General features: G+C 37.0%; 21 protein-coding genes, 3 long non-coding RNA genes and 1 other non-coding gene across 51 annotated transcripts; 11 read left to right on the top strand and 14 right to left on the bottom strand.

Annotated features, from left to right (window-relative positions):
* Nucleotides 1-877: 877 nt before the first annotated feature.
* On the bottom strand, nt 878-19,451 carry LOC117996729 (spatacsin). 3 transcript variants are annotated; one of them, XM_069509558.1, is made up of 16 exons: nt 19,203-19,451; nt 18,940-19,124; nt 14,930-15,100; nt 13,821-14,064; nt 11,177-13,050; nt 10,714-10,884; nt 10,326-10,517; nt 9,070-9,352; nt 7,810-8,742; nt 7,391-7,548; nt 6,297-6,458; nt 5,007-5,543; nt 4,248-4,445; nt 2,705-3,222; nt 1,542-1,688; nt 878-1,206 (listed from the first exon to the last, which is right to left on the bottom strand). In XM_069509558.1, exons 2-16 carry the CDS (start codon nt 19,114-19,116, stop codon nt 1,134-1,136), a joined length of 5,838 nt encoding a protein of 1,945 aa, XP_069365659.1. In that variant the 5' UTR covers nt 19,117-19,124; nt 19,203-19,451; the 3' UTR covers nt 878-1,133. The 3 variants fall into 3 exon arrangements, with proteins under 3 accessions (XP_069365659.1, XP_034840760.1, XP_069365660.1); XM_034984869.2 differs by having other exon boundaries at nt 19,236-19,451; XM_069509559.1 differs by having other exon boundaries at nt 19,248-19,451.
* A 1,224-nt stretch (nt 19,452-20,675) lies between these two features.
* Nucleotides 20,676-22,085, top strand: IFT20 (intraflagellar transport 20). Its single transcript, XM_034984877.2, has 3 exons — nt 20,676-20,814; nt 21,151-21,305; nt 21,393-22,085. Exons 1-3 carry the CDS (start codon nt 20,691-20,693, stop codon nt 21,507-21,509), a joined length of 396 nt encoding a protein of 131 aa, XP_034840768.1. The 5' UTR covers nt 20,676-20,690; the 3' UTR covers nt 21,510-22,085.
* A 2,690-nt stretch (nt 22,086-24,775) lies between these two features.
* Nucleotides 24,776-34,988, bottom strand: LOC117996272 (protein phosphatase 1G). The gene is made up of 10 exons (XM_034984315.2): nt 34,765-34,988; nt 34,145-34,379; nt 33,451-33,542; nt 33,081-33,204; nt 32,002-32,186; nt 30,573-30,816; nt 28,927-29,142; nt 28,284-28,418; nt 26,547-26,956; nt 24,776-25,460 (listed from the first exon to the last, which is right to left on the bottom strand). The coding sequence occupies exons 1-10, from the start codon at nt 34,873-34,875 to the stop codon at nt 25,224-25,226; spliced, it is 1,989 nt and encodes a 662-aa protein (XP_034840206.1). The 5' UTR covers nt 34,876-34,988; the 3' UTR covers nt 24,776-25,223.
* Nucleotides 34,989-36,126: 1,138 nt separating this feature from the next.
* On the top strand, nt 36,127-40,011 carry LOC117996273 (BTB/POZ domain-containing adapter for CUL3-mediated RhoA degradation protein 3). The gene is made up of 3 exons (XM_034984317.2): nt 36,127-36,506; nt 36,595-36,854; nt 37,364-40,011. The coding sequence occupies exons 1-3, from the start codon at nt 36,341-36,343 to the stop codon at nt 37,814-37,816; spliced, it is 879 nt and encodes a 292-aa protein (XP_034840208.1). The 5' UTR covers nt 36,127-36,340; the 3' UTR covers nt 37,817-40,011.
* A 446-nt stretch (nt 40,012-40,457) lies between these two features.
* LOC117996421 (INO80 complex subunit B) lies at nt 40,458-42,204 on the bottom strand. Its single transcript, XM_034984480.2, has 3 exons — nt 41,994-42,204; nt 41,564-41,913; nt 40,458-41,008 (listed from the first exon to the last, which is right to left on the bottom strand). The coding sequence occupies exons 1-3, from the start codon at nt 42,043-42,045 to the stop codon at nt 40,463-40,465; spliced, it is 948 nt and encodes a 315-aa protein (XP_034840371.1). The 5' UTR covers nt 42,046-42,204; the 3' UTR covers nt 40,458-40,462.
* Nucleotides 42,205-92,930: 50,726 nt separating this feature from the next.
* Hs3st-A (Heparan sulfate 3-O sulfotransferase-A) lies at nt 92,931-147,887 on the top strand. The gene is made up of 9 exons (XM_034984552.2): nt 92,931-93,071; nt 120,216-120,244; nt 121,365-121,605; nt 122,154-122,322; nt 139,702-139,845; nt 140,361-140,576; nt 142,171-142,388; nt 142,890-143,047; nt 144,094-147,887. Exons 3-9 carry the CDS (start codon nt 121,508-121,510, stop codon nt 144,297-144,299), a joined length of 1,209 nt encoding a protein of 402 aa, XP_034840443.1. The 5' UTR covers nt 92,931-93,071; nt 120,216-120,244; nt 121,365-121,507; the 3' UTR covers nt 144,300-147,887.
* Nucleotides 147,888-191,423: 43,536 nt separating this feature from the next.
* Nucleotides 191,424-196,459, bottom strand: LOC138404727 (uncharacterized). Its single transcript, XM_069509520.1, has 4 exons — nt 196,014-196,459; nt 194,428-194,557; nt 193,834-193,935; nt 191,424-192,022 (listed from the first exon to the last, which is right to left on the bottom strand). Exons 1-4 carry the CDS (start codon nt 196,413-196,415, stop codon nt 191,577-191,579), a joined length of 1,080 nt encoding a protein of 359 aa, XP_069365621.1. The 5' UTR covers nt 196,416-196,459; the 3' UTR covers nt 191,424-191,576.
* Nucleotides 196,460-197,079: 620 nt separating this feature from the next.
* Nucleotides 197,080-201,041, top strand: LOC117996346 (uncharacterized). Its single transcript, XM_069509519.1, has 2 exons — nt 197,080-197,778; nt 200,490-201,041. The coding sequence occupies exons 1-2, from the start codon at nt 197,193-197,195 to the stop codon at nt 200,861-200,863; spliced, it is 960 nt and encodes a 319-aa protein (XP_069365620.1). The 5' UTR covers nt 197,080-197,192; the 3' UTR covers nt 200,864-201,041.
* A 90-nt stretch (nt 201,042-201,131) lies between these two features.
* Nucleotides 201,132-212,092, top strand: LOC117996342 (NCK-interacting protein with SH3 domain). The gene is made up of 10 exons (XM_034984395.2): nt 201,132-202,703; nt 203,544-203,728; nt 204,170-204,488; nt 204,796-205,007; nt 205,652-205,885; nt 206,171-206,293; nt 207,556-207,739; nt 208,131-208,352; nt 208,905-209,077; nt 209,360-212,092. Exons 1-10 carry the CDS (start codon nt 202,679-202,681, stop codon nt 209,549-209,551), a joined length of 1,869 nt encoding a protein of 622 aa, XP_034840286.1. The 5' UTR covers nt 201,132-202,678; the 3' UTR covers nt 209,552-212,092.
* A 4,855-nt stretch (nt 212,093-216,947) lies between these two features.
* LOC117996344 (plasma membrane ascorbate-dependent reductase CYBRD1-like) lies at nt 216,948-300,582 on the bottom strand. 9 transcript variants are annotated; one of them, XM_069509658.1, is made up of 7 exons: nt 300,543-300,582; nt 280,487-280,921; nt 225,692-225,927; nt 224,637-224,839; nt 223,184-223,353; nt 222,729-222,752; nt 216,948-218,586 (listed from the first exon to the last, which is right to left on the bottom strand). In XM_069509658.1, exons 2-7 carry the CDS (start codon nt 280,642-280,644, stop codon nt 218,439-218,441), a joined length of 939 nt encoding a protein of 312 aa, XP_069365759.1. In that variant the 5' UTR covers nt 280,645-280,921; nt 300,543-300,582; the 3' UTR covers nt 216,948-218,438. The 9 variants fall into 9 exon arrangements, with proteins under 9 accessions (XP_069365759.1, XP_069365758.1, XP_069365757.1 ...); XM_069509657.1 differs by having other exon boundaries at nt 300,516-300,575; XM_069509656.1 differs by having other exon boundaries at nt 300,327-300,573.
* A 1,627-nt stretch (nt 300,583-302,209) lies between these two features.
* On the bottom strand, nt 302,210-308,098 carry LOC117996341 (uncharacterized). Its single transcript, XM_034984394.2, has 6 exons — nt 307,847-308,098; nt 307,069-307,269; nt 305,710-305,897; nt 303,920-305,269; nt 302,970-303,142; nt 302,210-302,807 (listed from the first exon to the last, which is right to left on the bottom strand). The coding sequence occupies exons 1-6, from the start codon at nt 307,944-307,946 to the stop codon at nt 302,267-302,269; spliced, it is 2,553 nt and encodes an 850-aa protein (XP_034840285.1). The 5' UTR covers nt 307,947-308,098; the 3' UTR covers nt 302,210-302,266.
* An 803-nt stretch (nt 308,099-308,901) lies between these two features.
* On the top strand, nt 308,902-311,463 carry LOC117996345 (coenzyme Q-binding protein COQ10, mitochondrial). Its single transcript, XM_034984404.2, has 3 exons — nt 308,902-309,210; nt 309,295-309,420; nt 309,976-311,463. The coding sequence occupies exons 1-3, from the start codon at nt 309,146-309,148 to the stop codon at nt 310,439-310,441; spliced, it is 657 nt and encodes a 218-aa protein (XP_034840295.1). The 5' UTR covers nt 308,902-309,145; the 3' UTR covers nt 310,442-311,463.
* A 443-nt stretch (nt 311,464-311,906) lies between these two features.
* Nucleotides 311,907-316,443, bottom strand: LOC117996347 (peptidyl-prolyl cis-trans isomerase H). 2 transcript variants are annotated; one of them, XM_034984406.2, is made up of 3 exons: nt 316,099-316,443; nt 313,342-313,518; nt 311,907-312,894 (listed from the first exon to the last, which is right to left on the bottom strand). In XM_034984406.2, exons 1-3 carry the CDS (start codon nt 316,180-316,182, stop codon nt 312,601-312,603), a joined length of 555 nt encoding a protein of 184 aa, XP_034840297.1. In that variant the 5' UTR covers nt 316,183-316,443; the 3' UTR covers nt 311,907-312,600. The 2 variants fall into 2 exon arrangements, with proteins under 2 accessions (XP_034840297.1, XP_069364605.1); XM_069508504.1 differs by lacking the exon at nt 316,099-316,443 and adding an exon at nt 313,705-314,073.
* On the bottom strand, nt 314,293-316,101 carry LOC138404467 (uncharacterized). The gene has a single exon (XM_069508475.1). It carries the CDS (start codon nt 316,013-316,015, stop codon nt 314,567-314,569), a length of 1,449 nt encoding a protein of 482 aa, XP_069364576.1. The 5' UTR covers nt 316,016-316,101; the 3' UTR covers nt 314,293-314,566.
* Nucleotides 316,444-319,836: 3,393 nt separating the features above from the next.
* On the bottom strand, nt 319,837-410,558 carry Sarm (sterile alpha and armadillo motif). Of its 9 annotated transcripts, XM_034984389.2 has the most exons (13): nt 410,009-410,558; nt 408,913-409,130; nt 361,493-361,549; nt 332,298-332,453; nt 327,902-328,062; nt 327,144-327,588; nt 325,763-326,008; nt 324,127-325,448; nt 323,692-323,927; nt 323,297-323,583; nt 322,747-322,913; nt 321,816-322,007; nt 319,837-321,467 (listed from the first exon to the last, which is right to left on the bottom strand). In XM_034984389.2, exons 1-12 carry the CDS (start codon nt 410,541-410,543, stop codon nt 321,848-321,850), a joined length of 3,990 nt encoding a protein of 1,329 aa, XP_034840280.2. In that variant the 5' UTR covers nt 410,544-410,558; the 3' UTR covers nt 319,837-321,467; nt 321,816-321,847. The 9 variants fall into 9 exon arrangements, with proteins under 9 accessions (XP_034840280.2, XP_069365684.1, XP_069365685.1 ...); XM_069509583.1 differs by lacking the exon at nt 361,493-361,549; XM_069509584.1 differs by lacking the exons at nt 408,913-409,130; nt 410,009-410,558 and adding an exon at nt 377,519-377,680.
* LOC138404747 (uncharacterized) lies at nt 343,624-345,543 on the top strand. The gene is made up of 3 exons (XR_011238550.1): nt 343,624-344,421; nt 344,620-344,748; nt 345,097-345,543. It is a non-coding gene; the product is annotated as an uncharacterized lncRNA (long non-coding RNA).
* On the bottom strand, nt 347,410-349,408 carry LOC138404755 (uncharacterized). The gene is made up of 2 exons (XR_011238557.1): nt 348,307-349,408; nt 347,410-347,965 (listed from the first exon to the last, which is right to left on the bottom strand). It is a non-coding gene; the product is annotated as an uncharacterized lncRNA (long non-coding RNA).
* LOC117996646 (putative fatty acyl-CoA reductase CG5065) lies at nt 406,793-430,265 on the top strand. Of its 3 annotated transcripts, none has more exons than XM_069509641.1 (9): nt 406,793-406,910; nt 421,209-421,411; nt 421,822-421,944; nt 425,398-425,583; nt 426,429-426,624; nt 426,963-427,161; nt 427,985-428,224; nt 428,525-428,782; nt 429,352-430,265. In XM_069509641.1, the coding sequence occupies exons 2-9, from the start codon at nt 421,220-421,222 to the stop codon at nt 429,509-429,511; spliced, it is 1,554 nt and encodes a 517-aa protein (XP_069365742.1). In that variant the 5' UTR covers nt 406,793-406,910; nt 421,209-421,219; the 3' UTR covers nt 429,512-430,265. The 3 variants fall into 3 exon arrangements, with proteins under 3 accessions (XP_069365742.1, XP_034840658.1, XP_069365741.1); XM_034984767.2 differs by lacking the exon at nt 406,793-406,910 and adding an exon at nt 416,671-416,755; XM_069509640.1 differs by lacking the exon at nt 406,793-406,910 and adding an exon at nt 416,851-416,984.
* A 1,910-nt stretch (nt 430,266-432,175) lies between these two features.
* LOC117996648 (macrophage mannose receptor 1-like) lies at nt 432,176-443,899 on the bottom strand. Of its 2 annotated transcripts, XM_034984770.2 has the most exons (6): nt 443,741-443,899; nt 442,972-443,235; nt 439,319-439,513; nt 437,298-437,546; nt 434,900-435,080; nt 432,176-432,372 (listed from the first exon to the last, which is right to left on the bottom strand). In XM_034984770.2, the coding sequence occupies exons 1-6, from the start codon at nt 443,799-443,801 to the stop codon at nt 432,366-432,368; spliced, it is 957 nt and encodes a 318-aa protein (XP_034840661.1). In that variant the 5' UTR covers nt 443,802-443,899; the 3' UTR covers nt 432,176-432,365. The 2 variants fall into 2 exon arrangements, with proteins under 2 accessions (XP_034840661.1, XP_034840660.1); XM_034984769.2 differs by lacking the exon at nt 432,176-432,372 and having other exon boundaries at nt 432,437-435,080.
* A 4,470-nt stretch (nt 443,900-448,369) lies between these two features.
* LOC138404750 (uncharacterized) lies at nt 448,370-454,994 on the bottom strand. Its single transcript, XR_011238553.1, has 2 exons — nt 453,254-454,994; nt 448,370-452,605 (listed from the first exon to the last, which is right to left on the bottom strand). It is a non-coding gene; the product is annotated as an uncharacterized lncRNA (long non-coding RNA).
* Nucleotides 454,995-455,000: 6 nt separating this feature from the next.
* Nucleotides 455,001-770,697, bottom strand: EcR (Ecdysone receptor). Of its 5 annotated transcripts, XM_034984765.2 has the most exons (10): nt 770,612-770,697; nt 736,814-736,872; nt 663,124-663,168; nt 620,276-620,545; nt 465,413-465,583; nt 463,064-463,356; nt 461,445-461,624; nt 460,333-460,494; nt 459,120-459,342; nt 455,001-458,711 (listed from the first exon to the last, which is right to left on the bottom strand). In XM_034984765.2, the coding sequence occupies exons 4-10, from the start codon at nt 620,490-620,492 to the stop codon at nt 458,413-458,415; spliced, it is 1,545 nt and encodes a 514-aa protein (XP_034840656.1). In that variant the 5' UTR covers nt 620,493-620,545; nt 663,124-663,168; nt 736,814-736,872; nt 770,612-770,697; the 3' UTR covers nt 455,001-458,412. The 5 variants fall into 5 exon arrangements, with proteins under 5 accessions (XP_034840656.1, XP_069365739.1, XP_034840655.1 ...); XM_069509638.1 differs by lacking the exons at nt 736,814-736,872; nt 770,612-770,697 and adding an exon at nt 702,737-703,209 and having other exon boundaries at nt 461,445-461,609; XM_034984764.2 differs by lacking the exons at nt 736,814-736,872; nt 770,612-770,697 and adding an exon at nt 702,737-703,203.
* LOC117996427 (uncharacterized) lies at nt 627,368-629,275 on the top strand. Its single transcript, XM_034984487.1, has one exon. It carries the CDS (start codon nt 627,368-627,370, stop codon nt 629,273-629,275), a length of 1,908 nt encoding a protein of 635 aa, XP_034840378.1.
* A 28,399-nt stretch (nt 770,698-799,096) lies between the features above and the next one.
* On the top strand, nt 799,097-799,169 carry TRNAR-CCU (transfer RNA arginine (anticodon CCU)). Its single transcript has one exon. It is a non-coding gene; the product is annotated as a tRNA-Arg (tRNA).
* Nucleotides 799,170-838,650: 39,481 nt separating this feature from the next.
* On the top strand, nt 838,651-882,181 carry Ptr (patched domain-containing protein). Its single transcript, XM_034984186.2, has 11 exons — nt 838,651-839,092; nt 869,046-869,322; nt 870,363-870,580; nt 872,149-872,327; nt 874,412-874,755; nt 875,238-875,438; nt 875,964-876,101; nt 876,623-876,936; nt 877,773-877,985; nt 878,407-878,616; nt 878,711-882,181. Exons 2-11 carry the CDS (start codon nt 869,046-869,048, stop codon nt 879,800-879,802), a joined length of 3,186 nt encoding a protein of 1,061 aa, XP_034840077.1. The 5' UTR covers nt 838,651-839,092; the 3' UTR covers nt 879,803-882,181.
* Nucleotides 882,182-882,606: 425 nt separating this feature from the next.
* Nucleotides 882,607-917,864, bottom strand: LOC117996426 (telomere-associated protein RIF1-like). Its single transcript, XM_034984485.2, has 12 exons — nt 917,736-917,864; nt 915,091-915,343; nt 899,949-900,188; nt 899,111-899,364; nt 897,590-898,364; nt 896,455-896,624; nt 895,702-895,918; nt 895,085-895,265; nt 893,192-893,412; nt 888,452-892,600; nt 887,584-888,381; nt 882,607-886,292 (listed from the first exon to the last, which is right to left on the bottom strand). The coding sequence occupies exons 2-12, from the start codon at nt 915,325-915,327 to the stop codon at nt 886,074-886,076; spliced, it is 7,461 nt and encodes a 2,486-aa protein (XP_034840376.1). The 5' UTR covers nt 915,328-915,343; nt 917,736-917,864; the 3' UTR covers nt 882,607-886,073.
* Nucleotides 917,865-919,131: the final 1,267 nt, after the last annotated feature.

The following is a 919,131-nucleotide window of genomic DNA, read 5'->3' as shown; positions in this document are numbered from 1 at the left end:
GGAAAAGCGCGGATGACTCAATACGTTTGAGAGACAATACAGTAAAATATTTTTTTTTCCAAAATAGAAAAAGGTAAAAATCTCTTTTCACCTCCTAAAATTTGTGCAAATATTTTTCGCATGACAGGTATGCAATTTTATGTTACTTCAATGAACATTGAGTATTAGAAGGACTGAGGTTCTTTTCACTTGTACCCTAAATTAGGGCTTTATATTCTGTCACATTATGTACTAGATATAACCAATATCTTGTGTTGGGTTTATGTTAATTTATAATAAAATATATTTTAAAATAAGGTCGTTTTATTTATAAACTTTTTAGTAAGACTACAGGTCAATTACCCATGTCAGTCGCCCATTTTCGCGCTAGTCACGCTTCAATGGCGCTTATCCTATCCGTGGAAAGAAGTAAGTATATTAGAGCTCTCTCTGCTACGTAATCCCATACAAATGATAGAGGCAAAAATCTTAGTGGGCGCTAACCATTTTGAGGCACCAACCAATCACAAATGTGTTTTCAAAGAACATTCGAAAGTCAATTCAAAAATGTTTTCAAAAACATTCAATATTTAATTGGAGAACAGTTTCGTTTGTGATTGGTTGGTGACTCAAAATGGTTAGCACCCACTGAGATTTTTGCCTCTATCATTTATATGGGGTTACATAACAGAGAGAGCGCTCGCTATACCTGCTAACTTTTTCCACGGATAGGGTACCTATAGTTTTTGCAGTGGACCGCTCGATCGGTCTGTGTAGGTTTTTCAACGATCAACTAATCGAGCTTGCTGTGTATGGCCACTCTACATTGTTGAAGGACTGCTTTATATACTCAGGGCGATATCGATTTATCGAGATTGGTCTTTAATAATACAAAACGTAGATAATAGAAGTTTTATTTATAAACTACAAAGCTATAAAAATATGTTTCTCTCAGTCAATACAGAATATCACAGCTATACACTTAACTTATTTATAATATATTAGACATGAATATCATCATAAATGTCGTCAATTTTACTAAAGCTTATAAATAAAGAGTATGAATACGTTAAAATTCTAACTTTGGAATATAAACTCTATTTATATGATATTTAGAGTGAGATCTTATAAACGTTAGCGTTTTTGGCCCAATATCATCTAATCAGGGTACACAATTCTGTCATAGCCGCCTGAGATATGGGGGTTCTCTTCTTTTCGGATTTATACCTGAAAAGTACAAAACTATAAAGTTTTGGTCAAACTGACGAATGCGGCACAGAAATTAGCACGAAGTAGATATAATCTGGCATTAAACAGTCGCTTCAATACTGAGTGAACATACGTATCACAAATTTCGTCACTGGCAGTAAGCGAAAACGTGGCCGAGTGGTCAAGGCATCGGGCGCGAACCCAGAAGATGCAGGTTCGATTCCTGCCGGTTACGCAATTTTTGATATGTATTTAAAATTATTTAACAAAGTGATCCTATAAGGGTTCCTTTTTTCTCTGGGGATATACAGAACCCTAAATACTACGATTTAAAAGTGAAATTAAAGTCGTACCTGTTTATAAAGTCGTGTACTATGTCGGGTCGATAAGTCGCCATATCGCGCAGGTAAGCCTGATCGTTTGTCAGTGCACGTCGGTAAGCCAGCTCACGCCACACGGAGTTCCCGCTGCTCGATAGAAGTACCAGTCCCTCCATGAAGCTAGAGAAAATTTGATTTGGTTTTAACATTGCTATGAGTTTACTGGGAATCATCAAGCTTTTTTTTTCTATCCATACTAATATTATAAATGCGAAAGTGTGTCTGTCTGTCTGCTAGCTTTTCACGGCTCAACCGTTCAACCGATTTTGACGAAATTTGGTACAGAGGTAGCTTGCAATTCGGGGAAGGACATAGGCTACTTTTTATCCCGGAAAATTTAAGAGTTCGCATAAGATTTTTAAAAACCTAAATCCACGCGTACGCGAAGTCGCGGGCATCAGCTAGTTTTTAATATTAGCCAAGTTTATTATGCTGATTAATATATTCCTCTTTCCCCTCCAACTTAGCGTAAAGCTTGTGCTAGGAGTAGGTACGAAAATAGTGCAACAGGTGGAGTTTGAATCGGCGACCTTTCGAATTTCAGTCCGATCCTTTAACGTTGAGCTATCGAGGCTCTTAAGTCTAACCTAAAGGATTAACGAAGAAGACAGATTTTACAGATTTTTCAAAAACAAATTTTCAATAAATTTTTAACTAGCTGTTGCCCACGACTTCGTTTCCTGGATAAAAAGTAGCCTATATCACTCTCCAGGCCTTTAACTATAATCACCCAAAAAATTATGTCAATCTGTTGCTCCATTGTGATGTGATTCGAAGCCAATGGGCACTGGGCAGTGATCATTGATCAAATAGTGTAAACAACTAGATGATGCCCGCGACTTCATCCGCGTGGATTTAGGTTTTCAAAAATCCCGTGGGAGCTTTAATTTTCCGGGATAAAAAGTTAGCCTATGTCCTTCCCCAGGATGCAAGTTATCTCTGTACCAAATTTCGTCAAAATCGGTCGATAGGATGGGCCGTGAAAAGCTAGCACAGAGACAGACAGACAGACACACATTGATTATTAGTGTTCCAAAAAAGGTACTTTATATTTAGAAACTTTTTGAAAGGCTTTTTTTACATGCATAACAGCTATTTTAATACTGATACCCATGAAATTTAAGTTACATACATACCTTAAATATTCTGAAACAAGGCTGTACGTCTGTTCAGTGCTTCTATTAAGAATGAGTCGCGTCGGCGATGCGTTCAGAAGAGATATTTGCAGCGCTATCTTTTGCGCGAGGTTGGCCATTTCTCCCGCAAATCCCGTACAACCCCCTTGAAGGTAAAGCTCACAAGCATCATTGCAATGATTCAATGCCGTATCGAGAAGGGATCTCGTGGGAACATTATCATGGATCATGAGCCAAGCGGGCTGAGATTGTCTACGAGAAGTTTTGGACACATCACTGGCCATTTTCTCCAAATCATCTATCAGATCATTGGCCTGTTTCTTCTTAACGTGCGCAGCTTCCGAGTACATGTTGAAGTGTAGCGCAACCATTATGTATGTGTCCGTGTCGCCTGGACAGTGCGTCTTTAGGAAGTCGAGCAAGCCGTGCTTGAACTCAGCGATCTTGTCCTGCTGCTGGCCCAGCATGTAGTCGAACTGGCCGAGGAGGAATTCAAATTGGTGGTTTTCGCGTAATGCCTGAAAAATTTCAAACTTTTATAATATCTCAAAATATAATGCATTCATCATGATCAACCCATCGCCGGCTCACTACAGAGCAGAGTGAGAAGGGTTTTGGCCATAGTCTACCACGCTGGCCAAGTGCGGATTGGCAGACTTCACACACCTTTGAGAACATTATGGAGAACTCTCAGGCATGCAGGTTTCCTCACGATGTTTTCCTTCACCGTTAAAGCAAGTGATATTTTAATTACTTAAAAACGCACATAACTCCGAAAAGTTAGAGGTGCGTGCCCGGGATCGAACCCCCGACCTCCGATTGGAAGGCGGACGTCCTAACCACTAGGCTACCACAGCTTCTTATAATGCATTGCCAGATTAAATTAGAATAATTTGCGGTATTCAGGAGTAAAATATTTCGTTACGACCACAATGGGCCATCATCACCAACCCATCGTCAGCCCACTACAAAGCACGGTCTCCTTACAGAATGTGAAGGGTTTTAGCCATAGTCCACCACGCTGTCCAAGTGCGGATTGGCAGACTTCACACACCAGAACTCTCAGACATGCAGGTTTCCTCACGACGTTTTCTATTGTGTTCTTATAATGCATCCATACTTCCATACTAATATTATAAATGCGAAAGTGTGTCCGTCTGTCTGCTAGTTTTTCACGGCCCAACAGTTTGGGTACCGAGTTAGCTTACATTTCGGGGAAGGACATACTTTTTATACCGGAAAATTAAACAGTTCCCACGGGATTTTCAAAAATCTAAATCCACGCGAATGAAGTCGCGGTCATCATCTAGTATTACACAAGTGTAAAAACTGTGCACTTGTATTTAATTGGATGCCCAAAATTCCCTATAATCTAGAATAGGGCACTAGGCGCTAACAAATAATACGTCCAATTAAAAATGAGCATTGAGCCACATCTTTCAACTAATGCCCTAGTCGAAATAGCTCAATGCTCATTTTGTAGCAGTGTTTTTATGCCTGCACTCCATTATGACACATATCTATGAGATATACTCGTATGTACCTGTAAGATATAAGCGCACTCCGTGTAGCGCGCGAGGCCCGTGAGCAGCCGCACCATGAGGCGCCACGAGCGTGCGGCCAACAGCCGCGCGGACAGCGCCTGCGCGGAACGCAGCACCACCGCAATGCCTTCCGTGTCGCACGCGCACGAAAAACACTCGTGCGCGAGAACTAACAACTCGATGGAGATTATGTTCACCTAAAGTAAGAGTTTATTAAAATAAGAAACACATGTGTCTACAGAACACACAGGGTAGACGTGAAACCTCAGTAAACTAAATTTCGGGAATATGCAGAGTATCAGGAGGAGGGTGATTGTAGGGTTTATTTAAGTGTCATACGTACACGAAAACCACTCTTGAGCGGAAACTAACAACACGGTCGAGATTGTGTTAACCCAAAATATGATTCACCATTTGTGTCAGTTTTAAAATACATAACGTCAGTGAAGTTCTAACAATGCGAAAAATTTCGTGAACACATTTTAATTTTTTTTTGTGATGTAACCACAAATTCACGGTTTTCGAATTTATTCCTTTACTTGTGCTATAAAACCTACCTATCTACCAAATTTCATGATTCTAGGGCAACGGGAACTACCCTATAGGTTTTCTTGACAGACACAACGGACAGACAGACAACAAAGTGATCCTATAAGGGTTCCTTTTTTCCTTTTGAGGTACGGGCCCCTAAAAATCAATCTATGTAAGTAATACAGATGAGAAGATTAGCATAGCAAGCAATTCTAAATTATATTCACCTGTTTCGTCGATAATTTGGCACCCTTGGTGATCTTCCGAATATTCGACTTGACTTCGTATCTAATATGAACATTGCTTCGAGAAATCACGTCGAACAAGTTTCTCCTAGAGTCACGTGACATCTTGTTACCAGCGTTATAGACCGTGGAAACTGAGTACACCGATTCCGTTTCTGCAGACATAAGCGTGCCTTCTTCGGTCATGATCGATTCTACTTCATCGCCTTCCACGTTTTGATACTCTTCGTCGATCAAAGTTTCTACATCGAGACAGCTATCGTCCAAACTATTTTCAGGAATCTTCAAAGCTCCCGTTGCTTTATAAATCTTTTGGAAAGCCATTAAATGGTCAAGAATCAATCGACCGATTTGACTGCAAGCGTCTGGCCGCATGTTTAAAAACATTTCGACATCTGAATCGAGGATGTAGCCCCACAGAGTGTACTGAAAGTGTTCTTTTTGTCTGAATGTGGAAGTTTTCAGTAGGTGTGGAGATATTATCGCAGCTACCATCTCCCGGCACAAGTATTCTGCAATCTTTAAATCAACAGCAGTTAAAAAAGAGCATTCCAGACTTGAAAGTATTTTAAGTTATTAGGTCACGATTTTCTCTAAAATTAGAGCTTTTTTCTTTGGCGCTACCGGTCTCCGGTCGATATAACTATAGTATTATCTTATATCAGTACTCTTATTATAAATGCGAAAGTGTGTTTGTTTGTTGGTTTGTCACTCAATCACGTCGCAACGAAGCAACGGATTGACGTGATTTTTTGCACGGGTATAGTCAAAGACCTGGAGAGTTACATAGGCTACTTTTATCCCGGAAAACCAAAAAGTTCCCGTGGGATTGTTAAAAACCTAAATCCACGCGGACGAAGTCACGGGCGACAGCTAGTCCCATAATAATTTCGAAACTAAATTCAATGATCTCCTTACTAAGTAATTTATTATTATTGGGAATTCGACTCATACTCATTCAAAATTCATGTATCACTTTCAGTCACAATTTTTGTCATCCTAAATTTTCTTCAAGTTAAGTTAAGTATCTCGAGTGAAGTAATAATAAAATTTTGTAGGGGGATAAACGTACTTTGAAATGATTGTACAGTACGCGGCCAAAAGTAATGTACATCGGCCTTTAGAATGACATTTCAGCGTTGTCTCTGTCACTCATTCCTATATGAAGTTGTGTCGGTCTCAACGACAGGGACAACGCTTTACAAATCCGCTATCTCCTTCTAAAGGTCGATGTACATTACTTTCGGCCGCGTACTGTAACTACATACTTACTTGTTTAGACAGTATGTTGAAAGTGCGGAAGACGAGATTCGCCAACGACATTCGAGCTCTGCCACTGACCAAGTTTATGAAGTCCAAGGGACGGCTTTGGTACTTCAGCACTGATGCATAATCCCAGCCGATTTGTAGTGCGATTCGGAAGTAGCTTGCTATCTACAATCACCCAGATAATTATAAAGCCTCAATAGCTCAACCGGTAAAGGAGTGGACTGAAAACCGAAAGGTCGACGGTTCAAACCCCGCCCGTTGCACTATTGTCGTACCTACTCTTAGCACAAGCCTGACGCTTAGTTAGAGAGGAAAGGGGAATATTAGTCATTTAACATGGCTAATATTCTTAAAAAAAAATTACAGAATTAAGTGATTTCAATAATCCTTTTAAATTGGGTTTTGGAAGGGATGGTTTTAATTTTAAGCAATAGGACGTGATGGACAAGCGCTGCTCTGGTGATATAGAGGAAAGATAGGAGATGAGTTTACCCGATAGAATGAGGCGTTTATTAAATTTTAGCGCTGTGCAAGCAAAATTGAACTTTATAACGAAGTAACAAGAGTCGCTATTTATAAAACTTTTTTGCGGATTGATCCTTCTGTACCTGGGAGGTACTATCAGTAGTCTGTGATGATGTTAAGAAAGCAAACCAGTCAAGTGCGAGTCGGACACGCACACGTAGGATTCCGTACCATCGCACAAGATATATATAACACTTTTATGTGCAACACTGCAAGTTAAAGACGGACATGGTCTTTAACTTGCAGCTATTTAAGTAAACTAATTTATTTGTTCATGAACACATTTTTTTTGATGTAACTACAAATCCATGGTTTTCGGATTTTTTCCTTTACTTGTGCTATAAGACCTACCTGCCTGCCTGCCAACCTAAATTTCGTGATTCTAGGTCAACGATAAGTAAGTACCTACCCTGTATATAGGTTTTAATTTAATTTCCTTTTCTTGACAAACACGACAGATAGTCAGACAACGAAGTGATTTCATAGAGACTCTTTTTCTTTTGAGGTACGGAACCCTAAAAAAAGGAAATCAACGCAAACAGACATACTGAGAAGTGGCTGCCTCAAATTACCTGTTTAGCGACGGAGAGGCCACTACGGACAGCAAGAGCTTCCAACGCAGACAGGCGGTCCGCTTCCTCGCGCGCCGCCAGGTGAGGCACGCTATCACCATCTTGTCTTTCTTGTATCACGACCAACTCTTCGAAACTAGTTTCGGACGCCTCTGAAACTGTCAACGAACACGATTTACCATTTCAGACATTCGTAAAGAAACGGTTGATTAGAAACGGGTAAAAGGAAAACCTCACTGACTTACTAACTGATCTATCTATCGACGCACACCTCAAACTACTGGACTGATCGGGCTACAATTTGGTATGCAGACAGTTGTTTCTGCGCTTTTTTTTCGCTTTTTATGGTTATGTGACTTTTACCGTAAAGAACAAGCTGAAAATTTTGTAAAAAACAAAATCCATTTAACGTAGCTTACCAGTCAACTTGTTTTGAAGTGTAGGCGAGGATATCACCAATCGCAGTTCCTGTGGCAACTCGTACGGCGAACTAGTACCCTCGGCCAATCGTAGACATGTCCTAATAATTTGCACGGGACACACGGGAGACCCATATCGGTATTCCTCGGGCGGTTTATACAACGCGGCCAACCGGAAGCCTTCCACGAGTAATTTCAACTCTAACAACTCACTGACAGCTCTTTTCCAGCGTTCTACGTCTTCGAGGTATTCCAACAGTTCGACGTTCTCTATATTCACCACATCCGATTCCACCTCGATCTCGTGTAAGGTCAACGAGAAAGGTTTTTCTTCGTGTACCAAATCAACTTTTTGGGAATACGTGAGATCTTTCTGGCCTTTGAGAACAAAGCTAACTGTACCCTGATAGTCTTTGAATGCAATGTTTACTTTACAACGTAAATACGCGTCCCACATTTCATGTTCAATTTCTTCCCTCTTCTCACCATATACACGGTTTTCTTCAAACCAACTCATAATCACTCTGTAGGCATAGAACTTTTGTTCGAAGTCTTCAACATAAACGGCAACTCTCGAGAGAAACTCAATCGCCCTGTTAAAAGTAACGCCAGCTTCCTTAAAGGCCTCACTACACTGAGCTATGATATATGTTATATCTTCATTATAAACAACCAAGTCATCTTCAATTATGCCTGTCAGTCTTGTGCACTTTTTATCCCATTCGGCTATCAAAATTTCGTCAACTGGTAATGCTGCTAGTTTAGCAATTTGCAAAGCTACATCGTAACTACCTTCGCGAGTGTAAATTTCTACGCGTTCTAGAAAATAGGCTGGCGCATCATCTCCCAGCATCCTTGAAATATTCATCACAGATGATGTCTCCATTGTTATTTTAAAAATTTCATATAACATTGTGAAATCTGGCGATTGCACTAAAATAAAAAGATAAATATACCTATAGGTGCGCCACAGGTCGAGATGGCAATCGGGGAGGGAACGCCACGCACAGCCCCGCACTAACCCAGTGCGGGCGAGCGCGGGTGACGTGCGGATGAGCGGGGCGTCCCCCCGCCTCATACCGCGGTCCGCGATTGTTATTTCGATTTGTCGCGGACCATACACAATTCATATTTAGGTTACATAATCCTCGAAAATCTAGGGTTTTAGTGGAGTTCTAATAACAAAATGCAATATCACGTAAAACAAAGAACTTTAGTATATGTCTTGCTTTAAATTACCAGCAGTGTAAACGTACTTACCAATAAGATCTTTACCGAAGCGGGCTTCAGCTAAGCATTTCAAGAATTCCTTTTGATGATAAGGCATGTCAAAATTGTGCATAAGTGTTATGTTAACTAGAGCCACGGCTATTCTCTGCAGGGAGTCTTTGGACAGGTCAGACGGCAGACCGCTCGCGTCCACGCTGTACCGACGTTGGCATATTTGGAGGAAACTGGTCAAGTACTTGTTAGTCTCCGAATCAAAGGTTAGACGTCGTATACAGCGATAGAGAAACGATGTCAAAATCGCTAAGGGGCTTTCCTGTATGAAAAACAATGATATTATGAAGTATAATTTAGAGAAACTGGCGCGGTATCATTACGTGTGAAAAATTTTCTATGCACGGATTAAGAGTTCAATCCCGATTAATATTAGAAATATCTGATACTAGCTTCTACCCGCGACTTAATCTGCATTGAAGAGACAGAAGAATTTTAGTAGAATCCTTTGTTTTTCCCATTTTTAAGCTTTGTACTAAATTAAAGTGGTCCAAAAAATTCAATGGAAAATTAACAAATCAAAAGACACATTCGGATTTGTAAAAAAATAGATGACGCCCGCGACCTTGCCTGGATTTAGTAGTTGGTATTTAAATATACAGTGGGAATTCTTTGGTTTTCCGAGACAGGAAATACTATACGGCGTTCACAGAATGCAAGTTATCTCTGTTCGAATTTCATCAAAATCGGTTGAACAGATGGGCGGTAAAAAGGTAACAGACAAACAAACACACTTTCGCATTTATGATATTAGTTGGATATAGTCATAGTATGTGAGTATGAACTCACATACTTTGACTTTGACAATCTAATAGAAATTGAACATTCGAATAAGAATTGAACAATAGAAAAGCAATCTATTTTTCGATTGATCAATTGTTAAATAACGCATGGGTCTGCGAGAAAAGAATCGGAAATAGAATCGATTTGCGCAATTAATTTAGATTTGCGATTGTTTCGTTTCAGACCGTGCGCTCCGCGTTCGTAGACTTCACAATCGAAAAACTTATTACAATTGAAGATCGATATTTATTCGACTGTTTTTTAGTGAAGACAAATAGATTGTACAATTGTTCGATTCATTCGATTGTTTTTTTGTAACAATCGCCTATCGCTAGTTCACACCATAGCATGTCGAGGCGCGCTCTGATTGGTCAACGTTGCGCCAAACTACGTTGCAACTTGCAACACACCACGACACAGTAGGTAGGTATTGTGTTTGCGTCATATTTTACCGGCATAAATATCAGCATGGACTCATGGAGAGTGGTAATGTAGCCTTCGACGAGACATATTTCAGCAACTTTTTGGAACAACTGAGCCGGCACGTTCTGCGCAATCACCGTTTGCAGAGCCTCTCGACTGCGCTCGTTTGGCTCCAAGGACGATAATATCCAGTGAGCCCAGAGCATGTCTACTGCATTTGGCTAAAAATAAGAACTTTAATTGTTACAAAAAAAGATTATACAGTAAACATACACTATTATTACATGAAGCCATATACTATAGAGGGTTTTAACTATGTACATAATATTACCTCTTGCATATTCGATTAGATATTAGTGATTTTTGCTGGTATTAGGTATAGTGCCAAAGTGCTCGGCGGGAAGTCTAAGATCTTACTTCGTAACAGCTAGCGAGGAGCACCAGCAAGGGCTCCCGGTACAGGTCAGCGGCCCGCAGCAAGGCGGCCGGGGGGTCCTCCGGCCCGTGGCAGGCCGCGGCGACCTCCCACAGCTCCCGGCCCATGTAGGTGCTCGGCGGGAAGTCAAACACCACACTCTGAGTTGGGCTCTGAAATGTGAAAATCCTCGCAATAATCTCGATTTAGTTTTTTAGTAATCCTCGCAATAATCTCGATTTAGTTTTTTAGTAAACATATATTAAAAAGTAAACAAACACATATATAACTTAGGCATAAAATTTGTTGAATTATCTAGTATATAGTATAGAGTTAGATATAGTTAAAATCAGACTCCCACGGAAAAACAGAAATTCTAGGACTAAGATAGAAGGTAAGTATAAAGATATAAAGTACAAGCCGTCGTAATTCATCGCTTTTGGAATCTTACACATGTACACTTACTGTTTCAACTGAATTAAGCCTTGTGAGTCTCCTTTGTCCATTACTGGAATTGGATTTTTGTTCTTTATCGTCTTCTGCACTTTTGTGAACCATTATGTATTTTAAATGTTCAGCGTATGATGTCTTTTCAAAGTCCTGCGATAATTGTAACATTTGGGTCAAAGGATATCTAAACACATCGCCGAATAACAAGAAGTTGAACCAAGAACCGTTTCGTACAAATTCCCTTAGCTGCATTTCTGGTAATTGTAAATTGTGCAACATCGCAAACTTAACCATTGTTTGAGATTCGTATAATACTAAAGACATATCATGCTTTCCACTTGCTTCTTGAATTTCTCTCAATTTACAAGACGTTATTTCTTCCAAATATTTGAGAATAGTTTTAGCAGTTTCGTCATTGTTCTGGATCAATTTTATCATGAACTCATTAATTATTTTATTAGCTTCGTTCTCAGGAAATCCTTTACGGTGCACGAGATGGTATTTTATCATCTTAGTAGCCGATACGTGAACTCTGCATCTGGTGGGATTGCATCCGATCATCGCAACAAAAGAAATGGCGCAAGCAGTCAATGCAGTATCAAACCAATTTTGAAGTGCTAAAGCGTGTGCTTCGCAACAAGCACTTTTAATACTCTTTTCTTGTAGTCGATTGTATATTTGGTACTGCTGAGACACGAAAGCTTGGCTGGCATTGCAAGGACGATATTGCTTTAAATAATACGTATGATTTAATTTTGCATCATATCCATACCTTTTCATAAGTTTTTCATTGGCAAAATCTGGCATATCTACTGTTCTCTGAGTGAGTGCTTTTAGACCATGTACATCTACTTCATTCGATATAAGGCTTCCTAAACTGCGGCGATCTGTTTTATCAGGTAGCTGATTGTTGCTGTTTATATTTATTATTTGGAATTCAAATATCTTGGAAACGTCTAGACCCCGATATCCAGAAAGCAATTGATAGACGTTCACATCCCTACACTCATACATTTCGTTTTCACTGGCATGTTTTTTGTAAACATTATACAAATGTGGATGTTTATGTTTGTAGCCTTTATTTGGCAACTTAAAGTCTTTAAACTCCAAAAACTGTTCCTTTGAAAATATATCAAACAAATTCAGGTTATCTTCCAATAAAATCATACCTAACACCAAATGGGGATTAGCAGAAATATAGTTTTCGATATCATCCTTCGCTATTTGTTGACAGGTTTTATACACTGGCACCACATGGCTCTGCCTATCAGAAGTTTGTTCAATACTTTTGAATAACAGCCACAATTCGATGCAATCCTTAGCCTCCTGTTCCACCTCTGATAAATCTATATCTAGTATGTGACCCTCAATACAAATGGTCAAAACTTTATAAAGTTTATTTTTTACAAAGTATTTCGCCAATTCTAAATAGAATTCTTGCATACTCATTGTGGCACAGGATTCGGAAAAAATATCATCGATTAATTTCAAATTTTGAGTTCTCGCTAGCCTTGCAATTATTTGGTATAAATCCTTTTTTTCATTCTCTACAATTATACCGTAAGAAGCCAAAGTGTCGTATATACACATTTTCGTATATTCAAAACAAGTGGTGTTAGAAATGATTTCTATCATTTCTGTTGAAATAGGCCACTTGCGAAATATTTCGTCTAAGGCATCAAGCACTTCATTAGTGAAGCCTTTGGTGTCAACATGCAAGAGTTTTTGTACAAAATTGTCATTATTAAAAAAATTGTAGCGTGCGTTCATGTCCCGCACCACTTCAGACATCTGGACGTTGATCCAACGAACAAGAATCATAGATTTGTTGTGATCTACCAAATAGTTCCACATGTTGAGAGGTGTAGAAAAATCCAGCAGAGAAAATTCTGTAACAATGATAACATTATGAACGCCATTAGTGCATGAAATCAATTTGTAGGCATGTGTTAGAAGAAATAACTGAAATAATAACTGTGAAATAACCGATTAAAGCTCAAAAGATTACACCATACAAGGGCCAGAACTTGCATCAGAACTATAGTTTTATGTCAAATATTAATTAATTCATAGAATGACAGGGCACAATCTTATTGGTTATAGTTCAGCCATGCATGATGCAGCAATATAATTGGAAATAGGTGGTTTAGAGAAAATTAGAATGGAAAAAATATATTTATTTATTGCAAGATTCGTATTCGTTTTCGTAAAAATACGATTCGAAGTGGCCGTCATACAGAACGTGCATACGACTTCCAACGCTTGTGCACTCATCTGGTTCGTATTTTGACGGAACCGTATAAAACGAAGCAAATTAGTGCACAAGCGTACTTAAATTTTTATGATGACCACTACGAATAGTATTTTTACGAAAATTAACACGAACGAGTGCACAAACGCCTTTACGCTTGAAAACGATCATCTCTATATATGTATAAAAATGAATCGCTAAATGTGTTGCTGATCGCAAATCTCGAGAACAGCTGAACCGATTTTGCTAATTTTTTTTTTAATAATATTCCTTGAAGTACGAGGATGGTTCTTACGGAGAGAAAAATTTTAATCGACTGTTAGGCAGTACGAAGTTCGGCGGGGCAGCTAGTGCTTAATAAAAAGCAATGATGAGCTCTATGTTACAATTACAATTTGTGTAACTCACCAAATGTGTCAAAGAATAATGCAGTTGCAATCTTGCATTTCCAATCAGGGGGATATTTTTCTATATTCTCGATTGTCAGTGCCTTAATTTCACTTTCATTTACAAATACTCTGTTGCTTCCAATACCAAACACTTTGTTTTGTTTGAAGGTACCATCAACTTCAAACGACTTTTCCAGATAGCGAAGTAAATTCCAATGCCTTTTGAAATTTTCCCACCTATTCAAATTTTCACTTTTCATATCCTTAGAAATAAGGAAAAAATATCTTTTATTGACACACAATAATTATGAAACAAAAAATGAACCTTGGTGTTACCTACACTTAAAAATTTAATTTAAATGTGTCATGACTTTAATAATAGCAATAGAGTTACCTACTGATCTTATTATTCTATCTATCTATCTCTATTACAGACAGTAGATTTACTAAGTTTTCCCTAGGTTTTGCCTTTATTTGCCTAAATTTAGACCTAGTTCTATCCCAGTTTTCAGTGGATAAATTTTGTTTATTTAACATTACTGCATTTAACTATAACTATAGTATGCGACAGGTCGAGATGGCAATCAGGGTCTGAGACGGGGGAAAACCTCGCACACCCGCACGTCATCCGCGCTCGCCCGCACTGGGTTAGCGCGGGGGGTGTGCGGTGCGTTCCCTCCCTGATTGCCATCTCGACCTGTCAAGTATTGTTTGTCACAGCCCAGTTCTTCTTCTTCATTCTGGGCTGGTTTCCGCACTTAAACGTTTCCGTCTGTTGTGCGTTATACACAACAGACCAGTTTATCGAAATCTTTTTACCAACTGATCAGCTGCAGGGCTAGAAGTAAATTTTGTGTTCTCATAGCATAGATGATGTCCAGCCTTTGAAGATTGAAAACAATTACATATATCCACACTAAACCTGGTGAAAGTGTGTCTATCTGTCTGCCCTCTTTTTATGGCTTCTGTGTTTAATGATTTTGACAAAATTTGGTAGACAGCATTCCAGCGAGGGACAGACATAATCTACTTTTTGTCCTGTAAATCAAAGAGTTCCCACAGGATTTTTCAAAACCACATGGACAAAGTCACAGGCAACCTTTATAATATAAATAATTGAATGAATACCTTGGACAGTTTTTGCAAGTTTTCCACAATGAAATCTCTATATTCAATTTCTGGTGATGTCTCTGCAAGAACCATTAAATGTTCTTCTGAATTTATATTGCATTTATTTAAAATGTGAAGAACTTTATATATTTGCTTTCGCATTAGCAGCTGGACTGTCCATGCTTTGACCTGAAAAAAGCATAATTTTAAGCTAGCTCTCCACAAGTACAAGCATGCTTCATCCTAATGCTAATCCTACTAATACTATAAATGTGAAAGTGTGGATGTTTGGATGTTTGTTACTCAATCACGCAAAAACGGCTGAACGGATTTGGATGAAATTTGGAATGGAGAAAGATTATACCCTGGATTAAAACATAGGCTACTTTTCATCCCGGAAAATTAAAGAGTTTCCGCGGGATTTTGAAAAATGTAAATCCACGCAGACGAAGTCGCGGGTATCAGCTAGTAGTTCTTATTTTTAATAGTAGAGACTAGAGACGGATTATAGTATAATCTAACTAAGATCTATAAATACACATATAAAAGGATAAGCTGACTGACTGACTGATCTATCAACACACAGCTCAAACTACTGGACAGATCGGGCTGAAATTTGGCATGCAGATAGCTTTTATGATATAGACATCCGCTAAGAAAGGATTTTTGAAAATTCAACCCCGAAGAGGATAAAATAGGGGTTTGAAGTTTGTGTAGTACACGCAGACCAAGTCACGTGCACATGCTAGTTTTAATATAAACCTGATATTATTGAGCTTTTTTTGACAAGTGATATCAATTATAACTACTCAAAAATAACAGGCTCAAATATCTGTTATTGAGATATGTAGTGGCCGTATGGTAATAATTAAATGCGGCAACGGTGAAAGATGTTTATTGAGAGCCGGCTTATGATCTACTCTCCCTTATGGACTAACAATAACAATAAATAAATCTTACATACTATTGTTTAAATCTTATTGCTTAACTACCTAACCTACATAATTTTGCATCACCTCTCTTTCAATCCGATGTGCAGGCAACCTACTTCGATATATTGAGGAGTTGCATTTTTATGTTACAGCTAATATGAACATGCTACGTTTAAACTGTCAATTCGTACATATTACAACTCCCCTGAAAATGTATGCGGTTACCCCTCCCCTTAAAAGAAAAAAATGTTAGACGCTACATCGAATCAGAAGAAAAGATGATGACAATCACAAAAATAAAATCTAATGCTAAATAAAATTAAATTATGTAAGGAAACATTTTTTTTAGTTACTTCCTGTGCTTAAAGTGCAATTTATCTTATCTCTCACTTCGTATGGGCATACTTTCAACCTTACTTATAAATAGAAAAATCGTAATCTATTAAGTGCAGTCAAGGATTTAACTTTTACAAAAGTTTCGAAAAAATCCCATCATATGTAATAAAATAATCTCAAAATAGCATCATAGGTATTAGATATGTATAAGCTGAGGTATCGATTTCACAAATCGACTTCAAAAGATTCTATAACCTATCAAATAGTCGTCATCATAAGTATACAGCTGTCGTTTTAGCATCGTCGTAAGACCTATTATTAAGTAAACATCTCAGGTATTTATATTTCCTGGACAGTCAAAATAAATCTCTCCTAGTCTTCATCTTCCTTTCAAGTTACTTCTTCACATAATACAAATAAATAAACAAATAAACAAATCAACAAACGCGGCGCGTACTCTCTCCTAATAAATATTTAACATAACATGCTTGCAAGCATTTTTCATAAGACTTATAGTCTTCATCAAACTTATTTCTTTCAATAAGTATTTCAATAAACATTCAACTTTTCATAAAAATTCTAGGTCTTTCACTAACACCAGCGCGGTAGATAATGATCAAGAGTCTAGACAAATATATTATAGTTGAATGAGGAGGTACTAAATATGCGCAAAACATCGCGTCCAAATAAATAAATAATAATCATCTTCCTACGTCAGTATGTCTCAATCCCAAAATAAATATTGTATATTTTATACCTATAGCACTTCTACAGCCGAAGGGTGATCAAGCCTTTGGTTTGCAGAGTCCTAATTTGTCAAAGCCGGGTATAGTCTTACATCGTCAAAACTTGCACGAAACTAGACGAAAAACGTCTGTAGGGGAAAAAATTCTCCTTATTTCATATTCATTTCCTTGTATTTGCAAATTGCATCTCGAGCAAAACCATTGTCTCGTATAACAATACAAAATGTTCGGGTACGCGTGTGTCGTTGACCACGCGATGACACCGTTATAATTCTCTGAATTATTATATTTCGATTTTAACACCGAATATTTACGAAAGAAGTAAGTACCTACTTATTCATTTATTAATTATCTATTATTATTTTAAACTATCCTACACACTATATAAAATCTTACAAATGAAGCACGAAGGGAACTTATGAGTAGATAGTGGAGCAAGTATTATTTATTATTTAAAAAAATTACTAATATTCTCCTATCCTATACGTACAAAATTAAATTATCTACCCAAAAAAAAATTACAATACCTACACATTCTACCTATTTGCCCATTACGAGAGATAAATTGCACTTACTTTAACTGTTAGCGACACATTTTATTAATCAATTTCGTGACCGCCGTGTAATCGCCGTCGTCGTCAGGGGTGATTTCGCTCATCAGGTCCGGAGGTCTGGAGTCTGCGCCTCTTCTTTCTTCTTGGTGGGCCGGGAAAACCCTGGACTCCTCGAACTGGGCCGGGAATACCCTGGACACCTCTTAGTTGTGGCCGGGATAACCCTGGACGCACGATGATGCTGGGCCGATCAATGAAGCTTGAGATGTCTTCTGTTCATTATGGATTCATTTTTTTTGGCTTATTTCTTAAAATTAGTGTTTCTTGATTTTTAATACAGGACGTGGAATTAGTTTCTTCTTTTTGTTCTAGCTGAGTCTTGAATATTCTTTTGAAAATTGTGTAGTCTTCTTCTAGATCGGTGCCCAGCCGGTGCACGCACTTAGATTAGGCATGCACCGACTGGCAAGGGTCGCCATGAGATATGTTGTGGCCGTATGGTAATAATTAAATGCGGCAACGGTGAAAGATGTTTATTGAGAGCCGGCTTATGATCTACTCTCCCTTATGGACTAACAATAACAATAAATAAATCTTACATACTATTGTTTAAATCTTATTGCTTAACTACCTAACCTACATAATTTTGCATCACCTCTCTTTCAATCCGATGTGCAGGCAACCTACTTCGATATATTGAGGAGTTGCATTTTTATGTTACAGCTAATATGAACATGCTACGTTTAAACTGTCAATTCGTACATATTACATTATCGCCAATGGCGACTTTTTCAAGTGATACAGCCACGAATTGAAGGTGTAATAGTATTGCTACAAAAAGTCAGTACATTTCTAAAGGCATCACTAGATACCGATAGAGGTCCACTGCTAGACATAGGTTCCTTGTAGGGACTTCTACATGCCAGACTCTTGTGCCACCTGAATGCAGTGGCTCCCTGCAACTTGTTTGATGTACTGTGGACTCAATTAACACAAATAGTACATAAGATGATGATCCACCAGATCAACCCATCTACTACTGAGCACAGGTCTCCTCTCAGAATGAGAAGGGCCATATTCCGCCATGCTGATCCAGTGCAGATTGGCAGAATTCGCATACATTTGAGAACATCATGGAGAACTCTCCTCTTAGCAAGTGATATTTAATCCCTTAAAACGCAAATAACAAAAAAAATTAGGTGTACATGCCCAGCAGTGGCGTGCACAGTGTTCAAAGCCAGGGTAGGCATTAGTTAGGTAGGAACCTGTTTACATGCAGGTCATAATGAAAAATATGCATTGAGCTATTACAACTGGGGTAAGCAGTGCATTTATGCCTCTATGACCTGCACGCCACTGATGCCCAGGATCTAATCCCCAACCTCTAGAATAATAGGCCGACGTCTTAATCACTAGGCTGTCACTGCTGTTTTTGTTTACTAATTAGGTAATGTATCTACCTCTGCCATAAACCAATCTTGTGCTGTAGATTCACTCCAAGAGTTTTTGCTCATTAGATATTTGATTGCAAGATTGATATGAGTTCCCTTTGCGGCAGCCTCTCGAACCATATCCCTCGGCGATTTCTCCTCCCAACAGTTCCAGATAATCTTCTCATTTTGACTCAGCCCTTCCATTGTTTTCACTAAAATTCACAACACATATTCACATGCATTTTATAATAATGCTTAAACATACAGAGCTCATTAATGTGATGCAATACCTAGATGGTAAACAATGCGTATTATATACCAACCAAGCTATTTACATTTACTAGAATCTTGAGCAAACAATAGGTAGGTACAATATAATCCTATTTACACAGATTTCACGATTACTTTATAGTTTTATTATTTTCATTGGAGAAATACAGTCATACATAATTATTTAGATATTCAAATTAATAATTTTTGCACAGTAACATTATTAGTATTTATAAAAAAAATAACAAATTTTTATTTATTTTGTGACATCATAAATACCTAAACAACAATTTTTGACATTGACGTATCTAGACGGGTAATAATGTTCTATTGTTCTATAGATCCGTATCTATGGTGTCTAATACCTACGGTGCGACAAGATTTTCTTGGCGCGTGGCAAAAATCGGTAGGTACAGTACGATTCAAACATAAATGCGCCCCTAAAGTTTGCGCACCACACACATTTTGGGTGTCCGGGGAAGCGGGGAGGGTAACAGGGCACGTGTCGCAACTTCACGCAGACGCATTTAAGTATGAATCGTACCTACTGTACTAACGCCCCCTTTGTTCTTGGATGAATGGCACAGAGTACATTGAATATAGATGAATGGCTTTGTATGGGCTTTGTTCTCCAACAGCGCCTCCCTTGTCAATGTCATTGAAATGCCAAGAGAGCATTCATCACAGACCAATAACATATTCATCATTCATCCAAGCAAGAGAGCCTTGTTTGTCGCGCTGTGTCCCGCAAATTGCTAATGCGCGTGGCCGCCATTTTAGTGACGTCAGCCCTAGACTGAAGTGTCGAGCAACCAGTCATCATGATCAACACATCGCCAGCTCACCTCTCAGAGTGAGAAGGGTCTTAGCCATAGTCTACCACGCTGACCAAGTGTGGATTGGCAGACTTCACACACCTTTGAGAACATTATGGAGAAATCTCATGCATGCAGGTTTCCTCACGATGTTTTCCTCCACCGTTAAGTGATATTTTAATTACTTAAAAACGCACAGAACTCCGAAAAGTTAGAAGTGCGTGCCCGGGATCGAACCCCCGACCTCCGATTGGAAGACGGACGTCCTAACCGCTAGACTACTGTACCTACTCATAGATTAAAGGCTCCCCCACACAGCCGCGTTATTATCGGTCGATAATATCGCATGCGTTATTGCGATATCTGTTTTCAGTACATTTTGTATTAGGATGGTCATTTAGTTACACACTGCTGCGATATTAACGCCGCAATGGAAGTAATATATTCTTTGCTTACCTGTTGCCAGGCAACAGTTTACAAACTTGCTCTTGCCTACATTAACAGCAAAACAAATAAGACAAATAAATTGAAAAATTATATTTGGTAATTTATCAGGTTGTATTATTTTTAACCGAAGAATACTTAAGTAGATCCGAAAGTTTAAAATAAAATAGAATACATAGGTAAAATAGAATACACACCTATATAGGTAGAAGATTAATTTTTGACGGTAGGTTCAAGTTTCTACACATCATGGCTGAAGAACTACAGAAGTCTCACCTATACTACGATGAAATTAACAAAATAAGAGTTATTGAAAACACAGTTCTCAAAGAAACAGAAGATTTAAAGGAAACTAGCAAAGAATATGAGACAAGTAGGTAAAGTTTGTAATATTTTAGACTAGTTGACCGGAAATCGAACCTGTTACTAATAAGGAAAAAATTTTAAGTCTACTTTTGACTACACTACTAGGTACGCGATAGGTCGAAATGGCAATCGGGGTGTATGCGGCTAGGGGACCCGCGCTATCCCGCACCGGGTTAGCGCGTCCCCACCCCGATTGCCATCTCCACTTGTCGCGTAATATAGGTACGCTATTAGTTTGCTGCTGCTGAGGAGTTTGTTTTCTATCACCGAAACTATTCCTCAGATCTTCACTAAAACACGAGGTCAACCGAGGTATATTATTAATTAACAAATAACTTTTCAGAAGTACAAGACTTCGGGAAAATAATTACGACTTTGTTGGATATGTTAAAAGAATTGGGAGATAATGTAGAAAAGCAGAAAATGGCTGCTATAGGTGCAACTAATCTCGTCAAATCTATAGCAAAAGACAGAGAAAGTGAACAAGCAAAACTGCAAGTAAGGATTAAATAACATTATCAACAAAAATAAAATCAAAGTGGTGTCATTTAATCTCGGTTTTCTAAAATATATTTTTTATTTCAGGCTGAAATAAGCGATAAGTCTATAGCTTTAGAACAGTTAGACAGTGAATACGATGCTCTCCAAATTTTAGAAGCCACTCAAATCGAAACTATTGAATATTTGACACAGCTAAGATAAAATTTTATAACAGACAGTAATTTTATTGCTCTGATGAGAGTTGCGACAGAAGGGGCGATCGGAGTCCCACAATTTGTATTAGGTTTAAAATGAAAACATGCACAACTACAGTACGCGACAGGTCGAGGTGGCAATCGGGGTGGCGTCTCACCACAATTGCAATGTCGACCTTTCGCGTACTATAGTCGCTCTGGCGTAATTTGCTCGACGCGATTTTTATCGATCAACGCGCCAGATCGCCTTACAAGTTGCAACACAGCACAATACAGTGTCTGCACCTTTACTCAAATATATAAATAATGCACTGCAATGCAATTTGATGATTATTTTGTTGTTATTTTATGAAGGTAATATTTATAAAAAATCATACAATAACATTATAGTCTGTAAAAATTTATTTTTTTAATCAATTCACACATGAAACAATTTATAACGGGAATCTGCTAAAATAAAATAAACAAGTTTCTTCCCAGGTAAATCTATATTATTTTTATGGAAAAAAAATACTTGTGAAATTATTTTACTTTGCCACATTTTATCATGTGATTACAAAAATACTACTACTTATGTGACTAAGGGATAACGTACATAAAAAAACTAAAGAATTAAGGGGCTGCTGTCCAACTGAGGTGCACGGTCACGCTGGGTCAGTTTCCCTTTGTATGAAAATGATAACGTCTACTGCAATCCACGTACACGCTACGCACGAATACGTGGTTGGTGGTCATTGCTACACGCGTGGCCTGCAGAATTGTCGTCCACACATCTCATCGCTTGAACGTACACGCTATGCACGTGGTACTCGTGTACCACGTGCATAGCGTGTGCCCGTGTCCATTCTACAGGCGTACAAGGCAGTGGTCCGACCGCCGACGATGAACGAGAAACGAGTAGAACTAGAAACTATAAACGAGTGTGTAGTTTCGATACTTTTGTCGCCGGGCTATAAGCGAGTGTGCAAGCGCGAAGAGCGATTACTCGCGTCATTCGCCCGCGGTCACTCAGTCCAGTGCAAACCTGCGCGCGCGTTAACGTGTTCAAGCGAGCGAGCATCTCTGAACGAATATTGCTGAGCGAGTTTATTTTTGAAAGCTCGTCGCTCAGCGACAAAACGAGTAAAGCGAGTCGTCGCCGGCAGTGTGAACAGTCAGAGAGCAACTTTCGATATATGCATCTCTTTCGTTTACACGGAATGTTCATTTATTGTGCGTTTTTTGAGAAAAAGCGCGGATAGTTGGTCGTTTTCTCGCCGGCGGCGCGGCGGTCGGACCACTGCTTAGCAGAACTGTGTTGCCGTAAGTCAATCATTGTTTATCGTCGTGGAAACGTACCCACGCTGCCTAACAAACGGACCCACGCAGCTAAAATCCGCCGCGTGCCCGAGCATTGCGGAGCAGTGGGACAGGCCTTCAACTATGTTTTATATCAATTCCCTTGATTCGAAAAAAAGATTTAAATTTTCATTGTAGGAACAGAAATACACCTTGACAACGTCACAATTATTGTTTCATCAAATACCAAAAACAATATAATCTAATACATGTATTTTAAAAAATGAAAATGGAGAGCTGAAAAATCATTAGGGCACTCTTGCTGTTCGAGATATAAATTGTACATTAATTAGATTTCACGTACTCAGCCTCTAAAATGGGCTTATACAAGCATGCTGGAACATGTACAACATCAGTTATTTTTGTGCTGATACGAAGCGCCCCACCGAGCGTACCGGGAATTAAAATTGACACTGTGTCAAATGGTCTTCGTTTTGACACTATGTTGACCGATGTCTCATCACATCACTAATATTTAGTTTCAAGTAAGCTTACGTGATGCTGCTATCAGCGCCAAAATGGCGAAAATCAAGTTGATTCAAACCAGCAATCGTAAGTCCAGCGTACTTGTATTCGTACAGCTTAGTGTACTTTGAGGGAATGAATAGCAAGTAGATACATATTTTTGTTTGAAGTAAAAATTTAAACGCTTTACAACACACATCTGCATAGTGGAGTGAACTGAGGGGCAGTATTTCTTATATGACTTCACTCCACTCCACTCTGTAGGTATGTCAACCGTACCCAAAAAACAGAAATAAAAAATTAGCAATAGTCCTTTCTTAACTTACAAAAGAACCTTAACACTAATACCATAAGCTTATAACTATTGTTACTTACCTACTATCGAGTCAGTTCTATAATAATTTATTAATGCAGCTAATCTTAGCTTAGTCTATTGCTGACTGTTTACTTTTGTAAGAAACAATTATTGTGTAACCAAATTGTTTGACGTGAAAATTGAATCCTAGAATAATGCTGAAGATTAATTATGTAAGAATGCTGAAGAATCTATAAATGAATTTAACAAAAAGTAATAGATAATATTAAACTATAAACACAATTAATTGATGCAGTGTTTCATCATAATTATGGAATGCATCAAAATAATTTGGCAGCTAATATGTCAGCCAACAGGAAGTGATTGTGATCGTCACAGTGTTTAGCTATCAAACTTTTTAAGGCCTCTGAAATAATATGTTAGTACTGTACTGTACGACATAAATTCAAACACGAAGCGAAGATTTCGCAAAACATGAAACAAAAAAAAAGTGAAAAAGACAAAAAAAAACATGTTAATATGAACGAGGAAAAAAATGTCACCTATATTCGTGAATGAACGTTGATCGCAGATAACATATAGAATATATTTATTAAATATAACGCTGATATTGGTTTGCAAGAGCGCAGTCACACGAGTAGATATATAGACCAGAGGGGAAGCTTCATACTAGCGGCTGGCTGTAGGTTCACTCACTCTAGCGCAGCTCACGCACACCACGACGTGCCACGGACGCTCCGTTTGCCGCCAAACTGGGCGCACGGAGCGTCCGTGGCACGTCGTGGTGTGCGCGAGCTAGTGTGAAGCTTCCCCTCTGGTCTATAATATCTACTCGTGTGGCGGAGTCTTCTGACACAGAAGTAGTTCTTCTGCTCCTAAAATAAGGATCCCAACCTCTTTGTGTTACGGTAGCCGCCAATAAATATTGTACATCAACCTTTAGAATAAGATTTCAGCATTATAGAGCGTTGCTCTGTCACTCATACCTATGTGACGTTTTGTCGGTCTTAACGACAGAGACGACGAATTACAAAATCGCTCTCTACCTAAAGGTCGATACTGTTGATACCGCGTAACGTAAACTTAAGTTTTTTTTATAGCACGCGCAGTACAATTTGCATGCGGCGCAAACATTACATTATTCAGTACTAGAAATGTATTGTATAACAAGGCAGTATCTAGCTGGCCACAAGTGGTTTTTAATAAAAAAGCAATATCCTGCCACTAGTGAAGTTTTAACACAAACTGATAAGGTTCAATGAGGAAGTTTCCAGGCAACGTTCGAGAAAATTTTCATAGATGGCGCTGAAAACTTCCACTACAAAAGATGAAAAATAATACCTATATCTACATCATCTATGCTTTAAATTTTTAAATGTCTCTGTCGTTGAGACCGACAAAACGTCTCATCGGATAGGCATGAGTGACAGAGACAACAACTGTAAATGACTACTTGTGACCATCTATAATATAATCATGTAATCTGCGATCAGCTACACAGAATCTGGGTAAAACCTATGATAGTGTTTTCTCATTAGAATGTCTCTACCATTGTACAATACTTGTCTGTAGAACACTGTCCGTATAAAACATAATCATGGTCTAAACACTTGAAGTTACGTCCGAACTCGATAATGCGTCGTCAATTTTTTGCTTCTTTGACTCTTGCTGCTCCTCACTGGGTTCTTCCTCGGCAGCGCGTTTTTTCGTGCCCTCAGTATTGGTATACTGGCCAATGTCAGCGATAACGCCGTCTTTGAAGCGCACAATGATTGCAGTCATGTTATCACAGCCTGTGCCATCTCCCATTGTACTGGGTGCCAAGCAGTGGTCAAACATCTAAAAATAATGTTTTAACATCAAATCAACAAATTATATAATGAATGAGAATGACAGCTACAATGTCACGCTCGCAATCATCTCTGATTGGTTAACGCTCGCTCACTATTGGCTACAGTGCATTGTTGCAACAAGAATCGCACAAATTCAGCCAATCAAAACAATTGAGATTGTAATAAATGATTGATGCAGGTTTTAGACAATCGCCCTTCAGTGTTAAAATGGCGCGTGAGGAGTAATTTTTTACGGACCAACTATGTAGTTTTGTTACACATAATGTATTTTACTCGAACAAAATGTTTCATTATTGTATGTAGATTCTAGGAAAAAAATAACAAATAAATGTAAATATATAAAAGGACTATAAAAGGAGATATATATAATGAAGTTACTGACTGATCTATTAACGCACAGCTCAAACTACTAGACGGATCAGGCTGAAATTTGTTATGCAGATAGCAGATGCCTACGTCATCTCCGCTAAGAAAGGATTTTTGAAAATTCAACCCCTAAGGGGGTGAAATAGGGGTTTGAAATTTGTGTAGTCCACACAGTAGGACGAAGTCGCGAGCATAAGCTAGTCGATACTATTACTAATATTATAAATGCAAAAGTATGTTTGTCTGTCTGTTTGCTAGCTTTTCACGGCTCAACAAATCAACCGATTTGTATGAAATTTGGTATTCAGTTAGCTTATATCCAGGGGATAGGCTACTTCTTATCCCGGAAAATCAAAATGTTCCCACGGGATTTTTAAAAACCAAAATCCACGCGAGGCTGACATACATAAATGTAAAAGTCTGTTAATAAAAGATTTAAAAAAAATATCGCCGCCGGCTCACTACCGAGCATGGATCTCTTCTCAGAAAGAGAGAAGAGTCTATGTAACATTGTAATATGATTCCTAGCTAATGCCTTGAGTTAATCTGTGGGGAACTCTTTGATTTTCGCGACAAAAAGTAGCCAATGTCACTCTTCAGGTCCATGCAAAAAATCACGTCAGCCCGTTGTTCCGTTGCAGAGTGAATGAAGGACAAACAAACACTTTCGCATTTATATGTTCAGTGTTATAAAATAGAGACAAACCTCTTCACAGATCTGCGATAGCCTCTCCCTTCCTTCGGCCAGTCTCGGCAAGATGAAGTCGCAAACATCTTGACTAGACATGAAATTCCAAATGCCATCGCAAGCTAGCACCATGAACTGATCCTTCTCAGGTTCTATCGTGAGGGTGGTCACGTCTGGAAGTGCTGTGATCATCTGCTCTTTAGCGTCCAGGTCTTTGTTTTGCTTGTACGAATGGTCTCCTATGGCTCGTGATAGATTTAGTCCTCCGTTGATTCGGCCGTCGTTTGACACCTTGCCTCCTGCTTTCGTGATCCTTTCGAGTTCGGCCGTGTCTTCTGGTTTGTGGTCAACTGACATGTCGATCGCTTTGCCCTCTCGGCATATTATGCAGCGGGAGTCGCCGGCGTTCGCTACATACAGTTCCTTTCCTTTTAAATAAATTTAACTTTTAGATAGTTATATGAGAATGATAGAAACCAATAAGGGGTGGATGTTTTTAAAAACGGGCAGTCTTGTTTTGATCTCTCGATACAGATTAGTATATCGACGATCGCAAACAAAATTATTTGCTATTCGGCTACGGAACCCTAAAAAGGGTAAAGTATCCACAAAAACTATTTTTAATGGGTAAAACTATGAGTATAATTTGTAGATGTAATACACTGTGTGTAAATACTATTTTTTTTAACATACTTTTAAAAAGTTTTTAGCAGTGAACGTGCATTACAGTAGGGGCAGGTTGTGCGCAGGTCTGATCCGAATTGGAAAAAAATACAAATTAGCAAATTATTTTGTACAGAATTCTGACACAGTATCTAACTGAGTTTACTTAAAAGGTAAACAAGTATAGTTAGTGGTAGAAAATAATGTTTATCGACTTTTAGAAAGAGATAGCGGATTTGTAGAGCAGTGTCTGTCGTTGAGACCGACAAAACATCATATACGAATGAGTGACGGAGACAACGCTCTCCAAAGCCGAAATGTCATTCTAAAGGCCAATGTACATTATTTTCTGCTGCATACTGTGCTTCTCGCTGAAATTCATAAGAGGCCCACTAAACGCGGCCCATACAACCTCGTTACCGCGAACTTGAAATCATGATACAAGTAAAAAATCGAACTCCAGAAGGTCTAAAGCGCCGGGCCAATCGCGTCGCTTACGCGTTTCTCTGAGGTTTCTGCAATTTGTTCATCTTTTAAGCAAACTAAGGAATAACGGACGATACAGCTATTTAGATGATTATTTTTATTTCTTTCTAAAAATATTAAAGGAATTAGGTTTTTTAAAAATCCCGTGGGAACTCTTTCATTTTCCGGGATAAAAAGTAGGCTATGTCACTCTCCAGGTCTTTATCTATAGACATGCAAAAAATCACGTTAATCCGTTACACCGTTGCGACGTGATTGAAGGGAAACCAACAAACCAATAAACCAACAAACAAACACACTTTCGCATTTATAATAAGGGTACCGACTAGTCGCGGGCATGATGTCCGCGACTAGTCAGTCGTCCGCGTGGATTTAGGTTTTTAAAAAATCCGGTGGAAACTCTTTGATTTTCGGGGATAAAAAGTAACCATGTCCTTCCCCGGGATGCAAGCTAACTCTGTACCAAATTTCATCAAAATAGATTGAACGGATGGGCCGTAAAAAGCTAGCAGACAGACAGACACACTTTCGCATTTATAATATTAGTATGGATTTCGATTGGACAAGCGCATAATGGCCTAAAATTAATCCCAATGAAAGATGTACCTTTGAGCAATGCCACCACAGCAGTGCAGCCGCTGTCATTGCCAGGCTCCTCCGCCATATTGATGTCTTCTTCTCCATCTTCATCGCTGGATTCCGCTTCGTATTCCTCTTCTTCGTCTTCATCTTCCGCGTCACCTAAACAACAGCGGATCCTTTAATAGTGCTCTCTCGTTATCACATGATAGAGTTTGCGAGCATGCTATTGCTATCAACATTTATGGACACGACACACTCAAGAGCGAGATGGACGATGTTTTACAACGCAAATCAATGTTTGGCAATCCTTAACTCCATTTTAATTTTCTCCCTCAGAGGAATCAACCTCCCCACTCTTCGTGTCATTAAAGTCACTTTCCTCATTGCCATCAGGTGAATGCTGCTCAGGCCAATTACGCACTGCAACCGATCCAAATCCGTAAAAATATGTTCCGAAGTAGTCATAGATGATGTCATTTATAAGGTAGCTTACACACTAGCCCTCTGTCATCCAAGTTCTCCCCGTCATATGTGAGAATATATTGGACGTGCCTCAAATCGGACATATGATTGCGTAACCGCTCAGTGTTACTGTTATTTGAAACTTGACTTTAAAAGTAACTGAGCCTGAGACTAAATGCTACAGTTATCTTAAATAATAACTCACCATCCTCAGAAGAATCCTCAACTCCATTAACATTTTCTCCCTCAGAGGAATCCACTTCCCCACCTTCGAACGTCTCGTCATTGGAGTCACTTTCCTCGTCGTCATCGGGCGAATGTTGCCTCAGCGTCTCATACACGGCAGCGGCGGCGCGCCTGAGACTCGACTTCTTTGGTCTATCAGGCATTATTTTGGAACTCGAGACAGGCGATGCTTTATCTATAAATGCGAAAGTATGTTTGTTTGTTGGTTTGTCCTTCAATCACGTCGCAACGATGCAACGGATTGACGTGATTTTTTGCATGGGTATAGATAAAGACCTGGAGAGTGACAAAGGCTACTTTTTATCCCGGAAAATCAAAGAGTTCCCACGGGATTTTTGAAAACCTAATTCCACGCGGACAAAGTCGCGGGGCATCAGCTAGTTTTTAATATTCTGAGAGTAAATACATATAGAAGCTGTGTTAGCCTAGTGGTTAGGACGTCCACCTTCCAATCGGAGGTCGGATGTTCGATTCCGGGCACGCACCTCTAACTTTTCGGAGTTATGTGCGTTTTTAAGTAATTAAAATATCACTTGCTTTAACGGTGAAGGAAAACATCGTGAGGAAACCTGCATGCCTGAGAGTTCTCCATAATGTTCTCAAAGGGGTGTGAAGTCTGCCAATCCGCACTTGGCCAGCGTGGTAGACTATGGCCAAAAGCCTTCTCACTCTGAGAGGAGACCCGTGCTCTGTAGTGAGCCGGCGATGGGTTGATCATGATGATGATGAAATACATACCTACTTGCAAAACTGTAGGACACAAAGCAGGCTTTACTTAGCGAAAGTCTGTGATATAATATAAGGAACTACATAAAAGTTTAATCACTATCCATATTATAAATGCGAAAGTGTGCTTAATTGTTGGTTTGTCCTTCAATCACGTCGCAACGGAACAACTGATCGTAGTAATTTTTTTGCATGGGTATAGTTTAAGACCTGGAAAGGGACACAGGCTACTTTTTATCCCCAAAAATCAAAGAGTTCCCACGTGATTTTAAAAAACCTAAATCCACGCGTACGAAGTCGCGGGCATCAGCTAGTTTGCTAGAATCACAAAACAGACAAATCTGTATGGTGATGGCCTTGCTTGGTGGCTGGCTTTTCCTGCATGTTGAGCAGTAGGAGGGCAGGCAGTACATGCTGCACGTTGCACCATACAGATTTGTCTGTTTTGGTTGGTACAAATGTACCTTGAATGTTTGCAAAACTGACAATTTTAAATACTAACAACTAGTTTATGCTCGTGACTCCTTCCGCGTGGACTACATCAATTTCAACCCCCAATTTTACCCCCTTAGGGGTTGAATTTTCAAAAATCCTTTCTTAGCGGATGTCTACATCATCGTCGTCGCCGATCTGCCCAGTAGTTTGGGCTGTGTGTTGATAGATCAGTCAGTCAGTCAGTCAGCTTTTCCTTTTATATATTCAGATAAATGGAATTTCAAAATGGCCAGTAAAAGCTGTAATACAAGAAACTGTATGAAGGTGCTCACAATCTTCTCACTATTTTAATATGAACTGCCTAATTTCAAATTTAAAAAATAAAAAAGAAACAGCAAAAATAATGTTCAATTTTATAAAAACTTCAAGTCATTTAAATATTACCTTTGGTTGATTCAGATTTAGGTGTAGTGGAACCATTTGAGGAGCTTATATTATTTTCTCCGTCAACCTTTGAATTTGTCACTTCTCCATTGCACACTTCAGAGGTGGTGGATCCGTTCCCTGATGCCTTGGAAGCAACACTCTGTTCTGGTTGGTTACAATTTTCCCCAGAACTGTCTGGAGTGTTAGCCACCTTGTCAACCTCCATTGTGACAGATTTGTTCTTGTCATCAGTAGTAGATACCTAGGATTAAAATATAAATCCATACATGTTTTATCATTGGCACCGATTCCTTTGTCTTACTCTAAACTAAATTTAGAGTATCTGCATCCTTTTCTTTTTAACAATGCTAAAAAAGGAACGGAACATGACTTTCACATTTAAAGACTCTAAATTTTAGTGCACAATACAAATTTAAACAGTAGGTTCGCGACTGCGTGCTAAAATCACGGGTTTTACCATCTAAAAATTAAATTTAGAAATGTCAAACTGCTTCTGTTCTTTTCATATTACAATAGTAAGAAGAGGGTGCGAATACTCTAAAATTAGGTTGTGCTTAGAATCGGTGCCAATGACTGACTAAAATATAACTTTTAGTATGGATTTAGGAATAGTCAATTAGAAGTTCTTTCTTTTCCCTAATAAATAAATATAGGACACTAGATAATGCCCGCGACTTCGTCCGCGTGGATTTAGGTTTTCAAAAATCCCATAGCAACCCTTTTGATTTTCTGGGATAAAAAGTAGCCTATGTCCTTCCCCGGGATTCAAGCTAACTCTGTACCAAATTTTGTCAAATTCGGTTGGACGGATGGGCTGTGAAAGGCTAGCAGACAGGCAGGCAGACAGACACACTTTCGTATTAATAATATTAGTATGGATATCATTGGTCGTTCGTTAAAAAAATTTAAAAGAAATATCATTATATTATTACGTAGCATCTCACATAATTTTTATCTCTGAAAATCAAAGAGTACCCCACTGGATTCATAAAAAATCATATTTCACTTGGACAAAGTTGCAGGCATCTGTTTGGTACAGCCATAGCTTGGCATCCCACATATGAATATACTACTACATATGAATATATTAAGGCTACTTTTTATCCCAACAAATTGAAGAGTTCTCTTGGGATTTTTAAAAATCTAAAGCCATGTGGACTATGTCGCTGGCATCATCTCTATAATATAAAAATGAATCACTAAATGTGTTGGTCATCGCAAATCTCGAGAACAGCTAAACCGATTTCGCTAATTCTTTTTTTATAATATTCCTTGAAGTACGAGGATGGTTCTTACGGAGAGAAAAATTAAAAAATTATTATTTATTATTATAATTATTAAGTATTAAAAAAAATAAAAAAATAAAGAATCGTCTGTTAGGCGGTACGAAGCTCGCTGGGGCAGCTATTCTATTAATAAATAATACCTCTCCATTCACTTCCTTGTCTTCTTCATTCAAATTAGTCGAGGATACACCAGAGTCCTCTTCAGTCTTACACCCTTCCTCCACTAAAGACGAGCCGTTCTTGCTGGACGTTGCCTCGTCTTCAACTTGCTCTGAACTTGAACCGGCCACATCTCTTCCTGAACTGGAACTGGATGCACCAGCACCTGAAAACCAAGTACAAGTGAAACATACAATAGACATCAGAAATCTAAATCTGCAAATCTATTGCATGTCTCAGTGGATATATTTTGTACACTCTCTGTCCAATATAAGAGTGATCACGCAGTCTTCCGCTCTTACTATTCGAATCCGTGGAAATACGGATATAAAAATATCTACAATACGCGGCAGAAAGTAAGTACATAGACCTTTAGAAAGAGGTTTAAGCTTTGCAGAGCGTTGTCTCTGTGACTCATACCTATGTGACTTTTGTCAGTCTCAACAACAGAGACAAAACTCTACAAAATCACTACCTCTTTCTAAAGGTACTTACATTATTTTCTGTCGCGTACTGTACGTCATAACTCATATGTCATAAGCTAAAATAGTTTTACGACTACTTTGGAACATATTTTCACGGACTCGGATCTTATGAGTGCGTAACCGCCTTAAGCCTTTGCCCTAACTGACATTCGTTCGACGACAACCTCGGTTACTCGCATTCCCGAATCCTGAGTCACTCAGTGAGCAATGGAGAGAACTATGCTTGGAGTTTCTCTATTTCTTTAATTCAGAAATGAGGAGATCCATTGGTGAACCAGAGTAACCAACAAAGCTCAATGGGTTGCAAAGCTGAAGGGCAAGGCGCATAGCTCGAAAAACCGATAGACCTTGTGGTCCCAAGGTGCTAGAATGGCGACCTCGCACTGGAAAGCGCAGCGTTTAACGACCCCCTACTAGGCGGACAGGCAACATCAAACAAGTTGCAGGGTTGCTGTACTCAGGCGGCGCAGGACCATGGCATATTGAAGTCCCTACAAGAGACCTATGCCTATGCAAAGGACATCTATCAATTGATAATGATGATGACGATGATGATCATATGTTGCTAATCTTACCTGAGCCACCAGGCTCTTCTCCATGTTTCTTAGCGCGCAAACAAGGAGACATTGGAGTAGCAGTATCACCAAGCCTAGTGCGATGGAGAGCGCTCAACTTGTTTTCATATTTTGCCAAAACTTCCTATAAAAAACATACTATTTGAGTCTATAAAACAATAGTCTCGATTTTAAGTGTATTTTTAATTTTCGGCGAAAACTTTACATAGTGGCATTACCAGTTTATGGTAAGTTTTGTTATCTTGCATAATTACATAATTTACTGATTATTATTATTTGTTGATTGTTTTTTATTAGACTTCAAATACTCTAATTTTCAGTTTTCTACATAAGAAACAGAAAAATAAATGTATAATATTGAAAATATAACCTGTAGTGGAAGTCTTGCATCTTTATAGAGGTTACTAATGTTTTCGTCTTCAGATTCTTCATTATCACTCGGCCCTGGGGGGTTTATTTCACCTATACAGACAATTATAATTTCTCATCAATAAAATTAATCAATATGTATCACATCACACTAATATCATAAAGGTGAAAGTTTGTATATGTGTGTGTATGTTTGTTACTCTTTCTCACAAAAACTATTGGATGGATTTGGCTGAAATTTGAAATGGATGCTTTTACTCTGACTTAACACATACTTAGGCTACTTTTTATCCCAGATAATCAAAGTTCCAGTGGAATTAAAAACCTATGTATGCATGCAGACAAAGTCGCAGGTTAACATCTAGTGTTTCATAAAAGGACCCATTAGCTTAAAAAATGGTCAAGTGCTAGTCAGACTCAAATACAAGGGGATCCATACCATCATACAAAATTGTTCTTCTTAATTTACAAGGCAGCCATTTTGAAACTTTTACTATTTGTTGTTATATTAGCAATAGAAATACACACTGTAAATTTCAACTCGCTACCTATTATGGTTCAAGAGTACAGCCCACTGATAGACAGACAGATAAATGGATGGACATAGTGGAGGCTTAGTGACAGTCCCGTTGGTACCCTTTAGGTATGGCACCTTAAAAAGTATACATAATAAAATGTGTAAAGTTATACTGCACCTGCTAATTCCTTTAATATGTCCATAACCTCTTTACTGGCAATGGTAGTGTCAAATCCAAGAAAGGCATCCTTCAAGGCTTGAATCATATCTCCACCTTTGTATGCCTCAGTGTTTTTGATAAAGTTGGGCAAATTTTGTGAGCAATATGTAGCTACCTCTGCACCGCCATGACCGTCGTACACCGCAAACAGTGATGTATGCTCATCAAAGTCCAAGATAGTGTTATGTGAATCCTAAAAGAAATACATTTAAACTGTATTTAACCTATAGGTACATTTAAAAAAAACCGTAACGTAAGATAGCTTAAGGTAGGAAAGGTGCTTCTGCCTTTTACACAAAGTCGTCTTTGTGTTAAAGGCAGAAGCACCTTTTAAATAACAATAGTTTTAATTTTAGTTAGGTACTGATTCTTGCATGCCTGGTTTCAAACAAACCAGTGGTTTGTACTTTGTAAGGTGATTGTGGTAAGACCATTAGACAACACTGTACGTGAACACACAATATCGGCGACCCTTCATTAGTCTAGGAATGTAATTATATTTAAGGCAATAATAATTAATCAGCATCGAAAAAAAGGTAACGTTAAATTGTATGATTAGCAACGAAACACCATCGTACCTCTTGATTGACACGCCAACCCTGCATGGAGCTCGCACCGCATTCAAGTTTATCGTTAAATTCGTCACTAGACATTTTTTCAGTAACGGGTTCTGATAAATATGCACCCATTTTAAGGATTTAGTGCATTAAATTATGATTAGAAAATGACTGACGCGCGAAATTCTCTAAAAAAAATCGTGCAGGCGGCAAGCCTCCGAAACTAAAGCCAATTTTTTTAGTTTACGAAAAAAAAAATTGACAGACTTTTTCTTGGTCAAAGTTTCTCTATGGATATGGTCTTGTTTTTTTTATAAACTGGTTTTATAGCTCTGGATTCTAGCCTTTTTGAGCCTGATATGGTCTTGGTATATGTCTGTGGCTCAGACTAAGGATCAAGGTGAACTTGTGGAACTTCAGTGACAACTGTAGTCAGAAAGGCACAAAACAATATAAGTCCCGCAAATTGCTATTGCGCTGGAACCATTTCTCATTAACATCGAAATGACGTCATGTTGACATACCATTAGCTCGAAACTTCTGTCTAGTGCTGACGTCACTAAAATGGCGGCCACGCGCATTAGCAATTTGCGGGACTTTTAAAAAGCTTAGGCTCGTTATATTCGCAATAAATTAACTAGTTACTATCACAGAGGTTTGTTAGGCAGCTGTGCCCAACAAAAAAAGCTAAACTATGACGAACACAAAAAAATGTGTTTTTGTCTTTATCACTGTTCAGAGCTTTTCCTAAGGCGTTTCCATACCTACACTTAGCTTGTTTTAACATGGTATTATTTTTATTATTTTGATGCCAAGTCCACCTTGATCCTTTGTCTGAGATACCAGAGAATATTAAATGCATTTTTTCTTATTAGATCGTGACAAAATGATTATGTTTTGTCCTTATCACCGTGACTACTTTTTTTGTTTCTCAAGAAGTATTTTGTACATGAAATCTAGATAAACAACGTGAAGTGAGGTTATGTTGACTCAAGTATTTTAAGGAAACAACTGATATTTTGTTTTGTTGTTTTTTGTTTTTGAGGTGCAGTGGTGGGTTGCAGTATACTAGGTTACAATAGCCGAAGCGAACGTAAAATAGAAGGAATAACATTTCACAAGTAACTTGCTGCTTGCATTTCACAAGTAACTGCTTGAGCGAGAGAGACTGAGGGGGCCACGTTAGTTGCCTCTCTGTAGGTATGTTATATCTGTGCAATTTGCACTAGATACGTGAACTACAAGGCCCAGTGGCCAGAGCTGTAGAAACAGGTTTAAAATAAGTCATTATCTATGACAACTCATAATCACAGAGTACCTACATCACAGACCAATAACATATAGGATACATTATATCATATAGGTATGTTATTGGTCTGTGCATTATATATACTGCTCATAATGAAATAATGAAATATTCATGAAATTCTGAATTTTCCGAGCTATATTTTCTTTTTGAGAATATTATAAATTAAATGAAATTAATGAAGACAGTATGATCACGATATAATAAGTAAAATCAAGTTTATAAAATCCGCTACTCTTTCAAAGTGTTCGTTCAAATATCGAGCTTGGAGGAGCTTGATGATATTCTAAAATGTCGGGCGATCACAAAACATTGATAAAAGGAAGTCCGTCGCAGTACGTGAAATTAAATGTGGGTGGCACTTTATTTTATACCACCATTGGTACACTAACGAAAAGTGATAACATGTTACGGACCATGTTTAGTGGCAGAATGGAAGTCCTCACTGATTCTGAAGGTATTTTTCGTTCGCTAAAGAAATGTCTACTTGTACTTGTTTTAAATATTGAATTTGCATGCTTAACATAGATCTAAAATGGTTTTAGGTTGGATTTTAATTGATCGCTGTGGAAAACATTTTGGCACAATTCTGAATTATCTTCGAGATGGTACAGTCGCTTTGCCAGATAGTTATCGCGAAATTATGGAACTACTGGCTGAAGCTAAATACTTCTTAATCGAAGAGTTAACAGATTCTTGCCAGCAAGCATTGAGTAAGAAGGAGAGAGAAGCAGAACCGATTTGTAGAGTTCCACTTATCACTTCACAGAAGGAGGAGCAACTTTTGATTATGTCCACATCTAAGGTTTGTTTATTTTATTTTTGTAAAAAGCAATAAAAATAATTTAACTATATTTTAAAGTCATGTCCAAGTTAAAGAGTTCATCGTAAGGAGACATACTATGTTGCATATGCACACATTGAATTCGTGTATTTTAATAGCTGTTAAAAATAGCGATAGAAAATAGAACAAAGTAGATTTTAGTTTACAGTGAGGCTTGTCAGAAGGAAATGAATGCCAACTCATTATTAATAAATGCGAAAGTGTGATTGTCTGTTGGTTTGTCCTTCAATTACGTCTCGAAGGAGCAACGGATCGACGTGATTTTTGCATTGGTATAGTTTAAGCCCTGGAGAATGACATAGCCTACTTTTTATCCTGGAAAGGCAAAAAGTTCCCATAGGATTTTTAAAAACCTAAATCCATGCATACAAAGTAGCGGGCATCTGTTAGTTTTTAAATAGTAAAATTATGTGAATTTATGTGTGTGTGCCATGATAAAATAAAACTAATGAAACTATAATTTTTTTCAGCCTGTGGTGAAATTACTCATCAACCGACATAATAACAAGTATTCCTACACAAGTACATCAGACGATAATTTGCTTAAAAACATTGAACTTTTTGACAAACTTTCGCTAAGGTTCAGTGGGCGTGTCCTCTTCATAAAAGATGTCATTGGCTCCAATGAAATCTGTTGTTGGTCATTTTTTGGCCACGGTAAGAAATGTGCAGAAGTATGTTGTACATCAATTGTTTATGCTACTGATAAGAAGCATACTAAAGTAGAATTTCCTGAAGCTAGGATATATGAAGAGACTTTGGGAATCTTGCTATATGAAAGTCGTAATGGGCCTGATCAGGATTTAATACAGGCTACTTCGTCCAGGGGTGCTGTTGGCGGCCTTTCTTGCACTAGTGATGAGGAGGAGGAGCGCTCGGGTTTGGCCCGACTAAGATCAAATAAGCAGAATAATCAATCTTAGCGGTTACAGTCAGGCTTGGCCCGCCTACGGAGCTCCAAACGTACAAACGTTTGATACCAAGCCGGTTATATCCTGCCATTATTATGCTGGCTGCCATGCCTTGGTATTTAAGACTTGACTAAACTATTAACTTTTCTGTGAGGCTCGGCTCGGCTATCTGTGAGCTCCTACACTAGTGATGACAAAGTGAAGCATTTACTCAAAGAAGTTGCTGAATTGGACAATATATTTGTGTCTACAATTATTATTATCTATTGTACTTAGTGAATATGGGAAAGTATGCCATTTTTAATGCAAAACATTCCACATTAATTAATAATATGTAACATGATATTTTTTTTATTATGTTTATGTTAAATTAAGCTCAAAATTATAGTACAAGTATGTGTCCATTACTCATATTGTGTGCAGTTCATGGCAGAATAATATACCTTTTGTACATTTTAAAAGTTTTGCATTAAAACTGACAGTTGCAAAATAGTATGTGATACACATAGATCCACAATGCAGAAAATGTCACATACCTAATTTCAAGTCCATGATTTTATTTCTAAGTAGATTTTATAGCAGTATTGTAAATGTAATTTGAAATTTTACAATAGATTCTTTTTCATTTTCTATCTCACAGTATTTTCTATTCTATAAGTCTCAGTTATTGTAATATTAAATTGATGAAATGTTTCATCAATTGAATAGCAATATCTCCTCCCTTTCACAAAGAAAATGTATTGTAGTTAAATAATAAGAATGTGGAATCTTTAATATATAGAAATTAGGTACAAGCTTTGCAGTACACTCATAGTATAATTATACATCTAAAAGTTATCACACTACATAACAGCTCAAGTAATTTGCCAAATTAATGTTGATTGTAGCTTCAGAGAATAGGAAAATAGTAAAACTCATAATATAAGCATACATAATCATATTTGTAACTAGGCGAAATGAATTTGTGGTAGATAAGTATATATACAAATTATTGATGAAAATACTCTCATACTCACAGTTTGCAACCGAAAGTAATGTACATCAACCTTTAGAAGGAAATAGCAGATATGTAGAGCATTGTCCCTGTCTTTGAGACCGACAAAACCTGATATAGGTATGAGTGACAGAGACAATGCTCTACAAAGCCGAAATGTCATTCCAAAGGCCAATGTACATTACTTTCCGCCACGTACTGTATACTTAAACAAGTCATTTAAAAATACAGAAGGTTCATATTTTTATTTTTTATCCAAAATATTAATTGTATTTTTCATTAACTTTTCAGTAAGTATAACAATAGTACTTGAGCATAAATAGCTTTGATAGGACAGGGAAAAAAGTATTGAGTACTTTTTCCTTTTACTTTTTCATTCCACGGCAAGTCTTCTTTTTGTATCAATGACTGTTCTTGGTATGCAGATTTTCATAATATGAAGTATTGCTACAATTTAATCATAAATATTTGGATGTTGAATGACTTGAAAGTGATCTATGATATATGTAATGTAGAATCAACTATAGTAATTGTTATGTAATGCCAATTAAATAAGTCAGAAATATTCTGTCTAGTCTGATATTTATTGTTCCATTTCTTTTTGTATGATTTTATGCCAGAATTTGGTGTTTGTATAGTCATCATAAGACAATACTGAGATCAATCTAGCTTTTTAATATTATTGTATATTATTATATTATTGTATATTCATGAGTAATGTGGTTTATTTAGTTTGATATTATCTATATTTATTAAAGGGAAAGGCTGCCCGACTGATCTATTAACGCACAGCTCTAACCACTGGACGGATCAGGCTGAAATTTGGCATATATAGATATTATGACGTAGGCCTCCACTAAGGATTTTTGAAAATTTTAACCCCTGAGGGGGTTTGAAATTTGTGTAGTCCACACAGTCGTACGAAGTCGCGGGAGTAAGCTAGTTATACGTAATATAGTTAGCTTTATTACTTTTATTGCAACTCTAATATAATTTATGCTGTTGCTTATTTAAGAAACTAAAGTCTGCTCTCTAGTCACTAGTAAGATCAGTTCAGAGTATTATTTAAGCAACGCTACACTACACTATATTAATCATGATGACTATACACACCCAAATAGTATCTATGCATTATGAGTTGGGTCTCGCAGGGATTAATTTTGAGGCTATTTATTTGTTATTTTCATCAAATAAAAGTAAATTATGGCTAAAACATGATTAGTTTATTTTCCTTATGATAATTATGTACAGTACATTCATTAATTCTTTATTTCAAGACAGATCAATATCTATGCATGTGTAGAATAAAAAAAAAATATTTGTGTAAACTCTCCCTTATCTCCCTCTCATTGTAGAGAAGATCCATTGTCAGTAGTGAGATGATGTAAAACTTACCATTTATAAAATATATTCTCTAACTCTTACAAAAATATATGCTCACTGTTTAGCTGTCCAATTTGTTTATTTTGTACCATCACATCCTATAATATAAGTTAGAGAAGCTTACGAAAATGAATCTTAAAAGAGCTGTACAGAAGTATACCAATGCAAATTATTATTATTTCTTAGAAATATTCATTTTCTCTTTTCTGTTGATAATTTCTTCATTGAAAATGGTGTCATTCTATGGTATAGGGGTGATATGTAAGGAAATGAACATTCATTTAATGAACATTTATTAAACACATATTTTTCTTATAACATTCTAAGCTACACAGAGGTACACCAGTTTTAGAACAATTGTATTTTTTGATATTGTTACATCCATTTATGCCACATGTGATTGGTTTTGGAGGTTCTAACGGAGGTTTTGTTTCTAATGGAAATGGGATACCCAATGGTAAAGACAGTGATATTTCATTGTTACTATTTTTATACACTATCATTGGTTCTTGTTTTCTGACTGGTTTTCCCTTTTGAGAATTTTTAAGATTCTTTGACTCTTGTTTCTTGAGAAGACGGTCCATTGTTTTCTTTTTATCTTTTTCCCTCTTTTCGTCAGCTAATTGTTTTCGTTTTTGAGACTTTATTGCAGCTTTTTGAATAGCTTCTGCTGTCATGACTTTTTCCTTATAACCTGATGGTAATGCAAGCAGCACCTCTCCTCCTGGACTTAGTTCTTTATCTGTGCCTCTTTCATACATAGCTCTTTGTCTAGCAGTCATCATTTTGGGATCTTTGGGTTTGATTTTCTTTAACTCCTCATCAACCTGAAACATTTTAAAAATACAATTATATCCAGCTAAATTCTTACTTTTTATCTTTGATAAAAATATTTTCAGATTTAGATTATACCTACTGCTATACTCTAGAATATTTTTTTAACAACTAATATTTTTTTAGGATTCTGTAACTCAAAAGGAAAAAAGGAACCCATATAGGATTTTTTATGAAGGTAATAACTCAAAATTGAGTGAGGTTTAAACTACAGAACAGTTAAGTACCTTCCAGGTACTGAAGGATCATACCACAAAGATGTTTAAATAGCAACTCTTGCCTTAATGACTTAGGACACAATAAAATGCAATTCAGCTTGCAGCCTGAAATTTAATAAACACCTCTTTCTATGCATAAACTTTTATATCTTTTTCTCTTATAAGAGTTACATTAGTGCTGTCAAAGGGATGTGCCACATGTATTTCTGGGATCTGACTGGAACTCAGGTTCAAATCAGTGTTCTATAGAGTTAATCAATCTATGAGGAAAAACCTAGATAAAAAAGGGTTTTATAAAGTTAATTTTAATTAAAAAATATTTAGACATACCTCTTCAAGTTTTCCAGACTTAATAGCATCAAGCCAGCGTTCCTCTTCACTGGAAGTACCACTGTCACGACCTTTAACTTTTTTCTTCTTAGGAGGAACTTTTGGAGGAGTGCTTGATGTTGACCCAGGCATTGATTTGCGAGAATCTGACGACGACTTTGCTTGGGCCTTCAGAAGTTCTGCCGCTGAAGTACTAGGCATATCCTTCTTCGACTTCATTTTGTAAGACTTTTCTATAATGTCTTCGTAAGCCACATCGATCGATGTATCGCTGTCGTAGATATTGTCGATCTTTCGCTTCTTGTGTTTTTTATGTTTGTGCCGTTTGTGCTTCTTTTGTGGTGATGTGTCTAAGATAATTTGAAATATCAATAATTTTTCTTACATTTAATAGGTAACATACAAAATGTAACAAAATAAATATTTTTACCGATTACTATTTCATCCTCTGTAGAACTTGGTTCACGCTGCCGTCGCACCATTATTCAAATTATTACAAACACAGAAGACGAAGAGCTAATCTATAGGAATTTTCAGAGTGGGACGCCAAACTGATACGGAATTAATTATTGTAATAATGTTTTTGTTTTGAAGGCAAAATTTTTGTTGCGAATGTTGGCTTGATGACTTTGACAATGACATTTTTTTTTACTGGTTTTACGGCTCTGCTCTGGGTTCTAGCAGGTATAGTGTATCATCTATGGTTCTAGCCCAAAGATCACTACAATACGTTTCCAGCGCGGCGGCTCGATTATGTGTATTTCATTAATGCCGGCTCCAGAAAGGCGCTCGGCCAATACCTACTTCAACTGTTCGTCTAGCCTTCCACATGTGGAGAGATAGTTCGTAGTTCGTACATGTTTGTCCGATGTTGGCTCGTGTTGATAAAGTATATTAACTATCATTTTAGCATCAAATTAAGACACTTTTCAAAAAGTGTAAAATAGCCTATTAGGTATGGTTCCAGTAGGTCCTACTTCTTACAAATTACAATCTTTATTATAATTACAACTCGCCCTACAATGATTCCATCTTAGAGTCGAGCTAGAATCCAGAGCCAGCTGTCAAAAACCGGCCAAGTGCGAGTCAGGCTCGCGCACCGAGGTTTACGTTTACGTAGGTACTGGTCGTATTTTTTCGACATTTTGAACGATAAATCAAAAACTATAAAGTATAAAAATAAATAAAAATCTTTTTTAGAATGAAATGTTATTCCTTCTGTTTTACATTCACTTCGGCCTTTTCGGCTAAGTATTAGGTATAGAGTAACTACCTATACATGTAACATACTACGTTCCATTGCGTATGATGCTGGCAGATTGCTAGTTTTTGCTCTAGTTTTTATGTCAGGGCCCAGGTTTGGCTACCATCTGGTTAGTAGGTATAGATAGATAGTACGCAGCTATCAAATACGGTTTGTTTGCATTTCATCGGCATTACTTTTGATTTCATTACTAATTTTAACATTCAGTATCTGTTCCACGCATTTGTTGGTCATCGTTCTACTTTTTTTTATTGTATCTTTCATTATAATGAAACCTAGTGTACCTACCTAGTGTAACACTAAGTAATATAACTATTTACCTACACATAATTCGCCAATTCCAGTGTGGTGAACTATGGCCTAAACTCGTCTTACTCTGAGAGAAGCCGGCGGCGATGGATGGTTAGTTTGTTAGTTGTTAATGATGAAGTAGGCACGTACTTATCCAAGTATTTTGTAGTAGGTATTGTTTCCTTACCGTGCCCACCGAGCCACGCTAACGTGCAATGAATGGCACGCCTTACTTTTGTGAAACTAGCGACTAGCGAACATTTCCACCGCACTACCAATCGCACACGGTCGTGTTCAGAATAATGATTTCATTATTTAAGCCCTCCTTCTAGCACCGACGTTGTCGCTTCAGCTATCTCTAATGCAATTAAACGGGCATTTTTTTCTTAACGAACCTATTGATTGTTTGCAAGACAAAGACCAATCAGGGCATGTTTTGCTACAAAACTTAGACTGGTGTGATTTTTTTCAACAGAAGGGATACTATATCTAAGCATTTCTTTGCTATCCCGATTGCCATCTCGACCTGTCGCGAACTATAGGTACGAGTTTGTACCTACCTGATAATATTCTTTCTACACAAATTGTTCCCGGATCTAAATTAATCGTTTTTAAACTTTTCATTAAAAATTATTTGACATCTCATGATTCAAAATAATTAAAAGTTACATCCGTGGAATTTAAAATACCTAATATTTTTCAAGATGTGAAAACCCTCATAATACCGGTAGGTGCTATGATATCTAAAAGTTACTGACTGACTTACTGATCTATCAACGCACAGCTGAAAGCACTGGACGGATCGGGCTGTTTGGCATGCATGTAGCGATTATGACGTAGACATCCACTAAGAATGGATTTTTGTAAATTCATGAAATTGTGTAGTTCACGCGGACGAGGTCGCGGGAATAAACTAAAGTGTTATAAGTCATAACGATAATAACCTCCATACTGTTTACATTTATTAACTAATGGCAAAATACTTAGGTACCTACTTATTAGTGAAAGCATTTAAAGAGAGGAGTTATTAATGTAGATAGGAAAATATTAGGTACTGTAGGTATTAGGTACCTAGTTTTCCGGCAAAAGAGTTACGCCTATCTCTATATATAAAAATGAATCGCTTTCGCTAATTCTTTTTTCATAATATTCCTTGAAGTACGGGGATGGTTCTTACAGAGAGAAAAATTAAATAAAAAATCCTGAAAAAGAATCGACTGTTAGGCGGTGCGAAGTTCGCCGGGGCAGCTAGTTTTATACCTATTTATTTTTTAAAAAGTTTACATGCGAAAAAAGGCAAAAAAAAATCCGTAAAATAGTTGTGAAGGAAGGAAAATATGGCAATAAGCAAGTTAAACTTCGCTTACCTACTGTGTTTTGTGGAGCTTAATGGACGTGATTATGATTTTGAAACAAACACGCGATGAGTCTACGCGGTTATTTATTGCTACGGAAGAATTTTCCGTAAACTTTGGTCCCTTGAAAATTACCACGTTCTTTTGAAGGTCTCCACGAAAAATTAACAAGGTTTTGTATACCAACAACTTGTTTAAACATACTGATCCTAATATGTTCGGCGTGTGACTTTACATCATTTGTTAAAATAATAGAATGTAACTAATAACCGTTGATAGCTCTGCACTCAAAATTATAGACAACACGGGACACACAATCTAGCTAGGGAAGTCCAATTTTGAGAAAGGGGTAAGCCGCCGAATCCAATTTTACTGGACAACTTTCGGGAAGCTTCGAGATGTCTTCTCGTCTAAAATTTCTCGGTGCTTGAAGACACTTGTCCTTTTGTTTTCATTATCCTACGGAGCTATAGTTCTTAAATTGCTATGTACAAAAATGGGATCGGTCATTCTTATTATAAAGTTGTCCTACATTATCTGTGTATAAGTGGCATGTCACACAGAAAAAGACTAGGTATGTAGAGCTTTGTGAAGATGTTGCTGGTGTACCTACATAATAAAATAAAATAAAGACTGACCAAAGTCTTCGAACAGTGCGTATTGCCAGTAGTGACTTTTATGGATCTGGAGACATGCTCGCTAACTATACAGCTCAGAGTCACACAGCGGATAATGGATTGAGCTTATGCTTGGAGTTTCTTGGAGAACCAGAGTAGAACCGACATAACTCAACGGTTCGTAAAGCTGAAAGGGACACAGTTCCAAAACCCATAGACGTTGGGGTCCTAATGTACCAGAATAGTTACTTCGCACCGAAAGCGCCGCGTTCCAAGACCCTCCCATTAGGTTGACCGACGACACCAAACGAAATATAGGGACCCGCTGGATTCAGGGGTCGCAAGACCGTGACATGTGGAAGTCCCTACAAGTGACCTATGTCCAGCTGTGGATTACTATCGGGTTATTGATGATGCCTCTATGACTCTTGACACCACTGGTTTCATAAAGGGACATCCACACGTAACGATGTTGTGCCATAGATGGACGGATAGATCCTGTGACTTCATAGGTGGGATATACAATACGATAAGTCCCATTCATATCCTCTTTATCAGACCGATAGGCAACATTGCCACTCACAAACCACGGTCTATCCACTATTCGTAATTATCCGCACTATTTCAGTTAACATAGATCAGTTAATGTTCAGTGTCAATCAACGCGACCTCTTAATTAGATTGAGCCGCAGCACCGTCATTTACCAACCAATCACACTCCATGCCCTGTTTGTAATTACTAAATAGAAATGCTTCAATTAATTTACTTTCACGCTAGTTAGGAAGGTGCTTGTCCTTGGTCGATGTGCAACTTATTACTTTCCTACTATTGGCCAGCGACCAATTTCACTTAAATAATCCATACACATACTTAACCATATTTACTAATATTATAAATAAATACAGGAGTGTGTTCATCTGTCTGTCTGTCTGCTAGCTTTTCACGGCTCATCCGTTCAACCGATTTTGACGTTTGGTACAGAGATAGTTTGCATCCCGGGGATGGACAGTACAGGGTACTTTTTGTTCCGGAAAATCAAAGTTCCCCAAAAACCTAAATCTACGTGGATGAAGTCACGGGCATCATCTAGTAAATAATAAAACCATGGATTAATTAACTTACAGTTAAAGCAGTTGTGTTATTTAACGATCACTATTTACCTACAGTTACCTCAATTATTGTGTTAATCATACCGAGCTCTGACACTGTTGTTTGTTACAGATTCCAGATAATTTCAGTCTAATATGTTGCATTTCCTGTCCTTTTGTTAATTTACTATCAATATTATATTTGCAACATAATACCTAATTTGCTTCATAAGTAGGTAAGTAGTTAAAGCAATTGAAATTCGCAACCTCATTAAAATTTTATAGACCGAGCCGTAGCACCATCGTAGCACTATCAGTTACTTCCATCGTAGTTCTCATTTTACCCGACTAGGTACTCACTACGGCAAAGCCAAAAGGAAGGGTTATGATTTTGGCAGTCTCTGTGAGGCTGCATGGTCAGTGGCGTGCAGCTCATATAGGCATAAACGCACTGCTTACCCACGTTGTAGTAAATCAATGCTTATTTATCATTATAACCTGCCGGAAAATAAATTCATACCAAAATGCATACCCTGGCTTGAAATCCTGTGCACGCCACTGTGCATGGTTATATTTTATTAATTTACTAGCTGCCCCGGCGCGGCGAACTTCGTACCGCCTAACACTCGATTCTTTTTCAAGACTTTAAAAAAAAATCTCTCCGTAAGAAACATCCTCGTACTTCAAGGAATATTATAAAAAAAGAATTAGCGAAATCGGTTCAGCTGTTCTCGAGATTTCCGATCAGCAACACATTCAGCGATTCATTTTTATATGTAGGTATATAGAGAAGATAGACTAACGCTTGGCTGCAATCAGACCTGCTGGCTGAAGTGATGATGCAGTCTAAGGTGGAGCGTGCTCGCCTCAAAGATACCTATTCACTCTTGACGTGAAGGTATATTAGTACGCGACAGGCCGAGATGGCAACCGGGGTGGGGACTCCCCGCACAGCCCCCGCGCTAACCCGGTGCGGGATAGCGCGGGTGATGTTCGGGTGTGCGGGGCTTCCCCCGCCTTATACCCCGATTGCCATCTCGACCTGTCGCGTACTTTAGATATTAACTTAGGTATTGAAAGTAACTCACTTGATGATGATAGCGTTATAGTATTATTATCTAAGCAACAAATTCTTGTCGTTGCTTAGCTCCGTTGCTATACGTGTAAAAAGATAAACCAACAAACAGTTCCTTTCATATCTGCCCAGTTAGTTGCTTTTAACAGGCGAACGAAAAGAGTGCGAATAAGACAATAGTACGACACGACCACGGCAGGTCAACGACAAGCGTACGACAATAGTAAGTACGACACGACTACGACAAGAGTACCTATTATAATTATTCGATTAAATCCTCGATTTTATTGTATTTTGGGAAGATTCGATTAAATAAATAATTTATTTTGGCGAACAAAGCAAATTTTTTTATACGATTTCCTGGACTGGATCCGATGCTAACCCGGATCGGGAAATACCCCGATGCGAGCTGGCATCCTGCAAACGAATAACGAACTACAGAGCTTCTAAGTAAATACAAACCGATCACTGTCAACTTGCTCTGTACGGCTCCTGAATAAGCCAACAGCGCCTCATTAATTCATTATCTGGTAGGTACTAGGTATTGTTTGTTACCTAAAGCTAATAAGTTACACTTTTGCCTTTACAGCTAAAGGCAAAAGTGTAACTTATTCGCTTCCACGCTATATAAAATTTACGAAGCAGTTCAATTCAAATCGGGGTACCAGCCAGGTAACATCCCCGTTTGCCTGAGTATTGCGGGACCCACTCCAGGTATAAGACTGGTGTAGGAGTGGGGGGAAAATCGACCCGCTCCTGTCAAGTCAGAGCGGGCTAGTTTGTCACACGACGGTGCGTGTGGCGTGGTTGGTGGTGAATGCTTCATATCTCTGGCTGTCCCAGCAGTATCTCGCCTATCCAGTTTGGTAACGGGCGAGGATGGAGTTGCCGGACCCTTGTCGTCGTCCTCAGCGTGTGATGGAACTTCGTGAGGTTTTTATTCGGCAGGAGTCCGACATACACACAGTGCTCCCCGTGGCAGGTGGTCTCCATGCATTTCCCCACAAAAAAACTCTCCATTTAGTTGTGTTGGGATCACGCAAACGACAGCTAGGACGTTGTAGCTTGAAAGTGAGCCAACTAGTTTGCTGTATGTGTAAATAGCTAAATTAATGAATCTTATTATCACAACGACAAAAATGTACTGCAAAAGTTATAGTCAGCATATCGCACCTTTTGTACACTGTGGTTTGGAAGAGGACTAAATTGTAAATTAAAACTAGGTTAAATTAAATTATTACTTATATTATGTTTAGATTGTTTGACTACCTGTAAAGTTATTATCGACGAAACACCAGTGAGAGTTATAAAACTGAAGTCACGAAATAAAAACAACACACGTTCACTAACTAATCACTCTCCCGAATAAATGACTCGATGTTGAAAAATACTAAGTCGATAATTGAGTTAACTTTTCCTTTGTGATGTTCTGACAAACAACATCTATAAGTTATACCATTTCTAAAACTAGAAATAAAGTTCTGTTCGCTGTAAATGTTTTCAGTTCGTTCAAAATGTTTCTGCGATAACAAATAGAGTAAACAAACGAAGCATTATTAATTTTTGCTTTTTGTAAAATCTAACAGCATTTTTGCATGCCATTCAATTTTGAGTTATTGTCTTGCAACCAACAGATTTATGATCGAGAGACTAAAGTTTCATATAAATTGTTTTCTGAGCATATTATATAGCTTTTTATTAATTCTTCTTTTTGTCCGTTGGTGTGATCAACTAAAATATTCGTACGATAACATTCAGAAAATAAAAACAACATCAAAAACATCATCAACATTGCCCATCGCCGCGGCCGTCTCACTACTGAGGACGGGTCTCTTCGAATAAGGGGCTTTGCCATAACCACGCAGGCCAAGTGCGGATTGGTAGCCTTCACACACCTTTTGAGAACATTATGGAGAACTTTCAGGCAAGCAGGTTTCCTCACGATGTTTTCCTTTACTGTTAAAGCAAGTGATATTTAATTGCTTAAAACACACATAACTCTTAAAAGTCAGAAGTGCATGCCGATATCGAACCCCCGATCCTCCAAATAAGAAGCCGACATCTTAACCTAACTATCACCGATCACAGTAGGTATATACCCACCACGGGCCACGGGGAGGTATATTGAAAGTCATCATTGAAAGTAGAAAAGAAGATACTGTGACTGTTAGAGGACCCTCCACTAGGTGGACAGCACATCAAACGAGTTGCAGGGAGCTGCTAGAATCAGGCGGTGGAAGACCGTGGAGTGTGGAAGTGCTTACAAGAGACCTATGTCCATTGTCCAGCAATGGACGTCTATAACAGTTGATAATGACGATGATGACGATGATTGAAAGTAGAGAATATTTCTGATGTACCTTTTGATCATCTCTTACCTCTCTTACTATCTAGATGAAATGCTAGTGTATGGGGAGTAAATCCTAATTATAATTATAATTATAATCCTAGTTCTACTATTTCTACTAATATTATAAATGTGAAAGTGTGGATGTTTGGATGTTGGGATGTTTGAATGTTTGGATGTTTGGATGTTTGGAATTTGTATGTTTGGATATTTGGATGTTTGTTACTCAATCACGCAAAAACTCCTAGACGGATTTGGCTGAAATTTGGAATAGAGATAGATGTTACCCTGGATTAAAACATAGGCTACTTTTTATCCTGGAAAATCAAAAAGTTCCCGCGGGATTTTAAAAAACGCAAAACTACACGGACGAAGTCGCGGGCATCAGCTAGTATTAAATATTCGTCGTCACAATTATGTCACGACGTGCTCATTTGTATTTCGCAGTCCTAGTTGTCGTATAACATTTATCCTTGGTCGCATCTGCAACACCTACCTCCATTTCACAGCAAAGTACGTGACCAGCGTTACCCTACCTACTTTATATGCGGAACTGCACTGCATGTACCGATAGCCAACATTTTCCTACAGGACTGAATTCTTTAGCAATATGATTGCATATTTCTGCGTCATGAAAATATTCTGTCTTCAAACTCTACCACTTAAGTACTTATAATAAAAATGTCGTAATCGTTAATTTCTGAATTTTTCTAGCATTTATTCAGTAAACTTTCTTTCCTCAGAGACACTGTAAAATCTGAATATAGTTAAAGTATTATTAAGTTTGAATTCAGCGTTTACCCTATTTTTTATCTTTAGTTTACCCAATTTTTTATCTAACGTTTTGTAATTACTTAAAACGCACATAACTCCTAAGAGTTAGAGATGCGTGTCCGGGATCGAACCTCGGACCCTCCGATTAGGAGACCCGCGACGAACTCTCCTAACGCTCCTCACTCCTAACTCCTAAGCCTCTAAGCTAGGCTATTACAGCTTTTTTAAGTTTTTAACCTTCTTGAATCATAAGTCGTATGTTCTACTAGTTTGTAACATTTCGGTATTGTAAAGCTTCAAGCGTCAACCCATTTTTCGTTCACCTTGTGTCGGCACAGCGGTGATCTTTTATCAAATTGAAGAGCCCTTAGCAATGACCTCAATACTCCAAGCGTTGCTTTCACCTGCTCTGAAGTCAAGGGTAGGAAATCCTGTACTTTGTTGCTGAATATAATTTAAAAGAAGTAAGAAAGTTAAGTGGAACAAGTAATAAAGCTAAGACGTTTCACGCAAAGTTCACAAAATTCAAAAAGAAGGCATTAATCTATTTCTTTTGTTCAGTTTTACAAAGACAATCAAGGTCAAGTAAGTACTGTAATCGGGCTGATTATCTCCCTTCAGTCTCCAGTCCTAACTCCTAATACTTGCTACGCCTAGTCTACGCCGCCGCTAAGCAATCGAAGCGGCCTCGTAGGCTTTTTTTAACCGACTTCAAAAAAGGAGGAGGTTCTCAATTCGTCGGAATCTTTTTTTTTTATATTAGTGAAACGTGGCGATAACTTTGAAGAAGTTAACCTTTAGTGGCATTTTACACGCATTCTTGTTGGAGATATGCAGCGATTGTTTTTTTTTTTTTTTTGATATATCAAAGCTATCTGCAATCAGTCATTGGATGGACTTTTATCAGATTTTTATGAGTGCATTCAAGGTTGAGAGAAGGTCACTTCATCAAGAAACTCTTCTCATAATGCTTTCGCTGGCTTTAGTGTGTACTTGACAGTTCTTCTACTGTGACTCTTTTCAGCCTACTAACTCTGCTGCATGTGGTAAGTGACACTGCCAGACTATTTGCATGGACTTCAAGCCTGGCCTTGTGTTTCTTTGCATTAATATTTATTTCTTCTTTAATTGTGGGCATTGCAAGATATTCGTGTATTTCTGTTGTTTTGGTAAACCACGGGGCATTGAGTATTGTGCGAAAGACTGAATTTTGATATCGCTGTAGTATTTCTATGTTAGAGTTGCTGGCTGTGCCCCACAACTCTAAACCATATGTCCATACAGGGTTTAGGAAGCTCTTGTATATGAGTACTTTGTTATTGAGTGATAGTCTAGAGTGTCTGCCAAGTAACCACATTAGCGATCTAGTGCGAATACGCAGCTCTTCTCTCTTTTTTTTAATATGCGTTTGCCATGTTTGCCTTCTATTAAGATGCATACCAAGGTACTTGGCAACATTACCATGTGGCAGAGTCTCGTTACCAAGTTTCACCTGTGGGCAATCTTCGGGTCCAAGCGCAAAGGTTACGTGGCTTGATTTGGATGCACTAGCTTTGATTCTCCACTTTCGCATCCACTTATCAATATTATCCAAGTGGCTCTGTAATCTCTGGGATGCTACTTTTGGATTTGAGTGACTACTCAGTGCCGCTGTATCGTCTGCAAACGTCGCGGTAAGGATACTTGGTGTTTCGGGTAGGTCGGCCGTGTATAGGGTGTAAAGGATCGGCCCTAGCACTGATCCCTGTGGAACACCAGCTTTGATATCGTGGAACTGGGAACAGTTATCTCCCACTACGACCTGGAATATCCTGTCTTGCAAATACGACTTCATCTGCTGAAGTCGTATTTGCATAAATTATGTATAAATGTTGTGAGGAAAGTTAATCTTTACTTTGTATAAAAGGCCTTTGTGCCAAACTCTGTCAAAGGCCTGCTGAACATCCAAAAATGCGGCTGAGCAATATTCTTTTTTTTCTAGGGACTGCCTTACTTTGTTAACTACTCTATGGATTTGTTCTACGGTTGAGTGACCTTGTCTGAAGCCAAATTGGTGATCTGGTATAAGAGCTTATTTTGTAATAACAGCTTTCATGCGACATAGAAGAAGTTTTTCAAAGAGCTTTGATATGACAGGTAGTAGGCTGATGGGTCTATATGATGAGACAATAAAGGGGTCTTTCCCAGGTTTTGGTATCATAATTATATGAGAAACTTTCCATACTTGTGGGAAATATGATGTCCTAAGTATACAGTTGAAAAGTGTTGTGAGAAAGACAATGGCTTTCTTTGGAAGCTACTTAAGGACTTCTCCAGTTATAAGGTCAAATCCTGGAGCTTTCCTGTTTTCAAGGTGTTTTATTGCTCGTGAGACTTCGGCTGGGGTAAAACACTTTATAGGAAGACTAAGTTGGAGATCGCTATTCAGGTAATCATCAATTTCATTCTCATTATTGTAAGTTTCATCCCTTGTGTTCGGAGTAAAAATTGTATCGAGAAATTGTGCATACACTTCTGCCTTATGAGAGTCAATTTTTGCCCATGTGTTATCATCCAGTTTCAGCGGGTGTGATTGAATCTGCGGGCCAGTAGTCGACTTAATAGCCTTCCATAAGGAATGCTCGTTATTGCCTGTCGGAGACATATTTTGTAATCTGTTTTGAAGGGTTTCATCTTCTACTTCTCTCAGATATGCCTTTAGGTCATGAATGGCTTTATTAAGTAGCGATTTGTCCTTTGCTCTTCGTTGCGTTTGCCATATTCTTCTTAGGCGTCTTTTCTCCATCACTTTTTCTTTAGTCAAAAAAGGTACATTTTGGAACGCAAGTTCTTTGGCTGTTTCTTGGGGTGTACTTAACCAGCAAGCTTTTTGCACCAAGTTTGTGAAATTGATCGTTGCTATTTCAATTTCACCCTCTGTCTTAAGAGAAGCGTTTAGGTTAATGTGTTCAGTAATAAATTCGCTAAATGCATACCAGTCAGTTCTTTTATTGTATAGATGTCGTTTAGGGTTGTTATCAATTATAGTAGTGCTGATAGTAGCGATAATAGGCGAGTGATCATCTGAAGTATCGTAACAACTTTCTATCTTTAGATAGTGTTCTGTAAAACCTTTATAGAGAAAGAAATCTAGAAGGTCTGGCCTTCTGTTCGGATCTGCAGGAAAGTATGTTGGCTCTCCTGTACTGAGCACTTTAGTGTTGTTTTTATCCATTGCATTTTTTAATTCCCTACCCCTGGTTAAAGTAAGTCTAGAACCCCAGCACTCATTTTTCGCATTCCAATCGCCGCATGCTAAGAATCTTAGGCCCAGAGATTTGATAAATTTGGTAAAGGTAGCTTCATCTATCTTATGCTTTGGAGGGCAGTATACAGCAGTCACATTAAATATACCAATTTTATCGTGTACACATATTGTTGTTGCTTGTATATATTCTGTGCAGAATGATGGTGCAAGATTGTGCTTGATGTTCTTTCTTACAAGTATTGCAGTGCCTCCGTGACTTGTACCGTCGGGGTGATTAGTCACATACACGCAAAATTCTTGAAGCGAAAAGGCTGTTGCATCTGTTAAGTGTGACTAACTTATGAGCATAATGTCAACTTTGTTTATGTTTATCATTGTTAGTAATTCTAGTTTATGGCCTGAAAGGCCGTTTATGTTCCATGCTGCTATTCTAAGTGCCGTTAGTTGGCGAGTTTGTTAATGACTGTGGTCAGCAAGCCCATAAGAGTGTTCATTTGTCCAATTAGTATATCTAGCTTTTCAGCTTGTTTTGTGAGAAGATGTTCGAGTTTTTCTAGATTTGTTGTCTTTGTTGGCAGCAGCTTGTGCATATGTTTTTCTAGTAGATTTGGGTCTTTCACTACGATTGCTATGTTCAGGTTGCTCTGGCTTGCAGTCTGTATACTTTTGGCTTGCTGGGTCATCTTTCTCCCAGGGTCCTTCTGTTTGCATGTTGGTAGCCTTGGGTTGATTTGGTCTGTTGTACATATTTGGCTGATTGCTTTTCTTATTGAATTTTCTATTTTTAATTTCCAGATAAACATTGGAACCTTTGCGTATTACGATCCTTCTTGGTGCATTCAGTAGTTTTGTGTGCTCCTGCGCATTTGACGCATCTATAGGGTCTCATGCAGTTATTTTGGGTGTGCCCATATTGTTGGCAACGTTTACATTGTGGCACTGTCTTTTTGCGTTTGGGATCTTCTATGGTCACTATGGTATTATAGATTTGTTTGATTTCTTTAGCCGCTTTGTTATTAGGTCCAGGCTCTAGATTGACAAAGAATGTAGATAGAGGGATTTTCTCTGGCCCATACTAAGCATTTATTATTTTCCCTTCGACTTTGTTGCCGGTTTTTTCTATTGCATCATTTATAGCTTCCAGGGGTGTGGTGTGATGTAGGTTTTTTATTACAATCCTATATGGTCTTTCATTTTTTTGTGTAAAAGTGTGGCCTATAAGATTATGTTCCCTAACTAACTGTATGACCTTTTTGTAGATATCAGCATTATTACATGTAACTCTCATTTGTGTTTTAGTAACTATCTTTAATGAGAAATCTGTTTTTTCGACTACAGTTGCTATAAGGTCAGTTAGCTTCGTGACATCTTTGATTCCGTATAAGACAATTGGTAGAGGTCTACTTATTTTGGTTTTGGTGGTTTCCTGTTCGTTGTCTTCTACACGTAGCCCTGAAAATTTGTTGTGAACAGTTTAGTTTCCTCCGATTATTAATCCGAATTTCAGGCACTGATTGCCAATCGTTTTGTGAAGGTTCAGGTGTATCATCCATTTCAGATTCCATCTCAGTGGGTGTATCCTCAGTCTGTGGATTCTCTTTTGAAGTGATGTCTTTATTTCGATTTTTATAAAAGAAGCTAGGGTGGAACACTTGCTGTATAAGTCTCTTTCCAGTAACATTTACAGGCACTGGAGCCTGGTTATTATTTATTTAACTGCGCAAATATGATCCTCTTCAAAATGCTTAAGATGAGAGTCTGCCCTAATTGAAAACATTGAACCGTATCGTATCCTTTGCTATGAAGTATGCTTTGACACAACCTGTCAGAGAGATCATTCATCATCATCATCATCATTATCAACCGATAGACGTCCACTGCTAAACATAGGTCTTTTGTAGGGACTTCCACACGCCACTGTCTTGCGCCGCCTGAATCCAGCGACTCCCTGCGACTCGTCTGATTTCGTCCGTCCACCTATCAACTAAGCAAAAATAATAAAGTGGTCCCCGAACACTTACAGCCAAAAAAATCATCCTACTAATATTATAAATGTGAAAGTGTGGATGTTTGGATGTTTGGATGTTTAGATGTTTGGATGTTTGTTACTCAATCACGCAATAACGGCTGAACGGATTTTGATGAAATTTGGAATGGAGATAGATTATACCCTGGATTAAGACATAGGCTACTTTTGATCCCGGAAAATCAAAGAGTTCCTGCGGGATTTTTAAAAACCTAATTCCACGCGGACGACGTCGCGGGCATCAGCTAGTATTCAATAATATATTATCTGTCATTTGTCGATAAGTTGTTATTTTTCAATAAAACCTCTCTGTGAATAAAACCATATATTTTTTGGCAAATAACAAAGTTGTTAGCAACTTTTGAACAGGTAAGGTATCTTAAAAGTTAAGAAAATTGTACGTTTTATTTTGACGTGTTTCGCCAAAACAGCAATCAATGCCCAAAATCAGTCCCATACTTTTTGCTTTAAAGTTTCTAAGAACAAAAAGAAGTTTCAGTATACGACGGTCCTTCATTATAATTTTATAACACGAAAATCAATAAGAAAAAGGAAACCATAAAACGAATTGCTGTCGTTTCATTTAGCGGGACGGCTCTATTATGACAAGTACCCTCAAGGGTCCGGCTCGAGAGATGTCGTAATTTATGCCGACCATTTCATCTGTCATTGTTGCTCTGACTTGAACGTTTTTCAGTCCTCTACAATCATGTCCTTTATCAAGTATCATTCCTTTTAGGCAACGTCTTATTTTATTATAATACTGATTATAATACAAAGTTTATAAAAATGTCATTTAGTTAATTAGATATCTAGTACCAATAAAAAATGAGTACTTAGGTTTCGATTTTGAGTCCTATCTATACTAAGCAGAGATACATTGTCATAGAACATTGTTTTATACCAAACAGCTTAGCATTCGTTAGTAAACTGTAAAGGTCTCAAGTAGCGTGTTTTCGCCAACCATTTCGACAATTATTATCATCATAGTTCGGCCAATTTACACTAAAACTTCATATAAATTATACTTATGTTTAAACCTTTTTGAAGAATTTTGTCTTTCCATTGGTGAAAACCGTATGAATCCATACAGTAGTTTCTGAAATACGCGAACAGACAGACAGACAGACATGGCGGAGGAACTTTGTTTTATAATAAGCAGTGATGATAATGCACATTTGCACTTTTTGGCCCGGTTTTGTTTTTGAAGCGAAGCTTATGTATTTAACGCTTTGTATATGACCTGCGCAAACAGCCATGTTGCAACTTCAGATGGGACTAATTATTTTGCGAGCATTATATGATAAGTGTGACGTCGCTAATGAAACAACATAGCGTATTTTTTGTCATTAAAATGCTATCTCTAGTGGTACCGTCATATAGTGGTGGCTAACGCACAACAGACGGAAACGTTTAAGTGCGGAAACCAGCCCAGAGCGAAGAAAGAAAGATAGTGGTGGCTATTTAAAAAAACCAGAGATTTATTATATCGCAAGCGTCGTGACTTTCGCTTTGATTGCATCAAAGTTTTGTACTAGCGGGCCAGCGTTTTGTACACCTTAATACTTCGGGCTCCAATTCGGTAAACAGTAACTAGCTGTCCTTTATCAGTCAAAATCTCCAAAGTTCCAATTTACAGTTTCCACAGTATTTTTTATTCGTAACCTATAAATCAGATTGAACTAATAATCGATAGTACTTTGCAAGTTAGAGCTCTCGTTGACCTGCATAAGCAGAGCCTCGATACCTTTCAAACTCCCCTGAGATCGAGTTGCCGGGAAATGGAGCCAGTTTTAAAAGCTATCGAAATTTGAATTTATAAAACTGTTTGCCATAACATTCTTATGTGATAGTGGCTTGACATCTTTGAAAAGCCGGTTGTCTAAGGTGAGTGAATTTTTCAAGGCTTTGGTCAGTCTTCTCTTTATCTCTGTCTCCCTCTCTCTCCCTCTTTCTCTCTCACACACACACACGTTACACACATATTATTATGATAAAATTCAATTTAGGTAAGAATTGTTTGTAAAAGTGACACAGTTGTTGCTAGACCGTTATGTTATAATTATTTTCTCTAAAAAAAACCATTGTTGATATTGTTGTACCTACCTGTTTTCTGCCCTCCGTAGTAAAAATACAGAGTAGATATTATTTACTTATGCTTGTATAGCTGTAATATGTACGAATTGTCAGTTTAAGTAACATAAAAATGCAACTCCTCAATATATCGAATTAGGTTGCCTGCACATCGGATTGAAAGAGAGGTGATGCAAAATTATGTAGGTTAGGTAGTTAAGCAATAAGATTAAAACAATAGTATGTAAGATTTCTTTATTAGTATTGTTAGTCCATAAGCGGGAGTAGATCATAAGCCGGCTCTCAATAAACATCTTTCACCGTTGCCGCATTTAATTATTACCATACGGCCACAACATATCTCATGGCGACCCTTGCCAGTCGGTGCATGCCTAATCTAAGTGCGTGCACCGGCTGGGCACCGATCAAGATGAAGACTACACAATTTTCAAAAGAATATTCAAGACTCAGCTAGAACAAAAAGAAGAAACTAATTCCACGTCCTGTATTAAAAATCAAGAAACACTAATATCAAGAAATAAGCCAAAAAAAATGAATCCATAATGAACAGAAGACATCTCAAGCTTCATTGATCGGCCCAGCATCATCGTGCGTCCAGGGTTATCCCGGCCACAACTAGGAGGTGTCCAGGGTATTCCCGGCCCAGTTCGAGGAGTCCAGGGTTTTCCCGGCCCACCAAGAAGAAAGAAGAGGCGCAGACTCCAGACCTCCGGACCTGATGAGCGAAATCACCCCTGACGACGACGGCGATTACACGGCGGTCACGAAATTGATTAATAAAATGTGTCGCTAACAGTTAAAGTAAGTGCAATTTATCTCTCGTAATGGGCAAATAGGTAGAATGTGTAGGTATTGTAATTTTTTTTGGGTAGATAATTTAATTTTGTACGTATAGGATAGGAGAATATTGGTAATTTTTTTAAATAATAAATGAAACTTGCTCCACTATCTACTAATAAGTTCCATTCGTACTTTATTTGTAAGATTTTATATAGTGTGTAGGATAGTTTAAAATAATAATAGATAATTAATAAATGAATAAGTAGATACTTACTTCTTTCGTAAATATTCGGTGTTAAAATCGAAATATAATAATTCAGAGAATTATAACGGTGTCATCGCGTGGTCAACGACACACGCGTACCCGAACATTTTGTATTGTTATACGAGACAATGGTTTTGCTCGAGATGCAATTTGCAAATACAAGGAAATGAATATGAAATAAGGAGAAATTTTTCCTTACAGACGTTTTTCGTCTAGTTTCGTGCTAGTTTTGACGATATAAGACTATACCGGCTTTGACAAATTAGGACTTTGCAAACCAAAGGCTTGATCACCCTTCGGCTGTAGAAGTGCTAGGTATAAAATATACAATTATTTATTTTGGATTGAGACATACTGACGTAGGAAGATGATTGTTATTTATTATTTGGACGCGATGTTTTGCGCATATTTAGTACCTCCTCATTCAACTATATATTTGTCTAGACTCTTGATCATTATCTACCGCGCTGGTGTTAGTGAAAGACCTAGAATTTTTATGAAAAGTTGAATGTTATTGAAATACTTATTGAAAGAAATAAGTTTGATGAAGACTATAAGTGTTATGAAAAATGCTCGCAAGCATGTTATGTTAAATATTTATTAGGAGAGTACGCGCCGCGTTTGTTCATTTGTTTATTTATTTGTATTATGTGAAGAAGTAACTTGAAAGGAAGATGAAGACTAGGAGAGGTTTATTTTGACTGTCCAGGAAATATGAATACCTGAGATGTTTACTTCATAATAGGTATTATTATGGGTTTTAGAATAGAAACCTTATATTTACCGTCTTACGACGATGCTATACGACAGCTGTATACTTATGATGACGACTATTTGATAGGTCAAAGAATCTTTTAAAGTCGATTTGTGAAATCGATACCTCAGCTTATACATATCTAATACCTATGATGCTATTTTGAGATTATTTTATTACCTATGATGAGATTTTTCGAAACTTTTGTAAAAGTCAAATCCTTGACTGCACTTAATAGATTACGATATTTCTATTTATAAGTAAGGTTGAAAGTATGCCCATACGAAGTAAGAGATAAGATAAATTGCACTTTGAGCACAGGAAGTAACGATTAAAAAAAAATGTTACCTTACATAATTTTAATTTTATTTAGCATAAGATTTTATTTTTGTGAATTGTCATCATCTTTTCTTCTGATTCGATGTAGCGTCTAAAATTTTTTTTTCTTTTAAGGGGAGGGGTAACCGCATACATTTTCAGGGGAGTTGTAATATGTACGAATTGTCAGTTTAAGTAACATAAAAATGCAACTCCTCAATATATCGAATTAGGTTGCCTGCACATCGGATTGAAAGAGAGGTGATGCAAAATTATGTAGGTTAGGTAGTTAAGCAATAAGATTAAAACAATAGTATGTAAGATTTCTTTATTAGTATTGTTAGTCCATAAGCGGGAGTAGATCATAAGCCGGCTCTCAATAAACATCTTTCACCGTTGCCGCATTTAATTATTACCATACGGCCACAACATATCTCATAGCTTAGCTCTCCAGACTCCAACGAGGTCGGATTAAAAAGAAAAAATAGCAGTAACGAGAGAACGAAATAAATAGAAAACTATAAATTGGACTAAAACTAATTGCATTGTATTAGTACCTATCCGTAACAGAAAGACCACTCTCCTGAGGGATTATGGCGGGAGGTTAAACAGGGAACGTAATACTTAAATTAAACATTATTTAAAACAAAATGGCTAAAGTGAAAGAAGTGTTATTGTTGCTTTTAAGTGTAAAGCTTTTGTGTAATTTTTCTAAACTAATTTTTTTTCTATTATTAGATGTTAGTGATAATAATAAAGCCCGACTTGTAATCGACTAAAAATATGTCGAATCCCTACAAGGTATAGAGCACGATATAATATAGTAATAGGGTGGTCATTAACATTAACATTTTACGGTTTTCTCACGCGAAATGGCAATGTACGTGTACGTCTTGATGCTCCTACCTTCTTTTATGATGATACAGACACCTCGTGAAAGCCAACATCTGCTCTTCGCAAACTGTTAAAAGGCTGAGCGTATTTATAGACACTATTAGTTTAAATAGTTCTATACCAGGTATTAAAAGCTCGAGTAAAGTAAGGCCTACTTACATGCATCACCGAAGTAGGTATCTTTCTTTATCCAGCAATTTATTTTTAGTGTAAGGAAACATTTTTAGAGATAGGTATTGGGGCCGATTCTCTTGTACACAATCTCTAAACTAAAATCAATTAACAGGTCTAAATCTAGTGCTATCATTTTCCGCAAGCAACATTATGAAAGATATAGCAATAGATTTATATGAGCCATTTTAGTTTAGTTAAGAGATTGTGTACAACGGAATTAGCCACATTATTAGGTCAAATGTAAAAAAACTTTTTTTAAAGTAAAGGCCTTTTTTATTGTACTAAAAAGGATTAAAACTTAGTTAGTAGAATATGTTCTGTATGAATATGTTCTATCATTATGCCTATGAGTTCTAATGCCCACTTTTCATCTCCGTCATCATCATGCTCTTGTCATTTTAATTTTTGAAAAATATTTATTAAAACCAGTCAAATTAGTCCAAACTCGACTGTCCGCTATATTCCATTTCCATTCATCACAGAGTTTTAATGGTAGAAAGATGGAGAGAGAATTTCGCTGAATGGTACATAATTATCTTTTGTTATCCAAACCACATGTTTCTCTACAACTCAGTCAGAAAATTGGAAGTTAATAGAAAGCTTTTAATAAGGCGCGGCTACGGAAGGGTTACTAGTACCTACTACGGTGCAGCGATTAAATATTCATGTTAGGTTAAATCCAAACACCTTAATCTTAAACAAAGGTAAGTAAACACACCTAAATATCGCAATAGCACTAAAAGTCCGCTTTATAGGCGTTATTCCGCGCAATTCGCTATAAAAAGCTTTCCTATGGGCAGTTTGTACGCGCTATAAAAGTCTGTAAGGGTGCTAGATTTAAATTTAATAAGTGCGCATTGCGCCTCCGAGTGCAAAGGAATAGCTACGCGTTTTCTTAATTGTATTAAAAAACCATGGATGCTGCAGCGTTCATCTTTTTGTTGTTACGTACAATACCTAATATCAATCGAAGATAATATCGAGATTTACACATTTTGTAGTGCCATTTTATACACAAAATTTCGTTAAAATCGATTCAACAGATTATATTTGATTGAGTTAGTAGTTAGGATTTGAATTACTTTCTTGTTAATAAAATGAGTTAAAAATAAAACAATAATTTAACAGATGGGTCGTGAAAAAGTAACAGATAGACAGTCAAAAACAGTTTCGTATTTATAATATTAATATGGATATGTTGCAAGGAATGTGACGCCTCCAACTGCATCATTATTTTTAATCTCTTCCCTGATAGTTATATAAGCGTCTATCGCTTGATGAAAGATGATGATGATAATGATGATGATGAATATGATGATTAATAAATAATCTTATATGTTTACAAAAGCATAGTCCTTAGGTACCTACTCTATCTACCTAAGGCTGCTTCGTTGGCAAAATTGATTCAATCATTTGCGGTATAAGGAACTGGGTACAAATAGGAAATTTTATTGTTTATTCAAAAATAGCCTTTCAGTTACAAGAATCATCTTTACGACAACATTTCCTTTATGTACAGCCTTGCAATCATCAACCAGGTCAAGCACAGGTTAAGGGACAATGAAGGGTTCTCGTAATGCATCAAGTGAATTCTGTTTCTAGTAGGTATCAGGATTTGAGTAGAGGAAAATGTCATAATACAATATAGGCAAGTAAACACGATATCAAAAGACTTTCTCGAGTGAAATTCAAAGTGCTTATTTTATAGGAAATTTTGCATAGGGCAACGTAAATTTTCAATACATTTTTTCAATTTTCTAGTGCTTATGAAAACCATAGCGTAATTCGTCGTAAATCTCGTAGCTACAAAAGTCATTAGTGAATGAGTATGCGTAAAGAAAAAAATAGAAACTTCGATACTTTATGTTAATAGGTTTAAGAATTTGTTACGTCATAAAAATCTGTTTTTTATCGTACCTATTACTTACCATAGCCAACCATAAAACTATTATACACTGATATTTTTTATATTATAGTTCATTTATTAAAACCAGTGTAGTTTTATAGCTAAAACGTTATTCGCCACGACTTACCAGTCGTTGCGAACAACCGGACCATAAAATTAATTTATTAATTAGATTAGTAAAACTCCTGCTTTTTTGCAATAAATGTTAAATACCAAAGTAAAATCGCATACAGTTAAATTTCGGCTAAGTGGTAGGCGTGCCCGCTATTGAGAGTTAAGTGTTTCATGCCAATTATTTTTAATTAGAAACGAATTTTACTTAAAGGTTAGTACTTTACATTTATTTCCGGTTTAATTTGTATTTTTTTATCATAAGTAAATTCATACCACAAAATATTATTGCCTCTGGTTCATACTTTACTTTTTAGGAAACTATAATGATGTGTAGGAAATTTTATTATGTATTGTTTCATATTTTTTTGTAGTACGTTGACCAAAAATTACCTACCACTGGTTCGGAATGCCGCTTCTACGCAGAAGAACCAGCAAGAAACTCAGCGGCTCTTTTCAATTATACAACGATTGTACGTTTCTTGAGCGAGAAAATAGTCGGTAGCTTGTCGTTACCTCGTTGGCGGTGGGACAATGCCTCAATATGGAGGGTAATAATATCATACGTTTAACAATATTCTAATAAAAAAAAATAAAAAAATAAAAAATAAAAAAAAAGCCTTTTATTCATCCTTAATAAATTATTAAACAATTATAAATTATTAAACAGACAATTGGTTGACAAAAATAATTAAAATTCACAGTTATATAAATTAATTTACTTGTGCATGCATTAGTTAATATTTATTATTTAATCTTAAAATATAATAATAATTAGAAATGTCATTATTTGTTTTATTTGTATTTTAAGGACCTCTCAGCGAGTAAAGGCCTCCTCCAGATTTTTCCAGATCTTCCTGTCTAGAGCCTTTTTTCTCCAGCCTATACCTATAATATTCTAATTATGTTGATATAAAAGGTATTTACACTACAAATCTACTATAGATCTCTCGCTACACTAAACTGCACACCTACGGAAAATCCAATCCCAGCATTTCTAATTCAAAACATTCCCTAGATGCGAATGCATTGTGCATTTCAATTTCTCTGTTTGCAATATTCAAAAATCTTTCAAATCCTGGAATTGTGAATTGGAACGGATGTAAAAGCGTTAATAGTTTCCGAAAGGCCTAGTTGTTGCGGAAATTCTGCTAACAGCCAAAGAGACAAAAATTCCAGTGTAGTTAGTGGTCGGAGCGATAAATAGCGCTTTTGAACCTACTTCAACATCTCTTTAGGAACGTGTGTTGAATTAGTCCTTTAGTAGAGAGCAGTAATAAAATGATAGGATTTTTTACTGATTTATTTGGGGTTGAATTTATTAAATATGTGTGTGTAGGTTAATAGATTTCTTCATAATTGCTAAAATGTTTTGATTTACTTAGTATTAAGTTGGTTTCGTTTTGGCGTCTTCATAGCATTTATATACCTACTAATATTACAGACGCGACAGTGTTTCCGTTTGTCTGAACTAGCTGTCTGTCAGTCAGCTAGCTTTTCACGGCTTGTCCGTTTAACCGATTTTGACGAAATTTGTTACAAACATAGCTTGTATCATATGCATGCTTGCATTGGAGAAGAACATAGGTTACTTCTTATCTCGGAAAATCAGAGTTCCCACAGGATTTTTAAGAACCTACATCCACTGGACGAAGTTGCAGCCCTCATCTAGCAGGAATTAGAATAAATTCTGAGGTTATGACTTATGACTAAAAATTCTAAATTAAATCTCATCATATACCTTAGGTACTTCTAAAACTGCTACAACTAAACCAAAACTTAAAATTGCATCATGTCAATATAATCTAATCGTCACTTACCACCGGGTGAGATTGCAGAGAAAATCTGTACACGTATTCGCCTTGTCTTCCCACGTAAACCCGCAGTCAAAGACACTCTACAGAGCATTTTCATTAGTTTAAATTAATTAACTCTCTACACAGCCACGCTTTGAGATTCTGACTCTTTATTTCACTTGCTGAATAAAAAGCATCGCAATTCGCAGTTATGCTAAATATGCGGGGCATAAATTTTGTGCGACTAAAATTTGTTCCTAGAAACTGTTCAAAATTCAAATTCAAATGATTTATTCAAAATAGGTAATAAATTACTCTTTTTGATGGTCAGATGTTGGATTTGTAAGATATAGTGGTGATAATTATTACGGAAACTTAAAAACTAAAGCTACGAGTTCAACATTTTATAGTACCTACTTTATAGGTATACCTGTCTATTCGCATCGCAATTGGTATTTATGCTAAAACTAGCTTATGCCCGCGACTTCTTCCGCGCGTGGTCTGCACAAATTTCAAATAACTATTTACTTTGAGATTTTGACGTGGTACAAGGATAGCTTGCATACTAGGAAAGGATATAGACTAGTTTTTATCACGGAAAATTAAAGATTTCGTTGGATTAAAAAACTAAATCCATGCCGCAGAAGTCGCGGGTGGTAAGAGATAGCTTGCATCCTGGAACAAATGAAGGCTACTTTTATCCCAGAAAATAAAGGAGTTCCCGCAGGATTTTAAAAACTCAAATCTTCCGCGGATGAAGACGCGGGCGATTACCTAATATATAAAATCTAGTTTACCTAATATCGTCAATAAAATGTTTTCATGGATCTGAAATAACTATAACAATTAGGTACTGAGACGTTTCTCTAGACATGTGTAACAGATTTCAACCTGATGTGTTTATGCTTACATAATTTTTATGTAACGTAGTGGCAGAACTAGGTAGAAACATCCACAAACTAGGTACCAACCGCAAACAAACGTGTTTAGTAGACTAACTTCATGTCTGAGAGTCAGTTCACTTATATACTACATCATCCAAAGTACCTACTCTACACCATCCAAAGGCAATTATAAAAAAAAGGTTAAGTGTAAGACGGACTTGCACACAAGGGTTCCATACCATCGTACAAAATATAAAACTTTTTAATTTTTTTACTTTTTATAGCGGTTATTTTGAAAATTTTATTATTTGTTGTTTAACGTCAATGTTGTTGCGTAGCGGCAATACATTCTTTGAAAATTTCAACTCTCTACCTATTACAGTTCACGAGATCGATAAAACCCTCTGACAGAACAATAAAAATTGTCAGTCAGTGGGAACTGCCGACCAGTGTTATATTGAAGCTGCATTGTTGCTGCAGATAGAAGTGAAAACTTAAAACTATTAATAACAGTGTTTTTTTTTTCAAATTAATTGTACCTAGTAAGTAATAAAAATTTAAATTTTATCATTTGTGAATTAAAACCATTAACAATAGTCTAATTTTGTACATCTATTGGCACTCTGAGTACCTACTAAGTATTCAACATTAGTATGTCGGTGACCCAAAAACCAGTGGGTCATAATTTTGACGTGTTTGATTAAAAATTGAAAATTTGTATTCTATTCTCGCGTGGTATGGTAAACGGGACCTGCCATGTGGTCCGTGATGTCTTCACAGGGTTTTTTAAACTTTTGGATAAAACTGCGAAGTTTCAAGTCGCCTTAATCATATATTCTGTCATTGTAAGACCACCTCATACCACTGTGATACGGCTGCCAAGCCTTGTTAAGATAGACAGAAAACGTTGAAGGAAAATTTCAAGTTTTTAGGGAACCTATTACTTTTTCTCCATTGTCCGTCTATATGTCGGTCAGCGGGCTATATCTCATGAACCGTCTACGTAATAGCACAGAATATATGGTATTAGGTAGAGAGTTGAAATTTTCACAGAGTGTGTAGTCTGTTGCCACTTGCCGCTATAACAACAAATAATAAAGAACCGAGATAGTGAGTTTCAAAATTAAAAAAAATTAAAAAGTACATACTGTTATACTTTGTACGAAGGTACGGAATCCTTCGTGTGCGAGTCCGACTCGCACTTGACCGGGTTTATCATCCAGCATCTCGTGATTTCCAAGGGCTTTCAGGCAATTTGAAGTTGAAAAGTGCACTCAAAACCATAAGCTGCACATAAAGTAAAAATTAATAACGGCTGAATTGTTCACGTTGTTTTTCCATTACCAATTCCCGAGTGAGCGCAGCTATTCACTGAGAGAGCAATTTATGTCGCCCCATTTCCATTTCCAATACAGACATAATTTATCTTGCTACAAGAATCACGTTCAACTAATAGAAGCGAATGTTTGAATACAAATTAATATGAAAATAATTATATTAAGTATATTATTATTGCTCACAATATTTTTCTTTTCCTATTTATCTTAAATATATATAAGGAAAAGGTGACTGACTGATTGAATGATCTATCAACGCACAGCTCAAACTACTAGACGGATCGGGCTGAAATTTGGCATGCAGATAGCTATTATGACGTAGGCATCCATTAAGAAAGGATTTTTGAAAATTCAACCCCTAAGGGGGTGAAATAGGGGTTTGAAATTTGTGTAGTATACGCGGACGAAGTCGCGAGTATAAGCTAATTTTATTTATAAAACACTAAGGTATAAGGTACCTTCTTATGTACCTAACTACCTACTTAGCTACTGATTAAAATGTAAATGTATGCAATAATCGAACTAATAATGGGATTCAAGACATAAATCACAATCACGTACAAAATTGTTACTGCTAAGGATATGCCAATGCATATTTGCTAATGCAATTTGAAATGAAACGTAAGAGTGTTTATCTATCTGTCTATTCTTTTCTTCTGTCTCCTAGCTTTTCACCGAAATTTGGTAGAGGGTGGTTTGTATACGGGAAACGGAAATAGAAGGCTATTTTTTGTTCCGAAAAATCAAAGAGTAGAATTTCCATGGGATTTGTAGAAAACCTTAATCGACGTGGATGAAGTTACGGGCATAATATATTAGGTACAGACATAGCTTGCATTCCAGAGGTGTATAGGTACATAATTGGCTACTTTTTAACTAGAAAGATCAAAGAGTTCTCACGGGATTTTAACTTGTGCGGACGACCGACGAAGTCACAGGCATCATCTAGTAGTCTATAAATAAAATACTTACGGGTAATATAACTGTCTAGTGCAAAGCCAACCACGAGTTAGAAACATTTTTTTCAAGTGCTTCCTTCAGCTCGGAAGATAAATGGATACTTACCTGCGTTGTGCGAGTTTTTCTTTCCTGGAATGAATTATTATAGTACCTACGAAAAATAAATCTGCCTTGAACGACTTGTGTTAAATAGTAAATTTTGTTAAATGTTATAATGTTGATGACGTTTCAACCGACAGACGTTCACTTCTGGACATATAGAGACAGAGCCAGCCCTTCGTTATTTTATAAAAGCTGTGAGCTTCTCTGCGTGTTGTCTCTAATACAGGGAGGAACGATCAGCGACTATGAAGTTTGGATCTGGCTTTGGGTCTTGGGATAACAGGTAATAAAGGTGTAAAAAATCTTACGTCAAAGTATAAAGCCTAATTTTTTTTTATATTTTCTTCGAAATAATATTAGAAGTCCCGTCATGCAGGCACCTTTGTTTTTACACCTTTATTACCTGTTATCTCCCAAAGCCACCATATCAAATAAAGCCACCAAGTAAGTTAAAAAAATAAAACGCGCGCAAATATTGGGTTTCTAAACCTTATAATATAACCAAACATATTATTATTATTTAGAAGTTTTAAGTCGTTTACTGAGTCGGGACACGGTAATTCTCCTGGGGCAAAATACGTTATAAGAATAGAGGATTTCTAACAAGATACATTTCCTCTGGATTGTATTTATAATGTCCTAACAAATTTTACTTATTTTAATAATGTTATTGTCTGGTGAATGATGAAATATCATCATCATCATAATCAATCGACAGACGTCCACTGCAGGACATAGGTCGTTTGTAGGGACTTCCATACGCCGCCGCCTAAATCCAGCGGTTCCCTGCGACTAGTCTGATGTCGTCCGTCCACCCAGTGGGGGGGGGGGGCATAGCGGAAATTCTAACGCTGCACCGGAAGGTAGAATTTCCACCATTCCAGCACCTTGGAACCCCACCCCGATTGCTTTCTCGACCTGTCGCGTACTATTCATATCTTTTATATTCACTTAAAATTCTATGTCATTTTTGTATGCTCTATGCAAATTTTATATAAATGCTGCATGCAATTTCTTTAGCTATACTGTAGCTATACACTGTACACTTATGCCAACCCTGTATGTTTTATGCTTCAACTTAGGGTGTTAATGTTATATAATTTGGGCATTATTTCTGCAGCTAATGAAGCAAGTCTGCGGTTGCGCCGAGTAAACTTAAACCATTTATTAAACGGAATTTCATGGTTTAAGCTGTACAGTTGAAAAGCACTGAATATTTACTTGTATATACATAATTACATACTTTGCGTATGACTAATGTCATTACGTAACCTCAAAACTTGATATAAAAATATAGCGCACGCAGACAAAAATATATCTGTACCTTAAATAAAAAGTACAGTACGCGGCAGAAAGTGATGTACATCGGCCTTTAGAATAACCTTTCGGCTTTTTAGAGCGTTGTCTCTGTCACTCATACCTATTTGACGTTTTGTCGGTCTCAACCACAGGGATAACGCTCTACAAATCTGTTGTCTCCTTCTAAAGGTCGATGTACATTACTTTCGGCCGCGTACTGTATACGAGGATGGAGTATTTTTTTACATTAAAAGAGAAGGTTCTTAACTCGCAGTGATGTTCACAATTATCTGTAACCTGGCCCAGTGACATCACTTTAGGTCACAACAGGTTAGTCTAGGTAGGTATAGTGGCTTGCCGGGCCAACACGGCCGACCGCGAAGAGACGAGATAATATTATGTAGAGGGCTGTAGAGACTCCAATGGTTCTTTGAAATAGAGTCCTTTTTAACACGTTTTTATTTTATAATTAACTTATTAAATAAATAAATAATAAATTATAAAATACCTATCATATAACTTATAGCTACAATCTGGCAAGTGGCAAATCGTAACACAAATGTTTTAGGGATAAATATTTATCTCAATATGAAATTGACATGATAAAGGAGAAGTGGATACAAAATAAATTTCTCTATTTCCCAGTATCCTAAGTCCACAGTGGAGTTTGTACAAGAACACTCACTGTGTTTATGCAGGTCAACGGGAGCTCCAACTTGAAAAGCACTATTGATTTTATTGGTTTGTACTTATGACTCCAACGTAAACTACTGTAGAATAAGTCTTAGATGTTATTTCTCATAATGTTGCTGCACAGACTTACCTACCCTTTGTATAAATGTAGATAAGTAAATACATGTAGATAATTGCCTAAGTGTAGGTACATTAAAATTTAGAGTTTTTGAGTAAACCGAATAAAAGGTAAATTGTATGTTAGACGGATTGGTAGGCAGGAGAAGCAAGTTCTTCAGTAGGTAGTAGAATATTTGAAAGTTAAAATGGCGAACTCAGTTTATACAGAACTTTTCGATCTTTGTAATCTTAATTACTGAGGTCTGAGAGTATTCAGATAAGTATTATTTCTTAAAACCAGGATTGTATCCGAGACACTAAGGAGAGATAAAGACCAATTCGGACAAATAAAGTGGGTAACCCCTCCAGTTGTCAACTTTGCAAATCAACACAATCGACTGAACTTATCAGGATCATATGAAATTGGTATTTTTTAAATATACTTAATTATATAGTAAGCGAACGAGCAGGTGGGTTACCTGATGTTCACTGATTACCACCGCCTATGAACATTTGCAGCACCAGAGGAATCGCTAATGCGTTGCCGTCTTTTCAGAAATTCTTTCCACCCATTTAAGAACCCCATGTTGAAACATCGCCATACATTTTAGACAGAAAGAGGAATGAAAAAATGTCCTATTCTAGGCATTAGGTACAAGCAGCATTTTCTAGCACAAGTGGAAATTAGAGGAGGCTTCTACAAAGGAAGTAAACGGTTTAATTTTGCAATCATAAAGTATTCTTAACACGAAATGCAATGTAGCGTCTGGTATAATAACATCAAAACAAGTAGGTATAAATTAAAAAGTTTTGCCGAGTTAGGTATTAAATTTACTGCGTCTGTCAAGTTGCACGCTGTGAAACCCGCGGTGAAACTTTGCTCGACTTTTAAGTTTGTCGTTGATGAATAACAGTCCTCTTGTTATAATATAATATTATATAATAAGTTGAATTTTGAAGTATTTAAATGAACAGCAGGACATGCTCTATGATAAATCCATCTTACTATTATTATAAATACGAAAGTATGTCTGTCTATGTGTGTCTGCTTGCAAGCTTTTCACGGCAAGAAATAGGTTGCATCCCGAAGACGAACATAGGGTGCTTTTTGTCCCGATAAATCAAAGACCACATGCGATTAACCAATTTTGTCGGAATTTGGTACATACAGAGGTAGCTTTCATCCCGGGGACATAGGCTAATTTTATTCCAGGAAATCAAGTAATTCCACGGCATTTTTATATAAGTAATTAAATCCACCGTCCACCATCGTCTAGTTAATAAAAATTTAAACTAGGGTTTGCAAATCTATCCTCTTTTTGCGTACAAAATGTAAATTTTTAAATTAAAACCTTGCGAACCAATTATTATTTTATCTTTAACTAAAGTAGGCCACCACGTAACGGTCTACTGGAGACTGAAAAGTGGTATGCCTGCGCAGTCAAGCCTGTAGGGAGGTTGACCGGATAGTTCACTTGGACCAGAGCATGTGTTGGAATGGACCTGCGTAGTTTTTTTAGAGGAAATCGTTTTGGCAGCTGAACCTACCCACTTATCATCATCATCAAAAACTACCCATCGCTAGCTCACTGTTGAGAACTACTGAGCACGGGTTTTCTCTCAGAATGTGAAGGGTTATGACTAAAGTATACCAGGCTGGTCCAGCGCGGATTGGCAGACTTCACACACCGTTGAAAACATTATGGAGCTCACTTAGGCATGCAGGTTTTCTCGCGATGTTTCCTTTCACCGTTAAAGCAAGTGGATTAATAAATGCTTAAAACGCACATGACTCTGAAAATTTGGAGAAAGGTGTTCGGGATCGAACCCCCAACCTCCCGAATAAGAGGCCGACATCTGCGTCTCGACCACTAACTAGGCTATCTCGGCTTTAAACCTTTCCCTTATTAATCAACCTTTTCGGGCCAATGCATGGAATGGTAAAAAATAAAAACGTAATGATGAGTTAAAAGAGTTATTCCAATATAAAAGGTATTTACCTTTTATATTGGAATAGGTTTGACCAATTAACGTGAATTTCTCTGTGAAATTTTGAGCTTAAATACCAAATGACACGGCGTGTTCAAACAGTACAAATTAATTGAATCTCAACGTTTATTTACGAAACCTGTTAATTATTTGAGCAATTTTTTCAAAGCGAAGTGGATGGTTTCGAGTTATTTCTATAGTTTTACTGCTGAAAACTTTAAAAATTATGTGAAAATTTAAAACCTTCAACCTTTTTGAGGTTGTGGGTTTCATCCGTCATGATCGTAGAAAAGTGACGGAACTGCATTTTGTGAAACTTTACATTACACAGACAACGAAGTGATCCCATAATGCTTTTTTTTTTTTTTTATAAACCTATAACAGTTTGTACTTCAGTTTTAAATTGATAAGTTATACAGGGGCTTAACGTATCGATTAATTAAAACAGTTTATGCTCGACTCGACATTACCTCGATCCTTCTATCAAGTTTTTCTTTTGTCTTAACGTTAAGGGTGGGGTGTTATCGCACTTTTGTTATCACTAAAGTCATCGTTTTCCTCCTACCTTTATTTTCCTAATTTTCTCCCGCTAAAATATTTTGTATGATAGGGAGTGAAGGACATTACTTATGTAGGTACTTTTTGATAAATTAAGATTTTCTCTTCAAACCTTCCTCTGATAAGAGAGAGAACTCTTATCAGGATATCATTCAATTTTGCCTATGAGGTCTACTTGTACTAAATAGCACGTCGTTGTGCTTGAATGTTATTAGATACAGCTTCTTAGATCTATGTAGATTCAATTACGAAAATCCAACAATTATGTTATTATTTATATACATTTTAAACATTCTGTAAGCCGCGCACTGCATCACATATAATTTATTAAATTGTACTAATTTACAAAGCAATGAATATTAATATAAAATACAATGCGGCTAATTTTAATAAACTTTATGATAACTACAACCCGTATTACTATTATAATTATGTACTTATATATTCTTATAAATACGAAAGTGTATTTGTTGGTTTGTCCTTCAATCATGCCATAACAGAGCAACGGATCGTTGTGATTTTTTGCATGGATACAGCTAAAGATCTGGATTCTGGAGGTGCCTGAGGTGTACAACATGTCAGCTGTAGGTACTTACCATCTATTTGAAAAAAAATCATATAAGATAATTCCACCTAAATAAATCAATAAGTAAAACAAAGGAGGGGAGCATAAAACAAATTGGCGCAGGAGCGAAGGGGTCTATTTGCGGGGATGGTTTTATTATGAAAATCAGGCCACAGGGACCCAAAGCGACGCCCTTGGCGTCTCGCTGTCTTAAAGATTCTAGGTACACGAAATTTAGCGCATATCTTTTGTTGGTTCTTTCAGAACAGTACATTATATTCCAATTTATTAAAATATATATATATATATATATATATATATATTACTTACGCTCTCGTATTTTAAGGAAGCAGTTTTATAGTATGACAGCTTATTTCAGTAAGTACAAGTATATTCTATTCAGACACCTTAATCATATAATTGATATGATGTGATTAACGTGTAGTCCCATGATCATGATGAATTTAGAAAAAATTGTTTCTAAAAAGTCCTATGTAGCATTCTTCTTAAGAAACGGAAGTTTATTGAAATTCCCATTTATTGGATAACTCAAAAACTACTTTTTGCAGTTAGCAGTTTAAAAAAAAATCAGCAAAGTGCGATTCGCAATAAAAGGGTTCCGAACCATCGTAAGAAATAATACATTTTAATTTTTAAAATATTCATAGCAACCATCTGGAAATTTTTATTATTTGTTGTTATAACGGCAACAGACATAGCTGAAACTACACACTCTTTGAAAATTTCAACTACTCTACTAACTTGTCTACGTATGACGTTCATGAGATACGGCCCGCTTTCAGACAGACGGACAGACTGATGGAAGGAGGCTTGGTAAGACTCACGACACGATGCGTTTCTGGTGCGTTGCGGCGTCGCACCACTGTGGATTTGAGTATTGGGTGTCACAGGGACACTGCGTTGCCGCTCTGGCAGAGAGTATGGCGTTGCAACGCACCACACCTCCCCGACTCGACTCTCTTGTACCAAGTCCGTTGCGCGTGCGGTGCGGCACCGCAGACGTCATAACACATCGAGTGGCATAATATGGTACAGCGACCGATTGGTACAGCGATTGTCAGCGCCGCACCCCCAACGCAACGCATCGTGTGGCTTCACTCTAGTAAGGTCCCGTTGACACTCTTCGGTTAACGTTTCTCAACAACAGCATTGTCACTTGTACCAAGTAAATCAAGCGCAGCTGTTAGTTGCACTTTTCCTGTGTGTAAGTATTGAGATATCCTAATATTTCATTGTATTTTCATTTGTTGCGATCGTGGCAAACACTGAAATGCTTTCAGACAGTGCACGCCATTTATTTTATAAGACTTGTTTGCTATTATGGTTTGCTAATGCTTGCATTGCACGATAGATTTCCTTTATTTCTTTTGGTAGATACGATAATTTTATAAAAGAACGAGTAAGTATTATTTTGTAATTAAATATGCAATTTAAAATATCAATTATATTTTTATTATTTACATTTCCAAAGTCATGAATCGTAATGGTAATACAAGTGAAATGTTTTGATATTAAAGCTTCGTCTTTAGGATTCTAATTTTTCAGTGATACAAAATTCTAACGGTCTAAGGACCATAGCAGCAACGATGCTTCCAGGGATTTTTTGAGGATTTAAAAAAAAACTCAGATACAAGTTAGCCCTTGACTGCAATCTCACCTGGTGGCACGTGATAATGCAGTCTCTCATGAAAAAGGGCTAACCTGGAAGGAGTTCGGAATCGGAAGCTCGAAGCTACGGTCCGCTTTCAAAATCTACTTATGCTCTATTTTATATTCTAAGTCTAGATATTATGCCATTTGAGGTAATTAATAAATGCTCTTCTAATTGTTTTATGGAAAACCCCATCCTTCCTCCGCTATTAGTCCTGCCTAATTGGCGTAAAGTTTACTGCCGAAAAGTTATGGTTAAATACCCCCAAAGTGGCGGCATGCTCAAAGACACACGCACTAATTGACATGAGGGTTTTTCTCTTATGTCTAAATCGTGTTACCTTTCACAGCCTCATAATTTTAACAAATTTTGTTGACGATAAATTGTTGCATTTCGTCATTATTTTCAAATTTGACCTTTTAAGTTTTAACTTTTGAGCAAGCGCAACCCTGTTAATTATAGAGAACAACGAGACAAAATATTTTTAAATTTTTGTGATTGAAAGTGTAAAATTGGTTGTGGAATGGAATTTGATTATTGAAATTGCATAAAACTACCATATTCCTTCCAGGTTACCCTGTTTTCATCTTAGACTGAGATCAAGTGAGATCGCAGACAAGTAATAGCTTGTATTTACAATAAATAAAAAATTAAATATCAAAAAATTAATACACTTTTAACATGAAAAAAAAGCTTAGCGTGTATTAGTTTTTTAACGGAACGATACAACAGGAGTACAAGCAATAAGAGAAAAATGTTACACAAGAACATGGAGAATTCACATTCTATTTTCACTACATAAAAATGACGTGACGTCAAGCTACGAGCTATGAGCTACGGCGGTGCTACGAAACTGCATTTATGAGACTGAAGCCAACACGTAAATCGTGACCTCATGCTGTCTGGAGCAGACACGCTGAGTGCATTGAGTGCATTAGAGTCAATGCACACTACACGTGTATGTTATTATGAAATTACGTAGATCTAAATGGTGCCAAAATAAATTTTACCTTATACTTTTGAAACTGTGCATTTAGAACACTGGCGTAGTTTACTCTGCCACAGGTCCAAGGCTTCCTATATTGAGTATATAATAGTTCAACGACTTGTCTTAAATTGTGTTGTTGTGGCTTCAACAGTCACATCCGCTAAGTATTTCATACATACTTAAATTTTTTATTTGAATAATTCACGTAAATATTTACAAACGATCTAAAAATACCAAAGAAAGTCAAGCGATCTGTTTTGTCGCAGTGTGGCTTGATCTTTATGTCGTGAATACAGTAATGTTGATTTTCCTTTGGTTGTCTTTTTCAGTGTTCATAATGGTACACATTTACAATTGTGCACCACTGTGCATTGTATAAAAGTAACACTGACATTCATTCTTATTATTTATTTTATGTGATTTTTAGATTGCAGCTATTCGCACGTTTATCTAATTTCGTAGGGCTGATAAGAAATCTTAGCCTAAATCTACGCGAGTGAAGTCGCAGGTATCACCTAGTCTTCCATATATATCAAAGGAAAAGCTTACTGACTGACTGACTGACTGATCTATCAACGCACAGCTCAAACTACTGGACGCATCGGGCTGAAATTTGGCATGCAGATAGCTTTTATGACGTAGACATCCGCTGAGAAACGATTTTAAAAAATTCAGCTCCTAAAGGGTTAAATTTGTGTAGTCCACGCGAAGTCGCGGGAATAAGCTAGTTATACAAAAAAGCGATTTTAGGCAGGTCTTTTTTTAGTTTTATAGTAAGTAGCGTAGGGGGTACTTTAATGAGGATTTAAAATACCTAAATTATGAATATTCTATTCATAATCATAAAAACAAAAGGTTCTTAATGAATTTTTAAACGATTTCCCTTTTAAATATTTCATAAGACCCTCACTTGACTGATGAATCATTTATTTCGTTATATACTTATATAAACATTTTTCACTCCATTCTATTATTTGATCATGTAATAGCGCTCCACGTTAACTACGTAATAGCCCTGGATACGTAATTGGCGTGAAGCCTAATGCCGAAAAGTTGTGCTCAAATGGCCCAAACAACCAGCGTGTTCAAAGTGATAGGAATTAATTAAGCGATCGTGGTTCTTTTGTCGTGGGCATGTGTGAATTGCCTTTTACTAAACTATTACAGAACGAAAATAGACTAAGATTACCTGTGTACTCGTATTTCTGGCATGGCCTCCAAAATTTTTCGGCAATTGGGTATTTGACTATATCAAAAATAAATTATTTCTCAGTGAATATTAAATAGAGGATCTTCTAAAATAGGTAAAATTCACGTCCTTTGTTAGTTGTAAGTCTAATAAACATTTTAAATTATCGATTAAAATAAAAAAGTATGTCATTATGATGTGACGTCACATTCCAGTATTTCATAGAAACTCGCATACTTAGCGCGCGTTTTGACGTTTGATAAAAGTCATTGATTTGACTTGACCGTACTTCTTTTTCTTTCGCGATGTTAACTTTACTGATTTCTGTAGGATTGTTCTGCATCTATTTTAGGGTCCGTAGAGAAAAAGGAACTCTTATAAATCCCTTCAATGTCTGTCTGTCTGTCAAGACCCGTCAAAGGAATCCTACCTACCTAGTCGTAGAATCGTACCTACTTCCCGTTGACCTAGAATAATGAAATTTGGCAGGTAGCAATATAATTATAGTACCTACGAGAAAAGGAAAAAATCTCAAAACCGTGAATTTGTGGTTATATCACAAAAAAGTGTTATTTCTTGTACTGTTAGGCGAATAAAAACTAGGTGATTGTATTATCTGTGGTGTGCTCTGCGGAGTAGCGAATCTATGGGAAACGGCACTCGAAAATGACGCGTAGAAAGTGGTGTTTGCTTTTGTGTTGATATAAATAATAATTACTATGTGAACAGTGAATAAAAGCCTTCTAAAGTATATCAAAGTGGTTTTCATTCTTAGTACGTAGGAGTCGATAAAATAAAATAAATAATAAAGCCATTTATTTCTTTCATTTAACCAGTCATTTAACACCTATTGTTTGGTAAATATTATTATTTATGTAAGAACCCCAGTCCCCAGGTTGCGTAAAAGTCTCCTCCAAAGATGTCCATTTATCTCGGTCCTGTGATGTAACTGGAGATACGGAACCCTAAAAATAGTAAGCAAGCAAAATAAAATATTAAAAAGATGAAAGGAAAGTTTACAAATAGATAAAAAACATATTATATTCAACGGTGTTATCGTATTTCTGTCCGTTCACGTAAAACGAGTGGGCAGTGCCTTTGAGATCCCTTTAGTGTAAAATTCTGCTACAGGGGATTGTGTGATATATACGTAACGGAAACACACCAACGGTTCTGTACAAATCTTCACACCATTCATAAAACATGACGAGACTCGAGATATATTTTACGTACGTGATGCTGTAATTTAAATGTATGATGTCTTTATGCTCTACTGTATTGAGGACTGAGGTTAGTAGGCATGTTATGTAGAAATTAAAACGTAAAGCAAACGAACGCAATTATTAAGTACTAGCTTATGCTTGCGACTTTATCTGCGTGGACTACACAAACTTCTAACCCCTGTTTTACCCCTAGGAGGGCTGAATTTTCAAAAACCCTTTCTTAACGGATGTCTACGTCATAATAGCATATCTGTATGCCAAACTTCAACCCGATCCGTCCAGTAGTTTGAGCTGTGTGTTGATAGATCAGTCAGTCAGTCAGCTTTTCCCTTTGAATTCTGGATTCTGTGCATAAAAATTTTCTTTGGCGATGCGATGTCCACGCAGAAATTATAACATTTCCATAAATGTTACACAGTGCTTAGTGGAATTTTGTGAATGTAGATATGTCTCTGTGTTATATACGACAAACAAACACATTCGCATTTATAATATACTAGTGATTATATTTATTCATAATAAATAATACTAGTCATATTTGCTCTTTTTAAAATGGTGTATATAACAAAGTCACGTACTGTTATATGTATTCGATTATATCATGCTGGTTACAAATACACACTCCGACATCGACTATAAAGTCATACTGTATTACAGAAACATCCTACGTAATTGTTGCTACGCTGAAAGAATTACGTAATTATTGTAATTCAAGGTAAAACCACTATCAATCAAACAGAAACGAATATTCTAGTGAGTTACAAATCGATAGGCATTAAATGTGCATTAGGTTTTATAAGTAGAACTATCATAAATTATCAGGGAGACAGCATGAAGACCAATCAACAGAAATGGCTGAAAACGGCAAACGGCGCAAGTATGTCTCTTTTATCAAGAGTTACAATTTTGTTCCGTTTGCCGTGGAGACTGGTGACCCTGGGGCCATGGAGTCTTCATCATGATCAACCGATCGCCGGCTCACTACAGAGCATGGGCCTCCTCTCAGAGTGAGAAGGGTTTTGGCTATAGTCTACCACGCTGGCCATGTGCGGATTGGTAGACTTCACACACCTTTGAGAACATTATGGAGAACTCTCGGGAATGCAGGTTTTCTCACGATGTTTTCCTTCACCATTAAAGCAAGTGATATTTAATTAATTATAACGCACATAACTCCGAAAAGTAAGAGGTGTGCCCGTGCATTTCTGAATGTCATTCCGCATATTACTGCAATATGTAGAGGTTGTCTGTCTCAAGGGTGAATGCAAAAATAGATGAAATCGATCATCGATTCCTTATCGATGTGGTGCATCCGCCTATATCAAGGCATGTAACAAAATACGGTAAGTACTGGAAAAAGAGCAATCAGGTATTTTGGTATGATGCTGCGGAGAAACCAATTAATAGCTAAACGATCGTAGGTTCAAGAGAGGTTTCCCTAGCGTTTCCCAAGCGCTCTCCGTATAAACTTAGTTTGGGTATCATTTAAATATTAACCAATCAAACTTAATGAAATTTTGTAAATACGTTCTAGAAACTAATATACATATTATACATATGTATTATATGTCAGGGGTTTGCTAGATTTCCGATAAATATCTGGTTTGAAACTTACAATCATTAGTGTTTAAATATTTGTATATGTGAATCCATGAGCGAACCACAGATAACGTATCTACATAATTTCATTGAGTCAATCAGAATCGGACTAAGTATAGGTATATGTTTGGAGCACACTACAAAATAAACTCCTTAATAAAACTGGCATACCTCTGCCAGGTTAGCCCACTTCTATATTAGATAGCTTCAAGTGACATACTATCAAGTGGGATCATAGTAAAAGGACTATCAAAAAAAGGAAAAAAAATAACCGTAGTTCTTTTTGAGATTAAAAATAAATAATTGACTTGAATGTGTTATAGTATATAAAAGCTATTTAAAGATCACGGTGCAATTGCAACTTTTAAATATTTCCACATTATACCAAGAACAAGAGCATGTTTCAAAGAAAATGTCTCGACGCGAATAACTTCAAAAATAGAAGTCACTGTCGGGTCACATGTGACCGTTGCATTTCAGTGCTCATGCATAAATGAATATACGATTTGAAATGTACTACAATGAACAAATAGAACAATACAATCATACTTTTGATATCATGTATATATCTGAAATAAACATATTAGAACTGTAAGATATATATCCCAAACGATTTTCTTTTTATTATACTAGTTCACCCGCTCGTTTTCTGGATAAATTTTCTTATATATTGACCCGGAGTGTTAGCTATATTATGTATGCCAAGAAGTTTTGTTTGATTCCGTTTATTTTCCGTTTCAAAATTTAAAAAATACTGTTTTAGGCTCAGCATCGATAATAATACTTTATTTGGTTAAGATTATCAAAATAATTAATGTACAGAAATTGTTCAGTTGAATTTATTATAAGTAGACATAGATTTTATAAGTTTATGATTAAACTTTTAATGTTAAGTATTATGAGATTTCTGTAATACTAATTATAGAAATCTTTTAAACTCATATTGTCGTAGGAAGATAGAAAATAAGAGAATCTCTCTATTTAGCGAAATCCTTAGAGCTATTTTACAAACTTTAGACTATCCCAAATATCGGCAAAACGCTTTAAATCTTTAAATAGTTTTCTGATTGTTTACCTTCAAATTCAGCTTTAATGAAAAGATCTTTGTTTTAATTTTTTAGAAGTTTATACACCCATCTTATCGTCGTAATTTTTCAATCGATGGACATTGACTGCTCGCTGAAAATGATTCTCACCTTCCACCGCTTAGTTTGTTAGGCTCTCTGTAACTAGTTTGGTGAAACTTAAAAAATGAGTACACCTATATGTACTTAATATACTTCCTTACTTACTTAATGTAGAACCTTCTTCTAGCATTCAGGAGGCAAGCTGATTTCTTACTGTTTCTGACTTGGTTGACCATTGTTAACAGTAATGCTAACAAGGCAAATGCTTTATGTACCTAACCCAGATATCCCCCTTCCCAGATATCTTTGTTGGTCAACTCTGTCTTTCCCAAATATCTTTGTTGGTCAACTCTGTCTTTCCCAGATACCTTTGCAGTGTTGTCCAAATACCTAAGTATACGCAGATCGTAGTAGGTTTGCGTGAAGTTATGTCTTTTACTGAAGTGAAAACTTCAAACAAATTATGAAATTGAAATTTTTGATACTGCAATCCATTTAGCAACCTGTTCCATAATAAATACCTGTTTAGTTCTTAGTTCGCACTTCTGTCCGGTCGTCCCAACTGACTGCTATTTTTTTTAAAATTAATAATGACAAAAAAAGAGATTCTTAATTTAACGTTTTTAAATCTAAGTTTGTAGATTTGTTCGCAAATTTCTTGCTTTTGAGATGATTGATTTTGATGCAGTTTTTATAATGACTTGTAATGTGTATCTTATTTTCCAGAGAAAGTTTTTATGTTATAAACAATTTTAGAAACTTTCTAAATACTTGAGTTAAAGTAAAATAGAAAATAAAAAAGAAAATACTAACAAAGAATAAATCAAAAAATTGTTTGCAGCTATGTCATTTCAGTCCCTGAACTCGGTTACGAGATAAACGAAATGGAAAATTTATGCAACATATGGAACAACATCGGTGCTGTGCTGATATTTTGTGTTGTATCGGTAAATAGACAACTTTATAGGTAAGTAGGATAGGGGTGGCAATAATGAACCACAAAAAGTTTGAGCAGTTATTACTCCACTTCTATTATAGCGATCTATAATGCACAAATTGCACCAAACTAAACGCTAGGAAATTTAATGAAGTTTAAACCCACATACCTAAGGTTTTTTTATAGGAAAATGGTTCACTGCGTACACCCCAAAGTACACAATGAAACGGTGACTCAGTGAACCGGAATAGTTTACAAAGGGTTAGCTACTAATCTAGCGTTATAGAGGCTCAGTAATTGGAGATTGTAAATGGTAATTGGTGGCCGATGGAATAAATAAAACAGAAAAACAAGTCGTAATTAAAAACATGAAACTGCCTCGCCAAAAAACGAACGAAATAGTAAAAATGTTCACATTTTGAAATGGCGCCACATAGCCGCCAATTTGATTTATTAAAAAGAATACGTAATAAAAAAAACTAAAAACCCCGACTGCTAATAAATAGTAACTGGTAACTGAAAAACAAAAAAACAAGCTTTGCATTTTACAAAATAGAAATTGATAAGGTCATAAACATAAATATTAGGAATTGTATGTAGTCACCCGCGTTCGCCCGCACTGGGTTAGCGTGGGAGTTGTGCGGGTGTGCGGGGCGTTACCTCCCCGATTGCCATCTACACCTGTCGCAGAGTATACATAGGTCACGGCTAGGGCAATCTTTGAATGAATTTGCTAAAACAGAATTTTGAGTATAATTTTTACAAGTTAATGAACTTGTCACCAAGAAACCAAAGAATTAAAACTACGCTATCCCTAGACAAAGAAAATTCTATCATAATAAATTATCATTACCATCATCAACCGATAGATGTCCAGCAGTGGACATCTATCGGTTGATGCCTGAATCCTACGACTCGTTATATGCCTTCTTCTATCCACCTAGCAGGGGTTCTGCCAACGCTGCACTTTTCGCAGTTCGCCATTCTAGCACTTTGGAACCCCAACGTCGTTTTTTCGAACTAAGTATTATTACCTATTCGAATAAGTAATAACCACAACTTATTATGAATTTATAATCCGCTATTTTGGACTTCAGACTTCACCCTATCAGACTATCTTGTATAGTCTAATAGGGTGGTCTGGTAGATGGTCTGGGAGTCTTGTATATATGGGGACTGTGAATGTGTTAATGTGATTATTTTGCAGGAACCATAACGGTAGGTAAGTAGTAGCAACGTTACACCTTTAATATGTCCCTAGCGTGCTATACATTGACAGTATGTATGGAATATTGTTACGAGAAGTCTCGTTTAGATGCAAAACTTAAATGGGCCAACAGTAATAAAGATAGCTTTTACTGTGCACCGAGCAGTTTTGGTTGGTCTCATAGAAAACTCAAGAATGGCTGGTCTAAACACATTAAATAATATATACCTTGAATGGGAAGCTGGAAGAAATCTCTGTTTAGAGATAAGCATTTCCAATGTAACTTAATTTATTATTACTTTGTAACTACAATTTTGGTACATGAAAAATAAAAAATAAATAAATAATAATATGGCTGATTTTCCAATCATCAAATAAATTTTATCTGAGGGATAAAAAGGTTTTGACAGTTTTTGTACAGGAAATCTATCAATACGTCAAGTCAAACCTATTCCTCAGTTAAAGTTTATTTGGCGATTCAAAAATCAGCCCTTAATGTAATATTATACTCTACTTTGAGTTTCAAGACGTTAAGTAATCTTTTTCGAAGTAAACAAACGTACAAATAAATCACGTACAATTTCTAAAGAAATGGGTATGACAGAGAAGTGGCGTGGACGCGGTCATATTGTTACCATAGCCCAAGTATTGACATTTTAAGGACTATTTGAAGAATAGTTCTTTTTACACAGTTACTTACGACAACTTTTTGATGATACTTTTTAACTTTAAACTGTTATCCTGTAAAGATGCGGATTTGTAAATTAAGTAGGTGTGGCGATATGTCACTTGTAACTTCTGATCGTACCCGAATTCTATGAAAATTAACAGGAAATTAATAATTATTATAATTTTATTCTGAATGGCATTAAGTACTAACGCTAAATGATCCCTTTACATGCTATTTCAAGTCAGAATACGGTTTGTTGGAATACTTTAATATCAGTTTAATTAGATGCGTGTCTATAATAAATCGATCGAAATGGTTTTTTGGCAGTTCTTTCGACCTTGTCAGTTCGCTACAACCAGTCACGTTATCTGGGCCTCCGACGAGATGTCACGATGGCACGCACCTTGAATTTCTATATTAGGCCGTTGCCCGTTAAATAGTCTCACGGAAATTCTTTATATTTTTACTAGCTGATGCCCGCGACTTCGTCCGCGTGGATTTACATTTTTCAAAATCCCGCGGGAACTCTTTGATTTTCCGGGATAAAAAGTAGCCTATGTATTAATCCAGGGTATAATTTTACAAATTTCATCAAAATCGGTTAAACTTTTGGGCCGTGAAAAGCTAGCGAACAGACAGAACCACTTTCGCATTTAGAATAGGTATTAGTATGGATAGTGTATCAAATATTTTTAATATAAGACGATAATATCTATGAAGGATCGCTTAACATATTATACATAATGTTAATCACATAACTCGAGTTTACACTGTGTACATAGCTTTTAGCAAAGCAAACATTTGGTCGGCTCGCGACAAACAGCCTGCAAACAAATATAATGCGATGGGATTACAGCAATGAATAAATACCTCGTTATTATTTCTCTACTTTTTCAAATAAACTTTTACAAGTACTTTTGGATCGTCAAATGCACCTACCAGTATTCGAAATACATTTTCTACTGAGAAGAACCAGCAACAAACACAGCAGTTGTTCTTTTCAAAGATTCGATTTACAATATTATGCCATGATACATATTCATATATGTTCATAGTCCTACCTAATATGCTATGTTTATCAAACTCATCTAGATAAGTACGCGACAGTTTGAAATGGCAATCGGGGAGGGAACACCCGCACACCCGCACACTCCCCGCGCTAACCCAGTGCGAAGCGTCCCTCCGCCTCACACCCCGATAGCTATCTCAGCCTGTTGTGGACTATACCTACTAAAACATTATAATTAGGGCTTAAATTAAGAGTTGTACTCATTTAATTATTTATTTATTAGAAACTAGATGAGACTGATTTGCTCACATGGATTTAAAGTATTTAAAATTCTTGAGAATTCTTTGATTTTCTGGGACAAAAAGTAGCCCATGGCCATACGTAGGTATGTATCAAATATCGTCAAAATTGCTTAAATGGATGGGCCGTGAAAAGCTAGCAGAGAGACAGACATTTCGCTTTTATAATATTGATGTGTTGAAGTTTCAAAAATCTTTTATTAGCGGATGTCTACGTTATAATAGCTATCTGCATGCCAAAATTCAGGGCGATCCGTTCAGTAGTTTGAGTTGTGCGTTGATAGATCAGTCAGTCAGTCAGCTTTTCCTTTTATATATAAGTATTTTTATTTTTTGCACATTTTCACATCGCGTACGTGGTAATAATAGGACGTGGCGTGGCACGTGTAAAAGAGCCACGAATGTCACGCTCGGCTAGGTAGCGCAACGCATGTAAAAGTGCCACTTCACTTTGCCACTTTGCTTAAATAAATTGACGCTCTTTAGAGCAACGTCACTTGAAAGCTAATATGGTAACGCCGTCGACTACGTAATTAGTTGAATACCTAATTAGTTACGAGAATATGCTTCGCTCTTACGCGATGGATGATTTGGATAAAGTTTTCCATCTACTCTCTATGTCGCGTCCACAATGTGTAAGTAGTTACGTAATACACGTTGATGTGTAAATTTCTGTATAAAGTGACTGATAAAACCATAGCGATGTTTTTGTGGATAATACTTAAGACATTTAAAGACCGAATTTGAGCAAATTTTGGACGCCTTCACGTTTGTAAAAAAAACCAAATAGCTCCTGCTTTTGAGTAACATATTAAGATATCCTCGGATGTATCCACAGAGAAATAAGAAAATTGGATGTAGGTAGGTTTTAAATTTTTTTAAGTTACCTACCTTACATTAAAATATGATATGGAAGATAATAATTACCTAAGTACTTTTATCAGTTGACCACGACAACGAGGATGACGAATGTGATCTACTTTGGAAGAAAATATCTACAGTACGCAGCCGAAAGTAATGTACTTCGATCTTAAGAAGGAGATAGCAAATTTGTAGAGCATTGTCCCTGTCGTTGAGACCGACAAAACGTCAAATTATAATTTGACGTTTTTGACGCCGGAATGCCATCCTAAAGGCCGATGTACATTACTTTCCGCCGCGTACTGTAAATTCCTATTGATAGACTTATAAATACTCCTCCTATTATAAAATTCTCTGACCTTACACACACATCGCCACACGAAAAGGGCTCTTACCTCTAAATAGGCAATATTTCCGCTCATTTACACCCTATACACGTAATAATCGTAAGGCGCACCTTTGCCCAGGTCAGCTCTCCCGGATGCCCACACCTGAAATTTCCCATACTCAATGAAATTGAATCTTTTAATCGTAACTTGGTTATACTCTCGCGGCCCTATACCATTCTCCTAAATGGTTCGTAATATAATAATATTAATATTATTAAATATGTCGGAGAACAAGAGGATGGCCGATAATTATTATTGATCTTTAGCCGACATCAGAAGGTAGTAATTAATAAGTAGGTACTTTACTCCATGTTCTTTACAAATAGTTCTCAGTAACGTATCACACGTGCAAACCATTAACGTAACACAACCAGATCACCCTAACCTAACCCTACCTATGGTCGCCTCCAACCACCCCTCACAGCGACCCCTCACCTCACTCTAAACTAGCTAGCCTGAGCTAAACACTACTACATCGTGTGATTAGGGCGCAATTGCCATTGCAACCTCTCAATCAAATCACGACCTATTCCGTTATCTAATCATCTCAAGGTAATCAATCACAACTTCATGAACGCTCTTAAAAGGATCATTGCATTGACTCTCTTACGATCTAAACCAGATCTTATAATTGACTTCTCATTACTAATTCAGAATATCGCAATAGCTCTACCTTCTCCACTCTGTGCACATCTGCATACAGAACACCATAGCATCGTGCGCCACACGCGCCACGACTAATATCTACCCAAATAAGCGATCACAACAGAAACCAGGTAGAATGTAAGCTATTCGATCTCATGGGCAACTCATTGTCTAATCCATTTCAACATTACACGAGAGTCATCAATGATTCTTTACCAACCGGGTTATACGATTCTAAAGCGGGTACTATCAAAGTTAACTTCAAGTTACTATCACACTAAACTATCACTTCAAACTAGTCATTATCTCAACTGCCGGTATATCTCCAATTGCAGAAATAACCTTAACGGATATCCTTATAATAATCTATCCACTGAGTTAAACGTTAACTCACGAATTACTCTAATATTCACCAATAATTAATATTCCATATTCGTCAAACAACTACGCGAACATTATTAATAGTGCTTTGCAGACAAAGTCACCGGATGGCACTAGATGTTACGATTTAACACAATGTACATTAGCATCGAACAATTACTGTTCTAACTATATCACAATCACCGAATTAAATATCACGATTAAGAAACTACCTACCTATCTCAAATAATAATAATTAGCTAAGCTATAATCTGATACTTAATTAATTTAACGCGAGAGAGAAATTATGAACAACAACAAAATGCGTGCCTGTCAAAATCCAACTCATTCAACTAAAATAAAGATGACTACGTCCCATAGAGTAAATACTTTCTTCATACGTTTCTTTTCACGGAGTCTACGACAGTAAGAACTCTTTCAATATCGACCCTCCAATAAATATATCAATTATACCCAACTATAACTATATATTAATATGTTTTATTATTTTACTAGCTGATGCCCGCGACTTCGTCCGCGTGGATTTACGTTTTTCAAAATCCCGCGGGAACTCTTATTTTCCGGGATAAAAAGTAGCCTATGTGTTAATCCAGGGTATAATCTATCTCCATACCAAATTTAAGCCAAATCCGTCCAGTAGTTTCTGCGTGAAGGAGTAACAAACACACACACACACACACACACACACACACACACACACACACACACACACACACACACACACACACACATACAAACTTTCGCCTTTATATCGTGTGATGATGATAAGTAATCCGTAATTCTTGCTTCTCACTCTCCCTCACCCTTCTCACTCTGAGAGGAGACCCGTGCTCTGTAGTGAGACGGCGATGGGTTGATCATGATGATGATGATGAATTCTTGCTTTAATGGTAAGGCTACTTATGCTTGGCTCTTTATAATAAGAGAATATAGTAATTACTAAGTAATTGACAAAAAAATGTTATGACTAATTAATTACAATGAAATTTTTTGTTTTTAACGTTCTTCGTTCAAAAGAGCTTGAGCTTACGCGATAAAAGAAAGAATTTTGAAGTCAAGTAGGATGAGTTTCTTGATCTGTACTTCCTTTTAACTTGCAATATACTTAAGCGAAATGGGATTTTATCTCTAGAAGACAATTTTTTGTCTCATTTACACTCGAAACACGTAATAAAGGAACGTATAATGTGTATCCGCCACCGAGGTCAGGCTATGCCAGATGGCACGACGCCCGTGTCAGTAAAACCTCTATTTAACGGATGAACTTAATTGACGCCTTCTCATGTTAACCCATCGCTCGGTTTGATTATAGTGTATTTATATCGACTCATTATCCTCATGATCGACCTTTCACCGGCTCACTACTAAGCACAGGTCTTCTCTCAGAATGACAAGGGTTTAGCCATAGTCTACCAGGCTGGAGGTTTTCTCACGATGTTTTCCTTTTCCATTAGGGAAAGTAATATTTAATTGCTTAAAACAAAATTTAACTCTGAAAATTTAGAGGTGTGTGCCCGGGATCGAACCACGGACCTCCCCCGACTAAGGGGAAAACGTCTTAACGACTAGGCTATTTATCGATTTTATATCGATTACATGACCATAATAATAACTTACGGTAAAATATTAACCCTTCAAGGTTGAAAAACATCGTAAAAGTTAAGAGAATCTTTCATTTTATTTGACGTGATTAGCATTCTGTTCATACTTCATACAGATAAGTCTCAAACCGCCGACGATGAACGATAAACGAGTAGAACTAGAAACTATAAACGAGTTGGCAATCAGCGGGAAGCGAGTGTGTATTTTCAATAGTTTTGTCGCCGGGCTATAAGCGAGTGTGCAAGTGCGACGAGCGATTACTCGCGTCATTCGCCCGCGGTCGCTCAGTCCTGTGCAAACCTGCGCGCACGTTACACGTGTTCAAGCGAGCGAGCATCGCTGAACGAGTTTATTTTTGAAAGCTCGTCGCTCAGCGACAAAACTAGTAAAGCGAGTCGTCGCAGTGTAAACAGTCAGAGAACAACTTTTGATACATGCATCTCTTTCGTTTACACGGAATCTACATTTATTGTGCGGTCGGACCACTGCCTAAGGAGCTAGTAAGGAATCAGATACTGTTTGTACAAGGCCGTGAGACAACCGGGAAGAAGTATTACATTGTATAGGCTATAGCCCCTGCGGCATCGTACCTATGCACACACTACATCGTTGACGCCAGAGTTTAGTTTCCTAGTGACCCCCATAGCCATAGTAGCGTGACGTAATGGCACGTGAAATGTAAAGAGTAACCTAAAGACATCATATTTATCAAAATCTAGCAAGTAGTTTGTACATACAAGGGAATAGACAGATGAAACGGCGATAAGTGGTGATAGCCTAGTGGTTAAGAGGGGCGGTTCGGGTACGTTTGGGGTTCGGTCCCGGGCACGCACCTCTAACTATCGAAGTTACTGTGTGGTAAACTATGGCCAAATTTAGTCCATTTCAGTCATTACTATCAAGGATAATCAGCATCCAAGGTACACTGCAGGCAGTAAAGCCGTACCGGGAGCACTAGCGATAAGAACAACTTTATCCGGGATAATTCTGATTGAACTAATGAGAAAACTTGCCCTCTCGCAACGTCTGGGACGCTCGTACATTTGCATTATTTTAATTAAATTACTTTTCATTGTAAAGCATTGAGTGAAGGGGAAAATTACACTCTATATAATTTAATAATTGTAAAGCATTTTAAACGCAGTCGTCTTGTAGAAGCCACGGCTACCTTTAGCTTCGTTATCCGATGGCTTGACGACTTGAAGTGGATTTGTCTTCATAACTAAATGTTTATCCTTGGGAATTCTGTTGAATCTCTTCTATCAGTCATTGGCTATAATACACCTAGAAGGTATAATTTAAATCCTTTGGTTCACCATCCCAGCAATATATTTAGGGCCACCAATATGACACCTTCCTAATGGTTTTCCTAAAAATCACACTGAATTCGTACTAACTGTTCAATATAGTTATGGAGCCTTTGTTGCTACATGTATTGGAACAAGTATTAATACGTTTTAGTATTATTTATTAGCTTAGCCCTAAGTAGTATAGTGGGAGTGCTACAACTTATCTACGGTCCCAATAGTAGCTCTCGATTCACGATAAGAGCTTTTTGACTTTAGAAACTAATTACTTATGCGAAAACTTTTATCGTCTGGGACGTTAAAATTACTTTAATTACAATAATTTTCTAGACATACAATGCATAACGGTGCAAAATAATTAAAATTTCATAATTACAGCAAGAGTAATAAGAAAACTTTTGTGTGCGAGCTTTAAAATCAGAAAAGTTGGAATATTTTCCAAACAATGAGATTCGAAACTGAGAATAAATTCTGTAATTTTTCACAGTGAAAATAAACGTTGATATTTCTCTCGGAGAACTCATAAAGTTTAAAAAGTTCTTTTGATATTTATAAAGTACTAGCTTATGCCCGCGACTTCGTCCGCGTCGACAACACAAATTTCAACCCCTATTTGGATTAATTTTCAAGACTATTTTCTTAGCGGAAGTCTGTCACGTATAGCTATCTGCATCCTTTTCAGCCCGATCCGTGCAGTAGTTTGAGATGTGCGTTGATAAATCTGTCAGCAGTCAGTCACTATTTCGTTTTATATAATATATTTAGATATAATTTATTTTAATTATGATATAATTATGATATATTTTAACCTTATGTTTTCTAGATTAGGGCATTTTAGTCCATAGAAAATACGGAGCTCAGCATTTTATCATTTTGGAAGACAGCCCCTCCCTGAAAATGTATATTTAAATTCAGGGTCAAGCAATGGTATCTTTCCCCTTTACATGCTTTTACGAGGGAAAAATAATTGCAAACATTGCTTTTCTTTTCTTTTGTTTTTTGTTTCCAGTTTGCAGCGAGGGTGTAAGTGACAGTTGTAAAATCGAGATAGTGGGAAAGAAAGTCTCGAGGGAAAATAGAACGATACGACTAATATACAAGTAATTCGATGCTTTGTTTTTAGGGCTTCATACGTAAAAAGTTACAAAGGAACCCTTATAGAATCAGTTCGTTGTCCATCTCTTGTGTCTATCGAGACCATTAATCTCAGAAATCAAGACTAATAACCACAGGTCTCCTCTCAGATTGAGAAGACTTTAAGACCATAGTCCACCACGTTGGCCAAGTGCGTATTGGCAGATTTCATACACGTTTAAACTTTCAGCATGTTATAGAGAAATTTCAGGCATGCAGGCTTCCTTACTCTGTTTCCCTCCACCGCTAACTATAAACTAGCAAAGTTTCTTTAGAAATAACGCTCTTAGCGCAGTATCAGAGGTTGATAAAGATATTATAATATAGTTGAGAGACACAACTGCAGGCGATCTCCTCCGACTACAGATAGGTTTATTATGTAAATCCGGCGTATCAGACGTACAGATAAATGACGGTTACACGTAAATTATACGCGCACGTCCTTTGCGTAAAAAGCTTTGACGCTGATCTAGATTTGAGCTATTACTATTCAACCACTTCGTGACCGTGTTCCCGCTGAAATACGAGTTTTATGCTTGCCACGAATGTCGTATTATTTTTATCAGTAGCTTTTGAGAATGATAAAAATTCTATTTATTGCAAATACGTTTTATTTGTACTAACTACTAAGTACTTACTACAGCTAGTTGTGAGTATGAAATCCAAATTGTTAAACGATTGGGAAGGATGTTTGTATTTTTATACTGCAGACTACTTCATAAATCATAATATTATACGTTCTATCTTAACTGCGCCAACGATAGTAAAAACAAGATAAAGTTCGAAACTAAAACCCGGCTATTGTAAATAAAATTGATTTTTTTTATCGCTCAGTATGTTTTAATATTATATCTACTATAATTATGTACTCAAAATTTTCAAATGATTTTCTATTAGTAAAATCTACTGAACTGTAACAATTCTAAGAAAATGTTATAATATTTTATTCTTACAAATATTTACATCTTTTTTAACCGACTTCAAAAAAAGGAGGAGGTTCTCAATTCGTCGGAATCTTTTTTTTAATAATGATCTTATTCCTCAGAGCCGTTAAGTTTCGCTATTCAAAAGTAAGCCTATTGGAAAACCTAATTTGTTTCATGAGCATAACGTGAACATAAGGAAAATTTGTGGCTATAACATTTCATAACTCAACTTATTTGTGCGTCGACTAAGAATTCCCTCCAAAGCGAGCGTTGGGATTCAAATCGCGTTATTCGAAATGGCAACACTGACGTCGGGCAGCCAATACAGGGTGTTACTCCTGTTCTAGTACCGAGTACGGCGTGTTTATTCTGCCTCTGCCGCGTATATCGACCGCCCGGCGCGCGCCGCCTCAGTCGTCGCCTCTACTCCGACCGCGCCGCGCGGCCTCCGCACCTGACAGCTGCCTCGACAACCTCACTGATCCTACACAACAAAATGCGAAATAAAACACACATCCTGTACCTAAAAACTGTTATCAACGTGACGCATGTTACCTAATTAAAATCATCTATAGTGCACCCGGACACAAAAAACGCGTGTGCAGAACAAAATAAAAGAGATTGTTGTGTCATGTGAATCTGTGTTGATCCAGAGGGTATATTTGGCGGCTGTCTATGAGGTAAGATATTTCATTTTGCCATAATAAGTAAATATACGCAGGTTATGAAATTCGAAGGCCACAGAGAAACCTTGAAAGCGGTGGCGCACAGGATATCAAGTCATAGCATGTAGTAAACACTTCGTAAGAACGCTAGACCGTTTCGATAAAAGATCGTACCGCACTTTTTAGGTTCTGTTTACGAAATGGGTTAATGTTAGGTCAACTGAAAAATTGTAAGCGTCAAGGTTAAAAGTCGCATGTAGGCCCTTTGCGGTTGAATGAACGTGATATAATTTATTTAATGTTAAAGTTATATTTTATTTAAGTGATTTTACGCAACACTAGTAACCAGAGATATTCTACATGTGGGTGTTACGGAGGTCTACGCCGTAGACACTTGTAGCAATAGTATTAAAATTCGCGCGTATTCCACGTCTACGCGGGAGAACCTCAGACCAAGATTTACTCTTCAAATCAATTTCTCTCTACAAAATAATTTAATTTTATACTGAGCTTAAAATTAGGTTAAAATAAATCATAATTATCGATACTTTTTTTTAATGTAAAAATACAACAAAATCTTAAGACCAGCTAATCTATGTACTTAGTATTAAAACAGTGTGATATATTTTAATGTAACAAAATATTACGTAATTCAAAAGATTACGTAAATTCATTGATAATAATATATTATTCTAACTTATATTACTACCGCAACAGTAAATCCAAGAAGGATAAATCTTTTCGAGAAGAAATTTAAATTTTACGACATAATACTTCATGCATTCTAATCCCGAAAAGTTATAGAAGTCTCTTAAATTTAAAAAGGATATCGGGAACGCTCCGAAAGTTTGTTCGCAAGATTTTTATTTTTATCAAAGTTCGCTAGAGTATATTTTCGATTAAATCCATTTTGAAGTATCTATAAAAAGAAAACTAAGTATATCTTACTACAAACTATAATTTTCTTCACTTGCTCAATGACAAGGGTTTGGAAATAAATGTTTTCATTTTATGAGTTGCTACTTGCTACACGTAGATTATGCGACTTCGTCCGCGTGAAGTTAGTGTTTGGATTTAGTCTACAGGATGCAAGCTGTCTCTTTTTTGTCAAAAACGGTTAAACAGATAGGCCTAGATTAAAATCTAGTAGACAGACAGACAGACACACTTTTACATTTATGATGGATTTTTATCAATTGAAAATGTTATATTAACAACCTAAACTAATTACAGTATGTCAAATGGCTACATTTTTGCGCTGAAAATCCAGGCTGATTCATTGCACAAAAATGAATCATCCAGGTACTTATTCGAATACGTCATAAAGTACGCGACAGGTTCAAACTAAAATTCAAATTATTTATTCAGAATTGGTAAAATTTTACGCTTCCTGATTGTCAATTTTTTTTATTTGTAAGATGATATGATATGGTGGTGATAATTAATACGTACTTATAACTAAAGCTACGGTTGAAATGGCAATCGGGGAGAGAACGCCCCGCACACCTGAACAGCCCTGCGCTAATCCGGTGCGGGCGAGGGCAATATTCCCCTTTACACCCTCCAACTAAGCGTAAAGCTTGTGCTAGGAGTAGGCACGAAAATAATGCAACTTGTGGGGTCTGAACCTCCGACCTTTCGGAATCCAGTCCGCTTATAGTGACATACTTTTAATCCCGGGGTAACAAAGTATGGGATTTTCAATAACGTGGATTTTAACTTATTACCCTACGTGGTGGACAAATAATAATATTTTAAACAAAGATATTTACTACCAAGATTTTTAAAGCTTTTGCTTCTCGAGGGGTGGCAAAGTCAGAAATCCAATTGAAATTCCAAATCTTGAAGTTGAATTTATTCAGTTTTCCCTTTTTTCGCTTGTTTAAAACAGAATCATTAGGCAGTTTAAAAATACGAAAGTGTTCAATTGTATACGTAATAAAAAAGTTTTTTATTTAAGTTTGTTACGTTTTTTTACAAATTATATTATTTAAACTTCTTACCACCAGATGAGATTGCAGTCAAGGGCTAACTTGTATCTGAATTTAAAAAAAAAACAGTGGACCCGATTCTCTTGTACACAATCTCTAAACTAAACTAAATTAACAGGTCTAAATCTAGTGCAGTCCTTTTCCGCAAGCAACAGTATGAAAGGGATAGCAATAGATTTAGACGTGCCATTTTAGTTTAGTTTAGAGATTGTGTACAACGGAATAAGCCACATTAACTTTTACATTTTAATTCATCACATGAATTTAGGTACCTGTGATACTGATATTCCTACAGAAAACCACAATTAACTACTATTTTGACTTTGACTTGACAAAAAGATGGGCCATTAAAATTGCCAAAGTGTGTTCAAATAGTGGAACCTAGATAAAAGCTGGTCTGCTTTCTTAAATCTATCATTCCGTTCTAATTTACTGTTATAGCTACGAGCTATGACGTCACCCGGGTCACGACTGAAAAAATAGCCAGACCCTGTCAAAACTATAAAATAACAAGCTGCGTTTCACAATTCAAATTGTGCAGTTGTGCACCTCACCCAATTTTTTACCTTTGATGCAAAGTGATGGGTGTTATCAGTTTGACTGCTTTGTCGGTCTGTGTGTCACAGACACTCAGTTCTATTTACGCTGAGTTTTTAATCATTGGATTTGTACTAACGAGCTGGTAGGCACGCTTTGATCTAAGAGCAGGAAGGTGGCGTGCATTGTGTGCCTGGTAATTTTCTCAAAATTGTGTGTCGTTTGCCAATCTGCACTTGGCCTGCGTTGTAGACTATTGACTTCCCGTTCTGAGAGAAGACGCGTGCACAGTAGTGAACTGGCGATGGGCTCTACATGATGATTATGATGAGTCTAAAGTTAGAACATCGCTAATCTACCTACCTACCACATGACGACATGTCCAGTAGCGTCTATTCGAGCAACCTTGAATTAGGGGTCGCATGAATTAATCATGCGAACACGCGATCCCACCCTTTGTTTAATTAATCACCCCGAACATTTACGCCTCTTTACCACGCTTCTGTTTTTTCCATTCACTATTCCATAATCTATCGTGAATTCAATTGATTATTGAACCATCAAATATGAAGGTTTTAATCAACGTGCCTAAATTGAATTTTTGAAACTCTCGCTTTATTTATTGTTTTGTTTGTTTCAAATAAATACCTACTCGAAATAATTGCTGCCTGAAAGAGATCGCTAAATAGTGATAAGGCTACCAAAATTATAGCTATACTTTGTTTTGTTTTTTATGTTTTGTCCAATTTTGTTCAATTATTCATGTAAGTAGTATTTGGTTTTTGTTTTAACAAGTGGACTAGATGCACTGCTGCCTCTTAGGTTGGTGGGGTAGGATGCGGTTGGGAGAAGATGACAGTGACGTTGAATTCATGTTGAATTTCTTGATTTTTATCTCCCTCCCACAGGTCACAATATACGTGCCCCATCTATCTCACAAACCGTCAGTGAAACGTCATCGTCATACCTACAATTTGATATTATAGAGGGAGAGATTTTATAAAAGCTGAAAGTTTCTCTGCGTATTGTCCCCAACACTGGGAGGAACGTTTATTTGAACAGGTAATAAAGGTGTAATATTTTTTACGTCAAATTATAAAGTCTAATTTTTTTATATTGTTCTGAATAGTAATTAAAATCACGTCATGCATTGCCAGACACTTAATATCATGGCAGCCCCCTGCCAGACACTTCTTAAACTTTAAAACTTTGAGAGTGTCTGGCAGGGGGTTACCATGATACTAAGTGCAGCAGGCAATGCAGAACCATTAAAACTAGAACGTGAAGGTTAAACTAACTTACAGGTAAGGTATATAAGACCAATTGTATTATGTACCTACCGGCTGTGGCCAAATTATGGGCCGTCAACACGCAGATTGATGTGAGCAGTTTAGGCACTGTTTATTTTATATTAATGAAATAAGACTTGGTAGGTAGGTTCTATAAATGCGATAACAATGCTTCTTAATGTTACAAATGTTAATGTAACATGTAGTTATACTTTGGTATACTTCGTTTGTATTTTGTACTTGGATCCGAGACATGGTCGCTAACTATGGGCCTCATAAGAAAGCTCAGAGTCACTCAGCGGGCGATGGAGAGATGCTTGAAGTTTCTCAACGTGATCAAATTAGAAATGCAGAGATCCGTAGGAGAACTAGAGTAACCGACATAGCTCAACGGGTTGCGAAGCTGAAGTGGCAATGGGCAGGGACATAGTTCGTAAAACCGATAGACGTTGGGGCACAGAAGATTTACCTAATAGTACTAACGTACAAAAGTCTCTCTCTATTGTTAAAGAATTATTTGTGACGATTTAATAGCCTACATAATTATTATATTAAATGAAATAGGGAAGCTCACTCGTGTGAAGCCGGGGCCATTCATGTAACTCTATAATTAAAAAAAAATGTGTACAACTAAATAGAATTTTGCTACTGTAGCATTAGACTTTCATGGTGCTCTAGGTTTGATTTAAATCTCGAGATTAACTAGAACACGCCACACGACAAATACCGCTCCTTAAAGCTATAGTCTAATTCTAATAAAACTATCTGAGCTGCGCCAAGACTGCAAAGTGTTTCAAGCCGTTTTCCAGTCGTTTAAGTTTCAAGTAACTATTCAATTTACATATTTAAGCAGGGTGGGTGACGGGTGGTAGGAAGCGGCCTCGACTGTAGTGCATGCGATCATGTCGCAATCTCCCTAACTACTTGTAAATACCATTGATAATTACCTTGAAATGGGAATTACTTTTGTCTTCAAGTTCTCATAAAGAAGCTCAGAGTTACTCAGAGAGAGCTGTGCTTGGAGTTTTTCTACGTGACCAAATCAGAAATGAGGAAATCCATAGGAGAACCAGAGTAACCGATATAGCCCAGCGAATTGCAAAGCTGAAACGTCAATAGACAGGCCACATAGTTTCGAAAAACCGATATACGTGGGGTATCAGGGTGATAGAATGGCGACTTCGCACTGAAAAGCGAAGCGTTGGAAGAAACGAGTCCCAGGGAGCCGCTGCAGCTAGATTGAGACGGCGCAAGGCCGTGGCGTGTGGAAGTCCCTACAAGAGACCTATGTCTAGCAGTTAATGTCTCTTGGTTGATAATGATGATGAATGATGAGGAACTACGTAAGGAGGTGCGGCCTAGTTACGACAGCATATAGGTATCAGTGAGTTTTTCGCCTATCGTATTTTTCGTCACCCATGCCACAATACCAGTGAGATTAGTAGGTATGTATGAGATGAAGCTTCGAAACACTTCAGCGTTTCAAGTTTGCAAAGAGCAAAATGGAGCTTACTAGCCTTATTTTAAAGCTCAAGTTCGTCCATTTTTAACCGACTTCAAAAAAAGGAGGAGGTTCTCAATTCGTCGGAATCTTTTTTTTTTTATTTTTTTTATTTTTTATGTATGTTCCCCGATTACTCGAAGACGCCTGGACCGATTTTGAAAATTCTTTTTTTGTTTGAAAGGGTATACTTCAAAGTTGGTCCCATTTAAATTTGGTGAAGATCTGATGAACATCTTCGAAGATAGATACTGGAACTCCTCAACGGATAAGAGTAAATTGCTCGCGATCAGTGTAATAGCTTAGTAAACAGTAGATTTTTAACCAGTCATAGCATAATTCCATGGGACCACTAAATATTGTGAAATAATTTTTTTTTACAAAAAAAAATAAAAACCGACTTCGATACACAAACACTAAAAATTGAAAAATAATTTAATTTATTACCGAATATATTATGTATACAAGAGTTAATATAGTTCCATAATAATATTTTTTGGGGTCGGTGCCAATGAGGTGCCATTGTGGAGTCTCATAAAAATATGAAGTCTAGACGATTCGCGCAGCTAAAGCTAATTGGCACCGGCACCAAAAAGTATTATTATGGAACTATAGTAACTCTTGTATACATAATATATTCGGTAATAAATTAAATTATTTTTCAATTTTTAGTGTTTGTGTATCGAAGTCGGTTTTTATTTTTTTTGTAAAAAATTTACAGCCAGCGTTCCACGCTAAAACGTGGTTCGCCCCTCGAAGTCTATCAATAACGTAGAGTGATATGTGAAATCTAATAGGTACTTAGCACACTGAAGACTAGGCTGTGTTATAATTACTAGATTCTACATTTAAAACTGTTATATTGATAGACCAAGTCTATACATTTAAATCCTGCAGAATTTTATTGAGGAAATCGTGAAATTTTATCGTGCAAAATGTCGAAATAAATACCCAATTACGGAACAATCGGTATGCGAGTCTAACTCGCACTTGGCCGGGTTTTTTAAATATAAATAAAAACTTTTATAAATATTTATTAGTTTTGTAGCCTTTACCTTCCTACCTAATAAAATACCCAGTTTAAATATTACGTGCGACCAACTGTTATTTCTACGCCAAAGCTAATTAAGCTTCGCGGTGTGCTTTCGTTGTAGAATTTAGTTGGTTATTATAATAAACTCAAGGTCGCGTAACGACTAACGAGGTAAGGAGAAATTATTTTTGGTTGACGTTAGAACAGCTAAGAGTCGTCGCACACTGCCTCCGCTCTCTACTGTCCAAGCTTTAGTAAATTTAAAGTGAAAAAACCTTTCTTAAAGTTAAAAGCTTTTTTTATGAAACTTACTTATGAAAGCAAATTATATACCTATCCTATCATATGCCATTAGGTATTTCCAGCGTCCACCTTCCGTCTTCATCATCAGGCTCTTGGCATTGTATTTTTTGAAAAGTACCTACTGCAAAACAAAGTATTCCAAATTCAATAATTCCAAACATTCCAAATTCGACTGTCATGCCATAAGCCATCACCACACACAGATATATACAGATATGCAACTAGCGTGGCCCCCTCAGTCCCTCTCGCTCAAGCAGAGGTACTTACTTGTGAAATGTTATTCCTTCTATTTTACGCTCGCTTCGGCTATTGTAGCTTAATATACTGCAACCTACCATTGCACAATAATCAAAAACAAAAACAACAAAACAATTCAATTATTTCTTTAAAAATACTTGAGTCAACATAACCGCACTTCACGTTGTTTGTCAAGATCTTATGTACAAACTTTGACAAACAAAAAAAGTGGCCGCGGTCATATGGACAAAAACAATCATTTTGTCACGTTCTAGTAAGAGCTTAAATGCATTTAGCTATCACAAAAGTCACATTAGGGCCACTTCAAAAGGTATTTGTTCTGAGCCATAACACAATTTCAATGTCCACCTCAATGGAACCATAATCATCTACGTATTGTACTCTAAACTACACGCGAAGAAATTTCAACTCAATGAGGAAGTTTCAGGGCAACGTTCGATAAAATTTTCATAGATGGCGCTAAATAACCCCACCACTAAAGATGAAAATAATACCTGTATCAAACAAAGCAACCTATACAAGACAGGATATCCTGATAGCAAAGAAATAAAAGAACCGACTTTTTCACATTTTATTAGCAAACATATAATACCTACGCAACACCAATTTAAGAGTTGCTCTTAAGCAAAGGAAATGTAGAGAAACATACACCCAGTATTGGGTAAAATTAAAGATATATAAAAAACTTCGAGCTTACTTTCAAAAGAGAATACGTTATCTCGGTACCTAGTTCAAAGAAATGTCTTTTGAATTCTTTTTATAAAATTTCTAACTTAATAACCTCGATCCTAACTTTCCGAACCGAAAAGAAAACTAAAGTTAGCCTGGAAATGTACAACTTCATTTGTAGATTTTATGCAGTTTATATAAAATTCAATTATCTTTTTACAACCTCTTTCTGAAATATTTACGATACCTAGGTATTTCGTATTAAGTATTTCAATATATACACCTACTTTTGTGTACCTAATAAGAAACCTAGGATCTTAAAAAAAATAGGTACGTCAGTACATAATAATTCAATAATTCGAGGTAATTTTTTCCAATGAAATTTCTAAGCTGTCATAATATCGTAGCTGTCATAATAACATTATAAAACCAAAGCGTGTGTTTGTTTTTAGGGTTCCTTACCTCAAAAGGACAAAAGGAACCCTTACCTATAGGATCACTTCGTTGACTGTCTGTCTGTCAAGAAACCTACCTCCCGTTTACCGAGAATCATGAAATTTGAATTTTTTTTTTTAAATACTTCAAAAGTATTCTATAAGACTCTTGAAATAATTACTATGCTTTCCAACAAAGCCTCTACATTTTCAATGATCCTTTCGTTCAAACGACTTTATGACTCGGTGAATTGAACTAAACGTTAAAAGACCTTGAAGAGCCGTGAATTCATTGCTAAATCGAAATGGAAATTCAGTTTTATGAGATTGTTCTGAGAGATCTAAAAGACCTTTCGTTGATTTACTTGTAGGTTACTTACTTGTACTTACTTGTAGGTTGTACCTACTTACTTGTAGGTTTTTTATATACTCTCATTTTCAAGCCAACCACTAAGCATAACGTGGTGTTGTGCTAGGTATAGATTCGAGAGTTAAATGGGTTGAATATTATTACCTACGCTACGGCGATTTGGGATTTTGATTAGGTTTGGGATTTCATTTTCCAGGGCAAAAGTAGCCTATCCGTAGTAGCCCGTCCCAGGGATGCAAGGTATCTCTGCACCAGATTTCGTAAAAACATTTAAACGGATGATTCTTGAAAATCCCGTGGGATCTCAAGATTTAGGAATGCAATTACTTACATGCATGCATCAGGGTTGAGGAGTTGGGTCCTCGAGTTCTTTACTCTTTAAAATAATAATAATAATCTTATAAAATCTTTACCTCCAATATCAATAATCATCAGTTTTGGTGGTCAGGTCCCTTGCAGCATCAGGATTGAGGGGTTAGAATTTAATTTTTTATGGGACAAAGTCGCAATCAATACATTTAAAAAACAAGTGCGAGACAGGCTCGCGCAACGAGGGTTCCGTACTACAGTCGTATTTTTTCGACATTTTGCACGATACTTCAAAAACTATGATGCATTAAAATAAATAAAAATCTCTTTTAGAATGCACAAGTGAAGCCCTTTCATATGATACCCTACTTGATAAAGTTATCTTACTTAGAAAGTTGAAAATAGCAATATTTGTTCATGACCACATTTTTTTTTTTTGTGTGATGTAACCACAAATTCACGGTTTTCAGATTTTTCCCCGAATGTCTGCTATGAGACCTACCTACCTGCCAAATTTCATGATTCTAGGTCAACGGGAAATACCCTGTAGGTTTCTTGACAGACCGACAGACAGACAGACAGACAACAAAGTGATCCTATAAGGGTTCCGTTTTTCCTTTTGAGGTACGGAACCCTAAAATTACCCAAATCGGTTCAGAAATCTCGGAGATTTCGGTGTATTTAGGTAGAAACCTCATTTATTGAAAGTCGGCTAAAAATAGCCTATGTCACTCCTTAGTTAATCCTCAACTTATCTGTGAAAGGTTCGTCAAAATAGGTTCAGCTGTTTCGAAGATTAGCTCATTCAAACATACAGACACACAGACAGACAGACAGACAGACAAAAATTTTAAAACTTGTGATTCAGTTATGGTACCTACAGTTCATATAAATGTACTTATGTCTTAAACGGCAGAATGCGTTCAAAGCGAGCGAAGAGAGAGAGAGACCTCGCTTCGCTCGGTCAATTATTGCAATAATATTTACAAAAAAAGGCCGAACGCTCCTCTGTTTTTTTTTTTTTTTTGTCGTAAAGTACTGACACTAGTACTTTACTACCATTACAATCTAGCCTATGAGAGAGGCTAATAAGCAATTTTATATTAACCTAAACTTATAAACGTACTTATACCTAAGAATCAGTCCATTGACTTAGCTTAGTTTATAGTTAAGATACCTTATTGGAAGACACTTTGTTCTTGTGTTCTTAAAATTGCACTAGCACTAGTCTTTCACTTTGTTCGTGTGATCTTTGATTTGCACTAGCACTACACTTTCACTTTAGCTACACTAGCTCAAAAGGCTTAGTCCTCTTAAGGCTACGTATTAGGTCTGTGTTGTCGAGGAGCTGGATAGCCTCGATGTTAACATGTTCATGGAGCCTACGTTCGTGGGATTTAGCGTGTTTGCTAATAGCTGTGTCCACGAAGCCCATTTGAAGCTCGCGATGAATGTCTTCATTGCCCCTCTGAATGAGAAAAAGCACGACTGGTCAACTTATTCACCAGTCAGATCGGTCAAGTGCGAGACATTACGATGTTTATGGCATCTCTCTGTTTGACACAATTTCAAAAGCTCAAATACGCTTCAAAGTTACGAGTAAAGTTGATGCATGTTGTAGGTTTTCGTTCTAAATAAGTAGCGAGTTTTCGTTCATAATTTGCGTCATATCGACGCGGCCGCTCGGCGCGGGCGTGGGGAAATTTCGCGGGCTTTGTTTTATTGCTTCCGTACTTTATGGTAATAGCAACAAACCTGCGGAGTGCCGCCATTACCAGCCGTATTATATTCCTTATTTAATATGTAGGCATTATTTAATACCAGAAAGGAAGACAACTCTGTCTGACTTCTATACAAATAAATATTTTTTTATAAAAATCTAAGTAAGTCCCGGCCGAAATCACTAGCCATCATCTTCTACTCAGACTTCGTCTGAGTGGATTTAAGTTTTTAAAATCGCGTGGGAATTTTTTGATTTGCTTATGACACTCTCCATGGTTTCTAGCTATATCTACCCATGCTAAGAATTACGTCGATTCGTTTCTCTATTGAGACGTAATTGAAGAACAAACTGGCAACAAACCCAAAAAACCGGCCAAGTGCGAGTCAGGCTCGCGCAATGAGAGTTCCGTACTACAGTCGTATTTTTTCGACATTTTGCATGATAATTCAAAAACTATGATGCATAAAAATAAATAAAAATCTGTTTTAGAATGTACAGATGAAGACCTTTCATATGATACCTATCTCACTTCGAAAGTTGAAAATACTAATTATTAGTTCATGACCACAATTTTTTTTTTTTTTGTGTGACCTAATCCTAAATTCACGGTTTTCAGAATTTTCCCCAAATTTCAGCTATAAGATGTACGTACCTGCCAAATTTGTGGCAGGTATGGTGCCAAACATGATTCTAGGTCAACGGGAAGTACCCTGTAGGTTTCTTGACAAACAGACGGACAGACAGACAGACAGACAAACAACAAAGTGATCCTATAAGGGTTCCGTTTTTCCTTTTGAGGCACGGAACCCTAAAAACCAACAAATACTTTCGCATTTATAATATGTGCAGTGATAATTTAGTAAAATATTTTGGCGTCAATGAAAAATGGAAATAAAAAGTTGACTTTTGTTAAACGTAACGATCTCTAGGATTAAAAGGCTATGGCTTTAAAAAAATTGTTGCAAAGTTTATGATTTCGATCCGTTACTCCCTTTGTTGCTGGTGTTTCTATTTCCTTTTAATTATTTCTTGACATATGATACCAATTAAAATAACAACGCGAATCAATATTTTTCTTTCCGAGTGAAAAAGCCGAAAATAAAAGGTGACAATAATAATTTAACAGAATCATTTTCTACAATGACAACTCGTAGGCATATCGTAGGTACCTATATCTATAGATATTTTACCTACTCGGGAAATAGGAATAAACATTAGTTGTTGAATAATTTTTTAAACTTTATAAAAAGAAGATATTTATTATTTTTGATTTAAAGATTTTCTTTCTCAAAATATTTTTTGTACAACTATTTGCAGTAAAATTTGAGGACCTGGGCTGTTATAGTGATAAGTGGACACTTTCGTCAGTCAGCAAGTAGATATTCAATTGTATGACGTAATGAAATACAGCCAATGATATTTTATGTATACAGCGGTCAAATACTCTGCAGATTTTCGTCCTCAGATTTTTCTGCGCTTTATCACAGGCCTTATTTTCAGTTTTTTTCAGTGACATGGGTCGTTTCAAATTATTTTGGAGCTTACAAGTTACGAGTTAGAGTGCTTACAACTTTTAACGAGAGAGCTTCAGGAACGTGATCCCTAATGTATTCTATACGAATTCCATATTACAAACAGAACTAGTTTACGTTCGGGGCTTCGTCCACATGGGTTTAGGTTTTTGAAACCTTCTGGTTTTTTGAGATAAAAATAAGATTCGAATTGTATTACGAACTAGCTTATTCCCGCAACTTCGTCCGCGTGGACTACACGAACTTAGGGATTGGATCTTTAAAAATCCTATGTGCTATCTGCATGCCAAATTTCACTCCGTTCCGTCCAGTAGTTTGAGCTGGGCTTTGATAGATCAGTCAGTCAGTCGGCTTTTTCTTTTATACCTATATACTGATTTCATTAAGTTTTCTCTTTCGCTGTGTTACTTTTCTTTAATGGTCTAAATCAAAAGTATACAATTTGTAGTTTAATCCACTTGTAAAAATCTCTGCAGCAAATAAAAAGTCACTTTTGGTACTATTTCATTGTACGAAGCCTGGTTGAAATGTTCAATGGAATCACGAGCTCAGTAGAGAGACGACCTTTGGGATCCTTTATTCAGCGAGAAACTTGGCTTTTCACAATAGCCGCATCTTTGCTACGTGACAAGAGTCAAACAAATAGAACGACCCTTTTTACAACTAACGACACCAACAATGCGGCCACCTTCTTTCATGTCATGCCTCGTCATGTTTTGTACAGTTACACGAAATTGGTCACGTAGTGATACAAGCCAACAACGTGCTTGGGCGGTTTGAGCTATTATGCGTAAGATAACTTTTTGGGAAGAATTATAGGAAAATATTTGTATAAGTTTAGGTATACCAATAAAAGCCACTAATATGTACAGTACCACAGAATACATAGCTAGAAGTACCTACCTACATAGAGATCATTGGCTAGTAACCCATACTCCATACTAATACTTATTATGAATGCGAAAGTGTATCTATCTGTCTGTATGTATAGCTTGCATCCCGGGGACGGACATAGGCTACTCTTTATCCTGGAAAATCGCGAGTTCCCAAGGGATTTCAAAAAACTGATGCAACGTGGACGAAGTCTTGGGCATATTCATTTAGTAGACTATGAATACTACAACAAGCTAATATTACATTACCGTAGTCAATAAAATCGTACTTATTTCAGTGCGACAATGTGCAACCTCTACAATCATTGCCAATAGACAGGTCATCTTTTTTAGGGTTCCGTACCCAAAGGGTAAAACGAGACCCTATTACTAAGACTTCGCTGTCCGTCCGTCTGTCTGTCCATCTATCTATCCATCTGTCATCTCATGAACCGTGATAGTTAGACAGTTGAAATTTTCACAGATGATGTATTTCTATAGCCACTATAATAACAAATACTAAAAATCAGAATAAGATAAATATTTGAGGGGGCTCGAATACAATAGACATGATTTTTTTGCCGTTTCTGACCGACTCGCACTTGGCCGGTTTTTGGTTCTAGATCTCGCTACTACTTTTACGTTTGTACAATAAAACTACGAAGTTGATTCCGATTGTGGATTTTCGTACTGTTTTCCTTAAGGCTACCAGATTATTTATAAAAATAAAATAAAATAAAATAAAAATAGCCTTTATTTCCAAAACATGCATCAATATTCATATTAGATAACATTAAGTTGTGTCCTTTACAGTATAATATTTCGTTGAATTAGATTATTATATATTAGTTACGCCTATTTACATATTTGATATAAGTTATTACATTTCTAATATTTACCTACTATGAGTTTATATTGTTTAAAGTTTTTTTTTTTTTTTTTTTTTTTTTTTAATTATGTCCCGTGTCTCGGATTGCCTGTTGGCAAAGGCCTCCTCTAGCTCCCGCCACTGTGCTCTGTCAGGCGCTTTTCTGCGCCAATTTGGTCCCGCGGTCTGTTTTATTTCATCTTCCCATCGTCTGCACGGTCTGCCTCTAATCCTTTTTCCATCTCGTGGATACCAGTTTGTAACAATTTTGCTCCATTTATCATATCTGTCCCTTTGCGAGTGACCCGCCCATCTCCATTTTTGTGTATCTATCTTACTTAGAATGTCCTTTACTTTTGTCTTGTTTCTAATAAACTGACTATTGTATCGATCTTTTAGCCTCACTCCAACCATACTCCTTTCCATGGCTCTCTGACATTTAGCTAATTTCATTCTGTGAGTTACATTCAGAGCCCAGGTTTCACAGCCGTAGGTTAAACAGGGTAATACACAAGCGTTAAATACTTTACTCTTTAGCGATAATCCAAAATCTCTATTTTTCATTATTTCTTTTAACGCCCAGTATTTTTTCCATCCATTTGCAATCCTCCTATCAATTTCTTTTGTTGTTATATCCAAAGGTGAAATTATCTGTCCCAAGTAAATATACTCGTCTACATAATCTATAATTTTTCCATCTGCAGTGATATCTATTTTTGTAGAGTTTGTCATTACCTTGGTCTTTTCGATATTCATTGACAGACCGACCTCTGCACTTTCTTGAGACAGCTGTTGGATCATTATTTTCAATTTTTTTGGGTTCTCTTCAAAAAGTACAAGATCATCGGCGAACCTAAGATGGTTGAGTTTCATTCCGTCGATGTTTAGACCAAAAGTTGCCCAGTCTAATTTCCGGAAAATGTCTTCGAGGACTGCTGAAAATATCTTAGGAGAGACCGGGTCACCTTGACACCGGACTCCTCGTTTTATTGGGAACTCCTCTCCTAAATTTTCTAGTTGTATTTTTGCTCTACTATTATCGTATATTTTCCTTAGGATGTTCGTGTATATTTTGTTGATACCCTGCCTTTCCAAACTAGCCCATATTTTGGGATGTTCCAAGGAATCAAACGCTTTGCTATAATCGATAAAAGCCAGGTAGAGCGGCTTATTGTATTCCTTAGATTTCTCAATAACTTGTTTAACCGTATGGATGTGGTCAATGGTTGAGAAGTTTTTCCTGAAACCAGCCTGTTCTTTGGGCTGGTTTTCATCTAATTGTTTACTAATTCGTTCGAGTATTATTTTTGAGAATACCTTGTATATATTCGACATAAGGCTTATCGGTCTGTAGTTCCCTATATCGCCTTTCTCTCCTTTTTTATGCAAAAGGATTATATGGGACATAATCCATTGTTTTGGAATTTCGCCAGTGTTAAGAATTTTGTCGAAGATCTTGGCGAGAAGAGGACTCAGACTATCAATACAACTGTGGAGCAGTTCATTTTTTATGTTGTCGGGTCCCGGAGCTTTCTCTAGCTTTTGGTTTTGTATAGCTTTCCTGACTTCCATTTCCATTATCTTTGGCTCGTTTTCTATCTCTTCTAGTTCTTGTTGGCTCCTAGAGCTTTGTCCTAAGTAGCAGGAAGAGCTTTTAATAGAGCTACTGTAGAGTCCGCTGTAGTATTCGGTAGCTAAATTTATTATATCTGCTCTCTTAGTGATTGTTTTATTTTTCCTGGTCATTTTTGGTATCCATTCCTTTTTCGCATCCTTCAGTTCTATGAGCGCTTTTCTAACTCCTCCAGTTTTTGTGATGTGATTCTCTATAGTTTTCAGTCTGGTACATCTCCGGTCTTTTCGCACATGTTCGTTAATTTTTTTGCTCAGCTCAGCTATTTCCTTCTGAGGTTCTTTTTTATTTTGACTAAACAGGAGCTTTCTATCATGTATAAGCTGCAAAGTTGGTTGGCTCAATTTGTATGTTTTCTTGTATTTTCCCCTAGGTTTGTTGGTTTGAGTCAAAATATGCTCTAATTTCTCATACATATTAATTGGGTTAAAATCTTCCTCAAGTGATTGAAACAGAGCAGTATTTAAATCATTTATACTATTTTCAGTTATCGGTGCGAATTTGTGTGGGTTGATGTGCTTCCTTGACCTTTTTGGGGCATGGGCACGCAGCGAACTACGGACCATACGATGGTTCGTGTTAAAATTTAATTTCTGAACTATCCCAGTGTCAGTGAACGCTTTAGGGAAATTGGTAGTTACATAATCAATTTCGTTCTTATATTTACCATCTGGGGAAATCCAAGTCCATTTACTTTTAGTATTTTTCTTAAATAAGGTGTTGAGTACGCAGAGGTTGTTTTCTAGTAAAAATTCTAAGAACCTTTGGCCATTTTTGCTCCTTTTTCCATACCCAAAATTGCCGATAGGTCTTTCGCCGTCATTTAGTTTTGTTCCCAGTTGAGCGTTAAAATCGCCCATTGCGATTAGGTTTTTAAATGCATGGTTCGTTATGGCATCTGTTAAGCAGGTGTAAAAAGACTCTACCTGCTCTAGTGTAGCTTGTTCTGTTGGTGCATAAGCTTGTATAATGGTCCAGTCCTTTTTGTAGTGAGGCAAGTTGATGTTTAGTATTGCCACTCTATCTGATATGCCAATGAACTCAAGAATGTTCTTTTTTATGGAAGCTTTTACTAAAAATCCTACACCTCTATGTCCTCCTATTTCTCCTTTGTGATACATGATATATTCTTGACGATCTTCTATTGATTCTCCTAACCTACGCATCTCGCTAATACCTAATATGTCCCATTTGAGTGATTGTAGAGCCAATTCTAGTTCCATAAGACTTTCCTCCGTACGTAGAGTTCGAGTATTTAGTGTGGCTAAGAATCATGATTGGGGCCGTTGAGAGAATCCGTTTGCTTCTTGCTATAGTATAGATCTATTGTAGTTCTGTTTTTCTTTACAGACTGTGATGTGCTTGCTCTATTGTGGTGCTGTATCTGTAGAGTCGTCGGAGGTGACTCCGGTTTTCTCTTGTTGTTACGGGTATGAGAGTTCGATGCACGGTCATTATCTCGGAGAACATTTCCACGTCTTTTCTCGGGAGAGGATCCTCTTTTATTAACAGTTATAATTTTGTCGTATCTGAGTGTTACTTTTTCACCTTGTTCTCTCCTAGTTCTTAATTCCTCTTGCAGATCTCTCCTTTTCTGTAGTGTTCTTTGCGAGAATTCTTCCTTAATATACATTGATGTCTCTGCAAGTTTGTGTTTGTTTTTCAAAAGCTCTATCTTTCTGCCCAGTGTTGACATGGATACTGCAACTGGTCTAGCCTTAGTGCCTTTTTTCCCCAGTCTTCTTATTGAATCTATATCTATACATGTGTAGGGAAGATCCATATTTTCTTTTATAATGCTCAGAATTTTTTGTTCTAGCTCTTTGTAATTTTTCTCCGTTTCTTGGACTCCAAAAAATAATACATTTTTGCGTCTTAGCTGGTTTTCTAATTTTTCTATTAATAATTGCTGTTCATCTAGTCGGTTTTCTAGTTCTAAAGTTTTGCTTTCCATTTTATCAAATTTTTCGTTGACAGCTTTGTTAGTTTGTTGTATTTGCTCTATTATATCTTCTTTCATTTTGTCCATATCCCGTTTTTGCTCCGTCATATCTTTCTGAATCTGTTTTAATATCTCTTTTAGCTCCTCCATGTCAATTTTTTTTTTTTTTTTTTTTTTTTATAATATAACTGTGCTCTAGTGATAAGTAGTCAATTAATAGAAATAAATCACCATTTACTTAAAGATGGCGCTGGGTGTTGCTAAGTAGTTAATTAATGTTATATTTATTAGTAGTAAGTACTTTTTATCTGAAACTTCTCAACGTTAATACTAAGTAAGTCCATTTAATCAAATAATTCTCCTAACAGATAATTCCATATCTCAGATATTCAGATTGTATGTTAGTAGGTAAGTATACATTATTTTAGTAGGCCTTTAATTCCTAAAGTCACTATTTTTGTCAAAACTAAACCAAGTCCAATTAAAAGATCAATGGATTATAAAGCGCCTATATTAAATCTAAGTAAGTAACCTCCAGCAGCTAACAAGCAAAATCATGGCAAAGTTAATTAGGTATACTTTGATAATTTAGGTGTTGACAACATCTGCCTAGGTTATAACAACTAATATCTTATATCTATGTATCCATACAATAGTTCTACTTGCTATCCAATGTGCACCGCAACCATCAAATTGTAAGTTGTGATACAAATAGGCATGAGGAGTCACATTAGGTTTGATTATGTCCTATTAAGTGTTAACAATATCTGCATAGGTTATTATATCTTATATCTATGTACATATACAATAGTTCTATTTGCTATGCAATGTGCACCGCAACAATCAAGTTCTAAGTTGTGATATGAATACAAATAGACCCGAAGATTCACATCAGGCTTATTGTCCTGTTAAGTGTTGGCAAAATCTGCATAGGTTATCATCAAATATCTATTTACGTATACAATAGTTCTTTTTGCTATACAATGTGCAGCGCAGCAATCAAACTCTAAGTTGTGATACAAATAGACTTGAAGAGTCGCATCAGGCTTACTGTTCTGTTGAGTGTTGACAAAATCTGCATAGGTTATTATCTAATATCTATTTACATATACAATAGTTCTATTTGCTATACACTGTGCGCCACAACAATCAAACTCTAAGTTGTGATACAAATAGACTTGAAGAGTTGCATCAGGCTTATTGGCCTGTTAAGTGTTGGCAAAATCTGCATAGGTTTTTATTTATACCTACTGATAAAAAGTTTGAACATGAATTATAATGGCGACATGCTAGCTTTATCTACTTTTTCTTATTTCCTGCTTCTTTTATACTTGTGTTGTGTATTATAAGTCCCGCAAACTGCTAAAGTGCGTGGCCGCCATTTTAGTAGTAGACGTTAGCACTAGACTGAAGTTTTGAGCTGATGGTATATTTTTATTTCGGCTGACGTCAAAATGATTTCGATGTTAATGAGACATGGTTCCAGCACGATAGCAATTTGCGGGACTTATAATACATCAGTAACAATTTTTAAATGAAGGTTTAAAAATAAACAAACGTTCCTCCCAGTGTTGGGGACAATACGCAGAGAAACTTTCAGCTTTTATAAAATAACGAAGGTCTGGCACGCGCTGACTCCATCTCTATACTTTTGCATTTGATATATAGCGACTTGCGTAGCGACACAGACAACATAGATGTTCGCGCGAAGTTAACGCATCTTTTGACACTTATATGCTTCAAAAAATAGCGCCGGTTCCCAGGTCTGACTTAAAGAGATAAGTGTGCAAAGATTTATCGCACCAAGCATGTAATACTAGACCGAGAATTAGGTTGGTACGATGTCATCGCAGTCGTGTCGTTGTCGCATCCTATACTATAAAAATATGATTAAATGCCTCTCACTTGAGTGTAGTTTTTCATTTAGTTATTACTTTGAGCAATAACTATAATTAAGAGCAATGATAAACAAGAGTGTTACCGTCATTACTACTGTGCTCAATTATCTAGACGCTTGTTACTCGTGTTTCATAAAGCATTAATAGTTTATATCCATTTACTTTATTGAGTAGATTTTGAAAGCATTTAATACTTTTGTATTTGTGTTAAGTTGTTTTCTAACTGATGTAGGACTGCTTTACTAGAAATTATATTTATGTCTCTTTATAAAAACGCTTTGCGTTACTCGTTTTATATGATGGTCAATTAAAACACATCGTCAGCACACGTAATTAATTAAAATAGGCGTTAATCACAATATGTTTACTCAACAACTTACTGATTAAGGAAGCGGAACCGCCGCCGCTCGTGATAGCGCAACACTCTAAACGCGCTCATGCCCTACTGGGGGACATGAGACTTAAACAAACAATACGGAGAATGATGGATGGTCAGTAGAGATCTAAGTATGCCATCAATGAGTAGATACAGACCAAAATATTGTGTCCTTTTTCACTCCCGCTCTCGTTTACTTAAAGAGCTTTCTAAAACGTAGAAAGTATCCTAATATCTATTAGGAGCTTGGACGATCTAACCTATGGACTTGTAACGCGCCTAATATTACGAATAAAAATTTCTGTCACTTTTGGTGCGGGACGAGGAAACACTACATAGACAACTTGACACACTCACTTAACAAAGTTTTGTGTCATTATTAACACACACATATCTAAATCTTCAACACTACTACATTTTACGCACACTAATAAGTTATATACATCAACATACAAAAAGTCAAATTGATTTGCGATGCTACCGTATCGATATTTTAAAATATATCGATAGTTTTTCAGAAACAAAAGTAGAAGTAAGAATTTATTACTCGTATTTAATTACTTAAAACCAGTGTTTGGTCAGCGTAGCGTATTCTTGCATACATTCACCTCACTTAATAGGTAATTATCCCAAAAACTAATAATGCAACGTAAAAATAAGAAAAATATATATTAAAAAAATATGCACATACTTTTTTACTTATTTTATATCATTTTTAATCTTTTGTATTTTTTTATATAACGAAATTTTCATTTAAAATTTCGATAGTGAAAATGTGCTTATTAATGACCTTGGACGTTCTAATCTAGGTTAGATCGTCCAAGTTAATGACTTATATTATTATATAATACAAAATAAACCTGACCGCGCAAAAGCCTACCAAACATAATTAGTAGGTATATCAATCAATAAAATGTTTTTTTCTTTCCAATCAATCATTTATTTATTGCGCATTGGGTTTACATGGTAATTCCAATATGGTGTACTCTTTGTCCAAAAAAATTAAATGTAAGTTATTAAATATTACACGTATTGCCCTTACAAATTAGCAATGCAAAAATTTTCTCAATAAGCGGCAGGCGCTTTTACCCCACAGCAAAATTCCATAAGACAGATATGATACTATGAAAATAAATTAGTAAACACACACGGTGGCCTCTTCTATTTTTAACACGTCATTATTTACCATTAGGTTAATGTTATGTATATTCTTGGCGATTCTCTCTGTAAAAATATCGAAATCTGTAAAAATAAAACGATTATGATAAATTATTACCTAATCCTCATCCTTGAGAAAGGTACACCTTTTAGCTACATATTACCCAGTTCAGAGACACCCTACCCCGTTTCGCGCCTATCACTAAAATAGGCTACTTGACAATTTTTTTAAGTTGGTCTTAAATGGTTAATATTTGTCCTATTATATCAAAAAAATTAACACTATATTTTTTTGCGCCCTAAAAACCGTAAAACTTTAATTTAAAAAAATATTTTTCTTAGACAGGTGAAAACACACACATTTGTAAACAACAGTATAACCCTGTGGTTATACTGTTGTTTACAAATGCATGACGTCAGAGCACAGATAATCTATCGGCCAAACATGGCCGACAGTGTTTTCACCTGTCTAAGAAAAATATTTTTTTAAATTAAAGTTTTACGGTTTTTAGGGCGCAAAAAAATATAGTGTTAATTTTTTTGATATAATAGGACAAATATTAACCATTTAAGACCAACTTAAAAAAATTGTCAAGTAGCCTATTGCGTTGCTTTAATATTTTTTTAAATGTATTAAGTACGTGAAATCACAGAAATCGACTAGTTTTATTACAAGTATAGGTAGCGAAAAAAATTGTGGTAATTAATAATAACTATTCTTTACTTGACTTGAAGACGGTAATTTAGTCGTTAATAATAAAGAAAATGTTTTCATCGATATCGATAATCGAACCGCAATCACTATCACATGATTCTTAAAAATCGAACCTTATGTCCTACGCAATTAAATCTAATACTGAAAAATTTTGTAAAAATAACACTATAGTCTCGTGGGGAGTGCGGTATACTATAGACGGAGAGCCAGGACCCAAAATACTGTTTGAATTTACTAAGGCTAATTTTTATATAGTTCATTAGAATGGTTGCGTACACAAACATACTGCGGTCAGTCAAGTGAACCTGAGAACAGTGACTCAGGTGCGCTATCAAAGGTGTCGTACCTGCGAGGTAATAAAATGAATTTACTAAGGCTGAAAATTGTTATATAACTTGTATATTGCATATAAATAAAAGTTGTAATGGTTAGTCAGCAGAATATGGGGACAGAGCTGGTCAGTATGCGCAAAAAACTAGCCTTAGTAAATTCAAACAGTTTTTTGAGCGCTGGCTCTCCGTCTATAGTATACCGCACTTCCCACGAGACTAGTGTTATTTTTACTACTACGTAATTTCATGCTGTTCACGCGTATTCAAATTTTAACCTAATTTGTATATATCGAGGGTTGCAATTGTTTAGAAAAAACAAAATATAGTCTCGTGAGGAGTGTGACTCGTTTCTACCGAATTATTACGTACTCAATTACTGAATCGGTAAAGTTCTCGATTGTTATTTTATTATAATAATTTAAGTAATTTAATTTATAGAAAGCGTTTATTACACCAAAAATACTTACTTATGAAATGAAATTCCATCTTTTTGTAAATTTGATGTGTTTGATTTGTTCTTGCACTCACTAACGGCACAAACAGGCATTTTTCACCCAGCGTGTAAGACGTCGTCACACATCGAAAACGATTCTGACAATGACAAAATCGATTCCGCAAACAGTGTTTATAAACGCAGTGGATTAAAAATCCATTACTATTGACAGAGGGGAATAATCATGCGAGGCGCGTCCTTAGGTTAGATCGTCCAAGATTAGGAGCCTTGTTTTCGTAATCGAAATTGGCTAGGAGGAACACACGCTAGTACAATCGCTAACGGTAAACCCATCTACTTTGGATTTATTGGACCCGACTTGATTTATTTTTTTAGAACACGCTCGCGTTGTTTCTTTAAGTATAGGGTATTCTTAACTATTTTTTTTCTAAATAACGATTTAGATGCTACGGCCGAATATTGAAACGGGTATTATTTTTTAAGAACGTCTTATCTGACGTAATTTTTGCCTGATATTATTGCATTTTGTTTAAAGAGTCAACAGAAACAGAAGAAGAAGAAATAATCGCTTTGAGTTATTCTTTTTAATCATAGTTTATATAAATACTAAAATAATATAATACTGAAATAGGAATATACACACGCATAAACCCTGGAAACCTTACACTCCTTTTTTTGGGCAGCCGTGTAAAAATCATGCCTATGAGGTATGCCAAGAATAATAATTGTATTTTCGCGCTAAACATCCTTTGATCCTTTGCACGAAAAACGAGCTGGCCTTTCTATCTTGAGCAATCAACATATCTCATAAGAAGTTTTTAGCATTAAAATTCTAAAGCCCTAATGGAACAATAATTGTTTGTATAACATGGACGACATGGACCGATTTAATTGTTATGTAACTCTCGATGAGAGAAGCACGCTTGCAACGCCTTATCTTTCGGCCATTTCTGCTAGAGCCGAAGAATCAAGTCAAGTCTACTTTTCAGTATCTGCAAATATTTTTCTGCCATTTCGCGCTGCATCAATTTAGATTTTCTCAAGATCTCGTTTGGATTCAATTTTTTTTTTGCCAAATAATATTCTTCTGTTATACTTTGATATTTCAATCAGTAAGTTTCTTATTTAATTTGTATACAGATTAAGCTATAGGTTTGCGGAATATAATTCAGTTTTTATCATCTGCAATGTTTTAGAAATATATCTGTAAAAAACAAGAACGTAAGCTAATTAAAGAATAAAATAGCCCCACGGGGCTCTTTTTACGAGCAATCATAAAAAGGCCTTTCTGAGTGCGGTGGGTATAAAGTTGGCCGACCCGGGACCCTTTCCCTGGACTGCTTTGTTTCAAAATTTAAACTTTGTTTACGGACTTCTTGCTATATTAGCAGGTAATAAGATTCCACTACCAGCCTTGGACTTAGCTTTACAAGAGTCTAAAAAACCTCCTTAACGCTAAGTTACTAAATGGTTTCTGATTTTTTTGAAAAATTAAAAAACGAGCTTTGAATGTTTAAATTTTTAGATAAGACTGAGAAATAGAAACGAGAAATACTAATTAAAAAATAACTCTGGATTCGGTAGTTATTTGAAAGGCCTGTCCAATCCAATCTAATTTGAGGTAGGTAAGGTACCTTTAATAATATATTATCCAGCTGCAGCCTTCACATAGAAATAGTAGGCTAGTATTCTAGTACGTGAGCCGACACGGTCTCATATGGTATTAATACGCTAGTGCATTCGCCTTGACCTAACCTTCGCCGCTTAGGGCGGGCGGCCTCGATATCAAAAAGTGCAACTAAATACACGTGTCTAGCTTTTTCTATAAGTTTTATTACATTTTTATTAGTAAGAATACTGGTAAAACGAAGCCTTTTTTATAAATATACCTGTTTGAGTAGTAATAATTTTATTGAATAATGTCGTACCTATTCCTCCAGCGTCTCCGCGTAGCACATTGCAAATAGAGTTCATGATTTACATTTCCTGGTGGCCTGTTTTTCTAATTTGGTCAACATTGATTTTTAGTTATTTCCATCATCGACTTCCCTCCACTACTCCCCACCTCCACCGACTTAAGTAACGAATTCAAGCTACAAAAAATTGAAACCAGAAAAAAACTTACGAATGTATCAGAGTTATATGCGGAACTACTTATTTCGCCCACATTCGTTTTAGTTTAAACCTCTAAATGATACGCTACGGTCTATCCGATCTTATAAGGGTTCCTTTTTCCTTTTGAGGTAAGGAACCCAAAAATGCAATATTCTTTCCATACTTGAAATAAGCGAAGTCGCAGCCAATAATTACTTTATGAGTACGAGAGAAGAATCTTTGCCTTTGTCTGGTTTGGTTCTATTGTTAGCTGCTAACAATGCGTGAATTACGGCGTGATTAATATCGCGGCAATGGCGGCGGCTGATAAATTATTGTAAAATCACGTAAACACCAGTGTTTATGATGTTTACCTATTGTTACGGGGCTTTTGAAGACCAAATAGGCGCATTAAATGTTTTGTCGATCTTTTATAAAAAATACACTTTTTAAAAACCGGTCAAGTGCGCACAAGATATACTTAACACTTTGTACTTTTTAAATTGGCATGGTGGCCATTTTGAAATTTGCCATTTTGGTTTTTTATTATATTTTGTTGGTTATAGCGGAAATATAAATACACTCTATGAATATTTTAACCTATTTACGGTTCATAAGATACAGCCTGCTGACATACGCCTATATGGATGGATGGACAGACGAACGGAGAGCGGAGGCTTAGCAATAGATTCTCTAGGCACCCTTCGGGTATGGAACCCTAAAAGTATCGAATAAAGTAAGTCTTTATTTCGTCCAATCTTTAAATAGCCGGAATAAGTACCGTATTCTTTTGCAAAAACTAACACCGAGTTCGAGTAACTTGCATCGTAATACGTCTTGTGGTAGTAAATTCTATTTTATAAATAACTCTAATATTTTGTTATCATCATCATCATCATCAACCAATAGACGTCCACTGCTGGACAGAGGTCCAGCAGTGTAGGGACTACACGCCACGGTCTTGCGCCGCCTGAATCCAGCGGCTCCCTGCGACTCGACTGCGGTCTTCCAACGCTGCGTCTTCCAGTGCGAGGTGGCAATTCCAGCCACTTTGCTACCCCAACGTCTATCGGTTGTACGAACTATGTGCCCTGCCCATAGCCACTTCAGCTTCGCAACCCGTTGAGCTATTAATTGGTTACTCTAGTTCTCCTACGGATCTCCTCATTTCATCTCCTCCTCCTCATCTCCTCCTCACGGCATTCCGAACCAGTGGTAAATTGAAACTACCCGACGATTCGAAAGCGCTTGTAAAAAGTCTACTTGAATAAAAACATATTCTATTCTATTCTATTCTATTTATGATTTGATCACGTAGAGAACCTCTAAGCATAGTTCTCTCCATCGCCCGCTGAGTGACTCTGAGCTTTCTTATGAGGCACATATTTTGTTAACTTTTATCTAATGATTTGGTGCTAGTGATAAAAATGTGGTGCTAGTAATATTCTATTTTAAAACAATTTCCCGATTAAGTAGTAGGTATTTGACCAAGGAAGATTAAACACTAAAATGGACAACTGATCTTAATATTGTAAGCCCAGCCAGCCAGCTAGATTCGTTTGACTAGGGCTAAGTTAAAAAACATTTGAATAAAACAATATTATTATTTTAGGGATATTCCATCACAGTATTCCTAAAAGGAGCAAACTAAATGTCTTAGACATCTACGCAAGCGCGCTACATCTTTGTACAATTGCTTTTCCTTACCTAAGTAGTAAAGCGCAAAACTATTTAGCATGGCAGTTGTCATATAAAATTTAATCACGCAAATTCACAGTTAGGTTGATCGCGTATCCCATTGTTACCAAAGATCGTAAATAGTTGTAAAATATGTTAGCTTCGTGTTGTAACATAAAATAGGTACCACGAGTACTTTAAACGTTTCGTGCGCTTCGATTTTACGGCCAAAATGTTTACTTTGTGTAAATGTTTTACATTGTCTGCGTATTTCCATAGAAAATAAATTAAGGGATCGTTCGGTAATATTATATTCAATCGTTATATCGACTGATATTGGGGAGTCTTATAATAACGATCCATTGTCATGTTGGTAGCTGTATTACAGAAATATAACTATAGCTAGGTAATGACTAGGTATTTATGACTTGGTACTAGGTAGCTAGGTACTTATCTATATCCATTAGTCCATGAGACATCTTAAAGAGTACTCCGAGAGGAGGAAAAGTCAAGGAAATTCAGTATGATTTCGCCAGTAGTCATCGTACCTAAGTTGTTTATTTAAAAAATAATTCATATTGACGCAATATAAAGATATTTCATAACATGGTGCACGAACGAAATAAATATTGAAATAATAAATTCGTCTATAAGTTAAGTGAAATTTTGTTTTTGTGAAGTTGTTTAATGTTATTGATATACTTACCGTACTCAATAAAATATAATATGTAAGTACGAGTACAGAGTTAGGTATTCAATATGGTCAAACAACCTACCTACAGTAGATTTTTAATCACTAAAAGCTTACTCGTGTTCTCTCTGTCTTTAAAAATCGATATCCGTCATAAAATTTGATTTTGAAAATAACTTAGGAAAGCAACTTTTGTACACACGAGCACAAGCGTGAAATGTATAAAATTGTATGCTAATTTAAATACCATTATTAGGTGAAATCTATGTTCATCGTATTATTAAGAATTTCTTTTGAATGAGTATAATAATCGTTAATGCCGCTGGCTTTTACATAACGATTACCTACGTACTTCCATTCCTCTTGGAACTTTATTCTTCTTTATTTACATTCCTGGATACCTCTTCTTAGATTCATTTTAAATGAAGTGGAATTGCCATTTTAGCACGCCAAATAATCCTGTTTCACAGAACATTGATATAATGTTTTTATTGTTATAGGTGTTGGGAGAAGGAGGCTTAATAACATGGTAAGGTAGAAGTCTTATAATTACTTTCCAATTAACATAATTAATAGAAATTTGAAATGCAGAATGAGACTATTGAAATTATTTTATTGGGGTGTATGTTGTGTTTGTTTTTCATTGTACCTACGTAAATTTATTAAGTTAGTCGAAGATTACATATGGATATTTATCCGCTCCGCACTCGTACCTATATATATTCACTAGCTGATGCCCGCGACTTCATCCGCGTGGACTAATGTTTTTACGACAGACGGGCAGACACAACAGACGGACAGGCAGATAACGAAGTGATCCTGTAAGGATAATCCTTTTTGGGGTACGGAACCCTAAAAATGACCATCAAATCACTGGAATAACAAATTGCAACATAATAAATAAAAGTCTTGGAAAGTTCTCCAATTAAGATTTCATTTTGGCAAAATTCCAAATAAAATTACTCATTGTTTGCTTTTGAAAGTAAGACGTAATTAATAAAGTCATTAGTCTGACAGTCCAAACCAAAACAGTCTAAATATCTAGTTCACTTTCATTGTTTCGTGTTTCAGTTATGTTTAGATTTTCAAAGTATAATTTGGATTTTGTAACACATAGTACCTACAGTAAATAAAGCCGTTTTTTTTGGTCAACCTCGCACTAAATTTCCGATCCAATTTCTTTTTTTTTAGTTTAAGGGTCACTTACTGACCATAAAATCACAAAATGCTGACAGATCCAGGTGGAGCTTCGATCGCAATCTTGAAAGAAAGTTTTTGGCCGATATCTTGAAAACTATCCACTTTAGGGCAAAATAGAAAAACCGGTTCATTCAATCGGCCATAAATGCTCTATTTACTGGACCATATTATTATACATGCGAAAGTGTGTTTGTTTGTTTGTTGGTTTATTGGTTTCTTGTTTATTGGTTTGTTGGTTTGTCCTTCAATTACGTCGCAAGGGTGCAATGGATCGACGTGATTTTTTGCATGGGTATTGTTAAATATCTGAAGAGTGACATAGACATTATATCCCGGAAAATCAAAAAATTCCCAAGTTATTTTTAAAACCCAAATCCACACGGACGAAGTCGTAGCCATCAGCTAGTTAAAAATATTGTAAATATTAATTACTGAAGACTTGTTTACAGGGTCGAAAAGCAAGAGCCTACAAAATGACAAACCAGAAGTGACTTAACAAAAGTTTTGAACGAAGACAGGCACTGTCTTGTTTAATTATGAAAAATGTAGGGAATTCGAAGATGAAAACCAGAGCACATTGAATGGGAAACACATGGAGTCGCGAGTGCAGATGAGTCAGACGCTGCCGAGCAAGCATCACCGACCGGAAGCCTATAGAAGCTGCTCGCAGTCCTTGCCTCTTGATATTCTGTAAGTTCCATGTTCCTACTTAAAGTGCGACAAGGCTATCTTGGCGCGTGGTGAAAATCGGATCTAACGTTGCCGTCAAGTGTCCCCTTTGTTCTTGCGTGAATATTCTAAGCATTTGTTCTCCAACTTATTTAAATCATTTAAATTTTGAAAAACAATACATTTTCAGAGTACCTTCTGAACAGGAAAAGCGTGATTTGAAAAAAAAAAATGGTAGGTTCCCTCGAGTGATACCTTGTTAAACAGATATTTTTTGAAATTATTTTGAGGTTGCTTAGACAGTTTTTGGACAAAGTCGTTTAAGAATTAATAATAGCCGCCAAAGTTTTCAGCAACTAGCATGACTACGGAACCCTGCCATGTGTGTTTAGTCATTTATTATTATTCTTGCATTCCAATATTGATAAATTATTAAAAAATTATATATATTATTACAATATTGAAGCCCCGTTGGGGCACAGCAACTTTAGTAGGGAGTGTTTTAAGATCTGACACGCACTCAACCAGTTTTATAAATTTTAGATATCCAAGTTGACGAGTTTTTGCAGATGGTTGCCGCGGTCGTCGTTTCGGCCGGCGGAGGGCGAGCTGGCAGACTGCGTGCTGGTGGTCGGAGTGTCGCGGCCAAAACTCGCCGCGGCCCTCCTCTCGGTCACGCTGCTCTCTCTCTTTCTCACCTTTCACGTCCTTTACGACAGCGCTCTCTACAGCATTCAAGTAAGTGGGTATAATACTTAGTCAGAACATCACGGCCAAAACTCGCCGCGGCCCTCCTCTCGGTCACGCTGCTCTCTCTCTATCTCACCTTTCACGTCCTCTACTACAGCGCTCTTTACAGCACTCAAGTGAGTGGGTATAATAGTCAGAACATCGCGGCCAAAACTCGCCGCAGCCCTCCTCTCGGTCACGCTGCTTAGGTCTCTCTTTCTTACGCGCGCGCGTGCTAGATTAGCCTCAGAAGTATAGAGACAATAGAGTCAGGAAATAACCTACTGAGAGCCTAAACCTTAGTTCGTTATCAATAAGCTAGGGCGTGGTTGTAGGTAGGAGACAAAATAAAAGATTGTATAAGGAAATAAACTGTTTTATTCAGGGAAAAACTCCCTCCAAATCAAAGTTTATCTTTACCATTACTTATTGCTTTATCATTAAATAATTTATTATTTCCTTTAAGAAAAATCTACCGCCAGTTCGAAAAAGCATATCTACCGAGAGAAAGAACTGGCAAGAAAAAACTCGGCGGTGTCTATCCACAATTATTGAAAAATAGATACAACTATGGTATTACCATAACATATCCAACCCACATCGGGTATAAGCATAAACTATTACAAAGGAATACCAGTTGAATAACAAATTACACATTAAACAACATACATAGTATAACAACAGAAATATAAAATCAACAATATTCGTACCTGTAGGTATGTCACAGCTTCTTATTAAAAATAGGAAAATTAATGATGTCTACCGTCAAAGCAGAGCCATTTATAGCCCTTTGGCTACCCTTTCCATAAATATAATGATACCATATAAAACTCAAATTCAATAGAGTCGACAATAGAGATTAAACTTTAGTTTTAAATTTATACACTTCAAAATTCCACATTATACTCTATTTAAATCTACAATTACTTTACTTCTAAAATATAATAAAATCAATTTCACCATGTAAGACCTTTGGATTAGCTGCTATATATTATCTGTTACGTCTGTAGTATTTTGTCTATCATTTTGACGTGCCTCTGTTTACAAATAAAATGTCAATGATTTAGAATTAATTCTTAAGCAAAATCTAAAGAGTTTAGTAGCAATTTCAAGAAATAAATAGCAACTCTAACCATTTATCTTATACGGCCAAACTGACAATTGCTTCGTTCTCGAAGCAACAAAATAAAAACAAACAATTCGTAAAGTAAATTTTTAACAACATCAAAACATTTTTTTTTTTTTTTTTTTTTCAAACAACATGTCTGTGGCTTCCAACAAAATTTAAAAAAACATTTTAAACATGTGTGTGACATACAAAATTACCACACAGTTTACTCTCAAAAATACAAGAAATATTTTTCTCGCCACAGCACATAAATGTTTCCAAACAAGATATCCTTTAACCCCATTGGTTTTAAACCAATATCAAAAAATATTTTTAACACCACTGGTATTAAAGCGATATTATAAAAATACTTTTCAACACCGTTGGTTCCAACGTTTTAAAGTATCATCTACAAAATATCCTTCAACACCATTGGTTTTAAGGCAACATCGTAAACCATCATAAAATTGTCCCTTAACACCATTGGTTTTGATCCATATATCACTATACAATTTTTCCATTGATCGAACATTTGATCAAAGTTTTAAATAAATTCCAATAAAATATAGAGATGAATATTAAACAAAGAAAAATTGCAACTGAACAAATTGTAAATTATCAGAATTTAAAATAATATGTTTCATAAAAAAGAACCATCAAAATGAAAAAGTTACAAAAATATTAATATTTCAAAATAAGTTAAATCATAAGAACTTTTTTTCAATTTCAAGTTAATAATTTTGCAAAAATAATAAAATACCATCGACTCTTACTCCTAAAGTACCAAAGTCAAAAACAAAGGGTAGGTACATAAAAGTAATTATATGTAAGATATATCAAAACAAAACTAACTACTATGTTAGAAGAAGTAAAAATAATCAAAGAGTAAACTTATCTAATTATCGTTATTTACTTTCAAAAATATTTTCTATTCAATCTCTTTTTGTCTATCTGCAATCAGTCCTTGGACTATACAAAAACATTTGTTGCTTCCCACATCCAATGATGTGCCAACAACCTTCCTTTTTAAATAAATACCAAAACATTTTTCCACAATAAAATATAAAAATCCAAAAAGATCGTAAATAAAAACATAAAGGTAGGTATCAAAAACTAAAATGTCAAAAAATACCACAAAAATAATTTACATTAAAAAGATCGTCAAAGAAGTAATCAATATCAAAAATAGTTAAACACTTCAAACATCAAAAACGTCAAAAAATCAAAAGTATTATTCAAACAAAACAACAAAATACGGCATTAAAAAATATTAAACACAAGTGGGTAGTCAATAATCTCTAAATTCCAATATTCTAAATTTAAGTTTCAGGTTTAACCATAGTCCACCACGCTGGCCAAGTGTGGATTGGCAGCTCCATTACATCACATTACGTAACGGTGGGTATATATAAAAAAACAATGACATCAAACAATCAGTAGCTACTAGACTTAGCGGCATAGCAACAGGATAAGACATCAGCAGCCTAACCTATCCTTATATAAAAACTACAAAAATAAACTCCAACAAAATTTCTTAATTATTGTAGGTAGGTATCACAAATCTTTCATCTCTACGTTTCGCGAGTGAGAACTCCGATGCAAAGTCAATAGCAAATTTACAAAAATGGCCACGCTAATCGCGTTTCTGATCAATGAATCATCAATATTTAACGAATGATGCAATATGTATTTCTGTATTGTTCTTAATTTGAAACAAAATTACAACAAAAAAAAATTATTTTTTCTTTTTTTTTTTGGTTCTTTTTTTTCCTTCTTTTCTCTCTGTCATTATGTAACACATAAATAAATTATATACATCTATTCGGCCAACCTGAAAAGTACTTCGTTCTCGAAGTACTTACATAGGAAATGCCTCAAGAACATAACTAAAAAAAAAGTAAGATGACTCATCACTCGTAAAACAATATTCAATGATTCAATGTCAACATCACTATCATATAAATTACGAATATACGGCTAGACGTCAGACGTAAATTAAAATAGAACACAAATTAATCATCAGTAAATATTTACTGACAAACTTGCTTTAGTTTTTCACCGCTCGGTCAGTCTGACATTTAACCACATTTTATCGTATGATCATTTAATAAAAATTTCATACCAACTAACTACCTGCAAATTTTTAACATTAATTTACGTAATATCGATTTGTGTTACTAGCTGGGACATCATGCGATTAAACACCTTCAAACATTAATCTGAGTCATTGAAACAGAACATCTATACTGAACACAAAATTACCCGCAAAAATTTTATTTATTTAGTACCCACATCTTTATTTCTATAATACAATTAGTTTTAAAACAAATAAAATGACGACAGGTACTATGAAACTGTGTTACTACATTACACAGAGTATTAATAGGTCCATGATTACGCAATAAAACTTTCTAAGGCCTACCTGCCTGAAAAATTGTCTTGCAAAAAAGTTTTAATTCACTTTCACTTTTTTTTTCATACCATATTTTCATATTAAGATTTCCAGATTTAGGGTATCCAATGTCCATTGTGGTACCTCTCGTGGACGTCAGTCATCACAACGCCTGTTGGAACATCTTTGATGGCTTTTCACAAAGCCATCCGAATTGGCCGGTATTTCTGAAACTTGTACAATTGCATTAGAAAAGGCACAATTCAGCCATATCGTATCCCACTTCTGATGCTAGATTAGCCTCAGAAGTATAGAGACAATAGAGTCAGGAAATAACCTACTGAGAGCCTAAACCTTAGTTCGTTATCAATAAGCTAGGGCGTGGTTGTAGGTAGGAGACAAAATAAAAGATTGTATAAGGAAATAAACTGTTTTATTCAGGGAAAAACTCCCTCCAAATCAAAGTTTATCTTTACCATTACTTATTGCTTTATCATTAAATAATTTATTATTTCCTTTAAGAAAAATCTACCGCCAGTTCGAAAAAGCATATCTACCGAGAGAAAGAACTGGCAAGAAAAAACTCGGCGGTGTCTATCCACAATTATTGAAAAATAGATACAACTATGGTATTACCATAACATATCCAACCCACATCGGGTATAAGCATAAACTATTACAAAGGAATACCAGTTGAATAACAAATTACACATTAAACAACATACATAGTATAACAACAGAAATATAAAATCAACAATATTCGTACCTGTAGGTATGTCACAGCTTCTTATTAAAAATAGGAAAATTAATGATGTCTACCGTCAAAGCAGAGCCATTTATAGCCCTTTGGCTACCCTTTCCATAAATATAATGATACCATATAAAACTCAAATTCAATAGAGTCGACAATAGAGATTAAACTTTAGTTTTAAATTTATACACTTCAAAATTCCACATTATACTCTATTTAAATCTACAATTACTTTACTTCTAAAATATAATAAAATCAATTTCACCATGTAAGACCTTTGGATTAGCTGCTATATATTATCTGTTACGTCTGTAGTATTTTGTCTATCATTTTGACGTGCCTCTGTTTACAAATAAAATGTCAATGATTTAGAATTAATTCTTAAGCAAAATCTAAAGAGTTTAGTAGCAATTTCAAGAAATAAATAGCAACTCTAACCATTTATCTTATACGCGCATTGTGCCGCGTCGGACGTTTTTTCGATAGAAGCGTCTGTCGGATGTGATTTCAAAAATGGCGAATTACGTGGCGTGTAAAAATTGCCGGGTTGTCATCAACGAGCTTTTAGCTTACTTATCGAATAAGCTTTCAATTGTTGATGAAGCTACGTTAGTGAAAATTTGTTCGTCTACTTTCTCGGTCGAACAAATCGAGAAAGCAAACAGTCTACTCATGGAGTCGTTGCCGTCAGATTTGCGTAAAAATATACGTAAAGGAAAAGGCAAGGAAAATCGCCTACTACACGACATCATAAGTGTGTTTAAAACGACCGATCCTGATGTGTTACCTGTGTTTGTGGCTCGAGATTTGGAGAAACTACCACCCATAACATTCGACCATCTGGATGTCTCCAAGCTGCTCAAGGATCTGATGTTGGTTCAGACAGAAATTAACAATATTAAATCGTCGTATGCAACTATTGAACAGCTCGAAGATATTAAGAGAGAATGCCGTAGCGGAAAGTTAGTTTCGCCGCCGTTTTCGGCTATGAAAGTGAATATGAAACGGGGTGCGTACTGCGATAGTGGACCGATAGGGTTGTCTCAACTAGACGACACTATCGTAACAACGCAGTTAGAACAATCAAATTGTGAAGCGACATCCTCGAGGGAATATAATTTAAATTACAGGAATATTAATATAAATTCAGCTGAGGGTAGCACGGCGTTTCAAAGCATTGCATCACAACAAACGGTCGACGGATGCGTCACCCGTGGCGGTCGCGCCGTGGGCCAAGACGGCTCGGGCGGCGGCACGGGCGGGGGACATGCGTCATCATCACGTTTGCCTACCGAACTGAGTGATCAGCCGAGTGAGACAGCGCAAATGCGATCTTATGCCGGCGTACTCAAGGTCGATAATCCAAATGAAGGCTGGACAGTAGTGCAAAGAAAATCGAAATACCGTCTTATCGGTAAAATTGGAAACGTTGTGGTGGAATCGGAGGAAAAATTTAGGGCCGCGGATAGAAAAATTCCCTTATTTATAACAAATGTCCATAAAGATACTTCAGAATCGGATATAATTAACTATATTAAGAATAAAACTCAGGAAAATGTCAGTTTAGAGAAAATTTCAATTAAACGGCAATGTGAACACGACGCATACAAACTTTTGGTATCACAAAGTAAGCTTCCGTTATACTTAGACGAGAACCTATGGCCACAGGGGATTATTTTCCGACGGTTTGTGCATTTTAGGTATAGGCGTCCTAACGAAACACCCGAAGAGGTGGCGCTGAGTAAACTGCCTGTGGTTAATGGATAAGAACATAACTTGTAAACTCGTTTCATTTAATTGCAAGAGCGTCAAGCGCTCCGCACAAAGTATACGCGAGTTATGTAAAACTGCAGATATAATTGCGTTGCAAGAAACTTGGTTGTTGCCGGAAGAGTTACCTTTCCTCGACACATTAAGTGACGACTTCAGTGCCACGGGAGTGTCTGCGGTGGACACGTCTACTGGTATCCTACGTGGAAGACCCCACGGAGGGGTCGACAAAGCGCGTTCCGTCAGGTGTCAGTGGTGCAATGTGATAATCCTCGTATTTGTGCCGTCAAGATTAAGACTTGCGATAGGTCGTTAATAGTGATGTGCGTTTATATGCCTACCAATTCCATCGATAATTTGGAAGAATTTACAAATTGTTTGAGTGCAGTTAGTGCTATTATTGACGAGCATGGAATTGAATCTGTATTCGTTTTAGGCGACTTCAATGCTGATCCGGGTAAGTTGTTTTACAATGAACTTATGAATATTTGTAACGAACAGCAGTGGTCGTGTCTAGACGTAGACACGCTGGGGCTGGACTCGAATACGTTTACTTTTATAAGTGACGTGCACGGGACCACCAGCTGGTTGGATCATTGTATAGCAACTCGCTCGGCCAAGCAGTCTGTTATAAGCGTAGATGTAAAGTATAACACTAGCTGGTCTGACCACTATCCACTTGTTATCGAGTGTAATTTAAAATTACTTACCCCTACGGTTCCGCATAAAATTATTAATTTAAATAAAGACATAATATGGGGTGTAAGAAATAAGGAGCAGGTGGATGTGTATACCAAGGAGTGCAATAAAAGATTAAAATTAATTGACTTTCCTTCTGACTGTATAAACTGTGCTGATTCTTTTTGTAATAGCCATGATCACAGGCGTGTTCTGGACGAGCTTTACTCCGACATTGTGGCCGCTCTGAGCGACTCGGCGGTGGTGAGTCGAGGAGGTGCGAGGAAGGTAGGGCGTGGAGCGCGTATAGTAGTAGGATGGAATAAACATGTCAGCGATGCACACCGGGTAGCTAGGTCTAGTTTCAAGGAATGGGTGATGTGTGGTCGGCCTAAATCTGGCCCATTATACCGCGATATGTGTGAAAGCCGTAGATTGTTTAAATCTAGATTAAAATGGTGCCAGGATCATCAGGAGCAAATAAAAATGGATGCTCTGGCGGAAAAACATTGTAAAGGTGATTTTCGCGGTTTCTGGAAGGATACGAGTAAGGAAAATATACGGCCTGGTCTTCCGGTGAGCATCGATGGTATGAGTGATCCTAGGGATATAGCCAATATTTTCAAGACCCATTTTTCTGTTAAATCACCGTTAGGTCCGGCGATGGGAGTGCTCGATGCTGAGATGAATAGACAGGTGGTTGGGACTTCATTCCTTGCGAAGGATTTATATAGATCCATAACTCAAATATCTAGAGGCAAGTCTCCGGGTCATGATGGACTGAGCATCGAGCACCTTCAGCATGCCGGATCTCATATTTGTAGAGTACTGGCTATGTTCTATTCGCTGTGCGTGAGCCATTCTTACTTGCCGCACAACCTTATGAAAACAGTGATAGTACCCATTGTGAAAAATAAGACTGGTGACTTGGCTGACAAAAGTAACTACAGGCCAATTTCTCTTGCCACTGTCATGGCCAAGGTTTTTGACGGTTTGCTTAATGCACAGTTGAACAAATATGTAGCACTTCATGACAACCAGTTTGGGTTTCGTCCTCAACTGTCTACTGAAAGTGCTATACTGTGTCTTAAGCACACCGTCAAATATTACACAGACCGCAAGACACCAGTGTATGCGTGCTTCCTCGACTTATCCAAGGCTTTTGAAATGGTGGCGTATGATCTACTGTGGGAAAAACTTAAGCGTGTAGAATTACCACACGAACTTATCAATATGTTTCAATATTGGTATGCGCATCAGTCAAACAGTGTTCGTTGGGCGGGGGCAATGTCGGATTCATATCAGCTCGAATGTGGTGTCAGGCAGGGTGGGTTAACGTCTCCAACTCTATTTAACCTGTATATGGATGAATTGATCGTCGCACTCAGCAAGCGGCGTGTCGGTTGCCATGTTGACGGCGTTTGCGTCAATAATTTAAGTTATGCAGATGACATGGTGCTGCTGAGTGCGTCGATTTGTGGACTGAGGAGACTAGTACAGACTTGTGAGGAATACGCAGGTCGTCATGGCTTGAAATACAATGTTGCAAAAAGTAAATGTATGGTCTTTGAGGCCGCCGGTACAAAACGTCCTCAGAATGTACCACCTGTGCTGCTCTCTGGCGTCTCTTTAGACACGGTGGAGCAGTTCAGATACCTGGGGCACGTGATTACTACCGACCTCAAGGATGATGCAGATGTTGAACGGGAACGGAGGGCACTGTCGATAAGAGCAAACATGATAGCCCGCAGGTTTGCTCGTTGCTCCACCGGTGTTAAGGTTACGCTCTTTAGAGCGTATTGTACGTCCTTATACACGTGCAGCCTGTGGGTTAACTACACGAAGAAACGATACAGTGACCTCCGGGTCCTTTACAACAATGCGTTCAGAATGTTGATGGGGTTGCCCCGATTCTGCAGCGCCTCAGGCATGTTTGCGGACGCGCGCATCGACTGCTTCTATACTAATGTACGCAAGCGGTGCGCGTCGTTGGTGCGCAGAGTGCGGGACAGCCCCAACACCATTCTGCAGATGATTGCAGCCCGACTCGACTGTCCTTATCTTCGGCATTGCTGTGAAAGACATGTTCCAGTACCAATGCCGGAGAGAAGGTACTAGATATTTAATTTTATTTTTATTTATTAATTATTTTATTTATTGTTATTTTACTTTTATTAATTTCAAAGTTGTTATTATGGGTATGTTAACCTGAAATAAATCAATTTTATTTTATTTATTTTATTTAAAACTCGCCGCAGCCCTCCTCTCGGTCACGCTGCTTAGGTCTCTCTTTCTTACCTTTCATGTCCTTTACGACAGCGCGAGCGCTCTTTACAGCATACAAGTAAGTGGTCCTGAACATCGCGGTCTAAGCTCATCGTTCCTGTGATCCTACCACCCCCTCTCAGTCACGCTGCTCTCTCTCTTTCTCATGGACTAAGATCCCGTGAGGGCCAAACCTTCTTTATTTTATAAAAGCTGAAGCCTGAAAGTGTCTTTGCGAGAGGAAAGATCAGCGACTATGAAGACTGAGAAGACTAAGATGACTTGGATCATCGTGGCTTTGACAGGCAACAAAGTTTATAATTTTTAAGGTTAAGTATCTCAAAAGGAAAAAGTAACCCTTATAGGATCACTTTGTTGTCTGTCTATCCGTCTGTCTGTCTGTCGTGTCTGTCAAGAAAACAATAGGGTACTTCCCGTTGACCTGTGGAATTTGGCAGGTAAGTAGATATTTTAGCACAAGTAAAGACAAAAATCCGAAAACCGTGGATATGTGGTTACATAACAAAAACAAATTAACAAAATAAATAATTAGCATTTTCAACTTTTTAAGTAAGATAACTATACCAAGTGGAGTATCGTATGAAAAGGCTTTACCTGTAGATTCTAAATCAGTATTTTCTATGCATAAGAGTTTTTGATTTATCGTGCAAAATGTCGAAAAAATACGACTGTAGTACGGAACACTCGGTGCGCGAGTCTGACTCAAAAATTTTCGGTTTTAAATATTTTTTTGAGATCATATTTGAAATCACGTGATCTACAGCCGAAGTAACCCTGCCTAAAACCTGCTGCTAACTATACTATCAATAAATAATTTACTTTCCGTTTTTTATTAACAACGTAAGATATTTCCTATTATGCCTGTTAATGTAATTTATGAGTTATGCGTGGTCAGAATAAATAAATATATAGATAGGTAGGTATGTCAAATAATTATTTACAATTTTAGCTGTAGGTGATAAATTATTTATTATTTTCAATGGGAAAATATATTATCTTTCTCGAATTCTGATTTCCCTGAGGTGGCAAGTTTATGAATGCATTCCAAAAACCGTATTCAATATTCGCTACATACAATATGTATAATTATTTTATTAAAATAACTTGAACAATTTTTAAAGCGTGATTTGTAATGTACCTAGTAGGTATTACCAGATATTATATACCACTTTCGATCGATTTTTATTTTATACAATTCTTCGATTCGTTTTTTAGAACATTTAAAACGTTTATGTAAAATTTATATAAACTAAGCATTCAATTTAATATGATAGACTGGTAGATTCGCCACAATATATGAAAAACCTACCAAGTAATAATCATGGGTACCTATACATGGTATTAAATTCCCTTAACTTCCATTTTATCAGACCTTTTTACTGTGTTGGCTGTAATTAAAAACATTGTACACAAATCCCTATAAAACCGTAGATAATTACTTTTGTATCCCATTACTTTTAAAGTAGATATATTTACAATTTTAATGAAAGTAGCCTTTATTTTCATTAAAAGACGGCAAAATGTTAACAGCTTAATCAAAAGGAACGATCGTCAACATAAAAATAAATGTCACTACATAGTTACGATCAGTAGACGTCGTTATCGTGAATGTAAAATTAAAAGGTCCCCTTTTTAAATGAAACTTTACGGTTATAAAACTAAACATACAACTAAACTTTATTGTGTGTGTGTTATTGTGTTTATTTGTCTGTGTGTGTGTGTTGTGTTGTGTTTGTGTGTGTGTGTTCGCTTATATTTTTATACACTTAAGGCATGATTCCGAACCACGCTGCACGCAGCAGCGCTGCCGCAACAGTGCTGTCACCAGCTGTCACAGTCCTGTCACGGCACTACTGGTCCCCATACAATCTCTATAAGCTTATATGACATTACATTCCGAGCTAGGCAGCAATGTAGCGGAATATTGCTGCCTAGTTCGGAATGTAATGTCTGCCCTTTGGGGACCCCCATTCTTTGGGGACCCCCAGATATTACCTCAATAAATTCTTCATTTAATAGGAACATGAGTGGATGCAATTTTTTGCGATAGAAAGAAAATCCAAAGATTGCAATAACTAGTACTATTTTTTAGTTTTAATCAGAAACGGTTGATAAATAGGTAATAAAATACTCAACAAAGTCATAAAATTGTATTTTTTACTTATACAGCTAATTTTTAGGTCATACCTATTGATATATTATTAATACTATGTTTTTTTATTTAAAACGATAGGTACGATCTAGTTTTAGCTGTCGTCACTACCAATTTGGTTTAAATATTATAATTTTTTCTAAGAATAAGTAAGTTTTGTTGATCCGTTTCGTCCATAATTTATTGTTTGGACTTAGTAAAGACTTAAGTAGGTATGTCAAAAACAAATCCTACCTACAAATCCAATGGGGCACTGTCAGTGGCGTGCAATTCATAGAGGCATAAAAGTAGTGCTTACCCTAGTTGAAATGACCAGTGCCCATTTTTCTTTATGACCTGCCATTCAGTAGGTCTATATAAGGTGTATCTAAGGCCTATCTTACTAATGCTTACCCTGGCTTCGAACTCTGTGCACGCCACTGGGCACTGTTAAGTAAGAAACAAAATACTTACTATGTTTCAATATTTGACCGTTACACAGCAGGAATAGCAATTGAGGTCATGTTACCTACTTGATTTGTGTCATTGGTGTCATGACTTATGACTAATAGACGTACCTAATATACTATAACAAATCAAACTTAGTCAATCGTTTCAGTTAGGTATCCTCTAATATCACAACCAAAATACGAAATGATTTATCTCTACATAGCATAAAATAAAGTCGCTTCCCGCTCTGTATGTATGTATGAACGCGTAGATGTTTTAAAGTTTGAGAGCCTCAATAGCTCAACCGGTATAGGAGTGGACTGAAAACCGAAAGGTCGACGGTTCAAACCCCGCCCGTTGCACTATTGTCGTACCGACTCCTAGCACAAGCCTGACGCTTAATTGGAGAGGAAAGGGGAATATTAGTCATTTAATATGGCTAATATTCTTTAAAAAAAATAAAAAAAAAATACGAAACGGATTTTAATGCGGTTTTCACCAATAGATAGAGTGATTCAAGAGGAAGGTTTATAGGTATAGTATAATTACCTTGCACCCATGCGATGCTATAGACAAGTTGCAACTAGGCTAAATCAGCTTGATCTAAAACGCTATTCAAATAAACTGTTATTTAATTTATTATTATTGCATTGTCATCCAGTTTTTAGTGTCAAATTTCATGGCGAAAGTGCGATTTTATATTTTTTACCCATATAGTTAAAATGGTGTGTGAGGAATTATTTTGTACGGACTATACATATTTTTACAAGCCTGCTCACCGGGAATTTACTTTAAAATTAAAATCGATTGCAAGATTTGTACCGGACAAACAAACAAACAGGCCGAGAAGTTAAACTAGGCATCCACCTATACCTATCAAGAAATAACTAAGTTATGATCGCAATGCAGAAATACCAATGAGTGTAAAATTTTATTCAAAATATATTTTATTTGGTAAGTATGGCACGCGACAGGTTGAGATCGCAATCGGGGTTGGGACGCCCCGCACACCCACACAGCCCCCGTTGTAACCCGGTGTGGAATAAATAGCGCGGGTGACGTGGGGACTACATCTAACAAAAATAACTTTCACAGTAAAATTTTGAACCCATCTATTTGTTACCGAATCGTCTTTATCCATTTATCCAAACCAGTTTGAAATTATTGATCAACCAATATTTGCCCGATTCACTAATTCGATCATCGTTTTGGAAACTGCGTAGCTATAATAAATGAATCAAGAAGATGAATCTGTTTCATCATAAAATTAAGATAGTAATATAACTCTTGTTGTGAAAGGACTAAGGATGATATTTCAGTAGCTAATCTCCATATATGCAGATATGTGGAAGGAACTATTCAATATTCAGAGAATCGGTTCCCACTAGTGCATCCCCTTTGTAGTCGGACAACCGAGATTTTATCATTTACCATACAATTTAACTGAATGTATCTACCTAATTATCATTCAGTGTAATCGTGTTATAATCCATCGTAGTTAGGGATAAGCTTTCCGGAATAAATGTTTATTAAGTAAAATTTAAACTATAGTACGCGGCAGAAAATAATGTACAATCGACCTTTAGAATAAGATTTCGGCTTTGTAGAGCGTTGTCTCTGTCACTGATATCTACGTCGGTCTCAACGACGGAGACATAGACGGCTCTACAAAACCGCTATCCCTTTCTAAAGGTCGATGTACATTATATTCTGGCACGTACTGTACCTACTGGTAAACGAACAGGCTTTTCGGAGCTAGTCTATGTGCGTGGTGTCTATGTGGTGAAGGAAAACATCGTGAGTAAGCCTGCATGTTTGAGAGTTCTCCATAATCTTTTCAAAGGTGTGTGAAGTCTGCCAATCCGCACTTGGACAGCGTGGTGGACTACGGCCAAATTCTTATTATTCTGGAAAGAGACCCGTGCTCTGTAGTGAGCAGGCCATGAGTTGATGATGAACTAGGTATGATTTAACTACTGGTAAACGAACGGCGAGGTAGTTCAATCACTGTGTCTTTCGATAGTAGACAAGACCTAAGTACACCAAGCAAGTAAAAAAGTAATAACAGGATCCCTACTAAGCGCGGCAGTCCAGCGAGGCTTCGCATTGTCCGGCATCGCGGTTTGCAAGGACTAATGATATGCTCATGATGCCTCGGTTTGAGGTAGACGCGCAGGTCAAGATGCGATGCGAACTTACCATCCAGCAACCTCACAATATATTGCCTCCCGAGGCTGCCCAGCATGTAAAAATAAATAGCTACTAACTAACCTCATCGATATCATGATTCATTCATTATTATATTTTTAATTGGCTGATTGAGAGGATTCCAAAATAACGAGTTATCATATTTGCAAACCGCTATTCTACAAATAACGTATATAATTATTTAACTATTCTAATTATATTAATTATTTTATTATGCTTTTATTTAAGTACGCAAGTAGCCTGTATTCCGCCTCTCACCAGTGATTCAACTTACTTGAATAGCGGCGTTGCAGTATTATTTACATAAAAACATACTGCAACATAAAACTGAGGTGGTGACCCATTTCCCTACAAGCTATATTGTTTACTTTAATTTTTGTATACTTATTCCTTGTGTTCATAATATTCTGCATGTGGAAGGAAAAAAGAGGAGGGGAAAACCAAAGTAACGATGGATGGATTCTGCGAAACAAATAATATTCGTGAAAAGGGGTGCGTTGACGGACGATAGAAGTGAGTTGAAGAAGAAGACATGTTATGTTGACTCCACGCGAGTGAGATAAGGACAGGAAGTAGAAGATTGATATTGGTACGTTAGTACTATTATATATTCTGTGATATTGGCTTCTCCCTCCCTCTGTTGATATAGGTTCTTGGACTTGGAGGACTTGTTCATTAAATTTATAGGGTTCCGTACCTCAAAAGAAGAAACGGAACCCATCTAGGATCACTTTTTTGTCTGTCTGTCTGTCAAGAAACCTACAGAATACTTCCCGTTGACCTAGAATCATGAAATACCATGGACAGCGGAGGCTTATCTAGTAACAGGGTCCTGTTGGCACTCTTTCTGTAGGGAGCCCTACAAACGAAGTTTCTGAATTTTCTGATAGTAGGTACGGTTAAGAATCTAGTAACGTCAGTCAATTTATAAACCCGTTCCATTGATATCATATGTATTTAGTATGTATATTTAGCTACTCGGCTTCATCGATGTTATCGCGTAGGTACAGCCCGTAGGTACATGTCGTAAAACGCCCATTACAACGAGGTAACGCTACCGGGTGTCATAAAGCAAAGGAGAGATACTCCATGTCTTGATTTACGACACACTAATATAGTCCGTAAACCGCTGTATTAAAGGTTAATATAGCTTGCTATATATTATATACCTACCTGCTGTGTGGTTCATTGTAAGTCGTATGATGGTATCTAAAGAGCGAGTGGAAACATTAATTATGGTAAGTCTATAGAGTATGTTAGCCTAGCTAGGCCTGGTCGGTACATACGCCCCTTTTGTTAGCCGTACTTTAGAAATGAATTTTCATCCACATGCACGGGCTATAACGAAACAGATTTTTGTCCAAGGATGTGAGAAAAATAAATTTGTGAGTATATGTACTGAGAAAGATGACAAAAAGAAAGTTGGCCGCCGCGACAAAAATTAAATGATATCGTCTTAAAAATGTAACAAACAACAATATCGTAACGTTTTTGTCTAGTAAAAAAGACAGTATTCCAACAGATAATATGTAGCTATTTTACTCATTAAACAGGCTGCAGTAATGCTCATTGCTCAGTTTAATTATATGGAAATCACCGATATACCTCTACAAAGAGAATACGCTATTATGGTGACCTGACTCACTGAATATTGTATAGTTACGACTACAGTGCATGTAAGGCTTAAATTGGTAACACTAATTTTCATTGCTGTAATCAACATAAACATACAATGAAATAATCAAGCATTTGTCAGTTTTTTTCGTATCACGGCATATTACTAGTAAAAGCATGTAATCATCATCATCGTCAACCAATAGGAGACGTTCATTTTATTTATTTATTTATTTTTATTGAATGGTTTACTAGCGATTTTAACATAAAACTTACTAACTATAATAAATACATAGGATTTTCTATCATGCACAACTATGTTAAATCATTTAAAAGTAAACACTGCATGCAAATTCCGTACAGATATCAGAGTTACAAAGGGGATAACAATTTAAGTAGGTAAAGATTTCGGTTATGGACGTCTAATGGGTCTCTTGTAGGGACTTCCATACGCCATGGTGCCACGATCCTGCGTCGCGTTGCCTGAATCCAGCGGCTTCCTACGACTCGTTTGATATCGTCTGTCCACCTAGTAGAGGAACTGCCAACGCTGTTCTTTTAGCACCTTCCGCAAGGTCGCCCTTCTAGCACCTTGGGACCCTAACGTCTATCGGTTTTACGAACTATGTACCCTGCCTATTGCCACTCCAGCTTCGCAATCCGTTAAGCTACGTCAGTTACTCTGGTTCTCCTAAGTATATGAATCTCCTCATTTCTGATATGATCTCGTAGAGAAACTCCAACCATAGTAAGTATGTAGGTAAGTATAATCTACTTTAAATCCAAAACTAATTCTGTAATTTGAAGGTTTTTGAAACACACCACCAGTTGCATTGAAAAATTCAAATTCCAATTAGGAAATAGCATTAAAGTACTATTCAAACAACAATAACAGTAAGAAATTTCAATTTACTCGTAAGTCAGCGGAGCGGAACGAAATTTCCTCATTGCCAGTTGCCACCAGGCGCGCGGATATTCCGCCGGCGTTATAAACTTACCGGGTTTATAATAAACTTGAGCTACAATAAGTAGGTGAACCTTTTCAACGGAAGCTGATGCATCTGAGCGTCCCGGAAAAATTGGAAAATATTCTTTAATCTCGCAATATGCAGCGTAGGTAGGTAGGAATACAGATGGTATCATCTAAGACATAAAAGGAAAGTGTGTTTGTTTGTCCTTCAATCACTTCGCAACGGTGCAACAGATTGACGTGGTTCCATTTTATGGGTATAGATAAAAACCTGGAGAGTGACATAGGCTATTTTTTATCCCGGAAAATCAAAGAGTTCCCATGGGATTTTTAAAAAACCAAATCCACGCGGACAAAGTCGCGGGCATCAGTTAGTTCCAACTAAATGTAATTGTCATTTACATCATCAGGATAATCAACCAATAAACACAGCTGAACATAGGTCTTTTGTTGGGACTTTCACATGCTACGGTCTTACGCCGCCTGAACCCAGCGACCCTGCGACTCATTTGTTGTCGTCGTCTGTCCACCTAGTGCGGGGTCTTCCAACGCAGCGTTTTCCGGTGGTCGCTATTATAGTATCTTAGGACCCCAACGTCTATCGTTTTTGGAACTATGTGCCCTGCCCATAGCTACTTTTGCTTCGCAACCCGTTGAGCTATATCGGTTACTCTGGTTCTCCTACGTGGAAGTGGAGGGTTCCTACTGATTATCCTACGCTACGGATCTCCTCATTTCTGAATTGACCACGTAGAGAAACTCGAAGCATAGCTCTCTTCATCGCCCGCTGAGTGAATCTGCTTTCTTATGGTGGGTAGGTAGTAGATACACAACTATTAATGCGGCTAAGAGGTCAAGGTTCCAAAAGCATTTGTTAGCTTGAATTTTCGACCTTTTACTTACATTGTAAAAAATACATTTTCATGTTTTCAAGTCGCACTAAATGGGTGCTTCAAAGTGTTTTATTCCTAAATGAAATGTATTTTACAACATTTTGAAGGCAGCGAGATCAAGTGGTGTATTTCCACAGGCGGCGAGCATGGCGTCAGCTGCCAGCGAGGGCCGCAAGATATTACAGAGCCAAGAAAGCGGTCGTTCAATAAGCCACCCAATGGCCTTAAGAAAAAGGTTGAAAACGCCTCGAGCTCCGAGGCCTGCCCGCCGACTCCCCCAGGTATAAACTTCTTGACACATATATTTCTGCACTGACATGTGGCAATTGCCGCCAATATAAGCTAGAGTAAGTGCTACTTGTATGTCTACACCACAATTAGGGTGTTGGAAGTTAAGACCACCGAGATTGGTCTTACGAAACATTTTTTATTCATAGGAACGCTTTGAGTCTATTTCATCATCATCATGATCAACCCATAGCCGGCTCACTACAGAGCATGGGTCTCCTCTCAGCATGAGAAAGTTTTGGCCATAGTCCACCACGCTGGCCAAGTGCGGATTGGCAGACTTCACACACATTTGAGAACATTATGGAGAACTCTCAGGCATGCAGGTTTCCACACGATGTTTTTACCGTTAAAGCGAGTGATATTTAATTTCTTAAAATACACATAACTCCAAAAAGTTAGAGGTGCGTGCCCGGGATCGAACCTCCATTTAGGTAAAATATAATCAGATATTTGTATATTCTAACATTCGATTATTGAAGAATGTTTTTTTTCTTATTCTGTGCAGGCTTTAATAGTAGGAGTACGTAAATGTGGAACGCGCGCTCTTTTGGAGATGCTCTACCTTCACCCGATGGTCCAGAAGGCGTCAGGAGAAGTCCACTTTTTTGATCGTGACGAAAACTATGCCCTCGGTTTAGAGTGGTATCGAAGTAAAATGCCGCTTTCTTTTAAAGGGCAAATAACAATAGAAAAAAGTCCGAGCTACTTCGTTACCCCCGAAGTAAGTATCTAACAATGATGTTTACTAACAAACTGTTTCATATATTTCTGTGAATGTGTTATTGACAGACAATGTGCAAAGCTTTGTACTAGCAATTTTTATTAGTACAATGGTAAGTATGTAGGGTACCTATATACACATAATATAAGCTCAGCAACAAAAATATATTTAATATTACCAAATTAGTGTAAGTAATTATATATATAATTTCTATGTCCATGACTCAGTTAGCAAAATGTTCAACATAAAATTAAAAGTAGAATTACTTACTATGAAAATTGTTTTCCTATCCTTAGTAAGTAAAAGTTGAAAAAGTGTATGTACCTTCATTATATACCTAACATAAAGGTGCTCCAAAATTACGGCTAATTAGGAGAGTTAAATATTATGTAGTCCATTATTATGAATAACTAGCTGATGCCCGCGACTTCGTCCGCGTGGAATTAGGTTTTTAAAAATCCCGAGGGAACTCTTTGATTTTCCGGGACAAAAAGCCTGTCACTCTCCAGGGTATAATCTATCTCCATTCCAAATTTCATCCAAATCCGTTCAGCCGTTTTTGCGTGATTGAGTAACAAACATCTAAACATCTAAACATCCAAACATCCAAACATCCACACTTTCACATTTATAATATTAGTAGGATTCATCGGTGCCGTAAAATTGGATTAGCTAATGTAATTCCGAAAGAACATTTTAATAATAAGAACATGACAGTGTTTCACGGACTCAATTAGCTTTTTCAACATAAAATTAAAAGTAGAATTAAGTACTTTGAAAATTATTTTTCTATTCTTAGTAAGTAAAAGTTGAAACAGTATACACTTGAAATTGAAATGTTTCATTCGATATCTTTAATTTAAAAAGTGATTTTAAAAAATTTAATTAAATTTTTTACTTTCATATCTAAGATCGTGGTAAAATAAGAATGTTCCTATTAATTTTCAGTTGTAAGTACAAATAGGTACTATATCGAACTAGAATCAGCTACTTCAAGCCAAATCTATCTATAGGTATCTACACATACCTATATTTCAGCTCATTCAAAAAAGACTTATTCAAATAAGAGCTTACAGGCTCTTTTGAATTGATTTTTCAAATAAATTTATAAAATAAATCTATGGATTCGCTGTTTCTCAAAACTTCCATTTTCCTCATTTGGTAAAAGCCTTTGTTAAATTACTCCGAGCTCTTATAAATGGGATACAAAGCTCTTTAGAAATTCTAGTAAAGAGACTGAAATTTTAAAATTAAACATTACAGAATTTTATATTTTTTACTCTATGATAGAGTATAGCCGTGAGTAGCGCTTGAGCGATCTAAAAAAATTTGATAATGCAATATCGTCTACAATTATTGTTGGAAGCGATGCTTCTTCATGAACTTTTGGTATGGAAAACTCGCAAAATAGTTCTTCCTGAATAGCACGTGTTGTTGCGCATATGATTTAGCGAGACTGAGTACAAGATTATTGCGTATCAAAAACGTTCACGTTTTATGGATGCGTAAGAATTCGCTTCTGTCGGGTGTCCCACGACACTTAAGGCTTTTTTTACAGAAATTTACTTTACTTTTAAACGGAAAAATCTTTCAGGTGCCTGAGAGAGTACGCGCAATGAACTCCTCAGTCAGACTTCTCCTTATAGTAAGGGAGCCAGTGACTCGTGCAATATCCGACTACACTCAGCTACGCAGTCGAGCTACGCCGTCGGCTCCCGCAGTTTCACTCGTGAGCCATCCATTGCCCGATGCTGCGAAACCATTTGAGCATCTTGCGTTAGCGCCGGATGGCTCTATCAACATCGCGTACAGGTAAAATGAAATGACAGATAAAAAAATATGCTGTTTTCGCATTCGGGTGCTTACTCATAATATAATTCAGGTAAATGACCAAAGTGTACAGTGACGTCCAATAGGTACACCAGTCTTCTGTCAAGTTTTATAAATTCAACCTAGCCCGAATCCGGGTAAATCATGCCAGGTTAACTTTCCCAACTTATTTTTTTGCATTGACAATGCAAAAAAATATTTTATGTCGAGTTCTCAAAGTCTTCCAGATAGCCGCATACGGGCTAACAACTAAGTGCAATGGTACTAATATTGAAACTAAGTAAAGGACCCACTTGCGCAAGGATAGTTAAAATAATTTAGTTAAATTTTGTAATGCTGTCACTTTTTGTCAAAAGCATACTTGCGTTTGCCGAAAAGTGACAGCATGAGTGGCCCTATGTACCTATGGATTACCAGTGTCAATAACCATTAAATTTTATAAGTAGCGTGCATTTTTTTGATAGTTAATTACTTGATTTGCAGACCGATAGCAATATCTCTATATCACGCCTATTTTCATCGATGGCTGGAAGTATTCCCTCGTGAACAGATCTTGGTGGTCAACGGAGACCAGTTGATAGAGGATCCGGTTCCGCAGCTGCGGCGAATCGAGAAATTTCTAGGACTTGAACATAAAATTGGTGAGAACTCTTTAACCCTTAATTTGGTACGATAAAAAAATGTTTATTTTGTAATATTTATTGATTTGCTGTGCTTCGTAATAAGTCACATTTAGGACCCGCAAAAATAATTAAAAATTTAGACGATTGAATTTTCGAGAAAATGAGTGTCCGGTGACACTACTGCTCCAAAAAATATTACTATAGAACTACAATAACTCTTGTATACATAATATATTGGGTAATAAATTAAATTATTTTTTACTTTTTAGTGTTGGTGGTTATTGAAGTCGGTTTTTATTTTTAATGATTTTTTTTTATTATGCATGAAATGTTTCACAAACATACAACGTTTTTAATAGTTTGTCCGTGTCAGCGGACAAAATCAAAGTGTGAAACTTTAAAAAAAGTGACTATAAAACATTGGTAGGTATTTTTTATTACTTAAAGAACTAGAAGCTAACAGTTGATAGGGAACATCACATACCTTTTAATATTCTTACGTTGTCCTGGATTAGAGTAGCAACATGATAAAATTTTCAACTTCCTAGCACTTAGTTATGCTAAGTAGGTAGGTATTTTAGGTTTTGCATACTGACTAAATTTTTCTTAATTTGACTTGTTCTTATTATTTTGCAGAAAATGTCTATAGGTTTATCATATAAATAATACTAATTATTCATATTTTTTTTAATTAGCTGATGCCCGCGACTTCATCCACGTAGTTTCAGGTTTTTGCAAATCTCGTGGGAACATTCATTTTCCGCAATAAAACTATCCTATATCCGTCTCCAGGAACTAAGCCTTATCTCTGCGCCGAATTTCGTCAATATCGGTGCTGCTGTTGAGCTGTGAAAAGATAACAAACATACATATGGATACACTTTCGCATTTGTAACATTATTATGGATAACATAAAAATATTTTTACTTTAGTAGTTACATTTAGCGAACAACGAATTACCCCACTAAGACTGCTTGACATCGTTCTCGTTACAATTACTTGGCTGGCGTCAAGCAATTTCAGAGTCTTATTCCACTTTTTTACACTGGCATTTTTAACGACAGGAAGAAAAAACTTCTACTTCAACGAAACTAAAGGATTCTACTGCCTGCGTAACGACACCACGGACAAGTGCTTGCGGGAAACAAAAGGACGTAAGCACCCTCGGGTAGACCCCGCAGTTGTCACAAAATTACGAAAGTTTTTTGTACAACACAACCAGCGGTTTTATGATTTAATCGGAGAGGATCTCGGCTGGCCCGAGGACTAAGTTAAGACTATAGACAAGCCGATTAGTGAACAGATTAATCTAATGGCTAATCTACAAATAAAAAAATCTTGTGATCAAATACATATCAAAGTAAACGATACATATCAAATTAAACGTTATCGCTAGAAAATAAGATTTTTTAAAAATATTTATGTATACATTTTAGCGTATTTTAGACTAAGATATTTAGGAGATTTGATTAATTATTTATTTACATAAAGACGAGTGATTATTGTTATTGTAGACAAATAAATTTTAATTGTATGATGAAGAGAATAACACGTTAGCAGTTAACTTTTCATGTAATTTAATTTTTTGTATGTTAATTTTGTCAAATTTATTGTTAAAAGATTATTAAATTCAGTTTTAAATTACGGGCAGTGCATAAGAAAGGGAACAAAATGTAAATTAAAATTGACAAAATTAATTTTGTTTTAATCTGATAGTTTTTTTCTAGTATTATTATACAGACTAAATAGAATTAAATTACAGGCGTCTATCGTGTACTGATTTGATAATCCGACCCACTGAAACCCTGAGCAATATATTTTTTATATATAACTAAGTATTGAGTGCTACCCTTATACAAAGTTGGTTAGATATACATATTATATAAATTTTAATATTTCTTTGTTTTTTTACGATCCATTAATTTTAGTAATCCTAAGACATAATTCATAAGGAATCCTTAAAATGATAGTATAGCTGTGAATGAGATGTGTGTTGTACATTATTTATTCGCTTTCTCTTTTTAGATGTTGTAATTTTTGGTCGTGCAAGGTGTCTTAATGTGTTTTATGTTGTTAGTGAACGTGATTTTTTCAAATCTTAGGAGAGATTTTTCATATTGTCCAGATTCGAGAGTGTAATTTTTAAGTACTTAGTCATAATGTTGTTGAATTGTCTCCTTTAGAAATGAGCAGTTAGAATTAATATGAAACGAAATCTGTGTGTCTATGTATTATGTCTATTACTATTTCCCTTTATCCTATTCGAAAATTCTTTAATGTGTGTGAGTTTCACGCTGTAGCATGTTTTGAAATTTTGAATACCACGCTGATTTTATTAGACATTTAAAAAATAAACATTCGACGCGGGTTTAAGAAGTATTTCTATTTAAGTGTAACGTCCAAGACTGAAGAGTTAGTTGAATAAGTCTAAGTGATACCTATTTAGCATAAAATGTCCATAGGTAAGACGCGAGATGGCAGAAAAGAGTCACAACCTAACCAAAATATCAATGGATTAAAGTCAAAGTACACATGTGCTTATGTCGCGATCGTACCTATATAAAAAGAGACAACCTGTATGCCTTCTAGAATAAACAAGAGCCACCATGGCCGCAAAAGCCGCAAGAGGTGCATTTTTCAGAAAATTGCTGAAAATTTAGCCGAATCGATCGCATCGAAGAAATTCGGATGATATCCGTGATATGAGCTATGCAAGCACCTTTATAAACTAGGTACATTTTCGCTATTTAAAAACTACAAATACATCCTTTTGCATTTTTGTTTGGTTCTGGCCTCGCGATCATACTAGATCATTGCACGTTTATAAACAAAACTGATATTACTTAATGAATATCAAACTACTAGTTCTGAGGTACTTCCTGTAAAATATCCCATGTGTATTTCGGCTTTAACTCATATACAGAAGGCGCTCACTAAACGCTTTAGCGGGTAAAATTTTCAGTAGGAATTTTGCTTCCTAAATCCAGTTTTCACGATCAACGAATATTTATATGTTTTGTAATTCCGAATTTTGTGAACGTACCTTAAGAGCACGCATAATATACGATGCAAAGTGATTACATAATAGTTAAACCTAAGATATCATAGTAGTAACCTCAAGCAAATGCCCAATATTTTGATGGCATATTGCTGAAGTTGAAGCAATTTAGGAAAACGTTCGTCATATTGGTTCATCCTTATCGCAGAAGAGCAATCATATCGGTCCCATAAAAGTCGGTGAATTTTCTACTGAACACGGAATATTTAGGCACCTACTAGTTGTAGGTGCCTAAATATTCCGGGTCCTACAATAATAAATAAATAATAATTGGAGTAAGTATGACCAACTCTCGCTAACGCAATTCACTTTTGAAAATAGCTTTTAATATAAATATTTTTACTAAAAAATAACTTGGCTGTAGGATCAGTTTAATTTTTATTACTTAAGCATTTTTAATCAAACTTTGTTTTCGAAACGAGTTTACAACTATGTAATAAGAGCTTACGAATATACAAAAATAAATATTCGCCGCGCTTTCTAAACAGAGCTTGAAATTCTTTAAAACCAAGTAGGTATAATTTACTAAATATATAAAATAGATGAAACACAAAAAATTACAACTATTTTAATAGCAATTTTTCTCCTAGCCTCCTGATTAGTATAATATAGTTTGTTGTATAATCTACGCCACATGCCCAACAATACCTTCAAAATAAAAACCTTAAAAGTTTATCAAATCAGGTCTTGTTACTTATAAATAGTTTTAATATTCCAAGACAAATCAAATTTAAAACAAACCATACATACGACCGAAATATACTTACTTATCTTTTAAACTATTTTTTTCATTAAATATGTACTGAAATGTCATTAGTTTTATACAGTAAAAATAAGTAGTATTTTATTTTATTTTTTGTTGTTCCTGTTATTTGGTTTTCTGTTACTGTTACTTTAATTTTTTTGTTGCTTCTGTTATTTTATTGTTTGTTGTTGTTTTTTTTAAATATGATAAAAATGAGAAAAATAAATAAATGAGAGAAAAGTAGTTACATAGTAGGTAAACGTTTAGTATTGCCATTAAAGTAACGAAGCTCAACTTCAGCAAATTGCCGCAAAACAAGAATATCAAGCATATCAATTTTTAAATATTTACAATTAAGTTATTTTATAGTTAGAACTCTAGTTTATTTAGTTGTATCTTTTAAACTAAGTCTTTATTGGTTTAGATCTAATTAGTTATTTAATTTTATTAATTATTAAATTTAATCACTGTTAAATGTTGTGCACACATTCATAAGTAGGTTTATCTAATTAGGGCAATAATTTTTATAGTTAAATATTATTTAGATACGTCATGATAAAAATGTGTTTTCTCTAAATTTGTTACGTTTGAACTCCTAAAGAAAGTTTGAATATTGTTTCATGGTAGGTTTCTACTGTAGGCTCGACGTGATAAGAACGATATTTTCAGATCGTTTAGGGATATTTTATCGATAGCATGGTCACTTAATGTCGCTCTTTAATCTCATAGATTAAATGTTATTGCTAATGTCCTTACTTTTAGACCCTGTAAATATAATGTATTGGTCAACATAATATTATGTATTATTAATATCGCTGGTATCGTTCTCTATCATGCCTGGCCTTCAGTGGAAAGCCGTCCTAAATCTCTCTTTGTTGAATCAAAATAGACTTTTATATAATTATCTAATTGTTCATATTATTTCGTTATCTATGCACTAAAACAAATTTTAAAAAGTATTACTTGAATCTTAATGTTAAATTTCCTTGTAAATATCTTCAGAAATTTCTTTCTATAAGTTAATTGTACTTGTCTTCAATAAAATACAGAAGAAATCCGGTTTTTATTTGATCCTTTAGAGATAGGCGATAACCTACAGATACTGATAAAAACTGCCGTCTTACTTATCGGTAGAGTACCGGTATTAGTAATATCTGCCCTCATCTGTGCAAAGCAAAGCAGTGATAGCTTAGTGGTTAGGACGTCCGCCTTCTAATCGGAGGTCGGACGTTCGATCCCGGGCACGCACCTCTAACTTTTCGGAATTACGTGCGTTTTAATTAATTAAATATCACTTGCTTTAACGGTGAAGGAAAACATCGTGAGGAAACCTGCATGCCTGAGAGTTCTCCATAATGTTCTCAAAGGTGTGTGAAGTCTACCAATCCGCACATGGCCAGCGTGGTAGACTATGGCCAAAACCCTTCTGACTCTGAGAGGAGACCCGCGCTCTGTAGTGAGCCGGTGATGGGTTGATCATGATGATGATGATGACCCTCATCTGTACGTGATTTAGCTAGGCAACCTATGTGCAATGTGTACATCTGTACGTGATTTGACTAGGCAACCTATGTGCGATGTGTACCTACATCTGTACGTGATTTAGCTAGGCAACCTATGTGCAATGTGTGCATCTGTACGTGATTTGACTAGGCAACCTATGTGCGATGTGTACCTAGGTACATCTGTACGTGATTTAGCTAGGCAACCTATGTGCGATGTGTACATCTGTACGTGATTTGACTAGGCAACCTATGTGCGATGTGTACCTACATCTGTACGTGATTTAGCTAGGCAACCTATGTGCAATGTGTACATCTGTACGTGATTTGACTAGCCAACCTATGTGCGATGTGTACCTAGGTACATCTGTACGTGATTTAGCTAGGCAACCTATGTGCAATGTGTACATCTGTACGTGATTTGACTAGGCAACCTATGTGCGTAGTGTACCTACATCTGTACGTGATTTAGCTAGGCAACCTATGTGCAATGTGTACATCTGCACGTGATTTGACTAGGCAACCTATGTGCGATGTGTACCTACATCTGTATGTGATTTAGCTAGGCAACGTATGTGAAATGTGTACATCTGTACGTGATTTGACTAGGCAACCTATGTGCGATGTGTTCCTAGGTACATCTGTACGTGATTTAGCTAGGCAACCTATGTGCAATGTGTACATCTGTACGTGATTTGACTAGGCAACCTATGTGTGATGTGTACCTACATCTGTACGTGATTTAGCTAGGCAACCTATGTGCAATGTGTACATCTGTACGTGATTTGACTAGGCAACCTATGTGCGATGTGTACCTAGGTACATCTGTACGTGATTTAGCTAGGCAACCTATGTGCGATGTGTACATCTGTACGTGATTTGACTAGGCAACCTATGTGCGATGTGTACCTACATCTGTACGTGATTTAGCTAGGCAACCTATGTGCAATGTGTACATCTGTACGTGATTTGACTAGCCAACCTATGTCCGATGTGTACCTAGGTACATCTGTACGTGATTTAGCTAGGCAACCTATGTGCAATGTGTACATCTGTACGTGATTTGACTAGCCAACCTATGTGCGATGTGTACCTAGGTACATCTGTACGTGATCTAGCTAGGCAACCTATGTGCAATGTGTACATCTGTACGTGATTTGACTAGGCAACCTATGTGCGATGTGTACCTACATCTGTACGTGATTTAGCTAGGCAACCTATGTGCAATGTGTACATCTGTACGTGATTTGACTAGGCAACCTATGTGCCATGTGTACCTACATCTGTACGTGATTTAGCTAGGCAACCTATGTGCGATGAGTACATCTGTACGTGATTTGACTAGGCAACCTATGTGCGATGTGTACCTACATCTGTACGTGATTTAGCTAGGCAACCTATGTGCGACTTATCAATCTACACATTATCTACTACAATAATTTCTCTATCACGATTAAATAACAGATGAGGGTACCTACCTAGATATTTCTATTAACGGATATTAGACCATTAAACAAAAAATGCAATGCATTTTAATATCTGTTGTAAATAATAGGGCATTGTAAATTGTACTAAATGTCTGTTGTAAATCTACAATTGATAACAATTATAAAACATAAAGATGTTCCTTTATAAATACTATCTGTCAAAACCGCGGCGCGGGCGCGGACGGACTCCCTTGAAAAAGGACCCCGTATGGGTTCGAAACTAGTCGGGCTAACGTCGACTACACACGTGAGTAAGCCGGGACAGATAGTATTTATAATGGAAATCACTCACGGTAGTTTAAACGCTAAGATGTTCCTTACTATCACAAGCTATAATTAATAGTCTTATTACTCTACTGAACACGTCTCCACTCCACTCCTCTTTAGTGTAAACGCACCCTTATATTTCTAGCTCTATCCTCAAAATGTATCGAAATAAATGTTGGTGATACTTTTGACCCACAAATCATAAAGTGGACACTTTTACAAAAGCCAGAATAAAGGCCCTGATTATGCAGCGCCTCGGCGTCTGCATGCAATATTCATCATTCCCTACTCTAATGAGACAATGTATTCAGGTTTACCTTCCGACGTAAAGGACCAAGTTTCGTTTGACTGCGAAATCTAGGTTTGTATACCATTGAGGTTGTTTCTATGTCACTCTTTGTGATAAATGATATTGTGCCGCCAGATTCCCATGTTAAATAGGTGGTGTTCTTACAGGTGAGTTAGGTATTTAATTTATTGACTAAAATTTGACTGCACCAGACCTGCTGGCAAGTGTGTACTACGTATCTATATGTATAGGATATTATGTATTAAACAGATCTATAAAAAATTGGTTGTTTTTATAATCCGATTAATTAGGTAGGTCACAGAGAAAGGCTGTGAGTCTGTGAGGTATAGGTGCATCGATATAAAAGTAATATATAAGTCAATGGATAGATATATTATTTTCAATGTTGATTCATAGACAGTCGTCGTTGAAACCATTATATAAGACTATTATGCAGTTTCTAATGAAACAATGTATTCAAGTTTGCCAAAGCAAACGAGGTTTCGTTTGACTCGGAGCTCTGTGTATTCAGATAACTAGAGATTTCAGTTTCAACTTGTGTCTCAGATGACAATAGCAAATATCTATAGGTACTTAGGTATCCATACAATAATGTAAAAGTCTAATTCCCCGGGATTATAAAAACCTAAATCCACACAGATGAAGTCGCGGGCATCAGCTATACTTATAGGTATAATTGTGTAAAACTCGGTCAGTATATTATGTGTCTACTTATCCATGACTTATCTCAAGCTGAGGCTGCTAAAACGTAGTGTTTATATCTTCTTTGGTCACCGATTTCACTTCGTTGCGAATAGGTCGCCGGTCTTACTGCATCACGTAACCCTCAATAGTTAAAAAAGTCTTAAAAGTTAAGAGAGTCTTATGTTTTCTTTGACTTTGTAAAATAGCAACATAGCATTGACCTCTCAAGGTACACTTGTAGAAATACGTATAAAATAGTCACTTAATATTATTCCTAAGGTGTACAGTATTTAAATATATATTCGGTTTACTTCAATATTCGGTTTTGCGTTAACATTCTATATGTGACATACGTACGGACAAACAAATATCGTTTTGCCCTTTGGATACGGAACACTAAAAAGGAGATTGGCTGCTGCACGCTCTTTCGCTCGCGACCGGAGAACGCGTGAAAGCGTACAGCTACCTACGCGCAATGGCGAGAGATTGTTAATAGCCAATTCGCGCACGATTGTCCGCGTGATTTTCATGTAGTGTTGCGGTGCGGCGCGGCGTAGTGCGGTGTGTTGCGTTGCGTTGCGGTGCGTTGCGTTGGACCTGCAGTGATGTCCATCCCTAGCTCTATGAGTAAGTAGGACGATCGCGTCAGATACAGTTTGTGGCATGACAACCAGAACCAATGATACAAATATATAACATGGAAAAGACATTGCCGCATAGTGGTTCACAATCTCGACAGAACGTGACCTGCATTTGGGAAAGCTGCATTATCGTCTAAAATTAGAGTTGCCGTCAAACCTATTGAGAAAGTATCTATTATACTTAAACCTCAAAGTTTTAATTTATACTTGTCAATCCATAAATTCGCTTGTCTTGTGCTACCTAAATCCAGCAGTTCCCTGCGGTTCCGGTGCGAAGTCGAAGTCCGGTTAGAATTTGTATACAAAAACAAAACACGGGGGAGATACAGAAGACTCGTGGGACCTGGGTGAGCCACGTGCCGCCAGCTTTGTGCCAAAGTAAATAAAGGTTAGTTTGATTATTTTGCTATCAAGGAAGATACCGCACCTCGCCTCCACCCAACTCTGGCGGTGTGCCTTGCGCCTTAGGTTACGACTAGGTACTCCGACGCTTGTTAACTCCTTATCGTTCTTCAAAATATAAACTTGCACGACAGCACAACTTGACCTCAATGTACAGTTCGCAGATTTACTGACTTGGCAAAGTTTTAACAAGAGACGAGACCGCAAATGTGGAAGTTATATTCCAAATAGTGGTTCCATGTATTGGCTCCTCGGCAAACTTTACAACAACCAACAACCACAACTTAAGAAATAGCTGCATTGGTTGTTATGAAAGTTATATATGTATTTTGTTTCTTGGCGAAAGCATGTAATATAAACTATATAATATATAAAATTCAAAGTCCTGACTGACTGACTGACTGACTGACTGACTGACATAGATATCAACGCACAGCCTAAACCGCTGGTCTCTTTGTGAAGAGTAGGTATCCACTAAGAAAGAATTTTTCGAAATTCCACCCCTAAGTGGGTAAAATAGGGGATGTAAGTTTGTATGTGAAATCAACGCACAGCCTAAACCGCTGGTCCTAAAGACATTAAATTTGGAGGGTCTATTCTTTGTACAGAGTAGGTATCCACTAAGAAAGGATTTTTCGAAATTCCACACCTAAGTATTGCACTATAGGTATTTTTACTAGTTATAAGTATAATTAGCATAACTTAATAGAACTGCTACGAGCTTTTGAGAGAGTATTCAACAATCTTTTTATTTTTAGCTAATGGGCTCAACCATACATAGTAGTACCTATTATAGGTAACGTAACGGTAGACTGTATAATACATTGAATTCATTGAAATTTGTTGTTTTTGTTTGTGAATCCAATTATAGTTATTATATGTTTTATTGTACTATAAATCAGGTTTACTTAATAGACTGTGCAGTAATGTTTATAGTAATTAAAATCTGCATCCCATGTGGCTTAACACACGTAAAATCGCGTATAATTGTAATTTACTGTCTCCAATTTATGTAGTTAATACCTACGTAGCGATTAGTGGAATTAAAATAAATAGGTAGGCTGCAAATATGCCTAATTAGTAGAACTGATAACGTGCAAATATTTTCCTATCCTTCCTTTTGTCTTAGCCTGCTGCGGCCCAGGTGGACGCGGGTGCGTCGTGGGTCGTGCGTGCGGGCGGCCAGCAGCGTGTAGAACAAACTCTTAATATTTACAAGAAATTAAAAGGAAGACGCGCGGATGTGTTCTAAATTCCTAATCGAGAGCGGGTGCCGAGCGGCATGAAATGTATGGCATCTTGCAGAAATCAGCTGTCATTGTCATGTCAATGACAATTTCTGCAAGTTTTTAACCGACTTCCAAAAAGGTTCAGAATTCAGCCTGTTTTTTTTAATGTATGTACAAATTTTTTCGAGGTTTCTGGACCGATTTTAGTATGCAACACTTGCAGAAGTTGTCTTATTACTAGTGTTTACACAGTGCAAAGTGATATGCATAAATATGTGCATAAGTGATTTGCCAGAACTAACTTCTGCAAGTTTTATCAATGGTGGACACAGGTTTAGGTAAATGTCAACAACTGATTAGATAAAAGCATGATAAAAGGTACATCTGATAATCTAAATATATAAAAGGAAAAGGTGACTGACTGACTGACTGACTGACTGACTGACTGACTAACTAACTGACTGACTGACTGACTGACTGACTGACTGACTGACTGACTGACTGACTGACTGATCTATCAACGCAAAGCTCAAACTACTGCATGGATCGGGCTGAAATTTGGCATGCAGATAGCTATTATGATGTAGGCATCCGCTAAGACAGGATTTTTGAAAATTCAACCCCTAAGGGGGTGAAATAGAGGTTTGAAATTTGTGTAGTCCACGCGGACGAAGTCGCGAGCATAAGCTAGTTTTATCATATTTTGAAGACGCGTATGTTTTTTTTCGTACCACTTGCTCAAAAAAAGTGACATTCAATGCCACAAAAAGCGTACATAACAGTAGTCATTTTTAATCTGTTAAAAACAGGGAAAGAAAATTGTACTGAATTTCATTCATCCCCTAGGGAGAGAATGTGATTTAAATTTGGAATACTTACCGAAAATTATACTGAACTTTTTATTTCTTTTTATTTATTTATTCAGGTACAAGATAGCCCTTGACTGCAATCTCACCTAATGGTAAGTGACGATGCAGTCTAAGGTGGGAGCGGGCTAACCTGGAAGGAGTATGGCAGTTGGAACGCTAAATTGCTTGGCGGCATGGCTTTGCCGGTAGGATGGTAACTAGCCACGGCCGAGGCCTCCCACCAGACAGACAGACTACATCTGTGTTTACACCATTGAGTTTGTATATAAAGCATTATACATCTTTTTAAAAAAGGAATACGCATTTATTATGCAGTTACGATTATTAAATAAAATTACGAAAACCGACGAGGCCGTATGAGCTTGATGCCTTTGCTTTTCCGACAAAAAATATTAGTCTAGGAATTTGCCGCGTTTTTGTTTTCTTCCAATACATAAACGTTAAGTTTATTTTAATTTATTTTTATAAATAAGTTAATGTTCTAAAAATACGTTTAATAAATGCTTATCTCATATGATTATTGTGTTAATTTTTTCGCAAATGGTACGAAAAGTAGAGTATTTACCTCGGTGATAAAGCTGTCTTAGTCTTGGGTGAACTTAAATCGTCACCCGCGACAGAAGACACTGCTTTATCCCCTTGGTTAATAATCTACTATTCTGTACCATGGGAAAATTGACGCACGACCTCGTTCCATCAATACCAAATATTCTGAGTAGGTACCAGGTGCCAATAGTATAGGTATTGGTTATGTTATGTCACAAAATTGATGTAACCGATACCTAATCATAATTTAATATCATTTAGGTACCTTTCGTGTCTTACAAGTTGAGTTTCATGCTTCCTCTTCAGTCTCTGTTCCTATGTCAAATAGAAGTCAACAAATAATGGGAAATAATTGAAACTTTTAAGAGTATCAACATTCAACGTAAGTACATAATTAGTAAATCGAAACTTAAGTTTGCTTGATAGCTTCAAGAAAATATGAAACATATTGAGTAGATTTTTCTAAAACATTTTTTTAAAGTAATAGGTGAAACTTTATACCTAAGTAGGTAGCCTACCTAGTAGTATCGGAAGAAACCATTTAAAGAGATAAAATTTCGTATTTTCAAGTTATTTGATAGGCTAGCTTTGTACCTAAGTTTGCCGATGAGTTCCAAAAGCTTCCATGAATATTGTACGTAATTCTAATTAGTAGGTAAGTACCCTAAATTCTACGAAGCAAGATAAAATTTCTCGAACAACCTATTGATTTTCACAAAGATGTTGATGTAGGTATCTAACAATTATTTTAAAAGGATTAATTTATTAGTTTAGTTTCATATCTACTTACAACATTCCGTTAATCTAAATTTTATTTATTTTAAATAAAGTTTCAAACAACTTCTGGTAATTCACTTCTGAATAATTGCCTAGGTAAGTACTTAAATAGACCTTTGAAAATTCCGAAAAAATATATAAAACTATCTCTGAATGAAGTTAACTTGAATTTGAATTAAATTTTGTTTTGTACGTTCTCTTACCTAATTTGTAATACAAAATTTTATTTTTTCATAATATACCTACTTAACGGCAAAAACATAACTTCTAATTTACGTAAGTAATATAATTGTTTCAGCTTCTGGCATTTGTGAAATTATATATCTAATTTTAATATAATTCGTTTATAAATTCTTCTAAATTAACAGAGTAACATTAAGAAAATAAGTCCATATTTAATACATCTTGGTAAAAAATCAAGGCATAAACATAAATCATTTTAAATATTTAGCGTAGTATTTACACCGAAATTATAATCAATTTTAAAAATAAAACCTATTATTAGCTAGTTCTAGTCATTTAATTTAAAGATTATTAAGATCAATTTAAGCTGTTGGTTTTCCTAATAAAATAAAAGTAAAATAAAATACAATTAATTTTAAATATTTCTTCGACTGAAATTAGGTATAGTTTTTAGTTTCAGTTCAGTTTGGGTCTTACCTAACCACAATTCCAATTTCATTCCGCTCGTGGTAGAGATCTTCCTGTGGTTTCTACGTACATCAAAATTAAGATTAAAAGAAATTTAATTAATTTTTTGGTGTCTACTAAATCATACCAATGTTATGGTTATATTAAATAACATATAGCTTAGAAGATAGAGCAGACCTATAGCAAAATTGGTTAACTAGTATACTACGTATACCAGATGTATCCGAAAGGAAAATAAATAAAACTTTCTATTGACTTAAACAACCAATTTCACTTTTGGGCCTGCCATTTTCATTTTCCAGCGGGGAAATGTTGACGCAATGTACTAAATTGATTGCTTTATTGCCAATCCCTCTTTTATTGACAACTTACTTTGTTACAATTAGGAAAACGGTGCCGTCGGGCAAAAGACACAGTTGATCTAATTTTTATTTTAGTGAATTAAATTCTGATCTAAGAGGTATTCTTGGTACGAAACCAAAAAGTTTAAAAAATTGTAAGCGCAATCAAAATAAAAATGCAAAGGGAATTTCAAATTGAACTTTATGATTCTACAATTATAGTTACTTAGGGTAAGTACTTCTTTAAAAATAATAAAAGCACGTTGATTCGTAAAATCTAGTACATAGGTACCTAACTTTTTGAAGCAAGCGAAAGTATCGGAATTTCAATTTAAGATTTCATAAGTTGTGCGACAAGACAAAGTTGTCGGCACTCGTCCGAGTCACGTAGCTTCTTATTAGAAAGGGCCTCACTAACTGCAAGGCTTTTTTAGTCTATCTGCGTGGCTGGTTATTTGACGGATAGGTACGGTTTGCCTTGCTTGAGATATGTCACATGGGTGCCGTAATGGGAAGCCTCGCGAGGGTTTCGTGCTTAATACGAACCCTGCTAATGACGAACAATGCTCAGTTAAACTACTCAGTGGAATAGCGCCACACTTGAACTAACTGCTCTTGGCTGTTCCATGGGTCATCATCATCAGCGATCGCCGACTCACTATCACTTACACTATAACACGGGTCTCCGCTCTGAACGAGAAGGATTTGGCCGTAGTCAACCACGCTGGCCACATGCGATTTGGCAGACTTGATAGTTGAAGTGATCTTTCATCATTATCATGATCAACCTATCGCATCGCATCGCAACTTAGGCATGCAGGTTTCCTCAGGATGTTTTCCTTCACCGTTCAAGCAAGTGACATTTTAATTACATAAGTAATATTTCATTGCTTAAAAAATGCATATAACTTCGTAAAATTAGAGTTGAGTGCCCGGAATCGATCCCCGAACCTCTCGATTAGGAAACCGACATCTTAACCATTGGTCTGTCACCCCTTTGCTTTACTAGTGAACGTTAAGGAAACCATTAATTTTGATTTTATTAACTGCCGTAGCTTTTTATAAAAAGTTCATATTTATTCGTAAGACATCATAGCACTTGCTCCAGAATGCCTTATTACAGACCTGTTAGCTAAGGGCTCAGCTGTACGTCATAACATTCCTATGACTTAGCCGGGTTGTAATGTTGTGCTGCAATCCATTAGGTACGCCTTAAGGGATGTAATGTAATTTGAATTTGGATGTAATGACTGTTCCTTACAAGGAGTTTTTAGTTCAAGCTGCTACTGCTGTCTCACTTCGACGTATGATGGCGTCCCTCTCACTCACCATAGCCTCGCTCCAAAACTATCTCCGAAACGTTGTATTGTGAAATTACTTATAGAAATTAATTATTTATTTCATCTATCCATATTATCCATATCCATACTAATAAGTATTATAAATGCGAAAATATATCTGTCTGTCTGTCTGCTAGCTTTTCAAGACCAATCCGATCAACTGATTGTAATGAAATTTGGTACAACGATAGCTTGCATCCCGGGGCTACTTTTTATCCCGGAAAACCAAAGAGTTCCCACGGGATTTTCAAATACCTAAATCCACGCGGACGAAGTCATGGGCATCATCCAGTTTGAAATAAAAGTGTCGAATGACCAAGATAGCAGCAGAAATTTCACTCAGGAAACTATTAGTGCTCAAATCAGAAATTTCTAAAGACAACCCTATTTAAGCATACGACTTTGAATTTGACTTTATTTTATTTTATTGTCTAGACTTTGATTTTATTGTCTGCGAGGTGTGAAAAGTAGAGTATTGACCTTGGGGGTAATATTGTCTTAAATGTTGTATAGAAGCAGGTGTTATTTTGCGGAAATCCATGATATACAATGAACCAGAAGCTTAATTTGCTATATTCCGCTGAAAATCTTCGCTGCGCTGTTCCAGCGCATTATATAGCAAGTTAATTTTCTAGTATATTGAATACTGTCTTATTAGTCTTGCCCGCCCATAAACCCCGCGTTTCACTCAGGATTCTAGATACAACACCCTCGCTACGCTTGGGAGTTACTCTTAGAAATCCATCGTTACGCTTGGGATTTATCCCGGCGCGGCGCCCGTGATGTAAGACATTACATTATTCCCATTTTGAATAATCTACTATTACAAGTACGTCGTGTTACCATTAGTGTCGCTTTTTATTAAAATTTTAATTTATTCGTAAGACATCGCAACTTGCTAACTGTGCGCAGTAGATGCGCCTCTGAGTCACGTAGCTACTCGACAACGGAGGAGAGTGCTCACTAAACTGCTCAGCGCGATAACGACTTGACTCGCGCTAACTGCCCAGTTCTCAAGGACGTCCTCTTTGTTTAAAACTTACGATATTTGGCCTTGAGCTTCGTAACGGATTCAATCATATTCTTAAATCATCATCATCACCATCATCATGATCAACCCATCGCCGGCTCATAGAGCACGGGTCTCCTCTCAAAGTGAGAAGGGTTTTGGCCATAGTCTACCACGCTGGCCAAGTGCGGATTGGCAGACTTCGCACACCTTTGAGAACATTATGGAGGCATAACTCTCAGGCATGCAGGTTTCCTCACGATGTTTTCCTTCGCCGTTAAAGCGAGTGATATTTAATAACTTAAAACGCACATAACTCTGAAAAGTTAGAGGTTTTTGCCCGGGATCGAACCCCCGACCTCCGATGAGGAGGCGGACGTCCTAACCACTAGCACCTAGGCTATTACAGCATGTATGATAAGGTATGTTTCATATTTAGCTGAATTAAACGAAAGCTTTTTCAGTGGACTTTAAAACGGCTGTGGCTAGTGCTTCTGGATTACTTCGATATTCAGGCGGACGTCCTAACCACTAGGCTATCACATCTTCTCCTTAAATAATTAAGTAAACCTAAACATATAAAAAGAAAAGTATTGTCGTATTAATCTATCAACGCACAGCTCAAACCACTGGACGGATCGGGCTGTTCGGCATGCAGATAGCTATTATGACGTAGACATCCGCTAAGAAAGGATTTTTGAAAATTCAACCCATAAGGAGATAAAATAGGGATTTTAAATTTGTGTAGTCCACGCGGACGACGTTGCGAACATAAGCTAGTCAGACATAAATCGAGACAAGCTATCTCTGCCCTATTTTGTCAAAATCGGTTAAACGGATTGGCCGTGGAAAGCTAGCAGAAAAACAGATACTTTTGCAATATTATAATATTTAACTTTATTATATTGCATGCTTATGCCCACAACTTCGTCCGCGTGGACTACACAAACTTCAAACCCCTATTTCACCCCGTTAGGGGTTGAATTTTCAAAAATCCTTTTTAGCGGTTGCCTAGGTCATAATATAGCTATATGCATGCCAAATTGTTCCGTTTAACCGATTTTGACAAAATAGGGCAGAGATAGCTTGTCTCGATTTATGTCTGACTAGCTTATGTTCGCAACGTCGTCCGCGTGGACTACACAAATTTAAAATCCCTATTTTATCTCCTTATGGGTTGAATTTTCAAAAATCCTTTCTTAGCGGATGTCTACGTCATAATAGCTATCTGCATGCCGAACAGCCCGATCCGTCCAGTGGTTTGAGCTGTGCGTTGATAGATTAGTACGACAATACTTTTCTTTTTATATGTTTAGGTTTACTTAATTATTTAAGGAGAAGATGTGATAGCCTAGTGGTTAGGACGTCCGCCTGAATATCGAAGTAATCCAGAAGCACTAGCCACAGCCGTTTTAAAGTCCACTGAAAAAGCTTTCGTTTAATTCAGCTAAATATGAAACATACTTTATCATACATGCTGTAATAGCCTAGGTGCTAGTGGTTAGGACGTCCGCCTCCTCATCGGAGGTCGGGGGTTCGATCCCGTTCTCAAGGACGTCCTCTTTGTTTAAAACTTACGATATTTGGCCTTGAGCTTCGTAACGGATTCAATCATATTCTTAAATCATCATCATCACCATCATCATGATCAACCCATCGCCGGCTCATAGAGCACGGGTCTCCTCTCAAAGTGAGAAGGGTTTTGGCCATAGTCTACCACGCTGGCCAAGTGCGGATTGGCAGACTTCGCACACCTTTGAGAACATTATGGAGGCATAACTCTCAGGCATGCAGGTTTCCTCACGATGTTTTCCTTCGCCGTTAAAGCAAGTGATATTTAATAACTTAAAACGCACATAACTCTGAAAAGTTAGAGGTTTTTGCCCGGGATCGAACCCCCGACCTCCGATGAGGAGGCGGACGTCCTAACCACTAGCACCTAGGCTATTACAGCATGTATGATAAGGTATGTTTCATATTTAGCTGAATTAAACGAAAGCTTTTTCAGTGGACTTTAAAACGGCTGTGGCTAGTGCTTCTGGATTACTTCGATATTCAGGCGGACGTCCTAACCACTAGGCTATCACATCTTCTCCTTAAATAATTAAGTAAACCTAAACATATAAAAAGAAAAGTATTGTCGTACTAATCTATCAACGCACAGCTCAAACCACTGGACGGATCGGACTGTTCGGCATGCAGATAGCTATTATGACGTAGACATCCGCTAAGAAAGGATTTTTGAAAATTCAACCCATAAGGATATAAAATAGGGATTTTAAATTTGTGTAGTCCACGCGGACGACGTTGCGAACATAAGCTAGTCAGACATAAATCGAGACAAGCTATCTCTGCCCTATTTTGTCAAAATCGGTTAAACGGATTGGCCGTGGAAAGCTAGCAGAAAAACAGATACTTTTGCAATATTATAATATTTAACTTTATTATATTGCATGCTTATGCCCACAACTTCGTCCGCGTGGACTACACAAACTTCAAACCCCTATTTCACCCCGTTAGGGGTTGAATTTTCAAAAATCCTTTTTAGCGGTTGCCTAGGTCATAATATAGCTATATGCATGCCAAATTTCAGCCCGATCCGTCCAGTAGTTTGAGCTGTGCGTTGATAGATCAGTGTACTTACTCTAGATGAACTCTAGATGAACAGGCTAGGCTTAGTACGAGTAGTTGGTGTTACAGATAAATAATTGACAGGGATACGCTCACCGGTAGCCGTGTGTACCGACCCTCACATGTAGAGCATCGCGTCGCAAACTTCCTTCAATTAACTCTACGGCACTCGCGCCCCCTCTACAAGTAATTAATAGGCCCCCGAGTACCCACTAGCCTCGTTAACAAACGAAAATTAACTACAACACTTTTTCGCTTTACAAACGTCCGAATTGGAAATGGGATATACCTGAATTTATAGTATAAACAGACACGTTTGGTGGTAGTTCGACTCTTTTGGTCTCGTGGTAATTGACGACAACCACGACCTTTCAACATAGGGTTCGGCTCACTCCTTCATCCCGCACTTGCCGCCTTTGCCTTGACCCTGTGTATCATCACCATCATCATGATCAAGTCATCGCCGGCTCGGGCATCGAGTCGGGTCACTACACTACGGGTCTCCTCTCAGAGTGAGAAGGGTTCTACCACGCTGGCCATGTGCGGATTGGTAGACTTCACACACCTTTGAGAACATTATGGAGAACTCTCAGGCTTATAGGTTTCCTCACGATGTTTTCCTTCACCGTTAAAGCAAGTGATAGATATAATATTATATTACTTCAAACGCAGATAACTCCGAAAAGTTAGAGGTGCGCACCCGGGATCGATTCCCCGACCTCCGATTAGAAGGCGGACGTCCTAACCACTAGGCTATCACAGCTTCACTCTCTGTATGTAATATCATTATCATTAGATACTCTGTACCTGAGGATTTGGTGTAACTTTCCAAGTCAGTTAATTTCACATGCACGTTGACGTAGGTAAACGTCTGTCTGTCATTTAGTATGGACAGACAAACCGTAGGTAGCTCTGCTGCCACGTTTGCTAACTTGGAAACTTACATTAGGGCCTCTGAAGTCTGAAGGCCTTTTACCTTAAAAATGTAGACTAATTTGTAACAAGATACATGGAATTGGAAAAAAAATTCGATGCGGCGATAAAAAATTATGCGCTCTCTTTTTTCGGGCCAAAATGTGTCCCATAGCACTACTTTCTATCCCTTAGGATAAAAGTATACTTTCTATCCGGAAAAAAATGAAGTTGTCCATGTGGGTTTTAATAAACCCAAATTATTGCAGGTAAAAGTTAGCATGAAATATAGTTTAAAAAGCCCTTTTTAATACGTTTATGTGAATTATTCCTCGTAGGGCTCTCTACTTAATAAAAACTTTTAAAGTAAAAGTTCTGCTAATATTTAAGTACCCCCGGGAAATTACTTTACTATTTAATTAATTCATTAGGCCTAAACTTTTACATATAATTATTATACATCTATCTAACTCTATAAAATATTGACAATTTATTTATTTTTGCACGTGTTACGCAAACACATCCCTGTCTAATTTAGGCAACTACTTAGTGCAGTTAACAAAATTCTTTCAAAATTCAGACATAAACACTGCTCTAACTTTGATCAAAATCAGTTCGCTACGATTCAAAAAACGTTAACTTGAAACTTTGTATAATTTAAGGAATTTATAACAATTACTACCTGATGCCCACGACTACGTCCGCGTGAATTTAGTTTTTTAAAATCCCTTGGGAACTCTTCGATAGATAGATAGATAGATAGAAATACTTTATTGCACACAAAAAAAAAAAAATTACATAACTATTACAGAAACTTAAACTAACAAAATTATTGTATGCAAAGGCGGCCTTATTGCTCTTCGATTTTCCGGAATAAAAAGTAGCCTCTATGTAACTCTTCAGGTCTTTAACGATACCCATGCAATAAATCACGTTGGCCCGTTGCTTTGTTGCGGCGTAATTGAAAAACAAACAAACCAATAATCCAACAAACAAATACACTTTCGCATTTATAACATGGGTAGTGATTATTATGGTCATTTTATAACACCTTTGGTTGACAACATTGCCTTCAAATAAATGGAAAAACAACTACATTAATTCACTTCGAAATAGCTGATTTCATTAGGTATGTACTCGTATGTAATGAAAGACCATTTATTATTTACACGAGGTGATTGCGAAAATGAATGGCTCAAAAGCTTTATAGGAGTGGCTCGAACTACCTATTTGTTTGTGAAATCACCTTGACATACCTAAAAGATACGGCCAAAATTCAATTGAAGACATCAATAGGCCCTATCTATTTATATTATTCCCTATCTTTTTTAGAGTTCCGCAGTCAACAAGGCACTTTTACAGTTTCATCATGTCCGTCTGTATGTCCGTCCATCCTTCCACCCGCGGCTTAGCTCAGAGCACGCAAACAAAGTGGTAAAATAAAAACTTAAATTTTTTTTTTTAGGTTACCTTCCTTACGGCGGTTACGCACTCATCCGATCCGAGTCCGTGAAAACACGTTCCTTTTTGTTTTGTATGGGGGCTTATAACAAAATATGTCATAGATAATCGCTGGTATTCTCAGGGATGACGGATAGAACTCGGATGATGGAAGTGCAGTGCGTAATCGCCGTTACACATAAACTGAAACGGCTCTGACGATTAGATGCCATTTTGTATTTATACAATGTTTTACTTTTCAAGTTTATCCCGTGCTAATTGAGGGATAACATCAATCAAACCGAAAGAAGCGAAGCGAAGCTCGGTCACGTCCATACGTCCATACGTCCGGTACAGCATATTATATAAATGAATTATCACTTAAGAGAGGGTAGTGAGCTAATAGTATAATACCCAAATAGATAAGATATACAACCCAGAACTAATTATATTACTCAGTTTATCTCAAATACCTAGATATTATCTCATTGTTTATTTGCCCCCTAGAATTCCAAGACAAGTAATTTTAGCAAAATTATGGCCGTTTGTTATACACTAGCTACAGATGGTAATAAAGTTAGTAGCCTATATTCCTTTGTATTATTTTCACGTTTTCCAAGATAATTGATAAAACATAATAATTACTTAGATAATACTTCTGCTCCTCGGCAGAAGGAATGTTACAAACATTCCTTCTACCGAGGAGCATTTGCGTCAACTGTATATTTTGCTAAAATATGTGGCATTTTCTCAATGACTTCAACTCAAATATTAATAAAACTAAGTAAAAGAAAAATATAGGAAAACGTAAGTCTTCTTATTTATGTAAAAGGACAAGCTGACTGACTGACTGACTGACTGATCTATCAACGCACACCCCAAACTTGATATGCAGGTAGCTGCTATGACGTAGACATCTGTTAAGAAAGGATTTTTGAAAATTAAACTCCTAAGGGGGTGAGATAGGGGTTTGAAATTTGTACAGTCAACGCGGATGAAGTCGCGAGCATAAGTTAGTTATTTCATAAAAGTTGCTATAATGTTAAAATTCTTCAAAACAATACAATCGCATAAAGTTTATCTCGTATCCATGAATCAAAAAATTAAAATCCTTCGTGAAATTTATACAAATTTATACAAATCCATCCAAAACAAATTATAGCAATGCCAACTGCAACGAATTTCCATTTCGAAAAGTAGCGCGACAGTCCTTGGCCTTAAGTTAGCCTTGCATCGAAATACGACTTGGCTGGTGCTTAATTGAGCTGTCTGCTCTATTTTAAATTGAATTTCACTTCAGCAGCTGTGATCGGTTTTCGGAACTATAACAAGAAATTGGGAGAAAGGTCAAAACGTGTTTCTGCCAAGTTTAAAGATTTTGGAACTTTTACTTGGAAGAGGTGATTTACGGCGGTTACGCACTCATCCGATCCGAGTTCGTGAAAATACGTTCCTTTTTGTTTTGTATGGGAGCATAATATGGGGACATAATATGATGTCGTAGATAATCGCTGGTATTCTCACGGATAAAGGATAGAACTCGAATGACGGAAGTGCAGTGCGTAATCGCCGTTAGGAATCAGGTTCTAAATTTTTTGGTTAGAATATAATATCACGACTCATGAGCAATAAATGGGGATAAGATATAAGTAATAAGATAAATAGAATATGAGATAAGGAACAGAGCGAAATATTTTACACCGGCAGTAAGTCAGCAACTTCGTTCGGGTTGAATGAGATTGTGGTAGGTACATAATATTTAGAAGTCTTCTTTGTGTAATGCTTTGTGTTATGCTAAAACCCGCATTGTAGTCTAATCTAGTCTAGTCCACCTATAAGATGAGAAGTTATAAGCGAATACGCAGATATATGAAGATTGTGTCTAATGTATTAAGAGTAAATTAAATATTTACACTTGTCTACAGTGAGATACTAGTAATTAAAATTTTGGCCGGGAAATATTTTATCAACAAACTTTCCCGACATCACATCTTATCCTAGCAGGGATTTGGAATTTTTTAATTTCTAAAGTTCTGGTCTGGGCTGGTGGGAGGCTTCGGCCGTGGCTAGTTACCACCCTACCGGCAAAGCCGTGCCGCCAAACGATTAAGCGTTCCGGTACGATGCCGTGTAGGAACCAAAGGGGCACGGGTTTATTAAAAAGTGGCATACCCCTTCCAGGTTAGCCCGCTTCCATCTTAGACTACATCGTCACTTACCAGGTGAGATTGCAGTCAAGGTCTAACTTTTATCTGAATTAAAAAAACACAATAGGTACTGTCGAAATAAAATGTATACTTGTGGAGAATATTTCGATATATAGGTAGGTATATCTTACAAGCCTAACTTATGCTCAGTGGTTTACACATTATGTACCTATGTGAATCAGCATTGTTTCGTTGATCATAGTGATCGCCAGATTAAGCCGCGGGACTAACATGGCAATAGTGATTTTCACAATCATTACGATAATCGAATTGAATCGAACTTGGATCAACGTTGCTTTACCAGCACCGTAGATCTTTAAAAAAAAAACTGATATTCCGATGCGCAGTCATTTTGATTAGGCCACAAGTAAATGTAACCACGCAAAAATACCTCAACCATACGGAGATTAATGAAAATAAGTTTCCCATACCTTTATAAGACAAAAACCCACCTTAGAAACTGTAATGCCACCGAGACGAGGGTTTAATCAAAAGACTAGTTGCACGTTAAGTACGCCACAGTCGGCGTCAAATTACTATCCTTACTATTTACAAGTCATTCTCGGGGGAAATCACACAGTTTATGTACTGTGTACACATACCAACTACCACTTTATTTAAGATTTGTGCGTGATTGAACTGAACTTATAGAAAAAACCTTTGTTATACGTGTATTTTCGATATGCCTATAAAATAGAGTAGGTACAATGAATTAAGAAAACGTTAAGTAGGAATAGCTAAGTATCTAGATTCGACTCAGGATCTTTCTAACTCTCGAAATTCTAAGAAGTGCGTGTTTAGTATTGATTGATCGTAAAAGAACCAGAGTAACCAACATGACCGTAATGATATGTAAATACAAGTATACAGCGTTGGCAGACTTCTTAAGCGTGTATACCACTAAATGGACAGATGACATCATCATGTTGAGTTAGCCTGTAAGTGAGTATACATTGATAGTCCTAAGTTTATATAAGTCGTCATAATTAGTTTTCTTTGTATACCGTTGGCTTCCTATTAAATAAAATAAAATTAAAAATCATGCAAATCAGAGAGACCCGCTGAATATACTCGAATCATGAAACCTACGTCTAACGTCTATTATACCTACGGTAGACCGTCAATTTGCGTAGTCCACGCGGACGAAGTCACTAGCATAAGCTAGTCTACAATATAATATGTTGTTTAACCACGTTAGAAGACGTTTATTCGGTTTAAACAACGAAACTTAATAAGTAGGTATATAGGTACTTAATGTCAGAATACTATTGTACTTCGTATAACTTTATTTTAAATTTCCTTTCTTAAACGATAAAAACTAAATCTTTATCTAGAGCAAGCAAAACTTTCTCAAGATTTCCGTACGAAAGCGATACAGATAGCGCGAGTAAATGAAAACTCAGTTTTGTTAAAGCGAAACAAACTTCAAATCCCCCGGGCTCTACATAATGTGATGAATGCGGTTCCACTTTACCCAATTTCGCACTCCCTCTGTTCTAAACTATACATTGTTTATCGTATGTAGTTACGCTTGGGATTGTCGCATAAATTGGTACATTTATACCATTTATAGATGATGCCCGCGATTTCGTCCGCGTGGATTTAGGTTTTTTAAAATCCCATGGGAACTCTTTAATTTTCCGGGTTAAAAAGTAGCCTATGTCCTTCCCCGGGATGCAAGCTATCTCTGTACCAAATTTCGTCAAAATCGCTTAAACGGTTGAGCTGTGAAAAGCTAGCAGACAGACAGACAGACACACTTTCGCATTTATAATATTAGTATGGATAGATAGTCATCTTCATCATAAAGCAATTGTCTTATACATTAGGCGTAGTGAAATAGAGTGAGCGAGCTCTCGGTCAGATCCTGAATCGACGATCTGTTAAATATTAGGCTGTGGATGACGTGAAATCAAAGAAACCTAGTCATTACATAGCCAGTGTAAGTGGAGCCTCGACGTTTTGTTCGAAATTCCCTAACTGTCGTGAACTGTGCCTAAACGCACCAGAGGTCTCTTTGTGCATAATTGGAATTCCAAACGCGGTAAAAAAGACCACCGGTGGATCAGCCTAATTAATAAAATAAATTCGACCGGGCATGATATGGTAAGCCATGTCGCCGGAGACGAGTGTTTAGTCCGCTAAGATCGACAACACCAGCCGGCGAGCATACGAGCTTATATACTAGCCCACTAACTAGATTGTTAGCCCGCCAATGTGCTGCCAATGGACTGGGCATTGAAGAAGTAAATTACGCAACCGATAAAGCTCCGTTATAAAATTAAAGTTGGCAGACCCCCTATGACTGGATTCAGGCATGCGCTAGACCGTGGCGCGTGGAAGTCCATACAAGAGACCTATGCCCAGAAGTGGACGTCTATCGATTGATGATGATGATGATAATATAATAAAGTTACTATTAATTTCAGACAGTAAAAGCAGGTCAAGTCAAATTACTTGATAACTTACAGCACGATCGGGTTAAGGCCCATTTGAAATACTGCACATCTCTCTGATATAGGTACGTTTAATAGGTGCGTATGAAATTGTCACATAAATTGGTACAGCTATACATAAAAGATAGAAACATCTTCATCATGCGAGATCGTAGTAAAGCGCAAACCAATAAAAGACAATTTATTGCTCGTTTGGGTTAAAAAATGGTCACACCCGATTGATTTTAGTTGCTACATGGAATATTTCGCCAGTTGTGTGATATGATAATGGAATGGAAACTATGCGGTATGTACCTAACATTTTATAAATGGCTACCGTACCTACCTCATAAAATATTGATGTTTTACATGCATCTACACTTAGACAGTACATTTATTTAGCAATAAGTAACTTCTTTTTATATCGAATCTGAATACGTTCGGTCGACATAAAATTTGAAAATTGGTAAAGGCTATATGTGGTGATTTCTAAACAACTGGTAAACTTTATTTGTTGTTACTTATAACGGTAAGTATAGCGAGTTCAAAACAAGTCTAAAGTCTAGTAAACACGAGGCGTAGCCGTACTTAATACGAATTGTACAAAAACATATCGCTGTTGAACTTGTATATTTAATCCTTAGTGACCTGCGCAAACCTTCTTCAGTATTTTGCGATCACTGTATCGATTAATGTACACTTAAATTAAGTTTTAAATCAACGAAATGAAATGGATCACTAACAATCATAATCACATTCAAGCTGCAAAGACTTTCGCAATTAATCGCATTTAAATTTGAAGAGCGGAGCGTTCTAGTGGTGAGTTTAATTGAAGCAGCCCAATACAAAATGCGCGTCGAGCGCAATTGAACAATATTCCAAAAATTCAGTTAGGCCCTCAATATTTCCTGATGACTTTTTGAACTTAAACGTTAAAAATATTTTATTGCCATTTTATCATAAGTTTTATTAAGCTTTACAAATAATAGCTTACTCCCGCGACTCCGTCTTTTCGTTCGTTCGTTCGAATTTACGTTTTTTGAAGATCCCTGAATTTCTCAAAATCCGTTTACATTTTATCCAGAATACCTACTCTGTTTCTACTGGCAAATGGGTTCGTTAACAAGCATGTATTACACTTGTATTACAACTCTGACAGCCGGGTAATGTACACTTGCATCCAACTACTAAATTACGAGAACTTTACATAAGACCTTCATTTCGAGCATATAATTATTACAGTGTCACTATACATAATATATTATTCATTTATTATCGTGAAAATAAAACGACATTCCAACGTGAAAGGTGTTGATGACTTCATGTATTTTGCAAAATTCACTTAATTTAGCAAAATAGATGATTTACTTTTGAGATCCCAAGTTCGGTTCCCGGCAAGGGTCATTTTGAAATTTATAATTTCTTATTTGTCTTTGCTCTGGTCTGGTAGGTACGTTTGTTTATAGAAAGTTTTCTGGAGACTGTTTTAACTAATGATATATAGTTGGTAAGTAACTAAGACAGTTCAATAAAATCCGTCTAGCACTTTTTAAGCGCTTTCAAAAAGGTTGCAGCTTTTCTTTAAGTAAACTAGTTAGGTCCCAGAATATAATACATTCGAAAACTAAAATATCCCACTATGTAAGTGGCCGTGTACCTCCCCATATCTCTGATTTCACAATGGGAATGAGTTGTATTCACTACAAACGATTCCATCGATCCATGCAACTGTTTGCCCGGCCTGATTGCATCAATTAATTTTTCCCAGAAAATCACTGACGTTTGTTGACAAAAAGATCAGCGTAAACTGGCTGATTGGGCCGTTTAATTGAATAAACATACACAGACCTGGCTGTCGCGCTTTATTACTTATAGCTCCACTCCACATGCGCCCAAGCCCCAATGCCAGTCGGCCAGAGCCGACTCATGTGTAAAACGCTGCTTGCGAATATGGCGGGCGCCGAGATCCTTTCATGTTTGTATAAAAAGTAAAACTCACAAAAGTGGGCAAGTCTGCAACCTAAGAGCTGGCGCTCATTTAGCTCAACGGCTAACCGTAGCCATTCAGCGAGGCAATGGCGCCTGTGTATTGGGCACTATGCCCATTAAGGACGGTGTACCTGTTCTTGTAAATAGGTACAAATTTTTAGTGGTAAGTTTTTAGATAAATATATTTTTTTATGTATTCTGTAATTAATATTAATTAATATTAAAAAACAAAAACCCCCTAAAGATATTAAACGACTATATTTTATCATTTTTGACTAGAACCACATAACATAATATTATGCAGTAGCCAGTATACCAGGACTCACCTTTACCTCTAGTATGAACCAAAGTGCTACACAAGGCGCAGTTCCACTGCTACGCGTGGGCATGCGGTCCGTTTGTTAGGCAGCTTTACGTTACTACTGCAGCTATATACTTATACGAATATTGACCCACAGCTACATTTAACTGTACCGCAGCACAGTTCAAATTCATATTACCCTTTGTGCAACTGGTGTTCCACAAGACATAATAATATGAATGTTCATGTACCGCGTGCATAGCGTGCATGTTGAGCTAAGAGATTTACGCTTTGTGGGCAACATATCCGAGCAGACGAAACATGTAGCAATGCCGACACCAACCATTTATTCATGTGAAGCGTGTTCAAGGGTTGCAGTGGACATTATCACAAACATTTTCATACAAAGTGAAGCTATGTCAACGTGCGTAGCGTAAGCGTGCACCGCAGTGGGTCAGCGCTCACTCTACATAATATCATAATAACATACCACGGGTTAGAGAAATAGGTTAAAAAGAAATCCACTCTAAGGGTTAAAGGTTTAGTGACGTAAAACCTAAACGTCCAGCATCCAATACTAGTGCTCACAATAAATAATTCAAATAGTGGGCCAAAATCGCAATGGAGAATATGCATGAACCACAAGAGCGTTGCCGTGGACGCTTTATCTTTAAATTGCCTTTGTTTTTAAATTGCCTTCAAAAACTGGAACGAGCCCGGAAAGCTTCAATTATTTAGTTCCTAGTACCGCTATAACAGACAACAGGAAGCCTTTAAAGAGAGTTGATATTGTGGTCTTTCAAAATAAATTAGAAAAGCTTCTAATAAATACAGAATTTTCAAATGTATTTGAAACTCGAAACTGATTTTTGAGTTGATATTTTGCATGCGCTTCCTATCGTTAGGAAGCGCATGATTGTCATCAATGGATTCATTTTACTTTTATTAATTTTATCTTGAATTTTGATTATTATTAACAGTGATCAATAAAATACCTAGTAATTTTCAATTAATTACACTTTTTGATACTTACCGTAACATATCACTTTCCATCAGGTGTGATTGCGGTCAAGCGTTTGCCTATAATGAATAATAAAAAAAAATACAACTACACATACTAGTATAAACTCTGGAGCACGTATGATATGCTTTACATATTTTCATTATTTATTAAAAGTCGGCGAAAAGGTCAAAAGCGAAGCTAAGTGCAGTGTTCTGAGTGCTCTCGATAAATAACACCCACCCACACCCACGATGTGCATCTGACCCAATAACTACTGATGTTATTTAACGCTTATTTTACGTTCAAACCGATGAATTAATTTATCTTTTTGACATTTTAAGGTTTCCTATATAAGAGTTTACACATTGGTTAACATGTAAGTACTAATATTTATTCGTTTCAATAGAGTTCATAACTCACGTAACCTTGCTTGATAATTTTATCATGAAAGAATACCAACAACTACGGTCTAAGAGTATGTAAGATAATAAGGCAGTTCTCTTCTTATATTATCAAATCTCGTACTTTTACACGACTGCTCAAAAAAAGGAGTGTAATGTTTTCAGGATTCATGTATGTGTGTGAGTGCCTTCATTTCACCGTTAAATAGAGGCCTGAAAAGATGTGGATGTATTGGGTATCGGTCTTGGGTATCCTTACACCATTCCGCGTATATCACGAGTAACATTGGATAGTATATTTTTTTGAACAAAAATTAATATCGCAGGGCAGTCATGTTTTTTTAATTATGATAATACTTGTATACCTACGCTGATTATCCTGTTTCTACCTATATCTTTTTCATAAGATGTTTTAATATCATATTCAACTCCTATGTTAAACTATCCTCTAAAAGGCAGCTGGTAGTTTTTAGCACTTCATTTATATTTAGTCTACTTCCAAGTTATTTTAAACTGGCAACTTTACAACATGCTCCCGCGTAAAATGAAAATAAATGGACGAAATTTAAGCCAACAGCGCTTCGTCGTTTCTAGAATTTCTTAGTGTTGCGACACTTTTCAGATGGTAAAAGCTTTTTATGTGTATGACATTGGATTGTATTGAAAGTAAACAGAATACGGAATGTCTTACTTCTATGACAAGGCAATGTGGAAGGTCACTTTACTTTGGCGGAAGTACTTAGTCTGAACAAAATTAGTTAGAAACGTGCCTTAGGTCACAGGTATATTAGGTCAGGAGCAGGCGGGTCACCTGATGTTTAGTGATTACCGCTGCCTATGAGCATTTGCAGCACCAAGGGAACCATTTAAACTTTAAAGGGGCCAATGCAGTGGCGGATTTTCAAAATTTTCTTTTGGAATAACTTTATATTGAAACACCACCGAAGGGAGTTGGTTCCACAATTACATGTGCGTGGGGTAAATATAAATAAATACGTATTTATTAAGGAGAAAGTCGCTAAAATATTAATTTATTGTTATAAACAACTAGCTGGGTGACTGGGTCCACATAAACACGCTTTGTGTAGCTTTGTACCACCGCCGAGGGAGAAATCTTCTGCTTTGTCCTATTATTATTCTGTGGGAAAGTACTACATAGAAATCGTGGTGGAAAAGATTATATAAGTAATTTATCAAAAACAAAACTTTATCCACTACAAGCAGGATAATATGATTTTGTATCAAAACCGCTATGTTTACAATAGGGTGCAATCGAAATAATAAATTAAATCTTTTATTGACAACTTCGTAACTATTTGTTAATCCTATTAAATGCTCCAATTAGGAAATATTGAGCATCCATTTTATATTTGGGAAAAACAAATATTTGCAATCAGTTTGTGTCAATGGATAACATGACGTGCATGCACCAGAGATTTTCGATCATCAAAATTATTTCATAAACTTTTTGAATAGAATACCTTGCTTTTGATCGTAACTTAGGTAAAAATAACTAACTCATCATCAAGCAACGTGTAGTAACTCTCTCTAAGGACTAGAGTCGCCTAGAGTACTTAGGTATTTATTTAAGCCGTCTACCGCCACATGAGTATATATCTGTGCTACCGCCTAAAAGGTCCAGTCATATTTTGCTTCTTAAAAGACCTGAATATTTTCCTTCCAACACTTTACAACAATTGGTCTTAGGACTAAAATTGGACTCCTCTTTGTGACCAAAGCTTTTTCCGCATATTAAAAACATTAATGTATAGTTTCTACATTCTTTTTACACGAACTTGCGTAGTTAGCTCAAGCTGAGACGATTTAGAAATCGAATAATAAAGGATGTCTTTTAATTAAGACACAGAGTAACACAGTGAGATTTCGCCCTCGGAGTTTGCAGATAACCCGGCTTTATGGTCGTAGCATATAATATTATTCGAACGACTTATTGACTACTAAGAAAAAAATTAAAGTTAGTTTTGCCGAGTTCAGCCTATCGCACCGGTATTATAATCCCTCCCCCGGGCCCCGTCTTATATCTCACGATCGCTATATGTCAAGACATTTCCGTCGACCGACTGTATGAAGTGTCAATTTAGGCTCTGGTAAAGGATGTGGAAAGGATATAGTGGTAATAGCCTATAGTAACGCCGGGGGTACATGGTTCGATCCCGAGCATGCATCTCTAAATTTCAGTCATGCGATGAAGGAAAACATCGTGACGAAATCTGCAGGCCTGAGAGTTTCTCCATTCTCAAAGGTGTGTGAAGTCTACCAATCCATACTTGGCCACGGTGGTAGATGGCCGAACCATTCTTATTCTGAGAGAGGACCCGTGCACAGTAGTGGAGCCAGAGATGGGTTGATCTTGATGAAAGGGTAACTAGGTCGTCTATTTGAGGGCAGGTATTAGGTAATGTAGCACGTTCAATTTAGCCGCGTCACCTACCTGATGGACACCTTGGGCTTCCTGACGGGTGGACGAATGGAGGCACGTAATTTGTACGCGTCCCATTTTGTTACAAGGGTGGAGTAATTTCAATGACAAAGCAGTATCGAGCCCTCATTACCCGGGAAAGTGGGCAATCCGAACAGATTTCATTACACCCACTAACTAAACGCGTAGGAGTAACTACCTATATGAATCCTGAAAGTGTATGAGTAGAATATGTTATACCTACTTACTACCTACAATAATGTACCATTGTAATGTGATTGCTCACGTGTATCACATGGAATAGACGTTCTAAGTATAAATACATAGTACTACAGCAATGTTTTTTTACAATCTATACAAGAGTTAATATAGTTCCATAATAATATTTTTTGGGGTCGGTGCCAATGAGGTGCCCTTGGGGAGTCTCATAAAAATATGAAGTCTAGACGATTCGCGCAGCTAAAGCTAATTGGCACCGGCACCAAAAGTTTTATTATGGAACTAATTAACTCTTGTATACAAATATATTCGGTAATAAATTAAATTATTTCTTAATTTTTTGTAAAAAAATATTTTAGATATCAATATAAAATACATATTATTATTAACCGCAATCAAAAACTTGAGTTTCATATCAAATAAAAGAAAGACGCGACAATAATTATAACGAAATTTATTAATTTTAGGGACCTCAAAAGGAAAAAAGGAACCCTTAAAAAACCCCTTAGAAAAAGAGCCTGACTCGCACTTGGCCGGTTTTTTATCTTATACAAGATGACACTATTACAAAGGCTTTGGTGGGAGGAAGCGTGGTCGTAAATGACGTAGATTCGTAGTAGTTCGCGTGGGCGGATCCCGTACTATGCTTACAAATTATCCATTCATAATATTCTTGTCCCCTTTTAAGGGTCCGTACCTCAAAGGAAAAACGGAACCCTTATAGGATCACTTTGTTGTCTGTCTGTCTGCTGTCTGTCAAGAAACCTACAGGGTACTTCCCGTTGACATAGAATCATGAAATTTGGCGGGTAGGTAGATCTTATAGCAGACATTTGGCGAAAAATCTAAAAACCGTGAATGAATTTGTGGTTACACCCACACAAAAAAATCTATCTTAACTTAGTATTTTCAATTATCTAAGTAAGATAACTATATCAAGTGGGGTACATATGAAAGGGTCTTCAGTTGAAGACCTTAGCAGTAGAGAGTTAGTAACATTCCTAAAACAGGATTTTTATTTATTTTTATGTAGGTATCATACTTTTTGAATTAATCCTGCAAAATGTCGAAAAAATACGACTGTAGTACGAACCCTCATTGCGCGAGCCTGACTCGCACTTGGTCGGTTTTTTTACCTTTCCACTCGTTATTCTTCTTACTCCGGAGAAGCAGAATATAAAAACGTGATTAGTGAAACTTTGAAAAATTAGAGTTTGCTAATATGCTAATATGAAAACATGTGGGTAGGTATCTTTATCTACTTATTCAATTAAATAAAGTTGTATGATCATCACGTACCTACCTCTAATACAACTAAAAAACAAATACACTTAGGTATATTCTCAGTATGGATTAAATAGTATTTACTATTTAATCCATACTGAGAATGAATGATATTAATTAATTCAAACACTAGCTGATACCCGAGACTTCATCCGCGTGGATGTAGGTTTTAAAAAATCCACTCTTAGATTTTTCTGGGCTAGAAAGTAGCCTATGTCACTCTCCCTGGTCTTAACCTACTTATTTCTATCTACCCATGCAAAAACACATTGGTCCGTTTGCTTTGTTGCGACGTCATTGAAGGACCAACGAACAAACCAATAAACAAAATATACTTTCGCATTTATCGGTATCGATGCGAATGGCATAAAAAAACAAAAGTATTGCAAGAATTGACATCTAATATTTGAAAAGTCGTGACAAAACTGCCCTTACCGTACGTCATACTTATAGTACGCGCAGGTCGAGGCGGCAATCGGGGAGGGAACGCCCCGCACAGCGGCACAGACCCCGCGCTCACCCGGTGCGGACGAGCGCGGGTGACATGCGGGCGTGGCAGGGCACCCCGCAGCCTCATACCCCCATTGACATCTCAATTTTGTCGCGGACTATACGTGACTACGGGCTTATAATGACTGAGTACAAAGTAATAAAGAAAAATATCTGCCTGATTAATATAATTAAGTAAATAATGATATGATCTGATTATTCCTTGTGTAATAAAGGTTGTATGATGAATCTGATTTTCCTTAAAAACAGCTATAAATGTTGAACGCGCTATAAAGTATCATCATTTGAAACACTGTATACGGAATAGAACAGCAGCTGCCTAGATAGTTGAAAATGTTGAAATTATGTGTCTTAGTTGGCGTCTTCATCGCCGAGACCTTCAGTCAGATAACTACCCATCCTGTATTTACACATCCTCAACTTTCTTCAGAGAGTGTTCGTATAGCCCGTGATGTTGGAGTACCGGAAGCTAACTCGCCCTCGACGGAAGAAAAGCAACCGCCCGCCGAATATTTTCCCACCCCATAAGAACGATGTAAAGCTCAATAACGATAGAAGAATAGGCAACTCTAAAATTGTAGAATTGGATGAAAACGCAGATTCTATTAAGACAGGATTGAAACACCGGGTGGCTAGACAAAGTTTCTTGTCAGGTCGAAGAGGCTATCCTGGAGGACGTGGAGGGGGACGTGGTGGACGCGGTGGACGCGGGTGGATTCAATCATATAGAATGCAAGGACGGGGTCGCGGATACCCCATGATGTACGGTGGTATTTGGTAATTCAACAAAATGATTAAGAAACCAAATCAGAGAAGTGCATCTCGCAAAGGGTATCCTTATTTAATTTATATTATTTTTAAAAGGAAATGTACAATAATAAACGTTATGCTTAAAATAGTTCAATATTATTGTCTGTTCAATTTTATTCGGTAGGTACCCTAACTTCTAAAGCGAGACCAATAATTAATCTATATTCTAAAGTAATGTGCTTGGATAAGAACTGAGGCAGTGAGGCGTTTCCTTTGTGGAAGGGATACCTACATAAGGTCATCATTATCATCATGATCAACCCATCACCGGCTCACTACAGAGCGCGGGTCTCCTCTCAGAGTGAGAAGGGTTTTGGCCATAGTCTACCACGCTGGCCATGTGCGGATTGGTAGACTTCACACACCTTTGAGAACATTATGGAGAACTCTCTGCAGGCATGCAGGTTTCCTCACGATGTTTTTCACGAGGCTATCACAGCTTCATAAGGTGCAACAAGCTAATTACACGACTGCCATGAAAAGGAGTATAATGTTTTCAAGGTTCAGGGATAGTCAGCGACAGGTCGAGATGGCAATCGGGGAGGGAACGCTCCGCACACCCGCACAGGCCCCGTTCCCACCCGTGAGGGTGAGCGCGGCTGATATGTGAGTGTACGGGGTGCCCTCCCCCTCCCCTCTTCATACCCCGATTGCCATCTCAACCTGTCGCCGACTATGCACACTATCGAATATGCGTACAGTACGCGGCAGAAAAATGTACCTACATCGGCCTCCAGAATGACATATCGGCTTTGTAGAGTGTTGTCTCTGTCACTTATACCTATATGACGTTTTGTCGATCTCAATGACAGGGACAACGCTCTACAAATTTGCTATCGTCCTCCTTCTAAATGTCGATATACGATACATTACTTTCGGCCGCGTACTGTACTGTTGAATTGTTTTTTGTCATTCAAAATAACAGTTCCTTTATTCTTTTTCAGCGTGTTTTCCTGAACAAAGCAGTTCTTTATTCCTATGTAGTTGCTTTTTTATTAGAGTAACATTAGGTTTTCTACGGATGTAGGTATAGTGAAACTGGAATAATTTTACTTTTCAATCTACAATATCTTTACACACGTCTATAACCACAGCAAAACTCTTCTATTAGGTATCAAGGTATATATAATTTATTTTAAAACTATCTTATGCTCGCGACGTTCGTCCGCATGGACTACACAAATTTCAAACCCCTATTTCCCCCCCTTAGGGGTTGAATTTTCAAAATCCTTTCTTAGCGGATGCCTACGTCATAATAGCTATCTGCATGCCAAATTTCAGCTCGATCCGTCCAGTAGTTTGAGCTGTGCGTTGATAGATCAGTCAGTCAGTCAGTCAGTCAGTCAGTCAGTCAGTCAGTCAGTCAGTCAGTCACCTTTTCCTTTTATATATTTAGATGACCTTTTCATTGCGTACTTTGCGTATGTACTGACGCATACGACTTACAGTTCGCCTTTATAACTCGCAAAGGGTGCAAGAACTCTCATGTTAATTAAAGACAAGTTTGCTCTAAAGCCACCCTCCGCGTGTGAAGCGGAGCTTACGGTAACACTTATACGGCCTAGCGGCAATCAGGAGTGCAAAGTGCAAATTATGTATTGCACGCAACATTCCCGTGTTATGTCGTAAATTTGAGACTTGTATAGTGAAGTTAGCCGGGGTATAGGGTTGTTTCTTTTTAAATAAAAATAGCGAGCAAACTAGCAGGCGGGTCACCTGATGTTAGTGATTACCCGCCGCCCATGAATTCTGCAGCACCAGAGGAACCACCCGTGCGGTTGCCGGCCTTTCAGGAATTTCCTGGTCCTCTCTTATCTGCCGAATGTTCTTCTTTTTCTCGCGCGTAATACGATATCACTGACCTAACAGTGAATAACACGCACGCTTCCCGCTAGGCATGATTGATGTGAAGGTTTTAACGCTATGGAGGTACCTCTTTACCTATCTGTTTAAAAAATGACGATCTGTGACCGAAAATCAGTAGCTATGCCAAGTGGGGGTATCATATGAAAGGGTACCTGTACATTCTAAAACAGATTTTTACTTATTTATTTTTAGGCATAATAGTTTTTGATTTATTGTGCAAACTGTCGATAAAATACGATTGTAGTACGGAACCCTCAGAACGCGAGTCTGGTTTTTAGGGTTCCGTAGCCAAATGGCAAAAAAACGGAACCCTTATAGATTCGTCATGTCTGTTCTGTCTGTCTGTCCGTCGTATCTCACAGCCACCTTTTTCCGAAACTATAAGAACTATACTGTTGAAACTTGGTAGTTATAGTAAGATGTATTCTGTGAACCGCATTAAGATTTCAGACAAAAATAGAAAAAAAAAACAATAAATTTTGGGGGTTCTCCCCATACTTACTTGAACTGAAACTCAAATATTTTTTTCAGCTACTCAACCGACTTAGGTAATTGGCACTAAGTTATACCTAACACTACCCGGAGAAGTACCCGCAAAGCCTAGTTTAGGCAATGTTTCAATACTATTATTGATAAACTATATTGGATTCCAAGCGGATGAATCCGCAATTCTAGAACAACATTTATAAACCTATGATGACGATGTCATTATCCTGTAGTAAAATAATAATTAATCGGCGTCGGACAGATCAAATATTTATCGGTAAATGAAAATGATTACGAAGGAAAATTATTCCAAATATGTATTGGTTATCGGAATAAATGTACCTATCTACCTATACTTGCTGTAAAATTCATGTAGCATCACGGATTTTGTATTATTATCATGTTACGATAAAATAATGCGGAGAACAGAATCTGGAAAACTACCGTAGATGCCTGTTATTATTATTATCCCAAGAAAATTTCTACCATTAAGTATGTGATTAACGGAAAAGCGTTAGAACCCTCAGCAATGAGAATACAATGCAGAGATGATAATAATATAAAAGTCTTGTGTAGCATTATATTATTGTACCCACCTGCATTTTTGACGAACTCCCTGGCGCAGTTGTGAGCGCTGCGGTCTTAACAAGATCAGAGGCAATTTGGGAATTTATGATTTCTAAATTGTCTCTGGTCTAGTCTAGTGGAAGGATTCGGCCGTTACCACCCTACCGGCAAAGCCGTGTCGCCAAGCGATTTACCGCTCCGGCGGTACGATGCCGCGTAGAAACCGATCAGAGGTATGAGCTTAATGAGACTGTCATAGGTAGGTACCCTTTTAAGTTAGCTCGCTTCCATCTTAGACTGCTGCATCATACGCACAACAGACGGAAACGTTGAAGTGCGGAAACCAGCCCAGAGCGAAGACTGCATCATCACTTCAAGTAAGAACCAACATAATATTATTATACTTATATTTTCTAGGATATTTTATTTTTTGTACGTTAGTGAAACCCAACCATCCGTTTTCTTAAATTGTATGTTTTTCCAAACTCATCTTTTAAACGGCTGAAATACCTAGTTATTCTGCGCTACGAAGTCGTAGGTAGCTGCGTGTTGATAAAATCAGGTATTTTAATACTTTTAGTAGTTAGTTTTGAATGTCGGAAAATTTCGTTTTTTTTTCTGTAGGTATTTCTGAAATTAGTAGTTTCCTCGAAGCAAACAATTTTGCGACACGGAACGGTAGAACGTCGTAGGTGCAATTTAACTTTTTACTACGAACTTTGTCACTGTGAGCTTATTCGATTAAACGTTCCGCACAGGTATTTATTAAGCTTCTGATTAACTTCGACATTTTGCACGATAATTCAAAAACTATGATGCATAAAAATAAATAAAAATCTGTTTTAGAATGTACAGGTGAAGACCTTTCATATGATAAGTGGGGACTTGATAAGTATAGTCACTCACTTCGAAAGTTGAAAATACTAATTATTAGAATATGTCTTACAAGTATATTTTGTTGTAAATAGGTATATTGAGAGGCACTGTAAGGATACCTATTTCCTTAAATTTCTCTCGAAGGGAATCGCGTTAAGTTATAAATTGCGCGTATAGATAGCCCTTTTTGTAATATAAGAATTCTTCCAATATCTGCCGCTTTACCCCATATTAAGATTCCATAAGACATACATAATACTATGAAAATAAGCAAAGTATACTATAAATATACTATATACTATTATTACATTAAAAACTATTAAAATAAAGTATACTATAATAAATATTATAAATTATTAACAGTAAACTAATGGGAACCACCCGAGAAAAGAAAATTAGGTAGGTAGATATAAACCTTATCTAGTATGAGTAGGTACCTAACCTTGTTGTAAATACAACAACATTTTTCTATTAAAAATGTACTCCTTTTGTTCGCCAAGAGTCCGATAAGCAAAAGCAGCCCGGAGCAGAAATCGATGTTGGAAACCCGTTTTAAAATGTTTTCCTTAGTGCATCGATAGTTGTTCCAGCTTCAAGACAATTACGTCGGAACCGCAAACTAAGCTTAAAATAGGTTACAACCACGCGCTAAAGTGATTGAATCTAAATATATAAAAGGAAAAGGCGACTGACTGACTGATCTATCAACGCACAACTCAAACTACTGGACGGATCGGACTGGGCATGCAGATAGGCTATTATGACGTAGGCATCCGCTAAGAAAGGATTTTTGAAAATTCAACCCCTAAGGGGGTTAAATAGTGTTTGAAATTTGTGTAGTCCACGTGGATGAAGTTATGGGCATAAGCTAGTTATGTATAAAACTCAAATATATATTTCACGATTTATGTTATATGTCAACTTGGTTTTTGTTTGCCAGATAATTTTATAAAAAGCCGGCTAGAAACTTACCAGTCATAGTCCGCGACAGGTTGAGATGGCATTCAGGGTATGAGGCGGGTGGATGCCCCGCACACCCGCACGTCACCCGCGCTTGCCCGCAACGGGATAGCGCGGGGGCTGTGCGTGTGTATGTTCAACACATTTTGTTGTCTCATACACATCTGACAAGAATACGTACCAATATTATCGGTAAGTATCGATTGCACCACATCACCATTAAAGAGCAGTAAAAACAGACGACACACGAAACGTCATTTTTGTCTTTGGGATAAAAAAATAGACTATGAGTGAGTCGACGGAACTTTTAAGCTCTCAGAAGAGCTCAATGGCGTGAAGTTTCACAGACCAGCTAGGTGATTCTCTAACTCAGTGTCTAACACTAAATGATAGCCACCGAGGTTGGTTAGTTCTACATTGCTGTTTCACTGGGTGATATTAAAATATTTTTTCGTAGAAAACCTTCAACGGATTAAAAAATGAGCGCCGTGCCTATCATTCAGTGTTAGAAACTGAGTTAGGGAATCACCCAGCTGGCCTGAATCGCAAAATTGTCTTTCATTCACTTAGTCAGCGAAATAAGAATGGTACTTAAATAACACTTTTGCAGTCGACTGTAAACTGTCCTTATACTACAATTCGTAGATGTAGCATCCCATTTGCAATGAAAAGCTCGATAAAATTGAAAGACTATTTTCTCTTACTCCTTTCATGTTATTGCTTTACGTTTTATGTTAGCGTTTAATGCCTTTGAAAGAAATCAAATTTTACTTTCATTATTTATAGCAATCCAAGTTGAAACAAATATCAAACCGCTTGTACTTATCTCCTCTATTATGAAATTAGGTATAAGTAGGTAGAGGAAAAAGGCTGTATACTTAAATGATTTAATAATATGTTTCAAGAATAAGTTCTGTTGCGAGAAAGTACACAATTATTAAAATTATGTATATAACACTAAATATTTATTAGATTGTAGACTTTTTGATCCATTCCTCGTGCTCTAACTGGGGTAGGTATTATAACTGACTAAATATGCTTGTTCAGTACAGTATTCCATTATAGTATAACTTTGTTGTGCTCCAAACATAAATATATTAGGTAACTGCGCTATTTAATTATGTTGTTGTAGGTATTTTTTTAAGTATAAAGAATAGCAAATAATGAAAAAAACAACAAACTTAAATAAAATTAAAAAAATATCATCATTATCAACCCATCGCCGCCGGTTCACTACTGAGCCTGTCTGTCTGCCCATGAGTGTTTTTGTGTGCATTACGCGACACTGGATGGGTGCAAAACTAATTTTTAACCGAATTCTATTTTATTATGTTGCTGTTTGTACCTAGGTATATAATAATCCCTTGTAATAAAAAATACAACAAAAGCATATTGTTTGTACCAGGCTAAAAGCCTTTGTTTTGTTCTTTGTTGGTACACACGCGGATCGTATGAACTATGAACTTATTCATAAGTGTTGCTCACACGTATGCTCTTTTTTCGTCACGCAAGTAATTATTGAGTCACGCAACCCCCCGTTGCCACGCAGTGTGAGAGTGATATAACGTAGGTACAAACATTTTTTTCCACATTATTATCCATGTATAAGTATGAGTCTATTAGTAATATTGTTTGGAGTCGCTGCCAACGAGGTGCTTATGTGGAATCTCAAAAAAAAAATAATAAAGAGTAGACAGTTCGTGCGGCTAATTGGCACCGGCTCCAAAGAATACCTATTATTATATTACTACATTAACTCTTGTTATTATCTACATAGTAATAATATAATGGTCGGTTAAATTATTTTTTCATTTTTAATGTACCTGAGAGGAGGCTCTGTAGGAGCCCGTCGATGGGGTTGATCATGATGATGATGATGATAATTCAAAATATGATTATTTATTTTCAGTAAATTCTGACACCAGAAGGAAAGAAATATTTTACTAAACGTTTGCAACTATTTTAAAACTGACACATTTGGTACAGCGGGCATTGAGTACAGACAAGTCTTTAATTAACCCATTATGCAGTTTAATTAAAGTCGCCCGCTTCGGAAACAACTTTTCTACAGAAAATGTAAAAGATTTTAAAAAGTAGATATAGTTCAAAAGCTGTACATGGTACTAGGTTCGTTTATTAATAGGTAAAGAGGTTTTATGCCGCGAAAAATTACAAAATGTTAATTAAGCTCGCTATTTACATAATATGCAAATATGAACAAAGCCAGGCGTCGAATAATTATTACCTACCTGCCATCTCGTTTATTAATTTTAAAGAAACAATAATATTCGAAAGAATATTATTTTTTAAGTTAGTACTATAGGTTGTTCACATAGGAAGTAAAATATAAGTATATGGCCGTTTCATGGATTCATGGACAAATAAAATTTTCATTTAATATCTATCTATCTTTTTGATGATATATAACTGTGTTGTTGATAGAGGATGTGCATAATATTATTATATTATCATCATCATGATCGACTCATTGGCGGCCTATTATTGAGCATGGGTCTCTTATCAGAATGAGAAGGGCATAGTCTGCCACGCTGGTGCAGTGCGTATTGGCAGACCTCCCTAAGTCCAGAGTGCCCTAAGTCCTGAGTTCGCTTCGCTCGCTCGAAGCGGGGGGAGGAAAGAGTACCCCACTATGCAATGGAGCCATGCATTTCTTCCAACCCGAAAAGGACACAATAGCTCTAAGAGCATAAACTATGTCCAACCTAATAATAATAATTGGATAATGATCCAGCCAAGTTGGGTAAACCTAGGTGAGTATGGGTAAATTCCGAATTAAAATTTATTTTACTTATTATTCAAACTTTTCCCAAACGTTTGGTAATACTAAGTAAACCCCTCTAAATCTAGATTTACTACATCTTCTAGCATTACCCGTAACAGATATAACTAATAAATTAAAAGTGAAAATTCAATTAGGTATGAGTAATCAACCCTTTGAGTCACTCAAGTTCGGTTGCTATTTGCTACTCGGTAGTTGCATCTGTCAACGAATCTAGTGCTGCGAGATGCCTTAATTACGCGCCGAAGACGTAAGTGGCGTCGAGTTAATTAAAGGAAGTTTGCCAGCCAAAGTCACACTCCGGCCGTACGAGTATGAGTCGTTTCGATACTGTAGATGAATTATGCCCCCAGCCTCTTAAAACATTAAAGTAACTCACACACTAATGTTTATAAATGAATCGCCGCATGAGTAAAGACACATGAGTAAATATTTAGGCATCGATCTCGCCTAACATTATATAATGTAAAGTGTTTTTCAGAACTTCTTGATGCCTCCTATTCGATTTAAATAGCACAAAATATTTAAAAAAAAGGGTTAAAGGTTGGGGGACGGTGTCCTTATTGTCACTATCGTTACTTTGCAATTGTGAATTGTAAGGTCTACAATATCTCCCGAGGATGCTTCGGTATCGGAGCGAAACGTGCGTCGAGTGTGTTTTAGGATTTGTGTGGTGCTGCATGGTGGTGGTGGTGCATATTGCTTACTTAGTAGCTGGCTTTTCCTGCGTGTTTAGCAGTGGGAGGGCTTGTAGTGCATATCGCATGCTGCATGTTGCACCATATAGATTTGATGAACAGATTCGAATCATAAATTCGTAAAGAGATAATAATCTAAATATTATGTACAATAGTTTGTACCTACGTTACAGTTGACACCAATAGGGTAGATTCCCCCAACATCAATGCTTGTCACGGGCCCATGCCATTGTTTACGCAAAAAACTTAGCTCTTCAGAAAATTATTCCACGTGAGTACACGTAACTACAGCTAGTTTTTAATAAATTAGCAGTTATCACGATTGTTTTATTTTAATCAAATCAGATTACAAAGTAATCGTTTGCTTTTCAATTCTCTGTATTTTACTAAGAATTTATTTTGATCGTAATTGAGCCTAAAAAAATGATGCGAAAATTAAGCTTCCTAAGGTATAATTTATTAAATCTTTTAAGAGTTGAACTAGCTTGGTGCCTAGTTGGTTTTTGTCTATTGACTTGGGTTCGAAGAAGCATCAATTAATATCTCAGGGTACGTGTTTTAATTCAAACATAAGTGCCTTAATTAGGTGATAATTCAATTAGGTACATTCACTCTTTAGTAGTCTACTAGGTTTAAGGAGTCGTAATTAAGTACACGCTGGGGTGATGAGTGGCGTCAAGGTAATTAAATGAAGTTTGTAGTGAAAATTGAAAATGCATACAAAAAAGTGTTGGAAGCGAGTTTGTGTCCTAACGTTATTTAATACTATACTTAGATGATCATCCGCGTAGCTTTCGGTTTTTAAAAAGCGCACTTGCGTTGATAGCAGTCAAGAGCTGACTTAGGTATAAGTCCCGCAAATTGCTATTGCCAATTGGAACCATGTCTCATTAACATCAGTAAAAATTTACCATCAGTTTGAAACTTCAGTCTAGTGCTGACGTCACTAAAATGGCGGCCACGCGCATTGGCAATTTGCGGATCTTATATATCTGAATAAATAAAAACCCGCGGGAATTATTTGAATTTCTGGGATAAAAAATTAGCCTAAGTATATCTATCCATCTCAATTCAATTCAATTCAAATTTAAAAATCTAGGTATTCCTTGTATTTAAAAAAAACTAGTTGATGCCCGCGACTTCAACTAGATGATGCAAGCACATTTAGGATTTCGATAAATCCCAGAGAACTCTTTGGCCTTCCGGGATAAAAGTATCTAATAGATGATGCCCGTGACTATCCACGTGGATTCATTTTTTTTAAGAATTCGGATTCAAACTAAACCTGTACCAAATTTTGTCAAAATCGGTTAAACGGATAGGCCGTGGCCCGTGAATAGCTAGCAGGCAGACAGATACACTTTCGCATTTACAGCAGGTATATACGTAGTATGGATTTACATATAGGTACTGTAAGTTCTTATTTAATTTTCTGTTCATTGCCTCTTTCAATTTTCCAGTTCTCTGATTCAATTTAAACTCCACAACGTACATGGTGTACGCAATGAAAATTTTTCAGAAGTCCCTAATTGCATGAGGCACGGAATGAATTCAAAATTGAAATTGCCTGCCCGCTCTCACGTTCGCTTCGAAATAGCGCATTACTTTTTAAACATTATTACAACGTATTTGTTTTTGTCATCTAGACGAGTAGCAAACCTCCGTGGCTTAGGTACTGGACAGCCAGGCTGAACCATAGCGGAAAAAATGAGTCAGCTCTTCTGTCACCAGATGAGGCTATTGATCGTGGTGAAATGTCTCGTTAAATTGTTTTGCACTAAGACTCCATGGCCCCAGGGTCTCCACGGCAAACGGAACAAAAAGTAACTCTCGATAAGAGAGGCGTATATGCGCTTGCACACCCCGTTCCCAGGGAACCAGCTTCAATCCATCAGGTCTCTTACCATCATCCCGACAAATCCCTGCTGGCTCAATGAGTGTAGGAATTAGACATTCCTGATGGCAACAGCCCTTTTGATCGTATTGTTAGAGCCATGCTTAAATAGCCTACCAAAGCTCCTGTGGCAAGAGAGTCCGTGGAATCCAAATTTATCAACCTCTTTTGCATGGACATCTGTGCTGATGGCACTGTGGTGTTCCCAATCTAAGACCTAGAGCCACATGAAAACTTTCGTTATCGTTTCGTATATATTATATTTTGTTATGAACACTTAGTGTGTTGGTTGACAGATTGGTCTGTAAAGTAAAACGATTTGCACACTCCCTCGCTAATAGAAGTTTTCGTTTTAGTCGATCTCCGAGGCTTTAGCTGTCGCGGTGGAAAGACAAGGGATCGCCTCGAGAATTTTTTTTTATTGACACTTTATTGCACACAACACAAAGTAAACATTGAAAAAACACAATACAGGATCTTATTCTAATAGATGTAGCATGCAAAGGCGGCCTTATCGCTAAAGCGATCTCTTCCAGGCAACCTTTGACGAAAGGAATCACGAAAGCACGGGTTGGTGCGGCAGCCGAAAATGGCCCTAGTTATTATTATAAATTAGACTACATACACAGTACATTCAAATAATACACAAATAAATATAATTATATATACCCATATACATATCTCTATAATATACTACATAATTCTGTTTACATAGATAAATAATAGTTCTTCAAACGATTTTTGAAGGTGTTTAAGGATTTCGCCTGACGTATTTCAGCTGGGAGAGAATTCCAGAGCTTGACACTGTTAGTGGTGAAAGAGTTACCATAGTATACCGTGCGGCTGTGTGGAGTCATAAGCTTATTGTCGGTGCTGGAGCGGAGGGAGAACTGATGGTTCTCACCAAGATAGGAAAACCGTTCTTTTAAGTATGATGGTGTTTGAGGGTAGTACAGAATACGATATAGGAGCGACAAAGCGTGCATCTCCCTCCGCCGAGATACTGGCAGCCACTTTAGTTTAGCACGGAACTCTGATACATGATCATATTTTCGTAGGCCGAAGATGAAGCGAATACACATGTTTTGTAGTCTTTCCAGCTTGTTTAAAAGTTCTTGTGTCAGGTCCGGATAACAAGAGTCACCGTAGTCTAATATTGGCAACAAAAGTGTGTTAGCTAACGTAATCTTAGTTTTTATTGGCAGAAGATTTTTCAACCGTCTTAGGTATCCAATAGTGGCGAAGATTCTCCGCCCCACCTCCCCCACTTGTGGACCCCAAGAGAGAGAATTGTCCAAGATTAGGCCAAGGTTCTTGACTTTATTGCTGTATGGCAATGCTATACCATCGAAGCGGACTGCAGGTAGATTATGTAGCTTAGAGAGCATTCTGGGATTACCAATAATGATTACTTGCGATTTTGCCCAAATTCAACCAGACTTGTGTGGCTATTAAGACGATATCACGTCTTAATAGTGATATTAAATGCTTATTATGCTTAGTGATATTAAGTGATAGTAACTACGTGTTGTAGCGTGTTGCTAGTTACAAGATAAAAAAAAACCTTTTAATGATAGAACCTACCTAGTTAAGAGTAAGATCATTTTTTCAGTAGGTACTTATAATTTAAATATTATTATACAGTATAAATTATAATAACACACATACATAAATATTAATATATAAAAGGAAAATGTGACTGACTGATCTATTATAACGTAGACACATCCACTAAAAATATTTTTGAAAATTCAACCCCTAATGCGATAAAATAAGGGTTTGGTGAATTTGCGGGCATAAGCTTGTTCAGTATATAAACTTAACTGAACAAGGCGAATAAAGAAAAGCATTTTCAGATACCTACCTATTTATTGTTGAAAGCGATGGAAAAATGATCAGTTTGTTTCTTCTCAAACACAGGTAAGTAAGTGTAGTTTTTCATCACGCAAGTGATTATAAAATCACGCAAGCCCTCATGACGGTGCAAAACAAGTGATGTAGGGACCACTAACGAAGAAATAAGTTCCCTAGTTAAAATATTCTTATTTTAAAGTACCTATTCATCTTACGATCATAAAAGCTTCAACCAATTCCAACCTGCTCACTTTATTCTTGATATTTGACATCTCATACTTATTCTTTAAAAAGCCGTAATTTACTAGCTACTTTAATATGACTGAAATTTATATAAACATAATCAGTAAAATCCAAGGTAAAATCTAACTTACCTATTTATTAAAAGAAAACAATAAATAGCAATAACTATATTCCATATTATATACTAATCAGATAACTAGGTACAAATAATTATATCGGTAAGTAGGTACTTTGTAAGTAAGTACCTACTTATCTACCGAAATAATAACCCTAAAATAATTATATAAGGCAAAGGTGGACAAAAATAAAAAACTAAGGAAGGAAGGCCAGTCGATAATTAGCTATATTTATTTATAAAAAAACACCAAAAGCTCTCTAACCAGTGAACCGGTATTGCGGTAACATTTTGAGAATCAAAAAATTTACTGCTAGAAACTGGAACGCGGCCTCAAGTCCTACATTTTTATTAGACTGATCTAGTTCAGCTTGATCCAAAGCATGCTCGGGATGAGAATGATGGTAAAGGTACTATTTTTTATCTCGGTAAAACTGGGTAGGTACTGATATCGACCTGGCGCTTAGTCTTATAAGAAAGAGGTCGTGCGTGCGGTGCAATTTGGAATTGATAATTTTTAAATTTTCTCTGGTCTGGTTTAGTGGTGGCTTTGGCCGTCGCTATAACTACTCTATCGGCAAAGACTTTAGCAAATTATTTATTTCAATATTATTCTGGCGACAGAATAAAGGGAACGACAGGGAACAAGAAAATGTGAAAGCTTCGTAAATTAGGTTAGCAAATTGTAGGTTTTACCACTTTTTTCTCGAATAAGGCCCACCACCCTACCTGTGCCACTTAGGTGGTGCAAAACGAGTAACAGGCGGTGATTAACTAACCTGTCCGTGGCTAACACAAGCCGCCCTGAGGAAGTAAATAGGTACCCACAAAAACTGTGGTAGCAGTACCTTGGGAAATTACCGCTAGTGTATTTTCCGTCGCATGGTGGTAGTCTTTATCGATAGAGCGTTACAGTACGGTGCCGCACATACGTATCCCTTACTTAATTTTTTTTTTGTTTTTTGAAAACAATAATACAACAAGTATAACTTAAAACTATCCTTATCTAATTACAATACATGGACATGATTTATGTCCACGTGGAATGGTGCCAAGAATACTGGCTGCATTTCCGCGCTGGACAGCTAGGCTGATCCGTTGCGCAAAAAATGAGCCAGTCCTTCTGTCACCAGATGAGGCTATTAACCGCGGTGAGAAGTCTCGTAATTTTTTCAGCACTAAATAGGTTAAACCGCTTTCTTTACACCGTCACATACCACCAGGTTAAATTGCAGTCAAGCTAGCAACGCACTAAAAAAAACAGAGCTACTATTTTTTATATTCTATCGTCATCCATTAGCGAACTCGTGAATAAAACCTGTTGCGCTATGATTGCGGATTGAGACCAACCTACTCTCAAATTAATTTGGCCAAACCTTATGTTTTCATCTATAGATACATAGATCAAAATGGTGAAATGTGGATATTTTAGTTTTGTTATTTAAAGTGAGTAAGTCAATTAATTTTAAATACAGAGCTTTCCAGTAAAAGTATTTCACCTTACACAATCGGGCATCCAAAAATCAAAATTAAATTCATTTCAAATGCGTAGGCAACGCACATGTTTAGAAAATCAAATAAAATAAAACATAACATTTTCTAGGCCACGTCATTTTAATAAAATTTGTAAAAATTTACATGATTTTGTTGAACATGGTTCTGATAGGTAAGATACCAGATATTACGGCTTCATAATAAATTATTAGACATACCTAATATTATCTACACGTCTACGCACTACACTTTATTCACACTCTCTCCTGGCTACGGCTGTCTAGTGTCTCCACACTTCTTGGGCTACGAAGTAGACTTTCCTGACTAGCTAGTGTCTCCACACTTCTTGGGCTACGAAGTAGACTTTCCTGACTAGCTAGTGTCTCCACACTTCTTGGGCTACGAAGTAGACTTTCCTGACTAGCTAGTGTCTCCACACTTCTCCTGTTTCTTCTCTTGCCTCCTAATGATTGCCAAGGGTTGGTTTTCACGTGTGGATTCCAGTTAGGAATTATAACATCACGATATGTAGGCTTAGATAATCCAGGAAGAGAAATATCACGTTTCTGCTTTGACTTAATCGGTTCACAGGAAAATAATGGGATGAGAATAGCTCCCACAAATAATATCAAAGACGTTGCTTTCAACATTTTGGAAGCGTTTACAGTTGTGTACTGAATATATTGCTTGTTCTTACGATCTTATATATTATTTGCTTGCAGTACAAAATGCTGTTGATATAATATCGTGAGAGTAAAAGGGTAATTACCTGAAGTGATCTCTTTATCTGCTTTGTTTACAGTTTAAAGATTAGTACTAATAATAGCTGACGCTACTCATGTACCTATACTTTCGATAACCTTTGGACGTGACCTGATATTAGGAGTGGCTCCTCCACTGTGAATATCAATATCCGTTTAACAGGTACAAAGTCGTAAGCCTAAACTTGTTCTGCAGTGTGATTCTCTAAGGTAAAATAATATTTACATCGGTTGCACATCGGATGTTTCCATAGATGTAGCACATTTGTTATTCTATTAATCGCGTTCGACTCACCTTTGCGACACTAGCGCTTCACGGGCGAGTGTGATCGATGTAGGAAACGGGTTTTTGACATTTATGTATGGAATTTGCTATTCTAATTGCTCGCCTTCGACTACATCGTACGCCCTCGCCTTCGATTCTATGTGTCAAACGAAAAAGCGTCTTCGGTGTAGCTTTTCTCTACGATGCACCATCGATGCACGAGTTAAATTTCGTTGTAAACATAGAAAAACTTTAAAAGAAAGGTGAAAATGTGAGTTTTATTTTGTTATTTTCTATAGTAAGTATAATTAAATGATAAAAAATATCTGAGTTAACTATTTATCGTTTTTCACTTCAGATGGCTGCTCGCTTAGCTCAAGTACATTTTTCTTATTAGAAGAAGCTAAACAAGAGGAATACAAAATAAAAAGGAGTGCAAAAGATTGTCAAATACGTGGTCTTCGTCTGCGCTCGACAGACGGATTTTGGCGACAAAGGCGTGCAAGACAGATGCAATAATAAATAAAAGAGTAGATTTAGATAATTCTCAATTTCAAAGCCTTTATTTATTCCTTATCTTAATCTTAACTATTTACATATATTTTAATGTTATATACATTTTATATCTTATACCGTGTGTGTGTTAGTGTTTTTCAATAGTTAATTATAATATATTTTATTGCATTTCTCGTTCATTTGTTTTTAATATTTGTGCGGAAAAGATAATAAAAGTGTAATATAAACTTAGTTTTCATTTTTTTTACCATAGAAAAACAGACAGGTTTAGTTATAGACTTTTGGTAGAAAAAATTTTAAAAATTCCCACAGGATTTAAAAGCTTCTCAACTGCTAGAGGCTCAGGAATTTGAGTGTCTTCCACTGCTTGAGTAGAATTCATGATCATCGTGATCAACCCAAGTCTCCTCTCAGAGTGATAAGGGTTTTGGCTATAATCTACCACGCTGGCTATGTGCAAAGTGGTAGACTTGCACACCTTTGAGAATATTATGGAGAACTCTCAGGCATGCAGGTTTCGTCACGATCTTCTTCTTCACCGTTAAAGCAAGTGATATTGGATAAAAAGCACAAAACTCCGAAAAGATAGAGGTGCGTGCCCGGGATGGAATCCCCGACCTTCGATTAGAAGGCGGACATCCTAACCACAAGTCTATCACAGCTCACGAGAATTAGTTAAATATAATCTCCCTGATAAAAAAGCTGTGATAGTTAGGACGTCCACCTTCTAATCGGAGGTCGTGGGTTCGATTCCGGGCACGCACCTCTAACTTTTCAGAGTTATGTGCTTTTTAAGTAATAAAATATCACTTGCTTTAACGGTGAAGGAAAACATCGTGATGAAACCTGCATGCCTGAGAGTTCCCCATAATGTTGTCAAAGGTGTGTGAAGTGTACCAATCCGCACATGGCCAGCGTGGTAGACTATAGCTAAGACCCTTCTCACTCTGAGAGGAGACCCGTACGTACTCAGTGGTGAGCCGGCGGGCGATGGGTTGATCATGATGATGATGATGATGATGATGAATCTCCCTTGTGAGTTCTTCGCCTGCAACAGCCACAGTTGATATTCTGAGAGAGTTGAAATAATTAACTCTATGCCTAGTCAAAAAAAATCTGTAGGTATATTTTATACTAGCTTATGCTCGCGACTTCGGCCGCGTGGACTACACAAATTTCAAACCAATATTTCACCCCCTAAGGGGTTGAATTTTCAAAAATCCTTTCTGGATTAAGGATTTAAATATTCATTTATAGAGATAACATAGATAACAGACAATTCAAAATCTTCCTATCCTGTTGCAAAACTTTCTCCACCCATAAGAGAAACAGTTATTAGGTATTTGCTCAAGGTTATTTAGCTCAGCTACTGCTATATTTTCATCCATACCACTGCCTGTTCTTTCTTCTAGCAATAACCATGCTACTGCATTTTCTCTTTACATTATCTTATTTATCTTTCCAATACTGTATTGTATGACAACATTTAACACTAGGTAGGTACTAACATTTTATACTCTGCTTAGAAAGTAGATTGTGTCTTTGAAAATATTATTTACATACCTTTTGCTATTGTTGCCATGTTTTGATGCAGCCATTTGTATTCATCCAATATTGTCCAACTTCTTGGTGATTTCCATCTATGCTTGAAGACTACGGTCTCTAGCAAGGGCAGTGCGAGCGTGCCCAGTTGCTAACCATGGTTTTTACTCCATAAACTTGAACAATTTTTCAAGTTTAGCAGTGGATGGAGCAATATTGCGAGGCACTGAAATTTATAATTAAATCGTTGGTCAGCACCGAAAGAACAGTTTTATAGGCAGTCTGACACAAGTTTAAAACCACTGATATCGGAGTAAATTAAGTTTAATTTAATACTCACTTGTATTTTAAAACAAAACACGATAAAACGACGTACAAAGACGAAGTTCACGCACTATTTGTTGAGTTGTTGTGACGACCTATGAAGTCACCATGGCAGTGAAGGAATTACAAGTGCTCCACTAACCACTTGATTTATTACGTGCAGTTTGTTTTAAGACTAGAGTTTTTTGTCGAGTAATCGTTTCTCAAGGGTGTAGGTGATCATTAATTTACCAATACTATTTTTAATTTTGTGCTGGCTGACATCTTGCACGGCGGGAAGCAACTTTTTTTTAATGATGCAAAACAAAGGCAAAGGTCCTCCTGCCTATGTCCAAGATTTTTTTAAATAATGATAATTTCTCATAGTATTTTGCATTTATTGCTTTATCTTTGTATAAAAATAGCAAAGGTAATCAGAAATGAATTTTAAACCCACTATAAATGCCATATTCCGTAATCGTAACTTTTTATCGGTATAAAAATAAAAATAGGATGACATCACTGGCTCATCCGAGATAACATCGTAGAGCCCGTCTCAACCATAAGATCGCCGATGAGCTTAAAGCCACTACAGAATCACAAATTTACAACCGTTGCTGGCCTGGTCGATCTGTACGATGTTACATCGCAGACCGCATCGATGTTGGCAACGTTGAACCGTTCTTTAGAGAATCACATAGCTGTTCTGGACCTACCTATTCTTTCTGACGAGCGTAATCAACTTTATCTAGTGGTCCATATTTTATTTAGGTATTTCATCCTACATCTCTATGTCAGTCAGTCAGTACAACCCATTTTATCAATTGAGTCTCCAAAAAAAAACCGGTCAAGTGCGAGTCGTTCAGACATGAAGGGTTCTGTATCATCGTAAAAGAAATAATAACACTTTTTTTCATTGCAGCCATTTTGAAATTCTTATTATCTTTGTTGTCATAGCGGCAATACGAGTAGAGACACACATTCTGTGAAAATTTCGATCTCTACCTACCTCGGTTCACGAGATACAGCCTGCTGATGACTGTCTCTTCTAAAATCAAAAATACAAATCAAACGAAAACGTAAATTCTTATTAATATCTTTATTAAAAATTAAAATACATAGTATGAGTAGGTAGGTACATTTGATTCAGATGCATTCACATAACATACTTAGTTAGAAGACAAAAATTGATAGTCTTATTCTATTCTAAAATATGTGTGTTTTTCAAGCTGAATTTAATTTTCATCGGCTGTAGGTACTTCGAGCACAGATAGGTACTGGTATGCATGGCATTTATATGGTTAATTCTTTGCATAAATGGGGAAAGGCCGCGTTGGAGGATTCGGATTGAATGGTCCACTCGGTCTTGGATAGGGGAAGGGCGATGGTTGTGGTATAAATGGATCATATATATCTCTTTTCATTCGACGATCACCTGATCCGCTGGAACTTGGGGCAACACTTCGAACATATCCTCTGTCCGGATCAAGCCTTACGCCATCGATGATAGAGGGCCATAGCGGTGCAGGTTGTTGAGCAGAAGTGTCGCGAGCAGTTCGAATGATGGGTTCTTGTGGAGGAGGTATATACGTCGGTAAGATGATTACTGGATCTGATGAGGGTCGGTACGTTGGAAATATGATATCCTGACCAATGCTGTCAGTGACCAATACCGCCAAAACTAAAATGGATGTTAATTTGAACATGATTGTCGTCTGTCTTCCCTCTGAATATTTTGTATGTTTTACCAGTGAGTATAATCATGTTGAACTTTTATACTTGCCGTATCTTAACAAACATTTAAGGTGTTTTCACAACGACAAACAGCTTTGTAAGCAGTATTTTTGCTCAATTTGCAAACTTTTCACAATAATTATACTTACTTAGTTTATTTATTAGCTGCGCGAATCGTCTATAAGTACCTACCTACTTTATATTTTTTGAGACTCCACAATGGCACCTCATTGGCACCGACCCCCAAAAAAATTTATTATAGAACTATATTAACTCTTGTATTTATAATATATTCGGTATTTTTTGTAAAATAAATTTATTTATTAATTTACACCGACCTGTTTAGAGCCATGTACCTAGTGTACAACAGAATTGGCTGCAAATATCTGTGAATGTGATGAGCCATAATCAATGAGGGACTATACTTTATAAAACGTAAACAGGGAAGAACCTACTTATCATTATTGTTAATTGACCTTACTAATCTAAGATCACGTCAATTAAAGTTTGTTTTATTATTGGGTAGATACTAGTGCATATTATTACTTTCGCATAAGTATATTACTTACCTGCCTTTAGACACCTTAGAAAACTATTTAGAGAAATAAAATGTTCTTCCCCTTTTAATTATTGCAACATCTCGGGAGGGAAAGACCCTTGATAATTTTCCTCAAAAGACGTTAAGTATAAAACAACCAAGAAGTTAATAATGCTCATCATTCAGTAGAAGTTACTCAACATAAGTGAAGATGATTAAAATATTATCAATCTTGGTGTTAACGGCTCTAGTCGCTGATACTTTCGGCCAGCGCTTCATACATCCAACATATAGGCCTCCTCCGCGACGACCTGTGATCATACGAACCGTCCGTGACGTCAGTGATCAACCACTATGGCTATACCAAGGTGACATTCCACGGGCACCTGCATCCGGTGACCACCCAGTACTACCAACTATCATCGACGATGTAAAACTGGACCCAAATAGAAGATACGCACGTGACGTCAATGATCAACCACTGTGGCTATACCAAGGTGACATTCCACGGGCACCTGCTACCGGTGACCACCCAGTACTACCAACTATCATCGACGATGTAAAACTGGACCCAAACCAAAGATACGCTCGAAGCGTAGACTCCCCGAGCGCCCGACGGTCAGGTGGTGGTTCAAGGTCTACCGGCCATCACGATACTGGGCGGACTCATCCCGGATACAATCGTCGAAATGCTAGAAACGTTGAATTTACTCAAAGGCCCGGATGGCCTAAACCTCGTCCTACAGTAGGACCCGTACGTCCATTCCCTCGCCCGCAACCTTTATCACCATTTTCTTAAATTAGTATTAGTACCTATTGTATAAAGCTTGTGTACCTACACGCTGTGATATTAGAAGTCTTTACTCTCTACGTAGGGGGGTTTAGCATGAACTAAAACCATATTAGTTTTAACATAATAAATTAAACAGTTCATTCATTACATACCTAGATCTCTTTGTATTTTGAACACTATAGGCAGACAGAGTGAACTATTTACTCACAGACATCTTTCCATTATATTCTAAGTAATTTAGGTATTTACTACTCGTACCTACCTATTTCGTTTGCGTGGATGTGAATTTTTTTAAATCCCGTGGGAACTATTTGATTTCTCGGGATAAAAAGTAGCACCTACGTATACCTGTCTGTGCTCGGGCTGCAAGCTATTCCTGTACCAAATAGATAATGGCCACGACGTCATCCACGTGGATTTAACATTTTTAAAAATCCCATTTGAACTCTTTGAATTTCCGGAAGAAAAATTATGTCCGTCCCCAGGATGCAAACTTTGTATCTCTGTACCAATCAAAATACCGTCAAAATCGCCTAAGCGGATGGGTCGTGAAAACCTAGCAGACAGACAGCCAGGCACGCTTTCGCATTTATAATATTAGTATGGACGGATTGAGGTAGTAGGTATACCTATTATCTTTCTATCTAATGGTCCAACTTAACTATAAATAAGTAATTCTAAGCTCTATTTTTCTATTTCTATTTATAAACTAAAATTAAACCAAATAATAATTAAAATATATAAAAATCCGACTCCATGAGCCGTGGGAGGCCGGTATGATATACCTAAGCACTTGTAAGCTATAGCCATAATATAGCAACGCTATAATTTCTTGCAGGCAAGCCGCAACGACACAGTCTGCAGAACTGGGTTATCTGACCACTAAGCCTTATCAATTAATCAAACTGAGCTCTGAGATCACATATTTGGTAACCTACTCGTCAATATCTCACAACTTTTCCTGTATGTATGTTTATCTAGGTATGTAGGTATATCTACTTACTTGCTTACGGGTAAGAACCGTGATCAATGAAAAATTGAGGTTTACGATACGAGGAACAAGTGTTTGCAAAGCTCTTTGTTAACAATTTATCATTTGCATAATCTACTTAGTATAGGCGACAGATATGTAGGTATACCTAATGCGTAAAAATGACTTCTCACGCACCATTTTTACTTTTTGTGTCAAATTTCATGTCAAAAGTACGATTTTTGTCCTTATTTTAAAGGTGAACCGTAGGTACCTTTGATATAACGACCCATAGAGTTAAAATGACGCGTGAGAAGTTATTTTTTATGGACTATAGGTAGGTACAACGCACGACGGAACCGGGGCGTCAAAACATAATAAGTATACAACCTCATAAAAATTCTCTCTAATGATCATTTAAATAATAAAACCTTTTTTTAACGCTGGGAAATGCGATTACGCATCCTCCCCTCCTGGAAGTCAGCCAGCTAACCAGCCAGCCAACCGACTGGAGGGAAGGTATGTGGGACTCACCGGCCGAGAGGCGACCGGAATACCCACTAAAACCCAGCGGCACTCCTGCGCGTCGCCTGGTGACTGGGTCACGGGAACACCGAAGCAAACCACCGCGACCCAGCCAGCGACATCCGCCGAGGCGGACCCTCCACCGGGGACCCCACTCACCCCACACCGCACGTCCTTGGCGCACCGACGAAGTGGGTGCGTCTCCCGACCCGAGGACCCAACGGATGACAACTGCAGACTCCGCGCACGTCGCCCGCGTCCCATCCTCCGCTTCGTCCACTGTGCCCTCTGCTAGTCAGAGGGACACGCGGAGAAACCTCCCCCCTGCCAGGTCATTAGCCATGGCCAGCAATATCCCCGAAGAGAGATTATTAGCCATGTTACCGGGGTGCACCGGCCCGAGAGCAGTCTCTTCCCCTCGGATACCTGATACATCCAAAAGGGACCAGCAGCACCCAGACACACTGGGAGGTTACCTGGCTGGCACCCCATTTATAATAAAACCTACTAGATAATAGGTACCTAAGGCCGCGTTCGCATGGATTTAGGTTTTTAAAAATCCCGTGAGAACTTTTTGATTTTGCGGGATAAAAATTACTTTTTCTCAGACATGCTTGGAAATTTGAGCATTATCAGTCTTCTCGAGATACTTAAATCGAAATTCCTGTAGGTGCTTAATGGCCAAATACATGCGTGATGCGAGTAGCGGCCTAGTAGATGTAGTAGATAGACACACAGACACACTGTCGAGTTTATAATATTCGTATCTATGGGTAAAATATTCACACTGCATTCTAAAACCTGAAACGCTCATGGTTAAGGTAACCGCGCTGTTGCTGTCGCGCGTCGTTGTCTTTACGTTACAGCGTTACAGTGACGTGTTTCATATTTTCATAATAAGGTTCCTTGTACAGTTACGAATTTATTACGATTGTGACGGCCTGTTGTAGGTATTGCCGTAACGCAGAGTCTGTCCAAGCCTTTACAATAAAATTCATTGTCTGCCATACATTACCCAATGTACACTATTATAATGTTTACGTTCCAAGATAACCAAAGTAAAGTCCCCTTTTTATAACACACATCAATAAATTTAGTAATAGGTATGTACCTAGGTATAAGGTAAATAGCAAAGTATGTTTAAGTAATACTTGGTAGGTATATAAACCTCCATCGCGTTATCAACTAGCATCATTTTAAAGTTGACGACTGAGTATAAGACGTGAAAATGCTTAAGTTAATATCAGTTTTATTGTTAGTGGTTTGCATCGACTATGCCTTGAGCCAGCGCTTTATTCTACCGACGTATAGGCCTCCTCCACGAAGACCCATCATTCGAAGAGTTCGGGACGTGAGTGCTCAAGACCCATTGTGGTTAAACGAAGATGGCAATCATCCCCGAGCGCCTGCCAGTGGTGACCATCCCGTGCTGCCCCCTCATATCGATGATGTAAAATTGGACCCAAATAGAAGATATGCCCGGAGTGTAGATTCACCAAGCGCTCGGCGGTCCAGTGGAAGTAGTTCAAGATCTAGCAGAAGGAGTCATGATACCGGAAGAACTCATCCCGGATACAATCGGCGAAATGCCTAAGATATTTTAACGTTGTCCGGTCGCAGTTGTTCTGAGGCACAGGTCTGAGGTCCCAGTTTCTTTTTCGTTATGGCCTCCAAATAACTTTTGTAGCCGTTATAAGTGCTAACACGAAAAAGGTATAACTAGGTACCTAAAGTTAGGATTAATAATAATATTATTATACCCATTAAAATTCTGTGTGTGTTTTAGTTGCTTCCTTTGCGTATGGTTAAATAAAGCATCACATAATCATACATATTTATGATTTAAAAATCACAGTTTTACGATCTAGCCTTAGCTAGATCGTAAAACTGTGATTTTTATTCACATAAACATTATTCTTTTTCTTATTATTTTGCTACGGCAACAGTAATAATATTATGCTGTCATTCTTGTATCATTGTCAAAATTATTGTCAGTTGTTAACGTACTGCGTGAAACTATGAAACGATCTTAATTAATTAATTATTGAAACCATATTGAAACACAGCTGTGTCGTGAAATGTCCTCAATGTTGCCAGCTTATTGCTTTAAGTACTTACTAGATCTAATAGTGTCTTTTTCATATTTCAGTACTCTTAATTTACTTTTGTGCCCTGTAAATAATCTAGTGCATGTTTATTGTATTGCTGTTGCTCCTCCAAAAAATAAAGTGTCTAATATAAACTGATAGCGAAAAATGGTGAAAGTTAGGGTCAAGTTAAAACAGTAGGTTGTTTATTTTTAGGAACAATGTCTAATTGATAATTACTTGTACCTATTATTAAAAAAAAAAAAAAAAAAAAAAAAAAAAAAATTTAAAGAATAATGAGAAAGCATAAAGCAATTATAGGTACGTTTATTCCTAATGAATTTGGGATACTCCACATTTTTTTTAATTTGTTGCTTTTTAGGGTTCCGTACCTCAAAAGGAACCCTCGTTGCGCGAGCTTGACTCGCACTTGGCCGGTTTTTTGTAATATTTTTGTATTATTGGAGGTTTATTTTCAAAGTTTTCGTAGCTGTACTTTTATTTTAACAAAATTACCATAATTATGGTACACAGATATGCAACTAGAGTGGCCTCTATAGTCCCTCTTGCTCAAGCAGAGGTACTTACCTAATTGTGAAAAGTTATTCCTTCTATTTTACGTTTGCTTCGGCCACTGTAGCCTAGAATACTGCAACCAACCATTGCACAATACTTCTCAAAATAATTCAATTAAGTATTTGTTTGTCAAGATCTCACATACAAAATATCTTTACAAAATATATCTTGACAAACAAAAAAGTGGCCACGGTGATACAAACAAAAAATGATCATTCGTCACGTTCTAATAAGAACTTAAATGCATTTAGCTGTCTCGCTCTAGCAGTAAAAGTCACAATAGGGCTACTTCTATAGGTATTTATTCTGAGGTTTAGTCACGGTTACGGTACATAGGTAGATTTTTTGGAAAGCAGTTGGCAGCACTGATTAGTGGTTGTCATTTGTCAATGTCATAAAAATTAAAATACTCATTTTACGGAGGAGTTGATTTTTGGCATAGGTTTTCAGGTTTTCAGCTTCAGATTTTTAAACAAAAACTACATAAATTGTTTTAACGTTTAACCATTTGCAATTTCTTTAAAAACCACATTTCCATGAATGTTTTAAGTGATTATGTTGACTTTGAATGTCGGCACTTGACTTAGGTACCCCAAGTAGTTGATTACAATAAATTGAAATTTGTTTAATTAGTACCTACCTATTTAATTAAATGATCTGGAAAATTAGCTACAATATTTCAAACTAAAGTGTACTTGTGTTTAGAAAATAGGTTATTGTAATCTATTGGAAAAGTTACATTTATAATGGGCGACAGTCTGCTAAGTATGGGTAAGTTTATGTTTTATAGTCTCTCTGCGGCGTAACCCTCATTTTTGAGGGTTGTGACGCCTTTCTGTTTATCATATACTGGTAGGAGTATTCTTGGGATAATAATGGGGCGGGATTTCAGCTTATCCTTCAGCACAGGGGCTGACTAAGAGTATGATTTAGACTCTTAAAGTAAACGATTACTATCAGATGTGTAATAACTGGTCAATAGCTTAACGTGCTCCCGGGAGGCATGGAAGACGAATACACCAAATTTTGTCACCTATCCACTTACCAGCTTGAGTTAATACTGCTTACCTAGTGCAATTGACTAATTTGTGCTGCAGCAACTAGGCCACACCTCAAATTTTATACTATTTGTCTATTGAATATTAATTAGGTGTTCCTGTGACCGTGTTGAAGATGAATATGCTACCGATAATATCCTTCCCTACAAACTCCAAACCTGCAGGCTAAAAACAGTGCATGACAGTGAGCTGAAAATGTCTGATATATCATACCTGCCATAGTTTATTATGACAACATTGTATTTATAATGTAAGGAGGTCATACAAACAAGCTATCAAATGTTTCTTATATAGATCTTGGTCCTTTGGACTAGTGGAAAAATCAGTGTGGCCCTAAAGACTAAAAAAATTTATAGACACCTCCTCTAAATGATTGTGACACCAAATTGCAATCCAGAGTATAATTTAGATGTTATAAGCGAATACAAACATATCGCAAGTTTTTTAAATATTATTTAAAATTGCAAAACCAATCTTCAAATATATTTAACTTGACCTAACTATACCAAAATATATTTAAAGAAATTAATTAGGTATTTAAAACAAATTTCAGATGAGTTGGAAATGCTCACAGCACTTTATGAGTTTGAGGCAACGTTAGCTAAAACTTTGAGTTTTTCCGAAGGCGAATTCTTCTTTCTGCAACAGACAAACACGAAACAAAGAAACTGGTGGCATGTTGTTAATAGAAAAGGTCATGTAGGATTTGTGCCGTCTAATTATGTAGCTACAGTCAAGGTAACTCTTTATTAGACCAATTAACATACATTAAAACACAGTTTAGTTATAATACAGTTCAGAAATCAACATGCATGGAGAGCGTGTTTGTTCTCTAAGCCTAAGCTCCTGGACACCAAACTAAACTCAATGTATATGTGTGCAGGCTGACATAAGTGTGTAGTAATTATTTTAATGTAGATAACGGGTACATACCACAATTAATTTGTTGTTTTTATTTGTCGATATTTCAACCCAATTGCACAGGTTGTGGTCACGATGGGACTGCGATGCCACGAAATAAGCTTAAAATCATTAGTGTGTATTAAAACGTTAACTCAAAGCATTTAGTTTGTTGTATTTGCACAATTTATGAGCTTACCTGAACTGTATATTTGCTATACAGTGCTAATTCTGAATGAAATCATTCCAGATACTTACTTAATAATATTTTGGTTGTAGGTTGAGCCAGACTTCTTCTTGGCATTTATTAATGATTGTATCAAGAGCTTAAATGAGTGTAATGCAATGACAACCCAAAAACAAGAGCTGTTAACAAAATTGAATGAGAAAAAAAAGCAACTTCAAGTATTGGTGAAGCCTCCGAGTAAGAAACAGGCAGCTCCGAAGCCACCACTCCATTTAGATGAGAATACCCCGCCCAATGGGGTGTCACCGTGCTTTGATTTAAGGCCTGTAGTTTCACAACAGCATATTTCTGAAGAGAGGCAGTCCTGTTCATCGCCATCTAAGTCTGTGAACAGTAGTGCAGTTACGAAGGGTATGTTTAGTGTGTGTATTGCTTTGAAATTGTGTGTGGGTGTATTAATTTTTATAGGTGTTTTAGATAGTTTCTCCTAATGTCAGTTTCTCAATATTATTAAAGATGATGCCTGCGACTTTGTCCGCGTGGATTTAGGTTTTTAAAAATCCCGTGGGAACTCTTTGATTTTCAGAGATAATAAGTAGCCTATGTCCTTCCCCAATATGCAAGGTATCTCTGTCCCAAATTTCACACACACATTAAGTAGTTATTCACTAATTCTCATAACTTATTTAATTTATATTAATTGGTATTTTGTTTATAGATGATGATGAAGAGAAAAAGACAAGCAGTGCCAAATCCCCTTCTAACCAGCTGTCATCGGACACTGACAATCAAGATGATAACAGTCAAGATAGCAGTGAGAGCATCAAACCCAATGCCATATACGAGATTGTTCAATCTGTGCGCAAGGAAACACAACTCAGCCATGAAATGTCCAAAGTCGCTGTTGAAACAGTTTTGACTTCATTAAGAGTAAGTACCCATAAGTTTATCAAACAGATATTTTTTCTATGAGCTGGCCAAAAAATTTGTAATCTCATTTGTAATTTTTTTTTTAATTTTATTATACCAAACAATATAAATTTAATTACGGTGGTTATATCTTTTAATTTGCCATAAATTTAAATATTGTTGTATCTTTGTGATTTAGTAGGTAGGTAGCCTTAAATTTTAAAATATTTTTATTTCATATTTTGTGAAAAGGGTACAGATTGATAATTATTATTGCTTCTTCCAATGTTATTTCAAGTGTTAATAACTCATATGTAGCTTTAAGTTTATGTTAATTACATTACATTATCACAATTACATCATCTTACAAATCTAATTGACAATCAAAAATTGAACAATACCTACCTACTTAATAATATACCTAATATAATAAATTATTTAATTTTGTCTTTCAGTTTATTAAGTTCTTATGTACATCTATTTTTCTCTCATAAGAGATAAAAGTTCTGTAAGTGCAGTCGCAAAGGCGCGCTATGCCTACTATTTCGCAGGCAACATTCTAAAATGCATGGGACTACTTTTATTTTAAATCTTTTAATTTGTTCAGCTAAAAGATAACTGACAAACGTTAAACAAATAGGAAACTCATACTTTACTTTGGCCAGGAATTTCTCCCTGGAGGAGCAGCGAGGTCTATAATCGACGCGCTTCTACGTGAAGCCAATAGCAACATCACGTGTCCCAAGAACGCCATCGACGCCGCTCCAGACGCCCTGCGGATGATGACAGCGCTCAACGTGCTGTCCAAAGCGGCGAACGACGCGCAGCAGCGAGGCTGGGCGCTGCACGACGACGCGCACGACATACAAACTCAGTTGCTGGAGCTTATATCTGTTATGGTATGAAGTTGTATAATGGTTTTAGTTTTAGGTTTCTGTGTTTGAAAAGGAAAAAAATTAAAAGTCGGTCAAGTTCGAGTTGGACTCGCACACTAAGCGTTAAAAACACTTTTTTTTTACTTTTTGTGGTGGCCATTTTGAACTCATAGCAACTTTACATAGGTAGAGACCTATTACGGTTCACGAGATACAACTCGCTGTCAGACGGTCAGAGGCACCCTTTGGATACGGAACCCTGAAAAACCCTTTATAAAATCACTTCATTGTCTGTCAATTTTTTTCCAGTCAAATGCAGATGTCAACATATCACAGCACGTTCTAAGCAGTCACCGTTACGTGTATGTAACGACTCTGGTGCAGTACTACCAGATGGAGACACGCTGGCCGCTCCGGCAACTCCTACTGCAGGTATTGGACAGTTTTATTTAGTTTCACTGGGCAAATTTTATTTATCTATATATATAAAATTCAAAGTCCTGATTGACTGACTGACTGACTGACTGACATAATATCAACGCACAGGTCTATTCTTTGTAAAGAGTAGGTATCCACTAAGAAAGGATTTTTCGAAATTCTACCCCTAAGTGGGTTAAATGGGGGATGGAAGTTTGTATGAAAGTCCGTCATTTTTCAAGTTATTTGCATGAAAATTTGTATTTGGGTTTTCGGTCACAAATGAAGAAATACGTGTTTCAGGATTTTTGGAAAATTGGCCCATAAGGGTGGTAAAATAGGGGATGAAAGTTTGTATGGGACAGTTTTAATTATTGATATTACTAACTTGAAATTTGTAAAGTATGAGAAAATCCCCCCCCCCCCCCCCCCATTTTAATCCTATTCTTATTGTATTCTAAATTGTAACCTTTTATTGTATCTTTAATATTTATCATTTGCAATACCCTGACAGGGTCTCATGTACTGCTTATATTTAGCTTTAAGTACCCACCATCAATTAATGTAAATGTACATGAAAGCTAATAAATAAATCTTATCTTATCTTATCTTATACTAGCTTATGCTCGCGACTTCGTCCGCGTGGACTACACAAATTTCAAACCCCTATTTCACCCCCTTAGGGGTTGAATTTTCCGAAATCCTTTCTTAGCGGACGCCTACGTCATAATAGCTATCTGCATGCCAAATTTCAGCCCGATCCGTTCAGTAGTTTGAGCTGTGCGTTGATAGATCAGTCAGTCAGTCAGTCAGTCACCTTTTCCTTTTATATATTTAGATGTGTTATTCGGTGCTGGTGCAGGGTGCGCGTTCTGATGTTAAAATGTTTGTTTCTGAAAAAAAATGCCATTTGTTTCCTGTAGGCCACGCGGGCGAAGCTGCGAGCAGAAGCAAATATATTATGTATTATGTAATAAAACACTGACCGACTGATCTATCAACGCACAGCTTAAACTACTGGACGGATCAGATTAAAATTTGGCATGCAGATAGCTATTACGATGTAAACATCCGCTAAGAAAGGGTTTTTGAAAATTCAACCCCTAAGGGACTAAAATAGACCTGCATGTCTGAGAATTCTCCATAGTGTTTTCACAGGAACTATGCTAATCTGCAGTTGGACAGCGTGGTATATATGGCCAAATACTTGTCATTCTGAGAGGAGACCCGTGATCAGTAGTAAGTCGGCGATAGGTTGATGATTATTGGGTTTGTAGGCATTTGGAGTAATGTGCGGCTTGGAAAGGACAGCGCTGGCAACCCTGGCCCTTTCCGCGCTTCCGGCGGAAATAGCGCGAGACATGAGCGACAACCCTCACGCCGTCAGTCGGCTATCGCACTCCGCTCTGCTGCTGTCTATGGTACTGTCTATGGGAGACAAGTTGCCGATTACACATTTTGGTGAGCGATGATTTTTTAATGTAATGCTTTCGGCTGAAATAGCGCGGGACATACGTATAACCCTCACGCTATGTTCCCTTCCCATTTCCACTTCAGCTTCGCAACCCGTTGAGCTATGTTGGTTACTCTGTTTCTGTTGGTTTCTCATTTCATCATGTATCTACAGAGACTCCAAGCACTCTCTCCACCACTTTCTCCATCGCCCGCTGAGTGGCTGAGCTTTCTTATTAGGCCCATATTTAGTGACCATGTCTCGGATCCATATGCCATCACTGGCAAAACACTGTTCAAAGACTGGTATTTCATCCACTGAAAAATTTTGGATGAAAAGATATCGCTGAAGCTTTTCCCGAACGCTACCACTTCATTATTATTCTATGATTTTTTTCAGAGCAACTTGGCGTAGAGTTCGCACAGTTTCTGCTACAACTGATCGAGAATCCGCCAGAAACGGACATGGACGAACAGATACCGGATCTGTTCCTCACTCTCCTTCTGGCGTACAACCTACAGTTCGAGAACCCAGCCGAAAATCTCCTGCTCAACGCTCTCGAAACTATAGACAATGCTAAGACCTTCTGTGAGAAAGTTCTTTTGCTGTTCAATCGGGAAGGTAAGAAAGTCCACGAAAACGGCAGGGTGATTACGTAAAACGTTGCACTAGCGACAGCAACGCGACAGCAGTAGCAATGCAACAGTTTATTTGCTGTATCTCTTCATCTTCTTCTTATTTTGCTTTGTGGCTGTTGCTGTTTCTCTCTAGCCGGACGTTTGACAGCAAAGATCGCGAGATTTACGCCTGTCGCGAGATACGTTATGTTATCACCCCGCGTGTTTTATCGGTTTGAAGACTGTCTGTCCGTTCGTGATATGTGAAGGTAGTTTAATTTAGTTGCGTGTTAGCTATCTTTGATGAAAAAAGGTTCAAAATCATGTTGTTTACAAATCATTAACTTAAGAAATTGTGTACAACAGAACTAGCCATGTTGGTTGGGTAGCGCGTACGCTAACCCATACAATTGAGCAAGACAGAGTATAAAAGAAAGGAGATTTTCTCATTTGCCCATATTAGTGACTGAGACAGAGTAAAAGTAAACTTCGGATGATACACAAACCCTGACCTTTTTTTAGACGGACTTTAAAAAGCTTTCCTATTTTATTCTAGAGGATCCGGTGCACATTTTCGACCACGAACCGGCGCCCCCCCACTCCGTGTTTAAGCTGGTATCAGATCTGTTCAGCCGCAAGAAGACCGCCGCACATTTCTACACGAACGACCTCAAAGTGGCCATTGACATCATTGTGAGGCAGCTCGCGGACCTCGGCCCTGGAGACATTGTAAGTATCTCTAAACACAGGATTCGGCACAAAGGCGATGTGGACTTTCGCGGCCGCGGGCATAGTCCTAAGAGGTATCACACGATTGATATCTTGCTACATGTTTCATACAAAATCTTAAAGTGTACGAGAAAAGGCATTTCCATATACACCGTATTTATAAATGACGTGATAAAAATTTGCATTTCTATCTAAATATCAACCGTGGGTCGGTATATACAGATTTGGATGTCTACTTAAAAAGGTATTTTAATGCCAATTATTTACTGTTTCCATTTTTAGTCTCGCCAGCAATACCTCAAGATTCTGCAAGGCATAATCCGTAACACGGACTATGGGACGCACGTGCACCGACGCGAGGACCTGCTGCGTTGCTTCCGCCGCATCTTCTGTGAAGAGGGCGAGCTGAGCCGGGACGACCAGGCGCTCGTGCGGGCCATCTCCAACGAATTCCCGCAGTTTTTTAAAGCTTAAGGTACTTATTTATTTATTTTAAATCTAATTTATCAAACGCAGAAAGGTCAGTTATCTAAGGCATGATCTCAGACATGACCGGTAGTACTACCATGATTGCCGAAATTGAGGAAAAGAGTAGCGTCGGTAGAAGAAAGTCGTGGCTTTGAAATATCCGAGAATGGACTGCAATAGCCAACGTAGCACAACTTTTCCGTTTGGTGAAAGACAAGAAATTATTTGACGAGATGGAGGCCAACCTCCAATAGTCGAAAGGCACAAGAAGAAGAAAATATCTAATTACAACTTACATTAATTAGATAGTTAATGATAAATTATGCAAACACAAAAAGACACACAATATGCAAAAAGAAAAAATATCTGTGTAAAGCCAGAAGAAGAACAAAAAAAAAATTGGGTTGAAAAATTTTAAGGCATTAATTAATGAATCCTTGTATTGTCTTCAAATAAATATAGAGCTATTGTCAAATTTATAACTACTTATTTACATAGTTAACAAAAAATCTAGTCGATTATATCTAGAAGTTGAATAAATAACAAAAATATTTTTGAAAATATTGCTCGGAACGCCTTAATTAAATTTTTAAGGTGAATTTCAATGAGATTTCTAGGTGGAAAAATGAAATTCGTGGCTGGCTGTGTTACTCTATAATCCCGAAGTTTGCCTCACTGTTATATATACTAACTTATAGTAAGTGCTATGTATATTCATGTAAACATTTGTGTTGAATCCAAACTAGTTATTCGGAAGTATTAGAATAAAAGAGCAATACATATTGTAAGCTTGGAGAGAGAGAGACCACTTTGTCTATTCAGTGTACAGAATAGTGTTTAAAAATGAATATTTAAAAGTGGAAACATATTCAGCATTGATATTGGTGCTTATTCGGTTCTACACAAATATCTAAACTGAACTAAGTTTAATTCAATTTAATTTGAATTTAATTTAATATATTGTAATTCGGTACACCAACAGCAAGTTCACAATGCGCTTAGTAAATAAATAATACATAGTCTTTTTCAGGTCATAGTCAATTCTCAGGCCTACATAAATACATAAATACATACATATTTTTACGTATGCTCAACCTTTTTCTCACAGAACAATGAGAAGGATGGCACGATTTTAGACATGTCTATTTAGTTTCGATTTTTTACCAAATTAGCAATAATATGGTTAATCCTGTTGTATACAACACTAAATCTTTTAACTAAAATGACAGGTCTAAACTAAATGTGTTGCTATCCCTTTTGTAATGCTCCCTGCGGAAAAGAATAGCATTAGATTTTGATTTGCCAATTTAGTTTCGTTTACAGATTGTGTACAGCAGAATTAGCCTCATTACGAGTATCTCTCGACAAGTTCTCGAAACGATCTTATTGAAAGATCTTTCATTATCGAAAAAAAATTCAGATCAAATTCTTATTAAAGTTACAAAATTTACAATTTTAATAAATAGTTAAGATTATTATTATTGCTAGTTATGTCTTCTAAAGGAAAGAATAAAAAATAAAAATAAAAAATCGCGATAGTTTTAAAAGGGAGTATAACAATGTATTATAGATTTATATTAAATAGGTATTATTTTGATTGAAAGTTTAGTATTAGCACTTCAATGTGTGTGATTGTGAATATATTATTATTTTATAAGATATTTTTATTAATATTGCACTGCTTATTATTAGAAAACTATGTTTACAGCAGCTTTAGTTAATTTAAACGTAGTTTTACGTCAATATTTTATTGTATTTATGGACATTTTATACGTCCAGCAAAAGCTTTCGATTTTTAATTATTCAGCTCCTCATTTGTAATATCTGTACTTAGTACTTAATGTTAATATATTATTGTTATAATATTATTATTGTGTTATGTGCCATTTATATCGCGCCAAAGATTTAGGTTTATACGCAGGCACTAAATAGCTTATGTATTTGTCAATTACATATTACTCAGAGTCACAAAGTATGTTTATGTAGTATGTACAACCGAATAATGTATTTTGTCTTACAAAGTTTATATTATAATAGTGTGTTATAGGCCTAACATAGAAAGACAGATTTTATTTTGTTGATCTCCTGACATAGTATTGTATGGTTAACTGAATTATTTATTTAAGTAATGAAGATTAAAATAGTATGAGTAACTTAGTTGTTAAATAAAAATATTTTGCATTTTGTGTGAGTAGGCGATATATCTTTGCTTGTTTACCCACCGATATTCTTACCAATATTAAAAGACACTTATTTCATATTAAAAAAATCACCACTGTGCAATCAAACCTTATAATATGTATTATACACTTATATCTATACTTCTTATAATATTCGTGGAGTGTTTTTGTGTGTTGTAAGAAATCCTCTCGTATACTCGTAATTTGCCCCAAATCCGCATGACTACCTACTAATCTGATCTGTAATATTGTAGTTCTTAATATATTATAATATTTACCATGAAGTTATTCATTCCTCAAATTTTATTGTAACGTTATTCTAGATTATTATCGACCAAGGTACCAGGGTTTAAAACTGAATTAAAAAGAACAAAAGTAGATTTTATTATTGGTATAGAGAAGATAAAGGCATTATTTAGCGCACAGCTAAAGCGAAGCGACGCGTCTTTTCTAAAAAAAATATCCATATACCGTTATACTGGACTTTATACTAACCACTAACCCGGTGCGGGCGAACGCGGGTAACGTGCACAATGTAATATCTATGCCTCCCGATTGCAGTTGTTTGTTTCATGCTATTGCTTTTTCGATTTATAATGCCACTAATTTTGAACAAACGCAATTTGCGAGAGCTACAATAGTTAACTATATTTATGATAATTGGGACGAGTTTAATTTGTATACAAGCAACGCCCGGGGAGACCCCTTCTGTTCACGCGAAGAGTACAAAGTTACTATGCTCCAATCCTCCACTTGCGGTGGCACTGCTGAGGTCAAGGCAGCTGGATTTTTGTTCCCAGCCAGATACGAAGTGTATGAACGTGACACTGGTATTTTGAGGGCTGTATTTGGCAGGGAAGGATATCCAAAAAAGCGTTTACTTTTTACGGGCAATTTGTCATCGGGACATTATAATTTTTGCTCACCAGTAGTGTCCGAGGAATCAACTAATAACACAAATATTAATACGCCAGAAAACTTGGTAAATTATAGACAAGATGCAAAGGTAAAGGGCCGTCCAAAATCTGAAAAATCCCGCTTACAACAAGCTTGTGAAGGTCACCAACTTCAGGTCAGTAACAAACTAGACACACCTAAGTCAGCTTCTATTTCTTTGAAACGAAAAGCGGCAGACCTTAAAAATTACAATAGAGCGAAAAAATGTTTATCGAGGAACGAAGAAGGGGTTAAAATTAAGGAGAAAATAAAAAACAGATTGTTAAAGATAATCACATCACAAAGGTCTCAACAATCTTCAAAAAAACTTGAAATCAAACGTTCTCGTGACACGGTGGCACGACGAGTATTACGCGAGGATCCTTTCTACAGAGAGGACGAGCGTGCTCGTGACACGGCTGCTCATCGTGTGTCGCGTGAAGACCCTTTATACAGAGAAAGAGAACGTGCTAGGGACACGGTGGCACGACGAGTATTACGCGAGGATCCTGTCTACAGAGAAGATGAGCGTGCTCGTGACACGGCTGCTCATCATGTGTTACGTGAAGATCCTGTATACAGGGAAAATGAACGTGCTCGTAACATAGCTACTCGTCGTGTGTTGCGCAAGGACCCTGTAAACGGGGAAAATGAACGTACTCGTGACACGACTGCGCATCGTGTGTTGTCAAAAGTACGATTACTTTTGACATGACAGTTGACACAGAATTAAACTGGCGAGTGAGATCTCATTTTGTACGGACTGTTCGGCGAATTCGATCTACACAAAGTACATTACACCCGGTGGATATAAAGTTTACTTCACTTGGTTACTCGCATTTTAGAGAAAGCGCGTCGAGTCGTTTCGAATCTGTCACAATATGCTTTGAGCCAATGAGTGGCGTGGCGTTAATGTAGGCAAACTATTTTTATTTTAGTGCATTAGATATATTGAAAAAATATTAATGCATTTACATGTTAATATTATTTATGTCTCTAAAATACTTATCATATTAATAACTTTTTTCATTTCCACTATTTCGCATTAATGGAGCACACGTCAGTGCTACGCTGTATATATTTTTTGAGTGTAGTTTTAGCCCTGTTGCTAGAAGTATCAAGGTACGATCAATACCTACCTACGACTTGCTAGTTTTACTTTCTATGCAATAAACATCATTAGCAGTTATTTTGTGGAGACAATGACCACATTCCTCATAAAAAGTTGTATTTATTTCAATCATTTCCTCCTAGCATTTACTATTAATAAGTAATCTCTCTAAATGATAAGACTTATTATTGTAAAACGATTACCTATTTTATTTGCAAAGCAATAAGTTGCAATATTGTGTTGACTTGGTAGAGGACACTTGGGCCATACATATTCAAACTCCAAAGAAAGTTAAACTTTTTTATGGCATAGTACTTACTTATAAATCGATTCTGAAAATTTCGATATAAATTATAGTAAAAATATCATATAATATAGAAATGTTTGGTGCAAGTGTACTTAACGTGATATCAATAATAATTATATTGTGTCGTTCAATGTCTTGACGTTTCTTTGAGCTCGCTCAAAATATTGCCAAACTTAAATGTTAAAATGTAATTAAATGTTATTAGTTATGTATAGCATAATGTGATTGAAATATAACTACCATCTTAATTACGCAATGTATTATGTTTTTAATTTAAATATCACTGCAAGTTGGTGCTAATTCAGTTGTAGTTGTACCTAAACTATAATAAATTGACAACTATTAAAATAATGCTTTTCTTTTACCTTGGGAACTTTATGAGAAAAATAGCACTATTATATTTAGTTTAGAGAGTGTATACAAGTGAATTAGCACCAATGTAAATATATTATATAATAGAATGACTGCATAAAGTGACATTATTTCTTTTTGATATAAAATAGTTATGTATTTCTTGATTAAAATTTCCAAATTGTGAATCATATCAGCATATTATTTTAAAAATATTGTCACAATACAAGAGAATAATCTAAATCTTTCAATTTAAATATGTAAGTAATTTCATCAATTTTTAAGTGAAAACTAGTTTAGGTGCGTAACCGACATGCTTATTAATAATGTTTGGAGTGCCGATTGATTAAACTAGGTAAACTAAATTATGTAATTTTAATTTCTGATACTTACGTACTACAATTAATTTGAAAGTCCAAAAAACACTGTTGTTTCATAGTTTTAAGTTTTCATATCTGTCGACACTCCCACTGATTCCCAATTATTATTTTTACTTACTTTTAAATGGGGTTTTCTTGTTGTGGTAAGTAATCAATAGGTATTAATAAGAATAATAATTTAATCAGTAAACTAAATTTGAGGATAGCCTACTAATATCCAGGGTATATCTATACACCTTGTTTCTCTACCAATCTAACGCTAACGTTTTCGCATGCAATAATGATTTGTAATAGAATTACATATTTTATTTATTGTAATGTTAAATTTCACTATTATTACCTATGGAAAATAAATAAGTGTCAATCAAAATAACGTTTTATTCCATTCTAATTCCACCAATATTCTTGCAATAAATTATTGCATTAGCACCAGTTTAAGATTTTACCTCTTTTAAATTAATAAAATTTATGATGTTCCAGTGTCAGATAATATTTTAATAAAATGAAGTGTAAAATCAATAAAATTCTACATTTTGAAGACGAAAATGTAAGTGACCTACAACATAAGGTCACGTACATTTTCGTCGATTTCTTCACTTAGGTTAGGAAATATTATTTTTTACTAAATTTAAAAATATGCGATTCGGAACAATGTTCTGAAAGCATTAATGCTGAGATCTATATAGTGTACTCTGACTTTGCTCAGACTTAAGTTTCCTTTGAAACACACAATTCGAGACAGATTTATGTCAGGGATATGGCGCTGTCTCGTTTTCTTAAATCTAAGCAAAGTCAAATATATCTCTATAGATTTCAGCCTTAGTGCCTAGGTAAGTAGATAAATAAAACAACTTATTTTATACATGTATTTTAATGTACCATTATGAATGCGTATAAATATTTAAAAATGTAAAACAGTGATAAAATTCACAGTAACCAATACACAACTGTAATCAACACAACTAATTATACCAAATTATATATTCAAAATTCATATAGCTTTAGTGGAATATAGAAAAATTACACTTTTAAATTTGTCTAAGAATTATTCTGTTAAAAATGCAAGACTAAAAATAGGGTATTCACAGTTTTCTGATAGGTCCTAATAATATTAATTAGCATGCAGGTACTATTTACTTTTTATGATCTATCATTGGTTAGAAACTGTGTTTTTTGCGGAATTAAGGTAGGGTTCTATTATATAAAAACTTGGCCCCGGTGTTTTCAAAAGGGATCCACAGAATCTGGAATATTTAAAATTTGTAAATATGCACTTTGCATAGAGTAAAAATTATCGCAAATATTTCAACAACAAACTACTTACAATTACAGTCTTCGGATTTTGTAATGTTTTCGTAAAAAAACGATACTATTAAAAGCTTTAAACTTCACATTGGAATGTATTTTTTTTTTACAAAAAGGGAATATAGTTAATTTTACCTAATTAATAGAAACCTTACTCAATTTCTACATAAAGAAATAATATGAAGGTAAACCTCGTATAAACACATTGAGCGTTATCCTACATAATTACTGATAATCATGCTACATGTATGTATTAGGTACGCATTAAATTGATTAAACTTGTAACAAGTTTCACCACAAGACGTTACATCGAATTTGGCAACTTGAATGAACACTTCGCTTATACAAATAGTACAGATGTACACCGATCTCTAAATATACGATAATAATATTATTATATTAACAAATTATTTCGTTTCTTAATTGGAGTCAATATCCACCATTCTATTTCTCCTTTTAAAAGTAAAAGTTAAACTCTTATCGAAATCTATAAAAAAATGTTTATTAGGATTAAAACACTTTGCTACTACTGGATGTTTTTTATGTTAGCGACATCAGGACAAAAGTAACCTAATCCATAATTATTACACAATTTGTTTCAATAATCAGTAACTTTTTATAGGTCTGTTTAATTATTTTAATGAATTCCATGTTATTTATATATGGTTAAACAATGAATATATTAAATTATGAATTAAGAAAGTTGAAGCTTCATAAATATACTAATGATGTTGGTCACCCAAAAGTTTTAATTAAGGCTACTTTAGTTCTGATGTCTTCATTTGTTACTAATAACATTTATTAATAAATATTTTAGGATAGAATAAATATATTAAGGATAGACAATCACTACAAATCAATCACATTCTACAACTATCGAACACTCGCACATTACATTAATTACAATAAAATTTATATACAGATTACATCTAAAATATTACCTTAACTGCCTTATAGCCTACTAAAATGTTAATAACACTGCACTTAACATTAGGTATATGGCCACTGATTTGCTTTTTATAGCTGATAAATAGAAGATGTAAACAATCAAACGGTCCTATAAATGGTAATGCGATGAGAAATAATTCCAAACTTCTCTACGCGAATATTAACGCTACTACATACGTATAATCGTTTAGTTACCACAGTTGAGCGAGTACAGTAATGTTCTATGTTCTCATGGTTTAAAAAAGTCATTTTAATTTTCCTATTCCTAATCCATACTAATCACCTACGACTAAATAATTACTACATTGGTTGGAACTGGAATAAAATAATGCCCAAAAACTTGCTCAATCTCAGTCGTCACAATTTTAAAGACGGAATAAACTTGCATTTTATTTAAAAAAAAAAAAATAGAACAACGCACAACCGCATGTACTCGTACAATCATAACACCACTGAGTCGAAATCTGTACTCCGAATGTAGATTTTAAGTAAACGTTTTAGGTATTCCCACGAAATAAAAATCTTATCAATGCTCCTTGCCCAAAATTACACTGTCAAAGTGTCTGGATAAAGCACATTTTGTTTACGTGTTTTGCATCTGACACTCGGGATACTTTTCAACCTAAATTTAACAAATTGAGCTAAGGGTCATTAATAATTTATTTGATTAATATCGCAAACCCTAAGTAAATACTATGAGAAGTATGCCGGTTTTTATTAAACTATTGTTTAAAATAATTATCCTTCAACTTTATGCTTAGGCAGAGTTTAATTTAAATTATAAAATTTAAGAGGTTTTAGCATAAAGAAGAATTTACAATAATTTGGTGTTATACATTCGAGCTGAAAGCGTAGTCTTAATGTTCAGAATTAACTTTTTACAGTATTCGTACCTAATCCAAATGACAGTCAGCTTTGCAATACCTTGATACCTATTTACGATAAACTTTGTAACGATTCATTGAATCAAAACTCAATTTTTCTCTATCAAACCACAACCAATATTTTTTGTAATTTTTGGGTTAGGTCTTTTTCTGTAAGAAAAGCAAAAATTGCATTAAACTTTTCTTACGTAGATCATGTAGATACACAAAATCAAAGTTGCTACATGTTGCATACATTAAGTTAAAATAAACTCTGTTTTTGGACTCTACCTTCGTTATATCTTTTCACCATTTTAATTTTCAAAATGACCGTCAGTTCGCGTAATTTAGATTCGCGTTAAACATAACAACAACCGATATAACTCACTCCACCTCATAAAAGAAATCTTTGCCAAAGATAACCATCTGAACAGACACTACGCTTTGAAAGCCGAAGTATTACCGCTAGGGTGTAATAGGTGTAACTGAAGGAGTAGTAGACCGCTCGTCGCTTAGCTGGGGTTCTGCGCCACCTTGCGCAGTCGGTAGCCGCCGGTGCCGCGCACGGTGTACAGCACGACAATCGCCACCGCCACCACCGACATCCCGATGGCGTTCATCACGATCGCCTCGGTCGACATCGTGGCGTACGTCTCGCTCCTGCGCACCGCATGCCCCCGGGTTAGTTAGCATCATTGAAAATACAGGCACCTGGCAGTAAATATTATAGTGCATACATTTTGAAATCTCACTTGCCATATTTTTAGCTCTACGTGTCAACTGTCATGGCAGAGGTATTTTAGTCCTTATTTTAAACGTGAACCGTACTTTTGACACCTTTAAAATAAGGACTAACATACTTCTGACATGACAGTTAACACACAGAGCTAAAATGGCGAGTGAGTTCTCAAAATGTATGCATTATACACATGGAGCTTTAGAAAGAGATAATCGGCAGATTCGCCTTCGTAGATTTTTGTTTCTGTTGTTGAGACTGTCAAGTTAGCGACAAAATGTTACATAGGTATGAGTGACGGAGACGACGCTCTACGCAGTCCGAACTGCTAATTAATTCTTTCTAATGCTCGACGTGTAATAGAATAGGTATTTACTGCCAGATGCTGTAGTATCAGAGGTTTAAGATTCTCTTTTATATAATATACCTATAAATAAAATAAAATAAATAATAAAAATAAAATAAAATAAATAAATAAATACCAACTCTCTGCCTCAAACTGTATCCTATACTCGTAGACAATAACAAAAGTGACAGGTGCATCATTAGGTATTTTGATCTCAAAGTTCTGTGCTAGAAGAGCTGATGTTATTAGAACTGTTAATATCTGTGACAAGCGTTTCTACAGGGGACTTACTATGAACACTTAAAGACAGATTATACAGAAGTGGCGAATGGGGAAGACTTGGCGCAGACGTATGGACTTGTATAAGGAACGTTATTTAGTGGCTTGACTATCTTCGGCTCCACGTGTGTTTGACTAAGGCCATCCAGACACCGCGTCACCGTCACTTGCCACCTCTGTGTAGTCCTTGCCTTATGTAGCTAACATCCATTTTTGCGTTGCTTTCACGAGATCACTATACAATGAGATGTTCGTAGTAGGCCGTCTGTATACTTCAACTGTATTAAAATAATAGCTGGCCTAAAGTAAAGCGTAGATACTAGGTACTATAAAATTGCTGAGCATAATATGTCACGGGTTCAACTGGCGAAAAAGCGATAAAATAAATATTTAATACCTACTAGCGACCCGCTCCGGCTTCACAGTTGCAATTTACTAATGACGAGAATAAGAAATACATTGAAATTTTCATATAAAATAAATAAATACCATCCGAATTTTCTACTTTCCCGGTGGATTTTTTAAATAAATTTCTTTACTACAAATCTTGCCCCGACAATTACAAACACAACCAAAAAATTAACTACTTGATTACTCCAGCTTAAATCTGATGAAATAAAAATATAATGATGTAGATGTATGATCATAATTTTGTAGATTTATTTATTTATTTTTATTTTTCATGTACCAAAATTTTAAAAATTAAAATTAAAATAAAGTAAAATTTAGCTGTTAGGTAAGAACCAAAATATCTACAATTAGAATAAATCTAACTGTAGATAATAAAAAAATGTAGCGTTAGTAGTTTTAGTAACAAGCAAGCTTTTATTATATTAGTCACAGATTAGAAAAGCAAACCACACCAAGATTGAGAAAAATTAAAAGTCGAATCACATTACAATATTTTATTGCAACGAAATAATATTTTACCTAAGAATAAATTTGTAAAATAAACAACTTATAATATTTATTAAAGTCTAAGTATATTCTAAAAACAAATGTATTTCTATAATTTATGTATTCTACAATATTTGGTCTGATACAGACCGAATCTGCAATTAGGTATATTATAATATAATTCGAGATATAAAAGCCTCCATATTTGTACATAGATAGGTACTTTATAATGTTTTACTGTACAAAATTTTATAATATAAGTATTAAAGAAACAAAATAAAAAATACTATCCTAATTCTTTTAAATCCTAATAATAAAACAAGGTAGACCAAAGGTGGTAGGACTTCTTATAAAAAATTCTGCCCTAAATAAGTCTACAACATTGTAAGCTATATGTTTCAAGTCTACTTAGATTTGGTCAAATCGGTCAAATCTGAACTAATATACGCGGCCTTTTGTATTTTATTTTCTGTATGGTACCTACGTGTATTGTATTTTACCAAAAAAATATACCAATAAAAAAATCTGGCAGTGTTCAAACAACGTGGCGATAGCAACGTCTCTAGAAGTTAAAGAAACGTACCTAGGTTCTTTATGTTTCTAAATCGCATTTATAGTACGATTTTCTAAGAGCTTGCGCAGATGACGCGCTTTTTGTGGATCTAGTCCGCGGTGCACTAAAATTGCCTTAAAGTGCCTTATCAAACCTTGACTGCCTGCCTTGCTTGGACCTACCTTCCAAATTTCATGATTCCAGGTCAACGGGAAGTACCCTATAGGTTTTTTCACAGACACGACAGACAGACAGACATACAACAAAGTGATCCTATAAGGGTTCCTTTTTTCTTTTTGAGGTAGGTAGGTACGGAAAAAGTAGGTACGTGCAGGCAGACTTTTCACAGACTACGTATAAGTATCTATAGTCTACTATACCTAAGTAAATTTTTCGGCAGAACTGGTACTGACACGCCACTGATCTTTTAATAACAGATTAAAATGTGAATTATAAACGTTCTATATTTGTCGCACACCTTTGTGCGGTATAGTGCGATCCGCGGGGTGATTACGTAATCACCGACACCGTCGAAAGGCGTAAATCTCGCGATCATTGCTGTCAAACGTCACACGTAACAGCGGCTAGAGAGAGACAGCAATAGCAACAAAGCAAAAGAAGAAGAAGAAGAAGAGAGACAGCAAAAGAACTGTCGCATTGCTACTTCTGTCGCTACTGCAACGTTTTACGTAATCACCCCGCCGCGCCGCGCCGCACGGTCTGTCAAATATATCTACGGATTTTTTGCGTGTCGTATACGTTACTGCTTCTGCATAGTATTCTTTATGTTGTATTTCCACGGATTAAAAAGTGCACCACGGATAGTCCGTCGTCTGCGGAGACCCTATAAGTAAAATTAAATCTACAAATCGACGGAGGCTCTCATATCGCGCGCTTCGGCTCTGAACTTGTTCCTCGACAGAATGTACATGACCACAGCTGTTATGGCAACGATGGTAACTCCGATTGCGTTGATGATGACCCCCTCGTCCGGCAGCCCGCTGTAGCGATCCGCGCTGTGGATATGCACACATACAGGCACTAACACAACACATGCGGACAACAAACTATTCTATATTCATACAGATATAAAGATTTGAAGTGTAAGATCAGATTAGAGACTTTATTTCACACATAAATGACGACGAGACAGAGCACTGTGAGATGTATAGGTGGTTGTTATAAGAACAGACGTCCTGCAAGACCCGTAGCGGGCGCCAAAGACGCCACGGCCGGATCTGTGCCAATTTGCTCACACTTAAGCTTCATTTAAAACGAGACAGATATATGTCAGGATATAGGCTGTCTCGTTTTAACAGTGTCTAAGTCTGAGCAAAGTCAAAGTGCGCTCTATAGATTTGAGGCTTTGTCGTCTTGCGGCTGTGTCGGCTCTAGCGCCTCCTAAAGATTCTTAATCGATCGCCTTAAATAAAACAGAGACGAAAGACCCAATCACGAGAATTCGTCAGTTGTTCTCGGTTGTCATTTAGTGGTGCCAAAATTACATCATAGTGGGTTCACGGGAAGTGAAAAGTGTTGTTTTATTTAGGTATATACAAGATGGAGAGTACAACTTTTTATCTCACAGCATGTCTCTAGTGTGACCTTGTTTTATGTTTTGGGACAAAACGACCACTGAACAAGAAGTAAGCGCACTCATGCACTGATGCAATCTCTATGCAACATACACGGATCACTAATTTGATTGATGATGATAAATTGAAACAGGGGGGCATGGAAGTTGTAGGTAATTATCACCGTGTGACTATCGCAATCGTTGTAATTTGTGGAATTCATGAATATTCTTGTTGTTACTGTACAATCTAGCAAATTCTAGCCAATAGTGAGAGAGCGTTAGCCAATCAGACATGATTGCGATCATCACACTCGAAATTGGGTGGTAGGCCTATCTACAGATTTTTGAATGTTTCACAATATGGAAGCTAAGACAAAAGAAGGATAAAATTAGACTGTCTGAATAAGTTTTATACCTGAATTCTGCCACAGCAGCGTTTCTAAAGTGAAATGTTTGTTAATTATGTGTTTCTTAATTTCATAAATCTAAAGCTCCCGACTAAGTTGCTAACCTAAATTATACCTATTTATCACGATCTAAAATAAAAACTTAGGTCAAAACAAATGGAATTGTTGGAATCTCTAACTTGCATTGTAATTTCTGATGGCTCTTACGCACGGTTGACTAGTCGCACGGCAACTCAGTCGACGGCGGCCTTTAGATTCTGTAATTTATATGGAAGTCGCTGTGTTTATGCGCACGAAGTCGCGGCGACTTTTAGATGATTTACAGATTCTATGTCTCCGTCGACCGAGTTGCCGTGCGACTAGTCAACCGTGCGTAATAGGTCTAATTCGCAGTCATTAAAAAAACTTTTATATGAGCTAAACTATTTTTTTTTTCAAATATTTAATAGAAAGATATACGTACCCAAGGGCAAAGAGAGCCTTTTCAGTCAATCCGGTGAGGCAAGCACAGACTCCAAGCACAAAAGTGAGTACGCCGAACGCAGCGTGAATGGGCACCAATGAGGCACGGAAGTTGGCCGTGCCTTTATTGCAAATCAACAATAAGAGGAAGCTGAAGAAACCGACGGCATACTGAAAAAATGTAAAAGAAAAACTTTAAAATACTCGTCTAACCACCCACCCACGACTTGGTGGAGAGGCGCGCGCTATATAATTTTATTGTAAAGGCCGCCCAGTATGAGAAGTGCGAACACACTTGGAGCCATTGAGTAGGGAAATATACCTACTTGAGGCGACGAGTTTGCTAAACGAGTCCCTGTGAAAAGGGACCCCGGAAGGGTTCGAAACTAGTCGGGCTATCGTCGACTAAATACGTGAGATAAAGCCGGTTTCTCACATTTATACTTGAGGCTGTTTGTTTTAAAAGTTCTAGGCAGAGTGAAATTTAACAGAAAATCGCGCCCGGAATAGTTCAACAACGAGATATTTTGGAATGGCGATACCCGTAAAGTCGAAAAAGCCTTGCGCATTTTTCTGATAGATTTGTTCCTAACCTTACGGATGACCACAATCGTGAACGGTCTAGCCCGGTCTAGATCGAAAAAGACAAAAAGTCCCTTGTGTGCACGTGTGCTCTAACACAGGCTGAGATCTATAAAGCGTACTTTGCTCTTGCTTTGCTCAGACTTTACACAGATTTATATAAGAGCCATACATAACTATATCTTGTTATAATATTAAATGTGAACTAAGTCGAACGCGCTTTACAAATCTCAGACTCGGGCCTCGGCGGCAACGGATGTTTGGTGTTGCTTGCCGCACTATAAAAAAGTTCAGTTTCATAATTTTTGAGTTCATAACGAAAATGTCGTGGGTAGTATGAGTTTTAAAAGATTTTGCGATTTAAAGTTAGTCTCTTAACCTAACTTGTGGAAAGTTTAAGGTTTCATTGTATAAAAAGTGGACGTAACAGTGGAGAAGTTAAATGTGAGAGTCGAACAATGCAATATGAAATTTTAACGAGCTGTTATAATGTTCATACTTTATTCATATGACTTGTAAGTTTTTCTGGTATACCGTAGGTACTACTTATTACTAAATTATGTACTCGCGGTCGAAGCTTTCTATTATGCAATACAAGATTCTCAGGCTTTGACCGCGCGTGTAAATTTTGAATAGTTGAAACACTTAAAAATCCCGTAGGAACTCCTTGGTTTTCGGGGATAAAAAGTAGTCTCTGTCACTCTCCAGGTCTTTATACCCATGCCAAAAATCACGTCAATCTGTTGGACCGTTGCGACGTGATTGAAGGACAAACCAACAAACAAACACACTTTCGCATTTATAATAAGGGTACTAATGGCTGGGCAGTTGTGTTTATTTTTTTATTTTTTAGTTATTATTTTGTTATTTACCTGAAGTCCAAACAGTCCCATAGCCACTAAGCCAACCCAGCTGTGAAGAGAGTAGAAGTTGTTGATGCCTTTCTTGTTATGGAAGTCGAGGACAGCGAGGAAGCCGATGACGATGCAGGGGAACGCCAGGGCGTGGAAGATCGCGTGCAGCAGCTTGACGTATATGCGTCTGAAGCATCGGCAGATACGGTATAGCAGCACCGCTGGAAATTGTATGAGCAACTTTTGATGATGACTTCTTCGCCACAAAACTATGATATAGTTTTCAGGACGAACACTATATTTACAAGAAATTATCAATGATTTCAGGCTTATTTCGTGGTTTAACGAAATGATATTACCTAAGTACTTATAATAATACTAGATGATGCCCGCGACTTCGTCCGCGTGCATTTAGGTTTTTAAAAATCCTGTAGGAACTCTTCAATTTTCCGGGATAAAAAGTAGCGTATGTCCTTCCCCGGATTGCAAGCTATCTCTGTACCAAATTTCGTCAAAATCGGTTGAACGGTTGAGCCGTGAAAAGCTAGCAGACAGACAGACACATTTTCGCATTTATAATATTAGTATGGATAGCGGGGGTATTTTATTAACCCTTGGGTACGTAGAGCCAGTTGCATGAGCCGTGGTCACATCAATGCGTGGTCACGACGCGAAGGGATGATTTGGGAATGGCCAATTTTCATCTATTTTCTTAAGTAACCTAAAACTATTTATTGAGAAAAAACCAAAAATATATATTTGAGACCAACAACCCTTTCATTTCACAATATGTAACAAGGTAGGTACAGTTTGCAAAACTTACTTTTTAATTTTCTAATTTGTCCCCAAAAGTGACCCCGATATTCAAAATAATTTATTTAGGTACGTTACATATCCGTGTTTGGGTCACATAAACTCATGTGTGTACCAATTTCAACTAAATCAATCCCGTACTGAAGCAAATTGGCTGCGACAGACGACAGACCTACGAGTGATCCTATAGGTAATGGTTCCCTTTTGTCATTCGGACGTACGGGACTCTAAAAAAAACATACAGATCGAAAATCACTTACAGAAACCACTAAAAGTGATAAATCCAGCAATCATAAGCGTCGGATGTAAGTTGAACTGCTTCTCAGGGATGTCGTCAGCCCAGCCATATCCTTCTCTGTAGAAGAAGGTCCAGAAGATGGTCAGCGCGGAGACTCCGATGAGCAGGATGGTCGCGAGGGTAATGACCAGGGCGTACTCGCACCACTCGCACGCTCCCCGTTCGTGCTCCTCCGAATCGTACGAACGGCTGCGTTGTCTGGAATACAAGAAAGAGAACCTGCGTAAGTTACTTTCATTTAGGTACATTGGAGAACTAAGTAACAAAAGTTATAAAAATCGGTCAATGGCGAGTTGGACTTGCACGCGAAGGGATCCGTATTCCGTTCCATCGTACAAGAAATAACACTTTTAAAGCGGAGCGAGACCAATAATTAATCTATGACTTTTAATGGCGGCCATTTTTATTGTTATTTGCATTAGAAATTCACATTCTGTGAAAATTTCAACTCTCTACCTATTACTTTCCTTAAGATTAAGCCCGCTGACCGACAGATAGACGGAAGGTCTGCGGAGGCGGGTGGTCCAGTAGGCACACTGCGGGTACGGAGCCTTAAAAATTGGTATTGCTTAGTCACCAAATAATTTATAGGAATGTCTTTGGAGCAGTGGTGTTGGGTAGCTGAGTTTGTTGTGAGCTTTTACTCAGGCGCTTTTGGAATACTCAGAGGCAGATTATCCCTAAGGCAAACTAGGCACGTGTCTAGGAGCGCGAGCTTACGAGGGGGCGCTCGCGATCATGTAGAATTCATTTACATGGCCTACCTAATTATGCCTACAAATTTTATCTTGGAGTGACCGAAACTGCCTGTTCTTTAAATAAATAAATAAAAATAAAAATATTTTATTTCAGACGGGTCGTCCATAACAATTTTAAATTAAATTGAATTAAAGCATAGTGTGCCAAAGTATCATGACGTAATTTTCTTCACTCGTTCACATATAAATAGTATAATCACCAACTGCCAGCTATGCAACGAGGCAATTCCTCGTTCTTTCGAACTTAGTGAAAAAAATTATGCTTGTTATAGTTAGACGAAGTCGCGGGGATAAGCTAGTAATATAAATAAAAGAAGTCCCCGTCTCCCGAAATATGTTATTAAAGTTTATAACTAGACTTATAATAAGAATAACGTAACATCATCATTTAAACTTCGTATAAAACCGACACCGCCACAAAGTCCAACCAGTACCTAGTAGTTTGAGCCTCAATAGCTCAATAGGTAGGAGTGTACTGAAAACCGAAAGGTCGACGGTTCAAACCTCGCCCGTTGCACTATTGTCGTACCTACTCCTAGCACAAGCTTGACGCTTAGTTGGAGAGGAAAGGGGAATATTAGTCATTTAACATGGCTAATATTCCTTTTTTTTAAACAAAAAAAAAGTACAAAATATTGTATATATACCAGACGGACGGTCCTCAAAGTTAACAAGTTATAATTACTCTGGACTTAAATTAAATAGGTAACTTTGAAGCTTGTATGAGCGTGGCGAAATTTACTTAATATCATAAACCTAATCTATCTGAAACTATCATGAAGACTCACTCACTATCATGATGGAATCCTTCTGAGAGTTAAAACGAGGTTGGTTTTATTGCGGATTAAATGTGGATAAGTACTGCGGAGCACCGCGCTGCGAGCGCTTTAATTTAATGGAGAGCTTTTATTTGCAGCAACGTAGATAGGTACCTACCTACTTACTGCAATATATTATTTGCAGCGTGCAATCTATAAACAAAAGCATTCGTTCGCTCTGTAGAAAACAAGCTGTACTAGTTTCATTATACGTTTTTTAGGGTTCCGTATCTCAAAAGGAAAAACGGAATAGGATCACTTTTTTGTCTGTCTGTCTGTCTTTCAAGAAACCTAAAGGGTACTTCCCGTTGACCTAGAATCTTGAAATTTGGTAGGTAAGTAAGTCTTATAGTATACGTAAGGGGAAACATCCGAATATCATGAATTTATGGTTACATTACAAATAAATATCGAAATATGTTCATGAATAAATAATTAGTATTTTCAACTTTCAAAGTAATATTATTATGCGAAATTGGGTATCATATGAAAGGGCTTTATGTGTACATTCTAAAACAGATTTATTTTTATGCATAATAGCTTTTGATTTATCGTGCAAAATGTCGAAAAAATACGACTGCAGTACGGAAACCTCGGTGCGCGAGTCTGACTCGCACTTGGCCGGTTTTTTTTTTGTTTGGTGGAATATGCAGTTTTATCTACAAGTGTAGAAAACTGTGTCGAACAAAATAGACATATTATGAAAAACCTACTCCCAAAGGAAATAAGTAGATACTTAGTATTTTTTGTGTCATCTCAACCCATAGCCCGCCTACTATATGAGCCTGGGTCTCCTTTCAGAGAAAGGTTTTCACTCACAACCAAAGAAATTTTGAATACTATTCTTATTACTTTTTATATCCATGCCTTAGAATAACAACCATCCATGCTCACAAGTTCGTAATGTTACCAACATAACATTTCCGAGTGAAGTTAGCAGAAGTTGTCAAGATCAATCACTTGGACGGGATTTCATGAAATCATGATGTCAGGACCTATTAGATGCTACCTACTTGATTTAAACTTGAATGATTTCGATTCAATCCTCTATTTTAATTTCAATTAATGTTTGTTAAAAGCTTACCCGCTTGAATTAAATGAAACCTTATGGACTAAGCGCCAGCGCGTGCCAGACCTTCGTTATTTAATAAATGCTGAAAGTTTCTCTTCTCAACACTGGAAGGAACGTTTGTTTCGATGTTTGTTTAGATCATGGTGGCTTTGGGAGATAACAGGTAGGTATCATGGCAACCTCCTGCCAGACATCCTTAAAGTTCAAAAGTTTAAGGGTGTCTGCAGAGGGTTGCCACGACACAAAGTGTCTGGCAATGCACGACATGATTTCTTAATACTACTCCGAAGAAAATGTAAAAAATAGACTTTATACTTTGACGTAAGATTTTTTACACCTTTATTACCTGTTATCTCCTAAAGCCACCATGATTGATCCAAACATATGTATATCCAAACAAACGTTCCTCTCAGTGTTGGGGTCAATACGCAGAGAAACTTTCAGCTTTTATAAAATAACGAAGGTCTGGCACGCGCTGGCTCTTAGTCCATTATAGACGTTACTTGATCTTGTAACATTAGATGGAATTTAAGCGGACATCGTCGCGGTTACAAGTACTCTTGTGGAACTTTCGTATCTATAGCGTTGCGGTTTTCTTTAACGCTCGCCGGAGCTTTAGTTATCTGCATCCATTCAAACGGGTTCTAACTTGTCCAGGTTAATGAACAAACACTATGCAGCTTTGAACAAGTGTTCTGATTTTGCTTCGACTCTTAGTTACGGTTCGGTTTCGAGTTGAAATTGTCTCGTAGGCGAGCTGACAGTATTTCTGACTGATTAATTCTGGAAGTTATAGTACGCGACAGGTCGAGGTGGCGATCGGGGTGGAGACGCACACCCACACAGCCCCCGCGCTAGCCCGGTGTGGGATAGCGCGGGTGTGCGGAGAGTCCCCCTGCCTCATATCCCGATTGCAATTTCGACCTGTCGCGTACTATAGATCATAACCATTATCGTTATCAATCGATAATATCCACTACTGAATATAGATCTCCTGTAGGGATTTTCACATGCCACGGTCCTCATGATCAATCCATCGCCAGCTCACTACTGAGCACAGGTCCACTCTCAAAATGAGAAGGGTTTGGCCATAGTCACCCACGCTGGCCAAGTACGCATTGACAGGCTTTACACACCTTTAAGGACATTATGGAGAACGCTCAAGCATCCAGGTTTCCTCACGATGTTTTCCTTCACCGTTAAAGCAAGTGATATTTTAATCGCTTAGAACGCACATAACTCCGAAAAGTTAGAGGTGCATGCTCGGAATCGAACCTCCAATCTTCCGAATAGGAGGCGGATGTCTTAACCACTAGGCTATCATGGCCACAGTCTTGTGCGGTGCGTCCCCTGAATTCAGCGGCTCCCAGCTGCTCTGTCCACCTATTGGGGGCGATCCTAACGCTGTGTTTTCCGGTGCGAAGTCGCCACTCTCTATAGCAGCTTGGGACCCCAACGTCTATCGTTTCGAACTATGTGCACTGCCCATTTCCACTTCATCTTTATCGGAGAAGGTAGATACTAAGAAGTATTATGTGCCGATATCCTTTCCTACCAAGAAGAACCAGCTAGAAACTCGGCAGCGAACAGAGCTAATTATAACAATCATAGTCACATTGCGATTATCCCGCAATTTACCATCCTTCCCATCCATCCCCTTGATTCACCATCGCGTATAAACCTTGAAATCGATGAGCGCAAAATATTAAATCAAGGTAAGTAGGTATGTCCTTAACTTAATACTGCTTGGGAGGGCCGTTGAAGTGTCAAGTAGTGCGAGATGCGGCACTGGATACCGGGGACAGAGATTCTCTCAGAGATATCGCTGAATAAATCGTTATATAGGTGCCTTCAACGTTTTATATTGCTGATAAGAATTTCTTTGACGGTCGCCAAAGGTCGACAAATTTATTATTGTTAGCTTGATATGTTTGTAATTTGTATGTTATTGTATGTGTTGTACTCTGAATAGCTCAACGTGTTGCGAAACTGAAGTGGCAATGGGCGGGGCACATAGTTTAAATTCAAAGACCCGATATTGTGGGGTCCCAACTCCCAAGGTGCTGGAATGGCGACCTTGCACCGAAAAGTGCAGCGTTGGTACTCTGTATCTGGTATCGCTGGATTCAAATGGCGCAAGACCGTGGTCTGTGGAAGTCCCTACAAGAGACCTATTCCTAAAAACCTTAATTCTCTATATTTTGCCCTTTATCCGCGTGATAAAGGGCAAAATATAGAGTTCAATGAAGTTATATTGGACGGACACAGATGAGAATATTTACTGTACCATCACAATAATTGGCGTTACCAAATTTGGCTTTACCGTTTCATCTAATAGAATTCGTGACCCCAGTGTTCGTGAACAATTCAATTAAGCTCTTAAATAACAAGGGACATTGACCTAATTCGGTGCACTTTAGTTAACAACAACCCATGTGTGTAATTTTATGTTCTCGAATTAGCATATTTTGCGTAAATTAGAATATTATATGGATCAAAAGGGCCTTTCATCGTCTAGTGGTCTAGGTAGGTGTGTCAATTTTCCTCTCAGAGGGAATAACTCTCGCCTCCAAATGATATAAACCTACTAAATACCTAATGGTAATTTATTTACGCGTTACTTTTTGGCCGTGTGGAATCTGTTTTCTCGTGGGACTAAATTTTTTTTTAAATAGGTGCCATTGTACACTTTTGACTGTCAGTTGGTGAATATGTAAGATAATGTATGTAAAGGTGATAAATTAATTACGTAAACTGAAAATGAAATCTGCGAGGGTTTTTCCCGAAGAAACCTATATCCGTTTCCAGAATGGATGCTAAATTGCTCTAAATTTCTTCAAGATTAACGAAGTAGGGAGGTATACATAGGTAGTTAGGTACCCGTACCAACAGATAACAGAAAGATACACGATATTAACAATATCAAAGAGGCTGGTACGTGGAGTGAAATACGTCCACAGGTGCGATGCATGCAGTTTATCGTAAATCTTTATTTTTTTAATAATGTCCGCAGCTTAGAATTACCAACCATTACTTTCTCTCCCATTCGCTAAAGAATGAGATTCACACACTGTTTTCATGTCTATCAAATTACATCATTTGCCATGCATTTGTAGGTACCTACTTATATCGACTTAGTCCGCGTCAAAAAACAAGCAAACCAAAAGATACACGCTCTTATATAATGCATCGCTGGCTAAAGAACTACAAATCCCGTTTTCTCGTAACAAAGCTCTGAATTCATTTTATGCAGTTTCTAGAGGCTGTAGACATCCCTTAATACGTACAAAATGGATGATAGGTAACTTTCCCAGCAAGAGGATGTGGCACAGCTCGGGAAAACTTAGATAGGTAGGTACGTAGTTAGCTACTTCATTTTACACGAATTCAACTTCATAAAATTTTAAATAGCGTCATAAACTTAGTTAAGAGTATTACGATTCTGCAATATGTTGCTGTACATTTTCAACCCCATTATTCTCTTCAACTACCCTTATCAAAAGTCATTGACTTTCTAAGTTTTTAAAGTATATATAAGTACCTAACTTACTGTAATAATTATGTGTTAATTTACTGTAGGTTGCCCTCGGGTCATCTATCTAATCAAAGGCGACTCAATGGTCACCAAACTAAAAAGATACAGCGAATTGAGAAAGTCCTGGATGGAAGTCGGTTAAAAAGATGGTTTATTCCGATAGGATTTCGTTATCCTCATCGAATCGTCAGTTTCTGACAATATTACTTCTTGATTACAAGCAAAATATTGCGAAGGAAACGCCAACTTTCAAATGTTCAAAGATTTTCTCGTAAACAAAAAGTGGCGAAACGAGTTGTATCATCTAGCTGTTCTACTTAAACGGTTGCATTGAAGAGAGGAGAGATGTGGCGTAGGGTCTTGAGAGGGCGTTGGGAGGCGGGAGGGGGGAAGCAACGGTCAACGAACTTTGCGACCATGGCACTCCTGGCCTACATGGGACATTCACACTTCAAGATGTCTAATTCGTTCACATCAAAATGTACACGCAAATCGCAAGCAGTTACCAGTTACTAATTCTTAGGGCAGTAACGCACTCATGCGATCCGAGTCCGTGAAAATACGTTCCGAAGTAAATAGTCATGGAACTATGTGTATGGCAGCTTATGACATATGACTTATATATTTTGTATATCCGTATTTTCACGGATTCGGACCGGATAGTGCGTAATCGCTCTTACAGCGGTTACGCACTCATCCGATCCGAGTCCGTGAAAATACGTTCCTTTTTGTTTTGTATAGTAGCTTATGACATATATTATGTCGTAGATAATCTCACTCACTTGATATTCTCACGGATGACGGATAGAACTCGGATGACGGAAGCGCATCGCCGTACGTACGTAACCTCCGGACGTAATCGCCGTTACGGTGTAAAAAAGTTGCGTTGATATCGAGATAATATGTACATATAACGCCCGCATACAAAATATTTGAATTTATAACGTAGCTGTATCATTCGAGTACAAAAAGTTCCTACGAGGATCCTCGAAAAATCTTTTCCCGGGATAAAAAATATCCTGCTTTGTGCCTTTTGAAATCGGTTAAGTAGTTGAGGCGGTAAGAAGTAACAAACAAACAAACAGAATCCCTTTCGGATTTAGGTATATGGAAGATACCTATTTTATGTTCCTGTCCCGTTTCCACACTATGGACACTAGGGAACATCTACACTATCTGTTTGGCAAATTTAATAAATTAAATTTTCTTTTCAAAAGAATTTGGACTCTTCGAGCGAAGAAGACTGCATTGAACCTAATAGCCAGTAAGAATTCCAAAGTTGTAAGTCGAATGTTTCCACAAAACCTACGCCAACAAAATCTTCAAAGGTTATTAAGATTGCGTAACAATCTTAGCAAGAACCACATTCATTCGAAAACTTCTCAGAAACTTCGCCTCTCTGTCTAAACTCTAAAGTACGACCATCGTAATGACCACACGAGCTGAACAAGAGCTTTTCAACCAACTGGAAATAACAATTAGCAACCGTATGACGCTTATAATATGAAATCATTTTCTTTGGGACGTTAACAAAAGCGGATTCTATGAAGAAATGTAGGTTTTTAATTGGAACAAAAAGACAGAAGTGGAGGAAGTTACTATCAAGTGATATTTGTACAGTTTGGGTCGATATTATTACGCAGATGATCAAGGCTTCATCATCATTGCCATTCAAGTCGAGTTTTAGTCAAGATTAGATAAAGAAAATAAAATTATGATTTTCCGGAATTTATCGAACATAACATTACAATCCAAGTATATCTAATAACAGTCTAGCTGGATAAACGAAGTAGGTATTTAAGTCAAGGACCATAAATCAAAAGAGTTAAGTTTTTATAATTTTTATAATTTACTAGGACATGCCGGTGACTTAGTCCGCCTAAATATGCGTAGTTTTTTTTTAAATCTCGTGGGAGCTCTTTCATTTCCTGGGATCAAAATTAGCCTTTACTGGACGTAGAAATCGTAGAATACGTTTTACAGACTGTCTACTTTAGTACAACCAACTAACTAACAGACTGCGAAATCTCTTCGAAGTTGTTTGTTATTATGAACGAGGTATAAACTGACAGGCAATAATTTGGTTTCGACAGGAACATTTATTGTTACACAAGGCACAACTTCTAGAGGTAGGTATAGGTACTAACATATTATCACATAGACCACCAACCAGTCTTTACTTTTACATAAATGGTACTTACTTACTTTTTTTTAAATGCGATTCTAATTAAGTATGCCTATTAAAAATTGCTAATTAATTTGAAAAAGAGGAGTATCCCTATGTCCCTATTTAATGTAACTGAGTCAAGTTACATGGTAGGTAAGTATCGTATTTATAATCAGTCCAATGTCCGTAGAGTCCATGGGATGACATCAAAGAGTCAGATTAGTGATCTTTTATATATGGTGGGTATAATCGGTATAATCAACGAATATCCGTTCTGGATATATACCTACCTATCTTATTTTCATATATAAGCAATAACTTAAATATAGCCATTGATGTAGAATAAAATCCCGTAAATGTTCACTTTGTTCTGTTCTGACTAATGTTCTTCAGCTGTTTCTTTCAAAATTAATAATTACGTAGATGGATAATTGTGTGGAATGATGGTTTGTGTTGACTACTTAAATGTATAAAAATCGGCCAAGCGCGAGTCGCACTGGTATCAATAAAAAAATATCAAAAATATCCGAGAAAAATGAAAAACATTATGCCGTTTAATATTAGCCGTATGACATAGTAGACTTATCTACTGTGTGTATGCTGTACTACAATTTCACAAAAGACCAAACGACTGTTGGCGACTAGTCGAGGGTCCAGGGTTCTATCCCGGTCACGCACCTTATACTTATGCAATTAAATAAATTTATTAAGCAATTAAATATCACTTGCTTTGACGGTTAAGGAAAACATCGTAAGGAAACATGTATGCCCGGGAGTTCGCCATAATGTTCTCAAAGGTGTGTAACATTTGTCAAGCCCCACTTCAGACTCTGGCCAAATCCTTTTCATTCTGAAAGGAGAGAGCTGTGCTGAGTAGTGAGGCAGCGATGGGTTTATGACAAACTGTTTGGCAAAGTTTTATTTATTTTAGCGTCCAATAACATGAAAGACGAGTTCTTTCGCCGGTTTTTTTGTCACAAACAGCTTACAATACAAACATTCAATTCTGTGTATTAACTTCCCAACTAAAAGCGCCTTTTTATGTCTCTCATGACGTAAGTTTGAGGAAGGCGAAAATAAAAATGCAGAGAGCAAAAGTTTTTCTTATCTCGACTTTTTAGGTCCCGTTTTCAGTGAATATTTTAACAAAAGTAGGAGCAAAGAACTTTGAAGATTCGGTTCAAAGTAATAGATTTATTTTATTCACATTATTTCAATTTCCCTAGGGTTCTCTAATTTTTTGAAAATTAAACTATACCTATAAACCTTCATCTTGAATCACTCTATCTATTGGTGAAAACCGCATCAAATTCCGTTGCGTAGTTTAAAAGATTTACGCGTTCGTACATACATACAGACAGCGGAGAGCGACTTTATTTTATACTATGTAGAGATGTTCCTGCATTGTTGTACAACCAATTATCGTATACCTACTACCTACCTGAGTAGGTACCTAGTGCAAATTCCTTATTAGAATCGTTTCTTCTCGATCACCCTCTCTCAAACTCACTCGTCAGTTTTGATAATTTCATTTGGTTCCGAATGTAAGTACTTACCTACACGAAGACTTCTCTACATAGTATAAAACAAAGTCGCTTCCCGCCGTCTGTCCCTCCTCTGTACACTTAATTCTAATGCGAATACACAGAGTGATTCAAGAGGAAGATTTATAACTATAGTACTCGACAGGTCGAGATGGCAATCGGGGTGGGGCACCAGGCTAGCGCGGGGGGTATGCATTCCCCCCGGTGGGTGGGTCCCCACGCATTTCGGAATTATTCAAGCAGGCTGTGAGCTTTCATCGAAAATATTGTTGTATTCTTTTGAGATATATATATGTAAGTGTAACAAAATAACCGACCACCACATTAGTATCTACATTGCACCCATGCGAAGCCGAGGCGGGTCGCTTGGCTTCGAATAAACACGTTTCAAGTCGCGTCAGCAGCAATTGATACATGAAAGCTGTCTCGGTAAGATGTCGGCACGCTCCTTTTGAAGCTAGAAAGTGTAACAAGTCCCTCGCTGCTGCCAATGACGGCTATTTACTCGTACCTACTCTACTCGTGTCTTTGTACCTAGCTACAACTGAGAAATGTTTAGCAATCATTTCCCATAAATGTCCTTATTACCCTAAGGCTGTAAGAGGCTTTCAGAAGAAAACAAACATGGAAATCTTCCTACCAACTTGGCTTTTCGATTCAACTAACTGGTTTTTCATCTTTCACCTTTTCTATATTATTCTATTACGTTAATGCATTACAGTACCCGTAGTACAAGATTTTACGTCTCAAGAAACGAAACCAAATTCGAGAGTCGAAATACTTCCGCGTTACAGTAAAATGGACCTAAACAGCCTTGAATTGAAGTCAAATATTCAATGCCACTGATTTTAATTTCGCAATGTTTCCGCTTGGAGCGCTGGCTGTAGAAGTGTAGACAAACTTGAGCTTTAAAACAAGGCGTTTAAGATCCAGTTTACTGTAACGCGGAAGTATTTCGACTCTCGAATTTGGTTTGGTTTGGTGAGACGTAAAATCTTGTACTACGGGTACTGTATCCACAGGGAAACCGCTTATTACTTACTATGTTCTGTTCTGTGACTGTATCTATGCACTGAAGAGCCGTGATACGCCTCTTATTCGGGAGATCAGGGGTTCGATCCCAGGCACGCATCTCTAACTTTTCGGACTTACGTGCGTTTTTAGCAATTAGATATCACTGGTTTTGACGGTAAAAGAAAACATCGAGAAAAAACCGAGAGTTGTACATAATGTTCTCAAAGGCGTGTCAAGTCTGCCAATCCGTACTTGACCAGCATGGCCTTTAACCCTTCTCATTCTGAGAGGAGGCCTCTTCTCAGTAGTAGGCTGGCGATGAGTTGATCGTGATGAATGGAATCCGTGGTAATCACAAAGCTCATTTGCAAATAGCAAAACAAAAATATGCAGAACTAAAGTCTATCGCACAAAAGGCGCGTCCGTCCGTTTTAATGAGGAAGTGCTCTAGAAAAACCACACAACAATTATTGTTATGTAACATCACCGTTTTGAATATAATCTGTACTCGCTGACTGCACAGACGGCGTAATGTATTACCACTAGGTATTTTGTAAAGTTGGGTAACCACACTCATTATGAATAAGTTTTGCGTTCTAGAGCGGTGTTTAACGGTAATCAATATGCATGAGATTTTGGCAAAAAACCTTTCAAAGCTTACAGATCTTTCAAGTAAAAATATTAAGGAATTTTTTGATACCAAATTTTTTAAGCGCAAATTGCCTGGAAAATTATTTTACGTGCAAGGATAATTTAAAAAACTAAAAAGTCTAGAAATGAATTTCTCTATGTATACTTATAATTTGGCTTTGGCTCTATGCTAGAAAATTTATATGGATAATATGCATTGGTAAAGACTGAAATTTGTATGAAAGTGACAATATTTTAGGTATAGGTTAGCGATCACTTTCAATCTTCTCCAGATTACTGGTCCAGTTGTAGTTTCCCCTAACGGTCAAACGAAGTGTAAACGATAGGAGCGCTGCCCCTATAATAAGCTTCATTGATCTTTGACCCTTACAATTGGATTTAACAAGTCGTCGCTGATTGCAAAAACGATAAGAAGGATGGAAGCAGACTAAAAGAATCACAATACCTTTTCAACGAGCAAAGCTACAACGAATTTCAGGACATCTGTTTCCTGACCGGATTTGCAAAATTGCACTTTGGATAAAACCTTCAGTATATTTACCGACAGGTCGAGATGACAGTCGGGGTATGCGGGGCGTCCCCACCCCGATTGCTATCTCGACTTGTCACGTACTATAAGTACCCAATTATTTTATATGTTTAGATTTCACAATTGCCTACTATAATTTTAGGTAGATATATTATTGTTAGATACTAAATACGTCTATATTATGTCTGTTATCTTTTTAATTATTTTAATTATAATGCACACGTAATATAACAATTTCTATCTCGCCAAACTGCACATCAGTTTACCGGCGAGGCAATCTTGATAAAAAACAAAGCTAGCAACCTTTATGTAGGATACTTTTCTTCCCGGGAAAACAAACAAATTCCAAGTGATTTTTAAAGGTTCCAAATTCTTAAGTTCAAAATCGCGGGCAAAAGCTAGTTTTTAACAAATGTAAAATAAATTATAGAGATTGAACAACAAGCAGGTACTGAAAGATTTCCACGCAACTTTTGATGATGATGACGACCATGGGAACACACTGTAATGACTTTATATAAAACTTTATCGCTGTTTATTCTTACACATTTTTACATTTAAATAGGTGCACTGAAACTGAAAAGTAAATAGGGGAAGAAATATCTTGGAAACTGTTATGATAAAAAAATAGCAGTCAGTGGGGACTGCTGACAGAAGCGAAAATTTAAAAAGTTAAAACTATTAATAAGAATGATTTTTATTGGTTTTCAATTTAATTGTAGTACCTACGTATCAAAAATTAAAATTTCATAACTAAGCAGTAAATTAAAACCATGAACATTCGTTTAGTTTTTACACGTGTCGGCGTGTCGCGACCTTCAAGTTTTACCCATCCCATTAATCGCCCAACGCACCTAAAGAATTTTTCACTTCCATAACTACAACAACGATAGGGCGGAAGGAACGGCAAAGGATGTTTTTCACGACGCCGCCGCCGCGCCGGGTACAAAAAGCCGACAAATGCTTATAAAAGTGGATAACAAAATAACAATTGCCGTGGGAGCCGCGTCGGTGATTAGGTATCAATTGTGTAAAGGCCACGGGGTCAATGTTAGGATGGGTGGTTTAACAGAATCAGGGTCGCATTCTTTGTTCAGCAATCAAAACAGCATTACAATACAAAAAACCGGTCAAGTGCAAGTCGGATTCGCTCACAAAGGGTTCCGTACCATCGAACAAAAAAAAATACGCTTTTTTGTAATGTAACCACAAATTCACAGTTTCAGGATTTTTCCCTTTACTTGTACTATGAGACATTGCTGCCTGCCCGCTTTCATGATTCTAGGACAACGGGAAGTATACCCTACATAGTTTTATTCACTCGACAGGCAGTCAGACAGACAAAGAAGTAATCCTATAAGGGTTCCTTTTTCTCTGGAGACGGAACCCTAAACATTGGACAAATAAACTTGCTAGTAAGGATCAATGTGTGCATTTCCATTTTCCGTGTATTCAAAAACTCATTCTGCTCGTTTATCAAAATCAAAAATGTATTTCATGTAGGGAAACTATAGATAGTGTGTCTTATGTACATCTGTGACTCTACCTGACTCTACCACCAGTTCGGAATGCAGGTTCCAGTGTGAAGAGCCAACCAGAAACTCAGGAGTTGATTTTTCCAAATCATAAAAGGTTACAATATCAATGCACTCCATCTTGTGGCCAACTGAAAGCTCAGCCGGTTGCTTTCACGCATTTTTGTCATTAAGGAACTCATAGAGAGAGAGTCAGCGCGTGCCAGGCCTTCGTCATTTTATAAAAGCTGACAGTTTTTTTAAAAGATAAGATAAGATAACCCTCTGCCAGACACGCTCAAAGTTTAAAAGTTTAAGGGTATCTGGCAGGGGTTTGCCACGATACTAAATGTCTGGCAATGCATGACGTTATTTCTATTCTGAAAAAATAAAAAAAAAATAGACATTATACTTTGACGTAAGATTTTTACACCTTATTACCTGTTATCTCCCAAAGCCACCATGATCCAAACAAACATCCAAACAAACGTTCCTCCCAGTGTTGGGTTCAATATGCACAGAAACTTTCAGCTTTTATAAAATAATGAAGGTCTGGCTCTTAGTTCATCTTCAATTATATGTTTAGCCTAGCTTAATGAATGTGTTTTTATGTAATGACAAAACTAAAAATTCCTTCAACGCCTTAAAGGATTGATAGTAGGTACCACCTAAGCATTACAAGTTTAGCGGTTTATATTAAAGTCGATTTAGTGTTTATTTTACCTCACAAAATTTATATATACATACTGCGAAGCAACTTTAAGGGTACCAATCTCTTTAAATTTTTCACAAAGAGATTCGCGTGAACCGAGTTTTTAAATTGATCGAATGACTCTTTTGCATAATAAAAATAGTCTGGATATTAATTAACCACTTAAAATCGTAATTAAAGTTTGAAGAGCAGCAGAACCTTTTTCATTAATTGTATAATATTCATCAAGTTAAATATACCTATTAACACTCCTAATTAAAACTGAGTCAAAATTATAATTAACATTTATCAGACTAGCTAGACAGATTCAATTTGTTTCGAAAATCTGTTCGAGAATCTGAACAGATTCAATTTAACAAGGGCAATTATTGCTAACTGATTTATCAGTTCGAGGTCAAATTAACAACAAAACAACGAAAATGCGCAATAGACGCGAAGATCAATGTTGCTGATATTGTTCATTGATTGAAAGGACAGTTGACCAAAAACGGACTTTCAAAATTATTATTGTTATCATACCACGATTTTCAGATCGATGCATTTTGATACTACTTTCACAGTCGATATTTATTTTTAATGTTAACTAACGCTTATCAGACCTGCTGGCAAGTGATGATGGAGCGCGCTTGCCTAAAAGATGCCTATTCAGTCTTGACTTTAAGGTCAATTTTATTTTTTCATAAATCGCCTAATTTCTTGCTGTTTCTTTTCTAAAAAAGTAAGAAGGACATTTCTGACCAATGCTAGCTACCTGCAGAAGTATTTATTAAATATGTTTGTATTCTTTATAAGAAAATCTTCTAATGCTACACACATACACAGCTATTATAGGACAACTATGAGTATAATAAGAATGACCGATCCCATTTTTGTACCTATTTTTTTTTAAAGAAATATAGCTCCGAACGTGTGATGTAAACAAAAAGACAATGTGTTAGACGTGCTAACACATGCTACTAATTTTATAAGTAAAAACGAAAATATATGATTTGTTTTAGAAGTAATTAAAACTAAACTTCTAAACATCTTCTCAAATCTCTTTGTTATTATTAGTGAATGTTTCATTTGTTATTAATTTTATTATTAGGTATTTACTGCATGTCAGTCTTAGGTGTACCTACGTATGTCGGTTAATATGTTGAAAGTACCATAACCCCAATGCCTTTGCACAAGTGTAAAATAATGTGTTCTCATTAAATGGTAAAAAGTGGCCCACTAGCTCCGCGTAGTTTATGTATGTATACAATAATGTACACCTTATGTAAATGCCCATAAAGCGTGGCTACCTACTTGATGGCCAGACCTGGTAGGTGCGTGGTAGGTAACGGTACAAAACTACATTTCTGAATGGCTGAATGGATTTCACTGGTTTGCGGTCAAGTCGCGTTAAATAATAGTCTATGGCATAGACTCTATGCTGTAGTAGTAGTAGCGTCATAAAATACGTTTGCCATGAACATGTCGGGGATGCATGATATCTTCAAGCCATGAATTAGGGGAGACCGGATACAAACGTACCTTTGTCCGTCTAGTGTTTTGTTAAATCATATTTTCAGGGTTCCGTACCTCAAAAGGAAAAACAGAACCCTTATAGGATCACTTTGTTGTCTGTCTGTCTGTCTGTCTATCTGTCTGTCTGTGTGTCTGTCGGTCTGTCAAGAAACCTACAGGGTACTTCCCGTTGACCTAGAATCATGAAATTTGGCATGTAGGTAGGTCTTGTAGCTGACATTAGGGAAAAAATCTGAAAACCGTGAATTTGTGGTTATATCACACAAAAAAAATTAATTGTGGTCATAAACTAATAATTAGGATTTTCAATTTTCGAAGTAAGATAACTATATCAAGTGGGGTATCATGTTATGACTACTTATATCAAGTGGGGTATCATAATATGAAAGGTCTTTACCTGTGCATTCTAAAACAGATTTTTATTTATTTTTATGCATCATTGTTTTTGAATTATCGTGCAAAATATCGAAAAAATACGACTGTAGTACGGAACCCTCGTTGCGCGAGCCTGACTCGCACTTGGCCGGTTTTTTTTGTTAAGTGAATATAGCACATTAAACTTTCGTCTATGCTCTACTTTACTCTTTACTACTCTATAATGTGCATATTGTTACTCGATTCATCATCATCATAATCAACCTATGACCGGCTCACTATACACGGGTCTCCTCTCAAATGAGAAGTGTTTTGGCCATAGTCTACCACGCTGGCCAAGTGCGGATTGGCAGACTTCACACACCTTTTAAAACATTATGGAGAACTCTCAGGCATGCAGGTCTCCTCACGATGTTTTCCTGCACCATTAAAGCAAGTGATATTTTAATTACTTACTTAAACTCTCAATTAACTTATTATCTTTTTATCGTCTCTACCTATTCTAGGTCAGAAAATTGACAGCCGGAACGGTCCAGTAAAATTTTGATTGAATTTGGAAGTTGTCAAAATATGTACTAGTATCCGCTTTACCTATTTGGTACAGAAATGGAATCTAAAATGTTTTTTCTCATAATAAACATTCCGAATGAGTCTGTGATATAGGTAGAAAGAAGAAATGGGGCGTAAGGAATGCCGCATATATCACAATGGTGGTTGAAAACAAAGACATTATTACAAGAGTTTTCGGAAATTCCGTAATATGAACACGAAGGAAACGTGTTGAACTTAACGTATACTTAGTTCTATGTACATCACTAGAAACCAATCACAGCCTATATTTATTGACAAAAATACCGGTATAAAAGTACCTTATTTATAGGAAAATGTTCGATGATTGTTAATATCGTGTTTACACATTTTTCTTGTGGTAATAGAAATGCTGAAAATGTCATCGTTTACACAATAAGCATTCATTACATATTCCGCCCAAGTTTTATAGACGGGAAAAGGAATTGGGGTATATAAAGAACCACGCGTAAGGAATGGTTCGAGGATAAAAAAATATATGAAATCCCGGAAGTCTAGAAAAATAAGAGACATGCCAGACGTGTGTTAGTGATTATGATCTTGATAATCAATAGTGCTGAGAAGAGAATTCTGTCCCACGCTTTTTATATAAAAAGTAAGAAACTTCTAAAATATAATAATATGTTTTAGAATTTAATTACAAAATAAGTAGGTCAGTACAGCAAATGATTCATTACAGAATTAAGTAATTTTAACAAATTGACTGGGAAATCCTCAGTCAAAAAGGAAAAACATGGCAAAAGGCTTATGGAATCAAAAACTTTAGAAAGGCTCGACCAAAAGTTAAAGAGTTTCGGGACTTATTCAACGTTGGTAGAGTTTTCGGTTAGATAAAGTTCCAAAAACAATGTAACGGGACTGAGAGTAATCGAAAATTCCAAGGTAGGTAGGTATATCTTCTTACAGTCTTGTGGTTATACAGCTCTAATAATTTGAGCAAATGAACCTTACCTAGAATTTTATAAGGTTCTCTTTCATTAATTTTATTTTTTATGTTCAATTGGTTTATTATTACAAATGAAGTCAATGTGTTTCGTTTCGATAGGCATTCTTTAATTAAGTTTTCTACACGTGTACGTTACGTGTTCTTATTTTAGGGTTCCGTAGGAAAAAAATCTCAAAATTAAAAAAGGAACCCTTATGGAATCACTACGTTGTCTGTCTGTCTGTCAAGAAACCTATAGGGTATTTCCCGTTTACCTAGAGTCATAAAATTTGGCAGGTAGGTAGGTCTTATAGCAGACTTTAGGGAAAAATCCGAAAACCGTGAATTTGTGGTTAACTACATCACAAAAAAATTAAAGTCTATTAAAATGTAGTCCAAGTGGGGTATCATATGAAAGGGCGATATTTTTATGCATAACAGTTTTTGATTTATCGTGCAAAATGTCTAAAAAATACGACCGTAGTACGAAACCCTCGGTGCGCGAGTCTGACTCGCACTTGACTGGTTTTTAAGTACCTACCTAGGCCTATACCTATCATGAATTCATGACACATTCTACACGTCTCCGTGTAATGATTTAGAAAATGGTAGATACCTACGTAGTTCCTACGTAGAAAATGGTCAAGTTTCTAGTTTGGATATCTAGTAACTAGTTACCTGTATAATATGCTACAAAAACGTTCCAGGATTTGTATCACCAATCACTATCTAGGTTTGACTAAATACTTAAAATACATCAATTATAGAGATCACTCGGATGCTTCGATAGTAGAATTCTTATGTTTATCAATGAGTAACAACTGCTGGGCTCGACTTTTTCCGCTTCTTTTCTCGTGAAATGTTATTTCTGAATAGGCAAAAGTTAAAAACTGGCATTAAAATCTACTCAGATGCAAAAGATAGGCACGAACATTTTTGTCAACTATGAATATTATGAATTATATGCGCGACAGGTCGAGATGGCAATAGGGGTAAGAGGCGGGGGACGGACGCTTCGCATACCCATACGTCACCCGCGCTGGCCCGCTCCGGGTTAGCGCGGGGGCCGTGCGCGTGTGCGGGGTGTCCGCACCCTGATTGCCATCTTGACCTGTCACGTACTATACCTACTTAGACATCAACACCTGATCATCTAGAAGAAGATATTTTGGCTGATAAGTTATGTAGGTACCAGCTGTAAGGTCTAACCCCGATATGCTGTTATAGAGTATAGGTATAGACTCGTCACTTGCATAAATGTCGTGCGTGGGCCCCTAATCAATCAAAACTATCTTTTGTTCTTATTATATCTTATTTTTTACTAAACAAGATAAGGCAAGGACAGTGTTATATAAAAATCAGATGACAACGATAATGTATCACGAATCGCGATATGGATTCTAACCTTGTTCGAAGATGGTTATGAGTTACTTACGACCATTGAGTTATAAATCATAGAAATACAACTCACACATCGGTGATTTTTCAGAAAAAAATAGGTATTTATCGCGTTCTCTTTTGTATATTTATTATAAGTATAGATTATAGACATAGCGATCCCGTTTGCTACTTGAATGGAGCAATTGTGGATTGTAAGGTCTACATCTCCTGAGGATGCTCTGGTGTCGGGGTGAAACGTGCGTCGAGTGTGTTTTGGGATTTGTGTGGTGCTGCGTGGTGGTGGTGCGTATTGCTTGCCTGGTAGCTGGTTTTTCCTGCATGTTTAGCAGTGGGAGGGCGGGCGGTGCATGTCGCATGCTGCATGTTGCACCATACAGATTTGATCTGTTTCAGCGGATTATATCAAATTAAGGTTTTAGTTCATTGTAAGTATACTTGAATGGAGACAACGAAAAAGAAATATGGGAAAACAACCACCTTGTTAGACCGATGACATCACCAAGCTTGCGGAAAAAACTTATAGATAAGATTCGCCAACACCGGAAAGAATGGCGTGCACACATGTCCAACAATGGATAAGTAAAGACTGATAAGGAAGAATTTACTGAATGATATACGACTGGTCTTCATCTTATGTAAGCCGTTTTGTGCGACATCATCGCCTCTAGTATTTATTTAAATGGCACCTCTCTGGCTACGGCATTTTTGGTGTCTGTTTGCACGGGCTTCGGTGAGACGACACGCTATGCGGCATATAATTTCACTCTCTTTGTAAATATAATATTATGACGCATTTGGTTTCTATGGAATTGCTTTTAGTACATTCAGATTTTTTAATCTTATGCGAGGTCTTACCCCCCAGCCACCGCATCAGTTGGGAAGCCAGGCATCGGTTGGGAAGTAGCGAAGAAAGGAGGCAGAGACAGTGTCGCTGCGTTACTCTCATGCCGCACGCCATTCCTCGTTCGGGCATGAACGCGAGTAACGCAGTCACACTGTCTCTGCCTCCTTTCCTCGCTACTTCCCATGCCACACAAGCAGTGTGTGGCCGGGGGGTAACTACGGGGCAAACCACTTACCTATCAATACCAATACCTACCTTATACCTACTAATGGCCTCTCCATCTACCCTACGCATTACCAAGAAAAACCCCTTATCTAGATTCTACATAGAATACATAAATTCACTTATGAATAGGATCTTTGGGTGAACATGCGATGCAACGTCTCATCGACAAAATCAGCGAGCTTGCAAGACGCTTCACAATTTTTTTGTAATGATTCGCATTGCGCATTCTTCCCATGTTACTACTTCATATTAGCAAAAATACGTCAAGTACCTGCCTACCTACCTACTGTTCACGATCCTTGGATGATTGGTTGGTTTTTCGATATGCAGCAAGATGCCTTGCAGCGCGAAATCTCATCGCATGTTTTTTATGTTGGTAATTCGCATCGCATCGAAACGTAGTTGTGTGTTCCTTTTGTCGCAAGTCACAACTCGCAATTCACAAGTGTGTCAATAGCACAGGAGTTGGAATCATTCAGGGTACCTACGTCCGTGAATGCCTCCATATGGTTTATTCATAACCACGTTTCCAAACACGTGGGCACGTGAAGGTATTCTGTTATTCATGCCACAACCACAAGCCACAAGTTAACACGACTCTGACTACGTTACCTACGGGGAGTGATCGATTGTTGCGCGAAAGCTCTCATTACATGTATATCCCACTATTAAGTATAGGTACAGCTAACTTATCTAATCAGTACCTCAGTAGCCTTATTATATACCCTTAATATTATAAACTAGCTGATGCCCGCGACTTCGTCCGCGTGGAATTAGGTTTTTAAAAATCCGGTTTGAACTCTTTCGTTTTCCCGGATAAAAAGTAGCCTATGTCACTCTCCAGGTTTTTATCTATGCCCATGCAAAAAATCACGCCAATCCGTTGCACCGTAGGAACTCTGATTTTCCGCGTGGACGAAGTCGTAGGCATCAGCTAGTTTTTTAATGTCTATTGAATGAATCATCATCATCATCAACCCATTGCCGACTCACTGAGAAGTGAGAACGGATCTCCTCTTAGAATAAGGAGGGTTTGACACTATAGTCTGCGACAGGTCGAGATGGCATTCGGGGTATGAGGCGGGGGGACGCCCCAAACACCCGCACGTCACCCGCACCGGGTTAGCGCGTGGGATGTGCGGGTATGCGGGGCATTCCCTCCCCGATTGCCATTTCGACCTTTCGCGTACTAAAAGCTATGCCTAAAATTTTAGATGTACCTACCTGTACCTACATTACAAATATATCTACCTGTTCGTCCGTAGGAGCCTTTATACTTTCGTTGCCTATAACCAGTGAACAAAAGTTTCGAGTTTCAGTGTACTTGACCGACAAGTGGAGTCACTTTCTATTATTCCAAGTAGGTAGTAGGTTGGTACAAAGCAATCTTGAACATCCCATGGAGCAGACAGTGTGGCATCTTGCAATAATGTGAATCGATTTGAAACTTACATGGAAACGTTTGAGCAACGATTTCTATGCGTACTTAACTAGGAATTTGTTTAGGTACCTATAGGCTATATGAGGTTACTAACATGAGTTTCCTTTGAAACATAGCCTATGTTACATAGGCACCTAGCCTGGTATTCTACGATTAACGTTTTTAGATTTTTCAGACTTAGAGCTTTGAGGAGAAATCTCGCTAAAACAGTTTTGTAATTGAATACCTATACCTATAAAAGCTGTAATACCAGTAATTATGTGAAAAAAGGATAGATTTATTTAACTACCTACTATCCCTCTTTCTATTTGCATCCATTTTTGGCGACATTCTGTTAGTAATATTACATTTCGGGGGTAGATTTAAAGGACCATGGGCATTAGCATGCAAATCAAATATTCTTAGAGAAACAAAGCACAGGGAATTTCAAACAAATGCGACGTAGGTAGGTACTTATTGTTTGTGAACACTGACCAGTGAACATGGTTCTTGATCGATATGTTTATGGTTACATAAGGGATGGTCCACATTATAGAGACCGGTTTCAGGATTAAAACTGGACTGGAGCTTATTGCTTAATCCAAATTAAACAATCAATAATGTCGACACAGTTAGCGGCTCACTAATTTTATAGGCATTTATATAGGTATGTATGTAGTTACAAACTGCAAGCAGGCTTTAATCAACTGTTGATCAATATTATTCATATCTACATATAAAAAGACATGACCTGATTTCTGACTCATTGATCTATCAACGCATAGCCAAACCATTAAGAAAGGATATTTGGAAATTCCACCCCTAAGGGGGTTAAATAGAGGATGAAAATTTGTATGAAAATCCGCCATTTTTTCAAGTTTTATCTATAAAAATTGATATTTGGGCCCTGGCTTAGAAACCAGAAATGCATACTTATTTCGTCATTTTTGCAAATTCCACCCCTTTACCGATTTTCAAAAATTCTACTTGAGCGAAGCCGAGACGGGTCCAGCCTATAGTATAATCAAACTTTAACCAAAGTTCGAAATAGTACACGTACTTTACTACTACGTACTAACTGTAACAGTATAAAGAGTCTCTTAACAAGCTAAGAACTCAAGACATCTCACTGGGGACTAGTATTTAATGGAGTAACTTGTTCACTAATTGCAGTTAACTCTACAGTTTAAATTATCTATACTGTATGCGTTAAGGGGGTAATTAAAACAAGCATATGCGATGCTCTGGTACATTTTCTGGAAGAGATTAAAAGCCGGATGTTCCTGAATAAAACCATGAAGATTTATACGTCATTACATACATATCATATACATCTTCGTGGTTATAACTAGTTATTTCATTGTATGACTAATGACATGTAAATCTTCGTGGTGGACTATGGCCTAAACTTTTCTCATTCTAAGAGATGACTCGTGCTCATCAGCGGGCCGGCAATGGGTTGATGATGATTTTGATCTAAAATCTGGAACTGACTGGAATGGAATTGTTTGAAGAATTTTTCACGGAGTTACTCTTCAAACAATTCCATCGCGAAGCGTACCCCTAAAAGCAAGTAGGTTCATCACTACTACTACAAATCGCAATTCCAATATTTTTCGCCTCGTGCGCGCAAAGTAGTCTGTCCAATCTAAAGTTGCAACGTGACAGGTTGCCCATGCCATAGAAAGTAAGTACACAAGTTCTGTTTTTGTACAATGTGCAGTCATAACTCATACCACACGAGTAGATATCCCTAGTCATACGCCTCGTAATCAGATTGCACTACTTGTTTTGCGTGCTCTATACTATACCTACAGAATGAAATCAAAGCGCATTGCCTTTCTTGATAAGAGCAGCTCTTTGGCATAACAGCAGCCGGTGCGCAATGCGCATCTACGCGCGGTAGTAAGGTAGGTACGTTCCTAGCGTTTTCTAATGGTTTTCTACGTGTTTTATTTTCAGTATACCCATGTCAACTATAATATTATGTCAAAGTACTTAGATAAAACTGAGTTTTAGTTACTATCAAATAGACTCGGCTTCACGCCGCTCCTCAGTATGTTTTTTATTTTTACTCTCTCTCACCATCGTTAAGAAAGTTTCAATCCATAAATCTGTGAACTCAAACGCCTCTCTTTAAAGATGCTAAAATTAATGCAACTGTAGGTACCTACATGGGAACGTTCAACCTTAGTTGCAATATTTCTTGACTATTTCGTTGCACCTGTGTACATTGCAAAATAATTTTGCCGGGCACAAATCATCTTAAATTGTACGTCTTACCACCTGACCTTTCGCATTGTCCAAGAGTTGGCTAATAGATGCAATGAGCATCGCACCTTATTTGAACGTTTATTAAGTTGCTTAAACGATAAAATAGGTGTAGATAGTAGATACCTATTGTGTTCACACTAACTGCATTGATACAAAAAAAAAAACACCAACTAACCAACCAATTGGGGGGAACCAAAACAATCTAAAGTATTGTTTTGGTTTTCCCCATCAACTTTTTGTATTTCATAAGTTAGGTACTCTACTTAAATTACGATCTAGCCTACGAGTAAAACTAATATAATAAGTACCTAATATTAGTGGGTATATTAACACTTATATTTTGGTCACATTGAGGTTTTCTTCTATGAGTATGTAGTATCAAAATTTATTAAACGTGGATATAGGTAATTATGTAGATATCTTCAAAATAGATAAAAAGAAATGTTCTGACTCATCAACGCCCAACCCAAACTCTTGGACCTAGAAAGCTGAAATGTTGAATAGAGTTTTTTCCCCCCTTAATAATGTTGACAAGTAGGTAATATGGCTGATATATTACGAAATCCTCTCTCTTAAAGGGATCAGCTAATCGTTAGATGAAACCGGGTTGCCGCTAACAATTATATAGCCAAGACTCACAAGAGCAAGTTTCAAGTATTGTACAACTATATATTTTCTCACGCTACCAACGTTGTATGCATAATCGTCTAGTAATAACAAGATGTCTTGGGCTCAAAAGATTTGTCATCGAAAATATAGGTATCATTAGAAAACAATAGTTGTGAAACTGAACTGGCAAGGCAGTAGCAAGGCCGGTAGCACAACAAATCTCATAGCTTGCATTCTTCCTGCCTTCACCGGTCTACCTTGAATATGGCTTGAATAGCTCTGGTTGCAATTCTAGGATTTTCGAAACATATCTAGAAATACGCTGGTTGATTTATATGTAATGACCGTATATTATATTTAGTTATAATTTTTATATTTCCATATTTTCACGACTAACTTTTGCTTTTTTAAACTTATTGATAATATCCACATTCATACTTACCACTATACTATTGTTAATGCCAATAAGTGTCTGTCTGACCATTTATCACTTTTTCGCAGCCGACTATTATCAAAATTCTATACAGGAATAACCTTGCATCTTGGAGACGGACATAAGCAACTTTACTTATCCCGAAAAATCAAAGAGTTTTTAAAAACCTATAAGTATCCACAAAGTCGCAGGCATCATCTAGTTTGCAAACAAATGGGATACATTTGCACTAAATCCAATATTTTTGTTACTATAAACTATTACTGCCAAGTCGTCCTTTTTGTAAAAAATATTTATTTCACAATTTTTGGTGGCCCCATGTATTAAAATATGCTATGCCATGCCTGGTAAAAATCTACTGTTTACTAAGCTATTCACACTGATCGCGAGCAATTTACTCTTATCCGTTGAGGAGTTCCATTATCTATCTTCGAAGTTATTCAAAAGATCTACACCAAATTTATTTGGAAGCACCTTGGAAGCATAAGTACCTTTTCAAACAAAAAAAGAATTTTCAAAATCGGTCCAGGTGTCTTCGAGTAATCGGGGAACATAATTACATAAAAAATAACAATAATAACAATAAAAAAAGATTCCGACGAATTGAGAACCTCCTCCTTTTTAGAAGTCGGTTAAAAGTCCCTACATGACTCTTCGTTCTAAAAAATTTAGTACGTGAGACGTAGATTTACAGGTCTTCCCCAAAAGGTTCACCTTGCCTTGTAATAATTGCGCTTTTGTTTCCCTTGGTAATTAACAATTCAGAAGGGCTGGAGCCCTCTCCGTTATACAAAACTCCATTTAGCAGCGAGCTTGAAACAACAAAGTGTACTTTTATAACGTATCCTACTCTACGGTGAATTAGATAAGACTTGTAAGTTTGTACGCTGTGTACGCTACCTACTTTTTGTATTCAAAGAAAACTTTGGTAAAGCTCGATAGGCTCAGAAATTCATCATTAAAGAAAATTAATTAGGTCAAACTGAGCCCGCTGAACCGACGACCTTAACAAGATGGCGAAAAGTGGGTTGGTGAGAAAGGCACTGGCGCAGTCCTACATCCACCATTGGACGGAAGCAGGCTGGTGATTAAGTTATCATTAAAATCATACCGTGCTTTAAGATCCTCCATCAGAAATATCAGATACTACATGATGCCCGCGACTACGTCCGCGTGGATTTCGGTTTTTAAAAATGCCGTGGGAACTCTTAGATTTTCCGGGATAAAAAGTAGCCTATGTATGTCCTTCTCCGGGATGCAAGCTATCTTTGTACCAAATTTCGCCAAAATCGGTTGAACAGATGGGCCGTGAAAGGCTAGCAGACAGACAGACAGACGGACAGACAGACAGACACACTTTCGCATTTATAACATTAGTATGGAGCATGGAAGTATGGATTTTCCGAAGAATGGCAAATAAATTTTCGTCACTTTACGTTTCATAAGTTCATTTAAATAATAATGTACCTAAGCAAAATGTTGTTCATTTCACGGTATTGAATAAATAATAAATTAAACAAATGGCAGTGCCAAACACTTGTATTCACAAATTATCTACTGACTTTGAAATGGAGTGTCAAGTTGTTTTATTGTTAAAAATGTTTGGCTGCTGACGCCTATATACCTAATTAGTAGTCTTTTCATATTACTATGCCGTGATCTTGTTTACCTTAGGTATACTTATGTATACTGTCATATCAGTGCCTCAAATAATTAAAACAAATAAGAATGGTTGACATATTATTGTACTCTTCCTAATAAGCGTTTTTGTTAGTATTAAACACGTTTCTCTCTGCAGATTTTGCCAGTGCTTGCTTTGTATGCGATCGCGATAAAGACATGGGTTTTCATATAACAAGAGTTGGTTTTCATTCGTGATTCAGTTAAAATTTTGATTGAATCAAAAAATCAGCTTTGTTATTATCAAGCTGTATTTTTATGCTGACTTCGCATCTTCATTCTGTGTTTCTGTACTTTGCAATCATCATATTTCCAGTAGCGTTACTCATTTAATACTCATGAATCATACGTACAGATGCTAAATAGAGATTATTACTAGTAATCAATTAAATGCTTAATTAAACAAGAATCTTATACGAAATAGGAAAAAAAAGTTTGTAAAGCAGACATTGTTATCAAGGCAATAAAGGAAGGAAGTCACAAATCTACAGACGGGTCCTGAATTCTAATGTTGCACTCCAAACGCCTGAAAGTAAAATTATATATGAAAATTGAACGTCGTAAATCAGAACTCGCCGTAGAGGAACAAAAAGGAAAACTGTGCCCACAAGATGCAAAATACTGACAAGAATAATAAATTTTTATTAAAAAGATAATAACTAAGTAATTAAAGGGGGCTTTATAGCTGTAAACAATCTCTTACAGCTTACGGGCAACCTTTGGTGAATTAATGGCATAGAGCAAACTGTGTTATGTGTAGGTATAGAAGATAAATCAAATGGTGAAATTAAAGTAGGTAATGACTAATGAATGGAATACTATATTAAATGATGAATAAATGTAAACGTTCAATGAACTTTGATAGTTTACCGAAATTTGGCCGTTAGGTTTTTCACGGCTCATTTCACATGTCTAATGCCTAAGAACCGTTTCAGATACGCTGCCGTTGTAGGCGTGATTTTAATGTAATACTTCGGTATTAAGTATATTAACGAGGTGTAAAATGAGAATTGTAAATTGTAATGCTCTATTAGGCACGTAGGTACCTATTTTATTACTCCATAGTATAATCTATGATTATGCTGAACTGAGGATATTTTTTTCTTCACTTGCGAGTTGCGTTCTCTATTTATATTAGTTCCCCCATGAGACCTGGGAGAATGTAGAAAAATTCAAATACAAGTTAGTACTAAGTGATTAGGTAGGTACTTCTCCGTGTCATAGATGATCTAAGATCATCAACACAAACAATGTTTGTATGGTTTTTAAATACATCAGTTTAATATGCAAATGTTGTACGCTTATTCCAAGCATGCTGCGCATGAATTAATTAACATATTATCATTTCAAACAACAACTAACAATACATACATACATAATTGAATACAATATTTTATAGTATAGTTAAGTACCATACTACTACTACTAGTGGAAAGTCCATCAGAAACAAACCATAAGGGTGCCTGTCAACTGAAGCAAAGCTAAGTGAAGATGTGTTTAGTCAAATAGTTTAGTTGATTTGTTGAGAGATAAAGTTGTTAAGTTATCACAAATATCGACCAATAATCTAGTTGATCTGTATAGCACATCTCCGCTTCGCTCCGCTTCAGTGGACAGGTACCCCTTATAGTGAAATATTTCCACTTTACTGTAGAATAGTAGTACCTAGTACCTAAGTACATACCTCCATACATAATATATTTTAATATTATAGAGCTGCGCCAGAGAGTTGCAGTTTACCAGAGTCAATGATGTCACGCAAAAATATGGCCTCAATCTAACTCGTGTACAAGAAGACTAGCCGCGCTTTTGGTTTTTCAGTAAATTGGCGCTGGACCTGTTTTCACTCTGTTTGTTAATGATATCACCATCTTAATACGAGGCAATTCTTACGTTAAAGTAAACGTACGTATTATAACTATAAAAACAAGTGTTAAAATGATTATTTTTGTTCTAAGCTGCTTTTGTAATCGTTTGGCAGGATCTAAGGGCCAATAATAGAGCGGAAATCTAAAATTTTACTTAGCTTATTGACCTCTATCTCCACAACGAAGTGCACAAACGATAAAAAGGCGGGGTATATATTCTGGCATACATTTTTTAGTTTCTTCCAGTGTCAAGACCCCTATTATACTCTGCATAATACCCGGTATCCACCTAAGCGGAGTGGAGAGGAGATGTGTGCAGTAAACCAATCCGATTTTTGAAAAATGACGAGATAATTTTTTCACGTCATCTATTTTGAATATGATTGGTCGATTGAACGCATCTCCTCTCCTCTCCACTTAGGTAGATCTGGGCCTTAGATTGGTTCCTCTTATTCTATTTAACTCAATGAGCTGCACATAATAACATCCTTTTACTCGCCTGTTGGCTCAATTCTCAAGCACTCAGCCTCCATTCCGCATTCCCAGCGAGTGGTTAGCTAACGTCCACTACATATCCAACTTAGTGTAGGTACCTACGGCCTACCTCCTACAGGTTTACGATCGCTTAACGCAATGCTCTGTACAGCTGAATATATTGCGTAATATTCAAGCAAGAAGTAAAAGAGGTCGCACACTACAACAGTAGATACAAAACAATCGAGCCTTATTGAATTATGCATCATCATCATCAATCGCTGGCCCACTACTGAGTACCTACATGCCTCCTCTCAGAATAAGAAGGGCTTAGGCCATAGTCCGCCATTAGGTAAGCCTAATAGTAGCCAAGTGCGGATTGACAGACTTCACACATCTTTGAGAACATTATGGAGAACTCTCGAGAGTTTCAGGCATGCAGGTTTCCTCACGATGTTTTCCTTCACCGTCGTTTAGTGCAATTTTTATGGCTCTTGTAGTTAGTGTTTAGTATGCGATAAGCTCATTTTAAATGCATTACTGAAATGAGATTACCGATAAAAACAATTTGTAGGTACAATCGGGGACCTTATCGTTAAGACCGCGATCTCTTCACGACAACCGCCCTGACTAAGGCTTACTGCTGTAGCCTGTACTAAAGCTGACAGGGGTATGCCGTAAAAATAATTGAATGGTCCAATAAAAATAGAAATACTAATTTTATTCATGACCAATGCGCTTTTATACCAATAATGTAGACATGTATTTAAAACTCTAAAGTTGAATAGTAGAGGTTTCGAGAATAGAGTTCTGAAAACCACATTAATAATAATTTTATCATAAAAGCCCTAGCTAGTAGCTTCGAGTATTATTCTAGCTACCTATTAAATATTATTGGGTCGGACTATTTTCTGTACAAAGAAAATTATTATGAGAGCCTTACACTTTACAGAATTAACACAGAATATGATGTACATTACCATGCAAACTTCCACTGAATTGGTTTGAACGAGATCTAGTAAGTAGTTTTTATTCATCGTGCAAAATGTCGATAAAATACGATTGTAGTACGGAACCCTCAGTGCGCGAGTCTGATTCGCACTTGGCCGGTTTTTTACGTACGCGGTAATCGCGCGAAATATTTCGCCAAATTAAAATCCGCTTTAATAGGTATAGGTACCTACTACAAGTATCTGCAAAATATATAAGTAACGCTTCCAACTAACAATAGGACTAGGTACCTACGTACTATTGCGAGCCATCAGGTCTTCTGATCATAGCAAATATTTGTCACTGTAGGTGATGATTGGGCGAACTAGATCAAATCATCAGACGTCTTCGCGCTCTCCAATTAAGGCCACTTTATGTGAATACCATGTTTTCATACTCCGTACTTGCCTATTCATAATTTTGGCGCAACCTAATAATAGGTACCTACCCTACTTTGCATTCTAATTTTATCTGAGAATATTTTTCAATCCTGATATAATTACCTAGGTACTTTAAATAAAATAAAATAAAATACATAGGTTCTTTATAAGTAGGTACTTACATACAATAACTAAGTTTTATTACAGTAGGTACTAACAGAATAATAATAATGATCTTAGAAAAAAATCAGTCAATTATGAAACCCCATCATTTAAATATTTCTTGAAATTATTATTCCTTTTTCATTACTTTGATTTATTGTACTTCAATTTTAAAGGACTTCGATCCCGAACTACATACATAGAACTTCTATTGCCATTGTATCAAACTCTTTGGATACGAAATCACTAAATCTTCAAAATTAAGTACAAGCGGCAAAAAACTCATGAATGATTTTGGTTTGTATTCGTTGAGAAAAAAAACAACGCTGTTTTCGAAGCAGTTAAAGTTTTCCTGCAAACATCGTTACGTGTTTCTAAACATGGAATAGTGAAGTGCTTTCAGCAGTGCAGTGTATTGAACACCGATAGCTGTCTTCGATAGTTGGTCCCGATATAGGTACATTACATAAGTATATGTAGGAGTTTCCTAACACAATTCGGCAGGAATGTGAGTAATAAATAGTTCTTCCATAAGCTTTTCAAGCAAAAAGCTTTTTTGAGTCATGATTCATCATGATCAACCCATCGCCAGCTCACTACAGAGCACGGATCTCCTCTCAGAGTGAGAAGGTTTTGGCCATAGTCTATCATGCTGGCCATGTGCGGATTGTTAGACTTCACACACCTTTGAGAACATTATGGAGAACTTTCAGGCATGCAGGTTTTCTCACGATGTTTTCCTTCACCGTTACAGCAAGTGGTATTTAATTAATTAAAACGCACATAACTCCGAAAAGTTAGAGGTGCGTGCCCGTGATCGAACCCCCGACCTCCGAAGTCCGATTAGAAGGCAGACGTCCTAACCACTAGGCTATCACAGCTTTTTTCGAGTACTTTGATATATTTTTGGACATCTGCTGTTATCACATTAGATACCGCAAACATTCTTATTCTGAATAATATAGGAATTCATTAATGGCATTAAATTCATAATATGTCTTATAACGGGTTTTATATGAAACTGAGACAAAAGAGCTGTCTTTGACGTAATTAACATCCAAAAATCATTGCATGCGTAGGCACATGATTGGGCTTAATATTATAAGAATGTCATGCGTATCTCAATTTTAATTTTATTTTATCCCAATTTACTTTGTTAAAATATTTGCAGGTAGTTACGTACTTAGATATTAGGTAAACTAGTAGCTTCTCGCTAAAACGCGTATATAGGTACTCGGCCCATAGGACGTTGTTACCGCGAACCGACAATGGAATCATGCTATAACTGAAAAACTTAACTCCGAAAAGCCAAGCGTCGAGCAAATTGCAAGCGTTTCTCCAAAAAGATCTCTGTGATTTGTTTATCTATTAAGTCAGCTAAGGAAAACTAAAATATAGGTAGTAGATACGACGATATTTAAATACAATCGCACGTACAGTTTTCGTGTATGGTGAATATAATGAGTCTTATGACTAAACGCTATAAAAATAATTGCGTCATTATACATACGATACAATAACATCAGTCTAAACTCGTCTCATAAACAAACAATGTTAAAGCCTCCTGCCTCTTGCCTCTTCCGTGGAGATTATCATTCACGGCATCGCTGCACGCTCGTGCTTCGGGGAATGTCATTGTTCCAACTTGATCTTTCGAATACGTATGTCACTTTCTTCCTATTGTATTCACCTTAATAAACTTTCGGTGACTGTCGGTTATTAAACGGAAACCTCATAGGTAATAGGTATGACATTCGTAAACGTGCGTTTAAAGTTTCAAATAACGTCTATCGTAAATCTTGCTGTCATGCGCAGTTTTGATGATATTATGCATACTTATTGATGAAAAGGTTACGAATATTAGATATTAGTGTCATACAAATATTTTTTAGATAGGTAGGTATGATATTAAATCTAAAATAAGAAAAAAGAAACAAATTTAATCGTAATCAAAACTTGTAAAGTTGTACAAGTTGATAGACGTGATGACCTTTGGTGACGCATCCTATATTTATTTCTATCTAAAGTACTTACATGAAACGTTTAAAAGCTGATTGAATTGTGTATGTTTAATTAGCGGATATACTATATAGCGGATATATAATTCTATACTATAGGTGCTACGTATTAACCTTTAGGTAATTGGGACTCATTTACAATAACATTTACTTTTATCTAAAGTCAATCAAAAGTTTTAAACCCTGATTAAGTGCATCTTTAATTAGCGAATATATTTCTTAGTTTATTGTTATTTAGTTTAGTGTATGTTTGGACAGCGTAGGAGAGGTATTTTGGGTGATTCTAACTCTTATTATAAAATTAATAGTGCTAGAGAAATAGAGCTTTGAAAGAGTTGCGTAGCGATAAGCGAAAACAAATAGGTAAGTAGGTACGTACGGCCTCTGTTTCAGTTGATATCTCTGACGCATCGTGGCTGAGACAACAGCTGATTTCCCAATCACTGTACTAATGAGAATAATCACCGATCTTTTTTCACATGAGCCATGAAGTCATCCAACCATGCGGGTGTGGATGTACGAACCGAGCGTGACTGGTGTAGGTAATTCAAGTTCAATGTAGTATGACTGAGTTACTGAATGTCAATTGTGGATGTTTTAGAAAATGCACAATCCGCGCGGAAATTATCAGGTTACTATGTTATTAAGTATTACCGCAGAACGTGTATCGGGCGGTCGGTGGGGCGCGCGACTGTGGCGGCGCCCGCGCACCTCGTCGCCTCGTCCCAACATTAGCGAGCCGTATCAAACACCACGGTGCAATCAATTTATGCAAATTACCGACGGGATGGAACTGGACACGAATAAATTGGCTATCAAGACCGGTAATGGTCGGATATCTAAGTGCCATGGGGACATGAAATATAATCCTTTGCAAGCTCACACGCATAACAAATACGTACGAGTTCGTACGTAAGTGATGCAATTTTTCTTTTATACTCCTGTTATGGATCTTGTACGGTTGGTGAAAAATTGCTTTTCGATGAGAATTTGCAGCTTTAATTTTTATATTTGATTAACTTCGGGAATTCGTTATTATAGCTTGCAATATATTATTATAATTCGTCAAAAATTCAACGCTAACATAATATTTTATAACCGATTTCTAAAAAGGGAGGTTCTAAAGACCTGGACTAGATATATAGGTAGCTAGTACGTAGGTATGTTTCAGCGACGACGCGATGGTCCCGCATAATTTGATAAACCAATTTGAATGAATCTTCTTTCAATTGACAGATTGTACCTACCTCCAGGGAGTCCAGGGTGATCCCATATTTTGCTGAAGATATGATAAAGATATTCTGTGATGGACGATAGAACTCCTCAACGGATAACAGCTAATCACTCGTAATTACGTGTAGTTTAAGGAACAGTAGATATATTACCAACCAGTCAGGAGTTCGATCCCGGGCAAGGCACCTCTATCTTTACGGATACCTACATTAACAGATAACGGTAAAGGAAAACATCGTGAGGAAACCTACATGCCTGAAAGTTCTCCATAATGTTCTCAAAGGTGTGTGAAGTCTGCCAATCCGCACCGGGCCAGCGTGGCGGTCTATATACTGAGGATATGGCCGGAGGACCGGCTATGATTGGATTCATCATGATGACGATGATGATGATACTATTGTATAAGTTAAACTCTAGTAAGTTTGCCGTTTTCAAACATTGCGTAATGCAGCTCTATTCAGGTAGCGCCCAAATAACTGATTTCGTATATTTTGCCAAAAGTGGAACACTGTCATAACACGTCAGTCTTTTTGGTCGTCGGTTCCGCGCCGGTGGACCTGTTAAGAGTTATCGCCTTGCTCACTAACCGATTGTCCAGTTTGAGTAATACACGAACTATTACCACTGTAGGTACATAATATAGTTCCGTGACTATTACATTCATTTTAGGCTTGGACACACCACGCGCAAGCGATGATAGCCTATAATAAAGAAGTCCGCCTCCTATTCGGGTTCACTCTCTCTAACTTTTCAGAGTTATGCGTGTTTTAAGCAATTAAATATCACTTGCTTTAACGGTTAAGGAAAACATGGCGAGGAAACCTGCATGCCTGAGAGTTCTTCATAGTGTTCTCAAAAGTGTGTGAAGTCTGCCAATCCGCACTTGGCCAGCATGTTAGACTATGGTCAAAACCCTTCTCATCGTGCTCTGTAGTGAGCCGGCGATGGATGACACTACGCGTAGGTAGGTACCTAATGGAAATATGTTCAACGCGGCTTTTAAAAGTTGTGATACAGTTTACGTCGCGTAGAAGGAAGCTCTAAATAAGTAGGTATTTCTACACTTATCTATATTATAAAGAGGTAAAGTTTATAAATTATAACTTTTGGATGTAGGAGGTAATTTGACGACCTCCCTGGCGCAGTGGTAAGCGCTGTGGTCTTATTAGTGGGAGGTCCTGGTTTCGATAGGCATGGATTTGGAATTTTATAATTTCTAAATTTCTGGTCTGGTCTGGTAGGAGGCTTCGGCCGTGGCTAGTTACCACCCTACCGGCAAAAGCCGTGCCGCCTAGCGATTTAGCGTTCCGGTACGATGCCGTGTAGAAACTAAAGGGCATAGGTTTATTAAAAACTGCCATACCCATTCCAGGTTAGCCCGCTTCCATCTTAGACTGCATCGTCACTTACCACCGAATGAGATTGCAGTCATGGGCTAACTTGTGTCTGAATATAATAAAAACCGACTTCGTTACACAAACACTAAAAATTGAAAAATAATTTAATTTATTACCGAATATATTATGTATACAAGAGTTAATATAGTTCCATAATAATACTTTTTGGTGCCGGTGCCAATTAGCTTTACCTGCGCGAATCGTCTAGACTTCATATTTTTATGGGACTCCACCATGGCACCTCATTGGCACCGACCCCAAAAAATATTATTATGGAACTATATTAACTCTTGTATACATAATATATTCGGTAATAAATTAAATTATTTTTCAATTTTTTGTGTTTGTGTAACGAAGTCGGTTTTTATTTTTTTTGTAAAAAAAATTTATTTCACAATTTTTAGTGGCCCCATGGAATTATGCTATGACTGGTTAAAAGTCTACTGTTTACTAAGCTATTACACTGATCGCGAGCAATTTACTCTTATCCGTTGAGGAGTTCCAGTATCTATCCTCGAAGATGTTCATCAGATCTTCACCAAATTGAAATGGGACCAACTTTGAAGTATACCCTTTCAAACAAAAAAAGATTTTTCAAAATCGGTCTAGGCGTTTTCGAGTAATCGGGGAACATACATAAAAAGATTCCGACGAATTGAGAACCTCCTCCTTTTTTTGAAGTCGGTTAAAAATAAAAAAATATCTGGAACTAATGATCCGATTCTGAAAATTCTTTCACTGATACATAAGTGCTATAGACGATAAATTATATCACGTGGACGAAGTTTATATATTACAATAATTATACAAATATAAAGTATTTTATTAAACAGATAGTTTAAAAGATAGCGAGAAAATATATTTGAACCCAATGTTAACTTCACGCATGTTCCCCATTTCAATAAAATCCTTATTCTGAAGCTCATCAACAAACAAAATAATACTTGAGTAGGTAAGTATTTTAAAACATTTGAGACTGAGGGTGAGATCTATAGAGCGCACTTGACTTAAGACAGAGTTAAAACGAGACAGAACTATATCTCTCACATAAATCTGTTTCGTTTTAACTCAATCTTAAGTCTGAACAAAGTCAAAGTGCGCTCTATAGATCTCAGCCTAAGTGAAAAAAATGAAACTGTATCTTTATTAGTATAAACTAGCTTTATATTAGGCAGCCAAACGTTAATATTATGGAATGTCGAGGTCTCCAAAGAGGACTCTACTCAATTGCTGTAGGTAGAGCACAAATAGACTAGGTACCTAATAGTCCAATATAAATCGTTTGCAACTACTTTGATTGTTAGTTATATATTCTTGAATCTTAACGAAACAAAGAACATCTAACGTAAAATGAGGGAGTTGTGAACTTATGTAGCATAGTTGCGACATCGCATATCAAACGATGCATCGTTGTCCAAGTCGGTAACTAGATGGGTGGCCGACCAGAGGTCCGAATTTGGCCTTTACTTCAACTCGGTGCCTCGAAGAGCAAGATCCATCTATTATCAGTAACATCTCAAATTAATGTCGAAATCATATTATTAGTACTTAGATAATAATATATTAGTCGTAGTCGTATGCGAAAAAATCAGAAAACCCAAAGCGTTATTATCCCAAGAAAACTCCTACCAATTCCTACCATTATTAAATGGAGACACGACCATTGGGGAATAATTTACGCCACCTGTTTTATACACAATATGTAATTCTATTACATCGTAGGTAATTGTTAGACCAACTCGCCTGGCGGTGTTCCCCATGAACTTCGGCCGTGCCTAGAAAGTTGCCACCCTATCATAGCTGCCACTAAGCGATAGCTGTTACTGAACCGGTAGATACATAGAAATCTTAATAACAAGGCAATTGTTATTAAGTTTTCTATGGCTACGGGAAGATAATTGTAGTCCGTGACAGGTCGAGATGGCAATCGAGGAACTAACGCCCCGCACACTCGCACAGCCCTCGCGCTAACTTGCTGCTGAGGGCTGACTTGCGGGTGTGCGAGGCGTCCCTCTGCCTCATACCCCGATTGCCATCTCGACCTATCACGGACTACAATTATCTTCTATCCTCTGGTGCTGCAAATGTTCATGGGCGGCGGTAATCACTTAACATCAGGTGACCCGCCTGCTCGTTTGCTCGCTATATCTATTAAAAAAAAAAGACCTGTGCCGTGCTTTACCTACGATACCGCGTAGACACACTGAATAGGGGATAGGTTTAATAAAAAATCCCGTTAGCACGCTTCCATCTTCCAGTAGGTACCCGTAGACTCTGAAGACACTGAATACTGGATAGGTTTAATAAAAATCCCCGCTAGCCCGCTTCCATCTTCCAGTTACTTTTGGCACTACATTGGCACTTACCAGTTACCACTACGTGAGATCGCCGTCAAGGGCAAAACTGTCATCGAATAAAAATAAATTAAAAAATATGCTAATCTGTCTGGTGCAAGTCACAAAGCTTTGAAATGTCCCGGTGCACAAACGAACGAGTTTCCTGTTATCAGCAATAGAAACCGGTACAAATAGGTACCTACACTGTATAATTGACACTGTCACAGGCAATGCAGTTGTAGGTATCTAGTAATATTAATAGGTAGAGAGATATAGTTCGCGACAGGTCGAGATGGCAATCGGGGTATGTGGCGGGGGATGCCCCGCACACTCGCACAGTGCCCGTGCTCGCCCGCATTGGGTTAGCGCGGGTGCTATGCGGGTGTGCATAGCGTTCCCACCCCGATTGCCGTCTCGATCTGTCGCGGACTATACATAGGTAGGTAATAGACCGTGCAAGGCAAACCACACATATGACCAACACTGACATTATGTATTTTTGACGTTTTATATGTTGACTAGACGATGCCCGCGGGCCACGACTTCGTCCGCGTGGATATAGATTTTTAAAAACCAAAGACAAAAAATAGCCTATGTCCATTCCCGGGATGCAAGGGCCTGTAATAAATATTGATGGGCTGTGAAAAGCTAGCAGATAGACAGACACACTTTCGCATCAATAATTATTAGTACCCTACTTATGGATTAATACCATTACCATCCAAGACCGTGGAGTAAGACGTGTTTGTCCAGCAGCATGCATTGTTTAGGAGATGAGACGAGGACGACAAATGGCGTCGGGAGTTAAAAACTGATAGGTAGGTATAGGTGATCTAGGTACAATAGAAAAAATACTAACTATAACTAGTACTATACCTAATGTAATATACTATGCTAAACCACGCTAAACCACGCTAAACCTACTTTTATATTATTTCTTTTCGCCCAAATGATGAGTTTAGAAATGTACTTATTATAAAAACTAGCATATGCTCGCGATTTCGTCCGCGTGGAGTAGACAAATTTCAAACACCTATTTTAGCCACTTAGGGGTTGAATTTTAAAAAATCCTTTCTTAGCGGATGTCTAACGTCATAGTAACTATCTGCATGCCAAATTTTAGACCGATCCGTCCGGTAGTTTGAGCTGTGCGTTGGTAGATCAGTCAATCAGTCAGTCAGTCTTATATACATACTACTTAATAACAATAGAAACCTGCTTAAATCTACATTATCCAAATAGTGTACATTTAACATCTATTTCGTATTATTATGGCAAGTAGTAGGTAATCGCAAGTGAACCTCACGACCGAGAGAAAGGTGCCAATGAAAGTGTTCGGTTGTGCCAATGAAATTTCTTCTCGAAACCGCACCATCATTATTTCGATACACGATACCATATCGAATACGTTGACGTACCTATACAATAATGTTCAAATCGGTTCACTAATGATTAACAAAAAACGTACAACAAATGATCATTCATATTATGAATTTGAAACCCCTATTTTACCGCCTTAGGGGTTGAATTTTCAAAAATCTTGCTTACGTCATGATAACTATCTGCATGCCAAATTTCAGGCTGATCCGTCCAGTACTGTGAGCTGTGCGTTGATAGATCTGTCAGTCAGTCAGTCAGCGTTTCCTTTTACATATATGTATATAGATTAACCCCAAAATATCCATCATTATCACCCGCTCTGTTTAATTTCTAATTATCAGTGCTGACCTTGTTGTATATCTCTTCTTGTTAGTCATTTGTTGAACTTGCTTCCTTTGTGATATCACCTTGCTACTTTAAATTACTACTTAAATGGGTAGGTATTTGATAAGTATTTAGTTACACAACAACATCGATGGCCAGAAATTGTTTCTAATAAAGAAATGTAATATAAATAAAAGATATTCAATTTTATAAAGAAGTAACTACTTTGCAACAAAATAATTAGGTACATATTTCATTACTTGCTACTGACATAACTAAATAGGTAATTAATAAGTTATGTTGTAAATTGTAGCTAATCTACATAACATTTTGTAACCAAATTAACTACTTACTAGCGTAAGTAACTTTTCCGTTTTAACCCAACATTTATTTCAATTGGAAACCGCAAGGATACCTAAGTAATTTACTGAATACTTATATTTAAAGAATATATTCTTTAAAAAATCAAGTTAAATATCTATACCTACAAATTATAATGAACAAATAATGATTTGTATAGTTTTAATTAACTTTATTCAAAAAAATCGTAGGTTTTCTTTTATTTGGTTGGAAACCTCTAAAATTTATTAATTACTAGCTGATGCCCGCGACTTCGTCCGCGTGGATTTACATTTTTTAAAATCCCGCGGGAACTCTTTGATTCTCCGGGGTAAAAAGTAGCCTATGTGTTAATCCAGGGTATTAGCCATCTCCATTCCAGATCAGTACAGCCGTTTTTGCGTGATTGAGTAACAAACATCCAAACATCCACACTTTCAAGTTTCACTTACCTATATGTGAAATAATATACCTAGTTACATTAGTACTATTGTGACCTAGTATAGAATATTAATTATTTCAAAAAACCCGATCTCCAAAGCCACTATAAGTACAGAGTTTAAAAAAAATGTTTTTTTTATATTATGCATTTTACATACCTACCTAATATTTTAAGGATAATAATAATAATTAGATATATTATATACAATTAAGTAAGTATATTCCTACTCAATATTATTTATAACGGTTCGAACTTCGAACACGTTCCACGTCCGTTTTGTGTTTCCAAAATATGCATATTATCTTGGAAGTGAAATCCACCGTTCGTAAAACCCCCGGGTTAGGTGGAAAGTTAGTAATAACGTACAAATAACTACATCCTCGCGGTTCGACGACCTCGACAATTGCATAGAAACTCGAAGCATTTGTCAATGTAATGTGATATCTATTACTTCTATTAGTATAATACAGTCCCTTGCGTTTGTTAATCAAGTGATTATTACTCAAGTGGCGCTCTCTTTGTTATTTTTAGGGTTCCGTACGTCCGAACGGAAAACTGGAACCCTTATGTCTGTCTGGCCGTCTGTCACAGACAGTTTGCTGCAAATCTTATAGACTAGCTTATGCTCGCGACTTAGTCCGCGTGGACTACAAAAATTTCCAACCCCTATTTTACCCCCTTAAGGGTTGAATTTTCAAAAACCTTTTCTTACCGAATGTCTATTTAAGTGGTACAATACAAACTTACATTTTCATCGTACGGAACCTTCTCCACGCGAGTTCAACTCGAACTTGTCCGATTTTTAGGGTTCCGTAGTAAAAAACAAGGAACCCTTATAGTTTCGCCATGTCTGTCCGTCTGTCGATCCGTCCGTCCTCGGTTAATCTCGGAGACTATCTAGTGCTAGAAATCTTTAATTTGGCATGGGTATAAATATTAATCACGCCGACAAAGTGGTGAAATAAAATTGTGATAAATATTTTTTTAAGGGTAGCTCCCCCCTACATGTAAAGTGGGGATGAATGTTTTTTTCTCGTCTACCCCATAGTATGTGTGGGACCATCATTTTTCGATTTCTAGATCCGTTTGTAAAATATGATGTTTTAAAGTGCTAATTTTTATTAGAGTCAAGTGTGTGCCCCCCCCCCCCCCCCCTTATCAGCCAAAAGGTAGTATATAGGAACGTGAAAAAATTCACACACAAAACTATCATGGCTAAGTATGGTTGCATGGTGGCATGGTTCACAGGTTAAGGAGTTATATCTGTTTTTCGAGGTTAATTGTGACTACGGAACCCTACACTTGGCCGGTTTTTTTTTATATTTCACCGGTTACACGATCATGCTTACCTGTAATCTCACGTCTGATGATAGTACGTAATTGAAGGATGGATGATCTCGCCAAAAAAGCGCGCTATTCTTGAAGAAGGTATAGCGGTTTTATTGGCCCATAACCCTTATCTGTTTTTACGTGTCATCGCATTTGTAAAGAAAAACCTCGGAGCCATTACGGTAGGATGTCGGGTATATGGGAAAATTTATGAATAGTCATCTGCATATTACCATCCTTGAGGTGTACCTATCTGTCACTACCTACATTAATTGAAATGCGAAAGTATGTTTGTTTGTTGCTTTATTGGTTAGTTGGTTTGTCCTTCAATTACGTCACAACGAAGCAACGGATCGACGTGATTATAGTCAAAGACCTGTAGAGTGACATAGGCTACTTTTTATCCCGCAAAATAAAGAGTTCCCATGGGATTTTTAAACCTAAATCCACGAGAAAGTTGTTGCGGTCATCAGCTGATCCAATATATCTATCTACACTTAATGTGTCTCTAAAATTACCTACCAGTCTACGCTTTACACCTTAGTAAGGATACAAATATAACTTCTAAAAGAAGGCATGCTGTGTCCAAAGCGAGTAAATAAATCTAAATCCAAATCTTAAGTTATTATCACAAATGTATTCCATTTTTCGAATATAAATGACTACCTAATATACCTATTGGTTACCCATGTCAATACGATTTTCCGTCTGCCTGAATCTTCCGACCGACATGGCTGTTTGTGATTGACATTTTGTAAAACAGTTACTACGAAGTAGTACTTAGAAATTCTTTGCAGTTAGCATAACGTGGCCAATATTTATTTCGTGTTGTGTCCGCTGTTAATATTCCTCGTATCTAAGTAATTTCTAGGTAAACGTGCTCCATCATAACACACTTACCATCAGGTGTGTTACAAATTGTTAATATATAGAACCTGGTTAACCTTAGAAATCGTTTAACTACACAAAAGGGCTATAACCAAAAGACGCTAAGCTAATGGTTGGACGAAATTATAAGGGGGTGAACTGGGCTTATAAAGAAGTAAAGAGGCGACTAGCTTTTCGGATGATGATCATCATCTTCGTTTCGAAGCTGGCACGCAATGATGATAATGATGAACTAAACAAAAAATATTTCCTTAAATTATTTTTAAAAGTACATAGGTACCTACTTAATTCTCAAAACTTTAGACTGAAATTATGTGAAAGAGCTCGGTAACACGCTCCTATCTAACATTTCACGTTGTACATTTACATGTAGATTAGGTTTAATTAAGTAGTGTATCAACTGCATATTTAAGCGTTAATTACGTAACCAATCTCGTTTTTTTGTCATTCCATTACCATGTTCAAGTGAGTATATTTAGGCAGAATTTTTAAAATTTTACCGTTTTAATGGTGGCTCCAACTTCCAAGGTGCTGGAATGGAGGCCGCGCACCGGAATACGATAGTTAGACCTCCCACTATACGACCGAAATCTAAATATATAAAAGAAAAAGGTGACTGACTGACTGACTGACAGATTTATCAACGCACAGTTCAATCTACTGGACGGATCGGGCTGAAATTTGGCATGCAGATAGCTATTATGACGTAGGCATCCGTTAATAAAGGATTTTTGAAAATTCAACCCCTAACGGGGTGAAATAGGGGTTAGAAATTTGTGTAATCCACGTGGACCAAGTCGCGAGCATAAGCTAGTTAATAATAAATCTATACCTAATCTGTCGTTAAGTTACTTAACAAGCTAGCAACGTTTTTTTTTTAAAGAATATTAGCCATGTTAAATGACTAATATTTCCCTTTCCTCTCCAACTAAGCGTCAGGCTTGTGCTAGGAGTAGGTACGACGACAATAGTGCAACGGGCGGGGTTTGAACCGTCGACCTTTCGGTTTTCAGTCCACTCCTTTACCGGTTGAGCTATTGAGGCTCTTGACAAATTACAGCCAGGATTCATTATTAATTTCGGTCATAGGTGGACAGATGACATCAGGCAAGTCACAATGATGGAAGAGTCCCAGTAAACAGCGGCATAAAACCGTGGAAAGTGGAAATCCCTAGTCAGTTGCATTCGACGACAATAGTTTTCGGGAAAGAAATATTTACAAATTTTAGGGAAATACCTAGGCGACACAATAATGTAAGTCAAATGTTGCATTATGGCTATTAAGATCATTTATATAAGAATTCTATTTATTTCCTAAACTTTCAAATTATAAGGAATAAGTATTTGTAATATGTTTTAATTTTAATCATAACCAGTCTGCTAGAAGACGTGGACAAATGCTATTGTAATAGAAAATTAGGACAAAGGACACCATTACTCTTCAAGGATTGGCCATGTGACATGTAGTCAAGTAGGTCTGTGAGTGGGTGTCGAAGATATACATTTATTTTATTAAGAGGAAGCGCTGATTAGATCAAGGATGGTGCAACGACAGATGTCCGTCTCTCTTAATATCTTAAGTGGCAAGCAAACTCTTTCATCTATGTAGGTATGTGTATGTACCTACCTATGCAAATCCGATCCGTATCATTGTGATAAATATTATTGAAGATTAGAGTTTATTATTATTTTGTTACCAATTTCCCTAATTGAATTAGGCTTGATTTTTGTCTGATTGTCCTGTGAACTGTTAAGGTAAGGAAAAAGTATTAGATATTATAAGTATTATTATTATTATTTATTTATTTATTTATTATTTAATTAGAACGGCCATAAAGCCAATTACACTAATTAAACTACGAGTACAAACTAACATAAACATACATACAAAAATTGTTAAAATTATAAATTTTAAAAAGCAAAATTATAAAGTATATATACAAATGTGTGTTATGTCTGCCTGCTAGCTTTTCACGGCTCATCCGTTTAACCGATTTTGATCGTATAAAGATATAGCTTGCATCCCGATTCCCGGGGAAATACAAAGGCTGCTTTCCCGAAAAATCAAAGATTTCCCACGGGATTTTAAAAACACCTACACTCACGTGAACAAAGTTATGGACTCATCTATTTGGTACTTAAATGATTGCTTGCATCCAGACGGGCATAGGCTACTTTTCCCGAAAAATCAAAGCCCTGCTACGGGAATTTTAAATAACCTAAATTTACGCAGACAAAAAAAAAGCAATGTCTATTATTCTTAATGTTTTTATCTTTTTATCTGTATCCCTTATTTGTTTCAGATATAGTAACTCCGCGACAGGTTGAGATTGCAATCGGGGTATGAGGCGGGGGGACGTCACCCGTGCTCGCCCGCACCTGGTTAGCGCAACCCGGCGCGGGGGCTGTGCGGGTTTGCGGGACGTTCCCTCCCCGATCGCCATCTCGACCTGTTGCGTATATTGTTTCTAATACTTACATTGAAAAAGAAAAGTATGTAATGAAAAACACCCCTTCCACGAGAATATACAGTGGTTTTCCATACCAAGTATCTGTCGTAAAAGTCAAACCCTCGTCTACAAACTCCACATAGTACGAGTACGTGTAGAACACCGGCGATAATATGTGAAAAAGTGATCAATAACACACAGACAACAATAGGGTTCTCTCACCCCTCTACCACAGAGTAAGGATATGATATTACATACAGAGTGTAGAGTTCTAGCCGAAGCCGTCCAGATAGAGCAATCGTGCTGTGAGAGCAGGATGAAGGAGCGACCCGAACTGGCCTACGTAGTTAGCGCCCTATGTCGAAGGGTACCTAGTCGTGGTCACCATTTACCACGACATCAAAGGCATTTCCCTACTGTGTCTCTCTTTATACTGTGCCTCTCTACTGATTACGGTAGCCGGCAAGAAATATTGCACATCGACCTTTAGAATGAGATTTCGGCTTTGTAGAGCGTTGTCTCTGTCACTCATACCTATGTGAAGCTTTGTCGGTCTCAACGACAGAGACAACGCTCTACGAAAACGCTATCTCTTTTTAAAGGTCGATGTACAATATTTTCTGCCGCGTACTGTACCGTACCCCCATCTGCTCCCCAACAGACTACAACCACACAATTGAAAACATAAATGATTGTGGTGTATGGTGGTGCACCATCAGTTGTGTTGATGAATGATTCGTTTTATACATACTTTATTATATACGTTCATACTTATACATACTTATAAGGGAAAATATTATCTTCAAAGAGATTGGAAGAGATCGTTTAAGCGTTGGACTTGGATTAAAGGGAAATAAAATTTCATATCCGCTAATAAAATATACTTAGGTACGTACACGTAGTAGGTACGTTAGCTTTAGAAAGTTTCCTGTTCCTAATAAGAAAATAGCTATAGTTTCCCAGATATGCATCTGTAATGCAGCAATTGATTTGAACGATCGTGTCGATCCTTATACATTATTATAAGGATCAACACAATTAAAATACAATTAAATAAATGCGAACGTGTGTCTGTCTGTCACCGTTTCACAGCCCGGGGAAGGAAGGCCGAAGGCTTCTTTTTATCCATAGCTGATGCCTGCGATTTCACTGGGTTAGATTTAGATTTTAAAATTGTCGTGGGAATTCTTCGATTTCACGTGATAAAAATTATCCTAATAATATCATGTCCGTCTCCTGCAAAATAGTTACGCCGGACATCACTGTCGGTTCAGTGTTTGCAAACGGTAACAGACAGACAATCAAACACACTTTTAGATAATTTTATAATATAAGTAGGTATGGATTATACACACCCGCACAGCCCCCGCGCTAACCCGGTGCGGGTGAGGTGCTGGTGTGCGGGGCGTCCTCCTACCTCATACCCCGGTTACCATCTCGATCTGTCGCGGCCTATTGGTACCAAATTGTTTTCTTTACACTTATGGTAGCTAGACTTATGATAGGTAGGTATAACCATGTCCGCATTACCCACTTATTAACTTCTTGTCCCCTACTTTAATAGAAGTTAAGCTCATTAAGGCCTAGCTAGCGGTATATCTAGGTATGGAGAAGTTTAATGTACCTACCTAACCTACTACATAATGATACCTATTAATATTACAAAAAAAGTTCGTTGATTAGTGACCTGTTCACTCAATGCTTCGAGCAATAAGATTTTAAATGCAGGAGCATAATATCCAACTTTTTCGATTAATCCCTGAAGATCACTTAAACTGCAGCGTTTGCAGAAAATAAAGCACTCTCTAATCCTGCCACGGTAGGTAGAACGAAGAGGGTCAAGCATAGTCTGCTTAAAGTCTACTACACAGTACACACTAAGCTCTTCAAATCAAGCGTAGTAGGTAATGTCTCTACTTGAAAATTGCCAACTAAATCACTAACCAATATCATAAGCTGTTCATAATTAATGACAATAAATATGAAGTTTTCTTATTTTCTCAAGAAAACTCCTATCATTGTTATAAAATTAATAATGAAAAGGAGTCGAATAGGAGGTTTTACTGTACTGCACAGCGCAGCACAGAGCGTTAAAATATTATTTCTATCATTTTGTATGGTGCATGTCGCACTAGAGATATATACGATGCAAAGAGAAAGAGTTAATTTTCTTGCACTGTCATTATAACTTATAAGTGCAATACACCTACATAATATATAACTTACCTTATAAGCCCTATATATTATGAAATCATACCTAACATTATGTTATCGAATTAGGTTGACCCGTTGCACAGAGTAAGGATGATATACAGTGACCTTATAAACTGTGCCCGTTGTATGTTAAGTTCATCAATCTAAATCTAAAGGAAAGTCGATAAATATAATTTACCTATGTTGTTTTCGTTTTTAATTGCCGTAGTCGTCTACATAACCTGTTTTCCATCTTGTAACGTGACCGTAATATAAGAACACGTATTTGAAATACCACAACTAAATTGGTAGCTGTAAATTTGTCGATATGCATACTATGTACCTACGTATGTATGTATATATTCTTTATTGCACCAGAAAACAATGATAGGTTACAAAAAAATCTTAAAAAGTAGGTACAAAAAGGCGGTCTTATCACTAAATAGCGATCTCCTCCAGACAACCAAATGGACAGTGGCAGGTGGTGTTGACTATTACTTTATCCATAGGTACTTCTGTCTATCTGCTACCTTTTCACGGCCCATCAGTTTGATTTTTGATTAAATTTGGTACAGATGTAGCTTGGATCCCAGGGATAGACATAGGCTACCAGCTTATCCCGGAAAAAACTATAAGAGTTCACACGAGATTTTTAAAAATCTAAATCCACATGGACGAATTTGCGGGCATCACCTATTTGGTACAGAGATAGCTTGCATCCTGGAGAGTGGAGACGTACCTACCACATAGACTACTTTTTATCCCAAAAAAATAAGTTTTGTAACAAAGCTCTGTATCGGTGTATCTAAGCATCACGCTGAAGTGTTTACCCTTTTTGGGATTTTTTTGCATCACAGTGTCCGATTCTCTAGTTTGCAACTTTTTCGGTAGTACCTACAACTTCTGTGCATTGGAAGTATTCTAACTAAGAAGACCACCACCATTTTTCTCTTGTAAGTTGAAATTTGAAAAACATTGTACCTAAGTAGTATTCTGAAAATAATTTTTGTGTGATCACTTTGTTGCTTATAAAATTTCTTATTTTTTCTGTCTCTCCTTTACCTACCGAAGAAAGTATACCTAATTATTATTTACTAGCTAATGACCACGGACGACCGCGTGGATTTACATTTTTCAAAATCCCGCGGGTACTCTTTGATTTTAGGGGATAAAAAGTAGCCTATGTGTAAATCCAGGGTATAATTTATCTCCCTTCCAAATTTCATCCAAATCCGTTTAGCCATTTTTGCATGATTGAGTAACAGACATCCAAACATCCAAGCATCCGCACTTTCACATTTATAATATTAGGATAATTCAAGGATTAGGATTTAGCGTTTAAACTACCGTGAGTGATTTCCATTCTAAATACTATCTGTCCCGGCTTTACTCACGTGTGTAGTCGACGTTAGCCCGACTAGTTTCGAACCCATACGGGGTCCTTTTTCAAGGGAGTCCGTTCGCGCACGCGCCGCGACCCCAGCCACCCTCACAACGGGCTCTACGGGCAGCGGCACGTGCGTCCCGCAGTCAAAACCGCGGCGCGTGCGCGAACGGACTCCCTTGAAAAAGGACCCCGTATAGGTTCGAAACTAGTCGGGCTAACGTCGACTACACACGTGAGTAAAGCCGGGACAGATAGTATTTGGATTAGTATTTAATTAGAGTTCCCACGAAATTTTTAAAAATCTAAATCCACGCGGATGAATTCGCAATTAGCTTCTAATATTTACTCATTAGGTAAATAATAAACAAATAGAATGGGTGGTCAAAAATCAAAATCGATTTCATTGTCGACAGAGGAACAGACAGGCGAAACGGTTTATTGTAATGAGTATTATTAGTAGTGTAATTATTTGTGATGTAACTATGAAGGTAATTACCTTCTGCATCGCATTACATAACAAATAGCTAGTAGATAGGTAATTGCATTGTATTCAATGTCTTCATATGTAGAGCGTACGAAATGGGTACGTTATTATGTTATTATCTATTAATAAACATTTCGGTTTTATCTATATCTAGTTTTTCATAACTTAACTAGATGCATATTATAATATACAGTATCTTAAATATCTATGTAATACAAATAACAAGTGTGTTCAAATAGATGACAGATATAACAAAACGAATATATTAGTTTTTCGTGAAGGCTGAAACTGCTGAAACAAAATATTTCAGACTAGTTTTTAATATACACAGGCAGGCAATATTTTCATAAAAAACACACGGAACTTTGAAATTAGGTACCTACACATTTGTAAATCTAGCAGACACAGAAATGTTTGTTTCTAAAATGCATTCTCCTTTAAATATTTGAAGAGTGGTATCCGTTCGCAGTTCTAACAAATAGCGATAGTGGTATTAGTTGTTGGTATTAGAATGGAATAAATCAGTTTTTGAGTAACAAAAAACAAAAAATAATAATTATGTGCGGCATAGCGTTATTAGCAAAAGACTTAAACAATACGTATTAATTAATTAATAATTTAAGTAAATTATTTAAGTATAGCGAAGAAAATTACCACGTTTTTTAACTACACAATATTTTGAAATTTACTAAAGAATTTTCTTTAGTAATACTTTATCATAGATATTTAGATTGTGTACCTGTAATTTAGTAACATGAGATAGCTGCTTATGTAACTTATAAAATGTCACATAAATAATTTTACGATAACATAAACACGAGACGTGCTCACAACCCATTGAGAGATAGGTATAAGGTTCGTGTGAACGCTGCTTAAAAGGTACTTAAAAATGGCGGATGATCCGACAAGTGCATGAGCCAGACCAACTCGTTTTGCTCACATCGCTCTCAATTCATCCGATACTGGTTTTTTAAAGAAGCAATTTCTTTCACACAAAAACAGTTTTATGACACTAGCAACATATTTTTAGTGCTAATAAGGCCTACCAACTGGACTGGAATGAAAGTCAACAAGATCTACCTACTCTAAGAGTTCTAGACTAGTGAATCATTCACTCAGCGTCGAAAGAATGAAGATATAACTCTCTTAATCAATCATTTTAAACAGGTTATGGAAGCAAAAAATTTCCACTCTGCATGTGAAGGTTACAAGAAATTAAAAGGCTCGCTACATTGAAAACAAAAGTACATAGAGTTGGGAATCTCTTCTTTTTTTGCATTGCTGACGACAATATTGATCATGAATCCCGGCTTTAATGTTTATACAAATACATGTAATATCCTTACTAATACTCCTAATAAATGTCAATTTATCTTAAAACCTTATGGACTAAGAGCCAGCGTGTGCCAGACCTTCGTTATTTTACAAGAGCTGACTGTTTATCTGCGTATTGTCCCTAACTCTGGGAGGAAAGTTTGTTTGGATCATGATGACTTTGGGAGGTAACATAACAGGTAATAAAGGTGAAAAAATCTTACGTCAAAGTATAAAATCAAATTTTTCTTATTTTTTATTCAGAATAGTAGGTACCTATTAGAAATCACGTCATGCATTGTCAGACACTTCGTATCCTGGCAACCCCCTGCCAGACACCCTTCAAGTTTTAAAGTTTGACGTAAGATTTTTTACACCTTTACTTATTACATGTTATGTTATCTCCCATAAAGCCACCATGATCCAAACTAACATCCAAACAAACGTTCCTCTCAGTGTTGGGGGCAATACGCCGACAAACTTTCGGCTTTTATAGAATAACGAAGGTCTGGCTCGCGCTGGCTCTCTCTCTATTATAAAAGCAAAGATTATCATGACATGACAGATTTCTAGCGTCTTCTGGACCGAAGCTATGATGATTCGAAAATAGGTACGACGAAACGCTTCCAGAAAAGGGAAGTAGTGCCCCGTCCTTTTGTTTGGCTCGACTTGGCGGGGGCAACACCGTGCCCCTGATATTAAAATTATATAACTTGGAAAGTAAAAACGATTGAACGAAACAACAGTAGGTAAGTTAGGTATTACATCAGCTTTAAAATGAACAATACAACGACTATCTTATGCTCTTTACTAAAGTCTAATCATTACTGGATTTTTAAAAAACGTAGTTAACAAGCTAATAGGTACGCAACTGCCTTCGTAAGATAAACAAAACTAAAAAAGTTAAGTTTTCTTCTCAGGCTATAGTTTTCCTAACTTAGCAGAGATTTAATTCTTTAACGAACTTCGTTGTAAGTTTTAGTTATAGAATGAGATATTATGTCAAACTGTATACAAAAGTGTAGATCAACAGTGGCAAACAAATGGAGTTCATAATAAAAATCATCAGTTTCTTTTTATAGGCATGTTTATTTAAGTGAAGTACTTATGTATATCATCTAATATATTTTAAATTTTATAGCTAAGCCATCTTTACAGTCTTAGTTAGTTGAAAGTTTAATTTATCATTAGAGCCTCAGTTAATTGAAAGTTCATTAATCGCATGTACTAAGTAGGTACTACCAATTATACTTACGAGATTTTTCTCAAAGTTTTTCACAAATAAAACGGCAACATTTAATGACACAGTAACACAAAATGTAAGTATTTCTTAACAAAATGCGGAGATTTTTTTATTCAATGACAAAGCTAGCCTTTGATTGCTATATCACCTGATGGTGGATCATCTTGTGATGCAGCCTATGGCAGGGGCTTGGCAGTTCAATTAGTATGAAATCCATAAACCCCTCTTCGGTTTCTACGCGTCATCGTACTGGAACACTAAATCGCTTAGCGGCACGTTTTGTCGATAGGGTGATCAGCCACAACCGAAACCTCCCACTAGATCAGACCTGAGACCATTTAGAAGCCTGATAAGAATCGAACTCAAAACCGCCCACCGTCGAATGGGCATGAAAGAGCTAAACAGTTTGAAATTCCTGAGTTTTAATCGAGTTAAATATCGTATGCGGTCTCATATTGTACTGTGCACGAGTACGACACTAAACGGCATCAATTTCATCCCATTTCCTGAGTCGGCTCCCTGCGAGTGAGACCCACTGCGAATTATTAGAGCCAATAAAATTACTCTTGGAGGTCGCACCTACCCATATAATATTATTTCTCTCCCGCTTGATTTTCAGTTCGTTGGTTCGGATTGTTTGGAAAATTGAATTGACATGCGAAAACACAGAATAATATCTGCTTTTGTTACAAAAATAATAAAAGAATATTTAAAATATGAAAAGACAACGTGATACTTATGATACCTACTCATGTTGAGATTTGAGAAAATTGAGCAAACCAGTATAATTTTACATGTAGGTTCGTAAATATTAGACGTACCTACTTACTTATCTTCATCTGAATTTTTTAATCATTATAAAAAAATCTTATACACATAATACAATTCTTATATTATATAAAACAATTCTTATATGATACAAATTATATAACATGGTGCCTAGTTTCAAATTCATGTTATTATTATTGAAACAAGTGTTAAGTATTCATACAAAAAAACCGGCCAAGTGCGATTCAGACTCGCGCACTGAGGGTTCCGTATTACAATCGTATTTTATCGACATTTTGCATGATAGGTAAATCAAAAACTATTATACCTAAAAATAAATAAAAACCTGTCTTAGAATGTACAAGTGAAGCCCTTTCATATGATACCCCAGTCCCCACTTGATATTATCTTACTTCGGAAATTGAAAATACTAATTATTAGTTTATGACCACAATTTTTTTTTTGTGTGATGTGACCACAAATTCACTGTTTTCAGATTTTTCCCCTAAAGCCAGCTATAAGACCCACCTACCTGCCAAATTTCATGATTCTAGGTCAACGGGAAGTACCCTGTAGGTTTCTTGACAGACAGACGGACAGACAGACAGACAGACAACAAAGTGATCCTATAAGGGTTCCGTTTTTCCTTTTGAGGTACGGAACCCTAAAAATGACTAATGTTAGGTTTTAGATTTTATAAAGTAAGTGTACAAATATTACTGTATAAGTAAGTTATACGTACCTATACCTATCAACTTATTGAGGAAATTAAATTTTAAACTTCTTTTTAATAAGACGTTTTAAATAAGCTGCAATAATAATGCATAAAATCACCAATTCTACTATTAAAACTATTCATACTTGTCATTTTGTATATAGACCTACATAAGTACCTAACAATCTATGTATCGATACATAGCAGCAGTAATATAGTATCGATACTTAGCAGCAGTACGTAATGAAAAGCCTTGAATGCATTCACGTATCATTAGTTCATTACATCAATAAAAAAAACGAATGCACTTAATGAGTAGGTAGAGATAGGTGCCTAACTGCCTACTTAAAGTTGGATAATATTATTATGTCAGTTCAGAGATAAACAAATATATATATTTTTTACTAAAAATAGTATTCATGTAGGTATGTAAAGTCCTGTAAAATTATTTTTTAATTTATTTTAATTAAAGCTAAAGCTATAAATAAAATTTATTAGATTTTTTCAACCCCTTAAATGTCTACCTTAGTTTAATTTCTTTTTCAACAGTTTTAATTAGATTACAAGTAGATTAACTTAATTAGTTAAGACTCTGTTTATACATAATACATATTATATAAACATAATAATACATTTCTTTACATAGCGGAAAAGACATTTTCAGTCCAATACAATTTCAGTTGAGTAGATATTTATTACTTATAAAAATATTGAAGACACATCGGGGGTTTTTTTAGTTCGTTATTTGCCTTTTTAATTCAAATTTTATTTTCGTTGGATCAATTTCCGTAATTAAAAAAAATAACTTACGGTTGAGATTTTCTCGTCATTTTCAATTAAAAATATTCACCAAGTCCACCAAAAAATACTAACAGCAATGTCTCGCTGGATTCCAAAATCCAAAGCACCGAAACACAAACACAAGTCGAAAAAATAAAATGTTCGAAATTAGAAATTTGGCGGCAATCGGTCACATGAGCATGTTTCCCTTCGCGATCGTGTCACCACTCTCCGAGATCGCGCCTCGATCCGGGCACGATATGCGCCCTACTTCAACTTTACGATAGTACACTACTTGTGTGATAGAGATGCAAATACTTTATTGGCTGTGCTAGAAAAAGATGTCAATAAGATAAACTTGTTACAAAAGTTATTAATAATACGAAATTCAATTTTTTTATATAACAAACTGTGAAAACGGACTGTGTCAGTTTTGTTACAACTTATAACTGCATTAAAATACAGTGGTTATAAGAGAATAAAATTACTCTGAAAAGGAAAATTCACACAACTAGCGCCATCTGCGTGAAAACTCGGACACTACTAACTGCAACCAATAACAGCTACAGCAGTATTCAGGCCGGTTCAGTATCATGTAGGTAGAACCGTTAACGATTTACTTTTTTGTACAGCGCGTCAAGCATAGATGGCGTTAGTCCACACTTACGAATCGCTTCTTGTTTTGTCTTTATTCTACCGTTCTTTAACAGAAAACCTTATGTGCAAAAAATATTTTTTGAGTTATCAGTTACTTATTATCAAAAAAGGTGGGAATTATCAAAACTAATATACGCAGAAAACGCAAACTAACTAAAAACCTTGATTTTAGTTTGGTCTTAAGTAGATATAGCATTATTTTTTTTGAAACATTACTTTTTGTAAAATGTTACGCGCTTTAAAAAAATTGCTGCATTATACTACTGCATTATATTTACATTGGGCCCGATTCTCTTGTACACAATCTCTAAACTAAACTAAATTAACAAGTCTAAATCTAGCGCTATCCTTTTCTGCAAGCAACATTATGAAATGGATAGCAATAGATTTAGACGTGCCATTTTAGTTTAGTTTAGAGATAGTGTACAACGGAATTAGCCACAGTGTGGCTCTAGCACAATATTTGAAAATACCAATATAATATTAGCTTTTGTTCAAAATCAGGCTATAAGTTATCCTCTAGATTGTAAATGCTAGAAGGCATCACGTTTCAAACTAATGTTAATTTAAACTATATTAAAAATAAAAACACAGGTAGGTACTCACACTTTAAGCTTCTTCTTGCCTTCAAGTTGGGAGATGGTAGCGGGCGGTGGAGGCAGGTCGTCCATCGGGACCTCCTCGTTAGGTGGTGAAGGTGGAGATTTGTCGAACTCTGCGATCGGCGCTAACTCCGGCATTGGTGACACCGAATTGCTATCCATAGCCGACAATTTGATCGGAGACACTTTGACCGCTTTATTGACCTCTTAAAGCTCCGGATCCGCCGGAGATGCACCACTATAAAGTTTCTTACTATTTAAAAGTTAATATTTAAAATCACTTTACCACTTTTCGAGTACCTATAGTACGCGATATAACTTGTCAAAACTGAGACAAAACTTTATGTTTATAGAAGCACAGATTACTTACGGGAGTTATAATATACTTAAGATATAATATCGATCGTTAGCTTTCGAGATTAATCCCAAAGTTCGAGACCTGAAAGCAATTACATTTATTTACTGTTCTTTTCAAAGAGAGCTCGTTTCGACTCGCATCTCGCCAGATTACAGGACAGGCTACATTTTCTCTGATTAAGGTTCCTTTGACCGGAAAATAAGGAAAAGAAAATACTACCTAAGTAACTATTCATTTTGTGAATAAAAGAGGCAAAATGTTGTGTATCACAATAAGTGGGTATAATCCGTCATTAATTTCTAACGAGCTAAGAATTAAATAATCACTAGGTACCCGTATTATTAATAAAAATAATTTCGATTCAAAATGAATGAATGCCCTATATAATTACATGATAAAATCTATTATAAAATAATGTAACACGTAGTTTGCATGTAATTGTATAATAATTATATATTTAGCATGTATGTATTGTTAATGTACCTAACTTTGCAATGCCCTAACGGGGCTTCATGTAACCATGAAAGCAAATGAATAAATAAATCATAAATCATAAATGCGAAAGTGTGTTTGTTTGTTGGTTTGTCCTTCAATCACGTCGCAACGGAGCAATAGATCGACGTGATTTTTTGCATGGGCATACAAATTGTTCTATAATGAAAATACGTTACTTCGGAACGTATTTTCACGGACTCGGATCAGATGAGTGCGTAACCGTCCTAACTTCGATAAACTACATAGGTATACCTAATTATTTTTTAAGATTATCTGACAAATCACAAACATGTTTAGTAATTTGTAGTGCGTGTCTACAATCTACATTGAGTTTAGTTACAATTCAACTAAGAATCAAACTTCGTATGTATGATGCCAGCTCGAAGGATATTCGTTTTGAGGTGTGAATTATAGTATAGATCTAAAAACGGAAGGACAATGCCCTGCACCCCACGTATTATTATTTATCGTTTTACATGGCATCACCACATATCTACTCATGTGGCATCACGGAAGGGATTACTTTGGTCGTAATTGTGGGTTATTCCCGTTGAGTCACACCCCCGTGTGTAACACTGTGACACAAGGTGCCAAAAATTTCAAAACATTCCCGTTGAGTAACACTGTTACACAACGGGAATTTTTTGAACTTGTTGGCACCTTGTGTCACACCTACATAAGGATGTTTTTTATTTTTAAATCCAAGATGGCCGACAAGGATTTTTTTACAAAAAATAGACATGGGTGTCGTTTTCAGGGTTTTCGAGGGTGCTGAATTTGATGATGACATTTATTTTCAAATCCAAGATGGCCGACATGGATTTTTTACAAAAAATAGACATGGGTGTCGTTTTCAGGGTTTTCGAGGGTGCTGAATTTGATGAAGACATTTATTTTCAAATCCAAGATGGCCGACATGGATTTTTTACAAAAAATAGACATGGGTGTCGTTTTCAGGGTTTTCGAGGGTGCTGAATTTGATGATGACATTTATTTTCAAATCCAAGATGGCTGACATGAATTTTTTTACAAAAAATTGACATGGGTGTCATTTTCAGGGTTTTCGAGGGTGCTGAATTTGATGATGACATTTATTTTCAAATCCAAGATGGCCGACATGGATTTTTTTACAAAAAATAAACATGGGTGTCGTTTTCAGGGTTTTCGAGGGTGCTGAATTTGATGAAGACATTTATTTTCAAATCCAAGATGGCGGACATGGATTTTTTTTAAAAAAATTGACATGGGTGTCGTTTTCAGGGTTTTCGAGGGTGCTGAATTTGATGATGACATTTATTCTGAAATCCAAGATGGTGGACATGGATTTTTTTACAAAAAATTGACATGGGTGTCGTTTCAGGGTTTTCGAGGGTGCTGAATTTGATGATGACATTTATTCTGAAATCCAAGATGGCGGACATGGATTTTTTTACAAAAAATTGACATGGGTGTCGTTTTCAGGGTTTTCGAGGGTGCTGAATTTGATGATGACATTTATTCTGAAATTAAAGATGGCGGACATTCAATATATTTTTAAAAGCACGGAGAATTAAGTAATTGAGTAAAATGTTTTTGAGGTTCTTGATTCTAGGTCAACGGGAAGTACCCTGTAGGTTTCTTGACAGACCGACAGACAGACAGACAACAAAGTGATCCTATAAGGGTTCCGTTTTTCCTTTTGAGGTACGGAACCCTAAAAATCGAGATTTTGGATAGGGTAACTTTTGTTTTCAATGTAAGTACGATATAATATGTTGTAGCTTCGTAGGTACGTAGCTATAGAGAGTAGGTGCTCTTATTCGTTGTGTTTGATCCACTACCACTCCATTACCCACCTGGGGGACGGTAACCGCATTCCGAATCCCGAACTCTCAACATAAAAACAAATTACCGCACGCTTACGGATTTCGATCCTCTCAGGATTGCAAATGGCTGTGTTACCTAACAGAAAAGAAAATTGCATAAATATTGAGGCAGATTGAAGAAGAAATGAAAATTTCAGTTACTATTAACTGACTTTTGATATTATAATGATCGTATAAAAGTACCTATTACCCATAATCACCATTCGCTAAGAGAATGACATTAGGTAATCATTATTCATTAAGTATCATCATTCTATTACTTATACTTATAAGCGGTCTCCAATATAAAACTTTCCGGCACAATACGACAGTATTCATGAGTAAATGCTTTAATAAACTTAAGCTAAAAGTTATAAGATCAATACGAAGATTAGGTATAAATATTAAAGTGTGTCTGTTAGTCCTTCAATCACATCGCAACGGAGCAACGGATCGACGTAATTTTTTGCGTCGGCATAGAGACCTGGAGAGTGACATAGGCTTATTTTAATCTCGGAAAATTAGCCGAGATAAAAAAATCCCACGGGATATCTAATAACCTAAATACACGCGTACGAAGTCATGGGCATCAGCTAGTGATATAATAAACAGAGTGGTTACTAATGCTATAACGTATACTAGTCTTATCCTATTTTTTTCATTTATCTCAATAGTCAGTGAGAATCAAAACAAAGAAAAACAATTCGTATTAGGTACCAAAGCTAAACACTTGAATTACGTGAGCATTAGATCAAGATACGGCAAATGAATACAAAGAGCAAGGAAAGTGTACATAATGCCGTATTACTACAAATTGCTGTTCGACTTGGTCTACCGGTACAAATTGTCTAGTGCATTGTCTCTACGTGCATAATGCATTGCATACATGCTCGGTTGATAAACGTTTATTTATTTATCTAGACCCATGCTTTAAATCCTCTATAAAAGATTCTGAAACAGGTAGCTTATTGCCAACATTAAAACACCCAATATCTTAATAACCATTAAGGTGACGCAGGACGCTCGACCGAAATTGGCTGCGCACGTGGGTAACATGTTTGCTTTTCACTTGACATTGTATGAGAAAGTTGAGAGGCACGATGATTTTCACCGAAATCAAGCGCGCGAAAAGGGTTTAGGAAAAGTATTTTTGAGAAAAAACTGCTGAATTTATGTTTGCAAGGTAAAGTTATTTCAACTAATGAATAAATAAACTGCGTCTAATGATAAATTGTTTTAGAATTTTCATATCCCTAATCTTATTTATTTACGCCCAAAGTTGTCATTAATTTAGTGTTAAAATAGGAATCTTTTGAGCCTCGTAACTTTTAAATCAATATTTTTTTTAATGTTTTATATATCAATAAACCTAGATAATGACGAGATAAATCGATATAATTCTTAGTTTTGTGCGTACAATATCGAATATTGTTGTAATTTCCCTCCTACGTTTGTATGAAGAAAGCACCGAACTGAGTCCCCTTAAAGCATCCAAACGAGTGTTATAATGTTGTACTGAATTTCATTATAACACTCCTGTGAAAAAGAGACAGCGCTATACTGCTGGCATAACGAGACAGATTAATGCCAGCAGTAGGTATAATAGTTCTGTCTAATCGAAATCGAATCAGTACCCTTATTATAAATGCGAAACTGTGTTTGTTTGTTGGTTTGTCCTTCAATCACGTCGCAACGGTCCAACGTATTGACATGATTTTTGCATGTGTATAGATAAAGACCTAGAGTGACATAGAGAGCTACTTTTTATCCCGTAAAATCAAAGAGTTCCCACGGGGTTTTTAAAAAAACGAATTCGACGCGACGAAGTCGCGGGTATAGTTACACTAGTTTATTATAATGAAACTTCGTGTACGGTATAATTCTAAACTCTGGAACTTTCAAAGTTCAAGCATGTACACAGTTTCCTACAGACATACTTCGCTTCAACAGTCTCGTCGAACATGACGTATAATATAATTGTACGTGGGTTCCCAGCTTAACGCTTATGGTTCATTTGCAATATGCTCGTGCTAAAATGAATGTGAAATGTGATCTCATGCAATCTCGATCGAGAGTGATACTTGGTGGCTATGGGACCTTGCATAGCATCTAGATATTTTATTATATCGAATGTATCCCAAATAACAAAAAACCTGCAAAATACGCGAAACTGGTTGACGGAACATAACTTGGAAATGAACATTAAAAAAACAAAAATAATACAATTTAGACCATACCAGAAAAAACCTCTCGAATTAGGAAACTTAACAAAAGAAATAAATATTGAGGAGGTTGGGGAATTCAAGCTTCTGGGCCTAACTATCGACACTCACTTAAACTGGAAACAACATATACAAGATGTCAGGAAGAAACTTTCACGATTTGCATATGCCCTAAGTGTTCTTAAGGCAAACACTAACTACGAAACAGCGCTATCTGCATACTATGCTTATGCTTACTCGTGGATTAAGTACGGTATTATACTTTGGGGACAGAGCACAAACGTGGGGGACTTATTTATTGCTCAAAAAAAATGCATACGAATATTAGTAAATATTAGGCAAAGAGACAGTTGTAAGCCACATTTCATAGGAAAAAAGATCCTGACATTAACATCTATATACATAATGGAAACAGTTCTGTTTGTTAGGAAACACTCACACTTATACAAAACACTAGCTGATCCCCGCGGCTTCGCCCGCGTAGATTTAGGTTTTTAAAGATCCCGTATAGCCTATGTCACTAAGGAATAATGTAGCTTTCTACTGGTGAAAGAATTTTTAAAATCGGTTCAGTAGTTCTAAAGATTACCCCCTACAAACAAACTTAACGACATTACCTCTTTATATAATACGTACGCAAAATAAGTAACTTTTCTGGTTGATTTTTTACACCTTGTGTCCGAAAAACCCAAATATCTTACGGAACCCTATTTTTTTCCAAAATAAAATATAGCCTATGTTACTCGTGGATAATGTAGCTTTCGAATGGTGAAAGAATTTTTAAAATCGGTCCAGTAGTTTTTGAGCCTATTCAGTACAATCAAACAAACAAACAAACAAACAAACAAACAAACAAACAAACAAACAAACAAAGTTTTCCTCTTTATAATATTAGTGTAGACAACGGGCCGTGCAGCAGAAATCGTAATATTTTAATTTCGCCATAACTTCAAAACCAAACGTCCAATTTTAATCATTCAAAGACCAAATATTATCTCCATAAACTGTTCTTAGTGATGAAATCATTTATTTTGATAAGGATTAATAGCATGAGTAAAATAAACGCGTTTAAATGTAGTCCAAAAAAAATTCAAGATTTTTAAATAAAAAAATGGTTGCTGTGCCTCACTCGACATAGATGGGTATAGTGTGTCGCGGACTTTTTTGTAGATATTTATAAGATCTACAATTAATTAGAACATTTTATGGTTCTATCTTTTATAGTTTAGGCAGCGTACGCAAAATAAGTAACTTTTCTGGTTGATTTTTTACACCTTGTGTCCGAAAAACCCAAATATCTTACGGAACCCTATTTTTTTCCAAAATAAAATATAGCCTATGTTACTCGTGGATAATGTAGCTTTCGAATGGTGAAAGAATTTTTAAAATCGGTCCAGTAGTTTTTGAGCCTATTCAGTACAATCAAACAAACAAACAAACAAACAAACAAACAAACAAACAAACAAACAAACAAACAAACAAACAAACAAAGTTTTCCTCTTTATAATATTAGTGTAGATTAGACAGTACATACCATCGAAACTCGCGAAACAAACACAACCTGGCTCTTCCACATTACAGCTTACAAATAATACGCCGTAGCAGCCCGTATTACAGATCAATCATTATTTATAACAAACTTCCCAACGACATTAAAGAAGAAACAAAAGAAGTCACCTTTAAGAGAAAATTAAAACAATGGCTACTACAAAAATGCTTTTATGATATACAAGAATTTCTAACTGCATAAACCTCAATAGCGTGACGCACCTGTAAATGACATCTGATATTGACATTTAACTATAAGACCTTGTAAGATTAAATAATTGCAACATAACCATAACTAAATTAAATTCTTACAGTAACTATTTTTAAATATTTTATTCTATTGACAGATACTTAATCAGACCATGACAGCAATTATTTAATACTACTATACTTTGACCTTATTTTTATTTTGTACTAATCTTATATACATAATATAATAATATATAAGCATGCAAATGAATAATATTTAATATCTAGTAATGATAATTTTAATAATTTTAATCCTATTCTTATTGTATCTCTAATATTTACCATTTTATTGTACCTAAAATAGTATTTGCAATACCCTGACAGGGTCTCATGTATTCAGCTTTTAGCTTTAAGCACCCACCATCAATTGATGTAAATGTACATGAAAGCAAATAAATAAATCTGAATCTGAATCTGTATTACTTAGTTAGTATAATGTTTGGACTTCACCTTGAACGGAAGCCGGGAGTGTGGGTGTAAGTGGCTCAAAAATCTGTGTATTTTATGAATAGGTTTTACCGACTTTTGAAAATAAAATACTTAACTAAAAAGAAAATCGCAACCACAAAATGGGTCAAGCATATGAAGAATATGAAACGCTATTCCTCCGAGGTATTGCGTACATACCTCGGGATAATGTAGAGATACTTTTGTCACTAAAGAACGAACGCTCATTCACTATAATATTGTAGTTCTTAGCCCATTGTATATAAAGATGATAATGGTATAAAGTCAATGTTGCTCAGCATCTAAGTGGTATACAGTCAGCCTGTGTGGAGCGGAGGGGCCTCGGGACTGTTAGCAAATGAGGTCGGCTTGAATAAGGGCTCAGATGCCACGGCTAAATGTGTGGTAAGATATTAATATTTCAACTTTTGTGACATCCGCCGCAATATTTTATGCTAGGTACTATAAACTTAATACCCTGTTTCTACAAGAACTCAATAGGTACATTTTATCTCGAACTTCAGTGTAGGGAGGATTAGGTACTTTAGTCGAGTAGGATTTCAAATGTGCCCCGTTTGAGAAGAAATTCACAGGTATTCTTTGAAGGCTTAGCTGTTATCTACAAAACAAATAAATAAAACCATATAATTTTAAATACATATCAAAAATTGCGGAACCGGCAGGATTCGAGCCTACGTCTTCTGGGTAAAATTATTTAGAAATTTCCTTGAAGTGTAGGTAAAAAACCATGGTATAAAAAGTTATAAAATACTAGCTGTTGCCCGCGACTTCGTGTGAAATAGGCACTCTCCAGATCTCTATGCCCATGCAAAAAATTACGTCAATCCGTTGCTCCGTTGCGACGTGATTGAAGGACTAACAAACAAACCAATAAACCAACAAACAAACAAATTTTCACATTTATAATACGGGTCTTGATCTTATAATTTTTGGCTTAGGCAAAGATTTAGGTAAGTCTATTAAAGTGTAAAGCATCTACTACACTATACACGTACAGACTACATGTTTCTGTAAGCCCTAAACGTATAATGTTCCTACCTACGATCGTGTTCAGTCTAATAACTTCTTTTGCTCCTAATACCATTACGTCTTTGTTTCTTTGTCTGACAAGTAGCCACATCACATGTGTTCGTAGCAACTTAAAACCCGTCATCCTCTCTTTAAAACAGTTCCCGGGAGATTCACCAAGTGATTATATAGCTTGTGTCCTAGGATATAAGAGCAATTATCCGTCGTAGTGGTGCGAGGAAGAGGACAATTTGATATGGCCTCAAATCATTCCGCTGCAATGGGGAAGGCTATCCTACGCGGCTGGATCCGGGCCACCTAGCTCCGATTTATGCAACTGTCTGTTACGCCTGGCTGGCTCAGCATGTGACGTGACGGTCAGTAACTTTACGTTCTAGTAAAAGTGTTACCTATACGAAAATACGCAAAAAATCATATTATTATTATTAATGGTTACTACTGCTAATTGATTAATAAATAACGGTACGAAAATAATAACGTTAAAAAACGTTATAATCATTCAAAACGACCGGATTAAAAAAATGACGAGTCCGATATAAAAATTGTTGTTATGTAAAACAAAATTATACTAAGATATCTTGAGATACCTAGCATATTCGAAATACAAATAGAAAGATTTTTTATTTAATAAACAACAACCTACCCACCTACTTACTTTTAAAACGTCAAAATGAATCTACCACTCCACAGACTCTGAATGCCTATTCCCTACCGAGAAGAGCCAGCAAGAAACTCGACGGTTGCTCTTTTCAAAGGTATCGATTTACAATCATAATATGACGTTTTTTTAAATCCAAATCGCTAATTGAGAAAAATAGAGATACCTAATAGGTATATACTCTATTTGTATCAAAGGACTAGATTATATCCACGACTTCCGCGTGGCCTACACAAATTTCGAACCCCTATTTTACCCCTTTAGGGATTGAATTTTCAAAAATACAAGAAAGCTTAGCGGATGTCTACGTCATAATATAGTCTGCACGCCTGCCCGATCCGACCAGTAGTTTGAGCTGTGCGTTGATAAATCAGTCAATCAGTCACCTTTTCCTTTTAATTTAGATTTTATATAAAACCAAACCAAGACCAAAAATATTATTTACGTAAATAACTAACAAACAAAAGAAAGAAGGTGGGTAAATGTGTCCCCAATTCCACAATCTAATTAAGTATAGCAACATAGTAGCTGTTGTCGCTCATTAAATAAAAATTAACATATTTTTAATTTTTATCGTCCAGTTATGGCATTTTAAACCCACCTTAGTTAAATCTATCTTAATGTCGAATTTTTGTAGGAAAGGCATTCGAAACGCTAGTAAATAACTTTTGACATTTTATAATCCACTAATAAACTTGGGAGGTGCGATCCCATAGGATCGATCCTCCTGAATTGGAGGTCGACACGTGCCTGGGCACGAACCTCTAACTTTTCGAAATGTAATGAGCGTTTTAAGCAATTAAGTATAATTTTGCTTTACCAGGGAATAAAAACATTATGAGGAGCCTACATGCCTGAGAGTTCTCCATAATGTTCTCAAAGGTTGTGTGAAGTCTGCCAATCCGCACTAGACCAGCATGACAGACTATCCTGCTCATTCTGAGAGAAAACCCGTGCTCAGTAATCGGGCGGCAATAGGTTGATCATGAGGAATAAGCTCAAAGTATGTAAACCCCGACTCATTCCATTAGGCTTGAAAGAAGTGACACGCCTCTGGCTCTGGCGCCATTATAATATATCTACCTTGTCACAAGGAAACCCCAAATTTGACAGGAGACATGGGAAAACGTTACATCACTAATTAATTAATTGTGAGGCTTAATTCCATACGGTATTTGCTAATGAATGATTAACATAATATTATTATACTATTAGGGTGCGGTTAGAAAGCAATAACTTTGGGTGGGAAACTGTTGACAGACATAATTGCACCTAAACACTTTTGCGTACCCTACCTACCTATGAAAGGGGCGTGTGATAAAAATAATTTGATTGTATTTTTTCCTAAATTAATTCGTAACAAAAGAATAAATAGGCTCACCATTTTAAAATATAGTAATTAATTACTTGATACAGAAAAGACCTGAAGAGGGTTATTAAGCCCTCCAACACCGTAAGGGTAAACATCAAAAGGTAAGGACTAAGGATCCCACTTGATTACATCTCGCTGAGGCGAGTGGGTAAAGTATATAATTTGTTTGGCAAAACACATCCTATCCCGAAGTGTTTACGCATAATTTCCTTCGAAGGAAATTGGTTAAAGGTTTCAAACTTATTAAATTTGACCCACAACTGGCTGTGGTTTAATTATAATACAATAATATATTAAATAAAAGAGAGTTGAAAAAGAGCCAGTATTTATTTAATCTTTTTTAGTCTGCTCTCCTTTTACATAAAAATATTTAAGATTAGTATATGTTTAGTTAAAAGCTGTGATCGCCTAGTGGTTAGGACGTCGGCCTTCCAATCGGAGGTCGGGGGTTCAATCCCGGGCACGCACCTCTTGTTCGCACTTGTTTGTTCTAAGTAATTAAATATCAATTGCTAACAGTGAAGGAAAACATCGTGAGGAAACCTGCATGCCTGAGAGATATCCATAATGTTCTCAAAGGTGGTTGAAGTCTATTAATCGGCACATGACCAGCGTGGTAGACTATGTATACCCTTCTCACTCTGAGAAGAGACCCGTGCTCTATAGTGAGCCGGCAGTGGGTTGATCATGATGATGATGATGATGATATTTAGTTACCTACAGAAGAAAAACTTAACAGCTTTGTTCACTGGACCATTGTGCTTAGAAAAAGCGCGCACTGCGGTGCGACGAGTTGCAGTGCGTTCTAAAATCCGTAAATTTTAATTTAAATCAAACCCCATTATTATTTTGGTAGTTTTTAGCTATTTTTCATATTAACGAAACCGGTAGTAAAGTTGCTAGTATTTACGTCAAAAAGAAATATTTTCCATTTTAGCTAGACACTGATATTAAGAGCCGCAACTACAACTAATTAGTGCCCCAGCTATTGAAAATGTATACTATGCGTTTTAATAGAGGCTCTATTAGTGAGAAGGCACTACGTTTCTGGCACATCATACACGTACAATCAGACCTTTGTTATACAGGAAGAGAGATGGATAATATGCGTAGGTATATAACTATGATATATTGGTCATTCATTGAGTTATAAGAGCTTTTCAAAAGTAATGAGCTTTTTTGAGATTTCAGAGGAATCAATCTGACTCGCCTTGGCTTTGTACCTTGGGTGAAGGAAATTTCGTCGAGAAGTTGCCTTGATCATTCTAACTTTTAAACAAGCAGACCTGTTGGGCTAATTTAATCTGTGCAATGATAGCAATAAAATTGAACCTCTGTTTGCCTGTATACGTATACTGTTTACGTTTACGTTTTACGTTTAGCTTCAGTTTTCCGTTTTCCGTTTGCGTTTCCGTTTTTAGTTTTCGGTTTTCGTATTTATTTCTTTTGCACATTCACGTTGGCAACTTAATTCTATGGATAAGACTTGGTGAAAATCTTTGTAATGAAACATTTCGGTTGTGAAGAATCAAGTTAAATCGAGTTTTGGGAGCTTGGCCGATGCCGTCCAGCTACATTGCAGTCTTCGCACCTACAAGTAAGCAAATGTTTGTATCCTGGAACAGTTTAGTGAACCTTCTTAGTGTATGTGTACAGTAAGAACCCTGTCTTTACTACTGAGCTTTTATTTTGAAACAATTTTATGAATTTTACTGTGTCATTGTCTATTCCATGCCAATGGCATCTTAAATTTAAAACATAGATCTTATGTACTATCTACCTAAGTCATTCTAATGTATCTAAATTAAGTCTTGGCATTAAGCTAGAATAACTAAGCATTATTAGCCATCATTCTGTATTAAGCGACCCCGGTAAAAGTTACATTAAAAACAATTTTGCCTAACATCTAGCAAATTTCATTTATAACACCTCATATACATTACAAGGGAGTCGACGGCTAGCTTCTATTCTTTACTAGGTAGATAGATCAAGTAAAGTAAATTTTTTCCTCTAATCTTTGTAAGGTGGTAGATTATTCCGTATCCGGGTATATTTCTATTCCGCTCAATTTACCACCCTTACAAATGGCCTATTAATAAATTGATACGTACAATAAAAAGGAAAGTCCTGATTCACTCACTGACTGAATCATCAACGCAAAGTCTTAAACCTTTGTATCTTAAATGCTGAAATTTTGCACAGACGTTCCTTTAAAATGTAGAAATAAGGCTGTATTTTTCGAAATCCCTACGAAAAACCGCGAGCGATCGTCTTACAGTCAGCTTAGTATAAATAACACGAGGTAAACTTTTTACAATGTATACCCATTTGTGCCTAGGCTGCAAAAGCTATCACACTGCAAAAGACATAAGGATGTCAAGAGTGGCGTGTTACGCTTGCCGGATTGGACCGTTTCCGCCTTGTCTCCCGCTCTTGAGCCCGCTCCCTGATATAGGCCGAGGCCAATGCGTCAAGTCCGTCAACGCACGTGGTCACATTGATTCAAAGAGGACGCGGCATGGGCACCTCGCTGCCACCATCACATCAACACCACGCCTGCATCGCATCTAATATGCCGCGCCTAAGAGCTCACCTCTTGAGATAAACATATGCAACGGTTGAAGAAAATTAAATAAAATTCAAATTCCACAAAATGGACTATATCGAGGCCGTCCTAGCTTTTTATACTTCAATAAGTTCAAAACACAAAACTGCGATATAACACCACATAGTCTTAACTCTGCTAGCTCGCAAGGCGATCTTTTTTGCGATCCGTGGACACTGGACAAAACCTCAATAACAAAGAATACGTTCAGTACCTACTTACTGTTTACGATCGGTTTGGTTTCTTATTTTGGATGGTTATCCAAATCATACAGCAAGAGATGCCTCACGGAGCGAAATTGCATCTGCAAATACCTAAGTAGACTGTAGAGTGAGGTTACATGCAAGAATCGGATGAGAGACTAAGTATTTATTCCGGTATCTATCTCGTGTGCAAAACTGATTAGTGATAATACCTGACATAGCATGTCCTCTGCAAGATTAGCGTATTCCGTCTATATGTACTGGTCTCACACAGGGAATGTTGAGATCAAATCAGTCACGAGATTGTCGAAAAAACGTATTTTAAAAATAAATATCGACCTTGAACTGACAATCGATACTACCTCAATTTTAATAAACTAAAAACTAAATTAAATTTAAATTACGGGATAGAGGAAAAACTTATTTCCTTCAGCTGAATAGTGGATTGGCCAGCCAGTGTAGGTGAAGCCTCGCTATAGTGTACCTACGTACTGTTTCAAATTTTTCTTCCAAGCTAGTAATTGTCTTGAACTATGACTCTATGGAGTGGATAAAAATAAATACTCGTAGTATGAAGTGAAATTGTTAAAAAATTGGATGCTAGTTCTCGGTAACACCTACGAGTACATGAAATGCTATTAAATGCTGAAATCTTTTCAGGTAGTTAATCCACGCTACATTACAAAGGCAGGTTTCAACAAAAGCGTAGTAGGTACCTTATAATGAAAGAATAAAGCTACCTATAATGAATCCTTATTTAAATGGCCTTGTAGACCTATAGTAGAAAGCGCATTTTCAGAGACCGCAAATTGGGGCGCGGGTAGAATTATTCAAAACGACACGAAAAAAAGAATTTAATTAGGACTTTTGGAGCGCTCTAACCTATTCTTGTTTCATTATAGTGTTCAACCCGTTTTACGCTTATTTTCTCGGTTTTGAGTAGGTACCTAATTGGAATATTTTCAGTTTTAAGCTTTTTTCTTACAGATTGGAACGTCCACATCGAAAAATAGAGCTTCGGTTGTCTAGTGTTAGTACCACAAGAAAAACCTACCAAGTCCGAGTCGGACTCGCGCACCAAGGCCAGGGTTCGGTACCTTGGAAGGATATGCACATAGGTACCTACATATTCACATTGAAAACGAAGTGAATAAATGAAATAATAAGCATGCAAATGGCGGCCTTCTTAATATAGGCTGTGCTGTGTCTTATTTATATACCTTTATACTATAGTATAAAAAACTCTGATAAGAGTTAATAATATTAATAACATACAATGTCCAAATTGATACCTACTAAGTAATTTAATAATATCGTTTCATCTTATCATAAAGTAGGTAAGTCATGTTGTTAGAGTCAATATAATGGAACATTGTTTCTCAAGTCTCAACTGTCATATTTATATTTTATGAAAAGAAAATTTATCAAGCTGTTGAAGCTAATTAAAAAGAAAAATACCGTTGTTGATTTAAAACAAAATTATATACCTACCTAACGAATTTAATATTTGATAATTAATGGACCAAAACTAGGTCATCTAGATAGTAATGCATTGAAATGTTAACAAGCATGAAGCTATAAGTATAAAATAAATTCAAATAATAATGATTAGATATTTTAAATTTTACGCAGATTATTCACGGTTTTAATCTAACTTTAAATTAGGTAAGATTATATTGCATACAACCCTTGGAAAGATAACTCGTAGTGGCCCAAACGACCATGGGGTCTCGAGAAACCAACAAATTGTTTCCCCAGGGGCATTCCTAACGTGTGTCTAACTAACAAACTGACAGCCGTTTACGGAGGCATCTCCGTGAGTGATTTTGTAAAGTGGTGATACTAAAAAAAATACCCGGCTGAGCTTGTTGTGGGCTCTTCTCAGACTTGGGCGCGTTTGGGACCCTTCGTAGCCTTAGTTTTAAGTTTTAAGACAGTCAGTCAGTTACCTTTTCCTTTTATATATTTAGATATTACCTAGTTTATAATAACGGCTACTGTTGTGTCCTTTCGTATATAGTCCTTGATTTTAGAAAGTTGGACTAGTTCCAAATGTAATAAGAAAGGGTAGTGCCTACAGTATATTATGTACAGCATGTATGTACCTTACAGGTATGGATTTATGGAATACGCAATAGGTACACGCTATGGTTGGAACTGTATACAACCATATATTTTAACACCACCTGATAACTACAAGCGATCAGCTAGGAATACTCCACCCAGAAAAATAAGCAGTTTTTCTGTATGTTATATATAATTTGTGGATGTAACAGTCTGTCTGAAAAGTATAATACTAAGTAAAGTTCCCAGTGCGAGCGGGGATTTCGCACTGGGTCATCATCTTGATTGTGCCCTAACACCGATAAATGTAAAAATTAATTGAAAAAACATATTTTATCATCAACATCTTTTTATTTTTATAGGAAGTAGCTACTCGACTAGATTGATCTTTTTTTATTAGGTATTCATAACTGCAATAAAATAATAACAGTTACAATAAAATAGTAGTGAGTTTTAAGTTAGAAGCATAAGAAAGTGAAAATAAAATACCTATTATACCTAACTGTATAATAATGAAACTGCCCAATCAACGGTAATCGATTAGTGTAATAAAAGTTAGATAAATGATAGTTAATATTTTTAATAAGTTTGCTGAGGACACCTTATCCTGAAAATTTCAGTTTTCTAGCGTCATCCAGACCGAAGCTATGACTGCTCGAAAATACGACGAAACGCTTCGAGAAAAGGTACGTAGTGCCCTGTCCTTTAGTTTGGCTCGTCTTGGCGGGGGCACTCCCGTGCCCCCTGATAAGAAACACGTAATTTTAGGTCCCACTTTAAACAAGGATCTCACGTGGTAAGAACCGATTCATTGTAACCTGGCAGAGGTAGAAGGTTCTAGCTCCTCCACAATCCACACCCACGAGAACTAAAAGGGCATCTATATTTTTATAATTTTTATAGTGTTTTACCTACACTTCAACCTACCTAAAATTATTTAAAAGAGCATCGTATCGAGACCCGATGATCTGTGAAATGGGAAGTCTACTCTTGACCATGGACGTACTATACTAAAAGTACGTCCATGACTCTTGACTGACACATATTACAGGCATAACGCATAACTAAGTAGGTTCCTACAGTAGTGAAGGGGTGTGGTAGTGGAACTGTGCGGATTGCGAAAGGGTGTGACGCGAGAGCTCAGTGGTTCGTCAACTTGTGACAACTGTCATCCTTTCCCGCACCACTCTACAATCGCAGGAGCCTATGATTAGCGAAAGAAATCTAAAGCAAAGTACCTACCTACTTACTATGTTTAGTAAAAAAAATCATCTTTATTAAAGTAGGATATGAAGTTTTTTCATGAAATATTTATTATTTATGAAGATGCAAGTAATGCAAATATGCAAATTAAAAAAATTCAATAGGTCATTGGCCACATCACTATGAAAACCAAAGTGATAAAATCGGGTAAAATTGGCGATTCGCCAACAGACCATTCCCGTAGGTACGTGGCTTATATAACTAATTCAGTGAAATCGAAAAATACTCATATGTTAACTAAAACGATTCCTATACTAATCACGATAAAGAGAATCTATGTTGATCTCAGTAAGTATATCACTACCCATGTTATAAATGCGAAAGTGTGTTTGTTTGTTGGTTTGTCCTTCAATCACGACGCAACGGAGCAACGGATCGACGTGATTTTTTGCACGAGTGTAGTTAAAGAAATGGAGAGTGACATAGGCTACTTTTTAAGGAAAATCAAAGAGTTCACACGGGATTTTAAAAACCTAAAGCCTCGCGTACGAAGTCGCGGGCATCAGCTAATATTATAATAAACTTTATTTTTATTGCGCTCTACTTAGAGATTTATGCATACGGCATAATTATTTTCTTCTTCTTTACAAAAGGTTTTTCGCAACGTAGTCGGTATCGATTTCAAGAAAGTTTGTCAACGACGATATATTTAAAGATTTTTATCTCACGCACTTAACTGCAGCCTGCATTCTTATTTGTAATAGTCTGTTAAGTAATGATAAGGCAAACAAATAATGCACAGCGCGTATCACTTTCACGTCGCACGCGCATAATATCTACCTACCTAGCAGGTACGAGGAGGTACTGTTTGCAATTTTGAATACGATATTTCGACATTCGACTGGCCACACTTTTTATTAAAATGGCAATCAGGGAGGGAACGCCCCGCACAACCCCCACGCTAACCCGGTGAGGGCGAGCGCGGATGACGAGCGGGTGTGCGGGGCAACCCCCGCCTCATACCCCGATTGCCATCTCAACTTGTCGCGGACTATTTATTCGCGCCAACTATTCGGGGCGCGAATTTGCGGAACGATACGATTGCCGCCGGCCACACGTCACAAATCATTTGCCAAATGCCGATAGTGGAGCCGTACCGTTTATTGATGCCGTAGAACAAACAAAACTTTAATATTCGTAGCTGCGAGAAAAAATAGCACTCCATTAGTCCTGAATGGAACGGGTTCACGACAAAAGCGTGAGAGGGCGCGGTTGCGGGAGCGATTATTGTATAGAACACGAGTTGTAGGTACCTATACTATACGTGAACACTCACATTCTACCTACTTACTACGGACGAGGGCTAACCCCTACCCCAGAATGTTAGCGTAGTCACCCATGAGTAAACATAGGTACCTAATCACGCAAATGTTCGGATTTTCTTAAGTTTGGTTTTTCTTTTGAAAAAGGGGTTTGGGAGTTTGATTTTTCATCAAACTCCTAAGAAAAACTAAAATAAAAAATATAGTGTTATGTGCTCAATCAATAGCTAGCTACATTGATTGTATGACTAGGTACCTATAGGATATTTTATTCTATAAGCTGATTTCGCAACAAATTAATTTTTCCTTCCCAAAAAACAAAACTTAATACCTACGTTTAAGTATATAATGCATCCTACCTTCTACGTAGTTACGTGGCTGAATTTGGTGATGGTAGATACCTAATATACATAACAATCACGATTCACGATCAATCTACTTGCACTCGTACTAAATTGCATTTACATTCATAACGTTGCTGCGGTGAAGTAACGCGGTAGTAAAGCTTAGGTTGAGCGCACATTGAGTTGCTATACACTCAGATCCTATAAGAGAATTGGGATTTTCTCAAATGCCCACGTTTTGGACGCCCGAAATACACCGAGCGTCTCGATGGAGGCTTCGACCGGTAAAAATCAGATGCTTAGCTGCTGAATAGACGCGATCGCTCAGAATCGAGTAGCCAATGTGTACGCAGCCTTAGAGTATGCTCTTGCGTTTAAAAAATAACGATAATATGTCTAGGTACTCTACATGTTACGATATGTTTCCGAGATACATAAAGGACGCAAATACACCGTGTCGTAACATTAATTTAGAGATAATGAAATAAATAAATAAGCAGCAGAGACATACCACATATAATCCAATATAACTAACTAGATGATGCCCGCGACTTCGTCCGCGTGGATTTAGGATTTTAAATCCCGTGGGAACAATTTAATTTTCCGGGATAAAAGTAGCCTATGTCCTTCCCCGGGATACAAACTAACTCTGTACCAAATTTCATTAAAATCGGTTGAACCGTTGCACCGTGAAAAGCTAGCAGACAGACAAACACACTTTAGCATTTATAATATTAATATGGATTAATAGTGATCATTAACACTATTGAAACTTCAATAATTAAGTTTTCTGTACATAAGGTACAATTGTTTTAATTCTGAGAATTCATTGATAAAGAAATGAGATAAAAACGCATGATAGCGCTCGGCCACCTAAAGAGAAAATCTTGCCCCGGGAATTACAAGCCCGGGAATAACATTGCTTGGACCGAATAAATTCACACTCTAAGCAAAATATCAGATTAAATGGCAATAAATAGATTTTGTAGACTTAAGATATTATTATAATAAGTATCTCGGCTCATTTTCCACTTATAATAATACCTACAAGTTTACCCTGCAATATCAACGTTCCGGTAATGAATCCCCGTGGCCTATTTGCTTCAAGGGCCCTTGTCTACACTTGTAGTTGCGCTGGAAACGTTGCGGGCTCATTAGCGTCGCGCGTCGGTGTAATACGCGTCCGCTTTTAAATCAATTTCATTTATGTTGAAAAATTATTACGTCAATTATTATTATGATGAAGAGGATCTATTTATTTGTTATGTGCTGCTATAATGTTATATCGAGCAAACAACAGTTAGTTATGTACCTACTTACATTCCGATGCGAATTACACATTATTATTGAATTTATATTACGATGTTACTTTACTAGTTTACTTAAGTACCAACTTATAACTCGTCTTTATTTTTATTTTTCCCAAGCGAAGCGAATATTCAAACACACACGAGTGTGTTTGTATATTCGCTTATATCTACTAAACTTCTTTATAGATTTCAATGTTTTTTGCCATAATTTATTTTAGACGATGAAGGTTTTGGTAGGTATACCGAATAGGTAAGTAGCACGAGCAGACGAGACGATGAACAAATTCCTGAAAAGCCGGCATGTTCATGGGTTACTCGCTTGGTATATATGTACAAAAAACCGTAAGTAAGTAGGTACATATAATTTTAACAATATGAAGTACCCTTGGTTATTACCCGACTGCACTAGGAGGATAGGTAATGTTTTTTACGCAGTATCAGAGAACGATCTACTACGCAGAACAAATCAAATCGAAACCGCGAAGCTCTACGACGAAAAGAATAGCTGTCAAGCTTGCATATCTCTACGCGATAGTATGAGTAGGTATACCTATAGCTATGGGAAGGGATGCTGCGCGTTTCAGCCTCTCGGGCGTAGTACGGACAAAGCGTCCCGCCCTACTTTCCTTTGAGAAAAAACCTCAACACTATCAATGAAACTAGCACTACAATCGTTACAGGAGTCGAAACGAGCACTTCGATTATAAAATTAATAGTATTTTTTTATTGATAGAGTTACAGAAATATGTGGGAACGTGTGTCGTACGTGTGAAGTCGACAGCGCGGCCCGCGAGACACTGTCAGCGGCAGCCTCCGAAGGGGGAAAGGGGACGCGGCTGCGCGATCTACGGTTTCATTAAGGATACCCGTAGCACGTAGCTACGCCGCCCCGGTACGGGAAGCTGAGGCCGAGCTATCCGGGGTTGGACATGAGTACGTGTAGCTGCGCTTAATATTGTTGTCCGCTTTGTTTCAACATTCTCGTTTACTTATGTACCTATATTATGTGACGGTTTCGATTCCGTTTTCTCCCAAATTCCGCAAGTTCGAGTACCTATTACTTATGTACGTAGCAATAAAATGAGCTCATATTCAGCAGTATTTTTTGACCCATTTCTCGTTCCTTTTATTAAATTATAGAAAAGATAAAGTAATCTGACGCACTTACTACAAAAACTTAGGTAAATCGAGTAACTACAACAATTATTATTATTGTACTGCTACGCGGAATCGTAGCCGGAACGTCAATAATATGTTCTAGCAGTAGAGGCGGTAGCTAGCCCGTAGCCGATAGGTATAGTACGCGATAGGTCGAGATGGCAATCGGTGAAGGAACGCACACCCTCACTAACCCGCTGTGGGCGAGCGCGGGTGGCGTGCGGGTGTGCGCGACGTCCCCTCACCTCATACCCAGATTGCAATCTGAACTTGTCGTGAGAGCAAATATGTGAGCCTGCATGCCAGACAGTTCTGTATAAATCGGAGAGTGCGGGCCGGCGATGAGTTGATGATGATGATTATGAATATGGTACGAGTACATAACATTATTGTAACTTCGCTGAAATCAGACAGTTGATACCTACAGGTAAAACTGATCCATCATCAAAACACCTCTACAGCCAGGACCCAAGAATTATTGAAGTATTTATCAATCTTATGCTCAAGTTTCAAAACATTTTGTGATATCATTTTAATATTTTTGTACACAAACTGTATACCAGCGAAAGAGCGGTGATGGCCTAGTGGTTAAGACGTCGGTCTCCTATTCGGGGGTCGGAACTCGGAGGTCAGATGCGTGCCTGCATCTCAAACTTTTCGGAGTTGTGCGTTTTAAGCATATGTTGTTTTAACAGTGAAGGAAAGCATCGTGAGGAAACCGGCATGCCTGAGAGTTCTCCCCATAATGTTGGTTAAATACCTTTGGTGTGTGAAATCTGCCAATCCGCACTTAGCCAGTGTGGTAGACTATAGCTAAACCCTTCTCATTCTGAGAAACCTGTGCTCGTTAGTGAGCCGGCGATTGGTTGATGATGATGATGATACCACATTATGTCGTTGCCTTTTCCGTTCGTAGAGCAAATATAAGTTCTTTCTCAAAATTTATGTACAGAGACCACTGACCTCACAAGTACGCTGGACCTGCGATTGCCGACCTGTTCCTTGATTTTCGTCATTATGGCGCTGGCAGCAGCAGTAAGCGTACTCGCGTAACTAAATGTTAGGGATGGGCTACCCATATTTGATATTATAAATGAGAAAGTGTTTGTTGGTTTATTGGTATGTCTTTCAATCACGTCGAAACGGAGCAACGCGGTGCGACGTGATTTTTTGCATAGGTAATAGCTAAATACCTGGAGAGTGACATAGGCTACTTTTTACGCACGCTTGATTTAAAAAACATAAATAAAAAGGACCAAAAAAAAAACAAACGAAAATGATTAAAATAGAAAACATGTCATATATTATTACATCATAATATTACTATACAAATCATGATTTCATCTTATTTTTCTTAAACGTCTTGGTTTTGTCGTTGACATTCTGTTTGTCTGTCTTCTTGGCGTTTAACTTACCGACTTTCTTCTGTTGCTTCTTCATTTTATTCTTTAGCTTTTTTGCCGCTGCAATCTGGGTTTTGTCTGTAATTTTTTCTTCACTTTTATTCACCAATTTATTGGTTGTGATTGGTGTAGTTTGCTTACTTTTATTTTTATTTTTATTCTGCTTTTTCTTGGGATTGCTATCACTTGTATCATTGTTAGCGCCGTTAGAATTAATCGGATCTACTTTTACTAAAGGAGGAATTGCCATATTATTTCTTGTGTTTGAACGTGTTTTTTTTTTTTTAACCTGCTGTTTCTGGGTAGTTTTTACACCCACGGTTTTATTTTTGCCAGTCTGATTTTGTTTAGTCTTAATTTCATTACTTTTACTTTGCAAGTTCTCAGCGGATTTATTTTTATTCTTCTTGTTACGTTTCTTCTTGGGTTTCTTTACATTTTGACTTGAATCCTTATTTACAGTTTCGGTGCTGCAATAAAAATAATTTTTAATTAAAAAAATAGAACTGGAATACAAATCAGACTATAAATAATCGGATAATGAAACAAAGGTACAGTACGCGGCCGTATATGCGCAGCACAGTTTAAATGCGTAGGGACATTTAGAATACTTTTGAAAAATAAGATCTCACCTATTAGGTTTATTCTTTTTATTCTGAGGCTCCACTTCATTGGTTTCTGCGGGTCTTTTGACAGGACTGTTTGACAGCTTTGATTGTTCCTCCGTCGTCGCATCGCCATTTTGTTTTATCTCATTAGCTTCCTTCTCTGCTTCGTTTTCGTCGTCGTCTTTAACTGGTTCAGGCTATCAAGAAATAAAGTAATTGGGATGATGACTATGTCAAAAATAAATTATTTAAGAATAGAGGGTTTTCGATTTCATAAAATCCACGTCTGCTGTTACAAAAGTTTGCTAACCATTTTGATCATTTAAATTATAAATATAACTAAAAAACTACGTAAAATTACGTCAAACGTTCATGACGTCACATCTGTGTATTTCATACAAGCTCCCTACTAAGCAAGCGTTTTGAAGTTTGATAAAAAGTCGCTGATTTGACTAGGTAGTCATCATCCCTTTTCTCAGACCTGGGCGCGTTTGGAACCCAAGTATCTTCTCACCACTATATCTTACAAATGCACCAACAGACTTTCAAAAAGTGTAACTTATTACCTATTTTGAACAAACCATTTGATTTGATTTATTATTAACTCGTATCTAAACTAGTATTTTAAAAGAGAAAATTTATTTTCCTGTGTGTTTGTTACATTTTCACAGCTTTGTGACTAGTGAGCCTGCTACGCTCGCAGCGAACCGACGATTGTTGGTTCTTGCCGCAAATCAAAGGACAGTGTGTAGCGCAGTGTGAAAGTGGCTAGCGCAATGTTACGGTTACCACGAGTGTGGACATTTCGTACACTTTTGTTCGAGAATTTTGTTACTGCATCTGTATTCTGTACAGATACAGTTGCAGCTCTCTAATAAGTAAGTAGCTGGCTTTATACATTACATGAAGTCACGGTAAATAACTAATAAAATATATTTGATTGACTAACATTGGCAAAATTTAATGATACTTACAATAACATTTGAAAACTTCTTCAGTTTTGCTACAAAGAATCCATCCATATTATGAGTATGAGGATAAAATCGCCTGGTTAGTTTTAACGATGGATGAAACCTATGATGCCTGTACTTCATAAAACCTTCTGTTCCAAAGTCCAGACCAGTCGGCACCAGTTTAACATTCCTTCTTTTCAACGCATAGTTTACAACCCATTCGTTTTCTTCAGGCAAAATAGAGCAAGTTGAATATACTATATAACCTCCAGTGCTTGACTTTGCATTACAACAATCTATAGCAGCCAACAGAAGTTGTCTTTGTAGATTGAAACATCTTTGTATATCTTTTTGATCCTTTGTTGTTTTAACGCTGGGATCTTTAGCTATAACACCCGTGCCTGTACACGGTGCATCAAGTAATACCCTGTCAAAGCCTTTGATTACATCTGGAAACTGTCTTCCGTCATAGTTACAAATAATCGCATTCACAACGCCCAGTCTATGGAAGTTGCCAACGATGGCTTTCGTTCTTTCCTTATTTGCGTCATTGGCGAATAATGCACCAGTGTTTTTCATTATGGCAGCTATATGTGATGCTTTACCACCAGGTGCGGCACACATATCTAGAATCCTTTCATTTTCCTGAGGAGCTAGAGCCATGACAGGTAAAAAACTAGATGCACCTTGTAATATATAATGGCCAGCTAAATATTCAGGTGTAGCACCAACTGGTACTGTAGAAGTATAGATAACGAGTCCTACTTTACTCCACTTGCCGACGGGATCCAAATTGACCCCTCTATTTATAAGTGCCTGAGCCAAATCTCTTCTCCTGGTCTTAAGGCTATTAGTTCTTATAGTCAATGGTCTGGCCACTTCACTAGCTTCAAGAAATTCTACTAGCTCCTGAACGGGGAATATTTGCATAAGGACTTCCATAAGAAATTCATTATAGCTGTAGTACATACACAAGTCTTTGAGAAGCAAATCTGTGTATTCACAACGAGATCTGCCTTCTTCCTTTAGTCTGCTAAAATCACTTAATACAGTCACTATATCCTTGATCCTTTGATGTATGTCTTGTAAACTTGTAGGATTCTGCAATTCCTCTTCAGTAGGAAATGCAAACACATCCTGTTTAGCTATATTAAGTTGTAACTCGTCATCTGCTAGCTTTTGGTCCAGTTTTTGTTTCCTTTTTAATTTGACATTGGCCTTCTCAATGGGTAACTTGTCATCTTCTTCACTTTCTTTGTCGTCGTCATCGTCTTCACTGGGATCTGACTCATAGGTCATTTTACTTGTTTGTTCATCTTCTGATTGTTCGGCATTGTCCGAGTCTTCAAATAAGTCATCAAGTTTTCCAACCTTAAAATAAAACTCATTTTAATACCAACACTGAACAACTGAGCACCCATTTGGGTACATTAAACGCTACTGATTTCTGTACTTAGTCCATCACTGCCATGGCTCAAAACTGCTTGTCCTGCACCTATCACTATACCCTATCCTGTTTGGCTCTATCATTTGTATGGGTACGTAACAGAGAGTACACTGTACTAACTTATCCACGGAATGAAGTGAGTATAGCGCTCTCTCTGTTTTTGTATGGGATTAGGTAGAGAAAACGCTATATTAACTTCATTCCACAGATATGGTATTTGGTTGACATTTGTGTCCAATATCAGTTGTTGTGTACATCAAGCTTTACATTTAATTTGTATGTAAGTAAAAATTAATAACAACCAGGACTGATGATTTTATGAAATAAGCTTTATTGAATGTTGTGTTAAATAAGAAATACCTACCTTATACTGTTCTTTGGCTGATTTTGTTTGAGGTTTGTCAGCAGCATCTGAGTCCTGCTCCTCATCTGATTCATCCTCCTGCTCTTCATCAGAACCATCACCTTGGCCACTGTCACTATCGGACTCCTTAGGTTTGTTTTTACCTTTTTGTTTTGGCGTCAACCATTCTTTGTTGTCATCTGTAAAGCCTGTAAAGTGTAAACACGGCAAATCTTTAGAATTTTGGATCTGTACCTCTCACAGTGGCTTTATACAGTAACAGTATGATTACTTTATTTTCCAATAGTTGATGGACTTATTCCAATGATGTCTGCCACATTGTATGTATGGAATGAGGAAGTTTCAGGGCGAACATTCCATAAAATTTTCATAGATGGCGCTGTTTACTGCACCCAAACGAAAAAAAAATTAGCGAAGGTATACGCTATAATAATTTGTGCGTAAAACATCCCGCAAAACAACAACGTCAATAAAATATACAGACAGCCAGACAGCTCTGTCCTCTGAGGTTGTTAACTCAAGACTGGTTGAAAACTGCAGAGAAACCCTGGCCCAATACCGGGTGGTTCTACGCTAGGTGCCAGAGCATGCTGGAATAGTTGGCAACAAAAATGCTGACATTCTGGCTAAATCATATCAATCTTCTATATATATAAAAGGAAAAGGTGACTGACTGACTGATCTATCAACGCACAGCTCAAACTACTGGACGGATCAGGCTGAAATTTGGTATGCAGATAGCTATTATGACGTAGGCATCCGCTAAGAAAGGATTTTTGAAAATTCAACTCCTAAGAGGGTGAAATAGGGATTTGAAATTTTGTAGTCCACGCGGACGAAGTCGCGAGCATAAGCTAGTCATAGATATAGGTATTTTTTTTCGTTTTTAGTTCACCCTGAAACTTCCTCATTAGGTTTTTAAATAATTCTGTGGGAACTCTTATTGGCCAGGATAAAAATAGTCTAGTTGCATCTCTAGGATGCGAGCTATCTCTGTAATAAATAGATGATACCTGCAACTTCATCCATGTATATTTAGATTTTTTTAATCCTGCGGGAACTCATTGATTTTCCAACACTAAAAGAAGGCTATGCCCTTCTCAGGAAGGCAAGCTAACACTGTACCAAATATCATCAAAATCAGTAAATGCTAGGCACACTTTTACATCTATAATATTATTGAAGTATGGATTTGGTTTTGAACTTAAATTAAGGAAAATAAATAAACACTTAAAGGCTTCTAATCTAGCCTGAAATTACTACTATAATTTTCAATTAAAACAGATTTCATTTTATTTCATGAAATAAATTAAAAATATGGATTCCATGTTATTTCAACAAAATAAATTAAAACCATACCTTTAGCAATCTCATCATCAGAAACTTCCTCAGAATCTTCTTCAACTCCTTTTACCTCTTTTTCTTGTTCTTTAGCAACATTCTTCTTTGCCTGCTTTAGGAGTTTTCTTTTTTCTACAATTTCCTTCTTCTTTTTAACTCTTCGAGCTACTCTCTGCTTTTGTCTGTGGCTTAAATGTTTCTCCTCTTTATTGTCATCAACTGAAAACATTCTAACCATTAACTCCTGATTTTATTATTATTTCCTACTAGCGTGTCTGAGTGTAATAGACCTGACACTGCAGTCTGTGGAGCAAATTATTAATTCCAATAAACTATGTAGTACAAATACCTAGCTGAATACGAAAATGCTTATAAAAATGTAATCACAGTTGTAGTGACATAAATAATGTTGAACTTTTTGCGGGACATCACTACTTTATAATGGTACCTCATTGGTTTTTGCATTACGAATGCAGAAAATGCCACAACAGCAACATAGAAGTTAATACAAAATTAAAATTAGGCACTCTAGGAAGCTTCAAGTAAGTCGTCTAAGCATCTGGACTCTAGGGTTGATGACAAAATACTAGCAAACGGCAATAAAATAATCTAAATGAGCAACTCCATAAACGCATGTGGAATTATCAGTTTGTAAGAAACGGGTTATGTTGTGATGAAATGGATAGGTTATACCGGTCACACTAAAGCACACCAATCAATGACTAAACTGTAGGCGATTAGATAATTTAACAACAGAAACTAAATGAATTACATATATCGCTTAATGAACACTTACTGAGGCCTTTTTTAAACACTGGATCACCCTGTTTTCGTGCCTTCCTTCCAGGCCCTTTTTTAACCTTTTTTGTTTCATCGAATTTTGCTTTGCGCCCCATTTAAATGGATATATTATGTTCAGATGTATTGTACCTATAATATTATTTATTTGGATCACTTAAAAATTAAGAAGATAATTATTAAAAATTAAAATAAACACGTGTATAAAGTTCGATTCCGAGACGATTCAAGTCACCTGTCACATTCAAGTCGTAACCCATAGACAATTTTTTTATTAGAGACCACTTTATAGCTCTCTGGGTTCTAGCATCCATAGATACAGTTTTTTCGACGGGCTTTAAAACTTATAGGCACACGGTCAAGCATGTTTGTCAAATTTTACGTGTTTGACAAATTAGTTGATCGTCTGCGGTAGTTTTTCACGTGTTTGTCAAACAAACTAAGTGCTTGTCCAGACTAGTGTTTGGCAAATTTGAGTGACGGTGTGTTTATCAAATAAATGTTATTTCAGTAAATAGTAAATTTTCATGTGTGAATATAATATCTCGCTGTATTAACCATTCTCGTGCCTAAGTTCTCCTTTTTTTTAAACACATTGCTAAAGTTAATGCAAGAAATCCTTTGTCCGTGGCGCTCATCACCCAGCGCATTAGGTACTTTACTCTATGCCCAGCGCCTATGCTCAGCGCACTGCAGTACCCCATAGAGTAAAGTAATACACTGCAGTACCCTTTCTGAATTCTGCGTCGAAAGTGACGCCTTGTTTGACAAGCCTGGGCTGTTTGAAGATTCAAAGTTTGAATCATATGGTTTTTACACGGAACAGAAAAAACAGTGGAAGTGCAATAGGTACACCAAAATTAGGTATGTGGGTTTTTACACCGTGCTCTTGTGTTTGATGACCTTGATCAAACAAAACGTCACAGAACGTATGACAAACATGCTTGACCGTGTGTGGGGCATGGTGGGGCCTATAAGGTCAACGCATGTTGCGTTCCAGAGCCGTAAAACAGTTTTAAAAAGCATGTTGCGTTGACATTGGCATTTTTTGACACATCAATTTTTGAGATGGAAATGGAAATTGGAATTTTTCATCATATATTTTCATTTGTTTTTGCTCGTGGCACTGCATATATTTATAATTAATTTGTTAATTACCTGTGTTCGTGGATAGAATTTATTAGTGAGAATTTATGGATTCATTATGTAAAATTTAATATATAAATCAATTCTGGTTTACAAAGCCAGAACAAAATGTTTTCTTTTTGAAACAGGGATGGTTTAAATCTTTAGGGAAATGATTTCATCTAAAAGTTATTCTTTTGGATATCGAGCGTTGTTGCACGTATCTACGATTTCAAAGTAATTATTATAGTATAATAATTATTGCTCAATCCTTGATAACTATGATTATTCCTATAATGAATATCAATATTGTGATTTTAGATTTCAGGGTCATTACGTAAATAATGCTCTCTGCCAATGTCACCCTTTACACCAACAACGACGCACTTTCTTCAACTTCTCTAATTCTAGTCGAAAAAGAGAATATTGTGGAAGACAATTAGTTGGGTAAGTCCAGATGTTGTTAAGGCCATACAAATTTTGTAGACTTAGTGTATAGTACCTAGGAAATGCTAATTTGGTTGTTGTATACAATCTCTAAATTGACAGCATGACAGGTCTAAAATAGTGCTATGCTTTTCAAGATGTCCCTGCAGAAATGTTTAACATTACTTTGCATTACAATTAACTTAAAAATTACTAATTTGTATCAAGTTCTGTTAGGCACTAGAGTGAATAACATTTGATCTCTAATATTTGTCAGTTGCAAAGGACAATAACTAGAATCAATTATGTGCTACTCTAAATTAGGCATATTTAAGACTAGCTACCTGCCCCGGTTTTGCATAGGTCACTCTCGACAAGCAACTCTCTGTCACTCAGGAATAATGTAGCTTTCTAATGGTGAAAGAATTTTTGAAATCTTGAAAAATTAGTGTAGAATATTTTCAGTCAAAAAAAATAAGTTAATCTGTGGACTTTTTATCTGATATGTTATAAATCTTTTTAAATAGTGTGTTAATTTAAGATTAATTACAATCTTTAATTCCATCATTGTTTCAGTTACACAATGGAGCAAATGTATGAAGTAGTCTCAGATGTGGAGAACTATCACAAGTTTGTTCCTTGGTGCAAGCAATCTATTGTTCGAACAAAAACACCTAGCAACCTCAAGGCAGACCTGATTGTTGGTTTTCCACCAATCAATGAAAGCTACACATCCAATGTGTCTTTAGTGAAACCCTACTTAGTAAAAGCAGAATGTAGAGATGGCAGACTCTTCCATTATCTACTGACTCTATGGAGATTCAGCTCTGGCCTGAAGAGGGAACATCAGTCCTGTGTTGTTGACTTTCAAATAGCTTTCGAATTTCGCTCCACCTTTCATTCTCATTTATCAAATTTATTTTTTGACCAAGTTGCAAGACAAATGGAAGGAGCATTCATACAAGAAGCAGGCGAAAGGTATGGGCCAGCTTCAATGCCTCCTAGAAATCTGCTTCAAAATGGTAATGTGATAAAAAGTTGACAAATAGTATTAGGTAATTATTAATTAGCAACTATATACTATTATTATTTATTTATTTATAAAACTAAGCAGACAGAATATATGTAATTGACTATAAGAGTATCAAATAGGAGAGAAATAAGTGAAGATGGAATGGTATGAAATATTGAAAAGCTGTAAAAAAAATAACAGAACATGAAGACGAAATATGGATTAATGAATAATGGATTCACAACTAGTAACTACTAGTACATACATTCAAGAATACTGTACCACTCAAATGTACAGGGTGTCCCAAGAAGTAGTGTCAAGCGGTTGTCCAGAGGTAGAACAACACTAGGGCTACCTGAATTACCCCCATGTATGTTCCGCGATTTTTAGTAGTTTAGGAGATATAAATTTTTTAATGATTTTTTCATAATTTTCATCCATCAGTGGTTTTTATTTTTTTTCTCTTTCTGTAAAACGTTTTTGGACATTTTATTTCGTGGTAATTAGTAACCATAAACTCAACTATTGTTTAAAAAATTACGGTTTACCTAGGCATTATGGAACATGACAATTTTTTTTATCGAAAGTTCAAAATTATTGTAAAAATAAAAACCACTGATGGATGAAAATTATGAAAAAATCATTAAAAAATTCATATCTCCTAAACTACTAAAAATCGCGGAACATACATGGGGGTGATTCAGGTAGCCCTAGTGTTGTTCTACCTCTGGACAACCGCTTGACACTTCTTGGGACACCCTGTATATGTTAGATTATACATTACAGAATGCCAAATGGTGCAAAAAATATATAAAGACTATATTTATCTTATAACTACATCAAAGATGTAAACATGATACCTATTAATTTTATTATTATAGAGGTTAGCTTAAAATAAAAGAGAGATAGGTTTCAGTCAAGCTGAAAAGATCAGAGGAGGCTGTGCTAGTATCATAGGCTAGTATGAGCAAAATTGTAAATGTCATAAACTACATAGGTATTTATTGCAATTTTTTTTCAATACTTAATAAAATAATGTTTATTTTACTTTATCATGAAGCATATTTTAATTTTTAAACCTACCTTGTTTTAGTGGCACCACAAAGTATTAAGATTTTTTTTAAAAATAGGAATTTTAAAATATTCTTAGTCATAACTTGCAGGGTTAGTTAGGAAATCTGCCTAGTCTAGTTGCAAAAATATTTTTATGTTGCCAATCGCAGGTTGCTGGAATTTTGACTCAAGTCAGTAAATGGATGGGTTACTTATTCCCCATCCAAGTAATTTGTACCAATCATCAGTTATGGTGATCAACATTTTTGATAATTCTTCATCTATTTATGTTTAAGTTTTTACTACTATCTACTAACCAATTTCAATAATAGGTTCTGTATTCAACCCATTGTATGCATGTATGTTTGCGATTTTCTCAAAAACGATTTTTTTTTGGAAATCGTGATTACTCTTTACTGGTGGAGAAAGAGATACTATTAACTAGCGTCATGTGAAAATCAATTTATTTACTAATCATTGTAATAAACACAACTTATATCTATAATAATTCTGTCTTATAAGAGAGAGATAAAAGAAAAAAGTTTCTGCAATAGAAAGAGGTGCTTGTGAAATTTTATACTGGTAATGTGCAAGCTGAATTGCACTTTATTGCGTCGTAATAAAGTCCATTTATTTGAATGTCTTTGCAGAGTGAGCCTTCTAAGTTCTATACCTAGAAGACGGAAGTACTATTAAATATTCTTTCATATAACATTATATTGAACATGTCACTATTCCTTCTTTTGTTGGATGTTAGGCTTCAAGGGTGGAAGTCTCAGTTTGCAGATGTTTAAATAAATAGCGACTCTTGTTACAACGCAATAAAGTGCAATTCAGTTCGCACAGCACAGTGCGTATTTTTTTTAAATTGCAAGTTAGGCTTGCGCTTCACGATAATCATGCTTAGAGAAGCAATTGTGAGGTCTAGTTTGGAGCGCGCTTGGCTATAATTTAAACAAACAGCCCTCTGTCTATTGCATTAACTCATATATATATATATATATATATATATATATATATATATATATATCTCTCAAACGATAAAATTTACGCAGGAGCCGACGTAGTGAAGCGCGAAGCTTCACTACCAGCCGCCATTACTGCTTTTGAATGAGTTACAACTGTCTAATTCACCATTACATTTGTCCACACTGTGAAATTGTCACTGGTATTTTGGGTTTATTATTTGGTCCTGTAGGTACATTTTCTATTTTCCTCATTACTAACAAACCATCGATAACTCTGCCGAAAACCACGTGCTTGTTGTCGAGGAAATTACACTTGGCGCAAGTGATGAAAAATTGACAGCCGTTCGTGTCCTTGCCACTGTTGGCCATGGATAGGAGACCAGGCGAATCATGTTTCAGTGCAAAGTTCTCATCTGCAAAAGTACTACCTCCATAAATACTCATGACGCCGGTGCCATCTCCCTGTAAAAAAAATATATTTCACTTCACTTGATATATTCAAACTGCATCATCTATTTTTAGGGCTCCCTAGCAGAAGAGTGCCATTTTACTAAGCCTCCGATGTCCGTCCGTCCACCTCTCTGTAAGAGGGCTGTAGCTGTAACCAATTTTTGTTCCGTTTGCCGTGGAGACCCTGGGGCCTAAGACTCAATCTTAGTGCTAAAAAAAATTACAAGACATTTCAACGTGATTAATAGCCCCATCTGGTGACAAGGGCTGGCTCAGTTTTTGTGCAACAGATCAGCCTGGCTGTCCAGCGCGGAAATGCAGCCAGTAGGTATTCTTGGCACCATTCCACGCAGGCATGATTTGTATAGTACAAAGATAAGGCTAGCTTAAAGTTTTATTGTAATATTTTCATTGAAAAAAAGAGAGTTGAAATAAAAAAATATAATATTGAATTCTTACATTAACAAAATCTCCACCTTGTATCATAAAATCTTTTATAACTCTGTGAAAGGTAGCTCCTTTGTAACCCAGAGGCACACCATCTCTCCTATATTCACCAGTGCAAAATTCCCGGAAATTTTCACTCGTCTTTGGCACCACATCGGCAAACAGCTCAAATATCATTCGTCCTATTTCCTGAAATTATAAAATATTTCAAAAATGTTGAAAATCATATAGGTACATTGTATGTATGGCACAATTAAAAACAACAAAAATTTACCTATCACATACATAATGTATACTTATAAAAGTTGTACTTCTAAAAGTTTAACTGAATAAAAACAATTTTTTTTTATAATTTTGAATGCTCATAGTTATTACCATAGATTTACAAGCATTGAAGCCCATTGAACCTTGTCAGCCGTGTCAGCTATATTTAAAGTATATTCTTAGAGAATGAGAGGTTATCTACAGTAGTTGATTCATCCTTTCTCTCTTTATTGTACCGGAAGGGAAGGCATCGCCAAGGTCTGCACCCGTACGTAGTCGAAATTCCATGAATACGCACGAAGTGATTTGCTTCCTCATTTCTAAATCGAACCGCTAAGATTTGGAACACCTTTCCAGCATCAGTTTTCCCCTTCCAATTATAATATGGGTGCCTTCAAGTCAAGAGTGAATAGGCATTTTCTGGGCAAGCGCGCTCCATCTTAAGCTGCATCATCACTTTCCACCAGTAGGGCGATTGTCTAAAACCTGCATCAATCATTATTACAATCTCAATTGTTCTGATTGGCTGAATATGTGCGATTCTTGTTGCAACAATGCATTGTGGCCAATAGTGAGCGAGCATTAACCAATCAGAGATGATTGCGATCGTGACATTGTAGCTGTCAAACAACCGCGGTAGGGCCACAGGTCTGAATGCAGCTAATTGCTAGTCTATAAATAAAATTAAAAATGGCACACTACTTATTGGATTTTTAATAAAATATGAAGTGTTTATAACAAAGTTTAATAATCAAATGTCTGGATGAAATTGGAATTTAGAAGAATAATAAAATCAATCACTAATAAAAATGAGATATCAATCTCATTCTAATTCACTTTTTGTTTGGTGTCCTGGATTCCTCCTGAATTTAACTCTGTTACCAAACAAAATATTTATACAGAAAACAGTCTTTTTGTTCAACTAGAAAAGATAAATTATTCTTTTTACAAGAACATACTGATTAATTATTTATTAACTGTAAACAAACTTTACTGCATTTAGCAGTTCTTCGAAGGGGTCCTTGTGCTGGGTTTTTATTTTATATCTCCATGTATATTCAACTAACCAATCAGCAAAGTTTTTTACATATGGGTTCCGTTTGTAAGCTTTTCCAAGACGAGCCCACTGGTCCTCTAATTTAATACCACAATCCATCTTTTCTGGATTTATATCAATCTGTTCACTACATCCATTGCTGTCATTTGTTTTTCTAAATAAGTAACCATGTTCGGAGAGACAAGAATAAGGTCTTAAATAATTTGCCTGAATGATCGAACCCTCCTCAATATGTTTTTTTATAAGTGGCACCAAATTTTCTATGCATATCTCGTTTCCAGGGCACACATCTAGCCTTAATTCATCTGACCCAAGCTCTGACATGCCAATTACCCACTGACCTTCAATTTTCTTTCCCTTTTTATGTGTTCTTCTGCCAAATTTTGAATGGTCAATGTGTACTACTTTATGAAGACCTCCAATTTTGCCTTTAGCAGTTTGATGTGTCATTTCGTAAGTAATTATTGCTTCTCTACAGGAATTATACCAATGACTGACCGTTGGTGGTGAAAGTGTAGTACCTCTTTCTACAGATGCAGTTTCCCATATTGCTTGTTCATAACTATAGCCATGGCTGAATAAATACATCAACTGAAATATAACAACAATATCTAGGTGTGCATTTTCAAAAAAAGTGCCTCTAGCTCTGCTTATGCTAGCCTGTTTGTAACGGCAAGTACTTTTACGACAATTGAATGTACCAAGTTGTCCTTGGTTTTGCAATGTCATGGGCTTTCTATGTTTTTGACATATTTTTTCCTTAAGTATGAGCCCCCTTTCTGCAGCAAACTGCACACACTGATATTGTGTTCCTAGTTGAGAAAATAGTTTCCTAAAATTCCATTGGGACAAGATCTCCTCTGTTTTTAATCTGTTTTTGGTGTCTTTAGGTGTCTTTATGTCACCAAATGATGGTGTTACTGACATATCCAACAGAATAGTATCAGTGTAATATGTAGCTTTAGAAATTTCCGGGACAAGTGGATCCTTGCTGTGGGACATTGATATTATTTTTGAAGACAAACTGGAATCAGTAGGTACAACTGGCTCTATTTTTGGCATATTTAATATATCAACAAAACTAGAATCTTGAGTTTGTGTTGCTGCAGAATATGAGGCCTCATGGTTTAGAGCTGCCATAGTACAGATATTAGGGTCTTGAAGCGATGATTCAGAAGAACAAGATGACGAGGGTTCGGGCTTTGGGGAAGCTATGGTACAGTAGCTATTGTCTTGAACGGCTGATTCAGAAGAACATGGTGACAAGGGTTCAGGTTTTGGGGAAGCCATGGTCCAGCAACAAGTGTCTTGAACTGATGATTCAGAAGAACATGGCAACGAAAGCTCAGGCTTTGGGGAAGCCATGGTATTGGTAAATCATATAAAAAATTTAGCACGACTATAAATCAATAGGCAGACATTAGTTAGGCAGGTATGTTAATATTTACCGTTGTTCCGACGGTTATATCGAAGAAAACAACTGGGTTATTTGGGTTTCGTAACTGTGACTGAATCTGATTCCATGTTGGCATCGTTATTGATATAAATTTTATTCAAATATCAATAAATATTTAAGTTGTAGGTATGTGTTCCGGCTGCGATCTATGTTGTCAATACAACAAATTATCACTCAATACTGTTATTTTTATTTTGGAAATTGGGGAAAAACGATGAGGCTATGTACATTCAGTCTATTTTAAGTTTTTATTGTAAAAAATTGTACTTTTTATAACCTAAAATCCCTGATTACTGATTATTGTTTTAAACTTTTTTCAACTGGTTTTACGGCTCTGGGTTCTAGCTTTTGTCTATTAAGGGCATAGAGAATAGAGGTAGGCCGTGCGCAATGCAGGGTCATGGTCTTTGGTCATAATCGTAGACTGAGTAAAAAAGCTAGACTGAAGTACTGTGTAAAGCTGCGTCTAAGATAGCGATAGCACGACGTAATGATGAATAACACGACATTGTACCATTTGTTTAGTAATCAATATTATTGTATTTAAACAATCAACAATATTTGTATTCAACGTTTTTTATGTGAAAACAAGTGAATAACTAATGAGAAATACAATGACGCCACGAATTCTCAAAATTTGTTTTGCAACTAAAATTGTAGTCCTTGAAAAAAACCGCTTACACGATAAGGGACAAAAATAATCTGTGCTCTCTTTTTAGTGTGAATGGGAAAGCAAACGTTCTTTTGTCTAGATTTTTTACTCAGTCTACGGTCATAATATTATCGGCTCAGATTATCGCTTTGATTATCTCTGGAGTCTAGGACAATGGCGCAATTCATTGACAAGATTTGCAAGACTTGTAGATTGCAAGACTACAGAGATGGTGCCACTTCGTGGTGGTCTGTGGTAGTTAGCATCTGTCAAAAAACTTATTATTCTGTGGTGAAAAAGGAAAAGTAAAAATTATGAAAATACCGAAAAATACAGACTATCCTATATGTTATTGGTCTGTGATACAGACCACTATCCTATATCATAGATTATCTACTATAGTTCTATATGTTAAGGCCTTAAAGGACTGTTATCCAGGGCCGTAAAAAAAAAAAAAAAAAGAACAATGTACTCTATGATAAAGAATGGAATAAAAAATGGAAACGAATAAAACGGTCGATTATTATAAAGTTCTCCACAGTGATCGAAAAGCTTCAGACGAGGAGCTGAAAAGAAGTTATCAACGTTTAGCTTTGTTATTTCACCCAGATAAAGTCGGTCATGGACACGAGGAGGAATTCTATCTTCTACAAAAAGCTTGGTCCATTTTAAAAGATCCTGTAAGTCGGAGACAGTATGACGCGGAGCTGGCCTGTTACGAAAATGATCAGCTTTTGTTGTACGATACTATATCTATAACAGAAATGGTATATGATGCCTCCGAGGGTGTTTACACGTATCAGTGCAGATGTAATGGAGTCTACTATTTGAAGGCAAGTGAACTTTCTTCTAATGAAGTGAATATTGGTTGCAATGAGTGTTCATTCTCTATACAAGTTAATATTCCAAGATGATTTCTCCAGACATTGAAAGTTTCTGTGTTCGAGAGTTTTACTCAAAAGGAAGTTTGTTGTCGCCCGACCGACGCGACGGAAGGCGGATTTATTTTTATTGAGCCGACTGTCGTATCCAGCGTTCTACTCAAAAATTAAATCACTACAATGTAAAAGACTTCAGCCTTTTTTGTAAATTCCATATTGTAGTAGGTATTCAAGTTTAATCTATCATGTTGTATGTGTAGTTATTAGTTATAGTTAGATGTTGAATACTGAAAAATTCACGCTTAGTGTACTGCATGAGGGTTCCAGATAGAAACATGAGACCCAGATCTTAAATGTTTTCTCAATGAAATTAGAATCTTATAGAAAAATCTTGAGTAATGAGTTGAAACACCTAGATTATTGTAGTTGAAATACACTAGTGTCATTTCAATTTATCAAGTACTAGAGCCAGCGACTATGACTGGATTTAGGTTTTTAAAATCCTCTTTGATTTTCCGAGATAAAAAGTATGATTATAATATTATTGATAATATCATTATGTACTTACCTATGTATTATGTAAGTTATTGCTGAAATTATTTTTTCTTAACTTCTCTTTATATTTTAATAAGTATTTACCTATTCAATACAAATACTTACCTATGAAAAAGTTTAATTACCATACTATATTTATGTACAGTTTGCGGCAGAAAGTAATGTACATTAACCTTTAGAAGGATAGCAGATTTGTAGAGCATTTGTCTCTGTTGTTGAGGCAGACAAAAGTCATATAGGTATGAGTGACAGAGACAACGCTCTACAAAGTAGAAATGTCATTCTAAAGCTGATGTACATTACTTTCTGTCACATACTGTTCTTAATGAATTACAATAAGAAATATTTAATATATTAGATGTAATAAGTTATAATATGTACCTATTGTGCCTTGTAGATGAATTAGGTACCTAGATAATAAAGAGTTTTAAATATCAGTATTTTTTTTATTATGTGAGCGAGAAAAGCGAGGTCTCAGTCTACTTGAGTGAGTTTGCACTTTTCAGTCTGTCCGTCCGTCGTCTGAGCCTTATAACTTATGAATTACTGAATGAAATTACTTCAAATTTAAATAATATGTAAACTGATAGCCTTCAGCTGAATATTTCATAAAAAATTATAAAAATATTTCAAGGGGGCTCTCATAGAAGTAAATGTGAAGTAAAATATTTTTCTTATGCTACATAGGTTTGAGACACATCTAAGACGATTTTAAATTGAGTACAAAAATGTATTTTTTTTTTTCCCTTAAAGTTGACGAAATGGGGGGCTTCCAAAGTGGAGATTGAATTTGACACTATATAAATGTATGTCAAAAACGGCTACATATTAGAAACTGAAACTTGTGTATTACATATTTCAGTTATATCCTGTACTTATTTATTATATTATTATTGTAATATAAATAATGTTATAACATAGTAAAATATATAAATATAGTGGAAATGCTCAAATAATTACTACTAGTTATGTACCTACATAATTAAATAAACCTTACTACCTAACCACGTCGTCAAAAAGTCCGCCCCTGGTTGTTCCTGACATATTTAATTTTTTTCCTGTACTTGAACAACAAATACCTAAATTAGATAAAATTATAAAAAAATGAAAGAAATTCCTTTTTAATGGGCTGATGCCCAGTATTTTTAACATAACTTTACAATAATATTAATAGATGGCGCTATTAACATTATTGTGAAGCATAATTGCAAAATTCAGCCATCTCCAATAAATCTTTAGCTCTTTTTATATCTAACGTTACGTTTAAAAGTCCCGCCTCATAGCCTGATTGCCCTCTCAACCTATCGCAGACTATACCTACTTAAGTAAGTTATAGTTAAGAAGATACTTTGAGCAACACTATTTTATTTTGTAGCATTTTGATTCTTGATCTATTGACTGGTGTATCTGTGTGAGTGGATGCACTTCAATCGGTTTGGATCTTACCTTTTCACTCAATTTTGTGCTGATAATTTATGTTTGTGATAGCAGCAAACAAAATTACCGAGCAGTTTCACATGCTCTGAAGTAACAGAATCTTTAAATATATCTTTTTAATACAAAATACACATCAATAATCAGGCAGCATTGTGCAATATTCCAAGATGTAGGACTTCTAAGGGTAAAATAAATGAAAGGTGTATTACATGTTTATTACCATTTATATTATGGTTAGGCTAAACATAAATAATATAATCATTGATCATGACAAGGTAAAATTATCATAATTATGGTTAACTCATGTGAATGACTAAAAACCTAAAATTTTAAAGTAAAATTTTGTACAGCACTTCATAATATATTACAATACAAATTTGATAGTGATTGAAGATAATAAATTACTAGGTAGGTACAGTGAATGTCAACATTTAAAAACAATTTAAAACTTTTGATTATATTATGTAAAAGATCTAAGCTATCACATATCTATTATGCAATTATTAAATTTCACAGGAAATTTTACAAATACTTTAGTGGCAAGAAACTAGAATAAATAAAATAGCTATAGTTATTCATAAATTCATTTTTAAAATCTATAGAGAGTGAAGAGAGATACATAAAAGTTCATTAGCAAACATAAAGATAACAATTTGCCATACTAAAATGAATAGCAAACTGACATTTCCAATTGCCATTATTGCCACCATGTCCAATGTTCTTTAAACATTGTAGGGTAGCAATCACTTTGTCACAATATTTGTAAAATCTTTCACATGCACTCATTGAGATTACATAAAATATATTTACCAATATGTTTGATCACAAACAATTTTAAACAACAGCATACACAAGATAATATATTTACACGATTGTGCACACTTTTGTACTTTAAAATAAAATTCACTTAAATATGCAATTAAAAATAGAAAAAGTCCAATAGGCTTGCCCTCCTCCACACACAAATGAAACTTGTAAAAAAAATTGTTTTGACAGGTGTGAACTAAAATGTTTTCACAACTCACTTATATAAATTAAACATAAATTTATTTACAAAAAACAAAAATATTCTTCATATTATTATAATTATTACTTATTATGATGGGTGCCAGTGTAATTTTTTTAAGTAATATTGCACTAGAAACTCTGACAAATGTTGAATAGTAAAGTGACTAGATTTCATCAGTTGATTGCAAAATGAAGTAAATCACAATATAGGTTCTTTGTGAAATTATATAAAATAACCTTGAACCTTAGTTAATTTTTATTTTATTTTATATTTGACCTCTGTAATAATATGGGTACAATTTGCCTGAAATAAATAACATTATTATTATTATAATAGATATTAAAATGATTAATATAATCATAAACAAAATAGTTAGTTCTTGTAACATCAATTATCACAAGTATCTTTGTCTGTGGAAGTACAGCCCATCTCAGTCTATAATTTACACACTCTGCAAGCACTTTATTACATAAAAAGTAGGTTTTGTGGCAAACCACATTTTTAGCAAGCATCAGCAAAGTCTCACTTTATTTACACATCTGTCCATAAAATTCTTTTTCCTCTTAGTTTGTGTGGTTGCATCTAAAGGTGCTGGTAAGGAGAGGTGTGTGTGTTCATTTGAATCCACTAAACCGTCGCAGGAAGGACATCTATGTGAGGTCTGTTGAATTTGCTTACATTCTAAATTATCACTACTTTCAGATAGTCTTTCAGGAAGACTGTATAAAGTTTTGACAGGCGAAGAAGTGCTACTACTAGGCAATTGTTCACAACTTTGTGAATTTGTTAATGCCTTGTCTATTGAGGACTGCCGACTTCGCCGGGGTCTGAAAATAAATAAAAATAAATAATTATCGCAAATATTGTTGAATTAATCATTGCGTAAATCGCGTAGTTGTACAATGTAATACGGCGGTTAAAGATAATAACCCGTATCACTAAAGTATAATTTGGTTGGGTTTATAATGCGATAATATCCAGATCGTGGACTGGATTGTGAAACAAGTCAAAATCGCACACTCAAAGCCTTGAGACAGTACAGTGTCAACTAACTGAAACTAGGTGCGAGGACAGCTACTTGCACCGAACAGCCTGACGAAGGGGTTTGCTCTACATACGATTGGGGTCTGAATCTCTTGCCTTTCTACATACTTGGCTCAACATTCGGCACATACCTGACAGGTGGCAGAGTGTGTAACGGTTCTAGTCAATCCGCCTTATCGCTACCCCTGCTCTCGCTGGAGTGCATGCGTTGGTAGTTGGGCGGACCGCGTCCGATGGCCGCCGTGCCTGGAGTCTGCACATCGCCTCGGCTGCGCAGCGGACCTTCCATTCTATTCGCCAAATTTGATTTGCCGCGAAGGAAACTGGAACAGAATTTGTACATTTACTAGCTATTGGATAAACAAAATCACGACGACCTCCCTGGCGCAGTGGTGAGCGCTGTGGTCTTAATAGTGGGAGGTCCCGGGTTCGATTCCTGGCAGGGGTTTGGAATTTTATAATTTCTGGTCTGGTCTGGTGGGAGGCTTCGGCCGTGGCTGGTTACCACCCTACCGGCAAACCCGTGCCGCCAAGCGATTTAGCGTTCCGGTACGATGCTGTGTAGAAACCAAAGGGGCATGGGTTTATTAAAAACTGCCATACCCCTTCCAGGTTAGCCCGCTATCACCTTAGACTGCATCATCACTTACCACCAGGTGAGATTGCAGTCAAGGGCATCTGATTAAAAAAAAAAAACATCGATTTCCCAAGCGGGCGCAAAGGAAAATACATTATCAAAAATTGCTTAACCGGCGCGATTCGAACCTGAGTCTCCCTGGGTATCGCGCCCGGAGCTCTTTTGACCGCTAGACCACGATTCAATTGCTGCCAATGTATTTTCATTCAGTACTCAAGGAATTGTTAATGCGAACTTCTAGTAGCTAATTGTTATCTAGCCTACCATCGGCTTTAACCATTAAAATCACTATTAATAATACGGTTTGTTATTGGCAATCTATTTATATATTCCATCAGACTGAATAATTCCTTAGTGGCCTACCGTCTTTGAAATTCACCATCGAGTAGTTTGTATATATTATACTCGATTCAAATATTTTGTACCTTTCAAGTTTCTCAACACACGCGTCTTGGTAGTCATGGATCCACCGCACGCCGTTGAAGTGGCACACGGCGCGCATGTCTTCAGGCAATTCCTCTGGCTCCGGCCATTCAAAGTTGTCGATAATTGGGACGATATTGCACTGTGATTGCAAGGCTGCCACTATTTCCTGTATGAATGTCATCAGAATATTAGTGTCAGAATTTATTATTTTGTAAATTCAAACCATGTTCAGTAACCAAACGAATAAATTCAAGTGTATTAATTTTTTTTATATCAAGACGAATACTTTGAAGAGATAATGAAAAGTTTTCAGTTTACAAATTAATAATGAAAAATTAGGGTTTCAGAAGGTTTATGGGGTGTACCCTTACCCAAATTGGTATGGGTTTCATTAAAAAATAAAAACTGCCATATCCTTTCCATGTTAGCTCGCTTCCATCTTAGACGGCAACATCACTTACCACCAGTAAGCGAAGCGGTGAGATTGCAGTCAAGGGCTAACTTGTATCTGAATTTTAAAAAATCTTTATTAAAAACCATGACACTCACCCGATGTACCCAGTCTTTTTGTTCATTGTCGTGCTTGCATCTTTCTAAAGCATTTGGCGTGAGGACTAGCAAAAAGTGTTTCGCTTGCCGTATGCTTCTGAGCAGGTTATTATCAAACTTTCCGGCTTCTAATCTCTCCACGTCGATAAACACCGTGAAGCCTCGTACTTGTAGGTGCACTTTTAATAAACTCGCCAACTGTGAACCGTTCGATCTTCTATAACTCACAAATACATCCAAGTTCTTTTCTAAACTTTCATCGCCTTTGCTGAGTAGATTGTCGTACACTGAAAACAAAATACAATAATAATGCAGTAAAGTTCTCCATAATTTGCGATTAATGAGAGAACAATATATGTATATTTCTGTTCTGACTAATAGCCGATTGGTCTTACCTCTTATAGCGTTTAGAATCCGTAACCGATGTATACTGTTAGCTATCCGGCATTCAACTTCAAGTTGCTCGTCACTTAATCCTCTAATAGATTCTTTGTCGACACCAGCGTTTAGCATTGAATACGTATAAATTGTGTATTCTGGACCAATGCTTTGTAAAAACTCATTTAAGCTTCCCGTGTCCCGTGAGCTGTAATCCGCCATTTTCTTTAACTGTTGAAGTTCCCTTGTGAATCTGTAAACATTAATAATAATAGGTCTATTATTACTTATATGTACGTATAATCACAAAACCGTTATATTAATATCTAATGACTATTTAATGACAAATTTTATCTTAACTGCATGTGTCGTTACATTTGAACACAAATTAAAATAGTTTACTCAACAATTAACAATATATTAAAGACTTTTTTAATTTAAAAATACCATACCTCTTACGTTTGATTCCATTATGTAATCCTATGTCTTCTTTGAGATTATCTTCCGTTATTTGTAATAATAAATCACCGTCTACTCTACTTTCGTAAAAGTTTGTCGCAATATCTGAAAATCCAATTTGTTTCACCCATTCTCGTACATCTTCTATGGACCAAAGCGGAACCTGTTGTGACAGTTTGTGTGGCACTTCTTCCCCTATGAGTCTCAACGCTTGGGCAGCATACTTTGAAGCTACTGCATTTGGGCAACTAGCTACTTTTTTCAAGGTTTCTATCGCACCTATTTCTCTGAAGATTTCAGTGTTACCTTGTTGTTTTTTTATCCCAGCCTCCATACAAAAATGAAATGCTGCCAGATTTCGGGCTTCTTCTCTTTTCGAGCTCAAGACAGGGACTAATCGTTGCAACCAGTTCTTACTTTGACCATGAGCATGTGCTAAATTAGACCGAGCAAATTCGGACGGGTTGTGCGAGGTAACAAACGGTTCTACTAAATCCAATGTACCCGATTTTAGCACCGCAGCTTCTATTTCCTTATTAGCTACCAAAACCGCAATGGCTAAACACGCGTAGTACTTGATATTATCGTCGTTATGGAAAGCTAAAGGGAATAGCCACATTGGTACTTTTCGTTTTATCATGGCTTCTTGGTTCTCAGCTCCACCGTATAGTGAAAGATTAGCTAGCGCTGTTGCACAATGTCGCAAAGTTTCTATATCATTTTTTCTGCATTCGAATAAAACTGCATCTAAGCCTCCAAGTTTAATTACATCACTGCAGGTGCCTTCACTGTGTTTAAACAGGTGCTCCAATATTCCAGTGCCTATCCTTGCGTGGTCTACAGAATTTGCGTGCTTTGTACATACACAAGCGACATTAACTACTTTTTCGAGTCCGTTTTCTACAACGTGTGCTCTATTTTCGGTTGTAAGGCATTGCTCAAGCAATTTCGCGGAACAAAACTGTAAATCAGGATTGTTTGTTTCCAAGCAATTCGCCATTAAGATATCTAGACCTCCAGAGGTTCGTAGCGTATTGCATAAGGAGTAGCCCAACTCGTGTCCGTATGTTGGAACCGCCCATGCTCTTCGCACCATTTCATTTAATTTGTTAAATTGTATACACGCATTTTTCATGTCTATTTGGTTATTCTTCATAGCTGCTATAAATGCATTCATTCGGTATGAATATTTCTGTATGGCTAACTCGACATCTTTTTGATTTGAATTTGCATCTAACCTATCTAAATCTTCAAATGTTAAATTCGATAGATCCTCATCACCAGGTTTCACGGTACCGTTTAGCAATTGGCTCATCTGAAACACAAATATACGGTATGAATAGTGTTTTCACACCTACGTCATAACAAATAATGGTTAACGTATGAATGTAACATAACTCCGGTGGTTCGATAAATGAGTGAATAACAACTATGTACCTACTTAATAACAACAAAAACCTAATTATGTTAGCCTGAATAATAGTAATCTTTATTAATTTTACGAAAACTTATTTACAAACTAGTATGGGGCCTCCTGACTCCTGAGTAAGTAAAAACTGTGTTACAGGAGGCAGTCTCTTCCCATTCCCCCAGTCTTCAATATGTATTAAAATATAGTTAAAGCCTTACCTGTGAAGATAGCAAAGTTGATTTAGAAGATAGATTTTTGCTTGAAATAGTCATGTTGGAGTGTGCCATGCTTGAGTGTTCCTTATGACTAAACATGCCGCTGGAAGAGACTGTCTGCCTTGCCTGTGATGAAGCCATGGCTTTCTTTTCGGCACTAAATGCCTCAGTTTGCAAACGAGAGCTAGAGGCAGACATATTATTCGCTTCTTGTGCTGTCACTTCACCGGCTTGTAACGATCGTTTTTCCTGAAAGACACAAATTTCTCAGTTGAATTCACAATATAAATGTTCAGTTCCAAAATAAAGGACACATTTTAAATTCTAAATCTGGAAACTTCCACTGTGACTCAAATAACCATTATCACTAACACTTGTTTTGCCACTTTTACACAACGTTAATACAAATATTTGGAAATTTACAGGAATCATGATACGCAAATTAGGTCTCGGCCGTCGTTTCGAAGACATAATTTCTTGTTCTTGATTTAATTTAGTTAAATTGAATTTGTGATATCTAGCGTGGTGGACATTCGTTCGTCTCTGGATGAAAACTACTTTTACATTCAAAAGTAGTGCGCGTCATGGCTCGGATTGAACGCTGAATCGCTTCTATTGGATATAGGCCAATCGCGCGGTACTCGCGGGCTTTCGATGATAATTTTAAAGTTTGTATACAGACGTCACGTTTTAGAAGGTCGATAGTAAAATATTTTGGGGAAACGTACTCTCACCGAAGGATAACACGGCTTTGGGGGAAAACGCGACAGGACACCTCGGTGTACCGGCCACGGGGCCGAACCCTCACCAGAAGACATTCCGCTTCTAAAATTAAAGCCGTCTATTCGTGTACCCGTGTGAACGCGCATGCGCAATAATTTAACTTCCGTGTATGCTCGCACGCACGACGTTCAAACGTTGACTGAGACAAGCCTGGTTCGGTAAACGCTCCGATAAGCGCTTATAGATAAAATGAGCCCACCGCCCCCGGTGATCCTCCGCGCCGCAATATCCTGGTCGTCCATGCCACGAAACGTGCAGCCATAGTGCGGTGTTTTACATCTTTAACCTCTTGGATGTTAACAAGGCAAGGAGCCGAACTCGACTGAATGTTCTAGCGTCGCATTGGTGAGACGTCATTCTAGGATATCGATCGAGCCAGGTCACGCGAGGTCGCGTCCTTCGGCGCGCCTTGCTGGCGGCAGAAAACTAGACCCACTTATTAGGTATTTCGGCAGTTAACTGACATATTTGTACCAAAGTAGGTAATATGGAAAATAATTAAAGTTATTTTAATTTGTATGTTATGATTAGTACCTACCTACCTAATTCTATATTATGTAAATTCATATTTTTACGACTGTTGAAAATTTTGAAAACTTACTTGGAGATATGCGGCATTTTGTTCAGCAGTGAGGCCCTCTGCTTGCAACAGTCTATGAGATGCCCCGGCGGCACTATGTTCTGCATATTGCATATCCCCATGTTGCAGTCGTCGCATCCTTGTACTGTTAGCGGCGGATTTTGATGCACTATAACCGTCTGTCACTACACGCGTCGAGCTGGCGGAAGTCATACGTGCAGCACTATATTTTAGCTCGTTAGCAGCGTTAGTCCCTACAGTTGCAGCATTAGGTGCTAAGACACACTGTTTGTCAGGCGGTGGTGTATCTGATTCTGGGAATGTAACTAAAGGGCCGTCGCCAGCCAAATCACTCATGTCACTCATGTCTCCAATATCGCCCATGTCACTAAGGTCGCGTATGTCGGGAATATGCCTTTCCTTCTTTTCATCCTGATCAACTATATTTTCCATTGAGCTTCTTAATCTGCAACGGCGTATTCAACCAAATAAGGATATTTTCTCAAGCCACAATGATAAAAATTACATCTAATTAGAAAGTTAGAATTACTAAATTAAATAAGATGCACGCGAACGGCACTGTTTCTATTGTTTGTCGGCATCAAACTACATACAAACGCGGAGCGAGGAAAATCAGTGGAGGAGAATTGGCTTCGCGCCAAGGCCGCTCAGGTGGGCCAGAAACGGTGTTATCGTTAATACTCATTGACAAAACATTGTAAAAGTATGTTATTACATAAACTCAAATAGGTACAAAAATAATCAGCAGAATGAATCACCTTTGTCCGAAGTTTAAGGCGGCAGAGTTACTAAGCGTTTTCATTTCCGAAATTGAGCTTTTCAGTTCAGTGAGGTCCGACTTCATAGAACTAGCGCGCTGCGACGAACTCTGGACCCTTTGGCTCGAGACAGCGCTGCTAGATGTAGTGCTAGACACCATCTGTAACCAAACGTACCGTTACAGTTACAATTCACAAAATATTAATAATGTACCTATTTCTACTCAGTTTTCTTAGACGAATTGCACATCGATCTGTTATTTACCTTAAATAATTTTAGTTTTAAATAACAGGAAGGTACAATAAGGTTTTATATGTTTTAAATATCTCAAAAAGCAGACACTCGGCTTGATAAAACACTTCGTTCACAGTCGTTATCTAGACAAGGACTGTTGAGTTCAGTGCCAATGCTACAGAAGTTCGTGCGGGCGCGGCGTCACGCGTTTTGGCGCACTTGCCGCCGAATTATACCTATTACATAGTCAGTAGCAAGTATATCAATCTGAAAATAGAAAATGTTTAAAAATAACTTTCTATTTATATTTCTACCTACTTCAAAACTAATTTAGTCATCAATAAACAGTCGTAGCTCAATAATTCCAAATATTTGTGCAATAGTCTACAACATTTTTTGCAAGTCTGTATTTGTTTTTATTTTAGTATTTGCAATAAAGTACATACCTACGTATGTACTTTATTGCAATAGGTTCCTTTAATTTACTTAAATGATTCGTAAAATTATATTTGTTAAGCTAAAGTATTTTTTAATTTAATCATAGCATAGGTAGTAATAAAAAATATAGGCATAAAATTTTGCACAGAGATAAATTATAGCCATAATTTTGGCAGGGGCTATATGTGTCGCTATTGGGAAGCAATAAGAATGATTCAACAGGCGTGGGTGAGATGCAACAACAGGCCTTGAACCCCTCGGCCAACGTTTGTGCAGACTGTTTACGTTACAACATGAATTCCCACACAAACTTTTGAATTGAATATTCATATTCAGGCTAAGTCTTGCAATGTGAGCCAATCCAGGACAAACCGATTTCGATCTAACGATTTCAGTCAATAGGGTCTTGGACTGTACACAACAAAATGTTTTTTATAGCGGTAGTTTATGGGGCTAGAATTCATTATTAAAAAGAATAATTTAAAAAAAATATGTTTTTTTAACATGAACGTCACTTTACTGAAGGTGAATAATGACGTCACAATCCGTAAACGACAATTTTTTTCAATTTTTCAACATAAAAATATAGTAATTTTTACGAGAAAATATTTTTTATGTTAAATTTTTTAAAAACATTTTTCATTTACGCCTTGTGACGCCATTAATCGCTTTTGGTACAGCGTGACGTTAATAATTATTTATTTTAAATATTTAGGTTTTGTTAAATTAATCAGCTTAGTAGGTAGATAAAAAGTGCTCAAGCATTTATTTGTATTATTTTTAGGGTTCCGTAGTAAACAAGGAACCCTTATAGTTTCGCCATGTCCGTCCGTTTGTCCGTCCGTCCTCGGTTAATCTCAGAGACTATTAATGCTAGAAATCTGTAATTTGGCATAGGTATAAATATTAATCACGCCGACAAAGTGGGGAAATAAAATTGTGATAGGTAAATATTTTTTTAGGGTAGCTCCCCTACATGTAAAGTGGGGATGATTTTTTTTCTCGTTTACCCCATAGTGAGGTATCGCTGAATAGGTCTTTTAAAAATACTGTGGGTGTGGTAAAATCATTTTTCGAGATTTGTTTTAAAGTGCTAATTTTTATTAGAGTCAAGTGTCCAGAAAAAATTAGTTAAATTGGGTGTGTAATATAATTATTTCAGTAGTATTTCAACGGCGTATACATATAGGTATTATCTATAGTATCTATACTTAATATTATAAAGAGGTAAAGTTTGTTTGTAGGGGGTAATCTCTAGAACTACTGAACCTTTCACCAGTAGAAAGCTACATTATTCCTGAGTGGCACAGGCTATATTTTATTTTCAAAAAATGATCCCTACGACGATTGTAATAAGCTACCCGTGCGAAGCCGGGGCGAGTCGCTAGTTGATTATAAACACAATATGAACCCATTAAAATAGGATTAACAAAGCTGTTAAAAGTATGCTACAAGACCTACGTTAAAGCACACGAGTAGATGTATCTACTCATGTGGTTAAAGGCTTGATCCGTGTAAGAAAATCGGTTTATGTAAACGATTAGGTAATGACTATGGTTACTCTATCGCAGACAATAATAATAACAATAATCAGTGAAGGGATAATAATAAATCGGTAAATATTGTATTTTGTTGACTGTATTTTTTTTCTTAGAATAATAAATTGTTTCGTCCTTTACATACAATGTACAATACTAGTAAAAGATGTCCTATCAGAAAAATAGCATTAGATATTCTTAGAGTAGGTACCTACCGAATACACATGGCTTTATAGACAAGCGAAGGAGAGGCAGACACACAATATTTTAAGAAGTTATTATATTAGTTTAACATAAGTGTACTAATATTTGTACGAGTAGGTATGAGCAAATTAACTTTTAAAGTGAAAAGTTGAACGTGGGTTCCTTATCTATTCATTTATAGCAAGTGAAAATTGGTTTCGGACTACAGTTTCATTTTATGGTAACCTCAAAAAGCAAAAAGCTAAATCATTTTACTCAGGTACTACCTACTGTTTTTTATTCAGTTATAGCAGATATATATTAGATAGTATTAAGTTTACCACCTACTAGTTTTTAATACTTATTAAGTTACTACATATAATATTTTTAGGGGTCCACCGTAGCTAAGGGTAAAACGGAACTATAATAGGACCACTTTGTTGTCCGTGTATTCAAGGCCCTACTTATCAGAAACGGTTTGAGATATCAAGTAAAAATTTATATTGAAAATTGAAGTCAATGGCCTCTTATATGTAGTAATAAAAAGTTACAAGCTTTTCAAAGCGTATTTTTCGCACTGTTGCGCCTTGAATTAAATGAATGCAAGTTTGAATCCTACTCACGAAATTGCAACGTTGCATTTTCGAAATTTTTGAATTAATGAAACTATTCAATTTTATTTATTTATTTAGCAGTTAATTTATAGCGTCATCTATATTATTTTGTTTTGAGGCGTATTAACTAAATAAATAATAATTATATATGTAGGTACCGTGCCAAAGTACGGAACCCTTGCTCGATGCGCGAGTCTGTCTCGCACTTGGCCGATTTTTTATGGATACAATTTATCTTGTCTTACGTTACGCCATCTTGTGTTGCTGTTTGGTTCTATGGCTCGCTGCCAATACGTATAGACAGCACGGTTATGCGCAAGCGCAGCCTTATAATTACTGCTGGATTTATTGTTAACAGAATTCATAATTCCTAAGCTATTAAAGTTACATTTAAATTAATGATAGAAACCCTGAGTAGGCGATATTATTTTGTATTAAATCAAGAGATCTCGGTTCTGCGAACGCAATCAAGAATCATTTGATTCAGACCAATTGCAACGTTAATTTGAAAACAAAGGCATGCTAAAATCTTAGTTCCCAAATAATTACAGATTCCGTTGACCTTGGAGTCGATTATTCCAAGTAGTTCTAACAATAGGTATACTCATCCCATATTGTGCTCAGTGCCTCGGTGCGGCGCATTTGCTTTATTTTATTTATTTTTCTCGTAGCTCGCGCACGCCAAATTCAAAATAAACTAGTTATTTTATGAACCCACCGAGGCCGATGCCGAAATAGCCCAGAATCTATATTTAAATGAGCATTTCTAAGTATGTAATTTTTTATTTCTTTATTTGTATTTTAAAAAAAATAGTAAAAAAGACAAAAGTGGACAGGAAAGCATTGATCCCTATAAGATATCTCTGCCAGTGACCCTTGGCAGTGAGAGAGGTTGTAGAACAACAAACACACTTTCGCATTTGTAATATGGGCAATGATCAGAGATAAGAGTAGTGATAGTTTTGCATGGCAAAACACCTTGATTAGAAAGACGCCGATCGAAAATAACATTTTATGAGTAGATATAGATGGTGCCCTAATGACTCTATTGCTCCAAGACTCCAGTTCGCCTTGATCTTTTAAACCTTAAATCATTTGTGATTTATACTGTATGAACAGGCTTTATGTAATATTTTACGCACATCAAAATCAATCAAATTCGAAATCACTTGTGAAAGTTTACTTAAATAAAAAAAAATTATTATTATTATTATTATAATCGAAGACTTATAAAATATTCGTGGAGACGAATGTTCAGCAACTTGCTGCATGATTTATTAAGTACAACACACCTACTAAGAAGCTATGGTTGGAGTTCCGTAGGAGGACCACAGTAACCGACATAGCTCAGCGGATGGATGTTATGATATTATGACAAAGTTAATTACTTGTTGTTTCAAAGAGCTGGTGACCTGCGTGTTTAGGCTCTGGTTCTGGCGAGAGACGAGGCTGCTCTTTTTGAGGTTCTCCATTACGGAGGCCAAGTCTTTGGCGCTGCCGTTGTGCTTTAGACTGCTGGTGCCATCTAGATTGAACTCCGGAATCTGAAAAAAGGCAAAGGTCGAATGTTAATACTGCGGTCACGATTACAATATGTTTGATATAAACTAGCTTGACTAAAATACGGTTAGGGAATTACCTGCAATGTGCAGGTTTTTATTTATGTTACTGACTTCTCGTGCAAAATGCAAAACGCCCGTAGCACGTAACGCTCTGTGCGCGAGTCTGACTCGCACTTGGCCGCAAAGAGTATATAATCACTACGTTTTACTAGGCCGATTTTTTTCAATAGGTGGTTAGCCACACCACGCCCGCCGCGCTTTTTGAATTTTATTAGATTAAGTATATGAGTAGGTACCTACCTAAGTAATTTATATTATAAGTGAAGAACTTCCAATGGACGTATTTATCACAATTCATTGTGGAAAAGTTGGTCAAGGCGGTCTTGATATCCCAGTCTTCTTTAATGAAAAGATGTACCTATAGGCTATAACATCACTCAAATGCGAATCTTACCTTTTCCCACTCTACCTGCGGGAAATAAAAAGGCTATAATTTTTTTACTTTTATATCAAGAAAGCCTACAGTGTTGCATCGATGATACAAATCATAATAAAGGTACAATAGATATAACCTTCAGTCTCCATACATCAGTTTTATTGTTTTCTGGGAACTGGTTTAGAATTTAGTGCAAGGACAATGTGCAGCACTAAATGAAACTATTGAATAGTGTCAAAGGAACCACATTGGTAAAACGTTGTATCTATGCATGAGTCACTCCGTACTCCGGTGATTATCAATCAGAAAACGGCTCACGCGCCAGGCTCTAGCACACGAAGAGTTGTACTTGGAATACTGACTATACCGCCTACACGAATCGAGACACGAAGACGCTTAGGGATTCCAAAGTAGGGTTGCCATGGGCCTATAATATATTTGCTATTCGTAATTAAAAAAATCTATTGAGGAATTTGAAAAAAACTGCTCAAGTGCGAGTTGGACTTGCATAAGAAGAGTTCCGTACTATCGTTTAAGACATAACACTTTTAATTTTATGACGGCCATTTTGAAATATTATTGTCATAGCGGCAATAAAAATGCACATTCTGTATTCATTCTGGTTCACGATATGGCAAGGCCGCAATACTGCGGTGCGACAACGCATCGCAAAAGGATGCCGCATTGCGATGCGGCGACGCGCGACGCAACGCTTTTCATCAAAAAAGCAACAAAATTTCATCGCTTACGGCATCGTTTGAGAAAACTCTGACCATCAATTTATAGTGAGCCATGGACCGCACTACACGTACCCTACTTGCGTTAAGACGCATCAAGAAAAACACACACAGCACACCACACAACTTTAAATTAAGAAGTATGTAATTTCATCGCGAGACGCGACAGGTATGCCGGACCGCTCTACCAGTATAATCATCTACTACTGTAGATTGATTTTAAAACGATTTTATGTTTACATCGGCCACATTAAAAACTATACCCATTTGTTTTGTTAAATAAATACGTTATTTAAAATCTATAGTCTACCTCACTTTACTAACAAAACTCTCGATCATAGTACGCGACAGGTTGAGATGGAAATCGAGGTTTGAGGCGGGGACGCACGTCGCCCGCGCTCGTCCGCACCGGGTTAGCGCGGGGGTACTCCCTCCCCAATTACCATCTCGACCTGTCGCGTACTATACTTAACAATAACAAAATATATCAAAATTTTGATCATCGCTATTAAATCGTTGACCATCTCTTTGCCATCTCGAAAACATGGCAGCCCTAGGTACCTTTGTCATTGCTATCAAAGTGCACCACTCAACATCACCCGCACAATGGCCCTTAATCAATAACTAAAAGTCAATCGTCGTGCGTAAACGATTAACAAAGCTCAGTTACAAATCAAAACATGCAAAGATAATTACGAAACATGATTACATGACGCCTAAAATTGAGATCATCGCTTAAATAGTATTAAGGTATCGGTTTCGTAATCGTAGAGATAATGTAATATTTATATGTTAATTGGTTTATGACAACACTCTGACTGCATGGTACGGAGAATCCGTTGAAGATACGTATGACGCGTCCTGACGTATACCCAGCTGATGTCATAGACCACGGAGCGCCGGCATCGGCTGGCTGATGCGGCGTCATCGCCACACGAAACTATTTTTCCTCTTCAATATAACTCAAATCAACACATCGCTTAAGTATGCGACGAATATCATGATGGCCAATCACTAGCTCTTTCTGGGGCTATAAATATATTAATTGACTACGAGTGCTACTTTAAAAATTTATAATAAAACTAGCTTATGCTCGCGACTTCGTCCGCGTGGACTACACAAATTTCAAACCCCTATTTCATCCCCGTAGGGGTTGAATTTTCGAAAATCCTTTCTTAGCGGATGCCTACGCCTACGTCATAATAGCTATATGCATGCCAAATTTCAGCCCGATCCGTCCAGTAGTTCGAGCTGTGCGTCGATAGATCAGTCAGTCAGTCAGTCACCTTTTCATTTTATATATTTAGATAAATAATATTAAAAAATTTAAAATTTATATTGTTTAAAAATTTTAATTTAATTTTAGGAAAAAATATACTCTGGTTTAATGATTCCTAGAACAATAGCTAGTAGGTAGATTAAATGTCTCAAAAGCATAGGTCACGCCTAGATTTGTAGGCGAGCTACTTAATCCGATCATAATTTCATGAACTAGATAGAATTCAAATATAGGTAGGTACCTATCTAATAAAGTAAAATTGAAACCCAAAGCAAAAGCTTTCTTATTCGGTACTGAGGTGGCAGTTCGTACTACCATGTGACTCTGGAAATTTAAAATGAAACTCAGTTTGTTTGTAAAGTGCGAATACCTAAAATAATTATTGAGACATGAAATCTAAGTGTATATTGAAGCTCGCGTGCCGCATAGAGCGATTACATAACATTTCATTGATAACTTGGCTATCCTGAGTCAATGATGAGTAATACTTGCCAAAGCAAAAAAAAACCGGCCAAGTGCGAGTCAGACTCGCGCACTAAGGGTTCCGTACTACAATCGTATTTTAACGACATTTTGCACGATAAATCAAAAACTATTATAGGTACCTAAAAATAAACAAAAATCTGTTTTAGAATGTACAAGTAAAGCCACATTCCATTTTCCATTCTCATTCAATTTTCGAAGTAAGATAACCATATCAAGTGGGGTAGGTACACTTGATATGGTTATCTTACTTCGAAAATTGAAAATATTAGTTCATGACCACAATTTTTTTTTGTGTGATGTAGCTAACCACAAATTCACGGTTTTCAGTTTTTTTCCCGAACGTCAGCTATAGGACCTACCTACCTGCCAAACATGACTCTAGGTCAACGGGAAGTAGGTACCCTGTAGGTTTCTTGACAGACCGACAGACAGACAGACAATAAAGTGATCCTATAAGAGTTCCGTAATAAACCGAGATCCGACATCAAATCAAAACAGGTCAATTGCAGACACGCGTGATTCATAGTTCACAGAAATGTCGTCACAGTTCCAGGGACCTTACATAGGTTATGTCAGATCTGTCCCGTCACACTTAGCATCATAATGTGTAACTCGTAAATGCAATTGAAATTTTATATTCGGCAATTAAAGATGTTATGCGTAAAGCATAGTGCTTTGATAGTATTTGGATAACATTTTCAGCCTACTTGCTTCATTTATTTCTGATTTTAACTATATTAGATCACAGACTAATGAGTAATAGTTGAAATTAAAAACAAAACTTTTTAAAGTCGAAACTTTTAATGTACAGGATTGAAACTTCCGCATGAAAAAATATGTAGGTTCAATCATGGTTCAATCGGACTATCCTGACATATGCCATTAGGAAGTTCAATTGCCCACTTTCAATCTCGATTATTTAGACTCTTGTCCACTGACTGATTATCTCTTGTCATTATATTTATTGAAAAGTACTCATGAAAACAAAGCAAATGAATCCAAATTCGACCGTCCTGCTATATGCCATCAGAGTTCCAATGCTCACCTTCCATCTCCATCACCAGAGACGCTAAATGGTAACACAATTTCCTTTTGTTATTCAAACCACACGTGTCTGCAAAATTTCTAATCGATCGGATATTATTGGAAGTAGCCGAAAAATCAGTTACCAATTTAAACATAGATTTCCTGTCAGAATCTATTCAAGTTTGTTAGTGATGGCACACTTTCTAATGAAATTAACGGTTTCTTTTAAAAAAGTGCTGACCTGACTAAGGTTAATTAGGATCTTTTAGAAATCGCTCATTTAATTAGGCTGAACCTAATCTAACAGTATCCCAGATTTAAATTATTCTCTTATCTTACCAGTGTAGTAGCGTTTACTTCAGTTCAGTTAAACTGTAGAACATTTAAATTCTGGAATGAGGTATCTATCAGGCTGTTTTATGGTTGGACATATGTTTTCTAGATGACTGTCTCAAGAAAAGTGTCTACAGCGTCTAGTGGCTGAAAAACGCGTTCACAATAATTATCTATTTGAATTTAGAGACGCGTGATAATATGGTAATGGGTGGAGATTTGAACTACTTAGCTACACAATGAATATGTTGAATGCGGGTTTAGACTAAATATATTGGCGAAAGCATATGAAACTTTATACCAAACTAAAATTATGCAACATGTTTAGCAGGTTACTTGTACAAGGATTTACGAGTATAATTTATCCTGTTCCGCCTGCTCGTTTGCTCGCTATCTCTATTTAAAATAAAATAAAATAGACTCAAATTATAAAACATTACAAGTTGTATGATTATGTTGCTAATCTTCAAAAACTTTAGCTGTAATGAGATTTTTTGTTAAATCCGACTTAAGTCCGACTATTCTCTTTACCTACTTACATAGTGTTTTAGTATTCATGAAAAACACACAGTGACACATCAGTGTTTTAAAGTTTGGTTTAAAAGTGACTAACATTTTTAAAAATATAGACTAGGTAGTAGGTAAAAGGAGAATTATAATGTGAGTTGTGACCCATTTAGAATTTATAGGAAGCACTTGACTTTACACTTAAGATAAGAATTGATTACAGTACCACGTATGGACAACAAGAACATTTAATATAAACAGTAGATAATAGAAATCCACCATGAAAGGAGTGAATAATATTATAGATTTTCTTTGTAAGGGCTTATAGGAATTCCAACGTTGACACTTGAAGCATTAATAACTTAGAATTAGAAAACAACAAAAGACAAATAACCTATTCTCCCCATGCAAACCGAGCCCATTTCTTGGCAGAGCTTTCACAGCTGCGGCCATTATCTATATGCATTGGGCTCTGGATTTTGAATTCCCAAATTGAGCCTTATGACTAAAGACATCAGATTTAATGTTGCGTGCAATGTAATGCTCAGTAATAAGCACTGCGGTATTCTAGGTTAGTGCTAGCTGCACTTAGTAGCTGCATGCGTATTGAGAGACATTGCTTGTGAAGGTCAGTTTTGCATGCACAAAAGTTCAAGTGATGATTTGTTATATAATTGTTAAGTACAGCGTCACGTGGACGTGCAGACTTGCGGTTGTTACCACAATAGGATTAAAGTCATATTAACATTATAATACAAATTATTCTAGAACATGTATCTGTACAAGACTCGCATTTATCACCGTTCTTAAAGAGCGATTATATTGTAACATACTTATATTTATATCCAATATACTTATAAAACCGGTGCTTCAATATTAATTTTAGTTATAAACTTTTATCTTATAAGCGGAACACCTAACAGGTAGGTACTTTGATTTAGCATAAATTTACATATACGTATTATATACAGAAAATAAGTTTTTATTGCTTATTTTAATCCAGATATTGGGTATGTAGAGCGGGATTAGGCTAAAAGCACTTAGATTAATCTACGCTTTTAATATTTATCAATGTTTCGGCAATAGCTACCTACTATTGTTTCTTCTAATAGTTTTCAAAAGTTATCTAATCTACTCGACTTTATTTGGAACTGCATTTTAAATGCATTTGTTCAAGTTAGAATGTATGCTTTATACCTACCAAGTTTTGTTTTTGTCCCCATCTTCTTGTGCTATTTAAAAAGCTTTAAGTAGTTTTTAAATAAGTAGAACCTCAAACTTTTCGGTTCCTCCGAGTGAAGTTCGTACATGATTATAGAAGTTTAAATGAATTTCACAAACATCAATCCTTATATTATTTTCATGTTGCATTTTATCGCAAACCGATTGCACTAATTACCATTACCATATAAACAATATTTCTCTTACAATCGGTGTAAATGCGAGGAAATTTTACTTGATAACATTGAAAGCAATCATAGTGAGTTCTCTTTAAATACGTATGTCAACTGCAGCGAATTTGCAATGAGGATATGCAGTAAAGTATCCACGACACACAATGGTGCCAGTTTTAGAAGTATACGAGCTGAGCATAATGGGTTTACCTTGTGGTGCGCCAACAATTGCTAGTATTTTGCACTGGGTAACAAGTCCAATGGATGTTATTCACATGATTCAATGTTGATTTGCTTTAAATTTTCTCGTTATCAATCGAGAGCACTGTCAATCACTTATCGTCATCACAGGCGAGTCGCGTGTGTGAGATTTTATGGTAAAAGAAGAGAAGTTAAGACAGTGGGCTTTAATAGTGATGATAAATTAAATCCAATGATTACTAATGAAAGTTATCATTTATCAATTATTTGTCAGGTAAGGCCAAATACTAAGTAATTAAAAATCAAGCAAAGCATCTGCCGTATTATTTCAAAGTAAGAATCCTAATCATCTAAACAGGCTTCTATAATAATTAGAAGCTAACAACCTAGTGTTTACTTTTATCTCAATGTATAAAATAAATAGCACAAGAGGGTAGGTGATAAATACAGAAGTAAAACCAACCAAGTCGAATAATAATTGAATTGTATTGTTCAGCATTGATCTATTTATATTAAAATGAATCTACCACCCGTTTCGCTAAGGTGTTTAGTCATGGAGAAGAAAGGGCAAAGAAACTCCATAACACACATCTTTTAAAACATTAGAACGTTGAGTAAAGTAGTAGGTACATATTTGGTACACAGTTACAACAGGTAATCTATAAAAGGCAAATGATTACATTACATTATAATACAATATAAGAATACTTAACTTCAGTAAGGTCCGCTGTGTTTGCTCTGGGCTGTCGATACAAGACTGTCCCCTCACTTCACTAGACTAAGGCTGTAGTTCACGAGAAGGAGTTATAATACGAGACTGTAACTAACACCGAATCAATTTCACTTAGAGACTGTGGCTCCTCTGTCGAGGTAGCTACTTTTATATCTTCCCATCGCAAAACAGGCGGACGTCGACCATCACATGATATTTTTAATAATTATTTATGTTGGTACAATGGTAGGTACCATTGTACCAACATTGAGATTGTTGACATTATTATTAATTTACTTAAATAATATTATTTGCAACATGTATTGACGGTTTACCTATTATTGTTTTACTACATTAATTAAGGACATAATATAATTGATGATTTACATTACAATAAGATACTATTAAATCATAGCCTTTTGAGTTGGGTAACATTGACGTTGTATCCTGTCACGGCATAACGATTCTGTTCAAAATATTACTACAAATATTTATTTTAGACTCCAAGTTTATGATTAGATAAATTTTAGCATAATAATCATGGCTATATTTTTAATCGTGATATGACACGGCCATGCTGATAAGTACTTCGCTCCCGAAGTACATAGGGAAAAACAGAAGGGGAGAAAAAAAAAGAAGAAGAAAGATCTAGCTAAAAGCTACAAAAAAAAATATCTGTAAGCTAAAAAAAATATCTATAAGCTACAGCTAACTAACCAGTTGCTACCCCCTCTCGGTCCTCCCACCTGCTGTGCGTGTAGATCTAGACTGAGAGGGTCAGCAACCCCAGCAGACTTTTTGCCTCCGTCCTTTATTGCAGGGTACCTATTCCCCTGCTGGTGGGACATAACGGCAAAGCAACAGGGCAGGACACCAGCAGCCTAACTCCCTAACTGGCTGCACCCCATAAATAGGGTCTTGTACTAGACTCTTGCCTAGTAAAGACTGTACGCTAGCGCCGTCCGAACAAGTCACCTAACATTACTAAACCAAAAATATATATTTTTTTTTAGCATTAGTATTAGTAATGATTAGCTTGAGCAGCCCTAACTAACTGGCCTAACCGCTGCCCGCCCATAAATGGGTCTTGTACTAGACTCTTGTCTAGTAAATACTGTACGCTAGCACCGTCCGAACAAGGCGTCTAACATTACTAGCCTAATAATTTATTATTTTTTTGCGTTAGTACTAGTAATGATTAGCTCCAGGCAGCCTAACTACCCTGCCTAACTGTCTGTCCGCCCATAAATGGGTCTTGTACAAGACTCTTGTCTAGTAAATACTGTACGCTAGCACCGTCCGAACAAGGCGTCTAACATTACCAGACCAAAAAAAAAGAAGATAATATAATATCATTATTTTCCGTTTTCCACATAGTACAAGGTAATGATTAGCTCCAGACAGACCTAACTAACCTAATCCCCTTTGTTCCACTTGAGAATCACAATTTTTTTTTTTTTTTTTTTTTTCTTTCTTTTTTTTTTTGTTTGTTTTGTTTTGGTTCCCCTTTAAGATAATATTTTTGTTTTCTTTCCGTCATTTAATATAAATGACGGCCATTCGGCCATCTTGATAAGTACTTCGTTCCCGAAGTACATAGGAAAATAAAAAAACTGCAGCCAGTGAACAGTGGCAACAAAAGTACCGACATAAAAAAAAAGTAAGATTGCTCCATCCACAAAACGATATTCAATGATTCAACGTCAATGTTATTGTCATAAAAACTAGGGTAGCTAGACGTCAGACCGAAATTAGAGTAGAAGAGAATGTTTTCTTTGTTGATTATGTTTTATAAACAAGTGTAGTGTATGTATCTCAAACCAACTCAAAACAAGAATAAATTAAAACGCGTTGTAACGTAGGTAGTTATAAAATTAAATGTTCTGATAGCATCACTAAACAGAAAAGAAATACTTGAGTAGGCAATCTGCTTTACGTTGTTTTAAGAAAAAGAAGTTAGTTGATTAACAAAAGTTACTTGAGCATCTCTTTTTAGAAAAGAAAAATAGTTGAATTATTTTAAGAAGGAGAATGAATAATTAATATAGTTTACGTTTAAGTTACATAAATCAAAATAGTGATTTCTTCTTGTTTTGAGTTGTAAGCAAACGGTACGATGCAATGTCTCTAAAGCAAACCTACTGATTTATTCGTTATTTAGTTTCGGTATATCATAACCTTCTAAATGATTTCACATTGTTATATACTTTATTATAAACCGCTCGGTCAATCTGACGCCTAACTAGACTTATTCTTATCTAAATAAATTATACCACAACACGTGGTTTATCTAACTAATTAAAAATCTTTTATGATTACCCTCACAAAAACTTTTTCATAGAAACAACACCACAAAATCGTGGTTTTAAATTTACACTTTTCTTCACACACAACGCACAAAATTGTACTTAGCTTGATCAAACGACGCGACGTTTCAACCGGCGGTGCCACACCAGCACCAAGTGCCGCTGACAACAGAGTTGCCTCTCGTTTTGGGATCATTGGACACCAACACCAAGTGGCGCTGACGACAGGCGGTAGCCTGTCGCTTCGAGGAGAAGCCGCATCCACGATTGCTGAAAGCATTTGAAAAGTATTAGTATTGCGACAAGAAAAGAATTATCGTATCCCACTTCTGATGTGAGATTTTATGGTAAAAGAAGAGAAGTTAAGACAGTGGGCTTTAATAGTGATGATAAATTAAATCCAATGATTACTAATGAAAGTTATCATTTATCAATTATTTGTCAGGTAAGGCCAAATACTAAGTAATTAAAAATCAAGCAAAGCATCTGCCGTATTATTTCAAAGTAAGAATCCTAATCATCTAAACAGGCTTCTATAATAATTAGAAGCTAACAACCTAGTGTTTACTTTTATCTCAATGTATAAAATAAATAGCACAAGAGGGTAGGTGATAAATACAGAAGTAAAACCAACCAAGTCGAATAATAATTGAATTGTATTGTTCAGCATTGATCTATTTATATTAAAATGAATCTACCACCCGTTTCGCTAAGGTGTTTAGTCATGGAGAAGAAAGGGCAAAGAAACTCCATAACACACATCTTTTAAAACATTAGAACGTTGAGTAAAGTAGTAGGTACATATTTGGTACACAGTTACAACAGGTAATCTATAAAAGGCAAATGATTACATTACATTATAATACAATATAAGAATACTTAACTTCAGTAAGGTCCGCTGTGTTTGCTCTGGGCTGTCGATACAAGACTGTCCCCTCACTTCACTAGACTAAGGCTGTAGTTCACGAGAAGGAGTTATAATACGAGACTGTAACTAACACCGAATCAATTTCACTTAGAGACTGTGGCTCCTCTGTCGAGGTAGCTACTTTTATATCTTCCCATCGCAAAACAGGCGGACGTCGACCATCACATGATATTTTTAATAATTATTTATGTTGGTACAATGGTAGGTACCATTGTACCAACATTGAGATTGTTGACATTATTATTAATTTACTTAAATAATATTATTTGCAACATGTATTGACGGTTTACCTATTATTGTTTTACTACATTAATTAAGGACATAATATAATTGATGATTTACATTACAATAAGATACTATTAAATCATAGCCTTTTGAGTTGGGTAACATTGACGTTGTATCCTGTCACGGCATAACGATTCTGTTCAAAATATTACTACAAATATTTATTTTAGACTCCAAGTTTATGATTAGATAAATTTTAGCATAATAATCATGGCTATATTTTTAATCGTGATATGACACGTGCTATGTTCATTTACGGAAGCTTTATATACGTGCCAGCTTGACGGCGGTTACGGCGTGACTGACTGACTTCTAGCCGGAGGCCGGAGCCGGCCGGGCGATCGCAAACTCTTGCGACCACAATGGCTAATTAGAATGGCGAGTAGAGCGGGGCGAGGGTCGAGAGGGGCACTACCCACGGAACTCCGTATCCGCCTCATGGACGACTCTATCGAGTGATGAGACGCTGATCTTACCATCCTCCTGATGAACTGAGAAATCCATATTCGTAAATCACTACTGCAGGCCTAGCATGGGCCGGGAAATTTTCTCCCCGAGGAAAGGATAAAAATTTTATCCCCTCCGATAGTTATTTCCACTCTCCGAGCATGGGCACAGGGTTGGATATAATTATCCCCGGTGATAAGGCGGGGAAAGACTAGTCCTCGGTTAATGTCAAAGTGTTATTATTTTTTATCTGTGCTTTTGATTTTGCTCGTTTTCGTTACTCGTAACTCGTCTGTGGCTGCTTTTTATTTTAAAAGAGCTAGAAGCCGGAGCCGTAAAATAGTTTAAAAAACATTCACAGAAGATTATGCACGTAAGTATTGTTATTGTTTGTGTTTACCTAACCTAACTCCACTTTTGAATTATCCAAATTAAAAAATAATCGAATAGTTGAAATTCCTAGCTATCACAGTAAGTATCACAAAGACAATTTGTGTTAGTCAGTACACAAAATTGAAGTGATAATATATTGATATTGTTAGCGACAAAGAAATGCATAAATTGTTGTTTTATTTGCAGACATGGAAATATGTACTTGAAGAAGGGCACTGGCCACTGACTGACAAGTATGATGAGGCAGCTCGGGATGTAGGACCACCGGGAAATGTCTCAATAGTGCCGTCGGTCACATATATGAGCACATAAGTGTTCAATATTAATTATCACTGTTGGGCATAAATGCTCAACAGGAATTGGACCTGAAGACTCCATAATGGGCCAGCCAGAGAGATGCGTGTATTAATTTAGTTCTATTATATGTGTGTCTTGTATAACAAACTCAAAATAACTTTAGGTACCTACCTATTGGAATAGGTAAGTTAGGTACACATCTTATCAACATAAAATATTTTCATTATTGTTTGAGATGATGATAAAACTAACAGTTCAGCACACTGCACTGAGAAGAGTTCAATATCACTTAAAATTGGTTAAGCTGGTATGGTTTGAGCTATTAAACTAACCTAATTTCTTTATAAGCATGTCAAGCCAATGTTGTTTATCTTATGGCAGGAAATCTTTGAAGTGTCGGTGGTGGACTATGGTGAGACTGTCGTTTAACCCACTTTGTACACAGTGGGTACTTTATAAAACCAATAGCCCCGAGTGGTTTTCCTATAAATGCCAATAAATAAATAAAAAGTAAGTAGAGGATATGTATATTTTTGTAATTTGTAAATAGTTATGAATATAGGAAGTTATTCTATGGCAGTGTGGTTTGATTGAACATTAAACTTGTTACTTCCTTTTCTTAAGGATAATAGCACTACTTTTAGATCTGTTAAGTTAACATCATATTTGATTTGTGTACATCCAAATAAGCATTGTTTTAATTGGTATTCCTAATATTATGCCTAAAAGTTTGTGTTTGTTACTCAATCACACAGAAAGAGTACTTAAAGCAAAATTATTTTTTGAAGAAACTTATTTTTTGTTATAGCAGCAATAGAAATAAGTACAAAATTTCAACTTTAACCTGTTACGTTTCAGGAGACAGACAGATGGAGAGCTGAGACTGTAATAGGGTCCCATTGGTACCCTACAGAACCCTAGTAGTAGTAGTAGATATAAGGATGGGTTTGCACAAGGTGGTTTTAGGTAATAGGTACTTAAAGAAATATATTTTAATGCAAATATGTATTTATTATTCCATCCCTTTTTCCCTTTTATTGTCGGGCAACAGTTAGCAGTCTGGTTTGATCCATAGATATGTGAGATTTCTTTATTTGTTACATTTTCTAGTCTGTCCTTTGGTTGTTCCATTGGAATTCTGAAATATACAATTTATACATTAATGATTTTCAATAATAATAAATTAAGAGTAAGAGGATATACTGAAATGGTCTATAAAGTATAATAGGCTAACATATTTACTCTTACAAAACACTTATGATGAACCATTATAATTTGTAAAGTGTTATTGTGTTTGTGTATCATTATGTATATAACTATGATATAGGTGTGTATTTTAATTTAAGAATTGTTCTGTTAAATTAGACTCCTGCCTATTTTGTTCAAATAAATGATTTTATTATAATGAGTCATTGTGTTATTTTATATTTCCAATAATCCATACTAATATTATAAATACGAAAGTGTGTCTGCCTGTCTGTCTGCTAGCTTTTCACAGCCCAACAGTCTAACCGATTTAGATGAAATTTAGTACCTACAGAGTTAGCTTACATCCCGAGGATGGACACCGGCTACTTTTTATTCTGGAAAATCAAATAGTTCTCACAGGATTTTCAAAACCTAAATCCACACAGATGAAGTCGCGGGCAATAGTCATCCCATGACCTTGACTTGTATCTCACTGGTAACTACCATCTGCCAAGAATCTTATAGATGTGAGGACGTAGGATAAATAGGGAATAGCCGCATGTAGGACCTATTTGTAGGTACCTACTACCTACCTAAGTAGGTAACCTAAATTAGGTACCTATTCGTTTGCACAAGATGGTTTTAGGTAATAGGTAAGTACTTACTTACTTTTATGAATCCATCCACCGAATTAATCGGCTTTAGTGCTTCATTAAGCTGCTCGCACAAGTACCTACAGCACATAATATTTGTCCATCCGAAACAAGTGTCGGAACTCAGCGTCGGGAAATTCAAAGGGATTACTTCCATCACTAATTACGTGCTCATGTTATTTTCGTTCTAAATTCTCTATTTCAAACTAATAAAAAAAGCGCGAGACATGTTTTTTGATCTTTTAATAATTGAGTTAAAGTTCTATATGCTTATACCCACCTCTAATCTCGATGATAAAATTATCCCTCTCAAATGTCAAAAAAGGACAGTTTATCTTCTTTTATTTGGCCCCATGCTATAGACGATGGATAAATAGTCCCCCGAGTCCCCGTGAAATGTCAAACGGGGATAAACTTCTCCTCTCCCCTGTTGCCGTGCTCTGAGGGGTGGAGAAGTTAATGTTATCTCCTGTGCAGTGGATAAAATCGGGGGATATAATTTTTATCTTCGGCCCATGCTAGCCGTGCAGCACGGCTAGCATGGGCCGAAGATAAAAATTATAAAGAAGATAAACTGTCCTTTTTTGACATTTGAGAGGGATAATTTTATCATCGAGATTAGAGGTGGGTATAAGCTCATAGAACTTTAACTCAATTATTAAAAGATCAAAAAACATGTCTCGCGCTTTTTTTATTAGTTTGAAATAGAGAATTTAGAACGAAAATAACATGAGCACGTAATTAGTGATGGAAGTAATCCCTTTGAATTTCCCGACGCTGAGTTCCAACACTTGTTTCGGATGGACAAATATTATGTGCTGTACTTATGCGAGCAGCTTAATGAAGCACTAAAGCCGATTAATTCGGTGGATGGATTCATTAAAGTAAGTAAGTACTTACCTATTACCTAAAACCATCTTGTGCAAACGAATAGGTACCTAATTTAGGTTACCTACTTAGGTAGGTAGTAGGTACCTACAAATAGGTATTCGCGGCTATTCTCTATTTATTCTACGTCCTCACATCTATAAGACTCTTGGCAGATGGTAGTTACCAGTGAGATACAAGTCAAGGTCATGGGATGACTATTGCCCGCGACTTCATCTGTGTGGATTTAGGTTTTAAAAATCCTGTGAGAACTATTTGATTTTCCAGAATAAAAAGTAGCCGGTGTCCATCCTCGGGATGTAAGCTAACTCTGTAGGTACTAAATTTCATCTAAATCGGTTAGACTGTTGGGCTGTGAAAAGCTAGCAGACAGACAGGCAGACACACTTTCGCATTTATAATATTAGTATGGATTATTGGAAATATAAAATAACACAATGACTCATTATAATAAAATCATTTATTTGAACAAAATAGGCAGGAGTCTAATTTAACAAAACAATTCTTAAATTAAAATACACACCTATATCATAGTTAAATACATAATGATACACAAACACAATAACACTTTACAAATTATAATGGTTCATCATAAGTGTTTTGTAAGAGTAAATATGTTAGCCTATTATACTTTATAGACCATTTCAGTATATCCTCTTACTCTTAATTTATTATTATTGAAAATCATTAATGTATAAATTGTATATTTCAGAATTCCAATGGAACAACCAAAGGACAGACTAGAAAATGTAACAAATAAAGAAGTCTCACATATCTATGGATCAAACCAGACTGCTAACTGTTGCCCGACAATAAAAGGGAAAAAGGGATGGAATAATAAATACATATTTGCATTAAAATATATTTCTTTAAGTACCTATTACCTAAAACCACCTTGTGCAAACCCATCCTTATATCTACTACTACTACTACTACTAGGGTTCTGTAGGGTACCAATGGGACCCTATTACAGTCTCAGCTCTCCATCTGTCTGTCTCCTGAAACGTAACAGGTTAAAGTTGAAATTTTGTACTTATTTCTATTGCTGCTATAACAAAAAATAAGTTTCTTCAAAAAATAATTTTGCTTTAAGTACTCTGTGTGATTGAGTAACAAACACAAACTTTTAGGCATAATATTAGGAATACCAATTAAAACAATGCTTATTTGGATGTACACAAATCTCTGATGTTAACTTAACAGATCTAAAAGTAGTGCTATTATCCTTAAGAAAAGGAAGTAACAAGTTTAATGTTCAATCAAACCACACTGCCATAGAATAACTTCCTATATTCATAACTATTTATAAATTACAAAAATGTACATATCCTCTACTTACTTTTTATTTATTTATTGGCATTTATAGGAAAACCACTCGGGGCTATTGGTTTTATAAAGTACCCACTGTGTACAAAGTGGGTTAAACGACAGTCTCACCATAGTCCACCACCGACACTTCAAAGATTTCCTGCCATAAGATAAAAAACATTGGCTTGACATGCTTATAAAGAAATTAGGTTAGTTTAATAGCTCAAACCATACCAGCTTAACCAATTTTAAGTGATATTGAACTCTTCTCAGTGCAGTGTGCTGAACTGTTAGTTTTATCATCATCTCAAACAATAATGAAAATATTTTATGTTGATAAGATGTGTACCTAACTTACCTATTCCAATAGGTAGGTACCTAAAGTTATTTTGAGTTTGTTATACAAGACACACATTTAATAGAACTAAATTAATACACGCATCTCTCTGGCTGGCCCATTATGGAGTCTTCAGGTCCAATTCCTGTTGAGCATTTATGCCCAACAGTGATAATTAATATTGAACACTTATGTGCTCATATATGTGACCGACGGCACTATTGAGACATTTCCCGGTGGTCCTACATCCCGAGCTGCCTCATCATACTTGTCAGTCAGTGGCCAGTGCCCTTCTTCAAGTACATATTTCCATGTCTGCAAATAAAACAACAATTTATGCATTTCTTTGTCGCTAACAATATCAATATATTATCACTTCAATTTTGTGTACTGACTAACACAAATTGTCTTTGTGATACTTACTGTGATAGCTAGGAATTTCAACTATTCGATTATTTTTTAATTTGGATAATTCAAAAGTGGAGTTAGGTTAGGTAAACACAAACAATAACAATACTTACGTGCATAATCTTCTGTGAATGTTTTTTAAACTATTTTACGGCTCCGGCTTCTAGCTCTTTTAAAATAAAAAGCAGCCACAGACGAGTTACGAGTAACGAAAACGAGCAAAATCAAAAGCACAGATAAAAAATAATAACACTTTGACATTAACCGAGGACTAGTCTTTCCCCGCCTTATCACCGGGGATAATTATATCCAACCCTGTGCCCATGCTCGGAGAGTGGAAATAACTATCGGAGGGGATAAAATTTTTATCCTTTCCTCGGGGAGAAAATTTCCCGGCCCATGCTAGGCCTGGATCAGATTTTTTGTGCTACCGTGTCAACTACTAACTACCTAATACATTCTAATTTCAAAACAAATATGTAGGTGTTTATTAATACATATTTATCTTTTCATAACAGAAATATGTATTTTAAAAGTAAGTAGACGTATCTCCTAAAAATCTTGTGTTATCATTATTTTACATTTATACATAATACATATAAGTATCTACATATAATATTTGAGTCATTAATATCGAGCTTATAGATATTCGAATCTAGAATACTGTCAAAATATAAAAGAGAGAGAGATACTATATATGTACCTATAGCTGAGGCTGGCATCCTATAACTCAAAGAAACCAATATGAATTGATCAGATCTTTGGTGTTTGGTAATCAGGAAATTCAGTTATTGACTATTCTACTACTCTACTACTACTACTAGACTACTACTCTATAATATCCGAGCTTATATTCGAATCAAGAAGATTTTCGAAAATAAAAGAGAAATAATCAGAATCCTACAGCTTAAAGGTAATTTGTTTGTATTGTACAAAACTGTTGATGGACTTTCAACATTTCAAACTGACACGGCAGCCTACACAAAAAGTCGCAGATACAATTTGGGTGTTTAAATAACTATCTAATAAAGGAAATATATTCAGGCATTGAAGAAAATTACTCAGAAAATATTCGGTACCTACAATGAATAAATTCGGTAATGAGGAATAATATTTAAGTATCTAATGCAGATAATACGATTCACAATAATTATTTTAAAGGGCCAAGAGGAGATGATATAATAGTTATATATACCTACTGTGTATAGATTTTCTACTACCGAAATAAGTTTATAGAAAGACTAGTATATATATGCCAGCAACTTCGTCCACGTGTGGACTACACAAATTTCGAACCCCCTTAGGGATTGAATTATCAAATTTCAGCCCGATCCGTCCAGTAGTTTGAGCTGTGCGCTGATAGATCAGTCAGTAAATCAGGCTAAGATCTATAGAGCGCACTTTGACTTTGCTCAGACTTAATATTGGGTTAAAACGAGACAGATTTATGTGAGAGATATACATCTGTCTCGTTTTAACTCTATCTTAAGTTTTAGCAAAGTCAGAGTGCGCTCTATAGATTTCACCCTCGTTCAGTCAGTCACTCGTTTATATATTTAGATAAAAAAAGAGTACCCATTTAAGCAATAAAATTATTTATAAACATTTTGTTACGACAAAGACGTCATGGATAACGATAATGTAGCTCTGTAAAGCCAAAGTGAAGGGAGAGCTGATAATAATTATGTCGTGATGAGTCAATGACCCCTCAATGTCAGCGAGACGTAAGCAAATATCGACATAATCCAAATCGTTTTTATTTCTTTCTAGTAGGTACTTGTACGGTTTTATTTCTATAAAAATATTGTATCTACTTTATAGATGTAAATTTTAAAGTGTGTTAGCTGCCACGAGATCAAACAAGTGCGAGTCAGGGTCGCGCAATGAGGGTTACGTACTACAGTCGTATTTATTCAACATTTTGCACGATAATTCAAAAACTATGATGCGTAAAAATAAATAAAAATCTGTTTTAGAATGTACAGGTGAAGACCTTTCATATGATACCCCACTTGATATAGTCACTCACTTCGAAAGTTGAAAATACTAATTATTAGTTCATGACCACAATTAATTTTTTTTATGTGATCTAACCCTAAATTCACGGTTTTCAGATTTTTCCCCAAATGTCAGCTACAGGATCGACCTACCTGCCAAATTTCATGATTCTAGGTCAACGGGAAGTACCCTGTAGGTTTCTTGACAGACAGACAGACAGACAACAAAGTGATCCTATAATGATTCCGTTTTTCCTTTTGAGGTACGGAACCCTAAAAATCAAATAATAGCGTTTTAAAAATAAACCAGGTACCTATACAGTGTGACAAGGCTCTAAAAAAATTAAGTATATATATATGTAATATTTTCGGAAATTTTAACTATCTACATAACTAGTTTTTTTCTGCTGTTTCTGTTATATTTGTAGGTATATTTTATTATTTTACTTCGTTATTTTTGTAAACATTTAAAAAATATATGATAAAATAAAAGAATATAGAATAGAAATAAAATATAGAATCAAAGTAAACGAGACAAGAAATCAAATTTTTCACCATATTTCGCTTTTGCGGAAACACAAAGAACCTCTGTGTTTACTTTATCGTTTACTCAAGTCTGACTCACCCCAGTGTTCAAATCTGTGACTTAATTTACTCGCATTTAACGCGTGTAGGTACGATTAGACTGTACTGATGCATATTAATTTTGCGAGTAAAGTTGTGAGTAAGCGTCTTATTCATTATGCGGTATACCTCAATAGTAATTGATATAGCAATAAATAAACTAAGTAGGATAAAATGTCTTTGGTAGGAACATCATCAAATGAAGCTTCAAATGAAAAAGGAACAATAAAGTAGAGCAGATGAGGCGTTTTTTTATAAAATTGAAAAAACATCCTTCCAAATTTTTCTGTTCTTGTCTGAAAATCGTGACGAGTTGTCACTAGTACCTACTTATATATCTCTAGTACTTATAAAATATAATACAACTACAGCGTCATAAATGTAAGTTTTTCTTGGACACGCGGTTTCAGTGCTTTTTGCAACGATTAAGTATAGTTTCTAAAACAAGGAAGTAGGTAGTCTGTCTAGCGAAATCTGAAGTGAGAAATAGTGGCAAATCAAAAAAAATTGCTTGTGTATAAATGTAGCTAGAAATAAACGACTATTTATTAAAATATGTTTACAGTATTATTTTAATGATGCCACTATTACAAATAGTCAGATTCCGTATTTAAAACTGTAATACCTAGTGATAGCAGCTGATTCCCTAATTTACACTCCAATAGCGCAAGAAGGGTTTTCCTTTGAGATATATGTATAAACCGTGTGAAAGACACTTTCGCATTTATAAATTGTAATATTAGCATGGATGGAAGTATGGATACGTAAGATGATGTAGGTATTATTTCACTCGGATAATGCAGTCTTGAGGAAAAATTGTGTTTTTGTCGTAATAACGCTGAGTCACCTGTGCTATAATACCAACCTACGATTCTCTGGTGCTTCCTATGACTAACTTGTGACTGGTTAGTTTCATTCATAAATGAATTCAGTCATCCCATTCATTCATGCATTTATCATTAACTAGATGAAGCCAACAGTCTTCTCGTCCAAAATTCTTCAGTGCTTGAAGACGAAAGTCTTCGAAGTGCGTGTTGCCAGTAATGACATAATTGATCCGACACGTCATGGTCGCTATGGGCCTCGCCCTCAAAGGAAGGCTCAAGAGTCGCTCAGCGGTCAGTGGGCGATAGAGACATCTATGCTTGAAGTTTATCTACGTGATAAAATCAGAAATGAGGAGTACCGTAGGAGAACCCGAGTGACCGACATAGCTGAACGGGTTGCGAAGCTAAGTGGCAACGGGCAATGATGAGATGATGCCTGCGATTTCGCCTGCGTAGATTTAGGTTTTTTATAAATCTCGTGGGAACTGATTGATTAGACGATATCGTAGATGACCGTTTTTATCGTTGACACCGAGCGATTGTCATTCGACAACGGCCGCAGCCATCGTAGACGCGCATGCTTAAAATAGGATGTGCTATCCACGGATTCTACTTATCACATTTCAATTACAAATATCAACTAGTAGGTACGTCGGGGTGGTCAGTGTAAACTTTACATTTTATATGAAAATATTATTGTGCCATTGATAACATAATTATTACGTAGGAAATCAACAGGTCTATAATATCGGCGGTAATGAAATAATAGGTATAAATATAACAAAGTGTATTCCACTTCGAGATAAGTCTCATGAATAATCAGTTATTAAAGTAATGACGTAGTAACAAATTATTATCAAGGAATTTATAAATTGCACATTGAAATAGAATTTTCCTTTTATCATCAATAAATCGCACATGTTTGATTAAATTTTTGTCATATTTGGACATTTTTTTATTGCATAGGTCTAGCAACTCTACATAAAATAGAGGTGACACTCGACGCGCACTGGAGACCAATCCTACGTGCTACGAATTATTTGCTTTGAGGCTATTTTCTCCAGACCTGTAGTTATTTGCAAAATTAAGTGAGTAATATGTATCAATATTTTGGGAACAGAGTAGGTAATGTCTCTTTTAATTCTAGTCAAGCGAGCATTTCCAAACCACAATCGTAATCTAGTTCTTAGATAGAGGTTCTGTTTTAGTCTCTATGTTGTCTGTTTTTTAAGACTAACTGAGTCTTAAAAAACAGACAACATAGAGACTAAAAAAAACAACGATAAACTTCGAGACATATTTTGTCGATAAGTCTTTAATTATAGGATTCGCGTTCATTCCGACGCGGCAAGGTATGCGGCATGAATCATCACTCACGTGGTGGCTTATCACCGCATAGTACAACAGCACACGTCGCTCGCTGGCCGTTACCTGAGCAAAAGTGACTCATGCATCCTGTTCCACCTTGGCCACTTTCACGGACTTAGTATTCGATAGGTTTCGTGGCCGGTATTGGTCCAAGATATGGAATAGATTCGAGGAAAAAGAAAATAAGGGAATATGGAGAATTATGTTTGTAAATAGATAAGTAGAGACTGTTAAATGATAGTTATTGAAGGGTGATATTTATTTAAATTAAGCCTTAATGCATCCATTTGAATCCTTCAATAGGCTTTTTATCAAAAAAAAACCGGCCAAACGCGAGTCAGGCTCGCGCAAAGAGGGTTCCGTACTACAGTCGTATTTTTTCGACATTTTGCATGATAATTCAAAAACTATGATACATAAAATAAATAAAAATCTGTTTTAGAATGCACAAGTAAAGCCCTTTCATATGATACCTCACTTGATATAGTTATGTTATTCGAAAATTAAAAATACTAATTATTAGTTCATGACCACAATTTAATTTATTTTGTGTGATATAACCACAAATTCACGGTTTTCAGATTTTTCCCCCAATGTCTGCTATAAGATCTACATACATTCTAAATTTTATGATTCTAGGTCAATGGGAAGTACCCTGTAGGTTTCTTGACAGACAGACAAACAACAAAGTGATCCTATAAGGGTTCCGTTTTTCCTTTTGAGGTACGGAACCTTAAAAATGGTAAATTTTATTTATTAAGTAAGTACGTAATGTTTTAATCCTTTAGCTAGAAACGTCACTATTTTACACCTAATGCTTTATTTACAAGATTTAATCGTACTTATGACAAAAAAATTAATGCAGTTTAAACAGACATTGGGGCCGATTCTCTTGTACACAAAAACTAAACTAACAGATCTAAATCTAGTGCTATCCTTTTCCGCAAGCAACATTATGAAAGGGATAGCAATAGATTTAGACGTGCCATTTTAGTTTAGTTTAGACATTGTGTACAATGGAATTAGCCACAATGTGGCTAATTCGGACAAAGGATAGCATTAGATTTAGACCTGTTAATTTAGTTTAGTTTAGAGATTGTGTACTAGAGAATCGGCCCCATTAAATTATTAGTCTATCCTATATAGGTATCTACCTAATTGTTTAACGTCAGTTTAATCAGTGTCTAAATTTTTTGTAATAAAACCACTGCGTACTATAACTATTTAACTGCAGTCTTTCAGTTCGATCTAATAAAGAAATATTTTTCAGTTAAGTAGATGATCTAAAGTTCATTATTCCAGATACTTGCTCAATAAAGCTTTAACAAATTTAAAGACTTTTTAATAATAATATTTCAGGGTTTTTATAAGTAATTTTTATTTCATTCAAGCCATTGTTTTAGTGATTACAGAATATAATCATGAAAAAAATTACCACATTATAAATGAATCATTCACGCGTATCGATATTGGATATTATCACGATATTATCTTTAAAACCTGTTTAATTTTTAATAAATGACTCATGCAACTCGTTTCTCAAGCGAACTCATCATCATCAAGTAATTCATTGAGAAATTTCATCTTCTCTAATCATACAAATATAAATAGACGATGAAGTCATCCAATTAGCAAAGTAATGTAATAAAAAATATAGTTCTATGAGGTTATTTATATGCAAAGTTTGCAATGCCGGTAGTCTTGCTACTTGGATTTTGACATAAAAGCATAAATCTTTTTGGACTAGAATCGTTCTCTCGACCGTTGAAGTAGGTACCTAACGGTAGGTGAGTGCCCACACAGAATTTATATTGCCACATACATAAATCCTTGATTGTTTGTATTACTCTTAGGAACATGACAAAAGAAATCCCGCAAAATCTTCGTAACAAGATTACCTATGCGTCGAGCGAGTGGCATTATGAGACGCGTGATGACATTTATTTACACTCTTAGCACGGATAATTAAGTAGATTGGAAGATAAAAGATAAGAAGCAAGTAAGAGGAAACGAGCATTAAGTGCTATAGAAGTTGTTGACTATGCTGAGTAATACGACAAGAATAATTTACATATTTTAGTTATCTTAAATTCCATAAGACTCAACGCTCATCAATAACAATCTACACTAATATTATAAAGAGGAAAACTTTGTTTGTTTGTTTGTTTGTTTGTTTGTTTGTTTGTTTGTTTGTTTGTACTGAATAGGCTCAAAAACTACTGGACCGATTTTAAAAATTCTTTCACCATTCGAAAGCTACATTATCCACGAGTAACATAGGCTATATTTATTTTGGAAAAAAATAGGGTTCCGTAAGATATTTGGGTTTTTCGGACACAAGGTGTAAAAAATCAACCAGAAAAGTTACTTATTTTGCGTACGCTGCCTAAACTATAAAAGATAGAACCATAAAATGTTCTAATTAATTGTAGATCTTATAAATATCTACAAAAAAGTCCGCGACACACTATACCCATCTATGTCGAGTGAGGCACAGCAACCATTTTTTTATTTAAAAATCTTGAATTTTTTTTGGACTACATTTAAACGCGTTTATTTTACTCATGCTATTAATCCTTATCAAAATAAATGATTTCATCACTAAGAACAGTTTATGGAGATAATATTTGGTCTTTGAATGATTAAAATTGGACGTTTGGTTTTGAAGTTATGGCGAAATTAAAATATTACGATTTCTGCTGCACGGCCCGTTGTATATTATATAAAGAGGTAATGTCGTTAAGTTTGTTTGTAGGGGGTAATCTTTAGAACTACTGAACCGATTTTAAAAATTCTTTCACCAGTAGAAAGCTACATTATTCCTGAGTGACATAGGCTATACGGGATCTTTAAAAACCTAAATCTACGCGGGCGAAGCCGCGGGGATCAGCTAGTATTAGATAAATTCCGTTTCTGAAGTGAATAAGGCCCGTTTATATTTTAACATATTTTCCAACCTACTCTCTGTCGTGCGCCTACTTTTTTGCAGTTTTTTTAAAATCTTATTTTTATGGGACTTTTGTCTGACACGGACGCGCTATTACATAATGTTATGCAACAGATATTATTGCATATAATAAAGTAGCTTATGGACAGACAAAAATTATAAAAACGTGTTGTAACAATCATGGACTCCCATACTAATGATCTCCCATACTAATAAAGCAATAGGAAAATTTGTTGAAAGAGTACTAAAATAATAGGTTAAAGTTTATAAAATCAGTTTAGTAGATTATAATAATGCTGTACTAACACATAAAAACATAAAATAACTATTTAAGAAGATTAAATTTACAAAACGTTATAAACACTCGTATAACGAGGAAAACTGCAGTTGGGAAGGTAGTACATGGGAACGACCCAGCGGTCGATGCCTAAATGCCAAATGAGTTGTCGCGGGTGTTGACGGACCACCGGCACGGCGGGCGGTGCTTGCATACATTTAGTACTAAGTGCAAGGAAACGTGCACAGAGGGAACACGTTCTTATCTGTAGGGCTACGCATGTGTCTGAAACTAGAATTGAATTGACTAGAGACACAGATAGGTCTGTTGATCTCTATGTTAAACAGATATTGCTTGGAGTTCTGCACTCTTCTGATGGTTTTTATAAATACAAATACATAAATCAACTTTAGCGTTTGAAGACACTCATGCGAGAGAGGGTCGGAGCGCTCTGATGTTTGTACGTCCTGCCTAAAGGAAATCCTAGCGTCTCAGTGCTCTGAGAATCTTTTGCTAAAGTGATTTCTAACGTGAAATATTTTATCGCTTACATGTATAATACAAATACATCTACAAACTAAAATTGTGTTGGGATAGTTATATACCCTTCTGAATGGCAATAATATATTAATACAAATGCATACACGACAAACTCGAAGGATTGGGGTCTGGCCTGCTAATTTAGCTCGTTTCGGCGATACCGTAGTGCTGCCGCTCATCCTTGCGATCTTCTAAAGATCAAATGTGGGAATGCACCACGATAAAAATGCAACTCATGTTCATATTCATGATCATTATCATTATCGTAATCGTCTATTCTCGATCGAACATAAGCGGGACGCACCGCTTTAAATAGTATGCTTGCATACGTTGCGCTATACAAAAAATGATGACGTGTTGTGGGGGGGAACTACTGTTCGTTGGTATTTCATGAGATAAATTGCTCTCTCAATAACTTGAGAAATCAAGAACAAACGATGGGATACTAAGGGAAGGTAGAAGTTCACCGTTGATGGCGTGGCGGAGCGATCAACCATCATTTATCTTTTAATCTTTTCACCCATAAGGTAAATGATGCCAATACACAAAGCTCTTCTCCTGCCTCACCGGAGAACAGCTTGCACACGTCTGATAAATTCGGGTTTTAACTAATGTGTTAATCTCGTTGATTACGGCACGATTCTATCTTGTTGTCCATACAAACTAAAGGAAGATTTATTTATTTAGATTCATGCTTAATAGGACTCAATACGTGAACCAACAAATGATTGATTAGACAAATCCAATACACGAACGCACGTTTCAAAATAATATGTTAGTTTTCAATGCGCGAACACATACTTCCAAAGCCCGAACACGGTAGACAGTTGAATTTCAATACGCGAACAACCGGATGATTGATTAGACAAATCCAATACACGAACGCACGTTTCAAAATAATGTGTTGTGAAGTGTTGTGAAGAATTTTTTTATAATGTTTAATTTAGAAATTAGGAATATTGGCGTTTGTAATAGCATTTTGGCCTCTCCATTATCGCGAGAGGCCAGAATGCTATATAAACTATTTAATTTAACTTTAAAACGAAGATAATTATTATACATACCTATTGTGATTTGTTACAAGGGTGACATGTTCTGATTGAACAAACCCTTTAATAAAGAGAAAAAAAAAAAAAAAAAAAAAAAAAAAAAAAAAAAAAAAAAAAAAAAATGTGTTGGTTTTCAGTGCGCGATTACATACTACCAAAGCCCGAATACCTACACTTACAATCATTTGGGTTTCAATACGTGAACACCCACTTCCTTTGCCCAAACCTCGTAAAGTCATTTGTCTGATGAACTCATTACTTCTGATACTCTAAAAGTTCTTGGTTTATCATATGGGCAAAACATTCCCAAAGGATTCTTCTGCTAGATGATGCACGTGCCACTTTAAAAATGAATTAGGGGTAGCGTTTATAGGTAGTTCTGTATGTGAGGTGGGGCAGGGTTTTCTTAGGTAGGACCACAGGTTAGTTACAGTGTAATTCAGTTATGGTACAGATCAAATAACAATAATATGAGTTTAGTAGGTATGATGTAGTTATTTCGAAATTACAGAAAGACACTTCAATTTTATTTATTAAAATAATAGTATAATTTCTGCACAGGAATCTCTCTCTGCACTTATGTACCTATTTGTCACACTTCACTATTACGTGCTGGATATCGTCTGTCATATATCGCAATTCGCAGTTGACCGAATTAACTTTTTTTTATTAAAAATACTAATTTCTTAGAATAATTTATCCCGCCTACGACGCGGCATTGACTTCGGGTAGCCTACTTACGCAACGTTCGTTGACCTCTAGCGTCAGTCAGATGTTTGCAGTGATTTGCAGTATATCGTAAACATTTACAAAATTATAGGATTTTTAATTTTTTTTTCATATTTTTTGTGGTAGGTATCATATCAGTAATCTTCAGTACTATCACCTGTCTTCGTTTTTGCCAGCGTTCTGGTTACTCCCATTTAAACAATACCTCTTACCTAATCTTCATACTTCAACAAGGTAGGTTCAAACAACCGATGTAGTACGTACTATAAATACGCATTTTATGAATCCTCAAGAATATTTTACAATTTGACATGCAAGGTCGTAGAGTCAATTGCGCATGACATTTGAGTCAACTGATTATGATAAGTAGAAGTTTTTGAATGTAACCTTGCATTTTAAGACCAACCCCTAACCAAAACAGAAGAATTTTTTGTGAAGCTTTTTGTTGAAGGTTTTTAAATACATACGTGCAAATATTTTATGGAATGGTGCACGTGTCCTAATCCTAATTATATTATAAATGTGAAGGTGTGGATGATTGGATGTTTGTTACTCAATCTTGCAAAAACTACTGGACGGATTTGGCTGAAATTTGGAATGGAGATAGATGATACCCTGAATTAAAACATAGGCTCCTTTTTATTCCGGAAAATCAAAGAGTTCCCGCGGGATTTTGAAAAACGTAAATTCACGCGGACGAAGTCGCTGACATCAGCTAGTAATATTATAAATGTGAAAGTGTGGATGTTTGGATGTCTGTTACTCAAGTACGCAAAAACTATTGCACGGATTTGGATGGGAATGGAGATAGATTATACCCTAGTTAACATATAGGCTACTTTTTATCCCGGAAAACCAGAGTTCCCGCGGGATTTTGAAAAACGTAAATCCACGCGGACGGAGTCGCGGGCATCAGCTAGTAATTAATAAATAAAGTACACATATTTATACTTATTTAAATTTCACGCTATGTAAGTATGATGATAATAATAATATCAATTTTGTGTCATGTTGGTTTTTCTCGGTACTAAAGCCAAATAAATTTATATTACAAGTCAGACTTGTAAAGTAGATATTTGCTATCAATATTACTACAAAACAGTCACGGCGTCTTCTACTTTACCTATTTGTTCAAGATAAGTATATAAACGGAAAAAGATTAGAATTGATAACCGTAGACTACAAGAAACTATATCTTACTTGAAGCTTACTTGTCACACAATATGATAAATACCTTATAGATTTAGATTAGCCAACTCATATTATTATGTCGTAGGTTAAAAGTCGTCTCGTAATATTATTCATGATCAACAACCTCTAATAAAGATTCCTATACAAAAATAATAGAGAGAGATATTCAGATTATCCAAACAAACGTTCTTCCCAATGTTGGGGGCAACACGCAGAGAAACTTTCAGTTTTTATAAAATAACGGTGGTCTGGCATGCGCTGGCTCTTAGTCCGTAAAAACCATTTCGATGTTTTAATCCATTCGTAATGGATAAAATAGTATCGGATTGTCTTATATAATCTATATAATAATACCTATATAAGTGCACAAATTCGGATTTATATCTCTATACTTATCTGTTTTTTACAATCTGTCTCACATATCTCTGGTTTCCAACAATTTTGTATGATAATAATATAATACACCATCTTATTATTTAAGTACCTACTACTTAAATATATTACCTACTTAGGTATCTATAAACAAATCAAATCTCGAAAAATATAATTTAAAAACATATGGTAAAGAAAGATTTCCAAAATGTTGGGATTAAAAAACCAAAAAAAATTGATGTAGCGGATAACGGAATATTTTTTTTGTTAAGTATTTGATTTTAACAATACTATGGTAAATCATTGATGGTAAACTGTTAAAACAAAAGTTGCGATTGATGAAGTCCATAATCCAGTTATGACTATGAAGCTTATTTCAAACTACGGGATAAATAATATTATAGTCTGGTCAGAAATGGTACGAATGTTGGGAACGCCAATATTACCGGACTATAATATAATTTATTTCCCGTAGTTTAAAATAAGCTTTAGAGTCGTGAAAATGGAAAAAGTTATTCTACCCTCCACCTGTATAAAGACAAAACACATACCCATCGTGAACTTTTTGTTGTCTTTTCTGGGGATAGCAGGGATTCTTCGGAACGTACCTGTAATTTGGAATTATATATTTGTCGAAGAATATTATGCATACGAACGTACGACGTCATAATTTCCATTAAAAATGATTTGAATAGCAACACAGAGTAAACGTTTAGCTGTAGTGAAGTTGTCTGCGGCCAACAATGATCAGTCAGTAGAGTTCAAAAGGCCTAAAACCCAAAGTCGTAAATTAAAAAGTTCAGTCCATAGATACCTACTACTATTTCTATAGACATTCATTCTGGTTCGAGAGAGTTTCTGTCTGTATGTGCCGCATGTGCATATCTAAATATATAAAAGGAAAAGGTGACTGACTGACTGAATGACTGACTGACTGACTGACTGATGTATCAACGCACAGCTTAAACTATTGGACGGATCGGGCTGAAATTTGGCATGCAGATAGTTATTATGACGTAGGCATCCGCTAAGAAAGGATTTTTGAAAATTCAACTCCTAAGGGGGTAAAATAGGTAGGTGGTTGAAATTTGTATAGTTCACGCGGACGAAGTTGCGAGCATAAGCTAGTCTAAATATATAAAGGGAAAAGGTGACTGACTGACTGACTGACTGATCTATCAACGCACAGCTCAAACTACTGGACGGATCAGGCTGAAATTTAGCATGCAGATAGCTATTATGACGTAGGCATCCGCTAAGAAAGGATTTTTGATAATTCAACTCCTAAGGGGGTGAAATAGGGGTTTAAAATTTGTGTAGTCCACGCGAACGAAGTCGCGAGCATAAGCTAGTTGATTGATAAGAATAAGAAAACGACATGGCGGATATAAAATGTGACCACGTGAAATTAAATCCAAACGAATCTCCGTCATATTATATACCTAATATTTATGTCTTAGGTAATAGTCTGTTCTAGTAATGCATTAAAGTGCTTAAATAAATAAAATTGTAATTGTTATATACTTACACGTATATTATTATTATTAATAATATATGTAGGTATGTAGGTATGTAGTTATATATTATATATAAATATATATATATATATATATATTTCTATTAAGGATTTTGTATATATATTAATATTTATAATAGTTATGAATATGTATGATAGTTATGTATGTATTACTGAAATAGTTAATTATATTATATAATATTATACTACTTCATTTTTCTGTATTGCGTGTAAGTACTATCCAACACACCTAGTTTCTCCTTTCACCAAAGGTTGCCTGGAAGAGATTGCTGTGAGCAATAAGGCCGCCTTTGCATACAATTTTTTTTTTTTCGTTAGTTTAAGTTTCTGTAATAGTTATGTAATATTTTTTGTGTGCAATAAAGTATTTCTATCTATCTATCTATCTATCTATCTATCTATCTATTATTATTAACGTTAAGATATTTTGCTTTTTTATTCTGTTTTCGCCTAATTACGAGTAGTTAGTGAAACAACTGAATCAATAAAACCATTAAATCTCATTATTAAATAAAACAGAGACAGAAATAACAACGAGAAATCGTTTATACCTAAGTATACATATTTTTACCGTTCAATTTGGTATTATGTTTCTCACGACCCTATTGTGCCAGCTATTCAAAAAATCATTTTTAGGGTTCCGTACCTCAAAAGGAAAAACGGAACCCTTATAGGATCATTCTTCAAGGTCTTGAAAATTTTGTTCGTTGATAACGACACCGTAGTGCATTTTTGATAACTAGTGACAATTTAAATAAAAGGTAAAGAGAGGGAGCCAGTGCGTGCCAGATCTTCGTTATTTTATAAAAGCTGAAAGTTTCTCTGCAGTATCTCCAATACAGGGAGGAACGATCAGCGACTATTAAGTTTGTGGTAATAAAGGTGTAAAAAATCTAACGTATAAAGTATAAAGACATTTTTATATTTTCTTATAGACCCAAACGTCATAGTCACTGATCGTTCCTCCCTGTATTGGAGACAATACGCAGAGAAACTTTCACCTTTTATAAAATAACGAAGATCTGGCACGCGCTGGCTCTTAGTCCACTATGACAATATCCTTAGCTTGAGTCATCGAATGTTTATGAATGGTTGACTCATAGTTCATTTACCTTTCTGTTTATAGCTAAGTAATTCTTATGCCACAGGTTATGTTTTAAGTTGCATGTGAGTGGACGCACTGTAATGCAACCCTAGATGCATCGGGACAACTTTTAACTATTCCAAAAGCATCTCAACTTCTGTCGTTGATAGGTAGTAAGCTCTAGACTAGAGGTATTTAAGATACCTAGGAGCTCAGAAATCTTATTTAAGTATTGGTATAAAATATAATGTGTGTCTGTTTTTCTGCCTGTTCGTTACCTAAGCCTTCGCGCATTTATTTATATTCCATTGTGAATGGGTTGAGACGTAGGAAAAATTCTGACGTAAAAGTGATAATACCATCGAGGTGTGGTAGGTAGTGCGAAGTCACATTGCAAGTTGCAAGGCATGCCGGGCAATAGCTAGTACAGTAGCCGGCAGAAAATATTGTACATCGACCTGTAGGAAGAGATTTCGGCTTCGTAAAGCGTTGTCTCTGTCACTCATACCTATGTGACGTTTTGTCGGTCCCATATGGTCTCAGTGGTCTCAACGACAGAGACAACGCTCTACAAAACCACTGTTTCTTTCTAAATGTCGATGTATAATATTTCCTGCCGGGTACTGTACATATTTACATGAAACTAGCTAATGCCCGTGACTACGTCCTCGTGGACTTAGGCTTTGAAAATCGCTCGAGAACTCTTTGATTATCCGCGATAAAATGTAGCCTTTGTCACTCTTCAGGTCTTAACTATATCCATGCAAAAAAATCAGACGTGAAAATCACGTCGATCCGTAGCTCCGTGACATGAATTAAGGACAAACAAACGCACTTTCGGATTTATAACATAGGTAGTGATATAAGCAAGGTTAGCTAATGATGCAATTTAGACAAAGAAAATTACCAATTGTAACACGTTTAAAGCGATTTAAATCGCTGCCGTCCAATAATTTCGATTCGAGCAATTTAATTCAGCTTAAGACAGTGCGTGGGAGCACTGCATCGCTCATAAACGTGTTATAAAACTCGATAAGCGTCGCGACAGTAGGCGGCCGGAAGAGTCGAGTGCGGAGTGTTAGTGGACTTCCTACTTAGACAGCTTGATGTTCGCCGGAAACGCTATTTTTGGCGCCCACAGCCGCTTCCTCCGAGGAAAGTCTACCCGTTGACGGTTGAAAACAATGCATGTGATACGATAATGGTAACTTTTATGATCACTAAGTACCCTTATATTATGAATGCAAAAGTGGGTTTATTGGTTTTTCCTTCAATTACGTCGCAACGGAGCAATGGATCGGCGTGATTTTTTACATGGATATAGTTGAAGATCTGGAAAGTGACAGGCTACTTTTTATCCCCGAAAACCAAGCAGTTCTCACGAGATTTTTAAAAGCATAAATCCACGTGAATGAAGTCGCGGGCATCATCTAGTACTATATAATTACTAAATTAAACTTTAAAATTGTATATAATTGTACGCTCTTCTTATTATTGTCAACGTTGTACGAAAATACGACTAAAAATGTTGCCCCGACAAAAAAGCGTTAAAAGGTATGCGAGACAGGAAGACTGGGGGAACATGCTATACCGCATTCTTTACTCCATAGGCGCAGAATTCCCATTATTATGCCATTGGCATGCCGGCAACTCTTTAGATTCAATCTTGCGCACTTGCTACTATGGATCCAAAATACTTCAAATCAAATAAATTTTTAATTATTTAAAGCTGTATAAAAAAGACAAAAATATTTGACTAAAATATTATACAGGTCCAGATGACAACGCAGAAATTCCATACAACATTCCTTCTATTGTGGGTCCAGTCCAGAATGCGCATAATTTTTCGATGAGCCATCGACATGAAGTGAGGAGATCCGTAGGAGAACCAGAGTAACTGACGTAGCTAAATGAGTATCGAAGTTAGGTGGCAACGTGCATAGTTTGAAAACACGATAGACGTAGGGGTCCCAAAGTGCTAGAACGGCAACCTCGCACCGGAAAGCGCAGCGTTGGAAGAATTCCTATTAGGTGGACGGACAGACGACATCAAACGAGTCGCAGGGAGTCACTGGATTTAGGCGACGCAAGACCGTGGCGTTTGGACTGTGGAGGCCCCTACAAGAGACCTACATATATTATGTCAAGCTGTGGACGTCTCGACCAGCAGATAATGATGATCGACACATTTAGAATCGGCCGCTCGAAAGCATATGATTTTGCTTAACAATAATAAATTATTTGAGAATTTTTTTCGAAAACAGTTAATTGTGATAGAATTTTAATGTCTGTCAAAGTAAATTCGGAAGTTTAGTTGAATTATTCGGTTATTAGTTATTAAATTAAAACACAAAACATTAGAAATTGCATCAAGTACATGGACTAAATTCGTATGAACTGTTGTTTCGAAACCACTATGAATTAAATCACTACCCAATTTGATGGATGAGATTTGGTAGAGCAGTCACCAGAGGCATCATTCATTTAAATTAACCCCATTTATAAAGAGACTGCAGGGCAGATTGACTATCACATTACAATCTTTATAAACAAAGTGTCTCAATTGGCAACACTATCATAAGAAAGATAAATGTAAGTATTATACCTAAGTATTGTTATGTAGGTATGAAAGAATTTCAAAGATAATTTTGTAAAGAGAAGTCAAATAGGTAAAAACTCAACAACTTTTTTAATTGATAGAGCGAGAAGAGAGTAATTATTGTTTAGTGACTGAATTTGAAATATAAAAACACTAAATAAATAATAAATAAAAACACTACAGTATGTAAAATCAAAATGAGATCGTCGTTGCATTTTATGTGTTAACTAGATTATCCCCGCGACTTCGTCCGCGTGGACTTTACGATTTTCAATTCCCTATTTTACCCCTTTACGGGTTTAATTTTCAAAAATCCTTTCTCAGCGGACGTCTACGTCATAATAGCTGTTCTGCATGCCAAATTTCAGTTCGATCCGTCCAGTAGTTTCAGCTGTGCGTTGATAGATCAGTCAGTCAGCTTTTCCTTTTATATACAAAGGCTATAGGATTATTTTCGGTGAAAAGGCGTACCCCATTTACATAATTTAATACAAATTAGTCGCGCTCATGCTTAACGTCGTTTTTTACACGTAGCATACAAGGTCATATCTATGGTTGAATTATAATTTTATGAACAATAAATTACGACTGCGCTTACCGTGTGCTGTGTTACGTAACATGAACAAGGAAAAATATAACGATATCCAATAAGAAGTTCCCGTATGTTATTATACAGAAATAGGGATATCATTTTAAACAAAATCGCCGCCGATTCTGTTGTGTTTCTCTAAACTAAATTTAGAGTATCTGAATCTTTTTCTTTTTAATATTGCTAAAAAAGACGAAACATGAATTTTAAATGTAAAGGCTCTTAATTTTAGTGCATGGAGTATTTATAGATCTATGTCATGCTACAAATTTAAACAATGTGCTCTCGACTCGAGTGGCAGCTAAAGACACGAGGTTTGACAGCTCTAAATTAAATTTAAATCTGTCAAACTGTGTCTGTTCTTTTCATATTACATTAGTAAGAAGACGATGCGAATAATCTAAAATTTAGTTGTGCTCAGAATCATAAGTTAAAATTTAAAAACCCCAGCCAACGACCGTAACGCGATACGCAGAGTACGCAACGTCTGTTATCTCCACGCGGTAGTATCAAAGGGAACTGCGATTATCACAAAATAGCCTTCATGCGTTCGTTACAAGGGTCTGAAATCAGTTACATCCATCTCATTTGCGCACAAGCTTTTCCCTTTGACCTGGTTCCTTGATGGAAAGGCGCCTTTATACTAAAGATGATCGGTGCAATATTTGAGTAATTTGCATTTTGCTGTAAAAATGTAGGTCATAGTTATAATGCGTAAAAATGATTTCTCACGCGCGCGCATGTCAAAGATTTTAGTCCTTATTGAACCGTACTTTTGACATGGCAGTTGACCCATGTAGTTAAAATGGCGCGTGAGAAGTCATTTTGTACGGACTTTACTCACATTTTTATTCTGCACAACATTTTGTTTTAAGTATTCCGTATCAGAAAGTACAATTTTTGTTCTTTATTAATATTTAAGTAAATAGTAAAATCTTAAAACGGAAAAGTTTGCCCAAACTATATGCGGCAATATTTGACTCATCGACTTAAGATTAGCCTGTGGTTGGCTTCCAGTGAAACCACGAAGCCGCAGCAAAATCTACTGACACTGCAGCTGTAGATAGCTTCTGCTAGACGCCACGAATCCGAATAACAAAACATTTTCTAATCTGCATAAGAAGGCGGAAAACAGTCGAAAAGGTTTTTGTTACGTTAAAAAAAATCTAAGACTGTTTTACTGGCTTTGTAGGCGATATCCTATTAGATCGTTTAGCTTATCCATTAACTGAAGCCTCTAAAATAGGTATTATTACAGCTATTTCTTAGAACCGCGCCAAGGTAGGAGGTGCGAATGGCGAATATCTCTGAACTCTGAAGTAGGTCGGTAAACTGGGACGACACGTTATCTATTGAAACATATTTATTACTAGCTGATGCCCGCGGCTTCGTACGCGTTGATTTAGGTTTTTAAAAATCCCTCGGGAACTCTTCGATTTTCTGGGATAAAAAGTAGCCTATGTCCTTCCACGGGATGCAAGCTATATCTGTGCCAAATTTGGTCAAAATCGGTTGAATGGATGGGCCGTGAAAGGCTAGCAGACAGACAGACAGACCCACTTTCGCATTTATAATATTAGTATGGATTTATCGTGGTGGAGATGAGCGTTGTTACTGCATTAGATATGGAGTATTGTTTTTTTTTTGTAACTTCTTTTACAGATAACTAAGTACTTGATAAGTATGTACCTAGGTACTTAAATAATTGAAAAAGGATTTTTGTATCTCTACATAGTATAAAATAAAGTCGCTTCCCGCTGTCTGTCTGGATGTATGAACGCGTACCTATCCTATCTTTTAAACTACGCAACGGATTTTAATGCGGTTTTCACCAATAGATAGAGTGATTCAAGAGGAAGGTTTATAGGTAGGTATAATTTTATAGTGGTTTGTGTTAATTTGTTGAAATATGACGATATTTGAACAAAATGTCGGAAGAAATCGAGCTTCCATCGAAAATTTACAAATATCATAAGAAAAACGTAGGATAAACTCAAAAACTACTCAACTAGTTGTAAAAATTCTTTCACCTATAGAAACCTAAATTATTAGCAAGTAGCCATGAGCTACATTATATTCTCAAAAAATTAGAGATCCCTAGAGAAGTTGGAATAATGTGAATTAGGTCGGAAAAATCCTCTCATTTGAGAGTTTCCGAGGCGATCTACATTGCACCCATGCGAAGCCGGGGTGGGTCGCTAGTAGTAAATAAAATAAATAAATATGTAATCTTGTACGTACTCAACGTACCTAAGTACTTAAAAATAAAAAAAATCTACAATTTTTTTTTATCAAAGTAGCTGACCTACCTATACTACTTTTATGTTTCGCTAGATATTGAATTAATGGATTTTACGTGGGAAATACTGAAAATCCGAAAAATCATGATAATCAAATAGGTACTAAGAATTATTTTCGACTCGTGTTGTATATTTTTGCAATCCTTAAAGCTTTGTGAATTAAAATCTAATCTTATCTGTTTTTTATAAATCGTCGATTGAAGTTGCAGAGCCGATGAGCTTAAACTATCGAAGAAAGTCTTGATTTATGCTGTTTTTTAAAGTTGGCGCAATTATAGTGCAATAATTGTACGATTGCTGAATTTGAAGATCAAGTAGGTATGGTATACCCTATTATCAATTTTAATTCAAGTCTCACTGATTTTAGAAATTCTCGTAATAGCATGAGGAATGAGGATCTACCAAAATCAACAGTACCTACCTATCTACCAAACAAAACGATCATGATGTGTGTGTGCTGCTATGATCGAGACACACTGACATCTGATTCATCAGGATATTGTTGTCCTAAGTATTGTTATGAGTCAAATAAGAACAATCCTGCAAAAATAGTAAAGAACACCTAAACTTTTTCTTCTCATCTTCAATATCTTCTTACAATATTATAGGATCTTACAAATAATTTCACTGCCCTGCTTCAAAATTCGGTTTGTGAAATCATATTATAAAATCAAAGAACCTGGATGTTTCCTTGTACCGAAATCTCGCCATATTGCTATCACACCTTTTATGGATCGTAAGGCATTGACTTAATTCAAATTACCATAACACAATTTATTGGCTTAAATTCGTGACAGTGCAAGCTTAAACATTCAGAAAAAAAATTTGACCATTGAGCTTTCCGTCCTAACTAAAGACATAATAATTACTTGTATGCCAAAAAACAAAGGATTTAATTTCATTATCAAAAACCACCACCGTGCACCATAAGAATCTTAATTATGAGGTTTTTTCTATTCTTAAAACTTTCAGTATACCTATCATAGACCTATTATATTACTGCGTTTAACCTATCAGGTAGGTTCTTTTTTGCATCAACATGTATGAGAAGTGAGGTCCCAAAAATTACCAATTACTTAAGTAATAGGTTTAGGTAGGGTATATAATATTCTATATACGCATACTAAAAACTTACTAGTTTTAAATTATAATATGAGCCGTCATAATTATTCATACCTATACCATTCATCTAATGATTGTAGAGTACATTTTAATGAATTATTCATAAAGTAATAAAAAATAATCAAGACATACGTACAAAAACCTTTCTTAAAAATAAGCATGTTGCAGTTATGAGTGGATATCTACTGCTGTGTGGTTTTTGGGGAATAACTAATCAAAATTTTGATTGTTCTCTCATATGTATAAACAGTAATAAGTATAATTAAATAGGTGCTTACGTGTTGGATAATAATATGATTTATAATATTGTTTGTTGGATATAATAATAATAAAAAATGTAAATATCAAATAGGTATATACAGTATAATCTAAATGATGTTTTGGCATTTGGCAGTCTCTTAATAAAATACGAGTTTTTATGGATCTCTACTTCGATAGAAAATTTTGTTAGAATGATTTATTGGACTTAAGTTTAACTTAGTAGGTACATAGAAAATCATTGAACAAAAATTAATTACTTAGAACTGTCTATAAATCTCACTATTATGGAATAGTTGACGTCAGAAATAGTCCAATATGGAGGATGCAGTTAACAAAAAAAATGGCAACCCACGCGGTCACAGCCATAATATAAGCCAGTGTAATAATAAATTGAAAGCTATTATAAGTAATTAAGTACTTTGAATTTGTTAAATAAATATTTACTGAATTTAAATTAGGCTGTGCAGACAGCTTACAATCACAGGAAGTTGTAAATAAAAATACTACCAGACATGCAAATTGAAAATGGGTTTAATTAAGGTCTACTTACGTACCATAATAGCGAGTATTCACACATTAAAAATTACCCTTCGTAGGTACATAGCAACTAAATTCATACGTTTGTTATTTAGACGGCCATTTTGAATTACCTTAACGGCTCATTATTTTAGCCATATTAGTAACTAATAACAAACAACTAATGAATATTTGAAATAAATACATACAATATTCAGCAGGTTTAGCTGTTATCGTTAATAAATGGTAGAGTGGGTTATGTAAGTCAGTAGCTAAATCTATAAATATACTACTTAAAAGAATATAAACACTAAGTATATCTAAGCGAAAACGAATTTACGATAACCTTTCATCCGGGTTCGTTTTCCTGGCAGGACGGATTGGTTCCGGTTCAGTGTTGCCAGAAGGGTACGAAACGTACGAAATTTATCTCTCTCTCCGGTCGTTCCTTCATTGCTGAAGATCGTGGTCCTGGCAAACTGCCCTCGAATGGCTTATCTGTTTCCATCGGCTTCTGTCGGTGGCCATTTTTACAATGTGATGAAATCCACATCTGCTGGACTCCTTTAGCTGGTCGGACCACCTAGTTGGTGAGCGGCCTCTCGGTCTTTTGCCCTCAGTGTTGCCCGTCACTATGAGCTTTTCTAAGCTGTCGTCCCCCCGCCGTATGATGAGGCCGAAATATGAGAGCAATCGTTGGTAACATATGGAGGAGAGTAGAGCAGTGATTCCGAGTTGCGAAAGGATAGACACGTGTGTGCGCTTGGCAGTCCACGGAATCCGTAGCATCCGCCTCCAGCACCACATTTCAAACGCATCTATTCTTTGCCTTTCTCTTGCTTTGATCGTCCATGTCTCTACTCCATACATAAAAATTGGGAAGATTTTTTTTATTTTTTTTTTATTCTAAATTTTTTGGGATCTTTCAATCACCACGTGACTATGTCAGATCCATAGTACCCCAATCACACTTCTCTCTAATTTAACTTAGTACTTACATAATATTCTTACGTTTCTATTATCCCTAAAATAAATTTAAAAAGAGCTCTCGCGGCCGTGGAAAAAGGCACCGCGAGAACGCTTTGGAAAATACCCACATCCGATAAATTAAGGCAAAACCGAGTCATCATTGCGGCTCGCATTTCTTCACTCCGCACACACTCCACCAATAGATGGTGGGTATCTTCTATTAAACCACAAGTTGAACAATTTTTTGAGTCTACCTTCTTCATTAAATATTTAAAGCTATTTAGTGGAGTGTGCCCGGAACGTAGTCTGAGAGCTACCACTACCAATTTTCTACGCAACTTAACATTAGCAAACCAAGGTATACGAGGAGGTTCCTTTTGTATTGTTTTGTACCATACTCCCTTTGATATTGATGTTTCGTTAAAATATTTTTTCCAATTATTATAGATCTGTAATTTATATTCTAATAGTACTTCTGTGTGATCTGGAATAACAAATACTTCAGTTCCCGATAAAGTAGCACATTTGGCTACTCTATCGACCTCCTCGTTACCTCTCACATCGGTATGAGCCGGAACCCATTGCAATCTCATAGACAAACCACTGCTAGAAAGCTGTAGGAATTTCCTAATAATATCATATGCTATCGAAACACCTCTTACACCAGAGGAGGCGCATCGAGCTATATGCTGCAATGCACTTTTGCTGTCCGTTAAGATAACGAACTTTCTTAGTCCTATCTTAGTAGCATATGAAATTGCTTCCGAGATTGCAAAGAGCTCGGTGGACATAATTGTGATATCGGATGTTATTTTAAACATTTCTTTCACCTTGTGACCAGGATCAAAAAAAGCTGCTCCAAGCCCGTCACTGGTTTTAGACCCGTCTGTGTATATTTTATGCCACCCATTATATTTAGTATGTAACATATCCAGTGTTTTATATTTTAAACTATTACTACAAGTATTCTTCTTAGACTCTGTTACGTCTTCAATTTCAGTAGATATAAAATTTGTATCAATTTTTGATGTCCAAGTATTTAATAAAAACATAGGAAGAGGATTACATGAATAAACTTTCTGCTCCCTAACATTATTATAGACTTTAACCAATAAAGGTTGTTTCTTCCTCTCCCAATAAGCTATTTGACAAAAGTTGGATAGTTCCTTTAGTAAATCAATAGTAGTATTATGAGACTGAGCTCTAGCTTAGGGAAGATTAAGGTACGAAATTTATACTGTTTTGTAATTTGTAATTTTTTACTCCTCAAAAATTCAACAAGGCAAATCCAAATTTATATCTGCAGTTTAAAATTCAACAACCAACTAATTTTTTGACCTTTTTACGTTTTGCAGCGTCGTATCTTCTTAGGTATAACTTTTCTTAATTTTTCAGAGTCATTCTTAGGATTTGCCGTACACGGTATACCTATCACCTGACAACGCTGTAATCTGCCCCCCAATTGTGTAAGAATAACCATTTCATGGCTATCGCAATCGTCAAGAAATTCTGCCATTTGATTGGTTGATTCGCTGTTTACATTTTTTCACAGCCAATCAAAGGGCAGAATTCTAGACGATTGCGATAGCCATGAAATGGTTATTCTTACACAATTGGGGGGCTGGTTAGTCAGTTAACAACTCATAAATTCTGTCATGCAAACAGTGCTGTACCCAGTAGGTACCTATTAGATTGTTTTTTTTTTCAAATGGTATTTAGCTACCTACTTATGTGAATTTTAATGTAGGTAACCATTTTTTGTACTTACCTAATTTTTTTGCCATACCTTTACAGGTCTCATGTGTAATATCATACCTGTACTTGCGTGATGTGAAATGCAAAATAAAGAATATGAAAATGAATTTTATTGTGATGATCTTGGAATTCGAATAGAGGGATGGTTTGTAGTCTGTAGTCTGTACCTATTACTGCCGCAGAGTGGCGCACCTCTACCCACTTCCAGATTAAAGCGTGTTTTCCGTTAAATACATTATAATATGCTGAACTATAGGAGATAGAGTAGGTAACGTAGATAAAACTTTGCACAGTTTTATTGCTTTAGTGGATTATTTCACATTATCTAATTTAGCACTAGTGCTTACCTTGAAGAATAATACGTGTTACTAGTCTGTATTCATGTGGTAGGTATTCATACATATGTTAAACACATTTAAGGAAATCGATGTAGGTAAATGTGTCTGTGATAAATTGTATTGTTGTTCAATATAATTTAACTAGGTAGGTATTCAGAAACGCACATGTCAATAGGATAGGGATACATAATGCTCTACCTATTGTATGGTCTGGAGCCTTGAAAGATATGCGTAAATTTTGATTTATCTAAATTATTATTATTATTGTGCCGGCTAATTACAATGCCATTTTGAAACAAGTTATTACCCATAGTTTATTCATTTATCATGGAGCACACCTACGTAAACAACAGTCAATAAATGGTAGTTTTTAATGATAAACGCTTTAATCGCGCCGACTGTTTAGTTTTTCCTTATTTTTAATGCGGCTATCAAAATTCCTTTAACATACATAAGTAGGTACAAGGTAGGTAGTCTGTCGGCGTTGATTTCTTACCTTCTTTGGAAATAAAATTTTCGGTTTTCCTGTGTAAGTGGAGTATGAGGCCATGTTGTCGATTTTCGTTACAACCATAATTTGTTTAAACTCACTTACTCTCAAACGAGCAAACACTATTAGTGGTAAGAATGAGGAATATTATTACAAAGCGTCTTCTAGAATTTTCGGCGATCACGTGTTATAAATTGAAAGTGAATAGATAGTAAATTTTAGCTCACGCCCCCTTGGCGTACAAGAATCACAAAGAAAGTTTCTTTTCGTTTAGTTTTCGTCGCAATAAGCTTTAAATCCTTGGGACCTTTTGGTTCCACGTCACCGACGTTGCGACCGTGCCTCTTCTACGCGCATCTATTGTTTGTACAACTGTTTTATTCACAACCAGCAAAATAACAAATGATATTATATTCGAACACTCATTAAGTATACAGTCACATTTTAATATCGTCGAGGATTATTTCACGATCGACGCATACATCCCCGCGCGAACCTCTTTTCAAACTAAATTTTGGTCCGCATAAAGTGTTGCTTTTATCAATTCAGCCGATTTGTCCCTCACGCAGTCTGACGTCTCGCTCTCTCGGCAAATACGTGCCATAAGCACAAAAGAGATAACATATAACTTGCCTCGCACACGATACAAGTACAAAGATCGTAGGTAAGTACTATATACTTATAACGACGTATGTAGGTACATTGTACGAGACATGTTTTGTGCTCTGTGTAGGTGGTGTAGATAATATTATATTCAGTACAATAGACTCAATAGAGCCTCTACAATAGACGTCAATATCACAGCTGCTAATGAACTAATGCACTGCATTCAATTATAATATTTTTTAACTTTTGATAAGTAATTAACTTGATGTGAATTTATAATTTTGATTTTATCGGACAGAAAAATATTTACTTTAGCTACGAATTGAATGGAAATTAAAATAACTAGGTACATACTATATGTATTTTCATATACCTAATAAAACAAGTATTTACCTAAGTACGCGATATAATAAAATAATTTTCCTGTAAACTCTACAGAGTCAACATAATACTCATCTTACATTATAATTTATAAGTTAGGTATTAGAGGAAGATATCTTAGTACATAACACTGGCACATAATATCACGATCATGCAAAATCCGCTAAGGTAAGATGATTTTTTAGAATTTTCATTTTTGATCCCATTTTATTCAGTTTTAAAATATGGAAAAAGCCGTTCTTTAGCTGAATGTGTGCTGGTTCCAGAGATTATATCTTTAGCTAAGTGATTTTGCCCTAAAGTAAAGCTTTTTCAAAAAAAAATCTTTTAGTCCTACCTAAGGAGTTTCGTTAAATACCTACATTTTTTATAAAATAATGATGAAAAATACACCTTTTTATACGACCCCAACCCACAATTAAATAAAAGAAATAAGCCAAATGTTTCATCAAAATAATGAAAAAGTAAATGATCATCGTGATGACAAATCAACCGAATCATTTGATTTTGCATCGTCCTTTGTGAATAAGGGTAGATGTTACCTAAAAGGTAAATCAAGATTTGTGTGAAAGGATGATTCATGACAATGCACCAAGTGTTTTGTTTCCCTTCCGCGAACCAAGTTAGACTTCAATAATTTTTTTTACTTTATTTTATAAAGATAAAATGTATAATAAGGGATATAAATTAGGTGTTTTATTTGATATAGCTAATACAATCATTACAATTTATACCTACCTATTATAGAAATATGCCAATTATGTATTCTTAGACTACCTACTTAAACTCGTTAAACTAAGATCCTAGGGGGAAATGTAGCCCTTTGGAAATAGAAAGCAATGACACATAAACGTCGCGTCTCTGGTCGCGTCGCCGCGTCGCGTCGTCGCGTCGTCGGTCTTCCGCGTCAACGCAAAGCAAAACGGTCCGACGACACTGACCGTGTTTCACGGCGCCTGCTTGCATATTATCTAGTACTAGCTTTTGCCCACGACTTCGTCCTATGTTATTTCTGAATAACGAAGCTTTCTAATGATGAAAGAATTATTAAAATCGGGTCAGTAGTTTCAGATTTTATCGATTACAAACATACAAATATTTCCTATGTCCTTCCCCGGGATGCAAGCTATCCCTGACGCAAATTACGTCAAAATCGGTTGAACGGATGGGCCGTGAAAAGCTAGCAGACAGACAGACAGATACACTTTCGCATTTATAATACTTATTAGTAGGGATAGTCACGACAGCGCTTAACTGTTTAATTGATCACACACTTTATTTTTTTTTAAATGGTGTTACATTATTCGAGTGTTCCGTAAAGAATCAGAAGCGGAATATAATTTGAATCATCATCATCATCATCATCATCAATCACCGCGCCGGTTTACCAGTTACCACTGAGTACGGGTCTCCTTTCAGAATAGATTTAGGCCATAATATTATAGTCCACTACGCTACGGTACTAGTACCTACGGATTGGCTGACTTCACACACCTTGAAAACATTATGGAGAACTATCAGACATGTAGGTTTCCTCACGATGTTTTCACCGTTAAAGCGTGTTATATTTATATTATATTTAATTATATAGTTATTTAGTTTATTTAGTTATATTTAAGTAATTTCTTAAAAATGTTAAATGCACATAATATTTATGGCTCCGAAAAGTTAGTGGCGCATGCCCGGGATTGAACTGCGGCCCCCAGATCCGGAAGCCAAAGCCTTAACCTATCTAGGCTATCACAGCTTTTTTATAATACCTATACCCAGTGGCGTTCAGGTCATAGAGGCATAAATGCACTGCGTACCCCAGTTGTAATAGCTCAATGCATATTTTTCATTATGACCTGCCAGTAAACAGGTGCCTACCTAATGCCTACCCAGGCTTAAAAGTCTATGCACGCCACTGCCTATTATACCTAATCTAGTAATTAGTTTCATACGCGTTTAGAATAGTATCAGATCTAGAAAGATTTTAAGACGAAGAAGCAAAACTATTAAATACATGAAAAGAAAAAAAGCTCACTAACTAACTTCACCTGCTGGACAATCTTCGTAGAGTACTTGATACAGAACGAATTCCCACGTATACAGCATGTCACCGATTTCTTCAATTTCATATCACGCCTGATACAAATCACTTCACTGTCCACGTACACTAAAACCTCGCTTAGCATACGTCTGTTTCAAATAATAGTATAATGAGTTCTGTCGCCAAGTGGACAAGAAAAAATAATCCGTGCTGCACTAAGCGAAATCAGCACAATCATTTACACGACCGATTTTTTTTGCAATGTTGCGTTTATTAGTAGGATAGTGTATCATGCATTTTAATTATTTATTTAAAGAGCCAAGATAGCCTAGTGGTTAAGACGTCCGCCTCCTACTCGAGGTCAGGGGTTCGATCCCGGGTACGCACCTCTAATTTTTCGGAGTTATGATATCACTCGCTTCGGAGAAGGAAAACATCGCGAAGAAACCTGCATGCCTGAAAGTTCTCCTGTGAAGTCAGCAAATTTGCACTTGGCCAGCGTGGTAGACTATGACGTGGTAGCCAAAACCCTTCTCATTCTGAAAGGAGACCCGTGCTCAGTAGTGAGCCAGCGGCGATGGGTCACGATGATGATGATGATTATGCAATTTAAATTGGCACATAGTTTCTCTAAGAATACTGAATACAGATTCCAAGAATTTATGTGCAAAACAAAAAAAAATAACTTATAAGATTTCGTAATTAATGCAGTCAACGTTTTATAGATAGACTTAAGTACCTATAATAATATGGACTAAAATTTACAAAGATTTTTAAATAGGTAAGGTAGTTTTTGAAGATATATCCATAAATACCACAATAAAGAGACAGACCTTGTGAGTCTTCTATATCTGCCTAGTGCCTACTATAATTAAGTAGCTTTAGAACCATATGTAGGTATTTATTTATTTAAATATCTTTATTGCTTGATACTAAGATAAAGAATCATAAACTCAGGATAGGTATGTAATATATATTACCATCATCAGCACCATCGCGTGCCCTCTTTGGAACCCAGTTTGACCGTTGACCGTTGACGGTCATCATATGAAAACTAAGCCCTCTCCACGCCCTTATATCGTACAACTATTTGCGTCATTGGCGACCATTTGCCTAAAAGAGCTTTAGACCGAACCCTAAGGTATCTTCTGGAATTGGTCTACGAAAAGAGAGAACTCATTTCCAACATCATGCGGAGGAAGCTCACTTTCTTTGGACAGACAGTAGCCTTGTAAGGAACAGAATTTGCCTCGGGTGCGAGATGTTCTAAATTCAAATCAACATTTTATTCCTTAAGGCGTAATGTATTTCAGTACAACATTACAACCAGTATAAGGCTAAGTCATAGGAATGTTATGACGTACTTTAACCCTTAGCTAACAGGTCTGTAATAAGGCATTCTACAGCGAGTGGTGTGAAAATAACATTAAAGCACCGTATAATAAAAGTGACTGATCATTATTTTGAGCCAATTGAATGGAACCCATAATAAATTGATTTCATTTATATTATATTAAAACTACTATAAGTCGGTCAATGCACTCTGAACACCGAATGTGGACGTTATACTCATGTCATGTGACGTTAGTCCTGAGTGCACACCTTTTGACACCAATACCAAATTGCGCTGCTAGCATTAAAATTGTGTGCACGGTGCACGTAAACACGTATGCCATATTATTGCCGACCTAACGTTGGATATTCACGTAAGTACATACGTGACGTAAACGTAGTATGAAGATTTGTTTATCTATAGAGGTACATATTATTATTATCTATATTATCGCATGGTAATTTGATACAGATCTGTCCGTTTTGGTGGATTTTAGCAAATTAAGCTTAAGTACTTAAATATTTTTGATTCAATACTTACAATACAAAGAGGCTCTCTCTACCTATTATATTGATATCACCATTTGAGTACTTTGATATTAGATTTCGTAACTTTCATTTATTTATTGGCAAGTATATAATAGTCTACGTCCATGTTCTAGGCGTAACTTTTGCCTTGTAAATGTAAATGAGCCCTTTGATGCCTAGGATAACGCTACAATGTCCTTAAGACAAACAATTGCTGTCTTGCGTCACTTTTCCCACAAACTTTAAGGCTTTATTCGTAAATGGATTATTCTGAAAACAATAGTTCTCAAGAAATATACCTATTCAGTTTCTATACGGTTACATACGGTATCACAGATTTGTAATAACTACCGCTTTTCCGAAGGGAAAGCTGAGAAGCACCAAGCGAAGCCCGCTAGGTCACTCAAAAAACCATAAATACATACAAAAATATTTGTAAATAGATACAGTTGTACAAAACTGTGCTGCTACTTGTCTTTCATGATTCTACCTCAAATCAACCGGAAGTACCCTATAGGTTTTGAATCCCTTGATGAGTCTTGACACATAGACAGAAAAAGAAGTGATCCTATTAGGGTTCTATTTTTTCAGGAGATGCGGAACCAACCCTAGAAATACCAATAAAACTACCTACCCACCAAGAAGCTCATTTGTAAAACTAATATTCCTCAAGCCTCAGTAATTTTTATAGCCATTGAACTATTTAGGATACAGTTTTTATTATCTACATTGTTTGACACGTGTTGGGATAAATTATAAGAAACTGCGTATTTGGCGCTGAGCAACGAGCAGCGAACGAAAACAACAGAAAATGTATCGCTGACCGTCGTAATTGGAGACTTCGATGAGCTTACGAGACGCGTGGGAAGCTATATGCAAGAATAATAATGCAACAGAGGGAATAAATTAATAATTTATTAACCAATTATTATTACCAACTTATACGTATGTTATTTTTTTCTATATAAAGATCTACGCAGACGATCTACTTTTGAACTGTAAGTAAAGGCAACGTAAAATAATTGCAATTTGGACAGAGTGAACTAGTGTGGGCTTTGATCCTATTAAAATATAACCCCGACCTTATCGGGACTTACAGGTGTTCCACTTCCATAATATTATCCCGTGGGAACTTTTTGATTTTCCAGGACAAACAATAGCCACCAGAATTAACTATATCCAAGCAAAAATTCACGCCGATCTGTTGCTCCGTTGCGACGTGATTGAAGGACAAATCATCAATCTAACAAAGAAGCATACTTTCGCATAAGTATTTTATAGTAGGTAACGGCTACGCGATTAGTGGTGTGTTCGTTGTACTGGTGGGTTGCGGATCAATCCGCCGAATTGGTGTCTACCTCGTGAATGGGCGCCTTTATTTATTAGTTGTATATTATTATTTTAATTTACTAATAAAATTATACATAAATATAATATGTATTAGTATCGAGCCGTTGCTAATGGCTATGTACTAAATAGTTTTATGACTATCAATTATTTGCGACATGTTTAAGACGCCGTAAAATTGTATTTCATTATACCTTGGTCTATTAACTAGGATTACTATTTATGGAATCTTAAGTAATTATATATTATTAACAATAACAATACTTGAGCCTGATCCTTAACATCTACCTAGTACCTAACTACCTACCCAAGTATATTATTTAATCATTATTAATTATCTGATCTATCAGTTCCTATTAGATTTTTAAGACCTAAATCCACGCAGGTATTATATGTAGTCCATACACATGTTTAGACTCTTGAGTTAAGATTAAAATATTAACGTGAACTTTGGTGTAAGATTACAGCAGGAGCCGTATCAACTGCATCAATGATACGGGGCCCGAGACTACAGGGGCCCCGAAAGTGTGTAAGCAGAAATTCCTAAAATGTTATACACAATATTTTATAGATATCAACCTATAAAATATTGTGGATAACATTTTAGCTGGACCAATCTTTTTATTTAAAAATCACATCAAATCGAGTTTATGAATATAATTCAGATTAGGTATTAAAAAAATACGAAAGTCAGAAAAGGAGTCTTTTTTTTGGGGTAAAGTGGGTGCCCAACTGCCCAAGTTGGCAACACATGAGCAAGGATGTCTCAGATTATCCTGCGACGCGTGAGAGCACGTCAGTTATTGCGGGATTCCCCCCGTTTTGATACAGGGCCCCAACACATTTTGATATAGGGCCCGTCTAAGGCTTGCTACGCCACTGGATTTCAGATTTCACTAATCAATTCTCACTATTTTTAGTACCTATACAATAAGATAGAACAAGTTGTGCTTTATCTATCGAGCACGTGCCTTAAATGTCAACACTCGCCGGCGTTGGATTTCAACACAAACAAAGACAACGCTGAATAGATCCTTTCTTACTCGTTTTACTATGATTGTAATCTATACGTCTTATATAATTTTCTATTATAACTTATTTCTTATTAAGTTATGAAATACCTAGGTAAATTAGATTATAAAATAAGTTGAACAAACTTTTGCAAAGTTGAACAAATCTAATGTAACAGGGAAGGCACTGGCTCCCATGACACAGTTTTTACTTTGGGAGCCAGTGGTCAAATTTTTTTTGTGCCAAATCCTTTTTGCAAATAAAGATTTATTTATTTATACGTAGAGTCCTACTTAATTATTATATCTTATTATGATAATTTGGTTGGTATAATAAAGTTCAACTACCACCAAAGAACAGGTCAGAAGTCAGAAAGTAATATTTCTACAAGATATACCTACCTACGTTCTGTGGAAAAGAGCAGCATTAATGAAGGGAAAAGTTGGACCATAAAACTTCAAGGTGGCGTCACCGACATGCTAATGCTCGTAGTGCCGATAGATTTTTAATGTGTATGTATGTATGTGTACCCAAAAAGCTACTGTTATTTCATAATTTTGAGTTTTCACTTCTATCGGCAGTCCCTATCGATTGACACTGCACCCTGTTCCCACATGTCGTCTGTCGACCCGGATATAATAAAATATTCTGCCACTGGAACATCCGATTAAAATCCGGGCCCTACAAACGACAAGTTGTAACGCGGGGTGACCGAAGTGTACCAACAAGCCTCCGCTGTCCGTCCGTCCGCGTCCGCCCGTCCGTCTGTTTGTCAGTAGGTACAGTCTGTCAGTAGTGTATCTTGTGAACTTTAACAGAATTTTCACAGAATGTGTATTTCTACTGCCGCTATAACACCAAATAATAAACATTTCAAAATGGCCGCCATGGAAATGAATAAAAAATTAAAGTGTTATTTCTTGTGCGATGGGACGGAACCTTTCTGTGCGAGTCCGACTCGAACTTGACCGTTCTTTTAGAGTTGTTTTAACTTTTAATTCAATTCGTTTTTAAAACTGTATCGTTACAACGTTACATATTTTACCTTTCAGTCAAAGATCAGTCGCGTTTCTATCTTGTTGAAGTTGCAAAGATTTGCATTTTTTGCAAAATTCTTGGCACCGTGGCATCAAAAAAGTCGGTGGTATATGTATTAGATATACTTATTCATTAATAAAGAAATACATTATGCTTATTAGAATAGGTACAGGACTGCAGATACCTAATTGTTTTGAATTATCTATTTGACCTGTTTCTATGCAAAAATTATGCGAATCAGCATGACTATCCATTCTTATTTACCCATTTCGATTCTTCGAATTACTTTATTAGCTAGAATACTAGGCATTAATATTGTCTCTCTCTATCGGAATAAGACATTTAGGAAAAGTAACCATAGCGTGCTCCCCAGCGCTTTCCGTACAAACTTAGTTTAGTTCTCATTTGAATATTACCTAACCATTCAACCTCAATAAAATTTTGTAGAATTCTAAATAATTTTTTTAACTCTTAATAACTACACATTTTTACAGATATTTTTAGAACTTTACAAGCGTATGGTAACTGGTGAGAAGTGCGCTAGGTTTACTCCTTTTTATATTTTCGTATTGATTCGACTGAACTGTTTACTGATACATAAAGAAATAACATTAGTCATACCTATTTTCCTAGAAATTGAGCAGTGTTGTCTATAAAGACTTACAATAAAGGTAATCTAGTTTGCGTAATGCGTTAATGTTATCGCATAATCGTAACAATAAATCTCAAAGTGGCCTATTTTCAAACTATGCAAGTAAAGCTAGCTACATTTATTTTATCTCGTCTGCACCGGAAATTAACGCATTCCTACACATGTCTGCTTGTAAAAATCCAAAACGTCAAGACAAAATTAAAACATTTGGGTCGAGTTCATTCAGACTACGATCTCAATTTTTTCTAGTGTTTAAAAAATAAAAATCAGCCATTACTTCACAAATCATTGACAAACTAATCAGTCAATTTAGATATTTAATTAATAAAATCTGAATCATCACAGTAGATAATTAGATAGACACTCGGTAGGAAAGGCATTCCGAACCAGTGGTAGATGCATTTGACAATTCAAAAGTACCTACTTGTAAAAGTTTAATTGAATAAAAAGATATTTTTATTTATTTATTTTATATACTATTGCCTTACATAGGAGTACTGTAGGTTCCTATAATAATAAATTAGTGATATTCTATATAGTAGTTTTAGACTCAGATTTTACTTCTGACAGTACATACCTAACGCACATTTCTGACCACTTAGGTACCTAGTGGTAATATATAGGCTCTAGATTCTATACCTACTTTGTTATTTCAATATTAAGCCATAGTTTTCCAAATATTTTTTATATGACCGCCATTCGATAGGACTCAGGAGTAAATCAAAACATGCCATAACAATCGCTCTAGGCTAGCCTTATTTATAAAGTCCAGGGCAAGTTATCAAAACAAAACGTTTAGGTTCCACGGTGTCGATAGAGCACCTTCTGGGTCGTGATTTGTTTAGGTATAGGTATACCTTTTTTTTATTTTTTTTATTCAGATACAAGTTAGCCCTTGACTGCAATTTCACCTTGTGGTAAGTGATGATAGCGGGCTAACCTGGAAGGGCTATGGCAGTTTTTATTAAACCCATACCCCTTTGGTTTCTACACGGCATCGTACCGGAACGCTAAATCGCTTGGCTGCACGGCTTTGCCGGTAGGGTAGTAACTAGCCACGGCCGAAGCCTCCCACCAGACCAGACAAGAAATTTAGAAATTATAAAATTCCAAACCCCTGCCAGGAATCGAACCCGGGACCTCCCACTATTAAGACCACAGCGCTCACCACTGCGCCAGGGAGGTCGTCATACTTACCTATTTATTATGATTCAATAAATCTATTTCATGGGCTTCTCCGTTCATCTATACCTAGACATTCATTACGCATAACACTTAACAAAAAGTATCCCCATACAAGGGAAGAATAATAATAATACTTATTATAAATGCGAAAGTGCAGATTTTGACGAAATTTTGTAACTTACAGCCTTCGAAACTTACAGCCTGGAGACGGACACAAGCTACTTTTTATCTCGAAAATCAATGAAGGGATAAAAAGTAAGTAAGTAGGTACCTATTTATAATCCAACGGATTAAAAAAAAATTATACCACGCGGGCGAAGTCGCGGGTATCATCTTGTCAAGAATAATAACAAAGGTCCATCTATTAGCGGTAGGTACATAAAAATACGATTATCATCATCATCGCCATTTGGAGGTCATCATGGGTAACCTAGCCCTGTCCACCCTTTTATATAGTGCTTTCATTTCATTTGCGTCTTTGGCGGCCTGGAACCCTTTTGTCTTCAATTCTACCTTCTAAAACTAATCTAGGAAATAAGAATTGGGCTCCTCTTTGTAAATTTCCAAAGAAAGCGAGCTTCCTTCGTATGATCGTGGACATGAGCTCTCGAGTCTTTGTGCACCATTTACAGTACCTTCGTGTTCGGTGCAAAGCTGTTCCAGGTTATCTTGAGCATTTTCCTGTAGATCCACATTTCTAAAGCTTGCAGGCGGCGATTTGCTTCCTTTTTGAGAAACCAAGTTTCACAGCCATACAAGAGGGTGGACCAGACATAGCACTTTACAACGTGGCATCTCAGCTCGAGCTGTAATTTGGTGCTGCACAGGGTCTTAGACATCTTGTGAAACAACTTTAGCTTGGCTAATACCGTAATACGGCATTTTATTTCTTGTAGGTGATCAAGATCCGAAATGAAATACCTACCCAGGTACAGGTACTTCATTTTCGGGACCACATTTATACACTGATCTTTAAATTTCAGACGGAAGGGACTTTCAGGTTTCTTCAACTACCATTGGCTTTAGTTTTACCGACGTTGATGGATAAGCCTTTAGCTTGACCAGCTCTGGCTACCTCGGTTAATAGTTGATGCAACACGGTGGCAGTACCAATTAATACTGTATCGTCAGTATATCTGATGTTGTTTATGCACAATCCGTATTCCCTGACAGTATGCAGCCCTGTCGGACACCTCTAGTTATCGGCCGCCAGACCGAGAGCTTATCCTCTATGTTTACGGCAGCTTCCTGGTTGAATTAGTCAAAGATCTGTGTCTTCCGAACCCTTCTTTCTGAGATATCCATAAGAAATTGATGTTTGACCCGGTCAAATGCCTTTTCATAATCTATGAAGCAGAGAAAAATTCGATAGGCAGTTGAATCTTGAACAATTGTGATCAATGATCAATCTGACATTGGAATTTTAGCGCGTGTGGGAGTCATTCCGAAGCCCAAATTGTTCTTTATCATAACTACAAGTATACCTACCGGAAGTCTACTAGCAAGCACAGGGTAATACAGTTTACAGAGAGAGATATGACCATACTGTATATAAAATAATATAAGCACATAGGTAGATACGTACCTGTAATATGATTTTAAAAATCCAACAAGAAATTAATTCTTCACAACAAAACTTAATTTTTTTTGTTAAAAAATAGTTAGGTATCTACTACAAATATGATGTAAAAGTGACGATAGGATTACAAAGTATGAACTTTCATAAACTTTATATCTTGGATTGGAGTAAACCCTAAAAAAGTAAATTTAAGCAAAATTATTTGCATTTGCTAGGAATTCCATATCCATACGTAGAGAGTAGATAGAGTAAGGGCCTGTTTCACAACTTCCAGATTAAAAACAAAAACTTTATCTAACAAGATGTTATGACAGTTTTTGTATTGGGAATCGTAAATCAACGTGGGAATCTGTCAAAATTACAATTTTATCCGTTAGATAAAGTTTATCTGGCGGTTGTGAAACGGACCCTAACCGTTGAGGGTCCCGGCCAATGTGACATTTTTCATACAAAGGAGTTCTTGTGTGACTAGTGCTTTAAAATCTGTTTGCAGGCAGGACATCCCAATAGAGTCGGCATAAAGTTATTTGTTTAAGTTTAGAGGCAGCCCACGCCACGTGCGCGGCCGCAAATTAGAATATTATGGTTTTATTGCCTCTCATTCATTGACCACTTCCCCCGGCCGGTTGACCTCCGCTTAATACGAAACACGACTCCAGTGAAACACAATATGTGTGCAAATGTACTTTATGGTCATTCGGTAATAGCCGTGATTTCGTCTAGATTTTGTGAGTGCTCTATTTATGTGACCTATTGTCCTGCGTGAGCGACGAATACTACGCGACGCGACGCCACAAACGCGACGAACGCGATCAACTCAACGGCATACCGTGTGCTTGCGGCCTATATGGCAGTCTGCGGCGAGACGCAGACTGCCATCGCATTACGTCGCGTCGTCGTTTCGCGTCGCGTCGCGTCGTATTCGTCGCTCACGCAGGACACCGCGTGAGACGACCTACTTATATAATTGTTGTTGTGAAAAAAACTCATGTTAATTGCTCATATTGCAGTTCTAAAGGAACAACTAGATACCTATACTTACCAAACATTTCTTTGATGAATGAATGAATTAAGAAATTAGCTAAATGCATACCTAATTATAGTTCGCGACAGGTCAACATGGCAATCAGGGTGGGGGCGCCCCCGCACACCCAGTCGTCGTAGATAATAATTTGTTTATTTAAGGCTTTACTTTTGAAAATCCTTTGCTTGATAACTATTACTGATTACAAGTTACACGTAATATAACTAGTCATTTCCCGTATTGCTTATCCTCAAATTCTACAAGAATTACGAATACTTGCATTACTTATAATATCATGAATGGATGAGTTAGACTTTACTATTACGCGGTACAGGTAGGTAAATTAACTTTTTTTATTGCAGATTGTGATTCATCGCGATAAATCGGCAAATCAATCAATTAAATAGGCGCCTAACGGTCACCTTATAATCAATTAATTTTAGTGGTAAGACTAAATACCTAGGTATTTATTATCAAAAAAGGCTAAATAAAGATTCTACTATGAGTCTGCCGCTGTTATTAGTACTTATAAAGTTGGACCCTAGGTTTTTTAGACCAGCCCATACACGGCTAGTTCGAGCAATTACCTAAGTATAATATAGAATTTTCATATAAAATGACTAGGAAAGAAAGATTGTAATTTAATCTAAATATATAAAAGGAAAAGGTGACGGACTGATCTTTCAACGCACAGCTCAAACTACTGGACGGATTGATGGGTTGAAATTTGGCATGCAGATAGCTATTATGACGTAGGCATCCGCTACGAAAGGATTTTTGAAAATTCAACCCTTATGGAGGTGAAATAGGGTTTTGAAATTTGTGTAGTCCACGCGGAATAAGTCGCGAGCATAAACTAGTATTATACAATAATTGATGATTGTAGTTCGCTATGCATTACAGTCGCAGCTTCAAACAATCAGTACCTATGACTCATAAATCATGCCTGCTTCAAGCAATCCGTGTATGGCCACTCTCAAAGTTAGAAAAAGTGCAGTTTTCCCTTTATGCGTAAGTAGGATTTCTTTTTCGCTGAGCCATCTATACAAAGAATCACCACTCACCGTTATACTGCATTCATTTGATACACTCACAAATTCAGACTTACCTGAAACAAAATGGCGGAAATCTTTAATAAATCACACAACTGTTTCACTGGGTTGATTCATGTATCAAGTTTACGGCTAGACGAGCCCGTAAAAATATATGTGTTTACATTGTTAGTAAGAGATAGGTATCCCATCACGCGATCAAGACAACCATCAGAGACTAGGTATTGTAATATAAACAATTACTCATAGAGCTAATGACCTCAGTCGCATATTTTGAGTAATTTTGCAGTTTACCTACTTGCCATGATATATAGAACTACTAGCTGCTGCCCGCGACTTCGTCCGCGTGGATTTACATTTTTCAAAATCCCGCGAGAATTTTTTGATTTTCCGGGATAAAATGTAGCATAATGTGTTAATCCAGGGTATAATCTATCTCCATTCCAAATCCGTTCAGCCGTTTGTGCGTGATTGAGTAACAAACATCCAAACCTCCACACATTCACATTTATAATATTAGTAGGATTAGGATAGTAATTAGTTATGGTAAGCCCGTAGGTACAACCCGCACTATGAACTCTTGCCGCGCGATAGTTACATACCTAATTATAAAAATTGTAGAAAACCGTTTGCGCGTATTTTTTTCGCGAGTAGGTAATGTGCGGCTTCCATAGTCACAGAATTCTGCGGAAAAAATGCCGCGGTGAAATTTCGCAGTGCGAGCTTAGCTTTATACCTAGTTAGCTCATCATAAATCAGTGAAAGGCACGGACCCCTGTTTTTAGGTACCTACTTAAGTACTCTTTCATGAGTGGTTTGCATCGGTCATTACATTTTAAAATTAAGTAGTAACTATATTCATAAATCTTAATTTTTTTTAATTGGATTAAAACAGGAAGCTTTATATTTTTTTATGGTCATTAACTATTCACGTCAATATTTTATAGGTTATACATAATTGACTTAATAGGTATGCTGCAGTAGGAAATACACAATATAACAAACACCAATAACATGCTCGCCCAGTTCATGGTCAATGGTCATGTACATTGTACAATGTACAATATGCTCAGTGCTCACAATGTTTTAAAATCACGCTAGTGAAAATAGCACATTTGATTATTTTATTTTATTTTAAAATTAAGTATATCACGATTTCCATAAAACATCAATCTTCTTATACATTTTGATCTATCAACGGCATGGCATGCTGAATGCTTATAGCTAAATTATGACGAAAACATCAGCTAGAAAGGATTTTTGAAAATTCAACTCCTAAGACAAGAGTCAGGGTAAAATAGGAGTTTGTAGTCCACGCCGACGAAATCGCGAGTTATTATTTAAATTTTATATCTATACTATTATATAAAGAGGTAATGTCGTTAAGTTTGTTTGTAGGGGGTAATCTTCGGAACTACTGAATCGATTTTAAAAATTCTTTTACCAGTAGAAAGCTACATTATTCCTGGGTGACATAGGCTATACGGGATCTTTAAAAACCTAAATCCACGCGGGCGAAGCCGCGGGGATCAGCTAGTTTAAAATATTTTGCTTGTATCTATTTTATAGTTATGTAGGTAATTGCATCTTTTGTCGTCGATTCGTCATAGATAAGCAACAAGTAAACCATAAGTAAACATAAGTCAAGGCAGGCGCGTGGTTAGACATACTTCTTGATAAAATACCACATTTATCAGTAATTGCAAATAACGTTTTGATACGAATACTTACCTATCTAATAACTATTTTATGTTAGGTCGGTACCTAAAAGTTTTACCTAATTCAACTTTTGTAATTAACCATACGATATTTTAAAAGCTTAAGTATTTTAAAACAAAATTTTGTAGACCCTACAGTACTTAGTATTCTTTTTTATTCATAAAAAATCGTAGGAATATTTAAGTTCCCAAAAGAATAAAAATATAAAACTTGCCTAAAAATCAATTAAACGGATGGCCGTGAAAGTAAGGCAAAAGTAAACTACTTAGTTTACTTTTGCCTTAGGTACTTTCACGGCCATCCGTTTAATTGATTTTAACGAAATTGGAACAAAGATAGCTTGCATCCCAGAGAATACTTATTATCCCGGAAAATTAAGGGGTTCCCACGGGTATTTTAACTGATTCTGATGAAACAGCTTGAATCTCGGAAACAACTCGGAAAAACTTTAGATGCTAATCCACAAACCAGAAAGTATGTGATGCTAATCAAAGCGAAGGCTAACGAACAGACAATCTCGGCGGAGCACCTTTTATAATGAGTAATAAAGACAGTGAAGTACCTACCTACCTAATACTAATATTTAGTAGGTACCTACCATGATAGTGATTTTGTTAATGAATGACGTCGATAACATTCCTGATATATATACATATCTACCTAAAGTAAAAATATAACTCTTGGTTTGTATCTTTTTGCTATCTCGTTCTCATAATCGATTTACGTGAAATTCATGGATTATAATTTACTTATCTAGGTTAATCCGTGAATTTCGGGAAAATCGTTTTTTGTGTACGTTTTCTTGAAAAATGTAAATGATCCTCGAGTAAAGACAAGCTAATTGCTTGTAACCTACCGAATATGAAACGTGGAGTATTTCGGTATTTTAAAAATAATGTTCTGGATTCGAACAGAAATTGAACTGTTTATTGTCGTCGTAGGTACTAGGTAGGCAGGTCGTAGTAGGCGCCTCGGTGGCGCCTGCGGCCTAACAAAGAAGACATTGTTTCTATTTACTTACAAGGTTCGTTTTATTCTCGGATGTCAAGTTAAAATATTACTTCTAATATAAGTATGGGCATTTTATCGCGAAACATTATTTATACAATGTAATGGTAGTTTCAATTCCATATTCGAACAGCTGACCGCGCGTGGCCATGAAATTACAGTACGCCGTACGCGGCCGAAAGTGATGTACCTACATCGGCCTTTAGGATGACATTTCGGCTTTGTACAGCGTTGTCTATGTCACTCATACCTGTGCTAATACCTATATGACGTTTTGACGGTCTAGACGACAAAGACAGTGCTCTACAAATTTGCTATCTCCTTCTAAAGGTCGATGTACATTACTTTCGGGCGCGTACTGTACTTTGTTCGGAGTCTCGACTAGGTACCTGAGTGTTATTGGGATTCTTTTAATTTAAATATATAAAAGGAAAAGGTGACTGACTGACTGACTGATCTATCAACGCACAGCTCAAACTACTGGACGGATTGGGCAAACATATTAATATTACGCGGACCACATTCTATTTGGTAAATCCACAGGCTAAATAAAATAAAAAAAAGCTTGGATTTGACTCGCTCCAGCAATGCACGGGGCTGCAATGGCTTGTATAGTACGGTATAATAACATAGTAAATTGAAAAATTAAAAAGAGCAACCGCCGAGTTTCTTGCTGGTTCTTCTCGGTGGGAACGGCGTTCCGAACCAGTGGTAAATTAAAACTACCTGACTATTCATAAACACTTGTAAAAAGTTTACATGAATAAAAAAACATTCTATTCTATTCTATTCTATTCTATTCTATTCTATTCTATTCTAATGTCATGAACCCATCGCCGCGCCCGTCCACCACTAAGCACGGGTCTTGTCTCAGAATGAGAATGGTTTAGGGCATAGTCCGCCACGCTGACCTAGTGTGAATAGACAGACTTCACACATCTTTGAGAACATTGTGGGGAACTCTCACACATGCAGGTTTCCTCGCCATGTTTTTCTTCGCCGTTAAAGTAACTATTCAATTGCTTAAAAGTAAAACTCATATAGGTACACGTAACTCTGAAAATTGAGATCGAACCCCCGACGGAACGAATAGGAGGCCGACGTCTTAACCTCTAGGCTATTGCCGCTTAAAACTTGTACTGAAATTCGGCTCATAAGTTTATTTTATGTCTTAGATTAGAGCTAGGCTAAATTTTCGGAACTTGGATTTGTTCCAAAAAATACATTTAAAGGGATCCTATTCGTTATTCGCGAAGGTACATTAGCACTATTCACATATATTGTATCTACTGTTTGAGTCTGTGTTCTGGAGGTATCTCTAACAGACTTAGATTTCTAGAACAAATATCATCCCCCTAGGGCCTAGTAGTATGTTACTCCTGCAGAAGTGCATTAGAAAACACGCGAGGACGAATGGTTGCCATTTCTATTCGTTAAGGATATTCAGGCGCCTGATAAATGTATGCCAGCAAAATGCCTTACGCTAACACTTGCATGACTTCCTTAGCATGGCATTCTATAGTTGCACTTCCTAGGGTTCCGTACCCGAAGGGTGCTAACAGGACCCTAACTAAGACTCCATTGTCTGTCCGTCCATCCGTCTGTCTGTCAGCGGGCTGTACCTATCTCGTGAACCGTAAAGGTAGAGAGTTGAAATTTTCACGGAATGTGTAGGTATTTTTTCTATTGCCGCTATAACAACAAATCATAAAAGTTTCAAAATGGCCACCATGAAAAAAAAGAAGTGTTATTTCTTCTATGATGGTACGGAAGTCGGAACCCTTCGTGTGCTAGTCCGACTCGCACTTGACCGGTTTTTTTATTTAAAAGCCGGAAACTTGTCATCAACAATGGACATAATATCACATACATAATTATCATCACTCCCAAGTCCTAACATTTATTTTCTAGTATCGATTTTGATAACATTAGAATAAAAAAATGTTTTCTAAAATGTTAGGTTAGGTAGGGTACATTAAAATTCGCGGCAGTCAGTTCCAACTTGCGAATAACTGCGCCATACAATAAAGTTAATTTACTTGATTGATTAAAGTTCAACCAATCTATATTTCAGATGCATTTAGGAACTACTGCAGACGAACGACGAAATAAGTTTGTCGAAATATTCTATAATATATATAAAATATGTCGAAATTCAAGTACCTGCCTATACTAAAGCGAAAAAAACCCTTTATAGGGTTCCATTTTTCTTTTGAGGTATGGAACCCGAAAAAAGATTAACCCTAAGATGTTCAGGTCCATAGCAGAGTATGTAGCATGCACTATTATCGTTTGCCGTCTGTGGTCATTTTCAATAGACAACATCCCCGTCACCATTGATTCGTCGCGTACCTATCTATTACCTACCTATATATAGTACGCGACAGCTTGAGATGACAATCGGGGAGGGAACGCCCCGCACACGTGACGTGAGGGTGTCCTCCCGCCTTTTACCCCGATTGCTTTCTCGACCGGTCGCGGACTATACCTAGACCTACCTACCTACTTTTTATTCGCCTGCAATAGGCCTAACGGAAAACGTCTCATTGCTTCGTTACGAAAGAATTTGACTGTTTTAAATTCGACCGTAATTCGGTGGCTTGTAATTTACCGGTGACGAGCCGAATGTCGGCGAGGAACAACGGAGGTCATTGCCCCGGTAACCGGAGTGACACTATCGTATTACTTCTTTATTAAATTTTCCTGCGACTAAGCAAGACGGACGAGCGCGCGAACTAGAGTTACCTATCGCAAAAGTACCTACCTACCTAGTACCTACCTACCTAGTACCTACCTAGTACCTACCTACCTACTTGATACTATTATATTGATTTTTTTAAATAGAAGCTGACCTGCCCCGGCGTCTCTTCGGTCGGTCGGAAAATCCTTTCTTAGGGGAGGTTTACATTTTAGAGAAAAAAGCTCTTAAAACCTTGACTGCCTTATGGTTAATACCTATTATGTTCGACTACCGTTCGATGAGGTCCTGGGTTCGAATGGTCGTGGGGTTTCCATTAAGAAACTCTCAATTGGTAGGTTCTAGCCCGGAGTTACGAATTGCGGCGTAACTCCTGTGCTTTCAGCGCACGTATTAAAGCCGTCGTTCTAGGGCATAATCTCTCTCCGCTCGTGTTGGATTGCCATCCCATCGGACCATGAAATAATAGAGAGTGCACCTGTGTTTGCGCATGCACTACGTAACGTAGGTGAACACTCAGAGAAAAGAATTATACTTACAAATGGCAAACCATATAATTACAACTAGATAGGTAGTAGGTACCTACATGTAGGGATTGCAATCCCGCAGCTCACTCAATCCCGCGGGATTGATATGCGGGATCCCGCGGGATCCCGCATATTTGAAATTATTCACAGTAGTTCAACTTTTTGCCCCGTTTGTATGTAAGATAAAGTATTAATTTTTTGATCTTATAGGGCTATAAGATCGAAAAGTTAATACTTTATCTTATTTAAAATTATGTTATAAAATCGAATTGAAACTATTGGTTTTTGTTTAAAAAATCAAGTATTATTAAACATGTCTTACATTATGCAACAAAAACTATTTGTTTTCTAACAAAATAACAATGAAATTATAATTAAGTACGAGTAATTAGTAATCAGCCTTATTAGACCTTAATTTTTAAATGTTTAGCATCAAAAGTTTTGTTTAATTTTACCCTTACATCTAACAACAGTTTTATGATGTTTGTAATTCAGTCTTAATAGTCTTATTCATATAAGACTATTAAGACTAATAACCACGGTGAGTCTATGTGAAACTGACTGACACGAACGTCACGAACTGACACGAAGCCGCCCGCCAGCCCCCGCCACTGTGCGAAATGGCAACGTCGTGCTCGAGCCACTCGCTTTCTTACGCAAAACTTCACGAATGTTTTAACGGTAGATTTAAATTTGCGGGATCCGCGGATCCGCGTTTTGAAGGTGCGGGATCCAGCAGATTAATAAGTGGAGCGGGATCCCGCGGGAATGCCGGATCCCGTTTTGCGGGATTGCAATCCCTACCTACATGGTTCAAATGAGCAGCCTAAGAATACGATTACTTAGTCGGAAAGTAAAATACTCCCAATGATAAAAAATAATCCTCAGTAAAAAGTACCTTTCCTAAGTCCTAGCCTAACCCAAATTCCTACTTCATGCCAGATTGTATTTAGACCATTAAATAGCATTAGCAAGGTTAAACCTTGAACTAGATAGGTATATAAGTCCCGCAAATTGCTAATGTGCGTGGCCGCCATTTTAGTGACGTGCGCACTAGGCTGAAGTTTCAAGCTGACGGTATATTTTTGTTTCAGCTGACGTCAAAATAACGTCATTTCGATGTTAATGAGACATAGTTCCGCCGCAATAGCAATTTGCGGGACTTATCCTTCCTTAGATAGCCTGAAACAACCATATTTTACAGTACTCATTCATAAGTCACTCACAATAAAACTTCAAGCGTTGGAATTAATGATAATCGCTTTTATGAATGTGTACTCAGTAGAGCAACCTCGGGCGCCATTATAGGTGTCAAAGGGTGATAATTTAGACGCATCATCATTGGGACCACACGCGGTATGTGAAAAGTCAATTGGGTAATTGCGTGGCTTGGAAATAGACCTATGCACGATGCCTATGCGTTATACTATACGACACGACTATATCGTTACGATCACTTTGAAAAATAAAATAGTTTCAATTTTTGGTAAAATGGAGCGCAACCGTCCGTCCATCTATGTCAGGGGCTATATCTCATGAACCGTAACAGGTAGAGAGTTAAAATTTTCACAAAGTGTGTATTTCTTTTGCCGCTATAACAAATAATAAAATTTTAAAAATGGCCGCCGTGCAAATTTATATGATAATAAAAAGTGTTATTTCTTATAGGTTGGTACGGAACCCTTCGTGTGCGAGTCCGACTCGTTGTTGAACGGTTTTTACCTATTACCTATTCGTAATATTATGTTAGTAGAATGAAGGACACAATGACGATATTTGCAGTAACCCGGATCTTCAACGTCCACGGAATAATTAAAATCAACTTGTGTATGCGCAAATCATTGTGTAAATATGGTTAAAAATTGTTGTTAAAATATTGCGTTTGTGAATGGGATTTCATTTTTCTGTCACGCATTGCAATACTTATAAACTAGGTAGTAGATACAATAATTTGACTGTTCGTTTGTGTGCGCATTACTCAAAAACCGTTTACTCAATTAGACTTACCTGTGACCGAATACGAGACGAAAGCGATAGGTAAATAAACTTTTCTTTCAAATGTATGATGTCGCCAACAAGAGTCGACCGCATCAGGTGCAGTAAAAAATGCTTATAAATTGATCAGGCGGTGGCCCTGACCTGGCCTATGCATTTTTACAGTGCGCCCATCATCCTATGCTATTGAAATCACTCGCGTTTTCACTTTTCAGCACTGAAAAATGCGCCTCTTGCATCTATAGTAGCTGGTTTTGACAAGGTAAGATCTACTAGGGCTCTTATGGTTCATCGTCATCATCATCATCAGCCTATAGACATGAGCCTTCCTTAAAGAGCGCCACCACAGCCGGTCCTGCCTTCCTCATCCAGCCACTTCCCACTACACCTAGCCGGTACATTATTTCAGGCTTACATTAATTGTTCGGCTTACTCGAAGTTGGGCATACATTTTCATCGTGCGTTTAAATGTACTTAGATTATATTTAGAAGAGAATTTCATCGTGGGCGGTTCCCGTCATTATCTCAATCTAATGCTTCTGAACTGTGTTGGAAACAGAACAATGACTCATTTAAAATGGAAAATTGAAAAATTAAGCTCTGCCTATTTGTGTGAATCTCAATGAATACCTATCCTAGATACCTCAACTAGTAGGTCTACCTAACTAAAAATAACCTAGGTAGGTACCTGCCTACCTATACCGTTGAGATTCTGTATAGTTAGAAACGGCCCAATAGTTACAGAGATATACCTACCTTCACCTTGACCTATTATTCTTATTGTTTATCTATCATTGTATTACGTCTATTATTCTTATTATTTATCTACCATTGTATTATTTGTATTACGCAAATAAGGTAATTAGTAACTAGCATGTCTTGAGATGTCAGTTATATATGAGGAAGCTACAAAATATATCAGTAGTTATTATTAAGTACACCCTATAGCCTAAGTAATTTAGTCAATGATCATAAGGCTAATTACCTATTTGCCTTGTCTTTCTCGTTTACATAATAAATTCGGTAGATACCTACTCTAATATAATAAGCATAGTATATAATTTAATTAGATCCATACCTAGCTTAGATTTTTTTAAAAGAATATTAGCCATGCTAATCAGGGCTAACATTCCCCTTTCCCCTCCAACTAAGCGTAAAGCTTGTGCTAGGAGTAGGTACGACAATAGTGCTACGGGTGGGGTTTGAACCGCCGACCCTTCGGAATTTAGCCCGCTCCTCAACCGTTGAGCTATTGAGGCTCAAATATAGACCTGTTACGTTCCTTATTCCTATAGTTGTTACTCTTAGTAGGTACTAGGTATGCAATAATGCCATAGCATTCAAATCAAATAATTTATTCAAAGTAGGTAATAAATTGCACTTTTGATTGTCAGTTGTTGGATTTGTAAGATATACTCGTACTTACTTAGTGGTGATAATTCTTACGCAAACTTAAAACTAAAGGCTACACTAAACTCAGCCGGGTATTAAATCTTTTTTCATATACCTTCATTTATTATTCTTTCACACCTCTGATGGCTATGACTTCGTTTCGCAAGCGTATAATATTATTAATGATGATTTAAGAATACTTTTGGCGCGATGCCTTTGAAAATTTTCGCGCTTCGTTCGTTTTGTCAATCTGGATCAAATCAAAGCACTTTGTATCAAAGTAAAATAATGTTACTTTCCGAATAATTACACATTCGGTGTAAACATAAAATCAAATCACTCAAGTAGCTTGTTTACAAAACAAATACCTACTAAGTAGGTACCGACAAGTTTTTTTGTGGGATGGGCTTGCGCTTCACGTCAACCAAGTCTGATGAGGTCTAGGTAGGAGCGCGCTTGCCTAGAAGATGCACTCTATACACTCTTGCTTGGTATTTAAGTATACTTGGCAGGAACCATGAACGCCGGAAGGGTAATCCACACATTAGCGGTTCGTATCAAACACATTGAGCAAAAACGTTTGGTATGAGACATGAGTAAATTGGATGTCGACTACATAAGGGTACACTGTATAGTAAAACAATCTGTGTTGAAATGGATGAGAGTGTCAGATGTGTCTGCATACGGTTCTTGTTTAGTAATTTATACGGAAGCCCCGAATGTCAAATTGAGGCTGCCACAATTTCTTGAGACTGTCCTTCGAAGCTTCTGTTTTTTCCGGCTAGATCGCATCGCACTGGTGTTTCCGGGTTTTTTATTATTTCGCCAATATTAGGCACTACATTACACTACAAACACCCAAAACAAGTAAGGTGCCTCCGCAAAGGCTTTCAAGAAAGAAGAATCGGAAGTCCATCGGAAATTCGGAACACAAGCAACAGTTCAGTATTATCAGTCATCAAAGCGAACTTGCAGACGAATTATTGTAAATTAAGTAAGTAGGTAATCGTCATCCTACATAAATAGATCGAACTCTCAGTCCGCGTGCGATAAGTACATTATGTTCTGATTATTTATTTTTGGATAATATTTATCAGATTATACTATTACAATTATAGCGGTATTAGAACAATTGTAGTTGTGAGTCACGCCAATCGAACTGATCAAAACATTCAAACCGACAACGACGTCACAGTTCATACTCAGTATCAAACCCAAAAATAGTGATGGGCGGAAAGACCGCCAACAGCGATAATAATATAATAACTATCCCACATCAACGACCGCCAAACATCGAGATTCCGAAGTATCCAAATAATCTTTTTACAACTCGATTCATTAATTTTCATTTAGCAAGCTCATGATCAGTAAGTAGCAGGCTACACTGGCGTACCGTGTTCGGGAAGTGTTGGAAGATGAGGAGACACTTTCGGATACCAGATACGTAATATTCGGTTCGAGGTTTCCTCATCTACAAGCAGTTCGAGTCCGACCTCACTAGGCAAAATTCCTCGCCGGTCCTTGAATCGCTTGAAAGAAGGAGGATATAAATAAAAATGAATCGCCGAAATATATGTATTGTACCTACGCGTATAACTTCCGAACGACTGCACAAAATCGGTTAATTCTTTTTTTGTTGTATTTGTAATTGTCAGGACCCTTATCATGAAAGATGCCACCGTTGCATGAAATAAATTTTATGGGGAATCCACGGGAAAAGAAAAGTCCCGCGGGACGCACACGAAGTCGCGGGCAACAGCTAGTCAAAAATAAACATTGAGCTTATACGGTAAGCAGAGCTTTAATATCTTCATGACCTGCACTCCATTGCATGTAGGTATGTACATATCGCTATCGGAACGTATTTTACCTAATGTACATTAGGTAAAATACGTTCCGATAGTTATAGATAGTAGGTATTTCTGCTCTATGCTTATTATAAAAAAGTTCTCGAAAGTTTGCCTTAAAATCAGCAGCTGGCACGCAGGAGGAACCTATTTTTCCTAAAGTTTAATAAGGTATAAATAATTTATTCGCAAGTCCTGTCTCGTGAGTTTCTTCATATAATCTGCGTTTTGCCTATATTATTAAAACATAGAACCTAGACTAACTACTTTTTGCCATTGTTACAATAATTGTGAAACTCGTCAAATAAATCGACATAAAATGAAGCACAAACCCTGAATAAAGGCTGTTTGTTATCAGCACGCTCAGGCCGAAGAAAATAATGGCCAAAGAATCGACATAAAATATTATTTATTCTTAGGTTACCCATCACTATTTTATAACAGATTTTTAAATACCTATAGTACGCGACAGTTCGAGATGGCTATCGGGGTATGAGGCGGGGGGACGCCCCGCACAACTGCACGTCACCCGCGCTATCCCTCACCGGGTTAACGCGGGGGTTGCGCGGGTGTGCAGGGCGCCCCCACCACGATTGCCATCTCAACCTGTCGCGTACTATACTTGAGATTTAGGTGCGGCTAAGCATACATACTTGGCGTATATCGTCAATGGCCCGAGATTTATTTATCGAGATATGACGTCAGACGCCATTGACCTGTTTTTATTTATTTATTTATTTTATTTATGAACTTGTGCGCGACTCGGACCACGAGTAGGTCGCTCGACATTGTCTCATCTAATAGGTGACCTTACGTCATTTAATCTTTACCCCACTACTACCTGAGTAATCTACTATTCAAATCGGTGCTAGAGTCACTGCAACACCAGCAGTACAGACACATGGACTTGACTTTTTATTACCCGACTACGGCAAAACCAAAAGGAAGGGTTATGATTTTATAAGAGCCAGAATTACTGCAGTAATAGCAATAGTAAGTAATTAGTAGAAGATGTACTAAGCCTACGTGAAATAAATACCTAAGTTGATTTTAATTTCAAATATTAGGAGGAGGTAGCAAGTTCAAAATAGTCACCAAAAAAATTCGTCCATTTCAGATATTGATTAAATGCAACGTAACTTAACTATTGAAATTATATTTCAATAGATATGTTTGCGACGAAATACTAATAGAGACTAGTTACCGATTCAATACATGCATTTTCTACTTTGTAATAAATAAAATAATCCTTTATCTTCTTTTTTCAGATGTTTCCACATTCACTTTTTTAAGGCAAATATCAATTAAATATTTTATCTTTAGTTCAAACGTTAAAATGCGGTCGCTCCACATCGTATCTGGTGATGTGCCAAAACCTGAATAACGCAAAATGAACACGAGACCTACTTGTTTCTGCATAATAAAGCAATCTTTTTCAATGCATTCAGTTTTATTCCCAAACAATTCATTGAGAATTTACGTGCAATAAATAGTATTGTGAAAACAATCTATATATATAAAATTCAAAGTCCTGACTGACTGACTGGCTGACATATATATCAACGCACAGCCTAAACCGCTGGTATTAAAGACATGAAATTTGGAAGGTCTATTCTTTGTAAAGAGTAGGTATCCACTAAGAAAGGATTTTTCAAAATTCCACCCCTAAGTGAGTTAAATGGGGGATGGAAGTTTGTATGAAAGTCCGTCATTTTTCAAGTTATTTACCCTCAAAAAAATAGCTTAAAAAATGCCATTTGTTTCCTGTAGGCCACGCGGGCGAAGCCGCTGGCAGAACCTAGTGTGGTCATAAAAATCAGTCAATAGTCGACAATTTTATGTAAAGGAAAATTTTTATATGCAATATATGATGTAATTTATTAATTTCCCACAAATGCGCTATCATGCACCTTCAATAATATGGGCGACCTTAACCTTCAATTAAATTAACTAAGTATAGTCAACTGGATTTAGTGCGATATCCACGCGGACGAAATAGCGGCCATCGGATTTATATCCTTCTCGAAAACGGTCAATAACGCTTTAAATGCGCTCATTCGTGTCAATAGGACGGCAAAACGAAACGCATGAAAGCATAACAAACTACTAAACAAACGCTCGTATAAAATCTCGCACCAACTCGGAACCGCGTTTATTTCAGGAATCGGCTGGATCTGCTCCAAAAACAAGTATAATCGGAACCGGTCACTTTTTCCTCTGAGTCAGCATGTGAGTAAGTCCCATTCCCCCCACATCCCAATCCACGAATTCAATGACTTCTCGATACGAATGTCAAAGAATCAACGAACGGGCTATATTTACTTCAATCCCCAACCTATTTTCGATAATTACTAGATGATGCCCTCGACTTCGTCCATGTGGATATAGGTTTTTTAAATCCCGAGGGAACTCTTTTCCGGTATAAAAGTTTTTATGTCTTAAGTCAGGGTAGGTATAAGCTATCTTAATTCCAAATTTCAGCAAAATCTGTTGTCATTGTGGCGTGAAGGAGTAACAAATATACAAACATTCAGACTTTCACATTATTTTATCCTTTTTTTTTAAGAACATTAGCCATGTTAAATGACTAATATTCCCCTTTCCTCTCCAACTAAGCGTCAAGCTTGTGCTAGGAGTAGGTACGACAATAGTGCAACGGGCGGGGTTTGAACCGTCGACCTTTCGGTTTTCAGTCAACTCCTTTACCTGTTGAGCTATTGAGGCTCTCTATTATTTGGACTGTTTAGTGATATTCGTGGGAACTGGGTTTGGTGTGGGTGAATTAATTGGAAATTAGATTGTGAAATTGCGAATTACTGAGAAATTAGATGGCGAATTACCAAGAAATTAGATTGCGAAAGAAGTTATTGAAGCTGTTTGACACTTTTCTCTACTACGTGGTACAACAAGTTCTGAAATATAGAACGAATTTATTTGTCTGTAAAAATCATCGATCAAAAAAATTAATAATAAAGAAGAAGATACACTTACTTTCCTTACATAAATTCTTTATTAATTTTTTTATTTTAATTTTCATTCACGTTTCTAAGGATTTAGGATTAGATGTACCATATCTCTGTAGTGACCCATTTTTTCAAAAGACATGAAACCGTAGTAGGTAGTGATTCACATAACAACTCAAAAATACCTGATTGCTGTAAGATTAATAAATCTATTAAGTATAGAGATACGATTAATTTGGAGCAGGATCAATCAGCTATGTTAGGCAGCTGTAAGCATTTCACTCAAGATTTTTCGAACGATAAAATCGATGTATCATAGAAGCAGTGTTATTAGAAAAAAAATCGGATGAGCAGTCTGCTAATAATTTATTCTACATATTTGTTGTGATAACTGATAAGTATAATCACAACTCTTTCATTGGGAAGATGATTAATATGCAGGGAACCTAACTGGATGGGTACTTACATTTTGCATATTTCTAAAATTTATATATATTCTAATTAGTACCTAATGTAACTGATCATTCTAACTTTTAACACTTATTAATGACATTCAACCGCAATGTACCTACCAAGAGAGGTCACGATGGTATCCTTGATAGCTAATCAATGCACATTAGATCATCACGGAAAACCAGTCTAATAAATTCAAATATTTAAGTAAGAATCATTTAACAAATAACGCAAAGTGAGATAACATTAGAGGTAGGTATATACACAAAAACAGGCAACCAAGGCATGATGCCCTATGTTTAACTCATATGTTTGACTCGTAGTCGTGTTTACGTTTTAACTTTTAACACAATTATGTGTGGGCTATTGAAGCCAACAGTATCTTTGCCGGCTATGCGCTTCAATGTAAACAATGTTAATTTGCATTAGTTACGTATAATCACCGTCACCTTTATCTACGTAATTAAACAAAGCGTGATAGTACCTACGCGAGTATTTCATACATTACAATATAATATGTATTATGTCTGAATAACATGATGTACCTACATCTGTTTAAAAACGATGAACGATACTCCCGAGATAAGGCATAGAAATTGTATAAAAGTGATTATAGTGAGTAGTACAGATAACATTAGGTGAAGCAAAGCAGGCCTCTTAAAGCCAGACCGATTCGTTCCGCTACGATAAGAGGATTAGGTAGGCCGTTCCGGTGAACGCTTGCTCTACTCATGTTCCTTATAATTCTACAGGAATGAAATGAATTTTTGTACCTGACCAAAGAAGCGTTCCCGCGCTGTTGCAGTGTTTTCATTTTTCGGTGTGTCACTTTTGTCCGAATTCGTTTCACTTGGTGTCTTGTTCAATGATTCTTGAGACTTGTTCACTGAATCCTCGGGAGCCGGAGAGTTTTGCGCCTGCGCCGCCTTCGGCGCAGCTCGCTCGGAAGTGTCCTCCGCCACCGTGGCTACCTTTGGCTCACCCTCGTCAACTTTCCCACCACCAACCCCGTTAGTCTTTTCACTGTTTCCCTTCTGCTTTTTCTTGCTCTTCTTCTTGTTCTTGGGTTTCTTAGGAGGTTTTCCCTGAAGATCGCTGGCGCAGCACTGCACATTACCCATGTCGAGGTGCGATCATATCGCGATTGCTCGGTCGGCGGGAGTCGGATCGGTCGGTCGTTCGAAGCGCGTCGGCGTCGGCGCCGGCTCGCGGAATGAGCGCGTCGAGAGTCCCCGGCGTATGGCGCCCACCCGCCCCGGTATTTTTGACGCAAACTTTGGAATCACACTGACCGCCGATTACGCGGATGGCGTCCGCGAAGGATCGCACCCGAAAGCCGAAACGCGTGCCGGCCGCGCTGGCGTCATCGCGCGCCTCGGCCCCCGCACCGCAAGGTCAAGGCGCACTCATTATTCCTCCGGGGTACCCGTCTGAACCGCTCCGTCCGAACTCTGCTGACAGCACGCTGCCACACGCTGCCGTCGTCACCTGACCGCAGCTCCTCACTATACTATCGATCACGCGATGTTTACGTCTAGCTGCCACGGAAACGGCCAAGTAACCAATGGCAACTATATTTACGCTAGCCGTGCATTTAATTAAAGCTTGTAGTGCACAGAGTATAGGAACTGACCCTGACCTGGACAGTGCCAAGTGCTAGGCCGCACTTGTGACAAGTACTATACTCAATAGCGAGTTGAAAAACACTGAAACTACACTCGGATTATTGTATTATTAAAGTAATAAAGCGTGTAATTATTTAATCGCAATAACCAATGTATGTTTGCTAGTCCGGTCGTGATAAATAATACCTATGCGTGTTATCGTACACTCAGAGACCGTAGCAGCACTGGCATGCCGCGGGCAAGCACGTGCGTACTGCGTTCGGGCAGTTCCGCTATACTTAATGCAACGTAAGGTGAATCTTGGCTATGAATGTGGTAAACAAATATGATACTCGCATATTTTTATACTACGTACCCGTACCGAACTACTGCCACTAGAGGGTACGTACTTACGTATTTTATTTAATTTTAATGCGGCGTCTCTTTGAATCCGTTTTGTATAAAATACAGCTACTTACATATTTATTGCCATAAACGAGGAAAATTGTAGTTTTGCTACTAATTTTCCTGTCATCAATTACAATATTTTCAACAGTTTCTTGAAAGTCGTTGCAAAGCTGCTACATACATTCCTATGATTCCTATATTATGTAGGGCTACATAATACACTCAACAACAAAAAAGTATTGTTTTTTATGACACTAGTCATAAAAACAATACTTTTTAATACTTAAATTACTTCATAGTATGTAGTTCATACGAGTCGCAGGGAGCCGCTGGATCCAGGCGGCGCAAGACCGTGGCGTGTGGAAGTCCCTACAAGAGACCTATGCCCAGCAGTGGACGTCTATTGGTTGATGATGATGATGTAGTTCATAGTATCAGCTCACTCTGGTCTGGTGGAGCTGGTCAAGTGCATGTCAGAAGTCAGAACTCAGAACAAGCATAAGGGTTCCGTAGTCATGCTGGTTGCTAAAATCTTTGACGGTCATTTATTTCATAAACGGTAGTTTTCTTCCAAAGGTTTCTTACACAGTTGATTTTAGAATTCCTAGGTATTCAACAAGGCAACACTCAAGAGTCGAAAGGGTAAACTAAATTTTTTCCGCTCTCAAAAGGAGGAAAAGACAGAAATTTTTTTAGGGTACCTCCTAAAATATTTTTTAAAGAATTATCCTGTGAACTTTTCAGGAGGGTTCTGTGTTTCCTTTTGAGGTACGGAACCCTAAAAACTAAACTCAAACATTTTAACGAAGATTTATATATAACTTAATAAAATCACCACGCTTGTCATGCACGCTAGCAATCATAGCGGAGCCTTTTATTAGTTTTTGTCTCATATTATGAATTTGATATCATTATAATATAATATCGTATGTGTAAAAGAATTTACTTAAATGTTTTTATATTAAGTTTTTAACTATAGATGTAATTTACTGACTTGCTATGGGTCCAATGAAAGAAGGAGTCGAAACGCAGATGCGCAGTTTTCAAAAGTGTTTTAGAGTGAAGCCATAGGATGAGCTGTTGACAGTGCGGTGCGACGCCTGAGCGGTGCCGCTGCGTCGTCCTACGTCGCTGTAGTATCATGCCACACAAAGCGCGCCGCGCACCGTGCGGACTGCGGCTTCGCACCGCATGCGCGCCGTACTTGCGACTTGAGAAACGAGAATAAAACAATAGAACTTCCTATATATTATTGTGTTCCGTGTACTTCCTTAGACTACAAAGGCTACAGTATACCTATTACCTATACCCTGTTCAGTACTTTTGTTATTAGGATTGCCGATACCCTAAAGATGCCAACGGAATCCATTACTAAGCCTCCGATTTCCATACGTACGTCCACCCGTCCGTCAGCGCACTATATCTCGTGAACCGTAATAATTGAAATTTTCACAGAATATGTTAACTATTGCCACTATAACACCAAATACTTTATAAAAATTTCAAAATGGCCGACATAAAAATTAAAAAAAATAAAAACTTTTCTTGCACGATGGTACGGAACCCTTCGTGTGCGAGTCCGACTCGCACTTAACTGATTTTTATTTTTTTTATAATCCTAGCACAAATTAACAGCCCTTTTGCGTTTTAGTATTATTTCAATTCTGTGTCAGTTTCAGTCGGTCAGGGTTAAACAATGTGGTCAGTTCCAAAATGGAACGCCAATAAAAATCGAGAACACTTACCTACGTACAGTACTTTCTACGCAACTTGCGATTCGATTCGACTTCATTTCGCGAATCGCGACACGCACGAAAAATTAGCCTCGCGTCCTTTGAGGGAATTAACGTTATAGTAGTTAGTACATAATAATTCAATGCTCGCGTCTCAGCCGCGCGTACATAACGGCTCCTCGATACAAAACAAAAATATAGACGCGAAATTCTATATTCTGGGACCAGAAAAGGCACCTTTGGAGTTTGAACCTTATATCAACGCCCCTTACATCAACGGCGTTCCTGGATCCTAGTAAGTGGCTTTACAGTTTACTTGATCTTGCGACATCTATATAAATAAATAAAAATCAGCCAAGTGCGAGTCGGTCTCGAACTTGAGAACGGCTCAACCGATTTGGCTATTTTTTTAAATTTTATATTCGTTAGATTTGTATTAAAGATTTTTTTTTGGGAAATCTTCATTAGTAAATTGCAGCAGAGCAAGGTCGCTATTTTTGTAATATAAATGCCGAGGATCAAGTCAACAATTTTTCAGAGTACCTAGGTATTTAAATGCTTATGCCATCATAGCTCAAATTTAAATTATCTATTTCAAAATAATCAAAACAACAGAAGGTTTTTAATGTCCAATAAAAAATTGACTCTTAAACTCTTGTGGGATATATTTATGAGAAGATTTCGATCGTCGGGCAAAATTTGGGCCGTCGCTCGGTCGTCGTCGGTGTCGCAACCTTTGATGGGATGTAAACTGGGCCACGCGAGCTTTCGACGTGGTTTCAAGACCGCCTTTCACACCGTCGCGCAATATCGAAAAGGACAACTTTCGGTGGCATTATCGACCTGGCTCGTTTTCCCATCTCGTTATGAAAATATTTTGTAATTGACACGAATGAAATTGAAAGAAAAGATGAGGTTACAGAATCTTTTAAAAGTCAAGTATTTTTAAGTACTTACCTAAGTACATGCAATTAACTCTGTTTGATAATTTGTAGCGCAAATAAAATTATAAGAGTCTTCAAAACAAGCCGGTTTTCAATTCAACTCGTATTCAGAAAAGAATCTTTATCTATGTACCTAGGTATATTACTTATGTTGGTTTGTATTGTCGATGCTCTTGGATAGTTTTGCCTTTCGAGCTAGAGAGCAATGAAACTCTCAGCTCGAGCATGTTTTACATTTGCTTGTAAAAGGCATATTATCTACTTTTCAATTATGTGTAATCGTTGAAAATAGCTTGAAATCCTATTGAATAACCAACCCTGCATGTGTTAGCGACCAAAACATAGGTTATTTATTAAGTTGCATAAAAACAACTACTAAGATTAGAATTCCGTAAATTATTATAATATTTTAACATTGCTTAGGATCGGGATCTTTGAATCCCGTATGTCGAACGACGTAATTCCATAGACAGTAGAATTCGTCCTAACCACCGACATATATGTACATTGTACAGTACGCGGCAGAACATAATGTACATTGACCTTTAGAAAGAGATACCGACAAAACGTCACATAGGTATGAGTGACAGAGACAACGCTCTACAAAGTCGAAATCTCATTCTAAAGGTCGATGTACATTATTTTCTGCCGTAGTGTACCTATGTACCGTAGGTACAATACATGTCGTTGGTTCTAACTCCTACTGACTTCTATTCTATACTTCAGTTAAATTATGTTCACAACTTGCAAGGTACACTACGCCTTATTTATAAACGTTGCTTTTCGGTGTGTAAAGTGCAAACCGGTGATGAATCTAATCTCGAAATATATGGTAGTCATAAACAAAACGCTGTGCTGGCGCCGAACGATGTTACGTTACGTTGCATATTGGTTTTAATGTAGCCATAATATTTATGCATATTTTATTTATGTTGATGCTTTCTAAAAAATAAAGTTTTGTTCTGCCAACAATGTATGCAGAGCGATTGACAGTAAGATAAGGTATATTTTTAAATCTTATTTATTTTTAATTGCAGATTGAAAATTAGTTGCATAACTACCTGAAAATATACTACAAAATTCTAATATAATTAAGTAGGTATATTGTAAAAACAATGTAATTTTATGCTATCTAACTCGTACTAGTCCTTACTAATACTATAAATGCTAAAGTGTATCTTTCTGTCTGTCTGTCTGCTAGCTTTTCACGGCCCAACAGTTTAACCGATTTTAATTACGATTAGGTCAAAATGACGTCACTTCGATTTTAATGTGATATGGTTCCAGCCCAATAGGAATTTGCGGGACTTATAAGCTAAAAGTATTCAAGTTCTGCTAATATAAAATACTTACCATATCCGAATCACTTTCCTCAACGGCGATAGCAACTCCTCTTTTCAAAAGTTCCTCTGCATCATCCAACTCCCTGTCGAGCTCGAGGTTCTCCTGTTCCAGTGGTGGTGATATCTGCAACTCCTCGATGCCTATACAGTCCGAATCGGATAACGGCAACAGAGTGTTCTGGCTGGGCATCTTAACGATGAGCGGACGAAAGTTTAGCCGGGCAAATCCTGAAATATTTCAGATCACAATATTGTATCACAGATCTTTCATGCGGGTCGATATAATACAAGTGCGTAAGAGCTGTAAAATATTAAGCCTAATTTCTTTTTAATGAACAACACACAACAACACATCACAAGGAATTTCTCAAAGCACCCATTTCAGTGCGTTTCACTCAAAGTTTCACTTATGACCAAAGAGTAGGTATATTACATATAATCACTACGTTTATGACTGCCAAGTTGACAGTGTTGACATTTTCAAAACCCTTCAAAGTTCAGAACCGGTAGACAGAGAAATTATTATTTTAGTCTACATATGTAATATAGTGTTAGATTTTTTTTAAAATATTACCTTTTGAACATTGTTTAATGCTTTTCTACATCCCTAATATGTGCCACAAACTTAGTTTAGTATGAAATCCTACATCTAAATATACTATATAAAAAGAGAAGTCCTGACTCACTGACAGACTCATCAAAGCCCCTTGGACTTGGTACAGAGGTTCCCTTTTATAATCAAGATAAGGAATTAGGCCAGGGTTTTTCTAAATTACCACAAGAGCGAAGCCGCGGGCAGTCGTTAGTTGTATGTTAGTATTTAGTTTGTTTATATTTCAGATTAAAATAAAAAAATCCATGAAGATAACACCGTTATTTTCCATATATTTTTAGTTATAAGTAAATATTCCGTCCTTCGTCTATAATAAACCATGACCTTACAATTACTAGGTATGATTCGTACCTATTAGCCATGAAATTAAAATAGCGTTGAATTTGCGTAGGTTTCACTACTACTTAGTTCTCATTGCTCAACCTTAACCGAGATCTGTTTAAATTATATCTTAAAATTCATGTGTAATTTTTAATCGTAGGTTTATACTTACTTTTGTTTTCAGCGTGTTCCCTTTTAAACTTTTTTTGTGCCTCTCGAGTTCCCTGCGGTTGTAAGATATTGGAAGTTATCGGTCTCATGGATATTCTTTGAAGACCACTACCCGGAAGTAGAGTCGTGACCACTCTCTTCGGACCGTCACTATCAGGGCTTCTTTGATATTGGCCATAACTCTCCTCGTTGTCTGCATCAATATCCATCAATTCTTCAAAATTTTCAAAAGTTTCCAAATCTGAGTCCAATTCACTACGAGAATCGTGAGAATTCGGTTGATAAAAAGATTCAGAATCTCGTCTGCTACCTGATTGTTTAGATTCGGGTGACGAGAAGCTTCTTAGAACATAACTTTTATTTGGACTGCTTGGTTGAATTTGATGCTCCTTTTGAGGTGCAGGCGAAGAGTTACTTCTGGGTAGATGAATTTTTGGGCCCTGCATTTTGCGTTGTTGTTGCTGATTCGTTCTGGTTGCGATCAAACTTCTGCCACGTCCAGCACTTCGAGCCAAGGGCGGTTCTTTTCGGGGCATTACAGTGTCACTTGTTGAAACGTGTTTCTAGGACCTATAGCCACTTGGGACTGGGAATTGATCATAATACGAGTACCTCTGTCAACTTATGCGTGCCCAGTTCTTGATGATCGAATTACCATATCGGGTAGCAAGGCCGGATCCAGTTGATATATAATCTGATAAGCACTAGTGAGCACGGAACTAACAAATATTGTTGCTTCACATTGTAACTTGACTATTAGATTTTCACCTACGCAGATATCTGGTAGGATCAAAATTATCAACGTTTTCGAATTCCGCGCAATCGAAATGACTACATCAGTTACTAGACACTAGTATTTCTTCAAAGAACTTAATAATAGAACCACAGAAGTTATTTTTGAGAACACAATCTTTAAGTTTTACGCAATATGCGCCACGCGTGCTTTGGCGTTTAAAAGACTGCGTTGTTCAATGGGACTGAGCTTACGCTACGTTTTGAAGACGCGTAGGTGCAGTAAGCTCAGGAGGTGGACAACTTTCCCTTTTTTTCGGTGCCTTGAAGATACTTAATTCATTAATATCTTCAGAGAACCATACATGCATGCCACACCTAAAATCAATTGCAGCAATGATTTTATCGTTTCGTTATTTAAATAAATGTGATTTATGGCATTTTGATGAGTTAATTAACGTGGTTCGTCTATTTTGTCAGTTATCGTGATAGATTACATTTTAATTTTGAGTAAAATTAGAATTATAATTAGAATTTGTTTATTAATCACTTAGTACACAAACAGTTTATTTACAAAACCACTATAATAATTAATTATCAGTAAAATAATATGTGTAAACGAAAACAACACAAACGATAGAACTGCATTAGTGAAACACTGCGTCGCAATTCTATCGCCCATCCCTGGAGCAATGAAACTTAACACATAATTGACTAATAAATATAACTATTTACTAGAGATTACAAAAAAATATACAAAAACAATAAATTTATAACATTCATTAGATTAATCAAAGTAGGTAAGAGCTAAAAAAAAAAGATTCCGACGAATTGAGAACCTCCTCCTTTTTTTGAAGTCGGTTAAAAATTGAAGATCAAATTAACATGCAACAACGAGTAGGTAAGTAAATGATATAATAAGTGTAGGTGTATGGGTGTAAAATATTTACAAAGCGTAATGTAAGACTCTTGCCTAAGTAAATCCAACTTACTTCTGTAATAGTTTTATTGTAAGTGTAAGAAAATTCAAATAAAGTTTTTGCCTGGAAGGTTGGTAGGTAATTTTTTTTAAAGAATATTCGCTAAGTTAATCATGTCTAAAATTCCCCTTTCCTCTCCAACCAATAAGCATGTGCTAGGAGTAGGTAGGTACTACAATAGTGCTACGGGTAGGGCTTACGGGTACGCAGACCTTTTGGAACTCAGCCCGTTTCTTAACCACTGAGCTATTGAGGCACTAAATGTTGTGTGCTTTTACCAAGTTTTTGAATCCAGTCAAGTCGCAGTGTTCGTTATGACCTTTCTAATGAAGAACTAGCTAGAAATTCGACGATTATCATTAATTCATATTACGTTACGAATAGGGAATAACATAATATAGATCAAAGATAATATATTAAACAAGTACAGATCGCTCACTCTCTATTTAAAATTGTAACTAGTTCAAGACTATTACTAGATGGCGTCACTTGGTTCGTATGAAATATATTTTTTATGGATTTGACGAAATATCATATTTTACTTGTCTGGTTCATCAAATTTATTTATATTTAGTAACAAAATACAAAATTTTCACAACATCACCACCGGAAAAAGCTAATTCTTAATTTTAATTATTGACTCATTGAACTTTACGATATCCATAGCATTTTGCTTTGGATAGCTGAAGTAGTATTACAAAATTCCAGTAGATGGCGTAACAAAATGACTTGTTACTTGAAAATAAATAAATTCAATAACTCACATTTTAGCTTGCACAATAATGCCATCACACTATAAGGAGTTGACCTACAAGGTACCGGCGACTTAAAGGAGTTTTACGCAAGCTTTAAATGAATGTATGACGTTAGCGATCTTACTTGTATATATATTATCTTTGATATAGACCATAGATTGTTTAATAAATAGGTAGCGCCATCTTTGTAAACCCTCACAAACTTGTATTAGCAAGGTTAGGTGAACCAAACACCTAACTGGAACTTCGGAGTTTTTCTGGTGCGAAACAATTTCTGTTTAGGTTACTAGATGGTACGTTTAAATAATTCTTAACAACTAAAAAACAAAATAGGTATATATCAGACGCAATGTTATGTGGCTGAGCAGTGAGAGCTGAGAATCTTTGTCAATTGTCATTGAATTGGATAAGGATGATATTTATTTATAATCTATTTCACCAATTCATGGACAAAGTACGTGCGCGCTTGCTCGAAGTTTGCTGCTTGTTGTTACGGTAACGAAAACGATAATCTTAATCGTACGGTCAGTGGGTCAAACCAAAGAGTTCCCAAGGGATTTTTAAAAAACCTACCTATTTGCATCGACGAAACTCCGGGCATCATTTAGGTACTTGGTTCAGAGATAGCTTGCTAGCAGATGGACATCTGACTACTCTTTATCCCAGAAAATTGAAAAGTTCCCACTTCCCAGAGCACCATTTTTTTAAAAAACTAAATCTACAAGGACGCGTGGGCATCTGGTAAATATTTTTTTTGTGGACCACTAAGGTATACATACGCAATTTTAATTTCGAACATCTCACATCGGTTCCTTCAAAATAACATCAAAGGCATAATTTTCATTCTAGAACTAGGTATTTTAACCCGTATATGCAAAGCAAGAAACATGATCTCGCAAGTAGTGGGTTAACACACCGATGTGCAAAGGTAACTGAAAGCATTGTTCAAAACTCGTTTTTCCGCTTTTCGTACTATTTTGTTTGCAAATTAGATACGTAGGTACAACCTACGTACCTAATATATCTTTTATATCTAAATATATAAAAAGGAAAGGTGACTGACTGACTGACTGGCTGATCTATCCACGCACAGCTCCAACTACTGGACGGATCGGGCTGAAATTCGGCATGCAGATAGCTTTTATGACGTGGCTGGGCATCCGCTAAGAAAGGATTTTTGAAAATTCAACCCCTAAGGGGGTGAAATAGGGGTTTGAAATTTGTGTAGTCCACGCGAACGAAGTCGCGAGCGTAAGCTAGTTCTTAATAAGAATGTCCATAGAAGATCTAATTAGATCTTGTGGTTAAACATAAGTTCTTAGGCTCAACAATTACAGCGTGCTTAATCTGAATTACCCCTGAAATGGGCATAACTTTTTATACTTAGGCCTTAGGTTCTTTAATCACGATACAAAAGTGGTATAAAACGAAATTGGAAGTTTTACTATAGTCAAAGCACGAAACTTTTCGACTTCTACGTTTGGCTAGTTCCACTAGTCAATTAGGTTTTTTTCGTAAGCTTCAAACTTTGAATAACGAATGTGTAGTCAAATCCAGGAATATCTAAATTTGTGGTGAAGAACTCCTTACCACTAGTTAGGTTAGACTAAGAAATAATATATCTATATGAGTATATAAAAGCAAAAGCTGACTGACTGATTGACTGATCTATCAGGGCACGGCACAGATTGGGCTGAAATTTTGCATGCAGATAGCTATATATTATGACGCAGACAGAAAGGATTTTTGAAAATTCAACCTAAGTAATAAAGGGGTTTGAAATTTGTGTAGTCCACGCGACCACGAAGTCGCGGGGATGCTACTAATAATGTAAAAAAGTTTTTCCTAAATACCTAATACGAAAAATATAATAATAATTACACGTAGACTTCTGTAACTTATGGCACTGTCACTTGCAATAAGTCTCTCCACTCTCTACCACCGATATTTTAATCCCTAAAATTTTAAGTTATTTTGTAGAAAATGAATTGCTTAGACGATTTTTTAAGAGAATTTTCAACCGGTAGTTGAATATTATAGGCTCGGTTGTCCATTAGATAACGCTATTTCTCTAATTAAGTGTGCAGGTTAGACGAGTTCCACACATAACATCCTCGGTATACGATTGACGTAATTCACTGGTACCTTTAGTCTTTAGAGTTTAGGTAGATGTTACGAATTTTCACTTTCCACATCGGACTTTTTTTAAACAAAAGTTTTTTTTCAACCAATTGAGGTCGCCAATTTAATGTCTTCGATTTATCAAATTCTTGCGACGTGATAGCGATGGTGCGAAATTCCGTACGAGTGTCTGAATTGTTTTTCATCATAACACTTTTGCAATTAGATTTACCGTTTCTTTTGACATCCTAAAACTGCTGAAATTATTTGTATAAGGCTTGGTTGAAGTGCCGTTCAAAGTTATTGCAGGTATCTGTTATAATTATTGCTTGATGACGATGGCCGATGGCCGAACTATCGACGAAGCCGAATGGTCACAGGTCACATGTTCCTGCACAAGTTGACCTAAAAGTTGTCCTCGTCGTCGTTATCGCTAACCAATACAAATGTCAACTGAAATACCAATGGAGATATGGAATTAGGAATTTCCAATTTTCATACTTTCACGTTCCTTGGGACTCCTCTCTCTTCTGTCTTCTCTTTTGGTCTTTTGGTTTTTCGAATTGTGTCTCGCACCCATTGTCACTTCAACTTCGCAACCCGTTGAACTATGTCAGTTACTCTGGTTCTTGTATGAAACTCCTTATTTTGATTTGATCACTCCTTATGTAAATCATAGCCTATTAATATGCCGTTTCTGGTACAAGAGGCTTTTAGAAAACCTGTGGTTGCTCTAACTGGTATATGGTTTGTAGCGCGTCTCTGACCTGCATGTAGTAACATCGTTTAAACCTGATATAGTGTATTAGTGATCAGTTTTACATTTCTGTTCTCATGGGATGTTCTTCGTAGATGGGCACTTGTGCCCTCGAGAACCTACAGAGCTCCTGACGTACCTACTTCCTTTATCTATGCTCTGCTGAAAGTGAAAGATATACAGGGTTACAGGAAAATAGGACACGATTCCGTTAAGGGGTTATAGTACAGGACATTAGCTATAAAACGACCCCTAAAGTGCTTATGCAAAAGTGTATCGTTTTCGAGTTATTCATTTTTTATTTTTTCTAGGTAAAGGGGTGTTTGCCACTTTAAAAATTAGTAAAAAAAAGAAACAATGTATTTCATCAGATTTTTTTTATTCCTTGCTAGTGCATATCCTTGTTAATAATAAACAGTTATAAAACAAGAAAAATCTTCAAGCATTTTAAAATTACAGCACAAAAACTGTAAAAGTTTTCGATTTTTAAATTTAATTCTTTGAATAACTTGCAAATTTTCTGTAAAAATTACTATGGCACTTATCCTGCGGATCATTTTAAAAATATCTACGTATCGTTAGCTATCCATTGGGTATACAAAAATTACAGGAAAAATTATAAAATTAAGAAAAAATTACAAAACAAAGAGACCAGGTAGAAAATTCTTACAAATGCTATCGTCAAAGAATTAAATCAGCTGGGCGATTGTCTAAAACCTGCATCAATCATTATTACAATCTCAATTGTTCTGATTGGCTGAATTTGTGCGATTCTTATTGCAACAATGCATTGTGGCCAATAGGGAGCTCGCTCGCAATCGCAATCATCTCTGATTGGTTAATGCTCGCATTAACCAATCAGAGATGATTGCGATTGTGACATTGTAGCTGTCAAACAACCGCGGTAGGGCCACTGGATCAATGTAAACCCGACTTTAATGCAAAATGGTTAAGGATTATTTGTCAAGGGGGTCAAAAGGTAAAATAAAATCAGTCAAGTGCGAGTCGGGCTCGCACACGAAGGGTTCCGTACCATCGTAGGTACAACACTTTTTTTTTCCATTTCATGGCGGCCATTTTGTAATTTTTTGTATTTGTAATTGTAGCGGCAAAAGAAATACACATTCCTACGTAAAATCCTTATTACTTATTAACGGTATGACATCATGCTTTTTTTAAAGCACTATTTATATTTCACGCGTATTCAATTAATTATTTATCTAATCCTTTCAATGTTCATAACCATTAACAATTTACACGAACTCAATTCACTAAGTTACACGCAACGTCCCTACCTAAGTTAGATGGTTAGACGGCCCGGCGTTATACAATAAGCTAGCAGTAGTTCGGCGCACGCGCAACCAAGTACCGTGGCCTATCGGTGTTGCGAAAACCGTGACTCGGTAAGCGAATTTAAGATTTTTATTTAACTTTTATTACTTCAACTTAGTTTAAGTTCAAGTTTACTGTAAATTTTTATCATTTTAATAAAAACGGTTTGAACATGAGTTTTGTCATTAATAATACTTTCAAATAGGAATAGGATATACCGGTTGTTAAAGTAACAAGTGAAATCAAACTGGAAAATCTTATATTACCTATAGGTATTAATAAGTTCAGTTACGTTTAACCGTAAGTAAAATATTGTTCTAGTAAGCATTGTGAAAAATGGAAAGTCGTCACGACATTACATTGGCAATAATTGTACTATTGTACTACTACCTATCTATTAAGTGCCTATGTCATAAATCAAAAGGTTTGTTTACTGAAATAAGGAAATATTTATTTAACTGAACGTTTTTGCTTTTTTACCTACGTTATTATCTATCTAAGCAGTGATAGCCTAGTTAGTGGCTAAGATGTCCGCCTCCTAATCTGCACCTGTAACTTTACGGAGTTATGTGCGTTTTAAGCAATTCAAAAGGTATATCACGTCTTGCTTTAACGGTGACGGAAAATGTGAGTAAACATTATGCCTGAGAGTTCTCCATTGTTCTCAAACCTAGGGGATTCCAACATCAATGTTCTCAAAGGTGTGTGAAGTCTACCAATACGCACTTAGCCAGAGTTTACCTATGGCCAAACCCTTCTCGTTCTGAGGCTAGACCCGTGCTCAGTAGTGAGCCGGGCGATAGGTGGATGATGAAGACTATTTTTTTAATTCAAGTTACGAGTCAGCTCATGACTGCAATCTCACCTGGTGGTAAGCGATGATGCAGTCTACGATGGAAGCGGGAAGTTCCAGGTTGGAAGGGGTATGGCGGTTTTTATTAAACCCATGCCCCCCTGGTTTTCTACACGGCATCGCACCGGAACGCTAAATTACTTGGCTTCTTACCGGTGGGTTGGTAACTAGCCACGGCCGAAGCCTCTCACGAGACCAGACCAGAAATTAAGAAATTATAAAATTCCAAATCCCTGCCAGGAATCGAACCCAGGACCTCTCACTAATAAGACCACGGTGCTTACCACTGCACCAATCGTCAATGACTATCTATTTAGCACATTAGGTACATAAAATATATAAGTAAGAAAATTATGTTAATTTTAATGCTTGTTTCACTTCTCATCTTGATTAATTTACCTATTACATTAATCATAAATCATAATAGTTCCTTTTTTATGACAATAATAATTATTATCTAGGTATTACAAAATGCGAATCTTAATTTTTTTGCTTTTTATTTTGGCCGTCTTTTTGTATATTTATCTCTTCAATTTTATTTTATACACGTGATGTGTTGTTTACTTAATTTGGCTGAATCGTTAGAAACTATCGAGTTGCGAATATTTTGCATTGTTGCAATTGCAATTACTGTAAATCGGTCAAATGACTGTGTTACGATATTATGTAACCACTAATGCTGTCAGTGATGTATCAAGTTTATACTTTGTCCTTGGTTCTTATGGTCAACGAGTGACTTGAGATCTCAGAGAGTGTTGTAGTTTTTTTAGATATTTACTTTAATTTTCTAAAAATGTAAGTATCTATGAACAAAGGATCCTATGGAAAAACTTTCATGTATTTTTATGCAAGGTCTACCAGTTGAACTGGATGAAATAATAATTATAAGTCTTTCTAATTTACTTTGCATTTAACTGTTTCGGATTACCGTGATCTAATCACGGAATTTGTCAATTAACTATAATAGATAAATAGGTTAACTGTAACAACTTTTGCGTAAGATCTAGGTCGCAGTTGGTAGACTGGTAGAGGTATTACAATAGTTACCAAAGTTCTTTATTTATATACATTTTTGTTATTACTTGCTAATTTATTCTGTCTTTATTTGTGTAGTGTTTTGGTAGTAGTTTATTAGGTAAACCTACTTATCTACAGGTTTATTCTTAGTTTATGGACAGATGTTTTCACCAGCGTTTACAATGACGGCTAAGTAACTTTAATGTTTCTGAACAGTATAAGTTTCTATTCTATTCTTTACAAATAAGTGGTATCCCAAACCCTATCAATATATCTACTATTATTAAAAAATAAATTCTTTACGCATCTTTTTTTAACATAAGTAGTAAGCATTTTGGACTCTGGACCGAAGCGAACATTATTCTTTAAATTTTCAACTTAGAAGCGGTCTACTATAGTATCTTCCAGTAAGTAGTACCTACCTAGTTATTAAATAAAAGTGGTATTAGAGACGAAGCTGAGAGTGATAAAATTGGGATTGCATTGATACAGTACAGTAACAGATTTCATAGTAGAAGACACTTGGGGTTTTATTCAAATTGGATATTAACTAGTAGGTAACATTCCATTTACAAAAACTAGTATCATAACTCTATGCAAAAACTAAATTAAATCTGACTGAACCTACCTAAGTAGGTACGTAAAAAATATTTATTAAATTAGTAAATACACAGAAAGTAATAAACTATTTATGTTTACATAAATAATCTAGCACATAATAATAATATTAACAAAACATTTAAACCGTCCAACGGTGGCCAAGACATTCAAAAAGTATGCATGAACCAAATAAATGCTACGGTTTTGCGTAATCCGTGACGATCTGAAAAGCAAACTAATACAGAACAGAAACCATTTGATTTCGTAACTTTAGATGATTATGACGTGAACAACTTAAGATCGAAACTACTTAAGGTTCTTTTAAGGCAGTATGTGCTAATTTTTGGTGACCAATGGTTTGCGGTTGTTGATGAAATTAAAGCGGGTTTGGATGGATTTCGTAGTTTGTTTAAGAAATATAACAGTTATACATACTATGTCGAAAGTAGTTTAACTTTCAGGTAAAAATATACACAAGTTTATTTGAATAAAAAAAATTTTATTCAAATAAACTTTTACAAGTACTTTCGAATAGTCGGATGCATCTACCACTGGTTCGGAATGCCTATAAGTAGTATATAAATGTATAATAAAGTTCATCTTAGTCGACTAGTCACTTCAACGATAATTTATGTTTTAACTGAAGATCCGGGACTTGCATCACTTGTTACGAAATGTTCTTGTTTCTATCTTCTATTTGTTACGGATTCACGCACTGAGCCTAGTGTGTTACATTTAGTTACGTTATACTGTATACAGTGCGACAAGAAAGATTTAAGATAGCTTTTCTTGCAACTTTACCAGGTTTGACTTAGGTTTTTAAAAATGTGAATCCGTATATTTTATTGGAATAATATATCTCTCCAGGCACCAAATTATCTTGCTCCAAGATAATTTGGTGGCTCTAAAGCCACGACAATAAATATTACACGCATACTACATATTATTAATTTAATAGTTTTTCCTACGATACTATTTTATGTAAAACAGTGATACTTTTGCTAGCGCATCATGTTGCGGTCTTGCCAGAAGTCATTAATCGTCACAAGACAAGTAATTAGTTGCCTAGGTAAACAATAACATACCTATTTAATCCATACTTAATCTTATTGTTATACTTACAATTTACATGCGAAAGTGTGTCTGTCTGCTAGCTTTTCACGGACCATCCGTTCAACCAATTTTTGACAAAAGAGATAGCTTGCATCCTGGGGACGGGCATATGCTTTTCCCCCGAAAATCAAAGAGTTCCCAAGAGTAAAACCTAAGTAAATCCCAGTGGACAAAATTGCGGACATCATCTATTTGATAACAAAGATAACTTGCATCCTAGAGATGGACATAGGCTAATTTTTATAGTGGAAAATGAAATAGTTCCCACAGGATTAAAAAACACCTAAGTATAATCCACGCAGACCAATTAGTCTTGGGTAGGTATGATCTAGCATAATAATATAATATTATGCACTTACTACTTTTGGAAATTCATATTCACACTTTCTACAAAATGCTATCTGAAAATATTGTAGATAGTTACCTACTTATTTTAGCAGCGGCTATTTACCTACTTGATTGAAAATAAAGAACGTCACAAAGCAAAATTACGTAAAAAGTGTGAATTATAAGCGCGTGAGTGTAACAACGCCTGTTTTACGCGCTAGTTGATCTGCGTCTGGGTCTTTAGTAAGCTATGACGTATGCAGTACCTACTCCTATAGTAATGAAAGTGATGATGCAGCCGGAACTTGGTAACTTGAAATAGGCTTGGCAGTGGCACATTCTATTCTTGGAAATGGCATATAGTAGGTTTAAATAGGAAAAACCGGCCAAGTGAAATACCTCCACGCGTTCCTGAGAAAAAGGGCCTTGAGAGACAGACAGACGGACAACAAAGTAATCCTATAGAGTTTCTTTTCCTTTTGAGCCGTACCGTAAAAAACAACAAATAATAATAATAAAATTTCCCAACTTTAAGGATGATTTCAGTGTAGGTTCGAGCAAGGTATTACTATTTTATCTATAAGTCTTCTTAATATTTTTCTTTTTGAATACAGGTACATACAAAATGGCGTCAGAGGTGAACGAGTGGTACAGAGGCAGGAAGGTCCTCGTGACCGGCGCCTCCGGCCTCATGGGCAAGGTGCTGATCGAGAAGATTCTATACAGTGTGCCCGACATCGGGTGCGTGTATGCCCTCGTCCGCAGCAAGCGAGGCAAGACGCCCGAATCAAGGATCGAGGATATGTGGAAACTGCCTGTACGTATAAATGCTTTGTTTTAAACATGTGAAAATTCCGATCAGAATCAATCGATGATAACGATCAATTCGTGTCGAAATTCTACATGGTTAATGCATGCAGTTTTCAACTACGTGCATTACAGATGCGCTAAGAGCCAAGGCTCAAAAATTAGATGCTCAAAATTTGGTCAAATGTAGCAAAGTGGACCCCACTTAGGTAAAACAACACTAAGTCGAACAAGACGCAGTATTCATCACAGAACATCATCATCATCATCATCGTAATCAACCCATCGCTGGCCCACTATTGACTACGGTTCTCCTCTCAGAATATGAAGGGTTTAGACCATAGTCTGCCACGCTGGCCCAGTGCGGATTGGCAGACCTAACTTCAAATGTGATATTACAAAGGTTTTATATTGTTTCAGTTGTTCTCACGAATAAGAGAGGAGAAACCGCATGTCATGAAGAAGCTTGTACCAGTTACGGGTGATATATTGTACGACGAACTTGGCATTGAAAAGGCTCAGCTACAGGATATTTATGAAGAGGTATGGAAAATGTTTTTATCGCACGCCTTGTAGTGCAATATATTTACACCAATTCTTGCATTGTCTGTCTGTCTGTCGGTCTGTCAAGAAACCTACAGGGTACTTCCCGTTGACCTAGAATCATGACATTTGGCTGGTAGGTAGATCTTATAGCAGACATTCGGGGAAAATCTGAAAACCGTGAATTTGTGGTTACATCACACAAAAAAAAAATTAATTATGGTCATAAACTAATAATTAGGATTTTCAATTTTCGAAGTAAGATAACTATATCAAGTGGGGTATCATAATATGAAAGGTCTAAACCTGTGCATTCTAAAACAGATTTTTATTTCTTTTTATGCATTATAGTATTTTAATTTCCGTGCAAAATGTCGCAAAAATACGACTGTAGCACAGAACCCTCGTTGCGCGAGCATGACTCGCACTTGGCAGGTTTTTCATATTTAGAATCAGTAACAGAAATAATTAACCAGTGTAACCAAAAAACTTTTTGCGTAATTTTTTTATTATCTACTTCAGTCAAATTTCTAAGTGTACCTACAGGGTATTGTTCACGAGATTATTGAATTTAAAATTCAAATGTTTGTGCTGCGAGAAATCTGTTTTTCAAGATTATGACCTTCCTTTGTAAAACGACGAGACGTTTTCCTGTTGTCATTAAGGTAAATAAAAAACCGGCCAAGTGCGAGTCAGGCTCGCGCAATGAGGGTTCCGTACTAGTCGTATTTTTTAGACATTTTGCAGGATAATTCAAAAACTATGATACATAAAAATAAATAAAAATCTGTTTTAGAATGCAAAGGTGAAGATCTTTCATATGATATTCCACTTAATATAGTTATCTTCATATGATACCCCACTTAATATACTTAGAAAATTGAAAATACTAATTATTAGTTCATTACCACATTTTTTTTGTGTGATGTAAGCCTAAATTCACGGTTTTAAGATTTTTCCCCAAATGTCAGCTATAAGATCTACCTACCTGCTAAATTTCAGGATTCTAGGTCAACGGGAAGTACCCTGTAGGTTTCTTGATAGACAGACAGACAGACAGACAACAAAGTGATCCTATAAGGGTTCCGTTTTTCTTTTTGAGGTACGGAACCCTAAAAATATGTTTATGTTTTTATAGTTTAAATTACTTAGTAGATTATACTGATATACCTTATTTTAAACTAGCTGATGCCTGCGGCTTCGCCCGCGTGGTTTTAGGTACTTAAAAATCCCGTTTGAACTTTTGATTTTCCACGACAACAGTAGCCTTTTATAGTAGCCCGTCCCCGAGATGCAAGATATCTCAGTAACAAATTTCGTAAAAACATATTTTAGAATTTTAGACGCATGATTCTTCAAAAATCCCGTGGGATCACCACCATTTAAGAATGTAATTCCTTACAGCATCAGGGCTGAGGAGTTGAAATCCAAATTAATTAGGGGACAACGTCACAAAGTTACGCAAATCGGTTCAGAAATCTCGGAGATTTCTGTGTGCATAGGTAGAAAAACACAACTCCTTCTTTTTTGAAAGTCGGTGAAAAGTAGCCTATGCTACTCCTCCTTTTTTGAAAGTCGATAAAAAGTAGTCTGGTAACTCTTGGTCCTCTACTTATCTGTAAAAGTCCTATCGAAATAGGTTCAGCCGTTCAGAAGATTAGCCCGTTCAAACAGTTAAAACTTAAATTTTATTTAGATACGACGACTTCCTTCACCTTTACTTTACTAACAACTTTCGGTTTTTATAAAATCTGGTGGGAATTACTTATTTAATTTACCGTGATAAAAATTAGCCTATGTCCGTCCTGGGATGTAACCTATATCTCTGTAACAAACGTCGAAATCGATTAAACGGAAGGGCCGTAAAAATTTATTAGACAGATAGACAGACACTTTCGCATTTATAATTTAATTAAATACCCACTTACTAATTAAAGTCACTACAGGCAACGTTTGGAGTGTTTATTTTTGGCAACTGAGTGTGTACAAAAAGCAAAACTCTAATTAACTTATATGATGAACTTACCTTTATTTTTTGTAAAAAAAGCCCGGTCAAATGCGAGTCAGACTCGCACACGAAGGGTTCCGTACCATCGTTCAAGAAATAACACTTTTTATTTTATTTTGTAAAGTAACCACATTCACAGTTTTCGGATTTTCGCTTTACTTGTCATGATTCTAGGTCAACGGGATATATTTTGATCCCTTGACGGGTCTTGACATACACGACAGACAGACAATGAAGTGATCCTATAGGGGCTCCTCTTTTTCTCTAGAGATGCGGAACCCTAAAAAACCATATGAACACGGCTAGCTAACTTTGCTCTAGGTAGGTATGCTGATAGTAGTTATACCATAGTACTTACCTAATACCAAAACTACCAAAACCATATTGTGGTAATACCTACCTACCCAGTAAAAGCTAGGTATTTTGCACGCACTGGTGGAAATTTGCTGTAGCGTAAGCGTAGCAAAGGCTACTCGTAACGAGACAGGTAGGTAGTAGCTATAGGTAAACTGAGTGAAAGCCGTTTGCAGTCCTATGTCGGAGCTAAACCATATACTTAATTCACATTTCACATAGATGCCGTGCAAGAGCAAAGAGAAATCGCGTTGATGCAATACCTAATTGCGTTATTCCACTTTAAATTATTTGTATGGCCTTATTTTATTATTTTTACGACTTGTCATGGTCTTGTAAAATCAAACAATCATCTCATTTTCTAAATCAAATAATATGATAATTTTACAAGCATGAAACATATTACGACATAACCATTTCTCAAGCAAACTGACTTTACAAAACCGTTACGAATATAAATCACTACCCATATTAAAAATGTGAAAGTGTGTTTTATTTGTTGGTTTATTTTGTCCCGGAAAATCAAAGAGTTACCACGGGATTTTTAAACACCTAAATCTACACGGACGCAGTAGTGGGCATCCGCTAGTATATTACATACTTAGTAATAGTCTATTTTTTTAAAGATACCTAACTTAGGTATAAGTAATAGTTAGGTATAAGTAATTATATTGTACAAAATAATTATTATGATCTTTACCTGACCTATTTTTAGTACGTACTTAGCAAGTATTAAAGTAAAAAATAAAAATTCTAGTACTATAGTTATTGTAAAATACGTAATAAATAAACAGTAAAGAATATTTATGTCTACTTACTTTAATAAAGAGTTATTAAAAGAAACTAATTTGTATGCAAACTATGGTAGGTACTTAAATAGTAGGTAGTATGGTCCTACCTACTAACTAAGTCCTATAATATAATATCTAAGAATTCTAATACTAGTGGTGTACTGTGAACTAAGCTAGTGCTGCCTAAACTAGTGCTGCTAGACTGAGTCTAGACGGGACGGCGGATCTTTAAAACAGATTTTCAGCTTCGCTCTATGGTCCTAGGGTAGTTTCTAATATGTCTTGTTATTCTTGTTACAGGTATCAATAGTGTTCCACTTCGCCGCTAGCCTCCGGTTAGAAGCACCTCTTAAAGAAGGTCTTGAGATGAACACCAAGGGAACACTCCGACTTCTAGAAATGGCCAAGAAAATGCAAAAGCTCGTCTCATTCGTGCACCTTTCTACCGCTTTCTGCTATCCTGATTATGAGAGGATGGCTGAAAAGGTGACTGTGGCTTATTGATGTTTTTATCTAGATTCCCCTCTTGGGTTGTGACTTGCAAATTTTCTATCTTAAAAAAACAAGGAAAACAAGATTTCTTCAGAAAATACTCTTGTTTTAAAAAAATCTGATTTCTGTGGAATTCGTGTGAAAGGTTCACATCGTTACAATCCCATTACGATGTGAGCCTAATTTTTTGCCCTTTTTTAACCTTCTTCCTGTTATTTTTACTAACAAAGTTGCAAATGGACAACCAAGATTTTCAGTTTGGTCCTACGTAGCATACTTTTTTGTAGTTTTTTGACAACTCAAAAATATATTTTGCACTTAACGGTTTTTAGGGTTCCGTACCTCATACGGAAATACGGAACCCATCTAGGTTTACTTTGTTGTCTATCTGTCTGTCAAGAAACGTACAGGGCACTTCCCGTTGACCTAGAATAATGAAATTTGGCAAGTGGGTAGGTCTTATAGCAGACATAAGGGGAAAAATCTGAAAACCGTGAATTTGTGGTTACATCACCATCACACAAAAATAATTAAATTGTGTTCATGAACCAATAATTTGTATTTTCAATTTTCAAAGTAAGATAACTATATCAAGTGGGGTATCACAATGAAAGGGCTTCCTATGCATTCTAAAACAGATTTTTATTTAGTTTTATGCATCATAGTTTTTGATTTATCGTGCAAAATGTCGATAAGTACGGAACCCTCAGTGCGTGAGTTTGACTCGCACTTGGCCGGTTTTTTGGCAATAAGTAAGTCAAAAATATATTTTGCACTTAACGGTTTTATTAAGTGTCTGTCAATATAAACAATACAAATTATACCTATATATATTTTAGGTACACGCCCCGCCTGCCAATCCTCATGAGGTGTTGCGAGGCGCGAGCTGGCTGTCGGACGACCAGCTAAACATACTAGCGCCATCCTTGATGCAAATGCATCCCAACTCATACACGTACTCCAAGAGGCTGGCCGAAGCGTTGGTGAAGGAGAGCTACCCTGATATACCCACCGTCGTAGTGCGACCGAGCATAGGTTTGTTATTACCAAGACTCAACACAACTTCCAACTTTTAGATAAGAATGAGCCTAATTTTATTCTAATGGAAAAATGGCTCAATATGTACGCCTCGATGGATTGTTCTATGTAGAAGCTGATTTAATATAACGAGTACAACGTTGCGTGAGGAGTAATTTTTTACGGATAAGATAAGGAAGATTCATCTGTAGTTAAACTGTTCTTAACTAAACAATCCCTCCTCAGCACCATCAGTTTTTTAACTAGGCAGCGCGGCAACATAGAAATAACATCATATTCCTGTATTTAATGTGTTTGAGATAAAATTGTAAATAAAACAAATTTTCATGTTACAGTAACCCCAGCTTACAATGAGCCGATTGCTGGTTGGGTGGACAACCTGAACGGGCCGGTCGGGCTGATGATCGGCGCGGGCAAGGGCGTCATCCGCTCCATGCACTGCTACGGTCATTACCACGCCGAGGTCATCCCCGTGGACATCGCCATCAACGCCATCATACTCATCCCCTACTACATTAACACCAAGATGGAGAGGTATGATGTGTCTTCATACTTTCTAGTTGTTTGTAGTCATAACATAGCTCGAAGAACCAGTGGACATTTAACGTGTCAAGCTGCTGCTGCAAATTTTACAATCGTAAAACTGTGGTATAACTTTTGAATTTTAGATCATTATTACTTTTTTGTTTTTAAAAGAATATCAGCCTTGTTAATAAGCGAAAGACTTGTTCTAGGAGTAGGTACGACAATAGTGCAACGGGTGGGGTTTGAAGTTTGAACTGGTAACCTTTCGGAATTCAGTCCGCTCCTTAACCGTTGAGCTATTGAGGCTCTAAATTATACCTAATATTCACTGTAAATCCTTGCAATTCTTCCCGCTATCAGAACATATTACCCGTAACCTACCTCTTTGCGATCTCCGACCTTTATGATTCCAAATGATCTTTGACAATTTTCACTAATCATAATATGGCGTTCACATTACTGAATTTTACGAAGTTTATCCGCTTCCAAAAAATCACACACATGCCATACGTACACATCAGCTTTAATGAACAGGTGCCGTAGATACGAGTCTGTTAAAAAGTTAGAGTGAAAAAGTTCAGCGCTTTTAATAAATTCTGAGTTCTACAAAAAGAGGAGGTTATCTTTTTGATGCCCGTTTCTTTCAAACGTTTCATTTTACAACAACTTCTTTAAAGCATTTCTGGTATATCTTAAGACTTCTTCTTTCTTACCTTATCCCACACTACGTGGGGTCGGCACAACATGTCTTCTTCTTCTAAAGCATTTCCGGTACCTATATATTTAAAATAATTTTGTAGAAAATTAATATCCTGCCTAATTATATTAATAGGCCTGCAGAAATACCAGTCTTCAATCTTACCTCTGGCGATGATAGAGACACGACCTGGAAGGAGGTTCTGGACGTGGGGAAGGCAACAGTACGGAAGTACCCCTTCGAAGGCCCGCTGTGGTACCCCGACGGAAACATAAGGCACAATAAACTGATACACGAACTCTGCGTGTTCTTCTACCACATCGTTCCTGCTTATCTAATAGACTTCCTGATGCTTATATTTGGACAGAAAAGATTGTGAGTATCTATTTTAAAAATCTTCTCTTCCTGGGAAAATTCCTACGTTAGCTTATAGCTAGTTCGTTAGCTGTAGGTTGTTCTGGGATACTTTTTATCCCGAAAACCTAAGCTATGCGTGAAAAGTTGCGGGCTTGAACCATTCAACTCAAAATGTTTTTTTCATAAGTCCATAGAATAAAATAAATTTTTATTTAAGTAAACTTATACGAGTGCTTTTGAGTAGTCAGAATAATTTACCATTACATCTAATGAAGTAAACTTTTAAGTTACTCAATAATAAATTATTTTTCGTTACAGTATGGTGCGCATACAGAATCGTATTTCAGTGGGTCTGATGGTCCTACAATACTTCACCACTCGCGAGTGGTGGTTCGACACGCACAACTTCAAGGCCCTGGCGACCAAGCTGAATCCCACGGACTTTGCGACCTTCCCGATGAATCTGAAGATCATTGAAGTGGGGCCCTATATCGAGAGCTGCATGATAGGGGGTAAACTGTACTGCTTGAAGGAGAAGTTGGAGAATCTGCCAAAAGCAAGACTGCAGAATAACATGTAAGTTTCTTTTTGATAAAAACGGTGAAAACTTAAAACTACGAAATAATAATTACTGTTGTTTTTTCTTGGTTTTTCAAATCACATAATATTATATCATCAAATAATAAAATTTCATAATTTACATGAATTCCGAGCACTATTAACATACGCATGTCAGTGACACGACCTTGAAATTTTTAACCATCCCGAAATTGTCCAGCGCGCCTAAAGAATTCGTTTTCACTTCATGATCACCCCATCACCAGCTCACAATAGAGCACAGGTCTCCTCTCAGAGTGAGAAGGGTTTTGGCCATAGTCTACCACGCTGGCCATATGCGGATTGGTAGACTTCACACAAATTTGAGAACATTATGGAGAACTCTCAGGCATGCAGGTTTCCTCACGATGTTTTCCTTCACCGTTAAAGCAATTGATATTAATTAATTGAAACGCATATAACTCCGAAAAGCTAGAGGTGCGTGCCCGGGATCGAACCCACGAGCTCCGATTAGAAGGCGGACGTCCTAACCACTAGGCTATCACAGCGTTTTCACTTAATAATGAATTATTTTCTTTTTGTTTCAGATTATTCGTTTTGGACTTTCTAGTGTCTGTGTTCTTCCATCTAGTAGTTGTGTACTGGCTGGTCCTACTGTTTGAACCTCTAAGACACTTACTGTCATATGGTGGACCCTTTGTAAGATATTTACCTCTCGTCGGAAAAGCAGTATTCAGGGATGAATGAAGGGACCGGATTCTAAGATTGACTGATTTTAGAACATTGGCGCAAAGTTGCCTGCAGTCTATCGGTATTCTACAGGATATATTTCGGAAAGTGTGCCCAAGAACTTTTGAACTAATTCTTCCTTCACCTTTCTACTATCGTCAAGGTCTGCACCAGTACGTAGTCGAAATTCCATGGACACATGTCAAAGCGATTTGCCTCCTCGTTTCTAATTCAAACCGCTAGGATATGGATGATGCTTTCTAGCATCAGTTTTCCTCACCATTTTTAGTTAGAGTGATTACGCACTGCATCCGATCCGAATCCGTGAAAATATGTTCCGAAGTAGTCATAGAACTATTTGTATGGTAGCTTACGCGCTAGCTCCGACTTCCGTCATCCGAGTTCTATCCGTCATCCGTGAGAATATCTCGGATGTGCCTCGGATTCAAATCGGATGTATGACGTAGATACATTATCAGTTAAATATAGTCCAAAATACTACTATATTCGTCTTAAACAATCCAGTATGTAATGTGTTTGCGTGTGTTTATCAGGTATCTACGTTTAAAACTTAAATAAGTATTATTTTTTATTGATATACTTAGATAGGTATAGGTACCTATCTAAGTATATCAATAAATAATTAGTTTAAAAAAGGCTTTAATTGTTGTAAGTTGGTAATTTTAGTAAGCGTTAATTTTAATAATTGTTTCTTTACATATCGTACCCTTGTAATGTCGCTACCTAATAAATAAAATCAAACTTATGTCGTTTTAGTTTCTTAATTTAACAAATAATTAGATGACCAAGATCTGAAGATGACTTAATTTAGTAAATAATTAGTATACCTAAGTAGTCATTGGTAAGCGTGGACTACTGAACCGATTTTGAAAAAAATTCAAAATCGGTTCGGTAGTTCCAGAGTTCCAGAGTTCCAGAGTTTGTAAGTTTGTTTGTAGGGGGTAACCCCTACAAACAAACTTACAAACTACACAATATCTAGTGACCTAGGTAGTAGGTACGTATGTACAGTTGTACATGAGCATTTTTTTCAATTCAAAATGGTGTTTACACTTTAGACAACGCAATACATATATATGTATTTCCGTAAACTTATGTAGGTACAAAAAATTCAAGGCGGTCTTGTCAAAGCGACATTTACTTACATGCGTACCAATCTACGGCGTATGTACTTCGGTAGAGGTGTGTTACATAGTTATTGCAATTCGGCGCAAAATTCACAGAAATTGCACCTACCTTATAGTTTGCTAGTTGCTACAACCACATCGACCACAGACAGACACGCACCGCCCAATAGGTTCGGACGACGATGACGACTGTCTGCGCCACCACGGACGATACTCTTCCCGTGGTGCGTCGGTGCGGGCTGGTCCGCGTCCGTCCGCAATATCACGCACCGTAGGAAGCCGGTGTAGGAACTAAGACGTCATACAACTCAAACACAAACGTCAAACAATGCTCCGCCATATGAAATTCATAGCAAGGTTTTGCATAATGTACCTATACCGAGCTGTGAACAAATTCACTGAACGAGGGCGGCGGCGACCGCTTTCCTCATTGTCAAGTTATCTTGAGGGGAATATAAAGAAGTGTACAGAATGTGTGTTTTTTCTAATGTTTATAATTTGACGCATAGAGTTAAACTGGCGCGTGAGGGGTCATTTTGTACGGACTATACCTACTTTGTATTCTGTATTCTGGGTAATTAATTAAAGGAAAACCAAAATAAATTATTTATATTCTACGAGTAGGTATAGTATACGACAGGTGGAGATGGCAATCGGGGAGGGAATGTCCCGCACATCCGCACAGCCCCCGCGCTAACCCGGTGCGGGAAAGCGCGGGAGTGCGGGGCGTCCCTACGCCTCATGCCTCGATTGTCATGTCGACCTGTCGCGGACTATAGATAAGTAGGTACTTAAATCATTTTCATTTGGTGAAATAATTTATTCTACCCATTGATTTCACCGGTGATTCTTTATAGAAACTGCTTTATTAATTTTACCAGGAATTGTAATCCAGAATAGCGCTGATATTTCACAGGTGTGAAAATCACGGAAAGTGATTTGCCAATTTTTGCCTCTTATGCCTAATTTAACTAGATGTTTTTCTCTTTCTATCACGCAGCGATGCGTCATGCGAGTATTCTCCGTGACCGTGAGCGAAATTAGTAAGCGGATTTAATAATATTATGTGAGACTAGCTTATGCTCGCGACTTCGTCTGCATTGAACTACACAAGTTTCGGACCCCTATTTCACCTCCTTAGGGGTTGAAATTTCAAATATCCTTTCTTAGCGGATGCCTACGTCATAATAACTATCTGCATGCCAAATTTCACTCCGATCCGTCCAGTAGTTTGAACTGTGCGTTGATAGATCAGTCAGCCAGTCAGTCTCACCTTTTCCTTTTATATATTTAGATTTAGCTTCGTGATTTTTGACAGGCCATTTTAAGTAAGGTAGCAAACACATAGAAAAGGTTTTCCACGTGATGCTACCTGCGTGACAGTACCTATACCACACGAGTAGATATTCTGTGCAATGTGTACATCTCTAAAATAATAATAATAATATATATAAAAGACCAATAACTTACGCGCCAAAAAGATAGGGTTGAGAGAAACAAAAAGTTACAAAACTATTTTAATAGGAAGAATCATAAGCGTATTTTGTGATTAAATATCTAACCATATCTTTCTAGTATTATTATCAATTCTAATAAATATATTATGTTTGTACTACCTAAGTCACTAAAGAAATATAAAATTCACACTGGTTCACATTCTTCATTCGTTCTTTGATAATGTTAAAAATTTTTTTTTTACGTTCTCCACCACAGGAATGTTGCCTTTATTTCCTAGAACAATAATAATAATTAATTTATTAAGTACCTAGGTAAATGCTACTAATCTTTTAGAGATTTAGATATAGGTAGGTACTTAGATAGGTTTCAAAGTTTAAGTAAAGAGATCTGAAAGCAATGCAACCTACTCCTGTAGTGGAAAAGCTTCTCGGCAATGATAGAAGAAAAATCAAGGCCATAGAAAAATTTAGAATCATAAGATGGAAAAAAAACTGGTTGGCGCGCAAGTTGAGTGTGTCCATTGCGCCTCTTGCAGGTTCACGATCCCGGTTAAGTTAATGCTCTAAGGAAAAAGTCGTAAGTATGTTAGACTGATTCTGAGCACAACCTAATTTTAGAGTATTCGCATCCTCTTCTTACTTATGTAATATGAAAAGGACAGAGGCAGTTTGACAGTTTTAAATTTAATTTTTGATGGTAAACCCCGTGATAGCGCACAGTCGCGAGCCTACTGTTTAAATTTGTAGCACGCACTAAAATTTAGAGTCTTTAAATGTAAAGTTCATGTTCTGTCCCTTTTTAGCATTGATAAAAAGATAGTTTAGAGAAAGTGAACGGGATCGGTGCCATGCCATTTTAAAATTACGCGTTGCATCCTATTTTGGAAGCCAACAACAGATCAAGCAAAAAATCGCACGTTGAACTCCGCTATTGCAAATTTATTTCTGCATTTTGTTGGCGTAATAATATATTTACGCTATAGCGCTATAGCGCTCTCCTAAACATGGATTTCCATCAAACGAGCTCCATTATGTGCTTTGTGTGTGTGTGTGTGTGTGTGTGTGTGTGTGCATGTGTGTCAATTGCAATGCAAGCTGACTACATGCTGATCGCCGGCTGCATGGGAATAGGCAGTCGGTCGGCAGTTGAGGTTAGTTTTGCAACTGCATCCGAGTTGCAATTTTGTAGTTGGGTTGCAGTCCAAATTAATGCAGTCCGTCTAGACCCTATTAATTTGTCAAGTTCTACCTAGAACTTAAGAGGGCACCCTTCTTACCTCTTAGGGGATAGGTACGTCACTTTACAAGTAGCAAAGACATATCGGATATAATGATAAAGCAGATATACTGGAGCTCTAGCTTCAGCATGCATGAAAGTATGCGAAAAAAAATTCTATGTAGGTATAATAATTTTATATTGGCTTATTTTATGGCATTTTATAGGTATCAATAACAACATAAAATATGAGTACTTAAATGCTGTCGAGCAATGGCTTACATTTAAAGGTAGCAACTTTTCATAAAAGCTTTGGATTTTAAATGCTGACTATGGCAATGGCCAATAGAGGACTTTGTCCGAAACAATAATTCATCACGATAAGATAATTTTAACGAAAAATACTTACTTTATACATCTATATGGAAACTATAAATTATTTGCTAAGACTGAAGACTTTTTTAATAAAACCGGCACCCACGACAGACAATAGACCCCTGACAAAGTTTACAAAGTTGACAAAGTTTATGTAACGTTTTCTAACGTAATTATCATAACGATAAACCTAGCGAAAATACGGCGAGCGGAATTCCACTCCAACCTCTCTGCGATAAATCTAAGCGAAAATTCCGCTTCAATTCTGCAATGATGGAACGACAATGAACGTAAGTAAAAGTCATTTAAAGTAGTCGGAAGATCGTTACCTGTGCGTCAACGCAGTGTGCGCAAAATATTAAGTATGGTCCCTCTTCACAATCGGCGATAATCGGTACTCGTAGTCTGTGATCGTCGTCATCATCAAGTCGATCGTTGATCGCATCGTGCAAGCATCCACATTCCACAGTCCACACGATCGTCCGTGATCATTTATTGAGAGGCAGTGTTTCAATATGAATGGATTATGTGGGTACGCGCACACAACTACAAGCAAATTCCCTTTGGTGCGTGCCCGAAAAATCGACAAGTCACCGATGGCCGAGCGAGTAAGCCCTCAACACGATCGATCGTGCTCGTGCGTAATCCATACTAATATTATAAATATACGAAAATGTGTCTGTCTGTCTGCCTGCTTTTCACGGTAAATCCGTGCAACCGATTTTGACGAAATTTGGTACAAAGATAGCTTGCATACCGGGGAAGGACGGACATAAAAAACTTTTAAAACCTAAATCCACGCGGACGAAGTCGCGGGTCTAGTCCTCTATAATCGCCGATTGTGAAGAGGGGCCATTGAGTCGGCGTCTTGTCCAACAACATAGAGCGTTTTCTCTTTCATTAAAAATTACCCTATTTTCATCTATCATTTTCGTTTGTTTTATATACGGCTTTGGACATATTTTTATTTGCAAATATCAAGCTTATTTTTTCGGAAGAAGCAGGTTTTAAAAGACAGATGGACAGACATTAAATGCAAGGGCTCAAGTACACTCGGAGACTTCACTTCGCTTGGTCCAAGATTAAAAATAGAGAGCGATTCCTCAAACACCCCTACATTCATGACATTGAAATCATGCTAAGGTCCACTCTGTCCACACTCCCAACATGCCAAGCTTACGGTTTAATCGGTTTGAAAACTTCGCCAAACCTTAGAACATAGCCCGTGCTTAAAATATCAATTTCATGTTCGCATATGGAAAACAGGTTAGTCCCGCAGTTGATGTCATTGAGTTGTCCGTTGTAGAACATGGAGCCACACTTTTCGTTCTCTCCGCCATCGGGCTGGCCGCCGCCCCATTTTGAATAACCGCTGTCCCGTAATGTTGCACCTGAATGAAATTTTCATTTTAAAAGGTTATACATTCGACATGTACGCGACAGGTCGAGATGACAATCGGGGTGTGTACGCCCCGCACACCCGCACAGCCCAAGCACATTTCCGGTGCGGAATAACGCAGGTGACTTGCGGTTGTGTGGGGCGGGGCGTCACCCCGTCTCATACCCCGATTGCATCTCGACCTGTCGCGTACTATAGGTATGTGTGTGTCTACGATTGTCTCACGCCGGCTCCACCTGACCCCAACACTGTTCGCCCAACGTGTGGATCTGGTTTGCCAACGTTGGGGCCAATGTTAATTTCCCGATTCACATAATTAATAAATTAAAAGGTAAACCCCAGTCAACCTTTTCGTTACGGAATTTTCACCCCATTATTTCCTTACTATCTAGTATCTAGGTACTATTCGAAAGCATTGTCATTTATCGATACTATGTTATTTGATTAAAAAATCGCAACATGGAAATTCCGACCATAGCTTTACGAAACGGTTTTACCGACTACTTACATGCAAACAGTAGGTATCTACTCGGAAAGAGTTTGCAGGTCACTAAAAAGTTTAAATCACTCGTTTTCAATTGTATAGAAAAAGAAGTGGTCGTAAGCCGTCTGAATTATTAAGGTTTGGGAACAAGGTACTTCGTATAATTTTACTTAAGTAATCCTAATATCCTAATGAAAGTGTGGATGTTAGGATGTTTGTTACTCAAACACGCAAAATGGCTGAACAGATTTGAATGAAATTTGGATCGGAGATAGGTTATACCCTGGATTAACACATAGGCTACTTTTTATCCCAGAAAATCAAAGAATTCCCGCGGGATTTTGAAAAATGTATATCCACGCGGACGAAGTCGCGGGCATCAGCTAGTAGAACTATAATACGTGGGGTTTTTCGGGAAAATGGAACGATCTCGGTGATGCCCGCGAATTTATCCACGTAGATTTGGGTTTTTTGAATCTCGTGGGATTTTTCCGAGACAAAAATTATGTTCGTCCGGAATGCAATCTATCTTTGTATTCTCTGTACCTACCAAATTTCGTCAAAATCGGTCAAACAGATGGGCCGTGAAAAGCTGGCAAACAGACAGAAAGACACACTTTCGCACTTATAATACACAAGTATGGATTTCTCTTACAGAGATGTGCATACAATGGTTGTGGGATCTTTGTTGTTATAACATTGTGAAAAACCATAATCTTACGTGGGTATTTTTGATGAGTAATTTTATTATATGAGTAGGAAGTGTAACTTGTTACGGTAACTGATTCGGAGAGTTAATAAACCAGGTTTCATTTATCATCATCATCATTGTCAACCGATAGACGTCCACGCTCTACAGCCTGCCTTTTGTAGGGATTTCCACACGCCACGGACCGGACTTACGCCTGAATCCGGCGGCTCCCTGTTACTTGTTTAATGTCGTCACTCGTCTGTCCATCTAGTGGATTTTCCAACACTGCGCTTTCAGTGCGAGGTCACCATTCCAGCACCTTGGAACCACAACGTCTATCGGTTTCTCGAACTATGTGCACTACATAATATTTTAAGCTATGTCATTTTTAATTTGATCACATAGATTTCATTAGTTCGACTAAATTTGACGATGCGAAATTATTTTTTCCCTCGATAGAGGTCGTAATTTCAACCGACAGTAGTCCACCCGTCTACCACCACTAGATGTTCTCTTGCAAAAATTTTATCTATATATTATATTTTATATATATTATATTATATTTTTTATAATTTTTTTTTATAATATTTTATTTTTTATTTTAGAAATTTTTAGGAGCCGCTGAATACATTCAGCGGCTCCTAGCGACTATCTTTTAGATCGTTGTTGTTAGAATCGGTAACAATAATCACTATCATCTTCGTTGTATACAAAATCTAGGTTAGAATTATGATATTTCACGTACGTTCATATCTTTCAGTTTTACCCCTATCTACTCGTATATGTTAATAAACCGGGAAAATACGTGCGTGGTTTTATGGGGGCTATAATACCTTCATTCAAAGTTTACCTAGCCCCTTTTTACGCACATTTTTTATTTATTTTATTTTTATTTCATTTAATATATTATGTACCTACTATGTACAAAGCAAGTTATCATCATCGCGATCATCCAAAATTCTAAACCCTCTCTCCCTATCGATTTTTTTGTGTAGTTAGACTTTAGGTATTTCTTTAAAATATCATTTAGTTACCTTTTATAGTTTTCCAGACTTGGTTATTCTTCTTGAATCCTAAATGAACCGCTCCTCGTAAGAAGTCGCCTTCCACATTATCTTTTGGTGCTCTGCTCGTCAAGTTGGCTAGGAACGTCGCTTCCTCCTCGTCGTTGATTATTGCTAAGTACGATTGCTCTGAATCGCACACTTTGTAGGCATCCGTCCAATTCATCGGGTTCACGTGGAATTTGTAGCATCTGCCTTTTTTCTCATTGAACTCGTATGCTTGAAATTAAAGAGAAATAAGAACAATTTTGACGATGTAAATAATGCCATATCGCGGGTCACTCATTGGTTTACTGTCAACAATTTACTTTTAAATGCAAAGAAAACCAAGTGTGTTATATTTTCTCTGCCCAATACAAAGACGACCAAGGACATTAACTTAATGATAAATAATGATATGTTAAAAGTGGAGGAGACCATCGTGTTCCTGGGAATCACGTTAGATGCAAAGCTTCAATGGAACGCCCATATATGAACACTTGCTGGTAAACTCAGCTCTGCTGCTTATGCAGTTAGAAAGATTCGACAGGTAACTGACGTGGAAACTGCAAAAATTGTGTATTTTGCCTATTTCCACAGTATTATGTCTTACGGAGTCTTGCTATGGGGTAAAGCGGCAGATATTGGGAAAATATTCGTATTACAAAAAAGGGCAATACGTGCAATTTATAATTTAAAACCGCGCGATTCCCTACGAGAGATATTTAAGGAAATAGGTATTCTTACAGTAGCTTCCCAATATATTTACAATAATATAATTTTTGTACGACAAAACATTCACAGTTACAAAAAAATCAGTGATCTCCATGATAGGCAAACTAGAAACAAAAATAAGCTAGCTACTCCTGCGCTCCGCCTCTGGAAGGTGGGAAAGTCATTTGTGGGAATGAGTGTAATATTTTATAATAAAATTCCACAAGCAATTTTAGACTTGCCTTTACACAAGTTTAAAAAATGTGTTAAAAGTATGCTCCTAAAAAAAGCATATTATACAGTCGCAGACTATGTAAACGATAAAAAAGCTTGGATTTGACTCGCTCCAGCAATGCACGAGGCTGCAATGGCTTGTATAGTATGGTATAATAACATTGTAAATTGAAAAATTAAAAAGAGCAACCGCCGAGTTTCTTGCTGGTTCTTCTCGGTAGGAACGGCATTCCGAACCAGTGGTAAATTAAACCTGACTATTCATAAGCACTTTTAAAAAGTTTACATGAATAAAAAAACATTCTATTCTATTCTATTCTATTCTATTCATCGAAATAATATTATGTTATTCTAACGGCTAACCACAATAGGACGTATTATAGTTTTGATACAGGAATAATATTATTTGTTTGCGTTTAATAATATTCTTGGATTCGGGCAGGCACGTCATAGACGTGTGACTAATATTATAAGTAGATAAGTCGTACCTATACTAATTGTATATAAAAATAATACCTAGTACGCGACAGGTCGAGATGACAATCGGGGCATACCGCGAGGGGAGGGATATAAATACCTCGAATTTCGAATGTTTATTCTGTTCTGTTACAAGGGCTATTATTTTTAAAGTCTTTACCCACATCGATGAAAAATGGTGATAACCTCTTTTTCGGGTGATCCCTGGTACGATCTTGGGCACGCACTTCGAACTTTTGCAATTAAGTATTTGCGTTTTAAGCAGTTACGTATCACTTGCTTTAATATTTGCGAGTTCTCTGTGATGTTCTTAAAGGTGTGTGAAGTCAATACGCACTTGGTCAGAGTGGTGGTCTATGGTCTAAGCATTTCTCATACGAGAGGAGATCCGTTCTCAGTAGTGTTCAATCAGACCTGCTAGTAAGTGATGCTGCAGCCTAAGATGGAAAGCGTGTGCCTACAAGATGCCTATTTATTCTTGACTTGAAGGTAGGTACCATATTAAAAGTAGAGGGGAGAACATGCCGGAAGGGCGTTCTATATCCTAGCGCTTCGAATCAGAAACGAGGAAGCAAATCTCTTCGTACCCAAATCAGGAATGTTGCAATAATTATTCCACTCCAAAGTTGAGAGTGTCTTCTTGCATATGAATGGGAACTTCTTCTCGCAGTTGTCGTCGTTGAGCGTGCCGTCGCGACGCATCACCACACAACCCTCAACACCACCGGCGTCGTTCGGCTCTCCCGGGCCCCACTTGGCGTACACTTCCGCTATTGGAATACCTGAAACATCGATAACCTATAAAATAAAATATAACATTTTTAGTTTGCGTCAAATATTAGCGTGAAACGTGGAAATCAGGACTTGAACTTTTATGAACATATTTTTATAAATTATTCAAATCTGTTAGCATACCTAATTAATTTTATTGGTCAAACTTTTCACTGATTTACTGATTTATAGGTACAAGAAAAACTTGTCTCGATTTTTTTGTAACGCAAACTCGCTATATAAATATAAAGTCGATCTCAATGATTGCTGCAGTCTCTGTAGTATCAAGTAACCTGTGTTATCACTACCCATATTATAAATGCGATAGTGTGTTTGTTTGTTGGTTTCTTGGTTTGTTCTTCAATCACGTCGCAACGAAGCAACGGATTGACGTGATTTTTGCATGCGTATAGGTAACATATGAGGTGACATCAGGGTGACAAACCTAATAGTCACATGGAGAGTGACATAGGCTAATTTTTATCCCGGAAAATTAAAGAACTCCCACGGGATTTTTATAAACCTAAATCCACGCAGACGAAGTCGCGGGCATCAACTAGTCATTGTTAATTGTTATACTTAATCAGTAGATTACCATCGCTTATGAACATTTGCAGTTGGTATCCTTAAAAAAAGTGGTTCAGGGTAGGGCATGTAAGTAGGTACATATAACTTGGAAAAGTTTTTTAATATTATTGGAGGGATCTATTATCATAACAAAATTCAGTGCTGGAGGTGGATGGGGCAATAAATAGAGTTAAGGGATTATAATTCGATGCATGTTTAACCCTATTTAATTAATTATTTACCTACCTACCTAAAGGAAATCTTTGGTGCGTTAAAAGAATATGTGTAATACCCAGTAAAATCCATACTTAAGTACCTACTAAATAATATAAGTGCGAAAGTGTATCTCTCTATTCTTTTCACTGCCTATCCGCTTAAACCCGATTTTTACTAAATTTGGTAGGTACCTACATAAGTAGCTCGCGTCCTCATCCTGGAAAATCAATGAGTTCCCACGGGAAACCTAAATCCACGTAGCCGAACACGCAACCATCAATTATATCTAATAGGTAACTTCTACAACGAGTAGGTACAACATTAACACCTTTTTAGGGTTCCGTACCTCAAAAGGAAAAACGGAACCCTTATAGAATCACTTTGTTGTCTGTCTGTCTGGCTGTCTGTCTGTCTGTCTGTCTGTCCCGTACTTACTGTACTTCCCGTTGACCTAGAATCATGAAATTTGGTAGGTAGGTGGGTCTTATAGCTGGTATTAGGGGAAAAATCTGAAAACCGTGAATTTGTGGTTACATCACACAAAATAAATTAAATTGTGGTCATAAACTAATAATTAGTATTTTCAATTTTCGTAGTAAAATAACTAGGTATATCAAGTGGGGTGGAATATGAAATGGTTTCACCTGCGCATTCTAAAACAGATTTTTATTTATTTTTATGCATCATAGTTTTTGAATTATCGTGCAAAATGTCGAAAAAATAAGACTGCAGTACGGAACCCTCATTGCGCGAGCCTGACTCGCACTTGGCCGGTTTTTTTAACAACATTAATATCTATTGAGCACACAATAGGTATTAATTTAATATTCTTCATGTGTCTCATATCAGACTGATAACGTCCAGTCTGGGCAACTTTGACCTCTAAACTAAAGCGTGTACGATTTGATAAATTTATTAAATGCAAATAAATACCGAGAACACTTCTGACTACCTCAAAAATACATGTTTCTACCATATGAATACAAGATTTCTTAATATTTTTTTACAGGCTACTTGACTCATATCTAATTTCGTCCAATAAATGATTATTTATTATAGTATTTTGCTTAAGACAACGAAATATATCAATAACAATTATTAAAAACGCAGGATGGATATATAAATCCAATTTTAAAAAATACAGTTTTTATTTTTATTTGAAACTCAGAAAACGCTGTCAGCCATGATGTGACGTCATTAAATATGTAAACAAACAAATGTCATCCCTATTGACTAACGTAGTATCCATATATATAAAATTTCAAGTCCTCCTGACTAACTTACATATCAACGCTCAGCCTAAACATCTAAACAGCTGGTTCTAGATACATGAAATTTGGTGGGTGTGTTCTTTGTAGGTAAAGAGAAGGTATCCACTAGGAAAGGATTTTTTGAAATTCCACCTCTGAGTGGGTTAAATGGGGGTTTGAAATTTATGAAGTCCACGCGGGCGAAGTCACGAGCATAAGCTAGTTTTTATATATTTCTAAAAACTCATAGTAAACGTAAAAAAATATCGTTTTCTCTTTATAAATTGAATAAGTTATTAAGTAAGACTTACAACAAAGTGATCTTTGCAAAAATAAATTTGGGTTGAAGTCGTTAGTCATATAGGATCCCTTTAAGCAAGTCTTCGCGTGTTACGTATATTTATTTCACTGGGCACTCTAATCCACAACTTTCCTGTGGTCTTTATCGATGCGTTTTTACATTCTCGGATGATACAATAACGATATTTACTATATTTTTCATGTAAACTAGTATAGAAGTCATGTTTATTAAACTTTGGGAGGTTATGCTGTTGTTTACAAATGCATGACGTCAGAGCACAGATAATCAATAGGCCAAACATGGCCGACAGTGTTTTCAGCTGTCTAAGAAAAATATATTTTTAAATTAAAGTTTTACGGTTTTTAGGGCGCAAAAAAATTTAGTGTTAATTTTTTTGATTTAATAGGACAAATATTAACCATTTAAGACCTACTTAAAAAAGTGTGAACTAGCCTAATTAGGTGTACAAACTATAATATTTTTATGATATTAACACAAACGTCATACAATATGCTTTCGCATTAGGTATACGAGTAAAAGTGGTTGTCTATCTGTGTTACGTTTTCACGATTTAACCTGTTTTGACGAAAATCATTGGTACAGCTTCAGTGAGCTTGCACCTTGGTGTTGCACCTTTTTTTTTTTTTTTTGAAAAAAGACCTAAAAGAAATATACGCAGACGTAGTCGCGGGCATCATCTAGTAGTAGTACATAATAAAACTTAGATTTATTTTTAGTTCATTTAACTTCAGGAGACATTTGAATAACTGAAATCCTCTGAAACTCGAAAGTCCGCGAAGCCGAATTATTATAGAACTACCTAAATAGGTACTTTTAAAACTGTTAAATAATAGTTTACCGCATTAGTTCTCCGCAAAATTTTTTGCTTAGTTTGAAGGTTATGTTTAAAACATGACTAGTACAGTATACAGTAGCCGGCTGAAAATATTGTACATCGACTTTTAGAAAGAGGTTTCGGCTTCGTAATGCGTTGTCTCTGTCACTCATACCTATGTGACGTTTTGTCGGTCTCTACGACAGAGACAACGCTCTACACAACTGATATCTCTTTCTAAATATCGATGTACAATATTTCCTGCCGCGTACTGAAAAAATTGTAGAATGGTTCACTCACCGTCAACAGTTTCAAAAACTTCTTTGACATTCGGTGTCGACACCCCAATAAATATCCAACTGAAGGGTTGCGTGTTGTTCCAATATTCCATTACAGCTGAGGCTTCGTCTTCATCGTCAGGGTAGAACATCAAGGCTCCTTCCATCTCGCATTTCAGCTTCGCGTCGTCCCACGACTTGTGCAGAGTATGAATCTTGTAGAAAGCTTGTGTTGCCTCCAAATATTCGTAATCCTTCCGGAAGAACTTCACACTCGGTTGGGAATCTTAAATTACACACCATCATATAAGCTTTAGATCTAATAATTACGTAGGTACCATAGAGAATTCAGATAGGCAATGTAAATATTTTTTAATTTTTTCAATTCAGGATTGTTAAATATTTATCTGCTGGTGTTTTATACCGAAGCCACGGTAATATTATCATATTACCGTGCCGAAGCCGAGGAGGCAGTGTGTAGGCATTTGTTTAGTACAAAAATATTTCGAACGAACTCATTACTATAAGCATTCAAAATAATGTAAATTAAACTGTAACTTTATGCAAATACGTCTGTTTTTACAATAGTGCACACTGATGTTCCACTACACATCTGCATAGCCTCAATCTCCCGCTCCTTTAACACTTCTATATCTAATCTGAATTCTGTGACATTTGAACTTAATAAATTAATTGACGCAAAACATCATCAATAATAAAAACTGTTCGAACAAAGGATTTGCGAAACGACCCGTTTATCGTGATTTTATATTAAACACTTATAAACTTACAAGTTAAATGAGCAACATACTGCACAAGGAACAAAACAAATAAACGGTTGCAAGAAATCATTTTGCGAGAATGGTTTAAACTTTAAAGCGAACACGTACGGCTGGAATGTTGCCGCGAACACGAGTGAGCGAGGCTAATCAAACTAAGAAGATTCACTTCACGAGAAACAGGAAAAATAAAATGGCTAACTCGCATTCACGTTCGCTATAATAATATTGGTAGGTAATCTTAATTATTTGTATGTATATAACAAATCAGTAAAATTGTAGTGTTTTTATGTAATTTCGAAATAATTGTGTTTTATTACGCTTCTTTTCTTCTTCTCTACCCTAGGTTTCTTTTCCTCAATAGGTAGGTACCTATGTAGCCGTCCGCTGTAGCACACGAGTAGATATATAGACTGTAGGGTGAAGAGTCTATTTTTATTAACATAATAATATCACCACATATTCTCATTTTTGCATTCTGGGCTAATATTTCAAATGACTAATGCAGTTATAATAAGACTTTTGCAGGCATGACGAAGTGATCTGGGCTTTTATCAGTTTGCCTGCTTATAACAGAGGAGAGTAAACAATTACCTACTTACCTACATCTACATATTAAAAGTTAAAACTATAGGTAACGTAAAACTATCAAACAAAATTGGCAAATATGTAATCAAACACTATCCACAGTTAAGCAATATAATTAAGTACCTAGTTTGAAATCACAAACAGACACTGTAATTTATTTATATCTGTATCCATTATAAATAATTATAAATTCAGATTCAGCTGTTTAGATGTTTAGGCTGTGCGTTGATATATAAGTCAGGACTCTAAATTTTATATATATGGATACTACGTTAGTCCCCGCGTGACATAGGGATGACATTTCTTTGTTTACATATTTACACTTTGTCACATCATGGCTGACAGCGTTTTCTGCGTTTCAAATAAAAATAAAAATTGTATTTTTTTAAATTGGATTTATATATCCATCCTGCGTTTTTAATAATTGTTATTGATATATTTCGTTGTCTTAAGCAAAATACTATAATAAATAATCATTTATTGGACGAAATTAGATATGAGTCAAGTAGCCTATTATCAGTATTGCCAAGATAAGTACCATTATCCATTCAAAACTCCCGCAAATCAAACACCACATTCCTACCTAATTTAAAAACTATAAAGTATGTATATAGGTAGGTATATATACTGGGTATTGGCTGTATTTAGTACCAAACCCGTCTCCTAGATGGCGCTTTTCAAGTGGGCGCCTTGACGGCCCGACTTACCAGTCTATCTCCCTATATACACTGTAGTCTGTGAGATAATCTAGGTACATAATTCAATTTTATACGAGATGGACAAAATTTGCCCCGGGCTGTACAAATATAAAGGTATTATATTAAATTCATATTGAATAACTCAGAAACAGTTGAACACGTAGGTACAATTTTGCATAGGTAGGTACTTATCTAATAAAACGTTTTAGTTCAACGTTTCGTTCAAAAAATAATCTTTTTAGATTCTAAGAGTTCAAAAACGTTTTATTAGATGCTTATGCAAAATTGTACGTGTTTAGGTTCAACCAGTTTCTGCGTTATCAGGGGGTCGAAAATAGCTTGAAATGGTTCATGTAATAGGTATATACCTACGCATTACACACTACCATGCCAGTGCGTCGCCCTATTACAATTCATGATAAATTAAACATCTGACGATTCAAAAACGCTTCTAAAAGTTTACTTGAATAAAAATATATTCTATTCTATTCTATTCATGAAGTTAGTTTAGGTAAACGGATGCTCAACACAAGTGCCTACCCACTATAGTTATAGGTACATACCTACAGTTTAAAAAACAAAAATTAAAATTAAGTAAATTAAAAATTAAAAACTCCCGACATACCGTCGTTGTGTCGGGGGACGGTCAGAAGAATAGCACATACGGTTTGCAGGCAAGGTTTATTTGATCCATTTGCTGTACGAATTATATTACCTGATAATATTATTACCAATTACCAATTACCAATTACCAATTACTCGTGATTACCTATCACGAGTATTGATTCGCTGACATCACATTAGGCGTGACTTGTGCAAAAATAGATAGCTGATCGTACCTGAGATCTTTTTAGGGTTCCGTACCTCAAAACTAAAAACGGAACCCTTATGGGATCACTTTGTTGTCTGTCTGTCGGTCTGTCAAGAAACCTACAGGGTACTTCCCGTTGACTTAGAATCATGAAAAGTAGGTAGGTAGGTCTTATAGCAGATATAAGGGGAAAAATCTGAAAACTGTGAATTTAGGATTAAACATCACACAAAAAAAAATTGTGGTCATGAACTAACCACAACTACAACACTAGTTCATGACCACAATTATTTTACTTTTTTCAATTTTTGAAGTAAGATAACTATATCAAGTGTGGTATCATATGAAAGGGCTTTACCTGTGCATTTCTAAAACAGATTTTTATGTATCATAGTTTTTGAATTATCGTGCAAAATGTTGAAAAAATACGACTGTAGTACGGAACCCTCAGTGCGCGAGCCTGATTCGCACTTGGCCGGTTTTTTCAAATCAAAACTCATGGTAAACATGGAAAAATTAGAGAAAAGTACACTATGTGTATATTCACTTGATTAATTAATCATGATGGTGACGACACTGTGTAATGGAAACTACGACAGAGCAGCTCACTGGCAGCGCGCGTACGCGTGTAGGGTTTGCGGTACCTACACGATAGGTATACAGGATGTAACCAGAACGCTGGCAAAAACGAAAGACATGATTACTGATACGATACCACGAAAAAACGCGAAAAAATATTTTTAAAATCCTATATTTTGTAAAAGTTCAAAACATATTTCAAATAAAACATCTGACTGACGCTAGAGGTCAACGAACGTTGCGTAAGTAGGCCGCTCGGAATCAATGCCGCGACGTAGTGGAGCGTTGACCCAAGTTTGGCAGGCTATACATTACGGGTTTGAAAAATACTAAATCACTAGACCTACAAAATGAGGCAAATGGTTATTGGTATCGGAATGTGTTTAGGTAGTATAACAATAATGCTAACTTTTTGCTATCGTTCTGGTTACACCATGTATTATTTACAAAGGTAATAATATAACTAAAAACTTGTGGCCATATTATCTACAGTAAGTAGGTATAAAATAAATACCTACTTACATTAAAATCGAGTGTAGTAGGTAGGTACGTAAAAAACTACGCGTAGTTATCTACTACAGGTACTTGTATAACATAAGTACAATAGGGAAAGAACCGAGCTTTGCCTTTGTATCATTTACCAATGAAAGAAAAAATAGGTGATACAAGTTTCTGTATTGTAAAGATTTTTTTAAGTACCTACCAACTACCATAAAATCTTTGGAATGGGCTCATAATTTGTAAAAAATACCTACCTACCTACTTATTTCGTATTTTTTTTTTACAAATTTTAGAATTTCGTAGTTTGAACAGAGATCATGAATTTCAAGGTGTTTTATAATTAAAAATTATTATTGTTTTTAATACAAAAATATGCTCAATCTTTTAAGTTTTAAACATCCCTTAATTACTTTTAAGGGGTTTAAGTTTCTAAATCTTGAATTTACAGTCTCTATTATTTAAGAATATCTTAAGAACATCCTGAAATTCCATAAATAAATTCTGATTTGACTTGATTGATTCTTGACATTCATCAATAATGCAGCAGAGGTGGGTAGAGTACCTACTTTGTAAATACAAACCACTTAGCTTCCGCTCAACGCGTAGTCCTGGTTTTTAGGGTTCCGTACCTCAAAAGGAAAAACGAAACCCTTATAGGATCACTTTGTTGTCTGTCTGTCTGTCAAGAAACCTACAGGGTACTTCCCGTTGACCTAGAATCATGAAATTTGGTAGGTAGGTGGGTCTTATAGCTGGTATTAGGGGAAAAATCTGAAAACCCTGTATTTGTGTTAATATCACAGAAAAAAAAATTGTGGTCATGAACTAATTATTAGTATTTTCATATTTCGAAGTAAGATAACTATATCAAGTGGGGTATCATATGAAAGGTCTTCACCTGTGCATTCTTAAACAGATTTTTATGTATCATAGTTTTTGAATTATCCTGCAAAATGTCGAAAAAATACGACTGTAGTACGGAACCCTCATTGCGCGAGCCTGACTCGCACTTGGCCGGTTTTTTTTATTCGGATACAAGTTAGCTCTTGACTGCAATCTCACCTGGTGGTAAGTGATGATACAGCCTAAGATGGAAGCGGGCGGAAGGGATATGGCAGTTTTTATTAAACCCATGCCCCTTTGGTTTCTACACAGCATCGTACCGGACGCTAAATCACTTGGCGGCACGGCTTTACCGGTAGGGTGGTAACTAGCCACGGCCGAATCCTCCCACCAGACAAAACTGACTGGTGGACTCAGTGGCGTGCAGGTCATAGGAGCATCAATGCACTGCTTACCCCAGTTGTAATAGCTCAATGCATATTTTTCATTATGACCTGCCAGTAAACAGGTTCCTAACTAATGCCTCCTCTGCTTCAAACCCTGTGCACGCCACTACAGGTGGTTAGGTCAGAACTCGGAAGAGAACAATTTCTAAAGGTTAAAAAATAAAAGACGAAAATAATTTTATATTGAGGTGTAAGTTTATTCGCATAACAATGTTTCATACAAATCTCCTCGTTTTGTACACACCTTTTCACGTTTGTTTTGTAGTTTTATCTTTTATAAAAGTTGACTCTAAAATTTTAACATATCTCCATCTCTGTTCCCTATATATAATTCGCTTCACCGATGTTAAATTATACGTAAAAAAGGCAGCTCTAAGTTAAAAGTAAGGGAGGGAATACAACATAGTTACAAGTAAGTGCGGACATTGAACAATTAAGAAATGCTATGAAATTATAAAACTTTTCCATAAAATCGGAATGGGCTCATAATTTGTAAAATCAGCTTTCTAGTATTGCCGTGGTACTAGATTAATAGGGAGTAGAAGATGATAAACCTTACCACCAAAGCCGGGTACAGAAAGAACGAACGAAAAATATAAAAATAAATAAATTACATTTTAATTTTAATTATTTATTTCTCTTTATTAGAAATGACAAAACTGCTACGAAATAGGTGGCATTATTATTATAATATTAATTTATCTATTCTATATTGGCGTACTGATGGACTTTTCCCATTTTTTTCACAGATCATTTTATGGAAAACCGAGGTTTCATAAACCGCCCGCAAAGCGATTCGATTTTCGATGCATAAAAGCTTTGTAAACGCAAACTATTTCGTGTCAGTTTTGTTTACTGGAAATTCGAATTCGATACCGAGGTCCTAGTGCAAGTTTCAAGTTAACGTGAACTGTGCGTAAATCTGTTATTCAGTATGACGAAAAAGGGTCGGAAAGTTTTCTATCCTTTTCCCGTTCATACTAATTGGCAGATTCATATACAGTTAACGTTACCTTAAAAACTTGCTTGCTTGCATCTTTGATAGCAAAAAAAACACACCAAATTGAAAACCTTTGAAAATCTGTTTAAAAATATACTGTAAGTAGTTACTACAATTTTTTGTTAAGAATCCATGAATTAATTACTCATATTACTTGAGTAATTTAAAAAATGTATGCATAAGTGTTTTCGTTCAGTCTGTCTGACCCGAGCAATAGTATGGCCGAAGAGCGAGGCATTGCATCTTGTATGCTTGTAGGCATGTATGTATACAATTTTTCTAATGGACATTGCACAAATCACACTGGTATCAGTGGACTGGCCACGAGGCTGCCAGTTACACCTAAGAAAAATTCGTCACTAAATAACAACTAAATCACTTTAAAATCAATTCAAAATGTACATTATTTATCTTATCCGAGTAAACAAATCTAATCTGCTACAAAAAATTAGCAAATTTAAATACAAAGATCACCTAGTCCGTCCTATGTAAAATTAATCACTTAAGTATTAGAAAAACACGATAGTTGGAGCGAGCTGCTCGGCTCGCTTGTGATATAACTTATTATGCTTGCCTGTGTACATTCAACGAATGAATAGCGAAAGATATTGCGTTGACACATTAAAACTAAAAAAATGACTGTACATTAATATTTTATATGTAAATATTTGTACATATTGCACTCTGAAGTAACAAAAAAATTATTAAGAAAAATCTGTCCAAACGAACAATAATTATTTAATTATTATTATACCTATACGCAGAACAAAACATATCTCAGTAAATACAAATTCAATGTAATCAATTAGTCTCGATCACAATGTTCGTAGCTCGTATATTAATCTAAGTCCCTACGGCTTACAAAGCTTACAAAAGATAAATACAGAGGTCATTTACAAAAAATATACTTCTACCCAAATAATATAAAAATAACAACAGCCATCTGTACTTTCTTAGATGAATAAAATTAAACATATGTCAAACATATGACAAGAATCTAAAGGTATCTATGTACAATGTAGGTATATTATATAGGTCGCGAAGCAGTGCGCCTCGCGACCGACTGGACGTGCCACGTTGGTCACTTCTGTACTCGCGTCCGTAACACAAATAAATAGAGTTAGGGCTGAAACACTAAACTGCGTTGCGACGTGATGCGAATTTGCAACGGAAAAGACTGTAAAGCGATGCTATTTTGCGCCGCAATCTTACTGCCATGATTCGGATAACAAACCAAATTATTCATTCAGGGATCGTGAACAGTGGGTACTGGAAGTATGTTTTGTTATTGAGGATTTGCCCAGGGTCTTGGATCGCAAAAGCCGTGTTGCAATTTTTATCGGTTATCATCGTTATTTTCATGTGAAATAGGCGTATTCGTAAGTTTTAGCGAAGCGTCGTGCGTCGCATCGCCGTTTTGTGTTTTAGCCGTTAAAAGGCAAAGGGCAACCGGTTGTGACAGCGAACCATCCAAGCAACCCGTCCGCTTGCGCAGTCTTGTCGACTCTCGTATCTCGTCCCGGCCCTTCTCACCGCGCGCGTCGCGACTCCGCGACGCGCCTTTTCGAGCGATATAAACTTATTTTCGTACTAATTTTCCATTATCAGCTAAAGACACAAATTATATTAGGGTATTTACTTATTACTTTCTCGTGTGAGAGTATTACGTACTTAATAAATCTATTACAATTTCGAAATTGAATAATATGTATCAAATACGACCGGCTGTGCACCGACGGATACCGAAACTACGAAGCTATCCGTGTGAATCCCTACGCGTCAAATGATGTATAACAATTTACTTATCGAATGGCAGTAATATTTGTCACAAACTTGAGATGCAAAGTATATGCGGGCTGTGGAGAGACGGTTAACAACGAGCGATGGAGACAAAAGAAACATACGACAACAGCAGGTGATTGCGACAATCGAGTCAACTGAAAATTTCGCTGCTCTATTTTCTAATATCCACCGCAATTTCAGTGTTTGTTTTTCAAAAATATGATTTAGTTCGTAAGCAATAACGACTCTAGATATTTCGATATTTCCCAGACGGCCATCGCGTCGTCTCTTGTCTCAATCGCGCATCGTCAAATTGTCCCTTCGTTTCGAGCGTTTCCCGGCGCATGTCGCATCTCAGTTATAAGGCATCATAGCGTAAAGTTGCTCGTGACGGTTAACTCCTAAACCTCCTAGATTTATAATCCTAGATACTTAAAGATGTCATATAAAACTCGCTATGACCACAATCATACCAATTCGCACCATGAACATTCGCATAATGGCAGTGTGTGTTGTCAATGCGCCCCTTAACAGCAGAGACACGTAAGACACTCCAGTGACGTTTGTGCTTCGTTAACTATTTTAGAAGTCGCCTACTGCTACATTAAAATTATATACAAGTCGAAAAGATGTATTAAAGCGGACTAGCGCGCGGTCCGCGGTGCAAGCCCGATCGTCTCACGCTCAAACTTTTATACGTATATTAAGAAATGCTTCCAAAAATCTCAGGCATACGTATTATGTAAATGTACAACACACTTAGTGGCATGTAAAGAAGACACATTCAACACGCACCAGACAGAGACTTAAATTTATATGTTAATCGCATTAAATGTTAATGGATGGTGAAGAATAGGCGAGCGGTGAGTGATGGACACCTAGAGTGAGCTTCGCGACTCGGTGTTCGACTGAGCTCTCCTGCGAACATGGCTACGACGGACACTGTACAACTTACAAGTCACTTACGACATCGCGGGAAGGTATCTCGGGGTTCAAATATCAAATTGCCCAGCGATAAACGGAAAACACGCTTAATTTATGCTTCAACAACGCTTATGGGTAATTGAGATCGATTAATTTTAGGTTCTATATACTATGATATTCCATTCAACAATGTAGGTACACAGTACAGGTAACGCGAAATAAGGCATTTCGTATGTGTAATAAATTTGTGTATAGTGGGCAGTTTATCTTAATGTGACGTGTTTTCGTGGTTTACTGTTTTTATATGATTACTCTTACAGTATCAAAAGGTGGGGACAGAGTTGGTTTGCTTTTTGGGCATTACGTTGCGCGCATGTCATCTATTTTACTTTTTTTCTACCTATGCCAATATTGTTCCCATAATAGTAAGCTCGGCCAAAAAGTTCATTAGAGAAAGATTGTAATAATCAGCTGCCATTAATTTGGATTGTACCTACTTTTATGTATCAAATAATAAATATTAACATTAAACGAGAAAAAGATATTTACATAGAATATATTGAAATAAACATCGCATGGGCCCTATCTCTATCATCATATCTACATAACAGCTGCCTGGTAACATGGGCGCACTGTAATGTTTCATTTATTTATCAATATATGTATAGTACAAGTGCGTGTGAACTTTGCGCGTAAGGCGATGTCCTAATACAACGCGATTACGCGATCATTGCAAACACGCACGAATTTTACTCGTAGGAACGCGCGATCAAACATACTTATCTCGAATAGGTGTCCTAATAGGGTATTTTACCCTTTCTTGTAAAGTTTCTTAATTTGATCCTAAAGTGCTAATAAACTACCTACCAAAAAATTTACAAAAAAATTAATCGGTTAATAAGTGCAATAAAATGCATTTAAATTTCGCCACGAAAACGCTACCCGCCATCTTTTTTAATTCACGAGTTGTCATGACGTCACAGGGATTGGTAAGCAACGGTGTTTTCTTAGTGAAATACATTACAATTTCAATCCATGTGACATCACAGTCGGAATTAACATGGCGGCTACGGTATCATGCGTTTTGGATATTTGTAGAACAGATTCAAATAGTGAAAACTTCAAAATGAAAAAATTCATTATATAATTTTATAAACTGAAATTAACATTTTTCGATTGCTTATTGCTAATAGGTACTATCTTGTTTATACATTTTTTGATTTTTTTCTCGATTGGTGTAAAATACCGTATTGCCATTCGCGCGATGGTCGCATATTAACGTTCTATTCGACGCAAGCACGCGATGGTCGCATCGCTCGTGTAATCGCGTTGTATTAGTACAACGCCTAACACATTTAACTGGGATTATCCAAATCTGCCCCCACAATTAATTTAAGAACAAAGCCCTAAATTCATTGTACGCTGCAGTTGGTCGCATTTTATAGCTTACAATATATTCGTATGCGCAGCCAACATCAGCATAGAAAAAATTCAGGGCTAAATGACAAGAATAGTCTATTTTGTTTGTTTGAACCTATAAATTATTGCCTACGACGATCTACGGTACATTGTACACAACGGTACGAAAATCAACCTGTATACGAAACCAGAATACTCGGTATAGAAACGTACCGAACCAGCGACAACATCCATCCCATAAATAAAAATATTACAGATATCCTACTCTTAGAATAAGTTAGAAAACTCATACAAAATTTCGAACTTAGTCGCGCAGGAGTTATGTTTGTAATTTTTTTACGAGACCAAAATAGTCAAGTAAAATCGATTCAGGGCAGTGTGATAACTGATCATAGTAGATTAAAATGAATCATTCTGTATATATATAATATTTATATATATAACATACACTCAACAACTAGTTATCAAGAACACTCGAAGGAGAATCTGGTGATGCCTTTATGAAAGCTACTGCGACAGTAGAACATCTAAATGTAATAAGACACACTTATCTCAGCCTACCTAAGATACTTCAACATGTATAAATGTAATCACAGCAATAAATTATAATTATTCGTTAAGTCGAGGGGACCCGGGCACAGGACAATGGGACATGAGTCGGAACCAAAATCGACGGGACACGATAACACGTCTGACATAAACTATATATAAACAAACACGGAGCAGACATTGATAAGTGATATAAACAACATTGACAGGACCTGCGGAAATTAGGAGACGGGACGGTAGAGGATTTTTCTATCAATTCATATTTTACATATACCCAATTTCAAAAAGATAGATATATAATTATTTGAATGCTCGGAGACCGCAGAGAAAAATACGCTGACATATTCCTAGACCAATCTCCGAGCATTGAAATACACCTTATTTCTTATGAATAAGTGTAAAATATGACTTGATTAATTTAAAATCCTCTGCTGGCCCGTCTGCCAATTTGCGCTAGCCCATAAGCACTGCTGTTGCCCGATCACAATCAGCGCTACATCTCTCTCGCGGCTTTTACAACGCTTTGTCGAGGAAAATCGGCGAGAAAGAGTTGTAGCAATGCAATCAAAGCCCCAGTGCGTAATTTCTTGTGGCTCTTGCAATGTTTTGTCGAAGCAAAATCCGCGAGAGATGTGTCGTGCTAAATGTTCTTGGGCTGCAGAACTATTGCGTATCTTAGTGGACGTATAATTTTGTTGTAAGTACACCACTCAGGGTGAAATCTATAGAGCGCACTCTGACTTTGCTTAGAGTTAAGATAGTGTTAAAACGAGACAGACATCTATCTCTCACATAAATCTGTCTCGTTTTAACTTAATATTAAGTCTGAACAAAGTCAAAGTGCACTATATAGATCTCAGCCTTACAGCCGCACACAGAGTCGCTAATATTTACTTAAGATTGAGTTAAAACGAGACAGATTTATGTGAGATATAGCTCTGTCTCGTTTTAACAAAACTTAACAAAGTTAATCAATAAAAAGTAGGACTTTAATCGTTGGACACTTTATGTACACTGAGATACGCTTCACACCTGCTGGTAAAATACACAGAAAAAGAATCGTCATAGTTTCTTTTTTTAATTCAATAAGCGATCAATTTTTAATTATATTTACGTTTTAGGAAAAACATTGTATGCCAAAAGCACACACGTTGAGCAAAATCGACACGCATACATAATATCATGAAATCTATAAGGTATGCGAGGGCCTGCTCGCTACCCTTTACAATTTGCGCGCCACCGTATGTGTTGTATAGTCGACCATAAAACTGCTTTACCATTTTCACAATAACTTCCTGCAAATCAAAATTTCAATAAGGCTCAGACTTTTATGAATCGTAGGTCTCGTAAGCGAAAATAGACCTTGTATTATGATGTGCAATGCAAATGACATAAAGCAGTTTTATGGGTTATATTATATCAACTGACGCATAAAAATATATTATTAACCGTATTTAGAATATAAATTTATTGTGTATAATTTTTGCGCACTGTACAGAGACGTCACAGGCCAAGCCTCACGTTATCGTGCATGCGTGGTCTGCACAGGATTCTTCTCGTCGGGAACTTTGCCCTCCTAGGTAGGTATGTTGTGTATATCACATATCAATGCGAGCAAACGATCAACAACGTCCGGGCGCTCACGGCCCGCGGATCGTCGGCGGACTTCACAATATCTATACATATATAAATCGAAAATGTCAATCAACGTACAGTTAATTTTGGTAAATAAAAATAACTATCAACTTTTTTCACCCAATAGAAATATCTCTTCATATATTACTTTTTTTCTCTTTATAACTCTCACAGCGTACTCACGCAGCGTAATTTAGGAGGGTGTACTTATAGAAGTCTTATCATACGGTCGTATCCGAGCGACCGACTCGGTCCAGTCGTATCTAAACTATCAACACTAAATATATTCTCGGAACGTTCAACAGCACATATATTCACTATACTCGCATCGCGGTCGGTCACCGAATACGTACGATCAGGTACCTCGGTACCTTTATTAAGTGGTAAAATTCACTGTCCTTATAAATAGTTTGATCACGTCCTTCAGGAGTGTCCGTGCACTTCACTTAAACTAGCCAGTCTATGAGCGTTCTCTCCGGAGGGCGGCCCACGGCCCCGTCTCGCACCCTGCGCGCTAACTATATCTATACCATACCGACGCTTCACTTCTCTTGAATACTGTTAAAGTTCGTACCAGATAATCAACTCATCAAACAGTTAAGGAGTGGCGTTCAAAATGGTCTAATTGCACTTCTAATCAAAATACTTTTTCTCTTTAACCCGAACGTTTTAAGCTCACAAATCTGAACTCATTTCCAAGCCAAACAGCCTAAGGCTCAATTTACACTGAAAGGGAATGGAAGCGAATTTCTAAAATATTACGTAGCATATTGACTTCTATCTTCGCTATGTAAAACACAAATTACTTTCCTAAATGAATAATTGGCGGGAATACGCGGGAATTCCGGCGACTTCGCAGGAATTTTCTTTCTCGGTAGAAATTAGTGCTTTACGGTGTGGAGATAGAAGTCAACATGCTGTGTAATATTTTAGAAATTCGCTTCCATTCCCTTTCCGTGTAAAGTAAGTCTAAAACTGCGCTAAAATTGAATCCTAAGTTCGTGATTTCGATCAAAATGGTGCAATTACAGTAAAATTTCAACAGTTTCCAATCAGTTTTTTGCTCCTCATGTAAAAATTTAATTTCGTTGCAATTACACTGTTTTGTTCGCCAGCTGCTCAATTATAAAAAGAAACCATACACTTGCAAAAATAAAAACGCTTTCTAATGACGTTTCTGCGATGTCGAAGCGATAGTCTGACTTTTACCATGTTTCAAGAATACTTAGAAAGAGTTTAAACTTTACTGTTATCCACGGCAAGAAGTTACTAGAAGGCTCAAACGAAAAGTTGACTGACTGACTGATCTATCAACGCACAGCTCAAACTACTGGACGGGCCGGCTGAAATTTGGCACACAGATAGCTATTATGAGGTAGACATCCGCTAAGAAAGGATTTTTGAAAATTCAACCCCTAAGGGGGTGAAGTAGGGGTTTGAATTTTGTGTAGTCCACGCGGACGCGGGCGTAAACTATTTTGAGACACCAACCAATCACAATGTGTAAAAAGTTAGAAGCTTTTGAAATGTGGGTATACAGAAGAATGTTAAGAATCTCTTGGGTACAGCGTGTCAAAAATGCAACTGTACTACAAAGGCTAAGCAAAGATCTTGAAATCCTGAAGACCATAAAATTCCGGAAGTTGGAGTACTTCGGCCACATTATGAGAAATAGCAAATACGCTAATTCCTTCAGCTCATTATTCAGGGGAAAATATCCGGCAGAAGACCACCAGGCCGTAGAAGAACATCGTGGCTAAATAATTTACGCCAATGGTACGGGAAGAGTACCCGATCTCTTTTCCGAGCAGCAGTGTCCAAAGTACAAATAGCCCTAATGATTGCCAACCTCCGATAGGAGACTGCATTTCAAGAAGAAGGAGAAACCAATCACAAACATGTTTTCAAAAAAGATTTGAAATTCAATTCGAAAATGTTTCCAGAAAAAATCTGAATTCAATTAGAAAACATAGTTTCGTTTTTGATTGGTTGGTGACTTGAGATTTTCGTCTCTGTCATTTGTATGGGATTAAGTAACAGAGAGAGTCTTATACTAACTTCTTCCCGTGGATAGAGTTATAGCGTTGGCCCTTTAGTTGAGTTGTTTTAGTATTTCGTTACCGACTTTAACAGTATTGCTAAGATGAATTGTCACAGCCATATTTCCCACTAAACTTCTTCAAGGATTATTCACAATTTTTACACGTTTTCGTTGCCTGTCAAGTGTTAAAACTTATAATTCATTAATAACTGAATTTTATAATACAAGTCTGTGCACGCTAAACAAATTAAATTAATCTATAATGGTGACATTTCTGTGACATTTTTCTTTACGGCGCCCCGTACACAACCAATCTGATCCGCGATTCGCTAGCAAAACATCTAGACATGTTGCCATCCGATATTAATTTGTCAATATGTTCTTAAATAATATCCCATCTAATCTAGTATATCCTAAATCATTGAATTTTGAGCGCAGTGTGCTTATATAGAATGAGATTTTACATCTCACCAGCGTTGACATAATTCGAGAGTCGCAATAAACTTCAGAGTAAAATGGAACTTAAATTAATTGATTTAAAGTCAAAAATTTAATATCACCGATTTTAATGTCGAAAGGTTTCCGCTAGGAGCACTGGCTAGAGATGTATGGACAAACTTGAGCTTTAAAACAAGGCAGTTAAGGTCCATTTTATTTTCACGCTCGAATCATATCAACGTTGGTGAGATGTAAAATGTTATACTAAGGGCCCAGATCGCGGATCAGATTGACCGTGTACGGGGCGCCTATAAGGTTTGCATGGAGATATCGACGTGGGAGCACGAAGATGCGAAACGAAAGGCCGTGTGAGTAAAGCTTAGAGGCCGCGCGGGGTGTGGCGGGCGCGCGGGGGGCGGGCGCGCGGGGGCTAGAGGTCGGCGGGGTGGTCGAACACGGGGGGAGGCTGCATCGACGACCCGTCCGCCACGTCCCAGATCTCCTCCAGGAAAGGAGGCAGCTTCCTGTTCTTGAGCTTCAGGGAGATGCACATGTTGGAGTTCTGCATCCCCAGCGAGCGCAACTCTGATAATATACTCAGTAACTTCCCGTAAATGACAGGACACCGCGCGGAGCCGCTCTGCTGGTTGACGATGTACACCCGCAACGTGTTCAGGTAGTATCGCTGGATCTCCTCGACTAGCTGTGGGTTCTCGAGGCCGGGCCGATCTGGAATTATAATAAATTGAATTGTTAAAATCGACCCCTCCTGAATAATGTATGGGAGTTTTAAGAATTAGTTTGCGCGACGGAAAAATAAGACTCTTTAAAGCGAGCCGGACGAACGTCGCGGCAAAAACTTCGTAACAAGATATGTCATCACAGGTTTCTATTAGGGATGATAGGGGGACGCAAAGCCGGCTTTTCACGAATGAAGTTAACGTATATAGCTTTTTGCTAAATATACCCATAAAATTAAAATAAAATAATATTTCAAGGCCCATCATCACTTTTCTTATTAGGCAAGATTTTGTTTTTGACAGATTTATTACTTAGACAAAACAAACGTTTTCATAGACAGAAGTGCAGCAGATTCTCGACGACTAGCTGAAGCCACCTAGTCTCGTGAGTACTCGCCTGAGAAGATGACGATAGCCGTGAGCAGCGCATAGTGAACGTTGTCCCACGACATGGCGTACATGCAGCGGCAGAAGTGCAGCAGGTTCTCGATGACGTAACCGAAGCCCGCCTTGTTGTAGATCTCGCGCGTGTAGGCCTGATTGGTGGCGAACATCACACTGTCCGTCGACATGTCGTACCGTCGCGACACTCGCAGCATCATCACTTCGCTTGAACACGCCTGTGGAATAATTACGACAGTAAGGGCGGTTTCAGACTAGCGTATTTTTTTGCGCGTATACGGTCGTTTCAGCATACGCGCTTACACGCGCTTCAAAAAACCGGACGCGCGTAGACGGGCATATTTCGGCGTGTACGCTCGAACCGGTGCAGTGGCCCGATGGGTGGTGGTCTCTCGCACCTCGCGCTTATACGAGCTTAGAAGCGCGTCAACGCTCGTACGAGTTGAGCGTGTGCCAAAAGGCGCGCCTATACGCGCCTACATGCGCTTCCAAAAACGAGCTTATACGCGCGTATAATACGCTAGTCTGAAACCGCCCTAATAACATCATGATCATTTTAATATTCGACAGTTTCTACAACTAAAGCTTCAATCAAAAGTGAGCGCGAATCGCGATTGAACACGTCAATTCAAATTCTCTAAAGCTATCCGACTGACTCCGAATCCTGCCGGCATTCTGCAAGAAAGGGGATGCCAGGTGGCCATAGTAAATTAAGCCCTTGGGTGCCTAGACATGAAACTATATGGAATCAACTGCATATAATACAGCAATTTATTGGTAAAAATATGGATTTAAAAAAAGAGTTGAATATGTTCCAAATTATTTTTATTTTTTATTTTCCTTAGGATCGATTTTCAACAACTGCATCAACAGTAACAGTAATCGTAAATACATGCATCATATAAGTATTAAAAACTTTAAAATTTTAAACAAATATTATAATTTTTTCACAATAAGAATATGCTGGCCACTTTTGGGCCTAACGTCGGCATTACGCTTTCATTTTGTAATGCTTCCTACCATATAAACCGTTACATTCTTGGAAATCATGATAATCTTCTTTTAAACATATCTTTCCAAGATAGAAATCAAGATTGACATGACATGAAAACCCCAGATAAGGAAATATTGACACAATTTTTTTTAATTAGTTAGTAGTTAGTACCAAACAGAATTGTAAAAATAAGAGACAAAAGAATGGACAGTACCTTTAAAAGCGTGATTTGATCAGGCTGAGAGATCTTCGCAAACCCTGGCAGGCCTTTAGCGAACTCGACGATCAACTGGACCGTCAAGATGGTCATCTCTGTGATCTGACGGAAAGGCAGGTCTGACGCTTCGCCAGACTCGTCCGATTCTGCCTGCCAAGTCTAAATATAACAAAAAATTAATGAGTACATTACAAACATGGTAAAATTGGACCAGTCCTACGAAAAAGAAGATGTAATAAAAACGTAAGTTTTATGTTAAAAATTATCACGGCTCTAGGTTTGTGACATTGCATAACAGCCGCTTTGTTTATGGTATCTAAACGTGTTATTCCATGTTTCACCAGATTACTAATACCCGCGAGACCCAGTTTTGTCCTTGTAAGAGCGCCCACAATCATGGGGCGATTCGAAATCAAGAATTTTGTCTAAGATCTTTTGGATGGTCAATAATTTTATTACAAGGCTAGAGGACCGAACGATCGATTTTCGAATGTAATCCGTTGGTATTTTATCGAACCAGTTCTAAGCAGATTCCCGCACAGTTGAAGGGGTGAAAGAAATATTCAGTCATGTTTAATCCTCGTCTCAACGAATAGACGTCCACTACTGGAAATACCTATATTCAGTAGTTGACCTCTATAAGTCAAAACGAGCAGCAAACATGACTGATATTTCCTTCTCCCCTTGTAAGAGACCTGTCATGCAAGGATCTGCAGGACATGCCCAGCGACCATACAACTGACTGTTAAAAATATTGCGTATTCTGGGAGTGTTCTGAGGAGTTGGTTGAGCATTCCACCGTCCTTTTTCCACAACCCCATCGTAAGAGTTTTCACCTTCACCACACGTCCCTGGTGCACTTCGACCACTCGTTGTGCCAGATCTTTTTCCCACGCGCATGCAAACTGTGGAAAAACCACTTCCCTTCGGCGGTGTCCCCACTAGATCTCAAAATGGCGTTATTCAGGGGGCGCATCTACAAATTCCTGCAACACTTTGGCGGTTCTTCTGGTGCTGCAAATGTTTATGGGCGGCGGTAATCACTTAACATCAGGTGACCCGCCTGCTCGTTAGCTACCTATTTTTATATTAAAAAACTCATTACTAACCTGTGTAACCCTTTTGAGATCTTCCTCGGAAGGCTGGTCGTATCCGTCTTGATACCACACGAGCCTCGCGATCAAGAACTGCTGGTTGGGCGTTAGTGGAGGGATGTTCTTTAGCCTGTTCTGTTCCAGGAGCTTTTCCGAGAGGAACCGCGGGACCACTTCGTGCTGCAAACATTCCAGCTTCACGTAGGAAACAACAAACATTAATCATTTGTCGTCGGTTAGGGAAAGACAGAAATGCATGCTCATCTACTTGATAAAAATAAATTATATTTATATCAAAAACATTTCATGCAATGAAAGAATATAGAACGCATTCCTGAAATATCATACGGTATTCGACAACTAGTCAAATCAGTAACTTTTTATCAAATATCAAAACGCGCGTACTTGCATGTAACGTCACATAATAATGACGTACTCTTTTAGTTTAATCGATAATTTAAAATGGTTATTACAGTACGCGGCCGAAAGTGATGAACATAGGCCTTTAGAATGACATTTCAGGTTTGTAGAGCGTTGTCTCTGTCACTCATAAACATATGACGTTTTGTCGGTCTCAACGACCGAGACAGTGCTCTACAAATCTGCTCTAAAGATCGATGTTCATCAATTTTGGCCGCGTACTGTACACTTAAAACTAATAAAGAACGATGATTTTACGTATTTTGGAAGATCCTTTATTTAATAATTACATACCTACTGAGAAATAATTTAGTTTTTGTTTAGTCAAATATATTGCATGACTAGCTAATGCACGGTATATGTTTGAACTCATGCACTACTATTGCTATTGTACGTTGCTGGCAGTGGCGTGCACAGGTTTGAAGCCAGGGTAGGCATTAGTTAGCTAGGAACCTCATCATTGGCAGGTCATAATGAAAAATATGCATTGAGCTAAATTACAACTGTGGTAAGCAGAGCATTTATGCCTCTATGACCTGCACGCCCCTGGTTGCTGGTAGGTACTAAGCCAGGTACTAAGCCAGAAGAAAGTTGCAACTTAATCGGATAAAGGATGCGCTATCGCTTGGTAAAGAACAGACAGACTAATATTAATTAAAAGTGCGTAGATTTGATTGCCTCAGCAATACACGAGAATTCAATTACTTATCATGTACGAGTACATACCAAGTTTTTGCTGGTTAACTTGATTGAAAAGCCGTTTGTAAAACTTTATTTGGATAATAAAAACTTTTCTAATTGTACAAACACTAAAGTTATTTTAAATTGACTAGTCTCATGCAATTTCGCGTAAATAATTTAATAAATTACATTTTGAAGGTATTAAAGCTTGTAAGCCAGATTCTCAGCTGGCATACAATCCTTAGCACCCGCAGTCATAAGTGAAAGCAACGGGGCGACAGCTCTTGAATAGGACGCGGGCTTCTATGCAAATTCTTTCTAGAAGTCTCAAGTGTTTGTTTTACCCGCAGACCCATCCGCCTCGCTGCCCTAACTTACTTCCACCTGGGATTCACACATACTACTAGTATCATTGATATGCAAAACCAAATCGTAACTCTTTTTTTTCTTATTTGTTAGCAAGGCTATAAGGTTTTGGCTTTTCATATCAATGGTAGAAAAATGCTTCTAAAAGTTATATGAAGGTAACTTACAATCCTAGCGGCTTCAGGTGGCGGCGGATCGCATTGCATTATGGGCGGCATGTGATCGTCTACTGTTGTCGTGCTGACTGGCAGTTTGTCCTTTTCTCTCTGTGCTTTCTTTTCTTTCCTCTTTATCGCACACTGGTTCTCTGGCACCACGCACTCTGGCCTCATTCCGACCGCGAGGCACTTCTTTAATCTGCACTCTTGACATTTTCTCCGCATGTACATGTCCATTTCGCACGCATGACCGAATTTGCATATGTATACCGCATTTTTGGTAACACTCCGTCTGAAGAAACCTGAAATTTCAAATTTAATAAGTAACTGCCTCGTCATCATTTTATTTTCATTAGGACTAAGCCTAAATATCCCTTGCGCGATCCTAATCGCTAAGCATAATTATGTAAAGGTGTAGGCATACTGTATAGTTTTCTGAAGTTATACTTCGGTAACTTCGGTATACCATACAATTTATACTACTTCAAACTAGAGGATAAATAAATCACCACCACAGAACACCTTACAGAATCCATGTGCTAGATATAGCACACGGATTCTGTGGTGTTGCTTTTGTTTTCCACTGTTTTCCAATAGATAGAATTATGCGCACTATCTCACTAACACACCAGTGGTGGCGCAACCAAGCAAACACCGAGTATACCCTTCATAGAACTGTATAAATTTTGTTGGAAGTACGGGTTACTACCTGGTTGCGTCGCCACTGGTGACCTAGTGAGATAGAGCACTTAAGCACGGTAGCGCCGTATGGTTTAATACTCAGGTAGGTTCTATAAAATTTTAAGAACGGCCGTTTAGAGATAAATAAATTTTCTCTTTTAAAAAATCCAGTATCTCTTTTTTATTACGCATTCTAAATTTTATAACTAGGCGAAATAAAATGTTTTGCTGAACAGTAAGTACTTTAGACTGAGATAAGATAACGCAAATTATGAGAAAGGTTGTCTTAAGGGCGTCGGCCATCGACACGAAGTTACGAGGTGAATGTTTCTTAACGTTAAATAAACAGAACGCGTAGTTTTAGAGGTTAAAAATAAAGCATATTAGCTTGCGTAGGTAGATAGCTGACCGTACACAAGTATCGAAGGTTACCCAATTGGTAAATATTGTCTGTGATCAGATCAGTGGTGACCTGTGGGCTGTGAATCTGTTATATTATGTAGGTAGGTTATGTATAGTACGCGACACAGGTCGAGACGGCAATCGGGGTATGAGGCATACCCCAGTCACCCGCGCTCGCCCGCACCGGGTTAGCGCGGGGGCTGTGCGGGTGTGCGGGGCGTTCCCTCCCCGATTGCCATCAGATTTTCTAAAATCTTAATCATCATCAGCTAGACTTAATAAAAAAAACTACTACTTATAGTGTTTTGCCTTTAAACGTGTTTTGCTCAATTTCACTACTTTTGGGTTACCGCGTTTTGTCGTTCCACAAAGCGGGGGAGTAGACGGTCTGCAGACAACCATTGTGACGTGTCGTCTCGACTGCTACAATGTATGCGCTAACTAACAGCCTTGATAACCGATACAATGCGCCAATTCACTACTAAATTGGAACATTCGTGGGCGCTTGGGCAAGGGCTGCAGTGACATCGTAGCATGTGGCAAATACTATATGCTCGGTACTATAATGACGTTTACGCCAGTATTGGGTGAAATTACAGTTGTTTTGTTACAATTCTCGTTGCAACACTGCCACGATTACACAAGAAGTGCATTGTGATCAATTTTTTTTTCATCGACCTGTTTGGTTGATTTCTTTCAAAAGTCTTGCTTAGAATTTTGAAAGAAATCAAAAAATCGAAATTAGAATTTATGATATTGTTTTGTGCCTGAACGCTGAATTGTCGCCGTGATCGGAACATCGACTTCATAGTTTATCGACTGGGCTACCTCTACTCATAGCCCTGGCCTGAAGCATTCCAAGAACATTTCCGTGATCTACCGGGAAAGACCTTAATGATCCTTCTTGCTTCATTGTAAATTCAGAAATCTACCTCAGAAAGTGTAAGACCAATAATACCCAATCTGAATAAATTATTTAACTCTTTTGTTTTTTGCTGTAACCTACAGGTTATCTTAACTGTAGCTAGCTTTATTAAAAACTAAACAATGCTACTTCCGCGAGTTTGGTTTTTAAAAACTCCCGTGTTCTTTGATTTTCAGAGGTAAACACTCGTGTAAAAAGTAGCCTATATCCGTCTCCGGAATGCAAGCTCTCTCTCTCTCTCTCTCAACCAAACCACTGCCCAAACTTTAAAATCGCTCGAATGGATGGACCGTGAAAAACTAATAGGTTCATTTTCACATTTATAATAATGGATGGTTAAAATTCTGTACCTTTACATCCTTCACAGGTAAGCGCATTATAATGGTATCCAGAGGCCCTATCGCCGCAGACGAGGCACAATTCTTCCTGTTGCCGAGGCGCTGGACCTTTCTTCTGCCGCCTCGCCTCGCCATCTGTACTGCATCCGTTCACACTCGACGCTGGTGACAGCTCCTCGCGACCTGGAATAGAGGAAAAACAACTATTAGTCCTCTGCGTAGTACGTACAACGCATTAGGCGGGTCATTCCGAACAAAAATTTTAGTGGGCTGCAACTCGTTTTTGTTTACAAATTGATGTCCTAATGTTGTCTTATCACAATGCCAAGTCATGAGATTTTTGTGAGTAGTGGGTAATTTTCATAAATACTGCCCATGTTTAAGGAACAGGGAACAGGGATGTAGATTATACAAAACCAGTCTTCTTTATTCTCTTTGTCCTTTGTCAATACTAGCAAGAATACTTATGGGGCAAGTCCATCATAAAAAGAGTCGCAATAATTCCTGTAGCCTACTATAATTGATTTGTAATTATACAGTAGCTGGATGTTGGGAGAGCAGCCCACCACGTATAGGTGAAATCGTAAAATTTGTTTTAGCCATCATGTTGGAATAGGAACCAGAGGAACCACTTATTCCCTAAAATTTTATCATAACATATCAAGAACAGGTTTTAATGCAACTGCGCAATAAACGAAACTCGAGTCGGGTGGCCCAACCGGCGCCGAGTGGTAAACATCTAAAATCGGACGCTATAAAATTTGCATACATTTCACGAACCATTTATAGAGCCGGCGGACGAGTGAAGATCACTTTATTTTCTTTTTATTATTTTTTGATGCAAGTTCCCAAACAACTCATGAAGGCAGCAGCAGCCTAAGCATGACTAACGCGTCACCTCTCACGTAGGTTTTGGATCAACAATGCGTTGCAAAAGCAGCGAGAAAGTGACGTTAAACTGACTACGCGCGTGCGCATGTGCCATTTGTGTTATTGGACTGTATGAATTATTATCAACATCATCGACCCATCTCTGGCTCACTTCTCAGCACTTCTGAGCACGTGTCTCCTCAGAATGGTTTGGCCACTGTCCACCAAGCTGGTCATGTGTGGATAAGAATCGTGTCAAAGTAAAACTGTATTGCATGACGCGGAAGTACATCGAAAAGGGAAAATAAATAATCCAGGCAGCCCAAGACACCTGTGAGGACACGCCCGGGCAAGGAGGCTCGGCCTCAAGGCCCGTACCCCGACAGACTACAGTTTTTCAAGAAGAAACAACAACAATTGATGGAATTATAACTTCTAGGAGCTGTCGGATACGATACTGTAACTATTCTATTTGTTTCAACCTTTTACCAACCTACGAGATGTTTCATGTTGGTAACGAGATACGAGTGATTTTTCGGTGGTAGTTTGGACGTTTCCTGCCCAAACAAAAGGTGGCTAGAGTCACTGTCCGCATACAAATAAGTTTTGGCACCAGTTTTGTATTCACGTGCACGTAGGTGTAGGGTATGCGATGCGCAGTGGAAAATAAATCGGCAATTGTCAATCAGGCAGTCGGAACTCCTTAAAAGTCAAGCGGGGTGTGTGACATTAATGAAACTTTTCTTTACCTAACCTTTTACTAACAGAAATAAATTGTACCTGTATTGGATTGGCAGGAGTTTAGCTTTAAAGACAGTTCAATATGCTTGCTGGCTCACAACTGAGCACGGGTTTCCTCTTAGAATGAGAGGGGTTTAGGCCCTGATCTGCCACGCGGCCTAATGCGGATTGGCAGACTTCACACACCTTTGAGAACATAGAAAACTCACTGGCATGCTAGGTTCCTGGATATTTTTGTCGCAAGTGATTTTTAATTGCTTAAAACGCATATAACTTTGAAAAGTCAGGTAAAGTTATAGGCGCTTGACCAGAATCGAATCCACGAACTCCCGAAAAGAAGGCGGACGTCTAAACAACTAAACTATCTTTCTTTCCAGTAGATCTGTCATCAGTTTCCCTTTTCTCTCAGATTCTGTTAACTATAAGCTTCTTCCAGTCTTGTCACTTATACTGAAGTAGTATTATTCCATACTAATATTATAAATGCGAAAGTGTCTCTCTGTCTGTCTGTCTACCTGTCTGCTAGCCTTTCACGGCCCATCCGTTCAACTGATTCTGACGAAATTTGATACAGCGATAGCTTACATCCCGGGGAAGGATATAGGCTACTTTTTATCGCGGAAAATCAAAGAGTTCCCACGGGATTTTTAATAACCTAAATCCACGCGAACGTATATTATCAGGGTGTAGATTTGACGCCTGGCTAGAGTTTAGCGCGTAGGAGTGAGAAGAGGTGGACCAGCACCACTGAGACTGCTTCAGAGGTCGTCAGCTTTTGTTGGAAATGTTGGAATAAGTATGAACGTAATTGCCATTTGCCGCTCTAGAACTGGTCTTCAAATTCGTTAGAAAAATCTCTACGAGACAATGTTTAAAATTTAAACGTACACTGCAGCCTTTAGGAGATACCAAGTACCTTATAGTATCCTCTTGAAAAATAAGTCCAAGATATACCGCAGCTCTACCTTTCTTTGCTTTACTCTTTATATATAAATCCAAATTTAAGGAGTAGATGCCTGGGTCTCGTTGAACCAATGAGCATAAACCTTGCTTGCCTCCTTTGTTTTCCGGTGACTATGGTACTCCATATTATCTTTGGCTGAATAAAGGATAATTTATTTGTAAATATTTTTAAATGAAAGCCTTATGTAGGTGTAGGTACTCGTGTTCAAAGAAACGACGATTGTAGCCAACCGAAAAATTATGGAAAAATTATTTTAATTTGACGAGTTAAATTGTCTATAGTGATTGTTATAATGGCCGCTGACACAAAGCCGGCGATCTCACGTGAGACTAGTTTTATAGGGTTCCGTATCTCAGGAAGAAAGGAACCCTTATAGGATCACTTCGTTGTATGTGTCGTGTTTGTCAAGACTCGTCAGACGTCAAGGGAATCAAAACCTATTATCTCCCACTGACCTAGAATCATTTGTCAGGTAGCAATGTCTTACAGCACAAGTAGGTAAAGAGAAAATCAGAAAAATTTCACATCATTTCACATTTTTCTTGAGATGTTTTTTTTTAAATTTATAGCTTAATTAATTTAAGCACTAGTTGCTTGCCTGCAGACCTGGTGGCAAGTGATGATGCACCCTAAGAAAGAGCGCGCTTGCCTAGAAGATGCCTATTCACTCTTGACTTGATGGTACCCACATTATAATTGGAGGGGAAAACTGATGCTGGAAGGATGTTCCAAATTGGCGGTTCGAATTAGAAATGAGGAGGCAAATCGCTTCGTACGTATCCGTAGAATTTCGACTACGTACGGGTGCAGACCTTAGCGATGCCTTGCGGTACGATAGTAGAAATGTGAAGGAGGAACCATGTCGAAAAGTTCTCCGGCACACTCTCCGAAATACATCTTATGTGTAACCACAAATTCACGTTTTGTGGTTACATCACAATAAACATTAAAAAGTATTATTTCTTGTGCGATGGTGCAGAACTCTTCGTGTGCGAGTCCGACTCGAACTTGACCGGTTTTTTTTGGCAGCCGGTAGATATTTCAGCCGGTTACGCAACGAGACGCGGTAAAGGCCACCGACCCGCGTCAACTCTGGTTAATGGCCATAATAAAATGTAGGTATATATAAAAATTAATTAGTAGAGAGGCTAAACAACCTTGCACGGGTCGGTTGTTTCGCTATACCTACGTGAAACCTCCAGATCTGGCTTCTGATTTGGCTTTTTGCTGCCAATTCATTCAACATTATATTGTAAATACTATCTAACTAACTACTACTAACGCTTTTTGACGCTAAGACAAGGGCATCAGTCGTGGGACGGGACACCATTAGCTCCGCGTGCCTGGATTTCGGTGACGGTTCCAGTGATGAAGAACAGCAGGAACTGTCGGGAGACGATCGGCAGCTGTCTCCCCCCCCACCCCAGCCACCCTCACAACGGGCTCTACGGGCAGCGGCACGTGCGTCCCGCAGTCAAAACCGCGGCGCGGGCGCGGACGGACTCCCTTGAAAAAGGACCCCGTATGGGTTCGAAACTAGTCGGGCTAACGTCGACTACACACGTGAGTAAGCCGGGACAGATAGTATTTATAATGGAAATCACTCACGGTAGTTTAAACGCTAAAACATTATATTGCTCTATGGGCTATTTTTGTTACCCCTCTTTTTCAAATATAAGTAGGTTGCCAAACTGACATAGTTCTAAAAATATATAATACTAGACTAGATGATGCTCACGACTTCATCCGATTTAGGTTTTTTAAAATCCTGCGGGAACTCTTTGATTTTACGGGACAAAAAGAGCCTTTGTCCGTCTCTGGGACCATCTCTATACCAAACGTCATTATCGGTTAAACAGATGGGCCGTGAAAAGCTAGCAGACAGACACACTTTCGCACCTATAATATTAAGTATAGACAGTAAATTAATAAAATTACCTATTCTTATACGAAAATATATAGTCTGTACAAAATGACTTATCACGCGCCATTTTTAACTCTATGGGTCAACTGTCTGTCACTCAGAACGAGGACTATTAGAAGTAGCCCTATTGTGACACTTACTGTTACTAACATTACATACTAACACTTTTCTTGTTTTTTTTTTTTTTTTTTTTTTTTTTTTTAATACAATAAAACTTAAAGCTAGCCTTATCTAATTACTATATAAATCATGACCGCGTGGAATGGTGCCAAGAATACTGGCTGCATTTCCGCGCTGGACAGCCAGGCTGATCCGCTGCGCAAAAAATGAGCCAGCCCTTCTGTCACCAGTTGAGGCTATTAATCGCGGTGAAATGTCTCGTAAAAAAATTTTAGCACTAAGACTCCATGGCCCCAGGGTCTCCACGGCAAACGGCACAAAAATGTAACTCTCTATAAGAGAGGCATACTTGCGCCGCTTGCCGTTTTCAGCTGTTTCTGCTGCGGCTCCCGGTCTTGATGCTGTCTTCCTGATATGACACGGGGCCAATGTGTCAACGCAAGTTGCGTCCCACATTACTAACACTTAATAACATTTCACAAGTATGTACCTCTGCTTGAGCGAGAGGGACTGAGAGAGCCACGCTAGTTGCATATCTGGACATATTTGTGGTCTGTCATGTCAAATAAGATCGTACTTTTGACACGACAATTAAACCATAAATTTAAAATGGCGCGTGAGAAGCATTTTCTACACATTATACATATTTTTTATTCAATGAGATTGTGAGAGTAAGCGTAAAGTAGGTACCGAACTATCCATAGCAAAAAGGTTAACAACATCAATTACAATTTTATAGCCCAGGGCTCAGGGTAATAAAAAACCCAAGTGTGAGATTTCTGTTTTATCGAAGTGAAAATTAAGTTTTATGTTGAAATATGAAATATGTTTTAAGGTTATAGCTGTATCAGCAATTGCGAAATATGGGGCCGTCACATATTTTAAAAATATCATGTTATAAAATAAGAGCAGTTAAATACGCAGGTAACCTAAGTAGGCACCTTTAAATAAGAATAAAGGTTCCTATAGTAAAAACAGGCACAATCTTCTTCCGATCCTTCAGTCGGCACAACATGTCTTCTTCCACTCTCCTCTTTTTCCCTTCCACAAAAAACAGGCACAATAGTGTTACTACTACTAATTAAAAATTTATCTACCTCAAACCATAATAAATCTTTCAAGCTTAGAGATTTTATTTTAGAACTAAAAAATATAGTCTTGAACACGAAAATCCTATTCATATGTAAAAAACTCGTTAAATTCTATAGCTCAAAATTTCAAACTCAGGTGTGATAAATTGATTTGTAACATTAAATAACATTTAGTGGGTTATGGTGACGCAATGGCTCATCGGACCAGGTGAAAGTGTTCGCGATGGCTAGGAATAGGAACTGGTTCGGTCCATCCACATCGAACAGTCTGAGTAATATTTAGTAAACTGTGACAAGTGTTAACGGCCATCTTTGATTACAAAGTCTTGTAAAATGGCGTTTTATGGGAATCCAGGAATGTTGTTTTGAATGGAAAGGTCATCCGTCATCATCATCAACCGATAGACGTCTACTGCTGGACATTATGTCTCTTGTAGGGACTTCCACACGCCACTGTCTGGCGCCGCCTGAGTCCAGCGGCTCCGAGACGAGTCGCAGGAATGGATAGGTATATAGGTACTATTATTATGTTTAATAAATTAAGATGTCTTTCTAATAAGATTTCCTTAAGTCGGCGTTACTTTTACTTGAGTATAGCTTCATATGCCTTTGACATTAATTTTGTATACAATGCTGATAAAGTAATTATATATTTATAATTAGGCACCTATTTGATTTTAAATTATATTCGATTTTGCAATTTATTATCGGTAGATCCTAAAACAATTTAATGAAACAACCAGGTAGGTAAGTAGGTATGTCTGACAAATCTAATTAAAATCATTGTGTCGACGCAACAAAATCTTCTATCATATCGGTAAGCAAAATTGTCATAAATAGGAGCCAACAATCAAATCGGGTGTTCATGAAAAAGAAAGCCAATCAAAAGTTGAATGCACGGATGACCGAGTCAGTGTGTTATGTTGTTACGTCTCAGCTGTTCTGCGCGGGCGCATAGAAGGTCTAGTTCGTGATGGTTCGGCGACCGTCGGGTTCACTCGGCTGTGGGAGCGAGAGGGCGCTGCGAGCGACAAGTGGGGCGCGAGCGTCGACCGGGGGCAGCGTGCGGCCTTGACTCTTGCGTCCCCCGCCGCCCCTCCGCTCCGCAGCGCTCACCGCTCCGCCACATTATTTATGATAGCTTCTTAGCTCGGAGCAAGCTCGCGATTCTCTACAAGTACAAGCTAATAATAACTCGTTTTTCCTCTCATGCAATGTGACTTTTTCACTTCTTTGGGATTTGTTCTCTGAAGTGATACCAAACTTGGTATTAAACTACCTATGTGAACAGGCTGAATTACTTTTATAGATCGTTTGTTCGATTTGATCGTTTTAAGTTTAATTTCACTAAAGTTTAGTCTTATTGAAAGCTTAAAAGCATAAATATCTCCCTAGTTACGTATTTTTAGGGTTCCGTACCTCAAAAGGAAAAAGGAACCCTGATAAGATCACTTTGTTGTCTAACTGTCTGTCATGTCTGTCAATAAAACCTATAAGTAGGGTTCTCGTTGTAAGTATGGAAAAAATCTTTAAATTTTTCTACAAAAATAGTAGGTAGGTACCTATGTAAGTAGAAGTATGCTCTGAAAAAACCAGGAAAACATTTCCTTAGTAGATGAATCAGACATAAAATAAAACTGTCCTAAGTAGTTTACTTTAATTTATGCTCTCACTAGCTGTCACATAAACGTCTGTAAACCTAATGAGATGTTTACAAACAACACCTGCTCTGAATAATTTTCATTCAGTTAAGTTCACAAATCATCAGGAATTAGGAACAGATATTTTAGTCCCAAAACGCAATGATGGCTAACTATGCTACACTATAGAGCTCTATACGTATAACATTAAGCTATTATCTCACGGAAATGAATAAATTTATTTTTATATGAATGAATGCGTGAGAAAAATACTGGATAGGTAGGTACTAATATAAAACGGTACATAGAATAATTTAAGATAAGCAAAAAACAAATTGCATCTACATCCGATTCTGTATAATGAGGAAAAATACTCAAAGATGTTTAAATAGGTAGGTAAAAATAAATTAATGAATTAAGTGATTTGGTAATATTTAGCATTATGATTTGAATTTTTTAATATACTTAGTTAAATAATAATTATAAAATATTATTAGTTACTTTGAGTATTTAATATTGGATCTCATAGGCCGAAAAGAGGATGTGAATCCTTGCATTATTTAATGTATGTACAAAAATTCTTTAAAAATATTTTGTATAATACTTAATATGAAAATCTTACAAAATTATTTTTTTGACTTAGGTTCCTTTCGTTCTGTATTTCACAAGTAGATGTTTCTTTATTGGCTACAGCTAGGTAGCAGGCTGCCTTTACCAACCATTTTGCTACAAAGTACCTGTAGTACGCGACAGGTCGAGATGGCAATCGGGGTGGGGACACCCCGCACACCCGCACTGCCCCCGCGCTAACCCAGTGCGGAATAACGCGGGTGACGTGCGGGTGTGCGGAGCGTCCCCCCGCCTCATACCTCCATTGCCATCTCGACCTATCGCGTAGGTTCTAAATAATTCAACACCCCTTCCAGGTTAGCCCGCTTCCATCTTAGACTGCATCATCACTGTTGAGAAGACCACCAGGTGAGATTGCAGTCAAGGGCTAACTCGTATCTGAATATAAAAAATAGAAAACTATAAACGGAGGCTTGCAAAGTGATGTCGATTGAACAATACCAACTTTCACTGTGACCTCAGAACGTCGACGACGCAACCATTTCGCAGGCGCTTCGCGTAAGCGCCCACTAGCCAGTGAAAGTTGTCGAAACTTAGGTATTGCACAAGCCTATGGCACACTCATTGAAATTCGGGTGCGGCGAAAGTAAGCATAACATAGCACACGCCTCATATTAATCAGCTCTACCGACGACCTACGTGATATTTGCTTATAAAAGAGAATGTTTGTCTTATGACACCCCGAATATAGCCTAACTTTAACTGAAGCCATATCTATACTAAGTTATATTATAAAGTTTGTAAGTTTGTTTGTCTCTCTGGAATTCTCTGGAATTACCAACTGAGCCGATTTGAAAATTCTTTCACCAATAGAAAGCTACATTATTCCTGAGTGACCTAGCCTATATTTTATTTTAAAAAAAATTAGAGATTAAAAAATTTAAATAAGCTACCCGTGTGAAGCCGGGACGGGTCGATAGTTATTAATATACCAATTCCACTTTAAATTATTCAGGAGGTGACTTGACTCCTCGAACTACAAATTGTGCCTACAAAGTAAGTTGAGCGGGCATCGTAAGAAGAGACCGAAATCTCGAAAAAATCAGTGTGGCACTGTGCATATAGTACCTACTAAATTAGTATCTAACAGGTATCATACATAAGAATCTACGAAAGAGTCGAATGACGATCACCCAAAATCTCGGAGAAATCGCTACACAAAAAAATACAGCCTTCACATATGTGAAGGCTGAATTCAAATATTTAAAGTCGGCACTTACAAAAAAAATCACAGTCTGACTAGTAAATTAAGTAATTACTTATTTATTAAAACGCTCTTTACATTTCGCTAACTACATAGGTATATCTATGGTCGAAATCGGTAACTCACATCAAGTGAAAGAAGCAGTAAAATACTAACATAAGAATGATCGAGGAATTAATTAGGTGTTCGATGCAAAAAATATGAGGCAGAAAAAAGCTACACGAGATCGATGCATCGGTCGGGCGGAGATCGGATCACAATATTACTTTCTACAATACTTTCTAGCAAGAGATGTGGGCCGGAGCCGCAACTGGAGCGATCGGTTTCTCCGCGCGCCGGGAAAATTGGATTGAAATAGAAATCGCATGCGGTGGAAATCGCCATTTTCACGTCACACGCTAACTAAGTAGGTGTATCGTGGAAATTTCGATTAGCTATTAATTTTTAATCTGCACGTTATATACGTCCGTTGTTTAATTATTTATTAATTAAAGTTTTAATCGAAACTTCTGAATCTCATTGAAGTAAAAACTTCTATAGGCACGTTAAGCGATTTAAGGATGGATGAAACTTCAAGATCGCGTCACCGACATGCTAATCTTAAAAGTGATAGGAGAGTTGATACCTCATTTGATGAAAACCTCCTCCTTTTATGAAGTCTGAAATGTTAATGATTTATTTTAATTTACAAAATTATGAAATTTAAATTTTTAATAAGTACTGAAGACGGAAGTACTTACTACAAGTACTAAAGTAATTAGAAAATCCAAAAAAAAAGTTTAGATAATTCCTGATGCGAGCTCTTAGTTCGTGGCGAACGAACGAACGAGTAATTTTCTATATATATGTATAGATTATAGAATATTGTGTTTTCTAGTTACTTTGAAACTTATTTCATCGTTAATTAGGCAACCTCGATACATAAAAACCAACATAATTATTGATATAATTTTTTATAACTATCGATTTACAAATGATGGACCTATACGATTTTTAGATGCAGGACTATTCCTATTGGTAGGTATTATTTACATCTTTTTCTCGGCACATCACTACCCATATTATCAATGCGAAAGTATGTTTGTTGGTTTGTCGGTTTATCCTTCAACCACGTCGCAACGGATTGACGTGACTTTTTGCATTGGTTTAGTTAAAGACCTGGAATAAAGGCTACTTTTTATGCCAGAAAATCAAAAAGTTTCCACGGGATTTTTAGGACCTAAATCCACGCGAACGAAGTCGCGGGCATCAGCTTGTTGTGGATATAAAAGGGAGTCTATAACATGGCTAACTATCCCTTGCCTAAGCTATTTAAAGATAGAGGATGCAACTAAATAGCAGATGCCCGGTTTTCAGGCGCATAGAAAGTGTTTACATCCGTCGACAGATCGCTCCTCGGAGTGAATTGCATCCGCACAATACGTCACGGAAAGGAATAAGCAATAATAGACACGTTCACGGGATTTTCGACTATAAGGCCTGAATAGTTCATCCTGAAATTTACATTAGCTTATGTCGGTACCATTGATATAGATTTAAGTAACTAAGCCAGAGAATTAAGCGGCGGGTGACGGAATTTTATGTAAATTCGTTCTCTCTTGGATACCATTTTTAAACTAAGAACTTATTTTAATGTACATATATGCATGTCCTACCAGCTAAGGGATTCAAACTCGTACTTAGAATATTATCATACAAGTGACTACCTCGCCAGTACTCGACCTCGACGTAGCAACCCACCAGGGAGGGGCAATCTCCAGCAATGAAGGAACGACCAGAGAGAGATGTACATGCATAAAAACGGTATGGGTTTAATTCAAAATGCCACACCCCTTCCAGGTTAGCCCGCTTCCATCTTAGACTGCATCATCACTTACCACCAGGTGAGACTGTAGTCAAGGGCTAACTCGCATCGGAATAAAAAAAGTGTACGAATATCCACATGACTTCTCCATAATAAATGGGACGAGTGACAATATTGTTTTATTTCTATTTCGACACTCGCTTCGTGAAGTAGAAAGTGGTCATCAGTTATCACATAACGCCTGTGTACATAGGTGAACGTTACCGATACGCCGCAGCTCCCCATCCCAGAGCTGTGCTCGGTGCCAGATTACATTGAGCCTCTCTTTTTTTCCCAGGCATATAAACATTCAGTCACGTTTTTTGTCTCTGTCTGCTCCCTAATTTAGTACACGAGGTGCACCCACGCCTTTGCGCCTTTTCTGGTAAACATTGGAATGGGTAAATAGTAAAGGAAGGGGGGTATAATTAGAATTATTGCCGCATGGTTTCCTGAGGTTTAAAACCTTTGACAGCTGCTGAATTTTGCGCCAACGGATTTAACAGGATGAACTAATGTTTTTCCGTTTCTTTTACACGTTTTTGTTTCAACTAAGTAGGTAATTGTGTTGCCAACAAAGTTTTTCAATTTCCATATTGTAAAGATAAGAATGCTAGCTTTTAAACCTCCTATCTCTGCGATAGAATTCTTTTCTATAATCTTGCTCCCAAGAACGGTCTTGGAGACATAGAAAAAAATTGGAATGGCTTCAGATTCTGATATTATACCTCTCATATATAAGAGACTTTCATTCGGCTAAGGCTATCGACGAATTGATGCAAGCCCAAACAATTAACTGTTCCTGCATAAATGAAATTATCCAAAATGAAAATCCAATATAATTACATAGAAATAAAAATTGCCTTTATATGCCACTGTGTGTGAAACTTAGAACAAAATAAAAACAAAACATACAGCTTGTTTTTTAACGATGCTTGAACATATTGTGTGTAATAAGAATGCCCTTGATCTGTCGTGGTCCTACATTAATTACACCATTGCCTTCGTAGCAACTTTTAGCTCTATCTGGCTCCATCTACGTCCTTGACACTTGTGCATTGCGCTATGAACTCTATTCTGTAGAGTTTACAGCTCAATATTACTGAGAATCATCAAAGACTTCTTTGAAATAGGTACGAGCATTTTTTATCTCCGCCTACCATGATGATTTCCACCGCCTTTGTACTCAGCTTGTAACCACCCATTTGCGAGAGACCGGATTAAATGTAGCCTTCATAATACGAGGGTTTCATCCATCATACCTTATCTAGACCATATTTCCCTCAGATCATCTTCATCTCCAAAATGCTGTCACTTATAACAATGTTTCCACTCACCCATAAATAAGTGAAAGAACAAAGTCTATCCGTCGGTATTTGATATGGGTAAAATTTTGCATTACATTGATTTGATATATTGTTCATTTAGTGTAATATATCAGCATACCGTGGATTACTCAAAATAAAAAACCCGGCTAAGTGAGAGTTAGACTCGCGCACCGAGGGTTCCGTAAAACAGTGATATGTATTCGCCATTTTGCACGATAAATCAATAATTGTTATGCATAAAAAAACTGTTTTAGAATGTACAGGTCTCAGTCTCTTAATTTTACTTTGAAAGTTGAAAATACTAATTATTTGTATTTAACACACATTTATATTTTTTAGGGTTCCGTAGGTACCCCAAATTCACGGTTTTCAGATTTTTTCCTCTTTTGTCTGCTATAACTTGTATGCTAGGTCAACTGGAAGTACCCTGTAGGTTTCTTGACAGACAGACAGACAGACAGATAGACAACAAAGTGGTCCTATTTAAGTGTTCCTTTTGAGGTACGGAACCTTAAATGTTCAGTTTTCAATTTTATCATGATTCAGCAAGAAGGTAGGTGTTTCTAAGTATCTATCACTAGCTGATCCCCGCGGCTTCGCCTGCGTAGATTTAGGTTTTTAAATATATAGCCTATGTCACTCAGGAATGATGTAGCTTTCTACTGGTGAAAGAATTTTTAAAATCGGTCCAGTAGTTCCAAAGATTACCCCCTACAAACAAACTTAACGACATTACCTCTTTATATAATAGTATAGATAAGTCATCCATGAATAGTTTTCTGTATATTACGTCGAACCAATTCCTTTCAGTAAAATAGATCTGTAGCTGTACTAACCACATTACGCTACAGGCATTGACTCGGTTCTATGACGTCATTGACACTTAATGCACTATGAACCCTTACTAGCTACAATACAGGTATTTATAATTACTCATGTCATGACCACAACATTATTTACTAGATGAAGCCCGCGACTACACTCGTGTGGATTAATTTTTTTTTAAAGCCCGTGGGAACTTTTTGTTTCTTTCTTCTTTTCCGCAACAAAATGTACTCCGTCCATTCCCGGTATACAAACTATCTTTTTACCTTCTGTCAAGTTAGGTTAAACAGATGGACTGTGAAAAGCTAGCAGACAGAGATAGACAGACAGACAGACACACAGACACACTTTGGCTTCACTACCACTACCCATATTATAAATGCGAAAGTGAGTTCGTTTGTTGGTTTATTGGTTTGTCCTTCAATCACGTCGCAACGGAGCAACGGATCGACGTGATTTTTGCATGGGTATATTTAGATCTGCAGAGTGACATAGGCTACTTTGTATCCCGGAAAATAAAACAGTTCCCACGGGATTTTTGGAAACCTGAATCCACGCGGACGAAGTCGTGGGCATTAGCCAGTTTTTAATATTACTAGGTGATGCCCGCGGCTTCAAGCTTTGTAAAATCCCGTGGGAACTTATTATTTTGCGGAATAAAAAGTAGCAAATGTCCTTCCCCGGGATGTTAGCTATCTCTGTACCAAATTTCGTCAAAATCGGTTGAACAGATGAACCGTGACAAGCTAGCAGACAGACAGACAGGCACACTTTCACATTTATAATGTTAGTATGGAAGTATAGATTATGGATGTCATGACCACAATATTATTTATTTATTAACCTGATTCTATGAAACTTTTAAATGTACAGTAAGGGGGTCAAGGCAGATTTGGGTGACGCGCACGTGTTATCGCCAGTCTGGCAGTCGTCATAAGGGCCAATTAAAACGACGCAACCAACTGGGTCAACGACTCGACGACTCTTTGTTTTCAAACTTGATCAAATATTTCGTAATTAGTTAATTGGGATTTGAGACAGTAGGCCGAGTGAACGTGTAATAGTATTTAGTTTATTTGAATCCATACTAAGTAATGCAAATCATAAATGCGAAAGCGTGTCTGTCTGCTAGTCTTTTAGCTTTTCACGGTCTATCTATTTAACCGATCTCGACAAAAGGTAAAGGGCTCTTGCATTCCATTTCCGGGGCCGAACAGCCTATATTTGGTCCCGGAAAAATAAAACGTTCCCACGGGGTTTTTAAATAACCTGAATCCACGTTGACATAATCTATTTGGTACAGAGATAACTTGCATATAGGACGCTTTTTTCCAGGAAATTCTTAGTTCCCAGAGGATTTTTAAAAGTAGCATCTGGTTTTTTAAAAATAAACTTACTTACATTATACCTATATTTTCGAAAGAAAAACACTTTTCTAAAATACGTTGATACAAACTCTTTACTTACGTTATTAAAGACGTTAATTTAATCATTCCAAAATGTTACGAGAGTCGCGTTTTCTCCATCGCAGATTTTCCGCACATGATAAATACTGTGCGTGAAACAGTGTCACGCGAAAAAATATCGCCAGTGGTTTATCATGGATTTAGGCGAAGCTGAGTTCAGATGGCAATTGCCCAAGAAATCATTAACCTCGCCTCCTTGCATCCGTCCCGTGTAACTGGCACACTGTCAAATCTGGGTTAGAATAATATAATCGCCCCTTTATGTAACGGCATATCGATCGGATATAAAGTACGCCATCGTAGATACAGAGTAATACACGTGTGTAGGCCCGTAGAAATGCTCTAGGTAGAGTAATCTCTATGTTGGATACAGTTATGGAGGAAACTAATTTATTTTTATGTGAGTGACAGTGTTTCCATGTACACGGTAATTACCGTAGATGCACCGTTATTCAGCCCTAATCTACCGTCAAGGTAATATTATGGCCATTACCTTGACCGTGTCACCGTAATACAAAATCACGTTAAAAATTCATAATATACTGCGTAATACGAGTACGAATCTCTGTCACCTAAGCATATTTCGTAATGGCAACATTTCTCTTGCTCTCGGTTTAAGCATCAAATCTCAGTAATCTAATTTCGTCCTTATTCAAACAATTAGGAAGGAGTAAAATGTAAAACTAATGAGATTTAACAAAATATTAATATGAATAAATCCGTATATGAAAAAGATATTGCTATGCTAGGAGAGTCAGATTCAGAATAATATTAATAGTTGATTAAAAAGCAAATTCGTGACGTTTTTTCTTTTAAAAATGACACGGTAATTTACACGGTATTCTTTTAGCTAATCCACCGTAATTTAATCTAGAAACACCGTAATTTTAACACTTGAACACGGTAATTCTCGATTTACATATGGAAACACTGGTGAGTGATGATATTGGTCTTTAAAAAAATTTCGAGAACTCTTTCATTTTCGCAATTAAAAAGTAGCCTAAGTCACTCTTCGACTTTAACTATGAACTTTGCTCTGATTCGACATGATTGAAGGACAAACCAAGAAACCATATAAAACGATCGATACACAGTAAATATTATGGGTAGTAATTCCAATTTTGTTTCGTCTATTGATTTCTAGATATTTATCTAAATATATAAAACGAAAAGATGACTGACTGACTGACTGATCTATCAACGTACAGCTCAAACTACTGGACGGAACGTACTCAAATTTGGCATGCAGGTAGCTATTAGCATGACGTAGACATCCGCTAAGAAAGGATTTTTAAAAAATTGAACCCCTAAGGGGGTAAACTAGGGGTTCGAAATTTGTATAGTCACGCGGACGAAGTCGCGGGCATAAGCTAGTTAATAAGATTCTCATGGTTTGATCAGTTAGTACTTTTTTTTCGTCACATATTTCTTTGCTTGTAAAAATATCAACTAACAGTCTTCGCATACGCATGCTTTTATTTTTTTACCGTTTTTTTCTTTTCTTATTTTTTGAGTTCAGAGAATGTGTAATACAAAAGCTCTATGGGAATTTGGAGTCGACTATCTAAGCATTTAATTAAATATTTAGAGTACCTAATTTATGTTAAGGTTAAGTACATGAGCACCGTTTATTATACTATGAATAATAATTTGCCACAGTTATAAGGAAAATTTACCAGCAGAAAATTTACAAACAAACATTTCGCTTTATAGGTCATTAACGTAAGCACAAATCGAGAAGATAAAGACTAACCTCAACGAGGAAAACGTGCGTTCAAATGTAGGTCGAGTCTCCGGTTTAAAGGAATTTAGGCATAAATTACCAATAAGTAAGTACTTAGAGCTATTACGCTATAGCTTTTAGGGCATATCTTAGTAATTACGACATTAGCACCTACACCGCAATTATTATCAAGCATTGTAACTTCGTACTTGCTATTAGAGTTTATTACGCATTTCTAGTTCATATGCTTTATTGTTCGAAATAATAATATTATAGTTAATCCACATAGTTCGAAAAACCGATAGACGTATGGGACCCAAGGTGCTGGAATGGCGACCTCACACCGAAAAGCGCAGTGTTGGAAGACCCCCACTACGTGGACGGATGGCATTAGGCGAGTCGCAGGGAGCCGCTGGATTCAGGCGGCGCAAGATTGTGGCATGTGGAAATCCCTACAAGGGACCTATGTCCAGCAGTGATGTCTTCTTCAGCAGACTTCACGCACCTTTGTGAACATTATGGAGAGCTCTCAGGCATTCAGGTTTCCTCGCAATGTTTGACGGTGAAGGCCGTTATAACAAGTGATATTCAATTACTTAAAAAGCACATAACTCAGAAAAGTTAGAGGTGCGGGGCCCGGGATCGAGCCCCCGACCTCCGATTAGGAGGCGGACATCCTAACAACTAGGCTATCACCGCTTCTTTAATAATATGATACAGTTTTGTTATATGAATTATGAATCTGAACCAGAAAAATCACGTTGAGATTTTGTAGTTTAATGTGCCAAGCTATCCGGGTACGTCGAGGTAACTGACCCGGTATCATATTTTAGAGATAAGCCGACTTCGGAACGCTTATCGGCCGACAAAGAACGCCTTTGTTTTCAACGAATTCGACGCCAAACACGAACACTGATTGGGTAATGTTACAAACAAACCAATTATTAACAATCGCCTGATTGACAATGAAATACATAATGAAAAATGTAAAATTTGCAAATAGGTTGGTGTAATAATAATAACGCATCTATCTGCGTGTCATCTATTCGTTAATTAGTTATTATAGCTAATGGAATATTTTAGTTAGATACATCGACTTTATTTTAATAATGTTAATTTAACTAGATATTGCCCGCGACTTCATCCACGTGGATTTAGGATCTTTAGACATTCCGTGTGATTTTCGGATCAAAGTAGATCGGAGTAGTGTATCAAAATAAAGATTTAGTTATTTCATGAAAGAGATTTAATATATCTTAATATGCTACTTCTGTGACTCTACCACCGTAAATCGGTTCGGAATGCAGCTGCTATATGTCCGTCTCCGGGACGCAAGCTATCTCGGTACCAAATATCGTCATAATCGGTTAAACGGATGGGTTTTTAAGAATCCCGTTGGATTTCTTTGATTTTCCGGATATAAAGTAGCCTATGCCCGTCTTTGGGATGCAAGTATTATCTGTAGTCTGCACCTGTCAAAATCTTGAATCTCAAAAAAAGGTCTTGAAAACGTAAACTTTCACATTTATAAATATTATTAAGTAAGTAAAGGTAGTAAGTATGGACGAGTGGAATAATGAGTTTAATTTTTCACAGTGGCTGAATTGCAAGTGGAACAATTCACAGACACTGCAAGGACAGAAACAATTTACTTAGTATACACAGGCAAGTAAGTAGATACTATAGTATTCTGTCTGAGCGATGTTTTATTTAAACAAGATGTTGAGAGATCGCAAATTCAGGGCCTCTACATCGTGACTTCATCTCCGTAACGAACAAAAACTATAAGCCAAAAAACTTAATATTGCCATCGCCATTAAGATTCGGCAAGTCATATACAGAGATTGCTAACAGAGGGCTTACGGCTAATGATACTGCAAACACTTTAACGTAATTTATATTCCGTTGAGTAGGCGTAGGCAAAAGACGAGATAAACAAAAGCACTCAATCAACGCACATAAATTATGCAACGTGAATTGAGATAATGATTAAAATAATAGGCGTAAAAAACACGCCCACACTTCGTAAAAGAACCTATAAAAATCTCCAGATGAATAAAGCCTCGAGTGTTAATAATGATCGGAAGTTTAATATGCTATTTAAGGAACATTGGAGGATATTGAAAATCGGTACTCACTGATTAAACATGATAATATCTTGCTAACGTTATTAGGTTATAAAATGAGATTTATTTTAAAGAGTCTTGAACGAAGAATAACATATTGTAAACCGAACACAGAATTAACGTCTAATACTAAAAAACCGGCCAAGTGCGAGTCAGGCTCGCGCAATGAGGAGGGTTCCGTACTAGTCGTATTTTTTGGACATTTTGCACGATAATTCAAAAACTATGATGCATAAAAATAAATAAAAATCTGTTTTAGGATGTACAGGTGAAGACCTTTCATATGATACCCCACTTGATACTCACTCCTCCCTCTACCCCTCACTTCAAAAGTTGAAAATACTAATTATTAGTTCATGACCACAATTTAATTTTTTTTGTGTGACCTAACCCTAAATTCACGGTTTTTAGATTTTTCCCCAAATGTCAGCTATAAGATCTACCTACCTGCCAAATTTTATGATTCTAGGTCAACGGGAAGTACCCTGTAGGTTTCTTGACAGACAGACAGACAGACAGACAGACAGACGACAAAGTGATCCTATAAGGGATACATTTGAGGTACGGAACCCTAAAAAATGAAAAAAAGATATCTAACAACTGTCTTTGCATGACCCTCGAGTATTTCGGTCATATCGTAAGGAATATTGAAATACTTATGATCACTGGAAAGACCCCGCGTAAGAACATCACAGCAAGTGTCAGATCAAAAGTAAATAATAATGGTCAGGTTTTTGGTGAATGATGATAAAACTGCAGAAATTATTAATGAAATCAAAATGCGTGAAACACGAATTTATTTAAATGGAAAATATGGGACAGAAATAATCGTTAGTAGTTGAACATCTCGCGAACTGTGTCATGGGCTCGGCCCACGCCCGGCGGAAGGTCGTCCGCCCTCCGCGCTCACTCCGTAACCGTCTGAGACTCGATAAACATATTTTAATCTTATTTTACACTTATATTTAACTAAAGGATTATTAACCTTGTTCACAATATTAACTCAAACTAAAAATATCCTTTATTTAAGTTAAATTCTGCAACGTATTTTGTCTTTAATTTTATTTTATCCAATGATTTAATATTACTAGCTGATGCCCGCGACTTCGTAGGCGTGTATTTAGGTTTATAAAAATCCTGTGGGAACTCTTAAATTTTCCGGGATAAAAAGTCTATGTCCTTCCCCGGGTTGCAAGCTACCTCTGTACCAAATTTCGTCAAAATCGGTTGAACGGTTGAGTCGTGAAAAGCTAGCAGACAGACAGACACACTTTCGCATTTATAATATTAGTATGGAATGGATTAACCGACTTCCAAAAAGGAGGTGGTTATCAACTAGGCCCGTTTTTGCAAAATGTATGTATGTACATTCATTTTTAGTCACTTAGGTACCATTAAAAAAAATCTCAAGTTTGGGTTCTTATATTACATAGTTGTCTGATAAAATCTAACTGTGGTTGTGACTTCCTTACAAATTTTATCTATTTAATGTTATAGCATAGCATTAATCGTAATTTATTCTGATTAATGATTATATTACTTGAGTAAGTATAAATGAAAATAATTTTTATCTTTGCTTAAGCCATTATGATTCGTTGAGAACGTTTGTTTCTCAAAATTACGAGTAGGTACTTTACGAAAACGGTCGTTAACATTTTATTGCTCATGAGAAACGATTTATAAATAACGACTTCAGCATATTATATTCCTTAAGGTCATATATCGCTCTGCTACAATTATATCTACGAAATGTGACAGAAATCAGAATAAGCACCTTTCTTAACAAGTACCTACTGTTGACATCTTTAATGTTGTTAGCATTTTTTATTTTACTTTTTGATACAGAAAGTAAGATGAATTAGAGTAATTTATGTAAGTATAGCGATGAAAGTTCCAACAACCCTTTTAGACGCCTACACTAATCTTGAAGGGTCTGGTAGTATAGCCTCAATAGTCGGTTCTGTCAGCTTGACGGATGAATCGACGATGACGATGCGGAGACATATCAAACTTTCTCCCTCCACCCGAGTGCCACCCACTTTCCATTTATCGCTTATAGTCGTACCAAGGAGGAACGCGCGACATTTTCTAATCATCCGATCGCTTTCCTTTAACGCAAATCTTGCTACTAGAATATAAACGGTATGAAACATTAGACGGAGTTACAGCCAATAAGTAAAGCGAAAAGTGTAATTAAGTACCTTGTAGCAAAATATAAAAAAAACGAGTTGCAATCCACGTTAACATTTTACTAGAAATACTATTTACTTTGAGTCCTTTTATGTTCACTTGTTCAGTGTACACATTACAGAACAAAGTTGAGTTCTTTAAGAAATTAATTTTTGTTTTTAAGGTGAATAGGCCACATTAACATTTAAAAGTACTAAACTTGTTATTAAATAATGTTCCTCATTAGCATTATAGCTATTCAATGAATAATTAATTTCAGAATTGCAAATGTCCGATAGAATTCCATCGATAAAATCTGTTACCAGTGGTGCAGAAACAAATATATTGTTGGTACATTTGCAATCGTTCTTAAGCAGTGATAGCTGGCGTAGTTAGCGAGAGCAAGAGCATTCCTCGGCCGGGCTGACCGGTTTCAGGCAGGCTGTTTATGGCCCGTCCAGATATAAATAGATCCTGCAACATCCATCTTCTTAATGTTTTAGTTTTAATTCTACCGCAGATACTAAATATTTATTAAATTCAAGAGAGCCTTTAAAATTAGTTGAAACAAAACTCTACGAATGTCCTACACCCCATTATAACAGTGTGAAATAAAATTGTGCCTAATGGGCTGCCCTGACATATCCCTTATATTATTCAATGTTTATAGAAATGTAAAATAACCTGAAATTATTTTTACTAGGTAGACAGTATAAAATGTTACTTAGTTGTACGTACTTATTATTCATAGCAAAAAAAGTAAAAGTAGGTACCCGTATATTTAAAACGAAGGTTATATAGTGAACAAGAGTGGAAAAAATACACGTTTCGAAAAGTTCAGTAGGTATTTTTGTTTTTTTAAGGTAAAACTTTCATATTATGTGAATCAACGAATTACACGAAGCAACGACCATAAGGAAAGGCAAAGTCTTGTAAAAGTTAAATCTAAACAATAAAGCAGTCGAACAATTCAGATATGGAGTGATAGATTGCTTCGGGAGGCGGCTAACGTCGCGGCTTTTAATTCCGATCGCTATCTCTTTACATTGTTAGTATAGCGATGTGGCTGGTTCAATGCAGTGCCAGAGAATGCGATAAAATCACTAACTTGTTTAAAAGACACTCTACAACTTGGAAAACCCTTTTCACACTCTCACTAAGCAAGTTAAACCGAGCATTTCCGTTTACATCATTGCGAAACCGTTAAATATACAAGACTTATAAATACCTATGAAGAGATGAGTCGCTATTAAATTAGTTAACTAGAAACCACGAGAATTGCATAAGTAACCACGTGGCCAAAAAGATCGTTGACCCCACAAAAATGTCAGCGATAGTGAGTCGCTATCGTTCACATCAGATTATAATTCGGTGTACGATAACAAATTTCAACAACACAATAACAGCGACACGAAATTTACCAAACGACCGAAATCACCAAGTTATCAATTGCGTTATACAGGTTAAGCTGTTGCAAAGCGCGGCCTTGCTCAATCATCTCTACATTCTGCGCTATTGCTGGAGTCACCCACTTAGACTATTGCATAAACAACCTCGTGGTGTCAAAGCAGGTCATTGCCGCGCTTCGCATTTGGCGTTCACCCGCGGCTTGCAGGTAAAGCCAGCTCTGTTAGATAAATCATAACGATAGGACGGTCTCCTTCAACGTGTCTGTGACCCCGATGTAAATAACCTGAGGCGGTAGTACTGTAAACAACTGACGCTGTTTGCGTCAATCGTTTGCACGCCTTTGCTCTGCCTCACCCTACCATTTGATGTATTCACTATTGCTGCTTACTGTAGTGTTTATTTTTAGGTTCTTGTTGAAATTGCTTTCATAACGAAAGACATACATGACTGCTTATAGAATTGGCTACGAACGCTCGACAAAAACTGAAAACTGAAGCAGACAAAACTGTATATAACAGTACATATTATTTCTAATTAACATAAATTGTCGGGGACAGTGGGAAATGAAAGCGAAAAATCTGCAGTGATGTAAATATAAAAATAAAAAAAGTAAAATTAGGATAGACACGGATGCTGAACTTGGCAGCGAGGTTTAACCAACTTTTTGCGACAATGAGTAATGACAAACATAACGAGACTGTCGTGTCATTGACTTTTCAGGCTATTGGCAAAAAGAACAGGTAAAATCCAAGTCCTCAAGGTCACATACAAGATTTGCATCGAAATTATTCAGACATCTTGTTAGAAATGGTTAGAACTTGTTATTTTTTCTAGTTGAGTTTAAATTACAACAACACTCTCTCGTGTTAATTCAGCGCATCGAATTCCTTTAGTACTGCAGTCTACTTGCAATCAGTATATTATTTTTAATCTACAGTGTAAGGTGACCTATATGATAAGATTACTTCAATAGCTCAACCACACACAGCGAGCGAGTTGTGTCAGTGTGTGAATTCTCGTCGGGCTCGTACAATGACATTGTCGACCTTGACTACTGCCTCGTATATCAAGCTTCATATACAGTATACACACACATTCACACGAGGAATGTAATTCGTCACGAATGTATTTAAAGCTAGCGAATGGGTATTATTCGTCTGATTTCAGACGTATGCTTGGAAGCCGATGTTTCTATACTTTTAAAAATACACTCATGATATTTTTATCCGTGGCAGCATAAAACAGCTATGAATTTAGACCCATCTCTGGTTGGTATGATATAGAACAGTTCAACATACGATAAGGTAAATGCCAACGCGCCGTGCAGCGATGCACAACGATCAAGGCCAAGCAACCTTAAATTATTTTAGTTAGCTATATTTTCCGAATTTCGTACCGTAACGTCTGTAGACTCCAAGAACTCAGTCTTTTGGCGCTAGTACAGCGTAGCATACTAAAGTTCTTCGAACATGTCTCTCGGCGTCAGAGTGACTCCATCGGGCCTCTTGTAGTGCAAGGCAAGGTGGAGGAAACCAGAGGGCGAGGAAGATCGCCCATGCGATGGACCAAATTAAGTCCGCTATGGGCGGTACCTTGCATGAGTGTACCATGCTAACGGCCAGCAGGGAGAAGTGGAGAAGCTCGTGAGGCGCACAACATCTGACCCAAAGACGTCACGTCATCACGACCACGAACACTTTGCTAAGAGTGTTACGACGAAGAAGAACTATATTTTGTGGCTATTAAGTTTACTGAATACAAATACCACTCAATTGAAGAAACATACAATCGTTTAGGTCGTGTTTTAAGTACTTAACCGTCAATGGTTATAAGTTAGATATATCTAACAATTTGAAAGCGCCATTAAAAACAGCTTTAGGTTTGAGATAGCTATGATGCATATGAAGATTTGATGGCTTTGATGTTAAGGGTTATTAATTTCAGAGTTAATGATTCGTAGACTCAATAAATATATCTAGTCTTTAACTCAAGAGATGATTGAGAACATTATGATTATGTCAAAATATTTTATTATATTACCGCCATTATATCGTAGATCTGAGAACGTAATTGACGTTTATATAAAGAGACATTATTCACAAAAGGACGCTAAGTAATATAAATGATTAGATGATATTATTATTTGTGACAGAATTTCTTTTTTCGACGACGATGTTTTCATAACTACCAACAGGTCATTATTTTTGTGAAAAATATTTTTTCTTTGATGTCGAGCGAATGTTTGCTTCATAAGAGCGTGTACTCGTATGAGTAGGAAGATGTTTGTTACTTCTCAGAGATATTTCAATTAACTTCTGTTGACCTGAAAAGAGAAACATTATGCAGTAGAACTGTTACATATTTTAGTTTTTACTGTTAGGTACCGATATATATTTTACTGGTACGAGATTCTTATTATTACCATAATAATACCTAATATATGCCTATTCTATAAGTAGAAATATTACATAGATACCTAATTTTACTAAATTTAATAATAATAATAATAACAATAATCATCATCTTTATTTCAGATATTACATCCATTTTGTTAGTAATAAAATTAATTGCTAATGACTATATTTAGTGAGTAGGCTCTTTTATGAACCATTTTATTTATCTATGAATCTACCACCCATTCTTACTTAATGAAGTAAGTAAGAATAACTATTTTGGATAATAGAAATATTAAACTCATATATCCAAACCACTTAAACAGTTTGAATCAAGCAACACGAATAGGTATAATCTGTTTTTGTCATTTCCAAACATATTCAGGAGTATGATCTATAAAAATTTTACAAAAAAAAAAAACCGACTTCGATACACAAACACTAAAAATTGAAAAATAATTTAATTTATTACCGAATATATTATGTATACAAGAGTTAATATAGTTCCATAATAATACTTTTTGGTGCCGGTGCCAATTAGCTTTAGTAGCTGCGCGAATCGTCTAGACTTCATATTTTTATGGGACTCCACAATGGCACCTCATTGGCACCGACCCCAAAATTTATTATTATGGAACTATATTAACTCTTGTATACATAATATATTCGGTAATAAATTAAATTATTTTTCAATTTTTAGTGTTTATGTAACGAAGTCGGTTTTTATTTTTTTTGTAAAAAAATTTTATTTCACAATTTTTAGTGGCCCCATGGAATTATGCTATGACTGGTTAAAAATCTACTGTTTACTAAGCTATTACACTGATCGCGAGCAATTTACTCTTATCCGTTGAGGAGTTCCAGTATCTATCTTCGAAGATGTTCATCAGATCTTGACCAAATTGAAATGGGTCCAACTTTAAAGTATACCCTTTCAAACAAAAAAAGAATTTTCAAAATCGGTCCAGGCGTTTTTGAGTAATCGGGGAACATACATAAAAAAAAAAAATAAAAAAAAAAGATTCCGACGAATTGAGAACCTCCTCCTTTTTTTGAAGTCGGTTAAAAATATACTACGTACAAACATTGCACTGTCTTAAATTTCCATACGAACATAGCACTACGAGGATCAGTACAAGGAATCAAATATATCGTGTGGGTCGTATACGAAGATGGCACAATAAAGTGTCGAAGAACACGAGTGAGGGGGTGACTGAACAAGTTCCAAAAGGAATATTGATATTGTCCGGATATTTTATCCAGGTTTATTTTAAATTTTAATACTAGGTACCTTGTCTATAATTGACAATATTCGTCGATTCGATTTTAGCGTCTGGGAATTATATTTTGGTAACTAACTCAATTTAAAATGCGTCTTATTCAAATCTACACGATCTCATTTGCAAACAATTGCAAAGACTGTGGTAGGTACAAAGTTGAGTCATTTATATTTTATACATTACAAACTGTAGCTATATAGGTACTTACTTAAATAGTAATATATTATATCTAAATAGAGAAGTTTATTTCAAGCCAAAAAGAATACATCTTGTCACTTCACGCATTTTTTAGTACAGAACAGAAGTTAGGAACCTTAGAAGTTTTTGAATTTGCGTCATAGTGTTGTAACGTATAACACGGTTGAAGAAACGGTTGTTAAAGTTGACAAAAACTTTGGGCGGAAAGGGGACTTTGATCACATTATCTCACTTACTTAAAATATATTTAAAAAAAAATAGACGAACAGCCAGACTCATTGTTTTATTTCTTCTATACTATTGCATACTTTTTATTCAAGAGTAGGAGAAATAAAACCTAAATACTTTAAAAGAAATTATCTTAATATTACTCAATGTAGAATCAACCAATGTCAAATGAGTTCGGTGGCTAACATTCAGTGTTAGACACTGAGTTAGCGAATCATCCCACTGAAGGCGGGACAAAAAATTTATGATGAAGAATAGAAAGTCACTAATCTAAAAGGAAAAGGCATCGAAACATTTGTTAGAACCCAAGGGCAATTTTTAAACAATTATTAAAGTACAATTGTATTGACTTTGTATTGACACAAACGCTGTGTAGGTACTTGAGGAAGTTATAGCACGTGAGCTACGACTGTTATGCGAAACACGTAGGCGTGTTTCCTTTTCAATGCTCAGTTCTTTTCCTAGTGACATAATTCAACGCCCATATATCTTGGCGTGCACTTTACAACACAAGTAGAAATTCCTAGCAAACTGAACTAAGACAAAAGTGTCATTTTTGTTATTTCCATGCTAAGGGGCGTGCAGGCTATAAAGGCATACAATCACGGCTTACTTAACCAGAAATACCTCAATGCTCATTTTTCATCATGACATGAGTCAGTGAATAGGTAACCTACCTAACTAAAATGCCTACCCTATCTTCAAACGAAATGTACGCCACTGGTCATGCTCATACAATATTACCTATTGGTAGGCGGCGATGGTTTATTAACATGACAGATTTGTATGAAATGAAATCGCGACGCTGCGTCTTCCGGTGTGAGGTCGCAATTCCAGCACCTTGGGACCCCAACGTCTATCAATTTTCCGAACTATGTGCCCTGCCCGTTTCCACTTAGTTCGGAAAACCGATAGACTAGTTGGGGTCCCAAGGTGCAACCGGAAGACGCAGCGTTGGAAGACCTCCCACTAGGTGGATGTATGGGTTGATGATGACAGAATCGCGACGGAGTAAAAACTCAAGGAGTTGTTAAATACCGTGTAAATATCGGACCATATAGCCCTTTTCTATTTTAAGTTAGGGCCTGACTGCAACCTAACCTGAAGATTATTAACCAAGCATTCGAAGAAGATGGAACCATACTGTCACCACACCACACCGCACTCGATTTGAGGCAATTTAAAACAATTTTAGATAAAACTAAATTCTCTGTCGGGAATCCCCTCACTTATAAATCAACAAAGAATCACCGCTGCACCAGAGTTCTTTATTAAATGTAACCAGTCCCAAGACAATAGCAACATCGTGCTCTTTTCTTAAGTACCCGTATCAAGCACAAACGTATGGCAACAATGCTTTCAACACATCCGTGGTTCCGTTATGATTAGCAGATTTAGATCAATGCGCTGATGATGTGGATACAGCAGATTTCGGGTACTCAGTTAAGTCTTAATACTATCGAACAAGAACTAGAGTGGCATGAAATTATAATTTGATTTTGTGCTACAGAACAGTATAGTTACGCTTATCGCAGACGACCGATATAATCACTACCCGTTATAAAATTGCAAAAACATTTTCACAAACACATGTGTTTTTTGCTTTGTCCTGCTATCACGCCGCAACGGAGCAACGCATTGACATGAGTTTTACATGGATATAGTTAGTTAAAGACCTGGAGAGTGATACTTATAGGCTGTTTTTCATTCTGAAAAATCAAAGAATTTCACATTGGATTGCAGATAGATTTTTAAAACACGTCCACGTGGACGATGTCGCGGGTATTAGTTAGTAATTAATAGTCAATAGGGCAAAAGTTGGTTTTTAACGGAGAGAAACAACGTTAGAGTTAACAAACGGTAATGCATCCAACAATGTCTGTTGCGTCGTTCGGGGGAAACTAGGGCTTCTTTCGGTCTAAAGACGGCCGGACTTAAATCAGTTTTAGATAAAAAGCAGTCGTCTGCGGCAGATCTTATAGTCAACAAAGCCAACTCTGTTTGAATGTACTTTGCGATATAACAGATGCCCTCGAGAAGATAAATGAAACCATTAGTAGGTATTGCGGATAAAAAATCTACAGCAGAGTTGATTATAACCACGGCATTGTTATTAATACAACGATCTCTATGTACTATAATCTGATTACGGTCTATTTGAAATGTCATTTGCTTAAATTAAATTAAGTACCAAAGTCATTTTTGGTAACAGAATACAAATCTTGTTTATTAAATTATTAGTACAAGACCCAAGTACGTGGTAGTAAGTTAAGACCACAGTAAGTAGGTACCAAGTTATTACCAATTACTTGGTACTTAATTAATGAACGATGGAGTCCTAAGGTGCTAGAATGGCGACCTCGCACCAGAAATAACAGCGTTGGCGGACCCCTACTAGGTAGACAACAGAGGGATGACATCAAACGAGTCGCAAGGAGCCACTGAATTCAGGCAGCGCAAGACCGAGGCGAGTGGAACTCCCTTCAGAGACCCATGTCCACCAGAGGATGCCTATCGGTTGACGACGACGACGAAATACCTACTCAATAGTAGCAGGCCCTACTAATATTATAAATGTGAAAGTGTGGATGTTTGGATGTTTGTAACTCAATCACGCAAAAAGTACTGTACGGATTTGGCTGAAATTTAAAATGGAGATAGATTATACCCTGGATTTTTGAAAAAGGTAAATCCACGCGGACGAATTTGCGGGCATCAGCTATTATTATATATACGTTTTATAAGTTTTCTGTAACTCACTTCCCTTCATCACCACACATTCAAATTACCGTCATTGGTGTATCCGAAGTCAAAATATACATTCATTTGCTTAGACTTGAAACATTGACAAAGATTTATATCTTTGTGTTTTATATAATACATACAACCTGTATCAAGGTTTTCAATCTCCTAGTGGTTACGGCGAAGGGAGATACAATACTCGTAGAAGTACAAGGCTTTAGTCAGACATAACGCGCGGCGACAGCTTAGCACAATCTCATCGAATTCAACGCGGTTCTTAGAAGGTGTAAGAAAATGTGCCTACTGTATGAAATAGTTGTGGTTAAAGAATTTTATTATCAAAAGAAATTATACAAATTTCAATTAATGAGAAATCATAGTAACAAACTTAAGCTAGAGTTCACAATGCAGATCACACTTATATACGCGGCGGTTTTAATACATTTTTTTTAATATTACAGCTTGCGAACAAAACAGTGTATTCACACTTGTAATCAAAATTCTTTTTTCTTTAATCCAGACGTTTTTGTCGCGCTGAATACAAATCTGACTTCATTTCCAATCAAAATGGCCTAAAATGTACTGAAATTATAAGCATAAGTTCAGCCTAAAACTGTGCTAAAATTGAGAGATCAAAACGGTATAACTAAAGTCAAATTTCAACTTTCATTCTGTTTTTGTTCTCCCTGTAAAGTTTTGTGCAATTACACCGTTTTGTTCGCCAGCTCCTCTTGTACTTTGTGACAATCTGCCGTTCCGTTGCCGTTGCGCTACGTGTTTATCCAGGTCTTTATTAGCGACGATGGCAGTACGAGCGCAGCCAACCGCGACGGGCACTCGACCGCATATCCGCTGCGATGCCTTCCTAGATCAACTTTTCTATAAAATGTTTAAGAACTTTTAACTAAGCCCTCTTTAGTTAAGTATATCGAGTTACTTATTGAACAGCTGCCCCATACAGAAAATCACTGACTGGTAACTATACCCGTGGAATGAAGTTACTTGTGATGAACTGCAGAGGTGTGATAACTAATAATTAATCTGGTTTACTTACCTGATGCGTGAGTGAATAAGTCAATAGTTACTACATAAAATAGTCTAAATAATTACTTACACTAAAAATAACGTCTAACTGCTGCACTCAGAGTCGCTTAATCGTTACTTAAGTTTAGTTAAAACGAGACAGAGCTATATCTCTTACATAAATCTGTCTCGTTTTAACTCAATCTTAAGTAACGATTAGCGACTCTGAGTGCGGCTGTTAGCCATATTAAAATATAAAAGAAGATTGATGGTCATTAGTGTTACAGCTGAGCAATCCAAAAATTAGTTAGGGGTTAGTTAACGATGATTTGATGAATACTTAGGTGTCAAGAGGTCAAGCAACTATTAAAAACAGGTTATAAAATATGCCTAAGGTAAGTCAAGGTCCAATGGTTGCTAATGAAATTAAACATGATAGTATTTATAATTCTACGCGGGAGTTAACTTTAATAGATAGAAGCATTTAAAAGGATATCCCAAACCATTACCAAGCTGAAGTGGCAGTGGGCAGACCATGCTTGTCGAAGAGGCCATGGCAAACGTAGTGTGGGCAGTGGGACACCCTCTAGCACGAAGGACCAACGATATAAATAGACTGGCGGGAAGTGGCCGGATGAGGAAAGCTGAGGACCGAGTGTAGTGGCGCTCTTTTGGGAAGGCCTATATCCAACAATGGATAGTGTCCAACAGTCCACAGGCTGATGGTGGTGATGATGATAAAGTTGTAGCTTTTCTCTACAATTTTATCTAGTTGTTGGTACGATTTTAGAAGTTTTCTGTCTAATTAAATATGCAGTGAAATAGAAGCTTTGTCGAGTATTCCAGACGACAAAACTAGGGTTAGATATAAAATGATTTTACTAATGAATTTCAATGGCATGTGCGTGAACAAAGAAAATAATAGGGGGCCAGTGCCAACTATTAGATACTACGCAGTAAAAGGGTTGCAAAATCACGGGCCTGTTAATAAAATCTGTTCCCTTCATTCGCCAGCTGCTTAGGGGTATCAATTGAATTAACTATTATTCTAAAACCAAAACCCGCTAAGCTAAACTTTACACGCGTAGAATCTGTTCAATTTTGAATATTTCTAAACGTTCTAATAGAATAGACTGGCTGATAGAATATTGGACTGTGGCACTACAGATAAATTTTCAACTTTTATAAAATAAGGAAGGTCTGGCACGCACTGGCTCTCTCTCTCTCTGGATTAGTACTTATCAAAAATTAAAATTTCATAATTTGTAAATTAAAATCATTATTATTAGTCTAGTTTTTACATCTATTTGCACGGCACTCCGAGTACTATTCTATTCACATTAGCATGTCGGTGACACAACCTTGAAATTTTGACCCATCCCGAAATCGCCCAATGCGCCTAAAGAAGTTTTCATTTCAAAAATTTTATAATATGCTAAAGCATAAAGTAATAATAATTATGTACTTACACTAAACTTTTATATTGCTTACTAAATTATAAAATTTAGGAGAGCTAAGTAGAAACTGATAATGGGGCCGATTCTCTTGTACCTACACAATCTCTAAACTGAACTAAATTAAGAGGTCTAAATCTAGTGCTGTCCTTTTCCGCAAGCAACATTATGACAGGGATAGCAATAGATTTAGACGTGTCATTTTAGTTTAGTTTAGAGATTGTGTACAAGAGAATTGTGTGCAAGACCGTTGGGTGTGGAAGTCCCTACAAGAGAGCTATGTCCAGCAGTGGACGTCTATTGGTTGATGATGATGATGATGATGATGATGATGATGATGATGATGATGATGATGATGATGATGATGATGGTGATGATGTACAAGAGAATTGGCCCCGATGTCTAGTCTTTTGTTTAATGGAGAATCACCCACATTTCTATGCAAATTCGTCGGTCGATAGAAAATAGAATTCGCAGTAGAAAACAAGCTTAAAACTATTTAAGATAAAGTATCATATAGATCCACTTTTGTTATTACATGTGATATTATTTAAAACAGATGAAGTCATACTATGCTATCTTCTCTTTATACGGAGAGAGGTCAGCGACCTTTTTGATTAAGGAATCATCAATCATGACTCGCGTTCACGAAGAGGATATCGCGTTTCACGCCATTCAAATGTTACTTATAACTACTTACTATAATATATTTTATCACAAGTAAATAACTTTGTACAAGATCTTGGAATCTTATATCTATACACGTTAAAGTGATATGTATTACCTTTTAAAGGAGAAACTAACTGACTGACATATCAATGTAAAGTGGCAAGTGGCGTGCACATGTTTTGAAGCTTGGGTAGGCATAAAGGTAGAGAAACCTATTCATGGGCGTTGTTTTATGCCTTAACAAGGCGAATACCCGCGGCTTTGTCCGTGTGTATGTGTGTGGGGATTTTAAAAAACCTATATAGGTTTTTTAAAATACCCTGGGAATACTTTGATTTTCCGGGACAAAAAGTAGCCTATTTCGGTCCCCGGGATGCAAACTATCTGGGTTTGCAGACTAGACACGGATAACTATATACTAGGTTACTATATCGGAAACTCAAAGAGTTTCCTCGGGATTTTTAAAAAACCTAAATCCACACGTACGATACGATACGATATATTGCACTTAGATACCTGTGTGGTGTGACTATGTTACAATGACTATAGTACCTGTCTTATAAATAATAATGCAAAAATATAGGTATATTCCTAGAAAATGATTGTTCATACCAATAAGCAATTTGGATTTCATAATGAGTTTCCAATCAATCAAAGGGCCTTCGGCGGGGTTCGTAACCCTGTCACTGCGGCGGCGTTAATGATTATTCGAAACGCGAAACAATTTCCGGCTAAGTGACTTAATACAACAAACCTAGCGTGCTAGGTACATGATGGTTCGATTCGCCACTATTTATATTTTGACGTGTCAAAAAACCGCATTGACCTTGGCGCCCCCACTCGGACGTAGATACATTCACCTCAGATCGGGCCTCTGGGGCATGAAAGTGTGCTCTACAGGTGTGTAGCACACGGTGTATTTTCTTATGGCAAAAGTAGATGGGATTTATTTACTAAAAACATGGTCCGAACGTTACTTACCAAGTTCTACGTTAGGCGGAGAAGTAAACAAGCGACCTTACCCGTTTCAAATGAGGCCTCTTGCTGTCAGCTTTTCATTATAAGCTTTGAAAGTGTACTGTTAAGTTAAATAACTTATTTTGCCTGAGAAAAAATATATTTTTCTTATTGGATAGTTAGTTAGGTACCTTACTTAGTAGGAGGCAAATTATTTGTCGGATCAGATTGAAATATAAACAGAATTAAAGTCACTATTGCGTTTTAAGTTTTTTTTTATTGGACAGGTGATGATAGATAGGTAGGGCGGGCGCGGAATCGTAGACAAGTTAATTACATATTGAAATGTAAAATCAACAAATACAACTACCCACCTAGTAAGTGGATAATTCTTACATTTATCGGTAGATAGGACTTACTTAAGTACTTTTTATTTAAAAAAAATTTTTAATAAAAAATGCTGTTCGCTTACGTTTAAGTAAGTTTAATGTTTATAGAAATGCTTATTATTTAAGACCTAATTTATAAAGAAATTAAATAATAAGCAGAAAAAATGTGACAACTTACAAGTGACTAAACACCAATTAAAAGCAAAAATAAAAAACTTACAAATTGGGACCAATTTTTACGTAACATTTTTTCCATTCATTACTTATATTATGAGTAACATACCCGTATGTTTTTGTTGCTACACGACTCACTGATAGTTTAATTCTCCATGGCTTAGAGAAGTTTTATTGATGTATTTGTCGACATGATGCGGGCTGCTTTATTAAGTAGAGGATAATCAGCACACGAGTCTCCGTAAAGTACCTACGTTAACAACGCTGTTTAAGTAAACACATATTGCTTAATTATATAAGCAACTATTTAACACAAATAACTTATTAATTACTTCCAACTTAGAGCTCCTATAATATGACATCAGCTCAAGACTCTACCACCGTGCACGGTTCGCAAAACACATTCTACTACGTGCCGGCAAAAAACTCAGCATAGTAGAAAGACATCTACAATGTAAAATGACATTAAAAAATTTAACGCCAATATTATGTAGAGTTAAATAAACTGAACACAATTACTTAAGTAGATACTTACTTAAAAAAAATACAATAATTTCCCTGATAATTATTTACTTAAATAAAATAATAATCTCCCAATTCTCACTGTGTTCTCTCTAGCGGCAGCAGGGTTTAATCAATCAAAGTTTGCGGCGACAACTTTGTAGTACAAGTGAAAAATAATTATGAAGTATTTTGTCCACATTATTTTGGGGGTCATTGACATTTTACTTTTAAGTTAATAAGCAGTACACCAACAAACGCAAAATATTTACTTAACTAGTTGTACTCGCAAAATGATTTAAGTACTTATTTCCAAGTAATTTTAAATAATTCAATTATTTAAGTAAGTACTCACTCACTTACTTCAATATTTTAAAGTAGGTAACTAAAAACTTAAAACTTATTTTTTTAGGGTTCCGTAAAGGAAAAACGGAACCCTTATAGGATCACTTTGTTGTCTGTCTGTCTGTCTGTCGGTCTGTCAAGAAACCTACAGGGTACTTCCCGTTGACCTAGAATCATGAAATTTGGCATGTAGGTTGTTCTTATAGCAAACATTCGGGGAAAAATCTGAAAACCGTGAATTTAGGCTTTCATCACACAAAAAAAATTAAATTGTGGTCATGAACTAATATTAGCATTTACAATTTTCGAAGTAAGATAAATTAAGAACTTAGGTACTTTTGCATTAAAATTACTACCCGTATAATAAATGCGAAAGCGTGTTTGTTTGTTGGTTTGTCCTTCAATTACGTCGCAACGGAGCAACGGATCGACGTGATTTTTTGCAGGCGTAATGGGTTTAGTAAATGACCTGGAGATTCGCTATTTTTTATCCCCGAAAATCAGAGTTCCCACAGGATATTTTTAGAAATCTGAATTGACGCGGACGAAATAGCGGGCATCAGCTAGTTATTACATAAAATTATTTACAATGCCAACAATTTGAAATTCGTACGTAATAGTTAGGTTGTCAATACCTAGCTTGATTAGGTATCTATCTACCAAAGCTTGTTAAAAATATTTGTAGAGAAAATAATAGATATAGTAAAAGTTGTTGGTCTTCTATAAATAAGGATGTATACTTAGTTACTTAAAATATCAATATTATTATTTCAAAAGCGAGCTGAAAATTTACATAGATTCAAGACAGTTAGAGCAACTAACTTATGTATTTATTTTGAGAAATAACAATAACTGCTATCGATAACAACTAACACTACATTTAAATTCTAGAGCTAGACAAAGTATTTATTCTAGCGAACAATAGTTACCTTTTAGATAAACAGCTATAATTTACCTATTCAAATTCATAAAGTCTGTGCGTAAATATTAAACGCAGGTGGCATTCTTGCTACCATTAAACGGACGTGGTTTGTTTAACAATTAAATAGATTCTTGCATGTAAAGATTTGTAAATTACCTTTGAGACTTATTTAGATTAATATGTGCCTACCTATTAGTAGGTAGCTAAGTCCCTATAAACTATACCTAATTAATTTTAATTGAGTAAGTAATTAGTTAGCAAGTTTTGCGTGTTTTTTTTTTAATTTGCAGTTGGTATTGCAAAATTCAAGTAGGTAGATGTTTAGTGTATCAGCTATTAGGTAATTGGTAGAGAATGTGATTCACTCTTTTTTTAAACAACAAAAAACATTTAATGTTCATTAAAAAGACATATTTAAACTAAGTAATATTATGTAGACCTATATTACTTATGTAAATTATAGTTTGTAGTTAAAAAACTTTCGATCACGATATCTTTGCAGGACCTAGTATTTCAAGAGACAACTTAAAAATAAACTTATGAAAAAAATAGTCCCTACTTGTTATAACTTTCATTCTTGACAATTCTGCAATTAAATCAATATGAAAAGCATATTATAAGCGAGGTTGTTAAAGTGTAGAGATTGTGCGATGGGAAGCAAAAAATACAATAAGTCAATTAACTGAGATAAGTGTGTGAAACGCTGAATTCATTGCTTAGTTGCCTTTAAAAGAGAAGTGACAGACATGGTGATAGTTAACTATTATCTAGACATTCAACAATTTCTAATAGGTGCTTATATATGAGTACATAGGTACCTACGTGTTGTTTGAGTAACAATAAAAAATAAACATAATTATAATTTAGTACTTACATTTTAAGCATTTAATTTATTTAATAAAACCTTTTAAGTAGTAAAACAAGGAAACTTTATATTTTCGTCCAGTCCATCTGTCTGCCTGTCGGTCCATGGGTTACCACAGCCATTTGAAAATATGCCATTAAAACTTGTAAACTTGAAATCATTTATAGTACAGAGAAAGAAATCTGTCACTTACCGCCACAAAGATGTAGGCAAGTTTATTAAAATTTAGAAAAAAATGTGTTAAAAACTATTAAAAAAACTATTTTAAAAAAGATAAAAAAAATTAAAATTAAAAAATAGTTATACAATATATATACGATTTTATTAATATAAGTCAGAAAATTAATAAAATCGTGTACCTAAAAATACTCAATTTATTTTAGTCTACACCATAAAGAACCTCGTCATCAGTATTATGAAACTGTCCAGCAATTTCCATTACAGTCCTCTTGGAAATTGTTGGCGTGCGGCCAGTAAAGACCCGATAGCAGTCCTTTGTAGTGAAAACCTTTGTTTAGTAAAGTAGCAAATTCCGAGCAAGTGGAAGAAAGTAACTTACTTGCTGCATGTATGAAATCAATTTTATAAAGACAAAGACTACCTTTGAAGTAGGGAGTTATTTAAAGTAAGCTTAAACAAATGACGTAAAAAAATCTTAATAACACTGGAAAATAAGTCAAAAACACGACCGCCGACTTCGTCGTCGCTGTCTGGAGAAAATTGGTTTTGAATGGACCAGTTTCTTGGTAATAGAGCGAATATTATATTTTCAGCCAGCCATGCTTTTTAAAATAGGTGCAAATTGGATAAAGCTATTTACCAGACATTTTTAAAATCAGTTTTATATTTAAGTACTTACTCAACTACGCGATTAAATCTTATAAACTAATGACACACCCCAGCTTCGTACGGGTAGCTTTAGCTTATTACAATTTTCATAGGGATCTGTAATTTTTTTGAAAATAAAATATAGCCTATGTCACTCAGAAATAATGTAGCTTACTACTGGTGAAAGAATTTAAAAATCGGTTAAGTAGTCCCAGATTCAGAGATTAATTACCCCCTACAAACAAACTGACAAACTTTACCTCTTTATAATATTAGTATAGAATAGTATATTAGAGTAGTATAGATCATGTTTGTTTACTTTCTCGCCCGCACCAAGCTAGCGCGGGGGCTGTGCGGGTGTACGAAGCGTCTCCCCCCCGATTGCCACCTCGACCTGTTGCGTACTATATATATATCGAATTTTAACGTACTAAACGTTTGCACCTACACGTTTTGTAGGAAATATAATATGTGTTTGATTGATTGATATAATGTTACTAAAAGGATGTGGGAGCGATTCATCGCGAGCAGAAAAATATTGTTGTGTTATTTATAGGTATTTAAGTAGGTACCTACTACCTAGTTATAAAAGCTAAAAATAGGGGTGTGTAGGAGTAGGTAGGCTTTTTATATAAATCAATGCCTCCATAATGTTCTCAAAGGTGTGTGAAGTCCATTGATGTTGGAGGGTGAAGTCTACCAATCCGCACATGGCCAGCGTGGTAGACTATGCCAAACCCCTTCTCACTCTGAGAGGAGACCCTTGATCTGTTGTGAGCCGGACGATGGGTTGATCATGATCATGATGATGATGATAAAAAATTCCATACAGTATTATTATTATTATTATTATTATTATTTATTTATTATTTAATTAGAACGGCCATAAAGCCAATTACACTAATTAAAATACGAGTACAAACTAACATAAACATACTTACAAAAATTAACAACTTAAAATTATAAATTTTAAAAAGCAAAATTATAAATTTTCACAAAAGTGCAAGATCTGACCCATGAGGTCAGCCCATTTGTCAGCAAATATGTCACAGCGAGGGGACTCCTTCAGCAGTGCGTTGAGCGCAGCCAAAGTGCGCGGTATGGGTGACCTGGAACGCGCTACCGTGCGACTAAACGGACTTACGAAAAATTTGGAGCGGTGGCGGAGATAGCTGTAATATAGGCTACTTGACTCATATCTAATTTCGTCCAATAAATGATTATTTATTATAGTATTTTGCTTAAGACAACGAAATATATCAATAACAATTATTAAAAACGCAGGATGGATATATAAATCCAATTTTAAAAAATACAGTTTTTATTTTTATTTGAAACGCAGAAAACGCTGTCAGCCATGATGTGACGTCATTAAATATGTAAACAAAGAAATGTCATCCCTATGTCACGCGGGGACTAACGTAGTATCCATATATATAAAATTTAAAGTCCTGACTAACTTATATATCAACGCACAGCCTAAACATCTAAACAGCTGGTCCTAGATACATGAAATTTAGTGGGTGTGTTCTTTGTAGGTAAAGAGAACTAGGAAAAGATTTTTTGAAATTCCACCCCTGAGTGGGTTAATGGGGGTTTGAAATTTATGAAGTCCACGCGGGCGAAGTCACGAGCATAAGCTAGTTTTTATATATTTCTAAAAACTCATAGTAAACGTAAAAAAATATCGTTTTCTCTTTATAAATTGAATAAGTTATTAAGTAAGACTTACAACAAAGTGATCTTTGCAAAAATAAATTTGGGTTGAAGTCGTTAGTCATATAGGATCCCTTTAAGCAAGTCTTCGCGTGTTACGTATATTTATTTCACTGGGCACTCTAATCCACAACTTTCCTGTGGTCTTTATCGATGCGTTTTTACATTCTCGGATGATACAATAACGATATTTACTATATTTTTCATGTGAACTAGTATAGAAGTCATGTTTATTAAACTTTGGGAGGTTATGCTGTTGTTTACAAATGCATGACGTCAGAGCACAGATAATCAATAGACCAAACATGGCCGACAGTGTTTTCAGCTGTCTAAGAAAAATATATTTTTAAATTAAAGTTTTACGGTTTTTAGGGCGCAAAAAAATATAGTGTTAATTTTTTTGATCTAATAGGACAAATATTAACCATTTAAGACCAACTTAAAAAAAGTGTCAACTAGCCTATTAGAGGGTGCATAAACGCAGCAGAGCTTGTTGTGTAGTTCAGAGCAGTCAATCACACCCCTAAGAATCTTGCAAATTGTACCAATTTGGTCGCAGTCTCTTCGGGTTTTGAGCGAGTGGAAACCCAAGTGCCCTTGGAGAAATTTTGTGGGATACATAAATGGGTAATACCCGTGCAATTTTTTATATAAATACCTTAGAAAGGCTTTTTGAACCTTTTCAAGTAGCAAGGTGTACGTGCTTTCATATGGATTCCAAATACAAGCGCTGGTTTCTAGCTTGGCACGAACCAAAGCGTCAAATAGCAGTTTTATCGTGTAACAATTTTGAAAATCTCGAGTATTACGCAAAACAAACCCCAACCGCTGGAATGATTCGGAGGCGAGTGTAGAAATATGGTCATGGAATGTCAGTTTATGGTCAAATATTACTCCCAGGTCTTTTACATTAGTTTGTCTGGGCAATTGAACTCCGCTCATTTTATACGGGAAGAAAACTGGACACCTTCCGCGTCCAAAAGTCATGACCGAACATTTATTGGTGTTGAACTCCATTCTGTTTCGTCACTCCATTTGATGACAGCATCGATATCATCCTGGAGTTCAACACATTCGGCCTCAGATTTTATTTCCATAAACAATTTCAGGTCGTCAGCGTATAGTATAGTATATGTACATATATAATACTTACGAGTTATGTATAATCTAATATGCTTAATATGTATGTAAGACGCGATTTACCATCATATTGGCCTCTAAACCGGTCGGACCGGCACGGTAGCTCGCCAGCTTCTTTGAGACTCTTGCATCCAAATTACTTACTAAATTGTTTTAAACTGTATTCAAATCCACAGTCATATCGTGTAGTAGGTAGGTATATGCTTGAACCCGAAAAAGATGGTAGATATTCATAAATTATACTCTTAATTAACTTGAGTAAAAGGGACTGTGTCAGATAATTTGGGAATGCCCACTATTTTGTCGGCGTGAATTTAGTCTTCGATTTTTTTTTTTTTTTAAATAAAAAAAAAAGATTCCGACGAATTGAGAACCTCCTCCTTTTTTTGAAGTCGGTTAAAAAGAGCCTTTGTCCATCTCAGATAAACGGACAGACTAAATACATTATGTAGTAATATCACTCTGTCACTCACAATAGGTCTACGCCTACGTTATTTCGTAGTGAAAACATTTTTATTTTTTTAAGATTTAAGTAAATCACTTTTGATCAAAATACATTAGACTGAAAAGAAGTCATGTACCTACTTAAATAAATTGTTAAAAGTGTAAATTAGGTACCGTTATAAAATTTGGGACGGGGGGACTGGGGGAGGGTTTAAAACGTCTGGTAACATTGATGGCGAATTTCCTGTTATTTTCCTTCAAAAAAGGGCTTTCATCGTAAGCGCTGTTAAAGTGATGCCGTGAATAGGCGAATTCATTTACCTAATTGCTTATTTTTTTCTTTGGAATATTACAAAAATGATACCTACTAAGTAAGTATAATTATTTAGCTAAGAGCCAAAAATAGAGCGCAGCCGGATGACAAGGGGTGCCGATTCCCATCGTATGTTCACGTTCTCACAGATTTGTAACTTCTCCCTAGCATCAAACATCGTCATAGTTTGTGTTTTTTCAGTTTCCGTGAGAAATAGAATTATGTAGGTACTTATAATATCCTTAAAATATAACGAAAAACGTCTTTGTATAGGACTCTACAAAAAAAACCTTCAGGAGAATAACCATTTTATGTCACTACAGCGATGTAATTATTATTATAAAACAGTACGCTTCGGTGTAATTGGTTTTTTTAGCTAGGTACAGTACGCGGCTGAAAGGAGGAGCAAGCAAATTTGTAGAGCGTTGTCCCTCTCGTTGAGACCGATAAAACATCATATATTATGTTATGAAATGTCATTCTAAACGCCGATGTGCATTGCTTTCTGCCGGGTACTGTAAACTGTTTATTACTTACTACAATGGCAATGTGAAAGTATTGTAAGTAACTATTTGAATGCAAGAATACAAAATTTTTGGTTGCAAAATGGCTCAAAAATAAGGTAAAAGTAAAAACTGCGCAAATCATCTCGTAGTTTCCCCGACTTCGAAACTATTTGGGTTTAAGATTGGTCGAGCCCACCTCTTGACAAGGAATTATGTTTGGCTCGCGACGTTTCGACCTGAACTGCAATATTTCTACTAGTGATGTAACGAATGTCATATTTTGGACATTCGCGGATGCGAATGTGAGTGCAAATATTCAGTTTTTGTTTAAATTTGGCGCCATTTGTCTAAGGCTTGGTGAACTTGGCGGCAGTCCCGTTACCAAATGATAAAGAGAAGACTATGATGACGAGGTTAAGTTACTTTTAATGACATTAAAAAACGTTAATGGATTTTGCTTTATTAACCAACTATTACATCAAAAAAAATTAATATTCGCAAAACGTTCGCAGTAATTTCGCGGAATGCGAATGCGAATATGCAAAAATATGCGAATATCCACAGCGAATGCGAATATTCGTTACATCACTAGTAGGCACTATAAATGAGAACCATTTACGGAAGACGAACTCTACCGTCTATATAGTTTACATTTCAAAATAGTCTGGTGATGTTAAAGATGGCAGCCCTATAGGTACACTAGCCGGCTAAATGCTAATAGGAGGGAGCGGCCCTCCAACCCTCCCAGCCATTTCTCCCTCGTAGATTGATGATAGATTAAGTAATGTACTGAAACGTGACAACGTATATTATGAGGTATTAGGACAGCTATGTAAATACACGCGGGATGTAAAGCTATTACAAATAAAACATAGAGAAGGCGAAATGAGTTCTAGAAAAATACAAGGCATTATTTGTGTTCTCCAAAATTGTTCTCAAGTGTTTATTGTTATGTTAGCTCTGCAAACTTCTCTTTTTAACATTCACACAAGTTAGATAGGTTTCCGACACATTCTAGGTATATTTTTGGAGTCCATCTTAGGCTGCATCATCGCTTGCCAGCAGGTCTGAACAGCACCCAACGCTCTACAACCAAGAAGTCCCTACAAGAGACATGTGTTCAGCAGTGGACGTCTATCGATACGACAACGATAATGATGATGAACTGTCAAATTCAGCGAAGTTTTTTATTTTTATTTATTTATTTACTAGCGACCCGCCCAGGCTTCGCATGGTGCAGCAATGTAGGTATTCCGACATTTTGTTCAAATATCGTCATATTTTATAAAATTAACACAAACTAATATTAAACTATACCTATAAACCTTCTTCTTGAATCACTCTTTCCATTGGTGAAAACCGCATTAAAATCCGTTGCGTAATTTACATAGAAGATCTAAGCGTTCATACATACATACCAACAATAACTACATACATACAATTACAAACAGCGGGAAGCGACTTTATTTTATACTCTATGTAGAGATATGTCATGCCTGTCGTAGAGGCGATGGCCGTTGAAGTCGAAAAGTCTTTGAGTGGAGATCGCGTTTAAGCAAGCGTAGTGTGGGATGCCCTCCAGCACGATTGACCGACGATATAGATGCTGGATGAGGAAGGCTGAGGACCGGGTGTGGTGGCGCTCTTTAGGGAAGGCTCTTTAGGAATATGTCCAACAGTGGACATCCACAGGCTAATGATGATGATGATGATTTATTTATTTTATGGATACGAACATAATTAAGTTGATAATAGAAAAATTAAGTTAAAAATATTAATAAAAGATTAAGTTTGATAATGTTAACGAAGAGTACTAAACAGGTTACAGGAGACAAAGTACAAAATGACGTCATCCACCAAACCATTCTTCCATTGAAAATATGAAACTACCAACTCGTCCAAATTAGTTAATCGTATGCCATTCATATCGGTGTTGGATTAAACTGGAATGCGTTTCCGGACTGCTGTTAGCGTTAAATATTCCATGTTAACCTTGAACGAGGTGCGATAACAGGAGTTTAAAAGCCAGTGTTATGTAAGTATTTCAAACGTTTGTTAGGTCAATGTGTATGTCGCAGGTATATTGTCAAAGCCGTGATATTATAATTAAACGGTAGATTGTCAATCGAACCCCGATATAGTGTTCCCGTGTGTTGTGAACACAACAACTATATAAACAAACAGATCATAGACAAGGCACTGGGTCTGTGGTCTACTCAAAAGACATTGACAGTGACAGTGATACGACATATAATGTGACAGCCTGACATTAGGCAGGAAACGGACTAACAAGCTTCAGATGAATTCAGCACGTAACGTTAACGGACTTTTACATTACATCGATTTCAACACACAAGTTAATAAAGGAAAACTCAAGATTCCACAAACCCAATTGCGACAGCCAAGAAGAACGAAGGTTCGAAACTTACCAGCGCCTAACCAACAGCCCAAGGTACAAACACCGTGACATAACAATATCACAAAACCAGGCTGTTAAATTGTAAGAAATGAAGTCGATTGACAATCTACCGTTTAATTATAATATCACTAGTGAAATTGTAATATCTCTGATTTGACAATATACCTGCGACATAGGTATATACTAGACTCGGTTGATGATAGGACCTACGACCTTTCCCAAACTTATTTACAAAAAGCTTTGCAGTCCTTTGCCTTTCATTAAAGTTATTAATTAAGTAAGTGCTTACTTAAAGTACTAATAATAAGTTGTATTTTCAAAACCTTTTCATTCCTTTACCGATAATGATTACCTATCTTTCCTAATTAATTATGTAAAAGTTGTCATTGAACATTGAAGTCTTTATTAGTTAAAGAAGATTATGTAGGTTTATAGTTAGTTAACCATACTTCCATACTTATATATTATAATTGTGAAAGTGTGTCTGTCTGTTTGCTAGCTTTTCACGGCCCAAAAGTTTTACCGATTTTGATGAAATTTGATACAGAGTTAGCTTACATCTCGGGGAAGGACATACGCTACTTTTTATCTCGGAAAATTATAAGAAGGATTTTTGAAAAACCTAAATCCACGCGGACGAAGTTACGGGCATCATCTAGTCCATACTAATATCATAAATGCGAAAGTGTGTGTCTGTCTGCTAGCTTTTCACGGCCCAACAGTTCAACTGATTTTGATGAAATTTGGTACAGAGTTAGCTACATCTCAGGGAAAGACATAGGCTACTTTTAATCCCGGAAAATTAAAAAGTTCCCACGGGACTTTTAAAAAACCCAAATCCAAGCGGACGAAGAAGCGGGCATCATCTGGTTTACTATATTTTTAATATGTTAATTTTTCCACGTTAACCTTGAATCCGCTGATAACAATATTTATTTTATAATGATGTTCCTCAATTAAAGTTAATCGCGTGTTGGGTTAACCGGTCAATGATGCCTATTAAGTACCTAAAGTTAGGTGCTTTTTTCTTTAGCATTTTTAGGTCTCTATAGGTATTGATTTATTTACAGATTATTAACAATTCCTACGTAATAATTATTAGATAGTTATACACTGTTAGCCTATTTTCGTTACTGTTATTCCTATTTTAATTTTAATTTTTATTATTTTTCGGAAAAATTACAACTTGCATGAATCTCTAGTTAACCCAACCACTTAACTAGGCAATTAAGATTGAAATCAAGATTAAACTAATCACAGATTTTTCTTATGTAGGTACCTTTTTGTATATCTGTATCATGATCAACCCATCGCCAGCTCACTACAGAGCACGGGTCTCCTCTCAGAGTGAGAAGGGTTTTGGCCATAGTCTACCACGCTGGCCAAGTGCGGATTGGCAGACTTCACACACCTTTGAGAACATTATGGAGAACTCTCAGGCATGCAGGTTTCCTCACGATGTTTTCCTTCACCGTTAAAGCAAGTGATATTTTAATTACTTAAAAACGCACATAACTCCGAAAAGTTAGAGGTGCGTGCCCGGTATCGAACCCCCGACCTCCGATTGGAAGGCGGACCTCGTAACCACTAGGCTAACACAGTATATCTGTATACTTGTAGTTAATAATATACTTAATATACCTAGGTAGGAATTTATTGCCGTGTTTCATTTTTTTTTTGCAAAAACTGGTACCTATTGCGTTTCCGGGCTATAAGCTATGGTTAAATTTTCCACGCCAACCTTGTATGTGTCGTGATAAGAATTACTCATACGTAGGTACCTGCCTGTGTTCCTCCTACGTCTTATGAGTTATTTAGCGGTCACTAATCAAACATAGGCAGCATTGTTTACTGAGAATAGATGGAGTGATGCTATAACTAGACGTGGTAACTGTATGTAGCTATAGTTGATACTCGTTACTCGGCACACCTGTGCTCTACAAAGGTAGAGGTAGGTAGGTGTAGATAGCTGTTACTGATAAGGAAGTAGGTGTAGGTACTACTTCAATATTAATGGACTAACTAGGGGTTTGTGGGAAGGAAAAATTCTTGCTAATTACCTACTAGGTATAGTGCGCGACAGGTTGAGATGGCAACCGGGGTATGACGCGGGGGGACCCCCGCACACCTGTACATCACCCGCGCCCGCCCGCACAGGCGCGGCAGCGTTTTCTTCCCCTATTGCCACAGGTAGATACTGTAGGTAATGCCTACCTACGTCAAGTAATAATTTTAAATTATTTATTAATCAGAAAATTTTAACCAAAAGGACACTTTAAAACAAAGTCTGTAAGCTTAGAAAGTTTCAGAGCGCTTAGCCTTAGCTATCTCTGATTAATGATAATGAGGTAGGTAGGTACCTACCTACCTCATTATCATTAATACTATAAAGGACTATAAAGGACTATAAAGGACCAAGCACTATAAAGGATTATTTATTAATTATTATCATGAACCTAAGTACTTACTTAGATACTTATTACTTACCTATCTATTTAATTAATGTTTTCTGTAGTGAGTAATACTTACTCATATTTTGTGGATGAAGATTCAATGTAGTTGATCAAGTGATCACAAACGGATATAAAGCGGTTAACTCACAGAATCAGTGAATGTAAACAAAACATTAGGATTTTATCAGTACTGTGCACCGAGCAGAGACATCGGCCGCTCGCCCGGTCAAGGTATCCGGGCCAAAGGTCGATGACAGCGACCGCCAGACTCCGAGAGGCTGGCTCTATGCCGGCACCGGCGAAACGCTCACCGCCAAAACAAAACACTGTTATTTGCTCTTTGAACTTGTACTCCGTAATCTACTTTCAAATTACTTATATAAGTTCCATTCCATCATTTAAATTTTAAATCCATGTTTAAAATAATAATTGCGAAAGTGTCCAACCTTTTCATGGCGCAACTGTTGACGAAATATTGCAAAGGGATCCTGGAAATATTTAAGTAGCCCGCCGCCGTACTTATTTTATTATACTGGATAATCAATAGTTCCCAAAGGATCCCACTATACCTTCTATTCTTGGAGTTGGTAATAATCGATAGTTCCCACGGGATTTTTTATTAATTAAAAACTTAAACCAATGCGGAAATTACCTATTGTGAATAATTCTGATATCTGACCTGATGATATAGATTCGTTCTCCGATTTAGGTGTGGTGGGGGGCATGGGCAGCGGCATGGACGGCAGCGGCTGTGTGGGCTGCTGCTGCTGCTGCTGCAAGGTGCAGGCGTTGCCCAGCAGCGTCTGCGCCGTGGTGTACGTCATGCTCTCATCGTAGCCCCAAATGTCCAGCCCGCCGTACTCCGGCGACGCGAGGGAGTCTGGCGACATCACCATAGCCGCTTGCAGTCCTAGTGCCGACGACGATGTCACTTCCGACGAGCTCTCTTCGAGCATACGCAGCGGGAAGCCTCCGTTGTTGGACCAGCGGCGTCTCATGTCGAAGAGCGTGTCACACGCCCTCGGATCCTCGACTGCCGACGGACATCCTACGCTCCTCCAACACTTCACTTTTGCTTCGCACTATAACTAACGCTATTACATCCACTAGTCTCCGCGGCGTCGAAACCGAAACGAATCGTTTCTCGCCGCGAACCGGCTTCGGGTTCACTCCAATAAGATTTTAAGTTTTATACTTTGCTGGAAATCCTTCCGGGCACTTGACACTACGACCGAAAAGTAAAAATTCTAAACGATTTCGCACGATACTATTATTTGGATCGAAAAGAAGTTACCGCGAACTTTGATGGGAATTTACAGCACGAATCACGATGCAAGCGTGCGACCGTCGTCAACGAAGTACGTAGAGCGAGCGAACAAGCGACGCGGCCGCTCTCACTACTCACTGCCACGGTCGAGTGTGACGTCACGGCGCCCCGCGCCCGCAGTGCCGTCCCCCGCGCGCCCCCCGCCGGCGCGCAGCCGTGGCACAGAAAGTCAAGTCACCGGGCTAGGGCTACAGAATAGTGCCGCGCCGATAACACCATCGTTGTATTTGAATTCTTCATTTTCTTTATCAAAACAACTGAGACGTTACGCAACTTCTGAACCTGCCATAATATTTTTATCACCGACCAACCTTCCACTGTACAATATACCTACCTACTAAGTTCATGAATAGAAAATAAAGTAAAAGAATAATCATGTTATTAGAGCCTATAGAGCTGACGCTGAATGACGGTGGTCTCTATCACTACCACAAATACTGTACCTATCCAAGAATCGTGTTAGATACTTACTAATTCAATAATTACTACTTTAATACTATAGGTAGGTAGGTACTTATACCACACGAGTAGATATACTTTCAAAATCTAAATCTGGGAGTTAGTTATCTAGGCTATGAAAATGTCGTGAGTAAACCTACATGCCTGAGAGTTCTCCATAATGTTCTCAAAGGTGTTCACACACCAGGCTGTAAATCCGCAATTGGTCAGTCAGCCAGTGTGAGATTTCTCATTCTGAGAGGAGATCCATGAGTTGACGATGAACGAAACCATGTACCACCGTACCATGTTGGTTTTGTTCAATACAGTTACCTGCCTAGATGCATCCTTCTCACATTAAGATGATAAAGGTAAGGTCGTTACCGAAATTGGCACGATCGTAGTTAACCTAAATTGCATGTAGGTTATCTGTATTTTTGCGATGGCATACTTTATTATCTATCTCGAATAAATCTATCATGGCGTTCAAGGCTTAAAAGGGCTAGAACTTTAGAAGACGGTTATAATGCCAGTGAAAAAAATAAGAAATCAAATCGGTCATTCGATTTTCGAATTATTAAGTAGGTACCTAAGTTAATACCACATTCTCTGTAGTTAATATCTTTTTTTAAATTTATAGACTAGCGCTTGGCTACAATCAGAACTGGTGGCAAGTGATGATGTAGCCTGATGAAGCGCGCTAGAAGAAGCCTATTCACTCTTGACTTGAAGGTACCCATATTACCGTAGGTACCAAAGTCTTCAAGCAATGCGTTTTACTACTTGCTAGTGAGAGACATTGTCGCTAGCTATGGGCCTCATCAAAAACCTCAGAACTCCTGCAGTCACACAGCGGGCGACGGAGAAAACTATGCTTAGAGTTTCTCTAGTGATCAAATCAGAAATGAAGACATGTGTAGGAGAACCAGAGTAATCGACATAACTCAACGGGTTGCGAAGATGAAGTGGCAATGGGCGGGGCACATATTAGTTCGAAAAACCGATAGACGTTGGGGTCCCAACTTCCGAGGTGCTAGAATACTTTAGAATAGCGACCTCGAACCGGAAAGCGCAGCGTTGGACTACTCGGACAGACGTCATCAAATGTGTCGCAGGGAACCACTTAATTCAAGCGGTGCAAGACCGTAGCGTGTGGACTGTGGAAGTCCTTACAAGAGACTTAAAGGACTGAAGGTATATTTACAATGATGATGATGATGAAGGTAGATAAGACTTAGAAAGTTTATAGAGTAGTTAATTAGTCGACTTGCAATATGCAAAGCAGTTTATAAATCACTCTGATTTAGGTAAGTTACCGACCGACCATTACCGATTAGATTATGTGGTATGACGTAGCCGTCATGTTCTCGTCATCGAATCACGTGTCCGCGCGGATCGTTGACCTGCCATGTTTTGGAAATACGCATCTCGATTCTCGACTATTCGCTACACTGCCTGCCAGTTTCGCTGATCGCACATTAGAGCGAGCTGTAGGTACGAGCCGCACGTGCAACCGGCAACTTCGTTTTCGATACTGAAAATGTAGATGACGCTATGAGAACAACGTGAAGATCCGTACGCGGCGAAAAATGGTTGCTGCTGATATCGATCGCATAATATTTCTTTAGCGAGTGCGATGCGGTAAAGACGTAGGTCACCTGCCACTTACTTCATTCGTGCTCAATACTAATATTATAAAATACGAAAATGTGCCTGTTTTTCAGTCTGCTAGCTTTTCACGGCCTACCAGTTTAACTGTTTTGGACGAAATTTGGTACAGAGTAAGAGATAGTTTGCATTCCAGGGGAGCACATACTAGGCTTTTTGTTCTAGAAAATCAAATAGATCCCACGTGATTTGAACCTAAATCCACGTGGACGACGCGACGTCGCGAGCATAGGTGTATATAGAAAGGCATTCGGTTATTGTACGTAGCGGTGCGGGTGGCCAGTGCGAAGCGAGTACTACTTTCTTATATTATCGGTGATCAGCTTTAAGGTTCGTACGCACCTGAGCGGCGCGGCGCGGCGCTTCAGTGAGCTTCACGTCGCGGCACAGAGCTTCAAAATATCATTTCTATCATTTTGTATGGCGCATATCGCACTAGAGCGGCGCGGCGCGGCGCTTCACCGCGCGTTGCCGCGCGGCACGGCTGGAGAGAATATTTTGAAGCGCAGCGAAGCGACGCGCAGTGCAGTGACGCTAGTGCGACATACCCAGCGGCGCGGCACGGCGCTTCGCGCTCGTACGCGAACGGGTATAAAAGTGACGCGCAAGTGACGCGAGGTGCCGCGTACTGAAGTTGTAGTGCGGTAGGCACCGTCGAGCGGCCTGAGGTGACGCGTTCTGCAGTCGGACTGAAGCGCCGCGCCGCGCCGCTCAGGTGCGTACGAACCTTTAATAAACTATTTATCTGCAAGCGTTCAATGGTCCAAGAAAATGAATAATTTATCAGTTTTAATTTTCCATCCATTCAGGTGTTAAACTAATTTGTATACTTCACCCATCTACTCTGTGATTAATTTTCAATCATTAGTGCGATTTTTCAAACTAAACAAGATTTTATTATTTTCCTACTAGTTTATTTGGCTTAATGGCCACTTCTAGTTTATTTTAGTTTTATTAATGAGTGGATAAGATTAAGAAATAAATATTGATCAACTTTAGGTAGATTTAGAAGAATTTGGCAAAATAACAAAAAAGTTGTGGCTTATTCATAATAATAAATTATGATATTGTAGTAACTTACGGAAAAGGTGGCTGAGATTGGATATTTTAGTCTAACTACGAGTAAATTATAATTTTTAACAAAACTTAACTTTTAGAATGCACTAATCAGACTCAGAGTCGTTGGGAAAACACTTTTAGATTAGACGTGGTTAATTCGTCAAAGCTTTAAAGCTTCGAGATTCGAGATGGCTAAAGCTATAGCTATAAATTATAGTCCGCGACAGGTCCGCGCTAACCCGGGCGGGATAGAGCGGGTGACATGCGGGTGTGCGGGGCGTTCCCCCGCCTCATACCCCGATTGCCATCTCGATCTGTCACGTACTATACCTATCTACCTGTAGACGTATTAGGTATGTAGTACCTAAATAGAATTCATTTTTTTAATTATAGACTAACTTTTGCCTGCGACTTGCAGTGGGCTGTGGCCAGTGGTAGAGACTTTGCGTGGTACTTAGGTATATATATTATATAGTACGCGACAGGTCGAGATGGCAATCGGGGAGGGAACGCCCCGCAGCTGCACACCCGCGCAGCCTTCCGCGCTAATGCGGTGCGGGCAAGCGCGCGTGCTTTCTGGTGTGCTGGGCATCCCGTTCCCCCGCCTCATACCCCGATTGCCATCTCCACCTGTCGCGGACTATGATTTATAGCTACAGCTTTAGGTAAGTATAGCTTATTTTACTTGCTGTAACGGTGAAGGAATTATTAAACTCGGTTCAATAGTTCTAGAGATAATCGATTAGAAACAAAGAAATCTTTTGATTTCGACTCTATAATATTATTCTAGAATATAGATTTAATTTAGTTTGTGTAAATTAAAGACAAGAGTCGGAATAATAGCACATTCAATCAAAAAAGGCAGAAAGATAGTCACTCATTACTTTTCATTGAGTAGTTTCTTGCGCTTTATTATAGATAAGTACAAAAATACTTAGTGAGTAAGTACTAAGTACATGAGTCACAAATGGGGTGTTGATGATTTTTATTATCATTTCTTTCTGCGATGCACTGAGTATAGGTTAGCATGCGAACAATCCCTCAGGCTAAAGCGTGTAAACTACAAAATCCCCAAAAGACATAATGCGTCAGTTATATCGATCTACCTAAAATCATGACAAGTCAAATAATAACAATGGGTTTTTGTTCTCGCCTGTACTGTTTGTACAGTCGGAGTCGTGAGGTTGCCCAGTCGTGCGTGCAGTCAAGTGCTCGATTGGTTACCCTCCCCACTTCTTACCACTACAATTCGCTCTAAATCATCATTAGGAAGAATCGCATTTCTACGCAGAAAAAGTCTTTCCGGCGTGAGGCAACATAATATTCCAAACAGCAAGTCGAGGACGATATTTCACACTGAAATTGGCGCGAATTTGTCAATTTGCTTGCTTGTTCTTCTCCAAATTGCCTAGGCCATTCCTCAAAGCATCTATCGATTTATATTTTTTTGTGGATTCTTCTCGTCAGACAAGTTGTTGGGGAACGGTCCTCGGAGCCTCCTTAGTCCTTACCCGAGCTTTGTGCTCACAGGATCTTTAGCTAGCCTGATTATTTTATCCTAAATAACCAAAGTCTCTCTATCTTAGTCAAAGCCTGCAGATGTAGCCTCACTGAGTGAGTGAAACAGTTTGTCTTGTTTACGTTTAATTTAGCTTATACCTATTCAGAATATCAGAGACCGCTAGAAGGTGGTATTCATTACATACATTTTTATTCAGAAAATGTTCAAATTGTACTAAAATGTCGAGGTTAAAAAAATTTGGAGAAAGGCAGAACTACTAATAAATCTTTAGACTTAAACATAAAGTACCTACGTAATTTGAGTAGGTACCTAGGTTTGTTACAAAGAATACACACTCTGTCGTTGATTTTTGGAACTTGCAAAAAGATAAAATAAAAACTTACTGATATTGGTGCTAATTCTGTTGTACCCTAACCTAAACCTAAACTAAATTTTAGATTCTTTAATTTTAGGATTTCTATTTCTAAGCTGCATTCGCAATTTTGCTTCAACTAAATTTAAACATCCTAAATGGCCGTCTAAAATGACGTTTGAATTGAATAGTAAGTGTTGCTATTTAAGATAACAAGAACTGCACTAATGTTGTGTTTGATTTTCCCCTTTAATCTTAAAACTATTTTTTGCGAAAAATATCGAACGATGTTACTTGAAATACAAAAATAATAACTTTACTTGATTTATTTAGGTCGAATCACGATAAAAGTGTCGAAAATTGAAGTTTTGTTCATTTTATCGTGTGAAGTAGGTCTTTGATCAAAAGTGCTAGAACCCAGAGCCGTAAAACCAGTTAAAAAACTGATCTATTATTTTTGTTGCAAATATAATTTCTAACCTAATTTCTTTATGTTTTGTGGATAAAGAATCTTAGTTTTTGTTACAAAACTTTGTGAAAATAGTGGTTATGTGCATAAAATAGATAAAAGCAAAGAATTTTGCTTGGAATCTTACCTACCTACCTTACCTCGAAATCACCGAGGTACCTAATTGTCAAACTCTTGTTAATAAGGAAATCAATGCAAACAGATGAAAAGCAATCATTCTAAATAACTGACTGCCACAGAGTACATTGAATATACAGGTAAAGGAATATACAGCGAGGAAGTTCTGAAACTTGGCGGTATACTTACAAATCTGGCGTGCAGGACGTGGAACGAGGTATCCATGAATTCTGCTATGAATTCAACAAACTAAGGCGGTAATGTGATTTAAGGCATGAAAGTACCTACAAGATCAAGATTGAATGTATATACCTACGTGTATAATAATAATAATAACAGGTAACAGCTGGTATCATCATAATGATCAACTCATTGCCAGCTCACCTCTCAAAATGAGAAGAGAATGGCCATAGTCCACCACTCTGTCCAAGTGCAGATTGACAGACTTCACACACCTTGGAGAACACTATGGAGAACTCTCAGGCATGTAGGTTTCCTCACAATGTTTTCCTTCATGGTTAAAGAAAGTGATACTTAATTGCTTATTAAACAGCTAGTACATATTATAATATAGCAAAAAATGGAAGTGTAGCATACCTATATAAAAATAATAATTACAGGCGACAGTTAGTATCATCACACGATCAACTAATTGCCGGCTCACTACTGAGCAGGGGTCTCCTCTCAAAACGGGAAGTTTGGCCATAGTCCACCACTCTGGCCGAGTGCAGATTGACAGATTTCACACACCTTTGAGAACACTATGGAGAACTCTCAGGCATGTAGGTTTCCTCACAATGGTTTGGTTCACCGTTAAAGAAAGTGATGCTTAATTGCATAGAAAACAGCTAGTATGCATAGCAAAAAATTGAAGTGTAGCATACATTAGACCTTTGAACACATCATCATAACAAACTTTCAACGTTGATAATTTTTATTTCAGCCCATTTCATGAAACCAAGTATATGGAGTCTGCGGGTTAAAAAGATGTTCCGTCACTCATCTACCAAAAATGAACAGTTGTTTTCTAAACTTAATTTTTATTTAAATGTTATTGAAATAAATATTAATTATGTACAGTACAGAATGAAACATTTGTTTATTATTTTATTATTTTATTTAATAAAAGTAATTGTTAATCATCTGATTGAAGTTTTCTTGCTTTTGTTAGGAAATTCTTGCCTCCATCATACTGAGCAGCTGTAGTATGACTAAGTTGTACTACTACTACTACCTGAAAATGAAATTTATAATCTATAGGTATAAATAGTTCAAAATTAGTTTTCAGTCCCTATTTATATCAATTTCAATGCAGACTTCGCCATAACAATTATAAAAACATTTTTTGAGGTTTGCATATTTTTTGGCTAAAATCTATAGAGTACCTATACTTTGAATTAGCTCAGACTAGACATAGTTAAAACATAATACTTTAAGCATATATGTGTAGAGAGCATACTTTGACTTTGCTCTGACTTAAGTTTCGGTTAAAACGAGACAGATTTATGCCAATGATATAACTCTGTCTCTTTTATCAGTATCTTAAGTCTATGCAAAGTCAGAGATCTATAGATTTCAAACTAAATAAAGGTTGAGTCTATAGATTTCTGTATTAATTTTTAGAATTATAGGTATGTGTAGAAAACTTTAGTCAGCTAGTTTTCAATAAAATAGATCTAGAAAAGATAAAAGAAATCAAATTATTTTTTGACGTTATTTCTCTTCTAACTATGGGTTCCATACCTCCAAGGAACCATTATAGGATCACTTTGTTGTCTGTCATGAAACCCAAGGTCAACGGGAAGTACCCTATACTTCCCGTTGACCTAAAGGCAGGTAGCTAGGTCAGTACATCATCATCATCATTATCAATCCATCGCCGGGTCACTACTACTGAGCACGGGTCACCTCTCAGAATAAGGTGTTTTGGCCAAAATCTAGCACACTGACCAAGTGCGGATTGGCAGACTTCACACATTTTTGAGGACGTTATGGAGAAGTCCTAGCTTTTCTCTCTCTCTTCTGTACATATTATGTAAATGTAAAAATATAAACTGACTGACTGACGTCAGCATATAAGCTGCTGACTCCTGAGTCTAGTAATTTATTAAGCTGCTGAGTTTAAAAACTTGAGAATTTGCATGTAAGGAACGTTTACTTTAAGTACCTATATAGACCACTACGACATAATTTTCAGATACTTACATAGGTACTTATTCCACCCGAACAAAGCTGGGGCAGGTACAACTCAGGCAGGTCAGCTAGTTAACCTGAAATGTGATACCCATATGGGTATGGGTATACCTATATAGGTAAACTCAACAAGATCCTATCATGATATGTTTAGGAATTACAAGATGTATCTACTAGGTACTTCTCAACTAAAACTTATCAGATGATTAAAGTGAACCCAGGCTAAGTCAGTTAGTTGTAGTTATCTATACTGTACTGTAGTTAGCAAGTACCTACTTATGCAGGTAATAGGTAGTCTTTCAAGCAGGTAGGTATCTACTGAATTGAAAATAAAGAAGTAACTGGGTACTACTCAAGTACTTAGTTCAATACTAGGGGTATGTAAGTATAAGACATAACTAAATGTAAAATCTGTTAATTTAGCCTATAAATAAACCTTTAGGTGAACTCATTAAGATTTTAGAACTTAAACTTTATTATAAGTACTACTAACTACTACTCTACCACCACACTTATTCTGCTTTATTTTTGATATGTTTAGCAATAAGTAGTAGGTAGTAGGAATTAATCTCATTGATAATGATAACAAGGCATCAAGTTTTACCTTGGCATACCTAATTGGCAAAGATTTTGTTCACACTAATATTTAGGTAGCTACCTAATACCTATGCAAGTTTTTGTCTCTGGGTATGTTCCTTTATGCATCTAACCTAGTTGGGCACAGAGATTTTTCACAAGGACACATACTAGTGAAGGATATACTTATAGGCTACTTTTATTAGGTAGGTAGGTAAGCTAAGTACCTAAAGAAAAGTATCCTAGTCCCACAGGATTTTCGAACAGCTGCCACTTGCTAGTTAAGAAATAAGGAGACTTAAGGATCTTAGGTTTGCCTTGCTGAAGCCGCCAGGATGTCTGTGGAGGTGTCTGATACTCTTAGACAACAAAGTAGATAACCAACCTATTTATTTTTTGCGAATTAACGACGAGCCAGAGAAACCACGTATATTTCCATTTTATAAAGTTTAAATTTAATTAAAACACTTGTAAGACACTTTTTTTATCTTAAATATAACAATTCTTAACTCAAATAAAAATATTTCTTTCAAAACACGTCCATTTTGCCATTTAAGCAGACTCTTTAAATTTAGTGGGCACCTCGCGAGGTCCACTCTAATTTTAGAAAATTTTAGGTTGACGTTTCTTAATTTAGGCATTTAGTTCGTGCAACAGAATAACTTTTGCTCTTTAAAATCTAAATTGAATAGTTTAGTGCTGTCAAATTCAATTTTAGGTTAGACCTGTCATTTAAGTGGGTTTTCAGAATAACACACCTTTCTAAGTCTAATATTAGACATTTTAAAATTAGAAAACCGCCTAGAGAATCGGCCCCATTATCTTATAAGAAACCTTTACATTGCGGCGGAGAACTTTCGTGATGGTGTTTTTTCTTACCTGTAACAAATTAAAGATATATGAATGTTGATTGCAATGCAATGTTAATTAATTTTCAATATAATATAAGAAAGAAAGAAAGAAATAAAGAAAGAAAATGCATTTATTTGTTGTTGGTGTCACAGATAAAAATAAAGTACAAATGTATCATTTTCATCTGTGACCCCACCCCAAATGGGTGTATAGCTGAGCATATGCGTTGATACGCATAAGATGCAGGACATAATATTATGTGTATAACATATTTTATTATAATTTTTTTGTCTGTCTGTGTCTGTTTGTTCGTCACCTATACGTTTGCACATCGTACATCCTATTCAGTTGAAACTTTTTACGTTTGCTGTTGGGATTTGCAAGAAATTTTCTGATTATACTAGATTACTATCAATCAACGTAGGTACAATAGGTAGTGCGCGAGTCGCATTGAAACGAATACCGGATACATTCACTTGAAAATTATACTTTAAACAAAATGCGCAGAATAGGAACGCAAATGAATTAGTTTTGTAAAGGATTTCATTGATATCCTTTTAGAATCGGATTGTAAAATATCAAGTATCAAGCTAAACCTATAATGGATCACGCAATTAAGAGTAGCTTTCTTGGTAGAGTCCTCGATTACACGACAAGTTTATGTGTGCGCAACCGGTTCGAATTTTCCTTGACTTGTCGCACCTTTTTAAGTCGGGTGGGTAGCCGTTGTCGTGTTTTTACTAGTGATGCAGGCGCATAAAAAGTTGCCGCGGCGGAATGGTCTGCTGAAGCGCAATTAAGACCAAGGTCTCCAGGTTATCAAACCCGTGTCGGCGACTCGCGATGCCTGCCGCGCCTCGTTGCCAGTGCAAAAAATGTAGCGCATAATAAAGACGATGGTATTAAAAGATAATGGCCGGACTAACACGCCGGCTGCATAGTCTTAAATGCCTGCATAGGACTGGCTATTCGTCACGCTTTACAGCAGAATAATAAGGCAACCGTGCCTCCGGTAACCGATGCCATTATCCAGTCCTTTAATTACCAGTCGGTATGGTCATGAACCTTTACGTTGGCATTATCTTTTTTATATTTAATATCGTGCAAAGTTGCAAATTCATATCCATATACCATACTTCCATATACTGATATTATAAATCTGAAAGTGTATGTTATGTCTGTATATTTGCCATTTTACCACTTATCCAATTAACTACTTTTGACGAAATTTGATACAGAGATACCTATAGCTTATATTATGCCAGGGGAGGACATAGGCTAATTTATGTCCAGAAAAATCAGAGTTTCCACGGGATTTTAAAAAAATTCAAATCCACGTGGACTTAATCACCAGCACTATTTATTTGGTAAGGGGATAGCTTGCCTCCTGGAGACGTGCATAGGCTACTTTTTATCCCAGAAAATCAAAAACTTCCCACGAGATTTTTACAAATACTAAATTCACGTGAACGAAGTCACGGGCATTATCTAGTATAATACTGGAAATTTCAAACTTACATAGTAGGGTGTTGTCAATGTCTCTGGCCAGCAGCCATTAGGTACAGCTAGAGGAAGTCAAGGCATCTATTGCATACGCAATGTTCAAATCCTGTTCATTGACTCCTATGCACTTGACAGTCACTGATGTCATGCGCACTAATGTGACCTGGTAAGGAACCGTTCTGTTCTTCGCAGTCACATGAACACTTGCATAATATCTACACAATGCATGTAAAACGTCAGATGAAGCTAGCCTTTGAGTGAAGAACCTTAGCTTTACTTTCGCTTGCAAGCGCCATTGCTTCACACTTTTCATCTATGTATACATGCAATCATTGTGAATTGTGCTTGACTTTGAAATGTAAGACTAAAATCTTGGAATATAAGGATCGTTTTGGCATAGTCAATAAAGTTCTATAAGATATTTTAAAGCTAGTGGATCAAATCCTATCATTTACGTGATGTAACTAGCGAGTCCGAGAAGTGATAGATGTGATTGAGTTCTGTCCATGAACTGGCAATGTGTTGTAAACTCTGTGAAAATGATTTATGATATCGGTGCGTGTTTCATACCAATTACAGATTTTAAATCGAGGATTTGCTAAAATCTAAATTCGGCTTAACAACTAGAATAAAATCGCGGCAGGGCGTAGGAAAAATTTAAAAATTGTTACTTTATACTCCAAATTAGTAGATGTTATTTTTGTGGTCCCAAAAGGCTAAAAGAGCATCATTAATCATTATTAAAGTAAGAAAAATAATTGAGACCAGACCGGGCAGTACTTTATGGCCCTAATTTACGAGTTTTCTCGCAGAAACAGGTTATGATTTTTGCAAATAAGAATCTTAATGCGAGATGTCGATGTTTGTTTTATGTGTTTATGTTGGACTCTTTATTGCGAGCCTGTACAAATAATTCTCGAAGATGTCAGGAAATCGACGAAAATAAATGCATGCCAGAGAATGTTATAAATAATCATTCAAGTAATGAGCAGAATATTGAAAATAACGATTTTCCCGAGATATAACGTGAGAATCTTTTGAGCAAGTTTTGATTTTGCATGCCGCGTTAGTAAACATATTACACACAATGAAATTACATATGATAACACTTGCAATTCAAATAGTATTTGCTAGACTCAAATAGGTCAGCAGCGATGCATCGATGCGACGTCGACCGTTGTACGATGCGCGTGATTTGACTGTGGATGTGTACAATTAGTAACACAATGGCACAAACATAGAGCTCTTATCACATTACACTTAAAGGATACAATATGAGAGTAATGTGGTAACATCGACCGCCTACCGTATAATACATTGGTTGCGTAACGTACTGTCCTCGCTTCAGGGTAGTAATGATTCAATATGGAATTGGGACAACATTGTTACCGAGTAAAAGCCTCGCGTTTTCAATCACTTTATGAAATTTTCCTGAAAATGTTCATTTCATATTAACAGGTGAAAGCCTTCCAACAAATTGTAAAGGTATAATGTTTCACTAAGGTCATTAACACGTACCTACCAGCTAATGGTGTATAAATATTAAATATAGCTCTTTAAAATTGAAAAACAAATTAGTTAACCAGTAGGTGGAAAGAGCCATTTCTCATGATCACAGCGGAACAATATGTAGACAAACGTTTTTATATTTGATTCTGTAAAACTAAGTATCTATTTATTTTTCTGACATGTACCGCGTCGACTGTCAGAGGAAGCGTTGACTCCCGCTAGGTGTTCGGGAATTTGCCAAAAATCCAAGTTTAAGAGTTTAATATAGAAATGGACTGACAGGCTGGGACGTCTTCGGCATCTCTGCCAACTTTGCAATTAGGCAAAGTAATAATAATGGTTGCTAATTGAAACAAAAAACCTACATGTGTGTTTTACTGTCGGAACGAGATCATAGTTTTTATTTAGATCGTTAATTACCAGATGTTTTTCCATTGTTATGAATAAAACATAAAAAGCTATGATTAATTATTATATTACATGTTGCGTTCTTAAAAACGATCTGATGAAAATTTGTATTTTTTTATTGTATTTGTAATGTAGGGTTTAACTTATAAAGTCGAAATAATTGCACAGTGCATTTGAAAGACATCACGTCAGACCATCAGGAATAACATTGATAGTAGAACAAATTGAAGATAATTATATCCAATTGTATGCCACGGTCATGGTCAATAAGCACCACTATGCTATAACATATTCAGAAGGTAGGCAAAAGGTCTACATATTGCTATTATATTTTAAGTATAACATCCTATAAAATAAAAAATGAAATAATAGGGCAGTAGGTAGTCAAAAGAAGTCCTAAAGATTACATTCTTGATCAAAAGAATATATTGTCAGTTGTAAAAAAGACAATTTTTTTGTTTCGTTATCATACAGCAATCAAGGAAATTAATTAAAAAGCCGAACATGCATAAAGAATCTCACAACTCATTGGTACATATTTTAACGACAAAAATAATCATGACATACCTAGGTAGATATCTTCATGGTATTAAAATGCCTTGCCTCGAAACATCTGAGTTTGCCGTTCCTTAAATTGGTTTCCTTCATTAGTTTAGCTAATATGTACTTGAGGTGATTCGTGAAGGTATTTTTATGCAACGTGCGAGCCTAGCGAATTCCTGATAGCTTATTAAGGAGATTGCCAACAACGGTTTCTAGACAGACACCTACGAGCGTATGTCCTAGTTGCAACACTGGACAATCGCCAAGACAGCTCTACTCGCTAGAAAGGGATTAAACAACTATTTTTGTATATTTTCTTAGATCCTATAATATAATCTGTTCATATCATTTAGTATCACTAGCTTCATATTTGCAGTCACATCATTGCATGTTGTCCTTAGTGTTGACTTAGTATGGTTGTCATATTATATTAGACGCTTCACTAACCTCCACGCCTAACCGATTGCAGTTTATAACAGGCATGTTATTAAGAATATTGTGGCATATTTATCTAAGAATAAAACAAAGAATAATTATTGCGGCAAGAAAATATGCAAACAAAATCGGCAATATCCTAACGTAGCCGAAGTCACGTACTAAGGAACAACACACGGCCCTTCAATGTTACACGATAAAATGTCCCTGCAAATAACACGACGAGTATGAAAATAGTCAAGTGCATATATACTTAGGATTGTATTACTCAGGCGTGTTGGGTACAATTCAAACGCGTTGCGAATGACGGTTATATGTTTCTATATGAAATTTATTGCATTTAACTTGTTGCTATGATCGAAGAACGGCAACAAAGCCGGCACTAACGTCGCCATGCCTATTGTTTCTCGAGAATAAAAATGGTCGTGCAGCCTAGCGTGGCGTTGCCAGTGTGCACTTGTTTAAACTCTTGCCATACCCAGGAATAAATACGAGCGTTGTACTACCGTATCGGGTCATAAGAGTAATTTCCTGCAGCCCATATTATGGCTCAATTTTACACCTAAATATAAACCGTCACTTTTCTGTACATTCTTGTTGCCATAAAAGTAGCACCAATAATGATATTTCAATAATGAAATATTTGAAAGAAAAAGATGTCATTGAACCAAAATCTATAATATAAAAATGAATCACTAAATGTGTTGGTCATCGCAAATCTCGAGAACAATTGAACCGATTTCGCTAATTCTTTTTTTATAATATTCCTTGAAGTACGAGGATGGTTCTTACGGAGGGAAAAAATTAAAAAAAATTGAATCAACTGTTAGGCGGAACGAAGTTCGCCAGGGCAGCTAGTGTATTATAAAAATGAGTCTATAATTACACGTCCAGCTTTTATAAGATAAACATAAAGAATGGCGTAACCTTTTGACTTTTAATTATTGAACATAACCGACAATGGTGAAGTGGAGCGAGTGACCTGGTTGAATCGAGGTGCTGCCCTTTAGTAACGGCTGCAGAATTGTAAAATATAAATCATTTCTGAGGTTCTATCTCGATGGTACTTACATGATAGCTTGAGCTTAATGCAATTTATTTGCAAGTAGATACTTATTAAGACTTTCACATTTTGTAAACTTAATACATTATTATTATAACTTTTTATAGCTGTTAACTCATCGTTAGTTACTGTCCGAACTCCGATATGTTCTTTTTTCTTAACGGTTCACAAATGTACTTGAGTTAAGAAAGTTTTGTGAGTTGAGTTCGCAAGATTTTTCTGTAATTTCTTGAACTGTAAGAACAAAATATGAAAGCCGTGTCTAATCCTTTTCTTTTACAGGTGATGTCTGTTTTCATAATTAGTTATTTCACTCCATAAAAAGGGACTTTACAATGTTAACATGTCATTGCAGCTGGCTTCGTAACAATGTGGTATCCCGTGTCACGAGTTCTAAATACTCGGATCACGTCGCGAGCGCATGAGTCTTTTTACTGACTTTATACTGCACATTAAGTCTGACATTTCAACGGGTACTATCGCCTTAATTACAGCTACTTACTATTATTTTTTTCCTATCCTTATCTTTCCATTTATTTTATGTCATGCGTCCTTTCTTGGCATTCACGTTCATATTTTTTAACTTTTTTTATTGTTCCATACTATTTTATCATAGTAGGTACATAATTACAATTTATTTTTGTTCTGCTTACATTTTAAACGTCTTCAACAACCGCTCGTACGGTCTACTAAACTGTTGAACGATAAATACAACTAAAAATTGGCAATCTGTAAGGACTATCGACAGAAGTGTAAACTTAACACTATCACAGTAGATTTTTTGGAATTAATTAGTCTCAAAAATTTGAATTTCATAATTTGTAAATTAAATCCATTAACATTAGTTTAAATTAGTTTTTACATCTATCGGCACTCCGAGCAAAATTAACATTAGCATGTCGGTGATTGCAACCTTGAAGTTTTAAGTTTTTAACCCATCCCAAAATGAAGAAAAATAAAAAAGTTTTCATTACAAAAATAAAAAAATGTTAGATTACGTATTTAATTGACTGCCAAAAAGGAAGAGGTTCTCGATTAGGCGCGTTTTTTTTGTACAGCGTTACAATATTTTGTTCTAGGTTTTGTATATTTCATACTAGCCTCTTTATTGGATTGGCATCTAACTTTGAAGTGCCGAGTGTATTGATATTTGATAAAACGAACATAATTAACAGAGTCGGACGTCCTCAGTGATGTGGTCAAATTAGCTCACACTGGAGCTGTCGGAAGTGATAACTCTTGCGTCTATCAATCAGAATATCCTACATTTTGTCTGCCCCCGTTGTCTCCTGCACAGTTAACTGCTTCCGCGACTGTAAATCATCCACTTTACGTCTTTGTTATTACCGAACGTTTATAAACAAGCGTAAACTGCCGCTGTACACAATTTGTTATCTGTCTATGAGATTAAGCAAAAAACCGTCGTTAAATCTTTATATAAATGATGGCCTCTTGTCAAGAGTGGGAAGTACTACGCCTTACTATGGATAATGAATATTTCATCTGCCCACGCTGCTTATTATTAAATGGATACAATATATTCAATTTAAATACCTAGAGAGGAGACTAGAGACGTTTAGTTAAATAAAGTGTCTGTGGATCTCCCCAAAAGAATAACATGTGTTGCAATCCAAATAGCTTAGTCTAATTTCGAGAAAATAAAGAGAAATAGATGAAAGACATAAGTAAATGGGTTGCGAAGCTGAAGTAGAAAAGCTGAAGGGCAGGCACGTTGTTCCAAAAACGATAGACGTTGGGATCCCAAGGTGCTAGAATGGCGATCACTCACTGGAAAGCGCTACTACAAGAGACCTGTGGACATAGGTCTTGTGTGTGGTAGATAGTGATAATAATGATGATGTAAAAATATCTAAATGAGGTACTCCGTGTTTTATTGTCTTAAGACATTAAAGTCGACATTAAGCGTTATCTATGGAATGCACGAACAGAGTCTATGGCTAAACGTTATGACGACGATTATACTCGACATATTGTCATGAACAACTTGGTCGCCTGCACCAGTGGACGTGCCCTTGAAATGCGATAACAAACGCATGTCGTGTGAGCTATTACGTAATACAATGCACCGAGACGAGGAATGTACGAGTATCTTGTAATAGTATGTATGAAAACGTCAGAACGAATCAAAAGCTTCTAAATAGCACCACATTCTTTGGCGTTTTCAATTTTAAACTCTGCTTACTCATAGTTCTTTACATCTTGATTTAATTGCACGAAATCACGCATGCCGGCTAAAGAGGGTATACGTATAGGAAGTATGTAGTAGGTACTACTTGTAAATAGCTACATACTAGATGATGTCCATAACTTCATCCACATAGATACGTTTAGTCCGCGACAGGTCGAGATGGCAGGTCACCCGCACGTCACCCGCGCTCGCCAGCACCGGGTTAGCGCGGGGGCTGTGCGGGTGTGCGGTGCGTTCCTTCTACGATTGCCATCTCGACCTGTCGCGTACTATACTTATAGGTTTTACGGGACAAAAAGTAGGCATGTGCTAATTTGGGGTAAGTCTAAAGACGTTATCTCCATTCTCAGTCAAATCGGTTCAGTCATTGTGGTGTAAAGGAGTAACAAACATCCAAACATCCATTACGTTTATAATGTAGGTACATGAAAATGTTTGAGAAGAATATTCTTGAGCTTGTAATAAAATAAACTTTTTATATTCTCATCAAAATATTATGTACCACTTTTCATAAGTCATCTGTATTTTTGAACAAACATTCTCTTTATATTCTGTGAAACTCTCAAAGGTATTTTTATACCGATTATAAACCAAAAAGTTAAAATAAAACCGTATACCTGATGTTAATGCTTTAAAATTGGATCAAAATGGTAATATTTAAGTTTCATTTCAAGGTATTCTCAATACGTTGACCTCGTGTGACAAATATTTTGGAAAGAGCGATAAAAGTTCAAGACCAACCACACGGGTTCACAGAGACTGATAAAAGGTACTCAATGCCGCTTTGTGAATTTTACAACTTCAAATAATACATAGATAAATTCAACAATAAGCCATAATAAACAAGGTATTATGGTGGTAATTTTAAAACACGTTTTATTCCACTCTACACTGTTAATATACTTTTTTCAGCATACCCCCTGCAACCCCCTGATATTTATATTTCAGGGCCCTTGAGTGTCGGTAAATTTAATGTTAAATTTTCTTTAATGTTTGAAAGCTTCTTTAATTATTATCTAAATATATAAAAGGAAACGGTGACTGACTGACTGACTGATCTATCAACGCACAGCTCAAACTATTGGACGGGCTAAAATGTGCAAAACTAAAAAAAGCACGTCAAATGATTGTGACGTCACACACCGGTATTTCATAGAATCTCGCATAGGTATTAGGTACTAAGCGGGCGTTTTGACGTTTGATAAAAAGTTACTGATTTGACTAGCTGTCAAATACCGTATTCAGAGTATTCAGTCTGCCAGGCGTTCAGAGTGCGTTGCCGTATCGTACATCTCGCATACATCGGAAACCTGTCATAGTCTGCAGCTGTTCTTTTGTAGAGGGCAGCATGCTTGACGAGCTCATCTGCGCGCTCATTCCCGGGTATGAGCGCGCGCCCACCATAACTTTAAGCAGCAACCCTGTTCCGCCGCCCGTGACATTTCGCTTCTGATGTCATTCATTCACAGTAAATATACAATGATCATCGATATAAATGACAAGATATGGTCAAGCGAACACAATTTTTCACGGTTATGGAACCAAATAAATCAGCGCCACCTCTAAGATACTAATGAACGACCCGTTTGAAATCCAGACGTCACTGAGGTTGCATTTTGTTCTGAATCGGTGGCAAATTGTTTGTATAATAGCCCTGTCCATACGAAATAATATATAAGTCTATGACTATGATACTTCTTTAGGAATAGAACAAGGTAGGTACTTATATGAGTGTAAGTATAGCAGTTGTATCTAATAAAGAAAATCCCGTTGATCCAAATTCTAGCAGTCATTGACAAAATCGAATTGGGAGCATGTAACCAGGTCATCGAATCGGGCCGTCAGCCTTGACCCGCCCGCGGCTGAATCAGCGTGTCACATCTGCACAGTGGCCTGCAGAGCGTCATTGCATTACGTTCTATTTATAATTATTATTATTATGAAAGGTTATGAAATAGGTATTCGTGACACAGTGGCTGTTGGAAAACACCACCGCGCGGGCCCCGCCGTTAAATCAAAATATTATGACTCAAAAATTCAAGGCCAACGGAGATTTTTGCCACTACGCAATGACATATCGACCAAGTTCGTAAACAAAAGTTCTAATTAACTGTGTTCTGGTCTAGTCTGGTCGTGAAAATTATCATGTGATGAGTTCTTATCTGTCATATATTTATTAGGAAAATTTTCGGTTAACTAGTGAGTTACAGAGTTTAGTGATACAGCAGGGAACCGCTGGATTTAGGCGGCAAGACCGTGGCGTGTGACTGTGGTGTGTTACTTATGTCCCGAGACTTATGTCCAGCTGTGGACGTCTATCGGATGATAATGATGAATAATTTCATAACCAGTGTGATGCCAGAACGATTAATTTTCTATGATGTTCCATAATTACACGTTATGTATAAGTCTATAGTAATAGTTTATCATTTAAGTATTTATTACACCGTCATAAATGCAGGATGATAAGAATAGCACGCATAGTTATTAACTCAAATCATAACTTTACTTAATAGTTAATACGTGACAACGAGCTGTTTAAAAACTGATAACACTAACCATTACCGTGGACAACACAGTCTACATTGAAGAAGAAAATGTCGATAACACCTAAAGTATTGGTAAAGAAACGTGAGTTTAAGTGGAAAAAGTAAAATGCTGTCAATACATAGTTAATTTAAAAAAAATTTAAATAGGCATGCGCTTTACTGCTGTAACACCAAAGCTATGAACTTATTGCATCAGATCCGACTTCTGAATAATAACCTCCATATTTGGATAGCAACAATGGAATTCGGAAAACCAACTATTAAATACCGTTGACTTTAAGAAATCATATTGCAACAATTTTTCCTACGAACATTTAGCAATACAAATTTCATGTAGTAGTATATATAATATTATGTATTGCCTCGAATGAAGACTTTTCTTTTCAACAGTTAAGGAAATCTCGATAGAAAATTAATGGACGTGTGGTGTATTGATATTGATACACATGGAAATTTTTGATAGTGACTCACAGTAAGCGAAAAATTCCGGTAAAAATTGCACAATTTAGCAGAAAGTTGGGGGCATGACTAAAGACTAAAGTGGTTGGTATCTTCCCATGCCTTAACTGTAATTGCTGACGCTAAAAGGCCATCCTGTTCAGGACATGCAACTGGGTCAGCGAACGGGGACAAGGTTGTGGAGGGAGCATTATTCTATTAACTCGACGCAGCGCTATTTGTAGTGCAGCCTACTTCAGATCAGATTACTTACTTATTTTTTAAAATGTACAAGGAGTATTTTAATAAGAAAATAATACATCTTCAAGAGAAAGACTGGCAAAAGAAGTTTTTCATTGCTCTCTGACACGGCTGATATTTTATACTAGCTGATGCCCGCGACTTCGTCCGCGTGGATTTACGTTTTTCAAAATTCCGCGGGATCTCTTTGATATTCCGGGATAAAAAGTAGCCTATGTGTTTATCCAGGGTATCATCTATCTTCATTCCAAATTTCAGCCAAATCCGTCTAGTAGTATTTGCGTGAAGGAGTAACAAACACACACACACACACACACACACATACACACATACAAACTTTCGCCTTTATCTACACTAATATTATAAAGAGGAAAACTTTGTTTGTTTGTTTGTTTGTTTGTTTGTTTGTTTGTTTGTTTGTTTGTACTGAATAGGCTCAAAAACTACTGGACCGATTTTAAAAATTCTTTCACCATTCGAAAGCTACATTATCCACGAGTAACATAGGCTATATTTTATTTTGGAAAAAAATAGGGTTCCGTAAGATATTTGGGTTTTTCGGACACAAGGTGTAAAAAATCAACCAGAAAAGTTACTTATTTTGCGTACGCTGCCTAAACTATAAAAGATAGAACCATAAAATGTTCTAATTAATTGTAGATCTTATAAATATCTACAAAAAAGTCCGCGACACACTATACCCATCTATGTCGAGTGAGGCACAGCAACCATTTTTTTATTTAAAAATCTTAAATTTTTTTTGGACTACATTTAAACGCGTTTATTTTACTCATGCTATTAATCCTTATCAAAATAAATGATTTCATCACTAAGAACAGTTTATGGAGATAATATTTGGTCTTTGAATGATTAAAATTGGACGTTTGGTTTTGAAGTTATGGCGAAATTAAAATATTACGATTTCTGCTGCACGGCCCGTTGCGAAGTGGGCGTCACCAAGGCGGGGGTGCGCGTGCGGGAGGGGAGTTTAGTAATATTATAAAGAGGTAGTAGAGGAGGTAGGGGGTAATCTCTGGAACTACTGAACCGATTTTAAAAATTCTTTCACCAGTATTAAGCTACATTATTCCTGAGTGACATAGGCTATACGGGATCTTTAAAAACATAAAACCACGCGGGCGAAGCCGCGGGGATCAGCTATATTATATAAAGAGGTAATGTCGTTAAGTTTGTTTGTAGGGGGTAATCTTTAGAACTACTGAACCGATTTTAAAAATTCTTTCACCAGTAGAAAGCTACATTATTCCTGAGTGACATAGGCTATACGGGATCTTTAAAAACCTAAATCTACGCGGGCGAAGCCGCGGGGATCAGCTAGTTATAATATATAGTAGTCGGGATTTGGTCAATTTTCCATGAATTGAGAGAACCAGTAGAAAACATACAAATTAAAACAAGCCACAGCTGTCACATTATATGTAAGTTCTAGTTAATAAAAATAAAATGTAACATTTACTAAACCCAAGTTAAAACGGTCGCTTACATGTAACATTTATTGCATAACCTTTGAACTTTTTAAGGACTGTCAAGCTAGCCAAGCGCTTAAATAACACAACAAAATTACAACGTTGCGAAATACTTTTATACATGTTAAGTTTATTTTAAGTTTAGATGGCAGACGAATGATATGCTCATAAACGTAAAGTTCATAACCTCTTTCAGTGTAATCCTACCAAAATTCTTGCGACGTAGTTTTCGTACAATCGTCTAGAACATATCCTTATTTTGACGCAATACATATATACTCCAAATTATCGCACCTTTATCTACGAAGTCTACCTTGAAACTCCTTTGTCGGCGACATGTTTACAATTGACAAAAAAAATGTTAAGGCTTCATGTGAAACGTTCATTTGTTAACCAAACGTCTCGTCGTCGTAATTTGGTAAAGCAATATTGGGCTTGTTGCTTCCTTGTTCACAAGGTCGTGATACTGTTATCAGTTGTGACCTCTATACAATGAACACGATGCATTCGTTTATCAAACGACCTTCCAGTTTTAATGCGCTCGGATTAGCTGGCGGTGATTTGTTCGACAGTAAGCTCACGGTCTGTTTGTATTTCAAATGGAAATTTGCAGGCAATTCCAGCGTTTACGTGGTCAGTTTAAAATATTAGTAGTCTAGGCGAATAAATCATCCTCAACAACCTATTACAGCCTGGTTGTATTTCTTCCCGGTATTTAACCAGAGGCTACACTAATTATTCGAAACCAGAGCTTACGGACTGCGAGTTTAATACTAGATTCCAGTCCGACTTCCGCCAATCTCAAGGATGAACCAGTAGCGTTAGTAATTAGTAAGTATCCTATGTGATACACGTGGATGTGTATGTGCAATGACAGTGTATGTGTGAAGAAGTGTTCCACCAAGAACAACATTCCGAACAAATTGTATACCTTCATGTCAGGAATGAAAGGAATTAAAAGAGATTTCAAATTTGAATAAATTAAATAACTATACGATATGAATTTACGTCATTTTTGGCCCATGAGAAGTCATCGACCGAACAAAATTTTATAACAATACCCAACGTTAATGGGCGTCACAAGCATATTATGATTGTCTTTGTTAAATATATAGAGTTTGCGCAAACAGTTAGCAGAACTTTTAAGTAATTTTCTTCAATAAATTACAGGTGATTGGTGGTGTCATCGTTTACAATGCAGAATATTCAATTTAACCTTTATCGGTCTGTAGTTTGTCCTTTTTTGTCAGGTTTAAATAATAGTTGGGGTATGGAATGAATAATTGATTTAATTCGTAACATTAATTGGTTATTCAGTGAAGACAAAATGTTTATGTATATTGATGGATGGAGTAATTACGTGGACGTTTAAAATTTGGTTATTAAATACCTTATACGACATGCACCTATAGTTATGAAAATAATTATAGAGTTAAAAAAAAAATTATGACTCGATCCGCCGAAGTAGGTACCTACACCTATTATATTCATGGCTGTACCAGACTAAGGATATAGTATTACTGGTATTACAGAGGTTCAACGAAGCCGTCTAGACAGAGCAATTGTGCGATAAGTGCAGGCGAAAGAGCTACCCGAACTGGTCTACGTAGTTAGGGACGTGTCATGTTTGTCGTTACCACGAGACCAAAGGCGTCCGACGACTGTGTATGTTTATACTGTGGCTGTATGTACATGACGACGATTAATAAGCCAATTTTTATAACTGCCGATATTTTGACTCGGTTGCATGAGTCGTGGTTACGACAGGACTCCAATGCTGCAAGAGGTGAAGTTCGAGCTGTCACGGGCAGTACCGATCTACCCTCTTTCTTGTTCTTTTCGCTGGTATTTCATGAGCTCTGCAGTACCGTCGTGACGACGACTCATGCAACTGAGTCGAAATATCGGCAGTTAAAAATGGTCCAATTAGTCGTGGTATGTACCCGTTTTATACAATACAATATATTTAAAAATAAAATGTAATCAGTATTTTACTTAGATAAAACAGCTGAAAAGAGATTATGTGGTTTAGTAAAGGCAACGTTTCTCCGATGCATGGACCTTGTTATCGTGTCCGCCCTTGGTCTACTTACATTGATAACAGGCGCATCGCCAATCGCTTGTTACAAACTCTCTTTATTGCAGATTTGCAACCGCTTGAACGATTGACCTCGTCGCTAGAATTTCATTCTCAGGGATTTTTTTTTATTCAATTAAATTGAGGTCATTGATTTTTTACCCAACTACAAGGGAAAGTAAAAGAGCTGCTGCATTGTAATATGGGCCTTTGAAAGTAGTTTCGATAACTGCAAAGTGCCGCTACTAGATGGCAGTAGCAGTCGCTTCAGTACTGAGTGAACATACATATCACAGATTTCGTCACTGGCAGTAAGTGAAACCGTGGCCTAGCAGTCAAGGCGTCGGGCGCGAACCCAGAAGACAGATTCGAGTCCTTAATCTAGTCTCACTATAAAACCCAGTGTTATTTGACTCATCTAATTTACCTATATAAATTGGTTCGACAGATCACTTGCTCAAAATGTGACATTACATAAAAAGGTTCCTTTTAGTAAAACCAACATTCGAGTCTTTTATAAATCTAAATAATATTTCCATCATTTTCTGTTCATTTGATTGACTTGTAATAGTGAGTCAGTAAACAAGAAGTACCCACTCTTTATTTACCAATTATGGACCACATTTTCAAAATAAACATTCAAATACCAAAATAGCTATGTCTAATTCAGATTTTCCTTTGAGACAGGTCTAATTTATGCTTTTTATTTCTGGCAATAACCGAATTTGCGGAGGTTGCCTAACAAAATATTATTATTGCTCTCAAGTTTCTGATGGATGGCTCCACTATTGGGATTCGGCAAATAATTCGAGTAAACTCTCTTATACCTGATACGAGAATTTGGCTTTCGACAAATCAACTGGCCACAATATTCTAGTACTGCTCCACTATCGGAATTCGGTAAATGATTCGAGCTTGGGCAAATTTTACGATAGTTTGGCATTCGGCTAATTGTGTTTGACAAATTTTTAAATAGGTTTGGCAAATCAGCCGGCCGGCAGACACGACATTCTGTGATATCGAGTATTCCTCCCTGTGGTGTACGGTGTACATAATATATCCCGGAAAAACAATGAGTTCTCGCGGGATAATCAATATTTGCGCTAACCATGCATTTGGGTAAGCGCGAATGTACGGTACGATACTATTGCCACCGGCCATACGATTCCGAATCACGAATCATTTGCCGAATCGGATAGTGGAGTCGAACTATGATAAAACCATACAGTGCAGACATCAAATTTTTTAATCAATATTCAATTTTGGCCATAACTTATTTATTAGTAGACACCTACCACAAGAATAATACATAAAAAATATTAATATAAAAATTGTTTTATCACAAAAAGCAATCAGAACGTGATTTGATTTATTCTTAGCCTTATTTTTTCGCCTGTCGATCGCAAATTAGATACGTCACTGCCAAATTTTGTTAGCAAAAAACACGACACAAATGGCTCAAGCCGCAGAGCAAATTATGGTGAGTGATGACGATTAGAGCAAATCTGGTCCAGTAATAGTGCCTCAGATTATTTCCAAATAGAATAAAATATAATTTATTAACTGTATTTGAATTAGATTAGATACCTATACCTAAGTTTAGTAACATGTAAGTTTAGTTAATGCGGTTTTCACCAATAGATAAAGTGATTCAAGAGGAAGGTTTATAGCTATAGTTTAATTCTCAAGTTAATAAAACTTAATAAAATATGTCATACTGCTAATTGCAAAAATATTAACTACAAAACTTCAAACTTCTAACTGTTCTAACTGTTACGCATATACAACTTACAAATAAAAATAATTAAAACCATAGTACCTAAAAAAATTCAATTAAAATTTTCCAATGATTATTCTAAATTATTTAAGTACTGCAAGTTACTGCCAGTGCTAAGTAAGGTTAGCCTGGCGATCCTGAAAGAAGAATATCATAACATAAAGCACCTAACATGTAAAGAGAGAAACAGAAAGCTGCGCATCTTATCAAACTACAAGAAGTTTAAAATTACCTAAGAATAATAATAAGTATGGAACTAGAACATTTTCATATATCTTAGCAAATATAATGAATAACTTACCTTTAACTCTGCAAAATACCTACAGTAAAAGAGCGATTTTTATAAGAAATTGTAAGAGGCACTTCCTGGATCTAGGTGCCTCTTTGGATGCCTAGTCTGGGTCTAGGAAGTGTTTCACGTAACGATATTTTATATGTACAAATATGCACTAATTTACAGCTTTTAATTTTTATAACAGTTTTTTACCTAGATTTTATTAAATTTGTATAACGCGAACTCGCCATCCTCACATAAACTTTAACAGTTTCTAGAGGATGGCGAACTGTTTATTTTAAAATGTATTATTGAAATTTACGTGAGCAATAAAAAAAAAAAAAAAACTTCAAAACTGACAGACTTTCATACAAACTTCAAACCCTAATTTTACCCCTATATAAATCCTTTCTTAGCGGATGCCTACGTTATAATAGCTGTCTGCATGCCAAATTTCAGCCCGATCCGTCCTGTAGTTTTGAGCTGTGCGTTGATAGATCAGTCAGTCAGTCAATCCTTTTATATATTTAGATAAAAGATAATAATAAAAAAACATTAGTAGAAATGTATAAAGTGCTTAGTCCACACCACTGATCACACTTTGTTTTACGGTGCAAAACTATATTTCTTATACAAAGGTCATAGCATGCAGTGGACAATGCGACACCTGCGCCGCCCCTACCACCTGTATAGAATTCATAAATAGCGACATAACACCGGCTGACTGTCAGACATACGTATAACAAAACATCTTGAAGTTTCTTTATAATTTACGGATAGTAGTAGGTACATATTTCTTATGTAAATGTTGTTGCTCAGCTAATAGCTTGAGGTTGTTGAGCTATACCATATTATTAACGACAGAAATGCACTTCATATTTTCAAATTTCTATCTTTGTTAATTGCTAATTCAAGTTTGAACCCACATAAGTAAAGCTTTTTTTACCAACACACAACAAAATAAATTGAATGCCAATTTTGGAAAACTCTTGGAACATAAGCATATTTTTACGATAATATTGCAATGCGTACGAATAAAAAATGGAAAAAATGTTTGTCAAAACTCACAATTCATAACAGAAAGCGGAGAATTAAATCAATATTAATTTAAATAAGATTTACTTTTTACAAGACAAACAATTGACTGACTGTGGTTTTTGTGGCACTGAATGTAGCAAAAATTGTAATCTTTATAAGTTTAATAATAATAAAGAAAAAATATTTTTTTCAGACAACGTCATAATTTAATTGCATTCCTATCACACACATACTATTATGATTTATAAACAACCAAGTTTATATTTACGTATGCAGATTACACCTCGGTGTGAGTGACTCCCATATTAATATCTTTGAGTACAAGTACAATATAAGCTAAATTGTTAACGGTCAGTTAAATGCTTGCAACTATGTAGTACCTAGGTACCTACTGTAATTTGTAACAGGATAATTTATTTAACAATGAATTAAACTTATTCAAAGTGCTCCAAGTCACCGTTTGCCTCCATGTTTCTCTGGATAGCAAAGATTAAGGGTGAGATCTATAGACTGCACTCTGACGACTGTGTTAAAACGACATAGATGTATATCTCTTACATACATCTGTCACGTTTTAACTCAATCTTAAATCTGAGCTAAGTCAAAGTGCGCTCTATAGATCTCAACCTAAGTCTCGTTCGTAGATTTGTTCATTTTTCCCTAGCGTTAAGGTTGTCTGTTGAGATCGCTATTTCGCGATAAGACTGCCTTTTTGCACCTACATTTTAAGTTTTTTTTAACCTGTTATTTGTGTTTTGTGGATCAATAAAGTATATACATACTGAACTATACTATATACATTATTATACATACTCTAGACTGAATAAGCGCCATCTCTCAATAGAAATAAAAATGTTTTTTAATTCAAATGAATTCTTACAAGGGGTTTTGGTTTGGAATGCCATTCTTACCTCAGTTCATTATGGTTTATAAATCCTAAAAATATTATAAATGTCAAAGTTTGGAAGTTTGTTACTCCTTCATTCTACAATGACTAAACCGATTTGGCTGTGGAATGGATACAGCTGAGATCAAAAAATTTTAAACTTAATATTAGTATTTTATGCTATACTTCAACATGGTCAACTTATTGCCGGCTCACTACAGAGCACGGGTCTCCTCTCAGAGTAAGAAAGGTTTTGGCCATAGTCTACCACGCTGGCCAAGTGCGTTTTACTTGCCTACGACTTCAGATGTGAAATCAAGCGCAAGCCTTCTTTAAAAAAAGAAAATAGCGGTACTTCAGAGGACGCTTAATTATTATTCAAATTGAATCGTTTCTTTTTTTAGACATTACGATGTTACTCAATTTGTTGTTAAACAGAATAACATCTAAATGTTAATCCGTGACGGTTAAACTTGGATTTGAGAGAAAACGGTGATAGTTGCGCAAGCGCACGCCGTGACCCAGTACGCAGCCATCGCCGGTTTCGGTCCACCGCGGCACGTGGTCTCTAGAGGAAATGTTTATTTGTGTACTACTTATTTGAGAAATTTTGAAGTATAATATAAGTATAGTAGTGTGGTAAGATGCCTTCGTAGACCACAGAATAAAGTAACCGTAATCCTAAAATTTGAATTTTCATATCTCTCGGTTTTATATAACAATGGACCTACAAAAATAGTAGAACATGCCTCTGCCCTTGAAAGAATATAAGGCTCAGTATATTATACTACTGATGCCCGCGTCTTCGTCCGCATGGAATTAGGTTTATAAAATTCCGAGGGAACTTTGATTTTCTGGGATAAAAAGTAGCCTATGTCACTCCAGCGGGGCGATTGTCTAAAACCTGCATCAATCATTATTACAATCTCAATTGTTCTGATTGGCTGAATTTGTGCGATTCTTGTTGCAACAATGCATTGTGGCCAATAGTGAGCGAGCATTAACCAATCAGAGATGATTGCGATCGTGACATTGTAGCTGTCAAACAACCGCGGTAGGGCCACGTGTCTTTAACTATACCCATGCAAAAAATCACGTCGATCCGTTTGCGCCATTGCGACGTAATTGAAGGACAAACCAACAAACCTGTACACTAACAGATCTCGACACTAACAGGGCTCGAACAGAAAACCAGCGTTGTGGTTACATCGTGTAACCACAACATTCAGCTGAGTTCGGGCCTTTTCGTTGGCACGACACATTTTAGATAATAGGTACCTATTAGATTTTAAGGAATGTTTTTTTTGTAAATATTTGTGTTTGTGTTTATCATGTGTCGGATCAACCAATAAATGTACTTCTATTCTATTCTATTCTATTCTAACAAACCAACAAACAAACCCACTTTCACATTTGTAATATGGGTAGTGATAAAACCATAGGCTTTGAGCGTAGCGAAAAAAATTTAAGTCTATGGATAATACATATTTTCAATCCCCAAAAAGACTTTGAATAACCAATAAATTAGACAATTTGACTACAATACAATAACTGTCAAAACGTCACGTTTTACTAGATTTAACTTGGCAATCGAAAAATCGGCTTTTACTGCCGTACTCAGAGTCGCTTAATCGTTACTTAAGTTTAGTTAAAACGAGACAGAGCTATATCTCTCACATAAATCTGATTCGTTTTAACTCAATCTTAAGTAACGATTAGCGACTCTGAGTGCGGATGTTAGTTGAACAATCGCGATTGCTTGAATACAAAATCCTTGAAAATATGCAAGCAAAAGCGTGAGTGAAAGAAGTGAGTGTTCAGACATATATTTTTTTCCTAATCAGTGGTCCAGACGCAACATATTGTCAAATATGAAAATAGTTATATTTGGTTATGGTACTTTCAATTTCATATTCTCAGAAAATATTAACAACATAATTAAAAGTATACTCCTCAGCCTAGACAAAGACAGCAAAGTGTCTCTTGATATTCAAGGCCGACGAAATTCTTACGAACAAAAGAATATCTAGTTACTAATTGAAGAACTTTCTATGCTTCCCTCATTTATCTCCTACTATGCTAGTCACATAAATTAACACACCACTCAATATAAATAAATACTCCTGCAAAATTTTCAATCTTGGAGCTTATCCTCGTTTCTAGCATTTCTTCGTTCTTTTCTTACTGAATCGAAAACTTAATAATTTCTTAATTATTATTTAATGGCAAGGCTTCGTCAGGTTTAACTTGCTTCTGTATACATTTCAATATATGCATGTGTTGACGTGCATTTTTTTGCGGTTGGTGTTTTGATATTTGACCTTCTATCTTTCCCTAATTATCTACTACGCTAGTCATATACTATCACATCAATCTAGTTATTAGTATTTCCTGGAAATAATCCTGCTGTATTTGCAATATCTTGTTTGAAGCTTCGAAGCTAATCAAAACTTTTCTTCGCCCTTAGCGGAAAGGCTTCGTCAGGCTTAACTTTCATGCTACCAATTACATTTCAATATGTTGGTTATTTTTCAGTTCAGTCTCTGTTACTCGATAATAAAAGTTCTATTGTCAAATATGTTCCAAATCTTTGTCTTACCTTTATGAAGATACGTACGTTTATTGTAGCTGTCTAGAACTTGTTATCAGTTCGTTATCTTCCTTGTACCAACCTATTTATATTTTTGTGTCAGCAGTAATTTGATTAAACATTGAATCACTATTATTTTTTATATTCTAATTATTTTATATGGACCTATAAACTATTATATGCTTTAGAATATTAGCTTCTTTCCCGTCGTAAACTAAAATACCAAAATTACAAAAAATCACATCGTATAAAAATCTGCTTGGATACTTAATATAAATTGATTTAAAGTTACATATTTTACATCTTGAAACTACCTAATTAAGATAAGTAAGTGACTAAAAAATTTAAATTCTGTGATATGAAACTGATAATTTATGAAAGACTGTTTATATTAAATAAAAGACAAAAATAATTAGGGTACATTAATAAATAAATAAGCAAATGCACTCTGTATCACATTTGACTGATAAAATTCCATAAATATTTCTGAACTTGGTATTAATTTTAACGACAAGTAGGTGCGTAGACGTTATAAGAGATAAAGAGCAAGGGCAATGAATTATAATTCCCACTATCAGCAGTACAATCAATTTTTTTTACCGAAAGATAAGCGAGAGTCACTTGAAAAATATATTTTTATTTTGCTTCTTTAACTGTATCTGATATTAACTGTTGTTGTGACCACTGGCCAGGGCCCATCTCTCAATTACATTTAAAAGACAAAATATATGATTGAATAATTACTATGAGCTGATACAAGATAGTTACCAGTGAAGTTACAGATTTGGAGTAAGTAATTCTTCAGATTTATTTTTGCCAACCCTAGCTGCAGATAGAAAACACATCATTGTTAGTGTGAGTTGATATAAAACAAAGCTTCTATTCGTGAATATGCATGTGTATGTGTATACAGATATTGCGTCCGTTGCCCTCCCAGCAACTCGGTGACATTGAAGAAGTACAAATAAGCTGATAAAGTACGCGTATATTGTAAGTATGATATCTTACAGTATTGACGAATCGTTTTGCGTCTTTCCGAATAAAAAATAAATGCCCCGAAGTACTGATCGATCGATCTAGAAAACATATTGTACATAGGTACATAATAGGTTTTTAGAAAATCAGTACCCTTATTATAAATGCGAAAGTGTGTTTGTTTGTTGATTTGTTGGTTTATTGGTTTGTTGGTTTGCCCTTCAATTATGTCGCAACGGTGCAACGAATTGACGTGATTTTTTGCATGGGTATAGATAAAATACCTGGTGAGTGACATAGGCTACTTTTTATCCCGGAAAATCAAAGAGTTCCCATGGGATTTTTAAAAAACCTAATTCCACGCGGACGAAGTCGCGGGCATCAGCTAGTATCTAAATATGTCAAAGAAAAAGGTGACTGACTGACTGACTGATCTATCAACACACAGCTCAAACTACTAGACGGATTGGGCTGGAAAGCATGTAGACAGCTATTATGCCGCAGGCATCCGCCAAGAAAGGATTTTTGAAAATTTAGCTCCTAAGGGGGTGAAATAGTGGTTTGAAATTTGTGTAGTCCACGCGGACGAAGTCGCGAGCATAAGCTAGTAAGCAATAATTATTATTGCTTTCTCATTAAAAGTTGGTCTTAACTCATTACCCAGGCCTATTTGCTATCTTATTTATTTTGATAAAACAATAAATTAAGTTTATGTACTGTTTTAACAAAAATTCTTAGCGGCGGCGTCGGCATAACGGATAGCTTTTATTTCTCGCTTGAGGTCACAGCTTGTAGATATTCACAATCTTCATCTTGTCAATTATCCTAAAATTGGTTTTTTTATATCTTATTTTTAGGGTTAAGTACCTCAAAAGGAAAAAGGAACCCTTATAGGATCACTTCGTTGTATGTGTTTGTCTGTCTGTCAAGAAACTTCCCGTTGATCTAGAATGATGAAATTTGGCAAGTAGGTAGGTCTTATAGAAAAGAACATGTAAGGGAAAAATCTGAAAACCGTGAATTTGTGGCTATATCACAAAAAAATATGTGTCCATGAACAAATAATAATTAGTATTTCAATTATACCACGTGCGATGGCTTTACCTGTTCATTCTAAAACAGATGTTTATTTATTTTCATGCATAACAGTTTTTGATTTATCGTGCAAAATGTCGAAAAAATACGACTGTAGTTCGATACCCTCGCTGCGCGAGTCTGACTCGCACTTGGCTGGTTTTTATTCAATGTCGTGTGTGCACCGAATCAAAGCAAAACGCTATTAACATTTTTTCAGTCCATAATGTGTTTGTCAAGAATATTTTGACGAGGCGAGACATCGCAATATTTGTCATCTCAGAGGCGAGTGGGTGGGAAGTAAATCTGTACAATATACTTACATACTACGCTACGGCTAATGTATTTTAGGAAGATAGTGCTATTACATAAATAGATCTGTTACATTTATTTTGCAATTCACAAGACAGAGAGAAGTGGTGATTCTGTTGATAAACTAAAACTTTTTCCTTTTGTAATAGCGTTTTATTGTAGATCAAATTAAGCACCATGAAAATTCATGTTGCTTAATTTGATCATGAATTTTATTTCATGATCATATTATAAATTCATCAATCATCATCAAATCATAAAAGTGATGAATATGGGATTGTTCATAATAATAGATTTAAAAAAATTAAAAAGTTGAGCAAAGTTTATTGAATTTATATTTGATACCATATTTTGTAGAATAAAATGGATAAAAATTTCGCAATAATCGTTCACTCACAGCTTCTCATTGCTAAAATATTTTAAATGTAGGTAGATACAGAGAAAATATTTCCACTACAAATTGTGGTCTTGAGAATATATTAAAAACATAAATCAACATTAACAGGCGCAGTCTCATTAGCATCAGAAAAGATAAATTCAATGCAATATAATACCTCCATAAATCAATTTAAATACCTAACCTATTTATTAATGAAGAAGTTCAATGATCTTTCAAGTTGCATTACTATCAAAAATCATTACAAAACCATTCACAATTCATAAACAAGTTAGTATGAGAGACTATTATTAACACAAGTATCACCAAGTAGACTGAAAACGAAGGCAATATTTCGAACGTAGAACTTTTGATGGAGGCTATTCATCCAACCTGTGTAGGTACCAAAATATAGAGTGACGTAATCACAAAGTTTAGTGAACGCAGTGCTGCGGCACATTGCTCGCTCGAAGTTGAACAAATTCTCAATTCAAGGTCTGCCATGATCAAGGTCGCAAGTAGGAAATCATTGTCGGTTAGCGTTAAGATTTTGACTACAAATATAATGTTTAGATGAGCGAAACTGGATGTTTAAGAGCGAAAATATTTCAAACTTAAGGTTTTTTATTAACGCCAAGTTTCATTACAACCAGTTCACATGGACGTTATATAAATTATTTGTGACATAACAATAAAGTTTTGTGAACGCAGCTCTATAGCAAAATTGGAATTTCTATGCTTAAATAATCTCAGACAAGGTATTTAATCTAGTATCCATGATCAAGATCTTAGGTTCTTAAGTAGGAAATTGTAGGTTGCGGTATACATTGAAAACCTATATTTTTTGACTATATGTAATATCTTGTAAGACGTAACAAGCTGCAAGATTCAACTCTCAATACAAAAAATATTCAGTCGATAAATGTGAAATTCCAGCATTATTTTATGGCAATGGGTTCCTCATACTCAAAGACAATAGTCCTTCACCCGAATGTTTCACATTATGGATTAGTTGAGACAAGTCATTTTATGCTTCGAAGACATTAAGTAATTTACTAATATAATGGCACTAAATGTGTCAATATATCGTTCTATGATCAGCGTCAAAGACCAGTTTATCCATTTAATTAGTTGTTCCTACTCAATTAAAATCTTGACTCATTATTTCTAATAAACATTACAAGCGTTGATTACTCAATTCGTGTAATGATTGCATCTTGATACAAGTTGAAAAGTAGTAAATATAGTTTAATCAAGCGAATCTTTGTGTAAATTTTCATACTTGTATTGATAAAATCTGTCCTTTCCATATTTGCTCTTCAAAAAACATTCAATGTGCGTCTCACGTTGCATTACGTCACATCATGTCTCAAAAGACTTTGGAGGCAAAATATTTATCAAACCGAGCCAAAAAACCTCTTGGAATGCCGTTTGCCTGGGGGACATTAGCTAATTTTTTTGCTTCCAAGCCTTAAAAATATAATCTAACACAACAGGTTGCATTTTAATGTTAGGTCTCTCTTCTGCTTCTTTTAAAATGTTTGTGTTAGCACTGTTAGCTGTGTGGAATGAGATGTTTTTAATTGACTTCCAAAATAATTTATTCTCTAAACTCTTGGTTCGTAAATTTGAAACACTTATCTGTTCATCTGACTGTATGTACAAACATTACATGAAGCGAACGAACCTGGCGAAGCGAATTTCAAAGAATCTTTCACGTCTTATGGATAAAGAATTCGCGTTCTATATTATGTTTCTAAGTATGTAACTTAAAATTAATTCCAATTGCAGACGCTCTTATATTTGTTTATTTACATTTTTCTCAAATATGTATTACCACTTTTAATCTAAATATATAAAAGGAAAAGGTGACTGACTGACTGACTGATCTATCAACGTACAGCTCAAACTACTGGACGGATCGCGCTGAAATTTGGCATGCAGAAAGCTATTGTCGTAGGCATCCGCTAAGAAAGGATTTTTGAAAATTCTACCCCTAAGGGGGTGAAACAGAGGTTCGGAATTTGTGTAGTCCACGCGGACAAAGTCGTGAGCATAAGCTAGTTAGTAGCTAAATATGTGGATCAATAATAATAATTTTAAAAATTGCCAATTACCTCTTAATTGTTAAGTTTCCACGTTGCCTCTTACGATTATAGTCATGGGAATTGAGTACGGTTTTTACATTGGGGAGAATAATTAGTTCTGATCTATGAACGCGGATCCGTGATAATACATTTTTTATTTCCGCACTGCTGGGTAACAACTAGCAACGCTACAGTGACATTCAAACAGCAAGTTTTGTTAGCTGTTACTTGTTTGTTCATCTACTTAGTCAACGCGATATTGATTTAAAAATGTAACTATATTATACCCCTAATATGTTTCATCTTTTTCTTCTACTAAGTTTTCATTCACACTAAGACACACACATTATTATGATTCTTCAATAAAAATAAAATTATGTAAAAAGCAAGTTGATTTTCAACTAAGTGATTCTAATGGACCAAGTAATTTTAAGCTTTGTAAAATTATGCAGGCTTTATTGACAGTATAATATTTCGGTGTCGAACTTCTGGGATAAGCAGAACCTGAAGTGGAATCTGGAAGGCAGGGTTAAATAATTAATTTCAGACACAATTTAACAAAGTTGTTCAGAACTAAAAGTGCTTTCTAATTAATTCGAATGAACGGGGTCGCTGTCCAAACTCTGTATTTTTAGACTAGGATGAAATATGATTCAATTTCTAGTGCAAAAAAATTATGCAAAAAATTTCATTACCTACACAATGCTTTAGTGATGACCAAGTGATCGAGCGGCCAAGAATTTAAATGCAATTTTTTTAGCAATTAGACCTTTACCAACAATTTAAAACAAAAAATAATTATCACAAGATAAAACAAGTAACAACTTCCTTTCCTTATTAGTTCTATAAATATAGTTATAATTCTTAGCTATGCACGTTTTACTTTACGTGCAGCGGTTGCACGGTTACTTATAAAAGATGTAAGTGGTACTATTTTTCATAATACCTACTCCACCTACACAATCATTCTATATTAATTTATCATTTAGTATTAAAAATATATCGTGACTTTATTTGAAGACAACTTACAAAGCAAGTATTTTTCTTTTAATCAAATTAACTAGGTACCTTTAACATGATTCCTCTGTTGTTGTTTTATTTTTAAACTTTCAAAGGAACAAATTCTTCTGTGTACATATAATTCATTTGCTAGTCGCCACATTTGGTCGGGCACATCTACTACCAGTCACGAGGCATGGGACAGCAGAACCGGCTTCTACGTATATGTTAAGGACAGTGGACACATTTATCTTTCACGATGTGTCCGGTATCCTATAAAAATAAAAGAGCACACAGACGTTGCGTTTGGTCTAAAATGGTTCGACTCTTAGGTACTGCTGCCATTCCTGATACCTATTTACAGTTAAGGCAGTAGTGAATATAGACATCTAGACAAGAACGTTACTTCCATTTTACAATGCATTTACACTTTCCATCAGATGCTATTTAAGATAAATGCTAGTCAAACACAAAAACAAAAGAATAATTAAACTGACCATGTTATTATCTGCCATTTTACCATCAATTTGGGTCAGGCGGCTTGTTTTGATTTCTCTCAAGAGAACGATCTCAATGGCCGATAAACCGACGGTAATGGAATGAGCCAACAGTATTTTTGCTTTTGGCGAACCGAAATAAATACTCTTTTGAACATATCGTTATGTATTAATAATAAGATCGTGAGTAACGAGAAGAGATACTGCGGTTGAAATGGTGTTTTTCAAAAGTGATCTTCAAATAGAAGTTCTATATAGATACTTAGTATTATAATTACAATAAAGTGTAAATAGAACAGACATAATTTTAATTTAGATTGGTTTTACAGGTCTATGTGGTTTGGATTAAAATAGCTTTTGATTAAACATTTCAGCAGCTAATAGGTGTGAGTAGACATTTAATTAGGTAAGTTAAATAAAAAATCTGTCAGTTTTAAAGAATTTGCCTTGCTTTATTTTGCTGACAAATATAAAACTTAGTACAAGACAGGAGGGCTTTCTCATTTTTTGCGCAACGAGTCAGCCTAGCTGTCCAGCGTAGAAATGCAGCCAGTATTCTTGGCACCATTCCAGGCGGGCATGATTTATATAGTAATTAGATAAGGCTAGCTTTAAATTTTATTATAATGTTTCCAATTCAAACTTATGATTTAAAAAAGTCATTTATGTTGATATTTTGAGTTGAGTAGGTTAAACCTAGGGGTTAAACACTAAAAACCTAACTCAATTTAAATATTATATGTACGTTAAATTGTAATGCTATATTAATAAGAGCTTTGGATCACAGTATTTGTCTGTGTAATATTTTGATTGGGATTTCCTCATTTTTTTCGGTTAATGGAATACAATCATGTGCTTGAATCTAGATTCTAGATTAATTAATTTCCATGACTCACTTTGTCTATAATGTAAATTCTAGCATTAAAACATAGTTCTCTCGTTACTCATAGATTTATTCATGTCATCTAAATTACGTCATATCTCTTGGATGTGGACACATTCAATGTTGTGTATCATTATAAAGTTTATTATTATGAACTATTAGATACTTTAGTGTTACATTTATCAATTACTGTTCTTGTTATCGCTACAATATTTACCTGTTCTTTTAAGTAAGTAAGAATAGATTTTAATTTAATACTTGATAGCTTGTGGTTTTTCTTCTTTGTGAACTTTAATTATTGTGCTATTATCATCAGTACTTATCAACCTACTACTAATACTAATCTACTATTAATCTTACAATTACTATACTTATTACATATTTTCGAAAATAGATAAATTTCTAACTAAAGAGATTTATGTAGTTCTCAGTGTTAACTTTAATAAGTACATGATAAGTTATGTCGATGGTGTATGATTGAGTACACTACTACACCTACGTAGTTAGTGTACATTAACTACATCTACACATTACACTTGAAATAAGCTACACTAACCCTATAACTGGCCAATAACATTCACCAAAATCAATCACACATCAGCAAAATAATTATTAGATACATTGAACTTAAATTAATAATGTAATCACCCTGTACCAGAAGTTGAAATATCATACACGAAGTAGTGTGAGTGAGCGTCTTACGCTCGTCGTGTGCTACTACTCCGCTGTGATATTTAATAATGAACGTTTTTTTACCTACCTACATTATATAAATGATTGATTTTTTTTAATGTATATTAAGTTTAAAACAATTTTTTAATGTATATAAAGTTTAAAATAACCCACATTTAGCTCACTGTTGTTAGTTTATATTATTAAGTAATTGTTAGTTAGCTGTTAATAAATTAATGTGTTACGTGTAGGTACCTATCAACTGTCGACGGCACTGGTGCACGGAAAAACTTATTTAAAGTTTATGAATGCACCAAATTTATTGTAAACTGTAAATATTCTTCTTTAATAAAATTATTAATAATAATAATAATGAAATATGAAACAATATTATGTATCTCTAAAAAACTTAACTAAAAACTAAAAACAGTACCTACTTTAACAAGAATATTCGTCTATTTTGGGGCAATTAATTAACTAATTATTGAATCATTACACAACACAAATGCTAATGAATACTAGTTGGTTTCAAAAGTTAAAAATAAATCGAGAAAAATTCTTATCAAAAAAAAGAATACCGTGCAATATTTTGATGCTAATTAAAAGTTATACGGATAAACGGAAATTCTAAAGGAATGGAAACTAAACTTTATTTATTTAAAAAACGTTAGCATCAGCTAGTTAAAAATAAAGAGAATATAAAAGCACTTCGTAATACGAAACGAACTGAAAACGAAAACAATATACCTAATGTGCAGCGTTAGATACAAAGTTAGTGCCCAAAAACCCCATTAAGTAACATCGAAGGTCTAAATATGTAACAGATGTTTCGTAACCCTTTTTTGCCCTTCCGTCGCAATGTCAAACCAAGATCAAATCCCCAAGGGCTTACGTCATATGTAATTTTGTTCGTGGACGAAGCTCGGCAAAATTTCCTTTCGATTCTTAGAAGGAGATGGCAAAGTTTCCTCAAGTAAAAGCCAGAGAATGTCTGATTCATGCGCGCGCGCCGACCCCATTTTTAATTTTATTATTTTTATTATAAATGGCTATATTTTGTAAGCACCTAATGATTTTTTAGTTGTTTTTTCTTTCAACAGTTTGTTACCCATATTATAAATCTGAAAGCGCTTATTCTTTGGTCTGTAGGTTTTTTGGTTTGCTGGTTTGTCCTTTAATCACATATCGCCACGAAACAACGGATCTACGTGGTTTTTGCATGGGTAAATGGGTGAGGGGTAGTTAAAGACTGGAGACTGATATAGGCTACTTTTTATCCCGGAAAATCAAAGAGCTCCCAAGGAATTTAAAAAATCTAAATCCACTTAGACGAAGCTGCGGCCATCAGCTAGTTTCATATAATATTATTAATACATATTGGTTGGTATATTGATATCAAAACTAAAATTAAACAAGAAAAATTAAAATTTAATTTGGTGACGGAACCCAATAACACCACACAAAGAATGTTATAATCGTTGGCATTCATGTCAACTAACCTTTCTGAAGCCGTCAGCAAATCTGACGTTCATTAATTTAACGTCCGTCGTCAACTAATCTGATTAAAAATTTGGCCTTCAAAAGCGTATACTTACCTACTAAGCCATTACAAAAAATATTCATCTACGATAATGCTTCGTTTCCTGTCACTATAGTAGTATAATCACTACCCATATTTTAAATGCGAAGGTGTGTTTGTTTTTTGGTTTGTCCTTCAATCACGCCGCAACGGAGCTACGGATTGACGTGGTTTTTTGTATAGATGTATATGAAGACCTGGAGAGTAAGTTATGCTACTTTTTATCCCGAAATATCAAAGAGTTTCTACAAGATTTTAAAAACCTAAATCCACGTGGATGAAGTCACGCACGGCCATCAGCTACCTAGTACTTCACTACCCATATTATTATAAATGCGAAAGTGTGTTTGTTGTTTGTTGGTTTGTTGGTTTGTTGGTTTGTTGGTTTGTTGGTTTGTTGATTTGTTGATTTGTTGATTTGTTGGTTTGTTGGTTTATTTCAATCACGTCGCAATGGAGCAACGGATCGATGTGATTTTTGCATGGGTATAGCTAAAGACCTGGAGAGTGACATAGGCTACTTTTTACCCCGGGAAATCAAAGAGTTCCCACGGGATTCTAACATTTAAAAATAATGCAAAAACCACGTGCGAAGTCGCGGGCATCAACTAGTAATTAATATGTAACTAAAAATATAAGCAAATGTTTGCCTACATTTACTAGAAATAAATAATCTAAATCTTGATATACTTACAAGTTAAAAGTAAAAAAGAATTCAATTTTTCATCACGGATCTCTTGAATTATATTTTTTCTTATTTACTAATTAAAGATATGTCTTTTTATTTATTGAAGACATTTTAATTTTTTTGGAGTATGAACTATGAAGTCATAGAAATCTAATTAAGAGTTCAAGAAATATTGTAACACAATATTACGTTCCCTCTAATTTTCGATCGGAAGCCGTATTACCTATATAACTCGATATGAACGAAACAGGACCCCATGTTCATGGTCAAAGCTATGGTCGAAGTGGAGGCCTTGAATGGGAGCGTGGGTTGGTAGTGATAGTGTGGTTTGTGTTAGCATCCTCACGGGCACCTGATCAAACATGCGGGGAGATAAGCGGGACACTTGATGTGAGACTTGACAGATAACGATGCCTTCCTGGCTCTAGACTGCCACTTGAGATCGTTAATGGTACATGAGAGCAATTTTTAATTTTTAACAGTACATAATTTTGATCTATATCTTTGAATTAAAATATTATTTATTTACTCTCATACCTTAAAATTCTTTCATAAATAATATCTGTCCCGGCTGTACTCACGTGTTTAGTCGACGACGTTAGCTCGACTAGTTTCTTATTGTGAAATCGAAATTCTTAAAATTATTATTATGAAATCAAAATGTGTCACATATTGGCTTACTTTTTTCACTTACTTATTCAATTTATTATATTATAGTCAATTTTAGACTATAATACGAATAGGTAGTTTTAATATTTTCAGGATCTATACCTACTAAAGTCTAACATTTAATCAAATGTGCTTATTTTTGATTTGACAACTCATAGAAAATGTACCGAATACAGAACCTTATATTTTGTAAAGTTTAAAAAGCTTTAAAGCAGCTATCTTACAAAATTACTATAATTGGCAGAGGCAGACCTTCCATGTAAGGTAATGCAAAATGAGCTACTCACGACGACGTAAGGACTTTGGACAATGGTCTCAAAAAAGGGCCACTAAAAATGAAAACATCGAAACCCTCTTCCGTCTTATATGCAAATGAATACGTGAGCACGACACACAATACACATAAACGTGACAAGCTATAGGGAATTAGTTTTGAAAACATAATAACAACATAAATTAATAAAGAAACTCTTTAGAACCTCATACTTATATTTTATGGAAATTTTATGCATCTGTAAATCCCAAAGATGTTTAAAGTGATTTAAAATTTAGTAATTTTCAGCCTTCAAATGGTTTATAGTACAGACTAAAAAAATTAAGTAGTAAATAAAAATTGAATGAAATGAGACGCAAACCATGAGATCTAAGTGAAAATATAAATCAAAAAATATACCTATACTGTTTCGACTTTCTTGACAAAAACCTTTACTGAACAAGGAGCTCCTGCATTTTGTACGTCAGATCGCTTTTTATAGCCACTATTGTTAGTTATTGTGAGGCTACTTAGTATGCTGAATATCCCTGGATGGAACTTAGTGCGGGGATATAGCCTGGGAGTAAAAATAGGCATAGAGCGATAAGATTAATGAAATTAAAACGGCTTCATAGTTATTAATTTCCTATAAAATGAAATAAAGTAGATAATATATTCCTTTGAATTACTCGTTTCGAAAATAAAACTTTAGTGACTAAAAACTGGAAACAAATTAGTCTCTCATGGTCAATAAACGAGAAATGTGTGAGCCAAGAAAAGTATATCTGTGATGAAGCCAAAGATTTTATTTTCCCTTCATTTTGTCCGTATCTACTCTTCTCTTTTCTTTAACACCGACAGGAGAATTGATGTCCTATTATATCGGAGCCGGGCCGACCAGCCACGGTCAAAATTTCAATAGCCCTGAGCGATTGTTCTGGCCGGCACGTGTAACTTTTTGTGCAAAAACTCCTTGACATTCTTTAGTACTATTTCGGAAAGGATTCTGAGTTGAATATCTTATTATGCAACTTATTAATAGCTTTCGGATAAAATATTTAAGTTATAAAATTGATGAAATGTTTAAAATTGTTGCGTGACTTCTAAATTGGCTGAGAATATCGCGTGAACGAGGCGTTTTGCATATCGTTCTTCGAAGTCGTGAGTTGGAATCGACGTCTCAACTTTACCATTCACGAGGTTTGTGAGGCCAAGTGCATTCATTGAATTCAAGTTTGTTATGTTGGTAAAGAGCGCGCTAGTAGAGATGTCTTTGACTCCGGCGGTTGAAGGCGGGCGTGGCGGCAACTTTCTACGCGACCTCGAAATGCTGCGTTCACTTTCCTCACGACTCGACACCGGTTACGCAACCACTACGACCGACATATCATTGCAATTCGCAATGAAAGCGCGCTACTGCCACGCCGGTGACATATCTCACGCCTCGACTGGAACAATATTAAGGAGTCTGCAGCAAAAATTAGAACAGCAATAATTATTTTATAAGTACACTTTCTATTTAATGTTCTCACAGGGTATTTTCACTAGATTTCAACATGGGGTTATTCAACAAATTCCTGAATTGCCGGTTCCTCTGAGGTGAAAATGTTCATGGGCGGCGGTCACTTAACATCAGGTGATTTTTTTTCTTTCTCTCGGATTCTGTTATACTGCTGGCCTTACTGGCCGTTACAGCACCATCAGGTGACCTGCCTGCTCACTATTTTATATAAAAAAATGCACAATAATTATTTTTGTTTATAATAGTTCTAAAGATTCTAACAATAAACGTGGAAGCGTTACAAAGTGGTTTGCAAATTTTGCGAAGGGCAGATAAAAACGCCAGGTGCCGTGCCTCTTGCGTCCAAGGTCAGCGTTTCCTAGAGGTGCATTTAGGTTTCTTTTTATTCGTTGCAACTCCCTTCGCTGGAGCCGGATCGCGTGCGGCCAAACCAGTTTGATGCTGGTATCCACTACATACATAAGGCAACATGACCACTTGCAAGTTTTCATTTGTATTAACAAAACTTAGTCAAAATAACATTTCCATGATAACAATAATTATAGAAATTCACACATTAGAACAAATAAGGAAATTGTTGCAAAATTACACCAGTTGAAATAATAGCAACTTTATGAATCTTCATGGATAATTAGGAACATTCTTAATCGCAATTTATGATTCTAAATGAATTTTGCTTATCAGACAAAAATGTATTTTATTTGTAAAATTTATTATTAAATATGTAATTTATTTGAGTATGTTTTACATCATGGTGTGGATGAGGAGCCTAAGTGCGTACGACTGGGAAAGCAACACGAGCAAAACAATAGGGGCGGGCTGCGAATTCGGCTTTTTCTAAGAAGCCTTCGACAACTGCAAAGCGCGCCAGCAGGAAGTGGGGAAGGACTTAGTTTATGTAACCTAATCACCTGCCGGCTCGAGGCCAGCTTCGCCGGGTTGGAAAAAATCAAGGCCACAACAGACTAAATGCGAGCTCAGGCCATACACAATTTTTATAATATCTAACCCTCCCTACCGTGCGGTCATATAGCAGGATGTTGCATAAGCTTGTTTTGTTATCCTTCGTGCAGACCACGTCGCATTTTAGATTAGTTTTTTGTACGAGCTAAGGCATTCTTCTTGTCTGGAGTGGCGTGGGATATTGAGCGCTAACAAAAGATGCATAGATGTTATTTTGAATTCACTCCCAGTGGCCTCGATGTTAGGAGGGCGAACGTTTATGTATTTAAAAGTTTTAGTTTGTTACCGAATATAAACTGTTTCTTATTCTTACATCGTCTCGCTAGAGCTAAGATTTATAAATTTCTAAGAAAGTGTAAAAGTGCATCAGCTTACTGGAAAACTTTACTCGCTTTGCTCGTCAAATTTGGAATTTTTCACCTTATTCAACGTAGCGAGTTTTTATGAAGGAGTGAAACTTTTAGAGTAAATGGTCTGGATAGAAATTGAGACACCGCAGAGGGTGGAGATTCAAGTCTTAATTTAGTGAAGCTTATACCAGAGAATTCCTTCTACATATTCCCAACATTTGTCGAAGTCTCCTTGAACTTACTCATCAAGTAAATGAAAGTCGGAATTGGATTTTAGCTACGTACAAATTTTGTCTTTAGGAAAACTTTTCCTCTCCCTTTTTATATTGATGGAACTAAAAATGTGAATCTGAACTGAACAAATTGACACGAGACATCAAATAATGAGCTAACAGAATTTTGTTGAAAAAAATCTTCACCGGGGGATTTCCATGAGTCGGAATTTCGTGGGTGAGCCGAGAAGGGTAGCATCCCCTGCTTTATTCCCGTTGCCATGGGCGACGTGTTTTATCTCTACATCAATGAATGCATTGTGCACATGAAAAACGAATGTGCACAATAGTCGATGAGTTTAAATAGATAATATCAACTATTTTGCAGTTGTATGGCCGTTGACATAATTTGGGGTTGGAGTCAGATTTATAGTCAGCTGCAAGTAGATCTTATGTATAAAAATAATGTTTGCCTGTCTATCACATATGCGTTTATCCGATTAAGATAAAACTTTGTGCAGATTTTGTCAGCACTTGCGTGATTGCTTCTGATCAATCAATGATGGTACTTTCATAGTACCATCAACGTACAAGAGGTGCCGTGCGAATCGCATTGCAAGGCAATATCTAGTTTTTAATCATTCTTTATGTACAAATAGCACGTTCGTAAAAAGGGTATCCTAGCTATATTTTATACGTTTAATAAACAATATTATGTACACGTAACATTTTTATAATATATTTATTACATTCCTGAGACTGTAAAAGCAATTTAAAACGTCATTAAACTTTACAAGTCGATTCACTGGCTTGTTTCATTAAGTTAATTATAACTTTGATTACTCCTACACTCTCTTGGGGTGTGGGGTATTTTGTAAATACAGAACACATTTTGGACTTCAAATAAGATTTAAATTGTCACGCATGCATAGAAATATTAAAAGCTAGGCATATGATAGATTGTTAGGTAAGACTCCTATATACATTGGGCCAAATTAGCCGAGTGCGTTAAGCCAATATGCGAAGGGTTCTCTAAGAATATGTACCTAACCTACTAATATAAAAAAATATTTCAAAAGAGTGAAAGTCCGAACTAAATTAGTCACAATAGTTAGGAAAGTACTTAAGGAACTTAAGAAAGTATAATTGACCTGAACTTATATGGTTAAGAATCAGTAAGTTGCGTGTTGTAAGTAATAAATCTCAGGGCCCAACGTTTACAAGCAAGAGTTTTATAGCCAGCAGAGATAAGTCTGCCGGAATCTACAAGTATAATGCTCCCGCGCCGACCGACCATAATATTTTTCAAAAGATTGCCATGAATTATTTATTTCTCACGTAGACACCATTACAATTATTTCTTTTCTACTTGGAGGCAACAACTCGTGAATAGCAAGTACCTGACTGTTTAAGCCACAGTATAAGGCATAAGGCAAGGTAAGTCTCGACTAAAACTCGTTTTTAAACTCGAAGAATGAAGTTTGTCTGCGAACGCGGCTATAAATAGTTTTATAAAGGATACAGGAGCCTTTAGTAGTTACATTTTTTCTCGATAAAAAAGGAAAACGTTAACATATAGAAAATACTGACAAGGTTTTTATTCGCCAAGTTTTTAAAATTCCCAAGATTCGCTTTTTGTGTCCAGTAAACAATCTCTTACTTAGCAAATTAATATTTGCTAAGCTAAGAGAATGTTTGACTAATTTTATTTAGTAACTGTTTCAATTAAGTATTTAAAATCCCTTAAATGAACTCTCTCTCTCTCTCTCTTTGCATCATATTCCTTCCTTGCTGAAGATCGTGACCCATTCCAATTAATCACGTAATGGTAATGGTTTTTTAAGATAATAATGCCGTGAGTTCCCAGGTCCTTCCGCGTGCAACTTCTAAAAGAATAGGTCTGATGATTGCAAATACGTTTAAATTCTTTTACTTGTGCAACCGCATCGAAATTTTTAAAAGCAAAACAAAGGCTTAGTCGCTGTCTCAAAACTTTCTCACGCATTACCCAGTGTTTGAACCCAGTGATTAAAAAACTTACGTCACGGCATTGCATCGCGAAAGAGGTAAACACTCGGGGTGAATGACCCGATTTCAACTTGACACATTTTTGGTCGGCCCAATTGTAAGGATCAGCGACCTGCGACGGCTTGCGCAACGGGAACCCCGTTGGTTCAAGTGGGGCTCTGGGACAAGGATGTTCCTTTAGAGCCAACTTGACGGTCGCAAAAAAGTTGTTCAAACATTTTGTAGGGAACTAATTGTTAAGAATTTGAATATGGAATCACACTAAAAGAACTTGGTTAAAAATAGATATACCTAGTCGTAAAAAATGACTCCTCCCGTGCCATTTTAACTCTATGGGTCAACTGTCATATCAAAAGTACGGTTTTCCTTTAAAATAAGGACTAAAATCGTACTTTTGACATTAAAATTGACACATAAAGTTAATATGGTGCGTGAGGAGTAATTTTTTACGCATTCTAGTAGACGCGCTCTACAAATTAAAGAGTGTCAAACCATGGCCAAGCTTGCTTTGCTTATCGCTCGCACAGCACTATTCGCTCGGCCTAGTAATAATCTTAGCCCTGAAGAGGTGTTTATTCATAGTGCGCTCCAAACAAACGTAGTTTAAAAAAAATCAGATACAAGTTAGCCCTTGACTGCAATCTCACCTGGTGGTAAGTGATGATGCAGTCTCAGATGGAAGTGGGCTAACCTGGAAGGGGTAGGTATGGCAGTTTTTATTAAACTCATGCCCCTTTGGTTCTTGTATTACTAACCAATCAAACTCAATGTTTTTTCTAGATACGTTCTAGGAACTAATATCTATGTCTGTGAATTTCCAGATTTCTGTTAAAATACTCAATTGGCCGGTTTTTTCATAGTAATTGCGTCGATTAAAGCTAAAATAAGTACATAGTTCCTTTAATAAAGAAAATCCATACCAGTTCTATCCATTTTATCTCTTTCTAAAAGTAATGAAGTCTATTCTAGTTCACGATGAATTAGACAGTAAGGAGATTTCTATAGTAAACACACAAACGTTAGAAATACTGTCCCTTTTGTAGACTGTTTGCGTCACGAAGGGATGCAATAAAAAATGCAGGTAAGGGCCCGTGCATCGACCCCATGGTTTTAGAGTGACGTCATCTTAATATTGTTAGGGCACCCGGCCAGAGCTGTAGTAATAAAAACGACATATTTATTATTTACAGACTAAATCAAAAGATCTAATGATATTATCGCCCTATACGTACTGAAATTAGGCAGGAACCTTTACAGTATACCAGATTAATAAAATTTTTGGATATCTACATGTCCGAGAGTTAGTTTTATAAAAGATAACAAAGCAGAATATTATTAAAATGCTATATACCTACTATTCGCAATAAAAGAAAATAATATTGAATCAAATTCTATCTCAATCAGCCACATTCCTGCATTCTTTGCTTTGAACAGGTAAAGAGATCCAAACAGTCGTTATTTTTTGTTGCTTAAATGTGTATCTCTCTATAGAATTTGCACTGGCGCGGAGTCGTTGACCTCTCGACAGCTGTTTAACTATTATGGTGTCTGAGACAAGTGCAAGATGGGCTGCCACAGGAACCACTCCGGTACATACGATCCGGAACAAAAGAGCCGTGGATAATGATATCATTATTTTCCTCTTCGACAATTGCTATAATGACTCTGACGACATAAGCAATAACATCTTGTGATTCATTAACGTGCGATTCATAAAAAATATTACATTTTGTTCAAAGTCTTCAACAGAATGTTATGGTCAATAAACATATTTAATAGAAATAGCATGGGCATGAATAGAAATGTTACAAGACATTTGAATAGATTCCTTACTTATACGAGGTCCTGCAAAGAATTTTAAGTGGTCTCGAGTCACGATTTTAATGTTTCTATACTTAAGTCGGGGCGTAGGTCATGAGGAAGCATAAATTTAGAAGAGTCGATAGCGGCTTGGTTCTACAAACCCACAACAGCTGTAGACGCAACGCCACACCACCAACACATGCTCGCACCCCTAGACTCGCACACAGAGAAACGATACATAGGCATAACGTAAACAGACGCAGGTTTATGTATACCAGATGCCCCTGTAGAAAGAGACGAACATAAAATTATCCTTGAAGATAGAACAAGAAAGGACTAGTGCAGAGTTCGGATCGACAACGTGCAGAGAACACTAATTAATGTAGTTGAAGGCCTCGAAAAAATAAAAGGATATAATATGTGACATTATAGCAGCCTGGATCGTTATGATGGAACTGGAAAAAAACTTGTTATAGACGCAGCTGTAAAAATATGCGCCAACGAATGTGCTCGAGTACGTTTAAAATAGGATCTCCTTAAATAGCAAATAAACGTTTCATAGAGGCAAGCTAACAGAAAAATAAACAGAGGCAGGCCGAGCGGCGAGGCCGTTGTTAATTAACATACAGATAGTTTAATAAAAGGCAGGAAGCAGGCAGCGAGGGGAGTAAGCAATGAAGCGGTAAAAATAGAAGCGGGGGCGACACAGACGCGCAGGAATCGATCCCTCAAACAATGCGATGCATCGTTCTGCCAATCAATAATGGATGCCGAAGTACAATAGTTCCGTGCCATACTTTCATACATTACTGTGTCTTCGATCAATACTTTTACGTAGGTTTCGACCACGCGATCGTTACGTTGCAACTTTTAACTTTATGAAAACTAGGGCAAATAGTAAATTGTTCTTTTTCTTAGTTCATCCTTGTCCCAATTGAGATAATTATAACTTAAAAATAAAAGATAAAGCTTTTATTTTTAAGTTATAATTATCTCAATTGGGTATTTATTTTACTACTTTTGAATTTGATAAATATTATTACTTTATTATAAACTAGGATGAAAATAATGACGTACGCTGAAAAAAATCTGAAAATCCAACAAAGAATTTACAAAGTTACAGGCATTTTAATTTTGGAGTGGGGTCTTCTATCCCTTTCTCCCAAAACGAAAATTTGTATCAAACCGCACGAAGCTACTATGGCATTTGTCAAAATGACGTCATAATTCTATATTGCTATCTCTGTCTAATCAGAAATATTTAAATGCTTATAACTTTTTTATTATTTGATCGATTTAATTAGTTTTTTCAGTTTACGTCATTATTTTTATCCTAGTTTATAATAAAGTAATAAAAAAATTAGAGTCATATACCCAATTTAAGTACAATTATATGTAAAGACGTTCGATGAACTATTCATTGTACACGATTGGCACGAGCTGTTTAAATTATATAATAAGAATAACTTTTACAATTATCGAGAATTGTAAGCGCATCTTGCAATACAATAACACGTAAATGATATTTGAACAGTTGGCAAGGTCTACAGTGTCGTGTCATGTAATTTGTTACAAGTAGAACACTTATCATAAATGTTGTTCAAGGATCTCTGTAATCAATACTTTTGCATTATGTATACGATTGTATGTTAGTGTCACTTGGTAGCTAGGTACTACTTAGCTATTATACTGCATGAGATACAATATAAGGGTCCATTTTCTTTAAATTTGATTGCGTGGGGGCAATGGCGTTAGCTATTTTACTACAGGCAATTAGAGAGGAATTAGTGAATTAAAATTTACTACTACACTAATTACTATTGAAGAGTATTAACATTTTATTAGAGGTATAATTTTTCATGGCACTTTGATAGATACCCTCAAAGCCAAAAGGTTAAATTAGTAATCTTGCAGGAGAAATGCATTAGGTATAGTTTTATGTAAACAGGGGATTTTAGTGTCTATAAACTGGAATGCCATAATTATGTAAAGAATTATAGATATGTGCAACGAGAAGAGGAATTGTATATTTTAATTAAACTTTTATGGTAAGATCAGCAAGCATGCTATTGCAGTTTATAGGTTGTTTTGTTGATGATAATAAAACTAGAAATCCTGGAAGCTAACTTATGACTATTATTATAGGCGATAAAGTAAGCTAGCTGACGCCCGCGACGACGCGAATTTAGGTTTTTATAAATCCCGTTGGAACTGTTTGGTTTTCCGAGATAAAACGTAGCCTATGTCACTCTCCAGGTCTTTGACTATACCCATGCAAAAAATCACGTTCCTCCGTTCCGACGTGATTGAAAGACAAACCGACAAACCAACAAATCAACAAATCAATAAACCAACAAACAAACACACTTTCGCATTTATAATAAGGGTACGGATTAAAAAACCGCTAACAATTTTGATGGAAACTGTAGAAATAATGAAACCTGAGTAGTATTTTGAATGATTGATGATGATGATGATAGATGATCATAATCGTAAAGGTATCGTAAAGTAATCGTAAAAGTATCGTTGTAAAAAAACTGCATCTAGTTGACTAGGTACACCACAGGTATACTACATAACATAAGCTATAGACAGCCATCTGTTTTTACCCGATTGCGGCGAAGCCCAAAAGGAAGGTTAGGTATATATTTGACTTATATGTATGTATGTATACAATATGCCCGTTCCTATGCACGCTCGTAACTATTCAACGGCTCGACCGATTTTGATACGTCATTAGATTCATCTTGATAACGCGAGTGACACTGGGTAGGTACATAATATAATTCTTAAAGATTAAAATGGCGGATTTTATTGCGGACTGAAATAGATGCAGTGCTAACCGAAGTCAGGGTTTTTTTAAAACTTTTTAAATTACCTAGGTACCTACTTGTTTAAAATAATAATTAAATTTTGGTCTGATTTCTTTAGTTAATTAAAACTTTCTCAAATACCAATAAAGTGGTATTTTCGGACGTTTAACATTAACAGTTCTCGGTAAACCTAATCAATACTGGGTGCTTGAACTCCAGACAGAGATAAGTGACCTTGGTGTGGAAAAATCGATAAGCAAATTAATTATAGCATAAGCTTGTATGCCCACTCGCTTTATTTCTCCATGACTAATCCAAATAAGTGAGAGCCATAAGCATTCCTACTTTCTTATTTACGGCAAGTTATCCTACTAATTATTATAAATGTGAAAGTGTGGATGTTTGGATGTTTGAATGTTTGTTACTCCATCACGCAAAAACGACTGAACGGATTTCGATGAAATTTGGAATGGAGATAGATTATACCCTGGATTAACACATAGGCTACTTTTTATCCCGGAAAATCAAAGTGTTCCCGCGGGATTTTGAAATATATAAATCCACGCGGGCATCAGCTAGTAATTTATATATTCGGAGACCATTTTTGAGAATTTTCCCAGGTAGATATTTCTAATTTCACCAAGTTAGTTCAGGTTTAATTTAATTATCATACTCTTTATTGGTACACCAAAATACATATAGACAAAGAAAAGAACACGAAGTAGCTAAGAGAAGAAGGAAATAATACAATACAAAAGCCCTATCGTTTCATTCGATTTCAACTGTATATTTTACTCCAAAAAAGAGTTTTATAATCTATCTTTCATAGTTTCACCGGATACTTATTTTTTTCCGAACTAAGTTATTAACCTGATATCGAATCACCATCAGCTAAATATCACTATATGAATGAATGCGACTGTGAAAGTAACACGGAAATCGATAAGTATGCGGGACAGCTGGCTTCGTCCCGGTTATTTTAGTTTGCGAACGCAATCACGTCGCAGTTGAGGCAGGTCAGGCCCAGGCCCAGGCAGTAGGCACTCTACTGTAAACCCTAAGTGACGGGGGAGCAAATATAGGTCATTAAGGGAACCACACGACCGCGTCGCGGAAGCAATTTTTGCTTCGGCCTCGCATTGTCATGCCGAAGTACAATGTACGTGTAAGTACCCACTGTATCAGCGATGCGAAAAACATTGGGGCAGGTCGGGGTTAACGCCCTACGCTCGTATCGTTCACCTTATCTACTCATTAATTTATAAGCTTGTATTAAATATTAGTTTAGTTTAGTTTAGTTCTTTGTTTTAATGTGTCAGTTATTTCACCTATATTGATGTACACCTAGGTATTATAGATAGTAAAACTGTGGTATTATGCTCTCTCTCTCTCTTCAGCAATAACGTCTTTCGTTATCTGCTAAATGTCGATCGGAATTTTTGCCATTGGGTTGGAATTCGCACAAGACAATGTTTCCAAGTCTATAGTGATGCTACGAAGTCCAATATTAACTGTAGGCATCGAAATATTTCGACGACTGTAGGTAATATCCAATCCTAGTAAATCCGATCTCTAGACATCTTTAAGGTTCCTAGAATTTAATTTCATAAAAGCTTATTTACTTACATTTAGCTAAAAGTTGTTTAAAAAGAGATTTATTACTTTTTCTTTTTATAACCTTTTGAAGTCTCAAGTTCATTTTCGAAGTTTTTTGAGTATTAAAAAAAATTATAAAGCTAGTTTTTATTTTAGCCAAATTCAAGATTCCAATACCTATTGATACGAGGATAATTAAAAAATGAGTTTTCGGATTAATTAATATGATCACGGTCCGAAGCGGGGCGTAAAATATTGGCGATGTACGCTGTATTTTATTCGTAAGAATTTGATTACCATCGGGAGCACGGACCACCTGATGTGATACAAGGAACGCAGGATAAGGTCAAAAACAAAATTAGATGCATTTGAACATTTTGAACGTAATTAATAAATATCCTGGTGCCGAAAGACCTCCTCGAGAGACCCCTGCGTCTAATTGTTTTTTGTTGGTGACAGGTTTATTGACCACGTTGAAGTAAAAAAAAATGAAAATGCAGTCTCACATGGTAAGGCGTAGACCCGGCTTACTTTGTAACTTAATGGACATGTTATAAACTTCCAAAGTCAATCAAATAACAGCTATATTACGGAGTTTATGATAATATATTCTACGCCAACTCTATCTATCTTCTATTGTCTATCACTGAAATTCAGTGCTTAGGTCAGTTCGTCATCAAAGTTACTGAATAACAAGTAGGAGTTTGAAAGCTATTTGCTGGTCGGTCACTTGGATTTTAGTCGCAATTTCTGCCTCCCATTTGTCCAGACATGCTGGCCTATTTCCAATCCTGGGTTATCTAGTTTTAGGTATACATTACGGAAAGTGACCTAGAAATAACGAACTCCTTATTTGTTTTTAGATGCCTGCAGAGCATGACGAATTTATTTTTTGAACTTACGATCTACCCCCCGTTCCCACTTGTTATTTGTGGGGCTCGGATTTAAATCGGATGTTCCAGTGGCAGAACATTTTTATATGAAGCTATTCACACTTGTCGAAAACAGATTTTGTGTCAAAATGTAGGTACTGCCGCTGGAACATCAAGCGACAAACGACAAACGACAAACGATAAGTGGGAACGGGGGAAGTTTATTAAATCTTGTAATGTAAAGGAAAGTAAGAGGATATTGCAGAACTGCGTATAGTGGGTGGGGTGTTGATATACCTACAGGCGGTGTCTAGACGCGGTTTTGCTCCACCGAGCCCGACCAGTTGTTATGGCGCTTGCGGTGAGCCCCTGCCGTGTTCCCACAGAGTTGAACGAGCTTATTACAAGAAACACACCTTTTTTGTTATATGAGAACTTGATTAGAAAAAGAAAACGCTTGCGCTGATTCTCCTTTTCATATTGTAAAACAAAGAACTTCACGAGTACCTACGTGTAGGTACAATATTATTATGTTGGGACCTAGGCAGAGTAGCGTGGCAGCTGTCAAAATCGGTGTTGTTGGCGATCCTGCTCGGAGACGTAGACGTGGGTCGTGGACGTAGGGTGGCGATGACCAGCGCCCCGATCCGTCCATCCTATTAGTCCTGGGGAAGGGACCTCGCAGTCGGGAGCGGCTGGAGTGGGAGCTTCAGCCGTTCACTTTATCATCTCGTATGCGATTTTGGGAAGATGGCAGCTTACTGTGGCATAAGCTGCTATACCTGACAGCGAGGAGATGGGGGTTATTTTCTCTGGGACGAGCCCAATTGGTGTCGCGCAAGGGGGCATCGATGTGTTCGTAAGAGATCTCAGAGCCTCTCAATATGTGCCGAGGGTGGCCACTGAGAGGATTTTAGTAGGTAAAAATTCTACAGAGCCCTATGTCTTTCACAGGATAACTATGTAAATCCTAGAACCTCAAGACAATCTGGCAATGCACACAGATAATTCGTTAAGTGGCTAATATTGAAATGAGAGCCAAATTACGTTTGTATGGAACGCATTATGAGTAAACTTGCAGTTTTGGCAAAATTAAAATAGATACCTACTAACCTGTCAAAAATGTTTACCAATTTATAAGACAAAACTACATAATTATTATTTACTAGCGATGCCCGCGACTTCATCCGCGTGGAATTAGGTTTTTTAAAAATCCTGTGAACTCTTTGGTTTTCCGATAAAAAAGGTACCCTATGTCGCTCTCCAGGTCTTTAACTAAATCGTAGCTTTAGTTTTAAGTACGTATTAATTTTCACCACTATATCATATCATCTTACAAATAAAAATTTAACTGACAATCAGGAAGAGTAAAATTTTACCAATTCTGAATAAATAATTTGAGTTTGAGTTTGAATCCATGCAAAAAATCACGTCGATCCTTTGCTCTGTTGCGACGTGGTTGAAGGACAAACAAACACACTTTTTTAATTTATAATTATATGGGTATTGAATATCTCGAACACCGCAGAATAACTAGTAAATACCGTACCGTAAATAGGTATAGCTTTTCGATCTTTACTGCAACACAGTATCAGTATGTAAAGATTGTGTGTTTGTACTTTATATTACTTAAGTAATGTACCTACATGTTTTACGTAAAGCTTCTGTACGCCTATTGTGTTAATAAGCCAATGCCAAGTGCCAATGAACAGATGACCGTAGCGGCAACGTTTGTTCATGGTCGGTGATTAAAATCCCATTATCATCATTACGAACAATCAATATTAAATTTGAGTCTAGTACAAATCGTTTTTGTAAAGTCTAGTCTACTTCTTTAGGGTTCCCATTTCTGTAGCTCTCTGTATAATCGCATGCTGAGTGACTGAACTTTCTTATGAGGGCTCATAGATACCTACCTATCATGCGTAGCTTAATTAGGCAGTTAATTACGTTAAAATAAAAATAAAAATTTAGTTATGAATTCATTCGACGATAATAATATTTTCACCTTGTAAAGAAAGTAATGCACCTCTAGATATGAGTCAGTGAGGTAGTCACGAACCCTTTGTTATCGGCAGCAGGGAGGGGAGGGGCGGGCGGGCGGCTCGGGCGGTGTAAACGGCCGGCACAAAGCGGTCGGTAGTCGGACGGGGCGCCCTTCAACCAGAGGCCTTGGCTGCATTTAGACCCGGTTCGACAAACTCTACGCCATTCGATTTTACTTTTCATCTTGTATCCAGAGACCTTTTATTGCATTATTTACCGTCGGAATGTTGCTATGAGAAACACCCAATAAATTCGCAGTTCGCACAGTATCCCAAATGATCGCAGGGTATGTCGATTCATGGATTTCTTCTAGCGCCGAAAGGTCGGCAACCCGGGGAACCTTGGCCGATTTTAAACGCCAGGTTCGATGATCGTTTGAATCACTGGTGGATCGGTTTTATAACTTTCCCGCTCGACGATAAACTTTATGTCCGAACTTGTTTCCTTATGATCTCTGTTTATAAATACCATAAATACGTAGGTACCAGATGGTACGTTTGTGTTATTAAAAGCCATGGAAAATGTTTAGAGAATGCCTTGAGATACGATCGTGACGCTATTGGAAGATATTTATTTTCCATCCCCCTAGCCTAGCTAGGTAGATATCGTATTTCTCTGTACTGTTGATCTACAAATGAGTTGGATATTACCAATAGGTACTAGTAACTAGATCGTGCAATATCTTAGGGTGCTTTTTCAAGCTTGATCTACGAGCTCTTTTTTGCTTCTCCAGTAGCATTTTATTATTATGTGATAGGCTTGCGCTTGACGACAATCATGCTGAAAACACCGCTGCTTACCACTCCGTGTGACGTCATGACAGCTCATGAGCCTAAAAAGATAGCGGGTAGCAATTTCGTGGTGAAACTTTAAATGCAAAATTTGAATGCATTTTTATTGCATCGAATAAAAATTTTGCAAATTTTTCGGTAGTTTATTATTACTTTAGGATAAAATTAAGCCTTTCCAAAAGGGGTAAAATATCATATTATGCAAATATTCTTAAGGTTTTCAATTCGTTTATTTGAGATTTTGTAGACTACCTTATGCGCAAACTGAAACCGTAGCTCTGCCTTATTGGGATATGATCTTTCCAAGAATTGTATCACGACTTCCTAACATACTCGTATTTACAATCGAATAAAGATTCACCACTTTCTTCACTCGGGCGAAACGATGCTTAAAGGCATGAGCCAATGAGCAGACAAAGAGCTCGATGGCGACAATGACGTGTCTAACCAGGTCCTTACCGGTAGGGCTAGCCTCTCACTAGACCAGACCAGAGTCAAAATACCTGGTAGAATTTACTATCAAAACTTTGCCTGTCGGAAATCGAGCCCAAGAACTTCCACTTATATTCCACTTTAACATTTGGACTCGTTGCCATCGCGTCGCACTTTGTCTCTGTCATTTAAACCATAACTGTATCATTATTGTAAGCAAATCCCTTTGTGTCCCAGGGGAGTCTCCTAAAGCAATTTAATCTGGGTCGGCGACCAATTTGTTCAAGTTACCCTTGTCACGTTGTAATACTTACTTATTTGCTCAGTTATTGTCCGTTGAAAATCTTGATACATAATTATTTACTTATCACAAGACGGATTAGGTAAATTGATGTTAAAAAAAAAATCTTTAAAATTCATAATTGACTTTTCTCAAACTTAAGGAAAAGTTCGAACGATATAGATTTATATCTTATACATATATACATATAAAGTCACTTAGGGACCGTGACAAGATCGTGTTCAATGGAGACCCTTGCAGGAGACATTCGGCCAGCTCTGGATGTCCATCGATTGAGACGACGATGACTGCGTGGTAATATGTAATAAGGTCTACCGCCCATCGCGAACGTTGTTTGACAGTTACAGTCAGTGTGACGATCGCAATCATCTTTCGGCTCTGTCAGTATTGGCTAAAATGCACTGTTGCAGCAAGAATATCATAAATTTAGCCAATCACAATTTGTATGAAGGGGCAGCCTGCGGGCAGCCGCCTTTTATTCTAATCCATATTTGACGAGCCACCAGTATTTCCACGATCCGTAGGTACATACCAATCTACTCGTGTGGTACATACATCATTTTGTTTAAGCAATACAAAACAAACATATCTCATGTACCAGAACGTAACGAGGGGACAATAGATGTCCCGACAGACCTTGGCCGAATTTAGCCGGGGTCAGTGACCGCCTCGCTTTCCCCAGCGTGTGTGGTACACCGTACAATGCAACTAGCTTCTATACTCGTTAGTGAAATATTAATTAGAGGCACTACTAGTCTAGGTAGGTCAGCTGATTATAACAGTATTAGTAGTACTTGAAATGGTTGTTTTTGATAAATAGAAAGATTTTTTATTTAAATGAACTTTTACAAGTAGATACTTCTGAATCGTCAAATGCATCGACCACTTTTTCCTCTTTTCAAAGATTCGACTTACAATAATATTATGCCATGTATAAAAGTAAGTACCTAGTTAATTGCAGTCCTAATACGCATTGTTAAGCGAGCTGCAAGTCAAATCCACGTTCTGATAAAATCAATGCTAAATATCGTGAAATAAGTTACTTTTTATCCCCAAAACGTGTAGCCCTCCTAAAACAATGATAGAACCAAACTAGAAACCTTGGTCCTTTTATTAGGAACATCATTCTCGTGATAACTCAAAAACTACTTTTTGCAGTTAAAGAAATAGGAGGCAACCAAAAACCACGCGGATGAAATCGTAGGAATGAAATATAACATGAATCATAGGATATCGACGTCGAATATTAGTATTACTTTAAATCTAAACGAATTAACGAAATTTTAAGTCGACAGAATTATTCTAGATAGAAAACTAATTTAGACATTTAGTAGATCGTAAAATGTAATTAACTTATATTGTGAGAAATTTCAAACTTTTATGAGAATGAAAGTTAAACTACACCAACCAACTGAAAAACCATAAATTTCAGACGCATGCAAGAGAGGATCATTGACTGTCAATGAAAACAGCAATTTAGGAGATGACGTCAATGGAATCCGTAAATAGTTGAATACATAAATTTTTTACTGTGTAAATAATATACCGATACTGGCCGATTTGTCATACCTTCTGCAAAGGCAAGATGGAATCCGTCCACGCAAATACCTATACCTACAGCTTTTACCTGCTGAAAAAAAGTGTGATTAGTCCTATAAAAATGGAGGTAGATTCCTACTTGGCTATAATTATAATTATACGTTTTATTTCCATTTACATTTTACAAACTTCAAGTTACTTATTTGTTAGTAGTTTTTTTGCTATAGCCAAGTTTATTTGAATTAAAAAAACTTTTACAAGTATAATTTTAATTCGTCAAATACATAATATAATCTAGGTAAATAGATACTAATGCAATGGTACGGAATGCCTTTCCTACCGAAAAGAACCAGCAGTGGTTGTTTTTGATCAATGATCCGATTTCGACACAAATCTATTGCATTTCTAGTTTGCTATCAAGTTGATCACCAATTTTATGGGGCAATACCGACCCCTGCCAGCCTTTATACCTGCTGCAAAAACTAGAGAGCGACATCAAACCAGACAAATAATACAGTTTTGTCATTCTGAAAGCGTTTTGAGTGATTCAAAAATAATCAAATCATAAAACTTAGAAGTAAAATCATCTAAGCTAACACGGAATTAGCACGGAAGACCCTGATTCCTCTCGGATGAAGTCGCGAGAAAAAGCTAATAGCATCACAACCTATAGGTAGTACTATTATATATTCTGTGCTATAGGTTTTATAAATGCGAAAGTGTGTTTGTTTGTTGGTTTATTGGTTTATTGGTTTGTCCTTCAATCACGTCACAACTGGGCAACGGATCGACGTGATTTTTTGCATGGGTATAGTTAAATACTGAGAGTGACATAGGCTACTTTTTCCCCGGAAATATCACGTTACCACGGGATTTTTAAAAACTTAAATCCACGCGAACGAAGTCGCGGGCATCAGCTAGTATATAATATATACAATGTTAAACTTGGTTCGCAACCAATTTAATACCTACTCGGAGTATGTAGTGCCTATGTATTCGAGTTCTGAAGATAACTCGTTCGAGTGTTTGACCACTTCAGCCGAGTGCGAGTTACTCGTCTATGCAAATACCCCAAGGCTTGGCAAAGCAAATTTTCATTTCGTATTTCAATGTAGGTGTATATCTCCTTATCAACCCTATATAAACGTTGATATTTTAATGAAATGGGTTTACTTACACGTGTTATATTCTAAAGCGGATTATGACCTAGGTTTGTTGTAGTTAATTATAAAAAGCTTTAGAATAGAGTTTATTATAATTAACTACATTAATTAGTAATTTAGCGTGGTTTTATGTAAACTCTTTACCAGCAATGAATTGAAAATGAATTTAGGATTTGTTTTTTAACGAGTTTTAAATTAAAGTAGATTTATAAGATAAAGCAAAATTCGCAAGATACCAACCCTACCACCTAGGTCTTATTTTCAATTTCGGGTTTAATTATAATAATTAATTTTAATAGGTAGGTGTCGTGCTTTTTTACCCTTAACTTTTAATTATTATTAACTAGATGATGCCTGCGATTTCGTCCGCGTGGATTTAGGTTTTTAAAATCCCGAGGAAACTCTTTGATTTTCCGGGATAAAAAGTAGCCTATGTCCTTTCTTGGGATGTAAGCTAACTCTGTACCGAATTTCATCAAAATCGGTTAAATTGCTGGGCCGTGAAAAGCTAGCAGACAGACAGACATACAATCTTTCGCATTTATGATATTTATTATGGACTAGTATGGATGGGGTGGGTAAAAAGCACGTACTAATCTATTGTATTCGTAGTTCCTGTTCTTCCTAAATAATTATCTAGGTAATGGGTACCTATCTGTAATCTGTCGATATGACCTAGCAAAATTGTTGATTGTCAAAAAAATTATGGTGTTCTTAACAAAATATACTGTGCTCCTTGCTAGGTAACTAATCGACAGATTGAATTTATAGGAACTCAACAGCGTTAGTAATCGAGATAGATACGCAAAACCACCTTCGACGTACGTTCGTAATTCGTGTCTATCTACTTTAGAGTATTGAACGGTAGATTCAAGCCAAAAATACTTCACTCAATGTAAGTAAGCACTCAAAAGGATGGGGAAGATACCGTCAAACAAACTGTTGACTTTAGATATTAATATTTGCTCAATGGAGTGGCTCTGACCTTCAAACGGTCTTCTAGTGAAATCCAATTCAAAGGGAATCAGGGCCACGATCTCACAGACTTGTAAAAAAATTGAAATTATTTTTGTGCGTACAATGTAAACACCATTACTAAATCATGACTCATAATATCATAGGTATCATAAACAAATCATTATGTACATATTTTGAAACTTTATTACTAAATTAATTATTTTATTAACTACCTAGTGGTTCGTACTTCGCACCGAGGCGAACTAATACCGCATCCAATAAATTCGTTCCGTAGATCGTGAAACTTCTCCAAGAAAGACTGTATTATTTTATTTCTGTATAATTATTGACTATCTGTAGAATTATTGCGTATCGGCAAGCGCAGTGTGGGACGACCTCCAACCCGCTGGACTGACGACCTTAAGAAGGTAGCGGGAAGTGGGTGGATGAGGAAGACGGAGGATTGTGTGTGGTGGCGCGCTCTAGGGAAGGCCTATGTCCAGCAGTGGACGCAAACAGGCTGATAGGTTGATTGATAATTATTAACTGATTATATTAGTAGGTATTTAACTACATGGTATGACTAAAACTATAAATAAGTTACAAAAGCTTTTGATGTAAAGCTCTTTTTGAGATAAACATGGAAACTAACAGGTCTAAAACATGGGATTTGATAGCCCCCATTTTTTGAAGTATTTTTTAAAAGTAGCTCTTTAGTTTTACTCTGAAAAGTTCTTTTCAACGATACCCGCCGTAAGCCTACGATAAGCGAATACAATTTTTTTTAATCCCCAATTGCTTTTATGAGCACCTCCCTCAAATAAAGTTTTTGTATTGTAAATAAAAGCAAACTGGCCAAGTGCAAGAGTCAGACTCGCGCACTGAGGGTTCAAAAAAAATCCGTTTTACAAGTAAAGTATGAACAAGTAAAGGCCTTTCATATTATGATACCCCACTTTCTTACTTTGAAAGTTGAAAATAGGAATATATGTTCATGAACACATTTTAATTTTTTTCTTGTGATGTAACTACAAATTCACGGTTTTCAGATTTTTCCACTCATGTCTGCTATAAGACATACCATCCTGCCAAATTTCATGATTCTAGGTCAACGGGAAGTACCCTATATGTTTCTTGACAGACAGACAGACAGACAGACAGACAGACGGACGGACGGGCGGACGGGCGGACGGACGGACGGATGGACGGACAGACGGACAGACAGACAACAAACAGATCCTATACCTAAGGGTACCATTTTTCCTTTTGAGGTACGGAACCCTAAAAACAAAATACAAATTAAATCCTTGGTATTTCATACACTATCTAGACTCTAGAGATTTATACCATGGCTTAATAATTAATAATAATATTATAATGGATGTTTCTTTTTGTGAGTCACGGGCTACGGTTAAATGTCAAGGATATTAACCAGTTTGCTTGTCCTTAGGCTATGGTGCTAATGCCATAGTCACTTTGTTTATAAGCATTATATTATGAGAACTGAGATAGGCACCTATTGTAAAAAATTAAATAACATTACGAAACATAAATATACGCACTTTGATTTTAGAAATACATATTTGGATGCATAGGTTGGTCTAGTACGCGACAGGTCGAGATGGCAATCGGGGTATGAGGCGGGGGGACGCCTCACACTCGCACGTCACTCGCGCTGTTCCGCACCGGGTTAGCGCGAGGGCTGTGCGGGTGTACGGGACGCCACCACCCCGAATGCCTACTCGACCTGTCGCGTACTATACATGTTATCCGTCTTAATTTTTTAAGTAAGTACCTACTAGTAATTTTACTTCAATTTTATTTCTACTACTAAAAACAAAATAAGTACAAAAGATAAGAGATATAAGTAAAGCGATTATTATTGTTTACGAAATACATAACCTAAACAATACATAATCTAAATTTCAACAACAACATAGTGTGTTTAGGACAATGCATAGGTACAGAAACAATTGGATTATAACAAAAAACAAAATTTATGAATTGTTATAGGCACGTACAAGTTATCTACTCCAAGCTGAATAATTGTATTCCAAATAATAACAAACTGAGTGTAAATGTAATCATTGATCACTCTATCTATGAACAGATAAGCTTTAGGTACAGACATTATTTCTACATAGTACAATAGGTAACTCATACCTTCAAAGTTTAACAAATACCCATACCAAAAATGGAAACCTACAACGTGAGAATATTTTCACTGACCCAAGTGTCAAAATGACTCAATCTTTTTTGTGGAACCGCTCCGTTCCAACTAGAGGTTATAAAGGCTTAGGCAAACAAAACTCGCGACGGAAGGTAAAGATTTGTATAGACATAAGCATGACAAGATCGTGTCCAACGCGGCTATTATAGTTGCATTATATGAAGTCATCGCACTGATATTAAGAAACGCTTAAAGGAGCACAAGTTCTTCAAGCAGATCCTTTTATTACAAATAGTACACGCGTACAAACTGAAGTTCAGAGTAGCTTTAAAATCCCATAGTTGCAAATCAGCAGTCCTGAAGCCGCCGGCTAAAAAAACGGTGGATTGACATCGTACAAGCAGACGCACATGCCAATGGTTTTCGGACGGGGATAGACGGGTCGTGTTTTGGCGCAAATGTTAGGAAGAAGAGCCGAAAGCATCGTCGAGACGTAGACTTTCTTTGCGTGTTCTATGGGCTTTATAACGGGGAAAGATATGAGGAGCTGTTTGACCTTATTCCATCCTCCATTTCCTATAGGCGCATCGCAAGCCACCGAAAGAAATTTCACCTTCACTAACTGGGTACACATTTGTGCACTTCGACCACCCGTTGTGACGACAGATTTTATTCTGCACATGCAAATTGTGGAACCAACTCTCTTTGGTGGTGTTCTCACTAGGCTTTGACATGGAATCCGTTATTCAAGTGGCGGATTACCAAACTCCTGAAAAGCCGGCAACGCATTGGTGGTTCCTCTGGTGCTGCAAATATTCATGGGCGGCGATCATCAGTTGCCCCGCCCGCTCGTTTGCTTGTTATTTTTTTAAAATTCTACTTTGTGCTACCGTTGCACTTTGTGTGTGACCGGGTCTTTATTATTGCTCAAGTTGAAATGGCGTGTCCGAGACGGTTTTCATATCTTTCCCAGAGAACTAAGTCCCCATATTCCTCGTGACATTAAATTTTACGTTCTCTTTTATAGTCGCACAATGCTGAGCGTCCACTGGCGACGTGCAACGTAGTACAATAAAACCAAATAATGTACCTACATAATATCTATATTGCAATTTCAATATTTTTGTTTGGTATCGTTTTGGTACACTTGGAATGCTGTTTTGCTTGTTAATATAATGATCTTGCGCCCATGTACGGTGGATCAAAGCGCTCTTCCGGTTGTTCATAATGTCCATTCATAAGTACCTACACAATAATATAAAATTAATCAGCATACAAACAGTACCGTGAATAGATTAATATTTCATGTTGTATCCTCATACGGTGGCATATTGTTCTGCATCTAAAATATGTTAAGTCACTATGTAATAAATATTTATCTATTTGTAGTGCAATTAGAATAACCATACTTCTATACGACGTAATCAATACTAATTATAACGGGACCTAAAAACTAGGGACTATACGGGATCCTAAAAAATACGTGTTTTTTAGGATCCCGTACCTCAAAAGGAAGAAATCGGTTAAAAAACGAACACTTACAGCACACGAGTAGATATATAGTATCTACTCGTGTGCTTACAGGATCAATTCGGTGTCCATCTGTCTATCTGTCCAACCTTCTTACTCAGGAACGCGAGTAGTAAAGCCACGCCGATGTACTCATGGACAAAACCTAGCACAGTACAGTAGGTACCTACGCGGCAGAAAATAATGTACATGGACCTTGAAGGAGATAGCAGATTTGTAGAGCATTGTCTCTGTCTCTCTCGTTAAGACCGACAAAACGTCATATAGGTATGAATGACAGATACAACGCTCTACAAAGCCAAAATGTCATTTACATTACTTTTTGCGGCGTACTGTACATATTGTATAAACGCTACCTACTGTCTTAATCAGTCAACTAAGACACCATGTGAAACTAGGGTCTTTGTAGGGTCTAGATAGGCAGAGCTTACACAATAAAAAAATTATAGCATGTAAGACCCATGCCTTACATTGCTCATGTGAACTAGGCTTTATACAAACATTACAAGCACACTGTGTGGTCTATGTGAAACAGACGGCTAATTGTTTCTATTTATTCCCTGTTTTACGAGTTAACGAAATGCAACGTCAAAGTAAACGCTGCGGAAGTGAAAATTGAGGCTCTGTTCAGATAGATTTAGCATATTTTTATTTTTTTATCTAACCGATTGAGTATAGCGTGGTGAAAAGCTTTTCATTTGACCATGTCAGTTTCGAAAGGAATAAATTTAACGAATATGATACGATAGTCAATACTTCCATACAATATTATAAATGCGAAAGTGTGTCAGTCTTTTTGTCTGCTAGCTTTTCACGGCCCAACCGTTCAACCGATTTTGATGAAATTTGGTACAGAGTTAGTTCACATCTCGGGGACGGACAACGGACGAGAATTTAAGAGTTCCCACTGGGTTTAAGTAACCTAAGTCCACGCAGACGAAGTCGCGGGCATCATCTTTTACGGAATAAATTTAACAAACATGATATGACGATATGAACCTTATGTTCATTTAACAGTAAAGTAGAGCTATGATGATCCGATTTTGAAAACTCTTTTACTGATAGATAGCTTATTATCCCCGAGTGCAGTTATAATCGCGGATAAAAGCTAGTTCCTTAGCTAACTTCAAAATATTAAGAGGAAGTGTCTTCAGACTTCCAAGTACAATCATGATCTTTAAACAATCAAAAGTACAATTAAAAAATTGCCCATAGAACGGACAAATCGATGAACTTTATTCTTTTCATTGCTTCTTTACCAAGCGCTAGACGGCACTAATTGCTCAATTCACTCGTCAGAAGACACTATTACATAAATTGCAACAATTCCTTCAATTAGAGATCGACGGATAACGTCCGAGAATAATTTATAAACGATGGGCGACCCGGGCATTAATCACAATGTTCAGAGATGACATCATTACTACACCAGGAGCTGCGGTGATGACAAAAAGTCATTTATTTATTGTAAAACTTGGTTATTACAAACTACTCTTTCTATATTATATTAGCTGACTGACTCAGTGAATGACTGACTGATCTATCAACGCACAGCTCAATTTACTGGACGGATCGGGCTGAAATTTGGCATACAGGTAGCTATTATGACGTAAAGGATTTTTGAAAATTCAACCCCTAAGGGGGTGAAATAGGGGTTTGAAATTTGTGTAGTTCCACGAGGACGAGGTCGCGAGCATAAGCTAGTAAAAACATAATTTCTCAATAAGTTTCATGAATATTGGTTTAAGGATTAAAAAATCTGAAACTAACTGTTTTATTAAACCTATAAAACCCTTTTTTACTTTCTAGCTGAATATTGTCATTTTTTCGTGAATTTTTTGTCCAAATATTCTGATGATGTTATTGAAAAGATAGAATTCGATTTGATGGTGATACAAAAATCATGAAGACAGTAAATTTGTTCATACTTGAATGAGCATTGCCTTTAATAGTTGTTAAGTAACGTAGGTACCTTACGTGTACATTATCATTATTATAGAAGAGTGGTGTAACTGTAGATATACATGAGTGCAGGTAATAGCTGTCATAATAATATGTATAATGTTGTTTATAATGACATCATGATAACTTTAATTAACATCCACAGACGTTCTGTAAACAGTGAAAGCTACTAAGCGAAAGTAGTAGGAACGTGGTGTTGGCGGTTGCACTTATAACTATTCTATACCTTGGAACATAAATATCTAGTACTTTTTTCTTTTTAAGGTTCCGTACCTCAAAAGGAAGAACGGATTTTTATGCATTATAGTTTTTGATTTCAAAATGTCGAAAAAATACTACTGTAGTACGGAACCCTCGAAGCGCGAGTCTGACTTGCACTTGGCCGGTTTTTTAAACCTTGACTGCCATCTCACCTGTGCGTGGTAAGTGATGATGAGATGGATGTGAGCTAACTTGGAAGGGATATGTAGTTTCATTTAAACCCACAGTCCTAATCGGTAACTTCGAGGCATCGTACGGGAAGATTAAATTGCTTGGGGCACGGCTTTACCACTGGGGTGGTAACTAGCCATAGCCGAAGACAATTTAGAAATTATAAATTGCCAAACTGTCCTGGCCAGGAATCGACCCCCGGGACTCCCACTTATCAGACCATAGCGCTCACCACTGCACTAAGGTTTCTCAGTAGAAAAGCAATTTATTTCATGTACCTACCTAGTGACTCTACCACCGCTATTGTACTGAGAAGAGGTGGCAAGAAACTCATCAGCAACTTATCAAACAAATACCTCATTAAGTAAATTTAGATTTAATAAAATAAAAAAATAGATTTAAATAATATTTATGTAATTACACTGTTGATTACTTTCAAATAAAAAAAAATAGGGGCCCCTACAGAAATATTTTTTGTGAGTCCGTACAAAATGAAAAACGGAAAGGATCATATTTTTATGACGACTCTCGAATCTCGATTGCATTGAATATAGATAAATTGCTGTTTATTGTAATTATTGAATAAAAGCAAATAACCATTGAATTATTATGTAACTACCTAATTACAAACGTACAAATAACTCGCAATCGTGATCATAGCATTACTAATATAATAAATAAATAATTATATGACGCTGTGTAAAATTAATATTGAATTTGAATAGCATAATTTTATTAATTGTATTACTAAATAGATGCCTACAACACAAAATGTAAAAAGTGATAAAAGCCACACGAGTAGATGTGTAAAAGCTTTGATTTTTAAAAGTAAAATAAAAATAGGCAATAGCAGGTTACCGCCGCCCATGGACATTTGGAGATACCTGGAGATACCAGAGGAACCGCCAAAGCAACCGCAATTTATCGTTAGTTAATCGTTACGAACATAGTTAACATAGCTTTTCAAGCGATAAGTGTAAATAGATAGAGTGCAGCAATTTATTTCCCTAGAAGTGCCATTGCGGCTGGTTATGACACGTAACGCCATCTTTTGAAAGAAGACGAAACATCAGAAATTTTTCAAAATTAGTGAAGTAAAATACTTTTTTAAATACCTAATTTAAAAAAAATTAAAAATTACAAATATAACATTGTTACCTACTTAAACAAAAGAACGCTAATATTAACCTACCTATATAATTTTAGTTATAAGTTATAATAACCTTTAATATAAATGTTTAGAAGTTCCAAATACAAAATGTATTCCATACAAATTATAATATGTAATTAACCACAAGTTATGTCTAATAATGTATATTATATTAAACATTCTAGTGGATATTAGAAACACGTCTATTATGTATAAAATGTAACCAAGGTAACGCCTGGCACGCGAGTTCAAACTACGGCACGATTTCCAGTGTTGTGCCGGCTCGGTCGGAATGAACTCAGTGGCGAAGTCAAGAACGTTCGTTTACCGCGCGCGTCATTCAGAACGAATACTACTATCACCACCTAGCGGTCAATGTCGACACGACGTGTTACAGCGATAAAGTTCGAAGGTCTCGTTATAGATGGCGCTCCTAGGAAAAATGATACATTTCTCCTGTTATTATAATTATTTACTATATAATATAAGTACATGCATTTATTCCGTCATCCAGTTACGAACAATATTCAAGCCCTATTATAGGTATATAGTATATAGCTTCCGTTCTTTTCGGATTTTTCTTTAACTTTTTCTAAATTTTTCTTTTTCTTTTGTAAAAGTAACTTACAGTTATAACACTTATAACATTGAAGATTAGAGTAGGCAGCTTTTTACCAGCAATGGAGTATACCGAATTACCGATGATGTAATGGGTAGTTGGTACCTTTCTGGTTCTTCAGTTAAAGCATAATGTAAGACAACTAAGTGTAACGACTCTCAGGGTTGTCGGGTGGTTTAAATTAGCACCATTTGAAAGTGATCTCATCGGGCCATTACTCATTGGCCGTCAAGTGAACCGGCCTAATGAAATTCGATGCGAATCTCCACTGTGGGCTACCGTGTAAAATAGTGCGATTATAGACTTTATTTCGTAGGCAATAAAACTGAGTGTGTGATTCTTTTTTTTTGTTTTGAACTCTTGAGTTATACCTACGCATGTTATAAAAATCATAAAAAACTTATTTTCTCATCAGCAACTTTTAAAACATTTCGTGTACCTATTTGCATTGCTTTTTAGTTGTTAGTAACGCAGCAAATAGGTAGAGTTGTTCGGATTTCGTGTTATAAAAAAACTTATTTTCTCATCAGCACCATTTAAAACATTTTGTCATGACAGTCAACAAATTCTAGGCAATGACTTATATACATAAGTCATTGATTCTAGGTACTACAATGTTGTGTTTCTTGAATAATTTATGATGGTGTGCAATAAAGCATATTTCAATTTTCAATGATATGTTCTGGTAAAGTATTAAGTATTATAACTAATATATTATAGAAATACATATATATTAAAGTAAATGCTACGGGTAAATGTCGCATAACAATAGAGGGTGCGACGTGCTATTGTTTCGCGACATACGCCCTCTGGCGGCGGCGGACCGGCAAATTGGTATCTATTGTTGATTACTATAAAATGTTACAATCATTTTATTGTCATTTATAATATAGGACCTTACCATTTTAATTATTAAAAGAGGGTTCATTTAAGGGTTCTGTACCTCATAACGTTAAAACGGAACCCTTATAGAATCACTTTGTTGTCCGTCTGTCTGTCCGTATGTCAAGGCCCTTTTTCTCAGAAACGGCTTGAGGTATTAATTGAAATTTTTAGCGAACACTATGGTCAAAAGCTTGTACATTGCTGTACAAATCAAAAATACAAATCCTGTGTGCAAGTATTCCGAAAACGTTATAATATTAGAACTTGCCTTATTAGAACTTGTCTGGACACACAGGCGTGTGTTTTGCTACAAGTAGTTCACTCTGGTATTTCAAAAACTCTACAAGTATTTTTGTGATAGGTAAGTAGTATTTTTAGGGTCCCGTACCTCAAAAGGAAAAAAGGAACCCTTATAGGATCACTTCGTTGTCTGTTTGCCTGACTGTCTGTCAGCTATCTGTCTGGTCTGTCGTGTTTGGCAAGAAAACCTATAGGGTACTTTCCGTTGATCTGGAATCGTGAAATTTGGCAGGTAGATAGGTCTTATAGCACAAGTAAAGTAGGTAATAAATCCGAAAACCGTAGATTTGTGGTTACATCACACAAAATAAAATAAAATGATAGAACAATTTAATAATTATTAGTTTCAATTTTCAAAAGTAAGATAACTTATCATATGGAAGGGCTTTATTCATATGTTCTACAACAGATTTTTATTTATTATTATGCATAATAGTTTTTGATTTATCGTGCAAGATGTCGCAAGAAATACCCGAATACGGAACCCTCGGGGCGCGAGTAGGACTCGCACTTGGCGGGTTTTTTATTAAGTCCCCACTTTAAACTAAGTACCTACTAATCTAAAAATTGCATCTGAATAGATAAATGATTGTGTATTTATTATATTTTGTATGAACCTCTTTTAAAAAATAAGCATGTTTTGCATTAGCAATTTTGGAATCTGATTTCATCATTCGCTAGTTAGAATTTCCTTTAGTAAAACTAAGTAACTAATATAATAAATTTTATCTACATTTAAATAGGAGGGCGGTGCAGTGTGGCGGCTAACCTCGCCACTTTCTAACGTAATAAATATTTGCATTTCCCTCTTTGTGCGGTTTTACTTGTTAAGTGGGCGACAGCGAGATTGAGAAATCGTTGTTATTTTTTTTTTGTACTTGAATGTATTTAAATTTTTTCCGTCCCTTTTTCGTCATTTAGTATCTATACACAAACGTTTTGCCGAAAGATGTAGGTTTCATAGATTTTTGACGACCTCCCTGGCGCAGTGGTAAGTGATGTTGTCTTATTAGTGGGAGGTCCCGGGTTCGAATTCCGGCAGGGGTTTGGAGATTTATGATTTCTAAATTTCCGGCCTGGTCTGGTGGGAGACTTCTGCCGTGGCTAGTTAACACACTACCGGCAAAGCCGTGCAGCTAAGCGATTTAGCGGTCCGGTACGATTCCGTATAGAATCCAAAGGGATGTGGGGTGGGTTTAATAAAACCTGCCATACCCCTTCCAGGTTAGCCCGCTTCCATCTTAGGCTGCATCATCACTTACCACCAGGTAAGATTGCAGTCAAGGGCTAACTTGTAGCTGAATAAAAATAAAGAAAATAATGTCGCATTTTTCTCACAGTAGGGCTACAGGCTTGCATACTGACCCCTAGAGAAAATTTACATAAGTACATATAATCCGTGCCTCGAAACAAATCAAATAAGTATGTGCTGTTAGGGCTTTGTTGATAATCTGTGCCCGGCCTTGCACCCTCTGACATTCTCCAAGAGTCTATGGTTTGGGTAGAATCTTCTAAACTCTCTGGTAACGCTTAGAAGATAAATAGTTCATTGTACTCACTAATTATAAATAAATTTAATGAGTAAACAGTGATTAAAAGTATGTTAAAGTTATATCAAAGTGGTTTTACATTTAAATTTTAACAGTAGGTACCTACATCGAATCTAGATATACCTTCTTTACCATATTTCCCAGAAATAAAAGTAGTCTTACCTTAAACAAGTACCTTTGTAGTTTCAACAGCACCAGAATAAACAAGTCTTCGCTTACCTGAAACAAGATAGGTATTTTTAGAAATTTTATTGCAGATATTAAATACCTACTTGAATAAATAAAAATTCGGCCAAGTCCGAGTCAGACTCGCGCACTGAGGGTTCCGTACTACAATCGTATTTAATCGACATTTTGCACAATAAATCAAAAACTATTATGCCTAAAAATAAATAAAAATCTGTTTTAGAATGTATAGGTAAAGCCCATATGATACCCCACTTGATATAATATATGTGAAGTAACCACAAATTCACGGTTTTCAGATTTTGAGGTACGGAACCCTAAAAACGATCGTCAATCTTGTAGTTATAGCTCAATAGTTTATCGTGAAGAAGGAGATAAACATCGACAACCGCTTTCACTATTGGCTAGGGAGGGCACTGCATCCATACACATGAAGGCCTCATCGGTATTCAAGGACGACGCGTCCGTCTGCAGTGTTCCGGAAAATTCAGCACGCGGTCGTCAAGCTTACGATAACGCGTGAAAATAAATGTTTAGGGTCGATTCACATTGAAAATGAATAGAAGCGAAAATCTAAAAAAAATTACATGGCATATTGATTTCCACAATGTTATGCATAAATCAACAAGGGATTATTCAAGCGGCGGACCAACAAATTCCTGAACGGCTGGCAACGCATTGATGGTTCATCTGGTACTGAAAATGTTCATGGGCGGCAGTAATCACGTAACATCAGGTAAGCCGCCTGCACGTTTGCTCGCCATTTTTATTTTAAAAAACCTACCGAGAAAAAAAATGATGCTTATCACGCGTATAATCTGAGGAAGGACTCGTCATTTATTTGCAGTGGACACCTTCCAGAACATTCAGTGCCCTGACATATGTCATTGTGTATAGATTTTTCTAAGTTATCAACGGGAAGCCCCCCTCTCCCATAAGACGCCCAAGCAGGTCCATAACGACCCCAACGATCAAAATCATGACCGGACAATGCAACCGTATCTAGTAGGGTAATATACATCTACAACCTCTGCACAGCGCGTTCGCCGGCAAAGATGCTCGATCAGACTATACAGGTGTAACCAGAACAGTTCACGATATATTGCAAATAAAACGTCAGTAGGCCATTCAGAGTCAATCAAACGTCGTAGGTGGTGCGGGGTTGAGAAATACTGAATCACTAAAACTACAAAATAAGGCAAATGATTATTGGTATTAGATTGTGTTTAGGTAGTATAACAATAACGCTAAGGTTTTGCTAGCGTTCTAGTTACACTCTGTATAATGGTACAAGTGCCCAGTGGTAGTAAGTAGTATATCAGTAACTAGTAAGTAAGTAAGTAATCAACGAAAGTCGTAGTTTGTCTTCAAGTTGGATATAAACATTTCACTAGCGAGGATTGCACCGCATCCATACACATGAGGGCCTCATCCGTATTCAAGGACGACGCGCCCGCCTGCAGTGTGCCGCCTTCCAGAACATTCAATGCACTGACGTACTGAGTATCTTTTTGTATTATAATATAGTACCTACCTACTGCTTTTAAATAAAATGTTTTTATTCACTTACCTAGGCAAACGCTCGACCACGATAACACCTGATGGGAAGCGATGATGTGGCCTAAAAATGGGACGTCTTTGCCTAGAAGGTTCTTGCCCCAAAAATCCGGATACAGCCTCGCAGATCTATTAGGGTATTTAACCCTTTTTTTGAAAAGTGTCTTAATTTGATCTTAAAATGATAATGAACTACGAAAAATTACAAATTTTTTATTCAATCGATAAGTGCATTTAAATTTCGCCATCTTTTTAGGTTCATGAGCTGTCATGACGCCCTACGGATTGGTAAGGAACGGTGTTTTCTTAGGGCCGGTTGTTTCAACAAACTTTGACGGACACGTAACCTTTAAATATGGCGCTAACGAACGTAAGTAAAGAAAAAGCGTTGATTCAGCATCTATTAGCGCTAACGTTCGTTAAAAAGTTACGTTTACGTTAACTAGTGCTGGCGCCATTGGTGATCGTCAAATCAGTTCGTAACTTCATACTTCTTACAAACGGAATATTTTATTTACAAATTATAATGGAATCAATTTAATTCAAAGCTTTTAATGGTAGTTTTTTTGAAGATGAAAGAGAATTTGTAAGAAAGAAAAAGTGTTTAAAATGCGAAGTAGCACTATTAATGACTATGTATATAATTTAATATACTTAAAATGAAATAAAAAAAGGATACGGAGAAGTAAGTTAATTTTTAGGGTTAGTTTCGCAACCAAAATAACAATGACGAACAGTTTTTTGTACAATGAAGCAACGCACTTAAATTAACAGATGTTAAAGTTCGTCTACGTCTGTTAAATTTTAACGAACCTATCTTACGAAGACCAATGGTTTGAAACAACCGGCCCATAGTGAAATACATTACAATTTCAATCCATGATACGTCACAGTGCGAATTAACATGGCGACCATTTTGGACATTTGTAGAATAGATAAAAAAGTGAAATCTTTAAAATGAATTATAAAATTCATTATATAATTTTATAAACTGAAATAAACATTTTTCGATTGCTTATTGCTAATAGGTACTATCTTGTTTATACATTTTTGGATTTTTTCTCGCTTGGTGTAAAATACCGTATTATCCGGATTCTGCGGTTTCTTTTAGGTACCTACTTCTCATCGTCTAAACACCTAATCATTACTTTTCATTAGACATGATAATACACGCACATGCAAACTGAGGAATCAACTCGTTTCATTCGTTGTGATTATTCAAGGGGCGAACTGACAAGTTCCTGAAAAGCCGGCGGTGCCGCAAATGTTTATGGGCGGCGGTAATCACTTAGCATCAGATGCACGCCCGCTGGTTTGCTCGCTACTTATATAAAAAAGTACAATCCTATGTTGCAATAAGAATGGATCGAATAAAAATCGGGTTCAGTCAAAAAGCGAGGCATGCCAGGCTTAACCGGTAAATTGCATGTCTTCACGAAATATTTATGTTCTACCCAAATTTATTTTATGGAGTTTTAAACTTATTCCGTTATATTTATCGATAAAATTTGAAAAGTAGGTAACTCATCATTTAACAGCTGTCAAAAACTACTACAGCCTGAAACTTAGCCTATAAGTAGATAAAGATATAAAAGTTTATTGTACAATTTTTACTGAAGTTGCCCTAAAAATTGATGCTGCATAGCCAGACACTGCTCAAGAATACATAACAGTAGACTTTCAGAAATTCAAAACCTATTAGCTTTTAGCTAAAGCAGTCTCAAAAGACTAATTGCTAGTTTAGTTACTCCAATGTATAAACGAGTTTAAACTTTAGGTAATTTGGTAGATGAGTTTAACAATAGAAATTTAACTATCCGTAAAAGCATCGTTAACATTAACGTTACGACTGAGGTCAACTCGATTAAAAGTTGTGGTAACCTTGGGTGCAATATGAAAATTAGTTCTATGAGTACGAAAATTAAGTCTTGGATGCATACAACTCGCGAAGGCTATCCATTACTCTATATAGTGTACTTACGCACTGGATTACTTACGTGCTGGATTTGGCCCGCGTTGTACATATTCTGTGTTCTAATGAGCGATTTTATACATATATTTCTTCATAAGTCCCACTCTGAAGTGTTCACGCGTTTTGTTTCACAAACGGTATAACAGGTGGCTCTTCCCAGGATAAGTAGGACGCTGCCACGAGTGCCCTAATTCCACACGCGACCTGCCCCACGACCTACTTGTTTAAACCTCACTACCGTTTACAACGGCCTCCGCAATACACTCTATCCACGGAAAGAAGTTAGAATAGCGCTCTCCCTGTAATGTAATCCCATACAAATGATAGAGACAAAAATCTCAGTGGGCGCTAACCATTTTGAGGCACCAACCAGCCACAAACTAACAACTAGCCACAAACTAAACTATGTTTTCTAATTGAATTTCAAATGTTTTTAGAAAACATTTACGAATTGAACTTCGCATGATTTTTGAAAACGATTGTTTGTGATTAATTGGTACCTTAAAATGGTTAACGGAACTGAAATTTTTGTCTCTATTATCTGTATTGGATTACGTGATACGTGGGACAGAGAGAGTGCTATACTTACTTCTTGCCGCGGATAAAGGTCATTCTGAAAAAAAATTTTTTGATGGCCAGTATCATACTGATTTTGCGAGCTTCGTAGAACACGAACTTTGATCGGAATGACCCATCTATTGCATACATTTGCATAGTATTCAAAGATGATTGACCATTTACCCTACGTTACTTATAATTTCTTCATTAAAAATAAAAAATATACGAGAACACTTGTATCGAAAATAAGAGTCTAAATAATAAAACTAGAAATTGTATTTTGAAATACTTATACATTTGCCATTCTGTGTGGAAACTGAAAATACACGAATGTTTCAAACTCCGCATTTTAGCTAGGTATCATAACATTATCCTTGTTCACACTATAATTACCCGTGCTGAATTTAGGTTTAAATGTTCGTTTTTTGAAACACTGGTTTGAATCACACACTACTTAATTTGCACGAAATTTGTCTGTTTTTCACGATGATTTTACTGATACGAATGTCTTACAATGACTCATGAAATAACGAATTTTCATTCACACAAACTTCAATGTCACTTGTTGGTTGTCAATGTCAAATGTCGATCGAAACTAATTGTCAACGTTTAAAGTCTATGGCGCGAACATGCCGGCCCCCAAGAACTCCGTTCTTTATTAATTCTTCTCCGTGGGTAACAAGACCAGCTTGGACAGCGGCCTCGTTAGTGTCGATGACTTGGTCTTCACAGTGGCAACTCGCACAACATTGTCAGGACCAGGGTTGAGTTTGGTAATCTTTGCCATCAGCCATGTAGCTGGTGGTGTGTCCTCATCTTTTATAATCACCAGGTCTCCTATTTGCGGCGGCTCGATTTTTGTACGCCACTTATAACGCTGCTGAAGGGTGTGTAAAAACTCTGCAGACCAGCGTTTCCAGAAGTGCTGAGTCATTCTTTGAACTAAGCGCCATCTATCGAGAATAGATAGGTGTGTCTCTTTGTGGTTTTGTTCTGGTACTAACAACAACGGCTCTCCTACCAGGAAATGAGCAGGCGTAAGAGGCGTCAAATCTTCGGGATGATCGCTCATTTGACACAGAGGGCGAGAATTCAGGCAGGCTTCTATTTGGTACAGCAACGTCGTGATTTCCTCAAATGTTAGAGTTGAGTTTCCTACTACTCTGGCCAAATGTGTTTTAACTGATTTAACCCCAGCCTCCCAAATTGCCCCAAAATTAGGTGCCCTAGGGGGAATAAAGTGCCACGTGGTGCCTCCATTGGCTAACAACTCTGCAACTTCCTGACTGAAACTACTTTTGGCTTGATTCAACATAAGAGTGAGCTCTCTAGACGTTCCCACAAAGTTTAATCCGTTGTCACTCCAGATTTCTGCGCAATTTCCTCGCCTGGATGTAAATCTTCTATAAGCAGCGAGGAACCCTGCAGTGGTGAGGTCAGTTACTGCTTCCAGGTGAACTGCTCTTGTTTTCATGCAAATGAAGAGACAGATATAGCCTTTGTATGATCTATGTCCTCTACCCTTTGTTGCTCGGATCTGGATTGGACCCGCATAATCAACTCCAGCATATTTAAAGGGTCGTCCAGGGTTGACTCGTACTTCAGGTAAGTTTCCCATAGGGGGTTGTGGTGTTAGTGCTTTGTGTCGAATGCAAGTTACACATTGGCGAGCGCATTTTTTCACCAATTGTTTCAAACCAATAATCCAATAACGAGATCTCAAGTAGTTCATCAGCATCGCATATCCTCCATGTAATAACTTGGCATGTGTATCAATCACTAATAACCAACTGATGTGAGATGTTTGAGATAAGATGATTGGATGCTTAAATTCTGTAGCTACTTTAGCACCTTGCAATCGACCTCCAACCCGTAGCAATCCAGTATCATCCAGGTAAGGAGATAATGTTATTAATTTACTTCGCAATTTGATTTTATGCTTTTCTTTTAAATCTTTAATTTCTTCTTCAAAATCTATCTCTTGATCTATTTTTATTAAACTATTCAGTGTAGCTTGTAATTCTTTATTATTCAAATATTTTGTATTCTGGTTTCTAACTTCCTTTTTGTCTTTCAGTTGGAGCATTCTTCGGCAATAGCTAAGTACCCGAACCATCTTGGTAAGCGAAGAGAATCTTGTGTAAATTGGATCTTCCTCAATACTGATATTAAAGGTTTTCATCTTTTGTTTCCGTTCTTCTTCCTTTGTTTCAGGTACTTGAACCTTTTGGGCTGATGATTTCTCTGTGGCCAACCATGAGGGTCCGTTCCACCACATTTCTTTATCCACCAATTCAGCTGGATACACTCCTCTAGAAGCCAAATCAGCTGGATTGTGTTCTGATGTAACATGGCTCCATCTGTCATTTGCTAAAAGGGTCTGAATTTCTGCAACTCTGTTACCTACGAAGGTTTGCCATCTCATAGGTAACGATTGAATCCAGGCCAAGACTATCATTGAATCTGTATAAGCATATACTTGTTCCTTTGGCACATCTAAAACTTCAGTTGCTCGTGATAGAAGTCTAGCCAGTAACACCGCTGCACAAAGTTCCAGTCTGGCAATTGAGATTTGTTTGAGTGGAGCAACCTTTGTCTTACTCTCAAGCATGGAGATTCGAACTTGTCCATTGTGTATTACTTTGACATATATCACAGCAGCATATGCTGAAATTGAAGCGTCTGCGAAGCCATGGAGTTCAATGTGTGTGTTTTCCCGTTGAATATGAATCCATCTGTTTATTTTTACATCTCGTAAATGATTTAATTGTTGTCTGAAATTAATCCATTCTTGAAGAATCTGTGCTGGAACCTCTTCATCCCAGTCAGAGCTACATAACCATAATTTTTGCATAAGCATCTTTGCAATTACAATTGTTGGTGACAGCCATCCAAACGGATCGAAGAGCTTTGCAACATCTGATAGAATATTACGCTTTGTCACTGGCGTTGTGGGTTCTCCTAGGTTCACAGTAAACTTAAAATCATCATTTTGTTTGTCCCATTTCAGACCCAATATCTTCATGTTGTCATCTAGTTTTATTGCCAATGGCTGTTGATTGTTGTATGAGCTCTGACTAATGGCTTCTAAAAATTCTGCTGAATTGCTAGACCACTTTTGTAATTCGAATCCACCGCAACGTAGCAACTGAGTTGTTTGTTCATAAATTTCTCTTCCTTCTTCAATAGTATAACACCCAGTTGTGAGATCATCAACGTAGAATGAATTCTTAACAATTTCAGCTGCAAGGGGGTATTTTTTACCTTCATCTTCTGCGACTTGAAACAATGTGCGGATTGCTAAATATGGAGCCGAGGCTGTACCAAATGTGACTGTTAATAATTTGTAAAACTGAAGTGATTCATCGGGGTGGTTTCTCCATATGATACATTGTAGGTCAGAATCTTCATCAGATACCAGGACTTGTCTATACATCTTAACAATGTCACTAACAATTGCAATCTTGTATTTTCTCCACTTCATAAGCAAAGTCAGCAGATCTTTTTGTATAGTAGGTCCGATCAACAAGGTATCGTTAAGGGCACAACCCTTTGACCCCTTAGCCGAAGCATCAAATACGACCCGGACCTTAGAGGTCTCCTTGTCTTGTCTGACTACTGCACGATGAGGTAAGTAAATAGCCCTTTCTTTGTTTCCATCGGCTAGGGTCATATGTCCAAGCTCCAAATATTCGTTTATGACTTTTGTATATTCTTCTTTAAGAATAGAATCCTTGCATAACTTTCTTTCCAAAGACATGAATCTATTTATCGCCATTTGTTTAGTTTCTCCACAGGCAGCAACAGGATCCTGAATATCTTCTTTAAAAGGTAGGTTAACCTTGTATCTACCATCATTAGTTCTTGTTACTGTTTGTTGGTAAATATCTTCACACCTTTGTTCCTCAACACTAAGTTTTCTCTTAGAGGTGAGTGTTTCATTTTCTATTTCCCAAAATTTCCTTAAGAGGTCATTCTCACATGTACATATATGCATACTGATCACATGTTTGTTCTTTGTAGGTTGTTCACTATGGGTGTCTCCAGACAATATCCAGCCAAGATGAGTGTATTGAGCAATTACTCCATTGGGACTCTTCTTCAAGCCGTTGTCTATGATCTTGCTATAAACTTCAGCGCCTAGCAGGAGGTCGATTCTGTTCGGGGTGTTGTAACCTGGGTCTGCTAGTGTAATATTTTCCAAGTCTGGCCAGTCACAGACTGTGGTTTCTTGCGAAGGTAAATAGCTTGTGAGTGTCTTGAGAACGTATGCATTGATAGGGAAAACTAAATGTGGTTTGTATCTTGATTGTATTTCTAGTTGAACCATGTATTTTGTTCTGAGTTGCTTGCCCTCACTTAATCCTGAAACGACGCCACTGATTCTTTCTCGTTTCAAGCCGCATGCTTGTACGAGACTCTCTGTCACAAATGACGCCTGTGAGCCTTGGTCAATGAGAGCACGGTAGACATTTGTGTGTTTGTTCCTTCCTATAATGTCCACCAAAGCTGTTGCCAATAAAACTTGACCAGGTTGATTGATAAAGTGAGTTGAAATTGTTGAAATACTGGTTGATTGCGTAGTGTGTTCTTCTGTATCAGCTTCTTGAGTGCTAGAATCTTCTTTTTCTGGATGTAAAAGTGAATGATGCTTCTTAAAGCATATCCTGCAGGAAGTTGGTTTCCCGCACCGAGCCACCATGTGGTTTGGAATGAAACAATTGAAACAAAGATTCGCATTACGAACAAATTCATATCTATCCTTAATGCTCTTCTTTGAGAACTCTTTGCAGTTGTATAAATGATGAGATTGATTGCAGAGTGCGCACTTGGGAGAATCAGCTGAGGCTGTTGTATGAAAACTCTTAGGTTTGGTTACTCTCAGAGGCTCTGGCCGTGATGGCTTAGATGGCTCTATCATCTCTAAGGATCTGAATCTACTTTCCATAAACTGCTTTAATGTGTCAAAAGTAGGTAGGGCTTCGCTTTCCGAAGAACTGTTTAGCTCCCACAACTTGTGACTCTCTATGTCTAACTTTGAAACTGTGAGGTAAACCATGATAGGATCCCAGTGGTCTGTACGAATACCTATGTTATTAAGCAGATTCAAGCATTCAACAGTTGTATCTAAAAGTAACTTAATATTCTGAGCCGACTCTGACGTCAAGGGTTTCAAAGAAAAAAGTCGCTTAAATACAGAATTAGAGATGTATCTTTTGTTGCTGTACCTTTTCTTAAGCGTTGACCATGCCTGACTATAATTATCACTAGTTATAGTAACTGAGCGCAGAAGTTGTTCCGCCTCTCCTGATAAACTAGATTTCAAATAGTGAAGTTTCTTTACATTATCTAAATTTTTATTGTTATCTACCAAGGATGTAAACAAATCATGAAATGATGGCCACTCTGTGTATTTTCCAGAAAAAGTAGGTAAATTAATAGTGGGCAACTTTACCTCATTGCCTGTGTTTGTGCTGGTCTGACCTGAGTTGTGCGAGGAGTTGTTGGCTTGCTCTTGTGGTGTTGACTCCGAGATCTTACTTTGTAGCTCACTTTTATAGGTTATATATGATTCTTCAATGTCCTCATATATATCTTTTGTAAAGTAATTTGAAACTGACTTAAACTCGTTGCTCGCAATTGCAACTATGCGATCGTGATTGGCTGTAAATAATTCCCACGTCTTTTCTAACGACTCTAAACGAGTGTTTAAATATGCTAAAGTCAATCTTTGTTTCGGAGTTTTCCTAAAATTCGAGCATGCTTTATTAATTTTTGACGCCCTATCCTCTTGAACCGCCAACAACTGGTTGATGTCATCCATAATTTTGTAATATCGGGAATCGAAGGACCGTGTTCACACTATAATTACCCGTGCTGAATTTAGGTTTAAATGTTCGTTTTTTGAAACACTGGTTTGAATCACACACTACTTAATTTGCACGAAATTTGTCTGTTTTTCACGATGATTTTACTGATACGAATGTCTTACAATGACTCATGAAATAACGAATTTTCATTCACACAAACTTCAATGTCACTTGTTGGTTGTCAATGTCAAATGTCGATCGAAACTAATTGTCAACGTTTAAAGTCTATGGCGCGAACAATCCTAATTATTTTTTAGTTTTCCAAGTTTTCTAACTTCGTTTGCCTTTATTGGTCAGTACAGTACCTATGTCTTAAATACTTTACTTGTCCGATCTATCGATTTTAAGTTAATCATTACCGATTTTGGATAGCTACTCTTTCGACGAGTATTGCGAAATTTCATCAATATTTTATGAAGTTACGATAAAGTATGCTTGGCCCGTAATCGTGTCGCGCGGCCTTCCCGGGTAAAGTAGGACGGGGGCACGAGCGTCCCAATTCCATTCGTGACCTGCCCCACGACCCATTTGTTTTAACTTCACTAACAGTGGCCGTGCGTATGAATTGATTTAATATTTGATGTGTGAGGTCCTTTGGGAATCATTTTCGCTTGCTGTTCATATTTTTCTACTCTGTTCTAGCGCAAAGAAGCATTTTTTACGCCAATTAAATCTGTCCCAATCCCAGCGTTATTTTATTTTAGACTGGCTGATGGTTTAGGTATATAAAATTCCCGTGGGAACTCTTTGATTTTCCGGGATAAAAAGTAGCCTATGTCCTTCCCTGGGATGCAAGCTACTTCTGTGCCAAATTTCGTCCAAATCGGTCGAACAGATGGGCTGTGTAAGGTTTTAAAATTCAGGCGGACGAAGTCGCGAACATCATCTAGTTATTACTAAATGAAACAAACAAGAGAGCGTTAACAACGGTAAACTTTCAGCCGAAATATTGAACAATAGGTATTCTATGATTACAGTAATGAGCATCAAAATTCAAAGTAAAACGACATTTAAGATAATATTTACACATAAAATATAATAAATACCCGGCAATAAATCAGATTTACGGTCCATTTCGGAAGAGCGCTAGGCTCTTAACAAAATGGCAACATTGTATTACATAGTTTATTTCGAGAGATGTATTTCTGAAAGGTCATTTATGGCTCATTACACCCCATGTATTGGTAATGCCAAAGGTCAGATATAACACTGGAGTAAAAATAACTGCCGACCCAAATAAATGTTTCCTACTTAGCATCTGATTTAGTACCTTATTTATCGATTAATAGCTGACCTGTTCCAGTTTCGGTAAGGATAGGCCGAGGTACGTATTCTTTAAACTAAATATGTACTTACTAACATAAATCTTCGTGAATATTCATCTACATTATGGCGCTTAAATCCACGAGAAAGTTTAAAAATTATAGCCGTACATAAAACAGTAAAAATTTCGTCTTTGTGTTTTTTTTAGAGATACATTCATCATTATCATATCAGCAACCGAAAGATGTCCACAGCTGGATATGTCTCTTGTAGGGACTTCCACAAGCCACGGTCTTGCGCCGCCTGAATCCAGCGGCTCCCTGCGACACTCGCCTGACGTCCGTCCACAGTAAAGAGATACATTAGTTGGGCTCACACAAACTTCCAAAAGATTATTCCAAAATCATTTTTTGGGTTCAAATCTCAAATATTATACACCACGCGAAAATATTATCAAAATCGTTATCGGGAAAATTCGTGAAAGTTGAATAATTAACACAAAACTTTCAGTGATGACAAAGTGTAGCCAACGCTCCAAATTAATTTGGAAACATTTACAAACTGGAATAGATTAAGATTAAATTAAACAATATTTAGAGACCGTTTGAACGATGCGATGATGAATTCAACGTAGGTAGCTGACGAGATTATACCTTTGTTGAACTTTATAGTTTACTAGCTGATGCCCGCGACTTCATCCGCGTGGAATTAGCTTTTTAAAAATCCCGTGGGAACTCTGATTTTCCGAGATAAAAAGTAGGCAATGTCACTCTCCAGGTCTTTATCTATACCCATGCAAAAAAAACACGTCAATCCGTTGCACCGTTGCGACGTGATTATAGACAAACCTACAAACCAATATACCAACAAACCAACAAACAAACACACTTTCGCATTTATAATAAGGGTACTCTTTATAATAAAGGTACTCATGACAAACACGAGTTTTATTTCAGCAATTACCTGCCGACCTAAGTAATTTAAATATTCTTTTTCAATATACGCTACACAAAGCCTTACAGAGAATATTTATATAGGTATATATTATATGTATACATATATATTTGTGTATTATTAGTGTGTATTGTGTATGTAGTCTAATTTAAAGTAATATAATATACCTAGGGCCAGTTTTGGCTGCCGCATCGACCCGTACTTTCGTGATTCCTTTCGTAAAAGGTTGCCTGGAAGAGATGCACTCTATAAACACTCGCAGTAAATCAATTTATGCAAGTTTAATTGTTAATGGACACTTTGCATTACACATAGGCAAAGTGAGATAAGCGTTAGTAATTTCATGCTCTGTTGCTGCGAAACAATACTCGAAATCCCATTGAATGGTGTCTGTTACATTGTGAGATGGTAAACATTCGATATACAGGCATATAAAGTTACTATTGTACATTCACTAGCAACGAACACAGTGAGCTATAATATTAATTATTAATAGTAGACGAGGGCTGAAATCTGAAGAACTTAGACTAATGACTTTGCTCAGACCTAGAGGAAAAGTAGTAAGCTTTCAGAACCTGCAGCTTCCTAAAAAGTTTCTTTTTTCTTTTACACATCGTTAGTCACTTGAACACGGCACGGCGTGTATCAATTCAGCGCACGACCTCAAAGCGTCGTTTGCATGCGCGTGCGCGCCATTATTCGCGCTCACACAACGAGAGTGAGCGGCCATTTCCGTTGCCATAGTGCGAAAACAAATTAACCTTTCGTGTGCATTTTTACAATACCTACAATCTACATGTCTCATATTGTAGTTTTATAATGCACTAGCTTATGCTCGCGACTTCGTCCGCGTGGACTACACATATTTCAAACCCCTATTTCACCCCCTTAGGCGTTGGATTTTCAAAATCCTTTGAAAGCTACGTGCTTGCCAAATTTCAGCCCGATCCGTCCAGTAGTTTGACCTGTGCGTTGATAGATCATTCAGTCAGTCAGTCAGTCAGTCAGGACTCAGGACTTTGAATTTTACATCATCACTACTAGCTGATAAACGTTTACAAGGTTTAGCGTAAACTTTTGTGTATGGGATATATTATATCGTACTCACATATACCATATGAAAGTGTCAAAAAGATTTGTCAAAGAATCCTTTCGCAAAAAGTATTATATCAAAATTGGTTAATTCGTTTTCGAGATAAATCACGAAAAATGAGTCGTGAACTGTGCTAGTGTACCTAATGATTATAGTCTGTGGCTCTGTACATAATAATGTCCAACTAAACCTAAACGATTAGCAAAGTTGCATAGGTAGATACTACTTAGTGCCACAGCTTAGTGCTCATTCTTTTGCACAAGGTCATACATGCACGTCTCTCATTGTTGCACGTTTGGAATTCTAGTCACACAAATGTATATTATCTTAACTCTTAAACTTGGCTTTATCATGCAAACGCCTTTGTTTATTTCGAGGTAGGTACCTACCTGCTTTATATTATTATGTAAGTAGTTTGCAGCAATGATAATAATTGTTTAAAATCGAAAGCAGGTTGAAAAAACATAATATTATTAAGTATATCAGTCTAATAGGGACTTTTTATCAAAAGTCAAAACGCTCGCGTAGGAGGTATGAAAGCTTGTATGAAATATGTATGTACATGTAGATCTGACGTCATAAACAATCGACTTATTAGTTAAATTGATCATAATAATTCTGTCAACAAAAAAACACTCCCGTACCTATATTATTTTTTCTCTCCATGGGAGAAAAAATCGGTGTCGGTATAGTGGTCAAAATTTGATACAGAGTAATTTGGTGTTTATTTCTGTAGCATTTAATTGGTACTTGTAAGATACGAGGCTCTAGTGCAAGTCCTTTAAAAGCAAACTAACCGGACATTTGCCTAAATCTCACTTGCGTTAAAAGCGTTTTTTTAACTTAAAAAGACACTAGGGCCTCTGGAAAATTAGTTTGGATGTTTCGAGTTTATATCGGTTTATTCTATCGTTATTTTATGTTTCACTGTACCTAAGCGTTGTTCGTATGTCTTATACCTTTAATTACAGGAAACCTCAGAAACTTGAAAAGCGCGTTTTTATTCGAGTTAGCGCGAAAAGTTATGGTTCCGGAAAAATACGTAACATAGCTTTTAGGATGCAACGCACATCGTTAGACCACCGGTAATGGAATAAAAAATGCGTATGATTAATAGAAATTCTCTGCCCACTAACAAACTGATCATTCTTATAGATTATATCAATAAACTTTTTATAGGGGCGTAATCAGCACTAACGAGCGGTAGATTAGACCGCGCACATTTAAGTGTAGTAGGGCTGCCATTGTTCTATTTTTTACACAGGACAATGAGTGTGTTAGAGACTGAATTTGGTACAACACCTGGATAATTTACGCGCAATTTATTAATCTAGGGCACGGAATTAAGTAAATTTTTACTGAACATCCTAGTATTATATTTTTAACAGTTTTCAGTGGGCGCCTTTTTGAATAAGTAACAACAACAATAGGCTAAATTATTTCATAAAATGTCTGAAAAAGAATTAATTAATTACCTCTTGAATTTTCGTATTTAAGGATTTATCATTGATTTAAATCACGCCTGATGTGAAAGAGGTAATTTTATGAATTTGTTTCTACTAAAACTGAAACATTGTTTTGGAAGTCTTAATATATTATTTGATTACGGTTTACTGGAGGGAAAAGTATTAATTAATCAACATGTTTAAATGTAGATAACGGGTGCATACCACGATTAATGTTTGTTGTGAGTGTATTTTGCCGGGCAGCTCGTGAAGTTCCAGCGAAAAGAACACGAAAGAGGGTAGTTCGCTACTGCCAATGACAGCTCGAACTTCATTTCTCGCAGCACCGCAGTCGTGACCACGACCCGTGCAATTGGGTTGAAATATCGACAAATAAAAACTTATTTACATTAAAATATGTCGTTAAACCACGAAATAAGCTTAAAATCATTAATCAACATGTTCGAAATACTTACCTAATATTTTTAAAAAACCTGAGAACATGATTCCTGAGAAACATAGACGAGTGGTATTTCTAACTATATAGGCGATATTGCCTCACGAGGGTTCACACGGGTTCAAGCCACGGTACTGGCCTTGGCCTCTGTACCCGTACACAATAGTCATTACGAAATCTTCGGGACAGCATAATCTTTTAGGTAACTTTATTTTGCAAGGCTTTTCTTGTGTAGAAGAAAAAGTGGGTCATTCCTTGTTTTGTAAATATTTTTATGAGAGTATTCAAAGTTTGAGTTTTCGAGATTTTTCCTACACCCAAATATTATAATTAACTTATGGTAATCCTACTTAAAACTATGGTCAATGACGTACTCTACTCGTATTGTTGAAGAATCATCCTAATTTGGAAATGACAATTTTATTATTCAACTGGTTTGATTAATCAGATCAATTTGTCAATGAGATCAAGACATTTTTCGAAACCGCCACGTATTCTAACACTTGGCTTCACTTCAGTTTCGATATGTTTCGATATTGTATGTATCGATACAATATAGACAAAATGATATAAGTATGTGTTTTCGCACCGCAAAATAGTCATCTTCTAAACATATAAAAGGAAAAGGTGACTGATTGACTGACTGACTGATCTATCAACGCACAGCTCAAACTAGTGGATGGATCGGGCTGAAATTTGGGATGCAGATAGCTATTATGACGAAGCCATCCGCTAAGAAAGGATTTTTGAAAATTCAACCCCTAAGGGGGTGAAATAGGGGTTTGAAATTTATGTAGTCCACGCGGACAAAGTCGTGAGCATAATCTAGTAGAGGCTAAAATGGTCGCTTTGATGCAATCCATAGTCCACGCGGACAAAGTCGCGAGCATAATCTAGTAGAGGCTAAAATGGTTGCTTTGATGCAATCCATAGTCCACGCGGACAAAGTCGCGAGCATAATCTAGTAGAGGCTAAAATGGTCGCTTTGATGCAATCTATAGTCCACGCGGACAAAGTCGCGAGCATAATCTAGTAGAGGCTAAAATGGTCGCTTTTATACAATCCATAGTCCACGCGGACAAAGTCGCGAGCATAATCTAGTAGAGGCTAAAATGGTCGCTTTCATGCAATCCGATGTCGATGCAGTGATCTTGCCAACTTGGCAATACACTGCTTTCTCAGATTTCACTGTAAGTATTTTGATTTATCACAAATTCACAACCGTGTTATAAATGAGGTGTATGTTGGTTCGTTCTTCCTTCAATTACGCTACAACGGAGCAATGTTGCATTTTTGTATAGATATAATTTTGTATAATTATGGCTAAAGGCGTGGAGAGTGACATAGGCTACTTTTACCCTGAAAATCAAAGAGTTCGCACGGTATTTTTAAAAACCAATTCCAATCCACGTGCATGAATTCTCGGGCATTAGCTACTGTGGGTAATGTATATTTTAGTCCTTTCATCCTTATCAATATAACTTTGGTACTAAATCTTCCACAAAAGTAACTGTTCAAAAGGAATTTAACAATATTGCCAAGAATATGTATAATGTGTATAAATCTCTGAGTGGAGTAAATGGTCTCTGTTGCGATGATATCACTAGTTCCCTATGTTATTGCTTCTTATTGAGCATCTTTATTGGAAGAATTGGCTTGTTTATGTGTATACTGCAAACTAACAATCAGTTGCACTATTACCTACTATCTCGTAAACAAATAGATATACCTATATAAAACCATTACAAAATTGCAGCTCGAAAAACTAACTGATTTTTTTTTCGAGGTTTAAAGTCGTCCATTTGCGAGGTAGAAAGATCGCCGTGAGCAGAGGCCCATTGAAAAAGGACCTCCTCCGGATGGGTTCGAAACTAGTTGGGTGTACTCCGACAAACACGACATTTTTTAACGATACCTCAATCCAAACCTGATGTTTTGTGATGATATTTTTCAAACAAAAGTTGTCTGAAACACGAAATATACCTTCACTCGAATTAAACACATGTAAATACAGATAATTTATACTTTTTCGCCTTAACCCGCAAGTCTCTGACGGTAATCTAGATCTAGAACATACTCGTATATTATGTAGGTAGAGAATTAGCAAAGTAAGCTTTATATTATAAAACACAAAAAAATGATTCTACTTAAGTCTGTTATAGACTTCGAAACATTCCAATCAATGTGCTCCAATCCAGTTTCATTACAAAGGCAATAATGCGAAGATATTTTTATAACAATAAAAATGTAAATGCAATTTTTTTCGCGTAGTTGCACACGCCGGGTATCCGCTAACCGCTAATGTTATTATGTTATAGATATATAAAATAATAATAAATAAATACAGACATTTTATACCTACTCAATACATCTTTTGCTCACGGTCGTGCCGTAAAGTAACCACTAGAGGATATTTTATAGCGTGCACGTATTTTTAAAGTTATTTGTATTTGTGTCGGTCCTGTTTAAAGATTTTACGATGCAGTGTATATATCCAAGACATACACGGCATAAAATTCGTATTTCGTTTATTTGATAACTATCATAATAATATGTTTCAATCAAAACCACCTTAGTAAATTATCTAGTTTAACTTTGCGGAATTCTATAACATAATAACATTAGCGGTTAGCGGATACCCGGCGTGTGCAACTACGCGAAAAAAATTGCATTTACATTTTTATTGTTATAAAAATATCTTCGCATTATTGCCTTTGTAATGAAACTGGATTGGAGCACATTGATTGGAATGTTTCGAAGTCTATAACAGACTTAAGTAGAATCATTTTTTTGTGTTTTATAATATAAAGCTTACTTTGCTAATTCTCTACCTACATAATATACGAGTATGTTCTAGATCTAGATTACCGTCAGAGACTTGCGGGTTAAGGCGAATAAGTATAAATTTTAAAGGTTAGATTTAATTGGCATATCAATAATAATCAATTGTTGGAATATTTTTTAATTAAACAGCCACCTAGGCTGAACGATTGTTATCTATGATGTGATAATAAACTGGAACCGGTGCGACGACGCTTTAACGAGGTCGCTACGCCTGGGAATTGTGAAAGTAAGTTTTTATCATTAAGTAGGTATCTATCTAGTAATACATCCATCATACTCGTACGTATACATATATGTATTAGTCATCGCATTAAGTTATTAAGTACCAGATTGTGGCTAATTCCGTTGTAAACTAAACTAAAATGACACGTCTAAATCTAGTTATATGTAACGAACAACCCAACCAACAAGCCATTGCGTTCACGCGGCAAGCGCAGTAAAACAATGGAAACGCTGTCGAGGCATTCTCGGTAGCGCGACCACCAAAGCCGCCGCCGAACAATGGCAAAAAGGTGGAAAATAACCGACAGTCCCCAACTCGACTCTGTTAGCATAAGTCTATTTTCTAGTTTGATTATTAAAGTATAGTTTTAAATCTTTCGCCTTTTTAAAAACAAAAACTCGAAGCTCCCAAACTTCACTGGCGCAGCCCGGGTCGGATTTCGTAGAAAGCTAGCGCTACCGGGTCCCAAAATCGTCCTTGTGCGCGGCCCCGAAATCCGTCGAACCAAACAAATAAGTTGAAGTTTGAAGGCGTTTTCCTGAAAGAAGATCTACCTTTGGCGAGAGCATGAAGACACACAGCTCAAGGTGAGTAGAACTTTTCACTATCCTGTGTGTCCCATCCCTTACTGGTAGCAATCTCTTTTATAGGTAAAAATAATAAAAGGAAAGATCATACATTATATTAGAAGAATTACGATTTTTTTTGTTGTTGTTTGAAAGATTATACGCTAGGTATATTAAGAAGAATTAAGTTTTTATTTTGAAGGAAAATTAATATCGAAATAAAATAAAAAGTAGAAGTAATATTATTATATAAGCGTTAAGTATAGTATAAGTATACGTGTTGTAATACTGATTGTTATTTTGTTTTGTGAACTTTATCGAGATGGAAAAAATCACGATTGTTCCGCGTGAGATAGCCGAGTTAATCCCAAAATTCGACGGGGAGCCTACTTTACTAAATTTATTTTTAAGAAAATCCGAATATGTAGTTCTCAACTATAGAAATTCCAACACTGCCGCTCAGGATTTATACTTATTTCACGTAGTCACGAGTAGGTTAACTGGTAAAGCAGCGTCCCTGGTTAGCGAAAGGGAAGATATAACCTCCTGGCAAGAGCTTAGTGAAATTTTGATCCAGCACTTCGGCGATCCTCGTTCGGAAGAATGCGTTGCCATAGAACTAGAGTCGTTAAAAATTAAAACTGGTGAATCGTACATAGATTTCTGCAAGAGAATTCAAAACATGCGCAGTATACTGATATCTAAAGTAAACAGAATAAACGATGCATCCCTTAAGGATTCTAAGACCATAATTTATAACAACTTATCTCTGAATGTATTCTTATATAACTTACCGGAAGATTTGATTCGAATTGTGCGCCTTAAAAATCCGCAAACTTTAGAGACCGCTTTGGCTTATGTAACTGAAGAAGTTAACTTTCAGTTCCAATATGATGCGAAAAATAAGAATAAACAGAACTTCAAATCTCATCAAAATCAGTCTATCCCAATGCCTAACAATAATAATAATAAATTTATTATGCCGCAAACGGCTTATAAAACGGCACTGAACCCGTTTCAGAATCGATTTAATATGACAAACCCATTTAATCGAGGCCTAAATCCTCAAAATCAAATGAGGCCTAACAATAATTTCAAATTTGGAATCCCTGCGCAATACAATCATTTTAAAGGTATCCCTAATCAACAGCAAAATTTCAAATTTGGTGTACCTAACCAAGGTTACCCGAATCAACAGCATAATTTTAAATTTGGTGTACCTAATCAAGGTTACTCGAATCAACAGCACAATTTTAGATTTGGTATACCTCATCAAGGTCAAATGAGAAACCCACAGCAAAATAATATTCCGACAATGATCCCGACTGACGTTTCTATGCGTACAGCTGTTCCCCCACAGATACGACATAACATGACCAAAATTCCTAAAAATACGTTCTATAATAATGACCTCGAAATATGCGAAAATAGTTATGACGATAACTACGACTTTGACTATGACGAACCGAGTCAGATTTTACAAGACCCCTATTATTTAGAAAACTTCGACCCCGAGTCTGAAACTTCTTGTGAAATCCAAGAACTGAATCAGGACGAAAATTTTTGCACAACAGCCTCGAAAGACCCAGATCCGAAATAATACGCCTTAACTGCGATAGTATATTAAAACTACCACATATAGAACTTCCTGAAATTCAGGCTAAGTTTATGATCGACACCGGAAGCACGCGATCTTTTATAAGTCCTGCAAAGGCAAATCAGTACTTTTCTAGGTTTAAATATACAGAACCTTTTGAAGTAATAAGTACTCATGCACGCAGTAAACATAGCGAAGTGATACAGATACCCCTTATGAAAACCTTCAAGAGTTTTTCAACCCATAAATTTTATGTGTACGACGTAGACAAACGTTACGACGGCCTAATAGGATCAGACTTATTAAAACAACTTGATGCTACGGTTGACATGAAAAACCAGATTTTACACACACGTGATACTGACATACCGATCGTATATAGCCCCCCGTTTGAGTTGACCTTACAACCACGAACTGAAACTCGTGTAAAAATACCAACCACCCTAGATAACGGCGAAGCTATAGTAGATTTTGTAGATTTTGGAGAAGGCACACGTATGCCTAGTGCTTTAGTCAGATGTGTAAACTCATTCGCGACAACAGTAATTCAAAATTCATCCAATAAAATTGTTACCTTAACTTTTCACCGACCACTACGCGTAACGAAATTTGAAAATAATACGTGTAAAGTTAACACAATCCGCGAAAATTATGAAATTGATGCCCTACTAAAAGAAAATTTATCCAAACTTCGTCTAGATCACATGAACTCAGAAGAACGTGATTTAATTTACAACCTTTGTAACGAATACCGCGATATCTTTTACTGTGAAGACATACCACTATCTTTTACAGGTGAAGTAAAACATCGCATACGTACTAAGAACGAAGACCCTATCTATATAAGACCTTATCGACATCCTCCTTCTCAAAATATCGAAATACAACACCAGGTAGATAAATTACTACGAGACAATGTAATTCGCGAATCCCATTCTCCTTGGAGTGCCCCAGTTCACTTAGTACCCAAGAAGATGGATGCTACAGGCCAACCCAAGTACAGAATGGTCATAGATTATAGGCGGTTGAACGAAATCACCACAGACGACAAATACCCGCTGCCAAATATCACAGACCTCTTCGATAAGCTAGGCAAATCCGTTTACTTTAGTACAATCGATCTTGCTAGTGGTTTTCATCAGATCGAGGTAAATGAAGAAGATAGGCACAAAACAGCGTTTACCACCCAATCTGGCCATTATGAGTTTACCCGTATGCCTTTTGGACTGAAAACGGCACCAGCTACCTTCCAAAGGGCAATGGACAATATATTACGTGGTTTACAGGGAATACATTGTCTAGTTTACCTGGACGATATAATAATTTATTCAACCAGTCTTCAAGAGCACATTGTAAAACTAAGAAAGGTATTTGATCGGTTAAGAGAGACTAACTTAAAAGCTACATTGGATAAATGCGAATTCCTAAAAAAGGAAGTCCTTTATCTAGGTCATACAATCACGAAAGATGGCCTTAAGCCAAATGATGACAAAATAAAAGCAGTCTTGAATATACCAATTCCCAAAACACCTACGGAAATTAAAAGTTTCCTAGGACTTATTGGATATTATCGTAAATTTATTAAAGATTTTTCAAAGGTAACTTATCCTTTAACATCTTGTCTCAAGAAAGGTAGAAAAATAGTGCTCACTGAAGAATATATTGCAGCTTTTAATAAATGTAAAGAACTCTTAGTTAATGCTCCATTATTACAATTTCCCGATTTCACGAAGCCTTTCGTACTAACGACAGACGCCTCCAATTATGCACTTGGTGCTGTCCTTTCACAAGGAACCATTGGTAGCGATTTACCGATTGCCTATGCTAGTCGTACCCTCAATGATGCAGAAACTAGGTACAGTACAATTGAAAAAGAACTACTAGCCATTGTATGGGCTGTAAAAGTTTTCCGACCTTACCTCTATGGTCGAAAATTCTGTATCTATACAGATCATAGACCCTTAGCGTGGTTGAACTCCATAAAAGAGCCTAATAGCAAGCTTACACGTTGGAAATTGAGACTATCAGAATTCGACTACGATATAGTATATAAAAATGGGTCACAAAATAGTAACGCAGATGCACTCTCACGTATCAAATTGAACGTTTTAGAAGACGATAGTTCCCTTCAAGTAAACATCGATACGATATCCCTAAGCAGTACTGACGAACGAGACGAACACGACAGTATAATATGCATTCCAGACTCTGAGGATTCAAATATGACATACCCTATTCGTCCTCCATCCGAGAGTACGATAAGTTGTAGTTCGCGAACTGAGACTGCTCTTTCTGCCCTAGACATGGACGGTGAAGTCATTCCCATACTTGACGAAGCTATTGACACAAAACCATACCAATTCCTAATATTTACTTGGAATAGAGGTCATACTATAGTTCAAGATTTCTCTCGAGATAAGCAAAAGGTTTTTGAAGCACACATGCCCGAAGGAAATACAGAATTAATTAAAGACTTCCTAAAACAGTATATAAACCCAAAAATTAGACACTTTATCTATTTCGAAAACGATACTCTTCGTAAAGATTTCAAAAAATGTGTGATGGAATTGTTTAAAAAGGATACCGTTAAAATATACGAATGCACTAAAAGAGTAGCCTATGTTTTAGATGAAAACGAACAGAGATATATCGTTACTAAGTATCACCAAGGTCCGTCTTGTCATAGGGGAATCAAAGAAACCCTTATGAAAATAAAACGCACTTATTATTGGAATAATATGGATCAAACCGTCTCATCCGTAATAAATGCCTGCGAGGTATGTAAAAAAATGAAATACGATCGTAAGCCTCTAAAACCCCAACTCCAGCTTACTCAAACTCAAACCAAACCCTTCGAAGAAGCTTTTATGGATATATTCTCCATAGAAGGAAAATACTTCTTGACCATTATTGATGCTTTTAGTAAAATAGGGCAAGCCTTTGAAATTAGCAACAGATCCACCCCCGAAGTGGTACGTGCTCTAATTAAGTATTTTTCGTTTTATGGCATACCTTCCAAATTGAATTGCGACCCTGCCACTGAGTTTAATAATATATTACTCAAAGAAACTTTAAGCTTCTATAAAATTGAGCTCCACATAGGTACACCACATAATCCTAACTCAATGGGATTAATAGAACGATTCCACTCAACTATTTTAGAAATATATCGTTTGGCAAAATACGAAAACAAATTAACAGATGCTTCTTCAATCATGACGTACGCGATAATGTCATACAATCAAACAATACATTCAACTACAGGTCTTACACCGTTTGAAGTAGTTTTTGGTCACACAGATTCATCTAATCCTTTTAACGTAGATTTCAATCAACAGTATACGCAAAAATTAGTCAGAGACCATGTTAAACGAACAGCTTTTCTTTACAGACATTTAACAGATAAAATGATAAAACAAAAAGAAAAGATTAGGGACAAACGCGGTGGTGAAACTTCATTCGACGTGAATGATGGTGATGAAATATTCGTAAAGGGTGTCAATACCCGACGTAGCAAGGATAAACCTCGTTATCAGAAGGCAAAAGTAACTGGGGATATCTCCAGGAACACTGTCCCTGTAACAATACATAATCGCGACACTAAAATACCCATTAAAGATGTTAAACGTCCTCCACAGGTCCGTTCTCCTCGTGCTCATTCAAGCCGTCATGACCCAGGCTAGTATACAGAAAATGGAGAATAACCCAGGTATTCTACCTATAAAGGAAGGCCAGGCATATATTGCTTATGACAGTTGGTCTTATATTAAGATTTTAGATTTAAGTTCACTACAAGAAGATTTAAGTTATAATATAAGAATGTATCAGCACTTAAAAATAAATTTATTTAGATATTTCGATAATAAGACGTACTATAGTGACATAACTAATGTTAAGACGCAAACAGACCATTTTCTTAATATCACTCTTGAAAAATGTAGTCAGCTCTTCCCAATAAATAGGGTTAGACGCGGCATATTAAATCCCTTAGGTTCAGTCATTAAAATTATTACCGGAAATCTAGACAATAACGATGCTTTAAGGTATGACGAGCTAATTACGACCTTACAAACGCGACAGGAAAGGCTATCGAGAAAAATGACTATAATTTCTGAAATGGCAGAATCTTTTGTAAACATTACTGGATTTTCGAAAAATAATTTAATTCGGTTAGACAAAGAGGTTTCTGACATTATAACATGGATAAGTAACACAAAACAGGTAATAAGCAGTACTAGGTTAATCAGTACTTTTCACTTATTTTTACATAACTTTCAAACGATCTATATCAAAATAGACGAAATCGAAACGGCTATAGCTTTTAGTAAGTTAAGAACTTTACATCAGTCAGTAATTGATACAGATGAACTATATAATTTGTTAATTGATATTGAGAAAACTGACCACCTTGTATACCCTGTTAATTTAGAGAATCTAATGCAAATAGAACAATCCATTGAACTAAAAGCTTACTCGAAGAAAAATCAGATAATCTTTATTTTGGATATTCCTCTTGTTAAAAATGATTTGTATAATTACTTTCAAATGCTACCACTTCCTGTTACAAATCCATTTAACCAAACATCCCTTATAATACCTAAATATCCTTACCTATTAGTGAAAGGTTCGAAAACCATACCTCTCGCCAAGCCCTGCAAAGAAATGGATAAATCCGTATTTCTATGCCACGAAATAGAGACGGAATCATTATCGAAAGACAACTGCCTAGAAGCACTTATGCTGTTATCTCAAAACACCAGCGCTTGTAAACCAGTTCTAGTAGAGACATCTGGAACGAAGATCGAATCCATCCTGTATAACCAATGGATTATATATAGCAAACTTGAAACACTCCTCCTGAAAATATGTAATACTGAAGAAACTCGTGAACGCATAAAAGGAACCTATATACTTACCATAGACGACACTTGCAGCTTTAAAATAAAGGGGTTAACACTGAGAAGACACCAAACACTTGGTGGAACTATAAACTACTCAAGGATACCAACCATTCACTTCCCTGAAATACTTACGTCGAGCCCGCTACCTGAAAGGAAGCTTATAAACCTAGATGGCGTTAACCTTCAGCATCTCCAGCAGTTAACATACAGTTTGAAAGAAAGTGACAGTGGAAAAGTGTTTGATCAAAGTGAAAGTGCTATAAACGTGAAAAGTGTTAGCGTCGGAACACTGGTTTTATATGTAATATTAGTATTAAGCGTTTGTATCCTGTTAGTGTATAAGTTCATCCCTTTAAAGCTTTTCCGTCAAACTCAGCAGACCGAAATTCATCCCTCTGCTGACTTTGAACTTAGGGAGGGAAGAGTTATATGTAACGAACAACCCAACCAACAAGCCATTGCGTTCACGCGGCAAGCGCAGTAAAACAATGGAAACGCTGTCGAGGCATTCTCGGTAGCGCGACCACCAAAGCCGCCGCCGAACAATGGCAAAAAGGTGGAAAATAACCGACAGTCCCCAACTCGACTCTGTTAGCATAAGTCTATTTTCTAGTTTGATTATTAAAGTATAGTTTTAAATCTTTCGCCTTTTTAAAAACAAAAACTCGAAGCTCCCAAACTTCACTATCTATTGATATCCCTTTCATAATGTTACTTGTAGAAAAGGATAGCACTAGATTTAGACCTGTTAATTTAGTTTACTTTAGATATTTCTGTACAAGAGAATCGGCTCCATTATCAGTACAAAATAAGTTTTCATCATAGACCTATAATACAATTTTCAATTGATTTTTATGTAAATGTTTCGTCAGTACAAAAAAAGAAACATACCTAGTTAACCATAGAGCGAAATGTAACATAATTATTATAAAAAAGTGAAAACTTAAATAATTGGGTTAAAATAATTCCATTCTCATTTTTTTCCACACTTCTATGGGCTAACTTGAATACAGAAGTTATAGCAAAGTTCCTAGTAATAAGTCATTGAATAAATGGGTCTCGTAAAAATACTAGACAGTAATTTTAATTTTTTATTACACTACGAGAATAAGTTAATTTTTTTTACGACCGAGATAAATTATTCATAATTTACGCAATTCTACGCTTGGGTTTGCGAAATTGTCGTAAAGATGTTGAAAATAAAATGAAAATAATTATAATTTCCTGTTCTTGTGACTTTCAATAAAAGTCTTATTTTTAGTGCACTTTAAAATATTAGCGTTTCAGTGCATCCCACGCTGCATTGCGACCGTTTCGAAAATTAAATTAGAATTCTTTGATCGCTGCATTGGTGTTAAATGGCTTGTAGGAACGTATGCCGGTGTTTGCTTATCATTGTATGATCAAAGTGACTGCATGACATTCACAGGAATTCTTTGTTTTTAGTTTGATCAACTGTATTCCAGTGGTGCAACGTGCAAGTCACAAGTTTTGATAAGTAGCCAACATTGCTGTATCCAAAGGTTTTTTGTTCTTGATCTTTCTTTCTCTAATGGTATTAAACAAATTTGCAATCTGCGTTCGTCTATGTGATTCGTGTCGGTATATTATATTCTAAACTGCTTGTGGGTTTGAATGTTTTTGCAATGTTTTAAACGATGGTGATCATTTATAACTTGAAATCCACTAGGAAGTTTTATGATATTTATGTTCTAAGTACCTAAGTACTTATAGCACTTTCACTTGAATATAATAGTTAAGTATGAGTACGATTTTATATGTATTTATAGACAGTAGGTAACACTATCAGTTCATAATAATAATAATCACTAACGATAAAATAACTAAAGAAATAAAACCACAGCAAAATCTTTGCATCCGGTGGCCATTGACTAATATATCGTGCCTATATTTTTTTGTTGAGTTAACTGAAGTTTTTTGGCGACCTCAGAGCCAAAATACACACGTGTACTCAATCAAAAATCGGTTAAATGGAAGTCGTGAAAAGGGAGCAGAAAGACAGACACACTTTCGCACTTATAATATTAGTATGGATTAGTATGGAAGTATGGATTTAGATTTAGATAGAACTTGAGTAAACCATCGTGATTAGCGTCTAAAATGCGTACAGTGAAGTGAAACCGGCGGTCGTTGCATAGCTTTCTATGTTATAATAATAATAATAATAAATAAATTCTTTATTAAGGCAACAGAGACCCATATTTTGTTAGTATAGACAATGCTTAAAAACTATGTTAGTATAATCATTTTATTTTTACAACTATAATATTTAAATACAGTCACAATAAGGGCGCAAACAACAAGATTTTGGTATCACTTTCAAGCCCTCGTCCGGTCAACACTCTGCGTATTAACCGGACGAGAACTTGAACAAATCGCTGGAGAATTGGCGAATCCAGCTTTCCCGCCATCATATTTAGTATACTGTTGGAGCTCGAACGCAGCCTTGCCAGGATGGATGACGTCCTTTTCCTTATTATGGCATAGAAATCATATTGCCTACCGATGAAATGCCAGGCCAGGAGTAAAAAGGTCATCATCCAAAAAGCGATCAAATCGCCGATGCTAAAAGTACCTATCGTGTGTGCGTTAGCCTGCAGATAAAGGAACGATTTAGGGATGATTCATGCCAACACGTGGCGGATGAGGCACGGATTCTAAATATCATGAAGATTTTATATGAAGCAGTTCATGCTTCACCGTGCCGTGTCCGTGTCGTCCGCGTGTTGGCATGAATCATCCCTAAGATAATATCAGCAGTGTTTTATTTCGCAAAGAGCTTGGCCGCTGCGTCATGAAATAAATCTTAACGAGGAATTAATGAGGGACGCCGAGCAACACGATGCTTTTAGTGGGGACGCGAATATTTTGAGACAAGTTGGTCTTAATTGGTTTACGGAAACTGGTTTATTTTTTTGATTAGGTAGGAATCTCTAAAGTCATTGTGGCTATTGTGTTTTTTTAATTTAGGATATTTTTTATCTGTGACAAATTTTAGCTTAATCCATACTTAATATTATAAATGCGAAAGTGTGTCTCTCTATCTGTCTGTTTTTCTGTCTGTCTGTCTGTCTACTAGCTTTTCACGGCCTAACAGAACCTGATTTTGATGCAATTTGGTACAGAAATAGCTTACATCCCGGGGAAGGACATAGGCTACTTTTTATCCCGGGAAATCAAAGAGTTTCCACGGGATTCTCAAAGGCCCATCCGTTTAACCGATTTGGGTACAGAGGTAGCTTGCATCCCGGAAGTTGATATAGGCAACAATTATCCCGGAAAATAAAAAAATTCCCACGGGAATTTAAAAAATCTAAATCCACGTGAACGAAGTCGCGGGCATCAGCTAGTTCTCAATAATTTTAAAAATTTCAAAAGTATTAGTTCATCACAAAATCTATTAATATTAATTATAAATTGAGGTTAATTCGTTACGTAAGGTACAGAGTACAGTATTTCTTTCTCTATGGAGATGACTGATGAGTCTAATATCTAAAGGCGGAAACAAACTATCGGACGTGACTATCGGTGTGCAGCGCACAGCAGGAGCTTAGGTGGCGTCAGTCGTTCACGCCTCTAATAAGCATGCGTCGCTCTCAATGACCTTTGGCTGTCGACCATTTGCACTCGAATATGCACCATTTGCACCAGAATTTCGGATCATTGGTGAAAATATAACAGCAAGTATTTCATTTTTATCGCGCGTCTACTAGAGGGCGCCAGAGTATCGATTGCACCCGAGCGCTACACGGGCTAGAGACGACCCTGGGTCGGTCCATCACATGAGCGACCTTCCTTGCCCTCTGGTGCCCTCCACCTTGCCCTGCACGACAAGGCGTTCAATGTAGTCACCAGTCACTCTCTCACGTCAATCATCAAAATATATAAAAGGAAAAGGTGACTGACTGACTGACTGATCTATCAACGCACAGCTCAAACTACTGGACGGACCAGGCTGAAATTTGGCATGCAGATAGCTATTATGACGTAGACAACCGCTAAGAAAAGATTTTTGAAAATTCAACCCCTAACGGGGTAAAATAGGGTTTTGAAATTTGTGTAGCTCACGCGGACGAAGTCGCGAGCATAAGCTAGTAATTAATATTACGATTTGATAAAAATGGATTAGGTATTATTATTTGAACAAAATATGAATTATACGTATTTATAAACATAATCAACATTTTCGACTGATCTGTCTAGGTATGCGATTTAAGTTTTTAAAATACCCGTGGAAACTCGTTAATTTTCCAGGATAAAAAGTAGCCTATGTCACTCTCCAGGTCTTTAACTATACCTACCCATGCAAAAATCACATCAATCCATGGCTCCGTTGCGACGTGATTGAAGGACAAACCAACACAACCAACAAAAGGATAGTGAATTAGACTTTATACTTTGACTTAAGATATTTTATAACTTTATTACCTGATGTTATCTACCAAAGCCACCATGATCCAAACAAACGTTCCTCCCAGTGTTGGGAATAATACGTAGATAAACTTTCAGCTTTTATAAAATAACGAAGGTCTGGCACGCGCTGGCTCTTAGTCCATTACACTGAAAGGGCCTTGACTCTAGACCTTCTGAAAGTTACAGTAAACTAGAGCCTAGGCAAAGACTCAGTAGTCAGTGGTGGTATAGAAATACTTAGACGTCTGAAATAAACGAGGGGTTACTTATAGAGAACGCGCGCGTACGCGTTGCTATGCAAAACGCGCTTAGAAGTTAGAAGCCGTGATTCAGCAATAAGACTTTAAAATCCTATTGCATTTATTTTCAGTAAAAATTATAAGCACTGCGTTATCTCGGCACATCACGCTACTTAGGTCATTGCCCTCATTATCAGGTTTGGCACGATAGCGATACGGAAAAAACCTTTAACGAAGATAAACGACCAGCCAAATTAACAGGAGCCCCTATTGGCAAACACGGGCTTGGCAAATGAGGTCTTTAGTGTCATAATTCCAGAGATTTGTTTTTGGGTAGGAATGCGATAATAAAAGATATGACCTTGGCTGCGCAGTGTCATTCAGGTCGTGAGAGGTTAGCAAATATTTGAGTTGCCTACCAAATTGTGTTTGTTTGAGACTGACGTAGGTATTATGATAATCATTTTATGATAGGTACGCTTGTTATATACTTATAACATTTATAACATATCTAAGATGATATAATTCTATCTAGCAGTTACTGCCTACAGTTTAGGTGCATCATTAATATTCTATACTAATATTATAAATGCGAAAGTGTGTCTGTCTGTCTGTTTGTGTGCTAGCTTTTCACGGCCCAACAGTTTAACCGGTTTTGATGAAATTCGGTACAGAGTTAGCTTACATCCCGGGGACGGACATAGGCTACATTTTATCCCGGAAAATCAAAGAGTTCCCACGGGGTTCTTAAAAGCCCATCCGCCTAACTTGATTTGTATGAAATTTGGTACAGAGGTAAGCTTAGGTCCCGGAAATTGGCATAGGCAACTTTTTATCTCGAAAAAGCAAAGGGTTCCCTCGGGATTATTAAAACCTAAATCCACGCGGGCAAAGTCGCGGGATCAGCTAGTCATTTATAAAGCTGTAAGACAAAACGTATTGTTGGTAAAAATGGTATAGAAAAACTCGTTGACAGGTACTTTTTGTTGTTGTAAGTTTTTGGCGCCCACGTGCTTTTTTTAATAAAGCTATATTTTATTAAAAAGATTTCGGTTTAAATGTAAGGTATGGTGTACACGACTAAAAGGTACGAGTAGCCAGTGGCGTGCACAGGGTTTGAAGCCAGGGTAGGCATTAGTTAGGTAGGAACCTGTTTACTGGCAGGTCATAATGTAGAATTTGCATTAAGCTCTTACAACTGGGGTAAGCAGTGCATTTATGCCTCTATGACCTGCACGCCACTGCGAGTAGCTATTCTTCTTTTACCTTAAACTATAAGCGTAAACTTTATGTTGGTAAGTGATTTTTAGGGTTCCGTACCTCAAAAGGGAAAAAGGAACCCTTAGAGGATCACTTCATTGTCTGTCTCTCAAGAAACCTAGAGGTTAGAGGAGGAGGGAGGAACTTACAGGTGTAATCGCGGCCTAAGACTACCCAAATAATTACGAAGCCTTATATTTATTATCTTAATGTGAGAGATAAGACACAATTTATAAAAATTGAAAGATATATAATACATATACCTACTGTTATCGAAATTAGCTATTTAAAACAATGCGATAAGGAAAATGTAAGAGACAACAGACAAGCTAAGATAGCAAATATTGGATAAGTTACCGCTTCAAAATAGATAGACCATAGTAGGTATGCGGAAATAGGGGGGGGAACGCCGCGCTAACCCGGTGCGGTAGCCCGCACCGGGTTAGCGCGGGTGACGTGCGGGTGTGCGGGGTGTCATTCCAGCATTCCAAACCAGTGGTAAATTAAACTGGTTGACGATTCAAAAGCAGTTGTAAAAGTTTACTTGAATAAAAATATTATATTCTATCCATTCTATTCTGTCGCCCTGCCTCATACCCCGATTGCCATCTCAACCTGTCGCGGACTAAATGTATAAAAATAGTTTCGGAAAACATCATTTTGTGCATAAAATACTGAATAGCGTGACATCAGACAATAAATTTGAACTAAGTAGATGTTAGAACCAGCACGAATAAAAATATGGCACACTTCCATTATAACAAGAAAATACAGTGACCTATGCACGGAATATCACTTCGCTAGTATTATAAATGCGAAAGTGTGTTTGTATGTTAGTTTGTGCTTCAATCGCGTCGCAACGAAGCAACGGATCGACGAGATTTTTTTGTAACCTGGGAGAGTGCCATAGACTACATGCCGGAAAATCAAAAAGCTCGCACGGTATTTTTAACAACCTATCCAAGCGGATAAAGGCGGGGCATTAGCTAGTAATTAATAAGTATCTAATTCTTTCTCTTCTGAATCTCTGATAAAGGTTTTTATTTAAATGACAATAAAAGCAAAATAGGTTGCAGAAGTCTGGGTTTTTTTACTTTTTGTTAACTTTGGATCTGATTTTACCTTTAATCATGGAGGTATGAAATTAACCACCTGATATGCAACTGGCCCTGGATTAACCTTCAGTGATAGATTAGGTTAACACTCGATGTAGGAAGTCAAATGACCTTCTTGATTCTTTAAAACATCATCAGATAGCCATTTTGGGTTAATGGCATGTGTTGTTAAAAATAATTTGAAGGTTATCATGAATCTCACTTGGTCAAGGCTACAAGTACGTAAGTAAAAATATTTTTATAGGCACGAGACATGCTTTAATTTTGAATACTAAATGGACATTTGGGATGAAACCTTGCTAGCAAAAAGAAACACACGTGGTGATGAAACGAACATTAAGTATTAGCTGGTACATATTTTTCTTGTATTTGAAAAGTGCCGTGACAAATTTTCCCATAGTTAAAATCATAAAATAATTAAATAAATACAAGTTTAGTTAGCTCACAGAACAATACTTACAAGGAAAAAAACCGGCCAAGTGCGAGTCAGGCTCGCCCACCGAGGGTTCCGTACTACAGTCGTATTTTTTCGACATTTTGCGCGATAATTCAAAAACTATGATGCATAAAAATAAATAAAAATCTGTTTTAGAATGTACAAGTGAAGACCTTTCATATGATACCCCACTTGATATAGTTATCTTACTTCGAAAATTGAAAATACTAATTACTAGTTTATGACCACAATTTAATTTTTTTTGTGTAATGTAACCACAAATTCACGGTTTTCATATTTTTCCCCTAATTCCAGCTATAAGACCTACGTACCTGCCAAATTTCATGATTCTAGGTCAACGGGAAGTACCCTGTAGGTTTCTTGACAGACCGACGGAAAGACAGACAGACAACAAAGTGATCCTATAAGGGTTCCGTTTTTCCTTTTGAGGTACGGAACCCTAAAAATACACAGAAGATGTTATTAACTACCAAATAGGTAGTTATACATGATTATAGATTTTCTTTCTCCTGGATTAGCAGAGCCTGTTTAACCTTGTAAAATGGCTTGTATAACAACCATTGTATAACCGTAATAAGTGGAGACCGCCCACAAGTTCTGCCGTTGACGGCTGGAAGCTTTTAGGAAACGCTCTCTGTAAACAGTATGTGGGCTAAAGTGGAAAATAGAGCACCCCACTGTTTAAGTAACGCGGAAAAAAATTGTTATGGGTTTATTTTTTCCGTTTTCAATTAGTTTTTGGTTCTGTAGCTCTTTTTGTGGAATACTTTTGTTTCAGCGAATATATCGTACATAGCAAGGATGTTTTCTGATTAAAGCAGACATCTGCTCGACAGCAGATCGACCTTCAGACAAAAAATCAGCAAAGTGCGAGCCAGACTCGCGCACCGAGTAGATATATGAAAGGAAAAGGAGACTGACTGACTGACTGATCTATCAACGCAAAACTGAAACTACTGGACGGATTGGGCTGAAATTTGGCATGCAGATAGCTATTATGACGTAGGCATCCGCTACGAAGGGATTTTTGAAAATTCAACCCCGAAGGGAGTAAAATATTGGGTTGAAATTTATGTAGTCCACGCGGACGAAGTAGCGAGCATAAGCTAGTATTAGTATCATCATCATCATCATCATTATCAACCGATAGACGTCCACTGCTGGACATAAGGTCTCCTGAAGGGACTTCCACACGCCACGTTCTTGCGTCGCCTGAATCCAGCGGCTCCCTGCGACTCGTCTGATGTCGTCCATCCACCTAGTGGGGGGTCTTCCAACACTGCGTCTTCCGGTGCGAGGTCGCCATTCCAGCATCTTGAGACCCCAACGTCTATCGGTTATACGAACTATGTGCCCGCCCATTGCCACTTCAGCTTCGCAACCCGTTGAGCTATGTCGGTTACTCTAATTCTCCTGCGGATCTCATCATTTCTGATTTGAGTATTAGTATAGATAGAGAGAAAATCTCACTTATATTATATGTATTCTAAAAATCTGTGATAAAAATCAGTAAAAACATTACCTATCACTTTTTTGTTTAGTTTTTATGTTGTGTAACATATAGCACATGTAGGTAGATTATTAATTGTCAGTTCGCGTGTTCATTCATTCTAATGGATTTTAAAGCTGGTTCAATGAACTCTACTTCAATAAGGTAAGTGGTTATACCTACGTACTAATGAATTATTTTATAAAACATACCTATTTTGTTATTATTACGTTAATAACTTTTTACTTAATCGTCATCATGATCAACTCATCACCGGCTCACTACTGAGTACGGGTTTCCTCGCAGAATGAGAAGGTTATAGATTATAGTTTGCAATGCTGGTGTTGTGCGGATTGGCAGACTTTACACACCTTTGGGAACATCATGGAGAAGTCTCAATCATGCAGGTTTACTAACGATGTTTTCCATTTTGGTAGGTATGTCGAATTTTTTGGTAGTAAAATAGTTACTTTTCTGGTAGGCGTGTTTACGCTTTATTACTTAAACACTTAAGCCATTTATTAAATCACCTACCTAGCTACCTAATTTTGGCACAGTATTAAATAAAGGCATTCTAATCTGGAATTTGGTATCACAAGGTTTATGTGATAAATTAAAACAAATGACTGGATTTTCTTCAAGTTTTCGTCAAAAGATAATCTCCCTCGAAAAAGGTTGAACCAAGAACATTATGCTTTCAACTAAGGTGCTCAACGCCATACCTAATTAGAGTTCCGTAGCCGAATGGTGCCAACGAGGCCCTTTTACAAAGTCTTTGGTGTCCGTCCGTCCGTCTGACTGGCGCTGAGCTGTATTTCGTGAACCGTAATTAGGTAGAGAGTTGAATGCGTATTTCTATTGCCGCTATAACAATATAATAAAAATTTCAAAATGGCCGCCACGAAAAAAAGTTATTTCTTTTACGATGGCACGGAACCCTTTGCGTACGAATCCGATTCGCACTTTTTTTGTCATGTCAATCTTGTGTTTAAGTAGGTATATACAAATAAAAGATTAGGTATAATTATTTTCTTCGTTCGTGGTCGATTTCTCCGAAGTCATCAAAGATATTCTTTTGCGAGGAATGAAAAGGCTATTATTTTCCCCCGCATTAATAGGCTTTCTTACGTTTTTTTATTTGCTTTTGTATTATAAATGGTTTCATGGTAAAATTTCAAAGAAAACGCGAAAAACACTCATGTTTTATGATTTACTTATTGACGAAATTACGTCGTCAAAGCATAATTTATTTTACTTGAGTTTGGTGTTTTATACAAATATAATAAAATACAGGATTATGGTCGACCCATCGCCGGCCCACTACTGAACACTGAAATGGCATTAGGCCAACGGATTGACAGATATCACATACCCTTGAGAACGTTATGGAGAACTCTCAGGTATGTGGGTTTGCTCACGAGTTACGATGTTTTCTTTCGCCGTTAGAGGATAAATTAAATATCAATTGTTTAATAAAAAGTTAGAGGTGCATGAGGAGAAGAATGATGTAGGCTTTTTTTATACCGGAAAAACAAAAGTGTTCATGCGAAATTTTTGAAACCCAAATTACTTACATAAATATGAAGTCGCGGGCATCATCTAGTATGAGTACTGAGTAGTTAAAATAGATTTATAATTCTAATAGATTATTTGGTACCTCATGTCACATTTTTTTAAATGTAAGTTCCTTACCTATTTTTCCATTGGGGCTATACGGTCCGTAGCTGCCCGAAGACAACGGCGAGGAGTACCCGTTCGGCTGCGGCTGCGCGGCGGCCGGCGACGGCGAGCCCCCGCCGGCCATCCAGTCGCGCACATGCCCGTTGGGGTGCCCGTTATGACTGACCCCCGGCTCGGCCTTTACCTGGCCCGGGATGCCCCGGTACGCCACCTCGTGTTTCAGGTCCATGCCGCTGCTACCGCATGCTGTCGCGCCGCCCCCGCCGTTCGCGCTCCACACTTCTGCGGACAAAAGGCATCAAGCTCAACCACCAGGTACGTATATGTGGTAAATTATCTTAAATTTAATAGCCTACGGTCCGATTTAGAACACAAAACTGATCTACAAAGATGGCTAACAACACGATAAATAGGTACAAAACATAGGGAGACGATAAAGACCATCATATCGGAGGACAGCCGACGATATTATAAAAACAATCCTAGGAACGAATGGTCTCACTACAAAAAGTTAAACAAATGAAGATTGTACTAAGTATGCGGAGCGGAGCGTTCAATCGTGGCATCGAGCTTCCGAAAAGCAACCAAATCGACGATCGCTGATGCTAACAGCACGGTGTATGCTATGGCCCTAAATAAAAAGCAAAAACGGGCCAGTGAAATAAATCAGCATACCTTATTATAAGTAGTTATGTATATCATGATATTGTGAAATAATGGTACTGATTCTGAGCACAACCTAATTTTAGAGTACTCGCATCCTCTTCTTACTAATGTAAAATGAAAAGGACAGACGCAGTTTAACAGTTTTAAATTAAATTTTTAGATGGTAAAACCCGTGGTTTTAGCCCACAGTCGCGAGCCTACTGTTTAAATTAGTAGCGTGCACTAAAATTTAGAGTCTTTAAATGTAAAGTTCATGTTCTGTCCCTTTTTAGCATTGTTAAAAAAAAAGGATGCCGATACTCTAAATTTTGTTTAGAGAAAAACAACGGCATCGGTGCCAATATCAACGTCAATTAAAAGCTAATCTAAGCTAAGGTTGATTGGTGGATAGCATGAGCCGAAGGACGCTGGGTTCATATACACGACACGTCCTTAGTTAGTTAAAGTGTACATTGAAAACGTGATAATCCAATTATAAGCTCTAATAAACTAGCACACTAACACCTCAAGTCTGACATAACCTTTTACGACTTATCCGTGGTGCAAACAGAGAGAGAGGACCAGTGAAGTGACATGCCCATTTTCAGCTGATCAATAAAATTTAACAGTTCCTGTGGTTCTAGAAAATGATGCTCTCTCATCCTCATTTTCTAGAACAACGGAACTGTTAAATCCATATCCATACTATTTACGAGAACTATATTTACCAACTATTAATATTATAAATGCAAATGTGTGTCTGTCTATCTGTATGTAGCTTTTCACGGCTCAACAGTTTAACCGATTTTGATGAAATTTGGTACAGAGTTAGCTTACATCCCGGGGAAGGACATAGTCTACTTTTTATACCGGAAAATCAAAGAGTTCCCACGGGATTTTTGAAAAACCTAAATCCACGCGGACGAAGTCGCGGGCATCATATAGTTATTTATATATCATGACTTAAGAATAGTTTTATTAAAACATATCAAAATTTTAAAACACAGCGAAAAGTTTATCGCAAAGTCTCATAAATCACAGTTTTATTGACTCCCCATTGCATGCCATCGTTCACAACCTCATATATTACGACCTTGGTTGTTTTTTTTGTAAATAAATAACCACAACACAAGCACTCTTTGTCACGAAGTAGGTTAACACGTCTGCAGTTAATCGTGATAACGAGAAATCTTGGATCTCCATTGCTTGCTGAATCGAGGTTGTGCAGACATAAAACGAAATGTATGTAATATTTTTCTTGTTATTTTTTAACTTCATAGTTCAAACTAATCGCTTTATAAGGCCATTTATTGAGCTTATAAGTTTTTTACTACAAGTACTTATTGTAAATAGTAAATATGTTTATGAGGTACCTAAGTAGTAATATTTTTCCATACGCAATTGACACTATGGAAAATTTTGAAGAGAGATGTGTTTTTAGTTTAAACGACGCGCGACGACGTTGATAAGTAGGTAGGTACAGTACGCGGCCGAAAGTGATGAACATCGACCTTTAGAATGACATTTCATCTTTGTAGAGCGTTGTCTCTGTCACTCATACCCATATGACGCTTTGTCGGTGTAAACGACCGAGACAGTGCTCTACAAATCTGCTGTCTCCTTCTTAAGATCGATGTTCATCACTTTTGGCCGCGTACTGTACATGCTTTTAAACAAGTCAAAGTCATAGATTTGTATTTAAAGGAGATTGCCCATTTTCTTAGGAGCTTTGGGCCCCCCCTAATATAATTGTTGTGTCACCATGGTTTTAATTTTATTTTGTAGACAAATAATTAACTCTTTATATTCTGCAAACGATTTCTATTTATTCACCCAGGTTATAAAGAAATCTTATTTTTTATATTGCTGATATTGAGGTTATATTTAATTAATACTTCTTCAAAATAAATGCATGTCTACGATTCTAACTGTAATTGTGGATATTTTCAATAATAGAGTGAAAAAAAGTCGTAATAAAACATAATCCAAAAAAAATAACACATTTTTTAAAAATTTAATTTAAGTTTTGACACGATGCCACAAAAGAGGGCCCGTTCACGGGCGATCTCCTTTCTGAGCTGGTGTAACTTTAAAACTACACATTTTTAAAGAGAAATCAATCAGTTTTCAGAACGTTTCTGCAAATATTGAGTTTAATTGGTCAATGGGGCCGATTCTCTTGTACACAATCTCTAAACTAACCTAAATTAACAAGTCTAAATCTAGTGCCATCCTTTTTTCGCAAGCAACATTATGAAAGGGATAGCAATCGATTTAGACGTGACACGTTTTAGTTTAGTTTAGAGATTGTGTACAGCGGAATTAGCCACAATATCCAAATAAAAACCAACCCAAAGTTAAATATTGAGCTAACAAACTTAGATTTTTTTTTTTAAATACCTCCGAATGCCCCGAATAGGAGGCCGAAGTCTAGAATATCCTGACTAAGAATAATCAAACTTCAGATTAAATAAACAATAAACATGCCACACAAAAGAAAAAAAACCATAAAATAAATTTATTAAACGCCTGTGTACCGAAATAATGTAAAACAGTTGTTGTAAGCGAATCGCGTGTGCATGCAAGTGCTAGATACCTATGCATGTTTACATTGTTTTATGAGCAAGCATAAATTGCGTCTTAAACATTTTACGATGGAATATAAAATATAAATTGTGCAATACATTACCTGCAGTACGCGACAGGTCAAGATGGCAATCGGTGTTTGAGGCGGGGGGACACCCTGTATACCCGCGCGTCACTCGTGCTCCGTCCGCACCGGGTTATCGCCCGGGCTGTGTTGGTGTGCGGGGCGTTCCCTCCCCGATTGCCACCTGACCTTACTATATACAGTCACACTCGCGCACTGAGGGTTCCGTACTACTTTAGACATTGTAACGTTATGTTAATGTTTCAATTATGGAAATAGTGCTGAGTGCTGATAGACGTGTAATCAAGTGCATAAGTACTAAGTATACTTAATATGTGTAACATTGACCATAGTAGAAAATATGTCATCATCATAATCAACCCATCACCGACTCACTACAGAGTACGGATAGGAGACCTCTCAGTATGAGAAGGGTTTGATCATAGTCTTAGTGGCAGACTTCACACACCTATGAGAACATTATGGAGAACTCTCAGGCATGCTGGTTTTCTCACGATGATTTCATTCACCGTTAAAGCAAGTGATATCTAATTGCTTAAAACGGGATTGAACCTCTGACCTCACGAATTGGAGGCGAAGAACTAGGGTATCAGAAAATATGTTGGTAGGTACTCCGAATTCCGAAAAACGCATCGCGAAAGCAAGCCGCCGTTGCACAACGGACGCGGGCGCAGAGAAAGCGCGTGACGTCACGGCCTCGACACGCTCACCTACTTGCGCCTCGCCTGCACCAACCCACTTCCATACCGGCCCAATGTCGAGCTTTCTATTGACTCTCTGCGACCGTCTATCAATTTGCCGGAGAAACCCCCAGTGAGATGATAACTAAAGATAAGGAGATACCTATTAATAGTGCGAGTTTTGCTTTCATATCAAAGTTTCGTCAAGATTTTTGAAGTATACGCTACCGGACTCTCTACTTTATTTTATTTTTATTGAACCTGAATCATACAAAAAAAATTATTCAATTAATCAAATCCTAGGTGCTAAGTCAGCGAAACGTGCTGCGACTTGCGAGTGTCAAATTACACTGTGAATCCATCATACTGGAAAATTACTGTTTCGTTTGCCTAACATCGGTACGAATAGACATACCTATCCTACATTTTTATCATAGGTATTATTTTCATATAATTAATCCGATTAATTAAAATTGTTCTCTTCAAAAAGGAGTTCTACTTTCACTACCAGCTTCGGGACAGCCGCCCCTTTTATTATTGAGGCAACAGTATGCTTAGTACGAGATTTTGTCTCACCAACGTTGATAGTATTCGAGTGTCGAAACACTTCAGCGTTATAGTAAACTGGATCTTAATCACCTTGTTTTAAAGCTCAAGTTGTCCATACATCTACAGCCAGCACTCCAAGCGGAAACGTTGCGAAATTAAAATCAGTGGTATTTAGAGTAGAGTAGAATAGAATAGAATGTTTTTTTATTCATGTAAACTTTTTACAAGTATTTATGAATAGTCAGGTAGTTTTAATTTACCATTTAGATTTTGACTTCAATTCAAGGATCTTAAGACCCATTTTACTTTGACGTTATTGTGTTTCGACTCTCAAATACTATCAACGTTGACGAGACGTCAAATCTTTATTTGAATAAGGTAAAGAATTAGAAATAAGGTCAAAATATCGACAATTTAAAATAATCGTAAACGAATATGTATCTGCTATTTAGATACATGATACATTTATTATAATCCAGAAATTGGCCAGTAAGCGCTAATCATAAATAGCTGATATAGCTCTTTAATTAAATTGGAATGATTCACTGTTGCGTGATTCGTTATATAAATGTTATAATATTACGTGATAATATCATTGTATTAACGTAAGCTATAACGATCGTTAGAGAACTTATCAGTTGAAGATTAATATTTCTGTTTTCATTGAAAATACCTGACCTACATTAATACTTTTTCTCGTACAGAACAATAGTATGGCAGAGAGATAGACTACAACATTAGATTATACATGTTGTATAAGTAGAAAGTAGAGTATTTTTACTAATACTACAAAACGTGTTTTGAAAAAGTTAACCACATAGGTACGTACAAAAAAAATGAGGCTTACTTGGCACGCAATTAAGGCGTGTGCGTAATCCCAGCAAAATAATTTTGAATTTCTGGATTCGAGTTGGATAGATTTTTAGTGCGTAACGTCGTGTAATTGTGCGTGAAAGTTTTAAATTTGTGCGTCCAACCAATAAGTAGATATTCGAAAAAAACGCGTTCTGCCAGGAATACGTCATCCCAGCTACACAGTTTTTCCAGAAAACTCTTTTATTCAATTATGGCTTGTGACCAGACAATAGGACTGTTTGCTTTTGTTTGTTATAATCCCGTGGGAACTCTTTAATATTTCGGAATAAATGTAACGGGTCACTTATGCAAAAATCACGGCAATCTGTAGCTCTGTTGCGGTGTGATGGAAGGACAAACCAACAAACAAACACACTTTATAATAATGCTGGCATTTATAATATTAGTAGGTATGATTAATAAAGAGCTTAATAATTTTGTGCGCACATGTACCAGAAAAGAAATGGTACAATACCAGTGGCGTGCAGGTCATAGAGGCATAAATGCACTGCTTACCCCAGTTGTATATTTTTCATTATGACCTGCCAGTAAACAGGTTCCTACCTAACTAATGCCTACCCTGGCTTCAAATCCTGTGCACGCCACTGTACAATACTATCAATTTTGGAAGGTTAGCACGATACGGGACGCACGTGCCGCTGCCCGTAGCGCCCCCACCCCAGCCACCCTCACAACGGGCGCTACGGGCAGCGGCACGTGCGTCCCGCAGTCAAAACCGCGGCGCGTGCGCGAACGGACTCCCTTGAAAAAGGACCCCGTATGGGTTCGAAACTAGTCGGGCTAACGTCGACTACACACGTGAGTACAGCCGGGACAGATATTATTTAGGATATATGACACGGTCGCTTTTTTGTGGCTATTCAAACTTTGTCGGTTTATCATTGTATTGCGCATCTTATAGGTTTTTTGATTATATCTCTATAATTTATCTGTGTATTGGGCTATATTTTTGCAGATGGATAAATGAGCTGACGCACTAATTATTGGTAGAAATTTTAATTAGCCAACTCATAAAAAACTCTACCAATTAAATGTCGAAAAATATCGTAGTCCTGTCGTAGTAATTTTCTTCATAATTCAATAAATACTGTAAGGCAACGTGTAGGCATTGTACACGACAGCGGTGCGCGGGGGTGCCGCCAAGCATTTCCCCGTGACCGCCGCAGGCGCGTCCCGGCCCTGCGTCTGCCCCTCAGTACTCCCATGTTCGACAACGTGCACGCACGCAAGACAGCGAGCTCGTTACGAGCCCTGCCGCGTTAACATTATTTACCTCGTGCCTATGTAATTCAAATGATTGTTATTTGCAATATACTTTTATTTTATGTGAGCCAAGCATTTTATTAGCTCATAGTGGCGCCTAAACGTGGAGCACGAGGAAAGAACATTCAATCGGGAGTACATACATACCTACCTTTGTGTGGTTTCGTGGAATCGCGTTCGTTCGATTTTTTCCGTCGCGCTACTTGTGGCCAACGTCAACGGACATTTTGTTACGATCCATGAACACTGCCGTGCTAAAGTGAGGTCAACTCAATAGACGTTTTACGTAACGAACGGGGATACCTATCGCGTCGAGTTAATTACATCGCGTACGAGAGGTCCGTCGCGCTTCTGGGAAGCCAACGGCCATTTTGGGTGATTGTGAAGCGACACATCGCTACCTAACCCTACTACGACGCGATGACGACGCGCAGCAAGACCCGGACGGAGTCGAAAAACGAAGGGATGGCCAGCCCGGATGACCGGGAGCAAGAAGTAGAAGATCTCATCGGAAGCGCGACCCGGGAGTCGCCTTCTGCACTGATGATAACGGAGAGCCAGCTCGCCGCACTCATCCGAGGGATCTCGGGTGGAAATATCAGCACGCCGCCCGCGCCACCGCCATGCGGGACGTTCGCGAAGTGTTCGGCTCGCTTCGCGGGGAGTTTGCCGCGCGATCCCGACGTGCTAGAAGCTTTCATCGATGCAGTCGAGGTGTATAAGGACTGCACTAACGTCTCCGATGAACACGCTCTGCGAGGCCTACCCATGCTTCTCACTGGTGAGGCAGCTGTCTGGTGGCAAGGCGTGAAGGCAACAACAACCACGTGGGCCGCTGCGATAGAGTGTCTACGAGGCATGTTCGGCGCACCACGAGCTCCATACAAGATCTTCCGTGACGTTTTCGCCGCCGAGCAACAGGACAGCGAGCGTGCCGACGTGTTCGTCGCGCGCACTCGTGCGATGCTTTCGAAACTTCCGTACAACCTCGAGGACCACATCCAAGTAGACATGTGTTATGGACTTTTACATAAACGCGTGCGTAAACGGTTGAAGCGTGAGGAATGCGTAAGTACTGAGGGGTTGTTACGTAGGGCTAGGGAAGTCGAAGAAAACATAGAAGAATTAGTAAACGTAAGTAGTAAACCTGTTTCAAAGAACTCTTCTCATAATAATAATATGGAAAGTTTGCCTAGTACTAGTCACGCTGACAAGGTAACTATTAAACCACGGCAAAGTCGCCCCAAGTGCAGCTTTTGTCATATTTTTGGGCATGTAGTGTCAGAATGCCGTAGGTTAAAAGACAAAGAGAAAGAAAAATCTGAATCAAGCTCTAAGAGCGACAATAGTAGTGCGTTGCGGTGTTATGGATGTGGCCAGCTAGGGGTAGTGAGATCTCGGTGCACTACCTGCAGGGCTGCCAGTAACAATAATAAAGCAGGCGATAAACAAGTGGATTTTCACAGCTTTTCAGAAGTCAACGAACCTACTTCTGCACCGGCTCGCCCCGTGGTGCGGGTGAGCGCCGCGGGCCGAGCAGGCGTCGCCATGCTGGATACCGGAGCGACGCACTGCATCGCCAGCCCGGGACTGCATCACATCCTGCTGGATGCAGGGGTGCAGTTCTACGAGTCGCAACGATCAGTGAGACTCGCTGATGGGACTCGCCGGGTGAGTAGAATTTTCACCGGTGACACAGAACTCGAATTGGGAGGCCGCGATTTGCCCATTACCTTTATGGTACTACCTGATGCTGCCGATGCTAGAACTTTACTCGGCCTTGACTTTATTACTCAGGCAGGCATAATAGTTGATGCGCCTCAACAAGTCTGGTACTTTAGTGACTCTCCGAGTACCAAGTATGATTTTGTTACATACCACTTACCATCTAAAAACGATGACCACTCACCATCGCAAAATGATGAACTTCTCGCTTTAAATAATGATCAGTCTGTCTACCTTAGAGATGAAGAGGGTACTAAGCTTACTAGTGACCAGAGGTCCCAGCTGGATCAGCTGCTGTCCAAGTATGCCGACGTGTTCGCAGCTGATGGCCCGCCTACCGAGTACGCTATGCACTGCATTAAGGTGAAGAAGGGTCAACAACCTATTGCGTCACCACCCTATAGAATGTCTGCAGGTAAGAAGGAGATATTAGAAAAGGAGCTGCAAAAGTTACTCGAGCAGGACATAATAGAAGAATGCGAATCACCATGGGCTGCAAACGTTGTTTTAGTAGGAAAGAAAGATGGAGGAGTGCGCTTATGCGTAGACTATAGATTTACTAAAAAGCATGCATTCAAATCATCAAACAACAATATAACATAAAGAAGATAATATTTTATTGTTATATATACAAACTAAAAAAAATAAAAATAAAATAAACTCTAACATAAATTAAATTGACAGTAATAAAACTAGTGTTATAACCATATAACTTTCATAATAAAACTGATTTTAGATCTGTCAATTTAGTGACGACATGGAATCGAACGATCCCTTTAAAGCGCGAATGTGGTCCGATAAAGGCTACGTCATGTCAGACGGCATTCTGTACAGGTGCTCAGCCGACGACGAGGACGTCGAGCAGCCCTGCCTCGTGGTGCCGCAGCACGAGCGCGCGCGCGCCCTCGCCGACCTGCACGACGCACCGACCGCTGGTCACTTTGGTGTCGAGCGCACCTTGGAACGTCTGAGAGCCAGATACTACTGGCCAGGCATGAGAGCCCAGGTAGCTGACTACATCAAGCGATGCGTTCCCTGTCAGAGATATAAAGTGGATACCCGGAAACCAGCTGGCCTAGTACAGACGCCAGCTACGGCGAGAAGGTTCGAAGTCATATCTATCGACTTGTTTGGTCCTCTCCCTGAGACCCAAGAAGGGAATCGCTGGATCTTTATAGTAGAAGATGTATGTAGTCGGTGGGTCGAGCTGTTCGCACTTAAAGCTGCTACGAGCGCAGAGTGTGCTAAAATTCTCATCAACGAAATTTACTTTAGGTACGGGACGAGCCGCCGGGTGATTTCCGATAACGGAGTCCAATTCATCAGTGACGTGATGCAGCAGGCGTGCCACGCCATGGGAGTCACCCAGGCACTCACCCCACTCTATCACCCGCAAAGTAACCCAATTGAGAGGAAGAATCGAGACCTCAAGCCACAGCTCGCTATATTAGTCGGCCGAGATCACACCTCGTGGGATACTCACCTCGCCGCTATCCGCTTTGCGATGAACTCAGCTGTGACTGCCAGTACCGGATTCTCACCTGCTTATCTCACCTTCGGGCGGGAACTCCGAGCTCCTAGCGATGCCACCACCGACGTCCGCGCCATTTTAGAAGAAGACAATTTCGTCCCTAGCTTTACGCCTTACCTGAAAAAGATGGCTAATGTACTAGCCCAAGCCAGAGATGTGCATGAACGCGCGCAAGCGGAATCAAAGAAGTACGCAGATGATGGGCGACGGCCGGCGCCTTTGTATAAGGAGGGTGATTTGGTCCTGCTGAAGACCCACGGCTCCAACGACGCTGCCAGAGGGCAAACGCCGAAACTACTGCCGCGTCGCGACGGCCCGTACCGCGTGCGCCAGGTGTGCGGTCCTGCTACTTTCCAGCTGGAGAAAATCAGCGATCAGGAGGTTATTGGTAAGTACCACTCGTCTGATCTTACTCCCTTCGTTGGTCACATCCAAGCGCCGCTTCAGGAAAAGCGTAAACGGGGCCGACCCCGTAAGTTAGGTGCTAGTCCTATTGGTACCACGCTACCACCAGGACTATAGGGGGGAGATGTAAGGCAACGTGTAGGCATTGTACACGACAGCGGTGCGCGGGGGTGCCGCCAAGCATTTCCCCGTGACCGCCGCAGGCGCGTCCCGGCCCTGCGTCTGCCCCTCAGTACTCCCATGTTCGACAACGTGCACGCACGCAAGACAGCGAGCTCGTTACGAGCCCTGCCGCGTTAACATTATTTACCTCGTGCCTATGTAATTCAAATGATTGTTATTTGCAATATACTTTTATTTTATGTGAGCCAAGCATTTTAGATGTAAGGCAACGTGTAGGCATTGTACACGACAGCGGTGCGCGGGGGTGCCGCCAAGCATTTCCCCGTGACCGCCGCAGGCGCGTCCCGGCCCTGCGTTTGCCCCTCAGTACTCCCATGTTCGACAACGTGCACGCACGCAAGACAGCGAGCTCGTTACGAGCCCTGCCGCGTTAACATTATTTACCTCGTGCCTATGTAATTCAAATGATTGTTATTTGCAATATACTTTTATTTTATGTGAGCCAAGCATTTTATTAGCTCATAGTGGCGCCCAACGTGGGGCACGAGGAAAGAACATTCAATCGGGAGTACATACATACCTACCTTTGTGTGGTTTCGTGGAATCGCGTTCGTTCGATTTTTTCCGTCGCGCTACTTGTGGCCAACGTCAACGGACATTTTGTTACGATCCATGAACACTGCCGTGCTAAAGTGAGGTCAACTCAATAGACGTTTTACGTAACGAACGGGGATACCTATCGCGTCGAGTTAATTACATCGCGTACGAGAGGTCCGTCGCGCTTCTGGGAAGCCAACGGCCATTTTGGGTGATTGTGAAGCGACACATCGCTACCTAACCCTACTACGACGCGATGACGACGCGCAGCAAGACCCGGACGGAGTCGAAAAACGAAGGGATGGCCAGCCCGGATGACCGGGAGCAAGAAGTAGAAGATCTCATCGGAAGCGCGACCCGGGAGTCGCCTTCTGCACTGATGATAACGGAGAGCCAGCTCGCCGCACTCATCCGAGGGATCTCGGGTGGAAATATCAGCACGCCGCCCGCGCCGCCGCCATGCGGGACGTTCGCGAAGTGTTCGGCTCGCTTCGCGGGGAGTTTGCCGCGCGATCCCGACGTGCTAGAAGCGTTCATCGATGCAGTCGAGGTGTATAAGGACTGCACTAACGTCTCCGATGAACACGCTCTGCGAGGCCTACCCATGCTTCTCACTGGTGAGGCAGCTGTCTGGTGGCAAGGCGTGAAGGCAACAACAACCACGTGGGCCGCTGCGATAGAGTGTCTACGAGGCATGTTCGGCGCACCACGAGCTCCATACAAGATCTTCCGTGACGTTTTCGCCGCCGAGCAACAGGACAGCGAGCGTGCCGACGTGTTCGTCGCGCGCACTCGTGCGATGCTTTCGAAACTTCCGTACAACCTCGAGGACCACATCCAAGTAGACATGTGTTATGGACTTTTACATAAACGCGTGCGTAAACGGTTGAAGCGTGAGGAATGCGTAAGTACTGAGGGGTTGTTACGTAGGGCTAGGGAAGTCGAAGAAAACATAGAAGAATTAGTAAACGTAAGTAGTAAACCTGTTTCAAAGAACTCTTCTCATAATAATAATATGGAAAGTTTGCCTAGTACTAGTCACGCTGACAAGGTAACTATTAAACCACGGCAAAGTCGCCCCAAGTGCAGCTTTTGTCATATTTTTAGGCATGTAGTGTCAGAATGCCGTAGGTTAAAAGACAAAGAGAAAGAAAAATCTGAATCAAGCTCTAAGAGCGACAATAGTAGTGCGTTGCGGTGTTATGGATGTGGCCAGCTAGGGGTAGTGAGATCTCGGTGCACTACCTGCAGGGCTGCCAGTAACAATAATAAAGCAGGCGATAAACAAGTGGATTTTCACAGCTTTTCAGAAGTCAACGAACCTACTTCTGCACCGGCTCGCCCCGTGGTGCGGGTGAGCGCCGCGGGCCGAGCAGGCGTCGCCATGCTGGATACCGGAGCGACGCACTGCATCGCCAGCCCGGGACTGCATCACATCCTGCTGGATGCAGGGGTGCAGTTCTACGAGTCGCAACGATCAGTGAGACTCGCTGATGGGACTCGCCGGGTGAGTAGAATTTTCACCGGTGACACAGAACTCGAATTGGGAGGCCGCGATTTGCCCATTACCTTTATGGTACTACCTGATGCTGCCGATGCTAGAACTTTACTCGGCCTTGACTTTATTACTCAGGCAGGCATAATAGTTGATGCGCCTCAACAAGTCTGGTACTTTAGTGACTCTCCGAGTACCAAGTATGATTTTGTTACATACCGCTTACCATCTAAAAACGATGACCACTCACCATCGCAAAATGATGAACTTCTCGCTTTAAATAATGATCAGTCTGTCTACCTTAGAGATGAAGAGGGTACTAAGCTTACTAGTGACCAGAGGTCCCAGCTGGATCAGCTGCTGTCCAAGTATGCCGACGTGTTTGCAGCTGACGGCCCGCCTACCGAGTACGCTATGCACTGCATTAAGGTGAAGAAGGGTCAACAACCTATTGCGTCACCACCCTACAGAATGTCTGCAGGTAAGAAGGAGATATTAGAAAAGGAGCTGCAAAAGTTACTCGAGCAGGACATAATAGAAGAATGCGAATCACCATGGGCTGCAAACGTTGTTTTAGTAGGAAAGAAAGATGGAGGAGTGCGCTTATGCGTAGACTATAGGAAGCTTAATTCAGTCACCGAACCCGACCGGTATCCACTTCCTCGGATGGAAGATATCCTTCACGAGGCAAAGGCGAGCAACTACATGTCAACTCTTGACCTTCGCTCGGGATACTTTCAGGCTTTAGTACAGCCTGAAGATCGGGATAAGACTGCGTTTGTCACGCCGTTAGGGACTTATAGGTTCAAACGAATGCCGATGGGTCTGAGGAACTCGGGCGCTACCTTTCAAAGGTTGATGGACCGTTTTAAATCCAACCTACAGGATATCAATATATGGGCTTACCTTGATGATTTGTGCTTACTTTCAGACTCATACGAGAAGCACCTGGAAGACCTGGAGGCTGTTTTTCAACGCCTGCGGATGTTCAAGCTGCGCGTCCATCGAGGGAAAAGCTGTTTCGCTAGAGACTCCATAAGATTTTTGGGGCATGTGATAGTGCCAGGCGGCTTGTCCACGGACTGCCAGAAAGTGACCGCCATCGCAGCCATGACCCCACCACTAAATCTTAAGCATCTCAAGAGCTTCATTCAAGCCGCAAGTTGGTTCCGGCGTTTCATCCCTAACTTTGCTGCTACAGCAAAACCGCTGACGGATCTGCTGAAGAAGGCCAGCACCTGGCGATGGGAGCAACACCAGCAAGATGCATTCGAACAGTTAAAGGTAAAACTTACATCTGCACCTATATTACGACAAGCTGATGGCACAAAACCCTACTCGCTGTACACTGATAGTAGTGGCTACGCCCTCGGGGCTGCTTTGATGCAAGGGGAGGGGCCTGACGAACGTCCAATCGAATACGCCAGCCGCATACTCAATAGCGCCGAGAAAAACTACACGACGACGGAGAGAGAAGCGCTCGCGGTCGTATGGGCGGTGCAGAAATTTAGAGGATATATAGAAGGATCGACAGTACGTGTGATGACCGACCACCAACCGCTGAAATGGCTCATGAGCTTGAAATCGCCGAGTGGTCGTCTAGCACGCTGGGCGCTGTCGCTACAAGAGTATAATCTTGAGATAAATTATACACCAGGTAAAAAGAACGTTATCGCCGATGCACTATCGCGTCCATCGTGCGCTAACGATGATGCGTGCGATTTCTGTTATACTATCGTGGATATGCCCACGCGAAACCCGGCAGATATCAGAGAGAACCAGATGAAAGATCTTGAAGTCAAGAAAGTTATAGACGACATGGAATCGAACGATCCCTTTAAAGCGCGAATGTGGTCCGATAAAGGCTACGTCATGTCAGACGGCATTCTGTACAGGTGCTCAGCCGACGACGAGGACGTCGAGCAGCCCTGCCTCGTGGTGCCGCAGCACGAGCGCGCGCGCGCCCTCGCCGACCTGCACGACGCACCGACCGCTGGTCACTTTGGTGTCGAGCGCACCTTGGAACGTCTGAGAGCCAGATACTACTGGCCAGGCATGAGAGCCCAGGTAGCTGACTACATCAAGCGATGCGTTCCCTGTCAGAGATATAAAGTGGATACCCGGAAACCAGCTGGCCTAGTACAGACGCCAGCTACGGCGAGAAGGTTCGAAGTCATATCTATCGACTTGTTTGGTCCTCTCCCTGAGACCCAAGAAGGGAATCGCTGGATCTTTATAGTAGAAGATGTATGTAGTCGGTGGGTCGAGCTGTTCGCACTTAAAGCTGCTACGAGCGCAGAGTGTGCTAAAATTCTCATCAACGAAATTTACTTTAGGTACGGGACGAGCCGCCGGGTGATTTCCGATAACGGAGTCCAATTCATCAGTGACGTGATGCAGCAGGCGTGCCACGCCATGGGAGTCACCCAGGCACTCACCCCACTCTATCACCCGCAAAGTAACCCAATTGAGAGGAAGAATCGAGACCTCAAGCCACAGCTCGCTATATTAGTCGGCCGAGATCACACCTCGTGGGATACTCACCTCGCCGCTATCCGCTTTGCGATGAACTCAGCTGTGACTGCCAGTACCGGATTCTCACCTGCTTATCTCACCTTCGGGCGGGAACTCCGAGCTCCTAGCGATGCCACCACCGACGTCCGCGCCATTTTAGAAGAAGACAATTTCGTCCCTAGCTTTACGCCTTACCTGAAAAAGATGGCTAATGTACTAGCCCAAGCCAGAGATGTGCATGAACGCGCGCAAGCGGAATCAAAGAAGTACGCAGATGATGGGCGACGGCCGGCGCCTTTGTATAAGGAGGGTGATTTGGTCCTGCTGAAGACCCACGGCTCCAACGACGCTGCCAGAGGGCAAACGCCGAAACTACTGCCGCGTCGCGACGGCCCGTACCGCGTGCGCCAGGTGTGCGGTCCTGCTACTTTCTAGCTGGAGAAAATCAGCGATCAGGAGGTTATTGGTAAGTACCACTCGTCTGATCTTACTCCCTTCGTTGGTCACATCCAAGCGCCGCTTCAGGAAAAGCGTAAACGGGGCCGACCCCGTAAGTTAGGTGCTAGTCCTATTGGTACCACGCTACCACCAGGACTATAGGGGGGAGATGTAAGGCAACGTGTAGGCATTGTACACGACAGCGGTGCGCGGGGGTGCCGCCAAGCATTTCCCCGTGACCGCCGCAGGCGCGTCCCGGCCCTGCGTTTGCCCCTCAGTACTCCCATGTTCGACAACGTGCACGCACGCAAGACAGCGAGCTCGTTACGAGCCCTGCCGCGTTAACATTATTTACCTCGTGCCTATGTAATTCAAATGATTGTTATTTGCAATATACTTTTATTTTATGTGAGCCAAGCATTTTATTAGCTCATAGTGTACTTTTATTTTATGTGAGCCAAGCATTTTATTAGCTCATAATACTTAAAATACTCCAATGAAACTTGATAAGATACTGTGGGCCGTTACAAGGCACAAATCAACGGTAGAAGTTTATCTTTAGAGGTCATATTTAAAGTACTAGGACCTAATAACGTTATTTTATTTTTTTATTATAAGTACTGAACGGATTTTTTTTATAAATTCTGTTTTTACAAACATTACGCACGAATTCATAGCAACATGTGTAAAAAAAATCACATCTATACGTTAAACCGTTTAAGAGATATAAGAAATGGTTAAACGACATCCCAGCAAAAAACTGAATATCTTCGAAGTGTTATGACGCACAAATTTAATTTTAGCACGCACATTTACCTCTTAAAACGCACTAATTCATGGACCTATTTTTTTCTCGTACGTAAATTGGGAAAAAAATGTGTAGCTGAGATGACGTATTCCTGGCAAAACGCGTTTTTTTCGAATATCTACTTATTGGTTGGACGCACAAATTTAAAACTTTCACGCACAATTACACGACGTTACGCACTAAAAATTTATCCAACTCAAATCCAGAAATTCAACATTATTTTGCTGGGATTACGCACACAATTAAGGCGCAAGATGTTGATGGTTTAAAAGAAGGCCTTCAAAAGAAGAAGAATATTTATCGTGCAACTGCACGAACAACAAAAAACAAAAAAACAAACAACAACAGTTATTACTATGTAATGAATAAAATATTATCAAAAATATCTATGAAAAATATACGTAGAAATATTTGAAAGAGTTTTACTCAAATAAACCTTTACATGTGCTTTTGAATCGTCACTGAATTTGCCACTGCTTCAACAAAAATAAAAACAAATAAACACAAAAAATTACTACAGAAGCCACAACTCAGTTGGGAAAGTTAAGTAGATAACTGATAAGATTTATGGAATGCGATTTCGTTCAAAACTCTATTTCTCAGCGATCTCATTCACTTTTCGCATAAGATATTCAATTTTATTAGTCATGGGATCGCAGATCGTCGCCCACATCGTAACACCGACGTTCTCGCCTCATTGCATCGAGCCTTCGGACCAAACAGAGGATGTGCTTTTACGAGGAGCTATAAACTTTTATGGCTCATTACGATAATGTTAGAGTAAAATCCATCGAGACTCGAGAGCAATCGAAAGAGTCCGTTTTACAGTCTGCATGAAGAAATTCATATCCACAGTATATAATAATACGTCATATTACTAAGAAGCAGGTATGGCCGTATCAATTTCAATAAACTGCATATAAATTACAACATCTACTAAAATAAATAAAGTTTATATGTTAGTTACCTATAATATGTATTGGTGCATCGTTATCCGATTGAGTTCAAACTTAATGCAGTGGTAGTTGACATTTGTGTGAAGGTCTCTGACGTAGTATCAATCCATCAACATACTATCTGCTATCAGGTAACGCACATCAAGTGTGATTGTGGACAAACCTGTGTCTGCTATTAATAAAAAAAAGTACCTACTAGGTGACGCGGAAGTGGCATTTGAAGTTGGAACGCATACGTAATGTATAGTCCGCGACAGGTCGAGATGGCAATCGGGGTATGAGGTGGAGGGACGCCCCGCACACTCACATGGCGTCTCGACCTGTCGCGTGCCAATCTTTACTACCTAGTTTCTAATAAAATTAAATAAGTTTGATCAAAACACAAAACGATTTTTTCTTTCCAATCCTATATTATCAAAGGAAATAAAGACCATTGTAACACTGCACAGATTTATATGAAAGCAATTTATCATGAAAATTCGAAAGTTTACATAGTGTCGTTTGATTTGATGAAGTAACGCAGCCAGCTTGGCGCGACATATACGAAAGAATGCAATCTAAATGCAATGCTCGAATACGTATTGTGTTTCTAAAACATTAGGAATTGTCGACGCGGAAATAGAATTTACGAGTGGCACGACCCTAGCGTGGTCGGTGATATATTCGGCGAGGTCACCGCCGGTTTATTGCGTCATTGATGGACTAACGATCTTGTTATCATGATTTTACTAAGGCGTAATGGTCCTAGGAGGTGAGTTCGATAACCGAGCGAGGTGGGAATAAGTCAATTGTGTTGTTTGCCGTAATTAGAGAGTACGGCCCAGCGGACGCGCGGACTTCATGAATTATTGAAAGCGTCGTGTGTATTCCGGCCTCGGGTGACGACGAGCAAATTGTTATCATTCCCACGGGATGTAAGTCCCTCGATAGTTAACTTATTTACATAATATCAATTCCATAGTCCATGCTACTGTTATATTTTTAAGTTTTATAATAATTACTAGGTTTTTAAAAATCCCGCGGGAACTTTTTGATTTTCCGGGACAAAAAATAGCGTATATTAATCTCCAGATATTTAACCTATACCCATGCAAAAAATCACTTCGGTCCGTTGCTCCGTTGTGACGTTTTTGAACGTCAAACCAACAAACAAATACACTTTTGCATTTATAATAAGGATACTAACAAATTTAATTACTGTCAGCTGGTATCAGTTACAAACTGCAAACTGCATAAAACATAATGAATATGAACAAAGTCTAGAGAGAAATATAATAAAAAGGAGGGAATTTTAATTTTCTAAGAGCGCTGTCGCCCTTCATATTCATACCCGGCAAGCGCAAATTTCATTATATAAATTAAAAAAGTTAAATAACTTGCCGCGAATCTCTTTACATTACATTACGTATGCAGCGCTCTAGAGAAATTTCAAGGTCTAGATGTCTCAACTTCAAGTATCACTTTCATTTTATTGTCTACACCACACAACTCCTTATTCTTACTAAATAATTTTAAAATATATCAAACATTCTGTATTGGAAGTGTAAATGTTGACGGGATAATGTTTGGACTAGAACAAAATCTGTAACCTCCACGCTAGATATCGTCGAAAACTACCAATATATTTCTGATATTCGCAAGGGAGTGCTTTAATAATACGATTTCTAGATTCGCTCAGAATGTGAATGCCGATATTCCCACCAGAAGACAGTTTCTGTGCTCACAACGTCTTATACCACAGCTAGTGACGATGGAAAGGAGATGAAAAGATTGGAAAATTCAGTGAAGGAATCACGTCCCAATTTTATTGGCGCATTCACAGTGTATGCTGCTGAAATCCCGGGAATAGTTTATCTGAATTTTCACCTATATTTTTATGAAAAAGAAGTGAGTCGAGGAGAGTATATTTTATCAAGTTCTTTTACTAAATATTGAAAAAATATGTGACGAAATCTGACGAGAGAAAGAACTGATGTTGTAATCATCCACAGTCTTTTTAAAGACAGCCACTGTGAATTGTGATACATCAAATACTATGAATAAGGGTGGAAAATAGAAAATCATGTCTTCAGAGAAAACTATTGAAAATGAATTCTAATGTACTAAATCTGTATGAAAATCTGAGATAACTTTAATACCTCATATAATCAGTTTGATTTAATAACTGATACGAGTTTCAATTTAATATGTATCATACGCTCTGATAGACAGCTCTCCAAAATGGCAATACTTAATCATAAGATGGCAACCAGTTACACGCTTGACACGACTTCGTTATATATTACGAAAGATTTGTATGAAATTACACGATTAAACGTAAGCTGATTATTTTGCCGATAATAGCATTGTGACATGAAAGATTTAAAGAGCACCATATTGTGTCAAGATGATTAAGAAAGAGCTGTATGAAGCAACCATTTACGGCTTCTTGCAAAAGAAGATTGACATCTCCATAGAATTTAAGGCGTCCATATGACATTTTGCATATTATGTTCCTTATGCATCTCATAAATCCCACTTTTAGGTATTGGTAAAAAATATATATATACTACAGAAACACTATAACAATTTTATCCAGTAAAACATCCAGTTTGTCTACGTGAAAAATATGGATCATGGATTCATATTTTTCACAAAATAAAATTTTAAGAGGTTAAGTTTTTTTTAATATCCCTTGCGCACTTATAGATTTTCTAGGATAAAAATATTTAAAGCCCGTCTCCAGGCTGCAAGCTAAACCTGTACCAAATTTTGTAAAGATTGGGTTACCATTAAAGAGCGACAGACAGAAAGAAATAGTTTTTCTGAAATAATAGTGGTATGATGGAAGTACTAACTACTCTACTAATAAGTCAATTGCTGTTTGGTATCTTATTGGGATTAAGTAGGTTTTTTTAAAGAAGCCATAAATAGTGAAATAGCAGATATATTGAGATTTTTATTTTGAGTAGAATATTTAAAAACCTGCTTTAATTATTAGCAAGTACCAGATATGGGTATTATTCGTCAGAATCCCAGCTGTTACAGACATAATATTAGTATTAAAATATTTTTTCTAGGTTCCTCTAACTCTAAAACTTCAATGTCAGAACTTTTAGTATAAAGACAAGTTTCAATTGCGTCGCTAACTTAGACTGTTTCTATAATGGTTTTATTCTTATTTTATGTAACAGTATTCATACTCATACGAGTGTTCAGCATTTTTATGTCCTTCAGTATTTTCCTATTCAGTTCTACGTTCTTAAGAATAAATATTTGAACGTTATAGCGATGAGATACGAGGTACAACGCATACAGAAAATGCTTTCAAATCGACTGATTTGTTATTATTGTAGAATGGGCCAATACTCGGTGCATTGAGATTTGTTATTGAAGTTAAATAAAAGAATATTGCAACGATTGCTAAGTACTTAATAATATTTAGAAAAACAACAACACGGAGACAATAGAAAGCTAAAAAGATTTAGCGATCCCGAGTGGGGGCTCCAGCGGTTTATTACGACCTTGGAAAGAGGACAGCTTGCTATGGCACAAGTAGCCATAGGTACATCATAGCGTGGAAGTGCATACAGACATGGAGCAATTTCCTCCGGGACAAGCATAATGGGTGTCTCGTAAGAGAGGCACTGATGCGATCTTAAGAGATCTCGAAGCCTCCGTATATGCGCTGGGACAACCGAGGTGGGTATTAGTAGGTAAATATCCCACGTAACTCTACCCTTCTCATTCTGTCAGGAGAACCATGTTTACTAGCGGGCAGGCGATGGGTTGATGATTATGATCTTACGTAGCCTGATGTTTTCCACAGGTCTTCCGTTATCATAAAAAAAATTTCAACCGCTTACAAAAAAAAGCATACCAAATATTACATTTGCTAGCTGCTGGACTGTCACAATATGAATAAACGTATCAAAATCCTCATAACAGTAATGAGTAAGTGCATTAGTCACGCGCACTAAATCTGCACTCGGCTTTAATTGCTTGAACTTATCTTGATGGTGTCCTTTGTACCTTTTTATGGTGGTCGTAAATAACCGCCTACTCCACCCGAGGTGTTAAATTTATTATCTGTATATTTAATTACCAATCTAATACAGTACACGGCAACCCACCGCGGAGTCTTAAATTATTATTCGCAAGTTTTGATTAAAAACGTAAGGCAATAAATTCAGTACCAATTGGCAGAGTAAGTGATGAAAATTCTAAATAAATATTTGAAAAGAGTGTCAATATTAATACTACATCATCATCATCATCATGATCAACCCATAGCCATCACTACAGAGTACGGGTCTCCTCTCAGTATGAGCCATAGCCTAGTTTGGACATAGCCGAGGCATTGGAACTGGCCAAGTGCGGATTGGCAGACTTTACACACCTTTGAAAATATTATGGAGAACTCTCAGGCATGCAGGTTTCCTCACGATGTTTTCCTTCACCGAGCTAATGATATTTAATTTAGAGGTGCCTACCCGGGCTTGAACCCCGAACCTCCCAAATAGGAGGCGGACGTCGTAACCACTAAGCTATCACGGCTTATAATGTAGCACTGTTGGATAGGGGGGCCAAAATGACGCATGGTCCTTTATATTTAAAACTCATGTTGATGTAACTAAAGTGCTATTTCAACTTTGTTTGGAATTTTATAATTTCTAAATGTCTGGTCTGGTCTGGTGGAAGGCTTTAACCGTGCCTAGTTACCAGGCACCCTACCGATAAAGCCGTGCCGCCAAGCGATTTAGCGTTCCGGTACGATGCCGTGTAGAAAGCAAAGGGGCAGCATGGGTTTATTAAGAACTGCCATACCCCTTCCAGGTTAGCCCGCTTCTATCTTAGACTGCGTCGTCATTTAGTGAGATTGCAGTGACTTGTATCTGAATTAAAAAAAATGGTTTTATATATGAGATAGCATTGTAGTTTGAGATAATATCCAAGTACAATAATTGTGCTATGTTCTTTGTTGGATCTGATTCAGAAAGTTTTAACTGGAAACTTTGTATTCAGAATAAGATGAAGCTGGATGCTCATGGCGTCTAACTCTCTCCATCCGAACGAGCTAAATTTTGCATCCAAATGGGCAATCGCCGGCACCAGCGCACCAAAACCCTGCATTCCCTTATCTAAATGAAAATGTATAGTTGCCTTAAAATAAAGGAACGTAAAGCAAAGTAGAAATTTTCTGCACCGTAAAATGTTGTGTTCGTGTACCTAATTCTTCTCATTTAAATAAATAAATAAAGCAACAGTAGAGAATACCAGAATGTGATTGTTGGTACTTGCCGGACTCAGAAACACATAGTAAACTCAATTTAATTTAAGAATTATTTGAACAAGATGATTCTCGCGTGAAAGGTTTTTTAAAGAATCGCTTGGGAACCATGGTTTTCCAGGATAAAAATAAGCGTTCGTCTTCAGGAGCAAGCGATCTCTGTAGGTACCATATTTCGTCAAAATCAGTTAAACGGATGGGCCTTTAAAAATCCAGTGGAAACTCTTTGATTTTCCAAGATATAACGTATAGCCTAAGCGTCAAAGTTGGTTAAACGGATGGGTTGTGAAAAGTGTATCTCTATAATATAAAAATGAATCACTAAATGTGTGCTCATCGCTAATCTCGAGAACAGCTGAACCGATTTCGCTAATTCTTTTTTTATAATATTTCTTGAAGTACGAGGATGGTTCTTACGGAGAGAAAAAATTTAAAAAATTTGAATCGACTGTTAGGCGGAACGAAGTTCGCCAGGGCAGCTTGTTTATAATATTAGTTAAGCATATTATAATTATCGATTTAGGCCCTGCTTGTATTTACTTTGAATTACCTACATGTTTTGGCTGACTTTATGATGGTGGCTTACAGATCTTAATTCTTCTAGCTTTTTTTAATGAAGATGTACTGGAATAATTTCGTAAACGATCAATTCTCGTGTCTAAAGGCAATAAGAGTCCTGTTTACTTACGCCTCCGATAGTTCTGTTCAGAGTAAACAACATTAATCCAATTGACCTCATCTAATGATTTCCTCGTGAATTGCTTTTCGCAAATTACAATCTATGATTATAAATCCTTAATTTGACTCTATACTGATATTATAAGTTTTAAATCTCTGTAGTATGCAAGATCGATGCAATTGATAGTTCCTTTCTAATGATAACCTAACAAATATTGAAACCCATTTTAAATATTAAAAAGTGTAAAGGTAAATTAAATAACAATAATTATTACTATCAAAACTAAACTATAAAGTTAAATCTCAATTGAAACTAAACAGGTACCTAATAAAATAAAAACCAAAATAAATTAAATTAAATCTAAAACCTCATCGGGATTACCGCAACAAGGCATTGTACCCAAGATGCTGGCAGCATTGCCCCTTTGGTAAGCCAACAAATTCTAGTACAGCTGCTGGCAGATGAACGGTGGCAAGAGGTGTATTTAATTACCTATAATCTATATATATACTTTATTGCACCATAAAACACAAATGACAAGTTACAAAAGATCTGCGGAGGGTAGGTAGTATGGCGAGAAAAGCGACCAGCACTTCTTGAACAAGAGCCCATGGTGGCCATAGGCGTTAGCGCAGTTACCGCAGTGGCGACGACGGCGAGGTTGGTTTATTGTGGCGACAAGCCTAAGTCTAATCACCAGAGAAGGAGTAGTGTTACTTGGTGTCTTACTTAGTGCCCAGATTGGCAGAGGGAAGAGCATGGAGCCAGTAGCCGAACTCTTTTAAATAAAATATTGGTTTTGGTTTAAGAAGAAGTTTTTAAATACAGTGGAAACTCGATTAACTGGACTTATTGTTGTCGTTAGGGATTCGGATAGTCGAATGTATGAAGAAAAGCAGGTTTTGTGCATATTATGTAGTTCACCATAATAGTATTTTCAATTTTCAAAGTAAGACAACTATGCCAAGTGGGATATCGTATGAAAGGGCTACCTGTAAATTCTAAAACAGGTTTTTATTTATTTTTATGCATAATAGTTTTTGATTTATCGTACAAAATGGCGGAAAAAATACCCGAGTATGGAACCCTCGGTGCGCGAGTCTGACTCGCACTTGGCCGAACAATTTTCGGTTGGTAGTCCGGATAATTGGAAATCCGTATAACCGAGGGCTGGATAATCGAGTTTCTACTGTAGGTAACTTATCTCAATCTCTAGAATTCTTTAGTGCCTAGCGCTATGGGACAGTTCAAAACGAAGAGTTTGCATACCTATAACAAAGGAAGCCATAACAATAACAATATTTTATATTTTATTGCTTATCTACGCAAATATCATAAAGCAATGAATATTGAAGGAACAAAGGAGTTTTGATTCCTATAAAGGAGAAAACGCTACTTATAAAGGTGTAATAAAAGTCTTCGCTTAAAATACGTGAATGTGCAGCAATAAAAGTGTACCTATTGAAATGGGAGCAGTATTATTGCAAACAATCCTAAATCTTATTATCATCATTTCCAATATAATACATTCGGAATAGCAATACCTATAAGGTTAATAATATTAAAGCGGAAGCTTAGAATGATTTCGGAAAAATTATTACTCGCAATATTTCTTTTATAAAAGCGCTATATATTCCTGAAATTGGCAATGCTTTATATGAAGACTAGCGACCCGCCCCGGCTTCGCACGGGTAGGCTATTACAATTTTCGTAAAGATCTAATTTAAAAAATATATAGCCTATGTCACTCAGGAATAATGTAGCTTTCTACTGGTGAATTTTTTTTAAAAATCGGTTCAGTAGTTCCAAAGATTACCCCCTACAAACAAATTACATCTTTATATAATAGTATAGATATAGATTTAGGGCACTATTTACAAGAAGAAGACATTTTATGAAAAGTACCGTACACAATTAAAATATCACTTGCTCTAACGGTTACGGAAAATATTATGAGGAAACCTGCATGCCTAGGATATAGCGCGGAAGACATAGCGGGGCGTCCCCCATCTCATACCCAGATTACCATTTTGACCTGTCGCATACTATATCTATAGTATACCTACTCGAATATGATAACGTGAAATAATTCAGAGTTATCGCGCAAGTTAGATTTTACAAACGGACTGCGTCTATGATTGACAAGACTGCCGATGTTTTTTTTAAAATTCATTATAGGCAAACGCTTGACCACAATCACACCCTACGTGGTGTCACACCTGATGGAAAGTGATGATGCGGCCTAAGATGGGACGCGTTTGGATGTTCATTGGAACTTGCTGTTACTATGAAGTGCCGGATCTAGTGGAACATTTACGTTGAATTTAGTTCACCATAATGAGTCAGTGTTTGTTTGGGAAGGAGGCCTCGAGGCGCAAGGCACGAGGCAAGGAGGCTCGCAGTGCGCGGCCGCCGGGCCTGTTGTGTCTGAGTCTGGTATCGATCCGGCCGCGGCGCCCTAGTTTCGGCCTGACTGCGCCTACAAGGGTATAAGATAGCTCGAAGTGGCTATGCAGGTTAGTCGGACACATTAATCAAAACTGTTTAGAATTGTTTTTAGGACGCGTAATTTTTCTTGTGAACTCTTCTTGTTAAATTATAATCATGGTTTATGAGTTTTATTTTTTAGGCATAATAATTATCAGTATAATATTTAGGTATAATACGCGACAGGTCGAGATGACAATCGGGGTATGATGTGGGGGGGCGCACCGAACGTCATCCGCGCTATCCCGAACCGGGTTAGCGCAGGGCTATGCGGGTGTGCGGGGCGTCCCCACCCCGATTGTCATCTCGACCTGTCGCGTACTATACGTAACGTAGGTACTTAGGTCGTCAAAATAATGAATGGGAATTACGATACTTGAATACTTATATTAATTATAATATTACCTGACGGGAGGGTTTTCGCAGTTATGTGTATGTCTGTATCAGTTTATCATATCAAAATGTAAGATCTTTCTAATATATAGAAGTTTTATAGCTTTTCATGTTCGTTGCGTAACAACATAAAGTTAATTAATTTTGATAAAACGGTCAGATCTACAAAAAGTCTCCTCTTGGGTGATAAACAAAACGATGTGGATATAACAGTAGGTAGGTTTGGTACCTACACATCGTGTGGAAGGTAGATCTCACAGGTTTTCCCAAGAATTTTCCGTACAGTAATCTCGAAACATTTCCGACGAACTATTAACGTAACAATATTATCCATATTCCAGTAGGTAATCTATTTATATTATCGTGGGAAATTCTTCGCCAAAATTCAGCGTTAATTTCACTACCCGATATTCGTGAATAAAACTCCGTCGCTTGATTGATGATCAGATTTCCGTCGATTTCTTATTGTAAGTATAAAAAGAGAGTCTATTTGAGACATCGTCCCGTTTTAGCTTCGATAAAAGTCAGATGTACTTAGTGCGGATATTTCTGTGATGCCAACTCAGACTATCGAAGCCGCAGTCAGCTCTCAACACAACTCTCGAATATCTAAGAAGTATAATGTCTAGTAGGTATAAAGGTATAAGCCGTTATAGGCTAGTGGTTAAGACGTTCGCCCCCTAATCGGGAGCTCGGGGATTCGAACCCAGGCACGCACCTCTAACTTGTCGGAGTTATGTGCGTTAAAATAAATCACTTGCTTTAAGCAAGTGATTTATTGAAACATCATGACATTGAAAACATCGTGAGGAAACCTGCATGCCTGAGAGTTCTCAAAGGTGTGTGAAGTCTGCCAATCCGCATTTGGCCAGCTAGCGGACTATGGCCTAAAACCTTCTCATTCCGAGAGGAAACCTATGCTCAGTTGTGGGCTAGCGATGGGTTGATTATAATGATAATGATGATGATGAAGAAAGTATGGATTACTGTTTATATTTTTTTAATTTTTGTTCAAGTAGCTTTTGAATCAATCTATCACAGAAACGCAGGCTATGTTATCATAAATTATAAATGCGAAAGTGTGTTTGTTTGTTGGTATGTTGGTTTGTCCTTAAATCACGTCGCAACGGTGCTACGTATTGACGTGATTTTTTGCAAGGGTATAGATGAAGAGTGACATAGGCTACTTTTTATCCCGGAAAATCAAAGAGTTCCCACGGGATTTTTGAAAACCTAATTCCACGCGGACGAAGTCGCGGGCATCAGCTAGTTACAACATAATATTTTAATCCAACGCACACAACAAAGCGTTTTAATAAATCCCCAGTCTAAAAACCGATTTGTCTATGACAAAAACACCCATTACAAACAAGTAGGTACGAGTGCCTTCCAGTCGAAAAATGCAACTGTGAATCTAAAAATAGCTATGTAAATGTAGCGTGGTAAACAACAACTCAAAATAGGTACATAGCACAGTTCGTAAAATTGTCCACATAGGGATATAGCTAGAGTTTTCTAAATAGCTCAGGCGAATATGCATAATGACATCCACCGGTTTGGTCGTGACTAAAAAAAATTCTTAGTCGAGTCTGACTCTATTCACGGAAAGAAGTTAGTATTCTATCTGTAACTTAAGCCCATACAAATGACAGGCACAACAATCTCACTGGGTGCTCACCATTTTGAGTTGAGTGGCTACGAGCACGAAGAATCAATATCACAGATATGTCCAAATTTGCAACTAGCGTGGCCCCCTCAGTCCCTCTCGCTCAAGCAGATTTTCTTACTTGTGAAATGTCATTCCTTCTACACTTCGCGTTGTTTGCCAAATACTCACGTACAAATACATTTTGGCAAACAAAAAAAGTGGCCACGGTGATAAGTACAAAACATAATCATTTTGTCACGTTCTAATAAGAGCTTAAATGCATTTAGCTATCTCGCTCTAACAGTAAGTGTCACAATAGGGCTACTTCTAATAGTCCTTGTTCTGAGATCAATATGCTTATCATTATTTTTGTTGAAAAAAAAAATAGACTGAAAAGTTCCTTCTGACTGATATTTTGTTTACAGCCAGGGTTGGCATTTGATGAACAAATATTTAAAACAAGCGGATTATGAAAACAACATTTTTAATCGTGTTTTAAACAAAAAAGGTTCCGTTATTTTTCTATATTTTTCCAACCCTGTTTACAGCACGTTCTGCCGCGCTTCCCCTCAAGCTGATTGGCTCCCAGTTCTCACCAGCACTATTTACGCGACACCCATAAAACACACCCTAATTGAATTCGTGTTATTTTCGCTGTTGTGGAAAATTGGCTTTGTGCATTCAAGCGTGAGAAAGCATCAACGCTGTTTCAGTTTACACGACCAATTTAAATTCGCCTATTGCATCTTACACATAATTTCTAGCAAGAGGTCGTTTGTTGTTGGCCGTGTTTCACTTGGGAATGCCACTTTATGTTGAACCGTAACATTTGTTACATTGTTATCAAGGGGAGGCTTTGGCTTTGGTTTGCCGGTGGTCCTAAACTGCAGTAAGTTACCTACGTATGGGCAGGTAAAGTATTTACTTATAAAATATAATATGCGCTCTCAGGGCTTAATATGACTTTATATTACCATAAAATATTGTTTGAAAAGTGCGTCAGTCTAGTAGTAGAAGTGTATCTTAGTGTAGTAAGTATGTGGTAAATGTGTCATTGGTTATATTGTCTACGTAAAAATCGAACATATTATGATTGGATACGATTTTCGTATGATTGGCTGATAATCCGCCACATGGTTATCGGAGATTGGAGGCATTTTAGCTCCGCATTTTACCCGACTGCGCGAGAGCAAAGACATGGTTAAGTTTTTCACACCTATCTGGGTATGTACGTTGGATTCTTTATACTCTCAAAGTATCCCAAAAGCTAGACATTCAATGACGTGTCTATCGATTCGTCTACCGTGCGATATAGTTATAATTTAGGCTAGGGTTTGTTTATATAAAACCAAAATGACAGCCGTAAAATACAAAATGGCAGTAGAGACGAATCGTGCCATATTGAGTGGTAGATATATAACTGAATAGGTCTTTCAAAATTATAATGATATTTCCTTGACTAGAAAGTAGTAAGTTATAGGTAAGATATAGGTATAGGTAGGTAGATATAGGTGGGTGTGCGCGTGTGCGTGCGTATACATATAAGTGTATTGTATAAATGGATGCGTGTGTATTTATGTTTGTAGTTGTGTTTATTTGTATGTTAGTAAATTAGTAGGTAGTTATTTACATATTGGCGTCTTTATAAGTATATTTATATGTTTTTTGATATGGATCTCTCATTGGGTAAAGGCCTTCTCCAGTTGGTGCCATTGTTCTCTCTATCTTTGGCCTTTTTAAGCCAATTTTTTCCTGCTGTGCTATATCGTCAGACCATCGTGATTTTGGTCTACCTACTTTCCTTTTGCTTTTTGGACCTGGTGTTGTAGAGACATACTTCTTATAATTTAACAAACATCCAGACATGATGTACTGTAAACCGCAGTCGGGTTTCTACTTGTAGTTTTGGTTATTTGGAGGGTGGTGCCCGGGATCGAACCCCCGACCTCCGATTAGAAGGCGGACGTTCTAACCACTAGGCTATCACAGCTTAGCAGTCTTGCTTGCGCCGCGCCAGCTGAATCCCGCAGCGGCTCCCTGTGACTTGTTTGATGTCGTCTGCCCACCTAGTCGGGGTTTTTGCAACGCTGCGCTTTCCGGTACGAAGTCACCATTCTAGCACCTTGGGAACCAACCAACGTCTATCGGTTTTCGGAAATATATCCCCTACCCATTGCCACAACAACCACCTTACAACTCAAAAAAATCAGCATACCTCATAGGTCCTCAAAAAAGTACCTAATCTCTTAAATATATATAATTACCTACTAATAATGATATGTGATAATGTTACAATGTAAAAAAATCCGATCCGAATTTTGCACCAATATGTGAAATGCGTTACATAAAATAAGTAGATGCGTCAGTACTCATGTTACAGATTGCAGGTGACCTACCCGTGACCCTTGACCTCTGTAACCTACATCCGAGCTACAATCAATATTGCTGGGCCGAGAGACGAATAACGTGATTCCCTATAAATATTATGTACCTACTACCTACCTACTGCTCGTACATATTATCATAATAAGGCGGCTCCAGATTTGAGTAACATGTAATGTAACGTGAAACGTAACGCGAATTCTTCATGTTGACTGCATTACGAACAATACAATAACGCGGACGCCGGCGCAGCGCGCAGCGCTCGTGCTTATCCGTCGGCTCGTGTGTTCTTATACAAGGTATAAGAACCATCCACCATCAATGCACCAAAATTTTTCCGTTCTTCAGTTAGAAAATACAACGTATCTACAAATAAAAGCAGCACCATCTATGGCGACCTTCCTATTCGGCATGTTCGTAACAACTGCGAAGAACAGCTCTGGATATGAGATTTACGATACATATTCGAGTTAACTTCATGTGCCGTCCACACTATTCGCATTACATATAACAATACACTACATTACACGTTACACAAATCTGGAACGGTCTTTATAAAATTGCTAGCAGAAGACCGAGGAGAAATTAAATAGCATCTGTAGCAGAAGCACTAACACCTAATCTGTAGTCTTCAAATTTGTGGTCTTGTTACTCGGACCTATTAATAAGCTGATATCTACGATTTACGAAAGCAGTTCTCTAATCATAGATTACCTATTATATCCTCCTTTCCAATGACAGGGAAAGGCTCGGACTTTCCATAAAGTAGAATTTTAACGATTCATTATTTATTGATTTCAATATCGAGGCCGTATTGATGACCCATCATAAATCTCTTTTCTTGCTGATTTTCTGTTAATTCATCGTTCATACGCCTTAACTGCTAAGTGGTCTGACTAGCTAAGGGAGTTAAATACGTGCATGTGGCCATTGGCCACCAACAGAAGTGGTGGAAATAGTTAATTCGTTTGAGGATAGGATCACGCTAAGATATTCAGCAAGAGAGATAAACTAAAATTCAGTACGATCTTTTTTCCCCTCCAATTATAATATGGGTGAGTGAATCGAGATTGAATAGGCGTCTTCTAAGCAAGCGCGCTCCATCTTAGGCTGCATCATCACTTGCCACCAGGTGTGATTTCAGCCAAGCGCTGGTCTATAATATAAAAAAAAGAAGTAAGTAACCATAATCAAAAAACTAACTACAACATAACCAACAAAATTAGGAACGAAGCGTTCAGAAAAAGGAAACAATAGAACAGGCCTAGTAGTTATAATTATAGAACAGTCTATAGACGTCTAGAAAAAGGTAATGTAGACGAACTACGATATTGTACAATCACGGAACAGTTCTGTTCCGTGTGTACAATAATAGTAGTAATACTAAGTACTTTGGGTCACATTTGTACTATATCTTCTACTCTCGTATGTTTTGTATATTCTGTCTTAGGTACTAATTATCGAGCACATACGCCATGTTTTAAAAAAAAAGAATATTAGCCATATTTTTCATGACTAATATTCCCCTTTCCACTTCAAGTAAGCGTAAAGCTTGTGCTATTAAGTACGACAATAGTGCAACGGGTGAGGGAGGTTTGAACCGGCGACTTTTTGGATTTCAGTCCGCTCCTTTAATCATTGAGCTATTGAGGCTTAATATGAATTACAACATGTCTATGGTGTAATGGTAAGTAGAACAAGAACAATGAAATTCAGCGTTATCTAAGCCCAGTGCCAGTCGTACACTGTACAACCTTTGTAAAGGTCAAAAAAGTTGCGAACCGGGCGGAAAGATGATTTATTGTAATTTGAGGTGACCCACCCGTCACCCGTGACCTTTGACCCGACAGCCTCTAACCTACATCCGGGATACAATCGATAAGGAGTTGTAATAGCTACGGTTCCGAAGGATGATTACTTAACTTTCCTTCAATGTTCGCGAATTCTACGTAAGTAAGTGGAATTGGGTCGGCACGATTCCGTGTAATAGTCGGAATTTGTGGTATGTTACAGCTGCCATATAACTCCTTCAAATAAGTGCGTTCAATCTAAAGGAGACTATACACTAAAGCCGGTGGCGCGCCAGCATGGTTGGCATTGTTTTAAATAAATGCTTAAAACAAGTGTTTAAAACATGTTCTTTCCTAATCCTGTTTTAAACCAAAATGATTTTATTAAACTGTTTTTACAACCCTGCTGCGGTATATAGTATCCTTTAGATAAATAGGTTTACGTGTTGGTATCAAGAGGTAAGAATGTGTTAACCAACGACTTCTATAGACCGATAACGGGCGACCATGTTTAAAAGCATACCCATAGGTGTCGTTTTATCCAAAGGTGCGTAAACACGTATCTATGCGCCAAAACCTATGTAGTCTGATGCGCTCGCTATACACATTGCACATGCGTGTCACACATACAACCGAACGAGTTTGTCTTCACTTAGGTACACGGCACTTGTCCAAATGTTACGCTTAATTCAAACAACAACACTTTAATATCTCTCACATTAAAAACAAAAATGGTATTATCCAAAAATTGGCAGTTCTGAGTTACATCAGCTGTAATTCTGCGGTAAAAAACATTATGTAAATACAAACATACAGGTCAAACACATAACTCTCCTTTGGGCTCCGCCGCAGTCGGGTAAAACACATAATCGGCGTATGAGTCACACGTCATCCGCGCTCGCCTGCATCGGGTTAGTGCGGGGGCTGTGCGGGTGTGCGGGGCGTTCCCTCCCCCGATTGCTATTTCAACATAATATAGCTAAAGATCCTTTCCTTTATAAAGATCCTCGTCTTGATAACTTCTATGACTTATGATGACACTATGTCTAGAGTCATTTATACTTTATCGTTTTAAGCTCAATTTTTGCTAAACGCAAGGATGTAAATGACCATACCTATTGAAAAATCGAGATTTTGAACAGGGTCACATTTGTTTTCAATGTGCGATATGGGGCAACAAGCCGGCGCGCGGCGTGGCGGCGCGTTGATACACATATCACTTACGACACTAAACGACAGATATGAGACACGCTTCAACGATTCCACTGCCTAAATTATATATCAGCAATAACAACGCTAGTTGTTTGTATGTTCCATATAATATTTAACCCTTAACTTAGTAGAGTAGTAGACACACACGCCCATTTCCCGATAAATCTGGACTAAATAAAGGCTATATTTAATGTGACCTTTATTTACTGTAGCAAACATTTTGTGGCAGATACGTATATATACAGTACTTTAGGTAGTTTCCTTTTATTTAACCGACTTCCAAGAAAGAGGTGGTTCTCAATTCAGGCCGTTTTTTTTAATGTATGTACACCGATTTTAATAAGCCAATACCAAGCCACTGCTGGCTTTCGTTTAAACAATTCTAGGGATAGAATTTTCAAAAATCCTTTCTTAGCGGATGTCTACGTAATAATCTGCATGCGAAATTTGAGCCCGATCCGTGCAGTAGTTTGAGCTGTGATAGAGCAGTCAGTCAGTCAGAAAGTCAGTCAGTGTCAGTCGGCTTTTCCTTTTATTGTATAGATAGCAGAAGACTGACCTCGTCATATACCGTCGTAGTATACTCGTCGTATACTAGTGACCGTCTGACAACAAAATAGGCTACTTGACTCATATCTAATTTCGTCCAATAAATGATTATTTATTATAGTATTTTGCTTAAGACAACGAAATATATCAATAACAATTATTAAAAACGCAGGATGGATATATAAATCCAATTTTAAAAAATACAGTTTTTATTTTTATTTGAAACTCAGAAAACGCTGTCAGCCATGATGTGACGTCATTAAATATGTAAACAAAGAAATGTCATCCCTATTGACTAACGTAGTATCCATATATATAAAATTTCAAGTCCTGACTAACTTATATATCAACGCACAGCCTAAACATCTAAACAGCTGGTCCTAGATACATGAAATTTAGTGGGTGTGTTATTTGTAGGTAAAGAGAAGGTATCCACTAGGAAAGGATTTTTTGAAATTCCACCCTGAGTGGGTTAAATGGGGGTTTGAAATTTATGAAGTCCACGCGGGCAAAGTCACGAGCATAAGCTAGTTTTTATATATTTCTAAAAACTCATAGTAAACGTAAAAAATTATCGTTTTCTCTTTATAAATTGAATAAGTTATTAAGTAAGACTTACAACAAAGTGATCTTTGCAAAAATAAATTTGGGTTGAAGTCGTTAGTCATATAGGATCCCTTTAAGCAAGTCTTCGCGTGTTACGTATATTTATTTCACTGGGCACTCTAATCCACAACTTTCCTGTGGTCTTTATCGATGCGTTTTTTACATTCTCGGATGATACAATAACGATAATTACTATAATTTTCATGTAAACTAGTATAATAGAAGTCATGTTTATTAACTTTGGGAGGTTATGCTGTTGTTTACAAATGCATGACGTCAGAGCACAGATAATCTATCGGCCAAACATGGCCGACAGTGTTTTCACCTGTCTAAGAAAAATATATTTTTAAATTAAAGTTTTATGGCTTTTAGGGCGCAAAAAAATATAGTGTTAATTTTTTTGATATAATAGGACAAATATTAACCATTTAAGACCAACTTTAAAAAAGTGTCAAGTAGCCCATTGTAGTAGTCTGGTCTACGGTGTGACCCGTGCAATGGAATAGCAATGTCAAGCTAGTCGTGGATGCAAGCTCTCCCGGGCAAATGAAATCGAAAGTGCACTAACCGGTTCAAGAGCAGGGTAGACGCGACCCGGTCGCTTCGTCCCGGATTCTTGTTGGACTTTGTAAACTTTGCAACTTCCTTGTAAGTTTGTTTTTTGCCTTTGATTGTTTTAGTTAAAGTTTTAATCTAGTTTAAATTGTTTGATGTAGTAGACTTAGCCATATTACTATGACCACCTTATTGTACCTGAGGCATAAGTTTTTTTTTTGTAATTTGTCCTTTTCTGTTTTGTGGTCTACATTCATAGTACACATAGTACTACATTCAGGTACATAACATAGGTAATAGTTTTAATTTCCAAATTATAAAATTTAATTTTTTGTTACTCACTACAATTAATTTAGAAAAAAAAACTACTGTTATTTCATAGTTTAAAATTGTCCCCGCTGAATGCCATTTTTTTTGTTTATATTGTTAAATTGTACATAAACAATAAAAATAGCCTATATAAAGATATCCATTAACTTCGAACTTGATACGAGAAAAACACGTCGTATTATCTTATTCGGGGTACACGACCTCTTGTCTGGACTTTTCACGCATGGACAACGGGACAATGGGCCCGTTCTAATAGGGCTACCATCTTTAAAACTGTCGCATCAGTATATTATAAAAATCAAATAAAAATAATTATTGATAAGACAAGGCCATAATTTGTGTGTGCTGAAGAATAGTAAAAAGTCCTGTTGGACGCATAATATCACTACGTATCACTTAGGTATACGAAACGTTTCCCTATTCAAAGGAAAGCGGCGATAGCCTAAGATGTTGGCCTTCCAGTCTGGGGTTCAAGGTTCGATCCTTTAACTTTTTGACAATTTATCAGTTTCAAGCAATTAAGTATCACTTATTTTAACGATGATGGTAAAAATTGTGAGGAAACCGGCCTTCTCGGACACGAGAACTCATCTCCATAATGTTCTCAAAGATATGTGAAATCTGCCAACACTGATACACTTGGCTAGCTTGGTAGACCATGACAAAATTCTCCTCATGCTGAGACGAGATTCGTGCTCGGTAGTGAGTTGGTGATGGGTTGATGATGATATTTAAAGGACCCGTACGTAAGCCCTGTAGATGAATGGATATGGGACGGGCATGAGTTGTAGCTTCTAGTATCGGAGGTCAAGATCTTAGTGTGGAGTATAATGGTAAATTAGAAAGAATCCTGGAAACTTTGGCTTAATAGTCATCCTACACTTGACCATTATGTACGAAATCTCTTTGGTGAAACGTGACAACGCAACGGGAAAGGTTGGGAAGATATTTCATTTGAAAGGGCATTAATGGCACTAATGTTTCGATAACGCGTATTTCACGTTAATTACAGAACACTTAACTTCATATATAATTACCAAACTATTACTTTAACTATGTACCTACCTCAGTTTGCATTATGTACCAACTTTCTGAATATATTTACAAAGTTATGAGTAGGTACGAGCGGCATTAGGAGGTAGATTTTGGAAAACTACTTTTTGTGATTTTTATTTTTTATGCGTTTAGCAGTGTCGACAGTCTGTTACCCAAGTTATGTAGCTATTATACCCTTTAATATAACTAGCTTATGCTCGCGACTTCGTCCACGTGAACTGCTGCTGCGTGCAGCTTGGTTCGGAATCATACCTTAAGGGTAAGGAGTCGCACTGCAAAAGTTCACCGCAAAATTTTCGCGCCTAAATCTTTGAAATGAAAATTGTATAAAATAGTTTGAAGTGAAGTAAGTAGTATTTTTTTCGCGAGTGCGTGCAGTTTACAATTTCCATAATATTATGTCACAGAATTCTGCCCGAAAAATGCGTGATTAAATTTCATAATGCGGGCTTACCCTTACGCGTGTAGCCTTTGTATTGTTTATCTGGTCGAGTGAAAAATGAATAGGTAATGTCAGCCGCTCTTGGTCCCTAATTCGTTACACAGATACAATCAGAATACTCGTCCTATTTATATTAATAATAAAATGTATTGTACCATTGTTCCAACACGATTTGATACGAAATAACAATGGTATGTACAATGTACAGGTAAGTTTACGGTAGGGTTGCCAATAATAATAGGTGTACCGTGTATTTTAATAAAGTAATCTCAATTTTCGGCCCTTCATGACAAAATAGTAGATAAAATATATATTCTTTATTTCGATATTTGACGCACTTATGAATGAGAAATTGTGAAACCATGTTTGTCCTTGGTTTGAGGCCAAAAAGCAATATATAGATTTATTATATGCCAAAAAAGTATCGGGTACGAAAACTATTTAATTAAAGTGATATAATAATACGTGCGGTATTAAATAAATCAACAAGATTTGATTGCAGCACCCAGGAGAAATCAAAGTCCCTGGATTGCAGCAATCTTTACTTTAAAAAAAAAATAAGAACTGACCTATACTTGACTACTTGACTTGACTAGGTGGATAATAAGAAAAAACTGACTGACTGACTGACTGACTGATTGATCTATTAACACACAGCTCAAACCACTGGACGCACCGGGCTGAAATTTTGTATGCAGCTATTTTATTATGACGTAGGCATCCGCTAAGAAGGGATTTTTAAAAATTCAACCCCTAAGGGAGTAAGTATAGGGGTTTGAAATTTGTGTAGTCCACGCGAACGAAATCGCGGGAATAAGCTAGTTAGGTACGAGTATAATGTAAGGCAGGAGAACTAAATCAATCAATCAGCCTATTTGCGTCCACTGCTGGACATAGGCCTTCCCAAGAGCACGCCACCACACACGATCCTCCGCCTTCCTCATCCACCCACTTCCCGCTATCTTCTTAAGGTCGTCAGTCCAGCGGGTTGGAGGTCGTCCCACACTGCGCTTGCTGATACGCGGTCTCCACTCCAGAACACGTCTGCCCCATCGGCCATCGGTTCTGCGGCAGACGTGGCCTGCCCACTGCCAAACTACTGGAGAACTAAATATTGCAACCTAATTTGAAAAACTTTTACTCAAAAAGCAGTTTATAAAGGTAAACAACTTTTTCGCGTAGGTAAGTGAAATTGGAAGTTAAGTTGAGGAATGCTTAATGACGCTTGAAGGTTTCTCATTGATGACAGTTCTTTTTTTACAGACAAAAAGAAAAAAATACCTAATTAATCATGGAAAAAGACCGTTAAAAACGACGTAATAAGTATTTTTAAAATATTAAGATTTCTCGCGGTAGTTAGCCAGTTTCTTGTCTGCAAAATTGAAGTTAACTGTTCTGTTCACCTATCATTTGGATGCTATTTGGCATGCATTTAGATTTAGACGCTACGATGTAGACTGAACTTACATTGGAGTCTGAAATCTAGCCGCTTTGGCAGCCCTGTCTGAATGTTAAATGCTAAAAATCAGTCACTTTAGCTACTGAAAACTACCAATTCCTGAGGCGATAGTACCCTGTGTGTAAATCTTTCAATCTGTTTGCAGATAAATATTTGATTCATAAAATAATCCGACACTCACTGTATCCAGTTTTCATTGACGCAGTTCATGTATCGATTGCATCAATCGTGTATTCATACCATCTTTATTCAACGTCCTGTTCGAAAACCGATCAATACGATATCACTGCGCCGAGAGCCGGTGATAGCAGGATTGATGCAATCTGTGCTATAATTATCACCTTGCACTGATCTACATAATCTGTCGGATTAGACGAGACAGACGGCAAATTGTAGTGACAGACAGCGACGATATGACGTCGTGACGGCGTGACGTGACTTGATTTAACGGTGAAGGAAAACATCGTGAGGAAACCTGCATGCCTGAGAGTTCTCCATAAAGTTCTCAAAGGTGTGTGAAGTCTACTAATCCGCACATAGCCAGCGTGGTAGACTATGGCTAAAACCCTTCTCACTCTGAGAGGAGACCCGTGCTCTGTAGTGAGCCGGCGGTGGGTTGATCATGATGATGATGAGATATCAACATATCTCTGTTTACACGTATATAATAGTGTAATGATCGCAAGCTCTCTAACTATCTTGTGTGTTATTATACCAGCACAATATTCCATCCTATTACAATGATAGTTCGTTGAAAGCAAACATTGGAAGCACACCTGGATGATTTTCAAAGTCAAATCTAGATGTGAAGACGGCACATGAATTTTGTCGTTCAATTATTATTAAGGGTTACACGGGTTTTGTTTTTATTGGACGATTTAAAAAGATTTATTCTCTCTTGGGTAATACGAGTACGAGTATAAGCTGGTTCTATCACTAGGGAGGCACCTATTTTTTAGGTGTAGCGTAGCGACATGCAACAACATATGAATCAAGGATTTGCATGTTCCATTTATGGGATAATTCATGCCAACACGTGGCCGACACGAGCCGTGCCACGTACGAGGCGCGGATGAGGCACGGATTCAAAACATCACAAACATTTTATATGAAGCAGTTCATGCTTCACCGTATGGCGTCCGTGCACGGACACGGCACGGTGAAGAATAAACTGCTTCACAATTTTCGTGATGTTTTGAATCTGTGCCTCGTCCGCGCCTCGTACGTGGCGCATAAATCATCCATAACTCGAAAGTAAGTACCATATGTACCCATATGTCAAAGAAAATCGAAACCTGTACGCATCACTACGTAGTTACAGTCTGAAAAGAAAATAAACATAAATTTTGAGCGTACCTACTAGGAACTGAGAATTTAGGTAAATAACTCCAATTGAGTTAATAGCAATACTTACTTCAAACGACACTGCTATCTCATACTTACTAAGTTAATTGCAGATATAGAAATCAGACACCATTCATAGGTTTACAAGAGAAAGTAATTTCCATACGTCTATTACAAATATACCTACGTTTCCACGAGGTCAGTGACACCATCGACTTTCGTTTAATAACCGCCTGAGCCTCGAGTCTAACGTTAAATATCTTGTAAATGGTCCTATCACATGGAAACCTGTTAAAAGTAATAGCGGGTTTACATTTGGTCGCTGACCTGCACTCGGGTACCCGAAAGATTTTACCCGGATTCGGACCTCCAATAAGTTCTTTACAAAGGCAGCCATGACTGTTATTCAGCTTAGGTTAAACTAGTTAAACTATAAAGTTTGAAGGCAAAGAGTGAATAGGTATTTTCTAGGCAGGCGCGGTACACCTTAGGACATGATAATTTTTGTCGTCAAACGCAAGCATATCCTGTAAAAAAAACTTAGGACGAAAACGGGCGTTAGGCATAGTTCATGGTCGTCAGCCTACTGATCGATTGCGAAAACGCTGCATTAATCATTGCTATACAATCTCATTTGTTGTGATTGGCTGAATTTAGGATATTCTTTCTGCAATAATGCATTTCAGCCAATAGTGAGAGTATCAGCTAATCCTTGTCGATTCCGAAAAAGTTATAAGTAGGTACTTATCAATCATTATTATAATCTTAAATGTTGTGATTGGCTGAATTTATGGTATTCTTGTTGCAATAATGCATTCTAGCCTTGTAGCCAATAGTGAGCGAGTGTGAGCTAATCAGGGGCGATGGCGAAATGATGATGATGATGGCAAATTGCTAACCACGTGGCCGCCATTTTAGTGACGTCAGCACTAGACTGAAGTTTCGAGCTGATGGTATATTTTTATTTCAAAATGACGTCATTTTGATGTTAATGAGACATGGTTCCAGCGCAATAGCAATTTGCGGCACTTTGGTAGACCTCAGTCACAGTTCACGACAGTTAGGGAACTTCTAACAAAACGTCGAGGCTTCAATGTCACTTGCAGGCGTTGTAAATTCCCTGACATGTCGTAAACTGTGCCTCGCAGTCGGCATAGGTATCCGAATGCGGGTAAACGACCAAATGTAATTCTGCCATAGTATGTCAAATATTCTGTAAATGACCACGCGAAATAACCAGATAAAATTCATCGTAGAGCGACGAGATGACGAGGCCATTTAGCCGCGAACTGTGTACATCTGTACACAAAATGATTGTCAAACTGATGAATATAATATGAACTGTCGATACAAGTAGGTACGCTGGTCTTGCAATTACCAACCAATATCTGAAAATAGAAGCAAGTAACAGCAGTGAGCTCCTAGGCTAATATTTGACAGAGGTCGATTTCAAGATTAAACTGAGAGTTTCCTCACTCTAGTTCCCTCTGGTTACGATATGTGGGTGACGGCAAGGGGAAATCATTTGTTGGAATTTTAAATTATTCATACGTGTAGTTTCCGATGGCATCCCAAGGCGGGTTGAGCCGCCACTCATACTCAAAGAAGTTTATAATATCTCGGGCGTTCGCAGACTTCGTAAAATGCCGGCGTAAGTGGCTATGCGACGCCACACTGTAATTAAATCAGTTGGTCAATTACTGCACAACGTATGTATATACCGCGTAGGTAACAACTCTACTTTGTATGAGAAGCAATTTATTATTTACTTTAACCCTTTTTTTAATTGAAAATATTATAATAAAACTATCTAATTTCCATACAAATCATGCCCGCGTGGAATGGTGTCAAGAATACTGGCTGCATTTCCGCGCTGGACAGCATACTTTAACCTGAGCTATTAGGAAATCTTTAGTCATGTTTATTTATTTATAACTAGCTGATGCCCGCGACTTCGTACGCGTGGATTTAGGTTTTTAAAAATCCTGTGGGAACTCTTAAATTTTCCGTCTATCTCCTAGTCTATGTCCTTCCCAGGGTTGCAAGCTACCTCTGTACCAAATTTCGTCAAAATCGGTTGAACGGTTGAGCCGTGAAAAGCTAGCAGACAGACAGACAGACAGACACACTTTCGCATTTATAATATTAGTATGGATTTCATAAGCGTATCTTAGATATCGACTTGTGAAAAAGGTATGTTGGTAGAGCAATTCACTTCGAATTTAAAGAGTTTATTGGTGTTATTTTTTAATAATAGTAATTTGGAAAATAGGTTTGTAAGTTAATGTGACTTGGGTTTTTTATTTATCACTAGCTGATGCCCGCGACTTCGTACGCGTAGATTTAGGTTTTTAAAAATCCTGTGGGAACTCTTAAATTTTTCGGGATTAAAAGTAGCCTATGTCCTTGCCCGGGTCGCAAGCTACCCCTGTACCTACCAAATTTCGTCACAATCGGTTGAACGGTTGAACCGTGATAAGCTAGCAGACAGACAGACAGACACACTTTCGCATTTATAATATTAGTATGGATGGTACATACCTAATTAAAAAACGTTTTGTTGACTCGGAGGAAAAAAACAATGCCTATAATTTACATACATTAAATTTATATGAATTGTAAAAAAATGAACAAATTGAATTAGGTAGGTAGGTACTTAATAATGCTTGACTAAAAAACTCGCAGGCAAGATTTTCTCACGATGTTTTTCTTCCCCGTCAAAGCAAGTGATATAATATACCTAATTGCTTACCTAACTCTATACCTAAGTTAGAGGTGCCCGGGATCGTACCTACCCCGGAGTATGGACTCCCCGAGCAAAGGCTATTCTTGATGACCTTGCTATTAGCTAAGTATAAATAAATGTAAAACAAATTTTCTTACAGGGAATAGGTACCTACGAACGGCGCGGAAGTATGTAGGACGGGACGGTCGCGACTGCGATACCTTATCTCACTGGGTTAACAACCTATAGCCGAGCATTGGAATCGTGCAATAGCGCCTTATCAGTGCTTGTGCAAATCTGTATCATAGAGGAGACAGGAAATGCAGAACTGACTGTGTTGAGATGATTTTGACAACCTCCCTGACGCAATCGAGATCGTTGTGGTACTCATAAGTGGCAGATCTCGGGTTAGATTTCCAGCCTATTTTATAATATACTACGAGACGTGCTACGAGGTAAATCCGCCTGAACATATATTTGCCTCTACGGGAAATGTAGAACTGACGGTGTTGAGATGACGACGTTTTGATGGTACGTACTCATAAGTGGGAGATGCCGGCTTCGATTTCTAGCAGTGGTATTGTATTTGGCCACTTTATATGAAGTCTTACAAAAACCTTATAATTATGTCATTATTAATTTTAGATTCTTTTCTTACCACTGGAGGCGTTTTCCGAGGCGAACAGCGGGGCGGCGTTGTAATCTGAAACAATAATAGGAGTAAATTAGTTTCTTTCAAATTATACATAACAATGTTATAAAAAGAGTATTCTAATAATATACCTTGTTATAACTAAATGTGGAGTAGTTCTATAACCTCACAATATAACCTTCACCCAAACATTATATAACAGTTCCTTTCTCTGTAGTTCTTAAACAAGATATTTATAAAGCGAAACATCGTCGTGTAGTAGTTGTGAATGATGCCAATAATGGTCTATGAAATATGCGCGAAGGCCACGGGGTAAACGACACTTTCTTACGCAACGTGGTGTCAGTGATATTACACCACTGTATTTTGACCCCAATCATTTGAACCACCACATTTATGGAGAGCTCAAAGACCCTGGTGCTAACTTTGTATTGATAATAATTTAATTAGCGTTAAGTGAGTGCTAGCTACTCTAACTTTCACACAGTCTCTTTTACTCACAGTTTAGTTAAGAGAGAAAAATGTTTTATAGTTTGGCCTTTAAGCTACCGTGAATGGTATTCATTATAAACTAGGTGACGACTTCGTCGGAGTACCTGTATTTAGGTTTTGAAAAATCTCGTGGAAATTGATTTTCCGGGGTACAAAGTAGTCTATGTACGTCTTCAGGACGCAAGCTATCTAGGTTCCAAGTAGATGGTGCTTATAACTTCGTCCATGTGCATTTCGGATCAAAAGTTGCCTTAATCCCCCCCCCCCCTCCCCCCGCAATTCGTAATACTAGCAGGTATGGATGTAATATACAAGGGGCCCAATTTACGCTCTTATGTCGGAGTATGCCCGACTAGTTTCGAACCCTTCCGGAGTCCTCATTCATGGGCCACGGACAAATCAAACCACGCAGACGTCGCGCCGCATCGCGTGAACAGGTCTATGAATAAAGACACTGGACGAGTCCGAAACTAGGCGGGCATACTCCTACATAAGACTGGCGTTTAGCTGCTAGTTTTCCTTAGTTTGCTCAAAAAATAAATAAATCACAGTAACCTTCTCGGAGAAACGCGTAAGCAACGGGACTTGCCTGGAGCTTTTGATCTTTTGGAGTTAGGTTTTCACTCGTATAATGATTTTATTTCAGTTTGGGGTAACATACGTCCTATGGGCCGCGTATATTAGTATGCCTATTACGCATTTCAGCGAGAAGTTACTCGTTTATCTGTTAAGCAAACTATTCCTTAGTAACTAAAGTATAAAGGTATTATTAATGTTTTGTTCTAGAATATATCGCTTCATTTATAGCCATTATTATAATACGAATAGTTTCAATTAACGTATCTTGTTTGATTTAATAGAATTCAGGCGACAAATAATATAGATCTTATCGGTTATTTCACAGTTTTACGATCTATCGTAAAACTGTGGTTATTTATAGAGATTATTTTACCTGGATTAATAAATTACTTTGACATTTAGCGTTATTGCTTGACCCAAAATCGTATTAATTCACTGATTAGCTAAAAAATTATATTCGAAGGATCCTAAGCAGTTTATGATTATTTCACAAATCACAACACAAACTTACACGTCTTTATCGTCAAACTGACATACTGATCGAGTATTCTATTGAAAGCCGGGTGCCATATTGCTTACATCCACGGCATGCAAATTAACGCACATATACTTGTAACGTATGTGTGGGCAAGTGTTGTCAGGCCTGTATAGTGATATATTTCATGTACACATGCAATATTATTTGCATGTGTGTGTGCGTGGGTTCGCGGCCTCGTTAGCTCTGCATAACTCGGTTGTGTTGTTTTTGTAAAAAAATTAAACATTTTTTATATAAGTAACTAGCTCCTATTTTTCTCTCCTAAAATTTGCGAAGTCCGCGTGGACTACACAAATTTCAACCGCTTATTTTACTCCCTTGGGCGTTGAATTTTCAGGAATCTTTTCTTAGCGGATGTCTAGGTCATAATAACTATTTGCATGCCAAATTTCAGCCCGATCCGTCCAGTAGTTTGAGCTGAGCGTTGATCAGATCAGTCAGTTTTTCCTATTTAGATGTATTTTGATGTATTTTTAGAACGCAATAGCAAATAACATAATCTTTAGAAGGTACTATGTAAATGTCTTAAAGTATGGTAGAGACTACAGACTATTCACTATGATGAAATCGAAATGGCAGTTTTTATTAATTGTTAATCCACAAGGTACACTTTATGATTAAAAAAAACGTAGGACAATAACTAGTGCCTCAGCTAGGTACGCCTGTGACCTACCTGCACCGGTTATCTACTCTCTGTTGACTGTTTATTCTACTTACTTTTGAATATTGGAAAAATATACTACATTTTTACTTCCGTTTGATTTTAGGATTTAAGGCTGCCCCACACAGCCGCGTTATTATCGGTCGATAATATCGCATGCGTTATTGCGATATCCGTTTTCAGTACATTTTGTATTAGGATGGTCATGTAGTTACACACTGCTGCGATAATACGTCCTACTTCCATTGCGACGTTATTATCGCGGCTGTGTGGGGGAGCCTTTATAAACATTCCTTAGCAACCCTTTCTTTTTTTTTTTCTTATAAAAGGTTCTATAAATCCGTCACCAGAATGCGTCCTGTCTCTACTTAACCGATTTTAACGTAGCAAAGATGCTACGTTAAGGCGTAAAGAAATATAAAAGAAACATAGGTACACATACACATACATGTCGTACATAACATTAATATTATTGTTATGTACATGTATGTGACATTTTAGTTTAGTTTAGAGATTGTGTACAACGGAATTAGCCACAGTGACTATATAGGCCCCGATTCTCTAACCTCTCTCTAAACTAAATTTAGAGTATCTGCATCCTTTTCTTTTTACTAATGCTAAAAAAGGAACGTAAGATGAATTTCACATTTAAAGACTCTAAATTTTAGTGCACAATACAAATTTAAACAGTAGGTTCGCGAGTGCGTGCTAAAATCACGGGTTTTACCATCTAAAAATTAAATTTAGAAATGTCAAACTGCCTCTGTCCTTTTCATATTACAATAGTAAGAAGAGGGTGCAAATACTCTAAAATTAGGTTGTGCTTAGAATCGGTGCCAGACTACTTATTTTACCAAAATATCCGCGATACACAACTGCAATTTAAAATTGCAATTGCTGCAATTTTAAATTCAGCCGCGTGACTCAAGTCAGTTTGCAGTTGTTTAATAATTCCTGACCTAGCACTATATGTATGTATCCGTCTCATTTTCCCACCGACCGTCCAGACTTTTTAATCCGCCACCCTGAAAAAGTCACATCTGTATTGGAAATTTTCCCTTACATGTTACGTATTAAGGGCTACAATTCTTTGTATAGCCACATACACGGATTGTTTACAGTTTATGCATGCGTAAATCTGCACAATGACGCGCGCGCAATATACTAAGGTTTCCTATAGTAGGTATATAAGAAAATAAGGGTTGTCATATTATATGTTTAGAAAAAAATTATAATGTTACGACCATAAGATTGATTCATTTCAGTCCGTGCCACAGCCAGCCAATAATTAGACAATTTAGGTTTGTGCCCAAACCTGTCACGGCCCGGCACAAAAGTGACCGTACGGCACCCGTACCTCATGCGGGCGCAAATATGATAATTTTCCGACCGTGGCACTACCTACCTTACGTCGATTAAAAAATATAAGAGGCAAAGGCATAAAAAACCGTTAAGGTTAATGATGTTAAAATATTGGTCCATGCCCCCCATTTTATAAAAGGAATTAAATTAAAATCAGCCTTATAATTTAGATTTAACGTGGTTTTGCGATAATCCCCATGAATACCTTATAAGTAATGCGATTTGGATCTAATGGCCTGGTACTGGACGGCGACACAAATAGATACAAAGGAGCATGCAAATAATCACTAACGTCCGGTCGACTGTGGCGTTTGTAAATAAATAACTCTGTCTGACATAGGTAATATTGCAAAATAATTGGAGTTTAGTTATAAACTAAGGCTATACTTGTACCTACCTATTATTGTTAGTTACCCATTATTAAGTTGAATTTAGGTCAAATTTTGGTTTCTGGTAGATCTACTTGTATAACACAGGTTATCCTCACTTCCTATCAATGGCTAAAAAGTGAGGATAAGTACTGTCATCATACTGTTCATTTAAAAATGAACAGTGTGATGGAACTGACGAATTGTGTACTCTTCAGTTTAATTATACTTACTATTCATTGCCTTAGTCTTATGAAAAATCAGAACGAGCTGATAGAAGTAGGAACATTGGAAAAAGGCGATGATGGTAATGAGCAGAAAGCAAAATCTTAATTTGGGCAAGAAAGTGTTTAAAAGTTAGATCTAATCTAACGTCTGATTCTGTGCCCTTATATGTAACTCGATATACATGTATGATTATCAGTAGGTACCGTTATTATTATAAATGCGAAAGTGTGTTGGTTTGTTGGTTTGTCCTTCAATCACGTCGCAACGGATCAACGGATTGACGTGATTTTTTGCATGGGTATAGATAAAGACTTGGAGAGTGACATGGGCTACTTTTTATTCCGGAAAATCTAGAGTTCCCACGATTGTTACAAAACCTTATTCCACGCGGATAAAGTCGCGGGCGTCAGCTAGTTGGTTATAATTTCAATATCCATTGATCATTTCGTACTTTATGACGCAAAAACATTTTCCAGCTTACGCCTACATTAAACATTGGTGTTAGCTTTATTAAACCGTAGGTTTCGTATTTTAAAATAAATCGACGCAATCCAATGTGCAATACGAAGTTTCGCAACGCGCGGACTCGAGCAGGCAACCCTGGATGCGGCTAGGGTGGGTGTGGGAGGACTCTGGGAGGGGGGAGCAGTCCTGACCACGCACAACTAGGTGCTTCGCTTCCCGACGGCCTATATTTAGCGATGCATTTCACTGTACTTGGGAATTGGACGCCATGTTTCCGAGCGAAACTCCGCTAGGATATAGCTACTATTGCAAGGGCGTGCGGGTGTTTACCACTCTAACTATAGACTGCAGAGCTGTATAATGTTGACTATGACTGAGGACTTACTTTAGCCTTATTATGTCTCGTTGTTTAATATAACATTTAAACTTACACAGTTTATACAGCGCTAACTATGCAGAGCTGTAGAGTGTAGACTATGACTGAGGACTTTTAACTTTATATTATTTTCTGTTAGATAATATAACATTTATACAGAGTTATACTGCTTTACTTGTAGAGCACATGTACGCTAATGTTGGCTTTGGCTGAGGACTTACTTTACGACTATACAGGGTGTAACCAGAACGCTAGCAAAAACTTTACACAATCCAATACCAATATAACCTTTTGCCTCATTTTGTAGTTTTAGTGATTTAGTATTTTTCAAGCCCGCGATGTATAGTGTGCAAAACTGGGATCAATGGCCCCACCTACGACGCAGCATTGACTCCGAATGGCCTACTTACGCAACGTTCGTTGACCTCTAGCGTTAGTCAGATGTTTTATTTGCAATATATCGTGAATATTTTTGTGGTGATTTTTTAGTGGTAACATATTAGTAATTATCAGTACTATCGCCTGTCTTCGTTTTTGCTAGCGTTCTGGTTACACCCTGTATTATTATCGTTGTTTGATATAACATTTGAACAAAGTTAATTCTTCTCTAACTCACGTATATTATGTAGAGTACAAGCTATAGGGTAGACTATGATTGAGGAAGTGAGCAATTACTTTAGCATTATATTAATTTCTCTTGTTTAATGTTACAATTATACAGAGTTATATTGCTTTAACTATAGAGTACAGGCTGTAGTGTAGATTATAACCGAGGTCTTACTTTAGCATTAGAATATTTTCTTTTTCTGATGTTTAATATATTATAACGTTAATTATAAAGAGTTATGCACATTTTGTATTTGTTATGTACTGGTTGGTTGATTGGTAATTGGTATTATAGAGGTATAGTTCGCGACAGGTCACGATGGCAATTGGGGTGGGGACGCTCCGCACACCCACATAGCCCCCACGCTAACCCGGTGCTGGATAGCGCGGGTGACGTCATACCCCAATTCCCATGTCGACCTGTCGCAAACTATAGGTACAAGTTTAAAGTGCAATACCTACTATTTCTATGTAATCTTCAACATAATATTAATGCAATACTTATTTTAATATCGAAAATGTACCTATTTGCTGCGTAAGCTTTCAAAATCAAGGACATGTAGTTTTAATAGTAGGATTTTTTTATTTTTTTAAATTTATAGACTCGCACTTGGCTGCAATCAGACCAGGTGGCAAGTGGTGATGCAGCCTAAGATGGAGCGCGTTTGCCTAGAAGATGCCTATTCACTCTTGAATTGAAGGTACCCATTTTATAATTGGAGGGGAAAACTGATGCTGTTCCAAATATTAGTGATTCGTATTAGAAATGAGGAGGCAAATCGCTTCGTGCAGACCTTGACGATGCCTTTGCGGTCCGATAGTAGACGGGTGAAGAGGAGGCACCAGGTTGAAAAATTCTAAGAAGAAATACAACCTGTAGAACACATATAGTCGGGCAACTTTGCGTCGATGTTAGGAAGCCTACACCAAAACCTTAATCTCGAGCTCTTTAGGTAGATAACTTAAATTATGGAATTTACTATAATGTTTCCAAGAACTCTCAAGTTACTTCAAAGACAAGAGAAATAACAATAACAGGTCTCGAATCCATACTTTGGGAAATAATAACAAGTTTCAAGAAGTAACAGAACCTTAATTGTCATTACACGACGAGAACTTTAGCATGTTTGTCAAGAGTAACGACATTGAACTGTGTGAACAGGGGCCACTCCCATTTCCCTTTGTCAAAGTACCAATACACGTCGTTCACGCTATAGTTGTAAAGCAGTCATTACAAGTAGCAATGTACAAATTAACAAACTACTCGACGACGTCCGCGTCTGTTGAACACAAATTGTACTTGAGATACGTATAGTGTGTTTACAAAGCGCTTTTAACTTTCATTAGTCATTTCTACCTACTTTGATCGTCATATTGCATGACACCTGTCCAATGTTCTGGACAAACTTATAATGTGGGCATGGTAAAGGGAAAAGACTACATAGCCGATCAAGTCGCTGTCTATCCAACACACAAGAATGAGATTTTCTGTGATAAAAAGTAACATAATACGCGTAGGGATATCCAGGATAAAAGCTATATCTCCGTCAAACTTGGTTCACCGACTGAGCTGCGAAAATGCAACATACAGAATGACACTTTTGAGTATATTTATTCTAGCTTATGCCCGTGACTTTCTCTTTGGTTTCTCAGAACAAAAAGTAGCCTATGGCCATCCCCGGGATGCAAGCCAATCTTTACACTAAATTTCGTCAAAATCGGTTGAACGAATATGCCGTGAAAAGCTAGCTGACCGACAGACAGACACACTTTCGCATTTATAATAATAAGTAGGATATGAACATTACCTCAGCAAAGTCATCAAAATTATTATACCAACCTCCTACAAATTATTTACCTTATCTCTACCAGATAGAGAAATCACAAATAGATAAGTCATGCATGTCAGGTAAGTAAAAATAAAGTATGCGGGCACAATACACGACAACACGACATAACATGGATGGTAAGAAAGCCATAACGCACGAGAATATTGCGCACGAGACAAAATGGGTTCATATTCATTCGAAAGTACATTTCCACTATTTCCCATACCTGGCTTTTGTGGTTGAGAGTGATCGCAGTGTTGCGTGTGTCGGCGTAACCGCAAGCCTCTCCCGGCCCTAGCTTTCCAGACGAGGTTAAGCCCGTAATACACATGCCTGAACCTGGCACGAGATGAACCCAGTCGGCAGATACAGACAGAAAAATCATTGCCGTCGTCGTCTCAACCACTCGACTCCACTGCTGAACAGGGTGAAACCAGGATGTTAGCGTTATGGTTATTGTACCTAAACACCATCCAATACCGACAACCATTTGCCTCATTTTGTAGTTTTTTTTTAGTATAGCGTGCAAAGCTTGGGTCAATTCCCCACTTACGGCGCGGCATTGACTCCGAGTGGCCTACTTATGCAACGTTCGTTGACCTCTAGCGTCAGTGAGATGTTTTATTTGCAATGATATATAGTGATCTGTTACAAAATATAGGTTTTTTTTTAATTCGCGTTTTGTTTGTGGTGTATTAAATATCATATCAGTAATCATCAGTACTACCGCCTGTTTTCGTTTTTGCTAGCGTTCTGATTACACCCTATATTATATGTCTCTGGTAAGGATCTACACACTCCAGTCCAGACCGATGCTAATGCCGCTGGTGTTCAGCGTTTCCTAGCGACTTGTTTGACATGTTAAGTGGCCTGGTGTTTGGCAGGTTTTTCTTTACATCTTTTATAGTGGCTTTTACGCTAGTATTTAGCATGCTAGCAGATTACAAGACGTATGATTTTCGCCTAACCACCCTTAATGGTTTACTATGAGTAGTTTTTTTGACGCATAGCAAGAGGAATTTTTAAAAACAAAAAGCACATTGAATGTCATCTAGTCATGTGTATCACGGCCTTAACTCTGAAAGTATTTCGTTCCTCCATTTGTTACTAGTACATATGAGTGCTATGCGGTTGCGTAATGCTTATTGTAGTAATTACCGGCGGAATTACATTCGTTGGATGGAAATATTTGATAACTTCGTGCTCTCTTGGGTTTTATCTATGAAACTGTTATAATACATATACTTATAGAGCTGTGATCTCACGTACAAGTTGATCTGAGATAAAAGTGTTTTATTTAGGAATTTGGAACATTCGAATAGTTACCTACTTTGTAGGATTGCTAGCTATGTATCCTACTAGGTAAGTACGAACACTAACGTGGTGTATAGGTTACAACACAAAGATTTAATGCGCAAGGTATTACCTTGAATTAGGTTTAGCTGACTACGTGAATACAATGTAGTTGCAGAACTTATAAATAAATCCTACCATATGTTGTTCATCGTTCAATTGTTTACGAGAGCAGATGTGCGCATCCGCTGCATCATGCATGGAACGCATCAAAGACTTCCAAGCACGATCGGAATTAATACATGAAGTGAAAGCATCATATTTTCCGACTACAAGTTTCACTTGAAGTTTCCTGTGAAAGAGAAATCGTGCGCGGCGCGTCTCGCTTTGAAAAACGAAGAAAAACTCGTCGGAAAAAGTGTAAAAACGCGCGGCATGGCCGTCCTACAGCAACATAAATCGATAATAGGAAGCCCTCCGACTAGTTCAGCAGTGCGTGCGAGCGACCTAATACACCCACTACGAGAGTCGCCCGTAATGCGGGCTAAATATACAGGCCTGGCGCGTTCCTGCAATGCATCGCGCCAACGGAACTTATGTCGCAACGACAACGTCCACAATTGCTTGCTCGGAGAAAATAACCGGTTTCACGAGCTCGGTGTGCGAAACGTAGCGCTTGGTCGCCCGGTTTTTAGGTCGACTTTCCGTTGGGGAGTGGAAGGAAGAAGGCCGTTTTCCAGCATAGCCGTCGCGGTAATAACACAGCTAGGTGCATTCTCGCTGCAATTTCGCTCTCGGTCGGGCTCTGTGTTTGTGGCGTGCTGAAGATCAGGGCTAACGATCGGCGCGGCGGCGGTCTCGCTCGCACGCGCCTCCCTCGCGCCTCCGTCCTCACTCCTCGGGCACGTCTAGCAAAAGAAATGCAACAACTTTATCTGACAGCAACGCGACGCTATGCCGAGAGGCTTTTGTGCGTTTTCTATGTTTATGATTATACGAGAACACGGATAAGGGGCCCTTTGAACGCGTTGCTAGCTACATAATTCCGCGACAGTTTTGTTCTTGCTCCAGAGTTTTTTACTGAACGCGTTTGCGTACAATGCGTGCGATGCTATCAGGCAACCACCCGAGTGCCGCTTTTGCAATATACCCTGGTCTAGCGTTCTTACGCATTGTAACATTACCTTCTACAAATGGTGTAATCTTTTCAAATGAAAATTTCTTTTAGTCCGTTAAGCGATTTTGGGATGGGCAAAAACTTCAAGCTTGCATCACCTACATCTATAAGTCCGCGAGAGGTCGAGATGGCATTCGGAGATAGAACGCCCCGCACACCCGCACAGCTCCCGTGATAATACGGTGCGGGCGAGCGCAGGTGACGTGCGGGTGTGCGGGCGTCCCCCCGCCGCATACCCCAATTGCCATCTCGATTTGTCGCGTACTATACATTCTAATGTTAATACAGCTCGAAGTGCTGATAAATGTAAAAACTAAAGTAATGTTAGAGGTTTTATTTAATTTACAAATTGGAAAAATTTAATTTTTGATGCTATAATAAATAATTTGAAAATCCAGAAACAAAAGTTTTCACTTCTGTCGGTGTCCCCACTAACTGCCAATTTTTTTTTAAATAAAATTACAGTAAGTAGGTACGGTTCCAATAACTAACTACAACTGTAAAATACAATTTTTACTCTGCCTAGATAGGTATGTACTTTTTAATAAAGAGTATAGAAATAGGTACCTACTTCAGGTCTGATTCCGAGTGGATGATGTTATTGTGCTTTTATTTATTCTTCTTTTATTAGGTTAGCCTTACATCCATTTTAATGTTATAAGAAAGATAAGTAATTGTTTCGTATTTTTCAATCAAAAGCTCAAACTAAACAAGAATTGTTTGATCAAAAATCAAAATGTTCATTATGAAATTCCTTAAGTTCTGTTTGTGTAAAATAATGAAGAACTGAATTTATTGAATAGGAGCGAAATTCTTGAGCATGTTTCGAAATACTTACTGTAAATATTATCTCAATCCTGAGGCAATTGTCAACGAGATTATAGAAGCTCAATAGCTGTAAAGCTTTATTATCTCTTCTTAGAACTTTGTTGACTAACGCTAAAACACTTTGAAATTGCAAAAGTAGGTACCTAACACAACTCAAAATTCGATTGGAGCGAAGACCCACTAATTTTATATCAAAAATCTTCGACGTGCATAGGTCAATCTACACCTACTAATATTATAAATACGAAAGCGTGTTTACCTTGTTTACCTTCTTCACGCCCTAAATAAGCAAGCAATCTACTTAATTTTGGGCATGGAGATAGTTGAAAGGACGGAGTGTAACGTAGGCTACTTTTTATCCCGGAAAATCAAAGAGTTCCCACGGGTTTTTTAAAACCTAAATCCGCGTGGACCAAGTGACGGGCATCAGCTAGTTTCAACAAGCTACAGGAAACTTGGATAGCTGAAGACAGTGGAAATCAGAAATTACTCGAACAACAGACGATTCCCCAAATCAAATCCAAGAAGATGTCGTTTCAGGGTTATTTCGTTTTATAAAGGAAAGTAGTGATTTCCAACATTTTTTAAATCTGGGATTAGGTAGGTACTGTGATTTTTTTGCTTATTTCCAGAGGTCATAATGTTTAAATCGCGAGCATAATAAGTAATTTGTGAATGTTAAACTTTTAAATACCTACTACTTTACGAACCATAAATTATTATTGTAGTTTCTCTAGATTCTAGAACAACATTGATCTAAAGTGCATGTAGTCATTACCCAACAAATGATTAATGAATGGAAAACAATATGAAGTGCAAGTCATGGATAAAACAAAACTGTAGTCTGTAACACGAAACCAAAACGAGCTACTAACTGTTGTTCTTTAATTGTGCAGGCTAAAATACAATGTTAGTAGATGTTAGTGTAAGAAATAAGAATATTCAGATCCGAGCTGCAGTATTTCAAAATAAACAAAATAGATCTCGGTAAACCTTGTAGCAGACATGTACGCGAACGTTATTTAAGAATGAATTGTTGAGTACAGTTCGTTTACATGTTTTTGATCCTTGTTTTACTTGCTAGTCTAGTGTCTAGTAGATAAACAGCGCTACAAAAGCAGAAGGAAATGAGACGTTTATTATCTTATTTATAAAATAAAACCCCTCATTAAACCTAGCCAAATTTTGTTCAAATTAGTTACGTCTACTGTAACAGACGAATTTTCACCAACATCTGTACCTAAATCTGTCATCATCGTGTATTATTATCATGTAATCTATCAATTCAATTTTGGTAAGCTGGACTCAAAAATTTGATTAGATTTAAGTACCGTGGATTTACCTGATCATGTTACCCTTAACCCGACATTTTTCTATTGTTTACCTAGAACAGATCGTTTCTAAGTGGTAAGGCCGCCTTTTATCTCAATGATAGGTTTTCTTATTTTATTTATATGTTTTTTGATTATTATGTATAACTTGGTAACAATAAAGTGTATTTTCATTCCATTTCATACATAAATCACTTAATGAATTAAATGAAATAAAGGTAAGTGTAGGTATTTCGTTGTTGTCATATTATAGCATATTGATTAAGTATTCTAAACTACCTACTTATTTCATAATCATAAACTAAAGCAGAGTGAACTGTGACTAAAGTAAACATCGAAATTTAAAAAGTCGCAAAAGTCAAACTCAAAAAACTTAGTAGATTCGAAGGGGGCCGATGATTTAATTTAGCGAGTATTACGGCAGGAACGGGTAACGTAATGGATGGTACGAGTACTATATTTACTTTGGGCACGTGTTCCGAGTTGAATGGGCCCGCCCTTGACCCCGAGCGCACGCGGTACGCACCGCCCGCCCAAACGGCTAGCCGCGCCTCTGCCGCAACCAGCCCCGCGCGCCCCTCCCGCGCCGCTTCCTCTACACCCCAAATCAATAACTTCCTACTTGTAGCATCTGTAAACTTGCCAATTTTCACATCTTCCAACTCAAACTTAGGTCGGTAGCCAACCGATTCGTATATTTACCTATCTATGTAGTGAAACGTGTTGGCTGCCAGTGCGGACTTGTCACACTTTTTTAGGGTTCTGTACCCGAAGGGTGCGCGTCTGCCTGTCTGCCTGTGTGTTTCAAGAACTCTAATAGGTAGAGAGTTGAAATTTTCATAAAATGTGTATTTCTATTGACGTTATAACAACTGATAAAAATTTCAAAATGGCCGCTATGTAAATGTATAAAGTACATAATCTTGTACGGAACACTTCGTGTGCGAGTCCAACTCGCACATGACCTGTTTCTGTTTATCATCTTAATTATTATGGGACTTTTGACCAACACGGGCACGCCAGGTGACGTCAGCTCCATGCTAGCCTAAATTGCAATCTTAATTACTTAATGGAATGCAAGTTGCAACTGATGATATCACATCACTATTAATTTACAATTTGACATTAGCTAATTTGTTAATGCTTTGTTTAATTAAACTTCTACTACTACTCTCTACTATGTTGCAACTTGCAACTCATCGACATCAGACACGTTGGCAGTCCGCACATCTGTAGATTCTATTACAAAGTTTCCGCATATTTCTACGAACCATCTATATGAATTCCTAGAAATCTATTCTTGATTCCATGGAATAGGGGAACACATTGCGTGGCTCTAATTAGGGGCATAACACACTCGCTGACAGAATAATCATTATTATAGTCGGAACAGTTTCAATTAGATCATTGTATTAAAGCTACGTTTTGTACGTTTGTGGTTTCTCAGGTTTTTTTTTCAAAACTTATAAGAAATCAAGCATGATCAAACTATTGTTTAAAATCTGGACCTAGTTTCCTGTCACTTTCATTATGAATGGGCACATATTTTCCATATCTACCATAATATGAGTAAAAACCGTTTCTGTAAAATAAAAATAAATATCACATTTGCTTCGAAAGCACTCAAAAATTAGAAAACCTAATCTATATATTTACTATAGTTACTAAGTTTTATGTTAAAATCGCTAGTAAACCATCCATTAAAAAAAATACTAATTTATTGTTCATGAAAACATTTTAATATTTTTTCTGATATAAGCACAAATTTACGGTTTTCAGATTTTTCCCCTTAGGTCTGCTATAAGACCTATCTACCTGTCAGATTTCAACCTTCTAGGTCAACGGGAAGTACCCTATAGATTTCTTGATAGACACGACGGACAGACAGATGGACAGACTACAAAGTGCTCCTATAAGGGTTCCTTTTTTTCTTTTGAGGTACGGAACCGTAAAAAAAGACTCCATTAATTCGTCTAGGGGCGCCGAGTTCGCTATTGTGCCGGCGCTGCTACTAAGTAGTGGTTTTAACACCACACTGACATGCCACATCACTAGATCGCGTTGCAGTTAAAGTGACCCTCACCACTATTATATCTTCTGTGTCCTCACTTAAAAGAAAGTAGAAAACTTGCGCACTACTTATGTCTGCGTAGCTACTGATGGCTGATAACTTCGCATCATGGTACCTTGGTATGCTTAAAATTTAAATGTTCCAAGAAAACTTTCATGCTGCCCCGTCCGCGTCATTATCATCATTATCACCCGATAAACGTCCACTGCTGGGCATAGGTCTCTTGTAGGGACTTCCACACTAGCCTTGCGCGCGCTGAATCAAGCGGCACCCTGCGACTCATTTGATGTCGTCTGTCCACCTAGTGGGGGATCTTCCAACGCTGCGCTTTCCGGTATTCTAGCACCTTGGCACTCCAACGTCTATCGGTTTTTCGAACTATGTACCCTGCCCATTGCCACTTCAAGCTTCACAACCCGTTGAGCTAGATGGCGGTTACTCTGGTTTTCCAACGGATTTCCTCATTTCTGATTTAATTACATAGAGGTACTCCAAGCACAGCTCTCTCAATCGCCCGCCATCTATTACCTACGCCATCCCGTGCAAAGTTCAAAATAGTACAAAATATTGTGGTTCTAGGTATACTTAGGTATATGGTAGAGTGCCATGCTTTGATGCCCCTGCAGCATGACTTTCACTGACCTACAACTTTGTGTAACTATACTGAATCGAATCCAATAAATATTTCAAGTAATTATATTGTAATACATAAAATATATCTAGCTAGGTAGATAAGTACTTGCATGTAATATTTTTATGAAACTCAACCCTCTGTGATACATTATATGCCGACCGTAGTTCATGCAACCGTATTGAGATATCGAATGACCAAATACACCTAAAAAGCAAATTCCCATAGTTTATAAGCATTTTCTCCTTATGTATTAAAAAAGTGTTTCCGTTGCACACAGCGAAACGTGAAATATATTCAGCCATGCGAAGAAATGTGCTTGTGTGTATATATGTGTGCCAGTGTGCAACATTGTTGATGTAGCGTGTAGAGAATAGTGACCGACGGTGTTATGTAACACCGAAGCAGGCCTTATTCATAGTCGCTATTAAGTTTTTCCAAGGCTGGTTTTGTTAAATGTTTCTGCCGTTCGTGGTTTTCGCAGCGAGTAATGTATGCGATGGATATAAATTTAATCGGGGTTTAGTATTTTTAGCGGTAACGAGGGCTGGCGGCCGCTCGGCGATCGATAGTCCGGTGTCTACTGTATCCAGTCAGTTGCTAGATGGATTTTTACACGTGTCTGTTCTACTTCCGACTGCTTATACAGTCATTTTGAATTCTTTAAAGTATAGAACAGCATAAGTAGGTACCTATGGTAGGTACCTACCTATTATAATACTAATTATTATTTGTGCTTGTGTTGGACTACATGTACCTACATAGTTAGGTACATACTTACCTATAAAGTAAAGATAGCCTATGTTTGGCATTTTAGGATCGTTCAGATTACTTTATAGGTATTAAGTTAAAACCTAGAAGTTTTTTATCACGAAATTTTTATCTAAGGAAACTATTTATTAATTTATTGTTCACATACATTTTAAGTTTTAACAATAGGTAGGTACCTACTTAGAAGTTGGTATTACGGAGAATTTTATTTGACGATAAAAGATCTCCAAAATCTGTCCCAGACATGAATTTTCATGATTACAAGTCATTTTTTTGCACAGAAAATTGCAAAGAAATTTACAAACTTGCAAATAAAATCTATTCAACTTAGAATCCTTTGCAGACTCCAAAAAAAGGGTTCCGTACCATCGTACAAGAAATACTTTTTATTTACTTATTTTAAAATTTCATGGCGGCCATTTTGAAATTTTCTATATTTGTTGCTATTACGCTTTACGAGATAGGTACAGCCCGCTGACAGACAGACGGACGGACGGACGGTCAGCGGAGTTTTAGTAATAGGATCCCGTTGGCACCCTTCGGGTACGGAACCCTAACAAAGATTCTCCAGACATACAGGACCTACCTAGATATAATGTACTTATAATTTTATTAGTGTCGAATTTCGTAACAAGGCGCCTATTTATCTTTTCTGTTTCGGCTCTACCTAATACCTATTACCTATGTACCTGTCGTATAGAGAACCTTATTTGCCTATTTCATAAGGATAAATTCGTTTGGGTAAAAAAATATTAATGGTATTTTTAGTATAATAAATTAGCAATATCAAAAAAGTTAATTTATTACACACTAAAAACATTTATCTCCGCGGACTATATTTCTAAACGTTTGTCAGATAAGTATAAAATATTGTTTCTAAACAATTAATTCACAAGTTGACCAAAAAGGACAAAACCGCCACATTAAAAATAACCTGTTTTGTTTCCAAGTTACATAATAACAATCCTGTTTTAGGGTTCCGTATCTCCAGAGAAAAAGGAAACCTTTATAGGATCACTTGGTTGTCTGTCTGTCTGACCTATAGGTAACTAATCATGGGCAGGTAGTAGAGCAAAATTCGAAAACCGTGAATTTGAGTTTAAGTTAGTTTATTTACATCACAAAAAAATATGGTGTACAAATTTAATTTCTTGTACGGTGGTACGGAGCCCTTCGTGTGCGAGTCCGACTCGCACTTGACCTATTTTTAGGGTTCCGTACCTCAAAAGGAAAAACGGAACCCTTATTTCACTTTGTTGCCTGTCTGTCTGTCTGTCGGTCTGTCAAGAAACCTACAGGGTACTTCCCGTTGACCTAGATTTAGAATCATGAAATTTGGCAGGTAGGTAGGTCCCATAGCAGACATTCGGGGAAAAATCTGAAAACCGTGAATTTGTAGTTACATCACACAAAAAAAAATTGTGGTCATGAACATAATATACTGCTATTTTCAACTTTTCGAAGTAAGATAACTATATCAAGTGGGGTATCATATGAAAGGGCTTCACTTGTGCATTCTAAAACAGATTTTTATTTATTTTTACGCATAATAGTTTTTGATTTATCGTGCAAACAGTCTAAAAAATACGACTGCAGTACGGAACCCTCAGTGCGCGAGTCTGACTCGCACTTGGCCGGTTTTTACGTCTGTAGCTACTTTTATCTAAATCACTTTTCTAACTTATAATAGTGACTCTACCTTTCTACTGAAAAGTCTGCCTTTTAGCAATTCTAATGCTTTTTTTACATTAACATAGGGGGCATTTACCTGTATGATGTATAGCACATACCTATTTTGTGTGTACTGTACGAGAAAGCGTTTTAACTAGCTTGTGCCCTTGGCTTCGCACACCTGAAAGTCGGGTCAAGCTGTATTTATCCCGGGTTCAAAAATGCAATTACTTTTTTACAATTATGTAAGTCATGTATGTATGAGTCAAGTGTATGAACATGTCATAGAGACCTACCTACATTGAACCTACCTACTAAATTGAAGTTTTGAAAGAGCAACCGCCGAGTTTATTGCTGGTTCTTTTTGGTAGAAAGGGCATTCCGATTTCTGAACCAGTGCCAGTGCAGTGGTAGATACATTTAACGATTCGAAAGCATTTTGTAAAAGTTTATTTGAATAAAAAATCTTTCTCTTTCTAATAAGAAAATTTCTAGTAAGATATCTGCTTACATTATATTTCGAAATATTTGACCTTAATTACAATGTTTCGACCTACATAGGCTAGGTATGTTATAATTTGAAACTAGTTAAAAACAGCGCCGATCTTGATACCCTATTGCTTTATAAATATTATAAAAAAACCACATTGAGTGTCTGATTTGAATAGGCTATTAAAAATATGGCAGATTGAATGGCTCCCGATTTATAAGCCATAATCTACAATCACCTTGGCCGGATTTCACATCTGCCGCTACAATGGACAAGTAGGCCGGCCAAACGACTGCGTCGCCCATTGTCAATGCGCTTGCGCAATTTGACCTATGCTATAGCCTGGGGATCTGCATGTTCAAAACTATAAAGACCTGGACAGCCACTAAGCGCGACGGACGACAGCGACAACTTGATATAACGTCCCAATAACCAGCAGGCCTACCACCATAGTTTGATAGCTGTAGTGTGTCGATACTCTCTTTATCATCATCATCATCATCATCATCATCATCATCAACCGATAGACCTGATGACGTCCATCCACCTAGTGGGGGTCTTACAACGCTGCGTCTTCCGGTGCGAGGTCGCCATTCCAGCACCTTGGGACCCCAACGTCTGTAGGTTTTACGAATTATGTGCCCTGCCCATTGCCACTTCAGCTTCATAACCCGTTGAGCTATGTCGGTTACTCTAGTTCTCCTACGGATCTCCTCATTTCTGATTTGATCACGTAGAGAAACTCCAAGCATAGTACTCTCCACCGCCCGCTCAGTGACTCTGAGCTGTCTTATGAGGTCCATAGTTAGCGACCATGTCTCGGGTCCATGTCATCACTGGCAACACGCACTGTTCGAAGACTTTGGTCTTCAAGCACTGAGGAATTTTTGACAAGAAGACGGAGCTTCCTAAACGCTGCCCAACCGAGTTCGGCGGCTGACCTCTTTCTCGAAATTGGACCTACCCAACTGGCTCTCTTACTATTAGTTAATTTGCACTGTTGCAGCAAAAATGCCATAAATGCAGCCAATCACGTCAATTTAGGTTACAGCAAAGAATGTAGTTTTTTTTGCGATCGACCAGTAGCAGTCAGATTTTACTGCTTGGCCTTGAAAGCTCTTTAAATACTAGACAAAAATGTGATTCTTTAGTTCATGTACAATGTTCATGTGCTTAGACACTCAATAAGAGATAGATATCTTTGGTTACGAATGTTGTCACCTTCCTCCGAACCATTTCGATCGCTCACTCCACATCCCGAACACCTTTACAAAGGTCCTTGTCTTACCATCGATGTAATATATTACCTATACTTGTTTTAGGAGCCACGTTAGATAGGTTTCCTTTACGAATTGTGTCCACCCAAGCCCTAAAACCCTTGAAGTAGGACAACAAACAAAAGTCTTGCCAAAATTCAGTTAAGTATCTATGTCTAGCACCAATCTATTTCCTCTGCATAGGCACACGAAGCAAGAACACATCACTAATTCTATGATTCAACTCCAATTTACAAAGTTATAAAGGTGTTAATATTTGAAACTAGTTACTAACCCAACTTTAAACATTAGGTATTTTATAAAGCAGATTTTTTTAAATTTATAGATTAGGGCTTGGCTGCAATTAGACCTACCAGGCTTATTCACTCTTGACTTGAAGGGTTCTAACAAAGGTGCTGATGTAACCATACAAATCTACGTTAAAGTTATCTTCCAGCAGTTGCTAGATATAAATCATTAGACTAATTAACTAAATTGATGTATAAAATATTGATAACAATATTATATAGAACAGGAATGCAATTCCTTTGGGTGTAATTTCCAAACTAAAGGATATCTCGATCGAGTATCGAATTAATGTACATTGATATTTCGACGCATAAGAATGCCCCTACATTATATCTGTGAGCAATCCAGTCCGAGGAATGTGAAGTGAACGCCAAGATTGTAAGACTTTTTTTTATTGGGGACAGGTTTTTCACCTGATGGCATGTACTGATGTAGTCTAGATGGAAACGCATTAACTTTTTGGTGGGATTTGGATTTTTTTTTAAATTCATTTCATACCTTTATAATTTTCTAACCGAGAAAAATAGGGGTAGTAAAGGAATCTTTAATAGGTTTAGAAAGCTGAAGTGGCAGTGGATGGTCGTATCAGTCCCAGAACCAACGGCCGCTGGGTTTCTGACTCCTGAGGCAGGCCCCAGGGCAGCAGTCTGGGTCTGGAATCTTGACCACGTATTAGAAAACACAGCGTGAAAAGATCTCTAGCTCACTGGAGCTATAGAAAGTGAAGTAAAAGGAAGGCGGAGAACCATGTGAAGCGGCGCGCTCTCGGAAAGGCCTATACATACATCCAATAGTGCACGCAAACAGGCTGATTATGAAGAAGATGATAACCCCTATCAGTTGTTCGTTGTGTGGTATCGTTTGGTGATAGGCTCGCGACTGAAATCTTATAATTGAGCAGACTTGAGCCATAACTAGAATTTACCAGAGATTATTTCCCTAATCGTGCTAGAGCCGTGATAGCCCAGTGGCTAATCTCATTCTGCGAGGAGACTCGTGCTCAGTCTGTGAGCCGGCGATAAGTTGATAATGATTATCATGATGATTTCCCTAACTGAACTTACTTGAGCTCGAACTCTTCATTGCAGATAACTAAACGCAAAAACTCCCAGAGATTAAAAAATTCTTCGGAACCCTAGAGATAATAAATACCTACGTATGTGGACAATGTTCTCTGTTCTGAAGAATCTGTGTAAAGTAATAAAAGAGCGTGGATTGCGGCCTCTCGCAGTAATTTAGCCTCGTTAGTTATTCGCGTCGTTAATTAAAAAAAATTAGGCAGGCTGTGTCGCTAACATGCCCGCGAGTGTTTTGGGCGTGACAGCGTCTGTCTGTGATGGATGCATCTCTCGTTACTGAGCATGTTATGAACGAACAGAGGCCGCGAATTTTGGCGCATATCAAATTGAGAGAGACCTGCCGTACTCAGAGTCCCTTAATCGTTACTTAAGTTTAGTTAAAAGTTAAAACGAGACAGAGCTATATCTCTTACATCAATGTGTCTCGTTTTAACTCAATCTTTAGTAACGATTAGCGTCTCTGAGTACGGCAGTAAATCTTTTTTTTTAAGATTTTTTTTTTACCACTAATTGTCCGCGTGATTACATAATATAAGTACATATACCCATGCCAATTGATTACTTACTGTACGTATGTCAATTTACAGCTTTCTAGTACTAGGTATCCTTACTCTGTAGTCTGTACCTACTAATAGTCTCTGTCCTCTGAGCTAAGCCATTGGCGGACGGACAGATAAAGACAGACGGATAATTAAGGCAAAACCATAAGGGTTCCTAAAAAGCAATAAGATTATTTTGGGACACAAAAGAAATAACCCATACGTCCATACGACGATTAATGTGAAAGATAGACTTGTCTGCTTCCCTGCTACCTTTTCGCAGCTTATCCGTTTAACCAATTTTGGCAAAATGTATAATATAGAAAATGTAATAAATATAGAAAAAAATAGCTTGCATTCCGGGAACGGACATAGACTACTTTTATTTCGGAAAATCAAAGAGTTACCACGGGATTTTATGATAAGCCTAAGTCCAGCGACAAAGTTGCGTGCATCACCGATTACAATATAAACAGAACGAAAAGGTATTCAAAGGTGTTCCAAGTTTGCAACATTTTACCGCATGCTTTCGCCATGAATTTTTGCCAAAGCAGAGTTGCATTCGCACTACTGTCGTGAATCGTGCGGCTTCTTGCGGCTAATTTCAATGCACTTACACCCTTGCTGCAACAATCCTCTTATAAGTCGCTCAAATTGTTATTGCGCGCGTCATTTTGACGTCAGCCTAAATAAAAATCAAAGAAGTTGGAAGTACTACTACGTAGTACAATATACCATCAGCTCGAAACTTCAGTCTAGTGCTGACGTCACTAAAATGGCGGCAACGGCTTATACACTGGAATTCATAGTCAAGATAGGTGACGATCAGACGCCATTTGCCATACACAACCTTAATGCATTGCATAAAGGTTTAATATGACATGTTCTCTGAAGAAACCCCTATTTTGACTATGAATTCCAGTGTTACAGACAACATTTGGGAAAAGTACTAAGGACAACTGACTGTACATATAATCGAAAAGCTTATAAAAAGCGATAAATTACACGTAATGATATAACGTGCTACTTTATTACACACTAATTGCTGCAATTTGGAGGCGTCATAAAAAATAAATTGCTGATATTCTTGACCTTGTCAATTTGCATTTTGATAACTAAGGACGACGAAATAAGTAAGTTAGTAAGTTTATTAATTTATTTATTATTTATTATTTTATTTATTAATTTATTTATTATTTATTATTAGGTCCCTTGCCACCGCCCATGTGCCAGCTGTACTAGAACCTATTGGTTTGGCACGTGGCGATGGCAAGAGACCTGATGGTATGACGCTCGTACCGTGGAAGATGGGCAGGTCGCTTGTTTGGGATGCAACTTGTGTAGACACTTTAGCTGCATCCCACATTCAGGCGACCTCCTCTATGGCGGGTGCAGCGGCCATCAGCGCCGAACAGGCCAAAAGGCGCAAATATGAAAACCTCGATGGGAGCTTCGTATTCGTGCCTTTTGGTGTGGAGACCTTGGGGCCGTGGGGCCCGGGGGCTCGAGCTCTTTTTGAAGAAATTGCGAAAAGAGTTATCGAGTCAACCGGGGACCCGAGAGCTGGCAGCTACCTTGGCCAAAGAATTAGTTTGGCCATCCAAAGGGGTAATGCTGCCAGCATCTTGGGTACAATGCCTCGCTGCGGTGGTCTCGATGAGGTTTTAGATTTAATTTAATTTATTTTAGTTTTAATTTAATATTGTTTTTTTTTTTTTTTAGATTTAAGTTTATTAATAGTTTATTTGTTATGTAAATAATTCGAATAAAAAAAAAAAATTAAAATACAAAAAAAATTTATTTATTGTGCACATAAATTTGTAAAGAAACCAGACAAATATTTAAAAAACATATACACAAAACAACATAAATAGCGAAATATGGTCACCGGAGGCATACACTTTTAATTTAATTTTAATATGACTGATTCAGGTTTTTTTCAGTCTTAGAACTATTGATAATATACTTAGATATAAATCAGAAATATTAATTAACTACAATATGATGACCGCAACTCCGTCGGCGTGGGTTTAGGGTTTTCAAATTTTAGTTTTCTTTGTTCTAAAAATTCCATGAGAATTTTTAGAACAAAGTAACCTTGTGTGTCCGTCACCAGCATACAAGCTATCATTGTGAAAGGCAAGCTGGCAGACAGACAGACACACTTTCGCATTTATAATAATAAGTATGGATTTCATATCGGTATACATATATTTCTCTTATAATTGCGACGCAAAATACTAACTAAATCAGTTTTTATATTGCCGATGCATTGCGTGTGCAATGGCCCTTAGTTGAAGCGAAGTTCGATGACCCGGTTGATAAGAGAGCGGTGATTCAGGATGAGGAAAATTTTTGGTGTTTATTATGCGACTCAGTTACCATAACCTTAAACTTGAAAACAAACCTAGATATTATGATTTACTCAATAAGGTTAAATAATAATATGTTTTGTTAGGTAGATTCAAGTTTTAATTAGTTGATTGAACTTTATCCATCCGTCTGTTTTATATTTTTAAATTGCGCAAAGTGCAGTTTTAATGTTTATCTATCTAATAAATGGGTATCTTGCTTTGTCGTAAATTAGTCTTAGAGCCACACTATGGCAGTCTCGCACGTGTACAGTGCAATGAGATTAATCTATCTAGGGCATCTCTACATGTGATCTAGTTCTAGTGGCCGACGCCCTTTTGATTTGGCAGTGGAAGTTAGTGTGTCTTTGAGAAGACGAGAATCAAACAATATCCAACTTGATGACTACGCATCCCCAATCATCTTCAATTGTGATGTCTGTTCTGTAAAAATCCGTACAAGTATCATGTTACATCCATGCTTATCCATACTAAATAATTTTAAATACATATCGAAAATTGCGTAACCGGCTGGAATCGAACCTTCATCTTCTGGGTTCGCGCCCGATGCCTTGACGACTCGGCCACGGTCTCGCTTACTGCCAGTGACGAAATTGGTGATATGTATGTTAACTCAGTACTGAAGCGACTGTTTAATGCCATCTAGTAGCGACACTTTGCAGTTATCGAAACTACTTTCAAAGGCCCATATTACAATGTAGCTCTTTGATATGTATTTAAATTTTTTTAGTAATTTCCTTGAAGAGTAGGTAAATACTTTTAAAAATATTATCCATACTAATATGTTAAAAATGCGAAAATGTGTTTGTCTGTGTTTGGCGGGCACAAAGACAGATTGGATCCCAGCTCAGATCGGTGATCTTTGCATTCTGAAGACGGACTTTTCATTCTTTCAAAGAGTTCCCACGAGATTTTTAAAAACCTAAAACCACGTGAACGAAGTCGCGTGGATTGTATGGTTCATTAATAAAGTTTCATGAATACTTTCTATCTTCTTTTTGTACCTTTTCTGCTCCCTCTACAGCCTCTCGCACTGCGGTTCACTGGTAGAGAACTCTTGTAGAGATAAGTGCTACCCTGCCAACTTTTACTTTCTTTGTCTCTTTAAACTAGCTGATGCCTGCGACTTCGTCCGCGTGGAATCAGGTTTTTCAAAAAATCCCGTGGGAACTCTTTGATTTTCCGGGATAAAAAGTAGCCTATGTCACTCTCCAGGTCTTTATCTATACCCATGCAAAATATCACGTCAATCCTTTCCACCGTTGCGACGTGATTGAAGGATGAATCAACAAACCAACGAACAAACATACTTTCGCATTTATAATAAGGGTACTGATGTTTCTGGTAAAAACAAATTAAATAAATAAAAAACAAAAAAATCTCTGCGTAGCATTTGAGATCAAAAAGGCATCGCGCAAGTACAAATCACGAGTTCTCAAATTTCTAAACGCCAGTTCCTCTTTCTCGTTTTTTAACTCGGTCAACGGCCGTGGGGCCCCATTGTGAACGCTCCATTGACATCGATCTTTAGGGTTAGATTTAAAATGAACTAAAAAAAAATCGAAGGCCGGCACTTATACACAAGCTTAGCTTTAATGCTTATTCGTGTTGACAAGCCTGCACGTGCGAGCAAAATTATTGTAACACCGCACCACCTAAGTAGATAACTTTTCAATCTTTACCCTTTGCGAACTGGTTTGGAATCTGGACGGGTCGAATGGAATAAAGCAGTCACCACCAGGTACTATTTAATCCAATAATTTCTAAAGTATTAGTTGTTTGCGACAGCATACCTATACCGATGCTATATTTTAATCTTTCAAGACCTGAATATTCAGTATTGAGAAATGATGCGTTACTTTTAGTTTCTCTTTTGAAAGTCATTCCTTCAATGCTGAATATCGTTGATCGCACTTTACTACTATCTATTGAAATCGCAGCCTTGACCGAATAAAATATATCCATCTGTCATGCCCATCTAACTGACACATTTTTACAAGATTTTGAGTAATCACATTTTCAAAAACATTCGAAATTCAATTCAAAAATGTTTACAAAAAACATTCAAGATTCAATTCAGAAACATAATATGTTTCGTTTGGGTTGGTGCTTCAACCTACTGAGGTTTTTAGCTCTGTCATTTGTATGGGATTACATAACAGAAAGAGCGAAATACTAACTTCTTTCCGTGGTTAGAGTATAGAAAAGTACTAAATGAAGTCACTATCCGTTTATTAAATTTTATGGAAATCATGAGAATCAAATATCAATAATCAAATCAAAAATTTCTTCACGGAGTTCCGGCTCCTAAAGCAAATATATATTTTTTATGAGCGATGAGATTCCAAGCCCACGCGCTGTTGTGGCGTTTTTCACACTATTTTTTATAGCTGAGCTTATATAACGAAGTCACGGTTACCGATCCACAAAAAATGTTTATTAATGGGATCTTTAACCCGAATATTAAGTTTGCTTAAACTAACAAATAAAATGAGTCGGTTCTAATTTAGGTGCATCTTTTAAATCAGTTAGATTCGATACTAGTGACCAACTCTGGCTTCGTACGGGTAACTTATTACAGTTTTCGTAAAGATCTCTAATTTTTTTGAAAATTTAATACAGCCTATATCAATTAGGAATATTAGCTTTCTACTGGTGAAAGAATTTTCAAAATCAGTTCTAGTTCAGGAGATTACTTCCTACAAACAAACTTGCAAACTTTACCTCTTTATAATATTAGAATAGATTAGGAACCAAAGAAATGCAGCACACTTTTTGTCCTTTTATGAGTTCTGGAGTGCCTCCGCAACATCCTTATTACTTTATGCCAACTTATTTTTATCCTCACCTTCAATTCATAACGTGGGACCTAATGATGCAAATTGCTTAGAAGATGTCAATTCCGCCTAGTCATAAAGTCAAAGTCAAAGTCAAAGTCAAATGATTTATTCAAAATAGGTAATAAATTACGCTTATTGATGGTCTGGTATGGTGTTAGATTTGTAAGATATAGTGGTGATAATTATAACGCAAACTTAAAACTAAAGCTACGAGGGTTCCAAACGCGCCCAGGTCTGAGAAGAGCCCACAACAAACTCAGCCGGGTATTCTTTTTATTATCACCACTTTACAAAATTATTGAAACTTATTAGAACTATCACAAAGTCGTTAAGCAACTCATTCCCAAGCTTGCTTATCATTTAAATAATCCTTTACATTGTAATAGGATTTTTCAATTAGTTTACGTTTTATGAACACTTTGAACTTGTTGAGAGATATCTCCAATATGTCTTCTGGAAGCTTATTATAGAAACGTATGGAATTACGAGCAAATGAATTGCTAACTTTACTGAGCCTAGAGGCGGGCATTACAAGTTTATTTTTATTTCTAGTATTTATATTATGACAGTCACTTTTTTTTTAATTTATTTATGTTTTTATGTACGTACAGTAAATTTTCAAAAATATATTGATTATGCACTGTCATAATTTTAACTTCCCTAAATTTAGTTCTCAGCGACTCTGTCAACTGGCGAATCTTTTTTACCGCATATGCGGCAGAACTAAGTCTGTTCGATAAGTTATTTATATGAGAGCCCCATTGAAGTTTTGCATCTAACGTTATTCCAAGAAAAATAGCGGTATCCACTAAATCTAATTCCTCATTATTAAGTTGCACAGTGGTTTTCACCTGCTTAACATTTGGTAAAGTGAATTTAATACACTTTGTCTTTTTCCCATTGAGAAGCAGGTTATTAGCTTCGAACCACTGTACTACCTTGGTGAGAGAATTGTTTACTTCATCAAAAGTTGTTAAGTATCGATTGATTTTAAATAAAAGTGATGTGTCATCAGCAAACAAGACTATCCCGTAATTGTCCTTAGCGAGGTAAGGAAGGTCATTGATGTAAATGAGGAACAGAAAAGGTCCTAAGATGGAACCTTGTGGCACCCCCATTTTTACAACGGATCCGGGAGATCGCTTACCATTCACGTCTACCCTTTGTATTCTATCATTTAGGTAAGAACTCATCAATTCCAATGCTGCACCCCTAATTCCATAATGGTCCAATTTCGCGACCAATGTTTCATGATCAACGCAGTCGAAAGCCTTGGATAAATCACAGAAAACGCCAAGCGCATCACGTGATTCCTCCCAGGCTTCAAATATATTTAGTATTAACTCAACACCAGCATCGGTTGTTGAGCAACCCCGTGTAAAACCAAACTGTTTGGTGTGAAATAAATCATTAATGTTGAAAAAATTAAGCAGTTGAGTTAAAATTAATTTTTCAAAGATTTTACTAAAAGTGGGTAGTACAGATATCGGTCTGAAGTTAGTGGGGTCACTAGTACTACCTGATTTAAATAATGGAATTATTTTACTATGTTTCATTATGTCGGGAAACTCACCACAGTCAACACAAGTATTGAATATTAATGCTAACTCGGGTGCAACAACGTCAATTAATGATTTCACAACGTTAACGGAAATGCCCCACAGATCATTTGTTTTCTTATTATTAATTAATTTAAAAGCTTTGATAACGTCAGAGCAACTAACGTGACTGAATTCAAACATTTTATTACATTCAGGCACGTTATCCTCCAATAGTGAGAGAGCGGCGTCTGGTGAAGAGTTCAATGATTTTGTAGTAGAAACAGGAATATCTGTAAAGAAGGTCTCGAAAACGGTTGCAACCTCGGGGTCTGACGTAATCAACTTGTCATGATATTTTAGTTCAAAATTACAAGTTTTATGTGTCACTCTTCCTGTTTCTTCGTTAACTATTTTCCAGGTAGTTTTTACTACATTGGAGCTGTTTTTAATTTTTGCCTGGATATATTTTGACTTGGCTGCAATGCAATCTCTCTTAAACTTTTTGGAAAACAGTTGAACGTACTGCTTGAATTCGTCACCAGTATCATATTGTCGCTCCGCATACAATTCATATAGTTTTTGTCTACTTTTATGTAGTTCTACTGTTGCCCATTCACTAAAAACTTTTGCATCAGTAGTCAAGACCGATTTACTGGTGAATATTGAGTTAAATATAGTATTGAATGTATTAAAAAATGTATTATACATTTCATCAGGACTAAACCCATTTGACAAAAATGGAAGGTGTTTTATAAGGCTTAGTCTCATATTCTCAATTCGGTCAGACGTTACTGGTACAAAGGTTATTCTACGTTTAGAATTTTTTTTCTTCAAATTTTCAAACTGGATCAACTGTCCACAATGATCCGAATCCAATTTGCTAATTATGGTTTTAGTAATTGGGGTTATATTTGTAAAAATATTGTCTATACATGTGGCGCTAGTTACAGTTATTCTTGTAGGCTCCATAAACATGTTGGATAGGTTGTAGGATTTGAAAAGATTTAATAATTTGCCATTTAAAGGGCTACTTTCCAAAATATTTACATTAAAGTCTCCGCACACAATCAGCTTTTTATTTGATTTTGAAATTTTGAATAAGACTTCATCCATTACCTTTTCAAAAAGATCAAAGTTAGACAAGGGTGGTCTATATACAGACACAACAATGAATTGCTCAAGTTCAACTGAGGATAGTTCTATATTGTTCGCTCAACAGACAGGCTCACTATGTCATTTCGATTCTTGAATTTTAATTGTTTGCTAAGCAAAATTAACGAGCCCCCATGAATCGCATTGGTTCTGGTGAACGAACTACCAACCTGGTGATTACCTACCAAAATTGAATGTATACTCATGATTTTTTAACCAATGCTCAGTTATACATAAAATATCAATATTGAAATTATTCAAAAAAAGTTCTATTTCCAGATCTCTTTCCTATGGGCCATTAAATCTAATAGCCTCAAAGGATTTAAATTTAGCTACACTACCGTGTCACCGATATATATTATGTAACAGCTTGAATTAAAACAGAGTGAATGCACCAAATAAAATTTTACAGAAGAAGCAAAAACAGAAAGAAAGCTGTTGAAACTTTACTGTTAAGTAGATATACCGTTTTGTTCACGAACTTTGGACTCAATGTTAGCACATTTTAGACAATTTTGCTAGGATTTTGGACTCAATTTAAGTGCAGTTTTAGGCCGTTTGCTTGAAAATAAGTTCAAATTTTTATTCAGTGGGCTTAAATATTTTGCAGTTTTGTTCGCTAGCTCCACAATTGTGGTAATATAGTGAGACGATTTATGTAGTTCCATTGTCCAAAGACCCTAAACCAAAACAATAGTTAAGGTCGCGAGCAAAAATTTAGGGTAAGGCTCTGTGTTACATATTCATAGATAGACCACGCGGCAATGTTTGGTCTATGCATTCGATCGAATCGAGCGTGTGTTGACCGCGGCGATTCACCTTGAGAGTTGAGACCGCACCTCACTTCGTATAAGCCTGCTAGCACTAAATGTCCCACGACCAGTTCCACTCATAAACCAAGTAACTGGCTACACAACTTGTGCGTTTAGTTAAGTTTCGTACAACGCTCGAAGACCGGTCCGCTGCTGTGGGTGAGCGAGTTGTGGAATGCATTGGGACGGACTGAGACGGCGTGATTTGAAAGTGTGTTCGAGTGCGTCGGTTATCGACTTTTTCGTTACCAGTACCACTACCTTATAATTTAATACTTTTTTCAACTTGGAATTACTTAAATTAACAAACACATCAACGATGGATAGTCCACAAATTATCTACTATCCTGTTAAACCTAATTACAATTCCGAAACGTGGGACGATGTTTTTTCTCTTCCTCAAATTGTCTTCGTACCTACTCGATTGTTTAAATCGAAATTACCTGTAATAACATGGTGTAATTCATATCTATAATGGGTTGATTCGGAGCCACTGCTGTGGTTAGATAATCAAATTATCATAATATTTTATGCATAAAAAGTCGCAACCAGTTATCTAGACAAAAAAATAATTTATTCAGCGACAAGAAAAAAGTCATGAATAATTTTGTCAGGTTCTGTATTCGAACTGAATACAAAAGCTAATTTGTAAAGGATTTTGTTCTAAACTACCATCATATTTTTTTGTATCAGTAATTCAAGTATGGCAGCGATCTTCAAATGAAATGAGAGCATTGCCTAGTATTTCTTAATAGTTGTCCTGGTCGATCTGTGTGGCCTGCTTGGATTCTGGAGTGACCTTGGCTGGCTGGAGTCAAACTAGTGGTACGTATAATAGAGACGGCTACGTCTTAGTGCGGAAAAGAAACCCAGGACAATAGAAGAAGAGAAATTTGGTAGTTGGCCGTGTCAAAAATTAATTTATCTATTTTATGTAGGACAGCTACGTAGTTACTTATTCAATGTCTCTCATGGTACGTCTGGGACTCTACCACTGCGGTTCGGAAAGAAAATTCTACTGAAAAGAGACGGCAAAAAACTCAGCAGGTACTCTTTTCAAATCATAAAAAGCTTCATTAAACAATGTAATAATTTACTACACTATCTTCTGGGCAACTGAAAGTTACATAGGTTGTTTTTTTTAAATAGATATAGCGAGCAAATAAGCAGGCGAGTCACTTAATGTTAGGTGATTACCGCCGCCCATGAACATTTGCAGCACCAGAGGAACTGCCGATGCGTTGTCAGCCTTTCAGGAACGTGTTGGTCCGCCCCTTGAATAACCCCATGTTGTAATCTAGTGGGAACACGCCGATGGGAGTTGGTTCCACAGTTTGCATCGAAGCAAAACATTCATTCAAGACGAAACTGTAAATCAATCAAGACCTTGGAGACGTAAGATGTATATAATTCGTTAATATACTGAATTGTGTTAGACCTGAGTATATTTACTGTTTGAGGTCATCAATCAAGCATTAGGTTTAGTTCTTCCGGATAGTGACGCAATTGTAATCGCCAGGATGTTTTATGATTGATTAAGTTTATTTTGTTCTGTAATTGCGTAGGTTTTCAAGATAACGTCGCGTCGCATCAACCGATTGTCTCTTGTAGAGACTTCCAAACGCTACGATCTTGCTCCGCCTGAATCCAGCGGCTCCTTGCTCGTTTGATACTGTTTGTCTTCCAGAGATTTACAACGATACACTTTCCGGTACGAAGTCGCCACTCCAGCACCTTGGGAGCCCAACGCCATTCGTATATATCTACGAACTATATGGCCATTGGCAATCAACTTCGCAACCTGATGAACTATGTCGGTTACTTTGATTCTTCTACGGTTTCTCCGATGTGTATGCCATCACTGGCAACACGCAATGTTCGAAACCTGCGCTCTTTTTTTTAAGCACTTGAAAAATAAAGGTCTTCAAGCACTAAGGAATTTCAGATGTAAAAACATCTTGAAACTCTCCGAATGCTGCCCAGCCGAGTTGGATTGGACCATCGGTTCTTACATCGATAGAGTAGATGATTAACCTCTTTTTGAAAAGAATTCAAATTGTGTTTTGCTAAAAATAATGTTTGATACAAACTAGGAAGTAGTTTTTATAATACCTATCAAGTTTTATTCAAATACTGGACATAAATCTAATCATCTAAAAAGTACTGTGACTAACTTGTGTGTTAAAGGAGAACTCATTCATTGAATACTTTAGGGGTCTACTAATGAAGGATTTTAAAAAATTTCAACGGGATCTATGAAAACTGTAGTTAAATCCAAGCGGACGAAGTATCGGAAATAAGCTAGCGATACATTTATAATGAAAGTCTCAACTCTCAAATGAATATGTTTTTGCGCTCAAGTTACTTGTGCCCGCGTTTTGCAAGAAACTCGACAAACCAGATGACGAACGACTATTACATTCGCGCGATGTGTATATTTTTTAAAGACAACCTAGTATATTTCTCGCAAATAAAATAAATCATGAGTTTTGGATGAAGAATTTCTAGAAAATCAAATTACTATAAAATTATTTCCACAGTCAACTATAAAAAAGATATTGTAATAAATTAGTGTGTAACTTATAAATTAGGCGTCCCTATCGCCCACGCAATCGTGTTATCTAATAAAAAATTCGGCCTCTCAAATATTGTTGTATTTAATTATATTTGTTTTTACCGTCCCGACTCGGAAGCCCTTGTTAACGGGGCTATACCAATTTGGAGACCGAAGGAAAATAGTTTAGACAGCTAAATGATTGTCTTTATAATATCGCCCCTCTAAAACTGCTATAAAAATCTCCCACTGAATAATTATAATAAGTATTTTATTAATATATTTAAGTACCTATTCCTTTTTATCATCCTGGTTCAGCCAGGCTGCCCTGATTCTGCTGATTCGAGATAAATCTTATTTTGGAGCGCGATACTTAACTTTTCTGAAAATAAATATATAACGTTAAATTCCTTTTTTGAATTAAGTACTCATATTGATGTCTCCATCACCCTCGCAATAGTGTTAACAAAATGATAAAATCACCCACACTAATATTATATTTAACTATGCGTTTTTATCGCCTCGGCGCGGCAACCCCGATGTTAACGGGCTGCCCCAATTCGGGCACCGAAATAACCCGCACGGTGTCCCACTTTAGTATCCCGCTCGTGTAAGGTCTGGACGCGCGCCCGGTTTTTTACCGGCGGGCCCGGATCTTAACCCCGAGTGAGTGACCGCGTGCTAGTGGCCCCAGTTTTTTGAGCGGGGTAATGGAACTGATGGTATTAGCGTCAAGGCTTCACCTACACTGGCAGGCGTTAAAATATGTTCCCTACATTTCACGCTAGGTAGGCTAGGAAACGACTAGGTTTCTTTAATTTCACTATAGAATCAGGAAGTTCCTACCCGGTAGGTACTTGTACTTATTATTTCTATAAATTTTACGTCACCCATAGCCCAATATTTGGCAGATCGTCGATTCAGGATCAAACCGAGAATTCCTACACGCTAGTTCACTCTGGTATTAGTCTGATTCAAATCGAAACAAAGATTTATTTCATGTAGGACAAGTGACAACACGTTTGTGGCTCTACCACCGTAGATTCATGTTACATATCATAATACACTACACCATTTTGTGGGCAGCTGAAAGCCCAGTCGGTTGCTTCTTTCAGAAGAATTGCATACCACTAGAGGCGTAACATGAATGTATTGGCAAACAGAAAACCCACACAATCTGATCTCCTCTTTCGGATATCTAATATCTACAGGAGATTAGTGTGATTCACAAAAGATCATAGACAAAAAATTGGCAGTCAGTGAGGAGTGAATACTTCGGTCGTAATACCGAAATCATTCTTGATACACGCATTAAAAGTTTTTAGGTTGCGTTAAGGAACAAAAAAAGCTAATAAAATCAGCATGTCGATGGCGGGAACTTAAAGTTTTTATCCACGCCAAAATCGCCAACGCGCCTACAGAAGTTTTCACTTCAATAAGCTCTGATCTTTCCGCATTTCAAGAGTCAGTGCCGCCAAACCTTAAAGTGACTTAAAGTTTTAATGCGATGCCATTAAAAACAATGAACTGGGTTGAATTTGGTTGGTTGAAAATTTTCCCACCCACTAAAAATATTATTTATTGTTAGTTTTCATAAATGAACTGATGCTGAGATAAAGTATTGCACTTTCTAGAATATATCCAAGGAATGGCAACTGATTGTAGCTTTCATGTTTAATATCAAACCAACCAGACTGAATATTTGTCGCAAGCGCACTGGAACCAAGTCAAAACCTGAATTACCGGTTAGTCCACGCTCAAAACTGATCGAATCGATGAAATAGTCGATTACTTATTTAAGGAAGTTACAAATATTAATAACACAGTAGTTGTTTTGTAGTTACGAGTGTATTAATTTACACAATTCTATTTTTTCATAGAATTTTTTCTGTGAGATTTTATAGGCTTAAGATAGAATAGATATGCACCATTTTCAAAAGGTCTCTGGGAAAATACTGAAAGTAAGTAAAATAAAGCATATTTAGTTAGAAGACCTCTGTATTTGGCTGTATTTCTGTGTATTTGGCAAAGTTAGCACATAGTAGAACATTTTAGTTGTGTTAGTAGAGTAGATTTGCATTTTATTATTAGGTCACTGGAACTTGCTCATAAATTGAATACACCGATCGCATATAATATCATGATCTGATCTATAAATTACGAGTGACTCGGAACATAAAACGCAAAAAGTGAGTTTAAGTTAAGTACTTAATTATATAATATTTGAGCAATTTGAAAATATAATGAAGGTATATGCGGAAATGCTAAACCATAAATGCGGAAGTTTGTCTGGCGGTAGGCAGGTTTGCTCTTTCATCTTGCAATGGGATAGTGAGATACTTTTATAGCAAATGGTCTCTACATGATTTTCAAAAAACCGAAATCCTCCCGGACGTGGTGTAAAATATTTGGCAAGCATACAGTTAGCTAGTTCTACAGTTATTGCCCTAGTGGCTATACAGTCCAAATTCGTCATCATGACGCGTCCCGGTTCCCGGACCGACAACATTCGGCGTGAGACCGTTATCTTCTTATAAACGATATGGGTGTATATGGTAGCCAAATATCGGTGACAGGCAGGGTGAACGACCGCGCGCACTGAGGCACCTGCAATCGCGTTTCTGTTGACACAAGCAACGAACAACCGACATGACGCCTAAAGTGATAATGAATGTTGGTGCAATACACTTGAGATTTAGAATTAAGTTTGTTCGCAAGTAGATACCTACTTTATGTTCTCGAAAGGACAACCGGTTTTGATTGAATACCAAATCGAGGAGGAAATTAACGCGCTCGCTTACGTCATTGGACGTTGATCGAACTCATGAAGCCATTGGTAGTTATGAAGAAAATGTTCGCAGCTTTTTGACTAACCTTGAAAATTCTTAAACATTTAAGAGATTGGTATCTGGTAAGTATAACGACAAATAAGTATCTGAGCTATATACTTTTGTGTCTTTGTTCTAATGAACGTGACTGGCACGGGTATAACAGAAGTTGAAGTAGTAGCCGGTATAATATAGAGACGTTAAACGTATATAGAGTTGAAATAAGTATATTTTAAAATATAACAGAACCCAAAATAGTGGCGTTGAATATTATGCAATTCTTGATTGCGTTTATAATTTGGAGCAATTGATAATAATAGGGGACATCAAAACACAAATTTTATTATACTAGAGTCGTAGTGCTTATTTCTGTTTTAACTATAAAGGCTTGCGATTGATTGCAATCACACCAAATAGTAGGTGGTAATATTACGTTGACATGAGATACTCATTATTATTTCAAAATATATTTAATTTAATGAAATCATAAAGCTCATATTCAAAATGCTACTTATATTTAAAATCAAACATCGATTTGAGTCAAAAAAGCAATCAAAGCGGAACAAAAAGTCGCAAATCAAGTGACGTTGATAACTGTTATTAAGCAAAGGCTTTCAAATTACGATGCCAACAACAATTTTTTACAGCGTTTCTAGTATCAAGTTACAAGAGGCTGACGAATTTACTCACGTACTCGATGATCCCCATATACAAAACGAGGGCATAACCTTGTCCTGATTCTAAAAATTGGCACATTTTTTCTATTCTTTGAATCACGGCCAACGTGATAACTAATATGAAGTCACAGAGATGAGATATCCCACAGCTTCTCGGTTGTCAAGAATATGATTTCTAATTTAAATTGTGATTTACGCAAAACACTCAATTTAATGGACGATCATTACCAGAAAAATTTCGTTGCTTTAAGTATTCAAGTAGACCAAGAATAGATGAATAATTCAGGTAAGATTTAAACATATCGTCAATTTCATGCTTAAATCGTTATTCCATTTACTTACTAACTACAGATATTATAATCTTAGTCGTAAATTCTTTGATTGCAGACATTTGATGCATAATTGAATGGCTATTATGTATTATAAAATATTTAATGATCTGTTGTTTGCCCATGATTGGACCTCTTAATAGAGGAATAAAGATACAACCTTCTTGTCGTAGCTCGTACGATTTTAATGTTAAAAGTAAAGAAAGAAAGAAGAAAAATAAACTTAAGAGTTTTTATGATACGATAGATTAGTTATTATATAAATTGTTCCAAATGTCAAGTCTTCCGCAAAAACATCATATCCAATACTTCTATAGAGTTGCAGGCTTTATTCAAGTGATTTCAGTCTGCACAAACCACTGAGCAGTAAGGGCTTAAAACACATGTTCCTTGTCAATCATATTATTATTAAAAATAGGATATAGGTATCTTCAAAATATTTCCGCTTGCTATGGAAGTTTAAAGATTGCCTCAAGGTTAATATACTTACTGTGCGCATTAATTTTTATGGCGATAAATAATATCATTGGTTCAAAACCAATGGTTATATTATTGCATACAATATAATTTACCACTTAAATGTAAGAAAACAGCAATTGGCTCGTTATGAGTCCGTCAATGGTAAGCAAGTACGAAGTTGTCACGCCCAGCCACATTCCTTAGAAATTGCGACACGGAGAAAAGGGTTTTTGAAATTTCTACTGCCAACAGTTGAGACTCCTTCCTCAGTTTTTTAAAATAACCTTTTCTAGTTTTCACGATCTTTTTAGATCTGCAATGTTTACGGAAACCTTATTGATTTCTGTTTTTTTCTATTAGTTACGGTTGGCGACTACTTCCTCGTGATATTTTTCATAAACTCTAGACAGGAATCTTGACAAAACAGCAAATACAGAATTCAAATTTCTTGTTCTTCAACAAGGCATCTTTTACATAACTGCATAGCTCTACATCTCTACATTGTAATTACAATAATTATGAATTTTCTTAGTGCTAATATTGCTCTTGCATACATTTCTTTTTTAATAACTTCTTTAGCAGTTCATATCATTATACTTGGTGTTGATTAGCGGTAGGTATTATCTCATGCAGGGCATGATAAATAAGCAGCTTGTCTCTTGTTCTTACGTAAACAAGAACCTTATCATTCCTCAGTATTTTAGGCGTACAGATTGTATTTTTCAACAAATTAGATTTTCAAGCGTGATGCATAAATGCAAGATTGATTTATGCTTGCTCTACTGATAACGCCATAACCATAATAAGTAAACGATTCAGGTTTTGTTACGGTTTTGTGTAGAAACTAAAAGTAGCGGACTGTTTTCAATACATGCTGGAACTATTCCTTAGGGTAAGTCTTTTCTATAGCCAGTTTAAAGGCGAAGATGTACTAACTTACAATTCCTCAATGGATAAGATCAGATCAATCTGTATTTGCCAAAAAAACGGTATACAATATATATGTATTATGTTTATGTGCTATTAGTCTCCTTGTAATGAAACAAACTTTAGTTCTTTCCCCATATTTTATCACTGTGAAGTGTTGCAGGTCTTATTTATAACCGTGTGGTTCTCTTTCATGAAATTTAATTGAACTGATGGAGATAAATTTATTTTGATGTTATTCATCTTGTATTTGGGTTGCAAAAATGCAAGAATCGCAATGCTATTTGTAATGTTGTAATTTTTTGTATTGAATGATAGATACGAACGAGTGTATTGCACAAAATATGTTTTGAAAGTGAGACACCTAAATATAATATTAAGCTTATTATAGTTCATATTACTGAATTAGGTAGTTATCTACATTTTGCTAATGGTGAAAGTATCGTTGACTGAGATGGGTGTAAAACCGCATATGAATATTTGTTGTGTATACGTTTGAAAGTAAAAGCCAAAACATTTGCGTAGCTAATTTAGAAAAATATCGCAAGCACAAAAAGTAACAAACTGTGGAACTATTATAGTAATGTAGTAGTTAAAGATATTATTTTACATGCTTCAAACTTTATTATAATGAAGAGATACCTACCTGAGCAGAAAAAAACATATAAAAATATTGTAAACCTGATATTTTATCAAATGTAGATAGGTGGTTAGGTGTAGATTTAGACGGCTTTTTTTATATTTTAACTACTAATTAGCAAGTATAAGTAACTACTTGTGCTTTGCATACTGTTGTTGTTACTAAAGTAATGAATAGTTATTAAAACAAAGAGGTCAAAATCCTTGGAGCAGACATTATTAATTAAGCAGCTCAAATTTTTAGAAAAGCTTTATTTGAAAATTATGGTTCTGTTTTTCAGATTATTTCAAACTATGTAAATTCTAATGCTGTTCGTGACATTGAAACGTTCTCGTCAGAAATTGTAAAAGACTGTTTCACCCAATCCGAGAATAAAGGAAATAAAGAGATCAATATGAACAAAGCGACCCTGTTATGCAATGAAGGCATTATTTCTAATACTAGTTTATTGGACTTGAGGGAACCTAATTCAATTTGCGCAGCAGCTAACGTTAAGCTGTTTACAGTTGCATGTTGTTGACCTGAGTCAGCTATGAACTATCAACTATCAAATAAGTAGCTTTGAAGGTAATTTTTATCCATACATAAAGTTAAATAAATAAATACCAAGAAAAAATAACAAATTGAAAGTAGGTTCCTATCCCAAGTGAAATGAAGCAACATCAGCGTTTTTATAATTCCTTTCCGTACATGTAGGTATCGCGTATGCATAAATGAGGTTATGCAAATTAACAGAAATAAAGTAGAAGGCAAAATCAACAAGAAATGTTAACCAGTTATCCGGTTTCAATTTAAAGGATTTTGAAATTTAAACGTAACTGAAATTGGGAAGGTATACATATAACATATATATATATATATATATATATATATATATATATATATATATATATGTATATATATATATATAATATATTATATATATGTAGGTATGCGTTTTTCTTTAATTTCGTAATTATCAAAAGCAAATACAAAGACACAAAGAATTTGTAAGTACTATTTAGCTATATCTCTAGCTGTGTCTGTAGTTCCAATTAAACAGCAAATTAATGCCGCAACAACGTTATCAGTCCCGCCTATGACAGACATTTCAAATAGGTTATCCAATCTTCATTGTGTTGGCGGCCTCAAACTTTAAGTAGGTACTTTCTTTCATGAGTAGGTAAATTAATCTATCACCAGATCTATAATGAAAGTAGAGTTTTGGAAAGCTATGTTGGATGGGCATAATTAATCACACAGGCAGACTTTAAAATTATTAAGCGTTACACAAGCAATGAACTAAATGCATCAATCAAATGTCACGGCATATAGTTAGCCGCTTCGTCGACTGTGACGAAATAAATGTTTTGTGGGACAACAGATCAGCTGAGCGCACCGGCATGCGGGCTCGCCGAGCCGTGCCACGCGGTGCGGGCCCGGCCGCCTTCGACCAACCGACGACACTTTCCTACTTGCAGGCTATAAATATTCAGCGAACGCTCTGCCAGAAGCCAGCGCTCTCACCGTACCGGCTTTCCTGATCGAATAATACCAACCTAGATACAGTTTGGGCTCAATTTTGACGATCCGCTTTCGCACCCCACCAGAAAAAGAGAACTCGTCGTTTCGCGCGTTTACTCGCGCTCGTGTCTCATTTATCCATCACTGCACATCCGCACCAAAGGTAAAATCACGATTTCACTGTCACAGCGAGCGGCGTCAGGTCCGCTGGAGTCACAGCATGCACAGCACAATACGCTTCGAGAACCGCAACTAGCGCTGCAGTGGAGTACGCGGGTGTCGGGGTCGTGGCGCGAGGTGAAATCGCCGAGAACCGAAACCGCGCCGCGAGGTCGAAGCGACCTCCACGCTCGAGAGCGTGAGAGCCGACGAAGCCTGAACGATAGCAGGTGTGCGGGTAGAAGTGCAGCGACAGTGCGGAGAGAGCTGAACGAGACGACGCGCGTGACTCGCTGCCGCCGACTGACGGGGCGCACCGCGTCGAGGCTCGCTTCACCACCACACGCGCACTCGCGCACACTCGCGGCGCGGCGGCGGCCGCCGGGAGGCGCGGAGCCTCGCCGCCCTCTCGTCTCCGCCGCGGCGCTGCTCCGTTCAGCCGGACGCATTTACCTACCGATAAATATTTTAAAATTTCATTCCCAATTTGACTTTAAAATCTTGATGTCCGTCGAAGCGACGCGGACCAATAGATTGAATATTTACCAAAACGAGGTGTACTGTGCGGCATCTCGTTGGAAGGATTCTTTAATTCGTTGCGCAGTGAATGAACAGTGCGTATAAAAACAACGCATGCGCAGTGCAAAGGCGCCTCATAGCCTCCACATTTACAAGTTTTGTTTGCTTCAAAAGCACTTCATTTAAATTAAATTTGGTAAGAGATCCGAAGATGGTAGAGTTCGGAGAAATATTTCTTGATTAAAAGTAGAAATCATGGAACTGAAGACTGAATCGCCACATTATCATTTTCATTCCAAAAAAGTAAAACTAAAGTAATAACCAATGAATGCACGCGCGGAGGCAGAGTAAGGTCATCGGAATGCTTTAGGTGCGATGCTATAAATTGCGCAAATAGATGTTCCAATGAACTCGTTTAATAATAGCAGGCGTAGTGAGGGCGTCAGCGCTGAGCGTCGAGAACTAGCCGCGTATCTACTCGACTCTATGCGAAACACGCTCAAGGTTGTCAGAGCACGTACGACGGCGTCACGCACTGTGCTCACTAAAATCTCACTAGAATCTTGAATGAGATAATTTGATCACGTCATCAACTATTGAAATTGCATTGCACATCTCTCGCACACTCCCTTTGATGTTTGCTCAAAATCAATGATATATCAAAACGATGGTGATGGAAGAGCAACACAGAAATGACCGATCAAAAATATAAGAATAATTAACTGAAAAAAATACCTGAAAATGCCTTTCAAAAGGAAACAGATTTGGTTTTGCATCATTTCCAAAATTAGCTTAAAATTGAATTAAGTAGGTATACCTATACTTGAACAACTTGGTTTATATGCAGTAACTAACAATAATTAGAAATTATGACGGAAATTTTTATAGATCAGGCAGATCTTGTTTGATATTTTTTGTTTGTTGTGTAACTACCAACTACCAAGGCAACGCAAAAGAAACTTTTAAGTTTTATCAAAAAACTTCCTCAAGTATAAATGACAAAACATGCCCAAGCGAATAAATTCAAATAAATGAAAATAATTTTCTGAAGAAAGACAAAATGATTTTCGTCAAAATGGACCTTCACTTCAGCAGTCCCATTTTATTATCAAACTTGTATCCATATATTGAGATCAAAAACTGTCCCGAAATATAATTGACAAATAACATTAGTCTCAAGAATTTGAAAATTTCGTTTTGAGTTCCAAAAATACGCCTTTATTTTTGGATTATTGTAGTTAGTGACATTGAAATGGCATATGAAAAGAGATACGGAGTGCCGCGAGCGTCACGCCACATCAAGCTTTGGAAACAACAAATTATTCTCGAATTGAGCGACTGCGAATCTTAATTAATAAAACATCCAAACAGTCAGATTTTCCTTGCTAAATTGACGTGAATGCGACGTCCTATATAATGAGACTTTAATTAAACAAGACTGAATATAAATACTAAAGGTAGGTGCGTATAAAGCAAATAACGCTTTGCTTCTTCAATATAAAACGACTAGCTTTTGCTAGCAAATTCGTCCGCTTGTTCTTGAAAATACTGTGTAGCCTTTATCACTTCTTGTATAAAACTCTACCTGCCTTTAAAAGTCCCTTGCGTTTTTCCTTTCCCTTCCTCTTTAGAATTTCCTAAAATCTTGAAATACTATTTCTTTATTTTTAGTCGAAAGCCATCAATTTTCATGGATAACTTCAAATTTTCAGACCCTCCTACGAAATTCAAACACCTTTTTTTATCCCCTTAGGCGTTGAATTTTCAAAAATCCTTTCTTAGCGGACGCCTACGTTATGCTATCTGTATGCCTTTCAGCCCGGTCCGTCCATTGATTTAAGATATGTGTATACTGTATATATCAGTCAGTAAATCACCTTTTTCCTTTATACATTTGAAAGATTGAAGTTAACGCTTACATTTGCAAATGTTCAAAATTACATCACTTAGGATTAAGGAACATAATCGATAGCTTTCTATTAGCTTTTATTGCAACAAAGGGATTCTGAAAACGTGTTGCAATTATTCTAAACAGGACACAACGGGACGTAGTGTCTGAACAACGTTGCGTTTGTTCGTCCGAGGTGGTCGCCCGGGATGCCAATCTGCACTTCCGCCGGCGCCCGGATCATTGCCAGAAACACTTAGGGGAAAAGTCAAGCGAACATTGAGAGGACTTCAAGTGACGCGATAAACATTGCAGTTTTTAAAACACTCTGCCCATTTTACTTTCCTTTGATTGTTATCAACTTAGATAAACATTGATTACTAGCTGATTAGCTGATGCCGGCGACTTTCTATAACTATACCAATGCAAAAAACCACGTCGATCCGTTGCTTCATTGTGACTTCATTGAAGGACAAATCAACAAACCAATAAACCATCAAACCAACAAAAAAACACACTTTCGAATTTAAATATGGGTAGTATCAACATTTCAATGTTTTTCATGTGATTAAGACAAGCATACAACCAAGAATGGAAGATTAATTATGTTATATTTTTAGCGACATGTCATTTGAAAGCACAAAACGTAATTAGGTATAGTATGCGACAAGTTGAAATGGCAATCGGGGAGGGAACGCCCCGCAACACCCCACAGCCCCCGCGCCAACACGGTGCGGGCGACCGCGGGTGACGTGTGGGTGTGCGGGACGTCCCCCCACCTCATACCCCAATTGCCATCTCAACCTGTCGCGGACTATACTCATGCTAAAATAAGGATGCATGCAAAGCTTGCAGCTGTGTGCATGGCGTGAAGTTCCAAGTCATCTAATTATCGTCATACACTGATGTTCAGTTCGGAACAAGCGTGGATATTTTGTTTCACTTCTTCAACGAGCATGAAATGGTTTTGATATCTTACATATTTTTATAATTGCCTGGTATATATGGCAGAATCACACTAGCAAGGCACTGGCGCTATCCAACTTCAGTATCAGTAACGTCTGGTGTTGGTAGCGTTTCTGACCAGGCATCATGCCAAAAATCTGGCAAGTGCGAGTCGGAGTCGCACACGAAGTGTTCCGTGACATCGTACAAGATATAACACTATGTACTTTTAAAATTTGCATGACGGCCATCTTGGTTTTTACTATAGCGGCAAAAGAAATATACACTCAGTGAAAATTTCAACGCTCTACCCACTACGGTTTATGAGACAGATACACGGACAGACAGACGGACGAGCAAACGGACGGACAGACGGACGGGCAGTGGAGGCTTAGTAATAGGATCCCATTGGCACCGTTCGAGTCAGAACAATTAAAAATGAAAAATATTAGAAAAAGTTATAAGCATGATGATACTTATAACTTTTTCTAATATTTTAAATCTATTAATGCAGTCTGCGACTTGCGACATATTATTCCATTATGAAATATTACAAATTGGATCAAATTAGCAGTCGTATCTAGATCGTATTAAGAATGTCAATATAACATTCTCAAAGTTGAGAAATTAAACTTTATTTATTTTATAAGTAAGAACTTGTAAAAACGTGGATTTTTAGTTTATTCTAGGGTCATATAAATGGATCCGATGTATGCTACAATTAAGCCTTATTCTTACGATACACTATTAAAATGTTGCTTTCTAATGGCTTTGTTTCCTGCAACCTAAAAAGGAGAAGAAAAGGTATGGGTGTGGTCTCCGCTTAGATAACTTTGGTCTTGCAGTTGAATGGGCCCACACCGGTTTATTATGTGGCTTCAGCTACGAGAAAGTCTGCCGACGGGACAAAGGGCCTGATGGGCATGAAAACTTCTAAAGCCGGACAATGCCACATAAACGTTTAGATCTTTTTGTAGGCTGTACGCGAAGCGTTTTCGCATTTTGCGAGAACGTAACCGCGACAACAAACAGTCATAACTGACTACAAACAACCTATTACCAGCTCGGAACTTCTGAATAAGTCAATGTAATAGTCAATTTTCGCTAACTTTGTTCGGACTTGGTTGAAGTCCTTACAAAAATACCCTTTTCCACCTTCGATTCCGATTTATTAATAAATAGTTGGAAATTTCGACCTCGTTCACGTGGATTTAGGTTTGAAAATCCCGTGGGGTTGCTTTGTTTCTCTGGGATGAAAAGTAGGCTATGTGACCCTCCAGATTTTAAACTATGACCATGCAAAAATTGCGTCAATTTGTTGTTCCGTTGCCGCCTTGTATCCGGTAGTCGGCACTTTCCTTTTTATATCTTGGATTCACTAGACTTTATCAGCGTGGATTAAAAATCCTGCGAGAACTCTATGATTTGTCGAGATAAAATGATCACCGCCTCTATACACGTACAGTCGTACACTATCTAAGCTAAGTAATGGCGGTGGTTTTCTCGGTTGAGATGCATGGAAAGCCGTACTTATTAGTTAGTATTTGTGATCTTTTTGTCTTCGTGTTTTGTTCTTTGTTGTGTTTTTTTGTTTTTTTTTTCTGTACGAGGACCTTGCAAAAAATCACATCCATTCTATGCTGTATGCAAACCAACAAACAAACACAATTTCGCCTTTGAAATATTAGTAGGATGAGTTGTAAGGCCAATGACCATCTCAGGATGCTGAATAATGATTTTGATATTTCGTAAAAGTGATCATTAACTGCCTTTTTGGGACTGAGTTATAAATACTAACTCTAAATTGCACCGATAAATGCAACGAACATTTTAATAATAATTAAAGTTTACATATATGGTGTGAGGATGAGGATATATTTGAAAGGGTCGGTAAGATTCGATCTTCTAATCAATTCGCTTTAAAAGGACCTTAGAAAATTATAAGCTTTAAATATTGTTTGCGTTGGGTGATTTCTCACGTTTCTCTCACCAGAATTTTCTGTTACCTATATTGTTTCTGTGGTTGACTACAATCAAACACTTCAATCAATCAGGCACAAGTTAAAATTTATTTCATCGCCATTACAATATTATATTTGAAATCTACCTATATACTTCTTATATTATTTTTAGAGCTGTTAATATGTGTAATTCAAGCAATATAATATTACTTTGCATGCATGCGGCAGTCTATTTTAAATTAAGACATCGTGCTGTCGAATTAGAATATTACGGTAAGTACAAGTCTTTTGATGCTTGCTACATTTTAAATTACTGTAGCATGCTGCACAATACAGACCGATGTTGAGGCATGCAACAGTCTCAATATCGGTCTGTATTGCTCTTGCGCAAAACGGTAAGATATTCAATACTGACTGAAGGATAAACATATAAATGGGTAGTGAAATATTGGTATCTACTGATTTTGATAGGTACTACCAGTGTATCTACTACCTACCAATTTTATAATTTACTAGCGAAATAGCGTTCATATACTGTAGTCTTAGAGCTAAATTCACTTTATCAAACATGGTCTAAAACGAAAAGTTTCTAATCGGTTCGCATCAGATGTTTTATTTTTCTAGCTACCGTTTTTTTTGTTTGCAGCGCTTGGCAATTAACACCTATCCAGAGGTCACGACGGCCTTGCCTTTACTCAACCCTCACCTACGTCACTCCCACGCTACACCCAAGCCGTATTGATAATCCATACTAATTCCACACTAATATTATTATTGTTAAAGTGTGTCTGTTTATCTGTTTGGTTTTCACAGCTCAACCGCTGAACTGATATTGACGTTTGGCACAGAGATAGTTCGCATCCTAGAGAAGACAGTTTTTATACCGAAAAATCAAAAAATTCCCACTGGATTTACTTCTTTTATATATGCATTCTCTTTACGAAGATTGGAAGGTTCTACTTTGAACCGCTGCCTGTTCTAAAAAACGATCTTTTGCTCTAAAAAACCTAAATCCACGCAGATGAAGTCGCCGGCGTTAGCTAGTCTCAAATAAATCAATACGCATATATAAAAACGCACCTCCGTTTGTATAATTACAAAGGTGTTTGATTTATGCCTCTATATTTATTTAGCAGCGGGTGTTGTAATGCTGAACTGCTCACATTTTTTATTTGGGATGAAACGATTATGCTTGTGCGGATAGGTTCAATTTGTACGTGTAAAGGTTTATTCACATTATTTTGTATAATGTTTATTGTCCATATTATAATCTTTATCTAAATATATAAAAGCAAATGGTGACTGATTGACTGACTGACTGATCTATCAACGCACAGCACAAACTACTGGACGAATCGGGCTAAAATTTGGCATGCAGATAGCGATTATGACGTAGGCATCCGTTAAGAAAGGATTTTTGAAAATTCAACCTCTAAGGGGGTGAAATAGGGGTTTGAAAATTGGATGTAGTCTACGCGGACGAAGCCGCGAGCATAAGCTAGTTATGTCATAAATGGGAAGTGTATCTGCCTGTCTGTTCATCTGTCTGTCTGTTTGTTATCTTTTCACTCCTGGTAGTACCCAATAGTATTTAAAAGAGACGGACAGACTGATATATTATGATTTTCAATGTAAAGCAGATTTTGAAGATTTCACGGGATTCATGGGATCTTCTTCTTTTTGAAGATTTATGGGATTCATGGGATGTTTAAAAAATTCAAATGAACGCAGAAGAAGTGGCGGGGTCCAAACGTAGTTATTGCGATTTCGAATAGGTTAAGTAGGCTATGCATATTTCTCTATGTTGATGTTAATGACTAGCTTTTTAATATTGAGAATAATAAATTTTGTGCTCGCACCTCTACAGAGTGTTTGCTTTGAAGGCGATGTATTGGGAATTGGAAGGAATAATAAAGTTGGTCGTGAACTTGCTTGGCGATACTTGGAATTTAATGCCCGCTGTTTTTATTTGCAAAAATACATTGGTCAAAAACTGTCGGTTAAGTAATATTTTCACTAACCAATGTTTATTTTTAAAAGATAGTGATGGTTTAGTTACGAAAATGATATTATTATTAAAATTTTCTTTATTACGAAAACTTTTCAATATTTAGCATTAAAAAAATTATACATCTCGTTTCTCTTCACAAAAAAAGTTTGTTGATTCAACAGTCTTTGATATAGGTAATTTAACAACAGGGATAATTCATCACTTTTATCCATTCAAAAAGTGAGTCTATCAATAGTTAATTATATTCAGTGGAGTATAATTGAAATGGTTGTAGTACGCGGCACTCATATCTGTTGCGAGCGCAAGTAGGATTTCCTTTTTAGACCATTCCTACTCGTCCATTGGGTCAGTATGCGAGGGAGATTCTAGCATTTCCTATCGTTTATTTAGACTCTAGTGTTCACTAGTTATGTTTGCTTTATTTACGTTATTTTCTTTATGCATACTATACTATATGTACTATATACTATATATACTATGCTATACTATATGTTTATTTTCGAAATATTTCAATCTAAAATCGACCAAAAAATTTTTTTGTGTAGACTTAAAGGGAACATTTTAGCTGATTTTTAATAAAAGTTTTTTTTAATATTGGTGTGGCAAAAATTATTTGCGGAATGTGCTCAGAGATTTAACCGTCTGATAAAATGACTGAAGGTGCAACTTTTACAAACATTGGTTGCTAATAAATTTACATAAAATACCAATGAATTGTGAAGAGCCAATGATATTATACTCAAATTTAAAAAGAAATGTAGATCATATTATAATCTTCGAACGACCTATATTATAATTATAATATAAATATAAAATTCAAAGTCCTGACTGACTGACTGATATCAACGCACAGCCTAAACCGCTGGTCCTAAAGACATGAAATTTGGATGGTCTATTCTTTGTGAAGAGTAAGTATCCACTAAGAAAGGATTTTTCGAAATTCTACCCCTAAGTGGGTTAAATGGGGGATGGAAGTTTGTATGAAAGTCGGTCATTTTTCAAGTTATTTGCATGAAAATTGGTATTTGGGTTTTTGGTCACAAATGAAGAAATAGGTGTTTCAGGATTTTTGGAAAATTTGCCCATAAGGGTGGTAAAATAGGGGATGTAAGTTTGTATATGAAATCAACGCACACTGGTCCGAAAGACAAGATAGCTATTATGACGTAGGCATCCGCTAAGAAAGAATTTTTGAAAATTCAACCCCTAAGGGGGTGAAATTGGAGTTTGAAATTCGTGTAGTCTACGTGAACGAAGTCGCGGGCATAAGCTAGTAATATAATAAACGAATAATACATCAAAGACCTCACAATAATTAAGCCTCCATCCACGGATAGTGCGAAAAGCAATTCACGATGTGCTACATCGATTGCCATAATAGTTTTCTCTGCCAAATCGACCATTTGCTTATGCGTAAGCGAGACGGAACACACCAACGTGACCTAGAGAGGTGAATAAACGTCTATAGTGAGTTCAACCTAAATTTTTGACCTGATTCGATGTAAAAACCCGATGGGCTAACGACCCTGACGTAATCGGATAGAAAAAACAACACACGGAATGCAGTCCGGCTTCTCAAGCTTTCTTTCGTTAACTTCAATCTCCGAATGTAACGGGAATCAGACCGCTGGGCATCTAAACTGTGAAGTGTGACGCATTTTTGGATAGCTTTTGAGATTATTTCAAATTGGTTACGAAATTTTCTTATTAGAATTTGACTGTAGGTACTTACTTATAAGCAAAATAAACGGCAAAAGCATTAAAACAAACATTGCACAGTTTATACTCGTACTATAAGCATTTGAACCCAAATAATTAACGAAATCCAATCAACATTTTTAAATTACGGTAGAGATTTTAAATGTCAAGAAAGAAACATTACCTTAGTAGTAACTACCTACCTAGGTAATTAGTAATAAGGGTTCGATTCAAACTACAATAATAATTGCTTTGCCAAATTTTGTCGTAATCCATACCAGAGAAACTATGCTTAAACCATTTAGACGTTGTTTAGGTATTTAGATTTCAAGATAGATACTTAAGTATCACGACAACTGAATACCAACGATAAATAAAATAATACATAATGGTCATACTGAAATAACACGTTCACCCCCTATTAACGAAGTATTATTTTAAGTCTGGTTACAATCAAATTAGCATAGCGATTTAAAATACATTCGAGCATTAAGTGCTGTACGAAACAAAGAGCTATTCATTCGTGTTGCACTTGTGCGCAAATGCACGATATGTATTTTATTAGCTTGGCTGTTGTGCAAAACAAAATGATCTTTAATAGCACTTTTGAAACGCCAAGAGCAGAGATTTGTTTATAGCATCCGGACAAGGTTTCACTGCAGAATACGTGAGATAAGAGATTCAAGGATATGCTTTATTTTTTTGAGCGTCTGTATCTACCACAAAATTGTGCTTTTGATACAACGTTGTTTACATTGAATATAACGGCTTAAGCTGCTAAAAAGTAGGTGGTTGTATAATATTTTTTTTTATTTGTACCAGAAACTTGTAACAATAAATAGCAAAAGAAAGTAAAAGGAAGTAAATTACTAATATTTATCTACTTTAGTAATGTGACTTTTATTTTATGAAACTGCTACGAAATAAAACAGTAGAAACGCTAGAATGAACTACTATATCATGCAAACGTTTTTAATGTGTACTATTTTGTTTTACTCAAACAGAGTATACTACGGAGTTAACTGATCTCTTTTGAGGAACTTCAGGAACTTCTAAACGCTTAATAATTTCTAAAGCCACAGTTGAACTCGTGTCACCAATACAGTTATTAGGTATATGCCCCTCTCCAGTCACCTTTCTAGGTAGAGCGTCAATAGTACCTACTTACATAAAATTCCGTGAAGGGTTGGTATTTCTTCTCAATCAGATCGAAGTGATTCATCTGGTTGAGGTAACAAACCAACTAAACCTTTGGATTAAAAACCAATTATGGATAATCAACTTTTTGTTCTTACATGACAAGATAGTGTTGAAAACGCATGACCGACAGTTAGCATTTTAACAACGAAAATCAATTTTCTACTCTTAACAATTTTAATCGATTTTAACGCTCAAGGGATTACGAATCATTAATTTTTTATTCCCCTTGAGAGTAGTAAATCGATTTATAAAATTAAAACGTATTTGCTATTTAATCGCTTTCGTTCTTGCTAGAGGTTATAAGCCGAGACATCGTTACGCGGAGTGGGTTTGTGTTTATGGCGTTGCAAAGAGGCCGCTACCGTCTTGATATGTTGTTGCAGATCATAATAATTTATGCGCCACTGTAAAACAATCTTATTTATCGCTAAGATTAAAAGTTTTATGCTACATAAAAACAATATAAACATTTTAATCTTTTAATGAGGAGAACCGTAGAAACATCAAAGTAGCGACATAGTTCATCGGGTTGCTAAACTGAAGTGATAATGGGTTTGACTTTTGATAGGCTTGCGCTTTACGACAATCATGATTTTAGTAAAAAAGATTTGCCTAAAAGATGCCTAGGTATTCACGTTTCACTTTTACCTAGTTCACGTTACACGTTTTGAAATGTACCTTGTACCTTACCTTGTAGCTGAAGAAATTTGCTGTTAACAAATATATTTATAAAAGCTAAATTAATTAGTCGTGCAGAAAACGTAAGGCAAATTTTACGACTAATGAATTATGGACTAGAAAAGTACACATTTGTTAAGCGTATTATGTTTGACGAATCACGAAATCCTCTTATTTTGTTATTTTCATCAAGTGTCTGTATTCGTAAGCAATTTGAATAATATTTTACGAAACAAGGTAGGTATTATTTTGAAATAAATTCAAATTGGCTACTATTAAAATGAAATTAGTCTTTCTTTATTGAAAATTATTATGCTCCGCTTACGACTTACAAGAACTAAACGTGAATATTAAAGATATTACTCATCGATATAAGACAAAAATGTATTATAGAGCTCAAGCCAGTGAGGGATTCAATTTCCGAGAAATGAGGGCGATTTTATAGAATTATTTCCCATAAACATCTAACGGAATCAATTTTCTACCTAATAACAGAACTACCAAAAGAGTGGTGCAGTTTTATTTTTCGATCCTCGAGAGAAAAGCTTCTGTAGGTATTTTTTTATTGTTTTTATTTTGTTTATTTGAAAGTAATCAACAGCGTAAATACATAATTACTATTTAAATTTAAATCTAGGTTTAACAGAAGGCCAAAAGAGATTACTTAAAATTATAATTAAAACTATTTTAACAGAATAGATTTAGAATAAATGTAGGTATATACAATAATAAAATTACGACAGTGTGTGTATGCTTGTGTGTGTTTGCGTGTGTGAGTGTGTGCTTGTGTGTGCGCGTGTGTGTGTGTGTGTGTGTTATATCAACTAAGTGTAAAAAACTGCAGCTTACAAATCCAATATAGATTAAAAATTATTGAAATAAATCAGTTCAGCAAAGATGAAAATTATAGTTTTAAAGAATTAATAACTACCTAGTAAGTAATACTTTATAGCAATCATAAGATAAGAACAATAATAATAACTTTATTATTGTTATTTTATTTTAGCGTTTAAACTACCGTGAGTGATTTCCATTCTAAATACTATCCGTCCCGGCTTTACTCACGTGTGTAGTCGACGTTAGCCCGACTAGTTTCGAACCCATACGGGGTCCTTTTTCAAGGGAGTCCGTTCGCGCACGCGCCGCGGTTTTGACTCAAAACTCCCTTGAAAAAGGACCCCGTATGGGTTCGAAACTAGTCGGGCTAACGTCGACTACACACGTGAGTAAAGCCGGGACGGATAGTATTTAGAATGTTATTTTATTGTTGGTTGTCTTTGTTATTTTGTTTTTGTTACTTCTTTTAGGTATGTTATTTTTGTAAACATTTGTGAAAATATGATAGCAATCAGATAAGCATGTAAATAAATCAGAGATTACAAAAATAACTTGAGAAGATATTTTCTATTAAAAAGAAAAGATTTCATGATAAAACTGAGCTTCTATAAAGTTGTTGAAGTTATACAGAGTGCCAATAATGAATCAAGTTATAAAGCGAGACTTATTGAAAGTGCAAGCAGTCTACGAATTTCATTCCGCCACTTGCGACTGGGCCACTGTGCACACAGAAGTGGATTCTTCAAATGACGTAACCGAAGATCTTAACTCAGTTGGAATATAAACTTTAGTTACGACACTATTAGGTTCATTATCCAGTAACGGAAACGGTTGAATGAGTTGTTTCAATATTACTGATATAACACTATTTATAGAAGAACTAGTAGTAGAAACCTGTGGAGCAGGGTGGTGAGCTTAATGAGAGACAACGTTGGATTGCCACATGTATTCTGTTTGAACGATGGCTTACACTTATCTGGTCATCTGGTGATCACAATCGTACACAAAGGCAACAATTCGTAATAAAAAAAATTAAAAAACACGGCTGCTCTGCCAAAAACTAACTAAAAAGTAAATTCACATTATATGAAAATAATGACACACAGCTGCCATTTTTTTCAAAAAAATTATAGTCAGTGTCACTCAGGATGCTGAAAGGATTTTAATTATAGGTACATCTAAATCTGTTCAGGCATTTAGAAGTTATGGTGGAATAAATAAACTCACAAACATACATGAATACTGAAAAATTAAACTCTTTTTTTGGCACTAGTGTAAAAATAAGTAAGTACGAAGATTTATTATTCTTGTGATATCCACGATTATATTTTATTCTTGTTCGTTGTTACATCAAAAGAGTCATTTTCGCGCGAATATTCCACGTCGCTTCTTTTTGTTAATGAAAAAAATCTGTCTCTGGTTGCCTTGGTTGAGAGATTTTAGAAGTAAGAATATTTAAAACGTAGGTATTCCATTATCAGAGTGTGAGATCTAAGTATTTATCGTTTTCGGTAGGTAGTTTTATTAAGTTATTCAAATTACAGAGAATAATGTCACGCTGTGTTTGGTAGATATGGATTTTGTGGATCAATATTCACCCGTAATGTATTTCTCACCCATGAAAATTCTAAACTTGGATAGATATTTAGAGAGACTCTATCTACTTACTTATAATCGAAAAGTAACATAAAAACTGACTGACTGACACACCTGAACACCAACGTATAGCTCAAAAGGCTAAGAAGAAACTAGAGACTTTGCAACTAGGTTCTGTCGGTAAAGTGAACCCTCACTAGGTAAGAATTTTGCGAAATTCCAACGGGGCTTTTAATAATCCCTAACCACACAGGCGATGTTTTGGGAAAAGCTAGTTAAGCATAAAGCAATTACCTACGTGGAAGTACGCTGTTAAGTTTGAATCTTCTACCATATTTATTGGTAACATATCTATGAGCAATTTGATGTTTGAAGCTCAAATAAATCTTTATTGTACAGACGGACGGGCAGTTACTGATCAGTGGATTAAGGGCCATAGCAGACACGATGCTTTTAGCATCAGCGGACGGTGACTTTGCGACTGCATAGATGATGCATCCATTGACTTATACGTATATTACTTCGTATGGACAGGGCTGTTGAACAAACAAAATGGCACAGACTCAGTGGTGCTTTAGCACCAATGCAACCTCAGTGACGTCTAGATTTCAAACGGATCGTTCATTAGTATCTAAGAGGTGAAGCTGATTTATTTGGTTCCAAAACCGTGAAAATTTTTGTTCGCTTGACCATATCTTGTCATTTATATCGATGGATGCATCGCGTTTTGTCGGCTTTCTGCGTTCGACTTCTGTGTATTGAATTGAAATCCATACTAATATGATAAATGCGAAAGTGTTTCTATCTGTCTGTCAGTCTATTAACCTTTCACGGCCCAACGGTTTAACTGATTTTAATGAAATTTAGTACAGAGTTAGCTTACATCCTGGGGAAGGACATAGGCTTTCTATCTTGGAAAATCAAAGAGTTTCTACGGTAATTTAAAAACCTAAATCCTTGCGAAAGAAGTCGTGGGCAGCATCTAGTATAATAAAGAGAGCTGTGACTAGAGGATGGAGATGGGATTGAAAACGCGCATTTTAGTGATTGTTTCGATTGTTCGAACGTGAACGAACAATTCCAACCTTCCAAGTACCTACCTATGGGAGTCCTACTAACTTTACCCAGTCTGTGTGCTACCATAGTACCTAAGAAGGTCGGGCTTATTGAATAAATTGATAAATAACCCACTGCGCAGGTCAAAGTTCTTTTTAACAATTCCTTAACTTTTCAGTGTGACGTTCTGACTTCTGCCTGAAGTTGCAGTCGCACGTCTTGCTTGTGTGATTCAAGGTTTCTCTACGTAGTTAATCATTGCGGTGCGTAATTGCCAATAAATGTTGAAGTATAGGACCTAGAACCATCTGGTTTATTTCCTATAAATTCTTCAAAATTTATTCCTACCTACTGACATCTCATTAGTAGTAAATTATATTAAGACAACTGTGCAAATAGACAGGTTGGTAATATGCGTCGGAACTGATTGTGGTATTTTAAAATCGTTCAGAAAATGACTAGATATTATGCAAAATATTAAATTATTCGCAACACTTTAACTTTGTAAGGCATACTTATAATAGAAAACTAACCCGCAAGTTCAGCTGCTTGGATTTGCGCGCAAAACAAGTAATCCAAACTGAAGTTGTAACAAGGCGGTTTGCGCAGACGCAGGTCATAAGAATAAATACACAAGCCTGGCTGAGGTCTACTGTTGTCAATGCGCAGTCACACGCCTCGTGTTCAGATTGTACTACTTGTTTTCTGCGCACTAGATATAACAAATTATAATAAATCCATATTCATACTTCTATACTTCTATGTCCATACGAATATTATAAATGCGAAAGTGTGTCTGTGTGTTAGCTTTCTTTTCACAGTCCATTCGTTCAACCGATTTTGACGAAATTCGATACAGAGATAGCTTTCATCCCAAGGAAGGACATAATATTATGCTACTTTTTATCCCGGAAAATCAAAGAGTTCCAACGGGATTTTTAAAACCTAAATCCACGTGGACGAAGTCGCGGGCATCATCTTTATCTAGCATCTTATATTTATTTTATATTTTTCATTGAAATCGGTTCAGAAGTTAAGGTATAAAGAACTTATAATTTACTCTTTCGCTACTGCACTTGCGGCACTGCGCTTGTTTGCACTACAAAAAGTAAAATTTACAGAATAATAATAATAAGAAGGATTTCATTTGAGTAAGTAATAAACCGCAAGAAAAAATTATGAACGTAACCCAAATCCAGCAAACCTGTAACAACGGAGAATCCTAGTAACATTTCGGCGAATCGATCTTCATATTAGCATAACAGGCGTTCATAAATTATCTCAAGGTTAGAGTTAGAGTCAGCGACCGTTGTAGGGCGAATATCCTGCTTATGCACGAGACCCGTAGCTTGATAGCTTCCTTTCCTGCACGTGTCTGTCAAGTGCAAAACTATGCAAAACTATGTTGCTACTAGCGGTTCTCTCCAGCATAACATTGCAAAAAGGCCTTTTATGGCAAAGCATCTGAAACGTTTTTTTCAAATGGCTGCAATCCCATCGGATGGGTTAAATGGATGATAAATTGATGTTTTTTTTTTAAATTTATAGACTAGCGCTTGACTGCAATTAGATCTGGTGCCAAGTGATGATGCAGCCTAAGGTGAAACAAACTGGCACCTAAAAGATACCTATTTACTTTTTGTTTGAAGGATATTAAAAGTGGCGGAATAAACGGAAGTGGGAAGGGTATTCCATATCTCAGCAGAAGCGGATTCCTTCGTACGTGTTCATGGAATGTCAATGACGTAGATGCACAAAATACTAACTACTTATCGGTAAAGGACATTCATTAGTAATAGGGTATTTTACCCTTTTTTGAAAAGTGTCATAATAAACTGCCAAAAAGTTGTGGGCATCATCTATACATATACATTTATGTAGTAACAAGTATTTGAAACGTCAGTACGCAATTCAAATTGGTATTAGCCACTTTATCTGTCTGAGTGCAATATAATGGTCTAGAATGGGGATCACGATCATAACTCCGGATGATGAATAGGCAAGCGCTGCGATTGTTCCTATTCCATTCACTGTGTCAGGTGAACTCATAAATGTAACTATTCATGTAACACAAGCGCGAAGGCTGAAGTAAATATCAATGGACGAGCAATATTTTAGTGACGCACCAGAATAGTATGATCTACGATGAAAACGAGGTCGTACGCCCGCACGGCTCAAGGCTGGATGCCAATACATAAATAATTATATAGTTCAGCAAAAAGTTCGTTGAATGCAACGCTTCATTCAAGGTTCTCAATTGTGCATTATGTTTGGCACTTTGATTTGGTTGAGTACTTCGACTCCAATAGTCACATTTCATTACATTATTTAGACTATTCATCTAATTCAATGAATTGTCTATATTCGACCTTTAACTTTTTCTATGGGTGCTTCTTTCTGCATTTCATTGCGATAGCCTAAACATTACAGCTGTATATCTATACAGAACTGGCCGGGGTCTGGCCCGGGATTTAAGCCAGAATTGGTTCTTCTTCTTCCAACACCCCTTTTTTGTATTTTTACCTCAACCTTAACGTAAGGAAATAGGAAGTAGCCGACAACACAATCTTTCTCTTCCTAGTTTTAATACTAAATATATGTTAGAGCTTGTATACTGTCAAAAGTTTAAAACAGCATCTTTCTATTTAAAGTTTTGAAATTCAATTCACTGTTGCAAGGGCGAGTCTGCCAAGCTAAACCTTGAGTTAGGATGTGGCGCATTGTTTGTACTGAAGGACTGAAGAAACAGCTTCGCCCATTCACATAAATAGAGCAAAGGCCTTGGCTTCGTTGATCGAAGCGAGGATTTTCTATACCTTGGTTATACCTTAGAACCGCAAGACGTCGGGCGAGTTTCCATCCTTATGTCGTCGACATTCCATCTACACGCACGAAACGTTTTGCGTCATCATTCCTCATACGTGTGGCTAAGGTTTGGAATACTCTTCCGTGATATGTGTTTCCTACCAATTACAACCCGGGTATCTTTAAAACAAGAGTGAATAGGCATCTTCTAGGTAAACGCGTCCCATCTTAGGCCACATCATCACTTCCCATCAGGTGTGATTGTGGTCAAGCGTATACCTATAATTAATTAAAAAAAATTATGATAAGATGAAGTTTGGTATGTAATGGAGTTCCGTTGCCGATATTGTATTTGGATTTAATATACAGGTTGTAACCAGAACGCTAGCAAAAACTTTATTGTTATACTCCAATACCTATAACCATTTGCATCATTTTGTAGTTTTAGTGATTTAGTATTTTTCAAACCCGCAATGTATAGCGTGCAAAGCTCGGATCAATCGTTGACCTCTAGCGTTAGTTAGATGTTTTATGTGCAAATGTACAAAATTTTAGGATTGTTTAATATTTTTTTTGCGTTTTTTTGTGGTATCACATCAGTAATCATCAATACTAAGTATCACCTGTCTTCGTTTTTGCCAGCATTCAGGTTACACCCAGGTTAGGTACCTAGGAAGTTTATTTTGTTTCTTGTCTTTGTAACGCTAGATAGGGCTAAAAAGAAGCTGCTACAGAGACGGAAAGTTGTGATTGAGCATCTCATCTTTCATTTGAATATTGTCTTACGTGAGAAATGATTTAACTATTTTTGTATTACATTTTCCCTTCGATTACTGTGGTACTTTTGTCAAATCCAAAAGTCTCAAGATATAGTTTAACCTCTGAACTAGCTACAAAAGTTTTTTTCTGAAAATATTTCTGTGCAAAATTTTAAAAGTTCGTAACGCGGGAGCATGTTTTGTCTATTTCTCTATTTTAAATAAAAGTTGTAAGAAGTACTTATGTAGGATATTATGCTACTTATTTGGAACGAAATGAGAATCACAGGTGCAACACTTCTAGGTGCCGTTTCATTGTAGTCAGACATGATCAAATAATGGACGTGAGTCGCTTGCAGTGGCAACTGTATGCCATTTGCGTACTCGAAACAAGCAATCGTCGTCACACGATCTTTTCTTCCCAGTTAACTACAGATATAATTTTTTTTTTCTTTTTTTTTTAAAGAATATTAGCCATGTTAAATGTTTAACAACTTTATTGCATGTCTTTATATTCTTTAGAGGTAGGTGTATAGATAAAAATACATAGGTAATTGGCAAAACTCGGCAGACACGACACAGAAATAGTGCATGTGATCAAGGTGGGTTGCTGTTTTCACGAAAATGCTTAGTTTTGAAGTTTTCGCCTACAGTAGAAGATTGCTTTAAATTCTTTCTTGAAGAAGTGGCTTCTAGATTGCCATGACAGGTTGAGGTGCCCTATTCATTGCCATAAAAGTATTTACAAAGCCGTAAAAGTGATATTAAATCATTGGAAAAATTCCCCTAAAGAGTGCATGAATCGGACGTAAGTAAATGCGATGACAATGATGAAACTCCGGCTAAGTGCGAGTTGGACTCGCGCACGAATGGTTCCGTACCATTATCTATAAAATCGGCAAAAATCACATTTGTTGTATGGGAGCCTCCTTAAATATTTATTTTATTCTGTTTTTAGTACTTGTTGTTATAGCGGCAACAGAAATACATCATCTGTGAAAATGTCAACTGTCTAACTATCACGATTCATGAGATAGAGCCTGGTGACAGACGGACAGCGGAGTCTTCGTAATAGGGTCCCGTTCCCCCTTTGGGTACGGAACCCAAAAAAAAGAAACTAATTTTCTTCTGTTTACCTCATCTCCTTGACGAAGAAATTGGTCATTGGATGGCGCAAATGCATGCAGCAAAAACCAGAAATGGAAGACGACAGTTTTCGTAACTTAAGTACTTTTCTGTGCGTTTTTGTACGGTGTCTGAGGATGTTACGTCAAACAACAGCTTAACAACAGCAGATTAGTTTAACCTGAGGCAATCTAAAGCACGATTAGCAATGTTTGGGTGCGGTGGGCGATTGCGGGCGACAATTGCAACATCCGACGCGCCGTCTGCAGCGCCAATTTGCGCCCGCGCCGTAAACGGCATCACTGCACCCACAAAATAATCACCTCGTAAAACTGCATCTATGACCTCATCCTATTTTACTGGACTCAGTTTGCTCGTAGGAGTGACTTGAGTGGACTGAACTATGTGCTCTCAAACTTATCGACTTTTTGATGTCCCAGACCTATAAATCTTTACCTTCCTGTTTTCGTTCTATGACCAAATGATGGATTATTATTGCTTCATCATGATCCCCATTGCCAGCCCACTACTGAGCACAAGTCTCCTTTCATATTAGGCCATAGTCCTCCACACTGGGTTAGTGCGAATTGGCAGACCTTTGAGAGCATTAAGGAAAACTCTCAGGCATGCAGGATATCTCACGATATTTTCCTTACCTGTTAAAGCAAGTGATATTCAATTTGCTTACGATGCACCTAACTCCGAAAAGCTAGATGTAGTGCTCGAGATCGAACTAAGGTTATCACGGCTCTTTATTGCTACTCTGGATTAAAAGTAGAAGACAACAAAGTGTTTGATATCATAGACCAGCAGATTGGCATCGTAGGTCATAGCAGCGTAGACATTATTTGCTGGGACTGAGGGCTTTCCGTTTGTCTTTAGAATGTCTCATATTGGAAACTTTATACAGTGTGACAAGGTTATCTTGGCGCGTGGCGAAAATCGGAACTAACGTTGCCGTCAAGTGTCCCCTTTGTTTTTGTTTGAAAATTCTAAGCTTTTGTTCACCAACAGCGCCCCCCGTCAATGTCATTCCAGTGCCGAGAGATCCTTGTCGCACTGTACACATCATGCTTTAGGTCAAAGATGTCTAAGAAATTATGTATGACGTGCGAAAAAAGGCGAAGGTATTTTATTGTCGTGGATCGATATCCTATGGCAACTCTCCATTTAGGTATCGCTGGACTTAACGATTCCGAGCAATTAGGTATATACCTAGTTTATGTAATGCTATCTTGGACCAACAGAGTGCGTGACCAAGTGGTATAATTCCAACTGAATTACGTTAAATTCGAAAGCAAGGTCGGTCATCGCCCCCTAGCCAATCATTAGCCGCTTTTGGAATCTATAGGTACATTTTACAACTAACTAAAATATTCATGCAACTTCGTCCGGATTTATAAAATAAAACTAATTTTATACTACAGTGTACCTACTGTTAGATCAGGTTATCATTAATCTATTAAGTGTAGGCTTGAATGAACTTGAGGATTACTTTGTTTATGATTATTGTAAAGTAATTAATGTTATGCACAATCATAATTATTTATTTTAGATCACGGTCCACTAGTTATTAAATATTGTCATAATAATGTGGTCTGAATTGATTTGTATCAACCTATTAACCGGATAGGTTTACATAAGTAAATGCTAAACATGGGTGTTAAAAATGGAAAGCTGTAGACGGTTGCAAGCGTTCGAGATGTTGACATTACGGAGAATGTTAAAGATATAAGTAAATATGCACACTGTCAGTGCGTCGCCGTGAACTTGGCGGACACACTCCCGTGTGTCTTGATCATCAGATTATGGGGAGCCTTTCGTCTCAAACGATTGTGCACTGGAAAGAGCGAAATGAAAACGAATGCTCTTGAGAACCAACGTCGTCGCACGGAGGAAGATCGCATTTTTCGGTCATCTATAAGTCCGTGACAGGTCGAGATGGCTATCGGGGTATGAGGCGGGGGGACAAAAGTACACCCGCACGTCACCCACGTTAGCTCGCACCGAGTTAGCGTAGGAGCTGTGCATACGACGATCTGTTGCTTACAACGATGATCCGTCTGCGAATTTCTTCTGCTAATAATTCTCGAAGGCATGATAATCGGAGAAAAGGCACCTGGCCGGCAAAAAAGGAAGTGGTTTAATGATTTATGGGAGAGGATCCGATAGAAGTACTCGGATATGAAGAAAATTGCGCAAGACCGAAAACGTTTTCTCCGGCCAAACGCCGAGTTTCAATTAGAAGATGGCACCGCATAAGATGATGATTTAGCAGACCTGACCCAGGAATTGAACGACTTGATAAAACAGTGCCCTACGTCAAAGAACTCAAAACGTTGTTCTGTTGTAACAAACAAACTGACACCATACATTTTTATACAATACACTGTATTGAAACCTACGACATTGAGGTCTTAGCTCATTTATTATTATTTTGTTCGCCCACGACCCCTTTATCGGTCATCTAGTACGTGCATATACTATTTTAACAGCTTATTGTATGTGACTTGACTGAAAACAATCCGTCAAACACTGTGCAGTGGCAACTTTTCGCCAATAAAGGTTTTTTCGAACATGTTTTATTAGCTTTGTTTTCGAATACAAAATACTTGAGGATAATTCAATAATGTCTGTGATGGACAGAATAATAAAATACACCGATGAATATAATGTGAAAAATACCTACCTATACCTAGATATAGTTTAAAAAATAAAAGTTTTAAAAAACCACAGAAACCCAAAGCGTTTGTTACCCTAGATCGATTAATAGTTAGTTTGTTTCAAACAGAAACTGAAATTGAACTAATTTTACAATTTTATTTTTCACCGTTTTCGTTCCCAGTATTAGTCAAGGTCCTAAGCTTATGCCTGCTAGAATTTATATAGGTACTTCTTTTATTTTCTTCAAATACAAGTTATCCCTCGACTGCAATCTCACCTGCCTTTGGTTTCTACACGGCATCGTACCGTAACGCTAAATCGCTTGGCTGCACAGTTATGCCGGTAGGGTGGTCACTAGCCACGGCCGAAGCTCCCCACCAGACCAGACGACAGAAAATTTAGAAATTATAAAATTCCAAATTTCCCTTTTCGGGAATCGAACACTACTTTGTAATAATTTACTCTGTCCATGCAATAAATAAGTAAATGCCTAGAAGTAAACATTGTAACTCTTGTATTCTAATAAAGAAATCAAATAAATAAACGAGGGAGTAAAACCTCAACTAACTAGAGAATTTGCCTAATTAGAAAATTCTGAAGACGATTTTAAATGCCTAAGCCGAGGCGTTCTATGCGTTAATAAAACAAAACTGCCCGTAGAACCTGCCCTTGAAGTAAACAAAGTAATCAATTAGGCCTCGGGCTGAGTAATGGTGCAATAAATTTGCGACTGCCACAGATCGTCGGAATCAATGGACTAATGAAAATTTAAGCCTAATGGTGCCTAGCTTGAGTGGTATAGAGTCAAGACATGCCTCGGATAGACGGGCATGAGATCTGACAGGCAATCATTGTATATATATGACTAGCTTGTGCTCGCGACTTCGTCCGCGTGGATTTCACAAATTTCAAATCCCTATTTCACCCCCTTAGGGGTTGAATTTTCAAAAATCCTTTCTTAGCGGTCTCCTTTCTAGGCGGTTGTCTTTCTGTCTGCTACGTTTTTAGGGTCCCCATTTTACCCCCTTGGGGGTTCAATTATCAGTTACGTCATAATTGCTATCTGCATGCCAAATTTCAGCCCGATCCATCCAGTAGTTTAAGCTGTGCGTTTATAGGTCAGTTAGTCAGTCAGTCAGTCAACCATCTTTTACTTATTTAGATTTTCTAAATTGCCACAAATGATGTTTTTCATTTGTGGCAATTTAGAATATCCGGAAACTCTAGCTGTTTGGGTCGTTAATCTTTATAGTACATCATTTTTAAAAATTTACATGAGTCGTTATCCGCTTCAGTTACAGTTTATAATTATTACTTGCATGCATGCATCATAAAATGCGGTCCCCATTGTTGCTCCTACCTTAATAGAGAATAAATTTTACATACGACTAACTAAATTTAAGGGTCTATTATTACATTTCAAAATTGAAATGAATTTCTGCACCAGTGAATTTAGCAACTCTTCACATTTTACTGTTATTTTTCAAAATTTATAGTATTGGCTAGCGATTTCTCTCACGTTTTATTTATCAACTAGCTGATGCCCGCGACTTCATCCGCGTGGAATTGGGTTTTTAAAAATCCCGTGGGAATTCTTTGATTTTCCGGGATAAAAGTAGCCTATGTATTAATCCAGGATATAATCTATCTCCATTCCAAATTACATCCAAATCCGTTCCGCCGTTTTTGCGTGATTGAGTAACAAATATCCAAATATCTAAACATGCACACTTTCACATTTATAATATTAAAGTAGGATATGCTACCAAAATTACTCTAATCTAGTGATGTATATAGTACTTAATATAATTTTTTTGGGATATTTATCATGGCCATAACATTTTGCAAGCTTTTTTTTTCATTTCAGTTTGTAACCTACGGGTAAATTGACTTAATTTAATTAAAAGCTCAAGTATTTTATAATGCTCGCAAAGCGCACGTTGTGCCCGCATGGAATGATACCAAGAATAACTGCTGCTGCTTTTCCGTACTGAATTGCTAATTCCTTGAGTAAAAAACAAACCAGCCCCGAGCCACCTTCTAGCCCGAAGCGGCAATTAAACTAGGTAGTTGTCATGTCGCTTAACAACTTTTTGCACTAATCATTCAAAAAAATTATTGTAAAAAATGTTACAAGATAATCTGACACAATTTATGAAAAATGATGCAAATTACAGCGTTCGAGTCACATAAATTGTACCGAAATAACCACGCTCATGATTGATGGACGAGTGTCATGATATGATTAATAAGATATGAAGATATCAATATTCGCAACACAGAAGCTCGGATTATCATCCCGCTTCCATGTAAATTTTGATACACCTCATGTTTGCTCCCTTTCAACCTCCTTCCTAGTAATTTAGACGAATAGAGTAGTCTGTCATCATCACCATCATCAGCATTTCAACCCATTGCCGGCTCACTACTGAGCCCTTACACTGTCTAAGTGTGAATAAGCAGACTTCACAAACCTTTTGAAAACTCTGTATGCCTGAACACGATCAATTCAGCACTTTGTCGAGGAAAACTGCGAGAAAGCGTTTCGTTGTCGCTCTTATTGTGGTGGGCTGCAGAGTGCAGAAGACAAAACCATTTCAAAAGGAAATTAATATACCTATAGATGATGCAATCTGAGATGAAACGTATAAATGTAAGTAGAGGTAAGCCACGTTACGCTGTGTCTATGGTGAATTTGCTAGCAAGTTGCTTGATTGTATGGTAACGTCAGAAGCGTTGCTTCTTAGAGGTCTTCAAAATATACCCAATTATCTTTCTGAACTAAATTATGGATCAGAAAGACTCAATTTAAATATCAATTTTCAGTAATTCGATCACCTTTATTCGTCGAAATTAATTCCAATGAAGGATTGAAGCGAACATATTATGTAACTTGAACCTTTTCTGAATCATGCAGCCCGAGGAAATTGCTAAGTACCTACTCGTCTGAACTCTACCTGTATTAAATTGATCCCCCCGCTATTTGTACTTGAAAAGACGGCGGTAAAGTTAATGACTTAACGTCATGTTCTTGATATCTAACCAGTGACTGAATAAAATTGTAGTTTACTTTAAAAGGGATGTAAATTTTTTATTTCTCTCATTTATTTATTTTTCTCATTTTTATCATATTTTAAAAAAAAAAACAACAATTAATAAAATAATAGAATCAACAAAAAAAAAATTAAAGTACAGTAACAGAAAATCAAATAACAGGAACAACAAAAAATAAAATAAAATAAAATAAACAACAGAATATAAAGTAACAGAAACAACAAACGATAGAATAACAGAAACAACAGAAATTAAAATAACAAGAACAACAAAAATTAAATTTTATTATTAAGACTTACGAATTTTCTTAGTGTTAATAATTTTCAAAATAACATTTTAACTATATTATGGCAATAATGTCCAATAAGGTTCATAACTTCGTTTATAACATTTTTTTTTAAAGTACTTTCAAGAAAGAAGTGTACTCGTATGAACACTCAATTTTCAATAGTCCATACTAATATTATAAATGTGAAAGTGTGTCTGTCTGGATGTCTGTCTGTCTGCTAGCTTTTCACGGCTCAACCGTTCAACCGATTTTGACGAAAATTGGTACAGAGATAGCTTGCATCCCGGGCAAGGCCATAGGCTACTTTTTATCCCGGAAAATTAAAAAGTTCCCATGGGATTTTCAAAAACCTAAATCCACGCGGACGAAGTCGCGGGCATCATCTAGTATTTTATAAAACTGTTGCATTCGGTTTAGTATTTTCTGTGTCTTATAATTATTAGTTATCAGTACCCATATTATAAATGCGAAAGTGTGTTGGTTTGTTGTTTTGTCCTTCAATCACGTCGCAACGGAGCAACGGATAGACGTGACTTTTTGCTTGGGTATAATAAAGACCCTGGAGAGTGACATTGACATGACTTTTTATCTCGGGAAATCAAAGAGTTCCCACTGGATTTTTAAAAACCTAAACCCACGCGTATGAAGTCGTGGCCATCAGCATTCAGCTAGTAGCTTATATTATAATGCATTCATGAGCAGGATATATGAATGTTGATAAGGGTTAATCTTAATGAATTTGATTCTCGTGTTTAGAGGTACCAAGTTGTTAAGAAAAATTGGAAATTCAGTATAAATTTTTCAATTACAAGAAAGTGTATTTATATATTTTTAATTTCAAGATTTCGGATGAATGATATAGAGATCTAGAAAATAACAAAGTAATTTTTTTAATTTCAAACCTCACAATGAGCAATAAATTCATAGGAATATTTCAATAAACGTTTTGAGCTTCCACAAAAAGTGGGCACGAATATCGCAAAAGAAATCGAAGAAAAACAATCTCCGAGTAGTTTCTATTGTGAGATTTAAAACGAGAGCGATTAATCAAGTGTACAGAATCACCTGAACTCTGAAGTGATTTGCTCAAGAGCTCACTTGTCAAGGTGACAAAAGTGCAATGCGAACAATCGTTCATCATCATCATCATCATCGTTGTCAACCAATAGACATCCACTGCTGGATATAGGCCTCTTATAGGGACTTCCACACGCCACGGTCTTGCGCCACTGGAATCCAGCGGCTCCCAGCGACTCGTTTTATGTCATGGGGAGTTTTCCAACGCTGTGCTTTCCGGTGCGACTTCGCCATTCCACTCTCCAGCACCTTCGTACCTCAACGTCTATCCGTTTTTCAAACTATGTGCCCTGTCCATTGCCACTTCAACTTCGCAACCCGTTGAGCTATGTCGGTTACTGTGTTACTCGTACGTATCTCTTCATTTCCGATTTGAACAGGTAGAGAAACATCAAGCGTAGCTTTCTCCATATGAGTGACTCTGAGCTTTCTTAGGAGACGCATAGTTAGTCACCATGTCTCGGATCCATATTTCTTCATTGGCAACACGCACTGTTCGAAGACTGGTCTTCAAGCGAACAATAGCCGGATTTTATTGCCAGGCAGAATGGAATTTTACTTAGGCATGATGTAAAATATGTAGGTAATAAAACCCTGCGCAGGCCGTGCACCGCGTAGACAAGTACGTGCGCATCCTGTTTTATAAACGAATATGTAGAAAGCTGGCAACGCTTTGCATAAAAATAATGAGGACAGAAGGAATCGAATAACCTTGCACCTATTTTTGTTTATGGATGTTATTGAACAGTGCAGGTTCGTCGATCTAAGATTCCTACCTAGTTTTTGATGGTCGGTTATTGGATTTGTATTTTGTAAGATATAGTGGTGAAAATTATAACGCGAACTTAAAACTAAAGCTACGAGGGTCCCAAACGCGCCCAGGTCTGCCGTCTGAGATGAAATTAATTTGAAAATTCATAAAAAAGAAACTGTTATTTCATAGTTGTAAGTTTTGACTTTTCTCGGTAGCTTCCACTAGCTGTCAATTTTATCTTTGCTAATAAAATAAATGTTGCTTGAAAAAAAATGCAGGTTTTATTTATTTTAGATATGTACAAAACTTCTTTTTCTATATATAAAAATGAATCGCTGAATGTGTTGCTGATCGCAAATCTCGAGAACAGCTGAACCGATTTCGCTAATGCTTTTTTCATAATATTCCTTAAAGTACGAGGATGGTTCTTACGGAGAAAAATTTAAAAAAAAATCCTGAAAAAGAATCGACTGTTAGGCGGTACGAAGTTCGCCGGGGCAGCTAGTAGTAGTTTATAAATGAAAGAAACAATTTGGGTGGTCCCCATGTGCCCGCATGTCGACATGAATAGACCCCTATTACTATTATCCATTCAACCACGTTCGTAAATTCTGGTTGGGATCCTATTTAAAAAAAATTATAAGTAAGTAAGTACTGAAAAAAAAATTGCATCTTCTAGTTTTTTATAACTTAGTGCACTTAAATGCAATTTTAATTTAGTATAACTTGGACTTTAAAAAAATATAAGTATAAGGTAGCTATAGAATAAGAAAAATCAACTAAAACAGACACAATAGCTTGAGAAAAAGACCTAATAGTGTTACTTTTATTCTATAAATTCTATTTTCTAGACGTCATCAGATCACCATTAAATTAAATTAAATTAAATTAAATTAAATTAAATTAAATTAAATTAAATTAAATTAAATTAAATTAAATTAAATTAAATTAAATTAAATTAAATTAAATTAAATTAAATTAAATTAAATTAAATTAAATTAAATTAAATTAAATTAAATTAAATTAAATTAAATTAAATTAAATTAAATTAAATTAAATTAAATTAAATTAAATTAAATTAAATTAAATTAAATTAAATTAAATTAAATTAAATTAAATTAAATTAAATTAAATTAAATTAAATTAAATTAAATTAAATTAAAATTTAAATTAAATTAAATTAAAATTTAAATTAAATTAAATTAAATTAAATTAAATTAAATTAAATTAAATTAAATTAAATTAAATTAAATTAAATTAAATTAAATTAAATTAAATTAAATTAAATTAAATTAAATTAAATTAAATTAAATTAAATTAAATTAAATTAAATTAAATTAAATTAAATTAAATTAAATTAAATTAAATTAAATTAAATTAAATTAAATTAAATTAAATTAAATTAAATTAAATTAAATTAAATTTATTGGATATTATTACATATTAAATTACATATAAAATACAGATAAAAAGTATGTAGAAGAAGTTCTTTATTATACCGGCTCATAGCATGTGGCCGATTTTTACCTACTTGTAGATAACTACGAGTAGGTATGTGCCCTACCCATTGCCACTTCTTGATAAATAAGTAATTAAGTAAATTGCTACGAATATTGAAAATGTATAATAATGCCTTTAGTCATAATTATGTAATTACATAATGATGATTAAAGGCATATAATGTATAGTACTTAGGCAACAAGCTGTTATTATCTCTGCCTCAGCGAAATGTGAAAAGACGATAATTTCTTCATTTTCTCTTTGCCTTTGGTTATCAGTAGGGTTGGCAATTTCTTAACACCTAAAGACTTTTTCAAACTAAATAGGCATGCATTTGATTGCTATCATACCGAAGTAGGTGATGATGTAGTCTTAGGTGCGCTTGCCTAGAAGGTGCCTCTCTTCTTTCTTCCACTCACTCGTCTTTTGAAGGTTCCAATATTTAATTAGAAAACGGAACCTGGAAGAGCTATTAATTAAATATATGTTCTGGTGGTTTTTTTTCTAATGTTTCACATTTTTTTTTTTTTTTTTTTTAATAGATATAGCGAGCAAGCGAGCAGGCGGGTCACCTGATGTTAAGTGATTACCGCCGCCCATGAACATTTGCAGCACCAGAGGAGCCGCCGATGCGTTGCCGGCCTTTTAGGAATTTGTTGGTCCGCCCCTTGAATAACCCCATGTTATAATCTAGTGGGAACACCGCCGATGGGAGTTGGTTCCACAGTTTGCACGTGCGTGGAAAGAAGGATCTGGCGCAGCGGACGGTCGAAGTGCACCAGACACCCAGATGGTGAGGGTGAAATTCCTTACGGTGGCGCGCGGTGCGGGTACATTTAACTAAACACAGATAAAACTGATGCACCCCAGATTCGTTCGGATCGATTTCTGGAAATCCCTTAGAGTTAAAATTTTCAAAACTCGTGACGCACATATTTCTTCATTTGTAACCAAAATCCTAAATACCAACTCCCAAATTTTCACCGATTTACAAGATAGATTTTCATACAAACTTTGATCCCTAATTTAAGTCCCTTAAGGGTGGTTAGTTAGAGCCAATTTAGCCCTTTAATACAATGTATCTTCGTGTGTTGTTTTTCTAAATTGACAGATGTCAACCCTAGTTTACGACCATGTAGGTAATTAAGGGGGAGATCACACTTAAGTGATGGCAATTACGCTTTGTTTAACTTTAATTTGTACTACCTATACAATATATTATATGTAATACGATCGGAAGAGTTGTGTTTAATATATTATGATAGTTATGGTTTGAGTTGTTATGCTTGGAGTTCCTCTACGTGATCAAATCAGAAATGAGGAGATCCGTAGGAGAACTAGAGTAACCGACATAGCTCAACAGATTGCGAAGCTGAAGTGGCAATGGGCGGCGCACATAGTTCGTAAAACCGATATACGTTGCGGACTGCGGTCACGCCTTATTTACGGTTTAATCCTGGTAGGATCACTTCGTAGTCTGCCTGTTTGTCTGTCGTTGCTGTCAAGACTCATCAAGGGACTCCTAACCTATAGGGTAGGCACTTCCCGTTGCTCTAGAATCAAGGGGAGGTAGTCACGTCTTATAGCACTAGTAAAGGAAAATATCCGGAAACTATGAATTTGTGATTATTTCACAAAGAAAAGTTAAAAACTGATTTCTTGTACGATGGTACCAATAACGGAACCCTTCGTGCGCGAATCCGAGTCGCACTTGACACGTTTTTGTTTCTTCAGAAAATGTAAAGATTTCCTAAATCCACGCAAAAGAAGTCGCGGGTAAAAGCTAGTTACCTATTATTATTTCAAGTGAAGTCTAAACAGTAACCGTGGAAAATGTAGCGCAAACAACTCCGATGACAATGAGTAAGTAGGTAATGGCGACAACTCATCATCGCGGCACGGTTCGGCATCGGCCATCACTGTTCTGGGGGTCAACACACTCGGGGGGTTACGTCACCGGTGACCTTGACGCTTTCCCCCCAGCCCCCACCCCGCGTGCTCCCTGCCTCAGTGTCGCTGTCAATTGCGCTGGCCTCCGTACTTGCGCAAGTGTGAGATTTTTTTCGCATGCCCGCAATTTGCACGTGTCAGCTTTTATTTAGTGCTTTTAAAATTCATTAAAAAAAACTACAGCAACAGTCCTCTGCCTGTCGGCCTTTGTTTTAATTTTTAAGCCTCGCCTCTTGAATCTATGGTTTTCATACTTAATAAATTTTTGTATTTTGTTTTTTTTGTTAATTGACAAAAAACCGGCCAAGTGCGAGTCAGGCTCGCGCAACAAGGGTTCCGTACTATACAGTCGTATTTTTCCTACATTTTGCACGATAGTTCAAAAACTATGATGCATTAAAATAAATAAAAATCTGTTATAGACAGACAGACAAACAACAAAGTGATCCTATAAGGGTTCCGTTTTTCCTTTTGAGGTACGGAACCCTAAAAACAATAATATACAAAATTTATAGCCATAATTTTCTGCAATTACCTACTTACATAAGTTTACAATACGACATGACATTTTTGTGAATTCAATTCTTGATAAGAGCAACCGACCGTCCCGTTGAGTTTCTTTCTTCTCGATAGGAAATTAATTCCTAATCAGCGGTGGTAGATTCTTTTAATAATTCAAAATGTCCGTCTTTAATAAAAAAATAGATAGAAAATTACAAAACTAGATAGATACCTACTTACTGAATTTTGAAGTCAATAAAGTTTTGAGGTATAAAATAAAATTTAAAGGGGATTATCTACTTTTTGAAATCTTTAAGTAACATAAGTTGTTTTATATAATATTATCTATGTATTAAACCATATTTTGTTGTATAAAGTTTCTGTAAAATTTGTAAAATTACTAAAACTATTTCCACATTAATCTCAAAAATAAAAAGCAATAAACAGTCAAAACTATTCGTTAAAAGGTGTAACGAATGCTTATTATTTTAGTAAGTAGCCAAATATTTTATGAAGGAGGAAAACCAAAATATGATCCCGCCAAAACATTATAAACACGGATCTTGCAAAAAATACATCGATAAACTCTGTCTTTCACAGTTTACACTTGCGATTAGTTAGTTAGGCACGTAAAGATTGAAACAAACAGAACGTGCATCGGAATCGTTAAACTACCAACGCGGCTTCTGGAAGTTGTAATATAAGACCTAGTCTCTCCTCTCATCAAAGGTTGCCTGGTGGAGATTGCTTTTTTAAGCAATAAGTCTGTAAGGTAGTTCTGCTGTAAGGCTGAGCATACAATTGGTTATAGTTTCTTTATGTTTTTTTCTTGTTTAGTGTGCAATAAAGTTTTCCATCTATCTGTACGAACCTAATTTGATAATATAGTAATTTTTATAATTTGAAAAGAGTAGCTGTTGAGTTTTTGACAGCTTTTCGCAGTTGTCTGAACCGTGGCAGTGGCAGAGTCCCAGACGGAGCATAAGATACGGAGCAGACGGAGCTGTCTATTTTGTTTGAAACCAGCGTTACATGGCGAGGAGCGTGATGGAGCCGCACTGTCTTGTGTGTGTGTCTTGCCGTGCATTTTGCCGCGCGCAGTGTGTTTTAGCCTTAAAGTGCGGGAGAATCGACCGTCTGACATTCGCCGCCCTTGCGCCGCCCTCGACGAACTAAAGCCGACTTCATAAAGCGTAACGCGCGTAAATAAATCGTTTACTAGGGCTGTAACGTTATTTTTTCGCAAGCTATAAATAAAAACGTCATGCGTCCTCTGCTTTTTGCGATATTTCGTGCGCTTTAGTTTATCGTACACTACCTCAATAAAGCTAATCACACATTAGGTACCTAGGAGTCTTGAAAAGGCGCAAGCGCTACAAAACACGCATAAAAAAATTCAGCATTAAGAATACGAATGCAAACGAGTTGGCCATATCGGACATGCTGAAGAAATGCAGATGACATCGGCAGCAGTCCAATACAGCCGACTCGGCTGTATTGCATGCGTTTGAATTTTCAGCACTGCAAATTTTTTTGCGTTGCGTGCGCCTTGTGGGTCTGTTCTCTTGGAGAGCCAATGGAAAAGGAAGGGGTTTCTGCTAAAAGTTTTTTGATGTTGGTGGTTCTTCTTGATTATGGCAAAATAGATCTGTCAGCTAGTCTGAGTCGGTTTATCCATCCAACATCAACCTAACTCTTGTGGTTGTGGTGGTGGTGGTCTTGTGGAACTTGGCTGGTGCTGCCGACGTAATTTTCATTTTCAGAACTGTAGAACTATTGCGATTTTTGCGTCTCTTGCACGTTTCGTAGGTACCTAATATGCGATCTACTGTATGTACAAAATCGCTGTAAAAATGTTTGCATTTTTTGCTCTATTTAGATAAACATGAGCGTGGACAAAAAACATTGGTATTGATTTATATACGATCTAATGATTGTTTTTTAAGTTCGAATCTGTTATGATTGATTAATATAGGCACGAGGCTCATAGAAATGTAATTTGTAAAATTTAAAAAAAGGTGTTAACAAGTTTTAATAAAAATAACAATAAGTATAGGTACTAAGAAAGTGCTGTTTAAGCAATACTTAAACATAAACTAGAATTGACGGTGTATGATAACATCGTGAGGAAACCTACATGACTAAGAATTCTCCATAATCTTCTCAGAGATGTGTGAAATCTGCCGATCCGGACTTAGTTATGGACTAGCCTAAGCCCTTCTCATTCTGACAGGAAACTCGTACTTAGTAGCATCCACCTTGTCGGGTAAGTATTTGTATTTTGTACCACATTTGACATTTATAGTTTTATGAAGAAACGATACATCGATCGATACGAACGATGTATATATTCTTTCACCAGTAGAAAGCTACATTATTCCTGAGTAACATAGGCTATGTTTTATTTTCCAAATAAATAGAGATCCCAACGAAAATTTTAATAAGCTACCCGTGCGAATCCGGGGCGGGTCGCTTGTTTTTAATAAGTAATGCATTTATGAAGAAGGCTTAATCGGCGGCAACATCATAACCGGCGGTCTCACAGAATGATGACTCATCAATTCATTAGCGAAATCACCACAAATTGTTCATGTCATTGACTTTGTCGAAAATATTTGAGTTCTACAGATATATTTTTAAATCTGGATTCAAAAAGTTAGGGATTTTTCAAGTTTTAAGAGCAAGAGAGAGCAAAGAGCTGGCGCTTTAGCTCAACGGCTACACTTAGCCATTCAGTGAGGTACTAGCGCCAGTGTTTTGGGCACAGTGCCCATTAATGACCATTTAGATTTTAGACGATATTCTTAGGTATAATTATTTTTTGTACAATAAATTTTTAGTGTTAAGTCTTTTTTTGATGTAAATTTAATGTTGTTAATTTTTTTCTAATCATTGTTAAATTTATTTATGTATACGTAATAAATATACGAAGTTTTAAGTATGTGTACCTATATTATCTACAACACCTATTCCTCTAAGATTTCTTGATCTGAAGGTCTCAAAATTTTCCCAGAATCAGATTGACCTGACTTCTGTAAGTAGAGTAGGGTTGTACAGGACTTCTATTAAGCCACAAAATTAACTTACCGTTGATCAAAGCAAATCCGTCAGAGGATGTTGTAGATATCGTCAGAATAACACTGTATCTGAAACAAAAAAAAACGCGTATAAATAATTTATTAAGAAGTAAGTAAGTATAAGTAGAAGGTAGGTAGAATAGGGTATTTGACAGGTTTTTAAAAACTATTCTACGTTAATAACTGATGTCTAAGGACTCAAAAAACTAAAACAAAAAATATCATTTAAATATCCCGCGAAAAGGCTTTCCTGACAATATGGCGCCTCATACATCATTTTGACGTCACCTGTTCATATACTTTGATTGTTGACTATACTATACACGCAACTGTTTACGAACAGTTGACGTCGTCAACCACTCGGCCAATCACAGCCGTTAACGATCACGTGAGAATACAGTTTCGAGTGTGATAACTTTGCTTTGAGAAGGGTCTATGTCCAACAGTGGAGGACGACTGAGCCGTTATAATCTCAGGCCAGTATAACAATCGTGATTGACACAATATTCTATGGACCGAAATTAATTTGTTTATCGGGAATCAACGACCGATGAAATTGCTGACTAGTAACTTTGTAAACAAATCAAGCCAGCTACTTTATTGAAAGTCGTCAAAATTATGTAAATTTCGTCCGTGTCCCAAACTTCCTATTGAAGATTTATAGGGTTGCTAACCGATGACAGGACTTTAATTATTATCAAAAAGCTTATACAATAATTATTATAAATCAAATAATTCTGATTGATTTAAATCTGATTGATTTAATTACGAGTACTTTAATTTAATGCTTCTAAAATCACTTTGATCGTAATTTTTTCCTAGATACCTACTTCTTTGATGAATCCAGAATTCATAAATGAATTTAATTTAACTAAAGCCAATTGAACGTAACAAAATGTCTATGTATAATACATGGACATGTTACGTTCATATTACATGACGTAACCTACTACAGCTACAGTACGCGCCCGAAAGTGATGAACATCGGCCTTTAGAATAACATTTCTTCGGGTTTGTAGAGCGTTGTCTCTGTCACTCACACCCTTTATGACGTTTTGTCGGACTCAACGACCGGGACAGTGCTTTAAAAATCTGCTATCTCCTTCTAAAGATCGATGTTCATCACTTTTGGCCGCGTACTGTACCTACCTGTATATAATAATTCGTGCTTGGTGATAATGAGTAAGACAAGATACATAACTAGAACAGAAGAGATAAGATGTCGCTCTACAATTAATGTGCCTAAGTGTCATAGTTTAGTCTTCAATTAAGACACGTAAGTATATTATAATAATATCAATGTCTGAAGTGGTAATAAATAACATGTTAATTTAATAAGTCATAGTGTCAGACTCATTAGAAAAGTAAGGTAACTTCAAGATTTGTAGCTCATTTCTCTTCGTCTTCAAGGACTCTTATATCATAATTAAAAGTGAAAGATAGTTAAAGCTAATGAAACAATTTGAATTAGTTAGTGCAAACACAGGTGCAAATGGATAATATAAATTGAAGTTGTTATTTAAGACTAGTTGACACGCCCGGCTTAGCCCGGGTGGGGCGAACTAGTTTTAAGTTTTTACGGTTCTGTACCCGAAGGATGCCAACGGGACCCCATAAGACTCCGCTGTCCACCCGTCCATCCGTCCGTCTGGCAGCCAGGGGGCTGTATCTCGTGAACCATAATAGGTAGAGACCTGAAATTTTCATGTGTATTTCTATTGCCGCTAAACAAATACTAAAAATTTAAAAATTGGTGCCATGAAAATTTAAAAAAATAAGAGTTATTTCTTGTCCGATGGTACGGAACCCTTCCTGTGTGAGTCTGACTGTCGAGATGGCAATCGGGGTATGAGGCGAGGGGACGCACGTTACTCGCGCTCGCCCGCACCGGGTTAGCGCGGGGGCTGTGCGGAGAGTTCCCTCCCCGATTGCCATCTGGACCTGTAATTTTATACATCCTATCGCACTTATAATATAAGTCTAGCTTTTAGCAAGATAATGCCAATTCCCCATAGAGATTACTGTAATTAGTAACTTGCTGAGTACACACAAAAAGAAGCTAATAAGTTCCCGCGGCAGGAGTCAGGACCTATTATTCCGTGCACGATTCTTGTTCTGATTTTATTCCTGCGATTTCTGTATTCGCACCTCCCTTCCCTGCATAAGTACTTCGCAGCCATTAGGGCCGGTTTACTCGGTTTTCTTACTTACCTTCTGTTTTTATTTTTCATAAAGTGTCTGTTCAGACGGACTGCACCACAACTGTACCACAGTGGCTAAAATATTGCTAGGCTGTGGTTACTTGTCTCGCTGGAGGTAGGTGCTTAAAGTTGCGTTCTTGCAACCACAAATTTATAATAAGTCAGTCATCAGCGGTCACGATGGGTTGGCCGTTTCCGTACATATTATTATGTTGGTATAGTCCACAACAGGTTGAGATGACAATTGGGGTATGAGGCGGGGGGTCGCACCGCACATCCACACATCACCTGCGCTCCGTCCACTACCATTAGGTCGATTTCGTAAAACATGCATCAATCATTATTACAATCTCAATTGTTATGATTGGCTGAATTTGTGCGATTCTTGTTGCAACAATGCATTGTAGTAAGCGAGCGTCAACCAAACAGAGGTGATTGCGATCGTGACAATGTAGCTGTCATTCTACCGCAACCGAGGGCCGGGTTAGCGGGAGACCGACAAAACGTCATATAGGTATGAGTGACAGAGACAACGCTCTTCAAAGCCGAAATGTCGTTCTAAAGGCCGATGTATATTACTTTCTAATGCGTACCTACTGTACAACTCCAAAACGTGGTACTTGTGAATGGAATACGTTTCATACAATATCGTGCCCCGCAATATTTTTACCTGTGGTGTGGTTATAGTTGTGGCACGTCTGCAAGGATCCTTACATCTAGTAATTAGTTTTGCGCCATAATTAACTGGCGCATGTTTCACTATGTAACACATGTGATGACTGATGAGCAGGTGAGTGCATTTCTTATACGAAAAAGGTAATAAACCATTGATGACTTACTTATCACTTGTTTAGGGTTCCGTACCTCAAAAGGAATAAAGGAACCCTTATAAGATCACTTCGTTGTCTGTCTGTCGTGTCTGTCAAGAAAACTTATAGGGTACTTCCCGTTGAGCTAGAATCATTAAGTTTGGCAAGTAGGTATAGGTCTTATAGCACAAGTAAAGGAATAAATCCGAAAACCGTTGATTTGTGGTTGTAAGGGCTTTACATGTAGGTATATTCTAAAACAGATTTTTATGCATAATAGTTTTTGATTTATCGTGCAAAATGTCAAAAAAAAAACCCGAATACGGAACCCTCAGTGCGCGAGTCTGGCTCGCACTTGGCCGTTTTTTTTAAATGCAATTGTAATCATCCACGGGCTGAAATGAACCGAGTTGATGCCATCGATATAAATCGACAAGATAATATGGTCAAGCGAACAAAATTTTTCACGGTTTAGAAACCAAATAAATCAGCGCCACCTGTTAGATACTAATGAACGACCCGTTTAAAATCCAGACGTCACTGAGGATGCATTGGTGCATATGCATAGGCACCAATGAGTCGGTGTCATTTTGTTTGTTCAATAACCCTGCCCATACGAAGTAATATATAAATCAATGGTTGATGCCCTATATTTGTCATTGTGATTGCTTATTTCGTTGACCTACTGTTCCATTTATACTTCAGTTTCGGATGCGCCGGATGCGATGTAATCTGTAACCGGACATTGCGATGCGATGTTTTATTTCGAAACGCTATGCGTAAACGTTCCCTTTGATGTTATTCAATTATTATCATACATTCGCTGAAAGGCGAACTTGACTAAATATATCGCCAATTGTTTATTGTATCCGTTCGTTATTGAAGTACCGAGTTACTAACTAGTTAGGTACTTAAAAAGCTGTACGATAATTTTCCAATATAATTTAACATTGGAGATAGCCGTTGTTGATGCTGTTGGTAAGATGATGATAATAGTGGTGATAATTTTTACGCGAACTTAAAACTAAAGCTAGGTTCCAAACGCACCTGACGCGCCCAAAAGGTCTGAGAAGAGCCCATAACAAACTCAGAATGTTCCACTTCTACCGCGTGTGACTGAACGCGTCGTGTTTTTTTTAATAGAACTATTCTGCGTCCGCGTCTATTCATTCATTTTAAAAGATATCTTCATAGCTTTTTAAATTTTCCCAACAACTTATAATAGACGTTAAGTTGCGACAGTGATTAGTCTTCAATATTATTGCACTGAGAGCCCGCGAGGGCCAGACCTTTGTTATTTTATAAACGCTGAAAGTTTCTCTGCGTATTGTCCCCAACACATGGAGGAACGATCAGCGACTATGAAGTTTGGATCATGGTGGCTTTGGGAGATGTAACAACAAAGGTGTAAAAAATCTTATGTAAAAGTATAAAGTCAAATTTTTTATACTTTCTTCGGAATAGTATTAGAAATCACGTCATGGCAACCCCCTGCCAAACACCCTTAAACTTTTATTTTTAAGAGTGTCTAGGAGGGGGTTGCCACAACGCTAATGGCAATGCATGAAGTGATTTCTAATACTATTCCGAAGTAAATATAAAAAGATTATACTTTGACGTAAGATTTTTACCTCTTTGTTACCTTACCTTAACCTGCCAAAGTCAGCATGATCCAAACTTCATAGTCACTGATCGTTTCACCCTGTGTTGCCCCAACAATACGCAGATAAACTTTCAGCTTTTATAAAATAACTAGATGACGCCCGCGACTTCTTCCGCGTGGATTTAGGTTTAGAAAATCCCGTGGGAACTCTTTAATTTTCCGGAATAAAAAGTAGCCTATGTCCTTCCCCGGGATGCAAGCTATCTCTCTCTGTACCAAATTTCGTCAAAATCGGTTGAACGGTTGAGCCGTGAAAAGCTAGCAGACAGACAGACACACACTTTCGCATTTATAATATTAGTATCGATGAAGGTCTGGCACGCGCTGGCTCTCTCTATATGAACGACAAGAATTGTGCAGTGTGAAAGCAATTTATTCCCCATCTCGTTCACACCACAGAAATAAGTCGGCTTGTCGTGAAGAAATTAATATGTTGCAATATTGCTGGTGATGAATTTATTTAATCTGGTTTTTAGGGTTCCGTACCTAAAAAAAAAAGGAACCCTTATAGGATCACTTTGTTGTCTGTCTGTCTGTCTGTCCGTCTGTCTGTCAAGAAACCTACCTACTTCCCGTTGACCTAGAATCATGAAATTTGGCAGGTAGGTAGATCTTATAGCTGACATTTGGGGAAAAATCTGCAAACCGTGAATTTAGGGTTAGATCACACAAAAAAAATTAAATTGTAGTCATGAATTAAAATTAGTATTTTCAATTTTCTAAGTAAGTTTTAAGTTTTCGTAGTTTGTGTTAAATAAATGTATTGTGTGTGTTCCTAATAAATAAAATAAATAAAAAGTAAGATAACTATATCAAGTAGGGTATCATATGAAAGGTCTTCACCTGTGCATTCTAAAACAGATTTTTATTTATTTTTATGTATCATAGTTTTTGAATTATCCTGTAAAATGTCGAAAAAATACGACTGTAGTACGGAACCCTCATTGCGCGAGCCTGCCTCGCACTTGGCCGGTTTTTTTATCTATACATTATGTATGAAAGGAGAAACTGTTTATCTCGCATATCAACGTACAGCTAGTTCACTCTGGTACACTCTAGAGATTTCGCATGTAGGTTTTCTCTATAACGCAGATGCCCAAAGAAGAAATGGTCTGGAGAAGAAAGCTCAGCATGTTTAAGGAAATAGTCGTTACAAGTCGTACCTAAAAAAATTAAAAACCACGACTGCTCTGCCAAAAAGCTTCATTTTTGAAAATTCCGTCTTTCAGCCGTCACACTGATTTTTTAAATTAATATCACTCGCAATAATATTAGGATTCCAACGATACCTAAGTAGGTACATAAATAATATTATTACCCAAGTATTTAAATAATAATCTGTCATATTGTTGTAAATTCATGTTTTTTTTGTTACTTTATTAAATTTTGTACGTTTAAGGTCAAAGGTGTTAGCTTTTCAACTGTTTGTAATTTTTTTTAAATTGCTATTCAAAGTAGAAACACGGGATTTTTTAACTTCCCGTGTTACTGTTTGGTGGGAGGCTACGGCCGTGGCTAGTTACCACCCTACCGGCAAAGCCATGCCGCCAAGCGATTTAGCGTTCCGGTACGATGCCATGTAGAAACCAAAGTATGGGTTTAATAAAAACTGCTATACCCCATCCAGGTTAGCCCGCATCCATCTTAGATTGCATAATCACTTACCACCAGGTGAGATTGCAGTCAAGGGCTAATTTGTATCTGAATTAAAAAAAATACTACTTACAACTACAGTTGTAACAAGAGTAATCAAATTCCACGTGTTACTACTGGTAGTACGATTGGTAGTATTGTTTTCTACGGAGCCAGAATTGGTTTGTCTAATCTAACATTTATTTTATACCAACCTATTACTTTTATACTAGAACTCTTACAGTACTTAATAAAATGAAAATTCAAATCCTTTGTAGTTTCTTGCGTTATCTGAGCAGACGTTGTTTCAATCCGCCGGAGGGATTTAATTCTCTTTCTCGAGGTTTCCTTGCAATATGGAAAAGCGAGTGCCTTAAGGCGGAATCCTTGCAGTGCTTTGGCCTTGAATAACGTCTTCTTGCTAATGAAATGAAAGCGCAAGTTATATATAGAACTAGCTGATGCCCGCGACTTCGTACGCGTGGATTTAGGTTGTTAAAAAACCATGGGAACTCTTTGATTTTCCGGGATAAAAAGCCTATCCCTCTCCAAGTCTTAAACTATATCTATGCAAAAACTCACATCGATCTGTTGCTCCATTGCGACGTGGTTGAAGGACAAACCAATTATTGACAAACGCACTTTCGCATTTATAATATGGGTATAGATAGGTACTGATTTTAGAGGGAACATGATATCACTATCCATGATGCGAAAATGTGTTTGTTTGTTGGTTTATTGGTTTGTCCTTCAATCACACCACACGAACGTGAATGTTTGTATGGGTATAATTAAAGACCTGGAGAGTGACATAATGTTAATTTTTATCCCGAAAAATCAGAGAGTTCCCACGGGATTTTTAAAAGCCTAAATCCACGCAAACGAAGTCGCGGCATCAGCTAGTCCTGAATATAATGTCCTTGGCTGTGTGCTAGCGGCATTTCTATGAAAAGCAAAGCTGAATAAAATAGATTAAAATGTCGTAGAAATTACTCACTTAACTTTCTCTTAAGTACCTATTATTTTCCTCAGTAAAGTATCTGTTAGAATAAAATATCATTAATTAGTAGATTGAATGACGTGCTTAACTGCATAAAAGCATGCATTGACCATTGTGTAGTTATATTAAAAATATAATACATTTATTAATTAAAAGTATTTTTGCCAAAGATATTTTGCAGCGCATCGTGGAACTTCACTCTGCGCTGCGCATCGATCTACTAGATGATAGATCGATGGCGGTGCGGTATCAATATTAATCGGAATACGCTGTAGATAGTACCTAAAAGCTTAATTTCTGCTAAACAGCTTTCGGTACTACTCACAACATAGTATTACATCAGCATGCTGCATGATACTGCGCCACTGTTCTTCAGAAAAATAATAGAACGGGCGGCGTTTCGGATAACTATTCGTGCTAAGCTGTAAACAAAAATTGAAATAGTTTATTTCAAACAACTTAATGTAACAGTAACACAAGGCGGTTGGAGCCTTCTTTTAGGTAGTCTTATTATCGTTTATTTAGGTACTATTCGTAATTCTTATTTGATTTAGAATTACCTACGAAATAAATGGAAAATAAACGAATATACAACCCTACGCTACAGGTGTTTGAAAATACTAATCAAACCAGAATTTTAAAAATCTTTAGATTAATGGAGAATTCACCCAAATTAACCCTACACGTGTTTCGAAACTAATTAAGGATCAAACCAGAATCTTTTCGCATAAATCAAGCACCTTATTACAAGCCTTGAGGAAGCCTTTCATCCGAAATTATTTAGCACTTCGCAGGGGAAATAAGGATGTATTCGCTTATCTCATTTCATTAGACTAGCGGAGGACAAAGTACTGTACCTCCCGGGAGGTGGAGATGGCAACAGTTTCATAAACGTAACCTAGTTCTTATTGCTTTCGTCATAAAGGTTACTTTAGTATGTTTCTAGCGCTTGTAGCATCTAAGCTTCGCGCTGAAGAAATAAAAGGCCATTGATAGCCCATGATAAAGGACGCATAAAAGTAGATACTTTCTGACATGTAATGTACGTACCTTTTGTAATTTATCGTTAGGTTTAGTACAGTTTCTGGTTTCTGGAAATAGCCTTCCTTACACAGTAGTCTAAATGATGGGAGACTCAGAGTGGAATTTCTGGGAAAAACGTGTGGCATATCCCATAATCAGTACCCTTATTATAAATTATAAAGTGTGTTTGTTTGTTGGTTTGTTTGTTTGTCCTTCAATCACGTCGCAACGGTGCAACGGATTGACGTGGTTTTTTGCATGGGTATAGATAAAGCCCTGGAGAGTGACATAGGCTATTTTTTATCCCGGAAAATTTTATTTTATTTTATTTTATTTTATTTTATTTTATTATATTTTATACCAAATCAACGAGTTCCAACAGGATTTTAAAAAACCTAAGTCCACGCGAACGAAGTCGCGGGCATCAGCTAGTAGAACATAAAGATTACTTCGATGCCAAGGGATTTTCTCTGGTAACTTGCTAGTTTATACAATATCAGTTCCTACTGCCTATAGCACTCGGAGATAATGTAAGTATATCTAATATTTATCAGTGAAAGTTTTTTTGAAATCGGATGAGTAGTTTTAGAGATTTACTACCTACCTCCTACACCCAAACTTACAAACTTTACCTCTTTGTAAAATTAGTGTAGACAACCAAGCAGTTCCTTTCGCTATAGAATAAAACAGAATATTTGTCTCATACCAGGGGATCCAGGGAGAAGCTGATCATAGTTGGGGAAGACGAAGATCTCCTATCTGGTGGCCAGACCAAAAGAAAACTGGTGCGCTAAACTTTTATGATGCTGTACATACTTATGTCTAAAAACAGAATCCGATGGAAAGCTATTATTTAATGCAAAATTTTGACTTACCAGGGAGGTATAGTCCGTGACAGGTCGAGATGGCAATCGGTGACGGAATGCCCCGCCTACTCGCACAAACCCCGCCTCATACCCCGATTGCCATATCGACCTGTCGCGTAGGTACTATTCAATCACAATTATCAGTCATGAGAGACTGACTGTCTGGAGAGAGAAAGAGAAGATCCCTTTAAACTTTAAAGCCACACTCATCCATTCAATTCAATTACGAAACAAAATAGCGGCGAAAGTTCTATTTTCTTACTCTGACAATCCATTTCAGGGAGAACAAAGGCGGGTTCATTAAAATAATCCACGGCAAGCGGCGCTATGCAACGAGTATAATAATACAGTCATAAAGATACCTCATTATAAACGTACATCGCTATAAATTCTGCTTTAGGTTAATGGGCGGACCTTGAGACCATACTAAGAAAATTAAGGTAGGGTGGAACTAAATTGTATTAATGTATCGGTTTGCCCTAATTTAGATGGAATACCTACATTGTAAGTGGTACTGGACTGCCAGAAGCAGAACGCAAGCAAAAACGAAGACAGGTGATATTACTGATGCTTACTGATAGCACCGAAAAAAAACGCGAAAAAATCTAAAAAAACCTATATTTTGTAAAAGTTCACGATATATTGCAAATAATACATCAGACTGAACCTAGAAGTCAACTAACGTTGCGTAAGTAGGCCACTTGGAGTCAATGCCACGTCGTAAGCGGGGCATTGACCCGAGTTTTGCACGCTATATATTGCAGGGTTGAAAAATACTAAATTACTAAAACTACAAAATGAGGCTAAAGGTTATTGGTATTGGATTGTGTTTAGGTAGTATAACATAACGCTTAGTTTTTGCTAGCGTTCTGGTTACACTCTGTATAGCTGATCCAATTTTACCCAAGAAAATATTTACTTTACGAGAATCGTATGAAATAAAGCAGCCACATACAGATTAAAGGTTCTCGCACATTATACAGACTCAACGCGTGTCCAATCCAATATGACTCGACTCACAGTAAATGCTATAAGTCCCGCAAATTGCTAATACGCGTGGCCACCTTTTTGTGATGTCAGCATTAGACTGAAGTTTTGAGCTGATGGTATATTTTTATTTCGGTTGACTTCAAAATGACATCATTTAAAGTATCAGTAAAGGACTATTTTCTGTACTTTGTTCAAAATTGTAGGCTCAGTAGTTAGGGAGATAAAGGGCGAATGGTCAATTTTCAATATTTTCTTAATAACTTAAAAAAAATTAAAAAAAAATTGAAATCTTCACATCAAGTGCTTTAATTTGATATGTCACAGGTACGTACAGTGAGCAAAACCTTTTTATTTTTCTGATTTGGCTCCCAAAAGTTGCGTTAGATTACATCTTCGTATTCGGGTTACAGAAATTTCTAGGTAGGTATGTGCCACATTTCATTGCCACACAAGCTCAACTTAATCAGTCCAGTAGATTTGGAGTAGATTGGCTGTGTCAGACAGACACGCGAGTGATCCTATGAAAGGCTTTCTTTATTATTCAGATGTACAGAACCCTAAAAGTAGGTAAGTAAGTAACAGTTAATACACGAATAGGTACTTAGACATGCAGAAGTTACTGTCATAAAATAAAAAGCAGTGAAACAAATCTCCGGTTTTATAGTCAACACTGACGTCATTAATTAAAAGATGATTGCGGAATGAAATAAAAAGACGTTTCATCTCGTGAGTTCGCGACGTCAAAGGCTGTACGTTGATTAATCCCATTTCCTACAACATCGTATACATATATAACTGGTTTTATGATTATACCTTAATAAATTGCGGTCTTAAATGATGAGTGGAGTAGGTACCTACTTAAATAAGATTAAAAAGCAAGTAAACAAATCCGGAATGCAAACAACAGCTAGCATAGTTGTTATAAGTAGGTACCTACTATAAAATACTTAAATGGTCTTCATGTGGAAAATATCAAGAAAAAACCATATATATTAGCCATCTTATTTTGAACATGTTCTATCAATCCAAAACCAAAATTAGGAGTAAGCATTGCAAAAAGGTCTACATCAATAGCCAAATTACAATCAGCATAAAAGAATTTTCTCTTAGTATTTAAAAGCTAACTTTAAATTATAAAAGTTCGACTTGTTCATAATAATATAATAGATTTTTCGGCTACTTCCATAATTGTCCGATTAAGTTGAAATTTTGCAAACTCGTATGGTTCGAATGAAAATAGATGGTTATTATGGTACCTTTGAGTGTCTCTGATGATAGAGATGGAAATTGGAATGGAACTCTCTGATGGCATATGGCAGCACATTTGAATTTGAATTCATTTGCTTTTTTTATGAGTAATTTTCAAAAATGACAAGAGCCTGGAGATGAAAGGTGGGCATAACACGTAGCTATTTGAAATGAAATGAATTTACACATTTTTCTACTATGCCATGATCGCAATCACCTCTGGTTGGTTGACGTCCGCTCACTATTGGCTACAATGCATTGTTGCTACAAGAATCGCACAATTTCAGCCAATCACAATAATTAAGATTGTAATAATGATTGATGCAGGTTTTACGAATTTGACCTACAGATTCTGCGGAGAAGATTCGGCAAGAAACAGAGCAGTTGCTCTTTTTACAATTTTTTTTACAATAAGTAGGTATATACTATACATTATGTAACTATTACACTATCTTGTAAGCTGCTTTTTTGTGAACTAGATGATGCTCGCGACTTCGTCCGCCTGGATTTAGGTTTTTAAAAATCCTGTGAAAACTCTTCAATTTTCCGGGATAAAAATTAGCCTATATGTCCTTCCCCGGGATGGAAGCTATCTATGTACCAAATTTCGTCAAAATCGGTTGAACGGTTGAGACTTGAAAAGCTAGCAGACAGACAGACAGACAGACACTCTTTCGCATTTATAATATTAGTATGGATAGTATGGATTTATGTATTTTATTTTTATGATGTTTTTACAAAATAAGATTTTGTAAAAGCCGCAAATAAGATAGTAGGTCGCACGATTGCCCCGGCTAGTGAAATATAATATAACATTGCAGGGCATAATTCAAACTGTTTAGCATATTATAGGTAGGTACTTACAAAAATATTTATTTACCTGTAACAATGTCTCTTTTATACTTTTGCATTGTTAAACAAGAAAAAGAAACCTTAACTTGTCAGGAAACGAGCGTGACCTTATTATAAATTGAAGCACTAAAAAATTGTTTTCAAAAAATAGGAAAAGCTTGACAAAAGATGACCGAATTTACTAGGTAATTTATTCATAGGGAAATAGCCTAGATAAACAGGAACATAATATAGTTTATAACTCACAATAGCCCAGTTAAAATAATATTATACCAAAACTTTGGCATTTACCACCACCAGTACACTCTTAGAAGATTAACTCTACCGACTACGAACACAGTCCCTGTGAATAAGGACCCCGGTTGGGTTCGAAACTAGTCGGGCTTACGTCGACGAATCGTCGTCTACTAAACTATACTGATATCACGATAATTTGAACGTTAAAATATGTAGTACATCATTAATAAAACACTTTTATTTAATTTTATACCGGACTAGCTTATTCCCGCAACTTTATCCCCGTGTTTATTAGGTATTTTACCCCTTAGGGGTTGAATTTTTTAAAATCCTTTCTTAGCGGATGTTACGTCATAATAGCTATCTGCATTCAGCATGTCAAATTTTAGCCCGATACGCCCAGAAGTTTAAGCTATGCGTTGATCGAACAATCAGTCAATCAGTCAGTCAGTCAGCTTTATATATATTATATATATTATATATATATATTTTTATAGAGAGAGAGATTTTCTTAAGACAATTTTTGATCCGATCATATTTATTAGCATACAATTTTTTTAACTTTGGTTCCTTTTCCGGAATTTCCCGTTCCCACTATTATACCACAGCAGCCAATTCTAGATTGTAACTTTAATCGCAGGAATCACATAAACTGAATTTAGCTTAAACTTGGACTTTAGACTGGCGTAACTTCGTCATTCGAGCGAAAGTTGTATAATTAAAGAACGTGCGCAAAATGGAGATATCTAAGCCAACTGTGACAGTATGAGTTTTAGAACTCATTCAAACTTATTACTAGCATTATTCAATGCATTAAAAAGTCGCAGGTATTCAGTCGTTTATTTAACCTCGGTCCTCACTCGGCATTCCAAATACATACCGCCAATCTTGCTAGTACTTTCTTCAATATGAAGGCAGCGTTAAACACATAGTTTTTGCAATAGTACGATCAATTCACCCTAATTACGATTATCACTTTAAGTAAGTAATAATCATCGGAAAATTTCGAATAAATCTTGAGCTCTTTGAAACTTGTTATCAACAATCAAACACAAGCTTACAACTTTCGGATTTATCACTGAGTTATTGATGCAAAACTTAAAATTCCATTAATTAGTAACCACAGATCAATGCTCGAACAGATTTTATTACAAGAACTGGTTCTAGATATACCTGGTATAATATTAACATAACTTCATAAGCGAAAGTAAACTAATTAGGAAAGTGCATAAAATGTAAATTTCTCTGCCAGCTACAGTTTCTTTGAGATCACAAACTTAATTTTAAAATTAGAGTACTACTTACTAGGTAGGTATCTATAATAATCTACGAGTGTAGATACTAGATTATATCTATCTTACAGTATTTTTTTTAATTCAAGGGCTTTAGTGGTAGGTACTAAAGCCGTAAAAGTACCTACCTAGGAATTTAGTACAAACAATATTTTGTAAAACTGAAAAATATACAAGGATTCCTATTTTTTAAATATGTGTCTGCTAGTATGTTTGTCACCAGGCGACGTTCGCGCATTTTTCAGTTTTTTTTTATGTTTTTATTATAGGCAAACGCTAGACCACAATCACACCCACAATATCACAACTGATGGAAAGTGACAATATGACCTAAGATGGGACACGCGTTTACCTAGAAGATTCTAGTTCATTGCATAGTCTCAGTTGAAACTTTATACAGTCGTTGTTGGGACTTGCAGGTCCATCAGTGTACAGAGGTGGTGCACGTTTCGCATTATAATGCATGCCGAACATTAAGGCGAGTCACCGAGGCTAAGCGGAAAAAACTGGTTTGCTAGATCAAATGTTTTAGGTATTTACTATTAAATAATGGCCTTGCTAAAAATATACAATATACCTAAAGACATTGTCTAAAGAATGTGCTACTTTGATACACAATAGGCAGTACTTCACTTGATCAAATAAAATCTTGAAATAAGCCGAAATAGAAGTCTATAACGAATTATTTAATACTAAAATTTCTGACTTGGCAAATAATTTTGATATGGAAATATTTGTCTTTAAATACTACAGAGAACCTGCTAAATTTTGGTTTTCAACAGGACTTCTATAATTTATTAAATTCAAATTTAACGTTTGAAACACAGAACTTGAACGTTGCCAAGCGGTTTACTTCAAAGCCGCGCTGCCCGCCTCGGTGACTCGCCTTATTAACTATCTAGCTAGTTTTAAAGAATAACAAGTACCTACCCAATTTGAAAAGTTTTCAAAAAACGCCTGACTGCGGTTTGCACTGCATCTTTTTCAACCTTCACATTAGGTACCTAACAGCCGCACTCAGAGTAGCTTAATCGTTACTCAAGTTTAGTTAAAACGAGACAAAGGCATATCTTTCACATAAATCTGTCTCGTTTTAACTCAATCTCGATTAGCGACTCTGAGTGCGGCTGTTAAACGCATAAAATAATCAACAGTCAAATGAGTATTTAATATTTATATAGATAGTTTTAATTTCCGAAATGCATTTTTAAACTGCCAAGGTTAATGATCAGGGTTGTGACGCATGTACCTACTTCATAGCACGATATCTGAAAAATGAATATTATAACAGCTTAGCAGTTAGCAATCAATTCACGTCATTTCAAAGTCGTCTCGTCTCGCATTTTGCACTCCGTTTTTACATACATTTATACACATCAAAACGTATACTATAATCATAAAGATAGTAGTGAGTGATAACCAAAATTTACATACGAAGTGCCTACCTATCTTCCATTCGTCATAACTCATAAACACACACGTTTATCTAGGGGTCGTTGACCTAACTAGTATAGTGCGTCATACAAGTGCAGTTTTGAATGTATTCTTAGAAAATTAAGAAATAGAAATGTGACTCATGTGTCTTCTACCAAGGACTTGGTTACAGCAATCTGCATTGGCGGGCCGCGTTATTTTTAACGCGAAATATACCTAGCCGACGCGACGCTCATGTAAACATTCCCTACGTTAGGGTATTACTATACCCACCCGATTACAGTCTATACATGCCATCGATCGATAGAAGAATGGGATCAGTCGATGTCGATCGACAGTAAGTAATTCATAGTACATCAAATCAATATAATCTAAGAAACGAACTATAAAAATATTGTATAACTGCGTCGAAAATTTAACAATTCCTTTCATTATTTTTCATTATTCCGTTGTACATAATGATACACGTAGATAGGTTTGTACTAAATATGTATATTAAAAGCCTTTATTAGGTTTTTAAAAATCTCGCGAGAATTCTCTGTAAAAGATAAAAAGTATCCTATGTTCATCCCTAAGATGACTACCACTGTTCCTTACACTGTGTCAAATTTAATCAAGATCGGTTTAGCGGTTGAGCCTAAGCAAAGTAGGTATTGGCTATAGATACGCAAAATTCCACTAAAATTCGTTTAGTAGTTTAAGCTCAAACAGACAGACAAAAATTTAACAAAAATATTCTTTTGGGCTCTATAATTAATATCGATATTAGATAATTTTGGAATGAAAATATATCTATATATATAAAATTCAAAGTCCTGACTGACTGACTGACATAGATATCAACGCACAGCCTAAACCTCTGGTCCTAAAGACATGAAATTTGGAGGGTCTATTCTTTGTGAAGAGTAGGTATCCACTAAGAAAGGATTTTTCTAAATTCCACCCCTAAGTGGGTTAAATAGGGATGGAAGTTTGTATGAAAGTCGGTCATTTTTCAAGTTATTTGCATGAAAATTGATATTTGGGTTTTCGGTCACAAATGAAGAAATACGTGTTTCAGGATTTTGGTAAATTTGCCCATAAGGGTGGTAAAATAGGGGATGTAAGTTTGTATGGGAAAGTTTTAATTATTGATATTATAATTGACTTGAAATTTGGAAAGTAGGTTTTTTCTTGAGGTTAGGTGTGAGCCAAGAAACGACTATGAGAAAATCCCCCCCCCCCCCCCCCCTAAAGGAGTGAAATGGGGGTTGGAAGGTTATATGTGTTATTCGGTGCTGTTCAGAGTGCGTGTCCTGATGTTATAATGTTTGTTTCTGAAAAAAAAAATGCGATTTGTTTCCTGTAGGCCACGCTGGCGAAGCCGCGGGCAGAAGCTAGTTTAATATACAAAATTTGTCCACATACAGTTTTATTATTTAAGTACACATAATTATGCATTTAAAATATATTTGTACAGCTGTGCAGTGCATGCATATCCGTCGTATGGTAGTATCTACTATCTACCTACGCCTTCGCTAATATTATTGTAAAATAAACTTCTAACATTCGCGCCACCTTTTATACTTTCATGGTACTAAACAAAAATGAAAACAATCCTCGTCAAATATCCTCGTTCAAGGGTTACATAATAACACAAGAATTCTGAGTTAGGCCTGAGCATTGCAAAAAATCTCTGTTCACAATTTTATCCGATAGAAAATAAAATGTAACTACACAAAGAAAGTAGGTAATTAAAAAAAGTTAATTTGAAAAAAAAACCTCGTCAAAATATCCTCGTTCACGGCTACTCACAAATTGGCATTGAATATCAAATTATGGTGGAAATCCGAATCTGGTGTGCAACGGAGCGGAAGTCAGTTTACTGGACCATGAATGTCACAGATCGAATAGGCATCCGGCACTTTGACGTACAAATTAATTACAGAACGTTTACGTGAACCGTGATGATACCTACAAGCTGCGTACGTACACTTCATTTTTATCGATTTCAAATTAGCTCTTGCCTGCGACCTCACCTGGTGTTATGTGATGGTTCCGTATCTACCTCAAAAGGAAAAAATGAACCCTTATAGGATCACTTCGTTATCTGTCTGTCCGTCTGTCCGTCTATCCATCTGTCCGTCTGTCCATCTGTCCATCTTTCTGTCTGTTGTGTCGTGTGTAAGAAACACTCAAACGGAATTCGCGAAAAACCGACGTCGAGTGGAGCACGCGAGGCTCGCCGCGAATAGTACATCGGTACATTACAAACTAAGTACCTAACGTTAGAAGTCAGTCTTTGGTTTGAGTTACAAAACCTCGATACATTACACCAAAATCATCATAATCATCAGCATCATCAACCGATAGACGTCCACTGCTAGACATAGGTCTCTTGTACTGACACACGCCACGGTCCTTGAACCTTGGGACCCCAACGCCTATCGGTTGTGCGAACTATGTGCCCTGCCCATTGCCACTTCAGCTTCGCAACCCGTTGAGCTATGTCGGTTATTCTTGTTCTCTTACGGATCTTCTCATTTCAGATTTGATCACGTAGAGAAACTCCAAGCATAGCTCTTTCCATCGCCCGCTGAGTGACTCTGAGCTTTCTTATGAGGCCCATAGTTAGCGACCATGACGTCTCGGATCCATATGTCATCACTGGCAACACGCACTGTTCGAAGACTTTGGTCTTCAAGCACTGAGGAATTTTGGACAAGAAGACAATATCTCGGAGCTTCCTGAAAATATAACACCAAAATATTACAAGTCAATCTCCAGCTTAAGAGTGTACGCCAACGGCCAATAAGCGGTTACTAATCAGATTCTGTTTTAGCGAGGTTGCAGCCGTCAAAGCGCTACACCGGATGCTGATATAATTGGGTGAGTATACCATATATCTACAGTTATTATTTGTACAACATTGCAAGAAGCCAGTCTAATGATATTAATAATGTATGGAAACATTCGAAAATACCTGCAATGATAATAGATTAAGAGGTCACAAAAAATTTGGTATGGATTTTGCTAGGTTCCAAGGATAGAGGGCAACTCTCCGAAGCCAAGTATGCTACTCTGCCTGCGCTGAGTGGTTGCCATAACTATTTATGGCGCCTGAAAGACGAGTGATCGTTACCAAAATTACATGATATGTATATGGCTGGTGACTGTATATAAACTAAGTACTAGCTGTGCTCATGCAAACTGTGTATAAGGTAACTCATCACGATTCGGTTGCGTTTAGGAACTATGTGGTTACTATACCTAGTCTATTTCCCAGATAAATGTTTATAGACCACATACTTACCTACTAAAACACTCTAAAATAGTTCCCACACATTTTTTCGACCATGGAAATCACAGATTGAACATATATCCGGCATTAAGGCTTATTGATTATTTTTGTACTCTGACTGTGAGATAATAATCAATGCTCAAAAGAACTGCTACAAAATATTTTGTAATTATATCCATTGCCAGGATCCAAGCAATCACTGAAATTGTCGACAATTTTCGGTGTTCAACGGTTGAGCTGTCAGATAGACAGATAATATTCGCTGATATTAGTAAGGATAGCAAATACATTTCCTACTAAATTCATACTATTCTCTAAGTATAGGTACCTCGCCCTCGGTATTTCATCATCCTATAACGTATTGTGGACATTTTCATTGTTGGACAGGAATTATGGGACAGCTCTCGATAAAATAGGACTTTGAGTTTAAATTATGCCAACAACAATTTATGAGTAGATAATAATATTATAATGATGCATTTGCTACATTGGCATAATTTAAATAAACTAGTAGGCTATTTATTGGTTATGTCCTAAAGAAAGGAACTAAGACTAAGAACTAAGTCCCCGGGTTTTTCTTGCAGGATCATTCAATGGATTATAAAAGAAGAAACAACCGCGGATTATAATTAAATTAGAGGATGGACATTGAAGACAGGGATGGAAAGCACCCCTTTTGGTGTTTTCAATATAAGAATTTCGTAAACAACGCAAAATTTGTTCTCTCCTCCTCCATGTTTAACCGTCGTGGGATTTTCTCTTCCAGAGTATTCCTGCCGTTGCCTTCAGATTATCTTTCCACCTTCGGAATGTATCTGCTTACCCCTTCTTCTCTTTCTCTCTTTCGGATACCATTCTGTTACTCAAGGTTATGATTAAATAAATAAGCAAAAAATTTTTTCATTCCATAAATCGTCCTCAAGGCTTGCTGAGCTCGTAAACTTAGGTATTTCCTAAGGTGCCAAGTTGTTATTAAGCTTTTAATCATTTTAAAATAACACACATAAAAACACACACACAGTACACTTTCATGGAAAATTGAAACTCCGCAATTCTCCGCAAATATACATATGCTGAAAATTTTAAGTATTGCTGGATATTGCCACAAATTGCTTCATGTAGTGGTGACGTCATAATTAACTAAATTGTCTGGAATTGCGGAATTCAATCGCCCGTGTAAGCGTACCTTAACAGGTTGACGTCAATACCCGCATTCCAATTAGCACTTGGGCCAAAAATGGGCTTTGCAGACAGTAAGCCAACATAGCAATGTCAATCTTGCAATAAATTATGTTCTTTTCTGATTCTTATAGTAATGGATCCATAGAAAAAACGGCCCTGACCATGTAGGTACCACTGTCTGTAATAAACGGAAAATGTTTGTACTGAAATTACTATGTAAAGTATGTATGTAAGTACGTACTATGTATGAAATTCACTTCCATTCGCTGTTAAGTAATATGAATCGACCCAATGCAGTGCAACGTTGGCAGACTTCCTCCAATTAATTTATAATCCTTAAGGACTGCCAACTGCTGGATTTCGGTGTGGAGGATACGTCCTATGATTCGTGGTTTCCTCTTTTATATGCACTCTGCAGTATACAATATTTTGTTCCTTATGAAAACAATAGGTAGCTATGGAAAGTCGCCAATCGCCTGGAAACGTCCAGTTATTAAACGCATCAATATTTGCACTTTCCACAGGTTGGGGTCAGATGTAGTGACCAGGTCACGGGAACTAGGGCAGCCTCGACGCCTGCGTGCCCTATTCACTGCTTGTAATATCATCGACCTACTAGTTTATCATCTCAACTTGGTCCACGCACCAGTCTCTTTGATAAATCTCTGAACATGTAAGTAAATAGAAAGTGGTAAATTAAAACTACCTGACTATTCATAAGCACTTTTAAAAAGTTTACATGAATATAAAAACATTCTATTCTATTCTATTCTAAATTCTCAAATATCGAAATAAAATCACATAAGTGATAAGATCAGCCTTTGTTTTAAAAATATTTCCTGTACTTACCTATTGTTATTCTTTATCTGGTAAGCAATAAAGAATAGGTTAAAATAAATAAATTAATTAATTAACTATTTGCTTTGAAAGGTCCAGGTATGCTAATAAGTTGATAAACGCAAGTATGATAAATTTTCTATATGTATGTTTCCTTACGAAATGCACGTTAGAATTTGCCGGCGCGGGCTTACAAGCCAGGGAATCCTGAAAATCGATCCAGAAATCTCTGAGAAAAAAAAGGAATACGATGAAACTCCTCTTTTTTGGAAGTCGCTTAAAAATCCGTAGGAACTCTTTGATTTTCCTGAGTGAAAAGTATTATTTCTGTCCAGCTATCTTGCAAGCGATCTTTGTGTGAAATTTTCTCAAGATTGATTAAACGGTTAAGTCGTGAAATAGTAAAAAACAAACTGATAAACAGATTTTCTTCAGACAAACTTTCGTTTTCATAATAATGAGTAAATAAGTGAGTGTAGATATTTCGTCATTCATCTCTTTGCCGTAATATAAACATGTAAAAACCTATAGTGTGCTTTAGAGTTGAGAGTTACTCATTCAGTCGTATTAAAAACATTAGTGATTTGCTTTTTATAAGTGAAAACAATGAAAGTAAGTGCCTATCATTCCACTTTGTCTTCGATGCTATCCAATCATATAGCAATCACGCCAATCAGAACTTCGACTGTACTAGCTGAAGAGAATAAAACAAGAAAAACATTTGAATTGGTTCTACTTGACTGCAATACTTTCTCTGAGAAACACTTGACCTCTGATGGTAAATTTAAATTAGGTTATTCCGACCACTGGCCAATATCTGATGTGATCATTAATTCATGAATTATTTTTATGTAGTACTTAGGTAGGTAGTACCAATCTTCATTATTAAAATGAAAATAATGTGATTTCCGGGCTAAAGCACTTGTTACTTTGGAAAAGGTAAAATATTTTTAGTGCAAAATTCAGATTACATCTTTATCTATATTTAAATATAAACTAAGGTCTCGTAAATATAAAAAAACACGTTATTAGGTAATTTATCTTCGTTTGGTTAATTTTCTATTTGCTTTGAAATCAATCATAATGACATCTAAACATTGAAAATTCGAGTAATTTTAAATACAAGTTCCGACGTAGCACTAAACCGATAAAACAGATCGTAACAGTATTGTTGTGTTTGTGGAGATCACGACTAATGAATTGAACCGTAGGGAAAACCAGCCACCAAGATCACTACACTAGCGGCACGCTATGATGGCCGGTTTGACACATTACAATAGTGATGTGGAATGTCAATTTATTCTCGAACAAAAAACAATTAAGTTTTGTTTTTGTACCTGATTAAATAGGTTTAATAAAACAAAAATGTATATGTTTATTTAATTTATTTGAACGAACTGAATATTTGAACGAAAATGAATATACATACTTTATATGCACACAAGAAACATATGAATACAAAAGATACCGAAAAAGGTGCCACAAAAGGCCATAATTAATCAGATTCGTCCATACTACTATTTTCACTGTCGTCACTGCTATCATCACATACATTAATAATTATATGTTCGTTTTCTATAATATTATCTATTTTCACATCTCTTTCATAATCTTCCCTTATTAATTTAACAGTTCTATTCACAACCTTTTCCCAGTCTCCTTTAGTCACATGTTCACAAGCTTCTTCTAATAATTTTAGCATTTTTTTGTGGTAAATGGGGGTTCTGTATTGTGTCTTGCAGCATATCCCTTAATTTGAGCCCACACCAACTCAATCGCATTATACTCACAATGGTAAGGCGGTAACCGTATAACTCTGTGCCCATGTTCTAATGCTATTTCGTCAATGACGTATCGGATCTTGGTTGGTTTGTTTTCTTTTAAAAGACGTACTAATTCCGCTTTTAACATATTCATGTTTGCATCTACGCCATTTTTACGAAGCCATGCGACGATATCAGCTTTCTTTTGGGATTGGGCAGGTGGCTTGTCAATTTGCATCGAGTGGTATGGGGCGTTGTCCATAATTATAATAGATGGTTCAGGGAGGCTACACAACATTGAGGTAAACCATTCAGTAAACTTTTCTCCATTCATGTCTTCATGATAGTCTCCAGTGGTTTTTGACGCAAAAGCCATGAGAGAACCTTCGACAAACCCGTTGATGGTTCCGGCGTGACAAATTATAAGTCGCGATCCTTTTCCTACAGGAACTTTGGAAGTAGATGCTGCTGTGTCATCGTTCCAAGAACGGCCTACAGTATGGTTAGCATTAAGCCATGTTTCATCCAAGAACACAACATTTTGCCAATTTTTGATTTCTTTCACTTGCCGTAAAAAAGTATACCTTGCCATCGCTATATCAAATCTTTCCATCAATATTTTGCGTTTGTTACATTTTTTGTATCGAAATCCAATGGTCTTCAAAATCTTCGTTAAAGAACTTTCCCCACCGAAGAATAATCCAGCTTCCTTCAGTGAATGCACCAACTTTTTTCTTGTTGGATACTCCTTCTGTAAATAGTAGCCGTAAACATGTCTTCGGATAGCATCGGCATCAAAGCTATCGATGCCTACGACTGGTTTTGCTCGTTTTCTCTTTTTTGGTGTGTGAAGTTTATTTTCTTCTGTGCCAGTCTCGCCATATTTTTTTTAGTTATCCGTCTAACAGTTCGTTGTCCAATATTAAGCGCATCAGCTACGCGTTCAACCACTGACGTTATAGGTAAAATTGGCCCTCCATTTTGAGCTTCACGATCGAAATAGTTACGAAGGCGTATTAGGAACTCACGTGTCTGACTATTTAGAACAGTTCTCTGCGTACGTTCGGTCATATCGACGAAATCCACAACAAAGGGCTTGAACAGAGTCCAAATTAACGAGCAAGGGTCAACAGTAATGCAGTATCAATATTTGAAATCCAAAGCCAGGTCAAAACTATATCACAATCGCATTGCACTGACAGTTTATACTTTTCGAAGCAACGTCAATTCGAAACTGCTTTGTTTTGCATTGAGCATTGACGCGAGTTTGCCGGAGGTAGTAGTTGTGCTAGCCAGCGATCCTATGTGACGATCGTATTAGATTCCATTTTTAAAAATTTATTGATATTTTTTTGCGATTTCAGAGGTTTGTCCACATAGTGAAAATTGTTCATATTCACAAGTACATTCACCCCTTAAATGGTGCAAACTGATTTTTCTACACTTGTATACATTTAAGAAATCAATTTAATAAATAAATTTTGAGTCCTAAACCTAAAACTACATTCGATAAAATTTATGAATCTCTGCACATCACTATCGTCAATAAAGTAATACAATTATTTCCTTCAAAGTCGTTATCAATTAATACGGAACTTCATGAGCGGACAAACGTCAAACCGGCCATCATAGCGTGCCGCTAGTTTAAGAGCAAATTATGGTGAAAACGAATCCAAATAATCTCTTGTAGAATTAGCAGCATGATTTGAATGTTAGCATACCCACAATATTGACACATTTGAGCCAAATCGGCAAAATAAAGTAACTAGAAATGTGTGGAGCATGTGGACAAAACAAGGAATTTGTACTTAAAAATATGTTATTATAAAAAAGTGCGGGAAAGCGTGATTTGAAATGATTAACTACGCCTTATTTTTTCATAGTACATTTGCGTTTTTGTTTTGTTTGTTTAAAAATAGAATGTACACAAGCTAACTTAATACCTAGAGAATGATAGAAACTGCACATTTGTGAATCATGTAAGTAAAATAAATTGCGATTTTAATAATCGATTGTTTTATTTGAATTTCATCGAAATTGTAGTTTTTGCACCATATTTTTGCAGTTCATAATACGAAACTCCCAACTAACTAAGTAGATGAACTATGTAAGAAAAACTAGAATAATCTACATCAGTACTTTCACCAAGAAATGAGCGACGTATTGTTTGCTATTGGCAACTATAAATCAGGTTATTGAGGCCAATCGTAAAGATGATTGCTCTCGGAACATTATGATATTATTGTCTATTTGATATAAGAGGATGTTTTGTTATTAAATATATTTTAGGACAATTACGCACTGCATCCGATCCGAATACGTAAAAATACGTTCCAAAGTAGTTAGAGAACTATTTGTATGGTACCTTACGCACTAGCTCCGACTTCTGTCATCCGAGTTCTCTCTGTCATCCGTGAAAATATCTTGGATGTGCCTCGGATTCAAATCGGACGTATGACATAGCTCTATGTCAAAGAAGTCCATTGAATAGATTTAATTTGGATCAGAAATAGGATTAGTGCGTAAGCCAATATCCGAGTTCAGTCTGAGTTTTTGTATCCGTATTTTCACGGACTTGGATCGGATGAAAGCGTAACCGCTCTTATTGTTGACTATATTTTGATGTCCTCTACCCACTAGGTACTTTGTTGGCGTGTATAGGTTTTTAAAAACTCTTACCCTCTAACAAATAAACCTGGAATAGCGGTGGAATAGTTATACTCTGTTTTGTCTTTTTCCTTCAAATGTCAAATTACTGATGACAGAGAAAGACAAAACAGAGTATAACTATTCCACCGCTATTCCAGGTTTATTTGTTAGAGGGTTAAATTTTTTGTGATGATAACTAGCCTAGTAACTATATGCCAAAATCGATTAAGCAGATGGGCGATAAAAAGGTAATAAACAAACCGACTAACCGATAGACAGACATACTTTTTCATTATAATATAAGTAGTATGGATTAACTGATGCCAACGACTTGGTTCGCATGGATTAAGGTTTATTAAAACATCGTGGGAACTCTTTGATTTCCATTACAATGACCAGATTTAGTAATTCTTAATTATTGTTAGTTAAGTTTAGTTCGTTCGTTTAGTTAAGTTCGATTGAATGTGCTAAAATGTGCTACAAATGTGTGTCGCTAAAAATAACGTAGGTGCAAATTTGTTTAAGAAATTGTTTCACAGTTTCAATCTCTGATTCGTTGAGAAGCTTTAAGTATTAAGTATAAATAATTAATATTCTGCATCGACCTTGTGAAGATCTAAAAGACTTCATGTTCCACAGGTCTGTTAGCAACCAATATTTTATTTTTAAAGTCAATTTAATTTAAGGCCAATACACTAAACTCATTGCAGCATCAAAAAAATAACCTTACCGTATGTCATTGATTCGTGTTAATAGCTAGTCTTGAAACTTAATGAGAGGCACTGTACAAAAGGAATGAAGAATTATATATTATTATATAATAAGTAGGTATTAAAAATAAATGGTTGTATTTTTAAGTAGTCAGGAGTCTTTGAACCTAACTTATCGAAAACAAGACTTTAAAATAGAAATAATAGGAAGATTTAGTTAGGTAAATTAGTAAGTAATTAAACTGAGATACACAGTGAATAAATAGAAACGAATTTTGCGCAATTTGTCGTCGTCATTTAATGTAAGTAAGTACCTAGCATAGTTATTTTCTTAATGCCGTAGAATTGATTAACAAAATAAACAAAAGAGAAAAGGGACTGGGAGTGTCATCGTGAAGCCGTTGCTTGATACCTAAAATATCAATTCACTATCAGAAATTCTAAAATACCCACGATTTAGGACTTTAGTACTTTGCAGCATCAGGATTGAGGAGTTAGGATCCGAAATTCAATGATGTAGCCTATGCTTGGTACCTAAAATAATTTTGCATCATCCGCAGTTCCTGAAACATTATAGTTTAGGAGTGCTGTACCCTACATCATCAGGGTTGAGGAGTTGGGACTTGAAGTCTGAGAATAAAGTCGTTGCTTGGTACCTACAATAATATGAATTCACTATGAACACTTCCTGAATCTTGATAACTCAGGCGGGCAGTAACCCTGTAGCATCAGGATTAAGGATTTGAATCCAGAATTTTTTATGTGACCACCACGAAAACTTTTTTTGTTGATTTAAAAAAAAAATTGCAAATCGGTCCAGAAACCTTGAAAAAATCGATGTAGAAAAAAGAACCACCTCCTTTTTGACAGTCGGTTAAAAACCGATGACCTTGAAATATTTACGGAACAATCTTTAAAATATCCCCTTTCTAACAAAAAAAGAATGAAAGAAATCGGACTACGCGTTAATGAATTACAACTCAGTATACATTTTAACTTTCATCCCCTCTCCTACGGGAACCATGCTGAATTGCGGGATAAAAAGTATCCTATATTCTTCCTCATAGTATGACCTCAAATCGTACCAAGTTTCATTGGAATCCATTCAGTAGTTTCAGCGTGATGCGCGGCCGTGATACAGACAGACAGACAGACAGACAGACAGACAGATAGACAGTCCCAAAATTGAAATATGTTTTGGAATAGTTTATTATTGAAAAATTTAAATGTTATAATAAAGCTAGCCTTATCTAAATACTGTACAAATGGTAGGTAGAACTTTCGTAGAGTGGTGCTAATAATACTGACTGCATTTTCGTGCTAAATAGGCAAGCTGATCCTTTGCGCAAAACATGAGCCAGCCCTTCTGTCAAAAGACGGAAATTAACCGCAGTGAAACTCTATTTATCTTTAAAAATATTCCATGAGCTACATATTTGAATCAGTATAATATTATTATGATTTATTTGCAGCTTTTTGCATCACTGCAGATGTTGCAGTCGGCGCCAATTTGATTGCAAAAAAAACATAATTATATGTAAATTTTTACTGACAAAAACTGCAAACTGGTTACTAAGATCGCGTTCCGTTTCGACCTTTACGTTTGACTTTCAAACACGGTTCTTGAAATCATCGTCTTATTTCCGCGGAATCGGAAACTATTCAGCCTATTTTAGTATAGGTGAGTTGTCGATACTTGCGTGATCGAGTCGAAGAATCGACTTGCGTAATACAAAAGCAAACATTTGCGTGCATCGCTCAGCCTTGCCAACGTTATCAAACGCTTCCCGGGCCGATGTCTGGGTGACCTTTGTATTCGCTGCTCGGAAACTAGGTCGTCGGCTTCTGACCTTTTTGTTTGTGTTACAAGATTGAAAAAGGCGAACGATCTAGTTACGAGCGCGCACGAAGATGCACGACAATTACTATTTAGGATGCATAGCCGCCCAGTCAGCCAAACGACTATACATAGATCGATTGATGATACACGAGTATGTATAGCAATTATATTCGATATTCGTATGTGGGTCAGCGCGACCTTTCATGCCATTTGCATAGCACCTCGTTTCGTGTCGAGTTGTAATAAGCCAGCAGTTTAATGGCGAAAGGGTCGGCAAAAGGGTCTATCAGAGTAACCGCAGCTGAGCTTTTACGCCAAGCACCCATTAAGATGTTTAAGGATAATATTGCCTATCGGACTTAGGAAACATTCGGCGTAGGTTGGAAGTTAGGTATTACGTTAGGCTTTAGGGATTGTACCTAGGTATATGGTGCACGAATGTGATTATCCAACTGTGTGGCCTGCGTGCCCTAGATTGTGATTAGGAGAATTTAGCAGAGTGCTGCTCGATTGAGGTAGAATGACAGCTACAATGTCACGATCGCAATCACCTCTGATTAGTTGTTGCTCGCTCACTATTGGCTACAATGCATTGTTGCAACAAGAATCGCATAAATTCAGCCAATCACAACAATTGAGATTGTATAATGATTGATGCAGGTTTTACGAAATCGACCCGCTGATCTTTATTAAAGTTCGATTTGGTATTCTTTATGAACCCTGTCAATCTCAATGAAACTTTATAGTACTACGACATAAGGCTACAACACTTAGCAAATAGTGGAAAATTTCAGCTTGTACAATGATATGATATTGGGACATAAGAGCCACGCCTATGGAGTAACCAAAAATGCAGACAAAAGACGCAGTAAGGGGGGAAAAAGATAAACATAAGTCATAACAAGCATTGAACTAAATTAGTAAGTGTCTAGAACAGTTATTTCAAAGAGCAATCGTGTTCTATGAAACTGTCAAACTTAGTATGACACTGGGCATCAAGTTGAAAGCAGAACCGAGCAGCAAGCAACAATTTTTTGTTCGAAAAGACCCGACTATAATATAATTATAGTACCTATTACGCAACAGGTCGAGATGGCAATCGATGTACGAAGCGGGCGGACGCGGGGTTTGCGGGGGCGTCCCCACCCCGATTGCCATCTCGACCTGTCGCGTACTTACTATACATAGGAGCCGTTGAATTAGTAATTACCTCCTAGCGATAGTAGATCTGGGGCATTCTGGTACTGAATCTAGTATGTTTATTCGTAGAGCTAAAGCGCGCCTCAATGACAAAGGTGGGCGGAGTTTGAACACTTCATTGAGTAAAATCATGACTTGCTTTGCGATTACCGATCAACAATTAACTCCGAGTACGTATATAATAGGAGTAGATCTAATCAATTAAATACTAGAACAAATTACTTCTACGTTAAAATTATATTATTTTTTATAGATTCAGTAGTTAGTTCAATCCTATCAATGATAGCTTAGACTTATTATAATATTTAATGAATAATGATTAACCTATACCTACCAATATTAAAAATGTGTCTGTCTGTCTGTCTATCTGCTACTTTTTCACAGTCCATCCGTTTGAGAGATTTTGATGAAATTAGGTACAGAAATAGCTTGCATCTCAGGGACGGATATACCTAGGTTACTTTTTATCTCGGAAAATCTAAAAGTTGCAACGGGATTTTTAAAGAACCTAAGCAATTTCACGTGGAAGAAATCGCGGGTATCATCTAATCAGAAATATAACGAATAATACAGGGTGTAACCAGAACGCCAGCAAGAACGAAGACACTGATGATTACTGATGTGATATCAGTAATCATCAGCACCTACACGTGTGTCATCAGTGTCTTCGTAAAACGCGAAAAATAAAATAAAAAAAGTATCCTATATTTTATAAAAGTACACGATAGATTGCAAATAAAACATCTGACTGACGCTAGAGGTCAATAAACGTTGCGTAAGTAGGCCATTCGGAGTCAATGCCGCGTCGTAAGTGGGGCATTGACCCCAGTTTTGAACGCTATACATAAAATACTAAAACTACGAAATGAGGCAAATGGTTATTGGTACCTATTGGATCGTGTTTAGATAGTATAACAATAACGCTAAGTTTTTGCTAGCGTTCTGGTTACATCCTGTATAGAAATACTGTGCGAAATTTTATAAAAATATACTCCAATTGAGTCATCATTGGATTCCAATTGAGATTTTATCCGTCAAGTCGAGCGCGAAGTGCACGGTGACCGCGCACAACGTAAACAATGTGTTATTGCGAATAACGCGATATTGTTCGATGTTCACGAGCACGATCGTCTCTCAGTGTGCATTCTTGCGAGGAATTAGATGTGAACTTGGGCATATCTGAGAATACATAGAATCACTAGACGATGCCTGTGAGTTGGTTCTGCGTGGATTTAGATTTTTTAAATCCCTTGGGTACTCTTCGGAATAATCATATTATGTCACTCTCCAGATCTTTAACTATATCCATCCGAAAAATCCCGTCGATCTGTTGTGCTGTTGCGGCGTAATTGAAGAATAAACCCACAAACAAACACACTTTCACATTTATAACAATAGTAGGGTAGAATAGAGGAGAATTAATTTAATAAAAATTCAAAAAAAAACACGTACGTACTTACAAAACATTTTACCACTACTGACTCCAAAAATAATCGCCCATTTACCTTGATAGGTAGGTACTATATTGAATCAATTTGTTCAGAAAAGTGCCCAGTGATCTGTGCTTTTTAATCTTGTAACGACATTGCTTATTGTTTGCGAATGATAGTCGCATTATTGTAAGAAAAAGGAAAATATTATATTGTGAACTGTATTACAGTAGGTACGCAGAAAATAATGTACATCGACCTTTAGAATGAGATTTCGGCTTTGTAGAGCGTTGTCTCTGTCACTCATACCTATGTGACGTTTTGTCGATCTCAACGACAGAGACGATGCTCTACGAAAACGCTATTTTTAAAGGTCGATGCTATTTCTGTAAGTGCAAGATCCATTCGTTATTTCAACGCCAAGTGATTTTATGTTTATTCTTTAATAAGTTACAATATGATTTTTTTGTTTTGGCTTTTGGTACTTTTTGGATTAGTGTTGTAGAATGCGCTCTTGCCTTATATACCTTACCTACTTAGCTTTTAAAAGAAAAAAACCAGTGTGCACATTATTATTTTCAAAATTTAGTAGAAAATAATGTGCGATTTTCACGACTGTAAACTATTTTGTAGAGAACAAAAAATCTGTTCGTACGAAATCTGGACTAGTATTAATTAGCATTATATCAACGTTAGAGCATGCTTAAGACTTTTGTAAGAACTAAATAACCTTGGCTCGAGTATTTGTCGGCTGCGTCTTAATTTATGCAGGATTCTTGAAACAAGGTGTCGTTACAATTTGTATGTCATTGTACGAGGCAGTCTAATGAACAAGTGGCCTGAAACATCGAATAATCGCTTCAGTTATTATCATCATGAGCTTGTAAGATCTGTGAAACTTGTAAAATCTGAATATACTCGTATTAAAGGAAAAGGTGACTGACTGACTGACTGACTGATCTATCAACGCACAGCTCAAACTACCGGACTGATCGCGCTGAAATTTGGTATGCAGATGACGTACCTAGGCATCCGCAAAGGTTTTTAAAATTCAACCCCTAAGGGGGTGAAATGGGAGTTTAAAATTTGTGTAGTCCACGCGGATGAAGTCGCAAGCTAAGCTAGTACCTAAACTTAATGATTCAGTTTCATTCGACCGATGCAAAGTGAGAATAATAAATTGCAGTAGGTACTTATTATGCAATTGTTTTCATATTCAATTACTATATGCCTGCGACTTCGTCCACGTGGATTTAGGTTTCTTAAAAATCCCTTCAACTATCCGGAATAAAAAGTATCCTATGTCCGTCCCCAGAATGCAAGCTATATCTGTAGCAAATTTCATCAAAATCGAAACAGAATGGACCGTGAAAATCTAGTAGACAGACAGACAACATAAATATTTTATTTCAGCATCATAATATTATAGTCTCTCTAATATACAATCGATAATACGGGTAATATCGTAACTGAAAAGCTAAATATTTTAGACTAGCTAGTGCCCGCGACTTCGTACGTGTGAATTTAGGTTACGACGATATTGAAGGACAAACCAACAAACCAACAAACAAACACACTTTTTATAAGTAATAAAATAATAATTATGGGTAGTGATAATACCGCTGGATAATACTGTGTGATTTATATGAAATTCGAATACAGTACATAAAAATAACAAAAATCATAACAATCAAAAATAAAACAATGCATCATGACCAGTAAAAAGTGTCATAAGTCTGAATTATTTCATCCTTCATTATAAAAATACGATGCCAATAATGAAAAAAAAACTTCGGTAATGAGTATTTAAAATCTTTGTCAATGTAAAAGTCAACAAAATGTCAAGCACTGATGATATATTTGCAGAAGGACCTGCTCAGTCATCATCCGTGAATAAAATTTGCATACAAAAATTGTTTGTTTGACATTTCTACCTGCTAATTCATTGTATTCTTATAATGCTAAGGGAATTTATCAGGCGAAGTACATAGCAGAGCACGCGGTGGCGTGAACCTTCTCACTCCTTCTTTTGTATTTTTTTTTTAGTTTTTGAGTAATATCATGAAAGTATCTGTTTGTTTAATTGTAATACTGGGTACTCTACTCCTAAATTACTCAACCAATGTCAATGACATCTGTTAATAGTGTATGAAAGAAAAACGATGTATCAGCTCAAACAACGGGGTCTAGAAAGAGATTTTGCATAATAGATAATATAGGTTCTCTCTTTATCGTACGTAGACCTCCACTAATTAAGAATTTTGAGAAAAGCTTTTTAGCATCTGACTTTTCGGTAGTTTTCCTCATTTCTAGGGTAATTTTAAATATTAAGTAATTAGTAATGCCTTCATCAGGTAGGGAAATCCAAGCACCGCTCTGTCCATCGCCCGCTGAGTGGCTCGAGATGTATTCTCGTCCAAAATTCCTCAGAGCCTATATGACCAAAGTCTTCGAACATTGCTAGTTGCCACTGATGACATAAAATGGGCAAAAGGTAGTCAGGTATTTAATAGCTACATAGAGTTCGTTGCGTAGATATAATGCATTCTTCTTCCTAAGATTAAATAATTTCGTATTACAATAATTAATTAATGCATATCTACTACATAATAGCATAATATAAGGTTACGGTATCATTAATACATAATATTCTATTAAATCCAGCCAATAGCAGATAAAATCCAGATTAAATAATAAATGTATCCAATTAAAAAACAGAACTGGTATTTCTTCTAGTTTTAAATGTACTTAATCTGTATTTATAATTAATTTAAGCCCTGCCCGCCTCCCGCAGTTATCTCAGGCGGTACAAGCCTAGCTCCACTAATATGCAAATATCTTTTTTCCGTCGGTCAGATCTACAAAATCGTGCCTGCCCCGACTAGATAATGAGCAGAGATAGCTCCTACGTGAGCAAGGAGCTAATTAATCACACCTCAGACCAGCTCGCGCCGCGAATTTCCTTTAATTAAAATAATCTTGTTTTTTTACAAAACATTACGTAAATAGTGGTAGCGGGAGTCGTTCGAGTTCTCACGCCAGATTTAATTATTAAAGAAGACAAAAAAAAAGTTGCCGGTCTTTAGGATTTAGCTTTGGTGAAAAATTGCAAGAATGAGCTTATGAACGTCAAAAAGTGTCCGCAAAAATATCCGCTCAACGCTCGTCGTATATATTTTGTTATTTAGGTGATATATAATCTGTTATTGCTTATTATCTGTTTAAGGTATTTTTTACAATGTATGTATGTTCAAGCACTTCCGTAATTTTTTTTGGTTCTATTGTAAACAAAATAAAGTCGAAGCAACAGTTCTCCAGCAACACTTCTCCTGTGAAGTTTTGTATGTGATTCCCCGTATTCTATTCTAGGGGCACCAGCTAAAGTTATAAAATCTTTTATCTTTTATAATATTTATTAAGTTAATAAAGCCTTTTTTCAAAGATTAACACTTCGCTCTAAATAGAATAAGTTTCACAAATTGTATTTATTAGAGCTGTGTATTCGCTTATAATTTTTCAGTTTAGTATTTAGTAGAATGAATAGTAGATTTAGTCAAAAAGGCTAATGATAAAAAAGATCTTTATAATGACGTCTGAATCTTTTTATAAGGTGGTTAAAAGTTAACAGTGTAAAAAATTAACAATATTATGTAAGTAAAAGAAAACTAACCTTTCATTCACCGGGGTAAACCCGGTGTTTCTCTTGGTTGCCGCTACGTTCTCCACTTTTAAAACTAATCTAAACTTACACACAGAAAACTATAACACTAAATTATTGCTGATGGCAGTTTTGTTTTCTTATTAATTTAACATATCTTATTTTACGAGCTCTACGTTTCGATTGCGCTGTAAATTATTCGATTCACCTCGCCGTTTAAGGTGGTTTAGACCTGCAACAAGAAAAAAGACCACATTATTATGTCAGTAGTAAAAATTATAATTAATGCACCTTGTTCAAACTTCGCTTGGGATGTTGAAAAAAGAATACATCTTAATTCGGGCTGTGCAATAAAAAAAAGATGTTCAATGTCGAATTGAGCATTTGTTGTTGAATCTGAGTATTTAGTTTTGATTGTGGCGAGCAGATATGGAAAGTGATGGCTCACACAAACAATAGACTCGACCGCGAATACATAACATCCACATTTGCAATAAAAGTTTCAAAGAATCGTGCAACAAATAAAAAACAGACTGTGTACCCTTGCCCTTGGGGGAGCTGGGTGTAAAGTATACAATGTAATAAACCGAAAATGTTGGTTGCTGGACGCAGTTTTTTAAAGAGACATGAACGAAATGGAGACGTGTGTTGTTTACATAAGGTTCATTTTTGTTAGCTGTATCGTTCAGCCGGTGCAATGAGTTAGCTAGACTGTTTGAATGTCAAACTAATGATCGACAGCGACTGGTGCAGCGCGGTGCAATAAAAAAATAATTTATTCACGTCTGAGTAAATAAGATGATGGCTACGCAAATTGAAAATTTGGGACTGTATAGCGACGGAAGCTTCGCCGCTGGGGCGTCAGTTGTTATATGCCTACTTTTTGTGTCTCCAATTACTTGGGAGTTGGGATTGGGCCAGAAAGCAGAAAGGTCAATTTTCGCCTGCATCATCCATCATCATTTGGTAATTTGAACGTCTAGGCTGAATAGGAGTGCCAGACACTTCGAAATATTGACAAGCATGTATAGGTATAGTTAGCGAAAAACATTCGTACAGTTAAAATGTACGAATAAACACATCATCAACATTATCAAACCATAGACGTCCACTGAAAGGAAAGACACAAGTTTCTTTTCACTTCCACACGCCACGGTCTTGCGCCGCCTGAATCCAGCTTCGCAACCCACCATGCATTATCGGTTACTCAGGTTCTCCTAATTTCTGATTTGAGAGAAACTAAATAGCATAACTCTCTCCATCGCCCGTTGTGTGACTCCTAACTTTCTTATGAGGTCTATAGTTAGCGATCATGTCTTGGATCCACATGTCATCAGAGACAACATGAACTGTTCGAAGATTCTTTTGATTTTAGCACTGAATGAAAAGAAACCTGTAAACTATTAACCATAAGAATATAATCTCATACGAACTCACTGCTTATCTTTGGTGATCAATGTAGATAGAGTAAGGAGATCGGTCCAATGAAGTAAGTGGCATACTGTACTTGGGAGCCTAGAGCCTACCGCCGTAATTTGACAGCTCCTGTGTGACGATCGCAATCACCTCTGATTAGCCGAAGTCCTTTAAACCATCTCACTATTGGCTGAAATGCATTGTTACTGCATGGATGAAATAAATTTTACCAATCAAAACAATTGTAGAAGGCATTGATGCAGCTTTTTCGATATCGACCAGCAACTGTACATGTAAAAGTAAATAGCATTGGTAACTAAAGCTAGAGAATGTATACATATCGCACTTCTAGATCAAAACTGTTTCAACCCAAAAAACTTTATTCAGAAACTAAGAAAATTTGTTTTTTTATAATTTACAGAAGATATAAAAAACGAATTACATAAAGCATTATTATTACAGTAGGTATTCCCATATAATCGAGTCAGAGAGCAGAAAATGAGGTTATATAAAAAGGCAACGTTTTGAGTTGAATTAGTTTTGATCTAGGGGTGCGATATACTTTTTCCTTTTTAAATGAATATCAATAAGTATGTGGCTGTGATTTATTGTTTTTGTATCCCTCTACTGCCCATACTGGCCATACTATCAAATAAAGTTTTTAAAGTAGGTAGTTAGGTACCTAATAAGCAAATTTTATTCGACCGAATGCCATTTTTTCCTCTTAATTAGCATGTCTTTGTCTGAAACTGCAGCTAACAACGTCCAAAGTGATCCATCATGTCAGCTTGCATAAATTATCTTCCTTTAAAATTTAAAGGTTAACGTTTATTACTCTTTGCGATTGTAAATATCACCTGCATAATATACTGGGAATCTGTCTTTATTTAAGAAACCAGAACCAAGTAAAAATGTGAGAAGGATAGATGTATTCACTGTAGTGTACCGAGAAAGAGCTATATAGCTCTATGTTGGCCGCCACGGAATCAAAAAATAAAAATATAGCGTTTATAAAATAAACTACATAATTAATGATAAACCAAATATAAATAATTAGCTAGATACATACCATTTTTGGAAATACCAACTATGCTAATCAAATAATTAAAAATTCTACAGAAAAAATTAGTACCGTTAATAAAAATTAGTAGTTTCCGACCAAAACTAAAAAATCTATATTATCAAATTATATATACTCAAATTACATATATTGGTAGTAGTTTTCGGTTTTTTTCTATAGAGGAAATTGTATCAATCGTGTTACTTTCTATTTCTTGAGGAATTTATTAAACTAAATACCCAAAACGCTTCATTTACAAATGAACCGTTAAATATACCGTAAAGTGGCAGAGAATATAATTTTTTTTACACGAAAAATACTGTAGGTACGTAACATCACTGACAACATTGTAGAAATCTATTTTTGAATACTTATTCTATTTGAAAATTCCAACTTGCAAGGATCGTAATTCTGAAAACTTGGCATCAATATACCTAATTGATAATTTGTATGTGTAGGAAGTATGTTATAGGTAGGTACAACATAACAAAACTATTAATCAATCAATAGAGATCAAAACGACATTGTATACTCCGTAAAATACCTAAAAACGTATCATGACGCATGTACCCTACTGGCTTGCTAATTATCGCTTGGATACGACTTTAAAATGAACTTCATGAAACCAATACAGTTGATGATGCGTCATGCATGTAACGAGATGTTAGTTTTGCAGAAAAATAAAATACTAATAAAAGTCCGAATCCGAAATGTAAACTGACATGCAATACTCTTGGACACCGATCGAATATGAAAGTAACGACTCTTAACTCTACTTCAATGGTTTTCAAGTAAAAAGCGTCTTTTGTTGGTTGCACAGAACTGAAGTCGTTAACATAATCAGAAATGTGAATCAAAAAACGCAATTGAATTAAAAAATCGTTTGTGATCTTGTTAAGGGACAGCGTCTATGCGCCGAATGTTATGAAGGTCGACCATCGAGACGCAAATCTGGCGAGGCATTGAACTATGAAACATAGCCGGAAGCCCAGGCCGATGACTGATGAACGCTACCGCACGAGTTAGGGCTGTCAGCAATACAAACATGTTAACTCATCATTATTATAATAATTAGTAGACAAACAGGAATACCATGGTTATCATAACGGCACCGATTTCATTATATTAGCCTCAATAAAATTACTTATATCTTGTCAATTTTGTTTAAAGATGTGCCGCGTGCGATTGTGAAATTGTTTGACTCTATGTCGAAATATATTATAGACTAGATGATGCCCGCGGCTTCGTCCGCGTGGATTTAGGTTTTTGAAAATCTCGCGGGAACTTTTTGACTTTCCGGAATAAATTTTTTCGTCAAAATCGATTGAATGGATGGGCCATAAAAAGCTAGCAGACACACTTTCGCATTTATAATATTAGTATGGATATCACAGTCACTCCATTCAAGGATTGGAAGAAATACAGTTTAAAAAACACAGTTTTTGTTGAAAACAGGATTGATAAAAACATGTGTTATTATTTTAAACATTATTTTGTTTAAAACAATGCCAACCCTGCTTCAGTCACTCTAAATTCATAAATACCGAGAGCCCGAAGAAAAGTTTGAGAAGATCACACATTGGAATGGATTAACACTACTTTTTATCCCGGTAAATAAAAGAGTTTCCGCGGGATTTTGAAAAAACGTAAATCCACGCGGACGAAGTCGCGGGCATCAGCCAATGTCTGATAAGAGCTGAAATTAGCGTTGTTTAAAACAGCAGCCCAAGCATAATCCGAGCGACAAGCTTTCTCGCAGCTCAACGAAACAACAACAGGCAACAGCAGGCACCGAAAAGCCGCGAAAGAGATATTATGTCGCAATAATTGGGTATTTGACTACACCAAAAATATATTCCTTCTCAGTGATCCACGTCCTCTGTTAGTTTTAAGTGTAATAACCATTTTAAATTATCGATTTTAAACTAAAAAGTATGTCATTATGGTGTGACGTCACATTCCAGTATTTCATAGAATATCGCATCTAAGAGCACTTGAGCGCGTTTTGACGTTTAATAAAAAGTTACTGATTTGACTAGTTGTCAAATACCGTATTGTGCGAGAGGTGCGAGCGCTGTAGTAATCAAAGTTTTTTTTTGGTTTCAAAACGTGTCAGTAACGACGCCGTCGGGCTTCCTGAAACAACCTTAAATTCTCTCGTCAAACATCTTAGCAAACAAGTTATCTACATTTTCTTTTTGTCACTGACTCCTTCGCGGCCGCTTTACATTCCACGCTATTTTGTGACTCGGTTTTCTGAGTTACACGTGAAATTTTAAATATTGCGACCTACATTTTGGTGTTTAAAAGCAATTTGCAAACGTTCATTTATTTAAGAAGGACACGTCACGTTTAACAATTTGATAAATTAAAAAATACATGTTTTCTCTATTCAAAGCAGTGCTAATGGAAATTTTTCGTCTAAGCTCTTACCAATCTAATAGAAAATAGGACATTTGACCTGATATTATCGAGAATGTTACATTACGACAAGTTTATAGACATCACAAGATGATAAATAAATAGGTGGAAACCTGATGATTTAACCCTGCAGGTCGATTTCGTAAAACCTGCATCAATCATTATTTCAATCGCAATTGTTGTAATTGGCTGAATTTATGGTATTCTTGTTGCAATAATGAATTGTAGTCAATTGTGAGCGACCGTCAACCAAACAGAGGTGATTGCGATCGTAACATTGTAGCTGTCTACCGCAATCGAGCCACTGGTCTTCTAGGCTTCCATCTTCATTAGCAAATGTCCTAGTTCTACAAGTACAAATAAAGTATTAAGATAATATAATTGTCAAAAAAAGCAATCGTTTAGTGTCTTTATTGAAAATTGAATTAAAATCTTTTTTATTTCACCAGATCAATTGTATGTAGGTAGGTATACATATCGCCACTTCTATACGATTTATCTATTTTTGATAGATCTTTTATACGATATTTTCTAGAAAAGCTCAGGTTTATTGGTGCTTTTAAAAATAGGTATGGTGTATTTTTCTTTCGACGAACATTAAAAATCTGGATTCTAGACATTAAGCCATATTTACGATGGTATAAAGGCCTTGTAACCTCATTAAAATATGTTGTACCGTAATGAAATGGAAAGAAATGGCGCCTGTAAATCAATCCTTCCTTTTATATCGGCAATAAATCCATTTTGTAAATAGGTCAGCCATTTTTTGCAAGGCTCATTGAATCGGTAGCGGGTTTCGCGAAGAATCATTCGTATGAAATTAAGATGTGGTTATAAACGGATTGCCTCGCAAATAACCTTGGAATTTAAATGTTTTTCTTAAGAGATAAGTGAAATTTGGATTACAGGACATTCGAGTATGAAGATCTAGGTTTCTGTGGAAATCCTTGCAAGCGATCTTCGTCATGCTGTAGATGTCTATCGACTGAAATGACGATGACGATAATTTTATGTTCGGAAAAATATCCAACGTCAAGAGACTCTGTAAGTATTGTACACTAGCACAGCTAAAATTAACTTTAAAATTATTATAATACGTAAGAGTTTCATCTACATGAAATATTGCAAGGGGATCGCATAAAAATAAAGGTACGAATTTTTCCCGGTGAAAAATTCAAATAACACAAGCAAAACCGCTCGAGCAAAGTAATGTTAAATTACAAGTCTCGGGTCTTTAAAAACGTGTCAAAGCAACATTTTCCTCGCTTGTTGAGAGAGGAATTTAAAGCAGACCGAGACGGAATCCGAATGCACGGGCGCTACGTTAAGCACACAATTTGCTGAATATTTTCTGGAAGCCCTATTATGTCATGAAAAAGAACTAGAACTTTTTGCAGCTAAATGGACCTGCTTTGTTCTCAGATAATGATTTGAATTAAAGCATTTGATTTACGAGCGTATTTCGAGTACTTAGGTACATCGAAGTGCAAAGTTGGAATTTCCCAATTAATTTTTGAAAAAGGACGCATGTAGGATGAATTTTTGCTAATTAGGTACGTCTTTGAGGTGATTTGATTGCTTGACGCACGCTTGCATTGTCTTACACAAGATCACAATAATTATTAGAGGTGGTACTTTTTAGAATCAGATTTTTGTATAGTGTGTAGTGTACTACATCAATAAAACTCTTCAATACAAAATAATGCTAATAATTTGATTTAATTACTTCATTCAAATTTTGATCTGTCTCTTTAAAAAATATTTGTTCACGATTAGATACTTTAGTCGGATGTTATGTCTTCTGACTTTTATACATATACAATATATTGTATACTGCTATCTTTTTTGTACCAACGTTCTTGCAAATAAATGATTTATTAGTATTTATATTTATTCACAAATTAAAATAAAAGTTGGAAAGAAATGCTTGGTTGTAGCGGGACGCACGTCACACCATGAGACAAATTAATTCGTTGAGCCATAACCATAGGCATTTCGTCGGTGTTTTGTTGCGCTCCAAAGGGATTCAGTTGGGGTCCATTTATTTAGGTATAATCGACGCGACCGTCGCTTCGTCAGACGTTGGTTGGATACATCTAAGCAGCCTCACTTCGGCTCACGTCCATACCTACTGGTTGGCCTGAGACTGCTCAAATATGAAGCTGAATCACTTCTGTGCAATGATTCGTTCATTTGCACGCTAGAATTACATATTTTAGGTATCAATAACACAAAACCTAACCTTGACGGTGTATTAGAGGACAGCTCTCTTCAATGTATCTTTTTTGTCTTCGAGTTTTTGTGTCGATATAGGTATATTATTGTCTCACAATGGTGTTGAATTTGAAAGGAATACATTAGGCGGTGCGGTCAATGGCTCAGTAATATACGTACACATTATTTTAACTAATTAATATGTACTTAAAATAGTATACAAGCAACCCTGGTATAAGTCCCGCAAATTGCTATTGCACTGGAACCATGTCTCGTTAACATCTAAATGTCGTCATTTCGATGTCAGCCGAAATAAAAATGTACTACCAACTCGAAACTTCAGTCGAGTGACGTCTGACGTCACTAAAATGGCAGCCACGTGCATTAGCAATTTGCGGGAATTATAACGGAGCGCCATCTTTTGAAGTACGCTAGTCCAAATGGCCATTATACAAAAATCTTTTGAAGCAAGCTCATAGGTGTCAAGAGTTGCGCAAACCCCGTGTTATCTATGCATTCCTAGAATCCGGTATTTGACAACTATGTAGTCAAATCAGTATCTTTTTATCAAACGTCAAAACACGCGCTTAGTATTCGAGCTTCTATAAAATACAGGCCTGTGATTTGACGTGCTTTTTTAGTACAATTTTACGTATTTTGGGAGACCCTATATTAAATAATCACTGAAAAGTAATTTATTTTTGACATAATATAATATAGTCAAATACCGTATCCATGTCGCTACTCGCTACGCGTGTCTGTCAGTTCCACACACACGCGTAGGAACTTATCTTCACTTTTGAGGGTTGCATAGTCATGGAACTGCCAACGGGATCCTACTACAAATCCTCCGCTGTCCGTCCGTCCGTCTGTCCGTCATTCAGTGGTCTCTAGCTCGTAGGTAGAGCGTTGATGTATTTCTATTACCGCTATAACAACAAATAATAAAAATTTCAAAATGGCCACCATGAAAATTAAAACCGCGAGTCAGGCTCGCGCAATGAGGGTTCCGTACTACAGTCGTATTTTTTCGACATTTAGCACGATAATTCAAAAACTATGAAACCTGCATGCCTGAGAGTTCTCCATAATGTTCTCAAATGTGTGTGTGTTCTGTCTGCCTTTTGTGTGAAGTCTGAAGATCATGATGATGATGGCTTACAATACACGCGTATAAAAAGTAATGTATCAGGATCTAATAAATTGTCACATTTTCCCCGGACCTTCACCTTCACGGTCAAACCCTACGTAGGATCCAATTAGAGAGTCCCAAGAGATTGATAGTATCGGCTTATTGTCCGATATTTGTCACTGAAATTAATTGGCGCACGAATTTATTGGCTCTAGCTTGATCATCATCATCATGATCAACGCATCGCCGGTCCACTACTGAGAGCGGGTTTCCTTTCACAATAAGAAGGGTGTAGGCCAGAGGTTCCCAGACTTTTTTCTCAAAGACCACTTTCAAAATTTAGCTGGTTCCATGGCATTTCTACCATTTTCCCAAAACTAGACACAAAATGTGAAGATTAGATTTAACTATGCGAGTAATCGCTCGTCGCACTTACACACTCGCTTATAGCCCGGCGACAAAACATCGTCGCTGACGATAAACGAGAAACGAGTAGAACTAGAAAATTAAACGAGTTGGCAATCTGCGAGAAGCGAGGGTGTAGTTTCGATAGTTTTGTCGCAGGGCTATAAGCGAGTGTGCAAGTGCGACGAGCGATTACTCGCGCCATGCGGTCGCTCAGTCCAGTCCTGTGCAAACCTGCGCGCGCCTTATACGTGTTCAAGCGAGCGAGCATCGCTGAACGAATATCGCTGAGCGAGTTTATTTTTGCAAGCTCGTCGCTCAGTGACAAAACTAGTAAAACGAGTCAGCGCCGGCAGTGTGAACAGTCAGAGAACAACTTTTGATATATACCTACATCTTTTTCGTTTACACGATTCCGTAATCCGTACATTTATTGTGCGTTTTTTGAGAGAAAATCGCCGATAGTTTAGTTAGTCGTTTTCTCGGCGGCGGCGCTTCGGTCGGACTACTGCCAGCGATCTCTTACAGGCAAATAAAGTAAGGGAAATGATGTACTTAGTGTACCTACTAAATAAATAAAGTTAGTAAATAAAATAAAGTCTATTTCTTAGTCGATTTGTATGATTTTTGTTACAAATGTTATTAATGTCTATAAATGTACCTTTAAAGGATGTTGCGGAAGATTGTGCCACGTTTATTATTTCCTTTTCAGCCGTTACTCTAGAAGTATTAAGAACTATATGGTATTAAACCTAGCGACATCTAACGTGTATTTACTGAACCATTACGAGCAGCAGAATTGCAGTCATCGTCTTTATGGTGGCACCTTCAGCTCCTGTTTAATTGTTTTACTATCTAATAAACACTGGGATAAGAGAGATACCTCGCAATAAAACCTTTGGTACAGTCAGCAGTGGCTACAAAATTACTTTATGTAAGATACAGTACCCGACAGGAAACCGAATTGAGAACCACCTCCTTAAGTGGAAGTCAGTTAAAAAAATATACCTAACCTAATAATTTTTATCCATACCTACTAATATTATACATGGTCTGTCTGTCTATCCGTCTGCCTGTCTGATAGCTTTCCACAGATGAAATGTGGTACAGAGTTAGCTTACATCCCGGGGAAGGACATAGGCTACTTATTATCCCGGAAAATTAAAGTATTGTCAGGGGATTTTTAAAAACCTAAATTCACGCAGGATACAAATCCTTATAGCAAAATGATAAGCTTCGCAACACAAAAAAATCCGAGGTAGATTGTACCTCCTAGCTTTGAAAACAGGAATTTCAATCAAAGTTATCGGTAATTCGGGGACCATTGTGCGGGATTTCTCTTTGTGACAGAAATACCTATATAATTTGCTCCATTATTTATTTGATTTCGCCTTCAGTGAGCAGTAAACAATAGCAAGTTGGTAACAAGTTAACAACGAGGTGCCACGTTTGTATATATTCGCTTCAAAGAAAATTGCTATGGCAAAAATAACTTTGGTTTCGTAACAAGAAACATTGGACTAAGAGAAAGCGCGTGCCAGACCTCAGTTATTTTATAAAAGCTGGAAGTTTCTCTGCATATTGTCCCCAACACTGTAAGTAACGTATGTTTGGATGTTTGTTTGAATCGTGGTGGCTTTAAGAGATAACAGGCAATAAAGTTGTAAAAAATCTTACGTCAAAGTATATAAAGTTTATATTTTTTTCGGAATAGTATTAGAATTTAGAAATCATGTCATTCATTGCCAGACACTTATAGTATGATGGCAATCCCCAGCCAGACACCCTTAAAGTTTAAAAGTTTAAGGGAGACTCCCTTAAACTTTTAAACTTTAAGGGTCTGAGTCTGGCATTGCCACGTCATTTTTTCATTTTTTACACTTTTGTTGCCTGTTATTTCCCAAAGCCACCTTGATCCAAACAAACGTTATTCCCAGTGTTCGGGGCAATACGTAGGGGGGACTTGCTGTAACGGTGCAGGAAAACCTGGTGCGGAAACCGGCATGCCTGAGCTCCATAATGTTCTCAAAGGTGTGTGAAGTCTGCCAATCCGCACTTGGCCAGCGTGGTAGTCTATAGCCAAAACCCTTCTCACCCTGAGAGGAGATCCGTGCTCTGTAGCGAGCCGGCGATGGGTTGATTATGATGATGATGCAGTAAGTAGGTACTTCACTAACTACCTAGTCAATAGTCATACAATATAGAACTTAAAATTCGAACTTTATATTCAAATATCAACATTGTTATGTAGGTACTTACTAATTACTTTCGTTAAACGTAGTTGGAAAGTGGTTGGTTTATCAGAACGATTTTATTCATATTTTAAGACCGATTATTATTATTGGTTTTAAGAACATTCTGATTTTGAGAACGGCATAAAGGTTATAATCCACGTAGGTACCTATACCTAGGCTTTGTATACAAGTAGTACCTAGTCCTTACCGGATTACGTCAGCACATAAAAACCAATTGTTATTTTGTTTGGCCTTAACACTATTTTTCGACACAATTTTATTATGCCTAAGTCCTTGCATTCAGTTGAATTTATAAACAGTTTTAGTAGCTGGGCAGCTTAAATATTAGTTGATTCAAAGAAGTACCTACTTAGTTTATTGCATTTATGAAGAATTTTTTGAATTATTAGTGTATTACTTGATATCGGGTTACCTGTGATAAACAAATTATATTTGTAATATTATCATTTCCTAGGAAGAAGCCCTCGACTGCTATCCGTCATTAAGGGTACCCAACACTGGCCAACGTAAAAAAACATACCTAAATAATAAATATTTTACTATAATTACTCAAAAAACTAAACTCTTTTTTAGTGAGTTATTTTGTAATTGAAAATGTTTGGCTGGAGAGATTATTCCATTGACTTATTATAGTAGGGTACATGTCACTGGATTGTTCACATAGCCTGGCCCTTAAAATATTTTTCTCAAGCATTAATTTCTCAAGCTAGTTACGTATAAAACAGAACAATAAATTACGAGACAGTTATAGAGAGAGAGAGACAATTTAGATATAGGTAAGTAGAGTTTAAAACTCCATATAGGTAGTTTGGGGCAATCGCCACAAATTAGCAACTGTCAACATTATGGAACCCTACGAGATGGATTATTTGTTTGTTGTTTACATTAAATGTGGCGCCATTTTTTTTATTTTCAAGTGTTTTATTAAGAAAGAGAACATAAACGTGTGGTTTGGTTCTGTCGAACACGGAATCAACTTAGGTATATTTTTAGCCTTTCCCTGTTGAGTAGGAAGTTCCTCTTTATAAATATTGCACGTGATCGGAAGTCATGATGCAGGCGGAGATGCAACGTGTTCACTTACAATTTTTGAGACTTGCAATTTTTAGTTGGGTAAGTACCTAGTAAGTACCTACCTACCTACTTATCGATCGGGGGCACACACACAAGCAATTTTTTTTAGCTAAATTGTAACCCATCCCAATCCCATATCAAATAATTGCTCATGATGGACCGGCTATTCCACTTATGTCAGAGAAACTCCAAATAAAATCGTGTTGTATGAAGCTGTCAAAATTAATATGGCACTGTCACTGCGCATACCAAGCTGAAGCAAAAATGAATTGTATTGCAGCCCGCAAAATTTTTGCTCGGAATGATTCGTCTAGTATCTGCATAGTAGGTATTGGGATAGTAGGGAATGTATATACAGGTCGTTGATCATGTGCGTTTTTAAATTAAAATCGAAAGCTGGTAAACCTATCTATTATATGTATATATCTTTTTTTTTTTTTAATACAATAAAACTTAAAGCTAGCCTTATCTAATTACTATATAAATCATATATATATATATCTATATAATATCTATAATCTGAATTTCTACACTTTTGATTAATAAGATGTACGATGATTATTTGACTGCTCTGAAATTAATCTGAGTATATTGTCAAACAACAATATTATAGAGATTAAATTACCAATTGTATTGTTATACTTACAGATAACAAAGTACAGTGAGATATCGTTTGATTTCGAGCCAATACAAAACAAAAGTCTTTTTCCGGATACCGAAGACATCGGCGTTCCATTCGGAGCCACGGCACAACTTTCTCAACTCGATAAAAGAAATAGAGTAAGTACAATTTTATTGTAAGAACTAAATCTATCTAGATTCTAGACTAAAAATATAATAACTATAATAAGACTTGACTAAACGGCAAAATATTTCTACTATCTAGTTATTAAGTACAACTAGGTTTTTTGATAGGCATTTTTGTATCAATGAGAATTGAAACGTAAATTATGAAATATTCTACAATTCAAATCGTTTATTTGGTAAGATTGAGCAAGATGTAATGCATTTTGGCGCTACAATCTGCCATGCAATGGCAAGTAGACAAAGGTTTATTCATGTTTATTCATTTTGACCATAGTGTACCACGCTGGCCAAGTATGCGCATTTGCAGACTTCGCATACCTTTGAGAACATAATGGAGAACTCTCAGGCATGCAGGTTTCCTCACGATGTTTTCCTTCACCTAAGCAAGTGATATTTAATTACTTAAAAGTTCCCGGGATCGAACCCCCGGCCTTTAGAAGACGGATGTCCTAAAAGCCAAGATATTATGACTTCGTAAATCAGACAAGCGAAAACAAAGTTTTCGAATGCCTGGGATGAAACTGAGAAAGCACTGGGAACGAGGGGTTGAAGTATTTCACAAAACTTCTTAGCAGCCGATGGAGCTAGTTTCACAAAAACTACGTAATTGAACTACTTGCAGTTCGTTTCACACCATTACCTTTAGAACGAGTTTTCCCATCTCTCCATGACACCGAGTATCGAAACTATAAAAAAACATCTGAGTAAAATAATTAACCTTATAATTTTAAATGGTTTATCGTACGCATTAGAATAAGCTGGCACTGCGAAATTTCATCGAGTGATCTTTTCCGCTGCACGTTTGCGCTAGTGTATGCGCCTTCATACAATTTTGACATGTCATAGAATTTCGCAAAGTTTCAGTTTGGGGCGCCGCTGAGCAGATACGGAGCGCTTTGGGACGAACTCGGGACATTTTTAGTTCAATTTAGGAACATTTTTCTTTGAAGTAATAACGTATCGATACTCGAATTCTATCAACGTTGTCGAGATGTGCGAAGTCGTACTAGCCCTAGTAAACCGGTTCGAACGGGGACCCCTGTAAAATAAAACTCATTTCGTGAACAGTCATTGCATTGCGAATGCGACCCTGAACTTAACCTATATTCTCACGATCCTTAATAGCGGGCAGGATACAAAAGAATTACGTATAATACGCACAATACGCGAAACGAACGACATTTGTTGTGGCACAAAGGATGGTACAAATATTGGGTTATGCAAGCGGCCGAGCCGGCCTCCGCACTTTTGTAATTGGATGTACTTATGTAATGAAGGATAATGCGTTGCTTTTTAGGGTTCCGTAGCCGAATGGCAAAAAACGGAACCCTTATAGATTCGTCATGTCTGTCTGTCTGTCCGTCCGTATGTCACAGTCACTTTTCTCCGAAACTATAAGAGCTATACTATTAACTTGGTAAGTAGATGTATTCGACTTTTACACAAAAATAGAAAAAAAAATTTTTTTGGGGTTCCCATATTTAGAACTGAAACTCAAATTTTTTTTTTCATCAAACCCGGAAGTATTTCGACTCTCGAATTTGGTTTCGTTTGGTGAGACGTAAAATCTTGTACTACGGGTACTGATAGTGCAAGGATGCACAGACCACGACATCTGAGGTGATCTAGGCTTTCCAATGAGTTGGTTAGTTTGGGATTGTCCACAAGTCAGACTACCGTTTTGAATCTGGTCAAATGGAAGGCGTTGGTACTCCGGCCCAAAGGTTAAACCAATAGATACTAAATTATTAAGTGGTTTTAGAAGAAATATGTATAAAGCCTGAAATTCCGGAATACTAGATTATAACCAGCCCTGTGGAAGAAGAGAGAAGCAAAGGAAGAGGGTTGACCTCTGGATTGACAGCATTTGCAAAGTCATCAGCATCTACATTCAAGGTTTTAAAGTCTGCCTGGGAAGCTATATAACTATTGTTTAAGTACTAAATTATTTGTTTATGTTACAATGTAGCTTCTTGAATTATAGAACTTGTAGACCTAGCAAAGTTTTAAAAAGTGAGTTTACAAAAATTTAGGACAGCTATGATGGATAGTTAAGAATTTTGTATTCATATTATAGAGTTACTAGGTATAGACGCAAAGTTAGGCATGAATAATAATGATCTTGTGTGCTTTACATACACCATGTAAGAATTTTGACAGAAATAATATGAGAAAACTTCCAAGATACCAGTAAAGTACTCTTCTAATTGCATTATTCAGGATTCCATCAATGAAATGAGTGTCAAATTACAATAATACCACGTCTTGCAGTAGGTAGATATACTTATGTTTTGCAGTAGATACGCTCCAATATTAAACTCGGCATGCGCAGATGTGATCGTGTATCATATTGCAAAACGACGCGGTAAAAATCGCGGTTTATTTAGAGAGCACCTAACCTCATTCTTGGACGTTCAGCGAAAGTAACCACTCACATTCACCTATCTAATGACACTTCAGGTATGGCGTATCACCAACATCAGACCTCACACATGAAAACACAATCACTTACCGTATCAAAGCTCCAGTGTAAACGACACCTTTGGGATGAAAATAGTTTTTGCAGGAGTACAATAATAAACATAAAGGAAAGAAAAAAGCCCGCGGGATCGCTCAGGTCGGCGATATGAATCAGTTCGGGTTAAGTTTAAGTCATTCCGCGTTGTAAAATCGCGGATACGAGTTGTTTATCGCGAAGATAACGAAGAAATCTGGATTATTTTGATGGGAATTGATTGGAGGGTGAAAGAGTTACAGACAATACATTCCACGACAGGAAAGTCGGGGAGCATGGAGCGTGCGCAGTGGAGACCCGGGGGACACTGGCGGCCAGCAGGCGGCGCAGCGATCGCCCGTTTATTGATAAAAGCAAAGGGCAGGACAGCCTGGGACGAGCACGATGAGAGGATCCGATACGTTTTTAGCGCAACCAACCTTGAACTCCGTTATCGGATATTAGATAATACCTGCATGGATAATAACACAGATTATGAGGAGAAGCGTGATAGGGAACGGGACCACGCACGGCGCTTTGTACGGCTCGCAACAGACTGAAACGCAGGCGGTTGCTTATTCAGTTGCCAATAGATTGAAGTACAATTCTACTGGTACTGGTTCTTCTCGGCAGGAAAGGCATTCCGAACCAGTGGTAGATGCATCCGACTATTCGTAAGCACTTGTAAAAGTTTATACGAATAAAAAAGATTTTCATTTTTCATTTTTATTTTCATTTTTTTTCAATTCGCAAGCGATCTGTAAACGTTGTTATTTATTGACCTATCAGCCGTTGCAGTATGTGCAAATTAAATGATTTTAAATCAATTTTAGATTTAGGTTCATTTAACCTAGAGCTACAATCGTAGCTGTGAAAATAATTGGGGCTTTTTATCTATTCCAATTACTATTATTAGAAATGGATAATGTGCACTAATTAATAAAAATTCAAGTAGCTTTTTGACCTCTTTATTCTTTCTTCATTATTTGACCTCATCATCATTGTTACCAACCGATCGACACCACTACTCGACACAGGTCTCTTCTAGGGACTTCCACACGCCGCGGTCTTTTGCCGCCGGAATCCATCAGCTCCCTGCGATTCGTTTGATGTCTGCTCACCTGATGGGAGTCTTCCAACGCTGCGCTCTCCGGTGCGATGTTGCCATTCCAGCACCTTGGGACCCCAACGTCTATCGGTTTTTCGAGCTATGTACCCTGCCCAATGCCATTTCAGCTTCGCAACCTATGCTATGTCGGTTGCTCTAGTTCTCCTACGGATTTCCTCATTTCTGATTTGATTGCGTAGAGAAACTCCAAGCATAGCTCTCTCCATCGCCTGGTGAGTGACTCTGAGCTTTCTTATGAGTTAGCGATCATGTCTCGGATTATCGAAAGAACTTCGGGCTTAGAAGTAAATACCTATCAGGGGCTATCATGGTTTTGAAATGGTTTGTTTCGAACTACGAAATTTTCACCTCAGATTCTAGTACGAGTAGTTAGGATTGCGGTTGCTCAAACAATTATTAAATCAGATATAGGTACTATGTATTAAAATTTCATAATTCGCATTTTTCGAAGAGTTGCATTTTTCTAACTAATTGAAACCCTTATTATCTAAAATCAGCATTTCTATTCGAAATCTAATATTTACGTTGAAGCGTGTAGCATCAAGATTACTTCGAAACTAAGTTGGCAGCTCCTTCGACGCCTCACGTGTAAATAATACCGTCAAAGGCTTAACGAAACTTGTTTGTGGAGTAGATGTACACGAATGAAGGCTTTAGGGCCTTAGCCCTTAATCTCACATCAAGCAGTTGGGAGACCTGAGTTCTAAGTTCTGCATTCCGTGTTCACTTAAATCCATGCGTGCGTTCTATAAGTACTCACTCAAAAAAGTTATTAATGCGTGTGAACAAACAACTACATCACACTGTCTCTGTTACGTCTGTGACTCGGAATGAAGATTCTATTGAGTAGAGCCAGCAAAAACTCCTCTTATCAAGTTATAAAAAGTTACAGTATATTATTACTATCGGGTACTGACAACTTAAAGCTCAGCCGGTTACTTCCACGTAACTTTGATATAAGTAATTGCCTCGACTTAATAAGTGTGTTTTTAATTTTTACACAATGTTTAAATAATTTGTTGTGTGTATAATCTCACAAGTATAGATTACAGAAAACGCGAAACGCAGAACTCTGAACTTGGAATTGTAGACACCTAACACGTGTATTGAATATTCATGTCGGTATTCATCATAATAATTTTGTACGCTTAGTGAACGTGACTAAAGCAATTAAAGATAATATAAATTGAGTAATCCAAAAGTTTAACTTGTAAGGAAATTATAATTTTTTCTTTAAATTCTTGTAAATATACAGTAGAATCCGTCATAGGCCGGCCATACACGGACTGCTCGAGCGATTAGCTAGTGATCAACATACACGGACCGCTCGAGCAGTCAGAATCAACAGCTTCAAGCAATTTCAATGCGGGCGAAAAGCGTGCGCGACGTGAAACGAGGAGCGCGGGCGGAGGTAACTGCGCGAGAGCGGTCGACAGCTCGAGCAGGCAGTGTATGCCTGGCGACTGCTTGACCGCCCAACCGCCCGAAGCAGTTGCAACTGCTTGAGCGGTTCGTGTATGTACGTACGTAGAAGTCTGTAGTTCAATACGCAGTCGCAGCTTGAAGCAGTCCATCCTGGCTGCTTCAAGCTGTCCGTGTATGGCTGGTCTTACTGACGTAAATTGTAACACACCAATCCGTCCTAGCTAGATAGTCAGATGCAACAGAATTTTACACAGACTCGACGCAGACTCCATTCCGACACGACTCACAGTAAAGTGTGGAAAATTGAGTTTGATATCGTGTTGCTTATGGTAGAGTTTTCAATTTTTAATTGAAAGAAGTGTACGACGGTGATCACCCGTGGTCCACGCATCGCACACTTCTTACAATTTACTGTAAGTCGAGTGGGAGTTGAGTCGGGCGTCAAGTTTGTATAGTGTGCTAAGATATTCATTCTAATGTTTCTATTCTAGATATCGTCTTAATGTCGTCATTCACTTATTTTTTATTCCATGAATTCATGTAGCAGAAATCTTTCTTTATGATAAGCATCAAAATATAAATTAGTAGCTGATGCCCGCGACTTCGTCCGCGTGGAATTAGGTTTTTAAAAATCCCGTGGGAACTCTTTGATTTTCCGGGATAAAAAGTAGCCCATGTCACTCTCCAGGTCTTTATCTATACCCTTGCAAAAAATCACGTCAATCCGTTGCACCGTTGCGACGTGATTGAAGGACAAACTAATAAACCAACAAACCAACAAACCAACAAACCAACAAATCAACAAACCAACAAACAAACACACTTTCGCATTTATAATAAGGGTACTGATATACAAGCGTGTGACAATCATCTCACATCAAATACGTGCCGAGATAAAATATGCAGCATACAATTATTCTGTCCCACTTATATATGTTTACCCATATTATGGAGAAAAAAGTTTCCATTCTGTTTCGGTAAACCGCAGCTAATAGGTGCATTTACTAACTAGGTACCTACCTAAGAACGTGTTTCAACTTTCCTTTGATTCTTCTGCCTAAATTACAAAATTCGCATTAAAATTTACAACCCCCTTGGCGCACCTCGTAGGTATGAAATACAAATGAAAATGACACCGACAAAGGCTTCACGCTACTAGGCTGTATAGAATTACAGGATTTTCGCTTCCATGTTGAATATTCATGCATAGTTACAATATTGTTATGTTTTAACACGGACGTGACAAGAATCACAATTTGTAGTATACATATATAATTACTAGTGTTGATAATAAAGTGGAATTCATCAGCATCAGCTAGTGACACACAAAAAGTCTAGAATAACATCTGATTCTTAGAATAACAACTCGATCTGATTGTTAAGATGTTAAACAGACTGACTATAAATTCACATTGGCGTTGTGGCCTCTAGTCGTGTGACCTTAAAACTGCAGTCCACCCTTCGATCCCCTTCCCCCTCTCCTTTCCACCCAACACCCACTTCAAGATAGTTCTGCTAGGACTTGGGTGTCTCTTGAATTACTCTTACTTTGGGCATTACAGTCGCCAAAGGTAAAGAAAGAAAGAAAAAATATTGTGCCCCGCCACGACACATATTATAATAAGTACATGTTATTAAAAAGTGTGATTTACCCACTCGAATAATTACTCAGAGTAATAGAAGCGCCAGGCACTCAAAATCATGTGGCACAACCCGGAAAAAAGGTTCCAGCTCAGCATAATGCTGTATGCATCGTATTAAAAAAAACTTTTATTATAATTCTTGAGCGAAACGACTAAGAACTCGCACCCATGTAATATAATACTTACTTAATATGTAAATTCAAATCTCAAAAGTTAGAACCCATTTCCACATGTGGCTGAGAACGAGAAATTCCAGATAATTTGTCCTTCTGGCGGTCTCTCGGCATTTAAGTGGGACGATAACGACACGACGAACCCACGACCACGACGACGCGTTCCAAACGAAGACTTAAGAATCTATATTTTACTTCTAATAAAGTAGACAATCACAAATTGAGAGCTTCATGAGAGGACTACATCGGCCTTTAGAAGGAAATAGCGGATTTGTAGAGCATGTCTCGACGTTGAGACCGATAAAACGTCATATAGAAATGAGTGACAGAGACAACGCTCTACAAAGCCGAACTATCAATCTAAAGGTCGGCGTACATTACTTTCTGCCGCGTACCTACTGTACATACGTATTGGACATAATTCATGTCCCCACGCAAGCGTTCAAGTGTGTCCCGTAAGGGTACATAATGTAGATTTTAAAAAAATAGTCAAGAAGCCAAAGTCTAATTCATATATTCAAAATGGGTATCATTGTACACTTATTGATTGTCAATTGTTGAATGGTTAAAACTAAAGCTATGAGGATTCCAAATGCGACCAGGTCTGAGAAGAGCCCACAACAAACTCAGCCGGGTAACATTTAACGAAAGGTTGTGATTTAAAGTAAATGCCTATCTAAAGGGGTCTTCTGAAAATTCATAGAGCCAGTACATATCTACCTATAGAGGAAGTGTAGAGCTTTATGAACTTTGAAATATCGTTGAAATTATTTAGATAAGCTTACTAAAACAAAATACAGAGGTGAGCTTGGACGCGCCTGGTATTGCGCGTGCCGCCGCCGCCGATACGCCAAAGTAAATAAAGCAAATTTCAGTTATTATCAAGAAAGATGTTGCGCCTTGTTTCTGCTGGTATGCTTTGCGTCTTAGGGTCACATCGAACACTTTCACTGAAAAGATAGAAAGATAAATAACTAATTAGAGTCGCATATTGCTGACGGTGAAAATAAATCCAAACCATTTACAGTACGCGGCCGAAATTAATGTACATCGACCTTTAGAAGGAAATACCAAATTTGTAGAGCACTGTCTCTGTCGTTTAGACCGACAAAACGTTACATAGGTATGAGTGACAGAGACAACGCTCTACAAAGCTGAAACTTCATTCTAAAGGCCGGTGTACATTACTTTCGGCCGCGTACCGTACAAGATGTCTCACAAAAATCGAACACCGCTTCAAAAACTCAAAAAAGTTGGCTGATTTCGGATAGAAATCGATCTCATACATAAAGCTCTTAAACATTATTTTTGGTATTTATGGACCTTTTGTTATATCTGACGTCGTATCATATCGGATCCGTATCGAATAATCTTAAAGCGGCCATAATCACTGTAATATTTTAGTGGTCGTATTCAACGTTTTGGTTTGTTTTACAATAACTTTCTGACGCCTAATGTTCCGTGGGTTCGTCTGTCAGATAAACCTGCCGAGTTGCGAGGTGAGCGAGGAAACATAATAAAACTATAACTAACGAATATCTTACACCTATAAAATCTTCCAATAAAACTTGTAGGTATTGAGTATTTATCAATGTGCATTTATTCTTGATAGCTTTCAAAGCTCAAACTTCGAGATTTGCTTTTCCCTCCTTATTTTGTCCCTTACGTTTACGTCGTAACTATTATGTTGTATTGCTTATGATAACATTTTTTCTGTGATCGAAGATGATAACATATTAACATCACTTTGCTAACAATAGCATGTCGTGTTGCTTACGATAAGTTTTTATTGATAAACACTTACGACAAAAGTTTTGCTAAGTTCTTGCTGTATAAATGTTGCTTTCCCGTTATATGTGTCCAAACCTTAATTGATGTTTAATTATGCGTCTCGTACTCATCTTTTAAAATACCTATTGAAGTAGGTATGTAGGTAGCCAATTTATATGAATATATTCGTATGAAGGTAATTTCGTCCACAGTTCCAACGCATTAACGCACAAACGACCATTAAGATGATTTATTAGCGCATTTCTCTTAAACGGGCGTCAAAACGTGCAGACAAAAACAACTTTTAACAACATGGGAATAATAATATGAAGGCAATGGAACATCTAAACTTAATATCTAAATATATAAAAGGAAAAGGTGACTGACTGACTGATCTATCAACGCACAGCTCAAACTACTGCACGGATCGGGCTGAAAATTGGCATGCTAATAGCTATTATGACGTAGGCATCCGCTAAGAAAGGATTTTTGAAAATTCAACCCCTAAGGGGGGGAAATAGGGGGTTGAAATTTATGTAGTTCACGTGGAGTGTAAGAAAGAAAGGCACAAGCTAGTTTTGGTATATTTTTTAAAACTATTTCGTGACAATTTCTTTTCCAAAAATCAAAAAGTTAACGGGAATTTTAAAAACCTAAATCCACGCAGTCGCAAAGTCGCAGGGCATCACAATATCCTTGGTGGTGACAAACATAATTCCAGGTCATGATCACGTGTAGGTATCATAGTGACGTTGAAAGCACAAATGAAAGTAACCGAACAGGTTCTACGCAGGTTATACTGACACGGGACACCAAATGCATCACCGATAAACGCAGCATCTCGTTTATTTACAACGGCTACTAATTAGCATATTATCTCCCACTCTCGCACGTAGGCAGATGCTAACGAGCTGTGTACACGTACCAGGCCAATTTCTCACTAGGACACCATGGTGGCGCCATCAGTTGCGCTACCGTGGTGTCTTGAGCTACCAGAGCAGACACCGGGGTGATTTTTCTAAACAATCACTGCTGTGGCTTTGCAGTTTTTCCGCTTACTGCGGGGTGATTCACTAACTCAGTGTCTAAAACGGAATAATAGCCATTAGACATTGGCTGGTTCTACATTGCTGCTTCATTGAGTGATATTAAATAATTAGAAATCATAAAATTTTTTGTGGGTATGGTTGCCGATTTTAAATGGCAATATTATACACTACGTTATACGTATATAAGTTATAGCCTAGACTACGGGCAGTGCGCGGGAGGGACGCGGGCGTTCTTGGTAGCGCTACTGGTGGTCGAGTAAGTGAGGTGCCAAATAGCTCTATACATTACCCTCCATAGAGCTGTAAACATATTGTTGGTAGCGCGACTGTTTGCGCCGCCACTGGTGTTCTAGTGAGGTAGTGCCCTTAGGATGTGCGCCGAGTACCTTATCTATAATAATCATTTATTATTCATTACCACTCAGACCGTCCGTATTCAAACCTTTGAAATAAAAACAAAATTAATGGCTCTTGATCTTTAATCAGGACTTTATTGATCACTAGCTTATGTCTGCGAGTTCGTCCCCGGGATTTAGGTTTTATAAATCCCGTGAGAACTCTTTGATTTTCCTGGATAAAAAGTATGTAGCATAATATGTCACTTTCCATCATCATTATCATCAAACCACGCCGACTCAATACTACGATTTAATCGATTATTTTTTTAACTGTTTTATACTTACCTTATCAGCTAATTCGGCATAAGCTTATATAAAGATAACCCTTCACTTAAAGTTTATTAAATTCGTTAGTACGTAGGTATATCTTTATTACAACATGTAAAGAAAATCAGCTATGAATCATCTTTATACAGTGTTTCTGTATCTCCAATCGGCTATAAATGCAGTGTGCATGTACACATGGAATATCAATCATTCATCCATTTCCAATGCTAACTGCGTGGCAAATCCCCAATGATGGACACTGCATCGGGAATAACGATATTATTCCAACTGTTTAGTGACTACCTACGATAAGATGGTACTGACTATTGAGAGTGTGACACAGTGTCTCTGTCACACTAGAGTTGCTGTACACAAGTTTTTGTGTTCGACTGAGGAAAAACTTAGCGCGATATGATGGTGCTGATGTGCGGATGCATTTATGTTGTGGCCACTTGATATGAACGGCATTTACTTATACATACACAGATGTAACCAGAACGCTAGCAAAACGAAGACATGTGATACTGCTGCTGATTACCATACACCAAAAAAACGCTACATTTTGTATATAAAATATAAATTCCTATATTTTGTAAAAGTTCACGATTTAATGCAAATAAAACATCTGACTGACGTTCGGAGTCAATGTCACGTGGTAGGCGGGGCACTAACCCGAATTTTGCACGCTATACATTGCGGGGTTGATAAATACTAAATCAGTACCTAAAACTACAAAATGAGGCAGGCAAATGGTTATTGGTATTGGATTGTGTTTAGGTAAAAAACCTCCTCCCCTCCTCCGCTCTATCTTTCAGGTAATAGTTAATACCATTGCATACCATCTGAACACAAAATTACATTTGTGGAGATCAGTCAGTCAGTTAGCTTTTCCTTTTAATTCACCTTTACATTATTATCATACTCTTGTCTCGTAGTATGCATGCCGGTGTATCCAGTGGTCGGGAATCGATCGCTGGCGCATACAGGATTATGCTAAGCGCACAGACTGCATGACAATCGGATCCCGTAGAGATTAACGCTGCGTCCCGCTCCCGCCTTTCTTATGCTACTTGTTGATTATAAGGTACATACTAAATCTGTACCCTTAAGTTATTATAAATGTGAAAGTGTGTTTGTTGTTCATTTTGTTGGTTTAATGGTTTGTTGGTTTGTCATTCAATCACGTCGCAACGGAGCAACGGATTGACGTGATTTTTGCATGGGTATAGTAAATACCTGGTGAGTGACATAGGTTACGTTTTATCCCGGAAAACCAAAGAGTTCCCACGGGATTGTTAAAAACCTAAATCCACGCGGATGAAGCCGCGGGCGTCAGCTAGTTCTTAGCATAAGTACTTGTAGGTACTTCAAGCAGTGCTAACCTATAACGCAGAATACATGATAATCCCTAGAGTAGGTATCTATTCAAAGTTAAAGTTAATTAGATTTTTAATTAAAGTACACTGCCCGTCGGTCTGTTTGTCAGCGGGCTTTATCTTGTGAACCGTAATACGTAGAGTTGAAATTTTCACAAAAATACTACGTGTAGCGTAGCAACCAGTAGCAACAATAGAAATGCACATCTCTGTGAATAATAAAAAATTTAAAAAGGCAGCCATGAAAATTAAAACAATTTAAGTTAGGAGGAGTTAAGTTAGGAGAAGACTAGTGGTTAGGACGTGCGCCTTCTAATCGGAGGTCGGGGGTTCGATCCCTGGCACGCACCTATAACTTTTCGGAGTTATGTGCGTTTTAATTAATTGAAAACATCGCGAGGAAACCTGCATGCCTGAGAGTTCTCTATAATGTTCTCAAAGGTGTGTGAAGTCTACCAATCCGCACATGGCCAGCGTGGTAGACTATGGGCAAAACCCTTCTCACTCTGAGAGGAGACCCGTGCTCTGTAGTGAGCCGGTGATGGGTTGATCATGATGATGATGAAAGTCAAAGTTAAAGTCAAATAATTTATTCAAAATAAGTAACACATTTACACGTCTTGTTGATGGTCGGTTGTTGGATTTGTAAGATGATATAGTGGTGATAATTTTTACGCGAGCTTAAGAGTCTGTAGTCTACGAGGCTACGAACTAAAGCTACGAGGGAACATCAATCAAATGATTATATTACGATTGAATGTATTATAATGATGGTTGCCAACTACCCACTTGGAAGGATGCTTTAATATATTCTAAAAAAATTGCCATTCAATGGATTAAGAGGTCAGGAGTCAGGAGGCCTTAATTGGAGTTATGATGATAGATCTACACCCACATCCATTTTAAAAGAAGATAAAAACCAAATTTAAACGATGTAGCACTCAACTAAAATGTTTGAAGACGGTTTAAGTAACTGTTTAATAAAAGTGGCAGCTCCATATACGTTTCTGATCACGTCAATAAGGCCGTTCTTGGCGCATAAAAATAAAATTCCATGACACGCAAGAGGTCGTTAATCCTTTATCTTACTTTAATCACATCACCTTTGTTTCATTTAGGGTAGCCATGTTTTAATTTTGGAAAACAGGACACTATCGAGTCAACTACTGGGAAAGATTGACTGGGATAGATCTTTACTTAGATTCAAATATTTATCTTATTTTACATTTTCATGCAATTTTTTTTTAATTTAATTTTATTTTTCTTTTCTTACCTTTTTGTTTCGTGTAATTAATTTCGTAGCTGAAATTGTTAATGTTGGATAGTTGAAATTAAAATTATTTTATTTTATTTTTATTTAAGTACCATTATTTAGGATGACTCGCATAACATATTATCATCTCTGCTATCTGCTAATGACGGTCTCAAGTGGAAACACGCCAGTTAATTTTGAATGCACTATACCTACTATCGTAAACATGACTGTAAGCACATGAGTGGGTATGCTATAAGCATCCGTACTTATCACCTTTACCTAATTGTACACTGTAAATCAGCAAAATTAATGACTTAGGTACAATGCAAACTTTTTGCTTGCACCTAAAATAATTAACTTTGTGAATCACCTTACAATAATAACCTCATGTTCAACTAATGATAGGATGCAGATGCACTGGCTGTATTATTTATGCCGACATGTACCTAAACAAGTAGGTATTGTTTAAATCCAATGCAGGGCAAGTGACCTGTGATTCAACATTAGGACGTAGACGCACCCAAACCGACCGACATCCGCGTGGATTTAGGGTTTTGAAAATCCCGTGGCCGAACTCTTTGATGTTCTGGAATAAAAAATAGCCATGTCACTTTTTAGGTATTAACTATACGTATGCAAAAAATCGCATCGATCCGTTGCTTTGATGCAACGTGATTGAAGGAAAAACCAACCAACATCTTTAACCGTCATGACCATTGACCATTTTTTTAATCAAATTATGTCTATGAAAACTGGTTTTGAGCTTAAAAATAAAGAAATATAGACTATGTTTCAGGATCCATCATGAATTGATTGATTTGATTTTCAATAATTCCATTTGAGCGAAGCCGGGACGGTTCAGCTATAGGTAGTAGCGGTAATAATATCAAGTAGGTACTTAGGTAGGTACTTAAAAATAAAAATCTCATATTTAGATACATAAAAAAAAATTGACTCTGTTCGTTTCCAATGCAATCGCGATCGTTCATCCGATTGAACTGAAACTTTATGGAGTTGTTATTGGCTCTTGCGGGAAAATCTAAGCACCATTAACGTACTAGGTGGCATGCGAGTTGCAATGTAACCTATTTCGGGCATAATAGTTCAAAATATAAAATTCTCGTTCCTCTATTATAGACCACTTTTCCATTCTTCGTAAAAATGCAAACACGCTCGAATATTAATTAAAAGAAGAGTAAAAACCGCTACACGGTAGGAGATGTAAAATAAAAGAAAAAAAAACGTGTGCCTCGAGATAAACCCTTATTGATTGACCTGAATGCTTTGTGGGGCCTCGAAGGGCCCTCTAGCGAGCAAGCACCCTCAGCGTGCGCTGTGACGTCAGCAGACTGCAACGTTTTATATTTGCAGACGTATGGAATTTTATACCTAGTGTTTTGTGTAGAAATTAATCTTGGGAACCTACTCGGTTGCAGTATTTTAGAATTTATAAAATCGTCACTGGTAGATATTCTTCATCATTATCATTTATCACCCCATCGCCAAGCCGCCCACCACCTTAAGGTACGCTTACACGGACAATTGAAATTCCGCAATTCGAGGCAATTTGTCAAATATGACGTCACGACCACATGAAGCAATTTATTGCAATACCTGAAAATTTCAGATAAGTATGTTATGCGAAATAATTGCTCCAGATTGCTCCACACCGATCCATACGTGTGGCCGAGCAATAATTGCTTAAAAAAATCGCCTATGTAAGCGCACCATTAGACCACGGCGGGTCTCCTAGAAGGGCTTTTCTACCATACCACCATAGTATATCGTAGGTAGATATCATCATCATCATGATCAACCCATCGCCGGCTCACTACAGAGCACGGGTCTCCTCTCAGAGTGAGAAGGGTTTTGGCCATAGTCTACCACGCTGGCCAAGTGCGGATTGGCAGACTTCACACACCTTTGAGAACATTATGGAGAACTAACTCTCAGGCATGCAGGGTTCCTCACGATGTTTTCCTTCACCGTTAAAGCAAGTGATATTTTAATTACTTAAAAACGCACATAACTCCGAAAAGTTAGAGGTGCGTGCCCGGGATCGAACCCCCGACCTCCGAGTGGAAGGCGGACGTCCTAACCACTAGGCTACCACAACTTCGTCGCACAGCAGGTAGATAATATAGTCCCTAACAAATGATTGGGCGGGTCAGCTAGTTATGAATAAAAAATAGCTACCTATCGGTCTGAAGCCCGACTACCTAAATTACCCGCGTCGGGGTCTTATAAACTTATCAGCATAACGTGACATGAGAACTAGCGTTTGCTTCGAATCCGACATTAGTCGGGCATACACTGACCAAAGTTGAAAGTCTGTGTAACCGCTTACCGTCCTACCGGTGTAGGTAATAGGTACGTCTAATAAATGATTACTTCAGAAGTTCAGAGACTGAGCCAACTGTAAATTGTACTTAGGACATTTTGCAAGTCAATGTAGCTAATTCTGTACTGTACACAAATCTCTAAACTAAATTGACAGGCCTAAAACAATCTTATTCTATCCTTTTACACAAGCATTGTGAAAGGGATAGAAAATTAGAAATATATTTAGACCTGTAATTACTTCAGTTTAGAGTTTAGTAAGTACAACAGAATTAGCCACAATGATCATATCACTGGATGTACATAATAATTTATTTTTTATATTTTTCATTCCTGAAAGAAATGATAAGGATGCAATGGATAACCGTCTATAATTTAGATCATCCCGTCACCAGCCCCTGTGGCCTAATGGATAAGGCATCGGCCTCCTAAGCCGGGGACTGTGGGTTCGAGTCCCACCAGGGGTACACAATATTAATTTTATTGTTTTAATTTTAACTAACTATGTAAGTATTTTTGAACATTATTTAATTGAACATTATTATTTTAATGATTTAGGGCTGATTTTTCAATCCATGAAAAAAAATTACTACAAAAATTAAAGTTAAATTCCTTTATTAAATTAATATTACCTATTGGTGATCGGTTTTAAAAAACGAAGTTTCAGAATTGTTTGCTAATTAAAATCTCTAAATTAAATTTACCCAGCTAGTTTTCAAATTCCAGCAAATTAGCCAGGAAAAAATGTTTCTAGTAAGATATTTCTAATTAAACTTTTTGACAGGTTTGCTCTTGCTGAAAGAATACAAATTGAAAATCGGCTCTAAAAAGTTAATTTTCAGAATTTTGTAGGAACTAATAAAACCCTACAACCAATTTTTAAAAAGGATTAATTACTAATAGGATATCCCTGTCTCAATCCAGCTAGCCAAATTTAGAACATTTTATTATTTGCAATTTTATAACTATACATTTAGATCTTTCCTTTGTCTAAATCTATTTATTACCTGAAACCCAGACGCCTAAAAAAATCAATAAGCCTACCAAACAATCCTCTGAAAGATCCCGTAACGATCCGAGTGCGGACGGTCAGGGTCTACAATACCGTACTACGTAGATATATGTAGGTACCGTAGTCTATACAGCATTTAGGTACTATACATTGCGTGCATTGTGCGTCTGTCTGCGACCTTGGGCCGGGTCGTCTGAGGCCTGAATCCGCTGAAACTGCGATGCGGCGGGTGGGGGGGTTGAGCTCTGGGAGGGAGAAAGTCGATATTCAAATCGCATATAGGCACAATGCGCCGATTTCATATTTTAAATCTAACTCTATTTCAAGTTTTTATGGAAGGAAATTTATTTTTGGAGACGGTGCGTCTGCATTCTGAAATATAAATGTATTTTTAAGAAAATTAGAATGGCGACCTCGCACCGGAAAGCGCGGCATTGGAAAACCTCTCAATAGGCGGATAGACGACATTAAACGAGTCGCAGGGAGCCGCTGAATTCAGGGGGTGAAAGGCTGTGGCGTGAGGTCGAGGAAGTTCCTACAAGACGCGTATGTCCAGCAGTGGACGTCTGTCCAATATAATGATGATGATGATGATATTTAAAGGTACGTTAGGTTTTCATATTTATATGCTAGGTTCTTTAAAATCTGATTTTCTATTCGAATTGAATTCATTCAATTTTAATATGTACCTAATTACATTTAATTTTCAATTCAATTGTGGTAGTTTTTTACCGCTCTGGCAGTAAAAATTAATGCATCGGATAATTACCTACGTAACTAAACTGTGGTAGATAGGTATCTTAGATCGGCTTGATAATAAAGTCGTAAATCCTCTGTAGCGGATATAGGTAGATACAACTTTTTAAAATTTTAATGCTAAATCTCAAATTTTCGTTATAATAACCAAGGAATATTGAACAAAAATGTAGTAGGTATACAAAATGATACCTGTAAACTAATTAAAACTTAAAAGTTAAAATGTAATTAAATACGTTCCTAAAGGCTCCGTTCCACTGTTGCCCACACTATGCAAGGATACAAGGCGCAGGTCGTAGTATAGAGAAAGAGACCGAGAGGGAAAGACCTTCTTTATTTTATGAACGCTGAAAGTTTCTCTGCGTATTGTCCCCAACATTGAGATGAACGTTTTGTCTGTGAAGTACTTTTCACCACACCTCTCCAAATAAAATAAGGTTTGCACAGTTTTGGTTTGCGCGAGCTTACTCGTGTGTGGCCTTGTGGCCACTGAGTGTTACGCCTTTCGCTTCATCTTGCCTATGCAGTTTTAAGTTAAAACTACTTTTAACGGCAAGACGTAGTATGTAGCCGGAGCGTAACATTTTCATCGAATGTACGTAGCGTGCTCGTGCGCAACAATAGACGGTTGCCTTTATATTGTGATGTATTGCGGTTTGTGGTAGGTACTGTTTTAAAATTAAGTTAGCGAAAGGTCGCCAAAAGGCCGCCTAATCTCCTTAATCGGGTCAAGGGACGCTTGTTTACGAAATATACATTAGTTTAACAACTCGGTTAAATCCTTTCATCTCATTATACGAGTAGGTATATGGCTTAGAATCATTTTATGAATCCTTACATTGACGGCCTTTCACCATGTAGGTCCCGAGGTCCCGAATTATATTTCTGATTAGATCAATTTAGGAAATGGTTTCGGTCGAGATTTTTCTGATACTTTATGATTTTCAGGATGTAAAGAATGCCGCGTTGTAGGTGGGGCATTGACCCGAATTTTGCACGCTATATTATATAGTATGTTCTAGTACGTGGCAGGAAACACGGGCGCCAGCAGGGCATTCCACACTATAGCGGTTCATATCAGAAACGTTGACCAAAAATGTTTCCTACGAGTAGTTTAGAATTTGGACGTCTACCACATAAGAATGCCAAATGCTCTGTTACTGTATTATGCACAGAAATATACCAATAGAAAGGCCAAATAGGTGGGGCACGACCCGCACGAGTGGCAACAGATCATAATGATTTATGCTCAGGGCTCCGCAAAATCTCACTCATTGAGATTTAGGCACAGTGGACTAAGAGCCAGCGCGTGTCAGACCTTCGTTACTTTATAAAAGCTAAAGTTTCTTTGCCTATTGTCCCCAACACAGAGAGGAACGATCAGCGACTATGAAGTTTGGATGACGGTGGCTTTGGGAGATAACAGGTATTAAAGGTGTAAAAAATCTTACGTCAAATTATATCAAATCATTTTTTTTTATATTTTCTTCGGAATAGTATTAGAAATACGTCACCCTTAGCAACCATGATCCAAACTTCATGGTCGCTGATCGTTCCTCCTTGTGTTGGAGACATTACGCAGGGAAACTTACAGCTTTTATAAAATAACAAAGGTCTGGCACGCGCTGGCTCTCTATATACAGTGCGACAAGGCTATCTTGGCGCGTGGCGAAAATTGGAACTAACGTTGGCGTCAAGTATCCTCTTTGTTCTTGTCTGAATATTCTAAGCCTTTGTTCTCCAACAGCGCCCCCCTGTCAATGTCACTTAAGTGCCAAGAGAGCCTTGTCGCATTGTAGGTACTATTCATAATATAGCTGTGGTGTTACGCCAGCTCTACAGACGGGGGAGGCCCAGGGTGCATTGGAGGCATATTTGAGGGGTGTGAGGCCTCGTCGCTGTCCTGTATCAATGTCACAGGCGTTCGTTGCCCGCGCCTAGAGGTCGCAAGTGTGTTACTCTTGGTTGTATCCCTCACTCAGTCCACTCTTCGTAACAGGTGCTACAAATACGAAAATCTAGTTTTTAGCACCCCTTAATGCAATCGTTGGAAATATTGACTTGACAGCTGGAGATTTTTATTTTATTACGTTATTAGTGCCTAACTGCCTACCCATATTATAAATGCGAAAGTGTGTTTGTTTGTTGATTTCGTCGTCGTCGTCATGACGTCGCAACGGAGCAACGGATCAACGTAATTTTTTGCATGGGTATATTTTCCTTAAGACCTGGGGAGTGACAGGGTAGGTACTTTTTATCCCGTGAAATCAAATAGTTCCTACGGGATTTTTAAAAACCTAAATCTACGCGTACCTACGCAGTCGCGGGCATCGGCTAGTAAGTTACAATAGACCAACATGCCGTAGCGCCAGATCTGCCTTATTTGAGAAACAAAATGTGTGGGATAGCGTAGTCTTAGTTTGTACATAGGTACCTTTAACATTAATTGTATATTTGCTAGCTGGGACTAAAGGCCAATTTTAAGATATCAGCTGCTAAAGGTGCGAAAGAACATTGCTCACTTTTCTTAAAGTCTGAGTGCTGATTTTTGTATTAATAATAGGTATGTTGTACAGAATATTCGCGAAGTTAGGTACCTAGGTACTATTCGTGCGCTTGAAGTTACATTGAGTGAAGAGTGCGCATCATCAGTGACATGATATAGACTGTCCAGTGGTCCAGGCGTCTTCGAGAAATCGGGGAACATAATTAAAATTAATATATTTAAAAAAAAAGATTCCGACGAATTGAAAACCTTCTTTTAGAATTTTAGAATTTTTAAAATCGGTTAAAAATAAACACTGCCATCTGTAGTAAATTTACCGTACTAATTCACTTCAGATGAGAGCGACATCTGTTGAGTACTCCGTAAACCTCAACATCACTAGCTAATCTACCATAAGTCTTGTTTTGACGTACTTGTTTTAAAGTATCACGTTAGATGGCGTTGTAATCAAAATAAAACATGAAATTTTTAGATTGATCAAAAGAAATAAATTATGATGTAAAAGTGTCCGTTCGGTGCTTTGTCTCTAGGGTCAAGTGCAAGGGATTCTAGGTTCAATTTCCGGCAAGTTCAATTTAGCAGATATCTAAAGTGATGATATGAAATTCGTAAAGTTTTCCCTAAACTCATTAAAACCTTAAAAGCTCAATAAAAGTCTATGTCTTTCTGCACTTTTATAGTATTTTATTTTTATAACTACCTACTTAATTTAATGTTTTTGGTTTTATTGTTAACTAGCTGATGCCCGCGACTTTGTCCGCGTGGAACTAGGTTTTTTAAAAATCCCGTGGAAACTTTCATTTTCCGGGATAAAAAGTAGCCGATATCACTCTCCAGGTCTTTATCTATACCTATGCAAAAAATCACGTCAATCCGTTGTGCACCGTTGCGACGTGATTGAAGGACAAACCAACAAACCAACAAACAAACACACTTTCGCATTTATATAAGGGTACGGATTTTGCTTTATTATTGTATGTTTTTGTTCGTGGCACTGGATTTTAGTTCTGCCCGCGCGTTTAACATGATTATTATATAATTTTGAAGAACAAGGTTAAATAAATAAGTAGGTACCTACATAATATGCATAACGATGAATAAGCCGATGAACCAATGTTTACAAATCCGTTATTTTGAGGTCATTAAAATAGGAAACCAAAATACGAGTTAGGCCAGTTAAGTGTATTTCGTAAATAATATGTCAATAGGTGTTATGATTACTAACTTACTTAATAAAATAATATTACAGCTCTTCTAGTTATTTAAAATAAAACTTACCACTGGGTTTAGAAACGTGATTAATTGTGCGTTTAAGTACAAGAATACCAATACAAAGTATTGGGATTTCTGTATCAAACTACAGTAGCTACAAGATGTAAAATAAAGAGAGTACAGAGGTAGTAAAGTGCAAAAGAAAAAGGCTTTTTTTGTGGAATTCCAATGCGATCGTATTAAAGAATACAAATCCAGGCAGAGGCAGATGAAGTCGCATTAAAAGGTTAGTGGTAGTAAATAAAAGCACGAGTGCAGCGAGTCAGAATTATGTTATTTTACAGAAAAAAATTGGGGAATTTACATCGATATAAATGACAAGATATGGTCAAGCGAACAAAATTTTTCACGGTTTTGGAACCAAATAAATCAGCGCCACCTCTTAGATACTAATGAACGACCCGTTTGAAATCCAGACGTCACTGAGGTTGCATTGGTGCTAAAACACGAATGAGTCGGTGCCATTTTGTTTGTTCAATGGCCCTGTCCATATATAAGTCAATATATAAGTCAATGGGAATTTAAGAACGAGTCAATACGTTTTAAAAGTAATTTCGCTTTATGCTGGGATTTCGGGGGGGGGGGGGGTTGAACTTTGAATCATGACTAAAAGATGCTATAATACATAAATCTTACCAATAGTATGCGACAGGACGAGATGGCAATCGGGGTATGAGGCGGGGGGAGGTCACGACGCTCGCTCGCACCGGCTTAGTGCGGGGATTGTGCGGGTGTGCGTGATGTCCCCCCGCCTCATACCTCGATTGCCTTTTCGTCCTGTCGCATAGGTAGGACTATACGTCTTGTCTAACGATCGAAACTAGCTACCTGCTACAGGAAAAATTAATAACACAATCAATCTAACACCCTCCAATCCTGAAAAATGGATGAATTGAAAAGAGCAACCGCCGAGTTTCTTGCTGGTTCTTCTCGGTAGGAACGGCATTCCGAACCAGTGGTAAATTAAACTAGTTAACGATTCATAAGATCTTGTAATAAGTCTACTTGAATAAAAATAAATTCTATTCTGTTCTATTCTATTCCCATTGGAAAATCTAATGATTTAAAAAGATTTACCTATTATGAAATTTGTGGTCTGAGAGGGTTTCGAAAATCTTAGCTAGTCATACCTACCCACTACCTACCAATCTAAGTGACTAATTATTGCTATACAAAACATAAGTATTATGTTTTGTAACATTGATTCTTGTGTGTTTCTTAATATCCTGAATCTATTTTTTTATGAATCATGAATAATAACATGAAGAAATCAGTTTCCGAATAAGCGACCGTATTAATGTTGCATATAATTTATCGCACATTACCGCAACAGGCGCAACAGCCGCACGCAACTTATTTTTAGTAGGTTTAGACATTCATACATTAGAGTGATTAGACAGTAGGTTCTGATGTCAGCATCAGCCATTCCGTCAATCATGAATGGTGAATAAACGATAGAGCAGGGAATTATCCAGATTTATTTTGTTATGCAATTATCAGTCCTCGCATTAGATGTTAGGTTATTTATTCATCAGTCATTCATAATTCATAAATCATAACACGCACAGCAGTGGCTGTGTCTGGCTGTGTTAAAAATGTGGCCTGATCGCACGTGCTTAGACAAGAGTCGCGATGGAAGCCTAAGCTGCTAGAAATCAGATGCCCTGCTGCTGAAGCAGTCCCACAGGTGACTTATAGTTATCTGATCGTACATGGAGTTATATAACTCCATTGGCTTGCGCTTGATGCAATCTCATCAAATTAGTAGTAGGTGATGATGCAGCCTTAGGTGAAGAGTGCTTGTCTAGAAAATTCCTATTCACTCTTCTTTTAAAGATACCCATAATAATGTTATTAAGTATTTTATTTCTAGAATGGCATCCCGTATTCTAGCATTGCGTATTAGGAACGTGGAAGGGAGTCTCTTTGTACCAGTCCGTGGAATTTCGACAGCGTAGGGGTGCAGACCTTTGCGGTGCCTCGCGATCTAATAGTAAAATGGCGAGGGAAAAACTAGGTGGAAGAATTTCTTAGAAAATTCTCCGATATAATATATACAGACAGGTAACCTTGCGCCGATGTTCTACACTTTGGAGCTTAGAAATGCTGGTCATTTCGCTTCGGTACTGTCTTCAGCGTTTGATCCGTACTGAAAAATACGTAGCGCACGGCTCTTGCGCCTTGGTCTTTTGTGGATCGTAACATGATATGCGATCAGCTTTAGCGACCGTATTATACATATTATAGGCCAGGCGCCATAAGCAGTACCGGACGAGTGACGTAACTGTCACGGAGGCAACGTTTCGCAAAGCAAATCGAGTGCCGACCGCTTCTGCGATTCTTGGCACCCTTATGTAACATTTTCTTTCCATCTGCGTTTATCAAGGAAACAAACATTTTAATTATATATACCTACCTAGAAATTGCTGTGTGCTCGATCGTAGTTATTGTAAGGACTGTTTTACGAAAATCGAACACAGGATCTCCCACTTATAAGACTACATCGCTCGCCACTGAGCCAGGGAGGTCACCGAAAGCCTCATTTCCCCCTAAAATAGTATCTATTAAGCTACTAAGCTTCTCAGAGTCACGGCTTTCGGCTTACCCTCCAATCCGTTGAGCTCTTCAGACTTTCAGATGTTTTCAATATTGAGTTGGTACTAGGTTACCTACGACGACCTCTCTGGCGCAGTGATAAGCAATGTGATCTTATTAGCGGGAGGTCCCAGGTTCGATTCCTAGCACGGGTTTGGAATTTTATAGTTTCCAAATGTCTGGTCTGGTCTGGTGGGAGGCTTCGGCCGTGACTAGTTATCACCCTACCGGCAAAGCCGTTCAGCCAAGCGATTTAGCGTTCCGGTACGATGCCGTGTAGAAACCAAAGGGGCATTTCAGGTTAGCTCGCTTCCATCTTAGACTGCATCATCACTTACCACCAGGTGAGATTACAAGCTGTCCAATAGATACTTCTGTGCCAAACGTAAAGATCTGTTTAGCTGTTTAGCCACGAAGAAGTACTTTCTAGATAGACACACTTTCGCGTCTCAATCATGGATCATCATGATCAATGCATCGCCAGCTTAACGACAGAGCACAGGTAGGTGAAAACATTATGGAGAACTCTCAGGCATGCAGGTTTCCTCACGATATTTTCCTTCACCGATAAAAGCAAGTGATATTTTAATTACTTAAAACGTACATAACTCCGAAAAGTTAGAGTTGCGTGCCCAAGATCGCACCCCCTACCTCCGATCACCAAGCTATCACGGCTTGTATAATGGATTAGTATGAATTTATTTAAATTATCTATTTAGATACCACAGCAGGCACTAAGCTTTAACTAACCTATACCTATAACATTACGTAAAGCGCACCAACAATTCAGTTTAAGATTATGTCCCATTGTTATTTGGTTCATGCCATGTAGGTGCAGAAATAGTGTTACGTCACAATCATCATGGTAACACTTTAGTTACCTACCTAGTACCTACCCACTGTAATCAAGATATTATTATATGTACAAGAAGTAGGTACGCTGGAAGAGATGTGCCATGTGCCATATAAAATAGCTATTTTTTGCGCCGTTTCGAATCGCCCCACCAAATTGACACTTTGTGCCAAATGTTCTTCGTTTGACACTATGTTGACAGATGTCTCATCACTAAGTTTAGTTCCGAGTAGGTACACTCACATGGCGCTTTACTGTTATCAGCGCTAAAATTACGAAAATCAAGTTGCTTCAAAAACAGGTCGGCAATTGCAAGTCCAGCGTACTAATTACTTCTACTTACTTGTATTAGTAGAGGTCAGTGTACCTGAAAAATGTAACCTAACACAGTTTTACCGATTACGTGAAGAACTGAAAATTCATACAGCATTTCACCACAGTCATATATAATTGTAAAACAAATCCATACTAATATTATAAACGCGAAAGTGTGTCTGTCTGTCTGTCTGTCTGCTAGCCTTTCACGGCCCAACCGTTAAACCGATTTTGACGAAATTCGGTACAGAGATAGCTTGCATCCCGGGGAAGGACATAGGCTAAAAAAGTTCCCACGGGATTTTCAAAAACTTAAATCTACGCTAATGAAGTCGCGGGCATCATCTAGTTAATAATAATTTAGAAGATTCAATACTTACCTAGTATGCATAATGTATATAATGTATATTTAAATATAACAGATTGTGAGCAAAGGAAATCAATCGTGCATGAAATAACACACTTCAATATAATATGTAATTGAAATAGGTATGTACATTGTACCTACGGTTTCTGATAAGGTCCAATTTTACTAGCACACTTAAGTTTGTCTTAACATAGTCGAGTATTATTGGAAAGATATCAAACGGAATTAATAGAAGGTCAGAATTTAAGCTTGTGATAAAAGGCGATGCAAAATTGACTTACTTGGTGCCTTAAATGTCAGAATTTACTTGTATTTGCTTCGTATCCATTAAAGCAACCTGTCTGAATTCGAGGCAAACTCAAATAATATATTATACGTCGCGTCGCCGGTTCATCTATCTTGCATTAGTATACCAGATGCATGGTTCGGACGGCTTCTTTGAGTGCAAAAAAACAAATGACTACTTATATTACTATGCTTCGGTGATAATATTTGGTGTCTTTTTTTTCAATCAATAAACTGTTATTGGAGTAAGCCGACGATAATGTAAAGTAAGTATTTGGGTACGAAGCAATTCCACAATAAAAAAAATTCAGGCTGTTTAGTGAAACGTACCTTTAAATTCATATGGAGTGAAGAATTTCGTACTAAGTACAAATAAACGACTTGTTACTTGGTTCTCTGACGGCTTCCTTATTGAAATTATATCGAAGCGGATCTTGAAAATTAAACGGTAAAAGAGGAAGCTATTTTTTGCCTTTCGTCACATTCATTCGCTATAATAGTCTGCAGTATGCGGAAATAGTTTGCATTTAAAAGTAGTAAATTATTTAGTACAAATGTTGTGACCGATCGCTTCTAGCTGAAAATCCGCTGTATTTTCTGAAAATCCATTCTGATGATCAAATAACTTGTGTATTCGACTACAGATGACGAGGTTCTTATATGTATGTAGTTCGGCCAAAGTAGGTAGTATTGGGTTCTTCTGATATGAAATTCTCAGTGCTAGAATTAGGAAATCGGCAGTTTCACCCCCGGCCTTGTTTATTTGCACTTGTGCACTATAATATTTGCCGCAACGATCACAATAATATCTCAATATTGACTGACTAACTGGCTGACTGACTGATCTATTAACGCACAGCTCAAACTAATGGACGGATCGGCGGGGACGGAAAGTTTGTATGGGTGTGTGTGTGTATGTGTGTATGTATGTTTGTTACTCCTTCACGCAAAAACTACTGGACGGATTTAGCTGAAATTTGGAATGGAGATAGATTATACCTTGGATTAACACATAGGTTACTTTTTATCCCGGAAAATCAAAGAGTTCCCGCGGGATTTTGAAAAATGTAAATCCACGCGGACGAAGTCGCGGGCATCAGCTAGTAATTAATAATTATCTATAGACATTGGCCGCCATGACTGAAATTCGGTCGGAAAGACATTAAGTAGGTACGTAATAATGTACTCCATAAAGAGCGTCTAACAAACTCTGCCTTAGTTCTTGGTTTACCATTTCCTATTGTACCTTTGAGAACTAATCGTAACAAAGTTACATCAGAGTCTATACCGCCTTTTATCTAATTATGCATTGATATCTAGTGCTGTGTTTCTTGTTGTGTTGTGTTATGTGATTTTATCACGTGGAGACGTCAATTCTTTACATAATGTGATTGCGGTGCGATGTTGCGTATAAACCTAACCGGTCGCATCGTCGATGGAACTGTATTGCTTTTTGTAGCTAATTTTCCCACAAAATGTTCAAGTTCTCATTATAAATGTTCCATAACATCCTGGAAAACAATTCATTGAGAACATAAACTACGAGCCTTGCCCGTTGCCACTTTAGCTTCGTAACCCGTTGAGCTGCGTAGGTTTTCTGGTTCTTCTATAACAGATCTCCTCATTTCTAATTTGATCACGAAATTCCAAGCATAACTCGCTCCATCGCTCGCTGAGTTACTCTAAGCTTTCTTATGAGACCCATAGTTAGCGACCATGTCTCGGATCTTAGATATCTAATAATATAATTACTGGCAACACGCACTGTTCGAATATACTCGTATAAGTACCTACTATTAGATAGACAGTAGACACTGCATAATCTCGTAATCATACCCCAAGCAAAACATAAAACAAAGAAGAGATTTAAAGTAAGTAAGTGCCAGAAGTCAGAAGACAGTTCTGTTCCTGCAAGTGCTAATAAAGATTTAGTGTTATAGTGGGCCAATATCATGCGGGCCACTTTGTCGTCACTCGTCTTACGTCATTGCAGAATGTAAATGTAAACTCTAAGGCAAAGTTTACACTAAACATTTTGATGTTTATGGAGGTTGCAGGAGAGTGCACAGAAACTTAGGTACCTACAAATTAACTTTCATCACCATCATCAAGTGATCACCGGCTCACTACTAAGAACGGGTATCTTCTCAAAATGTGCAGATTAGCAGACTTCATACACACCTTTGAGAACATTACGCAGAACTCACTGTTGTTTTCCTTCACCATTAAACAAGTGATATTTAAATGCTGCTACGTGAAGTCCCTTGGGTAATTCGGGTTGGTGACGTCAGCGCAGGTGTGCCATTGTAGGTGGTCATGATCTTATATTAGTTATATCAGTTGATATAACTAATATAATAATATACAGAATGCTGTGCTATTATTTATCCAAGAGATTCGATTGGCTTGCAAGTGGCACATAACGGTTATTCTAGAAGATTTTTAAGTCTCAGCTTTGAGAATAGCACTGCAGATATATTATGTACCTCCCACAAACCAAAAGTTTCGAATCCACACTCAAATAAGACTTGAAAGTGAGGCACCCCAAGGTATGAGACTAATTTTTTTGGTTGTCATTTTAGGGTTCCATAACAAAGTAGTAAAAAAGGTGTGACTGCATCCGTCCGTAACGGATCACCGTCCTTAACTTAACGTCCTAAAGTTATGCTAGTCCTGAATAATCTGAATACCTACCTTCTTCGTAAAATAATTATTATAGTCCGCGCTAGGTTGCGCGGGTAATCGGGGTATGAGGCGAGGGGATGCCCCACACACCCGCACGTCACCCACGGTCTCTCGTGGGGGCTGTGCGGGTGTACGGGGCGTTACCTCCCCAATTGCCATCTCGACCTGTCGCTTACTATATATGGATAATATCTGTAGGCGACACTTGGCTGATTTATTTTACGCTCAAGTGAGGTTTTTAGAATGAACTCAGCTTTACTTCAAGTAAAAGTGTTGGCGCCACTTAGTTTTGTCAAGCAAATTATCATAATTCTGCTAGTTACATTTTAGATTGCATCCAACAAATCATAGGTTGTCTATAATGCAATTAAGAGAGTGTTTCAGCTCCTATTTTTATGTTCGCCCTATCTTTTGCTCGTGTCTTGTTAATTTCCAAAGTATAACACTGCACCAACGTACCTACCTAATTTTTTCTTAATGCAGATAGGCTTGCGTTTGACAATAATCATGTCTAAGGCCGGCCATACATGGACTGCTCGAGCGGTTAGCCAGTGATTAACATACACGGACCGCTCTTGCAGTCAGAGTCAACAGCTTGAAGCTGCCATCGAGCAGTTAGCTTAACTGCTCGATGGCAGCTTCAAGCTTCAAGCAATTTCAATGCGGGCGTGAAGCGTGCGCGATGTGGAATGAGGAGGTAACTGCGCGAGAGCGGTCGATAGCTCGAGCAGTCAGTGTATGCCTGGCGACTGCTGGACCGCCCAACTACCCGAAGCAGTTGCAACTGCTTGAGCGGTTCGTGAATGTACGTACGTAGAAGTCTGTAGTTCAATACGCAGTCGCAGCTTGAAGCAGTCCATCCTGACTGCTTTAAGCTATTCGTGTACGGCTGGTCTAATGGAAAGAATGCTTTCCAGTTTTCCACCTGACTCATACATATAAGCTGGAGTGCGCTTGCCTAAAAGAAGTCTATCCGATTTTGCCATGAAGGTGCCTATTCAGGACTACAGCTCAACACGTACGAAGCTAGATAGGTACGTAACAGGCATTGATGTCGGAGGAGCTACCACAGGAACAAGGTATGAAGGTAGTTCATGGATAACTTAGTAAATTGGTGTAAAAAGTAAAACAAAACAAGGGTTTTTTTTTTTTTAGATTTTTATAGAGGGTTTGTTTACAACCTAAACATGTCACCCTCATAGGAGCAAAAACAAGGGTTCTTCTAAGGGCAAATGCAGCGCTGCAAGATATGTCAAACCTCAAAATAAATAAAGTAAAGGAGTTTAACTGCGTTCAAATCGACAGTCGCAAAAAACTAACGTTTTACTACAATTTTGGAAAAAATCCTTTTTTGCTAATAATAATTTAGAATTCTTAAAATTCCTTATTTTATCGAACCATAAGGCTTCCTTTTTTACAATTTTTAGTACAAAACCCTAAAAAGATACAATACCTCGGGATCATCCACTGAAGAAGTGCATTTCGATATTCGGTTACTATAGAAATATCAAAAAGAAGATAAATCCGAAAAAAATATGACGTACAGGCCCTATTCAGTTGCAAGTTGCAACTATTTACCTATCACGAAACTTAGCTCGTGTGGTAACATTATATTATAACAGTAAGGGCTGGGACACACCTGTACGAATATTATAAACGCGAAAGTGTATCTATCTATCTATCTGTCTGTCTGTCTGTCTGCTAGCTTTTCACAGTCCATCCGTTTGACCGGTTTTGATGAAATTTGGTAGGTACCATAGCTTGCATCTCAGGGACGGATATAGGCTACTGACTTGGAAAATTAAAGAGTTCAAGAGGTATCATCTATTTGATAGGTGCAGTATATATAGTATACTAGCTGATTCCTGCGACTTCGTCCGCGTGGATTTACGTTTTTTAAAATCCCGCGGGAACTCTTTGATTTTTCAGGATTGTTGTCGTTGCTTGGTACCTACAATATGAATTCACTATGAACACTTCCTGAATCTTGATAACCCAGGCGGGCAGTAACCCTGCAGCATCAGGATTAAGAAGCTGAATCCAGAATTTTTTATGTGACCACGACGTAAACTTTTTTTGTTGATTTAAAAAAAAAATTGCAAATCGGTCCAGAAACCTCGAAAAAATCGATGTAGAAAAAGGAACCACCTCCTTTTTGACAGTCGGTTAAAAACCGATGACCTTGAAATATTTACGAAACAATCTTTAAAATATCCCCTTTCTAACAAAAAAAGAATGAATGAAATCGGACTACGCGTTAATGAATTACAACTCAGTATACATTTTAACTTTCGTCCCCTCTCCTACGGGAACCATGCTGAATTTCGGGATAAAAAGTATCCTATATTCTTCCTCATAGTATAACCTCAAATCGTACCAAGTTTCATTGGAATCCATTCAGTAGTTTCAGCGTGATGCGCGGCCGTGATACAGACAGACAGACAGACAGACAGACAGACAGACAGACAAAAATGAAAAAAATTACAGTTTTGGGTTCAGTATCGATTATAGAGTGCCCTCGAAAAAAAATTTTCAAAATATCTTCAATGTACAGAATTTGACCTGTTACAGTTTTATTATAAAGGTTCGTACGCACCTGAGCGGCGCGGCGCGGCGCTTCAGTCCGACTGCAGAACGCGTCACCTCAGGCCGCTCGACGGTGCCTACCGCACTACAACTTCAGTACGCGGCACCTCGCGTCACTTGCGCGTCACTTTTATACCCGTTCGCGTACGAGCGCGAAGCGCCGCGACGCCCCGCTGGGTATGTCGCACTAGCGTCACTGCACTGCGCGTCGCTTCGCTGCGCTTCAAAATATTCTCTCCAGCCGTGCCGCGCGGCAACGCGCGGTGAAGCGCTGTGCACGCGCCGCTCTAGTGCGATATGCGCCATACAAAATGATAGAAATGATATTTTGAAGCTCTGTGCCGCGACGTGCAGCTCGCTGAAGCGCCGCGCCGCGCCGCTCAGGTGCGTACGAACCTTAAGTATATATATATATATTGATATTGATGATTGATGATACTTACTGTATATATAGTTTGCATTGTTGCGGAGATGGACAAAGTCTACTTTCTATCCTGGATAATCAAAGATTCTTAATATAATCCTGAATAGGCTAGTTGACCCTTTTTTTAAGTAGGTCTTAAATGGTTAATATTCGTCCTATTAGATCAAAAAAATTAACACTATATTTTTTTGCGCCCTAAAAACCGTAAAACTTTAATTTAAAAAAATATTTTTCTTAGACAGGTGAAAACACTGTCGGCCATGTTTGGCCGATAGATTATCTGTGCTCTGACGTCATGCATTTGTAAACAACAGCACAACCTCCCAAAGTTTAATAAACATGACTTCTATACTAGTTTACATGAAAAATATAGTAATTATCGTTATTGTATCATCCGAGAATGTAAAAAAAGTAGATAATTTAAAGTCCTGACAAACTTTTACGGACTTTAAATTTTATGTATATGGATACTACGTTAGTCCACGCGTGACATAGGGATGACATTTCTTTGTTTACATATTTAATGACGTCACATCATGGCTGACAGCGTTTTCTGCGTTTCAAATAAAAATAAAAATTGTATTTTTTTAAATTGGATTTATATATCCATCCTGCGTTTTTAATAATTGTTATTGATATATTTCGTTGTCTTAAGCAAAATACTATAATAAATAATCATTTATTGGACGAAATTAGATATGAGTCAAGTAGCCTATCCGCACCGACGAAGTCACGAGCATCATCTAGTTACTATATACGACGGAAACCTAAGTATGTTAGTGGGTTCAGACCAGGTTGACCTCGCGTAAGGGGGGCTCACTATCTCTCTCTTCCTACTTATAAGAAAAGAGATGTCCGATAACACGTAACTTCAAACACGCCGTGCGGTACCAAAACATAATTGCAATTCGTTAGATAATAGCATGACCTTTGTAGTATTTCATAGTTTGTATAGGATTTGGGTGACATTAATTGCACAATTACTGCGTAGACTTCTTACTTTACAACAGGCATTTTATTTTAAACAACATGCTAGAACCGTGGCCTAGTGGTCAAAGATGCAGCGGGGCGATACCCTGCAAATCCTGGCGGTTCCAGTTTTGCTTGTTAAGTATTCAAAAATTATTTAGAAATCTAAAACATTATCACAAAAATTATGAGTTGCTAAAAATAGTGGAGGTTTAATAAGTTGATGAGTGAGAAACAAAAACCAATAGATAAGTCTTGAGAAGTTGGGTGCCGCTTCTTGTTAACTTTTTTTCTAACTTCGTAAGTCCATGTTTCGCGTTCTTTTAAGTATTTCAAATGATGCTCTGTATCGAATTCTTAATTAAGAAGCCATCAATATATATTTATACATTATAATATAGGTATTCAATTTTATCAATAATATTATCATAATCATTACATATTATCATTGTCGTCGTATTTGACCGTATACAATACAGACCTCACAAGATCCGCAGGAGGATATGTGAAAGTTGCTGTCAATAATAAAATTATTAACAAATATTATGCATTTTAATTACATATAATTATTATTAAAATGCATAATATTTATAATTATAATGCAGATTCAGTCGAACATCAAACGGATTAGATTCCTCCGACATCAATCCTGAAAACAGTAGCAGAGGTCGGCGCTGACTAGTCTAGGGCTTGAACAATTAAATTCCGGTTTTAAAAGATTACAGATTCGTTTGTGAAACCGGAGTTATCGTGTACATAACCGGAGTTTCGATTTTCATATTTTTTTAAAACTCGAGCTTGTTCAGCGTTTACATATAGAGTACAGAGTCTTCATAAATTGTATATATGAAATAGGTTATCCAATTTTATCGATAGAAAACGGAACAAAAAAATATTTTCAAGCCCTACTACTTCGGCTCTTGTACTGCCAGATGGTTTTGGGGCCGTGTGCGATCTCCTTTATTCAAATATTAAATTGCTTTATGACGCCTTCCGTCCTATACCAGTCTACTAACATTCAGTGATTGCTGACCTTTGACCGCTAGGGCACGATTTGGTCTATCAAATTGTGTTACAAACTAATTTTTTAGCATGCCTTGACACGTGATCATGAAATTATCACTTGACAAATAGGTAGGTAGGTAGGTATACCTTATATATGCCGAATAAGAGGCAAACGTCTAAAATTTAATAACACTAATCCTACGAATCCTACCGTGGCCTGTGGGCATAAGATGACAGTGATAATGCGGCCAAAATGGGACGTGTTTACCTAGAAGATTACTCTTGTTCAAAAGATACCTAGGACTAGTGTTATTTTGCAAGTTTACTGTAAGCTAAATTCAATTTATTTCTCCGAACGTTTATGCAATTTTTATGATCTCATAACCAAGTGTGCACACTTCCATTCCAAAGTGAACGGCCGACAGCCGGTAATGGATGGCTAATGGCTAGTGCTTAGTTTCGGATTGAGCAACCCTGCGGCACAAGGACACTTTGCAGGTCGCATCAAATACTTACACCAAAAAATTTGTAGCACGCGACAGGTTGAGATCGCCATCAGGGAGATAACGCCCTGCACACCCGCACAGTCCCCGCGCTAACCCGGTGCAGTGAGCGTGGGTGAGGAGCGGGTGTGCGGGGCGTCACCCCGCCTCATACCCCGCTTGCCATCTCGACTTGTCGCTGACTATACGTACGACAATTTTTTTTTGTAAACTAGGCAAGAAACAAAATAATTTCTAGATGCTCTGTCGAGGCACTAAAATTATTAGGTAACATGAACAAGAAGATTTAGCGTTTAACGATTGTGAGTATAATTTCCATTATAAATATACTTAACATAGATCTCTTAAATCAACAGACCTATTCCTACATAGACCTAGACCTACCTGCCTATGTAGGCCTAGAGTCCCAACTACGCCGCATCGCGAGCTGACAGCTGCGAGTCCTTGTGAAAAGGACCCAGGATGGGTTCGAAACTAGTTCGGCTTACGTCGACTAACCACGTGAGTACAACCAGGAATCGGCATCATCTATAAGTATTCCTAAGAACAAAAGTAAAAAAATATATTTTCAAACCAATAAAATAATTAAACCCTAACACCGGAGTAAGGGTGTTTGTGCACTCATCCGTGTTCGGTTCGTATTTGTGGTTCTTCGAAGTGGCCGTCATATTCGATTCGTATTTTTTACGGGTACGTAAAATCACGGATGAGTGCACAAACGCCCTAAGGGTGCTCCGGTGTCGGAGCGTAAGTTCAGTCGGTTCTAGAAATTTTGTGTGGTATTGTGTGTTGATGGTGTGGCGTCAAGTGTGGCGTGTATTGCTTGTTTTTCTTGCTTCTTTACACATTTTCTGTCTACATATAGGTGTTTCACCTCCAACAACCTGGTCATTAAATTCCATCAACCCTTATAATCACTGAATTGTGAAGGTTTTAAATTTTAATTATAATTATAATAAATTAGTGTCACACGTGTTATTGTCCCTATCACACCACAATCTATGTCAAACTCATTACTTGTACGAACACTAAATACGGTCGAGCACAGGCAGATTGTTTATGACACTGCTAATGTAATTATCTTGTGACGCAGCTACATTTTTAGGGTTCCGTACCTCAAAAAGAAAAAAGGAACCCTAATAGAATTACGTACTTCGTTGTCTGTCAAAACTCAAAACCCGTCAAGGGAATCAAAACCTATATTCCAAAGGGTACTTCCCGTAGACCTAGAATGATGAAAGGCAGATACAGGTAGAAATGTCGTATAGCACAAGTAAAGGGATAATCCGAAAACCGTGAATTTGTAAACCGATAGACGTCCACAGCTGGACAAGGTATCTTGTAGGGACTTCCGGGTTTCCAATGCTGCACCGCTTTCCGGTGCAAGGTCGCCATTCCAGCACGTTGGGGACCCCAACTACCATCGTCTATCGGTTTTTCGAACTATGTGCTCTGCCATTGCCCTTCAGCTTCGCATCTAGGTAGGTATGTAGGTTATACTGGTTCTCCTACAGATCTCCTCAGTTACGGAAACACCAAGAAGCATAGCTCTCTCCATAACCCGCCGAGTAAGCTGAGCTTTCCTAAATGAGTGTGTAATGTAATCAGAGTTAATTTTATGACAATGACCGGACTTCACCCCTGTGTTTGGTGTTTGAGTAATGTTGTTAAGCAAGCAAACGTGCTCGAGTACGCTAGTACGCAATTTATCTAAATGAACTAACTCATTACTACGATGGGTTCCATGGAAAACATTTCTTGAGCCAATTAATATCAAATAATTGGACTCTTCGTCATTAAAATATGTAGAGCATGGGCATTATCTGTGGCATTACATTAGTTTACTTATAGACAAATACTAGACGATGCCCGCGATTTCGTCATTTCTCAAGGCTAATACCTACTTGGAATTTCCAATTCAAAGTGCTAGCCTTGAGATTACACCTGAAGACAAAAGTATTCAATCAGTGCGTCCTACAATTTTATTACAGTTACGGCGCTGAAATGTGTGCACTGTCAGCGAGGCTAGTCTACCGATTCCAAAGCCTAGTTACTACGATAAAATTAGGTGTAGGTACTAACAAGCAGTTGCCTATGATTTCATCCTTGATTGAATTTCTATTGAATTTCTATTTTCCCGTGAAACTAAAACATTTCAGCCTAAGTACCTACCTTGGTACATTCATAGAACGTTCTAACCTCCATTTTACCATTTTAGGCTAAGATTTTTGTAAAATCTTTTCTTAGCGGACCCTATAACGAACATTCCTGACAATTTTCACTTTGTACTTAGGCCTTATAAAGTTCCTGAGATTATTTTGAAGAATAAGTAAAAAAACATAGTCAGGGTTCAGAAGATAGAATAAAAGTGTGATGTTTCCGGAATGTGTAAATTTATAGTATCCTGTGTATGGTTTATGATTTCAACAATACCCGGAAAAGGAAATTTTCATCATAGTTACCTAGTAATAAAGTTTACTTAAACCTTGATGACAAGGTAAGTTATACAGTAAACAAAGGTTATAGAAGTAGCAGTTGTGAGGTAGTTAATGTCGAAATTTAAAATTTATGGTGTGAATAGCATGTGCATACAAAGTGTAGGGCGTAGCGTAATGGTAAAAATTACGTAGTGAACTAAAAGCTGCATCAAAGTAAACGCTTTGAAACAGCATACATAAAAATTAAAAGACACGACAGCCCTGTCAAAAAACCACATTTTAAAATCGCGTATAGCCGCTATGTTAAATATTTTTCAAACAATTTATAACTATAAATTATATTATTATTTATATAGTGTCACTCGGGACGATGTAAAGATTCTCTAAGATACCCCATAGATCTGTTCAGACATTTAAAAATTATATTGGAATAAACAATTTCACGTAATAGGTAGGTAGGTACACCTTATATTTACTTCTTTTTATTGCTAGTTTGTGAATAATAGAAGTTCATTACATAATGAAATAAATGCGGATATCTCTCAAATCTAAGATTGATCTAGTAACAGCGTGGTCCATTCTGATGTACACAATCTATAATCTAGTAAATTAGATAGCACTTAGCAGGTCTAAATCGTGTGCTATCCTTTTCTGCAGTGAGGATTGTAAAGGGATAGCAATACATTTAGACTTGTCATTTATTCATTCTGTGTATAAGTTTAGGTTAGAGATTGCGTACCTACAACGGAATTAACCCCAATTTAAAGTTATTTGTTTGGTATCGCTCTACTATTAATTGTAGAACATTTATCTTGACCTAAAATACTTCATAATAACTGCTTTAACATAATTTTAATATGTATGTGTACTAGAATCACTGATACCACAATCCTCTCATCCGGCCATTGACCGACACAGTTACCTACGTTGTAAACGCAAAACATTACACTACACATAACTAAAGATCAGTGAATAATGCGGTTTCTTATACCACCAATTTTATTTGAGTTTATTTGTTGTTTACAATTCGTCAAAAACCATAGGTCATTCTAAAAATATATTTGTAAAAGGCACGCTTTCGCTGATCGTTAACTAACTAAGGGATGATATTTATGCTAGACGGTGCTGGGCCCGAGCACACGTGCGTGACACGTCCGACGCGCGGGCGATCCACGGATTGCAACTTTGTATGAAGAAACGTAACACAGACGAGAGACGGGCGAAGCTCGAATGACTGCGACACGGCACGGTCTAATGTGACCTCATACAAATTCCCAATCTGGTGCCTCGGACAGACAGACACACTTTAGCATTTATAATATTAGTAGGTATGGATTATAAACCTACTAGACGTTTGCGTCCGTCACATACGAGTTTGTTTGAATGGACTAAAATGTCGAACATGTACCGTTTACGCCACTTATGTCGAGTCCCACGCAAGCATACTCGACGAGCATGCTTCATAGAGCGTGACTTGTCGAGCAGGTCGTGAAGCAGCTGAAAATGGGTGAGCTACAATTTCGTTACTCAGTCACAAAAATGAAGTCATGACATCATGAGTAACGAAGTTTTAGATTTCTAGATGGGATGTGTTACTTATTATGGGAATAGGATACTTCCACCAAAGAAGAAATACAAGACAAGCTGCAAAGTTTGAGACTAGGAAATGAGACTGTCTAGTGACCCTAATTTGTCGTGTCTTCTAGATAATAATGATAATGGAATTAACCGTTGTTGTCAAATATGAGCAATTGTGATGACGATTTCTGCATTCATGCATCAAATATACAACGTTAGTTTTAATACACGCAAAACCTGAAAGTGGTTTGTTCAGAATCAGTAACAGAATCGATTACAAACATTTTTACAACGGGTTGCATTTTGATCAAAAAATACTTTAAAATCCTGTAAGTTAGTAAGTAAGTTAAGTAAGTAGACACCTAGTTGAATGACCGCATGCACCAGCTGATTTGAGCCGCGCAAGCGGGAGCGCGCACGATCGAGGACAGCCGTCTCGTTCGCTCATAGCCGCTCGCTTGCTGTAACCATGTTATTGCAATGACAACGACCATAGAGCAGAAACAAAGAGGAGTTGGCCTAAGCAACTGTGCACTGTGATTTTCAACTAGGTCCTGACGTCATCACTGTGGGCGGGGCCTTAGTTAGTATGCTGTCTGCGTTCGTCAGGTTCACATATATTGAGACTCGTATTATCGGTGTGTTTTCGCGTTTTTAAGAACAAAAGGATGAAGTGTTGTGTTTTATCGTGTCAAAGTTATTCAGACAGACGTTCTGATGCTATGAATGGTATCACATTTCATTTGTAAGTATTTTTATACGTAATTATTAAAATAGTTCTAGATTATTGACATCTAGTGTGAGATAGCTGAACTATGTAGTGACATCAATATATCGATGTTAGGTCGCTAAGCGAGTAGTTTTGCTACTAACCCGCAGATGAAAAATTGAGAAGTGGGCGGCGTTCCACAACCCCTTACCCCGCAAAATGTCACTCGATATTTCATAGGGAAATCTTAATACAACATCTCCTCTTTGTTTCTGCTCTATGACAACGACTCAACACAACAAGCTTATAACTTTTTCATTTCAGCAAAATTTTCATTAAATATTTTTAAAATTTTGTATTTCTATTCTTTATGTAAAAATATTCGACACGTGTTTCGGTTTTTGCGTTAACTAAAACTAACGTTGTATTGCAGAATTTTAGGGTATCATTGGAATTGGCGTCATCATCCTCATCATCATCAACTCATCGCAGGCTCACTACTGACCACGGGTCACTTCTCAAAATGTAAAGGGGTCGGCCATATTCCACCACGCTGGCCAAGTGCAGATTGGCAGACTTCACACATATGTGAGAACATCATGGATAACTCTCAGGCGTGTAGGTTATCTCTTCATTATCCTTCACCGTTACAGCAACTGATATTTATTTGCTTAAAACGCACATACCGTACTCCGAAAAGTTAGAGGTGTGTGTACAGGAGCGAATTCCGGATCCCCCAAGTAGAAGTCTGACGTCCTAACCACTAGGCTATCACCGCTTGTTTCCATGCCTATTTAAAAGGTTATAAGGTACGTGTGGAAAGGTAGGGTAGATGTATAAGTTAAGAGCTAGCGCGCACCACGGTGCAGTTAAAATCCGTAAATTTGCATGTAAATGTATCAAAATCCGGTGTGGAATTAATTCCGCAGTGCGCGCGCTTCCATATCGTTTTATAGTTCACAGATTTTGCGGGAAAAAACGTACGGAAATTTACCGTGGTGCGCGCTAGCGCTTAGGCTCTTAGGGTAGTGTGGGACGACCTCCAACCCACTATACTGACGACTATGGTAGTGGGAAATGGGTGGATGAGGATGGCGGAGGGAGGACCATGTGTGGTGGCGCGCTCTTGAGAAGGCCTGTGTCCAGCAATAGACACAAACATGCTGATTGATTGATTGATTGAAGGTATATGTGTGTAGTATCCGCAAGATAAGATTTTTGTCTGTAATTACTTTTGAACAGTTATGGACGTCAAGAATTTGAAAATGGAGCATTAACAACTATTAGGCTTGAAGTTTCCCAACACTATAACATTTTTTATTACAAGCGTAATTTATGCACTTCTAATTTACCTACGTTGAATTATGAAACTACTTAGTTGCTTTTCATTTTGCAACTTGTGTTCGCAATACTCTTTTTTTCTTTTAACAACTTGACCTATTGTTTATCTTTTTATCTACTTACTTACTTACTACTAAGAATGCTGGTTTATTGCTGTCATAATTTTTAACTCTTTGACATAGTTAGGTATATTATTTGGAGATTTTCTTTGATATCACTGAATTTGTCGATTCAAGGGCAATTTTTAATGTCCTTACTTCTTACCGACACTTAAATACCAATTAGGATTGCAACATACTTTCACCGTAACTTTCATACCTGTACCAATACGGATAGCGGTACTTTTAGGGTTCTGTACCTTAAAAGGAAAAAAGGAACCCTTATATTAAAGGATCACTTCGTTGTCTGTCTGTCTGTCTGTCTGTCGTGTCTGTCAAGAAACCTATGGGATACTTCCCGTTGACCTAGAATCATGAAATTTAGTAGGTAGGTAGGTCTTATAGCACACGTAAGGAGAAAAATCCAAAAACCCTAAATTTGTGGTCACAAGAAAAAATTTAAAATGTTTTCATGAACAAATAATTAGTATTTTCAACTTTCAAAGTAAGATTAATATACCAAAGTGGGGTTTCATATGAAAGGGCTTTACCTGTATATTTTAAAACAGTTTTTTAATAATTGATTGTGCATTATAATTTTTGACTTAGTGCAAGATGTCGTTAAAATACGACTGTAGTACGGAACCCTCGGTGCGCGAGTCTGACTCGCACTTGGACCGGTTTTTGAAAACTTGTTAGTTGTTATCGTGTCAAAAGAATTTGATATTCCTTTCTACCTACGTATCCAGTCAAATGCAAGACGACATATCATTAGAATACCGAACTAGGCGAGACGGGCACACAGCACACTCCATTGCACGTACCTAACTATCTTTAATATAATTTTTACCCATAAGTTGTTTTACTGTCGATCTCAATAATAGTAAATAGTAGTAATAATTAATTCACTAATCGGCATATTCACAATCCCCCACCCCCCACCCCCCACAAGGTGAACGGACGACATCAGACGAGTCGGAGGGAGTCGCAGGGAGCCGCTGGATTCAGGTGGCGCAAGACCGTGGCGTGTGGAAGTCCCTACAAGAGACCTATGTCCAGCAGCGGAGGTCTATTGGTTGATGATGATGAAATTTACAAAAATCAAGATTAAATGTCCGACGTTTTAAACCCTTCACATATTTATAAATACGCTTCCAACCACAAGACGCAAGAGCCCGAAAAGGCGGTGCGCACACATGTCATTTTTCAGTATCGAGCGTGATGTCAGTAGCAAGAGTCAGCTATATCGGGCGCATCGAAGAAATGTAGCTGAAAAATTCATTAACCGGGTGTACCTAACGACCTCCATTAAGCGCAACCTTACCAAAACCAGAGCGAATTAATTACAGTACGCGGCAGAAATTATTGTACGTCGGCCTTTAGAAATAGACTAGCTTATGCTCGCGACTTCGTCCGCGTGGACTACACAAATTTCAAACCCCTATTTCACCCTCTTAGGGGTTGAAATTTCAAAAATCCTTTCTTAGTGGATGCCTACGTCATAATAGCTATCTGCATGCCAAATTTCAATTTCAGCCCGATCCGTCCAGTAGTTTAAGCTGTGCGTTGATAGATCAGTCAGTCAGTCATTCAGTCAGTCAGTCAGTCAGTCAGTCAGTCAGTCACCTTTTCCTTTTATATACTTAGATTTCGGCTTTGTAGAGCGTTGTCTCTGTCACTCATACCTATGTGACGTTTTGTTGGTCTCAACGTCAGAGACACTACTCTACAAATCCTCTATCTCCTTCTAAAGGTCGATGTACTTTCTGCCGTGTACTATACAAGCTTGTAAAGGCTGTGTATAGTGTAGACTGTAGAGTACTAATTATAATTTATTTAAAATGCAAATAGATTAGAATGCAGTGTGTGAGGCCTTAAAGGGGCACCTTATGCTATTTACACGTGTCGAGAAGCGATGTCGCAATGAGGGGGGAGGGAAGAAGGGATTAGACAAATTGGGAATGTCCGCTCTCCCTAATCTAATCACTACAGAGTAGTGAATGAACTCACGGGTTCAGGGTACTGAGGAGAATGGAGATCGTCTTACTGTCTCTAAACATATTATACTTGTACTTCCTTATTTCATAATGTTGAGTAAGTGTAAAAAATAAAAGTCCAGAGTCACTCACTGTCTCGCCCAAAACAAACCGTTGGACCTAGAAAATTGGAATTTGGCACAGAGTTCCCATTTAGGTATAAGACATCCTAATAAGACGGATTTTTCAAAAAAATTACCGGAGCGAAGCTACGAGTGGTCACTAGTCTTCTTATTCTATATATAAAAGGAAAAGCTGACTGACTGACTGATCTATCAACGCAGAGCTCAAACTACTGGAGGGATCGGGCTGAAATTTGGCATGTAGATATGATGTACCTACCTAGCCTAGCTATTATGACATAGACGTTCGCTAAGAAAGGATTTTTGATTTTTTTTGAAAATAGGGATTTGAATTTTCTGTAGTCCACGCGGATGAAGTCGCGGGGATAAGCTAGTTCTACATATAAATGTGAATGTAAAAATAGTTTTAAACGGCCGACATACAATTGAAAGAAAATGATGTCCGTCGTGTTGCAACTATGAGTAGCGAGCGGTCATGCTCGGCCGCGGCCCGCGAATTGGGGACGATGCAGTGTTTGAGCGGCACCTTGCCTGTCTATTTCATTTTAAAAATACCTACTAGAAATACATTGCCGCACCTCCTAATAAACTAGCGATATTTTGAAAGACTGTCCTGACTAACAGTTAGAGCGGCAACAAGCGAAGTTTTGTGTTTGACTTGCCGGCCGAGAGGCTACCGGAATACTCACTAAAACCCAGCGGCGCTCCTGCGCGTCGCCTGGTGACTTGGCCATGGGAACACCGAAGCAATCAACGACCCAGCTGACGACATCTGCCGAGGCGAACCCTCTACCGAGGACCCGCTTGCTAGGTCCCCCATCGCACGTCCAAGGCGCACCAACGAAGTGCGTCTCCCGAGTCCCGACCCGGGGACCTCACCCAACGGGCAATAAATGCAGACCGACCGCCCAGAGCTCTCGCCAGGTCGAGTGACATCCTTCGCTTCGTCCACTGTGCTCTCTGCTAGTCAGAGGGACACGCGGAGAAACCTGCCCTCTTACCAGGTCATTAGCCATAGACCATAGTCAACAATATCCCCGAAGAGAGATTATTAGCCATGTTACCGGGGCGCAGCGCGGCCCGAATACTGGTCTTCCCCTTGGACGTATCCAGCAAAAGTTCAAGGGGATTAGGCAACAAGTGCAATTTGTCACGGGTAAGGCAAAAGGAGCAGACCGTGAGGAAACTTTGTAAAATATTCTGTGTCACATTCACCCATTTACCTGAGCCATTAGTTCCGCTCCAGGCCCTCGTTGCCTCAGAACGACATTGTGGACATTTTAGCACAGGTAGGTAAAATCATCTCTATGGGTGTAACAAAACTAAGACGTAAGAACACCGCTTTCTGTGGCAGGTAAACAGAGTATACAGACCTACCAATACGTTCCAAATCTGCGTTAGGGTCGAATCGATGCGAAATTTTAAAATTAGAAATGCTATGTAGGTAATTAACGCAAATATTCGCATGAATGTTTTCTCGGTAGAGTGCTTTACTTTATGGGGACAGAGATCAATACGCTAGCTAGGTAGGTATATAAAATTTAGAATTTCGCTTCGATTCGCTGCCAATGTGAATCGACTCATAAATCACCTGGGTGACATACCTACTACAACATCGAAATGAGATTGCGATTGAATACAAAATACAACACAACGGAAGTTTTTGGCAGCAAAAGAACCACGTGCGAAGGGCAATGACTGAAGTACATTGTGACGGGAAAATTGAAGACAACAAAATATCTAAGTTGTCTAAAACAATTTTATTTATCTTTATTTTCGTGTTAATATACGAAAGGTTCAAATCGATCACGAATTAGGTACGATGGCTCTAGTTTGATTCAAAATATCATGTAATGGATTTTTTTTTCAATTATTTTGGAACCGATTCATGTGTTTTTTTGATAATTCAATATTATGTGAACTCCATGTTCCATTCCTTAAATAAAATTAATACCTACCTTCTGACCACTGACCACCTAAACCGCGAGGACTAGGTAAGGATCTATTGATCGCGAAATGATATTGTGGTTACAATATTAGTCATGTGGTTACAACTTACAAAGTACCCAAGTACCTACCCGTATTACAAACTTCCCAACAACAGTATACCATCGGTCTATGTACAATCAAAATATATAAAAGGAAAAGGTGACTGACAGACTGACTGACTGATCTCTCCACGCACAGCTCAAACTACTGGACGGATCGGGCTGAAATTTGGCATGCAGATAGCTATTATGACATCCACTAAGAAAGGATTTGTGAAAATTCAACCCCTAAGGGGGTGAAATAGCTAGTAAGCATAAGCTAGTTTTAAAATAAACGTTTTACTTTCTTCTCTATTTCAATCACGGAACAGAAAAAACTGTTTTTTCTGTTCCGTGATTTCAATATAGTATTCAAGCAGGGGTACGTACGTCCTCAAAATCAAAATAGAGTGAGGGTGGTAGATCTAGATTCTAGATGTAATTTATAAATTGATATTGTGGCAAACAAAAACTGTACCTACTTCCTTTGCAACTTGCTATTGCTATTTCAATAAACATTGTAGTATTTATTGACAAAAGTGACACTAAAGTGCTAATATCTACCTACTATGCTACTTGATATTTTAATAACGGTAATAAGGCAGAGTTTATTTTATGGCCTTATTAGATGATATGCCAGCGACCAGTGGATTTAAAAAAATCATCCGGGTGGATTTTATAAAAATTCCTTGGGAACTCTCTGATTTTACGGAATATAAATACAGCCTATGTCCTATGTCCATGCCCGGGATGCAAGCTTTCTCAGTACCCCTTTCGTCAAAACGACGAAGAAGAATAAACAGAGGTTAAGTAGGAGTTAGGTACAGAACAATTTTATTGTTGTTTTCCCAAAATAAAATAGCAACAATTAATGCTTCACGTGTATGCACTCTAATGAATTTGGCAGCATTTGAGTTGCACTATCTAATTGCCTAATAGACTAATATCATAAATATGCGAAAGTGTATCAGTTTATCTGTCTTTCTGTTAGTTTTTCACGCCCCATCTTATTAACAGTTTTTATTTTGTTGACTAAATTTGATACGGAGATAGCTTGCATCCCAGGAAAGGAAACAAGTTACTTTTTATCCCGGAAAATCAAAGGACTAAAATACTAAACGCACACGCGGACCAAGTCGTGGCCATAGGTAGTAGGTAATTATTATACATTAACGACAATATAACATTGTTATAGAACTATTAAAAAAATACTGTATTTATTGCCAATTTCTGCGAACATGACTGTATCTACTTTTCCCGTGCATTTAATTACATCGACTAGAGATTTAGGCAATTTTTCTATAGCTAAGATACACACGATTTCTTTATTGTTTATGCAGCTATGATAATATTATATCTACGTATTTACTTATTGGTGGGAGGTTTCTGCAATCTGGACTTTCTGTTACAACGAGTTTTTAAATGCGCAATAGGCCACGACTTCGCCGCATGGAAAATTTCTTTTCCCAAAGAGATTAAGATACCAAGATAAGAGATACAAAGAGTCCACAGGAGATTTGGTGTCATCGTGAAAAGTAGCTAACAGCTTCCGAAAATATCGTAAAAATCTGTTGAAAATACAACTCGTTTAAAGTAAAAAAATATTTAACTGAGTTAAAAATATTTAATCTTAAATTTTTTTTTAAATTAGATTACTGAATTTTTTTTGTAATACATACGGGTAGTGAGTTTTGGCCCTGCCTTCGATGATGAATTATGGCCTAAGAGCCAGACATTCCGTATTTTATAAAAACTGAAAGTTTCTCTGCGTATTGCCCCCAACACTGGGAGTGACGTTTGTTCGGGCGTTTGTTTGAATCAAGGTGGCTTTGGGAGATAACTGTTAATAAACCTTTATTACTTACCTGTTATCTTCCAAAACCACCACGATCCAAACAAACATCCAAACAAACGTTCCGCCCAATGCAGTGTTGGGGACAATACGCAGAGAAACTTTCAGCTTTTATAAAATAAGGAAGGTCTGGCACGCGCTGGCTCTCTCTTTATTAGATTCTACATAATATATCGATGGGCCCCGCGACAACAGATTCAGGCGAACATCACGATCAATGGATCAAGTAACTAGTCGTGATATAAACGATTTAAATACATAAGTGATTAACAAGCGATCAAACTAAGTGCCTACATATTAGTTGCGTGCGAGAACGTTGCTCCGGAAAAATGCATGTTTGTGGATTTTCTTGCTGCAAGAACTGGTCTAACACCAAAAACTGATTGGGGAATCGGTATAAGTTATCAGTTATCATATTTTTACCAAATAATTTACTTAAGTAGGTACCTACTTACTCCACTTTACAATTTGGCAGCAAATTTTCTTCGCGCGTCAATAGATCTGTCGTCATAAAATAGTTATTTACTTTTTTGGGATAACTTTTAACATATTAAATTCAGTTTTATTTATTTGCTCTTTGTAGTAGCCCTACGCTAAGATTCTTAAGAGCCCTAAAGAATGAATGTTATCTTCCGATTGGAAACGACAGCAGTTAGGCACATTTTTTAATTCAGATACAAGTGTCGAAGAAGATAAACTAAATCTAGACTTAAAATCTACAATAACATTACCAATGAAGTTGCAAAAACCGACCATTTATTAGTAATTGCAATTTAGCATTAATTTAAACAGGGAAAGCCGGCGCGCAGATCGTTCTAGACCAGGCAAGAACGTGTCGTGTCAACCGCCATCTTTTTCCTCTACACTTTCACTAGGTACATACTGCATGCGCTTGCGCGCCACTGCACTAGGTTTCTGGATAATTCTGTTTATTTACTTCATATCGTGTTCTGCATTATGTACTAGATTGCACGAGTATGTCAATGGCTCTACATGCTCTACATACACACATCGAATTCGATCGACGTTTGGGCAGTTTCGATAAAAAACATACCAAATTCAAGAGGCTAAAATGGTTGAGTTAAGAAAAAAATTGTTTGGAATGAGACGTCATAGGATGAGTACGGAACAACCCAAAATGGGGTATGGTGAGTGTAAAAAAATATGTTTAAATTTTCGTTTAATTAAACCTTTTATCCATATCTTCTATTATTCGTACCTACACCTTGGCGCAGTGGTGAGCGCTGTGTTCTTATAAGTGGGAGGTATCGGGTTCGATTCCCGGCAGGGGCAATTTGACAATTTACATTATCTAAATTATCTCTGATCGAGTCTGGCCGTGGATAGTTAGCACCCTACCGGAAAAGCCTTGCGTTATGCGTTCCGGTACGATGCCGTATAGAAACTATGTCGAAACCGATCAGGGTTATGGGTTTAATAGAACTGCCATACCCAAGTTAGCCCGTGTCCATTTGAGACTGAAACATCAATCAGGTGAGATCGCAGTCAAGTTATCTAACTTTTACCAGAATTAAAAAAAACTTACGACTAACTTTTAAACCAGATACGACTATGTAAAGGTAGGTAAATGCGAAGAAACTGCGTTGCAAAATATGTTTTACTTGACTAAATATGTATTAGGTAGATATACCTACATTACATGGTGTAGCAAAAACGCGTTATTGTTATACTACCTAAACACAATCCAATAACTATAACAATTTGCTTCATTTTGTAGTTTTAGTGATTTAGTATTTTTCAACCATCGCAATGTATAGCGTTTAAAACTCGGGTCAATGCCCCGCCTACGACGTGGCATTGACTCTTAATGGCCTACTTACGCAACTTTCGTTAACCTCTAGCGTCAGTCAGGTGTATTATTTGCAATATATCGTGAACTTTTACAAAATACAGCATTTTTTTTTGGTGTTATCATATCAGTAATCAGTAGTACCACTTGTCTTTCTTTTTGCTAGCGTTCTGGTTACATTCTGTATAGTTCATATTTCTCAAAGCTTATTTTTCATTGGCCTGCCAGTAAATAGGTACCTACCTAAATGTCTGCTGCTTCAAACCCTGTGCACGCCACTGGACTAGGTATAGAGGACAGTAACTAGCAGATAGGTAACTTACCTAAGTTGAAATGAATATAATTTACGACCGTTTCGTATAATTCTAACCGCAGCTCGGCAAAGGAGATGTGGTTACTTTTAAACACCTTTGACATAAATACACCTGTGTTACAAATCCAGGTACAGGTTACAATGTTTCCAATTTTACTACAACTATGGTTTACTGCAACTTTTACGAGTTAACCGCTGAATGGATTTAAAATTGGAAAAAACATAGTTTACTACTTGGCTCCGATGTTTAATAAAAACTACTACCTCCTAGCTCCATATTTTAAATCAACTGATTCGCTCGGGTAGAATATAATAATAACTATCTAATATACATCATATAATATACAGCCTGTGTTCCTTCTGGACAAAGTAGCTTTCTAAAGAGTTACTAAAATCGGTTCAGTAGTTTCAGAGTTTATCGATTAGTACAAACAAACAAATCTTTAATTTAATTTTACTTCAACAGTTGGTAGATAAAAATGATCTGCGATAGAGTGGTACGTACCTCTATAGTAACCCTTGGTATACCTATCTGTCTATCTCTAACCTTCTTACGCCTCAGGTGAAAGTGGTCAAATGTAAGGATGCCAGGATAGGCTAATGCCCAACTAATGCTGAGTGTACAGTTAGGTACCTAAGTACGGTCTATTAACTGTTAAGTCATAATGAAAAATAAGCATTGAACTATGACATATTCCTACCTTCCTCCAAGCGCTTACACCTTGCTACTTGAAAAGGTTCAAAAAGCCTTTCTAAGGTATTTATATAAAAATTGCACGGGTATTACCCATTTATGTATCCCACAAAATTTCTCCAAAGGCACTTGGGTTTCCACTCGCTCAAAACCCGAAGAGACTGCGACCAAATTGGTACAATTTGCAAGATTCTTAGGGGTGTGATCGACTGCTTTGAACTACACAACAAGCTCTGCTGCGTTTATGCACCCTCTAATTACAGCTATCTCCGCCACCGCTCCAAATTTTTCGTAAGTCCGTTTAGTCGCACGGTAGCGCGCTCCAGGTCACCCATACCGCGCACTTTGGCTGCGCTCAACGCGCTGCTGAAGGAGTCCCCTCGCTGTGACATATTTGCTGACAAATGGGCTGACCTCATGGGTCAGATCTTGCACTTTTGTGAAAATTTATAATTTTGCTTTTTAAAATTTATAATTTTAACAATTTTTGTAAGTATGTTTATGTTAGTTTGTACTCGTAGTTTAATTAGTGTAATTGGCTTTATGGCCGTTCTAATTAAATAATAAATAAATAAATAATAATAATAATAATCAATCAGGACATCTAAGTAGTTTCTTTGCGCCTCTATGACCTGTACACTACGATACTGGAAAAGCGCCGACCCAGTCCCTAATATCCTAAGAAGGATTTCCTAAGAAGCATTTATTTAAATATATTATACTACTAGACTAGATAAGTTTCTCAGCTCTGTATTGCGTGTAAGTACTATCCAACTCACCTATAGTTTCTCCTTTCACGGTTCACCAAGGGTTGCCTGGTAGAGATTGCTCTGAGGAATAAGGCCGCCTTTGCATACAATTGTTTTTTAGTATTTAGTGTCTTTATTTTTTTGTGTCATGTTTATCTAATAATATGTATGTGTACAATAAAGTATTCCTATCTATCTATCTAAGGAAGTGGGCTAGCTTGGAAGGAATACGGCAGTTTAATCAAACCATATCTACCCCTCAGATCTACCCCTAATCGGTTTCTGCGCGGGATAGAACAGCAACCCTAATCGCTAATAAAAATAATTATTGTGACTGAATCTGAAGATCGACAATTTTCTGGCGGCGACGGTGAGCAACTAAACTACTGAGTGAAGTAATTACTAGGTAAGAACTTTCTAGATATGCAGGTAGATATTACACAGAAACAACTAACATTCGCAACCACATAACTTAATCTTTCTCGAGATTGCTTAGACAATTAATGATGGCTTCATACATAATTATGTGATAGACATTAAAATAATCAGAAGTGACTAATTCCTAATTAATTGACAGAATAAAATGTGTTCATAATAATGTAAAAGTAAGTAATTACTTTGTAGTTTTTGTAAGATTAAGTATAATATTAACATTACTCTCGGTAAATTGATGGGTAACAGACCGACGGACGCAGACGTGACGTGATTGACTTTAAAGTTCCGAAATCTCGTTGAGTTGTTGTTTTAGCCATTAGCGAAAATAATAGTCATTGATTCAGAATGGGTATAACGCATTAACGCGTAAAATTTAACTCGTCACACGTTTTAACTTTTTGTGTGTGGGCCCCTCAGCCCGAGGCCCAGGGCGCGCGCCTCCGTCCAATCCTTAGTCCGCCACTTGACTTGTTTATTGTATTACACACAATTCAAAAGAGCTTGCAAAGTAGGTGTTTAGGAGGGTGCTCATTAGGTTTCATTTGAAACAAAATGGCCGTATATGACTGGCTTCCGGATGCCTCTGTCGGCCAGTCCGAGATATTGCCATTTACATTACATCATTGTACAATGTTCACGTCGCTTATGCAGAAAACGTAGGCGATTACTGCGTAGAAACATCATCATTTTAGCAATTGACTTAAATAAGCGTATTGGGTTTTGTTTTCTTTACAAATTTTTCACACATGATATTATATACTAGTTTATTCCGGCGACTTCGTCCACGTGGACTACACAAATTTCAAACCCCTATTTCACCGTCAGGGGTTGAATTTTCAAAAATCCGTATACGTCATAATAGCTATCTGCATGCCAAATTTCAGCCCGATCCGTTCAGTAGCTTGAGCTGTGCGTTAATAGATCAATCAGTCAGTGAGTCAGCTTTTCATTTCATTGTTGCTAGTAGGGCTGTAACTTCCCACTAGGCCAGACCAGAAATTTAGAAATTAAAATTTTTTAAACCCCTGCCGCTAATCGAACCCAGAACCTCCCACTAATTAGACAAAACGTTTAATACGGTAGAACAAACGGAGATACAGCCCACAAAGTTTGCTGCTGAAATCGCATGTATTTCGACATTTATCGCCGTTATAGTAAAATATACTGTAGTCAAGTATGTCATTGACCTATAACCCGCCATTTTTGGTAGTTGACCCCTACAATTATTACCCCGTTATGTAGCTATTGTTGAGGTTGCTTTAGCTATAATATTTGTAATTAACAAAAGTACGTAAATTCTATATAAATAATATCATAGGTATTATATGCAACTAAATAAATTATAACGAATCAAGTGCTTTGCCCACAACTTTGCTCGCGTTAAATTTTTTTTACCGTAGCGTACTTAAATACGTGACTTGATTGCTTAAAAGACACAACTCCTAAAAGTTAGAGCTTTCATAATCTTCTTAAAGGTGGTTGTGTGAAGTCTGCCAATCCGCACTTGGGCAGCGTGGTAGATTATGGCCAAACCCTTCTCATTTTGAGAGGAGAACCGTGCTCAGTAGTGAGCCGGTGATGGGTTGATGATGACAATATTACGCAGCTCAATTGTGGTAGAATGACAGCTACAATGTCACGATCACAATCACCTCTGATTGGTTGACGCTCGCTCACTATTGGCTACACTGCATTGTTGCATCAAGAATACCATAAATTTATTAATTCAGCCAATCACAACCATTGCGATTGTAATAATGATTGATGCAGGTTTTCCAGAATCGACCTACTGTTCTAAATATGTAGTTCCAAGGCAGTTATTTCAAAATAACAGACAGAAACTTATTAATTTGTATAGATTGTACAGTTAAATAGGCAAGCGAAAAATGTTTATTGCGAAAACTAAACGTGCGTGTTGAATGTAAGTACCTATCTCAGTAAGTATGTACCAGAGCCTCGATAGCTCAACGGTTAAAGGAGGGGACTGAAAACCGAAAGGTCACCGGTTCAAACCCCACCCGTTGCACTATTGTCGTAACTACTCCTAGCACAAGCTTTACGCTTAATAGTCAGCATGATAAACTTGGCTAATATTCTTTTTTTTAATGTACTTATTATGCAGAATACAAAAACCCTCTATTGTACCTGTTAAGTACATAATTGTCCTGGTTATTTTATCGTTTAAATGAAGACAATCGAATACTTAGAATTGTTGTTGATTGCTATCGGAAACAAATTCAGGTTCATTTAAGGAAACATCAACATAATGTGCTCTACATTATTTATGGTGTTGAACATTAACAAAATAAAAACGTTCAAAGTTCCATAGTCAATTAAAACAAAAAACATGTTTGTACCCTACAATAATTTTACCTATGTTTAATTCTTACAAAATAAGTAGATAGGGAATTTTATTTTTAGGTTTCCGTGTCTCAGAGAAACTCCAGAAAAAGGATCCATATAGGATCAATTCGTTGTCTGCCTGTCTATCTATCGTGTCTGAAGACCGCCAAGAGAATCAAAATTAGCAATAAAGTAAGTTGTAAAAGGAAAATCCGAAATCCGTGAATTTGTGGTTACATGATAAATCACGCTGGTACGGAACGGCACGCACTTGACCTGTTTTTAGGGTTCAGTACCTCAAAATGAAAAAGAATCCTTATAGCGGTGTGAGTAATCCCAGCAAAATAATGTTGAATTTCTTGATTTCAGCTGGGTAGGTTTTTAGTGCGTAACGTCGTGTAATTGTGTGTGAAAATTTTAAATTTGTGTGTCCAACATTTAATGAGATATTCGCCAAAAATACTTTCTGCCAGGAATAGGTACGTCATTCCAGCTACGATCACTTTCTTGTCTATCTGTCCGTCGTGTCTGTCAAGAAAACCTATAGGGTACTTCCCGTTGCCCTAGAATCATTAAATTTGGTAGATAGGTAGGTCTTATAGCACAAGTAAAGTAATAAATCTGAAAACTGAATTCGTGGTTACATCACAAAAAAAATTAAAATGTGTTCATGAGCAAATAATTAGTATTTTCAATTTTCAAAGTAAAATAACTAAGTACAGTACAGTGTACATTCAGGTTTTTATTTATTTTTATGCATAATAGTTTTTGATTTATCGGCAAAATGTAAAAAAACTACTGTAGGAACCCTTGGTGCGCGCGTCTGACTCGCACTTGGCTGGTTTTTTCGGTATTAAAAAGTCCAAGTTTCTGAATATTCTACTGATTTGTAAACTCTCTCTATAATCATGAAGTTAGACATCACAGAAACAGGCTGTGATGTCTAAGTTCATGATTATAGTGGGAGTGACCTCGCATGCCGAAATATATTAGATGTAATTCAACCATTATTACCCCTAGAATAAGTTTTAATAGTTTTCGAAAACGAAATCCGATTCGAAGTTACTCTAACACAGTGTACAGTACAGTGTCACTAGCAAATATTTGATAAAGGAATCTATATATATAAAAGGAGAAGGTGACTGACTGACTGACTGACTGACTGACTGACTGACTGACTGACTGACTGACTGACTGATCTATCAACGCACAGCTCAAACTACTGGACGGATCGGGCTGAAATTTGGCATGCAGATAGCTATTATGACGTAGGCATCCGCTAAGAAAGGGTTTTTGAAAATTCAACCCCTAAGGGGGTTAAATAGGGGTTTGAAATTTTGTAGTCCACGCGGACGAAGTCGCGAGCATAAGCTAGTCGCTAATAAATTAAATCATTTATTAAATTGGGTACCAATGTACACTTTTTGATTTTCAATTATGGAATTTGTAAGATAATGATGTAATGGTGATAATTAATTACCTACGTAAACTTAGATCTAAAGCTACGAAATACAAATAGAACTTAACTTAGAAAGATAGAAATAAACTTTGTGCTTTTGAATTGTTCAGTATAAGTATAGGCACACAACAAGGAGCTTTACTTCATTTCACTCTGATTTAATAATTATATCGAAACTAACGAAAACGACTAAAGCTTTCGAAATATGCAAACACGTACTAAGGGTTCTGCTACTTCTACCCGCCCAAGGACTACGATCTTGTCTGCAGGCAATTTCAGCAAATGTAAGGTCAAGTTTTATTAGTATTTGCAATACTAAATTAGGACGTTCGTCCTGTGAATGTAAAGAATTTTTATAGGTGCCGGTCCATCAGTTTACCAAGTGTCTAGTCTAATGGTCCAAGTAAGTACAAGTTCTATGCATAACGTTTTTGTTTCATGTTTTCTTTCATAAAAAATAATTTAGTTTATAAAAAAAAATTGTTTAAAAAAAAGTATAGATGGATGTAGATGGTGTAGCGTTGGATTTTGAGATCTCACTCGCCATTTTAGCTCTATGTGTCAATTGTCATGTCAAAAGTATGTTTAACCATTTTGACATGATAGTTGACATATAGAGCTAAAATGGCGAGTGAGATCTCAAAATGTATGCATTACACATACAAATATATATTTTTAATAAACCTTCAAGATTTTACAGCAGCTGCTACATTATGCTCTTTAGAGTTAAAACTGAACTGACAAGTCCATATCGAACTGGCTTACCTTGTAAGTTTGTAACGTCATTCATAAATTGGATCAGCGAACTTCGAGAACGATACATGCAGGTCACTTAAAAGCACAGTCTGTACTCTGTGTGCCTTGAGAATAACTTTTAGGGTTTCGCTACGCTCTTCTAATTTCAGTTTTCACCCAAGTTCTTTTGTTATGCATTCGCCTAAATAATTAATATAATATAGATCTATTTGAACCTAAATTGTACCCAATATGTAGGTAAGTAAATAACTATATACAGGCGGATACTGAATATTATATTCGTTGTTATTAATAACTGAACTTGAAAATTTAGGCAGCAAAAAATGATAACCTTTCTAAAACCTACTGATCAATAATATAATTTGCCAGTGTATCTGCATTTTTCAATCTAGTTTTTTGTGTTTTAATTAAAATATATTCACAATAATAAATTGTACGGATACAATAAAAAGTATGATTGGCATTATAATTTTTTATCGCGTAAATCTATAATTATTGATTAGTGTTTACTTTTTGTTCTCTTGGTATCCGGATTTGACGTGAATTTTTGAACTCATTATCTTCTATCAGACAGGCTTTACACACCTTTGAGAAAATTATTTAGAACTCTCAGGCATGCAGATTTCCTTACGATATGTGATATTTTGATCAAACCCCCTACCCAAGCAAACATAAAACTCGAGCCCCGACCTCCCGAATAGAAGGCCTAGTCTATCAAGATTACGATAATATACGATTACGATACTATAAAAAATGTTTATTCACATTATACCTACCCACTCGTACCACCCACCTAGTTAGGAGGAAATCTAGAACAATGAGTGCACAACGAGTGCATATCGGATTACTGCAATACACTCTCGATCACGCTCGCATTTTTGAGGGCCTTGTGTTAGCGAAATCATCTCTCTGCTTCATTGCTAGTACCAGCACGTGTATCAATCACGTAGGTACGCATTATGACTGAAACATCTTCGAATGGAAACGCTCGCGATGCAGTTACGTCGACCGCGAAAATAGAAAATCTATTTCAATGTTAGCGCGCGTGCATTTAATGCATCTTCAATTCTCTATTTCGATTGTAATGAATACATTCGGAATCGAAACTCAGATAAACGGGACGTTTTCAAACCCCAAAACTGGTTTCACGGTCTTTGCCTACCTACGTCACGTCAACAAAAGTCATGCCGCGGCCGGCCGTAATAAAGATAGGTTGAATTCCTAGTTGACAGTGGGACGACAAAAAGTTCATAGGCTCGAAAAGGATTAGGGTCTCGACGGGAAGCAACAAGTGGAGGTGGTCCTTATCAAAGGTTTCAACAGCGCGGTCAGAGTGGGGCAGGCCAACGTCGCTCACATTTCGTGCTCTACCGCAGCTGACGCCACGCTGCTCCCGCGCAACTCTCACAAATTAAAAAAAAATATGTTTACCATTTCAGTGTTAAGGTGATAACTTCTCGTGCCAGTGCAATTTATGTGTGTGTAAAGGATTAGAAGGATACATTTCGTGAAGTGCTCCACGGTCCATCTTTCAAGGTATTTTTCTCAATATTTTCCTTTTTTTTACTTACTTAATGCGGCGACCTATTGCGACGTGCGGTTTCGTTTTGCGGGTGCCCAATTTCAACACGCTCGTACGTCCGGCGTAAATACTTTCACGGAGAATGGCGAACTACGTAAGATTACGGTGGAATTATTTACGATATTTTTATTAATTGTTACAAAATATTTGAAGCATTACGACCACAAGATTGCTGCATCTTTGACTATCAATTAATATGTAGGTAGTAAGTAGATATGTTGCTATTGTACTATTAGCACTCCAAAATTAACAATATTTTCTCAATGCATAGTTACGAATTCCAAGAAATATTAACAAATAATTTATAAATTACAATTGATAAATATGAGTAATAAATAAATAAATATAATATAATACAAAAAAATTGCAATATTAGGTTACGATTATTATTTTATTGCCTTTTAACTTTTTTAAGATATTGTTTTGGGTAAATTCTGAATGTATTTAATATACCTAAGCATGTAGCATTTAAAAGTTTAGTTACAAAAACTAATTATTATTTATATTCCAATCTACATAATTATTATTTCCTAATAACATATTATTATGTAATTATTTCTCTACATTTTCAATCTATCGTAACGTAGCGCAAAATAGTTTACCTAATGTAAAGGCTCATTTCACGGTTGAATTTTATTGTTTGATGTTTTGCACATTTCCCTATACCTACATCTGTCACCGTGAAAACGGTTTTAAGTAGGTACCTACCTATATTATTTTATCGTTTAGATATTACTTATTCTACGCTTTGCAATCGTTTTCATGTAAATGGCCTTAACTAATCGCAATCTTTCAACGATTTCAAAGTCGACACGTTCCATATTTTAAAGTAGAACTAGATTAATAAAATATTAAATTACAGGTCTCGATACTTTGTAATTCTCTACCTACCTACATACCCTTATATAATACCCTTTTATAATATACTAAAATGTTATTCTGTTTAAAAAAATGTACAGTCTAATCAATTTTGTTCAATCAAACATATTTGTTATATTTATTACTTTCAATCATTTTCACTGTAAATATGTACCTACTTATACTTAGTTTAAAAAAGACAATGTTTTACTAGAAAATCCATTATTTTAATTAATACATAGTAGATATACTGTTAGGTAGGTAGATATAGGTATATTACCTTTGAAACCTAATCGATAGAATAGTTGGAACAACCAATTAAGTTTCCGTTATTAGATAGGTAAGTACTTAGTACTTACTTAATTCAATTACAATATAATAATATCTACTTGTAAACAAAATTTTGAGTGTGACAAATTAACTATTATTTCAAAATGTGGATTAGGATTGTTTATAGTACTTATGTTTTTGTTATAATAAATTTATTACTTACTAGCAACCCGCCCCGGCTTGGCACGGGTAGCTTATTACAGTTTTCGTAGGGATCTCTAATTTTTTTGAAAATAAAATACAGCTTATATAGCTATAAACAAACTTTACCTCTTTATAATATTAGTATAGATTTATTATCATGTGCTTTTTTTTGTATAGTACGAGTTTTCTCAGTCTGCTTAAAAGACCTAACAAAACTCAGAAGCATATAGGTATCACACACCGGCTTTACTCACGTGTATAATAGAATCACTAACGATATTTTAAATGCTAAAACAAAACACAGAAACATCGGAGAAACGTGTAAGTGACGTAATTTGCCCGGCATTTTCGACCTTCTGGAGTTAGGTTTTTCACTTTCAGTTCGCGGTAACAAGGGCGTATGGGCCGCGTAGAAAGCGCCTCTTACGTATTTCAGTGAGAAGATACCTAGTTTGTTTACCTTTTAAGTAAATTAAGGAAAACTAAATTTTAAGTATCTACTATTCATTTAAACTATGTCTACATGACGGTACCACGTTATATCCCAGTGGTTATTAGTTACAGAGAAAGTGCGTAACGCTTTCCGTATACAATAATACAACCTCGATTGACGATCACTTGACGGCACAGACATTATAAATATTTAATATGCCTAGCAATTCCTACCTACTTACTATCTGCCTAGTTTTCTATTGAGAAAAACATTTACGCTCATCCAAGAAGGTGATTGACTTGGGCAACCAAATCAACGTATAGGTAGGTCTAGTGCGCGCAAAACAAGTAGTCCAATCTGAGCACGAGGCGAATGCGGCTAACGGTATGACTGCAAACGGAGCTCAGCCGGGCTAGTGTTTTTAATCCTAATCTATGACCTGCGCATACCACCATGTTGTAACTTCAGATCGGACTATAGGTACGCACTACGGCGCTTTCATCTAAAACTGCATCATTATTCATTAATACATGTATCTACTTACTGCAATAAGCTCATGACAAAATGCAAACCTGTTACAAAAAAATAAGGTTTTGCTCGACAGTAACTTCGTTTATTTGTTTCAAGCCTGTTTCAAGTCTTACTGGTACCTAAGTAGGTACGTATAGAGATTTATAACGCGTAAAATTTAACTCCTCACGCGCCATTTTAACTTTTTGTGCCAATTTCATGTCAAAAGTACAATTCTAGCCCTTATTTTAGCATACCCTCATAATTTATAAAACAACTAGCTTATGCCCACGACTTCGTCCGCGTGGACTGCACAAATTCCAAATCCCTATTTTACCCCCTTAGAGGTTGAATTTTCAAAAATCCTTTCGTAGCGGATGTCTATGTAAAATAACTGTGACTATGTATTGGCATGCGTTTCAGCCCGATCCGCCGTCCAGTAGTTTGAAATGTGCGTTGATAGATCAGTCAGTCAGTCACGTTTTCCTTTTATATGCTGATGCCCGCGACTTCGTACGCGTGGATTTAGGTTTTTAAAAATTCCGTAGGAAGTCATCAATTTTCTGGGATGAAAAGTATGTCCTTCCCCGGGATATAAACTAACTCTGTACCAAATTTCATCAAAATCGGTTGAACGGTTGGGCCGTGAAAAGCTAGCAGACAGACAGACAAACAGACACTTTCGCATTTATAATATTAGTATGGATTTAGATCATAACACTTTACTAATATAAAATTGAGCAATGATATATTGTCCATAAGCTTACTTATATCTAGACTAATAATATTCGAGATGACCTGCTCTCCTTCTAAACCTACTTGGTACCTATATCTATATACCTACCTACTTATTTATTTAATTGAACATACTTCATCATTATTGTTTTTTAAATAAATATTTAAATAATTTAGCTCTTTGCAAGCTTAAAGATTTTATAGACATCTTTATAATATCTGTATCAAAAATGCATGTCTGCATGTAAGTTGAGACGGATCAACTTTTACAACCTCAAACAATAAGACGAAAGCAGGTAGGTAGGTGTTCGCATCGGGCTGAGAATCGAGGACGGACAGTGAATTGACTCTTTGTTAATAACAATAGTCAATAGACGACTGTTTCATGACAGGTGTCGCATTTCTTTGTGACGAAAAGAACTGGCGAATACCCAGGACCCTAGGTCATATACGAGTGACAGGCAGGGTTGTCAACGTACGAGTACACATAACAAAAATCTGGTCTAGAATTGAAATAATGTGTGTTTCTGTTTGAGTGTTTGGTTACTATCGCGACTAAATCCCTGAAATGATCCTGATGTAAGTAATTGGCAGAGATAACCAGAAAGATTTAAAGTAGGTACTGCACGTTTGCGGTGCTGCGGTAGGTAGGTAGGTACTGCAGGGAACTCATAATCCTAAGGAAAATCAGAAATACCTACTTCAAAAATACTTGCTTTCCTCAAATTTGCTTGTGAATATTAATTAAAATTAAATTATTGTTGGCTACTAACACTTATGATAATTTTATTATCATAAGTACCCCGTAGTTAATTAAACTACAACATGACATTTGAATTCCACAGAAATTTTTCCCGCCCACTTGAAAACTGAAAACCTGATAACCCTACTCAGATTTGGTGTTACAAAATAGATTTATTTACACGATCTTAAGTCTTATTTTGTAGACTGTAAGATTTCAAATTGTATGTTGAATAGGTACTCTAGTACGCAATACAACGGGAAATATCTATTGAGAGTGCATTTCAATAAATAACTGTAGTGATAGATAGATACATATAATTGGTGATGGAGTGGCATATCTTGCTTACTTTGTATAATTTTTTTTTTTCAAACTATACAGGAGACTAGTACCTAAGTAAATTTTTGGTTTTAAATATAGCCACGATTCTTACGAATGACTTGCAGTATTATTTGTTCTTCATTCTTAATGGCCAGTACTTAGTAGTTAATAATAAATAAAAATATTAAAATTTAATAAGTGCATTTCTAATTTAATATGACACTTCTGCACGATCGGAGATGCGAAAGTTCATGAACAACACTTTGAACGCACTCAAAACATTTTAAATGAAGCCCTTGGATCGTTTGTACCTGCTGGGGCAGCAAAAAAGGTTTTAAGGGTTTCCACTTTCATCCCTTGGACGTGTTTCGACTTTGGACGCAATAGGAACCGTGGCTATTATAATGCAATTTTATTTTATAATAAAATGTATATCTAAAGTTCTCGTAATCTCTCTCTTTTTCTGTCACGTAGGTAGATTGTAGACTTATTGCAGATTGTTATAGAGACCGACAGTCGACATCAGACACCAATCAAACCATATTATTTAAATAAATGCGACGTTGTTGAGACATAGGTACTCGTAGCTGTGAGCCAATGCGCAGACCCCATTATCTTGTTACATTCACAGAAGTCAAAACAGACATGAGTAGGAAAGGGATAAGATGACACATTTGTAAACTCTAGGAAAATTTTAACAAGATATAAAAAAAACCTCACCTCACGCTCACCAACTAGGTGGTCCGACCAGTTAAAGGAGTCCAGCAGGTGTGGATTTCATCGCATTGTAAAAATGGCCACCGACAGAAGCCGATGGAAACAAATAAGCCATTCGAGGGCAGTTTGCCAGGACCACGATCTTCAGCAATGTAGGAACGACCGGAGAGAGAGAGATAAAAAAAACCGGTTAAGTGCGAGTCAAGACTCGCGCACCGAGGATTCCGTACTACAGTCGTATTTTTTTGGACAATTTGCACGATAAATCACAACTACTGTGCATAAAAATAAATAAAAAATTGTTTTAGAATGTACGGATAAAGCTTTTTCATAATATTATGATACTTACCGCACTTGGTACAAGTACCTACTTTGAAAGTTGAAAATACTACATAACAAAATGTTGTTACATGTATATCCAGATTTTTTATACTTATTATTTATAGTGAACATCAATTATTGATGTTGTAGTAAGTAGATAAAGACATCAACACAATTATCGCGGTGGACGTCAGGTAATCATAACATTACATAAATCGCATACGACCCGAGATAATATAATGCGTGTCGTAATATAGGACACTATGTTTATAATATACTTAAGTGCTATTGGCAAATCTCTTCCTATTGAGAACACAATGAATGAATGAATGCATTTATTCAATAAAATGCAGGTACAATAGGTTGAAACAATGTCTGATGGGCCTTATCTTATACATTTTACCATTGTAACTGGTGTTTGAATATTATTACCTTAAATTAAAAACATAAAAATAAGTAGGAATTAAAATACAAGTTATACAATCAAAACAAAATATTAGTGATGAATAAAATGTCAACATAATAGAAGTCCAAATTAATTATTGTTAATAACTTAAAATATCCTTATCCGTTACATGGAGCGACTAGCTGATGCCCGCGATTTCGTCTGTCTAACTTCTAGTTCCTACATAATATGAGTACCTACGTCAAGTAGACAAATCATCTACAGTACAATATTAAAACAGGAAAATAAAGTTGTGCTATTACCTACTTTACTAAAGTGGGAAGTCAGACTCTACTGCTTGTCTGTTTCACTAATAGGTAGGACCATGGTAGGACTGTCAAAACTGCTATTTTTTATTAGAAACCGTTTGAAAAAAACTAACCCTGACTTTAGTACCTATCGGCAATATCTGCCATTCCAATTTTAAAAGCACTTCTTACAAACCTAAACTTCTTATACTAGTTATTATTCAATTGCAAATCATACCATATCAACTCAATTAATAAAAGACCAAGCATTGTGTCAAGTACACCAGCTAAGTACCTACCTCGTACAACTATTACCCACTTACTCAATTACAGTGACGTTATTTTATGTGAAAACCTCATTGTATCTTACCCCATATACAGACATGGTACCTACGTTTAACGCATTAGTATGCGGTTCACGTATTTTTGTATAATTGTGACGATCGGCTATACATCATTAAGTTAAGACACTATACTCGGGACTCGATGGATTTATTTCGAAAAGCAGTGACTGCAAGGTCACCTTAGTTCGAGAGTGATTGGCGTGTGAATTAGCTCGATTTTTTATAATCAGGGTTCGATATAGGAAGGTTGAATTTAAACAGCACGTACAGGTAGGTATTTATTTTCAATCAATCTGCTATATTTCTTTTGTATTTACTTATTACTAGCTGATGCCCGCGACTTCGTCCGCGTTGAATTAGGTTTTTTAAAAATCCCGTGGGAACTCTTTTCTGGGATAAAAATGTCCTAATGCCATATGTCCTTCCCCAGGATGCAAGCTATCTTTGTGCCAAATTTCGTCAAAATCGGTTGAACGGATGGGCCGTGAAATGCTAGCAGACAGACAGACAGACAGACACGCTTTCGCATTTATAATATGGATTCTAGCCCCATAAACTATCGTTATAAAAAAAACCACATAATTTTATTACTAGGTACTGTCCAAAACCCTATTAGCATAGTTGCTTCTCCTGAAATATTTTACTCTATTATAAGTATTCTACGGAAGCCAGCAACCAACAAGGAAGTTATTATAAAACCGATATTGTGCTTTTGACGGAGGTATACGAACTTCGAAGGATAACGCCTTTCAGTGTTTGGCGTGGTGAAAAAACACAAAGGCAAAACTCTACTTGCTATAAAAACCACGAGGTCCGTGTTTCAGATACAATAAGATATTGTCCAGACGGCATTCAAAATGTTGGAGGACGCAATTCAGGTCAGTGTACCTACCTACCGTGACTACAGTACGACAAGGCTATCTTGGCGCGTGGCAAAAATCAGAACTAACGTTGCCGACAAGTGTCCCCTTTGTTCTTGTTTGAATATTCTATACTAAACACTTCTAAACCTTTGTTCTCCAAAAGCGCCCCCCTGTCAATGTCATTCAAGTGCCAAGAGAGCCTTGTCGCACTGTATAGTTGGTTGTTGTATGGGAGTTCTTTTGCTGTCGAGTAGGTAATTCACAGTTTCTTAGCTGTTACTCAAAGCTCCCAAAGCCTTCTATCCATCTATGTTTTTTCAATTTAAGAGATTAAATAATTGACCGAGCGCGGCAAGGCCTCTGAGTCTACTTGAGTGAAATTGCAATTGTCCGTCTGTCCCTCTGTAAGTGCCTTATAACTTCTGAATTACTGAACGTAATCCTTCAAATTTAAACATACCTAATATTATGTAAATTGATGACCTTCAGTCGAATATTGAATAAAAAATATAAAAATCTTTATTTCAGTGGGGACTCTCATACGAAATGGAGGGCTTTAAAATGGAGATTGAATTCGATATTAAGTATATGTCAAAAGCGGCAAGGTACATATTAAAAACTGAAACTTGTGTATAATTTCAGTTATACCTATCCTATACTTGAACAACAAATAAGTACCTACTAAAATTAGATAAATATTATAAAGAAACGAAATGATTTCTTTTTAAAAGGGCATCAGTAGGTATTTGTAACATAACCGCTGTTATGGGAATGGAATTATGGGATACGGCGAGGTCTTAGTTCGGGGCGAATCACTATATCTTTGTCCTATGTTGATCCACTTCATAATAATACTTATTATGTAATGGTGATAGAGGTCGCGTCGGTCTCCATTCAGGAGGAGCAGGTTACGCTTCTCAACTCAAACTTTTCGGAGTTATGTACCTACCTTTTATAAGCAATTAAAGAGAGCTCGTCTGGGATATAAACTTCTAGTCGCGTTGTGTAAATACGCCGCACATTCCTACCTTATGAATAAAAATAAAATTAAGTAAGTAGGTACATATAAATACAAAATATCTCCGATTCTTATTTACATGACAGAATATAACAATCAATGGTGACTAATTATACGGTCGCTTGAGCCGAGAGATCTGCAACGCGATTTCTATACAACCAACAAATATAGGTACAACAACGAATTTATTATATTAGGTCTACGAAATAGGCTCTATGGCCATTGGAATAAGTTACAGGGGCATCGATTTGTCAGCGTTTGCACGGTACATAATTGTAATATCTGATCTTATTTAGATAGCGTACATGATTTCTGAAAATATGTTTTACCCACGTTATTATTGTTTTGTATAATATGTACCTGCCTGTCTACCTGCCATTACGAACTCGTCGTTTATTAACCATGCTTTCAAACCATTTTATTTATTTATTTTACCTCAACGTTAGATAAACTCACATTACCAACTCGTAACTTGAAAAGTTACTAATTACTCTTTCTAGTTTCGAGCAGTTGACTAATACCTTAATAATAGCTTAAGTAGGTACTAAAGCATGAGTCAAACATTTTATATTTTTTATGATGCCAAATAAGTGAACGGAGTATAGCATAGCGCAGTGCTACCACTGTGCCACACTTCCGCTACGATTATAAAAAATTGAAGCCGGCAGCGTGAAAGTGGTCTAACCTCAAAAGGGGTCATTATAAAGACATTGTGTTATCATGAAATACACAGATTTTCTTCATAAAACGGGATGCACTTATAATGTTTTTGTTTTACAAAAAAGAACAATATGCGCAATTTATAGTTTAAAATCGCACGAACTTCTTCGAATTTTAGAAAATCTACTGTAGTAATCCCGCAGTAGGCTCTCAATATAATATTTAGGTACATTACATTGAGTTGGTTGTGGGTTTTTCTCAGACCTGGGCGCGTTTGGACCCTCTTAGCTTTAGTCTTAAGTTTATTTTTATTTATTTTATTTTATTTTATTTATTTTTATTCAGATACAAGTTAGCCCTTGACTAAAATCTCACCTGGTGGTAAGTGATGATGCTAAGTTTACGTATTAATTATCACCACTACATCGTTGTATTGTAAATTCAGCAAGTTACAATCAGAAATTGTATTACAATAATACCCGATATGAATAAATGATTTGAGTTTGGGTTTTGAGACAATACAATTTTTGTAAGACAATTCTGTGACAACGGCGATCTACATGATAGACCAATTAGAGATCATAATAATCCTCTTGATTCCTGCGCTCCGACCCTTTAGAATTGTCATTAAGTAGGTAATCGCCTTTTATTCTACATGCCATTGTCTCCTAATTCATTGTAACAATGCCTATAAAACTAAACTAATTACTTGATCGCTCTTATTGCAAAAGATAAAGAAATTATAGTTCAATAAAACAAAATATCAGAGCAACCGGTAAACCGTAAAAATTATACAAATGGACCGAGGCAATTATAATGGCTCCAGCGAGTTAAATATATTTAAAACCTTGACAAATAAAACGTGAAACTGCTTTGAATGTAAGAACAACGACTGCCTTTGAATTTAATAACTATCTACATTAAAAGTAGGCAGGTATTTTATTTAGTTCAAATTTTGTATTTTGTACTTAGGCACCTATTTCGCCAATATATTTTGAACACAAATTTGCAATAACTCTTCTCAGTAAGGTTTGCTCTCCAAACCAGTAGTCTAGACTTGACATGTCCATACGTCATAAATAAGATAAGTTGCTCTACAACAAATACATATTTTTTATTTTCACATAACACATTTTCAAAGTAATTAATACCTATTTCGTATTCATTTAGGTCCTCGTCAAAACCGTAAAACATACCTACCAAAAAGAGGAAAATTATTAACGTTTTTTTTTACTTTTCACATCTACCTTTATTTAATATTTAATTACTAATGATAACAAATAACATGCGTAGGTATACTTAAATAAACACCTAAATCCTATTAAGCCATTACCAAATTAACCTGGACTGTAACGAGATGTGACTATCTACCTATCCTATCAAGCTACTCGTATCAAGTAGGTAATTACGTCACAGTCTTGCAGAATGGGTATACCAACTACCTTGCGACACTGGCCATTACCCCTTACGTTGTGTTCAAGAAGGAAAATGTTACGCGCTAAATCCATATATTATGTACTTATTTAGCTACGTTTATAATCAAGAGCCTTCGATTCGGTGGAAACTTGGGGTGTGTTGAGGTCTTTACAGAGATGCCGGATCGACTACCGGTATATCCAAGAGCAGTCCTTATACGAAAACGCCACCTTGTCAGTCCGTAATTCCGTATACAGGACCAGCGAGACCAATACAATTGCAACGGGGAGTACGATAGGGAGACGTAATCTCCCCGAAGCTCTTTACCGCAGCTTTAGAAACTGTTAAGACGTGCAATTTATTAGTTTTTTAACGCGTTTCCTTGACAAGTTGTCGCGTTTTGCAGCAATTGTTCAAGTGTATGTAACGCCTAAATTGGATGTTTGCGAAGGAAGGGACGCAACCGCTCGGAATCGTCATAACAAACGGAAATGTGATTGTGTTGTAATATTTAAGTTGTATGGCAGTAATTTAGCCGACGCAATGTGGGTATCATCATCATCGTCTTCCCTATCGTCGGTCCACTACTGAGAAAGGGTCTCATCTCAGAGGGAAGCCTATTTTTTTTTAATATTAGCCATGTTAAATGACTAATATTCCCCTTTCCTCTCCAACTAAGCATCAGGCTTGTGCTATTAGTAGGTACGACAATAGTGCAATGGGCGGGGTTTGAATCGTCGACCTTTCGGTTTTCAGTCTACTCCTTTACCGGTTGAGCTATTGAGGCTCACACCATTGAAAACAATATGGAGAATTCTCAAGCATGTAGGTTTTCTCATGATATTTTCTTTTATATTTTAATTACTTTTAAAAGTGCCCGAGATCGAAACCCATACCCCCGAGTAGGAGGCCGTATAAATTATCACTTATCACCGCTTATAATATTATATTGTGTGGATATTGTACATCGATTTGCAATTTTTTTAATGATCAGAGGAAGTTTCCATGGCGAAGAATTTAGAATACCAGTTTAAGAATACTGGAATAAAAATCAGCCTATCTAAGTATGTATCGTTGTTATAGTGTTCTTCTAATATCACAATAGTAATTATTATTTAATAATTATGAGGTTTGTTTTGCATCTTCGATTGGTATTTAGGTAAGTACTTAATTATTGTAAATCGACTTGTTCTAGTCTAATTACTAAATTATTTTAATGGATTAACTAATTATTAAATAGGTTTGCCGATTATATAATTTTTTATTGAATAATTTATCCATACTAATATTATAAATGCGAAAGTGTGTCTGTCTGTCTGCTAGCCTTTCACGGCCCATCCGTTCAACCGATTTTGACGAAATTTGGCACAGAGATAGCTTGCATCCCGGGGAAGGACATAGGCACTTTCTATCCCGGAAAATCAAAGAGTGCCCACGGGATTTTTAAAAACCTAAATCCACGCGGACGAAGTCGCGGGCATCGTCTAGTATAAAATAACAAAGGTCTGGCACGCGCTGGCTCTCTCTCTATCAATGTAATCTACTGGTAGTAGGTATACATTCACCCTACCACAAGTCCCTCTTCGTTATTATCTTAGCGCTATTCAATTCAAATCACATAATATTATGGTTCTTTCAGGCGTATGCATATCAAACTGTTATCTCAGAAGGCACAATGGAGAAGTGGCAGAGAAAATCACGTTCTATGATGAAAAAGGCAATCAGAAGGCAAAGAGTTCCCGAGGGATTTCTAAAAACCTAAATCAACGCGTACGAAGTCGCGGGCATCAGCTAGTTGTTCTATAAAACACTAGCGGACACCCGGACTACAAATTAAACCAATTACTTACGAGTATTACACAGTAAAAAAAATGAATCTGGTTGGAAGAAAAATCAAGAGTATTCTCTAAGCCTATCCATACATTTAAAAAACCGGCCAAGTGCGAGTCAGGCTCGCGCAATGAGGGTTCCGTACTACAGTCGTATTTTTTCGACATTTTGCACGATAATTCAAAAACTATGATGCATAAAAATAAATAAAAATCTGTTTCAGAATGTACAGATGAAGACCTTTCATATGATACCCTACTTGATATAGTCACTCACTTCGAAAGTTGAAAATACTAATTATTAGTTCATGACCACGATTTAATTTTTTTGTGTGATCTACCCCTAAATTCACAGTTTTTAGATTTTTCCCCGAATGTCAGCTATAAGATCTACCTACCTGCCAAATTTCATGATTCTAGGTCAACGGGAAGTACCCTGTCGGTTTCTTGACAGACAGACGGACAGACAGACAGACAGACAGACAGACAGACAGACAGACAGACAGACAGACAACAAAGTGATCCTATAAGGGTTCCGTTTTTCCTTTTCAGGTACGGAACCCTAAAAAACAGGCTGAATTTAGAACCACCTACTTTTTGGAAGTCGGTTAAAAATAGCAGCTATAACTGGCTATAAATTCGTTGCAAGGTGGCTGCAGTTGGCCAAGCCATGATCTCAACAAATGATTCAGATTCTGAAAACAATTTATTTCAGGGTGAATCAAAGAGCATAAGCACTCGCGTCCTACTTTCGTCAATCATTCGTCATTATGGACACATTATTCAATTGTAACATTCTATTACGGCGATGTAATCACCTCAAGTAGGTAGGTTATTTTTTTTTCAATTACTTAATACTTGCCCACGCTAATCAAAAACTGCACGAAAGAACTTTAAGATTTTATCATGTTTACCAGCTTCCTGTACAAAATTGCTTAATACAAATAAAATCTAAAATGGTTTCAATAAAAACTTCGTACGTACTTATATTTTATCTAATAACCACAGTGAAGCCTAAGAGTCGAAATCTCATTCTCTCAGTCGAGTTGTATGTGGAAAGATCTGGGAATCTACCGCATTATTATCCCAAGAACACTCCTACCATAGCTACCCCCCACGCTAGAGCGTTTCTAGTTTCAAACCAGATGTACAATATCTAACCCTAGCGCGCTTCTCAGCGCATTTCATACAAACGTAGTTTCATTTTCATTAGAATATTACCCAATCAAATTCAATTAAATTTTGTAGAGACGTTTTAGAAACAAATAAGTAGGTATCTGTGTTTGTGGTTTTCCAGATTTCTGTAAAAATGCGTAAAATGCGGTGTAGTTTTAGTTACACGGGCTCAATCTTGGACAAATGTTTGCTTGCCTGTGCATGTCTATAAAATCATTGAATTTGATTTGTTAATATTCAAATGAGAATCAAACTATGGACAATTCTGGGGAAAGCGCTAGAGTTACCTACTTCTGTTACATATTTATGTTAAATAAACACTCAGCTTCTGTTGAAGACGAAATCAATGCAATCGGCAGGTGCATGCCTGATTACGTCTCGGGCAGTGAAAGTTGTTCTTGACCTACGATCGGCGCGGTTGCCCCGAGACGACATTGTTTGCTTGTTATTTCATTTGCTTGCCGACTACCTACTGTTATGATAGCGTTTAAGAGTCAATTTAAAGAATACGGGCTTTAAAGAATACTCTAGAATCTAGATCTATATATTGTAGGTGATGTTCTTGCAGCGATCTTCTTAGAGCTTATCTCTATATATTATATCACTACTATTATAAATGCGATAGTGTGTTTGTTTGTTAGTTTATTGGTTTGTTGGTTTGTCCTTCAATCACTTCGCAATAGAGCAACGGATTGACGTTTTTTTGCATGGAGAGTGACATAGGATAAACATAGGCTACTTTTAATCCCGGAAAATTAAAGAATTCCCACGGGATTTTAAAAAAAAGCTAAATCCACGCGGACTCATCTAGTACTTTAACAAATCTAAATATATAAAATAAAAAGGTGACTGACTGACTGATCTATCAACGCACAGCTCGAACTACTGGACGGATCTGGCTTATAGGCATCCGCAAGAAAGGATTTTTGAAAATTCAACCCCCAAGTGGTTAAAATACGGGGTTGAAGTTTGTGTAGTCCACGCGAACGAAGTCGCGAGCATTAGCTAGTGAATAAATAAAATAAAATAAAAAAGTTAAGTATTTAAAGTTTTACATAATAATAATACGTAAGGTAAGATATTAATACAGCATTTATGAATAAACTAGATGATGCCCGCGACCCCTTTGTCCATGTGGTTATCGGTTTTTAAAAATCCTGCGGAGACTTGTTGATTCTCCGAGATAAAAAATGATTCCCCGTCTTCGGGGTACAATGCAAGTCTGTACCTAGCGGATGGCCGGATAGGCCGTGAAAAGATATAAGACAGACAGACTTTTGGATTTATAATATTAATATGGATATCACTAACTTGAACGCTGCTTTAGATACTGTATCCATTTGATCAAAAATAGTGTATTGATTTAAAATCAATCGCGCAGTAACCTTCTACGTCCAGCAAGTAGCGATAGAGGCTAGAGCCACATGCATAGAGTTCAGGAAGTCCGACGCCCCACATAAGGAAAGCCCTGCGCAACCTCGAGGTAACCTCCCGGGTTTGCCTGATGACACCTTGACACCTTTAGAGTCTTGTCACATCTCTCGTCTTTGGCACAAACAATTTTCCTGCGTTAGTTTTGGTACACATTAAAGGAAAATAATCATCTATGTATACTAATCTATACGAATAGTGTGCTCTGTGTCATATCTATTGCCTTTACGGTTAAATCGCTGAACCGATCTTTACGATCTATATAATCCTTTTGTTGGTCGAAATAAAAACATTTTATTTATTTATTTACAAAATTTGGCATAATGCTGGAGACGGATACTTTTTATACCGGAAAATTAAAGAGTGCGGGATTTTCAGAAAACCTTAATCCACGCACACAGTCTTTCTTCCTTTTTATAGTAATTGTTACGATTTGAATGTTCATGTTTTTAGAATATATTTTATAGATTTCATTTTGGTCAGAAGCTCTGGGGTCTAGACTCTAGACAAACAAATAGTAATTATGATTGCTTTACTCATAGTTGACAACAATTCAGTTAGATTGAGATCGAAAATGTGGTTTCAGAAACCACAAAGAAATTCTAAATCTAATCCTAAATACTGTTGAACATTATCTAGGTTCATTAATTTTGTGTATTTCTAGTTCGATTCCTAGTCAGATCATTTTAAGAAATAATCTTATCTAAATAGCTGCCGTGGTCTGTAACTAATTAATGAAATAATTAAGTACGTTCTTAGTTACAAGTAAAGTTCATGTGGTTAAACCCCGTTTATTCATATGAAAACCAAATAATTATTTAAAAAAACATATTTCCATGCTTTTTCCATAAATTGTTTTCAGGTAGGTAGGTATGTAAATTAATATAATATGCAGAATTGTTATCATACAAGAAATAAGATCTTGTTCAAATAAATTATACGTAGGTACCTACTTATATTAATATAGGTACCAGTCCTACAGGTAGGTATTATACAGAATTTGCGAATTTCCGTGCAAATCTTTTTTGCGCACTTGTTAACCGAAAATTATGATTTCTGATTTATAATGTAACGGATGTAACGTCAGAAATATATCAAAATAAATTTTGTAATATTTCATGGTATGATTGACCTACATCCATTAACTATGAAAAAAATATTAAAGCTACTTACTAGCTATTTACGAAAGTCCTATAACTGCAAAACCTTATTACTTAATATAAAAAATGTGACTCAGGTACTTTAAAAAATGCTCGTAAAAAGGGCAGATAAAAAGGTTTTACTTTAGACCTTGCTATATATAAATTATATAAAATATTCTGGTATTTTCACAAGGATAAAGATTTTTAAAATTCGAGTCAGGTTCGGCCTTAACTTTTGACTCAGTAAATCGTTTCGGATTTGGGTGAAACAAGCCACCGAAATATTCATGGCTAAAGGTGCTAGATTTATTATTGACGATGATATACTACCATATTCACTATTCAGCAAACTCTTTTAACATATTGAAGACATTACCTACTGTTTTTAAGCAAATATAGAAGAGAAAACCCAAGTCGGTATTTTTTAATCAATGATTAATCTTAGGCCTTAGCGCCGTTAGCAGACCTTCAGAAACAGACTAAAATCGAATTATGTTTTTCTGCTAAATCATTGAATGATTTGAAACCTATTTGAAACTTTTGCATTTCATTGATTTGTGTTATTTTCATTGATATCATTATTTTTCGTACAATTTTCCGTATTGAAGGTTCAAGCGAGTTCATTCAGGTGTTATTCGAACTGTTATTATTACCACAAAGGTTAAGCCCACCATTCAATGATGCTTCAATCAAATTCGTCTGCAACGGCGACGCGTCTCGCAAATAAAGCAGTTAATAGGTACCTATTTATTATTTATTATTATTATTACATTACAAACAATATACACTAACAGTCTTAACCAAAGCGTGTACATGCAAAGTTATTACAGCTAATTAGTAATTATATTCTAAAAAATCACTTAACACACAAAAGTATTTAACTATATTATAATCTATTTAAATAGAAAAAAATTGTTTTTATGAAAGCTGTATCTTTTTGATAAAACACGTCGGCATCTGGGAGTTGATGCAGCATCTCGTTAATCTGTGCCACTACCCTATAGTACGCGACAGCTAGAAGTGGCAATCGGGGTGGGAATGCCCTGCACACCCAGCGCAGGTGACGTGCGGGTGTGCGGGGCGACCCCCGCCTCATACCCCGATGGCCATCTCAACCTGTCGGGGACTATACTTACCGATTAGGACATAGCATGGTTCAGTTTCGTGCAGATCTGTGGGTTTCCTAACATTGCGTGGTAGCAATTAAACATTAAAAGGAGATCGCCCGTGAACGGGCCCTCTTTTGTGGCGTCGTGTCAAAACTTATTTTTTTTTTTTTTAAGTGTGTTATTTTTTTACGATTATGTTTTATAACGACTTTTTTTCACTCTATTATTGAAAATATCCACAATTACAATTAGAATCGTAAACATGCATTTATTTTGAAGAACTATTAATTAAATATAACCTCAATATCAGCAATATATAAAATAAGATTTCTTTATAACCAGGGTGAATAAATAGAAATCGTTTGCAGAATATAAAGAGTTAATTATTTGTCTACAAAATAAAATTAAAACCATGGTGACACAACAATTATATTAGGGGGGGCCCAAAGCTCCTAAGAAAATGGGCAATCTCTTTTATTATAGAATTATTATGTGGCCTTGTTACTCTATTTCACGACGTAACGAGTTGATATTTATTTATTTTTTTATTCTAGAAGATGCTCGATGTTAAAAGATCCCGTGAGAACTCTTTAATTTTCCGGGATCAAAACTAGCCTATGTCCTTCTCGGGAATGCAAACTATCTCTGTGCCAAATTAATAATATTAGTAAATTAGTAAATATGTATTAGTATGGACGATGCTCATGACTTCGTCCGCGTGGATTTAGGTTTTTTAATAATCCCATGGAACCTCTGTGATTTTCCGGGATAGAAAATATTCGTCTTCGAGATGAAAGCTATCTCTGTTCCAAAGAGTTGACGCCTGCGACTGCATTTACGTTGATTTATGTGGGATAAACTATCTCTGTATTAAACGTCAAATCGGTTCAACAGGTGGGCCGTGAAAAGGTAACAGACAGACAAATACGCCATATTACATTGATGAGAGGGAGAGTTGTAGAGATTAGATTTTCGCATTTATGATATTAGTATGGAAGTAGCTGTATATTGATAATTTATGGAGAGTTGTCATAATGCATATTTTGGCCTTGTTACTTCTGTATACTGTGTTGTAACAAGTGAGTATGATAAACAACGTGTAAGAAATATACGTACATACTTAATATATAAAAGTGTAAGACATATTCAATCGAAAAACCTTGAAAAAATTAAATTTATTTAAGTAGTTAAATATATAACTCTTAATATGACCTTGTTGCTTGTAAATCATAACATGACAAATGGTTATAACATTTGGCAAAATATGAGTTATAAATAAATTTATATTGGTTAGTTCTAAAGGTTACGGAAATAAATAATATTAGTAGCCAAATTGTATCGCAAGAACCTTGGTTAATTTTGAACCGATTTAGTAAAAAAGTTCTTTGATCTTTGATTTGAAAATTGCATTGATATATGTACTAATATACCTAATAATACTTATTATGAATTTAATGTTACTCACAGAACGATATTTCTAAGTAGGTACATTTGGAAACATAAAATTGTTTCTGCCGCAACATCTTGACATAGAAAATTTAGAAATAGGTACTTTTATCAGTCAACCGACGCTATTATGTCGCTTGTACTGTTCTATCCAATTTTGATACATCATAGGTGCTACAGTTTTTCATATCTAATCACTAAAACTAAAAATCACAATGATTTTGAATTGTAATGGAGTATTTGATCAGTGTCCAAAACACGTGAATATAATTTATCAAAAACAAAATAACCATCCCAAAACCTATTCTAACTATATCAGTAAAGAAAATTCTAAAGTGAGATCAGTCGACCGATTACCCCACGCAAGCTAACAAAATCACTTTAATTCTCCATAAAAGGTATAATAGTGTAGGTAAACGAGTGCAATATCTACTCGTTTATTACTTCTCGAACGAGGATGGATATCCGACAAGGTAAAGCAATAGACACATCCTCTAAAACATGCGGCTTTTAATTAGGTAATCGAATACCTATTAGGTACCATTGAGTTTAGGATACATAGAGATGCAGATCTCTTACAAATCAATTTTCTGCTATAAAAACCGGCCAAGTGCGAGTCAGACTCGCGCACCGAGGTTCCGTACTACAGTCGTATTTTTCAACATTTTGCACGACAATTCAAAAACTATGATGCATAAAAATAAATAAAAAACAGTTTTAGAATGAACAGATGAAGCCCTTTCATATGATACCCCACTTGAAATAGATATCTTACTTCGAAAATTTAAAATACTAATTATTAGTTCATGACCACAATTTAATTTTTTTGTGTGATGTAAGCCTAAATTCACGGTTTTCAGATTTTTCCTCAAATATCAGCTATAAGATCTACCTACCTGCCAAATTTCATGATTCTAGGTCAACGGGAAGTACCTACCCTGTAGGTTTCTTGACAGACCGACAAACAGACAGACAGACAACCAAGTGATCCTATAAGTGTTCCGTTTTTCCTTTTGAGGTGCGGAACCCTAAAAAGCGGCCATGTAGGGTGATTTCATAAAATCTGCATCAATCATTATTACAATATCAATTGTTGTGATTGGCTGAATTTGTGCTATTCTTGTTGCAACAATGCATTGTAGCCAATAGTGAGCGAGCGTCAACCAATCAGAGGTGATTGCGATCGTGACATTGTAGCTGTCATCCTACCGCAATCGCGCAAATGTTTGTCCCCAGGGTGCACGCTACCTATCTCTGTATATTACGAGAAAATCGGTTAAACAGATGGACCGTAAAAAGCTATCAGACAGACAGACAGACACACTTTCGCAATATAATATTAATTTGGATAGGTATGGATATGGATTAAATTATTATTTAAAATGTTTATGTAATAACTAATGTAAATATTTTTAAATTTTTACACTTTTTTATTTAATTTTTTCACCCGAGGAGACTTGTTGAAATAGCATAGTATGAGTCGTCATAACGTTATGATAAGAATAACGATATTGCTGACCAGCGTGCTAACAGAGTGAAAACGTGTAGGTGGGTATTCTACAATTTACTGAATGACAAATAGCACTTTGTGTGGAACAACACCATCTCTAGTTTATGGAAGCTCTCTGCCTAATATAACCATTACACCGACCTTTGCGAGTTTCCGTTAGGTTGGTACGAATACCTAAGGTTATTTTTATTGACAAGCTTGACTACGGCTTATACTTACACGTAATAAAATTCTTCAATAAATTTCAAATGATTACAAAAAAAAAATGTTATTATAAATTAATTTGTAATTTGTTATTAAATTTCGTTATGTTAAAATAAAAATGTTATTTTTATTTTACCTTATATTCAGTAATATCATTAAAAATATACATATTATATAGTCAAGGTTATTATAATTATATCGTGTAAAAAATTGTAGCGTATTTAAAAATAAAATCATGAATAAGCAAATGAGTGAGGGAAATTATATTCACGGATTAGTAAAAAAATAATTAATATAACATTTAATAAAGTATTACGCCTATATTAATTTAATAAAAAGTTTTTAAGTGCTTAATTTACGTTAAGCTTTTACATATCGTTAAATAGTGAAAGTTATAAGTATATGCCGACAGTGGCACAACCCTTGATCATTTATGTTTAACATACTGGCTTTATGGTTTTATTTCATTTATTTAATTAAGACCAGTTTTTAACGACTGACCACGGCTAAAAATGTCGTTATCGGTCATCTTGGGCCTATTATATGATAATGTGACCCATCATTTAAATTGTGCGGTCGAACTTCCGCAAGCTTTTTATTTAAATTTTTGTGCAACTTCCACTTGAGCGCGACGCACACCTGCAGAGTGGAAGCACAGCATCCACTGTACTGTGCTGATGGATAGTAATTATAAATTATTAGAACGGAAAATGAATGCTAAAAAAATCATATTTGTTATAGTTTTTTTAGTGTTTTACCTACACTTCAAGGAAATTACTAAATAATTTAAATACATATCAAAAATTGCGTAACCGGCAGGAATCGAACCTGCATCTTCTGGGTTCGCGCCCGATGCCTTGCCGGTTACGCAATTTTTGATATGTATTTAAAACTCATTCATATTTATTAGAAATCCTATGATTTCAATCTTTTGTAATGCTTCAGCTGTAATGTGATAAATGATCGAGCGATATTCGTTTGCTATTATATAATTTATTATAATAACCTCTGCGATGATAATTTTTTTTTATATTGTTATTAACGGCGATGCAATAAATTGAAAGTACGAGCCAAGGCACAATTTAGGGCTGTCAACTCTCCTAAGAAAATGCATACCCTGTTCCTAGCTATTAATTATATTTCACAAAGTTTAGTATATTTAGGCTACTTTTTATCCCAGAATTTTTAAAATTCCACACGGACCCGGACGTAGTCATGGACGTCATTTACTTACTCACTACTAGAAATATTTTAACCATGTTCAACTTACAGTTAAAGTGGAACAATATCGTTCTTTTAAATTTAAATTGAAAATGTTACAAAAACTTAAAGCTAGCCTTATCTAAGTAATTACTGTAGGTAGAAATCATATACCCGCGTGGAACATAGTACCAAGAATACTGGCTGCATTTCCGCGCTGGACACTCAAAAGTTTTTTATTTATCATCTAGGATCTACAATCATAATATACGCAAGCTGTAAATAAATTTCTGCTAGGTCGAATAATTATACTTTAAATATACTTGAGCAAGATAAGGAATATTAATACTTTATTATAGATCCTACTCACATAGATTAAGAGTTTATTTGCATGTAATCGTTAACAAACAATTTGTTTAGCTGTTAGCAGTTATTACGCTAGTTATAATAACTACATACAACAAAGTTCAATTTACTAATTATTTCAATATTTAAAACAAACACATCCTTTGTTTTGTAGCTCGTACTTAAGAACTTTGTAAGTAGGTAGGTAAATATACTTGACCTGAGCGGGTTTTTATCTAAAGCAAGCATAGTGTTCCAATATTATGTGTTCCTTAATTTGTAGATAATAAATAGGTAAACAAGTGACTTCCTTTTGTGTATTGAGAACTAGCTGACTACTGACCCTCCCCAACTTCACTCAAGTGGAATTTCTGAAAATATTTTATCAGTAAGTAATAATTATTTCAACAAACTGTTTACACTCCCAACTATTTTCAATTTACTATAATATAATATAGGTAGTATATAGGTACTTATTAATAGTTTGGAGTTTACAGCGAGCATCAAATCCTAGATATCCTAGATATACCTACCTACCTACGTTAGGAAACACGTTACATGAGCACCTTTATACAATTAACCACAGTTCAAGTTTAAATAACCCAAACGACCCGTGTCAAGGTTCTCATGCAACTCGACAATGACACCTTGTTCCTATCCGTCAATTAGTAACTCGTTTTGTCTAAGCGGCGGCCACGGCGGCGTTTACAACTTTACACCAGCATCAAAACTAGAGGCCCAAGGGTCAAGGTTGTTCGGAATTAGGAACATTTTTTGTGTGCGATGACCCTAATGTGTATTAAATTGTAACCATGATTATTAGCGACTTTAAAAGCCGTCTGAACCAAGAAATTAAAATTTAAAAAAAGGAAAACCAAAAAAGGGTAGAATGCAAACAGGCTGTCTTATCACTAAAACTGATCTTGTAAAATGCAACGCAGTACTCGTAGATAAGTATCTTTAGCAGAATAATAATTAATGTCATTGTCCTCATTTTAACTGATTGACGTCCACTACTTATTTAAATAAATTAAATATATAGGTAATAAAAATAAATAAATAAAAACTTTATGTAAGTAACTGAGAAGAACGATATTATTTATTTTCTTGAAAAGGCAAATTTGATTGCAACCGAAAAATGATCAAAATATGAGAACGATTAGGTCAGGATAAATACAGTACGCGGCCGAAAATAATGTACATCGACCTTTAGAAGGAGGTAGCAGATTTGTAGAGCACTGTCTCGGTCGTTGAGCCCGACAAAGTTCGCATAGGTATGAGTGACAGAGACAACGCTCTACAAAGCCGAGATTTCAGGAATAAAACCAATCAAAGGAAAAGACGCCGAAAGTAACTCGGTCGTACCCAGGTACCTACTTAATTACAAAATATAAGCAACACACATAAATTGGATTGCGTCTATTAATATGTACAAAAAACGTGGATAACACAATGTAACAACGTAGGTAAACAATACTTGGTTAATATGGATGTCGTCCAACTTTCAAATAAGCTTTTCCGCCGTAGTCGGGTAAAAACCCGACTACGGCAAAACCAAGAGGAAGGGTTATAATTTTGGCAGTCTGTGTAGGTATGTATGTAAGTATGTAATGTATGTATATATGTATGTAAGTATGTATGTATGGATGTTTATATCTGTGTCTTCTACGGTAGCGGCTAAATTATTGGGCCGATTTTGATGAATGAGATGTCAATTATTTTATTGTTATAGTCCGGGTAACATAGGCTACATTTTATACGAACAAAGTCGATCTGACGGATGTTACATTCAAAAAAGTAGTCTTTAATTTTTTTTCTATTGTATCAAGTATGATGTCAAATGAAAGAGGAAAAAATATTGACCTCTTAAAATATAATATACCTTGATAAATTTAACTTTTAATAATATACTTTAGTTATAATATTATATTTTTTAAGGTTTTAGTTTTAGTTTAAATTATTAATTAATGAACTTTTTTTTTTTTTAATGTAATAAATGAATAAGAAAAAAAAAATGTACCTTGTATACTATTAAAATATACCAAGCGACTGAAATCCAATTTTACTATAATATTTCGATCGTAATCGGGTTTTAGTTTTTAACTTTATCTTGTTTCTGGGTAATGATGCTTACAACTTTGTCCGCATTAGTCTCGGTTTAGTAAAATACTCCAGGGGAACTCCTTGATTTTCCAGATCCTATATCTGTCGCCAGGATGCAATCTATCTCTGAACCGATTTTCATCCAAATCGGTTAAGCGGATGGGCCATGAAAAGTTTGTAGACAGACAGACACATTTTCGTATTTAAATAGTATTAGTATACATAATATGGATGTGGTATACTAATATGTATTAGTATTTACCAGTCTGGATTTATTGACAGAAAAACCCAATGAACTTTTGGTCCGATCTGACCGCTTTGGACCGATTTGGTCCGCAGCCCAATAAGCTTACGACCAATCAATGGTATTAATCTTTGTATACTGGTCTTCACTCTTCACTCTTCAGCGGTCTAACACGCGACGTGAAAGTGAAGATCAGGTCATCGACTCCTCAGCGCGTGCCAAATGAGGGATTTAATGACAATATTATTTTGCGTCCACCATCGTATTTATCTACTGCTTTGCCAACTGCAACACGTATTAAGTAGGTAATAGGTATGTGTACCTATTTATATAATTAAGTAAGATTGTGTGTCATATCTCGTATTTATATAATAACCGGTAGGTGCAGGTCTAAAAACTGGTGCATTGGAACTAGCCCAGTAGGTATATTTTGGGTAGGTAGGTCCATCCTAATTCTTAAAGTATCCAATTAGCCAGAAACAGGAGAAGAGACAGTGTAATAAATTGAAATCACTGTTTTGCCTAGATCTTTCTTAGGGGAAAAGCCTCCTTGGCTTTTATCCTCAAGAATGATTTAAGAATACCAATGGCCCTATTTGGGATAAATGTTCCTAGTTCATACCTTCCTTCAGGCCTAGTTCATACCTACCTATTAGCGAAGTGATTTTGTTTTGGTTAAGTAGATCGATTACCAAAATAAAATCACTTCGCTTCCTTAGTACCTATAGGTATGACATTTTTTGATAGTCTTTCAACGCAGTTTTTTTACTGTCTACATGGTTCTTTAAAACCAAATTCCTCTATCTTTAATAGGTACCTACTTATAAGTAAGTAGTTTAAATTTTGGCTTCATCGACCGCTACCAAAAAAACAATCTGTAGTTAAGTAGGTGTATCCCGTTTAAAATCACTTGTGAAATCGGTATCTATTTATAATCATTTATATCATTAACAGTTATAATCATAGATAAAAGAAGTAATCTCTAATCTGTGGTTATAATGCTAGTAAAACATCTAATAATAGGCACTTAAATCTCAACAATAGTGTAATTAATTAGTCACTTTTACCAATTACATATTTCTAGTGCCTTAGAAAGTATGAGAGAAAGACCTAACAAATAAATGTTTTCTGAGAGAACTTATAAAGTCCTACAATGGATACCTACTGTTATTTCATAAAGTCGAGAAAAAAGCTCAAGCTATTGTATTCTTGTCTATTAATAATTATAGCTCTAGATTACAGTGGGAATTTGTCAATTTAAAAATAATCAGTTTACCACACAGTAAATTACAATCAATCGATCAATTTGCCCGTTTGCGTCCACTGCTGGACAAAGGCCTTCCCAAGAGCGCGCTTACACACAAGATCCACCGCCTTTCTCATCCATCCACGTCCAGCGGGTTGGAGGTCGTCCCACACTGCGCTTGCTGACGCGGTCTCCACCACATGAGTAGATATTATAGACCAGAGGGGAAGCTTCACACTAGCTCACGCACACCACGACGTGCCACCGCTCCGTGCGCCCAGTTTGGCGGCAAACGGAGGGCGCTAGAGTGAGTGAACCTACAGCCAGCCGCTAGTATGAAGCTTCCCCTCTGGTCTATATATCTACTCGTGTGGTCTCCACTCCAGTACCCGCAGTACAAGATTTTACGTCTCACCAAACGAAACCAAATTCGAGAGTCGAAATACTTCCGCGTTACAGTAAAATGGACCTAAACAGCCTTGAATTGAAGTCAAATATTCAATGCCACTGATTTTAATTTCGCAATGTTTCCTCTTGGAGCGCTGGCTGTAGAAGTGTAGACAAACTTGAGCTTTAAAACAAGGCTTTTAAGATCCAGTTTACTGTAACGTGGAAGTATTTCGACTCTCGAATTTGGTTTGGTTTGGTGAGACGTAAAATCTTGTACTACGGGTACTGACCAGAACACGTCTGCCCCAGCGGCCATCGGTTTTACGGCAGATGTGGCCTGTGCCCACTGCCACTTCAGCTGATTAAATAAAATTCGTTCAGCTATGTCGGTCACTCTGGTTCTCTTACGGATTTCCTCGTTACGAATTTTGTCTCTCATAGAGATACCCAACTTATGTTCAAACTTATAAAGAATACGATGCTGAGAGGTTTATATGAACTATAAAGCAACTATAGTTACTAATCATTCATACTCATTAAAGTTCGAAGCATACAAATTGATTCCACTTAGCTTACTTGGCCACAAAGTTTCGCATAATTTTTAAGCGGATAAATTGTGTTGACAAAACAGACAGCGCGAAATATTGCAATGAATGTGTGACACGACCTGACACAGATCATTGCGGGTGTTTATGTAACGAGCACATCCGTAGAGGTGTTTGTACTTCGCAGTATCTGTTATAAAAATATATAGGCGGCAAAGTCCGACAAAATAACCGTTCAATTTATTTTATAAGAGTCCCGCCGCACTCAGAGTCGCTTAATCGTTACTTAAGTTTAGTTGAAACGAGACAGAGCTATATCTCTCACATAAATCTGTCTTGTTTTAACTCAATCTAAAGTAACGATTAGCGACTCTGAGTACGGCGGTCAGTAGGTACTTGTGCTGTCAAAAAATTATATTTAGCTATTTTTATACTTTACTTTACTTTATATTGGCTTCTGTAATAATATGGGTACATTTTGCCTGAAATAAAGAACATTTATTAGCTTATTGCTCGTAACTTCGTCCACGTGGACTACACACATTTCAACTCCCTATTTCACCCCCTTCGGGGTTCAATGTTAAAAAATCCTTTCTTAACGGATGCCTACGTCATAATAGATACTTGCATGTCAAATTTCAGCCCGATCCGTCCAGTAGTTTGAGCTGTGCGTTTATAGATCAGTCAGTTAGTCAGTCACCTTTTCCTTTTATATATTTAGATACCGCGCTTTGGGACAGCCGTCGACTTCTTCAGCTTTCGTTTTGGGGTTTTGTATTCATTTATGTAAATTCTGCATTGCGCTACGAAGCTGTACCTACATAAGGATATTTTAAACTTGTTTAATTAGTTTGTTTCATTTATAATATACATAATATAAGTGAAAGGTGGTCAAGGCATTCCGCAGATTACTGTGCGGTAGCGGTAGGTATTACAGCCTTACCTCGAACCATCAATGCTTCTCAATTAATTAAAGTCTAATTATAATTTACTACCTACTATAAATAGCTGCAAATCGAAGTGGTGATAGCCTAGTTGTTAAAGCGATGACCCCATATCACCGAATATCCGGGTCTGAGATTCGATCCCGGGCACGCACCTGTAACTATTTGAAGTTATGAGTGTTGTTTCTTCGAAATCGCGTTCTTTGTGTGATTCCTCGTGGATTTCTCTAGCGCAAAAAAAATATCTTTTTTGACCGTGAGGAAGTACCTACACGATCCCATGAAATTAGGGGTAGGCAAAAAGAAACAATATAATAATATGTATGAGTTTGGCCACTCGATTTTATAAATCCTTTCAAAAGTTACAGTTATTCATGTTCAGAGAAATCAAATTATCATGGCAGAGGTATCTGATAAACGCTTTAAGTCTTTAAGATAAAAAATAAATATTTGGATTAGGTAAGGTTTAGGTAAGGTGGGGGATTTGGTATATTTCCATCCATTGGAGTATTATAGGTCCATGTTTCCATCGTGTATACTGTATAAGTATTTTTAATGGTCAAAATGGTAGGTAGTCAACCAAAAAAACGATATACTTATACAGTATGTATGCAAAAGGAAACCTTAACCTCTTTATGCAAATATTTGTTCCGGTCTTCCTAAAAAGTCGCTATTTTTTCAAAGTACACTGTACCAAGGTAAAAACAAATCATCTCCGTTTGACGCACTAGTTAACACGTTGGTACTTTTTCTTGGTAATTTTGTGCCGACTTTAGTAAAAATGATCTGCTCAACGTATTGCATGTGTATTTTTTACTAGGATTGCTCTAAAATATTGCGGGAGAGAAAAATCAAATGGCATTTTTATAACTGAAAATAAATAAATTGGCGGCTGAATTAATTCACGCATCGTCGGATCACTGATCGATTTTCTGTCACTATTTTTACACGACGCACGACGGCCCAAAAATGAAAACCTATCAGCTAATGTAGGTATGTAAGTGTGTATGCGAGTTCTTTATTGCACCATAATTTCCCGAGTCCTGAGTGGTAGTGGTATACATTTTTCAAAAGGTAGGCAGGTAGGTATATCTTTTAGTTCGTCTTTTGGTAGGGCAGTCGTGTCAGCCGCGCTCGCTCGCACCGGGTTAGCGCGGGGGCTATGCGGGTATGCGGGGCGTTCCCTCCCTGTGCTCCCCGATTACCATATCGACCAGTCGCGTACTATAGGTATACTCGTACATACCTTTACTAACCTGCCATCAGTGATCATGGTTAAGCGCAAACATGTCATAAATAAAAAACAGCTCACTCAAACAAAATATTAATATGAGTATCAACTCTGAGCTTGATTTTATAAAATTACCAGTTATTCATATTACGAAATGAGGGCACGCAACCATGGACACGCAATACGTAACGTTCTTGTTTATAAACAAGTCAAATTAGTGGGTACACTTATATTGCATTGTAACATACTAGATACCTGCATAGTAGCCTTATAGCTACCGAGGAGTAAGCCAACTTATAGCTTAGCATACAGTGGGACGACGCCCTTGATGTTTGCGGATGGGCCACTGACCTCTACTAATACAAGTAGGTAGGTACGCTGGACGTGCGATTGCGGGTCTGTTTTTGAAGCAACTTTATTTTCGCCATTTTTGCGCCGGCAGTGAGCTTCATGTGAGCGTATCTACCAACTCTGAACTTAATAGGTATTAGTGATGAGACATTTATGTTAACATATACCTATTATATAAGTACTATCTACACAAAGACCATAATTTCACACACAACTTCCAGCGTATCTGGCTACTTCACTTCGTATGCCACTTCTGCCTTATACGAACTCCTTAGTCAATGTCTACGCGTACGGATGGGACCAATCATGATGGAATCGATGAGCCGACAAAATGTAAAAAGTACCTACTTACTACAAACATGGACACACGACTGCTCAACTCATAAAAATCAAAGTCGTATCATAATCATAGTCCACCGTAGTCTGGTGAATAATAAGCATATTAAATGTACTTACGCAGGTAAAAATGCATAATGTAGAGAGTACTAAACATGCGTCAAGTTCAACAACTTGGGGAAATATTTATAAAACTGTAGTCGTGATTGTGCAAGGTGTTGAAATTGGGATTAGGTATCAACGTTAAACTGTTTGTAGTAGTAGGTATAAAATGGATAATAAACGTATATGTACGCGACAGGTTGAAATGGCAATCTGGGAAGGAACGCCCCGCACAACCCCCGCGTTATCCCGGCGAGCGCGGGTGTGCGGGGCGTCCCCCTGTCTCATACCCCGATTGCCATCTCAACCTTTCGCGAACTACAGGTAGGTATCAACTTTTTTTACTGAATTCATTTAACTAGAGCTGTGGTACAAGTAATTAATAGTTTACTATCAAGGTGCAAATGGCTAAAACCTATCATGCAAGTAAAGACGTAGGTCCACGAGCATTTATCTCAATTGCTATCTTTGATAACTTGAAAAACTTACTGAATTGGGTCAGCTAGCCAAAAGGTTGCCTTCGATACTAGGAGTTGTCACTCGAGCCTATCCTGCATCACTTGGCAGTTGGCACCAACCCTGCTAGTAGTTTGAACGCTTTGTCTACCTTGCCAGTTCCCATACCATAGCTAGTCTCTACTAGATATAATAGAATAAAGTGGACATAATAAAACTGTAATCTTATGTATAAAAGGAAAAGCTGACTGACTGACTGATCTACCAACGCACAGCTCAAACTACTGGACGGATCGGTCTGAAAGGTATGCAGATAGCTATTAAGACGTAGACATCCCCTAATAAAGGATTTATGAAAATTCAATCCCCACAGGGATAAAATAGGGGTTTGAAATTTGTGTCGTCCACGCGGACGACTTCGCGGGCATAAGCTAGTTCTTAATATGTGCTTCTTTGTTTCAGATGGGGTGTAAGCTAACATTCGTCGACGACGTCCTAAACCGATCGTTTTACAAGCTCGGTTTAGTCGTCGGCAAGCAGCCCGGTTACTTCATCATCATTCCAGTCCTCCTCACACTATTGATGATCACAGGCTACCAGCGAATCCACTATGAAATGGACCCAGAGTACCTGTTCTCCCCTGTCAGCGGCCAAGGAAAGTTGGAGAGGCGGATTGTCGAAGAACACTTCAAAGTTAACTACTCACAAAGATTTAATGTGGGGAGGATAACAAGGCCAGGTGCGTTATGTTGTGTATGATGCCCCGCACACCCACACGTCACCCGCGCTCGCCCGCACCGCGTTAAAACGGGGGCTGTGCGGGTGTGCGGGGCGTTCCCTCCCCGATTGCCATCTTGACGCGTCGCTGTACTATACATTGCTGCTTCACAGAGTGATAACAAAATAATTTTTCGTAGAAAATCTTCAGTGGATTAAAAATAAATGTCAAATGAGCTTGGTGGATATCATTCACCACATTCACATTTCTCGAACACCGAATGATAGCCATACATAGATAACAAACAATTATCCAGAGTAACTGACTGCACTCCACGGGTCGCGGAGCTGAAGTGGCAATGGACAGGGCACAAAATTCGAAAAACCTATAGACGTTGGTCCCAAGGTACTAATATGACGCGCTCCCACCAAAAAGAGCAGCGCTCCAAGGCCTCTCCACAAGGTGGACAGACGACATCAAACAAGTCGCAGGGAGCCGCTGGATTCAGGCCGCGCAAGACCGTGGTGTGTGAAAGTCCCTATAACTATGTCCAGTAGTGGACGTATATTGGTCGATGATGATGATGACTCGGTCCAAGTGTAATTTCACCATAAACCTATTTGAACTTTAAGTAGCGCGCACATTGCTTACTATGCGATGGCTGTGGTAATACCTATGCGGTTGTGGTGTTGGTCAATCTGGCGAAACCATAAACAAATCAGAGCACACCTCGAGTGTCAAGGTGGAAAACTAGACTGCACGTGTTCATATAATATTATCATGTACCTATTGTATGACTCCAATCACCTTCTGTCGACCTGCCATAATACAATGTGGTTTTGTTTCGACTTATGATTCGGAGCAGCCAATGGGAACGATAATCCTGCAGAAGAATGATCTGTGTTGTAGTGATCATCGCCCTCCTCATATTTATGTCCCGAATGACTAACAATAGTAATGAGTTACAAAAACTTGAAAATTGTTTCATATTCCTATTGTTTATGTTTGAAATTGTATCGAGCCTCTTTTATAAGCTTTTTATTAAGACGTCAATTCTACAGGTAGATTCGGCCGCGTGATCATCGTAGCAAAGGGCAACGACACGAACTTGCTTCGCTCAGAAGTATGGCAGGAGCTTCGTCAGCTCGACGAATATGTGCAGAACGTCACAGTGACTCTGGAGAACGGAGTCACGTTCAGCTACAGAGAAGAGTGCGCGCGGTGGGAGGGGCAGTGCTATACCAACGATATCCTGAATCTGGACAAAATTATTGGAGAGGTATGATGACATGAGCATTACGATTAATGGTCCAAACGCACAAGTGCGACGCGACGCGTCAAATATAGTTTATGAGTTTGTATGGAGAAAAGCGCACTTGAGTGAGCGCACATGCTGCGCAATGCGGCGCGAATAACATAGTTTAAACTAGTTTATACTCGCGACTTCGTCCGCGTGGACTACACAAATTTCAAACCCCTATTTCACCCCCTTAGGGGTAGAATTTTCAATAATCGTGCTCTGCAGTGAGCCGGTGATGGGTTGATCATGATGATGATGATGATGTACCTCAAAAGGAAAAAGGAACCCTTGTAGGATCACTTTGTTGTCTGTCTGTCCGTCATGTCTGTCAACAAAACCTACAGGGTTGACCTAGAGTCATGAAGTTTGGTAGGTACCTACCTACCTCCCGTTGACCTAGAATCATGAATTTGGTAAGTAGGTAGGTCTTATAGCATAAGTAAAGGAATAAATCCAAAATCAGTGAATTTGTGGTCACATCACAAAAAAAATATTAACATGAACAAATGATTATTATTTTCAACTTTCAAAGTAAGATTACTAGGTACCTATACCAAAGGACTTTATCTGTACATTCTAAAACAGATTTTCATTTATTTTTATGCATAATAGTTTTTGATTAATCGTAGTATTGAAAAATACGGCTGCAGTACGGAACCCTCGGTGCGCGAGTCTAACTCGCCGGTTTTTCAACCGGACCGCGCTCGCCGGTTTTACATCTATGCACGCACCGTACAAATTCCAAAATGCAGACACGTTGCGATTGTAGTTTATGGGCAAACTGTATAGACTTTATTTTTATTTAAAGTTCCCTTCTCATAAATGAGAAATTCGATAAATTTTTGTTATAAGGAAAACCAAGTAACAATAAAATTATTACCAAGAACCACCCCGCAAAACAATCGCATTTACTTACAATAAATGATTATCGCGGAATCATGACTCAACCGATCAGTCATCGAAGTGAAGATGGGACAATAGACAGTATTATCGTTACTAACGGCCACTTAAACCGCAGATAGAAATCATTAAAAACTTACGATGCGTAAGTTAGCTAGAATAGGTCTTACCACAGTTTACAGTTTAAACTCAGTGTTGCCAATTCTTCTGTAGGTACACAATCTCTAAAACAAACTAAAATAACTGGTCTAATAAATAAATATCTCTTTCAGAATACTAAAAAGATATCACTAGATTTAGACCTGTCAATTTAGTTTCGAGAACCTTTTTTTAAAATCTTTATTTAGACAACATTTATCGCTTAAAAAAAAGAGGCGCGATTTTTAGTTCGCTTACCCTGCCCCTGTTACAAAAAGCTGCGCACGTCCCTGCGGTAATATTTACATGAATTAAACATTTTGTTATTTAAACAAAGATCAACTGCCGAGTTTCTTGCCGGCTCGTCCCAGTAGAATCTGTTTTCCGAACCGGTGGTGGTAGCCTTGTACATCATAAGTAGCACAGGCTGTCCTACATTATATACCTATATGAAACAAATAAATTAATTGCAATATTTAATATCATTTTATTATATTTTATTTCCTCAGGTGGAGCGCGGAGAGTTAAACCTAACATTCCCCATAATGTTCAACCCAGTGACGTGGGAGGCCCACGCGTTTCCTGTGTACTTCGGCGGCTCCACAGTGGTGGATGACGTCATCGTGTCCGTGCCAGCAGTGCAGCTCGTTTGGTTCCTCAGGACCGACACTAAACTACAGCAAGATAGGTAAAGCTTCCTCTATGTTGATGAGTTTTAAGCTTGAAATTAAAAGCGCGCGACGGAAACGTGTCCAACACAGCGTAAATAGAAATAAGGGATGATTAGAGGGAGGATAGAACGTGCTGGGCCCGAGCGGTGTCGCGTCTGAGGCACCAGATTGGGAGAAGTCACATCAGACCGTGCCGTGTCCGAGTCATCCGAGCCACGTCCGTGTCATGTTTCTACATACAAAATTGCAATCCGTGGATCGAACGTGGCACGGTTCGGACCCGGCATGCACGGTCTAGCATGAATTATCCCTTATCAGACACGGATATTTTGTCAGTCTTTCCTTTGATAGTAAATAATCCGTTTATAATCTTAGATTAAGTATAGGTACCTACTTAGTTCGCGACAGGTCAATATAGCAATTGAGGTGGGGACGCCCCGCACACCCCTCGCGCTTACCTGGTGCGGGCTAGCGTTGGTGCTATGCGGGTGTGCGGGGCATCCCCCTGCCTCATACCTTGATTGTCATGTCGACCTGTCGCGAACTATACTTACGGCATGAAAATTTAAATCTTTCCGCCTCTTCAAAACCTTTAATAAAATAGAGCACAACGCTCGTCAGCATTTGCATCACACATTGCATTTGTTTTCCTCCATATATCAGGTTTTCAATGTAACTATCTACTCGTAGCATAGTCACCTACTACTACCTACTAAAATTGTAGTTAGGTAGGTAATTGTGCTTCAAAGTTAACATTTTATGTTCGTTGTTACTTTAATAATAATTAATGTTTGATCAAATCCGGTTCAGGTATTTCGAGAACTTATTTTTTAGAACCTACTTAGGTACATAATAATACCTAAGTACGAGAAATGTTACTATACACGACTTTTATCTACTTTTATACAAAAAAAACCCAACCTAATACAACTTAAAGGGCTATAAGTATAAACGCTAAGTATATTTGGGTCGATTAAGATTACAAAGCTTTACTTTTAAGTGTGTGTTTGAAGTAATGTTAAAACTCGGAGAGTCATAAAACACCCGTTAGATAAATAATTGTGGAAACACAGTTTACACCAGTAGGTAGACTATTATATCTTCTGTGCCAGTGGTTTTACACGCAACGCAATATAGTCGAAGTCAATACCAGTGTAATTTATGGTTTAAAAGGAAAACGTTTTGGTACTTCAGAGTTATTGTTAGCGATTACGACGATTCTTTTACACTCAGATTTTTATGACTTGTTTTCAATTTCAATAGCACCGATACTTAGTAAACAAGCAACATTACTTAGGTATCTACCTATATCTTAGATAATAGTCACCGATCTTGACACGGTTTAGGAAACGTTTTTGAATACAAAACACGTCGTAATAATCGACAAGAATACGAATAGAAAGGTCCGAGCTTGATGATAGTGAATGATTTGTAGGCCACGATTTCTTAATCGGTGTTTTAGCTTCTCCGTTGAAATCTTAATGAGTTTTGAGATTGCTTTGGTATAAGTATTTTTGTTCGGTTGCACTAATGGTCTAAAATGGATCAACGTTTTTAAAGAACCATAAGGTTTTTGTTTTGTGATATCCTTAAATGGTAAGTCTGTCTTTCCGTCAGGATTGGAGATAAGGAAGTGTGTTAATAGGAAAGGATAGCTTCCTTTTAGGGAGGGGCAAGATGTGCAACGGAAACAGCACGACAGCTAGTCACACTGAATGCGCGAGTAGGCGTGCACATCTACGATTTTTGAAACAAGGAACGTGATGAAGCACGTAACATAACTCCGAGCGCGGCATCTTCTACTCGCATCGTACCTAATTACCTTCATTAGTTCTTTCTGGTTACTGCCATTTGAGAACAACTTTAAGGAGGAACCGTATTTGGTACCTACCCTCGTCGCCTTTTATGTATGCAGTGTTTAAGACCTTTCATACTTATATATAGTCCTGGTGGAAAAGGGTTCAATGATAGCAGAAAAAAGTTCAATGTGGGTTTTATCTACAATAAGTAGTCAAAAGTGCCCCCGCTGAACTGATACAAGCTCGTAGATATTAAGTTTCGTCTGTTATTTCAACATCTATAAAAACTGTTGCATTTACAGAGGTGCAGCATGGGAAGATGGCTTCTTAAATGCAGTCGGTATAGCTGAAGATACGGGGCGGTTCAAGCACATTTCCATAGCTCGATTCGCATCTCGAACACTCGACCATGAACTCGAAAAGAACACGAGGACGGTCATACCTTTCTTCAGTTCAACTTTTATTTTGATGGGAATTTTCTCCGTAGTAACCTGTATGATGGGGGACTGGGTCAGGTCCAAACCCTGGTTAGGGTTACTGGGGAACATTTCGGCTGTGATGGCTACTGCTGCTGCTTTTGGCTGTGCTATTTATTTGGGCATATCTTTCATCGGGATCAACCTTGCCGCACCGTTCTTAATGATTGGTATGTATGACATTCCTTCGCTATGTTAATTACGTAGATGTACCTACGAGTACCAAGAACTACCATCGATCGTAGCGTGATAGTGTAGTGTTTTAAACGTCAGCCTCCTATAATTCTGGAGGTCGATAGTTCGATCTAGGGCACACATCTCGGAGTTGCGTTTTAAGCAATTAAATTCACTTGCTTTAACGGTGAAGTAAAACATCGTGAGGAAACCTGCACGCCTGAGAGTTCACCACAATGTTCTCAAAGGTGTGTGAAGTCTGTCAATCCGCACTTGGCCAGCGTGCAGACTATTGCCTAAACCCTTCTCATTCTGAGAGGAGGTCCGTTCGGACTTCTGAGTAGTGGGCCGGCCATGATCATGATGATGAAATTTAATTTAATTCTTGGCAAGCGCGCTGCATTTTAGGCTGTACCAGCAAGTCTGATTGAAGTTACTAAGCACTAGCCTATAAATTAAATAAATATATATTTTTCAGGAATCGGGATTGACGACACGTTCGTAATGCTAGCGGCGTGGAGGCGCACCTCGCCGCGGCTGCCAGTGCCGGAGCGAATGGCAAAAATGCTTTCAGAGGCCGCTGTATCAATTACAATCACATCCGTAACGGACATGCTGTCGTTCTTCATTGGTATTTTCTCACCTTTCCCTTCGGTGCAGATTTTCTGCATGTATTCAGGTAACATTTTGTTTTTGTATACCTACACAAATTCCATATTAACTATGCAATCATTGACTACCTTGCGGTCTTCAAACTAAGGCCCGCGGGCCAACACTGGCCCGCGACAGTAATGCCGATGTCCAGCCCTCCATAGTTTTTAATGGAATCAGTGTGGCCCTTAGGCTAAAAAGTTTGGAAACTGGAGACTAGTGGATAGGTTATTCGGCCACATACCATGTGCACTAAAGTAGAGCAAAAAAACCAATTATTGGGTATTCTGTGTAAAAAGTAAACGTTGAGAACACACTCAACATTAGTCGTTGGTGCTGCACCAGATTTTTCTCTGATCATGTCGAATTGCCGTCCATACCAAGAGTGCATAAGTTCTTGCACACTCTTGCATTGCGTCTCCTGCGTAGATGGCTAGTCTTCATTGGGATTTGCTGCATTGGCTGAAACTCGGTTGTCATGCATCCAAAATAGACTACGACTAAACCTTCCATCGGCTCAAGGCGAAATAAAAATACTTTTTTTGCGTTTTAGGTCTGGCTGTATGTTTCACATTTGTCTGGCATCTCACATTCTTCTCTGGTTGCGTGGCAGTATCAGGATATCGGGAGAAGCAGAATCGACATACAATCACGTGGTTAAAAGTATTGCCAGAATCGAGAGCGAGAAAGGGTAACCATAACCATGTTTTATTGTCCTCTAAAATACCATATTAGACACAATTTTTCTTCAATTAATTACCATGGTACCTACCTAGTGTAGTGTAGAGGCATGCGTGCGTAATTAACAAGCAAAACAAACATGAGGAAATTATTCTCAGATTTATCAGGATAATAAGACTACATAAGTACCTACTGAATAGTATATGAATATTATAGAACTATGCCTGAATCTATTAGTAAAAATATAATAGTCTATCTATAATCTTGGCAACACCGAATTATGGAAGAAGGATATCCAAAGGCGATATACGGGTTTATTCCCTCGTGGAAACGTTCCAATTCAAATCTTCGCGTCAGGACATCCTACCCGTACAATTTTTTCCCGACCGCGAGGTATGAGGCGACCAGTTCGTCGTACCTACATTCAGGTACCACAATCGCGCTTATTAAAAAGCCCCACCAATTCATAGTGCCAGATTCAACATGAAATTTCGAACTTAAAACTAATTCATTTGTATTGGGTTTTTTCAGAAGAAAAACCGTGGATATATCGAGTCTTCTGCAGCGGCGGCATTGATAGCGCAGACCCAGACAACCCGATTGACAACAAAGAACACTGTATCATGGCATTCTTCCGAACAACGATGGCCGATTTGCTCAACAACAACTGGATCAAGGCCTTAGTCATCGTGGTGTTCTTAGCGTATTTAGTTGGAGCTGGATACGGGGTGACAAATCTAAAAGAGGGATTAGAGAGAAGGAAACTGTCGAAAGTCGATTCGTATTCTGTCGAGTTCTTTGATCGTGAAGATCTATATTACAGAGAATTTCCATACAGAATACAGGTAAGATAATTTACTTTTTAAACTGTAGACTCAGCCACTTATGTCCATTAAAATCTACCTACACATTAGGCACAATCTACGGGATTTATTTGATTAATATCGAACTAGGTAGCCAGAATTAGGTGCACCTTATCTGGGATCTCGTGCACTAAGTTATTCGTCCAAGTCCAAAACTACTGGCTGCATTAGATCAGATGTTGTATGAAACTATTTAATCTATCGCCCAATTGGTCACGCAGCCACGCAGTTGATCGCGACGCATGCGTTGAATGGCCTTGGACTTGGACTATACAAGTGCGCGAGCCCCCTAAGCCTTAAAGCCTTTTTTCTCTCCTAGTTTCTTGTTTAAACCTAAGTTTAACAGGATACTTACGCAAGGGCGAGGCGACACAAGAAGCAATTAACGACTTCCGCAAAATCCGATAACGATGTAATTGCAACATAAATCGAATTAACTTTCCAAGTTAAGGTAACGATAATCATCAGTGTGATGTACGCGATAAAAACCGGGTTCGACGACATTAACGACGAGACAAAATAATGTCCGTAAAATATCGCTGGAAGGCCATTCCTTAGCTATTTTCATTGGATAATTTGGTCGATCCAAAGTTTACCAAACACCAACGATTTGGGTAATTTTTTTTCAATCTAGGAAAATAGTTCACCGGCCGTCTGGCATACCTACGCTTTAGAAGTCACCCACAACTTTACTTGCCTTTCGTATTCCTATTGACTAATAAAAATAAGCTTAAAAAATTCTGTAATGTCAGAGCTGAATGAGTCTTAAAATGAATGACTCAACTAAAATAGATGATTGAACTTTTGATATCTTTCAGGTTGTAATTAGCGGAAATTATAACTACTCAGATCCAATGATTCAGGAAGAGGTAGAAAACTTAACGCAAAAATTAGAAAATACATCGTACATATCGAACTCATTGTACACGGAATCGTGGCTGCGAACATTTGTTAATTATGTTGACAGGAACAACGATTATTTGAATGTATCCATCGACACGGAGGAAGATTTTATACATAATCTCAAAGAGGTAAGATTGCTGTTTAGTGTAGCACTTGTAGCAGTAGGTATAAGTAGTGTCGTATTGATAGACTTCTGCAAAACGGATATCTACGGGATTAATAGGGGCCTCTACGGGCCAACGCAAACATTAGGTAAAAATATCCCATTTGCCGAGTCTTTTTTAAAACTAAAATCACCTTTACGTACCTTCAAACAATCGTAGAAATTAGTACAAATACTAAAAAAAAAAGACGAAAGACTCACGCCGCACTTGTGTTGCCTGAGTTTGCCGCGCGCCGCCGCGGCGCTGTTGTGTCAAGTGAAAAAAGCTTGTTCAAGTTGTTATCAAAAGATGCCACGCCTTAGCTCTGCCGATGTGCCCTGCGCCTACGTTTAACGTGTCATTATGAAGTACCTAGTCGTAATAAGTGAAAAAAAATCTTTTACAGTTATGGCTGTTCCCGGCTAATCCATTTTCACTGGATGTCAAATTCAACGAAGACGGGAATCAAATTCTTGCCTCAAGATTCCTAATACAGGCGATTAACATCAGCGGAACGAACCACGAAAAAGAAATGGTCAGAGCCCTTAGGGATGTGGTAGCGCAATCTCCATTAAATGCTTCAGTGTTTCATCCATATTTCGTGTTCTTCGATCAGGTAAATTTGGAATACCTTATGTTTAATTAAACTGAACCATTTATTTAATGCCATTGATGATTTCTAACCACTAATATTTTTGTAATTGTTGCAGTTCGAGCTTGTAAGGCCAACATCAATACAGAACCTTTGTTATGGTGCTTTGATGATGATGATAACATCCTTCATTTTCATACCGAACATACTCTGTTCATTATGGGTGGCTTTCAGCATCATATCCATAGAAATCGGCGTCGTGGGCTACATGGCCCTCTGGGATATTAATCTGGACTCAATATCAATGATAAACCTGATTATGTGTATCGGATTTTCAGTGGACTTCACTGCTCACATCTGTTACGCGTACATGGCATCTAAAGCAAAGAATCCTAAAGATAGAGTCAGCGAATGTCTTTATTCTTTAGGTCTTCCGATCGTTCAGGGATCATTCAGTACAATATTGGGTGTCATTGCATTGCTCCTGGCAGACAGTTATATTTTCTCTGTTTTCTTTAAAATGGTATTCATGGTAATTTTCTTTGGAGCAATGCACGGCCTCTTCCTTTTACCAGTGCTTCTTTCTCTTTTCGGCCCAGGTTCCTGTACGAGACACGAAAAAGACCTAAAAATATCTAAGGTCGAAAAACTATTTCCGAGCCCCTATTGTATACCCCATCCCCAGTTAGTACTCAACGATCAAATATACAATGGAAAAAATATCAATCCGAATGGCGTCTACAAAATATACGGGGACGATAAAGATTTAGGATTAGGCACATCGGGCGAAGACACCAGTGAAAGTAGCTCGAATCAATCTCAGAGACGTCAAATCAACGGTGAAGAAAATACGAGAAAGAAACATGAGATCGGCTGGAAAAAATATACTCAGAGTACAAGTCAGTTCCAACCCTCTGGGGAGTTGGACTTGTATGGGCAAGAATCAGACCGCGCGTGGCAAAGACAACGACGGGGGAGTAATCGTCCAGATAGGCTCGATAATCTCAGAAGTCCCGCGGAGCTCAGGGACGAGAACTTTGTGCGTTTTCGACGGACGAGCGACACGTCGAGTCCACAGCGTGACGGTACATACAGAGTGATGCGAACACATTCGCATCACAACATCCACAGGCCCCGGGCCCCGAGACGCACAAGCTCACACCACAATTTGGAACATTTAGACTACGTAGCAGAAATGCGCTTTCCTTGACATTGACCAAATAGCCTCTATTAGCTACAGACGTTAAATCAAGTGCTCAATTGTGGACCAAAGTATTATTTCCTTTGTGGAATGAGTAATAACTGATTTTTTTTCAGTGTCGATTTAGAAACTTTTGGACAATTACAGTAATAAGTCAGTTTAGGATAGAAAAAAATTAGAGTGTTGATGTGTGCAAAGATAAATGATTGTGTAGATAAGATTGTAAAGTGCATAATAGTGTAAAAAGATGCAAATAATATTATTAGTTTATCAATAAAATACCTACATTATAAATAACTCATGTCCAAATAGATACCGATTGTTAGTTTCGTTTGTTGCTCTTTGCGGTGGAAAGGGACTAATGATGAAAACAATCAATACAAAGTCATAACGTTATTTTGAAAGAGTATAAGTATATGTATTGCAAACAAAAATTAAACATAGCAGTGGTTTTCAAAATAATTTATTTAAACTTATGAGTTCCTAAGATGTACGTGTAAATTACTAAATTACACTATTTCAGTCAACCTTGCTTACGCTATTGTCATTTTAATCTGCTATAAATTTTTAAGATAATTATCAAAAGAGCTGGTTCACTATGATCTTGGGTATGTAGGTACTATCAAATTGTAACAGAATAACCCTTAATTTTCAACCGCGTATAGTGTATAAATTTAGAGAAAGTCAGCGTACAATCGACTGAATTGTTTAAAATATAGGTAGTTACTGGTCTGGATGAAAAATGGGTCGTCTGCGTTAGGTCTAAAGTACTAATTTCGTTTAGAAATTGATTTTCAGGGCGCATAGACTATATACTTAGTAATTTTGATGTTATCTTTATGAAACATTTGTACAGTGTGATAATAAATATTTTGAACTCGGGTCGGGTGATAAAATGTACCTTAGGAATGTGTAAATAGATAGTGTGTATTTAAAGTATAACTCGTAATTATAAGTTTTCATTGATTCACGGAGCTTTAACTTTACCTGTCTCAGATGCATTACGCGCGGTCGCCGGCGACTGAGTTGCCGGGCGACTAGTCGATCGTGCGTAATGGATCTTAGAGATTTCTGTAGATAATTATGTGATACATTTCCGATGCTATGTACCCTACCGTTCGAGTTTAAAGGTACCTAGAGCAATAACTATCTAAGACTAAAACACACAATCCTCGACGGAAACATGTTCGACGCGATTCTTAAAGTCGTAGGCAATACAGTCGAAACTGGATTAGTGAAAAAACTCTATAACCGACAACAATAGTCAAGTTTCGTCGTTTTTATCCCCGAAAACATCTACATGTGACAGTGTAGGAAACTCTTATAGATAGACCATTTTTCACATCTAGAATCAATAATCTATAAGTGGCAGTTTCTTTCCCTTATAAGTGAGGCTATTTACAATTAATACTTCAATTGAAATCTTAAAACTCACAACTCGACTCAAAGCCAAACCATGTCCTTGTTTCCGAAGGAATTACAAGAAATCTGCAGCGCACATGTGGGCTTGTTGCCTGCTCAATGCTCATCCAATGTCCTTAACATTTGGTTCCCGGTTGATTACAATCGTTCCAGAAAGTATACACGTTTGACGTTATTCTCTCAAAATGTTGAAACAAAAAATGAATGTGATACCGTCGAGTGATAAACTTAAAATTGTACACGCATTCGTGGATGGACAGTCTCCAAACTCAATTATGAGTTAAGTTTAACGTGCCGGAATCTGCCTTTCATAAAATAATAAAAGAATATTATTTTTTAGAAACTTTGCATTCTGTAAGTTTTTCCTGTGGTTTTTCTATAACGAATTAATCTCTATAAATGAGTGTGACTACTCTCAACTTTTCGTAAGTGACAAATCGTTTTAGTGAGAAAACTCTATAAGCGAAAATAACATTCGGGTCCCTTGAACTCGGGTCACTTATCCAGTTTCGACTGTACAAAGAACTGTATAAAGCAATATTGCGCAAAGCGCGAGTTAATAAAGAAACAAATCAAAATGAAGCAGCGCTAAGCATTCCTTCTTACTCACTGGAAAGTGTGTAAGTGAGACGGAGAATAAATCACGCTTCTGTTCGTACCGCAGAGTGCAACGTTCTTCAAGCAGTTCTTTATTACTTACCAATCGTACACCCATACGCGCGCGTTTGGTGTTACGCCCTGCCACGCAGTTTCCGTCGCGCTTTGTGCCTGTTTCAGCATTATCTTACTCTTACTAAAAATAGCTCATTCATATTGCAACGATATTGCCTTGCATTTGTTGTAATTATTACAACCCATTGTTATGTATGAATGACAAGTATATCGTGATCACACACGATCACAACTCATGACTGAATATTGTAAATATTTGAATTGTTTTATATAAATAAAATAAGTTTGATATTATTTGCATTTTTATTTTGTTTCTCCCCTAGGGTTGAATATTGTCCATACACGACAGAAAATATTATACATCGACCTTTAGAAACAGATAGCGGTTTCGTAGAGCGTCGTCTCTGTCGTTGAGACTGACAAAACGTCACATCGATCGGTATGAGTGACTGAGACAAACGCTCTACAAAGCCAAAATCTCATTCTAAAGGTCGATGTATACAATATTTCTTGCTGGCTACTGTAGCACCAGCAGGGCCTGGGCACACAAGAATTTGGGGCCCTGTTGGAAAGTAAAAAAGTGAATGACAATTTTTTTAAACAAAATTTTCATCAGTAGAAAACCTTCAGATCCTAAGAAATTCAGTTCAACACATGGACCTATAATACTCGTTCAAGAGTGGCTAAAAGTATATCTATGTATATAAAAAAACTTGTCATGAATAAAAATAATGTCAATCATAATATTTATTTTACATACAAGTAATTAAACAATCGTTCATAATCAGTCTCAGATTTTCTCAACTAGTGTGAAACTATACATTACCATAAAACATAATAGATTATTATCGACTCCTAAGGGCGGCTGCGCACTCATCCGATCCGAAGTATTCATAGAACTATTTGTATGGTAGGTTATGAGAGGACATATGACGTACATCATTATCATCATCAACCGATAGACGTCCACAGCTGGACATAGGTCTCTTGTAGGGACTTCTACACGCCCCGGTCTTGCGCCGCCTGAATTCAGCGGCTCCCTGCGACTCGTCTGATGTCGTCCGTCCACCGAGTGTGGGGTTTTCCAACGCTGCGTCTTCCAGTGTCAGGTCACCATTCCAGCACCTTGGGACCCCAACGTCTATCGGTTGTACGAACTATGTGCACTGCCCATTGCCATTTCAGCTTCGCAACCCGTTGAGCTATGTCGGTTACTCTAGTTCTCCTACGGATCTCCTCATTTCTGATTTAATCACGAAGAGAAACTCCAAGCATAGCTCTCTTCATCGCCCGCTGAGTGACTCTGAGCTTTCTTATACCATATATATATAGCCCATAGTTAGCGACCATGTCTCGGATCCATAAGTCATCACTGGCAACATGCACTGTTCGAAGTACGATACGAAGTTCGAAGTAGTGACGTACAGATATTTCTATATCCGTATTTCCACGGATTCGGATCGGATGACTGCGTGATCGCTCTAACTCTGTCGTTCAATTTCGACGATGCTAGACCTTCGTCTTCAGTCAAAACTTCGGCCCATTTTGGGTGAAGCCAAAGGTTTGGCCGGTGGTTTTTAGGGTTCCGTATCTCCAGAGAAAAAAAGAAACCCTTGTCACTTGGTTGTCTGATTGTCTACCCGTCTGTCTGTCGCGTCTAACAAGACCCGGCAAGGAAATCAAAACCTATAGGGTACTTTCCGTTGACCTACAATCATGAAATTTGGCAGGTAGCAATGTCTTATAGCAAAAAAAAGGAAAAAACCGTGTGATTACATCACAAAAAAAATTAAGTGTTATTTCTTGTACGAAGGTACGAAGCCCTTCAAGTATAAGTCCGACTCGCTCTTGGCCGGTTTTTTCACCGAAGGTCGCCGAAGCCGAAGATTAGGTTGGACACTAAAAACTAACAATGATTTGTTTGTATTCTTATGCAGCTATTGACCCAGTCATTTTAGCATAGTGCGCGCAAAACCAATAGGCCAATCTGAAGTCTGAACACGAGGTGTCTAACTGCGTATTGTACAAAAACACATCTCAGCCGGGGTTGTGTATTTATTTTTAGGGTTATGTACCTCAAAACGAAAAAAAAGGAACCCTTATAGAATCACTTCGTTATGTCTGTCCGTCTTTCGTGTCTGTCAAGAAAACCTTTAGGGTACTTCCCGTTGGGCGTTGACCTAGAACCATGAAATTTGGCAGGTAAGTAGGTAGATCTTATAGCACAAGTAAAGGAAAAAATCCGAAAACAGTGAATTTGTAGTTACATCACAAAAAAATTAAAATGTGTTCATGAATAAATAATTAGTATTTTCCATTTTCAAATAAAGATAACTATACCAAGTAGGGTATCATATGAAAGGGCTTTACCTGTAAATTCTAAAGCAGATTTTTTATGCAAAATAGTTTTTGATTTATCGTGCAAAATGACGAAAAAATATCCGAGTACGGAACCCTCAGCGCGCGAGTCTAAGGCTGAAATCTATAGAGCGCACTTTGACTTTGCTCTGACTTAAGCTTCAGTTAAAAGAAGGCAGATTTATGTCAGCGATATAGCGCTGTCTCGTTTTAACTCTGTCTTAAGTTTAAACAAAGTCAAAGTGCGCTCTATAGATCTCAGCCTAAGGCTGAGATCTATAGAGCGCACTCAGACTTAAGTCAGAGTTAAAACGAGACAGAGCTGTATCTCTCAAATAAATCCGTCTCGTTTTAACTCAGTCTTAAGTCTGAGCAAAGTCAAAGTGCGCTCTATAGATCTCACCCTGAGTCGCACTTGGCCGGTTTTTTTAGTCTATAGCCTGCATAAACCTCCACGTTGTAACTTTCAGATTGGACTACTTGTATGCCTACCTTGTCGCAGTATACAACAACACTATCTACTGTCGCATATCCTCACACTATTCTTAAAACTATTAACATATTATGTACAAAAAATAAGACCAATCACGCACTCATCCGATCCGAATCCATGAAAATGCAGACATAAAAAATGGGGCCGATTCTCTTGTATCAACATTTGTTCTCACAATCTCTAAACTACACAAAACAGGTCTAAATCAAGTGCTATACATTTCCGCAAGCAACATTATGAAAGGGATAGCAATAGATTAAGAGGTGACATTTTAGTTTAGTTTAGAAATTGTGTACAACGGAATTAACCACAATATCTCATAATGACATAAGCTACCATTCAAATAGTTCTAGGATTACTTCGGAACGTATTTTCACGGACTCGGAACGGATGAGTGCGTAACCGCCCGAATGAAACTTTAAAAAAATAAGTCTGCACAGTCTGTCTATTGACAGCCTAGCGAGAAATGGAATTAAAAATAATTAGGTCGTTTCCTAAGAATAAAACGTATTTGTTCCAAAATATTTTTCTAATATTTTGATTGTAATTACTTATGCTGATTACTAGCCATAATTCTATGCATTAAAGCAGAAAACATAGGATTTTTAACTGGACTATATATACAATACAGACTTTTTTATAAATAATGTTTCAGATTAATTTTATTGATGCCACGCGATTTCTATTCGCGTGTAATATGAACAAATATAATACTAATTGTAAACATAGAATTAGATTCAACATTATAAACTGTTATATTGATAGACCAGAAGCGGGTGATTCAGTATTCAACATTGAATGATAGTCACCTAACTCATTTGGCATTCGTTGGTTCTATAGTACGCGACAGGTTGAGATGGCAATCGGGGGAGACGCCCCGCACACCCGCATGTCACCCGCGCTCGCCCGCATCGGGTTAGCGCGGGGCTGTGCGGGTCGCTCCCTCCCCGATTGACATCTCAACTGTCGCGTACTGCTGCTTCACAGAGTGATATTAAAATAATTTTTCGTATAAAATCTTCAAAGGGTTTAAAAATAAATGTCAATTGAGCTTGGTGGATATCATTCATCACATTCAGATTTCTCGGACACCGATACATAAATAATACCGATAGCCATACATAAATAACAAACAATTATCAGTTTAAAAAACAAAAATCACGCTGTATTACACAAACAAAACAATATTTTTCTCTGTCACGCTCATAAGCTGCGCGCGTGCAAGAGATGTCTCTCTCTCTCTCTCTCTCTCTTCCTTCATGACACTTGCGCTTATTCATAGAAACTATACAAGCGTAATATGTGAATGTGCCTCGGCTATACTGTCAGTATAGACTACGCATGATAAACCTTTTTTAACAAACTACTGCAAAAAAGTATTAAATCTTTATGTTCAAACCTTTCCACTAGATGATCTTGTAGAATAGATAATACGTGTTTACCATCCCCATAGCTGCTTTTGTCCATTAATATTTTGATTAACACATCATTCGGTAAATTTTCGAGAATTTTCTCCTTTGATATCTCATACAATCTTTCAACAAAATCAGGCCTCTGAAAAGATATTTAAGCAATTTATTAAAGTGTATCAACTAAATACACGCTGCCCTACTCATTCAATCTTTATTATATTATTTACTAGCTGATGCCCGCGACTCGTCTGCGTGGAATTAGGTTTTTTAAAAATCCCGTGGGAATTCTTTTATTTTCCGAGATAAAAAGTAGCCTATGTCACTCTGCAGGTCTTTATCTATACCCATGCAAAAAATCACGTCAATCCGTTGCACAGTTGCGATGTGATTGAAGGACAAACCAACAAACCAATAAACCAACAAACAAACACACTTTCGCATTTATAATAAGGGTACTGAATTTTTTGTTGATGACAAGTTAAGCTCGAATTGACCTAGTATAGAATCGAGCCTGGGTCCTCCCACTTATGAGGCAACACCATTGCACCAAAAGACTAATACCAATCATTAATCAAGTTAATTTTAGCAAATTTTAGCCCTAACAACTAAGCCGGTGATTTAAGTAAGTGAAAATCTAATGTAAATGAATAATAACCAAAACATAAAAGTAAAGTTTTTGAAAAACCCACGACAAACTGCAGCACTCCCTGGTGACCTAGTTCCTTGAATTTGAAAGCTTAAACGTATCTAAGAACGATCTATTGTGGTCAAACCCTTGTAGCTATCCATAAAACATACTATCGTACGCGACTATAGTATGTTTTATGGATAGCTACAAGTCGAGCTGGCAATCGGGGTATGAGACGGGGGGACGCCCCACACACCCGCACGTTATCGGCGCTGTCCTATCCCGGGTTAGCGCGGAGGCTGTGCGAATATGCGGGGTGTCCCCATCCCAAGTGCCATCTCGACCTGTTGCGTACTATACTTATTATGTACTTTGATATTATCTAAGAATCTACTCATAAGTGTACTTTATAAAAAAACTGTATTAAAATCGGCCTAGTAAAAATTAGTAAAAATTACTAAACACACACAACCTCCCAAACGCATATAACGTAACTCCACTTTTCATGTCCTTTAAAATCTTGATATTTTAATTGCAGTTGATTTATGTATGTAACTAGCTTATGCTCGCGACTTAGTCCGCAAGGACGACACCAATTTCAAACAATGTGGTGAAATAGGGATTTCACCCCTTTAGGGTTTGAATTTTCAAAAATCCTTTCTTAGCGGATGCCTACATCATAATAGCTATCTGCATGCCAAATTTCAGACCGATCCGTCCAGTAGTTTGAGCTGTGCATTGATAGATCAGTCAGTCAGTCACCTTTTTCTTTTATATATTTAGAAGATTTAATTAAATTATTTACCTCTGTTATACAATCAGTTATAATATCTGCTGTAGATTTGCTTCCTGATTCATAAGTTTGTACAAAACTATCTGACATTAGAACTGCATCTGTCTGAGAACTGGCTAATGATACTGAAACACAATCAGTCTGTGCTTCAATACTTTCCACCGAAGTACCGTCTGTTTGAATTTCTATGCTTTTTCTAGCTTCCAGAACACTCGATTCGCTCATTGCCGCTTCGACCGTCGGAGTGATTTTCTCACTCGCTTGCTTGAGCTTCGACAAATATTCATTTAAAACTGTCTTAACGACCTGAACTTTAGGTGCTTTGATGCAAAGTCTATTAACTTGGAGCTCAGTCATTTTCGCCAAGTCCCCTATAGTTTCCACCTTTCCTTCGAACTTCTTAACGAGCAACTCTTTCATTGCGGGCGACGATAACTCTGCAGCTATATTATCTATATGATCTTCACAATCCTCTAGTTCTTTACAAATTGGATCCGTATCGTTTAAATCACTGGTTTTTATCACTTCAACTACAGGCGTTTCATCTAGAGAGCTCATTTCCGTGTCTTCGTTCATAGTTTCGGGAAGCCCTGAGCCTGAAAAACTCTCGACGGCTTTAGTTAAAACGGAATCTAATTTAAATTCGTTTTCTAATCTTCTGGGCGATTTGGCAGCTGTTTGTGCTCGCGTCTGCCTTTCTAGGCGTTTAGTTGCAGAATTTTGTGGAGACCGCATAATGTAATGTTCTATATACTTTTTAACGCATACAGTCGTAGATACCGGCGGGTCGTGGAAGCTCACACGTTTTCTCTGAAACAACAAAAGGTAGTAAGCAAATTGCGTTCAAACATAAGGAGGTATCTATATGGTTAACACTCACTTTACTCGGCGGTGATGCGGTGGGTTCGTCTGTAAGATGGATTATCTTCCTCTTCAAAATTGGCACGGAAGGACTACAATCAGTAGTGGGCAAAGTTCTTCTGAATTTCAGAAATGTTTCGCTGTCCTCGGTATCATCCGAAGTGTCATTATTATCGCCGTTAGAAACAGAACTATTATAAAGAATTCTCAAATTACGTTTCGCGGATGTATTTAAAGATGGACTTCGTTTAGCCTCTTCGGGGTCAGTAGGTTTTTCGGAAGTCATCATTGTTTGTAGTCTATCTGGTACGCACAATCCTAGCATTTGGGCCGCCCTGCCGCCGGAACGCATCTGGGGTCTATTTTTCTTTAAAGACAAAGACGAACTAGGACTTGCACTTTTAACACTGACTTCCTCTCGCGGCGGGGACTGGTTTCGCTTGTCAGGCGACACTTTGTCTTCCGTAAAGATTTCTGGAGATTCACAAATTTCAAACGGTTGCCCATTACTTTGTACAGGTGATGCCAAGTTTATTACTACATAATCGTTACTCGTTTCTGGCGATGGAGATTTCTCATCTCGAACCGGGCTCATTGATTTTATAGGCGATATTTGTAATGTGTTATTTAGGAAGTCTTTTTTTCTTTGCTCATTATTACACACTGTATTCAAATCATCTTTTTCTGCTTCTATTAATATTGACTCGGACAACGTTTTAGTTACATCTTCAGCAGTTGTCATTAGGGATTCATTAGTCTTATCATTCTCCACTATTATAATTATTTCTACATTTTCATCATTTATTTTGTTAGAATCAGGAATGTCTGTGATTTGTGTTTTCTGATCTGCATCGAACGGTGTGTCTGTTTTAACATTTGTTTCTAAGAACATGTTGGGGTCCACTGGATCCGTATCGGCATCGGCCGTATTTTGTGTATCTGGTTCTATAACACCCTCATAATTTACAAGAATTGGATTTTCATTTTCACTTAACACATCCACTGCATCATAATCTATTGGTTCAGTGTCCATTTCCTCTGTTAGATTGATCACATTGGTCTTGTTGCAAGGCAATTCAATATCACTGTTACTTTCCATATTTGTGAAATCTACGCTGATTGGATCATCTATCAAATTTTGTGTATTTGTTTCAGTTGAGTCTTCTGCATGTATTAAGGCTTCCAATACGACAACGGCTTTTTTAATTTCAATAGGTTTTGAAGATTTGACAGACATCGTAGTCACAGCTGAATCCTGGGAACTCTCGATAAAATCCTGTGATGCGCAAATGTCTTCAGAGTTTGGAGTATCCTTAATAGAAATAGATTTTTGTTTAGTTTTTTTTTCCGCCTTGTTTGCACCTTTTCTTCTAAATTTATTACCATCCGGATCAAACGACAGACGTTTTCGTTTAAGTGGAGAGTTTAAGACGGCCTTTCTCGTTGATCGTTTTTCAGACTGAACTTTCAAAAACGGATGCCCTTCGACCATGTCGATTGCCAATTGACTTTCTATACGCGATTTCTTCGCGTTTGACTTTTTACTTGAACATGTCTGTTTTTCTATCACTTTATCTGTAACTTTAGGTGTAGAGACAGCAACGGTGTTATCATCAGAACCTGTATTTTCTTCTACTTTTTCCTTTTCTGTTTGACCATGCCCTTCGACCATGTCAATTGCCATTTGAATTTCTATACGCGATTTCTTAGTGTTTGAGTTTTTACTTGAACATGTCTGCTTTTCTATCACTTCATCTGTAACTTTAGGTGTAGAGACAGCAACGGTGTTATCATCAGAACCTGTATTTTCTTCTGCTTTTTTCTTTTCTGTTCGACCATGCCATTCAACCATGTCGATTGCCAATTGACTTTCTATACGCGATTTCTTCGTGAATGAGTTTTTACTTGAACATATCTGCTTTTCTATCACTTTATCTGTAACTTTAGGTGTAGAGACAGCAACGGTGTAATCATCAGAACATGGCTTTTCTTCTGCTTTTTTCTTTTCTGTTCGACCATGCCCTTCGACCATGTCTATTGCCAATTGACTTTCTATACGCGATTTCTTCGTGTGTGAGTTTTTACTTGAACATGTCTGCTTTTCTATGACTTCATCTGTAACTTTAGGTGTAGAGACAGCAACGCTGTTATCATCAGAACCTGTATTTTCTTCTGCTTTTTTCTTTTCTGTTCGACCATGCCATTCGACCATGTCGATTGCCAATTGACTTTCTGTACGCGATTTCTTCGTGTTTGAGTTTTTACTTGAACATGTCTGCTTTTCTATCACTTCATCTGTAACTTTAGGTGTAGAGACAGCAACGGTGTTATCATCAGAACCTGTATTTTCTTCTGCTTTTTTCTTTTCTGTTCGACCATGCCATTCAACCATGTCGATTGCCAATTGACTTTCTATACGCGATTTCTTCGTGATTGAGTTTTTACTTGAACATATCTGCTTTTCTATCACTTTACCTGTAACTTTAGGTGTAGAGACAGCAACGGTGTAATCATCAGAACATGGATTTTCTTCTGCTTTTTTCTTTTCTGTTCGACCATGCCCTTCGACCATGTCGATTGCCAATTGACTTTCTATACGCGATTTCTTCGTGTTTAAGTTTTTACTTGAACATGTCTGCTTTTCTATCACTTTATCTGTAACTTTAGGTGTAGAGACAGCAACGGTGTTATCATCAGAACCTGTCTTTTCTTCTGCTTTTTCCTTTACTGTTTCTATTTTATCACTTGGTATATATACCTTGCTATTATCAGTTTTATCAGGGCATGGTTTACCTTCTATTGTTTCTTTCTTTTTGAAATACATAGTTGCAGGTAGCGCATTACTTTTACTTTCATCCTTTTTACACCATTCTTTCACAGCATCATTTGTAAGATTTAAATTTTCTGTTACAATAAAACAATTGGTCATCGTTACTTTTTCTACTAATTTATCATTTTTATGGTGTTCTACTGTTTTTATATTATCTTTAACCACTGCAGAATTTTCAATGGCATTGTCTATCAATTCCTGGCTGTGCACATTATTTGCTTTATCATTGTTTTCAACTGTCTTGTCATCCTTCGAATTCTTGTCCATTTTAGTTTGAATTTGATTTTCAGTTATTTCGATTTCGGTTTGGGAATCGCTGGTATTTAATGAACGCCGTTTTTTTGTCAGTGAGATTAATTCTACGTGATCAAACTTTTTAGGTTTTCTTTTCACTCGTGATGGTCTTTCTGGATTAATTTGCGAAGGCGCAGGGTTTATTAGGTTAGTTAACGGCTCAACTGAACTTATATGAGTTTTCAAACTATTTTCTGTAACATCTGTACATTCTTGATCTAAATTAGACCTTTCTGTCAAATTCCGAACATTACGTAAAACACGATCTTTCAATGCCATACGCGGAGATTTAACATCTCTAACAGTACTTTGTATATTACTTATCTTATCATTCTCAGCTTTTTCATTATTAATGTTAACCTTTTCTTTAAAAGGTTCTGTGTTTTGTGTTAAATCTATTACGGGTATAGTAGTTACATTTCCTATTATTTTTGGATAAAAGTAAGTTATATTTTTAATTATGACAGAAAGATCTTCATTTGCCGATTTACTCGATGTGGTACTCGTGTCTTGTGAATCTGTTTTCCAAGTTGTTAGTTTAAATTCATCTTGCGACTGTGACAGATCTTGATACATGGCTGGTATATCTTCTCTCTTCCTTTGCAGTTTTTCTTTCTGATTCTCAGTTAATTTTCTACGGTTAAATTTCCAGTTTGATTTGACAACGACGAACTCTTCTCCGTTTTCTATAACAGTGCCTGTTATACTGGTTACCTTTTTTGATTTCTTTGCAGCCTTACCACTTGCGGTAGGAAATGTTTTTGAATCATCATTTTGTTTAGGGGTTAGATTTACTGAATTAGGCACTTCAATAATTTCAAATGCTTGGACTACATCCTCAGCAATATCAGTATGATTTTTATTTAAAGATGTTTTATAAATGGCCAGAATGTGACTTTTCAATAACTTTTCATTTTTAAGATATGGTGCACACTCTTTTAATTGATCCGCTAAATGTATTTTTAGACCAGAGTACAAATCTAACATGAAGAAGGATTTTAATGAATTGAAGATATTTTCAATATATTTAGCGAGATGACTTTCCTAGAACAAAGAAGATTAATATTAGGGTTGGGTTAAATGAATCTTTTTTAAATTCTGATACAAATTAGCCCTTGACTGCTATCTCAACTGGTAGCAAGCGATGATTCATCCTAAGATAGAAGCGGGCTATCTTGGAAGGGGTATGGAAGTTTCATTAACCCATACCCCTGATGCGTTTCTAAATCGCTTGGCGGTACACGGCTTTGTCGGTAGGGTGGTAACTGGCCTTGGCCAAAGTCTCCCACCAAACTAGACCTGAGAAAATTTAGAAATTGTAAATTCCCAATAGCCTGTCTGGAATCGAACACGGGACCTCCCACTTATAAGAACATAGCGCTTACTACTGCGCCAGGGAAGACGCTTTAAAAATATTAATAATTAATTATGACTGAATTACAGTACGCAGCAGAAAATAATGTACATCAACCTTTAGACAGAGATAGCGGTTTGTCTCTGTCGTTGAGACCGACAAAACTTCACATAGGTATGACTGACAGAGACAACGCTCTATAAAGTCGAAATCTCATTGTAAAGGTTGATGTACATTATTTTCTGTTGCGCACTGTAATATTTAATTGCATTAATACTTACATTGTCAGGTTTTTCTTTAAATATCACTTTACACACTTTCAATAAGTTGTTAATAATAATCATTACAGTTTCTGCCACAGATGGATCTGTTTTTTTAATCAAAGCAGTTAGTGTATGAACTATAATATCAGAAAGCGTTGGAAGTATTAACTTTATTTGTGTTTCATTCACTTCACTTGTCAGCTGAAGAATGAACTCTAACTCTTTATAGAAATCAGTATCTGAAAAAAATATTGACCATACATCAGGTTATATATACATCAGGTTGTCAACTGTAAGGAATCCATAAATTTCAAATTATTGAGCAATATCATATTACTAAAGATTCGTCAAATTTCTACCAAAGTGGTAAGCTGTACCCAAGTTGCCACAATTCATAAGAATTTTGTTCAATACTTATATGAATTTCTACTTATATCTTGAAATCAGAAATTTTTATTTCTACAAGAACATATTGAAGATAAACTAAGCTATTGCATTAAAAACCCCATAACGTAACAATGTGTTGACTATATTAATTTAATTAAATAATTAGTTACATAATTTCATTTTTATTATTATTATTAAGTCACAAATGCAAGAATTTAGTTGTGAATCGTTATTGTCTCACTGAGTTTACAATGGTCATTAGATAAAAGCTATTGCCACCAAGATTTCAGTGAGCGGGTCTTGGATAGAGTCTGAAGCTTATTCCACTGTCGGTAGAGTGATTTCAGCACGCCTTTCTAATCATTTATTGCTCAATTCCATAAACATAACTTTCAAATTACAGGCCAATAACCCAAGTTTTAAGCATTCGTTTCGTTAGAAATTCTGTCTAAACTCTACATAGTATAAAATAAAGTCGCTTCCCGCGTCTGTATGTATGTATGTATGTATGTATGTATGTATGTATGTATGAACACTTAGATCTTTTAAACTACGCAACGGATTTTAATGCGGTTTTCACCAATAGATAGAGTGATTCAAGAGGAAGGTTTATAGGTATAGTTTAATTCTCAAAAATTAGATATCCCTAGGGAAATTGAAATAATGTGAATAAGGTCGGAAAAAATCCTCTCATTTGAGAGTTTCCGAGGCGTGCGCTGCCTAAATGGTCAAAGTTACACGAAAACAATGTATGGAGAAATTGTTTCTGTTAAAAAGTTCTACAAAAAAGTCCGCGATAGCATACATTTTATGATTTTCAAATGTGATCTGAAACAAAGCCTTACTTTTAAGGGTGTTTTTAGACATACTATTAATTCTTATCAAAATAAAATAATTGATCATCTGTAATATTCAATTTAGACCAAAATTGCCCTGTACATCGTTTAAATTAGAATAATATCTTACGAGATATCACAAAAATAAAATAATATAAAATATCGTAAGATTAAAACTAACGCGCAACAAAACGAGACGGAGGCGGCGGGCGTTGCGGCAGTAGATATCTGATATCACATTAGTAACTATCTACGTTGCACCCATGCGAAGCCGGGGCGGGTCGCTAGTAATTAATAAATTACTGCAGCGGCCAGCAAAAGAGGCATTATGGAGGAACGTGTACATGTGGGCCGAGGCGAAGCCGAAGCGCATACGTAAATTTTCAAAAAACATTCGAAACAAAACAAAGTTTTTCTAAAACGTAGTTTCGTATGTGATTGGTTGGTGACTCGAAATAGTTATTGCCCACTGAGATATATAAGTCCCCAGAAGATAAATTTAAAACTTACACTCGTAACTACTCGTGGTAGATGCATCAGACTATTCGAAAGTACTTGTAAAAGTTTATTTGAATAAAAAAGATTTTTATTTATTTATTCGTCTTTTTGGTGCCATATTTTATTCAACTTATAAATAATCTGAACGAACGCACTATAGGCTAATTAAAAAAAGATTGTATATACACACCTCCTTGTAGTAATTTGTTCTCCAGCACAGCAATTGTAGCATTCAAAACAAATACACATGACGAATGTTTAGCACCATAGGCCATTAATGCTGTGACAATGTCTTCATTAATCGATTTCATTTGTAAATACGAACTTAGGGTTTTGTATAGATTGAGCCATGCTGACGTCGATTCCTCTTTCTAAAACAATGACACAATTTTCATTTTTTCGAAGGGATTGAATAAGTAAGCTATGAATGCTCCCATAATACATAACATTATTATCTGTTAGTCTTCCCTTGACTGCAATCTCACGCGGTGGTAAGTGATGATGCAGTCTAAGATGGAAGCATAGCCCTCTTCCATCTTAGACGGACCTGGTAGAGGTATTGCAGTTTTATTTTATTAAACTCATGCCCCTTTGGTTTCTACACGGCATCGTACCGGAACGCTAAATCGCTTGGTGGCACGGCTTTGCCAGTAGGGTGGTAACTAGCCACGGCCGAAGCCTCTCACCAGACCAGAACAGTAATTTAGAAACTATAATATAAAATAGAAATAAAATTCCAAACCCCTGCCAGGAATCGAACCAGTACTTACCCAGCGCTAGGGAGATCGTCAAAAACTATAGAATTACCTTAGCAAAATTGTTCATAAAGTTGAACGGCCACAGGAACATCTTGGCCAGCAGGTGCAGACCCGCGCTGTACACGCGGAAGCCGACGGCCCCAGCCAGCGCCGTCCACAGCAACATGCCATTGGGCGACAACGTCTTCAACCACAATTCCATTGGGTTGCTTGATGTCTTAAAAGCATATTCTACCACCCGCTTGATACTTTCTAGAGCAGTTACCCTGCAATAAAAGGATGCCGTTTTTGATAAAAGACCGGGCAGCGGGCTGATTACGTAAATCGTTGCAGTAGCGACAGCAGTAGCAATGCGACAGTTTATAGATTGTCCGATAGAGGGTGAGTGAACTAGAGCTTGATTGCCGTCTCTCTTCTTATTTTGCTTTGTGGCAATTGCTGTCTTGTAGCCTCTATTACGTGTGACGTTTGATAGCAATGATCGCGATATTTACGCCTGTCGCGAGATTCGTAATCACCCGGCGGATTTACCGGACCATCCGGTGAGATCACAGCTTTATTTTATACTAGCTGATATCCACGACTTCGTCCGCGTGGAATTAGGTTTTTTAAAAATCCCGTGGGAACTCTTTGATTTTGCGGGATAAAAAGTAGCCAGGTCTTTATCTATACCTATGCAAAAAATCACATCAATCCGTTGCACCGTTGCGACGTGATTGAAGGACAAACCAACAAACACACTTTCGTATTTATAATAGGTACTGATCACAGATTACATATACCAGTTAATACACATACATACCTATCTTGTAAGCTGTCAAGTGGCAGTTTATTGAGTATTGTAAAAATTTTGTAAACTGGTGCATTTTGTTCATCAGTGGACTTCAACAATGCCTGCATTTCCTCATCGCTGTCGAACAATGTTGGTAGCAGCACGTTCACCATAGCCTCCAACCGTCGATTGTCACAGTCCTGTAAATAGTTAAAATAACACTTTTTATTACATTATCTATACTTATATTAAAACTGTAACAGGTCCAATTCTGTACATTGAATTTATTTTGAAATTATTTTTGGAGGCACTCTTATAATTGATACTGAACCCAAAACTGTATTTTTTTCATTTTTGTCTGTCTGTATCATGGCCGCGAATCACGCCGAAACAACTGTATGAATTCCAATGAAACTTGGCATGATTTGAGTTCATACCATGAGGACGAACATAGGATACTTTTTATCAGTTTTGAAATTATATAATTCGTAACTGGGAAATTCGCTCCTGCTGGGAATCGCACCTGGGACCTCCCACTAATAAGACTACAGAGCTCCAGGGAGGTTTTGAAAATTAGAATTGATTTTGTATAAGTACACGACAGGTCGAGATGGCAATCGGGGTGAGGACGCCCCACACACCCACACAACCCCCGCGTGATTTTTGCATGGATCTGACTACTGTCATGGATCTTACTGAAGACTGGAGAGTGACCAATCGCTACGTTTATCCCGGAAAATTAAAGAGTTCCCACTTGCTTTTAAAAACCTACATCCACACGAACGAAGTCGCGGGCATCAGCTAGTATACAGTACAAATTTGTATACATACATATTTGTACACAATAAAACAGGGTTGTTGCGGATGCCAATATTTTGACTTCTGCGGATGCGGATGTCTGAATTAATGCGAATGTTCTGCATTTGCGGATACGGATGCGAATATCCGTAACACCCGTTGGGTACCATTGTACACTTTTGATTGGTCAGTTAGCGAACAACATATCAACTAGCAAACACGCGCGAGGTACACGCTAATCTGCCCCCGCCCACTTTCTTTGCTGATCGTTACTTGTTGCGAATATGGATCCGCATCCGTAAAAGCTCCGCATTAATTGGTGCGAATGCGAATATCCGTAACACCGATGTACTAAAAGAAAAAATACCTTTGTCAATTCATCCAACATTATTAATGCCTCGTTAAAAAGATCTCGTCTAATATTGTTCTCTGGCAATTCGCCGATTGTCATAATGAAAGATTTCCAAACACACTTGATTTGTTCCTTAGTAAATTCATCATTTTGCTCCACGCATATCCTTATAGCACTGCTGATGGAATGAATCCAGTGTCTATAATGATTTACCAGTAGCTTTGTATTCAACAATTTTGTGTTCAATCTAGGCAAAGGCACGCATCCTTCACATTGAGAATGTCCAATTATATTGATAAATGCTTGTACAGACTCAATTTTTGTTTTAGCACAAATCTTTCCTGGTATTAGAACATTTCCTCCTGGTCTACCAAAACAGAATATCAAAAATGGCATCACAACTAGTTCTAAGTATTTATCCAGCTTTGCTTCAAAACAGGTAATCAAATACCACCAAGTTTTTAATTTAGCTAAAGCTGTTTCTTCTATCTTTGCATTATTAGCAGTAAGAGGTACCATTAACAGTTTCAATCTTTTGTCCAGGAGCGCTTCATTCGGTTCTTTCGAGAAGTTATCTATTATAGCATTCCAGCAAAGAAAAGCTCTACATCGGTTTTTAACGTCCAATTTAAAAGCCATCTCTACACAAGGGAGCAATGTATTAATTGGACTCACAGTTGAATAACTACATTTTGTTATTTGACCTTTTAGTAATTTAATGAAAATAATCCATAGTCTATACCAATAGTTACTGCGATTTTTTAAAAGGTTTGTCACTAAGGCTGGATACCTAAAACATTTATAAGAAGCTTGAGTTAAATGTAATTTGTACATCTTTTATAACAATCTCAACAAATTCTTAAATATGAAACAACTTTATGAGAAATGTTATAACTTATAAGTATATTCAAAAGATAAACTCATTATAATTTGTTGTTTTAGATGTTAGTTTTATTTTGAACTTTTTTGTGTAGGATAATAATATACTTTTTGTTTGACAACCTTTCTCATACAGAAAAAACCGGCCAAGTGCGAGTCAGGCTCGCGCAATAAGGGTTCCGTACTACAGTCGTATTTTTTCAACATTTTGCACGATAATTCAAAAACTATGATGCATAAAAATAAATAAAAATCTGTTTTAGAATGTACAGGTGTAGACCTTTTATATGATACCCCACTTGATATAGTCACTCACTTCTAAAGTTGTAAATACTAATTATTAGTTCATGACCACAATTTAATTTTTTTTGTGTGATCTAACCCTAAATTCACGGTTTTCAGATTTTTCCCCAAATGTCAGCTACAAGATCTACCTACCTGCCAAATTTTATGATTCTAGGTCAACGGGAACTACCCTGTAGGTTTCTTGACAGACAGACGGACAGACAGACAGACAGACAGACAGACAGACAGACAACAAAGTGATCCTATAAGGGTTCCGTTTTTCCTTTTGAGGTACGGAACCCTAAAAAAGGAGAAGTAGGTAGTGTAAAATACCCTTGTAGGTACAGTAATGTAGACGACTTTTCAAATTACCTTGTTGGTGTATGAATATTTACGAAAACCTGTAGCCAACTTGAATTCTTGCTATAATCAATCTGTACAAGTGCATCAGTCAACAGTTCCAATGCCTCCAATAAATTCAGCACTGTGTCACTAGTATTACTAACTGATTCTTCAATCACAAGTGGTATAACTCGTGAGAACCAAATATTAATTCCACCTTTTACGAATGTTTCTTTTGTATTTGGTGGCAATACTCTGAGAAGTTTTGCTACAAAGTGTATAGGCTGGGAATAAATAATTAGAAATTTAGCATAGAAGTATTGTCATAATGTACATGTTGTCCACAAAATCTATAAACTACATGCAGGCTAAACTAATGTAGCGGAAAAAATAGCAGGGATTTCCGCAAGCTAATATTTTCTCTGGTATATCTAAATGTATAAAACAAAAAGGTGACTGACTGGACTGATCTATCAACGCACAGCTCTAACTACTGGACGGAATCGGGCTGAAATTTGGCGTGCAGATAGCTATTACGACGTAGACATCCGCTAGGAAAGGATTTTTAAAAATTCGCCCCCGGGGGGGGGGGGGGGGGGGGGGGGGGGGAGAAATAGCGGTTCGAAATTTGTGTAGTCCACGCGAACGAAGTCGCGGGCGTAAGCTAGTTACATAATATAATTGTTACATTGCAGCTGAGTCCTGCTAGATTAGTCTCTGGTTTAGACAGCCTCAAAGATCCTTCTCACAATGTTCTCTGAGCTGCAGTAAGGACTAAGCCCTACATAACGACCTAACGGTGGATAAATGGAATAAGCCAATAATTTCAGAGTAATTCGTTTCATAAAGTACTATAAAAAAAGCTTACCTGTAGTCTGGTTTTAGCAGGTATCGAACAATCTTGGTGACAGTATAAATTGATAAGTTTATATATTTCACGTGAATGGCTTATGCATACCCTGTTGAGAGCTTCATCAGGGTAAGAAAATAAAATCTCAAAGCACAGTGTCTGCAGTGCTTGATACTTGCATTCTACTGTCGTATTTAGTGCATTTAGAACTGCCAATGCTGAAGGTACAAGATCTGGGAGTGGTGTGCAAAGTCCATCCTAAAAAATAAGACCATTAGTAAAAATATTGACAAATCCATTGAAAATATGTTAATAAAAACCGGTTCCATACTACAGTTGTGTTTTTTCGACATTTTGCACGATAATTCAAAAACTATGATGTATAAAAATAAATAAAAATCTGTTTTAGAATGTACAGGTGAAGACCTTTCATATAATACACCACTTGATATACATTATCTTACTTCGAAAATTGAAAACACAAATTATTTATTAGTTCATGACCACAATTTAATTTTTTTTCGTGTGATGTAACCATAAATTCATGGTTTTCAGATTTTTCCCCCAATGTCTGCTATAAGACCTACCTACCAAATTTCATGATTTTAGGTCAATGGGAAGTACCCTGTAGGTTTCTTGACAGACAGACAGACAGACAGACAGACAACAAAGTGATGCTATAAGGGTTCAGTTTTTCCTTTTGAGGTACGGAACCCTAAAAACGACTAGTTTTAGAAAACTTAAAATGCGGACATCTTTAATAGCAGGAAGAGAAGAGAGAGAGAGTTGCACAATCATTCTTTCAATAGACCATGTTAAACTTTTTGAACTATACTTAGTCTATGACAGCAGAGTAATAATGTTTATTTGATGTAACAGTACACTGCACAAGTACAATGTTATCCGTCCCAACACTTCAACTACAGCAAATAAACAAAACATTTTAGCGAATGAATACACTTCACTAATTTTATACACCCTTTAATTAACATTTACACAAGCACAATACTATAAACTTACATTGGAGCAATAATAATGGAAAAAATAAAAATGCTTGGGACAAAGTTTTTGCGCCCGCTCGCGACGCTCACAAGACAAAAGTTACATGAATGGCGCCGCCCGCTCCACCCAATCACAGCGGCGGAGATGGCGTCTCTTTTTAGGCGCGAGATTTAAATCTTAAACTAGATACCGCTGAGGGAGCCTCTTTCGCCTATTACTACGTGCTACATTCTACCCCTGCAGATCAAGGTCACGCCCCCGTGCTTGGTCTAGCATCTCCTGCTGATGCCGTGGACGACCTCTACCTCGTTTAGGAACAATAGGTTTCGGACAACCTTCGTCCCGAGCCTGAAAAGCCGTGAGCTCATGAACGTGGAACTTTCCCAAAACCTCATCCGGATTCTCGGAGGCAGCTACTCTGTAGGTTGTTGGACTGGGTTTATCTACAATCACATAGGGTCCATCCCTCTTGGGTACAAATTTCCTAGTAAAACCTTTAGCAGCGTTACTCAAATTGTGCGTGTTTACAAGAACCAGATCTCCAACATTGAATGAAACCGAACGACGTTTTTCATCAGCGTCGTTTTTCTTCCTGTCTTGATGATGTTCTACATGTTCTCGTATCTCATCAAATTTCTTTATGAAATTCTTCAAATAAGGGGTAATCTGTGGGATGAAATTCTTTTTTGAGAGGATGCTTCTTAAATCTCGGTTCGCTTCAAATGGGGTCCTCATCTCCCTGGCAAACGTAAGATAAGCTGGACTACAAGTCGTTGTGGCACATCGAGAGCTGTTCATAGCAAACCTCACATGTGGCAGGTAAGTTGGCCATGTCCTATGGTTATCTTGTACCAATATAGAGAGTTGAACCTTCAAGTCTCTATTCTTCCTCTCTGCGGGGTTCGCTTCTGGGTGTTACAAAGGAATCAAATTCTGCTGGATGCCCAAGACGTACATACATTGTTGCATAACGGCGGCAATAAATTGAACGCCGTTGTCCGAGATTATTCTCCGTGGGAGACCAAAACGGAGAAAGTATTCTTCAATTAAAATCTTTGCACAAGCTTCTGACGTCGCTTCTTTAAGGGCAAATAACTCCACCCACCTGGTTGCAGTATCTTCAACAAGAAGTATCCATTTCTCGCCATTCTCTCCTTCAGGAAGTGGACCAAAAAGATCAATCGCCAACACCTCATTGCGTTGATTCAACACCGGCGTTTGAATCAATCCAGGCGGTTTTTCATTGGAGGACTTATACCGCTGGCATACAGTACAGGATTTTACATAATTAGCGATTACCTTGCGCATTCCTGGAAAGAAATACTTCTGTGCAATTTTCTGATAAGTCCGTTCATTACCAGGATGTCCTGCGATGGTATCATCATGACATTCTTTCAATATTTCTTCACGCAGATCAACAGGTATAACCAATTGCGGCTCTTCATTTTCTAAATCTGTATTATAACGGTAAAGTACACCTCTTTCTAACAGATATCCTCTTTCTGTCCATCGATGGGCAGCTACTTCCTCATCACCTTCTAATTCTATAATGATCTTATCGATCTCCGGATCGCTCTTTTGTTTCAGACGCAGTTCAGAGGGACTTCGTGTAGGTAAATCTATAACCACAGAGCAAATTCCACAAAATTCTCGAGTATCATTAGTGCAGGAAGGACGGCTTAAAGCATCTGCCACAACATTGGCTTTGCCGGGAGTATATTCGAATTGAAGGTCGTAGGATTGAATCTTTAATGCCCAACGCACTAATCGTCCGGATGGAGACTTCAGAGTCAAAAGCCACTTCAACGGTTGGTGGTCACTACCTACTATAACGGGATGACCATCTATATAACCACGAAAACGATCTAATGCCCACACAACTGCTAGAGCTTCCCTTTCCGTTGTTGTATAATTCCTTTCAGCTCCATTTAGCAAGCGACTGGCATATTCTATAGGCCGTTCTTGATTCTTCTCACCCTGTAACAGCACAGCTCCTAGAGCATAATTACTGGCGTCTGTTCTCAAAATAAAAGGTTTTGAGTAATCAGCTTGAATAAGTATAGGCGCAGATGTCAAAAGCTTCTTCAAGGTTTCAAAGGCGTTTGTTTGCTCATCTCCCCAATGCCATGTCTGATTTTTCCTTGTTAATCTAGTCAGAGGCTCTGAAACCTTAGCAAACCCAGGTATAAATTTTCTAAACCACGAGCAAGTCTGAACGAAGGTTCTGAGATGTTTCAGAGAAGTGGGAGGCTTCATGTCCAGAATAGCGCGAACTTTATCTTCATCAGGGGAAACACCTTCTTGGGTTATCACGTGGCCCAGATATTTAACGGAGTCACGCGCAAAAACACATTTCTCACGGTTGGCACGCAGATTAAACTTTTGAAGTTGTCTGAAGACGGCGCGTAGATCTTCCATGTGACTAGGAAAATCCTTCGAGATCACCAAGAGATCATTCAGATACGCGAGGACAGTAACGTCTTTAAGTGCCGAGCTACAACGTAATTTATCTATAAGGCGTTGAAAACTTGCTGGCGCATTCTTTAGGCCAAAAGGCATGCGCTGAAAGCTAAAAGTGCCGATGACGAAGGCAGTCTTATCTCTATCCTTCTCAGCCACCGAATCTTGCCAATATCCTGATCTTAAATCCAAAGTACTCATGACACATCCGGTCCTGGTAGCCTGAAGCAGCTCATCGAGCCGCGGCATCGGGTAAGCATCTGTCTTTGTTACTGCGTTAATGCGGCGATAATCGACACAAAACCGAAAATTGCCATTTCGCTTAGGTACTAGCAAGGCTGGAGCTCCCCAAGCGGATTCGCACTCTTCCACTATATCCTCTGCCAGCATCTTGTCTAGCTCACTTTGCATCATTTCCTTTTTCGCTGGGGTTAAACGATATGGAGGCATCGCTATTAGTGGATGATCCCCAGTGTCAATGTTCTTCTTCTCAATCGTTCACTCTTGACAGAGTGGTCGTGGCTATGAATTCTTCACTGCTGCTCGTGCGATCTCCCTCCAGCGACTTCTATTGGTGGCATTATGTGCACACACGGAGACAGGTGTGCTTGTTGCAGAGCGGATTAAGTCCGTCCACCTAGTTGGGGAACGCCCACGCGGACGTGTGCCCTCCACTCGACCTTGTACCACGAGGTGTTCGATGGTACCACTCTTCCTTGTAATGTGCCCAAAGAACTTGAGGATTCGCAATTGTACAAGTTACGAAAGCCTCTGATTTATTTTTAGTTCTTTGAGGATGGAGACGTTTGTACGATGTGCGGTCCATTTTATTCTTAAGAGGCGTCTCCAGCACCACATTTCCAGAGCGTCAATCTTCCGCCGGTCGGTTTGTCTTAGGGTCCACGTCTCAGCCGCGTATAGAAAGATCGGAAAGACAAGACATTTCATTAGGCGAACTTTGGTACTTTTTGTAATTCTTTTGTCTCTCCAGATCTTCGATAACTTCTCGACGGCTGCTCTAGTCACGGCACAGCGTCTTTTGATTTCGGTCTCACAATTCCCGTTATTAGTGATAGTGGAACCAAGGTAGATGTAGTTAGGAACCACCTCACAGTTATTGATTTGAGTTATCTCAGGTCGGTTATTAGTTTTCCTATCGACTATCATAAACTTTGTTTTGTCACGATTGATTGCAAGTCCAAAATCAAGGCTAGCATCCTCAAGGCGTTTGAGGAATTCCCCTATATCCTTCTCAGATGATGCGAGAAGAGTGGTATCATCAGCGTATCGAAGGTGTCAATGTTATGTACTGCAAATGGTGTTGGTTCACCATACAGATTAAAAATACCTTCGAAATCCATCAAAAGTTGGGAAAGCTCATCACGATCTTGCTCCTTCAGACTCGTCCCCTCATCATCGCGAAGAACGTCCAACGCAGCACAAGAAATGCGAGGCGAGACTGATTTAAAAAGGAGTTCATATTTGGTATTAGTATCGTCTAAAAAATACCAACAAGATTTACCAAAATCAAAAACTAATTGAGCTTGAGTAATAAAATCAATACCTAATAATGATTCATTATTTTGTGCCTCGGGTAGAATAATGAACTCAATGGAAAATACTTTCTTCATCAGTCTAACCTCTAAAATGGTTACATACACATCCATAACCCGAGCACAACCGTCTGCAAGTTTTACATTTCTCGCAGACAGTGTTAAGAGGGTGACCCTTATCTTTCAGGAAAGCATGTAGCGATTCACCTGCTATACAACCCTTTGAACCGGTATCCACCAATGCAGTTCCTTTAGAACCTAAAATTTCAATATTTAATTTTGGTCGGCAGTATGGCTTAAGAGACTCCCCCTTAATAAAACCCTTCGATGAAAATGGTTCCGGGGACTCCCCCTTAACAAAACCTGTAGATGAAAAATTTGGTTTAGGAGACTCCCCCTTAACAAAACCTATAGATGAAAAATTTGGTTTAGGAGACTCCCCCTTAACAAAACCTATAGATGAAAAATTTGGGTTAGGAGACTCCCCCTTAACAAAACCTGTAGATGAACAATTTGGTTTAGGAGACTCCCCCTTAACAAAACCTATAGATGAAACATTTGGTTTAGGAGACTCCCCTTTAACAAAACCTATAGATGAAAAATTTGGGTTAGGAGACTCCCCCTTAACAAAACCTGTAGATGAACAATTTGGTTTAGGAGACTCCCCCTTAACAAAACCAATTGAAGATACATTACAAGTAACATTTTGTTTACAATAATTCATCTCATCCATGTTTTCATTAGAATTAGAGTTAGGACACTTTGACCTAAACACAGTAGGTACATGTACATCATTAATTAAGTTTAAGTTTTGTTTAGTACCTAAACTAGATAGCACTGCACTATGATCATTTTCCAAGGTCAATTTTGACTCAAAACAACAAGGATTGTACTCACGGTTTTCACTACACTTATTAGTGTCGAGTTCTGGACCTGTTAGCAACTGCATGGCCTAGGCGATCTGGCCCAGACCCGGATGAAAGAATGGTCGAACTGGTATCCTCCAGTACCGTAGACACACCTTGGTAGGTATCCGTCGAACTCGAAGCACCAGAGTAGAAGTAGGCCTCCGGCACTACCTTGCTGCTTGCTTGTTTAGGTGGCGTACACTGGAAAAGCACTATTAGGACACATGTCTATTGCATAAAATGCGTTCTTTTTGGTACAGTTTGGGCAATTACTGCGGATATAATTCTTAGTTCCACACCCGTAGCAGCTTATCTCGTCACTGTTACTTGTTTTAATGTCTTTATTTTCTATGCCCTCATTTACTTTATTTTTGTTAATTAACCTAGGACACTCACTTTTAAGATGGTTATAATTTTTACAATAAAAACAGAATAACCGAGTTCGTGGCTTCGAGGTTAATGAAGTTGAACCCCGAGAGTCAGCTGCACCTTTACTGCTGGATTAATTATGGTAACCACTTGACGTAGGTGGAGAAGAAGCTGTCACCGAAACCCCTTGAGTCAACTCTTTAGCTGTTGGAGCTGTCACACGACGCCCTTCGTCATATAGGTCTTCAATGCGTCGCGCTTCTTGAAGAAGCTCCATAAAGCTGGTGAAAGAGCTACGTGATACCTTTTCACGAACTCGCCGATGTAGTAAGCCATACACCATGTCAAGCTGCACCACCTCGCTTAATGTTTCCACAGGTAACTGAGCTATAAGGGCGCGCGCTTTACACACGAAAACGTCCGTCGTCTCGTCTCTTTGTTCCTGTTTAAATAATTCCCGATATACACGGTGAGGTGGAAGACGAGGGCCAAAGGTTTGTTTAAGAAGCTCGACCGCCTCCTTCCATGTGTTCACGGACTGCTTTACACCTTTCCACAAGGTAGCGGCTATGCCTGTCAAAAGCATAGATAGCCCGCGTACCGCGTTCCCTTCCTCCACTAAGACACAATCCTTATGTCTCCACCGCATCCAAAAATGCCAGCACGTCGCTTTGTTTAGCGCCATCAAAACGTGCGGTGCATCTAGTGAAATTCCCCAATGAAGTCGTCGGTACTGGCGAATGCGGTACGCTCGTATTCTGAGCGCGCGTCACGTGTTGTAATATTAGTTGGAGCTGCTGATCGGTCATCACGATCGGAGTAGGAGCTGACGCCGTGCTGTCGCTGACTCGTGATGGTGCACCCTCGCCCGCAGGTGACGGCGCGCCAACGGTAACATGCGGCATGTCGCCGGCATGCGAAGCGCCAGCGTCGTAAACGGACTCGTCAGAAGCAGACCGCTCGAGCCCCGTCCTCGCAGCATCATGCAGAAGTCCCACCGCCCACGTGACTCCGCGTTCGCGGCATTGTGTAGTTTTATTTAAAGTTCGGGCCTACAGTTGGGCTTCCAATTTAGCAAATGAATACACTTCACTAATTTTATACACCCTTTAATTAACATTTACACAAGCACAATACAATAAACTTACACTGGAGCAATAATAATAGAAAAAATAAAAATGCTTGGGACAAAGTTTTTGCGCCCGGTCGCGACGCTCACAAGACAAAAGTTACATGAATGGCGCCGCCCGCTCCACCCAATCACAGCGGCGGAGATGGCGTCTCTTTTTAGGCGCGAGATTTAAATCTTAAACTAGATACCGCTGAGGGAGCCTCTTTCGCCTATTACTACGTGCTACAACATTTAAAAAATTAACAATTTTTGTTTCAATTTAACACTAACCCTACTACTAACTACTAACCCCAATACCTTCTAATCTAGACACTTATAATGCTTCATGGGATTTAAAGCTTTAGTTGGGACATCAGCTGGCATAGCTGTTGTTGGCAAATACTCTAAATTAATAATATCGAGCCTGTTATGGAAGAACATCGTAACCGACAGATTACACGTATTTCGTTTTTTGAACGTAACGTGTAGGTAAAATAATTTAAACCCTAATGCAGAGACTTTTAGGCTGATATTTGCATAAATGGCAAAATTACAACTGAAAATCAATTATATCGTAAACGACAAAAGTAAAACTTTTACAAATTTGAAACGAAACATTTATCGTATCCGACTTATCGTAAGTAACGTTTGTCGCTTACGATAAAATATTACAGTTTTGAATTGTACCCAAAATCTGCTTGTGTTTTGTGATAATATTATTTGTATAATGGCGCTAATTCTGTTGTACCCTAACCTAAACCTAAACTAAATTTTAGATTCTTTAATTTTAGGATTTCTATTTCTAAGCTGCATTCGCAATTTTGCTTCAACTAAATTTAAACATCCTAAATGGCCGTCTAAAATGACGTTTGAATTGAATAGTAAGTGTTGCTATTTAAGATAACAAGAACTGCACTAATGTTGTGTTTGATTTTCCCCTTTAATCTTAAAACTATTTTTTGCGAAAAATATCGAACGATGTTACTTGAAATACAAAAATAATAACTTTACTTGATTTATTTAGGTCGAATCACAATAAAAGTGTCGAAAATTGAAGTTTTGTTCATTTTATCGTGTGAAGTAGGCTTAAGTCTTTGATCAAAAGTGCTAGAACCCAGAGCCGTAAAACCAGTTAGAAAACTGATCTATTATTTTTGTTGCAAATATAATTTCTAACCTAATTTCTTTATGTTTTGTGGTTAAAGAATCTTAGTTTTTGTTACAAAACTTTGTGAAAATAGTGGTTATGTGCATAAAATAGATAAAAGCAAAGAATTTTGCTTGGAATCTTACCTACCTACCTTACCTCGAAATCACCGAGGTACCTAATTGTCAAACTCTTGCTAATAAGGAAATCAATGCAAACAGATGAAAAGCAATCATTCTAAATAACTGACTGCCACAGAGTACATTGAATATACAGGTAAAGGAATATACAGCGAGGAAGTTCTGAAACTTGGCGGTATACTTACAAATCTGGCGTGTATGGACGTGGAACGAGGTATCCATGAATTCTGCTATGAATTCAACAAACTAAGGCGGTAATGTGATTTAAGGCATGAAAGTACTTACAAGATCAAGATTGAATGTATATACCTACGTGTATAATAATAATAATAACAGGTAACAGCTGGTATCATCATAATGATCAACTCATTGCCAGCTCACCTCTCAAAATGAGAAGAGTATGGCCATAGTCCACAGATTGACAGACTTCACACACCTTGGAGAACACTATGGAGAACTCTCAGGCATGTAGGTTTCCTCACAATGTTTTCCTTCATGGTTAAAGAAAGTGATACTTAATTGCTTATTAAACAGCTAGTACATATTATAATATAGCAGAAAATGGAAGTGTAGCATACCTATATAAAAATAATAATTACAGGCGACAGTTAGTATCATCACACGATCAACTAATTGCCGGCTCACTACTGAGCAGGGGTCTCCTCTCAAAACGGGAAGTTTGGCCATAGTCCACCACTCTGGCCGAGTGCAGATTGACAGATTTCACACACCTTTGAGAACACTATGGAGAACTCTCAGGCATGTATGTTTCCTCACAATGGTTTGGTTCACCGTTAAAGAAAGTGATGCTTAATTGCATAGAAAACAGCTAGTATGCATAGCAAAAAATTGAAGTGTAGCATACATTAGACCTTTGAACACATCATCATAACAAACTTTCAACGTTGATAATTTTTATTTCAGCCCATTTCATGAAACCAAGTATAAGGAGTCTGCGAGTTAAAAAGATGTTCCGTCACTCATCTACCAAAAATGAACAGTTGTTTTCTAAACTTAATTTTTATTTAAATGTTATTGAAATAAATATTAATTATGTACAGTACAGAATGAAACATTTGTTTATTATTTTATTATTTTATTTAATAAAAGTAATTGTTAATCATCTGATTGAAGTTTTCTTGCTTTTGTTAGGAAATTCTTGCCTCCATCATACTGAGCAGCTGTAGTATGACTAAGTTGTACTACTACTACTACCTGAAAATGAAATTTATAATCTATAGGTATAAATAGTTCAAAATTAGTTTTCAGTCCCTATTTATATCAATTTCAATGCAGACTTCGCCATAACAATTATAAAAACATTTTTTGAGGTTTGCATATTCTTTGGCTAAAATCTATAGAGTACCTATACTTTGAATTAGCTCAGACTAGACATAGTTAAAACATAATACTTTAAGCATATATGTGTAGAGAGCATACTTTGACTTTGCTCTGACTTAAGTTTCGGTTAAAACGAGACAGATTTATGCCAATGATATAACTCTGTCTCTTTTATCAGTATCTTAAGTCTATGCAAAGTCAGAGATCTATAGATTTCAAACTAAATAAAGGTTGAGTCTATAGATTTCTGTATTAATTTTTAGAATTATAGGTATGTGTAGAAAACTTTAGTCAGCTAGTTTTCAATAAAATAGATCTAGAAAAGATAAAAGAAATCAAATTATTTTTTGACGTTATTTCTCTTCTAACTATGGGTTCCATACCTCAAAAGGAACCATTATAGGATCACTTTGTTGTCTGTCAAGAAACCCAAGGTCAACGGGAAGTACCCTATACTTCCCGTTGACCTAAAGGCAGGTAGCTAGGTCAGTACATCATCATCATCATTATCAATCCATCGCCGGGTCACTACTACTGAGCACGACCCACCTCTCAGAATAAGGTGTTTTGGCCAAAATGTAGCACACTGACCAAGTGCGGATTGGCAGACTTCACACATTTTTGAGGACGTTATGGAGAAGTCCTAGCTTTTCTCTCTCTCTTCTGTACATATTATGTAAATGTAAAAATATAAACTGACTGACTGACATCAGCATATAAGCTGCTGACTCCTGAGTCTAGTAATTTATTAAGCTGCTGAGTTTAAAAACTTGAGAATTTGCATGTAAGGAACGTTTACTTTAAGTAGGTATATAGACCACTACGACATAATTTTCAGATACTTACATAGGTACTTATTCCACCCGAACAAAGCTGGGGCAGGTACAACTCAGGCAGGTCAGCTAGTTAACCTGAAATGTGATACCCATATGGGTATGGGTATACCTATATAGGTAAACTCAACAAGATCCTATCATGATATGTTTAGGAATTACAAGATGTATCTACTAGGTACTTCTCAACTAAAACTTATCAGATGATTAAAGTGAACCCAGGCTAAGTCAGTTAGTTGTAGTTATCTATACTGTACTGTAGTTAGCAAGTACCTACTTATGCAGGTAATAGGTAGTCTTTCAAGCAGGTAGGTATCTACTGAGTTGAAAATAAAGAAGTAACTGGGTACTACTCAAGTACTTAGTTCAATACTAGGGGTATGTAAGTATAAGACATAACTAAATGTAAAATCTGTTAATTTAGCCTATAAATAAACCTTTAGGTGAACTCATTAAGATTTTAGAACTTAAACTTTATTATAAGTACCTACTCTACCACCACACTTATTCTGCTTTATTTTTGATATGTTTAGCAATAAGTAGTAGGTAGTAGGAATTAATCTCATTGATAATGATAACAAGGCATCAAGTTTTACCTTGGCATACCTAATTAGCAAAGATTTTGTTAACACTAATATTTAGGTAGCTACCTATGCAAGTTTTTGTCTCTGGGTATGTTCCTTTATGCATCTAACCTAGTTGGGCACAGAGATTTTTCACAAGGACACATACTAGTGAAGGATATACTTATAGGCTACTTTTATTAGGTAGGTAGGTAAGCTAAGTACCTACAGAAAAGTATCCTAGTCCCACAGGATTTTCGAACAACTGCCACTTGCTAGTTAAGAAATAAGGAGACTTAAGGATCTTAGGTTTGCCTTGCTGAAGCCGCCAGGATGTCTGTGGAGGTGTCTGATACTCTTAGACAACAAAGTAGATAACCAACCTAATTATTTTTGCGAATTAACGACGAGCCAGAGAAACCACGTATATTTCCATTTTATAAAGTTTAAATTAAATTAAAACACTTAAAAGACACTTTTTTTATCTTAAATATAACAATTCTAAACTCAAATAAAAATATTTCTTTCAAAACACGTCCATTTTGCCATTTAAGCAGACTCTTTAAATTTAGTGGGCACCTCGCGAGGTCCACTCTAATTTTAGAAAATTTTAGGTTGACGTTTCTTAATTTAGGCATTTAGTTCGTGCAACAGAATAACTTTTGCTCTTTAAAATCTAAATTGAATAGTTTAGTGCTGTCAAATTCAATTTTAGGTTAGACCTGTCATTTAAGTGGGTTTTCAGAATAACACACCTTTCTAAGTCTAATATTAGACATTTTAAAATTAGAAAACCGCCTAGAGAATCGGCCCCATTGTTTATACAAATTCTAAATGATTTCTATTTATTTAAATGAAGTAATATTGAGGTAATTAGCATTTAAATTAAATTAATAATATTTAAAGAATATTAAAAACACTAATTATTTATGAAAAGAAAATTAAAATAATAAAATTAGAACTGTTTTTGTGTAACAACAAAACGTGCGCCGTACTGTTCAAGTTTGAATTTGACTTCGATATTGTGATGATAAATCGACAGTGTGTGGATATTCTATTATTTATAAATTAAAAAGTACCGTGATTGTTTGAAATGTAGAACCATGAGTAGGTATCAGTGTTACTGAATTAAGTGTTGCAAGTATTCTTGTTCTTCTAATACTTTGGGGTTGGGTTTTGGGGCAGGTTCTTGAATACCCTGTATCACTTTGACCGTCTCCGATCCATTGTGTTCGTCTCTACTTACATTTCCTTGTCAAATCCTGTGGCCGCCAGATACAGCAGCACTTTTTTGACTGGAATTGAAGTAGCATCCTCAGGGTACACGATTTGTTTCCCTAGGCGAATGCTACGTTTATGCATTAGAGCAGGGCAGTAGCGGACTATGTGCAATGGAGTACAGACTCGTGGCACAGTCTGCAGATGTCCGAGCCCTGGAGCTTGCAAGTGTATCATAACAGCAGTAGGTTAGAAGGGTAAGCTGAACCAGGCTCTTACGAATATCGCAGACAGGCTCGGCGCCAATCTGTCGTTCTTTGCGCCTGATTTAGCCAGAATGTCTGCATTTTCGTTGCAAACTATTCCAGCATGCCCTGGTACCCAGCGTAGGACCAACCTGTTGTATTGGGCCAGGGTGTATAATGTGTCTCTGCAGTTTTCAACCAGCCTTGAGTTAACAACCTCAGAAGACAGAGCTGGTAGAGCTGCCTGGCTGTCCGAATGTATATATCGTTTTATTGACGTTGCCGTTTTGCAGGATGGGTTATACAATTATTATAGCGTATACCTTCGCTTGGAAAATGGATGGCGTAAGCATCCAGGTTACGATACAGTTTGACCCTGGGCTTTTCTCCATAAATTCCATAGCCTACGTCCTTACCTGACTTTGAGCCATCGGACTGCCCGATGGCCAAGTGATTTTGATGCTTATACATTCCTCTCTATCTGGGATTTCCACACGATAGGACCTCTGGAAGTTATATTTTGGGATCATCATGTCTGACAGCATTCCTAAAATAGGGATCTTGGGCACTGAGTTCTGCAAGTCCCTCAGTGCAGTTGCAAATATTAAGTGAAACTAATATTTTTTATTTAAAGAGATTGTCAAGGTTATGCTAATTTATAAATGGTGTCGGGAAGTGTTACCCATGTTTGAAGATTTATGTAAGTATGTTTAGTTAGAAAGCCGTCCGCGTGAATATAGATTTTTAAAAATGCCGTGGGAATTCTTTGATTTTCTGAAACCCTACCTTATGTCACTCTCCAGATCTTTAACTACCTATATCCATGCAAAAAATCACGTTGATCTGTTGTTTCATTGCGGCGTAATTGAAACCAGCAAATTAACAAACAAACACACTTTCGCATTTACAATATCCAATCAAGCTAAGATCAGTTTGCTTCCAATGCTTCAGCGTTCACCTAAAACAATTGTCCTTAATTATGGATTTTATACTCCTACTGAAATACAATGTGTGGATCTGAGCTTTTTAATAAGATCATGGCAAAGTCGACAGCGCCTTCAGTTACTTATGGCAGCATATTCAGCAAAAATACGAATTGCCAGACCTAGGTATATGGATTTGAAAAAAATGTGTGACAAAGGTATAAGTCCTGCACTATATCACAGGAATGTTTGGTGGCGCGCTCTTGGAAAGGCGGCCTTTGTCTAGCAGTGGACGCAAACATGCTGATGGATTGGATTGGATAAACAGGAATATCTTATCTTACCTTATGGTGGCAATACCAAAGACGTACTACCGGAGGAAAGCAATGACGAATGATCGAGTATGAAAGTTAATTAAAATTGTTTATAAATAATAAAAATAGATTTATGTGTGTGTTTTCGTTTTATTGTGAATAGAGAGACGACTTATAGGAAAGAAAACTTTGCCAAATGCTACAGTTTTTCTCTTTAATAGCCTAAGTAGTATAGAAAAATAATAGCGTAAGTAACGATTTTTGAAAAAAATATAGATATTATGAACTGTTATTTTATCGTAAGCGACAAAAATGCTCATAACTCTTAACTTTTAACTCTTTTTGTAATAATTCGATTAATTACATGCAGAGAATTACGTACACTGCAATATATACAAAAATCAGGGACATAATTATAAGTAATACATAAAAAGTAATCAAAAAAAAACCTCTCCTGTAAAATTTCATTATTGTCGGTTACGATGTTCTTCCATAACAGGCTCGATATTATTGGTAAATGCATCCTTTATAAAATGATATCTAATCTTTTCCTATGACATCCATAATTTGCCACCAACTTCTGTGCACTCTGACTGTCGGTGAATAAGAGCACACTACATAAATTACCAGTAAGCTCACAAAACAAAGATCTCAAATATATAGCTTCTTTACAAGCTTCAGCGATAGCCATATATTCTGCTTCCATACTGGATAAAGCTACAGTTCTATGTTTTCTTTAAACACATAAAAGGAAAAGGTGACTGACTGACTGATCTATCAACGCATAGCTCAAACTACTGGACAGATCGGGCTGAAATTTGGCATGCAGATAGCTATTATGACATGTAGGCATCTGCTAAGAAAGGATTTTGGAAAATTCAAACCCTAAGGAGGTGAAACAGGTGTTTGAAATTCGTGTAGTCCACGCGGACGATGTCGCGAGCATTAGCTAGTACTGACAAAATGATTATATTATTCTCTGTACTTTTGTTCTGTTATATGAGTGGTTTAAATAAATAAGTTAAAAACTCACTTCAATTTTTTTCAACAGTGTTTTTATGATGTTTAGGACATGTGTAGTATACTTCCAGTCTTCAATTCTGTCTCTAAAACATAGTAATAGTAGTTTTTCTGCTGTTGATGCTGTGATATGTCCCACCGAATTCAATGTTTCCTGCAATGTCTGATAATTGCGAGCATTGAGGCTGTAGTCCTCCAAATCGTCTATCACCTGCTCAAGTTCACGCTCAGTTGTACAATCCTCAGGCATGACTTAAATATCAAACCTTAAATAAATAAAAAGGGTTACTTAATAATAATTACCTCACTATACGTCCCACAAATTGCTATTGCGCTGGAACCATGTCTCATAAACATCGAAATGACGTCATTTTGAGGTCATTTGACGTATATTTAAGTTAAAATATACCATCAGCTCGAAACTTCAACAGCTTCTAGTGCTGACGTCACTAAAATGGCTGCCACGCGCATTAGCAATTTGCGGGATTTGACTAATATTTACTACCACTATTATAAAGTAGTTGATGCCTCCATCTACATCTTCCATCATGTGGATTTCATCGCATTGGAACTCTTTGATTATCCAGGATATCAAGTAGCCTATATCGCTTTCCAGGTCTTTAACTATAACCATGCAAAAAATCTTGTTGCTTTATTGGGACTTGATTGAGGGACAAACCACAAGGACAAATAAACAAACAAACATACTTTCACAATAATAATAATATATGGATAGTAATGTGAAAGTGTGTTTGTTTGTTGGTTAGTACTTCAATCACGCCACAACAGAGCGATAGATTGATGTGATTTTTAGCATGGATATAGACAAAGACCTGGAGAGTGACAGGGCACTTTTTATCCCAAAAAATCAAAGAGTTCCCACTGGATCAAAAAACCTTAATCAACATTGACGAAGTCACAGGCATCAGCTAGTACCTGTAATATGTACTTAGATTATTTTTGTAATGTAGGTAAATCTATATATAAAAACCGGCCAAGTGCGAGTCAGGCTCGCGCAATGAGGGTTCCGTACTACAGTCGTATTTTTTCGACATTTTGCACGATAATTCAAAAACTACGATACATAAAAATAAATAAAAACCTTTTTTAGAGTGTACAGGTACCTTTCATATGATACCCCACTTGATATAGTAACTCACTTCGAAAGTTGAAAATACTAATTATTAGTTCATGACCACAATTAAATTTTTTTTGTGTGATCTAACCCAAAATTCACGGTTTTCAGATTTTTCCCCAAATGTCAGCTATAAGATATACCTACCTGCCAGATTTCATGATTCTAGGTCAACGGGAAGTACCCTGTAGGTTTCTTGACAGACAGACAGACGGACGGACGGACGACAGACAGACAACAAAGTGATCCTTTCATATGATACCCCACTTGATATAGTTATCTTACTTCGAAAATTGAAAATACTAATTATTAGTTTATGACCACAATTTTTTTTTTTGTGTGATGTAACCACAAATTCAGTTTTCAGATTTTCCCCGAATGTCAGCTATAAGACCTGCTTACCTGCCAAATTTCATGATTCTAGGTCAACGGGAAGTACCCTGTAGGTTTCTTGACAGACCGATAGACAGGCAAACCATTGACATATTTAGTTATTAGTGCGATAACTTGGCAATTAAGTATGTATTGTAGCCGGCAGACAATATCATACATCGATCTTTAGAAAGAGATTTTGGCTTCGTAGAGAGTTGTCTTTATCACTCATACCTTTGTGACGTTTTGTCAGTCTCAACGAGAGAGAACGAGAGAGAGACGCTCTACTAAACCACTGTCTCTTTCTAAAGGTCAATGTACAATATCTTCTGCTGGATACTGTATGTGAAATAAAATGAATAACGTAGTTTTTAGGGTTCTGTACCTCAAAAGGAAAAACAGAATCCTTATAGGATCACTTTGTTGTCTGTCTGTCTGTCTGTCAAGAAACCTACAGGGTACTTCCCGTTGACCTAGAATCATGAAATTTGGCAGGTAGGTAGATCTTATAGCTGACATTTGGGGAAAAATCTGAAAACCGTGAATTTAGGCTTACATCACACAAAAAAAAATTATGGGCATGAATTAATAACTAGTATTTTCAATTTTCTAAGATAACTATATCAAGTGGGGTATCATATGAAAGGTCACCTGTGCATTCTAAAACAGATTTTTATTTATTTTTATGTATCATAGTTTTTGATTTATCCTGCAAAATGTCGAAAAAATACGACTGTAGTACGGAACCCTCATTGCGCGAGCCTGACTCGCACTTGGCCGGTTTTTCTTTTAGGCATATAAGCATAGTGAATAGGGTGACATTCTTTTTATTTTTTAGGTATTCTCTTTCAGATTTGATAACGATACCTACTGTAGATTTACTACCAGTGTGAGGTTAAGTTTCGATTAAGTTTCAGTAAAAACGATGTGCCCAATATAAATATTGAGTACGCACATTATTTATCATCAAAGTATATGAGACAAATGTACCTGACGCTAAATAAACCGCAAACAATGCCGGAGCCCGAAAAATGGCGTCAAGGCGTCGCTCGGCCTAGTGGTTCGGACAAACATCCTCAAAAATATGGAACATAATATTATTCCCCATCGGCTTACTGTCAAATAAACTATATAATTGTTAAAAAGCTTACCTTCTTTCGTAAAATGACAATATACCACCTTAGAATCATAAAAAACCTCTTTTTAATTATTTTTGTCACAAGCTACACAGTAAAATTTTACCTCGCATAATAATTAATATTGATCATTGACATTTGACATGCGAGTGCGACATGACATTCAAACAATTCTGGCGCGAATTGAGCGCGAATGGCGCGAATTATGCCATAGTCTTTGAGACCATAGAGGTAAACGGGTAAGCGGGTAACATTGATATAGTAGTGGTGGATTTTAGGATAACTACCATTAAATTATTTTTGGGCAAATGTGTTTGGTATGTGGAATAAAGTGTTGTTTTAACAACACACATCATTTTCATAAAATATATCACCACATTAAACATTGCAGTACAAAAGAAACGATTAAAAGTCGTAAAATGTTTAATTGGACTTTTGTGCTATATGACAAAGTTACCATATTACCTACTAGCTGATGCCCGCGACTTCGTCCGCGTGGATGTAGGTTTTCAAAAGCCCATGGGAACTCTTTTATTTTCCGGGATAAAAGAAGGCAGGTCATGCCTGTCGTAGAGGTGATGGCCGTTGGAGCCGGAAAGTCCTTGTGAGTTGAGTGGAGACCGCGTAGGTAGGCAAGCATAGTGTGGGACGCCCTCCAGCACGATGGACCGACGATATAAAGAGGCTGGCGGGAAGTGGCTGGATGAGGAAGGCTGAGGATCGGGTGTGGTGGCGCTCTTTAGGGAAGGCCTATGTCCAACAGTGGACGTCCGCAGGCTGATGATGATGGAAAAAATCACGTTGATCCGTTGCACCCCCCACACGAATAAGCTGGCGCTGGCGAATAAGTTTGGAATAGAATAGGATTTCGATGGAGTGCGTGGATTTTTGTGAACGGAGTTCAATCATGTAGTCGTGGTTTGGTACAATAGTAAATGGTACAATATTAATTCACAATCAACAGTTCCTAAAAACCCATAGATTAGGAGTGCAGTACCCTGCAGCATCAGTATTGAAGAGTTGGAACTTGAAGTTCAATAATGGTATATATGTTTGGCATCTACAATATTATTTCACAATCAACAGTGGCTTAGGAATGCAATACCCTGCGTCATCAAGGTTGAAGAGTTGGGATATGGAGTTGAATCATGAAGTCGTTGCTTGGTAGGTACGTAAGCCAGAGATAGTTTATTCTAAGCGTAACTTTTATACCAATTCAGCATCGACTATTCTTTGAAAAGCTTAAGCTGAGCTGTACGTTCAAAGATTCCTGTACATTCCGGGTTTCAAGTTAAATGTACCTAATATTGATGATTGTAATGTCTGTAATTCCTAAACTACAAAAATAAAAATATTAAAAAAACCGACTTCCAAAAACACTACAAAGTAAAAAAATAACTTTTGTTTCTAC

The sequence above is a fragment of the Maniola hyperantus genome, chromosome 3 (assembly GCF_902806685.2).
Source record: "Maniola hyperantus chromosome 3, iAphHyp1.2, whole genome shotgun sequence".
Taxonomy (NCBI): domain Eukaryota; kingdom Metazoa; phylum Arthropoda; class Insecta; order Lepidoptera; family Nymphalidae; genus Maniola; species Maniola hyperantus.
This window is presented reverse-complemented; position numbering and strand designations above follow the sequence as displayed.

Excerpts from the sequence above, each read along its gene's own strand:
- LOC117996729 (XM_069509558.1), bottom strand. The coding sequence starts at position 19,116 with ATGGAAGGGCTGAGTCAAAATGAGAAGATTATCTGGAACTGTTGGGAG. Across the intron at positions 13,051-13,820 it reads ATTATTCTTTGACACATTTG|AATTTTCTCTGCTGGATTTT; the intron begins GTGAGTTACACA and ends TCATTGTTACAG. Across the intron at positions 9,353-10,325 it reads CCATGCTGATATTTATGCCG|GAAAGCCCCTTAGCGATTTT; the intron begins GTAAAATATGAC and ends TTTTTCATACAG.
- IFT20 (XM_034984877.2), top strand. The coding sequence starts at position 20,691 with ATGGCTGAAGAACTACAGAAGTCTCACCTATACTACGATGAAATTAAC. Across the intron at positions 20,815-21,150 it reads TAGCAAAGAATATGAGACAA|AAGTACAAGACTTCGGGAAA; the intron begins GTAGGTAAAGTT and ends ATAACTTTTCAG. Across the intron at positions 21,306-21,392 it reads GTGAACAAGCAAAACTGCAA|GCTGAAATAAGCGATAAGTC; the intron begins GTAAGGATTAAA and ends TTTTTATTTCAG.
- LOC117996272 (XM_034984315.2), bottom strand. The coding sequence starts at position 34,875 with ATGGGTGCATATTTATCAGAACCCGTTACTGAAAAAATGTCTAGTGAC. Across the intron at positions 33,205-33,450 it reads ATGCAAGACTTCCACTACAG|GAAGTTTTGGCAAAATATGA; the intron begins GTTATATTTTCA and ends TGTTTTTTATAG. Across the intron at positions 29,143-30,572 it reads TAAATCTGAATCAACCAAAG|ATAAAGCATCGCCTGTCTCG; the intron begins GTAATATTTAAA and ends TCGCATTTATAG.
- LOC117996273 (XM_034984317.2), top strand. The coding sequence starts at position 36,341 with ATGTCGGGCGATCACAAAACATTGATAAAAGGAAGTCCGTCGCAGTAC. Across the intron at positions 36,507-36,594 it reads AGTCCTCACTGATTCTGAAG|GTTGGATTTTAATTGATCGC; the intron begins GTATTTTTCGTT and ends AAATGGTTTTAG. Across the intron at positions 36,855-37,363 it reads TGATTATGTCCACATCTAAG|CCTGTGGTGAAATTACTCAT; the intron begins GTTTGTTTATTT and ends AATTTTTTTCAG.
- LOC117996421 (XM_034984480.2), bottom strand. The coding sequence starts at position 42,045 with ATGGTGCGACGGCAGCGTGAACCAAGTTCTACAGAGGATGAAATAGTA. Across the intron at positions 41,914-41,993 it reads AGAGGATGAAATAGTAATCG|ACACATCACCACAAAAGAAG; the intron begins GTAAAAATATTT and ends AAATTATCTTAG. Across the intron at positions 41,009-41,563 it reads AGTCTGGAAAACTTGAAGAG|GTTGATGAGGAGTTAAAGAA; the intron begins GTATGTCTAAAT and ends AAAATGTTTCAG.
- Hs3st-A (XM_034984552.2), top strand. The coding sequence starts at position 121,508 with ATGGAGTCGCGAGTGCAGATGAGTCAGACGCTGCCGAGCAAGCATCAC. Across the intron at positions 122,323-139,701 it reads GCGCTCTCTACAGCATTCAA|GCGGCGAGCATGGCGTCAGC; the intron begins GTAAGTGGGTAT and ends GTATTTCCACAG. Across the intron at positions 142,389-142,889 it reads TCTATCAACATCGCGTACAG|ACCGATAGCAATATCTCTAT; the intron begins GTAAAATGAAAT and ends CTTGATTTGCAG.
- LOC138404727 (XM_069509520.1), bottom strand. The coding sequence starts at position 196,415 with ATGTTCAAATTAACATCCATTTTAGTTTTGGCGGTATTGGTCACTGAC. Across the intron at positions 193,936-194,427 it reads CATGGCAACAATAGCAAAAG|AATATCAACTGTGGCTGTTG; the intron begins GTATGTAAATAA and ends CAACTCTCTCAG. Across the intron at positions 192,023-193,833 it reads GCCCGCCGGCTCACCACTGA|ATCGTAAGAACAAGCAATAT; the intron begins GTACGTACGGGT and ends ATAATATATAAG.
- LOC117996346 (XM_069509519.1), top strand. The coding sequence starts at position 197,193 with ATGATTAAAATATTATCAATCTTGGTGTTAACGGCTCTAGTCGCTGAT. Across the intron at positions 197,779-200,489 it reads ACCTTTATCACCATTTTCTT|ACGTGAAAATGCTTAAGTTA; the intron begins AAATTAGTATTA and ends ACTGAGTATAAG.
- LOC117996342 (XM_034984395.2), top strand. The coding sequence starts at position 202,679 with ATGGGCGACAGTCTGCTAAGTATGG. Across the intron at positions 203,729-204,169 it reads ATTATGTAGCTACAGTCAAG|GTTGAGCCAGACTTCTTCTT; the intron begins GTAACTCTTTAT and ends TTTTGGTTGTAG. Across the intron at positions 207,740-208,130 it reads GTTGCCGATTACACATTTTG|AGCAACTTGGCGTAGAGTTC; the intron begins GTGAGCGATGAT and ends GATTTTTTTCAG.
- LOC117996344 (XM_069509658.1), bottom strand. The coding sequence starts at position 280,644 with ATGGATAGCAATTCGGTGTCACCAATGCCGGAGTTAGCGCCGATCGCA. Across the intron at positions 225,928-280,486 it reads GGCAAGAAGAAGCTTAAAGT|ACAACGCAGCCGTTCGTACG; the intron begins GTGAGTACCTAC and ends CTTGTATTCCAG. Across the intron at positions 218,587-222,728 it reads GCTGCTGTGGCAGAATTCAG|GAGCGAGACGTACGCCACGA; the intron begins GTATAAAACTTA and ends TGCGGTGCGCAG.
- LOC117996341 (XM_034984394.2), bottom strand. The coding sequence starts at position 307,946 with ATGGGGCGCAAAGCAAAATTCGATGAAACAAAAAAGGTTAAAAAAGGG. Across the intron at positions 305,898-307,068 it reads TGATGATGAGATTGCTAAAG|GCTTTACAGATGACAACAAA; the intron begins GTATGGTTTTAA and ends TACACTTTACAG. Across the intron at positions 302,808-302,969 it reads AAAAAGAATAAACCTAATAG|CACCGAAACTGTAAATAAGG; the intron begins GTGAGATCTTAT and ends TTTTTATTGCAG.
- LOC117996345 (XM_034984404.2), top strand. The coding sequence starts at position 309,146 with ATGATTTCATCTAAAAGTTATTCTTTTGGATATCGAGCGTTGTTGCAC. Across the intron at positions 309,211-309,294 it reads CACGTATCTACGATTTCAAA|ATTTCAGGGTCATTACGTAA; the intron begins GTAATTATTATA and ends TTGTGATTTTAG. Across the intron at positions 309,421-309,975 it reads TGTGGAAGACAATTAGTTGG|TTACACAATGGAGCAAATGT; the intron begins GTAAGTCCAGAT and ends TCATTGTTTCAG.
- LOC138404467 (XM_069508475.1), bottom strand. The coding sequence starts at position 316,015 with ATGGCTTCCCCAAAGCCTGAGCTTTCGTTGCCATGTTCTTCTGAATCA.
- LOC117996347 (XM_034984406.2), bottom strand. The coding sequence starts at position 316,182 with ATGCCAACATGGAATCAGATTCAGTCACAGTTACGAAACCCAAATAAC. Across the intron at positions 313,519-316,098 it reads ATATAACCGTCGGAACAACG|GAAATAGGACGAATGATATT; the intron begins GTAAATATTAAC and ends TTATAATTTCAG. Across the intron at positions 312,895-313,341 it reads AAGGTGGAGATTTTGTTAAT|GGAGATGGCACCGGCGTCAT; the intron begins GTAAGAATTCAA and ends TTTTTTTTACAG.
- Sarm (XM_034984389.2), bottom strand. The coding sequence starts at position 410,543 with ATGCCCCGAAAAGAACCGCCCTTGGCTCGAAGTGCTGGACGTGGCAGA. Across the intron at positions 326,009-327,143 it reads AAAATGCCGCATATCTCCAA|GAAAAACGATCGTTACAAGC; the intron begins GTAAGTTTTCAA and ends TGTGTCTTTCAG. Across the intron at positions 323,928-324,126 it reads AATGGAATCAAACGTAAGAG|ATTCACAAGGGAACTTCAAC; the intron begins GTATGGTATTTT and ends TAATGTTTACAG.
- LOC117996646 (XM_069509641.1), top strand. The coding sequence starts at position 421,220 with ATGGCGTCAGAGGTGAACGAGTGGTACAGAGGCAGGAAGGTCCTCGTG. Across the intron at positions 426,625-426,962 it reads CGTAGTGCGACCGAGCATAG|TAACCCCAGCTTACAATGAG; the intron begins GTTTGTTATTAC and ends TTCATGTTACAG. Across the intron at positions 428,783-429,351 it reads GCAAGACTGCAGAATAACAT|ATTATTCGTTTTGGACTTTC; the intron begins GTAAGTTTCTTT and ends TTTTTGTTTCAG.
- LOC117996648 (XM_034984769.2), bottom strand. The coding sequence starts at position 443,801 with ATGATTTCTTGCAACCGTTTATTTGTTTTGTTCCTTGTGCAGTATGTT. Across the intron at positions 439,514-442,971 it reads AGTTTTTGAAACTGTTGACG|GTATTCCAATAGCGGAAGTG; the intron begins GTGAGTGAACCA and ends TCGATGTTTCAG. Across the intron at positions 437,547-439,318 it reads TTGCAACATTCCTGATTTGG|CATACGAGTTCAATGAGAAA; the intron begins GTACGAAGAGAT and ends TTTAATTTCAAG.
- EcR (XM_034984762.2), bottom strand. The coding sequence starts at position 512,431 with ATGAGACGCCGCTGGTCCAACAACGGAGGCTTCCCGCTGCGTATGCTC. Across the intron at positions 465,584-512,112 it reads GAACGAATCTATATCATCAG|GTCGCGAGGAGCTGTCACCA; the intron begins GTCAGATATCAG and ends CCTCTATTCCAG. Across the intron at positions 460,495-461,444 it reads ATCTCAAAAGGGTTACACAG|ACTTGGCAGGCAGAATCGGA; the intron begins GTTAGTAATGAG and ends TGTTATATTTAG.
- LOC117996427 (XM_034984487.1), top strand. The coding sequence starts at position 627,368 with ATGACGACGCGCAGCAAGACCCGGACGGAGTCGAAAAACGAAGGGATG.
- Ptr (XM_034984186.2), top strand. The coding sequence starts at position 869,046 with ATGGGGTGTAAGCTAACATTCGTCGACGACGTCCTAAACCGATCGTTT. Across the intron at positions 876,102-876,622 it reads AGAATCGAGAGCGAGAAAGG|AAGAAAAACCGTGGATATAT; the intron begins GTAACCATAACC and ends GGGTTTTTTCAG. Across the intron at positions 876,937-877,772 it reads AATTTCCATACAGAATACAG|GTTGTAATTAGCGGAAATTA; the intron begins GTAAGATAATTT and ends GATATCTTTCAG.
- LOC117996426 (XM_034984485.2), bottom strand. The coding sequence starts at position 915,327 with ATGCCTGAGGATTGTACAACTGAGCGTGAACTTGAGCAGGTGATAGAC. Across the intron at positions 899,365-899,948 it reads CTGCTAAAACCAGACTACAG|CCTATACACTTTGTAGCAAA; the intron begins GTAAGCTTTTTT and ends ATTTATTCCCAG. Across the intron at positions 895,266-895,701 it reads TTATGAACAATTTTGCTAAG|AAAGAGGAATCGACGTCAGC; the intron begins GTAATTCTATAG and ends TCATTGTTTTAG.